Source organism: Scheffersomyces xylosifermentans (assembly GCF_036884685.1).
Source record: "Scheffersomyces xylosifermentans strain CBS 12540 chromosome Unknown RJT20scaffold_5, whole genome shotgun sequence".
NCBI classification, from domain to species: Eukaryota; Fungi; Ascomycota; class Pichiomycetes; order Serinales; family Debaryomycetaceae; genus Scheffersomyces; species Scheffersomyces xylosifermentans.
The window spans coordinates 1-836,339 of record NW_027042943.1 but is presented as its reverse complement, the minus strand read 5'-3'; the positions used below and the strand labels follow the sequence as shown (position 1 = coordinate 836,339).

The window sequence follows — 836,339 nt, the reverse complement described above, 5'->3', positions numbered from 1 at the left end:
CACGTCCGAGGTCCACGTCTTGCAACAGTCGTGCAGCCGAGAATTCCCTTGTGCGACAACGCCAGCTCGGGGCTGGGTGCAGGTTGGAGATATTTTTAAGCGGTCTCCTTATGATATTTTCTTCTCGCGTACCTGAAAGGACAATATTATGTGACGTGTGTGTAATATCGAAACAACTGGCGTTGTGAGAGGAGGTGGAGCAGAGGTAACAGTAATAATAAATCATTGGCATCAAAAATATGGATTAGCCCTCCAGTTACATGAGCAATTCTGGTTCATGACCTACGGGATGAGCGACTCCCAACCAGGGTTCCACATGCTGGTGAAGCCATTAAGAAAGAAAAAAATACCCTTCCATCTGGCGGCCATCAACGGTACGGAAAAAAAATTATCAAACATGGAGATGGTTCGCTATGGCCGAACATTGTAAGTGCTACAGGCACAATACGGCAGATTCATAGCGGGTTGTAGCGACGCATAGTGTAAGAATGCAGACATTGTCCCCTCACAGTGGCAAACAGCCCTCCCAACCAAAGTTCAATCATGGCCATTGTGTCAGGGTGCCTGAACACTGGGCGGCTCTATTGTTCGATATTGTCTGGTACTTTAAGCCCAAAAGTTTTTAAAAAAAAAGCCACTCCTCGACGGTCTCACAACCACTGTCTGCTGGGGATCTTGTGGTGCGAGTCCGAACCCGAAGCTGCGATGGGCCTAGCCCACCAAACGGTATCTGATCTCTAACTGCCACTGGCCACTTGCTGTATGTTTCGAAGTTGGTGCCTGTTGCCGATTGATACTTTGCACAAAACCGCAATTCTGTAGCTAATCTTGCGAAAAAACGATTACCTGAAACATAGTGCCTATAATAATTAGAAACAGGTTGATCAATTTTGGCGGCGTCTGGACGTGTATTTTTGGCCCAGGAACATATTTTTAAATTTTTAAATGGGCTAGTAATGGCACAGTTGGTAAGGTTAGCATAGTTAACGGCTGCTTCAACACTACACATAACCGGGGGTTGGAACCAGATGAGTGTATATATGACAATAGTTCTGGCTCATTTTGAAACCAGGTTATATATATTATTAATACTGTGAAATATTATTATTAGTATTTATTATTTTATTCATATTCAATATATTGGCTAAGGTTTGTTTCACTACACGATACGTACTACTGTCAGACTCGGGACTTGTCTTCTTTTAGTGGTTCATTATAATACTATTACTATTTAATATTTAATATTTAATTTTAATTTTAATATTACTATTAAATATTATTTTATTAGTAGTAGTAGCTTTAACTTGAAGACGATTATTGTTCTCTGTGTCCTTTTTGTACTTCTTCGTCTACTTCTACTTCTTGTGGTTGTTCTTGTACTTTTTTTTCTTTTTCCCTTTCCCTTTTTCCCATCACAACCGTTGTCGTTGTTGCTTTGTTCCCCTGATTATCGGTACCCATTGAAGCTCGGTGTCTGTTCCCGCATTATACCTTTAGCTCAACCACTGTTACATCCCTTCTACCCTACAACGGTTTCGGCTCTTTGTCCCAAGCGAGCCCTTGTTCCCATCACTTCACTGCTTCATTCCGCTCTCCAACATCCCCAACCTCGTTGCTGGCTCCCTGTATTCCTTCCTCCATTCCCTCTGGCATTTGTACATGACACCGTCCTGTAACCTCATTTGGGACTGAAACGTTTGCCATCATCTACCTTCTAATCCCCAGTGGGACCTTCGACTATATTTAGATTTCGCTAGAAACGTCTACAGTTGGTCGTCCGTCGATATATATTAGTCCCACTAAGAGCTTAACTGCCCAATCTTCACCTCGTTGGTGTCGGAATCTGATCTCGTCGTCGCTTTCGTCGTGTCTGTTTCTTGTTTAATCGTCACCTCATACGAGTGCTTGTCACGCCATCGTTGGTCGTCATTGTCCTTCTTGTTGTCGTTGCCGTTCTACCATGAACCCTTTCGTAATAACTCCTACTGACCCAAGAGAAGACCCTATCAGCCCCAAAATAGCAACCTCCACCACGATGTCTCTTGAATCCCCGCTGCCGCCTCGTTATCACCAGGACTTTGCTACTTCAAGAGCTTCATCCTTCAATATCGTTGCCTCGTCTACGATAACGACCACCACCACTAGTATCACCAACTCATCCACAGCATCTAATGTCACAACAACCACCAACAATAACAGCACTAATAGCATGACCTCACTCAGGCAGCTACCATCTTATCGTAACGAACACTATAATACATACTCCGACGCGTCCTTAGGGTTTCCTCCAACTGCCATATCAGACCCTTCATCGACCCTGCCTTCTGCTAACGGGTCTCCCTTGATAGGAATGATCAACTATTCCCCAAGACATTCCAGGAAGAGGTCCTCACTCACCCTGAATAGAAACATGAAGAACTTGTCACTTAACCTCACTGGAAATCATTCTACAAGCAGTTCCTTGGACTCAACCTCATCAACCTACACTTATAATGCATCTCCTCTGCAACAATTACCATTTAACAAGCCACCGTCCCTCAGCTCAAGGCGATCTCTTCTGTTGACAAAGCTGCTTTCCGACGATGGCTCTTCGTTGGGCAGTGTCCACAACATTAATAATTCATCTGCATCGATTAACTCCAATAATAACGGATCCAATAGTATTACTAATACTATCAACAACTCAAGCACCAGCGCATTCAACATTAATCTCCATAATAACAGCAATAGCTCATCTGTACAAACCACCACTGTATTTCATGTCCAATCATCATCTAATCCTATGTTCACTCCAGCAGTAACAAAGACTCCAGCATTACCACCATTGATGCCGAAGCCGAAGTTAGGCTCTTCATCAGACAGCGAGGATACTAGAGCCGCTGGTATACCATTCAAGTTCCCTCCAAGAGAAATAGACTACTTTGGAAGAAATAAGAGTCCGTTACAAGACGATACTACAAAATTACGTAGTCCGTTGGTGCTAAATGGTGCAGCTGTTAAAGCCGACACTATTGAGTCTGAACTTGCTACTGTGACACTCAAAGAGTTAGCGAAAGATGACCTAGATGCATTTTATCCTTTACCTCCACCACGACCGGCCTCCTCCCATTGCTGGAACAAATCTCCTCATAACTACAAGCTGGAGGAGAGCAGTATTCGCCAACTCATAATCCCAGAAGAACTACAGGAATCAAATCAATTGGATGCATACCCAGATGGTCCTCGTGATGTGTTTAATGGCCAAATATTTTTGTACTCTGACCCAGCATCAAGTGGAAGCACTGTGGACATCAACAATTTCGATCTTGTAATAAATGTAGCAAAAGAATGCGTTGACTTATCTCGCCAATATGTGGGAAAGACCCCAGGTCAAGGAGAGTACTTGTATGTGCCGTGGTCCCACACTTCTCCTATATCCAAAGACTTGCTCGCCATCACCACCAAAATAGAGCTGTACATTAGCCGTGGTCTTCGAGTTTTGGTACATTGTCAATGTGGAGTATCCCGGTCGGCGTGTGTTATAGTAGCATATTTTATGCTCAAGTTTAAAATTGGGGTCAATGTGGCCTACGAGCTACTCAAGTCGGGAACCGCAAACGTAAACGAAACTATGAACAAGCTTATTGGCGACCAGGGTAATCGCATTGAAGCTTGTGACCGCATCTGTCCTAACATGAGCTTAATTTTTGAACTAATGGAATTCAACGATATGCTCGATCAAAAGTACTAGGATATCTTCAAACGTGTGAAATATAATGATCAGCTCATTAGGGAGACCAAGAATCTGGATAAGCACAGAATGGCCATATGGATTTAAGATAGAAAATGAGTAATGATATGTAAATAAATGATAGGCTACAAAAGCTCCTCGTAGACGACTTTTCAAAGTAAAATAAGGACGTTCTTAAACAGTTTAGAAATAAGAAGCTAAGATATCGAAGTTCGGTTGTATTATTCCCTACCTGAATAACCTGATAATACAGAACAGCAATTTTCGCAACCGTGGCTACATAATGATTGAAGATACCTGATTTAACTTCCACCTCCTTGCTGATATCTAAAGTTGCAACTGTCTATTTGGTGAGCCATTATTGCCGTACAATGTTATCAGATACTCACCAAGCTCTTTCGGAACTTGGAAACTCCATTACCTTAACTTCAATATCCCCATTCCCTCATATAAAATACTCTTGGCTATAACACTTCCTAATTGGGAAGTTTACATTCTCCTGTCATTCCTGCAGCCATGTTAATTCTTAACTCAAGCTGTAGTGGTCTTCACTGTGAAGATGGAACAATATAGAATGGAAGTATTGAAGTTACGACGTTGGTTTCTCTCGAGAACGTATATTCATGTCAAGATGAGTTATAGAGATAAATACTCGATGGAAGACCTCTATTCAGTCCACATCCATGTTTTCTATCGAATACTTCCTTAGGGTTCCAGACCTTTCCCTCACAAACCAACGCTCTCCCATTTTGCTCGTCTAGCATCTCAATAGTACATACTCATCTGCCACAACTGAAACACTGGAGTGCCATTTTTCAAACATACCACTTCATTCAAATCGCAACACATCATGCATCCCCACCCAAAGCCTTTGGAGCCCTGAATTCACCAGTTTTTGTAATTAATAGTTGGACCCTACATTCCATCCAATGTCTTCACACGAGTGATCCACTTACCGTTGGTTCGGTCTCGGAACTGCTATTCCGACCACTTAAAGCACATGCTCAAATGTCATCCGCACAAAGTCATCTGCTCAAAAGTCACATGACCAAATAACCAACTCATTTTTAGGAAAAATTATATTGTTTCTTTAATTATCACTATTGGTTGCTAGAAGTATCCTTGTTTATCATAGTATTTACATACTTACAGGTGTGGAGATAACGTCCAATTGCACCGAGGTGATCTTAATAGTGGGAATTTTATATTTCCGAATCTATTGCCCGAAATACTTCACTTTAAACTAACATTTTATCACTGTGTTTAAGACGTTAATACTTTAGCCGCTGAAAGTTGTACCCAGCGTTTTGTAGTTCCTTACAACCTGAGACCCATATAACCAAACATGTCGTATAACAGGAATAATAGCTACTATAATTCGCGATATGGGAGTGCCCCACCCAAGAAATACTCTGGAAGTCATGGTGGAGGCGACAGAGAAGGTAGAGATAATGACTCGTCTGGACTGAGCGGATACAGTCGAAGAGCAGGAAATGAACGAGATAGAGAAAGAGATGGAAGAGAAAGAGAAAGAGACTATTACGGCAGCTATAGATCTGGTCATGCAAGTAATAACAGGTACGACAACAAATATAACAAATATATGCCACAGTCTGGTTCTGGAAGTATACCCGGAAGAGATAGAGATATACGGGATAGAGATATGGTCAGAGACAGAGACAGAGACATACGAGACAGAGATGTACGGGATAGAGATGTACGGGATAGAGATATACGAGACAGAGACGGAAGAGACAGAGACAGAGGACAATATTCCACTACTACAAAGAACGGAGGCAGTATTTACTACGGGACAGCAGCCTCGTCTTCTTCGAATGTCCCTTCTGCATCTTCATCCTCGTCCTTTGGAAATTCAAATAATGGGCCTCCATACAAGAAGCGACCAGGCGTTGATAGATATGAATCATATCCAAAATACCGAACAGTAAACGGTCCGGAGGATCGATCATTGCATAAATCACATTCCAGTTCTAATATAGGAAAGGAATATCCAGAGAGGCGTCAAGGGAGTAGTGACTATTCCAAGGATAGACGAGGAAACGGTTCTCAATCCAATTCAGGTAGCTTCAGAGATGATCGAAGACATACCACCAAGCCCGATAAGATTACAACAACATATGACAGAAGATATGATAGTTCTTCTTCAAGTCCTGTTAGTAGACGAAATAGTGATCAAAGGTATGATGAGAAGAGGAACTCACCACAGAATGAAAAAAGGATTGTTTCAGGGAGTGCTAAGCCCATAAAGGATTCGTCATCTATAACTGATCCTAAGTTGTTACATCTCTTTGACGATGACTACAAAGAAGTAGAGAAAAAGGATGATGCTGAAGAAAAGGAGGATAAGATTTTTGAAGATGGAAAAATTGAAGAACCCCAGAAAGATGACGTTAACAACAATGGCTTAGTGATTCAAGAAGATAAAAATGATCTTACTGAGATTATAGAACAAGAGCCTGATAACGAAACTGAAATTCGGGAAGAACAGAAAGAGGAGCCTTTGACCAGTACAACCGAAGATGCTGTTGGTATTCCACAAAACAGTGAAGATAAATACAATGATAGTAAAGAAGTTGAAGAAACTCCGGTGGACTTGGATTCCAAAAAGGATAGTATCACTCAAGACCCAATTTCACAAGAAACCCCTGACGTCAGGAAAGATGTCGAAGACATAGATCTTGCACCTGCCAAAGTAGCCGACGATGACTTGAAATCAAAAAAAAATGATGAGTCGACATCTGGATCAGATGACACAGTCTCCACTCCTCCTAAGAAGACGTCATTTGCTGATTATTTGGTCTCGGCAAAAAACAAAACGAAATCAGCTTCCGTTGACTCTACTGTCGAACAAGAACCAGAAGCAGAAACATACCCAACTCCTGAGGAATCAAAAAAATCGGAGGTTCCGGATTCTGACGAAAAAGAAGATGTTACCTTGTCTGGTGAAACTGAAGAAAACCAAGAGATTAAGGACGAAGTTAAACCAATAGTTTCTGAAAGCCACTCAAATATTGATGAGCATAATGAGAAATTGGGGAATGACGTCAAAGGTAACAATGAAATAGGGGGACTATCGAATGTCGATTCTATTAGTGATACCCAAACTTCTGCGGGTGATACTTCCCTCCTATCGCCTATTAAAGAAACAGTGTTGGATCCGGATTTCAATTTCAATAGTCTCGCAAGTATTCCAGAAGCGAAGGAAAAGATACTTGAAAGTGAAGATGAAAATATGAATGAGAAAAGTCAGAGTGAAGAAGAAATTACTAATGCTGAAGGCCTTTCTGAAGCTGAAACTGTTGTAGCAGAGTCTCCTCCAAGAATTAATAAGGGACGCAGGTTGGTGCGCAAGGCAGAATTTGATGAGGTTCGCCATAACCTTAAGAGAAAGGCTCTTTACTCGTCGGAAGATGATGATGATGACGATGATGATGATGATGACTTCAGGTCTACCAAGCGTCCACATGTTGGTGATTTGGGTCGCTCAGGAAGACTGTCATCAATTCAGAAACCTTATAAATTGAAACGTGATGCAGGTGGACGTTCCATGCTCCAAAGATCATGCAAAAAAGGAAATCTCAATGAAGTGCAAAGCTATATTGCAAGAGGAGCTAATGCCAATGAAAAGGATTTTTGTGGTTTTACATGTTTACATGAGGCAGCCTTGGAGGGCCACACTGAGGTCGTTCGCTTTTTAATTGAACATGGGGCAAATGTCAATGCTAAGGCGGATGCAGCTGGTGATTCCGAAACCCCATTGATTGATGCTGCGGAGAATAAACACTACGAGGTTGTAAAACTTCTTTTAGATAATGGAGCAGACCCTAGCATTTATAATATTGATGGTTTTACTGCCTTGACCAAGATACAAAACGAGCACACCGATGAAGAGGGTTATGACAAAATTATCAGGCTTTTGGAAGAAGCAAGTGCAAAATTCAAGCTTGCTACAAAGGTGGAAGTTGCCAAAGCTACATCGCCTTCTCCATCTCCTTCTCCTATTGTGGAAGATCCCAACGACAACTATTTTGGAGAGCTTATTAAGAAGAAAGGTATTTTCAAATACGCCGCAGAAGGCTCCAAAGAAGTTACTGCAAATTACTTTGTTTCTGGTAATAGCCTTTCAGCTAAGCCAGATATTTTAATTCTTGCTGCTAGAAATGGACACGCAGAACTTGTTGATATAATTCTTGGATTGAACCCAACTCCCTATAACATTGACAATGAAGGGGGATGTGGCGTAACGGCATTGTTGGCATCTGTTGGAAGGGGACACTACGAGGTTGTCGAAAACTTACTATCAAAGGACGCTGATCCATTTAAGAAGCGGAAGCAGGATGGTTTGAATGCTCTAGAAATTGCCCAGAGATCGATTCACTTCGATCCTAGAGAAATTAAATTGATTCATGAGTACATGAACAAGAAAGCCCCAAGTAAGTTGGGTCAGATGTCCACTGCGGTATCTACCGTAGTGTCTGTGGTTCCTTCTCCTGTCCGTTCAGCTGTAGCGTCAAGCGTGGCTTCTGCCAACGTCTCTGAAGCAGTTTCTGAGGACGGATCGGATGCTGACGATGATGAAGAAGAAGATGCTCGCGACATCAATAGAACCAAATCCAACGAAGAAAGGAAAAGAAAGAGCGGAATCGATAAAGATCAACTTGTCAAAAGGTTGAAGAAGACTAAGTCTGAATCCAAGATTAAGATCCAGCCAAGCAGTGTTTTTAAGGAATCGTCTCCTGAGCCTCTTGATCGAATTGAACGTATTACGACAAGAGAACAATCCTCATCTCCTCCTCCTGACAGAGCAAGAAACAAGAGTGTTTATTCGACTGTTTCACCTTCTCCAACACCCCTGACAAAGGCACAAGAGGAATTGAAGGCCAAAAATGCTCTCGAAGCTAAAATGTGGCAAGAAAAGGCAGAAGCCAAAAAGCGAGCTAGAAGAGATATGTTCTTGAAAGCCGAGAAAGAGAAAGAACGCCAGAGAAAAGAAGACGAAGAAAAGAGGGTTATCGAAGAAAAGAAAGCAGCTGAATTCAAAGAGGAAGAGAGATTAAGATTAGCCAAAGAAGCTGAAGCCAAGACTAAAGTCTTGAAGGAGCAAAGAGTTGCGCTTATGCGTGAATTCACGATTGAAAATTACCCTATAGGTCTAAGGACGGCTAAGTTTAACGTAACATTGACAGCTGATGATATAAGGAGATATGCTCCATTGTACATATTCAACATAGACGGAGTGAAATATGTCACTGATTTACAGATTGCATTATTAACAGGTGCGAAAGTTTCCCTGTTTATTTCTACATTTGGTCCAGAGGTTAAAAGTGAGGCTACTCAGGTTGACAAGTCTAAAATCTGGCGTTTATTCTATGAAATTATTGGAATAGATCCAAGTAATTCGACGGTAAATACCCAATCAAGAGTTGAAGGGCATGGACAGTTCCAGAACTTAGTGATACACTTTATCCGCTTTGACGATATTTCTAAATTTGTGAAACTTCAGTATCCCGTAACATATAATTTCGTCTGGGACCAATTGAGCAAGTATTCAACAGAAGTACTTTTGGAATCGTTGCTTCCCTTTGACGATCAACAGAGAAACTGTGTTGTCGACGAGAGTAGTATGGAAATAGTTGTCGATACAAAGAGTATTGGCAAGTTTATTCCTCCACACTTAGGCTATAGAAAGGATATTATCCGTACTATAAGTTCCAACTCTCGACCATTATGGTAGCATGCTACCTTGTATATAAGTGACGCCGTAGAGGTTATTTATGTCCTTTTTATTCTCCATTCTTGTATTATTCCATATTATAGATCATCTTAATGAATTCATGATTTTTATATATTAACAAATTCCCTTTTTCATGTGAGGTCCGTGTATAAATCAATGATTTATAGCATCCAGTACATCACAATAGACAGCATTTTTGCAATGATTCAATCTCTTTATGGTGATACCGTTTCCCTTCTGGAAAGTTCCTCATGATAAGCATTTTATCAAAGTAACGTTTTCTATCATTATTGGTATTTCACCACCAAATACCCCAGAATATCAAAATCTATTCGATGAGGTCACATGACTGAATTTTCATGGTACCAAAAATGCCTTCTTAAATAGTTCTTGATGATACTATGTATTATATCTATAGGCTTTAGAGCACTCTATATCGAAATGTCGTTCAAGAGGTATGGTAATTTGAGCAATGAATCTTTGAATTTACACATACTAACCTGATTTTAGAACCTCACGAGCAGCATTATACGACTCCGAGTCGGAGATCGAATCTGATGATGGATCCAATCCTCTCAGTTATATGCCAAAGATGGAATTCGAATTTGTGGAAGTAAACCAACTGGAAGAGGACGAAGTGAATAAAGATAGCGATGGTATCATAGCAGGAGATATTGCACAAACTAAAAATGATGAGAATATGGAAGAAGAAGAAGAATATGACTTTCCCTTATTTGCATCTCTGGCTGCGACGGTGAATACAACAGAAAATCTCGAAGATGCCACAAATGAACACGAAAGAGGACGACCAAAAGTAAAACTGATGAAAGTATCCTTAAGAGAGGCTTCCTTGGAAATAATAAAGAATGAACGGCCATCATCATACTATTTTGCCCAATATTCGGAGACTGAAAAAGCCAATTTTGCATCTGCTGCCATTTCTGGAGACGATATATATGCTCAAGTACAACTATGGACCAGCTTACCCGATCCAAAACCTTGGAAAGTTTTCTCTTTAAATGAGCATAACAATAGAATAGAACAGGAAATCCTGAGGATGAAAATACGAAAAACCAATCGTGCTGGAAAGAACAGAAGAGAGGAGAAAATAAAGTGCCGTGAGAGACGATTCGAAAGAATGAAGATATATAAAAGAGAAGAGGAGGAGAGGAAGGCAAAGCTACTTAAGAAGATCCACCGTAAGAGAGGAGGTAAAAAGCATAAGAAGAAGGCTGAGACAGAACCTTCCTCTCAGTCGAAGTCTAAACCAGCATCCAAGCCAAATCCACGGAAATGATGAAGAATATGAGACATGTTTGATTCAACATATCAATAACAAAATGAAAGGCATCTCACTTTTCATTAAAAAAAACAGCACCTACAATGTAATATTATACGTGCAAACGGAGTCAATTATACGTGCAAACCGAGTTCATATCTTTTTCTTAGATGCATTATATCATCCACCATATGGACTACCATAGAGACTACCATAGATACTACCATAGAGCATAATATTCAAGCATAGCAACCACTTGCATTTCAAATTCTAATCACTATTTAAATAAACTACTTTACAACCATCTTTAGATATCACAAACTATATAATTCACCTTAATTTCATCGTTATACCCTATAAATCACTTAGTCACCAACTCTCTTTTTAATGTTAGTATATTACATCCATGCCGCAGTATTCCTCCGATCTCAAATATCAAAATCACTAAAATGTCAAATTATTCAATCTTTCTATTACAAGTTATACGTTATTTCTTCATCTTTTTTACTTCTGATAGTCTTACCATTGCAGAAAGTCGTATATCAAAATGCCACCCGCTGCTGCAGTGACAGAAAATCCTGGCGAATTAAAGAAGGAATTGGAGGACTTTGAGGCCTTCCTTGAACCAGATTTCCAGCCTGTTCAATTCGCTAATGATCTTCTCTTAGCAACCAATGGAAGTGATGGACCGGAGCTTGATCTTGCAACTCCGATAAAAAAGCTTAGATTTGACATTGATGAGTGTAACAAGAGAATGAACTCAATTTCAGGTAATAATTATGAAGCTCTTGTAGCCAATTTCTCGAGAATCGAAGAATCAGAGGCCATTCTCCATAACAGAATCAACCCATCTATAGAAAGAGTCAACAATTCTTTTGAAAGAATAAAGACAGAAGTTGTTAAGCCTTATGAAGATGCTTTACGCTTAAATAACGCTTTAAGAAAAATTCACTTGACTTTGGACTTATTGCGTGGAGCTAGTTTCTTTATCTTCTTGATCCAACAGATTGAGGAGTTGGAAAAGACAGTAGCAAGCTCGACAGGAAATAACAGCAAAGATTTGGTTAGGTTGGCGAAATTGCATCTCCAAATTTCCGATCTTTATGATGAAAATTCAACGAATGCTAAAGACGGTAGTGTATTGTCAATTAAACTCATTCGAGATTATAGACCATTGCTGATCACCAAGAAAAGCAGTTTACAAACTCAGTGCGTACAAACCATCACCAACGAATTCAATCATCATGGATCGTTCACCCCTAAGAATACACTTTTGCAGAGTCATTTGGTAGCATTGTATGTTTTGAATGAGAAGGAGTTCTTCCTGGTCTTTGACAAAGCAGGCGTCAATAAACAAGTCCAACAATCTTTGACTCAACTATCAAGATCTCTTCAATCTCCTCGTAACTTTACTGCCATTATCACTGAGATCAAGGAGGAAGCAGCAGAATACTTTCTGAAATTAACAGAGAGCTTGACCGACTGGGACGTGACGAGAAATTTGAAAAATAAAACAAGCCACCAAGAGAGTACCAGTCTATTAAATATCCTTTTGGAGCATTACGAAGTCCAAGCATTATCTGAATTGTACTGGGGAAGATTGGCACATAAATTTAAAATGAATATCGCTGCTACTATGGCGAGAGGAGGGCCAATTGCTAAAAACTTGAAAATATACTATGAAGGGATCAGAAACTCCATTCTGGAGACCTTTGATATCGAGAATGAAAAGAATGCCTTAATTGATGCAGTTGATTTAATCCAGGGAGCAAGGTAATTGCATAAAACATATAGACAATACCATATATTCCAATTCACTTTGGTTAATATTGACTTAAAACTTGTAGTTCCTACTTTGGAATCTAAAATAAACAGTACATTAATGAGTTTTATATATATATATAATGAGAAATAAATGACATGAAGCAACCGCTGACTGTTCAATTACTGGGAAACTTTTGTTTTCAAGGATGTCAAGAAGTCCCTGTAGGAAGGTTCGCTGCCTGTCTTATCTTCAACCAAGCAGCTGTAGGCCCACATTCTCAATGCCATCAAGTCACGCTGTTGTGAGATCTCAATTGGCTCGTTGGATGAACCGCCGACAACAACATACAAATTCTTCCAGACGATGGAGTCGTTCTGTTCTCTTATCTTGCCTATGATTTGACGGACTCTGAAGTTAAACTCGGACTCTTCTTCGCTGAATTCTGGTAACTCGGTCTTTCCTGTTGGGATTGCGTACAAATTGTCAGTGCCAAACAAATCTTCAACAAGACCTGGTACAACGTTACCAGACACCCATAAGAATAACTCACTAGAGTTATCAATCAAGTATAAACCATAGTTCTCCCACGAGGATTTGGAGTCGTTCAATGGTTCTGGCAATAAGATGTTGGTGGTTACGACTTCTTCCTCTTCACCAGTTTCCTCGTTGGTGGTGATAAGCTTTTCAGGTAATCCGCACTCATCTGGCATGTTGTGTAAAGCATAGACAGTAGGATAGATGTACTTAACCAAGTATGGAATAGGCAAGGAACCCAAGTTATTTAAAGCAGCAGCTCTGTGGTCAGATGGGACTCTGTCGGCTCTGAAACCTAAGTGCTTAGTCAACGAGAAGAGCAAGATTGGTAACATCCTTAAGTTGGTGGATAACTGTAATGGAGAAGCACCAGATACATTTCCTGCCACGAGTTCCTTTTTGTATACATTTAAGATGTCCACAACCTTGCTGACCAAGAAGTCTCTGGCATCTGGCAATGTGGATGATAAGGCTGTCTCGATGGCCTTGTGCGTGTAAAGGTTGACAATAGCCAACTGATCAGCAGAGGCGTAGATATCGTTTAACTTGGCCGATGTTGGGACAGCCAAGTTAATCACTCTGATACGTCTCTCTCCAAAGGAGGTTGAGTGCAAGATACCAGCTTGGAAATAAACAACTGGCTTATTGATGTTCTCTTCTATACTCATCTCAATGACATAACTCTGGTCTCTTGGGAAAGTTGGGAACGAGCATAAATCAGAAGATCTGTTAAAGAAGTTACCATAGAATGAACTCATTCTGATACCAGTAGAAGCTCTAACTCTCAACACAGCTTCCAAAGCAATGTCTTGAGATAAGTGGTCGCTGACTTCCTTGGACAACTTGGTGACATCTTCTGACTTGGCACTGGTCCATGCTGGGTAGAAATGAGTCTGACCAGCGGTGTAACGTGGCAAGTTAGATAAAGTTGCAACATCCTGGTAAGTGGATGAAGTCAAGAACAAATCCACAGTGATTTGAGATGAGTTACAGTTCACAGCGAACGACTTGTAGAATGAGTCGGCTGAAGTCAAAAGAGTTTTTGCCTCCTTTGGTTTACCAGAGACACTTGCTTCATCTCTAACGCTCAATTTACCTTCTCCCAAGTTTGGTAAAGTGGCCGAGAAACAAATCAATTTACCTCCGATGTGGTTAATCATCTTGTGACCAGACTTCAAGGCTGGACCTAATGCAAAGCCCTGGTTGGCAGTATCTTCGAAGTAGGATGGGAAATCGATAAGGAGTTTCTCAATGGCAGGTCTGTTCTCTTCCAAGTTAACCAACAATCCATCTGGCGAAGGCAAGAATGGCTCGTCAATATCAGAAACAATTAACACTTCAGTACCGTCTAATCCTTCGTTAAAGCGGAAGTAGTGCAAGTTGGAGTCCACACCAATGAAGGCCAATCTGGCGGTTTTGTTTTCATTTGGAATTCTGTCCAAAGACTCCAAAATGGTTCTAGTGATAGTACCAGTCAATCCGCTTTGAACTGCGTTTATGGATACATCAATGATGAAAGTGTAAACAATAGGTTGAGGGGCTCTAGCCATGTACTCCTTTGGAGCAACAAATTCGACTACAGAGTAGTTCAACTCGACTCTCTCAAATTTGTTCTTGATAGTTCCTGAGATCTCGTCGTATTCAAAAGAACTAGGAATATCATTGAGCAAGTTACAGAAGTTACATCTCCAACGTCTACCGTTTTCAGCAAGAGTAATGAATGGGTTAATGTAACCACGACATCTACGACATCTAGAGACGGTGGTGTCTGAAGTCACCTTGACGTTTTCGTCGCTGACCTTGAGTGCATTGTATGGTTTCACGACCAAAGCCAATGGAAGCTTCGATTTTTTGAGAAGAGATCCGTTAGTTGGAATCACGTTCAAAGTCAGCCTGAAGTATTCTGGCGAGGCGTTGGCGGTCTCCGAGTTAGGGATCAAGGTGGAGTTTGGTGGTAACACCAATGGTGGAGGAGGCAACGACAAGTCTGAGATTGGAGGAGGTAATTCTCTTGATAAGTCCGTTGTGTACAACTGGTTCAATGGGAGTGCAGCTGCTGCGTTGTTGTTTCCCTGGAGGTAGTATGAACTAGCACCTGTTTGTGCTAGTGGTTGTTGAACTGCTGCTTGAGTCTGAGCGTACTGATCATATGGTGATTGAGATACACCGCCAGCAACTCCAGCGCCTGGAGTAGCTGGTTGTTGTTGGTATTGACCATACTGACCGTACTGTGCTCCACCAGCCGTTCGGGCGGCATAAGCATCGTTGCCGCCCACATTGAGTCCTTGGAATTGTCTGTTCACAGCGTCTACACCGTTATAGGCTTGTTGTTGTTGGAACTGGTTTACTTGAGGAACGGGCACGCCGCCGCCGACGGCATTGCCTGGGCCTGAAGCGTACAGAGGCTGTGGGTATGCTCTTCTTCTGCTGCTGGACATGGCCCTATCGAGAGTTTGCAATGAGAATTGGGGAGTATCGACGCTGATGTCTGGTGGACGAATCTTGTCTTTTAGTTACCTGTGGAAAATTCCTTGGGTTGACACGCTTAACTATGGAAAAAAAGTACGTGGTCAAATAGAGTGCGCGGACGGAGGATTACTGGGGGAGACGGTGGAGGGAGGTAAATGTGGGACTGGATTAGGATTAGAGTGCGAGTGAGCGTAGTGAGCGTGGTGGGAATGGTCAGCATAGTGAGAGGAGTGGAAATGTGAGTGAGAGTAAGGAGAGTGGGTGAGTGTATCAGACTGTGAGAGTATGTGAGTGTGAGAGTATGTGAGTGTGAGAGTATGTGAGACGTGTAATGAAGGAGAGTGAGCACAAGAGAAGAGAAAAAATACTGAGTATAATATTGAGTGTATACATACTGTGTTCATAGTTGGATGTAGTAAGTAGCTTACGGAGTGGTTTACAGTGTAGCTTATAGTATAGTATGAAGAGAGTGAGCTCGAGACATGTATGAAAACAAAGAAGGTGAAATGGAGAAAGAGTTGACAGTTATAATACTGTAATGCTTAATGCGTTAATATGTTAGAATCAAAGAGCGATGATGTTGAGTAATCTGGGGTCAAATATGTGAATGGTTGTATTTTCTTTTGGTGGAATGAGATGATGAAGTCAACGGTACGAACGAGTGTATAAGTTAAAGTAGGCAGAAATTGAAATAAAATTTATCTAATTCTTTCTCTCGTTGTTAGTTCTTTCGTCCATTTGTGCTTACTTCTTTCTTTCTTTCTTTCTTTCCTTCTTTTGTGTTTACTGTTTCATTCTTTCTTTGTGTTTCCTGGACCCTTCTTTGAAGATATCACCCACAATGAATTAGCCGCAGAAGCTCACTGGCTCAAAAATACGACATAAAACACAGCATTGAGAATCTCAGTAGCGACAGGATCGATTTAGCGTGGGGCGAGCGGCTCATTTTGGGTGCCAAATGCCAGATCGCCGCAACAAGCGCATAAACGATGATGGGTGCGATACGAGGTGTTGGGCCCGTGTGAACTGTGGTGATAGGGTAGAACGAGAAAAGAATGAAAGGTAGATACTGGTGGTGCCATGACTTACCGAATGTTGTTGGGTATCTTGGGTTGGCGCCTTATGTTTGTTTATTGGTGTAGTAGGAGGATAAGAACAGGTCTATGGTGTCGGTGTGGCTATTGGTTGAAAAATGGACAGACGATCCCAAATCACCTGGGCCTATTTTAGGTAGATAGATTTACTCATATGATTATATTTTGAAAAGGGCCTTTGAGAAAGTCAATAAGAAAAGAGTATCCGATTCCATCATATACCACGGGTTCAGGCCACAACCATTGCATGTACCCTTCTCTCTCTGGTTCCAATAGTCGTAAGCACAACAAGATTTAAAACCTTGATCTTTCTATAGCTTTGATCCCCTTTTCGCCTTCATTTTACATATGCATAGAGGATATGTGATGCATATTATCATTAATCGACAGAGGAAGATAAGGATGATTTCCAAATTGCTGAGAGCAATGCCTATGACGAGTTCACTAGTAATAAATAGGAATATCCCCCGAACTTTGTGCTAATATATTATTAAATGAATCTTATTAACACCTCCAATATGAAAATATTTAAAATCTTCCACTTTAATGCAATTAATAGCTCTTTATGACACCCACACTCCACAATATAGTCATTCTTGCCAGCTACACTCCAACACCATCCAGCGCTCAATTGCTGCGAAAAAGTTGTTGCCTCACTTTTTCTACTAAGTACTATATCATACTACTCACTCCAGTTACTTACCCAGCCGCAACTACATGTAATATTCATGTTTTCGAAACATAAAATACTATCCGAATTTTTCAATACCCTATCTTTTATCATGTATAATTAACAATCCAACTTTCCAACCTTTCTATTGTCTTTCTCTCCTGTTATTCACTTTACTAGTGCCGAGTGCTCAGCTCGTATATTTCAGTCTCTACGAAGCTCATTGTGCGGCTCATTTGATATACACAAAAAATAAATGTGAAAAATTATTCATTAGTATAACTTAATAGCAGTAATTGATTCCCTCTATAGCTCATAGCTTTTGCATAACCAAGTCAAAATGGGAAAGGACCACAAGGATAAAAAGAGAAAGCACTCCGAGGAGGAGTCTGCTGACGTCGTAGAAAAAAAAGTGAAATTAGACAAGAAGGAAAAGAAGGAAAAGAAGGAGAAGAAGGAGAAGAAGGATAAGAAGGACAAGAAGGAGAAGAAAGAAAAGTCCGACAAGAAGGAAAAGAAAGATAAGTCCGACAAATCAGAGAAAAAGGAGAAGAAGGATAAGAAGAAGAAGTTTGAACACACTGCCACTATTTCTGGCTCTGCTCAAGCTTCGCAAGGTTACACTCAATCCGAATCTTTAACTTCTTTGCCTCAGTCTGAAATTGATGCTTTCTTGTCCACCAACGAGGTCACCATTGAAGACTCACACAACATGAACTTAAGACCATTGTTGTCTTTTGATCAAATCGACTTGGATTCCAAGATCGCCCCTGTAGTCGCCAAATTTCCTAAGCCAACTCCAATTCAATCCGTTGCTTGGCCATACTTGTTGAGTGGTAAGGATGTCATTGGTGTTGCCCAAACTGGATCAGGTAAGACTTTTGCATTCGGTGTCCCAGCCATTAATAACATCTTAACCTTGGGTAAGTCGGGCTTGAGTGTTTTGTGTATATCTCCAACAAGAGAATTAGCATCCCAAATCTACGACAACTTGGTCCAGTTGACTGAAAAGACAGACATTAACTGTGTTTGTATTTACGGTGGTGTTTCTAAAGATGACCAAATCAGAAAATTGCGTAACGCAAATGTTGCTGTTGCAACTCCTGGTAGACTTTTAGATTTGATGAATGACGGTGCTGTTGACTTGAGTGATGTTGACTACTTGGTCTTGGATGAGGCTGACAGAATGTTGGAGAAGGGATTCGAAGAAGATATCAAGGCTATTATCGGAGGTACTAAGAAGCAAGACAGACAAACCTTGATGTTCACTGCCACCTGGCCACAAGAGGTCAGAAAATTGGCCGCTTCATTCATGACTGAGCCAGTTAAGGTAAGCATTGGTGACAGAGACGAATTAGCAGCTAACAAGAGTATTACTCAAGTAGTTGAAGTCATTGAACCATTTGACAAAGAGAAGAAGTTGTTAGGTTTATTAAGAAAATACCAATCCGGAGACAAGAAGAACGATAAGATCTTGATATTTGCATTATACAAAAAAGAAGCTACCAGAGTTGAGAGCTTATTGAAGAGAAATTCATACAATGTTGCTGCTATTCACGGAGACTTGTCTCAGCAGCAAAGAACTAGTGCGTTGGAGTCTTTCAAGACTGGTCGTTCTAACTTGTTGTTGGCCACTGATGTTGCCGCTAGAGGTTTGGACATTCCAAACGTCAAGGTTGTCATCAACTTGACTTTCCCATTGACCGTTGAGGACTATGTGCATAGAATCGGTAGAACTGGTAGAGCTGGTCAAACCGGTACTGCTCACACGTTATTCACTGAACACGAGAAGCATTTGAGTGGTGGATTGATGAACATCTTGAGAGGTGCCAACCAACCTGTTCCAGACGAGTTGTTGAAATTCGGTGGACACACCAAGAAGAAGACTCACTCTGTGTATGGAGCCTTCTACAAGGATGTTGACATGACCAAGACTGCCAAGAAGATCAAGTTTGATTAGATGTATAGTAAATAGAAATGTACCATATTAATAGAGAAAGAGCGAGCCTTCACAACTATGTGGAGAACACTTTTATCCCTTCCATCAGATGTAGAAATCGTCCCTTGGGCCACCAGCTGTTGAAGAAGGTGTTAATTGGAATAGTTGCAAATTTCGACTGTCTGCAGGAATCACCTGTTTAGTATATAACTATGGAACTTCCTAATTTGTCTCTTTACCTCTTTCCTCTATTCTGGGGGGCAATAATAGTCTTAAGTTGGGTTACGTTATATTAGTAAGTGCGGCCCTACGGCGAATGTTGATCTGTGCCATTTTACTAAGATGATGGGTAATGCAACAAATAACGAGATATGTGCTCCCATTGTCAAGCCTACGGGAAGAATCTTCAATTATATCGTTGTATCATCAAACTCGCGTAGTATGATTCCGGGTACGGGTACGAAGACGAAAGTGCAAAAAAAACAAATGCAATAAAAACAACACAGCATTCTCAAAAGGAAACCTGTCATTCATCTAGCTCCCTTTCACAAAGCCAAACCCACATTGATCATGATTAATCCACGGCCTGCCTGCCCCCCACCTCAAACTCATCTCTTCTTGCACAATCTCCATCTCTTTGCTGCAAATATTATTAATTACTATTATTATTATTATTATTAATGTCTCTCTGTACCTTGTTCTACTACTACCACTGATACTGATAGTATACGTGTCATAATACCTAATACCTGCATGGATTGCCACACGCCAATTCATTCCAAATGGTTCTGATGTTTTCTTTTTTTTTCTTCCTCCTTACTTTTTGCGGTTGTTGCTTCAAAATGGGTATAACCTGCCCGCACACGACCACCGCAATGGTGCAACTTTCTACTGCGGAAGCCGGGCCTTACCATCTTGTGGAAGAGCATTTATACGAGATGCAATTGAGCCAAAACACCCCAACGGACCAATAGCGACACAAGAACAAGTTGACGTGGAAGCCACCCAAGCCACCTAACCAATCCGCGACACAAAATCGAAAAAATGCCCACTATTTCATGAGCCTACGCCCCCCAAATAACCTTCATCACTTGATGGCCCCCCTCCTCTGACAAATCGCCAATTTGCAGTGCCTTTACTCTTTTCGGCCGATACCGTTATATGGCAGCGGCACTGGAATTTTGTGATTGACTTATCGAAGTATTGTTATTTATAAAGACAGATAGTTCTTCTTTTGTAGAGAATATTTGGTTGGTATAGAGGTGTGGATTCGTCGGGACCATATATATAAAGAAGATTCGTTGTTGCGAAACATCCTGTTATCTCAGACGTGTTATTTTATACCACTACACATCGGATCCGTAGTACTACCTATTAACTAGCCGTTCTCAGTGGATTGTATTTTTCAGTTGTCTTTTTCACTGCCATAGTTAACAGTCATAGTTAAGTTCTGATCATTAGTACTTAATACTTCATCCGTACCCGCCATGAATATTGTATTTGCACGTTTGCTTATAATAGCTCAGCTATTGATAACGGTCTTAGCCAGCTCTCCGGCAGTATCGTTGCCCCAATTCAAATTCAGTCCATTCGATTCACCGGATTTCTGTTCCCAGATCATCACTCCAACTTGTAACACAACATTTTCATATATCGATGACCTCAACAAAAACATCAGACCTTCTCTCGCAGAATTGGTCAAGACTTCCTACTTCAAGTACTTTAAAGTGAATTTGGACAAACAATGTAAGTTTTGGAATGCCCAACACTTCTGTGCCACTGAAAATTGCGCTGTAGAAATCTTGTCTCCAGATCAATACAACTGGACAAATGTCACCAACCCAGACCTCAAACCTTCAAGACTTGGTAAGATCGAGCGTGCTGGCTCTACAGCAGCCGATGGTTCCATTGAAACCGAAGAACCAGACACTTGTGAAGACTTGGACTATTCACACATCGATGATGATCATCAATGTGTTTATGTCAACCTCTTGAACAACCCAGAAAGATTCACCGGTTACGGAGGAAACCAATCCTTTGACGTGTGGAAGGCAATCTATTCAGAGAACTGTTTCCCAAACACAAATCCTATGTCGATGATCAGTGAAGAAAAGGAACAATGTGTAGAGAAGAATTTATTCTACAGAGTTGTAAGTGGTTTACATGCATCCATTGCAGTTCATTTATCCAATGAGTACTTGAACGCCGAGACAGGAGAGTTCTATCCAAACTTAAAGGTCTTCATGGAGAGAGTAGGATCATTTAACGACAGGTTGTCAAACATTTATTTCAACTACGCCTTGGTGGCTGAGTCTTTAGTCAAGTTGGCTGAAGTTTTGCCTTTGAGGGAGTTCATTCAATCTGGATATGACGATATTTCGCCTGCTCAACAACAGCACTTATTGGAAAACAATGCCGTTGACCCTCAAGACAAATATGACGACTTATTACTTAACAAGATTATCCCATCATTGGGCTCCAACCCATTGTTCAACACATCCACCTTGTTCGATCCAAAATCCGTTGATCCTAAGTTGAAAGACGAGTTCAGAGCTAGATTCAAGAACACGTCAGCTATCATGGATTGTGTTGGTTGCGACAGATGTAGAATGTGGGGAAAAATTCAGATTATTGGATATGGTACCGCCCTCAAAATCTTGTTCGAGAGTGAAGACCCTAATAACGCTGACAAGTTGAGATTCAGAAGAATCGAATTGGTTGCTTTGCTCAACACTTTTGATAGATTGTCGAAGTCTATTGCTGCTATCAACAACTTCAAGGAGTTGTACTTGTCGCACCTTGAAGATGTTAAAAAGGGATTGGCCCAACCAGGAGATTACGAAAAGAAACACAACGATAAGGGAGGATTTGATTTCCCATTCTTCTCAACCCCTAACATAGACACTACAGAGAAAGAAGAGACCAGCCCCAAGAGGAAATTACCCCCACAACCAAAGAAGACAGTAAATACTAAATCCACTAATAAGTTGTACCACATCGATGCTGAGAAATTGAAGGATGCTTCTAAGAGAACTATTGTTGATGAATTTAAGATTGCTGTTAACGAAGTTTGGGAAGCTGTGAGATTTGTACTTCTCAGTTATAGAGATTTGCCTTCCAACTTGTACAAGATGGCCCTTATTCATTTAAACAACTTTTGGAACATGCTTATTGGAAGACCTGGTGTCTACGAGTACGAGAGCAATATCAAGTTGGATAAGGAAAACCAAGCATACCAAAAGTTGTTTTCCGATTAAATAACTGTGCTGTTGCAGCACTTCTTAATTTTGCATTGTATAAAGTAAATATACTCATCATGAGAAATATAGAATAAAATATTAAGTATAGTAGAAATAATGCATTAAGTAGCATTTTGTCATATTGAATTCGGGAAAGTAAGATTTTCCAGGCTTAGTGGTAAGCCTGCCATTTTGCTTATCGCAGCCAATACTTTGTAATGCCACATATTTTGCAGCCTAACAAGGGCCATAACAATAATAATTGTCAGTATGCCATAATGAAGAAATTTTTATAGCCTACCAAAATAGTCTATTTGGTATTTAAGGGAACTTTTCTAGCAAAATTAATTTTACATTTGTTACATCTCTCCTTCATTCATTTTCCTTAAAAGTATCAACAATGAGGTTTGCTAATATCTTTGTATTGGTACAAATTGCCTTAATATTAGTAAAGGCTGAAGAGTTTAGTATCAAGGACTTTCGTCTGATTGACCGAAAGGCTCTTGATACTACAAACGTGATTGAAGTTAGTGAAATTAATGAAGATAGCGACTTGTCTCTATTTGAAGACATTGAAACTGTTATTCGTTGTACTTCAACAGGAACCATTGTAGTTAACAAGCAAAAGCTTAATTCTGCTGAGAGAACAGGAGGAAATATGTTTGCCTTCTTACCTGAAAATAAGCAAGACAAGCATACTTGGATTGAATTCAGACAAAGTGGAACTGAAACCGTATTAGGACCTAGAGTGCCATTAAGTGCGTGTCTCAGTAACCGCTTTGGAGATGGAGGGTCTCTAGCTGGTACATTCTCAACTACGTTTGGGAAGACTTTGACTTTGGACTTTCCATTGGGATATGAGTTTGGTAGCCGCTTCAGTGCTTTCATTGATTGGTCTCCCGAAGTGAAGTCTTCTCTCACTATTCTGGCTACCTACTCATGCGATGTTCCAAAGGGAAAGCGTGGACAGATGTTTCTCCAGCCATATTTTGTTGAAGTTGGGAACCCAGAGACTCGTACTATCATTATTAAGAAAGGTAGATCCATCAAGAACCCCTTCAAGAAGAAGCCTCAGCACCTTTCCATTGGTGACTGGGAACACTATGGAAAGAGTATCCGTTTGAACAGTCCATTTTTGAAGCCCATTTTCACATGTGTCACAGAAGATGAACTTTTGATGTGTAATGGTAACGTACTTGGACCTATTTTCAACAACTATTAGAATCCTTAGAATCCTACAACATTTTTAAATGCAGTATGTATAACTCGTGTTTTAATCTTTTCCACTCATTCGTTACCCCCATTGTGTTGGTATTCTTATATTCCCAGAAACACTCCTCCTCTTCTCCTCTCCTCCTCTCCTACATTCCTACCTACGCTCATTCGCAGCTTTTGTTATATACTGTATACCATATGTATGTAATGTAGTGAATAAACATTGCCGTCAATTTGATGATAACGCGTCGTCGCTCTTATCTATTATGTCTCGAAGGCTGCTTTTTTTCTTTCCTCTTTTGGTAATCATTGCGTGCACTGTTAGATGGTGATTGTTGTGGCTTGTTGATATATTTGATATTGTTATTGTTTTTTCTGTTATGCATTAGTTACGCTTAGTTATGCTTGATTATACTTGGTGATGGGAACTTCTATGGTGTCTTTAGTTGTATTTTTTTTTGGTGACGTGACATTAATAGAAAGCTGGATTTATATTATTGGAACGAAGTAAAACAAAAACTATGGATAATAGAACAGTATAGTGAGCAATTGGCGGCAAAGGTGGATGTTTCCAAAGGCAGCACCACAAAAAGCAAAGCGTAGCAAGGCAAAGGAACTAGAATTGATATATAAAATACAACATTAAAAGGAATCGTGGAATAGTTATGGACGGTCGTAGCAGTCAACTCGCAGTTTGAGCATAATATAGGCTATTTGGCGCATATACCGTTGTCATGATAAACACAAAGAAACGGTAGTAGCGACTCAATGTTTCAAAGATACGAACAGCTAAGAAACCAAAAGTGTATTATTTTTGTATCATGGAATTTGTAGCAAGGTCAATTGGTGATATCCAATTGAACGTTGGGCTAAAACAGCTTTCTAATAAATATAGAATCAGTAGCAACAAATGGTATAATGAAGCCAGGTTGAATGGGATTAAGCGCTGTAAGTGAATACGTCCTAATCTTCCAATTCTTGCTTCTTGTGCTTTTCCTTTCTTTTCTTCTTGAGCTCATAGTCTCTGTTCTTGAGCTGAAGTGTCTGTCTAGTTTTCCTCTTGTTGTTGTCCTGTTTGAAAGGTTCGTAGGCGTCGTTAAGGTCGTCTAAATCCTCGTCATGATTTAAAACATTATATTGGTTGATTGGCAATCTCTCCTTGCGAGGTGTGTTGGCCTTGGCGGCAACGATGGCCAGCTTCTTATCCTTGGCCATAGAAGCAACCTCTGCATACGTCAATTGCCTGTACTCGATATCTACGAACGAGTCGGTGTCTCCGCCTTCAGTGCTGTCCTTCATGGAGATGTTGATCAACTTGTTCTTGTTCTGGGAGGAAGGAATGGTAAAGTTCTTCGGGATATCGGAGGCATTAGAGACTTCAGCCAGATCCTTGCTGGCAACAGGTGCCTTTTTGAACCAGCCAGGAACAAAGAACGAAGACAAGTTGGACTTAAACATGGTCGCGACGATAGAGAGATAAAGACGAATGAAACGAGTAAGGTGGTTAGGGTAAGATGCGTTAAGTAATACCAAGTAAATAGTATACTTGGTGTACAAACAAACAGAAAAGAAAAACAACTCAATTGTGTTTAGAATTAATTAGTTAGGATTCTGGCTCATATATATAACCGCCACCTATTTTAGTGGTTAGAGTCACTATGTGTAAAAGTGTGATTCCGATAATACATGTTAGTCACCGATACTGCAACACAAGCAATACAAACCAAGGTGACACAAAGATACGCTTGAACCACGATTTCCTTATCGAGATTCCGAAGATAACGACAAATTATGCGGAGAGGCGTACAGGAACATGGGTCAAATAGTACACATGGTGGTGGTGGTGGTTATGAGTAGACACAGGAAGAACAACAACCGGGCTAATAATAAAAATCAGGAATTAAATAATCAAAACAAGAATGATATCATATACAGTAAAGTACAGTACAGTATGGGTGTGGTCAAGCAAATTGTATTACCGATCCTGTTCCATCCGTATCCGTGCTATTGCGGTCCAATGTACAAACGAATGACTTTGTTTATGCCATTGGTGTTTGGATGCTTGTATTTCTGAATTCCTGGAGTTGGAGTGCTCTGCAACAGAAGCTTTCCTTTAGGACCAGACATGGAGTGACTTCTTGCCAACATGCAATTCGCCGATACTTGCTGCTTATGTGGTAGGAATGGCAATTTATCTCATTCGTGGGGTTCCCTTTTGCTGTGTCAACACAACTGCACTCAGTTAACTTTGGAATGTAAAACACAGGTACAGCAGCCGATATAAAATTGGAGTCGGGATCTCCCTTTATTCCGAAACTGCCAAAACCCACGGTTTTGCCTATTCAGGGAAGTTCCAGGATCGTGGGGCAAGCTGGATAATACCGCATGGTCCCTCAAGCTCGTTCCAAGAGGATACCCTCCACCAACCGCTTCCACAGTCGCTTCCACGGTCGCTTCCACGCGCCACGCGAATTCACTTCTGACATGATTGCCATATTGTACTACTCCATATCCTGTCTCCGAGGTAGACAAGGTGCATTGCATGAGATAGTCAGTTCATAAGTGGAGAGGGGATCCCTATGATTGTGTAGAGCAATCACAGGCCTGCATACCCTTTGGAACTCTCAACTAAAGTTGCAAGTCATTCGGTCGGGTAGAGGGTGCCGACAATTCCCATGGCACTTGATAGATCACGTTATTCGATGTTTGTCATGTGATTATTCACGTGAAGGTAGTCTGTTGCAAAATGGTGAGTGTTAGTGATATTGAGATTGGTAAAATGAGGTCTTCACGGAGATGTCACATTATAAGAGAGGGAAATGAAATACATATCTGTATATGTACCTATTAGATCACTTAAGCTACAAAAAAATGATTTTTGGGTGCAAAATCATGAAAAATGAAAAGAAGAAGTTTTTCCATTTTTCTATTTATACCTAAAGTAAGAACAATTTGCATTACCATTTCACATAAAGTAATCTCAATTTTAATTCAAACTTGCAGCTCTTGTTGTTTCATACCTAATCACAAGAATTATTTCAAACTTACACCATGTTGCTCTCAATACTAATTTGCTTGAAATGGTAGCGCGAGCTTACTTGGGGCTTAATATGAATCAATTCTGGCCCCTAGTTTGAATAATATATGGAAACACTGTACCCAATGAACTTTGCAAGCAATACTATTTATTCCTCAACTTTTGGTCCTCATTTTTCACCAAATCACTGTTTCTCCACCCAAAGTCCCCTGTTCTTAACTTTCCACACCCCACTCATTGAACTTCGTAGCATAAAATACAATCACCCTCTACATACACAACACACATACAAACACACATACAAACATACTATCACCTTATACACCATACACTTTGGTTCTTTTACCTCCTGCACACGACCATGCTCAATATCAAAACTGCGATTTCTTCAAAACTCCACTAACAAAGAGAACAGTCATAAGGTTGTTTTAATGAAAGTGGATTGATCGTAAAAATATCATAGAAAGTATTGAAAACCCAGTAGAACCACAGCTGGTGTGTTGAAATTACAAACCATTCCAATTTTCTACCCTTGAAATGGACGGCTGGACCGAAATCGCACGAATAGCAGCCACTGCGCTGCCCAAAACGGGCCCGTCCATGCTAGAAGCTCCAAATATTACATCACTTAAGTTCGATACTGCTCAGAATCTCTTGTGGTGTGGTGATTCCAGCGGATATACAAGGTCGTTCACACCTGCTCAGAGCTCTAACGGAGTCAATCCCTATCAACAACAGTTCCAATTGCTTCCCTACACGAAGTTTAAGGCATCGTTTAATAACGCGCCAGTGACCAAACATCTTAGTCATAAGGACGGAATCTTATCACTCCTGAGTAATTGCGTAAATTTCAATAATAGAAGAGGTCTAGCGAAGTTGTCGTTATCTTGTGATTCTTTTGTAGACGCCAACTCGTCATTATTCAAGAGCTTGACTTGTTTTACGACTAACTGTAATACTATGAACGACATAGTAGTGGGAACAAACCTATCGTTACTCAAATTCGACCTTAACAAACCAACTCATCTTACGTCATTTAACCACGATGGAAACATAGCATTAATTAATCAAATGTCCAAATTCTTGACTTTAGGGAAAGCCAATGGAGTTCTTGAACTCTTTGACCCCGTCAGTAACTCGTCTGTCAAATCATTTCAAGGACATACCGGACTCTTGTCGGACTTGGACGTCCAAGGAAATTATATAGCTACATGTGGATACTCCGTACGACCCAGAAGATACAACCACGGCAATTCCAACAGTTTGGGCAATAATGACTACATGGTTGACCCTTTGGTAAATATCTATGATGTCAGAATGATGAGAGCTATAGCACCCATTCCATTCCCGGCAGGCGCTACATCCGTGCGGTTCCATCCGAAATTACCCAACATCATCATAATATCATCCGGAACTGGCCAGTTGCAATTTGTGGATATTTATGACCAATCTAATCTTTACCTTTATCAAGCGGACTTGCTACCACCTAATCAGCCTCAGCAGCCCCAATTGGCAAAGAACCCTTACCTCGCTAACTTAGAGGTAAGTGAAAACGGAGACTTTCTCTGCTTCAACGACAGTTACTCCTTTATGCACTTATGGTCTTTGAATAACTCTGGAACTAGCAGCAGCAAGGATTTCGTTAACTTCCCTTCCAGTATTGAACAGCCGGATGTAATTATGCCTAGTAATGATCATATCGGAGTAGATGATATGGTTCCATTATCAGCTGTGGGTATGCCGTACTACAAGGATTTGCTTCTTTCAAATTTTGCGTCCGACTTGAGGTTCACCAAGGAACTTGCACGTTTACCAGACAAGATTGATGATGATCTTAGAATGGAAGGTGAAGCTCAAGTGGGATTTTTTCCTTACGACAAAGTAAAGTACGGGCCAGCAAATATTTACAAGAAGTATCAGTCTCTTAAAGAGAGAAGTGCAACAAATTCTAATGTTAGTGTACCAAAGTTCATTAGTGAAAGAGGTAATGCACTCTCCAAAACAGTTTCGAATAGTTCAGATATTTACCTGGAAGCAAATAACGATTCGACTGATAACGTATTAAGTCTAGCCTTTCAAAACTTGGCCAGAAAAGATAATAACGACATCTTTCAGTACAAGGTGCAGCCGGCATCTGCGCCTTCTTCGTCTGGTTCGAATAGCTCCATTGCAGTGAATAGGAATAAGATCCCCAATTGCTACACTATTTTGCAGATTCAGTATTCCAAATTTGGTGTAAAGGACTTCGATTTCAGTTATTACAATAGAACTGATGGCTTGTATTGTGGGTTGGAAAATCACACTGATAATTCATACGTAAACTCATTGCTTCAGCTTTACAAGTTCCAGCCTGTATTTCACAACTTGCTATTGGGAAACTTACTTCATGAGTGGTTACCAAGTGACTTTGAAACGATAATGACAAAGAAAAATCCTCAAGGCTCATCAATACTCAACGAGCTCGGTTATTTATATGATATGATGAATAAGGCCAGGGACAAGAACGTTAATATAGTAAACTTCTCACAGGTCTTGAATCAGAACAAAACTGCTCAAGGTCAGAATTTAATCAACAAAAATGAAGGGCAAAATTTAAACTCTCAGATGTTGCGCAATTTAATTATCTCCTTCAACAAGTTCTTGATAGCTGAGTTGTTCAAGGATCTCATGAATCAGATTCGTAATGCTTCTATGTCAGAATTAATGACTGTGCACTACGAAATTGAAGTGAGAGGTAGTGGTCCCTCTTGTCCAATTTATGATAAACAATATGGTTCGCAATTCACACTTGACTTGCTCACACCTCCTAGCAATATTTTGAACAAGATGAGTATCTTGCTTAATCCCCACATCAATCCTCATCAGCCACAACCTGTGACACCAACTACAACAAGAAGAAACCACAATGTGATCACTTACTTGGAATATACCATCAACCAGTATAAAACGATTCCATGTCAACAACATCAACATCTGTATCCGCACACTCTAGAAATCAAGACTTCCGTTACTAAATTGCCTCCATTATTATCCATTAATGTGAACTTGTCTAATGAAGAATTTAAACTTGTCAATGGATTTAAAAAATGGTTATTACCAGAGTTTTATGTTTTAAATAATAATACTGACAATCCCATTGCATTTAAGCCTGTTCTTACTCAATTTGATCAGGACTCCACAAAGTATGACTTGTTGGGTTACGTTTGTGAGATTAGTCACCAATCCGATTTATCTTTAGGAGCTCATAATCTAGTTTCATTTATCAAGATTGAAGGAAAGTGGTATTTGTTCAATGATTTCTTGGTTATGCCAATTCCAGAAGATGAAGTCTTTAATTTGTCGTATCCATGGAAGAAGCCAGTTATCTTGTTATACCAAGATAGCAACATTGCTAATACTCCATTTGAATACTTCAAACCTGAAACTTTTGCAAACTTGCCAAATCTTAATGACAGTATTCTTTATAGAGACCATTTTGCAGGTACTATTAGAGAATCATACAAAAAGGAATACGAATTGTTGACCAGAGATGAGGCTCCAGGATTTGGCACTCTAGTGGCCTTGGATGCCGAGTTTGTGACATTGACCCCAGAAGAGTTGGAGATACGTTATGACGGACGCAAGAAAATGATCAAGCCAAAGCTTTTATCTTTGGCGAGATTATCCGTCCTCCATGGAGATAATGGAGCCAAGCAAAGTGTTGCATTTATAGATGACTATGTTGTACACACTTGTGAGATCTACGATTATCTTACCAACTTTTCAGGTATTGAACCTGGAGACTTAGATCCAATCAAGTCTGAGAAAAGATTAGTCACTTTGCAAACCGTATATAGAAAGTTATGGCTATTGTTGAACTTAGGTGTTGTTTTCGTGGGACATGGTTTATACAATGATTTTAGAGGTATTAACTTGCAAGTTCCTCCTACTCAAATAAGAGACACGGCGGATTTCTACTATAAGAGTGATTTCAAGAGACAATTAAGTTTGAAGTTCCTTGCATACGTCCTCTTAAAGGAGAAAGTACAAACAGGGAATCATGACTCAATTGAAGATGCCAATACAGCCTTATTGTTGTACAAGAAGTACATCGAACTTAATGCCACAGGAGAATTCGAGCTGGCATTGAACTATATCTATTCTGAAGGGCAACTTCTAAGATTTAGAGTTCCTGAATAGAACATTTACACCCTACCTACCATTTGTACATTAGATATAATCATTAATATAAAAGTATTTTGAAAAGCATACAGTAAACTAATATGATCAATTGGCTGAACGGTTACCATCTCCAAGATTTAGTTTTAACTACGACTACAACTCTACGAAATTAAGCTTTTTCTAACTTGAATATATTAAATGAAACCCTGAAACTTTATAATACAAAAATTTTCCGAAGGCTAACAAACAGGAGTATTGCGGGTGCAAGAGGTTGCAAAAGTTGAACTCCTTCAAAGACACCTTCCTAGACCGGCACGAAATCGACTCGACGCTCAGATCACCCTTTGAGAAACTATGAAATCGGAAAGAACTTGCAGTTCAATCCTAGAAGAAATACCATTTTATGCTACTTACAATAAGACAGCAGCCAAACCAGCGACACCAGCAACACCAACGGCGAAGTTTTGAGCGTTGGCCTTACCCTCGTAAGTGGCAACACCGGCAACAGAAGCGTTAGCACTGCTGTAGTAAGAAGTCAAAGTGTATTGTTCGGTCAAAGTCTCCTCGACACCGGTAGAAGCGGTGACAACTGGGGTTGTGGTGAGGTCAACGTAGGTGATTTCTTCAGAAGCAGCAACAGTTGGGGCTGGAGCCGGAGCTTCGGTGGCTGGAGTAGCCTCCTCAGTAGCTGGGCAGTAGGTGGTGTAAATAGTCTCGACACCAGCAACAGTGGTGGTGATAACAGTCTCAACAGAAGATGGAGCAGCTGGAGCAACTGGAGCCTCGGACTCAGCAGCCTTCTCACCTTCAGTCAATGGACAGTAGGTGGTGTAGATAGTCTCAATACCCTCAACGGTGGTTGTGATGACAGTAGCAGAGGATGGAGCAACTACGGACTCAGCAGCGATCTCAGAAGACAATGGGCAGTAAGTGGTGTAGATGGTCTCGATACCCTCAACAGTAGTAGTGACAACAGTGAGAGAAGACTTCTCCACAGTGGTAGCACAAGCTTCCTTCGAGCATGAAGTGATAGTGACATCAGTGGTGGAGTGCTCAGTGACAGTCTCAAGAGAAGTGATGGTGGTGGCAGCAGAAGCAGATGCGACTAAGGCAGCAGCGACGGATAAGGTTCTGTATTGCATTGTGACAAGGGTTGTAAAGAATGTAAGTAGTTGGAAGTAACTTGATGTTTGTTGCTGTAAAAAGATCAGTTCGATTTCAACATGACGACCAATGTAGTTATATTTATACTGTTAGCCCATGTCTTTTCAAGCTGGACGAAGCTCTGCTACACGAGTAGCGGAGGCCCATAGCATCTTGCGTTATGCTAACCTTCGACAAAGGCGACCAGACGCGACCACAAAGGTTCATTTAACGTACAATAGTACAAACACCCCCTTCGAACAGCCTCGACAGAAATTCTCCGAGTCAGACTAATTCCGCCGCCAAACACACCATTATCATCATGGCCCAGATCATCCAGATCATAAACACCCCTACCTCCACTAAAATCTACATCAATATAAAGGGACTGTTTGTTTGTTTGCATTTTCGTGTAAATCAAAACAACGCGTATTTCGAAGACGATGAGAAAAAAAATACGCGTCAATTTTTAAGATGGTGTTTATGTCAATAGTACATGCAACAATAGTCCATAATATAGTTAAATGAAAATAATAATACTGTGAGACACTCCTTCGATGCGCCCACCACGGTTGACTCCGGCACAAGACCACATGAAAATATCAATTAGCCTCCGCCAATAGTCTTGTACGGCAGGGAGGAGTTACGTCAAAAGTTAAAGTTAAAAACAAATCGCCTGAGTTAAAGCGTTTGCGTTTTGCATGGGTGCACCTAAGGGGTGGGAATTGGAGAAAAAGAGTATAGAGGGTGAAACGGGAAAAGGGTCGAAATCAAGGTTCTCGTTCGAAACTAGGCGAAATCTCGTGTATTGTAGGATATTACAATGGGGATGAAAATTTCAGTTGTAACTGGAGAGTGAATCGTAATGTTCTATTACCGTGTAGATGGCTATGTGATTGACGTGCTTGGCTCATTGGTGATGTAACTATATAACCATATTGTTCATTGTAAATGTCTTGTGAGCGCCAGGGCAAGAGACCTCCAAATCGCCGTCTCGCGTCAGCCACTACAATGACTTGGCCTGGATGGTTCTTCAACTACATGAAATCTATACTTACATCTTGCTCTTGCTTGCTGCGGAACTTTTGTATCACATTGCAACCTGAGATGAATTTGTTCCTTGGTACAATTCTATAGACTTTGCAGACTCTATATTCTCTATATTCTAATGTGAAACCCTCACGGCTATAGCGTGTGGCTCATGTGACTGCAATGAGGCTAGACAAATATTACATTAATTCAACATCAAGTTCATCTCCCAATCTTGAATCACGCTAACCCAGTCATCTCGGGCTTCGTTCATTCTCTTTCTGCGCCATACTTCTAACATGATTTGACGAGCACCCCAGTAACTTCCCAAGTACTGAGCTATGTCTGCACCCCATTTCTTGAAGCCCATTTGTAGATTTAATGACACTGCCTCACACCCAGCAATGAATCCTTGCCAGAATAAAGGAATGATTGCTGCTTCATCTTTGGCAATTAATTTTTGAATGGCGTTAAGATGGTTCAAGGTTTTTGCAACTTTAGTCTGCAATTTGTTTGGAGACACTTTCTTAATTAATCGATTAAAATAGATAGAAAGCGCATGATAAAATGAAAGGATGTGATGGTAAGTAGCTTCATGCATCGGTGAAAAGAACTTTTTCTTTGCATCATCTTGAGCTTCAATATCAACATTCTGCATGTTTGTATCTTCAAGATCAACATCAATTGTTATCTCGCTATCAACTTTCATATTGATATCTTGATCCTCAAACAATTCCCAATCTAACTTCCAGTTCATCATTTGATGATTTAATTTGTCAACTTTCTCATTGAAATCTTTGGGAAGAGTTCGGTATATCTCTTCATGATATATTTTATTACGCAATAATTGGACAGTTTCGCTGAATAGCAAAATTAATGAGTTGGGAAGTCCATACAAGGCATCAGTAGCGAAGTTTTCGTCATTCTTTTTCGTATTTATCAATTTCTTGTTCACAAAAGAAGGTGAGGTGCTCTTGGCTGGGTTCTTATTGGTATTTATAGTGTTATTGACAATATAATCAATTCTATCCTTCCTCACGTCAGCGCCCACTGTATTTGTATTGACCTTCCCAAATTTGTCACCGTTCACATCGTAACCTCTTTCCACAATCGATTCAAAATCATCTTTAATACTCTCCAAATCTAAGCAAGTGGAATCTTGAATTAGCTTCAATGACAGGAAAATTCTATGCAAAATACGGGCCTTAGATGAAAGCTTCTTTTTGTTGATCATCTTCGTGGCTATAACTCTTCCACACCAATTAATGTAGAAACTGGTATCTTGCATTGTACCCCAGACTAGATCCACACTGATCATAGTCATAACCGCACATAAGACATCCTTGTATTTTTCATTGGATACACAATGCTCAATTCCAGATTGAGAGTCTGTTTTGGAGTTCAATAATTTCTTGACAAACAAGCTGGCTTGGTTTCTCAACCTAATTCCAAGATTCAAGTAGTATTTCATTGAATCAGAGTTCTTTGGGAACTTAGACTGTAAGTTGAAAGCGGATACAGCAAGCAAAGCATTCAATAAAGCATTTTTTGCAATGGAGGTTTGTCCGAGAGCCAGAAGTTCTCCAATCGCCATAAGTGCTCTTGGGAAGTATATAGCTTTCCATGGATTCTCAGTTAAGGGGATAACCGTCATCAAATCTGCTACCTGAGTAACATAGTAATTCAATAAGTAACGGGTTAATGGTTGGACTTGTAATGCGGTAGTTGGTAATCCAACTCTTGGTGATGATGCTGGGAGGTTTGGGATAGACAAGTCGAATCCCAATTTCGGTTGAACAGGACTCTGTACAATGCACATTATTGAGTTCGGCATTTGAACTGAATTAGAATGATCTCCATCAACTATATCCGTGGAGTCTTCCTCGTTATTAGGTGCTTTTGAAGCATGCAAATTGATTTCTAGGTTTTCATTAAGTTGGTATGGGTTATTGTAGTAATAGTTATTGTAGTTGGAATAATATAAATGCTGGTTTGTTGGGTCGATCATAATGTTAGAAGCTTCTGCCTCGTTGAGCAAACTGGACATGGCCATGTTAGAGCCAGTATCATTTGTGGTGGTGCCAGACTGGTGTTGTTGAGTAATAGAATTTCCATGATTTCTGTGAAACACCAAATTCAAAAATTCATTTTGATTGGTGTTGTAATTAGCATTATTGGCATAAGTCTGCCTCGTCGTAGAGCTGGGGTTTAACATGTTATTATCGGCCGTTATATTCATGAAATCCAAAAACTGTGTATCTCCATTCAAAGCGGCAGCGGTGATAAAAGCATCATCTCTCAATTCATTGGATAACCATAATTGGTCGTGAGGTGCTGGGTCAGCATTGTTATCAGAGATGTTAGGAGTAGATGAGTAGGATGATGGCTGTATATTCTTGTAGGGTGTATCGTTGACGGTTGGGATTGGCGTCCTTTTTTGTTTCTTGGTTTCTCTTGGACTCCCTGTTACTACCTTTCTCTTTGCTACTTTGGCTCCTTGAAATACACCGAAAGGCCCCAAAAGTTTGGTTCGTCCCTCTACATTTACCAAGCCATCATTTCCAGAATTGTGCAAGATTCCTAGGTCTTTATCCATCTCTTCATATGTCTCGTAGGGTCTACAATTCTTCGTAGCATCCCACACCACGAAACCAACATTTCTTCTTTGAAAGAATTCTGCATTTTCTGGATTTTCCTTCTCGACACCATCCTTGTCCAAGCTCTTAAATACCACCGAAGATGAGATTGCATTACCATTCTTGGAGTTAAATTGAAGTGGCATGGACCATCTTAGCTTAATATCATAACCAGAACAAATCAAGCCTGCTTTGGCACATTTTCTACACAAAGGTTTCTGCAAATCACATCGTATCTTTCTGGACCGACACGTAAAGCATCCCGTGAATGTTTTGGACCGTTTTGACTTCGCTGCAACCACCGGAGATGTGGTTGCAATTATGTCCAGCTCTTCATTAGACTTTGTATGTGATGAAACAGAAGAAGGCGACTCACTTGCTTCTGCCTCACGATTGGTAGTAGACATCGCTGGATCCTACTTCTATATCAATTCCAATTTTTAGTTGTATAACCAGTATTTTGGTGTAAACGTATATCACGTAATACAGAAGTTTCTATTATTATGGGGTATTTATATATCCTACTGTTAACTATTGTAGTAAAGTGTAGACAAATGAAAGTCAAATTCTTGTCGTAAATACTTGTCGTAAATACAAATACCAAACAAGTTGGAATGCAGAGCTCTATTGGTATTAATTCCTACTCTAAAGTATTGAAAAGTACTTTCTATTACGTTTTCGTGAACCCCTAATGAATTATAGATCATTAGCCAGCTCATTGAAGGTCTTCTAAAATGGAAATGGTTACCGAAAATTTGATCGTCTGCTGATGTAATCAGTGCGCTGTTTTCGGCCAAGCACTAAAAGTTATTATGGTTATTATGGTTCCAGAATTGAGCCGCACTGAATGCCTTAGAAAAAGATGCTAAAAGCCTCCATAATGAAGAATACTTGAAAAGAGAGTAGATCATTGGACAAATGACCATCATAGGAGAGTCTCCATTACTCGCTTGCTATCAAGTAGGGTATTTGCTGTGTTGTCTATTTGTCTTGTCTTTTTTGTTCATAACTTTCTATAGCAATTCGGCAGTTATGCCTCAATATGCTACAATATCTACATTGTTTTCTCCATCGTCTGTATCGACTTCTTTCCCTGTGTCGTGACGGGTCCAGGCCTTTTCGATCCGACTCAATGCAATTTCGGCACTTCCTGAACCCAATTGGGCTGAAAATGAGAAGAATTTGGTAAGTATAAGTCTCTCTGCCGGGTCTATGCAATTCAAACCTGCCTCAGTCATGGGCCATTGAATCATCAGCAAAGAGTATTTGATTTGCTGTTGTGGAACGCCGTTGCATCCTTCCAAGAAAGAAATATATGCAACTATTCGGCTGTTCAAATTTTGAATGAATGGAGACTGATATGAATGCCCCAATATATGCGTGAAAATCGTAAGTAATCCGGCAAGTGCGTATGCTTGTTGTGCCGTGTCCATCCAACTAAGGGAAATGTTTCCTTTATCCGTGCGGATTATGTCTATTAAGTTTGGGTAGTTACCAGTAACATCTTCAACCATAACTTGGCTTGAATCAATGTATTTAACGTTTAAGACGCCGTAGAACCCGGAAATTAATCTCAAATACTCATCGGAATCGTCGGCTTTAAAATCACTACTGTCTTGTCTCTTTTTGTTCAATATTTTAAGTAGATCTCTAAACAAATGTGCGCATTGGATATTGTAGCCAAACATTATATTGAATCCATTTTCAAGCACTATTCCAAACTCCTTTAGTACCGTTATCTCATATGGATCGCTGAAATTAAGCACCGCGTCTAATTCTTCGTCTGTTTTAAGGGTTCCTCCTAGGGATGAACTTGTACCAGCCAAAATTTCGAAGTCTGCAAACCATACCTTGCAAAGAATTAAAGTTTTTGACAGTCGTATTTTGCTATTCGTTGCTTTTAATATTATATCTTTTGCACCTTTTAGATGGGGTCTCCAACTTTGAGTGGTTGTGGTGGCATTTGAAGACGTTAGTAATAATACAGTGAGTAGAATGGTTTCTATATTTGAAACCATATCATTCTTCACTTTTTTATCCCTATTTCTACTCAAGGCTGGGCCGAGTAATTGTAAACAAGTTGACAAGTAGGAACCGTAAGCTTCCTGATCTTTTTGTAGAAAGCTCTTCCTATACGATGACTTTGCTCCCTGTGCTAACACAGCAGCTAATAAAAATGGCTCTTTTGATGCGTATTTTAACAAGACATCACGGAGAGGGTTTGCGTATGATTTACTATATTCGTCATAAGATCCGAATGGGAGAACTTGCATGGCGAACTCTTCATAGAATTCTTTAAGGTATACTCTTTCATCTGTAGTTCGCACATTGATATATTCCAATGCTACATGCTTTGGTATCACATCGTTGAATGGGATGGTTTGACTATTTGGTGACTCCTGTGTGAGGCCATTGAATGGTATCTGATCAATATTGAACTCATTTGGATCAAAATTTCCTGCGAACATAATGTCATTGACGATTTCATTTAAATCTGAAGCCAAAAGATTCAAGTCTTCGTGACTGTACATGTCTCCTACTATCAAGGATGAAGGAGTCGATGACATTTGTGTGCTCAGATGGTCAATATAACCTCCTGGTGTTGGCGCTTCTATCTTCGAATTTGCATATGTTTCTGTATCAGCAATTCGTGGGGAATTGGCATTATTAAGCAAATTGAATATGGACGATGAGGCAGTGGTATTGGAATTTGTTATTTCTTGTGATGAACTCTTCTTCACTTTAATTGATTCCAGCTTTTTAAGGGACAATGACAGCTCAATTCCCGAGGATTTCATCTCGATCTTTTGTGCTTTCAGTTTCCTTTTCCCAAAGTCCGGTCCGCGGTATAGCTGTATGGTAAGTGGTTTGGTATGTTCATGAGCAGGAGTAGGGTTCTTTTCGAGATACTTCTTAGACACACGCAAGACCTTCTCTCCAATTTTCGGATAGGCACAATGCTTTTTTAATCGAGTACATTGCAGACAAAATGGTTTTCCTTCGTCACATTTGATTTTCCGTCGTTTACATTCTCGGCAGCCTCCTCTGCTGTAGTCTCTCTTCAGATCCTTTTCCTGTTGTTTTCGAGCATTGGATAAGTCTGGGGACATTTCTACCCATTGAGCTATGATTTCAGTTCGATTTCTTTCCAAATTTTTGTCGTCTTGATTCAAATCTGGGTCCCTGAACAACTATGAACAAGATCACGTTTCTTACCTTTTTCACCCACTCGAATGTAATATTAACTACTACTCTTCTCTTAAAGAAACCTTTATCAAGAACTGTAAAATTATAATAATTCCGTTATTGGGTCGTGCACATACAATGTTGCGGTAGGGTCTTCTACACCTTCTTTATCAGTATATAGGGTTGGAATTTAGGCCTGTGTATTCAGGACAAGAAATTGGAGGTTAGCGGTGTGTATATGGAACACCATTGTAGATGGAGATGGTGTGATGGAGACGGTCAGAGAAGATGTAACATGGGGAAGAATTATAGAAGCTATGTAACATGGAGAAGAGTTATAGAAGTCACTTTTGTCATCAAAAATAAGCGTTGGTTGCAGTTTGGAATGCGTGGTTTGTGGTTTCTGACTTGGTGAGCGCAATTGACGAAATATGAGGAGTTTTCCGCTATTAGGTGCGTCTTTTGATCTGGTTATATATTTTTTGAGAATTCTGATTCTGATGATGGATGTATTTTATTGATTAATTGTGGGGATGAACAAAGAGTATTTTCTTGAAGCTGTGTAAAAAGCCCCGGAGAAAGAAAGCGAGAGACTAATCGAAGAAGCCTGCTGCCAGCTCAATAACGATTCTCCAATGTCATTTTGCAGTGTTAACTCTCATATGTTGTAGTCATTAATTAATGTTACTCTAGAAAATCTTCATTTTCTCTCAGGTGATGTCATATTACATTGACAGCAATTAATTGTAGGCTTGGCCTTTTGACACCAACCAGTCAAGAGAAAACAAACAAATCTGTATACAAAGGCCACCAAAACCAACCTCAGCAGCTGACAATCGAGAGGTACTACACATGGCACATCTCGCTCAGTGCACACGTTATTAACTGTAACCCTCATTGGTATTTAATTCACTGATCTTCCAGAAATCGAAAAACGTCTAACCCACCAACTCTAACCACTCAATTGACTCAATATATAGACGACATGACTTTAGCAAAGCATTGGAAGTATAATAATGGCGAAGACATCGTGGTTTCAAATCTAAAGGGTTTGGCACATTCTAATCCTGCTGTCCGGTTGATCCCTAGTGAAAAGATAATCTTTAACCCTAATTCAGATACAACTCAGAAAGTCACATTAATCAGTGGAGGAGGAGCCGGTCATGAACCATTACATGCTGGATTCGTCGGTGAAAACCTTTTGGATGCTGCCGTCAGTGGCTCCATTTTTGCATCTCCCTCCACCAAACAGATAATGGCAGCTGTCAAGACGAAGTCCGACAAGAAGAAAGGTACTGTCATTATTGTCAAAAACTACACTGGTGACATTTTGCACTTTGGTTTGGTAGCTGAAAAAGCAAAGGCTGAAGGATATAATGTTGAACTTGTCATTGTAGCTGATGATGTAGCTGTGGGAAGGGAGCAAAATAAGATGGTGGGAAGAAGAGGTTTGGCGGGTACCGCTATCGTTCATAAGATTCTTGGTTCAGCAGTGAACGACAAGACCGCCGATCTTAAGAGTATAGCTGAATTGGGGAGAGTTGTCAATGATAATCTTGTTACGATAAGCGCTTCTTTGGACCGTACTTCGGTTCCAGGCAGAACAGCACAAGAAATAGAGTTTACGGCTGAGGATGAAATTGAAGTCGGTTTGGGTATCCATAATGAGCCTGGGCACAGAGTTAAACCAAGTCCTTCAATTGATGAATTAGTCAATGACTTATTCAAAAAGCTTCTCTCACCAAAAGACGAAGAACGTCACTATGTAGATTTCGATCTTGAGAAAGATGACTATGTCTTACTCATAAACAACCTTGGTGGTACATCTTCACTTGAATTATACACTGTCACAGAGCATATTGTTCGACTTTTGCCTTTTTCAAAGAAGCCAAAGCGTATTTTAATTAGTGACTTTGTTACTTCCTTGAGTGCCCCAGGATTTTCCATTACCTTTTTAAATTTATCAAACATTTCGAAGTCAGACGTCAAATTCTCGGAAAGTCAGATTTTAGAGTTCCTTGATACTCCTACAAATGCCCCTGGCTGGAAGCCGAAATCCTATACAAGTGAAGAATGGGAACAAGACATCGACTACGTCGAATCTCCATTGAAAGACAAGTCGGTTGTGACTTCTTCATTAAAAGTCGATGCGGACGCATTTGAGAGATCTTTGAAACATTCTCTCAATAAGTTACTTAAGGCTGAACCAAAGATTACTCATTATGATACCATTGTCGGTGATGGTGATTGTGGTGAGACATTGGCTGCAGGGGCTAATGCTATATTGTCTGAATTGAAGAAGAATGGTGAGTTTAAAAAGAAGTTGTCCGACCCTGTTGCCACATTAGCCACAATTACTGAGTTAGTGGAAGATAGCATGGGTGGAACTTCCGGGGGAATCTATTCTATATATTTGACCTCTCTTCTTCAGAATTTCCAGAACTTCGACGAATTGACCGTGAAGACATTTGGCGAAGCCGCCTACATTGCTCTATATGATGGTTTATTCAAATACACTAGAGCTCGTGTTGGAGGAAGGACATTGGTCGACACGTTGCAGCCTTTTGTTGATACCTTGAAGAATAGCAACAATCTCGAGGAAGCAGTGAAAGCAGCAAAAGATGGTTGTGATAACACGAAGTCTTTAGAGGCAAAGTTTGGTAGGGCCAGTTATGTGGACCTGTCTAAATTCAAGGATGAAGAAGGGGGAGTTCCAGATCCCGGAGCTGTTGGATTATTGGCCCTCATTGAGGGTTTTACAGAAACCTCTCCACAATAGTAAATAGCAGGTTATTTGTTTTCAAACACAAAAGATTAGTAGGATATTTAGCGTAGTTTGACCCTTGTGGTTACACACTGTAGTGGTTACGCATTTGAATTGTTGCGAAAACTAAAATGCACCATGGCCCATTTAAGGTTGGTAGTCTCCACCTAAATATGGAAAAGCTATATGACAACGACTAACGAGCATCCGGACAGCTATATCATATATACCAATGGTCAGTGAAGAAATAATTGACATTCCTCCTCAAAACTTCTATGAAGTAATTGTTGTAGGCGGAGGAACTTGCGGTTTAGCAGTAACCGCGAGACTTTGTGAGGATTGTCCAGGGTCCATATACACTGAAGATGAACATCAGAGATTCCATTGGTTACGCCAAAGAGGAAATAAAGTTAACCTCATCAATCACAATGTTTCGTCAAAGACAAAATTCAAACCACCTGGCAAGAATAATACTTATATTCCTCGCAGAAAATTCCAGCCACTGGAGATATTGGTACTTGATATCGTTTCAGACAGTTTTATGGGTCAATGGAATAATCAATTCCATTCCTGCCAAATACCATATCTCAGATCACCGATGTTCTTTCACCCTGACCCAGTGAATGTGGATGGATTGGTCAGTTTTGCTCACCTCTCTAAACGTGAGTCTCCAAAGGACATTATGGAAATTAAAAATGTTGTCGGTAAGGAATACTCTAAGCACCAAATGAAAAAATTGGCAAAAAAGAATTCCAAAAAGTTTATGAAGAAATCGCCGGTTCCCTCTAATGATGGAGAGAACCATGACAAGCCCGGAATTATTGACATTAATATGAGGGATTGGAAAGACTTCTATCGTCCGTCGACGCCATTATTCAAGGATTTTTGTAAAGACATCATTGAAAGATACCAATTGCAGAACTGTGTGAAAAAAGATGAAGCTACTAAAATTGAATATGGCTACATCACAGTTACTGGAACTAATGAAACCGGAAAAGGGTTTATTATCACTACTGCAAATGGTGATATTTATGGCTGCAAAATATGCGTGGTCGCAAGTGGGCATAGAGGTGAGATAAACTATCCAATTAAACCATTTGAGAATCCACACTTCCCTGAAGGAAGTTGCCACACTACTCATCTATTTACTAATCAAGTACAATTCTTGGGGTCCGAATTGATCAATAAACCTCGTAAGTCCAAATCAAGAAGTATTGTAATTGTAGGCGGAGGATTGACCTCAGCACAATTAGCGCATGTGGCTGCAAATTCTGGTATTGATAAAATTTACTTATTATTAAGGGGTGCAATCAAAATCAAGCATTTTGATTTCCACTTGGATTGGGTTACTAAGTATAAAAATGTGAAGAAGTCGGCATTTTATATTAAAGATACCGATGAAGAGCGTTTTGAAATGATCCAAGAAGCCAGGGAGGGGGGTTCCTTTAATCCTGAGTATTACAAAAAGATACTGAAACACGTCAAGGAGGGAAGAATCAATCTTATGAAGTTTACCACTATAACCGAGCAAAGATGGAATGACGCCTCAAAGACTTGGAGCTTAAAGCTCAGAAAGAAGGTCACATCCTCCAACTCAGTTGATGATGGCCATGATATCTACGAGGAAGAATTGTTAGAAAGTGTTGATTACATCTATTTTGCTACTGGTATCACAGCTAACTTGAAATCATTGCCATTCCTTGAACCTATTATCAAGGATCACCCAATCGATACAGTGCATGGCTTTCCTTGCCTTACTGATGATTTACAATGGAATAAGGAGTTACCCTTGTTCATGATAGGTAAGAATGCGTCTTTAAGAATGGGACCAGCTTCTGCCAATTTGGATGGTGCTCGTCTAGGTGCTGAGAGAATAGGATGGTATGTACAAGATTTACTCTCCCTGGGTAAATTGGACTGGACTTGTAAATCATGTAATTTCTGTTCAAGTGAGTCCTTCTCTGCTGGCTCAGAGAAGTCGTTAGAAGCGAAGTTGTATACTTCCTCCTCCGATTCCGAAACAGAATCCGATGAAGAAATAGAACCTACGTCTTTTGAGACAAGGCTTAAGTTAGCTAGCGGCCAATTAAACTGGTATTCATTACTTGAAAATGAAGAATAGATTCACTATATAAATATACTAATACATAAATTTAATATGATACAAGATCCAAGCTTTTATCGTCTTCGGACTCTGAATCGCTGATACCCTTCTCATGACGCTTCCAGATATTACTGATTCTACGTAAAGCGAAACCAGCCCCGCCTGAACCAACCTGTGAAGAAATCCTAAAGAACTTCATCAAGATATACTTACAGTCCTCTTCCTCACAATTGATACCCGCTACCAACATTGGCCACAGCACCATCATTAAAGCACATTTGATCATTTGGCGTGGAGCCTCTGAAGCATTACTTAAAAATGACACAAACGATATAATCTTGTTAGTGAGAAATTGAACCTGTGGCGAATTGTAATGCTCCTGGAAACAATTTGTAAGAATGGTGATCATCGAGGCCAAGACATAAGATTGGTGAGAGGTGTCCATCCAACTGATTATTACAGTCTCTGAGTTGATATTTAAAACGTCAACCAAAGGACCATGAGGAATGACACCGTTCTCAAAATCGGAGGGAGAAAGCATGCACTTCTTATTAATGAACTCTATTTCGGATTGTTTGTAAAATTCGGAGAATAACTTAATAAAGTCCATGGAGTTCTTCTGTTGAAAGTCCTTGCCCTGGTTTCTTTTACGTGCAAGCAATTTGGTTAATTCTCTGAACAGGCTCACACAATCATTGTGGTAACCGCCCATGATGTTAAAGCCGTTATCAAGTATAATTCCGAGTTCCTTCAAGACAGAGTTTTCATATTCATCGTGTGAACTGATCAACATGTCCATTTCCTCTTCTGATGTCAAAGTTCCTCCTAATTTCGAGCTGATGCCAGCTAATACTTCTAGTGTAACAAACCAAGACTTACAGAAGATTAGGATTTTGGAACTTTTAACCTTATTCGCGGACGTTTTCAACAAAATATCCTTAGCTCCCTTGAGATGTGCCCTCCAATCTTGTTTAGAATTAGCTGCATTGGCAGCAGTAAGAAGAAGGACTGTCAATAAAATGGCCTCGATATTGGAAGTTAATGCTTCCCGTCCTCTCTTACCGTTGGCTAGTGCTGGGCCAAGAAGCTTCAAGCATTTGGACAAATAAGTACAATAAGCCTCTTCATCTTCTGGCACATTATTCTTTTGGTATGCAAGCTTGGCTCCTTGGGCAAGAACTGCAGCAAGAAGAAATGACTCGTTGGAGGCACTTTTAAGAATAATATCCCTGGCGGGATTGAAATAAGTCTTACTAACGGCGTCATATGAGCTAAATGGAAGAATTATTTGCGAGAATTCATTGTAGAACTCTTCTAAATATATCTTCTCGTAGCTCTTCTTCACAGGAAGGTAGTCTATAGGGATGTTTCTCGGTATTACATTGTCTGACTGCTGGTCATTAATCCTGCCTTTGAATGTAATGTCGTTATTTTCTCCTTCTGTCTTATGCTTGGAATATTTGTTGTCGAAATTCAATTCGTACATGATATTCGATACAATATTATTGAGATCCGATGCTAACAAGTTCAAGTCATCCTGGTCGAAGAACGGGAACACCTGTGAGTTATTCACGGTTTCATTGGGTGATTCCTCTTGAAACTTCTCGTGCTGCGAGTTCGTTGGGGTTGTGGATGCATTGGAGTGGGGCGAGTTGGAGAAAGTGTTGGAGAGTGAAGAAGACAGTTGTGTCTTGGTGTAGGCGCCGGCTGGCGTTGGAGCATCATTGAGAAGATTAGCTATAGAAGATGTAGTATATTTGTGTACATGTGGAGCCGAATTTGGTGGTATTGAAGAAGTCGAAGATACTGAAGAAGATACTGAAGACTGGGCCGAAGGTGGCTGCTGTTGCTGATGTTGAATGGAGTTCTGTGGGAAGGGCTGTTGCAAAGCGGCCTGATGTAATTCCCTGATAGGTGGCACTGTGAGTGAAGGCAGTTCGTCTTGTTCTGAGCCTTGGCTACGGCTGATATTTATCTGAGCTATGTGGGGATGATGCTGGTGTTGGTGTTGTAAGCTTTGTTGGGCAATCTGCTGAACTTCTTGGTGACTAATCTGCTGGTGTTGCTGCTGGTGATGGTGATGGTGATCCTGTGGATTATGTACTGTGTGATTGCCAAGAGCAAGGCTGTTGTTAAGTCTACTGATCGTGCCGTTTCCGTTGTTGATTCCAGGGATGTTTATGTTTTTGCCCGCAATACCATTGACTTCACCGTGATGTAACTGTGGCTGTAGTCGGTTATGGAGTTGCAACAGTGGGAGCATATGATGCAGAGGAAGTGTGTGGTGCTGGGGAAGCGAGTGATGCAGAGGAAGGTTATGATGCAGTGGAATGGTATGATGCAGTGGAGGATATGACAGAATTAATGGATGTACTGGTGGTTGACGTGGTTGTGGTGGGAACTGCGGTGGCGGTGGTTGTGGAGGACTAACAGCCATGATACTGCTGTGAGTTGATGGAGGTGAAATCTTTGGTCTTTTCAGTATGTAAGGGTCCACGTTTGAATTATCATTAGAAGAGCTATTGCCGTTATTCTTATTAGTAATTTTGGGGCTGCTGCTGTTACTGTCACTAGTGATGTCATTGACAGGAATTTGTGGTGGTTCTGACGAAGGATATGAATCCATGGACTCGTCTACATCGTCGGATTCGTCAAGGTCCGTTTCCTGTTGTTTCTTTCTTGATACTCTGAGGACCTTCTCGCCAGCAGCTGGGTAACTGCACTCTTTTCTAAGACGAACACATTGCCAACAGAAGGGTTTTCCTTCATCACACTTGATCTTGCGTCGTTTGCATTCACGGCAGCCGCCCTTGGAGTAGACTCGTTTCTGCTTGGGCACTCTTATGCCCAAGTCCAACACTCCGGAGGACATGGCCGGTTACTTGTTCTCTGGGACTGTTGCAACAGGATTAATAACTGGAGAATCGCAGGAAGTGTGGGGCAACTTCTTTGGTTGTTTCCAATCAGACTGGATTGACGTCACCGATATGTGGATGTACAGCGCCAGTCGAGTCGTGGGGGTGGGAATAGACTTGGTGGTTGTTGTTTCTTTGAAATGAGAAATATCACAGGTAAATCTCGGGTTCTCAGAAAATCGGAATCTCACTGGACTGGTTACTGGTAGGAACAAGTAAGCACCGAAGAAAGAACAATATTACTGGAGAATAATAATCTTAATAATAGAGGTTAGGAAAAAAAATTGTCCCAACTGTGGTAAAAGAATATATACCCAGTACGTCAGAGATGGTACAGCAATAATACTAAGAAGAAACTAATAATATATGGATATTACCAATATCGACATTAATATCAGTGCTGTAACTATATGAGAAATGTACTAAATATTTAACACCACTGGGAAAATATTATCCAGAAATCGCCTTTTGAAAGCCTATGTAATTAAAAATATTTACCAAGAGGTTACTAGAGGTAATGAACTACTACCGAAGGTGAGGTTCGGGGAAGGTCGTGTGTGGGGGGACAAGGTATCATATGAGCAGTGCAGGGAATCAATGGTGAATGCAACAGTGATGGGATGTGCCTAAACACGAACGAGACAGAGACAAGGCCAATGCGAAAGGCGAAAGTGAGAAGCCAGAAGTCAAAAGACGCATGAGCCCGGCGTAAACAGATACAGGATCGGCGGACTTGGAATCTGGGTAAATTAGGGGGAGGGGATTGGACTGATAAGCGCATGGTGACATAGAAACTGACAGCGACAACTGGCACTGTGGCCCCACATCGACGCTGGCACGATGGCGATGACGAGGAACCAGCGAAGAAACGAAGCAATAGCGACAGAACAAGGCTATGGGCGCAGTTGGATGGGTCAGTAGGTAGATGGAAAAGAAATCACTAAATTCAATGATAAAACCTTAATTCAACTCCCCCCCCCTCAACCCCCATCGGATTTATCATTGCCATTCCTGACTTGGCTCCATTCGACCCTGCAAACCTGTTCCATCAGATCCCCTAATCCACCCTGAAGCAACCCAATTGCTAGTTTTTTTCACGGCCACCTTACCGACATGCTTTGACACCTCACCGAATCGGGAAATCCCAGGTTCGCTCATGCGTCTTGTAAAATTTCATCAAAGCACATAGAAAGCAAATTACGGAATTGGAGTCTATGTGCGCTACGGCAATATGTCCCGAACACCTAAATAGTGGGTCCATCTGTCCCATGTGCCGGAAAAGTCCTTTATCTTCCCATTGGAATGCCGTGAACTCCACTATCATTAAATTTGGTCGCATCCACCTTATCAGTTTGAAAGAATTGAACGGACATTGTGCTTTCGAAACGACAGATCGCAGTTTAAAGTTGTGATATTTTCCCCAAGAGCCGTTGGTTATGGTATTTTCTATTCTCGCTAGGCACTCTCCTGAATCAGCGAAACGCAAAGAGCATATGCTATTCTAACCGTTTCGTAATTAAGGCCCTCTGCGAAGCTGCACGTGATGGGTTTTCTTGCTGTCCATACCTGTGGTAGAGCTTTGGGATCTGCCACAACTACAACAACAACGTCTACTACAGTACTGATGGTACCTCGAAGTATGAGATACAACTCGCTTTGAAATTAGCTCCTCGAAATCCTCTGGTTGACCCAGGTAGTATTTTCAGGCAACTACTGACGAGCTCGGCTAAGTTTTATGTCCACATCCTTATTTCGACGGTGACAATTTCATGTTTATACTACGGGGCCATTCTTTCCCTAGCACGCATCTGCCTCACCCAGTGACACTTGTGAAATTGGCGCCAGTGACGAAAACGGAACAGTGCGAACGTTGAACAAGAAAAGCGTTGGGTGTTCTTCTTGCGCCTGCGCCTACGAAGCGCAGCGCATCGTAACTTTTCGGTCGCCGAGTTCTTGATAACGAATGAATGGTTGTGCAGTATACTAGCGAGAGAAAAGTTGCGTGGAAAAAAGATGCCGCACAGAGTTAGGCACTGAGCCCAGACGCAACGACGACGAAGACGAAGACGAAGAGAATGGAGCCGAAGAGACTCTCATAGAAGAATAGCAATCAGGTCATTTAGAATACTCTAGAAGGCTCTCGCCGAACGCTGCTGTTCCAATTGAGGTGATATGTACGTGCTGACAAAGCTGCATGTCCTTGGAACGCTTCCAATCGCTGGTTAGTAGCCCATGCATTGTTCTGGTGTACCAGAAAACCTTATATCTAAAATTAATGTGGATGAGTATTTCCACAGACTTTGCAAATTAGAGTTTTATGGACGAGGAGTTAATGATACAACTCGACTGTAGTTGCAACATCAGTTGTTTTCCCCCAATTTAACAGTTGTTACCATTCTGAATTACCACTGGGACTTCATTTGCCTCCACTTAAGGTGCCCTAACATGAATGGAGTTTATATAAGGATGTTCCTTCTTGAATATAATGTTTTAACTCCTAATGTATATTTTAACCGCGTTACATCATCACTTGTGCCCATAGGGTTTGCGCATCTTCTAGTTCTATTAATTAGAGTTTACACGCATTCTGGTTCTTTAAATGTATTCAAGAGTGTTTGCGCATCCAAGAGCTTACACTATGCATATGTGATGAAATTTGGGGGATCAACATGTTTGAGCCGAACTGAAAATTTTATTACCGAGTTGTATTCTATACACTAACCTTAAATTATATATATGCAACAATTACATCTATTTCCTCTTCTTCAGAGAACTGTGCTCGATCTCGTCATAGAGCTCTTGGATAGGTCTCTTATTAGTGTTGGGATCGGCACTTGCCACCGGACCTTGCTGCAGAGTATTATGGTCGGAGCTGGAATTGGTGTTGTTGCTGTTTAAAAACTCGTTGACATCGAAAGAGTCTAATTCGTGCTTAATCTCGTCATTAATTTCGTTAATAGAAGACTGTTGTTGCTGTTGTTGAGATGCAAGTCTTTGGATCCAGTCTTGAACTTGCTGAATGGACTGACCTTGTTTATAGATATTTTGCTCTAGTCCACTTATTGTGTCGTTGGACGGTTGTTCTGCAGGAGTAGCTACCCTTAAGAATTGTTGATTTGGAGTGCTTGGTCCCACATATGGACTTGGAGCGTTGTTCAACTCTGGGAAGTAGTGACGAGGGGAAGCAACGCTAGAGCCTTGATTAATTATTTGTTGGTAAATCCTGTTCACGTTATTTGAAGAAGCATCACCATTTCTAGGAGTATTTCCATAAGACCTGATGATCTCTTCAATCGAATCACTATCTGTTGTTGAGCTGTTTCTGTGGTGTCCTGAAGTCGACCGTTGGATATTCTGTTGTGGCTGTTGCATTGGGGCTTGAGATGTTGACTGCCTAGGAGATTTATACGATGATCCACTGGGACTTCTTCTGTGAGCCTGATTTGTCAACATAAGCATGGGCTTCTGGAATGGACCATAACCTTGTTGAGAATACGGATTTGGCGATGCCGGTTGCTGTGGATTGTAGGCTGTCATTTGACTATCGAGGTAATCCGGGCCATTATCCACTTCGAGGATCTTACCAGCACTATTTCCATATACAGCTACTAGAAACTTTAATATCTTGTCTAGCGTTTGTGCTTGCTGTTGATTTCTTTCTCTTGTTAGGTAGTTCTCGTTCCACAACGTCTTATTATCCTTCCTGATACGACGTAAGTCCTCTCCAATTGCCAACTGGTTCATCTTAATCTGATCCAATTCGTTCAAAATAATCTGAAAGTTTACCAGACTAGAGTCTGCGCCTTCGTTTTCCAGAGTTGAACTCTTGTTTCTGATGATTTTATCTAGTAAATCTTCTCTATCTCTGATAAAATTTGGATTTTCGAACTGCCATACTTCCTCAATGCCCTTATCCGTCTTTCCTTGATTGAGGGTACCGCTGTTGATGTCCTGAACTTTGTGCCATCCGTACATATTCAATTGACGAACAAACGAAGCAAAATTACTGTGTTTGAAGTACTTAGGTAAGATGAACTTCATGAATTCTTCACGGTGGAAAACTTGGAAAGTCTTTCCATCATCATTCCAACGGATGTACTCTTGATTTTCTACATCATTTACCATCGCCCATATCTTAGTAACAAATAACGGTCTTGTCTTCGGACCCGTTGGCTCTTTCTTCTTCTTATTATTGATATTATTAGAATTACTAGGGATCACGCTTGAACTCGTTGTACTGAGAGTTTTTCTATTATCGGTTCCCAAGTCATTGGAAATCTTATTATTGAATGCAAGCGGATTAATATTGATACCATTTGGCAAGACCAGTTCAGACAATGGCGCCAATGGGGGTAACGGAGTAATGAAATTAGGTTTATTGATATACGCCAATTGGTTATTTGGGTGGGATACAAAATCTTGCACTGGTGCCAACATGGGTGTCATTCCGGTTGGCAGCTCTAGTCCAAGAGTCTGGTGTTGGTTATGATGATCTCTGTTTCTCTCATCGTTTTCATCATCGACGGGATCTTCGGCTTCGAGGCTTTCATTTAAAGGGGTGAACCCTGTGCTATCCAAGGCCGTGCCGTCTCCCACGAAGAGTCCATTATTTGAAATTGAGGCATTGTCGTTGCCAAATGGGTCATCGCGATGGATGACTTGAATATCATTATCACCATTGGGATGAGTGTTAAGTAGTTCCACGATGGGATCTGGTCGTTCCTCGTCAAAGTTGTGAGACATTGCGAGTCCGACTACTGCAGTGTCTTGACTAAGTTACTTTTCGTATTCTTTTGCGACGACAGTTATTTGGTTGTCTATTTTTTGTCTTTTTGAAGGTTAAAATATCAAAAAAAGATAAAATTAGAATGATGCAAATTCAATCGCTGAATGCACCAACTATATCGAGTTTATTTATCAATATTGTCGGGTATTAACTTAAAACAGTGTAGTTGAAATCACAATGCTGTTGACTATTAATCAAAAGCTGTAAATCTGAGATTGCAAATTTCCAATATTTTTTCACTCTACTGTTGTAAGGTTAGTTATCTGGTAGCTACAACGCTCTCCTATATATGATGGTGATGGAAAGCCATGGAATTTGCTAGAAGAATCCATCACCAGATTTGTCTGTATGCAGTGCGCAGAGCAATGTACCAGCAAATGGCTGGGAGAAAAGAGTTGGTTTCTCTTTATCACGTTTATTGGAATCAGGTGTACATATCATGTGATGCAAAAATGCATGACTGAAATTTCAACTTCTGTCTTCTCCGAAATCTTCAGCAAGACTCATCTGAGTGGGGATTTAGACGATGCTGCGAATTGGGGTTCATTAGGGCTGTATTCAATGGGATCTTCCGTCTAATCCGCTGAGTCCTGATAAATACGAGTTCAACCGTGCTCTGCTGTATAACATTAAGGAAACTGTGGCCTGACTTTATGGTATTTTCTATGGTCGAATATATGCAACGGAACTGTAGGGGTTTGACAGCTGCAAGTCTGCAGTGCCCGTTTAATGCTATTTTCTGACACATTGAGAACCACTCTCCGTAGAGAGAATATCAGCCATTTCCTTTCGGACAACTGTCGGGCCATATTTCCTAAATCCTGCGTCGTCTTCTCGGAGAGGCATTCTGAGGTCCTCCCGATCCTCTAATTCACTTCATTCTTAGATTTCAAGGGCTTTGGGTGAAATCCCGTCTTCCCCAGAAAATCGTTATTTTCATGCATAAAAAAAATACCAACTCCGTAACGCTGTACTCCGATGCGCGTTGTGGGGTCACGTGATCATAGTGGTATAAACTGTGAGAAGCAACCCTGGTGCTACAACAAAGCAAATAAGGTGAAATGATGTGTAATATGGAATGACTAAATAAAGTATGTGAATTCGTATAAACATGAAGGAATAATTCGTAATATTCATAAGAGAGAGCTTGTCGGAAAGAGTTAGCTGAAATAAAAACAGTAAAGATGGCTTTCATAATCCTAATTGCCAATCAGCTCTTACAAAGTTAAGTCCTCTCTCTCCCAGCCAGTACCCTTAGTAACCTTCAAACCATTCTCTGGTTGTGGTCTAGTTTCTTCTGGAATTTGTAACACGAAAGGATTTCTATCTTTTCTTTGGTCCAAGTTGGCCAAAGTGTGGTTAACCTCTCTGTGCTTAGCTTCATCGGCTCTGATTCTCAAAATCAAGTCCAAGAAGGATGAATCCTCATGTAATTCAGGCCAATATTGCACAGCGATAGTTGGGATCTTGATATCCTTGAATTTAGGTAATTTGTTATGTTCTAACTCGTAGATCAAATGAGTGTACGTGCTGACGGCTTCCTCTTCAAGATATCCAACGAATCTATGACAGTACTTGGGGTTGGCCAAGTAAAATAAGAAGAACAAGTTGCAGAAAACACCTTGACCAACGTAAATAATTGTTCTGGTGAACCAACTGGGCTTACCCAACTTAATGAAAGTGAGCAAATGCATTCTCTCGTTAAAGGCCTCATCCAACAAGGTTTCAATCCATGCTTTATCTCTCTTCAATAAACGAAGAGAGTGTAAGTGTCTCACGAAACTAGCAACAGCTCCTGGCACACCTGCAATACTTTCTAAGAAGATAACTCTTGTTAGCCATTTACTTTCTGTCATTTCGTATCTGGTGCCCTTGAAGCCGTGAGCTTCCTCTGCTTCGTTTCTTGGTTTTTTGTAGCCAGTTACGAAGTCAAAAGTACCTCTAACAATAGCAATACCTTTGCATGCCATTCTATCTCCAAAAGTCTTGGGCTCACGATGTTCGAACATTACCTTTTCGCAATCCTCCTGAGAGAATGTGGGGTGTGGGAACAATGGATGAGTGATAAATAACTTATCATCATGTTTTGCAATGTCGGATTCCGCCAAGACCTTAGTAGAAATGTCAAAAACACTCCTATGTTCTTCAGTTTTCGATGGAGTAGCAGCTGGTGTCGATGTAGAATAATGACTATGTTGGATCCATGCGGCTCTGGCTGTAGAACAAATCAGGGGTAATTGGGACCTGACTATTCTCGATGTATGAACGGATAACATTTTATAGTGTGTAGTGAAAGTTGTCTAGATGTAATATAGAGTAATTGTGGGTTTTGTAAATTCTGTTTCATTCCTAAGAAAACTCCAGAATTCCTCTATTTATATAATTTGTATAAGCATACTCGGAAGGCCTATACTGTAACTGAAAATAATGTACCAACGGGATTTATAATTAGCTCTGTACACAGAATCATCATAAAGTCCACAATATAACAAACTCCGGTTGGACGCAAATGGGAATTACAGCTTCGGGAATTGCTATCGCCCAGGAACAATATGTTGCACAACTGTAGTGTGCCTCACTGGTCTGCGTGGGCTCTTACACATTTCTCCTTTCATGACCCGATTCACAAAGTACAAACCAATTGCATTGCCCGCTGAACGACTACGACAGGAATAAGTCCGTAGCTCTTGGTAAAACCCTACAGCATCTAAGGCACTCTCGTAGCAAGAGGATCTCTACCGTTGGGGTAGTGCTACACCCAAACATGAACAATGTTGTAGTCAGAATTTTGTGGTGTTCCGGCTTCCTCCTACATTCATGTTAAAGTTCGTATATGGGAGCCAGCCATATGATGGGATCGAGTTGGAAAGACTGCAAGTCGTAACTCGCGACTTAACTCGCCTAGCAAACCCCGCGAGATTATTTAACAAACTACAGATTACATTGGTGAGCAATTTCATTTGATTAGCTTTCGTACATTGTAGAGGAACAGTGCGGCTTATTACGGAACCAAGGCAGCCGTTTTTTTATCGTAATTCGGAAGATTTAATTGACAATTGAAGAGATGACTCCCCATTGGAAGTTAGAAGCATAAATATAGAAGGGGATTAACCTCCGCATGAAATACGACAGGTTTAACTAGGATCTCTTGAGTCAAGAGGGTGCAAAGCATGACCTTTTAGTCTTTTCGGTAGCCGTGCGTTTATCTTTTTCTTATTGTTTGGCAGGGAAACAGCCAAATTTAGTTGTTGGCGATGTCGCTAGGGCTTACGGAAGGGAAAAACTCGGGACGAAGTATAGACTTCAGTTTAAACGACGATCTGCATTCATATTTGAAATAAAGATTGATTGCAACCACAACTGTGATTGATGACTTGTAACAGATTTTGACCGCGGGATAGGTGTTTCGTGAAGTTTCTCTTACATCCATGCCGCTGTTTGGTCACTTGATTATTCTCACGTGCATAATAACAAGTGATTTTTCGTGTTCCTGTATGATAGTAGGTTTTGGTCTAGATCATTCCCAGTGGATGAACTGTTTATTTCGAGGCTTCTAGTACAGGTATTTTTGTCGTGTCGTTGCCGAATTGGGCGTTCCTTTGTCCTGTGATTACGCGTGTGTCAGTTTGTAAGTCCTGCAAATACTGTTAACTCCAGAATGCTTATGCAGTGACGACAGAGGTGTCATAGCACTGCGTAGTATGAAGTAACAAGTTACTACGGACTTTTGAAGGAGGTGAGTCGAAGGAGGTAAAGTGTGTGGTATGTATGGATAGTGACTGAGGAGGGCCTATCTAATTGTCAGAGCTCCTAAGTATAAGAAGAAGTGGCCAAAAGCAATGAATATTTTAAGTGTACTCCTCCCCCCACCACCAACCTGTTGCAGCCACATAACAGTTTAGTCACTCGGCGGATGAAGGGAAATTCCCAGCACAAACTAACCGTTTGAGAACAAAATATCTGCAGACGGTAACTTCACTACGTGAGCAAGCAAGGGAAGAAAGCTTTTAGCCAGTTATCCAGTATCAGTTTTCAGGTTAATTGAAACCTAAACCCTAGTTAAACTTTGCATACGTTTTCTCGAGAGTTTCATTGTGCCAATTACGGCCCGCCTCAACTGTTTAGATTCACCATAGCCAGGAGCAAGGGTCCGATGATGTGTTCCATGAACACTACCGCCTCTAGATGAGCATTGATCCCTGTCCTTCTCTTCACCTATCTGGGAAACTCCCTTAAAATAGGGAGGGCTTCTGCGTCGCATTAATGCCTAAATCTCGGCGGCTGGGAAATGTCATTGCCAGACACAGTAATTTCATGGTTGAAGCTGGATTTTTGGCATGTCTATTACTGTGAGAGCTCAGTTGATACATAGCCAACATGATATCATTTATTAACTGGATTTTATTTACGAATGTCTGTACAATAATATCTAATTTTCAGAGGATTGGTTTGCATTGGGACGCTTCGGTACAACGGGAGGACTATTCTAGATGGAAAAATCTCTCACCCAGAACAATCCCGATCCCTAAATTTCTGGCTAATTTCTAAAACATGCTGCCTACACCACCTCGTTCACAACCACCACTAAAATTATCTACACCACCTCATTATGACCATTACCACTATATCCCTATCTGGATCCATCCCTCATTTGTAGAACCCCATCTCTATCAAATCTCCAGACGCTTCCTTCCCATTGATAAAACCTAACTCTCCAACAATATCTCTATTGTTCCCACAACTACGAGCACTCTTCATCCGTCCTCGTTTCCAGAAATTCCCATTGTTACATTTACGCTCTCTCCACTAGCCTCTACAAATCTCTCTCTACAACTTCTCACGGTCTCACTCGTCGTCCTACAGCTAAATTTAAATTTCCTGGCCTCATTATTTTTAAATTTCGTAGCCTCATTTTTTTTTGATTTGTGATATTTGATTTTTTGATTTTCTGTCCTTCGCTTTGTTTTGTTGTTTTCGTGAAGGGAGAAATCTATTTGTTGGCTGCCTTTTTCTTTTCGTTTTCCTCTGGTGGCTTCATCTAACTATCAGGTTTTTCCCATCTTTCCACACCAGCGGTTGCCGTAACACTAGTCTAATCAGTCTATAACCCTACACCGCTGCTCTGAACCCCAGTGTCTTTCTTCGGTGCGAGTTCTTGACCCACGCCATAACCCCGTTACTACCGCGAATTTGAGGTTCCCAGTACCACTTGCCCTGGTTACCGAAGTACAACCGTTCGCCAACAACCCAAATTCTGAGTCTCAGATCAACTCAACACCCATTCATTAGTCCCCCTCGACAAAGCTCTCTCTTCACACTCTTTTTGAAGTCGACGCTGTCGTTACACCCCTACGGTTCACCCTAACACAAACATGCCATTTGCGTTGTCCAATTTCACAGGCGATCCCTTTGCCATATCCACCATTTCGTACGGTGTCATATCATGGGTAGTTGCCATAGCAGGTGCCGCTTCCCTGGACCAAAGTGCGTTCCCACACTTCTCCTGGTGGGGTATCGTCTACCAAATCCTCATAATAATAGTGGTGTTTTTGTTATACTTGAATAACAACATCGAATTGTACAAATTCACCTTGGTCGGGCTTGTGTCCGTAGCCTTCATTTACACAACCAACTCCACCAACCAACTTATTTATCACTCGGACAGCTCCGGTAACTTATGTTGCGCTGCCGGTTGTATTCTCTTGTCCATTCTCAATTTGATCTGGATCTTATACTTTGGTGGTCACCCAGAATCTCCAACCAACCAGTTTATCGACTCCTTCTCTCTCAAGACTCACACCCATAACCACGGTCACATTTCATCGACTCGTGGTGGTAACAAATTAGAAGAAGATGACGAGGAAGACGAAGAATACAGAAGATACGTAAACCCACCTCGTACTCAGTCTACCAACTTCCAGGAGAACAACGTAAGGCAGTCACAGTTGACCACTAATAATAACTCGACGACTGCTAACAACACCACCAACAACAAGTATATGGCTTCTTCCCAACTCAACGGCTTGGAGAACTTCTCTTCGTCCGATGTAAGACAATCTCGCGACTTGACTAATAACAATGCCGCTAACAAAAGAAACACCGTCTACAACGATGCAACTTCTCAGACTAATATAGGAATAACCTTTAGATACAGAGCCAAGGCTTTGTACAGTTATGATGCCAACCCAGATGACATAAACGAAATCTCGTTTATCAAGGACGAAGTCATGGAAGTCGACGACATTGACGGTAAATGGTGGCAGGCCAGAAGATCTAACGGACAAGTGGGTATTTGTCCTTCTAACTACGTGAAATTGTTGGACTAAGTCCATTTTAGAACTTTTCAATCCGAAATTACTCATGTATCCTTAAGTCTCCCAGAGTTTCTTGTGGCTATACATATTGTTTTCTTTCTTCTTGTAGCCTTATTTTCAATGTATACCTTATTTCAGAATGTGAAACATGCTCGTATTATGTAGAAGCTATTTGGAATGAAAATTGTCATATAATGGCCAAGGATTTGGCAATTTGGGATTTACTGTTACATATGAATGTTGCTACGTCTAAGTGTCCTATCATGAAGACTGACTCTATTTTTCTTACTTTAGATTATATAATCGCTACTTCCACAAATCCTAAGCATCACTGTCAAAAACAACAACAGGATCCCAAGGTGGATTAATGATCCTCTTGACGCCCTTGACCTTATGGATATTATCAATCTCTTTACCATCTTCGTCTTTCAATTCCACAACCTCAAAATTGCTATGAATTCTGCTAGGAGTTATAGATTTTGGTAAGACAACAGTTCCTCTCCATAAAGCCCAGGAGATCAAAATGGTTGCAGGAGGAACACCATACTTTTCGGCAATTTTAACGATGGTCTCGTCTTTGAAGAGTGGAGAATCAGAAGAACCCAATGGGCTGTATGCCTCTAAAGTAATTCCCTTCAATTTGGCGAAGGCCAACAACTCATGTTGTGGCAAGTATGGGTGCAACTCAACTTGGTTGACAACTGGAGGAATCTTAGTGCTTTCGGCAGACAACAATTTTTTCAAGTTAGAGACTGACCAGTTTGAAACACCGATGGATTTGGCTTTACCTTTTGCAACTAATGGTTGGAGTAACTCGTACGTCTCGATGAAGCTCCAGTCTAAGACGATATCACGCTTGCCGTTTGGCAAAGTTGGAAACTTTGGATCATTACCCTTGGGGTTCAAGTGAACTGGCCAATGGATTAAGTATAAATCAACATAATCCAAACCCAATCTCTCCAATGACTCGTCAATGGCAGCTTCTGGGTCCTGGTGTCTAGTACACCATAATTTTGTTGTGATAAACAATTCTTCACGAGGGATTCCGGAGTCTTTAATAGCTTTTCCGATTTCCACTTCGTTGCCGTAGGCAGCAGCGGTATCAATGTGTCTGTAGCCAAACTTCAAGGCGGTTAAGACGGCATTATATGCCTCTTCGCTGGTAGATTGCCAAGTTCCGAGTCCTAAGGCTGGAATTGAGCTGCCATCCTTCAATTTGATGACTTTGGTGGATCTAAAAGCGGACTTTGTTTAGTATTCTATTTGAAAAATTCGTTTAAACTCCGAATAAATACATACTTGGCAGATGGAGACATGATACAGATTGATTTCAGAAGATAATAAAATGTTTGTTTCGCTATAGGAACTTAGAATTACAGCACAATGGTCAATTTATTCTTGTTCGTCGTAACTTCTCTATTACTAACAATAAGCCAACGGCCAATGAACGTCTCCAGCATCCTTCGATTATGTCAAAAAGGAGTGGGACCCTCGCATTTATATAATAGTCCCAATCGGGAAGTGGGCCACAATTCCCCCAATGCGAGGACTAAATTGGGGGATCCTTTCCGGTGTTTGCTCCTTAGAAGTTAACGAGAGAGGTGGTAGTCTACTAATAAATGGGATGGGTTTATTATATGGGATCGAATTGTGTCTCTTGACTCTATTTTATCGGCTATTTTATCAGCTACATGATGTTTAAACTAACTGAGGTAGACGAAACTTGAATATTTGAGTCAGTGCTCAGTGTCTGTATCATAAACAATTGGAAGAACTTACTAGATATGGCACTTATATAATAACTCAATATTACATAAAAATAGCTGCAAATTGACAAAATATATCACTTGCATTTTTGCAGGTTACTTTATTTAGCATGAGATTGTCATGGCTGTTGTTAAGAAGAATATAGCTAGTAGTGTATTCTCTTGGCAGTTCTTCAAGTAGAAATAGTTCATTTGCTACAGTATATATCTCTTCCCATTCTATTAATATATGTCACTATAAAAATTGCGCGCTAGCGGCCTTGGAGGAGAAATATTTCAGAGCCGGTAAGCTAATAGATATTTGTAGGTTCTGTTTCTTTTAGCAGTAACAGTGGAGGAGGAGAAATGAGCAGGTTGATATTGCAATCTCAATTCAGAGGTATTACTTCTGTGATAAGCTGCTCGCGTCTTTGGCAAAGGGCCGCATTTTCCAGGTCCTCCGTCTGCCAAAATGCCAGTGGTAAAATTTCAAGTTCTTATGTTGATGCTGGATACTTAGGAGATGCCTTGGCTACGGACGGCTCCATAGAAACAGTACAATTGAAGTTCGATAGACACTCGCCGCCACAGGAGCCTACAATCTACAAATCGCCGTTAATATTTTTACATGGCTTATTTGGATCCAGATCTAACACCAGAACAGTTGCCAAACAACTTGCAGTGAAATTGGACAGAGATGTATACTGTCTTGATTTACGTAATTTTGGAGATTCTCCACACCTTCCACGCTTAGACTATCCTTCCATTGCAGCAGATGTCGAAAGATTCATAGAAGAATCGAAATTTCCAGAATTTGCCAAACCCATATTGGTGGGTCACTCGTTAGGCGCAAAAGCCTCCATGGCGGTTGCTCTTCGTCGTCCTGAATTGCCTAAAATGATTGTAGCTGTTGATAACTGTCCAGTCAGCGTCGCTGGTAATGACTCCAGTTCAAGTTTCGGTAAATATGTAAACCAGTTGAGGCTTGGAATCGAGAAATACAAATACACTGATATAAAGGACCTTGACAAGTTACTAGCACAAGTTGAACCAAACATTACTGTTCGTCAATTCTTGTTGACTAATGTAAAAAGGGGCAGAAAAGAGGACCCTATAACTTCAAAAGTTCCACTAGATGTCATTGGAAAGGCCATTCATGCTGGTAACATAGCTAGTTGGCCATACGACCTGAATGTAGTCAGATGGACTAAAGGTCCAGCATTATTCATTAGAGGAACCAATTCTCCATATATTCCAGATGAAGTGATATCCGATATCGGCAAATATTTCCCAGATTTCGAGGTAAGAGATGTAGAGGCTGGTCACTGGCTTATAAGTGAAAACCCAACTGCTTTCATGGACGTTTTAGTTGAGTTTATTGAGAGAAAGGAAGACGAGGAGTTCTAATTGTACATAGATATGCTCTTCTAGACTCGATATACCTAATATAATTATAGATATTTAGAAAAACTAATCCTAGAGAATACAGTAAGTTCTTTAGAAGGTAAGCCTTCGTGTATTAAATCTCAGTAGTTATGTAAGTCTATGATGTTAGTTCTGTTTCGTATTACAAATCACTGACCTTCACCTTTCCTTCACCAACAATGTCTTCGTAGATATCAAATCTTCTTTGGTAGTGAACAGGGATTCCTTCTCTTACCTTTGGAATTACATCTTTATCCAACTCAGCAAAGACGATCTCTTCTCCCTCTCCAGCTTCAGCGATGATCTTTCCAAATGGATCAACCACTAATGAATGACCGTATGCCTGGTATCCGCTACCTCCAACATCTCTAGCAGGGCTACACAAAACAGTGTATAACTGGTTGTCTACGGCTCTAGATCTGGCAAGTAAGTGCCAATGTAATGGGCCTGTAGTAGTGTTGAAAGCTCCAGGATAGAACATGGCGAATGAGTTATTAGGACTGCGAGAAGCAATTGATGCCAATTCGGGGAATCTTATATCATAACAGATACCCAAACCTACGTTTCCGAAATCTCCCAATTTAAACACGGTCGCTTTGTCACCCCCAGACAAGGTCACAGACTCCTGGAACGTGATTCCACCAGGAATATCGATATCAAACAAGTGAGCCTTTCTGTGCTTAGCAATGATCTCTCCGCTTGGGGAGAAGGTCAATGAGGTGTTGAAGATTTTGTTATCTTCAGGGGCCAATTCCGGAATGGAGCCTCCGATGATGTAGATTCCGTGTTTCTTGGCCAATTCCGATAAAATGGAAGTGGTTTCGCCAGAGGGGATCAATTCGGCGTAGTTACGGAATTGGTCCACGGCGTAAGGTGAGTTGAAGCATTCTGGGAGCATTACCAAATCCAATGACCCGATTGTTGATGTTTTGACGGCGTCATCTATGAACTTGGTAACTTTCGCCAAGTTTGCTGCTTTATCGGCGCCTGCCTTTAATTGAATAAGAGCCACCTTCAACGATTTGGCCAATGGGCTCTTTAACACTGGTGGCACTGTCATTTTTGCGTATTTGTCAGTAGTTACGATTCCAATGGTGTGATCCGATCGGATGTATGTCTATAAAAAAAATACGACAATCGACAATTGAAAAATTGGAACAAGAAAATAAGATTCATTATATCAGTTAAATCTCAATCACTAATCAATATCTTCTCTTACGACCATAATTCTTACAACCAAGCTTTACGGAATAGGAAAGTACTATGAGTGTCGCATATTCTAGAGAAGTTACTAATCAGGAAGAGCCACAGTCGCATAGATCTGTAGCGAGTGTAATGTGTATAGTAATCTGTAGTGTGTTGTGAGTTGTGAGTTGTGAGTTGTGAGTTGTGAGTTGTGTGTTGTGTGTTGTGTGTATTGTAATGTATGTAGTGTGTAGTTCATTCATATAGTTAGTTAGTCTGTCTTTTTTTACGGCCATTTGCAGCATCGTTGAGAGTGGTGAGACTTTGTAGGGGAATAAGAAATGCTGGTGGTAATGGAGAGGGCTATGGTAATGATGATAGTGTTAGTAGAGAGGTTGCTGGTGATGAAACGGCGAAAGTCGTCGAGCCATGCTTAATGTGCTAATGTGCTTCATATGCTTCATATGCTAATGTATAGATGCATGTCTACACATTACAGAATACAGCACGGCAATGTAGGCGACTTTTTTGTCGTTCGGTCTATTTGAACCTTAAAGTATAAATCTCCCCATCTCAGGTTAGTAGTGGATTTTAGAGCGCCATCTCAAATAGTAGTAGATTCTCATCGTGAAGCCTCATTTTCCAACAATATCTCTGTAATTTTTCTTACTTCTATATGTTTCACTATTAGATACCTTATTATTAATTTACTATTAAGTTGTTGTGAATAAATATAATCATATGTAATTATATCACCATGCGAATTTTGCAGCCTGCTAAAATATCAAAGCAGCCTGTCTTGTTAGGAGTTGAGAAAACCCTATGATTCATCGATATCGTTACTCTCGTCAATGCTGTATTTATCAACATGAGACGGATTCTCTTGTTCGATGTCCTTCTTACGGTGAGTAATTTGGTAGAATACAAACAGCAGTGCAACAAGTACTCCCATTCCTGCTAATCCAAAACCCATGTAAAACGCCACTCTCATACCGTGTATTGTTGTTTCCGTGCTTGGCACCATGTCCTTGGTAACATAGTATTCAACAGTTCCAGCAAAACCTAATCCAATAGAGATGGAGTAGTTGACAAATGTCGATACTAAAGAACCCGCCATACCTTGCTGCGATTTTGGCAAAGCAGTACTAAGGATGATACATGCTGCTGGAAACGACATGTCCATACCGAACGGCTGAATAAGGAAACTGACAAATTTCTGAGCCCAATAGATTTGTCCAACTGGTCTAGTTCCCATGAGAATACTTCCGACCAAGAACGCCAACAAAGAGCCTAGCAAAATAATTGAAGATGGGACCTTTTGAACCATGAAACCTGTGGATACTGCAGCTATTAATCCTGTGAAAATACAGGGTACAGTCATTACAGCAGCTAAAATTGGACTATCTTCATCAATGACCAAAGACCATCTAAAGGTGTAAAACAACCAAATACCAAAACAAGACCAACCAGCGGCAATACATCCAAGTACAGCTCCAGTTTCGCCCTTCAAGGCATCTGGAGGCACTAATGGATCCTCCACTTTCTTCTCAATATAAATGAATGCTGCCATGGACAAGAATCCAATGATTAATAAAACGTACACGTACGGTGTATCCCAACCCACCACTGGCCCCTGGTTCCAAGCAAAGTTAATCAAAACTAAACCAGCGACACCAGCAAGAGATCCTAAATAGTCAAATGAACCACCCGATCTTATACCAACGTTTTCTGGAATGACGAAGTAGGCGAAAACAGCAACAGCAAAACTTACTATTCCACAAACCCAAAAGGTCCATGGCCACCATACAAGTTGAGCAAACAAACCACTAAAAATGGCACCAATAGTGAAACCTGAAGGTGCTACGGATCCGAAAAATGCCATACACATGTCCTTTCTCATACCGTTAGGGTAATAGCTTCCGATCAATGCCTGTGAATTTGGCATCATTATGGCAGGGCCTATACCTTGAAGTGCTCTCATCACGTCGAATAGAATATTTGAGGATGAGAACCCTACAAAACCAGTTGCTAGCGAAAAAGCTCCAAACCAAATGTAGCCAATGATATACATCAACTTGTAACCATGCATGTCACCAAGTCTTCCTGAGATGAGAATGAAAGTTCCTACAGTTAACGAGAATGAAGCGGAGAACCAAGATATTTCTCCTGGTTTATCATCAATATTGAACGTCTTTCCAATAAGACTGGACGTGTTCATGGTCTGAGCTACTGAAGCTTGTGTAAGCAACTGAGATAAGCACATCAAACCAATGAAAAGTACCTCCCTGGTTAGCGAAATCTCATGATAGTTCGGTCTTGCTACTATCGAAGCAACAGATGCAATGTCTTCATAGGACAAGTTGGAATTTCTCCTCATAAGCTCCTTGATGTTGGATGTCCTCACGGGCTCAACATCAAGGGGCAATATACTCTGGCTGTCAGAAGACGACTCCATTGTAACTGCTGTAGTGGTTATTGTAATTGGAATGAAACTCCGAAGAATAAATTGTAATCTCCAATTAAATATTTCGCGGTATATTAAAACACATATATATTTTTTAAAACGCGAGCGATGCTCTTAATAAGAGGAAGTCAAACGCCAAAGGTTGGATCCAGCCGCATAGAAATGCCGCATAGAAACAAAAGGCCGGATCCAATGCAGGGCGGTAAACGTTGTAAACGTTGTAAACGTTGTAAACGTTCAGCTGACCAGATGTGGTTTACTAATCTTAGTAATTGTAGCCATTCTACCGTAAACGTCGCTTTGGGAAACCCTCGATTTCAAAGGCCCGATCCGAAGTTCGGAAAAGGAGAGCCGATGCGGTGGGAAAAGAAAAACATATGGTTGTATGCACGGTCAATTGCTGCAAATGTAAGCGATATTCAGAGGTTTACTAATGTAGGGTTGGTGGTGGAAAGCAAGTTAGAATAGCAAGTGAATGCGGAGTGAAAGGAGTTAAAGAGGAGTGAGAGGATTTTCCGAAAAAAGCGACAATGCTGAATCTCGTACAAGATGCACAGGAATTATTGAATTGTTTTTCCGTGGACGGATGAGAATTCTTGAGTTTGGAGTGATTACTGGTTATCGTGAGGCTTTTCGATAGTTGGGTTATGAGGCTTATACAGTACTATTCAGATGAATGTCGCACATCTCTCAAGAAAATGTCCACTTCATATCCATAATATTGAGACACCCATGTCAACCAAAAATGACCCTTCTGTAGTAAATCAATTGATCAATGGGCGCGACATTGAGTAAGAATCAGTTATGATGGGTTTGAGCTAAGACAAGCAGTATTGCTCTTTGTGTGTCCGCAAAACAGGTTGGTATAATCTGATATCACGAAGTCTATCTAGCTAAAGCAAAAATAAAAAAAATCGGATATCTGTAACAATTGAATGGTGCTATTCACAGGTTCAGTCCCATTCAATATAGTTTAATTGATCCCAAACCTAAATATTTACTATCTACAGTGGCTAAAATATTAACATTACGGTAAGGGAATTTATTTGAGAATGGAGCGACATCATGTGAATAATACTGTAGTAGAATTGTTGAAATTTGGGTTAATTGAAGTTGTGGTATCCGTTATTTACAAAAGTTACTGACTTCTACAGAATGATTAGTAAAATTAAAATGCTATTATTTTCTTGTTAATGAAATATTAGAGTTAGTGGATTATGGGTGGATGCTGGCAATTATGGCCATAATTCCGTTTAGAAATTCGCCTCAAATCTATACAATGACCAGTCCTTCTTTAAATTTTGTAGTTTCCTTCAACCAACGCAAGTGAGGAATGAATACTTCTTCACATCTCTTCCTATTTTTTTCCTCTTCGTATTTGACGTAGATAAGAGAAGATCCCATGTATTCAGATGCATCTATGCCCTCCTGCCCATCGATTGGCTTCTTGGTTTCTTCGTCGTAATAGTTTGGACAAAGAGCTTGAGTAAAGAATTGCAAAACGCGTAAGTCAAAATCATATCCAACATTCTCATTGATGGACTCATACATTCTGATATGATCACCAGATTCCTTATAGACCAAATCGTGGTTGTCTACAAGCCAGTTAGGGTAATATTTAGGGTAGGATAAGTGCATGAAAATAATGTCAATGTCCTCCTTTTCAGTATTCAAGGACTGTATTGGATCGTAATGTGCCAATGCCTTGGATGTAAACTTATTATCCACTTGAGACACATATCCAGTCCATTTGAACTGTCTCAAAGTTTGGAAATATGGCTCACCCATTGCTGTTGCTGCTGCTATGAATGTTTCTTTATCACCTTCTCCGGCAGAGCCTTGAGTCAATAATGGGTAGTAGTAATCTGGTCCAAAGACGTTGTAGTACAAACACAATAATAATGTCCTGAGATGCGATGTTCTGTTGATCAATAACATACCGGTCTCAGATGTTGGGTCTGGAAGAGCACCTTCAAAGTCGTGGAACCAAGAGTTTTTGAAGTTGTACTCGGATAACGGTTTAACGTTCTGTAAGCCCTCCTTTTCAGCTTCCTTTTTGTCGTAGGCAGAATATCTAAGTTTGTTTTCCTTAACCTTGATACCTGCAATATCGTAATATTTGGGATTGGTCGTTCTTGCCCATGCATCTGGCCACAAAATTAAGCCATTCTTCTTGAATAAGTCAGATTCAAAGAGATAGTCCATGTTTCTAGTAGGGAAGTTGTCCGAATCTAAATACAAAACATTCTCGAACTTGGAGCTCATCAATGCCAACATCTTATACTGGTAACCTCCCAAGTTGAATCTCTTTTTCAAGTCCAAAGCCAACTTAGTGTCAAACACATTACATCTAGCGTTATACTTTGGCAAAACAACTTCACAGAAGTCCTTCTCGTATTCTTCTTCGTTGGAAAGAAATAATTCAATAGGCTTCTTAGCTCCAGTGGCTCTTATTTGTCTGATAACAAGATAAGACAACCAACTATATCTTCCACCACCAACAAGGACGTAACCGGAGGATCCAGAGTAAGTTTCCCATTCGGAGTCAGTCTTCAAGATATTACCAAAAGTATTCAATCCGTATATGTCGATCAACTTGTTCATCTGAATCTCTACGTAATCCTCGTGAGAAGCCTTCAACAGTTCGAATGATTTGTCGGAAATATCCAACACATTTTCCAAATACTCCTTGGAGAATAAGAAGGAATCATGGGTTGAGAATAATTCCTTAGCCTTTTCAGTTTTGTACTTTGCCTTCAAGGAGCCTCCATCAATAGCATAGTTCTCGATGTTTGTGAAGAAAGCCGAGTAATCACGAATCGATCTGATTATAGAATCGGGTGAAAGTTTGCCCTTTTCGAGAAGTTTTTCCACTTCCAATTCTTCATTAGAAATAGGTGCTGGTTCAGGTTCTGCTTCTGCTACGGCTTGATGTCCTTTTAAAGCTTCTGGATTCGAAGGTGGTACATTACCTCCGTCGATAGGGTTGTCTAATGGTCTTGGTGGAACGCCTGCTTTTTGGGTGTTATCTTTTAATAAAGGTAGGTTTTTCACTGGGATAGTTTGTGGTGTTTGCTGACCTTTGGGTATGGCAACATGGGGAGGTTTAGATTGCTGAGGATGGGACTGTCTCGATATCAAATGGTAGAACACCAAGAACAACACCACGGCGATTATGACCCTCTGTCGCTGTCTGTAAATTACTTTGAGGAACGACATAATGGTTGAATTTTCACCTGATTTTACAAACTATGTATATATATACGAGTGAGCGTCGTTCACCAGCGAGATGTAATGATAAACTCTATGAACAAAGAAACTGCGATGAAAATGACTAGTAAAGAGAGTAGTCAAACTCGAGCCAAAGTTGAAAGAAAAAAAAAACAAAGATCAAATCAAATTAATGCAAGAGTCAAGCATAAAAAAATATATATATAATTGAATCTCAATCAAAATCAGCATCAGAATCAAAATCAGAATCAGAATCGGAATCAACGCCAGAAACAAACCAGTCTAAAATTTTAAACCGTGACAAATTCGCGTCGACACAAACTTTGCAATGTCTCGCGTGCCTGAGTGAAGGATAAGGAAGAAGGAACGAATGGGTGCGAAGTGAAGATTAGAGGAAGGAAGATTAGAGGAAGGTGCGGGTGTAGGAAGGAACGAGGGAACAGAGGAAGGAAGAAGGAAGAAGGAATGAGAGTATGAGAGGATGAGAAAATGGGCGGTGGGGGACACCGCGGGCCTAATTCATTGAAGAAGATAGGAATTAGGTGGAAGCGGTGGATGTGGTGGATGTGGTGGATGTGGTGGATACGGTAGATGAGTAGTCCCAATTTAGTTACAAGCACAGTACACATTAGTTGGTTATTACGGTAATATACAATGATAGTTACGAGAAATTAGATAACCTTAAGATTACAGACAAACAACTAGAATTTGGGAGTTTACCGTATTCCGAGATACGAACCGAGCTTCAATACACGATATTTTTGTTGGAAAGCATCCCTCCTATTCAGAATATTATGGTTATATGTGTCTAGCACTGACAGAACAGGAAGGACATTGTTAACATACAAAAATAGATATAAGTAACCAGCTACGTAGATACAGTACATGTATATGGAAAGTGGAGAGTTAGCCCCACCAACAATGAATTAATTCATCTGCCAACACGTCTGTAGAGGAATTAGGGTTTTTAATTTGACAGTAACGAAACAATCGCGGATAATACTATACTTCTCTAATGGTCATATCTACTGACTTTTAGTAATCAACATTTCATACGTAAACCTTCAATCATGTCTGTGTCATATGAATGTATAAACGCTCAAGATCTCATCGAACTCCGGAAAAGACCCTTAAAAGTCCGCTTATTCGGTCAACATCTCCAACACTCTAAAGCTCCCTTGTTGCAGAACTACATCTTTGACAGATTGGGGTTGAAATGGAGATACGAATTGTTTGCTAGTGACGATTTCACCGAGTTCAAAAGATTCCTTGGTTCTGAAAACTGCGCTGGTGCAGCTGTAACTATGCCTAATAAGGTAAAGATTTTAGAACATATTGACATTGTCGATGACGGAGCGAAGGCGGTTCGGTCAGTCAATACAATTTACCTTCGTAAGCAGCTAGGATCTGAGAGGATAGTATACGTGGGAACCAACACAGACACATTGGGCATACGCGATTCGTTTACCTATAATGCTCCTAAGTATGTACAGAGATCGCAGAGTGAAAATCGCCCTGGGTTGGTCTATGGTGGAGGTGGAGCATGCCGATCTGCTGTATATGCGTTATCGGAGTTCTTCAAGTGCCCAACGATATACGTAGTGAATCGATTTGCTCATGAAGTAGTTGCTGTATCACGAGCCATGGCAGAAGGAGGATTCCTAGGCAAAATAGTGCACATTAAAGATGAAGAAGAGGCACATTCAATCCAAAACAAACCGCTATTGGTGGTTTCTACAATACCTGATTTTACTCCCCAAACTGCAGAAGAGAAAAAGGCCCGAGCCATTCTTGATATTTTCATGAGTTCGGAGAAGGGAGCTGCTTTGGAGATGTGCTATCATCCTAAGCCCACCACCAGGATATACAATGATTTCAAGGCCAGTGGTTGGAAAGTGATATCCGGAGTGGAAGCTATGATATACCAGGGAATAGCTCAGCAAGTCCTCTGGACTGGATATGAATTAGAAGATATTCCAATAAGTGATATCATTGAACATGTCTACTCCGATCTTGATTAAGATGGGGATTGTGTGCCCTTGCGTTTTAAGCAATAGCTTTAACAAAAGCAACCACCACCGTTAAATCCAACAATAGAATAGAGCCAAGAGAATGCCATAAAGAAAATCAAACAACTACTTCCCGGTGAAGTGTCTAAAGCAATGTAGTATGATATTTTCTGCTAAATTACAAATACATTCCCTCTATTGCTCTGCTTCTATTCCATAAGCCTTTCATCTCATAAAAAAATTTGCACCCATTTTTTATCCCCACAAAAGCAGTTCAAACGAGGCATTAATACAAACGAATCATTCCTCTCGACGTATTCCTTTACCTACAAACACTTCAATTTCCTTTCATCGTCCACTCACATTGCTTCCCTATATATTCTACTACCAGCAAACAACAGTCTATCCCCCCACCAAGTTACACGTCGTCATCTTCTTCGTCTTCTTCTTCTTCTTCCCCATTGTCTTCTCGCTTCGGACTTTGACGCTGCAACAGTTTTTTTAGTGAGGCACCTTAAAAGTGACGCTTAAGTTTGCTGAGCAAGTGGAATTGTAATAAGAAAGTGAAGTTCTTCTTCGATAGTATGGGAATTGTTAGTTGTAAGAAGTCTTCTCTGTTCTTCTTGTGTAGTGATATCATCAGTCATATTAGGGTTAGAACAGCGGCTTCAGCACCACGTTTGTCGCCAATACTACTGAATAGAAGAAATACTAGAACCATTGCTACTATGTCTAAGCTCACCGAACTCCCAAAGACATCGTCTTTCACGGACTACTTCCAGCCAGATGACAAAATCAGTACAACGGAAATAGCCTTGGCCAATGAAAATGGCATTATTCACAAGCCACGAATCCTAGAATTGGGAGCATTTTCATATACATTGCCTCAGTTAAGGAAAGATTACAAATTCCTCACTGCAAGCTCTATTGCCCTTAAGGACATTGGATTGGATCCAGAACAAGTCAAAGATAAAGAGTTCCAGGAGTTGGTCAGTGGAGAGTTTTACTTAATGCACAAAGACTCGTTCCAATCCAAAGGATATCCATTTCCCTATGCCCAGGCGTACACCGGTTGGCAGTTTGGTCAGTTTGCTGGGCAATTGGGAGATGGACGTGTATGCAACTTGTTCGAGGTTCCTAAAGCGAAGAAAGAAACTCCAAAGAAGAATAGAGATAAATACGAAATCCAATTGAAAGGGTCAGGAATGACCCCATATTCAAGATTTGCCGATGGTAAGGCTGTCTTAAGATCTTCTATTCGTGAATATATCATTTCTGAGCATTTGAATGCTATTGGAATACCATCCACGAGGGCTTTGTCTTTGACTTACCTACCAACAACCTATGCCAATCGCCACTATGCAGAGAAATGTGCAATCGTTGCCAGATTTGCAGAGCTGTGGATCAGGTTGGGAACTTTCCATTTGTATAGATGGAGGGGAGACCGAGTAGGGATTAGAAAGTTAAGTGACTACGTAATAAACGAGTTATTCACCATTGATGGAGAGAAATTCGGATACTTTGAGGACATTTTAAAACACAAATCGGATTTCTTTGAGGGAAGCAAGGAATCAATTGGTGAACTAACGGACTACGACAAGATGTACTACGAGACAATTATTCGTAATGCATCAACAGCAGCTATGTGGCAAAGTTACGGGTTTTTAAATGGTGTGTTAAACACTGACAACACTTCAATCTTGGGTCTTTCACTCGATTTTGGACCCTTTTCTATTATGGACAAGTATGATCCAAACTACACACCCAATTCGGAGGACCACGAGCAGCGCTATGGATACCGTAATACACCTACTGCAATTTGGTGGAACTTGACTAGATTAGGTGAGGATTTGGCTGAATTAATAGGCGCAGGAACCACTCTCTTAAATGACCCCAAGTTTTCGGGTGGCAAGTTTGACGAGACATGGGAAGAGCCAGTAATCAAAAGAGCTACTAAGGTTATTGAAGTGGGTGGTGAGATATTTCAATATGCATTTACCAAGAAGTACGTCGAGACATTCTTAGGAAGGTTAGGTTTGTCCACGAAGCTCATTGATTATTCGAACATAGATTCGTATAACGAAGAGTTGATTGCTCCTTTACTTGAGTTGCTCTTCAAAGTCCAGTGCGATTTCAACAAGTTCTTCTTACTATTGCAACAAGTCAATCTTGAGAACAGCAATGAGACCGTCGCTGCTTCAATATTATTACCTTCATTTAATGAAAAGGAATCTAGATACACGGAGACAGAATTGGTCGAAAGTATTTCAGAGTGGTTAACCAAGTTCAGAATTCTCGTACTGGAATCTAGAAGTATTGACCCAGAGCACACTAGACCTACCAGTCATAAATATAATCCATACTTTCTCCCAAGGAACTGGATTTTGGACGAAGTCATTCAGTATACACAAGACTCTGGGGCCGAGGACCTCTCCTACTTGAAAAAGTTGGAGAAGATGAGTTTCAACCCTTACGACAGATCCAAGTGGGGTAATGAATTGAAGGAGTTGGAACAGAAATGGCTCTTACAAGGGGACAGAGGTGATGAATATTCAATGTTACAGTGCAGTTGCTCAAGTTAGTAGCATAGAAAGAATCGCTAGTTTACATAGACTGTATTCAAAATTCTATTATATTAATTATTAGTGTTTGTTTTTTACATGAACGACATAAATATGTACAGATATTCCATTTCCAGAATGAAAATCTAGGATTTTTGAATGACCACTGGAACTTTGATCTTAATGTGTTCATTCGTACTTGTTACCAATATCACTTTAAGATAGTACATTCTTGCCAAGTAGCAAGATTGGAAGTTTGGCACTAAGCAGAATTTATCATAAGCCTTTGAGGAATTTTGTGCCTTTTCATTACCTTTTAAAGAAATTGACTCCAAATTTAATTTCAAATTGAACTTCTTTGTAAATGCATTGGTCTTAAGGTCTCTAGCCCAAGGAATACCAGCGATACCTTTTGAATCACGGCTTTGTCCCTCACTCTCTATCTTCACATCATTTACTTGTAAATTGATGTTCTTTTCTTTCAACTGGCAAATTCCCTTGATGTCGTCAATCATTTGCTTTTCAATTTTAAAGTTTTCAACTCCCAATTTTTTTATAATTTGGTACAACTTTGTAGATAATTCCTGAGTAGGTTTGACAATATTATTAGTAATATTATCATTATCAATAAATGTTAGCCTCTGCATGGGTACTGTGGTTGGCTTGTTGAATATCATATTATGATGCAATTCAATTGGAATAGCATACTTTTCGGATTGTATTGTCAGAACAACTAATTCCACAGCGACCAGCTTAATTTCTGGCAACTTCTTGGTATCGTTCGAACTAGCGAGAGATGGTAAGCTCACCGATAAGTCTATTGGTACATCCAACTGCCAACTTGGTTCCACCCCTTCTTTGTTTGGATGAGACCTAAATTTAGGAGGTGGAATATATTTAATAGTGTAGTCTTTCTTTGGAGTGGAAACCTTCATTGTCCCAATATTCTTGGTAGTACCTGTAAAAGACTTTTTCATCATAGGGAATACAATCTCGTAGCTGTCATCGACTTTGGTCTGTGGGAACTTTACATCTCTACTGTTTTGTCTATAGGATTGTCTGAGCTTAGCTAATTCCAATTCAGTATCTGTCAATTTTTTGGAAATATCAATGGAGCTATCAAATTCATCATTCTCGATAGATTTTAGTAATTCTTCTCCCATCTCGATCTTCTGTTTAATTCTATTGAATAAATTCTCATGGATCAATTTACTTTCAACAAATTTCATTCTCTTCTCGTTCTCGGTCATATCATTGGATTTACGTACTATTCTCATGTAATTGCACGTTTCCTTCAAAATTATATATTCATCACCAGTGGAGTTAATCAAAGTGGTATCATCATGTTTCTTTAATTTGTTCTCAATATCGTACTTGGATTTTCTTCCAATAAATCTAGCCAACACTCCATATGCAACAGATGTATCGATCATGGAGAAATCCTTGATGTGGTCCTCCAATGCTACACCTCTTGGCGTCAGATCTGCGTATCTTGATAATCCCATACTTGGAGGTAATTGAACATGTTCGGTCAAATTATGTTCATTGCACTCCGAGTCCAACAAGTTGTTCGGAATCTTGAAAGTGAAAAAACGCTTATAAACTCGGTTAGGCAAGATAGTCTTGTTAAGGCCAAAAGAGAGACGAGTGCCGTCCCTTGGATCTACCATGTCTGGGCATTGGAAAGGATTATCAAACTCGGTGATAAGTCTGTTAATATGGCCATCGTTGAAGGAAGCACTAAAATCAAACATCTCCAAGAACTTCTTTATCCTTAATGGATTCTTTTCCTTGGTCTGGAGATCAGTCACTATGATAGTACCCTCAAACAATAAGTAGAACATTTCAAATGGGATAGGTCTAGAGGCACTTGATTTTATGAGGACGTATCCATTAATGTAGTCACCCTGCGAATACTCGAATAACAGCGGGTTGATTTCCTCGGGTTCCTCTCCCACTTTACAGATATCCTTGGTGAAATGAACGCTAATGTCAACGGCATTGGAAAGAGGATTATCAGTACAAGTCAAATTTCTTAATTTGTGAACGTTATCCAAAACTGTTTCCTGCCAGGAGTGGGTATTTTCATCGGCCACGATGAATGCTCCGTCGATGGTCGATTGGCTTCCAGTAGACGACGACGATGTGGAAGGACTACCTCTTGCGACTGGAGGTGACATGATAGATGTTAAAGGACTGTCATTGGACGCGTACGATACTATGGATGGAGTAGACGACGAGTTCTGGTATGCTGGAGGCTCGATCGACTCGTCTGCCGTGACATTCAAGTTCTTGGAGACTGTGTTCGTGTACATATGATAGGAAGGAAGGATACTCCATAGTTGGTCTTGTCCTTTTGCAGCCTGTTCATCGGCGGTTATGTCTTGGGGCTCTATGTTTTGCTGTGGCTGCAACAAAGGAAAGCGAGGGCCATTTTCTGGGGTGTCAGAAGGCATTATAAGCACGGAACGAGACGGTTATATCACTGAGACCAGTGCGATGTGCGATGTGAAGAGGGTCAGTACTAGGTACTGAAGAAGTAATAATGGTGGTATGAATATTAATGTAGCTATTAATATCTACTATATCTATCACCACAGACCAAACAAACAATAATAATATGAAGACTTTGCAACACTACAAAATGAGACTCACCGAAAATCTCGCTCTATTTATATATAAAGCTATACATATAAACATATATCACATCCCAGAAATCGTTAACCACCAAAACAGAATTAAGGCTCAGGTTTCAATGCTCACAGTCGCAATAGTAATCAAAATGACTAATCACTAATTATTATTGTTGTTCCAACTATGCTATGTAATACAACAAAGTACACAAGAAGGCACGAATGCAATAGGTATGCACGTCAGATTCAATAATATATAAGCCCACAGTGGAAAACAGTAACCATGCGCCATTAACAACGAAGCTTAACCCAGAGATATTTTAATTTTACCTAAAAGAATCGAGCCAGAGATGACTCCGATCCCACAAGAAACAGCCAATGAAGGTTTGTACCGAGCTGTTCTTTACTACGGGAGCAATAACCGAGACACTTTCTTGGAGTGGAAGCCGCCTCGCATTCAAACAGTGGTCCAGTAGAGTGGGTTATGGATTAATAATCGTAACACCGGATTGGGAAGCGGCTTGGAATTATCTCGTAATCTCAGTTACATGTCGGATCGTTGGAGAAGGCCAAGGAAGAAGAAGGATGTAGAAGCTAAAAAAAGGAACAAGCTACCAAAGGGGTAGCAAATTCGGAGACCGTTGTGTGTTATATTGCATTTGGCTTTGCTTGACTTTGTTGGCTTTGGTTGGCTTAGGTTACGTTTCTTGTCTTTGCATATGAGTCGGAAGAGGGGTTGAATTGGTGCTGCTGAGATATTTTCACTGGTTAAACCTGTATTGTGATATCATTCTCCACTTCTACAGTAATCACCATTCTTTTTATTTCTTTTTTTTTTCAAGTAACTCCATATTTGTTCAAGACACCTGACATGATATCAGATAATTTGAGTTACAGGGACGATTATTACTCAACTAAATTTCCGCATTTGCATTTGTGTGTTGAAAACCCTTTGTAGACAGTCTACAAAAAGATGTCTCTCTCGTGCTTTGGCAAAAATCACCGAATTTCTAAATTTTATTTGCTGCAATATGGAGTCCCATTTCTGCCTTAAAATTACACCCACGCCATGTGTCACCATGTGTCATCTTGTGTCTCGTTGGCACTCCACATAAATATCATAAATACAGTATACGTAGCATGAACCCACTCATCCAATGCACAAAATATGACTCAAAATCAGACCCCATGCTCACCAACGAATGCAACTGCCCTATATTGTAGACATTCATTCTTCTAATTGCTTCCAAATACTTCCAAATACCACCAGGCCGCTCCCCGCATATTAGATTTCTAACGTTGTTTTCTTCTTGGTACTATCTCGTAACTATAATCCTTCACCGTCACTGGTGTATGTTCGCTGTTAATCCACTTCCATAACAATACATACAGATCTCGGATATAGGCACTTCGGGTACAAGTTACCGATAAAGAAAATTTTGCGACTCTCTGCGACTCATTGCAAAAAAAAAAAAAAAATCATTTTGCGGTCGTAGAACGGTTTCAGTTTCGGTTTCTGTAGTGACTCATTTGAATGCTTGTTGGATTGTGGGCACACTTGCCATGCTATTTGCAAGACCCCTATGGTGCATGAGATAGATAGCCCTACGTCGTTCGGCCCTGCTGTCACATTTTCTGCTATTTTTGTTACTAGGTACGTTCTCTTGGCTTAAGAAGCCGTTCCTCTGTAGGGCACTAATTTCATTGACATGTCTGTCTATGTATATTTCATCTGTATATATTTATTGAGACCCCGTAGTATCATCGTAGTTCCCATGGCTCTTCTATATATAACCCCTGTCCTTGGCTACAACCACAGGAACCTTGATATATACACACGTTTCGTTGTGACTAAACTCTAGACGGATTCTGACGTAGTATAACCGAGCAAAATGACAAGACTGGAAGGTGGGCAATAAGCAGTGCTCATCGAATCCTCCAGTTCTGCTTCGCTTGATCTCGCTTGTTGCAGCAAGATTCACCATTAAGTTGAACTTTGTGGTTCCTTCACATTTGCTGTGCCAGTTATGCACTCTGGAGCTGGTGGAAGAAAAGATCCCCTTACCAGTATCAACCTTAACATCATTGACTGTAACGATGGTACATTTCTCCTTAAGTTTGCAGATACTGCGCAAGTCAATAGCTAACAGCTTCTCCACTTTAAGAGACTCGGTGCCAACCTCCTTGCAAAGCTCATATAACTGGCCGGCAATACTCTTCATTGGCTCAATGATATTCTTATAGGATCTATCTTCGTCATTATCGGAGGTGGATATCTTATTCTTTCCAAGCACCATATCGGCATCAAACTCAAATGGTATAGCACATTCGTCAGATCTCAACGTCACCATTACCAATTCAGTCCGAATCAGCTTAATGTGTGGTTTTGATCCCTTTTCAAAGTCAGTAAGGTCAACAGTAATAGGAATGCGTAAGTTCCAGCTATCGAGATCTCTTGAAGTGATTTCTTCGTGACGAAATGCTTTAGGAGTTATATAGTTCACTACAAATTCGGTGGCTGGAGTATAAACGTTGATATTACCCATTGTTCTTCCGCTTCCAGCGAATGATTTCTTGCTAATAGGCACTGACAACTGATGATTCTCAAGCAGAGCCTCATAAGTTGGTAATTCAGGGATATATGGTACAACAGGTGCATACATCATCTTGGCAGACTTTACGAAATCACCTTCGTACTCAGGAGGAGCTTGCTCCTCTCTATTTTGGATTCTCTTTAATTCGTGTCCCTCTTCGATCTTCTGCTTAAGACTACCCATTAAATCGAAGTATCTCTGTTGCAGCAGAGACTTTTTCTCTCCCATTGGAGATACGTTTGACTTTCCGACTACACGGACATAATTGAATGCCAGCTTCAAAGTTACATATTCATCTTGACCAACTATTTCCCCATAGCTCTCACCAGGTCCCACAAAACGAGCCACCACGCGATAGCTTATCAGGGTGTCTGTGTAAGCGTGGTCATTTACACTCAACATTCCACCCAATGGGATACCAAGACTAGGAGGAAGTTGGCGATGTGTTGATAATGAGTTATGCAGGCAAGTTGAATCTAGTAAGTGATCTGGGATCTTGAACGAGAACTTGGTGATATAAGTTTTGTATGGGGCCAATGCTGATCCTGAGTCCACAAAGACTTGGGACTCGAACAACTCCGGGTTGTAGGAACTAGCAAAGTCAATCATTTCCAAGAACTTGTGTTGATGGGCTGGTCTTTTTCTCTTCTTATATTTCGTGTAACGTGTTTCAAGCACTGTAGAGCATCCCTCAAACGACACGTAGAACATGTCAAAAGGGATAGCTTCCTCGCTATTATTCCTTATCAGCATGTATCCAGTTACCATCAGGTCTTGTTGATATTCTTTGCATTCCGAGTCAAATTGAATTGAAATCACAATTGCATCGGAGACTGGATTTTGGGTATTGGTTAAATCGTAGTATTTGGAGATGTCATCGAGGATGGACTCCTTTCTTCTGTGGGTAATGGCATTGAAAGTTTCAGTATCGGCATCGATTTGGTATTCATTAACTTCTGCATTGTATGTCTCGTAAGAGATTTCGTGGGGAGAAGATGAACCATGGGTGCTAATTGAACTCGGTATGCTACTAGCAGAGGTTCTTCTTGAAATGGAAGGGGCTATGAGACAGTTGTAGGAGGGAAGAAGAGCATTCAAGTGGAGTGATGAAGCGTTGGATGCGATTTTAGTGAGGATATCATTACCGTTAGCAAATGGAGGTAATAGAGAAGGTGATTGGCGTGGTTGGTGGGGATTACGGTTATGCACTACGTTCTTATGGCTGCTAAGAGCCAGTTGTAGGTGTAGGGACATCATTTTATGATGTCAATGGCTAATGAAAAATTTGGATAATAGGTGCAAAACACGCAGCCCTTAAGAACGGGACCTTGTGCATTGCAAGATATATATAGTTTACGATGATATTGCAGCTAATTCGAATTGCAAACACGATGCTACTAAGGTATGCAAAAAATTTTCACCACTTCTCCTCCTATTAAGGGTGGTAATAATACAGAAGCAAACCTTGCTTGATGTGCAATGCTCTTAATCAGGAAACTCCCGCCGCATAGGCCCCACTATTGCACATTTAGTTAACAATTACGAGAAAACCTTGAATCCAGGCTTCTAAAGTTAGCAATTATGGCTAATTATCGACACTAAACCTACATAGCACCATACATGAATGATACAATGAGCGAATACCACTAGAAAATAACACATCACGCTGAGGAGAACACCAGTAGAAGTGTTGTACCACTCGGAGTTACTTCCTAATGTGAGGGAAGTTGGTCGGTGATTGTAGGTACGATTAGTAACGAGGTCGGAGCTATGCACATTAGCCTTGAGCTACACCGCCTATTAGGCTGGATTTGGTAACATCCACAAATACTGCACTCGCCTTAGCTGTGTAACAACGTTGGCATAACTGTATACTAGAAGCACACACGCTTGCATCATAAAGGGGTTTAAATCATGACTCATAGATCCAGTTCCACCTGCTGCGGTAAAGGACACCACCGATATGGGCATATAGTGCAGGGCTGAGTTCAGCAGGCAGCGCCCTTTTTTTTTTTCTAATGCTCTGCGAATAGTAATGTATTCCGTATTAGAATTTAAACTATCTACCGCGTTCACCGGTGCGATATACCAGTGAAAGAGAAAGTGGAAGGTCGAGAATAGGGTTTTTTCTTAGCATTACACATCCTGCTGAAGTTCGTAAATAGTGTTATTAATTCTGTGGGTTTGCTGCAATAGCAAATTTCAGGTAAAGGTGTGGTGTTGAAATGTTCTCACCACGAAATCTCAACTTTTGTATGGAGTGGTAGATGCAAGAATAGGGTTGCACACAAAACTCTCGGGTTTTCTCGCCTTTGAGCCTTTGCCTGACAAATCGACAAGAATTTCGTGATCAAGCCTGTGAAGAAACTCAACATGCTTTCGTAACAATCGTAAATGAAATATGGAACAGAGCAAAAACCTTCGATGGTCACACTTGCAAAGTCTATTTGGCGAAAGTCTCGTTGTGTATGATTTTTTCATTGTCAACCTAATCTAGACCCTCCCATCAAAAGCAAACCACAGAACTCTGATTTATTATTTGGTCTTTCCTTTTTTCACTTTCCTAGTTTGTGAAGATCTCTCCTCTTCCAACCTTCTTATCTTACATGACGCTGAACACATCCCCAGTTTTCCGGCGATCCTAATATTCTTTCAGCCACACCTCCCCTCTGCCAACCCGTCACCTCCCCCATTAATATCTTCCTCCTTTTAGTTCTCCCCACAATTTTCTCCCGATCCCGCAATTACTACTAAATAGGGGTTCCGAGAGATCGGCCTCCATACCGCATGCCAGATCCTTTTTCATGGCTTATAGACAGGCATTAGACGTCGGTTATGTTCATTACTAGTTAGGCTTTATATTGTTCTCTTACTTTTTAAATGATCTTTTGGGTAGTGTAGGCTTTTGATTGGATAAGAGTTGAGAGAATTGACTGCAAAAAAGGCTGCAAATGGAGCCAGACTAAATCTACGATTTACAACCTACTCAATGTTACTTATACCAGAAACTCCGGCTTATCACTCAGATGGATTGCGGAGCAAACGGCCCATTCCATCGGTGGTGGTGTCGGAAGTAGCTTCTGAAGACATACACTATGAAAACGCAGAAGACATGAAATGGAACATTCTTCCATCGTATTCATTGTACAAGTCGATCATACACAAAGGTCTTAAACTAGTGAACATACCTCCACCACCGCCATACGATGCAACTCCGCCTTATCTTAACCCATTGAATACCCTTCATGCTACTGATTCGCAGTCGTCGTTGGAGTCAGTGACCATTCTCAACAACTTGGAAACGATTCATAATTTGAACGTGGTAGAAATGTCGGTTCACCTATCTGAACCAACAAAGTTCGAGTACCGGCCACACGAAACTATCAGCGGATACATTTCATTGAAGAATAAGAAGAAATTTCCAGTATCTTTTACAATGATCTATATCTTGTTTGAAGGTGGTATTCATTTGGATGGAAAGTTTCAGAAGAAGTTCCTATCCATGATCGACATGAAATCTTTTCTAAGTAATACGGATGAAACCATTTTGGCCCCTCAAAAACCGTACCGAAGGTCGTTTCACTTCAAGATCCCGGAGTACTTATTAGATTCACTGTGTGAACAGGTAAACCAACATTTATCACTTCCACCGAGTTTAAATGGAGAGCGTGATTTAGCGTTGATGAATGGAACTGTCAAATACACTATCAGCAGTCATTTAATCAGCCATAATGCCAAAGAGTACTTGAAAGTGGGTTACGTCGAACAACCTGTCAGGGTTATCCCAATTTATGAGTCAGCTCCGTCGGAAACGTTCAATTTCGAGTTCATAGTCGAAAAATTAAGGAAGGAGCTCATTTGGTATAACAAACTTCGTTTTGATCAGTTGTTGAAACTATTGGAATTGCAGAAATCTACTTGCCTTAAGTTCTACTATAGAAAGTCACAAGTGAAACTCGAAATACCGAATCGCAACGAGCCAGTGAGTATTAAATATGTACCTCCAATACCAAACCATCCAGATATATTGCAACCTATCCGAACGACTTTGACATTCTCAGTAGTTAAGGGTACTTCACTTCCAAGAATTAAGGCAATTAGTGCTGAAATAATTGCGGTAACTCTAAAGTCACAGGCTAAAGTACCAATTATCATAAGCGACGAGATGATCTTTGAGTCATTCTCTAATAAGACTTACTCCGACCTAGTGGAGAAGCCAATGCGCAAAGTCCTAGGGGAGATCATGAAGTTCTCAGCAATCCAACTTACTCCTGAAATGAGTATTGCAATGCGGAAGTTGTATAACATGTCAGTCAAGTATGCTCCTTTGACAATTGATGATGTGAAGATGAATACAACTGATCTGGAACAGTCCCGAACCTACGGTATTTCTCTCAATTTGAAATCTATGCATATCAAGAAATTAGATCGAGCTATTATTCTCAACAAATTTGGAGGATTCTGTCTCGCTCCTAACTTCCAGCATTGCAACTTGATAAGAAAGTATTACCTTAAGTTGAAATTGGAGTTAGATTCGTCCTATGACTTGACTACAGAAGGGCCGCATATTGTGGGGAACAATATCATCAATGTCAATATCCCTCTTACCATTCGCCAATAATTGCTGGTCATTATTGGCTTTTAATTCTACATTACTAATTCGTTTAATGCTTTTGTACGTTTCTATCATCAAGTGTATTAATAATTAGTCTATATCTACATTTATCTATGTAACTCTAACGTCCGTATTTCTTCAACTCAAAGTATCTCATTACAGGGAACAGAACACCACTGAAACCCATACATAACCACATGGCAATGTCTCCGCCATATTCTCCTCCAATTCTACGAGCAACTGGACCAATCCAATATGTCTGTGACATACCCACCGCAGCTCCAGTAGCACCTATTATAAATGCTGCGGTTGCAGCATATCCGTGAGATAAGCGATCGTAATCATTCCAAACGCTGAAATTGTAGTGCTTCTCAGTTCTCAATTCCCTGGTGAAGAGTAGAGTTGTGGATGCATTTCTTTCATCTTCAGTATTACCTTCTGGAGGAAACTCCTTTGTGTATAAATGCTTAAATAAGTCAGTTCTGAAAATGGTGTTTTCCTCAAGTAAGATGATAAAGTACATGGATATCCAGTATCCGACCATAGGCAAAAAGTTACCCAAAATAGTTGCAAATTTGTTTCTACCAACGAGAGCACAAACGAGATAGAAGGCAGTAAGGAAAAATGCCCAGAGCCAACGAGGAATACGAGCTAAAAAGCGGCCAGCCAATTGGACTCCAAAAGCAGCTGAATAAGTGTTTAAAATATTGTTGGAGATTAAGGAAAGGAAAATCAAGATTAACAAAAATTTACCGCCTCCACCCCATGGTTTAAAGGATTCATTTAATAATCCGCCCATACCATATTTTGCATAAGCATCTCCCCATGGCTGGTATGTAAGGGCTACATTACCGATCAATAAACCAGCAACACCAACAAAGGTAGTTGGGATTAAAATGCCGAAGAATGTAAGGCAGAAGACTTGCAAGTCTGGAGTATTTTCCGGGAACAAAATATAGTAGTCGGATGCAATGGAACCCCATGTGGATGTAATTGAATAACAAAGGGAAAAGAATGACAACCAATTACCTCTGAGGGTAGCTGGATCGGAAATGGGGTCTTCTAATGTAAGGTACGAGAATTTCTTCGAGGCAACAACATATAAGAGTAAAAATGCAAAGTTGACAGGAAGAGACAAAAGGGTTTCGACTTTTAATAATTGCTTGATACCTCCAATAGCAACTGCAAGTGAAATCACTGCAATGATGACAATACCTGCAAAAAGTGGAATCTTACCATCACTCATTGAAGCTAAAATTTGACCACCGACAACACAGTTGACCACAGACCAACCCATGACTCCGATGATACTTACAAGTGAAACAAGCTTCACAAACCACCATCCGAAAAGGAATCTGGCACTCACCATTTGACGGCATCCAGATCTTGGACCCATAAGTGAGCAATATGCTGCAATACCACAGCCAAGAGCTTGACCTATTAAACCAGCTATAAGTGTCTTTTTCAACCCTAATTCAAATAGAAGCGGGCCTAAATAGAACGACGACATAGAACTTAAACCACCACAGGCAGAGAGCCAAAGTCCGATAACTGAAATAAGCTGTTTAGTCTTGTTGGTTGATCTCTCATAGGCTTCGATTCTTTCGATACCTCTAGTTTCCACTCCAAATGAGTCTAATTTAGCAGAAGCTTGTGCAAGATAGTCAAACAACCCATTTCTACTTTTAGGGTTGTTTGCATGCTTGGAGTCTGAACCTGCCAAGGAGTTTGAAGAACTATTCAATTGTGGTTCTTCTTCCACTTGTATCTCCTGGGCATTCTCGTCTTCCCCTTTCCTGGGCAACTTAAACTCGTCCTTGGAATATGACATTATCTACAGCTCCTACGTATATCCCTGACTTCTAACTGGCTTCCAACTAACCATATAAAGACGATAGATCACCAACCATAGTGGTTCCATCAATTTTTTCAACCCCCAAAGAATCTGAAAAGTCTCGTGACTCAGCCGCACCATGAGTCAGAAGAGTTGACTTCTGTCTAAAAAAGGGCCGAGTCAAAAGATCGCAAGCAAAGAGATAAAAGATTTGCTGCGAAAGAACGTACACACTTCAGGTTATGAAAGCAGACTATTAATCTGTTGTAACATATTGGAGCTGAGAATGATGTAAAAGGGGTTGAAGGTAGTATAGAGTTTGTAGATGGAAGTCCGTTGTGAGGCGTTCTTTCATGAATAGATAAGCTAAACTTATCGAATTATCTGCTATTGCACCTATTATCAGCTTACACACATTTGCGAAACTCTGATTCAGGGTGCCATAAAAATCGGCTAAATACGATGGGTTTAAAGATAAGAATTAATAGAAGCAGAATATGCAAAAAAACAAAGCCCGATGCGGGGGTCGAACCCGCAACCTTTTGATGTCTAACATAAGAGTCAAACGCTCTACCGATTGAGCTAACCAGGCGTAGCTAGAAAAGCCCGATGCGGGGGTCGAACCCGCAACCTTTTGATGTCTAACTTAAGAGTCAAACGCTCTACCGATTGAGCTAACCAGGCAACTTTCTTGAGAGAAAATATGTCTGATTTTCCAAGAGTTTAATTTGTCATGTGATCAGAAAATCGTGGCCCAGATCACGTTTTTAGGATCACGTGCATTGATTTTTCCCAAGATTCTCTCGAATGTAGTTTAATCCTCTGCAAATAGCCCTTCCTCGGAACAAGATGTTGCTAAATAAGGCCCTGCTTCCAGGTATCTTACTTGTGAAGATGAAGTTGCACTAGAGATTTTCTTGTTTCACTCGCCATCGAATTCCATTTTGATTAAAACGGCTCCATAACACTCCTTTAGAAAATACTTTAAAAAATTGTCTAAAATCTCTCAAAAAAGGGGTATTAAAGTTGCTATCTCAGAGCCTATTCCAGATAGCAGTTGGTGTTCAGAAAGAGCAACTTTGTTTTGATAAGCGTCTTTAACCACAAGTTAGGACATTTGCTATTTTTTTTAAGCGTAAGGGATATGCGAACAATTACGGTTCAAATAAGAATGTGGTCAACGTCATGAACCGATAAGAAGTTCAAAGATAACGGAAGACAATAGAATCTAAACCACCAAAGCAAATTATCGCAGTAAGGGAGCAAAACCATCGTAAACTGATATCACTTAGCTCAGATGTCAATGTTGCAATATTGATGTTAAGATCTATTTTTCTCGGACTGCGTTACAGGGTAGACTATCTCCATTAGTCGCAGTACAGTGAGCACCGCCTCCAGATAAGAAATAACAAAAATGTGTAATCAAAGGGCACATTTCACACAGGTACAGTATTTCTTAATGTGTACCCTTCCTATTGATCTGTATAAACTGAGGGTTCAGATACGGCCATACCTATCTGGAACACACTGGTATATCAGCAGCAAGGATACAAGGAGCTTACCAAAAATAGAAAAAATACTTGCAGTTTTTGCCCGGAGTGAATGAATGACACACAAAATATTTTTTAAGCATGCCGATTGTAATTTGATTGGATATGGGGTGTAGATGTAGGATGTTTACTAAAGCGATTAGAATGTGTTCCTCGGATAACGCATGAATCGCTTATGTAGCTGTGGAGGTCAGTTCCATGGGACATCAAGATATTTTACCAATGATTTCCTGTCGCAGGGTCAGATCCCCCACATAATAACTCAATAAAATCTTGTGGTCAAAAATTAACAAAGAAAACCCCATGGCAGTCTTGTGTTTTAGAGGCAACCCCTATACATTCTCGGAGGCTAGAAGCGTAACTACACAGAAATACACATCTATCATTTTACCTTTTGCGATAAGCACATCAGACAAAGCTAATCAAGGACTGCTCTTGCTGGCTCCTGGCGAACCTTAAATATTTCACTGTGACATTCTATGCTAGTTTGAATTACTATACTGGTCAAGTACCTTATCGATTCTTTACCGAACAATAACAGAGGGGCGGTCAACATACACATTTTACTTAAGATTACAAGCACACCTGGTAGATGTAATAATTTACACACATCTTTCATTGTGATATGAAGAAAATAAAAATAGAGTTTCGGAGTGACGTAGAGTTCTTTACATCCCTTGCCCCAGAAAGGTACAAGGTCAACCAGGTGATAGAGAATAAAGTAGCCGAATAAGGAGTTTCCCGTTATTGCACTGTTTTGCACTGTTTGTGTTAGTATTAGTTCCGAAGTCCGAAGTTAGGCTCACATGGGTTTCTTGGTGTATTAGCTATCAGATATATTGTAAGTTTTTTCATTGTGATCAAATAATGTAGATAAGTTTTGATAATATCTCATCCCTTTGCTAAATAAGAAGACACCGATGGATCTGATTATTCACATACCATTTCATTCCTATTCGTCATCCACTTCTAGACGATGTAATCATGACGTGATTCCAGATTGGTCAACTGTAGAAAGAACATAATATCTCAGTTTTAAATCAAGAGATCCTTCCTTTCAAATACTACAAATGTGTAATATCACCACTGAAAAATTTTCGCACTGTGTATACTCCTTTTACCGCCCCTTCATAATCAATGGATCCGAATAATATGGGGTGTGAAAAGTTCCGTGGCCGGGTAACAGGGCTTAATTTTTTAATGCAAAAAGGTGATTGAATAATAAATATAGCAAGGATTAACCCTACTGAAATCGATATGGCTATGGAAGAAGAATATATAAGGACTTGGATTAGCTCGAGGAGTATGACGAAGTGATCGAGATTTATATATTCTTCACCAGCCAGCAAAAGGTCCAATATAGACAATCTTCAGACTTTATTTGCAGCAAAGGGGTCCACAAACAATCAAATCGCATTAACATAGACACACATATAATACAGATAAACACACAATGCTTGTCAACATCATAAGCTACAATACCAACAATGTTGTCACATCATACTCTCACCACTTGATGTTGCTTCTTAAATCAGTTTCCACACTCACACAAATGCTCGAATCATTTCTTACTAGTATATGTTTCAGCTTGATTCTCATAATCAGTTTACCAATTATCATTTTATTCTTATTTGACTTTGTATACTACTTGAGTTACAAAGCGATCAACTTGAAAACGATGATGTCTGCTAGTGTGGGGGTCTACACACGGGGATAGTGGATGTGTATGTTGACATTGTAAATTAGAACAGAGAAACCTTGGCAAGCCTACTGGTTAGGATTTGCCCACAATTCCTTCTTTATTCAACCAAATATCTTCTAGAGGTGCGCACATAGATGCAAGCCGTGAATTTGAAGGAGTTATTAAACTTATTTATTATTATTATTATTATTACAATTATTTATCATATAGTGACATTATTGTTACGGAGAGAGTCTATTAGAGATTCTAGGTTATTCGGACAGAGGCCAAATGCTTTTTCTAAAGCAAAGGTTCACCTATTGTACTGAAATATATATATTATTAACATTTCTTATAATTCTGTAGTCCGGAGTTTCCATGTTGGATATATTAATTTGTAAAGATGACGTGCAATGGTTTAATATCATATTTAACTTAGAGTTACCGCCAGAAATGGTTGTAAAATTATTTCCCGCCCGACGCATTTCTTTTGCACATACAAAGATGTTACTATATGAACATGAAAAACAATCAACATCATTTCCTCATTTCCTTACTTCCTAAAACATCCTATACACAACACCATTTTTCTTGTGTAGCCAAACTTCTAAACAGATCTTCAAGATCTTTAGATGAATAAAGCCACTCCTTCTTCTTTAGTGCATCTAAGCATAGGTTCCGTATTCCTCGGCGAGGAGGAGCCGGATATTGTCGGATTTGGCTTGCGCCGGGCCTTTTACTTTAAAGTTACGGAGAGAGACAATGGCTGGCTTGTTGATATTTTGCAATTGGCAACTATTTATCAGAATGGAGTAAACTTTGAATTGTCTTGGGTTGTTATCGCTCCAATTCCAGAGGTACAATGTGCCCCGTATGCAAACTTCTCTAAAGTATTGAAAGTTCAACTATAGACGAGCCCACCTATCAGATTGAAATGTTTATATTTTCAAAACGGGTAGCTGCATTAACGAAGATCTGTTAGTGGTGATGAGAGAGGAGAAATACGCTACTCTACTGGAAACAGATATCACACATTCCATTTCACATTTGCTTTTGAGTTATCGTCAAGGTTTTATTTTTATTCGTGCCTAAGGTTCAGCCCAGTTCGAATAGAAGATCCATGTTTATGGGGCGATCCGTGGGCTTTACCTAATGTTAACATTGCCTGATAACCTCAATTGACGAAGGATTCTACATTCAAGACATTTGGTAAAATTGAGTCTGAACTCATATTCCGCATTGGAATTTTCAAGGAGATTGCTGTCGACAATAGGTAAGTCTTTTGTATAGTTTTAATCAATTGAATAAATAACGATTAGATTAAGAAGAATCTCAGTATTGAGTGTCTGGAAGCAAAATTAAGCACATGAAAACCAACTACATACACGCGCTACCATAGCGATCTTTCTCGCTTTTCAACTAAAATATTAGCCTTGTAGCCGAAAAAAAATAATAATTACTATGTTAATTGGAATTCATCAGTATTCTTTGCAACATTGGGTTGTTCGTTTCAATTTTATACTACAAATTAAGGGGATACATAGTACACCGTACATTAGTGTAGTGGACAGAATTGAGAGGCTTTTAAGTTTGCAAAAAGGCTCAAATGCAGACGTTTCAAAGAACTATTCGAGGTTCCCTATGTTGCATCCTTGGTGTTTGATTACAGCGATAATAGCTTGGTGACGTAGTCATCGATGGCCTAGGGAGAGTATTTCCGTCAAGGTGAAATGGGCTTATATATAAAAGGCAGGCGTCTGCCTTATTGGGCTTCTTTAGTTCACACAATAGCCATCTTAGGATATTAGTAATTTTGTCAGTGTGCTGGTTACCCCTTATTGATCGACAGTTTTGTTGACAATAGCAGCACCTAAAACCTAACCCAGCTTAACAGTAAATACACTAATGCAATCATAAAACCATCTGCAATGGCCTCTTTATCACGTGACCAATTTTACTTTACAACGCAGGAGCATCAGTAAGAGAACTCTCAAGCGAAGTTCCAATCGTTCCTATTGTTTAGCCTTTCTGGATGCAGAACTGGAATGCAAAACCACTAGTCAGTGAAATGCAACACATGGTACCTTGCCCCTAAATTCATATTCGAAGGATTTGATGCAGTAAGGCAAGGTTTTTAGTCTGACATCGCTTCTCTGTCAAGACAAAGAGTTCTTCGAGATGGGAAGAACTGGGCACGAAGAGCATTATGTCCACGAAGGGGCTGCATAACCGCAGCTCGTAAACCATGCAAGTGTGAATGAGAACGAGATGTACACGACCCATTATAAAATAATTTCATGGGCTCCAGTGACATTGCAAATAAGTGGAAGTAACGAGGAGGTGAACCCAGTTGAATGGAGATCAGTTTGTCTCCAAACACAGTCATATCGACGTCATATCAAGAGCAAAACGATGAATCGTCTGCAAATGCTCGATCCTTATCTTTTTTTATAGCTATGTTTTGTATTGGCAGTTAGGTACAGCTAGCAACCAGCAGCCAACCTAAATTTATGAAACGCCCCTAGATTCGCCGCCGTTTCGGGGACAATATCCGCCCGGCATATGCTCCAAGACTAGATCCAACCGCAACTTTCCCAACATACAAAGAAACACGGAGCACGGTTTATGCCACCTCACATGGACCCACATATTACTCTGGGTATGCAATTGTTAATTATAGCACACGTGTGCGCAAAGACGCAATATAGCAGGACAGGCATATGACACAAATCCTCAGAGAACCCAAAGAAAGGCTTTAATAGGATCCACCAACCGTTCTTGCCCAACAGTAGTGAGATTCTTCGAGGAGCAAGTCAGCATAAACATTGTTAATGGCGTGCGGTCAAGAGTTTTGGTGAAATTTGTGTTACTAGGTTGTGTGTGGTATCTGTGGTGTTACTTAATTGTAATTGCCCCAAAAGCCGTGAGTGGGGAACATTTGAAGTTTATGAGGGGGACCTAAACTGTTTTTCAAACCCAGCTTTCCGGGCCAACCAGCATCGACAGTCAAATGCCGAAGCGAAAGGCGATCCAGCAAAACGCCATCAAACGTACGATCTACTAGGTCGCGTCCTGGAAGGACTCTAGTGTGTCCTGGTCCTGCTAGTGTCCTAATCCAAAAGCTGCGATATTTTACCACCACCAACGTGGCACAGCAGCCAGAACAACCATTTCATGCACACAGCTGGTGAAATGCATAGTCACAAGATGAGTATGTGTCGATACGGGAAGCGGATAGGCAGAAACATGGATTTAGTGTATAAAATATTTTCTGGCGGACGATAATATTTTGCTCCCTCTGATATCTCACTAGAATAGTTGGTTCTCCTTGCAATAGGACATGGTTGATAGTGGGAGAAAATTATCTTCGTATTTGTAGTAGCCATTTTGCCGGTTTGTCATCTTTGCAACAGCGGTTCAAATTTTGGTATTCCTATCATTTTCATTTATTAAAATCTTCTTTTCCCTTTTCCTTCTTGTTCACCTTCATCTTCTTCTTCCCATATTTTATTTTATTATTATTATTATATTTATTATAATTATTATATTCTCATCTTTCTCTTTTATTATTATAGACTATATATATCTTACTCTTTTGGTCGTTGTTCAGAATAGAGGTAATTTATAGAGATCGATAATTCTTTTCATCGTCAGGTTTAAATTTTTAGTTGATCTTTGCTAGTTCATTTAGGCTTTGATTTCAAGTACCGATTCAGGTCCAAAGAAACGTCCCAGCTAGCTACTGCTAAATATCTAGCTTCCAAGAAACTCCCTGGGTTTGCTCCACACATTTCTCTCAGTCAGAAATTCGCTCATACCAACACCTACTAGTTCCCCTAGTATCCGCTATCTCCCACCATGAGAGATAAGCTCCATTTCACTAGATCCAGACAAAAGTTCGTTGTCTACTCATTCCTCATATTATGGGTGGTGGGTATCAACCTCTGGATTTTCAACTATTACTACGCTAACAGAAGTACCGGGGGCACGAAGTCCCCTACATCTATATACAATGTGTACGACCCACTGTATGTCGAGAACGAAAAGCCAGAAGTTGACCAAACTAAGAAACCAGGGAAGGAGTCGGACGACCCTCACCAGCACGAAAGACCCGAAGAAAGTATCTTGGATCACCTCTCTATAGCTTTGTTTCACAAGCAGCTGGGAATCAAAGATACCCGTTACAAGGATGCCCACTCTACTGTCTATGATACAATCTTCAAAAATCATGACGTGGATTCCATTCTTGCCCACCTTAATTTCAACGAAAGATGTGAATTGTACTTCAGAAACCTCTTCGCTATTGACCCTAACTGGTGGATTAATCCTAATGAGGATCTTCCTATGGAAGACAGAGACGAGTTCCGTTTTGAAAAGTGGAGAAAGAAGCACTTGGATCGTTTGAAGAAGGAGTACATTGAAGAAAATAAAAAAGAAATCGAACCTCAAGACCTTAAGGTTGACCAGGAAGTCGAAAATTTCATCAAGAAGAAGTACAAGGAGTTCTGGGAAAAGACCATGAAGGTTGAACAGAAAATAGTTGATTTCTTGAGTCACATGCGTATCTTCAATCGTTGTTATATCTCCAATGATGAGAAGGATGTCATCGACAGAGTTACCAAGTTCACTTCTAACCAGAACAAGTTTGTCAAGCAGTTGTTCAAGGCTGGTAAAGAAGGAAACAGAGAAGTTCCCGAATTCAAGCCCTCTAAGCAAGAAACTCTCCTTCAAGCCAATTCTTTCCTGAGTTGTTCCAACCTTGAACAGAGAGTATACCCATGGTTATCTCTTCATTATCCAGCTTTTGAGAGATGGACAGGAGACGTATATTACACTCCTCCTGATATGTCCAAATACATTTCAGTACCAAAGTCCTCGAACTTGAAGAAAAAGCCAGTGATTAAGTCTCAATTTACTAACAACAAAGCCTGCTTCTTGAACGAGTTCAAGAATGCCGCCAATTCAAAGGGTCTTGTTTTGTCCATTTCAAATGGCCATGCCGAGGACACTGTCCATTTCATTCACCTTTTGCGTGCTCTCAACAACAAGTACCCAATACAGATTGTCTTCTACGATGAGTTGACTACAGAAACCAAGAAAAAGATCGTTAGTGCTGCTAGGGAGCAATTACTGGCCTTGCCAAAATCTTTCGAGAAGGTAGCCCAGTACTTCCCAGATGACTACTTGGACGAAGCTAACGGTGGTTTGCCTCGACAAGAAGTTTGGTTTGTGAATGTCAAGAGAGTTGTACACGACTCCTACAAGGGCAAGTTCCATAAGTTCTCTAACAAGTTTTTGGCTACTATGTTCAACTCCTTTGAAGAGTTCATCTTAGTAGATGCAGACACCGTCTTCGTTCAATCACCCGAGTTCTTCTTTAACTTGGAAGGATACAAGGAGAAGGGTGCCTACTTCTACAGAGATAGAACAGCTCCTCAATTTAGACCAGAAGGAGACTCGGTGTTCTTCCAGAAGACCAGTCCTTCAATCATTGACTCAGTTATGTTTGATATTCCAATTATGACTGATCACACTATTAAATTACCATTTTTCGATGGTATGTCGCATTTCATGGAATCTGGTGTGGTAGTAATTGATAGAAACAGACATTTCGGATCCATTCTCTTGATGATGCAGATGAACTTTATGAAACCAGTCATGCACAGATTATACGGTGACAAAGAGGTTTTCTGGTTAGCCTTTGCTGCTAATGGTGATGAAGACTATGTCTTCAATTCTTACCCTGCAGCAGCCATTGGTCAACTTACTGATGATAAGTTCCGTTTGAATTCTGCTGGTAAGAAGAAGAAGTCCAAGGAATTATGTTCCCCACATCCAGGTCACATTAATGGAGAAGATGGTAAGTCATTAGCTTGGTTTAATTCAGGATACCATTTCTGCGGGCAACAGCATAGAGTTGATTACAATTCTGAATTCGAGCAGGGAACTCGTCTTAAGTTCTTGAAGTCACAGAAGGAAATGGAAGCTTTCTACCGTGATCCATTGAAGATCACGCATGCTATCATCCCTCCTTTCAAAAACAAGTTGGAAACTTTGTGTGAAAATGAAGAAGAAGAGCCAAAGGAAGGATGGCACATGGACACCAAGTACTGTAAATCATACCTTTGGTGTGCATACTCCCAAATTGGAGGCAGAACCAAGGACAACTCTGATAACACTCAAACTGGTTACATTTTCCAGTTTGATGAAAAGGCCCAGGCCTTATTTGAGTACTATGGTGACATTTGGGTCGGTATGGAATAGTCGTTTTATTCCATTATCATTTCTTCATTGTATTTTATGGATCTTCATTTAATAAACATATAATATTAATTTGCCTTGTAGTCTTAACATCAAGTATAGCTATAGAAACTAATGTCTATTGTTGCAAAATGATATGCGACATGGTTGCGACACTGCAGCATGCATTGAAAATATTTTACTTTGTATAGGATAGTTTTTCAACCATTCTTCCCTACCTTATTTAAATAAGCATGCTTCATTTCTTCGGTGTCGAATTCTATGTGGATGTCATCGTCATCGTCATCGTCAGTGTCATCGAAGTCGCTGTTGAATTGGTCGGGTAGTTCGTCCTTTTTGGTATTGTGTTGGGGAAATGTTGATTGAGACATGGGCCTTGTATCCATGAACGGATTACCCAAAGAACCGTTGTTGCGACGAGTCTGTTCGTATTGCTTCAAATTCTTGATATTCAGCTGCCATTTAGAAACCTTGGATTGGCGGTCTTCCGTAGAACTCTGCAAGGTCCTACTTTTGGACTTGGCATTGCTGAGCTCATATAATTCACGTACTCTGTCATGTTCTTGTCTCCGCCTGGTAGGACTTTTGAAACTTGCATCCTGACCCTTGGCCGTATTTGTAGTTGGATCAAATCCAATTTTGCTTATCATATTATGGGAGAAACCGCGCTTTTTTAATTCTACTGCCTTATTGACGTCTTCAGTAGCTCGTTGCCGAGTCTTGGTGAGGTGTAGTTCATGAAATTTGGAATTCTGCAGGAGTTTTGATAATTGCTTCTCCAATAGCTGATTAGATTTCTCCACTTGAAGTTTTCTTCTCTTAGCCTCTGTTTGTAGGATACTGGGGTTATAGTATTTCTTAGAGTCAATTCTACCACCTGTGTTGTTCTCGTAAACTGTGGTGTTTTCGTTGGCATATTGAATGTATCCACCATTTCCATGAGCCCCTCCTTTTAAGTACACAGATGTTTTCGTCTTTTGAGGTGACTTCATCTGAACACTTCCGTTCAATTCCATCCTGCCACTCTTTTTGTACTTGAAATCAAGATGAAAATCGCAAAGGACTGCCTTCAGTGTATCTATGACATTGGTACAACGGGAATTGTCAGTTTTTCTCACAAAAGTACATAAACCGAAGTCCCGAACAGACCCAATTTCCATTAAAGAATTGAGATGATGGTCATTGAGTTGCAAAGTGAAGCCTGATTTTCCATTTCCTCCTTCCTCTCCAAGTGAAAATTTGCTTATATATGGATTCAAGACCATTATCAAGCTACCGGCACTCAACTTCCAATATTGATCAAATGCTTTGCCAAAGAGCATTAAATCAATGGACCGGGTGAAATCACCTACAGTTAGTTTCATGTATTTGCTTTTCTTATCCTTCGTTGTTTTGGGTTCTGATTTCAGAATTATAAACCCCACGAAACACCAATTTGTGTACATTGGTTCAGCGTAGTGATTTCCCTTGTGGACTTTGGCTAGCAATTTGTCAATCTTGAGGAGTTTTAACTCGGTGATTCCCTTTAAGAACTTTGTCACGTCTTTATGATCTATGTAGCGCTTTCGTAAATGGTAGTGGGAGTATGCCTCAGTCTCCTCTGATTCCTTATTTAAACTTGTGATGTCATTGATGCCTTCAAACTCAAATTTACGATTTGAATAATCTATACTTTGGAGCTTTCTCGCTTGGTTCGTTGCGTTCGTTTCATACAACTTATTGATGAAGGTTGATGCTTTGATTGGGGCCTTCACATTAGTGACTTGATTATACGACTGTAAAGGCTTCCCATTGGAAACTGGATTTTTCAGTGTTTTCACGGGCGATGCCGGAGGAGTCTTTTCTATCTGAGGGATCTTTACTGCCTTCCTAATTGTCTCCAAATCGGAGGTGGTAGATTCATTGTCGGTTGCAGTCTTGTTGTGTCGTATATGGATAGATGGCGGCATCTTTTCAATCGGAGAGGCATTTCCATGGACCTCATGTTCTTCTTCCTTTTGTTTCTTGCGGAGTTCTTTCTTCTTTCGGAGCTGTTCGTATTTGGCCTCGAACTGTTTAACCAAGTCATTCAACTCATCTGACGAGCTTTCAGTGAGGAGGTCCTCTGGATCTATTGATTGAGATCTTGGATCGGTCATTCTAAGCAGTAGAATGGATGCTCATGTGGTTTGAATGAGTGTAAGCGTTAAGCAATTCGATTAAGAGTGTGGAAACTTATGGAACTTTCTAGGAGTATGATTATAAGTATGATAAGTATGATAAGTATGATAAGTGTGGTATTGTACTATTAGATACACATGAGATCTATACCAGCATACGTAGTATAATAGTACTAATATAAGAGTATCACTGAATATTATATTGTATAACAGTACCTCAGTGCAGATAAGGCAATTGCTAGAGTACCAGTTATAATGAAATGAATCTTTCACAATACTTACAATTCAACTTAAGTAACTATCACCGAACTATGAACGAACTATCAATATAAATTATATAATCAATATAAATAATATAGAAAAGAAAAGAAGCGAACACTTGAAATAATAAAGTAGTGAAGTGAATAGTAATAATAAAATAGTTAGATGATACTAAAGGAGTGAAGTAAATAGTAAGGAACTAAAATACTACACACTAAAATACTACAATCCCACAGTACTACACTATACCAGGAAAAACTTACAGTATACTATATACCATATACCTACTACACACAATACTCATACTACACGTAATACACATAATACTCATACTACACATAACTACTACACATAACTACTACACATAATACACCTAATACACCTACTAATCATACTACACTCACTCTATAGACACACTATAACCATACACCACGTACTGGAATATACTCTAAAGAGACGCGTTCTGATGACTGAGAAACTCACGCGAAGATAGAGATGTCCTGTATAATTTCAACACACCAATTTAAAGATGTCGCAGAATAAAACCAAAGATGTCTCAGAGACCATATCAAGATGTCGCGCTAACCATTTTTCTCTAGCTTACATAAGCAGAAAATTGCAAACTACATGCAGGCCACACAACTCACTAAGTTAACGAATCGGTGTCAAATTACCGTTTTCAACCAGTCACCTTTGAAGAAGTCTACAACGTCTTTCTCTAACGAAGTAGGCGTGGAGTGTGAATTAATAAGCCCACAGCATTGTAATTAATATGGCCAGAGGAAGAAGCAAGTCAATTGTCAAAAAAATCGCCTCGGATGTGCCGCAATACGAAGAGGACCACCTCAATCTCGGTAGCTTGATTACACCAGTGCCAACCACATTCAAGTTGACCAGATCGAAGTCTTTTAGTGAAATTTCGGCGTCAACAATACAAAAGATCCCCGAGGTGGAGAATGGACCAGAAAATTTACCTATTTATCCATTTAACAAGAGGGAATCGGAAAAACTCTGGCACAATTACGTAGAAACATTCAATTACGATTGTTTGTTGAAACAAGAAGACATCGAAGTGATAAACGAAATAAGAGCTGATGAAATACTAAATTTCCAGTACAATATCACCATTAACCAGTCCCAAATTGAGGACTTTATAATCGAAACAGACGGACTTTTGGATTCAGTAAACGAATTGATGTCGAAATATGACCAGATATCTCATGAAACACTCGATTTCGATAAAGTCTCCAGCGAATTGATCAGTTTACAGACTTTGTACACTAATAAGTTTGATCAGATAGAAAATTATCTTCGCCACTACGAAAATCTTGAGTCTATTACCAAACATTTGTCCCGATCGGGATCTCACTTGCTCAACCAACGTAGAGACTTCTTCAAGAATGAAATTCTTCAACAGTTGGAGGAATCCATTCTATTCATTCACGATCATAAAGATTTCAAAGACGTTGAATTGTATGAAAGTAGATTTAGACAGTGTCTTACCAGGGGCTTGACATTGGTGAAGAACTACGAAATTGGGGAGTTACGTTCCATATCTGATGGCTTGTTGAGAAAGTTACATGACCAAGTACTGAACAATAAGGCTAACTATACGATTGAGTTACTTCTTTACAATGAGTTCAACAATTACTTGAAATACAACGGAAATTCATTTAATGATTTGATTAATGAGATCATCGTCAGAGTTCCAGGACATGAAGAGTACAAGGGCTTGTTGAACGACGTGTTAAATAACTATTTTAAGATCAGATTGAACTTCTTGAACATGTACATTTCCCACAATACCACCATTCAAAAGCTATTCAGCCATAATTATAACAGCACAGACTTGGTTCAAACAAGTCAAGATCAAATTTCTTTCTTCAAAAAGACTGTTGAGAGAGAGTTTTCCCTTTTTAGAAACTTCTTCATTCAAGAAGGTCATTCTATTCCATCATTCATGAGCGATGAATTCTATAATTTCCTCAAAAACATCTTGGATCCGTTGTATGATAGTGTACGTCAACTAATCTTGCGCGAATTCAACATTAATAATCTTTGCCAATTGACGACATTATTACAAAAGTATTACGAGTTTGAGGATGATGACGAGGAGTTACTCACTAGCAGCATAAAGGATTATGATCGCCGTGATTCCATTAATTACGAGATATTGTTTCAGCCGATTCTTGAAGATGTCCAGACAAGACTCATTTTCCGTATCCAGCGTTATGTCGACGATACTTTAATGAAGTATAAACCGAAGCCTGAAGATTTGAAGATCGGAAATAGAAAAAAAAGAAGCACTATCGCCGACAAAAACTCAACAACTGATGTTGTTGAATACGTTCATCCTTTGGACGTTGACTACTCCGACAATCTCTTCAAAGATGTATATTTGCCGTTAGGAAAAGCATTGACTTTACTCTCTAACATTTATGAATTGATAAACTCGGTTGTGTTTGATGATCTTGCTCATTACATTGTTCATTCAAGTATTTCTCTATTAAAAGGAGAGTTCTATAAGCTTTCATTGACCCATTTGGGTGTGATAGATGCGAAGTTAGTCTATCTTCAGAACTTAATAATACTTAAAGCACAAATTAACAACTTCGACATTCAATACACTAGAAATGACTATAGCATTGACTTTACCAGCGGATTCAATGATATCTGGCAAGCAATTAGACATGGAGAATTCACTTTCGACAACAGCGGATTGATTGAATTGGCCAAAAAAACTGTTCCAAAGATCATAAATAACATGATGGATGCGAACTACGAAATTGAACTCGAGCTTAATAATGCTGTCAACGAATTCATACAAGAGGCCACGAATATTGTCTGTGAGCCCATCCTTCTTAATCCAAAGGAAGCTGATAACTCTGGCATTTTACAGCATCCTTTGGAAAAGAGTACAATATTGAAAGATAATCTTATTATTAAAATCCCTAACTACTATATCCAGATCAAGCTCTTCATAGACAATGTCAGCATAATAGAATTTTTGATGAACAGTTTGTCAAACTTGATCGTGGCTACATATGAGAACTTTTACAAGTTCTTTACCGAGAATATTGACAAGCTCGATGCCACAGGAAGAGAGCAGTTTGATGATATCATGGAAGTGGACACACTCATGGGTTTCTTGAATGATATGATCTCTAATCTTTATGAGCAAGATGCTGCTCAGAATTTAACGAGCCACATCGAGTTTAATGAAGACATCCTAAAGGATCTTGAACTTGGAGATTCTGCACAAGCTAGTCCAGCACCCGAACTGCGCTTTATTTCTCCTGGAGCATCTCCTGGAGCTCCAGATACGCCCGTTGAAGTCAAGCCTGAACAACAATCCACAGAACATACTTCAGTATCTGCACCGCCAGCAACAGAAACGAGTCTTGCTGAGACTTGTGGGATAGAAACCTTGGTGAACTCCGAGAATGGCTTGGCCGAAGTCGACTAGGTATTTGAACCAGCAATCTTTGTATTTTATACTCGCAGTAGACGTAAAGTTACAATAAATAGTGAAATAGGATATCTCATAGAATCATCAACGAAGATAGGTCAATACAAGACAAGACAGAATACCAATATCACAATTAAATACACGTAACTTGAGCATTTTTGTAATAACCCATGTTTGTATCAACCCTCGAAGCCCTTATCCTCATCAAACGGATTATAAATATTCTTCGATAAGAGGTTATTCAACTCGTCCTTGACGATTTTGACCTTATCTTGTTTAATCAAAAGATGAGTATCGTCCAACTCCTCCATGACGATTCCTGGCGATCTGGAGTCGATCTGGAGGATCAATGCTCTTATAGAGGGATCGCATTGCACCAACACGCAAGGAGACGCTGTGACCATTGTGAATGTGGAGTCAGTGTCTAAGTAAAGAAAAGAAGCAACGGAAGAAAGAGACATGTGAACTTTACCAAAATCGATTTTTCACTTCTTTCGATCTCTCGCTACTTCCCTAAGTGGCTCACGGGCTCTCGCTAAATTTGTCGGTAGAAGAAACTCAATTTTTTCCAGAAATCTCACCAATATCTCAGTAATAGTGAGAAATGGATGAGGAGAGCTGTCACAAATGCTCTCGCTGTGTGTAGAATTTGATGGAGAGACGTGGGGGCATTATCTATTCTTTTTCTACTGTCTGTCTTTCACAACTTCTCACTGATTTCTAATTCCTCACTGCATTACTCACAAAAACCTTCACGAGTTCATACTATTTCCTCACCAAAATCTTCACATTCTCACAAAACTACTCACTACATTGCTCACTAAAATCCTTATTCCTTCCTCCCATTCTCACTAAAACCTTCACATTTTCCTATTTCCTCACCAATTCCTCACTAAACCCTCATATTCTCGCTACTTCGCAAAACTTCAGTCACCTTTTTTGTCGCTAACTCTACAAAGAGACATAACTCTACGAATAAGAACTACTAGTTCTTGCTATACTTGATTATATCAAAAGCAATTATATCAAAAGCAAAACAATTGCTCTCAATTGCTCTCATTAATACTCGTAGAAAGCACCTGGTTCCTCCCAGAATTGAGTCTATATCTCATTGGATATGGCCGAAGGAGAGGTGATACCGAATACTGACGGAAAGCCAGAGAGCGTCAAGACTGCCACTGAGACTGTTGGTGATGAGATAACGGAAGCTGTTCCGGCTACGGTTCCACAAGAAAGTAGCGAAAAAGAACCGGACAAAGAGCATGAAGAGGACCGAATCGTAATAGAGGATTCCCCTAAAGACGACGAATCACAAAACAGAGAGGAACGAGATGACATCACGATTGTTGAAAAGGAACCGTCTGTAACATCAACATCAGTTGAAGCAACGGAACCACAACGAGAAGTCGAACGAGAAGATAAACAAAATGACGATGATAATGAAGATGAAGATGAAGGAGAGGACAGCGACGACGAAGAAGAAGAAGAAGAAGAAGAAGAAGAAGAAGAAGAAGAAGAAGATGACGAACCACCGAAACTTAAATACACTAGGTTGACTCAATTGCCTCCTAATTTCTTCAACAAGGACCCGATATCGACTTGTAACTTCCATGAAGCATACTTCATATTTGCTACTCATTCAGGTATCGTAAGTATAACCAAGCCGGACTTTTCTCCAGTACGAACATTTAAGGCCCATAGAGCTTCCGTCTTGTCAATCTACACAGATGGTATCTATTTTGCAACCGCTTCAATGGACGGAACAGTGGTAATTGGTTCCATCCGCGATGAAAAGGATATAGTAGCACATGATTTCCAAAGACCAGTACATGCTGTAGTCCTTGATGCGAACTACTACAAGTCGAGAAGCTTTATCACCGGTGGTATGAGCGGAAAAGTCATTTATTCCAGCAGGAACTGGTTGGGAAAGAGATCGGACATAATCCTAGAGGAGAATAGGGGACCAATTGTATCTATTCAATTGATAGACGACTTAATCTTCTGGATGAACGATAAAGGCATAACGGTGTTTCACTTCGCCAACCGCCAAATCATATCTGTCATTGAAAAGCCAGAGGACTCGCCTAGAGGTGACTTGTATTGGCCAAGAGTCTCATATCCGGAAACAGATCGTGTAATTATAGCATGGGGAAACTATATATGGTCTTTGAGAATATCTTTAAGAACCAAAGAGGACGGAGACGTTGCTGTCTCTTCAATGAGTAAAATATTACCTTCAACAGCCAGTATTTCCTTTAGGGCCGTACAAGAAAAGAAGGTAGAAATCGAACACATCTTCAAGTTAGACAGCTTAATTAGTGGAATTTCAAGTTTTAAGGACGATTTATGGATGGTTTTGACCTATGAACCTCCAGAAATAGACAAAGAGACTGGTAAAAGAGATTATCCTAATCCTGACCTCAAGTTAATCAACTCCACTAATGGTGAAGTCGAGTTTGAAGAAGAACTTGGATTGCGTAACATAGCAGGGTTGGGACTTAATGACTATCTATTGGGCACGCACATAGATAAAGTGCCCAAATATTTTATAATATGTGCCAGAGATGGTGTTATAGCGGAGGAATTGCAATTATGGGATAGGCTCAATTGGTACCTTGAACGTGAAAATTACTTTGAAGCTTGGGAAATCAGTCAGCATATAGAAACTCCAATACGTCGCTTGAACTTCGGTATTCAACACGTCGATAATCTAGTGAAGAATAATGAATGGGAGAATGCTAAGGACTTTTTAAGTAAATTATTATACGTTGACAGCAACATATTACCAGAAGGTGACTCCAAAAGCACTATTGCCACCACTGACGGAGAGAAAGAGAAAGAACAAGATACATACATCAAAGAAATTATTAAACAATGGATAACATGGGCCAATATCTTTATCCAATCAGGTCATATAAAGGAGTATACTGATATAGTACCTACATCTGCCAAATTGAATCTTCCTTCTAACATCTATGAGAAGATTTTGGATTATTGGGTTACTGAAGATGTCAGCAAATTCCTGGAGTTGATTCACGAATGGGATTTCGAACTTTATGATAGGAAATTGATTGAGTCTCGTTTGGAGGAGTTGTTGGAGGAGCAAAACGACAACACTGTTATCAGGAGATGTTTGGCTGATATATACATATACAACGATGAACTGAAGAAGGCAGTACCTCACTTGATTAAGTTAAAAGATCCAGGAATAGTTCAGTTTTTGTCTGAAAATCACATTCTTGTCAACTTTATCGAGAAGTTGCCTACGATGATTCAAATGAGATTTAAAGATGATGAAATCAAGACAATGCCAATTAATAATATAGAAACCAAATTGCAAGATATTGTCAGCATATTGATAGAACAGCGACTGGAATTTAATACGAAGGACTTGATTACGCTATTTGCTGAAAATCAGATGGACTTCATGAGTTTCTTTTACTTGGAGAAGTTAGCTGAAGTTGACGAGTTGTCGGTTCAACAATTCGGCAATGAGAGAATTAAATTATATTCACAATATAACCGGAGTCTTCTTCTTCAGTACTTGACGAAAAATAGCTCCTACGATATCTCTACGGCAATTGAGTTGTGTGAGACAAATGAATTCACGGAAGAGCTCGTTTACTTACTTGGTAAGATCGGAGAAAACAAAAAGGCTTTGATGCTTATAATTAATAAATTGGAGGACCCCAACAAGGCCATTGCCTTTGCAAAGAAGCAGAACGACAAAGAAGCTTGGAATATCCTCTTAGACTATTCAATGGAGAAGCCAGCTTTCATCAAGGCGCTTATCGAGAATTCAGATGATCGATCCAATTCATTCTATGACCCAATTAGTATATTGAGAAGAATGCCTAAACATGTGAAAGTTAGTGGATTGAACAAGTCAGTAATTCAGTTCTCCAACAACAATGACCTCAATTTATTGCTCAATCAATTAATCTTGAAAATTGTATGGCAACAACTGGAAGAAATTTCTCAAGTTTATCGATTACAGAAATTACGAGGCTTTGAGGTGAAGATTGACGATGAGAAGTTAGCGAAACTTATCAATTGCTTTGAGACAATTCTAATGGTGAAGAATAGCGAATCACATGAGTTCGATTTTCAACTTGAGCGTGATATCATCTCTACAAGTACGATCTCAAGAACTTCATACACCACCCTTGAAGACAAGCTTCATCACTTAAGAGATATATTGGATAGCGTAGAATAATAGTTACATATTCCTTAAGAAACGATAATTACGAAGTCCAAGCCAACTTGCATTCATAAATCATAAGGAGCCTGGCAGATAAAGATCATATATCACCAGGTGAAATTCAGTTTAGATTGACGTTGAGAGATAGAATTTTCGATATAATGCCATTAGCGGAGTTATCGGCTTACTGTAGGGGAAGTTAACCACGAAAAGCAAGATAAATTGTTTGTAATAAGCATAATGTAACAACTCCGATGCTGTATAGAGACAACCAAACTACAATTTCAAGTTAATTAGCGAATTTAGGTTATTGCTTATAAAGACCAATATGCATTATTTTTTGACATGGCATGATATACTGGCAATACACAACACTTACCGAAACGGAATATAAACACGAAGATAATACATTCTCTACAAGCCCTTCGGGATCCCCAAAATAAAAGAATTTCACAACCCCACAGGTTTGCCAGTGATGGATAATACGAGACCGAAAAGGCCCGACGCTGGAGAGGAAGACTTGCAGTACTACAGCTATATCCGGAGCCCATCCACACCACACACACCTCTGTGTAAATTCATACGGTTCTTTTTGTGACCACTGCCATCACATTTCCAAGCAGCAAACAATGAAAATCCAGGTACGAGTTCATATAAGAATCTACTAAATTAGTATCAGACTGCTCGACAATAGAAAGACCAAGAAACTACAGCCAATCAATACCTTCAGGTTAGTGATCATAGGAATTACAAAGTGGGGAAGAGCGCCAGGGTTACTGTGCTACGATTTAGACTTACATGTTTCCTGGGGTAAATACTGGGAATGTTTGGGAATGTTTGGGAAAGTGGACGCCGATCCGATCCATGAGCTCCTCTTAGTCCTTAGAGATCGCCTTAGGCAGCCACAAACTCCTGGCCATCCCACTAGTAGGCATGACTTACTTCGGTGTTGCTGGCAAATAATCTTATCATGTACTGTCCCATACAGTCGCAAATTACGGGATTAGGAAAGAGGTTCCAGAAAATATTATGTTGGGGAAGGTTGATAATATCCGAAGAGAACAATAACATACATGCGGGTGTAGATATATAAGCAATCCTTAAGAGATTAGGATTGTCGATGGAATTATGATACAGGATGTATAAATAAGTGGAATATCTTAGAGGGGCAATTTTTTGTGGTTTTTTGTGGTTCATAGGTTTTCCTTCGAGGTATAAGGTAACTTGTTATCTGGTTTACCTTCATTTGAATTGTATAGTAAAGTCCTAGCAAATACAATTTCTACGAAATTACTATTCCGAAAGACATTTAACTTTTTGATATATAATCATAGTCTTCTACGATTAAGGTGGACACCAAGTAAAATTTAGAGGCACAATTTCCTGGTATTAATAACTTTAATCACAAATAATTTAACCACAAATTACTACATCACAAAATATTGCGATGCCTGCCATTGAGGACCTCATCCCTTACTTGGCTAAATGGTATACCATCGTAGCTGGTGCAGTCGTCGTCTACGCTCTTGCTACTTATGCCAAAAGATCTTCTTTCAAAAAAGCCCATGGGTGCAAAGATGCTGTGTTCTTGAAGAATAGCTGGTGGTCTATTCCTCTTATTCTTGAATTGTTGAAGAAGAAGAATGAGGGTGATATGGTTGATTTTGCCATTGAGCTTTTCCATAGGGCCAAAGCCAACACCTACTACATCTCCTTAGTCGGCGTCAACATCTTCCTTTCTCAAGATCCAGAGGTTATCAAAGCTCTCTTGGCCACTCAGTTCAATGATTTTGCACTTGGCACCAGACATGCTCATTTCAAGCCATTGTTAGGAGATGGAATCTTTACTTTGGACGGAGAGGGATGGAAGCACTCCAGAGCTATGTTGAGACCTCAGTTTGCAAGAGAGCAGGTGGCCCATGTCCAGTCATTGGAGCCACACCTTCAAGTATTCCGCAAGCATATCGATAAGGCCGATGGTAAAACGATTGACATTCAGGAATTGTTCTTCAAGTTGACCGTGGACACCTCTACAGAGTTCTTGTTTGGAGAATCTGTGTGCTCCTTGTACGATGAGTCCATTGGATTGCCTCCTCCAAACGACATTGATGGAAGAGCTGAGTTTGCTGAATCTTTCAACGTAGCCCAAAAGTACGCAGCCACTAGATCGTATGTCCAAATGTTCTACTGGTTGATAAATAATGCAGAATTCCGTAAGGCTAACGCTGGAGTCCACAAGGTCGCAAAGCACTACGTCCAAAGAGCCTTGAATTTTACCCCAGAAGAACTTGAAAAGAACTCTGCCAATGGCTACACTTTCTTATACGAATTAGTTAAGCAAACTAGAAATCCAAAGGTGTTGCAAGATCAATTGTTAAACATTTTGGTAGCTGGTAGAGATACTACTGCTGGATTGTTATCGTTCACATTCTTCGAATTGGCCAGAAGACCCGAGGTCCTTGCTAAGTTAAAGGAAGAGATTTACCTTCACTTCGGCAAGGGTGATGATGCCAAGGTCGATGAAATCACATTTGCGTCATTGAAGAAATGTGAATACTTGAAATTTGTCTTGAATGAGACATTAAGACTTTACCCATCTGTCCCAATTAACTTCAGAGTTTCTAATAAAGACACTACACTACCAGTTGGAGGAGGTGAAGATGGACAGGCTCCTATTTTTATTCCTAAGGGTACTACTGTCGCCTACAGTGTTTACGCCACTCATAGAATGGAGGAATATTACGGTAAAGATGCTCTGGAATTCAAACCAGAGAGATGGGCCGACAGTAAAAGGTTATCATGGGCTTATGTTCCATTCAATGGTGGTCCAAGAATCTGTTTAGGTCAACAATTTGCTTTGACTGAGGCATCCTACGTTGTTGTCAGATTGCTACAGATGTTTCCAAATCTTGTTTCAAAAGACAGCAGACCTTATCCACCAAAGAAATCTGTGCACTTAACTATGTGCCACCAGGACGCTGTCTACGTCCAATTGACTAAATAGATGTATCTCCTGGTCTGGACTGGAGGGAGCAAGCCTGTTCAAATTTGCTCTGATTTGCTCTGATTTCTGTTTATGTGTGTATATGTTTAGGATATTCTAAAGAATGTATGGGTATTTAATGGAACGATATCGTGAAATATTGAACGTAGGAGTATTCACTGAATGAATGTTGCAAGCAGTTCACTGCATTCTTCTTAAGATTAATCTTCACCAAACAAGGATGTCTGAAGGTACCAATTGAGTGACTAATGGAATCCACAGCATGAAGACTTTAACCTACAATACGTTTAACTATAATATATGTATATATATGTATACATCTATATATGATAGACCACTGTATCAAACTCTATTGGCTGCGAAAACCGCGAAGCGGCAAAAACAAATTTTGCAATCGAAAGGCGGTTAATATTTATTTCATTTGTTTGTATTCTTTTAGAAGAATCAAGTGACAATCAAGGGAAGCAGATAGGTTATTAGCAATAACAAAAGAATAGAGGAAGTGGCAAGATCATACTAGCTATGTCCGTGCAAGGCGACGAAATCGGTAAAGCAACACCAGAGTATACTGCTCTATTTCTCTCCAGTCAATACCACAATGACGTGCTGCAAAACGTAATTGATATCAACACGGATGTCAAAACGGTTACAGAGGCTTTTCATTATACAGAAGAAACAGTCCAAAGTTCTGTTCTCAGAAGAAGTACTTATCTCTTATCTAGGTTGATGAGAAAGAAAGAGGCCACAGACGCTTCTGAAAAGAAAATTGAAGCCCTTATGGATGAAATATTCGATAGTTACTTGAGATGTCCTTCCCCTTCTGACTTGGCGCTTGAAGAGCAAATTTGTCCCCCAATTGCAAGAATGGAATCACCTACGTTGGCTTTCAAAGAACCAGAGGATCGCAAACAATTCAGAAGGTCTATCAGCTTCAGATTGAGGTCACCATCCAAAAGAAATAGAGACAAAAGTAAGGATTCAGACTTGATTGATGACAGTACCTTAACCAGTTTTAAGTCCTTACTCTGGTGGAAGCAAGACAGCTCCAGTAGTACTTATGATACTCTTCATTCCAAATTTAAGGCATTTTCACCTATCAAGCGGAATTCTGGTGATATGTTGAAAGCACCTGCCTTAAGTTCTTTCAACAAAAGTCATGGCGGAAATGTGCTAGTTAGACTCAACAACAACATCTTGGACGAGGTCACCAACTCTCCCCGGTACCTGGAAGGTATTATAAAAGCGCGAAAAACCTTGGACTTAGAGTCTAATACAATAGCCTACATTGAAAACAGGCCTGAGCCGGAATACACTAAAAGTGATCGTGGATTGAAACATACACTCACCTTCTTCAGAAAGGAGAATAAATTACAGAAATAGTCTAGATAGATAATCTTCGGATGTACCATTTTCGATGCATCAATTCATATTCGCGAGATCTTAACGGGAGAATGGGTTCAACCTGTTAAACACGCTTCCCGTTGCACGGGAGAAAAGGTCGGTAGCGATATTGTTAGCCTTACCGAACTTGTCGCACTTGGTGAATGCCAATGCGTTGGTCAATGACAACGAAATTGCTATTATTATCAAAAGCAAATACAAGAACTGGAACTTCAACAATGACAAGAGCGCAAACACTGCCCATGCCAATGGCTGGACATACAATAACACCCAGAAAACCTTCGAATCGATGGGGTTTATGTATCTATTAGGATCAGCGGTTTCGAATACCCATACATTCTCAAACTCGCCTGGAGCTCCCTCAATAGGGTTTGTCTCGTTCCACCATCTCAAGCCGACAAGTAAACGGCCCGCTACGTTCTTCAAGTTCCAGAAATCTGCAGAGAATAGCAAGATCAACACAATGAAGTGTAATATAAATCGGTTTTTCTGGGTAATGAATCCGATAAAGAAGTTACCGAAGATGTAGATGAAAATGGGGGCCACTCTGAAGAACATATAGAAGAGTAATGCTATAGGGTGAGATGATTGTCTTAATCTTTCTGCCCAAGTTTCGGGGGCTGAAGACGATTGCTGTGGTTGGGATGACGTTGTTGTAGCATGTCCCGTATCCATGCTACCTGACACGTTGTATTTTGGTGGTGGTGGAGGTGGAGTATCGTTATAAGCGCCTCCGATCGGAACATCCGACTCTATGGCTGTGTAGTCTGACATAGTGAACCAGTATTAAATACTTGATCGTAATGCGATACAATAATAGCGACTAGTATTCCAGTGCAATTGACAACTGATATATTCAAAAATGACTACGTAACTCAGATTTAACTAGATCTGGTCAATTGTCCTTATAATACCATCAAGAACACCTCTGTCTACCGATAAGAAGACTTTACAACCAAGTGGTTAACTATGATTTCTTCACTAAGTGATCCTTTGTTAGCGGTAATTGATTCGTGTGCTTTTGCTAAAAGACAAAAATAGAAGGAGTGCACACAGAGCAAGTGAAGGTGGTAATGAAGTATTGGTGAAGTATGGTAGGTTTTACTTGGGCATTGAGAGAAAGAAAATGAAGATCACCATGTCGGAGAGTAAGTAATATATGTCCTTTCAATAGCTACGAAATGACATGTCTTTTTACGTAGCTGACACAATAATTATAAATACATGTATTCGAGGTAGAAGGAAGTTCGGTACATAGTTAGTGAAACCCATGACGCAATAATGGAATCCTGGGACACTGTTAAAACTAATACTTCTACAATCTCCACCAAAAATGACTCCAGTACGCTGGAAATTATCTTATCCTATTTAGTAGTGTGCTTCATGGAACACAACATTGCCGTAATTACTCTCAATTTCATCTGAATCGTTAACCCCTAAAAACACTGGAAGTGATCGACCTGCATAGAATACCTCACATCCATACCTGTTTAAAGAGAATCCTTGAATACGAAGCTAAAGTGGTATAGAAAACCTGGAAATTGCTGTGTTCACAGGGAGGGGTGTATGTTCAGGTAATCTGAAACTAAAGGGAGGAGCTGCAGCGGAAAATAATTCAATATCAACTCTTCCTGATAAGAATGAAAGGACTCAATCCCTGGAGGTCCTCTTCACTGATAAATATTAAGCACAGACGCACTCTAAAATGGAACATTTAGGACTATGAATACGGACTTCTTCGGAGAATGAATGTATTTAGCATTGTCCCCTGAAGTTCAACCTCATCCACTTATATTGTCACGAAATATACCTACTCTACAGCTACTCTAAAAACTATCTCCACTAAATCCACTATATCCAAACAAACCACATAACAACACCAACACCAACACCAACACCCTCTGCTGCTACCATTGACTATTCCCAGACTCCCACAGCACACAGGAACATCCCAAACCTTTTTTCGCGTGCGAAATATCATGAGATTCTGCGCTGTGAAAAATTACGGAGTTTGAATGTTCAAGATTCGATTGATGGTATTTGATGATTGTTTCTTCTTCAGATTAGAACTAGTTGGTAGCATTTTTAAGTGTTAACAGCTAAGAGAAAACATATACAATCAAGAAAATGTCGCCGCGAATGATACATTCCGGTTTTTACCGTCGTTTTATAGGTGGTATTACCAGAACTCAGCTTGAAACCGCTAAGGTAAGTTTGAAGTACAGAGAGTGAGGAAAGAAGATGAATAAATGGAGATGATATGATTGGACTGGAGATTCCATTGGTTATGGAAGTGACCTCACGAAGGGTTAGGTAGTTTGCCTGGATTCTTTGGAATTTTTGAAGGATATTAAAATACGGTTAGTGTCGGCCTCTTTATTGCTCTTCTCCATCGCAAGTTCCATATCCCGTATCCATCCGTTTATTCATTCTACAACATCATGAATGTTCAATACTAACAGCTTCTAGTTTGGTTTTTACCTCTTGACACCCATCCTTGTGATGTACTACGTCGGTTTGGACACCGATAACAAGTTTAACTTGCCAGGTTTCTGGCCAGATCCTTCTACTTTGAACCAGATTCCCAAGGAACCGCATGAGATCCAGGCTGAAATCGCCAGAATAAGAAGAGCCCGTTTGGAGAAAAGAAAGCGTTTGGAAGAGAGGGCTAGGCAGTTGGGTATAACCGAGGATGATGATGAGACTGTTTTGACCGCTCATGAGACAGAAACTGCTTAGATAGCACGTAGAAGATTACTGGAATACAAATAGTTTGAGAACGTCTATCCAAAGGCACTATGAATTCCAGAAAGACAGATAGGAAGAACTCGATGAAGAACTCATCATCTGAACGGAGTAGAATACTCAAAAAGAAAACGAAAATCCAATATTTGAGGACCAACAGTGTCTTCAGCAACTAAAGAGTGTATTCATGAACTAAAGAGCATTAGCTCGCCATATTTTACATTAACCCACGATGCACCGCTATGATCCAATTACTTGTACATACTCAGTATATCATACGAAGTTTTATATATGAAACGAAAATACCAACATACTACACTTTTTTATGGATCTTATCTCGTTATGAAGTTCCTCTTCTTTGTCTCTATATTTATACCCACCAGTAGCTTGCTGTATTTTCTATAAATGGCATTACATATATAAGCTAACTGGATTGTCGCCCCACCGCAGCCTCATGTATTGACTGTTGTTCTAACCTAGCTTCAACCTCCTTCAAGTTCAACGCAAGTTCATTGACTGTTGCCGAAGATAACTTAAGTGAACTAGAGCTTGCCTCGAGCAAGTTCTTGAGCATTTTCATAATATCGTAGTCGTTATGTTTGACTACCACTGCTGGAGAAGAAGCACGGTCCGAACCGTTGTAGCTACCAATATTGGACCCTGGTGAGGACTTGTAGCTAATTCCAGAAAAGACTGACTTCCCTAGAAGCCCAGAATTCGAAGTGGTTCCAGTAAACAATGGAGGAGGAGACCCAGAAGGAGGTAATGAGTCGTTAAGTGCTCCTCCCGTATTTAGAATCGGATAAACCATGTTGTTGGCTGCTGGAGAGAAGAGAGTGTTTCTTCTTTTATCAGAAAACCAACCTTCATCTCCCTCTATCCTATGTTTTGACCCAGCCGGACTATTGATCTTTGATGCTGCTGCTATTTGGGAGAGCTGAGTGGGAACTTGTGGGGAAGAGTTGAACTTGGACAAGATCGGTGGAAGTGCTGAAACATCCTGCTGTTGTTGTTTTCTACTTGGAATTAACGGAGCGTTGACCAATTGAGTGCTATCCATTGGCGTTATTGGCATCATGGCCGCATCGGATAATGGCTGACTTCTCTCAGCAGTGTCTAGTAAAGAAGCTAGCCTAGTGCTGTCATTCAAACTATTTCCAGTGGCCGGTACAACTGTAGCATTGAAATCAGCATTCCATCCATAAGGAGAACCAGTACTTTGTGCCTTTCCAGCAGCTGCAGTTGCAAAGGCTTGAGTAAGCAAACTTCCTGGACTGTTTGATACAAACGCACTTGCGCTGTCATTATTTGTGCCATCGACTTGTCCACTATACCACAGATCATCGTTCATCAAATTATTATCCGATTTATCATCCTGTACGTCTTCATGGAAAGTTTCCAGAAGACAACTGCCGATAATCTCTTCAATAGAAACATAGTTTAACGTGACCTTTCCCATCTCATTCACCAAACCCAATAGCTCCTCTATTTCCCAAGGAATCACCACGTTTAAATAACCCATGATTTCCACCAACTTGTTATAGCTCTTGTTGATATTGTAGTTGGTAGAAGTTGTTACTAATGAAACCAAATCACTGTTTGCTTTCATCGATACCGCAGGATCATTTGAAGGCCACGATTTCGCTAATGGCATGAGATGAGTCCTCTTCCAAGAAAGGAAGATCTTCTCTGGCGAAATCGAGTCCCATGACCTTTTGATCCACTCAATTACCTTTATAAGCGGAATGTGATAGTCAGTCTCCGAAAGCACTTCCATTCCCTGAGGAGCATTGACCTTGTAGTTTGTCAAATCTATATCTGGTGATGGTTCTGTGTCACTGAGACTGCTTTTGCTTGTCTTTGAATTAAGACGCTGGAGATTTATCATCTCTAAGTATTGCTGGAGTCTATACAAAATCTTGAACTCTTCTATAATACCAAAGTTCATGGGTAAGTAATCAAATTTAACTCCATTATATAATGAGTTATAAGGACTTTTGTGGTTTGTATTGTTCTTCATGTAGCACAATCTGATGTGATCGAATTTTAAGTTGATTATTCTATGGGACGACGAATCGTCAAGAAGAATAAGGATTTTTCTATTTGGAGAAACACTAGATAGTTTGTGTTCAAGGGTGACCAAGTAGTTCTGGAACATGCTGGAAGTGATCCATTTGTTGGTATTTGATTTGTAAACCAATTGGTACACTTCTGTGATCTTGTTCATGAGGTTATGCTGAGAAATATGGTTGACTGAAGTGTTTTTGAATGAAGCATGTGAACTCTTGGAAACATCGAATTTGTCATATTTCCCTACGACTAGAGGCGTAAGCTTCTCCGAACCGTCAATATTGCATCCAAGCATGATGGTAAGTGAGTTTTCAGTCGATGAACTTGATTGTTTCAATCCTTTATCTATGGAAGAAACATCAAAGATCTGATCTAAAGGAAGTGAATAGAACAACCGGAACTCTTCTAGTACGAAAATATCTTGAGGACTATAGTTTTCCTGAGAAATCAACAGCAAAAGATACTGCTTCAATTCTATTTTCTCATCCAACTTCCATACTTTGTTCAACTTATGGTTCCCTGGGTTATTCGCTATCTCTTCCTTGGTACCCGTGAGATTGATATTGAGTCTTTTGATGAAGTGGTTACACCACTTTTGATTGAAGATACCGTTTCCATCCTTTTCTTCTGTGGGGAGCCGGTTCCAGATGGCATTTGCCGTCAGCTGTATAATTGGTGTTGTTATAGGAATGTTTTCCCATATGGCCTGTGTGATCCACTCGGTAAGAATTCTTCGGAGCAAAGGGTTCGTTTGTTTCCTACGACGAACCAATTGGAAATCGGTATCTTTAGTCGCTATCAAGTCATTCTTGGAGCTGAGGATACGAGAGATCGTCGTCTGGGACGGGGCTTTCACTGATCCATACTGAGATGCTGCCCAAGAGGCTAGATCGGCTTGAGTCATCTCGGGGTTGGCTTCGGCCTTTAGACAGATGTCTATTTTCTGTTTTATGGTGTAACCCATATCTGCCGAGGATTTGTTATGGTTATGGGAATTAAAGGGATCGTGGGGGGTTGTTGTAGGGTTTTACTGTGGTTATAATTGCAACCTAAATGAACGTTCTTATCACAATCGGTAGTAGTGAAAAATGCAACAGTTTGGAGGGAGGGCCATTAAACTGTAGGGCCGATGGAGGGCTCAAGGCGCTGAAGATAGGTTTTAGCACCCAGAAGTTGTTCTTAGGGGGCTCGATGATCCAGAAAACCACTTATACGCGATAAAACTCGATATTCACCGACTTGTGCTACTCAATGTCTATGATTATACCCAGCCAAGACAATGCTAACTATGAGCCGATGGGTGAAAAATGCTATGTTCTAAGGGGGAAAAACCACCAGAGCAAACAAAATATACATAAAAAAAAGGCCAACTTCAGAAACAAATCCCAAATCAACCTGATGTCTCAATCGCAGTGAATACGACTCGCTCCAGTTTGCTCTCCAGACTTGTCCATCTCCATTGTCCATCTATGGAATGTACCATCTGGTGACATGCCTAGCATTGGCGGTCGGACATCTCACGTGCGAAACGGCTTTCTCATAGAGACACGGCCGATTGTGTATAGAAAGAGGCAGATTCGGGGGAGAGAAGGTGAGAGAAGGTGGTGAAAGGTGGGGGAGTTCCGGAGGGAGAGAAGGGTTATCGAGGGGTCGGTACTAATTTTGCAGCTAGATGGATGGTGATGGATGGTGATGGATGGTGTTATTGACAAGATAGAGATGGTGGTGGAAGAGTTAAAGGGTGGTATTGAAAAGGTGGATATGAGTTCTTGGATGTGATTGGGTAGATAGAATGACAGATACGATAGAATTAGGGAGGCAGATTTGAGGCATTGGAAAGGGATATTTCGTGTCTTTGTGGTAATACCTTAAAAGTAGTCGTCGTGGTGAATATGTCACCATTTATGTAAGAGATCTAAAATAGTTTAATATTTATTGTATGTTAGTAACATGAAGGTGCCTTTCTCGTATAGAATTCGTATATGGTGAAAATATGGCCATGGAATCTGGGTGAACATTCCACCATAGGGGTAGTAGTTAGCTTATAATGTGCTAAAAATACCGTATGGTTTCGTAAAATAGAGATCTAAGGGGGAGTTCGCTTATCTTTTCTGCTCTCTTCAGGAGTACCTTATACACATTGGAGTACAATGGTGAGTCAATTGTTGACATCAAAATAGTCTTTGCAGCAAATGGCACTGCCACAAACCATAGTCTGTGGGTAGAATATGGTATTTTAAGTATAAAGTTCTACTATTTAAAACGTGACTTCTCAAACCTGTTATCATGCCACTCTTCGATAGTGATTGAAGACCGATTTCGTTAAAATACGAAAAGATAAGAGATAATGAGATAATGAGATAATGCCAAGTAATGAAGAAATTATTGGCATAATACACATAATACACAACCAAGGATAAAGTACAGTCACTGCTTTCAGACTCAATTGGTACCAAGAGATCTCGAGTTACTGAACCGTGTTTTGAAAAATACGAACTCACCTTTTTCCTTAACCGTTTTGTATCTACAGCCCACTTTTTTATCATATTATATTAACAATTCACTAAGTATCGAGTAAAGACAATGTAGCTTAACTTCATTTTATTATTATTATTATTATCCCACTTCATTCTGTTTACTTAACATTGGCCCGGCAATATCTTTTCTAACGAACTCTAGTGCTTGTCCAAGAAAGCGATGACCTTCTCACGGATATCTTCCACGAGACCCTCTCTCTCAATGAAAAGGGAGTGTCTAGCATCCTCAATTGGGTAAAATTGCTTGTCGACGTTCTCTGGCAATAAGGCAATAAAGTCCTCGGTTCCCTTAATCCAGTTAATGTGGTCACCAGTACCGTGGAGAACCAACAAAGCGATGTTTGGCGAGAACTTAGCGACAATTTCCTTTTTGTTCAAGTCATCACCTCTGGCAAACATATCATTGAATTGTCTGACAGTACCAATAAGCTTCTTATTAGAATCGATGATGTACTTCTTCCATTTCTCGTTCGAGGTGATATAATCGTAGTTCAACTTAGAATCGATCTTCAAGCCTGGAACAAGAGCATTTATAACTGGCGATAATGTTCTAACTATCACGTTTGGTTGAGTATCAGGATGCAACTTAATCAAAGGACCACTGGTGAAAATACCTTTGATGTAATCTCTATACTTACCTCTAATACCGTAGTTAAGAACAATACCACCACCCATGGAATGACCTCCCAAGAAGAACTTTTCAGTCTTGTCTTCTCTTGCATCGTAGTTACGCTTAATGAAGAAATCCAAATCGTTAAAAGTGTGGAACTCGTCTGTTTTTCCTTCCAATTTGTCAGGACTGGTTTCACCAGCTCCTCTTTGGTCGAAGAAGAAAACATCGTAACCGGCCTTGTTCAAATTATCAAAGAACTCGGTATAAAGAGGTGCCGATTCGGCAAATCCATGAACAAAGATTACCTTACCCTTTCTAGTAATGGTTTCCGGAACATTCCAAGACACAGTTCTGAACTTGGCACCATTGAACTCCACGAATTCCTCGACCGGTTCGTGGGATGGAGTATATGGGACTGGGACTACGGCCATAGCTAAAGTTTAATGAAATACAAACTACTGATAACTGTGGATACTTACCGATAAGAAGAACACAGGCTCTAACAGATCAATTTATACGGCTGTAAGATAAAAACAAGCAGTAACAACAACACAAACAAACTAGAACCAGATTAGGATCTTGTTCCCTTACTTATGTATCGGTTACTGTGGCAAATATCACAATTAAAGAAGAGGAGTTACTAGTCTTTATTATTGACATGTGTTTTGTGTGGATTTTGGTAAGAGTAGGATATCCGAGGGTTCGGATGTGATTTTATTGAGGGGACTATAACCGATGCCGAGGTTGGGGCAAAAGGGTTAGTAGTAGTGGTATGGTGGAAGAAGGAGAGAAAGGTATGAGAAGTCAGGTTGAAAAGGCTGATTTGTAGAATTGATTATGGATAAGTCAAGGTGTAATTGTCGTGTTCTTCCTCTCTTTGATCCAGTCTCTTTTGTTGAAGCGTCCTCCTACCATTGTTAGCCTTGGCCAGCCAGTGCCATTTTTCAGCCAAGACTACAACCGGAAATAATCCCGAGACCATCGTATCAAGACATTTACTGATAACACCTCTAAATTCGGATTAAGATACTGCCCAGGATATGGAACACGTTCAAGAAAATAGTCATACCTTCCTTCCACATCGGCGTTTTCTACCCACAAGAATCGTATTCTAAAAATAAATTCCTTGTGGTAATAGGATATCTACAAAATATTCGCCGTTCCTCTTCGTAAACTCCCGAAAAGGTAGTTTAACCAAGGGTTCAGTAGGCCATTTCTAAGAGGTGATATTCCAGGTGCTCTTCCAAGTGTTAATTTTCCATAAGAAGTATCACACTGAAGTCGACAGCAAAGTCACACATGAAGTTTACACTATATATGAATGTTCTCTATGACATGTAATTGTCTCTTTTGTCACCCATCGAGATTTGGCCCTACATGTCTTCTCCTCTTTGCTGCCCGTTTCAGAAATCGCTGCAAAAAAACTTCTGGTTGCAGATTCCTTTATCATGCGTTTACTAGAAAAACCCTATTTAACTGTGGGAGAGGTAATGTTCGGGGGATCTGCTTTAACTTTCTTAGCACTATGGAATGTATGACTTGCACTGCTCCTTAGCGGAGGAAATGCACATCTGATAGTAGCCTGGGTTGCGGCTATACACCGCGTTTGTATGGCATTCTCAGTTGTGTAAACCGTGGCCAAACGGCTGTACAGTCACACGCCAGTTAGCGGAGGTTTTGCTTGATTTAATAGAATTTTGGGAGGTTTCCTCTTTGAATTGATAGAGTTCTAAGATTAGTTGGGATATCTCTAATTTTACTCCTGCTCTCCATCTGTAAATAATATCCTCCCCATTTTTATTCAGCAGCAATCACGGCCAGGCTGGAGATTGCAATTGCTCATTATGAACTCTGAACTCTGAGACTATTCAATTCTGATTCCAAAACAACAGGCAAACGCAAGGCACACCTAAATTCTGCTAGAAATGAGAGACTCTCTTCCTCCATAATAAGAAGGAACACGACCCATATCACCCATAACACCCGAATTGCTGCTATGTCTCCAGTGCATTCTACACCCAGTACAACCACCTCTATCCGAACCCACGCCATTGCTCTGTTGCTCTACTCTTTCTCCCCACCATTAACCGCCTCTTCTCAACCACTTCCCAACCTCTCCCCCAACCCCCAGACAATCACGGTATCTCCGCCGCCTGCACACAGCCCGTTTTGTCACAAAATTTCATAATCACTTTTACCAAAGTTGACTATGGCGATTTACAGCATGATGTAATATATTGTAGAGACGGTTGTTGCCGCCATAAGAATAAGTTAGTTGTAAGAACGGAAAAGACACCGTGACAGTCTCCGAGATACGAAACGGGGATTTTACAGAGCTTCGGAGCCAGGAATTAGCATTTGAATAGTGGATTCCATTGGTTGCTAGTCTCGTTGTATTGTCTTGTTTTAAGTGAACAACCAGGTGTGACAGGTGATTACGGGCATCTGACCGGCAATTTGCTGACAATCGAATCTATAAAAGTGTTGGAAAGCAAGTACTAGGTGATATTTAGTGGTTAAGAATAGATTCTTCAAAGCCGTACTACCTCTCATAGCATGAGTCTGAACCATAGTACCAACGCTGATATCGCGGTTCAGCCGCCTTCAACAGCTTCTACAACAACCACGTCAGCACCTCCTCCGGAAAACTCGAGCTCAAGCACGGGCCTAGGAAAGATCCCAGGAACTTCCAGAGCGAGAAACTCCACCAGCTCAGAACAATTGGTCGGCGGCGACAACAGCGATCCGTTCTTTGGGCTCTCCTTCAAAGTCGGAGTAGCCGAAAATAAGAACACCACATATAGAAATAAAATGGAAGATGTGCATACGTACATCGCTAACTTCGCTGAAAGAGTAGACTGGGGTTACTTCGCTATTTTTGACGGTCACGCCGGCAAAGGAACAGCAAGATGGTGTGGTAACAATCTTCATACCTTACTTGAGGATGAAATAGACGGACAGGACGAAAATCCAGCTCCAGTTTTAGGGAAACATGACATGAAACAGAGCTTGTGCAATGCGTTTGTGAAAGCCGACGAATTGATAGAAAAAGAGGGTGTAGGATCGTCAGGAAGTACTGCTGCTGTAGCTGTTCTCCGATGGGAAACAGACAGAAACGAGAAGGAAGAGCCTAAGAAGACAGAAGAAGGGACCGAAGAGAAAGTCGAATCAAAAGGCGACAAAACAAAGGATCAAACGAGCTTTGATTTCGTGCCCGCTTACCATCACAAAAGAATGCTCTACACCTCCAATGTTGGAGATCTGAGAATAATACTCTTCAGAAAGGGAAAGCCATATAGACTCTCTTTTGACCACAAGGCTACAGACATCCTTGAAGTTAACAGAATAAGAGCAAATGGAGGTCTTGTAATGAAAAACAGAGTCAACGGAGTACTAGCGGTCTCCAGATCACTTGGAGATTCATATATGAAAGATATTGTAATCGGAAGGCCTTTCACGACATCCACTGAGATCACAAAAGATGATGAGTTCATGATTTTGGCATGTGATGGAGTTTGGGACGTTCTCTCAGACCTCAAAGCATGTCAATTTGTACATAACTTATTCCGCGATGCAAACACTGATCCACAAGTCGCAGCAAAGAAGTTATGTCAGTTAGCAATTGAAAACTCCACCACAGATAACGTCACCGTTATGATAGTAAAGTTTGATAAGACGATATTTAACGTCAAGGAGCAATGAGGACAGACAGTGTTCCAAATGCATATAGTGTGATACACACTAGTAACTACGTCATTTTATTCAGTTCGTGAAAGGATTCTCACCCTTATTGTCTAGCTACATTTAATTAGGCTTCTTACAAATAGGTAGTATTTGTCATAAATTCAATTGAATCAATATATTGTAGAATTTGTAATCATGATCTATTAATTCGTCATTATTATTATTATTATTATTATTAGTATTAGTGTTAGAATACGACTTCTTTGGGTTCCACTAGCTCGCTTTCCTCCAATTGGAAAGTGTCCCCTCTGATCTTTGGTTTGTATAACTTTAATGCCAAGCTGCTCAGAACAACACTAATGGAAGAAGCTGCCATGGCAACACTAGCCCACACAGGACTCAATCTCGTATTCTTATAAGGGTAAATGACACCAGCAGCGATAGGAATACCGATCACATTGTAAACCAAACTCCAGCCGAAGTTGAATTTAACTCTTCTAAAAACAGCTCTGGATAAATCTAACAAGGTGACCAAGGTAACTAATGGATGTGTCTTGCTCAACAATATAAAATCACTTGATGTCACTGCCAAATCAGCACCTGAAGAGAGGGCAATGCCAACATCTGCGGTTGCTAAGGCTGGAGCATCATTGATACCATCACCTACCATTGCAACAATGGTGTTTTTGAGCTGCTGAATCTTCTTCACTTGTGCTTGTTTCTCATCTGGTAAAACTTCGCTGACAATGTTCTTAATACCAAGCTCTTTGCCTATGGCTTCAGCTGTGATTTTGTTATCACCTGTGATCATCCAGCATTCAATATTGTGGACATTCTGAAGGTAGTCAATCACTTGCTTTGTCTCAGGCCTCACTTGATCTCTGGTAGCAATCATTAGAATCATATGGAATCCATCATCTCCAAATAAAACTTCAGATTTAACCCCAACAAGGATAATTGATTTGCATTCGGTCTTCCATTTATCTAAAGCTGCCTGCTGCTCAGAAGATATAGTAACTCCATATTCCTTGAACAATGCCTCATTACCAAGAATTACTTCAGTCGGTTTATATTCATTCCATATGTCATCAGCTTTATCGAAGATAACTTCTCCCTTGAGCCCTTTACCAGGAATAGTTTCTATCTGTGGTACCTTGTTTTGACTGCTTCTAACATCATGTCTTTTGAATGCAAACTCCTCAACAAATGACTTGACTGCCTTCGCCAATGGATGCTTGGAAGACAATTCCAAATCTCTTGCGAGTTGTAATGCAATAGTTCTTACAACTGTTGCAAATTTCGAATCGTTGACAAAGGCATAATCAGTGACTTGCAATTCTCCAAGGGTTAAGGTTCCAGTCTTATCGAAGCATACAACGTTGGTGTTTGCACCATCTTGGAATGCTACTCCTCCACCCTTTGCCAAAATACCATATTTTGCAGCCAAACCAGATCCTACAAACAAAGCAGTAGGAGCTGCTAATCCAATACCACATGGACAAGCAATGACGAAGACAGCAATTGAAAACTCCAATGACCATACTGCCCAACCACCAATGTCAATATCCAAGTAGTGCTTTGGCAATGCCCCTGAATAACCGAGAGCTAACCAAATGACCCAAGTTAAGACTGCTAATAAAGTAATCACAGGCACGAAATACCCTGTCAATAAATCAGCAGTTCTTTCGATAGGAGCTTTACGCATTTGGCCGTCTCTGACAGTGTTGACAATCTGATCAATTAATGAGTCACCTTCCAAACTAATAATCTTAGCAATGACAGAAGTAGTTCCTGTGTTAACAGTTCCAGAGAAAATCTGGTGACCAGGAGCATGCTTCACAGGAACAGACTCACCTGTTAATGCAGATTCGTCAAACTCGGACAGGCCTTGAACAATAACACAGTCAACTGGAGGGGATTCTCCTGTGGCAATACGGATGAAGTCATCAGTTTCCAAGTATTTTACGTCGATAATATCATCATTTGTAAAATCTCCGTCAACATTTTCAACTAATGTTGCTTTAGAAACTTTTAATGAGCCAAGATTGGCTATGGCACTGGCAGTTTTTGATTTGGAATAACTTTCAAGTAGTCTTCCAATTAGTAAGAAAAATGTCAAGAATACTACCGAGTCGAAGTATGTGGTGTGTAATCCCATGTGACCATTAGGTTTCTGCTGGGAACTTAAAATTAAAAGAACAATACTGGCAAAGTATGCTATCGAGGTTCCCAAGCACATTAACAAGTTCATAGATCCAAACTTGAATATTCTAGTCTTGAAGGAGTTCTTATGGAGCCATAAAGAGCGTACTTCTTTAAATGCCTTGCGGTGGAATATGTCAGCAGCAAAGAAATAGACTGGGGTACTTAAGAAAAACAATATCCAAGTGTTTCTAGAAACATTTCCCGCCCACATTGGCTCATCAACCCAGACACGGAAGCTATTGGCTTTGGGTAATAATGACATTGCCACTATTCCGAATACAAAGGTAGGGATTGCAAAAATAGTAGCAATGACAAGCCTAACAACGATTCGAAGCAATTCCTTCTTTGAAAGTCTTCTCAAGTGCTCATCCATGGAAACTGGATCCACTAGAGCACATTTGAAAACTCCTTCCTTTTCGCTATCAATGATGTAACCGTCTTCATTCTCTTCACTTGGACTAATATGATTCAAGTCGAAGAGGAATTTCCTAACGGTGATATCCTTTCCTGGAATATACGTAAACTTGATGTAAGGGTGGCTTAAAGTAAGGGGATCATTGATAACCACGGCTTCACCATAACTGGATAAGTAGTTCGTGACGATCTCAGGACAATGATCGCAGAACATGCCTTCTACACTTATGTTGATGGTTCTGGACTTCTTTCTAGATGAAGTATAGTTAATCTTCTCCTTCTTGAGGACTTCAAAGTCAAATCCACAATCTTCTATAGTTTCCTTCAATTTCTCTAAGTGATCTTCCTTATCGGTTGCCGATTCTTCTAAAATGAACTGGCCACTCTTTGTGACTACGTTTATACCGCTATCCAATACAAATGGCAACTCTTTAACTGCGCTTTGGATGGAGTTGGCACAAGCCACACATGTCATACCAGTTATCATTGCAGTAACTTTGGTATTAATAGACCTTTGAACTGGTAATACTTCCAATAAACGGCATTCAAAGCCCGTGTCATTGATAGCATCTACAATCTTATTGATAAGTTGCTTGTTTGGTAAGATAGCAACGGCACTCTGTTGAATAAGGTCGACGGAGAAGTTGGCATCTTCGGATTTGGGAGTAACACCGTCATTAAGTATAGCATTGATCTCATTGGTGACAGTCTGAACACAAGAGGCACATGTCATTCCAGTAATGGAAAAGACGGCTCTGTATTCTTTATCTGGCTTCTCCACCACAGTTTCCACAGTAGACAAGTCATTGGAGGAGTCTGTGTCGTTAACCTTAGCTTTGGCTTTGGCCTGCTCTTCCTGTTTCAGTGCCTGACAGGATTTGCAAGACTTCAAGTGGTTTTTGGAAGCCTTTGAATCCACGAATCTTGAATAGAGATTGAAAATGTCAAAGAATCCTTCAGCATGGTCAACTAGCTGATCTGTGATGTCTCCTACCTTATTATGAGACGAACTATGGACGACCTCTCCACCGTTCTCTATCTCCCATGATAAGAGTTGAAAACCAGCTTTGGTTAACGATTTGATGATCTTCTTGATCGACAGCTCTAGTTGTGGTTTGGAAGAACTCACTTTGCTTGAGTTTGTGGGGTTATAGTACAAATCGACTTCATTGTGGTCAATGGTGAGTACGGCGTTGTCTTCGGCTAAGTTCTTGACGTCTTCTTGGGCTGTTTCTGGCGCTTCAACGTATGATATGTTTCTGAAATGCTGTGACAAAATGTTCCTGATGCTGGAGACACAAGTGTCACAATGGATATTGGCGAAGTTGATATGCAAATGTTCCATTTTTTGGTGTTTTTCTATTTTAATGGTGGTATATTATTCTATTATTTGTAATTGGTCGGTATTGATAAAATGCTGGTATTGAATATCTTGAGTTTCTGTAGATATCCAAAGTTTTAAAAACGAAAAGGCAGCCCAGTCAGTTATACTTATACTGCAAAAAAAAAAAAACGGCTACAGCAATGACGGAATCGATTAAAAACAGGGATAATAATAATAATGTCAATGCTAAATTAAAATAATAATACAATTAGTAACAATAACAATAATGAGAATAAGAATCATATAATGAATCATATAAATAATAATAATAGAAATATTAATTTTAATATATTAATATAGATCAAAAAAAAAATGATTAAAAAAGAATTTATAGAAATATTAATGCAAGTACCATAATAGCAAAAAAATCGCTTTTATGAGAAGTTATCGCTTTAATGAGAGGTAATTGCTGACAATAAAAAGAAAAAGAAGAGGTAGAGCTTATTAAATCTATGACAGGCACAAGACACGAGACACACGATACAAGAGCCACAATGTCATGATTTTCATGCTTACTTTCTACGTTCTACTTTCTACTTTCAGCAGCAACTAAATCAGCAGCTCTATTTTGTTGTTTTATTACCTTATTGACTTATTGTCTTCTTATTTTATCTATTAACTACGCATTGTCCGTACAACGGGATCAATATACAAATCATCATATTTGGCACTGTTAACTATGAGAGATGCGGTATATCACACAGCGAGAAATAAAGTAACGATCACCGAAAAGATAATGGAATCTTCACTAAATGCGACTGACGGTTTTTCATTTTTCGCAGTGCGAGATTTGTGCCATTGGCAGCGAAAATCTCGCACAGGCTTTCTGTGAGTGGTGGATGATTATTCCTTGCTAGGGGAGTGGGGGGCGTACAAGATGGGTGAAGTAAGGTTAGGAATGGGGGATGGCATTAAGGATATTATTAAGAGTGATTATTGCTTGCTGCATATGGCATGGATGGAAATGGAATTGATAAGAAACATGGTAAAATAATGGGGTCGTACGGCTGTCATGCAATGAATGATGCAATTGGGGGTGAGTGCAATGGGTGGATTGCATTATCAGTATATTGAGAATATATTGCTATGGGGTAAATAATGGAGAGCAGGAAAATAAAATTATGAGGGACTAGTGCTGGGAACGGGCCATTTTTTGCAACTTTATGGTTTGTGGTGTGGTGTTCGATGTATAATTTTTAGGTGATGGAGTAGATGGTTTGTGGTTTAAGGTTTACGGATTCTGGTTAGTGGATTGAACTTTTTAATTTAGAGTTTGTGGTATATGGTTGATGGGTTATTGTTTTACGAACGGTTTACGGTTTTTCTTTTTCAATTCTCCTGGTTTCATGCTTTCCGAAAGAAATAACTAGAAGAAGGGTACATCATTCTTATGCTGTTTCAATGGATTGCGTGTCTTTCGTCTTGATTATAAATTGCAACTCTTACTAATTACATTATGCTTTCTAATACTTCTATCATCTTCTAACCCAACCAATCCAAAGGCGCAATTTATGGTGATATTTTCTTGTAGTTCCTTGAAACTTCATCAAAGTTGAAAGGATTCTTCTTGTTCTTCTGAGCTGTGCGAGAAGGGCCCAGTCCGTGTGGAAATGATTCTTTGGTCGTAGTCGGTAGTAGTTGCTCTATCATAAAAGATCCCATGTCGAGTCAATTGACGCCTATATGGGACTAAGACCACCAAGATAACATTGTCTTCCGACACTCGGAGTGACAATGGTCATTGACTTGAATTTGGTTCACCCTTGCGCAAGCGGGAATCTCGTCTTCTCACCAAGCATAACTCACACCGTTCCATGCGTCGATGCTTATACATCGAAGTATACCACGAGCAAAGGTACAAACACTCCGCAAAGAGTACCAACAATCTTCTCTGGTACAGTGTGAAAGAATATGCATGTAATCAAATACATGAAGTACCAAACACCGAGGAATGCCAGCGCAATCCACATTATGGTACTCCGATAGATTCGGACATATATGTTGTCCCATTGTATATCGCTCAACCCATCTCTATCGTTTTGGTTGGAGAAGATTCCACGCTCCAAGTCAATGCCACTGCCGTTTGGAAGTTGTATTCTTGAAGGAATTTCGAGATGTACCAAGAATTCTCTCCACACCAACAAACTAATTGATATCAAGAAATAAAAGTGTCCAGACGAGTCGAAACCATTGATCCAGGGACCGCCATTCGCCTTACACTCAGCTTCTCTGGTTATGCCACCTATTTCACAATGTCCACCTGTTGCCATGTTAATCCTTTCGAAGATCAGAGGTCCAAAGAACCAAGTTTGAGTAAGGAAGAAGAACAACGAATTGATCCCGTACCATTTTATCAATTGTATCTTCTTCTTGCGAGGAACTGTGTAGTCAGGTTGTATGTATACCAAGAGGAACGAGAAATACACCAACGAGAACCATACATAACCATAATTCTTGATAATATAGTCTTCTAGAAACGATATGATTGGTTCATTTGCTATATAATTACTGTATCCCTTGAAAATATAGAAGAAGGGCAACGTAACCACGAAGACGACAGGATACAGTAGAACTATAAGTTGCCACAAGTCAACCATAGCCACTTTACAAGTTTTGACTCCAATTGATATACTCCTAACACCGCTCCAGTTGTAGATAACTATTCCACAACGAGATGATTACTAAATGAGATCCCAACTAACAAGTCAGAGAAGTATCTTAAAATCAAACCTTGAAATGCAAAAAGAAGCCTTAAATCTACGAAGGCCCAGGAAGAACAATACTTCCAATTTGCGGCAATAATCCTCTTTAGCCAAGCAATGGTATTACCACTTTAGGTTTCACATTTATCATAAGTCGAGAATGGTAGTACGATCTATCAACATCCTGTACACTTGGAAGAGATGGGATGAAAATATGATAACAGGTGCTACCATTTGATGTTGGCCTTATCTGTTTACATGCATATATGACAGTGTTGGCTACGTAGTTCAAGCTTCCACCTACATTGGCGGAATCTCTGGCAGTTCTGGTTGGTGATGAGAGATATGGTCAATGATTTTAAGCCGATACAGTCCTTGGAGACGTATAAAGTGTTGAGCCTAACCCCATACATGGTTCATCTAGCATGTGGTAGCCCTCTATCTCCCTCTCTATGCCTATTGCCTATTAACAGCAAATACAAGAAGCAGTACGTTGAAAAAAGTAGGCAAAATGGAAGTGTTTTATGTAGCCAGTCAGTATCTAGTCTGTGTCTAGTCGTGTTTCTGAAAGAACAGTACTTTTTCTTAGTATTAATTTAATGGCATTGCAGTTATAACACCGACCATTATACCAAACATGAATAAAATGGAGAACGGGCTGGAGAACCCGCTCATGTAACTCTTGGGTGATCTCATTCGTAAGACATTTGCCATTTTTTCGCTTATTTTATTTTAAAATAGTATTTCACATTTGCAGCTCATTTCCAAGTCTCTGTTTTCTTATTATTACGTTTCATTGAACCATGCTTCATATCATAAACCCTTTGAACTGTCCCAAATTTTGCTCCCCTCCCCTATACACTTCTCTTAACCGACAAACAGATAAATATAAGCTCGAACTCCGCTTTCATCCCCGTCTTTCCCCTCAAAAACTTCGATCATAGAAAAATGTTTATCATCACAGTTTATCCTACCTTCTCGCTAAAACCTACAATATAACCATCTCTCTCCACCTCTCCCCTCCTATTCAACACTATGATAAGTCACTTCAACGTCACCCGTTGACTGTGGAGACTTGGCCCGTTCCAATCTCCTGTAGATAATATTTAATTTTTCCATGCAGTGTCACATAAATTTCCCAATCGGGGGGGTTGTGCACCAATACCGCAACATGGCTGCAAAGTCACGTGAAATTCTACAATCGCAAAACTAATTCCTTCACTGTATCTATTATTAATAGAACTTAACTGAGACAGGTATAGATCGGTGGTATAAGTCAGCTGGTAGTGAAAAACCTCAAGTCGGTTTGGATTGTTGGAAAGAAACCATTGAAAATTCTGAAAAATGCTTTCGAGAGTATCAAGTTCCAGCCGCATTGCTTGGAAACTGGCTCGTATTAGAGCAGCAAGTAGAGTTTTGTTAGCAAGTCATAGTCATTTCTCAATTTCTACTATTCAAAGCAAACCTGCTGTAGTTAAACCTACGATAAGTTCCAACCCTCAATTAGCATTTCCATGTCTCGATAAGCTCGAGAAAAAGAACCAGGAACTCTCCAACTCATGCTCCATTGAGGACGAAAATATCAGTTCTTTGGATGCTGGCCCAGAACCTTCTTATTCATATGTCCAAGAAGGCTTCAAGGTCTTCAAATCAAAAGAGCCTATTTTCTTCGACAACGGAGGATACTTGCCAGAATACGAAGTTGCGTACGAAACTTGGGGCCGTTTGAACGAATCCAAGAGTAATCTTATTCTCGTTCATACCGGCTTGTCCGCTTCGTCCCATGCCAAATCACAACCAGATAACCCCAAAAGTGGGTGGTGGGAAGGCTTCATCGGTCCAGGAAAATATCTTGATACGGACAAATATTTCATAGTTTGTACCAATGTGCTAGGAGGCTGTTACGGCTCAACCGGTCCTTCATCCATTGATCCAGCAAATAACGATTTCTACGCTACCAGATTCCCCATAATCACTGTTAACGATATGGTAAGAGCTCAGAGAGAACTTGTAAGAAACGTTTTCAACGTTAAAAAAGTATACGCTTCAGTAGGAGCCTCTATGGGTGGAATGCAATCATTGGCTTATGCTTGGGAATTTCCCGACGAAGTCGAGAAAGTCGTATCCATAAGTGGATGTGCTAGATCACATCCTTACTCTATTGCATTGAGACACACTCAAAGACAGGTCTTAATGAGTGATCCAAATTGGAAAAGGGGCTTTTATTATGGAGGTGTTCCTCCTCATGTGGGTATGAAGTTAGCTCGTGAAATTGCCACTGTTACATATCGTTCTGGTCCTGAGTGGGAATACAGATTTGGAAGAAACAGAGCCGACGAATCCAGACCACCAGCATTGTGTCCGGACTTCCTCGTAGAAACATATTTGGATCACGCTGGAGAAAAGTTTTGCATGGAGTACGACGCCAATTCGCTTTTGTATGTCTCCAAGGCCATGGACTTGTTCGATTTGAGTGTATCCAACCGTAGCAAGGCCGCCAAGACCAGAGCAGCAACAGAAGAAGCATACTACGGGCATTCTAACATCAGCGAGCACTTCTCGGTGCCACAGGAACCATACAAGGAAAAGGTAGGTTCAGCTACGATTACCCCAGAAGACTCTCTTGAAGACTTGCGCAAGGGTATGAGCAAGATTGCCCACAAAGACATCTTAGTTATTGGTGTAGAATCTGATATTTTATTTCCAGTCTGGCAACAGAGAGAGATCGCTGATGTGTTGAAGCAAAATAACAACGGAGGAGATATACGATACTTTGAATTGGGTACCAATATCAGTAACTACGGCCATGATACGTTCTTGTTGAGCTTGGACCATATTGGTAAGCCTGTGAGTGACTTTTTGAATTAGAGGGTGTAATCACGTAGAGTGAGTATTTAACCTTAGGAATTACGAATGCATGATAAAATGAAATACTATGCGATTGTATTATTGTATTACTGTACATTTGCTATATATCGAACTAGTCGTGAGATGTCTCGCAGTATAGGTTTGCTAAGATTACTTGCTATGACAGAATAAGACCATCATACATACATCAAGGAAGACCTAATCGGTACCAAAATGTTCTATTATACAGAGACTTTGATTCCCCAAAGTCGTGTAGAAGGCTATATGGCCCTCCATCAACTCTTATTGTGATTGGTTCTGAATCTCTCTTAAACTACACTATCTGTCCGTAATGTGGGTCAAGCTCATAACCAAGCTTCCTGCTGATGGCATAGATATATTCTCGAAATTTGGCAACTACAACCTTTGCCAATCCGTTGTTCTTCTTCTTTTCCTTCCCTGTTTCAGACTCAATGTGGTGAGGAAGTAAGTTTTCGTTGGCACTCAAACTAACGAATAACGCAAATGGAATGAACCATACCAATAAACCGAAAAATGAGCAAACTTCCACGAAAGTTGGGATTCTAGGAGGAACATATTCCGGTCTCAATCTAACTTCCAAAGGAGGAATGTACGGGTTGTGGAAATGGTTGAACCACAAGAAATGGTTGGCTACCACAAGAACGAAAGAAGCCAAAAAGATTGGCGATGTCAACTCGACATAAGGGAACTTGTGAAGGTTTTGCAAGTATACCCAGTGGGAAAATACCGCAAAAGCAGTCAATTTGAACAGGAACCCGTCCACTAACCAGAGGAGGATAAGAACAGCGATAATACCGAAAATAAGTCTTCTCAAAAACCGTTTGGTTGGCTCGGTGTGGTCTTCCACCAACTCTGAAATGTAGTATAACCCCGAGGCTATTGAGAGCATAAGGAACACAAATCCCACCACAATTCCTACGTACGATAGAATTTCAAGAAACATGGTCCAATTGAGCCTTTGCTGGTCTGTAGTATACTGTATCACAACTTTCTATCACTTGCTCAACACTACAACTACTCCATCCTGTTCTCCGTATGGACAGAGCTACTTGTTAAAAAATGAGTTGGCACATTTTATGTGTTACCTGCATATGGAAAGCGCGCCGTTGCGCGGGACGCGCGTGATGCAGGGGATTATATAATCAGTAAATAATATTGAGAGCACTTTGATGGGTGTATGCTGGTGGTGTAGTTATTGCTTGGGTGGAGATGGAATTGAGGGGGAGAGGAATCCAAAGTTACGTACGACAGTAGGTAGAACCATCAAGAGTTCACTAAAGCTCTTCTAGCGGTACGGGTCTTCAAAACAAAGAAAAAAAGTATAAAGAATACTAACGATAGTTGAAGAAAGCTCCTACTATGACATCTAGAATATTATGTTTCATCAACAGAGAATGGAAGAATTTTGGTTTCCTGACAGATAGAAATTGACAGCAGAAAGGACACAGTCCTTGTAGTATCCCATTGGACTACTATTTTGTGGATTCATAAAAGCACCTTAATATTGTTGCCAAAAGCCAGCCAGGGGAAGGCAAAGCATCATTCTGGATAAGCGTGCTACCACATACAGTAATGTGCTGCTTCCTGCATAGCCGTTGATAAGGAAAAGGGTTGCAGCCATACGCTGTTATACCTGTTTTTAAGTCGGGTGAAGTAGAAGCTGTAAACGGTACAATCTACTTCACTCAAGATGTAGTATATTTAGATTATAGTGACTTTAAATTGGTGTAGTTTGCCACATATTCCGAACTTCAATATCTTCCATGTCTTCCTTCAAGTAAGCTGTCATCCTATATTCTAATCATCATGTATACCATTAAAGGCATACTTCCTAAGCTGGTGCACACGAGTGTATCAAAACTTGACGTAACGAATAGAAAGAGTTGGAGGAATGAACAGAATGTAGGAAAGAAGAAGATCTCGATGGAAGCTACCGAACGGTTTTTGGCTGAGAAACTAAAGGGCCTACCAGCCAATGTTATAACCACATTTATGCGAAGTGTCACGGATGAAGTCTTATATGAATTGTGTAAACTAGAGAACACTTTCCTAACTCAATTTGCACTCCGTGCCTTGAACGGCCTGTCCCCTGTCAAAATAAAAATTGATGTATATTATGGAGATATGTGTATAAAAGGTCGTCGACTTGTACCAACTGAAACTTTCCTTGAATGTACAAATGATGACATTTCAAGACGTATTATGGCTATATTCCAGCCTATCGAACTTCATCTCAACGACTATGAGCTTTTCAAATTGCGTCCCAAGATTCGAGAATGCCTCTCTTCATCACGAATAACCTTTTACACTAGTAGAAGCATTACCGCTACACCCAAACTTGACTATATCATAGAGAAAATCGTCATAGCAGACCCTATTCTCCGCTATACAGGTTATACGGAAATAGACTACATGAACGAAGTTGCAGCAATGAAATACTTCAAGAAGAACAAATTCCGAGTTCCAGGCATCCGAAGGTATGGACGCTTCAATGCGTTTCATATCGTAGACTTCCAAGCGTATCTGAAGTATTTTCCACATCTAGTTGCCTTTGATTGTAGTGACATACCCATTCCTTGGGAGCGATACAGGGAGCTTCCCAAACAGTTGAAATCTCTAACAATTCAACTCATTACGCCAGCTTCGCCAGTGGATGATAAAATAGTTTCCGAGTTTCCTTCTGGGCTACAGGAATTAAAGTTACTTTCTGACAACTGGAACCCATGTAAGAGTACCATAGACCTTGGTAACCTTAAAGAATTGCAAAAACAGAACTTGATTTTCACAAATGCCAGAGTCGACTATCCTTCTTGCATTCAGGAAATTCAGATCTCCTTGAAAATTTACCCTGGTAGTGACCAGTTTCGTTTCTTACGATTCGACCAATTGATTAATAATTTGCATTATCATGTTCATTTAAGGATATTACACTTACATATATTCTGTTCCTATTCAAGCCATCTGGGTTACTTGGGTTTGGAGAATGAGTGTTTCACAGGAACAAATGTCACTTTACCAACGCACTTAATGGAACTTCTGATAGTTGGGGATTACCATTTCAAGTTTACTACTGAAATCCAACTTCCTTCAAATTTGGTCACTTTAAAGTTAAGTCAAGTAAAGATTGGGAATTTGACGGAGTACAAGTTTCCACAGAATTTGAAACTTCTTGAGCTTTCTTCGATTGTCCACGATATCTCTGTTGATGAGACAGAAGTTTTTTATGGTACAAATCTTTTGAGTTCATTAACAGCCTTTTGGCATAAACGCAAAAGACTGCAAAGAGCCTGAAAGTCCATGAAGCGCGAAGTAGTTTTCATGTTAATGAAGTGTATAGACTTCAGAACAAGGGATTCAATCTCTTTCAAATAGGGAATTCTGCTCAGTACTATGCTATACAGAAGTACCACTCATCTAAAATATCCAATAAATAAGAAATTAAGCTGAATGCTCTAGATGAGCTGCTAGTCTAGACTACAGAGCCGAAAATGTGAGGAGATTGTCTTAGGAATAGCTTAAACCAGGCTCTCCAACAGTAATATTGTCAACAAGTTGTACTTTTTATTAAAATCTTGATCACGTTTTAATTCTATTTCTATACACACTTACTTGGAGCCAGCATTTCCACTTTAATCATAAATATCAATAGGAGGAAGCCTATCCGTATTATAGAACCAGTTTCCTCCCTCCAACTCTCTCAGCAACCAATCAGCAGGGAAAAATACAAGGTTACCTTGTACTTCTTGTAATATTCTTTCCGCTGAATCTCTATCGAAGATTCTCTCACCTAGATGTGCTCTTCTACGAGTAGAGAACGTACCAGCTCTTTTTCTCTTGCGTCTAGCTTTAGTTCGATGTACGTGCTCACTATCTTTAGGAAGAGAATTCGAAGGTCCGTCGTGGCTATGAGTATCACCATTCTGAAACATAGTCTGCATGCTATCTTTGTTGTTGAGCTTGGAACTGTGGTTTTGATGGAAGTTTCTGGTATTTTGATCGGCTGTTTCTTCATTTTGAATACGATTATGGCCCTTTTCTGCCTCCGCTTCATCTCCATCATCATTGTCTTCTACGTCTTCTTCTTCTTCTCCTTCTTCTCCTTCGTCTTCATCAAACACATCTAACAGAAGAGGATCCACATTATCGGAGAATCTGGGATCGTTTGGATCTTCCACATGGGTATCATTAGGTGACACAGCACCTGCAACCTCTCCTTCTGCGTCTTCAGTAATTGTATTTCTATTTAAACGGCGCCTTAAACTCTTCTTATTAGCGGCTTGTGCTTTGGTTGGTGTTTCTTCGTCATTTTCTCGTAAAGTTGGAGGAGCAATGCCTAATAAGCCAACTTGATCAAATTTCTTAACGTTAATTGTTGCTCTGCTTGGACGGTGCGGCATTGTTGGACGGTATTGGAAGCCTTCTGATTCCTCGTCACTTTCGGACTCTTCTATTTCTTCAGAAGAGTTTGCACGACCTCGATTCTGCTTTCTATACTTGGCTTCTTGCTGTTGCGATACGAAAAAAGCTCTCTGTAATTTGGAAAACTGCTTATAGTCATTCCAGTTTAATACTAAATCATCGGGCTGAGTATGGAACACCATTCTATAAATTTCTGTGTTTCTTCTAGCAGTATCATACCAGATATCTTCATAAAATTCGTCATCAAGGGGATCCTCAAATCCATAGGGATCAACAAACTTAGTGAAAGGACTATCCCTCTTCGGATTTATGCTTTGGATTACATCCTGGGCCTCCTGTTCATTGAGAGAGATGATTGGTATCTCAGCATTAGCGTCTCCTATAATTTCAGGCCTTTTCTCGCCAAGAGATGGCACTGACGCGTTGTCCAACGTAGATCCATTCATATCGCCGTTGTGTGGTAAGTCTTCGGAAGTTGTAGGTACTTTAACTTCTGCTGGTACTGGCGATCCTTTGGCAATTGGAGAAGCAGAGCGGTTGATGCTGGGGCTTAGACCCGCATCGACTCTTTTCTTGGACTCATCCTCCAGTTGTCTCTTTTCCTTGGCCGCAACTCTTTGCAAGTAGGAGAGCTTCTTTAGTAACTGCCATCTTTCTCTGTTTCTCTCTGATATGATTATTTCAGATTGCTCGTCCATTTGGTCTACCATGTCATAATCATCGGCTTCCAAAAACTCCCTGACATTTTCGATATCAGGCAAGAATATGTCCGTAGGGTTTTCTTGCATTGCCTTTGTCGCTAAATCCTTGAGGAATCTGGTACTATTCAAACGGGCTCTCTTAGCTAGCTTACTCTTGTACTTGTCAAGACCTTCACCAAATACATCTTTCTTATGGCCCTCGCTGTTCTGGACTCTTGTGTCAAAAGAATGCTTTTTCTTATCTCTGATTCCCTTGTTAGCTTCATGAATTCCCGTTCTATTATTAAATGAGATAGGCAATGCCAATGGTGTTGGTTTGTCCTCCTCTTCATCGCCTTCATCACAAGGTACATTGATAGGGGCCGTTTCCAGTGAGCCGTCCAGGCTCTTCTTTCTTTGGAAGTTTCTCCATCTGAAAGTTCCACCTGTTTCATCTAAAATGTCACGAGAAGCCACTTCAACCATAGCAGAGAGAACAATATTTTCTTGATTTCTAAAGATATTAGTGGCAGCCTGAATACCTTCATTTGTTCTAGCAAAGTCCTCGAATCTCCTGAACCGTCTTTCTACTATATCTAAGATATCGACATTAACGCCAAGATGCTCCCTCATGAGTCTCATTCTTAATGTATGAGCAAAGCGACCAGCTAAATATGGCTCACCACCCATACTTGTGCGTACTGTTTCCTTATCCCGGACAATTGCACACACTTCAGAATCTCTAATTCCTCTCATTGATCTTTCATTGATATTTGCACTGCCAATTATGGCTGCTCTGTCATCAACAACCATAGTTTTAGCATGGATATATAATTGCTCTGTAACCAAAGTTCTATCCGGTCCAATTCTACCCCATTTTCTTAAGGAGAAGAATTGAATATAATCATCTGGTTCAATACCTGCCTTCTTCAACTTAGCAAATATAGAAGAGCGACCCCTAGATATGGACATATATTGACATTGCATGATCACTCTTACAGATGATCCATCTGGTTCGTCCACTTGCGACTCAAAGCCAGGCATGAGTGGAATGATAATAACGGCCTTCCAGTTGGTTTTCTCGTGTTTGGCTCTGATGATTCTGTCTACTAGAGCATCACCGATTCTGTTTTCAATTTCAGTTCCATCAATGAAACACGACGTTACAAAGAATTGATTTTCAATGTAAACAAAATGCTCTGACGTCTCAATCAACTTCAAGTAGGCATTTTGTATACTCTGCTCGTGTTCCTTCAAACCCAATGACCAATTGCCTGCTGATCTAAGTAGCTGAACTTCACAGGTTCCGTCCAATCCTAACTTCTTAGCTTCCTCGTCTGTCATATCTGGAGGAGGAGTGAGAAGTGGAGTGAATCTACTAGGTCTCTTCTGTCTAAGTAAATAATTCCACCGTTGAACAAAGTGCCTGGCTAAGTCCCTGGCGACTTTACCTGATGTCACCATGTGAACATCATGCCATGGCATTCTGGGAACAATGTTCCTATCATACATAGACTCGTACGGCTTGTCCAAATTTGAGAAGTCTTTTACTCTAGGGTTGGAGTAATCCTTTCCTGGGAAGGTCTGGAAACGGATAAATTCTTCTGTTGTTGGTCTATCATCGTGGCCCAACGTATTAAAGTTGATATCAGAGTCGTCAACCAATACGTGATCAGGTGTATCGTAACGACCGTAGCACAAGTCTATGCCCCCAACGAAGGCAACCGTCTGATCTATGATACACAATTTCTCATGATGAGCCCAGAAATAAGTGTTTTGAAGCAATTGGTTCGGAGAACGGATAACATGAATATTATCTTCATTTAATGATAGGATTGAATGTTTGGTGTATAAGGAGTCAATTGCAACGGTACTTCCAACGTTTCTATACACAATCACAAAAATCTTAACTCCCTGCTTTGCTTTTCTTTGCAATATTCTGTCGATTCTCCATTGTTGGTTACCATTGGCCGGACGGCGCAAATACAATTCAGGTGAAAGCCACCAGTCATGGATAAATATAACATCCTTGGCCATTTCTAATGCTGAAGAAACTGCCCAAAAGTAATCTCTACCATCGACAAACCATTGAGCAAAGCAATTCTCTCTAACTGGTGCAAAGGATCCAAACCTATGGGAATCAGACCATTGCGTAGAAGCCTTCATTTCAGTAAGTGATTTGATCCATAATTTCTGCTCCTTGTGAGACTTTGGCATAATCTGAAGCTTTCTCTCACCGTTCTCCAATGTGATTTTCAAGTGGTTAAAAACGTTATGTGCCGCCTGTTTTGTCTCTATATCGGCGATCTTTTTCTGAATTAATGACGAATCGTCGTAGTCGGATTCATCATCATCTTTGACCAGGTCAATGTCGCGCTTATATCCAATTCTGAATTTATTGTCGACGATAAACACTTCTAAAGGAAGCGTCGAATTGATATCAGAGACATACATTACATATGAATGACGAACCAAAAACCATTTTTCTGATCTTCTATCAATCATTCCCTTCAAGTCATTAGCTCTGAAATGTCCAACTCTCCATCCCTGGCTCTTTGTGGAGCCACTGATGTGGATAATACCTTGCTTTCCCTGAAATCCAGTCTCATAACTTAGGAGAGAGGAGATAGGAGAAATTTCGAAGAATTGAAATAGTCTATTCGATTGGGGTTTAAGAGCACAAAGCTCAATCATGCTATTAAGATATTTCTCCACGTCTCGGATGTAGTCCTGATTTTTCTTGATCTTCGTTCTGATTTGCTCCGGTGTTTGATCATGAGAAGATATGGAAGAGAGGGAGAGCTGCAGTTTCAAGCGAGCAAGGTGATTTCTGAAGGAATGTACACTGTACATAGAATTGTCATCATTGTCTTCGTCATTGTGTTCGCGATTGTTAGTATTAATCGAATTTCTATGAAGTATATTCCATGCATCAAGGTTTTGAACTGTGATACCATTATTGTTATTCGCATTTCTATTTCTAATCAGCTCTTCATGAGTACGGTCAGTGTGAGGATTCTCGCGTATATATAACTCCTCGTCAATTGAGTTTCTGTGGATTTCAGGATTATTGGGAAGACTTCGGCGACGACGAGTCATTAAGTTCGCATCAGTGTTCCTTAATGGTGGGATAGGGCATTTAGGTAATTCGCTGTTCTTATTTCTGACAACTTCATTTCTCCAACGCTCAAACTTGAATTTTGAATGCAAGTACAACAAGTCTTTGGCTGTCTTATCAACAGACCACTTAAGCCTTTGTGGTCCCACGCCATATTCCAAATAGATTTTGAACTTTCTTATACGGGTGTTGATTCCGTTAGAGATATCCTCTATTCTCAAACCAATCAAAGTAAGAACAAGGGGCGCTCTTGAAATTCCGTGCTCGTCCTCTAGCAAGCACGAAGCAAGTAGATTGATAGCGGGAGCACCCATTGCAAGTGAACCTATTAATTTCTGTGCTCTTTCTCCAGTTGGCTTGTCTGGATCTTCTTTGACTTCTTCTCCAGGCTCAGGAGCTATGATACTCTGTTTTCTCCCTGTTTGGTCTCTATTTCTTCTTCTATTAAAAATCAGAAACTTCTTGAAAAGATTCTGTTGTCTCGTGAGTTCATCAGTGGTATGGAAGTCATTTTCTGGGTTGGCGACTGGAATATTAAGTCCTCCCACAGAGTCTTGCTGGGTATTAGACTTTCCACTAAACATCGATGGAAGGAAATTACTGAATGACTGGGAGTGAGCAAATGGAGTTCTTGCCTCCAAGCCTTGTTGATCAGCGGGGGTCAAGTCTTCTACGTCAAGTTCATCAGGATCGCGCCTGGCATTATTCATGTCAATTTCACGAGCGTGCCTCTCATCGCCATGATACGATGGCATTTTGTTCTTCTCTTCCTCTTCTTCAGTTTCGTACCTTGACTCAGCTTTATCGTTGTTTCTATTGAAGAAACTCCAAGAGTTGGGTATTTCCTTCGGAGGCTCCTGGCCGATATTAGACTTCCTTTTCGAAGGGCTTGGAGGTATCGCCCTGGGATCCATCGTCGATGAGTGGTGGCTGACTGTTTGATAAATATCGTCAACATTTTCAGACTCACGAAGATGTGAATTCGATGAAGATGGACTGGCATGTCCGTCCTTAACATTACCATTTTTCCTTGGAGTAGTGGAAGTTGTACTTCCATCAGGTTTATTGTTGTAGTTGCTGCTGTTGCTATTATTGTTGGAATTTCCATTCATTTTAGTATTGGCTGTAGCATCTTCCTTCTCTGAGTTCTCATCACCACCATTGACATTAGTTGGACTAACCTCTCTATCTATTAGAGCTCTTGCTTTCTTCTTTGCTTTTTCCGTTGTACCGCCGGTTGCATTCTTGGCTTGTTTCTTTAGTGAATTCTCCGGAGCATGTTCATCGTCAATGGCACTTTCCACTCCGCTGGAGTCATGGCGCTGGAATCTTGGTAAAGAGAGATGACGTATGCTCTTCGCAAACAGGTCATTCTGTTGCGAAGAAGCCTTATCTGTTTCAACGGATTCTGGCATGTGCTGTTAGTGGTGTCAGCTTTGTTGTGTCTATTCGTATTTCTTGTGTTGGTGTATACTTTACTGTTTCGTAGCAACTCTGGCTGAAATATTCTTTATAGTGAACGACTACGAAACAGAAAATTACAGTCCAATGTATCTCAACCAAATTTCGGCCAATGGCTCTCAAAGAAACACACAACCTTGATAAGGACAAGACGAAAAGAAATATCGCTTTTTGAACTACCTTGACACTAACAAATTACAGATTCTATAGCCTTTTAACAAGATAAAAACTCCGTTTCATTTAAACATTTCAGACGGCTATTGTTTTTGGGGGTTTGGGAGCCTGCATGCCGATGTTTGGTAGCGCCGTGGATGAGTGGGGAAGCGGTTACATAAAATGTATGAGAGGTAGGAGGGAGTGATGGGTTGTGGGTAGCAAGAGTACCAAGAGTTGGTAGAAGTAGCAACATAGTTAATGTAGAAAGCAAGTTGGTAATAATCATAATGTACAGTGAGTTAAGTTGAAGAGCTTTTTTCGGTTCTTTCTCTATGGCTGTATTGGGTCTCCTGGTTACTCGGCCAGCAGACAGAACGTTTTCGCAGTCATCGGCACGGGCATCTACGACATATACGATGGAAAGTATGGTGTATCCAGTTGATGACAAGGGCTGGAAAGCGATTTGTAGACGGTTGAAAACTCGACGGGGGAAGCTTGGAAATAGACTCGAAAGTAGATTTCTTTTAAAAGAATAGAAAACAGGCAATCTACGAATGGGTGAGGTGTCGTATGTGACTTGGGAGTGCTATGGGCTACTATAGGCTATCATAGCTGTACTTTGAAAATAACAGCCGACGGTCATTTTGGCAACTGACGGTAATCTATACAAATCGCCAAAATTCGGTGACAATGGAATCGTAGCTGGTTCTACGAAGAAAACTCGCTAGAACCCGTTAGGATCATCGCCCACGGCAGCACAAGCAATTGGTGCCCCTTGGGATTACTGCAAAACGTGCAAAACCGTAATTGAGTATGGCTCGTAACTACCAAAGCTTATACTTTAAGGCCTCCCTTAAAAGACTACGGGCGAAAGCTAATACATAAACGTGACATTTCCATCGTGAATTGTAAATTTGGGGATCGCTATAAACATTAGTAGTGATAAATACAAGAGTTGTCCTGTGACAGTTGGCTGCAAGCAAAATCTACTTCTCTTTGGCCAAAATGCTAGTATCGAGTCTGACCTTATGACCCAACCACAATGCATGCTTTGTGTGGTCTGCAAGAGCTCCTTGCCCACTACGTGGGTGTATCAACACAGATAAGGAGCCGTGGTTCAACTGGTAATAGGGCACAATAGCGCTGAAGATTTCTGGTTTCTTGAAGTCAATTTCCCACATGTTGATAGGATGAGGGCCGATAGGCTTATCCCAGAATTTGTAGACACGAATATCACCGTTTTCAATCTCCTTAGCGAAGTCTTTCTTGACTTTCTCTCTTAAATCGTATGCAAATTGGCGTTCTTCTTCGTTGTTATTGTTCCAATAGGTGTGGATATCGTAAGAGACGATTCCTCCGTAAAAGTTTGAATCTGCCATTATGGTGCCGTGCGCTGTCTAGATGCTTTGTATAACTACGTCGACAATTGACTTTCTCTCCAAAAGCTAGAAAATGCCAGGACCTTACCGAACAAAAAAATACCCTAGAAACTCCCCAGCCACTTGGAAAATAAATAACCTATATATACTTAAATAACCATCCACATTCACCTGACCCCAGACATCGTACCGTTGGACCATAAAAGCCACTACCAATTCTCCTTAGTAAGGGCTTCTTCCGTATGCAGGTGGGTTGACTAAGATTTGTCAGACAGTGTTCTTGTTTGATAGTGGGTTTGTTATCAGTTATACAGAGGAACTCTTATGGGTAGAATCTACGTCGTTCATCTGGATGGAAACGTAACCGTCTTCTTCATTTTCTGGCGTCAGTCGCGAGTCGCTACGGGTAGAGGGTGATTCGCCGACTTGGTATGTGTCATCATTTTGGAGCTGTCTGTAGTGTAATCTCTGGGCCTTGGATCTCTTGACCTTCCAGTGTTCGTAGCCGGAACTTGCAGCAAGCCCGACCAAACTGCCTGCTATGTTGAATGCGATGTCGTTCGGGTCGAAAGTTCTTTCTGTGTTGACGATGCTCTGAACCACTTCCAGTCCAATGCTTGCTCCGAAGGTACACACCACCAAGGTGATGGTTCGGAGTGTTTTAAGCGATTTGTGCTTGGTATCGAATATGAAATAGAACTCTGCCGTCAACACCAAGAAAGCTACGAAATGAAGGAGTTTATCATGTTGGAGCTCGAGAGAAGCAAACCCAAGGTAGGCTGCTCCGATAAAGGACAATACAAAAACTATAATAATGTTAGTGATCTTGATCTAATTAGGCCACATTGTAGCAGTGGCATTAGCATTGTAGAGGTAGCAGTGGCATTGTTGAAGTAACCTTGAAGCTGAGGCTCCTCTGGTAACTTCTATGAACACCGCTCCCATTGCTAGACTGTACCGTAGAAACCACTAGTTGGCCCAAGTTGATCTACTTTGATACCCATGGCTTGAGCCCCACGGAATATCCACAACAACAATATAATACATACTAATGAGTACAGGAATACGAATTGATACCATGGTGTCGTGGAATTTCGGGTACACCTTGTGAAAGACTTGACGTTTCTACTCTACTAGATGTTCTAATCAGAGGATAAGAGGATGAATGGGTCTTGTTGGCCGAATCTCGTCACTTGCCATACGATTTTGGGTTGTGTATTTGTATGCCGTAATATACAATTAGATGCACACTTGGGTAAAAGTGGTATTGTGCTTGGTATGGATATTTGGGTGGGAATGTGAGCGTGTGGTGGTTTTGAGGAAGCGTTCTGTGTATTGGTTTGTTTATTTGTGAGGTTACTTTGAAATTTTCGAGATGGTAAAAGTGAGAGTTTTGGAGTAGTTATTGGGTGTGGGATGGTTGTTGGTAGAGATAAAATGGGAGGAGGTGAGAGACAAAATAGAGGAGTTGCAGTTACAATAGTAGTAAATTTAGAATGGAATTCGTAGCTAAGAAATGGAAAATTCGATATCAGCTCGTGTTTTTGCTGCTGTTTCTATTTTTGACGTGTCTTTGGACAAAATTCCGTGTTTTGGGTTAGTTAATGTGGTGTGGTTAAGATGCCATAGATAACGAAGGGAATTATATGTTTTGTTGTATGCAGGTGGGTGGGTTGTTAAGAGTGCATAGTTAAGAGATGCATAGTTAAGAATGTCTGTACATCGTTAAAGTTACATAGTTAGGATTACATAGTTAAGTGTCTATTGTTAGAGTACATAGTTAAGAGTACATAATTAAGGGGTTTAATTAAGACAACACAGCTAAGAGTACATAATAAGATCCAAGAGTAGAGTACATAGTTGAAAGACATAGTACTCTAAGAGTACTAGTTAAGATCACCGTTGTTAGGAGTACATAGTTAAAAGTTTTTTGTTAAGAGACTTAGTTAAGAGAACATAGTTAAGAGTCAATAAGAGTACATCGTTAAGATTACATAAATAAGAGTACATACTAAAAGGGCACAGTTCAGAGGATATGGCTAAGAGAACATAGTTGAAACATGGTTAAAAGTACATAGTTAAGGCATGGACTCTCATACTTCAGACTATCATTGTTGAGACTGTCAAGTTAATACTTTCATAGTTAAAATTCCCATAGTTAAAAAAAACCCATAGGTAAGACTCCCATACTTAAGACTCCCATACTTAAGACTCGCAGTTAAGACTATCGTACTTAAGACATCACAATGTAGACTGTCATACTTAAGACTCTCATGGTTAAGACTATCATACTTTAGACTATGATATTTAAGACTGTCATGGTAAGACCCTAATACCATTAAACTGTCCTGGTTAACACTCCCATACTTAACACTCCCATACTTAACACTCCCATACTTAACACTCCCATACTTAACACTCCCATACTTAACACTCCCATACTTAACACTCCCATACTTAACACTCCCATACTTAACACTCCCATACTTAACACTCCCATACTTAACACTCCCATACTTAACACTCCCATACTTAACACTCCCATACTTAACACTCCCATACTTAACAATGCGCATAGTTAAGAGAATGTTCCATTTCTGGGCCTTAGTCCTATTCTTTTCTCTATCTTTATTACATCCTCTCTCTCTTCCTGTTGTTCTCTCTTTTCTCTACAGTAGCTCCATAGAAATGCTTGCAAAAACCCTCGGGTGTTCTTCACGAACGTTGCTTCTCATTCCGAAGCGTTACGCTTCCATAGATTACCTTTTAACAGCATTAAAACCAACGAATGCAAAAAATGATTCGGCCTCATCGAGCTCCAAAAACTCCACCAGTACTCTCCAGAAGGCCGAGGAAGCCCCAATTTCAGGTGTTTTACCACCACGAGACTTAAGAAAACTAGTCTTGACACCGTCAGACTTAACCAATCATTTCAGACAGCCAGAATATGCACCTCCCAGTATAAAGGTAATTGGAGAGGCTCAGGCTTTCTTCAACAGATCTAAGGTAACCCTAGAATGGACCCTAGCCAATTACGAGGAAATTCCAGATATTAAGTATGAACTCTTACAGCAGAAGAGATCCCAAGGAATCAGAGAAATGGACCCGTTCTACAAAACAGAATACCATGAGAACTTGGCCAATTCCAAGAAAACCTTCGGTATACCACCAGAACAACTCAGGCCGCTTCCTGAAGTGTTGCTATTGGGCCACACCAATGTAGGCAAATCTTCTCTTCTTAATAACTTGCTTGTGAATTCGAAGGCATTGGAATATGCTTACGTCTCCCAAAAGGCCGGTTACACCAAGACTTTGAACTGTTTTAACATCGGAAGAAAGCTAAGAGTCATCGATAGTCCAGGTTACGGTATGTTTGGAGAGTCCAAACAGGGAAAAGTGGTGCTAGAGTATATTTCGAAGCGTCATCTTTTGAGAAGAGTGTTTATATTAATTGACAGTGTCGAGGGATTCAGAGAAGAAGATATACAGATGATGGACCACTTAGTAAGTGAAGGAGTTCCTTTTGAAATTGTCTTTACTAAAGTGGACGTAATCATAGCGAAATTTATGCCTAAGAAGTCCGTGTTCAATTCAACTACGAAGAAGAGCAAAGCTGAGAGATTAGAAGCGGCAAGATTGGTTGAAGAGGGCAATGCAAAGATTATAGAATACTTCGAAAGAATGGTTTCTACAGCACAGCTTGACGAAGTTGTTACTGTTCCCAGATTGATTTTCAATATGGCAGTTACAAACAGATATGCTGATAAGATCCATGGATTCAAGGAGGTTCGTACCATAATACTTGAAAGCTGTGGATTGCTTCAATCTTCAGGAGAGAAGTCCACCTTCAACTTAGAGATAAATGAATAATGATAACCATGTAAATAACCCGAAGACATGTCTCCAGCATGTTATAATAGTACTTGTCCATATGTTTGAGAATAGACTAACTAGCATAATATTATGTATATTTTATATTAACAAACGTAAATTATAAGGCATTAAGACGGTAATTATATGCTGAATATGATAATGAAAACAATTCTACATCTTCCCCAAACACCACCACTCTTCAGTGCCAATGAACTGGTAATTTTGCAGTTTAAGACTGTTTTACTTCATTCTATTCCCCTATTTTACCTCTAATGTCTAATAATAAATGCATCTGATTAACTTAAAGTATGGTAAATAAAATTATACATAAATGAAAGATGAAACAAGAAGAAAATTGTGATGACGTATATGATGATGAATTTTCTATATCGTGTGCCAGAAAGCAAACGTGCTGACATTTGGCTTTGAACTTGGTAACTAAAGTACAATTTCCACCATGAATGTCTGGAACTGCTCTTACAGTAGGTCTCCTAGGTTATATATATAGAAGGAGCTCTCGAGGCAAAGTTCCCAGAAATCCACAGTGTTATGATAGATCTGTAGGAAGGAAGGCTCCTAAAACGCTTAGAAACGACCACCTCTCGAGCCACCTCTGGCACCACCACGGCCTCCAAATCCACCTCTGGATCCACCTCTGGATCCACCAAAACCTCCTCTGGCTCCACCTCTGGCTCCTCCGAAGCCACCTCTAGATCCTCCACGGCCACCGAATCCACCTCTGGCACCTCCACGGCCACCGAACCCACCTCTAGATCCACCACGGCCTCCGAAACCGCCTCTAGCACCTCCAGCTCCACCAGCTCCTCCGGACTTTCTCTTTGGCTTAGGACCAACCTCCTTTGGCTTTGGTAAGAATCTCTCTAATGGTAACAACTTGTCTGGGCCAATGTAGAATTTGTCACCTTCCTTGAAGGAATCAGCCTTGACACCGTCAGATGGCTTAATAGTGAAGAAAACCTCGTTCAAAGGTCCCAAAATCTCATCGACCTTACCGACTTGAGTCTTGTTTTCCAAGTAAATTGGAGCATTGAAGTATGGAATCTTTACATTTATAGAACGACAGACAATGTCACCTTCACAAGCTTGCATGAAGGCACCCATCTCCAAGACGGTGTCTGGTGGGCCTTGTTGAAATTGAGATGGTCCGGTTCTTCCGCCACGGCCGCCTCTGAATCCGCCTCTACCTCTGTTCATTATGCTATTTGTTATACTGTTTTGGTAGTAGGTATATCCTTGTTGAACTTCTCCAGACTGCTTAATAGTGAATTTTTCAAAAAAAATTTAAAGCTCATCGGTGAAGATGCGACAATGTCGTTGGTTGTGTCAGTGTGTTTATGGTAGCGCTGTGTTTGAGCCCGTGTGAAGGTAAGCATCTATTGTAAGAGGGGTCCGGAACGGAGAGGGACATGAATCAAGGAATGGAATTGAAAGCGAATTCTTATTATCAAGAAAGGTTAAAGAAGTTGGTTTGGGAGGTGAGCATTGTGCAGTTGGGAAGAAAATAACTCTTGAGGATTAGATTGTTGTCACAGATGGTTTATTGTATATGCTCTATGTCGGTAGAACAATACGATGATTGCAAGAATGTCGCGTGATGGATTTTGCATTCTTCTCTTCCTGTGAAAAGCTATAGCACTTCCGAACTTCATTCTATATGTTTCACTACTGCTTTGAGGTACTACTCAGTCCATGTCCATCTATCACTACTTCATCAAGCATTTACCCTTGAACTTACCCTTGAAATATTTACCTTAGACATCATGAATATGGTAGTTAGATATTGATGATATTATATACCGGATATATAGCTGGCGTTGTCACGTGATTAATTTTGATATTATGCTACAGCAGTAATTTATCTACACCGTGAGACACTAGATAGTCTAAGAATAATTTCAGGTCAGTTTCCATAAGTTCTCAAAGATTGATCGTTGTGACTACGAAACTTTACGATTTTTCAAACCAGAATCTCAATATTCACCCTTTTAATACCCCAAAAGGGCACCTAAATTCAAACCTTCCATGGTCCTGCATGGTTCATACGCCATAGTTTCATCATCTGACTGTTCCATTACTTCCATGGAATTATAGCTATTCACACGACAATGTCTATCAAGGACTGTTTCAAATTCAATTTGGTTACTTACATCGCAGTTAAAGAGCAACTTGAAGTCCACTAGAGCTTAATTTTCCAAAATACAATGCCTCTTTGCAAGGCTTTTCTATGCCCTTTCCCTCTAACAATAAGCCGATAACGGTTCTAAATAAAGGACAGCTATACACAGGACATGACGTCTTTCCGAATCTATACCTCTCTGCTCTTTTGAAGTACCACGATTCAATTTATATTCTCCACTTCTATTTACATAACACCCAATTGTCCACCATTTTCTCCATAACCTCACGCGCTCATCAACAACACTAATAACAACAATAAATACACCGCTACCTACCATTCAAATCTCTTCCCAACTCTGACACCTCCCCCTCTCCCTCCACACTATTCCATCTTCATATGGTAGCGCCACGGCTGCCCCGGGTCGTGTTCCAACCACCCAATTCCCCTATACAAAACGGCAGCCAACTTTTGACGGCGGCTAAGTATTAATGTTATAACTACAATCACAATTGTTTGAATTCCTTGGTTTAATAAGCTTTATCACAGCATGAGTGTTTCTCTGGGTATGTATAGGGTTGTGTGGATGCTCTCTGGAGCGAAAAGTTTGAAGGAAACGGATTAATTGCCTAGTTGTATGGCCAGTGGTTGGACTGTTTGTATCAGCTGTGATCGGGTGTCATGAAATCGAATAGATGATTCACAAGAGGAGGACAAATTCGGTGATGAATGTCACAATTGAGTTTCAATTGCAGCTATAGAAGATGTCAATTGATTATAGAATGCAACAACGGTTCCGTTGATGCTATGGATTGGCTTATTATGTAGTGGTTTCAGCTGCTTGGCTAGTAAAGTGTTATATCTCCTTTGTTAGTGGTACACAGATGTACTTTTCATTTCTTTCGTTTCTTTCATCATATATAGTCGATCAATTTATAGTCGATGATATTCTCAAATGAGTCCATGGGCTATCCTCTTTCTATTATATCCCTTTCCTTCTAGCGTTCCCCTTCTGCTCGTTGATCTTAGTACTAACTAATTCCCTCAATAGCCGCTCCTACGTTCAAGGTGCCTCTCACTCAGGAGGAGAAGAGCCTCTATTCCCAGGTGTTCAAGTCGCTTGACCCTGAAAACTCCGGTGTCATTACAGGAGAGAAAGCCCGTTCAACTTTTGAAAAGTCCGGCTTGCCTCCTACCATACTTGGAGAGATCTGGCAATTGGCCGATCAGAACAACTTGGGCTTCTTAACTCAATTTGGCTTTTGCTACGCAATGAGACTTATTGGTTACACCCAAGCCGGATATCATCCAAGTGCTGGGCTTGCCGACACTCCTGGCCCTTTACCTAAATTTGCCAATTTGAACTTGCCTCTGAGAATCCCATCTCAAAACACGAGCAATTCGTTCTTGCCTTCCCACACTGGATCTACTCCCCTCCAACAACAACAACAACAACAGCCACCCCAGCCAAGTGGTGCATCAGATAGTGTAGGTCCTGTTAGCCCTAATGATTACAATAAATTTGCCCAATTATTTGTCAAAACCACAGGCTCTCCCACCGCTGAGTTAGGCGGAGCTCAAGCTAGAGATATTTTCATGAAGGCTAAGTTGCCAACTGCCACGCTCGGTCAGATTTGGAGCTTGGTTGATAGATATAATACAGGCAAATTAGATGTAGGTGCGTTTGCGATTTCCATGCACTTAATTCAGGGGCTCTTAAGCGGGCAGATTAGACAATTACCTGCGTACTTGCCAGAATCTGTTTGGCAATCTGTGCAAAATGCCTCCAGTAATATCAGCGCCATTCCTAGCGTTCCTAGTACTTCTCCTACGCAAAACCGTCAAACTTCTTACGGTTCAGTGAGCTCCCAGCAAACAACTGTTAGACACCCATCTGGTGCTCTGAGAGACGTATCTGGTTCTTCTCCATCTGATTGGGTTGCTTCCCCAGCAGTCAAGCAGCAATATGAAGCCATTTTCAACAACTTAGACAAGTCCAAGTCTGGACAGTTGAATCCAAATCAAGTTGCATCATTTTTAATGACTTCCAAGTTGGGTGAACAAGATTTAGCCACTATCTGGGACTTAGCTGATATCCAGAATACCGGAATCTTCACTCCCTTAGAATTTCTGATTGCTCTCTTCTTGGTCAATAGAAAGTTGGCTGGAGGAAAGTTGCCCAACATTGTTCCACATTCATTGGTTGAATCGTTGAAGGAGTCTCCACAAGCTCGTCCAGTTCAAAAGGCAGTCTCGACAGGCTCTCAGCCTATTTCATCTGCTTCCACTGAAATTCCCCAACAACAACAAAGCAACTTTCAAATCCCAGCAAAGCCAAAGAGTGCCATGGATGATCTCGTGGATATATTTGGGTCCAGCGCACCATCTCCGGTACCAGCTGCCACTAGTTTGACTCCTTCGGAGATTGCAACTCCACCTAAAGTTCAACCAAGATCAACTAGTAGTGACTTAACGCCTTCAAGTGCAGAAGTACCTAGAACATTAACGGGTTCGTTCCGCCCTACGTCAAACTTCGGGCAGAGTTTGATGCACAAGCAAACCTTAATTAGTCCCAGAGAAGAGAAAGATCAAGAAAGTTTACTAGGTGATGATGTTGATAATAGTGTTGAAAAGAGCACGACTACTCTGACTCCTTTGGAGCTGACCTCTTCCCCTGTTTCGTTTCAGGCCCAAGCAGCTACTCCTATCAAGGAACAGAAGTTCATTAACTATGACGCTTTACGCAGCGTGCCACCTCCTCCACCGAAAAAGACAACTACCCCAGCTGTGGTAGAACGTTCTTCGTCCGCTCAAGCATTCCCGGAGCCACAACAGCAGTCATTCCAGCAATCTCAATCACAGCAAACAACTGGACAACAGAGATCTCTCCAGCAACCTTCTTTTGGTCAGCAACAGCAGTATAATCAACCACAAAATGACGATCTACTCGCTGATTCAAATCCCGAAATTTCTGGACAATTGTCTCAAGCTACGTCTGATATCGCCAATGTGTCAAACCAGATCAAATCATTGGCTACTCAAACCACATCTCTTCACGAGAAGAAAACCAGGGCTGAACAAGAATTGCAGCGTATTTTGAATACCAAAGCAGAAATCGATAATAAGTTGAAGCAATTGAGATCATCCTATCAGAATGAAGTAAAACAAGTTGAGCAAGTGGAAACATCCTTGGCAGCTGCAAAGGAAGAGACAGAGGCACTCAGATCTGAGGCATCTATCTCTGAAGCCAAATTTAATACATTATCCACTGAACTAAACGAGAAGCAAGTGGCCATGGAGGAGTTGCAGAAGCAAAACAATACATTAAAGGAGAAATTAGGCTATTTGAATGCTGAAATTGTTGAGCTTCAAAAGCTGTCAGAGGCTAAATCGGCTGAGAATGTTCGTTTAACTAATCAAGTCGCTGTTAAAAAGTCACAAGTTCAAGTTGCCATAGTTAAGATAGAAGAATTAAAGAGCAAGATCAATCAATTGGAGGCTTCTAACAAGCAACTCCAGCTCGAGTTAGATAACTCTGAACAACAAAGGAGAAATGCAGAGGCTGAACAGCAATCGTTGAGTGCTAGAGCGAGGGAAATTGGGCAAAATAAACCAACCAAGCACTCTTTACCTAGTTTGACCACTGGTTTGGCTGCTGGTGGCATTATTGGAGCTACTGCTGGAGGTATCGCAGCATTGGCTCATCACAAGTCAGAAGGAACTAGCTCTATTCGTGAAAACAACGATGTCAATGTGACGCCTGCCTTGCCCCAGTCTGCAGCAGTGCTGGGACACGAGCTCAGTTCTCCTATTGAAACTACCAAAAAAGACATTCCTATTTTGGCTGATAAGGTGAAGGAAGAGCCTTCTGATACTTTTTCAACTTCCCAAGACAACAGCAATTTTGACAATGATGACGATGGCTTCCCAGAACCTAACATTGACGAAGAAGAAAACGATCAAGAAACAACCAGGGGCTTGGTCCATGGAAACGATGAGAATGACATCAACAGTAGATTCCCCGATTTATCAGTGAATGAGCGTGGCCCAGTTGATAATGTAACAAATGCTACTGCTAACTCTTCCATTACTACTGACTACAAGAACTTGGACGAAGGAGAAACTCCTGTGACATCCCCTAGCAATTCAGATTTCCAATTTCCACAGGGTGGAAACGCTGGTATTGTAGGAGGATTGGTTGGTATGCCTGGAGTATTAGTAGGCGTGCAGAGAACGGATTCTTTGACTTCCAGTGTGGTGAACAATGCTGCATTATCAGTTAGGGATGATAACATTGATGAAATTAGCGATAGAGAAACTATAGATAATGATGGTAACTTGGGCTCTGAAGAAACAGTTCCTAACACAGCTGGTACCGAGAACTTCGAAAGCGATGTTTTAAATGAAAACTCCCAGCTAGTGAATGAAGAAGCTAGTGATGGTGACAAGGTGTCTTCGGGTGTTGAATCATTCGAAATCGTGAACGCTGAAGATGCCAAATCTCACGAGCCTTTGCAATCCAGCAGCCAGAGCAAGGAGTTAGAGGATGATAACGTTTCCTCTTCTGATGGTAATCAAGGTTCTGTGTCCAGGCAAATAGACAACGAATTTCCGCCAATCAGAGAATTGGACTACGATGATGAAGATTCATCTGATAGTGCTTCTCAGTCGGATAAGTTCGATGATGCAGTCGATGACTTACCACATAGCACTAGCCGTGATCTTACTTCCCATCCAGAAACAGAGTCGGCTCCTCCATTTGATGATTTTGACAAAGAGTTCGATGACTTGGAACCGGCCGCCGAAGCTCACGCAGGGGAGGATAAGCTGGTTGTACAGCAGCTGACTCCATTTGACGAATTTGACAATGGTTTCGATGATTTGGAGCCAACAACTGCAGAAACTTCTGGTGCACAGGGACATGTAGCACAAATTCCAAAGGAACAAGATCTCTTTGCCGATGAATTTAACAATTTGGAAGACGCTCCAGTGGAAGATGATGGTGACGAGGACTTCAATGATAATGGATTCGGATTCTCTAATGATTTCACCAATGCAGAAGACAATGGTTCGCATTCTCGTGCTCCTGACTTCAGCACAAGCAGCACCGTTGCCCAAACAAACACTGGTAACGATGAATGGGAGCAATTATTCGCTGGCTTCGGTAACGCGGCACCTGGATCGACCCCAGTGCCTGATTTCACTCCATCCCATTCCCAGACTCCTACTGCCCCTTCATTGACGGCTTCATCATTACCACCTAAGGTCACTGCTACGCAAGATGGATCCATTCAAGAATTGGTTGGTATGGGATTTGATGAGAAAACTGCTGTTGAGGCATTGGAGAAGCAAGGATGGGATTTAGAAGCCGCTACTAACTTCTTGTTGGATAACGCATAAATTTTCTGTTTTTGCGATTAAAAAAAATTATCGATTGTATTTGTATAATAGTCATGTTTGTAGATTAATATAATTACTTATTTGTTTGACGATAATTGAAAGCGCAATATTAGAATGGCTTAGCATATCACACCACTTCTAGTCCCCATGAAAAGACTCATATATAGTCTCTACAAGAAATCTTTTCAATATACGTAACTTTTTTATTTCAGTTTTTTCCTATACACAATTAATAAAAACTTCTAATAAACGGATACCCAGGTATGTTGGTTGCTTCAAGCAACAACGGCTTTCAAAGCCTCCTCGAGATCACCGATATCGTACTCTTCCTTGTTCAAGTCCTTCAAGTCCTCAACAGGTCTTTCAGCTTGTGGAGTGATCCTGAATGCATGTCTGGAAATTGGAGTGTCCCAATCAATGATAGCAGAGTGAACAGAACGTCTGTTATCCCAAAGGACAACCGAGTTAGGCTCCCAGTTGGCTCTTAATTGCAAGTCGTGGGATTGTTCTATGTGGTCGAACAAGAATTTAAGCAAGTAGTCAGATTCTTCTTCCTTCAATTCGATGATTCTTCTGGAGAATGGCTTGTTCAAGTAGATAGTCTTAGCACCGGTGGCTGGGTGAGTTCTGATCAATGGGTGGATGTTAGAAACTGGCTTTCTTCTCTCAATACCACCTAAGGAAAGAGAGTTGGAAGCTTGGTCCTTGGAGGTGTGCAAAACGTGCAATCCGGCTAATCTCTTTTGAAATTCTGGAGATAAACGGTTGTAAGCCTCAGTAGTGTCAGCAAAGATGGTGTCACCACCAGATTCTGGACCTTCTAAGACAGAGAAAAAGGTGATTCCTGGAGGTTGCAACTCATAGGAGACATCTGAGTGCCATCCGACGTTGTTGGTTCTGTTTGCGAAAACTCTCTCGAATTCACTCTTGTCTGGTCTTCTGTAAGTGATGTGCAATTCTGGGTGGCCTCTTGGAGCTCCAGAAGTTGGGTGGATGTGTAATCTACCGAAGTACTTACCATAGTCGACAGCGAATTGTGGACCTTTCAGGGCGAAGTCTTGGTTTCTGAAGATGACGACACCTCTTTGGGCAACGAATAAAGCCAATTCGTCCTTACCCTTGTCGTCCAATTGGGATAATTGGATACCGTCGACTTGAGAACCGAACTTTGGAGTAACTTTCTTAAGCTCGTACTTGGCACCCTTGGAGAACAAGTTTGGGAAGGATGGGTCAGCTCTTGCACCTGGGTCGATGTGTTTGAAGAACTTCAATGGAGGGTATTTCTCCTTTGGATCCCAGGTTGGCAAGAATTCTGGGAACTTGGAGGCTGCACGGTTGTTTCTGTTGATCACCAAAACTCCGTCCTCATCGACCTCATCTTGGCCATTGAAAAAGTGTATATCGTAGTTACCGAAACGGCTTCCTTGAGTTGACATGGTTAATTTGCTTTGAGTAAGTCGTAAACTTAAAGTTTGATGCAGCAATACTTATTTCCTGTTTTACCTTAGGAATTCCTCCTACTTTTATATTCTCCATCATTTCGGAACAGTAGCCGAACCTGGAACGTGAATCGCAGAGCTCGACATCACCTTCACTTCGGATCGCAAATTACACCATCAATCATGAACGGTCTTCTTTGCATAGTAAAATGATTGCAAATTTGCTATCAAGCCACCACAGTATTGTGCTACCCGACCCGAAGCGGCAGATTTTGCAATCTCTCAGGTATTCACGTGACTATGCTGCAATTTTATCGCGTAGACATGATAAATCTGGAATTGAGAGCCACATTAATTTTTGCAATCAAATGGGGAGAGTAGCAAAAGCAATGATAGCAGGCTTACAAAGAATCCCCAGATCTAGTACGATTTGAAGGTTCTGTTCGGCCCGCTAAAATAGTTTATCGGGTGGAAATTTGACACAATGGCTCAAAAATGGGATACCCTGTCGGGTAGCTGATCGCAAAGATAACGGAACAGTGGCATGAAGCCAAACGCTATTGCGACATCAAATGTATCTATCGGTTGTAGCTGTCAAACGATTACCCGAGTTACCTGATTAAGAGATGATAGCGTTGAAATTGGCTGTGAAAAAATGGGGTTGTTTTGTTCCTTGCAGTAGTAAACTTTTATTTTGCTATGTAAATTATATATGGTGTGAAACCCGTTCACTTCAAGACCTTGTTCAATTCTTCAGCCACATCTCCGACATCGTATTCTTCTTTGTTTAAGTCTTTCAAATCCTCAACTGGTCTTTCAGCCTGTGGTGTGATTCTGAATGCATGTCTGGATACAGGTGTGTCCCAGTCAATAATGGCAGAATGGTGGACTCTTCTGTTATCCCAAACAACCACAGTGTTTGGCTCCCAGTTGGCTCTCAATTGCAAGTCGTGAGATTGCTCGATGTGGTTGTACAAGAAATTCAAGAGGAAGTCAGATTCCTCTTCTTTCAATTCCACAATTCTTCTGGAGAATGGTCTATTAATGAAAATAGACTTAGCTCCAGTAACAGGATGAGTTCTAATCAATGGGTGAATGTTAGAGACAGGTGCTCTTCTTTCAATACCACCTTGTCCCCTGGAATTGTTAGCTTGTTCCTCTGAAGAGTGCAAAACGTTCAAACCGGCTAATCTTTCCTGGAAAGCTGGAGATAAACGGTTGTAAGCCTCAACAGAGTCAGCAAAGATAGTGTCACCACCAGATTCTGGACCTTCTAAGACAGAGAAAAAGGTGATTCCTGGAGGTTGCAACTCATAGGAAACGTCGGAGTGGTAGCTGACAGCATTCGTACTGTTGGAGAAGACCCTCTCAAATTCACCAGGGTCTGCTCTTCTGTAAGTGATGTGCAATTCTGGGTGGCCTCTTGGAGCTCCAGAAGTTGGGTGGATATGCAATCTACCAAAATGTTTACCATATTCAACAGCGAACTTTGGACCGTGCTTAGCAAAGTCCTGTTCTCTAAAGACAACAACACCTCTCTGGGCGACTAATAAGGCCAATTCGTCCTTACCCTTGTCGTCCAATTGGGACAATTGGACCCCTCTGATTTCACTTCCAAGCTTAGGAGTAATTCTCTTGACTTTGTGATCCCCGTCTTTTGGGAACAAGTTTGGAAACGATGGGTCAGCTCTGGTGCCTGGGTCCACATGCTTGAAAAACTTCAATGGAGGATACTTTTGCTTGGGGTCCCAAGTTGGTAAGAAGTCTGGGAAATGAGATTGGTCTCTGTTCCTCTTGTTGATGGTTAAAATTCCATCTTCTCCGACCTCATCCTGGCCCTTATAGAAGTGAGTATCGAAGTTACCGTAGGTAGCGCTCGACGACATTAGTTAAAAAATGAGTGCAGTAATAGAGTATACTATAAGATAAAGAGAGTGAATAATCTTAATCTTTTGCAGGGTTGTTTCCAAGCGTGAACAAATCGAAGAAATTAATTCGATCCGAATTATTAAATATTTCAAGCGAGCTTCTCGGCTCATCTGAGAGGTCGATAGCCATTGGACCATTTGAGATCATTGCGTCAACAGCACAGATAAGAACAACAGATTGTGCTATTGCTGCAATTGTTTGCAATAGGAGCCACAGTAACCAAAGTACCGTATTGGGAAAAAAATACAGCAAGTCACGGGAGCCAACGAATAATACGGGAATACCTTACGAGAATAGTACCAAAAGATATAGCAATACGGTGCAATTACGGAGAACTCCATAAGGAAGCAATAGGTAATAATTGGGCGGAGTTTGAGAGAATTTTTCACCGGGAATTGAGCCATGTAGGTGGATGGTGAGGCATGCGAAAAGTGTGTAATGGAGGGGGTAAATGGTTCACTGGAGTCAAGTCGTACGTTGTGGTTGGTATCGTTGACAATGCTGCCGTACGATTTGCATTCTATATGTTATTCACTACAATTCCATTGATTATAAACATTCCAAGGAATTACTATTTTCCAGATTGCACCCATCCGCTGCAAGAGCATTTGTGTGGAGACATGCGATCTTAGAAAAGGTGGAAAAAGAGCAGCTTTCCCATCATTTTAAAATTCTATATCTCTCCCTTAGCACATGCTACGGTTTATTTCGTTGAAAATTACGAGCTTATGGGATCTGTAATGGGTTTTTAGTTATTGACTATATTCTACTGTGTTCTCTGTACCTGGGGTCTTTTTGTTCCTTCCTGTCCGTATCAGTAGCCAAATACGATGGAGTGATAGCACCTGATAAGAATTGAATAATTTAGGGCCCGTACCGCAGGACATACATACCAGGATAATAATCAGGCCCGTACCGAAGGCTGTCCTTCCTATAGTTCTATTCAAAAAAAATTGTCACGTGACTTATTTCGACCGACTTTCTCACTGTTCATTTCTTCCCGTCGCTTTTGTTCCTTCCAGAAAATACTCTGGTAGACCGAAAATGGTCAGCGAAAAAAAGAATAAACAAAATAGAACACTGCACTCGCTCTCAGCTGCCGATAGAGTGAAATAGCCGCAAGCCGTTTAAACTCGTGTGTTAAAAATTTTTCTTTCTGTCTGGGGCAAGGATGCAGCCGAAAGAGGAAATAATCCAGATCGCACCGAAACATAGAGACTGAAAAATCAGACTTTGACAGGCACTATGGTGGTAGAGCGTATAGTGATTACAGTGAATAGTAGGAGAAATTATATAATTCTGTATTGTAAAATAAGTTTTATACCCAAAAGAAACCGTAACCGTAACCAATTAAAAAACCGGAGAAAATCTATACATAGAAGTGAAATATTAAAGAATTGAATGCGCCAAGAGCTGTAGTAGTAATGATAGTAGTAGTAGTAGTAGTAGTAGTAGTAGTACAATTCAGTTGATGGAATTACGCTGAGTTTGGAATTTGGCACAAGTCTTTGTTACAGTTGAATGAAGTGATAACAAACTTGGCTTCTTGAACGAATGGCTTGCAAACTTGTTGTTCTTGCTTGACTTCGGGTTCGTGCTTGACTACGGGTTCTTGCTTAATAATGACAGTAGACTCGTTATCGGTCTCAGTCTTGATGCCTCTGATGTTGCTGTCTTTGCTGTGAACTTTGTATTGAACGTTCATTAAAGGAGGAAGAGCAATGTAGCTGACATCGCCGTGTTCCTGTTTAATTTCACTAATAGGAGATTGTGATGGACTTGGGTATGGGTTGGTTTCCACTTCTTGCTTAATTTCGCATTTTGATTCGATTTTTACTGGCTCGATCAAAGAGCTGATAGAACACTTGGTAGATTTGAATGGAGCAGAACTCTTCACTCCTAATACCAAAGGAGCCGGGCTTGGAGCTGTGATGATAGTGATAGGTGTGCTACACTTAGAAATGATAGCAGCAACTGGCTCGGCTTCCGGCCAGCAGCATTCAAGGAAGTTTCTGGTGCATCCCTGGCATTTACCGTTAACTTTATCTTCGTCACACTTCTTTTTTCTCTTACGACAGGTCAAACAGCCTGTTTTCGTTCTTCTTTTCACGGCTCCACACGAGTCTTTCTTAGTGGCACTAGGCTTGGTGACCTTTTTGGAGGTGGCTGCAATTTTTGCCGACTTTGGCTTGATTGAGATGTTCAACACCTGCTGGTACGCTCTGTAGCTTGATTTTTCCATCGGAGCTGACATCCTCGAGATTACTATAACTTATACTAGAAAGAACACTGACAACCATTCAAAAGTTAAAAACTTTTCACTCGGCTAGGGCCATTTTTAAATACTAAGCAACTGTTACAGTAAGTAAAAGCTGACTCAACCGATGGTTTGAGAACGGCACCAATATGGCAACTGATATCGAATTAAGCGCGCTTGAGAATGTGCCAACTGGTCCCTTTTCGTTATGTAACTGCGAGCGCGCGTTGAAAATGGAAGGAGAAGTCGGTGTACGTATCCATTTCGAGGAATTAGTCGCACAGAACTTTGGCATTTTGGAGAGGTGGCTCTGAAAATAATGCAACAGTGGGAAGGAGAAAGAATTCAGTGGGTGACGTGAGGTGGTGGTCATGGTGGTGGTGGTGACTTGATTTTATGGTAAGTGAGAGTGAGTGAATGGAATGTGTAGTTAGTGTTATGTATGGTAGTAATTTGCTTCTGGGGTGTGTGTGTGTGTGTAGGTTTTTGCAGTCGTTAATGGGATGCATGTTATACAAGAGTTGTAAGATATGAACGGAATGTATGGAAATGCTGTGTAAAGGTGGAAGATGTGTAAGGTGGTGTAAATTGGCTATGTGTTTTTTTGCAGTCGTTAATAGGATGTGTATGTTGCAGGGCTTGCAAGATATGTACTGAATGTATGGAAGCTGGATGTATCGATCGGGAAACGTGGAGGATGGGTAAGGTGGTGGGCGTTAGAGATGTAACTCAGAGATGTATCTCAGGTGTGGGGAAGGGCTTTTCTATTGGGCTTGAAAAGATGGTACATTTTGCAACTGGAGCGGGTAAAGATTTGACTATTTAGTATGGGAAAGAGGCCGCATAAATTAAACCTAAGAATCGGAAGTTGTGGGAGCATAATATATGCCTTGATGTGAGTTTTCTGTCTTGATAAGGGTTCTGGTTGCTGTATTGGTCTCGAGCTATGCAATGCTGTTCTATTGAAGCCTCTGAAGCATTTCATAAAATGTTTAGTTTCAATAGTTGAAAAATTTTATCGATTGTGCTATAGACAAGCCCATGGGTGCAAATGTACAAATTTATATCCGTGACTAAAATAACTACAGAGTAAAACCTGCTAATTCATTCCATGGCAATCTACTCTACTTCGTTGATATCTACAATGTTCATTAAAACCTCGAATCTTGAATCGTGGATGTACTCCTTAAGATTGTCAGAAAGAGTAGATTCAAAGTCTCCTCAAATTTCAATGATGAATATAGCTGCAAAAAAATATTAAGCTCCTATTACTATGATACTTATGGCCACAGCCACTGCCAATGCCATACATCTTAGGGGACTTAGGAGAATTCAGTAGCTTTGGAACTACTTATATGCTTCTTCAAAGAAGAAAAAGAGAAATGGTCCCTAGCAGGATCGAACTGCTGATCTTGGCGTTATTAGCACCACGCCTTAACCAACTGGGCCAAGGGACCTATTCAGATGCACTATTCACTACCATGGCAGTTCAAATAATTTAATTTCACGTGATTTGCGCTAGAAATAACTCACGTGACCCCGATAAAGATATAGCTCTTAAAAACAAAAAAAATGACCCCAATTTTAAGAAGTCTTGCCATTTCTATAGTACAACGTTTACTATTCAATGGACTAAAGAGATACATCTATGGTACATTGCCAGAATATCCTCGAGTTGACTTCTTCAATGACAGTCTTTCAATTTAGCTTATTTTTAAATACCTGCTAATCTACTGTCGTACTGAAAAGTTGAGTTATCCTTCACTTTCTAATTCTCAATATGTGAAAATTATTCTCCAAAATTGCAAAAAAAGATAACTCTTCTTCAAAATCTGAGACTTTCATGATATATATCATTTATACACACATATATACACAAATATATTTCCGAAAAACTTCCTAAAGGTGGTACCAACGCAACTTCAGTGTTTATTGAGAGACCACCCCCAGATATTAATTCTACTATCTTTTACTTGTCCTTTAATCTATGCATATTTTTATACAGATTAACCGATATTTCATCAATGGGACTCCCCCAAAAAACAAAAAAAACAACAAAAGTTAATAAAAATAACCCCAAAGTTATATCAACTGACTCATCTCATCTCATCTGATCACCTCCCCGCACAACCATCTTCTCCTCATCTTACTCTTCTTTTATCACATCCTACATTTCAACTCTTCTTGGCTGTGAAATCCACCACTCTTTTGGAACCATATTTGGACTGCACACGACCTCGATTTGAACGAATATCAAAAATTTTTCGTTAACAGTTACAAGAATATGGTCTTTTATTACTATTCTTAGGGAGAAATACACTAAGAAAGTAGTATATAAGATGCCCGTGAAAGCCATAGCAAAAAGCTCGATTGCACGTAATGGTGTAGGTGCATATGTTGTACCTTGCCATAAGATTTCAGTTCAATATTGTAACTGGGGTGGATCATCTACTGGATTACGTGAATTATTGAAAAACGGACAATTAGACAACATAGCATCAAAGAAGAAGGGTATATTCTTCGACATATTCAAGAGAACAGGACACCCAAAGTTGACTTTCCACTACAATAACGATAAAGCTCAAGAAGTCGAAGTTGCTAACTTGAATGCCAAAGAAATCGAACAGAAGATACAAGAATACAGCCAGCGTTCAGGAGCTCCATTATTTAAGCATAATCACAAGGTTTTGTCCATTAACGACTCTATCAGAGGTATATGGTCTCCAATGCATACTCCTAAGTCTCATAGACACCAGATTTAGGATGTCTTTTAAGAAGACGAGATAATCACAAAGGAGTGGGATAACTTCACTAATTGTTGGATAGCATACGAATTGAATTACGTTTATAACAACATTAGTTTCATGACTTTCAATAGAAGGTTCATTTTGCATGTAAATTATAAATATAGCACATGGGATGTAATAAAATATGTCTCCCAGAATACAGCTTGTAAATAGGCATTTTATAATACAAAGTATAATAGAGAAATTCACTGTTGTAGAACTGAAAGTATCCAGCCAATCACCTTCTTTTGTCATAATTAACGACCTCTTTACTACGATGAACTGTTTTTACCTATGAAAAGTCCCCTTTTTGGATATTTTATTCCATTCTCTCAATGGCTCCATTCCATTAAATAAATTTGCACCCCAACCTATTCTGAGTTATTCTGAGCTTTTATGCTACGTCGACAGACTTAATTGTTAATATAACATTACTATGATTATTATTACATTATTATATTATTGCAGGGTGAAATAAATAGTTGGATAAATAAAGCGTATGTGAACTAACGTAGATTATGAATTAAAATAGAAGTATGTGCTTGGAAACAAATAAATAAAAGCTTTATAATACCCCATAGATGAATGCCCAAATATAAAAAGATGATGAATTAGAAGGTCAATGCAGCATGGCTGATATCATTTATTTGACGATCTCAGCATCAGAGATGGCAGTAGCATCTTCTTCAAGAATGTCCTTGTTAGAGCCATCGTTGGCGAGCTTGTAGATCTTGTTTCTCCAGAATCCGTCTTCTCCAACAACTTCCTTGGCAACCAAAGTGTAGTTACCGAAGTGAGGAAGAACCTTGACCCAGACAACCCAGTAGACGAAACCAATACCGAAGACACCCCAAGTAACAACAGCGTGAATCCAGTATGGCAATTTGTTGTAGACAGTTTGGCCCTCCACAGGTGGAATGTATGGAGCAACAATCAAGTACAAGGAAGCCAAGAAAAAGAAAATGATAACTGGCAAGGAAGCCTTAATAGGTGGGTTCCATTCAACTTCACCCTTGTACTTTCTGTAGTAGACGAAAAGTAAACCACCAGCTATAACGGTGTTAACGACATTCAATGGGTAAGAAATCAAGTTCAAGATGAAGTTGTAAGCATCACCTGGTGGTGGAGCAACAATGGTAACAATACAGACAATCCAGTGCTGGAATAAACCAACAAATGGAGTGTTGAATGGTCTTGAAGTAGCAAAGAATCTGGAGAATGGCAAGGAACCTTCACGTCCTAATTGCTGGATAATTCTACCTTGGGAGAAGATAACAGACATAACGTTGGCCCAAGCAGATAAAGCAACGAAGACAGAAGCAGCCTTCTCAGCCTTGTCACCGAAAGCGTACTTGAAGAAAGAAGCAGCCAAAATTCTACCAGAACCAGCGATTTCTTCCTTTGGAACAACAGCGAAGTAAGCAATGTTAACAAACATGTAAATGATACCCAAGAAGACGAAGGCAGTTGGAGCAGCGACTCTCAAAACCTTGACTGGGTTCTTAATTTCACCCAAAGCATAGTTAGCATTGGAGTAACCGACATAAGACCAAATAACGTTGTACAACGAGTTGACAATACCGAAACCAGTTGGAGAAGTACCAGAGAAGGCATTGCTGAAGTTGTGAGTTGGCTCGAAGTTGTTGGTCTTAATACCCCCACCAAGGGCAACCCAACCGGTGACTGTGATGAACAAAACAATTGCGACTTTGAAGATACCCAAGGAGTTGGCCAAGAATAAACCAGCCTTAACATTGATGGCATTGATCAAGAAAGCAAAGGTAATCACAGCGATGCCAATACCTCTGGAGTTCCATTGAGTAACCTCCTTGCCGGCAGCGTTCAAAATGTACTCACCGACGACAATAGAGTTACCAGCGGCCCAACCCAAGAAGAAGACATAGGAAGCGTACATGGCAGTAACCAAGAACTTTGGCTTCTTGAATAAGTATTCCAAGTAATTCTTCTCACCACCGTTTCTAGGCAAAGCAGATCCCAATTCCATGTAAACCAATAAACCCGAGAGGGCAATGACGGTACCAGCAAACCACATCATCAATGCTGTTCCAACTGAACCAGATAACGCAAAAATGGTGGAACCGGTGGAAAACACACCGGCTCCCAACATTCTGTTGATCATCAAAAAGGTAGCGGAGACATAACCAATTTGCTTGACGTTTTTGTCCACTTGGATGAGAGCTGGTTCCAGATCAGAACCTGACGAATAACTGCCATCGTCTGGCTGTTCATCGTGCTTCTCCGAAGTGGAGGATGTCTTATAGAAATCAGTGAGACCCATTTTTTTTGCAATTGCAACCCGCTAGAAAATAATTCAGGCCGATGAGGGGCAGTAAGTAGGCAAGGTTAGTGAGGATGAGGTACCACAAAAAAGAATAGGGATTCGAGAATTGAATTGTCTACAACCAAGAGGAACTTTCATCAGTTATATACAAAAGGTTTGTGATAGAAACATATCGAAAAAATCACATCACAAAACAGCCTAAACTATAGCATACTACTCCAATGCTCCATTAGGCAAATTTCTTTTTATGGACCTCTGCAAATATTTTAATATCCTTGCAGAGGAGCTGGCTGCAGGACACACAGTTTTTGCGCATAGTTACGGCATTTTGGGGCAATTGCAAAACGGCGATTACCGCATCATTGCTGCAGTTCCATTGTGCCTTGGACACTGGGCTAGACAAGAATTGAAACCGTTCACGGAGAGTGTGGTGTCAATGAAGCTGGAAAGAGCCGCTGCAAAGTAACCCCAGGGCCCGTTGTGGAGATACCATGGGATACCTTGGGTGATAAAAGATTGCAGCGTTTATCGCACAAGAGAAATGTGTGTGTGCACAGAAAGAAAGTGCAGCTTTCGGCGACTATCATGGTATCTCCTGCTTTCCTGACGAGCGATGGTTAGGGAAGTCTAAATAGACACCATCTGGCGACAAAGGAGCACTAATGATAAATAATAACATTAATTCGAAGGGAGAGTCGTACCACGCGATGACTTGGGAGGCTGACGTACCTACAATTCTGCCGCACAGTGGCAATTATCCACTAGACAAACCCTGTCGCCTCGCCTACAGAAAAAATTTGGCATTAATTCTTCAAGAGCCATTATTATCAGATCCATTGGTGAACCCAATAATTAGTTAGTGTTATGTGCCGTAGCCTCGATTGAAATTATTCTGACAGAGTGCATATTTTGACCATGCAGAGACTGCAAAATTGCAACTTATAGATTGGTGATTTCACGTGACTGAGATTTCTTGTTCAGGTAGTAACCATTGCTTAACCGTAGATATTTCTTAGTTTTAGTTGAATGGATTGTGTCACTGTCGCCTGACTCTATCTTGTGCTTAAAATCGTACCTTGCGTGAGTTTCAGTTGGTTCTTTCAGCAGTACAATTGACGGGAATGAACTTCTTGTGGTGGTCGGCTGCTGTCGTACAATTGAATGGTGTCATCGATTCCTACGACAGCAATGGGCCACTCGTGAGGCACACTAACTTGGATTTCGTCCTATGGGGTGGGACCTGTCAAGTGTGGTTGTGAAATAGTAAAAATATCGTAGTTACCAAACCGCTCATCGTCTCTTGTGTTTTTCTGTGGATGCATGGAATTACTACTAGCAAATATCTCTTGGTATTTCAGACCGAGTGCTCTAACCTCCACATCGAAAACAAAGGCGATAAGAATGGTCACTGCCTACTTTTTCCACCTTCAGATGCTTAACGTTATTTTCCGAGTCACTCAATGCAAGTGATAAATGCCCAGCATCAAAAAAAGTGTGGCTTTTGCACCCTATTTTCCACCGTATAAAGAAATTACCGTTGGACATTTAGAGTTGCGGAAATGGCCTGTAGTCAAGAAATGCTGCGACGAGAAGAGATGGAAGTATGGTTAGGTACACTTAATGGATGTGGGGGGCAGGTGGTCTTGTAACGGCATTCCGATGATGTATACGAAGTTTCTAACGGTGGCTCTAATCAATTTAAAATATTTTAAGACAATAAACATGCGATGGGGCTAAAAGCTGGTGGTTTGTTATGGTATGCGATTGTCCATCTAGGGCAATTCTCGTAATTGAACTCTCAATTGTATCTAATTATCTGTAGCCATACAGTGTTCGCGCAGACATACGAAGGCGATGAGTGTGAAGAAGGCGATCTTTGCAAACTGTATTTCACACCTGATCTCAGACCCTTACTATTCTGAGGGCTCAAAATCAGGCTACTCCGCCATACTCTATGACCACAGATATTCGTAGTGTTCGATCGAGATTTAAGAAATTTTCAATTCTTGTGGAGATAGTGAGGACAAGAAAAGTTTAAAGTTGGATTCCCAATGTTGAAAAGCAACTCAACTGATATCATCGTTAGCTTATGTATCGCTTTTGTCAATTTTGACATGACTCTGTGGGGCGTACCCATTTAGATGTAGCTGGTGACGCATTTTTCATAACTCTACAGACTTGTGGATATCGTAATTTCTATTGAATGGATTTTGCTATATATCATAGAGCCTTTTTTGGTTATTTACAAAAATATTACTGCAGAATTGAATTTCAAAATCAAACTAGAATTTGCCAATAGCAAATTAATTCTTGAGAGCATGTTCAATCTCAGACTTAGCCTTCTCCAAGTTCTCCTCTGAACCAATTAAGTAAACGAAGTTTGGATTTTTATCGTTTGCTCTTGGCACTGTGATAAAGGTATTGGTCTTCTTTCTGATTTGATTGATTTTAGAGCCCTGTGGTCCGACAATTTTAGAGAAAACAGATGGGTTCTTTGAGTAAAACCAACCAACACTCTTAGCTGCCTTGGCATTAGCCAAACGTTCCTCAATCAACTTGGCGGCTTTAGCTGTGGATTCAGCACTTCCCTTCAATCTCCAAGGAATAACAACACCATCGCTCTCATCTACAACGGTGTTGTCGACAATTGTGAACTTCGTAGCTGCATCGTCAACAGCAAATGCCTCTTCTGGTGGGGTTGGAATAGAAGAGCTGGAGAGTTTAGCAGCCTGTCTAGTCAAGTTTCCGTGTTGCACTTCAACGTTGAAGTCAGACTTCAACTTCTTGAAGATAGCACCCTTCTCGCTAACTAATGCATGATATGCTTCTGGGATATCAATTGAAAGATTCCAATCATCCTTGGTCAACTCAATGATCTTAGCCTTCAAGGCTTCCACATTTTCAGGCAAACCAGATAACTTGATGGTGGTAGAAGCGTCACTTGGTCTAGGGATGTCAATAGAAGCACCAAACTCTTCTTGCAAGGAATGACGGATAGAACCAGATGGTCCAACAATCAATCTGTGCTTCTCCTTAGCCAACTCAAAGTCCTCAGAAATGGATGCAACCTTGTTGGCCACAATCTTGTTGACCTGTTCAATGACCTTGTCGACAATTGACTTGTCACCTTGAGAAGTAACTTCGTCAGAGCCAGAGCCTTCATTTGGAATAGACAATAAACGGAAGTACTTACTTCTAGGTAAGTCATCACCACCAGCCTTGCTAATTATTTCTTTCATTACGGAACCACCCTGACCAATAAGGTCTCTGTGGTACTTAGGGTCTACTTTAATGGTGACGGATGCAAAGTTCTCGATCTCTTCGATGATTTCCTGGATCTTCTTAGTGGCTTCCTTCAAAGCAGACTTCGAACCGGTCAATTCAACCTCAGCATAACCCAAGGATTCTTCACTTTCAGTGTCTCTCTTGAACTTGTACTCAATTCCGGATCCATCAGCAATGTCATTGATAGTCTCTCCAGATTTACCAATGACTCTTGCGATAGCCTTGGTTGGAATTTTAATAGTCTCCTTAAAACCGTTTTCTTTCTCAAACTGGTATAATTCTTTTAACTCTTCTTCAGCCTTGGCTACACCCTTAGATGGACCCTTGATAGTGACTTCATCCTTCGTCTTTGGAGCATCTGCAAATGCACTTCCATTAGCCCCGTCAACAGATGGGAATCTGATTTTGACATTGTACTTATCTTGTAATCTGTTGATGTAAATACCGTTTTGGCCGATCATTCTTCTGTGGTACTGGCTCTCGATCTTAATTCTGGTTAAAGTCTCGTCGGCCAACTTCTTGGCCTGGTTGTGAATATCAGCCTTTGCCTGTTCGACATTTCTCTTAATACCGGAAATGACAATGTCAGTCTTGGACAGAGCGTCCTTTTTATCATCGTCCTTGCCTTCGTCCGAAACGTCTATCTTGACACCAAATTGATCTCTAATGGCATTCAAATGAGCACCACTCTTTCCAATTAATCTGGAGAGAGTGCCACTTGGAACGGAGACCGTAGCGCTGTAGCCTTCTTTATATTCTTGTGCATCAGCTAACACGGCTGCAATATCCTTCTTGACTTTAGCAACCTCAGATTTGACACCATGGATGTAGATCTCGTCATCGGAGTTTTTCTCACCGTTGGAATGGAACTTAACAGTTACAGAATTGGCCTCTACATCGTTCAAGATGGACTTCAAGGTGGTACCTCTTGGACCAGAGATCACAGCTTGATCCTTGGCTGGAACCGATAAAACGACTGCTTCAAGGTTGCTGGCTAACTCTCTTAAGGAGTTCAAAGATTCATCAACCTTAGCGAACGCAGAGGTGCTATCAGCAGATTCAACGAAATCGAAGTCCTCAGATTCCTGCTCCTGCTCGTCAGAGAAAAGAGTAATTTGCTTTCCTAAGATAACGTAAGAAACCTTGTTCTGTTTGGCCGCGTCCTTAATCGTCTCTGGAACCTTAGCGAGGAAGAAAGGATCAATGTCCTCCACAACCTTAGTCTGGTCAGGTGTGATTTTATTAACGACTTGTACAATAGCCTTTCTGACATTCTTGATCTGTTCAGCATCATCATTTTTGCTGACGATTTCAATTGGAATAGAAGCAATTGATTCATCAGAGAGAGTTTTGATGCTTGGAACGTTAATGCTGACATCGTGAGAAGAAGCAATTTCCTTAAAGACACCGTTCTTGTTCAACAAAGCAGCCACAGCCTTGACGTGCTTCAAGTTACCCTTGTGGGCCTTGGACATATCCAAGACCTCGACTTTGTACGCAGAAGTAGTTTGTCTAGCCTTTTCTTTGGCAGCAGCCAACTTCTTCTTTTCACCAATGAACTTAACATTTGACTCACCTTCAGCAGGCAATTTGATTAAGACATTTTCTTCTTCCAAGATGGAAGAGATAGGTAAGAATTGGTGCTTGACCTTTGGAATTGGGACCTCTTCTACGACGATCTTTCCAGAAAGGGCCAGCAAGGCCTCGTTGATTTCACTCTTAGCTTGCAAAGCAAGTTCCCTGTTACCAGAAATAAGAATGGTATTGCTTGAAGTCTTGTAGTCTGGAATCGAAATGTCCAAGTCACTATATTTAGCAATAATGGACTTCAATGCGGAACCAGCAAAAGGCTTGACAAGGTCATCAACCTTGATCTTAGCGGTCAAATTCTTAGTCTCCTCTTTGACAATGGCCAAGATAAGAGACTTAGCACGTTTACATCCTTCCACATCACCGTCAATTGTGATCTTGATAGTTTGAGCAAAGATATCGTCCTCATCCTCGTTCTCATCAGAGACTTCTGGAGTTTCTTCGACGTTACCAATATCAATCTTGACATCATTTTCCTGAATAATTGGCTTCAAAGTCTTACCTTGAGGACCAATGATTCTCAGTCTGATCTTGGCTGGAACGGTGAACACAGAGGTGACTGGTTTGGTCAATTTCTTGATAACAATACGCTTAGCAGTTTTGACGTCTTCTGGCTTACCAGTAATAAGGAAAGTTCTCTTCTTGGTATGCTGAGAAGTGGTACATTCAATGTTGGTGTTGGTATCAGCCTTGACAGTAGTCAAGATCTTAATGAACTCCGGTCTGGCAACATTCAATTGATCTTCGACGTCCAAAGAAAAGGCCTCTTGGATTGTGGAAACCTTAAAACGGTTACCGTTAGTAGCCTTTGGAGCAGGGGTAGCAGGAGACTTTGCGCGGAGAGCAGGAGAAGGCGAGCCAGAGATTGGAGTCTTCATACTTGGACCCCAAGATGGAGTCGAAGTACCAGAAACAGAAGGAGACTTCTTTCCACCACCCAAAGCTGGGAAAGCAGATTCATCAGAGATGGAACGGGCAGAAGCAGAAGTTGCAACGGATTCCTGGTCATCTTGAGCAGCGGAGTTGGAGGAGTAGGAGTAATCGTCGGCGGACTCGGTGGTCACATCGGAAGTTGCGCTGTTGGCAGCTTCGTCAAGCGAGTTGTTGACACGAGCAGCGATGATTTCGGCGGGAGTAGGCATGGCAGGGTGAGAATAAGGGAATTGGGGGAGATTTCACGGGGTTTCGGGGCTATCTTTCAGAGGAGACAATGGCAATGCTAATAATTCAACGTTTTAGGCGTCTTTTGATTAGCAGCAGGAGGTAGTGAGTTCGGCGGCAGAGGACAAGACGAGCGATATGGCGGTTAAGGAAAGATGCTGATCGCTTGGTGATGTTGGGACTGATGCACGGAGACACACTAGTGGGGGTTGATTTGGGGGGATAAGATGTACACGGAAGTGACGAATTGAAGAAAAGAAGAAGAAGAAGAAGAAGAAGAAAAGAAGAAAGAAAGAAACAAATGAATGAAAGAAAAATTGACAGCCAGAAATAAATCGGTCGTAGAAGTGGAAAGTTTCCAGAAACTCGCAGCTGGCAGTAACGAGAGAGAGGAAGTGAGAGAGTGAGGGTGAGGAAGTGAGTGAGAGTGAGACAGTGAGAGTGAGAGCCACTGGGGAGAGAGAGCCACTGGGGACAGGTGGAAAAAAAAAAGTCAGATAATAGTGGAAGAATGGTAACAAAATAGTGAAAAATAGTGAAAAATAGTGAAAAATAGTGAGGAAAGTTACGTGAAGTATGGCATGGTATGGCATGGTATGGTATGGGAAATCTTGGATCTTGGGTGAAAAATATGAATGAATAGGGTAGAAGTTCGTAGAGAGAAGAAGGAGGAGTTTTCTGGCAAAAAAAGACTGATCTGGCCGAATTTTCACGGCGAGGCGAGAGAAAAACAGTGGAAAAGCAGGAAAAATAGGTGAAAAATAGGAAATTATTGGAGTTTTTCGGTGTGAGAGTGTGACAGTGTGAAAAATAGTGTGTGGTCTCTCACTATGAGACTGAGCTGAGGCACTGAGGATTCGTGGCTTGTGGCTTGAGAAAATTACTGAGAGGGGTGACGGTGTCACGGTACGACAATGACAACGTAGCAGTTATGAGAGTGATGTGATGTCCATGGCATGGGGCTGTCAACTGCAACGAGATGAGATGAGATGAGATATGGGTGTGGTGTGGTGTGGACAGCACGGCCATTTAATGAAATACAGGGATATGGTGATGCATTAATATGCTACGTAGGGAACGTAATTAGTTCGTCTTTTTTTGCAGATAGAAATACACCAGATTATAAATGTCAATGTAAATACATACAATTGAATCTGGGTGAAATCTGCAATGGAAACCAACGGGACCTAAGTGTAGAGAATGTCTGGCACTTTTTACGAGGGAATTACTGGGCTTGAAAAGAAAATCATCAGAAAGCTAGGGACTGAAATAGACGACTCCCTAGTGGCTAATGAAAAGGGTTCATTAAATATATTATAGTACGTCTAATCTTTTATGTAGAATTAATATGCCTGATGTGAAATATTCTAAAAGATACAAAGTATTCATAAACAATATCAGTATTATCCCTCCATTATCCGCTTATTCTCACTCTTTTAAAGAACACGAAGCCGTTTTCTTGACCTCCTTAAATTCATTATCGAAGGACCCTGAAAAATCGTATGAGCTGATATTCTGCTACCAAGTCACCCTGAAAAAAAAAATCACAAGTCTCGGCAGAGTTCGAAAAAGCATTCTACAGAGACGAAATAGCGAAGCATCCTCAGAAATAGCGAGGAATGCAGCGAGAGAATGTGCCAGCAAGGGGAAAAATATAACTACAACTCGGCTGCCACAAGAATCTCATCTCGCTCCAGATACTGACAGCTGTATTCCTTTTGTAATTACCACGTCACCAGTTATAGTGGAGATTCTGGAACCCTGAGATTTGTGATTTTGGTGGGGAAGCTGAGAGGTGGTGGGGGAGTACCACTGTTGTAAATGAAGGTCTTTTATATGCCCCCCCAAAAAAAACGCTTGCTTCTTTGAAAGGATAGGAAGGCCCATGTGGAACCCACAATCCTCATTAAGAACTTTTCATAATATACATCTCGTATTAGCCTCTTGTCATATTACATTCTTGTGTTTGGTACGTTGTATGGGAAGCTTCCGTTAACAATAATGTCGCATTGATCTCCGCAATGTCGTGCAACAATTTTGCAGCAGTACCGAGAAATGTCGTCCCATTATGCTGTTGCATAGCTGTGCCATAATAGGGACCCTTACAGTGGATGGTTTTGCAACCATTATTTGTTTACTTCTAAGTCATAAATCATTAATCTAAATCAAAGCTACTATAGAATCTAAATAACTTCTACAAATTTCTAGCTTGGCTTGGCATTAATCATTAATCTTCTTGGCTCACTTTTTGATTTCTCGTTATTTTGCGTTCTCCCTTAGTTCTCAACTGGTTCCACCCTTTCCAAGGCAACGCCTACCAATCCACGTTGGTGGATCATGAAATTCCTGCAAACACCAGACATTGAATGTTGGGCATGTTTCTGATGTTTCTTCTTCTCATATGAATGGACAACGTCCATAAAAGATGTGTAATTGATAAATATGTCGTCATTTTCATTTTGGTCTTTGCTCTTTATAAACTGCTCATAATTACTCAAGGTAATATTCTTTCCGCTCCATTTGTCATACGAGTTCAAGTCGGGGATGCAGTTTGAAATGTATTGCTTTTCTAAAGCCGTGTGGTACTTGTCATAGCACACGAATTTGAAGTTGTGAATGGTGGTGGTATATTTACAGGGATCATCAGCTATACTCAGTATCGAGGTATTGTTCGACACAACCGATTCTCTTCTTTCAGGCTCAAAGATCGATTCGGCGGAGGAGACAACACTCCCAGTTGAGACCAGGTCTGATGGAGCAGGAGACGAAGATCTAATCTTAGGGCGAGTAGACGAGAACGGATCGCTGAATTCTATCAATTGACTTCCAAGCACAGCAGCTTCTTCGTCATCCTCTTCACCAAAGAGTGGATCGCTTCTTCTCCTGTAGCTCGCAGCGGCTGCCGTGGCTGCTAATAATGCATTATTTCTATTAGAATATCTGGAAGGAATACTCTTTAATTTCGTAATATTCCTGCTTTCGATTGGAGAGCTCAAGTCCTTTCCAATAGAGAGCATTCTGAACCAATGGATCATTCCATAGAAGGACCAGAACTGGAGCAATATTTGCTTATACTCTATTCTTAAACGAAGAACATTCTTATACTTCACCAAGCTGGAGGACATGGAGCTGTCGTAGATGTTCTCTTCCTTGTACATTGCTGAAATCAATTGATTCAACGAAGGTGCCTCTCCCACCAGCAAGTTAGCCAATGTGAATGAATCAAGGAGTTCTCCCTGATACTTCGATTTGAACATATTGTAGGTTTTGGTTGACGTTACTGGCTCGAACAAGAGCTGGTTGTCGTTCATAAGGCTATGGTATTTCGTTAAGTCATGGCTGAGGGACTTGTTTGCTTTGTATGATCTATGCTTGGCTTTAAGTTTGGATAAAGCGGAACTATTAATTAACAGTTGATCCTGCAAGCCAGCATCACCATAAGCATCTCCAGCAAAGAGATCGACCTCTAACTCATTTCTGGCCAAAGAATCATAATCTGTATGGCTTTTGTAAGTGTTATTAACATCCCTTACCAATTCATTCAATGAGTTTAATTCGTTGTATAACACAAGGATTAGTTCACAGAGTTTCTTGTCAGCATTCAAGGAATATATGTTAAGTTGTGTAGAGTTCAATTCTAAGATGACCGGTTTCCATGAGCGGGAACCGTTGTTGTAATGATATGGTGTGAGGAACTCGGACTTGATAAGAGAAAGACCAAAGAACTCCACTGAAGGCTTGTAGGATGGTAACTTTTCGTTTTGTTGGGAGTAGATGGGAGCTGATTGTGGCTCATATTCTGGGGGAGGTCCAGCGGGTATGCTGTGGGACATGTTTGATATGAATCTATAAGTTGTAGCGCCTATCTGTATTAGTTCTAATCGTCACCAAGTAATTCTTATCTTGGTTTCGTGTTTTGAAATGAATGTACCTTTTATAGTTTGACGTGATGCAAATGTGAAGTATTCTTGCTCTTCTATGCATGTACGCTGTAACTATTAATAAACGGGTTAGTAAGTTGCTCCAAACGAGGCGTTAGCTGAGTGGTAGATAGTGTGTGTGTGATAGAGTCTATTAGGCTCGTCCGGAGGTTATCTTTGCTGTGACGATAGGAGTCTGATCTGGTGGCTTTCTGTTCTTTATACCCCGAACAATATTATTAAGGTCATGGATTATAATAAATTATTATTAGAACGCAGCAATATGAAGCAACAATAATAATAATAATAATAATAATAATAATAAATTTAATATACTGTGATAAGAATAATATGAGTGAGGGGGGTTTGCTGCTCTGGCATTAATATATCGCAAACAACGTCAAGTCTTACTATGATACACTTAAGGTTTAGGCATTGACGGCAACATAGTGGAAAACACGTCATTACGCGACGGTTATATGATACACAGGCCTTATCTGGGTAGTCACGCGAAGTGCGCTCCGACGTGAGTGAATAGTGGGGTGGCTGGAAGTCGCTATCAATGGAACATTGCCTATGAAATGAAAACACAGCAGCATCCGAGATGTCAGCTAGTATTGGCGAACAGTGGTTAGGTAGACCAATATCTGGAACAATCCGGAATAACAAAGCGCATGTTGGTTGCAGTTTATTTTGCTCACCTGGTACACGTCTGAATTAGTGTGATAAAGTGCTCATAGTAAATATGGACTTCGTTATTGCTTTTTCTTCTTTTCCCGACTTCTGGCCTTTGCTTATTGTGGGAATTCTGACTGCTAACACAAGCTCTAGAACTCATATTGAAAACTATATCCCATCACCAACGTGTAATATTACTAATAATCTAAGATTAAGGGGAAGGAGGGGCACCACGACTATCACTTTCTCAAACAAAAACTTTTATCTATCTCCATTCAATTCAATATTATACATACTCTCCAAAAGAAGCTTCCAAAATCCCTACCAAATCGGACTGCTTTTCTACTACATTCGCTTCCCACCAGGATTTCAATTCTCTTATATATTTATAAACAGCAGTGTTCACTAAATTACTGAAAACTCGTATATATCTCTCTATTTTCCCCGATCCTGGATATTTGGAATATTTTACGTGCTTCCCCCGCTATTTTTTTCTTGACCGGAATTCGCTCAGTCATTTTTTTTCTTATTTTTTTTTCTTAGCAAGTTTCGGTGGTCGGTGGTAGAGAAAGACCCAGCGATAAGTCCGCCAATAGTTCTTTTGCGGGAGAAGGACGAGGAGAAGAAAGAATTCTTGGTGGAGTTGAAGGTTCTTGGTATTGAAGTTATTAAGGTATTGGCTTTGCTTGATGAAACGGAATATGTGTAAATTTGTGTGTCACCGGAGTTTTAAACTATTGGCGTATATGCTTTATCGTTTATTCTCTTGACCCTTTTGACTCCTTTTGTCAGGGATTACTATTGTGTGTTTGTATGTATTGTATTTTTAATGTTGTTCGTAGTGTGATTTCTATGGTTGGGTAGAAATCAGGCTCCTCATGGCGTGGTGTAGATTAGCTGTATTGGGAACTTCCGGGGGGTGATTCACAACGAAGTTTTTCATTCTTTTACTCTTTCATTCTGACGGTACGACGGCGTCTGGGGGTTGATATGAACCGGGAGTGGTTCCATAACTCGTGCCGAGCGCTCTTGCATCCGATAGAGCAAAGCAATAAAATAGTCGTAGACAAGCAATTTTTGGAGTGTTGAACACCAAGAAATTGTCCCCACTAGGAAAGTTTGCAATGCCTTCCAAGACATGTTTAAGGTCCTATCTCGGATAGCCTCCTCTTTCTAGTGGTGATTATACCAATCAGAAGAAAACCATCAATTAACACATTTATCGGATACGGTATTTAGGGAAGGTCGAAACTCGTCGTATTTCGATCTATTTCGGCCCAAGTTTTTCGTAACCCCATCTCTTTTGAGAATTTTTCTCAGACGTATGCTGACTATTTGTCGATTTTCATTGGTGTACTGTCGAGTCACAAACATAATAAGTTCATGCGGGACGGTGCATCTGGATTGATATTATATAGATTCTATGTAATTAAGCTGCTTTTCATGTCACACTATCCAATGGTTGACTGTAGAATACGACTTACTCAGCAAAAAACAACGGTGTGCTTCTAATTCCAGTGAAATTCTGCAATGAGTGCATTACAATCGCAGGGCACTAGGTAGAACCCTTCGATAATGATATTTTAACGTAAGATACAAAGAGATAGAAGCTGAGACTCGGTCCGAGAGCATTTTGCCACCAGCGAGTTCGGAGAGGAATTAACAATTTATAGCCGTCTGATGACCACGATATCTGCTCGGGTGCGGTTACATTGTAATATATTGCACTGATGACCTATGGATATATCGGTTTATGAGTGGAAACATTCAATTTCTCGAGCATAATACAGTAATTCCGACTCTTGGTCACTATAGTATCTTAGTCATTATAATACCCTAACAGTAAGTTGCATCCTGCTCTTCCGTAGATATTATCTCGTGATTTGTGTTTAGGTGCAAAAAAAAAATTCGTTGCATTAATTATACATGTAATGACTAAGCATTACGAAGCATTACCTACTATTTTCCAGCATAAACGTATTCTAGTGAACATGCTAGCGTTCCCTGGAATCTAAGAAAGCCTTGATATTATCTATCAAGTCCTGCTTCTTTGTTGCAGACTTGATTTGATCTTTATACTTCTTCTGGAAACCTCTCAACTGCGGTACAGTAAATTGGTGCCACTCATCATTCTTCCAGGCCACCAAAATAGCACCTTCGTCCAATTCTGGAGCTGTAGCAGCCTTTTTGGCAGGTGGCTTGCTTGCTTTGTCGTCTTCCAAAGCTCTTTTTGGGGCTCTTTCATCAATATCTTGTAATCTGTAGTTGATCTTTTTAATTCGATTGAGCCTATTTTCATCACTGTGGATATATTCCTTCAAATAGTCCAACTTTTTAGCAGTTTGATCGTTGTTGACCAATTTTTTATCTTCTTCAGAAAGCTCAATTTGCAATAACTCATGCTTAATTATCTTATAGAAGTAGTTCAAAGAAGGATTAGGGAAATCATCTGGGTTGTAACTCTCATAGTAGAAATCCCGGAAGAGGTCCTTTAAATCCGCAACGATTTCTTCATCTGCGCATAAATTATCTTCATCATTGGTGAATCTGTTTGCTTTATCGTCTATGAAATGGTTCGGCAAACAACGAATATCATCCAAAAATGCCAATTTTATCAATAGGAAACCTTCAGGGAAGTCGTATTCTCCTTTTATGTTCCTTGATGAACTTTCTACTCTCGTAGGATACAAGGCCCATAAGCTTGGTTTGGCGTTTTTCCTTATGCAACCAAAGAGAACGCCATATTTCTTAAGCTTCACGCAAGACTGATACAAAGATGAAAAAGTTGTAAATGAGCTCTGATAGCCACCTTTCGTAGACAGCGTCTGCTGTCCATCACTCAAATCTGGTGTGACAAACATTGGCGCCTGAGAGTTGTACGAAGCATTGAACCTATCCAAGCTTCGGAATCCAAGCAACTTCAAATATGGCGGAAGTGTAAATGTCACATCTTCAGTTCTCATTCCTTCGTCATCTTCAATTTCTTCATTTTCTTCCTCCTCATCGACTTTTTCTGAGATTGTACTTTCTGGAGTGTGATCAAAAGCATAATTCGTCATGAATTGAACAATTTCATCCTTCAAGAAAACAATCTCACCACCTGCCAACAAATGTCCCTTACAGGTGGTACTCTCATTTTGCAGCTCAATCTCCTTAACATTGTCTTCATCTTTCACGGCTTTTTCTTTTTCTTTATCCACAATTACTTCGTTCGTGTCCGCGTTAATAAGATTGGAGTCTGTGAACACTCTTTTTAATGTCTCTCCTTTGGTGTACAACAACAAATCTCGCTTATATCTTTCATGTGAACATATAGTATAACCCTTTACTGAACATCCTAAGTTTCCTCCTACTTTTCCTCCGTCACTCAATATAATATCACAGGCGAACTGTATTCGCCTTACCTCTCTTGCTCTGAATATACTCTTTTTGATCTCATCATCAACAACAGTTTTCCGAAAAATCGATGAGTCCTTATGGAAACCTCTAAATTTATAAGTTCCATTGTTAAAATCACCAGTTGCTTCATCATTATTGCCATCACTTGGATCCTGTCCGTCTTTAGTTGTCTCGTTCTTATTCATATTCAAGTAATTCGTATTAAGAAAGATATCTCTAAAGCGCGTCATATCAAACTCAGATGAGTCCTTTGAAAGGAATATAGGGCGAATAAAGAAGTCATGCGCATAGTAGTCATTTATAATCCTCCAAAGAGCTTCTTTGGTCGACTTTTGTGTATATGGTTCGTCATTTGTTGTTAGCCAAATGACTTTCTTTCGATTGAATTCCTTTCTGTTAATCAATTCGTCGAGGATTTTGTTAAAAATAACAGGCAAATTCTCAGATTCTGATGGTTTGGAGTACTTAAAGTAGTAATCTAGCGGTCTTACGCCTGCTTTATCATCTGAAAGCAAGTCATTCAAGTGTTTCATATTGGTTAAATTTAAGAAACTCAACCTGAACAAACGATTGAAGCCTGGAGCCGATTTCATGGATTTTAAAGTTGGAGAAAGCTCACAATTGTACAAGTATATTCCCACACCAGTATTCCGTTGCGTAATAATCAAATCTGACATGAGTTCATTGATACTGGTCAAGATTTCGTAGAGCTTAGACTTATTGCTAAGACCTTTACGCGGAGCAAGTAGGTCTGGTGTGACTTCTATGAGGAAGATAATACCGTCTTTGATTTCATATTGCTGGTACAGGTTCTTCTCCTCATCATCCAGGTCTTCATTGGGGTTATAACTCATTTTGGTCCGAATTTGGCTTCAATTGACGTGTCTTAGAGGAAGAAGACCTGGTCAAATAGCTGTGAAATATGATGTCATAAATGAGTTGTAAAAAATGGGGTCAGTGTCGCGAGATGACAAACAAAATGTCATTTGTACAGTGAATTGGAGGCCGCTGTGTTGGTGGAGTTTAACCGGGAGTAGGACTGTTAGATGGACAGCACAGGTGGGATGAACTATTGGAATAAAGCTGGGGTTATAATTTGTCTAGACCGGTTTTTGAGTTTTGATCTTTTTCATGGAGTTGCACTGTAACTATTTTATCAAAATGATAGCTTTGCTTATAGCTGAGCCCTACTGAGACTTTATCTCTTAGTGGTCGTCAACACCCTTGAGATTGTATACCCTACGTAAAACCCACGAAAAAAATCAAAAACTTCACTTTCACTTCATTCACCGCATTACATCCAATCCACAAGTCCACCAAAATTCAACCCATATCTACATATCTATAATACATCATTCTAACATAACTATGACTATCCTTAGGCCTCTACGACATTGCAGCCATTTAGTTAGCTTCTATCCTGCACACAAAAACAAAATGCAACATGCAACATTTTTGAGACTCGAGACATGCAAATGTCGCAGAGAAATCAAGACACGGAAATGTCGGCCACTAAATGTCGCAAATGTCGTGAACAATCTCATCAATGTCGCAGCGGCTATCAATAATCAACCGTATAATACTTTATATATGAATTCTTTATTGATACTTCTTTAGTTTTAAGAGTAGTGGATGTCAATTGTTGCTGTAAAAAGTGGATATCTGTATTAATTGGGCTCTTACGGTGATTCTTGAGTTTTAAGAGTTGCATAGCTCATCTATAACAGGAGTTAGATCCAGTTATTCTGTCATTTTAGTAGATCATATTCATTGAATTCACAATAGATCATAAGTTCAAATTGCCGTTGATCTACAATGTCAATTCACTTCATACTAGTGCTTAACAGGCAAGGAAAGACTCGATTAGCCAAATGGTTCAATAACAACTACACACTTCAAGACAAGCAGCGATTTGTACTGGAAATACACCGTCTAATCAGTTCCAGAGACTCGAGGCACCAGTCTAATTTTGTGGAATATCAACTGAATAAACTAGTGTATAGACGGTACGCTGGGCTCTACTTCATATCATCAATAGATCTCATTGATAGCGAATTGAGTTATTTGGAATCTTTACATTTTTTGGTGGAGATCTTGGATGTCTACTTCAACAACGTCTGTGAATTGGACATGGTCTTCAATTTCTACAAGTTGTATAATATTGTGGACGAGATATATCTCGGAGGAGAGATCCAGGAGATCCTGAAACAGAAGATCTTGGATCGATTGGCATATTTGGATAAGTTGGACTAGTAGATGAGGCCTTGACGGATTCATAGCTTTAAGAATGGGACGAAACACGATCAAAGGAGAAACGAAAATGTTTAAAAAGACGACAACAAGAATAATTGAAAATAGAACAATTCAAAAATTGACAATATAGTTCTAGTGTATATAACTTGCTTTATATTTGCACAATAATAGCGCATTCTACGATTGAATATTCATGAACAGGTTCATGTCAAGCATGAGGTCAAGAAATTAATGAAGAGATATGAATAAAGTATCTGTTTCTATAATGTGTATTAATTAGTTATGTAAGTTGGCTATTCAGGACAACATCTCCCTGGTGAAGTCAATACCATTAACCATATGTTGTGGTATCGATGTATTGTTTGCCTTTCTTTCCAGACAATCGATTTTATTGTTTTTTAGGGGCACAAACTCCAAGTCTCTAAAATCACTATTAGAGACCTCTATTTATGTTCATATAGACATATATTCTTTCCATTTCAACATATTCACCTTAACTTCTCTATCTGCTTATCTGTAAGTTCATTTACACCCTTCTTCTGAATCAAATTCCAGAGCAACTCCGTCACAGCTTCGATTCCCTTGCCATTCACATCGACAATTTCCACAGAATCGTCCTCTTCATGGTGTAGCACTCTCATGAAGCTACTTTTCACAATTTTCTGGAACTCCTGGAGCTCATATCTCTCGTCACCCCAACCTTTTCTGTTTCCCAATTCTTCCAAATCCATGGTCAAAAACATGGTCAAGTCCGGTTTAGGCAAACCTTTATCTGGGCAGTATAGCCATTCTACATCTCCCATCTGCTCCGAGGCAGTTGTTGAAGCTATTGCTGTAGATTTCGTGCCAGAATTCTGAACTGACTTCGAGTATTCGTACTTAGCAAGAGAATATGCAATTCCCGAATAGATATATCTATCGAGAACGATGAAATATCCCTTATTTAGAAGATCAATGATCTCGTTGTTCAATTCCCATCTGTTGGCCAGAAATAGCAAATGAGCCGATTGGTCACTCAATTGGAAGCTCGAATCTGTCAAGTATTCATTGATAATGCCTCCGATCTTGGTGGTTCTATCAGGAAACTTCATCAATTTGGACTTACCAAGCTTTCCAGCAATTATAGCAGATTGGGTGGATTTTCCGGTTCTATCCAAACCCTCAATAAGAATAAGCTGTCCACGAGTCATTCTACCCGAGGAAACTATGTGAAAGGGACAGAGAAGCTACAAGTGTGAAGAAGAAGAGAGATCAATCAACCGCTGCATTCCTTAACTATGGAGAAATAAATAATTTTGGAAACGCGTTTGGTCGGAGAAGAGGAAGGATAGTCCGATGAGTCTGGGGATGAGATGGTGGGGGTGGGAGACAGGTGGTGGATGGCGAGTAGAAGAGGGTAGAAGAGGGTAGAGGAGCAAAGGGCAATGGTGAAATTAGAAAAATAGAGAGATAGGAGAAGTTGGAATTAAAAATGGGATAGCATTGGATAGATAATTGGTTCATTCCCAAATTGCAATTATCCTTCTATATCTATGAATTTTCATAGGGAGGTAAGTACAGATTTTCACTGGATGTTTATATTGCAATGCTGAATTTAGAATCTCAGTATCTTTCGCTGCCTTGTAATCTAAAACGCTTGAAGCTTCAAGATTTCAGCTTCTGAAGACCTTTCACCGTCAACCAAAAACTTGCTGTTGACAAAGGGTGAGAGACAACATAATGGAAATATTCTCATCAGTACAATTCTTAATAGTATAATGCACTAAGAATAAAGCCACTACTTCTCTACATCTCTACATGTCTACAAAATGTTGCAGGGATAATGACCGAAAGAGTCAGCGTGTTTACTCATCAACCGGAGATACACCCTAAACAGAATTTGATCTATAAACCATCATAGTATCAAGTGTCTCCACAATCGTAACTCCGTCTGCACAAGGCAGAACGAAATTTGCATTGATAGAAACGGATACCAACAGCTATCAAGTTAAATATACTGAACGATAAATAACGACGCCGCTGGAATGGCTTACAGAGAAGAAGAAGAAGAGAATATATAAATACATTGAAAGGTATCGCCAAAATTTTTTATCGACATCAGATGAGAACGACATTTTCTTTACTTTGGAGACGTGACGGGATGCCAGGATTAAATATTATGGATCAGGTATTTTGATGTCGCAGAAGTACGTAGAAGAGTTGGATAAGAGATAAGGGACGGGAGGAAGTTGGATTAGAGTAGCGTTGGAAATTGTAGCTGTTATAATAGTTAATTAAAATTAAATAAGAATAACAGATAAGCACAATATTGAAAAATTATCAAAACACACCTAAAAAGACAACAAGTCATAAAAGAAAGGAGAAAAAATTTGGTAGCACATCTCCACGATATTCATCTTACCCACAGGTAGTGACGTTATCTCTGGAGCTCTAATTCCAAATCCACTATTAACATTTACAAACATACAACCTTCTCTGTAATATTATTCTCTACAAAATAGTCACAGGCAATCCCATCATACGCTTAAAAAACACAATAACTTCTTCCGTATAAAGCAACTCCACTACTACAAACCCCATCTTGTCGCCAAAACAAAACATCCTGAAATCACCAAAACAATCCGATTCCTTCCCAATGCAAACAGACACCATAAACTTGGACTAAAATGGGAATAATCAATGTCGCATTTGACATGGGGTGGCAGGGGTACGAATCAGAGGGTGAAATTACCAGATCAGGTAAAGTTGCAAGGAACCATTATGTTGGAGCACTCTTCTATTGTTAAACTTTGTGTAAGGTAAGTGGAAGAAGAAGCAGCATAAGAAGTATGTAGGAAGCATGTATGACGCTTTTGTACATATGAAAGGGCACAAAGGATCAGAGAGAATTATGGACAATGTGGAAATGCCCATTATAAATGGCACAATGGTAACAAAACCAAACTTTTCCAAGCAAAAAAACTGAAACAGAGATCCATTTTGCAATGCCGAAGAGCAAGCAGAGTACATGAATTTTAAAGGCAAGAAGCAGACACATTTCTTAGTCTTCAATCCAGAATAGGTCCAGGAACAGAGTTTATAGCCGAAGAAATATTACCTTACGATGGAATGTGCATATGCCCGAGAAAGATTTTTGGCATAAAGTAATAACTGAATCGGGTTATTCGGCTTCCACTAATTCACTCCACTAATTCAAAGTTTTCTCGTGCGATTTATTGTATCATGGAAAACAATAGGGCAGGTGAGAGGGGCACTAGTCACTAGGAAAACTGTCGTTAAATTAGCTTGCTACAGCAAGGACTATTTAGAATAATTTAAAATGACTTCCCCACCGATTCCGACATTTCCATTTGCAGATATTCATGAATGTCATGGCCTAATTTGTACAAATCACCGTAAGTAAAAATCTCTTCTGGGACCGAATCGCTAGGTTCTAGAATTTTACACTTGCAAGCACCCACTGCAAAATGCAATAAATGTTAAATATACTTCTAATAAATCACCCAGTCTGGAGATTGCTCTTTTACGACAGATTCTCTCTAATACTCTCTCCATTACTAAATTACTACAGGGAATTGCCGGAACTTATGGCTCCAGTACAGTCCCGAAACCCGGTGCCCATGCTGAAACTGCCAATTTTAACCATTCTAAGCCCATGTCGTTTAGTCGAAACACCAGCTTTTTTAAGCCTATTCGCATCCATTGATTCCATATGCCAATATGATCACCCATTGCACATATGATTCTGGGTAGTAGCGGGCACTGCCTGCAAATGTCGCGAGGGTTGTGGGCAGTGGAAAGTAGCGCAAATGTCGTGGAATGCACACCCCTCGACGCCTGCAAAATCCTAAAGTAATGCCACCAGCGAATGTCGTTGGCCCAATCAAGCAAAAAGTGCGCCCCTGTCGCTTTTTGTCTGGCGTTGCACAGGAACAACAACTAGGAGGACAACAAAAATACGCCAATATGTAGTACCCAACTTGGCATGATAACTGGTCGCTCCAACTATGTTGGTGATGGGATTCCAGCAAGATACATGGAAAAGAATGGGAATGACATAGCCCTTATTGTTTAAGCATAGTGCAGGTAGAGAGCAATAGACTAGGCAGCAAATTTATCATTTCGTTCCCCACCATCCCCGGTATTCCCGTGTAAAAGCGCTATTTCTGCCGAATTCATTGGGCGCTAAAATTGCACCCGGTTCCTGACACTTTTTCCAAGGAGTGCTAACACGTCGATTTAAAATTTGTAGTGGAACGGTAGTTGTCAGGCAGCTGGTTTGTCGGATTTTGTCATGTTGTCAAAATTTTTAGCCACGACGACGACGGGAAGGTTTCCAGGCACGGCAGAAGAGACATTATCCTCTACTGCTGCTAGAAAACAGACGTAACCAACACCTATCGATTTTCACAATTTTTTTACACATAGCCAACTTTCTGTAGTCTACTCCGCTGATTATCATGTCACTAAAAAAATTAACACCGCTCTTCACAGTCCCACAACGTTGTCGGGCCCGATCTATAAATAAAACATAGTGTAGCAAGCCAAATCTCCTGCCAAACTGACGACATAAGTTCTATTTTTTTTTATTCTCTCTGTCTCTTTCTCCGCCGCCCGCTGATAAACCGTACCGTTCCGTTCCCTATTGCTCTTCCCACCACAGACGGCCAGTGGTACTCCTCAGTAATTTATAATTCTATCGCTGCGAGGATATGATTACTGAGGCTAGGGGGTTTATTGTAGGTAATATTAATGATTTGTTAGTGTTTGTCGTTATTAAAATTAAATTTATTGGGTAGGGGGGAGCTGTTAGAAAGAACCTATCATTTCTACAATCTATAGAGAAACAATAGTAGGATCCAATTTTTTTTTCAGAATTCCCACCTCACCAACTTTATCATCGATGGATATATGGAGGTGGTCTCCCTACTCTCCCAACTCTCCCAACTGTCTCAACTCTCCAACTCTATCTACTTCACTTTCATTCCCTCTCTGTACTCTCTTTTAATATCTCTCCTCTCTCACCTCTCCCAACTTTCACTCAACCTCTCGTTCCTCTCACTGCACTTTCTTTTTATCTCCCTCTCACATTCTCACATCCTCACTACTCGATTCCCACCACCACCACCGCCCACCAACGTCCCTCACTAAAAAATGTCGCGTTTCCGTCGCTTCTCCGTCGCTTCTCCGTCGCTTCTCGTTTCCTTCCCTCACTGGTAAGACTCCCCTACCAGAAACACCCAACCAACAGTTCTTTCTTAGTGGGACAGAAACCGTCTGGATAAAACCGTGCTGCTAGTCGTAGTTTTACCGTAGAGCTGCCGAAATCAAGCAGAAACATAGACAATCGACTTTAGAAGCGATATATCGCGAATTAACCAGGAAAATCGGACGGGCATAGCGTTTTTACTGGGCCCTCATTGACCATCAAAACACAGGCTCGAGCTATTGGGATCAAGTTCTGATCACGAAGGAAACCGTCGTTAAAAGTGCCAAAAAAACACCGTTTAAACCGCTGAAAATTGCTCACAAGCTTCTCCAGCCCTTGTCCAGTTCATATATCCAGTTGAAACCACAGTCTTAGCACCGATTTCCAGCTTTTTCTGGGCCTTCTTAAAAGACGTGTTTTTTTTCATTGGAATAACACCGCCAGGAAACGCCATAAAAGTCGGTTCTTCGAAGCAAAATTGCTGCTTTTGATTTGATATATCGATACTACAGCTTGTTGCCTTCATTCTGACCGCTTTACAAGCCATTTCCATTGAAACTGGCCAAGATACTACGATAGTTAACGGATTGATCTATAAATCATCCTCTAAACAAACCAATAAAGGTCATAAAAAAGCCATTTAAATTGAGTTAAAATCGCCAGAAACCACTCAAATCCCCAGGGAACCACTCAACAATCATCATACAACCATTTTCCATCCATCGGACCGATTAAACCAGTGCTTATTGCATCAATAACCATTCGTTTACCATTGAACAATCTTGCCATTCATTCGCTTATAACTTTATAACAAACAACCGTCGCTTTTTAAGTCATGTCTCGTGTCCAGCTTCTCACAGTAGGCACCAACCCCAACGTGGCGTTCTATTCATGGCGTTTCTTCGAAACAAAGACCGTCGACGTCACTTGTGTCAACGCTTCTTTAAACATCAACGGTTCCATCTCTTGGCAGTCACCAAGTTTCGGAAATAACATCCAATACAGACCTCAACACGCATACAAAGCAGTCACAGACATCCCCAAGACTTCCGAGTTCGATATCGTGACCTTGAGCTGCTCTTCTCTCCAAGAGTTCCAGAAAGTCTGTACGGATATCGCTCCGTATCTTCAAGACGACGCTGTGATCCTTGTAGAGAGTACCGGGTACGTCAACTTGGAGCCGTTCATCCACTTGTCTCTCTCCAAGAAGAGCAACTTGTGCATCTTGTCCATCATGAACGAAAGCGACATCAGACAAGTCGATACTAATAAGTATCACCATACGATCCGTAACAAGGATACCAGAATCTACTTGGGAACATCGCTGGGTTCCAACAGAATCAGTGGAAACGCCAACTTCCAGCGAGTCTACAAGTTGCTCCAGACGGTTCAGCTGGATTCTCGTAACCAGATTTCGCTATTGAAGTCGTTGAACCCTAAGGAATTCATGACATACCAATGGAAATTGGCATTACCTCGTATTCTTTTCAACCCATTGTCTGTGATCTTCGAGTTTGAATTCCCAGAACAATTGGATAACCAGATCTTGTGCAAGCCATTGGTCACGGGTATTATCAACGAGTTGTTCAAGATCATTAAGAAGATGGACTGTAAACTTGTCAAAGGTTTTGAAAATGAAGCCAATTTGGGAGCAAATTGGGCCAGTTACTACCCAAAGACTTCCAATAATAAGACGTTCATGAACTCCAACCAGTTCTTCTACAACTTCTACAATAAGTACGATTTGGACGTGGATTTGCTCTTGTTACAGCCCATTTTATTGGCCGACGACAACGGAATCAGAACTCCATACTTGGAGAACTTGTACTCCACGATGTGCCAATACTCCAAGATCAATAGCGACGATTCCATCTTCTTCTCAAGAAAGGGCGAGCATTCAGCTAAGAATGGACTTACGTCTAACGGCTATTTGGACCAGGATATCAGTAAGAAATTGGCCCAGAAGAACAAATTGGACGAGTCCATCAGGGAAATTGAAGCCAGAAAGGCTCAATTGGACACCGATGTCACCAATAACCAAACGACTCTCAAGTCTTTGACTTCACAAGTGGCTGAAATCGAGGCTTCTTTGAGGAATCTACAGACCGTTCATGCCCAAAGATCCAGAGAAATGGATTTGGAATTGGATCAAAAGAGAAAGGAATTGGATTATAAACACCAACAACAACAGCTGAACTACCAACAAAGTATCCAACAGCAAAAGCAGCAGCATCAGCAACAACTACAACAGTTACAACAACAGCAGGATCAGCAAAAGGAACACCTAAAAGAATTAAAAGCTCAACAAGAGCAACAGGCCCAGATGGTTCAGAAACAACAGTTGCAACAGCAACCACAGCCTTATGATAACCATCTTTCGAGGGACAGAAATGGCTCTGGCGATCAAAGACAACCCAACAACAGAGAGTCGATTCAAGCTGATTTGGACGACTTAACTGACATCGCATTGTATGGAGCTGCTCTTAATGGAGAGTACGTAGATCAAGGCCAGGATGTCAAGTTGGTAAACGGAGACCTTCCACAGCATCTCTTGCAGAAGGAAATGGAATTACGTAAGAGAGAACAGCTCTTGCTTCGTCGTGAAATGGCCAGTTCGCAAGATGACCAAAGCAGTTACGGAGTTCCTCCTCAACAGCAACCTCAGATGTACGTAGACACCCATCAACCACAACAAAAGCAGCCATACTACCCTCAACAGCAACAACAACAGTTCAATCAATACAATAATGGCCCACAATACGTACCAAACGGTTATCAACAATCCCCATTGGACCAGCAACCTCCTCATGGCTTGCCTCCTCATGGCTTGCCTCAAAACGGATTACCTCCAAACTTGAGAGCCAACTCTAATGCTTCTATGAGGTACCAGCAACCAAACGGATATTATAACCAACATCAGCCTCCAAGAAGAGTCAGCTCGATCCCCAACTCGGTTAATTCGTACTTTGACGGTGGCTACCAGCAGCTGCAGCCAATGTATCCACAACAACACTCGCATAACAGCTTTAATAACGCTGCTCCTATTGATCCAATGTTAGAGCAGAGGTTCAAGGCACCTCCCAAGAAGCAGAACCGTCGTTCAGCTTTCCCAATGAGTGGAAATCTCGATGGTTTGGATATGGGAGGACGTGGTGGCATGCCTATGCCTGGACAACCTCCTAAACATAGATCCATGGGACCGGGTCAGTATCCCACTATGCAATCACCAGCCAGGAAGTCTGTGAGTCATATGAATGGTTTGAACGGACAAATGAATAACCTCAATGTGAACAACACAGGAGGATCGATGCCGCAATCACAATCGCAATCACTGCAATATTTGCAGCCTCCATTATTGAACGGATCTGCTTCGAGTAACTCTTCCACAAACACCAATGATACTCCAAAGACCAGCAGCAGCAGTAACGAGAACGACAAAGTACTGATTCCGGTTCCTGCTGTCGATGCTGGCTTGAAGCCATTGGGAAACATCGCCAGCTCTAACAAGGCTGGACTGGATAAAAAGAAGAAAAAGGGTATGTTTTCGAAAAAGGGATGATTGGGTAACACTAGTAATATTTATTTAATTCCTTGTACTTTTATTACGGCCGGACGGGGTTTCAAAGGAAGTTTTTATGGTAGGATATCTTTATGGTAGAATATCTTCCATTTGGATGGAGAAGGAACACCTCCGGACTCTGATTGCTTTCAATGTTACTGCTTAACTAAATTTTTATCGATCTGAGGGAAGGGCTTTATGGGCCTTTCTTTACCTTACAATGTATTTTAGTTTTCATTAGTTTGGGTAGAGGTGGTGGTGGACTGCCGTGAAGTGTAGTATACTGTAGTGGGTTGTGGACTGGCTAGGGCTAGATGAGACGGGAATGATATGTTACTGTCATATTGGCTTAAATATTCTAAAATATTCTAAAAAGATGAAAAAAACATATAGCGAAGGTACCTCAGAAGTGGAAGAGACATGGATATAATTACGACTCGAATTAAGTTGAAACCGACCCAGGTTGAATTAGGCATCTTTCACCCCATTGTAGCATTGAAATCAATACTATTTCCCTTCTCCATAAAGCCAAATTTTTCCAATTTACACAACATATAAACATAGCATATAACCATTTCGCAGCCATTTCTGTTTTTTTGCAATCATTTGCCAGACGAAAGGCAGGAAGAGCTGATGTCAAATGACGAAAGAGTGACATAATACAGAACAATAACCACCAAACTACCAAACTGGTTCTATTATGCATATTCCCTCCATTTCAATACGTCTTTTCTATCAACTCTGCATAGTTAACCAAAACACATAACAAAATAGATAATCTAAAACTATCCTCACAATACATACTTTTATATTCATTATACTACAACACATTATAATCTTTAATCTTTTTCACAATTTATCTTTTGCTTTTCTATTTCCAGTTTTCATGTATTTAGCCATTTTTTGATAAGAGATCATCAAGTTGAAACTCCATAAATCAGTGCAATTATATAATTCATGATAAGAATGATGAGAATCAGAATTATCATGAGCTAAATAATTTGCAGCCTACACAAGCAACATTTCTCCATGACACCACATAATTTCAAAAAGTACCTCAACCCAAAAACCACTCTAAAATATACAGCTTCCTTCAAATACACCTCCAACCACAACCACCAACACCCCACCCCACCTCCAAGTGGACTTCAAATATCGTTACGAAGAGACCACTAAACAATTTGTAACAGCTCACACCTTACAGAAATTGATCTTTTTAATCATCACAGACGGCCAAAGAGATAACTTGATAAGTTCGACAGAGTTCATTGGAAAGAAGGCCAGTGTTTTGATTAAAGAAGCCGTAGAAGTCAGACCTCCACTTCACCTATCAATAAATATACTATCTCTTCCATTAGCCGTACTCTCTACCTTGACCACCGCTATACCCTGCCATACTTAATGACATAAGCGCTTACCCAAGCTACCACTACCACCGGTATACACTCTCCCCAATGACATATGCGCTTACATAATCTCTCTTACACGTGATTGGCCCAAACACCAAAGTGACACAAAACGGCCAGCGATATCAAAATCCAAAAAAATAAACCGAAATTTGCAATGTCAAAAACTGAAAAGTTTCAGTTTACAGCAGCATTTGAAGGGGTTCTTGTGAGTTATTTGCGATAAAAAACACACTACACGATGACCAGAAGATCGTTCTACGAGGAAGACGAGTTAGTAATAAACAAACCGGGTTATAATGCGGAAATTAGTGAGGAATTAAAGGCCAAGGAATCGGCTCATGGAAACATCTCGTTTGTCGAAGGAATGGGCGTTAGAACAACCCCCTTCTTGGAGCAATACTCCAACAAGCTCAGGTTGTTTCTCCATGACAAGCTCTCCATTTACGGAGCGGAATTGGGCACTCAAAAATCTGCGTTTGTCAACGAAGTCAACACCATTTCTAATGAAGTTGTTTCTGTAATTCACGAACCAGTGTTGCCTAACCTCATTTATATCTTGACTGCTCTGTTGACGGGTTCAATTCTTGTGAGCAGAAGAACGTTGCCTTTGCGTTTCGTCACTCCTGTGCTTTTTGACGGAGTTGCTCTCAATTACTACATGCCAAAGACGTTTGATACGCTTTCACAGAGATACGACACGTTTGAGAAGGAAACGTTTCCTGAATTCCACCAGAAGAAGCAAGAATTGGTATCGGAGAACTACCAGAATGTGAAGAAAGAGGTGAATACTGGAATTTCCGAGGCTAAGATTGCTTTGGAGAAGGTTGTTCATGACGCCAGAGTGTATTTGAAGGACGTTTTTGGTGATGATTAAGAAGGAGGAGGAGGAGGAGGAGGAGGAGGAGGAGGAGGAGAAGAAGAAGAAGAAGAAGAAGAAGAAGAAGAAGAAGAAGAAGAAGAAGAAGAAGAAGAAGAAGAAGAAGACTAAGAAGAGGAAAAGAGATGGGGAAGCATACGAAGACATAAGATTCAGCATAGGTAATTAGATTATGAATTAAACAATCAAACAAAGTCAGAAAACAAGAAGAAGTTCTCCAAAGAAAAGTTGTAGAACAATAAAAGATTAGCTAATGATGATATGATAACTGTCTTGATAGATATAAGCATTTTCAACTTGTGGCATTTCAAACTATTGGATATTGGAAACAACTACAAGTATCATCTTCTTCAATAATTATCTACCACAAGAGCCTTCTACTGGAAAGTCATAGCAAAACTTTTGTATATTATAATATGAAATACGGGAAGAATAACATTTTGAAGTAGATATATCTTACCAATTTTATTATATGATTATGATTATGATTATTATTAGAATGATATTGATTATTACTCTTATTAGGATGATGAATAGCAATTTAAACAAACTTTCCCCTTCTCCTTTCTCAAGAACTAAGGGATGTGTTGTTTCTTTGTGATTTCCTCATGTTTATGCTTTTTATACTAATTCTTATCGATTTCAGCCTTCACAACTCTCTTCTGTTGACTTTTGCAGTAATTCATTTGCCATGTTTATCAAGAAGAAGCCTTATCTCTCCCTCTCCCCTCCCCCCTCTCTAACCTCCTCAATGAGCCAAGATATCATACGTCGTATACACCATGGCAACTCCTCCAATAACGACTAACACATAGTCCAATATTCCCAACCAATATCTCCTTCTCTTCTCGTTCTCTTCCATTCCCTCTTCAATCTTACAACAACTCTTCAAATGCAATATTGGAGGATACATGTAAACCAACGGAATACAAGCAAAACAACCCACAAATGAAACGAACTTATCCAAGTTCTGGCCACCAATGAATGCTACATATGCCACCAATGAGACAAAGATGAACCTGAACAAGTTCTTTAACCACTTGATTCTCGTCGAGTACTTTCCGCTAGTGAAGAAGAGCTTTGATTCAAGCAATCTGATAGCAGGGAAAAGTTGCAAGGGTGTAGACAATAAAATAGCAAACGAATATAACAATTGAATCAACACGATCATTGGAGACTTCTGGGGCAAGTTCAATATGATAACGGTTTGGATCTCTTTTCCAAAAGTGAGATAACCCAACGTTCCCATAGCAACAAAAATGGTAGAGATCGTGGCTATGACCTGGCAAAGAACTTTGGGGAAATGGTTGGGATAAACCATGGATTCTTGGATAGGAATGATAAGCCCGATTCCTTCGAATGCAAAGATAGCAACACCAATGAAGAGAGAGAACTCGCTTTCATTGAAGAAATACTCGATTTCACTTCCAAGAACTCCTTTATTTGTCACCAACCATTCGTAGAAGATGTAGTAGAGAATGGTGACAAGTCCAACGAGGATGAAGAGATTGGCTAACACCGCCAGAAGCGAAAGTTTGGTGATGTCTCTCACCAAAGACAACGGAACAAGTACTATAACCTGGAAGATAATGAACCAAACGATGTCAAATTCCGAAGTATCGTATCCAGTTACCGTGCTGAGGAATGCTCTCAAGTTCTCCGATGTGAAAACGATATAAGCAGCCACGAATCCGATTTGGGAGATCACAATGGAGAATAAAATGAGTCTTTGTAACCAGTTTCCATAGAGCTTCAACCCCAATTCGGCGAAACTGGATACTTTTGTAGCGATCTTCGAGTAGACCAATGTAAGGTAACACCAAAGAGACAAAATGCCGAAGAAAAGGAGTGTCAAAATAGAGAATAGAAGACCTCCATTCGAAAAAGCCTTTGGTAAGAACAAAACACCGGTTCCAACAAACGCTTTGAGAAGAAGAAAGTAGGCCTTTTTATCCGTAGCAGTTCCCTTTGGATTGATATAATCGTTTCCTTGAAGTTCTCTTTCTCTAGCCAACAATGGCAACGATTCCTCGTCTCCATGGTGCTTGAACGGATGGAATGCTTTGTAATGACAAGCAATGGCGTCTTCATCTTCAAGCTCTTCACCGGCAAAATGGCCGTAGATACTGAGGAATTCAACGAAGTTTCTGGTTAAGAAGTTCGGGGTTTTGGTTCTAAGAGATTCCTTATTGAATGCCTTATTGTTATTATTAATGCTTTGCTGAAGAATGAATTCTCTTCTAAAACCACCAGGAACATTGAACGAACTGGCACTTTCTCTTCTTTCTCTGGCATTGCTTCCATCCATAGAAGAGTAACTCTTGGCTCTCCTCAATGTAGGAGTTCGGGAACGAGATCTGGCAGCTTCTTGTCCCAATTTGTATAAATCTCTGGTGATATCAGCACCTTCCGACTTTAACGAATCAACATGAGGCAAGATTTCTGCCACCAGTTCAAGAAGTTTAGGGTCGTCGATTCCCGCAGAGAAATCCACATCTGTGTTATCTGTAGGCGGAATACGAACGACAGGACTGGTATCCTGGATCAAGTTTGTCGTTGAAGAATCATTGGACGAATGGGAGTCTATTGCATCTTCATTATCGTGGATATTACCGGCATCCTGAGCCCGAAGAAACGTGGAATTGGCCACATATGAGTTAGACGCCGAGTTACCTCTATTGGGCGAGTTGGGGACCGGAATAGGCGAGTATATAGGCGATCTTGTGAGAAGAGCGATGGATCTTCTTCTTGAAGAAGGCTGACTTCCTCTGGACGACGGCGATGACGACGGTTGGACGATGTTGAGCGGCGCAGACATGACCGAAAATGAATAAATAACAAGTCTAATGAATAGCTGCAACTGTTCTAACCAGTTCTAGATGCTTTTTATGGGAATTTGTGGTGTTTAACCGTCCCTTGTTGGTGGTTTCGATGTTGGTGAACCAAGCTATTTTTGATGATATTTGAGATATGAAGTGCCAGTTAAAACAACACACCCACAGTCAAATGGTGAGAAATGTATATCAATCGAATGCCAAGATCAACACGATTCTATGAATGCCAATTTTATCCACAAACAATCACAATTCACACCGCGAGATCAATAATAACAAGAAATGCCCTGCGCTGTCTCTATGGTTTCACAGTGAAAAATCGTTAATTATGATAGAAACAGTCCGAATAACACGATTAAACCCGAGGAAAATCGATATCACAGTAGCAGGACGTTAATAAGAGGCCTTCTGTGTTGTCTACTAAAGAACTACTCACTCATAACACCAAGTAATCCACCATTAAAATCGCCCTGATTTAAAAATGCTTATCTTTTGGGATCGAATACTGCGGCATGGATGTATCCCAAATAGGAAATAAGCTACAAACACGAGCGACATTTATCTCATACGCGACATGCGTGCATATAGAGTAGAAACGGGATAAAATGTCGCGGGTATAAGCCCCGGTTTTTTGCAACTATTAGAAAGTGGGGTGTAATGTGGCATATGGCTATTTGGGTGGAAGAAAGGGGGATTAAGGTGGATGGAGTATGGAAGTGGTACCTTTGGATGGAAAAAAATCGGGAAAAAGTGCTTCAAATATGACTGTAGATGTGCTTGTGGTTAGTGGGTCAGGGTGGTATTTTTATATGTTTTTGAATCCGGGAGGAGTGGGGTTGGATGCAAATTGAAAGAAATGGCATAGAGAAGTATATAAAGGTAGAGGAGGGGACGGGGGCGAGAAGAAACAGAGGATGCTGTCACTGCTTTAAAAAACAAAGGAGAATTTGAGTGTGCCTCTGCAGTGTTATTTATGGTTTTTGATGGTGGGCAGTCCATTCGCTGTCTATGAACCAATAAACTAATACAATACGGTGAAACTTGGTTGATGGGGCAACCTAATGAGTAAATCACATTCCTTTAAGAATATGCTGAAAGTTAACTAAAAATCGGAAAAGATTAAAATAATGGTTTCTGTTCGTGTACTTGAGATCAGCCATAGACTATCAACCATTGTATGACCCAATAATATCAGCTCTAGTCAATCCCAAACTTTAACATACAATAACCAAAGAACAACTACATTAAACCCACCTCTTTCATATTCAGACCATCCAAAAAAATGACGAGTTTATTAAAATTAATTATGAATCCATATACAAATGTGGTGGTAAATAGTGTCCAATTGACACCATGAAAATTATAAATAATGACGTTATGAAGAATTCTTCGTTTGTTTGCTTTTAAATAACCTGGTTTCCAATAACCGTTTTCGGGGCATTTTCAGCTCTTCCTCAAAGAGGAGGGCTCAGTAACTGGTGTTCGTGGTCGTCGGTCTCATCTTCTACTGGAGAGTCCTCGGGGAACTCATTGTCTATATCGTCATCTATGCCCTCAGCTAGTATATCTCTGACTGGTGGTTCATATCCCAATTTTCTTCCTGCTCCACGGTGGCCCATTTCATATGCTCTCACGAACCACGAGTGTGGATTGGAGTTGGCAATTCCCATTTCTGCCAATTCTCCCATCATAAACATGGCATCTGGCGAGTTGAACTCTTTGATTGCACGGTCGGCCCACATGAGTGCTCTTTCTGGGTTGGGGAATGGAATGTGCTTGGAAAGACCATTGCTACCGTTCAAACTCCATCTGGCCATTCCTAGCATAGCATCGGGATGTCTTCTGAAGGAAAGCGGCGACGTAGAAGCCTTTAAGTACCATTGAATAGACTTGCTAGGGTTCTTTTCTCTGTTCAACTCACCATTTTCATAGACATTACCCAACTTTACTTGAGCTAACAAGCAGTTCAATTTGGCTGACTTGTTGTAGTAAGTCAAACTCTTGGCGTAGTTTACCGGGGCCAATTGCAAGGATTTCTGGACAAACTCGTCGTCGGTACTCAAATCTCCAGGATAGATACCTTCGTAGATCTTTCCCAACTGGTAGGAAGCAAGTCCAACAACTTCTGTCAACTCATCTCTGTCCTCGTCAACTAACCCGACGTCTTGGCTTTCAATGGTCGACAAGTCCTTCAAGTAACGGAAGTATTTGGTGGATCTAATGGCAGGAACATTCAAATAGAGAAGAGCCACCTTATAAATAGCTCTATTATAGCCAACTTTAGCCGATTCTCTGTAGAAACCAAGAGCCTTTTCGAACTCATCTGCAAACTCGTATTCGTAGATATCTGCCAATTTGAAGCTGGCTTTTCCATTATGAGGGTTCATCTCAAGACACTTCTCGAAGTAGTAGATGGCTCTTTGCACATCCTTGGCGATACCAAAGTCCTGGTTGTACAAGGTCAGGTAATCTTGCTTCAACAAGCAACCGTAAATGTAATAGACTTCTTCTTCCACGTCTTCATCCTTACCCTTTCCGCTTTCATATTCCTTCAAGAGCTTCAAAAGATGAGTAACTGAAGACTTAACGAACAAGGACTTGTTGTAGGTGACCTGTTCTGGAGCAATTGGTTCTCCCTTGATATTGACATAGGCATAAAGCTTGTAGTTTGTCGAGGAAATTAACATCTTCACCCACTTAAGTCTGTATTCGAGAGTCTTGTTACCAGCAGCAATGACGCTACGAAGCTTGACGAAGTCCTCCATTTTCTGGTTAATGGTTGAGTCGTTGATCCTGAATGCTGGCTGCTGAGGGAAGAGATGCTGCAGTTGGAATTGAGGCATCATAGAAGCTCTCATTCCTGGCTGGTTCATCATGTTCACCATTGGCATAGAATGACGATGGCTATCGAAGTTCATGGAACCGGGAATGATCATAGAATTTCTATTGGAAGCAGGCGAGTCAAAGAGCATGGTATTCCTTTTGCTGGCTGGAGGCATAGCATGATGTATAGAAGGACTCGAATTCGAGGTTCCAGTGTATTCCGTGCTCTGGTTGAGAACTGGGTTCACAAATGGTGGTCTTGTACCAGGATCCAATGAGGTTAATGGTGCAGAGATGAAGTCGCTTGCTGAAGGGATATGATGAGTATCGTGGTGAAGCGAAACCGGAGGACTCCCGTTCTTCTTCGTCTTTACTTCCATGGCCATCTTCTTGACATTCTTCTCCTTCTTGCCGAGCTTCTCATCGCTAGAGGACTTCGTCTTGATATCATTAAGACGCTCCTTTCTGTCCAAAGCAGATCCAACCTTGAACTTGTTGGAACCTCCGCTTTGGATCGAGTTGTACGATGCCGAGGAAGCGTTGGACTCATGTCTTGAAAGACTCTCAACAGTAGACGTTGGTGTAGGCAATTGTCTGTTCTTCTCCTCTACCACTTTGGAAAGCGTTGGCTTGGTGATTTTCTGGATTTCTTGTTCATCTTCATCGTCATCGTCATCGTCGTCAAACAAGTACTTCGAATAGTCAGAAATCTGTCTTTTAACCTCCTTTTCCTTGTCTTCCAATACCAAATCGTTTAAACCGTAAGAAATTGACTTTCCAGCGGTTTGGGGCATCGAAGGAGAAGCAGAACTACCACCAGAAGCGTTGGCTACGCTGGCTGGTGCCTTTTCTTCGTCTTCTTCCTCGGTATAAGCATGGAATTCCTTGGGCTTGAAGTTCAAGTCGACGGAAGCGTTTCTTGGGATAGAAGAGAGAACGTTGGTTCTCGAAGCTCTACGAGAAGTCAACAGAGGCACCGAAGGAAACCTATTGGACTTGATAGTGGATCTTCTCGAGTTCGACAAGAGCTCAGAGCCGTCTTCTTTGAGGATTTCAGCCTCTGAATTACGGATCTTCTTGTATGACAGGAGATAATCCCGTTGGCCAGGACTGGCGATATCACCAGAGTCTGCAAATGGTCTTGTTGGAGACGGAGTTGTTCTCAAGCTCTGTGCCAGCTGGCTCTTAGGAAGATATCCCAGAGATAAGCTACGTTGCTGGGGATGAGCCATTTCAGGGTACAGTTGCTGGAGCTGGTGTTGATTGTAGGGGAAACCAGCATGAACAGGCAGTTGGGCATGCTGTTGGCCTTGTTGTTGCAGCATATAGTGTTGCATTTGCATCGTTTGCATTGGGTTCAATCCTGTCATTGATGGCATGGTGTTGTTATTCATGTTGTTACTCATGTTATTCAAGTTGTTATTGCCATGGAAACTGGTATTACTTCCAGTTATTCCAGAATGGAACTGCTGTTGCGCTGCTCCGTATACAGAAGCTCTATTAGAAGCTACTTGGTGATGTTGTTGCTGTTGATTCTGCTGCTGCTGCTGTTGCATAGCTGCTATCGAAGCATAATACTGTCTCCATTGTTCGTATTGTGGATGTTGTTGTGGTTGACGGGAGCTATTATTTGCTGTCGAGATAGTGCTGAACGAATCGTCAAGCTCGCTTTCTTCCTGTTCACTTCCATTCTGTTCATCCTTTGCTTCACTGTCTTCTTCTGAATCGAAGTCACTGGAAACAGAACCGCTTCCGTCGCTTTCTACGTCGTTGGAGACATGTTTAGGAGAAAGATGAGAGAGATGAGAGGGTTCTTTAGATTCCATGGCTTGTTGTTGTTGTTGTTGTAATTCTTGCTGCTGCTGTGAATACTCACCATTAAAGAACTGTAACTGGCTCGACTGGTTGCTTCCGTTGGCCGAAGGCTGTTCTGAAGGATACTGGGAGTCTTTCCTATAAGAACCACTGGAATATTCAGAAGAAGCCGAGGCCAACATCGCTTCCGATGGGAGAATGAACCCCTCGGTGTTGGTATTAACATTGATATTCCTTGAAGTCGCTGGTGGCTGGTGCAATTCGAGGGTGGTATCGTTGTTGGTAGCATCGTAATCCTCCTGAAAAGCAGTAGAACCATCGGTAACCTCCACTGGTGGCATCTGTTGAGCAGCTCTCAAGAACATCTCTGGTTGTGGAGGAGGCTTTCTTTTGGTATTTGAAGGAGAAGCGTCGTTGCTTCTTTGGAGAGCTGCGGCCGACGACGGTGAAAAGTTGTTGTTTCGAGCATACGGCGACTTCACTGGCGTCAATGGGTTCGAAGTCCCAGTTGGAGACGACATCTGGGCATTAAGACCATTGCCATTACTTCCATTTTGATTAGGAGCAGAAAACATCAGTTTTCTTCTGTCGTCGCTTCTCGGCTGCTGTGGAGTCGTAGGTACCAGCTTGCTGGCATTGGCCTTCACTGGAGTTCTCAGGAAGCTTTCCATGTATTCCGATTTTGGTCTGAGTCTGTTGTTGTTTGGAGACTTTGAAGAACCGTCGTTGGGGAATGCAAATTGGTCGTCTTTAGGTCTCAAACCCGGTGGAATTGAGCCCTTAGACTTGGGGTAAGTGGCCGCAGGCATGCCAGCAGCTGGCTCCTCGGCGATAATTGACTGAAGAGGACTGTTCTTCAAACGGTGTCCAAGATTGGCCTTGTTATTATGAATATAATGCGATTCCGTAGAAGTATACGAAGACTCGGATGTAGTACTCAGAAATTCGCTGCCTGAAAACGACGACGAGAGGGTATGTGAATGCTTATGACTCCGTGGAGCTGCTGGTGGTTGTTGCTTGTTTTTCTTCAAAGATGACGCCGAAGGGGTCTTGTTGTGATCACTTCTGAAACGAGTTAATAAGCCCATTGAAATTGATTGAGCAGACGGGTTGAAAAATGGGTCAAGAAGCCAGCTATTGAGTTCGTTTCAACGCTGGAATCTGACTGGATGCAATGGTGGTCCCTAGAGGGTTGAAATCAACCGAAAAAGCGAATCTAAAAGTCCCTTTTGAATGGACTTGGTATTAAAATGGCGAGAGGCCTAAAAAGCGCAGGGCACCTGGTGAAATGGGCGGATTTTGGTGGCTTTTGAACCGGATTTTCTCCAGGAGAGTGGTCAGGACGGCTGCTGGACAGTAGAGATGGTGTTGAACAAGCCAAAGATCAAGAATTCAGCCTAAAAACACAACGACGAGACCAGAAATCACCGATTTTCTACTCCAAATCAGTTGGTTATACCCGTTTGTTTGCTTGAAGTTTAACCCACAACTGTGGACGCTAGAAAAAAGCAGACTTCACCGGATGAACGCTGGAGGCAACAACAACGTCGGCTATGACCAGGGATCTCGAGCAAAGACCAGCAAGAACAGTAAACCTTGATGAAAGCAAACGGAACAAGAAGAAAGAGTGGTATTTACTGCTATATTTTTCCCAGGCACCGTATTAATAAGAATAATAAAGTGAGCCGCCGATATAATAATAGGATTGCAGGAAATAATAAATAGTGGAAAAATAACCTAAAATAGTATTGGGGGGTGTAGGTAGCGGTGGTGGTCGTTGGAGATACTCGTGGTAATGGGATTGGATATGGGAGTGGTGGTAGCAATGGGAGTGGTGGTAGCAATGGGAGTGGTGGTAGCAATGGGAGTGGTCGTGGTAGAGGGTGCAAACAATATACTGTACTAGTCTACTTGGTGCTTATTAGTCCTCTTACTGAAACGAAACTATGAATATATACCCAATCGAGGTATTGGTATTATATCGGGTTCCAGGGAATGAATATAAGAAAATGAACGAGAATGAATAAATGTAGAACGAATATATTTGTCCTACGAATAAATGTACAACAACTAAAGGAATCAATCAATAACACAGCGCCAGAACCAGGCACGGCGACTAATAATTTGCGAAAAACGGAATGACGGAATGTCCTACTACGGAAATTCAAGTCCCAATGCCAGGAAATATGTGAGAAAAATGGGTGAAAGTCAAGTGAAAAAGCTGGTTGGTCAGTAAATATCGTAAAACTTTTTGGGAGTGATGTTGCAGTGTGGGAGGAGTAGGCTGCTGGTGTCAGAGAAGAACGTGTAGAGAAAAGGAAGAGGGAGGAAGAGGACGCAACAGGGGACTTGAAAATGAGACCCATAGAAAACTACCGAGACTAAGCCTAGATACTGGCCTGGTCCTTATACTGGACCTTGTCCTAGCATGCTATTAATACAATTAATACTATTAATACTCACCCTCTACACGTAAGGTACACATTTATATTAGCTGCAAAACAGTAGAAAGACTTCCAATTTGACAGTGACTCTTTTGGACCCCCTCCCATCCCAATCATGGATCTAGCCTCTTTTTTTTTTTGACACCATAGTCCGTATTTGCATCTTTCATATTTCATCTTTAAGCTTTCCTCTTTCCTCTTTCCTCTTTCATCTACATATGCTTCCTTTACTTCATCTCCATTAAAAACTAATTAAAATAGACGTCTCGATGCTAAATTCACTACTACTACCGCACTGCACTCCACTTCACGACAACACTAAAATTATCCAGGATTTCTTCTTTCATCTCATGCATCCACAGCCTCCATCCATCATTCACAGCTTCCTTCGTCCTCTATACCCCCCTCCCCATTCCCCCATTTCACCTTTCTCTTCTCGTTCCTCATGTCCCTATAGGTGCTAAATATAAACGTCTCCCACTAAGCCAGACTTCGGTTCTGTAAGGCTTTTACCCAATGCGGACGGATCGTAAACAAAACTGCAAAAATAATTCTGTGGGTCATGGTAAATTTGCGACATTTGGCCAAATCGGCAGGTCACGTGCACGCAATAATACGCTAAAAATAGATTTCGGCTGTGAAAAATCGGGTCTCGTGGTTGGATTTAAGTGGGTCATAGAAGAAGATGTCGGCATTGGAGGGCGGTATAGAGATGGAAGATGGGAAATAATCAGGGGTGTTGTTGTGTAGTCTGAATGTGTAGATTGGCGTCAGCGAATCGGGTCAAATCGCCTGGCTCAGCGAAGAAGGGGGGAGGCTCAGGGGTGAAAAATAGCTGGAAAGTAGTAGCAACTCCATTACGATCCACTATATTATTGGTCGTACCCTGGAGATGGGACCCAAGGCCACAAATGGCTGAAAAATTACATGAAAAGAGCAACGACATAATCGTACTACAATGTCTAAAATCAGGGGCCCCTGGTGGCAGGACTAATAGGAAAAGGTTTTGGCTGTGAAAGTTTCAGGGCATTTGGAACCCAGGCTTTATTTTACACCCTTCCAGATTCACTACCATCTTCTTTTCCCATCAAAATGGGGCGGCTGCCCCAGGGAACATAAGCTGAAATCAGTTGATAGCACGCCCTGGTCCTCAACTGTCATAGACATGACGTGAGATGCTTGCTCAATGCATAATGCATTCCAGATGGTGAGATTTTGTCAACCTTCATCAGCCCTTTGGAGCCACGGCCCCCAAACCCATAATACCCACAAAACCGAAAAGAACTGCGTTAACTTCAACTACACCCGAAGAAGAAACCTAACTGCCTAGGGTCGTGCGTTATTAATAGCTGCATCTCATTTATGTGAAATGGGCAATCTTGTTCATCGGTGGTGAAAACTTTTCAGTGTCTTCACTTTGTGCCATTTGTACCTGTATAAGTTGGAATTTGCATCGAAGGAGTATACCTTTATAGCGAACAGTTGGCTGTATTTGTAATATTTTCCATCTACGGAACAGGGATGTCGTAGTACTTCCCGAGGCGGAGGTAGACCTACAAATTGGATATTTCTATGGCTTGCAGTAGGGGCAGCAAATGGAAAATCATTGTCATAGTGGCATGGAGGTGAACGAAGAAGGGAAAATTATGCTTTGCTACTCCATCCAACTGCTTTTCTGTTCCCTTCATACTGATATACTACAAATTCTGTGCCTGACTATTCTAAATAAGAAAAGGCAAAAGAGCTTATTTCTTTAAAGGGTTCTTTCATGGATAGAAGAAAATTATCTGAAAACCTTAGTTAACTGCTTGCCAGCGGTACATATACCTGCACCATTTTACGAACTTAAAAGGATCTTTCCATCAAGACTTCACTTCCTTCCTCTCATAACCCAACCCATTACTAACATTAACCATTAGAGGATTTCACGTGACTTCATTCATCTCTTGAAAAAGAAATTTTGTAAAGAAAAAAATTTGAAATAAATTTGCAGCGCTACCATGTTTTAACCGATTATTGCCGGTTCGGCTTTAAAACCTGAAAAAGTGTGGAGTAACGGCTGTAAGGAGAAGGGAGAGGCTTGAGTAGAAGAGATAGTCAGGTGTAAACAGGTGTGTTGCAGACAACAGACGGTAGACGGCAAACCATAGATTGTAGACTGTAGACTGTAGACTGTATTGTGGATACAAAAGATAAAAAACTCTTGGATCTTGTGGCTCGTTAAATAGGAAGCTATAGTAAGCTGCTGAGTAATTAGTGATAGTGTGGAGTTGAAAGAGTGGGAAGGTTGCAAGGTAAGTGTTGGAAAAATTGACTAATTGAATGAAAGCCGTGTTTGGGTAAAAAGGGTGAAATATATAAATTCGGTTGAATATTCCATAGAAAAGTAACAAGAAACTGGAAAACACTAAAAAACAAGGCTTGAATTTGTCAATATTGTGATAACAAGTAACTGAAATAAAGAGTGCTATAGTTGCTCTTCACCTTAAACTTCATCTTCATCTTCATTGTCAACTTCGCTTAGTTTCTTCGCTTCTTCTCTATTTTTGCTTCCAAATACCACTACAACATGTCTATCAAAGCACATTCAATAACTTATACAAAACACGGTACTGTCTTCAAGGACACCCTTAACTTAACAGAGTTCACCATCGACCCTGAAAAATTGCAGCCAAATCAGGTCATTGTTGAAACCCTTTCTAGTGCCATTAATCCTTCTGATCTTTCGGCAATTAGAGGCGGCTACGCTGCTCCCAATATCCAGTATTTGAATGCCAAGGAACCTGTCTTTATTCCAGGTAACGAAGGAGTACTTAGAGTATCTCATGTCGGTTCAGAAGTGAAAAACTATAAAGTGGGAGACTGGGTTGTTCCTAGATTCTCCAAATTTGGTACTTGGAGAACTCATGCCCTTGTAACCATCGATAAGGACGAGGAGCCTTTCATTCTCGTTTCAAATGACGAAGACTCGCTTCCAGTGAATGAGGCTGGAACTATTGCAATTAACCCACCAACAGCTGACCAACTTGTGGAGTTTTTTGTTAAAGATTGGAAAGACGACGGTAACGATTGGATCATCCAAAATTCCGGAAACTCCCAAGTCTCCAAGTTTGTTACTCAGTTTGCTTCATTGAAGAATATCAAAACCATTTCAATTGTAAGAGATGGGAAGTCCGACGAAGAAATCAAACAACTATACGATTTCGGGGCCACCAAGGTCTTTTCGGAATCAGAGTTTTCATCAGAGGAGTTTTACACCGAAACTTTGCCTCAACTCATTGGTGACAAGGGTAGGGTGAGATTGGCATTGAACAGTGTTGGAGGTAAAACCGTAGCAGGTTTGGTGAGATCATTGTCCTTCAATGGAATCGTGGTCAGTTACGGTGTCATTTCAGGGGAACCTGTAACCTTTGACTCCAAGATTCAATTGTACAACAACATTACACTTTCCGTCTACTACTTGAACTTTTATCCATATACTGGTGCAGAGAAGAAAGTTGAGTCGATCAACAAGGCAGTCAAATTGTACAAAGAAGGTAAGCTCAAGGATATTCCATTCACCAAAGCTGAATACAAGAAAGGAGACAACTTATTGGAGGTATTCTTGGCTGCAATCGATGCTAGCAAGAAAGGGAAACAAGTAGTAGTGTATTCGTAATACTATAAGTCAATACTTCTCTATAGGTCTACACATCACCTTTTCTATTGGAATTTCATCTTATCACTATTAAATGCTAATATACAGCGAGAACACAGCTACAAATATATAAATGGACGTATTCCGCCCTAAATAAATTAAATACCCTTGGTACAGCTATCCTCTACCAGACAATTATTACAGTATGCGTTAAACATCGAGATCGTAAAGAAGGAATTATAAGTAATGTCTATTGACAACTCCGGAGTCAATCATTACTTGTTATGAGTCATTAGTTCTGTGGTGGACTGAAATCCAACCAGTTCCAGTTTCCATTTTGCTGCTGTTGCGCTTGGTCCATCATATTAAGGTCCAAATCTCCTTGTTGCATATGTACATTGGAATCGGTGGGGATGTTTTGTTCCATGAAAATATCGTCATTTACACCTGGCATAGATGAACTACCTGCATTGTCTGTATCCATTTCAAAATAGTTGCCGCTGGGTTTGTTACCTATGGTGAACGAATCAGATTGGAATAAATTGATATTCAAAAGCTTATCAATCTCGTCAATGTTATTTGAATGCATGGGATTTGGCTGGAAAGTAGAGTTATTGTTAGGTAAACTACTAGAAAGACCAGAGGGAGTGGTATCAGTTGTTGAGTTGTTGTTATTCGTAGTTGATGCAGAAGTGTTCGAGTGGCCATTGTTGGTGATATTAACGTTCAGGCCATCATTTGTGAAGTCAAGGAAGGTGTCCATATTGATCATATCCTTGTTAGTCGAATCCCCATAGAACCTGTTCGAGTTTTCGTAATTAGCAAGATCGAATTGATTGGATAATGCAAACCTATCATTTTGACTGTTAATCGGAGCAGATGATGGTGAAAATGTATCTTTAGTACCCTGGAGACCGTTGAATAAGTTGGTGTTATTGTTCAGTATAATCTTATCAGAAGGAACCCTAGGCTTTGCTCCGATCGTAGGGTTAGCCTTTGTAGGGATGCTAGTTGGTCCTGAAGAAGTAGGGAGCGAAGAAGAGTCATTCCCAGCTCCTGGAATAACCGAACCTGAAGAATTGTTCAACGGTCTCAACACTCCATGTAACTTATAGAACAAACCACAAGCATTACACAACAAATCACCGTTGTTGGCCTTTCTCCATAAAGGAGTTGTCTTGGTTTGACAGTTTGTGCATTGTAAGACCCGCTTTCCGATCGAAGAGTTTGCTGGAGAGGTCTTCAGTTTGCTCATAGTTGGAGATGTTACCAAGGCACCTGAGTTAGGCAAACCTTGCTGCGATTCTGAAAATGGCACTCCAGAGTTCATTTTAAAATCAGACTTGAGGGTGGACTCCAACGAGGTGATATACGACGAAAGAAAGTTGTTGTTGGTGTTGGAGAGAGAGTTGGTGTTATTGGGGTTGTTGTTGATGTTGAGAAGACCGTGCTTGTTCTTGGTGCCAACCAACTCCGAGGATGTACCGTTGTTCGAGATTGTGTTATTACTCGTTGATACCGTTGCAGCCAGTTTCATTGTTCCAAACATCGAAGAGCTCTGCGAGGTTAAAGATGTAGAATTAGAGTCTGGCGATGCGTTTGAAGCGATACTTGCCGAACCGTTTTGACTACCATTAGCTGCATTAATGACATTCTGGGCATTTGCGGCGGCGGCACTGTTGGCTTGGTTATATTCTTCCTGACTGATTCTTCTGATGTGTGCTACATAGTCGAACTCATCCAAATTGGGGTCGTTTAAGTTATCCACGGAGCCAGCTTTACTGCTTGGCTTGCTTATGCTGTTCGATCTGTTGCTTCCTACCGAGTTCTGTCTGTGAATGGGTTTGGAGATACCACCAGGTTTGCTAGTAGGAGCAGCTGTCCCAGATAAGAGCTTCTTGTTCTGGATTCTCCATGCGATGTTGGAGATACGCTGGTTGTGGGGAAGATAGTTCTTGTGCTGGTACATCTTGAAGACTTCTATCGATGCGTTATCGTTGTCGGAGATGAGTTCTGAGACGTCAAAGGCCGGTTTGACAGGGTTAAGACTAGTGTTCGTAGTGTTGGATACAGCGACAGAGGAGCTGTTACCTGGCTTGTAAGTGATCGATGAAGCGTTGTTCTTGGAGGTGGTGTTTGATGACGAAGCTTTAACTGTTGTGCTAGGTGCCATTCCAGGGAGTCAATAGGGTGACTGAGATGATTGCTGGGGAAGAAGAAAGACGAAACTCTTTAACTTCTGAGTTAGCCGCTGCGGAGATTATGAGTAATAGTAGTAGCGACGGAGGACTCTGTGGAGAATCTGATTACGACGATCAGAACTGGCTACGGCGGTTGATAGTGGCAGTACTATAATACGTAACACTGGTGACCGATAATAATCGATGGAGAATCGTGATCGTAGTGGTAAATCTGATAAACGCTGATCACAACAGTTTATTTGAATAGTGACTCGTATCAAGAATGGCAGTCAATATATATGAGGTGTCTTTACACGGTAATGTAAAGAAAACGGATCGTTTTGAATGGCACGAGCTCAGATCTTGGCCTGGTGACACTGGTAGTACTGCGGACGGAGTTCTAGCGGGTTTAAGTGACTCTATTGGTATGTCTTTGCAGAAACTCTTACTTTACCTCAAGAAGAAGTAGTGGTAGTGACGCCCGAAATTTACTGCCAAAAAAGATTTGTTTGTTAGAGAGAGAAATGAGACAAAAGAAAAGCGAACACGACGAAGCGAACAGAAAAACGGTGAGTTTTCTGGCGGGAGGAGGATATTTTTAGGGAGACGGGGCGGTGGGGTGGTGGTGGAGGGAGTGAGATTGGGAGAGTGGGAGAAAGTGCGGGTGGTGATGGGTGAGGGTGTGGGAGAAAGTGGGAGAAAGTGGGAGAAAAAATGGGGAAGATTTGAGGGAAGGAGTTAGGCATAGAGAGATGGAGGGACAGACGAGACAGACAGACGGAGAGACAGACGGGAGAGAGAGACGGAGAGAATGGTGAAGGAATGAGAAAGAGAAAGAAAGAGAGAGAGAGATGTGAGGAGAGAAATTTGTAGGGAGAGAAATGCAAACAAAAAAATGAGGAGGGAAGAAGCGGAGCCGGGCGTGTGGGGTGGGAATTAAAGATTAGGGAGAGGGAGAGTCAGAGAGAGGGACATAATGAGACAGAGAGAGTCTACAGAAAGTAAGGGCGAGAGAGAGCGAAAGTCATAGCGAGAGAAAACGTACTAATAAAAAAAAAATAGGGAGAACTAAGCCTAAAGGTGCGTTTTTTGAAGAGTCATGGGAAGAAAAGCCTGAAAAGTTGTAATCCCCCATCTGCTATTCTATTTGATATTCTATAAACGTGAAGTAAGCGATTTTCGTATGGATGAGAAATAGGACAAAAATCAGCGTTTAGATACTGACATACTGGCCCGACTCAAATATAGTCGTCGAAAATATCAACTTACCGAAACAACTCGAACCCGAAGCCTTACACTGCATTTCAAAATTTTAATAGATAACGATTTTTCTGAATACTGATGCCTCTCTCAGTAATTTAAAGTAATTTAGATTTCAGTCTTTTAGTGCGTTTCCATCGTATGAGGAGACCCATTCTTTGAGCCTCACAGATAAAGAAAAAAAAAAAGCTTACTTCGTCTAACAGACCGGTGACGAACAGGTTATCTCTACTACCCCTGTTGCTTGTAATACGAAATCCAACCAATAATGCCACCATATTAACCTCCATGAACCACCTCAATTTCAACAAGTTGTTCCCTAGAACATCCTCTGAATCCACACCCACTCCTACACCCACACCCACATTTCTTCCCCAGCATTCTCCCCTCAAGTTTGACTCTGCTCGGGTGCGTCGCCGTTTCCCCAACAATCTCGCTCGACACCTGGGAAGCGTCAATAACCGTAATTCGCTGCTATGTCTACCCATATGCGGCGTATGTAAGGGAGTTCTCCCCGGAAGTCAGGGTCAATAATCTCTGCGACGCCGGAGGAGTTTTCTGCCTAGCGAGAAAGCTGCGAAATATCGGAGAAGGACTACTGAGGGTGGTGGTAAAAAGGGCACTGACGGAAAACAAGGGCAAAGGCTTAGGAGGCCAGTTCTTATGTCTTTATTGGGAGCTGCTCGTGGTGTGATTCTCTGTCTCCTAGAACTTAAATCTACTATCACATGGCTACACTTTCGCCTATTACGAACTCCTTGGGTGCCATCATTGCCAACTCATCACTACATGGCACCATTACCATAGCGGGGGGGGGGGGGGGGGGGGGGGGGGATTTCCTAAGAGATCTACACAGATCCTTGCGGTGTCACTACAAATCTAGACTTCGACCCACTAAAAATATCCAATACCGACAAAAATCGCAGATCTACGACGAAACTTGCCCACAGGTCACACTTACACAGTGGGCCACTGTAGTACTGTTTTTTTTTTATATTATACCCTCCATATTAGACCTTACAAAAGATGCCCACCCCGACCCTAACTCCCCAACGCAACTCTATTTTTTACGAGAACTTCAATTTGATGGGTGCAGACTGACCGACCTGTCGTGTGAACGTAACATAGCAAAGATCCACGCTGTACTGGCACCTTAACTATCCCTCCCTCCATTACTCCGCATCTTTGGTGCGTGGGGACAGATTGTCTCTCGCAAACCAACATTTCCCCAGTCTGCAAAATTGCCTTACAAGAAAATTTTGGATCGTGACACTAAAAGGATTTTCATTGCTTTTTTAGCGAAAATGGGGGGGTGCGGACTAAAGCAAGGTTATATGCAGGTATAGCTCCGTTCCGGATCGCCTCATGCATAGACTTCCGTTTTGGGGCATACAGTTCAACCGTTATTAAGATAGTTTAAATTATACTTCTTCATCAAGTCTCATCTGATGCGATCCAAAGACGACATTGAAAAATGTCTCGTTTCGTATTTTCAGATACTGTAGTATTGATGGATAGTATATATGATATGATATACTAGCAATGTTGTTCTTTTCTATTCATTTTGGGCTTTAAGAGTTGCTAGCATGGCCGACAAGATTAAGGAAACAAACGAGTATAATCAGCTCAAATCGAAGTATGTTGGACTAGGTAACCCAGACACTTCCAGAGCGGAGTTTATGACCAATGTTCATCGAGATACTCTTGCTTCTTTGAGCCATCATTCTAACGTTCTACTTTATAACTCTGTTGTTCTTAATGAACATCCGGAGTTGGTGAGGCAGGAGTTGATCAAAAAAATGGTTCAACCGATCAAAAAGGCGAAAGAATGAACTTTCTGGCTACAATAGATATAAATATAGAATCATATATAATTTAATTATTTAAGAATTGGTGGATAGGTGAAGTCCAATAAGGATTGGATTTTGGCCCATAAAAGCACTGTTAATTTAGACACCATGGAAGAACATAAAACCAAGAAATTCGACAAGAAATTCTAACAAAAAGAGGTTTAAAACTAATTAAAATGAAATCCTCGCTTATATACATTGGAGCTTACGTATATACTAAATCTTGGTTCTTTCTTAATTCTGGTCCATTTCTACAGTCATTTCATTAGCAAAGTCAAAAACTTGTATTATTATGTCACCAATGCTAAAGCCTTCTTTAGAAGCATTAGTTAGAAGAGAACTTAGAAACAATACAAACTATATAAGCTATATAGACAACCCCAATCACTATAAAAAGTTAAAAGATATTGGTTGTCCCAGCGACTTTTAGACGTCTAGCTGATTACAACAAAGGTGCAGCCTCTCTATCTTCGGTGATAGCAATGGTTTCACCTCCACGCAATGTACCAGAGACAGCAGCAATAACGCTGAAGACTAACAAAAGACCGGAGATGACAAATGCAAAAATCCATTGAAGAGCAAATACCTTGGTGAACAATTGGCCGAAAGCAAGACCAAAAGTAAGAATAGTAGAACTGATTCCAACACCCCAATCGTTGAAGATGAACAATAAGAAGCCTGGAACCAAAAGGAAGTCCCAGATCAAGACATTGGCAATGATTCTACCGAAAAGATCAGTGACTCTGAACAAGACAGCTCCGTTCCAGAAGATAGCATAGAGCAACCACGATAATGGGAAAGCGGAAAGAGGGAGATGGATCAAAGTCCAGCTAGTCAATGGCTTGATGGCGAAGGTCTTATGGCTGAAGTACAAAGCAAGGATGTTAAGGAAGTTGATAATCAAGATCACTTCACTCCAGAAGTAGTGACCTCCCGTGAACAAGACAGCCCATAAGTAAGAAGCGACGTTAAAGATCACGAAATGCCATCCCACTAAAACGGTGATTTCGGAACGGGCATTTTCGATGTTTGGCAAGAAGATTTGCAAAACAAAGCTCAATTGAAGGATGTAAAGGAGAATCCAGTAGACGAAGACAACTATAGTGCTACCCGAGAATGGGGTCTCTCCAACATCAAAACCAGAGCCTGGTTCTGTTGGCGAGATAAAATAGCTGATATTACCGTAAAGGGATAAGATCAACGAAACAATGGTAGCGACCTTGTGTGTGTTGACTTCTTGTTGAGTAGGCATAATTGGTGTTATTTCTAAAGTGAATTATGGAAGATCTGACAATATCAATGAATTGAATTAACAGAGAATAGACCAATGCTAAGAAAGAAACAATATATAATTAAAGAAGAACAAGAACAGAACTCGCAACTAAATAGCTACAAAAGTTACAAACTCCTTCCACAGATCAAGAAAAAATTGAATGATACCCAAGCCTACTATCATTGCTATTTCCCCTTAAGGAGCAATCTTGTAGGATATAAAGAGAAAGGCCCATTCATGTTCCAATTAAACACGATGTCGTATTTCGCATCCGTATGGTTGCTAAGTCTGAGCCGCGCGACATTCCTTGCCGTGCCACATGTATGGCTGTGTGGAGGACTGTTCGTTTCAGTAAGAGTCAGGGAGGTGGTATGGATAAAGGCGGGCAGGGATATGCATTTAGAGTTGTTTGGTACTTACCGGTCTTGCTGGAGACAGTAGTTTGCCTGATTTGACAGACGTTGACAGTTAGTGTACTGTGGTGTATTAGTATTGGTTGCTGTAGGAAGAGGAGAAAGTTTTCACGTCTACGGAAAGTCGCAATATATGTTATATGCAGAACTCGGCCGAAAACTCGTACAGGGAAAGACATTTTTGCAATTTCAATTTTTATGGAACTAAATTTCACTAAAGCCTACTTATTTTGTAAAAGAACGGGACTGATAACCAACACGGTCGTCGCCCTCTAACAAGTACCACGGTAAGATCTCTTGTGCTTTCCATGGCCGGTGCCTGGAACATCGAACACCTTGTGTTGTTCGGCCTTGACGTCTTCTGTACCGCCAGAAGCAATGGACAACAACAAACTGTAGACAAGTTCCTTGTCTTCCTCCTCAGTGTTATGCTTTGCAGCAATAATGGAGCGGACGTCCTTACAGGACTTGGTCAACAACTCAATGGCTTCAATACAATCGCCAACCAACTTTTCTAATAAGTTCAAACTGAGAGATTGACGTACAACAACTCTCAAAATCTCCTTCTCTCCCTCATCAGGACTCAAGTGATAGTTTGGAACAATGAAACCCTTGTTTCTAAGTAAGGTAGAGAAGATTGACTGAGGAATTTCAGGGTAAGTTTCTCTCAATTCCTTAGAGAATCTGAAGGCCACAACTGGCAAACCAGGTTCGTACTTTTCATTTGTAGTCTCTTCTCTGTGGTGGTTGAGGCTCTTGTCGTGAGGAAGGGTGTAGATTTCAGCAGCCCTCTTCTCATCGATTTCCTTGTGGATAACAGACAAAACCTCGAAGTAACCAGACTTCTCTAAGAAATTGGACAACAATCTAGCATTAGAAATACAACTGTTGAAAATCTTAGAATAACCCTCTCTTCCAAGAGCCAAGAAGTTGTAGTATTGAGTAATAACTGGGAAACCAGGTCTTGAAAAGTTCAAGCCAAAAGTCTCTTCGACACCTCCCAAGTAGTCCAAGGAGAATTTCAAGGTCTTAGGCAACAAATCGGCGTCCTTCCAAAGAACCCAACCCAAACCAGCACTGGTCAAACCGAACTTGTGACCAGAAGTGTTAATAGAGTCGACTCTTGGAAGACTGAAGTCCCACTTCAAGTGAGGGTAAACGAAAGGAGCAACGAAACCACCAGAAGCACCATCGACATGGATTCTGACGTCATTACCTGTTTCCTTCTCAATTTGATCTAAGAGATGATTGATCTGCTCCACTGGTTCAAAAGCACCAGTGAAGGTAGATCCAAGGATAACGAAAATACCAATGGTGTTTTCATCGACGTTTTCCTTAATCTTTGATACGTCAATGACGTGACCAGATTCCTCAGTAATATGAACAAGTCTGTCCTCGACATCGAAGTAACGAGCGAACTTCTCCAAAGCAACTTGAGCACAAGTAGCCATGATGATGTTAGGCTCTGCAATAGACTTTCCGGCAGCCTTACGCTTCTCTTGCCATCTCTTCTTCAATGCTAAACCAGCTAACATAATGGCCTCCGAAGAACCAGTGGTGGCAGTTCCAATAGTGTTGGTACGTTTAAGGCCAGTCTCTGGATCAGTTTTGGTTGGAGCATTCCACAAGTTACTCAAGATAGAGATACATCTTTGTTGGAAATCGATTAATGAAGGGTATTCATCGTTATCAGCCAAGTTCTTGGTAACGTTATCGGTAATCAACTTCAATTGGGTATCGGTAACGCTAGTGTTAACAAAGGAAGCAAGGTTCAATGTGGGGATACCGTCCAACGATAATTCCTCGGTCAAGTACTTGTAGACCAATTCGTCCGGGGATGAATCCTGGGGAATCTCATACTTTGGAATCAACTTCTCCGAGTCGTACTTGGAGATGTACTGCTCACGTTGGGACAATTTCTGTCTAGCAGAACTTTTCAACAACTTGCTGGATAAGACTTCAGCATTGACGTGCTTAGATAATGTCATTCTGGGTGTTTTTTGGATATTTAATTGGGGTTTGAACGATTACACCTCGGAATACAACTGTTTGTAGACTATGGTGGGCACCGAGCTTGAGTCAATTCCAACTTGTCGACGATTCTGGTGGGTTTCAAGCCCCCTTATATACCTCTGGAATTTGCTAAAGAAAGCCCCCCTCGCTGCCAACCTCTATTTTAAGTTTATTGCTACATCGGAGTTGACGTGTATATGGTTTTATTGAAACTTTTCATTCTCCGTTCTTGCCGTGTACCGGTGTTCTATACCGTCATCGAACACATGTTTGGCAACACCGATTTTGACGTATTTAAATCTATCTGAAAATTTGCCTAACTCGTGTTTTATAACCGATACGTCAAACTACAGCAGCAGTGTGCCACGGCATTGCTAGCACAGATGGATTCTTGGCCGAAGAACGGCGACAACCGTTGGCATACTGTGGAAGTGACGTCTTCTGTACATAGAATTATTGCCAAAATTTCGAGGTAATTGGTCGGCTTGGATTGGTTCCCTGGTTGTTGATACTACGGTTCTTTCGGTGTGTGTTACCATAACGGAACCATTTACTCCGTCGATATACCATGAGAGGGGAGACAAAAACAAGGCTTTCCGCTACATACTACAGTTTGAGTATAATTAACAATAATGTCTACATTGGTTAGTCCTCCCTGAGCCCATCGTGGCCACAGTAACCCCTATAATAAAACTATTCCTATACCATTGTATATCATGTACCGATCCATTCAATAACCGTTGTTGGTTATAGAACCTTTTGAAGGCTGAAGCCGAAATTAACCCCTCTATTGTATATAAGGACCCCCTTAAAACAGAAAACCGACTGTGAAATGGGTTCCAGAAGCTTTGAAATCGGGGGGCTGTACTTGTAGCATTGTGCAGGAAGCAAACACGAAAAAAAAAGAACGAGGGGGAATGACGTAAACCGCCATGTCGTAAATGTCACGTGACTACATTTTCGTCATAAGCTGTCTAAGGTTAAAGGTCTGTAGATGTCAAATATGGGATTGTGATTAGATGAATAATAGTGCTTTTATTGTATATGAAAGGTATTGAAAGGATTCAGGAGGGTAATTCACGACTCGGGAAACAATTTTGATAGTGTTTGTTTAAAAAGAAGTTGCTTTATTTTCAATGCATCAGAAGCAGAGTGAATTTCTTAGTGAATTGGGACTTTTTTTTAAATAAACTTCATAGAAATCATCAATTGGAACCTTCTCTCCACGATCTACAATGGCTACATCTTCTCTGAAACCGTAATGCATTAAAAATTATACTAGTTTTATACAGGTCAACCCTACTAGGATCAGAATGTAATATAATGTTATTCATCGATCTTCAGCGCTATCAATACTCCCTAGACGACTAACCATAAAAGGAAAATACGACAGCGAAGCCTTTCAATTTTTCATGAAATCCAGAGAATTAGGTCTCCGGAGTGAAAGTCCGTAACGGTAAGTACTTCCATGAAAGGGCTCGTAGCAATCACCAGATTATCGAATTTACTCGACATCATCGAACTTCTCGTCAATCAAGTCTGGGATATCCTCGTCACCACCAGCAGAAGCACCGGCGTTCAACTCAGTTGGAGTCTTACCAGCTTGGAGTTGCTCAGCCAATTGTCTCAAGACTTCCAAGTTGTCAGCACCTAACTGTGGCAAAATTTGAGGAATCAATTGAGTGACGTTCTTCTCTTGTGGGTAACCAGTGAAAGCGAAGGTGTTGCTGGCAGCAGCACCTTGGACACCGACTCTGTTGAAGTGCAAGACCTTACCGTCGTCTTTGAAGAAGTTGGCTTCTTCAACACCCTCAATCTTGGTGGCCTTCAATTTGCCCAAAGCCTCGATCAACTTGGTGTCGTCTTGTTCAGTCTTAACGTTCTTCTTGGCCTTGACTCTGGATCCACCGACCTTCTTGGCAGTGGCCTTTTGCAACTTGGCTAACTTTTCTGGATCAACTGGCATTGTGCTGTAATGTTCTGAAGTATATCTACGTCGTGAATACGGATCTTTCAATGCTTATAACTCGTCAAATGGTGTACTCCTTTGCTTCTCCAGAGTGAAAAATCGTCGATTGGAAACTCGACGAAAACTTGGCGTGCGCACGACATTTTTGTCAGAATTTTTATGGCACTGCGTATAGATGTCAGGTGATGTCTATCAGGTGATGATGGTATTTAGTTTGGGGCAACTTTGGGGCAACTCTTTGACTTTGGGGGAACTTTGGGGCTATCCTTTGTACTGTCAACAGTAGAAACAGAGGGAGATGAACAGGCGAGGAAGTGAAGAACTGGAAAAATGGTCAATTCAAATTGAAGGAGGAGATATTACCTAATATTGCAAAATACTGTCTGTATTTAGTATATATTTTAAACTGTTACTTTGCAGTCAGACTGAACTGATTCTTTGATTAGTATCTACCGACATTGGCCTTCATATTCATTAACTTAACAAGCCCTACATGTATGACGTGCTCAGACAAAGTCACATGATAATTGAATAACAATTAGTTTCAATATAGTACTGCGGCAAGGGTGAATCGTCCCAGTATTTTTACTATATGCCGTCTCCCCTCCCTTTCTAATGCCGACTTTCCTGGTCTTTACTTCCGTCACTTAACTAAGTACAGTAGTAGCCAAGAAGTGATTATGATAATAATAAGAGTAATCGTAATAATCATTATAAAATATATTTATAATACTGACTTCCATTGAGATGCAAAATATTACCTTGTTCAAAATTTGCATCCATAATTTTGGAATTATTACTTATATCTTTGAAGACTTGTTCGGTATTGTTCTTTCTTCAAAGCCACGGTCTCTCCTTCTCCCTCTCTCTCTCCCTCTCTCTCTCTCTCTCTCTCTCTCACAGTACCCTCTTCAACAATGCCCGGAGTCTTGGTGGCTCCCCGTATGCAGACATGAGCACATCGGTTATAGTGCCATTCGTAAGTGCCGGTAACGAATCCGCCAGAAGTGTGGATCTTCAATATGGCGTGTAAGTGGTTTGGTATATGTCTTTGTTTGCTTGTTGTGTATGGTGAAGTATTGATATTCGATTTGTGAATTTGTAGCTGAAAATTGGTATATTCTTTCTTTCTTTCTTTCTTTCTTTCCGTTGATCTCCTGGACTTCATTGGTTTCTCTTGTAGCTAAAATACGTCAACATGCACGTTCTTCATAGGGGAATCAAGCAGCTTAACAACTTCCTTCCCCATACAAATCACTGGTTGATCTTGGTAGCTTCCGTGCCCGTGTCGCTCTCCACGGGAACTCTCTTCGTCTACTCTGTTTATGGAACACAATTGGCAGAAAGATGTCAACTAGACGCTTCCCAGACAGCTAACTTGAATATCAGTGCCACCATTGGAACCGCGTTCGGCTCGGTACTTGGTGGGTTGGTAACGGATATCTATGGAACTCAAATCCCAATGTTGATTAGTTGCTTTTCCATATCCCTTGGATATGCATGGGTCTACGCCCAATATTTAAAGGGACCAGATAGTAGTGTGCTCCAATTATTACTGGCTATGTTTTTGGTAGGAATCGGATCTGTGGCAGGATACTTCAGTTCCATTAAAGCTGTTACCATCAACTTCCCTAATTTTAAAGGCACTGCCCAAAGTATTACTATTGCTTCATTCGCCATTTCCAGTTTACTCTTTCTGTATATCGCTACCCACACTTTTCATGGTGATGTCGGTCAATTTCTACACTTTCTCTCTATTGCTTGTGGATTGCTGATTTTCATTGGGTTTATCTTTATTAGGGTAGACGGTCATATCGACGCTATACATCATCAGCATGAAATTGAAGAAAGCAGATCTACGCCATTGGAAACAGATGCCCTTTTATCTGAAACTCCACTGGTGGGAGACGAGACGGAAGTTGAAGATGAAACGAAGTTCCAACCAAGTGATCTCAAGCATTTGGGTTTGAAAGAATCCTTTTTGCACCCAACATTCTGGTACCATTACTTGATCTTTGCAATTGTACAAGGTTTGGGCCAAATGTACATCTATTCCGTAGGGTTTGTGTTGAAGGCAGTACATTATTATTACACCAATGTCTTGGTAGAGACGACCGGTCCCATTCCTTCATTGAATAGTCTTCAAGCCTTGCACGTTTCTATTATTGCAATTGCCTCTTTCATCGGTAGACTATCTTCTGGACCACAATCTGACTACTTGGTTCACAAACTCCATAGCCAGCGTCATTGGGTGTTGATCCTCGGGTTAGGATTAATGCTCACAGGCCATTTGTTGAACTCTGTTAAGATCGATCTGATATCTACGGACTTGAACACAGTTAATATCTACTTACTGGTGGTTTCTGCTTTAATAGGATATGCTTACGGCTTCAGCTTCACCAGTTATCCTGCTATCATCTCCGACTTGTTTGATATGCGTAACTACAGTTTCATCTGGGGTGCTATGTATACAGCTACGACTTTTGGACTTACAGTGATGACCAAGATCTTCGGTTTCATTTACGACACCAACAGTGACCATTGGGACGATGCAGCTCACGATTACGTATGTGCTAAAGGATCTGGCTGCTACAACACCACCTTCGAAATCACCTCTGGTTTAAGTGTTTTTGCAATCATTCTTATTCTTGGGTATATTTATGAGAGAAATTCCAGGCCAAAGAGAGTGGAGACTGCCCAAATCGCTTGAGTTCTGACCAATTTTTCTACATGATAGAATATAGAGTAATTCTTATCCGCTCTGGAGATTATAGAAGAGTAGTGATATAGAATAGACAACACTAATTGAAGAAGTCAGTAAAATGGAGTAATCAGTAAATCAGTATGATTAGATAGACATACCCCCACAATTCGGGTCACGTGAAAATGTCAAAATGTCGTTTTCTGTTGGTTTTTAACATATGTAGTACAGAAGGAGGTAAGAGACTTTGAATAGTGATATTTCCACCCTTTGCCCTATGAAAAAATTGCTCAACAAATCCAACACATCCAAACTCAAATTGTATCATCCATGAATTGCACTGAATGACTCCAATTCAATGCCAAGATACCATAATTCCACCACCTTCTACCTTTCACCACTCTTTAATGTCTCCCATGTCGCTATGTGGCAGCCTCTATATTTATTATATGCACGCCACGATATCCACCCTTCCAAAGCCCTTATGTACACGTCGTTCTAATCGGGTTAACTATCACAGACTTTTTCAAGACATGAAATATGGATTATTCTTTCGATTAAAGGACAACAAACAAGTAGACACGATGGTATTCTTGACCCCCTCGGGTATCGTGGCCTATTTGAAAAGTCCTTCATTTAAAAAATTCATTCCAGATTGGATAATAGCTGTGACCTTGGGAGTATATTTCTTTGTAGTCGCTGAACATGCTAAACCTTTCGCTAGACAATTCAGTCTTGACGACTTGACCATCTCACATCCATTCGCTACGGTTGAGCGAGTCACGGGTATAAATTGTATTTTGATTTCGACTTTGGTGCCATTATTTGTAATTTTGGGAGTTTCATTGGCCAAAGCCGGTTCAAGTAACAACCGTCACTCCAGCTTACATAACCTCCAGATTGCAATTCTAGGGTTAGCCGTGTCGTTGTGTATTAACGGTGTTGTTACAGACATCTTAAAAAACTGGATCAGTAGACCTAGACCAGACTTCCTTGCTAGATGTGGTCCTGAGGCTGGTACCCCTACAACGGGTTTAGTTGACATCAATGTGTGTACCGCTCCTTTGGGTATTCCGGTATTTATTGATGGAATGAGATCCACTCCTTCCGGACACTCTTCTATTAGTTTCAGCGGTTTGTTGTATTTGACGCTTTGGTTATTTGGTCAGTTTAAGGTCTTAAAGCCTGGTGCTCCTCAACCCCTCCACCACTTCCTTTTGTTCTCGTTGCCAATTCTTTTGGCTAGCTACATTGCATTGAGCAGAACTCAAGACTACAGACACCATTTTGTTGATATCATTTTGGGCGGAATCATCGGAATTTTCTTTGCTGTTTTCTCGTATCATCGCTATTTCCACGGTCTCTGGACAGAGGATTCGGAGAAACCACTTGATGAGGAAGCCACTGAATCTTTGTTACCACGTTAGAGTTCTGGATAGTTCTGTGTTAGAGAGATGTGTATAGTACAAGTTCAATTCGTTAACATCGGATAACATGGCTTTATTTTTGCCTTGTGTCAATCTATATTTACTCGTATATCACTGGTTTACTTTATATTTTGTTAGGGTTTGAAGAAGGAGAATAGAAACTAAAATTCCAAATTTTGCTTACTACGACAATACAATACATTATGAAAAGACCAATTAGGTCACAGAGTTTTTTTTAAAAGAAGTTAAGTTTTCCTAATGAATAAATACTACTAGCGACAATAAATACAACACATATTGACCTATTTATACGAATCAGATCTTTAGCAAAGCCTATAAATATACGAACACTAAATATGTATGGGGCGCATTATCGAAAAGCGCAAAATTCAGTCTTGTTTCAGATATTGACATTTGAAACATGTGCCCCCTCGAAAATGATTGCAAAAAAACTGCATCAGTTCTGGGCATTTCTATTTTTATAGTAGACACTTATGGAACATACATGATACAAGAGTCGATCATTGGTTTGGACATATGTGGAAATATATATTGGAGAAGAACACCAATGTGTTTTTTTCTTTTTTAATGACTTATAAGACATCTTTTCGGTGTTATTGTTACCCACTATTCTTATTTGGCTTTCCAGGCTTCTCTAAAATGGCTCTAACAATAATCAGAAGAAGCAATGAAGACGACGGCGACATAACTATATTGATGACAATTACGTCTACCTATACTTTGGGAGACGGAGAAACTATACCTCTGACTTCTTCCCGAAAACACACTACAGAGTATGTCACAAAGACATTGATAAAGTCAGTTGCCGCAAAAACCTCTACTTCAACTTCTAAGGAACCCTCTAACTCCCTGTCTTCTTCTCAAGAAGTACCTCAGTTGGAAGTATCTTCTCTGTCATTGAATGAAAGTTTTGATACTGAAATAGCTGCAACAACCACGGTGTCGAGGGAAACCCCATCGACTTCCCAATTAGCACTCAGCTTGAGTAGAGGATTCAGTGACTCTGGGAAGTCTACAAAATTGGGATTAGCAATAGGATTACCGGTTGCCATCTTCTCTGTTTTCCTTATAATAATAATTGGTTTTTTTGTAATGAAGAGAAAGGGTGTGTTCGGTAAAGAGAAAATGGTAATGAATTACAGTGGTCAGTACTACAACTATTCCGAGGAAAACAAAGGAGGTTCACCATTGACTAAGCTTGAAAAGTCCGGTTTTGATGAGAAGAAGACAGATGCCACTGAAAACATTAGAAAAATAGTGCTTCCATTGCAAATGCAATTGACTTCAGAATCCGAATATTCTTTGAGTTTAGCTCATGGTACTGATAAAAGAGCAAAACGACAGTCGTTGGGCAATTTCTTTCGAGACAGGTTGAGTAAAGTTATCAGAATTCAAGATATACAAGATGAAGAAAGTCAAATAGAGACAACCATTTTAACTAGAACACCTCTTGGTATGCCTGGTCAAAAGAGTTTGGCCTTTTCTCCATTGTTCCTCAGACGGTTTCATTTGGGCAAAGGAAAGGATCCAGTAGGCCTTCAGCCCTCTTCCTCAATTAAACCACAGGTTATATCCGTACCATTAGAAGAGCCAGAAAAAGCTCTAAAACTTGACCAGAGACGAAAACGGGACGGCCAATATTTCAGTAAAAATAAGCTGAAGTTAAACTTACCGCCTATAGTTGCAAGTGATATCAGCTTGGACCCTGGGGTTAGGCGGCAAATTCAGTATCTTGTAGTTAAAGACTACAGCAAAAAGTTGGATGACGAATTGTCAATTACGGTTGGCCAAAGAGCATTTATTCTTAGACTTGATGCTGCTGGCTGGTGTAAAGCCAAACTACTTAGAACTGGAGAGGAGGGCATAGTTCCAATTAATTGTTTGCAAAAGATCGAATAGTTCTTATGGCCATCTATAGAATAGTGTACATAAAGTCTATACTTTGTTTAATAAATTACTAGCTTACCTCAATCCGTAGACAACTACTTATATTGTTGCATTTAATAAAGAATTATTTCATAATATACAGAGAATCACATCGAGGTGTCACTTAGAGGCTAATGTACATAATACTGACAGTGCATGCATTTAAACATGAATTGGGCATCCAAAAACGGATCCATTATAAGACTTAGACGATATATGGTCCTAATAACGTCTTGTGCCATTGCTACTATTGTATGGGTTGGGACCGCGTTGCATAGGATCCACTTGAGGTTGAGAACCATTATGTGGCCTAGAGTTTACTGTGTTTCCAGACAGCGACTGCAGCAAATCGTATTGATATTCATATTGCTGTTGGGGGTTGTATCCTCTCATATTAGCTGGATTCTGCGAGGGAGGAGGTGTTTGGCCATTATTTCTAGGGATTTGACCACCAGGTCTCTGTGGTTGATGTGGTACTTGTTGGTGTGATTGGTAGCCACCTTGTGGATGTGCCTGGCGAGCGTACGGATGAGGTTGGTGTTGTTGCTGGGGTGGTGGTTGTTGGCGATAGTGTTGCTCTTGAGGAGGAGGTTGGCTTCTTCCTGAAGGTGGATACTTTGGTTGCTGTTGAGGACGGTGATGGTGCTGTTTTGGTGGATATTGCTGTTGCTGGTGTTGCGGTGGATATTTTTGTTGAGGAGGATATTGCTGCTGTGGTGGATACTGCTGTTGGGGGTATTGTTGTACAGGTGGTTGCTTCTGATATCCGAAACTCTGTGAGTTGGGGTAAGTATCATGTTGCGGTGGAACCTGTGGATAAACATTCTGCTGTCTTGGAGCTTTCTGAGGTTGCGGAGCGTAGTTCGACATGTCATTTCTCTGCTGAGGTGGAAGTTCAGGAAGCACAATTTGCTGTGGAGACTCCGTTCTACGCCCAGCGATAGCGATTGGGGGTACATCCTCAACTTCATCTGATTCTTTCCTCAGAGGAGACTGGAACGTGTGATTCTGGTTTTGGGTCATGTTAGGAGAAGATATGTATCTTGGTTTAGCTGATTGTTGGGGAGGCAATACATGCTTCTCCAACTTCTGAGGCTGCGAAGGAGTTGAGAAGTTATTAAGTACTTCTACACCATTCTTCGTGAACAGTTCCACCGAAGAGTCGTCCCCACTAGAAACTCTACCTGCTTCGGAATGAATAGATCTTTCATCGGGAAAGTGTGTGCCCTTGGGAGTTGTAACAGTAGTCCCAGAGGAAACAGTGTTGATAGCTCCAGCCAAGTTGTAGTTAGGACCAGATTTCGAGATGTAAGATTGGTAAGTGTTGGACTCATGAGGAGGAGCCGATGGCGGTGGAGAGCTGTCAAGTTCTCTCTCGTCATCACTTCCGTAGATTTCACCATAATTTCTAGGGTTCCTAGTCTTGTTATCAAGGGTCTTATTGAACTGCTCATTGAATTCGTTGTATTGTGTCATTGGTGATTGAACGGATGAATGGCTACTATTTCTGTTGTTGTATGATGGAACGCTCAAAGAAGAATTGAATCCAGCGGCTTGTTGAAGTCCTGATAATCTTCCAATCTGTCTTGCGTCAATCTTGTCGTCATCATCGTCCTCATCCTCCTCGCTGAACAAATCTTCGTCATTTGTAGGGTAGACGTTTGCACTGTGTCTGTTAATATTTGAACTGCTCGAGCTGCCATTGGCAAGACTTTCATTCAAGTCAAGTTTCCTGATACCAAATGGTAAGTCATCTTCAACAAATTCCTCGTGAGTGCCGTTCAACAACTCATTACGGTCTTCAAGTTGATATTGATCAGAAGGTGTTTGAATAGAAGAGTATTTCTGATATATATCAGCAAGTTGGACAGATTTGTGGCTCTCTTTACTATCAAATGCCTGCGCAGCAAGAGAGCCTGCCTCGATTGCAGAAGCTCCCGCAATACCGCTAGAGTTGTTCTTAGCAACGTCAATAGATAAGTCATGGATATTCCTTGAACGCAGACTTGATGGATCAACACCAACTCTAATGGGATCTGGACCAGAAGGAGGTTGACCATACAAAGCTTCTTGCAGCCTCAGAAGTGGATGCTGTTGAGAAACTGGTGAAGCTCTTGAAGAGCTGCTAAGATTTCCTGTGCTATTGTTATTTGCTCTATGGTCATGTTGGGCCAGTGTGGGAGTATTGTGTCTACTGGCTACTGGACTGTTCAATGAGTTAACTGCACCTGCCACTCCTCTTTGGCTACCACATCCCTCGTATCCTCTATCCAACTTTGTCTTCATAATGCTCTTAATATTAGCAGTCCATTCTTTAACGTCCCAATTCAAGTAATCACTTCGTTCCGTTAAACCAATGACGTCATCCAATTCTAAGTAATGAACAAAAGGAAGTGTAGGCAAGCCGAATAATAAAGACTCTGGATCCACCCTGTTGGCCTTGAGTCTGGTTGGTCTACCGTAAAGTCCAAAAGAATCAAGTAAAGGCACTAAGAAACGAATCAAAGTATCAAAGCCAGGCACGGACGAGTGTTGCTCGGGCATCATGAAAATAGATGTGTTTCTGAAGTCATCTGCAGACTTCTTGGACACTTTGGTGGAGACGGTAGGAGTCTTGAAATTAATCATCGCATCAATTTTAAGCATAGTACTGTGGTCAATAAGTTGATGAGATTGAGGATATACGGCGCTGACTGATGTGGCACTAGTGACAACTGCCATTAACAGTTTCTTCTTCTTCTGATCCGTCTCATAAAACAATATACGGCCCGGAGTGAAGCTCTTCTTCTTGGACACTGATGGTTCCACAACAGCGTAGCAACGTTTCCAGGCCATTCCGGAACCATATCTAATGGATACCCAATCTTCGTGGTCAAAACGCTTTTCGGCAAGAATTGTACGAATATCGGACAAGCGGGAACCTCTAGCTGAAAGGAGGGCCCCCGTATAAGCTTCCTGAAGGGAGGAATATTCGTAATTGGAAAGGCGTAGAGCAGAATACCAAGTTGCAAGGTCTTTGTATGACTTGTACTGGAGAATATATCTATTCTTAAGTGTGGTGGACACTATTACGACATTGTCCAAGTTCTGCTTGGCGGCGGGGAGGGTCTTCATGGCGTTATAAACGGCATCAGTAAAGTTGATGTAGTTTGGTTTAGCGCTTGCATCGAGCAAAGCGTCTGGATTGTTTCTGAAAGCAGCTAAATTGGCTGCGTCCCAGTAGGCAAGCTGACAACCCGTAAGAATACCGTAGACTTCCTTCCATTCTCTGTCACCGGGTTTTCCGTCACCGTTGAGGTCGTAGTAGAGCATAAAAATACCCTCATGATAACGACGATGTGATTGCAGCGAGAGAAGCGTGACTATTGGGACAAGTTCGGGTGATAAGCCTTCGAACTCGTTGTTCTTTGGCGAAAGAGTGAACCCAGAAGGGGCACGAAGCGAGGGAGAAGCTCTGTCATCTTTCTTTTTGGGCGACATACTTCCGTTCGAGGAGAACCTCTTTTTGACGGCGTTCATTGTAGTAAAATAAGTGTGGTTGTCTTTTTCTGGTGGTCTTATTCTTGGCTGTAAAAGTTGAAATGGTCGATGAGACGATGGCCTATATGAAGGGTACTAGATGAGAATCAACGATGGCAGCAGTTTGACAAAGTCAGATTAACGGAACTAGTGGTTATCTTGTGAATACTGTATCAAAATCTCCAAAAATGATAGCTAAACTATTGATGCCAACTTTGGTATCTGCTATATCTTAATATTGTTCCTTTTTTTGGGGGGATCTGGGGTTATCCGCTGATCTGAACTGAGGCCTATTGACTACTGTGGATGTTGTAGTGGAGTTAAATTCAATGAAGCACACGGATGGCGGCCACGAAGTGTGTAAACTGGGGGCTGTTTGTTAAACGATTAAGAACTAAAGAAAAGTATAAACAATACCTCCATCGATCAGCCTGTTTGCGAAAGAACGGTTGTCATTAATCTCAAAAATCGTTGACCTCCAAAAACGAAAGAATCAAAATAAACCGGAGATCAAATTAGCGACAGGTCGTAAAATAAATTAGTGAGAAACAGTTCGGGACGGTGCCAGTGTCAGTGAGAGGGAGTGACATGGAGGACGAGATTTTAGTGTGCGTGAGTAGATAATTGGTCTAAAGTAGGTAATTATTGTGCGATGTAAGGTCATATTCCGGATAGGCCAATGGTAAAAATGAGAACGATTCGGGAGAAAAGGTGTGTGTGTTTCCACAGTGGAGCCAGTGGAGCCATAGAGAGAGAGAGAGAGAGAGAGAGAGAGAGACGCACGGCTTGTGAGTGTGACACAAAAAGAAAAAGATGCTCAGTAGAGAGTTACGGAGAGAAACAGCCACTGTAAATGAAATCGAGGTTTTGGGTGGTGTTCGTCATTTGGAACGGTGGGTTTAAACTTAGACGGAAAACACCGACAATTTAATGTGCTTTAACTACGTCGCAAGTCGATATAATGTGTTTGTTTCGTTGTGAACTTCTTCCTCCTTGAGGGTGTATGGCCGTCTTCCGATTTGAAGTATTATGGTTTTTTTTCAGTTACTACACAAATTATTTTCATCCGTTTTTCTGCTTACTGTGGCCGCAGAAGCCAAGACTTCGTGGATGCTGTCAATATTCTCGACCATTATGCGTTAGGTAGCGTGGCAGAGAACAAAGGAACCATATCTTGTGACCATTACACGCTGGCTGGTGGTCTGTGATTCTGGAATCATCCGTTGGTTCCAGCCAAATACCCCAGTTACTGACTGTTCCACCCCTAATTTGACCTCCTGAGTTAACAATCTGATGCAAACGGACCCACGGCAGTTTCCCCTAACGGTTCCAACCACTGCGACCACCTCATTAAAAACCAGCACGTAAATACCGAAAACAATGCATATATTTTATATCTTGCCCCATGCGGGATGCACAACATGAAATTTACCATGTATACCCCATAGTAGGCATGTTTTTAGATCCAATATGTCAGTGTTAATACAACAGCTCCAGCAGGCGCCATTTCACCTAGTAATTGGAGGCAGAATAGGAAATAACCTTCTTTGTCCTCCATGCCGTCCATCCCTTCTCTGTTTTAGTGCAATCTAGGAAACTTGGCGACTTGTTAACATATTTCCTCCAATGATGCTCTTCCTCCTGTGTATTTTCTTGGGGCCAGCATACCCAATGCACCATGCACCATTCTTATAGTTGTGGTATCACCAAAGGACCATATTGTTGAAAAATGGTGAATATTTTTCACTATATTGTGTGCTATCCATAGAGACATAACCCGATTAAAGACCCAAATCCTTGGTATCTTGTATACTAATATTGATAACCGTGTCTCTGTGAAGTGATTAATTGCAACTTTAATGGCCATTGCAACACGGCAAATCGCGGTTTGTTTGGATTTTTTTTCTTTCAATTTAAGCATTACACAACGAATAAACTTTACTATGAATATCGTGATTTTGCTATCACCCTTCTCCTATTTTGACTACTATTATAATTTTTTTTGTATCTTGGCGTTGAATGGAATAATTTCAGATAATCTCCAAATCTTTTAGCATTAACTCTATGGATACACTGAAAAAAAACTCGTGCCTACTTTCTAAGCCATATCAACATTCATGAATTTTATTTAAACTGTTTAAGGGTCAGTACAGTGTATGCCCTGGGTTCGTAAAAGCCACCTCGTATGTAACCTCTAAGGCTTTGCACCCTCCTACATCACATGTAGCAGCACATTAATGGCCGCATCTCCTAGTACAATTTCTGCGTCATTGACGTCAGAAATCAAAACAACTGGTACCCAAACCGGCATTTGGTAATTGGCATGCTTTGTATTCTGAAATAGGAAATTCGCCAAATTCGAGATTTCAAATCCAGTAATAACTCTTTTGCAGCCTATGCTTTCTGGGTAGTTGCAAAGTGTATGGATGTTGTTATCGTACTACTATGAGAATTCAAACTATGCGTTTGAGAAGGATTTTAATTTTCAAATATTAAAAATTCGTGTTTATGTCAATGCCGACTTTTATAGCAAACTTTGCAAACTAATTGCAAATTTGTGCTTAATTTATAAAATCGATATTTAAACGTATGCCTTATACTTAATATTCGCCTAGATAGTCATTACTTTGTATAAACAACGATGAACTTAATAATATTGAAGCTGTTTTAATATAGCAGCCCTAAATGAAGTTCTCCACTCTTCTTCAATTATTTAATTCATAATTTAATTCATCATGAATTGAGCAAAGCTATAAACGGAAAGTATATAAACGGAAGTAATAATTACAGATTGTATTAATTACTCCAAATTATACATTATTACATCGTAACCTCTTAGATTGTCTTCTAGAAAAACCTGTTCCGGATTCATATATCAACAATCAGGTATTCTCAATTCTATGTATTCAAACTCCTAGTCCTAATCAATATTCAGACCCCCTTGCGCTTTCAAGATTCTAAGTAGTTCCAAGCCTTGGAGCAATTCTTTCTCAGCCGTGTCAATATCATCATAGTTTAACGCGGATATCGCGAATTTTGCATGCTTTTGAACTTTGCTAATCTGCTCAGAAGTATCGACTATTGCAGCAATATTTTCTTTCGTAATATGATGATGCGGGTGCTGAGCTGCTGTAGTAACAGAAGCCTTCCTACTGGTAGAGACCAGTGAGGTTCTTCTTTTCTCTAGCCCTGGAGGAAAAACTTGTATTGAGGAACTCTTGTTTATGTGAGTGATATCGTCATCGGGCAAGTACTTAGGAGCACCGGGTAATTTGACATCGCTGTTAGTATCACTGTCATCTGGTGCGAAGTGAGGTACACCTGGTAAAGAAACATCAGCATCGTCGGTGGGCTCTTCGTCATCGAGGAATGAAGGTGTTTGAGGCAAGTCTTCGGCGGTATGGCCGTTGAGGTCTTTGGCGTCCTCAGCATCATCAGGAAGGAAATTAGGTGCTCCTGGCAACTTGAAATTTGAGTCTTTCTCCTCAGGGCTGGAGATATCTGCAAGCACAGTAGGGACTCCTGGAAGCTTCAAACCTGTACTTTCATGTGTTGGATCGTTAATAGCGGCAAAGGAATCATCTGGAGCATCCTCTTTTTGTTCCGCATCTTTCGAGTCCCCAGATTCCGGATCTTGAGGACTGTCTCCTAATGCTTCCAACTCTTTATTTAACTCATCCTCTAAATCTTGTTCATTGATTTCTTCACCTTTGAATGGAATTTCATCTTTAATCAATTTCGACAATTGAAACTTCAAGATCTTGATTTTTTCCTTATTAAGTGTTTCGAATTGCTTAGAATCTGATGCCTTACCACCGGTCAATTTGGACCAGTCGACAGAGGGGTCTTCGTTATTAGTGAAGATACTGAGAAGTGACAAGAAGTTGAGTGTGGCCCTAAATTTCCCCACCAAAGCAGCTTTATTGGTCGTTCTTGAGTAATTGCTCAAACTCTCAAGACACGAATTGAATAACTTGTACGAAAACGACAATACCACACTTATAGCAAGCGATTTCTCATTAAGAGCCTTATGAAGAGACTCATCTTCTGTAGACTTCTTAATGGATTCCGTGTCGTCCAACAATTGGATAGTGAAAACCTCAATATCCTTCGATGTTGTGTGCAATTTATTCACTAGAATGTACTCCAAGACGTAGATCTTGCAATAATAGCTGACAATCGGGTTCACCGAGTGCAATTCTACTGACCTAGCAATATATGGCGTTACTGATTTATCAGCTTTTAATGACTCGGGAATCGAGTCTAAAGTGATAGAAGAAGCCATTGAAAGAAGCAAATAGTATTAAATCAACTTCCAGAGTCACGCTAGATCAATTAAGACAACGAATATCGATCTCTATACTATCTTTTACCTAAAGAACAGTCATCATCAGTAGTTGTGAATTGTGAATATAAGTGGTTTTTGATATTAGGGGAAGGGTGTGTATATAGGACGAAGATATGGGACACGTGACAACAGTTAAAAGAGACAGAGGGAGTCATTTTGGTGTGGTGGGGGAAAGGGAATGGAGATATTTAAAAGGTGAAATATGGATATCTAGGTTAGTTTGAATAGGCTAGAGGGGGAGAGTAGACGGTAATCTGAAAATTTTCATAATTGTAAAAAAAAAGAAGAAAAGTAATCCAAATGAATTAAATGATGAACGACGTTCATTCAATGTGGATCATCTTGCTATACGAAATCTTTTTGTTGAGACTGTTATAGACAACTTATAAAGGCATATTTCCGTACAAAGACATAAGGGATTTACAATCAGGGAGAAACCAGCACGAGAATTCTCTAACTTTATTCTTTCTTCTTCTATTCAGTCTTGATATTACATTGATATCACTTGACACAGTTGATACTATATCCCATATGACGTAATGTCGCATTTTGCAACTAATACATACGACATTTTCAACTATACCAATACTCTAAATCTCTTGCTATGTACCAATAGTCGAACGAATGAATGCATTTTCTATATAGATAATTTGTTAATAAATAAGACGACAAGCTCAGAAGCTACATCTGCTAAAAAAGTCATTAAAATAGCAGCGGTTTGCCTCCACGGGGCACTTTTTACATGAAACTCTCATCACCGTCATGATGAATAATGGACTTTTCATTTCTCCTTGGGGAAGTCCAACTCGGGCATTCTCAAGATCTCCTTCTCTTCATTTCTTGCATCATTTTGCAACATCTGCAATATCTTGGAATCCTTCCATTTGTCTGGCAAGGGCGTCACATCGTAGTTTTTGGTGGCCCAGTAATAAATGTCCCAATCAGGTTCGTCCAACAATCTGTCATATTCATCCAATTCCTCTTCGGAGAATGTTTGTAAGTATTTTTTGGCAAAACGGGACAACAAGAGATCGGATTCCAAAATACCTCTCTTTCTGGATTGATATACCAATCTTGCTCTCTTGACTTCTATGGTTTCTCCTGTTCTAATGATGGGTTGAATTCTCATTTTGACGGTATTATCAATAGGAGGATTCTGGGGCTTGCCATGGTTGGCCAAGGCTCTGGCAGATGAGACAAAAGTTCTTTTTTGTGTAGTACTTCTCAACATGTTGTATTTGTGTCTTCTCTAATGATCTTTATCACCACTTATAGATACTCTACACTAGGAATAATACACATAGAATATCCTAAAAGGGCACCCCACCAATGATTTTCCGATTTCTCCATACATTGAAAATTGGCGTGTCGTGTCTGTACCGATAGAATTAATTCTAGCTACAAAAGAGAGAGACATTTTTAGGTTAGCGTACTGTATTCTTAGGTTATAAATGTCGTATCATTTGTATCTCATCATCTTTCACGACAAAGCCCACGTCGTAGATTAACGTCGTAGATTATATAAGAGTGTATGGACATTGTCCATAGTAACATAGTGAAAGACAAGACAGAGATATGATGATTTTTTTACTCAGATTTAATGATTCTCAGATTTTTCTCCTATTAATAGCTAAAGTTTTACCCACTATGGTATTTCTCGCATTCGATTCTTATATATATAAAATAAACCTTTACTTTTCATAACCTACTATATTCCACCCTCCAACTCCCCATATTACTACTTCTTAAGAGCAGCTCTCTTCCCTCTTCCCTCAATACACAATATCCTACATACACCACCCTCAATGCACGATTGATTAATTTGCGACATTGCGACATTCAATGTCCTGTTCCATTTCTGACACTAACTGTTTATTAGTGTTGTCTTGTCCATGTCTTTATTGATGGATTGCTATATATTGAACTGTAAGAGTACGAGATATACACAGCGGCAGACGGTTGGTAGACGGCACTCCAACAGAACCGGTAAGCTGTAAATTCCACTACATCCGAACTTAACAAAGAATACCATAAAGATCACGACTAGATCTGTCATATACAACTTAATCATCATCACTACTACAGTCATTATTTCACATTATACTCTGGGTCTTGGGCTTTCTTCTTGTCTAGAACATCAGTTGACGTATCCCTGACCAAATAACTCGCTAAAAAACCAATAATAAATAACCAAATCCTACTCAATGGGTAAGGCCGTGTCGAAATTGTCTAAGGACGATTTAAAGTCTCTCCGTCAAGCAACATACTTCGACAAAAGAGAACTTCAACAATGGTACAAGGGATTCATACGTGATTGTCCTTCGGGACAGCTCTCAGAAGAAGAGTTTTCCAAAGTATTTAAGCAGTTTTTCCCCTTCGGAGATCCGGCGGACTACTGTCATTACCTTTTCCAGGTGTTTGACGTCGACAACTCCAAATACATCGATTTCAAGGAATTCATAATTGCACTCAGTATCACGAGTCGAGGGTCGGAGGACCAGAAACTCAACTGGTGTTTCAGACTATACGATCATCGAAAGCTTGGCAAAGTTGGCTACAAGGATATGCTAGTGGTGATTCAAGCCATCTATCAAATGGTAGGGACCATGGTCGCCTTACCAGAAGATGAAAAGACACCAGAAGCTCGGACCGAAAAGTTCTTCCGTTTGTTGAATAAGGATAAGAATACCGACACCATTAACCTTTCCGACTTCAAGAAGTTGCTGAAACTCGATCCGACGATCTTAAATGCGTTGAACACATACGAAGGATTGGTATAGATTTCGCTACGAAACAAAGCCAGCCTCAACATCTCAAATAACGGTATAACACAACATAGCAGATATAATAAGAGACAATTCCAGGCATCTGCTCCCAAAACTGTTGAACTTGTCTTAAGACGTGTTCAATACATTTATTATTGTATATTAGTTTCTAGATAATATAAAACAACTTCTTTCGAATTCAGTTCAAAGTCAAAGTTATGATAACTATCATTGCAAACACGGCCAGAAACAATTCAACCGTTGGGTCTAAACATCATTAATGTCAACTTAATAGTCTAACTCAAGTTTTTCCTTGTATTACTATACAGTGTACTTATACAAATTTTAGAAACGAATAATAATTAGTTGAACTGAACTGAATTTGAACACCTCACCTCACAATCTATAATATTTATTGCTGACCCTCTACCGCTTGCAAAAGTCCATCCAACAACTCGTCTACCTCATTAATGCCCACTCCGGTACATATACTGACAACCTTCTTGAACTTCGATGCCAATTCACTGTAGTCAAGCAAGGTGTTCAATTCGTTCTCGATCTTGGCGTTGATCTGCTTGTACGCATTAATTCTAGCTTTGAGTATAGGAATTGGTTGTAACAGTTTCAAGAGCTCTTCGTTGTTTCTTAAGTCATCGACGGATTCACCATTGGCCAACTTCTCGTACAAAGGCTTGATCACAAAAGGCTCATCGGCATCGAATTCCCGGCTGTCGGTTTCAAGTTCTTCTCCTCCCTTGATGGATGCCATCTCCTGCTTCGAGAGCTGTAATTTGTCCGATATATTGGCTGTCTGAAGTTTCAAATTATCCAATTCGATAAGTTTCTCAGTCACCTTTTTCGTCAAGAAACGATTATTAGCTGTAACGATTGTTGCATCGTGTAAAGACTTATTCAAACTTATTATCTGTTCTCTCTTGGCATTCAAAATGGCTTCATATTCCACATTCGTATTGGCAAGCAAATGCTGTATACTCAGGAAGATCTTATTTGATGAGTTGATACCGTTATCAATGTCATCTGTAAGGTTGGACAGTGGTGGGGTTATGGATTTAGGATTCTCGATAGTGGCGATCTCTCCGTTAATGTCAAGTCTCTTTTCTAAAAATTCCACTGAAGTACGAATCAACTCAAAGATGTAGTCATCAAATTGATCTTTGGAGTCAGGTTTGGAAAGGTCCTTTACTATGTCAAAGTCAATTGGTTTGACACCCCTTTTGTTCGATAAACTCACATCAGCTCCAAGTTCTAACAAGATCTTAACGAACCAAGTGCTCTCATTTTCTGCGGCCAAATGAAGGGCGGTATTTCCATTCTCTTCGTCGCGGGTATTCACGAGCTTCGTTCTAACTTCGTTAAGGAGTTTGCTGTCTGTAACTACATATTCTATGATCTTCTCACAGTAAAATTTGCTGCTCTCAACCTTCTTTGCTGATTGGGAGGCCAAGTGGTGCAAGAAAGTCCATTTCTTGTTATCATAGAGCCAAAGATCCGGATAGAGCCACTTTTCCAATAATTGCTTGAAATTTCCCTTTTCCATAGAATTAGTAACCTGAATGGCCGAAATCAAAGGAGATTCTCCATCTTGATTTCCTCTCACCGGAGAGTTAAGGCCTAGCTCAATGAAGCCTGCTACAAGGTTGATCAGTGAAAGTGTAGATGCAAAGTGGAGTGCAGTCTGGCCTTTAGTGTCCAATGCAAAGTCCATGTAAACGCTTGGTGAATGCTTTGACAAGATGGGTTGGAAAAGTGACTTTAATTCGGGCAATGTAATAGCACTCTTGCTTTCATCGTCTCTTCTGAATACCTCGCTCAACTTAGTCTTCAATTCGTTGGCCAATTCCGTATCGGAGTCTCCAATAGGATTGAGAGTATATGGGTAATTTGTATTCTTAGCAGCGAGTCTATCCACAAGGTCATTGTGAGTAGCTGGTTTTATATGGTTGTTTTTGTCGTTGACACTGTCGCCATTTTGGAGACTGGACTTTGAGTCAGTTTCATCCCTGGTGGTACTTACACTTCCAGTTTTCTGTTTCTTTGTTGGACTACCCATCAAACTGGCATCTTCTTCTTCATCACCGTCGTAAAATCTCTTGTTTGTCTTTGGAAGTTTATCGAAGTCATGGACATCTACCAAGAACAAACTCTTTGTGAATTCGTAGATATCGAATTTGAGAGCCAACGACACTGCCTTATCGTAGGGAATCCATAATCCACGTAAGGTATAGTTTTCATGTTTACGAAGATCAATGTAGTGGTTATTCTTACCAGGACCGGAACCAGCACCCGAGAATTGGATGTTAGAGAGAATCTCGTTGGATAAGTAGTTTTCTAACTGGCTTTCTGTGAAGTGGTTCAAACGAAGGAGAATGGAAAAGAGCTGGGTTACGTTGACGTACGAATCCTGGACTCTTCTGAGGACAACGAGTTTGGAATCGAACTTGGAAGGTCCAACTTGGAGATTCAACGTGAGCTGGATCACCTTATGGCCCAGGTAGATTGCTGAAGATACTTGCGCCACGCTGGACGTGGAAAGATGGGTATCGTTCAAACGATGTTGGATGGAAGACGTGGTGAGGTCTCCTATGTTCAACGGGGATTCCATGGCGAGACTTGATATGTTGAATTCGGTAAGGAGTATATTAGGAATATTAGGAAAAAAGTAAAAAAGTACGAGTACGACACGCTATGGTATGTGCTCGTAACTGAATCAGGAACGTCAAAGATGAGACTTTGAATAGGGTTTGTGATGATTTATGATACCCGAGATCACGATTTGAGTGTAATTATTTCCAATCGGATTATTTGGGCGGTTGACCAATGGCGGTAACGAACGAAAGCTTTATGGTTATTGGTGATACCGACTTTCAATAGAAATGAGCGTGTTCAACACGATTTTCAGCGGCTAATATTCAATTTCAATACGGTTTTGCTTCTCTTTCCAGAGACTCGTTTGATTATGAAAGTTTCCGAATTTCAGCCAAATCAACAAACCAAACCAAACCAAATTTCAAACAGACAGACAAAATTACACAGACGACGATCCGACTTTTCTTCCCGCTGGTAGAGTTTCCTATTTCCTAGTAGTGGGTTATGTGTTTACCCGATTTGTTTGACGTCTTTGTTGGAGAAAAATCACTTCCGCTGTCACTGATAACTTCTTCTTGTACTGTTTCTTATTTACAACCAAGAGAACGCTCCCCGATCGAGGACTCCCGCACAAACGCTCACTGAGAACACAAAAATCTAAAAAAACGTGAAGGAAATTGTAATTTGCGGCAGACAAATTGTTCCCAAACAGGAAATAGTTGGCAGAGAAAAGGTGAAATGGTGAGGGAGTGAAAAGAGTGAGGAAATATGACAGTAAATGAAGGAAAGGAAGGGCAGCAGAAAGGGGAAAAATGGGAAAAATGGGAAAAAATGAGGGAAATGAGAGGGAATTGAGAGGGAATTGACAGTGAGAAGTGAGGGAGAAATCAGAGAAATGAGAGAAATGAGACAGTAACAAGAAATAAAATGTGAGCATAGACGTGTCCACGCGTTGGGAAAAAAGATTCAAGAAATGGAGGAGTGGTGGCTATTTAATAGTAAGAGAGTGTGGTATATGATGGACCTAGTCACTAGGTCGTATGTAATGATATTGGATGTTATATAAAGTGAGGAGTTGACCTGGGTATATATTAGTGAGAGGGCTGTTTAATAGTAAGTAGGTGGTATGTAATAGAGATAGATTGGAATAGTCTGTAGTATACAATGGAGAGAAAGTGGAGTAGAGGAAAATATTGGTGAGAGGGCTGCTTAATAGAAAGTAGTGATATAATAATGAGAGACAGAATCAGTGGGTAATATAGTAGTATATAACGGTGAGACGTTGTTGTTGTGGTGGTGTATGTGTTCGACTAGTATATTATGTTTATATAAGTGAGAGGCTGGCCTTGGAAAGCGGTGGTATGTAATGGTGAGAGATTGGAATAGTAGATAGGTTTGTGAGAGATGCGTGTGCCTAATTAATCATCAACTCAAGGTGGGGGCCTGATGTGGATAATACTGAAGGTAGACGTGTTGTAGGAAAATAATTAAAGTCGTTAATAGAACGATGAAACACGAGTAGACACTTCTCTGGTGGGAGATTTATGAAGAGAAGACGAACATGACGCGTAGATCATGAAGCTATCGAATTGCATAAACAGGTAGGGAGAGGGAAGAATAGAGACAGCGTCGTACTTATCCTGCCTTAGCAAGAAAGATGATTACTCTCTAATCGGTAGCTTTGCTGGTGAACCCATGTCTGCAATATATCATTTACTCATAGGGCTTCGGTTGATGTAGCTCACAGAGGAGGCTGGACAGTCAAATACAATTTGCTAACTGCAATCAAGATAATAGAGGAGGCTGGACAGTCAGGTACCTTGGGAGCTAGAATTATCCGAATTTCCTCTTTTCATATAATTATTTTGATTGCAGAATTGGAAACATAAAACTAACTGCGGAGGAGAGGCATAGGAGCCCAACTTTTTGCAACCGTTTTGAAGTTCATTTCCATTATGTCAATCATGTAGCATGTAGCAGCATAACTGACTTAGGGCAGACGTGCAGCAAGTTCTAACCAACTAGTTCACTTCCGCATTTTACAGATACTGTAAAGACATGACTCTATAGCGATTGCAAATTCTGATGGTAAATCATGATATTGCTTTCATCTGAATACCCAAGTCCACGCCACAAGAACACCAATAATATTAAATAACACAATTTGCGATCAAATCAGAAATCATATAATAATTTGCATCCAATTTTGCAACTATTTATGACTTCCTCTCGCATCACGCGACAACGAGACAAGAGACAAAGTCCCGGATCTCCGAATTAACTACACCAAACCTATACCAAACATATCAGAACTCTTCCAATATAAACTCCTTGGTACACAAACCCGAATATTCAATCCACAAGCAAGTTATGAACATCATAATTCTCTAGTTACACCATTGCCTTAACAAAACACACACACTGTTAATACTTACATACAAATCATATACATGGTAGCGCAGCATTTTTGCGACATGCGATTTCGATTCTGCGATGCTTTCATGGTTCATCTTTAAGAAGAGTCGAACAAGACAATAGTGAAAACTTGGCCTTAACGTAGACTTTTCAAGCTGAGACTTCGCTATAGGATACCTAATCTTTCTTAATACAGCCATGGACTACTCCGGAAGAGTCAACTCAAAAAAAGGTGCTGGTGGAGTGGCGGGTGCCGAAGAAACTAATGTCCATACCAGACAAAGAATTAAAGAATTGCTTGCTACTCAAGTGCTAGACTTGGATAACGATCCTTATGTTTTCCGCAATCATTTGGGACTATTGGAGTGCCGGTTATGCCTTACTACTCATGTGAGCGAATCATCGTACATATCCCACTTGGGAGGCAAGAAGCATCGGTTGAGCCTTGAGAAAAGAAGAGCTCTAGATGAGAAATACAACAATAGCCGGCAGCTTAACCAGAAAATTAATTCAATTGTATCTATAACTAATACCCAGAAAAGGTCATGGGCAAAGATCGGAAAACCAGCATACAAATTGACTAAGATACGAGACCCAGAAACCTTGCAAATGGGACTTTTGATTGATGTTAAGTACCCAAAGATAACTACAGAAGAGCCTATTTTCAGGATAATGTCATACTACGAGTTATCTTCCAAGAACCAGAATGTAGCTGTTTCGTTCATAGATCGAGAAAATGGAGGAGAAACAGGCACAGAGCTGAACGATCCAAACAATGCCCAATATTTGGTGATAACGGCCGAACCCTATGAGAATATTTGCTTTATAATACCGAACGACAAAGAAATTGATAAGCCGCTTGAAGCGGGCGAGATGAGTAAGAGCTACTGGTGGTTCTGGGATAACGATGCAAAGGAGTTCTTTCTCCAATTTTTATACAAGGAGAGAGATGGAGAGAAGTAGAAGGAAGTGAGTATTTGCATTAAAGAAGTAGTAGTTCATACTTCTTGACCTTATGAAGTGTTGGGGTGAAAAGGGTGGAAGTAAAGGACATTACGGAATGGTTGAAATAATTGAAAAGGTGTTGATTTCGTAGAAATGTCAATTCAATATCCTTGAATCTAAATGCCTCACCAGCCTTTAGCTATGTCTTCTAACAACTCGCTTTGTGTATCATATGTAACAATAATATATACTGTACCATATAATTGTGGTTACTACGTACGTAGAAATACCATTAGCATACACCGTAATAGATAAATAGAGAAAGGACAAACCTTATTAACATGAAGAGTCGCCATTAATTACAAACAATTTTATACTTTATTAGTTATCCGTTGAATTCATTTCATTCCATATGCTGTTCAAATACTGTGAGTAGACATATGTCACTTATGAATGTATACCAACTATATTTATGTAGCATATTTGCAAATATAGAATATTTTATATTATATATATATTAAATTATATGTAGCATGTTTCATATAGCGTATTTCATATTTCATATTTCATATATAGCATATTTCATAGTGTATTACATACATTACATTACATATATTGAATATTTCATATAGTATATTACATATTGAACTTTCATATAGAATATTTCATATGTATCACATTTCATATATATCACATTTCACATGTAGTCAATTACATATTGTATATTACATATATTGTATTTATAGTGTATTACATAAGTATAAAAACATAAGTATATGATATATATTTCATTTCATATAACACATTACATGTATAACATTACATATATTTCCCCAATTCATATCTCCCATTTTTTTCATCCTCCTCCATTCCTTCATTTCACTTACTCTCCACTAAACCATTCACAAGATACCCTTCACCACCACCATCTTCCACCTCTTTCCCCTTCCATAATCTTTCATGAACATCTCCACTTCCTTCCTCGGATCATCTTTTAGCCACATCAGACAGCGCTACCAGTTTCTCCGCCCCTGCACAGAACAACCCGTCCCCGGAAATGGCGATTGGTGATTTATGAGCTGTTGAAGAGGAATAGCTGTGGAAACTAGTGGTATTCTACAGCAAAGAAACTGTTTGATGACGCAGCCAGAAAGAGACCCAAAGCACCTGTTTGTGCTGAGATGCGAAGAAGCGTACAACTTGGTCCAGGGGTTCCTAAATGACACCTTGCCGTGGGGTCCCGTTCCCCAGCGAAGAAAGGGTTACCATTATGATGACAAGGCTAGGGAAATAGTCAAGGAAAAGGTACTCCTTTCGATGCAAAAACTTAACAGTGCAATAGAAAATCATGGGTATGTATTTAATTTGAAAATTTCTACCATTTTGGGTGGATTTCAACAGTTTTCACCAACAATACTAACAAATTTCAGTATTGAAGAAATAGCGATATCTTATAACGGTGGTAAAGACTGCTTGGTGATGTTAATTATTCTCTTGGCAACGATTCACGAGAAGTTCTCCACTCACAGTAAAGATTCACCCTATCACCTGCTACCTTCGGACTATAAGCTCGATTCCATCTATATAAACTCCGAGATTCCCTTTCCTGAACTATCCGAGTTCATAGAGACGTCCACGGCATACTACCATTTAAACCCAATAATTATTAAAGCATCTTTGAAAGAGGGCTTCCAGTACTACCTTAATGAGATAAATAGAACAGTACGGTCAATAGTGGTGGGAATAAGACATGATGATCCCTATGGAAGCACATTGAAGTATGAAGTGCCCACTGACCACGACTGGCCTAAGTTTTTAAGAATTCATCCTATTCTTCACTGGAATTATGTGGATATCTGGGACTTCTTGGTAGGTTGTAATCTCGATTATTGTGAAATGTACAACAGAGGATATACTAGTTTGGGAGGAATAAAGAATACTCTTCCAAATCCATTTTTAAAACAAGATAATGGGGACTATTTGCCAGCATACATGTTAACTGAAAACGCTGACGAAAAGGAAAGACTTGGACGCAATAAGTCTTTGAGTGTGGCAATCGAAGAGAAAACAATAAATGTGAATTCAACTGAGGAGAAGAGATAGGAAAGAAACCAAGCAATTTGTTGAAACTTCTAATGAATACCCCTCAGTAGGCTCTGATTTATCTTCAAATGAATTAATAGCATATCAACTTCCTTTGAACAGTTTTGGTTGCTGGAACTCTCTGGTTACAACCAGGCATGAAGATAATTTATATAAATATTGCATTCGGATTAAAACGTTATATATTCAAGGTTATTTATATATATTAAAACAAAACCCAATAAACAATACAAGTAAAGTACAATATCCACGTTCTAGTTCATACATAGTTATGGACTCTGGATAACTTGACCAATTCCAGTTTCACAACCTAGCTAGTAGCGTGGCTTTCCAGCAGTGTATATCTACATCATGATAGTCGTTATTTATCGCTCTTCAATAGAATGAAAGTTAAGCCCGTACCCTGTCTTCTCAGCACATAGTTACAGAAGCCCGGTGTGGCAATCTATTTGTCAAACTGGCTGACAAAAGTCACATTAACCACTTCCTCTTCTCTGAGCCCTACTGCTATTAGCGCTGTTTATCAAAACAGTCTTGAAATAATCATCTGATAAGGGCCCTACACCAATCTTGCCTAATGCTCTTTCTGCACTCGTATTACCAACTGTAATAGGCACATTCACAGGTTTGTTCTGGCTTTGCAACTCTAAAGTCTTCAATTTCATGATTAATTCCACCTCTTTACGGTTGTTTTCGTCAATCAAGTTCTGGAGATATTGTAAATATTCAACGCTCTTCGTAAGAATTTGTCCTTTGTTGGGTTTTCCATCCTTTGTTCCCGAGTTCTTCATAGCTGCCGCAATATCAGCCTCATCACTAGCCAGAGGGTTTTTCTCATATAAATCTGGTTCCTTTGGTTTCGTCTTATTATTATCTTTAGCATCTTGGAAGAATTCTGGTGGAATTAAAGTCAAAAGTTCCTGGATTTTTTCATTAATATTATCTCTTCTCTTTCTTTCGTTTCCTTGGTCTCTGTCATCGTCATCGTCTTCTGCATCTGAAGCGTTATTGGATCTAACCGGTATTATCAGATTCTTACGAGATTGTGGTTTGTTGACTCCTCCACTACTATGACCGCCACTGTTCTGGAGCGATTGAGATAACTGTCTTCTAATATCCTGTTTGTTCACTTCTAGTGACCTCGATAAGACCGCATCAACGTTATCTTGCTTGACAATGATGGGTATATTGAGCGACTTCTGTTTGGCCAACTCTGCTGGAGGCAGAGCCAGGTCTTCACCCAGTACCGTTCCGGAGTTGTTGGTCGAAGGCGACTCCTTGTTGAAATAGGACTCTTTGAAGCCGGCAAAATCGGACATTCTTGCTGGTTGTTTTAATAAGAGCTTTGGTATCGGATTTTTTACCGGTTATTAACGGCTTTTAAAGCGATTAAAACTGTCTTGTTGGGGGTTAATGATTGTAATGCCTATGGCGGCAAGGGTTCACTTGTTGATACTTCAGATAAGGCCGATGTAAACCACGAGTTTCTGTCCAAAATGCACCAAAATTGGGATCAAATGGTTCGTATTTGCTTGTAGTGTTCGAATATGTCCCGAAAATCTCGATTTCTATCCGTTTAGTATCGATTGACTGGTGTTATTGCAGTCATCAAGTGGTGGTTGTAAACTCTCGATAAACTGTAAATGTGGAATTATGTAAGAATCGCCGAGTGCGACATTTTGGGAGGGTGGGAAGGTGGGAATGTCGCGTTGTAGTAAGAGGAGAGTGTGCTGGAGAGGGTGTTGTAGTCGGTGTGATTAAGTAAAAAAAGGTAGTAGTGGTAAGAGGAGAGTAGTAGGAGTAGAAGTGGAGAAGAGGTGGAGCAGTAGAAGTAGAAGTGGAAGTGAAGTAGAAGTGGAAATGAAGTACTGTACTTTTTTTTGCAATAATTCGTATTCGTACTCATATTCATACATCGTATACTGTTCAAGCCTCAATTAGTATACATGTCACTTTGTAACAAGTAGATAAGACATAGGAGAGATTTACGAGTGGGAGAATATTTAACATTAAGCATTACTATTCCCTGCCTTCTCTGACTAGTGCATGTACTTCTGTTCTACATTCGCAAGAACTTCATTCTACTCACCAGATTCTGGCAGTGTTTGAGGCTCTATTATCTTGATCTTCAACTAATTATAGACAATTAATATTAATTAATATACTATGCATAGCATCCTATAAGTATAGTACAAGTATAATCCAAGTATACTAAAATATGCAGTATACAATATCAAGATTTCTGCGACATTACCTAATTGGGACAATCTCGTGGGTGATGGGTTATATACAGGTGCACTATTAGAGTGGTTGGAACCATCCCATTTATTGGTACGAATGAAGATAGCTGACGAGAGGAATAGAGAGTCGATATGAAATGGGGGTAATTGAACTTTGGGTAAGAAAGCGGGAAATTTCAACCGAGTTTAAGTTGAAACCAGCTCTTTTTGAGTCTTTTTTTTTCCAAGGAAAATCTTTCCCTTCGAAGTAAAATGTAACAAGTGGCTAAACGATTAATTTGCAGCTGATTTTTGCACCCGGGAGTATCCCATATTTGATATTATTAGCATAAAATGACACGCAGCGAACTTAAAGAGCCATGAGGATGATAGTACCTCTATTCTTCGAATTCGCTGGGTACGCAGCTACAAAGTGTAGGAAATACAATAAACGCAATGTCTTCCTTCCAAGTTTTCACAAGTTCCGCTATAATATGTTATTCTATTTACATCTATAGTACATTATTTACATTATGGTTCTATGCGTAGGTTGCGTTGTAAAGTCGTGAGCCATCTGTACAAGTTTTCTGCTCTCTTATCATCTTCGTATGATGACAATGTAGTATTCTTGTTGCGGCTAAACTCCTGGTTTAAGCTGTGATAGTCATTGAGTATTTGACTAAGAATATTAAAAGTGACTGAGTCACCGGAGAATCCATTGTTTTTCATTTCCATGAATGCCATCTCTATGCTGTAAAGATCCGACTTACCAAAATAAATCGGAAGGAGTCGTAAAACTTCATTATATGTTTGTTGGTTACATATGACAGTGTATAAGTTAATATCATTCTTAAGGGAGTTGTATAGACTCAACGCCAATTGTCCGTCATGATGCTTGAATGTTAATGTTTTTAAAACTTGATTGAAGACCACGGGTAACGTAAAAACGTTGAGTGGTGGCTCCTTTGGGTTCTCTGAAGCTTCTGCAGCCATGCTTGCAATATACTCTTCATGAATAGTTGATAATGCCTTGTCTTCCTTCAAGGCACTCGTGAGCTTCATCTGTAATGATACTACCTCAGTATCGATATGGTCTCTAGTACAAACCCATCTTTTGATTACAGACCTGAGGAAGTCAACTACTGCGCTTCTTGACTCCAAGCTTTCTATGTACGTCTTTGTAGGAGACAAAGAGCTTCCGACTTTGTCAAGGAATTCCTTTCTCAAAATAGTATTAATACGATCAGAATAGGAATATCTGTCGTCTGACCGCCTTCCATCACCACGTCTATCTTTTTTATAAAACCTGTCATTTCCATTGTAAGTATATCTTGGACCGGTACTTTCTTCGTTAATTCCCATCAACTTTTGAAACTGACTTCTTCCCGATGGAACAGTACTTTTAAAAGCACTGTTGAATATACCTTTAAAAAACTCGTCTGATTTACCTCGTTTACCCAGGTTACCCATGAATTCATCACCTGCTTCAAATCCTTGCTCATCTTTTAATAAAGAAAGGATTTTCTGAGACTCCGTATACCCGATTTCAGTAGCTTCCAGATTTTCATTCCTACTTTCCTTTGAAGTAGTCTCGAAACTTTCTGCCAAATTTAAAGATTGAAGCCATTCGTCTATATCATCATAACTCTTTTCGTCTGCGTAGTCCTTTTTGACGAACTTCTTTTTGAATTCCACCTCGTTATCATGTCTTTTACTCTTAGAAGAAGGAAATGAGGACTCAGTGAAAATTTTATTCAGCTGTGGGTTTGCAACTTCAAAGTCTTCAAGAATATCCAAAGACTTGATTAAATCGTCAAAAGGGTCATCCTTTTTTGGAGTGCTTTCCTTAATTTCCTCATGTTTTCCATCTCCATATTCTTCATCGATGAAGGTTTTGATGAGTTCGAACGCATCATCTTTCTGTGGAGCCGAATGCTCAACCCATTTCTTTCCATTTCCTTCACTATCAAGCAAGGATTCATTCTTTTCAACTACATTTTCACTATTTTCTGACACTTTCTTATCAGTATTTTCTGAATTTTCTTCTTCTATTTCATTGGTCTCCCCATCTTTTGCTGTTAATCCACTAGAGAATCTATACCGCGATGCCTTAAACGTTCTAATTTGTCCAGTGAAAGAACATCTATTTTGAATTAAACAACTAGATATTCGAGTTCCTCGGTATAAATTAGAAAACATACGCATCTTGCTCCTCCACTTCTCCAACTTGCTCTTCTATAGCTTATAACAACAGCTAAAATATTCCATTACTGAAGCATTTCTTTACACTGAAAAATTTTGGTGATAGAGATCGGTACTGCAGGTAATACCTGGGTTCCAGATGCACGGAGGTTGCAATTTGCAGCTATTGGAGATGACAGAGTGGTGGTGGGTAAGTTGAAGGTAATAGTGGAATGGTGGATTGTAGAGTTGTAGGCTGGTGGATTTAGTAAGGAAAGGGACCGAGTGAGTTAAAAGAAAAATTAGTTGGGAAGAGAATGGAATGGTTCTGAAATGATGTACAGTGAACCTTGGGTAGTGTAATAAGGTTTGAAAAGTGTTTATTTGTACGTTGATTGTATTAAATTATAACCATATTTCTAGCTAAAGATTAAGGTGCCGATTTATTTGTTGTATTATCCGTTTTGTTGGGTTTATTCTGTTGGAGTTGGGGGGGGGGGGGGGGAGGGGGTTCTGTTAAAAGGTCTGATTCAATTGTTATTACTAACATGACTTTGTATTGGCGCCTCAAACATAATTCCAAGGAGGCTTCTCCAAAGTTCATCATCTGTGTTATAAAGAAAACCATCCAGAATATCAATTTATATAATACATTAAACAAGTATTGTACACAGCTATAAAATACATATGCTTTAAGAGGTTATTGATGTTGGAGTATCATCAGAAATATCAATTATGCTGTTGGGACTATCTCAACAACTTCAGCAATTTCTACTTCATCAGGGATGCCTGAAAGATCCTCCACTTCCTCCACCCCATCGTCTCCCTCCACCTCCTCGACGTCCTCCACGTCCTTGACATCCTCCACCTCCCCTACTTCTTCTCCTTCTTCTTCCACATTCTCGACTTTTACTCTCGATTCCACCTCTGCTCCTTCTTCCTCAAGATCCCCCACACTTAGCAGTTCAGACTTCTCGTCCAAAATCATTTCTTCTGGCTTTGACTTGTTGTATATTTGGTACTCTCTGAAGTCCACATCAACTAAATCGAGCTCTAAATTCGATCCATTAGGATTAGTTCCCCGGATTGTATCGTAATCTTCATGAGGTAAAGCCCAGCTATCTCCTAGTCTATTAGCAAGGTAACTGGCTACATCATCACAGTATCCTAGCAAGCTCACATCAAAGTTGCAATGATCAATTGGATCCTTATTGATTAGGATTTGAGGTACGCTCTCCGGGACTTTGTCAACAATGTCAGCAACAGGAGCAACTTTCAACGATGTTCCGACACTGATAAGCAAATCACATTCGGCGAGATCTTTTCCTATAGTGTCATGGAAGGTCTTTGGGAGCGGTTCACCAAAGAAGGTAATATCCGGTTTAAATACCCCAAAACTTTCGGGGATGTACGCATCGTCATCTTTCTTCAAGAGGGCCTTTCTTGCTTTAATGCATCTGGGACAATAAGGAATCTCCTTTTCCCTAATCTGAGGTGCTATCTTCTCACCCTTTACTTGATATTTGCAAGTAACACACGTTGCTGTTGCGAAAGAGCCATGGCATTGAATTAAGTTCTCTGCCTTTACGCCCGCGTAGCTCTCCAAGTTGTCAATGTTTTGAGTATAGTTCCGCAAAAGTTTCCCCTTTTTTTGAAGAACCGTGATAAACGAATGCAATGGACTATAGATCTTTTCTGGAGGAAGAATCATGTAAGCGATTGAATAGAACAAACTGGGGTCTGTGTGAAAAATATCGAGATCAAAGACCTCCTGTGGGTCACTAAGACCCAAATGCTGTACCATAGAGTAAAACCCCTTGGAAGAACGGAAATCTGGAATACCCAAACTCGTTGAGATTCCAGCACCTGTAATAATTAGGATCTTCTTGGCTTTGTTGATCTGTTCCAAGACATCATCAATTGTTTTTACAGTATCTAACCTTTCCCTGATGGACTTAACTTTAATCATGGCATGGTTTAAGATGCGAATTAAATCCATTATGTTTGCATTTGTGGGAGAGGGTAAGTCTCTAGGAATGAAACCCAATTGTAGGATGAGCTTAATGATATCTTCGCTGGAAGCGGCAGTAGGGAGGAACTTCTCCAAGAACTTCAAATTTCCATGCTGTTTCAAGTATCGTCTGGTTTCTACAATTGTTTGGGGAGGAATCTCGTCAATCTGGCCAAATGAGATTGGTTCAAGATCCTCGTCGTCTTCCAAACTGTCGTCGCTTTCGTCTGAAATACCTTCAAGATCGCCAGGATGACCACTGATGTCGATATCTATGCCTCTTGCTGGGGTATCTCCGCTTTCTGAGTCTGTAGATGCGCTCGTTGAAATACCAGATGATGTCACATTTGAATGGGGCGCTTTGGGAAGGATATCAGTTGAGTTTGTATGAGAGTTGAACGGCGCCAACGACAGAGGAACGGATAACGCTTCAATTTCATCATCGTCGTCATTATTGTCGATGAAATGGGTGTAATTGGGAGTTATGTGAGGTTGATGATGCTCTTTGTTCCCTGATCGTACGGCTTTATGATTGTGATGGTTTGAGTGACCATCATCAAAGTTGTGTTTATGATGAAGCTTATCTTCATCCTCTTCTTCAGACGACGACGAACCGTCTTTGAATGGAGTGACCGAGAGCGAGCCGAGTTTCACAGGTTTATGCTTCTTGGAAGGCGGACGAGTGCTTGTTTCGTTGTCGCTGATGCCGTGGTCGGAATCCGAGTCGATCAACACCAATTCGTTACCAGGCATTTTGAAGCAAAGTGCGTATGGGAAAACCAGATTCTGGCGAGGTAAATGCTAAAGTATATTAGAAACAGACGTAAAACCCCAATTTCCTGTTAATTTACCGAGAAGACTGCTATAACTACCGTATGATGAATTACCCCAGGGGCAGCACAGCAATGGCAAATTACTGGCTTTGATTGGAGTGGTTAAGACTAACCAACGGTTGCGATGGTGTTACCTATGGCGAGCGCGTGATATGCTACAAGAATGGAGCTTCAATGGAGAAAAGTCTACGAAACCAACTGCTGGCCAAACACCGTAGTCGATGCCCGTGTTGATTTCTCACTCAATGGCTCAATTTTGCAGTCTGCAACCATCGAACGTCCAGTCCTCCAATCGACATTCGTGGAAGCGATGGATTGCAGTTTGGAATTGGGTTTGGGGGAGTGCATGTGAGGGAGGGGTACGTGAGAGGTGGGGCGGTGGGGAACTACAGAGAGAGTGTGTGAGGTGTGTGAGGCTATAGTATGGTATTCTGTATAGTGTATACTGTGAGTTTAGTGTATCATGTATAGTGTGCTTTTTTAGTGTGTTGTGAAATTTATTTAGTGTATTTTGTATAGTGTATTTTGTATAGTGTATAGTATATTTTGTTTAGTGTAATGTGTATTGTGTGTTCAGTGTAATGTGTTCAGTATTATGATCTGTATATGTTCTGTATTATGTTCAGTATTCATTACTCAGTATTATGTATAGTGTGTAGTGTAATTTGTTTAGTGTAATTTGTTTAGTGTGTTTTGTTCATGCTTAGTGTATTGTGTATTTTGTTTGGTTTAGTGTAAAGTGTATTATGTTCTGTATATGCTCAGTATTATGTTCAGTATTATGTTCAGTATTATGTTCTGTATATGTTCTGTTTAGTTCAGTATCCATTACGCTGTATTATGTATAGTGTGTTGTGTATAGTGTGTTGTGTATAGTGTGTTGTGTATAGTGTATAGTGCATGTTTATGGTTAATGTATAGTGTAATGTGTATTGTGTTTTGGGTGTTGTGTTTTGTGTATTGTCTGTTCAGTATTATGTTGTATGTTCAGATTTATGCTCTGATTTGTATATCGTGTATTGTGTATTCAGTATTGAGTATTATGTTTTCAGTATTAAGTATTATGTTCCGTATATATCCTGTTTTATGTTCTGTTTAGTTGTATTATGTATTTTGGGATCAGTATTCATTATTGTGTAAGATGTTCTGTGATCTGTCTGTGATCTGTTCCATATTCAGTATTCACTATTCAGTTATAAGTTTTATGTATTCTGTATTAAGTTCCGTTTTATGTCCTATATTACTTTCTATTCTGTATAAAGTATTCTGTATAATGCTCAGTATAGCGTTCTATATTCAGTATTCAGTATTCAGTTTACATCTGTAAGTTAGCATGTTTGATTTGTATGTGCATTCCAAAGTCTGCAAATATGTAAATATCAATACAAACAATATGAATATTTGCTTGTATTTTTGTATTTATGTCGACTTGACCTAAAAGGCCATGTTGAGTGTCAGCAGCTTGATATGGTAACACTCACAAGCCTATGTATTAAAATACATTGATGGTGCCCTCTTATTATGCAAATCAACTTACTATCGACTATAAATAGTTATATGGTAGCTCACCATAGATACTGTATAGTATATAACATAAAATAAGGCAAGATACGACGACGTAAATATATACGAGAGACCTAAACTTACATCTTCTTACTTGGATTGATTTTACCATAGACTACAATAAGCTTTCACATTGACACAAGTAACCGTTTTCAGCGACTGCTTCTGCTTCTACTTCTTCGACAAGTCTTATACTTTCTAATCATTTTGTGTGTGTGCCTGGGGAATCAATAAGACAGTCCAATATTTCAGAGTCACTACACAATTAAACCTGAAGAATAGTTAATTGACAGTTCCTTTAAACTATCTACTCCCCCACGAAATCCTGTTAATGATTATCAACTGCTGTCTCTTTGCTTATTACTACAGTTACTCTTCCACACCCAATATTTTGCATCAATTGGTACATCCGTGCCGCCATATAACGCCGTTAATCAGTAACTACAGTAATTGCAAATTTCACTTATCGAGCAGATTAGAGGACGTAGCAAGGCTATAAACAGAGATAGTAAGATTATCTTGATCTGTGTTAAACAAGTCTTGGTTTATTTCGTACTCAAGTTCGAGTGATATCCGTTTTGTCAAAAGAATGAAGGCCGCTTCCATGATCCCCCCTCCCAACCAAAACTACCTCCATCATCATCTACATTTCACCATGGCTTAATTCTAGTTCCATAGTTAGCCGCACGCTAGTTGCGGCGATATACGCAAGGCACGACAGTTCCAGTCTTATTGTGCAACATTCACAGCATTTAGCATATATTATTTACCACTTACCTCGCCGTGTCGTCCAGTATTTTTGCATCGTGGCTACATTGCAAAAACACAAAATTTTTCACCGTCGACTTCGCCTTGTTCAACGACATCCTGTGCAATGATTGGCGGGAACAATTGAGCTGAAGGAGGATGTAGAATCACACGAACCACAATCATACGAACAGCGCATCAACTGCTCCATTCAGCCATGGCCGACAATACCGGATTTTTACCCATTTTACATTTGAGGGTTAGAAGATGCTCACGGGGCGGCAATGGGTAATGGCTCGGTATTTAAATTTGCAGCTGGTCCGCAGTGGTGCGTAGGGAGATTTTACCTGTGATTGTTAGTGGGCGCCAATTGTCGTTACAGTGAGACGACTAAACCACAAAGTGCCATTATTAGAAAAGAAAGCTCATTTGTGCCAATGTCAATGTCAATCAACAACATAGCCAATGCCTAAATGATCTCGCTGAGGAATAGACTAACGAACACTACGAGAGAAAGAGGCACATAGCTTAAACAGAGAATAAACAGAGAATAAACAGCATACACAGAGCATTACATAGCTATAGAGTACACGAGAGAGAAACTTGCAAATATCCTCACCTACGTTTCGCTGTAATCGTAACCCCCATTGGTTTTTTCTCTCTACGGGCTCCTATTCTCTCACTAATTTTTTCACTCTCCCTAAACCTAATTTTTCACTCTCCCTTATTCTTCTCTCTCCCTATACATAATTCTTTACTGACCCCAATTGTTCACTTCTCCTTATTGTTCACTTCCCCCTATTGTTAACTCTCCCACTTCTTCCCTCTCCCTATTCTTCTCTCTCCCTAAACCTAATTTTTCATAATATCACCCACCCTCCCTAAACACCCACCTTCCCTACACTCCATCCTCCCTACACTCCACGACACGTCCATTTTATCCTCTCCCCCCTCCTGCACAGTTTCCACCACCGAAAAATGGCTGTAAACTCGCTCGTTGGAATCATTATTTTTATTTACCACCAGTTGTTCTTCTTCTTTTAGCTGAGCGGCTAGTATAAAACAGGTACTTAGGCATCGAAAAACCGACGAAAAATCGGAATTTCTAGCAATTGAGTGTTGTCCCATCCTGATTGAGCCTTTCCCGCCTTGAAAATGTTGGATAACGTCGAATTCATCAAGACTCCTCCAGGCCCCGTCGTACCACCTGCTAGCAAGGAAACCGGGGTGTGGACCTCGGCTTCGCCTGCGATTCACAATGCTCCTTTACCAGCAGATGGTCCAGGTTCGACCCACTTCTCGAACTTGGCCCTCTTGGGATTCATTGTGTTGCTCCCATACTTCATTACCAGAAAACTCGGTGGTGGATTCAAGACTTGGGTGTTTTTCACCGTGTTATTGTTCCTCCCAATTCTTATGGCCTACTGGACAGTATTGTCTTCTTACTCGCCAAGAATCAACGAGAAGGTCAAATACCCAAACAAGCCAATTTCCCACTACTTAGAGTACCACACTGACGAATTAAAGGCCAAGTACCAGACCTCCAACGGTGGTAAGGGTACCAAGATCCCAATCGAAACCTTCCAAGAACTCTTCTTCGACGGTAAGGTCAGTTTTAAGGGCGACTGTTTGGATGTCCTTGAGTACAAGCACGACTGGGCTAACTTCCGTTTCACCCTTGGTTTGTTCAGATTCTTCTTGTTGGGTATGATTCCAGAAGTTATCATGCACTCTAAGTCCCAGGATGAGGAACAAGTCAGAGAGCACTACGACAGAGGTGATGATTTCTACACCTGGTTCTTGGGTCCAAGAATGATTTACACTTCTGGTGTAATCAGCGACATCACTAAGGAAGAGTCTTTGGAACAATTACAAGATAATAAGTTGAAGATTGTTGCTGACAAGATCGATTTGAAGGAAGGTGAGCATGTTCTTGACTTGGGTTGTGGTTGGGGTACTTGGGCTACTTACGCCTCTTCTCAATACGGTGCCAAGGTTACTGGTGTTACCTTGGGTAAGAACCAGACCAAGTGGGGTACTGCTTTATTGAACAAGTACGGTGTTACGTCTGAACAATCCAGAATCGTATGTGTAGACTACCGTGAAACTCCAAAGTCCCAAAAGGAGAACGGTTTGTACGACAAGATCACTTGTTTGGAAATGGCTGAGCACGTCGGTATCAGAAGATTCACCACTTTCTTGCAACAAGTTAGCGACTCTTTGGAAGACGATGGTTTATTCTACTTGCAATACGCTGGATTGAGAAAGAACTGGCAATACGAAGACTTGGAATGGGGTTTGTTCATGAACAAGTACATTTTCCCAGGTGCTGATGCCTCTACTCCATTGAGTTTCGTTGCTTCTTGTTTGGAATCCGTTGGTTTTGAAATTGTTTCCGTCGACAACATTGGTGTCCACTACTCTGGTACTCTTTGGAGATGGTACAGAAACTGGATCGGTAACAAGGAAAAGGTCGTTAACAAGTACGGTATCAGATGGTACAGAATTTGGGAATACTTCTTAGCTTCTTCCACGGTTGCTTCTAGAAACGGTACTGCCACTTGTTACCAATTCGTTTTGAGAAAGAACCTTAACTCATACAGAAGAGTTGAGTACATTCCAAAGCAAAAGGGTTTGCTCTACCCACTTGTGGAGGGCACAAAATGGGCCAAGCCATAAAGTCACCGTAATTGGATAGAAGTGGACAATATTAGAATAATTGTCTACACTGAATGACTTCAGGTACCACAAAAAAAGTAGAAATCATAGTGACAATAGATCTCGATCTGTAAGACTGCTGGTATCCTTGGCGCATAAGAAGACACAGTTGATATATTTCTGGGGAAATTTGAACCCTGGAAAGAGTCAATTGCATTATAAAATTGCCGGGATGCATGAGTGAGACGCCAGAGAACGGGGATTCTATTACATAGCTTAAGTACTACACTGGAAATAAATAATTTCTGGATTTGCACCGAGGAGTTTAATTGTAGTGGAAGGAGCAAAAGTGAACAGAACGACAGAACCGAAAGGAAAAGAATGGTGTGTATCAAAAGTCCGAGATAGAAGCAGGCTACTTTTAGCTCCGACGGCTACCCAAATACACCATAGCCAACATTATTATTAGTATATTAAAATAACAAATATTTGAGTAGTTTCCGTACCAATTGTCCATTTTTCCAATACTGCCCCTCTCCCAATTGACCTGCCAACTATGAACCAACCCACCAAAGCAATAATATATATCCAATAATATATATCCAATAATATATATCGATCCGATCCCATCCCAATGATGTCAACGGATACCTCAAAACATATTTTCTGTCCGAGTAGCCTCGGAGTTTCATAGTGTGCAAGAATGATTCTTAGTCATTTTGTCACCGAGCGGACATCAAAGAGCTGGGGAAGGAGACAATGGGGGAGGGTGTAGGAATGTGGCTAGAATGGAGAACGGGTAGAGAGTGTAGAAAGATAGTGTGGAGAAAGGATACAGAGAGAACACAACGAGAGATATTCACAGATTGCGTTACATATATACAATGTATACATATATATTAAATAGTGGTAACACAACACATAGGTTTTTATATAGGGTTATCAGAGACTCATTTGCTAGTGGTATAGATACAAACTGAAAAATTGGCCTATCTATCTGAAAATATGAAACTGGGGCCGATACGGAAGAAATCCCGAGAAAGAAGCAATCTCCAAAGTCGAAAGACGATTTTACAATGAGAAAACACGTTAAAATTGGTTTATAGGATCATCATCATTCTATTCTTCTTCGTTTCCCATCATGGCCTCATTCATGGATTCATTATTAATTATTATTATTACTACGACTTTGACAGTTATTTCGAGTTACTTTAAACGAACTCCACAAAATAACACAAACCCACTTCTCTCCCCAGATTTTCCATGAAACAACATTCGTTCCATACCAGAACCAATGCAATTCCCTCCTGTAACCTTTAGTTCCTCTCCCTCTCCTACAATACTACGACTCTACGGGCTAACCCCAGTAATTGCCTGATAACCGGTATCGTCTGAAAAGTGTCTGATTTCTACTGGAAACAAAATCCCCAGGTTTAGTCGTGCGCCTACCAACTCAGACACAAACTCCCATTCGATTTGACTCGGACCCGTTGGTCGTTTCGGAGTTTCACCATCAGACGAAAAACCGTAGCCTCGGTCAGCCTCTTCCGATGGTCCGAACACCCGTGCCGCAACCGCAACCCCAGCGACGGCCCCGACTCGGGCCTTTCTCCGTTTCTTATCGTCACATGTCTTGTCACTATCATGTGGTGAATTTTGCACCTATGTAGGCTTTCATTGGTGAAGTCATAGGGAGTAGCCAGATACCCTTCGAAGGACTTGTTCGTTCTGTGCATGGATCCCGATTTTTAGTTTTTGACTCCTGTGGGTCCATCCGCTGGAACGATATCGTGTTATACCTATCCATCAGACACCCAATTCCATGGATGGATATTATTTGGTATTTCTCAGGGTATGGGCCGCTTTTCCACCGTTTGCTATGGTTTGCTACCCTTTCCATGGGTTGCCAACTGGCTGTGTCGGACGCTGGGCCCCCACCACAAACCCACAAATTCACTGTCTGTCTGAAACTTCACTGCCTTCCCTGTTTTGTCTTTTCCTCTTTTCCTCTTTTTCTCATTTTTGTCTGGAACTCGCACCCTGATCGGATGCGCGCTTAACTATGTGTAGCCCATTCCCATTTCTGTAATCTGGGGTAATCGGCTCCCAACAGAACGGACCCATTTTTTATTATGGCAGTCTCTACGACGAGCTTGGGCAGACATGAAGAAAGGAGAGAACTAACAGACCATTTTCCATGACGGTAGATGCTAATTTCTCTCAAACTGGACAAAACTGTTGCTACAACTCTATAAATACCCCTCGAGTTGTCCCGGACTCAATATCTCATCCCACCGCTGAGATCTCCCACCATTCATTCACTCTTCTGATCGTCATCGTAAGCCCGATTTTTCACTTCCCGAGCGAAATTTCACAGTCACTCACAACCATTGCCAGTCCGATAGTTTTTTAGGAGTTTTAGTCCCAAGAAACATTATCGCCTTATTAGCCTGAAAAAGTATATATAAGAGGGCCGAAATACCTGGATTTCGTGAGTGTTAGGATTTTTCAATTGGAATTTTCCTTTGTTTTAAGTCGTTCTTCATTGCCGTTTCTTTTCGACTACCGTCCCCCCCCCAAAGAGACCCCACCATACATCTACCATGTCTTCTCCATTTCCTCAAACCATCGACAGGGTCAAGGGCCTCCAAATCCACGCCCCAATCCCTGAAAATGCCAAGCACATCTTCAACCAGGAAGCATTAGCTCTCGTTGCTGTTTTGCACCGTGCTTTCAACGGTCAAAGAAAGCAATTGTTGGCCAACAGGGTCGCTGCCCAAAAGGCTAGAGACGCCGGTGTCTTGCCAGACTTCCTCCCAGAAACCGCCTACATCAGAGATGACCCAACCTGGACCGGTCCTCCATTGGCCCGTGGTTTACAAGACAGAAGAGTCGAAATCACTGGTCCAACCGACAGAAAGATGGTTATCAATGCCTTAAACTCCGGTGTTGCTACCTACATGGCTGATTTCGAGGATTCCTTGACTCCAGCTTGGAACAACTTAGTTGACGGTCAAGTTAACTTGTACGACGGTGTCAGAAGAAACTTGTCCTACTCTACCAACGGTAAGCAGTACACTTTGAACCTCGACCCAAAGAGACACATTCCTACTTTAATTGTCAGACCAAGAGGATGGCACTTAGAGGAGAAGCACGTCACCGTTGACGGTGAGCCAGTTTCCGGAGGAATCTTCGACTTTGCTATCTACTTCTACAACAACGCTAGAGAAGCCATTGCCCAAGGGTTTGGCCCATACTTCTACCTTCCAAAGATGGAGCACCACTTGGAAGCCAAGTTGTGGAACGACATCTTCAACCAATCGCAAGATTACATTGGTCTTCCAAGAGGTACCATCAGAGGTTCCGTCTTGATCGAGACTCTTCCAGCCGCTTTCCAAATGGACGAGATCATCTACCAATTGAGACAACACATTGGTGGTTTGAACTGTGGTAGATGGGATTACATTTTCTCCTACATCAAGTCCTTGAGAAACCACTCCGAGTTCCTCTTGCCAGACAGATCCCAAATCACCATGAGTGCTCCATTCATGTCTTCTTACGTCAAGTTATTAGTCCACACTTGTCACAAGAGACAGGTGCACGCTTTGGGTGGTATGGCTGCTCAAATTCCTATCAAGGAAGACAAGGAGAGAAACAGACTTGCATTGGAGAACGTTGCTAAGGACAAGTTGAGAGAAGTTCTTGCTGGTTGTGACTCTTGTTGGGTTGCCCACCCAGCATTGGTTCCAGTGGTCTTAAAGGTGTTCAATGAGCACATGAAGGGTCCTAACCAAATCAACTTACCTCCAAGAACCCCATACAAGCCAATCACTGCCAGAGATCTTTTGAGTCCTCACGTTGAGAACGCCAAGATCACCGAACAAGGTATCAGAGCTAACATTATCATTGGTTTGTCTTACATCGAAGCTTGGTTACGTAACATTGGTTGTGTTCCAATCAACTACTTGATGGAAGACGCTGCCACGGCTGAAGTTTCCAGATCTCAAATCTGGCAATGGGTCACCCACGGTGCTAAGACCGACACTGGTGTCACCATCACCAAGGACTACATCCAGAAATTATTGGATGAAGAATACGCCAAGTTGGTCAAGACTGCTAAGCCAGGTAACAAGTTCAAGCAATCTTTGGCTTACTTTGCTCCGCAAGCTAAGGCCGAGAAGTACAACGATTTCCTTACCACTTTGATCTACGATGAGATTACCACCATTGGCAGACCTGTCTCTGCTGAGAAGTTGTAAATTTCATGGTATACGTTATGAGATATATCAAGGTTCAGGTCAACCTTGAATGTTGAGATTAGTTCGTTTTTGATTATTTATTAGTTATTTATTTTATTCCAAAAAAATATGATAATGATTTAGGAGCAGAGAAAGGCTTAGCTATAGTAGTTTTTAATATTATTGGGTTTGTAGATTCTAGGTGTTTTTTATTACAGTGTCCAGATGCAATTACTGGTGATTCGTGGTACAGTAATTGTGTGGTATAGCAATTTTCGATAGTATCAGAAAGTAATAGACTGAATCTTACGTTCAGAAAATTTCAGATCTTTCTTCTTATTTTGTTCACCAACAAATGTGTAATCTTCGTTGTAACCTTGATTTGGAAGTCCCAAGAATATTACACCTCTTCTCATTCTGCTTCTAACTCTTCTCGGGCGGAATCCGTAAACTTCTACCATTACCATCAGAATTAAAAATAGAATAGAAGGTATAATCATGAGGACTGAGGTAGCTCGGCCCAAATCCATAAAGTAGTTGTCTGACAAACACCAAATACTTTCGAATGCACAGTTTCCAAATGAATCGGCGAAGACTGTGCTGACTATCCAAAGAGCACATATTGCAAGTTCGACTATGAATACAATTATATATCCAAAAGCTAGTAAATGTTAAAAGGCAAAGAGAGATCAAATAGACCGATGAAATTATAGACGAAATAAATCCAAGTATAAAGATATCTCTGAAATTCAGATAAACGTTTAAAACAATAGTCATTGGTAAGATAACTATTGTGAAGACCAGTTGCCATAGCCTTAATATCAGAGATAATGTGGTTCTTTTTGTCTGCAAAGGTTTGCATTCTATGCGTTGTAGCATTGTCATAAAACTAGAATTCAATTTCTCTTAAGAAAGTGGTAATGCCACTTCCATTGATTTAGATCTAATAGAAGAAACCTTCGGTCTATTTATAAATGAAGATAGCTTCGCAATAACTAATTCTACAATTCAATTACTGCAATTCCTTGGCAAAATAGCAATTATAAATCCCGCTCAACTATACACTTAATTTATGCAACCTACTCCTCATTTCGTGACTATGTAGAAATATGTTTCAACCAACGAATTAGACATAATCATTGCCAAGGAGAAATATGTTTTCTATTCATATAAATATAGTGTTCGCTACATACGGCTGACACCTGCAGCGAATTTCGCTAGTGTGATTTGCATATCTCCATATATAATATTTGCAACATAAAATAGAAAATGAGATATTCAGCTCTCCCTCGAGCTTACCCATTGTAAGTAGTTGTAGTTCCAGTTAAAGAATGGAAAGGTGTTTGGTTTAGATGCCAGTAGTTTCGTTGGAGTTTCGTTGGAGGGGTCAGAATGTACCCACAACGAGTCGTATCTTGTTGAGTTGCAAAAGGTTTGAATTTTTCCATGAACATTACCTTTTATGAATAATAGGAATTACTGGGAGGGAGAGCGGGGCAAATGTTATAAGAGTCTCATAAACGACTTTGAGTCGTTTCCTTGTCCTTCATGGTTTTCACTAAGCAGCACAAATAGAGGACTCTAGTATTCTCAACTTGATTATAGAAAAATTGGGCTCAGCCTGCTCAAACTTTTGGTCCCACTGAAGTTACAATGCTGTTTGTGGGATCTTTCATACATCATGGACTCTTAATATCACTCTTCTGACTTCGAAAATCACCTTACGGGAGCTCTCCAAATGGAGTTGCCAAAGAGCTAAGCCGAAGAAAACTAAATAAAATAACCAACATTCTGTGGCATTTTTTTGTTAAATATAATCCAGTAATTCCTAAATTTCTCCTTCTCGTTACATACTACGACACTTTAAAAGTTTAACAGAATTGATAGATAATATCCATGAACGGCAAGATGATTATATTTACAGTTTTATCGCCGGAAAGGGCTTAAAATTATATAGAAATAATGTCGCCACTGCCCACATTATCTTTGTACTGCCTCAATTACAATGGCACAAGTGACGTAAAAGCCAACGAGACCTAGTTCCACGAGTTCCGGTAGCACAAACACTCTAGCAAAACCACTAAATGATAGTAACACATATCCAAAGCTGCGTATTCATCCCCTCATTGTTAAAGCAACTTTTACATAGTAATATTAGTATTCCCGTCGCATGTCAGTTTACCGCAGAGTTGTCCGTATGACACATGTTCTATACATCTAGATTTCAACGTTCTAAAGTCATCCTAATGAAATTAATGAGCCCCAAGTAAAGAATACTACCACATTGTCTAACTCCCCACTTCCTACTAGACCCCATAATTGCAAAAAGGCTTGGTAAAGAGTGAAGGTACTGTATGGGGTAAAACATAATATAATCTAGGAACATGACATACTGCATGAGTTTTTGTAGAGTATAGGAGTGTTCCGAATTCAGTAGTGTTGCAGTTTAAGAATTAATAAGCGGTCGGTCTCGCCAGAAGATGGGCAGTGTAGTGGAGTGGGATAACAGTGCGTTTATATTCATATATTACTATGTCATAAAGTCTTATGTGTCACTTCAGAAAAGATGGGCTTGGTGAGCCTGGGAGAGTGATCATGTCCAGCAATTGCGTTCATAGTCTTAAACTTATCACCGAGTCTATGAACCGAAGGCTTAAGTGTTGGCATTCTGCGCCACTCATTCAACTCATTATTGACTCATTATTATACATTCGATGGCAAAAGAGCCCGAAAGAATGTCGCAAAGCTTATAGCTGGAAAAAGGAATTACCTATTTAGTGAAAAGCCGTTTCGTGAATGTAATCAGCGGATCTAGGGTACGCCGGAGCGGCTGAGAGAGTTTATCTCCTTGTCCATTACGGAATAGAAAATATTCACAAACAGGTTGCGAAAATCATTGTAAAAAGTTTAGGTCGGTTGTTTTCAACACCTTAGAAAACATTATAAATACAGCGGAATTTCCATAGATTTGAAGGGAAATATGATATCTTCAATCCATTAGTTTACTTACTAAAGAAAAATTCACAATTAATTTATAATTCCCTTAACAATGCATAGATTTGTTAGAGATAGCTTCTGGGGAAGAGCATTATACCATTTCTCTGGACACAAAGTCTTTTCCCACCCGGAAGAACATCCAGATTATGTGATTCCAGAGAAATACTTGAACGATTTCCACCAAAAAGACTTCGAAAAAGAAGAGATTAATGCAATTGGGGAAGATGAAAGACCATCATCAGAATCTACTCTGCTGAACGGTGAAATCGTTGCTGTAAAGGGTGATCCACTTGTGGTTTCGTGGGAAGGAGAAGATGACCCAGAAAATCCATACAATTGGCCACTTTATCAAAAAGTATTCTTCATTTTTGAAATTTGCTTCTTGACAACAACAGTGTACATGGGATCTGCAATCTACACTCCAGGAATCCAAGAAATAATGATTGAGTTCAATATTGATCGTGTGAAAGCAACATTGCCGTTAACCATGTTTGTGATTGGCTATGGACTTGGTCCAATGGTGTTTTCCCCAATGTCTGAAAATGCAATTTTTGGTAGAACATCGATCTATATTGTAACCTTATTTATTTTCTTTATCTTGCAAATTCCAACTGCTCTTGCAAAGAATATTGCTTCTTTATCTGTTTTGAGATTCTTAGGAGGTATCTTCGCATCTCCATGCTTAGCCACTGGTGGTGCTTCAATTATGGACGTTATAGGCATGCCTTATGGACCTGTTGGTATCGCCGCATGGTCTCTTGGTGCTGTCTGTGGTCCTTCTTTAGGGCCACTTATTGGTTCTATTTTGACTGTTAGAGGTGGATGGAGATGGACTTTCTGGTTATTGTGTATCTCTTCAGGTTCTTTATTTTTGGTTTTAAGTTTCTTTTTACCAGAGTCGTATGGAAAGACTTTGCTTTACAGAAAGGCTCAAAGATTGAGAGCTGTAACAGGTAACCACGAGATCACTAGCGAGGGGCATATTGAAAATAATAAGCTTACAACTAGGGAATTAGCCATAGAAACATTGTGGAGACCAATAGAAATTTCGATAGTTGAGCCGGTTGTTTTGTTGATTAATCTTTATATTGCTTTGGTGTATTCTATCCTTTACCTTTGGTTTGAGGCATATCCAATTGTCTTTCTTGAAACGAAACATTTCACTTTAGTGGAATTGGGTGTTTCCTACGTGAGTATCATCATTGGTATCTGTACTGCTGCTGCACTTTACATCCCAGTGGTTTATAGAATATTTACGAAGAAGTTGCTCACTGGTCAAGCGGTTGTACCTGAAGTTTTCATACCAACAGCAATTGTTGGTGGAGTTTTGATGCCAATTGGAATAATCATTTTCGCTTGGACGGCCTCTAAAGATATAGTCTGGGTTGGACCAATTATCGGTGGAGCCGTCTTTGCAGCTGGAGCCTTCTTGATTTTCCAAACGTTATTCAACTACTTAGGAATGTCCTTTTACAGATATTTGGCCTCAGTATTTGCAGGTAATGACCTCTTCCGTTCCATTATTGCTGGAGTTTTTCCTCTATTTGGAGCTCCATTATTCAATAATTTGAAGACGGACAAGTTCCCTGTGGCCTGGGGTTCCATGATTTTGGCTTTCTTAACTATGCTCATGATAGCTATTCCTGTTTTATTTTATTTGAACGGTCCAAAGTTGAGAGCAAGGTCCAAGTTCGCTGGTGATGGCCAATAATTTCACACTGAAATGTGTTTCACGGGCTGCAATTACTGCTACTGTGATCGGGCTTTCTTTATGTTCGCTTAAAGTTGCTTGCAAGTTTGCTTCATCTTTTCTACCTAATTAATTACATCTATTTCGAGTCTTTGTTTCTATTTTAATGAATATATATTATGCCTAGAGACAGAAGACATGCTTCTCAACATTCGATTGACTAATAGCTCATGTTGCACTTCATGGTCTATGGATATTCAGCTTGCTTCCGGATCATAAAATCGTAGTTACCAACAATTCAGAGGATTTGGAGGTTGCAGCCACAAGAAATTACGAAGCACATTGCATGTGGTAGCGTCGTAAGTGATTCACTTTGTAGTTGATAACCTTGTTCATCTTTATTTCCGCGTTTGTATGTGAGTGATTCACCACTCGTATAATACAGTACATTAGTAATTTGAAACTGAATAAATGTCGTCAACTGCCAGATGAAGAAGCGCATGTATAACATTAATAAGCCATGTCAAATGAAGGGGTTTTTTGTCAACTCGCTTTTGTTCTACAACTAAAAGGCATTAGGGCCGTGATTTTGAGGAGTTAGAGGTTATTTGCGGAAAAAGACAGAGAAAAGAACAAGTCACATTCATTTGTAATGTTTTTGTCGTTTAATTTAGTGGAGGCTCATTAAAGTGGATGTGATCAAGAATAGGGTATTTTCACTAATAGGTACTCAATAGCTATCTATAAGCGTTATCTCTATATCATGTCTTTTGACTGTCTTGAAGACATTCTTATACTTCTAAATCATTCCAACGGTCTTTAATCGTCCTTTATATCCTTTATACGACGAGAGACGGCGTTACCAAACGACGACATTCTATCGGACATTCTTTTTCCAGCATCAGATATGTAGCTCAGGTTGTGCAGCCCATCAAACTTCCTGTGAACTCAACAAGTTTGAAGCAGCATGTGTTCAATAATTTGCTCGAATATGACAGAACATGCAAGGTATCGTTCCCTGCTCCACGGGGTTAATCACATAAGTCCAATAACTGTCTCAAATCATAGCGTTTGCTATTTCTATAATTCATATTACTACAGATTACCTCAGCAAATTAGAAAATTCTACGGTGCAAAGATGACTAATGTTTCTTTTTATAGAAAATGTGAAAAGTCTAATCTTAAAACCGCTTCTACACTGGATTTTGTATAGTTCAGATAAACGAGACATTGCACCAATTTCCCTACACTTCTACGGAGAATAACCTTTTTCGGTTGGGTCCGTGATTCACCTAATACTAATTTGCTGGTTATTCACTACATTTGCCTCACGGCTTAGCAATGAACAATTTTCTGGTTCTTTGCGACATCTCTCCAGATAGTTCGAATGAGTTGCCTAATTCATCAAGTCCGAGAGTGGCTGCAGACGGTGTTACCGCTCTTTTTCCCGATGCGGAACATCCGTCCCATTCTTTTACTCATCAGGAACCAGAAATGTAACATTAATAATATTCTTAGAAAATCTTACTGCGAAAACATGAGTAATCAGGAACGCGTAGCAAAGGACATCTTATGGGTTTGAATATAATATTTATAAAAGGAATCTGTCTCGCACCGTTTTTGGCAGCAATTTTATTACTGGACATCAATATTTTTAATTACCAGCTGTTTTTAATTTGCAACAACCATCTTCCATTCACATAGTCTCATATATTAATCGCGATGCATTATAGATTTGTAAGAGACAGTTTTTGGGGCAGATTGATCTACCATCTCTCCAAGCATAAGTACTTTTCTCACAAAGAAGAGCACCCTGACTACATAGTGCCAGAAAAGTACATAAATGATTTGAAGCAAAGAGATTTTGATAAAGAGCTGATGGAAGTAGCAGATGGCGATGATGTCTCATCATCTGGGCTGCTGAATAGTGGAACAATAGAAGTAAAGGCCGTTTCAGAGAAGATAGTAGTTGACTGGGATGGTGAAGATGATCCAGAAAATCCATACAACTGGCCATTTTACCAAAAGGCATTTTTCATTTTTGAAATCGTTTTCTTGACTACCTCCGTTTACATGGGATCTGCAATTTACACTCCAGGTGTCGAAGAAATTATGGCTGAATTTAAAGTCAGTCAAGTAGTAGCCACTTTACCTTTGTCGTTGTTTGTGATCGGTTACGGTCTTGGACCAATGGTTTTCTCTCCAATGTCTGAAAATGCAGTGTTTGGAAGAACTTCCATCTACGTTATAACTTTATTCATTTTCTTCATTTTGCAAATTCCTACTGCTTTGTCTAAGGACATAGCGTCATTGTGCATTTTGAGATTCTTGGGTGGTGTTTTTGCTTCACCTTGCTTAGCAACTGGTGGTGCTTCTGTGTGTGATGTCTTGAGTATGCCATACGGTCCAGTAGGTATTGCCTCTTGGGCACTTGGTGCAGTCTGTGGACCTTCTATTGGTCCATTGATCGGTTCCGTTTTGACAGTCAAGGGTGGATGGAGATGGACTTTCTGGTTCATGTGCATTATTTCCGGATGTTCTTTCATTACTTTGAGTTGGTTCTTGCCAGAGTCATACGGTAAGACCTTGCTCTACAGAAAGGCAAAGAGATTGAGAGCAATTACTGGTAACCAAAACATTACTAGTGAAGGAGAGATCGAGAACAGCAGACTCACAGCCAGAGAATTAGCTATTGAAACCTTGTGGAGACCAATTGAGATTTCAATCCTTGAACCAGTTGTTCTCTTGATCAACATTTACATTGCATTGGTTTACTCGATTATGTATCTTTGGTTCGAGGCATATCCAATTGTGTTCTTTGAAACAAAGCACTTCACCTTAATCGAGATGGGTGTTTCTTACGTTAGTATTATGATTGGTATCTGGATTGCATGCGCCATCTACATTCCAATTGTATTCAAGGTATTCACCAAGAAGTTAATCAACAAGGAGGAAGTTGTTCCTGAAGTATTTATTCCAATGGCCATTGTTGGAGGTATTTGTATGCCAACAGGTATCTTCATTTTCGGATGGACATCTGCTGCTGATCTTCCTTGGATTGCCCCTCTCATTGGAGCCGCTATCTTCGCAGCTGGTGCATTCTTGATTTTCCAGACTCTATTCAACTACTTAGGTATGTCCTTTTGGAGATACTTAGCCTCAGTATTTGCTGGTAACGATTTGTTCCGTTCTGTTATTGCTGGTGTTTTCCCATTGTTTGGAAAGCCTTTATTTGATAACTTGAAGACAGGTAGATTCCCAGTTGGATGGGGTTCAAGTATTTTGGGTTTCATTACCATTGCTATGATAGCAATCCCTGTTTTGTTCTACTTGAATGGACCAAAGTTGAGAGCCAGATCAAAGTACGCTGGTGCTGGTGATGGAAATTAGAGAAATAATATTGCATTTAATTCGGTTTGAATTTTTATTAGAGAGTTGTACATAATATAATTTTAATAGATTTTATGATATACCAATAGACAATACATGACATGATTATGCATGACATGATTACGATATTCAGCAATTAGAAACTGAAACTAGAGTATTTTCAACAATCTGTATTATAAATTGGGACGGTAGTTCAAAATTGTGCCGATCTCCACTTTCTGGCCATCGTAAAATTATCAATAATAAAAGATATATAAATATTAAATTGATAGAGGTACCATACGAAGCTAGTATTAGATGCTACCAATTATGTCTCTTATCACATGACCTAGGATCTACCTTACTCTGAGATCTCTTTAAAGCTCGCTAATGAAAAGGCGTTTGTGCGGCTACTTGTGTATGGGCATCCTTTGCGGTATTATTCTGACACAATGCGACATCGCATTTGCATCAATGCAATTGGGACCTAAGAAAATACACATTGGTGGCTACAGTGAAATTGTAAACGATGCTTGGTGAATATATTAGCAAGAAAAATATTAAGTGTTAAAAAAATCTATTAAATAACCAGAAGGGAATGAATTAAAGCAGACATCATTAAGAATCTTCAGTAAAATGCAATGTTAGCGTGAAGAGTTTGGCTTGAACTGTAGTAGGCCAATTACCATGTAACTGTAGCAATTAGTTGCTCTTGACAGCGAATCCGAAGAGTTGACCGAAGAAAGAACCCTCGAACTTTGGCTCGTACTTAACGGAGTTGGCTCTGATTTCCTTCATGATTTGAGCTTCCTTCTCAGCGGCGGACATCTTGACGACTGGTGTTTGTGGTTGGGAGATCATTGTGAATAGGTAATTATAGGGTGATATTAAACAATTGTAGTGTTTGAATAGTGATATTCCAAACTTCAATTCACTTCATCAAAGGATTTGTTCTTTATTTATACCATTTCGTCCATTTATCCAGAGATACATCAAAGTGCAAAAAAAAGAAAAAAAAAATCGTGCACTCACATTAAGCTTGGAACACAACTGCTAAACTGCGACACATCCACAGTGCGAGATTTTTCGGACTGATGGACACTGCAGGTTCTGTCCGTTAAATTCTCCGAAAAGGATTTAGGTTTAATTCGTACGTCTATTTTCGATATTGACGCAGTTAAGCGCTGGAGTGTTGGACGCAGTGGAGGCCATTAGTCCGAAGAAGTTTGGAGGGGATATTAGAGTCATCAGAATGGTATTCAAACCCCAATCCCAATAGAACGGCATTAAGCGCCAATAATCCCAATTTCTCCCCTGGACTCCATTAATGAGCTCTTTTCCAACTGCCAGCATCCTGAGTCATATTTCCAATGAGCCATTTCAACCTTCGCTGACAACACGCCTTTTCTCCGTGTACAGGAGTGTTGTCTCGCGTGAATACAAAAATAATAAAAACAGCAAAAATTGCTTTTTCGATCTTCGCAAAAGAGGGGCAGAAGTGTTACCGCGAGAGTTTCGATGTAATTGGCTATTTATGGTTTATCGAATGGTAGCTCTGCCACATTTCCTAGTAGTTATTCTCACTGAAGACAGGTGGAAGAGATGTCAGCGTTGTAAGGGAAGGTAAATTACTGTAAACGTACCGCCTTTCTCATTGCCAAGTTGCCAATCTGTATGTTTATTCTGGATTCATTCTTGTTGAAGTGGCGTGGATTGTATGTTCTAACGATGATCACCACTGCAACTATCCATTGATCCCGTTCTCCTCTCGCCCATATACCGTTTAGCGCTCATTGCCTCTTTTGGTTTCTTCTTTTAATGCAACAATTGTTCCGCTCCAACGACTTGACTCACAAAAGACTCATCTCGTCGGTTGACCGGATGTTGGTTGACATTGCCTTGTGGTTTTATGTGCAATGCCCAGATTTACGATGATGGTATGGCGTTAGGTTAAATGGAAGGCGCTACCAGTACTCAAGGTGATAATCAAGGAGGGGAGGAGTACTAAACACCAGATAAGCAGATAACGTCTTCTAGCTGCGTTAGGAGTTAAGATGAAATTGTAGATAAGAGATTGGAGTTAGAATAGTATTATCCAAAGTGCTTCGTCTCGGGCCTTAGAATGTTCTATGCATTTGTATCTATAGATGGAGCCCCTTCTTGTTCTTCTACGGGGGTTTAGATCGGATATTCCCCAAGAATTCCTGGTCTTATAGCTGAAACGAGAAAATGGAGGAAACCTATAGACCAACAGAATTTTAGCTGTGAAATTCTACGCTATTCATTTATAAGTACAAGTAACTGTAGCAATGTTTTCGACATGTACCATTACCTGATGTTTTTCATCTTTATAGCTGCAAAATGACCACTGGCCAGTCTAAATCAACTTACCATATATTCAATTCTGTTAAAGAAATGGAAAACCCATCAGAAACTCCCATTTTTGAGCTTGCTCTGATAAGAAGTAGCTAATTGTATCAATTCCACTGAATGCCATTCAATTACTAAGAACATAAGATACTCATATATGTTTAGAGTCAACATGACAACTGTCAGGTACACGAGTCATCCAACTATCTTGTCTTCACTCCATGTTTATATATATGTGTAATATATATTATTTGTACTATAATGAATATGTGGGCTTCACGAGGTCCTCAAACCATCTTGTTATCCCGTATCTCGGGTTGACTCTTAAACCGCTACCTTCACATTCGAAGATGCAATCATTTATCCGAATATAGCGAATATTTGGGTTGCTTTGTAGATAGAATAATGCAACATGTTGAACTTTGAACCACTCATCATAGACGTTAGGATGCATCATGCCCAATCCCAAATTGGGACAGCCTCCCGCTCTGCTGCCAAAGATATCCACATTATGTAAGTTGGACAACCGACTTATTAACTGCAATACTTCATTGGCGTTACTTCCTGGGTTAAGACGAAAACCAGTCAAGTGTTTTAGTTCCAATAATTTTGAATAAAAGCCTATGTTGAACGGTATACTCTCCAAAACATTTATATTATTGCTATCTTGGTAGTTGTCAACCTCTATTCTTATTTCAAGCGCTAGCTTAGTCAAACTATTCTTGAAATGAACAATGGCATTTGCATATTGACCGTAGTACTCTCTTTCTTCTTCTCTAGTTCTCAATGGCTTCGTCTTGTTCAATCGGATTACAACCTCTAATGATTCTAAACTGTTGCTAGCCAAATTTTCGAGAAATTGAGGAACCGTATCTACAAGGGCTTCACGGTAGTCGATAGACAATTGCTTTAGACCCAGAAGGTACGGAGCAATTTCAAGAATGAAACTGGGTTTAAGCAAAGCGATGAGTTGCTGCCTGTTGGAGTCAACTGTGATTACGTCTTCTTCAAGCATTTGATACTCAGAAACTCCACGAAGGAATAGTCTTTGTAATAATGGCAAGTTAACGGACTCAATGAGCAATTCAGCATCTTGTGGCCCCACTAAGATGTTGTCGATCGAGAGAACCAGCAAGTTAGAAAGGTACTTTAGCTTGCTGTCTCTGAATAGCGAAGGTAGTGCGTTGAGATCAACATCGTGTAATGATGTATGTATTGTTGACCGTACACCATTAGTATTTGGTATTCTTTCGCTTCGGATAGAAACCAAGTCCCTACAGTTTGGAAGAAGAATACTGCTATCACTAATTTTCTGAAACCTCGTTAACACTAACGATCTCAAATTGGAGCTAACTTCCACGGGATCGTTTTTGTTTACCAATAAGTTATTGATAATCTTAATCAACTTTCTTGAATTCTGAAATGGTTGAATCTGAAAGTTCACAAGATTCGGAAAACTAGCAATACTGAGATCGTCTAATTCGTCATCAGTATTCAACTCATTAAGATAATTCGTAAACTTAATATTGAGTTGTAAGGAATTAATCAAATGTTTCTGGGGCAAGCTGTATAATAACTCTAACCTGAAATTATCGCTAAGCCAGATCAACTGCCTTAAATGCTTTAGATTCCGAAAGAACTGTACAAGTCTATTATTCAAATCGTGGTCGTAAATGTTCATCGAATCGGGAATGTTGATACATTCAAATCTTTTTATATGAGGAAAGAGTCCATGGTCGTCTTCATGGCTTTCTTTCTCAATCTTGTTATTATACTCTTTTAAGAATCTTTTGAAGTTATAAGAACTATTGATATATGTACACGAGAACTCTTTTCTATGTCTTCCTTCTCCGCCTAGGTCCTCCTTTGGTTCGAAATGCTTAAAGCCATACTCCTTTTCATTATTAAAGATGTTAAAGTCCTCATCTATTATAATGTATTGGTACAAACGAGGTACTGTGCTACTATAGATAATCTTGCTGACTCTCAACAACTTTATGCAATCAAACTGGGAGAGTTCATTAGCCACTTTCAACCGTATTTCAAAGGGTAACTTATCAAAGGTTAAACCATTTGAGGACTGTGGAGGAGTCAAGAGCTGAAGCGGCGGCAGCTGGTCTTTCGACTTGTTAGCATCGCTACTGTTTGGAGTATTGGATCCTTCTCTTCTTTGGTCATATAAGAGAGGATTTTTAGAATATCCAATCGGCGAATTGAGCAGACTTATGGGGAACTGGTTGTTATCGATGAGATTTGCAGGCATTCTGAAATCTGATCCGATAAGACTACGAGAATAGAGAAGGGAATGAAAGATACGAACGTAGGAGTTTTTTTAACACATTTGAATAGTGAAGCAAGTACAATGGATGTTTCAACAAGTGGATTTCACGGCCAGATAACACATTCACTAAGAAAAAACTACCATTACAAAGAGGGCAATAGAAATCATGGGGTAATCGATAGTTGCTTATCACACCTTATTAGCTTTGCTAACCACAGTAACGGGTAAGCAGTGTGCAGTAGAGAAGACAATGGGTGACAATGAGTGATACAATAAGTGATACAATGGGAGATATAATGAGTAAGGTGAAGATGTCGTTGCGGAGTTCAAGATAATGTCGTAGAGTATGAAGTGGTGGAGGTGGTGGTGGTGGGTAAGAGACGGTAAGATAGAGTATACAGTAGAGAGGGAATGTAGTGAGAGAATGAGTCTTATGGTCATTAGGTGTGTAGAAGAGAGAGAGAGTAGAAGGGAACAGTCTATTATATAATGGTGTGGAAAAGGTGTAGAAAAAGACTTTATCATGTTTGGTATGATGTATGGATGTCCTTATGTTAACAGTAGGACACACCCTTGGCTTACGAAGAATATTAGTGGTTTTCCTTCAGTTGAGTATGTTAGAGCAAATGAAATAAGAAATAAAATGGGCTTCTCTACATTAGAATTATTGAATTAACTCTCATTTTGGAATTAGAATACCCTATACCAGTAAGTAGTATTCTACACTGTGATTAACTAAACGGGGCAACCAAAAGAATGGTAGACTACCAATGAGATGATTAAAAATGGAAATCGGTAGCGCGACATAAAAAGTTAAGCAGTCATCAACTGGCGCAATATAAAATACAAAAAAACGACGTTTTGATGGGAGACAGTTCCATAAAGGTATAATATTGGGATTATACCAGTTGGGGGTGGGTCCACTGATTAGTCTATACCACCCAAGTAAGGATACGTCAACTAAAACTTCTGGCGATAAAATGATCGCATCAGAGTTTACTCACAGACACAATACTGACTACACATAACCTTTCAAATTACACAATAACCAGAAAAGAACCCCACAATGGATCATAATCACGTCCTAAAACATCTCTATTTCAGGCGTCAGTCTTTACACCAGTTTTAAACACTGTAGTCGTCAGCCGCGGCCAAGTAATAGGGTGTAAAAGTAGGCAGTCAGGTACTGGTAAGCTGTGCATACAGTAAAAACCACGGGATCTCGATACGACGATGAATAAAGAGGTACAGGTACCGATGAAGAATAAACACTAGATCAAGGTACCCACAAAGAAGTTGCAGGTCGTTCGAGGAAACATATAAATTAGAAGAGTGTCTGGTTGTTTCCCTTGTTGTCTGAAGAGGAAACGAAAGGCATCATGAAGAGAAACTAATGATTGCAAAAATAAAGAAAGAAATAAAGAAAAAGAAGAAATAAATTAATTAAATAATAAATAGGAAGAGCCATTGCTGAGAGATGTGTTGATGGAGTGCTAAAAGAGTCCCACGTTAAATGATTGAATTAGCCTTAGACTATGACTTCCTTAATCGAACTCGCAGGGCCACTGAGAAGTTACAATAAATTGAACTTTTATCCCATCATTTAGAAACAAGCATATGGAACTTCTTATTGAAATTCCCATTCAACTGCCCCTTAAACGGCCCCTTAAACGGCCCCTTAAACTTACCATTAATCTTCTCATTTCTTTAACCCTTACAGATGACCATTTTCCCAATTACTGTTGTATCCACTGAAATTAAGAACTTATTGGACAGTCATTGTGGATGGAGTCTCCCCTCTCTCTCTCTTCCGCTGTGACGCATAAACATAGAAAATACAGGGTCCCCAACTATCACAGTCTCGTTAATTATGTGCTTGACTCGTGTCGGGAATTCTCACTAAAACGATATTGTGTTCTCCACACTCCCACTAGCAACATATGCCTTTACACAGTAGTATACGATGAAACAACATAACAAGAGCCAAGTGAATTTCGTTTGAAATTGACACCTAGTCAAATTAATACGGCGTATTGGGATACTTGTTCTTGTTTGTGTTCTGTTTGGGTGTACTGTTGTGACTTTGAGCCAGCGTGAACTCTCATCTCAGGAATTGTCTTCATCGTATATCATATAATATACATAACATACATAACATACATAACATACATAACGTATCACGTATAACGTATAACGTATAACATATAACACATAACGTATAACACGTAGCACGTAACAAAAAACACTTAACATACATCACGTCTAACACATACATAACATACAAAATACCCCATATAAAATGCACCTTCAAATGCTGTAACTAACTCTAATCCGAACTCTATTTATGCCTGCCAAAAACACTTCTTCTAATCTTCTTCACTACTCTCTCTCCACCTCTCTCCCTAATTCTCTCACACTAACTCTCCCTACACACCCACCTCTCCCTACACACTTATACCCACACCTCTCCCTACAACTCCACCGCCAATCCTCCTGCACCGCCTCCCACATCAGCACCGCACCACCGAGGCGTCCTCCCTACCGCTTTCGTTGTACAGTTTAGAAACGAAATGTCAGTTCCGATGTTTAACCAACAGATAGTCCCAAACTCAAGGCGAACCACGGATTAAATTGGTGTTTTCTGAGGATTATTATTATTGGCACTGTGTTGTTTGTTTACCCAGCGGGTGTTGTTGTGATTTGATTTGAGCATTTTTTCTTTGTTTCTCCGCTATTTATATTCGGACCACCTTGCTACTTGTCCACCGCACCGAACCGTCCCCCAGTTAGCTCCAACCCCTCATGTCTGACAAGATAGACAACATGGACGAGCGGTTGACGATGGAAATCACGTTACTCTCCACCAAGCTCGTCACGGCGGTGTCGAAGCAGCTGGAATTGGAAGAACTCGTGCTACACCTACGCAAGGAATTACAGCTTCAAAAGGCTCAGAATGAGAAGTCGCTTGAAACCGCTAGGAAGTATAAAGAACTTGCTCCAAAATACAATAAGCTCGTGGAAGCAATCAAGGAAACAACCAAGAAAAAGGACGTGGCAGAAGCTGAAAACTCCCGTTTACAGTCAGAGGTGGAAGACTTGACGGCGTCTCTTTTCGATGAAGCCAATCAAATGGTGAGTAATGCCTCTAAAGAAACCTACAATTTCAAGGTCAAGAACAAGAAATTGTATGAAGAACTTGCTGAGAAGAATACTATCATTGGAGACCTTCAAGAGCAATTGAGAGACTTGAAGGACATGTTCCTCCGCATAGAAAACCAGCTGAAGCAAGTAATACACAACAATTCGACGTCTCGTATAGGAACTCCACGTGTCGAGCAATCAAGCTTCAGTATGAACGAATCGACAAACGATGCTTCGATCTTAAACTTAGCAGACGACCCAATCCCAGAGTTGACCTACCAGCAACAACAACTTCACTCTGCCATATTCTCGCCCAATGTAACCTCGGTAAGGTTAGATTTGGGTAATTACAACCAAGGGTTCAAAGCATTCGTTTACGCGTTGATCAAACCTGAATTTCAGTTTGACTTAACCAATTTGAAGAACTTGCGTTATTTCCGTAAAATATGGAATGAAGAATTAGAGAACACCATTTCTACAGTGCCAGCATTACCCAGCAGTTCCCTCATAAACCGTTGGCTGAAAGGAAAACTTTTCTGGAGCTCTATTGTAGAAGGAAGGGCAGTAATTGAACCAGTAAAGGGCATAAATGAAGTTTTCAAGATAACCTACAAGAACAAAGAAGAAACAAATCACAGAAATTCATTTCAAGAGACTTCTCCTATTGCTATCAAGGACGCATGTGGTTTCTGTGGAGAGAGCCGTAATGATATGCTTGAGCATTCTCGTTTGTATTATTTAAAACTCCTCCAGGAGAATGTGACAGCATCCAACGGCAGTGTAGATGCCTCAACTCAAGATTATATTGCGCTGTATCCACTCTGTAACTACTGTTTAGTGAAATTGCGTAATCTTTGTGACTTTTTCGCCAAATTACGCTTAGTTCGTTCCAATGTCTACAAATTCAAGCAAAACTCTTCCTTTGAAGAGTTCGCCTACAACACCAACTTCCCACAATTCAAGAGGACTTCTAGTATGAGTGGAACTGCATCTAACAACACAACATCAGACACAGACTCTACTTTAATGAATAGCAAGTTGGCTTCGGTCACTTTAGATGAAGAGGAAGAAGCCAAGTTGATTAAGGTGTACATTATGTTAGTACTTATCAGGAATAAGATTTTTTGGAGTAAAGTTGGGTTTTGGGATAACTCGGGCAATATTGATGAACTAAATTTGGACGAAATTCACTACGAAACATTTATTAGCTTAACTAGAGGTCCGACAAAGTTAGGCTTATCGGCGCCTATGACTGCCACTCCGACCGAAAACAGAGATGTACCAGTTTTTAAGCTGGTTTTAGAGAATCTGGTTTTGGAGAAGCCCAATGGACATTTTGACAAAGAAGAAGAAAAGCTTTCCCCTACACAAAGCGAAACCAAGTCTTTCCGTAAACCCTCGGTAACAATTGCACAACCTGCTAAAATAGTTGATCCTAATAGCTCTCAGTTAAGTGTTAGTAGTGACATAGCCAGGAGTGACCAAGACACTGACACCGAAAATGAGACCTTTGCAGACACATCGGACAGTTTCATAGAAAACAATACAGAAGTGCGTGAAGTGCGTGAAGTGCGTTCAGACTCTCGTTCGTCAAGATCAGATGCCCGTTCCATTCGTTCAGGTCGCTCTGTGCGATCTGATATTGCCAAGGTGGAAGAAGCCTCTAGAGACGACGAGACAAGTTTACACAGAAGTAACTCCAGCTCGAAGCAGTTCACGAAGAAAATGAATAAAAACTTGCAGAAGACGATTGACATGTTGAAGGAGAGTATGGAGGATTAGAATGCCGCCGTATGTCACTGAAATCGCATGTATATTACTATTTATTGTCCTGTACGACTAGAATTTAATAATTCACTAATGAGATCTGTCAGCGTAGGGGATATAGACTATAAGAGCGGAAGTAAAGGTTGTATGTTACGAGTAAATAGACGATTTAGAGCCCATATTAGAAGAAATTAATGAATTTGTTGTAGTGTTAGAATGTAGAAGTTCGATGCTAAATAGTGATCCCTTTGATCTAATAATAGAATTCTGCTATTCGACTTATAATGGAGCAGAAAGGCATCTTTATTGTCTTTGGCTGCGAAATCCACTCCTTAGATTGTTGTTACGTGTTACAAACTAATTTATCTTCTGTTCCTTGCAATTTTAAATCAAAGCTTGGCCGAAATAAATGATGCAATCTTCGGAAGAGAGTAATACCAGCAACAAAAGGTTATATCAAATTCCATAGGACAATGGCCTAATATTAGACTTCTTTTTGCTTGCGAAGCATTCCAGGGCTCCAAAAAAACTTTATTGCTGCATCTTTTGACTTGGCCAGCAGATCTGCTTCAGCGACTAGTCATATCACCTCCTTACTGGGAGTTGTGATTGCAGCTATTCTAAGCGTTAAAACTGCTCTATAGTTCAAAGTAACTTATCCATGTAGAGTCTGTTGACCATTACGAGCCTAATCAACCTCTAGCGAGACATCCCGAGAACGTCTCAGTAAAGTCGCCCTACGCAGCCTGACAAATTAAACTGCTCTCTAATTCCATCCCTACCGAGAGAATATGCTCGATTCAGTAACTAAATGAGACGTGAGATTGCACATACTGAGACTTCAATGAGACTTTACAGTGACTGGCCCCACCAGAGTTAAACGAAGGCAGCAGGAAGACATCTTCTCTGCACGCCTCAAACGCGTTCACGAATGGTACGGGTGGGATTCGGATTGTTAACATCTCTGGATCCGTACCGTATGATATGCTCGTCAGAGAAAGGAAAAGGGCTTTTATGCCTAAAACGGGGAAACGTAAGTCAATGAAATACCGACGCCTAGAAATTTTTGGGGAGGAATTTGAATTTTAGCGAAGATTTCGGTTGAGAAGTGAGACCCCCGGAATTATGCACGTCGTAATGTGCAAGGGCTGATGGGACTAAAAAGGAAACTAATGGCCAGCGTTATTCCATTTGTTCCACTTTTCGTTGGTTACAGACGTGACGAAATGGGATTCCACTTGGATGTAATTCCCTGGATTCGTGGTCGCGTGGTATTGTATTTATTGTGTGAATGCGTTACGTTTATTGTATGAGATTTCATCAGCAAGCGAGTTGATTTGGCTGAAGTGGGGTCTAAGACGACCCACATTGGCTATTATGATCTGGGTGCCCTATTAAAATTACAATGTTGCATACGTGTTTATCAAGGCTTGCTGAGAATTCTTAGTTAAGGGTACCCTTAACGATTCTAACAACGTTAATAAATATAATATTATTAGTGTATGCGATTTACGTGCAGAAAGTATTTTTTTTTATTGTCCGTGTCACTGAATGTACGGCTATTCCGGTAGCTAGCGACTGAGTATAATCGGAGGTTAAAGGAGTGCCTACGAAATAGCGAGAGATGTAATTGAGATGACAGTTTGTACTGGTTTTTCGACAGGGAACGGTAATGGCGAGGGTAATTATATTGGTAACAAGTAATGAGTTAGTGGAAAAAGCAGAAAGAAGATAATTGGTATGAAGTATACAACCAATCAATTCTTTAATGGTTATCCACAAAACTGTCACCAAACTGCATTCTCATGTAATCTGTCTCTCATTCTCGTAAGACGACAAATCTTATTTATCCACCCATTTTCTTAGCGATAGCTTTATTCTTGGGCTATTCTTATCTTTCCGTTCTTTCCTATTCTTTCGATTTCTTTCGATTTCTATCTCTCATATTAGATTGCATCTCGAACAACAATCCCAATTTTCTTGATCTCTAATATTTCGTTCCCTGTTCGAGCTTCCCTACGCTTCCGCCTCAGAGGTTTCATTGTGGTGGTAGTAGTACGGTAAGATTAGTACGTTTTGTTGCCGTACCGCGCGCGGTAGTCTCTATTTGTAACGCCCAAATAAACACTACTATCTCTCCTAAACGTTCTCAGTGGAATAAAATTAGTGAGAACTTATGTCTCACATAAAATTCAGTAGGAGTTCTCGCTAAACAGTAGTAACACTCGCACTCTTGTAGTCACCACGCACTCTTTTCAAGTCAAATCCCAAATCTTCCGCACACACCCATATACACACATACAAACACACACTCCCATTCCCAGTAAATTTTACGCACAGTTCCCAGTTACTCCTCTCTCTTTGCCCCGTTGGGGCTCTCTATTGGTCTCCCTATTCTCCTCGTATGCTCTCCATTCTGTTCCAACTCTCACCATTCTATCCTTCCCACTCTCCCTGTTGCTCTCTCCGTTCTCTCCCTATTCTCGCCCTAATCTCTCCCTAGTCTCTCCCTACAATCCCTCTCCCTCTCCCCTACCTCCCTCCCTACCCACCAATATACACTCTACAACTATCGGCGTGCGTGTATTCGTAGATTTGGTTTCAAAGGTTTTTGCCGACCACCAGGCATAACACCATCATTGTTTCAGAGTGCATCCCCCCGTCTGACCACACTCTGCTCGTCGTCAGCATCTCGCACGGTTCCCGTCAATCAGCGACTTCCTCCCGACGTGCTAGAAGCGACCGAGTCCCTGAGATCCGTTGCCTACTTCCTTTGGCAGGACGTTTCGTGGTGTCGATTAAATCTGCAATCTCGATCCATACTAGAAAGAACAAGGCGGTTTCATCTATTATTGAACTAACGACTGCTGCCGGACTGCTGTAGGTTTGTATACGACAAGATCCCGATTTTGCGGTCACATCCATCCAACTTACAACCTAAGCGCCTCAGTAGGTCTTCATTAAGCTCTTGCTTCGGTTCATTGTCACAGCGATATTTGACATCAACCATCAACCCTTTAACCAAGTGGCACTGGTATAGCATAAAAATCTGGTATTAACCATCTAAGCAGTTCAGTAGATACAACTCCGGATCTACCATTCCCCAACCCATAATCATTTTTGCATCGTATCTCTGTTTCAGTATACCACTTTGTCTATAATAGACAACTAACTACAATATACCAAATTGAGTTCCGTTCATCAACTCTTCCAGGCACACATCTAATAACTCCACCATGAGAAGAAAACCGGTTGATTCGTTGTCGGCATCGTCTCATCTTAACGATAGGATTAGTGACGAACTAAACAACTCTCGTGCCTACAGAGCTGGACATTCAAACAGTGGAGAACTCTCTCCTCATCCAGAACACATCATCAACAACGCCAACAATAGCAATAATGGCAATAATGGCATCAGAACATCGTCATCTTCCTTTTTCTCACTTAGGAAACCCCGTGATAGACATAGCACTAATGACACCTTCAGCGACACATCCCTGACAGATTCCGCTTCTATCCTCAGCGGTGGAACGACTAACACCAACCAGACGGGCCACGGACGAAGGCAAAGTTATGGAAATATATTAACCAAAACCCCAACTAATCGTTCCAACTTATCCACGATTGTCCCTAATTCTCAAGTAACAAATTCAAACCATTCAAGACACGCCTCCACTTATAGTCTCCTGTCAGTGTCCAATCCATATGATACACCAACATCCAAATCAAAGTCTGGTCTGACATCCACCGCATCTCGGCCACCTCCTCCTCCACCCCATCTCAACGGATCCCTTAGTCGGAAGTCTACGACGGCTTCCATTTCCTCATTAGGCTCCTCTATTTCGAAGCCATCTATTTCCTTCACGCATACTAATGATACACACACACTTCTGAATGGAAAAGGCTTCGTACTAGAAAAGCCATCCTCTATATATGAGATTGATCGCTTATTTAGAGAGCTTATGGAAAAGCGTGATTTCAAGTCACTTCCAGCGACCGCTAAGCAAGAAATGGTAAACTTTTCTCCTGATAAGAAATGGATGCTTATCTATCAAGATGCTTTAACGGAGCATCAAAGAAATGAAAGAGTAACACAAAATAAGGATGAAACAGCAACGCCAGCTTACTTTTCCAAGCTCTTGATGGCTAAGAGTATTTCTGCAGAACAACTAAAGAAGCTCTGGGTCTCTTTGCGTACAGAAAGAATTTCATGGGTGCGAAACTTCATCTATGATTGTCAAGGTGATGTTCTACTCTCTTCATACTTACTCAAGTTGCAGCAAGAAATCTCTGAGAGTGACTCTTTCGACATCAATGATGATATATTTGACAGAGAATTTAACACTCTTACAGCTTTGAAGTGTATGATGAATCAGAAGCTTGGAGCTGAAAGAGTGAAAACTGATGTGGATCTATATGTAAACGCAGTTTCTGGATCTCTTCTTTCGCCCCGTATCATAACAAGAAATATTGCTGGAGAGACCCTTACATTCATGATAGCATACTACCAGTCGAAGGACGGCGAGAATCAGAGCAAGTACCATAAAATCCTTAAAGCTTTGGACTCAATCCCTAGCAAGGCTCACTTCGAGTTTGATAGCGAGGTGAGCAAAGCTCCCATTAATAATGGTCGTAAACAACTTGTGAGGAGACCACCTGCTCCAGAGCAATATAAACGATTTGAACTTTGGATACGACTTGTTGAAAAGACAATAGATGGTAAAGGAAAGTATATGAACTCGCTCGTGGGAGCCTCTGAGGAATTCAGGACAGCAATTGCGGGGACGAAAGGTACTTCTACATCATCCTTAGAGAATCATTTGATGGAGTATTGTCTTGGAACTATGCTTTTGATCAACACAATCGTAGATTACGGAGTGGACTACAGAGTAAGAATTCATTTGAGAGCCCAATTCAATGCTGCTGGATTAGAACGATTGTTTGTTAAATTCAAAGAATTGGGATACGAGGCCCTCAACCAACAATGTAGCAACTATCTAGACAAGGCAGAAAATGATGAAGACGAGCTCAAGAGTCGTGCTCAAGTTAACGAGGATTTAGACTTCAACAATCCTGTTTCTTTGGTGCAGTCTTTATGGGATAGTGTCAAAAATAGTGAAGCACAAGGATTCTTCGTGAGTGCCATCCAACACTTATTCATGAATCAAACCGAGAAGAAGGACAACGCTCAAGATATGATAAGGAGTCTTAGGCTATTGGATGGATTAATACAGAATATATCCATGGCACACACAACGAATGACGATACCGCCGTTGGAATCGCTATAAACAGATTGTACTCTGGGTTGACTACTGACGACCTCTACAGAAAAGCAGTTGCAGAGTCCAAAAACTATAAAAAGATCGCTGAAGAGGCTACAGCAGAGAGAGACGAAATGTCAAGACAAATATCGATGGGTGCCGATGGCTTAATTACAAGGCTAAATAATGAAGTTAGAGAACAAGAAAGTGTTCTCTTAAGATCGAGAAGAATGAATGAAGAATTGACCAACGAATTAGAAGAGTTGAAAAGAAAGCATCTCAAAGAGAAACAAGAGCAAGAACTCGAGATGAGAGAGTTGTTAATTCTGTTAAGTAATAACAACAATCGTATTTCAGATACTTCCACCTTAATTGAAAAAGGCAATGGCAAGACAACACTTTCCATAAAAACAACGAATGAGGAACTCGTTCAACGTTTGCAGAACCAAATAAGGAGAAGAAATGCCGAATACAAGGATGATAATAGACAATTTGGTACTCTGGTCGAACCTAGCTCCAGATTGAGAGCTCTCAGAGATCAGATGGATGATATTGAAAATATGGCTAGAGAATTGGAAATGACCGAGTTTGAAACTTACGTAGACCCAGCCGATGCGGATAATCTTAGTAATAAAAATGGACCTGGTAGGTTGAATAACGGTTCAGGGCATGGTCATAAAAATGAAGTTATCTCTGAGCTTCCCTCAGAGCCAGAAGTCGAAGAGTCCGAAACTGATTCTTCCAATGAGGATGAAGACGATGATGAGAGTGGATTCGAAGATCACTCTCAGTTTTCATCCCCGAGGAGACCTGTTCGTGGAGACGATCTCGTCAAGCTTGACAATTTAAGAAAGAAGCTTTCTTCCTTACAAAGTGAGTCAAATGATATCATGAAGTTTAACAATAGTGCTATGTTCAACAAGCAGAAATTTCTTGCAATGGAACGCTTGAGGGAACTTGAGCATAACTTTGATGACTTTAACATAGATTTTAACTACGGCGACTCAGATGAATCCGAGTTCACCTTTGAAACACCAGCAGAATATGTTGATCCATCTATTAAAAAGAAGATTCAAGAGGAACTTGAAGAAGTCAAGAAACTTAAAAGTGAGCTTAACAGACAGTTGTCTGATCATGATGGATCTAAGAAGAAAAAATCTTCGAAGAAGCTGTCAAAGGAGCTGTCAAAGGAGGCTTTGGAAAGATTAGAAGCCAAGTATATGACTGGAAAGGTTAAACAAGAAACTTCGGGAGATGTAGTAAGGAGTTCTGGCGGATCCGCAAGAGATTATAGGAATCACCGCAAGACTACCATTGGTGGAATGGATCCTAAGTTTCTTCAAGAATTGAGTTCTAAGGTTAATAAAACTGCAGCTATTGATGATACAAGTGAAAGTACTACAGCTGATGAATTTCAAGATTCTGTGGAAGATCAGCCAGAAGTTAAGACGAAGGATGCTACTCCTGCTACTGAGGGCCAAGCACCTCCACCTCCACCGCCACCTCCTCCACCTCCTCCCTTGCCAGATTTATTCGGCAGTGCTAAGACCATTGGCAGTGGAGCACCACCTCCGCCACCACCACCTCCTCCTCCTCCTCCTTTACCAGGAATTCTTGGTGGTCCCTCAACAACTGGAAATGGATCTATACCTCCCCCTCCTCCTCCACCCCCCCCCCTCCTCCTCCACCTTTGTCTTCTTCGATTGGAAAGTCTAAGAACGTAGTTGCATTTCCAGTCGAAAGGGCTCCAAGTCAATTTGATAACTTCCCAAGACCTAAAAGGAAGTTGAAGCAATTGCATTGGGAAAAAATTGATAATAGTTCTGCAAATTCATTCTGGAAAGAGACTCGTACGGATACACTTGCTTCAGAGTTGAAGACGAAGGGTGTTTTCGATGAAATTGAACTCTTCTTTGCAGCTAAAGAGATCAAGAAGTTGGCAACTAAAAAGAAAGAAGAGATTGATAAAGTCACCTTCTTGTCTCGAGATGTTTCCCAGCAATTCAGTATCAATCTCCATTCTTTTAATAATTTATCTGATGAGGAATTAATTGCCAAGGTATTGAGATGTGACAAGGACGTTATCAACAATCACGCTGTGTTGGAGTTTTTCGGCAAGGATGAAATAGTAGAGGTCACAAACACCTTAGCTAGGAATTTCGAACCCTACTCAACGGACCACAAATTAGATGAACCAAGCAAACCAGACAAAGATCCAAACGAATTGCAGAGACCCGACAGAATCTACTTAGAATTGATCTACAACTTGCAACATTACTGGAAATCTAGAATAAGAGCTTTAAACGTAATTGCCAACTATGAAAAAGATTATGAAGATCTTGTTGCCAAGTTGAGGTCCATTGATGAAACCGTAGAGTCTATTAGATCGTCCAAACATTTGAAAAACGTGTTTGAAATCATTTTGACCGTTGGAAACTACATGAATGACTCAACAAAGCAAGCCCAAGGATTCAGGTTGAGCTCCTTACAAAGATTAAGTTTTATGAAAGATGACAAGAATAGTATGACCTTTTTGCACTATGTTGAGAAGATCATAAGAACACAATACCCTGAAACATTGAATTTTATGGAGGAGTTGTCCAAATGTCATGATATCTCCAAATTCTCCATTGAAGCCATTGGAAATGATTGTAAAGAATATTCTCAATCGATCAAAAACGTTCAGAATTCCATTGATGTTGGTAATTTAAGTGATTTAACACATTTCCACCCTCAAGATAGAGTTTTGAAGGTCGTTTTACCAAACCTTTCACGTGCAAAAAGAAAGAGCGAATTGCTTGTTGATCAATCGAACTATACTATGAAAGAATTTGATACTTTAATGAGATATTTTGGGGAAGATCCTAGCGACAGCTTTGTTAAGAACTCGTTTATTTCAAAATTCTCTAATTTCATCAGAGACTTCAAGAGAGTACAAAAAGAAAATCTCAAGAGAGAAGAAGAAGTAAGAATTTATGAACAAAGGAAAAAGCTTCTTGAAACACCAATAAGACCAGAAATCAAAACAGAACAAAGTGGAGATGAAGATGCTGATTCTGATTCAAATGTGATGGATTCTTTACTTGAAAAGTTGAAAGCTGCTGGTCCTCCAAAAGGAGAACCGACGTCGGCACGTAAAAGAGCTCTCATGAGGAAGCAATTGTTCGAAAATCAGAAAAAGTCTGCATCTTCACCATTAAAGGATAAATCAAGAGGTAACTCTCCTGAGGAGGAGAAGTTTGAATCTGCAGAAGAAGAAATCAATACTACACCGGTTGAGACTGGCTCAGTCACCGACCTAACAGAGATGGATTCAGATGATCCACGGACCGATACAGATTTAGGATTCAGAGCCAGAAGCTTGCTTCAGGAATTGAGAGGTGCTGGTGAAAACAACTCTAGCGAAAGACTTACAGCAGCTCAGAAATTCAGACAAGAAAGACTCAGAAGAAAGATATCCAACGTTGAAATGGGTGAAGATTATAGTGCACTGTCATCCCAAAATAATTTATCTGAAGTGGAATCGAAAGATGAGAAAAATACGGAGAGTACGATTGAATAATGGATGTACTGTCATACAAAGTTATAAGGTTATATTATATATAGTAATATTTATTGTCTTCATTTCTTGTCTATATAGAATAGGTAATTTAATTTCATTGATTCATAATCGTCGCTATCGTATACCCACTCCTAAATTGAGACATTGATATTACATATGGCGGATATTTCATCTAAATCATAATCTATAAGTGTTCCTCTGTTTCCCTTGTAGTCAAATCTAGGCTTGTTTATAGATAATAGGCCTGTCCCGCTAACTTTGTTAGCGAATGGGATATCCAACTTTCTTACTTGATCTTCCAATGAAATTTTTCTTTGATCGCCTTTGAGCATCTTGGTTGCAAGCAAGCGAAGTTCGTCTCCTTCTCCTGACACAGCTCTAATGCAACTGACTTCACCGCTCACACCAACGCATAAGACTAGACTTTTCTTGTTCTCGTGCTGAAGCTCTCCACGATCATCTGTATTACTATCTTGCGTCCAAGCACTTTCAAATTTGGCGGAGAAAACCCTTGGAATACTTGTCATTCTGAAATTCACTCTACTTGAGTACTTGTTTTGATCGGCATCAATTATTGATACAGATGAATGCATTTTATCACCCGCAAATATCTTGGATCCCAATTTGGCTTGGTTAATGAAATTGTTTGGCAATGGGTCACTTGATACGCACCTTAAAGTGTCACTACCGTCCTCGTCTGGATAGTATGCAAATTGGTAAATTGAATCCAACCTTGTGGAAACCAAGACCTGGTTGTCTTCTTCGACAACCATTGAAGTAATATCACTTGGAAGGGTAGCCAAATTGGTGACGGGTTTAAGGCGCTTTTTATCGATATCGTAGGCGGTGTAGCAAATGGTGTTTTTACTGGAGAATATTATTGCTGAATCTATTTGCATGATGTTGGAGATTGGTCCACTATACTCAAAAGAAGTGAGTTCTGTAACTTTTAAATATCCAGGTTGGTCCTCCAGGCTGCGAGTTTTTGAAACATCAACAACTTTGAAAGAGCCTTTAATAATTTTGGGCCTAGATTGAGATCCATCCTCGGCTTCCTCTTCTATTGTGGATCCAATTAAAACATTCTTAAAGACTCTGTCATTTCTCTTAATGGACCAGACACATGCTGAGGTAGGGAACTCGTTGTCAGCAAATATGGATTCCTCCTCTTTGGATTTAATTGTCCCCTCCTTGTGTTTGAGAAATCTGAAGGATTTCCTGTCAAAAAACTTTAGCCTTCCCTTATTAGTAGAAGAGTGGAACAAGATGATAAACATAGAAAGATGTTCTAAGTATTGTATCTTCTTCGCAGCTTCAGGTATAGCTATTTGTCTGACATTAGCATCGCCAAATGTGGAAATTGAGCCAACCAGAAGACCATCATCTCTGATGAAGGCGAAATACTTGCTACAGTCATCTTTCGGCAAAAGTAATGGTACTTGTGCTACTGCTGAAATAGACCTGTCATACTTTTCGTCAAAATGAACTTTTGTAGGGTATACTGAGTCATAAAGATTCAAAAGCCACAAACTTTTCGCGTATATGAAGATGAAATTAGAATCATCCCGTACTGGCGAGAACCTTATCGCTGTGTTTGAAAGTTTAAGGAATGAATGACAGGTAATGTTATGGAAATCTCCCAATGATAGATTAATGTAATGTCCATCTCTTGTACCTATGTATATCAGATCCTTGCTTTGTATTATATCCTCGGGTATAAGCAAATTATCAATTATTCGACTCTCTCTCTTATAGGGATTGAAGTCAGATAAAGAAATTGCCATCGGTTCTAGATTATATGAATTAAGTACGTCTTTGTAAACAAATAGTTGTCCTTCAAAACTGCCCACAAGGAGATAAAGCTCGTTTTGTGCATGGAAAATCTTTGAAAGCGATGGTTGAAATGGAATGGAATAGGTGTGCAACGACTCCAAGAGTTCACCTTCAAATTCTGATGGCTGGGAAAATATTCTGGGATTAATTTCGTATAATTCGAGAGACACTTCGCCTGAAGAATTGTCTGCCAAAAGTACCAAGTACTGTTTGAAACTATGACAAAATAGTAAAGTCTTCTCTGTCAGTTGTTGAAAACTATTTCCTGCCAAATCTGAGACTAGGATCTGGCTAGGAGTAACTTGTAATACGAAATTACCTTCCTCGGTTTCAAGGTGTGTAAGATATAGTGTCTTCTCTTCTGTGATGATACCTGAATTTTCAATCTCTGCAAACGTCTCTGCCGAATTAACTTGGAATTCAAGCAATATTGACTCGAAGGGAAAACTACAAAGCAAGAACTGAGAATCATTGGCCTCAAATGGGAATATTACGTTGGCTTTTCTCAATTTATCATAAGTATTTCCCTTTCGTATTGCTGCATAGCCATACCTGAAGTGCGTAAGCTTCATTTTCTTTCCGACACCAGATATTCCCCAAAGTTCCTGTTGCTCTTGGTAAACTGAGCTTCCCTGCTTGCCTGAATCAACTATTGAGATATCAAGCAAAGGCGACCAGTTCTTAAAGTCTTTTACAAGCTTGGCATCACTGTATGGTACATCGGAAGCTTCCAGAGCGTTATTTACATCCGATTCATCAAACAAATGAGTTACCAAGAGGTCCTTGTTGGAACCAGTATCTGATGCGTATATCAAATTATACCCATCTGCCACACTTTCCAAAGAGAAAACAGAGGCTGTATCTGCAATTTTGATGATTGGAGTTGTCAACTTTACTTCATTGTCAGTAATTATCATAGAATAAATTAGACCGTTATCTGCAGCAATCAAAATTTCATCTTCCTTGGAGTTACTTATGGCTGAAATTCTAGTGCTGGGGACATAATAAGACGTTGGGAATGAGCCTTTCCAAGGTGATTGGCTGCGCTTAAATCCATATCCAGCAGACATGATTTCATGTATTGTGACAATTATCACCTCATCAGCCGAGACAAATAGAAAACTTGCATTGCTACCTAACGGAACAACGAAGACGGGGATGGGAAAACTGTTGTCCAAAGGTAAAGCGGATTTGGAAAAGCTCAGCCCAATTCCCTCTGTACTTGACCACGAAAACAAGTTTATTACAAGTCTTCGGAATTCTGTGAATACTAAGGTCATAAAGATATTGTGGTGTTCTATTTTGTTCCTATCAAAGGGTTCTGCAAAGCATGAATGGAGAATTAATCCATCGACTCCAACATTGAAGTGCTTCTTGAACAGTAGACCATGATTTGTATGCTGTGTTTGGTAGATCCTGAAAGACCTACTTGCTGAGGCGGAAACTACAGATAATCCGGACCTATTTGAGCTCAATGAGTATCCTGAACAATCAAGTGTGGGTAGTATTTGATTGCTAGATGTGTCCCACCATTGAACAATGAATGGTTTGAAGACGGAAGTTCCATCCTGTCGAACTGGACCTACTGTTTGTAACAGGTAGTCAGAGTCCTTATAATATCTCGGTACATAAAACAATCGTATCAATAATAAGAATCCAGATTTCAATGATATCAATAAAGAGTCTTCTTCAACATTTCCAGCGTCTCCCAGCGAAATTCCCTTTACAATACACGAAGCTCGTATTTCTGTTTTTGTAGGAAAGTCGATGCCGTTGATCAATAAAGACCTTGTTTTTATCAACACCTTGATGGTCTTAAGCACTGGCCTTGTTGTAACCTCCGTTGGAGTATTTTCCTTGCGAATTGTGTCCAGCATGTCTTCAAACAAGTCGTCGTCATTTTCATCCTCGCTGAACGCGTCCAATTGCGAGTCTTCTTCATTGGGGATCAAGACCTGGTACTCTTCGTCATTAAACGATTGACTTGAGAGTCCCTTGAATGGTTTATTGACCTGGACATTGAACCGAGGAAAGATATTGGTTATTATTGGTGAATGCAAAAGCGTCTTCTTTATATACTTAACATCAGTTACATCACCATTGGACACATTTCCCTCTGTTAAAGCTTTTTCCAAGCTCGAAATTCTGGGACCGTCTAAGTCCATACTCCCTCTAGTTCCTTGTACTCTTTAGGTACTGCAATTGCTAATCTTTACCACTAATCCAAGAAAGAACATCAATGCTATAAATCATAAGACCATCCAAAAAGGGAATCCATAATCCTTAGCCGCCATCGGTGACTGCAGATAGTGCTGTCTCATAGTTAAGGTTTTTTTGGCTGTAAAAAAAAGATAAGCGGGTAATTTTTTGTTGCAGCCATTTGGATTTTATTTGATGATGTTGATGTGTTGTTTATTAGGTATTGGTATAGAGTATTATATTGTTGGTACTTCAATAGTGATTATTTAGGTTAGTGTGGTTGTTTGAAGACGCAAGGATAAAAATAGTGAAATTTCAGAAGAAAATTGGAAAAAATCGACTATGGCGTTGAAAGTATATAACATATATGGTATAACCTCTATCGTGGCAATATGTGGAATCTTGCTAGGAATGGAATCATCATCCTGGACTACACTTCTTCTGTCGCCTCAGTTTAAAAGCTATTTCGGAGAAATATCAAGCTGGGAAAATGCAATGGTGATGTCTTCGAATGGGATCGGAGCAGTTGGTATGTATAAAGTTACGACTATTCCTTGGACTGGTAAAATGATTAATGCAAATATAGTACTGACTCAAGCCAGTTGGCTGTATAATTTGTGGAGTATTCTGTGATGCTCTTGGATGTATAAGAAGCTTCCAGGTTGCTGGAGTATGCTGGATTGGGGGTTCCATTTGCTCCTTCTTTCTGCCTTACATATACTTAATTGTGTTAGGACGTCTTTTCAAAGGCATGTCAATGGGGTTTCTTTCAGCAGTGATTCCAATTTACCTTTCGGAAACAATTCCACTGGAAAAGAAGGGTTCTTCAATCTCCTTTGTTCAGTTGAACTCTGCAATTGCAGGGTTGTTGATGTACTTTGTGACCTATGCATTCCAACTACTAATAAAAGACGAGTATTCCTTCAAGTATGCTTGGGGAATCGAAGCCTTACCAGCCATTGCCTTATTAATTCTAAGCTTCTTCTTGCCAGAATCTCCTAAGTGGTTGGCATCACAATCCAAATGGACTCAAGCTGCCAAAAATCTAGTGAAGATAAAGCGGTCTCAAAATCGTTTAGAAGCTGCTAAAGATCACAAACGAACACATGACGATGACCGTGACTTTGTCTTGAAAGCGTACACGGCTGGTCCAGAGATCAGAACTTGTACATATGATAAGGTATTCGGTAAGAAGTACTGGAAGCATACTTTGATTGGGACTTCTAGCCAATTCTTCGTACAGCTATCCTCCGTTCAGATCCTAAAGAACCACTTCCTATTCATATGTGACATCTGCGGAATAGATGGAGACAATAGAGCTTATTATTCCTCAAGCCATTACATGGTGGAAGTTCTATTTACTCTTATTCCCTTGTTCTTGCTAGATAGTGCTAGGAGAAAGGATTGTTTAACCTTCGGGATGTTTATTCTAGGAGGGTCATATCTAGCTGTTGGGGTATTGGTGTTGGTCTACAGCGAGAAAGCTGTACATGGAGATATAAACTCGCCATTCCAATTTGAAATGTTTGAAGAGCCAGCTTCAGGAGTTCTTGCTATCTTCTTATTTATCTCAGCCGTTTATTCATCAACAGTTTTATCGACAAGTTGGCTTTATGCTGGTGAAATCTTCCCGGGCCCAGCTAGGGCGAAAGGTACCTCTATCTGCATGGGTGCATCCTGGGTGGTAAATACTGCTCTGGCTCTTGTCTTGCCATCAATGCTAAGACATATGGGACCATGGGCATTTATGATGTTGTCATTGTGCTGTTTCTGTGGGACAATAGTTTTGGTGACTGTACCAGAAACCCGAAACTTGAGTGAACAGGAGATAGAATCGATCTTCTTCAATGACTTCAAACCCAAGAACCTTCTTCCCGACCTGGAAATGTTGTACTCTGAAAAGAGGGAAGATACTCAAAATGAAATAAGGAAGATTCTCATAGAAGAAACGACAGCTTCCCTAGAATCTGTATCTGCTGAAGTTCAAGCAAATAATATTGAATTTGAAGATCGGGTCAGCAGTGAAAGGATATCACCCAAAGGATCATTATATGATGCTGATATTAGATATAATAACCAGAATGACACCTCAAGCTCCATTTCACATGATTTGAATCATTCACCATCTACAATTCTAAAGAAATTCGAGGCATGTAACAGGTACAAGATTGAGGAAGATACCCATCAAAGAGGAAAAGAAGCACAAGAATACAAGAATTCAAACAATAAAGCCAAGGATGACAATCACAATGAATTCCAGCTAAACACAATTGTAACCACCACCACAATAGATGATGTATTAGACATCTATACCTCCGAGGTAGAGGATGATCCAAACCTGAAGGTGAACTCACCTGATTCATACTATTCCAGCAATTGGTATCAAACTGAAGTTAAAGAAGACCTCAACCAGCTGATTGAAGAGTCCAATAGTTCTACTCCAGTTGTTGTGGATTCTGGAAATGCATATTTTCATGGTAATAGTGAAGGGCTGCCGAAGAAAGTAGGAATCACCTATGAACCGACCACCTTTTTGCAATTCGACAACTTGCGAGTCGCTCTGAGAACCCATTTCATTGGCGATACCAACAAAGAAAAATATCCCGTTTCTAGTATCGATCGCTCAAAGTTAAAAGGAGGTCCTTTCATCAGTCCCAAGGGAATCAAAGAAACGATTGCAAAAAAGCTCCACAAGAAATAGACATCCTCCAGCATAGAAAAAGGTCCCGTTTCTAGCATCGACCAAACCGAACGAAGCTAAAATGAGGTACTTTCATCAGTTTCCTTTATCAGTTCCCCTCATCAGTCCCTTGTCCCACCAAAGAAACGATTGCAAAAAAACTCCCCAACAAGTAGACATCCTCCACAGCAGCACATTTTGCAATAATTTCACCAGAACCGACCTGAGTCACGTGAATATTCCCCGTCCCAAAAAAGTGATAACAACGAATTGGTTAAGAATAAAGTGTTTGATTTCTTCATTACTCTTTTGTGATTGTTTCTTAACCATTGCAAGTCAATTAGGTCGAATAGTTCAATTACGTCATCAATGGCTTCATATAATAAACTACCGGGTAACGGTCCCGAGCAGGTACGTATCATATCTTTGGAGGTATCCGTTTCTCAGTCATTACAATACTAACATCTATGTCATCATAGCCTTCGCTCCTTGATGACAATTTAATCCAACCAGATGGTAAGTAAAAGCCGGTTTTCAAAGCAACGAAACAAGCAATTGGTGCTTGCTTTTCACAATTCCAAGAAATTAGAATACTAACAGAAATCATAGAAATGACATCGCAACCTTACATCATTCCAGAACCAGCAGCTCCAGCTGCCCTGGAACCCTTACGACCAAAAGTAGTTCAACCACAAATACCGGTGAACACCAACTCACATATGTTTCAAATCAACTTTTATAGAGCATACTTCAATCTAGACAGCGATACCTTCTTCAGAAAGATACAAAGAGCATTGAATCCTCTTAATAGCTCGTTTTCAGCTACCGCAGACGATGACGAGAATGTCACGGAGTTGTACGGGTTCTTCTGGATAACAGGCACCTTGATATTTTTAATGTTTGTCAGCTCGACGGGTTCCAACATATTATCTCAATGGTTACATTCGGATGCAGAAGACGGAGAGAAGTATGAATACAGTTTTGAATTGCTCACAAAGTCCATTAGTCTCTTTTATGGCTACAATCTTGTAGTTCCTGTTTTATTGTTTTTGATCACAAGTTTTGTTTTCAAGTTCCCACAGAAAATTTCCTTGACTACTGTGATATCTATCTACGGCTACACGAATATCTTATGGTTTCCTATTACTATCGTGAACTTCTTGATTGTGATTTTCATCAGTAACCAAAAGCACCACTTGATGCTCAACATATTGGAGTGGATAATAGTGCTTGTGAGCGGTGCAGTTACTGGTTTGAGTAACCTCACCAAGTTAAGCCCTATTATTCACAAGAATTGCTTGCTTTTGAATGATGGAAACGCCAGTGTGGCCAATAAACAGTACTTAACCTTGATTGGTGGTTTGGCTCTCGCACATTTATTGTTCACTATTCTCGTGAAAGTGAGCTTTTTCGGCATCAAAGTTTAGAGAATTAACCACCTCTGGGGTGGCGTCGTATCTGACCCCTTTCCAGCCCATTCCCACCAATTCTTCCTCCCCATACGGAACAATCTGTAACATGTCCATAGCTAATTCAATAGAATGTGAGCCCTCAATAAATGCACCAAAAAGTACCAGTACGTGCGCAACCCAAACTTGCCTCGGTAGTGAGATCCGGTGGTTTGTGCGCAACTTCAACAACCAAATCATTTAAATAAAAAAATTTTCTGTAGCGTTTGACTCTTTTTTTCCTTTTCCATTTCCTCTTCGTTTTTCTTTTCTTTTCTTTTCCTTTACGTCCTTTTAAGTCCTTTCTATTGCAGCCATCGTATATAATGATGGGTCCAGTAGGAGATACTAGAAGAATATTGGAATTGTGATGAATTAAGTGGATAGAAATTGTTGTTTGCAATGTTTAACCGAGGAACTTATACAATGTGGCGGTGATTATTTGCTATTTACCAATTGTTCCAACTGAATTATCCGGGTTGACAACAGCATTATCGTTAAGTTTCAGCCTTGTATGAGCCTCATTAAGAGAGCCTCGGTTTCGATTGCAAAAAACACAAGATTTGCATTTTTGCAACTGTTCAAATGGTATGTACGAGAATTTCTCCTCGATGGATAGAATGAGTCTTGGAATCAACAGATCTGTGACAGTTTAAATGAGGATACCTGTCGACCGGGCGGACATAATTACCTCCCCACCCCTTTTTTGTACAATAAGAAGAGGAGTCGCATCTCAGTGTACAAATTTTGAGGTGCTGGTGGGGCGGCGTTGATGAAAGGTCGTTAACTGATTAGATCAATGGAGATGTTGATGGAAAAGACAATGGAACAGAGAAGCGAATGTTCGGCTCTCTTTCAATGAAAAAAAAAAACCAATTGGACAGCTTTGCTAACAAAGAATTTAGTTAATTTATTCATTTCGAATACTCTTCTTGTGTCTTCTTAAAGACCACGAATTGTCGAATTATGTGTTGTTTAAATGATGATCTTTTTATATTCACACTGTACGAGGAGCATACGCTTCACTGATTACGAACATAAAATACTGATTTAATGACTCTGAAAACAGCACAGTTTCGATAATTCTATATAGAAAAGACTGAAATCGGCCAAGCCAGATCAATAAACATCGTACGGAAGAATTTTTATAATGTAGTGGTCGTAGTCTAATCCAGTAATTATAAATGATTTAAGTGTAGTTTTCAAACATCATTTCATGTCTTCAGCTGGGTTGTAGGCGTAGGTGTATAGATATTTCTTCTTGACACTTGTACATAATATATACTAACAACGAACTCCACATGATGACAGAGAAATATCCCATGGCCTATAACCACGAGCTTAAGCCTTAAATGTCTACGAACTCTACTCATTTTAAGGTGGCATTCTCTTTTCCAATTACAACTATCCATAGCTAAGGCCCATAAATAAGGCCCATACTTAAACCTCATCTCGATTGTTATGCTCCGTAGTTAAGACTCCATGATTAATTCATATACTTAATCTCCAATACTTCAGACCTCACAGTTATTCATACTTAAGACCTCCATAATCATCTTTGGGAACCTCATACTAAATCTCCCATAGTTAAGACATCATTAATTTCCACATAGTCTCATAATGATCTGCCATTGTTAAGACCTCCATAGTTAATTCCTCATACTTAATCCTCATAGTTAATTCTCACTTCCATAGTTAAGACCACATACTTAAGATTTCTATTATCAATGTCTCTAATCCTCATAAATTAACTCCTCATAGTTAATACATGCATAGTTAAGTACCCATGCTACCTCCCACAGTTAAGACTTCGTTAATTTACCCATACTTACGTCCCATAGTTAAGACCTCCATACTCATCTCCCATACTTAGTTCCTCACAGTTAAGACCTCCATACTTAACCTCCCATACATAAGCCAATAACGTCAAATAGAACCTCCTGCACGCAGTAAATGGCCTTTGATGCATATTTTTCAGTATCAGGCGATTGAAAGTTGGCATTTGCAATGGGTTGCAACTACATTAACTATACCATTAGATACTGATAGACACCCGGCGTCAAGCTGAAAACCTAGAGAACTACCGGACTGAAGTAATTGTCGAAAAAAATTCGGGTTTTCAGTGGGAAAAATAGCACACACTGGAAGTATGCTACGATCTCTACTAAGAACTCTTCCCTCTAAAGGTAGGCGGCGTCTACCGAAACGAACAACAGGTTCTGGAGAACAAGTGCTTCTCCAGAGAACTACGGAGCTCGACAAAAGGGAACTCCACATTCATTCAAATCTGTACATATCGCCGGGAGTTTCCCAAAAGTCATGTAGTTCACTATTCTTTAATGTCACAAGAGTGTCTGTGAATTCACAGAATTCATTGACTTATTCACATCGTTCAGCATCAACTGTGGCAACAAACCCAAGGAAAGACCTCAGAATTAGTACCCTTCAGAATACCTACTCACAAGTGGGAAGTTTACTAGAAGATGAAGTCTTCAGAAGGAATTATATTCATGCTTTAAAGACAACATCGACATTTCTTGACTCTGAAATCGAACTGATCTATGGAAATTTCTCCAACTTGTTGGATGTGGCCGCCGGATTCCAGGAAGAAGAGTCTATAAGCCTTTTGGCTACCATATGGACCATCATTTTCACAAAATCTGATCCCGATAAATTGTTCATAGAAGAATCGGTCCGTAGATTACGAGAAGTGCTCTTGCTGAAAAGAGATGCTTTTATTGAAGTATTGATCGACGCTAGACGTTATGATATTTACAGAACTATCCTTTTCGATCCTAGTAATCTATATAAGGACTCTTGGAGCGATCTTCTTATAAACACTTTCCAGTTGCGTTATGAAAACTCAAGAATTCATATCAATAAGGTCAACATATTGCATTACATGCGTGATGAAGGCATACCAGTCAATAAGAAGCGTAAATTGCTCGAGAGGCTAAACAGAACAGGTATGATTTATTCCCTCAACAGTAACGAGAAATACCTATTCATAAGATACTTCGTTGAATTCTCAATCGCATTGGGTGATTCGAACTTGCTCTTCATCGGTCCAGAATTTTGCATCTATGAGAAGACTTTACGTCTAATGGCTATTCCTCCAGAGAAGTTTGACGACCACATCGCGGAACTATATCAGCTATTTGACTCTCTTGAACTTGAGCAGGAAGCTTTCAACAACTTTTTGACGTCTTTAATGTCATCGGTCTGTAAAAAGGACCCTCATTATGCTTTAAAATACTGGAAGCATAAAGTCAAGCATAGTAGACAGATGGGATTGGCACCAGGAACAGTCCTTAACCACAAAGACTTGAAGTTTGCGATGTCCTCCCTTCTCGTGTTACATCATCATGCAGAAGTTGAAGAATTGTACTGGAATTTTCCCTCATTGCACAATGATGACCAGATCGAAGTACTATTAGAACTTTGTGCTGCTTCAAAAGATTGGGAAGGTCTTCAAAAGAGATTCGAGGAAATGTATGGACGCGGAGACTTACCTTTGACTGTCCATTATTCAATTGTCATGGCAGCTTTAGCTTCAGTTGGTGCCAAACATGAGGTCGATAATCTCTTTAAGCAATTAATTGAAAGACAGCTTCTGCCATCAACAGCAATCTTCACCTCAATGATAAACAGTAGGCTCTTTTACAACGACTTTGATGGAGCAAAAAAGTGCATACGATTATTCCTAGCTCTCCCTTCGAATGAGAGAGATTCGTCTACATTACCTTTGTTGTATCAATTAATTTTCAATGTCTATGTCAAATCCAGTTCATTGGAAGAAGTAATGGACTTCCTAGAATCAACAATTAAGAAGCAACAAGAAGAAGGTATCCAATTAATAAATGACAAGATTCTAGGCCAAGTCATCAACATGGCATCTACCAACTACGGATTGAGCGAGGTTGAAAGACTCAATAAAATATCACAGCAGCTAAACTTGAACACAAACGAAGTTCACTTGAGTTTAATGAGATCATACACAAGATTGGATCAATTTGAGAGAGCTGATGAAATAGGGTACGAGGCTCATAGATATTCCGATGTTCCTTTTGCCGATGCCAGTGTTTATGCTGCCCAGATGAGAAATTTCAGATTCTGGCGAAAGAGTGAAACTCACAGTGACAAAAAGACGTATTTTCGTTCAAGAATGTCCTTTATAGCTGCTTTGGCGAACGATGTTCGTCTTGAGAAGACTCTAGGGCTTAACGGTGGATACTTCACTGAGTTGTTGAAATATTTGATATCTGAGGACCGCATTCATGAAGCATATGACATATTAAGAAAGCTGGAAAAGCTTGACCTTTTGAGAGAATCTCATTACATTCCATTTTTGAGATATTATTCGAGACTTGATGACAACAAATCAAGAAATGAAATTATGAAACTATACAGAGAAATGGTAGAGAATAAGATCAACGTCAGTTCTCTGACTTACTTGTATCTTATTTACGCTCTGCTTAGAACCGACCGAGCTCAAGGTACTGGATACGAAAATTCTTTGAATCTATTACAGACCGTGTTCAAATTGCATGGTCTTTCATTGACTGATGGCGACACCGAACCGAAAGTGCTGTCATTAGTGCTTTATGAGAATTACATCAATTTGTGTCGCATGCTTTCTGACTATATAATCGTTGCCGATGAAGATCCTGAAATAATGATGCGCTTAATGAAGCAAGTGAAGATCAAACTTGGAGAAGAAATTGGTATTGATTTCAGTATAGCTGCTTGCCTTGAGATGGCTAAAATCTATGAAAGCAAGGGTAGGAAATACAAAGCCCAAGGATTTGTCGATTCAGGATTGAAGGATTTGCATCTTTTCCTTTCTAGGTTTAGGGAGACGTATCCATACATTGATACTGAGGATATTGTCGTTCCCAGGGCACTTCTGAAGCCATATAGGAACCTTGTTAATCTCAAGATGAGAATAAGTCCAAAGGATACTTACTCTGACATACTCAAAAATGCTCATGGGATAGTTCCTCTTTCTGGAGTACTTTACAATAGACTTTTCAGAGAAACATTACCAACTACTGACGAAGAAATGTTGCATATCATCTTTGATACTTGTGAACGCTATCTTGTTTCTGGAAATTGGGTAGAAGTTAAGGTGATGAGAAAATTACAATACTTGTACAAGTTAACAGTGTTGAGCTTGTGTCAGGTTTTCGGTGAAGAGACCTTCTCCAAGTACCATGTGTTGAATAAATACTATAATGTCCAAAGCTACAACCAATTGAAGACTGAGTTCAACCACATTACCGATCCACTTCTGGTATTGAAAGAGGAAACTGATAGTCACATTCGAGCTATTACCAAGAGAAATTACACTGTTGAAGGGGTGTTGAGAAACATTCCCACCGTATTTGCTCCTGAGAGACATATCATGTCAAGAAACAAGATATCGAATACAAATGCTTCTCAGATATGGTGGGCCATTAACAAATACTGTGATGGTGATAAGAAGAAAGCATTTAAATTAATGGATCAGTACCCCGATTTGATGGAATATCTCATTTACAACAATAGTTCCAGAGCTCGTATGATTCAATTCAGAGACGAGATTAACAGGATTGTGCCCGTTCGCTTCAAAGAAACCTTCAATGATAGACGTTTCAGAACAATCCGTGCACTTGAGTCCATAATAGCACAGGAACCTACTGCATCCTCTCAGGATTAATATCCATCTAGCATTTCGTCATAAACTCCCTTGATTCATTTTTAGGGGAATCAAAATATCCGTTAAAGGATAATTGCATTTACTGTACAAATCAATAGCATTTCTGTACAAAAACATTTATAAGCTTGTATATATATGTACATAGGATACAATAATAACTTAATTACTATATATCCATTAAGCTTCTAGTAGCAATTTCCAAAGCATACGAAAGAATAAGTAAAATCAGTGGCTGTCTTTAGATGTCATAGTTCAGTTATTCGTAGGAATAAGTTTAGCAATTTTGAATGGTTCTAGAATTATTCCTTTGGTTCTTTAGGTTCCTTTGGTTCTTTAGGTTCTTTAGGTTCTGCCTTCTTCTTAGTCTCAATCTCAGCAAAATTAAACGAAGTGGTCGAATTGGTTTCACCAAAGATCAATGGCCCGATGTAGGGTTGGATATTCCATTCGAGCTTGAGATTGGCTTCTCTGCCTCTAAACGATTTCTCGACATCCCACACGGAGTACTTCGATCTCTGGTTCAGCAAATGCAACTTAGCGTCTTCCTTAGAAGTGATGATTTTGTCCCAATAAGTGACTTTATTAGACGAACCTTCGCTCTTACCTGGGTATTCAGCCGTGAGGTACACGAAAACCTGTTTCGTGTTCCAGTTGAACAAAGGCGTCAAATCGGCATCCAAGTCGAATTGAACCTTGGAGTTCTCTTTTGGCTTTCTATTGATTGAGCCGTAATTGAACGAGTACTTTACCGAAGCCGTTGGTTTGACATGTGAGATTGTTGTGGTGTTGAGATCCCAAACTTTGTCCAGATACAATTGCACGAGGGTGATCAACACTATCACTGCTGATATTATGATAGACGACGTCAATGCCTGATTGGCTACCGCCTGGGCTCTAGTGACGAGATTGAACATTTTGTAGGGAACAAACACCGAATTTTGTGGGGAATTCTATCAATTGGTGTGAACAATGGACCTGGTGGCTATTAATTTAATAGTAATTAGTAGACTTTCGTGAACACCGACTCCACAACTACAAACAATCACAATCCACAGATTCAACTGCTAACAAAAATAAGCAGCCAAAGAGAAAACCGTTCCTTAAAAGAGAATGAAATTTAGACGCTCAGAGACTCACGCACGAACAGGCTCACTGAGAAGGAGGAACACTGAGAAGAAATACTCACACAGAAGACACTCACCGAGAATTAGCACTGAGAGGAAACACTGAGAAGAAACACGTGAGTGGCACTTGATTTGGCAGTTGGCTGGCATTTGGCTGGCAGCATTTCGCAGTTGGGGAGTCGTGTCATTTTTTCGGGTGTAGTTGTAACGCGTAGAAGTGTCGTAAGAGAGAGAGGTGCGACAAGACATGGCATTGCTCATTGCAAGGTGTTAGCTAGTAAGGTGTTAGCTGGTGAGGTATGAACTGGTAAGATATGAACTGGTAAGATATGAACTGGCAAGATATAAACCGGCAAGACATTACCAAAGCATTACTAAGACATTACTAAGAGATGAACTGGCAAGAGCAGCAAGACGAGCTGGCAAGACGAGCTGGCAAGACGATTAGGCACATATGGGGGTGTTAAGGGAGATGAGGGGGGCTTTTGAGGAGGTTTTCAGGAGATTTCATGAGCTTTTCAGCTGTTCAGGGTTGTGGTTGCTTCTGGTTAGAGCTTTTGAGGGGTAGTGGTTGCTTTTGGGGGTGGTGGTTGCTGTGTTTGGAATGTGTGAGTGGGATGATGTGTGGGTTCATTTCTGAATTGTGTTGTGTTGTATTGTGTATTGTGTTGTGTGGTATTGTGTTGTGTCTGTGGTATGTTAGGAGATTCGAACGTTGCAATGAATCGATAGAGTGGTTTAAGCCACTTAGGTGGGGGAATTACTCCCTGAAATGATAATTTTTATTTTGCTGTTTTTACTCTTGCTAGAGGGGGTCCTATTGTTTTATAGAGAGTAGCAGATCTCATTGTTATGGTTGACCGATTGTCTTTCAAATAGGCTATGTGCTGGTCTGAAAGACAATACTTTGTACTTCTCTGGAATGCTCGTGCTACAAAGAGAGTGATGTAGTGTAGACAGTGTTCTTACCTCCAATAGAAATAGAGGTAGTGGTGCTGCTTTAAGTCGCAGATATTCATTATTTTTTGCAGCCTAAATTTTTAATGAGGTTACTTAATGATGTTAGTTAATGAGGTTAATAGCAACGAATAATTTTGAGGATAGGAAAATCCACCCTGTAATTGAACATTGGAATAGAGCTGGGGGGAGCAGACCTGGAATTGAGTGAAGTAATAGTTACCAACAACTCATTCGTCTCTCGCTTATTTTTAATGATAAGACAAGTTATTTTGGCAATGACATATTTAAGAAATTAACACTAAGTGATGATGAGCATAATGATACTTAAATTTATTTGAAATATAATTGATCAGAGCTGAATTAAATGACATCCAAAGTTAGATAAAACATGACTCCATTGTTATGTGCCATTGGCATGACCTCTGAGACAATAATTGACTATTTATATTAATACGTGGGTATAAACCTTCACTTCTATATTCTTTCAGCTAAATATGTACATAGGGTCTTTATCAAAGGCATTGAGCATCCTCACTGACTCTTCAAATACTCATCATAAAGCTTCTGTTGCTGAACCTGTTGCTTTACCAACTTCTTCTGCATACTCTTGGAAACTTCTTCACCCTTAGCATCCTTGGTTGGAATTCCAGCGTCATTCCACTCTGAGTAAACTGAAGTGTCCTTGAACATATCAACAGGATTGATTTTCAGCTTGGCAATTCTCTCTTCCTCCTTCTTTGCATTAGCGGCAGCCTGTTCCTTCTTCTTTCTCTCCTTCTCTTCCAAAGCCTTTATCTTAGCATCCTGTTGTTCAATCAATTGCTGCTTCTCCAGCTCATTCAAAAACTTGACCAAGGCGGCACCGTTTGGTCTATCGTCTAAGGAAACACCCAAGTTGATTAAGTCCGCTCTGATGGTGTCACAAGCCTTCAAAATTTCGCTGACATCAGCCTTACCAATGGCCAAATTTCTGACAGAATCACGGAATTGAGATAATGCCTTCACATATGGGAGCGCAATGTCTTCAGTTGAACCTGAAGCTTCATTACCCTCACCATTGGAATCAGCCCATCCCAATCTATCGCTTCTAGCTTCGAAACCTAATATGTCCAAAATTTTGACGGTCCAGTTAGTAATCAGTAATAATACTTCAATTCTCAACTCAGATTCCCCAGATGATGTTACTTGAATATAGTTATTAGCCTTACTGATTAAGTCTTGGATAGCTCTCAACGCTTGACCACTTGATAAATTATCATTGAATGCAATATCCACCTCTTCTTGTGCAGATGCTAAATCATCGTATAATTGCTTCTCATGCTTGCCCAATTTCTTAGAAACAATAATTCCATCGCTGAGTTTATGCTTGTAGTCGTTGTTCAAAGCACGAACATTAGTGAAAAACTTTGAAAATGTAGACTCCACAGATTTCACTTCACTAATCAAAGAATCCTTGAAATCGAGAGGCTTATCCCACGAACTTAATGCAAACACTAATCTTAATTGTCTACTGCTGAAATCCTTCAATGCTTCTTCAATAGTAATGAAGTTCTTCAAGGACTTTGACATCTTTTGTCCCTGGATGTGCAAGTGACCATTGTGCATGAAGTAGTTGACCCATTGCTTGTTGTCAAAAAAGGCTTCAGACTGGGCTAATTCATTATCATGATGTGGGAAACACAAGTCAATACCACCGGAATGGATGTCCATTGTTTGTCCAGTTATGTCTGATGCCATAACGGAACATTCAATGTGCCAACCCGGTCTACCTTCACCCCATTTGGATGGCCATGATGGCTCACCTGGCTTGGAAGCCTTCCACAATGCAAAGTCAGCTTGGTTCTTCTTGGTGTCTTGTCCTGTGGTCAAGGAACCTTCACCATCATTAATCAAGGACAAATCACCTTTGTTCCATGGTTGCAACTTCGCGTAGTCATGTTTTGGATCATTTTCAAACTTAACCGTGTCAAAGTACACCGATCCGTCCTTGGTAGCATAAGCAAACCCATTGGAGATAATTTTATCAACAAATTCGATAATGTCTGGAATGAACTCAGAAACTCTGGTTGTAATAGTGGAAGGTAAAACATTCAATTTACCCATATCTTCGTTAAATTTGTTTTCCCAGAAGGAAGGCAATTTCCTAAAAATGGATGGGTCAGTGACCGTAGATCCAAACTCATTGTCTAATTGTGGAACTGCCACTTCTCTGATTTGGGCTAAAAAGTCATCAATGGAAGCTTGAGAACTGCTTGAATAGATAGCTTCATGAGCAGTCTTAGCGGCCTTCAAGTACATTGGGAATTTTGGCTTTTCTTTAGCGATTTCTTGAATGTTGTTAAGAGACTGAGTCCATGGGATAAAGTCATCTTTGACGTTACTTCCCGTGAATTCTGGCAAGTTCTTGGACAAGTATGCGGCCAAGTATTCCTTTGCCTTAGAAACCAACTCTGGAGTTACTGAAGTGTATACCGATGACAATTTCTGTTCAAACAAGTATTGTTGACGAGCAGCAATGATGATTTTATCATCGATATCGGTGACATTCTGAATGAATTTAATGTTGTAACCAAAGTAATCTTGTAAGATTCTTCTACAAATGTCGGTAGAAACGTAGTTTCTAGCATGTCCCATATGGGAATGATCGTAGACGGTAGGACCACAGCAATACCATGTAATATGGCCTGGTTTAATTGGTACAAACTCATTTTTGGAACGAGTCAACGAGTTGTAGATTTTCAACCCTGGTTTGGCAGCACCAGTAGCTTGTGGTTTGAACCATTCTGGTTGAGACACTGGCGTCTTCTTGACGGCTGGAACGGTGGACATTGCGTAAAATCTTCTGGCGAGAAAACGATGCAAATTCATAAACGACCGTCGGGGACCAATGGCGAAGTCTTTTACTAGAGATCACTAAGGAAGAACATACATTTGTATCATCAACATGAGTCAGAAAAGACTGTTTTGGTTAACGGTGGATCAAATTTGAGATAGTCACGTGTGATGGTTTACGAGAGGGTTTGAAGGATGTTGATGTTAAAGGTGATGACGAGAGATCGATGAAGGGCTACAATGGGGGAGTTTACAGGGTGAAAAATCGGGATTTATGGTGTTTATTAGGTATTCTATGGAACTAGGTTACTATTTCTATTGTTTTTAGTTAGTATTTGTGACTGAAAGGGAAAGAAGTGTTGAGTCCAGTAGATCACCAAATGCTTAAATGCCTAAGAAGACTAACTGTGAGAGTAAATCTCAAGCAAATCAGCAAATGGAACCAATTGGGAGTAATTAACATCAGACGAAAGGTTGGTCGCATGCTGTGGCCCCTCCTTAATGAAACTAGGCGTGTTTCAGAGAGACCACTCTAGAACGCAAATTATGGGTCATCATGTAAGATATTTCAAATATTTCAACAGACGGGTTGGAGTATACATACTTGTCTTGGGGGAGAAAAATAGTGGGCACTAGCAGAAGACTAGGGAAGAAAACACGGGAAGAAAACACAATGAAGAGTGGAATTCATGGTGAGCTGTAGCAACACACAAACAAATAAATTGTAGAAGTTACTACAGTACAACCAATATACCAATATCAGTACTGGAATGGGTTCTAATCCTAACAAATAAATGTCAGAATGTTAGAGTACTCCATTGCAATATCCAATATCCACAAATATCCAATTGTGAAAAATATACCGAGTTTTCAAGAAGAGAAGAGATGAGAAAAGAAGAGAAGAGAAAGTACCGTCTAATATTAATGTAAATAAAATGGATAATATGCGTACTACTCTTATAATCAGGATTTCATTCTCATGCTCATATACAAGCGCAAACTAAAACTGTGTCACGTAATATGTTCCAACATGTTCCAATGTGTTCCAATATGACAGATACAGTAAGAAGCGACGCTCACGAGTCTCTCAATGGAATCACGCTCTCACTCTCTCTGTGGTATCACTGTTTAACTACATAGAAAACAGTTGTCATATAGTGAGCAATGCAATATACACAGTATAATATACGGAGAGTACAACAACAGAGTATAATGTATAATGTACAGTGATACTCTATAGGAATACTGAGCACTCTACCCTAGCAGTCTAAACCAGCAGTCATATACTTCTGTGCTAAACTAATACTCTACACAACTCTACACTACTATACTATACTAGCACTCTACATAATACTCTACAGCAAACACTCTCCACGCTACACTAAAGACTAATTTCCTTACATAACAGCTAACACTTCTATATAACAGCCATACAACACTAGTAACAAACACTAGTAACAAACATTAACAAAGACAAGCACTAACACACTAACATACAACACTAACACTAGCACTCTTTAACGTCTAAAGCTTCTTTCCAGTGCGGTATCTCTTGTACTATCTCTTTCACTGTCTCTTTCACTGTCTCCCACTCCAACTTGTTCCCACTTACCACTCTCCCACTCCCCCACTAGGGCTCCAGCCCTCACTCCTCCCCCAAAAATCACCTGAAAACCCTCATCTTCCTCTGCCTCCCACACACTCCCTCCATCTCTCACCTAAAAATTTTCACGCTTCCCAAAACATGCGACGTTAACTATGAGACACCGGTCTCCATGCAGGCCGTCGCACCCATTTACCGTTCACTAACAAAGTTGTTCCTGAGAAAAATTTCAACCATACAAATGTAGAGATTCGATATATCTTCCATTCCTTTGTTAAAGTCAGTTCAATAACGTTATATACCACATTAAAGATGTCTTCATACTCTACTGTTAAAGCTGCCAACTGGAGATTCGTCGAATTGGGCCGTGTTGTTTTGGTTGACAACAAGGACTTGGCTACCATTGTTGAAATCATCGACCAAAAGAGAGTATGTATCGGTGGAACCGAGAAAAGGAATAGCAATAACGAAGATAGAAATGGAATCGTCCTGGAGAAATACCATCCCTGTAATGACAAAGAAAAGGAAGAAAACTTGTAGAACCGTCAAATTCCATCATCCCATTCATTTCATGCAAATTATGTTAAGATTCCAATTTTTCAATACTGTTCTCTATCCAAGTGGTTTTCCCGTAAGAGGATAGATTAAAGAACGAAGAGAGAGAGAAAGAAAGAGAGAAAGTCAACATGAAGTAGTCGTAATATCAAATAATAAAACTAATGCTTGAAATAGCCAAAATCCGACAAGATAACCATATCCATTCACAAAACTCCACTAATTGCAAAATCTCGTCAATTTATCCAATGTACTATCAAAACAGGTATTTCCTATGAAGATTCAATCTCATATCTGATTATATTCTATTCCTTAATAACTAACTTATCGTGATGTCATATACTAACAATATTTCTAGGTTTTGGTTGATGGTCCAAAGTTCCAAAGACAAGCTATTGCTTTAGCTAAGATTGTCTTGACCCCAATTGTCTTACCAAACTTGCCAAGAGGTGCCAGAACTGCCACCGTCACCAAGAAGTGGGCTGCTGCTGACATCGATGGTAAGTGGGCTGCTACCGCATGGGCTAAGAAGTTAGCTTCCAGAGAGAGAAGAGCTCAATTATCTGACTTCGAAAGATTCCAAGTCTTGGTCTTGAAGAAGCAAAGAAGATTTGCTGTCAAGAAGGCTGTCGCTAAGGCTTAAACGTTGAAAAATCACTAATTTTTGATCAAAATTTCCATATTTACTTATATGTGTGTATTCTTAGTTTTAATTAGTTTGAGGGTATCATAGTTAGGTTTTTTTAATGTTTACGTTCTCATAATATTGTATAAAAAAGAGCAAAAATATCACATCCCATACTATTTATAAGACAAGAGGTTGTTGTAGGTTTAAGACTGATAGTAAAGTGATTGGGGCTTATCGTCCTACTTCGGTTAACATAGTTAATATTCAGTTTATTCTTCATTATACAGAATAGATTATATATATATACAAGAAAGTACTATAAACAAGATTTTTTATTCTATAATTTTTCTATTTTCCGCTTTTAGTGTAGAATATCTCTCCATGGCAGCGTAGTCCTTCTTACTTCTTGGCAGCTAATGCCTTCTCGTACTCGGCAATCAACTCTCTCTGCAATTGAGGAGAAGTTTGAGCGTATTTACAGAACTCCAATGAGAATTCACCCTTACCTTGAGTACAAGCTCTTAAAGAAGTGGAGAATCCGAACATCGAGTTCAAAGAACACTCAGCAGTGACAGTGAACTCTTCTTGTCCGTTGACAGTCTCTAAAATCATACCTCCCAACTTGTTGACTAAACCAACAACTGGACCCTGGAACTCGTTTGGAGCACTGATTTCCACGGACATGATAGGTTCCAAAATCACCGGTTGAGCCTCCAAGAAAGCTTGCTTGAAAGCACCATGAGTTGCTGTTCTGAACGACAATTCAGAAGAATCGACAATATGGGTTTGACCATCGTTAATGTGCATGTGAACACCCAAGACCTTGTGGCCAATCAATGGACCCTTTTCTAAGCAGTCTTCGAATCCCTTAGAACAAGCGAACAAGAATTTCTCTGGAATCTTACCTCCAACAATGTGTTCGGTGAACTTGTTCTCGCCTTCGATAGGAGAGAACTCACCCATAACTCTACCATATTGACCGGAACCACCAGATTGTTTCTTGTGGGTATAATCGAAGGTGGTTGAAGAAAGGATGGACTCTCTGTAAGAAACTTGTGGTTTACCAGTGATACACTCGACACCATATTCACGCTTGATTCTCTCAACGTAAATCTCTAAATGCAATTCTCCCATACCTGAGATAATGGTTTCCTTGGATTCAGGGTCGAACTTGACACGGAAAGTTGGATCTTCCTTTTGGAATCTATTCATGGCTTTAGAGAAAGCACCGTTGTCCTTGGTCTTTGGAGCAATAGACAACGAAATAACGGCTTCTGGAACAAACATCGAACTCATGGCAATCTGCTTATCGGAGTTTTGACCAATGAAAGTATCACCAGAAGCACAGTCGATACCGAAAGTGGCACAGATTTCACCAGCACCAACTTCACTGACATCTTCCATATCGTTGGAATGCATTCTGACTAATCTGGCAACCTTGACTTTCTTACCAGTCTTAATGTGAGTCATGTATGAACCCTTCTTCAACTTACCTTGGTAGACTCTGATATAAGTCAACTGACCGTATTGGCCCTCTTCCAACTTGAAAGCTAAACCAACGAATGGAGCAGTGCTTGATGGAATCAAGTTGACTGGCTTTTCTTCACCGGTGTTGGTGATTTCCAAACCGGTGTTTAAGATTTCATTTGGTTGTGGCAAGTAGTCGACAACGGCATCCAAAACAGGCTGGATACCCTTGTTGGCTAAGGCAGAACCCATCAAAACAGGAGTGAACTTTCTAGCGATAGTAGCTCTTCTGATAGCTCCCTTGATTTGTTCAACAGTTGGTTCTTCACCTTCCAAGTAAATGTCAGCCATTTCGTCGTCTACATCAGCCAAAGTTTCAATCAACAAAGCTCTCTTTTCCTCGACCAAGTCCTTTAATTCTTCTGGGATGTTAGTGTCAGCTCTAATGATTTCACCTTGGTCACCTTCGTTGTATAAGGCGACACGGTCAATGATATTAACAACACCCTTCAAGTCTGCTTCGGCTCCGATAGGGACCTGAATAGCAGCAGCTGGGGTCTTCAACTTCAAGTTGACTTGTTCGATGGCTCTGAATGGATCGGCACCCATACGGTCCATCTTGTTGATGAAAGTAACTCTAGGAACATTGTATCTACGCATTTGACGGTCAACAGTAACGGTTTGAGATTGAACCCCAGAAACAGCACAAACGACCAAAACAGCACCATCCAAGACTCTCAATGCTCTTTCGACTTCAATGGTGAAATCGATATGACCTGGAGTATCAATCAAGTTGAAGTGATAACTTTGGTTGTCTTTGTCCCAAGAACAGTAAGTAGCAGCAGATTGAATAGTAATACCCTTTTCTCTTTCCAAATCCATATGGTCCATCTTAGCTCCGACAGCGTCACGGCCTCTGACTTCATGAATAGCTTTAATTCTACCAGTGTAGAACAACACTCTTTCCGTGAAAGTAGTCTTACCAGAGTCAATGTGAGCCGAAATACCGATATTTCTCATTCTTTGAGAAGTCTGCAAGTCGGTCTCGCTCAATCCCTTGTTAATTTCGTCGATAATTACCTTTTCCTCCTCATAAGTCTCTGGCTGCTTTGGAGCAGCAGCAGTGTTCATCGACACTCTTGACAAGTGGAATGTTCTCGATGACACCGCAGTCAACGCAGCGAGTCTGGGAGCTCTGGGTCTCAAAACAGCCCTGGCTGTTCCAAACACCCCACTGAGTAACGTAGTCATGTTAGAGAGGAGATTTTGTATCAACAACAGCCGTTAACTAAGTGGTTTTCATCATCATTCAATCATTTAATGATATTTCAGCGGGTAATTTTTCAGATCAATTTTTTTTCAGTTGGATTGGTAGCGCAGCAGTTGGTTGTATGATTTTAATTGGTAGCGCGGTGGAGGTGGTGTATTCGAGTTGGTGGAGGAGGTATAATTGTGGAAGACGTGGTAGAGGTGGGAGTGGTGGAAGTGGTGGTAGAGGTGGAAAATGGGTAAGAGGTGATGTTCAGAAATGAATGGGTTGTTTTTAATATATATTATGGTGGTTTGTTAAAGGTATGAGGTATATATATATGGTATATGAAGCTGACATGGTGGTGATTAAATTCTTTGAGGGTAGAAAAGTCTTTATTGTAAATAAAAGGTGAAATAGTATTAAAATTATGGAAGAACTTGTAAGTGTAAATACACGAGCGAATAGACGAGAAATGTTAAAATTAGACAGCTCTGGATGGAAGCTCCCTATTTATAACTATTTAGTGCCAAACAGATCATACTTTAAACCATGAAGACAACCTTCAACTTGACGAGAATCAATAGAATGCGCATAAATGCGTAGATGGATTTTGCAGCTTTTTGCAGCTATCTAGGTTTATCCTTTTTTGAAGAATAGCCTTTCCAAAAACAGCAACGATTCCAAAAGATTGGTAGCTTATGTGTATACCAAGGTAAATAATTAGGCCGGAAGCTCGAATTGCTACGAATTTCCCATCACTCCTTTTCTTGGAGGGCCATTATTGCCCCACTGACATAGTTGTGGTGGAGAATAGCCAAATTCAATGTAGAAATATTAGGTCCATCATTCGATAAGCACAACCAAATCATATATATTATATATATACTTTATTGAAGAAACCAGCATTTGGCAACTATATATCCAACATGAGGATAAATGAAAATTTATGGTAATTAAAGAACAATAATCGTTCCAAGCTATTGACACTATTCATATATACATGTTCCCATACTGTCGATGAAATCTATAACATTTTTCTCTTAATTAACTCTAACGAAACTCATCGCCAGCTAGCCCGACCACACTACAACTTAATCAATAACTTTAATTGACCTAAGCCAAATATTATGAATCTATTATCCACTTCTATTAACTCTCACAAGACTATAATATGTGATAAGCGACAATCCATTTGCGCACAATGCATATAGGTGCTACATACATAAAATAATAATATATCATAGTTTATTATTAACCTTTATATCTGTTCAAGACATATCACAAAGAGGTTTTATACTCCATTAAAGCGTAGGTCAGCCTTAGTGTAGCAACTCATTAGGTATTATAGGGCCTCTCAAAACCAAATTCGAACAGTTCAACCCGTACAATAGAACGGATGTTCGCATAGATGCCATAAACAAAATAATGCTAAGCCGTTCCATTGACCCCACCTTTTTTTGCAGCTACATCTATAATTGCAACAATACAACTCATAATTATCTAGAACTATGTATAGCTATTTATATCTCATAACTATAACAATTACAACATTGTATCATATACAACCTTGCAACTCATAACTATCTTCAACTATTATAGTACGCAGACCATGCCTTCCAAATAGACATGACCCAAGCATGTTATCACATGTTATCAGCGCACCATCTCGTACAAAGAATTGAAATGCAAAACTCAATCTTAATTATAAGAACACCAATAAAATATCAACTCATGCTATAGTCTGGTTCACGTTAGATGAAGGCTGTTATACCCACATCGCTCACCAGATTTATCTAATATAATGTCTAATCTCTTGGCTTAACTGGACCAGCCTTGTTAACATTTCTGAACATCAACACTCCCTTGGCATCATCCTTGTCGTCGTCAACGAATTGACACATTCTAACACACTTCCACAAAGAAAGCCACATGTTCTCTCCCTCGTATCTGTAGTGCTCTCCCATGACCTTTCTGATGGCATCAGTGGCCTCACGGGCGTTGTAGAATGGAATTCTGGAAACATAGTGGTGCAAGACATGGGTCTCAATAATGTCATGGAAAATGTGCTGACCAACAAAACCGAAGTTACGGTCGATAGTAGCAGCTGCACCACGGGCAAAAGTCCACTCAGAAGCACGGTAGTGAGGCATGGTTGGGTCAGTGTGTTGCAAGAAAGTGACGAACACCAACCAGTGGTTAACCCAACACCATGGCATAAACCAGTTAACAAACATGTTGAAACCACCGAAAACCTTGTACCATTGGTAGACAACAATCAAAGTAGTAATGATACCAATGTCAGACAAGATAATGTACCAGTATTGGTGTGGGTCAAAAACAGGAGATGAAGGAGCGTAATGGGACTTACCAAACTTGGAATAACCCTTGTATGGTTGACCAGTAGCGTTGGTAGCCAAGTATAACTGTAAACCACCTAATTGTTGGAAAATCAATACTCCTAAAGACCAGATTGGGGAGTCCTCCATGATGTCAGAAACATTCTCAACACCTTTCTTCTTAACGAAGTCTTCCTTGGTGTAAGGAATGAAAACCATGTCCTTGGTCAAGTGTCCGGTAGCCTTGTGGTGCTTAGAGTGGGAGTACTTCCAAGAGAAGTAAGGAACCATCAAGTAGGAGTGAATCACCCATCCAATAACATCATTAAGGTTTTGGTAATCGGAGAAAGCACCGTGGCCACATTCATGGGCCAAAATCCATAAACCAAAACCGAACAAACCAAGAGTGTAGGAGTAGACCATCCACAAGGTTCCTCTTAAAATGTTGGATAAAGACTCTTGACCTGCAATGTCAACCATTGGGATAGCCTTTTGGCCAACGTAGCCAATGGCCACCATGGCGGAAATGTCACGGACAACATAGCCCATGGATCTGACCAAGGATCTGTCGTAACAGTGCTTTGGAATGGCAGACAAGATCTCCTTAATGCTGTAATCTGGCACCTTGAATTCGTTTCCAAGGGTGTCAATGGTGGTTAAGTTGGATCTTGGGCCATCTTGGTGCGATAACGTAGAGATGTTACCGGACTTGGTGATAGTAGGCTCCGCAGAGGAACTGGACGAAGCGGTGCTTGCACCGGTAGCTTGAACGACAGACATGATGGTTGAATTTGCTTCCGAGTTGCTTGGAACACGGTTTTTGCTAGCCAGAGTACCAATAATCTCCAGAAATAAAAAGTTTCCACTATTTAAACTAATCTGAAAAATTATAGCCCACCGCCGAATCTGTCCCCGAAAAAAAAACGTTGTGGGTTCATCGCTTTTTTCGTCTCGAGTTTTTCGCAGTTATTTTGAAAAAGAAATCACAGCTGTGTGTGAGGTGCAGCGAGGTGCAATGTGCGATGTGCGATGTACAAGGTGCAAGGAACGAAAGCATAAGTTTATTGAGGCAGTGAGAGAAAAGGGAGGGCGATGGGTGTGGATGGAAAGAAGAGAAGTGGTGGGAGCGAGGTGGTAGATATATGTATATGTATAATTTTGCAGTCTTTCTTTGTTTTGATTGTGGAGTTCAAGCTGGGGAAAAAGTTTAAAAGTTTGTAACTGGGAGAGAAGCCCTGAGAGACGTGTATAGCCTCACAGATCTCACTGTCAGTTAGTGAGCACTGGGTCGGGGAGACCGTTTCATTTCGCAGCGCGGTTAAAATTTCATGGAATGAAATTGGTTCACTGTACTATGCTCCACCAACTGGAATGCTTTTGGGCTGCAAAACGCGTCGTTCCTCTATAGATACCATAGAATAAGCCCACAAACCCATATGGCGATGCCCAGGTCAATCAGAGCCCTCTCAAACGATATTCCTGTGGCGCCATGAATCCTGATGTGATAACTATGTGTCATTTTCATTGGCTCTCTCTTTACTGGCTGATAAAGCCGCACGAAGCGATTACTACTCCAGTGTGCAGTCCGGGAAGTTGTTGTGTTGATGCGCTCATATTCAAATCCCGGGATCAATAATGTCACAGATGGGAATTGATGAATTTATGTGGGAATTTCGTCGTTTTCACTGATTGTGGGATAGGGATTCCGTAGGCTGTGGAACCGACCACAACACGTTTCTTCCATTTTCTGGCATTTCTTGGTCCTCCTTTGCTCTGCTGTTGTCCAAAAAAAAAAAACCTTAACAAGTGTAGCGGGAGAGTCTAATCAGTATTCCCGATTGGGATAAATACTGTGGCCCCAAATGTTCCATGTGGTAACCTTCCTTCGCTTCACATTTACAACCTCCTGGGAGTAACATATGTAACCACCACTTTAAATGAGATCTACAACTAAGTTCCCTCTTATCCATTACGTTAGCCCACTGAATACTACTGAATACGACTAAATTTCACCCCAACGATCCTCCATCCACCTTCCCCATACTTTCAGTTCAAATACTGCACATCTTCAGATGCCAATTAGATTTGAGAAGGCTGCAATATCCAAAATCAGATTAAATTTCAGATGAAAGTCGCATGCTCCAAAAATGTTATTTTCTTATGGAAGTGATCCAAAATGGCATAAAGTTTACATGGGATGTTTTGGCAACTATGTTATGTGTATGTTATGTGGACTTAGGCTCAAATTTAGTGAGGGAAATCATGCTCTTAAAGAGGAGGGTCTTTTATTCTAATTTTAGTAATATTTACCAGGAATGTGCCATTCCATTGGAAGGATAATGGTAACCTTCATAGGTCACCTATACAGGTGGCATCTTGTATATCTAAAAAATTCTTGACCGTTGAAGTTATTCCATACTTTGAACCCTGAACAAAGTATAGCGACAATTATTGTCGCTCCTCTATAAGTAACGCTTGGTAACATTCATAACTTCCATATGGTCCATGAGTATTCTAAGGTTTTAAGAAATAGCCAGCTTTTAAGAAATAGCCTTTAATGCTTTTTCTATTCTAGGAAACCGCACGTTGTGCAATGCTAACAGTCTGATATACATTGCTCTCTGTTGAAGTAAGGACTGTGGCAAGAAGAAATTGTTGAGCTCTGAAAATTTGTAGTATTGGGACTTCGTCTTTCGTCTTCTGTTTCATTCTGAATGACCTTCTACTGGGAGCAAAGTTCCCGGCAATTCTGTTCTCAGCAAAAGCCCATTCCTGATAACTTGGGAGCTGTCTCCCAGTGATAGGAGGAGTCGTGGCACCCAGGCAAGTAAGCTCCAAGATATCCGTAGCTTTGTATTCCCGTAACATCTTCAACTCGAACAACAACTCTGCATGAAGTTCAGCATTCAGCATAATTCAATGAACTTGAACCATAGCATTCAAACCATTTCCTTGACACCAACTGTATGACGAATTCCTTTCGGCTCGCTTTGAAACATGCTCGGCAATACAAGCTACCTATTCCCCCCTCCAAGTATTCCATGAGTCGGTAAAACTATCCTTCACTACAGAACGAACAAACTCCTCGAAATTTTCCATTGAACTGTAGTATGTCTTCAGTGTGAATGACTAAACTTGTTCAACAACCTACTAGTGCCACAATTGCACCAATTGTGTCCTCCTTCCTCTGAGGTTCTCTCGTAATGTTTCCGTGGCTAAGGAAGATATATTATCCAGTAGAATTGTTCCATACTTGAGGCGATTGGTCGCTTCGATTTACATTTTATTGATTTAATCTCATGATGACCTATATCAAGTCTAACTTCAACTCACCCTCCTCATTTCCCAATAAGGAGTCATATTACCACTCACGCATACTTTTATTATGGAATTGTATTAAAACGCCTGATTTCGTAAAATGTAGTGGTGAATAGTTGCAATCGATATCATGTATAAGCCCGCTCCTGCGAACCAAAAAGGTATCAAATGGTTACCGTAACAATGAACTTCAACCCTTTAGAGAAAATAAACGTTTTTACTATAATTGGAGGCTATCAAAGACTCTTTGAAAGCCTTTTCTGAGTTTTTAGTAAAATTGGGGTAGCCTCTGACAGCCCAATCCGGGCAGCTCGTTAGTTTCATGTTTCCGTTGTCGCCTTACTCAAAGATTCACCAAGATTGACCTTGCGCAGAAGCCACCCCTTCCGTCAACTAAAACCACAGTAGAGAGATGGAAAGGTTATGAAGTTTCTCAAGAAAAATTCACTGGAGAACACGTTCACCTTTGCAGCAATCAAATCAGTAACCCAACATTAGCGAGGTCGGTCTTCGTTACTTCATTGTTCCTCTGAAAAATACTGAACTCGTTCTTCTATTCCCCATTATGAACCACGGTGATTCAAGAGCTGCAAACAATGATGAAATGAAATGCTCGATGCTAAAATATTGTATTAAACGAATAATGGAACCAAGATCAAAATTTCTTTATTACTTCTTTGCGTAATTTTTAAACCAGCAACAAAGATGAAGAATAGTAAACAGTCCTTGTATTGTAGAACGACGATCCTAGGTGAGAATGTCCATGCATCACGAGCATGAAAGGGTAGGTAGGTTTAATTCTCATAAGCATGCTAACTGGATGGGGAAGAAAACTTTTCTCTGCCTAACTGGGAGGAAAGGAGGGCTTTTTAGATTGAATCTTCAGAAGTTAGTCAGTGAAATGTACCAAAGAAGTAATGTAGTAGTGGTACAAAAGCGCTAAAACGCACTCCTCGCCACGAAACTTTTTAATCATCATGGGGAAATTGCAGGAGGCGATGAAACAGATGCTACAGACACCGCTTGGTGTTAACTATAGTTGGTAATAAAGGCTTTAGGTATTACCGTGCTACGACTAATGTATGGAGAGACATCTACTGTGCCGCCTGTATATAATATTGTTCCATAAAAACTTTCCTATTTGGGCAATCGAGGTTGGGGCAGGTTTTGATCAATTTTCAATCACATTACCTAAATAGGAAATTCGTGTAACACGAATCGCTACTAAAATTGAAAAACTACCTATTTGAATCGATTGCAAGGTGGAGAGCGGGATGTCTTTACTCCTTCCTAACTAAGGAACACAGTAGGTTTGCCGTAAATTTGTATCTCGACTGGCTGAAGTTAGTAGAGAAAGATGAAATATAAATACGTTCCAAAATCCTTCCCAGTTTGGATTCTAAAACTTTCTTTTTCTCTATCATTCAAACTACAAGAAGTAATCAACAGTCTTCTCCTTTCAATCCAGAACTCAATACATATATACAATGAAGTTAGCTAACACCACCTTATTGGCTCTTGCTGCCACCACTGCCTTAGTTTCCGCTGCTCCAGCCCCAATTATTTCTGAACAATCTCTTGCTAAGAGAGCTGACGTCAACGAAGTTTTGGAAATCTTGAAGGAAATCAAGTCCTTAAAGCAAAAGAGAGACTTAGTCGATGGTGATGAATTAGCTGCTCTTGACAAGAGAGCTGACAGTGCCATTGGGTCTTTGATCAGTGCTTTGCTCAACTCTGGTATCATTGGTGAAGTCTGGGATGGTTTGACTTCTAACCCACAAATTGCCAGCTCCATTGGTGCCATTATCAAGTCTGCTATTCAAACTGCTGTTGTCCAAGCTCCAGCTTTACTTTCCGCCATCTGGAACTCTGGTTTGATCAGTAACGTTTTCAACACCTTGATCAACGACTCTGACTTGAAGACTGCTTTCATTAACGTTGCCAAGTCTATCTTCTCTAGTGCCGTCGACTTAATTACTAACTGGGGTTCTGGTACCAAGACTACCGCTGCTGCTCCAGCTGCTGCTCCAACTCCAACTCCAGCAGCTAAGAGAGACCTCGACGCTGACTACTTGGACAAGAGAGATCTTGCTTCTATCATTTCTTACATTGTTCAAGAAATCCTGAACTCTGGTATTGTATCTGACTTGGTCAACAAGGTTTTGGCCAACCCACAACAATCCATTGCTTTCTTAACTTCTGCTCTTAAGAACGGTGCCGTCCTCATCGGTGATGTCTACTCTTGGGCTAAGAGCTCTGGTCTCTTGAATGAGCTTTTGACTTACTTGGAGAACAACGGTGGTACTTACATTGGTGCCATTGCCAAGTTCTTCGCTGGTGCCCTCGCATCCGGTGATGTTTCCCCATCTGACTTAGCCGGTTCTCCAACCTCCACCACCACAACTGCCACAACTGCTCCAGTCGCTGCTGCCGCTGCTGCTCCAAAGGCTGCCACCACTGCCGCTCCAGCTGCTGCTCCAGCTGCTGCTCCAGCCGCTAAGGCCCCAACTACCACTACCGCTCCAGCTGCCCCAGTGCCTTCTGCTGGTAACGACGCCGTTCTTCAATCTTTGATCAACGTTTACGGTGGAACTCCAAACACTCAAGTTGCTGCTCCAGCTGCTACCGACCTCACCAGTGGTCTTAACCAACTTGTTGGTGCTGCCAACCAAATCTCAGGAAACTTGGGTCTCAAGAAGAGAAGAGTCTACTAATTGTACTAAAGAAAAGCTATAGTCACGCCCACTAGAGTTTTTCAATTCAACTACTACACGAAGAAACTTAATGTCCCATATTTATTAGTACAGTTGGATAAATACCCTTAAAATCAAAAAAAGTTTACGAACACAGCATAGTGTTAAACTCACAGTTCGTCATGACTCCTTCCTTTCTAATCGGTTCTTTAGACGTTGATTTTCACCTTAATCGAGTGGCACGTCACAGTCACTCTGCCTTGTTTTTATTTAATTCTTCTTTTTTATATATTAGTTTTACAGTTTTTTAAATAAAATGTTACGAAAGAACCTTCTTCGGTAAGAAATTTCAAGTGCCACCATACACTATAGAGGTCATTACAATCTCAATCCCCCCAATGGCTCATTTCCACTATGAGGCAACCATCACAAAACCAGCTGCAAAAAAATCTGTTCCAATTGCCTAATCGGGAAATCCAGTTCAAATGGAGTATATTACTTGCATAGTGACATAAATTTCACTTCCAATAGAAGAAATAATGGGCACGATTCTTATGACAATTAAACATACACACCAGAATTTACATTCCTCGGAGCGCATTCCAAACTTGAGATTTGAGCTGGAATGCGAAGCCATGATCCACTTGGCAACCACCCGAAATTCGTTGACACCATCGCCCATACGGTACATAGTGGTGGCCAGAAGTTTCTTCGTGATATGTACGTTTGCACCTCGGATTCTCAATTTAGTTCTGATTTTCGACTAAAGCACTTTAATAAGTGGAACATGAAATAGTGGAGTCCTAGAAGTGACGCCGAGGAGCATGCTTTAGGGAGGTGCTGTTGTTACGTGGGGCTGATGAGCCTAAAAATACTACGCAATATGGGATGCGCCTCTGGATGGTATGGAATTTGTAAATCCGTCTAAGTTTAAATCAATTCAGATATTTGTAACATTCCTGATCCATATTAATTTGAGGCGTCGTAGGCCGTCTTAATTAATTTCTCTATCGGTAAGTACTCAACCCCCCTTACATCTGTCGTTCTGCTTATTTCTTCGGCATTCTATAAAATGTCGATGGCTCCCTAAATCAGGAGACCATTAAACTTTTCATTTTCTTTCTCTCAGGACAGCAAGATCACTACTCTTGTAAAGTTTACAGACACAAATATCCAACAATAATATGCTTGAAGCACTCGAGACACCGGGATCGGCCTTCAAACCATCCCTCAAAAGAGCTCCCACCACTTGGAGATTGGAAAAGTTCAAGGAGATCCACATCCGTAAGGGTGGCTCGCCACCATCTTCAACTAACAGTTCGATCAAATCACCAACTTTGAGGATCCACTTCTAAGGTGGTATCCGAGTGATTAAGACTGGGGATGAAGAGTTCCAACGAAGCAGAACAATCCTCAGGATACTCTACTCTGCCCGATTGTGATTTAGAAGAAGGGTGGAGCTGTATCGATATATAGTCAAATTTCATTTCGTTATTAGCCTGGAGGGCTAAATGTTATTAATCGTTTATGTACTGGATAGTATTAGGGAATATAAGAAGCTACAATTTAAAGCTGCACTAAACAGTAGTCAAGAACTAAAATAATTGTCGCTTTGGTATATAAAAGACAAACAACTTGGTATAATAAATAAAATGCTCTATATGCTAGCTGGATGGTCCAGCAGTTTTATGCTCATGGCGAAGAAGTTGAACCTTCAGAATAAGTCTCATCTAACAATTTTTCTGAGTTGGATGGATCCCAAGTGGCTCCTGGTACAGCCAAACCGGATTTATTGCCGACTGTTTCTTTGTTTTTGCGATCTCTCTCGAATTCTCTCCATCTCTTCATGACAATTGAGGACGAATCGAATTTACCAGTTGATGCACCGTGATCTCCCTTCGCTTCTCCCGCGACTGTTCTTGTTTCACCCCAACTGAAATCATCGAACTTCCAGTAGGCGTAACTAGGCAAGACAAAGTTCCAGATTGGCAATGCAATGAGATAGATGAAAAAGTAAATGATATAAGAAAGTGACGAAACTGTTATCACAATTAAACAACCTGGCAAACCAAAAATGATAGCCAAAAGGACCAAGGACAAGATTGGAGTAGGCTTGGAAATAATGGCAACAATGATGACGTAGATAGTGAAAGCAATGGCAGCAGGCAACACTAAGGTACCAACCAATTCAATGAAGATAACGAATTGCATGGAGAAGCAGAAAGTACCACACAAGTCTTTCACTAAAACCAATTCCATTAAATTATGCACAGTAGAGTTAATCCAACGACGACGTTGAGAAAGCAAAACTGAGAACTTGTCAGGAACGACAGTCTTACACGCAGCCTTAGGTACAAAAATTTGCTTTCTCTTTGGGAACGTTCTCAACATCAAGGATGAAAGATAACGATCCTCACCTAATAATAACAAATTCTTTCTGTGCAAAGTATCAACATTGTTATCGGCGTAACGCTCGACGATATCAGGATTGGCCAAAATAGGAACCCAGTAACCATCAGAACCCTTCGGAGCCTTGATACGGTACATACAGAAACAACCTGGAAGACACGTTACACCACCAAACACAGACTCAAATGCTTTCGCTTGATGATGCGAGATGTAGTACTCGAAGACTTGAATAGCAGTAACCCAACTTTGCGATTTATTAGAAATCTTCGTTTCTCCACACAAGCCCATGATCGAAGGGTCTTTAATCATTTCGGCGCACATGTGGGTCAAACTATCAGGGAAGACTTTTGTATCGGCATCAACCATTAGAACAATTTCATAATATTCAGACATCAAACCACTGATTCTCCAGATAGAGTTTAACATTTGGTATTCAAGATCAGTCATTCTTTCATCAAACATAACTTTCTGGAGGTAGGACATCAAAATGATTTGGGAGTCACGCTTACCTCTGTTACCTGGTTTTGCGGAGCCAGCTTCTTCAGGCGTACCACACTTAACAATTGTAATCATTGGAACTCTCTGTTGCTTTTCAGGAGGAATCGTGGAATCATTGTATTTGTAAAATCCAGCGTAAACCTTGGCCATATTATGACGTTTGCTACCCTGAGCGACTGCAACATAGGAGAGTGGTTGAACTTCTTCTGGAGGAATTGTAAAATCGGACATCATATCTAAAGCAATTTCGGGAGTTGTTTTGTCGTTTCCAGAACCCTTGATAAGACCATCACAGATCACAACAACAAGCTTATGGGAGTTGGGGTAGTCAGTAGTAGCAATAGAATCTAAAGTAGTACGGATACCATCCTCATCTTCGGAATAACAAGTAACCAAAATCAATGCATGGGCCAATGGGTAACCAAAAGGTTGGTATTCAACAGGTGGTTGTGGAACAACATCAGGATGAATGATATCAGGAGATAATGACTTAACTGGGAAGGAGTCTTCGAAGCCCTCGAATGGGTTATAGGCAGAAGTAGGTCTCGACAACAAATCCGTGGAAGAGCCCTGGTCATTCAGATAGAAAACAGATGTTCTTGTTCCGGCTGTTTTCAAGCCATTCTTCTTCACCTTGTGACCCAATAATGCAGCCTGAGTTGTCATAGTCGTGTACTTAAAGGTCTCAGACAACGCACCAGGGTTGTCATAATACTGCGTCAAATCAGCAGTAGGTGTCAATGACAATCTGTTCTGAGCCTTGATGAAGACACTCTGTCTATTAGTTTTGGCAGCCTTGTAGTTTGCTCTAGCTCTGACTGGGACAGTCTTGATTTGTGCTCCAATTGCAGAGTTAGGATTATCCACCCAATTCTCAATTTCCTTTTCTCTCTGTGCCATTGACTTATTGTCAATCTCAGTAGCTCCTTGTTTTCTGGACATGACCCAGCGGAAATAACAAGCCATTATAAATTTAGTAACCACAACGGAAAGAATGAATACCAATGATACATACAATACAATAGTGGAAGCAATGCATCCGATGGTGTCGGAGTCAATGGTACCCACTTTTATGATCTCGGTAAGACATCTAGCTGCTTGTCTCTCATCGGAGTTTGTTAAAACAAGCGAAACATCATGTCCATGATAAGTCTTGTCGTCTCTCAATTTATCGAATAATGCAGGATATGTAACATCATCACTTTGAATCCAGTTAAGTAAATCAAGATCCAACACGTTACCGGAATAAACTACCAAATTTCTTGAACTGTTCTTGATGTCGTCCCATGTAAAATAAACATCTCCACTTACATCTAAATTGTAATAGGCTTCTCTGGAGATAGCACTTGTATGACAAGCCCAACCATCGTAGAAAGCCTTGGATCTGTTGACTTCAGAACTACCATCCTGGTTGAAGAGACGGCAAGGCATATACCATGCTAAGTCTTTGTCATCATTGGTTGGAATGGTGCAGTTGTCTCTAGGAACAATCAAGTTTTTACAGTTACCGTTAACATTTTGGAAGAGAAAGGAAGCGTCCATACCACCAGCATTAATTGGAGGATATAAAACATTGGAACCTGCTTGGATTCCAGCCGCCTGAGGATGTCTGGAAGAAGTAAGGTCAAAGGAGCGCCCGTTGATAATGAGGTAACCGTTATTCACATGGTTAACTCTCATTCTGGTGTTCTTGGCAGAACATACAGTTCTAGTAAAACCGAAAGTCAAGTATGCAACAAAAGCAGCAATGTAGAGGATACAAGAGATAAGACCTATCTTCTCTCTCCATGCGAATTGACGGTCCTTAGTCTTCAAACCAAAGAGACGTAAAAGAGGAGCTGGGGCCCAAAAGGTGATTATGTAACAGTACACCTTCCAGAAGTAGATGTTGTGTTTAGGTTTCTCCTCATCTTCAACAAAAGGAGCTCTTATTGGTTTCGCAATGACCTTATTCTTTCTTGGTGAGGACTCGTAATCGTTGGAGACTTCATCGTTAAGACCAAAGACTTCAACACCGCCCTTTAGGTCACTGCCTGGAGAAGAATTATGGATGTCCATTAATGGAATTCCTTCGTCGTCGTCGCTTTTACGCTTAATATTACTTTGGTTGGTTGTAGTAGGCTTGACGCTCTGGAATGATCTGGAAGGACTGAGATGGTCCTGAGTCTGAGGGTCAAGACCTGTGGATGACGGTTGAATCTTCAAGTGATCCGATTCTTGGTTCGTAACTTGGGTATAATGGAATCTAGGATGATCTGGGTCGATTCTGGATCTCTCTGGGCGGACAAGAGAACGCTTACGGCCGATTTCTCCGGTCTCCGGGTCAAACTCTTGGTATTTGGAGTTCGACGATGCAGAGTTACGGAACGACATGATGAAGTATTTCTATATGAATAAATGGAATGTAGGGGGTAAACTAACTTTAGAGCCGATGGAAAGCCGCAGTTTCAACTCGTTGCAGTAATGGTCTGGATATGACTGGGCAGAGTTGGTATAATGACGGTAACAGGGGGCTGTGGACGACGTGTCGCGTAGAGGCGTCAAGGGCTAACCACGAAGTTGTAAAGTGGTAGTAGAGGTCCGATGGATGGTAATTCGGTGCTGGAAGTTATCAGGCACGCTGAAACACGATTCTAACCTAAGAAATCCGTCCACTTGTATACGGCGGTTAACAAGCAACACAACGGAATGATGCTAACTATAGGGGGAAAGCGAAGTAGAGAAAAGATAGAGTCCGATGGAACGACTGAACGAATGGCGGTTTCGATGCTGAAACTGGTTCCACAGTGTCTTTATAAGCCGAAGGTACCACGGAACGGATGACTTTGCTGGAGATCCGGACTGACACTGAAGAAAGAAACTGGTTTACAAAATCAAACACTCAGTGATCTGCTGCGATTTTGTAGTAACAAAATTTTCTTTGTGATGTTTTTTTTCCGTCCCTTTTTGTAAAATTAGTATGGCGGAGGGGGGAGAGGTGAAACAGGGACGTGTAGAGGAGTGGAGGGAGGTGGTGGTGGTGGGTGGGAGTATAAGGGTTGATGAGTGATGTTTGTTATAACGGTTGTTATGTATATGTAAGAGTAGATATGTAGATATGTAGATATGCATAGATGTATTTATATATATCATATATTATAATTGTATTTAAAATAGATCTGGATAAATGGTGTAATGTAGTAATGTAGTATATTCTTGGTGTATGTGAAGTGTATGGTGTAAGATATTGTGTATAGTGTAGTATATGGTGTATGGTGTATGATGTATGGTGTATGGTGTATAGTATAAATATATAGTGTATAGTATAAATATATAGTGTATAGTATAAAGATATACAGTGTATAGTATAAGATAGTGTATAGTGTATTAGTGTATAAAGTATAGTATTAGTGTACAGAGTATAGTGTGAAGTGTATAGTGATAAAATATAGAATATAATGATATTATATAATGTATAGTGTATAGTGTATAGTTCATAGAGTATACTGCACTCTCTGATAATATTTAGCATTATTGGTGTATACCATATAGTATACCACATAGCTAATACTTTAGCATATTCCTTCTCACTGGATGAAATCTATGGAACGCCCCTCCCAATACATCCCAATACATTAACATGGGATCATTAACGCCTCCTTTGGCTCGAAAAAGAATCGTTCTCTTGCGATCTTCACTACAACTTCTATATATAACCTGGCAAATACAGGAATATGCAGCAAATGGAGTAATATTGCTAAATCGAGAGACTAGTAGGATATCTGTCTGAATGGCAGTCATAGAAGACACATAGTACATAATACATAATACATAGTACACAGCGTCCTCTACAGTGAAGTCATATCTCACTACCAACTGTAGCAGTATTAGCTATACAAGCACACATTCACTGATGAACATTCCCTCTCTTACCCAGTATTCCCATACTTTGCAATATACACATACTTTACAATCTTCCATTTACATGTCATACTCCTAATTCCCTCTCCAAATACTGTAAAATATAATATTCCTGCCTTAATGATGAAAATAAATAAATAATAACAAAATAACATAAATAAACAATGGTAGTATACCGAATAATACACAGGTCAAGGTTCGACCTTGCAGTTAGCTGTGCATACAACTTTCAGATCAGCTCTATATTAACGTACAGAATGTCTCTCTCATGTCCTCTTCCAGTTCAATCATAAAGGTTCTCTATTTGGACCTACACACTATTTAGCCGTAACCTCAACAATCGAGACAGCTTGACTACCTAATGCAAGGTGCCTGCCAAGTCATGACAGCTGGACTCGGAGATTTTTGGTGGTTTCGGAGGAGGCAATGGGGTGAACATATAAAAGTGATTTTAATTAAATAATCACCTGGTGATAGGGATAAAAAAAAATATTTCTAATTGGTATACTCCTTTCTTTCTCAATTATGATTTTTTGACGGCAAGAAGAGAATATTAGACTCATATAGTCACACCAGACAACAGATCGTTATTACCGCCTCAACCGTATCTTCCATTCCTTCAAAGACAGTAAACCTTTGACATACTTTAGGTGGTACAATAGAACAAAATAGAGTTTAATGAAATTAAACCTGCATTACAAGGAGAGCGAAGTGCAGCCGAAAATGACTATATTTAGAAGTCGAGGCGTCTATGTCCTTCTATCAGGATACATCCATGCCTCTACAATAAAAACCTTCACTAAACCGGACGCCTGGTTGCAACACTCTAGTCAATTCAATAAACCGGATGCCTGGTTGCAACTCTCTAACCAATTCAATTCAGTTGTTTTGTTCCTTTACGACGTCTTCTCTTCATAAACTAGTTAGAGTCATGAAGTAAACAGCAATTAAGTGGAGGGATACCTGTAAGTTTGAAAGAAGACAAAAAACTTCTTTCATTTTCTCTTCACTTTAGTAACATTTGTCTATTAATTAAATGTATATATACTGTACCTCGTTAAAATCTATGCAAAACTTTTTCAATCAACTCGTCTAGTCCCTTGATTCTAGATGCAAATGGAACCAACTTTATTACCAAAGGATATAACTTGCGGTAGTTGGCCTTGTTTTCTGGCTTCACCTCCATTCCACTCAAGCCTTGTAATATAATAATGATCTCTTGCTCCTGAATTTTCGAAATCGGGCACTTGAATAAGAGCCTTTCGTCGCTGATGAACCTGCGCAAACTTAGTGAAGAACGACATGCGAAGAACTTCTGGCTGCTTACATTCAATTGTTGATTATCAGGCTCATGACAAAACTTGATCAACTCTTGCAAGCAATTGAATCTCGTCAGTTTATTCGCATATTTCACAAGTCGCTGTGTTGAACCAAACGAAGCATTAAAATCAAATGAAGAAAATAGTTCGATCAATTCATCAGTTGACCCCTTTGTCTCTTCAATGAATGACAATTCCAACTCATCAAATTCATATAAATACGAGTTCGTATAGATATTTTCAACAAACTCGTCTATCAACAATTCATTCTCTGGATTGGCAAGCAAACTTGGAAAAATAATGGTAGTCAAATCATGATATTGTTTTATGTTAATGGTTTCATGTTCATACTTTTGCTCATTGCCTTTTTCAAGACACGTTTTTACTCCGTCTATCATCAATTTGCAAATTTCAATATCATTCCCCACGCTTGGCAATTCAACCAATTTCAGAACGATACTCCTAAATGCCTCATTCGCCTCTACCCATATAGCCTTTTCTTCGTTTTCAATTCCGATCGATCTTGATCTAATAATTTCTAGTAATGACTTCAATACCTTTTCGATTCCTCTATCTTCCACTAAAATAGTTAAGTCACCTAATTTATCCAACTTCTCCTTCAATAGCTTTAACGACAAATGACTAACTGCAATGAATGTTGGAATTTTGAATTTGTTGGTTATCAATGAATTGCTTCCTAACTTCAGTTCGATGGTAGACCTTGTGCCAAATGGATAGGTTACAATGCTACTCAATTGTTGAATAATCTGAGATTGTATTTTTGGATCAGCAACTTCGATAATCTTTAAATTGGTGACTACAGACTTCTGCAATTTAGAAGGTCTTGCGATATCTAAATGAGCATCTGGCAATATTGGATACCTAGCACATTTATTCAACAAGTTTAACACAGCATTGACTTCATCTAAGCTGAATTTGTTGGCTATCAATGGGAACAAGGCAGGGAAGCAATCCATCAACGCAGTTATTGATTGCTGGTACGAAGGATTGATGAAGTCATATTCAACAGGGATTCTTGTCCAGAAATTGAACAACAACTCTCGTATTCTGTCAAACTCAATTATCTGTTCTCTATTAGATTTCGAAAATGGTATCAACAAGTCCTTAAAAGATTTGAAAATCTTTAAGTTCAACTCAATCCACTTCAACTCAAGCAAACCTTTAAAGTAGTCAATTAGAGTCTCCCATTTTTGAATCGCAAACGGTATATCATTAAAGCCCATCATAAATTTATCGTAGATAGACACTAAACCTGAAAGGATCAAGTTCAAACTTTCAAGCCATTCCTTGGTATTGAACGTGCTTTCCTTATAGTCCAATTTTATGTTTAATAAGTTTGGGAGGACTATTGTGTAGACCAAGTTCCACGATTTTGACGCAGTCAACAAACTTCCATGAACGTCCATAATCTGAAAAAACGTCTGGATCGACCCGTCTCTCACTTGTGCACGAGTATCAAATGACAACTTGACTAAACTCGATAGTAAATAAGTATCAACCAAAATATAAAATAAATAAGTCTCATCGGAATTATGCGTTTCAATATACGTGATTAAGTCGCTCTCGACTTGAATCTTTCCTAAAACTTCATTTAAGGCATCAACCTCAATCTCTGGCACCTTACTGATTCTTGACTTAACGGAGTCACTGATTAACCAAAAATAGCTCACAGAACTGAATGAAATATTCAAATCGTATTTTTGTGAGCAGAAGTTGAATAGCGTATCAATGAGTAACTTCAATTGACTATAAGGGAGAGAAGACACAAATTCATCTAAAATCAATTTTAAAGTATCAAATGACTTTTCGATCAATAATCGTATTTTTTCGCTCAAATTGCCATCTTCATTATCTGCACCAACTGTCTTAAATGGAGTATTCAAGATAGTGAACACAGCCTGCCAAGAGTGCTGGTAATACGTGTCATACTTGTCAATTAATTCATGCAAGGTAGTTAATGCTGCGAGGTGAATTTCTGTCTCACAGTTCAATACCAACAATTCCTGGGGAAGTCCTAATTTGAATACGCCATCGAGAAATTTGCTTAAACCCTCCAATGATTTATCGGATGTTTTATGAATTATATCCTCCTTTTCTGATTTGAAACCCTGATCGGCTATAGAGTTGATGACGCGGTTGAAGTTTGCAATTATGAACATCCGGAGATTGTATCCGAGATCTCTTCTTGCTCCTAAATTTACAAAATAGTTGCACAAAAGGTCCCAAGATCTATCTGACTGAATAAAGTGCAATTTTGAATCAAGTTGAGCTATCTTAACTAATTTTGTGAGATAGTATGTTTTGTTATAAGGGCACACAACAAGATCATCGTCAATTAATTCGTCGTCGGGTTTCTTTTCATCAAACTCCTGCAAAACCCTGCCGTCGTCCGAGTTGAACAGGGAATCAGATAGACCTATCAATGCTTCTAGCAAATGTTGGAATGACTCAATTTGATATTCATTAAGACTGTCAAAGATTTTCTTCCTCGAGAGATCAAAATTGTTAATATCCAGAGCAGATAATTGTGGAAGCATGGATTCTGAAAAATGCTTGAATTTGCTGTTTTGATATCCACTGTATTCATCCGGACCGTCAATGAAGTAATCACACCATTGAAAAGTGATCCAAATTATTCTCCAAGATCCTTGCAAGGTTGAACCCAACGAAACAGCAAGATTTGCTAATGCTCTTAAGCACGTCACATGCCTGCTGTTAAAGTACCTTGATCTCAATAATTGGGGTGTCGATCCATTCGTAGATACATCGCCTTGGTTTTGAGGCTGTATTGTTGAACTAAATGACTCTACTATAGATTCTCCGAATGCTAGAAGTTGTTTCCCTTGTTCTTGAAATGTGTTTGGATTTGGGCTAGGCGCTATGGAATCTGCACTAGTTTCGTTTCTGGTAATTGCTGTAGATAAAATAATTAGCAATCTATCCCTCAACTTGCCGAGGCCAAGAAGGCCTGACGTGTGAGTGAATCTTTGGAGTGATCGGATTAAGAAATGGAATGATTCGTCATCCATCAGCATGTATATGAACTGGTCAAACAATGACGAAATCTCTGAAAAGGTCGATTCTATGAAAGCATTAGTAAAATCAACATCTGCTTCCAAGTTACTTGGATCAGAATTATTCGACAACGACTGGACAAATTCAGCAATTCCGTCAGTGTATGCTAAAAGAATGTTGAAGATGAGATAGACTGGATAAGTCTGAGGAATTACATATGGTGGTTCCGTCTTATCCAAGTGGTCTAGTACAGGCGTCTTCATATTAGACAGAGTCTTTGATAGGTATATTGGATAAGGTCCCTGTTGAGTTGAAGCCGACCCAGCGCCTGTAGGTAATTTAGGTAGCGGTTTCACAATGTCATTTGTGAGATACGAATTGTACAGTAAATAGGTACTCAAAATCGAAATTAATTCATGGATAACGTTCTTTTTTCTGTCGTTGTTATCGTAGAGTTCATATATTGATTTCAAGACGTTGAAGTCGTTGAACAAGGACTTGAACATTTCCAAAACCAATATCTTTTCCCAATGGTCAATGTCTGAACCAGCATCATTGTTTAGCAAGATATGGTTCAAGAATGACAAGACAATCTCACTTTCAATTTCCAAGTTGGTCAACTGGGTAGCCATGAGAACATGCAAGATTCTCATAGTTCGTGTTACAAGCGGAAAGCTTTTGTGTGGAGAATGAAGAACTCTTAAAAGCGAAGGAATGACTCTTACTCTCAACAAATAAGCCAATTCTTGGTGAGAATGGAACACATCTCTATGGCCTGTTATTAAGTTTTCAATGATTTCCAAAACCGAGGTGACTTTCATGTTTATACTATCATCGAAGTATGTGACCTTTTCGTTTTCTATGATATGACATAAGTCCAGGAAGATGTTAAATCCTTCAAAAGCTACTGCATCCACCTTTACTGTGCTATCATTGTCAATTTTGATTTCTACGCTTTTCTCCGTCTCTTCGCTCTCCTTATACTTGTCGTAAACATTACTGAACAATTGTTGGAGGGTAGCTGAAGCCGTGTTGATCACTACTGTAGATTTGTTATTCGTGGTCAAACTTGAGCATAACAGAAGTAACTTAATTAGCAATTTTCCAGTAAATTCCCAATTGTATGTTTGCATCAAAGTGGGAAGACATTGTAATATTCTCAATTGGATATCTACGCCCAAATGAGATGCTTCCACCAAGGCATCTACCAATTCATTCAAAACGTCCACTGGTACAATTCCACCCATTATCAATCTATGGATGATTGGAATGGAAATTGTCGTAATTTTGGCATTCCCTGTCTTGCAAGACGCAATAAATGGCGTTATTATATCCTTTTTATGTACTTCATTGGTGATATCTTGGATCTGTTTAACCGCTTGATACACCTTAAGATCACTTAAAGCCCGATCGCAACCCTGTTTAATGTCCCCATATCTACGTTTTGATTCTACAGATAGGTTAGTGAGGTCAACCGTGAGTTGCTGCACACTCCCCATTATGCGATACGGTTCCAATGCTGAGATATACTAACTATCATTGTAGTCATGTTAACTATGGAGAACTGTGTTATTTGTCTTTTTCAAAGGGCTCATAGTGCACGTGATTAGAGTTGGAATGAAGGAGTATATTATGCAGTATGGTTGGTTTGGGTGTAGGGTTATCTACAGGATTTTGCAGCTATAGGATACAGCATGGCCGCAGGGGTAAGATGGTGTGGTAAGATGGTGTTGGGGGTAAGGCGGGAGTAGGACGGTGTGGTAAGTTGGGGGTAGAGTGGTGATAAAGTGGTGATAAAGTGGTGATAAAGTGGTGATAAAACGGTGATAAAAAGGTGGTAGAGTGGTGGTGAAGTGGTGGTGAAGTGGTGTAATATGGTGGTGAAGTGGTGTAATATGGTGGTAAAAAGGTGGTAAAGTGGTGATAAAAAGGTGGTAAAGTGGTGATAATATGTTGATAATATGTTGATAGAGTGGTGATAATATGTTGATAATTTGTTGATAAAATGGAGTTGAAATGGTGATAATACGGTGATAACTACTCTACACTACACTTTAGCATGTGGATGAAAGAATACCATGATGATGTGCTCGTTTATTCGTAACAAAACTTCAAATCTAATAATACATAAAATGAAAAATGCATACCTGGTGAGGTCTTGTCTTCGAAATCAGCACCAGGTGTGGAAGAATCGGTAGTACCATGGCTTCTCCTTCCAACGAGACTTCTCCTCATAAAGCTCCTGGGTCAAAAGCTCCACATCAACAATATTTCTCCCGGTAGTAATATCCATATCCTCAGCCTTGATGTATAAGCTCCAGCTTCTGGTCCATATTTTATCGATAACATAGAAGAAAATGATGATTGGAGCAGCAAGGTAAAGTTGAAAGAAAGTTCCAGCATCCAAGTTTCCTCCACCAATTGGGAACAATGCAACGTAGAACTGAGCTACCAAAATTAAGAAGTTGACAAACAAAGAGAAGTATGCTCCATAATCACCACCAAAAGCCTTGAATGGTACATTGTTACGGGAAATTCCTTGGACTTTACAAGCATAGTTAACTCTGATTTGTGCCAACGAAATGGAAAACCAAATGAAAATGGTAGAAAGTCCACTAAGAGACATCAACCAGTTAAAAACGATGGCTTGTTTGGGCGAGGCACAAACGAATCCCATTAAGCCAAAGGCTAATGCAATCAAGATTGAGTAAATTGGTCTTCCCTTTCTATCAAGATATGCCAAGAACTTAGGACCATGACCGGCCTCTGCCAAAGCGACCAATGGCCTATAGGAAGCAAATACACTGGCATTGGCTACCGAAAGTACGGAAAGTAAGATTACAACATTGAAAATTGAAGGTAATGTCTTAATACCACCATTTCTAATAGCAATGACAAATGGTGAGGCAGAAGACCCTGAATTACCCATCAACGATGGATCATTGTAAGGTACTAAAAAGCAAATCAAAACAATAGCGAGCATGTAGAAGATAGTGATTCTCCAAAATATTTGCTTCATGGCTTTGTTCAATGCTCTACGAGGATTTGGAGACGAAGCAGCAGCAATTGCAACTAACTCTGTACCAGAGAAACTGAATGCAGCATTGACTAGTGTGTTGCATACTCCATGAAAAGAATAGGCAAATGCACCTGGATTGTGCCAAAACTTAGCACCTATGTAACCTTGATCTCCTCCACCGGCAATGAGTATAACAGCTAAGATACAGAATCCAAGAATTCCAAGAACTTTGATAGTTGAAAAGACAGATTCTCCGTAGCCATAGCCTCTAACACCAAAAATATTGATGGAGCAGATAATGACATAGAATATAGCCACCCATGCAGCGGGATTAATGCTTGATTGCCAAAATTCAATTGTTAACGATGCCGAGACCAATGAAAGAGGAGTGGTAATGAGCCATTGCAAACAGTAGTTCCAATTCATTGCGAAGCCCCAGGACAGATCCAAAAATCTTGAGTTGTACGCCAAGAAATTGCCTCTTACTGGGTAGGAGCTAGTCAATTCTCCTAATGATTGGACAATGAAGAAAATAAGAAACGCAACTATGGAATAGCCAATCAAACAACCAGCAGGACCTGCTGTAGCAATGGCTTGTGCACTGGAAATGAATAAACCACTACCGATACATGATCCCAACGCAATTAACTTGACTTGATAGTCCTTGAGATTATCATCTATAGCTGTAATCTTGACTCCGCTCTCTAACTCTTCAGCATCTTCAGCAATTTTGAAATCAGTGAAAAAGGTTTTTAATTTAGATTGGGAAATGACATCTGGTGATTTTTCTCCAGAGTCTTTTGAAGCTGCCTGCAATTGAAAATTGGCGACTGAACTATCTTCCATCTTAGATTTCATTTCGATCAGTTCCGGCATTCCTTATTTACGCTGTCGCGTATTAAACAAGGACACTGCCCGATTCACTTCTCAGAAGAGTAGTACACTCCATCTCCTTCCGTTAGGGTAACACCTTGTATTTAAAGGAGTTTATCACCTGGAGACGAGATGCACAGGCTTAACCAAGACATAACAAAAATCTTCAGCTCTTTTTCTTACAGTTGCATCTGTAGCAGCAAAGAAAGCTAACGGCAAAAACACCCTCGAACAAACGGCATAACTGCAGCTGCAGCCTGTGCTTTAAAATGTGTCATTGGTATACAGTACATGACAGTTATTCCGAAGAATAATGAATGCAAATAGAACAAAATAATTTTCTCACCGATTGCCGCAAAAGTACCGGTGATGTAAATCCGTGCTAAGCTTTTTAGAACCATTTCGCTTATGAACGATGGGGCCGTCGAAAGAAAAACAAAGTAACGCTATTCCAGATCGGACTATGACTACGTGACCGGATTATTATTCTGGGATGCTACTGTCAAAATAGAGTCAGACAGGGTGTCGTTTGTGCAGCCAATTTCAGATAGTATCGTGTTTCTCAAATATATTAATGAATTATATTAATGTACACTGAAGAACTATAATGTACGTCTATACGTGTAAAACTCTCCAAAAATAAAACCAAAGGGCGTGATAAAAGAGTGCACACCCTGAAAAAAATCTCTAATTATCTATATATAGTGTTATTCCAGATAAACCTGTTTTCGTGTCAAGATTCGTGTCTTCGTGTGTTTTGAGGTTATGTGGACAAGTTGTTGAAGTTACCACCAAGGCGAGCTAATTCGCTCTTGAGAATTCTATTCTCTTCAATAATCCTCTTCTCATTTTGTTGCATATACAAGATGTAATCTGTAGCCTTCTCTAGTATCATTGATTTGTTCAATCTGCTGCAGTTACCGTTGACGTCTTCATCGTCGCTTTCATTCTTACCAGTTTCAAAGGCGGTCCTCTCTAAGGCTACCCATGGAATTATCTTTTGTAAGCCAGCAATCTTAGCGTTGATATTAATTCTGTATTTCTTTTCTATTTTATTGTGTGCTTGTTTCTGTGTGTCTGTCAATCTCTTTCTTGGTACTCTCCTTCTTTTAGCAGGTTTCTTCACTTCAGGTTTGTCAGTCATTGGATGAACCTGTTTGTTGTTCACCAAGTTAGCATCTGACTTTATGACATTTTTAACATCATTTTCGTCCTTCAAGATATCTTTTGTATCAAAGATTGACTCGAGGGACTTAGGGGTGCAATCATTAATAGAACGAATTTGTTGCAATTTTTGATCTAAGGCTGCAAAGTCTGTGACCTTTTCGTCTTGAATGGGCTCTTTCTTGACCTTTGGGCTATTGGCCACGGAAGTTTCCGAGCTGGAACCAAATTCATCGGTGCTAAATATACTGTCGTTATCGAAGTACTTAGTGAAATCTATGGGTTGACCAGAATGCTTTTGCATAAGGTACGTAGGCACATTAGGCAAATCTGAAAAGCTATTTGAAGTCGTTATTGGAGCTGACTTAGTAAGCAACTCATTGAGCCACGTTTGATCTTCAACCTCGTTACTTGCCACCGGCGACAAGGGAGCCGAGTTAATATTGAAGAACACTTCGTTAAGAAGATCGGATCCGTCGCGTTGGTTCATTGTATGAATAATTGGTATATACTTTATGGATACTGTACTGTATCCAGGTTTGATTTATTGCTTGGTGTAGTAATGACAAATTGCTGCCAAAACTCATCCCCTTCGGATTATCGTTACTTAAATAACCTTGAAAATTATCATTTCCTTCAGTTGGAGGCCCTTATGCTCTAGAATGTGTAATTTACCTTACGTGTATCACCTTACTTTTGGCTCCCTATTTAGGATTCTAAGCCGTTCGCTTATACATTATCAGGTCATTTGATATCGCAGTGCAGGAATAGTGAGCAGCTTTCGGAAAATCCTATATCATTTTTGTGAATTTTTCGTGAGTATCATTTTTAGATCGGACTTCCGAGGTGTTGATGAGCGCGGAAAAAGTAGGATCCTAGGAGAGAAAATGGAACCATAATGCTGTAGGGGAAGAAAAATATGGCAGCTCGACACCGATAGATCTTAGCACTTGTTTGGAAACGTGTGGATAAATCCGGGAACTATATGAAATTTCGAGTTGAATTTGGTCGGTCCCAATTTTAATATCGCATCGGTGTTGATTGCTTTCATATGTATGGTAGTGCCATCGGTTCCGAAATGCGTTCGTTCAAGGGCAGCGAACTATGCTTGGGTGCTAATAGGCATACTTGCTTGGAGTTCTTGACTCCTGGCTCGGCGCAGTACACGCACAATAACCTTCGATAAATTCCTTGGGCCATGTGTGCAAACGGGCTTTTTTCGTACCTTTCCCTCACCCCCCCATGAAAATTCCCTGCTGTTCTCTGCTTGCAAATTCCCTATCCATCGATCAGCGTCAACATTAAACTACTAATGACCGGATCCCGCCCTTATTTTCACCTACACTAGCATGCGCTTCAACACTTTAAATCAATTTCTGCGTTATGCTGCAACCTTACTTCACATAGACACTACATAGTGGTGATACTATCTTCCCTGTATGCTGGATATTTTATACTGTGTCAACAATATCGATATACGATCGTAAGATTTCTGCCAGTATTTTCTCAGTCCATGGACGCATACCTGACTTAAACGGTATCGTAAGCGGAATCTAAGAGGGGAGGGGCCCTTGGGACTGTACCATGGTCCCTAGGCAGCCCCAGGAGGACGAGCTGTGAAAATATTGAAAATAATGAAAATAATGAAAATAGTACTACATTGAAAAACAGTGTCACTATTAGTGTCGCAAAGGATTAGTGTCGCATTGTTGTCGCATATGTCATGTTGCTCTTTTAGTCTCATCTCTTCTCCTTAGTGAAAAATTATGATGGTTTCAATGGATGGGTAACACAGTTCTCCACATTTTACCAATTCACAGCTTAGTATTACGATGAGCGACCAAGTCCAAGCCCCAAAGACTCCAGCCACTAAGAACGCCCCAAAGACCCTTTTTGAGGAGTATCTCACCCCCAAATTCTTTAAGGATGTGCGCTTTGCTCTCTATTCATTTGTGGTGATGGTCATCATCATTTTTCACTATGCTTGGATTATGAGACAGTTAGTTCTTAACCCATACCTTCCAAGACTTAGGCTGTTGTTCTACTTCACTTTGTTTGGTATCGATGTTGTGATCGTGGGTTACGTTCTTTTGTTTGTCCTTTATCCTCAGGTTTACGCCGAAGAGATTGCTCTTGAGAAGGCAGCACTCGAGAAGAAGGAACAGTAAGAAATTTGCCTAGGTTAGGCTATATGACGAGACGGTAATTCAAAATCTTATTAACGACTTCATTTCGACTTCATTTCCTTGTATAATAGACATTGTATTTCATCAAAGTATTTAAGTATTTAGGTCCAAGTTTACATATACGGCCATAATACTAGCTATTCACAGTAGAACTTTCAGATTCTGTAGGGCTGTTCGGTCATTGAAGAAACCCATTGGGTTCAATTTTGACATCGTAACAGTAGTATGTACAATAGAACTGTCAGTTCTGACTAGTTTCTTTACTTAATTAAACGCTTAGCCAAAAGGAGACCGTAGAAACCAAGGGTTGCGACAGAAACCAAGTTAGCAAGAAGAGACAGACCGTGGTAAGCACCGAATTGCTTGGTCAAAGAAGCATACTCTTCAGTGTGTTCGCCAGATTCGGTCTTATCGGCCTTTTCGGCGTGCAACTTGTCTCTCTTCTCCTTGATGGCATGAGTACGTGGAAGCAAGAACAAGTAGTTGACCAATCCACCCAATGAGGAAGCAGCAAACAATCCAATGGTGAAAGGACAAAGCTTCAATGGCGAAGTCAATGCCAATACAATTGGGGCAACACTCTGGGTGAGGAAGTAGTATGGGAAGACGGTGGTTTGCAAGCTGCTGAATTGCTCTCTAGGCAACTTCTTGAACACAATTGGCGAAACCACATACGAGTAGAACGAAGTTCCTCCAAAGACCACTGAGTAGAACAAGAAGTGGTATGGAACGGTGGTGTTCAATCCTAATTTGGTAAGCATTATGGAAGATATGGAAGATGTTGGGTTCTCAAACGGTGTTTACGAACAATCTGTACCAGCAATAGCAATATACGATCTGAATTACCTGGAAAGTTGGGCTAACGATGGAAATTCAAGGGGGTTATACGAACAAACGGTACTTTCTACGCTATCCTGCAAAAGTCAAGTTTACTATATGGAAATATATATACCTTCTAGAAAGAAAACATATACTCAATTGTAATTTTTACAGCCAACAATTACAATGGTTGCCACTGGTTACACCCGTCTTAGAGGTGGTCCCATAATGAGAGGTAAAATGACATGATCGTGGGGAGGGAAGGTTAGGACAGGGTCGAGCTTACGTAATAGCAAAGGTCTCAGTGGTTGGAACACTTTGAGGAGAATCACGTGATGCAGGATTTAGCAGCTACTTGGGTGGGATGGATAGTGGGGAGTTAAATTTAGAGGAAGTGGACAGAGACAATGGGGATTTTGACGGTGAAGTGGTGCTACTGCGTTTACGTAGATGGTTGGCAAATCGGGTTGTGGTGTTGTTTTGGACGGTGGGGTAGAGTTGAATAGAACACCTTGTAGTACCGGAATTGTGCTTGTAATAGTGCGTTAACGAAATGCCTTACCAACTAGCCTCCAGCAGCCAAGACAAACTGGAATCGACCCATTGGGAAGTGAATTCGTTCTTCGCTCTGGTTTCGTTTATCTTTGCAGCTACGGATGCCGTGTGGATGAAGGTAGCATTTATGGGCAATTCGATACAGCTTGTAGACCCCTTCACACTGCTACCTCCATCCTTATTATCAGGGCCCGTGTTTCTAAAAACTGTCTTGGAACAAATTCATTTTCAAATATTATTACATTTCTAACTAAAACGATGTTATAGTACACGTCAAAGATTATCTATCATTTTGAAAATATTGCTGAGAGCCCCCTGTTTCACTTCCTCGTCATACTTCAAAATATCCTCTGCCAAAGCCTTTGTTTTGTCCTGTGAAAACCACGAAAAGTCACTCTGCAATCCCAAGCCAAGGGTCCCAGCATCGTTGGTCTTCTTTAATTTCGAGGTTTGTTCGTATTGCTTGGCGGCCACTTCTGCCTTATCTACGATATTGTCTGATATTCCGCACATCGAAGCAACGTTCATACCAAATGATCCTGGAGCAGTACCTTCTTCCAACTTGTACAAGAATGTGATGTTTCTGGAATGGTTGTCTATGACAATGGCCATCCTGAGAGGTTTGATTTGTGGATGACTTTGGAAAGACAAGCCCAACGTACCATAGTGTGTTGCAAAGAAACCCAACGATTGAACGTGTGTTGACAAATGGTACAATGTAGATTCTGCTATGGCATATCCATCACTACTAGAACCACCTCTTCCCAATTCATCCAAAATAACCAAAGACTTTGGGGTAGCGTTACTCAAAATTTTCTTCGTCTCCGACAACTCAACAAAGAATGTGGATTTTCCTTGCATGATGTTGTCGTTAGCACCTAATCTTGTCATGATCTTGTCTACTGGACTTAATTTTGCGTATGACGATGGCAAGTAACAACCAATTTGAGACAAAATAACGGCCAAAGCTGTCGTCCTCATGAGAGTAGACTTACCAGCAGCATTGGCACCAGTCAATAATCCAAAGTTTGGTTCAGAGCCTCCTAAGCAGACATCATTAGGAATAAACTCTCTGGAAGCTAAGAAGCAAGGATGTCTAAGATCTTTGAACTCGATATGCCCCTTCTCTGACTCAATAAATTCAGGCCTACAAGATGGATAACCAATGGTTTCAGATGTTCTTGTTAAAGCAAGCAAACAATCGATGTTTGCAATGGCCCTTGTTGTCTGTAGCCATGTGGTGTAATGAGCATCAAACCTATCGTACATGCGTCCTTTCAAGGTCTCACAAACCATCTTGTGTAGTTCACGTTGTTCCATCAATTCTCTAACAATTTGCTTGACTTCTGGGGACCAGTATCTCTTAACCTTGGAAGTAGATCCCATTTGTTGCCAGTCATTTGGAACTTGCTTAACCAACTTGTTTGGGAACTCGATTAAAAATATTTCCTTTCCTGAATCTCTGTAAACGATTTCGTGTGATTTGAAAGTTTTCTTGTAGTCCTTCAAATGCTGTTCTAACTGGCCCTCTAAGTTTTTCATCTTTTCTTGAGAGTCATCAAACTCTGAGTCAACACCCTGACTGGGTACTATCACGTCTTTTTTTGCTTCTTCTCTGTCGAATGCATCTTCCCACTCTTTAACTATTGACTGCAACTCTTCAGGAAAACTACTTAAGTATTTAAATAATGCACCGGATTTCTCCGCCGTGAAGTCGGTCAATTGATTTACCAAATTAGAAATGCTTTCGAAACTTTCAATCACCTTCAAAAAGTCCTTAAACTTCAATGCCTTACTGTGAATGCGGGCCAAAAGTCTCTCTAAATCTGGTAAAGAACCCAACCCTTGCTCCAAAATGGTTCTCAATTCCAATCCATCATTCATTAAATAATCAATCGAATCATACCTTTCATTAATATCGTTAATCTTCATAAGAGGATGTAACACCCAGTTCTTCAATGCTCTCTTCCCGAAGGGTGTTGACGCTCTGTTTATTAATTTGAACAAAGTGCCTCTGTCCCCGCCATCAAATGAGTTATTGAGAATCTCCAAGTTGTTCAAAGTAATACCGTCAAGAAGCATGTGAGTGTTGGCTTGTTTCGATATATTGTATTCAGAAACATGGCCTAAAGTCATTATACTGTTATCTAACTTCAAAGAGTTCAAGTAGTATAAAAGACCTCCAAACGCAGAAAATGCAACTTTATGGTTGTCTTTGAAATCAACTAGGGTGGGTGGAAAATTGGAGTAGTCATCCAAATCCTCAGCTTCATAGTATTTTGCTTTAACCAAGTGCTCCAAAGTCGTATCGTAGTCCCAGAACTCGGTGATTGGGTTCAAATCATTCCAGATCTGGTGTCCTTGAGCATTGAATTTGAGAATCTTCACAGCAATTGAACACAAATTGTTCTTTTCACATAATATCTCTTTTGGCTTCACTTGTGTTATTAAGGTGTCTAACTTGGTGCACTCGGCGTCATCTGTAAATTCGATAAAACTCAATTCGGAGGTAGCAGTGTCTACGAAGGCAACACCAAACACCTTTGAACCATCATCCAAGATTTCTTCTCTTATACTCAAACAATAAACTGCCATGTCATCATTGATCATGTTTAAATCTGTCAATGTACCTCCTGTTAATACTCCAGCTAATTCTCTCTTGATAATCTTCTCTTCTTTGGTCGAGCCTCCTCTCATCTCTTTGGCAAGCAAAGTCTCAACTTGGTTAACTTTTGCAACTTTATAGCCATGGCTAATGAATTCCTTAGCCCAATATTCAAAAGACATTTCTGGAATACCAGCTAATTTCATATTGGCCCTTCCACCTCCTGCAATCTTCAAATCGAATTCGGTATTGGCAATAACAGCATCATTTTCGTACAATTCGTAGAATTTACCCTTCTTGAAAAACACTACTGTGTTCCACATCTTAGACTTAATCTCCCAGTACTGCTTCTCAAAAGCAGTAAACTTGGACCAGGCAGACTGTGGTACATGCAATGTTCTAGGGTCATACTCAGGATGGTCAATTGTTCTCTTTTCACCATCTCTGATTTCCACAAGCCAGTGGTATCTCTCTTCATTCTCTTTTGCGAAGTTCTTCTTTGGCGGGGATTTAGACAGAGTAATTGGCTTAGTCTTTGATACAGATGGTGTGGCCGTGTAGGCTGAACCGGCCTTGAATTTGTTACCCAAAGCATTGTTGCTTGTACTGCTGGAAGACTCTTTTTTGGGAGTGGATTTGTTTGAACTTTTCGATTTCTTGGAAGGCTTATGACGAATTTCATCTTCATCATCGCCAACGACATCAGCATCATCGTCATCGTCAACTTCAATTTCACTTTCTTCTTTATCATCTTCTACGATGAAATCGCTCATATCGTCATCATCGTCATCATCTTCTACTGGCTTAAAATCATCTTCATCTTCATCATCTTCACTGTCTACAACCTTTCTTCTTTTTCTAGATGAAGACATGACCTGCTCGTCCTCATCTTCACTATCAGTTTCGGCATAGCTCACTGAACGTGAGGCAGAACGACGTTTCACGAGAGGACTCAGATCGAGATTTGTGTTTCTCTCATGTAATGGTTTCGTATCTCCCTTTTTACTGCTATTTTGTTTCTCTCTTCTAGCTTCTGGGGGTGGAGAAGACTTTGGAATACTGGCATTTCTTGGTTTTTGGGTTCTCAGTGGAGTTGTACCGGTTTCGGATGACAACGGAGTATCTGTTTCTAATTCGTTGGTATCATTAACCGCATCCATGAGTTGATCATTCTCCTTATCGCTTGGGCTTTCACTTTCCAAGAAATCTTCTTCATTGGTAGTCTTTTTAGAGACTTTTGAAGATGGCTTCTGTTTTTGTTGCTGTTTCTGTTTCTCTTCCTTGACGGATTTTTCTGATTTGGCCTTTAATGGCGATGAAGAAGCCGGTTGATCACTTGGCTTCTCCGATTTTGTCTCTGATGCTGGTTTTGCTGATGCTGGCTTGAAGAAGGCCATCAAAGACTGCTGTTTGAGTTTTCCACATGACGTTCCGCCGCTATTCTTCACGCCAGAACCACTGGCTGATGATTTTAAGGGGGTCGATGGTTTCCGGATTTTCTGGGACATTTTGGTTTCCGCTTCTTGTGAGCTGAAAATGAGTTTTCCGGCGTTCCAACGAGTCTTTTACTATAATGATCCACCAGATATAACAACACCTACAGAAAGAACAACATCACCATTTCTTTATCTTACACCAACAAACAGAAGCCACATAGTTAAGGGAGAGTATGGACGTTCCTGTATAAAGAAGCGCGTTTTTTTTGTCACGAAATATTTTTTGTGAGGTGAGCGCGTTCGTAGGAGTGTGTATAAGTGTGTTTGAAAAGTGTGTGTGTAAGAGAGGACTATTTTGTTTGTGGCAGCGGCTGTTTTTTGGAGCAGCCAGTTTTTTGCAGCTGGTTGTGATGGGTGCAATAATGTGGTTGCCATAACGGGGTTGCAATAATGGGGTTGCACCGATGGGGTTGCAATAAATAATGGTCTTGCAATAAATAATGTGGGTGCGAAATGGGGTTGCAATAATGTGGGTGCCATATGTGGGTGCCATATGTGGGTGCCATATGTGGGTGCCATAATGGGGTTGCACCGATGGGGTTGCAATAAATAATGGTCTTGCAATAAATAATGGTCTTGCAATAAATAATGTGGGTTCAATAATGGGGTTGCACCGATGGGGTTGCAATAAGGTTGCAATAATGGGATTTTAGGTGGCGTGGGGTATAAATTGTTCTGGAGAGAAACTTTGGTGTATGAGTTGGTATTTGGGTGACAGGTATCAATTGTTGTGAGTTCTGGAGACAAGTTTTGGAGTGTGAGTTGTTCTTGTGTGTGAGTCTTTTATGGGTGTGAGTTGATATTCGGATGTGAATTCCTTTTTAGTTCCGGGTTCTTATTTGGTTTATACTTGGTATGAGGTCTTATTTGATTGGGGTCTTATTTGGTTTGTGAGTTCTGACTCGGTACGAATTCTCACTTGATGTTAGTTCCCTTTTGCTGTAATTCTTATTTGGTCTCATACTGGAGTTGTAAATTGTGTCTTGATCTTATTTGCGATACTGTCAGCGGCTTTCGTATTGGAAAACTCTGGGCGGGAATAATCGACAAAGGCTATATACTGTGTGCGTTTAAAACACCACTATTCGATTTTCTACAACCTCTCCTCTCTTTAAATAATCTGAATAAAATGCTCCCAATAGGTTCCATTCCCTCCTTCCTTCTAGTATCAGCTCTTCTAAGCCTTGTCCTTGCTACGCCGCCCTCTTCAAATCCTCCCCGCCAGTTATCATGGTATGACAAGCCGATTCTTGAAATCACGTCAAGAACTCATGATCGGCGGCTCATCTCCCAGTTATTATACAAGTCCTATGAAGAATACTTAACCTTGGTCTCTAGCAACCGTTCTCCCATGCACGTAAGTAATGATAAAATCAATTCTGATAGAGAATGCATTGAAAATACAGTCATTCGCTACTTTCTAAAGGATATCAAATATATCACCAAGCAATACGAAGCGTCTGAATGCAGAATAAACACAAACAACAAGTACAAGTCGGTTCTACAGCCAACACCAAATATTCATGTACTTGTCCACGAGACGTCTGATACTATTCAAAAGCAACTAGAAACTAAGATTGAATTAGAGTTGCAGAAGAATGATAAATTCAAAGATACCAAGTTCTACAATTTTGAAAATTTGGATTATTCAATTGAATGCTTGATTGGATACCAAGAAATTGCTCAAGTAAAGATGGAAGAGAACGATATCGAGGCAATGATCGAAAAGATTGTTGAAATTCCTGACGCTTGTAGTTTCCAAAAGGTTAAACATGACTTTGATGGGAAACACTACGAAACAATCAAAATTGACTTGCCCTTGAACGGTACCTTGTATTGTCGTCGTGGACGTTCTTCTACTTGCAATAGAGCCAATTCGGAATACAAAAACTCAAGATTTAAGGTTCCTATATAATTTTGGACAAAGCAGTTTCACATTTCAATAGCTTCAAGGAAACAATATTATAGAACATTACATAACAATTTCATATTTTATATCGGATTTGATCTCCTTGTGTGGCAATACTATTGAGTTGTAGACAAAGCATTGGTTCTGAACCACAGTATTCTTGCCTAAGATTACAATGTTGTTGATCAACTTGAAATAGCCATCACTAATTCCAGCATGATCGTTGCTAATTGTTGTCTTTGTGATAGTTCCTTCAATCCTACACCACTTTCCGATCTTGACACCCTCAGATACAATTGCGTTTGACACAAAGGAGTTGTCACCAATTGTCACGTTATCAGCGATGATGGAGTTGGTGATACGAACACCGTTTCCAATGATGACATTTTTACCAATTGAAACGTTTGGACCAATCTTATAATTTTGAGAAACATCCAAACATGTTCCAAGAGATAAAACTGGTGGAACAATGTTAACCGAAGGTGTCTGTAAAGCTTTACTATCCTTTTGCAATTTCTGCTCCAAAAAGAAATTGTTAGCTAATAGAGCTGAGATAGGAGTCTTCAATTGATACCAGTAACTGTTCGATTTGAAGGTGGAAAACTTTGTGTTGGGAGTAGATGGTAGCGATCTCAAAATATCCAACTCCAAAGAGATGCTCTTGATATCCTGGTCATCCTCTTCGAGATCATCATGGAACTCAAAATGAGTTGCAGGGTCTTCAAGGCGAACGTGAGCTGTTTCCAACTCACTAAGGACATCTCTGTTGAAGACATATACACCACCATTGAGCAAAATATTGTAGGAGGTCTCATTGGTGAGATTGGAAGGTTTTGATGTGGGCTTTTCAATGTAATGAACCACCTCATTGCTATCCTTATCAGCAAAAATAGTACCATATAAGTTGAAAATCTTGTCCTTATCATATGTCAAGTACGAACTTTGATTCTGGATCTGTTTGGTGTTCTGGAAATTGTTCATCAAAAGTACAGGGTCAATTCCTAAGATAACAGCACTAGACTTTTCGGAATCGTAGAATTCGATCAATTGCTTGAAAGGATAGTTGCAGACAACATCTCCATGGATTACCAAGATCTTTTCACAAGAAGTATCACCGAAGATCTCATCTCTGAAGTAGTAAAGACCACCTGCCGTGCCCATTGAGTGAGGCTCCGAAAGGTATTTAATCTTCTTCACTGAAGGGTGTTCCTTGCGAGCCGAATTGACGTAATCATCGAATTTCGAGGGGTCCTTGAAAAATCCAAGCAAAAGGATCTCCAATGGCTCGACATCCAGCAATTGACTTACCAAGTTGTCTACGATATGTGATATCAATGGCTTACCACAGATTGGGAACAACACCTTTGGTGATTCCATGGAAAGAGGTCTAAACCTGGTTCCGGTGGTTTCACCACCGACCAAGATCACTGCTTTAATTGTCATTTTTGCTAAAGAAAGATTTGATATCAAGAATTAACCAGCTTCTGGTGGGCTCATCTTGAACTTATTCATCTTCTTCTTATACTCTTGCATCTATCCTACACAAACCCACCGATCGGGCCACGGAGACAAAAGCCAATGGGTATAGGGTTTATTTTTTATCACCATCCCTAAATCTGATCATCCGAATTGGGTCGATATGCGGTACTGTGTCCCTTCCGTCATACTGTTATAGGTGGAGACGAAGTGTACTTATTGGAATGTGGGACTGAGGGGGTGGAGGGGGGTGGGTATGAATTGCTCATTTGAATGGGCTATTTTTGTGGCCCATTATTTTGGTTAGTAGCTGTTGCTGGGCGGAAGAGTGATGTTCATGAATTGTTCGGGATGTGACGTATGACCTATAAGCATGGTGTGTATGTACTATGTTTGATCCAACTGTACGAATGTTGCAATTGTACTGCACATGCGGTTATACATATAATGAGGACACGGTATGGTGCCTTTGGGGCCATGGGAATGAAAGCTATAGTAGTGAAATGTATTAAGATGTTTGAGTAGATATTCTAGATATTTCTTACTCTGAGAATAATACTGTGAGACCTTGCACCTAGACAGTTAGTAGTATTTCAAATGTTGTATGATATCGCGTGGTCAATGCCTCAATCCATATAATAGGGCATGTCCATACGCCAGCGAATCGTCTCATGCATAGACTATTCCTTACTGACAAAGTACATGCTGCATGGGTGTAGGATATTCTATAAGAGGTGACAGTAGCTTCTAAGAATAGATCGAAGAAGAAGCATAGCTTGATATTTTATTGGCCATTGGCTGGGCAGCATTTGCACATGAGGACTCCACTTCCATTTTGATCACCTGCCAGATACTCGGATACCTAAATACATAAGAACAATTATATTCCTATTATGCTACATTCCACATAAAAAATGTCAATGAAGAACATTATGAAACTTATTCCTTAAAGTTATCGCTAAAATACTTCATCTGCCCGGTTAATTTTCCCAGTTAGTCTCCATGGTAACTGAATCTGACATTTTCTCGAAAAAGGAACCATATTCCGTTTCGATCTTTCTACGGAGAAAACTCTGTGATAGAACATTACCCGTGAACTCTGTCTAAAATTAGATTCACTACATCTGTAGAATACGAATAAGTAAGTCTAGAATACTTCGGTTGTATTTTCCAGATGTGGGTAACCAATAAACGCCATCTGATCTTCTTGAACACAATTTCATATAATTCAGATTGATTTGTTCACGGAGGTACAGCCGCATCTGGGAAATGTCAAAAGCGTAATTACGATAAGGCCGAAACGATTTTTGAGATCCGGCCTTTTTCAACGGTCAAAGGAAGGTCCAAAGGATTAAATAGTTATCCGAATAAACGGTTAGGAACAGATCAGGAGCATATTTTTCCGTGTCAGATTTCGTATCTTGAGTAGCTGATCATCTATTTCTCGGAGAAATTCGTTCCAGACCAAATTTAGTGACAATTGGTACCTTAATACTCAGTCGGAAGTCGGAAATGGAAGAAATTTAAGAACTTCATATGTTTAGGAAGACATCCATTGATACCTATAAAACCACGAATTCTCGACATGAAAACATTTAAGGTTATCCTAGGTATGTACCAAAACCATCATGGAAAACGAAAAAGAAAAAGAAACCACCCTCGAAGCGGAAGCGAACGAAATTACTACTTCACAGATTGATCTTGAATCGACTGCAAAACCAAGAAGTGAAATGGAGTCTGATGAAGTACCATTTACCATTCTCTCTCCTACAGAAAAATACAGTATTGTATTTATTATGAGTTGTTCAGGAATATGGTCTGCTCTATCAAGTTCAATTTACTTCCCTGCTTTGCCTATTTTATCCCAAAAATTCGACGTTTCAGCAAGTGTTGTCAATATTTCTGTTGTTGCTTATTTCTTATTCCAGGGTGTTACACCTTCCTTCGTGGGAGCATTAGCAGATGCCTACGGTAGAAAACCATTGGCATTTATTTGCTTGGTCTGCTATGTAGCAACTTGTGTTGGTCTTGCCAGAACAAACGTTTACTGGCTATTGGCAGTGCTTCGTTGCTTTCAGGCAGCTTCGATTGCACCAATCAATGCGGTAAGTGGTGGAGTGATAGGTGACATATGCGTTCGGGCTGAAAGAGGTTCTTATGTTGGTTAGATTAGCGGCATTCAGCTAATTGGACTGGGCTTCGGTGCTCTTGTTGGGGCTGACATTGCTTCATCATATGGCTGGTGGGGGATATTTGTGTTTTTGGCTATTGGTGGATGTGCTACTTTGGTTGTTGTGACATTGATTTCGCCAGAAACAAATCGAAAAATTGTGGGAAACTTATCGGTCCCTCCAAAACTAATAATAAATCAATCTATTCCTATCAAATTCCCATTCCTTAGAAAAAAAATGAATAACGACCTATCTTCCTTAGCAAAGTTGGCGCCAATAGATATTTTAGGATCATTCAAGATTTTCTTCCAAAAGAAAGTTTTCTTTTGTTTATTGCCTCTTGGCTTGCAGTTCACCACATGGACAATGTCACTTACAACATTATCGACGTCTTTAGAGACGAAATATGGCTTTCTGATAATACGGATCCGGATCGGTCTCTGCTATTTGGCACATGGAATTGGTACCTTAATTGGTTCTTTGGTTTCTGGAAGAATTTTGGACTATATTTATGCTATGACAAGCAATATGAACAATTAGATGCACTGGAAAGACCTCCATTTGATATCTTTACAGCAAGACTTCAATTTGTGGCCTATCCCAACGCACTTTTCATGATTTTCATTTTGATATTTGGTTGGTGTTTGGAAAAGAAGGTCAACCTGCACCTCTTCTTATTTCAATGATTATCCTGTCTTTCTGTGCCATGTCCTTTCTGGCTGCTGTTTTTACCCTCTTAGTTGACATGTTCCCAGGACAAGCTTCTGCGGCGTCGAGTTGTTTAAACCTCATGAGATGTTTGCTTGGTGCCGCAGGAGTTGGTGCTCTCCAACCTATGGTAGATTCAATGGGGGAAGGCGGTACTTTTACTCTTATGACTGGCCTTTGACTCTTATGACTGGCCTTTGACTCTTTTTCTGGACCCTTCTTTTACATTGCTTCGAGAAATAGAAAGAAGCAAGAAGTTAACCAGGAAACTCGTTGATTGAAGCGTTTCGTTGACTTTTTTTGATTCTTTTGATGCTTTAATGAGAAATGCTTCATATGATTCGATGAATTCATGACTTGATGTTATTATGCTATATATAATAGTTACGAAAATGAATTGTAGTAATATTCTAGCTCCTGTAGTAGCTATATTTTCGCATACATCATTTAATTAGCAAAGTGCTTATCTCGCCGGAACCTATACATTGCCCCTCTTGAGATCCTGATTGATGAAATACTTCACAATATCATTCGCAGCAAGTGAATCTTCACTACTGTCATGCTCTCCAATCTGAATGTTTCTGCTTAAATACTGGAATGCGAGGTCCTTCAAACTACATTTGAATGTTGGACTAGTCTTATGTTTGGGGTACAAGATGGATGTGTCAATAATCTTTTCATGGATTAGCCTCATGGCATTCATATCATTCTCCAAACCGTGACCCACGAGAATGGTGTTTTCATCAATTATATCCCCTAGTTGAGAAAGCATATCGTAAAATGAAACAGCATCTTCTCTGATTTCAGATACTCCTGAGTATCTGGTATTGAGATCAACTACTTTTCCAAACGGACGAACAAATATGTCGAGGACGTCTTCACCAGAGAAGAAATCGACGGCAGTAACTCTCAAAAGTTCCAGACCTCTGGTTGTGTATCCCATCTCACAATCAATGCCTATGGCAAACAAACTATCCTCTCTTGTACCATAAAGTTTGCTGGTTCTCTGGAATGGAATTGACCAATGCATTTCCTCTTTATTTTGCCAATAGAACACATGATGCTTTGCTTTACTACATGGTTGTGTGTCGCCGCCTCCAACAATTTCTTGACAACACTCGTAATACCTCACACCTTTATCCTTTCTCCTGATCTTTCCTGAGTGGAATTGACATTCTACTTCATTCATCTGCTCTTCAATACGGAAATCTGCGTCACACCGATGGCATTTTCTACTCTTGTTAGGGTTGATATCCTCTGGAGGACTCATTACGAACCCATACTTCTCGAGCTTTTCTTTCGGTATTACTAGTTCCTTGAGGGCCTTCATATACTGTTCTCTGGTAGCGGTCTTTGGTGCTTCCGCCTTCTTCTTCTCCGGGTGAAGTGCGTAGTACACAGCTTTCTTAATACTGGCAAGGTACGTACCCGATGATGATGAAGATGCAATCTGGTATTCCTCGTCTATTGCGTGCAATAATGGCGTCTGCATTTCTGGACTTTTCTTTTTATAAGCATCTGCAAGTGCCATAACATATTTCTTCCTATCCCCTAGCAATGCTGGAGGATTTGGTACATCCTTTGGTAAGAATAACTTGGGGTCACGCTTGCTACTTACAAATTCCTCGATCTTCTTTTGGTATTCTTCTGGTGTATTTGATTGCAAGTAGATCTTCTTTTCATGTACCAATGCTTCCAGGCGGGCCTCTTCGAATGTTTTCTTGTATACCCCAGTCAACAGATCAATCATTCTTCTATAGCTGGATTTTCTTCTTTCCTTACAAATGTTCTTGCCGTTGTCAGAATCCGACTCAGACGCCACTTTTTGTCTCTTTCTATCGTTTTCTGGATCTTTTTCCTTCTTTTCATTAGTATTTCCTTCTCCATTATCACCATCAGAGACAGGTCGTTTATTGTTAGACTTTTGCTGCAGCTTCAACCCCGCTAGTTCTTCTTTACTTGGATGCTTATAAGTACAATTACCAACTTTACAAACGCCGTTTTCCTTGACGTCAGGACAGAGCACGTTAGCCAATTCTGTCTTGAACATCTCCAAACTTTTATCCAACACTAACTATTATTCTACAATGTATATTAACCTATAAAATCCAACTTACTACAATGAACCACTCTTTCCACTCCACATTTTAATCATTATTAGGTCTTCCAAATAGAAATATTTCAATGTCTCGCTAAAATACAAGTTACCCGATCAAGTAATGCCACAGGGCTCATAATGTGTCAAAAAAAAAGTATAAAAGGGCATCGAGCGCCAGATTTTTTGAGATGGATTTTAAGATTTTTTTCTTTGTCGACGTACTTCATAGGATCATTTCTATAGTTTACGTCCCTCTTTGACTCTTCAAAAGAGCCACTGAATCCAACTTGGTTGATGAGTGAGATACCCTTATACCCTCAAAGTGAGACTTTAATTTAGCTTGTCCGTGATTCTCAGCAATCCGGTCATCTACGTTTTGTTTGCCTTTTAGTATGATCCAGGAATTTGAACTTGTTTCTTAGTCTAGATTTTAAAAGGAGCGATGATCTTTACCCTCTTCTTCATGCCTTCTAGGAGGACTTGGGATTGGGTGGGTATAAGTGGCTGTCTGACAAGTTACGCAGTCCTTTGGGTTTCTTTTGAAATCCTGGGACTGGGCGACTATTGAGACCTTTGGTGATGCGTCGACCAGCAATCAGGTGTGAAGTTGCTTTCACTTCTTCATTCTACTACGCTATAGTGGAAATAACTCCAGTCATTCTCAGTAATGATTTTAGAGTTTGCTTTTCTATAGTGTACATGAGTGAAAACTATATTCAAATGATATTTATTACAAAGTAGATGATTACTCTTATCTTTGTTCAATTTGAATTATTAATGCGTGAATTAAAGTATATCAAGAGATATGTGAATAGGAGCAATAATATCTAAACCAATGCTTCTGGCTTTTTGGCTGGGTATTCGTACAACTTGTAGTAATCTACGACTTGTCCGTTCAAGTTGTTTTCACCTTCGATTGGTAAGTAGAAAACATTTCTGAAGCTAATGTCACCAAGAACCCAGAAATCCAACCAGTTCTGTTTCATTCCATAATCAGTTGGAATGACGATATTGTTTAGCGAGGTGTAGTCGTTCGAATCAGAACTGTTGGCACTGGAGAATAACGAAGTCACACTCAATTTGATAGTTATGAGGAACTGGTCCAACCCAATCAAATTCATGCATGCTTTCAATTCAGAATCATGTCTGTGGGGACCATTCGCCGTTGGTGGAGGCGAACTGAAGCCATCGAAATCTCTAGGAACTGTTGAGTGGTTGAAACGGGAGCTGTTTTGAATTCTATTGTTTAAGGTGCTGAATTCAAAAGTAGTGACACCTTTCAAGATTTGGAAAGTTTGAACAACACATAAGAAGACAATCCAAATATATTGCAACCAGCACCATATCAACAAATTGAAGTGGAAATGGTGGTTTTTGTATCCGTAGCAAAGTTCGTCAGATAAGATCAGGCAAAACATTCCCTCATCCTCTGATTCGTAGCCATCTTCAAGTTCGTCGAAGTATTTGAATGTTAAGTAGGTAAAAGTGAGAATAATTAAATTCAAGGAGTAAACGAAAGTCATAAATAACTTATGATTTCTGACTCCAATTTCATTGTACACCCATGGACAGTAATGATCAAATCTTGCAACCAATTTCTTATTATGCTTGGAATACCTCGATCTTAATGGCTTTCTAATGAAAGTGTTCACACAGAAATGATCAATGTCGAACTTTCCAAGCTTGAGCAAATCTTTAACTTGTGCGAGAATAATGCTATTGTCGGCTGGAATGGGCACAAATCCTGGGTTAATAAACATGGCTTTGAAGAAGGACCAGGATAATACGCCAATGAGAACTGCTAAAATGACGTTGCCAATGAAATTGCTTAAAATAGTAGCTGGGATGATATTATGGAGCCAAACAAGGATAGCCCAGAATGAAGTGGCAGAGAAAATGCCTGCCATGAGAGGAGATTTCGGCACAGCTTTATCCTCTGGTAGGTAAGTTGGAATTATAAATCTGGCAACCAGGTAGAGTCCACCAGCAAAGATAATGAGTGAGAAGAACAACTTAGGGATAGCAAAGCCGTCACTCCATGAGCATATAGCGAAGACTATTGGAAGTAACACATACGGGGACAAGAATGTTAATATTTTACCAAGCTTTGGTTGAATTATTCTAGATCTCTTTCCCCAATTAAACTTTGCATCTCTACCATCCTCTTTTAATACTTTAATCCACGTAGCATAGCAATTCATATCCTTTGCAATATCAAAGGTATTCTTTCCCTGGTCATTCTTTGCATTGATATCCGATCCAGCTTCCAATAACGATTTCAACACAACTTTGTGTCCCTTCATGAATGCCCAGTGTATTGGGAGGAAGAGAGTATCGTCCACTTTGGCGATATCAGCACCAAACTTCAAAAGGGCATTGATAGTATAAACATCGCCTTGATAAGCGGCCCAATGCAAGCAGGTACGGCTGCATCCGTCTGGTTCATCAATATAGAGCTTTTTCTTCGAGTGCTCATCGCAACAACTGAGTAACAAGTATACCACTAGTGTTATGTTGGAGCTATGTACAGCTAAATGCAAGGCATTGTAAGCCTGAGCATCTCTAAGCGTAGGATCCGCATTAGTCAGAGATATTAAGAAGTCGACAATGTAAACAAGTCCATTTCTACAGGCCCAATGCAATGGTGAGGCCTTCAAATCTCCACCCAAAAAGTTGGGGTCTGCGCCGACTTCAATCAAGTACTTCACCAATGTAAGTCTGTTATTAATACAAGCCCAATGCAAGCCAGTGATTCTGTCACTGAAGGTATCGTTTGGGGCTACTTTCTGTGACGTGATCAATTGTTTTACAATGGTCAAGTTTCCTTCCTGACATGATGTCATAAACTTGGTCAAATCAGGATTCAAGTCCTGTTCCGTTGGTTCTTCTTTAGAAGCACCTGAAATGTGGTCAAGGTCGTCTTTGTTGGTATCTAATACCGCATCAGTAGATTTTATAGACTGGGTGTCGACCTCAGTATTTTCTCCATTAGAATGGTTCGGAGTTTCAACGTCTCCATTTGTTCCGTTCTTGAATTCCAAGCCCAAACCTGTCGCCACACCATTCTTCAATGAACCTTTTGATTCCTCGGCGGAAATTTCCTCATTTGTTTCTTCCACTGCTGTCCCGTTCGACTTTTGGGTAGCGGCCGATTCGGAATTCGCTTCTGTCGTTGTTTCTACAGATTCCAGTGGATGTACCAGAGTTCCATTGGATGATATCGAATCGCCAACTGTAGTTTCCGAGAGCGCCAGTTCCGAAACTGTAGCTGAATCGCTATTTCCGTCTGTCTTTTCTTCAATTGTTTTACTCATTCTATCTAAGATTTTTCTTGTGAACTCTTAATCTCGGAATCTCCGATTCTTTCGATCTCTGATTACTGATCTTTACAAATTCTATATAAAAATCAGCAATGATACCCAATACAACAGGTGTTTTCTTTGCGATTTTCTTCTCAATTAAATTCCTGTTCACTTCAGAAGTCACTCACCACTCAAATTTCACGTCTAAACTGTGTTCTTCTCCCAAATAGTGCCCTCTAACAAGAAGAAACAACTATCTTTAATCCATAATTAAACATAATCAAAAGTTCGATTCGGTTTTTCTTCTGGTAGGAGAGAGTTAAGTCGCATTAAGAGAGGGTTCCTGCATGTGGATCGGCTATCTGGATTTGCAGCTTAACAGTGATCATTTGAGGGCTGTGAATTCGGCGCTACCATTCGCGAGTATCTGGAGATGAAGAAGGTGGCGATGGGTGCAAAGAGAGATGTAGGTTGAGGGTGGTAGAGGGTGGAGGGTGGTATTCGGGGGGCTTAGATGTAGAGGCGGTAGAGGAGGGAGACGGTTATGTTGAGACGGCGAAGGAGTGTGACGGTAATTTAGTGGTTTGAGGTGTGATTGTGTTGTGGTAAGGCTGTAATTAGGCTGTGGTCAGGGTTATATCAAGTGAGAGAAATGTAATATTTATAAAAAAGATGGGAAGGGGGGAAGAATGGGTGACAGATGACTGAGGATAAATAGAAGTTTTGTGCAGCCCTTCGGATGCCCTTTTTGGAGCCGACCGTTGATAGAGAGCTGAGGGAGGTTTGATAAATGTTATACTAATATCCAATTTTATATGGAAAGAAATTGTATTGGAATCTATTTGCAGTTCCATCATTCATCTGCTTTTTGCAATTTTTTGATTCTTGTTTTTTTTTGTATTCACCACCACCACACATGGGACTTGTTTAAGCAGTTGGCCTCGTAAGGTGATGGTATTGGTATTGGTATTAGCCGTGCTCTTTTACGGTAGCTCGGCTAAATTAATATCCTATTATTATCCATTGTGTTTTGCAGATTTGGGTTGGGGAGCTTTCTATTCAATTATTAAGCTATAAAATACTATATATGTATACTGTCTGTATTATCCTGGTAATGGCCGAACAGCCGTTGGAGAATTGTACTCCATGAACTGATCATTATCATTTTCTGTCTGTCTTGTATCTTGGTAAAACTCTGATCCAGTTGCCAACTTCACTGGTCATCATCCAATAAGTCTTTCTCTTTTCTTCCCGAGTTTTTCAATGAACGCAAGCTTTTAGTGGCCCCTTCTTCTCTGAATACGGGGTTATTTGCATCTGGAATTCCATGCTGTGAGACAACATAATTGCTGTCTATATCATTGGCCTCTGCACCTTCGAAGGTTGGTCTTTCTGAAGGAAAGTTGAGCATGGTGTCAGAATTCGAGCTTGCGATCGATTTGGACTCCTTGGAGCCAGCTGAAGTCCCAGTTACCACAGTCGTGGGACTGGTATGTGTTGTGCTTACTCCACTGGTAATTGATGGTTGGAAAGAACTCGCAGACGAGCTTGAGTGACTGCGAGAGGACTTTTGAAGGTATGACTTGAATTGTTCTCCTGCCTTTTTGGCCTGAGGTTTTAACGTCTCATCTACGTACGGTTGAATCTTGTCGTTGATGAAATTAGGTCTGACTTCATCCTTGGTGATTAATCCAAGATTCTTCTGTCCGACTCTAATCAAATGCTTTTCCAACAAAAGATAATTACGCAGATTGGACTTGTATCCTATTTCGATTAAATCACCAACAATTGGGATTAAACCAAGTAAGAAGTCTATAACTATGTTCACGAGGAATAAGATCTGCAAATCCAAGGGGAAGCCATCTTCCAATGTACGTGCCAATTGGAGCAATTCGAGTGACCAATACGCCGATACGATGGTTCCAAATACAGGGATGATTCCAACAATGTTAGTCCATCCAAATTTCACTCCGAAGAGGCTGAACCACATATCGTACCGATAAGCACGTCTCTTGAACTTCTCCAATACCTTTAAGTCGCGATTGCTAATTCCATCTGGAATTCTTCTAGGAATTCTTTTGTACTTGACCTTGCCATTGATATTGTCAATGGGTACGTATTCGTTGTAGGGATCCTCAACCCCAAACCTGTTCCATTGGTTATCCTTGAGAATCCGGTTGGTTATATACTTTAGAATTATAGATGACATTTGTAAATAAGAACCAGTTCTACGACTTCTATCTAACTACAAAATTAAGTCTAGTGCCACTAGTGAAAAATTATTCACTGTGGATTTTGGGGGTATTTAAATTGATTTGGTTCCGTCACTGTAAGCCCATATTCCAAAGGCCTCTTCAGGCATATAACTGAACCGTACGCTAGTTTCACTTGCTCTCTTTATGATTGCTGTTCCATCTACCTGGATTGATTAGAATAGAGATACGGCAATGGTGAATGCACGACGGGATGGTAGCAGCAGTGTTAGTGGTTACTACTAGATGTTAATTGATATTAATATTAATATTTATATTATTATTATGATCATCATTTTTATTATTATAATTATTAATTTTGGTTTATGATGTGATATTATCACAATTATTTCTTTCTCTCATAATGCTATTATTGCTGCTTGCTACTTAGGCTACGAGAGGAATTATCGCTGGGCACCACTAATTACCTACATGATGTACCTTAAATCCCAAGAACATCCCTCCCCTGTAGGTACGTATGTATCGATGTTTCCAGAAGACGCACTCTTCGATACAGATGGCTCCTGGCATGAATATTTGAATGGCCAAACCGTAAATTTCTTCCCCTCTTGACCTTTCGTTTCCTTTTGACCTTTCTTTGTTTGCTCTCTTACGGGGCCCTCCTTCCTCCCAGCCATTTGTACTCCTTCTTTTCTCGTGCCTAAGCCTGTGCTTCTGCATAGCTAACCGCTGCACCGTTGGCTAAACTACCAAACAGAGAAAGGCATTTTTTCGCTGCAGTATTATTATTTACTACTACAACAGAAGACTACTGCGTTAAAGTAATCCACGTGACTCCAACACCCCCGCAAAATTCGCATGTGATCCTGATAAGAACGCTTTATCTAGCAAATATCAGGATCTTACCGTTTCCTAATTTACACACACACATACACATTTACACATCTACTGTAGTTTCAGGACATCGCAAGGTCACGGACGTCATCTGTGCAGCCAGAAGGTATATAAACGCAGAGAGGAACAAAGTCAGTTTCGTCAGTTTTGTTTTGTCTCGTTGTCGTTCCACGGTTGAGCGACATTTCACTGTTGAGGCGTTTGTTGGTAGTTATACATTAGCTACCCAATACCAGTTGCAAACCAAAGCATGGTGGTTCGTTCTGTGCTAAGAACAGTCATCAGCAAGGTCCCCTATTCGAATCACATGCCAGACATAGTCACCAACTTAATTCTGGAAGAAAATAACAACAAGGAAACAAGAACCCACTCGTTGGAAAGGAACCGTGTTGGTTCTTCCAAAGACGAATACCAAGCAAGAAGCTTGAGCCCAAAGGAAAAGATCCACCACAAACTAATAAACAACCGCATGAGAGAAGTCCCAGCACTCAACAACGCCTTGAACAGGCAGCTCAACAAAGTGGACGAGTTGGACGAAATAGAGTACGAACAACTGACGTTGGCAAGCAAAGAAGAAGGATTGGTGAACTACCTCAACTATTGTGACACTTGTGATACTATCCCCATCAATACTAAGTTAGGGATCAACAAGCTCAGTGACAACAAAGTCGTCACCAGTAGTCACAGTCGTAGAGAATCAGTGAATAATACCACGAATTCCATATTCGAAGATGCGGGAAGCGGGCTTCCTGTCAACGAGAATACTTTGATAGAATCTTCCAACAACTCAGTAGTCATGGAGCCTTGGACCCTCAGACAGCCTAGTCGTCAGCAGGCTTTTCCATCAAATGAAGACCGGAATTTACGTACACAAGAGTATCTAAATGAACAAAATAATAAGTTCGACACCTTGATAAGTAACAATTTGAACATTGTGTTGAAGGAATACGAAAGGCCTGACGAGTTAGACCTATCTAATTTTGGCCTCATACGCTTTTTATATAAAAACACCACAGATCTGATTGTATCCCGTATTCCATTCGGCAACACTATAAGAAAGAAGATTACTGGAAAAAACACTAACAGTACTGATAAACCAACAGCTACAACCCAAAAAATAGTAAATCCACCTCAGACGGTACCGATGACAGATATTTATATTGCCTCAAGCACTCCAAATTCCAATCTTGAGCCTCCATTCACTCCTGACAACCAATACGATAACGTCGCTAGCGTAGAATTGTTCATTGATTCATTGGATCACGAAACAAAAATGACTTTGTTGGCCCAGCTCAAGCTTGATTTACAAGAAGAGCATTTACAGGAGGAGCAGCCTGCTAGGAGCGCCCCAAATGATGACAATAAGAACAATCAGACAGTAATTCTGGCGCTGGCAATCGACAAGTTCCAGGAATTCTTAATTATTTGGATTAAGCTATTCATTACCAGTTTGAAATTGATGATTCCATTAACAAAGTACATTTACCACAAATTTAAGAACAACGAGTTCTACATCCTCAATAATAAGAACATGAACAATATATTCGATACAATGTTGCGAAGTATGAACTATTTGGAGAAGAAACTTAATAACAACGAAGAGATGATTGACAAAATATACCGACAAGAAGGTTCCCATGACAACGCATATAACGAAAATTTCGACAACATATATAAAGAGATTTCTGAAAATGTTAGCAATTACTTTAATGAGCAGATTATGAATGCTATAGGAGGCGGAGAACACGATAAATCCTTGAAGGGTATGACTGTACAGTATGTTCTTTCAAGATATCTACCTGGACATAATCAGAAGAATAAGAATGACTTTTCTGATCCGAAGTACAATATTTATTTTTCACCAGCACATAACCAACAAGGAATCAGTGGCAGTACTGCCACTATTACCAGTCGTCCAAATTCCTCTCCAGCTTCATTGCAGAGTAGTGACTCTTATACATCAGAGCGGCAATCATCTGAGGAAAATTTGGAAGATCTTTCTATACTCAGAATAGCTCAACAGTTTGTGGATGAATTTGGCCCATAAACACAACTTTATTTATTAGCACGCGTGTATTTACTGATACTTATGTACGATATGAAAATAAGCATAGAAATATGTAGTGAGATAATGAAACATGGCGTAAAAGTTGGATGATTTCGTAAAAATTATCATCAAATCGTATTTGCAATGTGCTGGTTTTCGTAGAATTGCTGCAAAAATGCTAAAAATTATAAACGAGAAGAAGAAAAGTCATTCACCATCAATTTCTCTTGGTGTTCCGTCTAATTTACTAAAATCCATTTACATGCCACTGTATTATCTGCCTAGGTACCTATTCATACCACTTTTTATTCGATAGTTCCGACAGCTTTACCATATTGTATCTGTTCATTAGCTTCAGACTACACACCTCCATATCTCCTTTAACATCCGTGCCGCCGGATCAACACTTTCCTGAAAAGCAGGATATTGCCCAAAGTTCCCGTTTCCCAAGCAATAACGATCAGGATAGAGATCCCTCCCGTTCCTACATAGAACAGGATACTTCTTCTACATGAGACAATCACCAATCCCCCTTCTACTGAAAGTGACAGCACAGTGCTTCAGTGCACGCCTACTAGTGAATTGGGACATGATACAATCTTAAGACGACTATGAGGAGGGAGGGGGGTGGAAGAGGTAATTGAATAAGGAGAGAGATGAAAGTTTAAGGCGATGATTCACACAGGAGTGTTGATGTTGTAGAATTGGCAGGTTTAGTTTTAGCTATCCGCTCATTCCTGAAACATATACAAAACTTGATAGACCACAGCCACGAAGAGAAGTGCTAGCTATCAGCGAGTCGCTAACATTAACTAAACCAGAGCTCTTACACTTTTCACACTTCACACCTAACCAAAAAAAAGGGGTAGAAAAGAGTGAATTTTGTCTGGTTTGGGAAAAATGACAATTGGACGAGACATTTGTTTGCTTGCGCCCACATATTTAAGAGCTACTTAAACTAAGACCTCTACTAGGGGTTTATGCCTATCAAGCAGATGGTTCACGACACCAAACAATGGCAAGGTTCTGAGCCGACAACGTTTCAAGCTTTCACGTCTACATTGCGCCAGCGAACAACTTCCAATTACGGTTAAACAACATCCTTACTAGTGGGACATGTAAGAATTCTATGGAAAAAAATAGGAGATGGTACAGAGAATATGCTGTTGATACAGGAGGTCGTGGATGCGCCTTGCAGGATTACCCGGACATGGCCTCATAGTTAAGGCAAATTTCAGCCAATAGAAACGTCTTCCGGCAATTCCTGCAAGCAATGCATGGACGCCCCAAATAATAATCCCAAAAAATCGCCTGGTACACGTCAACCTTTCCCCGTTAGACAGTCCTCCATGTCTATCCCCTCTCCTTCCCCCTTTCCTAATTTTATATATAGTTTGAACTCCCTATAGTTTTTGGGTTCCAGTCACTCTTTTTCCTATGGAAATCCAGGATTTTTCGGTTGACGCACGTACCCTTCCATACAACGGATACAATCTCCTGTTCCTTCCACCTTTGACTTCAGGAGACAAATAATTTATTACCACTTTCTTTCTTAAGTTTTTTTTTTCCCTTCCTTTTTCTTCTACTCCTCACACACTTATTGTTTTACAACAGCTTACACACAACCATATATTCTTACCCTAGTCTTTTTATATAGGTTTTTCTTATATAAATCAGTCTATTTTGGTATTTATATCTACAAGAGCAGGTCAGTTCAGTCAGTTGTCCAGTTTGCCAGCCCGTTATACCTCGAGAAATCATCGGTATACGTTCTTGCCACCCATCTGCTTCGCTGTCCTTTTTGCCTCACCCGATTTTTTCTGACGCCTTGATTGGTTGATTTCAGAAGAGTGAGAAAAGTTTTCTTGTTGCCGACACACCCCATTCTGTGCAGTACTGCGACTTTTCTGGTTTCAGTACACGACTCGAGTCCGTCACATAACCACTGGTTGCAAAATGGCTTTATGTTCCCAGGCTTTCAATAGCTCTACCAAGCGTAGTTGTCACTTCAGCGGTAGTGGAAACAGCTATCAGTCCAAACAACATCCTAACAAGAAGTTGTGCTTGGCCACCGGCTTCCACAGCCCCGTGCTTTCTGCGAAGAAATCGGTGTGCGTCTACTCCTCGTCGGAGGAAGACGATGATTCGGCTGATGAGCAATCGTGCTACAATGCCGACCAGATAAGAGCCAAGAGAAGAGCCTCTACCAGAGTTTCTTTCTCGTTGAACTCAGAGTTGACCAAGGCTATTTCCCAATACAGTGATGATGACGAAGAAGACGTTGCCTCTGACATTTCCGGAAAGAGCAGCAACGCCAACTTGTCCAGAAAGGGAAGTAACTCTGACAACATGAGAAACATCAATAATTCTTCGTGTGCTGTTTCAGTCACAGCAGCTGCTGTTGCTGCTGTTGCTCGCCATGGTAACACTGACGAAGACGAGGACACTGTCCTTGACAACTTGGACTGCAAATTGTCTAGCAGTCCAATCACATCTCATCTTTCCTTGAACATTGCTCAAGGGTCAAACAACATCAGTAAGAACTTCCTCCAGATTTCGGACAGTTCTAAGAATTCCGCAGTTGTCAGAAACAACTCGATTCCAGACACAGACAGAGCTGCCAGATCGCGTTGTTTTGAGTACTTGGTTGGTGCTATCGATGAAGCTTGGGCCAGATACTGCGACGTAACTGCTTACGTTGAAGACGAGGTCTATGGCTACAACACTCCAGCCTCTGTTGCTACTGACGATGAGGACTACTTCGAAAACACAACTGACATCACAGACTACGAGGATGCCGACTTTGAAGAGCACCATCACAAGAAACAAACACAGTCACAATCACAAATCAGACCAAGACCAAGCATGACTGCTAGTTCTTCCACATCTTCCACCAACTCATCTAAACAAAACACAGCTTCTTGCCAATTGCAAGCCTTGAAAGATCGTTTGACCAAGGCCAAATACTACTTACAAGACTTGGTTGACTCCGATGACTATTCAGAGGTTAACTGCTTCTGGAAGCGTTGGGATATGATCAAATATGCTACAATTGAGTTGGTTGAGGACGATGACGACGACGAGATAGTGGAGACCACTATCGACGAGTTGGAAGGAGGTCGCTTATTCGTGAACTAAAATAGTTCATACAACTTAAGAAATGAAGACAGTTACAGGTAACTACTTCTGTGAGTGTCACGACACTTCACTTCCTATATATTTGCTTTCCCACCCTGAAGGAGAAAGAAAAAAGCATTAGAATTCTTTTCATCATTATTATATCTTATTGTTCCTTTATGTCAGGTTGTTTTCCTTCTATTTTTGAGTTTCAGTTATTGGGTTGTTGATTTTTATATTTTATTATTGGGGGCGAAAGCTTCTGTTATGGGTATGATGAAACTTTAAGTTATGTATATTAATACTTCATTATATAGTTTTTGAATAGGTTTAAATTATATACTTGTACCATAGTATCAATAAAGCAAAAAAAAAAAAATCAAACTAGTAGAACAATTCGGTAGATTCATAGAAAAGTAATTTTTGGTTGACTTAGTAACCAGAATGTAAAATTGGAATAAATAGGGTTGTGAAACCTTCAATTTGCAGCCTGTGTAAACAAAGAGGTACATCTACAGCTCAGTTCAGAGATATGCTACACGAGGAGAAAGAAACAAACGACATTGATTATCTGATAAGATCTGGTGTAATGGTAGCTATTCATTGTGTAGTAAATGGCAACTGTTCATTGTGTAGTAAACGGTAACTATTTACAGTTCCAACATTAATACTAATCTATATTTACATAGATGCAAACTCCTACTACGAGAATTTAAAGCCATGTTTGAGACTCTTATCAGTCAGCTTTCTTCTACAACGAGTCTAACTGTCTAAATTCACTTACCACCACAATATTACATTCCCACACATCCACAGTTATATTTTTCTTGTCCCCAATATCTTACCGTGTTAATTTCAAGCAACTTACTTCAACCGTAGCAGCTCCTCCTTTCGAACCCACCCCTCCACCACCTCTCCCATCTCCCTCGCTACTCTCCTGCTCGCGCTAGCCGTGCCGTCGTACTGTGCCCTTTTTTTCTTACCGACGCTCGCACGAATTTCACAAATCCAATCCTCACCACGGAAGGTGGATTCGTGTGAATTTTACCGAGAGAGTATACGTAGTTGTTCCTGAAGATAAGAAAGGAATAGTAGATTGTTTTCCATCGGTACCAATCGTTTTCATCAATCAATTGCTATAATATGAAGGTCTCGTCGTTAGTCACATACTCGTGTGTTTTATTGTCCAGCTACATCGGTGCCGCCGTGGCAGCCGACAGTGGACTCCAGATCGGTACGTAGCGAGGGGAATTTTTCAGTCTTCCAGTATCGACATCAACGGGAAAGAACCAGCACTAACACTAATATAGGCGTCATTAAGGCAGTTCCAGAAGAAAAATGCTTGGCCAAGACCAAGGCCGGTGACTTGATCAGCGTTCACTACGAAGGAACCTTGGAAGACGGTACCGTATTCGACTCGTCGTATAAGAGAGACCAACCAATCTCGTTCCAATTGGGAGCGGGCCAGGTTATTCCAGGTTGGGACCAAGGTTTGACCAGAATGTGTATTGGAGAAGTCAGAAAGTTGACCATTCCATCAGATTTGGCTTACGGAGACAGAGGCATTGGCCCAATTCCTCCTAAGGCTACTTTGAGTACGTATAATATAGACCACATAGTACAGAAATTGCTACTGTGGCAGAATCGACGTTCAGAAGAACAAATACTAACCCATTTCTAGTTTTCACTGCCGAGTTAGTGGACATTGATGGTGCCGAGAAGTACCAGGAGCCAGAAGAGAGTTCCGAAGAGGCTGTTGAGGAAGAGGTTTCTGAAGAAGCTGAACCAGCAGCTGAGGAATCAGATGAGCCAGAGGCCGACGAAGAAGCCGCTGAAGATGTTGCCCACGACGAATTGTAAGTATACGACATTAATCTTTGAGCTTATCTAGATGATCTAAGTATATCGCTATATTATAAAATAAACACATTATGTGCATTACAATGCAAAGTTAGATGAAGAAGCTGGGTAAATAGTACAACTCAATGGGGCCAAAATTCATGAAATTTAAATATATTGCAATGTGAGAGATACAATTGAACCTCTGTGATACCATTACCATTATTACATAACAACTAACTATTATCCACATCAACCTGACTATTTCTCTTCTCTATTCTTTCTTTCTTTCTTCTACCACCATACCACCATACCACCATACCACCATTCCACCACACTAACACACTCAAATCCCCCCTCCTCTTCCAAATGTACCTGCAATATATCTATGACGTAGTTATACACATCAACCTTATTCCACACACTCTTCACACTCTTCTATGACATACGACTATACCCTCACCAAGCTCCCAATTCGTAGTGATATACGAGGTCAGGCAAAAAAGCCGGGGTTAAGTCACGTGCACAGCTTGGCCATGAAAATTGTGGGATGCTTTCATCCTTCTAAGTGATATCCTGAGTTTATTTGAATGTTGATGATCTCTGATATCAGGAGGTTGCAATTGGTAAAACGTGAGTCATTAGCTAAGTTAATAAGTATTAATTTGTAGTCAATTCGCTGTTAGTCTTATAGTCTTACTTGCTCCCCAGAGATTTATTTATCCATTGAGACTTTACTGTTAAGAATTGTAGTTTATTTCTTATCAGAGAGCAGCCATCCGAGATAAGCAACTATAAATGACATCGCTAAGAAGATTCTACAAACCGCTCCAGGAGTTCATCTCCTCTCCATCAGACTTCAAACTTATCTATTCTACATGCAAAGAAAATAAGTTCGTGTCCAGCGGAATCAAAAGAATATGCGTTCTCGATTCATCATTCAACCCTCCACATTTGGGACATTATGCCCTTATCAAGGAGTCACTTTCACACAATTATAGCCACGACGAGAAGCAGGACGAAAGAGCAATATTGCTATTACTCTCGGTGAAAAACGCCGATAAGATCAACCCAGCCCCAGAATCGTTCGAGAACAGATTAGAGATGATGTACCTTATGGCCCAGGACTTAGCCAATAAGTTCCCAGAAACTAAACATATTGGAATAGGATTGACCAACCATGCCAAGTTCGTCGATAAGTCAGTCTCTATTTTGAACTATTTGCATATTAATGGAATTGACAAAAACCAGATGAAATTGACCTTCTTGGTAGGCTTCGATACATTGATAAGAATCTTCAATCCGAAGTACTATTTGCCTGACAAGTTATCAAATTCCCTTGAAGAGTTCATGAAATCTACTGATTTATTTTGTTTAACAAGAAACGATGATAAAATCACCATAGATGAACAGAGTAACTATCTTACAGATATAAAGGAAGGTAAGCATGAGCATATTCCAAAACATTGGTCCGACAATATATTCTTGATCAATAACTACAGCGCTAATGTGGGCCTAATAAGCTCTTCCTCAATCAGAGCTGATATTATTGCAAGTAACAACAATTGGCAAGATAAAGTTATCCCAGAGGTCAAGGACTTCATTATAAACGAAAACTTATATTCCCCCAAAAAGAAGATCTAAGATCACTTATGTACCTAATGACATAGCACATATAATGCCAATACACTAACAAGGGCCAAAGGGTTTATTGATGACGTTAGCATTGTAGATGCACCCGAATGGTACTTTATGCCAAAGGTCTGCTGTTCCCCTTTCTTTGAATTACTTTGTTCGCTGGTCTTTGAGGTGCCTCCTTCCGTAGGAGTATTGGCAACTATTCTTTCGTTGTTAGCATTAATGCACTCTATCTTTCCTCCTCTGACTACGGAGCTGATCTCGCTTTTAGACCACTTAGCGCAATCAAATGAAGTAGCAGTAGAGTGAACCTGAGCGCTTCCTTTGACGAGTTTTAATTGTTTCAAACTTGTTTCCTTAATATTGCCTACCATTTCAATCGCCCCACCAATCATTGTTAACTTTGGAAAGAAGTTCACCTTATCAATGCTTGTATTGTTTACCAACACTAAACCTCCACCAATCTCACTGATTGCTGGAAACTCAACATGATTAAGCTTATCGTTCTTCAATAGACTCAAAGTTCCACCAATAGCTCTTAATTTAGGTAGTTTCAAATTGGAAAAGTGGTTATTGAAGAAACTAACAGATCCGTTTACCATTTCAAGAGAACCTAAATTCAAGTCTGCGATGTCATGAAAACTAACATTGTTTGCACTCTTCAATTTGGGCAAAGTCACCACCACATCAGCTTGATTAGCACCGATGTGTAGCTTTCCATCTACTTGTTCAACATTGGACGTGATGGATTGTAAGAACCTGTTGTTATTAATATCAAGAATCTCTAGTTTGTTAGACAAGAATCCAGCGAACCCTGTCAAGGAAGTGTCTGAAACAGTAATGCTTTCAATATCCCTAATTTCATTGCTAAGATGGACATTACTCAATATTGGAAGAACCCGCCAATCAAGCACATTAACTGATCTTAGAGAGGGAAGCGATACTAAAGATAAGGAAGTTAATTCTTTCAAGGTGAAGCTTTGAGAGATTGAAGACAATTCAGGCGCTTCAAATCTAACCAACTCAGGGCATTTTCGGATAGTCAAACTACCAACTATTGTTTCGATTTCACCAAATGACAATAATGGGTGTTTAAATTCTGTGATATTGATGTCTCCAGCTATTATTTTACAATCGGAAATGGCTCTGACATCGCTGGGGCTTTTAATTTCATAGAAGTCCTTCTTGCACTTTGAAGGTATTGATTCCCTGGAAATAGGCACTGCAGTTTGATTGGTTCTTATAGTTTCATGACCGTTTTGTATGTCCGTGCGTTGAAGTGGCGGATTGGGTTCAGGGTAGGATGTAATTCGAGACTGAAGTAATGCGCCAGCAGCAAGTGTGTGTCCTATAAATGGTTGTTAGTTATATTCTTACCAGAATACAAACGTTTGCCAACTTACCGCCAGCGGGTGAATTTTCTGTTGGGTTTGTATTTCCCACAACAAATCCGAGAATTGGAAAAAGAAACACAAGTGATAAGAAGCGTTTCTTATACATTGTTGTTTGATATTAAAGAAATCGTGAAGAAAAGACTATAACAACTTCGATTAGTGTATAAAAGGTTCATTATCTATTGGAACTGTTTAAGCGCCAAGCGCTGCAACCATTTTTTGCACCCATTACAGTATGCAGAAAGAATATAATGCCTTTCATAACGAGGGACATATATTGTAAAAGCTAACTATGAGTAAAGAGCTACTATCTGTACTTTGCATCCTTCTCATCATCTGAGTTTCTACGGTTACTTGCATCTTCAATGTGCTCACCTGTTGCCTTATTCTTGTCAAAGCCGTCTTCGTTATAGTGAATACTACTGATTTCACCATGGGTAACCTTATTGATTTCAGAGTGATCTGGACACATCACAGCACCTCTTCTTCCAACGAGGTACCATGGTAAATTGAAAACTTCTTCCATACTCTCAAGAGATCTACCCGAGATCTCAGGAATAAAGAACCAAGACCAGAACAATGCCATAGCACAAACACCAACAAAGAAATAGAAAGCTCCATACTTTGACAAAGTAAGCAACATTTTTGGAACAGCTTTAGAATTACCGTACTGATTGGCGAAATGTAAGACCATAATAAGAGATTGACCAAAAGAACGGAGTTTCAAGGGAAAGATTTCAGACCCTAACAAATATTGAACACTGTTGAAACCCATAGTCCAGCCGATACCAGAAATATATAAAGCAGCCATGGCAGCTCTACTTGCAGCTCTCTCCGAAGGACTCAAAATAGATCCCTTAATTGTTGCATGTGGGACAATTTGCAAGAAAATACCAAAAAATAAGATGGCAAGCATCTGAATAATGATTCCAATGTAAAGAGCCTTTCTACGACCCATGAAGTCAATGATAAAGAATGCACTGAAGTAAGCGGAACAAAACTTCACAACACCAAGAATAACAGTCATCTTCATGACCTCAACACCAGTGATACCAGCGAAACTGAACAAGTCTGCAGCATAGATGGTGATAGCATTGGCACCACTCCATTGACCAAGAAGTTGCGACATTGCACCAATCATGAAGAAACGATATCTGATAGACTTCACAGTTAAGATATCCTTAAATTTATGGTACCAAGTATATCCATTAAGGGCCTCCTTTTCCACCAAAACTTGCTCATTGATATCATTGATTTCACCAACAATGTAAGGATGATCTGGAGGTAATTGTCTAAGTTTGCATAAATTCTTCAAAGCCCTATCATTTTGACCGACTTTAAGTAACCATCTTGGACTTTCATTACTGAAAAAGGTACCAATGAGTACAAGACCTGCCATAATAATCTTTAAAGAAATTGGAATCATCCATTGACTATGGCTTGTCCCAGAGATGTGTTTAGCCGTTGCATAGTTGGTGGCATATGAAACAAAAATTCCGAAGTAGACGGCACCACTAAATAAACAACCAAAGAGACCTCTATAAGCTGGAGGAGCAACTTCAGACATGTAAGTTGGACCAATAGTTGTTGTCTGACCAATAGCAAAACCTTCAAGTAATCTTCCAGCATACAACTGACCAATGCTTCTAGAAGTAATTTGAATGACAGCACCAACTATCCAGAGAACACATACCTCTTGCAAGGCTCTAACTCTTCCCAACTTATCAACAGTGTACATGGCAAGAATAGAACCTCCAACGGAACCTAATTGTACCATTGCTGCAATGTTTGATTTCAAATCAGCGATTTGATGTTCATCCTTGTTTGGATCATTGAGTCCAAAAAGGTTTCTGAAGGACTGCTGATACAAATTACCAGAAACTGTACCTTCATCCATTCCTCTTGCTGCACCTAAAATTCCGAAGACCAAAGCAGAGGCTTTCGATTTCGTTAATACTTGTTATCACAACATATAATCATCTAAAAAAGAAACATACTATAAAGCACCATATTGTAAATCTCCTTAGGAGAGGTATCATCTACCACTCTCCATCTAAATTTCTTAACTGGTTTCTCGGGAATGGACTCAGAAGAGTCAATAGTAACAATGTTATTATTGTTCTTAGTAGTGGTCATGATGAATGCCAATTCTAGCTACTAATGATGATACAATTTCATAATGCCCACAAAAAGAGGAATAAGGTGGATTTTTATATAAAATTGAACCCTAAGTGTATGTACCAACGATATGAGTCTATCTGCACTTAGCTTCGTTCAACATCTCTTCTTACCCCACTGTGGTGACATGAAGAGTTGTAAATCATGTTGGATAACCATACCTCTTCATGGACCTTAAAAGATTATTTTAACCACGATTTAGCGTAGACAAGAGTTGTAAATTTTCTTGGGATGTGGGGAAACCCCTGCATCAAAGAACAATACAGCCAACTAGACGTCTTGCTTTTGGGTATATTGTAAGACTTGACGTTGTCTAAGGCATGAATGGTTATATTGGTGGTGAATTTTGCCAAGGATTTTGCAGCCTTACGTACAAGATTTTTGGAAGGCTCGAATTACCCAAAATGTCAAAAATTCTTGCGTTCTTCCGTCTTATTCAGGTGATGAGAAAACCATCTCTACTAGAGAGCACAGTAAGGCGTTACAGAGGAATCATTTCGACTTCAACTACGATGGAGTCGATACGACGTGTTTCATCTAAAACATTCCTTTGCTGACCCCGGAAGGCTAAGAAATGTCAAATGCATGAAGTATAAAGTCGCCACAGGACATGCATTGTCAAGTAGTAGGTTTTGCAATCGGAGAAAATGCAGATCCCTGCTATGAATTAAAAGTAACTCCAACAACACTGCATCAACCACATATCGAATTATTTGGGGGCGGCTGGATTATACTACTCGGAATAACTTTGCGCTTGGTAGTGAACAATAAATTTATATTATTTGGGGTGAATTGAACTATTAACTAAGACGGTATGGGGGTTGACTATGTTAACAGATGATGAAATCGTTACACGAGAGGGAAATTATAAAGGGACTGCTCATATATTCTTCCCACAAGTGGGACTACACTCATTGAGAGCCAGCAACCCTCATAGGATTTGCAGTTACTGATAATAGTAATTACTTAGTTAAAGATGTCCCGGCCATTCTAACGGGCCGTGGGGGAAGAATTAATCTTGGCAAGCAAATGTTGAAAATATGCTAACTTAAAACATGGCCAAAGAAGAAGAAAAATCTAAATGGTAAAAGTAGTAATTACGAAAAAAGCTGAGCAAGTTCTCTTTCACTCTTGGTACTGTCATAAAAGTCCAAGTTCTTGAACTACAAAGTTCTTCATTATATTAATACATTTTTTTTATTGGCTTATCAATGAAAAATTGCCAGCTTAATCTGTCTCTAGTGACAAACCAAATTTTACTCTAAATGGACCAATTCAGTAAATTTCAAATAAAGTTTGCAATGTTGCACGGAAGTGTTAGCCACGTTCTATTCGCCGTGTCCGTATTTAAAGTTTTGCATATCTACTATGATTATCCCCTCTTCCCCACAGTCAGCATATGTCCGATATGCCTCAACGTCCGAGGCCATCCTTTGCTTTGAAGTTGGGAACCGGGTGTAACGATGGCAGTGCTTCAAACTCTATGGGCACCTATTGACCTGAATAGAGGCTTTTGTAGATCTGTCCAAGTACTCAACATTAATTTACCGTAAAGCTCCCCTCATATCATGAAACAGTTGAACCATTTCTGGAATATCTAATCTGCTCGGAGTTGCGTCACGTATACGTGTCGCCGGGATATGCCTGTAGGTGTGAAGAGGGACATGTCGACGAAGATGAGGCAAACGCAGGTTTCTTTTCCTGTAATGAAATTTAGTAGTCACTAGTGTAGTTGATGAATGGAAATAGGTAAAAAGCAGTCGTAGATGGAGAGCATTAACGTTATTCAAATTTGAAGACTTAATTTTGGACAATATGACAGTAGCCTTTTGCTTTCGCTTTGAATAGCTTTGAATAGCTTAGAATTTGTTTAAAAGTTTGTAAAGTTCGGTTCATTTTTGGTTGGTTGCAATTTTGTACGGTGTGAGATTGGAGCTGGCTATAAGTTCCAAAGCGATCTTCGAAGGCTTGTAGGCTTTGTCGTTTTATGAAGTTCAAGAATTTTGTATATGATGACGTGACTTCCCAGTATCTCTATAGAGCTCCACTTTCAAGTTGTTCCTCCATCATAAGATTACATATTCAAGGTTAAGGATTTCTTTGCTGGTGCAAAGGGCAAAAGCACTCTTCCATACCTATACAAATTGACCTATGGTTCCAGTTATTACTTAAACTTCAACACATTACACCAGCACTTTCACTAGATTTTGCAGCATGAAAATTCACATTTCACAGCCATAGCTTCTTACCATGGGTGATGTCGACTCGTTGTCCTAGCTCCAGAGATGATTGTCTTATTCTGAAGATATCTATTCAAATTACCCAGCGCTACCATCCAACAATATGATTATCATCAACAGCCAAAAAAATGCTTAAAGTTGAGACTGAGACAACTTTTCAACGGCTGGTAGGCCTTGAATACTCATACTCCGCATGATATCTCTCAGCTCAGCTAGTCAGACTTCATTTGAGTCGTATTGGCCTTCTTTTCTTCTTCCTTTTATTTTGATGTGTTTCTACACAGTTGATAATGATAATCTAAATATTGATACTGTCCAATGTGATTACTTACCCTCACTACTAAACTCAACTCAACTCAAGTCAACTGAACTCAGCCATCAGCGCTACCACATTCAACTTACTGCATTTTCATTTCTCAGTCTCTCACTTCTCAGTCTCTCAGTCTCTCAGTTTCTCATCCATCCAACATGTAAAATACACTCTCAACGCTCTCTCTCACTTGTCACTCACTTCTCAATTCTCACTTCTCCATTCTGTCCCCTCGCAAACTGTAACTTACCTCTCACACTACTCCCATCACATCTCACACAACCTGCAATTAACACCTCACTTCTCTCACTCTCACTCACTCACCCTCTCACCCTCACACAACCTGCAATCCTACTCCATTCGTGCCTCTACCAAACAACTCAAAGATTAAATTAACCGCTATGGAAGTTTGATAGCAGAAACTAAAAGACGTTGACAGCTTCTACAAGGCAGCATTGTTCTTAATTGTCACCAAAGCCAGCGATTCTCACGTTCAAAACACCGCCTGAAGCTCGCCGCATTCCCGCCAGTTAACCATGTCATACGCCACAACCCTCGTGTTGGGCTCTTTGCTGGTCGTAGGAGGCTACATGTTGTTCAACGGAGCTGGTGAACAGTTCAATGTCGGGCAATTCCTCGAGTCTACTTCTCCCTACATGTGGGCCAGTTTGGGTATCGCCTGCTGCATCGGATTCTCCGTCGTCGGAGCTGCTTGGGGTATCTTCATCACAGGTTCTTCCATCATCGGTGCCGGTGTCAAGTCTCCCCGTATCACCACCAAGAACTTAATCTCGATCATTTTCTGTGAAGTTGTCGCCATTTATGGGTTAATCATGGCCATTGTGTTCTCCTCAAAGCTTATCAACGTTCAACTGACGGTTTTATTCACAAAGGAGAACTTGTATACTGGTTATTCGTTGTTTTGGGCCGGATTGACCGTCGGATTCTCCAATTTGATCTGTGGTCTTGCCGTCGGTGTCACTGGCTCCACCGCAGCCATCAGTGACGCAGCAGACTCGTCTCTTTTTGTCAAGATCTTGGTCATTGAAATTTTCGGTTCCATTTTGGGATTGTTCGGGTTGATTGTGGGCTTGTTGATGGCCGCTAAGGCCCAGGAATTCAAGTAGATTTGAAAAACCGAACATACATGAAAAACGTCCCACTGACTCTAGAATGGACTCACAGAACCATCAAAAAGTTATAACGGGCCATTCTCTTGCATAATTGAAAGTCTTTAGGAAAAGGCCCAATTGAGCTTGCAAATTCACGCAAATTTAATTCTCAGAATAGCATCCTTGCTCCATTCTATATTTATATATTATAACATTTCCGATAATAACTTTATCTCATTCAATAACCATAGAATAACGAAGATTAACGTGTAGGCACTGTAGTGAAAAGAACTCAGCAACGAATGATATAGATGTCAATAAATAAGAACTAGAAGACTATACAGAACTTACGAATGACAAGACTACGTTTTAATTCTTATTTTGTTAGCATTTATATGTATTAGTATTGTACCACTTCTCTACTCCCTTAGGCGTCCACTTCCATGTACTCCGGGTTCTTCTTCAAAATCACCACACCATCCAAAGAACTACTCAAAGAGATCCACTCTTCTGTGTTCTCCAATTCAGCTCTTTCACCATAATTCAATAACACCGGTGTAGACTGGGTGACCCAACCAGTAATCGTCTTAGGCTTACCTGCCTGTCCAACGACATCAACAGCTTGACCAACTCTGACATTCACCTTGATAGGATTCAAGTCCTCATCGACAGTAACCAACATACGTGGTTTAACTGCTGGGATCAAGTAGTATAACAACTGGTGTGTGGTTTCAGTGACGGAGTCACTTAATATGAAGGCTTTAGGATCCAATAAGGCGACCGATATAGTCAACAATGAGGCCAAGGAGACCTTAGATAAGATACTTCTTTCACTGTTGAATGGGGTCAAGGTCAATGTACCCTTACCCAAATGCAAAATACCCTGTGCAATTCTCACCATAAACAATGAATCTGGTGACTTAATGTAGTAGGAAGCCAACTGTCTCAACAACTGCGCCAATCTGGCATTGTTGGTACCGGCTCCAACCAAACCCATCGAGTAGATAGCATTTTGGGCTACTTCCAAATCTGGGTCATGTGAGTAACGAGAGAGGGTGTCAAATACCTTCATTTGTGGATTAGACGTGGATACTAAACCCATGGCTAAAGGAACAGCTCTACGAATCAGCGCATTACCGTAATGCATCAAGTGTGAGAAGTGACGTAAGGACATGTCTTGACCGATGTCTTCACCCATAGCAATACAGGCCAATCCGAGAACCGCAATGCCTTGGTATAACTCTTCTTCTTCCTCGTCTTTCTCTTCATCGTCTTCCTCTTCCTTGGTGTCGTCCTTGTCTTCTTTGGTGGATTCTTCCTTCTTAATACCGGTGTCGGAAACCCCAGTTTCAGCAGCAGCAGGAATACTTGCATCTTCCATTTCGACGTCAGCCTCAGTGTCGTCTGTTTTGTCTTTGTTCTCTGCCTTTAATTGGTCCTCTTCACTTTGCTCCAACTTCTTCTCTTCTGCAGAATCATCCTTAGGCTTGGCTGTGCACATCTGTAACAAAGATTGAATTTGCAATACGTTACCAGTACCAGCATAAGCACAGATATTCACCAACACTTTCAAAGTCTTACTTATTGGATGAGCGATCGCCTCTATAGTTTCCAAAACGTCTTCCACTTGTTCAGTTTTGCCCATGTACAAGAGACCCAAACCCAAAGACATGAACTTCACAAACTTGTTTGTTAATTGAGTGAAGTCTCTTTCCAAGAGGGTTTGAAGAATGTTAGCTGTGATCTCACCATGGCAAGTACCGACAAATACATGACCTAATGCTAATGCAGCTAAGCAGGAAATCTCTAAAGATACATCGAAGTCAGTGATTAATGGAAGTAATAAGTTCAAGACTTCTTCATTGGAGGAACCAGCAAAAGCAATTCCCAAACCATTGATGGCTGAAGCCTGTAAAAGTTTACTTGGACTGGTGACATATTCCTGAAGCAATGCCAAAGCAGCCTCGACATCATCATGCACATTGGCTGAAACTATACCATAACCTAACAAGGCACCGGCTTTGATTTCGTCTTCGGAAGAGAAAGTGTATTTATCTAAGGCTTGCAAACCATCACTGATGTTCCATTGGTGGAGCGAACCTAAAGAAGCAGTGGTTGACACCATACCAAGGCCCTTAGTCTTGTAAATCCAGGACTTGTTGTCCTCTTCTGTTTGAATCAATTTGTCGGTTCCGTAACCCAAGTTGATGAAAGTATTGACAAAAGCAGCAGCTAAGTTTTGCTTTGCAGAGTCAATAGAACCTGAGGTACCAAGTCCGAACTTGGCATTTTCCAAGTGTGACTTGTAGATATCTTCTGGCACTTTTGGATCCAAAAGATTCAACTCCTTAACGAGGTAGTGATAGTACTCGTGGAGCTTTACGTTGGAGATTGTATCTTGGACATCTTGGTTTTCGCCTGGGTACTTGAAGGAATTCTTTTGCTGGGAGAGAATGAGGCCTAGTTGCTTATGAATCAATTCATCATCCGTGACTTCAAAAACTTGCTTAATGAGCTCTTCATCGTCGAGCTTAACGGCTAATGTTAAGGCTTGAGTCAATTGATTGTGAGATAAGTAGATTGCGTAAGCAGTGTGCAAAAAGGACTTGTCATCTGGTGGAGCAAGTAATGGTACACAGCTCACCATATAGAGACACACTCTGGCAAATGTGCTTTCGTCGACATATTCTGGCAACTTGTCTATGCTCTCAATTTCTAGTAACAAATCCACTGCGTCGGCCTCAGCATTGTGTTCCAAGAAGAATGGAACAATCTTCAACGATAATTGAATCAAAACGTCAATGGAGTCGTCTTCAGCGCCAAGTTGCTCCTGGTACGCTTCACCTATCTCAAGGGCCAAATGGCGCATGTATTCATGACCCCAGTCAGCAATGGTCTCATCGGATGACAAAAGTCTGTACTTCAAAGACTCTTTCTTTCCGTCATCTGAATATGTCATGGCCAACACAGACAAAACATCAGCGAATTTGACGACGATTAGAGAATCTTTGCCGAATCTTTCAACCCACTTGTCGTAGAGTTCTGTGAAAGAAGGAAAGTGAGGTCTCAAGAATTTCAATGGCTTGGGAACTGCTGTCATGGATGTGGTTGAATCCTTGATGAAAGTCTTCAATGCACTCAAGTATTTGTCGTATAACTCGAGCGATTCGGAAGGTTCATTCAAGCGCTCTACAAGCAATTCCAACTCGTCTTTCAAATGCTGGTCTTCTTCTGACAATTCTTCTTCTTTTGGAGCCTTTTCCTTCTTGGTGGCACTGGTAGGTACAGACGACACGTCTGAATCCTTTGAACTCGTTGGTTCCTGAGCCTTTGACTCTTTTGTGGGCGCCATTGTTGGATGTGAGTATTCTACGGTTGTCTATGGTAGTTATTACTTCAGCGGATGCTAATTGTCTTTGTTTTAATGGGATTTCACCGGTGTCCAGTATACTACTCGTAGTGGTATTTAGTGATTTGTATTGACACAGATCTTCAACTATAGCGGTTCAAGTATCTCGGTCAAAAATGGTGATAATTACCCCGATGAAACGACGATTGTATTCTGTGGCGTTGTGTGATTCCGTAGGTTTCGACACAGGCAATACAGACTCCGAAAGTGTATTTAATGTTGGGGATGAAACTGTTGTTAAATGGAATAAACGTTGATTTTCTGGAGAATGGCGGTTTTTCGGATGGCAAACGGGGTGTGCATATGGGACGGAGAGTGAGAGTGAGTGAGAGTGTGGTGTGCATATGGACACAATAGACAGACGCTTTGTTTTCAGAGAGTTTACAGAGGGAAGATTCTTAAGTGCGTGTGTGAGGAAGATTCTTAAGTGTGTGTGTGAGGAAGTGTGTCTGTGAGTGAGTGAGTGAGTGAGTGAGTGTGTGAGATTGAATGGTGGAGGGAGTGAGGTGAGGAAGTATGTGTATATGGTAGCGTTAGGGTAATGTGAGGTATGAATGTGAGAGGTTTGTTACAGTGTGTTGCAAATGAGTGGATGTATGATTTGAAGTGTGTTGAGTTGCAAGCCATTCGTTCAAGAGGCCAAGTTCGCTATCACTTCATTCAACTGTAACAATGACTTGTGCCAAATTCCAAACTCAGCGTAATTCCATCAACTGAATTGTACTACTACTTTTATTACTACTACTACTACTATCTTTACTACTATCTTTACTACTAAAGGTAAGTGTGTTGTAAATGTGTTATGTGTTATGTGTTCTGTGTGATTGTAGTGTGCTGTAAGTGATTGTAAGTTGTCAAGCTTGTTGTATGTTACGTGTGTTGTATGTTAAGTGTGTTGCACGTTAAGTGTATGAATTGTGAGTTAAGTGTGCCGTAAGTGTGTTGTATGTATGATGTATCTTAAGTGTGCTGCCAATTGAGTGTATGCGAGTAAAAGGTGTTGCAAAATTAAGTGAGTTATATGTAACTATTAGTGTGATATATGTGACTGAAGTTGAGAGTGTTGCAAGTTTGTCGTGTGTGCTCTGCGTGATTGTAGTGTTCTGTAAGTGTGTTGTAGTTAAGTGTATGAATAGCGGTGTAGGTATATATGTATATGGTAGCGATGGAGAATGAGAGGTTGCAAAAAACTGTAAGTGTGTGAGATAAGTGGATTGCGTGTGTTGTAAGTGAGTTAAGTAAGATTGTAAGTGTATTGGGTGTGATTTTGATTGTGATTGTTAGCGTGTTTTATGTGTGTTGTGAGTAATTGTGAGATAAGTGTGATTAGTAAAGTGTGTTGCAATTTGAGTGTTTTGTATTTTTGATTGACAGTGATTGCAAGTGTCTTGTAAGAGTGTTCTATGTGATTGTTAGTGATTGTTAATGATTGTTAGTGGCTGTATCCTTTTGTAAACAATTAATGAATAAATAAAATCATTTGCTCTATGCTCTTCTCTTTTAGATATCTCTATATTCTGATTGTTAGTGAATGTAGTTGAGAGTGTTGCATTATGATAGTAAGTAGTTAAGTGTATTATAAGTAAAGAGTTTTGTAAGTAAAGTGTGTTGTAGTATGTTGTAAGTTAAGTGTGTTGTGATAGATTTGCTGTGAGATAAGTAAGTTCTATGTGATTGTACGATTGCTGCAAAATTTTATTGTATGTGATTGTGAGATAAGTCTAAGTGTGTTGTGTGTGATTGTGAGAGGTGACTAGTTAAAATATGTTGCAAATTAAGTGTGTGCAATTGTGTTGTATGTGATTGTGTTAAGTGTGCTGTAAGCTGTTTGTTATTCATTGCAAGTATTTTGTATGTGGAAAGTGTATGTGACTGTTACTGCGTTGTTGTAAGTGATTGTTAGTGTTATAGTGAGTTTTAAAGGGAGTGTTATAATGAGTGTAGGTGTAGGTAATGCTAGTGTGAAATTAATTTAATAATATTGGTAGTATGATAGAAGGGTGATAGTTTTGTTGATGGTATTATAAAAGTGTGATATTGATTGTTAATGTGATATTATCGACTGGTTTAGAAATGTCAAAGTAATAGTAAGTAGCACAGAAACATGATAGTGAGGGTAAAAGTGATTGCCTGTTAGTGTTGGCATTTGTACAGTTGGTGGTTCTGCTATGTGACTGGTGACTGAGACTAAGGAGCCACTGGCTAGAAAATCACTGGTGTGTAAGAGTATTGCCATATGTCATTTGTAAGAGAAGATTCCAGTCTTCCATGGGATAGAGGTTGCTTACGGAGTTGCAAGAGTAATCATTCAATTTGTTAGATAATTCGCTCTTCTTGTGTGTGTTACTAATAGTATTATAAGCATTATTGCAAGAGAAAGTACTCATTGACAAGAGTTGTATGTATTTTTTGTTGTAAGTATATGGCAAGAATAGTTGATATTTGCTTATATCACCATCAACTGGTAGCGCCACCGGTCCATATCAGCAGAATCCCCACTTTAGACTCTTTAGACTCAATTATAACGAGAAAAGGCTATAAACCTTAACTCAGTAACTGGTTACCCTTTTGTTGATCCTTATCCGAAATAATTCAAGAGCAATACCATAGTTTATTCCTATTACATTAGTCTTTCGGGCACAATTTTATTATTGGGATCACCTTCAAAACAACTTTTCGTACCGTAATTTTACTTAACTTCACCCAACTCTACGTCACTTCTAAAATAGGATAATAAACACACCTATTCAAGGGAAAAAATACCTAATTAAGCAAAGTACCTTTTTATCATCTCTTTTAGTAGATCGCCTCTAAAACATCCAATTTCACTTCCATTTCAGTTCCATTCCCCGGCACTAGTTATAAGCTACTCTCGCAGGGCTTCTTGGGTTCTTTTGACGAGCTCTTCCAACACTCCCCAGTATCTTTCATTAACTCCACATTTCTTTTTTAAAAAAAATTGCCGCTACTACACCCCACAACGGCTCCCAACTCCACCTCCATCTGCCCTTCCAACAATCACATCCATCCTTATCCCAACTAGGATTGCAAATTAGATTGCAAAATGTCTCGAGTGTTTGTTTACATTTCGTCCCTTTTAGGACAAATGTCCCAAATCACGTGACTCTCCATACATATACTAACGCGATTCTGTACCAATGCTAACCATGGAATAGGCAAAGTGTAACGATATTTACGGGCTGAGAAGAGATCTAAGGCCCGGAGATTTCCTGTGACTGTAGCTAGATAGGTGTGGTACAGTTTGAGAGTTTATTCCGAAGAAAAAGGACAAAAGCTGCCAGTGTAGATAGGGCTCCCGTCAGTTTGTTGTTTGTATAGTGGTTAGTAATAGTTAACGGAGTATCATTGGTGGTTATAAGAAACAGAAAACCACAGTAAAGGATCCATTTGAACCACGAAATCCCCCCGTATTAGCTCATTTTTATCCAAATCTCTTCGGTGGTCAAAATGGACCGGATTTTCTTCAAAACTGATAGTATCGACCCCGTATCGAATCTACCGATCTACGTGTTCGACACCTCGTTCTTACCTTCTACCGATGTGATAAACTACGATGCCTTCGTGCCCACACTCATCAACTGTCTTCCGAAGCATCCTTACGTTCTCATTATGTTCAGCTGCGGGTTGAATAAAATCAGTTGGTTATGGGGAATAAAGTTCTTGAAGTCGTTCTTGGCAGATAACATCAATATTGATAACTTGGTGAAAATCATAAGTGTTCATGATAGTTGGTTCGTCAAGTCGATAACCCAAATACTAGCTAACTACAACTTCACGAAAAGGAATATTGCTCAGTTGAATAAGCTTGTTGACACATTCATGATCTCGGGGCATGAAGTTGAAAAGCACACTTCCAAAAACAGTACGGTAATTCACTGTAATACGCTTTCAGGCTTGAGCAACTACGTAGACATAAGGCAGTTGAAGATATCGTTGAACGTGTACAAGCATGACTTGCTTTTGGAGAAAGATATCCAGATATCCATGAGATTTGTGCCATTATTGAATCCGTACACGAAAATAGATTCTGATAGTAATAGGCTATTCTTTCACCATTTCTATCAGATCTTCAACATTATAGATACAAGTGGAGACAAGGTCGAATTGTTATTCCACAAACCGGGAAATAAGGTAAACACGGAAATCTTTTATAAATGTGTCAATAGAAACCAGTTAATATGGATTAATGACTGGGACTTTTTTTGCATTTCAACAGCATTCAAGAAGTTTCTTATGGATCTTCCTTGCCCAATGATACCATTAGCTGAAATTACCTTACCAATAAAGGATGACTACAGCTACACTTTCCAGACGTTCCATAGGATAATCAAGAACCTTGAAAGCGCCGAAGCAACGGTTAACTATTCTCAAGTATTAGTTCAGCTATTCCGTCTTTGCTCTAAGCTTATCAGAGCTAATGAAACCACAAAACATACATCCACGACCTTGTCCAAATGCTTGAGTCATTGTCTAAGCCATGAATTGGTTTCAACGCTGAGCAAAGATAATATTTTAGTTGTCAATAGGTTCTTGAGAAACGTCTTGGAGTACTGGCCAAATATGAGTAGTGCGTTCAAGAAGTACAGAACGGTGGAAGATGTTGTCAACGGTAAAGACGTGAAGATATATAAGCCAGATGATTCATACGATTTGAGTTATGATGTCACACTAGACGAGGAGGAGGACGCGGATGAGAACGAACTTAAATTCAATACAGTGAATATCTTGAATAATAACAGCAAGCTCACAAAGGAAATCAGGCTGATTGCTGTAGTGACTCCAACAGTGAGTCCTGTGAAAGAACTTCCTGCAACCCCCACTTCCATTTCTCCTCCGGCAACTCTTTACATGGGCTCTCCAATAAGAAGCAAACCGGCAAAAGATTCAAACAAACGGCCAGGAATCACGAATAAGTTGACTGATGTCTCCAACATTGGGCTACAATACCCTCCACAGAAGTACAAGTTTGTGCCTGCAAAGCCCACATCGAAGGGTTTCGGTCATGAGAACGCTATGGTCGGGACTATGAACGTGAAAAAGACCGTTATCAGAGGACGAAAGGTGAGTGAACTTGCCAGGCTATTTGAAGAAAGAACTCAAGGGTTGGAACTATTAAAAGGGATGTAAAACAATAACAAGTGAGTAGCGAGAACAGAGTATATTATGATATATGGGAACTGTCGGTTAAAGCTACATATTAGGACAATATTTTGATAGAAAGGTATATTTGAATATAATTTACAATAATAGTAATAATAACAAGGTAGGAAACTAGTATACATAGAGCACAAACATTATTAGGGTATTCCTTGCAGAAGACAGGCAATAGCGAAGACGAACATCAAAGACTTATTCTCCCACCAATCTACTGTCGATATTGTCCATGGACAAATCAGTACCATCGTTGTGATGGTACGGATTGTGACTGTTATGACGAGCAACGGCTGCAATGGCCACAGCAGCGGTGTTGTCAGTATCGTTGAGAGCATGCTCTTGCAAGTGCTGGTATTGCTGGTATTGCTGGTCATCTAACTGGTGCTGAGCTACCTCGTTGAATTGACGCTGGAATTCTTCTTGTTGTTGTTGCTGCGATTGAGAGTATTGCAACACTTGAGAATCAGGTCCTTGTTCCTCATCGTTGGTACCATTAAGAATAGCATTAGCAGCAGCAGCAGCAGCGACAGCAGCAGCAGAAACAGCATCGTCGTTACCAGAGTTACCAGCTGCCACTCTCTTTTTGTACTGGTTGAGTCTGTTGGAGTTGTGTCCAAGGGAATATCTGGCATTCTGCTTCTTGAGCTTTCTCTTGTAGCCTCTGATCTCGTTGTAGATGTCTTCACGCTTAATCAACACGTCTGGGAATTGTTCCTTGATTTTCGATTCGATGTGTGATGGTTTGGTGCCCACCTTGTAGAGATCCAAGATAAGCAAGTTCAATTCGTCCAGTCTTTTACGCAACATTGGGTGATTGGATAATGGATCCAACTGTGGATGGTTATGTTCATTACAGGTGGTTCTTAACGTCCATACTCCTGTACTCTTCTTGTAGCTGGCAGTCATAGAGAAGGGACATCTCAACTTCTTGGTCTTGGTATTTGGATCCAACAAGTAGCCCCCACCAACATCGACTTGGCGTTGTTCTTCAAGATCTTTCTTGGACTTCTTGTGTCTGTATCTTCCACCCAATTCACAGGTGTAATATATGGCCTTTTTGTTGGAATGTGCGATGACAACTCCGAAGCCGTTGTCACGAGCAAACTCCTGAATGAACTCGTTCAAATCATCTCTCTGGTGGAAGGCTTGTTCTGGGAATGGTCTGGTGATCAAGTTGCCTTCTGCCGTGATGGTGTTTTCTGCCACCGGGTAAATTTTCAGCTTCAGATCGACAATTGGCTCTGGGATTTGGATGTTATACTCGGAGTCCAACTCATCTGCTTGGGCGTAGTGATGGTGAAGCTCGGGAGCGATCTGGTTATGGTGTTGCTGGTGGTGAAGATGCTGGGGCTGCTGTTGTAATTGCTGGTGTTGTTGATGGTGCTGTTGCAACTGTTGATGTTGCAACTGCTGGAACTGCTTTTTAAACGAATCCTGCGAGTTCTGGCCCGAGCTGGACTGTTGTTGCTGGACGTTCTGGACGTTCTGTTGGTGTTGAGCTCTCAGACGGTTGTCTTGGCCCGACTTGTGGCCTTGGTGCTGTTGCTGGGCCGAACGGTCGTTCAACGCAGCTACGGCAGCAGCAGCATGGGACAAATGGTCGGAAGTGACATCTGCTTGGTGGTGGTGGATGCCTACGCCTTCCTGCTTGGCGACACTTAGCAATTGGTCGTCGATATTGGACGAATAGTCGTCTTCATCGTGGTGGTTGGAGGACATCTATGGTTACGGGTGCGGTGCTGCTGAGATTCGGGGTTGTGCGTGGTTGCTGTGTTTAGCTGCAAATTCCTCGATGGTGTGTGAGGTTCAAAACAGCTTGGAGTGAAGGTCGTGTTATTTGGTAGTAGTGTCTTTGTTAAAACCCATGAACAAAAACAGAGGAAAAAGGTGTGTTGAAGTTCAAAAAAAAGGAGATGATGATGGACGAATGGGCTCACGTGAGGGGTGGAGGAGTACGTAATATGTGGAGTGTATAGGGTATACGGTGAAGTGTATACAGTGCAGTGCTTGTTACGGTGTAGTGCATTGTTGTTTTGTTTTTTCTCAGTTACTCTCAGTGCTTTTGTCTCAGTGGTTGTATTGTGTGCATTGTGCATGGAGAGAGAGTGTGTGTGATTGGATAAGTGTGTGTGTGTGTAGTTTAAGTGTGTGGGTGGATGTGTAGGTTAAGTGTTTGTAGGTTAAGTGAGTGGGGGGTATGTGTAGGTGAAGTATGTGTTACACTGTGTAGAATTTGTACAGTGTGAGTTCACAGTGTGAGTTCTTTGTTGTGATCTGAGTGTGTGATGAGGAAGGTTAGAAGAGTGGAAGAAATAAATGATAAAGAGTAGAAGTGTGGAAGAGATAGAGAATGGAAGAGATAACAGTTAAGAGTGGAATAGTTGAAAGTGGAAGAGTGAAGAATAGTATAGTAAAGATTTATGTGTGGAGATTGGGGTGAGTGCGGAATTATGAGTGTGAGAAAAGCAGGGCTAATTATAATAAGTTCGTGAAATATAATGAATGAAGATAGAATAGATTTAGTATGTATTGTGAAGAGTACTATACTTGTGATTATAACGTAAAATAGTATTGCATAGTATAGCATAGTATCCTAATATTCAGTCGTCTCATATCATATTTCAGTAATTCAGTATAATACACTACATGGCCGCACACTGTCTATGTCCATGCCCTAATCACTATCAATGGAATAAGAAAATCGCATAAACCAGATACTACCACACAAATCTCTATATCCTCCGGTTATTCACCCTTTTTCACCACCCTTGGAACCCAGTTGACTGATTAACACTTTATAAACCCCATTATTACCATCCTAGTTTAGTCTCTTTGTTATCGTGTTTTCACAATATCATACCTCACTTCTTTGAAGTAACGTTTTGAAATTTCCAACTTTTCGCAGCCATACACCAAGATAACCAAGACCACCCAACATTATCAAACAAAAGCCTCTATCTATACTAATAGTCACAACACTTACATTATCAAACATAAGCCTCTATCTACATTAATAGTCACAACACTTACATCTTCAAACATAAGCCTCTATCTATATAAATGATGCCACTACTCTTACATCATCTCCACAACATTGGGAAAATACCGTATAATCCGAATACTTTTACATCTCATCTACCTATTACTCTAAATCTAATTCTAATAATGCATAAATAACGTGTTACCTTCAGCAAAGTAACTCATTTTGGCCAAGCCGTCTATTAATTATGTTATTTGTTTAACAATTGGTTGGCCCAAATAGGCAAAACAAATGAAGCGCTGTGTACTTCCTTACTATAGTATTTGAATAAGGATACTTCCTTTTCAACAGAGAACTGCCTTAAAGGTTTCGTCAAATCCTTTTCTGTATCATTAGTAGCAATTATCAAACCCAATTGACCACTGGTATAACTTGGCATGTAACATTGACTGTACTTCACATTTGTGAACACTGTTCTAGCCTTGACAAGCAAATCTCTCAAGTATTCAATATTAAGCCAGATGTTTTCACTGCTTTGCATGATAACTATCCCCTTCTCGGCATCCAAAGCATTTAACAACAACTTAAAGTAGTTCACTTGGAAAAACTCCTCAGCTGGGCCCTCAGGATCCGAGGAATCTGTGATAATGACATCGAACTTCTCTGTGGTCTCTTTCAAGAATTTGAACCCATCATCAATAATCAAGTTGACTTTGGGGTGGTTATGATATTTGGCCATTTCCGGCAAGAATTTGGTAGATAATTTGATTACCATATCGTCAATTTCAACCATTGTGATTGACTCGACGGACTCATCTTTAACATGCTTCACTAGTTCACGAATAACCCCACAATCTCCCCCTCCAATCACCAATACCTTCTTTGGACTTGGGTGGGACATGATAGGTAAGTGAGTAATGAGCTCCTGATATGCAAACTCATCCTTCTCTGTACACTGAACAATACCATTAAGTACCAACACGTTGCCAAAATTGGTAGACTTGAAAATGAGGATATCTTGGTATTGCGATTCGATATGGAATAATATTTGGTCGATCTCCAACCCAAACGACTGACCAGGAAATGATTCCTGACTCTTCTCGAAGAACCAGTACTTGTCACACTGCTTGGATACCGACTTGTGGCTGAACCCCTCGAGGCTTATGGGGGGTATATTTTCTATATCTATGTTGGGCATGACGAATTATTTACTATAACTGATCTAAAGGGACTGTATTTTTGAAAAATATGCTAGAAAATCAACTTTCACGACCGTGGCTTGCTATGCAAAGATATAAAGTTACAAACCCCTATTTTCTGTAGAGCACTATTTACAGAGCTTATCTATAAGAACCCCGACAATCTAGAAGCCGTTCGTATTTGTAAAGAAACACCTTTAATTCATTATCTATAGATCTAAGATGGATTTTAATGTAGTGTGATGAAAAAAAATTTGATGGAGTTGTGTATGTAAGGAAGGGGTACCGTTTAAGAGCCGGCCAGCGGCTACGAACCGCCATATAGTCAAGCCAGCAGGGACTAAAATTAAGGGGATAAGAGAGGTTAATTGAGGACCAATTCTGGTGGTAAGTTGTGCTCAGAAATTATGGGATATTGTAATAATATGAAATTAATTTTCTATGGTATTATAGTCAAATAATTCCCTGCCGAACCTGAGCCCGGACCATCATCTCAATACACAGTGATATGATAAAGTACAGCCATCACAACAAATTTTGGTTATCGATAACGAGAGGGGATGCGGATGGGGATAGTATTTTTCATTAAGTCTATAATAAATGAAATTAGGTTCTGCGCAATATCAGGTATATTTCAGATATAGCGAGTTCGTAGTAATTTCCTAGTAGTTTACAGTAATAGTGATACGATCCTAGATCTTAGTAGTGAGATAGTCGGATCTCATCCCCTCGTCCATTGTCATCAATTGATTAGCTTCGTGAAGATAATTAGAGTTAAACTACTATTTCTATGCATAGAAGTTTGTGTGGCTAGATCTATTTGCAGCTTTCTTTAGATTGGTCATTATTGTTTCATTGGAATTATTTTCTGACATTACAAGGACTCAATATTCCTTCAAGGTTACAATTAGTTATGTTCTAGCTGAATCCATTAAGCAACATTGAGCTTAGATCTCTTGATTAGGGTTCTTCGTTAAGTACATACACTAAAAGACATGGCCATCATATGATGATTATGAAACTATTGTGAGGCGTTCTATGTTCTGATTATTTATCGATCTATGGTTTCTTAGAGCTTACCCCACAGGAGTATTCATTTTTTTTAATGGGGTGTTCACTAGGGAGTACTTGCCGTGCAACTTTGCAAAGACTTTGCTTACGATTTACTGCGTTAGTTCCTACATCTGTACTAGGCAAACTGTGTGCATCCGCTTGTGAAAACGTTGTCGTAATGCAATCGTACATTGCCTTATTCCACAGTCTAAGAAGATCGTAATTACGTAGGATTGGGCAAAATTTCGCAACCCCAAAGTTCGTAAATGATGTCATTAATGCCTGCGGCACAGACGTTTTCCCCAACGTCCCCTTTAAACCAGACACATGTAATGGCCTGATGATTGGCAGGCGGTCCATTGTTGTCGCTGATAAAAGCAACCCGCTAGGAATCCGGTTGATGTCCAGTTGTTTTTAGGTTTCGTATCATTTCAGAGCATATGCTTCTAGAGCGATGCCCAGCTTTTAACCTTGGTTAACGGTGTCGATGGTGTTTCTTGTCATCAATAGCCGATGTTGTAATGACAAACACCGGCCCTGTACAAATAGTGTATTCACATTGATAATCCAAAACCATACAAATAAACTGCATAGCGTTAATACAGCCTGCATTCAATTTATCCATCGGAAGAATTCTACCGAATTGAGCGTCTGCATGCACATGCAGGCAGAGCTTTTTTCCACCAATTGATTAGTTGGTAAATATTATATAATAAACAACGTAAACAGTATTAAACAAGAAAAGCCAAACATGATTGCTGGGTGGAAACAACGGCAACAGGTAAGATGTCACGGACGGCGTTCGAAACTCGTTGAAAGGACCCCTCTCTGGTGTCATTGCCATCGATGTCAACTACGTCAATTATGGTAAAATAACTGCTAGGGCGTCGTCAGGGATTACGTATTAGCCTAGAAGCCCCGATTACGTAACGTGTTGGTTCAGACACGACCCGATTGATTGCGCCTCCCTCGGACACACACCGGAACTGTTTGATATCCGAGGGAACGCTCGCTTGTCGGAACCCCCCGAGTGGTCCAACGAATGACACACACACACACACACGCACACACACAGAGACGTAAGATGTAAAGTGCGAAGCTGCCACTGATGTTTTTTAGCACTTTGACATACACTTTAGCATTTTAGCCTTTTAGCCCACTTTCCCTCGAGTATTTAGCAGTTTAGTCTCGACTATGGGAAATGGAACCACAAGTCTTGAAGAAGATGGAGAAGATGGAGATGGAGATGGAGACGGTGGGGGAGAAGTGTGTCATTGCGGATGAGTTACCCGAGTGTTTGACGTAGCAAATCAGGGGAACAGAGGGCTGTGCAGAGGTGCAACTGTGCATGTACGTGATGATACGTTGACGTTAACTATTCGTCTATTGTATGGGTCGTTGAATCATCAAGAAAGCATGGTTTCTTGGAGTTCATTAGATTTCTCGTATCTGGTGCTGTATGCCATGTATTTTATGTAAAGCCATGTTAGTCAGACGTAGTACTGTATGAGTATTCGACAGGTTTCGTACTTTATGCCCTAAGATGCCCCAGTAAGTCCCATTAAGCCCTTAATATTCCACTCTTCGCCCATATTTGGGGGGACCCTAAGAGTACTGTATGCCCTATGAATAAGCCATCCACTATAAAGCATAAACCGAGTGTAAAGGATTGACATTAGCACTGTGTACGGTATCATACCACACCACTCCAAGAGGTTCTCCACAACGGACCACATCTTGGGAAGTTCATTACCGTATTTTAGCGAATGCAACAAGACTTAGGACGAAGCACATGTAGCAGATGTAACCATTTTCCAGGTAGAGGAATGGCTACTATTGTTTTACTATGAATAGATACATGGTTTCTACGGTAGGAGGATAAGCAGCATACAGTACGATCTATAGATACGTCAAGGTAAGTAAGAATAAGCGTAGAGGTATTCCGAATAAGAAATGGGGAGTTGAGGTGGTACCAGGAATAGGCCGAAGGTGAACAAGAAGGTGGTTCAAGAATTTGGCTTAGGCAGAATATAATAAATGATTAAGGAATATAATAAACCATTAGAGAGAGAAACGCTAGAACACACCCGGTAGCAGCACACTGTAGAACTGGTAATGGTAAAATTGCAAAAACACACCATATCTTAAACAAGATACTGTTGGGAAATATCACAGGTGTAATAGAATAATACTGTGATAGTACATATTATAGGAGTTATACAGTTGTTGACTAGAGTCCGAGTCCTGACCAGAATATGAAATAGCTGTATAATAGCTGCATAATAGCGCTTAACATTAGTCCAATCGTATTATCAATACCACCACTGCCCAACTGTTTCACTGGTTTACTGGCCACTGGTCCACCGTCCCACTGGGTAACTATAAGCTGCAAAGCTGCAAAAAAAATAGTTAGTCTTCGTCTCTCTGTCGCTACGCTAATCTCTCAGTGAGCCCCCCACCCACCCCCACCCTCAGGACTAGCTATGGCTTTGTTTGTAGAAATAATCATTATTTATTTACTAATCCATATTAGAACCATCATATAGTGCCATTCTCCTATAGAGTAGATGATAAGCCTATCGGAAGCACCTAATCTTACTCGCTTACTTTAATTATCAAATTTTGACCTCTCCTATTCGTTTACTTTCCTCATCAAATATCTGACTTCTCTCTCTCACTCCGTTACTTTCCTCATCAAAGGCTGCCACTGGGGGAAAACCCACTCACTGTTCTTGCCCATGGCACCCCACCTCAGAAAACCTTTTCACTGTGATATTCACACACATGCTCTCGCTATTCTTTACGAGTCTCGCTATTTTCTCCCTAGCCGTTCTCTCGTGGCTGGTTTAGCAGCATATTATTTGTAACGTACAATCCATAGATGGGATTTAAATCGTAGATTTAACTTACCGTTGGTTTAACCGTTGGTTTAAACGTTGGCTTATCAATTAAGCATACGGCTAACCTACGACTACTTGACGATTGCCACTTCACTTAAACATACAATAGATAACGCATTACATATTACATATTGCATACTCTATAGATACTCTGCACCCCAGGCACACAACGGTATAATTTCATTCATCACGTAATATATTAAATTACGAGTCTACAACTTACGTATCGACGTAGTCGATGTAGTCGGCGTAGTCTAGATTTGTACCATAGTCTAGATGCATCTTAACCATAGTCTAGCTTACTCCGACGTATTCTAGGTGCATCTCTCCATGGCTCTACATACTCTACAATCACACAACAACATCATAATCAATAACACTCTCACAGTAAAATCCTCACAGGGACTCTCTCACAGTATCGCCCCCAGTGCACCATTAATCTCAAGTACATCACTCAACGGCAGTGCATCACTCAACGCCAGTGCAGTGCAGTGAGTGGTAATAAACGGTACGGTAGGGTACGGTATCTGACGGCATCATAACACACATCTATTACACACACATATATTGACACACCACCACCACTCTCATCCAACCTGCAATCAAAAAAGCAAGCAGTTTCCTACGACTTACCACCTCTCATTCAAATTACCACCCCAAGCAGTTCCACCTTTACGAGTTACAGCCTCTACAACTACGAACAGAGTATGTACCACCCCTACAAACTGCAAACTGTACCACCTCTACGAGTTCCCACCCGGTACTTCTAACCCACCCCTACCACATACCACCCCCACGACTGCAGGTACTTCTAACTTCCAACTTCTGACTTCCAACTTCCAACCCACCGGTACATCCCCCGGTTATCTCTCTCCCCGTCATCTCTTCCCCCGTCATCTCCCCACGATTGTCTCCCCCCGTCCTCCTCTCGCTCACTCCCTCCCACTCCCCCCCTCTCGTTTCTTTTTTCTTTTTCTTGACTCCCTTTCCTGCACCTCTCTCCCTCACTCTCCTGTTTTTTTTTGCATTTCTTTTTTTTTTTCCCGCACTCTCCTCACCAAAGTTCCGGAAAAAATCACAAAAAACCTCACTAATCCAGATTTCATAAAAATTTCAAAAATTCAAACCGTCAAAAACCTTTGGGAGTACCAGTTATAGCTCGTTATATACCCCGAAAAGTGCTGGAAAATCCGCCAGTAGATGCAATAAGTATCCCTCCAGCTTCCCAGTGCAAAAAAAAACCGAAAAAATCCCGTTTCTTGTGGCCATATTCACCGTCTTACAAGTCTTTCCAGTGACTTGAACCAACGTCAATCCAAGGAATCACCGCAGGCCATCCAGTCCGTATCACGTAGAAACGGCGGTTCCAGCAGTAAAAACCGGCTAGAAACAGAGCTGAGATCCGTATCTAATCGTCCACTTCTTTTGACGGCGTTTCCCCAGAAATCCACCGAGAACTGCCTCCCTGAAGCCGATTGTTCATCATCCGGAACCGAACTAACCAACAGTGAAATAACTCTGTTACCTCGATTAAACCCCAAGAAACAGCCCAATTTTCACCATTCAACAAGTGGTAGAACTCCACACCGCCAGCGCCGATACAACCCCGTCAAATCCGCATCAAAAATGACCGTTTCTAAGTCAAGAACTACTCCTTCACCATCAACAAATTCAATTCAATCAATACAATCATCTAACACCATCACCACCGGCTCGAATAAGACGTCGTCAACGGCCCAAGCGCAATCCAAAACCTTCATCGATGTGGCCATAATATCCATTCTTTACAGGATCTTCCAACTCGGAATATCCGTGCTTCTTCACTTGCTTGTACCATCTCCTCATAAGAACTTGAAGATACCAGACGATAACGACTTCTATTTTGCCGATAAAGACACCCAGAAGCCCAGAAAACAGACCGGCTTGGCCTTGTTCCCGTCCATAAGCAATGCCACCATTCAAAACAATCAAAACAACGTCAAAGTCAAGTCAGAATTGGAATCAGAGTCCAAAGAAGTAGCCCAACCTTGTTCTACCGGGTTAACCACGAGATTGCTTCCTTTTAAGAATGCCAAAGGCGAAATAGAATGGGCTTTCACCGACGATATCACTCCAGGAAACGAGTTGGACGTGTTCAAGATGAGCCGTTTCGAACCAGAGCTCAAAGACGGCCAAGACAAGACTTCTTCGTCCTCTCATCAGAAACAAGCCAAGCAAATCGAAGAAAACACCACAAATACCGACGATAACCTCTCTCCAACCATCTCCAACTCGTCCTCCAACAACGAGTCCATTCTATCCAACAATAACAACTCAAAATCGGGTAAAAACCTCAAGTTGAAGAAGGAAGAAGACCACGAAACGACTCCGTTGACTAACCATTCGCTGCCTTTCACTCCAAACGACGAAGACGAGGAAGAAGACTCCAAGAAAGGTGAATTATCGTCCTCTTCGTCTTCTGACAACTTGGCCGATTCAAATGACCTTGAAAACGACGATCTCGACAACGAAGAAGACGACGGAACCGATAAAGTTCACCAGTGTCCTCATTGCGATGCTGTGTTCAAAATCCGAGGCTACTTGACCCGTCACTTGAAGAAACATGCCATTAAGAAGGCCTATTCGTGCCCATTCCACCAGTTCAGTATCTACATCGACGAGAACAACATTACTCACAAATGCCATCCAAACGGAGGCTTTTCTCGTAGAGATACCTACAAAACCCACTTGAAATCGAGACATTTCAAGTATCCAAAGGGAACAAAGACCAAGGATAGAGTCAACTCTCCAGGAACTTGCTCCATGTGCGGAGGATACTTCCCCAACGCTGAAATCTGGTGTGAATTACATGTAGAAGGCGGAGAATGTAAGTTCTTACCCACTGGATTCAAAGGAAAGTCCAGGATCAAGAACAGACTCAAGAAGCAGTTGTCGAAGATGCAACAGAAGAATATGGACTCCACGGAGTTGACCAACTCCATCTTACAGTCTCATTACATGAATGCTGCTGCTGGAGTTAAAGGTTTGACTCCAAATGCTGTGAATAGCATTGCTAATGGTCAAAATGGCCATAATGGACATAACCCGGTGTTGGTTCATGATATAACCAACTCGTACGTGAACACACCGAACTCGGTTCATTCCACGGGAACTCCTGGGCCCATGAGCAACCCAGCACAGCAATATGAGTACCATAACACACAATCTCCCGAGTCTGTGGTCTCTTCTACGTCTCATAACGGTAATACTCATGCTAATAACACTCCTATGTCCAGCAAATCGCCTATTAACTACTCTCAGATCTTGCAAGCACAGGTAGTTCATCAGCAGGCTCAGAACCGTGGTTTCATACCCAAATCGAACGACGGAAGCAGTATGAACGGTAACGGCAGCAATATCAACCATAATAACAGCAATATTGTTAACCATAACGGCAACAGTATCAATAACAATAGCAACTTCGTGCCGCAGTTTGAACAGTTCAACCGTAGCAACACTGCCACGCCGGTGAGACCAGCTGAGGACTACGACGACGACTTCTGCTTGGATATCGACCAGTTGAACACCGCCAGCATGAAGAACTACAACGAGATTGTGAATTATCTCAAGGTTCAGTCTCTGGATTATTACATGCCTCAACAACAACCCCTGCCGGTTCCACAGCCGGTTCCACAGCAGCAGCAGCAGCAGTACCAGCAGCCTTATCACCAGGCCAACGGTCAGCAGCAGGTTCAATACCAACAACAACAGTACCAGCCTCAACAGGCACACCAATCTCACTTCCAGCAGGCCATGTACAACCAAGGCATCTACAATGCCTAGGAGGAGACGTGCTATAGCATTGGTATTTATTCATCTACATGAATTTCTTATTCTATCGGGTTTTTTGGGTATTCATTTTATTAGAGTCTTTTTATAGCTACTTGTTAGTAACTCTTGTGGTCATTGGTAAACGTTTTCTGTAATAAAGATATAAGATATGAAGAGATGGAGTGTAGTGTGGAGGGGCATAGCAATGAGGAGAGGGAGTCTGATGGAAGAGGAAATGGGAAAAGGTATAACGATGACAAGGAAGTGAAGAAGGTATGAAGATGTATATCATATAGAGAAGGTCTGGTCGAGGAGGATCATATAGAGAAGTTCTGGTCAACAAAGATACAGAAACATATCATATAGACAACTTCTGGTCGAGGAAGATAACGATGTATATCATATAGGCAAGTGATACCAGATATATATCATATAGAGAAGCTCTGGTAGAGAAGGATACCAAATATACATGATATAGACAAGTCCTGGTCAGGAAGATACAAACAGTAGATCATGTAGACTCGTTAAGAAAGATACAAGAGATATAACATGTTTGACAAGTCCTCTATTATAGTATTGAAATGAATGAAGATGAACTCCTGTTTGTACTTCTTCGTTGTACTTCTTCCAAGCCAATTGGTGGTTAACATGATGAAAGAAGTAATGGAGAAGCCAGAAGCCAAAGCTGAACTCGTATCTCCATCTTCTTAACATCTGTGTGAATGAAAGAAAGATATGGCCATTACCATCACCATCAGTTACCATGACGTCGTTTGAACCTTTCTGTTAGCTAGTTTAACCAATCCAATCTTGAGTCTCATTTCCAACTAAGAAACAGCGTTAAACATGGATTCCAAGTTTGTAGTTGTAACCTTACTACCACTTGAGGTAGGAGACCTACTCTCTAGGCAAGCAATAATGGGGTTTGTTGGGATGGTGACTTCATGTGCCTCGTAGTCTATGAATGCTGCTTCACTACCATGATTGCTGAACACTCTCCATGGAGTTCCAGTGTTTCAGTCTTTCAGTCCGTTTCAGTCTTTCAGTCTTTCAGTGTTTCAGTCTTTCTCTTTGACTGTTATCGTTGTCATTAAAATCATTAAAGTATCCTCTAGTCATGTCTCCCTCTCTCTCTATCCAAAGATATCATCTATAGCACTCTTTGCTTTCTTTGACTTCCCAGACTTCCCAGACTTCTCCTTCTTCTCCTTCTTCTTCTTTGTCTTCTTCTTGGAGTCGCCAAAGATATCGTCTATAGAAGTGGTAGGTCCTATTGCTGAGGAGTAAGCCTTTGAAGTTGAAAAAGTTGAAGAAGTCAAAGAAGACTCTTCCTTTAATGTGGAAGCAGCAGCAGTAGAAGTCAAAAGAGCAGCAGCAGAACCACCAGTAGCAGTATCACCAGAACTAGTAGCAGCACCAACGGTAGCAATAGAAGAATAAGAAGACGAAGAATGATTTACCCCCTCCCCTTCTCTCGATATCCTCTGTTTCTTCTTGAGCTTCTTCTTCATTCCAGTACCTTCTACCTTCTCCTTGTCATCGTCTTCAATTGTTCTCTTCCTCGTCACCTCTGTCTCTATCACCTCCTCGAATTCAATAACTTCTCCCAAGTCATCACCGGTATCGATAGCCTGCTGTACCAGCTTGCTTGCTTTTTGAACTTGAACCGTATTTGTCACCTTCAATACGTCTTTCACCCCAGTAATACCAACTAAGATCTCATGTAGCTTTGCCAAATTACCCACTAGTGTCAACCCCAAGTTTATAAACTGCCCAAGAGCAATTATCCCATTGAACTCGTAGTATGCTTTGGTAAACACCTTTCTCTTCACCAAGTACCCAACAATATCCACTATCTGCTGTTGTTTGTGCTTCTTGGTCTCTGTAGACTTGATCCTGCCAATGTCTATAGACAACTTGACGATCTTTCGTACTTGCCGATGGAGAATATTGAGATATTTCCACCAGACAGTTATTCGATGTTGGTTACGGCCTCTATGGTAAAGAAGATGGAGGATATTATACTCCGTTGTAAGAAGTTCAGTCTGGGACTGGGTGATGAGTTCAGTCATTGTTGTGAGTTGAGTTCAAGGGTATTGTAATGATTCTAGAATGATTCTAGAGTTATGTTGGCTGGTTTGGACTTGAATATCTTGTCACCAAAAGGAAAGATACGATAATAGCAATCGTTGATGAATTCCCGTTATTGAAATGGTTATTTCGTTGTTGAAATGGTTATTGAATTCGTATTTGAATTTTGTAACTCGTATTGAATTCGTGGTTCGTGTTGAGAACGTGTTTAGAATAGAATTCGTAATTCTTATGGAATTCGTGATTCGTGGGGTTATAGTCTTAAAGTAGTCCAATTGAAGTATTAATACCACCAAGCACAAGTTTTCCTGTTAGTTTAGCTTTAAGCACCTTCTACCGCTGTCAAAATTGAATATTCAAAATAACCAGATCAATGAGTCAAATGAGTGAAAGGAATGTGCCAACTGAATGAATCCTAAAGTAATTGTTATATTAGGAATTATCTCAGTTATAACAAACCTTATCAATACTATTAAATATCAATATAATTCACCAAAACACCCCAATTTTCTCCTTTCAAATCACACTATTTCACTAGATTCACCCTAAGAATACCAAAAACACCCCAATTTATATCTCCTTTACCACTTTTTTCACCTAGAATTACTCAACTATCAATCAAACCCCAAATTCGTACTCTTCTCCAATTCAATACTAACAAAATATAACTATTACAGTCCCTGAAAAATCGGCAATTCTGCTCCGTTTTTCCCAAACTAAATTCACAGCCCTTACCTGCTCCCCTTTTCTCCCGAGGAACCCACTTCCAATAATCTCTATCTCTTTCCCTTCCCCAGAAATATCCCCATATTCACCATTCATCACCTCATCTCCAAAACCTATACCGATGGGGTCGTGTGCCGGCGATTTTTCACTTTCCAAATTTTTTGATTTCAGTTGTCATTTGATGGTTTAACCACGGTTTATGGTACCAAGAGTGGGAGAAAATCGGATCTTTCTGCTTGTAGCGCCTGCCAGAAACATCCCATGTCCGCCAGCGAAGAGGTTGTGGCAAAAGCCCGTGCTTTATTGCAGTCTTCCCAGGCTGATAAGGCATTGGAGCTCCTTGCTCCACAGTACGAAACGAATGGGGAAAACGTTATCTTTCTCCAGATCTTCGGAGAAACACTCTTGGAGAATAACCAGCTAGAAGACGCCTATAATGTTCTAGTCAAGGCATGCGAGTTGGACCCTCAAGCAGAACAGGTTTCTGGAACGGAGAAATTCTTCTACTTCGGACAGATTGTAGGAGGACAAGACGGTATCAATGCTTTAGACATTGGATTACAGAGATTACAGTACCAGCTACAACTCCTTGAAGGAGAGCAAGGTGAGCAGGACGCTGCCTTGGTGGAATTGGCCAAGTTGTACACCACGAAACAGCAATTGAGAACGTATCTTATCAAGAAATTGAACCAGGGCATATTTGCCAAGATCGAGATCTGGATGACCGACTTGTGTATGGAAGAAGAAGCAGAGCAGCAATGTAATGATCTCATTGATTTCTCGTTGTCTTTGGATCCCCAGAACCCAGAAGCGTTGTCGTTGTTGGCATCGATTAGAATTTCACAGCAGCGTAACGACGAAGCCAAGGAATCGTTATTGAAATCATGGGAGTTGTTCAAGGAGAAGAAGACAAAGTTGGAAGATGCTGCCAATGAGCTCCAGAATGGGGCTTCAGAAGATGAGGAGAAGGACTCTTTTGAGGTAGGTTTGGAGTATGTAGAGTTGATCCAGCCATTATCGACTCTTGCCAGATTTGCTATTGAATTGGAACTTTACGATACTGCTATAACCATTGCCTCGAATACCCAGGATATCAACGACAGTATCTTGGAATCTTACTACTACGAAGCGTTAGCCAACTTGTTCAATGCTAAGAAGATCTACTTTGCCGAAACTGGAAACAAAAACCAAGAAGAAGACTATAGAGACATAGAAACCAAAGTTCTTCTGAAGTCTAAAAACACCCAAATCCAATCATTGTTGGCTGAAGCAAGAAGCTCGTTGACTCAAGGTTTCAAGGTTATCAACAGCGAAGCAGTAGAAGATGCTGATCCCGGTTTGGTTGAGCAAGTTCAAGAGTTATTGACTGAATTGGGAGGTCCAGTGATGAGCGAGTTGATGCCTCCGAGAAGAAACGACGGTGAAGAAGAAGGTTGGGAGGATGAAATTGAGAGTGAAGATGAGGATTAGGACCGTTTGAAGGTACTACTACAAGTACTACTACTTCAACTCCATCCACCACTAGTACTACTACTACAGCTGTTTCTGAATCCATTTGCCAAAGAAAGAAAACCATAATTTGTACATTAATTTTTATAGAAACATCGTTTCGTCATAGACTCTTCTAATTATACAATAATAAAAGTGTGAAGGTTCGGTGAAATACAAGCCGATATTGTGATAGAATTGAAGTAGAATAGCATGTAGTCGGAGTAAAACCCAGCTCGAACTACATGGCTAGCCCTTTAGTCCCCGTAAAATAAACCCAAAAGCTGTACTGAGCTTAATTTGTTAAATGTATCTATATTTGATAGGATGATTGTTTCACAGTTTCGTTATCGTGATATCATTGATTTGACTTGAAACAGCTACTTCAACAAGTTGATCACATTTGGAACGTCCTTGAAGAAGTCGTTGTTGAAGATATCGATTTGCATCGACTCGAAGTATTGATCGTATTGGTTGGCATCGCTGGAATTCATGGAAGTTGGACTGAAAGACGAGTCCGTAGCCATGTAAGGAGTAGCTATGCCATGAACTCCGTTGGTAGAAGCTATATAAGCATTCAATTCCGCCAGAGTCTGTGCTGGAGGCTGAAGCATGTTCTTGATAGAAGGAATAGCTTCAGATTTCGGCACTGGGCTCGAAACAAGCCCGTTGCTGGTGCCATTTTGAGCAGATGAACTACTGGTGACTTCTCCAATTGAAGGCCATTCTGGATTGTGATCTGCTTTGAACTTCTTGAGATTGGCATTATGACCATGCTTGTGGCTTGTTCCAACTCCGTGGCTTTTGGCCCGTCTCTTCTTGGTCTTGGCCTTGGTATTCAAAGTATCAGCAAAGTCTCTGGTAAGCCTACAGATCTCGTCTACAACCCACCAAGTACTCAGGAACTTCTCCAATTCGTTGATATAGTCCTCGAAAGCGAATGGATCCTGGTATTGCTTGTATTCCTCATATTCTCCGTCCTTTAAGCACATTCTAGCCTTTTTCTTAAGTGCTACAGCCATGGCTAACGACATACACCATGGAATCATGGGAATGTTGATAACAAACTCGTCTTTCATCTGAACAAGATACCACAAGATGTTCAGAGAAGCTCGGAGTGCTACGGCTTCGGGGATATGATTGGGAATCTGTGGGTTATCGTACTTGGCCTTCTGAGAAGCAAGAATAACCACGTTGTTCACAACTCTGGTTATAAAATGAATGGTGTTACCTACATAGTCCGTAAATGGAGTATCAGACACTCTACTGCCTACGGAATACATAGTATCATAGGTGATTCTGTTCCGACCCCGTTCCTTTTCACAGAGCTCGAATTCTATGCGCTGGAACTCATCTGTATCAAACATCTTGTAACGAACCATGTTGTTATTCAAGTTGTTTGTTCCAATGACGTTATTGTTGTTGAAAGGCTGGAAAATGGCAAAGAACATGTTCTCCAACGACCGGGCAAGTTGGACCATTTTCAAGAGGTTGATATTGTGGTAAGGCAAGTCGACATTAAAGTCTTCTTGACGAATGAAAACGGGCCTGGCATTGACAAGACCATTGAAACGGTCAAAAATGTAACAACACCACCAGAGATCAGTGGAATATTCCACTTTAGAAGCATCTGCATTCAATGAGAGTCGTTTCATATGAATACCAATAGAAGTAGCCAAGTTTATAGCATCTGTTAAGTCATGGGAGCTCTTTTCGCAGCCTAATTTGTCATAATTAAAATGAAGAGACAATACCAACAGAACAACGAGTCTAGTGAACTTGTCTTCGTCTCCCAATTGAGGTAAGATGAGGATGATTTGCCTGATCTTGTATTCAAGTTCAGTCATAAATGCAATAAGATCTTCTTGGAATTGTTCTTGTGTCATGGAAGTCATTTGGTGGCCATGTCGATACTCGGAGCCCTTGAGGAACACTCTTTTCAAGATAGACTCTGCCATTTTATCTCTGGCAATGGCAAGAACCACCACGTAAATCATGACATTTTGTGCCTTGTTGTTATGGAAGTCATCCCAGAAACCCTTCTCGTGAACCAAGGGGAAGATGGAGTTAAGTTTGTAGAAATAGAGTTCGATTAACTGACGGGTGTCGTCCGCATCGAAAGGATATGCTGGACCGGCCAACGTGAATGCATTAATGGAGAGAAGGAAGTTGTAGATGCTCTCGTTACGAATATAGAACTCCTTATAGGTTCCAGTCCCGAAATTCCGAAGCTTGAATGGCTTTTTCTCTACTCCTTCCTTGGTTCCCTCGTCATCTTCTCTTGTTTTAACGTAAACTCCTGATTCGTGCCAGATTGTTTGGTCGTCCGACATGGCGATGATCACTTTCGGGTGGCCATGGAAGAGATACTGGTAGTTTGAACCCAGATCTTGCCCTGCCACATTGAAATTGTATGTCTGTTTTAAGTACTGGGGAGTGATTCTCTTCATATCCATTCGTTTTTGAGCGGAAGAAAAGGCGTTTTGAGACACTCTGGCCGGGCGGGCGCTGGACACCATCAACTCCGGTAAACTGGCCGCCTTTGGTATATTATAAGCCGCTTCTTCGTTGATATATTGTTGATGGTTGGTGATATTTTGCAGCTGTGGCTGAAACAGCTCTTCTGACGACTCTGCCAGAGAGCTATTTTCCGTGGTTCCCGGTTCGATTCTGGGCACAGACGAAAGACCGTTTGTGGAGCGCACCGACGACAATTCATTGGTGGGATTTGGGGTGATTAGCATGGATTGTTGCGGCTGGGAGGGTTCGGAGGGCCTTCTGGCACCGGGCTTAATCAAGCTACACTCCCATTTGTGCTTTCTACAATTCAGACACCCCACGGACTCATAGTCAGTAGAGGTAATCTCGCATTTAACTCTCTTGACACGGCAATTTTGACAACATTTGAACGTCCGCTTGCGAGTTTTGTAGTTGGAGTCGAACGCCGGAAACACAAACATGGTGTTCGAGTAACGGCTGGGGTTTCAGACTTGTTAACACGGCTAAAACTATGCATTCCATGATGTATACTACCTCTTTGGAAGGAATCCATATTCATTATATAGCAAAGGATTTTTCACAGCACACGGAGTTCCTAATCGGGATAGAAAATTATTTTTCCATGGATGTGCAGCGCACGCACGACTGATGTCGGGGCAATGTCGCAGACAGAAAGGTAAAAGAAAAGTTGCACCGACCAGTTGCACAGACAGCGGAGGCAGCAGCAGCAGTAGCGGGCAGCCAGATGTCAAAATAAAATGGTGAAGGAAAATGGACCGGGAAAACCACACAACTAATTCTTTTGCCATCGGACAAGAGTGGATTTTTTTTGTCGTACCTGGCAATCGAGTTCGCTATTGTCCTGCCTTCTGCTAACTGGCAATGTGGGCCCTGGCTTGAGCCCCTGGTTCCAGCTCTTTCTGTTGTCTTATTTTCTCATCGTATGTGTCTGCTAGGAAACACTCCCATTAAGTGTCCTGCTTATAACCAGGTAATCTGCCGAATGGTGAGATCCAAGTCAATATTTTCTAATAATATATTGCGGGTGGTGCGTATGTCGCGCCCTCCTATTCGCAGAACATGCATTAAATTTTGGGGTTTTGGTTGGGGAACACGGACCCGTTTCCTCATTGGGAAGCGTCTCCGCATGCGATTTTTCCATATTATTTACCATCCACTGCTATTTCGGTATATGGTGAAGACGGCTTCCAATCGGGGAAGTAGTGATATATTAATTGAGGTACCATTGTTAATCGTACCAGAGGAGAACAGTGGAGGGGGAGCAGGATGAAACGGGAGTGGCATGAGATGCAGATCTGAAAGGTTATTACGGTTGTGTCGTCCATCGCTAAAAAAACGGCCTGGATCACTCCAAAATGTCTTAAGGAATGGACCTTCTGCCCTGCGGTTTTGACCCCAAGAGAGGGGATCCAGTCAACGGATAGGACGACGAGGATGGGGCAGTTTTGGGACACCTTTTCCTTTTCACCGTCTATGGTCCGTATTATGTGGCTAAATACGAGACACAATGGACTCGGTAACTGTCTTCCACTTGGGTGTGTGCCGTCCCTAACAATGGCCCAGAAGACTCACACTCACACTAAAAGAGGGACTCCTCCTCCTCTTCTGCTTCTCCTCCAAAAGTACGAAGTGCAACATCGGGTCAAGTAGCTATTCCATTACATATTACTAAAATGAAAATTACTAAAGCGACACAGAGTTAGTCATTACAGTGTCTGCCGAGGTAAAACGGGCTAATTTACTGATTCCATCCAGGCTTTTTAATCCGAGACTGGTGATAGTCAAACAATGAATGACGGTACAGAATACAGAATACAGAATATAGAATATAGAGAAACATAAAATTTGCAATATAATCCCATTTTGCCATTTCTTCATTGCCATTACCATCACTTGCGCACACAGCTAAAATCAACGGACCACCAACCACCAACCACACCACTCTCAGGGTAGACATTGAATTCGACGTTTCTTCTTCTAAACGTATAAACCCATTAATCGTACATATACATTTACACATACAAACACCATAACATAATGTAATGTAACATATCCCACACATAACGCATGGAGTACTTGGCATTCACATATCACATTATATCACATATCATATCACATATCACATTTCCTTTTTCCCAACGCTAACCGTCCCAACTCTAATCTTCTTCTTCTTCTTCTTCTTCTTCTTCTTCTTCTTCTTCTTCTTCTTCTTCTTCTTCTTCTTCTTCTTCTTCTTCTTCTTCTTCTTCTTCTTCTTCTTCTTCTTCTTCTCCTCTTTCTTCTTCCACCTGTCATTGTCTTCCCTTCCTTCTCTTCCGTAGAGTAGCCTCCTCCTTATTCATTATTATTCACAGTGGTAATGTACCACAGTTCCATATATGTATCACCTACATGAGGTTATTCCTTCTTTCGTGGGTCTCCCCACTTCACCCCACCACTGGTGCTGCAAACTAAGCCTGGCAACAGCTGACCTGCAGACAGCTTCGGTGACACTTACGAATTGGGCGGTTTTTTGGAGTTTTTTTCTGTTTTTAGGCTTGGGTATTTTTTTGGCGGTTTTAGTGGTCCTTGGTGCTTTCCAATAAAGTCCTAAAAAATTATATTAAATAAGTTGTTCGTGTCATGTACTGCATATACTCTAAATGTCTCCCATCACAGGAAAAATTATAGTCGTGCACATACCGAATATCTAGTATAATGAAATATTTCAGGTTATCAATATTTAAGTCGTTTTAAGGGCTTTGGACATAGATAGAGTTGGGTAAAAATTGGATAATATAGTTTATTCGAGTGCTTGAAAGGAAGAAAGAATAAAGTTTCAAGAAATCCCTGATTTTTGCCGTTATTTTCTTGTTAATTTCTTGTTATTTCTCGTGTTATTTAGTAAATTGCTTGCTAATTGTGAATTCCTAACGTTTACTAAACCTTACTAGAATTCTTAAACAGGAGTAATTTTTTTGTAATTAAATTTGCAGCCACCATGACGACAAACCACAGGCCGACGCTAGAAAGCAAAAGAGGTAAAGTCCAAGCCATAGGAGATACAATTGCCCACGCTAGAGCATTGCCCCAGCAAACGAAACTCAAGTATAGACAAGATGTTCCAGATGGCAAGAACATTGATTATAAGACAGGAAAGAAGGCTGTAGAAGAGTTAAAAAGAGAACTCTTAGCAAGCGAAGAGAGTCTGGTTGAAGGTTCCAAAAGAAGATTTCAAGTAGAACAGGAGGAAAGCATAAAATTCCAAGAGAACAAGAGAATACGGCTGCAAAAAGAAGTAGATGAAGAGACTTCAGAAATACAATCTAAGAATAAAGACCATTCGGAGGAAGATGAAGTAGTTAATGATGAGGAGGAAGGTGACGAAGATGATGATGATAATGATGATAATGATGAAGATGAAGATGAAGATGACGAGGGCTCTGAGGAGGAATCCGATATAGACTCCGAAGAAGAAACGAAACAGCTTCTAGCAGAATTGGCCAAAATCAAACAAGAACGACAAGCTGAAAAGGACAAGGTAGAGCAAGAAGAAAGGAAAAAGAAAGCACTTTCCTCGAACCCGTTGGTACAAGTGAAAGACGCAGAGTCATCAAACGAGGAAACGAATGGATTTAAGGCGAAAAAGAGCTGGAGAAGCACTACAGCTTTCAGCAATAAACCCAACAAAGCCAAGACGGATGAGGAATCTTATACCAACGATACTCTCAAATCAGACTACCATCAGAAGTTTCTCTCCAAATACGTCAGATGAGAGGTAATAGATAGAATACAACATGTAACGATAATGATAACTGTAATGTATTGCTTTATATACTAAATTGCAAATATACTAATAATACTGGGGTAGAAAGGGGGATTAAATAAAATGAAAGCCAGTTAGATACAACTTAACTGGATCTTGTAGGGAACCCATATAGTTTCGACATAGCAAAAGGACTAGATAAGTTGATGAGATAACACAAATTCTAAAGGAGGTAAGGCACTTAGCTCAAATCCTCAACTTGACTTAATCTGTTTTCAAGGTTTGCAATATCTTCTTTGAGACTGGCCTCTTCGACGGTCTTCACAAGTTCCTTGGTGCACTTAGCGATATCAAAGGAAATACCAGCCAAACGCTGTTTGAAGTTCTTGTCAGCAAATTGCAGATCGCTCTTCTCAGCATTAGGCTTACATAAAATGCTCATACGGTGATGGCAGTCTTCCAAACTCTTGACGACCCAACTACCGTGTTCCTTCAACTGTGCATTACGGGTCTGGTTCATGGAGGTGTTAGTAGCCTCAGTCATTTGAGAAATGACAATGGTAATTGCCTTGGACTTCTCACGTAAGTCTCCTCTGGTTGCATTTGGCTTCTTGATAGCTGAAAGCAATGATTGGATAGTAGAAATAACTTGAACCGTCTGGTGCTCTAAGTAGAGCAAGACTTGTGTCAATGTATTATCTGGATCTTCAATGTTGAATAAATCAACATTAAATGTGGCAGCAGCCATTGATTTACGGTATTCCTGTCTCTGTCTAGCCTCACTTCTCGTTGAGTCCTCTTCACTGAAGTCTGACTCAGAGTTGTTCTTGACATCATCCAGGTATGTAACACCCTTTGTCACTGGTGCTTGTTTAGGTGTGACATCAGCTGCCGGTATGTGGGCTTCAGACACGGTTTTATTAGATGAATGGATGGAACGTGGAGAAGGTGGGGCGTTAACGTTCTGAACGGTTTCCTCAGAGGCAGTCGATGGAATATCTCCTTCGGTTTCAGTTGTGGATCCCTGAGAAGTCAATCTGTTTCTGAAAGACTGGAAGAATCCTGCCTTGTCGCCCTTCAGTGGTGAGACATCGCTGTCAAGATTATCTTCATCTTCGAGCTCTCTTGATGGAGTAGTTTCAGCTGTAGAAGTTGAGTCTCTGTCTCCAACTTCGGTCTTTTCGTTCTCAGAAATTCCTTCTTCTGAGATATTCGTGTCATCCTGAATAGTGGTTTTGTTGTCATTATCGGAGACTAATCTGTCACGGAGAGTCTGGAAAAGACCCTTTCTAACAGATCCCGTGCTGCTGCCAAGAGGTACGGCCTTCTCAGTCAGTATGGGCTTTTCAGCTACTGGTGAGTCGAATGGACCAGAGAGTTCCTTCTTGTCAGTTTGGCGGAATGGGCTCTCGGTATCCAGATCAAATGAGAACTTTCTAGATTTTACACCCAACTTGTACTTTGGTGGTTCTTCTGCTGGGCTCTCAAAGTGTTTCACCTTGTCAAGTATATTCTTTTGTGGTGTTGCACGATTAGGAGAGTTTTTAGGAGACAGATCGGAACTTTCACCATTGCGTTGCTGTTCAAACTTTGATGTCAACTCCGAAATGTGAGCTCCTCTAGGGCTACCCATCGTAGGAGTCGACTTAGCTTCATTACCGGTGGACTTGGTAGATCCATCTCTGTCGAGTGACCTATTGCTTACATCTTGAGATGCTGTGGACGTTCTGGCACTTGTTGGCTTGCTGGTGGTTGTGGCTATAACTGCATTAGGAATGAGGGACTTGAATGATCTTGTACGCCTCTGTGTAGATGGTAAGATCTCTTCTGTTTCTTCTTTTTTAGAATCTTCCGATGCCTTTGAGTCAGTATCAGAACCATTTGGACCTAAGCTGTTTTGAACTTCACGCAACTTATTAGCCATTCTCAATGGACGAGCACCAAATTCTTTCGTGACAGTTCTCGACACTTCAGGAGTAGTTGGTTCTATAGCTCTGGACTCAGAAGAGTGTTCTCTTAACTTTACAGACAGTACCAAATCACACAATCCGAATCCGATTTCACCAACTGCACGCTCGACCACCACTCTTGGGAATATATTTGGATAGATGGCAAAATATCTTGTAGAAGTGAGGGCATGGCTGACACTTTCTCTGAGCACAACAGAGAATTCATTGCTGTTAAGTTGCTGGTTGTCACCTTGACTGGCAACTTCATTAGCTATTATAGAAAGCTTAGAAATTTTATCGAAAAGAGTGTCGGAATCCACGTCAGCACTGTTGAGAGAAAGAAGGAACGACTCGATCAAGGATTGTAAGTCTGCAACAAGCTTCATAGAAATGAGGCCATGTGGAGCAACAAGCGAAGAAAGCGAATCATTAGAAAGAGCTTTTGATGCCATATCCTTGGAGATGGTGTTGGAGCGGGCGTCCTCAAACTTCTTTTGCCAGCGGGTGAGCTCAGCTTTAAGAGCAGCAGTAGTATTAGCAGTTGAATTGGAATCTGGCTTTGAGTCCAAAGCAGACAACTTGTCAAAGAAAGCATCAATCTCTTTATTTCTCGAAGGAGCAATGGATCCAGATGCAGCGGCGACTGAAGCTATTGTTCCCTTTGGAGAGTTTCCTATGCCATTGATTTCCCTGTTATTTATAGCATTGGCGAGACCGGTATTCACCTTTTTAGGAGAAGTTCCTGCTTCCTTGGTAACGGTTGACTTCAATGATTGATTTTCCAAACGTAAAGCAGCATTGGCAGACTTCAATTTGGCGATTTCTTCTTCATAGTTCGAGCTATTATCAGCCTTTTCTCTTTCTTTCTCCAATGATCTTGCTTTTTCTTTTTCAGCATTCCATGCTTTCTTTTCTTCGCTCAATACTTCAAGCTCGTCACTGAGTGATCTGTTCTGACCACTCAATGACTCGTAGTCACTGACAAGGAGTCTGTGCTTTTCATCTATATCTTTGTGTTTTCCCTCAACAGTAGCAAGCTTAGAGGTGAGTTCAGCAATGGTGTTCTTCAATTGGTTGTTTTCAGCAGTCATTTGCTCAAGCTTTTGCTGGAAATGGTCGTGTTGAGGCTGTTCTTGTGTGTGGCTGATGTTATTGTTATGGTTGTTGTTATTGATTTCTCTTGTGTTATCTACTAAACCGCTGGAGTTCTTTCTTTCCTTTTTAGGCCCCTTTTCAACATCATCTTCATCCTCTTCTTCGTCACTAGACCATATCAAATTGGCTTTGGTAGGCACAACGGTCTTGGACTGAATACCTATGCTGTGGTTGGTAGAGTTGCCGTTTGGAACTGTACCATTGACGCTAGTATCATTATGCAGAAGAACGCTCTTTTCAATATCCTCATATTCCTCTTCCTCGTCGTCTTCTCTGTGTCGAGCCAAGCTATCGTGGAGACCTCTAGAGTGACTCTTTTCGGACATTGTTGATCTGTCGGTTTGGTGGACGGAGCCGTTAGAAGTGCTTGCCGTTGATGCTTTCTTTTGAAGCGTGTGGAAGCCGTTGCTGTGATTATTACTACTAGGATTATTATTATTATTATTCAGATGCAGACTCTGCTGGCTGTGGTGGGCAGTACCATTTGAACTCTGTCTGTTTTGATTTGGCGTCTGTTCAATGTGAAGCTCTCTTCTCTCGATTTCAAACAGAATATCAGAAACCAAGTCTTTAAACCTTGTTTGCGGTAACGACGCCAACTTTTGACGTGCCTGGTTTCTCTTGGGGTGGAAAGTCAGCTTGGGTAACAAGTGGTCTGGTTCTCCTCTGGACTCGTCGATCCGTCTCTTCAATTCATCATAAACATCGGTACTTAACTCCTTGAACTGCGCCGACGACAACTTCAAGAGCTTCTCGCGGGCTCTGGCGGCTCGTGTGGAGTTGGACTTGCCCCGGACGCTCAGGTCATCCGAGATATCAAGGAACTGCTTCAACACCTTGTAGTGGTGGACCAAGTCCTTTTCGCTCATGTTGGACACGGTGATTTGCAGTCGATAAAGTCGGTTTCTGGAGGAAACTGGCTGGGTAAAAGCTGGGGTTTGCTGCCGGTGTGATTCTCGACTTGGCGCCACTCGGATGGATGTTAACTTGATGCTGGTTAGCAAAGGAATCAACAGTATAAAACAAGTTGAAATCGATTTCTTTTACAACAAAAAGTTTACAGCGGTTAACTGGGGTCGTGGGGGAACCGGGATTTGGGATTGGCAAAACAGAGAAGAAAAAAATAAAATCGGAGGAGCGTCGAGACGCGTTGCGACGATTTCCCGTTAGAGTTTTGGGGAAGGGGAGTTTAAAGTTTTGGGGAGGTAGGGGAATTTAGGGGGAGGGTGTGAGAAGGTAGGGAAAGTTAGGGGAAGTTTATGTGGGCTTGGGCTTTTCGTGGGCTTCGCTGGCTTCGCAGGCTTTTGGTGGAACGGTAATGGTATTGGTAAGGGTAACGGTAACGGGGCAGCGGTGGGAGATTTTTGTAAACATAGTTGTAGTTTACAGGGGACTTGACTTGGGTGGGTGGAACGCATCAGAAACTGCAGCCGGGAGAGAGATGTAGTAGGGAGGTGGGAGAGTAATTGTAGAGTAATTGTAGAGGTAGACAAATGGTAGAGTAATGGTAGGACAACAATAGCACCGCAATGGCACCGAAATAACACCGAAATGGCACCTCAATCGCAGAGTCCCCCCAAGAAATCGCAGAAATATCGCCTTCTGCTGGGGTGTGAGAAATTAGTCATTATTCTGTTACATGGTGAGAGATGTACATAACACATAACATATGAAAAGGGTTTAGCTTATTATTGATACTTCGGTGTAAAATTGCAGCACATTAAGGGGAAGTTGCCCGTTTGCTCCGTCTTGGTTCAGAGTATAATTGCAGAGAATAGGGACGGTGAGGTAGTGAAAGCACTGGTAATCGTCGTCGTTGTATAATTGTTGCAACTAACTCACTCTCTGTAGTATAAGTAGTTTCCTGTAGTAACTCCGTTTCCCGAAATACTGCAAAATTCTAGCGAGGATGAAATTCTGAAAAATGAAGCAGAGTGGCTCTGGAGAGGTGGTAGTGATGATGGTGACAAATTTTTTGTTGTAGGCTTATAGTGTTATGCTACGGCGGGGCGGGAGAAAACGTACTTGAACTTGTGGTGAGAGTTGGAGAGTTGGAGTTTTGTTCATTTCTGGAAGGGAAGAGGGCTACTATTCTGCTTTCCTTTCGATGTTACATGGAATTCAATCTCGTACGTGAAAGGTATACCATTACGTCAAAATGTCTTGGAATACAACAAAGGGCCGGCGGCACAGACGTCTTAGAGTAAGGTGGTGGTGTGGGGCTAGTGCTGGTGGTACTGTTTTCTACAGAGAGCTAGTGAGAAACAAAACAGAGTGAAATTCGCTGATTTCGCGTAGCGAGCGCGTTTCGTGGGGAGGCTGCACGCTTCGTGACGTGTTGTAGAATCATTGGCTGCGTCTTGGGACAATCAATGGGATTCATAACGATGTTGTTGTGGCAAGCAGATGAGCCAATCTGCTGAGACTACCTAACCCATACACTCACCTCAGCAAGTTCCCATCCACCATCCTTTTCACTTTCTCATACACCACTTGCTAAGACAATTGGAAGGGGGATCCAGGGTGATCGCTTATTTGAATCCACTGGAATAATGTACCAGCTGAAATTTGCGACTTCTCAGTGTGCTGCAAAATCCTTTGTGTTCATGGGACTGTGACAAAGAAAACAATTGTCATTTCATCGTATTGTTTACTGGCAATATACTGATCTAATTCCCTAGTATTTTAGAAACTTCTGTAAGTTTTCTAAATTTCCATATCCTTAGCGACTCTTCGAAAGACATCCTATGCCAGCTACACCGCTAACACCATTCCTTGGATACTCTCAACGTACCGCCACCGCCACGGCCACCGCAGTCCCACGCCGTTGTCTGTAGTGGTTATTTTCTCTTTTCTTTTTTTTTCTAATTTCTTTATTTTCTTATTTGCCTTATTTTTTTCTCTCATCTGATAGTTTATTCATTGTTTCTTATTTACTAGTGACCTATATTTTCTTCTCCCTCTCATATTTTCGCTGCGCGGCCGCAAAATACCAAAATACGGCTAAAAATACCCCCAAAACAGCTGCCAACATAGCATGCCACGTATCACACTTGCACCATATGCCATTCTGATACCCCCGTTTGCGTCCAATGGGTGTATCAACCATGTCGTAGCATGCTACTGCTGTGTCTCTACGTCCATGCACTTTCTCCTTAGCGTACCGAGACCTCTCCCTAAGCATTATCTAACGAGGCGACGACTAAATTTAGTCCTCAGTACAATAGGCAACCATCAGACAATGAATACCATAAACTGTTAATGGTCTTTTTCAACTCTTCCTATGTTTATGAACCAATTCGAATTGTAACAACCTAAAAACACCAACTAGATATCACCACTTTCTTACTTACAACTGATTCCAAAAACTTCCTAAATCATAAAATCTATCGCTTCATAATACCTTCTTTCTTCCTTCCTTTCTTTCTTCCTTCCTTCCTTTCTTCATTCCCTCCCATCTTTTCACTCTCTCCCTATTTTTCTCTCTCCCTATTACTTCCATGACAATATTCTCATAAAACCCTTCACGAATGTCACCACTGTCACTAACTCTGTCAAAATCGTCGCTAACCTCGCTACGTGTTTGATCTCACTATTCTCACTAACATCCCCCACCGTTCTCGCTATTTCTGACCTTCCTCACTTCCCAATTGGTATCTCTTACCAGAATAGGCTGTTTCAGCTCGCCAATCTTTGCCCGTCTGCCCGCCTCATATCAGCACTCCCAGATCTGTCACGATTTCGACTACATGTCAGTTTGTTTACTACTCGAACTCTAATCGAGCTTGCCAGGTGGCCAAAAGCCCACGAATTACGTTTTGGCGTCGCAATCATTGCCAATCTTCAGATACGTTGCATGGGTAAATATCATTTTACAGGGTTTTGCAATTTTTGCATCTTTTGCATCCACAATGGGGGACCCTGTCAATGTCAACTTGTGGGAAGTATCGGCTTTTCAGCGACTTTACTTGTAAATGGATACTTTCCATCTTATTTGGATATATCTCCCTAACCTCCGAAATCACTTGTGAAAGAGGCCCTCTACAGGTCTTCTTGAAGGATCTCTTATCTAAGGCATTATCCATGCAATCAGTAACAAAAGCATTTCAGTCTTACTCTTTACTGAACTGACGATAAAACCGTATTAAAATTACTTCTTTCTGGTTACCTACACAATCCCTGGTCTTATTTTCACATCTTCAGGATCCTCAAAAACTCCATATCTCCAAACTGATCTTAATACTTAGGCTTTTACTGCAAAATTCAAGTTGGTTCCAAATCGGTATAGGTCACGTGACGTATACCGATCCCAAGACAATGGTAATCTTAATGAAACTGACTCTACTATTCTACAATTTTCATTATCTTTGTATGTTGATTATGCTTTACGATGACATCTTCGCATGGCGTCTATGTACAATTTGCCCCAAGAATATGACTAAATAGTTGCTTGTGCAAGCTTTTAATAGCCTGAGTTGGGATCTATATGATGGTAGAAGCAACTTTGCTTCATTTGTGTGATATTAGTGACAAGAAATATGGAAATTCTTCGCTCTGTCGATGCTCCCTACTTTTGGGTAACTTATTGTGCTTTCTCGACAACAGAACTAGTAATGTCTTCTATGGATGGACTGGCTCCTAATAACTTCTCTCTAATGAACTCTTCAGCTACAGTCTTACCGTGAACAAAGGTAACGGCACCAACCAAAGCGTACATCATCTGAGCACTTACCTTCATCTCACCGCTAGTCTCAAACCCAACACCATGGTTATAAGATTTCCAGAACATAGTTGAGTTCAAGTTGTTACTTCTGGCAAAAATGCCCAATGCTAAGCGACCTGCCAATTCTTTTGCAACAGGGGTACCCAAAACGTCTAAGTTTTTTCCGTTGATGGCCAATTCGTTAGTTGATGGCTGTTCTACTACAAATTTGGCAAAAAACAAGTTCAACATCTTAGATCCCATTGCTCCCAACTTCTCGTTGTATGGCTTTATACCGTTACCAAACGATTTGTGGGTCAATACTTGTAAAGCCAAGTCGTCTGTTATGGCGTATTTGTCCAGCAAAAAGCTCTTAATAGGCTTTAAGTTCTCCTCGGAGACCCCGTACTTGTGTCCGTTATGGGTAACGAAGGCCTCTTCGGGATCTCTTTTAAGACCAGCTACTCTTGGTCCTTTGTGCAAATATATGCTTCTTAATGCCGAGTATCTAGAGCCTTCCCAGCACCTCAAGCTGTTGGCGGCATTTATAAGCTTGCCGGGACTGCCTAATTGTCGTATACTCATGTTTACAATCTTCTAGACCTGCCAAAGTGCCGTAGAAATCAACTCTTAAACGAAGTGAATAATTCACTTACCTGAAAATTCGAATGTTAAAACTTTTCATTCATAGTTGGAGTGTTAGGTAATAGCTTATGTAAGCAATGTCAAACTATGAGGTCGTGTGCGGTAACAACTGCCGGCTTTTTGCAGCTTAATGGAGTTGGCTGTGGGACGATGGTGGTGAATATGAGCTGGATGGATGGGAGTAGAGTGAAAGGTAGGTGTGATCGAATAGTGGGTATAGAAGGATTTTGGTAGAGTAGAGTAGTTCTGAGTTTGTCTCATTTCTTTGTTGTTTTTAAACTTTGCTTTGTCTTTTGGTGAGTTTATGGCTGTCACAGTCTCAGTGCATACATACATACATACATACAAACATAACGATTACGTTACTGTGATCTTTTTTTTTCAGTAAGCATTAATGACGACACCCACAATAAAGCATTAAGAAGAAGACAAAAAAAAACGTAGAAAATGAAAACTCTACCAAATCACTTGTTGAATGTATACGTATACGTTCTACTTTACAATGCTTCCCCTATTCCATCCATCTCTTCCATAAATCCCATAAATCCCATAACTCCCATCCACTTCACCACAAAGTCAATATTAACACCTGCACATACTCCCAAATACTTCAAATGCTCGTTTTCTCTGTCACGTGCACCTTCACGTGATCTGGGACCATCTCTTCTCAAAAAAATTCCAATATTTCAATAATTTGCATTCATTTCATAAGGAAATGGTTGTGTAATAGTGGTAAGTTCTTCAGTAATAACTCGATAATAGCATTGATATCCAGTTCCCACAATGGATATTTTTAGAATCTTATCTCGAGGCGCTTCTTTGAAGAAGAAAAGTGACGTAACCACAGACTACGCCTTACCGTCTAAGAAACAGAACCAAGCTTCAAAGCACAAGGAAGACACTTTGCAGCACCAAGTAGAGAGAGAAATCGACTTCTTTCACACCAGAAAGCATAATACCAATAGTAGCGCTGCTTTAAAGAATGTAGAAACTACAGAAACAGAAGAAACTTCGGAAGAAGCAGACGAAATCCCTCCATTGGAGATTGCTAACGATGAAGATGCTAGAAAGCTTCGTAAGGCCAACAAGGTAAAGGTCACTGGAGAAGACATTCCATTGCCTATTGGCTCATTTCAGGACTTGATAGGCCGTTTTCAGCTTGATAAGAAACTTTTATCCAACTTAATTGAGGCGGAATTCGTAGAACCAACAGCGATTCAATGTGAATCGATCCCCATTTCTTTGCAGAACAGAGACTTGATAGCATGTGCACCTACTGGTTCCGGTAAAACCCTTGCATTTTTGATCCCATTGGTTCAGAGTATATTTCAGAGCTCTCCCAAGCAGAAGAACTACGGAATTCGTGGTTTGGTGATATCTCCAACCAACGAATTGGCCGTACAAATCTTCCAGGAGCTTCAAGTATTGGTTCGTGGAAAGAAGCTCAATGTCGCCATCTTGTCGAAGCAGTTAGCCAACAAGCTCAGTAATGACATTGTAAAGGCCAGCAAATATGATATCATTGTCTCGACGCCTTTGCGTTTAATCGATATCGTCAAAAGCGAGAAGGTAGACTTGTCAAGAGTAGAACAATTAGTGATTGACGAAGCAGACAAACTCTTTGATCAAGGATTCGTGGAACAGACCGACGATATATTGTCCAACTGTAGCAGCCCTCACTTGAGAAAGTCTATGTTCTCGGCTACCATTCCTTCTGGTGTGGAAGAAATGGCTCAGTCCATCATGAAAGACCCTATAAGAGTGATTGTTGGTCACAAAGAAGCTGCTAGTAGCACCATTGACCAGAAATTGGTCTTTACCGGTAGTGAAGAAGGTAAGCTCTTGGCCATCAGACAAATGATCCAAGAAGGCGAATTCAAACCACCAATCATCATATTTTTACAATCCATTCACAGAGCAAAAGCGCTTTTCCACGAACTCTTGTACGACAGGTTGAATGTCGATGTTATACATGCGGAAAGAACACCAAAACAGAGAGAGGATGTCATAAAAAGATTCAAAAATGGGGATATTTGGGTATTGATTACCACTGACGTCATTGCCAGAGGTGTAGACTTCAAAGGTGTGAATTTGGTCATTAACTATGATGTTCCTCAAACAGCCCAAGCATATGTGCATAGAATTGGTAGAACCGGTAGAGGAGGAAAGTCTGGAAGAGCAGTGACATTCTTTACCAAGGAGGACGATCAAGCGGTCAAGCCAATAATCAACGTGATGAAGCAATCTGGATGTGAAAGTGGATTCAGTGGGTGGATGGAGAACATGGCCAAATTATCGAAGAATGATAAGAAAAAGGTGAAGCGTCAAGAGATCAAGAGAAAGGGTATTAGTACGGTTCCGAAAGTAGTGAAGCAAAAGAGAAAGCAAAAGGAGCAGATGATCGAAGCCCTGAAGAGAAGAAAGCAAGAAGGTGGAGAGAAGAAGGAGAAGAAGGAGAAAGAGGAGGAAAGCGAATAGATAGAACAGCATGAATTCATAGACTAATGTACGAATGGATAGACCGTTTTGTAGAGAATGTTGCTTGTGAAGGTTAGATGTAAAGGGGGTTTCAGGAATTTCAAGGTCAATGAATTGTAGAGTGGACTGAATGAAGTCTATGGAAATGAAAGCAATGAGCTTATGATATAATTCTGATATGGTGTCTCCCCTTTGAAACTCTCTACAACGACTTCAATTCTAGGCCTGCGACAGACCTCGATTGCAAGTGGACTACATTGGAAGGATGGCTGAGCATACTTGTTCTCATCTTTCTTCTCTTCTCTGTTCTCTTCTTGTCTCTTCCAATCCCTTATTCTTTATCAAACAGAATATGTATTGCAGGAAATAAATAAAGTCGAATTAACTTCTAATATGACAGGAAAAAGGCCGTACTGCTTTCTGGAGCATTTCAGGGCCGATGGAGCTCTGATTTTCTCCTTCTTCTACAATCAAAACAGCACGTCCTGAAGTTTTGTGTGGCAGAATCTATGTTACCCAGGTGAATTCGTTGAAGTGAACTGTAGAAAGACTACTTTTGATGACGGCATTCCCTTGTTTTAATGTGAAATTTGGTTGAGTTTGCAGCGTTTAGTGGTGGGAGCCGCCGACAGATGGGTAGCCGAAGACGTGTCTTCTACCAATGATCTCTCCGACGGAGAAGAAGGCCAATAATTGGGTACCGTAAACGGCAGCCTTAACAGCACATTGCTTACCAGGTCTGAACACAGCGGCCTTTTCGAGGAAGGCTCTTTGTTGTTCTGGGGACTGGATGAATTTGAAGGCGTTTTGGTAGAAAGTTTGGAATTGTGCCGAAGAAGGAGGAGCAAGGCCTTCGTTTTTGACTACGACTTTGGTTACTTCTGCTGATACTTTAGTCCAGTAGACAGCGCAGTTTGCGAGTTCGGTTGATTTGGATACGGCGGAGTTGATGAGACCGGTGGCTTTAGAGATGATTGCGGACATCGTGGGGGTGGCGGTGGCGGTGGAATATGTGATTTGTTGGAATATGAATGGAATCAATCGATGTGACAGTGATCTTGTTTTATTCTTTTTGTTGGAAGTGAATTTTTTTGGCTGCCGAATTTTTGGTGTGAGATTTTTTGATGCTGCGATTTTTGAAAGACCAGCCAATGATAAGCGGGAGAAGGTAGAGTGCCTAATGGAGTAGTAAATGCGAGCGAAAGCGAGCATTTGCAACCACATTCTTCAGCAATGCGGGCGTTAGCGAGTATATGCTGTGGCCATTCTTAAGAGCAAAAGCGAGCGATAGCGAGTTTTTGCTAGCACATTCTTAAAGAGCAGATGCGAGCGTTAGTGAATGTATGCTGTGGCCATTCCTAACGTAAGTGCTAAGAACATTCCTATCGAAAGCATATGCAACCCGGTTACCAGCATTAATAAATACGCAGGCTACTGGGTAGATGCTAGTAATTCTTAGTGACTGCAAAAACGTAGCGTTAGCGATAGTGAGTGGCCTTCTTAAAGAGCAGATGCGAGCGTTAGCGAGTATTGCTGTGGCCATTCTTAAGAGCAAAAGCGAGCGATAGCGAGTTTTTGCTAGCACATTCTTAAAGAGCAGATGCGAGCGTTAGTGAATGTATGCTGTGGCCATTCCTAACGTAAGTGCTAAGAACATTCCTATCGAAAGCATATTCAACCCGGTTACTAGCATTAATAAATACGCAGTGCTACTGGGTAGATGCTAGTAATTCTTAGTGACTGCAAAAACGTAGCGTTAGCGATAGTGAGTGGCCTTCTTAAAGAGCAAATGCGAGCGATATTGAGCATGTGCTTAATATATTCTTAAGAGCAGATGTGAGTGATAACGAGAATTTGCTAGCACATTCCTAATGAGAGCAGATGCCAGTGGTAGTGAGTATTTGCCAATACATTCTTAAGAGCACCGATAACGAGCCTATGCTCTAAGTGAATATTCCTAGAAGAGATTATATTTATTGATTAATTAGAGATGGTTCTTTGAATTATTTATCTCTTTATAACTACAATATTTTCTCAGTAATATTATTTACTCTGTATCCTTCTTCAGAGGTATTTCTTCTCTCCTCACAAAGTGATTTGAGTGATAGCGAGTATATACTACTACATTACTTTTTAAGAGCAGATGTGACTGGTTCCCAGCATTAATCAATGCGCAGTGCTATCGAGTAGATGCTAATACATTCTTAGTGACTGCAAAAATAAACCATTTGAGAGTATATTCACTGCTCTAAGTGTATATTGCTAGAAATTCTGAGCAAGCATTACTCATTGTGAATCCTCCATGTCCGTTGATCCTCCCTCCACTCCTGGTACTCCTGTTCAGGAGGATGTTCAAATGTCGGTGGACACACCGATAACCGATACTATGTCGGAAGTAGAGAGTATCTCTTCCAGTTTTGAAGATTCAAGGTTTGAGGGCATGCAATATGATTCGGACGATTATGTCGACCTAGGAATTCTTAGCGACTCATATAATTCTCAGGCAGTCATCAGACCTACGTAGGTAGACACTCATGTCAGTATGAGCCAGACTCTGTCGAGCCAGCCCGAAGATGATTCCTCTCATGAGGTGATTGAGTTGTACAGTCGCCCTTGATTCTCTGGGGGAAAGTGATCACCTCCAGCTCACTCTGGGGCACATAGTAGTATGAGCGATAGCGAGTATATGCTCGATGTGTAGTAGTGAATAACAACGAGTATTTACTGAGTACATCCTTCAGAGCAAATGCACAGTACAAGCGTATTTACTGAGTTCATTCTTAGTGACTGCAAAGACGTAGCATTAAAGATATATGCTGTATGTCATTCCTAAGAGCATAAACGAAGCCGTAGTTTGCTCTTGATTGTACGACCATCTAGTCATCTTGAATATGCTGCAAAAGGCTAAGCATCAAATTCATTTGGCGTACTCCTGTTGCAAAACCCCCTATCTGACCTACAATCAGTTGAAATGTCAAGAGTATTTTCTTTTTAACACTAAGAATATAGAAAGACTTTTATTACATAGTTCCTTCTGTAACAATACAAACTCAGGACTTTCCCCTTCTCCCGTTTATCCTATCCGCCACTGGTACGAAAATCGGACATTATCTACTAACATATCTCCTCGTTAAATAGCAAATCTTGCCAATCAAAATTCTTACAATTTACTATCAATTCTATTTACCTTAATAAAATCCCACTTCTCTTCCTCCTTAAAAAACCACTCTATCTCAATCTACTATCCCTCATCCTCATCATGGCCACCCATGTCCGATATATGTCCAACTCTCTCAAAGTCCTTCTTCATATGCTCAACATTGTTTTCACTATCCGATCTTCCAAAACCAATTAATAAAATCTTTCCGGACACACCAACATGAATGTTAGATATTCTGATATTATTATGTGAGATACCCACCAGATGAAGCTCTTGGAGCCTTTCCTTTATATTTCTATAAGCTTTATGGCTATCCCGTTCCTCCTTTGGTACTTGCTCCCCAAGATATTCAAATATGTGTAAAGGATGGTCTCGAAGTCCATTCCAATAACCAGACGCAAGAATCTTTGGGTAATTTCCTCCAAATCCTGAAGCCCCAATTTTCTCATTGATATATAAAATTCATTGAAGAACATATCAAACTACATCTCTCGATCGAGCTCCTCGTCATACACTGCAAATGGTGCTTCAGGTTTGAACTTCTCGTCGTAGTACATTTTGACAAATACTGTGGAAGGAAATTGGAATTGAGGAAAGCTTTTTGCAGATTCATATTCTACTCGGCAGTATGCGCTTCCGTGATTTTCATATATATCATCACCCCATATACCTATATCTTCCACGCGAGTTAGCTTTCTAGGAGTAAACTCATTCTCTCTGGCAACTTGTGTTGATGGTTCTTGCACTCTGAAAAAGGCCCAACATTATCAATTGTTCCACCTGTCAAAATGTCTTCTTCGGTCTTGCTTTTCAAAACCTCGTCGCTTTGTGAACCTTTTGAACTGCCAAAAAGCCCGGCAATTAGAGACCTTAAATTGAAGTCGTCGCCTAATGATTCAGAGTCTGTCATAACGATATCAAACGACCTTTCTCCTTAAACTCAAAGAATCTGGTATTATGATCCAATATAATAACTCGGCTGCTTCCACTAGCTTGATAGAGAGATTTTCTTACTAAAGTAATAGTATATTTCTATTCGGCTACACTGTGTTTCGTCTTGGTCTTTGGATTCTTTTCTAAACTGGCTTCTTGGGATTGGTCCAATTATAGCACTTCGCTAGAAGTTTAATAATTGTATTCTCTGGTATGAGTCTTATGGAGTTTATATGTTTATATAACTCTTTTTACACTTTAGTTTCACTTATGGATTAATTCATAAAATCTAATTGGTTTTTTCTTTTGTTTCTCTTTTACCTTTCAAGATCGAATATGTGAATACCATGTGTTATTCTTCCTTCGTTGTGATGGTTCCAGTAGCTGCAAATTTGTACTTATCCTGCATTATGCTTATAGTTCTGTAGTATATTGTATGTTGAAGTATATATATGTGATATGTATTCCAATCATGTAAATGAATTGTTGAAAGTTAGGGATTGGTAAACCGTAACTTTGTTATATTAAAAATTCTGCAAAAAAAAAAGAATTTATTGTCAAATTATAAACGAAGGTTTTATCATTATAGAAAATTCAAGTTAAGGTTTGAACTACGTTTGTTAAGTTGTATTTGAAGTTTTTCAAAAGCTTATGAAGAAAATAAAAAAAAATTAATGAAGTAGGGTTGGGGTCTGTCTGTTTTACTCAGTTTCTAATATTTCTCTAGTCGGTAAGAGAAGAAGCTTCTATAAAATAATACATCGCAAGTATTCATTGGGTTGGGTTCACAAAATTTTTGCATCTCTTGCAAATAACTGCAATATACTATTTTAAATCTCTGCACTAGTGGAAGTTGAGTAGTATGGAATTTTTTTACTTTATGCTCTTATGTTACAAAAACACATATTGCTTATAACAGCATAATCATATCTATCCTATACTGATACAAAGGAAATATTTTTTTATAGGGGACACACAAGTAGAAGTTAAGTTATATTCTGATCCACAAAATTAAGGTTCTGGAATAAGATCCACTTCTTCGTTTCTTTGGCTTTATTAACTACGTCTCACTATGCCGTATCAGTCAAGTAGCAAAATAATAAAGAAGCCATCATTAAAACAATCCCCTATTTCTTCTCAAGTTTTTCCACTATATCTACATGTCTCACTTTAATATCATTACATTAATCACCGTGTAAACAAATTACATTTATATCCCTCTTTATAATCCTTACATAGACTCTTCACAATTGTACTCCAAACCTATCTGGGAAAACGACTGGTGCTGCCAAACTCCATCCATAGAGAATGAAACAAACCCAAGAACTCACAATCTTCACCCAACTAGCAAAGTATGTCCTTCCAACTGGTACAAAGTCTCCGACCTCATCTTGCTTCACATTAATTGTCAACAAAGTTGCGACATATTGAGTAGCCAAGAAGAAAATTATATGGAATAAAGCGTAGTTGTATTTAACCTTCAGTCTCTCTTCGTCGTTAGATGCATCTAAGTCCTCGTCATACAAATCGGCTTGGTTAAGAGCACTCTCAGGCAAAGAACCTTCATCCACAGCTTGCTTGATGGCTTGGTATCTCATCTCATTTCTCACTGCTGGCTGTGTAGAAATAAAAGTTTCGTCTGCTGTCTCAGAACTGAAAGCAGAGTTGGCAGCAGCCCTTGTGGTAGTATATGCAACTGCAATAAATGTAAAGAAAGCTCCCAAAATAACACTAGCAGTTCTCGTTCCACGAGATCTTACCAATGGATTACAGAACTTGTCATCTGGCTCGGATGCAACTGCACTCATAACAAGATAGGTACAGTAAAACACCACCATAGAACTCTGAGCCAAACCAGCATGTGGGTTATATTCCTGAATGGTTTGGTTGATCGACATTGCAGAAATAATCACACCAAATACGAGGTTCAATGAAATGGCAGTTTTGTTCATACTGCATGAATCTCCAGCAAAGAACCAGTACATGAGAATAGTCAAGATGATACTGGCAATGTACATGGACAAAGTTCCACCTACAAGCAATTTTTTCCAGAAGCCAGCATCCCCTTCACCTGTCAATTCCTCCATTTCAATCTTCTCCAAACACTTTTCAGCCCATGCATGAGCAAAGTCAACCAAAAGAATGAGACCGATTCCAAGGAAAATTGTGGAGAATACTATGGCAATGTTGTTACCGTAGAAGATGAAAAAGGCATCGGGGATGAGTAGGAAATTCACCACGATTAAAGCCAACCACAGGAAGATTTTAATTCTCCAACATCCATTCTGAATAATGGCTCTTGGATTCGAAGTAGAAGTCACATTCACGAGAAGTGCTGCTAGCACAAGGTGAAGAACTCCCAAAGCGAAATTGATTCTGTAAACCGATGTGAAACTAATGCATTCACTTCCATCTTGTCCACATCGATTGTTAATGTATCCAAACGTCGCTTTCTCTAGCTTGTGTACTATGAACGGCGATAGAGCGATCCACAGTAGAAGTGAATTAACAAGCAAAACGAAGGCGTACGTTATTCTCGTCATTATCGACGATTGGAAGGTTCCACCAATAGCTGAGCAAAGAGCTGAGCATGAAGCTGCCGCAAAGCAAGATGTGAGCGACGATGCCGTCATGAAAGGGATTGAAATAGCAGCTCCCATGTTGTGCAATGAATATAATATATATAATACTATATAGGTTGTATTATAATCTCACCAAAGTAAACCCCTAAAGTATCAGTGATTGTTCACTATAATCCGAAATTAAAAAGCAGCAGATCCACAGTCTTAACTTCCTCTACAAGCCAGAGTGTCTTATTTCAACGATTTCTTCGATTCTACACCGATTATCAGCCTATCTCTAAGGAAGAACACTGTCATTCGTAGCTTTGTGAATAGAAATTTACGAAGAAAAACGTCATTTGGGGTGATAAGTATTGCGGTATGGGTGTATTGCCATGGTTTGTTAGGGATCCTGGTATATGCAGGTTGTTGGTACGGATCATGGAATGTGCATTAAAATGGGGTTAAATGTTCTTAGATGAAGCTGGAAATTGTATGGAGCGTATGAATAAGCAACTAGATGATTTTCAAGAAGTTTGGCCAATTTTGGAAGACATTTAATGCTAATTCATTGACCCCTTATTACCCTGATATAATGGCACTGCATATAGTAAATGGTAATTAATGTGGTACTTTATGCAGTAGCTTTGCAACCAGCGATTTTAGCAGCTAATCTCTTATTGTATTGGATACGGGTAGTTTAAGTGGGTAGAACTTCGATGGGGGGAGAGGGATGAATAGAGAAAAGTTAAAGTGTATTAAGGAGTGTTGGACCTCGTTTAGTACTTTTTTTTGATTTTTGTCCATGAATCTCTGCTTGAAAATAAGAGACCTGAACTCCCCTTTCGGGAGCACAAGTTCAGTTCCATATGTGACTCTTCTACCATATGGTCAACGACGTTTATTAATTTTGACTATCCTCAAATTGAGATACTTTCCAGCAGTAGAGTTAAGGATATATATACATGACCCATCACATATTTCCTCTACTGCAAAGCCCATCTATCTACTTACCAATATCCCCTCTTATTCTTTCTTCATACCCAACTATGCGACATTCTAGTAGCAAAGAGACATTGTCGCTATCTAGCTGACCCATATGCACTACCATCATAAAGGTCATCAGAATATTCAATGGATGGTTAACTGATTAAAGGCTTCTTCTTTATCTAAGACCATTATTATTGATCATTATGTCTTTCAGAAAGAGAGGCGATGTCATAGGAGGTACACCTATCTCTGGGAGAAATCCTGGGTCTCCTACCGCTCCAGGAAGTAATCCTGGTGGCCCTGGAAGTACACCCATCTCATCTTCCTTTAACAGAACGACAAGACCAATTCCTTCTCTTTCCTCGGCTAGAGGAGCTCCAGGGATACATGGGGGCCGTCAAATACCTAATGCGAGAGTTCAGACTCCTCAAGGCTCAATTCAAGGCCAAACTGCGGAAGACAATGCCAACTCTATCATGAAAAACCCCGGAGTACGACCTTCTCTTATAACTTCACAGCCAACGGTCTCCACGGGAAGTTCTGATTTGGATAAACTCTTGTTGCATCAAGGATTACCACTTGGGCATTCTTTGCTTATTGAAGAGTCTGGAACTACCGATTTTGCGGTGGTTTTACTCCGTGCTTATGCCTCCCAAGGTGTTTTGCACAATAGAGTAGTCAAAGATCAGATCAATGCTCATGTTATAGCAGTTGGAGTATCACCACAATGGGCAAACGATCTACCAGGACTCTATAAGGGTTCCTCCAAAGAGCAGAAAAAGGCAAAGATCCTTGCAAACGAGTCAAAAGTCAGTGTTTCCAACCTTTCTGGAACTCTGACTGCTCCTAGATCAGAAAATGACATGAAGATCGCATGGAGATATGGAATCAACGGTGGAAATAGAAGATCTGAATCTCCCGAAGCTTATGAAAACAGCACATACGAACATTATAATAATCAGTTCGACATCACTCAGAAGTTGACTCCAGGTCCCAATAGTCTGGACATTTCCTTTGTATCTGTAGGAAGTGGACTTAATGGCTTGAGCCATATTCAGATTATCCAACAGATACAGAGTATCATTCAACGACAAATAAAGAACAATCCAGGCATAGTGATCAGAATAGTGATACCTGGCCTTCTTAATCCCACCACGTATAGCCCGTTAGCTTGTCTGCCAACTTTCATTTTCCCATTCGTTCATGCTTTAAGATCTATCTTACGTCAAAATGGTAATAATGTTGTTCTTGTAGCTTCGCTTTCATTGGATTTGTATCCAAGGGATTCCAATTTGGCACACACCCTTGAAACATTAATAGATTCATGCATTCACCTCCAGCCATTCAACCAAGAAATGAGCCAGTTAATCGAGAAAGCATACAAAAACGAGCCATCCAAAATCCAGCAGGGATTGGTGAATATAATCAAGTTACCTGTTTTGTCGGAGAAGGGTTTGATGATGGTGCATGAGGGAGAATATGCCTTCAAGAACGGAAGAAAGAGATTCGAGATAGAGGCATGGGGTATTCCTGTGGAAGACACCGAGAAAGAGGAAGGACACTCCACAATGGAAGGAGGAAAGACTAGTAAGAATATTGAGTTTTGAAGTAAATGTCCAAAGATAGATATGTGGGTAGGAGCTCATTAGTCAAGTTAGTGTATTTCTCTGAAAGCATAGGAATTTAATAATAGAGAGCTCTGCAACGAGGTTAATAATTGTTATATCTCATATGGTACTTGTAGCTTTTTCTACTCTGCTGTAACGCTTCATTTGAATAGGCTAATTCGATTTAATCATTACTTCATTGTGCATTGATACAATATTTTCAATAAATAGTGGTTCCCTTTGGCCATTGATATCGCTAGTTGCTTCCTTATTTATTAATCTATTGTTTCGGTATCAATTCGAGAATCCGATCCAATTTCTTTTCCACGTTATCCATCTTCTCTAGCGTCGCGTGCAAGTCGTTCCGTATCTCGCTTATTTCATTCTTCAAGTCAAATAAAGTGGCCCTCGGCACCCCTTGCACTGTAATTTCACTCTCCTCGCCTGATTTATGAAGATCAACTGGGCTTCTGGCCAAATGAACACTGTCAAATGTCACTTTTCGCCTTTTGGCATCGGCCACCGTTTCGGAGCCTTTATCCTTGCCGAATTCGTGTTCAAATTGACTTATCCTTTCTCGTCTTATGGGTGAGCCGCTTCTGCGGACTGGTGATAATCCTCTCGAGTTTGGTCGCTGCAAACGCGATGGACTTGTCGATGTTGTAATTGCATTTCTCGTATTAGCAAGCTTTATATGGTGATCTAGTCTGTTGTGGCCACTATTCGTTGAATCGGTTAGTTTTCTGTCATCCCTGTTGGGAGATACTGACGCTTTCGTCTTTGCTGGTATGACTTGTGATGTCAGGGACATCAATTCGTTCGGTTTGTTGTTCTGTTTGGCAGGCCCAAGAGACGGTATTGGTATAGCAGAGTTTCTGATTTCGGAAGAATACTTCTCTCTTAATTTGGAAGCATCTGGGTAGAGGGACATATTGTGGGGTAATTGACTGTCAAGACGGATTTTCTCTTATAAAAATGTGGTTAATTCTGCTGGTAATGGTATTACTTATTTATAGTTGTTCTATTACTGTCGATTGTAAGACAAAATATGAAGAAACACGTTAAATAAAGCAGTTTTCTTCCGATTTTTTCAATATTTTCGATACGCAAGTAGATTTCTGTGCTTTTTCTCCATCTATAGGTACCAAATAAGCGGTAATTAAGCGGCAATTGACACGGTTTCTATGGCCCTTATCGTTCCTTAAAGAAGTATGTTTCTTTAATTTTAAGCGCTGATGTTTTGAAAATAGTGATTTGGTGGATGCTATTGCGGCATGGATGTTGTTCCATCGATATAACGAAGGCTGCAAAAAGTGATATGATGAAATGTAGAAGAATTGTTGATTATATAAATGTGGAAATTATGTTTTATTGTATTGTTGTAGTCATTAATTGAGGAAGTGAAGAATAGTGATAATGTTAAATGTGAAGAAATGTTTTTATTGTATTATTGTATTCATTGAGGAAGTGAAGATTGGTTTCCAGAGAGAGTATGATAAATGTGAAAAGTATGTTTCTAATGTATTATTGTATAATTGTGTTCATGAAGTGATGTAGCTGCTGAGTGGTTTCTAGAGAGACTATGTTAATGTGAAAAGGATGTTTCTATTATGGTATCTTATGGCATCCATGAATTGAGTAAGTGATGAATGGACTCTAGAGAGATCATGTTAAATGTGAAGAATATGCTTGTATTGTATTATTGTATTATATTCATGAAGTGAGGAAGTAATGAATGGTATCCAGAGAGATTAGAGATACCATAGTCAGATTAACTTCAAATTGGCTATGTTGTTGAAAAGAATTGTGATAATTCACACCTTTAGTCACATTATCACCATTGCATTTCATGATCTTCATGGCAGATACAAGCTACTGGCTGGTATCAATCACGAACACCTAGCATTTAACAGAAGACTAAAAGTCCATTCTTGTGGGTTTTTGCATCGTGCTTGTGAGAAGTTGACCACTTGGAACACTGGGCAAATTCCAATAACTTTACCAAAAGTGATCCTCAATGATACCATAATTATGAGAATTCTTTGCTTATCGAAACAAGACCCTACAATTAATTAATATGGGCTACAGCATGGGGCTACAGTATTTATGATATTTGAAGTATTGAGATGTAATGGAACCAGGTATCGATGTCTTTTAGCATTCTTTTCATCATAAATCGGATATGAAGGGTCTATACGTTACGTTTCCCCATTTCCCACCACCCGTTGATCTATATCAAGACCACCTACAACTACCAATTACCTCCCATTGATTCACCAACCACTAACCACCAAGTCTCTCTATGTCATTTATATCACAGTGTCGCAAAACTCGTCATACGTCATTAAATCATGTCATAAATACAAATAGAGGAAAATGACAAATGCAAATGACAAAAGCAAATGACGGAAGTAAAAAAATGTTATGTCAAATGCCAAATGACAAACGCAATGAAAGACAAAGAACAAACGGACTCTCCCACCACAAAATTAGGCAGTCTTACCTTTTCTTTGAGATACCGTAGATGCCACCAGACAACGAATGTCAATTAGCACCATGTAATGACATTTATACCACCATATAATGTCCGTTACTTGTATTACACCAATTATTTATTCATTCATTCACAGCACCATAGAATGTCCGTTTTACCACCATAGTATGTCCGTACATACCACCATATACCACCATATACCTCAATACGCTATACCACCACTATATCTGTCTGTCTGTCTGTCTGTCATCGAATGTCTCCCCTTCTTGCATCTCAAATGTCCCCTTCTTGCGTCTCAAATGTCCCCCTCTTGAACATTCTTGCACACTCCTCAACACTCCTCGACATATCCCCCACCTCAATTTACTTCCCAATCAGGTTAATTAATTCCACGCGTCGCGCGCCCCGAAATCCAAAAAATTTAAATTTCTTTACCAGTACGTTTAACGAAGGTTTTTCACTGGCCCTAACAAATTAACAGTGAAAAAGTGTCTTCTTTCTCCCTTGAAAGGCTCTATTTAATGGTTATATTGCCCATTTTTTTGCACTTCTAACAAGCCTACCGCCGTCACAACAGCCCCAAGTTTCCCCCATTGAAATCTCACCCAGAAAATCCAATGTCTTCGCCGCCAAATGCCCTGAATCCCCTGGGTTCAGGCTCCAATTCAAACCCAAGAAATGAGTCCCAATCACAATCACAATCACAAAACACCCCAGCAGTGCCCTCTTCGCCGCTCTTCTTCGCTACGTCGTCGAACCCAGCATCAGAAGCAAGTGCGGGCCAGTCCCAGACTCAACGCCGTGAAATCTCGTCGCCTCTTCACTTCACTTCATCCGTCCATCACACCTCGGACTTGGGCTCATCGCAAAGAAGATCAGATAGACTTACCAGCGATGTCGATAGAATCGTCCGTAGAAACCAGAGAAGCGATCTTCACGACTCCACGGCTTCGCCAATGAGAAGAAGAATCTTTAATCAATCGGTTTCGACACCTCAAAGCGGTCCTTCGGGCCTGAATTCTCAGAGTAGCCCTGCCAATCTCTCTTCTTCACTCAACACAGACACAACAGAGACAGATGAACCAGTCAGAGTGATCTGGGGTACAAACGTGTCCATTCAGGACTGCTCCAATGCGTTCCGTGACTTCTTGCTTTCTTTCCAGTACAAGGCCAGAAAACTCATGGACGGAAGAGATATCGAACCAGAAGATAGCGAATTGTATTATGTTCACCAATTGAACGTAATGCGTGATATGGGAGTCACCAACCTCAACTTGGACGCTAAGAACTTGCTTGCCTATCCACCAACAACCAAGTTATATCACCAGTTGATCAACTACCCACAAGAAGTAATTCCTATCATGGATCACACCGTAAAAGACTGCTTGGTTCAGATCGCTAACGATTCCAATGAGTTTACCAACGAACCATTGAACTTGGACGATATTGAAACCAACGTCTACACAATTCGTCCCTACAATATCAATGCCGTAGAGAGGGGAATGAGAGAATTGAACCCAAATGATATCGACAAATTGGTCTCAGTGAAGGGTCTTGTTCTTAGAAGTTCCTCGATTATTCCAGATATGAAGGTCGCTTTCTTCAAGTGTAATGCTTGTGGTCACACCGTAGCAGTTGAAATCGATAGAGGTGTGATTTCAGAGCCAACCAAGTGTCCTAGAGAGGTCTGTGGTCAAACTAACTCCATGATGTTGGTCCACAACAGATCCTCGTTTGCTGATAAACAAGTTATCAAATTGCAAGAAACTCCAGATATGGTTCCAGATGGACAAACTCCCCATTCGGTCAATCTCTGTGTCTATGACGATCTCGTAGACTGCTGTCGTGCTGGTGATAGAGTGGAGGTCTGTGGTATCTTCAGATCGCTTCCGGTGAGAGCCAACTCGAGACAAAGAGCTCTCAAGAACCTTTACAAGACGTACTTGGATGTTGTCCACGTTAAGAAAATCGATAAAAAGCGTATGGGAGCGGATGCTTCGACGTTACAGCACGAAATTGCAGAGAAAGAGCAAGAAGTTGAACAAATCCGTAAGATTACACCTGAAGAAGTAGCCAAGATCAAGGAGATCTCCGAGAGAGATGATCTTTATGAAGTTTTAGCACGTTCTCTTGCACCTTCTATCTACGAGATGGACGATGTCAAGAAAGGAGTTCTTCTTCAGCTTTTTGGTGGAACCAACAAGACTTTCAAGAAGGGTGGAAGATACAGAGGTGATGTCAACATTTTACTCTGTGGAGATCCTTCGACTTCGAAGTCCCAGCTCTTGCAATACGTACACAAGATCGCTCCTAGAGGTGTCTATACCTCCGGTAAGGGTTCTTCTGCTGTCGGTTTGACCGCTTATATCACCAGAGATGTGGATACTAAGCAATTGGTCTTGGAGAGTGGTGCTTTGGTCCTTTCCGACGGTGGTGTTTGTTGTATCGATGAGTTCGACAAGATGAACGATTCCACCAGATCTGTACTTCACGAAGTTATGGAACAACAGACTATATCCATCGCCAAGGCTGGTATCATCACAACCTTGAATGCTAGAACTTCCATTCTTGCTTCTGCCAATCCTATCAACTCGAGATACGATCCTAACCTTCCTGTTACCTCCAACATCGATCTTCCTCCTCCTTTGCTCTCCAGATTTGATCTTGTTTACTTGATCTTGGACAAAGTTGATGAGAAGAACGACAGACAGTTGGCCCGTCACTTGACAGACATGTACTTGGAAGACACTCCAGAAACTGTTACAACCAACTTCGTTATTCCAGTTGAGCTTTTGACATCGTATATCCAATACGCCAAGGAGACTTTTAATCCTGTCATGACTAACGAGGGAAAGAACGAACTCGTGAGAGCATACGTTGAGATGAGAAAGCTCGGTGAGGATTCAAGATCTTCTGAGAAGAGAATAACTGCTACTACCAGACAGCTTGAATCTATGATCAGATTATCTGAAGCCCATGCCAAGATGAGACTCTCGGAAAGAGTTGAGCTTATTGACGTGAAAGAAGCTGTGAGATTGATCAAATCAGCCATCAAAGATTACGCTACTGATCCTATTACCGGAAAGATTGACATGGACATGGTCCAAACAGGTACCACCTCTGCTCAAAGAAGAGTGCAAGAAGACTTGACCAGTGAGATCATGAAGGTTCTCGAAGAGAGTAACAACTTGATCAGATTCAATGACTTGGCAGTGAAGTTGAACGAAAGAGCCTCCATTAGAGTTGAGAACCTGGACATCAACGAAGGTATCAAAAGATTACAACAAGAAGGTAAGATCATAGAAACTGGTGACCAGCACAGAAGAACTATCAGGAAGATTGCGATTGTGTGAGGGGCCAACTAATGGAGAGTTATTCGGCATTAGCTGAAAAGTGGTGGTAGCTGTTTTACTTCTTGGATGTATTTTTGCTTATTGTTGCAAGTATGATTATAGTTTGCTTCCTGGAAAAGGATTAATATACAGATATATACAGAGTCTTGGTTGACATCACGAAATGCTTGTACAAGCGCTTGCTATTACCGGTGATATAAATGGAATTTAATTTTTGTATTTTTACAAATGATATCTCCAATTCTTTCCTTTGTTCCGTATTGCAAGTGTTTTAAAGGAAAGTGAAGCCCAGACCAAAATTCAAATAAGAGATTATTTTTCAAAAGATTATTCTTTAAGCGAATATGGAGTACGAAGCATAGTATCCAGCTGAAGACTATAAAGACCAAATGTTCAGGTGAACATAATGCAATTTCCTTGTATTTGCCCGGTTTGGCTAATTCCGTGCATATCCACAAGCTCTAGATGTGATAAATACTCTTCATTGCATAAGCAAATATATTAATGAGCTGCAAAGAAGCATGCCATCGCTCTTCTTCTATTCTGAATAGAATGTGGGTTGTCTATCTAGAATAGATATTGTGGGTATGCATTAGCAGTTCTGCCTGCATGTTCTTTGATAAGGATGAATTTTGCAGCCAAACGTCTCTAGGTGTCTCCTTAAGCAGGTTGACGTAAAATGCAACAACAACAATAAATGACAAGGGGATAGCATTTAAGTGTGGATGCATAGGAAATTATTCTATTGAAATTGCATTGCATTTCCACCAGTTCATTAACGGAGCGACAAGTAAATCTTTTTCATCTTTCCAACGAGCTCTCCTATTCGTTATGGACGTGGCGGATTTTCTCCCTGGGGTGATACTGTCATGTATTTCAAAAGTTGCAACTAAATGGAAACGGTCAAGAAACATACACAAGGTCACAAAACTCATTACAGGGAGGAAAGCGAATGGCCGCTATATGGCCAAGAAGTTACACCATCTCCCCCGCAATGTACTTGAAAGTTCCCTACGCAAGGTCTCCAAGAAAGCCTTGAATGAATTATCAACAGTAGAAAACAATTTGCAGCTAAGATCCCTTGCCCTTCAAGCATTGAAGAATCTGACTCCAGTCAGATTGCAAACTGTTGAAGTTATCTATCATAAGAAGAGGACCATTGAAGAAGTCCTACAAATTGAAAATAAAGCTGTTCTATGGTGTAGGTTTGGTGATCTTTTGGATCCACCTTTGGATCCAATTTTGGATACATATCCACTGGTAATTCTAGATATCAAAGACGTTGAACTTTACAAGTTGCTCTCCCTGAATCCACGGTACATCGCTGAAACAAGAATTACTCTCTATACTACCTGTTTGGTGACAATAGCCCCAAAGGAGGAATACAATATAGAAAGTGTAGTGTTAGCTTTCAAACTCAGCTATAGCCAAGGTTACTTGACGGAGGCTGAAGCAATGGACTGTTTCAAGATTCTCAACAGAATTTTTCCTAAGGCTTCCCAAAGGTATGCCGACTTCCATGTCTTTGGTGTTGCGGACATCACAGCCTATCAGAAATCCTTTCCACGACTAACTTCATTTGATTGCGGGAATAAAGACATACCATGGGTACGAAATTAGGGGTTTGCCAACTTGCGCCGTCTAACAGCTCCTATACATGCTCTGACTATAGCACCAGATGGTAAAATAGTTCCAGACTTTTCTTCTGCAATTCAAGAATTGAATTTGGGTTCTCTGGTCTGGAATTGTCCTGAAGCTGTTGTAGACCTTAGCAATCTCACAGAACTCCGCAAGCGGACCCTAATCCTAACTGAAGAATTAGTCGAATATCCTCAATGCTTATATGAGTTACGGGTCATCTTGAGATCTGTCCATGCCGACAGCCTTATCCGTTGGAATCGCCTTCAGAAACTTGTAAGTAACTTGCTGGGTCATGTTCACTTACGGATATTGCACTTAGACTTGGATGATTCGTTTTCGACTTATCCACCGGGTACAACACTCTACCCCAAAAGTCTGGGTACACTCACGAAATTGGATCCAATTTATATTACCTGTAAACTTAAGGGAATTTGCAATAGTCGGGACTTCTCTGTTCTATTTAAGGCCCGATATCCAATTTCCAACAGAATTGGTCGCTTTAAAATTGAATTATTTAAGAGTGGGCAAGTGGTCTGAATTCAAGTTTCCCAACAGTTTGAAATTCGTTAATCTTTATAAGTTATGCAGCAGAACTGAAAAAATTAGCGATGACTACACATTCTTTGCTTTTTTGGTAGATGTCTTTCATGAATTGCGGCCTTATAAGTCCATCTTGATCCGAAATGAGCGCTTTGTCCGTATTAAATAACTACTCAAGCACAGTTATTGTGAGCCCTTTCAAGCTGGAACGAGTATAATAGTAGTCTGAAAAATGGGTGATAGATAGTATCTATCACACAATAACAATCTATGAATATAACAAGTGAAAAGATGGAATGTTGAAACCCCATACCACTTAGTGGTTATCAGTAGAACTATCCAAACATGAATCAATGTAATTTTATAATTTTGTATTAGAGTATATAGGATGTAAATTAGACAACAGCCTTGCTGTCAGAGTGGTCCAGGACCCTCTAAACATTGCAACATCTCTTGAATTTTCTGTCTTGTCTCCTCAAGAAAGAAGTATCCAAGAATAAGTCCATGCGAAGGGGTCTCCTTATCGAGCTCAGCAAGTCTTTCACCAGTTTGATTGACAAGATTTTCAAGATCGCCATCGATTACTTCAAGAGCACAGGTCACTTTCTCGAGATCTTTGAACTGAAGAAGAACATTGACATTCCGTGTTGCCTTAAGGAATTCATTGCACACACGGGATTGTGCCAACTGCTCCATGAGCCAATTAGACGAATTATTAAACCTTCTAAGCCTTTGTTTTTCCATAGCATATGTTTGATTTATGGTAGCTTTAACTTCTCTGGCTTGAGCAAAAATTTCAGGAAATGTCACATTGCCAGACTTTAACGATTGCTGAACAATGTCAGCAACATCAAAAAGATCGCTGAATATTCTCTTGCTACGGATCACATTTTGTGGTGGACCCTGGACGGGGTGAACAACTCAAATTTGCGGGTAGAAATGATCTCCAAAATAGTTGAGCTAGAGTGTTTTGCTTCTACCACCCTATGAATGGATAACTGTTGAATTAGATTTCCTGAGACTACCTGAAGCTCTTTGAGAGTATTCAAATTTTCATGACAATGAGTTATCCAAATTGATTGTTTGTATCTTCTCACGCTTTGACTATAGTTCTCACAGGTATCAAAGAGATAATCAAAGCATTGGATTGATTTGTTTGCTGCACATTGATTCTGTTACTTTCATTCTCTTTTGCTGTGTCATAGATTTGAATTTGTTGATCAGTTGCTGTAACAGCAAAAATGGCATAGTCTCTACTAATTCTAACTTCCTTATAGTGGGATACACGCCTGTCTTCACCATTTATTTTGATGGTCTTCACCACTGGTATTCTTTCCATTTAAAGAGTAGCAATAATCTCTAGGAATATATAGAAATCTCCCCCTGTTGGGACCAAGGCGATCAGCTATAGTTCTAAATGGTAGAAAGACTTCAGAAGAAGAACATTACAATAGTAACCGCCAGTTTTAATAACCACAAAAAGGCTGCGAAATAGTCACCGCTAAGAGAGCAGTTGCAAAACCCAACTCTAAGGAGCTCAAACTTTGCCACCATAGCCTGTTAAGGGCAAAACAAGCAGGGTGCAGATTGGCCTGGTTGCTATTTCCTAAAATCTTCTGCCGTTTCAAGTTCAAGCTTGAACCATGATATTATGGAGGGATTCAAAGCCCAAAAATTAACCACAAAAGACTTCCTCTGTATTCCAGAGGCCCATTTTCATACCCCTTGCAACCTCACAAGAACTTCTTGGTCTCCACTTTCTTTGGGGCTTCTGGAACAGATTCTTCCACTACACTTTCATCTAATTTGCCAGCACTCACTTTCTTTCTATCAATTTCTTGCTTCAAAGCAACTTCTGCATTTTTAACAACTTCCAAATCAGTCTCAAGTTCAGCTTCTGCCATCTTCAAGAAGTTCTCAAGCTGTTCGTCCAACTCAATATCGGTCACCGTATTATACTTGTTTCTCGTCAAAGTATTGGCTATCTTTAAATCTCTGGTGATATCTACCAGTTGGTCTTTCTTCAACTTCTCAATTATCTCCTCGAGAATCGTAAACTTCGCTTCGTGTGCATTCACGAGGCCCTCAAACTCTTTACGGTTCTTCATTAAGTCTACAACGGCTGAACCAAAGACAAGTGTAAGGAAGATTGATTTAAAGACCGGAGTTCTTACAAGATCTCTTACTCTTGGCCTAGTCCGCTTGAATGAAGTTTCTGCAGCGGTAGCATTGAACCTCTGGAACGTACGAGAGCCAAGTTTCACTGAGTTTCTAAGCATATTTACCAGTAATGTTCAATGATTCTCAAATTATCAATATTTCAAAGCGATATGATGTAGATAACTACCAAAACAAAGTCAGATTTGAACGGAAAAATTCCAAAAAAAATCAATGACTAAGTTCTGTCCCACTTGAAGAATTAATCTATACTCCTAAAACAAGGATAATGTCCTTCAATTAGTGTTTTAAAGGAAGAAGAACTGCTAGGAACATCAAGAGAATCTGATTTTTCAAAATTCAGTAATAAATTGGCCAAACAATTGCGGCATGGATGTCTTGATGTTCGATGATTGCAAATTGTAGAGATCCTTGCCGCAGTATATTTTGGTTTATATTAATTGAACTACTGTAGGGGTGTTAAGAAGCTCCATTGGAGTGATGACAGTAAGTGGTTGATAGAAGATGGTCGATTTGAATGAAGGCAAGATCAATAGGGTAAGAAAGCAGGTTAAAATTGTATTGAACTTGTTTCTGTATTACATTTGTAAGGAATGGGCCTTAACAGTGACGACTACTTCGTGGGAATTGAATTTCATAGGAATTGAAATGATATTTAATTGATAAATTGTCCTGTGGACGTCTGCTTATAGCATGATCTTGTCTACTTTATCCTCCCACCTTACTCCTTAGAACAGCTTATAGCTCCATTGCAATTTATATATTAGCAGCCATATCACGTGCCTTATACCCCGGATATTGCCTTTTTAAGGCTGTCCCCCAAAACCGGTTGCTCCACGCAATCAATTCCGGAATTCAAATTTTGCATCCAGTTCTCGTTGCGGCACGGGTGTTTAACCCCGTAATTCGATTTTTTATCCTGGGTGCATAACAGCCCGCTCCCGCGTATTTCTCAGCACTAATATCAATATGTCTCTTCATTATATGGCAGTATACAATTAAATATATCATTCTATATAGTTCTTTCTGGTATCTGAAGGAATAATTACACGGCGGTTGGCCTGGATTGATTATAGAGCAGCTGTGGATACTTTGAACTGCTTTTGAGAAGAAAATTGACAATTTCATTGCTGTTTGTTTGCTGTTGAGTAGCCCAACTACGTATATCAGTAGTAGTATACGGTGTATTGAATAGTGTTGTATATATCTGTACTGAATAGAGTTCGGTGAAAGACATTGAAACGGGTTTGTTTAATAGTCATTGATTTGAATTGACTAAGAATATCGACTTGTGGAAGATCGGAATCGAAATCGGAATCGAAATCGAAATCGAGTCCGATTGATATTGAATTGATTTGATTTAGATTGTTATTGAGTTGAATTGAATTGAATTTGAATAGGATTAAAGCTGCTGTTTCTTGTTGATTAATAGTGACCAGTCACAAAAGATTCAGAAATAACAAAAAAATAGCAAAAAGACTGGTAATTCACAATATCAAGTTTTGGTGATATCAGTCATAGCGTTAAAAGCAATCATTACAGTCATTAGACTTGTTAGATATTGATCGTTATCCTGTTGATATAAAGACACAAACGTTCTCACATCAGAACGAATAGAAATTCAAAGCAACTTAGTGTGATATCATCAACCTAGTGTCATATCATCAACTCATCAACTCATCAAATCGTTGAACATACGCAACCTAAAAACATTTGGCCAGACTTCATTAGCAAGGTCTTGCATTTGATCATATATTTGGATCCGTTAGGTCTTTGTATCTTCATTTGTTAAACCGTTATTCATACATACCATCTCCACCTGACTTCGAAAAGAAGATACTTTCACCATTTTACAACATACAAATACAATAGAACAGTTGTATTCCAACTTTCAAGACGTTAACCACATATATCCTCACAATGGCATCTACAATGAAAGTACCCAAGGTCACAAGCATTCTTCTTGTTGTCCTAACTACCCTAACCCTCCTCAACTTCGTCCTTAAATACTATACCTATTTCGTGCTTTCGGTTTCATCTTCATCAAAGGCATCCGAAGTCAACTCCATAGCACAGGAGACAGGAGAAGTGCCTCATCCTCATGAACTCTTCGTGCCGTTGCTTACGTTCATTCCTGGGAAATCCCCAGTGATATCTCGGCCATGGGTTCTCATCACAAGCTCATTCATCGAAGAAAACTTCGTCGGCCTCACCATGAGTTTCATGCTATTCTTCTATCTCGGTAAGTACTTGGAAACAATGTGGGGTCCCCAGGAGTTTACCAAGTTCGTGTTTGCCAACATCATTGTTGGAAACGTAGTGCTATACTTCTATTACGGCATCAAGACCATGATCTTTAAGGCAGAAGACATGGAAGTGCCGCCAGTGGTGATCCTGGCCATGGCTATCAATATGGGACTCTTTGTGGCGATTAAGCAGCGTATCTCAAACCATTACTTCATATTTTTCAAAGGAACTTTGAGACTTAAAGTGACTTTCCTTCCATTTCTTCTCTGGACAGCATGCTTTATTCTCCAATTACTCAGCGAGGAGTTCTATATACTGTGGTTATTGAGCGGCCTTGGATTTGTGATCAGTTGGACGTACTTGCGCTTCTTCAAAATAGGAACGAATGAGAGACAATCCTATCTCTTGCCTTATTCCATTAGTCGGAAGAGATCTCACAAAAAATACAAGGCACACTCGCCGGTTCCAGGTAAAAGCAGCAATATTGGAGACAACAGTAACCTAGAAGCTGTCTCAATTGGTGGCACTTCCCTTGGTGTACCTGGTACTCCAACATTGCAACTAGATGACATCCTGATAAAAGGAGATCGCTCAGAGCAGTTTTCTCTTTATACTTTTTTTCCCTCACCTTTATCAATGGTTGTAAAGCTTTTATCTTCGCTTGTTTTCAATACTTTGGTTCATTACAAGGTGCTTGATGCAAAAGACTTTGCTGAGTTTGATGAAGAGGATAATGACAATCTACAAGTTGAAGATCTCAATAATTTGCAAACGGGCTTGTTCGACTTATCCCCATTAAAAGGCGCTGGAAACGTCTCTGCTATTCCACATGCTAGTTCGACCATGAAAAAGGTGTGGAACTGGTTAAGTACTGAGAAGACCTCATCTGCAAAACCTTTCAGCATAAAGTCAAATATGGACAAGAGAAGGAAATTAGCACTCAAAGAATTGGAGTAACCATTGACACATATATTCCAACCTTCATTTGCATTTCATAGATAGAGCAACTAAATATATATCTAGTCAAGTACTTGTCTTGTTTTGTTCTAGTTCAAGGACAGCTTTTCTACTAACCTGGCCCACATAATATTCATCAATATAGTTAGTTCTATTAGTAAATATTTATGTATATATATACATTATGCAATGGTGATCGTCCGAAGCCTCGGTTCTCTATTACTATTTGTACATCTCCACTTCTCATATCTTCTCCATTATGAACGCTTGTTCATTCATCCAGTTTGGTTGCTTTCTCATTCACTTCATTTTCCTTGATATATCTCTTCATGAAGCCCAACAAGGAATCGCTACGATTGTACCAGTCGTCGCTTTCCACGTCTTTAATATTGTACACCAAACTTAGGTTGTTCATCAAGAACAGAGCCTGCTTGTAGTTCTTCAAAGGAAGCCACTCTCTGATCAGCAATAGGTACCAAGTAGCTGACTTTCTATATCTCATCAAACCTGCCAATCCATTGTTTAATGGAGGTCTTAATTTATACGGATTGTGGTAAAGACCTTCTTCCTTCTCTTCTTTTGTCTTTTCGTCCTCTTCAGTCTCAGCATGGATCATGGTAGTTCCATCGAATTTAATCAAATACCTGTTATCGTCGTTAAGGAAGATACATTTTCCAAAGCAGTATCCAAGTCGAGCATACAAAATGGCTCTAATGACTTGAGGTCTCTGGCCATTTGCCAATAAGTGGCCATCGAATTCTCCCACAAGCTTCAAGAGATACTTTTCTATCAAGTCATTCCACCACCACGAAATATTGAAAGTCAGACATATGCACAAAAGAAGCTCTATTACGATAACAAGAGTCTTCAAGCAATAAGTTTTCAAGTTGAGTCTCAGCTTAAAGGTATATGTGAGGTTGTCAATATATGGTTCGATAATATCGTGACGAATCTTCCGCAATGTGTTCTTATCCGGCTGTACTGGGTTCAAGTTCACTTGCTGGGTCTGAGCAAGAAGTAATGAAACTATACACATCTCCTGTGTTGACGCTACGTAGACCCATGCCTTATCGTTCGTGTAATCTTTTTTGATCAAGTCATACGTTGAGTAAGCGTACTTGAAGTCCTTTAGTATCAAGGACCAGTCAGCGAGTTTTCTGATTGTCTGCTCCGGAGTCGACTTATAGTAGTAGTTTTCATGGTAGTTAAACGATGCAGAGTTTAATCCTGTTGATGAAGATGATGTTACATTGGAAAGATTGGAGTCACTGTTGTTATTATTGAAGAACTTCCGCGATGCACTGAAAAACCGGCCTGTAATTGACTTCTTGGGCTGGAGCATCTGGTCATCCCATATTCTAATCTTTGCTTGCATGTGGGGAATAAGGTGTTTGTTGATATACTCGTAGAGCTTTATCCTTATGATTGAATCAGCGGATTTCGGAATTTGGAGGTAGCTACAAGACTCGGAACTCGATTCTTGAAGTGAGATCCGCTGAAGATCCTCATCTATGGTGGAATTCTCAATAATTGAAAGCTTGATGAAGTTCCCTGGTTTATCTCCATCTTCCGTCTCAACAATGGGTATTGCTGTGGAGTTAGTGTTGAGACTGGACCGTATCTTATTTTGGAATGCGATGATATCTGAACTTGGCACTTTGTTACTATCGAAGAGAACAAAGACATGGATAAGTAAGTCGTCTATTTGGAAGAACTTCGGGAAGTTGAAGTTCCGGAACTCGACGATTAGCTTACGAAGACTTTCGATCGTATCGTTTTCATAGTCAATGACGAAAACTTGGGAAATTGGGTGGTTGAATGTTTCAAACGGAACAATCCGATTTGATGTGATGACTTTGTTAAAGAAGGCCAATGTTAGCCCCTTATCAGTAATGTTTTCGTCCTTAGCTGTGTGTCTAAGAAGCAATTCTAGGTTCAGAATGCTGAACAATTGTCTTAATTGAGTACTCAGTGAGGACGAATTAGCTCCGATCTGAGAAACAGTAGTGACAGCAGAACTGATTGAAGAAACGGGACTTCCAGCCATGCCGGTGCTGGCAAAGTTGCTGCTCGCTGTTGTGGTATTGCTGCTATTACTGTAGACATTGGTGATACCATTGCTGTTGTCGCTACTGCTGGCATGGATGATCAGGAGCAATTCAGGCAATGAAGGCTCGAATCGGACGGGGAAAGAAGGGTAATTTTTGGTGATAAGCTGGTTGTTTATGATCTTGAACAGTTGGTTCGGCACCGTGTACTTGGCGTTGTTGCCGTATGGCCGGAATACTTGCAGAGTAGAGATGTTCTCGTTGCCTAGAACTCTCTGGAAGAAGACATCAGCATTATGTGACGACTGGATGGAAATCAACGGCAGAAACGTGTGGTGAAGGAGATGCTGACGTGCCGTATACGGATCCAAGCCGCTAGGATAGTCCATAATGCAGTTTCGAACTGGAATTGAGCTGTAATGGTCCTTCTGAGTTAAAGAAGAAGTGGTATAATCATATAAAGAAGCCATAATCTTCAAATGTCGGTATATGTCTGACTGCATATGGCATGAGATCTGCGACACGGGAGACATTATTCCTAGTTGGGAATTTTTTATTGAGTGGTGGGCACTAAATGAGATCCGTGACGCAGTAGTTTATGGTATTGGTCACGTGATGATATTGGGTTTTTGATCTTGTGTTGAATCTTTGAAGGGATTTGGGAATGGAAATGGAAGTGGAAATGGGAGTCAAAATACCAATGCTAATATTGTGATTGTACTTCGCTGCTACCCAAAGGATTCTCTAGTACCCCCAGGTATCTATCTTTTATCGGCCAACATTCATCTTCCTTCTAATTTACATGGAGAATATAATGACCTGCATATAATCTGCCATTTTGAAATATCTGCGACATTTTGAGACATTATGGGGTGAAGTTATTGTAAAATGTCGTGTTTATATAAATAGGTAAACTGGATGGTACTAGTATTCGTCCCGTGATACGGAAAACATCTATAAAGGCCGAAAAGCGTATGAGATGAAGTTCTAGCATTACTTTTGAACTGACTGAAACAAAATCGGATAAAAAAAGAATGCCTCCGCATTCGTCAAGGAATCTTGTAAGAATACCCTCAACAAAGATGCCTTAGGGAAGCACTGATTAGTTGCAAAGAAAGCTCACATTAATGACAAACTCCATCCATTCAAATTCTTCTTCTCATTAAATAACCACCTTCCAACTCGATTTCAACGCCAATTCCACTTCCTTCTCCTATGACATCCAAATAAGAATTGTCCAAATCCAGGGTCCAATATGTCACGTGATTATGTACAAACCCGACCGTCTTATACCAAAAGCCCATGCCGCAAGGATTTCTGCCACAGCCAATTCTGCAAAAATTCCGCCCATTTTTCACCGACAACTTCTTTCGATCTGTTCCCACCCATCAAACGGGCTTATCGCCTGCTCTAAACATAACCTTCTGTGCGTTGAAGCACCATCCAACCATCATTAGCTTGTACTGCCAGATCCAGCAGCCAGCCGCGTCTCATCCGAGTAACTGTGTCACGTGACTGTGGCCTCACCTGTGCCAACCTGCATCTTCTGGTCAAATGCGGTAGTGCAGGAGTCTAAAATGGAAATGGAATTGGTAACCTGCAATCCGATTGCGTTGCAGGATGCGGCGTGTTTCCTGTTTGGGCCCAATCGTCAACACAATCTGCTAACCTAAACAAGCGACACGTAACAACAAAGGGAACATGCAAGTCTGTGTTAAGAGGAGAAGGGACGGCTTACGCCTTGAAGGGCAGTTCTGGGGTCGAATTTTTGACAGAAATGAGGTGGCTAACGGTGACAACAAGTTGATGGCATCCGGCTAGCAGCAATGCTCGAACCCGAGTCTTTTTTGCTAACATTTTCCAGCATTTTCCAGCATTTCCCAACTTCAAACATACCCTTAAACCGTAATCCCCCTAAATCATGAAACATCCAAACCTCACTCCCCGAACCTCTGCAAAACGTTTACGCTGCGAAAAATGGTGTGTCGCGACAATTTGCAATTCTGGGTGAAACAATTAGGGTTTTTGACGATTGACGGTGTGAAACAGACGAGACCCAAGTTGGCATCAGGGGCTTGGAGATTCTCGGGTACAGTTGGGGGATATTCGTGGAAAAATGGACCATGCGTTACAGTAGTTGCAGTAGTTGCCGTTGTTGCAGTAGTCGCAGTAGTCGCAGTTGTAGAAGTGGGATTCGGAGAATTCGTCGTAAAAGTTAGTCTCAGCAGCTCACTTCACCGTGTGTAGTCAATGATTTGCGCTGGTCGCTAGAGTACAGGGCGGTGGGTGGTAAGCTGCTGGATGTAGCCCGACTCCAGAGGAATAAGGCGACCACGACAACCACATCCACAACAACAAACACAAGGTAATAACATAAACATGCCCCCCCCCCCCCGTCGGTGGTAGTCTTAGTCTTTAATCATAACAAGTTTTGGGGCAGTCTCCTGAACATCAACATTCGAATTCGAAATTGGAATTGAATTTGTATTTGTGTTTTAGGGCCGACCGTAAGGAATTTGTATGAAACATTTGTTGTTTTCTGTTGTTTTCTGTTGTTTTGTTGTGTCTGCCTGACTGTCTGTCTAACTTTCTTACCTGTTCACACACTCTCTCTCACTCTCACTCCCACTCTCATTCGTGTTCTCTGAATATCTTTCCACTTCTTCTTCTTCTTCTTTTCAATTTCATTCCCACTTCTTGTTCTTCTTTTCTTTCTTCTTCCAAATTTCTTTGCAACTTTCTTTGCAACTTTCTTTGCAACTCCATTGCAACTCCATTCCCACCCCACCCCACCACTCCTATCCACTTGCAACAGTACCCGCATTCCTCCTCGTCGTTCTGCTGCTGCTGCCTCCTCCTCCCTCTCCTACCACTCCTACCAAAACCCCCCTTATCAATACACGTTGAGAGACGCACCAGAAAATTTTTCGTTACTTGCATCTTTTTGTAGGTTACGAATTTTACTGTTTTCATCAACCCTCTAATAACCAGCCCATCCCAAAAGGTTGAACCAGAGGCTAGTTAAGTGGATAAGAAAGTTGCTTTTTAGTGTGGGTTAGCAGGTTCAATTGACTTGAGCGTCCCCCACCATCGTTAACATTCACTTTGCCGAAAAAACTACGAAAAAAACACCGAAAACTCACCGTCTGGCTCCACTGTTAGTGTATTTTTGCAATACAAAAAGAGACGGCACCACTCATTTTATTCGTCACACGGTGAAAAGTCGGACCAAACCGTTCTAGGAGTGCCCAAATCGACTATCCACAGTGCCAGCACCGTCGCCCCGACCCGCTGCCTCGACCGTTCCAACCAGTTCCGCCAAAAAAAAACCGGTTTCAAACAACAACAATCACTAAATAACACCGTAATCGCCTAATACCAACCATGGCTCCTCGACTGATCTCAGCACTTGTGCTGTTGCTTTACCTCCACCAGTCGCTTGCGGCTTCGTTCCAGACAGTGACACCGCCAGAACTCAAATTCCTGGAATTCGGCGACCGTCTTGGTGTGTTTGGCTCGTTCAACGCCCTTTCGTTCTACTCGTTCGTCAACGAATCACTGTTTTTGAGTGCTCCATCGGACACCACCACAAGCCTGACCAGTGAAAACGGCAATAATAGCAATAACTTGTTTCTAAGAGACATAGTCGATAATAATAGCGTGCAATTCGCCAATGTCGACGGACCGATCAACCAAATCGTGCCCATTTCAAACGACACTGTTCTCATCAATGGTGATTTCACAACCTTCAACAACAAAAGTATCACCAGTCCTATAATATATAATGTCACCTCGAGTGAGATCACCAACATCATACCATCTATTCCCAATAATAGCACAAATAATAATAAGAAGAAAAGAGCAGATATCCCAACTTTCTCCAGCGGATCTGTGAAAACCGTCTATGTGGACGGTGATTTGATCTACCTCGGTGGTGACTTCGAGTTCAATGGTACCTACGGTGCCGCCATATACAACCAAACATCCAAGGAGCTTTCCTCCACTCCTTTCCAGGGTTTTGGCAAGGGATCAACAGTCAATGCCATCACAAAGGTATTTGACACCAACAATAAAGATGAAGGGGACGAACTTTCCTACGGTTCGATTATCTTCGGAGGAAACTTCAACACACTCGGCTTGAGTGAACTCCTTGTACATAACATATCCACGAATGTGTCCAGGCCGGTCAATCACACTAATCATACCAATGTTTCGTTCATTTCTGCAGAGCAGCAAATCTCGCTTAGACATGGTATTTTCACCAGTGTGAATGCAGCTCCTGGAGCAGATGGTTCGGATATTATATGTCCAACTAATGAGGATACGTGGTCCTTGGAACCACAACAAGGAGGTCAATGGCTCGTAGAATTGCCAGATGAGATGAAGAACGTGAAACCAACTAAAGCTAGGTTGTATATTCCTCCAGGGGAGGACGGAACCAAGCTTTTCCGTATCTACTCTTACCCTAATAGCGGTATCATGAATCTCTCATACATTGATCCAGAAACCAACCAGATAACTTTCTGTGATGCCTGGTGTCCTTTGACGACATTGGATGTGTTATCCGATGCAGTTACTTCCAATAGAAAGAACGCAACAGAACTCGCTGATAAGTTCACCTTTGTTGATCCAGAAAACGGTTCTTTCGCCAAATATTTCGATCCACTGGACATGACGAAGACTTTGGGTTACGGAGCGGACTACCAGGAGTTCTCCTTCGTTGACCAAGTCGGAATTGACCAAATTGGTGTGACAATCATTGATTGGTATGGAAACAAGGGTGTTCTTGGTGGTTTTGAGCTTTATTCCAATGCTATTACAGTTTATGGAAACGATACTTTGAACGAACCCAATTGTGACGTGGATGAAGGCAATAATCTCGCGCAAATCAATTCGGGTGACTTTCAGTCTATTAGAGACTTCAACCCTGCTGTGTTAGACACAAATTACTTGGTGGCGAAGGGAACAGAGGCTAAAATAACCTTATATCCTAACATCTCGTACAGTGGTAACTACTCGATCATTATGACGACTCCAGGTTGTACTTACGACAACTCCTGTGATCAAAGATCTATCCTTAACGTTTCCGTGATAGACAGTGGTGATAACATCTTAGAGTCTAATGTGATATGGCAAAACAACTACTTCGACAAATTCGATTACTTATTCTATGGCCACATGAATGGATCATCCACTGACGGTGGACAAAACAGAATTGAGATTTCCTTCCTTCAGTCAATCATTGAAGGAACACAAGATCCATGGACAGTTGTTGATAAGATTACAGCTAATATTGTTTCCTTGGACAAACCTTACAATTTCAACACCACTAATTCAACAAGCAAAAACTACACTCTTGGTAGTGAATTGACATACATAAAGCTCAATGGGTTGTTCGAATACTCATTGGCTAATTTTACTAACTTCAATGCCTCCAAGGTATCATACAATTCTACAGACAATAAGACTGAATTAATCAGTAGGGAAAACTTGTTTGTGGGCAATTCTACTATCAACTTGTTGAGTGGTCAATTGGCTGAGGGCTCAGTAATCAACCAATTCACTTTGAACAACTCTTCTGACCCAGAGACTCTCTTACTTTTGGGAAGTTTCCAATCTGATTCCAAGAACCTCACTTTGAGTAACAGTAACTTGCTTACTTTAACTTTAAAGAGTTATAACAATACTAGCAATAAGACTGAGATTGGCTCCATCGAGAAGAGAGACCGTTACTTACACAAGAGAGCTGATGAGAGTAAAATTTTCGGAGCTACCTTCAACGACTCCGTAACTTCTCTTGTTGACTTCAATGGAGGTATCTTCCTCTTGGGTCAATTTGGCCTTTCTAGTGGCGGAAACTCAAGCATTAAGCTCCATGATCTTTCCAATAAAAATGCATCGACATCTTCCATCAACAACTTTGCCTTCTTCTCCCAACAGGAATGGTATGGATTTGGTAATTCGTTCCTTGAATACAACTTCGACCTGTTCACCAATGTGACAATTAGTGACATTGAATATTATGTCTTTGCTGCATCTAGTTCGAACATCTTTAAGACATGGGATAACACACACCTTCAATGGGTCAATGACACCGACCATCAACTTAATATTACCCATGCCTTGAACCTTAATGCTAGGCAACAGATTTTGGGTGGAGAATCTTTCAACGTTATGGACCTTTACAACAACGATCAAGCGTATATTCAAAACAATGCCAACTTCAGTAAATTCAACATTGACGTTCCTACTAATCCACAATATGATATAACCAATTCCTATTATGTCAATAAGTCGTTAAGTGTTGTCGGTGGAACGTTCAGCTCCCTGAATGTGAAGAATATCGGTTTCATTGACAACTCGTCTCCTGACAAGGAGATTAGACCTCTCCAAGGAAACATTGAATGGGGTAACAGTACTGTTATCAATAGCTTGTATGTTGATAGCAGCTCCGAGTTCCTCTTCATTGGAGTTAATGGATCTGTAGCAGTGAACAACGGGGTCAACATAACTGGCGTCGTTATTTACGATCTCAAGAATAATACTTTTACTGATTTCCAACCGGCAGCACTTTCAAATGCCAATGGTGATCCTATCTCGGTCAATCTGATTGTGATGTACGGCAAAAGTAGTAAGCTACTCGTTGGAGGTGACTTTGACAAAGCGGGCTCTTTGGACTGTGTTGGCTTATGTGTTTACGATATTGCAAATACTAGGTGGACTACACCACAAGGAGAAGGTGTTACTACTTCCATAGATGGTCTGGCTACAGATATCAAGTTCTATCAATCAAATGAAGTTCTTGTTAGTGGAAATTTGACTTTGAACGGTAAAGGTGTCAATTTCATCACTTATGACTTTGATAAGGGTACCTTCAGCACTAAAGACTCGCTTAACTCTCTTGGTACTTCCAAGGTAATTAAGAAGTTCATTGTCAATGACAAGAGTAACAAGGACTTGAGTGCTAGATTGGTCGCATTTGGAGACGACTTCGTATCAGGATATGACGGTTCCAATTGGCATAGCATAGATGAACAGATTTCGTTCGATAATGACACCTCGCTCAATGATATAAAGCTTTTGGATTTAGCTAAATCCAATGCAGCAAACAATAAAAGTTTGTTTGATGCTGGCCAAATTTTGCTGTTGGCAGGTACTTTCTCTTTGAAGGAGTACGGTTTGGTTAATCTTGCTTTATTCAATGGAACCCAATGGATTCCTTACGTCTATACTTCAACAAAAGAAAACAAGATCGGTCTGGTAAAGTCGATGTTGATCGACGACTCTTATAGATTCCTGTCATCGGACGACATTAGCGTCACCAAGAATCTATCAAAAGGAAAGGTTGTGGGTATCTCATTGGCTTGTGCTTTAGGTTCTACCACTTTGATGGGATTGTTGTACATTATTCCGTACTTTGCGTTGTTCAGAAGGCAGCGTGATGAGGACGAAATGCAAGGACAAAGACTTAGAGAAGAAGATATGATGAAGACTGTTAATCCCGCAGATTTGCTTCATGAGATCGACATCCAGAGAAACACCTAGAAAGGTGATTTTTGCATAGAATCAATATTGTCAGAGACTAGTTGACATATCATAATTTATTTAGTTCTGTTTGTAATATTTAATACTACGGTTAGAGAAAAGATGCAATTGTAACTCTGTGATGAGTGCTTTCTATCCCAGTTTCTCTTTCTGTCGTATAAGCACCTAGAGCATTAATAATTTTGGTAATCGTATGAGTATACAAATCAAGGTTTGAAATTTTCTACAGAAGACAATGGTAGATCTGTTTTAAAGGAAATATCACCTGTTCCAATTATTTGAGAATTTCCTAAATTCCAACTTCCTCCAAAATTAAAATTAATAGAATTTAGAAGTTGGGAAATATCTCCCAGAATTGTATTTTTCACTATTGTTTTATGGACTCGGGAAACTAATCTGGAATATTTCTCAACTACTGTGGACTATTCTTTTGTCTAATAATTAGTTTGGTATTTTTCTCGTGATTGTCTCCCTTATTAAAGTGGGATATTTTCTACTCTCCTTAGATCGTTATTGATATTAAACATGCTTTTGCACGCCTCTTCCCAACAATATCTCGAGATTTTGTCCAGAATTAAATCCTGTGTAGCATTGGTGTATCTCTTCTTATGCCAAAGTCTCCATTGTTCAATATGCGACCCCGTACATTCCGATAAAAAATTCATTGTTATCAAGGTATACGAGCTGGAGTATTGAATTGTGGCAGAAACTCATCGATGCAGAAAGAAAGTCATCAGTATCCGGTTAGCCAGAAATTGTAGATAATATCTTTGGCTATCGAGCAAATTACAAATCAATGCCTTGCGCCAGACTCTGGCGAAAATCGGGACCATGAGCTCTACGGCTTTGCATTAGCATGGAGATATCATTTACGGTAGTCCAGCGCGAAGGCTGCTGCTTTATAGAGGCGAATATGTATCGTAAATGTATGCAAGTGGCATATTGAGGAATCCACCTAGAGGAACAGCTCATATATCCTTACTATAGAAAAGGAATCTTTCCTTAATCTTCTACTATGACCAGTGCAAAGGTTCATTGACACATATGAATGAATTCGTCTTTGCTTAATGATCCAGCATCTCTGTGTGGTTTCCTCGGTGTTCGGCCTTTGCGAATTTTTTTCCCACCTGAATGCAAATGCAGATGGTTGCAAAATATTCTAGGGAAACTACTGTACACTTGTCAAATGGTTCAAACAATACACCAACGGTAACTGTCGAAAACAATGATTTGCCAACATCTTCATCAGATAGTAGTTCTTTCGACCTCGGTGGACAAGTATCCAATGACGATGTATATTCTAGTAGCCTCCTTGTTACTATAAGCAAGCTTGAATTGCAAACAAGTTCCAGCACATACCATCCCCATGTGACACAAGAAACTCCAATGGCTGTATCCTCTCAAACAGCACTTTTCCGCAGCACATTGACAACTAGCTCGATGTCAACAGCAAGTGCACGTGTGGTGGTAACCCAAGAAGGAGGTTCAAATAGAAGGATAACTCCTCTTATCAGTATTTTGATTACTGTATTCACCGTTGTATTATCCCATTTCTGATTTAACTTATTATGTTTGATTTCTAGTTTCCGTATTCAATTCTTACTTATTTGGCTCATTATATAGACTTACTACCCTTTCATTCCCAGGTTTCTTTTCTCATGTTATTATTTAAAACTTTATAGACAACATATACAAGACATAATCTTTTTTTAATGAGATTCGTATCAGTGCAGCGGTATGCACAGAAAAAAACTCAAATAGGGGGATACCCAGTGACATGTCATTGCTAATAGAATATCAGTCACCTTGGATGTAAATGATCCAGAGAATGAACTTTTAGGACAAGCATTATGGCTCTTTTTAATACACTGACCTATGCATTCAAAAATCTTATTAATTTTCTTAAGGGGTTTTGTTGCTACTTTAATTTTTTGCAGCAAGATAAGAATTATCTGCGAAGTGATGAAAATTAAATATTTTCCGATTTCTCCATATTTTCTTATAATTCCAATAAATCAAATAATCACTAAATCAAAACATTGTGCTCTGAAGAGGGTAAAAAGATGAACATTCAATTGAGAGGGATCCATAGATATGTTTTTGCTGTCATATTAAATCAAGAAAATGATCTATGGACAAGAGATAAGGTATTTGCAATTTTTGGGAATGGTCACGTGATTAATAACGTGACAAGTAAACTGTTAAAATCAAAAGTGTGTATATTTGTCAAGGGTGATGCGGTGGCTCAATGGTAGAGCTTTCGATTCCAACTCGAAGGGTTGCAGGTTCAATTCCTGTCCGTGTCAATTCCTTTCTTTTTTTGTATTTTTTTTGGAACTTTATATGCTTTGTGGTTTAGTAGTAGAGAAGTTCAGTATTTCATATTCATAAGATCTCACGTTGTATTATAATGTGTTCTATTTTTAAAGAGGTTGTCTATAAACTCACAGATTATTGCTGAGGAGCTGGCTCATCGTCAGAGAGCTCGTCAATGTTGAAAAGTCTTTCATCGACATCGGCAGCAGCAGGTTCATTAGCCTCTAATCCAGCAATCTCCTCATTACTGGTAACAATGTCTTGGTTGATTTCTTCGTCAATTTCATCCTCGAAATCATCACGGAAGTCCCCAAATAATTCATCTTCTTCATCGATGTCAGGAACTTGAACGTAATTTCTTCTACCAGGTGTTCTACGGAAGATAAATGATGTAGCCTTGTCCAACAACATACGATCAATAGCACGGACAGTTTTGAATGTAGCAAATGTACCAGCTGCAACTAAAATACCTCCCCGTACAATTTTGTTAACAACAACATCCACTTGGTTATTTTCAATTGGATGGAAGTCATCGTCATCAAGGTCCAATCTGATTTGTCCAAACCTCTTGAAACCACCATTCCTACGGATTCCTCTATCATACACAAACCACGTCGCAAATAAGAAGACAAACAAAGGTACAAACAAAACCAAGAATAATTTTCCACCAGTAACTTCTTTACCGTAGTGTTTGTTGAATTCGCTTTCCTTTCCAGGACAAGGTTTCACATCCCAACTATCAAATTGCTTGCCTCCCACACATGTCGACAAAGGAATTTTTCTATATCCAGTAGGCTCGTTATATTCGAAAGCACCTTCCTTCTTGCAAATTTCGTTCTTACGATCGCTAGGAGACAATCCTTCAACCAACTTACAAGTATTGTCGGTGTCCCTGTAGAAGTTGTAGTCACATTCAAAATCTCTTCTGGTACATGAACAATTTCTTGTTACCTTGAAGCCTTCACTCAAAGGAGCACCTCCAATAAAGCAGTCAGAATGACCAACAGCACGTCTTAAGAATTTGGATTCATGCCCAAATAAGCAGTTGTCTGGCAAGTTTGGATGCGATGGAGACCAATATTCAAAGTCATCTAAATCAGGATGATCTAAGTCTAATTGACACTGTCTCTTATGAATATTTGAGAAATCAATAGAATATGATAATGTTACCGAGCTATCCTTATTACTATGTCCAAAAATAATGAATTTTCTCGAAGTATCAGAAGGAACGGTAGCTAGGTCATCAATTTTAATAGGATCCTTGGCAAATTTGAATTCAAGCCAAGTCTCACCATCGTCCAATGAATACAATAAAGTATCTGTTTCATTAGCATCTACCAAAACAAGAACGGTACCCCTATCACCGTATTCCCACATGAATACGCCATGCTTTATTTCCTTCCACGTAATTCCGCCATCATTTGACAAGAACGTAGAAGATTTGTCATATGAATCTAAGGTAGCTCCCACACTTCCTACACCAATTAGAAGACCCGTTGCCGAAGCTGAAGAATATGTATCTCTGTAGTCCGGTCTTTCAGTAAAACCATGCAAATGCAAGGAGCATCTTTCTAGAGGTTGGCCGTTACATGGATACTTTTTGCCCAAGGAATTCACTGGTGGTGGAGTCAAGTATGACCATTCTCCACCATCATTATGTGTAATCATTGTCTTCAAATTCTTTTCACTAGTTCCACCGCTGACCACATTAGCAATGATAACACCCTCAATACCTTCTATTCTATCGTAGTCAACATATCCGACTCTATTTCTATTCACTTTCTCAAGTGATAAGACATATGAGGTACCATTGGAATTCGACTTCAATATCGAACCAAATTCGTGTCCTTCTTCTGAATTCGTAGTCACATGCATAAAGATAGCTCTCGATTGAGAGTCAAGAACTGTATAGGCTTGTTCTGAGTCCACATGGAAATCAGAGGGGAAGTCTGCATCTGCGAAGATATATCCGTCAACTGTCACCTTTGCTTGCAATGACGACTTCTTGGTGGTACTCACAGTCGCAACAACAATAAAAGTTCCTGTAGCTGCGTAGCCTACAATATTATCGAATGGTTTAGTGCTATCTCTGAAGTAATTGTTAGACGTCTCCAAAGCCAACTTTCCCGTCTCCTTATCTAATGTAGAACAGAAGATTAAGTCCTTTCCTTCTTCCTGTTTCTCCAAAAATGGACTAACAAAGTCACACTGCACGACATTGTCCTTAAGTTCATCAAAAGATTCGCCCCCATTCTTCGTAATGTGAGCGAGATACTTGCAGTCAGCCAAGAAAGATCCCTCACATTTAGACTCACTATACCAGATAAATTGTTTGTCGTCGGTCTTATGGAAACTTATGGCACGGATGTGCTCTACGGGAGGACTTGGAACCCGCGTCTTCCTGAACGTGCTACCTCCATCGTCAGAGACATAAATAATATCGGTATCAGTGATCAATACCAATTGCCCAGGAATATATCCAACATAAAAAGCATAAATCTTCTCAGCAACTGGTACCTTCGAAAATGAGATTCCGCCATTATTAGAAATATAAGCACGATTGTCAGTAGTTCTCACAATGACGTTCTCTCCCTTATAATACGTCGAGTTTTCGGAGATTTCCATGTAGCTATACAGAGATAACTTGCCCTCCAATTCTACTAAAGTTGAAACAATGTCGTCTTGAGATCCTGGAAGAGGAGATCCCTTATCACCCTCATGATGGCCTAGGTATTCAGAACACTTAAACTTGGTAGTGGTAACGAAATCCTTGATTTTCTTGTTCCCCATGTCACACTTGTCACCATCGATCAATACCTTGTCAGGTAAAGTGATTTCTTTAGTACCCTCAGCATGGCAGATATGCCTGATTATTCTAGTGTCTGGAACACAGGCGCCACCCTTATCAGAAAGTGTGAACCCTCTTGCGCATTCAAAATCGCGGTCAGTGCAAGCACAAGGGTCGTCATATACCTTAATATCTTCAAAAAGCTTGTTGACGAAACATTTTGCATCTTGTTTTCTTCTTCTAAATTTCTCACGATGTCCATACACACAGATGGGTTGGTTATCTTCCGTTACTCTGGCGTAAATTTCCTCAAAATCATTGTCACCACAAGTTTTTCCATTGAAAGCTTTTGAAAAATCAAATGAATACAAAGCCTCTTCAAAGTCGTAGTCATGTTGGTTGTCAGGAGTTCTATCGTACAAACCAGAAAGCACAAATTTCGCCGAAGTACCATCGGTTGTGGTAGTTAACGTAATAGGATAGACTGGATATTCCAAGGATTCAGTTTGCCATGTTTTACCTTGGTCCAATGAGTAGTAGAGTTTATCTGTAGTTTTCTGATTTTCAGCTTGATACAGAATGGCAATGATGACATTACCCTGGTCACCAAAAGCAAACTGGCATGGTTCATCTATCACCTTGTCCCATGAAGCACCACCATCTCTGGAAATATATGTCTTCATGTTGTCTAATCCCTTAGCTAAGGCTTTTCCTTCGCTACCAACAGCAAGTAAGATTCCAGGAGTTGGTCCTGTAACAAATTTGCCCTCTCCGTCTCTCTCATTTGGAGTTAAGATATGCAACGAGCAACCCTTTGAAACGTCACAATCGCCATTGTTAACTTTCAAAATCTCCCAGTCCAAACCGTCGTTGAATGAGAACTTAGATTGAATCAAACGCTTGGAACCTCCATCTACTATAATATCGAGCAAGGATTCTTCGCCAGTGCTTTCAGATAAAGATATGACATTAGCGAGCCATGCACCATCTATTGTTTGCACTCTCTTAACGGCTCCATTCTGTACTTGATCCAATATCTTTGTGTATCTTAACCCTTGAGAATCAGATGAATACACTGAAGCGGTGGAAAAGGAACTTCCAGAAAATTCCAGGATCGATAAGAACAACGACAGTGGAGACGAATCGAGGAAGTTCATAATACCATACGAAAAATCCACTTTCAAATCAGCAATATAGAACTTCTCCGCATCTTTAGACACAAGGAAGGAGACCTTGGAGAATTTACTGAATTTATCATTTTGCACAACTACCAAGATGAAATTTTGGTCAACTCTAATTGCGATAATGGCTCCAGACCTAGCGTAATGAGTATGGATTTTATTGGAAGTCTTAAAGAAGTCGTCAGACTTGAATAAACTGGACTCAACTATGTGTCCGAAAGAGTTTAACTTATTCTCTGAACATAAAATGGTTTTATCAGTACCGACCTGGATTTCCTTGGAGCTACTGACAAATTTACAGATATTAGCTTCCACCGGAAGCTTCTTCAACTTGGATTTAAACCCGTCTTCGGTGTATAAATACACATGTTTACAATAGTCGTTAAATGTCTCTTTTTTAGGGCATTCGTAGTAATCCACCAAAGCATAGTCCTTGTTCTTGGAGTTGAACTGAACAAAGATCTTGGATGAGATCTCGTAACCGGACCCAGCTGTCAATTCAAACGATTTCCAAGTCTTACCTTTATCGGCGGTATAATATTGTGTAGAACTGTGGGTGATAGCCACTGCACGATTTGGGAAGAAATCATCGAAAAACGTCACCGCCACTACTTCGTCTTTGGTTTCTTTCACAGGAGTGTATGATTCTCCATCATTATAAGATATATAAAGCTTCTGGTTACGCAAAATCAAGATATTCGACGAGTCATCGAAGTACTTGATGCTGTGGGACACTTTACTTTCCTTGCTGGCATGAATTGTCGGATGAAACTCCGAATTGGCTGTTACTGCCAAGTATGATAAGAGGAGCACACTCCACTTTTTAATGGAAAGCGCCTTCATAGCGATAAGAAATCAGGGGGTTCTATCGCTCAGCAAGATACACGAATTTTGGCTGTTGCAGCAGGTGTGATTTCCGACACGGTGAAGCCAGCAAATTCTGTGTAGATGATGAAAACAATCCAATTGCTATAGAAATAGCTAAAGATAGAGAGTTATACAATAGGAGTTTTCCACATCTGAATACTGGAAAGTTCGAGTCGGGGTGGGATTAGTCACGTGACTTGTGATTGAGTAAGGTACGGAATAGGATGGGAAGTGGATGAAAGAGGGCAGTGTTGGGCGGAAAGGTGGGGAGAGGGGAGAAGAGAGATGGTAGGTGGAATGGGTAGGGTGAGAGAGGTAGCAAATGCAGAATAATAAAAAAAAAAACCGAATAGAGTAGAGAGTATGGAATTATGGTGTGTTCCTTGTAAATGTCTCTTGTAGGTTTCTTATGTAGGAGAGAATGGCTGGAATGGCTGAAGGTAATTTTTGTATGGCAAATTTGTATGGGGATTAAATAAAGCTTAATTTGAGGTAATGAATTATGCAACGAAAGAGGAGAGTAATTATGTTATATGGTGAAAAATGGAAAAGAAAATGGAAATGAAAATGAATATGAAAAATATGAACGAATTATGATGAATGAATTTAAAGTGATGAATGAAGAAGGATGAAGGAAAAATTGCTGTAACAGCAATTATGTAACATTAGCGTTTTGTTTATTGTGTTAATGTGCAATTTTTGATTATGTAACTATAGTGATAAAAATTGTGCTGTTTTGTGTTGTTTTGTGTTATTTTGTGGTGTTTTCTACTAGATATGTTGTATGAATTGTCGTATTTGTCTTATATATTGTTTTCACATATCACTTTCATATATTATATATTCTATTGATATTTCCTTAACTGCATCCTCAAACTCTAAGCTGTCTATACAGTAAATAATACATAGCTCCTGAACTGTATTGTAATGCGATAAATTTAGATTAGAAGTATTATCTAAGAAACTTTTTGTTCGACGTCCTCTATGTACATATTGCACCACTAGAGACGGCGCATGCTACGGGGTTTAGAGAACCTTATACCGAATGTATCAATATGCTTGTCAATATTAATAGTGGTATCAATTGTACATGTGTATGACAGTAATCAACTATGACAGTAATCAAGTTTATCTATTGATTACTACTAAGGGAGGGAGTTAGCTTACCTCATACCGATTGTAGCAATATATTTATCAATATTAACAGTGGTATCATGTATGTATAATCCGTGACATTGATCAACTATGACAGTATTAAACTTTATCTGCTGATAATGCTTATCCCACATAATACCCGAAATGCCGTGCATTAGAATCATGGCATTTGTATTCATTTAGCACAATATGTAATACATTAATACAGTTGCGGAAACATTGATGACTTTGGGCTGTTGCTGTCGTTAGAAATGGACTTCTTGTTCACCATATCTAGATGGCTGGTCCTATAAGTTCAAATACCATGAAATTGAAAGGGAAACAACCAGAAAGCCTCTCTGTGCCCCTTACCCTGTATCCATTAAGCAATTCGTAGAAGTATCCAGCAACAATTCAAAATTTGAAAAACCTCTTATCCACATTGGCAATCTAAGTGGTTATTGAATGTGTATACCGAGCTCTAGAAGCATACGTGGCGTAAAAGATTCCAATTCTCTTCTAAGTGGATCCAAAACTTAAAATATTATTCCTGAAATTATACCCAACTTTTCCCCTTTCCATCAACTTAATGGCTCACCCGCCACTAACCCCAAGAAATTGCCATGTTTGATCACTTTCACATAGCAATTGACATCTCCTGCCGTAATGCTTCCACCGTAGTACTTGTTTAATTTGAAAGTATTGGCTAACAAGCTATTGATGAACTTTTCCTTGTCTTCTATCTGTACTCGTATTACCAGGCTTTTCCCCCGGCTCAACAAGATATCAAAATGGGAGGCTTCTCCGATATTACCGTACATCTTACTTAAACTGGCGAGGATCACGGATTTCCATGTGAGACTATCAATCTCTATGTCTTGATACTCCTTTGCCAATGTTTCATTCTGAAAGATTATTGGATCTGGGCTTCTGCATTGCATTTGTTAGTACTACTTCATGAAAATTGGCCCAAAACATGGGCAAATCAATACACATACATATCGAGTCGCAAGTAATGCCACTCCGCATTCTTAATTGTATACTGAGCTTCCTTGGTCATTGTATCTACTCTATTAACAATCATTAGCATCAAGGTTTCCAATTTTTCACCCATCGCTAATTTATTTTCAACTCCATACTTCAAATGCGAGTCTGCTTAAAGAAAATGTCTGCCTAAAAAAAAAAAGGCTGCAAAAAGTGAGTGGGTTCCAAATTTGGCTACCAATTGATCCAGACAGTACAATAGAGGTATAAGCAACCATGGTGACTAGATGGATGAAAGCACTGTCAGGACTCCAAAAAGCTGAGGCTGAGCTTTAACGGGTGCCCCCACTCAAGAGACTGGAGGCAACTGAATCTGAACATCAAAAGACGAGCTATTTGTGTCATCATTAGAACTATAGCTATCTTCAATGGAATTCTTCAAGGATCCAGCTCTGTCGACATAGCTTGGAAAGAATCCAGTTATTGAATAAGGGTTGTTTTTATTCTCTTTGTGTGGGTTGTAGACAAAGCGATTTGCTCTAATTGGGATGTTTTCCTTGTTGGCTTCTTCTCCATTGATTTCAAAATTGGCAGTTTCTCTCTTCAGCATTCGTCTCGTGTTTTCCAGATTTGGGGCTCTTCCATTTGCTCCAAATCCATTGTTGTTATTAAGAGCCCCAAGACTAGGTCTTTCCTCTGCAAGGTCTCTATATTGTCTGGGGGAATAAGTTCTATGTTGGGGCAAATCAGAACGACGAGAAAGACTTGGCTCTCTACCGCTTAATTGAAAGGCATTGTCGTAAACTGCCAGCACAGGAATACTAGAACCACCTCCTCTTTCGAATGGAACTGGAATTGCCACAGCTCCGTCTGGAATCTGCATTCCAGGATCTATTCTAATAATCTTAGATCCAGGCGGAAACACTTTCACGCTGATAAGCGGGAAAAGACTCACAACTGTAGTATCACTAGAAACCCTGTATGTCGTTCCGCCCAGGATACCATCGTATCTATAATTGGGCTCATTTTCTTCCTCCTTACTATTGTGCTGCTTCCTTGAAGGTATCTCAGGTTTTCTTGCCTTGAAGCTATGTTGTTTATGCTCTTCTTTTGGCTTGTTCTGTTTTCGATAGTTACTTCGTTTCTTCTGCCTTGAACTCCATATGATAGGCTCTGGAAGTAACTTCAATCCAGGAAAACTGATTTTATTGTAGCTCCGCAAATCCAAGAGTTGTTCTATGGTATAGATCATGATATGATATGATACAACTGGTCTTATCTGCTAAGAAGGATACTGTTCAAAATTGCTTATAGTTACTTTTAAATAACCGCCATGACGTGCGATTAAGCGCTAAAAAATGGGTGCAAAAAAACCCTCTCTTTGTTGAAGCCGTCTATTTGTGAGAGAATTTACTAGTGATAGTAATACATGTGTGTGAGGACGTGTAGTACATACGAGTACTATATGTCTTAGGACAAGAAGCCATGAGATCAGTTGTACTTGGAATTGATTGAACTATGTTGAGTACAAAAAGAGGGTTGAGAAGAGGTAGGCCACAAGGAAGACTAAGTTGGAGACAAAGAATCCTTATACAGAATACCATTCGAAGGATTCATTGTCTAGGCAGAAGCTAAAAATCCACTACGTCTACATGTATATGAGAGCCCCAAAAAGAAATCTTCCTATCATGAGAAAGATCTTAAAACTCCGAAAGGTGATAACGGCCGCTATATCGAGAAATATTTGCCTCAAGGGGGTCCAATCAAACACGAAGAGCAATTGGCACTTGAACTAAAGACAACAAAGGAAATAGTCATTCCAATACCATGACAATGGCTAAGAAGAATCTATTGCGGAGTTCTTACCTCTCCTTTTGATTAGGATCACCCCCTATTCGGAGGCTTAAATGACCTGTTTTTAGAAAAACAAACAAGAAAGACTCCCACATTCACCCTACTTCTTCACAGGAAAACCGTTGGGGCGCCAAGAAAACATCAGGACAACATCTTGAATCACATTAGAGAACTTAGATGGGGGGAAGACTGAATCTCAAGTGAAAGAAGAAGACAATGGGTTGGCAAGAAATCAAGTCAAAAAGAAATAACTTGTTCCATAGACAACTATCAATGGCTAAGCATAATACTGTATCAATGGTGTATTTTTCGGCAGGAATAATTAACCGTGACGGGCAATATGAAAATAACTCCACAACACTCTTTGAACAATGCCTTTCTGTCAGTATTCAACGCCGGCTATATGTCTAATATTTCAGATTTCTGTTATCAGCACTCGGTGCCACAATTGAAGGAAAACGGTACCCTATCTCACAACCTGTCAGCAACCATGTATCCGAAATCAATTTCCTGATAAGCTTAAGAGATCTTTTTTATTCAGCGACAGTGCCAAATCAGACTCGTAAATGCAGATATTATCTGCCATTAAGTTTATCCGGACAGGAATCATTCCTTTGATAAAAGCAACGGCATTCCCAAGCCTTCTGCCCCTATTTATCCCGGCTTACCAAAATTGTGTCATTCCAAACCAACAAGGACGAATCTAATGTGAGAGAAGATGGTTTCTACCCATTACTAATTACAAAAGAGGAGATATCCTTGGGGTACCTTAGGTCGATTATATTCTTATGCACTTAAGACGGCGGCCCGACACCCCTCTTTTCATTATTACATTTTCAGGCAACAGGAGTTCGGGGTTTTTAGTAGATTAGGGTAATTTTCAACAAGAGGGGGAGGTGTCAATAATAAGCAATCCCTGTTAGGCTACAATGGCACGGACCACGCCTATGCTGCCGAGACCGATAGTGGAGATAGGTAGAAAATACTGGATAGGTCAATATCAGCCTAATGCATGCATGCATGCAATTGGCTATCTATGCTCTTAGGCGTGCGGAATACGAGATGGACCGTGCACACACAGATCGGTGGGGAGGCGAGATCGGCCGTTGGACCACTGTTTCCAGTAGATCCGCAGTAGACGAGAGTGGTGCTAGGCTGCGATGAACCCAATAATATGACGGGACTCGGTGGTTGACACAGTAGCTAGGAGAAATGATCCAATTCAATGCCGTAAATAGACTCCGTGTCTCAAGTTTAAATCAGCAGCAAGGGGCAATTGTTTCTTTTTCTGTAGAACCGTTGGCACTAGCAAAGCTTAAAATCTGGAGAAGAGTTGGGGTAATGAGGGGGCACTGAGATGAGGTGATTATGGGGAACGCCAGAACAGGACTTAAGGAGAATCTTGGACGATAACTGGGGTAGAAATGCTAATATTAGCTATTTACAATGAGATTACGTTGTGGGACTAATCCGTAATTTGAAATTACGTCTCCAATTCCGTTTCTAATATTGCTATCCACTGTTGAGCGCATAGGGTGGCATCACACCACCGCCAGATGAGCAAAACCTTACGTAGTAGAGGACCCCCAAAAGCGACAAAAAAACTCTTGATCTCCCAAATTGTCTTGTCCTGAATCCCCTGACCCCAAGAGTAACCGTTTCAAACGGCTCTTTGGCTCCTTGTCGTGGTTTCTTGGGCCTGTGTAACCTGTAATTGATACCAGGATGTTCACGCTCTCGGAGCATTATACACGACAGAATTGTCGTTTTCAATTAACCTGTAATTACGCAGTAGGTGCTGCGGAACTCTTAATTTAAACAAAAGCAACGTTTTTGCCCCATTCTCCTAACCAGCAATGTCAACACATAGCTACCGTTTATGGTATCTGGGGTTACTACGGCGAGGGAAAGAGGGAAAGAACGTCACTATCGGCATTATTAACACATTCACCACTATTGGGCTCCAGGTTACTGGTTCCAGTAATATTTAATAATGGCAATAGTAATAGTAATAAGTGCCATCCTAAATGACATGCTGAACAATAGAACTATTGCCAAACAATCTTCACCCCTCAATGTACCTCACCCCCCACTTTGCACCTTTCCCACATTTCTTTTGCTCTCCGAAACAGACAGACACACACACACATTAAAATAAACAGCAAAACCTCGCTAAATGCGTCTCTCTCACGGTTTTCTCACATTTCTCTCACATTTCTGTCACAGTTCTGTCACTTTCAGTCTCGCTCACCAATTCCGCTTGCTTTCCTCGCCAGAAAACACTACTCCCCGCCCCAATTCATGCTTGTTGTCGCCAATTTGTTTGCTCCTCCACCGACAATCTCTCGTACAATCCCGTTGGAATCTCACAATCATCTAACAACCATCTGAAATCGCCCGCTAATCTGTCGCTCGCTCGCTCTAATTCTCTCAATAATCTCTCAATAATCTGATGACGGTCAGTGTCATATTCATTCTACGCACATTTTCATGTAAGATAGCGATAAGCTCGGTACAGTTTTTAGTAAGGTTCATGGTGAGAATAGCATTGGGTTAGGGCGGTCTTATTGTTGGCATATTTAGATTCTCAGTGGTGATTGGGGAAAGTAAGGGGGTGGGGCAGATAATTGGGAATTTTAGGCAAGCAAAACTGTTACAGTAATTCTCTGGTGTTGTCTTGTCTCAGAGGGATTAGTTCTGTTCTCGCTAAATTGTTGTCGCAGTGGGCACTGGCGGTGGGTCTCTCACTGGGGGGCACTCTCACTAACACACTACAGTTTACTTTGTCACATTAATGAACATTGTAAAAGCTCATTACTTTGTCACTTCTATGTGTTCTATGTTCTTTGAATTCCAAAAGGCAGAGCTCGGTTCTAATATCTATCTCAGCAAAACAGGGTACTACTTCCCACCTCCTCTCACATTGCTATTTCACTTTACTCTATTAATTGTTAACTGTCTATTGCCTCACCGGTTCACTATTCTTTTCCTCCTCAGTAATTATAAATGTCCCTAAAACTCAATTGTCCTCTCACTAATGAATTGTCCCTAAGACTCTTGTGTGTATCACTAATGAATTGTCCCTAAAACTTCTGAGTTTCCCTCACTAATAAATTGTTCTCCATCACTTATGAATTGTTCTCCCTCACTTATGTATTGTTTTCTCGTCCTCTCACTAATCATAATTACTCCCTCACACTTTAAGTTGTCTTTCACTAATCCTGAATACTCCCTCACTAATAAATTGTCCTCTCACACTTTTTTTGTCTCTCACTAATATTAATAACTCCCTCACTAATTATTCCTCCTCCCACTACTTCCTCCTCCCACACCACCACCTCCCACTAATCTCTCCGACTAATCTCTCCCACCACCACTAACTCCTCCTCCTCACACAAATTTCCGGTTTCCTGATAAATCACTTTCTTGGTTCTGTTGGCTACCACTACTGCAAACAGTTCTTCTTCCTCATTCCATAGCTGCTTCTTTCGCTAGTTGGGACCAAATCAATATCATCAACTGCTCCATTCATCTCCCCAATATCTGCCACCATTCGTCCCTAATCCCATTGTCCGACCATCTGTAACCGCAGCGGTCCGTCTTGTTCATCACTACTACCCTTATTCTCGGAAAGCCACACAGTGAATCTTCATTCTTCCTCCCACGAGACGGCTACTTTGGCGGTAATCCCTTCCTCCTGTTCTCATCCACCACCATCGTCTTCACTGCCTTCCAGGCATCGTCCTTCCGAAGTGTTACCTCCACCGTCCATCGCTGGAGAGTCAATCTCGTCACAGAAAATCCGGTGGTAGCTTACAACAACATACAACAGAACAGAGCCAGCGCTCTTTCCAGCCAGTTTCGTTTGGTTCTGCTTGTATTTTGTCGTTGTAATACCGCCAAAGGTTACCCAGTAAATAGCGATCTTAGGAGAGATTTCCGTCCCGTTTCTCGGCCGTTGATCTATTATAGACCCTATCATTGCTTGTGTGGTACCCATTGACCCGTTTCATCTCGAGTTGAAATACAAACACAGACTCACCTATCAGCCACCATATCGAAGTGAAGTTCCACCATCCATTGCCCCAAAACCTGTACAACTATCATCCGTTGAATACCATTGCCCATTAATTGTTCGTTAATACCATCTGTAGACCGTTTCGAACTCACCATCTCGTTCACAAAATCACATCTCAAAATGGATACCGACGCATTCATAGATACTCTCACCAACCGTATCCAGTCACTTCTTCCCAATCGGACGGGCCACTCTGTGGCAGAAGTCGAACTCAATCCCCAGTTCATCATCACAAAGAGAATCCTCCTAGCCAGCAATTCCCAGAAGGAGTCAAGCATCACTTCCATCCTCCTTGCCTTTGCCAATAACCTTATAGCAATTAACGATGAGGCAAATATGGCCAAAATGCCAGATAGAGACGAGAAGTCCCTTGGCTCGACGCTCGTGTTGTGTAAACTACTTTCGGAGATACTCAAAAACAACTGGAAGAGAGAGAAAACCCTTCAGAACATCGATAATAATGACTTATTGGCCAATTACCTGCGGTTTTACTACTTCGACAGACCAGATCCAATAGATCCCAATGCCATACCGCACTTGTTGGATACTTTAATCAACCTTTTATCCCCTGGAGTAATAAGGAAGGTATTGGCTCAGGTGAAAAGAGAGAAGGACACAACACCAACACCAGCACCAGCACCAACACATAACCCTACTAGTCATGTGCATTCCGGAAAGGTCTTAATTAATTACAATACTCCGTCTAGTGCTAGTCTCGCAAAGGATACTCTGTCGTTGTCTACAAATGCTTCGCTTGAAAATGTACCAGAACTTCAAGAGAATTTGTCTCCATCCGCTATATATGTGGAGGAGATTGACAATCACATCGAGGTAATTGCACGCTACTTGCTGCTGGCAAATCCAGACGACTACTACGAGTATATTCATTCTAAGATCTTCAAATATTCGTCTAAGAGTGAGATGATCCCACCACCAATACTCCAGAAATACGCACCTCTAGTGAAGTACATGTTCTTCTCCAAAGAAAACAGTGCTAGAATAGCAAACGATATCATTAATGCCATACCATTTATCAGATCAATTTCATGGAAACAGATGTTTATCCTCTTTTTGGCCTATAGCACCAAAGACCAGACATTTTCGAGGACTCCAGATTATGTGGACATAATAACACTTAAGAACCCAGAGTTCCAAAAAGAGGTACAGAAATTATTTGACTACAGTAGTACAGTCTTTGATGACAGCATAACATCCGTGCCGTGTGCACCATTTACACTTACTTGGCTAGTAGTGCTTTGTCTAGAAGATTTCGTCGAGTTAGATAATGGCAAACCACTTAATAAGCTCAGAATTGCCTTCAATAAGAGACTCAAGTTCCTTGTATCTTTACTCAAGGATACTGCGGCCTTGGTAAATCTAGAGAGTTTCGATTCATTGATTAACATATTTCATCTTTCAGCACGTTTACAAGCTTCTGGTTTTACAGATCATCCTATCTTGAAGTTTACCTTGAAGTACCTTGATACCACACACACATATTTGACACGTTACGGTGTTCACCATGCGTCTGAGCTAGCTGCTGACGATGAACAAAGCACAAAGTATGACTACTTGTTGGTGAATTTTTACATTGCTGCATTAATTTTAAATCCAGACAAATACATGGATGTGATAATTCAAAATTACAAGGCACTTCAGGACAACTTGAAAGAAGTGAAAATAACCGTTAAGATTATTAAAGGATTGTCCGAGTTATCAAATGCTCGTGCTCTTTTTGATGCTTTGATGGAGAAAATGTCAGTTCCTTTGAAACTGATGATCTTCGGCTCAATCAAGATTTTGAGAGAATTCGACTATGAGCGCCAGCAAATGCTTTCTCCGCCATCTTCTGCTGCTTCATTATATTCTGATATCATGAGCATTGAAAGTGGTCAATTCGGTTATACTGGAGATCTTCAGTTCCTCAAAAAAACGAGTTTGGATCATTATTTGAATCAAATTTCTCCTTCTCTGACGTCAAACACCGAACAAGACGAATATGCTAATCAGCATTCGCATTCGCATAGTCATAGCCATAGTCACCTATCCAGTAGTGCTATGAGTCCTAACACTAATCACGGATTTCATTCATCGCATCAGTCGTCTGCTAGCACCTCCTCAAGCTTAACCAGATCACGCTTGAAGCTTGTAACTACTACTGAAGAAATTCTTGCCGATGCGTTCAACGTATTCATTGCCTCCCCACAGCTCTATTATAATGATTACAATCTCATGAGCATGGAGAATTTAGAGTCACAACCACTTGAAGAAGTGCTTCCAAAAATAGTCCAATTCTCTCAGGAGGTAGTAATACCCTTACGTTACGCATTTAAGACGAAGAGCGTTATCCAGGACGACGCAAAGATATTTGATGCAGCATGTGCATTGTCCATGATATTTGTCGATAAGGATACCGAGATTGTTTCAAAGCACACGGTATTATCAACTTTTGCAAACTACACAGTTTCTAATTATATCATCCAATCCATTTGCGAAGCATGTATTCTGTTGTCGCTTACGGACCCCAAGTTCAAGTCTTGTTTCTTGTTCATAAATGACTTCCTTCAAAGCAGAGATGTATTTAATCCCATTATTCTCAGCAACCCTATCATTACTGATCCGAATACCAGCAAGTACTTCGAATATGGCGGGGGTGTAGTTCATGCAATTGAGAAGGTGTTATTGTTATCTCTCTGTACGCATGACATTCAGTTTCACAATATAGCCAAAATTACCATGAAATGGTACTGCAACGAAGTAAAGAAACAGTCCCACATATATAAAAACAACGGTCAAGACATCGACGAGAATCTCATCGCAACATTTGAAGAAGTTATTAATGACGACTTTGTGTTTACCGGTTTTGTATCGCTACACAAGAGATTCAGAAACATCTTAAGAGGTGCCAAACCAACCAAATCTTTATACCAAGTTTGGCTTGTGATTTACAACCGTTGGCTCGAAATGTTAGATAACAAGTCATCATTAAACGATGAAAATCTTGTATTTAGGCATTTCACAGGATTCTTGGTATCCACCTCTGGATGTTTCCTTTCAGAAAAATTTTCTGTTGATGATCCAGTTCAGAAAGAGAGATCTGCAAAATATATTTCGGAATTCTTCGACAGGTGTATCAGCCTCTTGACTTCACAAGATCTTGTAATCAGAGTAGTTGTGAAAGATGCACTTTCTAACGAGTCTCACTCCGACGTTTACCATATGATTTCAACGAAGTTGATGAATGTTGCCAATATGTATGCCGAGAGGAAGTTAATCAGCGATGAAGCTGTCTTGTACATAGAACAGGCTCTTGTAATCATCACTTCTATGATATCTATCAAGAATGATGGTGCATTCCTTCTTGTTTCTTTCTTGCCAGGAATTTGTGAGTTCTTCATAAAGTTCATTGTGCTGCTTGATAATGTTACAGACGCACTTCGACTAAAGCTTCGTTTCTGCAAACTTGGTATAATGCTAGAGTCAGAGAGAGAAAGAGTAGGCTTAAAAGGTGCTTTCAAACTTAGAAACTTTTATGCCAAGGCTTCAGCAGAGTGGCTTGAAGGAGCTGTTTTTAGTGATGAAATTAAAACAGATGATACAAATACTGTTTCGTCGTCGAACACATCACTCAAATCCTCGAAGGACTCGGAGATTGCTTATCTCAATATAGATTTAGCTGCAGCTTGTTCGAAGTGTCTTGCTTTGCAACTTGAAGAAATCGTCTTAGAAGTGCCAGATGGTACTAAAGACTCAGAAATCAGAAAGTATAAGGATATCGGATTTGGAAACTACTTTTCTTTATTCTACAAGATTGTACAAAAGTATTCCACTATTAATATAACGCTGAATAGACTGCGTCACAAACTCAACCAAATAACGGAGAATGCGCTCAAGAGTATCTCAAATATCCTCCAATTCGATACTGATATTGGAATGCAATTCGTGTTGCCAATGGGATATCACCAGAACAAGAAGATTCGTTCCATTTTCATGAACGTCTTTTCTAGTATGTTAGCATCTAGGAAAAGCAGAAAGGTTAAGGAAGAGTTCACGGAGGCAGAAATTGAGCAGTTGACTAATGCTACAGAATTGTATGGTTCAGTTGCCGAAGTGGCATCATCCACAGAACATAACCTTTTGGCTTCTTCATTGTTTGGTGTGTTCTCTTATACGAAGAAGTTAGACGCTTTGTTTGAGGTTTTATTATACGATGAAGTTAATACTGTTTCTCGTTCGTCAGATATTTTTAGAAGAAACTCTGTCCTTACTAGACTTCTTTCAAATTTTGCTCGTGATCATGGCTTAGATTACCTTTCCAAAACTTTACGTCCATTCATCCAAGACATCATTGATAATTCAGTGATATTTGAGGTGGAAAAGGTAGACCATGTAGTTGAGCATGATGCGAAATTGTTTATGAAGTACTTCAATAAGCTCATCGATGTTATTATTCAGTCCATTGATACTTTCCCTAACTCATTCAAGTTGATTTGTGCTCAAGTTTATGCTTGTGTCGAACAGAAATTTGAGGATGCTGCGCTTATTGCAGTTGGTTCTTTCGTTTTCTTACGTTTCCTTTGCCCTGCTATTATCTCTCCGGAAGCTTTCTTCAATCTTTCAATTGAGAACCCTAAAGTGAAGAGAACTTTGATGCAATTAGTTAAAGTTCTTCAGAATATGGCAAATGGCTTCCTTGGACTGTTGAAATGGCCAGGTTTGAGCTCTGAAAGTAAGGCATTGAATGAAGCACAAAAGAAGATTTTTGACTTCTTGAAAAGGGTTTCAACCGAGAAAATAACTGCTTATCCATTTCCACCAGTAGAAAACAAGCCTATTGCCGAATTGCGCTATCTCCACAAGTTTTTGTACACATATTTCATTAACATCAAGACCCAATTCCTTACAGGTTCTAGCTATGTGACACTGAATACATTGCATGAGAAAGTTATGAAATTCAGAGCTTTTGATAGTGTGATGAAAGAACTTGGTCAACCTAAACCGTCTATCCAGCTTCAAATATACTCTCCCTACAAGAATTTTGATCCTAATAACGCAGCCAATAACCAGTACAATGATTTTATGACGAAGATGTCAATGAATTATGTTGAAAAGTCCATAAATGTTCCAGTCATACATACTTCGATCTTCAATGACGGGACACCTGTTGTTACACTTAACTTTAAGCAGATAAAGTACATCAATAATGACGTTTACTATTTGGTGTACAAATTATTTGAGACTGCTTCACAAGTATGGGAAAACAAATTCTACATGGTCTTCGATTTCACTGAATTCATTTTCCAAAACCAGATGGGAGAACTATATGTTCACTTAATCAAGACTTATTCCCCTGAGCAGCTTTTCCGCAATTGTGCACGTATCTACTATTTCAACATTCCTAGAAGCAATTATGTGGAGCTCACACAAGCCATGAAGGCGCTCCGGATGATTGGAAATGAGTTTGGAACGAAATTGTATACATACTCACAAGTCGATCGTACTGAGATCCTCAACGTACTTTGTTTGGACCCAGAAACTGTATCAATTAGTCGTGATACCAAGGTAATTTTCAACCATGCGAAGTTGTATGATGCGAAGTCAGAAATGTTTCTCCCCATTAACATCAGGATTGGACGGAAATGGCTCCAAATCTGCAGTGAGGAAAGAGTGATCTTCAAAGGAGACTTGACTGTAACTGAAAGTTTCGTGCCCGTGGAGATCGTACGTTTGGCAGACATCACGAAGTGTGAGATCTCACGAGTGACAGATCACGACGATGAATTTTCCATATATCTAAATTACGACCGTCAGGTAATCTTGAGATCTCACGAGAGACTGGAAATCTTGAGATTCTTGTACTTTACAACTTCTAGGTTGCCAAAACAGCCAAGTAATGAAATGGACAAAGATATTGAGCATGGAGAACACAAGATGCATTGGTTTGGACGGTTATATAATATTGTATTCCAGGGTCTTCTTTGTAATGATGAAGAAGTGAGATCGTCTGCTTCCATGCTATTTGGTTCTCTTTCAACTTATTTTGACATAGATTTCGGTATCAAGAGTGCTCATGCTCGTTGCCTTGCTTTCCCTGCTGATAGCACGTCGTTTGTGGTTTCTGTCTCGACACATTTATCCAAGAGTGTTTCACCAATGTCTTACAGATTCTTTAAAGCATTCTTTGATAACTACGAAAAACTCCCCGAGGAAAACAAATTAAGTTCGCTCATTTATATTTCTCCATGGATCGATAATGTGTACGAGTATGTATACCTTGACAGTGAAGAAAGTGGAGCAGACCGTTTAGCCGAGTTAGTGAGACAATTCTGTAGAATATCCGCACAGAACAAGGAGCATATTGCCTTTCTCAATGATTACATCTGGAAAAAGCTCTTCTCGGAGACTAGACTCGTTTCTATTCTTGTGGATGAGGTAGTGGCCTTCGCCATTGACAACAAGAATGATGGACCTGATTGGTCCTTCATCATCGCAGTCATGAATCCGTCTATAGAAGTGTGTGGCGAAGTGGTCTCACGACTTATAACCGCTGTTAGCAAGGCAAAGAAGAAGGACTCAGCTATCGCATCAAAGAGTAAACTATTTGAAATTAGAGTTCTAGTCAAAATTTGTGCGTCATTGTTTTTCAATTCCTACGTTTTGGCAAGATTATACCTTGCTGATATTGTCTTCTTTTGTACTATTTTCATCGACAATGTTTACTTGGACTTTGGTGTTGACCTACAGAAGCTAGTCATTAACATAATTCAATCATTCCTTCACAAACCTGAGTTGACAGACGAAGAGCAGAATGTGGTAGATGAAACGATTACTTATTTCAGTAGTCAGAGAGCGAGAATGCTCTTTGGTGTTACAAGGGACATAACTACTGCTGGTGCTGACGTCAGTCAACTTTACAATAGAGCATCGAATTTCGAAGTTTTATGTGACTACTTGAACGATTTCATCAATGCTTTAGGTTCTTCAGAAGACCGATCAGCTTGGAGAGCAAGGTGGTGTTCATATGCTATCGATGTAGCTTTCTGTAAGGACTCGATTTTCCAAAGCAGAGCAATCCTAGTAGTCGGTATTCTCTCGAAGACTGGTATCACCGATTCAACTGCTTGCAGAAGTTTGAAATTGATTGCCAACGGAGATGTGAGTACATTAGATTTTACTACCAGCATTACAATTGCCACAGCCAGAATTCTTGAAGGTTTGCCTGACAGTTCTATTCTTCCACCCTTGTTGATTTGGCCCCAATTCTGTTTTGGTTTGATGAATTACTCTGTATTGTACCAACCATCTATTCAATGTTTGGTAACATCAGTAGTGAAGATTGTTGAGATAGGAACTGATTACGTCGACAAGGCTTTCAAACAAAGAGTATTTTTAGAACCATACATCACGGAATTTGAAAAGACTCACAACTTTGAAATAACTAAGGAGAATTTTGGGGTACACATTTTCTTTATTTTGACCCAGGGATTAAGAGTATCTCACTTCAAGCATACTTCTTTGCAATGCTTAAAGAAATACTTTCATGTGCGTTACACTCACCGAGAACGAACAGATGTAAGTGGTTTGCTTACATACAACAATGCGATTGCGTATCTTATCTTCATCTATTTGTGTGTCAGCGATGCCGCATTTGATGAATATTTGAAAGAAATCGGTCTTGAAACCGAGTACGTGGAACTGGAAAGAAAGACTCGCCTTCCTGCTGTTCTTACTGAGTTCCTCTTGGCTGAAGGAAATGCTTCTCAGATTGCTTTAATCCATGCAGCATACTTCTATGATTCCAAATCAGTTGATACGTTATTCAAAACGAAGTTCTTACATCTTTTGAACTACTTGTTTGAAAACAAACAAGAAGTAGGCTTCACTGTCTATCACATTGTCAAAGGATCATTGGAACAGAATTTCATGATTACAACTTCGCTTGAGGTTGTGGAAACGATTTCTAATATCATGACCACCGTTTATGCATCATCTACTTATGACGCAGACTTCTATAAGAAGAAAGTAAACACAGTTTTGGAGAAGAACAAAATTACTGTTATTAGAGAGGAAAGAAAAATGAGAGGCTCAGATACTATCAATACAGAAGAAGGGTTCGAAGTTGCAATTGGAAGTGATATGAGAAGATTGCAATCAATGCTCTACAGGAGTGCTTGTTTATATGTTGAAGGATCCCGTTTAGAGGATTAGGAGATGAACGAAAATGATAATTGCTTGAATTTAATTTCTCCACCGAATCTGTGTTATTAGTTTTCATTTGTTCAATGTATCATTAGATCGGCTCTAACACCCCATACCCTATTACTATTGTTATTGCCGAGTTACAATGCTTTATTATTTTATGACATGACGAATTTATAGTCCGTTACACAAATATATATATATAGACTATTATGCAAAATTTAATTCATGTTGAATGTCTTTATTGACTTCCCATGAATTGGCGTTATCTTCTCATCAATCGATGAATATAGTTATAATTACTTCCTATTTCTTCCCAAGCGTAACAGCTTCTCGAAGTCCTTTCTGTACAATCTGAATAGTAACATGGTTGCTCTAGCATCTTCCACAGAGGAGTGAGCTGCTCCTTGAATGTCTAGTTTCAAAAAATGCAGAGTTAACTTCTTCAACGATGGAGTTCTTCCATTCGATATGGCCTTGAATGTCTGAAATTTAGAGGTGTCTCTGATCATAGCCTTTGGATGAGAAAGGAATAATGAATCCAAATCGTGATGTATAGCATGCCCCACAAGTATTCTATCTTGGAGAAGATCTGCCGTTTTCTTTTGGGCCTCTTCAAACGTGATTGCTTCGTTCATATGCTTTGGAGTTACACCACTGACCCAAGTCCTCCAGTCAGTGACCTTTTCTCGTGGTTTCACGAATTCATCCAACACAGTGTGACCGTAGAAGTTTACAATCGAGACTCTGGCCAAAGCAGATTCTGTACCTTCTGGGCCCACGCCAACAAACTCACAATCCATAGAGAGATATTTCCCTGGTTCTTTCTTTCGTATATCATTTCCTTGTGGAGTGAGGGTGATATTTGGTCTTTGTGCTGATTCGATGTCTGCTGTTGTAATGTCATTCTCTTTACTCCAAAGGGCATATTCTATAGGAGTCAAGCCGGATTTTGCCGGAGTGGTCACTGAAGACACCGCTGCCTCAGCCGCAGGCGTTAAAGTTGAAGATTTTGTAGCTTTCTGTATACTTATCAACTTCTTCTTATCATTTTCAGACAACGGTTTAATCTTTTTCGCAGGGCTCTTTTTCACTATCTTCCCAGTAGAAGCCCCAGATTTCACCGGAGTTCTTGGTTTCAGCGACTTTTTCTCTAACTTCGAGCTGAGCTTCTTCCAATTCAGTGACAATTCCGCCATTTTTTATAGATCTACAATCCAATCCAATCCAATCCAACTACAACTTCCTGGAGAAGAGTTATTCCATCAGATAAATTCATCTCATCGGAATTATTTTTTTTTTTTTGTATGTGCGTCAAGATGTTGCGGCTGCGAATTTGCAATGAATGCAAAAAGATGAGTGGTGGTTAGTGGTGATTGGGCATGGTGGTTGTTGATTGGGCGTGGTGGTTGTTGATTGGTGGTTGGTGGTGACTCGGGGTGTTTGATAGTGTTGGGTGGTTGGGTGGTGTTTGCTGGTTGATGGTGACTAATGGTTTTTGGCCGTGTTTGCTGATGCTCTGTGGTATATGATGGAAGACTGAAAAAAAAAAAAAAAACATACTTTTCAACTACCTTTGAACATTGAAATTTATTTAGCTTAAGAAAGGCTTTCGTCAACGAAACATAGAACTCTATGATGTAACTATACATTTTATTTACTCCTTGATCAAAACAGTAGCGGCACTCATGACAGTACTGATACGCATAGAGGTCAACCAAACTCACTCTTCTTCAACGATGTCAAGATAGTGGAAGATGGTATTTGCTCGTATTTGATGCTCCTTAGAGGTAGCAGTTGGGTGAGGGGACTTGGGAGTACGGGAGGTGAAGGTGTTTTTCATATATTGTTGTGAATTCGAGAGTAATTATTCAATGTATCGTCTGGGGAAGCTACAGAGGTTAAAGGGCAGGATACGATAAGTCAAATGAAAAAAGCATTTATGTTCTTTATGCTCTTACTTGTTCCATCTTAGAAAGCTTTATGACACACCCCAGGACTTTTACTAAATCCATGATTACATGCGTGTTATTTTTGAGAAGTTGCTTCAGTCATAGATTGAATTCATATCTTCAAAACAACTAATAGTCTTTGACCAGAAAGACGTCATATACTTTATTATAGTACTACTACCAAAAAAACTGCGTTTCCCTTGAAATGAGACAACATACTCTACTGTGAATTCAAGCTGCTCAAATTGTATACCTGCAAGACCCATTTCAACTTGTCAATAATCTCCTGAGACTCCTCAACAGTGGCTGCTTCTAAGTCGTATTTCTTCTTGACGACTGCCTCTTTCGAGTTGGCCGTGCTGTCTAGCTGTTTCTGAATAACAATCTTAAAATGATTTGGATTCTTACTGTTCTTGTACTGCTTCAATTTGACTATCTGTGTGATATGAAAAGAACTCGTCTTCATCATCAGCTCCTTGTAATAATTATTGTAGTTGTAGTAGTACAAGTGATGGTGGTGGTGGTGGTGTGACTGTCCCTCACTCTGGGTGGGGAAGGGGTTATCCAAGGCATTCTTCTTAAAGAAAATATCGTCTGATTGAGTCAAGTGGATATAATCACCGTCGATGATGAGCGACTTTTCAATCTTGTTAAGAATAGTTGTCTTCTTACGCCATACCTTCCACTTAAAGTAAATAGTATTAAGATTGGCTGGTAGCTGTGGATTCTTGCCTGTCATGATGTCATCTAAGTAAGTATTGGCCATAGAATCAGTTTTGGCAGTTGCCAATGCAGTCAGTTTCGCACCTTGCACGCTCACATGAGTTTTGGCATCAGAAGGCTCGTTACTGTCTAATGCAAGGGACTGCATTTTCTCTTCTAATTGTCTCTTTTCAGGAGTTATATGCATAGTGAAAGTAGAATCGGAAGGCGTAATGGTATTTATCAGCAAGTTATTCTCATTTGACTCAAGCATCAGGTTGACTTTATTGGTCACTGGAACTATTTCCAACATGTAGCTATGCAAACTGGCTATAACCTCAGATTCCAGTAAAAACCTGTTCTCCAGGTCTGCTTTGGTAGATTCCAAGTTACCCTGAAAAGAAACTAATGGATTCTTTGGCTTCTTAGCATTATTAACGGTCTCTTCTAGTAACCTAAACCTGTACTTCATGGGCAGTAGTCCCTGTTGGACACAAAATCTGCGTAACACCAGACCAAGACTTTCACTTGGTACAGTGTAGAAGATATTGTAATCTGAAACCAGTGTGATATGCAGAGTGTGATGTAATATCTTTAATTCTATTTTGGGTTCGGACAGTTGAAGTTTGGTGTCATCTTCTATAATGTCATCTATGCTCTTTCTGCGCTTCTGGAAATCCTCCAAACTTTGTCTGAACTCCAAAGCCAATGGTGTATTCCGCTCGTTCTTCATTATCTCGTGCTTTGATAATTCCTTGCACAAGGCTAACTCTTTGGGATTATTGTATGAGGAAAGCAATCTTGTTCTGTCTAAAATACCGAACGGTCCGTAATTCTCTCCATCTTCATCAACCAACTCGAGTCGCCAATGATTGGGATTCAATAAAGTTGGGTCATTGAGATTGTCTTTGAACTCAGGCAACTTGTATAAGTTTAAAAGAATGAAACCAATACAGTCCGCAATAGATATATTGTCGTTTATACTCAATTCTTGGATAACCGGCTTGTTGCTAGGAGGCAAAAATACATTAAGTGTCGTCTTCTTGGCTCCAGGAGTTATTACCTTATAGTCTCCAAATGCATAGTAATTTAATGGGTTAACGTTGGTCGACTTAGATTTTGTCTGTATCAACGAACTCAAATTTGACTCCTTTGGTATACTGGGAACACTGAGATCAACTTTTTCGAAATTCATAGATTGCTTCTTATTACCAGACGGTTTCCCTCCCCCATTTGCTTTATTAGTACTTGAAAATACAGAATTCTGTGCAGCAGTACCCTTAAAGTTTGCAGTTCTTGATAAGCTCTGGTTGTCAAACGACATTCTTCTCTTTTTCTTTCGATCCTTTTTCAGAGTAAAACCGGAAATATTGCTGTTGTGGTTTGCAAAAGAGTACATATGAGTAGCACTATCGCCATATGAGTCAAGGAGCATCGAAGAGTCCAATATCGAGTCCGTTTCTATATCTGTAAAGGCAGAGTCTGTGGAAGACATGTCATCCACATCTTCCTCATCATCAAACTCGTCGCTGAAAGCTTCATCATCTTCCTCGACGTATTCATAATCTTCATCTTCGTCGTCGTCTTCTTCGTCAGTAATCAAAGCCATCAGATCTTGCTCCATGGAAACGTCAGCATCAGCGTCTACGGCAATTCCCAAATCCGAATCTACTGTGACAGCATCGCTGCTGTTTGACTTCTTAATCTTCCTTATCTTGACTTTCGCCTTTGCTTCTGTTTCCGTAATGTCACCATCATCAGTAATTTCTCCATCACTGTTGGATTCACTTAATTCCTCTTTAATGTAGCCCAAATGACGGTCCTTTCCTGGACTAAGAAGCTGAGTATTTATAGATCCACCGCTATCACTATCTGATGATAGTTCATTTGACTTCTTGCTTGAGTTGCTATCTCTATTCGATTGGAAGAACTTTCCAAGACCTGTTTTTGAAGACCTTTTTCCTCTTATTGTCTTGGTATACAAAAGACCATGTCCGTTTTTCTTTTCGTTTTTATCATAAATGTCGTTACTGTTATTTCTATCGTTATTGGTGTTATTATTACCAGGTTCATTGCTGGGTTCTTTCTCGTGAGCTCCCACGTTTAGCTCCGAACCATTGACCTCTGACAGAGGAGTATTCCAGTTCGCTTCGTGGGTATGTGGTCTTTCCATGGTAGCATTTATTTCAGGGCTTATTGAATTTCCCGGTGAGATTCCGTCTGCTTTCCGATTGCTTCTTCCCTCGTCTTCTCCCTCGGAGTCTTCTTCCATATTTAAACCTATGAGATCAGCTGGAGGTTTCCGTCTTCTTCTATGGTTCGCTGTTTTATGGTGTTCCTGGCGTGAATGACTTCCTTGTATCGATTTGTCGACTTGTTCTGCTATGTGAAACATTATTGGAGGCGACAGCGACAATTGCACACGTGGAATATGAAGCTCCGTAGCGTCTTCTGACGGTACTGTGATCGTCTTGATGATTCTTTTGGCATAGTCATCAGTGTCTGTTAACGATAGATATGTCGACCTTAAGTGGGCCAAGAGATGCGATGTTTCGAGGGGAAACGCCATGGTACCGTACGATGTCAATTGCTTCAGAGCATATCCCTTTTTATGGTAAAGGACTGTAAGTTTAGCTTAAGAAGAATGGGTTGAAGATAGAGTTAATCCTATGGAGGTATAAGTAGTCAGATCACGTGGATGTGAATCATGTGACCAATGTATCATGTGACCATGCTAGAACGTGACGAGGAATCAGCTGACCATATATCATATGACATCATACAACACGGACAGATCCATAACCAGACATGAAATTTGCTATTACGTCAAGGTGCTTTCGGTTGGAGTACCATATGTAGTACTCTAAGAGTTCTCGAGGAAGAAAGCAACTGTTGGAGAAATGGGGTAGAAACAAGGGAAATGCTTAAAAGTGGTGTGAGCTCACTAATATCGTGAGATACGGCTAGTGTGAAGAGCAAACTTATGTATATGTAGTTGCAATGGTGACAGAAAGATTATTTTAGGGGCCATAATTATGTATTATGGCCAATAAAAGCTGTTTACTACCGTTTATCATAGAATTTTGAAATTATTAGTGTAATTGTATACAAAACATAGCCTAATCTGGGACGGTAATACTCTTATTAATTTCACATCACAAGTCATAGTAGTTAAATATTAGGTGTGGTATTATATTTTATTTATTATTAGTATTATGACTACTATGATTACTATGATTATTATGAATGGGTTCCAATCGGAATAAGCCAAGACCGTTCTTGGTTTTCACAGCAAAAGTGAATTTCACTGGTGTTTCCTTGTTTCTCTTCGGACGAGAGGTAGAGTTTTGATACAAAGAGAATTGTGTATGTGCTTCTTCCTTGTGATAGCTGTCAATGCTGTGGTTGCCTCACTTAGACATTTTGTTAGTATTATGTGCTATTATATTTAATTCTCTATATACTCTCTAAACAGAGGTTGTTGCGGTTTGTTACATAGTTATCCAATGTCGCATCTACATAGTTGCATAGTTAAATCGGTAGATTGTTCATATTTACATAATTTTTCTTTCATTTTGTGGCTACCCGAGTTATTACTCATATATAGCGCAATATAGTATATCATGGTAATATATAGTGTCATATTTACTATATTACTTAATTACTTGAAAACTTTATTACTTAATTACGTATTTACATAGCAGTGTGACAGAGACTTCAGAGTACTCACATAGTGAAATCTCCTATGTACTGTATAATTACAATGCACCATGCATTACAGTACTCCATGCAATACTCCATATTCCATATGCCATATACTGAATACTGAATGCAACTACATGTGATACCCTCCTACTTACCTACTCACTTACTCCCTTTTCCTTCAAGTAACACTTTTGACCACAGTAGAAACGTTCCTCTCATTCCTCATATCCCCCCATTTATCCCAAACTACAAGCCTTCCACTTCTCTCCTCTTGACTCCCAATCCATAGCGGCACGGATGTTTCACCCCTAACAAAGACCTTCCTCCTGGCACGTGACACACACCACATGACCTAAACCTACCAATTTCATTCCTGGCGGAGTATACAAACAACCACCAGCAAACACCATTTAACCCTGATTCTTTTCCACAGCAAGTACGTTTCAGTGGCCTACAACACGCTGGGAACACCGCTGCTTAGCCTAATTTCACCCCCATTCTGTTTCCACAGTTTGTTTGCACGGGGGAATGCCCATATCGCATCCACAATAGATACCAACTCAAACCATACGGACACTCCGTACAGCCAGCACAGACCCTGCCCAAAAACCACCAAAAAAGAGCCAATCGCTCCAAATAAGCACAGAATCATAGACCGCTATTGACTAGCACCAACCCAGAAGCCTTAGTTTGTCGTTTTGTCATTAAAACGTCAAACCGCTTGATACAATAGCATAGACTCAACCCATGACGTCACCGAACTCTCCTAACAACGGCCTTCACGACTTAGGTTCGGATCTTGATTCCATATACAACACATACGCCCGGAAGAGCAATAACCAGTCGGTCGATACTCTTGATTCCGAAATCAATCAAGCAGAAGGACCTGCTGATCGCATTATCTCGGGCCGAAACCTCCCAGCAGTTCATATATCGTCTCGCCTTCTGCTGTTACAGCTAGGGGACGAAGAGAACATCGTTAGATCGGCGCCAGAGACCCCCAACTCCGGTGACTCATTTGATTTCATGTCTCCCACTCACCAGCACCGAGCATTGACAAATCTGTCGCTCAATGTGTTATTGGATACTCCTACAACGCAGGCAGAATTCAAGAGCTTGGTAGACTCCACAGAATACATTGATAGAGTTCCCAACGGAGATGGAGCACCATTCATACTCGTACCTGGCAACAGAAACCGAAATAAAACAGATGAAGAAGACGACGAAGTAGAAAACGAGGAAGACTGGGAATCAAAAGGCGCTGCCGTGAGAAAAGTTCAAGACGCCACATCTTACAAAATTATAAGAAGAACCGTTCTGGATTTTAAGTTTGGAAAAGACCTTGGAGAAGGTTCATATTCTACAGTGGTCCTTGCAACGGACAAACATACCAACAAAAAGTATGCAGTAAAGATACTTGACAAAAGACATATTATCAAGGAGAAAAAAGTCAAATATGTGAATATAGAGAAACACGCTCTTAATAGACTTACTGAGCGCATGGGAATCATCAACCTTTATTTCACATTCCAAGATAAGCTGTCACTATATTTTGTATTAGATTATGCATCCAATGGTGAATTGCTTGGCCTCATCAAGAAGTACAATACCTTGAACGAAGACTGTACGAGACACTTTGGTGCCCAAATATTGGATGCTATCAAATACATGCATGATAATGGAGTTATCCATAGAGACATAAAACCGGAGAATATTCTACTTGATGACAAACTCCGTATTCAAATCACGGATTTCGGAACGGCTAGATTACTTGAAAAAAAGAATGATGAAAGTGAAGACTACCCATTGGATGTAAGAGCCAAATCATTTGTGGGTACAGCAGAGTACGTCTCGCCAGAACTTTTGGAAAGTAAGTATTGTGGAAAACCCGGTGACATCTGGGCTTTTGGATGTATAATCTACCAGATGATTGCTGGCAAACCACCATTCAAAGCTACAAACGAGTATTTAACTTTCCAAAAGATTACTAAATTACAGTATGCGTTCAGCGCTGGATTTCCAACAATTATTAGAGACTTAATCAAGCAAATTTTAGTGCTTCAACCTTCTAAAAGAGCAACCATCCCCCAAATACAAAAGCATTACTTTTTCCTGTCTATCGATTTCAATAGTTATGACCAGATCTGGGGAAAGGAACCACCTGAAATCGGACCATACAAAATGAATGCCAAGGCGATGATGAAGGTGCCACAATTAACCAAGGCTGCTTCACTGTCAGTATTGCCAACAAAGAAGGTGAAGAAAAACGCTACAACTGGTGGCAACACGAATGGCACTCTGGGTGAAGCAATGCCTCCAGTGAATAGAATATTGAGTGAAGGTAACATTAAGAATGTGAATCCTGCTAGTGTTGCTGCCTTTGTACTTGGGAAGAAAGAAAACAACTCACAGACTAGTCTTAGCGGCGATACGGATAGCCCTACTGAAAATGAGCCCAAGCTGAAGAGCACCAGTAATGGTAACACAAACTCAAGTAGTAATAATACTAGCACTACTGTCAGTAGGACGCCGTCCGCTGCTGACTATATTCCTGGAACGAATATTTTAAGACCAACGATAACTACAAGAAATAACTACTCCCGTTCAATTACCCAGAAGCGCCCACCTAAAGCGAAGCAGAAGTCAAATGTAATGGAGGTTACCCCTCCAAGTAGTCTTGAAGCCGCTTGGAGTTCATATTTAAAACATGCAGATGAGAGAGTATTAAAGATTGGACCAGTAATTGTACACAGAGAAGCAACTGATGCGTTCGAGAAGAAACATAAAGGATCATTGCATCAAGCACCATTAGGACTCAGCAACAAACTTCAAGCTATGAACTCTAGCACAAGAAGCAGTACCAGTCTTTTGTCGCAAGTTGTCAACGGCTCAACTAACGGATTAAGAGGGAATGGCGTCACTGCCGATGATTCATCTGACGCCAAGGATGAATCAGACGCAATCAGAGACTTCGGAGTTATCGAAGAAACCCCAGATTCACTCAAACGTTCTGATAGCACAAGCACCGACTTGAACAGCACTGGAAGTAGCAAATATAGCAAGTCATCACTTTTCAAGAAACTTGGATTTTCCCATACTGACAAAGGCAAGGACCATGGATCTTCTAAGGATGACAATTCCCTGGTTACTCCAAATCGTGTTCACCCTCTTGACAAGTCGAGAACATGTACTATGATTATCACGACACATGGCAGAGCATTGATTTTTTTCCGTAACGATACGGACGTCAACTATAGATTGGTTTCTGAGATTAAACTAAGTCACCCAATTATACTGTTCAAGGAGTTGGTTTCATCAAGCTCCAAGTTCCAAAAGATGTTACCCACAACTGGTATCTTTGCCATTACATCGTCTGAAACTACGCTTGTATTCGAGGTCGAGAAGTTTGAAGTCGCTTCGTGGACCGAGGCATTGGCCAAAGCCAAATTGAATCAATATGAACGCGAGCGTGAAAAAGAACAGAAGGAGGAAAACGCTGCCAATGCCTCTCCTAAGCTCTTGGATGCACCAATTTTTGCTTCAATTCCGAGCAATAGGAGATCACCTAGTGCTCAACAGGAGGAGTTTAAGGTGAGACAGTCTGAAATAAAACAATCCTCAAGTGCTCCGCTGACACCGAGCATCAGAGTTGTTTCAGATACCAAAACATCGACACCTAACCCTACCCCTACTGCCAGAGAGACTGCAACCAGGTCTAAATCAAGGACAGGGAAGAGAAAGCCTCCTCCACCTATACCAAGCGGTGCTCTTAACATGCACACCGGACTTCCCGGTACTGATAATGGTATGCTACATGCTGCACAGTTAGCTGTTTCTAACAATGCCAATAACATACCTACCAACAATAGACGTTCCAGCTTCTCCAAAGAAGATGCAGACCGATACGCCAATACAGCTGCGAGAAGGACCACCAGTGGTCTGAAACCCGCTATCACATCGATGAACTCTAAGTTTTTAGCAAGGAGTCAACGTAAAAAGTAATGAACTGTTTATGTATAGAGATTTAGGGTATATAACATTACGAATATTGATATAGACCTAAACAGGTGAAAGCTGGTTTATGTTTTTGAGAGAATTTAGAGATTGAAATAGGTACTGTTCCAGGATCCGTTCTGGCTCGTGTATATTTCGTAGGCTTTGCAGATCATAATGATCCGATCAGATGGAACCCACGGATCGATAGTAGAAGGTCTCTTGGGACAGTTAATCCCTTTGATATAGCTCACGTGACTTCACAGCAAAACCCATACTGTTCTTTAACTGTCTTCCCAGTGATTGTAACTAATTTACAATGACACCACACGGTGACAGCACACTATCATAAAAATATCTGAAACACGATGAACATCGTTAAATGAGTTGCTCATACGTTTTACTTTCCATAATTTCTACACTCACGCTTCTTCAATTGCTGCAAAATTCATAAGCTGCCTCTCCTGACTACTCCCCTCTGAATTCATTTGGGTGCAAATTGCAACCATTGACAACTGAAAATTCACCCCTCCTTTAGGAACAATGACATAGATCTGTGGCACATGACGACTAGTAAGGTTCTTGGAAGTACACCCAGAACGGAGGGGAAGCATAGTGGCGTATAAAACGGGTAAGTAGTAGTGACGATAACTATGCATGGCAATATGAGGAGAGTTTCATATTGACATAATGGTGACATACTAAACATTGCTGCTACTAAGAGTACTCGCTTAGAGCAAGGTATTAAAACATCACTACTGCAGTATTAAGGTGATTTAGGTGAGTATAGTAGTAGAGTAGCAGGACTATTTATTGATCAAGCAATGATGTCAGTGACCAAGGACGTCAGTTTACAGTAATTGAAAATAAGAAATAAGACTACAAGAGGAGAAACCAATTGTCCTACTGAGAGTCGAAGATAATGCAATTGCACTGGTATGTTGAACTGAGACTCACTATGTGCCTATGCTCCACTAAGTATGTTCCACTAAGTATGTGCCATAACTATGTAGCACTAACAATGTTCCTCTAAGTATGTGGCACTAAGTATGTGGCACTAAGTATGTACCACTTATAATACCACGAGCACACTCACACATTATACTCTATCGGACTATACTCTGTCATAGAATTTATTACAATACACTCATTCTCTCACAAGTATACTCTATCATAGTCAATGCCCTAATACTCTCACATATACTCATACTCTTCAGTACACTCATACTCTACAGTACAGTCATACTCTACAGCACACTCTATCACACTACACTTTCCCACTCCACTCATAGTAACCATCACAATGCACTCCATCATTTCATACTACACCTTAGACAATACATTCATACTCTCCAAATACACTCCAACGATACACTCTAACGATACTCTCACAATACACTGTAACCCTCTATCACACTAACTACACACATATTCCATACACTCCACTTTCCATACACTCCACTCTATCCCACTACACTTTCCCACTTCACACTACTATATCACAATACCCTTTCACAATGCACTCCATCACAGTGTCTCACCCCCACAAGAAATCAGCCACAATAAAATCAACCAAAACACACCCACACTCAAACTCACACTCACACTCACTAATAAAAAAACAGTCACACGATCCACGTGATACACAACATTAAAGCTCCCCTGCCGTTACCCGCACTCAACTCCCTCCCCTTTGTGTAACTAAAATTTTCACTTCCCCTGCAGGCAGTCCGCCAGATGGGATACCCTCAACTCCTTTGGTTAGACGGTCTCACTGGACTGTTAGTGGATTTTAGAAGTATTAAAAATTTTCAAACAACAGCTTTATTGTAGAGTTTCACAGTAGTATAATTAACATCACATAAAATGGCTAAATTCATCAAATCAGGCAAAGTTGGTATGTATAAAACGCCTAGAGAACAGTAGAACCATCAGGTAGAGCCATTCGGGAGCAAGTCACCAAGGGAAGGAGAAAATACACAGAAATCAGTATCCACAGCGAGATGGAGTTTTAGATGTAGAGTGATGAGATGGGCCAGCAATAATAGCAAAGAGATGACCAGATCATCAAAGAAGCAGCTATTTGTAGTAGCAATAGCATCAACCAACGGACCCATCCACTGAATTTTCAATCATAGTTACAAATTTTCAGTCTGCGGAGAACCATCAACGAAATCATGAATAGAACTTTGTAAAGTCTTAGAAAGAGATCCAATGCACTTCAATGTAACAACCACTCATCAGAGTGTATTCGAAAGAATAGAGCCTTAACTACATTCAATAATCTCAAGAAATCCACTCCAAAGTGACCATTAAAGGTCAGAAGAGCTCTACCAGACTTAAATCATTCAACTCAAAAACTTAATACTAACTCCATTCTAGCTATTGTCGTTCGTGGTCGTTTCGCCGGTAAGAAGGTCGTCATCGTCAAGCCTCACGATGAAGGTACCAAGACTCACCCATTCCCACACGCCATCGTTGTCGGTATCGAGAGAAACCCATTGAAGGTCACCAAGAACTTGGGTGCTAAGAAGACCGCCAAGAGAACCAAGGTCAAGCCTTTCGTCAAATTGGTGAACTACAACCACTTGATGCCAACTAGATACTCCTTAGACGTTGAGTCCTTCAAGTCTGCTGTCACCTCTGAGGCTTTGGAAGAACCATCCCAAAGAGAGGAAGCCAAGAAGGTTGTCAAGAAGGCCTTAGAAGAAAAGCACCAAGCTGGTAAGAACAAGTGGTTCTTCCAGAAATTACACTTTTAAGAAGACGTCATCTATAAGTTATATCATCAGTATAATTGTGGGTTCTTTTAAAATTTGTTAATATTAGTTTTTTTTCTGTTGTTTTTTCTTGCATGGGTTTAAAATAAACAATAATTTCACGATATAAAGAACATGTTGGTTATTATCTAGACTATGTAGACTTCTCTGTATATTTACTCGACGTATTAATATAATACCTTTATCTATCATTCTGGAAAATGCTGTACTAGACTATTGAATATGGTAATACGGCCTATCGAAGGGGACCTGAAATTTGCGGCATGGGCCCGAAATTTTTCACTTCTCTCGTATATTTTTCTTAACTATGGGCGTATAGTAAATATGTATGGTAGAAAAATGTATGGCAATAAAATGTATGTATAAATAGTGAAAGACTATTGATAGTTCTGGGGTATTTGGATTCAAATGGGGAAAAAAACTTCTCCAATATAATATATCGACCCAAACAAACACATTACCAAAGTTTCCGCCTCTTAGTCACATTTCATGCCCCGGTATCTATAGCTCCCTTTCTTTCCTTCCTTTCACTTCCTCTCTCTTTCTTAACTATATGACTGTGACTCTTACACTACTAAAAGCCATTTCATCACGTGATTGAAATTATGACACCGCTTTCCTGCAGATACAGTGACTCATTATCAAATTTATTTGACACTACTTAAAGACGGTGGTGTTAAGTTGAGAAAGAACCCATTATATTGGCTTAAACCCATAGTAAAGTACAATGTCCGTAGAAGAAAGTGTAGCCAAGTTGTCCGTAAGCGACGAAGTGGAACAAAAAGTCACCCCTTGGGAAGTGGAAGGTGCTGTCGTTGACGGTAAAGCCCAAGACATCGACTACGACAGATTGATAAAGCAATTCGGTACCAAAGCTATTGATGCCGAAACCTTGAAAAGATTTAAAGAAGTCACTGGGCAAGAGCCCCATCCTTTCTTGAAGAGAGGTGTTTTCTTCTCGGAAAGAGACTTGGCCAAAATCTTGGACTTATACGAACATGGAGAGCCTTTCTTCTTATATACTGGAAGAGGTCCATCGTCTGGTTCCATGCATTTGGGACACATGGTTCCATTTGCATTCACTAAATGGTTGCAAGATGTGTTCGATGCACCATTGGTTGTCGAATTGACCGATGACGAGAAGTTTTTGTTTAAGCCTAAGTTGACCATTGACGACGTCAAGGGTTTTGCTAGAGATAATGCTAAGGATGTCATCGCTGTTGGTTTCAACCCAGAGAACACTTTCATTTTCTCCGATTTGGAGTATATGGGTGGAGCTTTCTACGAGAATGTAGTTAGAACCTCCAGACAAATCACAACTTCGACTGCTAAAGCCGTTTTTGGTTTCCAAGACTCTGACTGTATCGGAAAGATTCATTTTGCCAGTATTCAAATTGCTACTGCTTTCCCATCTTCATTCCCAGATGTTTTGGGCTTGCCACCAAAGACTCCATGTTTAATTCCTTGTGCCATTGACCAGGATCCATATTTCAGAGTTTGTAGAGATGTCGCTGACAAGTTGAAATTCTCCAAGCCAGCTTTGATCCACGCCAAGTTCTTCCCAGCTTTGCAAGGTGCTTCAACAAAGATGTCTGCTTCTGACACCACCACATCCATTTTCATGGGTGACACTCCTAGTCAAATCAAGAACAAGATTAACAAGCATGCTTTCTCTGGTGGACAAGCTACTTTAGAAGACCACAAGAAATTGGGTGGTAATCCAGATGTTGATGTTGCTTACCAGTATTTGTCATTCTTCAGTGACGATGACGACAAGTTGCAAAAGTTATATGATGGCTACAAGTCCGGTGAGGTCTTATCCGGTGAGATGAAAAAGCACTGTATCACGGTATTGCAAGATTTCGTCCAAGCCTACCAAGACAGAAGAAGCAAGATTGATGATGCTGTTCTCGATTCGTTCATGAAGCCACACAAGTTGGTATATGGACAGAAGAAGAGACTTGTTCCAGCCAAGCCAAGGGAGAAGAAGTAAGGGGTAGAAGGATAGATATATATATATACATTGAATGCATATCAAGTAAACGTTAAATAATTGGAAATCGCTTTAATTATAATTCAATTGCCAACAGAAAGTGATTTTAATGCCTTATTTCGTGGCAATTGCTCGAGTATTAAGTTACTAGGGATCTCTTCAACTTATTGGACGCCGTTCATTCCAATCCATACAGAAATTGCTTGTTTAAACAATTAGTTTCCGTGAATTCGTTGTAACGTATTAAAGCTACCTTTTGTAATATATATACATAAATCTATAAGAGTTTCCTGGCATTATCCAAAATAAACATTAATTTGTCAAAGTCATCTTCGTTGGTCTCGTCTCCTTTACCGAACCACTTGGATCCTATAGATAAGATCGTATTCTTAGGACTCTGGGAGGCTGCAATAAGCTTGCCAATCTGAGTAGCTACAATCAGAATCTTCAAATTCCCGTGATTTCCCACCAAAAGAACAGGTTCCACTCCAGAGTCATCCTCGCTGTGCGATATCGCTGCCGAGTGGTTAATCGAAGCTCTGGACGAAATCGGTATATCGAAAGTCGTATCCATTACTCCATTAAATTGAACATTGAATATGATTTTGTCTTCTAGCTCAATCTTGTGGAAGAATATCTCCGTTTCCTTGTCTTCTTTATAGTAAGTTGTAAACGCCTTGCTGAACCCACTGGGATCCTGTTCAATTTGCTCCGACATCTGGAATTGCTACCCGAACCCAAACCTATCACTGGTCTATTAAAGGAGAATAGTATACCATTGTTAAGTATACTGAAAATTCCAAATGCCCGAAATGGCAATGAAAATGCACGTGACCTCAATTATTGGTTTTGCACCGCCTCTCATAAGGTACGATAAATAGTAATGAAACAGAGATCTACGTTAGTTCAGTCCAATCCAGAGAGTGTTTCGATTGCAGCAAGTAGCCGAATCGGAGCTGCTTGTGATAAGAGAAAGAGTTGGGATAGAGTCACTGATGGGCTCATGTTTTCACTAGATGGTTGATGGTGGGAAGAATGAGCTCGGAACGAAAGCCGAGAAAATGGCAAGGTAGCATCACGTGAAAATGAAGAAGATCCGGTCGGAATTGGGTATGAGTCGTTAAGGCCTTGGTAGATGGTGCATAGTGTATGGTTTACTGTAAATGGTATATGGTGGATGGTTTATGGTAAGTGGTATGTGATAGTATTTTTATCCATATCTTTCAATGGCTGCAGATACTAGTAGATAAGAGATATCTTACCGGATAATTACGTACATACGGATAAAATACACATCAAATACAATGCATCATAATCAATACCATAATAATCTATCCCCAAATGTGATGCGACAGATGCAACATTAATCCGACGCTTTCCCAACAGGAACAACCACCACAAGAAAGATGCAAAAATTTACCAGCGGTATCTGTCAGATCAGATACATTTTCTAGTATTTCCTTTGTTCTAATTTGGTTTCTTGAGCATTTCATTGCTTGCCCTTGGCAAAGATCTCTTCATCAGTAGCCAGTCATAATGAAATAAAGCGTATATAAAGCGTACATTCACAAGCCTAAGACTTCTACTGTATTATTCTGTAACATACATTTGAGTGCGCCAGCCATACTTCTCATTCGTGATGATATCACTACCGTCTGTAACATAGATAACATAAACGCAAACACAAAACACACAACTGTCTCAGTCTCTCAGTCTCTTAGCCTCCACTTCGATCTGTCTCTATGTAACTATCTCTCTTTGCCTCTCTCTCTAACCACTCTCTCTGCACTTCTACCTATCACTACCCAGCTCTACCACCTCACACCACCCTCCAGTTCCGGCCCCGATCCCTTTCCGACTATGCGCTGAAAAATTATCCAGCCTTACAAACCATTACAAATCGGTCTCCGCCTAATGACAAAGCAGATGGTTTGCAGTCATTTGAAATTTGTCATAGACGTCGTAGCAGTAGTAATCAAGGCACCGTTGCGGCCGTTGGGAAGCCATTGTGAAGTTATCCGAGAACTGGTTTAAATATGGATATGTCACCGGCAAATTGAATTTTTCAATGTATCTTTTTTCAATTTTCATTATTCATTATTCATTATTCATTATTGATTTAAATACTTTCCACTATTCACTATTCACTCTTCACTTTTTTGTTTGTTGCCGTACATACAATTTATAAAATACAGATATTGAGAGAAATAGAGAGATATTATACATATATTAGGTACTACAGTAATTAACCAAAACCTATTACTAACTACTTAATTATTGATTTTATTTGTAATTACGAAATCACCTAAGTACCACCACCACCACCCAATTTACCACCACTGTCATATCAGTCACTCTTCTTCCAACTAGTGGCACAATTTTCTGACAATCGACTCGACTCACATCGTACACTCCTACGTCGTCCTCCAATTCCTACTATACGTCATAGTGGAAATCACCGACTTTTCAATACTGTACGTAAGTAACGATTATTCCGGGGACTTTCGCTCATTAGGTTTGAAGAGTTGCCCATCACGGAAGAACCATTAGAACCATTAGAACCACTAGAAGGTAACTATATCGTGATAATTTGTAGTTGACAGCATCTCCCGAGACTAGCTGGCATATCCCGAGTTCTTGTAATTACCTAAGAACTTTAAAACATAAGATAAAAATTAGGTGCCATGTCCGACGTCTTTGTTCCTATCCCAGAAGCTCTTGAAGCATTCAAAAACGGCGAGTTCTTGATCGTCATGGACGACGAAGACCGTGAAAATGAAGGCGATTTGATCATCGCCGCCGAGAAGACAACCACAGAGAAAATGGCATTTTTGGTCCGTCATTCCTCTGGGTACGTATGTGCTCCTTTGGCCATTTCTAGAGCTGAAAAATTGGGCTTGCACCCAATGTTGGCCAATGCTACCGACAGACACGGAACGGCCTATACCGTCACTTGTGACTATGCTGATGGAACGACTACCGGTATTTCAGCCCACGACAGAGCCTTGACTGCCAGAAAGTTGGCCGACCCTACTTCAAAACCAGAGGATTTCATAAGACCGGGCCATCTTTTACCATTGAGAGCCGTTGACGGTTTATTGAAAAAGAGAAGAGGACATACCGAGGCCTCCGTGCAATTATGTGAATTATCTGGTTTACAACCTGCTGCTGTGATCTGTGAATTGGTAAGAGACGAAGACGGTTTAATGCTGAGATTAGACGACTGTGTCGAGTTCGGTAAGACTCACAACATTAAGATCATCAACATCAAGCAGTTGGTTGAACATATTTCCAAATGATAGCACCCATGTCGAACGACATTATATTATTTATCTACCAAAAAACCATGTTTCGAATACGGAGAACTAATAGTACACTGTCTACGTATTCCATTGTATATAATAGTACAGTACATATCTATCTATTTTGAAATATACTAATTCTATAAAAAGAACAGCATTAATGCGATTCTAATGCAAAAGTAATTGGGCCTTTCTCTTTCCACTGACCTCATCTTTAATGGACTTCACGTCGACAGTAACCTTGTCAAAGACTGCTACTGTTCTTTGTCTTCCCTTCAAGTCGGTAAAGGATAACTCGTACTTGTCTTCATTGAACACAGCAGTGTTGGCGTCTCCTAACATCTCAAGCTTAATAAGACCCTCAATACCAAACTTAGGCACCAATACAACGATACCGTTGTTGAAACATTTGATAACATAACCTTCATGCTCAGCCTCATTATTTCTCATAACTTGACCGACATAATACTCGATACTTGCTCTACCAGCAAACTGGGCATTTCTGTGGCGTCTATTTATGTTTTTCACAATCGTTTCCATCTTATTCTTGTCTCTATGGCTCAAGTCCAAATTCTCGTAGCCAATGGCACCTGCTAATTGTCTATGAGCAACAATATCACAGTATCTTCTGATTGGAGAAGTGAAATGAGTGTAGATATCTACAGCCAAACCGTAATGCCTGAATTCAGGATAACCATATGAACCCGAAGAGAAGTACTCTGCAGCCATCATGCATCTTGTGGACATGATACGCAAGAGAGTATTGAAATATTTGTCGTTTGGATCTACGCATCTGTCCAAAGAGTCAGCCAAAGCTCTGGAAGATTCTAAAGAAATGCTTAATCCTGGTTTTCTAACACTCAACATATCGTTTAATTGCTCAAAGTTGGTGGCTGGAGGAGGTGCATGCCTTCTCAACATGGCGGTTTGAGGATATGAATCGTATATCTTTCTTGCCACGGAAATGTTGGCTAACAACATGAACTCTTCAACCAACGAATTTGTTTCTAAAAGCTGCTTGATTTCAACTTCATTAGGGTCTGAAGTTTCACTATCCATATGCACCTTGACTTCAGGAGAGGCCAAGTTCAAAGCACCAGCATCCAATCTTTGTTGTTTAAGTTTCTTTGAAAGCTTCAACAAGATTCTCATGGATTCGGTTAACTCGTCTGTCTGTGATTTGTCATCTATTCTTAATTGTGCTCTCTCGTAAGAAAATGCTTCTCTCGAACGAATTATGGATTTCATGTAGTCTACCTTTACTATATTTGCATTTTCATCCAATTCCCAGATGACAGAAAATGAGAATCTATCCACATAAGGCTTCAACGAACACAAATTTGTTCCCAATAACATTGGCAACATATCTATTCTCTTATCCACCAAGTAGACCGAAGTTCCTCTTGAAGCACCTTCTTGATCCAAAGCAGTATTTGGCTTAACGAAATGTGTTACATCAGCAATGTGAACACCAACTTCATAGTTTCCGTTTGGTAAAGGTTTGGCATGCAAGGCGTCATCAATATCCACACAGTTTGGAGGATCAATCGAACAAACTAATTTATGTCTCAAGTCAACTCTCTTCTTCAATTGTGGATCTTCGGTATTTTCTACATCTGGAACAGTCCACTTGTCACCCTCTTCAGGCAAACAGTCCAATACATTCTTAGCAAATGGACGGTACTCAACGTCATGCTCCAAAAGAAGAGCTTCCGTCTCAGCTTCGGCACTTTCCACTTCACCTAGAGCTCTAACAAAGTGTCCATTTGGATAACGAGAGTTTGATGGCCAAGAGTCTACCACCACAACAATTCTCTGGCCCAAATACTCCTTGGCCTTTCTTGTTCTGATACGAATCTTAGGTAAAACCTTGTCCATTAAAATAACGAAACAACTCTTTGATGCATTACCTGTGTTTTCTTCTGATACAGAAGAAGGAGCAATTTGACCAACATAGTATCTCCATGATCTTCTCATAATACCAACAATCTTAGCAGTTGGTTGTAATCTCTTCTGATCAGCTTCCTTGGCTGAAGTTGCCTTCAAAGCTTCCTGGGCCAATAAGATTCTTTCCTTGTCAGAAACCACACCCTTAGCTCCAGTGTCGTCTTCTTCTTCATCCTCTTCAGCATTATCGTTAGCTCCAATGTTGCTCTCTTCCACGATACTGGTTGATGGCTCTCTCCACTTATCCTTTGGCAACAATTCCACGATAACCGAATCAGAGTTGAAGGCACGGTTGAGGTTCTTGGATCCAATAATCAAGAGCGGTTTCTTGAATGCTGGTACTTGAACTGTTCCTTGCAAAAAATTATAAGTCGATATATTCAACATTCCTTGGTAGAGGGTTCCGTTCTTAACACCAGCCATGATTCTGGCACTAGAATAGTATTCTGGGAAGGTGGTTTCATTCTCTCCATGGAATTCTGCTGAATTGTGAATATTACTTGGAATTAAATCCTTTAAGTCTTCTCCGTTTGGTAAGTCATCGAAGTACTCAACCAAGGACCTGGCATCGATACCTTCGCTTCTGGCTTTTTGGCGGTTGTCGGCATCATTACAGATTAATATGATATTTATGTTTTGAGAACTGTTTGCTTTCAAGTGTGCTGCGTACCATGAAGCTACTTTTCTAATGGCTCTGTCATTACGGTCGTTGATAGTTTCGTTCTTGTTTCTGTTGATATAGGTTGCTTCATTGTACTCGTTATGAAAGACAATGAACCGTTTATCCTCGGATTTTACCAATCCTCTCAATCTCTGGTAGATTGGGAACGATCTATTTTTCACCTCTTCCAAGACGGTTTGTGGAACAATCACGTCATAGAAGCACTCGGCGTTTTCCAACAAGTCGATAGCATGAAGAATGATATTTGTGTCGAGAACGATGTAATGACTGAGTCCTGATTTGGTTTTCTTGGGGCTTTCCGATAAGATGAAAGCAGGCAATTCGCCATTCGAGTCTGGTTTCACGATATCGTGGCACGAATTACAGCTTTTCGAGTAGCACGGTATATCATTTCTTAAGTAATGTTCTCTTACTATCTTCTGAGCACCTCCATTTCTAGATCTGACAAACACCTTAGAGGTAACACTTAACCCGCTGGAGAGTCTTTTTCTGTGGCCTATCATAGCTTGTTGTTTTCTTTAGTAGAATCTCACTACAACCGTCTCTACAATAGTACTATTATACAACTTATAACAACTAGCCGCCAAAGAAAGAGATATCACTTCTTCATTAGAGACCATCTCATCAGCACATTTTTTTATCGCAGTGAATTTGGTAGCAGCAAACCTGTATATTAATGATGGATGCAAATGGTAAGACGGTGGATGGTTGGGGATGGTTGGGGATGGTTGGGGATGGTTGGGGATGGTTGGGGATGGACGTAGTGTTGGTGTGAAGTAATGGGATGGGAGTAGACTGGGTAGGGTAGTGTAGTTGGTTGAAGTGTGGTGGAAGTGTGGTGGAAAAGGTGTGTTTGTTGGGCGAAGTTGTATTAGTAGTTAAAGAAATTTATTGCACAGCGCCTCATCTTCTCATGGAAATGGATGCAAAAAATAGCTTGTGATGGAATAGACTTGCAGTTCTTACTAGGTGTTAAGGAACTTTGGGCTAGATATAACTGGTAAGAAAATGATGGTGCTCTTGTGGGGGGCATTAGTTGAGAATTGGCTGTGTTAGGGCCTACAGTAATCTCACCTTCGGCGCTCTCTCTTTCTCAGTATGCCTCTGCTACGCCTAAGAGAGCTTCTAATATTTGCCGTGGCAGTAGTGGATCCCTGATGAGCCGTTCTAAGCAAGATCTCTGGCGACTTCATAAAAGAGTAGATGCTGTCCAGAGCAGAACTTGGATCTGAGTTTAGTAGAGATTTTGATCTGACACCGCCAAAGGAAGCTGATCTCTCAACAGTCGCTTCTGGAGACATGACCCCCCCATATAAATTGAGTAGTTCAAAGTGACTAAAAGGAGTGGGCTCACTATTGATGGATGAAGTCGTTGGTCTCGCATTTGCTAACACCTTCGTGAGATTGGGATGAGTGATGGAATTGGCATATGTTAAGGGATTTGATGATGTGTTGAACTCAGGGTTGATTGGTGGGACTACTATACTATTAGTAGCCGTAAACGATGGCGAAACAATTCCTCCACTTATGTACGACAGGTTATTAGCAGTGGTCTCTAGATTGTTTCTGGAGTTTTTCAGTTTTGTTGTGCCTTGTGGGAAGAGGTCTAACCTGGACCTTGTATTGAACATCTCCAAAACAGAATCCTGCTTAATTCTTATTGACGTTCTTGAGCCGCTTGGGTACAATGAGTCGATATAAGGTGATGAATCAAGAGATAAAATCAGATTTTGTTGTCTTTCTTCCACCGAATCATTTGCCGTTGAAGTTCTAGGATAGAATTCTAATCCATGTTCTATTGAAATCTTTGGTGGTGGCGTTACAACAGGTTTTTGATTGTATTTGTACAATTTTTGAAAGAAATTCAAAACTTTATGTCTTTTCTTTATAGGGATTTTTACTTCTTTCAAATTCAGACTTTTCCTGGATGCCAGCATTTCCAGCTCATCCAGGGGAGAACCATGGTTGGATATAAAGTCAAAGGTGGTGTTTGCATCTTCGAAAGTTTCTGAAGCTTCACGGCGTCTAACTAGGTTAAGTAGCGTCCGATCTCTGGTGAACAATGGAGGATACCTAGAGACATAGCTTGGGTCCCGCAATTCCTCCAAAGAAACCGCATCGATGGAGTGTGGCTCTGCCAGAAGAATACCTTTCATTACTTACTACACACACAAAAGGGAACAATACACCAAGTGAGTTCCAGTAAAGAACACTTCACATCGTAGTTTATCACTAACCATGGAAATCAATGTGAAGACAAACAGGCTGCAAAAACCTACATGTAGAACAATATTCCTGCAAATTAGTACCTTCCGTAGTTAACTTAGTATGACAGTTAAGTAGTATAATAGTTATGGACTACTATTACAACTAATGAGAACAACTAATTATGGCTAATTATCATTTAATTTAAATAAAGGCAAACTACTAGCTAAGTATTAATAACGAAGGAAATCCAGTAAAAGTCAAAACTAATTCTAAAAAGGAGCACCACCTACTATAACTTACCTCAGTGAGCAATGCTTTAGACTCCCCCATAACTCCATATACTCACTACTATCTACTAACTACTCTATACCATATTGACCAACCAGTGTGAACAGAAATACACAATTAACTACTCAAAAATAGTCAATCGTCATACTAAAGGGCCCTCTACTCTGCAATTACTAACTACTATCTATTATCTATTATCTACTACCTACCACCCACTGACTACATCTACTAACTACTATCTAATTACTACTATCTACTTACTACTTACTACTAGCTACTAACTACTTACTACTTACTACTAACTACTAACTACTAACTACTAACTACTAACTACTCACTACCATAGACAAGAGTGGACACACTCTCACACACTCCACACACTTCAAACAAGTCACGTTTTATCTCACGTGACTAACTACAGCACACCGCTTATCCAATAAAATTTCGCCATACGATTTTTCATGCCGAGCAGTAAAATTTAAAATTTAACCAGAGTTGTTAAACAGTGTTTCTACAACCAGCTGCTGCTTCGTTAGACACACCACATATCGTACATAATGGGTTCCGCATACACTATTCTTGGAAGATCTGTTCCTTCGCACCAATTAGCTCTCGCCACCTTGGGTGCTGTTGTGTTCATTGCTATTCCAAAACCTTGGGGAGCTGCTCCTCCAAAGCACCCTTCCATCAACGCCAGCTCTCCAGAAGAAGAGAAGTTCGTCAAGGAATGGTTGGCCAAGAACTTGCCAGAAGAGAAGCACTAAATTGACTTATCCGGAGATTTGGTATAGAGGTCAATGTGGTTCTATCTTCAGCATTCGGGGCACAAGTATATATTTTGATCCCGGCAGGTTTGAACCGTGGCGACCAAAGTAATGAAATGCATAGAAAAAGTATGAAAGAACCAGTTTTTATCAGTCAATAAAGTTTATTTATTTATTTATCCTAAATTGAATACAATTGATAGATGTTGATTAGAGCTAAAATGTAAAGAGCTCTAAATAAATTTAGAGCGAGAAGACGAGTGTGATTTGAATTTCTGAAGTGTCATGAGAAGAAAGGAGTAGAAGACACCGATATATTGAATGGAAGAAGATGAAGAAGAAAGAATAGTACAAATAATACAAATTGAAGATATGAATCAGTACATAATTGCAATACCATGTAATAGCTGCAAAGCTCAAAATATTGTTCCAAAATTCAAATCAAGATTTCAATGTATACAAGTATTCCATTTATAGTTTGTATTTATTTTTGTTAATATAAGTGATGAAAAAGAATAGAAAGAATTGTAACCGTAACAACAGACTGTCCATTTGTATGAAACTTACTCTCTACACTACGTTGACTTCCAGCTATCCGATAGTGAAGCATATCCTAATCGGGTTGCAGCCCCATAATTTAGAGCTTAACTTACTGCGAAACTTTGGTATTGGTAGACATATACTGAAATGGCCGAAGCAAGAACTTACCAAAATTCCAGACCCAAAAGAGTGCTATATAAGCGAAATATTGCTATAAAAAGCGATTTCTTTACATCTGTATAACCCCTATACTTTCATTGTCTACACTTTACATCATAATTATTGCTGCGAAAACCCATTATAGAAATTCCAGAGATCTAATGATACTGTAGGGGTTTCCTGTCAAAAAACCTGAAATCAATGCTATATATGGAACTTCCAAATTACAACCCCAGATCTCAGCTTCTTTCCTCAACACTACTTTCCTACTCAATATGACTTTCCAACTTACCATTCATTGTCTTCTTTTAGTGAACATCTTCCTACTGCGAAAAACTGGGCTAACACTTGAAATTTATGTTTATTGTAGTGATAACCTATGACATAAGTCCCGAAAAAGAGTTCCAAAAATTTGAAATACTACAACCCCTGTAGAACACCTATTCTCATATTCTGGCCTCTTTCCCCTTATTTCACCACTTCCACTTATCACGTCCCGTCATTGTTAACTCACATACTCCCATAGTTAACGGGTACAATACAACTGCTGCGAAAAAATTACAGTAGTGTAGACACTGGAGATGCCATAATACCCCGATGATCGACCAAATATGTATACATATCTATATATATATATATATATATATAAAATAACATTTCAAATCGCATCTCCTACCTTATACAAGACGCCACCACCCTCATATCGGCACCCATACCGTAACTTCTCCAACCATCACTCCCAACTACGCTCCATCTCTCATTCATCCACTCCCATAGTTAAGAGCTTAACTACTGCGAAAAATTAACTACTGGCTCTCTCTCTCTCCGGGTAACCTCTGCTCCAAAAAAATTCAAGATGAGCAGCTCAAAAAAAATGGAGTCTTGAAGAGTTCAATGGAGAAGAGATACTATTCAACAGCAAGTAGATATAGTAATAATGTCGGCAATCTACAAGGCGTTACAGGGAAAGTCGTCCAAAGAGTCTACTGAAAAGGCTAAACACATAAATAGACAAAGATTATTGGTAATATCGTCGAGAGGTGTGACCTACAGACATCGTCACTTGATCTCCGATTTACTATCTCTTTTGCCTCATGCCAGAAAAGAACCTAAATTCGACTCCAAGAAGAACTTATACCAGCTTAATGAGGTAGCTGAGTTATACAACTGTAACAACATCTTCTTCTTTGAAGCCAGAAAGCATCAAGATTTATACCTTTGGATGAGCAAGCCTCCTAATGGACCAACCGTTAAATTTCATGTCCAGAACTTACACACCTTGGATGAGTTGAACTTCACCGGTAACTGTCTTAAAGGTTCGAGACCAGTTTTGAGTTTCGACAAGTCTTTCTTGGAAACAGATCACCACAGATTATTAAAGGAATTATTCACTCACACCTTTGGTGTCCCACCAAATGCTAGAAAGTCCAAGCCTTTCACCGATCATGTTATGACTTTTTCTATCGTAGACAATAAGATCTGGGTAAGAAACTACCAAATTAACGAAACTGTCGATGCTAAGAATAGCGAGAGCAATGAAGTAAATGCCGATGAATTAAACTTGGTTGAAATCGGGCCAAGATTCGTCCTTACCTTGATTACTATCTTGGAAGGTTCTTTCGGAGGTCCAAAGATTTACGAGAACAAGGAATACGTTTCTCCAAACTTTGTCAGAGCACAATTAAAGCAGAAGGCTGCAGACCAAGCCAAGTCAAGAGCCGAGGCTGCTTTAGACAGAAAGGTGAAGAGAAGAAACCAGGTTTTGAAGGCAGACCCATTGTCCAACGATGCCTTATTCAAGTAAGGGGAAGCTTATATAGATGGTAAGCTTGAATTGCATTCAGATATATTGTAGCATAGTTTAAAATAGAAGCATTTGGTTTAATGAAGTTGTAGAAGTAGGGAAGAGTCAAAATGTTGTGGAGTCTAATCTCAGTTGATTCTTGCTAGTTTAGCGAAGGCTATCCATTCCATGAAATTGAATAAAGACTTTACTTCGTAGTAATTAAAAATTGGTCTATGGGCCGAATCTTACTTGGAGATAGTGCAACATAGAGTCGGACCTTATTTATTTTACCTCATAAGCCATGGATTACTCGATTATGCCAAGTCAGAATGGTACAGAACTACAATGAAAAGAAACCACCACAATGCAAAAAGGTACCATTGTAGTCAATCTCTTGTATATTAAAATTTTGCAACCGTCTAACAGTCCGACGAGAGCAGCATTACAATGGTAGAATTCTTGGATTTCACCCACTGCCTTAGCAAATATATCCTGTAGCCGGACTAATATTCCTTTTGTTGACTTTGAAAGACAATAATAGATAGAATAGTGCTGGTGACTACTTACAGGTCCCTATTATCCCAAATGCAGCTGTGTTAGATAATTTTTAGCTACTCCCGGATAAATAGTCCTATTCCTTTAATATCCATTAAACAACACATCTTTCTATTAAAGTCCCATGTGAAATATACAACTATCTCCCCCGTACATCGCTATACTTAAACTGGTATACTAAGGGCATCTCCATCATCAGCTACTACTTATCTTATCATTATGCTTTGCAGATATTCGCCTAGCGGATATACGCTGCAAGCCATATGCCTCTAATCAATATCAGCTTCAAAAATAGAAGAGACTAGGCTTCATCGTGGAATGTTCTCTATTTCATAAATGAAACTTCACATACTCCTTTTAGATATGCAGCGGCGGGTACCTGAGACGATTTGATCAATAGTCTCGTAACCACTGTTTAGGTTTCCTCTTGCTAATTGCCATACCAGGACCAATAACACTTCTGGTTCGGTGCCTGATCGGACGTGGCTTGCATTTCCCAGATCTTAGATGCTACCGGTCCACCACTAAGTGGAAGAATAGAGAGAAAAGACTAGAAAGAGCACAGAGAGCCACAACGACTTGAGGTGAATCATGAGAATCTACTGGCAGTTGGCGGAGTATCACCAATGATGAAGCGAATCCCAAGTATTACTCGCCCTGAAACTGTAGATGGGGTTACCACCCTCAATTGGAAGACTCAAAGAAACTTAATCTTAAACCCGTCCGGTAAAAAGTCACATGGCAGTAATCATGTTTCAGGTTGACACTTCTGGATTGGTACCCCTGACGTATGGCATCACCGTGCCTAACGTTCTTCACATGTTGACTCCTATTTGGACTCATACGACACACGCGTAATTTTTAGACAGATTCATTTCCCAAGGAGAACAAAATGCTGATGCAGAGCAGGTAATAGTTGGTCTTGTCGTGTTGAGAGAGTTGGTGAGACTGTTTTCAAGAGAGTCCGAGAAGTTGGTGATGCCAGAGAAAGATCGAAACACAGGATTGGAAGATGCGATTAGACGGTGACAGAGGTGGTCCAATTAGAAAGGGATATGTGGCTGTGTTGGGGTGTTAAATATGGGACGGCAAAATGGGTTAATTTGCTGTGACGTAGTTCTACATCGAGGGATTCTTTGTATCGTATGGATGCAATGGACGGTGTGCATGGCATCACGGCTTGGGAGGTGGTTGTTACGGTAATAGAATAAATGTAGGTTAATCAAGGTTAATGAAGGTTAATGGAGGTTAAAAAACGTTTTGAGATGGTAATAAAGAATAAAAAAGAATAATAAATGGTAAAAAATCGTTGAAAAACGGTAAAAACGGTAAAAATTGGAGGTAGGTGACAATATGTGGATTTCCGATGCATTAATTAAGCCATTGGTGTTGGGTATTTGTCTTTTATTTGGTGTTGGTTGATACTATTGGACTTATGAAGAATTCTTTGTAGTAGTATATCTATCGTTTTGCATTGGCAGTCATCCCCTTACATTAAATAAAATTAAAAATATAAAAACATTAATGTATTAATATTAACATTAATATTAAAGTTGGCATGGCCTTTTTATATTACCATTATTACCTTTCTTATTATAGTGTGCTCTTAAACCTACATTTTTACTACCGATTAACACCATTAACACCTACTGGTACATGTCTAATTCGACTAAAGTGTGTCCCTCCTCAGCTATGGTACTTCCCCTTTCATCTATTGGCTTCATGGATCCCGAATTAGACACTCCAGCACCATCATTTCTTTTTCTTTTTCTTTTTCTTTTTCTTTTCTTGTTTCATACAATTATAGTTCATAGCCGATCCTTTTGTCTACCCTTTTGGTCACTTCCGTCGTTTTGGCTCGGGAACGGGATGGCTTTCTGTTCGTTTGTTTTTACGCCATGTTCAAGTACCCCTTGCTGTTTGTCGTATGTAGAGGAGGTGACTGGTTTAATTATCATCGGCTTGTAAATACTTCTCCGCCCGGTAGGTGAGTAGGTGGGTACGCGAAGCGATGTCATGTCATATCTATCATAAATAGGAGACCGGTTTATCTTATGATGATATTGAGTTTTTCTTGCTATATGACCATATGACCATATTGTTCATCATCCATATTACAGCTGCTACTTCACCCACTTCGCCCCTGACGATCTCACATCTACACCCCTTCTTCTCTTCTGGTACCACTTCTTCCTCTACCTTCGGACATACAATCCGTCCTTTTCTCGTATTCTCACCCACGTCATAACCTTCTTTGTTCCTTCTTACACTGCACTCGTCTTCACAACGCTGTTCGATCCCGGAAAACCATCACATCTCAACGCCCATTTGGTGCAAGGTCTACGAGGACTTCTGTGAGCACTCTGCAAGGTCTCTGCATGGTCTAAGCCTTTTGGTGTCAGTGCATCCTGATGCTGATACTGATTTATTTTTACATTTAAGTGTGAAGTCGAAGTGTGAGTGTTAGTAGTAATGGTAGTATTTGTATCTGTAGTACAGTATTAGCATTAGTATGCTATTTATACTGAGCCTTATATTAAGATAAAAATATTGGGTATTTAATGTTTTTAATGTTATATTAATAGGAATTAGGAATTAGGAATTTAGCTATTAGGAATTCTTATATTGTATTATATTGTATTGTATTATATTATATTATAATATATTACCTTATATTATATTGTTCTATATTATATTATATTTTTCTTATTAATACTACTGGGATTATTACTGGGATTATTAGTATTAACTTTGGGTATTATTATTATTATTATACTTTTTGGTGTATCGTTCTTTTCTTAGTTCGGTTCTTGCTTTTATTCCTTCTTCGTTTCCTTGCTTCCTTCCTTCATTCTTTCTTTCATTCTTTCTTCTTTCATCTTACTTACTCCTAACTTCTTCTTCTTCTCCCTTGTCCTCCTCCTCCTCCTCCCCCTCCTCCTCCTCTTCTTCTTTCCGGTGGTCGTGGTCTTTTTTATATACAAACACGGACACGTCTTCCCTTCCTCCTCCAGTCCCAAGTCTCGGCATATTGGCTCCACATCGGACCCGTTCTTTGCTCGACGTCCATTACATCATCTTCTTTCATCCTCCACCTCCACCACCCACCGCGAATCAGATCATATTTGATCCCCACTGTTCTCAGTACTTGGTTCGTCTTTGGCTTTTCGGGTACTGGTACTAATCGTTCAACTTGGTTAGCTGGGTTTTACTGTGATTTGTTGCTCCAAAAGAGTACCGGAAATACACCACCTTCCAGCTCTGTCATCGTATAGCACTGGCGACTACCAAAATACCACCAAAACACGCTGTGGAGTTCTTGTTTTCCTGGTAGACTAAGCCTTTATTTCATCATCACTGTTGGAGAAGAGTCAACACTAGACCTTGGTGACACAACAAAAACCGCTAATACCAACGAAACCGTGTCGTATCAAGAGTTAGAGCATTTCATACTACAAGACTTACGAGACTACAACCAAAAGCCCTTGTTTAACTCGAACCATCCAGGTAAAAAACACAACGATAAGTCGTTGTCCAACTGCATTAGTGACGTTCATCCCACTACACAAGCATTCACCACAAGCTTTCACCGGTTAAACCATCTTTCACCAGTTAAACCAGCTTTCGCTACAAGCTTTCATCACTTCACCGGTTAAACAGCTCACAAGTTAAAGTAGCATTCACCACTTCACCACTCAACTTCCCCCGTTATACCACTTCTTCACCACCAATACCATCACCATTAACACTTCAGCATGTACACCTTCCGCCAGAAAAAGTCTCCTACCACAAAGGATAGTCCCTTGCCTTTTCCACCAGCAAACTACGACGACGATACTGACTCAATAAGAGTACCTTCTATCAACTTCGACTTCGGCTCGGACTTAGAGTTGAATCAACCTAATTCCGTCCTCGATGCAAACAACCTTTCTCCTTCTAATGCGTATAACAACCGCAGTCACAACTACAGCAATAACTACAATAGCAATGGTAGAAACACATACGGTAACTTTACCCGAAATACTCCAGCAAGATCAAACCGTAGCATAAATCCATATACATCAGAAAACAACACATATCCATATTCACAACCCAACACCGGGGGCTACCAACCTCAAGGATTTGCCAGCAAGTTGGACAAAGAACTCCCTATACTTAAAGGAGACGACTACGAATTAGCCAATTTAAGAAGAAACGACCGTTTGGATTCAAACGACAATGATGTATTATCGAAAGTGAGTTCATACCTGCCCCAAAATCTGGATCCTTTCGTGGAAAGAGACTACGACATGATTCCACTCCCTTCACCACCATCAGACCCTTTCGCCGAATCGAATGCAATGGACTCCTCCCGCAACAACTTATTGAAAAACGAAATGGAGGGCGACAGACAGCGAAGAAACGAGAGAGAACGTATCAGACTTTTGAGAAGCAAACCACGTTTCCACTACACGAGATGGCCTTTTTTCACCTTATTGGTGACGGTAATTCAGGTAGTGGTGTTCATCGTAGAGTTGGCACGCATGGCTAACTTGACAGGCTCTGCATTCCAGACCAAACCATACTTCAACCCCATGTTAGGTCCTTCAACTTACTTGCTCATCAATATGGGTGCCAGATACGTTCCTTGTATGCTGCAGATCATCGGTATAACCGACGATACTACTATTATGTTTCCCTGTGCAAATTCCACTACAGTTGATAGTAATGTCTGTTCACTAGCAGAATTGTGTGGTATGAGCGGAGTGCCTACCGTAGACAACAAATTCATTCCACACCAGTGGTACAGAGTAATCACTCCTATATTCTTGCATGCTGGTTTTCTCCACATTATTTTCAATTTACTTTTGCAAATGACAATGGGAGCCTCAATCGAGCGCCATATTGGAACCTTAAAATATATCATTATCTATCTTCTGAGTGGTATCGGAGGATTCTTGCTAGGCGCAAACTTCACTCCAAACGGAATTGCATCTACTGGTGCCTCAGGAGCCTTATTCGGAGTCGTGGCTACCAATATTATGCTTTTCATATATTGCGGAAAGAAGAATACAAATTTGTACGGAACGAAACATTATTTCCTTTTTATTTGCATTATGATAGGCGAAATAATCATTTCACTTGTTCTCGGTCTTTTGCCTGGTCTTGATAACTTCAGTCATATTGGAGGCTTTGCCATGGGAATCTTGACTGCAATTGTTGTCTTGCCAGACCCATTTTTTGTATATATAGATGGCATCATTACATACAGAGGTGATGCTAGCACTTGGCAACAATTTTTGAATGCTTGGAATCCAAAATATGCTTGGGAAGATAAAATCGCAACCAGATTTGTGATATGGGCTACTGTTCGAGTCATTGCGTTGATCTTAGCAATTGTTTACTTCGTTACTTTGATCCAGAATTTCTTCAAAGGTACCGAAGCTCCCGAACAGCGCTGCAAGTGGTGTAAATATATTAATTGTATTCCTGTTAGAGGTTGGTGTGATATTGGAGAAGTTAGCATAACAACAAGCACATCTCCTGGTTCTTCTCCATCGACAACTAACATTGCAACTCCAAGTACAGCGCTTATCACCACCGTCATCACTACATCAGCTCCTCCGCTACCAAGCAGTATTGAGAATTCAAATTCAAATTCAGGCAGTTTGAATAAGTTGTTCAGAATGCGCAGAAGACGCTCTTACCCAAGCAACGCCGAAGTAGATGAAAACAAAACCATCCAAGTCCCAGAGAAAATTATAGCTCCAGTTCAACAGCTTGATGCCCATGCGGTTCAGTGGGCGAAGGTCTTTGAAGACACCGTTCCCGCACCAAAGACGGTGGAGTCGAGCCCAGGGGTCGTAAATGACCAAAATATTGGTATGGGAATCTATCTCATTTGTGGACTTTTTGCATTCATGTTCTTAAAGAAAAAGAAGTTGCTTTAATCGCAGCACTTCACTCGCATAACAATGTATCTAATGCTGTATTAATAAGGTGTTAACCCCTCAATTTGATCCCTAACAACAAAACGGTTGAACACCGATCATTATGTCCTTTATTTAGATATCATCTAATGCAACGACTGTACGAATAATATTCCTTGTAGTCTATTGTACTCTATAAACAATCAATATTAAGACATTATAATGACTATATCTAGAGAATAAGGGCCGGGTAATCTTTGCAACCAAAAATACGACATTGCAAATACGACATTTAACGATGCGACAATTTTACTACACCAGAAATTTTTCAAATTTTTCTTCAACAGTACTAAGCTTAAAGATATAAAACAATAGAATACCATAGTACTGTAGATATGTTTGCTCCTGTGAGAGGCGTAATTGCCAGACAAGTGCGTCCCACTTCTATAAGGACATTTTGCACGAGTATCCCAAGGCCGTTCCTCGAGAACCTCTTCGGTAAGAAGGAAATCAAGAAGAGAGACGAGATTGTCAAGAATCAAGATGACTTCGAATCGGACCCAGAAGCCAAGATAACCATTTTGAGTGAAGAAAACTCACCAGATTACAAACCATTTGATCCAAAAGTTGATATGGCCGACTTCAAGATCGTGCAATGGAAATCGCAGGTCGTCAAAACAAAGAACATTGAAGCCACCTATAACTCTGAAAGTGTTTCCAAAATAATCAACGATACATACAAAGCATTAAAGCAACAGGAAATACAAGTCGCAGAATACAAAGACATAACCTTACATGATTTGAACTTCAGATTCCAATTTGCTAAGTCTTTACAAAAGTCATTAGGATTTGACCTTAACGACTATGCGGTGTCGAAGTCTCACACAGTTCAAGATTTATATAATGAAGTAGAAAAGGTGATAGGAGAGAGATGGGTATATGAAAGGAATGCAAATGGCATTGTATTGAGACCGGAAGATTTCCAATCTGCCAATGTTTACTTGAATGAAGAGTTGACGGAAGGACAACAAAAGAAGGCTTTCAAGAAACTTGTCGACCAAGCAAGGGAAGCCGAGGAGAATTAAGCATGTAATTAGATCCACCAGCATTTCCACCTTGTATATACAAAAGAGCTAATAAATGTAAATTATCCACCGAAGCAGAAAGAATGAAAAAGCAAGATATCAGTTAGCAAAAGTGTAGCAGAAACATTTGTTCATCTCTCAGAGACAGAAGCAAATGGAGGTGGAGGAGGTAAATCCTTCAACAACTCCATACGTTTGGTGTAATCTGTATCATCTTTGATGCCTTGAATATAGCGCTCTTCAAGCTGGAGGGTTTTGTAATAGCTCCACTTAAGCAATAAAGAAGTGATTGAAAAGAACTTGAAATCGGGCCATAATGTATTAACAAATTCAATGGTACAATTATAGTTTGCTTGCCAGAGCATGAAATCACTGAGTCTAGTGTGACCACTGGTTCTAATCAAAATATCTAACAAGGGAACGTCTGGTCCGAAGTAATTATTCTCTCTTAAAATTTCAAGTGTGATATCCTCCTTGGAAGCGATTTCACCTGTTGCAACTTTATTTGCTATGTTCTTGAGAGAATTGGTGATATCATCTCTAGAAGTGTAAGGGAAGCATACATTGAGAGTTCTTCTCGTTGAAGCTTGCTTAGTGATTTCTTCAACCTTATCTAGATCTCTGAGGATGTCTTCAGGAATATACGACTTATTTCCAATGATCCGTACTCTGACTTTATTAAGTCTTGCATAGGATTCTTCATGTTCAGACATCTGCTTTAGTCTGTCTCTTAAGAGACCAAAGAGGGTATCGACTTCTTCAGAAGATCTGTTGAAGTTCTCTATTGAGAAGGCATACACGGTAACATGTTCAACACCTAATCTGAAACAGACATCAAGTACCTATAATTGAGTTAGACAACAAGAGAGGGGAATGGAGTAGAATTGAAAGGTAAACGTACTGACACCAATGTTTCAGCCCCAGCAGAATGGCCATCCTTTAGGGGAAGGTTCTTTGCTTTGGAATAGCGCCTGTTTCCGTCCATAACGAAGGCGACATGAGTAGGCACTGGTCCTGTTTTCAACACGTCGATGATGAAGTCTTCTAGGAAGCCCATGAGATAGGAAACGACGGGGAAATAAACGATTAAATCGAGGATCGACTTGAGAGAGAAGGTGGATGATGTGGGAGCAGAAGGCATGGTAATTGGGTGGTGGAGAGTGGAGAGTGGAGAGTGGATTGTGGAAAGATGACGAGGGAGTAATGAATTAATAAGAAGTAATGAATAAATAAGAAGTAATGAATAAATAAGAAGTAATGAATAAGAATGAATTATAATAAGAATGAATTATAAGAATGACTTATAATAGAGGGGAGGTGAGACGAAAGAAAGAAAGAAAGAAAGAAGGGAACAAGAAGAAGAAATTAATCTGAAACAAATCAAGAGAAACAGTGATGTATTTATATAATCAGCAGTCAATAAAAATATCCAAACTCTAATAAATTACAAAGTACCACACGCACCAACACATCAACACATTACCACATCACCACGTCAAGACGCCTTCACCACCACTTAACAACAAGTCCACTGCAAGGTTACCTTACAAACAACGCGGCCAACGATACCAATCAGGAAATGGTGGCTGCAAATTTTTTTGTGCGGGTGCGAAGTGAATGTGGAGAAGTAAATAGGACTATCAATGGAGGTGAGAGATAAAGGTAAGAGGTCTGTCAATAGAGATAAGAGGTCTGTCAATAGAGATAAGAGGTCTGTCAATAGAGATAAGAGGAAGAAGTAAAGGGAAGAGGTAAAGGGAGGAGGTCTATCAATGCAGGTAAGAGATAAAGGTAAGAAATAAAGGTAAGAGAGAAAGGTAATAGTAAGGGGTAAGACGCAAGACGCAAGAGGTACGAGGTACGAGGTAAGAGGTGTAACGGTGGAGTGGGAGATATGATGAGGAGATCCATTGGATTAATGTGACGAACTAAGAGATTATGACAAGCTATAAAGACGAGTAATGAGGTGTTTGGAATGATATGAGATTTGATTGTTGATGATAAAGGGTATCATCTCATGTGGGTTCTTCAGATATAGACATAGGAGAAAAGTGGCTCTACAACAAGAAACGGTTAGTCTAATGGACAAGAAAGCAACAAATAAGGTAACGGACTGCTACAGAATTGATATGACGACTACAGATAACCACTAAATATGACGACTACTATTGCCTTCACTGCCCCTTATCTCGACCAGTATAATACCAGCATAAGTAAAGGGTCAAAGGGAATACCACAATCTTCTCTTTTTCATTGAAAACAACCATAAGACTTTTATTAGATTTCTTAGATTTTATTACCAGCCTCTTTACCAGCCTCTTTCACCTTAACCGATAGGCCAACTATTATACACTATAAATTACATTACCGTTCATTATTCAGCCTCAACAATCAACTCAACTGCCTCACCACCTTCTTCACCTCCTTTTTCTTTCTCTCAGTGATACGAGCTTGTTCAACCTTATTCAAGTATCCCATGTAAACCACCACCTCAGCAACAAGAACCAACAATCCAAAGAAAATACAGAGAAGGATCCTATAACTGTCTTGAAGACCCCATGAAGAAGCAGTCCAGTACCATATGGCATATACCACACTGGCAACACTGATCAAGATGTTTACAATGGTGGTCATTTGAGCTTTCAATTCCTTGTGGGCTTGTGCTGGAGTAATAGGAACGTCTTCATACGACTCTTCGTATAATGTAGAATATTCCGGGTTCGGATTAACTAACCTTCGATACTCCTTTTCCTTCTCTTGAAGCCTGAGTTTTTCCATCGACTTGATGAAGTGCTTGGATTTTGGATAATCCTCCAACTTTTCGTTCTTGTTCGGGATGTGCATGGATGTTAATTTCACAAGATCGATGAATGTGGCTGTTGGCTTATGTATTTTGTAGAAGTTGATCAAATCGGTATGTGAAATGTACTTTTTAGCAAGGACTCTATCCTTAGTGTCTTGGTTGAGCGTTGAAGCCTTTAGTATGGATTCTAATTGGGGAGTTATTTTGTACTGGGTCATTACTGAAATAGATAGGTTATAAGAAAATGAAGTGGGTTTTGAAATTTTTGGTGATACCTGAGAGTCACTTTACCTCTATGGAATGAATATACTCAAGGCAAATCCTTCAATTGAAGCTATTACCTTCCATAAACCGATAATCTGTTCTTCTTCATGACATGACATTTTTCAGTAGCACTTTACCATTTACGAATTTTGGCTGACGGCTCGCTAATTTGGTGGTTTGTATGAAAAGAATACATCCATACAGCAGTAATAGACACACAACACAGTAACAATACATGTACCGAAGAATCTCTGGAGAGTCGGCTTATATGTGGAATTATGTACTACAATTATGATTATACTAAAATACTTAAATACAAAAGATATATAGAATAGAGAGGAATGCCTTAGATGATACTGATAATGACCAGGACTAAGAGAAAAATCACGAATGCAATAGCTCACTCTCTGCCAATAGCCCTCTACGTTGTTTGCCATTCTTTGAGGTTGCGATTCTGTGACTCTGTGAGACTCAAAGTCTCATTAAGCACTTTGATAATATTAAATAATAAAACATCACTTCATGTGATTTGCTCAGGTACTAACACTGTTACTATATATTTATATATTTACATATACATATATACATACATACATATATATATAACAATATACATACATATATAACAAAATACACATATACACATATATACATATATACATATATATACATACATACATACATACACACATACACACATATATAACACTATAGTATATCAACCAACTCCGACACAACACAACTTCACTCATACTCATACCAACCCCCTACTCATACTCACACCAACACCCCTACTCTCCAATACCATACTATAGTATCCCATACATTATCCCATACCAGCCCTACTTACCAACTCTCACAGATAACCCGATTTCCTGCACCAAATCTTTTTGAATGCCTTTGTTTACCTTTTCTCTCGATTCGATTTAATTAAATATTGAAGCTTTCAGTTAGAATTGATCTTGACAGAGAAGGCAAGAAAAAGATTAAGAATCTAGGAAAGTAGGTCGTTAACAGAGATATACTGACGTTAATACGATCTAGGACACGTAAAACTCTGCTTTTTATTCTGTTTTAACCAAGCCATGTCGTCGTTTAAAACGCCTAGAAAGACCAATAGCTCAGTTTCGGGCTCTTCTGCAACCGCCGTAGACATCCAGGTATCGGAATCAAGAAAAAGACAGTCCAAGAGAGACGACGCCATCAGAAGAAAGATCGAAAATGACTTGAGTAAGAAGAAACGCTCTGGAACAAGAACTAGTAGAAGCAAGAAGGCCATTCCTGGTACAGTGTTGTCATTGAGACCATCAGAACCCATTATCTGTAAGACTAGCGCTACGGTCTACGAAGTATCACAGTTAATGAGCGCCAGAAGAGAAAACTGTGTCTTGGTGGTCAACGATGTCGGAGAACTCTTGGGAATTTTTACCGCCAAAGATTTGGCGTTCAGAATCGTCGGCTCTGGTTTAAATGCTTCCACAGTCACTATCGATCAGATTATGACTCCAAATCCACAATGTGCAAATTCCAATGCTCCAGCTTCTGAAGCTTTGACCTTGATGGTAGAAAGAGGATTCAGACACTTACCTGTTTTGGACGACAGCAATCAAATCGTGGGTGTTTTGGATATCACGAAATGTTATGCTCAACAAATGGAGAAGTTGGAGAGAATGCACGCGTCTTCCAAAAAGCTTTATGAGGCCTTGGATTCGGTTCACTCCGAGATGGGTGTAGGTCAACAACCAATGCAAGTATTTCAATACTTTGAAAACTTAAAGAACAAGATGAACGGACCAACATTAGACTCTGTTTTGGACGCTAATACCACCCCAGTGTACTCTAACGTCAAGTCGACAGTTTATGAAGCTACTGTACAAATGAAGGAAAACAGAACCACCGCCGTGCTTGTGAAAGATAGCAACGACGAAGTCACCGGAATTTTCACCTCCAAGGATGTCGTTTTAAGAGTCATTGCCGCCGGATTAGACCCAAAGAAGTGTTCAATTGTTAGAGTTATGACACCTCAACCAGATGTGGCCAAAGTCACTTTGCCTATCCAACAGGCTCTTAGACAGATGTTTGAAGGACATTATTTAAATTTGCCTGTTGTTGGTGATCAAAATGACATCATTGGTATTGTTGAAGTCTTGAAGTTGACCTACGCCACTTTAGCTCAGATCAAACAGCTTGAATCAGCAGACTACACTGAACAAGGAACTCCTATGCAACAACAAGATTCAGAGGGTCCAGCTTGGAATAAATTCTGGACATCTTTGGATGATGACGACACTGAGTCGGTCCACTCTGATTCCATTACTGGAAGTGCACCTGATGTAACAGCCTCTGAATTTCAATCTTTTAACGTGGATATTAAACCATCGGATTCTATTTCTCACGTGGAATCGCCAGCAAAGCCATACAGACAATCAGCTCTTGCTGCTCAACCAGAAGAAAACTTGCCTTTCACTTTCAAATTCACCTCTCCAGCAATTGGCGGCAGAGTGCATCGTATATCATTAAGACCAAGTGAAGGAATCCTGAAGTTGAGAACTTTAATTGACGCCAAGTTGCATCCCAAGGATTTTGAATTCTTAAGAGTGTCGAAGTCTGAGGACGAAGGCGAGGTTTATGCTATCAGTTATGTCGATGATGAAGGAGACATTGTCTCTATCACTTCTGACAGCGATTTGAAAGAATGCATTGCAATCAATATGCGTTTAGATAACGATAAGGCTGATCTTTATGTTCACAATCCACACGAGCAAGCTCCTATTGAGAATATCAAGCTTATAAATGAAAAGCGTGGCAAGAACACCATTGTTGATGGTATTTCTAATGAGTTGTTGATTTCTGGCGCCTTGGCCGTGTTAGCATCTTCGATTGTACTTGGTTTCACTCTCACAAGAAAGTGAATAGATATTCGACTTTAAACATTAGCTAGATACCCAATTAAATGAATAGAACTTCTGAAATGATATGGCGTTAGGTTTTGCAGCACTCTTTTGATGTATGTGCCGTTACTCGTATATAGCCATAATTTGCAATTTTACCTATACAAATGGTATATTCAAAATTTGACTGCAAAATATACACCATTCTCAGAGCTACTTCTTGTTGGATATAAGAAAAGAGAGAGGTGAAATAATACAAACTGATGCTGTTGTCTTTTTCACGGAGCTCCATAAAACAATTAGCCGAGTTTTATGAGATTGACAGTAATAACCTGACCCAAACAACAAAAAAACAGTCGCTTAAAGCCCTAAGCCAAACAGCCCTCGACCCCTTTACCTACAGCCTCTCTACATGTACTACTAATCCCACTGGTTGATCCCAATATTATTTACAAAAAAAAAGAAATTAAATCGAATGCCAATGCCAATGGCATCCAAGGAATCTCGCTTCTACAACAATGATCCCCAAAAACATTCTTCACTTCTTCCGTGTAATCTTATGCCAATTAACGTACGACTCACCAACATGTCAAAAAATCCATCCAATGTAAACCCGGCAGATAATATGTCATAATCACGTCACGTGAGCTGTCTTCATGCGGCTCTGATAACGGAATTATTCATTTTTTTCAATTTCCGTTTTGCATTCCTATTGCTATTGATTGGAAGAGATTTGCAATAGTTTGTAGTGTTTTAGTGTGTTTGTAAGTTTGTAAGTTTACTAAGATGACCACAGCAACGTCAACTATCGTAGGGGCATTGGCCTGCCAAAAAAACTCGTTTTTGAAGACATTCAAGACCAACGTCGTGTCTAGTTATGAGTATACGCTTCCTCCGACTTCTCGTGACAAACAGAACAAGAATAAGAAGTCCAAGGAGCCAGAAGCACCAAAAGAGGTGAAATATGCCGTAGAATTGGAGGATACTATCTTATTCCCCGAGGGAGGTGGACAACCTTTTGACAAGGGTACTATTACCTTGCCAGACGACAAGATTGTTCATGTAACTACCGTGTTAAGAGAGAAGTTGACGGCATTGCACATCACAGATGCCCCAGTTGAACCAGGAACGGAAGTGACTTTGCATTTGGACTGGGACAGAAGAATGGACTTAATGCAACAACACACCGGTCAGCATCTCTTGTCTGCTGTGTTCGACACATACAATCTCGAGACTTTAAGTTGGTCTATGGGAGATATTGTGAACTACATCGAATTGCCAGAGAAAGTAAGTGACGAGATCGTGGCCGAAGTTAATGCTAAAGTTAATGATCTTATATTCCAGGGCCTACCTATTAAGGTAGTTACCCCAGACCAGCATGGTGGCGAATTGGATACGTCCCACATTCCTGATGATTACGACTTGTCTCAAGGTATCATCCGAGTAGTGAAAATTGGCGAGTTGGATGCTAACCCATGTTGTGGAACTCATTTATCATCTACAGCTCAAATCCAATCAATGTCACTTTTGCATCAGGTAAGTGTCAGAGGAGGACACTCTCGGTTATACTTCATCTGTGGTGCTAGAGTTTACAAGTATTTGAGCAAACAACACGAATTGTTGAAGAATGTTAGTGGTAACGTGTTATCATGTCAAATTGAAGAAGTCGTAGACAAGGTTACAGTCTTGAACCTGAACTATAGAAAGGCTCTTTCTAGGGAATCCAACTTGCTTAAGGAGATCGCCAATGGCGAAGCTCAGAGAATTTTCAACAGATTTAAGACCTCTGATTCTGCCACTGTCGATTACGTTTACAGAGCAGACAACAATGCAGATTTCTTGCTTTTGGTTCAAAAGGAGTTGACTACTTTGATCAACACCAACAAAGAAGCCGGAGTCAATGTTTCAGACAAACAGACTGTTGTCTTGTTAAACGGAGACTACCCTTCAGGAACCGGTGGTATGGTCAAGATTGTAGGACCTCAAGCAGAGACAATCCAGGCTGAATTGAAGAAGAAAATTACTAACTTGAAAGGTGGAGGAAAGGGTGCTTCCTTCCAGGGAAAGATTGCTAAATACGAGAAGGGTGAGTTGGAAGATGTTCTTTCTTACTTGGATACCTTCCGTAGTTAATATCTATAAATGATCCCCTATCTAGACTTTCAAGTATCAAGATGCAAAGCAACCTTGATATAGAAATATGAATGCATGTATAAAAACAAACGTCTTTCAATGATCTCGTAGCCATATATTACAATTGATTTAAACCCTAGAGTCTCATTTGGAAATGATCATGGAATGAGATATTCATTAATTAATATGTACATGATTGTGCTGTTAAATATATATACACAAGCACATCAACGCTTGACCCACGTTGGCGACTTTCTGGCCTTGACCTTACCTGGCTTCTTTCTCTCAACGACTCTGCTATCACTGGTCATCAAACCAGCCTTTGATAATCTGGGTTTGAGCAAAGGGTTGGTAACGACCAATGCCTTGGCAATGGCGTACATAATTGACTCCACTTGGCCAGTTACTCCACCACCACTAACAGTGGCAAAGATATTGTATTGACCCTCCTGGCTAATCACCTGGAATGGATATGCTATTTTCTTACGGTCTGTGTCCTTGGAGAAGTACTCGATCAAGGACTTGCCGTTGATCAATGTTTCACCAGTACCCTTTGTTAAGTAAACCTGTGCTCTCGAAACCTTTCTCTTGGCCTTTCCGAATGCTCTTCCAAATTCATCCAAAGTCTTGAGCTTTTTAGCGGCTCCAGTGAAGTCATTGGAGGTACTTCTGTACTTCTCCAACACTTCAGTAACTTCTCTAGGCATTAACTCATGGTCAATAGTTCTTAATCTATGCAAAATGTTGGTCAACTCCTTGTAGTGAATATCCTTAAGTCTAGTACCAGACTGGGTCAAATTCTTGTAGTTTTCGAACGAAATGAACTTGTTACTACGGAGTTCTTCGTCGGAAAGTACTCTAGTAGGAAGGTTAATGTACTTCCTTAATATAGCATTTAATACGTTCATGTTCTCATCATGAACGGGGTTTCCGCCAAAGAAAGTCTTGAGAGTGGGAACCACTCTATTTCTCTCGTATTCATAGTTGTTCAATCCGGCTTTTGTAACGTTGGCCTGGATCGCTATTCTAGTTCTGTTCTTTTCTATCTTTGCACGTAAAGACTCAGATATCACTGGTCTAGCGTCTATTTGCTCCTGGAGTCTGGCCGAAAACTTGGAGAAATTCCTGCTGGGGATTCTCAATCCCTTTATTGCCGAGAATTGTCTCATTCCAACCACGTTTACCAAGATAATCTACCGTCTAACAACAAACTAATCCAACGACTGGTTTCGTACCATTAAAATCAGAATTGTTCAATCTGAAAAATTTCTTGGTCACGAACACGACCTTTGCTATACACAGGGAGTCGAGATGGTAGCGCAGATCGAGAAATGGAAGTTGATTGGTAGCGTTGTTGGCCATAACTATGTATAGTTAGTGGTGAGGGTTTATGAGTGATTCTATAGATGGTGATAAATGGGTATGTGATAAATGGGTATGTGATAAATGGGTATATTGTGATAAATTGTATATTATATGAAATGGGTATATGATATGGAATGGGTATATGATACTAAAAGGATATATGATATTAAATGGTATATGGTAAATTGCTATATAGTAAATCGATGTATGATATTAAATGTCTTTATGGTAAATGTCTATGTGATAAATGGCTAATTATATTTTTTTGATGTATAATGGACATGGTTGTATGGTATTTCCCTGATATTTCTTGACAATGTATGTATACGGTATGTAAATAGTATACTTGCAAGGTTATATCATATTGAATATACCAGACGAAGTTAACTTCTAATACTACACTAACACCAATATTTGAATTATCATAATGTACATGGTTGGAGCGCTTTATTGGTTCTAACTATATTAATACATACCAGAAGAAATGAATAAATAATTACAGTACGTCATTAATTGGTGCTTTGATCGTTATTTCCATTTCCGTTGGAAGAGCCATATGGAGTAGGGTCAGCAGAAAGCAAGCTGGCGATGCCATTTCTCTTAGTAGGCGCAACAGGTGGCTTGAAGCTAGGCTCGGAAGAGGGCGAGTTCAACAAGTCGTGAAGGCTGTTCTTGCGTGGTGCATTAACATGAAGTATCGACCTGGCTACCGGCTCCGGCTTGACAGGACTAGAGTCTGAATTCAACAAGCTCATAATTGAGGCTTTGTGAGGAGCCAGAACCGGAGTTGCACGCACAGGTGGCAAAGAAACAACCGCATCTTGAGGATAGCGATGCTCCGTCTTTATTTGGCTTCCATGCGGGTATATTTGTTGATGTGCATGGTAAACCTGTTGCTGTTGATGCTGCTGTTGCTGATGCTGCTGCTGTTGATATGGGAATTGTGGTTGCTGATAACGTTGTTGGTACTGGGTAGGAGCAGGTTGTTGTTCTACACTTACGGGAGGTACATCAGCAGACAATAAAGAGCTAATTGATGGTCCAACGTGAGGTTTGTGAACGACTCGCGGTAATTGAGTTTCACCCAATACTGGAGCATGTTGAAATGTTCCCATAGGAATGTACTGCCCAACTATAGGCGCAGGCTGTACAGCAGCCACTATTGGAGGAGGCTGTTGGATATGGCGCTGTTGTTCCACTTGGTGCTGGTGTTCTGTACGAACTTGCGGCTGTTGTTGCTGTTGCTGTTGCTGTTGTTGTTGGGGCTGTTGAGACTGTTGAGGCTGTTGGGGCTGTTGATGTTGTTGAGACTGTTGCTCTTCTTGTTCTGTAACTTGTGGTGAGGACTCTGCAGAGCCACCTTCTTTTGGATTCAACACAGCAGCAAACTTTGCTTCAAGTCTCTGGTCAGCTTCTTCCGCAAGTTTATTCCAACCATTTTTCTCAGAGTTCCTCTGAAAATAATTTCTAACCATTGTAGCGGTCTTGGTAGTCAACTTGTCGGCAATTGTTGTCCACTTGGTTCCATGCTCCTTTAACAAATGCGGAAACATCGTTGCTTCCGTAATACTCCAATATGAGGATATTGTCCTACGGCGCTCTTTATTGTCACCTTCAACCCCCGATTCATTCTGCTGTTGACCGTCATTTGTGTTCTTCTCCGAACTGTCAACCCTTTCAGATTCATCGAGTTTCTGTTGATCTACGCTTCCATTCGATTGAACTTGGAAAACACCAGTAGCAGAAGCTTCAGTAATTTCCTCCTTCCTTCTACGTGCCTTCTTCTTTGGTGGCGTATCTGTATCGCTGTCAATCTTTTTGCCATCTTCACTGATAATATTAGAACTACCGTTGTTAACGGTAGTGACAGAGACGGTGGAGGTACTACTAGAAGAGTCGGGCTTCTTCTGTTTTCCTTCGAAAACAGGAGCTGCTGCTCTCTTTCTACGACCTGTCTCTGTGAATAATTCTTCCGTAAAGGGCTCCAGCGGGAGGGCATTAGGCAATACTCCAGTCTTAGCTTCCAATGCCACGTCAGTGAGTATGTTGGCCACTTCTGTACCCGGTGTAGTCACCGGTGTCTGTGTTTGTGAGACATTTCTGGAACGAGGCTGTCTTCCACGACGACCCGCTTTTTTGGTTGCTCTCTTTTTGTGCTGAACAAGTAACTGCTTATAATTGACGGCCTTCTTAGTAATATAATAGTGGATCACACAATCAGAAGCGCTTCTCAAGCTACCCATATGTCTTGAAATAGCACCAAATCTTTTTGGGAACAAACAGAATCCCTCACAGAAGAGCTCATGCTCCCTTGGCGAGAAGTTGTTAATAAAGTCAGTCTTTACTCTTTTGGCCCATTCTTCTTTGTCTTGAACTATGTTATTGGCATCCATGAACTTCACATCATTTCTCAATACTGGATCAAGTATGAGTGGTGGAATCTTTGCTGCCACTCTTTCTGCCTTTACAATTGGATCTTCATCCTGCTCTTGCCCAAGAGACTTCAAAATTTCTTGAAATTCAGCTTCAGTTGTTACTAAGTCGCCGTGTCTTCTACCTCGTCTATTCCCTGGCTGAGAAACAGAAGCAGCTACCGCCTCGGTACTAACATTTGTAGTTGATACGTTGCCGGATCCGCTCGTAGAACCTCCTGTTCTGGGTATGTCGTTATGGAATTGTGGTTGATTCTGTTTCTTATTGTCGCTAGAATCAATTTCTCTCCTCATCTCATCATCAGCAGGATGGAGCAAGCGTAATTGCTGGTCCATCTTAAGTCTTTCAAGCTCCCAGCGCCCCATACCTTTAGTATATTCATTCCAAAGAGTGAGCTGTTTACGACGAAGAGCTTTGTTCCTAGTCTTTAATGAGTTTACAAGCGAGGGCCGCTGTTTTATAAATTTGGCAAAAGTTCGGGAAAAGAAGGGATAATCATTGAAATCACTAACGGGCTCCACTAAAGAGTACTTTAGTATTTCAGAACTTTTGTCGCTATTCACCTCTTTAGTGAATTCTAACTCAAGGTCTCTATATTCAGACTCAATACGGGTCAATGGGTAGGTACATCCTTCAGGGTAACAAATTTCATTGGAGACATCAATCTTGGTCACCTCTTGTTTTACCTCTGCTTTGTTTGGCGATATATTGTCGACCTTTGTTTCTACAAGTGGACTCTTTGTTTCATTCTCCCGCTCAGCGTCTATGTCATCTTGCTCCTTTGTTTTATCAAAATCTTGTACTTCATCATCCGCTACTTCATCATCATCTTGCTCTTCATCGACATCTATTTCATCCAGTTCTTCTCTGGAATCTGTACTTTTCTTCATAAGTAGTTCATCTTTTCTTTCTATCTCATTGAACTCCATGGCTTTTTCCGTCTCTTGTTTCTCGTTAGATGTAGTTGGTGTGTCATAAATACCCGGAGAAGGCGAATAATCATCACTGGATTCTTTCTTCAAACCGAGAGACTTTTCGTTTTCAGTACTATCGCTATCTCTGTCTCTATCTCTGAGTTCACTGATAGTGTCTTCCTCATCATATGTCACAGCGCTTCCACTGCCGCTTACGCTTCTTGGTTTGGTGTAGTCTCTATCGGATGCTTTATTCGGGAAGCGATCAGTAGGCTTCACTGCGGATGATATAGGAGAGCCATAAGTCGATGATGAAGCATACGTAACAGGAGAGTACGGGTTTCTTGGTCCAGAACCAGGATAATAGGTATCACCTCGTTTCCCAGCTCCCACAGGTCCAAGACTGGTATTATTAGCACTTGCTACAGTCCCACTTCCACTATTTACTAATGCTGATGATCCACTGAAAGAAGGGCCACGAATTCTATCTTTGGCAGAAAAACGGGAACCCGCAGAGCCCGACAACAGGCTTCTATTGCTAGCTATGGGCACTTTATTGGAATTATATGATGATGCGTTTGATTTCCATTTGAGATTTCCTCCACTTAAAGAGTTCGCCAGAGCTTCTGATTGAGAATATGGATGGTCGTATTTCTCTTTTCTATTGTCATTAGGATTGTTATTGTTACTAAACATGCGTGCGTTATAAGTGGAGAGTGTTGGTTTGTTGGATGATGATAAACGGGAATCTCCTGACTTTGTTCTATCTGAACGCCAGGATGAGTTGTAGAAGTCGTTGTTATTATTACTACTGGTGTTATTTGGATTATTGGGATTGCTATTCGGATTGGTACCGCTACCTCCTTGGAAGTTATTGTTATATCCATATGTGCCATAATATGAACCATATGATTGGCTGCCGCCATAATTTCGACTATCTCGCACATTTGGTCCAGTTCCAGCGTTATAACCACTCCTTGAAAGCGAGTTGGACCCTACTGAGTGACCCATAGATGACAGCGAAGACGGTATACTTCCATCATTGGAACTACTATTATTATTATTATTATTGAGCTTAGAATGCGAGAGCGACGACGAACCTGGACCGCCACTATTTCCACCGCTCTTGTAGTCACGGCGGGATGCTGTATTCGGTGAATAAAAGTTCTTCCTTCGAGATTTGCCGTAGTCTGTATACTCGTTTCGCTCATTGTAGCGAGACGCTGGTGGGCCTCTTCCTGACATGGCAAGATGTGTATGTGAAGGGTTCTCAGGAGATTGATTGGATATTAAATAACAGCTTTTCCGGATGAAATAATGGTACTGGTGGTGTGAAATGTGTAGCTTTCTGTGTAAAGGGGTTGTATAGGTAATCAGCCAGTTCTATTGGTCAGACTTAAAAGTGGTATTTTACGGCTTAATCAATACGACAAAAAGCGCTGACAAAGGTACTTCCACAAAATTCAACTAGCTACTCTATCCTGTTCTTTCTATGATGACGCCAGTGCCAATTTGTGGTTGTTTCGATGCCCCTGTTGTAGTGGTACGTTTAAAAGCCTCTTTAGAGGACTCGCTTCTCGAACGCCAAAGGGATGTTACCGCCGGTGGTTTTCCGAGAAAATGAATCTTTACGAGGCTCAAGCTGGTGCTGAGTGAGGTATGGTATGCCTAGAGGCGATGGAAATGCTGGTATAACCGCTTGCAAGATGATGTTTGCAAAGGAATAACCGGTTGTAACTAAAAACCATTCGAGACCAAATTCCTTTTTTTTTCTTTGAGGGTTTGGATTTTTTATGAGCGTTTGAGGGCTTACGTAAGCGAACTGGTGGGTGTGTGAGTTGGCTGGGTGGTTGGAGAGAGTGTGAGAGTGAAAGAGTGAGTGGTGGGCAAGAGAGAAAATAGAGAAGAGAGGTGGTGGTAAGAGAGAAGAAGCGGGAGGAGAGACTTGTTAAGTGTGTAGTATTTGTGAGTTGTAAGAGTGTTGAGTGAGAAGAGTGTAGTATTTGTGAGTAGTAAGAGAGTAAGTAGAATGAGTGTTAAGTAAGTAACCGGTGAATAATGAGTGTAGTATTAGTGAGAAGCAAGAGAGTTAAGTGAGTAGTAAGAGTGTTAAGTGAGTAGTGAGAGAGTTAGGTAAGCAGTAAGTTAGCATGTTTAAGTGAGAGTAGTATTAGTGAGAATTATATTACTGAGCATTATTATTAGTGAGAGAAGTATTCGTGAGAGTTGTATTACTGAGCTGTCGCAAAATAGAGCATGAAGGGGAGGTTATGTAAATCTAATATTTGTTATCATAGATATTGTTAGTGTTTCACTAACCACCCAACATCTCTTCAATTATAATTGAAAGCCCTCTACGTTCAAATCTGGACTACAATTCAAAACTTAATAATAGTATGATGCAATTTTGAGTTTGGTAATGATACAGTATATACACTAGTCTAGAATCTATAATTATGAGCTGCAGCGATGATCATAACGTAGTCCATGATCAAGCAGCAAGGAAGAAATATGCAATAAAGGGGTTGAATGTAATTCCATATATGAAATCAGGTGGTTATAGGTAGCGGTATGGCTGGGACCGTGATAAAACAACTTATCACGATGTTAATGCAAATTAGATGTACTCGAACATCAGAATATAAATTTTGGGGCGGAAGAAATTGGCTCTATGAATTCTCTTTGAATCTCACATTCTTAGTTTCCATGCAAAATCCTCTTTAAGACTCCTATATCACCAATGGCTTTGACTAAGTCTTCAAAAGCTACCGTCGACTGGATGCCTTTGTTTCCAATATCAACATTGAAAACGTTCTTATTCGATCTTCTCAATTCTTTCTTATCAGATAAACTGATGATCGAGGCGGATTCTAATGCAGAAAGGATTTCTAAGAACTCTCCTTTTTTCAAAACTCCAAGGAGTTTATCTACATTATTGGCAGAGTGCTTGACGTAGAAGTCAAAGAATGAATTGACATTTAAATCGTCAGTAGAAGACATATTCTTGGCTTGGTAGTTGACTAAACAACACAACACAGCTTTTTGGAGCAAGTTCAAATTGGTCAACCTGGTTAACGAGTTATCACCAAACGACGAGGAGCAAATCTTGGCGACATGAGAAATAAGAACCTTAGGACAATTGTCGATATTGTATTTGTTTAGGTCCTCTCCCTTCTGTACAAGACCTTGCTCGAGCAAGTCAATACTCTTGTAGCAGATATCAAAAGCTTTACGCAAATCACCAGTGATAGATGCAGCCTTTCTACAGCAGAATTGGATAGCAGCAGGGTGAAACAAAGGGAACACTCCGTTCATATTACCTGGAGTTTCCTTAAGATCCCCAGTTGAGTACTTTAAAGAATTCAACTTGCAGGTAATAACTTGTCTGATTTGGTCCGCAGTGTAAGGTAAGAACTGTACAGATTCAGGACTTAATCCATTTCTCTTTAATCTGGGCAAGAATTTGTCAGTTAAATCCAAAGCATTGGAAATACCAACTAACACTAACTTGGTTCTATACTGTTGGGATTTGGTTGAAGCACAATTGAACAATTCAAAGAGAATCTGCTGATCTCTTGTAATTAAGTAGTCCATCTCATCCAATACAACTACAATTGAATCCAATTCCAGATTGGACTGCAATAATTCATAGAAGTCATCGGAAGTCTTCTTCCTGAGCATTGAAATCGACAATGTACCGACAGCACGAGAGTACACCTCATGAAAAATGTGTTCTGGGCTGTTAATGGCCATACAGTTTATATTGATGAATTTGACTCTTGAGCCCTCAATCTTGACGATGTCCTGTTTATCCAACTGCTTGGAGTTGCCATAAGCGCTCTTGAAATAGTTCACAGACACGTTAATTTGTGCTGATTTTCCAGTTCCTGGTGGGCCTGATACGTATAAACTCCCACAGGTCTTGTTTTTGATGTTTGAGAGGAAGAACTCGTTCAACGAGTTTCCTTCCTTTTCTCTTCCCGTCAAGTGCGAGATATCCAAGCCATTTGTGAGAGATCCACCTCTTTGAAACAATGCTTTGGCACTTGAATATACGCTGGTTTTCTTGGGTTTGGTTGGAGTCGATGGAGGAGTGGAGAACACTAATTTCTTCACACCTTCTCTCGAGCTGGTGATACTTGATTCAAGTCTATGCTTTTTTGGCGATGAACTCGAAGGAGTGAGAAGCTGGCTCGATACATCTCTAGCTCTTTTTCTATGAGGAGTTGTCGGAATCTCGATGTTCAGGGTATCTTTTAGGATTCTTGAACTGGAATCCATGGTTAAGTCTGATTTAGCATCTAATTGCGAGTCTTGGAATTGGGCAATAGTTGATTTTTTCATCAATTCTATGGAGTCCTTGTGTGTGAAAAAACGATAAACTTTTCTTCTTTTGATGTCACGACTGAACTTCACCAGTTACGTACCAATGTGTCTAAGCAAATATCTAGATCATTAAAGGAATCAAAGTAACTAGTTGCTATATATTCCATCTCGAATGCTAGACGCCAAAATCACACAGTGACAATTTTTCCTGCAGAGACTACACGTTATTTTTACACGTAAAAACAATTTTTTTGACGCGAATAATCATTTTTCCCAAAAAGGAAATGTAATAGGGCTGGCTACTGGCGCGGAATAGATGTTGAATGGAAGAATGGGGAGCCAAGGGGTGGAAATAGAGATCGTGTGTTATGTGTGTAACGTGTGTAACGTGTGTGAGTAATGTATCAATGAAGTGGAAATAGAGTGGTGCATAGAAAGGATAAAAGACGACGATTAGTAGGAGTTAAGTAGGGTTTGCTGGTGGTTGCTATGGATATGGCTGGATAAAATCACCAGTGGCATTACAGTTTCGGTAGTAAGTTTGCTGCCTGTATTAATATTATTATTATGTGTATGTATGTATAAATTATGTATAAATTTATATATAAACGTATGTATGCACTTAAATGTTAAGTGGATGTATGTACGATCGGAGTTATGATTTGAGTGAAAAATCTACAAGAGGCACTTTTTGCCATGATTTGAAGTGAATCATCATTTGGGGAGAGTTGATGGGGATGGTGATTGGTGATGATGAGGGTGAGGGTGATGGTGAGCTTGATGGGGATGGTGATGGTGATGAAGTTAAGTGAGGTTTTCTTTATCTATCTTCTAGATGGATTGTTGTCACGTAACCTAGTATCCTAGTCAAATACTTCCCAACTATTCTATCAGATAGCTAGATAGTCCAAGAATATTACATAAACCTATCTCTCGACGTGCCTTTGGTGACCCTATGTAACATACACGAGCAAAGGAACACATTTGGCTCCTAGAATTACCATTAACTAATGTGCATCTGCTGTTTCTTGCTCTACAAGCCCTGTTGTTGATAATCTGTTGTAAGGAAGCGAACACCCCTCTCATTGTTTCTAATACAATAAGTAAATTCTCTCAATAAGAAGTACTCTCCATCTCATTAATCATTATCTGTGCTTGCCCTCGAGCTTTCTTCTTGTATTTGAACTTCGATCTCTTTTAAGCATCTGGTCAACACGTCATTCTTTCGCGTCACCATATATAAATCATCAGGTCTTATGATAGAACGTCCAGCGTGCTGAGCAAATAATTCCAAGTCTTCTCCGAGATTGATCAACTGATTATATACCAATTCCACCAATGAAGCTATGAATGTCGGTGTCGCCACCACAGGCAGTTCATTGGGAGTTTCTTTGGCCTGTTGAGCGAGTTGTTCCTCTACCATCTTTGCGACGATGAGGTACACTGCTGATTTCAATTGGGAGATGGTCTCTTCTTTGTGAAGATCTATAGGCATTTCAAAAAGACTGGATTTAGTTAAAGAAGAAATCTTTCTGATACGATCTAGAATAACTACAATGGTTTAAAGTGTTTTCTTTACTTCATTTCCATTCTTCTACGTCCCTTATTCCAAGTCCTATTTTTCACTTTCTTTCCCTAACAGCTCTCGCTAGCGCTAACGGTAGATTCTGCGTATGTGTAGTGGAGTGCACTGGTCGCCACTCCATGCACACCGATCCCACAAAGCAGCAGTGATACAGTAGACGTAGAAGTAGAAGTAGAAGTAGAACACAGATATGTTGTTGCTTTAGATAGGAGAAAGAGGGGAGTTTGGCGTTGTATGTTATCGGATATTGGAATGTCCCAAGAACTCAAATTAGTGACATAATGGAATTATACTTAAGTAAAGTAATAGGACTAAGAATATATAGTCTCATAGTTAAAGTGAGGGTGGTAGGCCGAAAGTAGTAGTCTCCCTACAGTTCTGTCATAAATGACATTAAAATGCCAAAATTGGCACAATTTACACCGTTGGATTTGTGTGCCAGGGACACGAGGATGGGAGCAAATTGCCGCTAAGAACGATAGTATTCAGGGAGAACAATGTGGTGGGGCCATTTCCCCATTGTGATAGGACAGTTTTTGTGGAGAGAAGATCTTCGGGGGCTGTTGGAGATTGTTGGAGATGAGATTAGTTGGGTTACAGTTACGCGGGATGATGTAATGTGAATAGGGTTGGGGAAGGAGAGAATGTAGTGAAGTGAAGTGTAGAGAAGAGAGTGAAGTGAAGTAAAGTGAAGTGTGGATGTTCAAGAGTTGTACCGTAATTTATGTGGTAGCATTACATATAATTCTTTGAGTATTGTTTGGTTGATTTTACTTGAAGATGAATGAAGTATTTCTGCTGATTTTTCATTTATTTATTGGTTGGTTTAATGATTTCATATTTATTCTACTTGGAAGTATACTGTTGCTTCTACGTTTTTGAATTGCTTACCAATTACCAATTACTCCTTCTCTCTAAAACAATCGACTACCAATGATATATGTGTTTGTCTTCATCGGTAATTATATCAAAGCCTTGGACGTAAAACTAAGCCTACTCCTTAATAACCACTCCTTCTTTTTAATGTATCCTCTGCTACTCCTCTCGCTGACTCACTACACTTCAGGCTACAACTATCCCCACTCGTTGGCCCACTCCTCATCTCCTGACTCTACTCTCTCGCTACACATCCGTTCTGGTTCGGCTATCACGGCGGCGCTCACTACTGTGGGATTCTGACGATATTGCACTACAGTATCTCAGTACATTGTTCCTTTCGTTACTTCCATTGCAGATACTTTCTCGGTCTCGGCGTGATTGTAGTTACGGCGACCGCCAGAAGCCACTGGTGTAGCCACTTTTAAAGTCGTTATCGGGTTGGTGGGCCGTTTGTATACTCGTTCTCATTCTCTCGCTCTAATTCATTTTCATTCATTCTGATTCATTTTCATTCTAATTGCTATTACCACATTCACATTTTGTATCCGTCCTGAGTTGTGTCTCTCTACTCTGCCTGGTGCCGTACGAGCGCTTCGTACGAGTTCTCACTGTAAATTCATAGTAATTCCGTAAAACACTAATGCTCATTTCATCACTCCACACACCTTCTTCACAGTGAATAGGAAAGATTGGTGACAAACGGCAATTTTCAGCACATATAACTGTTACAACTCTACAGGGTTTTATTACTACCAATTCAATTCCATTCTATCAAAATCCAATATATTCGTATCTAGTCGTATCTATTCCATCTAGTAAATCATCATCATCATCATCATCATCATCATCATCATAAACCATACTCTCCCGCTTTCTCTCTCTTCCACTCTCTGGCTCCATCACGCAGTCTCTCACTCACTTTTCTCCCTACTCTTTTCCTCCCTACACCACCACCACCACCACCACCACTCTCCCTAACGCCCCTCCTCTCTACCACCCCTCCGTACCCCTCCGTCGCACTCGGCTCCTCCCGCTAAACGGCGAAAAACCAAAAAACGTGAGAACACCGAAATTTCAATATTCACTATTCTGCTTCTTTAGCAAAGACACAGTGGAGAATAGACCTGGAGGACAACTACGTAGAAATCCTGGCTTATTCGGACTGAGAAATATCGGGTTATAGTGTATGATCCTGGGGATCCGTTGAAAATCCGAAAAATCCCAGTAAATTGCTGCTTTTACTGTCCCTGTGGAACCGTTAACCGCTGACTTACAACTCCGCATTACCGGTGCCGAACCACCACGATTCTTTAAATTAGCCACACCATTCGCTTCTGGCATCGATCCAATGCTCTACTGATCAAGTCTGTAGTTGACCCAGCATAGAAAATTCACAATATACCAAGAAAAACCGAGATTTTACTACTACAACAACCAGTATCCACTTATTTGCTCAAAATCACTCTTATCATTATCGCTAGCCGACATTGACTGATAGATAACCTACCCTTTTGCAACATAAAAATTCCAAATTTACATCTAAAATACCGACAAGCTAACATCAAGAAAGTATACATTCCAATAAAAAATAACTTCACAACATGACTACGCCAGGGTCTCCCACAGTCCAGCCGATAGCGCCTACGAAAAAGGGATTCTCCTATGTCCTTGGTGATTCCACAAATAGTGAAAATCATATTCTTCCCATCAACGCATCTCAATATTCAGCGTACTCACACCAGCTATTCACTGCAGGTCGTGACGGTACGATAAAGGTGTGGGATACCGATAAAAAAGAACAGCTAGAGGCACAGCAGGCACTGTACGGCGCCACCAAATTCAGTGGACGTCCTGGAAATGAAGGAGACGACTATGATTCCTACTACGCAGAGGAATACCAGGATCTAGATGAGAAAATCTTAAAGTTGGAAACATCTATATCATCAAATCCTTTACTGTACACGTGGAACAAGGACTCTGAACTGGAAAATGGTAATATCGATACAACGAGCTCCATAAGAGACGGCATCAGTAAATATTCAATTGGTCAGAACTATAATGTCCATTTCGACTGGATAAATGATATTAAGTTGATCAACAACGATCACGACTTGGTTTCTTGTTCCTCTGACTTATCCATTAAATTGATAAATCTTGACGGCTTTGAGCAAGACTCTAGCAGTCCCAGTAACAACAACAACTTCACTAGCAACAACAGTTCTGGTATTCATAAGTTTCCAAATGTTCATACAGACTATATTAAGAAAATTTCGTATGTTCAAAGCACTAACCATTTAATCAGTGGAGGGTTAGATGGAAAGGTAATCGTATGGGACTTGTTTGGACTCAAACCTCTTACAGACTTTGACAATCGCTCATCTTCCATGGAACTACCAAGTTCTATCTATTCATTAGCTAACAGCGAGAATTTGGTGAGTACAGGTGGTCCAAATAATACAATTAATATCTTTGACAAGAGATCCCAGAAACCATTTATAAGAAGATTGATTGGTCATCAGGATAACATTCGTTGTTTATTGATGAATGACCAATTCATTTTGAGTGGATCTTCCGACACAACCATTAAGCTATGGGATTTGAGAAACTTTAAGGTCTATAAGAACTTTGATCTTCATGATTACCCTGTGTGGTCATTGGAAAACGAAGGTAACGACTTCCAGAGATTTTATTCCGGTGACAGGGGTGGAAATATCGTTAAGACTGACTTATCCTTCCTCTCATACAATGTGCAACTGGAGGATCAATTCCATGGATATGAGACGTTTACTACAAACGACAACTTGCTTATCGACGAGAAGCTTGGAATCTCAACAGTAGTTGCGAAAGAATCGTCTCCTATCTTGTCATTGTGTTGGGAGGGAGGAGAAAACACTATCTTCTCGTCAAATTATGAATCATTGAACCGCTATATGAATCCAGATACAACGCAATTGTCAAAATACCAATATTTGAGAACTTGTTTGGACTATTCCATTAATAGAGAAAATCAGATCAATGACGACATCGCCTCGGGTTTGGCACCCGAAGACAGTGCAAATGCTGGACTGAGTGATCAGAATGATTTGAATTCGGACTTCTATGACCTCATTAGTCATCTTTCCATGGACACCAACATCAATAACTTTGACTTGCAGTCGACGTTTTCAGCACATAACCATAACTTGTTTGACTCTGGCACACCACCAACGGATATGTTGGTTGACAATGATAGAGAGACCAGAGAAAGCGATAACGAGGAATATAATTCCATGTTTTTGAATGTGAATGGAGGCCCGTCAAAAGAATTTATAAACACATTTAAAGAAGATTTCGAACCGCCACCAGAAAGTGTACATCTCCAGAAGCCTTTTAAAATATCCGAAGATATCCTTGACCATGATGAAAGATATATAGACGAAACCCCCGTTGAGATTTTATTAAACCCAATCCCTGCAGAGCAAATTTCCATTATTCCTTTCAACTTGAAACCTGTATCAGAGATTAAAATAACACCAAAGAGCATCATTTCGAAGAGAACTTTCAATAATAAGAGACAATTATTAGTCCTTTACATTAATGGAGATATCAAGATATGGGATCTTCTTATCTGCAAAGAGATCAAAACTTTTCCTCAAAGTGCATCGAGTAAGCTTCTGATGCTGAACAGCAAAGATTTGGATTTAAGATTAAAGGAAATGGATGATATCTTCCAGACTTACATGACTCAAGACACTCTCAACAACTGGTGCGAGGTTGAAATCAAGGCAGGAAAACTATTGGTAACGATAAAAGAGTCTTCTTATTTAAACGTTGAAGTTTACTATGATGATTTGGTTAGAAGTTACCCATTCTTAGCCTTAGATCATCCAGATAATAAAGCGATTCCGAAAAATAATGTTAAAGTCACAGATGATGATAGGTTCCAAGTCGGAGCAATTTTCTTACTTTCTATCTTCCATCAATACGCATTATATGAGTGGGAGTTTGATGCCCAAATTCGTGAAGAATTAAGACTCTTGAAAATGAATAGAAGGAATTTGAATGGAACTCCTATTGATGATCCAGTTGAGACAGGCTCTGTATCTAGCAGCATACGAAGATTAAAATATTTTGGAAAGAAGCCTTCAAGAACGAGTTTGGCCAACTTATCACAACAGCCAAGTCCTGCTGCATCTACCAATACAAGTGTCCGTGACTTGAATGTATCAGAAAATCCTGTTGCGGAATTCCTTAATTTCAACGAAGAGTCTATATCGAATACTTTGACTTCAACCGGAGTAAATTATGAGAATTCGCTAATGAGATTGTTGCAGACAAATAAAAAGATATATTGGGATAGGTATAATCATCCCGGGTATAACGCTAGTAAAGCAAAGGTTGTTGAGTCTGTATTAAAAGTGGACTACATAGATCCCACCGTTGACGAAAATTTTAGTCAGGAAGCCATTTATACTCCACTTATACCAGCTAAAAGGTTTCCTCTGGATCTCTTGATTATCATCTTTGAGCATTCACCTGATTTAGGTAATTATCGTGATTTGTGCAGCTTCAAGTTGTCAGATATCCTGAATATTGATCCAAAAGGTGGTGGCTCAAGTCTCATCAATGACCTCAGACTCAATTTACCAAGGTGGATAGGACATCCAGTCCTTTATAACAGATATCCTCATAAGGAAGTACCAAAGATTGCATTCCAATTATTGGAATGTGACTATGGTTCTTTGCCTCCTGACAAGAAGATTGGAGGCAAGGTACAGAAGAAGATTAAGAAATTGCCAGTTGTGGAAAGCTCAATTAAGCTCACTTCACATAACATGCTCAGAGTGAGCAAGATCTTGTATTATTTGACTGAAAAGTTTGATTCAAAAACCGCTGAAATGAAGGATAAAAAGCTTACTCCTCCAGACTGGTTGGTTTTAGAATGCAAAGGTGAGGAATTGACCAAAGAAATGACATTACAGACTATTAAGACGAAGATATGGAAGAGCAGCTCGGATATTGAATTACGATTCAGGAGGAAATTTGATATCTAGGGGAATAGAAGCCATTCGTGGAATTGACGATGGTGTAATTCATAGCTCTCTTACAAAAGTGTTTATAAAATGTTTACATAGACAACAAACATACATATACAAAGTTTTATAGATAAATAAATAGGATACCTATTAGGAAATGAGATTACAGAGTGGAAATAAGATTACAGAATGTATCTACAACATAGAGAAAGATAAGTGAGGACCGATCTTAGCAATTTATAAAATTATTCTAGAAACTTTCAGCGACTTCCAAAACCAGATACCAACCTTTTCTTCTTTCTTCTATTCAAATGATAAATATCAGTCTTTATCCACCAAAACTCACTATGGTTCCTCATATAAACTGATATGAACTCATATAATCCCCTCCCACTCTTCCATATAGACTAATGTGATCACGTGCTAGGTCACATGCGGTTTTTCAGTTTTTTTTTATGGGCGATGAGAATTCACGAAGTTGATAACAAGAGAAGAGAAGTAGTTGTAGGTTGTTTGTAGCACTCTGTAGAGCCAGAAGATACATAATACAATAGGACAATGGAAGACACCGACAGAACCATTTCGCGTTTGTTCAGAACGTTCAAGACCGTGAAAGAAATGGTCAGAGACAGAGTATGTGCCGTGTAGTTCAGGAGAGAAAGATGAGATCTGGAAATTTCACCAAGTTGAAGTTGTAGATGATACACCAAGAATTCGAATGAAATACTAACATTTTTCAGGGATACTACATCACTCAGGAGGAAGTAGATATGTCTTTGGACGAATTCAGAGCCAAAATATGTGATTCCATGGGAAAACCACAAAGAAAGTTGATGTGCTTTCAAGCCAACCCCACCGCCGAGTCCTCGGACAAGTTCCCAGAATTGGGATCTTTATGGGTAGAGTTCTGCGATGAGGCTTCTGTTGGTATCAAGACCATGAGAAACTTCTGTATTCATATTAGTGAGAAGAATTTCAGCACAGGTATATTCATCTACCAGTCCACCATAACCCCAAGTGCCAACAAGTTGATTCCAACCGTTTCCCCAGCATCCATAGAAACCTTCCAGGAAGGAGACTTGGTGGTTAACATCACCCACCACGAATTGGTGCCTAAGCATCTCAAGTTATCCAAGGGCGAGAAGAAGGAATTGTTGGAGAGATATAGATTAAAGGAGTCCCAGTTACCAAGAATCCAGAGAGAAGACCCTGTAGCCAGATACTTGGGATTGAAGAGAGGAGAAGTTGTGAAAATCATTAGAAGATCAGAGACATCTGGTCGTTATGCATCGTACAGAATCTGCTTGTAGTCTTGTCATGGCTTTGACCGTGACTGGATGTCAAGAGTGTTCAAAAGGAAAAGCTTTCGTTGTAGCGAGAGGAAAATTGTTCTAGGTGTCATTGTTATTCTATGTACTATTTTTATGTCTTTACCATCATATTTAATGTCCAATTGGTGACAAAGTGGTGACTTAAAAGATTCACCAAGTGCCCAGATGGATCTCAAGTCTAAGATGACCATTAGATAGAATTTGTAATATAGGTTTATTTGAGAAGAAGTTGATGTTGGTGTAGCATTTGAGGAGTAATGGAGGAGCATTGGAGTATTAATATTTGAATATTGATTAAGAAAGTTAACAAAGTAAATCTGTATTGATACGATGGATAATACGTTAATGATAATAAAGTGAATGGTTTTCATTTATATGAGCATCTTCTATAGTTGTTTCATTCTTTTATAGGCTCTAAAAAGAGACCGGTAACTTTATATTTACTCTGTCTCTGTACCCATATGCTTCCATATTATTCTTATTGTGCATTTGATATGAGAATTGTGCATCATCTATTTCTTAGCCGTGGTGGAAGGTTCTTGTTTCAGTTGTATAAGTAGGACTGGTAAGCATTAGAATGATCATGATTATGAACATCATCATTCCCTTCAGTCTAACTTGAAAGCCTTTGGAACAGTGGCACATAGAACACTATCTTGTTGGCCTGTCCACCATTTGACGTCTTCCAAGTCTACATGGCTTGTTGGACTGACTTCTACTCCTTGGTTACCAAGAAATACTGGGCCAATGGTGACTATCAAGCTGTCGATGATGTAGTTATCGGCACCGTACGATAATAATTCGTTGATGATTACGGCACCGCCTTCTATCATGACTGATCTGATGCCGTTATCAACCAATGCTTTGAGGATATAATCCCAGTTCTGCTGGCGATTCTTTATCAATGGCAATCGTATGTGTTTTCCATCTTGTTGTTGAAGAGTAGCAACATCCAATGGGTTCAATTGTACCGATTCGTCAACCAATATATATGGAGCTAATCCTTGTCCGATGTTGTATATCTCACTCAATTGAGACTTGTGGTAAGTCCATTTGGCATAAGGATCAAGCACTATTGGTCTGGGACTGTGGGTGTTTCCGTTCTCCACGAATCGACAATTGAGCTTGGGGTCATCGGCCAACACCGTTCCAATGCCCACCATGATTCCATCATGTTCCGATCTTAAGTAATGGGTCATTGTCTTTGTTTCCTGGTGGGAGATCTTTGTCTGGGCGCCTGGTTTGGCAGCGATTCTTGAGTCTAAAGACTGGGCATATGTGAGAGTGACGAAAGGTCTGTTTGGTAAGACGAGGTTTGATCTGGGGAGATATGGTTCTAGGAATGGGATGAGGGATGGAGGAAGAGGAAGCAATGACATGTGGAGAGGGGTGTGAAGATGTGGTGAAGGTGTGTTAATGATAAATATGATATGTAATTAGACTAAGTTACGCTTCGTTATTGTTATCTCAATGGGATCAGATGAGATAAGAAGTGGGTTGTGTCATAAGAAACACGATGTCGCATTCATTTTGGAGAAAGCCGTTTCCGCAGAGTGATGGTGTTGTACTTTATGAACTCTATAAGATCATAGTGAATGTTAATTGAGTCCTTGTGATGGAATTGTACCTGACTACTGTATATATTATATGTAATTATAGATGTTGATATTTATTTGTTGAATTTATATGTTGATGTTAATATGTCAATAATTATAAATATTTGTGTATATCATGTTGTGAAACATATATATATATATATTACTAATTGGCAGCATCATTATCTGATTATCGTTCTATTGATATATCTTCACTTCTATTATATATCTTCATCTATTATTATCATACATCTTCATTCTACTACAGTATCATACATCTTCTTCTGTTATATTATCAACCTTCTATATGTATCCTCATTTCTATTAAATTATTATCTTTGTATTATATCTTCCTTCTATTATGTTATCATACATCCTCCTTCTATATATATCTTCATTCTATCATACTCAATTGCTTCAAGTACATCACCTAAAGATACTGTATCACACTGTATACCACACTGTATACCACAGCGTATATCTATTTCTGGTGCACTCATTTTTGCAGCATTCTACAAAGCGAGAGTCCCGTCTCTTCTCGTTAACTCTTTTTGGACTTTTGTTGTTAACTCGTTTTGGTTGTTTTGAAGATCGTACATATTATTATGTATAATATATTATATTATGCACATAGCTACTGGTTATTATGTAACATGCTTTATTATGTGTATGCATTGATGTAATATGGTATTTTGAATTTTGTATGTTGATAATTGTGCATGATGATAATGCCGAAGGATGAGGAATGGAAATAAAGCATATTAGCAACAGATTCGGTCTCGGTGGAGTCCTGTTGTATCTGGTATTATTGCTGTGAAATGTGATGGAAGATAGGAGAATCCTGTAGTGACGTTGTAACGTTGTTTGAGAAGTAAAAAGTTCATGCTGTAAGAAATTTGCAACTTCTTTCAACAGACTTGGTTGCTCATTCTGTAGTATCCAGGGGTTTGTTTATCTGGCAAATAGTCAAATACCACAAACTTGCTAATGTTCTACTTGAGTTGGTGATCTGGATGAGAAAGAGCTTGTTAAACCAGAAATGAAAGACGTGCTCTGTAAATGTCTTTTCATGCATGTTGTTGGATTTACAAGGTGAATGTCTTTTTTGCCACAAATCTGAATACAATACTTGATCCCAAACCAGTAGTGAGGAAGTTGACTTTCAATTGACCCTTCATTTTATAGTTAAGACTCCTTTCTATGCGATTCGTATACTTTCCGATGAGAAGATCTTGCCGTACTATAAATCCTTATTCTGTAGTAGATCTTCATGGAATTGGAAAAAAGATCAATAAGGGAACGATTCATATGATCCATGCAATTTGTCTGTGCTCCATTTTATAAGCACTTAAGCTATTTGTCATTATAACTTGGTCTATACGGCACCCTTTGGCTACTGAGCCTGCTTCTTAAATTTCAACTTTGTTGGTCTCGAATGGTCCTTCCCAAGGTCTCCGTTTTCATCCACTTCAGTATAATCTCTCTTCAAGAACTTCTCTGAAATCTCTTCATCGTCATGGAAGAATGCACCTTTATGATAATACAGCTTCGATTCTTTGACGTTCTCCTCCTTTTGGGACTTTTCCAGTTGTCTTTTCTTGAAGTCCTCTTCAAGTTGTTCCTCTGTCATGTTCTCTCTTCGTATTCTCTCGTCGACAATAGCCTCTTCTTGTCTCCACAATTCTCTGTCTCTGTAAAAGCGTGCCAATTCTCTACTTTTCCAGTCTTCAAATTCCTTCTCAGGTTCTAGATCGTCTGTGTCATCTATTCCATCGAAATCGTTCTCTTCCGTATCTTGTAGAGACGAATTCTTGGTACTCTGTTCGAGTTTTGATAGTGCAACCTGCTTCTGTCTATCTGAAATTTGCATTGGATCACCCGATTCCACATCTTTTCTTTCATTCTTTCTAGCCCTTTGTGACTTTGACAAAAATACGGGCTTTAGAAGGACCTGTTCTTCCTCACTAGACGATTCTTCTTCAGAGCCGCTTGAGTCACTTCCCAGAGACGACTCATTGCTTGCCGAGCCCGAGTCCGATGACTCTGAAACACCGCCGGAATTGTTGGGACCGTAGTTAGAAGGTACTCGGGACATGAACTGCCATGAATTGAGTCTATACGCTGAGGATTTTTGAGTGCTTACGACAACAATTGTGCAAAGAAAAGATGTAACAATTGAGATATGTCAAAATCTTCAAATGGTAAGAGATGAGAGTGCGATGAGGCGATGAGAGTAAAGCTTGATGAGAGTTCTCAGTGGTGTTAGAAGTCGTGAGGTGGGTTGTCCCAGTTTAATAAATGGGTAGCAGAACCAAAGAAAGTGGACATTTATGGAAACTGAAGATTCAACAGTTGGTTCGTAGAGTATTTGAAATGAAGGCCAATGGACGTCTTTTGCACCCTATAATTATGGTCCCGTCATGTTTAGTGAGTGAGAGAGAGAGACTGAAATATAGTGAGACTGATATACAGAAATACGCGAGACAGGGAGAGAGCGACACACAGAGAGAGCGACACACAGAGAGAGAGTCTCGTAGAGAGAGTCTCGCTAGAGAGAAATTGATTCCAGCGGTAAATTGGCAATTTTTTGCGGCACATGCGCAGTAAATAATAGCGCGAGTCAGACGCATAGACAGAGAGAGAGAGAAAGACTGAGACTGAGGACTAAGACTGAGACTGAGACACAGAAAGGTAGACGACATGACATGACACATGGGAACCGACACCAATGCTATGACCGATATGATATAAGAATGGGTAGGCCAATCCAAAGCAGTCAATTTGCGAAATGAAGTAGAAGTTTCAAAGTCAATGAGATAGGGCTTTGTTGCTCTTTGTTGGATAAGCTAACTTTCATTTGTTACTGAACTCATTCATTACATAACTTCACTGAATTGAAGTTTCTTGGTAATAAACAAAAAAATGAACAGAACAAGAACAAGAACAAGAAAAATACTGAACGGGTTTCGGCCCACACTTTCTACATTACACGGTAATCTCTCTCACTATTTGAGTATTTGCTCTAACAATTTTTAAGCCTCTCATCACGTCTTGACATAAAACAACTCACCGGCGGTTCCCATATCTTTTTTTGACAATCAAAATGGCTCTCAGTACCCAGATTCATATGTACCCAGATTCATACAATCACACACTCACAATTTCAATTCCTGGCTCTCTAACAAGTGATGGCGATACCAATACGACATAAATTTCTTGTAACGTGACTTTTTTTGCCTCTTCCCTCTCGTGTCCAGTGAGTCTTCATTTTCTTCCCCTATTCTGCTTATTTTTTTGAACCTGCTTTAAAAATGGCAAAAAAATTCATATTATACGTTCATATTATACGTTCATATTACACGTCCTGCTCTAACCTCTACTCACCCCTATTCCCTCGTCGCGGTGGCCCGTCCATTCATAACCTCTGTAAATGCAACAAAAACCCAGCCCATGTGACTGTTCAAATTTCTTCCGTGGGGTAATACCACGGCAGAAATACGCGTTTTGCAGCGACTACCGTATTAGTAAACAATGCGATGGGGTAAAGATTCTGTCAAGAGCGATGATCTCGGTGATGAGGGATGGTAAGAGGGTGGTGGGTAGGAGGATGTTTAGCAATCGAAGTATTGAAGTGACTACAATCTTAAAAGGAAAAGTTCAATTGTGGAGAGAAATTACTCTCATGTTCTTATTCAATTCTGACCTTACCGTCATCGTAATCGTCGTCTTCGTCGTAATTTTTCAGTCTCATCGCGGGAGGGCTGTTCCCTTCTCTCTCTCTCTCTTTCCCATCTCATGTTTTATTCACCCCATCACATCAGCATCAGCTTACATTACATTCCTTACATTATTATGAATATCTAGTAGATTATTATCTCTAGTAGTTTATTACACACATCTCCTCCAAGACCGTAGCACATGCTCCATCCCATATCGTTACCCGTCTCGCTGCTTATACCCGTTTCTGGTGCTACACACACAACTATGTTCATTGTGTATACTTCCTCCTCATCCGTGTCTTTTCTGTGTATGAAGTACTTCGTGTTCTGTGTAGTCTGTATTCTGTGTAGTCTGTATTCTGTGTAGTCTGTATTCTGCGTACTCTCGCTGTACTCTCGCTGTACTCTCGCTGTACTCTCGCTGTACTCTGGTTCTGCCTGTGTCTCTCCTCTGGCCGTGTATTATACACGCTTTGTATCTTTATTTACTTTTCGACGTTTGCTGCAAAGGTTTTCAACAAAGCTGTTGACACTCTTTTTCTTGTCTAATAGCTATTGATATTCGAGTCACTGGATAGAGAATTCGCCGTGTAAAGTTGTATCTTCGGTGTAGTAAATCGCTGTATAATTCTATAACTTGTTTTACATTTAGTTAGTAGTTAGTTAGTTAGTTATCAAGTCGGTCAGTCTTCTGGTTTTCTCGTTATATCCCATAATACCATCCTTATTCACTTTCAAATAGCTCTTCGTCGACACCTCCTTTTCATATACAATGTCGTCCTTCCCAGTCCCTACCTTCGATACCCCCTTCGGCATCAAGTTATGGCCTCTCTTCGACGCTGCCGTCACCCGTGCCACTGGTGGAAGCTTCATTCCTTCCCAGTTCGAGTTCATCGTCGGTGAACTCCCGTTGTCCACCTTCCCTCCAGTTGCTGGAGTCATCGCCTTGTACTACACCGTGATCTTCGGCGGAGACTTCATCTTCAAGACGTTCAAGATCAAGCCGTTCGTGTTAAACGGTCTTTTCCAAGTCCACAACCTCTTCTTGACCTCGCTTTCATTGACGTTGTTGGTTTTGATGGCGGAGCAGTTGATTCCTATCATCTACCACCATGGTCTCTTCTACGCTATCTGTAACGAAAACGCTTGGACTCAAGAAATGGTCTGCTTGTACTACTTGAACTACATCACCAAGTTCACCGAGTTCATCGACACTGTCTTCTTGGTCGTCAAACAAAAGAAGTTAACCTTCTTACACACTTACCACCATGGTGCTACTGCCTTGTTATGTTACACCCAGTTGATCGGTTCGACTCCTATTTCTTGGGTTCCTATCACCTTGAACTTGGGTGTCCATGTAGTCATGTACTGGTACTACTTCCTTGCTGCTAGAGGAATCAGAGTGTGGTGGAAGGAATGGGTCACCAGATTCCAAATCATCCAGTTCGTGTTGGACTTGGGTTTCGTCTATTTTGCAACTTACCAGAAGTTGATCTACACTTACTTCCCACTGTTGCTTGATGTTGTACCTGTCTGTGGTGACTGTGCTGGTACCATGCTTGCTGCTTACAGTGGATGTGCTATCTTGTCTTCATACTTGGTGTTGTTCATCGCCTTCTACATCGATGTTTACAAGAGAAAGACTTCCAAGAAGGCCAAGATCGTCAAGTCTGTCCATGGTGGTGTGGCAGCTCAAGTCAATGAGTACGTCTACGTCTCTGGTAGAACCTTGTCCCCAACTCCACAAGCCGAAGGCCTGAACCACCTGGTCCGTTCGAGAAAGGCCTAATTAGGAGAGATAAGCATGCATCGATAAGGTATTTACCTGTTCAAATATTGTTATAATCATATTTGTCGTCGTTACATTCGGATCCTCTGGCCTCTGGTTGACTTTACCATTATTTAAGCATCTGTAAATGGATGCAAAATATAATTATATATTTATAACGTTACGGTATAACGACCCCTCCTACATTTTTGCCAGTGTCATAATGACCAGCCACAATTCTATACATGCTATTGCATGGTTCCTTTTTCATCACTATTTAATATATAATCTTTTCTAGAAAAAGGGCATTTGCAGTATTGCAATGGCATTCTCATTGTAGATGAGCGTTACAGTCGTCTGGAACTGCTTGCTGGAATAGATACGGATTATTAAGAGCTAAAGAGCTTTAAGAACCTCCTCAAATTGTGGGATGCTCTCTGCTGCTCCTTTCTTCTGAATGGCCAAGCTACTTGCTGTAGTAGCAAACTTCACTGCCTCTACAATCGACTTCTCCTGGGCCATGGCCAGCACAACACCACCGAAGAAGGTATCGCCCGCTCCAGTGGTATCAATGACATGGGTAACTTTCTTGGAAGGCTCGTATTCTGGAGTTTCGAGTTCTTTCGAGACATATACGGCTCCTCTGCTTCCCATGGTGATTACAACTGTCTTGATATTGTCCTGGTTGACTAGGGATTGTAATTTCACAGCCAACAGCTTGAAACCCTCTTTAGCATTCTCTGCAATGGTATCTTTGAATTGCTGATACTCTGTATCTTTCAAGATGTGGGAGGCTACATCCAAAGCTTCACCCTCGTTGACAATAAATAAATCAATTTTTGAGAGAACATTGGAAGTTATAAACTCGGGATTGAAGGGTGAGGGATTGTACGCTATATTGATGTGAGGGCGGTTTGATTTGATCCAGTTGATGGTATTAAGTGTGTCTGGATACTCGTTCTGTAAAATCAAGTATTCGTTAATTGCTTCGGTACGCTTTGGAAAGTACTCTTCATAGTCGGAATCGGTTGGTTTGAGTTCACCATTGGCACCAGCTGTAATCAAGATTCTATTTTCTCCGCTTTCCTCTTCAACTAGAATGACAGCTACACCGGAAGACTTATTCTCAAGTGTTTTAACGAAGGAAGTGTCTACTCCAGCGTCCACCAACGATTGCTTCAATTCTTTTCCGAAAGCATCATTGCCAACATTTCCGATCATTCTGATAGAGGCAGTGTTTCCAGAACTCAATCTTGCAGAAGCCAAGGCTTCATTGAGTCCCTTTCCACCGAGATGGTTCTCGAAGGCATCGGCCTGGAAGGTTTCACCGGCTTCAGGCACTCTCTTGGTGAAGGTCACCAAATCGTAGTTCAACGAGCCGATAACAGTGATTATTGTTGCTTTTGTCATATCGATTATAATTCGTTTCGCCAAATTTCCAAATAGTGTTAATGTAAATACGGTACCAACTCTTACCTTTTTGCCTATTAACGAAACATATACTACTATCCACCCATAGAAACAAGAGGAAATACTAAGTCAAACAAACTCGAGGAAAGTGAAAAAAATTGGAAAATCTGAAAAACAATAATTCCTGGGGTTCCAGGGAATTTTTTATGTATGTGCCGCATTGGGAAATTGTGAGCGGCATTTGTATTTTGCAGTCGTTTCGAGTGTTGGAGGAATTTGGTAGATGGACTTGTTGGAAGAAGATCTTGTTGGAGGAAGTAGTTGGAGGAACTTGCTGAAGGAAGGAGTTCTTGGAAGAAGCTGTTGGAAGAACTTGTTGGAAGTACTTGTTGGAAGAACTTGTTGGAAGAACTTGTTGGAAGAACTTGTTGGTAGTAATTTAATTACTTGTTGGAATGATTTTATGATTATATTTTGTTGAAATTTCTTCTTAGTGGAAGTTGTGGTAGTGGTATTATGGGGAGAGGATGATCGAGTGTTTTCTAGAGAAGAATGATATAGAGGGTAATGTTACTTGTTTTTCAAAAGAAGTTGATTTCCTCACAATGCATACATACTTCTGTTCACGAGTAAGACGTTTAGCCAATGGATTTTCTATATAAACGCACTGTGAAGTGGCCTATCTTGATGTCAACATAGACATATACAGAGATACGATGAGTAATGAATTGAAAATTCAATATAGTTGAACAAAAGTAGTAGCGATTGATATGCTGATTTGTGATTAGAACGCAATGGAATGACAATTTAATGAAATTACTCCATAAAATCAAACATCTTTACTACTTGCTAACGAGTTGGACTATGCTTCTCTGAAATTTAGAATTGTTATTCTGAAACTGACAATCATTTATGTGAATCGATCACTGATATTACCAAAGTCTTCATCGAAATAAGGAAGCATGGGGCTATTTGACTTTGAAAAAACATACACGGCTGACCCGTTTCTACACTTGCTGGTTACTAATTTACATGTATTAAACTTCTATAATCCTAGAGATTACTTCAATCTAAGCAAGCTTACCCTCTCTCTTCAACTTCATTCTTTCGGCGAAAGTCAATGGCTTAGCTGGGGCAAGAGAAGCCTTGGCCTTAGCAACAGCTTCCTCCTCAACGGCAGCTCTCTTTCTAGCGAGCTCCTCGTCCTTCTCCTTCTGGAGTCTCAATTCTTCCTTCCACTTGGCAATTTCACGCTCCTTAGCGGCGGCAGCAGCCTCTTCAGCAGCAGCCTTACGTTCTCTCTCTTTTCTGACTCTCAATTCTTCAATACGTTGGTTTTTAACCTTCTCGATACGCTCTTGCTTAGCTCTTTGGAACTTGGCAGCGGCTTCCTTCTTCAATTCAGCAACTCTGGCAGCGTTCTTCTTGTCAATGACAGACTTGAAGCTGGTGTACTCTGGAACAATTCTCTGGAGACGTTCCTTCAAGGCAATAGCCTCTTCGTACTCCTTCTTAGCCTTAGCAATCTTGGTTTGACGAATGAGTTCGTAGTTTTTCTTCTCTTCCTCTTGTTGTTGCTCAGCGTCCTTCTCTAAGTACTTCAACTCGTAACTGCGGAAAGCTCTCTCGAGGTAATCACTCTTCTTAGCAACAGCCTTCAACTTGTCTTCCAACTCCTTCTTGTCCTTGTTCAATTGCTCAATTTGCATGAGTTGTAACTTCTGAGTGTCCAATTCGGCCAAGTTGTCCAAGTCAACCTTGATAATACCCTTGGCATTGATTTCTTCGGCCATCTTTCTCTTTTCACGTTCTCTGATCATCTCCTTCTCCTTCTCTAACTTCTCCAAGTTTCTTCTCTCTTGTTCAGAAGCCAATCTCTCTTGCTCGGCCTTCTGGTCAGCAATCAACTTCTCGGCTCTGGCTCTAGCAGCGGCAGCTTCTTCTTCTCTCTTGATAGCATCGGCAATACGCTTACGTTCTTCGATAACCTTGACACGATCAGCAATTTCTTGTTGCTCCTTGACCATCTCGCTGACAGCTCTAGATAAAGCAATATTACGGGCTTGTTCAGCACGAGCTTCATAGTTAGGGTCAAGGATAATGGCTGCAGAAGATAAGGTCTGGGCCAACTTGGAGATTTGAGTTCTGACAAGCTCGGCTGGGGAGATTTGCAACTTGTCAGCCAAAGTGTCATCAAGAGATTCGTCGAATGGGTCAGACTTGAAGGAGACAACGTCAGCCTCGTGGTCAATGGTCAAAGACAAGTGACCGTCCTTAACAGCGTTGACGATCAAGTCCTCAACCTGTAATTGGTTCAAGGTGTGCTCTGGACCTTCAATAATACCCAAAGAGACCAAGAAGTCCAACTTGACAGTCTCGTAGATTTGAGAGACTTGTTGGTACATTCTGATGAGGATGACCTCGGTCAAAGTTGGAATGTACTGCTTGTAGTCCTTGTCTTCCTCAATGCGCTTGAAAACAGCAGCAATCTTGGCCTTGATAGCCAATGGGTGGAAGGAACCACCTTCTAAGATGTTGAACAACTCCTTGATTGGCTCATCAACGTAAGACAAGATGGACTTAGAAGTGATGGACTTGATTAAAGCTTCCTTAGTTGGGACATGGTTCAAGTTCAAAAGAGAAGACAACTTAGAGTTCTTGGTCTTGTGCTCGTCAACAACAGTTTCGTTGCTGTTCAAAGCCTTCTGTGGAATAGCCAAGGTGGAAAGAACAAGAACAGAAGCATAGTGCGACAACTCAGCGTCGGTAGCGTTTGGAGATTGAGAGTACAAGTTGAAAAACTTGTTCCAAGCAGCAGCATGGAAAAGAGCGTTGTCACTGACAGCAAAGATTCTAGCCAAGTTCTCGTAGTAGTTAGCCATCATGGTAGCTTTTGGGGCTCTCTTTGAAGCAGTCATCAAACTATGAACATCGTCAACAGAACGGAAAGACTCTTGCCATAACTCAAGCTTGACGGAGATGTTCAATTGAGCGAAACGTTGTTCCAAATAACGTTGAACGGTCTCGGTTTCAGAAAGATCAATGGCATGGTTGGTAGAAGTTTTGGTTTGTGTAGTAACAGATTGCATGTGAGCTCTAAGCAACTCACAAAGTCTTCTGAACTCAGCCTTTCTGGAGAAGTTAAGACAGAACTTGAAAGCCTGGTTAACAATAGCAGAGTAGGTCACTTCGAGCTTGGAGTTGTTACGTAAGATATCCAACACGGCTCTGAAAGCTTCCCATAAGAATCTCAACCATGGAGTGACAAGCTCTCTTTCGGTACGGTCAGCAGAATCAGTGTTAGAAACAGCAGATAAAAGAATACTTTCTGGCGTCTGGGCGGCCTCTAAGTCCTCATCTTCTTCTTGGTCGATTCTGATATCAGCCTTTGCTTGGGCTTCGTCGAGTTTCTTTTCGGCCAATTCAATGAATCTACGAACAATGACTTGAACGGATTCCAATCCGTTCTCTGACATCTGGACGTTCTTCTTGTACTGGTGAAGAGCATCCTTGGCAAGCTTACCCTTTCTGAGGTCAACAGCGAGCTCGATGAGGAGAAGAGCGATGGGCTCAAGGTCCTCGACCTGAAGATAACGGGTTCTTTTAGACGTGATCAAATCATAGAGAACATCAAGAGCAGCTTCTGGTTCTCCAACACCAATCAAGTCCTCGGCACGTTTAAGCACGTTTTCCGGACGGAAGTTGTGGTGGTTCTTGTAAGGAGGAGCCATTGTACCTTTCTTGTAATATTATACCTATCAATATATGGCAAAACTACCTATAATATACCAATTCAAACAAAAGATCTCTCTTCATTAACTAAGATCTCCATAGTTAAGAAATTGAAAAAACTGAAAAATTTTCGTTTGGCGGGTAAAGGGGTCGTGTGCCGGTTAATATGGGTTGAGTTTGTGAGTTTTTGTATGTGACGGCGCTACCAATCACCAAGGGGTGGTTTTGAAGGGGGTAGAGATTTGGGGTTAAAGTTGGTTGATGGAGGTGAAAGTAGGTGTAATGGTGTTGTAGGGAGTGTGGGGTGTCGAATGAGATGATTTTAGTGTGAAACAGTGGTATTTATGGTGTATTTGATGGGGGTCTATTTGTGTATACGTTGTTCTCTGTGTGCCGTAGATTTGGTGAGGGTGGTAATGAAGGGAGGAGTCGATATGGAGTTGGTATGGAATTGATATATGGAGTTCAATAGAAGACAAAACTCCGGTAAAAAGGCAGTGGCTGGTATATATACATATATATATATCAATAGTCTCGAATTTGCATCCTCCAAAGAAGTGTAGATTCCACCAAGCATGCTTCGTTGTGATGGCTCACCTCATTTTATTATTAGGGAAGAAAAGGTATGCACGTTAAAATTTTGCAGCCGTTATCGTGCAGCAATAATGGAGGGGAGGGGGGTGGGCGATGAAAATGATGGTGTGTATGGTGAATATGGCTAATATAGTTGAAAAGATGTTGAGTCGGGTAAGTATGGAGGAGGAGTATTGGAAACAGAAAGGAGGCATTCAAGAGCTATTTTATGTGGGGGTAATCACTTGCCCTGGGGGGTTGAGCTTATGGAAAGGAAGTGAAAAAAATTGCTTAAATTCGGTTTCCTTTACATCTTATTTGGAAACCCTGACCATTCCACACGTTCGGCAGCATTTCATTATGAAAAGAACATGAAAATCTACAAAACAATTACTTGTCTAACTTCTACCATTATTCATTCATATCGTACTTTATCTTGTATTGGAGCCACTGTTATAGTTTGGCCATCCTATTGTGAAACAGCAAAAGCCGTATAAATTGTATTTTTATCTATTAATGTACAAATGATGAAAAGAGAAAAGACGGTCACCAATACACCGCCTATTCAAGTACAGTTATCGAAAACCGCAAAGTTGTATACAAGTATCTATGATGATGATGGTTATAGAAATTATGGACATCTTTAGTGATAACATGGCATTACCAAGCAAACTCTAAAATGGCGGGAACTTCTCCTCCATCTCCGGAACACACTCGGCCAACTTGTCCTTCTCAATCAATATTAAACTCAACTTAGGATCGATACCATATTCAGTGAAAACTCTTCTAGAGTCTGTTTCCTGCTTGACTTGTGTATAGTTATAGATTCCCTTGTAAGCTGCTTTCTCTTCCAAGATCATGTCCTCGTAGTGGAAATAGTCCATCTCAACAGCTTTTTTCAGGGCTGGCTTCTTCTTCTTTGACTTCTGCGTGTCGTCATCTTCTTGTACAGCGGCGTCCACAAGTTCATACACCTTGGAAATGACCAAGAAGTAATCAAATTCGTACTTTTCATGAGCATCTTCAGCGTTGGCCATCTCTTCCAAGAGCATTTTGTACATTGGAGGAACAACCTCAACTGGCATGTTGATCATTCTTTCACTGATGATCAAACCGACCTTCAATTGTTTACTGGTGTCCTTGGTGGTTTTTCCGTTGGCCAATAACTTCTTCAAGATCAAATTGAATTCCAAATTCTTGCTGGTTTTCTGGAATACGTATTCAACAACTTTCTTTATACTTGGGTTAGACAAGTTTTCTGTCAAGTTAATCACTGAGAGAAGTGCAAAAGGATCACTCTCCTTACCATCGGTTTTAATTGTTGTTCCAACGGCATTTTTCGTCAAAATCAAGTCTGCCAATCCCGATATGTCAAATGAGCCGGCGTCGTCCCCAAAAAGCTGTCTAAGAAACGTTTTCGTGGCGTGGAAGTCGACTTCTGGGTTAAGGTCGAAAAAGTCAAAGTCTACATTGACTATTTCTTCTTCTTCTGCACCGTTTCCATCCTCATTGCCCTGAGTTTCTTCGATTTCGTTCTCCGAGTCCGTAGAACTGACGTCGATGTCGGAGTCTTCTTCTTCTTCCACTCTTCTTTTGGCCATTGTATTTTTTCTACAGCTATCCACTAACTATTCTACCTGTACAACAGTACCACAGAACAACTTCTCTCTTCTTCCAGATCCGGTCCCAATCTCTCCAAAGTCTATCAAAAACAGTAGTAATAATAATTTTTGAAGCGACTCGGAGCGATGAGGAGTATCTGCAGGAGAATTTTTCAGTCTGTTTACTGTGGAGGACTCTGTGGTTGTAGATGGGATAGAATAGAGTGTTGTTGTAGGGTGTTGTTGTGTGGTTTAGTTGTTGTGTTGTTGTAAGATATTGTTGTTGTAAGAAATTGTTGTTGTATTTGAGAGTTTATTGAAGAAAATTGGTGTTGTATTTTTGACTTTATTAAGTGATCTAGGTTTGGTACATTGTTGTATTTTTGAAGTTAATTTTTAGACCTGTTTTGTATTGGGAGTAGGAAAAATTCTGGGGAAACAGCATCGTATTTCGATATAACTACTGACATGTCTATTGTTCAAGGGTATAGCTCAAGTGAGGACGAAGAGGTACCTCAATTGCCCGTGCTACCAAAGTATGAGATTCAGACATACACAGAAACCCATTCGGTGGAAGCAGAGCCAGAAATATCCTCAAGTTTGGTATCTACATCGGCCAAAAGAAAGAAAAGAAAGAACTTCGCCGGAAATGCAGAGGAAACATACTACGACTCTGCTACCTTTGAACTTCACGCCAAGTTAGAGAAACGAAATAAAGGCCCGTCAAATGATGTCAAATCAAAGGTAAAGAAACTCAAGAGGAAGCGAACCAAGAAGGGTGCTGCGGAAGATGACGATTATTTGGGCCCATGGGCCAAATATAGTAGCGACGAAGAGGCTGCTGATAAACAAGTGAGGGACAATTCAGAATCAGATGTCGATGTAATACCGACGAAGCTTGAAGAAGATCAGGAGGGAGATAAGAATACTTATGACAGCGAAAATGATTCTGGTATTGAAGAGAAGGCTACATCAGGTGCCATAACTACAGAGTTCTTGGGCTCTAATCAATTCGACTACCTTGGACGAACCTATATGCATATACCAAGAGATTTGGATGTTAATCTCACCAAAGAACCTGGTTCACAGGAATGCTTTGTGCCTAAGCGTGTCATTCATACCTTTACAGGACACTCAAAGGGTGTAACGAAACTTGAGCTTTTCCCGAAATCTGGTCATTTGCTTCTATCTGCTGGCAACGATGGAAAGATTAGACTTTGGGATTTGTACCATAAAAGAGAACTACTCAGAATCTTTCACGGTCACTCACAATCAGTTAAGGATGTAACGTTTAACAGCTCAGGTAGCGAGTTCCTAAGCTGTGGATTCGACAAGAAAATAGTGTTGTGGAATACAGAAACAGGAGAAATCAAAAGAACAATGAAGATTAATGCCATCCCCAACGTTATTAAATTCAACCCTAATAATGAAAAAGAATTCATCGTTGGTCTTAGCAATAACAAAATACAGCATTATGATTTAGGCGGCTTGAACTCAGAGGAGCCAGTTCAAACATATGATCATCATTTGGGTGCAATCAACTCGTTGACAATAATTGACGATAATAACAGATTTATGTCCACCTCTGATGATAAGACCGTACGATTTTGGGATTGGAGAATTAATATCCCCATCAAGTTCATTTCAGATCCTTCTCAGCACTCTATGCCAACAGCTGCAGTTTACCCTGGTGGTAACTTTATTGCTTTACAGAGCATGGATAACTCGATACAAGTGATTCAAGGGCATGGCAAGTTTAAGTTTAATAGAAAGAAAACATTCAAAGGGCATAATGTCGCTGGATACGGAATTGGAATCGATATTTCTCCAGACGGTAAAATCATAATGAGTGGAGATTCCAGTGGTTATGGTTACTTCTGGGATTGGAAGACATGTCGACTCATTAATAAGTTCAAAGTAAGCGATAAACCAATCAGTTGCATTCACTTCCATCCTCAGGAAACCAGCAAAGTCCTAATGGCTGGTACCACTGGGGAAATCTTTTACTGTGATTAGAAAGTAGTATAGAGAAGTACTGATACACCTAGGGTTATATTCTTGTTTGTTATATTAAGGACATGCTATATATGCTTGTAAAATCATATGGTGTATATAAATGCAAGGCTTGTGGTTAACACTTCTATGATGATGCTATAGAACTGAATTCCTGTAGGAATTGTATATTAAGTTCTTCACATAATACTGCACTTCTCTTTCTTGTAATTATCTCTTGCTGATTTGCGCTTTCTGTGAAAACCTGTTTTACTCTTGTGCTCGTGATGGTGGTTATGGTGGTCATGATGATCTTCTTTATGACTGTCTAACTTGATGTCTTCTTTCTCAGTATCTATAGGATAGCTTTCGTTGTGGTTGTCTTCTTTATCTGCTCCTAGTACCAGAACTTCGCTATCGAGATTGACTGGAGAAATCGTACTATTCAAAGCGAGAACACTGTCCACTTTAGGAGTACCCAGAAGGGGAGATGAAATCTTCTGAGCAGTACGCTTAAACAATGAGGGACTAGAACCACTATTTATAGTATTCAAATCACTGAATTTGCTTTCCAAATCAATCATATCAGACGAAAGATCATTCGTAGGAATCTCACCTTGTAAATTGTATTGCAAAGGCGAATTTATACTGCTTACAGCAGACTTATCGCTCCATTGACTATTGCGACGGAATTGAGGACTCAAGCAAATACTTGGTTCTCTCGTTCCATGCTTTGAAATACTAGAGACTTCCTTGTAGTAATTCTTATTCTTATCCAAAACGTACCAAAAGTACTTATTCTTGATGTCTATAAAACGGGGATCGGTCGGAAGAATATCTGCTATAGGAACACTTGAAGTGCTACTGACTGCACTTTCAAGTCTCTGGAGCGTATTGGAATCCTCAACCAAACTTGGAGGTGAGTTTGGAGGTGAGTTGTTACCTGACATAATGGGAGATAAACCCCCGTCGTCCGTCCAGTATTTGTTTTTGGATCCTTGTGGCGGAATGAAAGGGTTGGTCGTACTGTGAGGTACTGTATTGAGATTCAACTTGCTAGAGTTGGAACTGCCATGTCCAGACTCGACTTCATCTGTTGTCACAAGTCTATAAAACAACAAGTATGGCCACTCTGTATTAAAAATTTCATTGAACGTTTTCTCAACAATCCTGGATTTCTTCTTCATATCGTCGTACAAGTACCAAGTTGAATTAGCTGCTTCCTCGTCTGATGCGGAGATATTATTCGTGTCTTTGCGCACCACTGATATGAAATGACCCAGAGTTATCGAATGCCCTCTATGGCAGATAGCACTTTCTAAAATTAATCTGTAGTTTCCTGGAGTTTCCTCGTCAACATCGTCTGCTACAAACTGTGGCAAGTCGATGATAGGTGGAATGATAATTCTCTTTTGCGACCTTTTAGCCAGAGCATTCGTCATATCAAAAGAGTAGCGTTTAAGGCAGATCGGTAAAATCGGTCTTCTGTTGACAAATTCCTTTGAGTTACGTGCTATGCTCTGATTTGCGGCGGTAGTCTGATTATTATCATCAGTATAGAATGGTAGAAGACGCAAAAACATCCAGGCCGGAAGATTGACTTCCTTTGATTTAACTGTACCTCCTGTGGATTCTCCATCATTGAGGGACCATATTGAAAGTGTCGATGATCTCGTTCTCGAAGAGTATCTAAAAGGATTAGATTTGTGAGGAGCAGGTCTGGTCGACAGAGTGACGCTCTTCAAACTGATGGCTTCTTCCATATTCTCCACGAGATCATGGCTTGGCTGGTACTTACCTGAATGTGTTCTCTCTGCAAGTGCAGGATTTACGGAGGAAATTGTAGACATTGCTACTTCGTTCTCTGGAATCACATCTGTATCATGGTACAGAACTTCTCCTGGATTAATCCTTTCAAGAGTAGCCCTACGTTCGAGTTCTCTTTTCACTGAAATGGAGTTGTTGAAGTAGTGTTCTAAACATTCCTCCAATAATATCCCTTCCTCATCTGGGTTGGCCGCTGGAGCCTCTGTTACTGAAGTTTCAGTATCAATCTCTTGTTGCTTTGGATCGATACTGCTCTCTACGTGATCCTTTGGAGGCTTCAAATGATTACTTTCTATTTTAGGAAAAGCTTCCTTATTCTCAGTCGAAGATGGTAAATCCTCCGGTTTTCTGAAGGGATTACTGTTGACTCTTTTGATAGGGTTTTCTTCTGCGGTGGAGGGAAGCTTTTCAGGGGAGAGAAGTTCGACTTTCTCGTTCTTCGATGGAGGTTTCGGAGGCGGTGGATCATCTTCATCTGGGAGAGAGACGAAGAGAATTCTTTCTTTCAGAATTTTTTCGTCATCTTCCTTGCTATATTTTCCTCCATGCTTAATATCTATTTTGAACGTCAACAATGGCATGGACAAAGTCTCTGTTAAGAATTCAAATAATGCAGCAGAATCTTGCTGTTTATGCGATAATGCCTCTTTAAAGCCTAATTTATGCAATACCTCACAAATTCTTATTGTAATATCTGTAGTGACTAAGTTTCCTGAACGGATCATTGAAATATATACTCTGAGTAGTGCTGCTAGTTGGTTAACTGTGTGATTCAGGCTCTTGTTAGATATGAAAAGAATGGGATCGAAACTCTCTAAGTTGGCAAACATTGAGAAAAGCAATGCATCGAGATAACACATTACATTTTCCCAGTTTTCTGCACCGACGTAGCTGATTCGTCCTCCAAGTTTGTCTATATTGGAGTTGGTTAAAAAGAGGCCCTCGGCACTTAATTGGAAGTATCTTGCTAAATGAAAGGCTTTAATGAGATCTCCTTGGGTGAAGGGCGAGGTCAAGAGAGCAGCAGCATTCTTGAATGACGGTATGGGCAACTTCAATGCCTCGAAGTATTTCTGGAGCGTATGTACCGAGTGTGAAGAAGAGCTGTATTTCTTTGGATTCGGAGGAATAGGATGTCCTACGACATCCCGAGGAATCGAGGTGAAGCTTTCAAGGTACCAGCCCCAGAATTGGTCGTCGAATATCTGAGTCGACTGTGTTGCAGCATGTCTTCGGAATAGCGAAGACATTGGCTTTCAAGTGTGGGGTTTTGTCTTTGTGGTTATTCGAGCAGGTTTTTTTGTATGAGCGATGACAATGGCTAACAAACGATATAGAGACGATAACTACCCGAAGCAAATCACGGATTTGGTAGGTAAAATGCTGTTTAAAGCGGATCCGTCGATAGCTGGAACACGCTAGGTTGTTTTGGTCGAGTCTAAACACTATTCTATAACTTTCGGGTGGACTTTCTTCGAATCCAATCTCTATTGTGATCTGGTGCAAGCGCTAGCTATAAACGAAACCGTCACTAAGATAGTACGAGCAGTAACAATATAACGAGAGAGTATCTGATTCTTCCAGGTGTACAATCGCAGTAATGGAACAAAAGTGCTTGCAATGCAATGTAGGCGCTATGTATATGCCACGCCGATGTGTTTCGCTGTGGAATAAACACTGCTAGTATCCAATGAAGTGTGTTGTAATCAAAGTTTAGCCTTCTTTTGATAGTAACTGTGATACACAACGTTAAATCTTTGTTGGGAGGAGGACCGGGAGTGGGAGGGTCACGTGGGGAGGGGAGTGGCTGAGTTCCGGTGGTGGTGGTGGTGATGGTGTTGGTGGTGGTGTACAGTGAGAGGTGGTAGTAAGGGAGAGGATCGCAGTGAGTGATCGCAGTGAGTGATCGCAGTGAATGTGACTGTGAGAGCTGGAAGTGAAATGTGATATGTGATTTGTGATGAACTGATATGTGAATTGGAGTTGATATGTCAAGAGAAAATGAAATGTTATGAAATTGATATGTGAAGAGAAACTGATATGTTAAAAGAAATTGATATGTGAATTGGAGTAGATATGTCAAGAGAAACTGATGTGAAGCGAGATGAACAACAGACAGTTAAGCAGATTAAGTATAGATTTAATACAGTGTAGTGCTCAGTAGTTACAACAGGTAGACTGTGAAATTGATATGACATATGATTCAGAGTACATAAGATTGCGAAAATACACTAAACGAAATACTAAGAACATGACACTGCGAAGAGGAACAGTGGAGTGGTAGTTGAGAAGGCTATATCTACATGTGAGAATAGAAGTACAAGTAAGAAACACTGTGTATGAGTCTTTACCATCTCTTCCGTACTGTGTCGTCATTACTGTGTCATCACTAAAGCTGTGGTGTTACAGTTCTACGGTGCTACGGTGCCACGGTGCAACGGTGCTAAGGTATTAGAGTTCTACAGTGCTACGGTACCACTATAATTGTGCTAAGTCCATAACTATGCAATGACTCTCCAATAACTATGCAATAACTTAGTAATAACTCTCCAATAACAATCCAATAACTCTCCAGTAACACCCCAGTAACTCTTAAATAACACTCTATCACTCCATTATCACTACAATAACTGTGGGTAGGTGGTGGAGAGTGGACTGTAACTGCCTCCGGAAGTGTGACCGTAGTGAGGCATCTACCCAGAGATAGGAGAGAGACTAACGAATGAGAGACAAATTCGAGACAAGGGCTTATGAGTGAGGCGGTGTCGTAGCGAGAGCGTCGATGATGAAGATGATGTTGTTGACAGCAACGATGGTCATCAATGGTAATTACTAGGGAGAGATCTGCGATTTGGGGACCGGGACGAAAGTGTTGTATCATCTAGCATACATATTATCCATTATACTTGTTATACATATTAGCCATTATACATATTACACGACAAATGGTTACAGTGGCAAAAAATGTAATTGCAATTGCCATAGAATTGTGACGAAAGCCACTCGCATAAACTATTTTTCGGCCTTGTAATAGTTCAGCTACTGAAAGCCAAACTCCTACAAATATCATCCACTGTATACTTTCCATAAGAAACCGCTATTTGCGTTCATACGCTGCAAAATGCCCAAGACGGATATATGATGTATGTGCTCGTAAATGCTTCCGAATTCGTAATGAATCGTGCGATAAGCCGATAAATAGTTATACGGCGCTACCATGATTATGTGATAGGAAGACTGATGGAAGGTGTCTTTTGGGTGGGGATGGTGGAGTTGTATTGAGTATTTGGCCATAAATATGGTATGAATACTCTTCCGAGTTGTATGAGAGAGATATAACTGAATTGAAAGTTCAAAAACAACTTGGGTGAAAAAAAAGCATTACAAGACGGGGAAGAGAAGTTCTCTAAGATGCCTTGTGTTTTAGTTTAAGCATTGAGGATTCAAAACAGTCCTCTTCCTAACGAGTTGGTAGTTAGTAGTCGCCCAATTGCCTCCTTATTATGTAAAATGTCCTTTAAATTAAGGTTAAGTAGCAAATATGCTTGTTGGTGCTATGCTTGAAGTTGGTGCCCAATTGCCTTTGACTATGGTTTTGTATCACCAGGATTTTTTTTTATAGTTGGTGGTATATTATGTGATAGATATCATAATTTTTCTAGTACATTATTTTCAAGGATTAATAACATCTGATTCATAGAGTTGTCATTGTTGTAATTACGGGTATTATCATTAAATGAGTTAAATAGACGGATCTTGAAATCCAATAAGCCTCAAGTAGAGACAGGTTAATTTTATATTCCATATATTGCCGATTAGCATGTACTATTGCTGATTAGCAATTAGCACCCATGAAAAATGCTGCTTAAATAGTAATTGAACTGATGATTTGTGAGGTTCTCCCTTTCTTTACGGATCATGCGTCGTCTATGGGAAGTCATTGCTCCTACGTTTGAAGTATACGTGCACGTTCAGCTATAACCATCCTCTATTCTTCTTATCCTCGCTTTTAGGCACCAGTTATATTAAGTTCTCGCATCCTTACAAGAACATCATCAATCTTCTTATCCAAGTTTCCATTGATGTAATCCTCCCTCGTTTTGGCGTCCAACTTCACCTGAAGCTGGTTTAATTGGTTGTAGTTCTCATTGAAGAAACGCAATTGAATCTTGACAAAAGACTCAAACAGAGGGTCCAAAAATGGTATTCTTAAGTTAATCAACTTGGGTAATTCTTCCTTCAATTTGGAATTTATTTTACTGTAGGCTTCTTCCGCCTCTACCAATTGTTCTTGTGCTGTGGTCAATTTTATCTCATACGTGGGATCTTCACTGTTGGGTTTCTCTATAAGTTTCTTCACCTTGCTCTTCATGGCGTCGTAGTCAATTTGCTTGTGTGCCCTTTTTTTAATAGCTTCGTTTACTTCCACGTAGTATGAGTTGAAACGTGATACTGGGTTCAACACCGTTTGATTATAAGGAGTTTCCAATTCAGCAACACATTTGTCATTCAATTGCTTCATTACATGGTAGTACTCTTGTGATAATGAGCTGAATTTGATCTCTTCCGACTCCGAACCTGCTGGTTTAGATGGAGCAGCTCCATAAAATGAGCTGAGCGCTTCGCCAACATTAATCTGTGAGTTTGTAAGCAAACGAAGTGATTCCAAGTAGTGGCGAAGCTCTCTTTGGAGCTTTACTGAGTTCTGTTCCATATTCTTAAACCTTTTCTCTTCAAATTCGTACTCTTTATCGGAACTCTGTTCGATCTGGCCGGTCTTCACCATTACCTGGGCGCCGGCTCTATTTATGGCCTTTTTGAGTCCATTCCAAGACATTTGGTTTAGATGTGTTTGGATATTTCTTTGGTATAGTTACTTTATTGAAATCGTAGTGAAAAAGGTATATATCTTGCGCCGTGCCGGTAATCTATAGGATTTTTCTAATTCAGTTCCAATCACAATATTATGGTTGTAAGCTCTATGCTGTAAACTACTATTAGTTATTACTTAGTTGTCTTTATAAGGTGTCAAGAAGAATGTAAATCTTTCTAATATTCCGTAGTAAATTTCTAATCTCTATGATTCTTATCCGTTTCCTTTTGCTTCTAATCACACCCAAAACAGATCTGGCGGCTGTTTTAATGACGTTTTATCATTGTATCATACTAACATAAATTATGTTTCCGAATTAACCGCTATCATCTCTTAAGGCCGGGATAAGTCACGTGACTTGACGGGCGTGAGATCTTGACAGGTTTCCGTTGGTAGGCCTAGAGGTTGGGAATAGATGGTGGGAGTATAGAGGAGATGGAAAAATGGAAGAAGTGTGGTGGTTGTGATTAAGGCTCTGGGGTAGGGAAGGGTTATAGATAGAATTTTATTAACTTTTGCTAATTTTACTGGTGTTTTGGTGTGTATTAATTGTGGTGTTTATTATGGGATTGTGCCGGTAAGAAATATGAGCCGATCTTCAGAACTCTTAACTATGGAAGTGCGCTTGCGTGTGCGCTTGCGTCGTTAGTATAGTGACAAGTGGTACAGAAATGGGGAAACAGTAGGGTTTTATTATGTATGATGTATGATGTATGATGTCTGATGTATGATGTATGATGAATGATGAATAGAGAGAAAGATGGGTATATAGTGTTGTGAATAACATTAAGTTTCTATAAAAAAACTCATAAATTGAGACAAGGCAAATTCATGGTTATGTGTGTTAGAGTTCCTTTTTTTTGCAATTATTGGAAATGGTTGCGAAAAATGAAAGAAACTACCATGCATTGTAATAACTACAGTAATTATACATATATGCTTTTCTATAATAGCAGTCTAATTGCTCCGAGTGTCTTGGGTAAAAAAATTGTCCCAGTCGATATCAAGATACTCAAAACTCAACACATTATTGAATGTTTCAACGTCATACGGGTAGAAGAAACTCGATCCCTTCTCTTCCTCTGTAATGCTTGCTCCTTCAGCTACCGAATGCTGGTTGAATACGGAATCAAGCATTTTAATAAACGGATCATACGAAGATTCTGAGTTATTGGTCGTATCAGGTGTCTGGTTCATAAACTGTTGCTGCGTAGTTGTGCTCTGATTCACGATATTATTAGAGTTCCCATTAATGCTATTGATATTACTTCCCAACTCCCGTTTGATTGCTGCAGCTGATGTTGTACCTACAATGGTACGTGGCTTCGTGAATAGCTTGCTATTTTGTTCCAATATTTCAAGTCTCTTGTTAAGAATTAAGATTGGGTTCTTCACCACTAACCACAAATTGGGGTCAAAATGATCAGTTAAAAATTCGATGAAGTACTTGATTTGGAGAATGATTTTCTTGTACAGTGATTTTGAGCGGATGTGGTTCAAGTAAAGGAATAGGACATTGGTCATCAAAATTAACAAGTAGATTGTCACAATGTTCTGAAAATAACGAGGGTCTTCAACCAGCTTTAGGATTATCTCAAACTCATCAACCATGTCAATGATAAAAGACATGTCCGATTTCTTCGCAATTTGCAAGAAAGGTTTATTCAAAATGATCAATACCAAGAAATAAGTGAATTCGACAGTATAATCCAGGCGATTTTTTCTGCTCAACAACGTCTGCTTGTCCCAATAGAATTCAGGTGGTACTTTACGCTTCCATGCTATTAACTGTAAATTGAACTCTTTAAGTTGGTTGTAACGCAATATAAAATTCTTCTTGGAATCATCAATGGTTGTGAAGGGCATTGAGTGATATATGACACCAAACATAGGTTCAGAAAGTGCAACCAACAGGATAATAGTTGAAAGGTTAGTGCTATTACAGTCATTGTCAAAAATGGGATAGTCAAACTGGTACAGTATCATTTTGTTCCGCCCATAGATCAAACCCAAAAAGTTATCGACAATAATGCAACCCCAATAGAGCTTATTTTTGAGCTTCTCCAAGTCTTGGTTGAAGCATTTTTTGTGGCTGTTGTCAAATCCTAACTCTATTCCCATACGGAATGCCATTCCAGTAAATTGCCATGAGCTGGTGAGTTCTCCTCTACTTAACTCACACAATGCAAGGAACAAGAGTGCTTGCAAACGGGGAAAGGAGCTTGACTTCAATGATATTTTAAGATTGGACACGTCAGGCTCCTCATACCGTCCACCCAAAGGAGAAGGAACTGGGTAATTCTCATAAAATACAATATTCTTCAGTAGATCATAGAAATACCTAGCGTCGTCGGATTGACTCAACATCGTAGCACCAAGAGCGCAAAATGAGTAGATGAGTTCTGGTGATATAAACTGGTTATTAGGAAATCCGTATAGCACTTCGTTATACTTTTCGGTGTCATTAGGGTCAATTGCACAAAGTTCATCGTAAAGACGCAAGGTGATATCTCTATAGACTAGAAATGACATGAAGGTCGCATCTAAGTACTTGAACATAACTTCAAGTAACGGCCTGACGTGGGGAGATGTGATGGGAATGGGAGGATGCCCTGAGGCCCCTGGAGAGCTATTGAGGTTTTGTTTAATGCTCTCCGTATTCAGCAGGCAAGTACCATTCATAGGGGATTCTCTAGACGTTGGGCTGTTATACCCAGTGGTAGATGTTCTATGATAGGGAGACACGATCATGGATTCATCATAAATACTGGTGGGACCATATACGCTCACAGAAGATTGATCGTATACTCTTGGACCCAGATCCAAAACCGCAGCCGTTTTTTTCTCTTCTTCTTTGGCTTCTGTTATAGAGCCCATTACCTTTGGCAATTCGTTAAGCTTCTTGATCACCGAGGCTGGATCGGCTTTCAAATACACGAGAGTTTGAAGCGCATCTTTGCACTTCTGGTACTCCAGTTCGAGATTCTTGATGTAATCGGTGGTATAACGATTTTTCCTCTTGTCTACGTTTGGATACGTGCAAGTTTGAGACCGTTTAATACAGTTAGCGCATGGCGATTTACCATCACACCTTCTCTTAATGGTTCTACAGAGGTTGCAACTAGAATTATCAGTTAGTATTAATTTGGCCGTATAATTCAGTAGAAAAGGCACGTCGTTTCGAATTTCGATTTGATCTCAAAGAAGTATTCTTTCCATTATGTTTGTTTCCTCGTATTTCCATATGTTTGCTGCCACCTTAGACCATAAAATTCGGGCGAAGTATCACATCATCGTTATATGATGCGCTTGATATGCTTTCGGTAATACATATCCACCAAGCTTAAGGCTACCAAAAGAGGCTGAAGGCTTCATTATCTGAATAATCTTTGAGAGGACTCTCCGTGCCTGGATCGCTCCTGACTACTTCTTCTCATATTACATGTTCAAACTCGATTTTTATACGTACGAAGTGGACTGTCGTTTCTTCAGACCGGTTCCAGTGTCCGTCATAGTGAAGCGGAATTTTCAATATTTCACTGACTACTGGTAGAGCGAACTAACTACAGCACAAGCAGGGAATTTCTTGACGGGACTCGCTGCACAATAAGGTTTGAGATATTGGCTACCGTTCCCAAGCACACGTCCACTAGTCTACAGTGATCTAAACTATCTAACTAAAATGGATGCATCAACGCCAGCCGTTGAAATTCAAGTTGTCGTGGAACTGTCACTATTAGCATCTAAATATGTCGCATTTGTGGGTGACAGAAAATGCGACACCAAATCGTAATTGTACATGCCGCAGAGGAGTATTTTCTTTGGGTTGCACCGTGGGGTACACAGAAACTAAACGAGGGGCGTGGGGTATAGACAAGCGAGGTAGAGAAGGTTCGTACCGGTTAGGGTAGTAGAAGCAGAGAGAGTCGAGTTGTGACAGAATAAAAAGATATGCCATGGAAATTATGGAGGACCAGAAAAAAAAGTCAGATAAAACCCCACTATTTATAGAGCGTAAATCAGCTGATGATACGGAGATGTTCTCGTGTATGTTTATGGCGTAATAGTGCCGGAATCGCAATGTGGAGGAATCCGCATGTGGCAGCTCTTATAGCGAGGATTGTTTCCAGTAGTAATTGCCATGGGCCCTGCTCACGAAGGAAAAATCTTAGGACGCAAGCAGGGTAAAATCAAGGCTTGGATTACGCCATGTTGGTGGCGAGCCATGGCTGCTACCCTCCTCCTTGAAATGCCAGCTTCTGGAAAAGGGGGGGGGGGGGGGGGGGACATTGTGGAAAAGAAGAAGACAAGAAATTGGAAAACTAAGATAGCAAGAGAATAGCAATTTTCACGAGAGTGAATTTAATCAATTATTAAAATAAGATAATTTATTAAAATTATAATAGTTTCGCAGGAATTTAATAACAAAGCACTTATTTTATACAATACATACAATACATACAATACATACATATATATACAAAGTGGAATACACTCATACAAATCCATGGGACTACGATATAAATGGCATTATAATGGGGAGATAGTGTGCAGGAGAATCTCGATGACGATAAATCCGACTGCTGCTTCTGCTTCTGGTGGTGGTGCTGATCCTGATGCTTCTGCTTATGTTTATGTATATGCTGATTTCTAATACTAGATTTGTTTGCATTTCGATGGGTAATTAATTTTAAAACTTACCAAGGGGAAACCTCACTTAAAGCAAGAAAATCGAATGAGGATCCTCAAAGTCTCGGTATTTTTTTTATTAGTGTTTATACTGTATTTTTTTTCTACTATTGCAATATTTCACACATTGTGTACTTTTGCTGGTTGCTCTTCATTTATACAAACTATAATATTCCAATTAATTATATATTATATCCCATTTTTTGTTATTCACATTTCATTACCTTTCACAATTCTCAATAAAAAACCTCTCTACCACCATCCTTCACCATACTTCACCATATCTCTCCATCCCACCACATCTCACCATATCTCCTATCGCTTAACTCCCCACATTCCTACCTCTGCCCAGTAACTGACGTCCTGCAGACCACAACCCTCTGCGATTACAATGCCTAGAGCGGTGGGCGCACGACCCTTTTGTCCTGCCACTAAAAAGAGTATATCTACGTCCAAAGTGTTGAGTCCCACATTATGGTGGGCAAGTGTGTTGAGAGCCTAACAGGAGTTGTAACAGTCTCGGAAACAACGGAGAACGGCTCGTGCAGCAGAAAAGTTTGAGTTTGTGCCGTTTTTGTACGTGAAATTACCGTGTGCCTCGGGATATAGCCAGTAGAACCCGGTTGTATCATTGCTGTACCAGAAGATAAGAAATCGGTGTAGCAGAGAGGAACCGACAAGCACCCAAAAATCCCACATTTTCACCGTCTAGGAACCGGAGGTCAATCCTGCAAACGGTTGTTTGTGAGTGGTGTAATTATTATTGGGTCCACACACAAAGAAGTTTCCTGTTTCGGAGTGACTAATACGACAGAGAAGGAAACCGTGAAAGAAACGTCAAGAGCGATATACTGTTAGGGGGACTATAGGTGAATAGTGAAATTGAACCGTGTATTCTAAACCACCATACCGAGAAAAAGCCATCAGTGATACGAAATATTTAGTTTATTCACTGAAAAGATCAGATCTTAATTCTAACTACCTAGTTCACCCATCACGTATCAACCATCCACGCTTCGTCAATAGTTCGATGACCCTATAGTTGATACCGAAATTTTCAAATATACTCACCACAACCACACTCACAATGGGTAACAACGCTTCAGCCACCGCCAGTGCTTCGTCTCGGAAATCGGCAGCGGCTCAAATTCATCAACAGCCCAGCGACTCAAGGAGATCAACCTCATCCCGTCATACTATCAAAGCGGATGCTTCACTAGATGAGGAGTTCAGTGATCTCATATTACACCAGGTGAAAAGAGATGATCTGATTGGTAATACCTTCTCACAGCAGCCTGCTAATACTCTTTCTGGTACGACTTCATCTTCCAGTGCAGTTGCAGCTGCCGACACGGCGAATAGCTCTGGAGACCATAATTACCCTGTTCCTTACATTCAGTTTTCCAATGATCTCATTGAAGATGAGTACAACGAATTGAACGATGGTTTACTTGACCAAGAACCAGAGGTGAGCCGTAATATCTTGCCTACCAACAGCGACGAAGAAAACGACCACGATCCATCCAGAATGGAGACAAGCAGCAGCAGCAGTGGTTTGAATTCAGATGATGCCAATTCCACTACTAAAAATAAAAGCCAAATCAACAATGACGACCATATGGAAGTTGATCAAGATTCATTCGGCAATAGGTTCGACATCTCGAAGGCCCGGGCAGAACATACTCCTACGCCGGACTTGGCAAAAGTCGACTTCACGAAGATAGCTACACAATCTCCCCAAAATACTGTCGAAGTCAGAGTAGACGAGTCCTACGTTCATTCCACCAATAAAAAGCGTCAGAATAGGTCAATGAACAGCAGTACTAACAATATTACTGCTGTTCTCATTCCAGTCGAGATCAAATGGGTCAATACAAACAAGGATTTTGTTATCAGTAAAATATCAATTATAGGTTCATTTTCGAACTGGAGAGATAGCATTGCACTTTCACAGTCACCATTTCATCCTAACGAGTACATAACTACCTTGAATTTGCCATTGGGTGTTCACAAGTTGCTCTATATCATTAATAACGAATATAGAGTAAGTGACCAATTACCGACTGCCACAGATCTGGAAGGTATCTTCTTTAACTGGTTCGAGGTTATAGACGAGGCTCACCTCTTTAATCACTCATTAAACCAACCAAACCACGTTGGAGCTTCCACGGACTATGATGCCAACATTATTTCTCCGCCGACCTACTATCATAACAAAAGTACGTCGTCAGCATCAGTTTCTCAACTGATGAACCAACAACCTCAAACTGCTGGCAAGTATGAAGTTGACCGGATCAATAAGAAGTCGAACAGCTTCTTGGCGAAGATATCAAAAGAGAGCTCCAACTTCGAGCATGTGGAGTATGTTGAAGATGATATGAAAGATATAAAGATGCATGATGAGATGCAACAGAACTCTGAGAACTATCCATATGGAAAAGCCCAAGATGGCTCAGTCAACGATTCCTCTCATTACGTCCCTTACAACTTCTCAACTTCTAACTCTTCTTTGCGTGGCCATGAGTTCGAAAACAGTAAAGGACTTGAATACTCCAGTGAGATACCGGAGATGTTTGTCAACTACGACTACTTCAAGAACAAGAGTCCTAACTATGAATTGCCAGAACCACCTCAACTACCAGCACACTTGAACAATGTTCTTTTGAACAAGATATCACAGGCTACGTCTTCTCACAACTCGGCCAATCAAGTCAACACCACTATTCCTCAAGTACCAACAAATCCTCCTTCTCATCATCATGGAGGCTCCAAGCCTCCATCTGCTGGACTTCTTGACTCTGCCTCCTCTTACGGATCGTCAAGCCAGTATAATCACAAAAGACCACCATTGAGAAGAGCCGACAGTTCTTACTATGCTTCCAATAAGGAAGCTTACCACTTATCCATTCCTAACCATGTCATCTTGAACCACTTGATGACCACTTCCATTAGAAACGACGTGTTGACAGTGGCCTGTATAACTAGGTATTCCGGTAAATTTGTTACCCAAATCATGCATTCTCCATCTGATAAGTCATGAACAGTGTATATGTATTCGTATGTTTTCATGAACAGTGTATATGTATTCGTATGTGCATGCTGTTTCCTTTCGCTTATCTGTGTATTTATGCCGTATATAGAGAAATGAATTTCACCGCAATTGTAAGTTATGTTTGATACTTGTTCTTATTATAGAGAGCTTCACATCACAGACTTTATAGTACATAATGTGAGAATTCAGAAATTCAGTTTTTGGGATACTAGCCAGCAATATTGTCCTAGCGTTTCTTCAGAGTACCAGAGGATATCGTTGATTGCCTTCTTTCGCGCCTCAATCTAGATTGCATTAGGCTGTAGCAGCCTCGTCTTACTATTATTTCCAATTTGAAGGTGTCAATCTCTGGATAGAAGAAACAAGTGTAGCTGTATAAATTTTCAATTAAATCTTTCCTCTTTTCTTTCGGGGTATCCCTGACCCATGTCTGATAACCGATCTTGAAATCGCTCACACTCCTGAATATTTCTAATATGTTTATCTCGATTTCTTTTGTCAACAGAATGTGATAGTCATCCAAACCTAAAATCTTGGAAAGATCGTTGATATTTAATCTCGAATAATATGTGTCACTCATCCAATCCTTTTGCTTTCTTAAGGCTTCAATGTTCAGATGGGTCATTTTAGACTTCTTCGAGCTTTTCATTAATCTATGTTGACCAAGCTCAGTCTTGAATTTGCTATTTGACCCACAGCTCTTTTCCTGGATATTCAGGTCGATATCATGCTTCTTTTTAGCATATTTCTGAAGCTTTTTGCACTGAGCCAAGGGAAGGTAACGTGTTTTGCTTAAATCTCCATACTCTCTAGTCATCCAATGTGGAACAGTCTGATTCAGCAAATATAAGTTAATATTGCGCCTTAGTATTTCTTCTTTGGACTTATACACCACTGATTTATATTCTTCTAGTTTCCTTCTAAAATTCAAACTAACCACCATTGTTTGAGAATCTTGGGTTGGTTTTGATTGATCTTGAATTTCATTGGAATTTATTGTAGATCTCAAAAGACGTGTTCTGTTGTATTTCGTTTCGATACTTCTCTTGCTTTGCGGGAAAGGTACCCTTCTTTTTTGCATAATAATAGAAAGATCCTTGTTACTCAGAGCAATAGTGGGTCGAAGCTGAAACTCATTTAGGTTTGAAATAACCATATTCAGCTCCTGAGCATGGCTTACTTCACAAGAATCAATACGAGCTTCCACAACTGAGGAGTCATCTTCATCTTGAAGTGGTTTACTTCGGTCAGATCCTGTATTTTCAATTGCTGCAAAATCTGAAATGCTATCCAGAGGAATAAAGTCCTGTTCGCAGATAGCACTATCGTCAGCAGTTTCCGATCCCTGTAGTTCCACACCATCTTCGATACTTATTTCATTCATAATATCTTCGATTGTTTTTTCTAAAGAGAGATATGTCGTCGGGGTACTGGGAGGAGTTGCGTGTTGAAGAGATCCTTCTTGTTTAAAGTTTACTTCCTCTGAGCCTTTCTTGCATGTGGTGTCAAGGTTATTCAATTCTCCACTAATTGCCAGGGATAAATCTGCGTCCAATTCCAAATCGCTTATATCCTTATCGTCTTGCTCGATATAAGTAAGTAGTAATGGATCCAAGGACATTTCGGCACGGTGTTGACTCATAGGTGCTGCCGTTGCAAAAGAAGATAAATCGAATGGTAGCGCATTTCTTGGAATCTTATCCGCAGCATTGGGTGCAAAATTTGGGGATTCCAACAGAATGGCCTCACATGCTGAGGAAGATGTAGTTACGGAGTATTGGGTCGATACTGAACATTCTGCCGTGGCTATGTAGGAAACTGGAGTAGTAAAAGTTACTTTGTCTTGCGTGGTGTTATCTGAGGGCGATCGAGGGGACTTATGATAGTCCATATCAATTTCCTGGAAGAAACGGGACAAACCTAGTTCGGCGAGAGACTCGCCTAGGATGAATGGATCAGAGCGAGGAAGAGAGTTCGTATCTTCATTCTTCACCATGGTGGTAGTCTTTAATGAACTAGAATGGCTGCTTGTCGTGTTAAATGATTTAAAACTGTTTGAATGAGGGGTGAGAAGTTTACAAGGCGACGAAAATGTTTTGATGGTAATGTTTCCTCTCCTTCAGAAGTGTTCTATTGTGGCAGTTATAGTCCAATAAATCGTATTTTCTTCAAGTATAGGTAGGTTTATGTCTATACTGTAATAACTAATTTTGAAAAAAGAGACGAACCAAAAACAACCTATTGAAAATCGAAAAGTCTCTTATGAAATCCCAAAACTCAATCTGTGGAAATAGAGGAATATTCGGTTCTATTTATATTGCAGTGATGATAAGATAATGACTCGAGGAATGTATCATCAGTGACCAAATATGCGTGCTTGGAAATGAACATGTACAATGCACTTATCAATTATTATTGTAGGTATTCCTGATTTCGGAATGGCCCTTGTGGCGTCTCCGCTGATGATGTCAATGGGAGATTTCAGGATATCAGCAATGAATGAGGATTTGGGGGTGTTGAGTTCTGAAAAGAGGGGCTGCATGGGTTGCAAGGCTGGAAGGCTGGAAGGGCTGTAAGGGCTGAATGAATATAATAATCTTATGGGGTATAGAAGGTGCTAAAAGGGTCATACATTCATTTGTATCGTGCTATACTACCTAGTGGACTAGTGGTGGATCTTTGATTTTATTATAATTATTCTTAATATGATATTATTTTTATTATTGTTATCATTATTATTATTATCATTATTATTATTCATTGATTATATTATAGATGGAAATTGCCATGCAAATGCGAATGTACAAGGAAATTTTTGAATTCCTTTTCATTGTTAATATTTTCTATTTCGATGACAAGGAGATATTTCACGGTAGTAATGAAAGCCTAGTTTAGTCTTGAGAAACGAACATTAGCGAGAGAATTATTGTTGAGAGAGATCGTAATGGTTAGATTCGCTTTGTCCTGATTTGAAGTGATAGGCTGATGACACCAAGTCTCAGTCTAGTAAGTGTAGTAATGCTGTTCAGCCTCTGAAGTTCACCTCTCAAGTCATACATTGCATCGTTGCTTTCGCATCATATCAAGGGAGGGGTGTACTTCCGATTCCTGGCAAAGGGGGGAGGATATGTGAAGTAAGACAAAAATTATTATCCAGTGTATTGGAAAATATTTTTAGTTAATATTCTTGCGATCTTGACGCACATTTCCTGTAAAAGTTAAAATAGGAAGAATGAAATGGGGTCGAAGTTTGAGAGAAGTCAGAATCATAAGACTGTTACTTTCATATTTCGCATACTTAAATTCTTTAATAAAACGAACTTATTAAATCCACCACCTTATCAATGGCAAGATCTCAGCTGACAATAATCCACGAATGCCACCAGCGTGCCCCTCTCTTCAAGCCAATAGCCAAGAGGTTGCCAAATGACTTTTCTTTTTCATCCATTACATACATTATACATCTGACCCCGCTCGAAAAGATTGCAGGACTCGTCTTTTGGGGAATTCCATGGGGTGTAACTCACATCTTAAACTTTCGGAGTGCTTCTTATCTTGAAGTACATTCGTATCTGTGAAATGTGTCAAAAACAAATACAAAAACTACTAACAAACCATCTATGGTATCCCCCACATTTCAAATCTCTTTGTATTGCTGTCGTTAATTCTCAGTGAATGATTGACCATTGTCCCCCTTCTATCATGAGAGAAGTTAATAAGGTCAAGAAAAAGAATACCACTATCTATAGATTGTTTCCGTTGCACATTGTCATTTTGGTGACTCGTAACAATATGTCCCATAATCGGAATATCGTGCATGAAGAGGAATTATTTTCTTGATTAGGCGACATTAGCGTCACTTCTATGTGCAGGAACTACATACATACTATATAACAAAAAGATAAGCGCCAGGCCTCTTTTGCAACTATTCTTTAGTGAGTACTTAGATTATGGATCTGATCTAGTAACCATTTATGGTCCACCATTGTCTTATTGGTTTAGTTGAATGAGCTAAGATGAAATTTGGTGTGGTATGAGCATTAGTTAGTTTAACGAAGAAAACCAATATTGTATATTTCGGGTTCTGTTAGCCATATATCAGTGTGGAGTGGAGGAAACGGCCCCCAGTTGGTGTATACTAAATGTGCTCAAAAGCACATATTCGAGAAATGCAATCGTATTTATTAACTATGTTTTTGAATTGTTTTAATATAATTCTCTATCATAAACCCGTTCTAATCAAGCTTCATCTTCTCGACGATGTTTAATACCACTTCATCAACTGTATCCTTTGAATACGAAGAAACCATGATCAAATCAATTAATCTCTTAACTCCAATGTTAATATCAAATCCAGATAATTGTTGTAAGATCTCACGTCTCTCTCCTTCGCTCATGAAGCCAAGCTTGTCCAATACTCTGCCAACTTCCTCAATACTTCTGATAGGAGGAACCGCAATGGTATCTGTGAAAGAATCAACCAAGTTCATATGCTTTAACACGGAGTACTGAGATGTAGTACCGATAATTAATAATCTTCTGCCCTTTGGTGGTGTTTTAGTCAAGTAAACTAATAACAATTGTAAGATGTCATTGGAGAACCTTGGTCCAATAGGTACGTAATTGATCAATGTCTCGATTTTATCTATAAGTAAGATGTTCAATGGAGACTTGTAAACATCTCTGAATGTGTTGTCAATGTACAGAATCTTCTGTACCTCACCCATTCCCGCTAAACTCTCAGCTGATAACATCTTGATGAAAGGGAAATCAGAATTAAGCGCCAAAGTACTAGCTATAGCTGTTTTACCTACACCGCTTGGACCGTACAACAACATACTACGCAAGGTTTCAGTCTCACTGGATTTTACCAAGTCGATAATCGATTGTCCGGTTTCAAATATGTTCTTGATACTTTGGTTAAATGGTATAATTCCGTGTTTAGCAGCCAATGTCAAGTCCTCTTCGTCGGTACCAAATGCTGGCTTGACTTCACCCAATGCGAGTAAGAAGTCGTTACGAGTGATCTTTAAGTTCTCAATTGACTTTGGATCGATTTGAGCAATGGATCCAGATTTGACATGTCTGCTAATGGAGAAAGACTTTGCAGAATTACATAAACCTTCCAATTCGGCACCTGTGAAGTTCTTTGTCAAAGCACTCAACTCGTCGAAGTTGACATCTCCAGTCAACAAGTTATTTTCTCTCAACTTGACAGTGTGGATTAAAAGAATGTCCTTTCTACCCTTCTCATCTGGCAACGAGATTTCGATTTGGATCTCGAATCTACCAGGTCTTAACAAGGCTGTATCAATCAAATCCAATCTGTTAGTCATACCAATAACCAAAATATTGTTCAATTGGTCGACACCGTCCATCTTGGACAATAACTGGTTAACAACGTTGTCACCTACACCAGTACCATCAGATTTACCAGAGCCTCTCTGTTTAAATACAGAGTCCAATTCATCGAAAATGATGACATGCAAATCGGAATCCTCACCCTTTTGTTTGTATTCAGCTTCAGCATCCTTGAATAAGTTACGAATGTTTTCTTCAGACGCACCGACATATTTACTCAACATTTCTGGACCATTGACAATTTTTGGCTCTCTTCCATTCAACATCTTGCTCAACTTACGGGCAATAAGAGTCTTACCAGTACCTGGAGGTCCGAAAAGTAACAAACCTTTACAATGCTTGTAGTCCAACTTCTCGGCAATTTCGGGAGGTAAGATTCTACTGTTGAATGCTCTTCTGAAGATGTCTTGGAACTCTGCATCCAACCCACCAATCCCCAAGTCTTCAAGCTTGAAATCTGGGTTAATGATCTGCTTTCTGGCGTGTGGTCTATGCGATCCTCCACCAAGAATCTTCTGTTTCAATGAAGAAGGCTTGGCCAAGTTGATCAAAGACTTCGGATCCGTATAGAAGATGACATTAGTCTGTCTGAGCAAAATTCCCTTGCTCATCAAGTCCTTAGAGTCTTTAATATCTGGCAAGTGATCCTTGTTGCTCATATTAATCACTTGAACGCTATCTATGTACACTGAATAGAGCATTCCTTTGTAGTCTACCACCAAATCCTGGGTTGGCTGTAAAATCTGATTTTCGTAAGTTCTCTTGAATACTTCCACCAAATCATCGTGGTTGATAGTTATATTTGTTGCCTTTGACTTCTGTTTGAACTCGATCACCAATTCAATGGTTCCAAGGTATTGTTGCTGAGACTTGTTATCGAAGATGTTATAGGATTCGACGGAAATCGTTTGGGAACGCGACCATTTACCCCATAATCTCATATTGGCTCCCATTCCGACGGTTCCTGGTGCCATTTGTTCATGTTTTTCAATGGCATAGACATACTCTCCATCAAGTACAACGGGTGCACGATTAGGCACGTTAGCAAAGTCGTTTGGGTTCACGGCCACGCAATTGCTGATTACAATCGAGTTATTAGGACTCTGGTCCACCTGGAGCAACTTCTTGAACGGTGCAACAGCTCCTCCGGACCCGTGGGGGTGGTGTTGAGGTGGCATATTTGGTCTTGAATGAGAGATCGATGGGTGTCCTGGCAGAGTCGGACTGTTGGAAACCTTGTGGAAGCCCAATTTCTCCATTTTTTCGGTGTTGTTAGATCAAAGGTATGAACGGCCGAAGTTTTACAAGACAATCTGGGTCTTTTTTTTTTTTTGAGGCGTGGTGGCAAGTATAAGACAAGAGTTGTTCAGGTATTTGACCAATGAATCATCAACATTTCTTAAGTATGAGCCGGTTAAGAGTTTGCTGTTTTGAAGGTTTTTTTTTTTTTGAGGGAGGGGGAAGGGAGTGCGAGAAATGTCGCGGAGGTGGGGGAGAGTGAGGAAGTGGGAGAGGGAGAGGAGGGTGAGGAGGACAGTGAGAGTGGGAGAAAGAAAATGTGTTAGTGAGAGGAAGTGAGAGTGAGAAAGTGAGAGAGAGAGACTTTTTTCTGGTGAGGGAATAGTACAGAGAGAGGAGGGAGGAGAGAAAAGTGAGAGAGTGAGAAGTGAGAGAGTGAGGGTCGTGGTAGTGGTAGTGGTAGTTGTCGTAGTGGTAGTTGTCGTAGTGGTAGTGGTAGTGGGAGGAGGAGGTTTTGATTCTATGCGACTTTTCTTAGTAGAGTGAATTTGAAGGAGGGATGTGGATGTGAAGGTGGATGTATGTGGAGGTGGATGTATGTGTGCATGGATGTAAGTCTGTAAGTCTCTATGGATGTAATTATGTAATATTGTAATAATGTAATGAGTTTTTTTTTTGAAGGGGTATATCTTTATTCCTAACTAACTAAACGAATAGAGAGAAAAGAGAAAGACAGTGTGATAGTGATCAGTACAGAGAGAAACCCGGGCGTGAAAACTCTCTGCCTAAACCCTTTGGGGCAAAAATGTTAGTATGTAAAAATGTTAGTCTGTGAGTATGTGATTCTACTAGATATGTAAGTCTGCAAGTTTGTACTTATCAATAAAGAATGTACTTGTCAATTGTATCCATTTCTTTATGTTTATTTATTCTTGTCATGTCATGTAGTGAAAGGAAAGGTGGTTGCTTGGTAAGATGCTATGATGCCATAGGAGTCCAGTACAGAGATTCAGAAATCAATTTCGGCAGCTTCTAAGCAATAGACACCACGGAGAAGGGTGGTTATGGATTTTCATAAACACCCATACCGCAGTACTATCAACATGGCAAATGAAAGGATGGCCGAACTATTTTAATTTTCAGTTTATTTGTCAACGAAGCCCATCAGATAACTTTCTGCTGTCCATTTACACCATAAGCACACAAGAAACTGCTGGAATACCCTATATTCACCCAAAACCCCAAAACCCGGCGAAACCCAAGTATTTTACTCCTCCAAGGCATCCTCCTGTTCTACAATTCCAAATCACAAATCTGGGTTTAGTGGTGTAGCGGCTATCACGTTTCGTTTACAGGTGTTTTACATAGTAAGTCCCGAAAAGGCCCCGAGTTCGATCCTCGGCTAGATCAGATTCCTTTTTTTTTGCAATATTTTTTTTTTTTGGAAATGGTCGCAGTTTCCTAATCGGAAAAATTCCTATTTTGGCTCCAAAATTTTATCACCGAATTTCGAATTTTTTTTGCAGTTTAAAATGACCAATACTAGATTGGCGAGTGGTAGCGCTACATAACGGTGATAGTGCCAGTATGAATTTTACGCCTCTGTAAAAGATGGGCAGAAATGGAGTTGAACGGCTCTAATAGTCTAAGAGTTGGCTGATTCCTTTTTGGAGTCAATTGGAGGCGATTCCGCTAGTTTCTGGTAAAAATTTCCTACAATTACAACCCAACTTTTTGGTAATATATATATTTATTATTTATAAAATACGTTAGAAATACAAGACACAGACACTCAAACAAGATGAAAATAGAGATGGAACTCAGGAGGCCTAACCTCCTCGAGCTGAAAATGAAGCATGAGATGAAGCTTGCAGAGTATGAACATGAAATATGAAAACAAAAACATGATATGAAAATGAAAGGGCTATGATGGTTTGGTTCGTAGATGCTGCGACGGGCAGCAATAACATTAAGTGGTTTCACCGACGGAGGTTGGATCCAAGGTGAAGTTGGGTAATTGTAACAATAGAGTCATCGTAGATAACCCAAATAATAATAATAATAATAATAATAATAATAGGAATAATGATGATAATGAGAATTATGATAATTATTGTATAATAGTAATACAGAAGCTGTTTTCACTGATTTTTTTGTATGAATCGTTGATCTAGTAAGCAAATAATAACAAGTAATAACAGACACAATCACTGATTGTGTAGTGGAAACGTCACAATATTAGTTTAGTTGTTCATAATAATAACGTCGATGATACCGTGATATTTTGTACAAATAAATGCCACGGTAGGAGGAAGGAAATAACAGATAGTAGTATTAACATAAAGAGTACACTTTGACTTTTTCCAGAACTCCAGTAACGTCAACTTTCCATAGCTTCCAATGACTTTCAGAGGCAGACCAGCTCCAGCAGTAGTATTATACAAGTTTTTCTATTATTCTTCACATTTTCATCCAACCATTGTTGGGAAGGTATTGTTGTGGTTGTTGAGGAATACCAAACTGCTGGTGCTGCTGTTGTTTCTGAACGTAAGGTGGTTGTTGTTGTTGAAGTTGCTGTTGGAACTGCTGTGGCATCTGCTGAGGTTGATTCAAGCTAGGATACTGTTGGTACTGGTAGTTCATAGGAGGTGGGGTATATTGCAGTCTTTGCTGGAGATCTGCTGCAGTAGTGTAATGCGTATAAGGTTGTTGTTGGAGCTGCTCTTGAGAGTACGACAACTTGTGGCTATGGACCATCTGCTGGGGAGTCTGAAGGAGCTTTTGTTGCTGCTGCTGTTGCTGCTGTTGTTGTGGTGGTGGCTGTTGTTGGTATTGAGAATATCCATAGGTGTACTCCTTAGGAATGTACTCATTACCTGTCATAGCCAGAGGTTGCTCATTGAAACCCAATGGTAATGAAAGGTTTCTGGTTACTGAAGGTCCTTGGCTAGGAACGGAAGAAGAAAGTGAAGAAACAGACTTCTCAGACGACACAGAGAGATTACGGTAACCTGTTGGCTGACCCATTTGACCCATGTTCATTGGATATCCTTTGTTAGAGCTCTGTTGGTTTGAAATCTGTCCCATCTGGTTCATTTGGCCCATCTGGCCCATGGAAGAACCCTGAGGTCTTTCGTTGAGCACAGCATTGATCTTCGATTGGATACGTTTACCAAAAGACGAAACAATCTTACAGTTCAGGAACCAATATCTAATGATGACAACTTGCAATTGAGAGTCGTCATCGACACGTTCCTGCTGTGGTAAGAGCAAACCAAGCTTCTCTACACGGCCCAAATACTGAACTTGTGGGTTGATCAAGATATCAATCAATGTCTGGATCACATAGTTTCCGTAAGGATCATTGATCAACTTGTTCAAGTCGCTGATAAGAACATTGTAAGCCAATTCGATCTTCAAAGATGCAAATTGTTGAGCAGAAGTGGCACTGTAGACCTCATTATGATAGCAGTTCTTCAAGAACTTTTCAATCACATTAGAAGAGAACTTCAAGTTACACAAGTTACCGATTCCAAACTGGACAAAGTTACGGAAGATACGGTCGTTGATCTCCCATGAATTGAGCAGAATAAGGTACTGCAAGACGTAGTTACCGAACTGGTCGTTAATCAAGAGCTGGAAGTTAGAGAACTCCAAGATGCAAGTGCTGAACTGCTGTAATTGAGGAGCTGTAACGTGATTCAAGCACTTTTGAAGAACACAACAACCATGCTTGTGCAGAGCCACAACATACAAGTCTTCGATGATCAGATCATACATAAACTGACAGTCATGAGGGGTGTACTTATTAAGAATCTTTTGGATAACGTGGTTACCGTTGAGATCCTTGATAAGCTCAATGATATAAGGTTTAAGACCGGAAATGAGAAGCGACAACTGGTGCTGGTTATTCAAGTTGTCGATGATCTTCTGAAGTGCTCTTGTTCCGTGCTGGTTGATCAGAATCTGGAACAAGTTGTACTGAAGAGTCTGGAGCATGAGATCCAAGTTAGCAGGCGAACAGTAGACAATTAACTTCTGGATAAGATAGTTTCCAAAAGGATCAATGATAAGCTCGTAGAGATATGGATGAATTTGGCCAAAGATCACCTCAAAGTTGGCCAAACGAGTCTGGTAACTTGGAACAAGATTCTCATCGATCTTCTTCTGAAGAAACCTACATCCGTATTGGTCCTTGGAGAGCTTGAGGATCTCCGGCTTGAGTTGTGCAAGAGGAACCTTATTGATCGAGGCAAGATATTCCTTGTCGATTTTACGAGGTGGTGGAGGTGGTGTTGTACTAGAAGAGTTGGAGAAGGCCTCTTTGGTTGTGTTGGAACCGTTGGTATTTGGGTTGGGAGTGCTGGACGAGGTACTGGAGCCGTTTCCATTGGACGAAGCAATGGAACCGCCATTAGTAAAACCGTTGATACTACCATTTCGGGAGCCATTAACAGCCGAAGTAGCACCGGTGCTACTGAGAACATTACTCGAGCCACTGGCATTCATAGCAATGCTGGAGACTCCAGTTTTCGCAACCATGCCTTTACCAGCATTGATGCCGTTGGTTACACCATTAAGACCCGAAACCACGGGATTTGTTGCAAAAGCCCCGGCAATACCACCATTGGCAACCATTCTATCGGCTCCGTATTCTTCTATATGCTTATCTTGGGGAACATCGCTGAGCAGCAACTGGTCGATGTTGAAATTTGGCAAGTTCAAATTGTGAACCAGTTTATGGCCCGATTCCCACAACTTGCTGCCGCCGTTATTTGCTGCAAAAGTCGGTGGAGGCGCTGCAAACAACAAGCTGTTCAGGGTTATCAGGTTGTTCTTCTGGTGGTGGCCAGAGGAGAATGGCGTGGTGGAGGCCGTTGATGTTCCATTCACAAGGCTCTTTCCCATGGGAGTGGAGCTACTTGTTCCCAGCAAAATCGAGGTGGACCGCTGGTGTCGAGGCACGGCAGCGTTAGGAGGTGTGGTGGGCTCTATGAGCGAGCTGACCAGGTTAATGGAGAGGTTATGGTTATGGGACATCGTGGTGTTGGAGGGGGTATCACCAATGGTGTTCTATGTTTCAGACAGACAAAAAAGACTGGGGCCAGGAGATGCAATTGGGCCAGACAAAACGGTTAGAACGAGACGATTTCTGGGAGAAAACGACGCCAGAGCAAGCACACGAGGTAGAACGAACCCGTTCCGTGGCTAGTTCCAGAAAGATCACGAAAACAACCACTTGGGATGGGATTTGGCCAAATCTCTACCAACAACGACTTGGGCTGGAACCTCTCTTTATATATGAGAAGCGGATGGATATTTCAGACAGACAGCGGATTCGGTGTCTGAAGGATTTGGAAACGAACAATTCGGGAATTGAAGGAAGACAGTCTTTTTTGACGAGCCAGATGAAAGACGGTGAGTTTTAGCAAAGAAACAACTTGAACAAACTGGATGGGCCGCGATATATATAGGTTACCACAGGTCGCCTTGGGTCCTCCAGATAGTGACTACGTGATTTCTTACCTACACAGAGACCGTGAAGGAGGAGGGTCAACCAGGTATTGGTTAATAAAGAATCACCTGTATATATGAAATTTTTTCTCCAAGCGTCTGAGGTTGATTTGGGATATATATTTTTTTTGATCCTGATATGGGGGTGCCTCTCTCTGGAGTCTCACTCTTGACTGAAAGGAGAATGGGAGACACGGAGAGAGGGTGCGAGGGTGCGAGAGAGACACAGGAGGGAGACAGGTGCGAGGGTGCGAGAGTGTGGGAGAGAGACACAGCGAGAGTGTGCGAGAAAGGGACAGTATGCGACACAGCGAGTGTGAGAGTATGACGACACAGCGAGGAAAGAGGCACAGGGTAGGACCCGGTGGGACAGCGTGAGAACATGACGACATAAAGGGAAAGAGATGGAAAAATAGACCAGGAGAGTGTGGTGCGACATAGGGAAATCAGTGTGAAATCAGTGTGAAATCAGTGTGCCAGAGTGTGCGAGAGTGTGCGAGACCGTGCGAGACCGTGCGACACAGTGAGACACACAGGCACAGGGAGCGAGACGTGGAAAAATCGGGACACAACCGAAGGCTGCAACATGGCGGGAGGAAGTGGGAAGAAATGAGCGAAATGGATCAAAATGGAGCGAAATGGAGGGTATGTGGTTAGTGGGAGAGAGACACAGGATTACAGAAATAAATAGAACAAATAAATAAATAGAAGAAACCTGTGATTTTTCAATTCTGGATTTTTGGATTTTTGGATATGGTCCCGATTGCAAAGACTAGTCGGGATCCAGAGATTCCCAGAAAACCCCATGTTTTGAAGAACACGAAAAAGATGAAGTAACAGTAGAAGATCAGATCAAGTAGTTCAAGAAGATGAAACCACCAGCAACAATTTGCGGTGCTACTTGCACCCTTCTTTTTTTTTATTTTCGTAGTAGCAGTAGTTGTAGCAGTAATACTAACAGTAATCATAGTGATGCATCACTAAATATTCAAGAGGTCTGGTATCTGGTTTTTCTGTACAAGTGGGTACCTCTCGTATCAGTGAGCACAGACATTTTCAAAAGAAACCCCTGGAACCTGTAACTTGCCATTTAAACTCAGCGCACCCAACTGTTTGCTCAACCTATTCGCTTTGCCTCCTTGGGTGTGCTATGTACAGACACTACAGACACAGAAGTGGTTAGCCGATGGAAACACGACGGCCGACCACCACAGATTAGACGTCCAAATGGCGGCATATTCTTGACGTGAAAGGTGTAGGCATCCCATTTGTGGTTGCCAGTGGGAGTTTTGTGGCGAATCTTCCTGGTTCCAGGAATGGAATGGGCCCTTGATAACTGGGACTTGCTTCCTTTTCGATGTTTCTGTTCCGCTTCCTACACTGGATTATTATATTGGTGGGCTCCAAAAATTGGCTATTTTATTTCAATATTATATGGCGCCCTGCCCTGTTTTTTTTTTTTTTACAGATATTATAGATATTACAGATATTACATTACATATGTCGGTGCCACTATGAGGAAATATTTTATCATCGCAGCCATAAATCATATTTATGTGGGCTTGTTTTTGGGCCGACCCCCAAATGTGAAACACTAACTTGTTACAGATTACTCGGGCTGCCATGGTGAATAGGGTTAAATGTAGCAACCGTTTCGACACCTCCGGTTCCAATTGGGCTTTGGCTCCTGACGGCAACACAAGAACCAGCCTGGGGCGTCATTATTTGCACTTGTGCCTAATTGAGGTGATGTCGTCGTCTCCGAAATGCAAAATGTAGGTTCTTAATATAGCGGTTTGTTCTGATTTTCAGCTGCTACGACACTATTTCTGTGCCAACTCATCCTCTCCTGTCCTATTCCTATTCCTGTTCCTGATTCCCTGATTTCCGTGGAGGTGGTGACTGAATCCTGACTTTCCTGAACCAGCAAGTTTCCTGTTCTGGGCTTGGTTTTCGTCCGACACACACATTTGCCCCTTCGTTTGTTAACTCATTTTGGGTCCGTGATACACTACAATAGGAGTGCCATGATCCTCTCTCCACTGTTGTCGGTGGTGGTTGGCACCAATTTTCTTGCTTAACCACTGCCGTTGGATGTGCAAGACGACGGTCGCCTGTATATTATCTGCCATTACCTGTGTTATCAATATTGTCTTGAAACACCTCCCACCTGTATCCGAAGGTGCTTGTGAGCACATATAGACGACTGCGTCGCACACCTTTACTACTCTGAAACAAGGGTGTTGATCATCCAAAGCCCTCCTCTCCTGTGTACGATAACATGTATTATGTGTTATGTATTATGTATGATTTGGATGATTTGTATATGATTTGTGTGATTTGGATGATTTGTAGGTTATGTATGATTTCTATGCTATGTATGATATGTATGATACATATGAACAGAGCATGAATTAGCCAGTTATTTTTGTCTGTGGAGGGATTATCGATAGAACCCAAATTCTGAGCCGTTGGGTTCCACACCCCACTCCAGTTCATTGCTACCACATCCACTTGTTGTACCACCATTACCAACCCGTAATTTTTATATTTTTCTTCGGTTATCCTGTCCACCACATGCTCGTCGCTCCTCCTATCTCCATCCAACGTCAGCTCTTGCAATCTGAAACCTTCATCACACGGTCTGGAGTCTGTACACGCACACCTTCTTCACCGTGATTGCCGTTTTCGTCAAATTTTGCGGACAAAAAACTGATGCAGTAATAATGGCTGCCAATTTAAGAGAGGGTTGCTTTTGGTCACGTGCCACTTTGTCACGTGCGTGAGCATCTTTGTTACAAATGTCTGTCTCTCCTCGTTTCTCGCTGTTCCCTACCACATACTGTAACCTGTACTTTGTCAAACGATAATTTTGTCTTGGTGGGTGGTGCGGTGCGCTCCTTATGAGCACCATGCACACACACCCCCTTTCCGGCCGCTGCGATACCCGGTTGGTGCTGCGTTCTAGACTTTGCAGCCAAAAACCCTCGTTACACTGATATCATAGCTGATGGGGTAGAAAGTGGTGTGGGTGTAGGGTGAAGACCAGGAGTAGATACGATATCATTAATGGAACGAGAGTGGCTCGAAGGGGTGGTCGATAAGAGGATGCAGCTAACTGCAAAATAGGACATTATTGTCAGTGAAGTCGTCGTGCTTACAGTCGTCACGTTTCGTTTCGTTTCCATTTGTTAACAAGCGTGAATGTGAAACGATCTACGGTTGTAGGTCCGATTCAAGTGGTTGTCGATGCTGTGTTGACGTGAACTAGCAAGAAGGAACAAGAGCATCATCTGTAGCCGACCGCACAACGAGATTGGTATCTGTAGTGCAGTGTAGTTAACAGAGGTATTCGTTTGAATCCAGTGAATCTTGGCGTAGGGCAGTACAGATAAGCATATCAATTTGTAGTAATGCAAATCAATGGGCGACTTTTCAATTACAGTATCAAATTACAAGTGGACCGACTAAAATGATATGACTCGATGCGGTAGCGTACCACCTCTATTGTCCTATTCTTCTACGTATGCTGTACTTATGTATGTTCTCGAATTATGGAACTCTTTCCTGAAATAGAGTATTTGTAGGGTCTAAAGATACCACCGGCCTTGCATAACGTACTGGTTAAAAATGTCCAATGCAAACACGTATTCTCCAACTTGAAGACCGTCCCGTACTGTCAAGCAGCCCTTGAGTCTACGCCTAATTCGACGTTTTTGACGTTTTTCAACTATCAATCGTCTTCTTTTCTGCTCCTGGGTATCTGGAAACTCGCTCATCATGAAACCTGGCGGCGAAGGCACCTTGTCGAACAACTGGCTTAGCTTATCATCATACTCATCAGCTGAGTCGAGATCTTCATCATTCTCATCGTTGCTATAGTCGTCAACTTCTGCCTCTCTACCAACATTTGAATCTTGATATTGAAGGCTCTTTTGGTCGGGTTGATTTCCCTGTGCCATTCTATAGAATGTCCGCCTATTTTCCTCTTCCTGCTTTGTTATTCCAACTCTACGTTTGAATGTCCCGTTGATAGTCTTGATATATGTGACCCTAGCCTCGCTTTTGCCTCGAAAATCGGGATTCAACTTGAAGTCCGCCAGATACCAATCCATTTCATTCACCGGATTCTGACTAAGTTTTATTTTGAAAGACGTGTCAGATTGGTAGATTGTTTTGTAGAAGGTTGTCAAATACTCCATTCGTTGCAATTTAGTGAATGGTCGGGATCTGTTGGGAAACTCTATCTTGTATGAATCATACAAAAGTACGACTTCAGCATTTAACTGGGGCTGCTCTTCTTCTGAATCCTCTACAATTTCTACAATTTCTTCCTCGGCACGCTGGGTCTTTGTGGGTGACGAAGAAGTATCTGAATATTGAGTTGCAAGTTTGAAATACGGAATACTGCTGGATTCTTGGACCGGATATGAATCTTCTTGTGACCTATTTGACTCTTTAATCTTTTTAGGTGAAATTTTTATTGGCGATGATTGTACTTCATCATCTGAGTATTGTGTCGGAGCGATATAAAGCGACTGGCTTCTCAAATTCACTCCTATTGAGTGATCCTTTGCCTTTGGTGCTGGCTCTGTAAATGACTTCAATGAGATTTTGGATTTTTCAGACGTGAATGTTGGAGGATCCAACTTGACTTTTGAAGATTCCAAGGTAAGTTTTCCATTAGAATAGCCGAGTTTTGGTGTATTCAACCTGAGGGGAGACAGTGTTCCTGTCAACTTATCGATTTTGCGTTTGAGAGCCTTGTTTTCCTCTGTCAAATGATCTATTTTGGCCTTGTAGTCTCGCGTTATTGTATTGATTTCGCTCTGTATCTGTTCATTTATTAGCTCTACAAGCTGCGGAGAAAGTGAAAAAGTCATACTACCGTTTTCATTAAAAGATTTTCTACGGGATCCTCGAGTGAAAAGAGGTCACCTTCAATGGAGGTGTGGTTAAAGAAGGAGTAAACCATGATCAAGAGGAGATGTAAAAGAAGGTTGTGTTTACTAGGTAAATATTGTTCCTGTGTATAGACGTGAAGATCGAGTGTCGCGTCTTTCAATTGAATACCGCGACATGCTGATAGAGAGATGGAGATGGAGAGGAAGAGTAAGATGGAGAGGAAGAGTAAGATATGGAAATGGAGAGGAAGAGTAAGATGAAGAGAGAGATGTGTGCCAATGGGATGGAGATGTTGGAGCTATTGAGTTCCTTTTAGATCTTTTCCTTTTAAGTGGTTAATGGTATTTTTTCCTTTTTATCAGCTTTGGATCTCTCTCTCTGTCTATATATATATACTACCTACCTAAGAAAATAGGACATGGTAATGTAGTGAGGATCAACGAATGTCGCGTCAAATAGCTGCAAATATTACCTAAGCAAAGGTCTCCATTTCAATCTTTCTTTGTAATCGGATGACGTAACTTATTGGAACTTCATCAACATTCTTTAATATCATTCTTTATATATTAACACTCTTTATCTCTATAATTCAAAAGTCTTTTTTATTAATCAACACTCTTTATATGCTGAAAAGTAGTCATGTTGAATGTGAAGATTAACACACGAAGATGAATACACTGGAATGTCATAATTTAACAGACACATTATCACGACGTTGTCTACGTCCATGAACTGTTCAACTCACATATTTATAGCTTGTGTAACCACACATCGATAGCTTGAAATATCCATTAAAAACATAACCACTTTCAAATACTATACTAACTTTCAAATACTATACTGAGTAGCACTTTGAAGAATTACTTGCTACTAAACATTCCCTTAAACAGCAACAGTTGGTTACTCTCTTCTATCATGTTACGTATCATGAAGAGGGTGTGTTTATTCTTTGTAGTTTTCAGTCTACATCCTCAGCTAATCTGGTTTTCTGTCCATCTCTTGTTACGATAAATTGTTTTTCAACTACTCTACTTCAAGGAGTATGGGAGTCTTTAACTATTTAGTCAATGAAATACTATTCATTAGGTTGTAGTGCTCATTGATTTTTGCAGCCATCCATCTATCCTCATCTATATATTTAATCTTACTAATTTTCTTCCTGATGTATAACGACTGCTTCAATTGAAATAGCATTACTACTATGATTTCCAGCATCAACTTCTTCATCAATTGCTACACATTATTACTCTACAACTCCTTCAACAACCACTACTACTACTACCTCAAACTCTCACTCTTTTAATTCCACTAGTTAATTACTCTGACAATTGGTAATCACTCCAATCTCTGTAGCATTACCACCACTTTTATCTCATCTCTTACCTGTCCCACTAAAGTGTCCTATGCCATCATTAACTAATGCTTCTACTCATCACTGATCAGCGCATTCAAATTTATTGGTTATTCTAAATATTACACTACAAAAGAGTAATTTATAATCCGTGGTTGTATATTTACTGTTACGCTTTTAGTACTCATTCTGTTACTTCCAATTGCATAGTACTTATTCTGTTTACTATTACTCTGTTTCCACACTAATTCTAGTCTCTATTTAGCTGAATAAAATCACTACCATTTCCATCAGAGACTAAATTCTCTGTTAAAGAGAACCTACTGCCGACAATTACATCCTTTGGTTATTCTTTCGCAGCCATTAGTACTATTACTGCTACTACTACCCATAATATTACTACTACCACTACTACTACATAATACTACTACTACCATAATATTACTTCTACCATAATATAACTTCTACCATAATATAACTTCTACCATAATATAACTTCTACCATAATATAACTTCTACCATAATATAACTTCTACCATAATATAACTTCTACCATAATATAACTTCTACCATAATATAACTTCTACCATAATATAACTTCTACCATAATATAACTTCTACCATAATATAACTTCTACTACTACCACTACTACGAACGAACTTTGGCTGCGCATTTTTTCATCTCTCACTCGATCACATACTATTCATTACTACTTATTGTGTTATTAATGCTTATTTTGAGATCATTACTTATTCTGTTATATCTACAAATACTGTTTTTTCTACTAATTTTATTACCACACTACTACTACTACTACTACTACTACTACTACTACTACTACTACTCTCTTGCCATACCGTATTTTATTATACTACCACCACTCCACCACTCTACCACTCAACTCTCTGTAACTCTATTACCTTAACTCTGCTTATTTAACCCTACTACATTAACTCTACCACTCTATAACTCAACTCTTATAACTCTACTACATTAACACTCTACCTTAAATCTACCACTCTATAACTCAACTCTCTATAACTCTACCACTCCACCACTCTATACTTTACCACTCTATAACTATAAAACTCTACCTCCACCACACACCCACACCGCCATCCTGCACACTCCTCCCTCCCTCACAAAACGAAATTTTTGCGATTCACGATTTTTACTGCCAAATGAATCACTCTTCTTTCGATGTTATCGTAGTGATTCATCGGCGGGAACCACTTAAACATACCATTGTGGTGGAGAAAATAGGCCCTAATCAAAACAAGCATTGCCATGTTTGGATCAAGCGCCGTTTCAGGTCTGACGCCGTCATTTGGCTTCGGAACAAATAGCTCAAACACCAATACAAATGCTGCTCCATCCTCTGGCTTCGGAGCAGCAAAACCAGCACTTGGCTCGGGAGGAGGACTCTTCGGAGGGTCCAATCAGACCGCCACAAGCGGATTCGGCGCCAATTCCGGCTCTGGTGGCATCGGCGGCGGTTTGTTTGGTGGAAATACCAACCAACAGCAACAACAACAAGCTCCAAGTACTGGTGGAGGATTGTTTGGAGCATCGAATAACACAAATAACAGCAATAACAACACCACAACCGGCGGAGGGCTTTTTGGCAGCAATAACGCTGCTGGATCAACTTCTGGGGGGTTATTTGGTGGTGCTAACAATACCCAAACCGGAGGCTTGTTTGGCAGCAAACCAGCTACTGGCACTACAGGAGGACTCTTCGGCGGCGGTAATACTGCCCAGCAGAACAACACAACTGGAGGTGGATTATTTGGAGGAAACACTGCAAATAAGGCACCAACATTGGGCGGTGGCCTATTTGGAGGAGCCAACACACAACAACAACAACAACAGCAGCAGCAGCAGAAGCCATCGTTGTTTGGTGGAAATACTGGCACCACTGGTGGAGGGCTTTTTGGTGGATCATCAACTAATACTGGAGCCACTGGTGGTTTGTTTTCTGCCCAGCAGAATCAGCAGCAACAACCACAATTGCAACAACAACAGCAGCAACAGCAACAACAATTGACAGCCATGACAAGAGTGGGTGATTTACCCCAGAACATCAAACAGGAATTGGAAGAATTCGACAGATACATTAACAAACAGCATTTGGTAGCCACCACTTTACAAGCAGACTACAGTAAGCATAATGAGATGATAAATACCATACCCAGGGATATCAACTACCTCCACAATAAGCTCTTATCTACAAAGCAAGCGCTTAAGTTTGACTCCAACCAGTTGTTGCACTTGAAGAATTTAAATAACGAAATAACAGAGGATATCTCGAAGATAATGCAATTAATCTTGCAATTATCGACTCCTGGCACAAGGTTGTCTTCATCATTTCAATTGAATGAATTCTTCATCAAGAAGATCAAGAAGTACTATGAAATCTTGCATCAATACGAGGGCGTTGTAACTGAGCTTGACTCCATCTTGGGAGGTTTGGAGAGACTGTGTACTGAGGGCTTTGGTAATTTGTTGAACATAGTGGAAGTAATCAAGTCTCAGTACCATTTGTTCATGGAGTTGTGTGAAACCATGGCTCAATTGCATAATGAAGTCAACAGGTTATCCAAATAGAACAAATAGAAAGTTTGAAACGAAAATAAAGTGTATATTAGTATGTAGTATTATCCATAATAAAGTCATATCTTATAATGAATGATCGAAATACTGTATTAGTTAGCATGGAACAACCATACTTTGGTACTTCCTTTTACGTTTGTAGAAGTCACATCTTTGACAACACTTAATTGTATACAACACTTAATTGTATATTACATGTATTAGTACATAGATTATTCTATTCGTAGTCCAAGTCGTAACCCTCGTTGGCCGTATCCATCTTGTTGTATTTCTGTTCTGTTTGCTTTCTTAGAATCAACTCTTCAAACCCGTTGGAACGGTCAATTCCATCCCAAAAGCATCCGGCTCTTATTTCAAACCGATTGGGAGGATTTACACCCTTTGTATATGTGTACTTATCGAATCCAGTAGACGAATTAGTGTTATCGTCATTCAAGTCATCTTGGAACACCAGAGCTGGATCCTCAAAGTTACTTTGTTGTGGTTTATACTTCTGTTTCTGTTGTCTTTCCTGTTCTTCTTCGGTTGTACGTATCTCCGTGAAGGATCTTTTACTTTGAGCTTCGTCTTTAGTCTTCTTAAATTCGTCTCGTCTTGATTCAATATCTATTATACGACCGGTAGCGTCTCTGTAGACCGTCTGTTGAGCCTGCTTCAGTTCTTGGTCTTCGCTAGCCAAGTCATTTGTACCTGAAGGCACTTCTGAGATCGTCTCTCTGACAAATTCGTTGCCGTTGTCTATTCGTTTAAAGCCTTTAAATTCCTTTTTTGCCCCTGCTAACTCGACTTTCACTGGTGCCAACTCGGTTTCTTCGTCTTCTATCTCATCTTCATGCTCATTTTTATCCAATTGTATGGTTGGATCTGTCGCTATTACTACGTTAGATGGCTTAGGTTCTCTGTGTTTCTTCTTTTTTTTCTTCTTTTTATCTTCCTTCATGCCCGAAGAAAGGTACTTAGCAAGATAATCCGCCCTAGAGCTCATGTTTCTTGTAAAGTTACGAAGAGTGTATCATATAAAAAGGCTGTGAAATCGCTTCAGAAATATTTCACTTGATATCGGGGTAAGCCGCACGGAGGTAGGGTGCGCAAAAGCAATAGGGGTTTAGTGAGAGTGCTAGTGAGTGTTAGTGAGAGTTTAGTGAGAGTTATCTCATTATATGAATAAGCGTTCACTATGGAAGGTTAGGTGAACTTGATTCATCAAACACACAAAAACACTTTTTTTAATTCTCTTAAAATACTTTAGATTACACCACTAGATACAACTTCTTGCTTGCTCTGTTCCCCATATTAGCTCTTCATTATACAACTTGCCACTTCCCCTAACCACAGCTCATCACCCCCTCCGTACCTCCTCCTCTGCTCCTCCAACGCCTCCTCGTGGTAACTCTCATTTTTCGCAGTAAAAACAGTGAGCCGCATCGTACCGGCTCCACGAGTTCATTAACGAGATAATAAATTCTTAGTACCAATATCACGATATCATTTCTTTCTTCTCCCAATGATAGCCCCATGTCGAATGTACAGCAAATTCCAGGGTATTACTACGACCCAGAGAAGCGGCGGTACTTCAAAATTATCAATGGAGGCTTGAACCAGCCGGAACAGGTACAAAAGTACCATAACAACAGTGTGGAGAAGGAGAAGAGACGATCTGAATATAGAGAGTCCAGAGAAGGGTCTTCTTCTTCTTCTGGTTCTGGTAATTCGAAGAATAAGAAAAGGGCTAAGAAATCGGCCGAGGATAACTCCGAATGGAGTCAACTTATTCAGCAGCATTCGAAACAATGGGTGATTCTGCAATTAAAAGACAGCTTTACCATGGATAACAAAGGAATTAATGCTATAAAGACAGGAGCTATTGATTTAAACAATAGGTATTTTCTTCTGGATCATGTAGATGCTCTTGAAAATCGAGTTTTGATCACTCCTGTTCAATATCAGGATAATATGACACCTCTGGGGATAGCAGAATGCCAAATAGATGAAGAAACGGTACTTGTACGATGTATAGACGAGGAGTTACATCGCTTTCTTGTGTTCAACTTGGAAGAAAAGAGGGCCCATTTCCTTGATAATACTGCAATAAAAGAGTACCTTGATGAAAATCAGTGTATGATAGGAGAGGAGAAATTCTATGAAAACGCCAGTGGATACAGAGATCATTTCGAGTTGCTTCGAGTTATAGAGATTGATGATCCATTGAACTATCTTTTCAGATTCGAGATTGTACGGCTGTCTGGAAAGTATGTGGATAACACCCGTCAATTGTTGCATTTTGTAAGTAAGAGAATTGAAAAGCTCAATAAGACGGCGGCCCGAAATTTAGAGATCGTATTCGGATTACCGTTAGTCAAATTTCATAATAATGAAAGTATGAGTACAGAAGAGATGAACGAGGTTTTGAGACTGGATCTTGAACCCGAAAAGAAGGATGCAATGCTCTCCGAATACTTGTACAGGCATGATAAATACTACCGCAGCTTTTACTATGGTACCTACAAGAATGCATCTTTGAACTACATCATACAATGTGAAGTCACTGATCACAAAGAAATTATTGTCTTAAGTGACATTTATTTGGTTCGAATAGAGTATAAACTTAAAGAAGATATGAGCGCCGAGTTCATTAGCTTTTCCTTTGCTGATCATAGTAAGATATTCCGTGGAGAATCCAAATTACTTTGTGCAAAGGAGTCTATTCATATCTTAACCCCGTTAGGAATATTTGTATTCAATCACAATGATCTCGCTACAAGTGGATCTGGGGAAGGCGTCAAATACAGACATATCCTGAGAGCATATTTGCCGAATGGCTCCATTCATAAATGTTTCATGTTGACCCCAACAAAGTATATAATTGGGACGACTCAAAGAGCGATAATATACGACGATGAGCTTCGTTCGAAAACGGTGGTTGATACCTATTTCAACGATAACAATCCTCATCAGATCTTTTTGTTGATTGGAGATCATCTTATTATCAATGAGTCAGAAGATGAATTCAAGATTATAAACTTAAACAGAAAAGAAAGGCATAAATCTACCACCGTTAAGTTGGATCTTCACTTTATGCAAGCAGGATGGTTCATGAACTTCAAGTTGAAGAAAGTAATAAGCATGAGTACAAATAACGGAAGGATTAAGTTGGGCCTCACATACTTGAACGAAGAGGATGACAGATATAGCATATTTGAGACACATTCTCTCTAGTGGTTCTAAGCAATAGAGTTATACCATGTTGAACGGATGAGTTCAGGAAAAGTTAAACGAGTACCATCGTTGGTATCGACCATTCTTTCCAAAATTGGAACGAAGAATTTGACTCTCTGCAACTCTTCCCCCTTGAGTTTTCTTAGATACGCAGTCATTGCCCTCAAGTGTCCAGATCTAACGAAATCGCTATAAAAATCATCATTGAGATTTGAGTAGTCCCATAGCCAGTCTGAAGTAAGTAAGTAGAAGGCTAGATTGCCCAAAGCGAACATATCCTTGGCCATACCCATTCTATGTAGCGTTCTGTCATTATGGAACGACGTGCAATGGGGATACTTCAAAGAGGTCTTATGATCTTTGAGGCCATCTGTTCCAGAACTCATAACGATTTCGATGCGGCGTGGTGTTGCTCGGGCTTCTAAGTTTGCAGCAAGTCCAAAGTCTACTAGCTTGACATTATTAGTCTCGTAATCAAGCATAATATTTTCTGGCTTGATGTCATTATGGAAAATCCCGTTTTCGTGACAATGTGACAACGCTTCAATGACTTTTTTGGTAACACGTTCAGAATACTTGACATCAAAGAATGAGGGCCTTTCTTTGAAGAGAGCGATATAAAGGTCGACGCCCTTTGCATAATCTTGCACAATGATCATCTCTGGCTTCTGGGCATTCATAAGAACATCAATAGACTTAGCTACAAACTTGCTGGAGAGTTTTCTAGTAATATGATATTCCCATAGCACCATATCGGTTTTGAGAGAGGGCGTGACAGTTTTGTCCATATGCTTAACGGCATAGTAGCTTTTTGAATTTGGCATTGCAAACTGGTATGTTGTGCCATAAGTACCATCACCTAAGTATTGTTGGGGAAATCCGTATTTTTCGATCAAGTTGTATTCTGACTTGTAAGATCCCAGTTCCACTTCATGCGAGAGATCTGAATAATCTGAAGGTGCATTTTCCAGAACAACCGAATAGAATGAACTCACATGCCTCAAAAGCTGTTTATCCAATGGAAAGAACAGTCTTCTTCCCATTGGGGTGAATTTAGCATGTGTTTGCAAGGGTAAGGTATTACAGAGAGCATCAAAGTGTTCTTTAGGGTTGGAAGTGGCATTTTCAATCAGGAGGGATACAGAGTGCATTTTTTGTTGCAATTCTATCTATTTCTATAGATAACCAGTGTCATACTCCCGAAATCTTCTCACAATTTAACATTTGCTCATTATATATATTAAACCCATTCTTTTTGCAATGCTTTAGCGCAACTAGCGCGTTTGCGGTATGCTGCAGAAAAATTGGTGCAACAACAAGATCACAATTGCGCGCCCCAATTTTTTTTGCAGCTAAATTAGAAATGGAAAATATAAAGAATGCAAAATTACAGGAATTACAGGGAAGTTTGTGGCAAGCGGTCTAATCGACATTATATGTCGAGTGGTAAATTAATATAAAGGACAGGATATTCTAAGTATATAAATATTATATAAGACAAATGAAAGAAGTTTTCTTATGTCTAACAAAAAAAACCGGAAATAAAAACAACAAATATCATAAATCATTCATTCTATTTCTTTTGAATAAAGTTCAAGTAGGAGTTGTAGTTGAAACTGCCAAACTTGTAGTCGATATCTAATAACAACTTAATAGTATCTTGAGCTTTATACACGTACTCGGCAGGTAACTTAACCAAGGCATCGTTGATCTTTTGTACATCTGGACTGATGTCAGACTTGTTCAAGTACATGATACGGTCGTTACGAGCCTGGGAGTTGTAGACTTGGTCGTTGGTCAAGTTGTAGATACCTGGGTAGCCGGAAATGGCCTTAAAGTTGGAGTCCTTGGTCAATGGAGGATGCAATGGGAATAAGTTCTGCAAAAGTTCATAAGAAGCTAAAGTGAAACCGAATTGAGGAGACGATCTGAAAACTCTGGCAAGCGAACCCTTGAAGAAGGCACTGATACCTTCTTCCTTCAAGATAATTCTGCCAGCATGGGCAATACTACGGTACTTCACATCATGCTGTTTACTTTCCACTTGCAATCTAGTCTTAATAACATCAGCAGGTGTGGTGAAGAAAGCAGCTGGAGCTCCAGCAAGAGCACCACTGACCAATAATTGCCATGTGCTTAATCTGTGGTTCTTCTTGGCTGGATCAGATGGGTCAAAGCCAAACATTAACTTCTTCAAGTTGGCGTAAGTTGGGAAGTAGATAGCAGAGAATGGAACATCTCTAAGCAAACAGGCGCTAGCACCCTTGTACAAACCCTTCAAACCTAATTGCTTGACAATTTGAGAAGCACTCAAGTGCTTGTGAGGAATCTCACCAGCCTTAAGGACCTTGGCATTACCTTGCATTTGCAATCTGATTTTAACAATTTCCAATGGGTTTGTGAAGATAACTTGACAAGCACCAGCAGACAGACCAGCCAAGATCTCCCAGCCCATGGTAATGGTTCCTGTGTCTTCATTGGTACCGATTCTACGGACCAAATCGTTAACAGTTAACTTGATAGCCTTCTCTGGAGCAACACCAACCAATTGAGCTCCTAAACCAGAGTATAAACCTTTCACACCTTCGTTTCTAACAATCTTCTTGAAACAATCTATGGAGTTATCATAAAGAGCCTTGTGCTTCTGGGCTTGCATTCTGGTTTTCACCATATCAATTGGATACACAACAGTGGCACCGATACATCCTGCAATGGAACCCAAGAAGAAGGAGTAAAGAGAGTCATAGATTGGCCATAACGAGAAGTTGTCATCTGACTTGTGAAGTCCATGTCTGGAGTTAGGATGCTCAAAAATAGATGGAAGAGTGTTAAGGTTGTTGTTGAAGTTAGGGTTTAAAAAGGAAATCAATTCCTTACGAGAAATGGAGTCACCGGCCTTCTTGTTGATTAAGTAGAACAACAAGTCAAGTTCCAAGAAGGAGACAGGCTTGAAGTTAGAAGATTTCAACAAATGGTCATTCAAATGAGTGTACAAATCCAGTTTGTTAATGAGAATATCATCCTTGTCCTTGTTTGTTGGTGGAGTGTTTGCAATGACTTCGTTGATCAAGTCAACCTTGTTCAAAGTGTCATATACAAAAAGTAAGTTGGACATAGTGTAAGTGCTCTGGTCTTCAAAGAAATCCGTCACATTGCTCAAGTTTCCCTTCAATTTAGCGGACAATTTGTGGTCTAAGTTTGTTGATAACAAGTCAACCAATTGCTTACCATCGATGGTCTTCTTCTTCTGGGAAGCAATCTCAAAGTTACCAATTAACTTGGTAACAGGCAAGTAACTGATCAAAGTAACGAAATCATTGAATTGAATGGATCCATTTGGTTCAAAGAAACGAGGGAAATAGAGCCAGTTCAATTTGATCAAATTTTGCTGGTATGCTGGGTTGATAGAACTGTTCAAGTTGTTCAACACGTCGATACACTGGTTGTACGAAATCTTGGATTTTGTGGAGCTGGAGTTCGAGATGAACTGGTAGATCAACTTGTACGATCCGTCTGGAGATGTCAAAGTGTTGATAAACGACAACCAGTCTTGTTCGTTGACATATCCTTTTTTGGAGGTGTCCGCAATCAAGTATAACAAGGAATAGGTGTGTTTTGGCAAGTCGGTCTCGAAAGGAGACAACAAGTTGATGAAGTCTGGGAGGGTCAAGATCTTCTGATCATTTTCGCCTACCGTGGCGAATTGGTTAAAGATCTCGCGAGCTTTTATTTCCGTAGACATTGTGGGAGTGGAAACACTATTGAATAGCAAGCAATAACTATGGTTAATGACTACTTCTTGGGTAGTCTCTATGGATGTGCGGATCGGGCCGATTCACGACTCTTTATAACCGCAGGGCAGGTATAAGGCACTGGATGCGAAAAGTGTTTTGATAGCGATTTTTCGGCAAAAAAGCTGATTAGGCGATTTGTCGATAGCTATACTAACTTGAGAAGTGGTTTCAACGGGAATATTCCTCGGTTTACCGTCACTTTCTGCTGTAATTCGTCAACAGGGCTGTTTTGGTGCTTTACTACTGAAAAATTTTTCAGTGCGACTCGATTTTTCTATGGAACGTCAACAAGTGGGTCCGAACCGAGAGGGTTTTGGGGGTGTCAGAGGGTTATAAGATAGGAACTGACGATGGGAACGACAACTGGAACGACAAGTGAATGGGTAGGACTTGTTGTAAGCACGCGTGATGTGGAGATTTCGGGTGAAAAATCGGTATTTTGTGTGTTTGTGTTGGAGGCTCGATTTTGAAGTGTGATTATGTGTGGGTCTGTTGGCTATATGTTCATAAGACAAGGCAGTGATGTGAAAGTATATAGTCAAAAGAGGGACACGGGATGAAAACGGGAATCGTAGATACTACTAGAAACTTGGTTTTTTTTGGCTGGAAATGGGAAAAATTAACTCTGTCTCTGTGTAAAGGTATAATGGATATACTGATAAACGGGACAAAAAAACACGTACAAGAACGGTATTTCTATGGTGGGATATGGAGGAATTGGAATATGGAAAACTCGATTTGTTTTGGACTCGGACAAGAATTCGGGTCTTCGACGGTGCTGTAGAATTTTAGGGTTAAACAACTAAAAAAATGATTAAACAACTAAGCTAAAGGCTAGAACCGTTGGGGCACGATAACAACTGTCAAACGCTTTTTGATCTATGAATAAAGGTGTCTCGGTGGAACGGGGCTTGTGACAACTCCTGGCTTCCTTCTATAAGTTTATAAGTAGCAAACAGCTATAAATAAGAGAGTTTGTAGCCAACCTGGAATACAAAGAAAGAACGAAACGAAAAGAAAAGAACTCTCCAAAATCTATAAAACACTGACAATGGTCCCCAAACGGCTCTTTATATATTTTATCGACAAAGAACGCCAGCCAAAACGAGAGTTAACTACTGCGGCACGGGTGCCAAACCCCGAAAGCGTAAATTATCGGCTTTACCAGAAATTTAATGGTGCAAAATAATGATGACGGGAGCAAATAGGCAGAAGAGATGGAATTGACAGAATAGTAGAAAACTGGTGTATGCGGAGAGGAGTGCAATACCGGTGGCATTTGTCGTTTACCCCAGACCTGGGTGACCAGAAAACCCGCCAATCACCTCCAGCAGAGGACTTTAACCAGGCATTTTCCATCACAAGACCACCGCTCGGTTGTTCCAGAAATCGAGTTGTGAAAAATTAAATAAAAATTCGCTCCCTTGATCCGGGGGCTCGTACTATGGAACAAGATGAATCATTTGAGTCATCACATGCGACCTAAATCCGAGCTATTTGGGAGGTTCCCGGTGCTGGGGGCACCCTATAGGGCGAGCATGGGACCATATAGGGCCATTCGAGTTGTTCTGGGGTGGTTGTAGTGCCATAACAGCTCAAACTTTCAATCTCTCCTTCACTCACCCACTCAGAACGAACCCGTTTCCTGGCCTCCCACCTTATTCCCAACTTCCGTGTCTCCATCGAATTGGAACGGTTCCAGTTTCTGTACACGTACATACAGCACCTCCCAAAACAGCGACTCCTCCAAAAGAGGGGGGCATTGGCTGTGTGCCGTTTCTTTTTCTGGTGTCGTCGGTTGATTTAGGAACCAGTTACCCCACCAAAAAATGGGCTGTGTGCAGGCGCCGGTGGGTGCAACTGCCTTCTGATGAAGCAGTTTCTGCGACGGGCGGTGGTGAATTAGTGATGTTGTAATTGAGGTGGTGAGTGTTATGTTGTTAGTGGGATTTAGATGGGAGACGGGCGGTGAGACGGCGACGGTGCCGTTGCCGCTAGCGAAATTCATGCAGCAAAGAGGCTGCGAGTGGACGGGATTTTTTTTGCGGTATTTTGCATTCCAGCGGGTCCATTAGCGGGAGAATGTGGATGTGGAGGAGGGGGCCATACGGTGGAAGCCATAAAACAAGAGGTGTGACAGTGGAACGGTGGGGAGTTTAGGAACGAGTTTGGTTTTTTATGGCTTTTTTGGGGCAAAGCCAGTGAAAGATGGTCATTTGGGTGAAAATAAAAAAAGTCTTGTTTTGGAGAAGTTGTTCCGGTCAATTTGAGAGAAGGATAAAAAAAGGAAAATGTATAATAATGGAGTTAGGAACTGGTGTTAGGCGTAGTGTAGTAGTAGAGGTGATTGGTTTCTTCTGGGATTCTATGTTACTGTGTTACTGGTTACTAGGCAGTAAAATAATAGAGACAGAATAATATGTTTTAACGAATTTTTAGAATTTTAGCACATTTTTGGTTACATTTTAGGACCCGGTAGAAACCAGTGTAAATTTAATCCAGTATGCCCTGGGGTTGTTGGATTGAATTTTCATAGTTTTTATGGATAACGGAATAGTAATAGTATTTGGTATATCATATCGCCAAAGTGTACTACATCTCTTCTTTCTTTTCTCCATATGGATAGAAGCCCCCATTTCATTATTGAACTATACGGCAAGAGCTCTACGTAACACTACCATTAGCAAAAATAAATAAAATTAAAAAACATAACGTCAAAACACCAGAACATACTAAAATTCCCTATAAAATCATAAAGTCGAAGCGAAAGATCACTCTGGTGCTGATCCTTCTTTCCAGCACACACGTCTTCTATTCTCAAGTTTGCTACTTCACCATCCTTCTATGGAACAACTCGCACTTTGGACTCGTCCCACTCTTTGCTATACACTCTGTTCTCTCCGTAAATCTGGCTATTATCTCTTTATTCTGGCATAATTGTTCCTGCTGCAAAGGAACTGACTCACAGTTGTCTCCACCACCATCTTCACTTTCCACCACCTGACTAACACCGACCGCATAAGCGCATTTCTTCTCGTGTCATTTCTTTCATCTCAATGAGGTTCCTTCCAAAAGCCACTCTAAAAGCCCATGGTAGATCTGTGCTTCCCGTCCTTGTATTCCGTTCTTCCATATGGTACGGCAGCCGATGGAAGCAGTTAAGCCCGTGGTATATAGCATAACAGTGCTGACCCGCTGTACATGATGTAGGTGGATGTTGATACAGTAAGCTTAGGGGGCATGAATTTTGCTATTATTGCTATTGCTATTCCTATTGCTTGGCTAGTTTATTTACAGAGATATGATAGTGAATTTTTCACTTACGTGGAATTTTTCACAAGCACTCCAACCTTGGTATCGATATCGATAGGGATAATTTATGGTCTCCACATTATAAGACCCTTCCTCATACTCTACAACATAAGACTCACAAGGTTATTACTTTCCTTCTAACTGGGGTTCATATTACTGCTGTATGGATCTATATATCTATATACTCCTATTCATTCCATGTTCATTCCCGATTTTTCACAGCCATTCTCTCACCGGCCTTAAGCATCTTCCTATTCTCTTGGCCCAAACAGGAAACCCACCTTCTCTTGGGACTTCACTTGCCAATTGACAGTTTATCCCAAGGCCCATTGTCACTCTTCTCTGGTGAAAACCTCAAAACGGGTTTAACACCCGCTTTCGCTTTTCTGGGGGAATTTCACCCAAATCCCCCAAAGAAGAAGTGCCAACTACCAATGAGCGCAAGGCATAATATATAGAATACTACACCAAAACACCAGCATTAACACCGCTTCTATCACCACCACAACCCCAAATGGAATTAAGTATCTCTCCTCTCCCCCACCTTCTATAATCACCTTAAATACCATATTTCTTCCCCATATTTCTTCCCCATAAGCCAGCCCATTAAAACTACCATTACTGTGCATATAACCAGCGGTGTCCGGGTTACAGTCTATGTCACATGATCCACACCACCTGACCCAGCACATCACCGATTTTTCAGTTTGTTCATTTTGCAGGCTCATTGGCCAACTCATTAAGAACCCCATATTCCACTCCACAGAGACAGAAATACCATAAAACAAGTCAAAATGGCTACCGGCGCACCAGGTAAGTATTTCATTCCCGAAATTTGCTTTTAAAACAACAAAACTAACATCAAATAGGAGGAAATTTCAGAGGTTGGACACCTACTCCACCAGAAAGAGGTTCATTTCCTTTGGACCATGATGGAGAATGTACGGAGTACATGAACCGTTACTTGCAATGTATGAGGTTCACCGAGAACAAGAACGCTCCAAACTGTCGTATTTTGGCAAAGCAATACTTGCTGTGTCGTATGGACAATCAGCTTATGGAACAACTGACATGGGATTCGCTTGGATTGGTGAATCTACCAGGAGACAATGAGACCAACCACGACCATCTACGTGACAGTAGCAAAGAAACGAAGGATTCCAAGGGCGGTTTGGCCGAGCAGAAGAAGTAGAAGCGGGTTCCGTTGAAATTGAGTTGTTTTTGGGTGTTTTGAAGGGTGTTTTGTTCAATCTCGGATGGATGGATGCGTTCAGTATATGTCTATCCAAGATGAAGAATTGGTCCTTCAAGCATTCAAAGGGTCTCTAAAGGTATCAGAATGACTCTATTACCATCGAAACGTCATTGTTTCCCATTTTCCCATCACTACAAGCATCATGTTCGGCCAAATCCAAATTCAATTTCCATAATCAAAAACGTTTTATTTCATCTGAGAAGATTTGACATTAAAAGGGCTAATTGGTTAAAGCTGTATCAATGGAATGAAAGCATAACCACTGCTATTATTCCTATTCACGGTTAGCATCATTCTTGTGGAGTCTGTGCCACTTCGACTCTCTATTTAACTATAAATTTCTATAAATTACTAGAATATGAGCTTATGATACTTGTACATACAAAATAAAATATTTATACTATTACTGTTCGAAAAGTATCCTAATCTTCATACTGGGTACAAAGTATCAGATATTATATGAATATATGATATATACAACGAGCGTGATTTGCAGCGAGTTAAAAGTAATCTTTAGACTCATTGAGCTCACCAATTTCAAATACTTTTAAACCGTCGACTTAAGTAGAAGAAGCTGCAGTGGCAGGTGGACTACTTGATTTTCCTCTTCCACGATGACCTCCACGACTTGAACCTCTTCCTCCACGACTATTGCCTCTACCACCTCTGCCGGCATGGCCTCCACGTCCTCTAAATGCGTGTCCATGATGACAAAGTAGGCGATTGCCGGGAAGATACTGAGGCTGTGGTGGTGGCTGTTGAAACTGTTGTGGTGGTTGGCCTGGAGCAAATTGCCCAGGAATTGGAGCAAATTGGCCTGGTGGTGGTGCTGGGTAGTACATTGGAGGAACACCGAATTGGCCAGGAGCAAGAATTGGTGCACCATAGAAGGCTGGTGGTCCTTGCGGAATCTGTCCTTCACTCATAACTTGAGTGTAGATGGTTCCATAAATCTGTTTAATGGCATCTGTATTCAGAATAGGAGCAGCAGAACCATTGTCTTCTGCAGATGCATTTCCTACTTCAGCTGGTTCTTGCTGTTGCTTCTTAGCACCACCCTTTAATAAGGTCAATAACTCGTTAGACTTCTTAGCATTGATTTCCTTAGTCTTTGCACTCTTAGCTTTTGCTTCTTGTTCTTGTCTCTGCTTAGATTCGACCTTTTGCTTCTGGAAATGCTCAAGACGGGCTTGCTTCTCTTCCTGACTCAAAGGCTTTCTGTTCTGAGATGCTCTCGAGTGGTAGACAAATTGACGGTTCGTGATGTTCAACACCAACGAAGAATCTAAGGTAAGACCACGACTGGTTTGAAGTTTACCATTCATGGTGTTACCACTAAGCAATGGGTAGTCAAAGATAAGACCAAGCGAAGTCTTAGAACCAATGGTACTGATACTAACAACTGTACCCTTGGACAAGATTGGAGCTTTACCGAAATCTTGGACATAGATAACTCTGTCACCTAATTCAAACTTTTGGTCACTGAGCAATTGGTAGGAATCCCCTGGGTTCAAAATAGCATCCTTTGGAACACCCTTAATGTCACGGTTAACAGTTGGAATTGGTGTGTTGACGTAGTTGATCATGAACTGCTCAATGGCTTCAAAACTAAACTTAGTCAAAGATTCACTTTCCAATGAAACAGCAATCAAGTCACGCTTGACTTCCTTCAACCAGCTACGAACTTCCTTCAATTCTTCAGCGCTACTAACTTCACCTACTCTAGGCATGTCTTTACCACCCAATTGAGACAAGTTAGCAAACAACTTTGGGAATTTGCTCTTGTAACGATTGATTAAATCAATGGCAAGAGGAGAAAACTCCCAGAATTTGCCATTTGGAGACTTCTTAGTATATCCCAAAACTTTTTGTCTCTTTCCTTCAAACTTCAATTCTAAACCAATGTTGGTTCTGCTTCCATTTCCATCGAGGATCATGTACTGAGAAGTGATACGGGAGAGAAGCAATGGGTTGAGTCTCAAGGTCTTACTGACTTCAAACGATGGATAGTACTTGATCTCACGGTTCTCAATGGACCATCTCTTCTTACCAATGTTTGGTTCAGCAATAGACTGAATCTTGGAAATTTTGATGCTCAACTTGTCGTCGTTATAACCAACTACTGTAGCTGGTGTTCCGTAAGCCATGTCACCTAAGAAGACAACCTGCGAGTTCAATGGGAACTCTTCATCGATTGGGAGTGGAGCTCTTGTTGCAAATCTTTGGTCCTTGTTGGTAATTTCTTTGACCACTAATTGCAATGGGTAAGCTTCTAATTCCTTGGCGAAGGTCTTAACATAAGCTCCCTTTGGGTTTCTTACTAATCCATTGACAGGTTGAACATATACCAATCCTTCAATATCACCCAATTTCACACCCTTTGTCTTCTCGTAAATGAATTTCAAGTTACTGGCATCACCTCTAAACTGCTTAATTTCCTCAGAGGTAAGAGCAGAGCTGAAGACCTTCTTGATACCCTTTAGGTTTCTGTGAGACTCATATTTGTTCTCGGAATCACAAACCTTAACAACTTTGGATTCTCTCAAAAATGGCCACTTGGTGTATACCAATTTGTTCACAAATTGCTGTGCAAATTGGTGAACGGTTAAATCTTCCCAAATGTTGTCGACTGTAAGAATCATAGACTCGGATCTTGAAGGGTATTGGAAAACCTTCACTTCGTTCAAAAGTAGCTCAGAGTGGAAATTCACATTGTGCAAAGTTGGGAAACCTGCCAATAACTCCTTTCCTGTCTTGGCACCTTCAATGAAACCAATTCTGTACTTGTCAACCTTAGGCAAAACAAACTTCTCCTCTAAACATTGATCATGTTCAAGGTCATGGAAGAAGCCTGGCAATGGACTTGGATATACGTAGTCAATTTGTGGGTTGTGAACAAAGAGAATTGCGTCTCCAAAGGAGTTTCTTTTAGTCTCTTCTGGGGTTAATTTGGCTTCGATAGGCTTTAAAGCTTCAATTAACTTCTTCTCATCAACGAAGTCTAATAAAACGACAGCTTCCCACGAAGCAGTCTTTCCGTTCATATCAATATCCACTTCATGTGGGTAGAAATTAATGATAGGAGAGTGTTCTTCTGTCATCAAAGGTCTGTAGACCAAAGGCATCAACTTTCTTGATCTAGCTGGAAGAACAGCCATCAATTGCTCGAATGGCTTGAATGGTGTGGACTTCTCATAAGTCAACTCTTTGCCGTTCTTGATTAACTCCTCAAGACCGACGGAAATATCCGAGATTCTTGGCGAGTAATGGTACTTGTAGTACCAGTTCCAAGATGGAACACCTTGGTAATAATAGTACAAAACCCATTGTAAACCCTCCACGTAGTGCTCTGTAAGCTCAACGATCTTCTCTCTATCATAGATCGAGAAGTGCAATTTATCCTTGTAGTATTTGTCCTTCCAGTCAAGAAACTTAGTATCATAGATGTCCTTGGAGCTCTTCAATAACTCCTCTGTTTCAATCAAATTGGCGGACTGGTACTTCTTGATGATTCTTCTAGTCTCATTCAATCTTTCTTCGTACTCTTCGTCGGTCTCGTAAGGAGACATTCCATCTACGTCCAATTTGGCAGTGTAAGTATCCTCGGACTTGGAGTGAATAATGATTATACCCACCTCGAGGGCAAATTCCTTGATAAAGTCAAGGTTTTGTTGTACGTCATCTTTAGGCAACTTCAAAGTTGGAAGCTTTCCTTGGTTTTCTAATTCGATAAGCTCGGCTACTGGCTTGGCATTGATTTCCATAAACCATGGCTTGATGAAGCCGACGAGCTTCTTTTGGTCCTTCAAGATGAGTAACTTTCCAATTCTCTTTCTCTTCTTCTCACCAGTAATTGAAATGTCATCCAACTTCTTGTTGAACCACTCGACATCTACGTCCTGCTTCTCAAAGTTCTCAAGTTCGAACTCGGACAAGTAGTGGATCCAGATATTAAGTCTCTTGAGGTTGATTTTACCTTCCTCATTGATGTAACCATCGGATTGCTTCAAGGTCTGCTTGAAAGTGGCAATTAAAAGTGGAAATGCACCCTTGTTGATAAACAAATCGGGCAAATTAGGTAAGAAATCGTTACCTATCACATACATAATTAAAATAAAGTCATCAAGTACTCTGTCAAAGTCATAATCAAAGCTTAACTGGCTCTCAAGATCTTCGAACTCGAGTGCCATATATTCTCTCAATAAAGAAAGATGCAAAAGATAGAAGTTTTGTTCATGTAAGTCCTTAGGTTTTCCTCTCAGAGGTCCAAAGGTGACTTCTTCTCTTAAAAGAGCGAAATGGGGATCGTGTGAAGACAATCCCAACATGATCAAATCAGCATCCAAACCGTAGATACAATGTCTCACGTTTGGATCGTATGTCTTTTCGGAACGAATGGTTCTAATATAATCCATGATTTTATGTTCACCTTCACCCGGTACTTCGTGTCCACTGAGAACAATTTGAATGTTGGCCCAATTAGAATCCTCGGTTATCTTCTTGTGAATGAAGTATTTTAAGTTGTCTGTCAATTTGGACATGAACTCAGTTCCTGGGGTGATACAATTTGAATCAAAAGGATCTTCCTTAGGGATTTCCTCGCCATTTTCAATGGCCTTCTTGAGGTTTTCCTCGGCTTCGAATGCGGTTCTGAAACGTCTAGCTCGCTGTTGATTCATCTTGGCTCTTGGAGCAACACCATCAATAGCCATGTAGAACACCTTATTGGGCTTAATGATCTCAAACAAATGCTCAATGTAGCTGAAAATCGCAGCGTACATCTGGTCGTCGGTCATTCTCAGTAACGTATCGTCATTGGAATGTGTGCACGTATGCAAAATGGAATTCATGTCAAGATAGAGATTGTCAAACTCGGGTATTTGGTTCTCGTCAATGAGTTGAGATATCAACGGCCATCTTTCGGAAATGAACCGGAAAAATTTAGGAATACCCATGGTGTATAGCTGTGTCTGTCAAATCGAGGAATATGCTTTGGCGTTGCAATAACGGACTTTCCTTGGTGAATTTCTGGCTGGTGTCTTGTTGTACACTGGAGCGAGTTTGTCACGCGATTGGTCGACTTTCGGGATGGAAAATTGATGGAAAAACGTGGAAAAAACGAGAATCCAGTAGAGAACTACAAGCTGAATGTAACTGTCGACTTTTGCTGTTTTGAAAACGTCCCTTCGTTGGTTAGACTGTGGCAGAAGGAGTGGGTTCCCATGATTTGTGATTTGTGCTGTTAAAAAAATCGAATTTTTGAAAAGTCGTCCACGAGCGGTACGCGCACGACCGGGTTTTTGTTATGGCGGCAGATAATGTAAGGTGTGCATATAATAAATGGGTGCAAATTGATGGTTATGGGTGTAATATGGGGATGAAGTGGTAATGGTTGTTATGTTATGGGGGAGTATGGGGGAGTATGGTTGGTGATGGTTGGGATGGTTGGGGTGGGTAGAGATTGCTATTTTTGTGGTTAATGGTTAAAAAAAGTTGTCTTCAGGTATAAGTTAGTTATGGTATCGTACCATTGTTAAACTGAGTAGGTTTAATGTAGGTACGCGGTAGAGGCTTATAGATGTTGCAATGGATGGTTGCAATGGATAATACTAAAAAGGGTTAAGTCAGTTATATTGGGTAATAGTTGTAATAATCGGGGTAGTAGGGTGAAGATGATTTACTCGATGAAATTTACTCTTTGGTCTACTCTATGGTCTACTCTTATGGTTAACGACTACAATTATCTTAAACGGCTAAAGGAAAGTGCAACAGATTCTGTAGGTATAGGGCAGGGCAGTATTATGGTATGGTTCATGACATTATCGTCGATGATGTAGTTGATATGGGTTGATAATATGGTTAATAGCCAATGGTATCATAACTGCTCTTGTATTATGAGTAAGTCTTGGTGGTATGACACTTTGTAAATCAAATAGCTTCTAATACCAGTATGTGACATTATGTACTGATATGCTTCATTGATCCTATTATGGTCACTGACCACAATTATGGCAGAGTCAGTTATGGTTATGTAATACTATTATGTCATCAGAAAAGAGGTTACATGTGGATTCCTCTTATTCTTCATTATGATACAGGTTCATAGGTTAAATGTTCTTTGGTCATAATATGTTAATATAGATGTGTATTGAAATTAAACGATAACGTACTATGAACTCATACCTACAGATTCTCCGTCTACGATCCTCAATCATAGAAATAATTAAATTAAGAAACAACTGAACAATGATAAGTAACCTATTTATAGAGTAAACGTGTGTTCGTCCACACAACGAAGAACCAAACAATTGAATTTATGACAATTTAGGATATAAAGACCAACCTTTCAAACCAAACCGTAAAAAAAAACATAAATACCAAGCGAATCAATAATGAAACAACATAAATTTAAACCGGTAGCCGCCTCCGGATGGGATCACACCAGTGATCTCAACTATAGTCATCATGACTCCATAACATTCCAATTACCTTTGTACCACGGTGAGCTCCTTGGTGGTAGTCTTGAACAAATCTCTGATAGGACGACTCTGCTTGTAAATGGCAATGGCGCATTTATTCAAATTTTCCTTTAGACTGAGTTTTTGGATCTTGCTGGCACCAACGTCAGCTGCGGTATTCAAATACTCAACACTATTCCTTGAAAATGACTTATATCCCCTGTAGACTGCTGTAGCCACTTGTGAGAGTTTGGAGTCGTATTTATGAATGTTCGTATCTACAAATTCCCGGACGTTTTCCATCCCTGCCTTCGAATATTCGTTCAACAATAAAGCTTCATCTTTAGCCTGATTGATCAAGATTTCGGATTCGCTCAATAGTTTCTTGAACCGATGTTGCTTGAACTCGTTAAATTGTTGCACTCCTACATGGCTGTACTGTTTCAAGTGGTGGAATGCGATTTGAGAATATTCGGATAACTTTGAGGCACCTTCACTACCGAACACACCGAACTTATCCATAATTTCTACTCTTGCACCTCTCCATTTATCAAAAGCAATCCTGCTGTATCTGCTTGTGTCATGTAGCACCTTCTTGAAGTGTACTCTTCCTGCCGAACGAGCTTCAGATCCAATCTTGCTCAACTTTGAAGCAAGAGAAAAGCTTCTTTCTTTGAGAACTCTAGTAGGATTCTCGGCTATTTCATGCCACTTGCCCCAGACAGGTGAGCCGTACTTGTGGAAGACTTGAGTACTTCCTTGGATAACATTGTTTTTGAATTGATTTGAAAGCTTGAGCACCCTGTTCACCCTCTTTCTCTTTTTCGAAAACAACGAGAAAGTGATGAATGTTGATGCTGGGCTGGTCTCCTCTTCATAGAGGTAGTCCTGCCACACCTGTTGAACATAAGCCAAAGGATTCACAGGCTCTGGCTTGACTTCCGCTGGTGTCAACATGTAAATTGTCCCGTAATATACCGGAATCATACTAATAACACCGAAGATAATGAAGTAGTAGTATAGGTAATCAGAATGAGCCTCCAAGAAGTCCAGAAGGTGTTGAAGTGCGTATACCAATATACGATTGATGGTACTTTTCTCGGCAACATGGTCATTTTCTATTGGAGGGAAGGTAGCATTATCGGTAGTGGATGATGATCCATTAGCAGCATCTTCAGATGTTTTACCGTCAAAATGAACGTTAGAATGGTGCTTGTTATCCTTTGAACGGCTGGAAACCTTTCCTAAGCTTTCCTCTGCTTCATCCTTGAGGTCTACAATAGTATCATCGAGATTCTCTTCACCACTATTGTCGTTACCGACTGTCTCTGACTTTATCTCACTGTCTTCATTCTTTACCATGCTAGCCTGCTGGTCAATGTATCTATTCAACTGATCTATCTTCAACTTAGCATAATTCAGGAAGAAATTAGTACTGCTTTGTTTAATACTGTCATTGATTCTAGTCAAGTTCTCATAGAACTTGATCTTATGGGAAATATCCGAATCTTGCGAAGATGTCGAGTTGCTTCTACGTCCTGACGTGGATGCAGTGACCTCATGATCATCCCCAGATTCCAGGGAATTGGTTTCTTCTGAGTATGAGGAAACGGAAGCGGCGTAATTGTCGTCGGCCGTTGATTCGGCAAGATCAGCAACTGCAGAGAGTGTTTCTGGTGTTACTGGCGTAGTTGAGTCGGTTCTTGGATCAATTGGAACTTCCTGCTTTGGTGTTGAGCTGCTGTTACTTCTGCTATAGATGGAGGGCAAACGGAAGGTTGCAAAACTGGAAATCGATGATCTGCTTTCATCTCGCTGGGCTTCCTCGTGCTGTGAATTCGTTTCTTGGCCCGCCATATGCAATGGGTCGATCTGGTGGTCTAGTTTGTAGTCGTGGGAGCTTGTAGTTGACTGGTCATCATCCACGTCTGACGACAGCGAGATGATGGACCAATCTTCGTCCGTATGGGCCGATTGTGGGGCTGAGGACATCGCGGCACGTTCTGAACACTTTCAAGCACTTTCAGGGCACTGGCACGTCTGTAGAGCCTACTATTGATGGTGGCAATCAGAAAGAACAAGTGGTGTAAAAAGAATTAGCCGCCAGAAAATCAAAAAATGGGATTATAGAGGTTTTGATAATGCGGGTGTGGTGGGGGAAAGAAGGGGGTGGGATTGTGATTTGTGAGGGTGTGCGATTAGATTAATGGAGGGGGGAATGGGAGATGGGAGATGTAGGATGGGAGGTGTAGAATGAGAAGAGAGGGTGGTTAGAAGAGTTGTGAAGAATGAAGAATGAAGGGAGAAAAAGACAAGGGAGAAGAATAAGAGAAGAAGAACTAAGAATAAGAAGAACTAAGAATAAATTACAGAGGAATTACTACAACAAATAAAATAGGAAAGCCAGTACTAAGTAGAGAGATCCAGAACCTCTCTCACAATTCATCATCCACAAAACACACATTGAAACCTAACAGAAAAACCGACTATCATCCTCAATCCGGTAACTACCTACCCTCCCTCCAGCCACCGTAGTAAGGTGGGTAAGCACGGTTACCCTGCGAAATGTGCAATTTGCCCAATCTGCCCAATCTGCCCAATCTGCCCGTGCTCTTCAAGCTACACACGACTATGATAGGCACGGGATTGCCGTCGGATCAAAACCTGTTCATCGTGAACGTGAGCCTGGGCATCAAGTCAGCACTTTCACATTTCTCCGGGCCCAAACATATACTTTTGCCATAAACTAACTGGTAGCTCGGTATCTGTCGGTATCAGGGTTTATCAGTGAGCAGATAAGAAAAAGGAGGGGGCATCCTGTATGAAGTGCATACACCATAAAGTGACAGGGAAAATTTCGGGTGGGATCGAGTCACGTGATTATGTAATAGTTTTGTGGGATGGATTTGTAGGAGGGATTTGTCAAATAGTAAATTGTCATACTATGGAGAGGAGTAAATATAAAAGTGGTAGAGATGAATATAGTAAAGGATCAAGAGCTCGTTGAAGACTTCATCTATGGTTACATATTTGAAAGCTTTTTATTGTTAGTACAATGTAGCAAGCATCATATATAATAAGGTTTCATCAGCATCCATGCCGCAACTCAGAAATGTACCAGAGTAACGAAGTTACATTCCTGCGTGTTTCAATCTTTGGATTAATCAGAGGAATCTTTCCCCATCAATAAGAAACGAAACAGGAAGATTGTAAAGGGAAAATCAACAGTTTATTTAAGTATATTACAGCATTCCAACCATTTACAGGAAAGTCAAATTAACAAAAAAAAACACCTATGAATATAATAAATAATTGTAATGAGTACAAAATTTTAGGATAAGTTGCCTGTAACCTTCCTACCATATTGTCAAACCGGACAATCCCATTTCCCCTTGTTAAGAACAAGTGCTTTGTCAGAACATCTTATTTGGTTCTTTTCCGTTTTTTACTATTGAATTCTCTGTCTAGCCTGCCCCGTTCTTGATCCAAATACGCCTCTTCCTCTCTCATCTCTCTCCCCCGCTTCTGGTCAAGATAATTCAATAGGGTCGATCTGGCCTCTTTGTTGTGTTGGTCTGATTCTTTTTCTAGTTTTTCAAGCCTTTGGTTAAGACCCCAAATATACTCTTCAAGTCTCAAAGTATTCATTTGTAATTTCTGAAACTCGGATCTGGACACTGAACCACTTTCGTCCCGTAATTTTTGCTGAGCTTCAGCTTTATCGAAAGAAGGATTAAAAGATGCATTTATTGAAGGGAAGTTTCTATCACCGCTTCTATCTTTATGTTTCACTTGGGGCAGGCGAGCTCTTCTATAGGTGTCATCAGGTTGTCCCTTAACTTCTCGAGTCTTTGGTTGATTTTCCTTTTTATTTTCACCCCTATACTGGCTATTTTGCTGACCATTATGTACTGCACTCGTCTCATTGGGACCATCACTATTAGTAATTGCCGAAATGCTTATTTTACTTCGGTTCCTTTTCTCTTGTTCAACCTTTTCACTTTCGTTCTCTTCCTTTTCGTCATTCAAATACTCATCTGATTGTCTAGGAGAAAATTTCTCAACTAAATTAATATAGCATGAACCCATCTTCGTTGGAAAGACGGATTGGATGTGGAGCTCAGAATTTATACTATCATTTTCGTTTGTTGACTTTGTAGCTGTACCAGGGGAATTTGTTGACTTTATCGCATCCCAGTTACATGCTACAGGAGAATTTTGATGTCTTGCAAGAGCATCAGGACGTGAGAAACTTCTTTGGCAACGAGAACATGTATAAGGCTTTTCACCAGTATGAAGTTTTTCGTGTCTTCTTAAATCGTGAATTCTTCTAAACTTAAGGTCACATTTAGGGCAGTCATGCGGCCGTTCTGTTGAATGAATTAGTTCATGGGAAACCATATTATGTTTGCGTGTGAAACCTTTGTTACAAACTCCACAACGGTATTTTTTAAAGGTCTCATCAGAGTCTGAATTGGAGTTAGTCTTGCTCCTTGGTGAATCTGACGCTTGAGTTGGCGTTGGCGTTGGCGTTGGCGTTGGAATATTATTAGAGCCTGTAAACTCGTTCTTGGGTTTTGTATTCATTGTCACCATTATATTATTCGTATCTAAAAAGATAGCCTCAGTAGGCAGAGGATAAGAAATCCATTGAAAACAAAGAAAAAAATCGTAAGCAGTCCAGAAACTTGCCGAAGTGAAGATAATTATACAATTGAATATGGAGGAGGAATACACAAGTACAAGAACAAGCTACAATCCACGGGAGGGCAAAGCCTAACTAAATATGGAAGTCGGCCGAATCGTCAGCAGGAGCAACTACTTCTGCAGTTCCTAGAAGGCACCTAAGATCGAGCGAATCTTCCAGATGAAGCGTACCTTTGTTATACATTAACCATTGGAATTGTGAAACGGCTTAAATGGACAGGGTAATTGCTAAAACCAGCAGCACAAAGCAACATTACAGATCTAGTCTACACACTTGACAATGCCGGAAGTGTTACATTATAGGTACTTAGAGGTAAATATGTATAGCTTCTTAAATGTTGCAGAAAAAATGAGACTGAAAAAGTGAAACTGTCCTCACGATGAAATAACAAAGGTTTAAGGTATGACAAAAGTGCTGCCAACATGAAGGAGAGGCGGAAATTTAGGACCTTGTGCTTCAGTCGCATACTTCCGATCGCTTGTCGTACCTTTTGTGGACTGAATCTATATTGTTACTAAGGAACACGACGTAATGGCTATACTAAAAAAGAATTACTATGGTGTTTATTTTCAGAGAAGGACATTTCCGGTTCTTCCATCTATACCTTTAGCATAGTGTAGATTTATTGTGAAATCCTGATTTCGATCTGAAGTTTTAGACAAATGCTTCAGAATTTATAGCTTTCGCCTTGAAAATGCGTCTTTTAGAATAATACGGATAATTGCATCTTATGCCGAATTATAATTTTATCTCAAATTTTAATATCGACATCGCTTTTGTTCTGCATTGATTCGACCTACGAGGTCGAAAATGCTTCGAATAATTCAAAATTGCTATTATCACGGCCCAAACCCGCAGGATCACCGACCGACGAACACATCCGCAGCCTATTCATTCCCAAATCCACCCACACATTTTGCAGCCTAGCTGTTTGGTATTTTTGGACAACTTTCATACATACAGGTTATCAGATGACAAGTCATGCACGGTTTGCGCACGAGCCTGGTGGAATACCAGCACATACCAGTTCCAGTACGTTATCAGGCGGGACTGGGAGGGAAAAGCCGAGATGCTTGAAGAAGATTGGGAGTGATCTGTGGTTGGAATTTCGAGTATGAAGGATATTTAGCCCCCGTTTCAAATAAATGATCAATAGCAAGATGCACAGCGGTCCAGTAGAGGCACCAGCAGCAGCAGAAGCAGAAGCAGCAGCAGAAGCAGCAGCAGAAGCAGCAGCAATAAACTCTGTCTTCGACCTTAGACAGATAAAGTTGCCTTAGCCCGCCACGACCCTTCCCTGACCCTGGCCAAACCCCGACCCCCACCCAAGTGATGACGACATGAATTCCGTTGCGGCATGGATCTTTTCAACCACACTGAACCCGGCGGCATGGATGTTTTCACCCGCACCACGTGATGCATCTCATTTCCCACAACCCACAACTTGCACGCCCCCCCCCCCCCTTGCGAAGTGCAATTTTGAAGCTTCAACTCACCCTCAAACCCGCCAATGTGGACCATGCAACGCAACCTACCGAGCAAAAAAAATCAGACAGACACACAGCAAATCAGACACTGGGCAACTTTTGTCAGAAAGTGAAAAGTTTGGCCAAACCATTAAACAGCAACGAACAAGGAGTGGATTAGTTGTAGATAACGGTGTACTTTTGTAGAACGTGAGCAATTGGAGTGACCCGCAGGCACCCCAGGATCCGATTGTACAGAAGAAACGGGAAAAAACCGGTGGAAATCGAGGAAACCGCTGGATAACCAGAGAGATCCGAAGAAGATTAGTGTTGAACAGGAGTATTTGTTAGAAGATACTGGTAGAAACACGGTAAAAGGACCGAGATAACGAGCCGAAAGACATCAGCAGTTGATAGGAGTCGCACAACAAGCGAAATAGCGACGAAGATCGGACTAAAACCAGTGGAAACAGACAGATATAAGAGATATCTATGTATAGTTGGAAGTGAGTATCATTACACCAACGACAAGTCATAGATTCAAGTCCAAGACCCCGTTGTTTAGGAACAGAGGTACACAGATTGTGGATATCGAGAGTTGGGCTGGAACCATCGGATTCGAAGCATCACAAAAAGCCCCCCAGAAGACCCTGTTGTTACCATAGTAACCGATAAGGAGAGGATAGGGAGAAGGATAAGAATAAGACAAGCTGGTGTATTGAATTGTTGAAGTGATCGTTGAATAAAAAGATACGATAGCTTATTGCTGATAGTGATAGCTGATTGCTGAGTTATTGAAGTGATAGCTGAATAAAGGATACGATAGTTGAATTGGTTCAGTGGATAAGCACTGGTCATTGGTATTGGTATTCTTATTGGTATTCTTATTGAAACGACATTTTGGAGAGTACATCTTGGAAAGGTTGTTGGATAGCAATTGGCATTGACATTTGAAGTACTTAACGGTGTTCTTTAAAGGTGTTCTTCAACGGTGTTCTTTAACGGTGTTGATTCGAAGAAAAAGCTGTCAAGAAGAGTCAAGGAAAGAAAAAGCAGCTAAGCAATCTTATTCACACGAATAAGAGCTTAGAAAGTGACAATTTTGACAAGAAAGCATCAAAAAAGCATCAAGTTTGATAGGAAAGCACCAGAAAGTGACAAGTTTCATACGAAGTGACAAGTAACCATCAAAAAGAATCAAAAAGCATCAACAAAGTGACAAATTTCATATCCACTTTTATCACTTACTCTCCTACTTGAATAACTTTCACAGTCTCTTAATCATTCTTCATTGTTGATCTTTTGCATCGGATAACTATTGATTGTGACCACGAATTCAATAACAATCCCTTCTGGACAACAAGAACAAGCATTTAAACCAACCACAAAGAATATCAGCTTATCAGCTTACTAGCTTATTACCTTACTTTCTTACTACCTTATCACCTCGCTGGACTATCTTCGGTACCGATAATAACCACACTACTTATCGTACCCCTAACACGTCCCAAACAAACAAACCTCACACAACAACAAGAACTTCGATTTAACCCGTACCGTCTTGTTCTATTCATACTTCTCTTCAGATGTCGCTTATATCGAACAGAAAGAGACCAAGAGGCTTCAGCGAAACCTTCGAAAACGCGAACAAGGCTAAGGACACAGACTCCAACTCGGGCAAAGTCAACCACTTGACATTTCAACATAACATCTCGGAAACAAGCCTATCGTCGCTGTCAATAAACCTGTCTCCACCAACATCACAACTAGGTTACGGAGGTTACAACAACGCTAACAGCAATAGCAGTAACGTTTCCACGGGAATAAGTACTGGCTATAGTAGTAGCACTGCCGGAAGCAGCAGCATGAGTAACAATAACAACAGCATGACTGGACATGCTATTTTCGCCAATTCGTTGTCTTCGGACTCGACATTAACCCCCACGAGCAGCTCAGCGAGTTCGTTTGGTAACCCTTTCAAGAGCAAGTTGAAATATTCAAAACCAAGACCATACAGTGGAGTTTATCTCTTGCCGGACCATCAGATCGATGATTCGGAACAGGTGTTGATAGAGGAAAACGAAGATGTCGAAGAAGATCCCGAAGATCACGTTGATGAGGATGTCGAGGAAGATGACGATGACTTAATAATACTCGAAGAAAGGGACTTAATACCCAAGCCCAGAAACAACTCCGACTCATTGCTTATTCTCGACAACGATGCAGTAGAAGCATACAATATGTTCAATGTAAATAACGTCAACTACCAACAACAACAACACCATCATCTGCTGGTTCTGCTGCAGCACTCATTTGAGATCGATACCGTCAACTCTATACCCATCAAGAAGCAACGCACGAACTCTTTACCTCAACTACCACAGGCAAAATGTTTCTACAATAAGCTTCCCAACAATTACATCCTTCAAACGCCCAAACTTGGTAATATAAAAACAAACATCATTCCTCATCAGTTGAATCTTCCTCCATGTGATGACGAAAACGGGCACTATGTTATTAAATTAAATGAAACATTTGCCAACCGTTTCATCATCATCAAACTCTTGGGACAAGGAACGTTTGGTAAAGTGGTTCAGTGTTTCGACAAGGTCAATAGAGAACACGTAGCCATCAAGATCATACGGAATATCCAAAAGTATAGGGACGCAGCTAAAATTGAGCTTAGAATATTGTCAACACTCAAGAAGTTTGACAACAAGAATGTGAATCATTGCATCCATTTACGTGAATGCTTTGACTATAGAGGTCATATCTGCATCGTTACAGACTTATTGAAGATCTCGCTTTATGATTTCTTGGAAAATAACAAGTTCATCTCATTCCCTGGTTCCCATATTCAAGCTATCTCCAAGCAATTGATAAGATCCGTTAGTTTCCTTCATGATTTGAATCTCATCCACACAGATTTGAAACCTGAAAACATCTTGCTTCATGACGATTCTTATATTAAGAAGAACCTCTATAGTAGCACCATTATTGCTGGTTACCTCAATCTTTCGTCAGCAACGCCTAAGAAGGCCCCTAAATACCTGAAAGTTTTGAAAAACCCATTGATCCAGATCATTGATTTCGGATCAGCGATCTTTAACGATGAGTACCACTCTTCCATCGTGTCTACCAGACACTACAGAGCCCCAGAAATTGTTTTGGGTGTTGGCTGGTCCTTTCCCTGTGACATGTGGTCTATCGGGTGCATTTTGGTAGAATTGATCATTGGAGAACCCCTCTTCAAGACTCATGACAACCTTGAGCACTTGGCCATGATAGAGAAGATTTGTGGCTACAGAATAGACAAGGAAATGGTCAAAAGGTCCAAGGAGAAGGAGAACGAGTGTGGACTTGAGTACTTCACTAAGGAGTATGTAAGTTCCGAAGACGAGGACTCAGAGAATGATGACGATGATGACGATGTTATAATCGACGATGAATCTACAAAATACAATTCCTTGACATTGATGTTTCCAACCAACTCAACTCCGCTCAAGTTCATTAACAGCGTTGAGGAGTTGTCGAGAATCGACCTCTTCGTTTGTTCTCGTATTGGATTGGACATTAATTTTGACTATTCCTTGTCGATGAACTACGAGAAGAATAAGCATATTATCAACTTCGGTAATTTTACTTTCTGGTGGTTCTTTATTGATTTGCTTCGTAAGATGTTTGTCATAAATCCAGATGAACGTATCACGGCCATGGATGCATTATACCATCCATGGTTTAATTTGGGAATAGAGGATGAGGGAACTTTATAAATACCACAATGGAGTGGCATCTATAACGTCACTTCTTCATACTTAATGATTTTTCCAATTATTCAATAGGATATTCGTGGTCTACTGCTTCATTGGGTTATTTGAAGGTGCTACAAGTCGCTTGAGTTTGAGCTTTGTATCTCTCTCTCGACGTTACTAATTTTAAAACTTCGATTCGATTTTATTTCTTGTTTCTATTACATTTTTTACGGATAGGTACTAAGCCTATAGCTCTCTTTATTTATTTCATTATGTTGGTTTCCTTGGGTTTATATTCCAACTATTTTGTCCTATGTTTAATATTTCACTTCTTCCAGTTCTAAACTTGCTAAATGTTTTGACTTTCCTACAAGTTACCACTATTATCCTATTTCCCTGATTGGTATCGAATGATCTGATACCATGACTATATGTTTACCATTTTTAGTTCAAAATGACGTGAATAAATGATACGTATTGAGATAGGTCTATCTCTATTGATTTTGAGGGTATGAGAGACCGGGCGATACATGTGTATATATTAGCTTTTAGTTCTCCTTATGAATTATGACAGTTTGGTGTGTTTATGCAAAAGAGAAATGGGGGTAGGGGCCATTTGTAGCAAATTTCCAAATTGGGCGTATACCCTGCAACATCATGTTTGTGTTTCCGATGCATTTTGCAGCATTGTTACCATGGTTTGATACAGACAATGCCGGGCATAAGCAAAGGGGAAATTGGGGAAATGGGCCGGCCGTCACGAGACGGCCTTTGTAATGCTAATTACTGTATTTCACACTTATGGGGGTGGTGCCAGCATATAACCAGAGAGTAGCATAGAGCCAGAGGGTATTATAGTCTGTTCAGGCGAAAGCTACATGAAGATATTGCCTTATTAGAATCAGAGGACTTCAAGCACTGACAATGGGGAGTGTCTAAAAGCCCGTGTCAACAAAATGGATCGACTCCGGCGCTGTCTCCGTCTCCATTGTTCGGTTTCCTGGGTATTCGGGTTATGACATATCCCAAATGGGGATACTAATTACTTACCTTAGCGAATTATCTGTCGCCAGGTGCCTGGAGCCACCGGAGGAGATCCCCGAAATCCAACCAACCCACTTGGTCGAATGGACCCCTCTTCATTAGGGCTTTTATCATTCAGCCTCTATGAATCGTAACCTAGCCAAATCGTGGGACATGATAACAGCCTCACTTGGCTATTAGCAACGAAGTCGTGCCGTCTGTTGGACCATTCCCATTCGTTTCAAGAATGCATGGATATCGACAAGGTTAAGGTTTCGAACTACTCCTATTTCACCACTAAAAGGCTAAATTGCAACCCATGTGGATCATGTGGACGATGGCCCAGAACTGTGTCCAGTGCTATCCCCAATAAGACGCAAGGATTCATGGCTCCAATACTCCACATCCATGCAAGTTGATAATAGACTATTCCGACAGAGATTAGAGTCTGCAGAGCACAAGGCAGATAGAGACTCCAGGTTTCTACATTGGGGAGGTTGTGGTATCTTTAAAACTCCACACTATGCCCCACTATTCCACAGTCCAACCTCTACCACCAAGTCTGGCTAGAGCAAATGGCATGCAGTAGACATACGATTTATGGGCTAAATTGCGTCGAAAGACAAAAGATGCTTTTCAATATGAAATTACTCTCGAGTTTTTTGCATCTTTCGACATCCAAACATGAACACCATCGGTAGATCTTTCCTTTAGTCATTTAAAACCACCAATAATTGATAATCGGCTCATTCTGTAGGGCTCCATTATTGGCTCATTTCCCAACTTACAACGTCAAATTTTGGCCTTCAACGACGAAGAACTCCACCGAAATACTACATCACTTCGCACATAGGCTACTTCGCCATATCACCGTAGAAGCATCCGTAATCAACAAAGTAGCATCAAAAGGTGAACAATGGAATGGCTCCAAAAAAATCACAAATAGGAGTTGGTTATATTGGCTGCTGCATATAGCCCGTTATGCAGACCTTGGTAATGTTGGCTGCTTGTGGTGCGGCGGACACTGTAAGCAGGACAAAATTTTTAAATTCTAATTTAACATGCGTGTGCGTTATTCAGTTACTGCATATCAAAATTATGTGCAGATTGACACCGCACAGTATCGTCCAATCAAACCTGTTTGTGTAGTTTTTAGTGCCATTTGCCTTCCCTTTTGGGAAGGCTAATTTATCACAAAACTTGCCACTTCTCGGTTAAACCTTATATTTGCTGACTAGTTTCTCAATTCTGTCCAACGGCCACTGATTAGAGGGTATTTTATGATGTGTCCATATTTTCTGACGGTCTTATCATATCTCATGTGTGTTTAATGTCGGGAGGCCTTCCTGGCTCTGACATTTTCTACTCTTTTGGAGCTTCGTATCACCGTTCTGAAACATACGAAGCCTTACGTAACCTTACGAAACTTACGAAACAACTAGCCGATAATGGCGATGACAATTTAAAGTTTCAAAGTTTCACCGGCAACGGTAGCTAGTTACAACCATCGTTTATTATATGTGCCAGTGCAGGGTTTGTTCGGTGTACCGTCAAAATTTCAGTTCCCGTGCGAGGTCGCTGGAGAGTTTAACAATGGCCATGGCATCGCTAGTGAGGAAATTTTTCAGGTGCACTTACTTAAGTGTAATAACGTAAAGCTTGGAACAGACACATACGCACAGACAGGCAGGGCTAGAACGTTGAAGTTGGAGACTTCAGGGAGGAGTTAACCGGTGATTGACTGGACTGGATGACATGCCGGTATAGGCTACCGTTTTGAGACTTTCAACGGCCAATGACATTTAAATCACAAAAATGGAGTCGATTCTCTTGGTGTAGGAGCAGGCCATCGCCGTCTTGTGTCTGCTGGGCATTTTTTTCACAGCCTCTAATTTATCAGCGTAGATTTCAGCATTACTCTCATTTTCTCAGTAATTTTCAGCATCTTACTATAACAATGTCCTCCCCCCTCTATGTCTTTGCCTAGACCCGTCAGTCCGTCTAGAACAGCTGGTTAGATTCCATCCCTTTGACTAAACTTCTTGGAGGTCACATTTCTTGTAGAAATTTTTACCTTGTTACCATTACCTGGACGACTAAATTACGATGGAGGGGTTGGGAAACCGTTGATGACCAAATACGACGAGCCCGAGCTCCTATGAGTGTTGCAGTGTATCGTTGCAAAAGTGAGAAAACGAGAAAGATACGAATTTGCAACTGTGGGGGGATGCTCCCATCATTCTTAGGGACTGGAACTAAATGTTGCTACTTGCTCAACGAGTAAGATACCCCCATGGTATCTAGGGTACAAACTGGTGATTGCTGTTGCACCACAAACTGTAGATATGACATCTAATGATCCGTATATCGACGTCTTTCAAGCCCAAATTTCAACCCTTTAAGCTTTGAAGTCCAATGGCATCTGCACTCCAGAACAGAATGGAAATAGACTTGAAGCAGACTTGAAGTACTCTACGCTAGTCTAAGAGGCTTTTTTAGCACCGACACGTAATATGTAGCCCATTTGCAATTTAGATCTACAATAGACTCCATCCCGATCGGCATCCCACTCCCCAATGGGAGGTTCCGGCATTAAACCTGATTTTGGCGATTGGCTACATACTACATCGGTCAGTCTGGCCCTCCATAATCCGCCAATAGCGTTAGTGGATGAAAACCGTTGCATAGGCTACATATTCACGAGTTGCATCTAGCCAGATGTTTCTTCAAACCCTAATGTCTAATGTCTGATTAAAACGTATACGATTGGTCCAACCACGCCTGGAACCATGAAACTAGGAGGGCCAACCTAGTAGACATCACTTGACCACCAGTCAACAAGGTACACCGTAAATGAGATGCATTACCTTGCAACATCGTTGTCCCACGCGAGTCATTTCCGTTACCTCTGTTTCCGCTGGAACCATTACATCGTCTTCATTCTTAATCTCTTATCCGTATCCAGAACATGCTGTAACTGGGACAATACGCCAATTTAGCAGCTTATTATATATGTCACGTGACCTGCAATAAGCAGGAACCTTCCTAATGGGGCATAATGCACTGGCATAATGAAGGGATTCGGTTGGGAACACTCACTTTGCTGAGGGAAAGATAAACAACACCGAATAGGGCAAAACCCACAATTCCGAGCCCATAGCCCTGCCAGGGGGTCACAAGCCAATACCAAAACCAACAACCAACAACAATAGTTGGAAAATCAACAGATCATGCTCATAAATAACCTCCCCCCTCCATTGTTCTCACCATAACTAATTTACTCCCACAGACAAAAATGCCCCATGCCCCAACTGATGGCTCGATGGAACACTCACAAGAACAATTCACACCTCAAGTCTAGAACGATCTTGCTGCGACGCAGTAGGACGCATTGTTACATAAGCAAAGGAAGCCCCCCCCCCCCCCCCCAAGCCAAGTGTCAGACACCAGTTTGACCCAAACGGGACAATTAATTATGAACTTTGATCCCATTCCGGTGCGCGCACGACATACCTAATTTCCCAATAACCCTACTTTTTTGGCATAACAATAAACACCGATCAGACACACAGACAGAAAACCGAAAAAAATTTTTCATCACCCACCTTACAAAATAATCGCTTTTTATTTTTTTTTGTGCCCTTCCACATCGGCGTCCCACATCCAAAATAATCAAAATAAAAAACACTGTCATATTTAAACATCGACAAATCGTCTATTTTCCATAACTCACAAGTTGTCAGTCTTTTTTTCTTGTCTCTTCAGTGTTAACAACTACTTCATTATTTGTTAGTAAAGATACAACGGTTCAAGCCAGTGTAGATTACCAACGGATTTTTTCGTGCAAAACCCCCCACACTCCTTAAACCCCCCTTCTCTAGTTGCTCCGCCAGCTATTGCCTTTCCTTTTTGATCGTAGATCGTCCCGAATACCCCTCCAGTATTCCCTGCCAAAAGCACCGAATATCCGTGTCTCACGTCCATTCCTTTAACCTGTAACTCCCGTTTACGCCGTACTCGCAATTACACAGCCAACCCGCAAACTACCAACGACTTTTCACAGCCAACCACAAGAAAAACCATGAAAGCTTCAGTTTTATCGTTAATCGCCTTGGCCTCGACCGCCATCGCTGCTCCAATGCAACACCAGCATCACCAGCACCATCAACATGTCGAAAAAAGAGATGTCGTCACCAAAGTTGTCTATGTAGACGTCAATGGTAACTTGATCCCAGGGCCTTCTCCAACTGCTTCCCCATCTGCTGCCACCACTGACGATAAGAACACCGTTCCGGTCACCCAGACCTTCTCTGGCGTGCAGCCATCTTCCTCGGGAGGTGCTGGTGCCGGTGGAATCTTGGGAGACTTGGCTCCCTACGCCAACCCAGCCGGTTCATTCGAGGACGGTAAGTACTCCTGTGACTCTGTTCCTCTTGGAAACGGTGTCATTTCCGTCGACTGGATCTCCGGCTTGGAGGGTGGCTTCACCTCCATCATGAACCAAAACGGTGACACTTCTTCCACCTGTAAGGACGGTTTCTACTGTTCGTACGCTTGTCAAGCAGGTATGTCCAAGACCCAATGGCCTTCTGCCCAACCAGCCAACGGTATTTCTGTTGGTGGTCTTTACTGTAAGAACGGTCTTTTGTACAGATCCAACACCGACGCCGAAAACTTGTGTGAATGGGGTGCTCAAACTGCTTCTTTCGAGTCCCAAATTGGCCAAGACGTTGCTATCTGTAGAACTGATTACCCAGGTTCCGAGAACATGAACATTCCAACCTTGTTATCTGCTGGTGGATCTGCTCCAGTTTCCGTCGTCGACTCGGACAACTACTACACTTGGAGAGGAGGAAAGACCTCTACTCAATACTACGTTAACAACGCCGGAGTTTCTGTCGAAGACGGATGTATCTGGGGTACTGACGGATCCGGAGTCGGTAACTGGGCTCCAGTTGTCTTGGGTGCCGGTACCACCGGTGGAAAGACTTACTTGTCTTTGATTCCAAACCCAAATAACAAGGTTCCACCTAACTACAACATCAAGATCGTTGGAACTGATGGTTCGAACGTTGTTGGTAACTGTAAGTACGAAAACGGCCAGTACAACGGTGCTGGTACCGATGGTTGTACCGTCACTGTCACCTCGGGTTCTGCCCAATTCGTTTTCTACTAAACGTGGAGTCTTGGGTGATGCTGGAATAGCTTTTTCGTGTAAAGAAAGAAGTCAATTATGAAAGAGTCTTGTAGCTCATGGATGAAGTGTGTTTAACTGGATACGTTTCACTATGTTGTTTATAGACTCTTCTTATTTGACTCTGAAAGGTACTGGAAATTCGCTTCTTCAATGTCGATCTATTCTTGTTCCTGTATTGCTATATACTATCTTACTATCTCGATTCATTGCTAAGTCGAAGAGTCGGTAATGGTGATGTCAAAACCATCACTTCACTGCTTTTTGGCTGTGGTGGTTCTTTGGAATGCTTCATTCCGAGAACAACCATTCGTATACCTTCTTCTCCTGTTTTATTCTACGTTTTCCTTTGTGATATATAAAGATTGCAATTAGTTTCACCTTCGGGTGCTGTATCTGTTGTGTGGTTTTCATCAGGTGGTTCTTCGGTGTAAATTGACTTCCGAAGAACTATCGCTTTCTTCCGTTTCTTGGGACAAGTAGAGTCTTTGGCTTCGGTTGATATCTCTTCTTTGTTCCCTGTTTTTCTAGTTTGTATCAATATAGGTGCGAAGATTACCTTGTTGTAGTGGCTTGTAGTTGATGGTAGACGTGGTTGTTCTAGAGATGGACAATATTGCTTTCTTGCTGATTTATCTGGTTTATTTTGCTTTCTAAGTTGATATATCTGCTTTCTTAACTGATTTTTCAGTCTCTTTTAGGCAAGAAACATGTAGAACCATTTGTTGTCTTTGTTCTCTGGGACGATTTGTCAATGACAGTATAACAATTGTGATTAACTTCTCTTTCCATCTCCTTCTTCCGTATCTTCCTTATCTTGCTTATCTTGCTTATCTCTTATCTCTTCTTCATCTATCATTATCCAAAAGCAACGGATTGACAATAACTCACAATCAATTCATTATTCGTCTTGAACAAGTGGTACAAATCATTAAGTTTCTCATCGGGATTCGGCTGAAACGAGTTCTGGATGTATACATAGACATGCTCCTTCGTCTTGAGCATTTTCCCGAGGAATTTGGTCAATGTTGAAACCGTTTGGTTCGATGAAATGGTGAAAACTGCTGATGTGATTCGAGGAGTCGACCCAATTGGTACAAAACGTATAGTTATCTTCGGAATTTCGGTTGATTTGGTAGAAGAAGTCTTAGGAGACGTTGCTGACGTACTTTCTGAAGCTTTAGCATCACCTTCCGGGTTTTCTTGTGTTGAAGTTGTTGCTTGTGGCAGTACAAAAGACTCTTTGGTTGTTGATAGAACATTCTTATCGTCTATTTTCTGGTTATCCTCCGGTTTCTCGGCATTATGAGCATTGACATCCTCTTCAGTCTTCTCTTGGGTCTCTTCTCCATCTTCTTCCGATTTAATTGCCCCTTTTCGTATCCTCTCCTTCAAAGGTTCACTCAAATTCACCAGTTCCTCCACATCAGCTTCACTATCAAAGTCATTCTGTTCACTAACTGTTCTCTGAAGTAGGATCTTCTGCTTGGTCGGTAGTCTCTCCAAGAACACCGAGGTGGAAAGCGGGATCTTCGGTTCTACTGAGCTGGCATCTTGAATGGCATGGTTCTCGTATTCTTCATCTGATGAAGATAACGATGAAGAAAGCGACAGAGAACTGTCTTGTTCCGATTGTATGAGTAAAGAAGACATTAGGTTTATTGGAATGGAATGGAATGGAAGATAATTTAGGTCAATTCCATGAATATCCCACCATGAAAACTAGTATCTTACTATAAATAAGACCATGAAGATACACCAATTAAGTAAAAGAAGGAAAGAAAGAAAGTTAATGCAAAATCGGTATATATTTGGTCACGTGACTTCAACCATAGATCTTCAACCATAGATCACAAAATCCTGTATATACCAATATGCCTATACGGAGATTTTTTGTTAAGTCAATTAAATACTAAAGAAGTGTATTATGATTCTAATTGGTAGTATAGTTAGATGGGTTAATAGAGAGCTTGATAAGCTGTTCATGAGAGATGTTAATTTTCACGATTTAGAAATTTTAAAATCGAAGCGCTTTTAGGGCTATTGTGGTCTATGTTATGGGAGGGAGCTCCTGTGGCTTCCTCGCTAATTCCCTTTAGCAATTATTAATAAGTAAGTTAATAGGAGAATAATTTTTATATATAATATAATATAAGAAGAAATATAAGAAGCGAAGGAGAATTAAGCGAGTCACAAACGGAATACGTAATGGTCCTCGTGTCTGCTTCTGGTGAAAAGGAAATGGAGTAGCTTAACAATGTGATTGTTGAAATGAGCCTTGGCACTTTTTAATAAAAGTTGGAGATGCCAGTTCAAGGAGAAAGACTGCTATACTTGAAAAGATTACCCCAGGATTCTACATTCCAGCTCTACTGTACTGTCGTGATCAGGGTCCCGTAGGAAGAAAAATTCAGGACAGAATACACCATAGAAGAAGAAAATTCCATTAACCAAAGATGTTCAAGCCACCTCAAAAATAGAACAATTACGTTTGCCGCAGTAGTGTGATTAATACGTTGCTATTTCTCGGGAAAACGAATAACCTTAATTAAATACCTCAATCGATGACTATGACAACGTCTACTGATGTTACAATAACTATATAAAGACATTGATCTTCCGGTGATTTACTGTAGTTTATTCAGTGGCATCAAATGATGCCCCAAACTGATAAAATCCTAAATTTACATCTAGCAATCATCGAGCTTGTCAATTTATTACAGCGATGTGTTGATGAAAATAATACAACAACTCTAATAGTTTACGACGATTTCGCCTTGTTAATATATTCTCCAATCCTACGAGGAAGTTACTTCATCGACGATCGAAAAATCTCTCTTGCATTCTATGAAATCTATAACATTAAGTTCACAGTATCAGTATTCCATGAAGAATATAAAGGAGACAGTGAATATGAGGGGGTGATCAAGTTTGAAGAATACGATAATTACTTTCACAAATTAATTGGAAATAAGGCTAAGGTCAAGAAGATATTACTGATTTTGGGCCACGGGGACTGAATGCCAATTAGGGACTGAATGCCAATTAATTGGACTTTGTAGGATCATGCCGGTGGGGAACCCTCCATAAAGTCAGAGTCCTTAATTTCCTAACACCAAAAAACACTTGTTATGTTCATAATATATAATTACAAGTAGTTTCGAATTGTTTTCGTGCTTTTGAATTGAGTCGTTTACTGACGGGAAACTGTCATTCGAAAAGTAATTACAGGTATCACGGTTGGTTCTGATCTGCTTAACAAAGGAGAAGTTAAAACCAGGTATATCACATAATGTTGTGCCTTTTCTATTTGCCGTAACGATTAACAGCATGAAAAGGCATAAAAAAGCATGAAATGAGGAACTTTATACTTCAATTCAAAGCGTTTTATAACACCTAATGCCCCATTTCCATAAAATTTGATACAAAATGTCCAATTTTTAACATATTTTGCATCAAACTTGGAATATGTTAATATAAAACAACTCCAAAATTTAACAAATACCCCAATACAAAACGAGCTAAATTAGAACAGAATAAATTAGCACCCCCTACTTCAAACGGCTCTCTCAACCTACTAACCACACAATTCACCCCAAATACAACCCCAATACAACCCCAATACAACCCAAATCTACATAAACCCCCTCCACCACCAAAACGGTTCCAAGGTTTTCACAGCCGTCCGGAGTCGTGCGGAACTCAATAACACATTATCGCTTATCCGGACCGACCCTTATCCGGGGGTGGAGGAGTACCAGTGGCAATAAAAATGCCGGAAGAAGCGTAGATTTCGAGGAGAGGGCAAATTCAAACAAAGTGAATGTCCTGATTGTTTCCCGCTTGCTATATACCACCCTTAACACCCCCTAGACTCTACAAAATGAAAATAAAATTCTATTGCTACACTTATTGCTTAATTTCAAAGCAAACCTTATATTTCAAAACCCGGACAGTACCTGCATAATGCCCAACCGGAAGTGATAAAAGGTTAATTTGCATATAGTTGACACATTTCCTAATTGGGATGAGCGTAACAGGAGATCCATTGGTGAAAGAAGAGGCTACTTGTGGATTAAGTGGGGGGGGGGGGGGGGGGGGGGGGGGAGAAGCTCAAAAAGAGGTGAATAATACTGAAATTGCCGTGAAGTGGAACTGAAGATGCTTATTCTTGAAGAAAAAGGGCAAAATTCGGGCAAAAATACGACTTTTGCTTGGAATTTGAGAGACTCTCATGGGAACAAAGCGCCATGCCGCAATAATATATACTTTTATGCTCTGTTACTAAATGGGGCTACAAGGTACGGGGTTTTTCTTGGGTTTTACTTGAGTTGATCGAAGAAGAGCAATCTGGATGTTTTCTGACCCACTTAAGCAATTCCATATAAGCAAAGTGTATAATTTACACAGAATACAATATATTACTATGCGTTATATACATGATATATGACTATATACACCACCCAATATACAGTAAGAAGCTTTATACATTGTACTATTCGTTCTTTGTATACAACGAAACGGAGTACAAAATAATGATACAATTAACCATAAAACTTTTGCTATCGACTACACAGTATACTTCATGTCCCCCACCCCCACTTACTCAACATTTCCCCACAACATACAATACAATATTTCCACAATTTAACCACTACACTAATCAATTTCCTACGGCAAGATCACCTGGCGTTATATGCACACCCAATACTCAATTCCGACCTTCCACGTGACCCAAATCACATGACATATCTCCCACCATCACCAAAATTCACTCTCTCTTCTCCTTTCCCATTTCTCCATAAAAACCACCAGTTCTTTGACTGTTCCTTCCTTCAATTGCCAGCAAGAAAAGCACCTACACCACCCACGATGTCTGAATCCGACGTGTCTGAAACCAGCGAGTCCACATTAGAACCAATTCAGTTCGAAAAGGTGCTAGAGTCCCTCGAAACCGGTGCTTCAGAAGCACTTGAATCCGGAGACTATCTCTCTTATTCCACGCTTTTGGATATCTACCTCAGCGAACCGGCACGGTACAGCTACGACGAAAGAGAGCAGTTGCTCAGCGCTCTCCTCAGCGTGTTGTCTGCCAACGAAAAGTTGACCTACGAAATCGGCTGGGATATCCCGCTGTTGGTGATCTTATACATTGAATCCGACTTTGACTTCAAAGGAGCACTTCGTCTGGCACCATGTGTTTATAAGATTCTCAAGATATTCGAGGCGTTGGCGCTTCACGGCAACCCCAAGGAGCTTTTCTTGAAGTGTTGCGAGCTTTTGACCAGTATTAGTATCTCAGATACTCATGTAACTACAGAAGAAGAGTTCCAAGAGAAGTTCTTTGACGTGAAATTGTATTGTATCTTTGAATTGGTGGATCTGTGCATGAAGAAGATCAAAACCTACTACCCGCTGAGGTTCTTAGCCATGACGGTTGCTTCATACATCAATTTGGTGCATAAAAATGCCAATGATAGTGTTAATAACCTTAACTTTATCATGAAAAGAGCTTTTAGTTTCGCCAGAAACTACACCAGTCCTCCAGTTCCAGACAATACAGACGGCTCGTTGACTGCAGAGGAATTAAAAAAGATCAAGGAAGACGAAGAGTACATTGAAAGAAAGCTTTTGACTGGATTCATTACGCAATTGGTTGCTCTTGTTAACGTAGACCACCAAAATGGTTATGGTATTGATCATTTGAGTTACATTCAAGCACCGCACAAGGCTCTGTTGAAGAAATACTTTGAGTTCGAAGTTCAATTACCGGTGTTAGACCGTATGGCGGAGTTGGCTCTTCTGTATGATATAAGTTTGAGTGGCGAGTTTAAGAAGTTCTTGGAAGGAGCGAAAGAAGTCTTCGACTCATTTGACTACAACGCCAAGGAAAAGGACGAAAACGAACTTATCGGGGAGATATTTGAGAAGTCTATAATTGACTATCAAAAGAATCTTGCTGGCAGTATTATCACCAGCGAAGCCAATGAAATCCATAACTCTGCAATTGGTATCCTCATTCTATTCACTCACACCGTGGCCACGTCACATCAATTCGACAAAATAAAGCTCAGCTTCAAAGATGCCGTCGAGTTAACTTTACGTCTTCTCATTCCGCAAATGATTCAATCTCTGTTTGTTTCTGTCGGTATACAAGATGTTGTTGTATTCTGGGGCTGGTACAGTCTTCATCAAGCAAGCCTCATCGGAACCAAGATCGAATTAGAAGTGGCAGCTGTACCTAGCGTATTATTGAAGGCATACTACCAAACTCTTCTTTTCGTGGTCATGACAAACGGAAAAAGACCCAGCTTACGCTACATTGTGTTGACATATTTGTCTCGTGTGTTAACTCTTTCTCCTGAGGAAACCAGTTATAACTTCATCATAGACTCCTTGCACAACTGCCCATTTGAAAAGGATAAGTCCACTTTAATTGGTGTATTAAAAGAGTTATTGACTCAAACTAAGGGTAGCATTGAGAAGGCTGTGCCTGCTGCAAAATTACCACTCACTTCCTCCTCTGATCCTACTACAACTACTGCTGAAAGTGCGCCGAGTGTTTCAACAAAGGAGTCTTCCGAAGCATCCTTGGATGAGGTTTCCGAAGCATTATCCAGTGTGAAGTTGGAAGACGCCAAGAAGGAGGATATTGTAAAGGATGAGAAAGCTCAAGCTATAGATGAGAAAATAAAGCAAGTAGCTGCCGCTGAAGCTAGGAAGCCAGAAGAATTGAAGAAAGAGCCTACTACTGTCAATAATGTTGTAGCACCTCCACCATTACCAACCAGAACCACCTCGCCTTCGACCAAGTATATCACATTAACAACGGAACGTCTTGACGACCTTTTCGACTTAATCGACATTGCTATCAAGGCAGCTTTTGTCACTAGTCCAGATGCTCCGTTATCCATTGATCCAACTAAATTAGGAACACTTTCTGCCTACTTGAACCTTTTGGTTGTGATCAAGGGTGAACCAGTTGTTGTAAAGGCGAAGGCTACCTTGGACAAGGTTGTGAGTGAAGTGCAAAACAACATCGACGAAATTAAAAAGAAGCACAAAGAGAATACTACCAACCAATTTGAGTTGAATGCTTCTGGAATATTGGAGATCACGCTTGATAGAATCAGAGCTTGATCTTCGATATGCTACTTTATACTATTGTACATTACTTGTACCCCTTGTACTCCACTTGTACCGAATTGTACCCTTGTTAATAATGATATATACTTTGCTGTTTCTATTTATTGTTTGGTAGCTGGATGCTACATCGTTTGGAATATACCGAATACATACATATATATATATATATATATGTATATACCTATGAATAAACATCCATAAGATAAGACACACGGTGAATTCCTATATAGTTGAATTTTTATATACAACAAAGAGGACAAGAGAGAACAGATATCTTATGTTAGTATACATTAAGATATCCTCCTATTCATAAATGTATTCCTCTCACTTCTTTGTCTTTGATCCTCCCTTCTTGCTAGCATTGTTAGTGGTTAGGTTTCGATCATCGACCAAAGGACCCCAATACACAAAGAACCCTTCTTTCGTAGAAGTTATTTCTTCTTCCATCTGTAACTCAACATCATCTATAAAAGGATCCTCATAATCGTATTTACCCACCTTTCTATTCATCCTGACCTCATGTCGCCTGACTAATTGTTCTTCCGTCAATTCCTCTTCATCCTTCTTCTTCTTGGAGTTTGACGAATCTTTACCAGAAGGCGCCGACTTTTCGTCGTCTACTATAACATCGTCATCGTCATCATCATCATCATCATCGTCATCAATCATATCCTCCATAATATCAATCGCTGATTTAGCTTTTGGATGAATAGCTGTCCACCCATACTTTTCTTCGGCCAACCGTAACACATTGATCACAACTTCCAGCTGGCCCGGTTTAGGATTAGCAGGATCGATCAACGGTATCCTGAGAGCTATAATAGGGCGTTCTGGCTTCTCCTTTTCTTCTTTCTCCTTCTCTTTGTCCTTATCCTTTTCTTTCTCTTTATCGACTTCCTTGCCGGCACTCTTCTGTTTCTCTGCTTCCTTTGCATCTTTATCCTTACTATCTTTCTTTTCCTCTTCTTCCTTCTTTGCAACTGGCTTGTCCTCCTCCATAGGATTTAGTACATCTATGACACTAGGAGCTGCAAGCTTGATTTCGGCTGGAGTGCCTCTATTATTCTTCTCCGTGGTCATACCTGGATGTATAGCAATCTTAACTGGCGGAGCGGGTGTAGCCGTTGTTTCTGGTGACTTCTTCTTAGGACCTGGTTTCTTCCTTTCAGGTTTCTCCTTGGTTCCATCTGCTGCGTCCGTTTTCCTCTTTTTGGGAGCCGTTTCTCCATCTGCTTGCTTCTTCTTTGGCCCAGGACGTCTCTTTTTCGGAGCAGGAGTTGGAGTTGGGCTAGGAACCTTAATAACATCTGCTCTCAGTGCCGTTGTTGTTTCTGGTTCATCGTCAATGTTGATGATTGAGTTAATTGAAGTTTTGCTACGGAACGAAGTCTGTGGCGACGGAGCTGGAGCCGGAGCCGGCTGAGGAGAAGGTGCCAATTGGAAGTTTGTCTGGAACTTCTTTATATGATCCGAAACCACGAATTGTCCATTTTTATTGTTCGGATCATTTGCTAGCACCAGCGGAGATGGCGATAGTGAAAACCCAGGTTTCTTTGGTACAATCATCGGCAATTGTGGCGACTTTCTTAGAAGTTTTGGTGGTTGAGGTCTGTTATTCACACCAGAACCATCATTACCAGCATTATTACTACCATTACCACTAGAAATCCCAGAATCTCCATTCCCGCTGTTTCCCGAGGTTGGTCCCATGATAGCCGATATCGATTGTTGGGCTCTTTTGGACATTTCACTGTTACTATTCCTCTTGTTCGATGAGGAACTTCTCGTAGAACCCCGTAAGTTGTCGTCGCCGTCTTCCATGACAATTGGCGTCGATGAAACGTTGATAGTCGTCTGGAACCTCGACACAAGGTTCAGTATGGGTAATCCCGAGCCATCATTAGCGCCATTTCCTTGGGAAGAACCCTGTCCATTGAACGAATTCGACCTTGACCGAACCAATACACTGTTATTAGCATTCAGATCTCCATTGGAGTCCGATGGAGAGTCCAAAAGCGACGAAATTGTCACGTTTCGGCTACCCAGTCTCATTCTAGCGGTATTCCTACAGCGTATTTACCGCTTTTTACTGGATTTTCTCCCTATTTATAGGCCCTCTTATGGCCTTTTCACGTCGTAGTATACTAAATCACTTGTTCGGTATCACCAAAAAAGACAAAGAACACCGATGAAAAACTCAGTTTTGCTCGGAATTTCGCCCAAATTGTTACGTATATTGCTGCTAACAGTCGTTCACAACGATATTATCCACTTTTCCAGCGTTTTTTTACCCCAAGAGACTCGTACAGACGTCGTTATTGATAAAGAACAGGGCACCTTTTGAAGTTAACAAAAACGAGAAACGGTCGCTGATTTCCGGATTCGAGGGTGGAGTGCAGGTGGGAGATGAATGTGTTGCGGCATGGATGTGTAAGTTTTATTATAGCGGCATGGGTGTGTATCCCAGCGGGTATAACGAAATTTGCAGCAATTTGAATGATGGTTTTAGGAGAGGTGAAGGAAGAGGAGAAGTGGTGGGGGTTAGGGGAAGAGATAATGGGAAGGAGTGAGTAGATTGAAAGTGGCTGTGGGTTGGGTTTTGCTTGTGGTTTTGAACGGACTTTTTGGGGGGAATCTAATTGTGATATTAACTGGTAATTTCAGTGTATGAGTTGGCTAAGAAGTGGAATGGTTGTCATGGGGCAAGAGTGAAGTCTATATATATATATATTATTACCATTATTTGGTGTGATAGCGTCTACTGGATATGGTGGTATCCCGTGTTTCCCGGACTTCCTTCAATTCATATCATATCATTTCATTTCATTCATTATATAATATGCCATACAAATGACATGAACTTCTTCTAAATAAGTCGTAATATACAAATAGAAAATGGTGTTACCGTCTCTGGATATGTTGGAATACGAAAGCTTCTCCTCATTCATCTCCTCCCAATCACGCTCTATCCAATTGTAAAACATTCGAATGGTAACCCAATTTCCTTAATGTCAAACTGGTATCACTACCGTATCCCTCCAATGAGTTCATCGTCAAGTCTCCATTCCAATAGTCAGCATACACCTTACACATTGGAAGACCTAAATCTAACTTGTTCTCATAAGGACGGTCGATTAAACTGTCAAGGGTCGATTTCTTCGTCTTTGTGGTTGGCTCCAAGTCATTCAATGACGTCTGGTGCAAGAGCTTATGCCTTGTGTGGTTATTTGTCTCTACAATAGACGAGCCAGCAGCGGTTACCTTCAAGTCCGAGTAGAGCTGCAACCCTGGGATTCTGTGGAAATTGGCCAAACTTCTTCTGGCTCCAGCGGGATCTTTGCGGAATGACCACACTGTCTTTAAATGATCATGGCTGATACCTCCACCCTGATCGGAAATACGGAAGATTACATTCTTATCTAAGTTGATAAGTGTGACTTTGATTGGTGGAAGCTTCTTCGTGGTCATTTTGCCGTGTGTCTTAATGGTAGCTTCATACGAGTTTCTTAAAATCTCACCCAACATGTAGTGAAGATGAGGTACCATAAATGGGAAGCTTGTGGACAAGTCTCCTTCAATCTCAAGGTCTGGCATGTTCTCCTTCTTCGGAAAGATAGGAATCATCGAATTCTTCACTGTGTCTGCTACGATATTAAAGTGTTTAGCTGCGTTACAGTCCTGAAAGATCTCACCAAGAAAATGAGGTGGTTTCACAGCATAAGGATTCGAGCGATAGTTCTCAGAAAGTGACAAATGCTCTTCCACAATGACTCTTCTACTGATTCTCGAACGAATCATCGAACTCATGAAGTTGTCCAACTCCTCACGACCCAAGTTCGTGAGAATTGATACTTCAAGTGCTCCCATCATGAGATGAGACAAGTTGAAGAAATGGTCATCTAATAATGCCGATAACGTCTCGCAAAACTTGTCGTTTTGGTCCAATGTCTTGATTTGTGGTATCTTCCTGAAAGCATTGAACAGGTGGTAGTAACTCTCGTAGATCTGTGCCAAGTGGAAGTTATTCACAATTCCAAATGGTAAAATCTGGAGATCTCTGATTCTCATGGCTAAACGAATAGGAAGCTCAATTCTGACGAAGTTGGCACTATTGAGAATTTTCTGCTTGGTCAACAGCCTGCCGTAACCAGCCAATTGCCTCAAAGATACCGGATGAGGGTCCTTTTTCAGGTATTCCATCAACACTTCGTTCTGGTAGAAGTGCTGGGGATTAAGAAGGTTGGAGTACGAGGGGAACGGGCCGAGGTTCTTGAGGTGTTTGGCGATTTCCCGTTTGCTAATTGTTGATAAAATGTCATCGTTATTGATATACGAATGCGCTGTGATAGGCGAATAGTCCGTTGAACTCGACCAGTTGTGTCTAGTGCTAGACATTGACCTATCGAAGGGCATTACAAGGTTAATTCGACGAAGAAATGGGGCTCCAGACCCAATACTTCGGCGATTTAAGCCTGAAAAATTCACTTTTGACGCACGTAACATTTTTACCAGCACTTTCAGATATACTACAACACTTCCAAGGTCAATAATACCTCTGAAAATACCCTAGAAATCACCATTGCAAACTAAGTAGTTTCTTATGATTCATCGATTTTTTGGCATTCGGATTATCTATCGGCGTGCATATAGCTAATCCTCGTTAATACACCTGTGCCGCAGTAGTACTCCCATTTACGGTCGTGCGGAGGCTGCAAGAACCGATTTTGCGGCATCTTTTGGGAGACCTGGTGGTGTTTCTGAAGGGTTATGGAGGAATGGGGAGATTTCTGAGGTAAGGTAGGGAGACGAGATGGAGAGAGATAAGGGGGTAGGGAGGGCGATGGAGGTGGATTTGGCCGTGATTTGGATATAAAAAAAGGGAGGATTTTGGGGAGCGTTGTTAGGTAAGTTTTACTGGAAAGTTAGCCATTTCCATGTATATTTGGATTTATTGTATATTTGTATGGTATTTGTATTTTTGTATGGTATTGTTGATTCGTCTATTGCTGAATATTGAATAGTGTATATTAGTGTAAATTTGTATATTATTGTATATTTGTATATTATTATACATATATATATATATATTGAATATTTGTATGGTATTTATTAACTTAGCTTAGTAGTATAAATTGGAGAAACACCCACCTCTTCCCATGAAAATCCTCCCACACCAACCCCAAAAAGGGCCCAAAATTCAATTCCAAAACCTCCTTATTGACAACAACTTCCCATCTTCCCCCTTCCCCCCTAAAACCACGAAAACCCCTATGGATGGATAATTAAACCATGGAACCATAAATTCAATAAAGTCACGTGATCTCAAAATTCTATTGTATATCAATGTTATTGAAATCATATTTTTTTTTGCGAATTCTCCGGTCTATATGCCGTAGTACAGTCCTGATTAGGTGAAGAATACCCAGTTTCCAATACAACGCGGCTTATATACCCAACGCGCAACCCGTAAGATCAGGAATGATGCGGTACTATGCAGGAGGGGTATACCCCGATTTTTCAGCCAGCCATCTGTTTATATGGAACTCTCTGGGGAACCAGAAACACAATTGAGATGGTGTTTTGAAATTTGGGATCAGATCAGATCCGAACAGATCGATGCCAGAGTTTATTGGGCTTCTTTCCAAGTAATTTTCTCGAAATCCTAGCCGTTTCTACCCTATCAGTAGCAGCATTCTCATCATCTTCGTTAACTATGAACGTAACCAGGAATGCCTACTACTCCGAGAACTACTTGGACCAACAACGACGTTCTCCTCGTAACCAACAACACGAAACGTTCTACAGGCCATTGTACAACAACCCACGTCACCAATTAGACGACGAAACCGGTTTTGCTCCGGAAGAATACTACCAAGACCAAGGCTTGGATTACCAGCCTGAATCATTGTACCACCCTCCAACCAAAATTCGCAACCAAAAGCATGGGGCCCTGGAACAGTCATATAATGGGCATACACCGCCCGAAAGCCCTAGAAGCAAGTCTAGGTTCAAGGTGAGTAACATTCTTGGACCCAAGAGTACCAAGATGTCCAAATCAGTCAGGTCGTCGGCGATGTCTTCTAGCCAATCGGGGGGCTCCCATCAGGCGCTTTCTATTAAAAGGGCAGATAGCAACCAGTCTTCCATACCGAAATCAAGCAAAACAGGTGGAATTCACCAGAAACTGCCAGTTAACGACGGCGATGTTGACAGCTTTGAATCGGGAGAATTGGGACAAGAAATAACCCCTGCACAATTAATAATTCAGCAGTCAAATAGGGTGACTCCTCACCACGCTGTCAAACGTAAACCCTACGAGCCTAAAGAAGCCCCGACTCCGAAGGATATAGTAGGTTACGACGGGTACTATATGGAGCAGAAGCAGAGATACGACGAAGCCGTATATAAGCCGAAGCTATACACACATAAGACGTTTAGAGACGTCTTTCAGGACCTGGAGGAGAGCACAGATAAATATAATCCCATGGAATTCGTGTTCGACGGAGAACCCAAAAAGAAGAACTTCATTAAGAACGTCCAGGTGGTGCTAGGGAAGGACAACTACTCCGAGTATAACTACTATGACCATAACAAAAAATCCAAGAAAAAAGCCCCCCAGGAAGTCTTCGTCAAGGAGGTCAGTGACGATGACGACGAAGAGATTGTTTATGAATATGAAAATGCCAACCCGATGGGAGATGTTGTGTTTGAAGAGGACCACAAGGCTCCCAAGAAGAACAAGAAGCTCAGTAAGGTGTTCAGGAAGAAGATGAAGAAGGCCAAAAAGGAACTAGGAAAGGACTTCAAGAATAATGCTATTAAACAACATCAGATCGAACTGAAGGTCAAGGAGGAGAAGGAGGTCATTAAAAAGGCAAAGGAAGAAGCCCATGTAGAAGAAAAAGAAGAAGTGAAAGTCGATAAGAAAGCCGAGGTAGAACCACAACAGGTCAAGGAGACTGCTGCTGCAGTTGAAGCAAGAAAGGTTGGACAGAATCCAGAATTTCATCCGTTGTGGAACTATTTACTTTCATGGTTGGTGTACGAAACCGCTGCAGCTCTGAATGATGGGAATGCAGCACAACTGAAGATTGAAGAGATCCACAATGATGAAGGGGAAAAAGGAGAGATCGTGAAGGAACCAGCAGTGCCTGAACATGAACCAGACATCGCCAGTCATTCGTCTCCAAAGCCAGAACCGAAGCCGAAGAAACCCAAGACCACCAGAAAGATATCACTTACTCCAAAGAACTTCCAAGCACTCAAGAAGAACTACAAGACCCTTGTTTCCAAATGGAACGAACCTGCTGCCATGATGTTCAACGACCAGCAGTTAGTAGTTGCAAAAAGTGCCAAATCTTCGAAGTCTTTGGTGAGGTCAGAGGTCAGAACTCATAGATCTTTTGATCCTTCTGTCTTGCAAGGTTCAGACGACGAAAACAAAGAGTTCATTATTGAATATGATGATGACAGCGAAATAACAGAAGAGTTGTATTACAATCCGATCACCAAGCAACTTGAAGCCACTCCACCGACGTCGTACTCTTCTTTGGAACCGGCTGCAAAATCAGCAAGCATTGCTGAAGGAAGATATATGATCAAGGCCGATGGAAGTGCTGTTACGATCATATCCAACATCAACTCGTTGATAAAGAGTATTAAGATAATGAAGATCATTTTTGCACCCATTGATGTGATAGCGGAGTACTTCCCCAATTTACAGACCATTGTGATCTTAATTGAACTCGTGATCTTCGTCTGGATCTTGTATGAGTTGAGTCTCTTGGTCGATGCGTTGTGTATGATGGTGAAGGCTGTGTGTGCTCCTATGATAGCCATGGGTCGGTTTATGAATCGGATTATGTAGAGGGTTGTTATAGTATTTATTAGTATTTATAAATCGTGTATGGTAAAATGGATATACGCTGGGAAGACATGGTCATAATCTTGTAATTGTTATCGTTGAGGAGGTTTCTCTATAACCTGATCATAATGTTGTAATTACTATCGTTGAGGAGACTTCTCTACAACCTGGTCCAATATCAGAAAGTCTAATATATATTACAGAGCTTCTTCGACGGATAAATATAGTACATAGTATAGATTGTGATTAGGAGGAAACGAGTCCACCTTCGTGGAGTCATTAACACTGGAGTAGAAAAGAAAGTATACAAAAGACACGGGATTGGACAAGGTGTCTTATTCATTGGAGCATTAATATAGTGCTGCGCTGGGTGGTGGTTGAGCAGTTGATGAGTGCTTGTTGAAGTGATAGAAGGAACTCGTCGTTGATACGTAAGAATAATATTAATAGGCAGAGCGTAATCCCTTCATCAAATGATAGATCGCATGATGATGAGTTCAAATAGAATTCGGTTCTCTTTGTTTGTTGAAGTTGTAAATAGCCAGTTTGCCGAAGTGAACAAATTACAGAAGCAGCAAGCTTGTAGTTCTGCCAGTTTGCACAAGTAAGAAGAAACAGCAGTGAATACTCGAAGTTACGAATACTTGGCCCGAGTTGATTGAACAAAGCCATATCTTCACAGTTCACCAAAGAAACCCCAATCCAATCGATAGTCTCTTCACGAAGTAGTTGGCTTCTTCACACGATGCTTGAGACTACCATTAACTCTGATACCCTTAATGGTGATACCAGTTTGTTCAACGGGGAACTTTCTGGGCCTACCTCTCTTGTCCTTTCTCTGGAGCAATTGCTTGACAGCATCATCTTCCAACGTTCTCAAGTACGTTGGCTGTTCGTACAACTTACTGATACTGGCACTGAAGACATCATTCGCTGGGTTCTTAGATTTGCCATTTCTGGCGTTTCCGTTCTTGAAACCATCTCCAAGCAATGACACCGCATTGGACTCCTTGAGAACCTTGTTCAAGTGCTTGAAGTTAGGATGAGATGAATCTATGTAGGTGTTTGTTTCTGGGTCAAGAATGAGCTTTTTAGGACGGCCCCTTCTCTTCTTGGCATCTGTTGGTTGGGATACTGGTGGTCTAGGTGGAATCTGTTGTTGCTGATGCTGCTGTTGTTGTTGTTGTTGTTGTTGTTGTTGTTGTTGTTGTTGTTGTTGTTGTTGTTGTTGTTGTTGTTGCTGCTGTTGTTGCTGCTGCTGCTGCTGATGTTGTTGATGCTGAATCTGCTGTTGATTATGATCATTAACCACTTGCGTTTGGGCCTGTGCATCGAGTTGAAGTTGGAGTTGCTCTTCACGTCTTCTTCTTTCCTCCTCCTGAAGACGTGCCAATTGGTGCTGTTGAACCTGTGGCAGCTGGACTTGCTGTTCAACCGGCTGCTGTTTCTTACTACTTCTCTTCTGTCTTGGTTGCTTTACAGATAATTTCTTCAGTTGAGGAGAGCTCTGCTGTTGGAGAAGCTGCTGTTGTTGTTGAGCTTGAACCTGTGCTTGTGCTTGAGCCTGTGCTTGAGCCTCCGCCTGTGCTTGGGCTTGGGCTTGAGCTTGGGCTTGAGCTTGGGCTTGGGCTTGTTGAGCTTGCTGAGCTTGCTGAGCTTGTTGCTGCTGTTGTAATTGTTGTTGAGTTAATGTTAGTTGTTGTTGTTGAAGAGTACGTTGTTGCTGTTGTTGAGTGTGCTGTTGGTTAAGTTGCTGCTGCTGCTGCTGCTGTTGCTGCTGCTGTTGCTGTTGTTGTTGTTGCTGCTGCTGCTGGTATTGCTGGTATTGTTGATAGTACTGTGGATGTTGATGTTGCTGCTGGTATTGATACTGTTGCAATTGAATCTGGTATTGTTGGAGCTGGGCCTGGTCCATTTGCTGCTGCTGATCATGAAGTTTTGGCAGCTGCTGGTGTTGCTGTTGAGCTTGTTGTTGTTGGACCATTTGCTGAATCAGCTGATGCTGTTGTTGCTGTTGATGTTGTTGGGCTTGCTGCTGCTGTTGTTGCAATTGAGTTTGGTAGATCGACTGGTTATTCTGCTGGGGAGAGCCCTGCTGCTGCTGTTGAGCTGCTGCTTGTTGAACATTCTGTTGAACGCTTTGTTGGTACTGTGGCATCATCTGGGAATGGTGTAATTGCAGCAATTGCAGGCCATGATGCTGACGATGGCTCTGCTGCTGGCGAATTTGCTGTTGCTGGTGCTGCTGAAGCTGCTGCTGTCCAACTTGCTGCTGTTGTCCTACTTGCTGCTGCTGTTGTTGTCCAACTTGTTGTTGTTGAATCTGATGTTGTTGTTGTTGATGTAAACCCAAAGGACCCGATCCTGGCACATTGGGATACGCCAAAGCTCCGGCAACATTGACTCCCTGGTGCAAGATGGCTCGATGGTGACCCTGATGTGCTCCGGCGGTGCCATTGGCACCAGATCCGGCGACTCCTCCGACAGCCACTGAAACATTCAGAGCTCCGTTTATCGGTGGAACAGGACTCTGGGAGGCCCTAGCAAAATACGAACCAGACGTCTGCGCGAAATGCTGCGGCATGGGGTGGATGCCCTTGGTCCTATCGACGTTCATACCCAACATGGAGTTGCTAGCGGCACCAGAACCCACCGAACCAACGGTATTGGCCAAAGAGTTTGGGATCGAATTGGTCACAGGAGTCTGCGAAGCAGCTCCGGAATTGGACCCAGACAGCGGGAAATGAAGATTGTACATGACAGAAAACGGGCCAGACCGCGGACAAATGTCGAAGGCTATCTGGTGGAGCTTTTTGCTGGGTTCGAATGGGTTTCTACGAGTGGTTAGACCGTGATAACCACGGATTCTTTGATGATCAATGGAGTGTTTGGAAACACAGAGATCGGGGAAAACACGAGTTGGAGGGCGATTTTCGCCGGAATTTCGAGACCAGAACAAGCGGGCACGGTGGCGGACGGGTTCAGAGGAGTTTGGAGCCGTTGGAAGAACGAGAACGGTGGTAAAACTCGATAAACAGCTGGTATTTGCAACAAGTCTTCGATGGTGAAAAGTGAAAGCCAAAAAAAAACAAAAAAAAAACAAAAAAAAAACCGATTTATTTTTTTGGCGGCGGGCAGGAAGAAGGGAAAATTAAAAAAAAAGAAAGGGAGTACTGGTAGGGGGGGTGCGACGAGGTCACGAGCTCACGTCGTCGAGCTCACTTACGGAGTAAGTGAGTGGACAGTGAGTATTAGTGAGTGAGTGTACTGTAAGAGGGTGTGTATGGAAGTGAGTGTACTAAGAAAGTGTGAGTGAGTGAGAGTGTACTGTAAGTGAGTACTGTTATAGTCGGAAATGAGAGTGACAGTCGGAGTAGTGAGTGAGTGAGTTAGTGAGTGATAGTATACTGCGTATTGTAAGTGTATTGTAAGTGTATTGTAAATGAGTGAGTTTACTATGAGTATGTGTATTGTAAGTGAGTGATTGTGTGAGTGAGTTCACTATAAGTGAGTATTGTGTGTGTATACTCTAATACTCTAAGTGAGCGTTTACTCTGACAGTGGGAAGTGTAATTAAGTAAGTGAGTATTGTGATTGTGATTGTGTGAGTGTTTTGTAAGAGTCGGTAATGTCTTTGTGAATGAGTATGTGAGTGAGTATGATTGTATGAGTGTGTACTACTAAAGAGTGAGAGTGTACTGTGAGAGTGTATTATCAGTGAGTCTACTACAATTGGGAGTACTCTGTAAGTGAGTGCTTATTCCGGAGATCAATGTTCCAGAAATAGTAGGCTTTCAGAGGCATTGCACAACCCCATGAGAGCCAAATCCATTGTGAGAGTGGGAAATGAGAGTGGTGGGTGAGTGAGTGTATTGTAGGTGAGTGTATTGTGATCGGGTTGGTATCTATTGTGATTGAGTGTACTGTGAGTGGTTCCAATTTCAATTCAAATTTGCAGCCATTTGGTCATACAAAGAAATAATATCCCACAGCTAATTGCGTGGGAAGTGTGAACTTGAACTTATTGGGGTTTAATATGAATCAATTAGGGCCGTTTGAATAATAAATAAGAACACTGTACCACGAAAGAGTAAGTACTGTAGAGTCGGGGAGTTCGTATTGTGAGTGAGAATGGCTTTATAGGACAAAATCAGGTAGTCGAAGTTTGGGTGCAAATTTGACAAAAGATCCCATTACAAGAGATAAAAGACACATTACCAGATGATATTGAGCGCAGGGCATCTATGGTCGTGGATGTATGGGGATGTGCCTTCACGAGTTGGATACGTGATGTGAGTGGGTTTTTTATGGGGTAAACAAATAGAGAGTAAGAGAAAGACAGTGAGAGAGAAATCAGAACAATGAGAAACCCGATGAAATCTCTCTACCAAACCCCTTTGGGCTGCTATTTCATCTCAATAAATGAAATCAGGAGAATGTTGAATATATGTAGTTGCAAAAGGCAGGCGTTGAATTCACCGTGGGGAGAGCATTGAGAGCAGTGAAAGTATTGGGAGTTGAGAAAGTCGATAGCGAGAGAGTGTGAGTGACAAACTGAGTACTCCAAGTAAAATACACATACACAGAGAATGATATAATTAGATCGAGACACACACATCGAGACAAACACAATGAAACATCCACATCCATAGACACATCGATGTTACACTTTTTCAAGAATATACAACCTAAAGAATATGGGAAGAGTCTGGCAATAGGCAGCGAAGAATTCCCATATAATAGGAAATTCTCTAAAATGGAAATTCTCTAAATTTATAAATAAATAGATATAAATAGATATATATATATATCATGTTTCATTCATTCCCACACCTCTAATCATATGAACCTCACAATGATACCAATCTCATATATATTTATCTATATATATAAATATAGACATATAGTAGCACATAGTAATACATAGTAATCCGTAGTAACACGTACAAATTCATATTAATTCACATTTTCATAGTAAGTAATACATTTAGTAACACGCAGTTTGATTTTTCATGAAATAACGTTCAGAAGAACACGTAGTATTTCATAGAAATTCATACGAAGTAACACATTTACTAAAACTAATCACAAGTAACACTAATCACAATTCATAATCAACCATCTTCACTCCTTCACTCCTTCAGTTCCTCTACGTCACCGTATCTGTATCTTTGGGCCCCCTTCCCCCCCCTCGAATTGGCCAATTCCGTCTACCGGGAGCTTTTTTTACAGATTATAAGCGGAATGTAAGCGAGGTATGGATGTAGGACAGGTTTTTCCCAACAGAAATAGTTGCTATCGTGGTGGTCAACCATTCACAACAGTAGATACCACTTTTTGCAGTCGATAAATATATGGATACCATGGATATCGTCCCGTGGAAATGAAATATCATCAGCTTACACCCGATTTTCTTCCAAAACAATGATTCCACGCCGATAAGACGTACCTTGGCCAGAAAAATCCTCTGACTTAACCGGATTTTGCAATCATAAACACGGGAATTGACAATATCACATTGATGATTCTTATGGCTCGGATTTGGTAACTTACTTCGCTGTTGTACAAATATCTTCGCTATCTCTGCCGTGGCCCAATAACCACCAAATCAACCAGAAACCTCATTGCCACTAGTTAACATTCGTTTTACTCGACTATTTCTCACCTTGCCCATATACTTTAAATCCGCATCCAAAGTGGCCTTTTCTCCCAGGAACAATACCTTTTCGAAACATGGCTGTACACAACAGATAACATTTTCTTCCAAGAAAATCGACTTCATTCACAAACTACCACCCACCTCTCTCTTAAATCTCCAGCGATCACATTATCCCCCTTTGGATCATAAAAACCGTGCCAAATCAAGTTATTCCTCCCTGCGCTGGCGTCGCACCCTTCTAATGTGGACAAACTTCCGAGCCCACTATTTATTGCAACTATACACGAGACCACCTTTCTCCCTGACATGACGACAAAGGTGAAAATGACGATGGTAGGAACCAATAATAGCCCTCGCTGGAGTGGTCGCCAAACGCCTCGGCTTAGTTGCACAATCCACGGTGCCTTTTCACCTCACTATTTAGGACTCATTGTACCTAGCATCTACTAATTAAACCGGTATTTTCTAGAGCCTCGAATTATTTTCAACGGTTGCCTGCTTCGTTATTTAGCTGCAAAAGTCAAGTTATACGAAGTGGTCTTTCAGTTAATATGGAAAATAGCCCATCGTGGATGGTGTAATATGGGTAAACAGAAGAAATTGAGGTTGGGGACACAGACGGCTAAGTTTGATAATAATTCCACTGTTTTATATAATGTGGTACTACCCGTTGATCGCTGCGATGCTTAGAAAGGTCGTACGAGTTTAGCATTTATCAACGTTTCAAGAAGCGAAGGGCACGTATACCACTAGGACCACATTCAAGCCGCAAAAGAATTCTGTGAGGATAAACAGGTTTGGAGAACGGGCAGTGAAAGATCGACACTACGAGAGGAAGGAATGCAATGGTGTCTAAGGGGGTCCCTCCTGTAAGGCCCCGAGCCCCTTTTGGACATGATCCATAGAGAAATATATATATAGAAGAGTTTCCGGAGAATCCTGGTCTTCTGCCAACATACGACTATAACGAGAACACCAACGAATTGCTCGTATACGGCACCTCTGGAAGTAGCGGCATACAACAAGGGCCCCATGCATTTTTAAAAGTCGTATAAATGCCTCACTTTTGTGTTGGGGTTGTCCATTCCCTTCTGTTTCAGGGAATATGGGATCATTGGGTGCAACTAATGTAGCTTTAATTTGGCAGCACATTCTCGTTGCCAAATGATTCAAGTAAAACAGAATGGCCTGCTATTGGTTCACGGGTCATATGGAACGACAGTGAATTAAGAAAATGGATCATTATTATTGGATTGGGAATTATTAAATTTCGTAGATCGACGGTTCGATTTGACAGATGAAACTAATTGACTCATAAGGTACCCCGTACCACCTATATCTAATGTGATTTAGCACATCGTAATCCCAGAAAACTAGGGCAGAAAGTTAATTCTAATTACAACCCGCTAGAGGAAGCCTGAGAAAGAGTTTTTTTACATAAAATTGCAACCCTAGATATCATATAACAAGTTAAATCTGTATATTTTTATGTAATGATTCTTTCATTACAATGCTTTGAGTAGTTGGTTGAAAGGTCTATTGGTCTATTATTATACACATGTCACCACACTGCCAATCAGCAAACGAGGCGGTTCCCTTAATTGGTGATTTTCAATTTGTTGGCTGGAATCTGAGAAAGAAGAGACTGTTCAAACGAGTCAACAAACTGCTTAGAATCTGCTAGCTTCTCATCAAACTTAATCTTGAATTCAACATTGACCTTAGAGCTGCCTTGTTCAACGAATGCTGGAGAAGATGGAGTCAAACCTAACAACTCATCGAAATCGCTGGCAATGCTTGATTGAACAGTTGAAGGAGTGGCGGTTGGACCGTAGAACTTGTAGTTAACTCCGTAAACTTCGAATCTGGACTTGGTGACAGGTGCAGCAAGTAACTCTTCGAAAAGGTCCTCACTAGAACCCAAACTAGAGCCAATTGGGGATGTAGCGTATTGTGGGAATTTACGGCCATATGTCTGTCTTATAGCGACTTCGATAGACTTTTCAAATGCATATTTAAACTTGTTCTGCGAGACTTCCTCACCTAAGTCAGAGGTTAACTCAACAGTAAGGATGTTTGCAGGCTTGACAGGTTCTGGAGCGGCTTCTTCCTTCTTTGGAGCCTCAGCTTCTGCCTTCTTCTTGAGTTCTGCTGGATCAGCGATCTTGATGTTAGATAAGTCCAAATGTTCTCTGGATTTGAGGAACTCAGTGAGTTTTACGATGGAATCCTTGTTAATAGAACCCAAGTATGCCAATACGTCTCCCTTAAGCAATCTTCCCTTAGGTCCCGATGCTGGGATCTTTTCAAGGGCATCCGCAGTAGAAATGTTATTCTCATGGAGAAGCAACTCCACAGCAGGTGACAATTTCTGATCTACATTTGCTTTGTTGAATACTTCACTAGAACCAGATGCTGGGCTGCTCGAAGGAGCAGCAGCAGGTTTCTTTTCGGTTTCCTTTGGAGCGTCTTCTTGCTTTGGAGTAGGCTCTGGAGAAGAAGCTTTAGGAGCTTCTTCCAAAGAAGGCTTTTCCAAGGTAGACAAATCGTCTTCCTGCTCTGCAATTAAAGCAATAGGTTGGCCCACTGGAACACCGGTGGCACCGTTGTTGACGATAATTTCCCACATTTTACCGTCGTCCACGGCTTCTACGTCAATGGTGGCCTTGTCGGTCTCGACCTCCAAGAGGACATCACCAGAACTGAAGTTTTCGCCTGGTTGGAACTTCCAAGAGACCACACCTCCCTCGGTCATGGTAGGAGACATAGCAGGCATTCTGAAGATTTGGCCATTAGCAGCGACGGCAGTGCTGTGGAACAACGACTTGTTCATAACAGCTGAGCGACTCATAACGAGTGCTTGGGTGGCTCTAAAGCGAGAAGCGGCTCTGATCATGATGATATTTTACTGATATGTAGTTGATGAAGATGTGAATATGTGATACTGAATAGTAAAAGTTGTTAGATCAAACGACAATGGGTTATTATATGTCGAAGTCTTTTGGTTGTTTTGGTGTTTTCTTGTGTAGATGAATCTATAATGATATCTAAATCAACTGGTAATGAAGACAAATAAGAATTAATATGATCTGATATATGATCTGTTATGTTTGTCTTAAAATGAATATTATCACTACTGTTCACTTCGTGATTATAACTGGTAACAATCCTGAAAACAAATATAATAATTTAATTTGACTTGTTGATGGAATAAAACGTTTTCACTGAATGGAAGACGAAATAACCTTGAAACTAGTGTATAACAATAATTGTCTATTGTAAGATCTTATAGTGTCGTCTTTGACTGGCTCTCAACAAAAGATCCCTTTAATGAATGGTCAATAGATATAGACAATATTAAAATGACAGACTAATGACAGATTTATGACAAACTAAATGACAAGAGCGACTAATCACTAATCACTAACCGCTTGTTGAATTCAATGCTCAATGTTACAACAGGGGTATGAACTGGCTCTCTCTAAGAATTCAATTCAATTCAATTCAATACTGTCACAATGACTACTTCTCACTGACTGTATCTATACACTGTTCACTGTTCACTGTACACTGTACACTATTACCGTATGTCAACAATAAACACTTACACTTCTTCTTGTACCAGTTGCTCCATCAGTTCATTAGTTAGCGGCTAAAAAATGAGAGATGGGAACACTTCGGCAGAGTAACCCCGAGAGCCGGCTCGGGCGCGACATTTCCGCGGGTGGGAAGGAAGATGGTACTGCGGCATGGATGTTATAATGGAGAGGATGGGGTTTAATGTCGTGGCTGCAAATTGGAGGTGGTGGAGTAATGGTGAAGAAGTGGTGGTAGGATAAGAGGTTCTGGGTGGGGTAGGCAGTTGGTGGTAAATAGAAGTTGTTTGTGGTGAACTGGTGGTAGAATGAGTGGTAGTGGCGGGGCGAGAGGTGGTAGTAAGACTAGAGGTGGTAAGACGAGAGGTAGAGGCTAGACAATAGAGGTGGATGGTGAAGAAGTGATGGGATAAGAGGTTGTCGTGGCCGAGACGTGGTGATAGAACGAGACGTTGTGAAGCTAATGGTTGAGTCGAAGTACATCAGCAGGGAGAAAGACAAAGAACAATGGAAGCTAGGTATAACAATGCAACTGGAAACATAACATAGATGTGCGGTGTTGACGAAAATCGGGGACCACTGAGGGCTTATGAGCGGAAACCTATTCGGGAGTTGAACAGTCTCGGCTCGAGACGTAAGGGCATCCCTTAATCATTCCAGCAGCTCTACCGACGTTGTTGGTGGTGCATTCTCTTTGGCATATAATCCAAGGCAAGTGGCTAGTACAACGAGGATCCTCCGAATGAAAGCCTCCGAACGGACCCAACTAACTAAACACTTTAACCCGAATGCTGAGACATAAGTTTCCAATCTTTAAAGTCTTTGCTTCGTTGACTTCCAAAAAATAGAAATATGGATATCATTTTTTGCAGCTTCCAGAAGAAGGGAACGTCATGAATGACAACGGAGCGTCGTTCCGATGTTCCAACCACACCATAAGGGGCATCCTAAGGGATAGGCAAAATCGGGATAAGTAAATTCCTTCGAAATATTCAATACCCACCTCATTACACTTCCTACTCCACCTTGGCTGTTCTGCTCGTACCACTTCCCCCCGTAGAATAATTACCATTCAATAAATATCCTAGTCAGCTGGTATACCAATATTAACAGATCCCACTCTATATTGCAGCACGGATCTTTCATCATACACGAATCACTTGACACGCGGCACGCGGAATGCCTAACCGACTCGGAGTAAAGGATCATGGCCATGACGCGTAACCACTTTGTTCTCGGGCGGCTGGGGATTTTTGTTCCTGAAACTTCCGGACCCGAATCCGTGGCCGCCAACTACTGCGGCACGGATGTCAACGTATGGCTGTGAAACGGTTGCAATGAAACTTCCATCTTAATGAAGGAGGATAAGCCAGTAAAGCAATGGTTATGGGCAAGTTCAATAGGAGACAAGGGAGGAGGAAGGACGGTTGAATAGGGGTGTAAGATTCGGAAACCACAGGAAAAATCAGGAAATTCAAGGAATGAAAGGAAAAGGATATAATGGGTAAATTATACAAAGAAGGACTGAAGCGGTTAAAAGTAAATAGTTTTAGTACTGAAAATTTCATTATGGAAACCAGCACATTGATTGATATAACCATAACCATTATAGATTTAAAGAGGTTATGAAGGAAATCTCCCTCTCCCTATCGGCTGCTGCTGTTTCATGGTGAAACCAGTAGTTCTCTTTATCCGGGGCGTCATTATTTCATTATTTCGCTGTTTCGTTGTAGTCATCTCTTATTCATTCATTCATACATTTTAATGGAATAGTTCGTCTAATTCTAATTGAGCATATTAAACAGAGTGCAAACCTACTTCTACTTCTACTTCCTCATAGAAAGTGCAAACCATTCTACTTCTACTCTTTCTTATTGGTTCTGCATCACTTCTTCACATCATCACTTCATTCACATCATCACTTCATTCTCTCACCATTTTTCACCCATCACGTCTCGCTGTTCTTTTATCTTTTTTCTTGTTCCATCGCCCCGTTCGCGGTGTAACTCGCCTAAATTCTCTCATTCTCTCACTATTTCCTCATTTTTTCCCCCTTTCTTTCCCTAACTGTTAGCTGGCTCTGTTCCCTTTTCTCCCCTAGAACTACCCTGTTTTCCCCATTTCTCCTGCCGCGCTCTCATTAACACACAGTTACACACGCTAATTTCTACTGATTTTGCTGACGAAAAAATAGAAAAATCACCAAACCTCAGAAAATCAAACCCGTCGCCGTGAAAATCCACAAGACGCTTACTTCCCGCTGAGCAAAGAACTACCATTTATTATACACTTACAGTGGGTAAAACACGCTCTATCTGGGTCTATACATCGCTGCAACTCACCCGAACCCGAATATCAACTTTAATCCGCCGTTTCCACAGCGAATCCACTAAAAAACTGGGGTTATACGCATACTTATACTGTGGTTTCCATACTGTTTAGTGCTACGTATTCATTGCTGAAGCAAGGAAGACCCGCCAAGAATCCCGTTTTTCAGGGTAAAAACCAGCAAATTCGTGATAAGACCAGTGTTAAGCTGTGTCTATAGTACTTTCATCCTTTATTTATCCGTTTAAGGACCTTTTTGATACCCCTATCCATCTATTTACCATCATTCATTGTAGAGTTATACGGTGTCTTTGAGCTGGCATTGTTACAAAACACAGTAGAAACATCTCCAAAAACTCATTATTTATACCAAATTGGTGACTTTAACTTATTAAGAGACACTAACAATTCATTCTTCACGTTTTGACGGTTTACATCATACCATTTCATCATAAACCTACCTATTTACTACACAGTTAAGAACTACTAGTAGTACCAACAATACCAATTCCAACCACTTTGCATATCATTTCATATCATATACATATACATATCCACCATGAGCATACGAACGGTATTAACGTCAATAACTCAGAGTTACCATATCAAAAAGCTCGTCTCCGTGCTCAAGACTTACTCTCGTTTCATAGGCCCGGGCCTTATGGTGTCGGTAGCCTACATGGACCCAGGTAACTATTCCACCGCAGTGGCAGCAGGATCTGCTTACAAGTACAACTTGCTCTTTCTGATCTTACTATCCAACTGCTTGGCCATTTTCCTCCAGATTTTGGCAGCAAAACTAGGAGCCGTGACCGGGCTCGACTTGGCTGCGAATTGTAAAGCCAACTTCTCATTCAAGACTAATTTATTCATCTACATATTGGCAGAAATCGCCATCATAGCGACAGATTTAGCCGAGGTGGTCGGAACGGCCATTTCGCTCAATATCCTTTTCAAGCTTCCCCTTTTTGCCGGTGTTATATTAACAGTGGTCGATGTGCTTATTGTACTTATGGCCTACAGACCCAAAGGGCCTCTCCTTTTCATCCGTATATTCGAGTCTTTTGTTTCAATTTTGGTGGCTGCCACCGTGGTATGCTTTGCAATCGAGCTCTACCAAGTGAGCCACGATCCAGAGATCAATTTCTCAGTGGGTGAAGTGATGAGAGGCTTTCTTCCCAACGAAAAAGTGATAGATCTGTCTGATAGAAAGGGAGGAAACGGTCTCTTCCTTAGTTTGGCCATCTTGGGTGCTACCGTCATGCCACATTCCTTGTACTTAGGATCAGGCTTGGTTCAGGCTCGTTTGAAGGATTTCGACATCAAGCACGGTTTCTATAAACCATTTGGATTAACGTCCAAGCCTGCTCCTACTGATGAAGACTCATTACAGCCATTGGAACTGTCCACAAGTGATACAGAAAACAATATCACTCCCCTTGCTACCCCTTATGACGGAGATCTCAATATTAACAACCCGAGACATCGTTTTGAAAAGGATAACGATTCAGCATCAGTAGACGAAGATGAAAATGACCACTATAGACCTTCCATCCACGCAATCAATGATACGATGAGTTACACCATTGTTGAATTAGTGATCAGTTTATTCACGGTAGCTTTATTTGTGAATGCTGCTATTTTGATTGTTGCTGGAGCCACTTTAAACACTGGCTATTCGAATAATCCAGAAGGAGGATCTAGTCGTATGTTGGTGAAAAGAGATGAAGATAGTATTTATGGCAATGAGAGAGGCTTTTCGTTCTCTTTTTTCAAGAAAAGCGGGTCGAGCAGGAGTGATGGTGCATTATCTTTCTTCGGAAGTGACAGCAGTAACCTCGGTACATATGGTTCAATGGATTTCTCCTTTGCCAAGAGAGATGATGACGACGATGACCATGATGAGCATGATGACGATCACGATGATGATCACGATGATGATGATGATGATAAGCATCACGACGACGACCACCACGACGATGATCATAAGGGCGATGAGTCTGACTCCGAAGATAACTACCAAAACGCAGATCTTTTTACTATTTATCATCTTCTTTCTAAGCATCTTTCTCCAACGGCAGGTTTCGTATTTGCACTCGCACTTCTCTGTTCTGGACAAAGTGCTGGTGTTGTCTGTACATTGGCTGGCCAGATGGTCTCTGAGGGTTTCCTCGATTGGAGTCTTCCTCCAGTAACCCGTAGGTTAATTACCAGAGGTCTTGCTATTGCTCCGTGTCTCTTTGTTGTCAGTTTCTCGGGTCGTGAAGGATTAGCAAAAATCTTAAACACCAGTCAAGTTGTTCTATCAGTCCTTTTGCCGGTAGTGACAGCTCCCTTGATTCTTTTCACATGCTCAAAGGAAATCATGAAAGTGCCTATATTTGTTAGGGATGGTGACGAAGATGTTGACATTGTTTTCGAACAAGAAGATGGTACTTCACGTACATTCGATGATGACGAAGTGACCTTACCCGCTGGAAATGCTTCAACGTCAAGTACCATAAATAAGCCCAAGCGCTTTCAAAGCACTGAACCTGCAATAAGACTTCAGGATTTAAGAAAATCGCATCCCTGTGCTGGATGGGAAGAGGATGATGACGAAGAAGGTCATTTCAACCATGGAACGGAAGAGCAACAACACTTGTTGGAAGATGGACAAACAACCACACCATACCCTAGAAGACTTTCGGCCGTTGCGGCTTCTCATGGTATCAACATCAATCCCGTTAGTCCTAGCAGTGTTCCAATGAGTTCAACACCAGGTTCTGGCCCAGCAAATATCTCTCAATATTTACCACAGGAGATATTTGAGGATGTCGACCATGAGCTCTTCAGAATTAAGGGTTACAAGGACTTCAGTAACAGTCCCATGATGGCCTTCATTGCAATCTTGATTTGGGGTTTCATCACTTGCTTGAATTTGTACTTAATAGGAAGTATGTTGCTAGGTTATGATGTTCCATTGTAATATGGATTTACAAACACGCATGTCAGACAGGTCCTGTTCATGAATAAACGTGTTCAGCTTCGATTTCAATTCCACTTCTTGTCGAAGCAGTCATTATATTTCTCAATTTAGGAGATGAATAAGGCGCATCCTTTATTTGCATTCATTTTTGTTACGTTTGTTTCATTATCAGTATCTAGATTTCTGATGGTATTTATTGGTTTATAGTTCTTGCATTTTGAATATATAATTCGAAACTTTGGATAGAAGATAATGGACGTTCTTGCTAGAGAAGGTTATATATATGAGATGTAGCATGTCTGTCTATTCGAAATAGTTGTAACCTCTTTATAACGCTTACTTGTAACATAAGATCTCCAAGATTCAAAGTAACTTCTCCGAATCTAATGCTCTACACTCTCTACAGTCACTGTTATTTTTGATAGTTTTATTATTATCGTCGATATAAGTAAAAACAACTGATTTCAGGCACCTTGGCACCGGTGTTGCTACTGACAATACGCTTAAGCGTCGTAAGTGGAAGCAGAGATGTTACCACCTCTACCGGTCCAGTTGATGTGGATCCACTCGTCCTTCTTAAGAAGTTCGTTTTCTTCACCTGGCAAGACCTTGAAGGTGTGAGCACCGAAGTAATCTCTTTGAGCTTGCAACAAGTTAGCTGGTAATTGAGCAGATCTGTAACCATCGTAGAAAGACAAGGCAGTGGTGAAAGCTGGAACTGGAACACCGTATTGAACAGCCTTACCAATAGTGGCTCTCCATCCGGATTGAGCCTTGGTGATGGCATTGTGGAAGAATGGGTGGAACAACAAGTTCTCCAAGTCTGGGTTCTCCTTGTAAGCAGAGGTGATTTCACCCAAGAAGACGGATCTGATGATACAACCGCCTCTCCACATCAAAGCGATAGCTGGGTTGTTCAACTTCCAGCCGTACTCCTTAGCGGCTTCGTTGATCAACATGAAACCTTGAGCGTAGGAGATGATCTTAGAAGCGTATAAGGCTTGTTCCAAGTCGTCAACGAATTGCTCTCTGTCGGTGATTGGGGACTTGTCGCTGACAGTTGGGCCATCCAAGATAGTGGAGGCTCTGACTCTCTCGCTCTTCAAGGCAGAGAGACATCTGGAGAAGACGGCTTCACCAATCAAAGTAACTGGCATACCCAAGTCCAAGGCGTTGATGGCAGTCCACTTACCAGTACCCTTTTGACCAGCAGAGTCCAAGATCTTTTCCAAGAGTGGCTTACCGTCAGTTGGGTCGTTGAAGTAGAGAATGTCTCTGGTGATTTCAATAAGGAAAGAGTCTAAAACACCCTTGTTCCACTTGGCGAAAACATCACCAATTTCCTTGTTGGAGAACTTACCAATACGCTTCAAGATGTCGTAGGCTTCACAGATCAACTGCATGTCACCGTACTCAATACCGTTGTGGACCATCTTGACGTAGTGACCAGAACCGGCCTCACCGACCCAGTCACAACATGGCTCACCGTCAGTCTTGGCGGCAATGGACTGGAAGATGTCCTTGATGTGTGGCCAAGCATCAACGTGTCCACCAGGCATCAAAGAAGGACCGTATCTGGCACCTTCTTCACCACCGGAAACACCAGAACCGACAAAGAGAATACCTTGTTCCTTAAGGTCGGCGTAACGACGGTTGGAGTCTGGGAAGTGGGAGTTACCACCGTCAATGATGATGTCACCCTTCTCCAAGTGTGGGAGCAATTGCTCAATGAAGGCATCGACTGGGGAACCGGCCTTGACCAAAATGATGATTCTTCTTGGTCTCTTCAAGTTGGCAACGAGCTCTTCGATAGAATGGGCACCAATGATAGACTTACCCTTGGCTTCGTTGGCAAGGAACTTGTCAACCTTGTCGACAGTTCTGTTGTAAGCGACGACGGTGAAACCGTGGTCAGCAGCGTTAAGGATCAAGTTTTGACCCATGACGGCCAAACCGATCAAACCAATATCACCACTAGGAGTAATGTTAGTAGGAGTTTTCGGAGAGAGATGGTTGCTTATGGTATTTAGGCGCTGGAGAGACGACATGATGGAATTCCGAGATTTCTGGGGTTTCTGGCGGCAAGAGTATTATCAGGAGATGGACGTGAACGAGTCAAAAGGTCAAGAAGTCGGTGTTTGCTGATGGTTTCTGGCGTTTCAATGAATAGACAGTTTGGTGACGTTGAATAAATCAGATTTTTCACGGCGGCTAAACTTTTTTGGTGATGGACGAAGGAGAGCCGACGGTGGACGAAACCAACGGTGGTAGAGGAACTGGTATTATACGATTCAATGGATGGAAGACGACGACGATTCGATTCAATGGATCGATTCACGGCTCAATTGGGGAGATCGTGGTTGATTGTTGATGGTTTGCAGTGACTTGTTTCAAAGGGAGAAACGGAAATTTCGTTGTGTTGCAAATGAAATTCTTCAACGACGGCGGCGATGATGGTAATGATAATGATGGTGATGAATAAACTGGACGACAACGATAAAATGCTATGACTGAACTATAACAACACAACGACAACACCTGTTTCGTAACACTTGACTTAATATCCCACCTTCGTTCCCAAACTGACTTCCTTTGCCAAGATATATAAAGAAAACCCCATCATCATCGGGTTTCACATGGCGGGTCCGATTGTCGTGGAGATTAACCCACGGTTGTCGGTACACCGAGAACTATTCGTTCCATCCAGTGGAAGACACCGCAATTGGCGTCAACGACTCCGAATTGGATCCGTATCCACAGCCAGCGGAGTCCATGACCATTGCTAGAAGAAGCATACGTACGTTGGAGCAGACATCGTAGATTAATGTGTGTGTTGATAGTAAGAGTTGAAGAAGAAAACTGTTACTGAGAGGAAACTCACGGGCCAAAAATTTAGGAAAGTCCTCGACGAGAACAGCAGGCGCTACGGGGGTTTATATAGAGGTGGGGGGCGAGGAACGAGCGAGCGATTGGGGAGAGTAGGGGGAGAGAGAGAGAGAGAGAGAGGAGGAGGGAATGACGATTGGGGAGAGAAGCGGCCGGTGGAAGAGAGTGGTCGGTGGAAGAGAGAAAGAGAGAAAGAGAGAAAATGGTTAGTGAGAGAAGGTGAGTGACGATTGGGGAGACATACAGAGAGAGAGATTGACAGAGTGAGACAAAGACAGAACGTTAAGGTAGTAATTTGGGGGAGGGGGGGCAAACTCACGGAAAACATAGGCACACAGATAGTGAAAAATCGAGAAAATGGAGAAAATTGGTTACAAATTAGGCACGGAAATAAGTAAATGGGTAACAGTAGGGCGAGAATCGATAAAATACCCGTGTGGTTGGAGAGAGGTGAGCGAAATAAATTCAGCGTGGATTATCGTTGTGTTTCGCGAGAACGAGGACCGAATGGGAGAAATTCTGTGTTTTTAGCGAGAGAAATTGAGAAAAAAAAAAATAGAACCAGTGTGTGTATGTGTCACCACCAGCGGAGCGACCGTTGTGTAAATTGGAATCGTCGTCGGAGAGAATGGATGCGGTGCGGTGTGAGAAGTACAGTACGGCACGGTACGGAAGAATAGTGGGAATATTAGATACTGAAAAGTAATGGTTTATAGGTATATTACTAATTAATTTGAGCTTATTCATATTACGGAGAAGGCTGTATAAAACTTGGATTAAATTTTGACCATTGAATTGGTGTATTTCAAATTGGTTGTCCACTTTACCTGTGTCAACAATTGAAGCAACAATTCAAAATTAAATTATAATTTTCATATTGGGCACCATACCAAAAACAATCTCTCTGCCTCCGTGTGGGTTTATTGACCCCAATTCCCAGAAAACCGATTTAATAAAAAAAATAGAATTGTTGGGGTTCCAGCTGGCTCCTACATTGTCGTCGATTGTCGTCGATTGTCTGGAAACTCCCCACCAGCACGACGGGTAAAAGGTGCTGGCGAGAGAAATGGTCGTTTTTTGGCGACGATTTCTTAGACGTTGGTTGACCTTCCCTGGGTAAGTTATGCAGGTGGTCAATTTAATGGCACTGGATCAGAGAACTACGGCGACGGCTACAATGGCTGCGATAATGCAAATCCACGACGGACAACGACGATGACAGCGGCTGATAATAATGGTCAACCGGCGGCGGTGTGAATTTTTGATGAGTAATATAATCTAATTTAGTATGTATGTATGTATGTATGTATGTCTTCCATATTTCATAAGAGAGAGAGGTTGACGGAAACCCATTTTGCATTAATTACTTTGCAATTTTTGCATGTAGAGGTTTTTTTTTTTTACACATTATGATGTTACGGGTCTTCATTTTACTCTTGCTGAACTCAACATTGGCCCACGTATCACTTCAAACAACAACAAAAACAACCATTGAATCTCCATTGCTCCCCCATTCTCCACAATTGCCTGGCGCTTATCCTCCACCCTCCACGCTCCTCTCAGTAATTTCCACCGCCGCTGCTGCGTCCCACCGATTTCTCAGTTCGGAACTATAAGCACCGATGCACGGAGCGACACAAAAACTCGCCGAAAATTTTTCACTCCTCCTCTCCTGGAGTTTCTTATGAAGAATGGTGGGTGGTAGGTGATAGAAGACGTTTGTGGAGGGTTGGTCCAGCCTTGGTAATGAGTAAGCAGAAGGAAATGAGTGGCAGTTGCAGCAAAAACATGGCTCGGAGCCAACGGTGGTGAATCATGGATAATGAGAGACAAATACAGAGACACTTAGAGAGATACTGGTTTTTTGTGGTTCTGGGCTCGGGCGACTGGTATAGTCATACGGATATAAATTATTAATTATAAATCAATGTAGCATTACATTTGTAAAGGTATAATAATGATCTGGTGATTTCCATTAGTATGCCATTGGTAATCATTACAATGGGGAATCAATAGCTTGCGGATTATGTAATTTACAATTGCAACAACAAGAAACACGAAACACGAAACCCGTCCATGCCCATATGCCCATGGGCTTAATTTACTCTATATACTACACCATGTGTAGCGAAACCTCTTCCAGAAACTGTTGTGTTGCTTTGTGTTTGTGTTCTTGGACCTAAACAGGAACGCTGTCGTGATTGTCACCACAGCAGATACTAGATACATTACATACGTAATCACCATCAGTCTAGATCGGGTGATCATACCGAAGTTCCAAATTTGGAACTTCCTGGAATTTGCTGTAAGCCATGGTCTGCATCAGATAAACGTTTCATGATGCACCACCAAAACCAGTTTTAACGAGTGTTGCTGATCTACAATTAAGAGAATAGGATCAGGATCAAAGGACTGTTGTAGAAGTAAAAAGTGGAGTTCCTTCCTTTCGTCCCCATATTTTACTTAATTTTTCAGATTTTTCATTCCTGTGATAACCTGCTCCGTAGTAATATTTAAAATATATCCAGCGAATTGTTGATACCAAGGCGCTTTCATTTCCGTAATACCAATTGCATCATTTCCTTGTGACAATGGTTTTCTCTAATTTGCCCTTGCTCCGGATAATTAAATCAACCATTGACCAACCACCAACCACTATGTGGTACTATTTCATTTCGTTTATTCGACTACACTAAACTAATACTCTCAGCGCAAGGCATTGGCTATGCAGAGAACGTTGCATCTCCAAATATTTTGATCACAAAGCCTTATTGGTAGGTCCTCCCCCAACCTTCAGTGAACACGAGTAGCTGGCCCCTCATTTCTCCCCCTCCATTCTATTGTTGATGTAAGTCGTGATATTCCTCACGTTCTTATGGACTTCTGGTTAATGTGGGGGCGCCTCTATTTTTGGAACCAGTTTCGTGGGGGATAGCCATGTTGTATTTGGGGGTTCTTGTCGATAAGAGACTAGTTTCCTGGGAAACATGGTTTAGATGGTACACATTCTTATGGTTTTTTCGTACATTTGTCCAATATGGAGAAGTAGGTACTCCAGAATATGGTTTTATGGGGTTGGGGATACTATGTTGGGGTCAAAGATCTGGATTTTCAGGTTTCGAGTGCCCCCCACTTACGATCTATATATGATCCATGCTAATTGCACCTTGAGTGGAATTTTGCAACTAGGGATGAATTGCAATTGGACATGGCCGCCATTATGTCACCAGTCCAATTGTGTATAAAAGATGTAGATTTTCCAACTCTGGATATTGTAGTTTGAAGATTCCTCTGAAATCTTCCAGGATATGTCTTTCTTCTTAAAAAGCTTTTCACAAAAATGGTGTTAAATACGAAGAATCTGAGCGAAAGTTTAAAAAACAACTATTATTTTACTTATATTTTCTGGATATGAACCGAAAACACAGCCAGGATTAGCCAGGGTTCCCTCAAGACCGTTTTGAACGGTTTTCAACCGTTGAAGCTTGTCTATTCGTCGTCGATTCCAAAATATTCATCATTTTAAGCGAAATAATACAAAAAATTATCATCAACTCCTATTTTCATCTTTTGGCCAAGCCATTTCAACAATTCAGATAACCCACATTCCCTCACTTTTTATCCTTTCTTCTATCATCTTCCACCTCCAAAACCATCTACTTCGCCCTGCTACCCCAGTCACTCTCCTACTGCTGTCAAACCGTAATTTTTTCACATTCTTGTTCTTTCCCCAAGCTCGTCATTCTCCTAATAAATCAGCATTGTGGCATTCGCAGCCAAATTTTTCTTGTGTTCTCCATAGTTAAGCTCTAAGAAGAGCTGTTTGGAAGTGCCAAAAAAGGCTGCAAATGCCACTACCCAGACTCTGCCATGCTTGTCGATTTTTTCTTAGCCCGCCATGGTTACTATGAATCGGAACCTCAATGGTGTTTTTGCTGCCAATGGCCACTTTATCCAAGACTCGAGTCCCATTCCCATACCTCGGACACACTGGGAAAACTGCAGCACTGCAACATGCGCTCTTATCAGTGGGTTCCAAAGTACCATAGGGAACCCCAGGAATACCACAGAAAAGGCACAAAATCACCTACAATTTCTATCTCTTGGCTATTTTCTCGGTTACCACACCTACCTAATCTAACATACCGCCCTCCATTGCCCTTGTATCTCTGATTTCGTACCGTTTCCGCTCCCATGCCAGTCATAACCGTCACCATTCAGCCCCCCTCTTGTCTTCCAATGAGTTGCAGTCACGTGCTATTGTCTGATCGGTTTTTGCGCCTAAAATTTTGCAGACTTCGAGCTGGCGACTTGTGGAAATAACCGCAATGCATGGGGGTATAACATGGGGACGGAAGAAGATATTTAGAGGGTAAGATATCCAGCAGGAAGCCAGAACGCAGATAAGCCAGAAACCCAAGTTACAAAGATCTCAGACGCGAAACCGCTATTTAGACTCGACCTGTAACCACAATTATTTATTAGTTTGTACATACTTTGATACTGTTTAACGGTGCTGTGAAAAATTGCAGCAATAGATAGAGACCATTCCTAGTAGCCAAAACACCAGGAAAAACGCCCATAAACGTCGAGAAACTCCTTATACAAATATAGAAACACAGAAAAACCAGATTAAACATGCCTATCCCAGCTCCTCACGGTGGTGTGCTTAACGATCTTGTTATTAGAGACGCTCCTAAGAAAGAACAACTCTTGAAGGAAGCTGCTTCATACCCAGCATTAACTTTGACAGCCAGACAACTCTGTGACTTGGAGTTGATCCTTAACGGTGGGTTTTCTCCTTTGAAGGGATTCTTGAACGAAGATGACTACAACAGCGTTGTTTCAGACTTGAGATTGAGCTCCGTCAAGGATGCTAAGACCGGAAAAGGTTTATTATGGCCAATTCCAATCACTTTGGATCTCGACCAAACCACCGCTTCCAAGTTCAAGAACGGCGACAAGATCGTGTTGAAGGACTTGAGAGACGAGACGCCTTTGGCCATTTTGACTGTCGAGTCCATCTACAAGCCAAACAAGCAGATTGAAGCTGAGAAGGTTTTTAGAGGTGACCCAGAACATCCAGCCATCAAGTACTTGAACGAGACTGCTGGTGACTACTACGTCGGTGGTTCTCTCCAAGGTTTAAACTACCCAAGACATTACGATTACGTTGAGTCCAGAAAGACTCCTACTGAATTAAGAAAAGAGTTTGAAAACTTGGGATGGCACGATCAGAACATCGTGGCTTTCCAGACTAGAAACCCAATGCATAGAGCTCACCGTGAGTTGACCATTCGTGCTGCTCGTGACATTGGTGAGAAGGGCCATATCTTGATCCACCCAGTTGTTGGTTTGACCAAGCCTGGTGACATTGACCACCACACCAGAGTCAAGGTATACACTCAAATCTTGAAGAAGTTCCCGGACGGCTTAGCCACTTTGTCTTTACTTCCATTAGCCATGAGAATGGGTGGTGACCGTGAAGCTTTATGGCACGCTTTGATTAGAACCAACTACGGTGTAGACCACTTCATTGTTGGAAGAGATCACGCTGGTCCAGGTAAGAACTCTCAAGGTGTTGACTTCTACGGTCCTTACGATGCTCAAGACTTATTGGCTAACTACGAAGACGAATTGGCCATTAAGATTGTTCCTTTCCGTATGGTCACTTATTTACCAGATGAGGACAGATACGCTCCAATCGACACTATTGACACTACCAAGGTCAAGACTGCTAACATCTCTGGTACTGAGTTGAGAAACCGTTTGAAGACAGGTGACCACATCCCAGAATGGTTCTCATACCCAGAGGTTGTCAAGATCTTGCGTGAGACCAACCCTCCAAGAGCCAAGCAAGGATTTGCTGTTCTCATCGACAACTCTGAGAAGTACGGTGACTACTTGTCTTTCGCTTTGCAATCCACCTTGAACCAGTTCTCCGGAGAACGTAGAATTACTAAGTTGAGCTCTGGCCATGTTGACTCATTCATCATTAACGAATTGGTTGCAGCTGGTTCCGGTGTCATTGTTCCAACCACTGCTAGTGTCCAAGAGATCGTTAATGTTGTTGGTAAGGGTAACGTTTTGACCGTTAAGATCAACGCTGCTGATGCTAAGCCAGCCGAGGGAGCGTTCTCTTTGAACAACGACGACTTGACTGTTGTTATTAAGGAAATTGTCGAATACTTGCAAGCCCAAGGATTCTACTAATCGTACTTCCGAGTTCCATCAGTATTTAAATTTGCTTTCATGTTGTTCTTTTTGCTAAGGCTATAGAGCCGAGCTTCATGTTTATATAAATTTTGGGTAGAGACTTTAAAACTTATTTGAGATCCTGATCATTTCTTGTTGTAATTAGCTTATCTGGATGTTCCATTACACAATGGCATCTTTAACGAAGTAAATATATTGTCATATGGGAAGAACTTGTAGAACAATATTTGATAAAAGACCGACGCTCTTAACGGGTCGAGGGAATATATATCATTATAATCAATTTGGCTGCAAAATGTCAAATATTCTGCAACACTACGATAAGAGAAAGTAAAATAGTTACCATATACTGAAAATTCCAGATATCATCCTATTTATCTTCTACTTTGTTGTATTCACTACAATTGTGTGTTAAATTTCATTGTCGTAACCATTGAACTAATATACAATAGATTTTACATAATAGATTTTACAATTCATAGCTATCGTTGCTTTGTTTTTGTTTTCCTTTTCCTTTTATTTTTGATTCGTATCATTTTTGTCATTCAAGCATTTAGCATTATGTTATCCGTGAAAATAGGAAACTCCTTGTTGTAACCAATTAATATTTCATTTCCGTCTCTGTTCAATATTATCAGAGCGACCTTCTCGTTTCCTACTTCGAAGTTCTCATGTCCCTTTTTCTTGTAGACAAATATGTAGCTCTATTCTTTAAGGCTTCTGCAAATCCCATCGCAATTGGCCAAACTGGAGCATCAGCCAAGATTCTAATACCCAAGTAAAGCGACTTCGTCGACAAGTTGATCTTCTTGATCTCCTCTGTTAGTTCGCCGCTAATATTATCCAAGCGATCCAACTTCTCTTTTGTATCTCCCAGAGTAATAATATCACGAGAGACAACCTCTTTCTTTTCTATCAACTTTCCAATATTGTGCACTGCCTTATCATCGATAATCGAGTTGAAAGCACCGTGAGCTTGCTTGGTTAAGAGCTCAGAGTATGACAGTTTAAGCACAGGAGATAACACTTTCTCCACCTTCAACATGATAGACTCGCATCCCAACCAATCCACAAGCTCTTTGTCAGTCAATTTACGCCTCTTTTCAAATTTTCCCTCAAGATGGTCCAAGTAAGTAGATACAAGGGTTACTGCTACAAACAAACAAGCAACAAAGAAAACTGGAGTCCTCAAAGAGGTCTGCTTAATGTCGTAGTTGATGGTTTCAATGTTGTATATCCATAATTGAATAATCTCAAAGCAGTAGGGAAGGGCAAATCTGATGTTTTCATGTATACCTTCCTGAAGCAACATGAGGTTCAATTGTGAGTTCATACTTGTCCAGTCCTTTCTTAGGATAGGTGAGACCACAGCATTGAAGTTTATCTCTAACTTGATCTTAAGAAGAGCATATAATGGTAAGATTAGTTTAAGCTCGTTGCGTGAGTTTAGCAAATGACGGTTATATGAATCAATGTGAAGAACTCCTCCGTGGCTTAGATAGCTGGCTTCCCATGCCTTAACTGCTCTATCAAGCTTTGGTTTGTGGTTTAATTTCCAATTGAGGTAAGTGAACGGCTGGTTCGATGTGAGCACGGCCGTCTGTGTCTGTTCGTGAAGATACATAAGCACGGAGAGAAGGTTGTTAAGTGAAAGTGACGACAGCGTAGGCGCTACGGCAATAGAACCCACATGAAAGCTACTATACCCTTTGAATGTATTATCCTTAAAGGATTTGAGTAAAGAGTCTAAGGAATCACCGTTGCTTAGCTCAACAAGCAGTCTTTTCAGGCCATTGTTAACAGATCCCTTATTCTTGTCATTGTCCTTGTTAGATTCCTCCTGCATCACAGTACTAACATATCCTGCCTTGGAGAGCTCTTCAAACCAAGCAACGCTTGTTTCGCATCGCCATAATTCTTCATTGTAGCAATGGTTTCCACTTTTCAAGAACTTCAGCAGCAAGTAAATTGGAAGGCCTATAAGCAGTGAACGGAATGTCTGCAACATGTAGAACATATGAAGAGTTCTGATTCTCAGTTGGGCCATAATGAAGTAGTCAAAGTTATTCTGAATTAACTGCGTAGATCTATTACTATTAGAGGTGTTGCCAACAGTCTCAAGGATACTAGGTGGAGGGACGAGAAACTGTTCCAAAGGCTCATTGAAGTTTGTCAGTTTTATTAATCCAATCATCAGCTTGATCTGTCTCGATGTGATGTCTACCATGTTGGCTTCGTTCAAAAACATACTAATGAAAATATGTAACACCAAGCATTGGTGTGCCATAAGCGGCACTTTCTTGAACTGCAAGTTGTCTAAAGTGATTTCTTTCTCGAAGAAACTTTGAATGTGGAACTTCAGCAAATTGAAAAGTAGAAGCGTGTGAGCATCGTGGAACGAGTATAATGCACCAATGGAGGCCATTGAAAGAAGGAGTGGGATGTTTTCTATATTATCCACCAAGGGATTCTTTAACGAAGGAAGGTGAATAAAAGGGAAATACTTATTGAACTCAAGTTCGTACAAACGCATATAAGCGTTGAGATCTTCCAAACATGGAAATTGTGCCTCTGATACGCTGCTCATGGTGATAATACGGGTTCTAAGCTCAGCTGAGATCATGTCTCTTCCTTGTGCCTTATCGGTGCCCAATGTTGTAGAAATAGAACCAATTCCTCCCAAAGCATTTGCTGCTGAAGCTGACCCAGAAGCTGATCCAGATTTCAGTCCGTTACCGCCTGGTCCTGACGAATTGAACGATTGGCTTGGTAACGAAAAGTTTGGTTTCAATTGATTTACCAAATCATTTTGACGTGATCTGAATAATGTTCCGAGCTCGTTAGGAGAAATAGAGGTAGCATCCATTGCTGCAAGCTGAGCGGCAGCGGCAGCTATGCTAGCTCCGGTCACGGTGCCTGAAGTGATGTCAGACGCAGTCGCGATAGCTCCTGGAGGCAAAGCATACTCCAATTTGGGCAGAGAAAGTAGACTTGGAGCATCAAAAAGACCCAAATTTTGATTGTTCTGTTGGAAGTTTGCATCATAAGGAGTACCAATAATTTCCTTCAACCAATTATCATCTTCGTTGTTGGTGATGCTAATAGGCATACCCATGTTCGTTGTTAACGTAGTTGCTGGAGTATTGATGCTCTCTGTGCTGCTTCTGTCATTCGTTGAGTTTTCATGTTTCACTTTCTTATTTGGTGGCATCTGCGAATTCTCTGATGGCTTTTTCTTCTGTCTATTTACTGTCTTTCTCTCATCAAGTTGGTTACTGTTGAGGTTGAAATTTGCTGGCTCTTTGTTGAGTCCATTTTGCTCAAGAAGCAGCTGCATCATGGTAAAATCATTAGGAGGGTTTACACCAAACTCGAAGGGAGTTGTTCCCTTGATATGGTGAGGATGTGAGGGATTCAGGAACTGGTGCAGAGCAATCACGGAAGGGAGATCAGATGGGTCATTTGTAGTGTCTGTCGAAGTGTGGTGAGCAAGTCCAATCGAGTTACTATTGAGATTAGAGTCATTTTTGTTGCCTGAGTCGTTATTGCTTGTCCCGTTATTGTTGTTCGGAATACCAATAAGATGACCAAGGGTATTGGCCATACTTGAAGGCAACGAAAGGGCATGACCATTGCTGTTCTTAAAGCTGTTACTACTCTTGAGATTTGAATTAGCCAAGGGATTGTTGTTGTTAGCTTGACCTCCTGTACTATGTACATTTTCCAAAAAGAATTGTTGGAGATTCTTGATAGACTTTTGACGTGCTGTGAGATTGGTAGAGCTACCGTTGTTACTTCCAATGCCATTGTTGGCACCACTATCGTCGTTTAAATCGAAATTCTCGATGTTATTCCAGTCAATCATGTTATAAGAGCTCAAATCGAGTCCCAGAAGAAGCAAATTTCTCAGAGAAAAGTCATCGTGAGCCAGTAATTGCGGCGTGGCAAACTCTACTTGTCCTTGACTGACTTCTGGGAAGTTGTTCAGGTGCTGGATATTGAGAGCGTCCTTCAAATTAGCATAAGAGACATTAGAAGCTGCTGAGAACGACACATGACGATATTGCTGATGCTGTTGAGCGAGATTGTTGACCTGTGGGTTCATACTCATAGCACTAGTGCTGTTGGTGTTTCTATTTGCGATGGGCTCATGGCTTGCAGTGGGTGTCGATTTAGATGACGATATGTGATTTGGAGGCGAGAAAACCTGCTTGTGGGAAAGATTCAGCTGGTTCTGCAGTTGAAGGTGTGGAGGGATTGGTCTAGGAGCAGATATGGAGTGTTTGTGAGGAGAACCATTAGACTGAGGAGACGGAATGAACGAATTCGAATTGGCAGCAGCTGTATTGTTTCCATTTCCATTGAAGCCAGCATTAGTTCCATTTTGGCTTCCGTTCAAGGCATGGCCACTAGGCAGATTGTGATTTGAAGGAAGAGGAGAATGTTCCATTTGGTTTGGAGGCAGCAAGGACAGAATTTGGCCAAACGAAGCATGAACGTTACTGGTTGGTGCGTTCGAAAGCTGGTGAGAAGCCAGACCCGTCGAACCAACTGAGTTAATGGAGTTTGAACGGAGGATTATGCCTCCGTTGTTGCTGATGCTGACACTTCCACTTCTGCTAATGCTGGTATTTTTGTTGTTAATGCTATTATTGCTGTTGTTATTATTACTGTTGCTATTGCTATTGTTGTTTCCTCCAAACAACGCTGTTCTGAACTGTGGTTTACTGTAGATATCGCCATTTCCATTGAGGTGACTATTATTGTTGAAGTTATTGCTGTGATTATTACTCTTTGGTGGACTGTAAGGATAAATGGACGACTGGTCGCTATCATCTCCCTTGTCGTTGAAGCTATGGCCGCCATTTATAGACGCATTAGCTCCTACAAAGCTATGGTTATTATTGCTGTTGGTATGATGGTTATTGCCATTGATATCAAAGTCTCCAAGAGCTCCAGAGGGTAAAGGAGCATTTGGGCTAGTGTTGTTATGAAGAACAATGATATGCTCGTTACTGTCGATGTCCTTGTTGTTTCCAGAGACCGATCCCATGCCGTTACTGCTTGCTCCGGAGACAGAAGAGCCTCTTCTCATGATATTGGGCAAAGTTGTATGCAATTTCTGTTGGTGACGAAGTACCAAATCTCTTCTGGCAAAGCAACGGCCACAAGCAGCACACTGGAACGGTTTTTCGTTGGTGTGGGACCGTTCGTGTCTCTTCAAATGCTCCAAACGGGCAAAAGCTCTCGTACAAATGGTACAAACATGCGGTCTTGGTTTGTCAGTCTTGATCTGTTGGGATTTCTTGGGGATTGGCTGGGTTCCTGGGGTTCCTGCTGAAAATCCTGTTTGGAGACTCAAGTCTGCTGGAGTTGAGCTTGTTGAAACCGGCGATTTGGCGGAATTCATACTCATTTTCGGGGTTCTTGTATCAGTTTTCTGTGGGGAAGTGGTGTAAAGAATGGTCAAAAGACGGTAAAAAGACGGTTTAAACTGGGGAAAACTGGTAGAAACTTGCGGTAAAAACGACAAAGTCGATGGTAGAGGTGTTGGCGGGTCGATTGGGGCACTTTCTAGAGCTTTTCGGCGGGTTTCTGGGGGAAAGGAACTGTTATTTCTTGATAGTTACCCGCTGTGTTACAACTGGAGTGTCTGACACTGCTATAAACTCTCGGAGTCGGGCGATTTTTACGGGCTAAAATTGGAAGCCGCTGGAGATGGCGAGTAGGGGACCGATCTGGCGTAGGTACACACACCGAGAGAGACACACACGCTGTTGTTACGGCCAATACACGCTATTGGTTAACGGTAGAATACAAGGAACTGAGGTTGTTGTGTCGGATTGAAATATCAAAAAAATGCAAATTAGTGACACCGACAATTATTTGGGTTGGTTGAGGAAAATGGAAAATGGAAAAATGTCTGGTGGAATCTGGATAAGAAAAAAATAAAAATGGGGGAGTGTGTGGTGGGTGCAGGGTGCAGTGTAGGGTGGGTATTATAGTATTGTAGAGTGTGAGCGTGTAGGGTTAAATGTGTAGGATAATTTGTAGGTAAAAGTGTAGGGTAATTTGTAGGTAAATGTGTTAGGATAAATGTAAAGTGTTAAGTGCGTAGGTAAACGTCAACTGTAAAATGTGTACTGTGTGAGTCAGGCAAAATGTGAACTGAGAAGTATGTGTAACTGCCAAGTGTACAGTTCGAGTGTATAGTTAATAAGAATGCGGGACGGATGAAAGAGAGAGAATAGAAAAACGGAATATCAAATATCACCGACAAGTACGGACGGAATGGACGGTATGGACGGAAATAATGTGTGGTGGGTGGAGGAGGGACCCCCGGAAAACGATGTCTCCGACTGTTCGCCTGTTCGCCTGTTTGCCTGTTCGACTGCAGTATACACTATACACTATACACTATACACTATACACTATACACTATACACTATACACTATACACTATACACTATACACTATACACTATACACTATACACTATACACTATTACATTATTCTACTATACACTTTGCACTATTACACCATACACTATTACACTATACACTATTCTACTATTACAATGTCGCACTGGAGAGGGGTGGAATGGGACGTTGTTTATGATAAGAACTAAGACGCTCGGAGGTTTGAATTGTGAGAAGTGGAAATGAAGGAGAGATGCATTGGCAACAAAAGGTGATGAAAGCGGGGATATTATCGTCTATGGTGTTAGACTTGGTGGTGTTACAGCTATTTTTTTCGGTAAATGGGCAATGGTATAACGAACAGAAGATAGAGAGGACACGGGATGATTTTTTTTTTATTTAGAACTTAGTGACTCTCAAAAATTGCAAAAGAAATAGAACACTGCAACCGGAATGGAAATTACAGATAGGCTAGCCTTCCAGAAATGAAAGAAAAGGTGGAAAGACAGCAAAACAGAAACGATAGTACCAAAGAGGAAATGGCCATATCCATCTAAAAAGCATAATATACATGCAATATATGTAATGTAATTGTATGCTTAATTATAATATATTTCAGATAAGAGACGAAGGAACTTTTAACGTTTCAATGCTTGGAAGGAGCAAATGTGGAATAAATAAGAATTACATTAAATATATATATATATATGTCTGATAAGGAAAGGAGGGAGACGAAGGAACTTTAAACGTTCTAAAGCTTGGGAGGTGAAAAATGGGAATAAATAAGAAATAAACTAACCAAAAAAAAATAGTTTCTGCTCTTGGTTGTGTTGGTGATTTAGGTTTGTGGAAAAAATCGTAGAATTTAATCTTTGACTTGAATTCCACATATACCTATTAAATTACCAAAAGACTTCTCCTTGATATGAAGTTTTATGGTTATGACATCATACTGTTGTAATAAACGCTGTCATTGAAGGTCGGAAGTCGTCTCTAGTCTTCTAGTTCCGGTACTCATATACCTGTATACAACCTCTCCGGTCGTTCTAGCCAGAAATGCTTTTAAGTGACTGAAAAAATGCTTAATCCGACCCCAAAAAAGCCGCACCGATTCGGTGTGTATGGGGTACGTTTTTTTGCATTGCTTCGGGGCAGACACAAAAATAACCGGACCTGTAACAAATCAAGGTTTCGAGGTCCGAGATTTAAATCACCAGTGTGCCATTTAAACTTTAACTTCGAGGTGAGAGTTCTGTAACAAAACCCCTGGCATTTGGGCACAGTCAAGGAGGTTTCGGACGTGATCATTAATGAAGAAATGTTGCAAGGCTCCTTCGTCCCAGAGCTAGTAACCGAACTCTTGGTTTGAACCATTAAGCTTTACTTCACTTGCTAGGGCTTTTTTTGGCATGGCTACGAAATCTTTCCCAAGGCATTTCTACCCACTTTTCGCCAACAACGTAATAAACGGCAAAAAAAGCACACACACACACATTTGATAGCAGAAAAAGGCGGCCTGGTTGAGAGTTGCTATTCCTATTGTTATAATTAATATTATTTGGATTAGCAGTAATCTTAGAATTATCTTCGTACTAAGCTATTATTAATGTTGCATACCCTTCGTATTCACTATTCTTAGGTTTTATGGGTAGTGACGCCGCTGTTTGTGTCTGACTGGAATAAATTAATAAAAAAAAGGCTGATGCCGAAAACTGGGAAATTCGGCTGCCACGTCGGATTAAATTGGCGAATCGGACATCTATGCCGCAGTAATACAATACACAGACGCGACCCGGTCTGTGCTCTCGGAGTTGTCTTCAATGTGTAAATTTTGCCTAATTAGTGGTCGTGCCCACGGGATAATTGTCCGCACCAAAAATCTCGGACTTGTCGGACATTTCTTGGTTTTTGACGTGTGTGTGCAGGTGGAAATTGTGGGGGATGATGCTAAAAATTTTGAATGACACATCCGTGCCTCAGGGACATCCCCAGATTTCACGTTATCATGGTACATTCGTATATAAAATTGATCATGTACAGGGGAGCGATATGGTTAAGAACGTCGCTATCGAGGCAGAGACTGGAATGGGTATGATTCCTGATTGCAGGGTTAAGCCTGAAATGGTTTCAAGTAAATTACATAATCGGTGAAATAAGCGATATTAGATGTTTAGTGGGAAGGCATTCTAATGGATTTATGAAAGTCTAATTGTATGAATACAATTAACCCGTTCCAAAAGACACCATTCTAGTTTAGATCAAGAACAGGGAAATCCATTTCTTATATACTATCTAAAATTGAACTGTAGAATGAGGTAAAGAAATTTGGAACCGATGACGTCTCCTATCCAATGGTAGAGACGCAATCACATGCATCCAGGAACACTGGAGAGATCCTTTCAACCATCTCATCTATCTTATCCATCTTTTCCATAGCTCTGGCTAAGGGTCTATAGTCATGTTGCATTATCATGTTGCATTATTTCATCAGAGAGACATTTTATCCAAACATCAAAATTTTTGAGGAAATAGAGTATATTATGCAAGTCACGTTATAGAAGAGCTACTTGAAGAATCTAACATGTGCAACGTGATAATCGATAACCATATCATGTCACTATTCAACTATATCATCGAATTTGATATATATGTTTGTCTATGAATGTTAAATTGACGAACAACACTGATCAGGAGGACTCAGCCGGGGCAAGGGAGAATTTTACCTACAAGAATTGAAGTTGGATACAGATGTAGCCATAAAATGTATTATTTATTGGCTAGAACTCCCTTTTCTAGGTCGTAAAGGAGGACTGCGAAATTCCTAAAACCCATCCCTGAATAGTGTTTAATATATCTGATTTTAAGATGAGAAATATTTTTAGGGATTTTATTGGGAGTTCAATATAACGGGAAGACTAACAAAGTGAAGTCAATTAGATTATTTTGTAGATTACGCAAACTTTGTGTAAAAAAACTCAATTTGGCATTGAAGTTTAAAGATTGAATAATACTCCACACATTTTATAGGGCGGATATACAAGTACACTGATACAAAGATGACGTATCTGGAAAATACTTCAAAGGGGCTTGCTTATGCACATCTACCTTGTGTACTCAAAAAGGAGTCATTAAGTACACAGAATAAAAGTTGGACAACATTTACAAAAAGGGGGAAAATTCGATTCTAAGCAAGTTAGCTTAGCAAAGGGGTTTCTTCTGTGAAGAGGAAAGAATCTGGCAAGATTAAAACTTGATAGTTTATTAGCCGATAGTCGACTGAATTAGCCGCCACGCATTGAACATCATCCAGCCTGCTTCTTATAGGAGGTTATATGTCTATTATCTAGTCGAGTATACATCACCGTTTTAGCCATTAACCGTTCCAAAATTTAAGTAGATAAAACAACCATGGGGGCTATTACCCTTTCGTTACAAGATTGAGCACATCATGATATTTGTGGGCCCTAGTCCGTATTCCTAATTCAGACCATTGAGGGTATTTCTGGGTATTACCTCATTTCTGCAACCTTCGTTGATTTATACAGGTGGAAATTACACAAGCAGCAAAAACGGATTGATTTATAATTGCTCGACGTCTTCTGCTTCTTCTCCGGAGGGTCCTGTCCATTGAATAACGGCCTTTATTGTATTAAGCCTTCCAGAATATATTCTATGGACAGGAGAGCTTTTAATTGCTCCAATCAAGTAATTTTGAATAATTTGATTATCTAAATTATACTATATTGCAGGTAGATTCTGCCGCCTATATTTCTTTTTGGTGCATAAAAAAGTTCGCAGCCACACTTTATCACAGTGTTTCACGTGAAACACCTAATTACACATTTTAGGCTGTTTCATCTGTAGGATAATAAAAAAACAGCAATTACAAGATACCAGAATGTCTTGCCCAAATAACCTCAAAGTCCTCTGATACGTAACCCGGAAAAGTGTGTATTCTTGAAGGTTCCACAATTTTTACGGCGGTGAACTAAGGAAGACTTGTTTTAACGGTAGGTATTTATCGCTAGAAGCTTATTTTAATTTTTGGAAAATGAGATGTCCCTAACCGAACCGAGATGAACCACAGGTTAAGATCTATCTTGTGCAAGGAGCCTCTAACGGTATTTCCTCTTTGGATTGATTATGTAGTGTTAGGTGTGGTCGCCGCCCTAGCCGTTATAGGTCTCTCACTTCCTTACCGATGAATTGGGACATCATTAACGTTAAATATTGACACTTTCATCAACAATTCTCTCTGAAACGAACTCCCTGACCCGATTCCCCACCACAGGGAAGCAAAATGACCCGAGGCGACTTCAATCCTATCCAAGCCAGACCGTTTCCAATAGTTCTTATCGTGGCTAATGATGCACTAAAGATGTCATTTTTTACTTGTCTCATCGTTAGTGGCCACTTAAAAAAAAACAGCCACACCTTTTTCGCAAGCGTTTTCGCAAGCGTTTTTCGCGAGTACTTTCACAGTTTGGACCCACATTAACTAAAAATGAGGTCCACAGTCCCGAAATGACGAAGCACAAACAAATCTGCTCTCACCCGAACCGAAGTTCAGCCTTAATAGGTGTCTTTCTCTACATTCTTACATCCATGTAAGGATTATTTTTTTGCAGGCATCGTATTGTGACTAAGTTTATGTATGTCCTAACGTTCATTTGCCCCAGGCTTCTCTTGGTACGTTTACTCTATTTCACGTGGAAAGTGTGATGAATGAAATTTTTGTAAAATGATATATAATCAGCTAGATCCCTTATTCATGTCTTCAATTTATTCTGATAGTTTATAACCATTATAGAATTAACAATAAGCTTAACCTTAAAATGTCTGGAACAGAATCCGTTAGTTTATTAGGACAAGGTGCCGGTTTCGGTGTCTTAGTCGGTGTAGGTGCCGTCTTTGCTGGTGGTATGATCTTAACCACCAAGTTATTGCAAAAATACTTACACGAAAATGCCAACTCCACTGAAACTTTCTCTGTTGCAAACAGAAGTGTTGGTGTATGTATATCAATTATTTAAGTTGTGGCACAATTCACATTAATGCGTTGCGGTACCTGAACCGGAGATGATTTTTTCTCGCAGGAATCGTTCTTATTGCAAAATAGTGCATTCTATGAATTGCAGCCAATTAGAATAATTTTGACAGAGTTACTAACATCACTTTAGACCTTCCTTTCAGCTTCTGCTGTCTATTCCTCATGGTCTTGGGCCACTGAATTATTGTGGGTGTCCACAATGGTTTACAGTTATGGTATTCAAGCTTCATACTACTACGGTGCTGGTTTAGCTGTTCAAATCGCTGTGATGTCCATGATTGGTATTCACGCTAAGAAGAAGATTCCTAACGCCCACACTTTCTTGGAAATTGTCGAATTAAGATACGGAAGAGCCAACCATCTTCTTTACTTGTTCCTTGGTTTAGCGAACAACTTGCTTTCTTGTTCTTCTATGATTCTTGGTGCTTCTGGTGCCATCTCAATTATTGCTGGTAACTTACATCCTGTCGCCAGTACTATGCTTATTCCATTTGGTGTTTTACTTTATACTGTCATTGGTGGTTTAAAGGCTACCTTCTTGACTGATTTCGTCCACACCTTAATTTTGCTTTTAATTTTGTGTTACCTTAACACCTCTGTTCTTTCTTCCGAACAAATTGGTGGATTAGATGGTTTATACAATTTATTAGTTGAAGCTGATGGTAAGAGATACATCGAAGGTAACTACAATGGTTCTATCTTAACCGGTAAGTCCCAGGGTGCTTTATTCTTCGGTTTGATTTTAACTTGTGGTAACTTCGGTTTGACTGTCTTGGACTCTTCTTTCTGGCAAAAGACTTTCTCCGCCAGTCCAAGAGCTACCGTCCCAGCTTATTTGATTGCATCTTTCTTCATCTTTGCTAACGTCTGGCCATTGGGTTCTATCATTGGTAGTGCTTCTATTGTCTTGGACGGTACTCCAGGCTGGCCAACATACCCAAGAGCTTTGACCACATATGAAATTGAATCTGGTTTCGTTTTACCTTACGTCTTGAAGCAAATTTTAGGAAACGGTGGTGTTGGTGCTCTTCTTTTAATTATTTACTTGGCTGTCACATCTACTGTTAGTGCTCAAATGATTTCTGTCAGTAGTATTCTTTCCTTTGACATCTACAAGAAGTACATCAACCCAGCTGCTGAAAACAAGCAAATGATCAGAGTTTCTCACTTTGGTGTTGTTTTCTTTGGAATCTTCTGTGCTGGATTCTCGGTTATGTTGTACTACGTCGGTGTTAACATGACATGGTACGGTTACTTCTACCCATTAATCATCTGTCCTGGTGTCATTCCTTTGATTCTCACCATTACTTGGGATAGACAGACTGCTTTGGCTCAATTTATTGCTCCTATTACTGGTCTTATTCTCGGTATCACTGTCTGGTTGACTACTGCTTATCACTACTACGGTGAAGTGACCATCTTGAGTACTGGTGGTCAATTGCCAGCTTTATTCGGTTCCTTGACTGCTTTGTTACTTCCAGGTATTGTTTCTATCATCATCAGTTTTGCTCACCCATCTAAGTTCGACTGGTCTCAATTACAACAAGCCAACCTTATTATTGCTCAAGATGGAGACTCTACCAACTCAGATTCGTCCAGTAAGACTGATGCCGAAAGCGACCAAGTTAACCAAGAGAAGCAAGACTTCACCACTACTGTTAACGAAACTGGTTCAAAGGAGGATGCTGGCGTCGTTGTCGAGAACTACGACCCCGAAAAGACCGAGCAAACTGGAAAGACTGATCAATTGAGTGAAAAGGAACTTGACTTCTGGATTAAGGTGTCTACTGGTGCAGCTATCTTTGTCCTTTTGGTTACGTGGGTCCTCTGGCCATTGCCATTATACAGAAACTGGATTTACACGAGATCTTACTTCAAGGGTTACGTTACTGTTTCCCTCATCTGGCTTTACTCTGCCCTCATTGTTGTTGGTCTTGTACCTCTCTACGCTGGTAGAAAATCCATTGCCAAGGTTGCAAGTGGAGTGTACCACGAATACATCAAGAGAGACCGTAAATTCTAAATCCAACTTAGATGTTCCAGTTTCTAGATTCAGTTCTTCCCTATTCAAATAATTAATATATTCCTTCTCACATAAACTAATTAGCTCTAAGGATCTATTCTCAATATATATTTGGTGTATAATAATATTCTGGTGATGTTTTCTAGCGCAAAGCTCCTAAATAGTAGTTTAGATGTTTTTGATTGTGATAGACTCTAACTTCACGACTTGCAAGACTGCAATAATTTCGATATGATGAAGCCACGGCGGCAAACGTTGACTTCGTTTGAATAAATAAATACCACTATGGAAAGGAAATGTTCTTTACTTATGGCTTATTATTTATGCGACTACTTCAAAACTTGATTGCAGAATTACAATACATGTCAAAAGCGACATACACAAGGTACATGATATGATTGGCTACTATCGTGGGTACTTAAAGAGGATTGATATCTTTCTAGATGACATGAAACCATACTATTGGGCGAGCTTTCTGAAAATCTACAAATATTTGCATAATATGGATACTTTATCCGAAAGCTTTCACAATATGGGGACATTTATAATGCTTGGGTTATCTACAAGAGCTGCTTCAATTCATTCTACCTAGGTGCTAATACTGAGCGACTGGCTGTGTGAATCAAATAAACCAAATACGAGAAATCAAAGAGTATTCTGCATCTTCAATTAATCTCCGTTGTTGCATAAATTGCGTTAACAGGTCCATATCTTCTTTAGCTTTCTTTACTTTGCTAGACAGCCACAATTGATAATTTAATTTTGCCTGATATACATCAGTTTATACATCAGTTTCTATAGTGGTTTGTTTAGTAAAACACACCCACACTGCGATTTCTTCCGCAAGCGCCTCAAAAATTATATACTTTTCTTGTATGGCTATTGGCAATATGTATGTATGACAATTATTGTTTCTTTGTAAAATTAAATTTCTATCCACTTAGTACCCTTTCCCCTGACTTCTAAAGGCATAGTTGCAAAATTTTCTCGCTGGTAAAGCCATGGAACATTCTGCCGCATTTCCGTTTTGGGAATTAGAGCATGAAATTGCAAGCCCCACGGATGAAATAAGGAATATGGAGCCATTACGTATGAGAGAACAAGAAGCACAGCCACCTAGTAGATCCTATAAACGCACTAATACTATATATAGATTCACATTTTCTCTCCGGTATCTTACAAAGGATTCTTAGAAATCAATTTCTAATCTGAATATCCTTAAACGTAGTAATAGGCTGTGCGGCTTTAGCTTAACCTTCACCAGTTTAACAATGGACCCTACCCCGCCTAAACATGAAGATGCAAAAGACCGTGCTGAACAGTCACATACAATAGAAGATGAAAAGCTTCCCAGTTACATCCCCAATCCAAATATCTCCATAGGGCCTGAGAAGATCATCGATAACCCCCCACAATACTCCACTAGAAGTAATGTTGACAATGGCCAGGGATGGAGGTTCATGATCTGTAACAAGACCTTTAGTGATGACCTAGTTGCATTTGTTTCTGAGGATTCTATAGAAATGTTTAACACTTTCAAGGAACGAACTAAAGGTGATCCTCTTAGTCCTGCTGCAATACATGCCAGGGAACAACAGTCCAAGGGTCTTGGAGTACCATTGCTAAAAGTAAAACTGCACAATTTCCATGTCAATAAGTTCTTAACTATTCAAATATACTTCATAGATAAGGAAAAGATCAATTCACGAGGCTTCAAGGAGAAAGAGGACCTCTATGACTTCTGCATTATAACGAAGTACATGCACGTTGAATACACAACATATGTGCTAAAGTTTACCCCTGATCCAATTGATAGAAGCCAAGATTTTGAAATTGTCATATTCGTTCATTCAGTTTTACCAGTAAACGATTATATTTACAAGAATGATAGATATCGGTGGATACAAGAGAGCGCCACTTGGGGAAAACGCCACAACTATACAAACCTCCTCTTACAGCCAGATCAACACGCTTTGACAGATAACTGGAATCGAGAGACTTACAAATTAGATAAACAAATTGACCCCAAGAATCCCTTGATTGGTGGATACTTGAAGAAGGTCTTTTCAACAAGTTCGAGGAAAAGGAGCAAGGAATACTACTCATCTATTCAATTAGGGGTTTTAGAGCAGAACGAAGAGGATTATATTTTTGGCTCTTATCGTCATAGGGCACAATATATCACGGGAGATAACTACACTCCAAATGATGGCACTGTCGATTATGAGAGTATCAATTCGGTCAACTTGGATGCTCTTACCAGGCTATGTATGGCCATCTTATTCAAACGGAGAGAGGATATTATAGAGGCAGCCGCAAGTACGTATGTTGCATAGATTTATAAGACAGTGTATATCTTCACCGAGGAGGTTTATCCCCTGTTTAACTCACTGTTGTAAAAACACAATTAAAGCCGATTTTTGGCATCTAATCCTTGTACCAAACTTGTGCCGTTCGTTTGTGCCAATTGCCCTTTTTGGATCTAAGTTGAGACGTTATCGCAACCTCGCCTCGCTTACATGCGGCAGATAATACTTCAACTAAAGTGCATTTCATTACCGAGGATAAAAAATATTAATGGTAAATAAAGCCATCATTGTGCCGTGCATGAGGTCTTGGCAAATGTACAAGTCCACAACGTCAAAGAAGCTTTGCAGCTTTTTTGGTTTACATCATTGCAATAACTTAGCAAAATAAACATCACCCATTTGTTAAAATGAGTGCCCAAGATAACAAGGAAGTTGACGAGGAAACCAAGAATGGTGAAGAATTACCTAACTACACCCCGAACCTGTCATTCCAGAAAAGAGTTCACAGAACCCACCTCAATATTCGTCGTCTAGGAAAGTTACAAGGAAATTCATAATTGCCAACAATAAATTTGATGAGAACCTACTTGTATTCATTTCAAGGGATTCCGCTGAATTGTATAGGACGTTCAAAAAGAGAGATGGTGATCCACTGAATCCGGCTGTGGTAGCAGCAAGAAGACACAATCAAAAGGAGAAGATGTACCTTTGCTTAGAGTGCTTCTGCACAGCTTTAGTTTGAAGAAGTATCTTACCATTTATAAATATGACATAGACAAGGAGAAGCTTATTTCAGATGGCTTTGATGATGAAAAGGACGTTTATGAATACTGTGAGATCACGAAAAAGGTTCATATTAACCACATTACGTTTGAAAAGAAATTTACTCCTCTTAGGAACGACAGAAGTCAAGATTTTGAACTTGTCGTCTTCGTGCATTCCGTTTTACCTTTATGTGACTATGTGCATAATGGACAAAGACATCGATGGGTCCAAGAGAAGCATAGCAGTGGGAAACTAAATGACTACACGCATGTCCTCTTATCTCCAGAGAAGCATTCATTAACAGATAATTGGGATAAGGCGACTAACAAAATCGAAAAACTGGTTGACCCCGACAACCCATTGATTGGTGGCTACTTAAAGAGAGCCTTTTCGATAGGTTCGACAAGAGTTAAGGATGAATATTACTCTGCAAACAAGTTAGGCATCTTGGACCATAAGGATGATCACCTTCTTGAATACTTACAACGTTTCTCGAGGTATACAATGGAAGACGTCCTCGACGATCAGCCGGTCAGTATTGAAATTGACTCTGTTAGCCTGGAAGCTCTCACCAGATTGTGCATCGCTTCGTTGCTTAAACGAGAAGAAGACATCCTAAATAATAACTTTAATACGAAGGTTGCTTACACCAACTATTGATCGCCTTATGTCAGAGAGCCGTCAATATACAAGTGGTAGAGCAGCAGATATTTACAAAGTGTAGCAGTTAATTTTTGAACTATAACTTAATGTACTTTGCACACATTTCCTTACCACTAACTATGTAATAAATGAATTACTTAATGAAACTTAGACTAATGTAGGATAACCAAATTCCTTCAAATTACAATAATTTTTCCTGTTCTTTGCAAGAAATTGATTTTATATCCACAATGAATATTCATGAAAACCAATATAACGTTCCATGGTAAACAAGAGCCTCAAAGCCTCAACAGCCTTTAAATGGTACCTTTCCTCCTCGACCTACCTCTTGCCGCATTGAGAAGTGGCCCTGGATTTTTTGCACCATAATAATACATCAAAAAGCGCAAAGTCGAATGATAAATTCATGATAAGCACAATGTAGTTCAGACATATAGAAATATACGATAGTTCAGAATTCTTGGACTGACTCTGGCTGAATTTATATACTCAATAAGCAGAAGATGTCGTAGATTTTGCAACTTCAATTCTTTATGATTAATATTTGTGAAGATCTACATTAAAAGAAGAAGATGAGCCAGAGCCAACACGATGAAAAAGGTAGAGTGGAAATGGAAAAGAAAAGACTGCCTGCCAACGTAGAAGAGTTAGGTGACAAAACAGATATAACCGACGCCCCAGATAATGCACATCAGGAAGCCACCTCCGAGCAAAGTGAACTGAGTTGGAGGTTCACTATCTGCAACAAGAAGTTCGGCGAGGATTTACTTGTCTTCATATCACCAGAGTCTGCTGATTTGCACAAATCTCTTAAGACCAAGACAGTTGATCCACCGTCACCTGAAATGATCCATGCACGGGAAGTGCAATCTACCAAGAAGGGTGTACCTTTGCTTAAAGTCATTCTGCACAACTACGTAAAGAAGTTTGTGTCTATTAAGAAATGCTATATTAACGACGAAGAAGTCAGATCTCGGGGATTCGACGAAGAGAAGGATATGTATGACTTTTGCGTAGTGAAAAAGCAAGTCCGTATCAACTACTCTACGTATTTAATGAAGTTCACTCCTGATCCAAATGATAGAAGTGGAGACTTTGAAGTTGTGGTATTTGCTCATGGTGTTCTACCAATTATTGATTATGTTTATAAAAAGGAAAGACATCGCTGGGTCCAAGAGAAGCATGATTATGGGAAGTTACATGACTACACACATATACTTTTGCTGTCCGAGCAGCATTCTTTGACAGACAATTGGAATAAGAAAACGAACAAATTAGACAAGCTGATTGACCCCAACAACCCGTTGATCGGTGGGCACTTCCAAAGGGTTTTCTCATTAGGTTCGAGGAAGATTAAAGATGAATACTACTCTTCTACCAGATTTGGCACTTTGGAACAAGTGCGCGATGATTCCGTATATGGAACCTTTCAAGCTCAGTGGAGGTATTATTCAAATTATAGTCCACGGCGTGACTTCACCACAATGGAGGAGAGCATTGACTCAGTTAACTTGGACGCAGTTTCCCAGTTATGCGTTTCACTATTATTCAAGCGTGAAGAAGACGTTGTAACGAATACATCAGGTCTAATGTAAATGACTCCATTAATTGGAGCCAATGATTTCGGTTATACCACAGATGTGATAGCATTGGTTTGGCTTGAGGAAACTTTGGTCAAACAAGTGCTATAACAACACTTAACAAGCAGCTAACCACTGTATACAGACATCACCACTGAACTTCCAAGTTAGAATTCGATGTCCTTGCCGTTTGATGTTCCGTAGTGTTGTATTAGCGGAAACTCATCAATCTGAAAGGGCAAGTCCTTGGAGAATAGTACACAGAGAATAGTACACGGTCCACTAGAAAACACTACGTAACAAGCACAACAGACAGAAGAATCTTTGACGTCCTATATAGCTCCACCAGCATTATCCATCCGATAAATGTTATTGAATAGTCTCTTGTGACTACCTTGTCATTTTTACTAATGTGCCTTAACCTATAACGCCCACCCCATCAATATCGGGTTTCTGTTTATTCGTACGCCGAAAACACAGACATAACCGTCAAACCAGAAAAAGAACAAGAGGAGCCACCTAATTATGCCACTAGTGATGAAAATAATGCTATAACTAAACTAAATACTAATGTTAAATTAGGTATTTTTAATTGATGTATATATAATAAAGCAACCTATGAATTCAGTGTCTTTTGTGAAGCTCTTATTTAATTGATATATAAAGAAATCATCCACTATGTTTTAATATTTCTATATACTTTATCGTAGATCAAACTTCATGAACATTATATTAAATAATAATCGAATCGAATCTAAACATAGCATATTAATAGAATCATGGTATCAATCATTATATTTATAAAACTGGTAGCGCCTCTAATTTTCAACATTTCGAAATATCAAATTTTGAAGAACTCCAATTGTCTTCGATAACTTCTTATCACAACTTTTTGTCTTAAATGCTTAGAAGGTCACTAGTCGGCACGATTAGGCAAATACAGCTACGCACAATGTCTACTGCTGCGCCAACTTCCAGCTCTTCGGCTGCTACAATTATAAATTCGTCCGACACTCCGGGCCCCATTGAAGAAACAATTGTTGAAAAGTTGGTGCAAAACCTTAAGCCTTCGTACTTGAAAATAGCCAACGACTCACAGAAACACGCTCACCATGCTGGTATAAGAGGAGCGACTAACGTGACGGAGTCACATTTCAGAATTGAGGTGGTAAGTAACGCATTCGAGGGGAAGAACATGCCTACAAGACATAGATTGATCTACGGTTTGTTGGACGATGAGTTGAAGAACAAAGGAGTACATGCTTTACAAATGAAAACAAAAACCGAAAGCGAGATTAAGAAATAATGATGAAAGCCACGAGAGATAGTAAGTGATATTGAAAAAAGTCTCTCAAAAACTGTGTTCTTCCGACCCAAAAGCCATGATTAGTAAGACTAAACCAATAAAGCATCCTTGTACATAGAGAGCTTGATTCAGAATATTAGAGATGCCATCAGTATTGTATATGATGCATAGTTCATTTCATTCATTCGTTTTTTATATTGATATATTAGTGCGATATGTATTGCAAAGCAAATGTAACGTCATCGAATTGCGATTCGTTGGCTATGAGCGAGTCTTCATTGGCACTCAAAGCTGCATGATTAAGATGATTCCAGGTCGTGGCGTCTCCGTACAACATGGCCGGAGCTTTGGTATGTTGGCCCCCTTCTTTGGTGCATCTGGTACATTTATAGGTATCATGGGTATCACACTCCGTGCCTGCTTGGAATTTAAACAATTGTCTTAAGTTATCTGCACTGAATAACCGTTCCACATCTTCTTTCTCGTCAACAACGCAACTTGATAAGGATAATTTCATAGATTGACGTTGGAAAATCTTTTCTTCGATGCTTCCTGTAGAAATGAATCTGTAAATAAAACAATCCTTCTTTTGTCCGTCTCTCCATACTCTGGCAAGAGCCTGTTGATCGGAAGCTGGATTCCAATCAGGATCAATTAAGATCAATCTATTCGCACCTATAAGATTAATACCACATCCTCCAGCCTTTGATGAAAGAAGGAAAACGAATTCCTTACCTTCTGGGTCGTTAAATTTGTCTACCAACTTTTGTCTTTTGTTAATATTCAATGTTCCATCAAGTCTCAAGCATCCGTACTTCTTGCTACGGCACATCCTCTCAATCAAGTCCAAAGTTTGAGTGTAGTTTGAAATCAAAACGATCTTATCATTAGTTTGCGTGTTGATTTGATGTAAGAATCTCTCCAAGATCATAAATTTTCCACTATACCATGTTTGGACTTCTCTGTTTCTGCCTCCACTTCCTATGGAAGAGCAATAGTCATCAGGGATCAAGCGCTCACATCCTTCCAAGTCATCTGGTAAAGTTAACAAGTCAGGGTGATTGCATAGTTTCTTCAACAATCCAATTGCTTTCAAAGGCTGGGAACCAGATCCTTTCAACATTTTCTTAATTTCAGGTGATGTGATCGAATAATCATAAAGTGCTTGCTGCATTGGTGACAATCCTGTGAATACAACATATTCATACTTCACAGGAAGATATTTAGATAAAATATCATTGGTTCTTCTGATAATGAACTTGGAAACAAGTTGCGATAATTCTGCCAACTTCAGATCTCCGACTTCTCTTTCTTTGTCTGAGGCAAAAGAGTCTCTTCCCTTTAAAATTGGATTCTCGAAGTTCTTCCTGAAGTCCATTCTGGTACCTAAATAACCAGGATTAGCAAAGTTCAAGAGTGAAAAGTATTCAGATAAATCGTTTTGAATAGGCGTTCCCGAAAGGATAACTCTCCTATCGCACCTTAGAGCGTTCAAGGCTGTAAATGTCAAGGAGTCACCATTCTTCAACCTATGGCCTTCATCTGCTAACATCAAGCCAACCTCAGTTCCTGCCAATTTGTCAACGTTTCTTCTCAAGGTTTCGTATGAAATAATTAATACTGGCCTGACTATGTTTCTTCCTACCGCCGTAGACCATTGTTGTAGTGCCAAGCCAAGGTCACTAGATTTTGTACTTTTACCATCGACTGCAAGTGGCGTCAATACGCCTTCCCCTAACCACTTCACTATTTCGTTTGCCCAATTCCTCACAAGGGAAGAAGGACACACGATTATGCACTTTTCAATAGTACGTTTACCTCTTGGGCTTTGCTTCAATAGGGTCCACATTAACGCAATGCATTGTAAAGTCTTTCCTAATCCCATTTCATCTGCCATTATACAACCCTTTGCTCTTGGATCAATTAATCCTGCTGTACATCTGTATAAGAACTTCACACCAGCGATCTGATGCGGACGTAAAATCTTGGCTAGTCGTGGGTCTATTACTACGGGTACATCAGGGTACTTCAACAATGCCTCTTTGGGATTGGTCACTATACCCAAGATTTCTGCTAATGACTTGTGTGTCTTCCTTTTCTTTAAGGGAGGTAATTCCGGCTGATTCTCTTTATCTTCGTCTTGATCCTCTGGAGAAGGTGACTTTTCATCTGGTAAATCTTCAACTTTCGGTATGGTATCCACAGTAGGATCGTATAATACAATAGCAAATTCACTCATTGGATCGTGTAATGCTCTTGGGGGTAGAATGGGGACCTTTTTGGTACCCAAAGGAGGAGGAGGACCTCGATTAGCGAATTGCTCCCTTTTGACATTATCCCTGGAAAATGGCACACTGAAGTGTTTCCTGAACTTGGTTTCATTAGAGACAATCGCTCCTCCCAGCAACACGGCTCTCGGAAGTAATGCTCCAAACTTCTTTGCTCGTATCACGTCTCCATCTTCATTAATCGCGTAATCTTCTTCTGCATTGGAACCATCATCCATAACTGAGTAATTTTTCACCTTTTTACGTGCTGACCGTATGGGAATTCCCCGAATGGACGAAGAACCGCCTCCCACTGGGTCGACATGATCTGACCGGTTTGCAAACGGTACTTTGAAAGGTCTTGCCAATCGCGTAGTAGAGTCTGTGACGCGAGGAGGACGCTTTTCTTTTGGTACTCCAGCACCAGAGCCCAAAGGCGTAGTGAATTCCTTAAGAGGTTTCCGTACAGCCATGGCTTGAGATGTATATTACAGCTTCTACTATCCAGTATATGAACAATATAAATCTATAAAAATATATATAGTATTTACTGCACGATAAAGAACTTAGAACTAACAGTATCACGGTATTAAAGAATACAGTAATAAGCAACACACTATTGACATTGAGATCCGGCGTGCATATTGTACAAATTAGTACTGAGGCGTGGAGCTAATGGCCACTGTGATGATGGCAGCAAAAAAATGCGGATGCGAAAAGTAAATAGTAAACATGTAAACAGAGCACAAAACCGAGAAAGTTGAGTTAAAAGACCCGTGCCGCAGTAGAGAAAGAGATGATATGTATAAGATCCTTGCCGCAGTATCATGAGTATTCCTACTAATTCTATTGATAGAGCTTACATTAGGATGACTACAGTTGCTTTTGACGACTAGTCTTAAGATTGAGTTAGATGATATGGGAAAAATCCAAGCTCACCATGAAGTGACATATCGCTGGTATAGCTCAGATGAGAGTTCAACATGGAAAGACAACGTAAAATATGGATTCCCTGGTGTTAGCAATTTCTTAAATCCACTCGTTCTTCGTTCTTCATACAAAAACCTACTAGCAACAAAATCACCATGGCATATTAAATACTATATATAATAAAATAGGCAGGAAGAAGAAATCAAAAACCACTTTCATTTTGCGCTTCTCGTTCCCATATTCCGTTTTCGTCTTTCATTTTACCTGTAGCATATTAGGTATTAGGTTGCTTTATTTTATTACATATAAATAATACAAATGTATAGTTCTGTCAATATGTATGTATCTGTTCGTCAATACGATTTATTATATGCGATTGCATAAAGTGCATTACGCGAATCACTTTTGGTGTATCAAGTGATTGTACAGCCGTAAGACTGAGCCTATTTATTGAAAAGGTTTCGTTACTTGGTGATAGTAGTACTAAGAACAGACTGTAGCTGGCATTAGAAAAAAAAAAAACCGTTATTGAAGTACATAAGGGACATAAATTGCTCTTCATAAAAGTCTGAAACAAATTTCAGCAAAAACCTCTATTCCTCCCCTGCTGTTGATTTTCCAAATTACTTCAAATATTTGGACTTCAGTGCGATAGTTAAACTTCGAAACTTATCCATTGGCCTTTCAGAACATTCCTAAAAAGACGTTGCTCTTACTTCACATCCTCTATTGAACCTTAACACTCACAATGGATCAGATACTCGCCAAGGCAAGCAATCAAGCTGTTACCTTTGCTATCCGCTCAGGTATCTCAATAGCGTCGGGATACGCTATTAGAACAGTATCCAAGTTCTTGGAGCAATTACCAGAATCCGAAAAGAAACGCATTGAACAAACCAAGAACAAGATTCAAACCAAAATCAATATCGTATCAGTCTCAATTGATCTTATCAAATTAGCTGCCGCCAGAGGTAATTCGGCTTTGGAATCGACCCTAGATTTGATCAATGACCTCCAAGATGAGCTCGATGCCTTCGATAGTACTGTGGCAAAGATATCACAACAACTCACAAGCGGCAACGAGAAAGAATCAGTAAGACGGGTAGAAGATTATATGAAGGGACTCTTAAATCATATCAACGAAGCTGTCCCCATTCTAAACTTGTCGCTTATTACATCAGGAGTTAATATGAATGGTTCATTAACAGCTAAATCAATATCTCCTGGAAGACTTCTCCAAGCAGCAAATTACGTGAACAAAGCAACAGAAGACTCCAAAGCAGATCAAATCGGCCCAACTTTCGACATGGTTATGTATTCCATATTCTACAACCCCAGTAGACTGAAGTACATCACCGAGAAGGAATCAATAGATGAGCTTTCCCAGATTTCTTGGAAAGAAACATTTGCAAGATGTCTGGTTAAGATTGCAAAGGGATCGAAACCTTTTTCATATTACCTTGAGATCCTGGAAGATTTCAATGATGGTCGTTATCATGACGAAGAGGAGAGCAAACCTGAGGTCAAGCTGTATGATATGACTGAGATTAGTCGCATGTTCTTTAGTGCTTCAGGAAAGTTGCTCCGCTTGGAGAGTAGGAACTCCCCAGTGCTTATAGTGAAATTGATAGATGAAGTGAAAGGTACAGAGGAGTGGATTGCTTTGGGAGAACTTAAAAAGGGCGAATTTGATGATCAAGAAGATGACGAAGATGAAGATGGAGAAGACGACGAAGATCGTGAAGCACCAATTGCTGTTGTATCCACGAAGGAAGTAAAGAACAGCTCATTATCGTTGCTAGAATATTTAATCAGATTGAGTAAGATTCAACAACTTGAGCACAAATCCATATTGAGTGTGAAAGATGAGATACTATCCTTGTACTTGAAGGATGAGAACCCACAGAAGCCAGCAGTGGAACCAAAGAGCCATGCTTCCCAACTCCGTCACCAAATTCAAACAAATAAAACCGATAATGTGATTACAATGGATTCTAATATCAACCGGTTGCAAAACCTAGCTATTGATAAATAGATTAGTTTATATTTAGCAGGGAAAACAGGAGTTCAAATTGCGTTTCCAAAAGAATACTCCATGTTTCACTAAAAGGAACCTACAACTTCAATGTTATTGTACAGTATTTATTACTAATCGTAAATACTAGATTGAACAGAAGTAAGAGAATAAAACAGTACGATATTAAAAATACGTGAAGAATAGAATAGGTCGTTATAAAGTAAGGTGTTCCAACAAGAATGCATTCAATGTTCTGTTTTGTGAATATCTATTAGTACCGTATCAGAACAACGAATTTAAATCCAATTCAATCTAGTTCAAAGCATCAACAGACGTTGGACACACCCTACTATGAGTACTCGGGTTTCTTGTCATACAGCGACAACATGTCCGCAAACATAGGGATAGAAAGGTCATAATCTAAGGGTGTTTGGCTTGCTGGGATTGAGCTTGTCTCATCTTCGCCAGTCTCCTCCACCACAGCACCATTCTTGTATTGCCCATTTTTGCTATAAGCATCGCTGATATTATTCACATCTGGAGTTTGGGTTCCAGCTAAACCCCTTTGGTCATTCAAGTTTGACTTGTGATGCTCATAAATGTTTGCAAATGATGACGAGTTTGATAGCGATGGGTTTCTTTTGATAGCAGTGGCATTGTTGTTTGAGCTAAGCTCGCCAAACCAGTTGTCCGAATTCACAAAATCGCTGTCATTGTAATTCAAATCGATATTGGTTGATGAGGAATTAGAACCAAGACCACTGCGTCCAAAATGATGATAGTGAGGACTGTCATCGTTATTTTGGAAACCGGTAGCATGATTTGAAGTATGAGTATCATATCCTCCATAAGGACCACTAGGTGGGAAAGCGGCCGAAATAGCAGAATTAGGCAACCCCCCATTGATGAATGATGAGTTATAGTTGTTATGGTTAACATCAAAAGAGCGGGAGGATGAATTCGATGTCACGGAAAGTACACTTTCAGGACGTTTGGGTCGTATAGCTTGGTAATGTGGGTTGCTACTACTCACATTTGGAATGCCATTGTTATTGTTGGTGGTGCTGATACTAGATGAAGCCGACTGAGGCATTGCTGTTGGTTGAGGTCTTATCGGTTTGGGTTGATGTGGTCTGTTTGACTTAAGTGAAGAAGTATGGGAGAGCTCAGTAGCATGATTAAACTGCTCAGAGTATACATCAGTGGTACTCACACTATTATGGATACTATTTGCAACACTATTTCTGTTACTATTTCCATTTGCCTTGTAATGTCCATTGCTGCTGCCATTGTTGATCAGATTACGACCTTGCGATTCTGGCGAAGCTAACAGATCTCCGTTGCTTTGAGTATTTGTAGCTCCCTGTGATGTGCGGCCATTATAAGGAAGTGACAGCAAAGGTTGGTTTGTGTCATCAAAGCTTGAGGTTCCCACCAAAGGAAATAATGGGAACATATGGTCAACCATGTCAATTTCTCCTGGAGACAAATGCGCGTCAATATCCACATTGTACTCACGCTTAAGATCCTGAATTACTGATGGGTATGTCTGTTTGGCGTTCTTGTCGTAGTCGTTATCGTTATAATTGTGAACTTTATTAATGTTGCCATTAGTATTGTTGCCATTAGTATTGTTGCCATTAGTATTGTTGCCATTAGTATTGTTGCCATTAGTATTGTTGCCATTAGTATTGTTGCTTTCATCAGAGGCAAGTTCATTCGTCAAAGAGGAGCGTCCATTATTGGAGTGGGGACTCAACGATCCAGCACTATTGGAGTTACTGAAAGTTTGGTACTGATCATTGAGATTGGTTCTCGAACCGTTGACACTATTATTGCCTGTGTTATCTCCGGAAGGAGCCGTTGAAGAGAAGAGATCGAAGAGTCCACTTCCTGTTTCAAACGGAACTATCACATCTTCAATAACGTAATTAGAGTTCAAAGTAGTACTGGCATTGAATGTTGGTGCTGAAGATGAGACACTACTTCCAGGTGAAGAGGCGCCAGTGCTTGCATTACCCACACTGGAACTATTAAAACTGGAATTAGATCTCTTAAGGATGTCTGCATTTGCAGCGGTGATAAGAGACTTCTTCTTAGCTCTTTCTGAAGCCGTCTGGTGGTGGATGTTACCGTTGGTAGCAGCTGGTTTCTTAGCAGCTTGATTATTTGAACATGTACAGTGTGAGTTCTTGTGGCAGAGACACGATGCCAAATGCATACCAGGCGACTTTCCCTTCTTACCACAAGTACAGGTGATGTGAAGGTTCTTCATTTTACGGTTTTCACGACAGTGCTGACACTGAGATGCTGGACGACCCTTGGGTTTAATCATGGTCAATGGTTGATCGGTGTGGGTACAGGTGGTCACTCTGTGACCACGGATGCATCTTTCGCATGCATATTTGACTCCGTTGATAAGAACCATGGTTGGTAGGCTGGTTTATGTGGATGTGGGGTAGTTTTGGGAGACTATAGCTCGAGTATTTTGAATATAACGGCCAGAAGTGATTTATAAGCTGAGATGACTGGTTACACCGACGGTTCTGTGGGGTTTCTCTCAACTAGCGATTCGAGGGCAAACGGTGTACTGAGTACACGAACAAGCTGAGTGCAGAGCTAAACCTAAACCAAGGGCTTGGGGCTATATGATACTTGGATAAGTCAAACCGGCTTGTGTGTTATAGTATGGACGGGGATTCAAAAGCTACAGGCGATGCTGAACCGGCGGTTAGTTCGAGAACTGGTCGAAGGTGATGGTAAGGAAGATTTATGGGGAGTTTATGGCTCACTAGACTCGTACACCTGGTTTGTGTACGAAAATCTGCAAGGAAATATGAAAGTTTTTTGAATAACCGCTGAATCTTTAGCTGTTAAGGGAACAGTCAACGAGTATATACCGAGTTTCAATGACTACCAGTAAAGGTTTCGATTTCTGGCGTGGGCAGACGACAAACGAGCAACGAAGCACAGACACCGTCGAGCTACCGATACGAGAGATTCTATTCTGCTACCAGATGTTATAAATCACAACCTTTTACAAATGGTTTATTTCAACACAAGGATATTGGCACCAATATATATTATTACCACAAGAAACTTTGAACGATTTGCGAATTAGTGAGGAATTACTGCCGCTTGCTACTTTTTTAGGCAGAGGTGTCGCTAAAAGAAAAAATGAGGGAAGTAAATTTAGGGACGGGATCTGGGACGGTTTTTTTTGAGTGATGTCTTTATGAGTAATACGATGAATGGGGCAGGAACTACCAAAGATGAAAAACTGGGAAATACAGAGATGCAAAGAAAGAGATACGGCGGAACGAGTTTGAATCCGACAAGTGAACTTACAAACTCGCATGGGGCTTACTCCACCAGTTTGGGAACGGGTAAACTCAGCCGTTGGTGCACCTCATCAGCATATTAAAGGCTAGCCCTGGGTCAAATAGCACTATGACCAGGTCGCTGCTGCAGTAAATTTACTTTCTGAGAGATGGTAGGGAGAAGCGAGGTGTACAGATCGTGCGTTTTAGCGTGTGCCTGCAGCGGCATTGCGAGGAACAGGAAACCGGATAGCACAAGGATGTGCGGACTGGGATTTACGCTGCTTGGATTGACATGTACGCGGACCATGCAGCGCGAAATTTCTTTTTAACCGTTCCGTGAGAAAAATTTTCCAATTCTGGCACCAGCTTAGGGCCTAATTGGAGATGGTGATAAACCTTTAGAAGAAGGACAAATGAGAAAGATGCTTAGGGTTCACCCACAGAAAATGTGGTGGGGGATCCAACAATGAACAAGATGACCACCAGATGGTTGTTCACCTTAGATAATAGTTCATTTTATTGTAGCAGCACCAGGATGCCTCTGGTTTGAGCTAATTTGTTGGAGAGCCGCAGAGCACATGGGTTCCAGGCACTTATCTCCCCAGGGCGAGTAGTCACACTAACCTGTCTTCTGACTTCCGCCGTCCAAAAAAGAACCCTCGAGCTCCACAATTTAAGGTTCAATTCTAATGACATAATAGTACATCTCCTTCAATACTCTCCCTAATCCGGCCATTGTAGCAAGCCCAGACGAACTAGAACCACAGATTGTCGTGTTACCACCAGATGTTCCATAATAAGATCTCTCACTAAAAATCAAATCACGTGATGCGCTGATTTAGCCACTCTGCATTCCGTATAGCCCTGGATTTAGTTCCCATTCGTATGTTATCGTACTGGAACGGTGGTATGGAGATGTTCTTAATACCGCGGGTCCTTGGGACTGAGTTTGATAAGAGCATCGCTGTAAGCAAAAATCGCCTGAGAATTCAAAGATCCAAGGTGATCCCGTTCTTCTTTTGATGAAACCTCGTATTTCCGGACCATTATTTCCTCCCATAGTATAAATCTGTAACATGGCAATAGATTTTCAATAGCCTTCTATTTTCCCAACGCCGTAATCGCCAAGCCCTCCTTCAAAGGGACTCGATTTCGTCATCATCGGGCTCTCGAGCTGGCACAGAAAAGAAACGGCTAAGAAGCCTCTAAACCTATATTTGGAACCTATTATTATTAACAAGTAATTAAACTTTCCCCAATAACTTGGATAAACAGGCTTGTTGAAAAATATCAGACTCGATCCGAGACATCGTAGAAGCACAAAAGCCGTTATCTTAATTGTAATCAGATAGATATAGAACCCATAGAATGACCTCATAAGTCCGGGAATGTGGGATATCACCTGGTGCCTTAGGAGACTCACTATCGCAGCCATTCTTGAAATTACCCTTGCCGGATATGCTAGTTCATTAATTGCCGCAAAACAAATCGAAGATTTACATTGCTGCAATATTGTTGTTTGTGGGCGGCTTTATGCCTACCCCAAGCTTCTTTACATCACTCCATTTTCTAGACAATGCAATAGGAGTACATTCTATATATCTCTATTGAAACTATAATTTACTGTCCTTGAACGCAGGGCTGACCAAGGGCTCGTAGACGGCACCAAATAACTTATCTTCCGGCAAGTATCTGGTCTGGAAATGTCTAGTATCGATGTACTTTTCACTCAATTGGTCGATACTAGTCACACCCAACAATCTCATGTTCATGACCATTTCATCTTTCAAGATCTGAATCGCCTTGAATACACCGGCATCTCCGTATGTTGACATCGCATAGAGGAATGGTCTGCCAATTCCTACTCCTTTTGCACCCAAACAAATAGCCTTCAAAATATCAGTAGCTCTTCTAACACCACCGTCTAAATATATTTCCATTTTGTCTTGCAAACCTTTTTGCTTCAAAATTGGCATTAACTCAATTAATACTTCCAATGGCGGTTTCAGGAACTCTAATTGTCTACCACCATGGTTTGACAACACAATGCCGTCTAAACCATGCTCAACGGCTAAGAGCGAGTCCTCCACAGTTTGAACTCCTTTCAATATAATTGGCATCTTCGTAATTGATCTGAACCATTTAATATCATTCCAGTTCAAGCTAGTATCGATGAAAGATGAAATGGCACGGGCAGCACCTTGGGAACGATCAGCCTCTTCATCATCGCCTTGGACATGACTCAAATCTTCAATTTTCTTTGATCTCATATCCTTCTCACGACGACCCAATTGTGGAGCATCGACAGTGATAAATAAACCCTTGATACCTCTTTCCTCGGCATGACGAACAATCTTTTCACAGATTTCACGATCTTTATTGACGTATAATTGCAACCATTGGGTTTGCTCTGAAGTTGCTTCATCCACAATTTCATCAAAGGAACAAGAGGCCAACGTGGGGATCATTTGAATAATATCTTGTTTTGCAGCTGCTCTGGTCAAAACCTTTTCACCATCTTTGTGACCCAATCTTCCTAAAGCGGTTGCAGTGATGTAGAACGGAGAGGATACTTTAGTACCCAACATTGTGGTAGAAAGGTCAATGTTCGTGACATCAACTAATATCCGAGGCTTGAAGAACACACGATGATAGGAAGCATGGTTTTCACGCAATGTGATTTCATCATCACACCCAGATGAGTAGTATGACCAGGCCGTCCTTTCCATTGTGTGTCGAGCGACAAACTCGAAATCATTCAAATTATACATTTGGGATAAGTCCGGCTTATCCAATTTCTTTTGGCGTCTCCTTAACTCCTCTTGGGAGGGAGGGTCGTCCTCATCATCGTCATAGTCCTCGAACTCATCACCATCCCCAAAGTCAGCGGCATTAAGAGTAGTTTGACCCGTTGGTGCTACAGTTGCTACGGTTGTTGGAGTGGTTGTGGAGTTCGGAGCTGGAATGGGGGCCTTGTCGTCTTGTTCATCATATTCGACATCATACTCATCAACTGTCTCGGACCCAGATGATGGCGGGGTAGAAAGCGGAGCAGATGCTGGTGCCTTTGGAGCAGCGACTTTCGATTCCTTGGGTGCTTTGGGAGGTATGTTCACCGGACCAAGGTGGTACTTTGGTGCCAAGTACTTGACCAAAGTATCTCCTGGGTGAATAGGATCAAACGCCTTAGTGGCATCCTTACCAGCGTACTTTAGGATAACCCCCGACCCACCAGGATGCTCATCGACAAAGTCACTGACGTCATAGGCCTTTCCATGGATAATTACCCAGCAGTCCTTCCTTGTGTTGTGTTTCTTAACTTCTTCGATATCAAGCATTGTAGTTGGAACTGTCTAGCACCGGTTGTTGCTATCTGACGATTGAAAACTACATAAGATGTACAATTTTCCAGTCCACCCCACTAATATATATATATTCATACCATGCACTTTAACCACTATGCACTGTACATCCTACAAATCTACGTCACCACAACATCCTAACTTACATACATTATCGTCTCAACAATGCTCTGTTCTGTCGGATATGCTGCACAGGATCGGTAAGCACTTTTCACAACCCCACAATTATCATATGTAGGTGGTATCGAGCAATCCATGACAAAGGATGGCCGGTTAATTGGTTGGAGCTCCACTGCTGCGGTTATGGGGTATGGTCGTGGTTAGAAGTGTCCCGATTCGGAAACAGGATCCGCAAGGCTTTTAGTGCAACAGTTGGAGGAGAGTTGGGGCTTGCAGTCCCTGGAATCAGAGAGGGCCAGAGTCAAGATTCCACTGATTTATAACCAGTTGTAATGGCTGGGTGCACCTGGTAGAAATCATTATTGTTTATGTGGGGACGAAAATCAAAGCATACAAGTAAACAGTGGGGTTGTTTGTTGTAATTGCAATAAAGTCCGTAAAAGCCTTGCGGTATAGGAAACTCCGGAGAGAAACTGTTGCTTAAGTTGAACCAAGTCGGATTTCCTTGTGACTTCAAGATATCCCAATTATTCAAACAAGATATAGACTAGATATAGATTCTATGAACTAATCTAGAAGCTCCCCATGTAGCTCCCTTGTAGTCCTCTCCCTTCTTTTAGGGGCTCTTTTGGGAGTTCCATAGTTAAAAAACTTGAGCCGAGGCCAATTCTAAAACATATGCATTTTTTAGTACTGCGGCATGGTTCTGCTTGAACTGTATTGCGGCACGGGTTTAAATTCTTCAAGTGGACACCTTTCCAATTGTATTATGGTCTAACGACTTGTTCCCATTTCTCATGACCTGGACAAATACAAAATAAGTTATTATCTAGATCAAACCGAACTTCCTGCGTAAGACTTGTGTAAATTGTCCTGAAACAAGTTCAGTTCAAGCTTGAATCTTCGTCTACTGGTCAACCGTCGGCTTTGTGTAAGTTTATTATTTACTCCAAACGCGTCTTGATTGTGTTTTAGCTCGTCTCGCAGCGAAGGTTTTTGGAGAGAAACGTTTATGTTCTGAGGGTAGATATGAAGAGTGAGAAGCTGACTTTGATGGTCTTTATGAACTTTGAGGGCTTCACTCATTCTTATTACACACCCCAAGACCATTTCTGCCAAATTTCCACCTCGTTCTGGACTTCTTTCTTGTCATTTCATCCTCCACCCCAAGGCCCTACCGAACCCAAATTTTCACCCTGCATATACCACTTCCTGCAGACCACCCCAACACGCCCCAAGTTCCTCGTATTCAACAAACAAATTCTCACCATAACAACCTGTGTCCAAGCTTCAACCTGTAAACAACACAACGCCGGGTTGTCACCTCTTTTTTTCTGTACTCGTTCTGAATTTTCTGCAGTTTAATCCGCACCTTCATAACTAATCTCTCTCAGCACTCACCGTACTCACCGTACTCACCGCACACACAACAGCACTTCCACCCCGTAACCTGCGATTCCCGCCTCTCAGCCCACCTCTCAAATACACTGCGGCACGGGCCCAGTCCTCCCTCTAAAAAAGGGCGTCTACAGTTTTTTCTTTGTATGGATCAAGAAGGAAAAAATGTGAGTGCGTTCCTGAGAATTCAGTTGTTACCAGTCTTTTCTAGACCATAGACCACAGAGACAGCCGGTGTTTCATAGTCACAAGTGGTGTTAAGCGTATAACAAACACGGCTACCAACGATATACAACGCCAGAAACCGTACCCCGGACAGTTTTTCCTAGCCGCCACGCAAGAACAGCCGTAATTAATTGGTTGTTTCAGTTGTTGTCGTTTGACTGCTGCTAATCTGATCTGAACACGTTAACTCAACGGTTCACATTATCGACCCGGTGGTTTCACTCGCTCAACCAGACCCTACGTGTACCGCAATAGTATCGTTGGATTCAGCTTGTTTTTCTCATCAATCGACCCTGTCGACGTTCTGCCGCTATAGACACAGAGCTGAAAATCGGAACCTCGATTAGAAAACATTCACATCACAGAATACAACCCGTATACCCTAGTCGCCACTACAACACAAAAGCTTGATCTGCTACGAAACAACAGACCTCCAAGAGAAGTAATTCGTTCATCTGATCATCCTTTTTATTCTTTAACTTAACATTATTGATTCCCTAACCCACCACCAATACAAATATACCCCCTACACAAAATGGTCTCTGCATATGATATCGGAACTCGTTGTTGGTATCCAGATGAGGCCCTTGGCTGGATCGGAACAATCGTCAAGTCCAACGTGCTGGACAACGGTAAACACACCATTGTGTTTGAATCAGAAACAGACCTGAAAGTCACCTTCACAGTGGAAACAGATAACTTGAGTGAGGATAACGAAAAGCTTCCTCCACTCAGAAACCCTCCGATCCTTGAAGCTGCAGAGGATCTTACCTCTTTGTCATACTTGAATGAACCTGCTGTGTTGCATGCAATCAAGTTGCGTTACTCTCAATTGAACATTTATACATATTCTGGTATTGTGTTAATCGCCACGAATCCCTTCCAGCGTGTGGACCAGCTCTACTCGCAAGATATCGTGCAAGCATACGCTGGAAAACGCAGAGGAGAACTTGATCCCCATCTTTTTGCCATTGCTGAAGATGCTTACAGATGCATGAAGGAAGATGGAGAAAACCAGACAATTGTTGTTTCTGGTGAATCCGGTGCCGGAAAGACTGTCAGTGCTAAGTACATCATGAGATACTTTGCCTCAGTGGAAGAAGAAAGTGAATTGCAACATAATATAGGAACAGAACATAAGTCAGATATGTCGGATGTCGAAAAACAGATCTTAGCTACCAACCCTATTATGGAAGCTTTTGGTAACGCCAAGACTACCAGAAACGACAACTCGTCTCGTTTCGGTAAATACTTGGAGATCTTGTTTGACAAATCCACATCTATCATCGGAGCTCGTATCAGAACCTATCTCTTGGAAAGATCAAGACTTGTCTTCCAACCAGAAACGGAGCGTAATTATCATATTTTCTATCAGATCTTAGCTGGTATGAACGATGACGACAAAGCCAAGCTTGGCTTATCCTCAGCCGAAGACTACAAGTATACCAACCAAGGTGGACAACCAGTCATTGAAGGCATAAATGACGCCGCTGAATTCCAAATAACACGCGACGCCTTATCTTTGATCGGTATCACCGACAACACACAGTTCGAAATTTACAAGATCATGGCTGCTCTTCTTCACATTGGTAACATTGACATTGCAGCAACCAGAAATGACGCTCACTTGAGTTCAGACGAACCAAACTTAGTCAAGGCATGTGAATTATTGGGAATAGATCCTGTTAACTTCGCAAAGTGGTGTATCAAGAAGCAAATAACAACTCGTTCTGAAAAAATTATCTCTAACTTAAACCATAAGCTGGCTGTCGTTGCAAGAGATTCGTTTGCCAAATATATTTATGCAGCTCTTTTCGATTGGTTGGTCGATTACGTCAATGCCGATCTTTGTCCACCTGACGTTCAGTCTAGAATTCACTCGTTTATTGGTGTGTTAGATATTTATGGTTTTGAACATTTTGAGAAGAATTCCTTCGAACAATTTTGCATCAACTATGCTAACGAAAAGCTCCAACAGGAGTTCAATCAACACGTGTTCAAGTTAGAACAAGAAGAGTATATCAAAGAAGAAATCGAGTGGTCATTTATTGATTTTGCGGATAATCAGCCATGTATCACCTTAATTGAGAACAAATTAGGTATCTTATCGCTTTTGGATGAAGAATCAAGACTTCCAGCTGGTAACGACCAATCATGGATAGAAAAGATGTACCTGACCCTTGACAAAGAGCCAACTAACAAGGTCTTCAAAAAGCCCAGATTCGGACAAACCAAATTCATTGTCAGCCATTATGCTTTAGATGTCACTTACGACATCGACGGCTTCATTGAGAAGAACAGGGACACCGTTGGTGAAGGACACTTGGATGTAATGAAGAATACCACCAACGAATTATTGCAGTCCATTCTTGCCATTATCGACAAAAATGCGGCAGCTTTGGAATTGTCTAAGCTGCAACTGGGTACCAGCACTGCCTCATCTCGTGTGAAGACAGCCGCTAGCAAGAAGCCTACACTTGGTACTATGTTTAAGAATTCGTTGATCGAGCTTATGAAGACCATTGACTCTACAAATGTACACTACATCAGATGTATCAAACCAAACGAGCAAAAGAAAGCTTGGGAATTTGATTCACTCATGGTGTTATCTCAATTGAGAGCATGTGGTGTTCTTGAAACCATCAGAATCTCTTGTGCTGGTTTCCCATCAAGGTGGTCTTATGTTGAGTTCGCTGACAGATATCATATCCTCGTCCCATCAGATGAATGGATCAAGGTGATGAGTGGTGAAACTACACAAGAATCAGTCAGTGGCTTATGTAACTCTATTCTTCAACGTAACATTGAGGATAAGAACAAGTACCAGTTAGGTAATTCGAAGATTTTCTTCAAGGCTGGTATGTTAGCTCACTTTGAAAAGCTTAGAGCAGATAAATTGCACAAGTCTGCTGTCATCATCCAGAAGAACTTACGTGCTCGTTTCTACAGAACGAAATACCTCGAGACACGCGAATCGCATATTGCTTTGCAGGCACTTATTCGTGGTTTCCTCAAGAGAGATCAACTCAGGAGAGAAAGAGAGCACGATGCCGCCGTTTTAATCCAAACTGCTGTAAGAAGTCATATGGTCAGAAAACAAGTAAAGAGCACATTCGACTCGATCTTGGTACTTCAGAAATCCATCAGAGGTCTTCAAGCAAGAAGAAAGTTTACTCAAATGAGAACAGAACATTCTACAGTCGTTATTCAGAACGCATGGAGAGGCTACACTGCAAGAAGGGAATTCAAGAGACAAAAGAGTTCCGTCATTACTATCCAATCAGCATTTAGAAGAAAGGCTGCTGTTAGAGAACTTCAACAATTGAAGGTTGAAGCTAAGTCTGTCAACAAGTTGAAGGAAGTTTCTTACAAACTTGAGAATAAGGTTATTGACTTGACTCAATCTTTGACTGCCAAGATACAAGACAACAAGAAATTAGTTGAAGAAATAACTAGCTTGAAGAGCTTGCTTGAACAACAAGGTGCTGCCCATGAAACTTTGAAGACCAGAGAGTTGGAGTTCAACCAGAAATTCGATTCACAAAATCAAGAGCATCAGGAAGAAATTGTTGCTTTGAACAAGGAGTTGGAGTCTATCAAGGCTGAATACGCTTCTGCAGAGCAAAAGATCGAACAGTTATCCAAGGAACAAGCTGACTTAAGACAGGATGTCCAGCGCAACATTGAAGAATTGAACAAGGCCAAGGCTGATTTGGTCAGGAGAGATACTATTGAAGTTGATCTCAAGACACACATCGAACAGTTGAAGAAGGAGCTTGCAAACTTACAATCTCAACAACCATTACAACAAAGAGGTGCTGTTGTTACTAATGGTATTAATAACCCTAAGGGACGTAATATGAGCTCTAAGCGTCATTCAAGCGCTTTGGCATGGAACTCTCCTACATCGCTTGAGAATGGAGGAAGACCAGTTTCTGTCATTGCAGTTTCCAACGATGAGGATGCCAACATCGATGATATCAACGATGAATTATTCCGTTTACTCAGAGACTCGAGGCAATTACACAGAGAAATTGTTGAAGGCTTGCTTAAGGGTTTGAAGATTCCACCTGCTGGCGTCGCAGCTGACTTGACCAGAAAAGAGGTTCTTTTCCCAGCCAGAATCATTATCATAATCTTATCTGACATGTGGAGACTTGGTTTAACTAAGGAAAGTGAAGAATTCTTGGGAGAAGTCTTATCTTCCATTCAACAGATCGTTTCAACTTTGAAGGATGACGATGTTATTCCAAACGGTGCCTTCTGGCTTTCAAACACTCACGAATTGTACTCTTTTGTTTCGTATGCTCAACAAACTATTATTGCTAACGATACACTCTCACATGAGATGAGCGAAGAAGAGTTCGACGAGTATTTGAAACTTGTAGCAGTGGTAAAGGAGGACTTCGAATCTCTTTCATACAACATTTACAATATGTGGATGAAGAAAATGGAGAAGGATCTTGAAAAGAAGGCGGTTTCTGCTGTGGTATTGTCGCAATCATTGCCTGGTTTTATGGCTCCTGAAAATTCTCCATTTTTGGCAAAGGTTTTCTCTCCTGGAGTTCAATACAAGATGGATGATATCTTGAGTTTCTTCAACGCGGTATATTGGTCTATGAAGTCTTACTTTATTGAACACGAGGTCATGAATGAAGTTATCATTGAACTTTTGCGCTTTGTGGACGCTCTTTGCTTCAATGACTTGATCATGAGAAGAAACTTCTTGTCGTGGAAGAGAGGTTTACAGTTGAATTACAACGTTACGCGTTTGGAGGAATGGTGCAAGGGTCACGAAATTCAAGAAGGTTCCGCTTATTTATCACACTTGCTTCAAGCAGCTAAGTTGTTGCAGTTGCGTAAGAATACTCCAGACGACATTGACATCATCTATGAGATTTGTTACGCCTTGAAACCTATCCAGATTCAGAAGTTGATCTCTCAATACTATGTAGCTGACTACGAGACTCCAATTGCCCCTAACGTGCTTCAAGCAGTTGCCGATAAAGTGAAGGCTAATGACTCTTCCAACAGTGACGACTTATTTGAATTGGTTGCTACGGATGGTCATTTCAATGATCCTTTCAGAACAATCAACTTGAGACCTTTCTCGAGAGTTGAAGCTTACGTTCCAGCATGGTTGAACTTGCCAGTTATCAGAAGAATTGTAGAATTGGTTGCCAAGAATGCCTCTGTTCAGGAATCCAATAACCATCTCCAAGAAACAGCAGAATTGGATGAAGATGATCTCATTCAAGCTCCACTTCCCCATGGGACTGAGGTACATTAGTGGATGACTAGGGGTTGTCCACTTCATAGGTGTATTGGGTGAAACTTTTGTAATGAACCTCATTGTATAAATATCTTCATCAGTGTTTTATGATTTTTATTATAATTTTTCATATTTATATAGCTTCGTTTAAAAAGACCGCGTAATATTGCAGTCGCCATTAATATATATATTTAACTAGAGATATATGCTTTAGAAAGTTGAAATATGTAAATAGGCAAATAGTAAGTTTATTAGATTTTGCATCTCTTTATAATAAATAGTTTGATTAGTCAATTTTGTTGTACCTTTTTACAAATTTTGGTTATATTTCTAAAAGTTTAAACAAAATGTATATATCCATTTCGTTATAAATTCACATTTTCTGCAAAACAATTCTGCAAACAATTGGCCTACGTTTTGAATTAATTCCACCTAATAGCGGCTGTAAATTCATAATAGTAGTAGGAAGGACTACTTACGATTGGACTACTGCCAATTTTATAACTCACCAATTCATTTTCCTTCACTGGGTGAAAATCTTAAAATGTCACAAAAGGCTCAAAAGGACAAACATTTCCTGGATGACGTACTAAGAAGAACTTATTCAACAAACCCTCGTAAGACATCTGTCACCTAGAATATGAAGAATACGTATTATGTCATTTCCCAAATGGCAGGCATTTCGTGGGGAAAGAACTCCGATCCGATTTAGTGTTATTTCAGTATACCACTATGCCACTAAGTAATTCTGCCCCACAGCACCGGAGCCCCCACGATCCAGACAGGCACTTCCTCACTATTTTCTCCCTAAACTCCATATCTCCTCTCCTCTTCTCTCCCGTAGCCTTAGCCTTGCACCCCCACCAATACCACCACCACCACGATAGTTCTACTATCCCACCATATTTCTTCATAGCCACATAATCACAGATACATAACCATAACTCATACGGAGTACATAATTTTTATCAGACCACTTCCTGCCGCTCAATTTCCTTCCTATTTAGGCTGTTCACCCTCCGTTCCTATTTTGACTCCTACCTACTTTCATTGTTTCCTTCACCACCACCACCACCATCTCCGGTTCCTCCATCACTATACCACTTCATCTTCCATTATCCTCCCTCTTCCTTCACCCCGCACTTTACATTATTTTTTCCCCCATGTTTTTGACGGATTTGTAGGCACAAGCCAATAGGCGAGGTGGATAAAGTAAGCGCTGAGAAGGTATAAACTATTTCGTCAGTGGTGTGGATAATAATAAGTGATTATATACATATATATATATATATAATAATATAATATAATATATATTTATATAGTGGATGAGAATAAATTTTTATTTTAATTAGGTTAAAATTTACATCCACCCTAATTAGTATCTAGAGGAAGTTCTCTTTGCTTGACAAGAAAAGTAAAGGAGACAACAATTCAGTACCTGAAATATTTGACATACAGAAATCTGTGATAAGAACTTATAACTGGGAACAAATCTAATTTTATATTTAACAGTCAATAGTCAATAGTTTTTAAAGGTGATCTTTGCTAATTGATAACTATAAGAAGTCAAATACCGTAAAAAAAGATAGTTCTACATTCAACACTCTATTGCTATACACTGAAATAGAGGAGACAAAACTTGAAATTATAATACCTTACTTAAAGATAACCTCTTCAATTGATATATTTTACTAGTAGGATCGGTTCTAACAACAGAATCATCGATATTGACACAAGACATATTCATTTAACTACTGTTCTGATTTAAATCAAGACAGACCAAAGAAAATCACATAAAGCAATGTCACAGGATTCACAAACAGCTCCATCATCTGTTCCCAAGAACCCAATTATCATCGTTGGTGGTGGTCTTGCTGGTCTTTCAGCAGCTCATCAAGTGTATCTCAGAGGAGCAAACGTCGTTTTATTGGACAAACAAGGCTTCTTAAGTGGAAACAGTGGCAAGGCTACTTCTGGTATCAACGGTGCATTGACAAGAACTCAAGTTGACCTCGGAATCAAGGATTCGGTCCAACAATTCTACAATGACACTTTAGCCACTGCAAAGGATAGAGCTAATCCTGAACTCATCAAGGTCTTGACGTACAACTCAGCAGATGCTATTCATTGGTTACAAGAGATCTTCAATTTGGACTTGTCTATTGTATCAAGATTAGGAGGCCAATCACAACCAAGGACTCACAGAGGAAGAGATTCTAAATTCCCAGGTATGGCCATAACCTATAGATTGCTAGAGACATTAGAAGACTTGGCAGCAGCTGAACCTGACAGATTGTTAATCTTAAAGAACTCTCAGGTTATTGACTTACTTAAAGAAGACCATAAAATCTTGGGTGTCAAGTATAAGAATCTTTTAGACAAATCCAAGCACGAGTTGCATGGCCCAGTGATTATGAGTACTGGAGGTTACGCAGCAGACTTTACTAAGAACTCTTTGCTAAGAAAGTATAGACCTGATATTATTGATTTACCTTCTACCAATGGTAACCACGCGACCGGTGATGGTCAAAAGATTATTATGAAAAATAAGGGTTGTGGCATAGACTTGGATAAAGTGCAAGTTCACCCAACGGGTTTAATCGATCTTAACGACCAAGACACCATCCAAGGTAAATCCACTCCTAGATTTTTGTTCCTTGGTGCTGAAGCTCTTAGAGGTGAAGGTGGAATTATATTGAATGCAAAGGGAGAGAGATTTGTCGATGAGTTGGGTCCTAGAGATCACGTTAGTGGTGAGATGGAGAAACAGATTAAACTTGGAAATGGTCCACTTAGATTGGTGTTAAATGAAGCCAGTGAGAAGAACTTACAATTCCATGTCAAACACTACAAATCCAGAAATTTGATGAAGACAATCACTGGAAAGGAATTGGTCGAGGAATTGGGATTGACAAAGAATCCACAGAAGTTGATCGAACAACTAGATGTCTACAACAAGGCAGCCAAAGGAGATATCAAGGACCCTTACGGAAAGAAGTACTTCCCGGCCACACCATTTGTCTACAATCCAAATGATAAGTACCATGTATCATTCATAACTCGTGTGTTGCACTTCACCATGGGTGGTGTCAAGATCAACGACAAAGCTCAAGTTTTGTACCAATCTGGCGACAACGAATATACTCCTTTCGAAGGCTTGTTCGCCGCTGGAGAAGTAGCAGGTGGAGTTCATGGTCACAATAGACTTGGAGGTTCTTCCTTATTGGCTTGTGTTGTTTATGGAAGACTTGCAGCCGATGAAGCTACAAGTTACTTTATGCACAAATTGACCACCGGCTCTGGATCGCTGTCTGCTACTAATAGATTGCAAATGATCAACTTACATATTGATCCCTCCAATCCACAACAGATTACAATTCAATGGGGTGATGGCAAAGAAGCTTCTATGGACAGCAAGGAGAGGAGTAGTTCTGTTTCGAAGAAACCCACTTCTTCGTCAGAAGGAGCCCCAGCACCATCTCCAGCAGCGAAACCAAATTTCAAGCAATTCGAAATTCCTGCTAAGGAGTTCACGGAAGAGGAGGTTGCAAAACACAACAAACGAGATGATTGCTGGGTTATCATCAAGAACGTTGTTTTGGATTTAACGCCTTTCTTGAAGAATCACCCTGGTGGAATGGAATCTATTGTTAACTATGCGGGAAGAGATGCCACTGAGAGCTTTGTTATGTTGCACGAAGATAACTTCATTGAGAAGTACACCAAAGATTGTGTCTTAGGTAGAGTCAAGGGTAAGACTCCCGCATTGAGCTTGTAGTTTATCAATCACACGAGCACATAAAGAGGAAGGAAGTTAAGCTTTATAGTTTCAGGTAAACACTTATAAATCTCATATTTATTCTCATGAAAAGTGTAGTATGTAAGATAGTAACGTTACGTACTTCAATAACACGTAACTAGATTGAATAAAAGAATGGTTCTTCTTATTCTTCTTCTACTTAGAATTGGGCCAAATCTACACTGAATAACTTCCAGATTTAATAAATACTATTGCATTGCTAGTTATCTAAACCGCATGATGGGGAGTTGAATTGATCCAAATGGACCTTTCTCTTGGTTAACATTGTCAACAAATGGTAAAATCACCTAATTACTACGTTTAAAAGACATCAGCCAAGTCACTACTTCTAATTTCCCAGTTCATTGACTTTTTCGTGACCTTAGTGCTCTTCCAATGAAGCGTCGTAATCTTCTTCAGATAACAACTCCTCGGAAGCCTCAACAGCGCTGGCGTCATCGTACTTGATGTGAGCAATCCAACCTTCTCCAATTGGGTCGGTATTGATCAAAGATGGCTCGCTTTCCAAAGCAGTGTTAACAGCGACGATTTCTCCAGCAACTGGAGAGTAGATTTCAGAAGCACTCTTAACCGATTCAACAGATCCGATGGTGTCACCGATTTCGACTCTGTCTCCAACTTCTGGGAGTTCAACGAAAGTAACGTCACCCAAAGCTTCACTGGCGTATTGAGTGATACCAACGAAACCAGATTCGTCGGCGAAAGAAGCCAACCACTCGTGTTCAGCAGTGTACTTCACGGATTTTGGTCCTTCTTCCAAGTACTTGTAAACATGAGATCCCTTGCTCACCTTGTGAGAGATGGAGTTGGCGATGATTCTCGACGTGGAGAAAGTAGCGATTCTTGGAGCGAATGCGGCTCTGACGGTAGAGGTTCTAAGTACGGATCTGAACATTATACACAATTTCGATTGACTTTTTTTTCTTTATAGCAAGCTAGAGGCTAACGGTTACTGGAAATTTATAGAATGAGCTAACAAAAGACAAAGACAACGAAGACGACAAGCCGAGGAATAACAAATCAGCGGTTCGGATTCTGAGGAAAAAAACAATGACAATTGACCGGTTTGGAATGTCAAATCAACTTTCACGATCTTTGGTAAACAGCAGCCGTAGATAGTTATATATCCCGTAAAACTTTTTATCCACCATCTGACTTGTAAGGCATTAGTCCAGTAAGAAGTTACCCAGATATAGGAAGGGAATGGAAAGTTGACTCTGGAAGGAGAGAGACAAGTTTTGACTCGGGAGCGCTTCTGGCCCGAGTCATGTGAGAGACTGGGAAAAGTGTGAAAGCAAAGGAGAAGGAAAAGGAAAAAGTCGAACGTTGAAAGGAAAAAAAGGGACGTTGAAAGTTGGAAGTGAGAAAACAGGAAATATGGTAGCGCGGTTGGTTTTATAGGGAAGAACAGGTGAGGAGTGGAGAGAAGAGGCGAGGAGAGTAGGTAACGTAACATAAGATGGGTTTAAGGTTTGTGTTCTTTTGTTAGGAGGAGTAGATGTGTTTGTATGGATGGAGTATATATGGCTGGACTAGAGAAGAGGTGTCTTGGAGAGCTGGGAAGTGTGCAAAGTACGGTTTAGGTCCGATGAGTGGTAGCAGGTGAAAATATGGCGGGTGCAAAACCGTTGGGGTAGAAGTTAGCGTTGGTTGCGTTCAGTTACATGGATGTAGATGTATATATATATATATATGTAAATACTGGGGGTTTAGCTCTATAGTAAGCTAGTATTGAAAGCTCTTTTTTATAGTGTTTTACTTTGTATAGACAATATACATAAATGTCCTTATGTAGCCATTACCTGTAAAGTAGCTATTCAATACACTTCGTCATAGCTTTTTCCACGGTTTGCATAATATATACATACAAATGCATCGATGTTTATAACTTTTAGCTGCAAATAAGCTACTACCATATAAGTTTCTTTATACCTTTTACTTATAGAGATACCAAAAATTTCATCCCGTGCCATATAATACACTACTACTTTCTACTTCTATTCCTCCTCTTCACCTCCTACTATCAACACCATCCCCCCTTGCATACTAGCTGTCGGCTTAATGGACTTTAATATGTACATATTATATTTCAGCTATCACCTGTAACCATGATTATTGAATCCACTAACTATTTTTCACCTTCTATAGAATAAAACAAATACTTATAACCCCGTCGAAAATACTACCCACTGCTTTTCTCTTTATCCTCATCGTTTCATCCCCTCATCACTACCCCTGGCATACTCACTGTCGGCTTTAATGGCTTTAATTGGTTGCATCGTCCCGCATGAATGCATACCATTAGGGTGCAAATCGTGTGAACAATAGATTTAGACTGTACTACACCCTAGCATGATATGGTGTAGATTTAATATGGAACGGTTATACATTCTCTAAGATGCAACGGAGCTAAGAAAACCCAATTGTCAAAACTCTTGCTGATCTGATCTGATCCGATCTGAATCTATTCAACACTACTGCTACAGTTCATAGCCCCTTGCCCATTATCTTCAATACAAACCCGGTTACCTCGCAATCGGTCGTAATATTATTATAAAAACAAGAGCTGAGAAAGAAATAATGAGCTATCTTGATCTTCGTCACCTAAAGTGACAAAGAACTTATATAAGACAAATACTAGTACGAAACGACGACAACGCCCATGAAACGTTTATCGGTTTCAATTCCCCGACGTGGATAATTAAGTCACTAGCAAAGTCGACAAAAACTGCTCACACGGGGGTTCCAGCTATTCTTGTATCTTTGCTAGTTTTGTTGAAGTTAAAATACAACCATATTTTGGTCAACGATAGTTTGATATATCATTTTATCTAACTGAAATGAACGGCGATAGGGACAATGATGACAACCAACAAGATGATGACACCAAAGATGAGACACAATCTCATTTTGAAGTCTTTCCACCACATGTCTTTTCTGACTCTGTTGGCACCTCTTCTAAATCCTTGAGCGGAAATGGCTAAGTTGTCGGTCTTGTTTTCTATGGAATCCAATCTTTCACCTCTTTCGGCGACTTTGTTGATATTATCTCTCATAATTCCGACGGTGTCATCGATTTGCTAGAAGATGTTAGTAAAATAGTTCATAAAAAGCGCTGGAGACGAATTGAGATCATCAAAACAATCCATCATTGAAGCTTCCTGATCTGCATTGAAGTTCAGTAGACAAGGACGGATAATTCTAAGGATATTTCCTGGACTATCCCTTAAAAATCAATCATATCTCCCCTGAACGTGGTGCTTCAGCGAAAGTATCAAACTTCTTATAATCATATACTTACAGCCTGGATGGCGGCAGTTCTTGACTGCGATTGTTCTCCAGTGGTCTGGTTTGGAATATAAGGGTCATATGGTACGGAGGACGACATTGTGACGATGGTACAGTTTTCGGAATGGGTTTAGAATGGTTTTGACTATGTTTATTGATGTTATCAACTGGTTCTATGCTTGATGGTGGAGTGCACGGAACAGAAGGTGTTTAGGGTCGAAATGTGCTAATGATCTTCAACGAAAAACGGCGGCAAGATTTCAAAGCAGGGCAGGCCGGTAGCAGGGACTACTTAGTGATCTGATTGATTGATGGCAGTAAACGAAATGCTATATGAACAGCTGAAGAACAGAAAGAACACCGAGTCTCTTGGCCTTTGATTTTGATTCAGTAATTTTTCTGAGCCTGGGTTTCTTTTTTCTGGTAGTGACGTACTTTCGTAGCGAGAAAATGAGGTGATAGAGAGAGGAAAAAAGGGGCTGGTACAGAGATGTTAGTACGGAGAAGAGTTTGTACGGGGGAGAGACCGGTGGAAATTGCGGACAATGGCGAGAATTAATGAGAGATTTAGTGAGAGATTTTAGTGACAAAAACCACAAAAAAATCATTACTGACAAAATTGAATTAGGCAGTGCGACGTCACTAGATAGAGCTGCTGAGATTAAGGGCGGAGGATACATGAAGGATCAATGCGGGTGCAGTGTATTAATAGCATCCGATTAGGTAATACCATAACAAGCCAAAAGGGATCATCTCCCACACACCGACAGGAACCCACACAGAGCAGCAACCTATCCCATTCGGTATAATTGATATTTGGGCAGGCCAGTTGTAACGGCCTCCTAGTGCTAGAACGATATTATTATCAGCAATAAGCGGCTATTTTCACCCAGGATCCTTCGGCACAGCGGCCCTGAGATGACATGAATGATGCTGCTGAGTGGGATGCATCATGTTTTGCGGCAAATCGGGATTGATGTGCGGTACCCTACAACAGTAGGGAGAGAGATATGGTTAGCGAATTAGATTAGAGTGTAGATAGAAGCATTGATCTGTAGACAATACGATGTAAATTTATGATCCAGTGACCGCTAAACTGGACAAAGCCCAGAGAGGTTCGCCCAAAATCGGATGTTTTATGGGGTAGCCAGAACTCTAATACGATGTCCAATGATATGAACTGGCTCGTGATCTTAAACCTTAAAGTAATCCTTTTTGCAGCTTTTATTTGCAATAATCATGATTTGTATAAAACGTCAAATTGACAATAACTTATACTTGTGTTTAAAAGGAAATGCTAATTCGGGTTGTGCTACCTTCTACAGTTTGCTTGAGATCGGTCCCCTATTCTCTCCTACTTTTCAATAACCTCCTATCAGCAGCACACAGAGTATTAGAATCTTGAAATGTCATTCAGGTACTCAATTACACAATGAAACTATCAAATACATACATTTTAGCGATAGCCACAATCGATCCTAGAATAGGGGTACAAAAAGCCTTGCAACCGTTATCAGATCAACTTTTGGTCATCGATTAACTCTGCCTCGTTCATTTGGTTGCAAGAAACCGAGTGAAAAATCCAATGTACTGGTGCAAAATCTGATAAATGGTCACTGATTACCGAATTATTAGTCTCCTATTTGCGATTTGTACAATGCACTGCAAGACAAGACGACATTCTGTCTATCTAAACTCCTTTACCGAACATAGGCATCCTTGTACTGTAGGCCTCCCGTCGTTTGTCACAGACCAATCCTGTACTTGGAAGTGGCCATGAATTGGGCCAGTCGTGGCTTAGATCCCTTTCCAAGATCCCACTAGCTACCACCAGAAACACCTACCCATTGAAAAATCACCATCACAACCGTAGAATAATTGAACCGTTAGCCAATGTTCACCATTCAAAGGTGTTATAACCGATTTGTTTGCATCCACTTCCTGGACTTCTATTCTTTAATTACCCTCCCCCACTTGCTCATGATTACTGGATGTAGCATTAATGCAGAATGGAGTAAACCGTAAGGAGCTTGGACGCGTGAAAAAGGAGGAGGGAGAGACATTTTTGTGACGACAGTGGAAAATGCATGGGCTTACACATAGCGACCGAATTTGCCGGGTGGATAACAAAGAGACAGCCCGTATTTCGTGTGGCCGACACATTTTTCGACCTTTCAGTAAGACAACTGTCTCGTAACTATTTAACTACCAATATCGATTTCGTGGCAATAATTTCCGTCGTCCCAAGAATTGTCTTTAATATACAAATGTGCCAAAAATTTCACCTCAATTTTAGATGAAATGCCTTTACCAAAACCAATCTCCAGCACTCTAATTATACACCTCTCCTGAAAACTACCAAAACTATCTATTTTTCACAATAAGCCATTAACCAACAGCTAACAACCCACAACCAACAAACTATCAGGTCCACCTCCCAAATCCCAAATCTCGGCCAACGTCAGATTCGCCGCTCATCCTGGCTTTATCTCGTGTAACACTCGTATCCTGTAGATTCCACCCCGTTCGCTGCTACTACAACACTGCTGCCATAGCTGCCACCTACCCTCACTCACTATCAAATTACACCGCCAAATGTCGCATGTCGTGCAAATTTTTCATTGGGCACACTGCGGTTTGCCCTTTGATAATTTATAACCAACGCAGGTTCGTTGGATTTTTCCAAACACTCATTTCTCTTTTCTTCTGCTCCTAGTAGATAGTCTTTTCATTTGTATTTCTATTTTACAACCCTAATAAAACTCCTCATATAGATCAACATGGACGGTGGTATGTATACGTGGAATCAGAGTAGCCAATTCGGGCAATTGATTGATTGATTGATTGCCGCCGCGGTCTCGGCCGCCCAACGATGTGTTGTCATTCTGGCTCCGACAGTAGTGGGCAATGATCACTTCAGCACCAGAATTTGACAGTTTTCAGGATTCCAGGGGGTTGGATCCATCCAATTGGGATTCTTGGGCTGCTTTCCAGCGGCGATTCGTCTTCCTAGTCCAAGTCAACACCGTAGTCTTCGTCGTTGACACATACTGCTGGCGCCAGTGCATTTTTTTCCGTAGATCAATGTTAGTGAGACTACAAGAAAACCCCATCCAGCCCACGATTCTTGGCCCAATCGACGTCTCAGACCTTCCAGATCGGGTCCAACAACTCAATTGAGTATGTAGACTACATCTACGTGGTATTTGAGCGACCAATCCTCCGTTGGCCCTAGCACTGTTGTCGTCATGACTCCTCCTTACACGGGCCTTTCATTCGTCGACGGCGTATTTGTTATCGTGATCTCAATGATTTTTTCTGGTGAGATTCGTCCAATGAATATGAATTTTACTAGTGGGGGGAGAGTCAGTGGAGATGGGGAGTGAAAGGGTTGATGGATGGAGGACAATTGAGCGATCTCTGGTGGTGTGATGTGGTGTAGACGGAGGAAATATGGCCATAGGATAGCCAAAATGCGACAGGAAATCTACCACAATGAGATGGGTACGAATCCAGGTGACAGCACTCGGTGCCTGCTTCTACCACCTTCCCTCACCAATTGACTCCCTAAACCATTGCACCGATGCCTGAAATTTGACATTTCAACAGGAATCGGGTTCGACATCAACACCCAAAAATGCCCGAATTGACACATTTATAGTGCCCAATTGAACACCTTACTAACACCCCATATAGAAGAAGTTGCTGCTTTAGTTATTGACAACGGTTCCGGTATGTGTAAGGCCGGTTTCGCCGGTGACGACGCTCCTCGTGCCGTCTTCCCTTCCATCGTCGGAAGACCAAGACATCAAGGTATCATGGTCGGTATGGGCCAAAAGGACTCCTACGTCGGAGACGAGGCTCAATCCAAGAGAGGTATTCTTACCTTGAGATACCCAATCGAGCACGGTATTGTTTCTAACTGGGACGATATGGAGAAGATCTGGCATCACACTTTCTACAACGAGTTGAGAGTTGCTCCAGAAGAACACCCAGTCTTGTTGACCGAGGCCCCAATGAACCCTAAGTCTAACAGAGAGAAGATGACCCAAATCATGTTTGAAACTTTCAACGTTCCAGCTTTCTACGTTTCTATTCAAGCTGTCTTGTCCTTATACTCTTCTGGTAGAACCACCGGTATCGTTTTGGACTCTGGTGATGGTGTTACTCACGTTGTTCCAATTTACGCCGGTTTCTCCTTACCACACGGTATCTTGAGAATCGACTTGGCTGGTAGAGACTTGACTGACTACTTAATGAAGATCCTTTCTGAGCGTGGTTACACTTTCTCCACCACCGCCGAGAGAGAAATCGTCAGAGACATCAAGGAGAAGTTGTGTTACGTTGCCTTGGACTTCGAACAAGAGATGCAAACCTCTTCCCAATCCTCTGCTATTGAGAAGTCTTACGAATTGCCAGATGGTCAAGTTATCACCATCGGTAACGAGAGATTCAGAGCTGCTGAGGCTTTGTTCCGTCCTTCTGACTTAGGTTTGGAAGCTGCTGGTATTGACCAAACCACCTTCAACTCTATCATGAAGTGTGACGTAGATGTTAGAAAGGAGTTGTACAATAACATCGTCATGTCTGGTGGTACCACCATGTTCCCAGGTATTGCTGAACGTATGCAAAAGGAGATCACTGCCTTGGCTCCATCTTCTATGAAGGTCAAGATCATCGCTCCACCAGAGAGAAAGTACTCCGTCTGGATCGGTGGTTCTATCTTGGCTTCTTTGTCTACTTTCCAACAAATGTGGATCTCAAAGCAAGAATACGACGAATCTGGACCATCCATCGTTCACCACAAGTGTTTCTAACCTTGTGGCGTATTCTTGTTCTGTTTAACATTCTCTTACTCTATTTTCCAATGTTGAAGAACATAAATTTTTGTTAGTACTGCTTATTGTTATACTATTTTTTTGTAATAAAAAACTATATTATGTTAGTTGTTCTGCTTGCTGTTGATGTTCTCCTGTTTATATATTGTTATATATTCCAGAAAGAGTACTCTCGAAGAAAATGTATCATTGGTAGAATTAGTAGAGCTGAAGAGTGATGTAAGTAATTATGAGTTATCTACAAAATTTTTGATTCATTATGTTGGTGATTCATGATATGTAGATTCTCATATACATTATAGAATAATCTCAAAGTTTACACTCTGTTGCATTCCTCTTGATATAGATAGTGTATTTCTTCTATAAGGTACAACAATGCTACTACGAAAGTTCCCGCTTTCGCTTCAAGTCATGAATACCCTTATATCATTCCGATTTTGAGGAGGTATGGAGACAATCCATCCATGGGAAAGTATATTGACCTCCACTGAGAAATGCTCTTCGAAAGCCAACTCTTTCTGATCAACGATTGTATTTGAATATAATACATTGTTTTAAGCTAATCAACTCTAGAGTTCAATTGCCCTCTTCTGCTTCCTCATTTTCACTACTGTTGGTCAAATTGGCTTCAGCATTGCTTTCTCTTTCATGCCCTACCAGTGCATTGGGAACACTTCCTTGCTTTTCTTTTAATTGACTCATTCCATCGTAGAAATTCGACCATAGTCTTCCTACGTCATCGAATTCTTTCCCGACTTGAATGGATTCGTTGAGTGACCTATTCAAGATATCGAGATTATAAACAACACTGTCCATACTGTTGGAGATCTCTTGTATAAGGAGATCTCTTTGTTTTTCAAAGTATGAATGGGAAGACGAGCTTGTACCAACAGTACCAGTTCCGCCTACTGGTGGAGTTGACGAGCCCTTACTAGTCATTATTGTACTTATAATATAGCTAATGAACAAGAAGAAGAATCATATAATCTCTCCATAGTTAACAGAGGAGTGAAATATTTACGCGTATAGTGTGAGGCAATGTGCAGGATGGAGATTATTAGTGATGGGCTCTTCTCTATATCTATACTATGTAAGTGTATGGGTAAATGGATAGAAGGAAAGCATTGTTATTGCCATTGGAGAGGTAAGGAGAATTGAGGGTGGTGAAACCAATTTCCATCTACTTAAATACTCAATTTTAGTGAATTTAACTATGAGTGTTTACTGAAGCATTCCACCAAATCGATTCTACTCACGAAAATTATACATCCTCACTCAATAACCAAGGGGACAAGTCCATCATATCGACACAACAACACCCAAAAAAGGAACTCAGAAGTGTATTCCAAATCATCTCCAACACAAATAACCCCTAGAATCCAACCTTACAACTAATTCCATAACACACAACTACCCTAATACAACACCTTCCTCCATCAACGAAATGGGTGCAAAACAAACTCATCAGCAAATTCCATATCTGCATCCATGCCGCAGCTACAATTTTTAAGGTTAGACCTGCATATTGTCTAACATATAATGAAAAATTTAATGTATGATGATAAACTCAGTTCTTCTATTCTTTTTAAAATACCCAAAAGAGCTCTAGAGAAATGGCTAAGAAGGACAAGAAGTCAAAGGACGCCAAAAAGGCCCGTGCGGCCGAAAAGCAAAAGAAGGGACAGGCTAAGGCCGAAAATAAGTCCAAGAAGTTGGCGAAGAAACAAGGTGAAGAAGAGGAAGACGAAGATATCGATCAGATCTTAGAACAATTCGCCAAAGAACAAGAACTGTTCCAAGAAGTCAATGTTGAAGTGACTCATAAACCATCCAAGAGATTGAATCCTTCTATGGTTTCTAACCCGCTTCATGGAAAACGTGAACTTATCTTGTTTGGTGGAGAAAACACGAATGGTTCCATTTCCCATTTCTACAATGATTTGTACACTTATGCTATAGACAATAACACATGGAGAAAGATCTCCTCCAAAAACGCACCTTTGCCACGTTCTTCACATGCGATGTGTGCTCATCCATCTGGAGTTATCTTGATGTTTGGTGGTGAATTTTCGTCTCCAAAGCAATCCACTTTCTACCATTATGGTGATACATGGATTCTCGATGCGGATACCAAAGAATGGACTAAGATTGACCAGAAAAGAGGCCCGTCTGCTAGATCAGGACATAGAATGGCCGTGTGGAAGAATTATATTATAATGCATGGCGGTTTCAGAGACTTGGGAACCATGTCCACCTATTTAAATGATGTTTGGTTATTTGATATAACTACATACAAATGGGTACAAGTTGAGTTCCCACCAAATCACCCTATACCAGATGCCAGATCAGGTCACTCATTGCTTCCATGCGCTGACGGTGCTGTGGTATTCGGAGGTTATTGCAAAGTGAAAGCTAGAAAAGGATTGCAAAAAGGTAAGGTCTTGACCGATTGCTGGATGTTAAAAATGAAGGCTGATCCAAAGGCAGTAAGGTTCGAAAGAAGAAGAAAACAGGGGTTCAATCCTTCGCCTAGAGTAGGATGCTCATTGGTTTACCATAAAAACAGAGGTATTATGTTCGGAGGTGTCTATGACTACGAAGAGAGTGAAGAGCAGTTGGACTCTGAATTCTACAATAACTTATACTCTTATCATACCGAGACAAATAGATGGTACAACTTATCCTTGAAGCCTCAGAGGAAAAGAAAGGAACAGGTGAAGGAGAAGTCCAGAGACGAAGATTTGGAAGATCTCTTAAACTCTATTTTGGCCAAAAATAAGTTGAATGATGATGACGAAGATGACGAAGAGTTATCTCAGATCGAAGAGTTAAAACGGAGAGAAGAAGAGGAAGAGAAGGAGGAAGCTAACCAAGTTGATTTCCCGATAATGACACAATTACCTCATCCTAGATTTAATGCCACTACTTGTGTAGTTGACGATACTTTGTATATATTTGGAGGTATCTTCGAGAAAGGAGAACATGAGTTCAACTTGGACTCATTATATGCCATAGACTTGGGTAAATTGGACGGAGTTAAAGTTATTTGGGAAGACTTGTCAGCCTTAGATGAGGAATTAGAAGATTCAGATGAAGAAGACGATGACGAAGAAGACGATGAGGAAGATGAGGAAGATGACGAGGAAACCGATTCAAAATTAGAGGTAGAAGAAGAAGAAGAGGAAGAAGAAGAGGAGGAAGAAGAGGATGAAATTCCTGATCCTAGACCTTGGTTACCACATCCCAAACCATTCGAGAACTTGCGTGCTTTCTACAGCCGTACTGGTGCACAATTCTTGGAGTGGGCTATTTCAAGTCATAGAGAAGCAAGAGGTAAGTACTTGAAGAAAGCAGCTTTTGATTTGTGCGAGGACAGATTCTGGGAAAGAAGGGAGCAAGTTAGTATTGCGGAGGATAACTTGGAAGAGTTAGGTGGTGTCGGTGACATTATTGAGAAGGACACAACGAAGACTACTAAGAGAAGATAGAGAATATTATAGAAATTAGAATGAATGTGGACCGCAAGAGTTTACAATATTAAATAGTTTAGAACACTTTATAGCCAAATGGAGATCATAGAAAGATTCTTTATATCTCATTTAAGTATAAAGGTACTTATTATAAACTGCTCAATATTAATATAAATGTGTATTGTATAAATTCTATGGTACAAAATAGTATTTTATTGGAAATGAAGTAACCCGAGTTGTGTGTATTTAAGATTATGCAAAGTGGATTCCAACTTGATGGAAGGCATAAAGAAGCTTCAAGAAATCAGTTTGGTCCAACTTGGACGATCTCTTGTCGGAAAATTCAGTCTCAGTTAACACTTGTTCAATTTTAGCCTTCACGATATCGGTCATGTCAGCTTTGTCGTCAACCATGATGGTATCACCATCTGCAGATGCATTCTGGGTAGCTAAGAAGGTCTTGTAATTCTTCTCCAAAATCTCAATCACATTGTTAGATTTGAAACCAGCAGCAATGGTCTTGTTCTTTCTGACAAAACAGATTCTTAACAAACCATCCCATTCGTGAAAATCAATATTAGGTCTTGGGATTTTTACTTCAATTCTGACAACTGAAGATTCAACCTTTGGAGGAGGACGGAAATTGTTCTTACCGACCTTCATGATGTGGGTGACATTGGCCCACATTTGAACGTTGGCTGATAATCTACAATACAAAGAATCACCTGGTCTGGCCAATAATCTTAATGCAAACTCTCTTTGGAACATCAAAATCGATACTCTTGGCGGTCTTGGTTGGTTCAACAACTTGAATACCAAAGGAGATGAGATCTGGTATGGGGTGTTGGAAATGCAAACGTCGAAGTAAGGTAATTCAGTCTTCATGAAATCACCCAATAAGATCTCCAACTTCTTTTGTTGTGGAGTACCATGGACTCTCTTGGTCAATTCAGCGGCCATTCTAGGATCCATTTCAACGGCAACAACTTTTCTGGCTTGTTCAAGAATACGGACTGTCAAGTTACCGGTACCTGGACCAACTTCCAACACGATATCACTGGGTTTTATACCAGCTTTATCCACGATACCTTGGGCAACCAACGGATTTTTCAATATATGCTGACCCAAGTCTGTGTTGAATTTAAACACAGAGTTTAAATGCTTTTCGGCAGCCACTGTGGCCCCTGTTGGGGTTGGCGCCGAGGCAAACTTCTTCTTAGGAGCTTTGGCCATTTTCACTAAGGTTATTGTATACTTAAACTGTAATTAACCAGAGTATTTCAGGAATCAGATATCTCATCTCATTATATAAATTTTTTTGATATCCGGGATGAGGTTTGGTGTGAGAAATTTATTTCGGGCGTGAAATGCGAGGGGGTAACCGAGGGTGAATGGTGAAAGGGTATAGGCGATGATAAAGAGATGTAGAAGAACCGATTTAAAGATCTCTTTTATTGTATTTTTATTGATTTCTATTGTTTAGGGCACCCATGTGGTGGAATTAGTCGTCATAATTGCATTACTTACCTTCAGAGGTAGAATTGCTGTAATAGTGTTTGTGTTTACCGTGTATTTCTTGAGAGGGAGATATTAATAGTGCGTATTATATATGGGTGCAAAAGAGAATGAAGTTCTGTTAATTTAAATATGTATATTAACAGATATGCACAATGTGTTCAAACTGGTAAATCAAATTTGTTCAGTTGATCCTTGGATTGTCGATACGAATTATAAGTAGCTGTTCCTGTTCATTGCTTATTAGATGGTTGCGGTCCGTTGACCATATTCAGGCCAGTGGCTGTATCTTATTCAACTTCGCAAGAGATCCAACCCTTGCTTGAATACCAGCAAAGCGACGCAAGACAATGAAACCTGATTTAGATGAACCGATTATTCTTTCGGGTAAACATTCTCTACAGGGACATGGCAATCGTAGCCATAAAAACGAAAGAAATCAAAAAGATGGTGGGAACTTTGACAGTACTAGAGTCACTAGATTTGCCTTTCTTAGCCTTTCCAAAGGCATTACCGCATTGATAGAGCTGGGTATAGGTATCAGTGGAGTACGTGCTGCTATTATAGGTGATATTGTAGGTACCACAATTGAAAAATGTCAAATTGAACGAGCTTGAATCAGGGCCTACTATGTAGTTTTCCACTCCACACCCATACACAACGCTATTGTAATTGGAAGTAGTTGGAACTGACACGTTATTTTTACCACAGTTGAAGAACATCTCTGTGATGTTCGGAACGATATCGAATTCTTGGATGGTTATGTCAGACATATTGACTTGACGTGCAAATATATTCTTGCACTAATTAACTATTCTATTTTGGAAAGGGTGCTTGTCTCTTTTATAGATATGCTTCCATTCGCCGTACGTGGAGAAGGCTTCAACACCTACTCGGCACAAATCATTATGCTAAATGAAATAATTTGTTAGCTTGTGCAATATGCGGGATCTTGCCCTTTCTTCACAAATCCATGTCTTTAGTGAACTTTGCATGAGTCTCAACGCTCTATATTCCTTTATTGGGTTCCTCAACAAAATAATGACAGACATGACAGAGAAATGCGTGATTAGGGTTTTGAAGTTTGAGGCGGTCCTGTTGCACCATCATGCCATAACAGGTTGTAATACATATATACGTTCTATATACGATAGGATAGCTATCAGATAGTTGTCACGTAGTATTGAGAGCTGGTGACCTACGTGTAAGTGAGGAACGACTAATCACTTGTTTAGGGTAACTAATTTGGGTAGAGATGTATTGGATTCACATGAAATACGGATGTAACAGAGTGATGTAGACAGTCGATCAGCTCACACTCAATGTCTCATTTTACATATTGGTGCTTATTGTTGTAGTCGTGTGGACAAAGATGGGTATAATCGGTTAACTCGTCTAAGAATCTGAAAGCCACTCATCAGCCCCCTGTTTACGTCCTGAGGTGGTATCCTTTCAACCAAAAAAGTTTATTAATTGATCCCAATAATAAGTTCTTAGAACTGCCAGAAGTAATAAATAACCTGGAACTGCAAATGATATATACTACTGCTTTCCTCTGCACCAATGATTTGAAGCTTCTATTGCATATAAATGATAACTAAAGCCACCCAGATAATAATTGTACGAACTTGGCCATGCAAAGAGTATCCCTTCCCATTGCTACCAAATATGTCTTATATCCAACTGACAGACAACAAGATAAAGGACGTTATCAAATTGGCAAAAGGATTTATCTTCAGAATTGAAGTTAATCACTTGCTGAAGTCATCCACTTGCTAAGTAACAATAACCTATCTCAATTGAATAATTGGGGCGTAGTAGTTGATTGAGATACTAAGTTATGAATATGAAGAATACGTACGCCGTTGAATGATCTTTCTAATCAGAAGTATTGCAAAGGTCTCAGGGAAATCGGTGCACTTTATAGTAACCTCTAAGAACTGTGTACAAAGGGAGTGCTACATTAAAGCATATTTATATAACGAGTAATTTGATAGGGACATTGGCCACTTCATGGAGGAGACGGAAAGGGTGCCAAAATACTGTCAGATTTTTTTTTTGAGCTTCTTCGTAATTGGTGTACTAACTGAACCGTCAAATTCCAGTAATTCAGATCTACAAACCCGTGCTGAGATCAAATCAGCCTATTTCTCTTGTCTGTACCTTAGGTCTAATGAGAGCCACTGGATATAAAAATCCGTAAATGAACAATTAACTTATCATAGAGCCAGAGCTTAACTGGTTGAAGTAAAAATATATACACCCCTCTTCGTTGCAAATTATAAGATTAGAATAATTCTTGTATTTCATAATTCTTGTCTTTCATCACGCTTTTGGGCCACTTCATTATAATACAGTTGTGAAACAGAATTTTTTAAAGGATACTTGTATCTGTACTTGTATCTGTAACAGCCGTTTCATATAAGGGGTTTATACTGTCAAGTCAACCCGGTTACTACTATCAGGATCATAAACTATAAGACAAATTTACGGACCAATTGAGAAATAGAACGAGGCTAGAAGGTGCAATTAAATATTCATCCTCTCTTTCATATCCTGTCATTTTCTGTCCTCCTCACCATTGCCGTCGTTTCGCATTTGGAGACTGTTTGGTTAACATTTGATATTTTGAGATCGATCGGGAACTCTCATCAAGAACTGTAATAATTCATCTCAAAGTTGATGACTATAAAAATAGGAGTTTCGTATAATAAACCCTCTTATGGTTATTCACCCTTATTATTTCATCATCGAATGTTTATATCTTCAGGGATTACTGGTTTTATTTTTTTTGTATTTTATCGGTTTCATATCCGTCATTAATTAACCCGATTGGTATACCCTTCTTCTAACAAGGACTGTCTTGTCACGCCCCAAAATGCTCAACCTTTCAAATCTGAACACTCATCACTCAACACTCACCCCTGAAACAATAAAACAAAAAAACACTGATAGACTGAGAGACTGAGAGACTAAGTCCAAGTGTGGACACTCACACTGAAACACCTACACACTAAATACACCTACACACTAAGTACATCTAGAGACTAAAACACCTACAGACTAAAACACCTACACACTAAAACACTTACACACTAAAACACCTACACACTAAAACACCTACACACTAAATACACTGAGACACTACCATTACACGAACAAAAGATCCTGCTTGTATTGACTGTGAGACTATCAGACTATCAGACTACGACACTATCAGAATATCAGACTATGAGACAATGAGACTCTCACTGTGAGACTAAGAAACTGTCCTGTCCATCACCCATACTATTCCATTCCACGTGACCTAAACTTGCCTGATCCACTCCTGCACACATAACAACGCCATGTCTAATGTTTACAAGACGACTGCTGCCAAATTCATGGATGATACATATCGTAAACAGGATTTGCTTGGGTTGTTGTTTGGTGTTCCATAGCGTGTCGCGTCAAGATTGATCTTATAAAGGGTCTCTTGAACCTAATCAACATTCTGTATCCGTGTTTCTCTCCAATTCGAGACTCGGAATCACGCTCGTTTTTGCCGCCCTGTTCTACTGCTACTGCTACTAGAACCAGTTATCCGTGTCTGTCTTTGTGCTATACAAACCACCAACGCTAGTCCAGTATATGCCTCCGCTAATGACCGTGGATTCAGATAGAAAACGAATATGACCACCGATCTGAATGGACGCATTAGAAATGGCAACATCACGTCCGTCTCCCACCAGACATACACCACTCCGCATTATAACGTACAACCGTCAGTAGAGAACGAAATCAAGCTCTCTGATATCCTCAACTCGGCACCAAGATTCTCTGCGTTTGATGAGTTAATTAGCATACCAACCATAGGGTCGACTGCATTGAAGATTCTGCAGCACGACTTATTCAAAATTCATAAGATCATAGAAGACATTCATGTTTATCTCAGCGAACTACTATCGTTATTTTCCAGTCTACAGCGATCAGACCTCTCGCTAGATAGCGACTTGAATTGGTACTATGAGGGTAAAGATAGCGTAGCAGAATTGACACGAAATATGGAAAGCATCGATGCCATAATATCACAATTGCTTGTTATAATAGAAGCAGACGTCCAAGCATCAATTTCGGGAACATTACTTTCGAAGTTTGAAGAATCCAGTGACTTACTCCTAGACGTCAAAAAGCACATAATTATCTACAAGAAGAACATGGATATCTCGATAAACTACAGAGAAATAAAAGATAGTATTATACGATGTTTATCACAAGAGATAGAAGAATGCATTAAAGTCTTCTTAAGACTTCAGAAAATGAAACTTTCTAGTCCCAAGAGGGTGCTACCGAAGTTTGATTTAGAACAAATAACAGCTAAAATGAGAATTAACGATCTTTCTACAACAAATAATTTGTCAATGCGATCGATGAGGCTACCCACTACTAATGAATTTGACGACGCACTCTATAACGAATATCTTGATTTAGAATCAAGAATACGACCTTTGGAAGTATCACTAGATATACTTCCAATGAAAATTGAAGAATTTGACCATTCATGTTCCGGCGTCCTCTTTCCTGGAGCACGAAAAGAAATAGCTGCTGACTACAAAAAGTTGTTAAATCAATGGAATTACCTACAGAATGAGTTGAGGCAACTCAAAAAGGAAAGCTTGGATAGTAAATGGCTAGAGATTTTCCGATACTTGGTGGAAGAGATTACAGCTAAGTGCAATGCCATTATCAAAGAGTTAAAAACGCACGGTAATGACAATAGTAGAGTTACTGACGAGGTAGGCGCTACATACAAGTTATGCTCAAACTGTATCACATTAATTCACAAAGCATTTCAAGAAGGAATCATATATGACTCCACATTGGTAGCATTATTCAACGATAGCCTACTTTCCAAGTGGGAAATAGTAAATAATATGCTTACCAACCCTGGGTACGTAACTACCCATTCAAAAGGATCTCCAATAAAATCCGGTCCATATACTGCGGGATCTCGAAAGCTGTTTGATGAAAATGGATTAAAGATATTTCACACGTCCCATCGATCGGATAGCCCAAGCGCTACTAATGATAAAGCCATGAATAATGGATATGGTATAGACTTAGGGGTTGATGTAGAGTCATCATCTGTTCCTTTCAGTATTCGTAAAGAAGATAAGGTCCGTGATATTTTTGGCTCTTCTAATCGTCCTAAATTGCTGACAAAGAACCTCAAGTTTACATCGTTGAAAATAATCAATACTCAAACAAATAACGAAAGAGAATTAGATTCGTCGCCTTTTAGTTCAACCCCAGTGACTCCGGTCAAGTCCACAGTCTTAACCAACCAAGAGACTTCTAAAAGTAATGGCTATGGTGAAATTCGTGCTGCAATGGATGACCTCCGCATTAATGAGATACCAGTAAGGAAAGAAATGAAAAATGTTGGAATGTATTTCACTGCTGTTCTTAGTGAGAAGCACAAATTTCCCTCTAAGATCCCACTACAAGTTCCCAACTTTCATGAGTTGAACATTCCAGTCCTCAAGAAAAAGTATACCAATCATGAATTACCAACAAAAATTCCTGGTATATGTCCAAGTCATCCTATATTTCACTCTCCAGTTCATAGGAGAACTCCAAGAAGAATGACGCCGGCAAAACGACACAGAAATGTGTCATTTACTGGGCTAGGATCTCCTATTAGAACGGTTCCTTTTGCTGACGACGATATTGGACTTTCGCTGAGTAGATTATCAAAGATATCTACCGATAGTAGTCGCTCACGAAATTCGTCGATCGGATCAGGGGGTAATAGCCGACCAACATCCTTACTCACAGAATTGAGAGTTCCTAATCTTTCATACACCAGTCCAGCGTCAATCAATAGTACCTCGCCAGAGAGACCTTTATCTTCTTTGGGATCTCGATTTGACGAAGCTCATTTATTGCAACTGGGCAAAGAAATAAAGCCCAATTGGAATGAAAAACGGAAGCTAGGATTTGAATCGTGATAGTTCAATTTCTTAGTGAAATGCAGAACTGTCTGGGAAAGTATAAACGAAGTAATGAAAGCGTAATGTCATTAATATTAGTCGGTGAATACCGAGTAGATCTATTTACAGTATGTATATAATCGGGTATGGTGTGTAAGAGGGTTTAATAATATAGTAATTGATAATGATAGAACCTGAGTTGAGGCCTACATTAATATGTTCATAATCATTTCTTACTTTCTGAATTCTTACCCGTTGGGTCTTCCATTGTTTTACTGGTAAAGCCTTGTAAGAAGAAATCTCTTCCAAAGAGCTTATAAGTCCAACTTTCTCTTTCCACCCTCCACTTCTCTGCTTCATCGTACTTTCTCACCTCATTTCCTTCTAGTACCTCTCCTTGGCGGACTTTCTTTGTAGATTTGCCTTCTAATCGGCGGTACATTTCCAAAGAGGGAATTGCAATAAGTGGTATTGAAACCAAAACCATCCAGATACCATAATATCTTGTTTTCACAGCTTTGGGAGCTTTCTTCCAATTGGCCTTTCCGGTTTCCACTAGTTCTTGTATGAATTCCGAGTCTTTTGGCTTTGGTTTTGGCTTTTGTGAATTTGCAGATGTGGTGATGGGGTTAACCTTCTTTCCCTCTCTGTGGAAGGAGGAGTTTTCGAACTTACTTGCCATAATTGTGTGAGGTTTGAATGATCAGATTGTCTATCCAGTTGATTAGTGCTTTGAAAGATCAACAGCGGTGTATTTATTTGAAAAGCGAAGTGATAGAAAGAGTTCTATAATCCTCTTATGACTTATGACATATATAAAGAATAGAATATCCTTTTCAATGTCTTGGGTATTAGCCGTATTCTTTGTTCTTTGTAGAAAACAGTTTAATGATTTCCATTCAAACTAACAAATTTAAACAAGTTAGTTCCTCGCTAAAGACAGTCTGATTCTCGCTAGAGAAGATGAGTTTTTCTCACTACGAGTGCCTCAATTTTCTTCATCTCTACCGACGTTTCCTCACTACGCAGTGCCATGTTTCGATGTTTCCAGGTTGCATTCATGCATACATACAAGCATTTTACAGCCATTGACCGTACTAAGTATGACACCATGACACACTGATGGAAATGAAATGACTTCGGTTTATAATGCATTAACACTATGTGATTTTTCGTAACATCCTTGGTAACATACCTGAAATCTTCATCCACTAAAAATTTTAATTACGACAAGCATCTCTTGGGGTAACGTCTCCCTAGACGAAGGACATACAAGGTACCTCACCGTGAGAATACCTCACCGTAAGAAGTACAAGAATACCTCACTAAAATAATACCTCACTAAGAAAACCCTCACACAGTAAGAACTGCAATAACACATTTACACTGTAATATTCAGACTGTAACAGTACCTTATAATGTACGATACTGCAAGGATACCTCACACCATTATAACACCTCACTGTCTCAGTACTCCATAAGAATACCTCTTACCGTAAGAAGACCACCCCCATATCTCACTAAATCCTCTCTCTCCGCACGCTGCTTGCTCGTTCTAATTATAGGCACACTGAAAAATTAGTGACGTCCCGATCTGGCGCTTTGTTGACATAAATGAAGTAAATGTTGCTTCTTCTACTTCTTCCTCTTGGGCATAGTGATTATACCTTAGGTGAACCCCATTGATCTTTCAGTAGTCATATACAATGTCGAAGCAACAACAAGAAACCTCTTTCCCAGTAGAAACTTCGTTAAAGAAGTACCTTTCAGCCCACCCTAAGCCAGCTAACCTCAACTTCACTTATGGTACTGCTGGATTCCGTATGAAGGCCACAAACCTTGACTACGTCAATTTCACCGTGGGTATCTTGGCTGCCTTGAGATCGAAATTCCTCGGCTCAAAGACCATCGGTGTCATGGTGACAGCTTCTCATAACCCTCCTGAAGATAACGGTGTCAAAGTCGTGGATCCTTTGGGTTCAATGCTTGAATCATCCTGGGAAGCATACGCGACCACCTTGGCTAACTCAAGACATGAAGAATTGCCTGCCAACATCACCAAGCTCGCAGAAGAACTTGGAATTGACTTCGAAACCCCTGCCAATGTCATAATTGCTCGTGATTCCAGAGAATCTAGTCCTGCTTTGTCAGATGCTACTATTGATGGTTTCAAGTCGATTCCTAATACCAAATTCCATGACTACGGTCTCTTTACCACCCCACAATTGCACTATTTGACCAGAACTTTGAACGATCCAGCATACGGTGAACCATCGGAAAAGGGCTACTACGCCAAAATGGCTGCTGCTTTCAAGAGCATCTACAAGTTAACCGGCAAGAACCAGAAGATAGACATCACTATTGACGCTGCTAATGGTGTAGGTGCTCCAAAAGCTGAAGACTTGTTTAAAGAGTATTTATCTGAGGAAATTTCATACACATTAGTCAATGGTGACTACAAAACTCCTAACTTATTAAACTTTGATTGTGGTGCTGACTATGTCAAGACCAACCAGAGACTCCCAAAGAACGTGGACAATCCAGTAGCTAACAAATTGTATGCCTCATTTGACGGTGATGCAGACAGATTGATCGCCTACTACCAGGAGCCTACAAAGAAGGAGTTTAGATTGTTGGACGGTGACAAGATGTCCACTTTAATTGCATTGTTTTTCCAACAATTGTTTCAAAATATCGATGAAAAGAAGCTAAACCTTAACGTGGGTGTAGTTCAAACGGCATATGCTAATGGATCATCAACTAAATATGTAGAAGACGTGTTGAAGCTTCCAGTACGTTGTACTCCTACCGGTGTGAAGCATTTGCACCACGAGGCTGAAAAGTTCGATGTTGGTGTTTACTTTGAAGCTAACGGGCATGGCACAGTTATCTTTTCGCCAAAGGCAGAAACCAAACTTTTCGGATACTCACTTGAAGGTTCAAGTGACAAGGAAGTCGAAGCAGTAAAGATACTTCAAGAATTCACAAAGTTGATAAACCAAACTGTCGGTGATGCTATTTCTGATTTGTTGGCTATTTTGATTATTATTCATTACTTAGATTTGACACCAGAGGATTGGAACAAATCATACAACGACTTACCAAACAAATTGACAAAGGTTATTGTTCCTGATAGAACTATTTTCAAGACTACCAATGCCGAAAGAACTTTAGTGGAGCCAGCTGGGTTACAAGCTAAGATAGATGAGCTTGTTAAGAAGTATCCTAGTGGAAGATCTTTTGTTAGAGCTTCTGGTACTGAGGATGCTGTCAGAGTGTATGCTGAAGCAGAATCAAAGGAAGATACCGCAGAGTTATCGGCTTTGGTAGGAGAATTAGTGAAGTAAATAAGCAGAAATGGTCCTTGCTTGTAGCAACTTAGTAGCTTAAAATAATATAATAATTGATTTATTTAAACGAGATATTATGTATTGTGGGATGATGATAGTCTTATCTACACTGCATTGTTAATTTCTGTTCTGTTGGATGATTATATATGGATTGTAAATTGCAGCAGTCAATCCTCTAAGAACATTGAAATCAAAGTTCCCAAGAATTGAAGTGTTCCGTCAATATTTTAATCATGAGTCCCTTCCCTATTCATCATTCTTCTCCTCTATAATGCACTTTTTTGAACTCCCCTGGTGTGGTCAAGTTCTTTCCCAATGACCAGACTCCCTTTCGTAACCTTTTTGCTTTAGCTTCCAACTTTCTGTACCATGCTTCGTTTTCACCAAATTCGGCACCCGTTTTGCCCTCATATACTATTCCCAATCCCTCACGAATCATTTCAGCACTGACGTCTTTCTTGCCTGTCCACTTCCACACCTGAGCACGAGCCACAACTCTTTTGTATTGATCTATGGAGAATGGAGTTACTGTCACGTATCTTCCTCCCACGTATGCCTTCAACCAGTCGAGTGCTTCTTCGGAAAATGGCTGAGCTGGCTTTCCCCAATGAGAGCGTTCTGGGGCATCAACTCCACAGAGACGGATCATAAGTGTTTCGTCTTTTAACGCAGTTCGTCCTGTTGGAATCTTTCTTAACCAACCCCAACCCATGAGCATTCCGCCTGGAGTATGAAAGAACCGGAAATTGTCTCCGTCTCCAACCCGTGTGACGTACCCGTATAGTTTTTGCCTGCCATCCAAGATTTTCGGCGTTATATCCAAATAGGTTCTTATTCTGACGATATATCTTCTATAAAACTTATATGACAAGACGAGAGAAGTAGTGATCCCCGCAGAGAGAAGTAGCACCTTTGGATGCAAAAGAGTAACATCTGGCCCATTTTCCGGTGGTATTGGAGGCATGCTAGCTAACTATCCGAAATTTCTATATACAGCCTATATATCCTACAATTGCCTATCTTTTACGGTCACAATACCCTAAAGAAGAACCCTATTCATTGACATATTATTCACGTCCTAACCGAATTTTGGGGTAAACAAATCATCGCGGCTTTCTGCAGGAATTATCGTTCTACCGTCCTACCGATAAGATTGCAGCAATTTTATCAGAAGACAATAGTGGAGGGACGACGAGAGAGTGGAGAGAGGTATGAATTCGAGGTGGAGGTGGAGGTGGAGGTGGAAAATTGGGAAATTGGGAAATAGGAAAATAGGAAAAAATTTACAGATTTGTAGTAGTTAGTGTTCTTCTCAGGACTGGGCTTGGGTAGAAATTCACAGTCTATTTCGTGTGTGGTGTGTGTTCTCTTGCTGGTGGTATTGCCGCAAATCGTCGTCTCTATCTGTAACCCATTGCCGTGGAAAAAGTCCTCGAAAGAGCAGGTGGAAATTCGTGTTGTGAACCCTTGGTGAAACGTAACTTCTTTAACAAATTTAGAGTCTATAGATTTCTTTTAACATCATTGCTTTAGCTAGCTAGTACCATATCTATAAATATGCTTAAACATTTGGCCGTCTTACTAATTTTGGGCATCGCGCTGGCAGAACCTAAGCAAGACCTGGGGGAAACTTATCAAGTTCCAACCATAAAAGACATTAATGACATTTCCGAATGGAAACCAATTAATAAGACCATTGTGGACGGCTACGGGATCTTGGCCGAGCTCTATGATTCTCAAAACTCCTCACTTACATTCAACATTGACCCTGCAAGTGGTTATGTTCTCTTCAAACAGGCAGTGGTTGGAGAAGCTGTTACTGAACCAGAGGAAGAATTAGCGGTTGAAGCACCAGATGTGGAAGAACCTGTGGTGGAGGAGCCAGTCATTGAAGAGCCAGCGATCGAGGAGCCAGTAGTTGAAGACACAGTCATTGAAGAGCCAGTGATCGAGGAGCCAGTCATTAAAGACCCAATTATTGAAGATCCACTTATTGAAGAGCCCGTTACCGAGGAAGCGGTGGAGGACATCACTATTGGAGACGACGTCAATGAAAAGGAATTGAGCGATGAAGATGCTGATACCACGACACCAAATACCAAGTTGCGCTTGAAACATAGAGTCCGTCAGTATTTAGCAGGTTTGGCTCTGTCTACATTAGCCAAGCGTTACAAGACATGTGGTGATTTGGAATCCGAGAAAGATGGTTTCCATTACAGGGTCACCTCATGCACCAGCAAAAAGTTCTGTGTTAGCAAAGTCAACAAGCTCACCCTTCAAAGTGGATTACTGAAGGCCATTGCTAACACTAGCAAGTCGGAAAGAGGAAGCCTTGTAGTGAGTTACAGTAAATCGTGGCATTCATGTGTAGAGTACTACAGTGAGAGTCTGTCCGAGAAGTCTTTCGAGGGATGCCCAGTAAACTGGTGTGAGAAGGACGCTTAAATTATTTATACATCAAAACTCATAGAGTAAGAGATATTACATTGGAAAAGAACTGTCAAAATATACAGCCATTCAATCTTAAACCCTTTCTGATAAGAAAATGTAGATCTTCGTTGGCAGTTTCGGATCTCTGACTGTGTAGGAGCTATGGTTATGAACTTCAATATACTTTTAGAGCTGTGTTGGTGTGCGATGATGAAAATTGGTTGAACAAGCCATTTTAGGTTCCATTTCCTGGTCATTATACTATACCTCGGCAATTGCTATTCAATCAGTATCTTGGTCAACTGGAAATACAAATTCATCATCTCACCCCACCCAGGTGGAGTTCACCCCCACCTCATTTCATTTACTATATTAAGTATTTATTGTAGGCTTCGCTTTTCCCTTTTTCCAAGTATTAACAGAGATAATGCTGTAGAGATAAAATTTGTTTCGGTTTATTAAGAAAGCTGTGGTCGCTTGAATTGTTTTTCCACTCCTACCAGTCTGTTGTTCGACCCTCTATCATCTTATTGCTGTCAATACCAATCATTTTCACCAACTCTTACCCCTCGCTTCCTGTGAAATTGCAGCCAGCATTCACTATGCAGTGAAATGCAGGTCCCAAGGGTGCAAATCGCTAGCGTCGTCTCACTTGCTGGTGCCATCTGACTTATCAGAAGTTGGATGGAGGTGACTTCAATGTGTATTGTTTTGTCAAAAAATGGACAAATGAGTCGTTGTGGTGGTGAGAAGTAATTTTAAGAATGGAAAAGTGGTGAGGTGATGGAAATTGATTTGAAACTAGCAATCTTGATCAGGATTACATTATTAATCTTTTAGCACAGAAACTCGCAAAAACTGATTAATGATAATGAAAGGGAAGTATTTAGACAGAAGAACGTACAAACTGATAAGCTCTCTTCTTTCTCTTTATTATCTAATGCCATACTAATTATCTCCCACGATTAAATATAATGTGCCTTTTACACTCCTCCCATTAATCTCCCCTTTGCTATGGAATACAGCGGCTCAATTGTTCCTATACACAATTGTAATCCTCATTGTTTCTCATCTTCTTCCTCATCTTCTTTCTCGCAGTTCCGCATTCACTTTCTGAAGCAAAAGCTAAGCTGCCCCAAGATTGGGCGAGTTTTGTGTAATTATGCATTTATTGGTATTCCAATCCAATCCACCCCATCCAATGTTTAAGTCGGTAGCTCTATTACCGTTAATGGTAGCCTCTTATACCACTTGAGAATACCACTTCCACACATTGAGTCCACCTCTTTTTTATATTCCCACCTTTCGTACTACCACTCTCTACTCCTTCCGCTCAAAGGTTGTAGTAGAGCTTTCTACTAGAAACACTAGGGACTTGGTGAAGAGCTTATACTACAGTTTTCTAATCCCATTTCCTCTACGAGAAGCACTCCACTGCCGTGCTTCTACTCTGCTCTGCCCCACTAACTCTCTGTATATTTGTATATTTGCTCGGCATATCCATCCACATTTCTATTGTAAAGTCTCACGTTGTACTCATTTTGTACCATTTATCAAAGGGTTACTACGGTGACTACAGACCATCTCCCCATACGTAGTTAACTGATACAGTAAAGTGTTACTCTCCAACTTCTTCCGATTTGCTGCCTTGGCTTCTATCTCTGTAGTAATGTTATGTAATTGTAGATGGAATATTATATCTTGGGACAGACCTCATCTCTCTCTCTCTCCATCATCTGACTCATTAGATAAGTTAATACCACATACTCTTTGGTTCCAGGTTCTGGATACATACTCACACTAAAACCTCATATCGAATACCTCATATCTCACACCTCATACCTCACACCTCATACCTGGTAATGTATCCCTCATCTATCCTTTATGTAATGCTCTCCCTCACCATCCTCACCATCCTCTCCGTCCTCTCTTCACTCTGCATCCTCTCTTCACTCTGTGTACTCTCCCCCTATCCCTCTCTCTGCCTCTACACAGGGCTCTGCTTAACTCTCGCCGTAACGTTCGATTCTCTCCATTGTTAAGCGTGTGTAGCTCTCTTTTTAGTACGAGTCACATTAATGCATTAGTGAGGGAAAGGGTGTTATATCACTATTAGTACTACTTCTGTAGAAACCACTCCTAGAATTCGCAAAACCGCCTATTATACAACCCTAACACTTACCACATAGCTCAAACGACGGAAAAACCACCTCGTTACCCCAAAAAGTCTACCGCCTATCCTCCATTATCCAACACCACTAAATCTCCCTACTACTAATACTAATGTCTCTAGCAGACGGTGAGTACGAGATCGACCTCTCAGCGCTTCTAGATATCCCTCCGATTTCTGGAGTCAATGAAGACGACAATATCGCCGTACGATACGGGTTCATCCCCGACTCCATGGACCAGTCAAAACCGTTGATGTTGTACCAAAACGACAAGGACTGCCTCCTCAAAGCATCCACAACTGACGGCACAGATCAACCCATCATCTTCGAAGGCATACCACAGCAACATAGGTCCAATTCGGCCAACGTAGCCAATGACTCGTTCTACCTATCATATCTTCCAAATGCATCGCCCAACGGCCCTAAGACGGTGGAGCTCAAGAGATTGACCAGCACCATAAGATTCAACAAGTCCAGAAATGTAGCAAAGCTTCAGCAGAAAATAGCAAAATGGGACGCTGAATACGCCAACAGAAAGAACCAACAGTCTCAAAATAGCACCAATCCTAAGAAGCTGCCGACGAAGAGAACTACTCCTCCTTCGGTGACAAAACCTTCACCAACCAAGCATTCTACTCCAACTCTGATTAAAACACCACCACAAGCATCACGTCCAAGGGCTGCTAAAAGGCCTCCAACTGCAAATAACACGCCAGATACGAAACAAGCCGTGGATTCTATCATTTCCGAATCTGACTTTGAGGATTTGGATAACGATGATTTCGACTTCGGTCCTGGCTCGAAGTCATCAGACTTCCCAATTATTGTACTTGGAGATGATAATGATGTGACAAAGGAGGCAAGACCACCAAAAGCTGAGGTAGAGAAGAAACTACCTCTTCCACAGAAACCTTCTAAACCAGCGAATATTATCGAGGAAGCTCCTAAGAAGAAGGAACGAGCCCCTTCAAAGCCTTCCGTAAAAAAGAATAGTAAGCCGAAGGCACCAATTGTACAAAAACCAGATGACTCTATTGATTTGGATGACGACTTCAAAGATTTGGAGGACCAATTGCAAGAGGTTCTTGAAGAAGAAGAGCAAGGGTCGAAATCTCCTTCTGCTGAGATCAGAATCGAGAACATTCTCCCTAATGACAGCATAAATGACTCGGACGAAAGTGATGCCGATGACTACCAATTCCCAGGAATTAAAATTGATGAAGGTAATTCAACACCTTCATCTAAGTATAAAGACAACTTCAGTACAACACCAAAACCTAACCAGAAACCAATGAGTCTTCGTGACTTAGTCGGAGGTGGTAAGAAATCTTCGCAAGATGAGGATTTAAGTAGCAGTGAAGAAGAATAGTGGGGTTCTAAACAAAATCACTCTTTCATTTCTCTATATTAATTATTAGCTACAAATCATTTCCATTTTCCTCCATATTTACATTGCATTAGTATACATAGTATGCACATTTTTCATTATTATGATTCAAGTGTAGTCGATAAGATAGCAATCTGCTCCAATGGGCGATCATTCTCATCTGTTTCAACGCTTTCTATGTTTCTAACAGTATCAAACCCCAGAGAAACTTCGCCAAATATTGTGTGTTTGTTATCTAGGAATCTCGTTGCTTCGGTCGTTATAAAGAACTGGGAGCCATTAGTATTCGGACCAGCGTTCGCCATACTGACCATGAATGGTTTTGAATGACTTAGATTGGGATTAAATTCATCCTCAAAGTGCCCTCCCCAAATAGATTCTCCCCCTGTTCCATCTCCTGAAGGGTCTCCCGTTTGGACCATGAATCCTTTAATTACTCTATGAAAGATCACAGTATTATAATATCGTTTCTGACATAATTTTACAAAGTTTTCCACAGTTCTCGGTACAAAGCGGGTGAATAGATTGATTTTGATGTCACCCAATGTAGTGTGAAGCGTCACTTTGTTATAAGACCCTTGTGCCGTTCGTTTATCTCTTCTAAGATTAGAAGTCAAGTCAATGTCTCTATCTGCGAGTTCAGATTTGGTGTTATCAAAAACAAATAGCTTATCCGAGTTAATTGCTGTTGTAACAATCAAGGGTCTTCTTGCTAATTTGGATTGTATAATTGAATTCTTGGAGGAGAGCATCTCTGAACTTATTGTATCCACATTTAAATTATTGAGCAAAACTAGCTGATTGAATCTGATTCCTAAAGTATCTTGATCTTCAGTTCCTAACGTTTTAATCTCCTCATATGTTTGCAATGAGACTATCTTAATGCCCACGATACTAGAGTAAACTAACACTCTATCTTTGCTATCAAATACTAAATTGAAAGATCTTACAAGATCTTGTAAGTTATTGTTCATGATCATCTTCTCCCTATTCAACGTCTTTAAATCTACTTCGTCCTCGTACTTCTTAACCGATTCTTCAATCTTTTTAATCAACTTACCACTCTTAAAGTTAAATAGCCTTATAGCGCAATCTGGGAATGAAAATGATGCAAACGTCTCCTGGTCAGAAGATATGCTCATGCTACTAACTTGTGACTTGCTCTTCGCTACATCGAAAAGATCTGTTTCGGACTTATACTTGAACAGAATTCCTCTAGGCAATGACCCCTCTAGGGTCCAATATTCCAATATCCCTTTCACATCAGACGAAATGAAACACTTATACTTATCATTGAATATAACGGAACTAATAGGATGCTTGTGTGGTGACTCAATTTGCTTGATTTCATCTTCTATTGTGCTAACAATGTACACATTGTTTGAGCCAGATTCTGATATGAGCAAGTTCTCAGTGTTGTTCACTTCAAACCAGACGTTGGAATATGGTGTCTTAGTATTCGGTACGAATTTGAGATCAACAACCAGAATCATGTCCAATGTTGTTAAATCAAAGACCTTAATCGAAGTGTCGTCTTTGGCGATACTTACCATTTGCAGGCCACTTTTGTCTATGAGTAGCTGAGCTATCTCTTTATTTGGGTGGGCCTTATAAGTTTTGACACATTCTAGTCCATTTTTAGCGTCTTCATCGTTAGTATCCTTGGTAACGGCTGAAGTAGCCTTTTCTGGTGACGACTCTTGTCTTTTCCAAAATTTCACTATTCCATTTTTCAAGCCAGTAACCACAATTGAGCTGGCATTTAAGCAGCTAACAACGGATTCGTTCTTGTAAGAGTATTTATACTTCTCGTTGAGAGGAAGATTATTTAATAATACTAATTTTGCAGCTTCTTCTGCGTCATTCTTCCTTTCACCATCACCTTCTGTCTTCTGTTTCTTTACAATACCCCCAGACAATTCGTCAGGAGCATCTTCATTTCCTTCAAAATTTGCACTAGTCACTTCTCCACCATCATTTATACTCTTATTTATACCCTCATCTATATTTCTCTTCTTACCTTCTGAGCTCATCGTCAATATTCTCCACAAGTACAACATCAATTCAACTTTTCACAGTTATAATTTTTCAAGTTTATTTGGTCGCAAAATTTCATGGGAACCAAAAAATTATAATTCTCTTTAATGTTTCTTTATCTTTCTTTATCTTTCTTTATCGTGTGTGGTTGTATTGCTGTTACTTAAATAGCCGTAAAAATGGATAGTTGGACGTTTCAAGAGCTCTCCGAGCGTGTAGACTTGATTGAACTTGCCGTCGGTAAAAATACAAATAATTTCAACAACAGTAAGTCGCAGAAGGATAGTTCTGTTGTGAGTCGTTTGGCACAATTGCAAAGTCATTTGGACTCGATATATAGCACTAATTCAGAGTTTGTAACTTTAAATAGAATACTTAAGGATCTTTCGATATGGAACAAATTGAAGGTCACTCCCAGCGTGCAATTGAATGAAGATTTGCTGTCTTTAGATAACGAAACTGAGATTGGACGGGAAATTAAAGAAGAGTTGTTATTACTCAAATATCCTGCGATTAAAGAGGCATATTCGAATTTAACGGAACTCTCCAATATGGATATTCCCAAATTGATTAACTTCATAGAGTCGTCTCAAGACAAAACCCATAATTATAACAATGATCAGGTTTCAATCATGCAAAGGGAAGACCAATTGAACGAGTTATCTCAATTGTTTCATCAATTAGTGATCAAAAATATGATTGTCTTGGAGAAATACATCAACATGATGATTCGGGAGAATAACTTTTGGTTAACATGTGACCAGAAATTACACAAGCTAAATGCAAAGGTTAACAGCTTGAAGAGACAACAAGATCAGCAAAGCAAGTATTGATTCTCGAAGCAGGTCTTCGAGGCAAGGGACCAGAGTATTCTTTGAAAGTGAAACAAATTATTTATTCGAAATATACATGAATTATACGTGAGAAATTGAAGGCAGAAAAGGAAAAAACCTGGTGTAACCAATAAGTGCATTGAGCAACCGAAAGAAATGGGCTATGAAGAATCTGAGAGAAAGAAAAGAATCTTCGTTTCAAAAAAGGATTGAAGCAATCCCAAGAAGTAAGAAAGGATAATTGCAAGATAGGGAACTTGCGTAACCTTCATAAGCTGAAGGAGATTCAGTGGAAACTGGGTACAACGACTCAGCAGCAACAGTCTGAATAGTAGTCTGAGTTGAGTCCCCAGTGTGAACAAATGTTAACCCAGCTACGGCCTGATTTCCTTCACCATTGGAACCCTCAGGAGCTTGTTCAGGTCCCGTTTGGGCACCCTGTTCCCCTGACTCTCCTGCTACATTCGGCGACTGTGGTCCTGGTTTTCCCGCTGACTGTGAACTCTCCAACTCAGATGCTTCTAGGGCACGAGAGGGAAGAGGCCAATAGGTAGTAAAGGTTGTTTCGTTTTCAGTTATAGTGGTTAAACCAGTAGTTGCAAGCGATGTGGTGCATTCTTCATTCTCTGAACAACTTGTTATTGTGATCACTGTCGTTTGTATCTGTGTCTCGGTCACTATTGACAATTCGGGGACTTCAGTTCCGCCTGAAGTACCAGTAGCACCTGGTGTTTCAGCGGCGCCCGGAGTGCCTGGAGTTCCTGGACTACCTTGAGTTCCTGGACTACCTGGACTACCTGGAGAAACCTGAGTGCCTGGAGTACCTGGTGTTTCTGGCTTTTCTGGAATACCTGATGCAGATGTACCTGCTAGAGTTTCTGTGGCTTCGGTGTCAGGAGTTTGGTTTCCCACTGGTGAAGTTACTGGAGGTGGGAGGGGACAGTAAGTTGTATAAACAATGGTTTCACTTGTGACTACCGTCAATCCTGTTGTGACAGTTGTAGCAGTGCATTGCTGATCCTTGGGACACGTAGTTATCGTAATAACAATAGTTGAGATTATTTCAGTGGTAACTGGACTAGTTGCTGTTGGTTTTCCTGGGGTCTCTGATGTCTCTGTAGCGACTGGAGTCTCTGGCGTTGCTGTTGTCTCAGGTGTTGCTGGTGTTGCTGGAGTCTCAGGTGTAGCTGGAGTCTCAAGTGTAGCTGGAGTCTCAGGTGTTGTGGAAGTCTCAGGTGTTGCGGGAGTCTCAGGTGTTGCTGGAGTCTCTGAAGCGACTTTGGTTTCTGATGTTCCAGTTTCTGTTTCTGTAATTTCGGTGGCAGATGTCTCCTCAGTTTCTGGCGACGGTATTGGAGGGGATGTAATTGGACAGTAAGTTGTATAGATGGTGGACTCGTTTGTAACCACTGTCACTCCAGTCGTGACAGTAGTCTCGGTGCATTCGTCATTTCCTTCACACTTTGTTACTGTAATGACTACTGTTGAAATTGTTTCTGTTGTAATTATTTCAGGAGTAGTTGTGATTTCACCAGTAGTTATTGTAATTGTCTCGGTGATGACGCTTGTAGTGGTTACATCCAAGCAATCTTCCTCCGAACAAGTTACTGTTGTAATCACAGTAGTTTTTATTGTCGTAGTAAGCTCTTCGGTTGTCTCTGATTCAGTCTTTTCGCTAGTTTGTACAGCTTCAGTACTCTCACTCGTCGATTCAGTTGTAGATTCCTCTGTCGTTACTTCCGTCTCGGTCAGCACAAGTGTTGTGGAAATTGTGTAGCATTCGGTCTCGTCACAAGTGATTGTTGTGTAGATCGTGGTTGTTATATCCTCAGTTGTTTCAGACTTCTCAGTGTTTGGCTGAGACTCCTCCTCAGAGCATGGTGTACTTACTTCTTGAGAAGTTGGCTGTACTGTAGTTTCTTCTGGGCACTCTTCACTGGCTGAAGTTATTGTTTCGGTAATAGTTTCAGTGAGTGTTTCTGTTGTGTCCGTTTCGCTGTCGGTCTCTTCGGTGGTACCTTCGTTTCCTGTAGTCTCAGTGGTTTCCCAAGGTGTAGTCGATTCAATTACTTCGGTTGTTTCCTCAGTACCAATTGTCTCAGTTTCGCAGGGCGAAGTGGTCTCAACCGATTCTGTGGTATCACAAGGAGAAGTGGTTTCAACAATTTCAGTAGTGTCACATGGGGTTTCAGTATCTTCTTGCTTTTCCTTGTGCTTCAACTTCTTGAGAAGCGGCTTGAAGTTCCGTTTGGAACCAGGCAACTTTTCATCCTCAAAGTTGGCTGCAACCAACCCCAAATCTAGGCACACAAAGTAAATAACTAACTTACACCAAAACATGATGCTAACGATACTTCCCAACTACATATTATTCACTCTTTTTCGGGTTACCTTCTTTATTTATAGAAGAAATGCATTCTCTCTCTATGCTCCTTGAAATAAATGGTTGCAAATTTATGCAACCTTCTGTGGTTTCGCAGCAAAAAAGTAAAAAATATGCTTGGAAGATAAACCATGAAACTTTCGAGGAATTGCATTGTTGGTTTCATTGGTCACAAAAGTCATAAGGCAAATTCAAGAAAGTGAAACTATAAGCTAACCTCGAGCACATGTGATGGTTTGTGTTGAAATCAATTGTAGGTTTGACGCAGTTTTCGGTACAAGACTTCAATGTTCCGCAGGGTTCCAAATTAACATTGCTAGATTATATTTTACGATTTCTAGAGCTAGACTAATATACTAATATACAAAGTTAAGCTAATGCACTTGTGAGACTAAATCTGCGAGGCTACGCTCCAACCGCTTACACGGAAATGGTCTTCCATATGTTCAAACCATCTCCACCAGTGGAAACCAAGCAACCTGGAATTTGTTTGTGCCATCTGACGTCCTTTACGTCTTTTTGCCAATGCACAAATAATAACTGAGGAGGGATATCGTACAACTCCTTGGATTCCTTTCTTTGATTTGAAATTTCTTCATCATCAGCCTCAACAGCCAAATCCCACAATGTGACAGTGTTATCTTCCGAAGACACAGCAATAATTGATTCATCCAATGGATTGAAAGAAATAGACGTGATTGCAGACTTATGGAAATCATAATTAGCAACTGGAGTTGGGGTGGTGTTAGCAGTGAAGTTTCTTAAATCCCAAACACCCCATGTACCGTCGTCGTGGCCAGAAGCCAACAAATATGTGATTTTATTGCACCATGAAATGACGTTGACATCGGATTTGGAAGCTACAACAGAGAGAGCTGGCTTGTGCTTCTTTGATCTGGTATCCCAAATACGGACATAACCGTCACAGTCACCGGTAGCGAAAACAGAGGTTTCACCAGTAGACCATTGGATGTCTTCGATGGACGATTGAGATGCAAAAAATGGGGTCTTATCAGTGACCCAGTTGGAGGTGGTTCTGGTGGTTAAATGGACTCTACCAGTTAAATCACCGGACAACAACGCACCAGTGTTTATTAATGGAGACCAGTCTAAACCGTAACCTTCCACATTACCATGGTTTCTTATGGTGTGAATAGGTCTCTTGGCGGCCTTTGGAATGACAAAACCAGGGGTGTCAAATGCTTTATATTGAGATGCTAAGTCGTAAATGAAAACCTCACCGCTCTCGGACATAGTGGCTGTTAAGTATTCACCGGTCTCAGCTGAATGAGGAGATACTCTGATTCTGTTTGTGGTGTGTTTTAATGGAATTGTCTCACTGTCCATGATTGGATCTACATCTTCATCGTCGTCATCTTCCTCTTCTTCCTCATCGTCCTTGACCAAGGTCTTTGCCAAAGACGACAATTTCATTGCGATCAATTCATTGTCTTTACCACGCGAAGCCTGAGTGGCTGTAGCGACGTACAAAGAAGCAGGATATGTTCTTCTTTCATTTCCTAGGTTGTCCGGTAATACGTCCAAAGTCAAACATGGCCATGGCAAATTAACATTGTGCAACATCTCGTAAACTGTAGGATCAGCCTCCAAAACCTCATCTGGGCCCAATGGCTTGGATCTATGTGGAAGGTAGATAGTTGGCTCTTGTTCTTCTTCTTGTTCCTTTTGCTCCAAATCCTCAATCTTCTTCGATACAGCTTCTGCGTCCAATTCTTCGTCTTCTTCGCCGGCAGAGTCTATCTCGATAATGTCTTCGTCACTTTCGAACTCATCTCCGTAGGGGTCTTCGAACTCTCCCATCTCAATGTCATCTTCTGCAGCTACCGCAGCACTAGCTGAGGTACTTGGGACAGAATCTTTCGAAACTTTAGCGGAAGAAGCCTTAACTTCCTGGACGGAATCCTCTGGAGCCGATCTCTTCGACATTGCTACAACTCTTACTCTAAAGCAACACTACGATAAAAACAGCGTACTTCTTCTAACCTTTTGATGCCATGCAAAATCAGGAATCTGAAAAATTATAATTTTTTCAAAAAATCGGTTCATCGCATGGACGGTCACGTGATAATCTTTAACCGGTTTTCAGTTTCGGCATTCGGAATACAATTTAAGGCGATGAATACATGGAGTTGCAACTATTGATTGTATGTTATATGTTTATCAGAATAGTCTTTATTGGTATTGTATTGTTGCTGTTGTTGGTTCGATTGCAGGTAAGTTCCTAAGCTAAGTTTAAATGCTGTTCAAAGATTTTTTGGACCAGGAACCACCGCCAGGGTACGTTGCTGGTATTGGTAGAGGAGCAACCGGTTTCACAACAAGTGCTGATACTGGTGGCATACAACCGGGATTCTCTTTTCAAAACGATGAAAATGACGATGACGACGACGAAAATGGCAATAACTCCCATTTGGATGCAGAAGATGGCTCAATTCTAGCTATAACTAGTAGAAATGACAAAGAGGATGAAGAAGCAGACCGCATATATGAAGAAATAGAGAAGAAACTCAGATCAAGAAATAAATCTGCCACTTCAAAAACTTCAAATGCAAATAACAAGATAGTTGGCAAAATAGACAAGGAAGATCAAATTAAGGACAAATTCTCGGACTTAAAGAGGTCCCTTGCAGCCGTCTCTAGCTCAGAATGGGAGAGTCTTCCAGAGGTTGGTGATCTTACTCGAAGAAACAAAAGAACCAGACTCTTAGAGCAACAACAGCAAAGAACGTACGCCGTGCCAGATAGTGTAATAGCAGGAAGCACGTCTCTAGGAGGCGGAATTCAGTCCCGTACCGACTTTAAGTCGATTTCTGAGTCAAAAGACAAGTTGTTGCTGTCTCAATTGGACAGATTACTTCCTCAATCAAATGAACTCAACTTAATAGATGCAGAAGAAACTAATAGAATATTAGATGAGAAGAGCGACTCTCAAATTGCAGACATACGAAAAGGCAGATCAATTCTTGCTTCATTGCGTCGTACTGAGCCTCATAAGTCCAGTTCATGGATAGCTTCAGCCAGACTCGAGGAACAAGCCCAAAACCATTCAGCAGCGAAGAGATTAATAGAAGAAGGATGCAAAAATGCACCTAAAAATGAGGATGTCTGGTTAGAGAGTATAAGAATCCATAAGCAAACATCAGAGGGAACGAAAATGTGTAAAGTCATAGTCAACGAAGCATTGAAATTCAATAGTAGATCGGAAAAGCTTTGGTTACAAGCAGAAGAGCTTGAAAATACATCTGACACAGTATCGAGAAGGCGAACTCTCATGAGAGCCCTAGAAGCCCTTCCTAATAATGCTAACTTATGGAGGAGACTAATTAATCTTGAGACTGATGAGGAGGATGTTCACAAGCTACTCCAAAGAGCAGTTGAATTATGCCCTAAGGAGTGGGAATTCTGGCTAACTTTGATCAACTTATCCGACTATAAGGAAGCAAAGAACTTACTAAATAAAGCTCGGAAAGCCTTGGATGGTAACTACTTTGTATGGTTAACTGCATCTAAATTGGAGGAAAGAGAAAACTCTAGTATTGAATTCAAAAAGATACTGAAGCTAATGGAGAAAGCATTCCACGAGGTAAGAAAGAGCCATCATAACGTCCCCAGAGAAGTTTGGTTAAAAGAAGCAGAGACAGCGGAAAGTGAAGGGTTCTCAAAAACATGTCAAGCAATCGTGTACAATTTGTTGGATTCAGAAAGCGATGATGAGCAGCAGAATTTAAACCAATGGTTCAATGATGCTGAAGCTGCAGCCGCAAAGAAATTTAAAGAGACAGCGAATAATATTTACAAATATGTTATTCATAAATTCCCTCATAACATAAGTAGTTGGGTTAAGCTTCTAGGATTTCTAAGAAAGACATCTAGTGACCAAAGTGTCATAAATGGTTTCTATAAACAAGCAATCGAATTGAATCCTACAGAAGAAATATTCCCTTTGATGTTTGCAAAAGACAAGTGGCAAATAGAAGGCGACATAGAAGGAGCAAGGTCCATCTTATTAAGCGCCTACAAACTCCTCCCTGAAAATGAAAGCATCTGGCTTGCTCGTGTCAAGTTGGAGGTAAAAACGTTTAATTATGATAGTGCAAAAGAAATCTCGGAAACAGCTGTAAAATTAATTCCAAATTCTTCTGCAAGGTTGTGGTATAAGCATATTCATTTATTAAGGCTTATAAATGTCAAGACCCCTTCAGACAAATATGAGCTCAGAATCCTCAGTGTATTGGGAAGGGCTTTAGAGTTATTTCCCCACACTCCACAGCTTCATCTACAGAAGGCCCAAATTTTTCTTTGCGACTTGAAGAAGCCAGATTTTGCGAGAGAACTGGCAAGTATAGGGGTTAAACAATGCCCAGAGAGTATTCCACTATGGATCCTACTTTCGAGAATAGACGAGGAACATATTAAGATTGTAATCAGGGCGAGATCAGTTTTAGACACTGCGATGTTGAAGAATCCAAAGAGTGATGCATTGTGGGCAGCTAAAATTCAACTCGAGCGCAGAAACAAAGATCTTGTTGCTGCAAGACAACTTACCAATAAAGCATTAAAAATCTTTCCTAGTTCTTCATGTGTATGGATTGAGTACTTATCTCTTATTCCAAAAATGTCCCAACGTAAGACAGCATTCGTGGATGCCATGAAAAACACAAACAACTCTCCAGAAATACTTCTCCAAATTGGTATATTCTTCTGGTTGGATGGGAAGCATTCCAAGGCAAAGGCTTGGTTTGAAAGAGCATTGAACAACGATAATTGCAACGGCGATTCATGGGGTTGGTTGTATTTGTTCTTGGATGGCTACGGAACGACTGAAGAAAAGAACAGTTTACTTCAAAAATTTAACGAGAAGTATGAAGGTATAAACAAAGGCGAAACATGGAACGCTACAAACAAGGATCTCTCCAATTTTGAAAAAACACCAGTGGAGCTACTCCACCACTTATCCAAATCTCTATTAAACAAGTATAAAAATTAGTTATACTTTACAGGTAATATTATACAGAGGTTTTACGACTTTGAGATTCATATATGCTCAAGTTTAACGCGCTTAGCAAACAGGGGATTTGGTCCTTACCCTTAACCCATGTAGACAGTAGCTCCTCACATAAAAGCTTGAACTCATGGTCTCCATATGCTTTCAAGCTTTTCGCTTCAACATCTATAACCATGTAGTTTTTGCTATCTTTATTCAAGTAGCGGGAAGTGAGTTTGATTCTTGCCGAAAGATCATTGGGATTCAATGGGCTAGGAAGAAATTCAATGGAGTATCCAAAATACTTAGATATTATTGTTAAGATATCCTTGCTTTTTTTTGCGTAAATCTCTCTGAGTCTAATGTTTCTATTAGTCAACTGATCTATTTTGGTTTGTAAGATGGTTTTATCATCCTCCTGGCGTTCGAAGATAGATTTTGGAATCAAGTCTTTACCATCTAGATTCTTGATATATTTCTGTATGAGATCTTCGTTTTCTTTTCTAAGAGCCTCTAACGTTTGGCTCTTAACAATTTGGTCCTTCGCGATCAAATTGGATTTTAATTGTAATACTTGTAACTGATCTTTCTTGGAATTCAATTTCTGCACATCAGATAGCTTGCTTTGAAGATTAGCCACCGCGTCTTCCTTTTCCTTCACTTTGGTTAGAAGAACAAGGTTTTCCTTCTGTAGCTTTGATAGTTTGTCATGCAAAGAGGAGTCCGCTGCATTTATCGTACTAGTCTTTCTTCTTTTATCTCCTATCTGTGCACCCTGCTGGAATTGTTGTAACTGTTTCTGAAGCGAATTAAGTTCGTTTCGATAATCATCTACTAATTTCTCCAAGTTTGTCAAGTATTGGTCTGTCGACTTGTTATTTTGACTTTCATCTTTGCCCCTTTTGACATTGATTTCATCCATTTCCTTCAACAGCTTCCTCAAAAATTCTATCTCTTTCAAGTTAAGAAGTTTCTGCCTTTCGTGCTTAGCAATTGAATCGGATTGGTCTCGAAGTTTGGACTTCAAACTATCTATCTGTGGAATCAAGGTTTCTTGTTGGTGATTTTTTAATGATTGAATTTCTGCAACGAGTTCGTTCACGGATGACTGCAGCTCATCATACTTGTCTTTAAAAACCAAGTATTTGTACTGCAATTGCTTGAATGTTTCAATGAAGCTTTTTACCTTGGTCTCACTAGTTGAGTCATCGTCTACATCGGTCTCATCTTTAATGGATTCATTCAAGATCTTAAAGAAGTCATTAAAACGGTTCTCGAGTTCGATTTTCTCGACTTCTAACTTGCAGTATTTCTCTTCTATACCTTCGAGATATTGTATTTTATTTAACAACGATGTGTTTTTCAGTTTTAACAATTCGTTGGAAGTTTTATTCTGAAGAAGGCTGTCAATTTTTAACTGTAATTGATTATTGATGTTTTGAAGACTAGAGTTTTTAACTTGAAGTCCTTCTATCAACTTGTTTAATGAAGTATCATCATTGAATCTCGTTGAATAGTTGTTGAGTTCTTTTACTAAATCATCGTTTGTCCCCTCTAAATTTAGTATGATAGACTTTAGGTTGGAGATCTCTGTGTTCAATTGGTCATTGGCACTTAATTGGAAGTTCAAGTCAGATCTCACTTGTTCGTATTTGCGGTTCAATCTGCTATTTTTGGCCTCGAGATCGTTGTACTTATTGTTGATGTTATAATTCTCCTTCGTGAGACGATCGATGGATTCATTCAATCCTTTTATAGACGTCAAGTTTATTTGGCTTTGGTTATCCACTTTTGAGTCGAGTTGCTTTTTGTCCTCGTATAAGTATTCAAAGCTAGCTTGTAGCTGATGTAATTCTTCACTTTTTTTGAGGAGGGCATCTTCGTAGGTTGATATGATTGATTGTTTCTGTTGTTCCAAGAGGTCTTTCTCTGTGCGTGTTGACGCTAATTGAAACTGTAATTTCGAGATTGTCTGTTTATAGTTGAGCTCGGTGTCTTCTGTGTATCTTATGGACGTTTCTCCGTGGTTGGAATACTCCGATTTCGGATGCTCTAGAAATGGTGACGAAGTTGTACTAGACATGACTAGTGAGATGTGAGATGTGAGTTGAATATTATACTCTAGGGTTGACAGATACGGTGTAATAATGGACTTTTCCAGATAAAAAATGGCTCACTGAGATTGTAGCCCTGTAATGGATGTATTTATCAACTTTTAATGTTAATATATGTTAATTAGATTCGAATCATAGGCCATTAACCATAAAGAAGAAGGTATTCATTCTTCAATAAACACAGTGATGGTTTCTCCATTCGCAGCTTCAGACGCGAAAAGTCTCACCCGAAAAAAGACGATTCTGAGGGCTGGGAGAGGTGATACTGAGAGAGTGCTGAGGGAAGTGAGAGAGAGAATCTGTGTAAGTATCAATGTGCTGAGAGATGATGAATGAGATGAAAACTGGCGGTGAAAGAGATGTAAGCCAGGAGTAATAGAGAGTACTGAGTGCTGGCGATGAAAGAGAGAGAGCTAAGACTTCTCGACTGCTGTGTGCCTGGAGATCTCAGAGAGGAGACTTCTCAGAGAGAGTACTACAGAGTTTCATTATGAGTATGGAGATTAGATGGTGGAAAACGAAGGGTGCAAATGGGGAGGACATTGTAGCTGAACACAAGAAAGTCAGAGTATGATATTATTCTGCATTAAGGTGACCCCGAGAGAAGAGACTGCCCTTGACTAGTCGTAGACTATAGAGTGAGAAGAGAGATAGAGAGTCGACAGCTATGAGAATATTGTGAGGCTATAAAAGCTGATAAAATTGCAAAAAGTCGAGACTCCAAGTGTGACTAGAAGATTACTATAGTGGGAGTGAGTGTGATCTTGAGAGTAAAATATAAGAGAGAGAATACTATGTATGTTGCATTATGTTATGTTATACAATGCTATGTTATACTATGTTCGCTTTTTGAACTAACTGGGGAAAACTATGAACCTTTACAGCGCAGTAGAGTTATGCTGTAGGGAATTAAAGTATTTACTGCGAATTTTCCGTGTGCCTTAAAGAATTTGACATACATATGACATATGACATTTGACATGAAACTTCCTATGAGAATAACCTCTTCTTACAAGAAAGTAACTATCTAACGTAATAGTCATTTAGTCATGTAGTCAAATGGTACTATAGTCATTCTCAGTATAGATATATATCAAACATTGAATTTACATCCCACTGAGTTCCACTTCTCTCATGTATTCTTTCTCATTCTATATAGTTCTTCACCAGTAACTACAGAATACCCTGAAAATAAACTATTAACTAACTATTAATTGACTACTAAAATAACTACTAATATCCAACTACTCATTAACCATTAACCAACTACTAATTGACTATTAACCAACTACTAATTGACTATTAGCTAACTAATAACTGACTACTAACTAACAATTAACTAACAATAAGCGAACAATTAATATTAACTACTACTAACCAACTACTAATTAACTATTAACTCACTATTAACTATTAACTCACTATTAACTATTAACTCACTATTAACTAACTACTACTAACTAACTTACTACCTACCAGCTGCCTACCTACCAATAACTACCACCACTCACTACCACTCACTACCACCACTCTCACTAACTCACACTTTGGAATATCGGCTCCTGCACACACACCCACACGAGTGATTCAGGTTTTTGTATGGCGGCGCTTAGAAAGACCAGTGACAGTGACAGTGAGATACTGGTTGCTTACAAGAACAGTATAGAATATAGGTAAAAATGTCTAAGATGTATGTATCTGATGGTAGACTTGGGATATAGGCAGTGCCAATGTATTGGTTACCCGTTTATTTGGGGGAAAAAATAGCAATTTTTGCCCGAAATCACCTGGTCCCTTTTGTCTTAGTGTAGCATCAACCAACCGATCCAATGTATGACAAAATGAAAGATCTCAGTACTAACATAGAAACAGTCCTAGAAACTTCAAGTTATTGGAGGAGTTAGAAAAAGGAGAAAAGGGCCTTGGCGCCGAGTCGATTTCCTACGGCTTGACAAACCAGGACGATATCACCATGACCTATTGGAACGGAACCATCTTGGGTCCTCCACACTCCACCCATGAAAACAGAATCTACTCCTTGACCATCATCTGTGACGAGAGCTATCCAGACAAGCCTCCAAAAGTCAAGTTCATTTCCAAGATAAATCTTCCATGTGTTGACAATGCTGGAAACGTCGTGGTATCGGAGTTCGACACATTGAAGAACTGGAAGAGAAACTACACCATGGAGACTGTTCTTTTGGAGTTGAGAAAGAGCATGGCATCACCAGCTAACAAGAAGTTGGCCCAACCTGCTGAGGGATCCACTTTCTAATTTGGTTGTCTGTGACAAGCAATTATCAAACAATATGTTCATCAAGAGCATTGCTTCATTGACTGAGCTGAGTGCTCATGGCTATCATTGCTACATGGTCTTACTCCTTTTCATTCGTTTCGGACTCGACCCTTATCTCTCTATTTGTTTATTGGCCCTTATAGCATAGGTTTAGTGACCGTTATATTTAGATATCACAATAAAGTTGTTATAATGCACTATTTATTAGTAGCCTCATTGGCTTTTTTGATCATGAAATTTATTGCAACTAAGTAGCCTATTTCGTATCAGGAGGATGATATTCAAGATGATCCTGATGTGTTCACTTTCTATATCAATGTGGTGGCCTTACAAGACGGAGCTTATTGACAGTCACATTTGTAAATGTCACCCAACTGTGAACCCTTAATTTTTCACTACTGTGAACCCTTCAATATTCACATCTTGTGGATGTGAGTGATCTCGTCATCTTTTCATAAGTTTCCTTCCAGTTCCATTTCTAGGAGTTTACGGAAGTCTCTTTCTGCATTCAAGAAGTCCTGGACATCTCGGCCGTATTTGGACTTATCATCAAGTAAGTCTCTATTTGTTTGACTGTCTGTGACTTCTATATTTATGAACCGTTGGACAACCCTCTTCTTGCCGTTTTCCTTGATTGTGGTGGGCACCATACATCGCTGGAACAACCTCTTGAAGGGCAAACATATTATTTCTGGGGGACTGCTTCTGTCGGGCGATGTCTTGAACGTGCATTCGTGCTGAGTCAACGATTTCAATTGGCATTTGTACTTGTCTGGGTTTCTTAGCTGTTCTCTGTATTTGGACAGTATTTCCGATCTGCTGAACACGGGAATAGGAGGAGCCATGGTGTATGATCTGTGTTAGTCTTTTTGTAGCAACGAAGGAGAAGTGAAAGCGAGGATAGTGCAATCTAAGACGGGAATGAAAAGCCTATTAAAGATAAGACATAAAACGAACTCAATGGAATATAAATATATACAGCAGATTGTGACCAACCAATGCATATAAGTATGAGAAGAAGTGCAAGTGTAAGTGTAAATATGAGTATAAATATAAGTATAAATATGAGTATAAATATAAGTATAAATATGAGTATAAGTATAAATATAAGAATAAATAGAAATAGAAATAGAAATCAGTCTATGTCTATATCTGATCGATAACTATATCTATAACTATATCTATAACTATATCTATTTATATACTCATATAGTTCCTCTCTTATATCTATATGTATATCTATATATATTTCTATATGTACACTTATCTACACCAGTAAGACAATATAATATACTTTAAATCTAATGTAATATAAATGTATGTGCACCAATTATAAATGTACAATTATCCAGATGATGCAACAAATTAAATTTAAACTACGATACGAATGCTCGTTAGAAAGTGTTAATGCACTCACTTGTCTCACCATTTTAGAACGATCCACAGTTGTTTACAGTGCTTGTAAGGTGGAAAGGATGGTAGCGTAGGAAAAAGTAGTTTGAGTGGTTACCGTAAAAGTAAGGGCTGTAGGAAAAAGGCTGCGAAATTGTGTGTTGGGACGTGATGTGATGGTGGTGGTGGTAATGTATGTGGTGAAATGGATGCGGTGAAATGTAATGGTGAAATGATGAAGTAGTCTCTTGGTGTGGGAGTGGTTATGGCGATATGATGATGTAATGTGTAATTGTTTTGGTAGTTGCAGAAAGAAACAGTATAGGGGGAAAGTAGTATTGGATAGTTGCAGGATATGGAAATGTCTATATCGTATGCTCTGGTTATTAGCCGTAAATAGAGTAAAGATCTTAAAACGACGAGGGGTTATACGGCCTAGAAGAACTGTGGAAGCCACTACCCTATGTATTTAGCTGTATCAAGTACTATATTGGCAACGTACATCAATATCATTTATATTCCTTAGATGGGAGGCTACGCCAAATCGATATCTAAGAAGGTCACTTCACTGGATTGAATATCACAATTACTTCAAATCTGCTTAAATAAAGTTTCCTTCAACGTTCCTCCTTCTCTTCCACTTTACAAATGCTTCAACAATGGTATCTTCTTATACATTCCTATCTTAAATATCCTAAATAAATATACTTTACTTAATGAGCTATTTACTCCTATCCATTGGTTTCTTTACTATACGAACTAACATTTAACGTTAATTCCCTTCCTCATCTCCGCTTCACGCAATTCAAACATCACTTGTGAAGCAACAAAAAGACACCCCGACGCTAAGATTGTAAACTGTATTCCATTATAAGTGTTGAACATCTCTTTCAACAAAGCAACCGTACCATCCTGACCCAAGCAGAATCCAAACAAGTTTGCAATCATCATCATCCAGATGTTTCCTACTGCTCCAATACCACTTAAGTATCTGTACCACCAGTTACCTTCGAATCTCTTGAAGATAGCAATTGCAATGATCTCAGGCATTAAGAATAATACAACAAGCCAGCCCCACATCAATAAACGTAACTCTATGTCATGCCAAATGGCAACAAAACTGAATACAAACAAACTGTTGACGATTCTGTACTTTCCCCCTCCACCTAATGGGACGTAGATGTATCTGATAATCCATTTGTTATAAGATCTGTGCCATGCTCTCCAGAATTGAAGAGCGGAGTAGTTATTGTCCATACATCTTATCATATTCTCTGGGGGATCGATACCATCCAATAAACTCCAGAATCTAAACAAACGCCATGGAATCAATAATTTCAACCAAATGATGTTCAAGTTGAAAAGACCAATCATTGAAATTTGGAAGGGTGTGTCTCCATGCCAGGCCTTGGTCTTCGACACAGCAACTACGTACATGAAGTGAAGCAAGAATTCCATGACAAATACACAGAACAAGAATCTTAAGAAGTAGATGAATGTTCTTCTGTAGTCTTTAACCGAGCTGACCTGTTGGTAATTCGATTGATAAAGATAATCATTGAATGTTATGATAGGTCCGGCAATAAATAATGGGGTATACGTGATATAAGCCAAATAGTTGACAACATTATATTCACTCAAAGGAAGAGGTGCTTTAAGTCTTTGTCTATCATCAAGATCTACAAATTTTAACACTTCCTTGGGCTTTTCGCCTTTCTGTCCTTTGGCACTAAGGTCCTTCAATTCATGGCTACCTCCTGTAACAGGCTTAAGCAAATTCTCTCCTTCTCTCTTCTTCTCCAAGAAATCCAAGTTAAATGAAAGCATTCTCAACAATGTTATATTGTAGAAAACGTCCCATCTTTCAACAATACCCTTGAAACCATGGTCGATAATATCTATTCCGAAAGGTACTGTTCTGAAATGATGATTGATGAATAACGTCAGTAATCCATAGGCCCATGTTGCCCAAAGAGCAACTTTTGGAGATTTCACATACTTTCCGATGAGATAATTGACTGTGAGATGGATACTGATTCTAAATGAATTAACACCATGAATGGCAAACAAGAAAATAACACCGAAGCCAAAGTCGAAGTATGATCTTTTGGGTATCCTCAACAACGGAGTGACTACACGTCTCAAAATTGAGTGAAGAATTACCAATCCAAACAAAAGTGGAATGTTGTTTCTGAAAAAACGGTATTGCTGATCCGAATTGTCCACTTTTCTTCCAAACATCCACCCATCACTCAACAAATGGGCAAATCTGGGGTAATTAGGGTTGTGCTCATTAGAAGCAGTCATGGCTGTGTACCACATCAAGGGTACAACTACGGCAAAGACGCCCAAGTAAAATTTGAATTCCGTAGTTTTCCATCGGGATACAGGGCTGGCCTTTTTAATGATATTTTGTTTTCTAGCGGCATCTGCTGGAGGGAAGAGCCTTACATCTAGCGTCTCCAAAGAGAAGAATTCTAGGAAATGCGATAGGTAAGACATGAATGATTTGTTTCAATGTTGGGATGTATGGGTAAAGAAAAGAATACACTGGTTCTCGCCTCAATTGCCACTTCAACAGCCCTACAATGTGCCAAATCCCGAATGACTTAACCAAAAACCCACTGAAAAGGTATAGACTACAAAGAGATAAAGAGAGTAACCAACTCAAACTCACATTAATGAGTGTACCAGTAGCGATCTCCACAAATGTCGTGGTTTTCGTGGGTTTTGGTAGCTGCGAAAATGCGACATGAAGACGTGAATGACGTGAAATGGTGAAGCGAAAAGGATCAATGTGTAGGAACACAGTTGGAGTCTGTGGAGAGGAGCACTACTATAAATTATTATAAGGATTCATGTTAGAAGTATTGAAAATGACATTTGGTGTAAATAATTTTTGTACTGGTTTCGATTTCAGATAGATCTTGAATTATGACGAAGTGAAGGTTTGTTTTTATTTTTACTACGACATGTCTCAATAGAAGTAGCTTTATAGTATACTGTAGCTTCATTATATACTATGAATTGAATAAGTTCAGTGATTTTATGCAGGGAAGTAGTCCCTTTATTGTGTCACTTCTTGTTTATAGAGAAGCGAGTTGAAGATAATCAATTGAAGATGACTAGCACTCTTAAGAGAAGAAAGAATGAGTTTGAAGATAACCGTAATAGAATGAAATTCTCAATTCTCAATTCTCGACTCACAATATACCAACACCGCCTTTCTTTCCTGATCCACAGTAATACAAACATTTCCCTGACTTCCCATACCATCTCTTGTTAAATAGTACATCGAACGTTGTCACTGCACATAAACTGAAAAACTCCAGTTCACCATTTTGGTGATTGTGAAAGAATGAAGTGAAGAGAAGTAATGCTTCATTAGATTGTTGATTTAGTCGCTATATTTGTAAGAACAAGGCTATTTTTTCGTAGGTAGAATATTACCGGTTACTTGTCACAATGTCAGGAAATAACCAAAAAACCCCAGAGGAGCCGGACTTCGAAAGAAGACCGAACCCTAAAGGCTGGACTCCACCAAAAGCTCCATATAACCCATACGATCCTACCGACGTAAGACCGCCAGAAGGTTACCCTTCTGAATACAAAATACCTGGAAAGCAACCCGAGGGATTCTCTTCTATACCCAAGGATCCAACGCAATATAAAAAGGTCAATGAAACAATGAAAAGATTGAATTATACACCGAGACCACCATCTGAGTTATATCCTGGCCAATACAAAGTTTTAAGAAGAGTGGATACCAATCAGAGATTAAACACCGGATCTCGTTGGTTTGGAACATTCATTGGAGGCTCTATTGTATTCTACTTTGCATTTTTCCACCGTTGGAATGACGGAAGAGAAAATGTGATGTCTGACTTCTACCGTGCCAGATTGAGATTAAAGGAATACGTCTCTACATTGACAGATCAAGAATATGATGATTTGTACCACCCTAAGGATTCTTCAATTGGTGTGAGAAACGTTAGAGACACAGATTATATTCCAGAAACAATTAGAAAGACCACTGAAACCGAATATGCATTAAATAGACCTTCAGAAAGACATATCTTGGAAGCACAAAGAATCCAACAAGAACAGGAGGAGAAATTGTTGAGAGAATTAGATATGCATAAGCAATTTGCTGCTGAATTGGTTAAAAACGGCGATTATGTTCCAGAACAAGCCCCTGAGAAGAGGAAGAAATGGTTTGGTATATTTTAACAGTAATTTGACTTAAAATTACCATGGTTTTAGTACTACTTCTGGGGTCTTATTGCATGTAGTGAAAGATGATATTATTGCGTCACGGGCCTTTTTCCTTGCTTAACTTGGCTCTTGGATGTTTTGTCTTCACTGTTACTATGGCTTTCAATCCGAGTTTCGGGGATTTACTTGTAAATATAATTATATACAGATGCCATTTCTGTATATCCTCTCCATATTAGCATAGAATACAATGTATATTAGAAACGAGACATATGAGCATGAGACAATTTGTAATTGGCATTGAATATTAGTAAGGAGACATTGTACATTAGCAATGGGATATTGTATATATGCCTTCTATCAACATTTCCACCAACAACTCCAGCTCCTCAATCAATAGAATGGTCTGTCAAAAATTTTTCAACTTAAACGTTGCAACATCTACTCCCAATAAACTCACACATTGCATTGTGCATTGATCGCACTCACACATTACACTCACACATCACCCATCGCATCCATACTTTCGCATCCCTCGCATCCTTTGCACCCATCGCTTATCTTCCACGTTCAAATCTCACTCTCCCGTCGTTCCGATCGTTTGCGAAAAAACAAAGCCCGTTTTGTGTAAATATTTGTGTCAATAGGCATAAACAAGAGCTGTGAAATATTCTTAAACTATTTATAATATTGGAGAGTTTATTTTTTTTGTCTTTATTGTGTTTAGTATTCTTTAGTGATATACTACCAGTATACTGTTTTTAGGTGAGAGTTTGTATTTTTGAACGTTTGTATTTTTGAACGTTTTAGTTCAGTTTAGTTCACTATATATTTTTAGTTATTGTCAATATGTCTTCTCTGGAGACGTCGCTCGTTACAACTGTAGTTAATATAGGACTTCTCGTATTTCGGATCCAATTGGAATATCTCTATAGCTACTACCTCAGATTGACATATCTAGTAGGCGCTAATAAGGAGAATACGAATTGGTCGAATAAAGAACAAGAGAAAGAATCCAATAGAAAAGAGGAATCAACATTCATAAATGCCAAGGATATAACCGACATTGTGCAAGCTAGCGGCTACATCGTTCGAGAGCACGTAGTCACAACAGAAGATGGTTATATACTAGTGATTCATCAGCTAGAGAAGCCAGGAGTAATTCATGTCGAAAAGGGTAAAATAGCCTATTTCCACCATGGAATGCTTACCAACTCAGAACTCTTTGTTTTGGGTTCAGAAAAGAACAAGTCATTACCATACTTGTTACTTGATTTGGGATACGAAGTATGGTTGGGAAACAACAGAGGAAATAAATACTCCAGAAAACATTTGAAATTATCTGTGACAGATGCTAAATTCTGGGACTTTTCACTAGATGAATTTGCATATTATGATATTCCTGCTATATTGGGATACATCAAGTCCTTCTATCGTCCTGAAGACAAGATCACTTACATTGGCTTCTCACAAGGGTGTTCCCAGTTGTTTGCCAGTTTGAGTTTGCACCCATATCTTAATAAGTACTTGAATATGTTCATAGCGTTGTCTCCAGCTTTGATACCCAAGAACTTGAACCATCCAGTGTTTAGAATAATTGTTGATCAAACTGCTAAGGATAGTGGCTTTTTATACAGCCTATTCGGTAACAGAGCCATCATGTCATCTGTTTCATTTTGGTCATCCATAATGGGACCGAAACTCTACGAGAAAGTGGTAGATGTTTCCTTGGTATATTTATTTGGATGGTCGGGAAAGAACTTGTCAGAAGATCAGAAGAAATTGGGGTATCCCCATATGTTTTCAAACTCCTCTGTTAAATCATTAACGCATTGGTTTCAGATTATTAGCGCTAAGCGGTTCCAAATGTTCGATGAAACTGGAAAGTTTGGCAAAACCAAGCTTTCGATTCTATCTACTGCTCTGAAAAGTAAGGGTCATAGAGTAGCTCCATTTCCGATTGCCCACCATCTCGATGTTCCAATGGTCCTCTTCTATGGAGATAGTGACATTTTGGTGGATATTGAATGTACCAAGAAATTGATTTTAGATCAAAACGAAAAGATGGCTTCTATGCTTGACGTTGTCCTCTGTCCAGGCTACGAACATATGGACACTTTGTGGGCGTCGAACGTCTACGAGGATGTTTTCTCCAAAGTAATTATCGCCATAGAGTCCCATCATAGAAGTAGGAAGAACTACAGCACTATGGCGAGCAATATCAACAGCTCCTTGAAAAGGCTGTAGCTTCAATAGCGCTCATATTACAATAGTCTTCATAGTATTTAAATTATTATAAACGATACCCACGAACGAAACACCATAACAAGTTTGTGAAATACCCATAAATCATCAATGGGTGCAAACCCAGATAATGTTCCAGGGGTTACCCGCCCGCAATATTTGAGACATCAAATTTTTCGATGAGTATAAATAGCACTGGAAAGTACGATGAAAAAATGTTGAAAGCTTTTCTTCTTAACGCAAATTCACAGCCATTAGCGACGCAAAGCATCCCTTTGAGGTTGAGCCCATTACGGCGCTCTGACCCATGACCACTGGGATATTGTTGTGGATATTTCCTTTTGAATGGACTGAAGAACAATTGGTTGATCTTGGGTGCAGCATTCCATCTGTTAATACTTTGTTATTTCTAAGGGATTACCTTCGTGTGCCCGTATGGGGATTGGTGCAAGGATCAGCTATACATTCTTTGATGTAGAGTAGCGTAGTTTCTTTTTTGGTCGAAGACTACTTCGTAGACCTGATTTGCTATACCACTGTTGGTTTGTAGCAAATCATTATTCGTAACTTTATCGGGAATCATGGTACTCTTGCCGGTATTGTTCTCGTGGACGATTCGTAGTATATGCAAGGCCGTGAGTGTAGTAAAGAAATCCGCCCGTTTACTTCTTTCATCTCCTAACAACTCACAACCAGGTCAATCTTCCTGCACCCGATGAAACATGGAGAAAGCTTATTCGACAAGTCCGATAGCATATGTTTTAGCCGAAAGCTATACCGACACGAGAGGCATGTGTCACTTCCAGAGGCATTCTACAGCAGTCGACGTGAGGTGATATGGTCCCCTCCAACAAAAGGGCACCTTTTGCAATCCAGCTGAATTATAAAAACTCCACAGACTCATTATTTGTATGTTGTATGGGGACTGCTGTGGTCACGTGATCAATTCTTAACTAGTACACTATACCGATTTCTGTATTAAAATAAAACAGCCTTCTTCGGCATGGCTTTCATGCAATGCGGTTGGTATTATTTAGTTAAAATGTCCATGTTTTTGCAACATATGCTTCTGTCGAAGATCTTTACTTCTTCTGTAAAATATTGAACAACTCCGACTCTCGTTTTCGCATGTGAGACTATCAACATCCCCCCTCCTCATCCCCCCCCCCACGATCTGCTTGATATGCCTACTATTTACGAGTGTTTGTATCAAGTGGTTCGCATAACTCTTTTGAGGGGCACAATGCGGCACCGTTTGGATTGCAAAATCACTAATTCCGATGGGTGCATAAAGGAGTATCCTATGCCAAGCCTGTTGAAACTGGTACTTATAAAGAATGGAAATTCTGTATTTATGGTAAGAGAAGAAAGACAATGGAACAGTAAGTCGATTGTCAGTTAGTGAAAAATCTACATAAATAGTCCTTTCTTATAGTTTGCTAGTGATCTGGTGGTTTAACAGTTAGTATTGCAAAAGAATGTTCAACTTTGAAGCTGTTGAGGATTGGCACGCAGACATTTTCGCCAATTTGGCCGATGGAGTAATCCACGGAACAACGGCTGAGGCCATTAAGGCATACTTGGCGCCAGACTTCCCTCCAGAAAAAGTATCTGAGTACTTGGAGAAGTTGACACCATCAAAAAACCGTGAATTCAAAGAAATCGTCAAGGAAACGATTAACAGTGGAACCCTGGAGTCAACCAAAGCCTTCATTCTTTTCACAACGATCTTGGGCACGAGGATTTTGTCACCATTGATCACAAACTCCGTTACATTGGTTGAGGACATGACAATACAACAAAAAGAGAGCTTGTTGAGAGTATGGAGGGATTCTCCATTTGAAACAAAGAGAAAGTTGTTCAGAGCGTCTTTCCAAATCACTGTAGCTGCATTTGTTCGTACTTGTGAATTGCACCAAAAAGCTGTCAGCTATCCTGGAAGAGAACTTAGAGAGACATTATATGAAGATCAACAAATAGATACTTTCAAATACACCATGTTGAAAAAGCCAGTGGGAGATGTATTAAGCGTTCCAGATATTGATGTTTTGATTATCGGTTCAGGATCGGGTGCTGGTGTAGTCGCTCATACCCTTGCTCAAGAAGGTTATATATCTTTGGTACTTGAAAAAGGCAAATATTATAGCAGAGATCAATTCAATTTCGGCGATAAAGAGGGATACAAAAACTTATACCAGAACAAGGGTGTTTTGCCAACCATTAATGGCCAGATGACTTTATTGGCAGGTTCTACTTTTGGAGGTGGTTCAACAGTCAATTGGTTAGCTAGTTTGAAAACTCCGTTCAAAGTCAGAAAAGAATGGTATGAAGATTACGGTCTCGAATGGGCAGCCTCTGAAGACTACGACAATAGTCAGGCATTTGTCTATAAAACAATGGGTGTTACAACTGAAAACATCAAACATTCGTTTGGTAACAATCTCTTAAAAGAAGCGTCTGCTAAATTGGGTTACCCATATAAGGACATTCCTCAGAACAGTGGAAGTCATCCAGATCATAGTTGTGGCTTCTGTCATCTTGGATGCAAGTACGGAATAAAACAAGGATCAGTGGAATGTTGGTTCCGTGACGCAGCTGCTCACGGATCTCAGTTTATGGATGAGGTAAGAGTTATTAAAATCATTCATGACCGTGGAAAAGCCGTAGCCGTCTTGTGTGAAGATGTCCTGACAGGAAAGACTTTCAAAATTGTAGGTCCAAAGAAGTTTGTTGTTGCTGGCGGTGCCTTAAACTCTCCTATAATCTTGCAAAATTCGGGATTCACCAACAAGAACATTGGTAAGAATTTGAAATTGCATCCAGTAACTCTTATCTTTGGAGACTTTGGTCAAAATGTGAAGACTGATCCTTCAAGTTATGCTCCTATGACGGCACTTTGTAATAAGGCGGAGGACTTGGATGGAAAGGCTCATGGCTGCAAAATCGAGATCGTTTTGAGTACGCCAGCAACCCAGGCCGTTTTTTTGCCCTGGGATTCAAGTGACAAGTTGTTAAAGGATCTCTTGAGCTACCAGCACTTGGTTCCTGTGCTTCTTATTGCTAGAGATACGTCCTCTGGATCTGTTACTAAAGACCCTAAGAAAAAGGACAGTATTCTTATTGACTATGCTGTCAATAAATTCGATCGTAATGCACTTTTACAAGGTAGCTTGATTGCAGCAGATCTTTTATATATCGAAGGAGCTCAAGAAATTTTTACTCCTCAGGCATGGATTCCAAGATTCAAGTCCAGCAAACCAAAGGAAGATAGAAGTATTGACGACAAGGACTACAATGAGTGGAGAACTAAAATCTCCAAGACTTATTTTGATACTTTTGCAACAGCTTATTCTTCCGCTCACCAAATGAGTACTGTTCGTATGTCTGGAAAGGGGCCAGGTTATGGAGCCTGTGATGAAAGAGGACGCTTGTTTGAAAGTAGTAATATCTATGTTGCCGATTCCAGTGCGATGCCCACTGCCAGCGGAGTCAATCCAATGGTTTCCACGATGAGTATTGCTAGACTCGTAGCTTTAGGTCTCTCTAAAGATCTTAAGAAGCAAGCTAAACTTTAGACAAGTAATTTAAATAGATAATTGAATTTATAGTATATAATGAATAACGATAACCTCCAGAACAAGTTCCATGACTCTACAATGTATAAACGGAATTTTTTATGGTTAAAATGAAGACCCCAATCATTAGTAAATTAGAATTACATTTCATATAACCTGAAATAACAGCGATTTTTGTTTACCTTGGAGACATCACAAGGACAACTACAGAATATGTCTAAATAGATTTCGGGCTTAGCAAAACAAGAAAAGGGCCCATGAAAAATACACCTGCTGCTTTAGTAAGAAAACAAGGCACAAAATAAGAATTAGACAAGATATAACGGAAATAACGATCTGTTACGAATGGTTGCTACAGGAACCCTTATATCAAGACGACTAGAACTTCCACAATTCTCCACCTCCACGTTAGATCTTGTGGTTTGTGCCTATGCACATTTCGCCGAAATTCACCGAGACAACACTGCCTTCACCAAATTAGGGCCAGTCGATTTTCACTGAGACGAGGAGAGTAAATTAAATCATCAGCATAAGACAAATGGTGGGAACGAGTCGAGGGCAGAAGGCTCGGGGCGTTTGCAGAGATCACGATAATTCCGCTTACAAATCAATGTTGGACATGGCTATATAGAGAAATATAATATATTCAAGACGAAGGGTTCCGGCTAGCCTTATAGCTCATATCTAAGTTTTACCCGAATAGACGGTAAGTTGCAAACCCAGACCGTCAGCAGGTGCATTTTACCCATCCGATCTGCACTAACAAAATCACAACAATAATACAACAATAATACAACAATGCTAATAGGGGAGTTTCTTCCACAGAGTTCCGCCATACGCCATATTGCCATGCGGTATAATCACAGAATCACAATAGCGAAGTACAACCCGGATCCGTGTCCCCTTTCTAACTAATGTTCTAGTTCTGTGACGTAATACCAAGGCAACTATGGTCCTACTGTCGTCCAATGGCATGCCGCCGGATACTAAAATACGAACAATCTCGCCGAAATACAGTTTTGTGTACAGCGACACTGACTTCTCCATTTTGCGGGAGGAAGGAGTACGTGGAAAATAACTTTCTCCGTTGGGAATTTGATTGGTTCCTGGTGACACTAGAACTGTCAAAAGGGCAACGCAGCGGTTTTTTTGGCCTACAGTGTTCGATGTCTATGTCATCGCCCAAACGGCGTCGATGCAATTGTCGTCAGACTTGTTCCATGAAACTAGATCTCTTCTATTAGTCGTCCCATAACAGTGAATAGGGGCTACATTTACACATGCAGCTGTGTTCATGTGGGGGTCGTGTCCTCACCATAACAAACCCTGCACGTTCGGCGAAATTACGGCGAGTTGTATGCACGTTGTTCCCAATCGGGAATAATCCTTAACCATCGCCAATTCCCATACACCAACTTTGGACGACGAATGGGCGTGTAGAAGTAGAGGAGGATGCATTGGGCTTACAGGAGTTGAGGGATTTTCTAAAGTATAAATATGTGGTGAATCCAGGGATATAATTAGTTCAAATTTTGTAATTTTTCAACCATAGTAATCACCTACTATTAATATACAGACAACATGGCTCCTATTCAATACTCCTCTGCTAAAGAAGGTTTCACCAACAAGAACATCCAGTTCAACACAGAAAAGGCCGTCTCCAACGGAGACGCTTTGCTCACCAAGTTCACCTACGAGAACTCAGTAGTCGAGAAGGACCCATCTACTGGTAGATTGAGTGTCACTCCAACTGCTATCGACTACGACTTCAAGGTCGACTTGAAGGTGCCAAAGGTCGGTTTATTGTTGGTCGGTTTAGGTGGTAACAACGGTACTACTCTTGTTTCCTCAATCTTGGCTAACAAGCACAACATTTCTTTCGAAAACAAGGAAGGTGTCGTCAAGCCAAACTACTACGGTTCCGTCACTCAATCCTCCACCATCAAGCTTGGTATTGACAAGGAGACTGGTAACGATGTTTACGCTCCATTCAACTCTATTGTTCCATTCGTTAACCCTAACGACTTGGTTGTCAGCGGTTGGGATATCAACGGTTTGCCATTGGACAAAGCCATGAAGAGAGCCAAGGTTTTGGACGTTGATTTGCAAAAGAAGTTGGCTCCATACTTGAAGGAAATCACTCCAAAGCCATCTATCTACTACCCAGATTTCATTGCTTTGAACCAAAGTGAGAGAGCTAACAACATCTTCAACAAGACAGCCAAGGGTGAACCAAACGTTAGTGACAAGTGGGCTGATGTTGAGAGAATCAGAAAAGACATCAGAGACTTCAAGGAGTCTAACTCTTTGGACAAGGTCATTGTCTTGTGGTCTGCTAACACCGAGAGATACGCTGACGTCTTAGAAAACGTCAACGACACCTCTGAGAACCTTTTGGCTTCTATCAAGAACAGTCACGCCGAGATCGCCCCATCTACTGTCTTCGCTGTTGCCTCTATCTTGGAGAAGGTTCCATACATTAACGGTTCCCCACAAAACACTTTCGTTCCAGGTGTCATTGAATTGGCCGAGAAGAACAACTCCTTCATTGGTGGTGACGATTTCAAGAGTGGTCAAACCAAGATCAAGTCCGTCTTGGCCCAATTCTTGGTTGATGCTGGTATCAAACCCCTTTCCATCGCTTCTTACAACCACTTGGGTAACAACGATGGTTACAACTTGAGTTCTCCAAAGCAATTCAGATCTAAGGAGATCTCCAAGCAATCCGTTGTTGACGACATGATCGAGTCTAACGAGATCTTGTACAACAAGGAAGATGGTGACAAGGTTGATCACTGTATCGTCATTAAGTACTTGCCAGCTGTTGGTGACTCCAAGGTTGCCATGGACGAGTACTACTCCGAATTGATGCTTGGTGGACACAACAAGATTTCTATTCACAACGTTTGTGAGGACTCTTTGTTGGCCACTCCATTGATCCTTGATTTGGTTATTGTTACTGAATTCTTGGAGAGAGTTCACTACAAGAGATCCGACGAGGGTGATGACAAGTACCAAGATTTCTACGCTGTTTTGACCTTGTTGTCCTACTGGTTGAAGGCTCCATTGTCCAAGCCAGGTTTCAAGCCAATCAACGGTTTAAACAAGCAAAGACAAGCATTGGAGAACTTGTTGAGATTATTGGTCGGTTTGCCAGTCAACAACGAGTTGAGATTCGAGGAGAGATTGTTGTAACTTAATAATATAGAGTGTTCATAATAATTAATTAATTCAGGTAATTTGTGTTTTCAGGACTTTTAGAGTGTATTTGTAGGAGGAAGTAATGGTACCAGGGAGCTTAACCATGAAATGACTAGCCTTTTAACATTAAGTATAGAAATTTAGTCCCAATATCAAAACCGATTTCAGTGAAAACCAAGCTAGGTCTTAACGATGGAATTTAATACCGCCCTCCCAACGTTTCGAGTCTACTAGCCGAAGAGGCTTTTACCCAAAACATTCTCGATTTCTCTGGGCACTCACTCAACATACCTCTTGCCTGTCATGTTTTGCAGAAGACGTAAAGGCTGTAATTACGATGAAACATTATGCAAACAAGACAAAACCACTCATAAATCTTACCAATGCCTCATTGCATAGTCAGGCTACATTCCTTTACTTCTCCAAATACCCAAGTTTCTTCCATTGCCATGTCTTCATCTTCTTCACTACTAGCACATACTTAAGGACCCTGTAGCCATACTCCGGTCACGTGCATTTCCTAAACGGGAGCGATAACTTAAATCGCGTTTTTGGACCAAAACGGAAAGCGGCATGGGTTTCTTTATTATAATCAGAAGATGACAAGCGCGAGAGGTGGTGTTTGTTATATAAATAATTTATCATGAGATTTACCGGCGCCTGGAGATTTGACAAGTATTACCTCGGCGGTGGGCTGTTATCTATACGGTAATTCCATATCAGTTGCAGTTGCATGGGGTAGTTGCATTGATGCTTGGGGGGTTAATTTGCGAGTGTGACAAAAGCTCGTTTCATGTCCTGTTGGTGATGGAATAGCAGGAGTTTTTAAATGGACGTCACTAGATGCGTTATGTTGTCACAGTGAAAATACACCCCCCATATAGTTGTTTCTTGGTCCATGCCAATGCTTATCATAACTCAGCTGCTGCTCAGTCTATGACCTCATGTAATTAAGTGCTTGGTTATGTACTCCACATCAAGAGTTTTTTTGCAGTCGCTGATTGCCGAGCCCCACCAAACTGGCTTGTCTGCAGTCTACCCAACAAAGCTCATCGGATCTCAGTGATATGTGCCGGATATGCCAACCCAACAAAAGCAACATAAAATGTCGGGGTTGTCACGTGACACACATACATTTATACACCCAGTTGAACAATGGGCTTGTTCATTATCATATGGCACAACTCCAGCGACGTACCAACAATGGTGGTGGTGAGAAAATTTCCGTTTCAGGCAAGTAAGCAAACGAAGCTTCATTTCCAGCGAAGCAAACGCTAGCACAAAGGTAGCAAATTTAGTCTGCAACGGCAAAAAAATTGGGGAAGACAAGAAAAAGAATTGTCTACAACGAGTGACCACGAACGTAAGATCTTGCCACATGGGATTACTACCCCCAACAGGTTCACTCAACGAAAATGATAACTGTGCGAAAATAGAAACTGTTGAGGTTGGCAATGGCAGCAGCAACGACATCAGGTCACTAACTCATTGGTACGGTGGTATGGTGGTATTCTGGTGGTAGGTGACGTCTGGCGCTCTGTACACAACGATGAGGTAATGTTGGTGAAAAATACGGTACCACTACTCAAACCGAGTTCCTGGGAGGACAATGGCTTTTCTACGTGAAGATCGTCGCAAAACCATAAGGGAGAAGAAAAAAATCGTTCACAAGCGATGAAGTCCCATGCTGAAAGCATAGCCAGCATCAAACTCCAGCAATTGGCCATCCTACATGATGATAAAAATCCCACACCCCCTGAGTTTTATTTTGGTGGCTGGGGATATTTTGGGCTACTTCATGCCTTTCCTTCGCTATTTCTGCTGGGGTAAGAATGCCATGCCAGTCACAGGTCCCCAAGGCTCTGAGTTCTTGATCCTCTTAGCTTGTAGGGGCCATTAGCGTGTGGTAGCTTGCGCATTTTTGTCGTCTGCAGATTTTCTCCGCCGGTGCCAATGCCAGTGTGAAAAAAGTGTGTTCCCCTCCTTGCCGTAATAAATTTACCACAACAGAATAATTTAGCAGGAATAGCATTGGGATCCTAAATTAGAGATGAATTAGACGTAACACAATTAGAGAGAATTTTAGTTTAATTGCCACCACCGGACCACACAGAACTAGGCAATTTAGTGTTTTGACCCCGTCTTATCTCATGTCTAGCGTAGTCATTATATATGTTATCACTCTATGGCAATTGCCCCTCTCGAGCCAGTTATGATTATTAACCAATCTCGTCTACTCCTCCCCCTCTCCTCCTCCTTCTCCTACTACTCCTCCTCCTCCTCCTCCTCCTCCTCCTAACCCATCCTTCTTAATACTTGACCATTACATTCTTGCCCCGTTTCTTTTGCAGCAATGTACACTCTCCTCTTTTCTGTCATTAATTATCATATCTCTCGCTATCGTCCGTCGCTAAATCCACCTTCATCTCTGATACCAGTGGACCTCAAATTCATAGTGTCAAAAGTCACAATTCATGAGTGGCTCTGTGTTCCTTTCTTAATAGTGTGTTCCACTTAACTCTCTGTTATTGTGCTTACGCTAAACTGTATTTGTTCCTTTCCCCTCTATTTTGATACTCTGTCCCGTGCTGTACCCGTTGAACACTTCATTGTCCAGCTTCACTTCAACTGCCCAACTGCCCAACTGCCCAACAGCACTCACACTGCCCAACAGCACTCACTTCTACTTTCTCACTACTTTCCAGACTCTCTCACTAGTTTGTCACTACTTTTCTCAGTAACACTCTCAGTCTCACGCACAGTCACTCACCACTTTCTCACTCTCACTAACACACCCTCACTCTCACTACTCTCACTAACACACACCCACTACACTCACTCCTCTGCTCCTCTCGCTACGTCACTGCGAATGTCGCTTTTTTTTTATTTTCGTGCTTGTGAGCCCTTTTCTCTAGTGTATTTATACCCCGTTCTTTCCTGTGGGTTTATCGCAGTGGTGGATACCAATCACTATTAGTGTTTATTAGTGCTTTTACACGATTTTATTGTGCTAGTGTTGTTACTGTTTTTTCTCCGTCCAGACAGTTGATCCATACCGTTCCGCCATCAGAAACCGGTTTCTCGAATCATCGCTGGTCCCAAGAATTGCATTTAAACTCCCGGTGTCCCGCTACCACTTAGACGCCAATCTCACATCGAGCTTAGTCCGTATTATCGCCACCTTAAAGCCATCAGCAAGCTCAATTCTAGCATGACTCCTCTTACCGTCGCCGTCGGCGAAGCAAAACCAGGTGAGACCGCCCCAAGAAGAAAGACCGCTCAGAAGGATGGCGCAGTGTGGAGACCTACCGACTCTCTGGCTACTACCATGCCAGAGTTCTTCGACGAGTGTGTAGGCCGCCACGGCAACAGAAACGCCATGGCCTGGAGAACACTCATCGACACCCACACCGAAACCAAGAAGGTCACCAAGATCATCGATGGTGAAGAGGTCAAGGTCGACAAGCAATGGATCTTCTACGAAATGTCTCCATACACTTACATCAGCTTTACCGATTTGCAGACTCTCGTGAAGAACTACTCTCAGGGTCTTCTTGAGATCGGTCTTCGTCCAAACCAGGAGTCCAAGCTCTTTGTCTTTGCCTCTACTTCCCCACAATGGATGCAGTCATACTTGGCTGCTGGTTTCCAGAACATTCCTATTGTTACTGCTTATGACACTTTGGGAGAATCCGGCTTGACCCACTCTTTGGTCCAAACTGGTGCCGATGCCATTTACACCGAGAATCTGTTATTACCTTCCTTGCTCAAGCCTCTTGCACAGGCCAAGGACGTCAAATTCATCATCCACTCGGAACCAATTGACCCTGAAGACAAGAGAGCCAACGGAACAATCTACAGCAATGCTAAGAAAGCCCAGGAGAAGATCTTGGAGATTAGACCAGACATCAAGTTCATTTCCTACAATGAGGTCATTGAACTCGGTAAGAAGGCTAAGGAAAAGACTACCAATTTACCAAAGCCAGCTGACTTATCTTGTATAATGTACACATCTGGATCAACCGGTGAACCAAAGGGTGTTGTATTGTCGAATGAAAACGTTCTCGCAGCCGTTGGTGGTATCTCCTGTATTGCCAACAGAGATATGGTGAAGAATACTGACAGAATCATTGCATTCCTTCCATTAGCACACATTTTCGAATTGGCGTTCGAAACAGTGTCCTTCTGGTGGGGTGGTTGCTTGGGTTATGCCAATGTCAAGACATTGACCGACACCTCATGCAGAAACTGTAAATCCGACTTGGTAGAATTTAAGCCTACCGTAATGGTTGGTGTTGCAGCTGTTTGGGAGTCTGTCCGTAAGGGTGTCTTAGCCAAGGTCAGACAATTGCCTCCTATCACTCAAAAGATCTTCTGGACTGCTTTCAAAGCCAAGCAGACTTTCACTAATTACCACATCCCAGGCGCAAGCTTGTTCGATGTGATTTTCAAGAAGATTAAGGCAGCTACTGGTGGAGAATTGAGACTCGTCCTTAACGGTGGTTCGCCAATTTCAATTGATGCCCAAGTTTTCATCTCTACCCTTATTGCTCCAATGTTGTTGGGATACGGTCTTACTGAAACTGGTGCTAATACTTCTATTGTTGAGCACACAAGATTTGAATATGGTACCTTGGGAACGCTTACTGGTGCAATCACTGCCAAATTGGTTGACGTTCCAGACGCCGGATACTGGGCTAAGGACAACCAAGGTGAGATCTTGTTGCAAGGTAAGAGTATTACGAAGGAGTACTACAAGAACGAGAAAGAAACCGCAGAGGCATTCACTGAAGATGGCTGGTTCAGGACTGGTGATATTGGTGAGTGGACCTCAAACGGTGGTCTCAGGATCATTGATAGAAAGAAGAACTTGGTTAAGACATTGAACGGTGAGTACATTGCTTTGGAGAAGTTAGAATCTGTCTACAGATCGAACCCATTGGTGCTCAATTTATGTGTTTACGCCGACCAAAGCAAGGTGAAACCTATTGCCATTGTCTTGCCAATTGAAGAACATCTCAAGTCATACCTTGCTGACGAGAAAGTTTACACTAAAGACGAGTTGAAGACTAAGGACTTAAGTCACTTGTGTGCCGATGTCAAGGTTGTCCATGCTGTCACTCACTCTTTGATTGCTACTGGTAAGGCCCAAGGATTGAGAGGTATTGAGTTGCTCCAAACCGTGGTATTGTTGGACGATGAGTGGACTCCACAAAATGGTTTCGTCACTTCCGCACAGAAATTACAGAGAAAGAAGATCTTGGCTTCTTGTCAAGACAAGGTTGATGCCGCTTATGCTGAGTCTGGTTAAAATACAAAATAACGAAAAGTATCTGGTTTACAACCTGTTTCTCAACAGGCAATTTTGTCTATGTGTATTTATTTCCTTCGATTGTACTATTGATTGTAAGGCTCCCTATATTTTGTTAATTTATAATATTCATGTTTAATAAGTTTGAAAATGTAGATTGAAATAGTTCTATTAGTAGGCCATCTAGTATAAAGGGAATATTCTGTCTAGTCCCAGAGTCTTGGACATGTATCTCTATCGATGAAGAGGTAAATAAATCTATATATTGTATGTAGCAAGGAAGGAGTCATTGCAGTAATAAGAATCCAAAAGCACAATTCAGTGTGTGTGTGATAGAACGATCATCTTCTTTATACTCCTTTGAAAACTTTCTTGATTTCATTCAAATCATATCTATCGTTCAAGCAGAGTTGCAACAAAATTCTGGCTTTCTGTGGATTTAAGTAGCCACCAGCAATGGCGCTATCAAATGTTTGTGGATCAGATAGTTCATCATTTCTGACTTTTGGAAGAGCTCCGAGGGGAACTCTACCATCCATAGAACGCTTTGCGTATATAATTGGGAAAGGAAAGCCAATATTTTGTACTAAATCAGCCAAGAATTGGTTGGTGGCGTCGGACAATGATCCAGCTCCCATAGTAGCAATAACAAGCCCCTTGGCATTTAACTCACGAACTGTTACTTCTATGAGCTTGTTGTTCAAACCTTGATGAGCATATATAACAGGAACTTCAGGTAACTCGACTTCGGATAACGGTAATTGTAAGTTGAAGTATGTCATACCAAGAGGTTTGGCCGCTGGGTAGTAGTAATGGATTTCATTGTCCACAAAATTACCAACATATCCTTGACCGATGGACTTGAAAGTGTCTAAGGAATTAGCGTTTGACTTTGTAATATAGTATCCCGAGCCAATTCTGTCATTAAGAGCAATCAATACACCTCTTCCACGGGATTCCCTTGTTGCAGCAATAACGCAAGCTTGGTATAAGTTCATTGGTCCGTCAGAAGAGATTGCAGTCGATGGTCTCATTGATCCACACATCACAATAGGCTTATAGGTATTGATGGTTAACTGCAAGAAGAAGGCAGTTTCCTCCATGGTATCAGTACCATGTGTAATGACTATACCATCATATTTTGGCAAATCCGTTTGGATCTTCTCGTATAGCATCAATAATTCCTTGGTTCCGAATTCTTTGGAGTCAATGTTCAATAATTGCTCATATTCTAATATACAAGTAGTAGAAAGATCTGGAATTGAATGGACTAAATCCTCGATGGTCAAATCGACCTCATACCCAGCTGTCTGATGAGCAGTTGAGCCTTTGGAGGCAATGGTTCCGCCTGTTCCAATGACTTTAATGGTAGGCAAAGTGTCAAAATTCGTCGATGTTTCCGACGTTCCACTGACTATGGAATTGGATCTGTATCTGATTCTGAATTGACTGTGAGAGACATCTCTACTGTCGTCATGGATCTCATAAGTAGTTTCTTCTGGAAGCGAATGCAACTGAAAGAAGCTGCTGGAAGATGACATCGACATGCTGTATTCAAATTTCTTCGAGGATTCTTCAACTAACGGTCCTTTACTATGCTCTAGTCATTCAAGATGAGAAAGAAACCAACCCCAGCTTCTTCAAATAAACATTAATCAATTCACTAAAAAAAAACGAATGGACCTCTCTTACCGAAGCATTCCATCACTTCTCTGCATGTACGTCATCCCGCTTTGGGAACAAACTCCGTAACGTGCGGCAGTATTTTTGCAATCGCCTTGAGGTTCTGGATTGAGTATGGTAGTTATAGTGGAGGGGAAGTGTTATGGAGATACGAGTAGTTTATGATTGGTGTATAGATGAATGAGATGCACATGAGAGTAGTTTTGGTGTAATGATGGTTTGTAAATGTTGGGACCTTTTGGTAGGTGCAAAATGGAGGGTTACGTAGTTGGCTTGGTATATGCTTTTTGATGAAAGAAAATATTGTTAAGAAAGATAGTTGAAGCAATTTTATAATTACTTGTAAATTTTTTGAAAATATGAAAAATATGAAAATAACAAATAGAGAAAGTTGATTTCACAGAATTGAAAGTAGATTACTGTTATAGATTTTATATGTTTCAGCTTGAAAAGAAGATATAAGAGTGTGCTAGCCATTTCTTTAATTTGGCTCTCTCCTCTAGAAAGAGTCGCAGCTTAGAGGACACTAAGAAAGTGGATTGGTAAATTTCAGATTCGTCATAGACCAAATTACTTATTTAATTATAATAGACGTTGAGAGCCACTAGCTGGATCTTTTGATTCGTTTTAGTGTCTATGCTAAACTATCACTTGGTGTACAATAGCACCAGCCATGTAACTAATGAAGTGCCACAAAACTTTGACTGCGAAACTGTTAAACTAACCATTAATGTAAGGCCCTTTCTTATAAACAGCAAGCGGGATTTTAGCAGTAACTTTTGAATGGCCTAGAACAACATTACTGGTTCAATATTCAACCGTCATAACTATATCCCTGTCTCAATTTAACTCAACCTCGACACATACCAATTTAGTTTCAATAAGCCAAAGCTGAACACTACACTTGCTATCTTCAAAGCGCTACCATCCCACATCACTAACCGAAGTCGTGTACATACCACAGTCTATATCCATAGTGAATATTTCATCTTTACTATATACTTCTACTGCTTTGGTCATTATCTTATCACACCAGAAGTTACTTGCAATGGGATTCTTTAGTAGGACCGAGGAGGCTCCCAAAGCGCCTCCAAATAAAGCAAAGCGGAAGGAATGTTGGGATGCTCGTGATAAGTTCTTTGACTGTCTCTTGACCAACAATATAGATAACTCGTTAGATCCGAAAGAGTTAGACAACGTCAAGAGCAAATGTGGAGCGTTGAAGAACGACTTCGAGGGCAAATGTGTGGCTACTTGGGTGAAATACTTCCAAGAAAAGCGTTACAACGACTTAACCAGACAAAGATATATCGAGAAATTGGAGTCCGAAGGCGCCCAACCATTACCTTTTAAGTTGGACAATCGTAAATGATGGCTTTCAAATAAACTCCAATACCTCCAAAACCCCAGAAGGTTCTTGAACATAGTTAATTTGGGGGCATTTAATTGAAGAATTCACGTATGGTATTTTCCGAATAAGCTGCCACTCTACACCTGATCAAGAACGAGTACGTTGTTCTATATAACCACCACCACCACCTGTAAATATTCCAACATGATACCGAGTCGCCCGTTACGATAAGAACAAGTAAATAAATAATATATATGCAAGTATATTCAAATAAATAAGAAGTAAAATATGCAATATCTATATCATGCGAATGCAAAGATGGTGTACACAACCTTCGTGGTGGCACTCAGAGTCTCTTATCTGGCCGTGATAAATATAGGTTCTCTTCCAACAATTTGGAGATTTTCTTTATTAAGAGTATCCAACACAGTGCCCCATTCGTACTCTCCCTTCTCTAGGATGACAAATCCCAAATCAACATCAAGCTTCTGGCCCGGTTCAATACCTGCCTTACTCACTGGACTCTGGAGGACTCCATTGATTAGAATCTTTCGGTCGATAGACATCTGGGTTTTTATAAAATTGGGATTGTTAGTACTAATAGTGGAAATAATATTGGTTGGGAAAGGTAGATGTCTGAGTATACCGTTGATAGTTGTTTCAGTATAGTTAATGATTGTTGTCCTTATTGTATAGAATTCGTCAGTTTCTAAGAGGAATTGAGTTCCTTCCCTTATTGCTGGTGTTTGTGCTTCGTCACCTTTAATAATAGTGGTCAAAAGTCTGATTTTATTGTATATCAACACATTGGCCATCTTATTAGTTAGCCTGATCGTACGCAATTCAATGTTACCAGATCGTTTCCCTGTAGCTTTGGTTTCTATGGTTTCCCACGAAGAGGAGAGCCGTTTGAGAAGGACGTCACGAAGCCAAAACACCTCTCTCATTTGCATCTCTTCAGCTTCACTGATTGAATAGTTCTTCACAAATTGCTTATTACGTAATGATGGAATCGGACTAGTGAGGTCTACCTCGTTTGAAGATATTCTTTTCACAGGAACAAGGAATCTGGTCGTCTTTCCAGGCTCTATAATTTCTTTAACATCAAATCGGCGATCCAGAGAAAATGTGTACAGTAACGAGCAAGAAAGTTTCTCGTTCCAGGAGTTTCTTAAGTCAACTAAAAATAAGCAGTAGTCACTTATCTCTTCTGTGTCTGATTTAATTACCTTGGTTATGAATGTCAAAACATTCTCGAGGTTTTCTAATATGAGGTCTCCCGTGTCACCTTCAAAGCCTTGGAGAGAGGAAGAGAACAATGGTAAAACATCGCATCCGACAACGTCCAATGAAGGCATAATTGAAACATTCAACGGCACATGTACATATTTGATATAACTCTTGGACAAGTCATCGGACTGTTTGTGAGCATATTCCAATACTATCTTCAGCTCTTTCATTCCTCTCCTTCCAGTGATTTCGTAGTCTATGGTCATTTCACTTGCTGGTTCAATAGTCGTATACTTTTCCATTATAGTTTGCTTGTTAAGGATCTTAAACGGTTTGAACTTCAAGAGGTACCACTCGATTTCGTAGATCTCGGAGGCTGGAAGCGGCTGAGCACCGCCTGCTGCACTTAATTTCTTATTCAACGGCTCAATTGTTGAGTCCCAGAAAGAGAACGACAAATAATTTATCAACACAGAAGAATGATTCGCTAATGTTATCGTAAAATTAAGTTTCTCTCCCTCTAAAAGCATCAACCAACCATTGGTGACCAGGATTCCTGTTAATGACAAGGTGGGTTGTGGTGGAATTACGTTCAAGACTAGATTCTTTGTAGTAGCGCGCTGGCCTATGTTGTTGTCTCTTAAATTCTGACAAACCCGTGTAAGGGTGTCCAGCTTTTTGGCAGAAGGAAGTACATTTGGCTTCACCTTAAGCAAACCATTGCTCAATTCCTTGTCAATGATGCGGAAGTACTGCTCTGCACAGCCACCTACAGTGATATTAAAGCCAACGACTTTCAATTCACCCAAATCCAATGGCTTGAAGGCAATAATGAATTGTTCAGTTGATGACGGCGGAATTACAATGGAAGGATTGGAAGTGTTTGAAGAACTAGTGAGTGGCTGATTTCCATTAGGCACAGCCGCAGCAGGCCTTCGGGCAGAAGTGTTAGCGGCAGTAACAACTCTCAACTTGCTTACCAGACCGTTAGTGGTCTTACCTAAGGCAGTAGGCTGTAACTGTGTTTGATTGGCATGTCTAATCAGATTCTTTATGGTCTGGACTGTGACATCACCTTCAGTGACAATAGTAATGTCATTTATTTCTATTTCGAAAGCGAATGGATTTTGTAGCAGAACTTTCAATTGGTAAGTGTCATCACGAATCAATATTTTATCTCTGTTGATAGCACCTGTTCCATTACTGGTTTTATTGTAAGGATCAAAAAATGGTTGCGGAGTGTCGTATTCAGCTCCTGGTGAGCTTGCTCCGGACGTACTCGTGGAAGAAGCCACCAATCCCAAATTGTTAGATCCTCTTTCGTATTCCAGAAAAGGTAAAACCTCATCCTTATTTCTGACACTAATGAATTTAACTTTCCGAACCATAAATGGATCCCAATATGGTACGCTCAATCGAAGGTTGTTCCTATTTGATAAGAAGAGAATATGATCTATCTTCCCCTTTAACTTCAATTGATCGTCCGTTGGTAAACAGTGAGTATAACGAGTTAAAAGTAATGTACATAGCTTCAAGAGAAAGGGGTAGTCCCTTGAGGATTCAGCAATTTTAAGGCAGAGACGTAACAATTGGATCTGAAGAGAAATCCAATTTCCTTGTCCATGTATACTAGCGTCCACAGCCGAGCTCTCGGTCTCAACATTAATGCCATAAATAGAAAACATGTACTCAAATATATCTCGAATGCTTTGTTTCTGGTCTTTATTTCCAGTGACGGAAGCAATATTGTTCTGTATGTCAATTTCGTCTCCGTATGGTGCTTCCCGCTTTTCAAATTCTAATTTTGGCAAAATGCCTACTAGTAGGATTCTTAAAATGAATGCCCTTTTCCTAAAAAGGCCTAAATCGGTGTACATGGTTGCAAGTGTTGAATAGATTCGACATTGTTCAATCACGCCCATATCAACCAATTGCAATTGGAAAACTTTATCGATCTCCTTTAGAATATCCTCTTTCAGAAAATACTTGGAATCTACTATCGTATTTTTGGAGGCATTTGTAGTCACAATATTTTCTAAGAGGAGATTGGTCAGATCGTTGCCTCCTAGATGTACAGCAATCATGAACTTGATGATACGTAAAATGGCTTCGACGTAGACAATATCAGGAACCATGTTTTCAAAATCATTGGTACTAAGCTGGTAAAAATGCATCACTTTCGAGGACAATAAGCGGACAAATTCAGGAAGTGGCAATGAACTCAAATCAGACGCTGACGATGACCCTACTCCACCAGGAAAACTAAAGCTGACGGAACTGCTAGATGAATTTCTTGGAGAAAGTCCAGGTTTACTAGTTGTCTTGTGAAACCCATTTGAGTTCTGGTCTAAAGATGTGCGATTAGGTGACAAGAGTTCATTGTTTGCCAATCCCAGGAGCCTATTCTTCGAGACTTGGATTATATTACTGAGCACTTGGTTTTGTAGTTGATACGGCGAGCCAATGTATTGCAAAAGTAATACCAGAATGCTTATGCCTTCCAATGCACTTCCAAGCCAAAGAAAGTCATCACATTTCTTAAGAGTAACAGCTGCTTCCATAAAGCGTTGCAACGCATCTACATATTTTCCTGCCAAAAGATAGAAACTAGCCATCAATTTTGATTGACGACCATCGTGTCTCAGTTGAGACTTCGCTTTATCCGATGAAGCACCTGCTGTATCTGGCCCTCCAAAAGAGACCTTAAATGAAGTAGAGCCCGAACTAATACGCTTCTGAGCTTGATTTATTGTTTTGGTGAGGATATGGCTGTCCGTAATAGAGATTGGCGATCTTAGGGTAATGTTGGAGTACAGTGCAGCGTAGTTGTCCAATGCAAGGAGAAAATTCTGGGCTATTTCACATTTTATGGTCTCCAAGGCACTTAGGTTGTGGTCCAGAAAGCCATTATAGTAGAAAGTATTTTTCAGTGAATGGTCGTTTGGACGGTTAAGATCCAGAATTATGTCGGCTGGAGTGTCAAAGACAATGATGTTATGAACAATGGACGCTGGGTATATGCTTTTGAGGTTTTGGATATGGGTTTCACTATTGAAATCGGGGGTGTACTTCGCTATTCCCACTATAATGAATGTCTTTCTGTATGGTTCGAAGTCGTGCAAGAAAATGGATTCGGTATCGGGAGTGGATACCAAGAAGTCAAGGAATATTCGACCATTGGGGAATCCTTGAGGGTTGAAATATTGAAGTTTCTGGTTTGGAGATAAGTCTAGCAATCTGATCTCATGGACAACTGATTGAAGGATTTCTAAATAGCTAGTGAAGACAGCTTTGGTGCAGCCATTAACGGGGACTATGAGTGATTTCACACGAGCCGGCGTTGTATAACCGTAGCCTGTGGACATGGAGAGTCTCGTTCGTTGATTTTGGATTGAGTGGATTGAGAGATTAACGGGGTTAAGTAGATTAAGCGTATTAGTTGCCTTTTTGGAGTTCTTTGGAGTTCTTTGGAGTTCTTGGAGTCTCTTTCAAACACCAATGTTACAATGTGAAGTGGTTGTCAAAAGTTGTCAGTACTATAATATATACAGGGTGTCTTTCTTTGGAGACATGCTATGGTTCAGTAGAAGTAGTGATCCCGTTGGGTGATTGGAATGAAAAAGGGGTATAGGGATATCTATTATTGATAGAATGTTGACAACAATCAGAAATCACAATCACTATATATAAAAATAAAGAATCACCTTTAACTTAAAAGAAAGAACTTTCCTTTCATATAACAACTGTGAAAGAATTGTTTAACGCTTTTGATTTCTTACAGCCAAAAATGACAAACAACCCGTCTGGTGTGTCGCGTAAAGAAGTCTTGCGACAGCATTTCGACAACTTTTCAGACATACAGTAATATGTATGGGCGTGCGATTACCATAATCACCAACAACTGCCAGCCGACTCCACAAAGCTGGAGAGAAGCGATTAAGAATGCAGATGAAGACACAAATGAAAACGAATTAGTATGCCCCAAAATTACTATTCAAGAAATGTTCCCATTTCACACATTACACGAATCCAATTCTACCCATTTCTAATTCACCTCCACCCATTTCACCTCCACTCTATACTTCTTCCCTGTTAATACTGTCAAATGCATCTGATGCAGTAGTTTTTCCGACTCCCACAATTTCCGGTTTTTGCAGCTACCCCACCCCGGATCTCCACACATACCCGAAACTCCTCGTCTTTTGGATTTTTCACTTTCATATTTGATAAAACCAACTTAACTAATTGTTTCTTCTCCTTCAGTTCAAGCTTATTCTTCTCGATCTAGCTGTAAGTATTACCGTCTAGTCTCTGCTATGTACAAGCTTAACAAAGTGCTCGACGCAGCTTTGGTGGCCGTCATAAGTTACCATTTGCTCATCGCGCCGTACACTAAAGTGGAGGAATCGTTCAACATTCAAGCCATTCATGATATCGTTAATTACGGTATCTTCCCCAAGCTGACTGTTGAAAACAACTATGACCATATCAAGTTTCCGGGAGTTGTTCCCAGAACTTTTGTCGGTAGCTTGGTAATTGCGTTAATTGTTAAGGCATTTAACGTTGTTTCTGCTATCTTTGGCTATGATCTTATCAATAGTGAGGGCAGCCAATTGGAGCTACAATTGGTGGTGAGAGGTGTTTTGGGCTTGGCCAACGCCTTTGCTCTCTTAGCCTTGAGGGACAGTGTCAACAGAATCACTGTCAGCGACAAGAAAAGTAAGCGTAAAGGTGTCATAGGTTTCTGGTTCCTGGTGTTACTCTTAACCCAGTTCCACTTGTTGTTCTACTCTACCCGTACTTTACCGAATTTCATTGCTTTACCATTGGTCACCTACGGTGTCAGTAAATTAGTCGAAGGAAACATCTACGGGTACTCGTGGTTAGCTTTCACTGGTATTGTTTTCAGAGCAGAAGTCGGGTTATTTGGTGTTATCATCGCTCTCGTTTCAGCATTTGCATTTGGCCAATCCAGTATTTTGGTCAATTTGATTCTGTTGGCCGCAGGTACAATATTTGGTGGTTTGACATCAATGCTAGTAGATTCTTACTTCTGGGGACGTTTATTACTCCCAGAATTGGAATCTTTCTTCTTCAACATTGTCGAAGGAAAGGCTTCGGAATGGGGAGTAGAGCCATGGAGTGCTTACTTCACTGAGTACAGTCTTCAGTTATTCAGACCACCTGTGATTCTCTTATTATTATTGCCAGGCCTCATTAGTGACCCTGCTGATGATGGTACTTCAATTGTAGAGCAAGCTGAAAAGAAGAAGGTTACTCACCCTGCTAGACATTCTTTGAGAATCTTATTCACATCATCGATTTTGTTTGTGGCTGCTATGTCTTTTCAACCGCACAAAGAATGGCGTTTCATCATCTATATTGTTCCTGTTTTGATCTTACAAGCTGCCAACGGTCTTACGGGACTTTCCATGAAATGGAGTTACGGCTGGTCTACCAAGCTTTTGGTATTCATTATTGTCTGTAATATTTTCCTCAGCACATTGATGTCACTTACATTGGGATACGTGTCTAAATTGAACTACCCAGGTGGAGATGCCTTGAGTTTCGTCAACGAATACATCACCACCAACTACAAGAATGAACTGGTTTTCATTCACTCCGACGTTGCCGCTTGTATGAGCGGAGTCACCAGATTTGGTGAAATTCACTCGAGCTTGATTACTTATGACAAAACCGAGGTGGACTTTGAGTTGAATGAGATTTGGGACAAGATTGACATAATAATCACAGAGCAGAATATTGAGAACACTCAGGAGAATCAGCACCCACTTTTGACAAAGAAAGACTGGGATCTCATTCACGTCTCCCCAGTGTTCAAGGCTGTCACAGTGAGACCTTTAGTGGAGTTGTTCTTCATGTACAAGCGTGACAACACAATTCTCCAACAACTTGGTAAACGGATTGTGCAAGAGGCGCTTGAGGGTAAAGTCACTGTCTTGAAGAACTTCTTTGTTGGATTCCTTGCTACTAGAGATTACTTGTACGTTTATGAAAGAGTTGACGATGAGGCCGAGGAATCGTCTTCTATTGTAAGCAACGAATCACAAATCGAATCGCAATCTGAAGCTCAAACGGAGTCAGCTACGAAGCAGACTGAATCTGAGATTGAAGCAAGCTCTGAGTCTGAGATTGAGTCTAGCACTGAATCTGCTACAGATTCTAACTCTACGTCTGAGATCGAATCTGAGATTGAATCTAGCAGTGAGTCGGAAATCGAATCTCAAGAACCTGAAACGGAGTCTCAAAGCGAGTCATCCGAAGAAACTCCATCAGAAGCAACAGCTCATGTTCAAGAGGTCCAGGATCCTATCGAGGAGATTAACCCCGTAAAAATAGAGGAAGACTTAAATCTGGAGATCGACAGCTTGGAATCTGAGATTCTTTAGATTTCAATTGAATTGTTCTATCATTAAATCGTTTGGTACATTCTAGACAGTGTACAGCTAATAATACATACCTAATATACAATAATTTACAAATGTAACATAGTGTTACTGTGGAGCACCAGCTTGACTGAGTCTTGATTTCAAACTGCTTGCAGGGGAGAATATTGGTTGATTGATTTCGTCATCTGTTGGAAACATAATAGGGGTGATTCTTCTTAAATGTTTAGCCGTTTCAACAGTAACAGTCTCTGGCTCATCTTCCGCTGAAGTCCCGTTGCCCAATGATATATAGCCTGGAGGTGGATTCGAGATCTTTGCATTATCTCTAATTTTCTGAGCAAAAACGGGGGGATCTGGCGGTAGGATTGAGGTAAATTGAGTTCTTGTGCTTCTTGAGTCCTTCGTGTTTACTTGATAATCTGAAGATTTATCAAAAGAGAGAGACAGCCGTCCTCGCTTTTCGGGCGAGGACCTTGGTGTTGATCCTCTGGCTCTTCCCAAATGCTTTCTATAGGCATCAATTTTCTCATATTTGAGACGCTGAGTTGTCTCCTGTAATTTTGTAGGGCTAAGTCGGGAGGTTCCTGGTGTTGCAAATGAACCTTTTCCAAATTGCTGTCTCAAGGGAGTATTGAAATAATTGTCGCCACTCTCGCGAATGGGAGAGCCTTTTGAATAGGTCATATAGTTTCTGCTTGCTAGCGGGGACAGGGTGCTCATAAAAGTGCTATTACTCACATCAAAGCTGGAGTCACCAGAAAGCCCATGATCATGCCTCTCTCTTGCTTTCAAAACCCATAGATCCCAGATTGACTTTAAATGTGCACTTTGCCATCTCTCAATAAACAAATCACAACTTTGCTCATTTCTTTTGATAACCTTTATATATGTCATTGACCACTTACTGATTATATCACGTAACTTCTGAATATCCTTATTGTTTATAAAATCATCAGCAATCTCATTAAAGTAAATGGTCTTGTTTAAGTAATTCTCATACCAGAGCACTAAACTCTTCTTGACGAGTAGTTTCGTTTTTAAAGCATCAGCCTTGTCTCTTAGGGCTTGATTGAAGGTCAACTTGGCTCTCCAATCACTCAATGTTTTTTGAACCAATGATCCACCTCTCTTGTAGTTCTCTAGCTGTAATTCCAATATGTGTTTTTTAGAGAGGTCGTCATTAAAGCGTTCAATCCAAGCAACAAAATACTTTCTTCTTATGTGTGGTTTAATGATATTGTTTTCAAAGTCGTAAATTTTTTGCGATGATTTCTTTTCAAATCTATCCTTATAAGATAATTGCCACTTTCTGAGAACTAACGCCATCGTTATCTTGTCTTGAAAATTATAATTCTTTTTGAACGAGTCTGCTTCAAGAAATTGGCTATGGTACAACCTCATCCTCTCAGTGTAAATTAGAAAGAACTTTCTTTGGATTATTATATCAGCGTTGTGAGCCAATTTAGAAAGCTTCCTAAGCTTATCTTTCCATTTTTGAAATTGGTCTTGGAGTAATTTTTGGTCAGTTATCTTAGATGAGTTGATCTCTGAGATCTTATTGGAGACTAGTTTCCTTGCCCAAACTCTGAGAGAACCTTCGACTAACTTTTTATCTTGAGTTTTCTTGAAATTCGAGAGCCTATGTGCTAATTTCCAGACTGAAAAGTACTTGTTCTTGTCAAAAATTTGGTTTGACGCTTCATACTGAATCAATTTTTGATGAAAGGCGGTTTGCTGATGCCAAAGCTGCAAATATCTTCTTAATACAATCACTTCATTGTAAGTGTTTCCCTTCTTAATATCGACAAACAGGTCTCTCCAATACTTAAAAAATGACTCTTTTATGGACGAATCAACTTGCTCTATTGTACGAGCTGCGACCATATTTAACTTCCATTTCTTCAACCAAGTTTCCTTGAATACAAAAGACAAAAGTGATCTATTGTTAGCATCTTGCACATCTATCATTAGCACTTGAAGTTTATATGCTCTCTTCCACTTCCTCAAATGTATAGTTTTTAAAAAAGTAGATTCAAGAGCTGATAATTTCTTTAATTTAGATCCAAGGTCGATTCCATCCATAATCTGAGCACGCTTATTTGTAGATTCATACCAATGATTCATGATATGGCTTAAAATTATCTGGTCGTTTAAGCTGCGGAATTCTTGATTTTTATCGTCTGCCCTTTGTCTAATATCATTAATATGGTGTTGCCTTTTCTTCCAGAGAAAGAGATACCTTTTCAAGAGTTTCTCATTTTGCATTTTCTGAAAAATATTGTAAGCGTCATTAACTCTTGAATAACGCAGACGATAAATCGCAAGAAACCTTTTCTTGAAAAATAAATCAGCTTTCATATTCATATCCTCAAATTCGTTGAGTGCCGTGTTCCATTGGTATATATATCTATCCAACAAGCTTCTATCATAATAGGATCTGGTTTCATCTTCCAATTTCTGATAGCGAATTATCTTTGCAAACCAGCGATTTAAATACTTTTCTTTAAGGCTCGTCTCCTTAGATGGTGTCCATTTTTGCAGTAAACTTGTCTCTAGTTGGTACTGACTCTCCAATTTGGATTTCCAGAGATAAAATATAATCTGTTTTGACTGGTTCTTCTTCAGAAATTCAAGAACCGCAAGTCTCATTAATAGAGTAGTGGTCTCTTCATTCTTTACATAATTCGGCGATAACCATTTGTGAAGTTGGTTGAACTCAAAGACATCATCTTTAAACACCTTGGCTTCTCTTTCGTCTGGCTTCTCCCCGTCGGGCTTGTTCTCGAAGTCCACAAAATTATTTACTAAGCGTACAATGTTGTTCACGTATTCAAAGTCATCTGAAATGACTAGCATGGGTAAATCATTATAAAGAAGCTTCAAATAGTATCGCAAAATAGCAGGAAATGCTGAATCGAACCTGAAGTTTTCAAATTCGTTGATTTGGTCTATAATTTGTACGAGATTTCCATAAAGCTCTCTTTGGTCATCCAATGATAACGGCTGTAAAATTCCGGGCTCGGATATATTGAGGTCATGGGCATATCCAGGTTCATCCAAGGGGTTTGGGTTCGCTTGAGATCCTAGTATCCAGCTTTCGTGTTCAAATAGATCATTTCCAGAAGAGATGAAGTGGTGTAGCCTTTCAAGAGATCTCTCATTGACAACCAGAAATTCAGAGCGCAATAGTGGGGAATCATTTGGAGTCATTGTCCCAACTAAAAAGCTGCGAAAGATATCAAATCTTTTCTGACTATAGTCCTCAGATTCTACTCCAAAATACTCAATCCCACTACGTTTCTTTACCATGTTCACCATTACCTTGACGTATTTTCGCACATCTCTTAACGGGTGTTCTTTTGCTGAGAGGATATGAAGAAATATGAAATAGGCCCTTTCAAGGTCTTTATTGGTACAACTGAAATTAAGTGACCCGGAGCTATCGCGCTGAATGTTGTCATAGCTGAACATTGAATCGTCTAATTCTGTTAAGGATTCATGGTTGTCATTCACTCCATCACTCCCCACGTATTCGTCTAACAAGTTCACGAGTTTTTGTGAGTCTTCACTATCCAAATTTATGTTAGATTCCAATTTATTCTGAAGATCGGCGTAGAACAATAAGTCATGATGATAACACCGACATAAATATGCAACCAAGAGGGCCTCATACTCGGAATTGAGTGTAATTAGTGATTCTATGAACTCAGAGAACTTTGTTATGACTACCGAGTACTGATCTCGTATTCTAGATGGTCTACCAAGGGCGCTATTGGATGCTAACAAGTCAATTATATGGTCTAGGACAGTAGGACGATTTTCAGGCCTGGAATTTGCCCTTTGATGACCCTGGTGAGTACTTGAATCGTTTCGGTGTTCTCCAAAACTGCTCACGTACTGTAGTATATCGATTCCTGTGACTGTATCCGTATCATCCAGTGAATTTGCAGAGTTCAGGCCGAGAAAACACACCAATTTCAACGGCACGATATCCAGAACGGCCGGAGACACAGAAATCTCGAGTTTTGTCGATATTTTATTGTCATAATTTAGCAATTGAAGGATACTTTCTATAGTCTGTTGGAGACGTGTTTCGTAGATCGATCCAGGTGTGTCTTGCAGAAGCTGGAAAGTGTGTAAGGAATGAAGATCTTTAAGAGTCTTGTGAAGAATATGCTTCAAGCGAATGGGGAACATCGGAGCATTCTTTGCTACTTATTTTGATGTTTTGAGAAGAAGAAGAAAGTACAATTAAACATTATGATTTTAGATAGCGTCTAATTGACGTTTTGTGTAGGAAGGAAGAGTTCCGAGAGGAGGTTGGAGTGGTCGGAAATGGAAATACGGTTATAGAGATCACGTGTGTGGATTCCAGTTGTTATAGAATAACTAGGCGTGGTTGTATGCCTGGAAGGAAGAAGTCAAAGTAAGACGGCTAAAGGAAGATAAGAAGCGATTAGAGAGGGGGCGAGAAGAGAAGAGGTCGTTTTTTGCGTCCATTTGGGGTATTGAGATCATTTGATTTGAGGTGGGTTTTTTAGGGTTGTCTAGTGATTTGGTGGGATGGGATGGGATTGTATATGTATATGTATTATATTTGCAATTAATGGGGAAATATGCAAATATGCAAATATGAAAATGTAGCAAGCGCCTGGGTATTGTGCTAGTAGTTCTCCGAGTCTGTTTATGTCATTAAGAGAATATTCTTGTTTATCGGTGAAAAGGAATGATATGGGTGCCACAATGGTTTCCAGAATGGGCTTCCAGGATTGTGTAGGCATTATAATAATATGGAAGAACGTACTTCATCATATAAAATAGAGAAAAATAGCAAAAAGTTGATGAAATCCAACAGGAATAGGAGCTTACACTGGTTTATGTGTTTTTTTTTTTTTTTTTCACATAGAATTGATCTCAAAATGGATTGGGCAAAGACTTCCCACCCACTTTACACGATTTCTCACCCACTCTCCTCCCTAAAACCCCCAATCGCTTCCTTCTTTAACTTCTATAAAAGCTTCCCGTCACATTCCGTTGTGTGAACTATACTCAACACTTCAACACTTTAACACTTCAAAACACAACTCTCCTCCCTCTCCCCTATTACCTACAAGTTATTAATAACTTCACTCAATCCTCAATAATTAATCCGAATATTATTATTATTAATAATATTCTTACTATTGTTATATTATTCTTACTATTATTATTACTATACACTATTACAATTACTATTATTATATACTACCCCCTCCATCTCTGGTATTATTATTGTTCCTATACATGGTTACATTCTATATCCAGGAACGTCTCGTTTGACGTGTGACATAATTGCAGGTTACCGGTTGCCATGTAAATATAACGAGATGGGAGAAGGGCACAAAACTGGATGTAGCAGCCGTTCAAATACTCCATTGTGGAGTTCTTTTCTCTAGTGAATGATGACTAGGAATAACAAATCCACTTGATCAACAAGTATGAGCCCAACCAACCCCCCAAACCTCCGATTCTCAACTCATCGATCGACTTTCTCCCCAACGGCTTATCCCCCACATATGTCTATCAAATACATAATTTCCGACCTAACATCACGTGACACAACCCACCATCTCTACCCCCGGTTTCCACCTCTATCCTAAAAATAACTCTATACTCTTCTACGATTATTCACTTGAATATTGCAAGCCACGACAGTGTCTACGGGGTGAAAAGGGCCAGAAGAACGCTATAACAACTGTTTGGCAACGTACAAGAAATTTTGTCTTACCAATTGTTTTCAGCAAGTCGAAGTACTGAAAACTGAGCATTTACGGTGCTTTCCAGTGGAGATCAACATAGTTGAAGACCCCAGATTTGAAAGAATTAAGTAATAGAAACTACAAAAAAAAGTGTTAAGTATTGTGAAGAGGGAACAGAGTCTGGGAGCAGAGTCTGAACTAGTCAAAACATTCAGATATTAGCCTCAATGTCTAATTATCCCGGGAATAATAGCAGCAGTAATAACAATCTAAGCATAAATACATACAATTCTACTGCTACTAATAGGCATAGTACCAGTGACATTAACCGGCGGTCCGTAAGCTACGATACCCAGCGGATTCGGTTGCCGTTCTCGTCTTCTAACTCGAATTTGTCTCGACTGAGTATTCACAGCGATGTGTTACCTTTGGAACATAACAGCAGCGGAAGCAGTAATCAGTCAAACAGTACCTTTGGAACAGGAGGTAATGGCAACCCAAGAAACCGGATCTGGTCCGATGGTGCAATATATGACCGACAATCGAAGTCTAATGATGCTTTAGGAGGTCGCCAGCGACTGTCTTTTCAGTCTTTGAGCTCGTCGGTTGAAAAGGAGAGAGGAGCTTTACAGTATCCTCTGAATGAAGCTTTTCATTTCTTGTCAGTTGAAGAAAAAGAAGGTCTGTACTTTGATACGGAAACAGCATACCAACCGAACCATACGCCCACGGAGCTGGACATACTAGAGATGCCGAAGAAACAGCCATCATTCTCTCCTCAACCGTCGTATGGAATGATGACTTCGAGCTCAAATTCAAGTTCGAATTCGAATCCGAATTCGTACTCAAGACAGCATCTGATCTCAAGTATCAATGCTAATATCGATACTCTGTACCAACCACAATATCCTGGATCACAGCAACTGGGCTCTATCCAACATCAATTTCAACCACCACCCCCAATTCATCCGGAACAATCTTCTAAAAACCACCGTAAGACTGTTCCTGAGCAGCTTCAAGTAAATCCATCATTTTCGTTCTCGGAGCATGATGATTCTATACAAGAGTTTCTTGTTTCTCCCATAAAGAGTGATACGCTACCTGCAATGCCGTATCGTTCTGAGAGAGTCGATGTAATGGTTAGTCCAGTAGTGGAATCCCCCGAAGGAGAACTGACAACAATATCAACATCACCACCGAAGTCACTAACGAATAGTATTGATTCTAACCCAATAGGCCTGATAATAGGAGGATATAATTATAGCTCATCAGTGGATCTTTCAGATAAGACACCAGCATTAAAGACAATATCCCTTCCTCCAACCCCAGTTGGTGGAATTCCCACTTTAGATCCTTCTCTGCGGTCTTCAGGACTTAAGGTGCCTTTGTTGCCCAGTGAAGATTTCCATTTGCAAATGGTGTCGGAAGACCTGCGAGACAGTAATGATTATAACAGAGAAAATAGAGACTTCTCAGGGGATAGAGATTTTAAGGAAAGAAGAAGTAGTGAGTACAATAGGGACAACAATAGAGATAGCCGTGGGTCAAATAGAGATAGTATTGTGACTATTACCAGCTCTAATGCGAATAGCCATGCGTACAATGGAGCAAGCATCGACCACAATCGTCAGGGTTCAGGTTCATCTACTATATCTAATAACTCTGCGTCATCCACCACTACTCCATTATCGGAGAAAGCCAATAAGGACAAGAGATTTGTACGCTATGCTATGAACACCCAGTCTCCTCATCCAAACTCTCCTTCGAGGTGGCACATCTCTAATGTTATTCGGTGGTTGGACTATCACGGATTTAACAATTCTTGGAAAGAAACATTTCGTCGTAACGAAATCTCTGGAAACCGGTTTTTGGAATTGGAGAACTTTGAAAAGGACCTGATGATCTGGAAGCAATTCTCACGTTTTTTGGTTCTAGACAACGAGTTTAATACTATAGAAAGGTTCTTGGATCTTTTACGTATCGAGAACTTAAATGCCGAGCAGCAGGAACAACAGGAAAGCGGTTCTCCGTTGTATACGACTGCCAGGAAGAGTTCTAATGACTTGCAAGCGGCTACAAGCAATGGACCTCAAACGTCTCCTGTATTACTAAATCATTCGTCGAGCTATGCTACAAAGTCTGAGCACCGAAAATCCACGCCAATATTCAACAAGTACAAGTCGCCGTCTTCCATTTCATCGTCTAACTCGTCATCCTCTCTTGCCAACTTGAGTACGAACCTAAACCTTGCACCTCAAGGAAAACAACGTCCTGTTTCATATATTGATCCGTCGTACCAAAAAAGTTTTCAGAAAGAAGCTGGGGCTACTCCTGCTACATCTCATCTGTTTTTCAGAAAGCATTATAGATCGTCGTCGAATGATAATCCTTCTCTGAAGGACTCGTTGAGTGCACCAAGCAGTAGTGTAAATACTACAGCAACAGGCTTACCTGCTCACAAGCGTAACAATTCTAAGGCTACATCTGTGTCCTTGAATGAGGAGTACTTAAGTGGTAAGTTTAAAGCAAACAAGCCTACTAAAATCCCCAGAGATAATAGTTCACCAGCTGTTAAATACGATAATAACAACAGTTATTATTCTAATGCGCCCACGAGCTCTACCAGCAAGAAAAGTGGTATATTCAGCACGTTGAGGAAGTATGGTGGAGAGAAGGCAGCTGAAATAGTTAAACAAGTGCAATCGAAGAACAGCCCTGTGAGTGTTAAGAAGGGCCAATTTACATCTACTACACCCCCATATACTTATAAAGAGTTGACAACAACACGCTCGAAGCTGGAGAGTGTGGATAGTGCTCCATCGCAGTACCCGAATGTTAGCAATAGCAATAACAACATTTCTAGCTTCAATACCAATAGCAATGTCGCTGACGGCAACTCTGTCACAGCCAACGCTATCAACACCAATAACAATGGGTACAACGTGGAGAGTTCTACTCCGACCACTTCTACATCTACATCCTCCGATTTGCCAGAGTTAATTCAAAGGTCTTTGGAACCAAAAAAGTCTCCTCGATCGCCCGTGATTGCAAACACTGTTGGTAGTACTGACTATGTTGAGATAGAAAAGCCATCTAAGCAAGAAGAAAAAGTAGTTACACCGATCATTGAAATAATAGAGGCTCCAAGTCCAAAGAATGAAGAGTTCGATGAGAAGTATTTACCGAAACTGAATGCTTTGAATGCTTCTACGAACTTGATACTTATTAGTCGGGATAATGCTACTTTCTTGCCAATTCAATTGTCAAGCAGTGACCTTTCAAATCCAGCTACAATTAAAGAGCGGCTCAAAAAAGCATTAGGAATTATTAATATTGGAGTAATAACCTACCATTTGACTGACTTCAACTCGAGTGAGGGTGTTGCATTGCCCGATGAGATATTACTTCGTATACTTCGTATGGGCAAAGACATAAAGCTTTTAATCCGTCAAGAATTGGGATCACCTTCAGGCACAACGACTTTCTCCACAAATTCATCAGACTCGAAATCATTTGAGTGGAAAGGAGACAACCATGATGAAAGAGCGTACCCTGCAACACCACAATATTTGCTACAGAATACAAAGGATTCTAAAGTTGATTACTGGAACTTTAAGGATAATTCCCCTAATGACCGTCTTTCTAAAATCAACGAGTTTCCGCTGGGTAGTAGGCCATCCGTCAATGCTCCCGGCTCTATCTTACACAGAGAGGATAAGATGTTAGTTCCTCCAGATCATCTGGCACTATCTGTAGGCGGAGCAAGACCTGCCTCTTCCCAGCATTTTCCATTGCGGTTACCATTTCCAGTGCATAAGAAGTCATCTGATAGGGTCACTTCAGCTTCAAAAATACCGTCTCTTCTGATCAATACCACTCATTTGAATGAAAACAAAGTAGGGCTTTCGCCCGGCTCAGCAAAGTCCAACAACTCTTTCAGAGTCATCCGCAAAGAAGGAAGAGAAATTGACTTTGATAAGCGTAGAAAGTCCCCTCGCGAGAGCAAGGCACCAAAGCTCATTCCAAATATCTATTCTTCGTCTGTTTCAGACCAGTTGAGATCCCCTATTCTGGCTACTACAGTGTCCACCTTAAAGGATGATATTAACCAGACAACGAATAAGAACTCACTGCTTAATACCCCCAGAAAAGAAACTACAAGGCAACATCTGCCACTTCGTGAAGAGGGAAGCAGAGAAAGTGATCTTGAAAATAGTGAATCGAATGAAGCGAGAGAGTTCATACACCATGATGACGATACGAATCATAGTCAGGATCAAGATCCTGAGGGCTCATCAGATGTAGGCTCTTCCGTTGGTGGCCCTGATAGACTGGGCAGCATTATTGCCAAGAGAGCAGCACCTCCTCCTCCACTTTCCAAAAAGCTGAGTGTTAGACGTGCAAAGTCGGTGCTCAAAAAGAACAGATCTCTTAAACTGACTTCGATATCACTGATTTCGAGGGAGTCCACGTCAAGTAGAAGCACCAATAGTGAAAGGGGATCTCTTAGAACTGGGAATAGCCGTGGCTCTGCTGGAAGGCTGTCTATTGGTTCCAAAGGATCAGATGCCTTCAAAGAGAATGATATTACGTTTGATGAAGCTCCATCCTTCGAATACAAAGGAGCTAATGATACGGCTCTGGATAGTGATGAGGACTTCTTTGTGAAATCACTGAGCAAGAAGACTACTAATCAGAGGGATGTTGATGATCGAGACGAAGATGTTTCACAAGGAGATGCGGACAAAGAAGAGGATGATGATGATTTCTTTATGAAACCTATAAAGCAGAAGAGGACTCTGTCACAAGACCAAGACCTTAAACGTGTCACTTTGACAGACACTTCAAATATCAACATAATGAGTGTGAGACCTCCAGTGGATGAGCTTTATAGTAATTTAGAGAAATACTTCCCTTACACTAATTTGGATCAACCAATTATTGACGACACTCCCATTTCTCCAATCATGGATGTTAGTTCTGTTTTTGATTCTATTACGAAATCTGGTTTCACTTCTTCGTCTACTTCATCAGCCAACAATGCCACTGCTATTAACACATCGGCCAATGTTCCTTTAAGAAAACCAACTATCTCAAGGACATTTTCCAATGCCAATATCTCTCCTGTGAACCCCACTGTAGAGTCTGGCGATGAGATCTTCTATAGTGAGGCCTCTGGAAACAAGCTCTCCCGTCGCAGGATGAAAACAATCCGTGTTGTGGCCAACGAAGCCAGAAAGAAGTACATGGAAAGACAAAAGAACTCGCCGCCAAATACGTTTTTCAAAGTGTCTAGAGCTAATACTAGTAACAGCGGTAATGGAGGAGGATTTGGCGGCGGCTTAACTCGTTCTAATACTAAGATGTGGGGCCAAAAGGTTGTTGAAGTGACATCGAAAGAAATAGAAAAGGGCTTCGTTAGTAAACTCAGAAATAATAAGAATGGTCAATTTGAAGAATTCGCTTGGATCAAGGGTGAATTAATAGGAAGAGGTTCTTTTGGTGCTGTTTATCTTGGTTTGAACGTAACGACGGGAGATATGCTTGCTGTGAAGCAAGTAGTAGTAACGGTGGACCATAGAAATCCACACAAGATGAGTGGCGGAATCGAGGCTCTTCACAAGGAGGTTGAGACCATGAAGGACCTTGACCATGTGAATATTGTTCAATATTTGGGCTACGAGCAGAAAGGAAACATATACTCTCTATTCTTAGAGTATGTTACTGGAGGATCCATTGCTCTGTGTATGAAATCATTTGGTAAATTTGAAGAGCAACTTATCAGATTCATTACCAATCAGGTATTGATGGGTTTGGAATATTTGCACTCCAATGGTATTTTACACAGAGACCTTAAAGCTGATAACTTGCTATTGGAAATCGACGGTACTTGTAAGATCTCTGATTTCGGTATCTCCAAGAGATCTACCGATATCTATGTGAATAATGCTGAGATGTCCATGCAAGGAACGGTTTTCTGGATGGCTCCCGAGGTCATTGACAGTATAGTAGAAGACAAGAAACAAGGATACAGCGCCAAGATCGATATCTGGTCATTGGGATGCGTTGTTTTGGAAATGTTTGCAGGAAAGAGGCCGTGGTCGAATGAAGCTGTGGTTAGTGCCATCTACAAGATTGGTAAAACCAAATTGGCTCCACCAATACCAGATGACATTGCACCGTTAATGTCGCCAGAAGCTAAGAACTTCATCAACAGTTGCTTCACTATTAACCCAGAAGAAAGACCTACTGCGAAAGAGTTACTTAAGCATCCCTTCATGAGAGTGCATTCCCTGTTCATTTTTGAAAATACTGAGTTGGCTCGTATGATTCGGTTTAACTCAAGAAGGAGTATGATTGCGAGCGATGATAGATAAAGCTGAGTTTGGTGTCATTATATGATTTATATGACATAAGAATCACTCTGAAGTCTATGATATGTATTTTTAAAGTATTAAAGTATTGTATATATAATGATATAATATTTATCTTATCGCTGATGAACGTACAGTTTGAACTAGTCCTGATGAACTGGAAAAGATATTAATGCTAGCTAGCTACTGATGTCCTTCGTTATCCATCTTCTTTAATAATGTGTATTACAAGATATGTATAAATTATGATTGTTTCTATGTACAACGATGCTTGGGTGATGAAATTACTTTTCATTTCAGTCTTCTGATTTGATGTGAGTTATAAGTCTAGCGATGAGCCGACATAATGAGGGGCTGGAACATTCTCCCTGGAAGCAATAATGAAATACGTAGCGATCTATGGAATTATGATCGAAGTATAGCGTAAAATTACGGACGTAAAGTACTCGATGCCTCTATTACATATGCTGTTAACGGGTCCGTTCATTTCATATCTTCCGAAGTCTTCTGCTCTTCCTTAATTCAATTTCAACTCATTAATCATCAAAACAGTTTGGAATGGCTCAACAGGGAATGTCTTCAAACGTCTACATCTCTGCTTCTTTCTATACACTTCATAGTAAGGCTCTCTTGTGATCTCTACTACGCTGGCTTTGAGCTCGTATAACTCTTCGGAGATACCTTCTTCTTTGTTATAGGTGAAGTCTGGGGATCCGATGGTAGTGACATCGTTGAGAACAACAGAGTCTCCTACTTCTGCGTTTTTCAACTTGAAAGGAAGGTATACCTTATCGCCCTTGGTGACAAGATAAGGCATGTTGTGGAGCCTGAATACGGCGTAGAGGTCTTTCGAACCGTTTGAGTTCAACTTGAGGCTGGTCAAATCTGCCTTTAAAGCATTTGGAACTGCAGCAATAGGAGCAGAAGATCCCGAGTTGGTGGCTGTAGCGAGCGCTCTTGCTGGAGAAAAACGGGCTGCTGCCGTTATTCTTGATCTGAACATTGTATTATAGTGAGTATGACGTTTACAACAGAGTTACGAACCGGTTCTAGGGCAATGCCAACGGGTTTTCACGATCTTTTGGAGTCTGAAAAATTTGAAAAATCCCGATTTTATATATTTCTCTCGCTTCTGTCCAATGACGTAATGGTTTGACGTTGGTCGATTGGATGAGTTTCTTTTTGACTTTATAAGTGAGGGGTGTGAGGTGTTTGTCTCTCCACTATTGGTGTCTGTTCTGTCTGTTCTGTCTGTCTGATTCTTTGGTTGTGGAACAAAAGGTTTGAGTTGATTTTTAACGAACGAAAAAACTGCAACTTTTTTGGAGCTGCGACAAAGTGGTGGTGGTGCATCATTCTATGTGTGCATGGATGTTTTGTTATATGTAGGGATATGTTTGTTTGGATGTATTGATGTATGGATGTTTTGTTAAGTATGGGATGGGAGGGAGAATTGAGAGTTGATTCCTGAGACGCTTCTCCGTTGTCTTTGATAGGATGAAGATGATAATTCATTATATAAGCTATCAAGTCGAATAGAGACACAGCGAGAACGACACAGTACGTTATTGAGCGACAAACGGGTGTACTATTCTTCGACGACACCGACTGGCTTCTCTCCCTGTGAGAATTAAAACTGGCGTCAGAACAAAGCTTTTATTGCTAGTATTATTACCACTACCGAGAGCTAATATTGCAATAGTGCGATGGTGCAAATAGTGCAATATTAGCACAATTAGTGCAATCAAAGTGAGATAGCATTCAAGAAATTCTGTTAAACCCCCCTTGTTAAGGCTGCCGAGGCCATAATCAAAAGCCCTATTTTTGCTCAGAACCCAGCTTTTGTCACCCTCGCACTCCACGCCTATCCTATACCCAACCTCCCCGGTTCCACCATCCCTCTATTCTCTACCTCTCACCAATCTCTACAAACCCTACCATTGTATGCTTCTAGTTCTCCGTACCCTCGCGCACTCTCCATACCCTCGCTCAGACACTATCCACCACCCAACGGTTTTGTGTCGTAAAATTTTTTTCTGTCCACTCGACTGAGCATACACAACCAGACAGACACAGTCCAAAATAACACTCCACTGACAGGGTGACTGCCAACAACAACCGGTGCATCTAAGGTCTTTTACACCATTGTCTCGACCCATTTGCAGCGTCCCGGTACCGACACAGTAGTATAGGAGGCCTCTGCCAACCAACCATCCAAGCAGCCAGCTTTTTCCCTGGAAATTCCGCCCCCCCTTTGTCCATCTCTTTTGTAGTGACACTGAATTGGCCCAATTCCAGTGTCTGTGGAAATTGAGTTTAACGTCGGCATAACACGAATCCGCTGTTACAGTCTGCTTCAATCGCATCACTGCCTGGCTCCTACATTGCAGCTGTAAATCCAGCATCAAGCATCTGTCACCCACTTGCAGACTTCCACACGTCTGTGGCCCAATTCGGATATTTTGACAGGTTAGTTATTCCGTACTGGTAAGAGGAACTTTATCCGGACAAGATAACCAATTGATTGTTGGAGTATTTCACCGTAGAAGTCCGTTGAAACTGTTGCGTTGAAGTTCAAACAACCTGGATCTGGTTCTCAAGACACGAGACAGAAGCTGACCGCCGTTTTCTCGCATCATTAGAAGTGGGTTCTTGCTGTGTATTTCTAGTGCTTTCGGTTGTTTTTTCATAGTGAGTTTATAAGGACATCAGTTTGGATATTCTTTGCCTAAAGAAAATTGCTATACCGAAGACTATCAAATCCGCTAAAAAACTGCTCCACGAAAGCTTCAATTGGAAAGAATTCAACTCAACAGCGAAACTCTCATTGTCAGAGCAAACGAACCATCGAAGTGTCATAAGTGTCCTCCAATACGTCCAATTCATAAAGATTGACTTTCCGATAACACTTCCGATAACTGTGACGTAATTAGCATTCTACTATAATATCAACCACTAACCCCACATTCACATATTCACACACATTCCACGATGTCTGGATCCTTCTGGAAGTTCTCCAACGGATTCACATCCCTCCTGAATATCCTGACGCTTCTAGAGAACCATACCATCAACTCAGAGCTGGGAGATGCTTCGTATACTAGTCTGTTTGACGTTCTTCTCAAGCTTCTCGACGAAAGCGACCTTCTCCAGGAATTGCTCCTGAATAACCCCATGCTTCTTGAGTTTCTCCGTGAAGACGATGTCTTGGGCATGCTTGTAGAGCTTGTCACCACAGAAGGTGTCATAAAGCCGCAGGAAACCAAAGAATCAGCCCGAGAAGACGCTAAGGTGCTCACTACACCTGTTTCATCAACTCTGTCGTCATTGTCTACTTCGCCTATAGAGAAGAGCATTCTTGATGAAGCTTTCGACAAGGAGAAAGCCTCCTCAGAGAAGGACACAGAAGACAAGAAAAGCATAAAAGAGGAAGACGAAGAAGACGAGGAAGTCGATGCTGATATAACTAATGAAGAAGAAGATGAAAGAGAAACAGAGGAAGATAGAGCCACTCGTCGTGCTACCATAGCTGCTGAGATTCTCTCAGCCGATGTCTGGTCTCTTACCGACACAGTGATGGAGTCTACAACCAACTTAAATCGTCTTTGGGCCATTCTTGACTCGACCAAGCCTCTCTCCATCAACCTATCCACATATTTCATGAAAATCATGGAGCATTTGCTCGACATGAAGTGTGACGAAATGATCACATATCTTGTCGAGAACCAGCCATATCTTGTAGACAAGTTCATGAACCACTTGTCCAACCCACCTTTAATGGACTTTTTGTTGAAGTTAATCAGCACAGACAAGCCAGATAACAGCACTGGAATCATAGATTTCCTCCAGCAGCAAGGTTTGATCAGCAGTTTGATCAGTGCTTTGAATATAAGTCCTGAGGAAACAGCAGAAGAAGCCGTTGACGAGGATAAGCAAGAAGAAAAGACTGAACAGGACGATATCAATACTGAACAGGATATCAACACTGAACAAGGCATTAAAGAAGAAAAGAAGCCAGAAGAAGTCACCGTTGGAAGCATTGCAACGGAACAAGACGATCCTCTAGTCCGCCAGTCTTCAGCTGCTGACTTCCTCAAAGCTCTCATCACCATCTCAGCCAACTCTACAACCGATAATTCGACCATAGGTCCTAACGAGCTCACCAGAGAACTCGTATCACACAAGCAAATGAGCCATCTCTGTTCCATCATGCTCAAGGGAGGTTATGCCTTGGCTAACGGTGTTGGTATCATCATTGAGATCATCAGAAAGAATAACTCAGACTATGACATTCTTCCAGTGTTATATATCACTCTTGAGTCCCATCCTCCTACTGGTAGAGATCCTATCTATTTGGGTCATCTTTTGCATGTTTTTGGTTCCAAGATAGCGGACTTCAACCGTCTTCTTGTTCAGAACGATGCCTTCAACAAGCTTCGTACGCCATTCGGTGAGATCGAACCTTTGGGATTTGAGCGTTTCAAGATCTGTGAGTTGGTTGCTGAGCTCTTGCATTGTTCTAACATGGCTCTCTTGAATGACAATAAGGGCTTTGATGTGGTCAAAGAAAGAGACGCAATGAGAGAAAAGATGAAGGAATATGATCCCATCAGCTTCAAGTACAACGAGATCATTGTTCTTCCCGAGGAGAAGAAAGGTGATGACGAAGAGAATGCTGAAGGAGAATCTGAATCGGCTTCTTCCAACAGCAAAAAGACTAATTCGAAGACAAGTTCAGCCAACGACACCGACTTTGCCAATGATACCATTGATTCATTCAACTCTAAGCTGATAAATAACACAACCGAAGGAGCTGAAGATGAAGAACCACATGCCAACGCCAATCTCACCGAAGAACAGATTCGTGCATCGCCTGTAGTTGGAGACTTCCTCAAGATTGCTCTCTTTGATACTCAAATCATCTCCAACATCCTTCTGATGTTCTTCCGTTTCCCATGGAACAACTTCCTTCACAATGTTGTATTTGACATTGTTCAGCAAGTGTTGAACGGCTCCATGGACATTGGCTTCAACAAGTTCCTTGCCATTGATCTCTTCCACGCTGGAGATATCACTTCCAAGATCATAGAAGGTCAGACTTTATGTACTGACTACGAGCACAGCCACAACGGTTTAAGACTAGGATTCATGGGTCATCTCACATTGATAGCCGAAGAGGTTGTCAAGTTCATCCAGCTTTATCCTACTACGACTTTGAGCGAGCTAATTGATGTCAAGGTCGAGGACGAAGTATGGGAAGAGTATGTGAGTAATGTCTTGTATGATACCCGTGAAAAGTATAATGCCATTCTTGGTGGAGGAGAAGAAGACGAAGACGACGATGACGACGTTAACAACACTTTCGACGAGGGACTCGGAGAAATCATCGAAGAAGTGAAGACTGGTCTCGTATTCAACCCTAGTGTTGACCACGATATCGGCACAGAGACTTCTAATCTTGAAGAAAGCGAGTTAGAAGACCTTGGTGTCGATAAGGATGTCCCTGAAGAGGAATTCGCTGAGCATCTGGGTGAAGACATCAAAAAGCAGAGAAATGAAAGAGCACTTGAGAGTGACGAATCAGAGTCTGATGATGACGATCACTTCACCAATTATATGTCTCAGCAATTAACTAACCCTGCTTCGACCGAGATAGTATCTTCCGTTGAGTCGTCAAGTACTCCAATAGCAGTAAAAGACAAAATTACATTGGATTTAGGAGCCGATTACGAACATGGAGATGACTACATTGATCCTAACGATGACGGAATGTCTTACAAGAAGTCTAACCCATTGTACGATGCAACAGGATCCCTCTTAAGTGAAACCACTCTCAGAGGACACTTGGGTCGTGGTGATGATGACGAGTTGTCCAGTGAAGAGTCCAGCAGTAGTTCAGACAACGACGACATCGACTTGGACGATGATGATGACGATGACCTCTCCACCAAGAAGAACAACGGAACCAAGTTGACTCGTGCTGCTAGTAAAGGCTCGTAAACGTACGAGACCCTCTTCATGATAATCTTCTTCCTGTTTGCTTTTGTTTCTTTTAATGACGTTTCATTTACTTTCATTCATGGATCTTCTTTATGATCCAGTACGACTTACCACCATGAATACTCCATCAACACTATACATTACATCACCAGCAGACCTGGCTTCCGGTCTGTTCATTTCTCGCCAAGAGAGACCATTGACTTTCACGTTTAACGAATGAATCTGTACCTATAACACGCTACAATTTTATACGCTTGTATACATAAATAATGTATTAATCACGCTACTTCATAGATACTTTGTAGTGGTTGGCTGTAGTTGTAGAGGCAAGAGCTCTTAGTGACAGTAGAAGAACGTGGGAAAACGAAATACCTTGTATTAAATATCAAATGAACGCCGCTGGAAACGAAAGCAATTAAGTTATCATGGTAATGGTATGAAAAGAACTGAAAAGAAATACCTAATTCAACGCCGATTTAGAAGACTAATGCATCGTTGGATGCTCTTCTTCCTTCTCTATCTAATGGTGGAACTACAGCTATGGTTGAATCCACCTCATCTTCTTCCACTGCTTCATCGTTTTTGTCATTTCTGCTCTTGGTTGGTACTCCTCCCATAAGACCCTTACTCATGGCCAAGCCAGAAGATCTCTCATTGACACCACCATCGTAGAATTCGTCTTCAATCGGATGCATCAATATGGTGTTATTCTTGGTCACCGTGAGCAAAGTATTCGAGGGCACGCATATCCAGTCTCCTCTCTCGAATGTCAATGGCTCACTAGCAACGAAGATCACGTCTTGGGAGCGGTTCAACCTCTCCATCTTGAACAAACCTGGCTCGTACTCAAAGAACTTCGAGCCAGCACTGAAATGCAACGATGCTGCTTCATCGGTTTTGGAGGTGATGTATCTACTGACAACCACAGATTCTCCATCGGTAACAGCGAAATTCAACAACGACGGTTCCTTTGTATGGCTTATTTGCCAGTTTTTTATTAAGTCGATTGTTGTGAGTAATGCCTGGCGTAACACGCTATGGGAGAACTTCGTTTCGTAGTTTTCTGGGTCATAACCCATCTTATACAACGTATCCAAGAACAAAGCAAACGAACACTCTGAATCCGTGGATCCTTGGATCAAAAGGAAGAACTTCTCTTCCAAATGGTTCACAAGCGTCTTCTTGATCGAATGGAATGCCAGAATTCCTCCGTTATGCATAAACATGATTCTTCCGTAGGCAAACGGATGGCAATTCATTTCGGAAAGAACTCCTTGAGTCGAAGCTCTTACATGTCCAAATACCAACAGCGATTCCGTACAATTTGAAAGATTATTGAGGTTTACATTGTTCCAAGCCGGTGTAATGGCCTTAAAGACACACGGTTTGTTGCTAGCAGTGTAGTAGCCGACTCCGAACCCGTCTCCGTTGATGGGGTTTCTCATATCCAACCGAAGCCGAGAGTCAAACGACTGGTTAATGATAGAATGTGCTGGTTTTGTTAAGAGATCCAGTAGAACCATGGACTCACGTCCTTTGTAGATCATGAAGCGGCACATGATTACCAATGCAAACACTCGTTAATATACAACAACGACAACAACTTCAATAACTACTACTTCAACAAAGAAGAAGAAGAAGAAGAAGAACTCTAAAACTTTCCAATGATCATTCCATTAAATTCTATCCATACAAAAAGAAATAAGCGCTGTGGTTATAGTGGAGAGTCACGTGATATGAGTCTATGGGAACTTTGGGGTTTTGTGTGATGAAGTAAATGTAGGATGTTTTGGCAGGATGATATTGAAGGATGATATCGAAGTATGATGATGGATATTTCTAACTTGGAGGTTATTAGGTAGATTGTGAAATATAATTCAGGTATCTGGTGCTAAAAAAAGGTCCAGAGAAATCCATGAAACAACAGACTGGTACTCTGTCATCATCAAAAGAGCTCATTGAAAGAGTCCTTTTGAAGTCAGTAATGATCTTTGTCGATTACGTAATCGACGAAATTGCAATTTTTTGGTTTTGTGTCACACAAAAGGTTGAAATTTAGATATGAAAGATCCGTGCCGCCGTTGTTGTAGTGTGACGTTTAACTGTCTTTTTTTGCAGCTGTTTCTGGAGGAGATGTGGGTCAGTACAGGTGGTGGAGGTGGGACGATAGAGTGGGGCGGTGTAGAAGGTGTAGATTAAGGTGGCATTTCTGGAGGTAGGTTGGTGTAGTGTAGATATAGTGACATTTCTAGTGGTAGGGATTATACGTATGATTATAGGTTAGGTTGATATTGAGAGGAAAATAAGAACTTGAGTCAGATAATGAAACGGATGGGAGAATGTTGTTAGAAGAATGCTGTGGAGATGGAAATTGGGAGACGTGGATGTAGAGAAAATAGACTATAATTGGCTACATGTAATATTCTTTTGCATATTGAGTAAAAGAATGGGGAATACACATATCTCAATGCGATTGCAAAAGCATTTGCTGTTGAGGCTATTAATTTGCAATTGGTTCGTCACAGAATATCTTATAAATGCACATACCAAATGGATGATAAGCATATTATACAACAAAACTCGATTAATAAAACCTTGATGAAAATTGTAGAATTGACCAGTATTGATATATTACTAGAGAACAGGTTCAAATAAAAATCCAGAATACTACACCTCCCATTGACTAAAGTTCGTGGTATATGAGAAGAATTCATCACAATAGAGGTTGGCGTACAATTTGTACAGTGATATAGGTTTACTTGGGTTACAACCATTCGTGTGATATTAGACAAACATCATAAATAGACATACATTTCATACAGACATATATTTCATGGGATACAATTGAATACTAGCACACCAAACAATCTGAAATCATAATTTCATTATCTACGACACATCGTAAGATAAGCTTCCATATGGCCTTTCATCCAAAAACAAATTCCTATTCAATTCTGGAACTCCAAACATCTTCTTCGTAGAATGAATCAAGAAATATGGCCAGAAGAAGAAGGATATGAATGTGGCACCAAAGGCTCCTGCTATTGGGAGGCGGTTCCTGATGATATGATAATAGCCAGTACGTGGGACTCTTGCTAACATTTGTGGAGTAGCCATTTTTCTTATAATGTGATTCGAAAATACTGGCAAGGCATTTCCTATGAGTGTTACGCCAATTATCAGTCCCTTTTATACCATTCAATATGCTGTAAAGCAATTATCCAATCTGGGAAACGTGACAGGCGTAATCACTTCTGAGCAAGCAAACAAGATACTAGAACCTTCTGGCCCTTAGGTCTTGACGTTTCTTTGGTTGCAGTTGGATGTTTCAAAGCTTACAGGGCTCAAGAAAATCAAAAGCAACTTGTGGTCTGGGCTCTCTACCGTATTTTTTTAGAAACGTAATTTTGCACCCGTACATACTAAAAAGCAAACTTCATGAACACAACCCATTATGAGCCATGTTACATCTTTTAACACCCACCCCCAGTCACATCTGCGATTGTGCCTCATTCCACTGCCCAAAACTACAGTACCACCTTCCCACCTTCCCACCGCTCCGTAATCATTCCCTCTCCTATTACTGGAGCCCACACGAACACAGGTACCCCATCATGATTATGGCACTTTAAGGTTCATAACCGTCGCAAATATGCCGTCCCTGATCGATCTTTTTTTGATGTGTAACTGACGTCGGTAATGCCTTCTTTCCTATCTGAAATAGTGACCCGGGTACTTCCCCCGTGAACAATACACACTTGCTACACCGGTCTTTAAGTTGCGAGAACTCATGGAGTAATTGAAGCCGTGCCAAACTCGGTGGTTCCACATATGTCGCGGCCATGACACCTTTTTCAGGTATAGCGACATTTATAAGTACATACGCCTACGGCTAAATGATAACTATTAGAAGACTACAACCAATAACGGCGTGACCCCCACATTCTGACATTCTGAAATCACCTTCTTAATTATGCCTAATCTCTCCCTAATCTGCGTAATCAAAGATAACGTCTGCCCAGTCACGACTGCTTACCCCACGCCAAAAGTGGTTCCATTATCACCCTTGCTCATCATGTGTCCTTCGCTGCGACATTGAGTCATGTCATGTTCGGAGTGCGGTTCCGAGTCTGTTCGCTGCAGTCCTCTCAAGCTCCTTTCTACCGACACTCCCACATTAACAGCTGCTCGGCATTGAACTTCCGTTCTAACAGTCCGGGGGAATCATCTAAATTCAGAACCGACCGTACGATAACCTAATTGTTAAGCAAGGGTAGCAAGTATATAAATAGGTAACGGAGGAACTTCCTGAAATGCAAATTGCATGGCAGAAGTTAGAATACACCATTAATTATTGCTCACACATATAATTAATTTTTCATTACTATATTACAACTTAAACCATAATTGCATTGACACCACATTAGCATATATACCATGTCTCTCTTTAGAACTTTGCAACACTCTCCAGCCACTTTGACGATATTTCACGATGCCACCATCCCATTATCAGCCAAGCTCTTCCATGTAATAGAGAAAGCGTACCACAAGCTCGACGGGAAAAAGGCCAATGAGTTCCAGATCGACTTGATGGCCAACAGAATGCCTACATTTGACCAATACCAGTCTTTAGTGGCAAATTGCTTACATGATTCAAAGAGCAAATCGATATTGCACAACTGCTATCCATTCTTGACAGATAGAAAAACCGCAAGTACAACAAGCACAGAAGTGATTACTATTAAAGGCCACGGCAATCATTTCAACAACAAGATCTTCAACGAAGGAGAGTATAACTTGATTTACGAAACATTCAACAAATTAAAGGAATTACCTGAGGCAGGCCTTGATATTAACCCATCTGACATATTCAGAGCTCCATTGGTGGTTGACTGGGATCAGAATTTGATTGCTGGCGACGAATCGTCTTTGGCTGACATATTAAAGAAATACCAGACCTGAAGCTTTTTTATAACTTTAGAATCAGAACTTACAACTAACGAATTATGAGTATTTGAAGAATACATGTTTTTTACCGAGCGACCCACTTATACATAGAGATAGACACATAACTTGATTTAATTTTAAACGCTAATTAATATTTCTTTCATTGATATTTTTTTGTAGATAGCGTTATCTTTTGCAAAAATATTTGTTCTGAGAGCCAGTCCTACCCGAGACCTTTAGCAACCAAAACAATGAATTCACTTTAACACTATTTATACACACTATTCATTACCTATACCCGAGAGGCGTTTGTATCAAGCAGCAATTTTGATACGTTGTATTGAATGGAAATTTCACATTCACTTCCAGGTGATCTTCCTCGCTTCTTCCTCTTGCTCTAGGCACTACCACCACAATTAACCTTAATCACATATGAATACTCGAGAGAGAACATGCAAAAGTGACGACAGCCATTCAAGATACTTAGCTGAAAAGAAGTATTAGAAATGATTGTTCATTCGAATTGGGAATTTGAAAGAAGGCGAACTAAGAAATAAATAGAAGTGAATAATGCCTAAATTCACCAGCGTTTACTTAGGTCTATACACCATCATCTCGACTGGACTATGGGCCATTATTCTCATAAATGCAATCAGCGATTACTGGACTGGGCTAAACCCCAATGCTTCTGTGGAAGAGAGACTTTCCAATATTTATCTTTCACATAGATATACTGGAGAATACCCTCATCGTTTCTTGGTATTGACTCAATTATTCAACTCCGTAGTTGAAATTCTCAATGCCAGTGTTGGGCTAGTTAACTCATCTTTTGCCACATTGATACTTCAGGCATCAGCAAGATCAGTTATTACTTTGGGTATTTGCTATAAAGTCCCACAATCTCCAGCAAACTACAATCTCCTTGTATTCAATAGCATTAAACTAGCTTGGTCACTTTCAGAAATTATTAGGAATGGCTTTTATCTTTTCAAGTTGAGCACCAACAGGATCCCACAACCAGTTATTTGGTTAAGATACTCTGCCTTCATAGTCTTGTACCCATTGGGACTTGTATGTGAACTGCTTCTGATGTATCTGACTCTTGATTCAGTCAAAGGCTCCCGTTACTACTATTTTGTTATTCTTTCGCTAACCCAATACATTCCTGGGTTCCTCATCCTTTTCTCTCATATGCTCAAGCAGAGGAAGAAGGCACTTAGAAGAACAGTGTAATTGCTGGACTAGGTGACATTTATAGATCAAAAGTTGAATTTATAGAAAAAATGGATAATTGGCTATTCTTGCAATTGTTCTTCACACAAATGAAAAGTTCTAAGATAGAAATTCATAAATTGAATCCTACTATAGATATTGATCCATAGGACATAGTCCTCGGCCTGAAATATTTACTGTTCATAGTTTCCAAAATGTATACGGTCTTACAATTCTTCTGTATATCTTTACCTATTCAGGTAGTTCAAAATGCCCACTATCTTTGCAACGGTCCATAATGTTGGATGTAACTTTATATTTTTGGTCTACCCCACACATTATAAACACCCCAATCTTGCCATACAGAATAAACACCATTCATTTAACTCAGAGTAAAGATTCTCTTATTTCTGGTTCGTTGTCGTTAATGTCGTCTTGGTCTCTCGTGGATCAAATACCTCAATTATCTTGAGGTGCTATACCGAGACGGTTTCTTACACTAATTTGGTGCGCATTTAAGTGGCATATAGCGCAAATTAATCCATAACATGCTTCTCACCCTCCAATACTTAATATATAGGTGTAACCAGCACCTGAATAATAACCCCCGTGTATGCTCTAGCCTGAAGCACTAGTTTTATTTATCAAGTAGTTCCATTTTTATTGCGCATGGCAACATCTAGCGGCGTCTTTATTAACTACTTTCAACAAGAACACGTTGACCACTTGGAAATAGCTATCTTTATTCTAGAACTAGTAAGTTTTAATCGTGGGAATCGCCAATAGCTGCTCCTATTGAAAGTCTGAAAATGTTCGAGCCATAACTACTATTCGTATATATCTCCAAACTATTGTGCCCTGAATAATTCAAAATCGACTAAGGTACTAAGTCGCTCATTGGATGCTTCACTCCTTACGCCTACTCATTTCGGAATTAAAAGAGCTCTTTTGGACGAATGAGTAACCACTAACTGGTAACAAAACTGCTCGTTATAACCTTCAAATTATTAGATCTTGGCAATACCTTTATGGTCCTGTCCACTAGTTCAATTCCCAACCAATGCCAATGTTTTTTTGTTTCGCTGATTTTGCAACCCTAGTAGTACCAGGTGTAATTCTTGGAACTTCGTTTTTAATTCTAATCCTGAAATAATTCCAGCATTTATCCAAAAGCTAAGGCCTTAATACGTCGTGAAAATTCTTACTTCTACGTTGAAAGTTAAATTGCATATTAAAACTCCTAACATTAGAATGCTTTTTGTAGTTGAGCTCACCTTCCAACACTCAATACGAGTAGATAAATCTTGGCAACTTCTCCTAAGATAGGACTCTGGGCAAACTAGTGGTTATCATGCCGATTATACTGAGGGGGGTAATATCAAATATTGGAATATTTAAACAGCATGTTTGTCCATAACAAGATTTTGGATATAGATCAGAAGCAAAACAACTGAAAATAAGATGAGAGTCTCTACCAATTTACTTTTAACCACTGCAGTATTGTCTTTAGCAGGTACTGTGACAAGTTTACCTAATCAAGCTCCTAAAGTAATTAGAGATGAGTCAGGTTCATCATCTAGCCTTACCAGCTGCCACTTCCATGGAGATACCCAGTATTGTAAAGACAGCAAGGGTGTAGAAGGTTCAATTGTACCATCGCCAAAGGCTGATGGTGCTCCTAAATCCTACTCTAGTTGCCACTCCCATGGCAAAGATACCTATTGCGTTGATGGTTCAGGAAATGAAGTTCAGTTTGTTACTAGATCTGAGAGTGGCTCTGGTCATGATCATGACGACCACGATGATCACGGCCATGATGATCATGATGATCATGATGACCATGACGGCCACGATCACGACGACCATGATGACCACGACGATCATGATGACCATCACGACGATCATGATGACCATCACGACGATGATCATGATCATATTTCCTATGCGGGTTCCACCTTCAATCTCACCAGTTGCCACTTCCATGGAGATACCCAATACTGTAAAGACAACAAAGGCGTGGAAGGATCCATTGTACCATCTCCTAAGGCTGATGGTGCACCAACCAGTTACAGCAGTTGCCATTTGCATGGAAACGACGTATTCTGTACTGATCCTTCAGGAAAGGAAGTTCAGTTTGTTACAAAAGCTGATAGTGGTGCAGCCCATGACCATGGCCATAACGAATCTGGACAAACGGCAGCAACTGTTTCGCCAACAACCGCCGAGAGTAAGACGACTTCATCGGCTACCACAGAAAGTCAACCAACTTCATCTGTTCTATCCAACAATTCAACTAGTGAGATTACTGCAAGCACTTTCACAGGAGGAGCTGTTGACAATGTATCCAGAGGATTTGGCACTTTGATGGTTGCTGCTTTAGCATTATTGCTTTAAAAAGAAATATTTTTCTATTACTTACTGTTTGCTTCTCCAAAGTAGAAACACCACCTTTGTTTTATTATTTTCTTTTTAGAATTCTTTCTCATCCAAAAGCTCTTGTTTTCATATTAGATAGAAAGGGTCCTCCTTGAATAAAATTGTTTCTCTCCTTTTAAGTAACTAATGTAGTAATTTGCAGCTAAAGAAATGCAGGACGGCCCTATGCTACAGTGGAAAGTGTCCCTCTACCGTAAACATCACTGATATCTCATAACCATCAATCTTTTTAGAAATAGAGAGTATGCGCTAGTTCTTCAATTCTTTTAAATTAAATAATTATTCTAGAGTTGATTAAATAAGATATAGACTATTACTATTAAAAGGGTAAATTTTTCTTATATTTATAAATCTTTGCAAAATATTTGAGTTATTATATAAAAATAGTTCAGTCCTTGTTCAATATTTCCCAAAATAGTGACTATAACATAAAAACTAATGTATGCTATTTCACATCATAACCATTACAAATTCTCCAAATCCGATTTTCTTCACTTCTAACTCCTAACTATATGCTAACGATACCTCCAACACTTCACCAACACCAACTTACAACTCCAACACATCACCAACTATCACTTATACCAAAACCCCCTGCCGCAACTAAAACCATTGTCGTCCCAACTAACCGAGACAGCTCACGTGACCCAAATCCAACAAATATCCGCTTGTCTTCAACTCTGTTCATTTTAATGTTTATTTCATTGTTGAAATCTTCAGTAAAAGACTAGTAAAAAGAGTCTGTAGCAAAGATGGCTGAAGTCAGTAGTCACCCAAAGAAGTGGTTAATAGCTTACAACTCGATTTCCGCTTCGTTGTGGTCAATTGTGTTCTTCAATACTGTGTTTCTTGGAGTATCTCTCGGACAACCTCACTTGTTCGACTACACCAACAAAGTCACCACTGCCATTCAGACATTGGCAGTCATTGAGATCTACAATTCGGCCACAGGACTTGTGAAATCACCACTTTTCACTACTGCAACTCAAGTCTTCTCGAGATTGCTCATCGTGTGGGGTATCTGTCAGTTGCTTCCACAGTCCCCAGCAAACACTCACTGGGTCTACATTACATTGTCGTTGAGTTGGTCTATTACCGAGATCATTAGATACTCATACTACGCTTCTAACTTACGCTCCCCAGATGCCGTACCTCACTGGTTGACTTGGTTGAGATATACCACCTTCTATGTGTTATACCCAACTGGAGTGTTTTCTGAAACTTATATGGTCTACTTGTCTCTCGATGAAGCATCGGCTGTCTTTGGCCCATGGTTCAAGTGGCTTTTGGTATTCATTTTGTTTACCTACATCCCCGGTTTCTACATGCTCTACACTTACATGATTAAGCAGAGAAAGAAGGTTTTGGGCAAGAAGCCATCCACTAAGAAGACCCAGTAAGTACAAGGAACTTCTAAATCCATGAGGGTACTGCTACTAGTTGAATGAGGTGTTTGAATGGATATATCTGTTTGAAAACAGAATACCCTAATGCTGTATATATACAAGGCTATACTATATTAATTAAATGTTAACATGCAATGTTTTCTATACTGTAAGAGTCGTCTTACTCAACGCATCTATCCAATTTACCACCTGCTCTACGTAATCACAGATGGTATCATCCTCCACGAACTCGTAACGTTCGACTTCATTTGACTCAGTGCCACCCATCAAGGAGCCTAATGAAAACTTGGATGCACGTTTGTTCAGTCGACTTTTATGCTTTTTGTTCTGTTCAAATAGGACCTTCAACGTAGTAGTAACAACTACGGGATCATACTTTATGATAAGTTTGCTTAGTATGCGGAAAATCAAGTAGTTGGGTGAAAACTGGTACCATCTGACATTCCAACTTATAAGCTTTGCTATGTTGAGTAGCACGAAGTCAAGTGTTAAGTACTCATCCTCGAGTGACTTGATGAGTTCATTGTAGATAGTTTTACTTGAAACTTTCAAGATTAATTTGTTGCTGAAGAAGCGGAGATCATAATCGTCATGATATAAATCGATTGTTGAGTCCACATTATCACTTAAAATCAAGTCGTCGTAAATTTCTAACAACTGAATTGTAGCGAAGTAATCAAACCCACCCTCGATAGAAGTTCCCAAGACGCTAGTCATCAATGAACTAATCGACTCTCTCAAGTTGTACTTAACTGTCCATCCCAACAAGCCCAACATCTCCCATTCAATTGCACTATGTTGTTGTTCATTGTCGCGAGTTGCCAACACCATGAGTGTTCTTAAGTCCTCATATATGATTAAGAAGAGCTGGTCCAACCAGCTTTCGCACTTGACATATGCTTCCTTTTCAGACTTATGGTTAACTACATATTGCTCTGGTACGTTGGTAGTAGTCACAGCCTTGGAGCCAGCGAATACTCTTTCTTTCAATGAAACAACCTGGTCCCACCCAATTAATGCCACAAAGAGAGATAACATGTCGTAGCAACGGCCCCATGTGGACTTGCGGTAGAAGTCAAGGATCGAACTACTAGGTGTTCCTGCTGATTGAGATGCAAGAACATTTCTTGCAGATTTTAGGCCGCAGATTTTGATCATGGAAATATCTACGGACGAGACTTCTCTGACTGAGCTGTTCATCAAGGGCGATTGGTAAAATTGATTACCATTGATGGGATGTCTTAAATGAGGGTTGAAAAGGAATAAATCGGACCACATCTTCTGTATGGACGCTAATGGCTTCGATGACTCCTTGTCGTCTAGTATGATCGGTTTTGGGAATGTTAAATTGAACGCCTTATCACTGATGGGCTCTTCATTCTGGTTTTGTCTGCGAATAAATGCTGAGGAGAAGTGATCTCTTATCCCTGAGATGGTATCCAAGTCCAACTCCTTCAGACGGTTATTCAAAGTCACAGGCATAGAATTCATAACCAATAATGCATGTTCGTAGTCCTTCACTAAAATGTAGCATAGCATTAAGCTGTACCAGCAATCAAAATCAAGTGGTAGCACTTGAACTGTTTTTTTTGCTATTGCCAATGCTAAGTCGTAACTCTCCTTTGAGATGAGGAAGTAAACTTGTTCAAGTAAGATAAGTCCCAGCTGAGTGTTATGAATCTCAGTTGATTTAAGATGTTCATGCAAAAGAGTAAGGTGGTCATGTTCCTTATTAGAACCTCTTTGAATCTTGTAGATTTTGGATATGATATAGTCCCATTCATGTGGACTAGAGGAGGGTCTCTGATATCGAGCTTTGACTTCTTGTACTGCTATGACGCATACATTCCCACTGATGTCCATCTGGCACAATCGGATCAATGCATCCAGAAGATTATTTCTGTAGTAGTTCGTTTTCTTTTGGTAATCAGTGTTGTTACCGCAAGCAGTTGGAGTTCCGTAACCTGCGTTGAAGCCACAGAAACTTCCTCTACTCAAAAATTTAACTAACAATTTGACTGAAGCAGTTAATTCATCTGCAGTTGCTACAAAGTCTGCGTAACTGACGAGGCCGGTCAATTGAGTCGAAGGATTATCCAATTGGTGTGCCCATCGCACTATTTGTGATGCTTCGAGTTCTTCCCAGTAGCTTGGATTCAAATCTCTGATAGTTACTGCGCTGAAGTTAGACACTTTGCGTCCAGTCCGTGGCACAATTTGATAGGAGCTGTCTACGTGGATTAATGTGCCTTTCTTTCCACTGCTGCCCATATGGATTATATAACGAGCTCTGAAATCTGATTTGGAAAATACATTGTAAGAACAGTAGGTCAATACCAATTCTTTCTTCGAGGATGAAAGCGATCCAAATCTTTCTGAATGTGAATTGGCATTTTCTTTGCGGAACGCATAAGAATCATTCACCTTCTCGACACCAACGATATCCAACACATACTTCTCGATGTCGGAGTCTGTGTTTGCTAATTTCAATCCGTTGACAAAGTGATAGTATCCCACGTACCCGTCATCTTCCTTAAGGTCTGATGACTTGAGAGAATCACCCAAGTACTCATGAGAAGCGTATTCCGCAGAACGAGCTCCAGCGTACTTACCTAAATGGCAGAGATCTGGTGGTCCAACATCATTATTCTGGTTTTGCGGATCTTGGAGTGTCAACTTGGACCGTAGACCGAGACATTGGCCGAACTGGGCCTCTCGGATCATTGGGACACCGGCAATGTTGTTTTTCGGGAGGACCATTGCTAGATATCGTGAAATTTATGAAAAAAGTTCAGGTTGAAGACTGTTTACAACAACTAGACGTATTCAGTTTCGAAGAAAACAACGGCTTGAACGGTAGTTAAGTCCTAGTAGAGTACGAGCTTTCTTGCTGAGAAACACACTAAACTATCAATGGCGGAGCTAAAAAAAAAACACCACTGTCAGGTAACCAAAAAACAAAAAACAAAACTCCAATGGAATATCAATTCCCAAAGCAATCATACAACAAACCAATAACAAGAAGAAGAAGAAGAAGAAGAAGAAGAAGAAGAACAACAAACGCTTTGTACAAACATCGATTTATCTCTGCATAGTTCAGGCTGCTAACCGCCAGGAAAAAAGATAGTTGATAGTGAGGGAGTTGTGTGCAGGGTGGTAGTAGTAGTTAGACGTGGTAGTAGTAGTAAGTAGTAAGTAGAAAGAGATAGTAGTAGTAAGTGGTAGTAGTAGTAAGAAGTGGTGATAGTGGTGGTAGAAGAGAAGTGGTAGTATTAAGTATAAGAAGTGGTAGTAGTTAGAAATTATAGCAGTAGTCGTAACTAGTAGTAAGAAGTAGCCGCAAAATGTATAAATTGAAAGCAATAGCCAGAAGCAGTGTAATACTATGCAGTTGTTATAGTGGTAGTAGTAAGAAATAAGTGAAGTAGTAAGTGTAGTAGTGAGATGTGGTAGTATGAAGTGAGAATTGGTAGTAATAAGAAGGAATATTAGTATCAAGAAATTGTACAAAGAAGTAGCCGCAAAAGGTAGAAATTGAATATAGTAAATGAAAGTAGTAGCAATATTATTTAATGCTGTATGTGATGCTGCTATAAGCCAGTGGTAATAGTAGTACCAATACTACTTGAATGCTACGAACTCTATATAAGAATACTAGTAAATAACCGAAACAGTAACAAAATTATAGTAACAGTACAACAAGTAGTAGCAGTGGAATATATACAGGTAGTGGTAGTAATACGTTGAAGTAAGCAATATTTGTGATAGAAGTGGTGAATATCAATGGCAATAATTAATGAAAGAGCCTGCAATACTACACCCAGTAGAAGCAAGTAAGAGCAGCCAGTGCTAATAGTCAATTAGCAATAGCAAACTAATATTCACACTCAGATTACACTTGGTAGCGTTTGAGTAAATGTGCCTAGCTTTCATTACTGGACCCCTGCTGCCGTTGGGGTTATGAGATCTTAAAGAAGTTTTAGAAGGACCTCTATGAGAGCAAAAGCCTATAGTTTAAATTCAATGAGGAGGCTCTAAATGACTTCACAGCAGAAAATTCGGTGTTGTACTACATCATAGGAAAGGCGGCTCGCTCTTGGTGTAATATGAAATTGAAAAGGAACTCAATCCTGAGACAGTTATCTCATTCTATTGTCTTTATCTTGTTTGCATGTATTGAATTTATTGGGGAAATTAACTCATATTTGATAAGTCACTTAAAAGTAGTATCATTAGATTTTGCTAGCTATTCTAGGCTCTACAATTATATATCATCATAAAATATCGTCTATTCCTTAATACTCTTACATATATCCGAATGATTATTCCAGATTTTCTATATACCCATGGGGAATGCTCTTTTTTGAGCTAACTTGGACTGATGCCATCATTTGAGTAATTTCGTCAAGAACTGCTATTAACGATTTCCCATTGTTATATTCAAGAATCCCCGTGCCTCCCGTGGCTAAACTAAGTTGCTGTCTGATATTTAAAGTCGCCACACAACTTTCGATTCTAGTCACAATATGGTTCAAAAGTCCAATCAAGTCGCTTTCCTTAAAAGTATTGTTCATCTTCTCAGAAATGACATCAGAGGAGTTCTGGAAGCTCTCGTTTACAAGAACACCTGAATTAAGACTAGAACAAATATTCTCTAAACGCAAAGAAATTGTTCTTAAGCCGTAGATGCTATCCACAGGCAATGCCCCAACCACTCTCGTACTCAACGTAGATTGCTCGGCCTGCGAGATTCTCTTTTGGAAGATTTCGAATCTTATCTTCAATTTGGAAGTGAAAGCCAATGTTATAGGTTCAGGGGTTTCGAGACCTTTGAGCTTCCTCTCTCCTAATTTGAAGTAGTGACAGCCGTTGTCTTCAATGGCAGAGATTTCTTTTTCAATGATCTCTCCAGCCCTAATATTGCCCTGGTAAGCATCGCTGACACTCAATTTTTCACTTTTGATATCCTCATGGATTTTATACAATGCTTGCATTTCGTCCAAAAAGTCGGAACTGACTGCAATCTGACCACCGTCAGCAACTGCACTAATACGGGATGCTCTGTTAACCATTGGTCCAAAGTAGTCCATTCTTCCAGTCACCACATCAGGTTCACATACTGGGGAACCCCAGTGAATACCCATACGAACAGATAAACCTCTGAATATTACATTACCTTTTCCTTCTGTCACTTCACAGCACTGATCTGTCTCTAAGATTTCACTTGGCCAATCCACTGTAAGCAAATTTTGCTGAACATTGAAACACCAAAGCAATGCTGCCGTGGGAGATGGAAACGACACCATAAAGGCATCACCTTCTGTCTTCACTTCGTAACCTCCGACAATTCTCAATTGTCTACGCATGATAGAATTATGCATCTTTATAGCAGACCTCATAGGTAGAGGATAAGCATCCCATAACAAAGTCGAATTTTTGATATCCGTAAAAACCAATGCTAGTTCTCCCACCGGAGGTTCAATTTCCTCTTCTAAACGCCTCAAGGATGAATCTCCAGCTACAGTACCTCTGTCTCTTCTCTTTTTAGCAAAGAGATCTGACTCACGTCCCAAATTATGGTAGAGAGCGTTCGATCCGAATTTCAGTCTATTGGATTTTTGGTCGCCTAGAGTAATCACCAGGACTGCTATCTTATCTGTAGCTCCATAACAAATAGCATAGTCTCTTAATTTTTGAGCTGCTAGCATAGCATCGTCCTTCTCTTGTCTAAGGATATCTACTGCAAGTTCGTAGGAGACAAAATCCCACAAGATTTTGTTAGCAACAACTATCATATCATCAGCCGAGGTAAGTGATATTTCGGAAATATCAGGCCCTGAATTGGTATGTGGTAAGTAGTTAAAATACCCTACACCTCTGGACACCGGCAAATCACCATCCAAAGCTCCCTCTCCTGAGACATATCCTCCTGATGCTCTTATTCTTTCAAACTCAGGTCTATTCGTTGGATCATGCTTGTTGGTGAGTAAAACATGGTCTCCATTATTTCTTGAAAGTAGGGCTTCGATATCTCCGACATTAGCAGTGTATAATTTTTTATCTTTAATGTAAATTACTGTAATTGAGCAACCTGCGCGACCATCATCCGCAAGGTTCAAATCGATTGCCTCTTTGGACATCTGCGGAGTGGCTGCAAAAGAATTACTCTTTTTAGCTGACAAGATTCCATTAATTTCTTTGTTCAAAGAAAGGAATGTTCTTCTAATAGCGTCCTGGATTTCATCATCATGCTTTGATTTGGCCAATTCGTTTGTGAAGTGGTCTACAAACATATTCTTAGCCAAGGACGAAATCCTATGACCCTGGTTAGGTGCACCCCTCTTACCATCGAAAGAGCAGATAAGTATTTCATTTTCATTGCCTCTGAATTTCTGAATAAAGACATCTCGATTAGAAACAAACTCTCTCATACCCATAGAGTCAGAAACACCGTACCCGATGTTGTTTAATTCAGATGAAGTGGTACGGATACGCATTTCTGTACTTTGATCAGGAACAGCTGTAGTAGTCAATGTGACATCAATAAGGCCCAATACCTTCAAATGCTTCAAAACAAGTAAACTATCGAAATATTCCCCCGTTTCTGGGTTTTTAACATGACTCTGCTTTATTTCGAATCTCTTATTTCCAGAAAAATTAAGGTATTTCAAATTCTTGTTCCAATGCCAGTTCCAGTCGTATGGCCAATTCGAGATATTGTACTTCAATTGGTTCGATCCGACATCCAAGTGTTGCAAATTTGTAAGTTTGCTAAGCTCGGATGGGAGGGTCACAAGCTTGTTATTATTGACATATAAGAGCTTTAAAGACTTCAAATTCTCCAAGTCATCCGCTGGGAGCGTAGCGAGTTCATTTCCTGAGAGGTAAATCTCAGTCATGCGGACCATTCTACGAATAGCGCCCTCTGGGATCTCAAGCAACTCATTGTACGATAAGTTGAGCGATTTCAATGATACCAAGAATGAAATTGACTCAAAACAGTCATCGCTTAACCTATTATCTGCCAAAGTCAAAACCAATAAACTGTCGGCCAATGATGAAGATGAATTTCCAAAGGTTACGGACGAGTCGCTGCTCATGTCATCAATATCATCATCCCCATCAACTGATTCAGATGGTCTTCTGGAAATGTCCAAGTCTGGTTTACTCATAGTATCTCCGGTAAAGTTCCTGAAATTAACGGTGGACGAAATGCGCTTGGCCACTGTTAATGGTGGTTTTGGAAATGACGACAAAATATTACTAGCCACATTTAGCACCGACAACGATTTCATATTCCAGATGTCGTCAGGCAAGGATAGCAAGTTATTGGAATGTATGTCTAAGTATTGCAAAGACTGCAATTGGCCAATGGTTGGAGGCAAAGACAGTAAATTGTTTCCAAAAAGTGAAAGGAAAGCGAGCCTCTTGAGATTTCCTAACTCGTTAGGAAGGGTCACCAAGTGATTTTTATCCAAAACAAATTTCTCAATATTTGGAATTCTAGCAATGAAATCTGCGGGGATAGAAGTGATTTTAGCTTTGGAAAGGTCTAAAATTGTCAAAAGGGGTAATAAGTTTTCAAATTGAAGCTCGGTGATAGGATTCCTATCAAAATGAAGAAGTCTCAAACTCTCCATTTTGTCACTAAATGCTGAAATGCTATTTTTTGTAGCATATGCGATTTCTAAGTTTGGAATTGATCCCAATATGTCGACATTCGTCAACAAATTGTATCTGATATCAAGTCTCTTCAAAGAAGTCATTTCCTTGAAATATGCTGGAAGAACCTTACTCAATTTATTGGTGCAGAGGTTCAATTTCAGCAATTTCGTGAGTTTACTGATGGATTCTGGAAGATGAGAGAGATCATTGTATGAAAGATCCAATTCTCTCAAATTACTCAATTCACTGATAGATTCAGGATAAGTCTCAAAGTAGTTGGAGGACAAGTTCAAACATTCCAAATTCTTCAATCTTCCAAACGAACGGGGCAATGAAGAAAGTTGATTAGAATTAAGTTTCAAATGCGTCAAGTTCTTTAAATGACTAAATTTTGATGGAAGTTCATCCAAAAAGTTCTTCTCCAAGTCTAAGTGAGTCAATTTTTTCGCTTCTAGAAAGTTCATGGGGAACTTGGAGCATCCATTTCTCAGGAAATTAATGCTGATCAAGTTATTGCATGACTGGATGAAGTCTAATGGGATGTAAATGGATGGGTTATCAGCGACATTCAAACGTTCGATTTCATATGTATGTTGGTGGAAGATGATTGGAATATTCTTAAGGTTAAGTCCTGAAATATTCACATCGACGTAATCTCTCAGAAGCATTGTCTCTTCGTCATGTGTCAAATTTCTGAGGTTAATGTTTTCAACTACAAATTTGCAGACAAAGGAGAGATCTTCTCTTCCAATAATTTTTAAATTGTCCTTATCGGTATAGCCACTAAGAAGAAGGAGTCCTAGTTGAATTTGCAAAGGCTTTTCAAATGATTCTAGCACTTTTACACAGTTACCCACATAAACTGAAATTTGGTAGTTTGAGATTGATTCAAGGAAGAACTTACGTTGGACTATGAGTAGAAGTTCTGCAGTTGTTGTTTCTAGTGGACAAAGTATTGTTGTGAAAGTATTATCTTCTTTAAATACTCTCACAATATGATTTGGTCCCTTGTTCGGCTTTCCAGAGACTTTGTCTACCGCTTTTGCATCCAGAGTATGGGACAGGCGAGCACCATAAAGCACCGGGAGGTTGGAAAGGCGTCTCATTTCAGATGTTTCCCTGACTTTGGGCACCTTTTGGTGTGATACATGATGATGGTGGTGGTGATGATGATTATGTGTTATATTATTATGTTCGTGATTGGACTCATTCAGAGACACACTATCACACAGTGAACTGAAGGAATGTACGTCTTGCCCTCTGGCTTCATAATCGCCGTCATTTATATCCTTTTCATCAGTATCGTCGGAATCTGAAAGTGCGAGGTCTTCTATGACATTTGGCTCATTAATGTTATCCACTTTAACGTCCCAACTGTCTGGGGCACGCCAGCCACCGGCCACTGCACCAATTGAAGCCTTTAATTCGGGAGGTATAGCCACACCAACAACTGAAGGTATTACAGTCGAAGAGTTCAGTTTATGTATTGGAATTTGAAATACGGGACCTTCTCCTCCTTCGTCTCCATTCAACACATCATAGATATTGTGATTCAGATCTGTGAATGAGTCTTTGGCTTGCAAAGACTTCGGAGATTTTATGATTCCATGCATTTCGTCTAGATTCAAGTCGAAAGCGCCGACTCCTACAGGGCCGGTTTCAACTTTCTGTGGAGTTTTTTCGACGCTCTCTGTCCCTTTTTCTTCTATTGGAGCAACTGCGGTGTAAACCGGTACACTAGCGACTGAGGCAGCGGATGAGGCCGCTATTCTTGCTTCTGCTTCTCTCAACTGTGTTTGGAACGATGGAGTTAAGGAAGGGTGGTGTGGATGGTAATGGTGATGGTGTTCCAATGTTATGGATGGGATACGGAATTTATGTTTGCTAGCGGAGGAGGTCGATCCCGTCGAGCTGGCCAGCTTTCTCTGACTACGACCAGATACCGATACTGAATTATTTCTAGATCCTGCTTCACTTACATCTGGAGTGGTGGTAGTAGAATTAGTGTTAACTTGACTTGACTCCGACTCTGGCTGGGTCTGTGAATCCTCTGAATGTGCACTGCTGTCTGAGTCTTTTCTGCTGCTGGAATCCTTTCTGCTGTCTGAGTCCTTTCTGCTCGAATAAATGAGTTTCCCAAGTAACGACCCGCTCTTCTTTTTGAATCTGGGTTTTATAGGATGACTTAATGGTGGAACATTAGCAATTCCCTTTGGTCTCTTGTTTGCATGGAATCCACGGTAGTTTTCCTTCAAATTGGACAGAGACGGGCTCATTGATGTTACATCGTCGTTAGACGTGTCTCCTATTGGCATTGACACTATAGACGAGCGTGGACTGTAATTCTCGGACACCGTCGTCGGGTTTCTACGGGCTTGTGACTTAGGAGCCGTCTTTGGGGTGGCGTCCGACGGAACAAGCTCGTAATCATCATACTTGTAATTGAATAGTTTATCGTCAATTGCTGCCGCGTTGGGCGTGTTGGTATTATTGTTGCCGCCTGTTAGTGACAGACTGGATGACATAGTGGGAGAGATGGCGCCGGAGTTCTTCTTAACGAGTTTCGGTGATGCCGGCTGACTTGCTGAGCCGCCAGAACCGCCATGAGTCGGCGGATCGAGCAGGTTGAAGAATGACATGGTTGACTGGCTACTTGTGGGCGATAGTGGGCGATCTGGGACGCTTTTGCGGTGGCTTGCTCCGTTACTGGTAGTTGAAGTTTGTGTCGTAGAAGGAGTGAGAGAGAACAACGAATTCAAGTTATTTTTGGACTTATCTCTTCCAAAAAAACTCATAGAGCGCTGTAAATGCCGCAATGATGCCCTTGCTGCAGTCTGACAAGCGGTCGCTGGTGAATTAGTTCGTCAAAGGCGTTGGTTGCAAGAAAGAATCCCGTCTTCTTTAGTTAAATTAATTGATAATTCGAATTAAGCTTAATGGAGCTGGTGTTCTCTGCAGGAAGGTGAGGGTGAGGAAAAAAAATGTGTTTCCGTAGAGTCACGTGAATTTGAGAGTTGAGAGAAGTGGGGAGTGATATGGAGAGGTGGGGAGTGGATATGTAGGGAGGAAGGAGGAAGGAAGATGGGAGATAGAAAAGTATGGAGGAGGAGGGAGAGTATGTAAGTTGGAAGTAGGAAGAAGGAAAGATGGAAGAATGGTCTTGTTGTGAAGGAAGTGTAATTATTATGGTACAAAAGAAGGAAGAGTATATTATATAGTATTATATAGTATTATATAGTATTATATGATATCACATAGTAACGTACTCTATTATACAGTATCATGTGCTAAATATACTATAATAGCATAGCATACAGAAAATTGGGTTCCAATGATCTATCTATATGACACGCTGTGAATTCGGTTTGTTAAGGCCCTGGCATACCACCAGTTCAAGAGATATGACATTAACATTTAGCTAATTGACGGTTTTATTATTATGGAAATGCCAATTGTGACCATGGCTTCCTTGATTCACTAAGCATTCTGCTATAGTATTGGTTGTTTTTTGCGTTTGGAGGAACCATACGCCCAGCGGCTGTGAAAAATCCAGGCTTTAGTTGGGGGTTACTAAAGAAACGGAAATGTGCATTTTATTATTTATTTGGACACAGTATTAGCATCCATTGTAGAGGTTAGACATGAGAAGTGAGATTTATAGATATTAGACATATACCAGAATTCCGTCAATTTGCCTCTGGTTCTAGTTCTTGTTCGAAAGCATCACCGGAGCCATAAGCACATCCGGCTGTACTGTTATACTCCCCTCTGGATGTGAAATATTCACTAATAAACCATCTGGGACTGACAATGGCTCGTGCTTATAGCTGTATGCAGCCCCCAATATGTGTCAACTCTATTCCTCTTTCGGGCTTTCATGAAAAGTCACCAGGAAGATTGTTGCAATAATGAAAGCTATTGTATGCATAAATTGGCTCATGGCGTTCTGCCGAACCTTAGTTCTTCTTCATTATCACAAATCGGCCCAACAAACGAAATTAAAAAAAAATCTGCTAAAAGAAGCTCATCATCTTTGCAAACGACTAGCACCTCCGTATAAAACAGAGAAACCTCCGTACCGCACCTTTTTACTCTCCAATTCTTTATTGTTCCAACGAATCCATTGTAGGCAGCTGTGCTGTAGTGATGTACAGATGGGTCAGTTGAGCAACCGCATATCGGCAGCTGTCGGGGGGGGGGGGGGGTACATTATCTTACAATCAAATTAGATGATTTTGACGGCTGATTTATTGTTCAATATAACAACGATGTAGCCATTGCAAAAAAAAAACTCATCCAGGCTCTTTGGTGTGCTGGTGATGCAAGAATTCAATGCACAATTAGAATCTGAATCTATGAAAGTGGGCTTTAGAGATGATGGACGCACTCAAGGATTGATGGACGGAGATATGCGTTCAGATATGTTTTGCAATCAAGGCTTGCCAGAAAGAACGCCTGAGAGTCACCCCAGCAACTTGAGATACGGACCGCTATAATTCGGATATAACCCGTATTATAATCTGTTCTACTGTGAAAGTAACAGCAGAGTTTGTGACATCCACTTAAGAAACATTTTTTTGAACTAGACTGCCTTAGTACATAGAGAAGAGCATAATACGGCCAGAGATTAGATAATTAGCGTATGCAATTAGAGACAGCTTCATCACCCAAGACTTGGCTCATACAAGAGATTAGTGGCCCAAGTCTCACTTTGAAAGCAATTAAGAGATTCTTAAATGTACACTGAACCAAAACATGATACGATGTTAATGGCATGTGAGGTGCCTAAGAATTCAAGGATAGCGCTGCTATCTTATATAATATGGTGGCCGATTATAGTCCTATTTGTGGCCCTCCCCCTCCACTGATCTCAACTTTCCAAAACCGAAAGCTACAGTGCTACCTCCAGATGTCGGTTTGCACCCAATTTCCTATTTGGAACATATCAGCTCTAGATGCACCAAGAATGGAGCAACATGACGCCCCAGTGAAATAAATCAGCCAACAAGGCAGCATCACCCACAAGACAGTACTTCGATGGAAAGGGGATAAAAATATGGACCTGATACGCGTGGGAGGCAATTCTTCTTTGTTGATGCTTCGATTGACCCTGCTACTGAGAGTAACGCAATAGTTCAGCTATAAGCCTAGAGAACAAAAGTTCATGTTTATCAACGGAATATGTATGGCCAACGGAACAAATGTCTTCTGCATCTCTATTTTGGTAATAGTATGACCCCTTTCTTGCACTTTTATCTTTCTGTTCGCTGGAAACTCAACCCCCAATGAAGATCGTCGGATACGGACCTGCTTGACACGGCCTGCTTGAAACGGCCTGCTTGAGTCGAGTGAGCTCGTTTTGACGAGTTTTCGGCTATATTGTCAGAACCCTGAGGTTTCCTAATACGTAAATCCTGTGGGTGGACGTGTCTTAAACCATGCCCGGAGGGCTAGAAATTAGACAGTCCCTGAAGCCGAAGCCCTTTAAGTTTCAGCTGTAAGAATATGTTGTTTTTGCAACGTTGTGGATTCAATATTATGATATTCCTGATAAACATTTTTTCTAATCATAAACAATACTAATAGTAATATTATTGGTATCAACATGAATTTTATTATTGTTTGTTTTTTGTTTTGATAGTTTGTTTGTTGTTACTGTCAAATGCCGTTTTGACAGGCGTTGTCATTTCCCAGTGCCAACCATGATTAATGTTGTTTTTACCTACAACTCCAAGCTATAATGCTAGCGAAATGTCATCGCCCGTGTTTTTTTCTGGCGTCTTATTCACTTTCTTGAATATCTCTCCGTACCCCTTTGTTTGGTCACTGGTTTCCCCCGGTGGGTCTCCCCATTATCTCCCTATTCTTGGTAACTCTGATTTTCTACCCACCACAGTGTTCCCTCTCCGTCTGAATTCCTGATACTGGAATATTTCTTGTCTTGTACACACTTTCTCACGCTTTGTTGTATTTTGTCTGTGCTTTATTTGTGGATTCGTGTGTTCTCGTGTCGATTTCCTCGCTAGCGATCCGTGATCGCTTGTTACTGTGTTGTTACTGTGTTCTTGTGTTTGTGTTGTGTTGTGTCTTCTTGTGTTTTGTTGTTTCTTGTGTGATTACCACCTTTCGGCCGTTCCTGCCAACGTCTCCTCCTCTCCACCACTCAACTCTGTAGGACCCTCTCTCTAACGTCTCTACAGTCTCTCCCACCTCTCCCACCTCTCCACTACTGTCTCGCTTCCTCATCCTATCATTTCACTCATTTCACTTTTTTTTTTCGTTATATTTTGTCCCTGTTTTCCCCCAACGTCCGTCACACGCATTCGCTTCGTTGGCTCTGCGATTTTCCCTGAACCTGAACTATTGAGCTTTATTCGTTTCTGACTCCGTGTCTCTGTGTCTCTGTACACTGGCAAGTTTTTTGAAGTTTTGAAGTTTTCAGCTTTTGACGTTCTGGGCGGCTAACTGGGCTTTTTTTTTATTGTTGTGAGTATTTGAGGTGTTGATATTCATTTGAGGTCACGATTTGTTATCGTGAAGTATTCATTATTATCATCTAGTACTGAGTGAATTAGTGCTAAGCGCTTAGAATTTATTGTTCGAGTATCGTTACTTGTCACGTCGATAGAAAACTGGAGCTTTTGATCTGGTTGTTTAAAAAACCGTCGGGTGAATTTATAACTATTCCTTCGTTTAAGTAAACACGTCATAGAAACCTCTGCAAATTGGGAGCAAGATGTCGGAGTCGTCACGGAGTATCAACCACAAGCTCAATGAGTTGTTGAGTAAAAGTACGTATTTTGATAGAAGAAGAAGATTGGTGGAGAATAGACTGAGGCAAGAATCAATTTCAGTATAGATACGGCTGACCATACATGGACCTGAGGAAGATCAAAACCGATTGATCTCGGATATAAACAATGATGTAACGATGTGACACGAACTTAATTGCCGTGATCTCGAGTTTATGTGCTTCCGTCGTCATTTTTGAAAGTCAATATATCCATTACGTCTACTTTTAAGGTTGAAGGCATTTGGTGTATCACCAGAAGGCTATATTACTTCATAAAGTACAGTGAATTCGCCCAATATCACGATACAAATAGTTCTGTGTAACGTTACAGTCAAGTTCAACAATTTAGAGCCTTTTATTACCATAATTATCAAATAGTTGATATAACAACATTCACCACCGGCACTCCTTCTCTCAATCTTCAACTTAATCACCTGTTCATCTACTAACTCCCTCTAGCAAATACCACCAAGAAGCTCGACACTACCAACGCGCTCACTTATGCCTCTATCCTTCGTGGTAACATTCTAGGCAAAGACAAACAAGAAAAGGTCAACTCCATCGTCGTCCTTGCCAAGCTCTTGGATTGTATTATAGGGTCCGATGCAGTTTCCAATGATTTCGCCAAAGTGATGGATCGAACCTTGTTCTCCACGCTTTTCTCAATTGTTAGTACCAACATGTCTTCGGAGACCTACAAAGCTATTCTCAAGATTGCTGGAATTGTTATTTCTGGTGCTATCTTCTCGAAAGATGACAGCATCGATAAGTATCTTCCATTGTACGACTCATTGATTGAATACCTTGATGTGATGGATATTGTCACCCACAAATTGTATTTGCAAGACAACAAGATTACCTTCAATTCCATTAAGTTAGTAACAGACTTGATCAATAGAGCATTGAAGTTTGGATATAGCGGTATAATTACCCTAGCTGCAAGATTAAAACATGTGACCTTCTTCAGTACTATAGGGAATCTCATTGAAACAGATGATAAGGCAATCCTTGATGCCACAGAGAATCTTAAAGTTGCTTACTACAACCTCAATGAGTATCTCGACAAAACCCATTTTGACTTGCTGGTCAAAGCACACCAAGTCATGCTTAACAACCTTTTCATCTACCTCGAAGTATCTTTGAATGAATATGGGACACCTGCCACCACTGAAGAATACGTCAAAGCTGGATTCACAGACAATCCCAGAACTTTTGTAATTGAAAATTTTACCATGTTGCTTGCAATGGATCTTAAAATCTTCTTGAAAGACCATAATTTCACCTTTAAAAAGCGTTTCCACGAAGAACTCATGATGAGTAACCACTCTAGAACTTTCCCATTATATCTTTTCATGGATAAGTGCACCAATATGTGGGTAGATATATTTCACAGACGTAAGGAATACCCGTTCATTTGCCTGTCAGTTCTTAGTTGGGAATTGATGATTTATTATACTATGAATAACTGTTTGGTTCTCTGGCAAGAGACAAGGGCGCAGCTTGAAAATGAAGTTGACGTAGACCGTATTTTGCAGTTGCTTCTATCAAACGTTGAGTCATTAGAACTTGAGATGTCCAAGCGGTCTAAATCGATTGAAGAATGTCTTGACATTACGGCATCAAAAACAGGGGAAGAAATGAGACGTGTTCAAGTATTGAAAATTAAGGATGATCAATTAAACAGATGGAAGCCAGCTTTCACCGAGTTTAACAAGGTGTTAGCTAGAGAAGTCATTGACTTCGTTTCTGAGCAAAGAGTAATCCAGCTCTTAAAGGGCTCTTGGGTCTTCACAGAAATACATGGAGAGAATTTACTTAGAAATAATGGCATTGCCAGAAAGGGCAATTACCACAAGTACTATTTCCTTACATTGTCTCCCAACAGAAAGAGTGTCTATTACCGTGAGTTTGTTGAAAAGCCATCTACCAATCCATCGTACGAAGAGATGGAAAAACAATTTATACGTTTGACTGACATTACTGATTTTAGATCTACGAAAATTGGTGAGCACATAGGAGAAGAAGACAAGAGGAACAATAGTATGTTGATTTCTATTAAGGGAACAATTTCGTATGAGAGAATCACCTTGTTAGGTGAGAACAACAAGAAACTATTAAGTTTCTACACTGATACAGAGGTGAACAAATATGTATGGTTGGATGGACTTAAGATGTTGAAGGGTATGATCAACCCCGGTCAATTGTCAGACGATACACAGCGCCAGATAGAGAATTTGATTGATATAAGGCGGAATACGCAATTGTTAGCTTTGGAAAACAAGACAATCAAGGTTGAACCAGTTGATGATGATGATGACGAGTTCTATGACATGGCCGAGCTTACAGCTGCCACAAATAACTTTTACTATAAGTAAGGGTATTACACCCTTTGTACCATAGATGGAGGGTGTGAATGGCAGCTGGCGAATCGAGTTGTCGCGTTGTTCTGTGTGAGATTACAGTTTGATTCAACTTCCCACAAGTATGGAAAATTTGTTTAATTATCCGTTGACTGTGTAGTAAGTACATTTAGAGTATAGAGTCTTGTAATACATTAATGATAAATGATAACGTGGTACTTCCCTTTCAGACGAATCGTTCTTTATCAATGACTTATCTACTTTAGCTACTCCCCCGCCATTTGCTTTCAAAATATTGCTATATACTTCTCTCGTCTTCGTCCTACTTCCAAGTAATTGCTGAAGTGAATCTTCTCCCATTCATTGTAACGTTACTTACCTGCAGATAATACATACTTACTATAGAGCTCTTGACACTATGTACTTCATTTCCCTATAATCTGATACGTGATACGATATAACCATATAAACACTAACTTACTCAAGCACTACTACTAGTTCAGCCACGCAAATCAATCCATTTCACCTTCTATTCTAACCAATTTCCAATATCCAATATAAACACCACCATAACGACACCTCTCTACTATTAACTACAATCTCTTCTTTACCCCAGAACACAGTGTAATTATCTACAGGAACAGCGGCAATGGTGTTTTCACATCTCAAAAATTTATTTGGCTGAAAAATCAAAACTCATCGCTACGTTAATGTTTCAATGGATAGAGATCTCTTTATAGATTGGGTATAAAGTAGGAGTAATAAGCCGTCGTAGTATAGTAGCATAATGGCAGTGAAAGAGGATCTTATTTTGACCATTGACAGTGACGGAGAAGACATTCCATACGCTTCTGAGGAATCAGAAGAGGAAGTGGAACAAGAAAAGCCTACAGTTATAGAGACCAAGAAGACCAAAAATAAGAAGAAGAAAAATGGAAAGGGGAAGGCAGCAAACGAGGTAAAAGAACAGGACGAGGATGAAAAGGAGAATGATATCAACCCTGATTTTCACTTTTCTTTGGACGGAATCGAGACCACATCGCGTTTTGATGGTTGGGATTTCTCAGTTGAGGCTAAAGAGAAGCTGAACTACATACCAACAAAGGAGGTTGATTTAGACGGAATTTTGAGGAGAAAGGGAGGTTTGGCCAACTTAGCTGGAACTGAAAATGACGAAGAAGAGGAAGAAGAGGAAGAGGAGGAAGAAGAAGAAGAAGAAGAAGAGGAGGAGGAGGAAGAAGAAGAAGAAGAAGACGAAGAGAATGATGAATTAGCATTAGACGGTTTCGGAATGGGAGCTGAAGAAAAGACTATAATAGAAGAAGAGGAAGACAAAGAACAAAATGAAGACGAAGAGGAAGAAGACGAGGAAGAAGACAATGGATCTGATGGTGACGAAGAAATGGATGTAGGCGATGTTTCGGGGGACGAACCAGAGAACGACGAAGACTCTGCTGAAGCAATGGCTGAATTCTATGCCGATGAAGACGAATCGAAGACTGCAACCACACAGCAGCACACTACTTTTCAATCATTACAACTTTCTCGTCCAGTTTTGAAGGGTTTATCACAACTTGGATATACTAAACCTTCTCCAATTCAATCTGCATCTATTCCTATTGCATTACTCGGAAGAGATATCGTTGCCGGTGCCGTGACTGGTTCTGGTAAGACTGCTGCCTATATGATCCCAATTATCGAGAGATTGTTGTATAAGCCTAGCAAAATTGCTTCTACCAGAGTCGTTGTTTTGGCACCAACAAGAGAACTTGCTATTCAAGTGGGTGATGTGGGTAAAAAAATTGGTCAATTTGTAAACAACTTGAATTTTGGTTTAGCAGTCGGTGGTCTAAACTTGAGACAGCAAGAACAACAATTGAAGTCCAGACCAGACATAGTTATTGCTACACCAGGTAGATTAATTGACCACATCCGTAACTCTCCAAGTTTCACCATTGAGAACTTAGAAGTGTTAGTTATCGATGAAGCTGATCGTATGCTTGACGAAGGTTTCCAAGCTGAATTGACTGAAATCTTATCCCTTATACCGAAGAACAAGAGACAAACATTGTTGTTCTCAGCTACCATGAACACTAAAATTCAGGACTTGATCCAATTATCATTGCAAAGACCAGTTCGTATAATGATCGATCCACCAAAGACTGCTGCAACCAAGTTGATTCAAGAGTTTGTACGTATTCGTAAGAGAGAGCATTTAAAGCCAGCCCTTCTCTTTCAACTTCTTAAGAAATTAGATCCAGTTCAGCAAAGCAGAATAGTGGTATTTGTTTCAAGAAAGGAGACTGCCCACAAGTTGAGAGTGGTGTTAGGTTTGTTGGGTATGAAGGTGGCAGAATTACACGGTTCGTTGACCCAGGAGCAACGTCTTAACAACGTCAATGACTTCAAGAAGTTGGTTGTTCCAGTTTTGATTTGTACTGATTTAGCCGCAAGAGGTTTGGATATTCCTAAGATTGAAATTGTCATCAATTATGACATGCCAAAGTCATATGAAATTTATTTGCATAGAGTTGGTAGAACAGCCAGAGCAGGAAGAGATGGTACTTCCATTTCATTTGTCGGAGAGTCCACACAGGACAGATCTATTGTCAAAGAAGCCATTAAGTCATTGGAAAGTGGAGAGAGTAAAGGAAAGGCAGTTTCTCGTAATGTTGACTGGGTAGACGTTGAGAAATTGAATAAGATTGTGGAATCGAAGGAAGAGACAATTGAGGAAGTCTTGGAAGAAGAAAAGCTGGCCAAGGAGATTTTGCAAGCTGAGATGCAGCTCAACAAAGCTAATAATTTGATGAAGCACGAGAAAGAAATCAAGGGACGTCCAAAGAGAACTTGGTTCCAGACCGAGGAGGACAAAAAGAAGAACCAAACCGAGGTTATGCACCAGTTGACCAAGCACGGAAAGAAAGTCAATTCGAAAAAGAGAAAGGCCATTGAATCCAAGAAGGAGGCCAGTGGAAGATCATACAAGAAGACCAAAGAAGATAGAGCTGCCGACCAGAGAAGAAACCCTAAAGCCAAGATTGGTAAGGGTATGAGCAAGGGAAAGGGCAAGCCTAGAAGAAAGTAGAGAGGGCGATGTGTATAGTAATAACGTCATAATAATACATAGACATTATAGAGGCTTGGGAGAATTGAATGTAGAGATAAGTGAATGTTGATTAGCAGCATATATATATGTATTCTATTGAAATAAGATACTGTCTTATTATTGGGTGTATTCAATTTGACTCCCTTTACTATGGGACAATCTTGATTATGGTATATAACTATGGTTCGAACTACGGTATTTAGCTATGGTTCCTGACTATGGTTCTTGACCATGGTTGTAACTATGGTCTTCATTATAAACCTTAACTATTCTCCTCACCATGGCACTCTTTAACTGTTCAAAAGTTAACTACGGTACCTATGCTATTTTTAACAATAGCACTTCTTAACTATGGCACTTCTTAACTATGGTATTTCTTAACTATGGCACTTCTTAACTAGGCACTTCTTAACTTTGTAATTTCTTTACTATTTACTTTCTTTACTATTTACTTTCTTTACTAATTACTTTCTCTACTATTTGCTTTCTTAACAGTAACACTTCTTGACAATAGCACTTCCCAACAATAGCACTTCTTCTCTTTCTCTTTATTCTTGACTATGGCACCTCTTAACTATGAGAGTACTGTCTACACAACCTTCACCCATTCTTAACTATGGTCCTTCACATAAAACCTTCTTCCTTCTTTTCCACGTGACACACTGCCTCTAATTAAGCCGCCGCTACGATTAACAAACACAAGTGATTTTATTGACAGTGACAACTATTGATTAATAGCTTTTTACATAACATAGCTTGTATCATTAGCAATTGGATCTAGTTTGAGAGCTATTTACATGGAAAAGAGGTAATTAATACATTCGTCGTTTTTTTCTGTGTTCAAAAAAAGGACCAAAAGGAGAATTATTACATAGTACATAGCCTTCTCTTCCACCAGTGATCTATATTTATTGAAATATTAATACGTTCAAGTCTTTAGCTGTTAATCAGAAAAGATCCCCATAATAAATCCACAGAAATGCCCTCCTTATCAAGCGGATACACACGTCTCTTCTCAAATTATCAATCAAATGATATCACCAACCCATCCAAACTCTTGTTCCAGATCATCATACTACAATGCTTCTATTATTTAACGGCGTTGGTGATATTCTATCTCGTGGCTTCGCTAAACGGATACGACTTCAAAATGGACTGGATCTTCCTGTGGGAATTGGTGTCGCTGGATAATGCCATGGGATTAATCTTGTTTGCAATGTGGCTTTTCGATTCCCTTCTTTGTGTGTTCTTTGTCACTATCATAGTGGGCCGTTCCAAGTTGGCGTGGGACTTTGCCGTCACAGTTCATATCATCAATTTATTAGTAGTATGGTTCTACACTGGAAAATTCCCCACTTCAGTCTTGTGGTGGTGTTTACAGGTGTTGAGTGCCGTTCTTTTAGTGGCTTTGTCGACCTATCTGACAAGATGGAAGGAATTGAGGACTACGTTCTTCGACAACATGCTTGACCAACAGGAGTTGGGTCAAGTGCGCCATCCAGAAGGTCTGGCCATTGAATTGAATGTACTCCCGAAGACTTCAGTTCCTACCGAGAGTACCTAAGGAACTGATATTAGCATAAGAAGATAAATGACGTAGCCATTACAAATAGCAGTACGTTTCTCGGAGATACGTCAAAACTTGCATAGTATATACACAAGTGTATATATACTGGTAGATTCAATAGTTGAATTTACGTACATAGGAGAACAATACACATAGGATAGTATGTGGACTCCAAAGTTGCTAGTAATGGTAAAACTACATCTCCGGTTTCTGTTTTAAAGCAGCATTAGATATATGTAAGACTTCGTAGCTCTTATAGCTTTCTGTCTACTATTTATAACCGTTAGCCAGTCAAAAAGTGATTCTTAGCGACATATGTATACAGCAAGCTAAAACTTAACGGACACTCAAAGACATGGAAAATTTGACAATCAATGCCCCAAAACCACCACTACAAGAACAACAAATACATAATACACAATCCAAAATACATAATAAGCCCAAATTTCAAAGCCTCTGTTTCACCTTACGTTCCACCTTCTATCGGCATATAGAAATTACAAATTACATAACCAGAATACACATCTCATACATCCCTACCTATGCTATGGCCATCTCATGTAATCTTCCCCACCAAAACCAGCCTCAAACCGCATTCCAGCGAAGAGCGCATACTTGGCAGATGGGGATTACTAATTTTGAAAATTAAGTCCGAGATCTGTACCAGAGCATTGTATCAATAAAGTGAAAAACCGTTGATTGCTCCGAAAAACAAAAACATTTCTACTTCCTTTGTGGTGTGGTACAGTATCAACGTCATAGGGCCAAAGCCTCAAGTGGAATCTTCTGGGAGGGACGAAAAAATACGTCAATAGTATAGACTTCTTGTTCATCATCATCATCATCATCTTCTTTGTTCTTCATTTTCTTGTACTACTACTAATACATATTCAGCCTAAACGGTAAACTCAGGCCAAATACTAACACCCACCATAATTCTTGGTTGAGGCCAATTCATTGTCATTGATTCTCACAATAACTCAGACTTTGGTCTTGTGCACTGCCTCATTCAAGCCTTTTAATGATATTGGTCGTATCTATTCATATCTCTTCGGTAAACAATGTCGGTCCAGAAACAACGACAACGAAAGACATATCTGTGTTCCAATTGTAAGGAAAGAAAGAGGAAATGTGACCGCAACAAGCCATGCTCTTCCTGTGTTCGCCTGGCCATTGCTTCTACATGTCGTTACAAGGTGGAAGACGAACTCCCCGCTAACTTCATTATATCATCAACACCAGAAACTGCTCCGGTAGAAAATCCGATCCGAATAGCAACTGAAGTTCCTCAGCTTCAACAAACTGATGTCCCAGCAGAAGAAAAGCTGGATGACGATGAATTGAAACTGTTCTTGAAGGAGAAGAATCCGGTGGGTCTTACGGGTACCAAATTTAACTTCTTCAAACTATTGCAAACAAACGTAATAGATGTCGAATGCAACATATTTTCGTGGGTAAATCTTTATAGATCCGACCCAGGAATGAAATTGTACCTGAAGCATTCAAAAGCAAACATCCTATTCCTCAACAGCATAACTGTTGACGATTTCAAGCAAGATGCCTCTTACAAAGGATTCATACAGACAGAGATGGAAAAGGTACGGCGCCGCTCGTTGGGAGTTGGATGTAATGTTTTCAAAGACAACAACCAGGACCTCCTTGCCACAATCCATAGAACATTGCCTGACTATGAGGTTTGTGGCGTTTATATTGAAAAGTTTTTTAACGAGCTATATCCCTGCTTCCCCTTCCTTGACGAGGATGTCTTTAAAGGAAGATTATCGAAAATACCCTTTCTTACCCTGGTCACCGATGAAGATGACTGGGCTGTTTTAGGGATACTATTAATTATAATCAGAATGAGCTATTTGTCTTGCCTTTGGAACATGACAACTGCGACCAGAATCGGGGTGACCCCCAATAGCGATGACTTCCAATTGATTCGAAGAGTAAGCATAGGTCCAGAGTTCATTCGCCTAGCGAAGATGTGTTTGAATCAATTTGATCCTCTTGTAAGCAACTCAATGTGGATGCTTCAGTGCTCGCTATACTTAAGAATTTATGAGAGGGTGTCACCCGAAGCTGGTGAATGTAGCAGTGGCAGGAATACACAAATAGTGCATTCTTCCTTAATTCAACAGGCATTGGACCTTAAGCTTCATATAGATCCTGACTATTTACCTCAGGTTTATCGAACCAATGAGAAATATAAGAATTTAGCCAGAAAGATTTGGCATTTTCTTGTATCTTATGATTATCTCGATAGTATCTGTTACGGTAATTACCCTTCGACCACCAAGGTTGTCTTTAACACAAAATTACCCATTCATGTCAGGGGAAACGAGAATATTTACAATACGCAATTGGAGAAAGAAATCGTGGAATCCTTTGAATACCTTGATTTCACGTATGGTCCAGTGCATGACCTTCTTGTTGACATTCAAAGCATGAAAACAGATCATAGAATTGAGAAAATAGTGTTTCTTCTCAATGCAATAGAAACAACAACAGCGTCCATCTATGGCGACAATGAAAGCTTCTTTACCTCATCAGCACATTTCCATAAAGGACTAAGATTTGCCCTTTACTTGTACTTCAAGTTTTTTCTTGTTACATTGTACTCCTATCTTCAATTGTATTACGAGAAGAATGGGCAATACGAACAATCCTTTTTCTATTTGAAGAAAGTGTTAGTAGTAGGGACATATGAATTGCTACCATCTGTCATAAAGCTAATATGCTCTTTTAGAGATTATTTCAGTAAGGAAATATTTATGTTGACACCTCAAATTGTTCAATTGACTTGCCACAGACTCGTGATAACACTATTATCAACATATATCAGGCTTGAAGTTACTACAAGGAGAGTTAGCGGCCTAGATATTGAGGTTATTGATCAAATCAAGAAGAAGATTCTTCAGATTCTCCATTTGCACCATTCTGTGATTGCTAGTATGAGCAGTGAAATACACTACTCGTGGAGAATAAGAAAGTCTTTATATTTTATAATTCATAAAATATTTAAGGGTCAGCTTTTTGATGACGAGGGCTTAACAGAGTTGGAGGTAAAGAGAACAGTATTCAGATTCCTGTCTCAACAGTACGGTGATTTAAACAAGTCCTTACAAACATGCCTTGATACTGTTGAGAAGATATGGCAACCTGAATTACTAGTGCCTTTCTCATCCATCGACAGGATAGAAAGTATCTACAGACAAAGCGTTGATTTAATAGCATATGATGGAAGTGATGAGGATAAGATGTGGTACAGGGTGTCAAGAGGCAGGACTGAAAGTGACAATGGTATAGACGGGGTAGCAGAAATGACACTTAAATCTGTCAAATTCGACTTCAATATTTTCAAGGGGCTATTCTTCAAGGAAAACGTTGAGCTATAATGAGAGGAGATCCATGAATAATTAACCACTGGTAACATAATTGTATAATTTTGTAATAAACTGATTGCGTGCATGTAATATTTCTTTGAAGGTATTAAATTTCATGCTGAAGGGAATGAGGAGTATTCATTGGTTGCCTTTACAGCTCCAGAATGATCCACCACTGATATAACCACCCGAATCTAGTAACTTCACCGGCTTGAACCAACCGTGACGGCTGAAACATTTACTACGAAATAGGGGTATGTTGAGTTGTGTGCTGCATATTCAATTTGTGCGTCAAGGATCTGGCTAATTTTCCTTTGACATAACCTGAAGAAAGATAAGAGAAATTATTTGAATAAAACTTTACTGATTTTTGGTTAAATTCAATTGAGAGGCTTGCCATTATTTTTGCGGAAGCGCATTCCTCTTTCTTTCAGCGGAACTTCTATTTCAACCAAAATTAAAGCTTATCAACCCAAATCTTGCATTGTCGTTATTTTTTGAGATCATCAGGATTTGTTGCTTTTGCGTTCTCTATTGGGATAGAATTACCGATTATAGCGTTTAGGACCTGGGGAGATCTTAAATAATATATTCGGAAGCATGTAATTGGGCGTTAGAATTGTAGATAGGGTATCTTGCTCTAGAGAGATGTTCTTATATGTAGTTATCTATTTATTCGACCTTATAAGTTGCGACTACGACATTTCTACCTAATGAAACTTTGTCGAACACATTATATTGTAGGGTTCGTTTGATTTTGGAGATAATTGTATATCAATATGGCCATTGCAGCAAACCCATTGCAAATTGTAGATGTTAGTAAAGTCGACAAAGAGACGGGAAAGATTTTAGTGAATGCTGCTGCAAGCCAAGGGTTTCTCTATCGAGGGCCATGGGTTTACGCAAGAAGAAGTAGATCTTTTGTTTGACGTTACAGAGGACTTCTTCAAGTTACCCCAAGAGTATAAGAATCAAATTCCTATTGATGCAACTAATCATGGATATACAAACTTTGGAGGAGAGAACTTAGATCCATACCGACAAAGGAACGGAGATCCGAAAGAAGCATTAAATATTTCTTCTTTGAATCTTATTACTGGAATATCATCTCAATGCCTCCACGAATGGTTTTATGAAAACCTGGAAAGATTTGATATTGTGACATAGACCGTGTGCAAGTTATTTGAATTATCTGCTAAATTGTTGGAGTTACTTGCAATCGGCTTGGAGATAGAGGACTCCCTCTCTTCTAAAGGTGAAAAATGGTTTGCATCAAATGATCCCACAAAGGAGTCATGTACCACATTTAGGCTTTTACATTACCCTGGCCAAAGGGCATTACATCCCGAATCTCTCACTAGAGCTGGAGCTCATACAGATTACGGTTCGATGACAATGTTATTCCAGAGAAAAGGTCAAGAGGGTTTGGAAATATACTCTATTTCGGAGAAGAAATGGCATCCAGTTCCTTATGTTCCTGCTAATGGTCATAAAATTCCAAGACTGGCCCCTCCCATCATTGTTAACATAGGTGACCTTCTAGAATACTGGAAGCAGGTTTATTGAAGTCTACGCTACATAGAGTGAAGTTTCCTCCTTCATCTCTCAAAAATGGGCTGGACCGATATTCCATTGCATTTTTCAGTCATCCCAACAAAGAAACATTATTAGAGCCCATTCCTAGCCCTTTAATTAGTTCAAATAATGACTCTCGTACCAACAAAGATACAACATATATCACAGCCCAACAACATCTAGAAAAGAAACTCGCAGTGACCTATGGATGGAAGATCTGAAAGCTAACTTAGGACATGTTTACAACCACTAGTAGTCTATCAGTACTTATAGAGGCGAAGGCTTTTAGTATTTATTTGAAATTATTTACAAAAATGTCTCAATATTGGTTAAGTTAAATAAGATCATAATTAAACAATTTCTGACAATCCCTATCACTTCGAGGCTTAGATAAAAACCACACTTAAGCCTCTATTAACAGACCACTAAACTAATGTCTTGGGCCCTGTTCTAAAACTCCTTGGCATGACTTTTCTCCTCTAATTTAGTATTTGTAAACATACTGTCATAATTAGAAGAAACCGCAAGGTTCTTGACAATTGCAAGGTACTTCCAGCACTTTTACTAGAGCCTCGAGGATAAGTCTCGAATGAATAAGTGTTTAAACCACAGATAAGCCCGTCGATGGTGTTGTTGATCCACCAATTGTCCTTACTGAAGGTCTCGTTGTAGTATCCGCAATTGTAGTATTCTTGATCGAATTGCTCCGTCGAAGTTGGCACATCTAACGTCTCGTTAGCTCCAGCTAAGTCTCTACCACACTGGTAAGCATAATATAAATTGACCCACCATGTATCATTCTTGAAAATGGTGAGATTGTAATTAAAGCAATTTAAGGTGAATTCGAGTGCGGTTTCGTTGTAGAAGGTAAGCAGTGATTGAGCGTCAATCAAAGCATCTAGTGTAGACATTATGGTTACAGCTGTATTATGAAATCGAGCCTTAATACTTCTCTTTCACCGCTACAGACAGCCGATAAACAATAACTTTATATAGTTTGATCCATTCCAAATATTTACGACTATTGTCAGACGGTGCACGCTTTTTTCTCGCTAAATGGAGGCTGAATTTTTAAGTATTCGCATCTTTTCCATAAATGGACCGATAACAGTGACTGCGGCTTAGACAAGGTCACTACTGGAAGACACGAAAGGTGTTGCGAAACGTCTTGATAAGCCTTGCCTTGTCCTTGATACATCGAGAATACTCCAGAAGATAACGCAACAAAGTCTCTCTACAATCAAGAATAATGATAATAATAATAAATATGTGAAGAGAATGTTGTGATCATTATTTACTGAGAAAGAGGATGTGTCAAACTATGGATGGGTTTCATGCAGTACTAGATGGACTATCTCGAACAATTGCAACCTTTCACAGTATCCAGCGTTAAGAAGCTAGAAGCCCTCTTGGAGAAAATAAGCTCAATTGGAGACGGAGATGAACCAGATTACGTTATACGAAGCCGGGTTTAGGGCGCTAAATTCTATCTTCCGTTATCCCCTAAGTCTTGAAACCTTAATTTGAACGGAGATGACATAAATGTAGCGGAGTTAACAATCCTATATGTATAGCGTCCCCACTAAGATACAATTATGGGATCATTTAGTAAGGCTATTTCCGCCTTCTATCGTTTCAGTTAGGTGGAAACACCAAGTTTCAAATACGCAAGATAATCATACTGAGGTTGCAATTTTAATTCAGGCTTGCACTGGAATTGGTTCATACTACTAACAGATTTAATTGAAACCTACAACATGTTATTCTCAATGCTAGTTTGCTTGAAGGGTCGTGTAAACTTTATTGGGGTTTTCTATTATGGCCTCTAGTTTGAATAATAATGAAACCACCATATAAGCTGATGTTCGTATTCATATGCATCCCCAAAGTTTGGTAAGGGACGTGTTTATACCTTTCAAAAGAACATGCGCATTAGAACAATGGTGTATCATTTTAAAACCAGACGGCATCGAACTTTCCTTGCAGCAACGTGACTAATGACCCCTCCGGTGATCATTATGATTATTTTTATTAAATGGAGTTGTGGCGACGATGGCATGAACTCATCATTAGTGAACTAACCAATAGAAAGCAATTGTTGCTATGAAGTAAAGTATCATGAGCTATCCTGAGTATCATATGGTATTAATGCCTTATTAATGTCAAGGGTACCATATGACTGCTTTACAATGCCAAGTCAAGCTCTTGTATGATTTCGGAAATTCAAGCACGTCACGCAGAATTGCATATGCAAAAGCCGTATCTTGCGTCCATTAGTATATTCAAATTGGTAGAATTTTAGCGATGTCACATGCATAGCAAGTCCCAAATAGTCCCAAATAATCTTCGCTCAAGCTTAGTTATGCCTAACTCATGAAGTTTGGCACCATTTACTCCGGACTTCACCCCTCAATTATGTCCGGAGTAGATAAAATCAGGCTACAAGTGCTCTGTTCACCGAATAGTTTTTTCAAAAACCTGTAGTAATAAGAAGCTTACAACCTCGTCTTGTTGATATCTTAAGTGACTAACAGTAGGCAGTACTCAAAATGGAAGCTCTTACACCCTACGTAGGAAAATGGTATTCGATTCTTACCTTAGTTGTTGTCGCCTTATTGGCGATAAAATACATCAAGGCCCAATTATTCATCAAGAAGCATGGAACTAAGAAAGCTCCGTATATGAAAGTTGGTTTCTTGGGAATAAGTTTCATTATTGACCTCTTGAAAGCCAAGGAAAGAGGAGAATTAATGGAACATTTCAGAATTAATGGCTTTATCAACAAACCCAAAACTCAAATCTTCAGGTTAGTAGGTATCGATATGATTATGACTCGTCATCCTGACAACCTCAAAGCCATTTTAGCAACCCAATTCAACGATTATGACCTTGGTTTGAGACATGCACATTTGGCACCATTGTTAGGAGATGGTATCTTCACATTAGATGGAGAGGGCTGGAAGCACTCCAGAGCAATGTTAAGGCCTCAGTTTTCAAGAGATCAGGTAGCTCACGTGGAGGCGTTAGAGTCACATATCCAATTGTTAGCTAAGCATATTCTGGCAAGCAAAGGAAACACTTTTGACCTTCAAGACTTATTCTTTAAATTCACTGTGGACACATCAACAGAGTTTTTGTTCGGAGAGAGTATTCACTCTTTGTATGATGAGAAAATTGGTATACCACCTAGATCGATTGACGGTATTTCCACCTTCGCAGAATCATTCAACCAGTCACAAGTGTACTTAGCATCTCGTGCATATTTGCAAGCATTCTACTGGCTTTTGAACGGTCGCCAATTCCATGAATGGAATAAGGACGTTCATACAGTTGCCAAATATTTTGTGAACAGGGCACTTTCCTTCTCACCTCAAGAATTGGATGAAAAGTCAAAGAACAGTTATGTCTTCTTGTATGAATTGGCGAAGCAAACGAGGGATCCTCAAGTTTTGCAAGATCAATTGTTGAATATCTTGGTTGCTGGAAGAGATACTACAGCAGGTTTGTTATCATTCACGTTCTATCAATTAGCAAGAAACCCGGAAATATTTGACAAGTTGAAGTCTGAGATCTATAAGCATTTCGGCAGCGGTAAAAATGTGGACCTTTCCAGAATCACTTTTGAATCTTTGAAGCAATGTGAATATTTGAAATTTGTTTTAAATGAAGTGTTGAGACTTCATCCCTCTGTTCCTATGAACTTCAGAGTTTCTAACAAAGATACAACTTTACCAGTAGGTGGTGGAAAAGATGGAGAGTCTCCAGTGTATGTTCCAAAGGGTACTTCGGTTGGGTACTCCGTTTACTTCACTCATAGGGATCAAGAGGTTTATGGTAAGGATGCTGAAGAATTCAGACCAGAGAGATGGTCAGACCTCAAGGGTGTGGGATGGAATTACCTTCCCTTTAACGGAGGTCCTAGAATTTGTTTGGGACAACAATTTGCACTTACTGAAGCTTCATATGTTATTGTTAGGTTATTGCAGTTGTTCCCTAACTTGGAAAGTTCAGATACCGGAAGCTATCCACCAAAGAATTGCGTTCACTTGACAATGTCCCTTTATGACGGTGCTTTAGTGAAGATGTCATAATTTTATACAGTAGTACAGGCAACTGTTTATATATCCTTTTTTTGCAGCTGGTTGTTAATGTAGTAGTGCCTCTTCGCTCTCATTCATCCATAATTATAACTGTTCTTGTTTTTATATGTCAATATAAAGAAATCCTATCCAGTTAAACTATTTATGCTTCTCAGGCAAATTATCAACACTGAAAATCGAAGTCGTAGATTACTAGAAAATGCCAAGTACTGATAAGTCCACTTGTTATTTACTTGACGAGTTAATTTTGCTTATGTTTGATTTGTCATATGTACCTTCGATTGTTCTTCTCCTCCTTGATCTCAGATATTATGCGTTTCAGAGATATCTTTGTATCCTACTTTGTTCTAGGCGGCACAAGACGGACGAAAGACACTTAGTCAATTCAACGGTTAAGTCCAATCAGTAGCGTCAAAATGAGGGCCACTGCCTTACTAAAAACTGGTTATTTTAGAGGCTCTTTAGCTTAAGTCAAGTTAATGGCGTTGTCCATGCTATGAAACAGCGTTAATTACCAAACCACATGGATCCGTTTGTACTGTCTTTCAAAACTTTGGCGACACATCGTTGTGAGAACTAAGGTAGATTACCTTCCCAAGGTCATTGGCTTAACATTTAGCTACTGTGGAATATCAGTACCTCACGAGCTAAAGAATACCAACACTTGAATATCTTTGAATGCGATTCCGTCGTCTTACGTGTTTTCCCTTTGCTCTTGGCCAACACTAAGCCTCGGTCAGGTACTACATTCTGATTGCACTTCATTCTGCATCCATGTGGAGAAACCACTTCGACAGATTAGATCTTTGTGAATGGGGGCTTCTTGAAAGACGAATTTCATTATTGCGTTATTCCTTCTGTCGCCCCCACATTCTACCCCTTCGACATTACCTTCTATTACCACACACCGACATACGATTCCTGTCTAATCACAGCCACCGTAAGGGTGACAGTTGTTATCTATCTATAAAGGTCCGCTTTTGTGGTAGTTGGCATTAGTTATACACATTCTTGGGAGTAGCCCCAATTTGTACAACGGTCCTTTAAGGCCAAGAAAATTATATATTCAACATCAACAAAAGGGAATAATCCCGTAGAAATAATACACTATCACCTCCCCTCCATCTCGAGTTTCAATCTATGGTCCTCATACGTGCCTTAAAGTAGCAGCGGAAAAAAACTCGGATTGGTCCATTTCTTACCGCTCGGCTCTCGCCATAAACGGTTACTAGAAAGATACTGTGAGTGTATCAGTATCAAGGGAATTAATTCGTGGAATAGAGTTTTGAAATAGAGTTTTGAAATCAACAGCCGTGCAGAACGCTTCTGCTTTTGGAATCGTTCCCAGATTTAGAAATGCAGGAACCGGAATGATAAAGTTGGTGGAACCTGCATTTTTGATAATGAAGGGAAGCAGATCGTAAAGCTTCGGTTATGCTTGGTAGCAGGCTTACTGGTAAAATTGAGATGGTGGTTCTTGTGGTGCGGCAGTAGAAGTTGTGGTTGAGCTGAGCTTCGAGGAAGCCTGGTATAATGTGTAAATATCATGTAACCAATCATGTTAACCAGTATTTTTTTTGACAAGAAGGAGCTGGGAATTCCAAAAAACGGCGTTTCACCTTGGTGATTACAGTGAATAATACAATCCGTAATACAATTGCCTCTTGCTGCATATTCCCCCAATTCAGTTTCCCCAGACAATAGAAGCACCCCAAATTCAAAATAAGCCTAAGTCGAACAATCCTTGCTGCACAAGATCGTTTCTGTATAGACCTGTCTTGAAAATATTGGGGGACATGTGGAGGACTCCTCAAACCGCCAGTTCCAACAATAGCCTTTCGGTCAAAATACCAAGAATTGCCAAGAGAGTTTCTGTCAAAGATGAGTCTCCATGAGACACACGAGGGCTCCAATTACTCCATTTATAAATACGAGACGACTTTTTGCCGTCCTGCAATAAGCGATTGAAGTTTACCTCTCCTTGAATTAATTCAGACTTTCTCATGATTAACTTCTTCCACTAATGCAACAATTGTGGAAGCTATCTCGCTGGTGCCGGCATATCACCAACAACATTACTCAAGAAGAAATCTTCTTCACTGCATTGTCTCAACACGCGCTAAACCTGTTTCAGAAGGTTCCAAACGTATTTCAATAGCATGAGTCAATGTTATTTTTTGAAGAAACACGAAGACTTAATTTCTTAATGTGGGATTTGGATGGGGAGAAAAGCGCTTTTTGAAAAAATATGCTGCTTTCATGGAAATGTTTGGATTTTGCAGTCACTGTAACTGTTAGTCACCAATATTTATTCAGTCATCTAGAAGAACTGCGATATATAAACATGGCAAAGTCCATTTAATTCTCAACTTTCGGATACAATTTGTATCATCTGTCAACAAAAGTAATAAGATGGCTTCACTCAAAGACAATAAAGTGCAAATTGTACAAGCTTCAATTTCAGAGGTTGATCACAGCAAAGTAATGATATTAACCAGTACCTTTACCTCGAAAAGCATTGGTGGAACTACCCTCATTTCTTGCATTTGAACTTCTGTATCTGGATTGTTACTTTAACGTCTACAAATAATGGTTATGATAGTAGTATGCTTAATGGTTTGCAATCACTTCCTAGATGGAAGGAAGATATGGGGCTGCCAACAGGTTATATCTTGGGAGCTTTAAATAATGGTAACACTTTTGGTGTCATGTTGTCATTTTTTATTGCATCTTGGGTGCAGACAGATGGGGAAGAAAAATTGCAATTGTTGGTGGTTCTTCATTGATGGTTATCGGTGCTATTTTGCAAGGTGTTGCTACTAACTATGGATTTTTCTTCTTCTCAAGAATGTGTCTTGGGTTCGGTTCTGGAGTAGCAATTGTGTCCTCACCATCACTTATCTCTGAGCTTGCCTTTCCCACACATAGACCAGTTGCTACGACAATTTACAATGTATTCTGGTTTTTGGGTGCTATTATAGCAGCTTGGGTACTAGAACACTTAAGAGTGCCTACTGCTGGAGGGTTCCTTCGTACTTGCAAGGACTTTTGCCAATGGTCCAAATTGCCTTGATCTGGATGGTACCAGAATCCCCAAGATTTTTGATTGCCAAAGGCAGAGTAGACAAAGCTAGAAGTATCTTGCACAAGTATCACACCGGAGGATCTCAAGACGAACGTGCCTTGAGAATAGTTGAGTTCGAAATCCAAGAGATTGAAGCAGCTTTAGAGCAAGAGAAGCTTTTCACCAATGCTAGATACATGGATTTCTTCACCATTCCATCTTTCCGAAAGAGATTGTTCCTTGTTGTTTGGACTTCCGTCATCATGCAATTATCTGGTAATGGTTTGGTTTCTTATTATTTAAGTAAGGTTTTGATTTCCGTTGGCATTACAGGAGTGAAGGTCCAATTGGTTATTAATGGATGTTTGATGGTGTACAATTTGTTCGTTGCAGGAACAGTTGCATCTGTTGTTTACAGATTTAGAAGAAGAACCTTGTTTTTAACATCGCTCAGTGGTATGCTTGTAACATACATTATTTGGACAATTCTTTCGGCTTTCAATCAGGAGCGTGGTTTCACGGAAAAGAGTTTAGCTAAGGGAGTCATTGCTATGATCTTCATTTACTATGCCTTTTACGACATGGGTGCTAACGGTTTGCCATGGTTATATATGACTGAAGTTTTGCCTTATTCTCACAGAGCCAAGGGTGTCAATATTCATAATTTAGTACAAACTTGGATTCTTATTTACAATGGTTTTGTGAACCCCATTGCTATGGATGCCATCCAATGGAAGTACTATATTGTTTATTGTTGCATTATTCTCACTGAATTGATTGTCGTTTATTTCACTTATCCCGAAACTTCTGGATACACTTTAGAGGAGGTTGCTAGAGCTTAGCTTTTGGTGAAGATCCAAACATGCAGCTCAAATTCATGCATCCGGATGCGCTTAAAGGAAAGTTGAGTTCTGAACATCTTGAAATCAGTACTTCAGAGGCAAAGGTAGGAAAAACAGTCTAATACTTTCCTATTAGCTAGTTCTAATTTAGTACACTTCTGTTTTTGAACTATTTCAAATACTAGCTGTAAGGGGTGCCTCTTTATTGGAGAGATTCCAGATGATCTCTATATCTGCACTTTTCACGAAGATAAAGCCAAGGCAGTTTATGGAATACTCTAATATATGATCTTGATTAATTCTGCATTTTACATATGGGCTACCCTTCTTAATTCCAATCTCTGTAAATGTATACTAATTCCCAAAGTGGTCAAATACACCTGATCTAGTGAGTTTGGCCAAGCATACCAGCCTTGTCAGATCGAAATCTCGAGCTCGCGACTTCTTTAAGTCTGTCATGATGGCCTTTTTGGACTCCTACGATTTCAGATTTTTTGCAACCATGATTCTTGCGGGAGTCTCACCACAGAATCCAACTGAGACCTACAATATTTTATGAGCAACTAACTGGTTACAATTAAAATATGACTCTTTCCTTATTCATCTCATTCCGCCATCGGTGGTTCTTGATACTTGGAATTGTTAGACTCCTTATTCTCCTTTACTCCTAACTAATAACACCTATTGAGACCATAACTGATATTCTCCAAAGTAAGCTCTAATGATGAAATTGGTCTGCAGGTTCGGGAATAAAGATGCACGAAGGCTCCATCCATCAGTCGGACGAAGCCAAGCTTTACAGAGAGTACCTGTATACGGCTCTAGTTGCAAGCCAGGTCTATGTCTTTAGAGCACTAAAGAAGTATTTAACAGTTCTGATTTGATCTAACCGATACGTTTCGTTTTTATAATTATAATCCTCTTAATTGTACATTTTTCGTGTTGAAAGGGTAACAATTCAAATCCCCCAAGCTTTCTTTGCACAGAAAAGAAACGACACACCCTCCGGCTCCTGCACAGCTACTGCATCCTGATCTCATAGCAATATTAAATGCTAAGGGAGGTTCAGAGAAGTTAACTTAAGATTATTTACAACATTTTATGACTGGACCATAATATGACCCACTCTTTTAACTAGCGATTTCTACGAAATTTGGTTATGCTTGATCATATATATCGCTCTTATTCAATGGCATGTTCTTAATTCAAGCTAACAACTTACTTGTTCTAAATTAGGTGTTTTCGACGTATACAACATCAATGCTGTTTTCGTTCAACTTGAAGCCCTGTCTCTCCAGAGAAGGATAAACTGTTTCCCCAAAATGCTGGTATGGGGTGGAGCTCATGCCCATGGTGTTGGATAGTATCGATGGTATAAGGTGTTGCGAAGACTCCTAGTTGTTGGTGACTTCGACCTATTTGGTTTGGTTATAAGTTACCAAAACAATTGGCTTGGTCAAAATCTAGGTCCACTGCATTTGCTTTTCAGTCTCTTTGCAGTATTCATCGGCTAGCGAGATAGAGCATTTACCCAACAACTCGTTCTCCCTTAAAATGACTGCCCTATTGGAGTAATGATCCTTGACTTTCCCCAAGTCACCACTAACAACCTCAACAATATGTTTCAAAAATCCTTTGATGTGGATGACTTTTGTGGTTCTATCAGCTTCTGAGAAAGTTAATCCCATTATATCCTCGGATACCCTGTTCTCCTCTTTGTTGTCTTTATGTATAGTGTCCCAGAACGCAATAGAGCTTGGAATCATGACATTTTTGCCATCTGTGCACTTGGCATTGTCCATTCCTAACTCCCAAGCGTCAACGTTGATATTGAAGTCCATCAAGGAGCTTACATAATCGAGAGTGAAGTTATTGGTATTGATTTCCTTAGAAATTAAGAAAGAATGGGGGCGGTAAACTCTTTTGAGGCATCCACAGCCCAAAATGTGCGAGCGGGCAATTCCAAACCAATATTGCCTTGTGGCAGCAATTCCTTTTGGCAAGAATACTGATGGCACCGAGACAATGTTGGTACCACCTCTTAAGGGTTGAGCATCGTTAGCCTCAATTTCTGGTCCCTCAACCTTTTCGCAATCTCCTGATTCAAGATTGCATTTGAGAATGCGAAGTGGTTCGAAACTATAAACAAAGTTGATACTGGAAGGATCATCGTCGAAGAAGGGAGCCCAATTCTTTTCTCTTTCTTTGGGTTCCATGTCAACAATCTTCATTCGAGTAGGGTTTTTTGCGTCATTTAAAGGGCGATAAGTATGAATTGCTCTTTTCCACCCTAATTCAGCTACATATGCATTGAAAATGACAACTGGTTCTTGGTATGCAATCTTTGTTTCTGGGTCAACAACTGTACGTAAAGTCAAACGGGGATCGTCAGCTCCTAAGAAGACATTTTGTCCCTCAGGATGTTCATCAGTTTGGATGGGAAGTATAGAAGGAAACGAAAGTTCGGAATTGGGGAACTTGTAATCCAATATTTCGTTCCAGTCCTTGTCAAATACTTGGGCGTATACAAGACTAATAACAGGTCTGTTCCTTCGCTTCATACGACTGTAAGAAACTCTGCTGACAACGAAGTATACTTCGAAATGGTCCAACCAAGCTGAAGCTCCATTAAACTTGAACCACTTCATTTTCAAGATATCTCTTTCCTTCTCATAATCTTTATCGAAGAAGCATTTTCTGATGATAGGGAATTCACCAGTTTCATTCATTCTTAATGCCTGATCCCTGATCATTTTGAGGTCTCGACTTTGATCAATGCTATGGGCATCGGATGCCTTCACGTTGCTTTCATCCAAGAATCTGATCTTGCCGCAATCAAAGTCGTTAAGCTCATCCATGCCCATCTCAAGAAACGAATATCCTGGCATCTTGAATTCAGTAAAGTTTAGGTTGGCGATACTGTCGGTCACAGGAGAATGTAACAAGTTGAAAGTCGGTGACGTATTCAACTTGTACTGTAAATGGACGTCGACAATGCTGGTGACGATATAGTACCATAAGTTGGCGTTGAGGATGAATATTATGACTAGAATAGCACCGTGGAGGAATTTGTTCAGGTACCGTTTGGCACCTCGAATAAAGAGAAGCTTTTTGATAGCAAAAAGGGAAAGAGTAGTCACTACAAGCGGCACTATTGAGTAGAAGAAGTGACTTTTCTCTTGGTAGTATTCTAGGTACTTGCTGACAGCACTCATTGGTATTGGTTATAACTTTGAACGCTAATGGTAGTGTTTCTGAAGAAAACAAATCCATTTGAAATTCACTACTTCTGTTTCAACCAATGCCCACACGACTGTTAAGAATAATGGGTCCTGAATACAAGTTAAAGAAAATGAATTGGGAGTTTTGTAACCCTTTTGAGACAATCTCTTTGTTATGCATTGTTGCCAGAATATTTTATAGAAGGCGGCAGGTCCACAGCAGCGAAACAAGGAGGCCGTTTTCAAAGCCTGCTAGAATGAAAATTACCGAACGTCTTTGAGATATATATAAGAGCGACAAAGAGTGGAAGTGCGTTTATTATGTGATTCTGGGTTTCCCTATTCAGTACAACTAGTGCCGACAGTATAAGTAGGACAGTACAGCTGTGCTTTCAGTGTAGGAGTTATTGCTTGGTGTCTTTGTTTTTCTGTACTTAGCAAAAAAATAATATGACGATATGCCTGAGCATGAGCAAATCGTGAGGAAAAATGCTCATAACCCTTGCACCTTAGATCTTCGAATACGATTTCGATCTTTTCGACCTTTGTTGAAGACGTAAACATCTCGCATAATCAATCTTGCTAGATCATAACTTTTACGCCCATCAGACCTTACCCATATGACGTTTCTCTAGGTAAACAAATCAACGCCCTATGATCATCTATCTTTTCACCGCCCATAGGCTTCTTGATTAAAGGAGAAATTTTGAAAGCAATCATCCGCCTATGAAGAGTGAATTTACCTGGACTCAAACGCGAAGTGAAATTCTTGGATCATTTGAGGTATGGGCCTGCGAATGGGTTTTAGTTTAATTAATATCAGGACCAAGTGTATGTCTAATTGAATAAGTAGCTTCTATCGGTTCACTTGAGCCGCAAGATATAACAAATTTTAATGAACAAACTTCCAGATTTTTTCCAAGATTCATATTTCTTTTCGAATTTGGTAAAAATTTGAAGAATAGATGATACTTCAGACAAGTGAATTTATTGGTTTAAGGAAGTATGCATATTTGCAGCTGCTCGGATTACAACATGATCCACATGCTCGAGGATAAGGGTTTTCCAAATTTGGGATTCCAAAGACGTGGCTCTGGTTAAAGGACCAAGGAGTGTGGAAGTCTATTCCTGATGGGTGCAATTCTTGTACATGAGAATTGCAAAAAACCGAGTCCTGACTACGTTGTTCCAACACATAGAGGGCTATTGCCTGTCAATCCACCCACCGTACAAAGCGGCCAAGTCCGAATTCTGACGTTTTACGTTTTGATGTATACGCCTATTTGGTTTTTTCTTGGAATGTAGACATGTACATCGAAGCGGAGTACTGAGAAAAAGCTTGTTTTCTCTGAAATTATGACAATGCTGCGGTACGGGTCTTCTACGACAATGCTGCGGTACGGGTCTTCTACGACAATGCTGCGGTACGGGTCTTCTACGACAATGCTGCGGTACGGGTCTTCTACGACAATGCTGCGGTACGGGTCTTCTACGACAATGCTGCGGTACGGGTCTTCTACGACAATGCTGCGGTACGGGTCTTCTACGACAATGCTGCGGTACGGGTCTTCTACGACAATGCTGCGGTACGGGTCTTCTACGACAATGCTGCGGTACGGGTCTTCTACGACAATGCTGCGGTACGGGTCTTCTACGACAATGCTGCGGTACGGGTCTTCTACGACAATGCTGCGGTACGGGTCTTCTACGACAATGCTGCGGTACGGGTCTTCTACGACAATGCTGCGGTACGGGTCTTCTACGACAATGCTGCGGTACGGGTCTTCTACGACAATGCTGCGGTACGGGTCTTCTACGACAATGCTGCGGTACGGGTCTTCTACGACAATGCTGCGGTACGGGTCTTCTACGACAATGCTGCGGTACGGGTCTTCTACGACAATGCTGCGGTACGGGTCTTCTACGACAATGCTGCGGTACGGGTCTTCTACGACAATGCTGCGGTACGGGTCTTCTACGACAATGCTGCGGTACGGGTCTTCTACGACAATGCTGCGGTACGGGTCTTCTACGACAATGCTGCGGTACGGGTCTTCTACGACAATGCTGCGGTA

At 40.5% G+C, this 836,339-nt stretch overlaps 276 protein-coding genes and 5 non-coding genes across 281 annotated transcripts; 133 read left to right on the top strand and 148 right to left on the bottom strand. All coding sequences in view use genetic code 12, as the record gives it.

Moving 5' to 3' along the window:
* Window positions 1-1,960: 1,960 nt before the first annotated feature.
* CPP1 (tyrosine/serine/threonine protein phosphatase) lies at window positions 1,961-3,730 on the top strand (the record flags this gene model as incomplete). The annotated part of the gene is made up of 1 exon (XM_064918416.1): window positions 1,961-3,730. The coding sequence occupies one exon, from the start codon at window positions 1,961-1,963 to the stop codon at window positions 3,728-3,730; it is 1,770 nt and encodes a 589-aa protein (XP_064773708.1).
* A 3,253-nt stretch (window positions 3,731-6,983) lies between these two features.
* Window positions 6,984-9,485, top strand: RJT20DRAFT_97227 (uncharacterized protein; the record flags this gene model as incomplete). The annotated part of the gene is made up of 1 exon (XM_064921666.1): window positions 6,984-9,485. One exon carries the CDS (start codon window positions 6,984-6,986, stop codon window positions 9,483-9,485), a length of 2,502 nt encoding a protein of 833 aa, XP_064773707.1.
* Window positions 9,486-9,904: 419 nt separating this feature from the next.
* Window positions 9,905-11,115, top strand: RJT20DRAFT_128915 (uncharacterized protein). Its single transcript, XM_064917382.1, has 2 exons — window positions 9,905-9,940; window positions 9,996-11,115. The coding sequence occupies exons 1-2, from the start codon at window positions 9,927-9,929 to the stop codon at window positions 10,780-10,782; spliced, it is 801 nt and encodes a 266-aa protein (XP_064773706.1). The 5' UTR covers window positions 9,905-9,926; the 3' UTR covers window positions 10,783-11,115.
* Window positions 11,096-12,624, top strand: RJT20DRAFT_128914 (Golgi transport complex subunit). Its single transcript, XM_064917381.1, has one exon. The coding sequence runs from the start codon at window positions 11,312-11,314 to the stop codon at window positions 12,539-12,541; it is 1,230 nt and encodes a 409-aa protein (XP_064773705.1). The 5' UTR covers window positions 11,096-11,311; the 3' UTR covers window positions 12,542-12,624.
* Window positions 12,625-15,581, bottom strand: SEC24 (COPII subunit). The gene has a single exon (XM_064917380.1). The coding sequence runs from the start codon at window positions 15,499-15,501 to the stop codon at window positions 12,709-12,711; it is 2,793 nt and encodes a 930-aa protein (XP_064773704.1). The 5' UTR covers window positions 15,502-15,581; the 3' UTR covers window positions 12,625-12,708.
* A 1,989-nt stretch (window positions 15,582-17,570) lies between these two features.
* Window positions 17,571-19,513, top strand: DBP3 (RNA-dependent ATPase). Its single transcript, XM_064920340.1, has one exon. The coding sequence runs from the start codon at window positions 17,637-17,639 to the stop codon at window positions 19,254-19,256; it is 1,620 nt and encodes a 539-aa protein (XP_064773703.1). The 5' UTR covers window positions 17,571-17,636; the 3' UTR covers window positions 19,257-19,513.
* An 854-nt stretch (window positions 19,514-20,367) lies between these two features.
* Window positions 20,368-22,683, top strand: ERO1 (ER oxidoreductin). The gene has a single exon (XM_064920341.1). It carries the CDS (start codon window positions 20,723-20,725, stop codon window positions 22,490-22,492), a length of 1,770 nt encoding a protein of 589 aa, XP_064773702.1. The 5' UTR covers window positions 20,368-20,722; the 3' UTR covers window positions 22,493-22,683.
* Window positions 22,684-24,174, top strand: RJT20DRAFT_48533 (uncharacterized protein). The gene has a single exon (XM_064920342.1). It carries the CDS (start codon window positions 22,875-22,877, stop codon window positions 23,694-23,696), a length of 822 nt encoding a protein of 273 aa, XP_064773701.1. The 5' UTR covers window positions 22,684-22,874; the 3' UTR covers window positions 23,697-24,174.
* RJT20DRAFT_48534 (uncharacterized protein) lies at window positions 24,175-25,325 on the bottom strand. Its single transcript, XM_064920343.1, has one exon. The coding sequence runs from the start codon at window positions 25,145-25,147 to the stop codon at window positions 24,653-24,655; it is 495 nt and encodes a 164-aa protein (XP_064773700.1). The 5' UTR covers window positions 25,148-25,325; the 3' UTR covers window positions 24,175-24,652.
* Window positions 25,326-27,263: 1,938 nt separating this feature from the next.
* Window positions 27,264-30,952, top strand: RJT20DRAFT_119533 (poly(A)-specific ribonuclease; the record flags this gene model as incomplete). The annotated part of the gene is made up of 2 exons (XM_064915897.1): window positions 27,264-28,740; window positions 28,798-30,952. The coding sequence occupies 2 exons, from the start codon at window positions 27,264-27,266 to the stop codon at window positions 30,903-30,905; spliced, it is 3,585 nt and encodes a 1,194-aa protein (XP_064773699.1). The 3' UTR covers window positions 30,906-30,952.
* Window positions 30,953-31,015: 63 nt separating this feature from the next.
* On the bottom strand, window positions 31,016-32,121 carry PGA6 (Pga6p). The gene has a single exon (XM_064920339.1). It carries the CDS (start codon window positions 32,027-32,029, stop codon window positions 31,298-31,300), a length of 732 nt encoding a protein of 243 aa, XP_064773698.1. The 5' UTR covers window positions 32,030-32,121; the 3' UTR covers window positions 31,016-31,297.
* Window positions 32,122-32,850: 729 nt separating this feature from the next.
* On the bottom strand, window positions 32,851-36,417 carry ARG81 (Arg81p). Its single transcript, XM_064920338.1, has one exon. The coding sequence runs from the start codon at window positions 36,100-36,102 to the stop codon at window positions 33,265-33,267; it is 2,838 nt and encodes a 945-aa protein (XP_064773697.1). The 5' UTR covers window positions 36,103-36,417; the 3' UTR covers window positions 32,851-33,264.
* A 315-nt stretch (window positions 36,418-36,732) lies between these two features.
* On the bottom strand, window positions 36,733-38,805 carry RJT20DRAFT_96978 (Zn(II)2Cys6 transcription factor; the record flags this gene model as incomplete). The annotated part of the gene is made up of 1 exon (XM_064921653.1): window positions 36,733-38,805. One exon carries the CDS (start codon window positions 38,803-38,805, stop codon window positions 36,733-36,735), a length of 2,073 nt encoding a protein of 690 aa, XP_064773696.1.
* A 1,061-nt stretch (window positions 38,806-39,866) lies between these two features.
* On the top strand, window positions 39,867-41,660 carry DAK2 (dihydroxyacetone kinase; the record flags this gene model as incomplete). Its single annotated transcript, XM_064921675.1, has 1 exon — window positions 39,867-41,660. One exon carries the CDS (start codon window positions 39,867-39,869, stop codon window positions 41,658-41,660), a length of 1,794 nt encoding a protein of 597 aa, XP_064773695.1.
* A 108-nt stretch (window positions 41,661-41,768) lies between these two features.
* RJT20DRAFT_48507 (uncharacterized protein) lies at window positions 41,769-43,782 on the top strand. The gene has a single exon (XM_064920337.1). The coding sequence runs from the start codon at window positions 41,878-41,880 to the stop codon at window positions 43,765-43,767; it is 1,890 nt and encodes a 629-aa protein (XP_064773694.1). The 5' UTR covers window positions 41,769-41,877; the 3' UTR covers window positions 43,768-43,782.
* A 16-nt stretch (window positions 43,783-43,798) lies between these two features.
* RJT20DRAFT_97509 (transcription factor domain-containing protein) lies at window positions 43,799-46,012 on the bottom strand (the record flags this gene model as incomplete). The annotated part of the gene is made up of 1 exon (XM_064921677.1): window positions 43,799-46,012. The coding sequence occupies one exon, from the start codon at window positions 46,010-46,012 to the stop codon at window positions 43,799-43,801; it is 2,214 nt and encodes a 737-aa protein (XP_064773693.1).
* A 3,176-nt stretch (window positions 46,013-49,188) lies between these two features.
* Window positions 49,189-51,689, bottom strand: CTA8 (stress-responsive transcription factor). The gene has a single exon (XM_064917379.1). The coding sequence runs from the start codon at window positions 51,405-51,407 to the stop codon at window positions 49,416-49,418; it is 1,992 nt and encodes a 663-aa protein (XP_064773692.1). The 5' UTR covers window positions 51,408-51,689; the 3' UTR covers window positions 49,189-49,415.
* Window positions 51,690-52,667: 978 nt separating this feature from the next.
* On the bottom strand, window positions 52,668-53,726 carry RJT20DRAFT_135605 (alternative oxidase; the record flags this gene model as incomplete). Its single annotated transcript, XM_064918415.1, has 1 exon — window positions 52,668-53,726. One exon carries the CDS (start codon window positions 53,724-53,726, stop codon window positions 52,668-52,670), a length of 1,059 nt encoding a protein of 352 aa, XP_064773691.1.
* Window positions 53,727-56,365: 2,639 nt separating this feature from the next.
* On the top strand, window positions 56,366-57,933 carry SSU81 (osmosensor). Its single transcript, XM_064920335.1, has one exon. The coding sequence runs from the start codon at window positions 56,823-56,825 to the stop codon at window positions 57,774-57,776; it is 954 nt and encodes a 317-aa protein (XP_064773690.1). The 5' UTR covers window positions 56,366-56,822; the 3' UTR covers window positions 57,777-57,933.
* A 15-nt stretch (window positions 57,934-57,948) lies between these two features.
* Window positions 57,949-59,245, bottom strand: RJT20DRAFT_128898 (Aldo/keto reductase). The gene is made up of 2 exons (XM_064917378.1): window positions 59,064-59,245; window positions 57,949-58,998 (listed from the first exon to the last, which is right to left on the bottom strand). Exons 1-2 carry the CDS (start codon window positions 59,078-59,080, stop codon window positions 58,086-58,088), a joined length of 930 nt encoding a protein of 309 aa, XP_064773689.1. The 5' UTR covers window positions 59,081-59,245; the 3' UTR covers window positions 57,949-58,085.
* A 506-nt stretch (window positions 59,246-59,751) lies between these two features.
* RJT20DRAFT_128896 (uncharacterized protein) lies at window positions 59,752-61,015 on the top strand. Its single transcript, XM_064917377.1, has one exon. It carries the CDS (start codon window positions 59,876-59,878, stop codon window positions 60,914-60,916), a length of 1,041 nt encoding a protein of 346 aa, XP_064773688.1. The 5' UTR covers window positions 59,752-59,875; the 3' UTR covers window positions 60,917-61,015.
* NIT3 (putative hydrolase) lies at window positions 61,016-62,333 on the bottom strand. The gene has a single exon (XM_064917376.1). The coding sequence runs from the start codon at window positions 61,992-61,994 to the stop codon at window positions 61,077-61,079; it is 918 nt and encodes a 305-aa protein (XP_064773687.1). The 5' UTR covers window positions 61,995-62,333; the 3' UTR covers window positions 61,016-61,076.
* A 606-nt stretch (window positions 62,334-62,939) lies between these two features.
* Window positions 62,940-64,496, bottom strand: RJT20DRAFT_97099 (uncharacterized protein; the record flags this gene model as incomplete). Its single annotated transcript, XM_064921659.1, has 1 exon — window positions 62,940-64,496. One exon carries the CDS (start codon window positions 64,494-64,496, stop codon window positions 62,940-62,942), a length of 1,557 nt encoding a protein of 518 aa, XP_064773686.1.
* A 1,359-nt stretch (window positions 64,497-65,855) lies between these two features.
* On the bottom strand, window positions 65,856-68,041 carry MNN2 (Mnn2p; the record flags this gene model as incomplete). Its single annotated transcript, XM_064919032.1, has 2 exons — window positions 67,458-68,041; window positions 65,856-67,367 (listed from the first exon to the last, which is right to left on the bottom strand). The coding sequence occupies exons 1-2, from the start codon at window positions 67,800-67,802 to the stop codon at window positions 65,856-65,858; spliced, it is 1,857 nt and encodes a 618-aa protein (XP_064773685.1). The 5' UTR covers window positions 67,803-68,041.
* Window positions 68,042-68,663: 622 nt separating this feature from the next.
* RJT20DRAFT_48455 (shikimate dehydrogenase family protein) lies at window positions 68,664-69,967 on the top strand. The gene has a single exon (XM_064920334.1). The coding sequence runs from the start codon at window positions 68,885-68,887 to the stop codon at window positions 69,833-69,835; it is 951 nt and encodes a 316-aa protein (XP_064773684.1). The 5' UTR covers window positions 68,664-68,884; the 3' UTR covers window positions 69,836-69,967.
* A 329-nt stretch (window positions 69,968-70,296) lies between these two features.
* RJT20DRAFT_128892 (uncharacterized protein) lies at window positions 70,297-72,440 on the top strand. The gene has a single exon (XM_064917375.1). The coding sequence runs from the start codon at window positions 70,408-70,410 to the stop codon at window positions 72,403-72,405; it is 1,998 nt and encodes a 665-aa protein (XP_064773683.1). The 5' UTR covers window positions 70,297-70,407; the 3' UTR covers window positions 72,406-72,440.
* Window positions 72,441-72,530: 90 nt separating this feature from the next.
* On the bottom strand, window positions 72,531-74,818 carry BUL1 (Bul1p; the record flags this gene model as incomplete). Its single annotated transcript, XM_064918823.1, has 2 exons — window positions 72,531-74,731; window positions 74,800-74,818. The coding sequence occupies 2 exons, from the start codon at window positions 74,816-74,818 to the stop codon at window positions 72,531-72,533; spliced, it is 2,220 nt and encodes a 739-aa protein (XP_064773682.1).
* A 1,631-nt stretch (window positions 74,819-76,449) lies between these two features.
* Window positions 76,450-79,361, bottom strand: RJT20DRAFT_48450 (Bul1 N terminus-domain-containing protein). The gene has a single exon (XM_064920333.1). It carries the CDS (start codon window positions 78,866-78,868, stop codon window positions 76,802-76,804), a length of 2,067 nt encoding a protein of 688 aa, XP_064773681.1. The 5' UTR covers window positions 78,869-79,361; the 3' UTR covers window positions 76,450-76,801.
* A 985-nt stretch (window positions 79,362-80,346) lies between these two features.
* Window positions 80,347-82,271, top strand: RJT20DRAFT_48448 (uncharacterized protein). The gene has a single exon (XM_064920332.1). It carries the CDS (start codon window positions 80,601-80,603, stop codon window positions 82,230-82,232), a length of 1,632 nt encoding a protein of 543 aa, XP_064773680.1. The 5' UTR covers window positions 80,347-80,600; the 3' UTR covers window positions 82,233-82,271.
* A 14-nt stretch (window positions 82,272-82,285) lies between these two features.
* Window positions 82,286-84,108, bottom strand: FCY23 (Fcy23p). The gene has a single exon (XM_064917374.1). The coding sequence runs from the start codon at window positions 84,055-84,057 to the stop codon at window positions 82,348-82,350; it is 1,710 nt and encodes a 569-aa protein (XP_064773679.1). The 5' UTR covers window positions 84,058-84,108; the 3' UTR covers window positions 82,286-82,347.
* A 463-nt stretch (window positions 84,109-84,571) lies between these two features.
* RJT20DRAFT_t92 lies at window positions 84,572-84,652 on the bottom strand. Its single transcript has one exon. It is a non-coding gene; the product is annotated as a tRNA-Lys (tRNA).
* An 11-nt stretch (window positions 84,653-84,663) lies between these two features.
* RJT20DRAFT_t91 lies at window positions 84,664-84,744 on the bottom strand. The gene has a single exon. It is a non-coding gene; the product is annotated as a tRNA-Lys (tRNA).
* A 5,965-nt stretch (window positions 84,745-90,709) lies between these two features.
* MNN12 (alpha-1,3-mannosyltransferase) lies at window positions 90,710-93,624 on the top strand. The gene has a single exon (XM_064917373.1). The coding sequence runs from the start codon at window positions 91,150-91,152 to the stop codon at window positions 93,553-93,555; it is 2,406 nt and encodes an 801-aa protein (XP_064773678.1). The 5' UTR covers window positions 90,710-91,149; the 3' UTR covers window positions 93,556-93,624.
* Window positions 93,625-93,627: 3 nt separating this feature from the next.
* On the bottom strand, window positions 93,628-96,123 carry RJT20DRAFT_128880 (uncharacterized protein). Its single transcript, XM_064917372.1, has one exon. The coding sequence runs from the start codon at window positions 95,688-95,690 to the stop codon at window positions 93,753-93,755; it is 1,938 nt and encodes a 645-aa protein (XP_064773677.1). The 5' UTR covers window positions 95,691-96,123; the 3' UTR covers window positions 93,628-93,752.
* Window positions 96,124-96,678: 555 nt separating this feature from the next.
* On the top strand, window positions 96,679-99,529 carry SEC34 (Golgi transport complex subunit). The gene has a single exon (XM_064920331.1). It carries the CDS (start codon window positions 96,745-96,747, stop codon window positions 99,436-99,438), a length of 2,694 nt encoding a protein of 897 aa, XP_064773676.1. The 5' UTR covers window positions 96,679-96,744; the 3' UTR covers window positions 99,439-99,529.
* A 221-nt stretch (window positions 99,530-99,750) lies between these two features.
* Window positions 99,751-103,657, top strand: VPS41 (Vps41p; the record flags this gene model as incomplete). The annotated part of the gene is made up of 4 exons (XM_064918822.1): window positions 99,751-99,763; window positions 100,728-102,787; window positions 102,809-103,476; window positions 103,528-103,657. 4 exons carry the CDS (start codon window positions 99,751-99,753, stop codon window positions 103,655-103,657), a joined length of 2,871 nt encoding a protein of 956 aa, XP_064773675.1.
* A 1,184-nt stretch (window positions 103,658-104,841) lies between these two features.
* On the top strand, window positions 104,842-106,758 carry RJT20DRAFT_108235 (cytochrome P450). Its single transcript, XM_064915739.1, has one exon. It carries the CDS (start codon window positions 105,090-105,092, stop codon window positions 106,644-106,646), a length of 1,557 nt encoding a protein of 518 aa, XP_064773674.1. The 5' UTR covers window positions 104,842-105,089; the 3' UTR covers window positions 106,647-106,758.
* A 410-nt stretch (window positions 106,759-107,168) lies between these two features.
* RJT20DRAFT_3262 (uncharacterized protein) lies at window positions 107,169-108,026 on the top strand (the record flags this gene model as incomplete). Its single annotated transcript, XM_064919720.1, has 1 exon — window positions 107,169-108,026. The coding sequence occupies one exon, from the start codon at window positions 107,169-107,171 to the stop codon at window positions 108,024-108,026; it is 858 nt and encodes a 285-aa protein (XP_064773673.1).
* A 30-nt stretch (window positions 108,027-108,056) lies between these two features.
* Window positions 108,057-109,221, bottom strand: RJT20DRAFT_48387 (uncharacterized protein). Its single transcript, XM_064920330.1, has one exon. It carries the CDS (start codon window positions 108,819-108,821, stop codon window positions 108,087-108,089), a length of 735 nt encoding a protein of 244 aa, XP_064773672.1. The 5' UTR covers window positions 108,822-109,221; the 3' UTR covers window positions 108,057-108,086.
* A 953-nt stretch (window positions 109,222-110,174) lies between these two features.
* On the top strand, window positions 110,175-110,786 carry PET100 (Pet100p; the record flags this gene model as incomplete). Its single annotated transcript, XM_064919719.1, has 2 exons — window positions 110,175-110,255; window positions 110,517-110,786. The coding sequence occupies 2 exons, from the start codon at window positions 110,175-110,177 to the stop codon at window positions 110,784-110,786; spliced, it is 351 nt and encodes a 116-aa protein (XP_064773671.1).
* A 4,751-nt stretch (window positions 110,787-115,537) lies between these two features.
* Window positions 115,538-116,443, bottom strand: RJT20DRAFT_3258 (acylglycerol lipase; the record flags this gene model as incomplete). The annotated part of the gene is made up of 1 exon (XM_064919718.1): window positions 115,538-116,443. One exon carries the CDS (start codon window positions 116,441-116,443, stop codon window positions 115,538-115,540), a length of 906 nt encoding a protein of 301 aa, XP_064773670.1.
* A 1,656-nt stretch (window positions 116,444-118,099) lies between these two features.
* PTC1 (type 2C protein phosphatase) lies at window positions 118,100-119,840 on the top strand. The gene has a single exon (XM_064917371.1). It carries the CDS (start codon window positions 118,569-118,571, stop codon window positions 119,712-119,714), a length of 1,146 nt encoding a protein of 381 aa, XP_064773669.1. The 5' UTR covers window positions 118,100-118,568; the 3' UTR covers window positions 119,715-119,840.
* Window positions 119,841-119,848: 8 nt separating this feature from the next.
* Window positions 119,849-123,981, bottom strand: CRP1 (Crp1p). Its single transcript, XM_064917370.1, has one exon. It carries the CDS (start codon window positions 123,658-123,660, stop codon window positions 119,944-119,946), a length of 3,717 nt encoding a protein of 1,238 aa, XP_064773668.1. The 5' UTR covers window positions 123,661-123,981; the 3' UTR covers window positions 119,849-119,943.
* Window positions 123,982-125,142: 1,161 nt separating this feature from the next.
* Window positions 125,143-126,516, bottom strand: RJT20DRAFT_48373 (uncharacterized protein). The gene has a single exon (XM_064920329.1). It carries the CDS (start codon window positions 126,294-126,296, stop codon window positions 125,526-125,528), a length of 771 nt encoding a protein of 256 aa, XP_064773667.1. The 5' UTR covers window positions 126,297-126,516; the 3' UTR covers window positions 125,143-125,525.
* A 1,163-nt stretch (window positions 126,517-127,679) lies between these two features.
* On the top strand, window positions 127,680-129,325 carry RJT20DRAFT_141469 (uncharacterized protein). The gene has a single exon (XM_064918636.1). The coding sequence runs from the start codon at window positions 127,746-127,748 to the stop codon at window positions 129,267-129,269; it is 1,524 nt and encodes a 507-aa protein (XP_064773666.1). The 5' UTR covers window positions 127,680-127,745; the 3' UTR covers window positions 129,270-129,325.
* RJT20DRAFT_128865 (uncharacterized protein) lies at window positions 129,326-130,309 on the bottom strand. The gene has a single exon (XM_064917369.1). It carries the CDS (start codon window positions 130,231-130,233, stop codon window positions 129,583-129,585), a length of 651 nt encoding a protein of 216 aa, XP_064773665.1. The 5' UTR covers window positions 130,234-130,309; the 3' UTR covers window positions 129,326-129,582.
* A 1,060-nt stretch (window positions 130,310-131,369) lies between these two features.
* On the top strand, window positions 131,370-132,784 carry RJT20DRAFT_128864 (uncharacterized protein). The gene has a single exon (XM_064917368.1). It carries the CDS (start codon window positions 131,415-131,417, stop codon window positions 132,579-132,581), a length of 1,167 nt encoding a protein of 388 aa, XP_064773664.1. The 5' UTR covers window positions 131,370-131,414; the 3' UTR covers window positions 132,582-132,784.
* Window positions 132,785-132,833: 49 nt separating this feature from the next.
* PLD1 (phospholipase D) lies at window positions 132,834-139,168 on the bottom strand. The gene has a single exon (XM_064917367.1). The coding sequence runs from the start codon at window positions 138,920-138,922 to the stop codon at window positions 132,920-132,922; it is 6,003 nt and encodes a 2,000-aa protein (XP_064773663.1). The 5' UTR covers window positions 138,923-139,168; the 3' UTR covers window positions 132,834-132,919.
* Window positions 139,169-140,110: 942 nt separating this feature from the next.
* RJT20DRAFT_135577 (uncharacterized protein) lies at window positions 140,111-140,503 on the bottom strand (the record flags this gene model as incomplete). The annotated part of the gene is made up of 1 exon (XM_064918414.1): window positions 140,111-140,503. One exon carries the CDS (start codon window positions 140,501-140,503, stop codon window positions 140,111-140,113), a length of 393 nt encoding a protein of 130 aa, XP_064773662.1.
* Window positions 140,504-140,809: 306 nt separating this feature from the next.
* Window positions 140,810-141,583, bottom strand: RJT20DRAFT_135576 (uncharacterized protein; the record flags this gene model as incomplete). Its single annotated transcript, XM_064918413.1, has 2 exons — window positions 140,810-141,309; window positions 141,553-141,583. 2 exons carry the CDS (start codon window positions 141,581-141,583, stop codon window positions 140,810-140,812), a joined length of 531 nt encoding a protein of 176 aa, XP_064773661.1.
* Window positions 141,584-143,191: 1,608 nt separating this feature from the next.
* RJT20DRAFT_135575 (uncharacterized protein) lies at window positions 143,192-144,373 on the top strand (the record flags this gene model as incomplete). Its single annotated transcript, XM_064918412.1, has 1 exon — window positions 143,192-144,373. One exon carries the CDS (start codon window positions 143,192-143,194, stop codon window positions 144,371-144,373), a length of 1,182 nt encoding a protein of 393 aa, XP_064773660.1.
* Window positions 144,374-144,504: 131 nt separating this feature from the next.
* GAR1 (H/ACA snoRNP pseudouridylase subunit) lies at window positions 144,505-145,625 on the bottom strand. Its single transcript, XM_064917366.1, has one exon. The coding sequence runs from the start codon at window positions 145,589-145,591 to the stop codon at window positions 144,962-144,964; it is 630 nt and encodes a 209-aa protein (XP_064773659.1). The 5' UTR covers window positions 145,592-145,625; the 3' UTR covers window positions 144,505-144,961.
* A 1,396-nt stretch (window positions 145,626-147,021) lies between these two features.
* On the top strand, window positions 147,022-152,108 carry CTA3 (Cta3p). Its single transcript, XM_064917365.1, has 2 exons — window positions 147,022-147,079; window positions 147,565-152,108. Exons 1-2 carry the CDS (start codon window positions 147,064-147,066, stop codon window positions 151,911-151,913), a joined length of 4,365 nt encoding a protein of 1,454 aa, XP_064773658.1. The 5' UTR covers window positions 147,022-147,063; the 3' UTR covers window positions 151,914-152,108.
* Window positions 152,109-152,188: 80 nt separating this feature from the next.
* Window positions 152,189-155,238, bottom strand: RJT20DRAFT_96985 (sulfonate dioxygenase; the record flags this gene model as incomplete). Its single annotated transcript, XM_064921654.1, has 2 exons — window positions 152,189-152,827; window positions 154,717-155,238. 2 exons carry the CDS (start codon window positions 155,236-155,238, stop codon window positions 152,189-152,191), a joined length of 1,161 nt encoding a protein of 386 aa, XP_064773657.1.
* RJT20DRAFT_128856 (uncharacterized protein) lies at window positions 154,855-155,820 on the bottom strand. The gene is made up of 2 exons (XM_064917364.1): window positions 155,529-155,820; window positions 154,855-155,469 (listed from the first exon to the last, which is right to left on the bottom strand). The coding sequence occupies exons 1-2, from the start codon at window positions 155,683-155,685 to the stop codon at window positions 155,297-155,299; spliced, it is 330 nt and encodes a 109-aa protein (XP_064773656.1). The 5' UTR covers window positions 155,686-155,820; the 3' UTR covers window positions 154,855-155,296.
* An 889-nt stretch (window positions 155,821-156,709) lies between these two features.
* ZCF3 (Zcf3p) lies at window positions 156,710-157,641 on the bottom strand. The gene has a single exon (XM_064917363.1). It carries the CDS (start codon window positions 157,533-157,535, stop codon window positions 156,759-156,761), a length of 777 nt encoding a protein of 258 aa, XP_064773655.1. The 5' UTR covers window positions 157,536-157,641; the 3' UTR covers window positions 156,710-156,758.
* Window positions 157,642-158,921: 1,280 nt separating this feature from the next.
* Window positions 158,922-158,995, bottom strand: RJT20DRAFT_t90. The gene has a single exon. It is a non-coding gene; the product is annotated as a tRNA-Ile (tRNA).
* Window positions 158,996-159,459: 464 nt separating this feature from the next.
* Window positions 159,460-160,361, top strand: RJT20DRAFT_48242 (mitochondrial 54S ribosomal protein mL43). Its single transcript, XM_064920328.1, has one exon. The coding sequence runs from the start codon at window positions 159,878-159,880 to the stop codon at window positions 160,298-160,300; it is 423 nt and encodes a 140-aa protein (XP_064773654.1). The 5' UTR covers window positions 159,460-159,877; the 3' UTR covers window positions 160,301-160,361.
* Window positions 160,362-160,626: 265 nt separating this feature from the next.
* On the bottom strand, window positions 160,627-162,770 carry MUP1 (Mup1p). The gene has a single exon (XM_064917362.1). The coding sequence runs from the start codon at window positions 162,621-162,623 to the stop codon at window positions 160,968-160,970; it is 1,656 nt and encodes a 551-aa protein (XP_064773653.1). The 5' UTR covers window positions 162,624-162,770; the 3' UTR covers window positions 160,627-160,967.
* Window positions 162,771-164,782: 2,012 nt separating this feature from the next.
* Window positions 164,783-168,952, bottom strand: RJT20DRAFT_128844 (uncharacterized protein). Its single transcript, XM_064917361.1, has one exon. It carries the CDS (start codon window positions 168,641-168,643, stop codon window positions 164,930-164,932), a length of 3,714 nt encoding a protein of 1,237 aa, XP_064773652.1. The 5' UTR covers window positions 168,644-168,952; the 3' UTR covers window positions 164,783-164,929.
* Window positions 168,953-170,683: 1,731 nt separating this feature from the next.
* RJT20DRAFT_48175 (uncharacterized protein) lies at window positions 170,684-172,902 on the bottom strand. The gene has a single exon (XM_064920326.1). It carries the CDS (start codon window positions 172,493-172,495, stop codon window positions 170,939-170,941), a length of 1,557 nt encoding a protein of 518 aa, XP_064773651.1. The 5' UTR covers window positions 172,496-172,902; the 3' UTR covers window positions 170,684-170,938.
* Window positions 172,903-175,254: 2,352 nt separating this feature from the next.
* On the bottom strand, window positions 175,255-177,545 carry CAS1 (ATP-dependent DNA helicase; the record flags this gene model as incomplete). The annotated part of the gene is made up of 2 exons (XM_064915895.1): window positions 176,805-177,545; window positions 175,255-176,744 (listed from the first exon to the last, which is right to left on the bottom strand). The coding sequence occupies exons 1-2, from the start codon at window positions 177,511-177,513 to the stop codon at window positions 175,255-175,257; spliced, it is 2,199 nt and encodes a 732-aa protein (XP_064773650.1). The 5' UTR covers window positions 177,514-177,545.
* Window positions 177,546-178,271: 726 nt separating this feature from the next.
* RJT20DRAFT_48163 (uncharacterized protein) lies at window positions 178,272-179,156 on the top strand. The gene has a single exon (XM_064920325.1). It carries the CDS (start codon window positions 178,475-178,477, stop codon window positions 178,910-178,912), a length of 438 nt encoding a protein of 145 aa, XP_064773649.1. The 5' UTR covers window positions 178,272-178,474; the 3' UTR covers window positions 178,913-179,156.
* RJT20DRAFT_48162 (bifunctional thymidylate/uridylate kinase) lies at window positions 179,157-180,413 on the bottom strand. Its single transcript, XM_064920324.1, has one exon. It carries the CDS (start codon window positions 180,100-180,102, stop codon window positions 179,401-179,403), a length of 702 nt encoding a protein of 233 aa, XP_064773648.1. The 5' UTR covers window positions 180,103-180,413; the 3' UTR covers window positions 179,157-179,400.
* Window position 180,414: 1 nt separating this feature from the next.
* On the bottom strand, window positions 180,415-184,137 carry RJT20DRAFT_128839 (uncharacterized protein). The gene is given in 2 exon segments (XM_064917360.1): window positions 180,415-184,100; window positions 184,112-184,137. The coding sequence occupies 1 exon segment, from the start codon at window positions 181,919-181,921 to the stop codon at window positions 181,640-181,642; it is 282 nt and encodes a 93-aa protein (XP_064773647.1). The 5' UTR covers window positions 181,922-184,100; window positions 184,112-184,137; the 3' UTR covers window positions 180,415-181,639.
* A 678-nt stretch (window positions 184,138-184,815) lies between these two features.
* RJT20DRAFT_48159 (uncharacterized protein) lies at window positions 184,816-187,901 on the top strand. Its single transcript, XM_064920323.1, has 2 exons — window positions 184,816-186,667; window positions 186,776-187,901. Exons 1-2 carry the CDS (start codon window positions 184,957-184,959, stop codon window positions 187,678-187,680), a joined length of 2,616 nt encoding a protein of 871 aa, XP_064773646.1. The 5' UTR covers window positions 184,816-184,956; the 3' UTR covers window positions 187,681-187,901.
* A 1,354-nt stretch (window positions 187,902-189,255) lies between these two features.
* RJT20DRAFT_48118 (uncharacterized protein) lies at window positions 189,256-190,436 on the top strand. The gene is made up of 2 exons (XM_064920322.1): window positions 189,256-189,952; window positions 190,040-190,436. The coding sequence occupies exons 1-2, from the start codon at window positions 189,328-189,330 to the stop codon at window positions 190,075-190,077; spliced, it is 663 nt and encodes a 220-aa protein (XP_064773645.1). The 5' UTR covers window positions 189,256-189,327; the 3' UTR covers window positions 190,078-190,436.
* On the bottom strand, window positions 190,435-193,229 carry AVT4 (Avt4p). Its single transcript, XM_064917359.1, has one exon. It carries the CDS (start codon window positions 192,782-192,784, stop codon window positions 190,715-190,717), a length of 2,070 nt encoding a protein of 689 aa, XP_064773644.1. The 5' UTR covers window positions 192,785-193,229; the 3' UTR covers window positions 190,435-190,714.
* An 845-nt stretch (window positions 193,230-194,074) lies between these two features.
* RJT20DRAFT_128834 (uncharacterized protein) lies at window positions 194,075-198,963 on the bottom strand. Its single transcript, XM_064917358.1, has one exon. The coding sequence runs from the start codon at window positions 198,524-198,526 to the stop codon at window positions 194,255-194,257; it is 4,272 nt and encodes a 1,423-aa protein (XP_064773643.1). The 5' UTR covers window positions 198,527-198,963; the 3' UTR covers window positions 194,075-194,254.
* Window positions 198,964-202,451: 3,488 nt separating this feature from the next.
* Window positions 202,452-203,540, top strand: MRF1 (Mrf1p; the record flags this gene model as incomplete). Its single annotated transcript, XM_064918821.1, has 1 exon — window positions 202,452-203,540. The coding sequence occupies one exon, from the start codon at window positions 202,452-202,454 to the stop codon at window positions 203,538-203,540; it is 1,089 nt and encodes a 362-aa protein (XP_064773642.1).
* Window positions 203,541-203,675: 135 nt separating this feature from the next.
* On the bottom strand, window positions 203,676-205,837 carry RJT20DRAFT_48087 (uncharacterized protein). Its single transcript, XM_064920320.1, has one exon. It carries the CDS (start codon window positions 205,690-205,692, stop codon window positions 203,812-203,814), a length of 1,881 nt encoding a protein of 626 aa, XP_064773641.1. The 5' UTR covers window positions 205,693-205,837; the 3' UTR covers window positions 203,676-203,811.
* A 2,493-nt stretch (window positions 205,838-208,330) lies between these two features.
* On the top strand, window positions 208,331-209,021 carry RJT20DRAFT_48059 (U2 snRNP complex subunit YSF3). Its single transcript, XM_064920318.1, has one exon. It carries the CDS (start codon window positions 208,546-208,548, stop codon window positions 208,789-208,791), a length of 246 nt encoding a protein of 81 aa, XP_064773640.1. The 5' UTR covers window positions 208,331-208,545; the 3' UTR covers window positions 208,792-209,021.
* Window positions 209,022-209,251: 230 nt separating this feature from the next.
* Window positions 209,252-210,061, bottom strand: RJT20DRAFT_135556 (uncharacterized protein; the record flags this gene model as incomplete). The annotated part of the gene is made up of 1 exon (XM_064918411.1): window positions 209,252-210,061. One exon carries the CDS (start codon window positions 210,059-210,061, stop codon window positions 209,252-209,254), a length of 810 nt encoding a protein of 269 aa, XP_064773639.1.
* A 706-nt stretch (window positions 210,062-210,767) lies between these two features.
* Window positions 210,768-212,483, bottom strand: GAD1 (glutamate decarboxylase; the record flags this gene model as incomplete). Its single annotated transcript, XM_064918410.1, has 1 exon — window positions 210,768-212,483. The coding sequence occupies one exon, from the start codon at window positions 212,481-212,483 to the stop codon at window positions 210,768-210,770; it is 1,716 nt and encodes a 571-aa protein (XP_064773638.1).
* A 1,256-nt stretch (window positions 212,484-213,739) lies between these two features.
* Window positions 213,740-214,942, bottom strand: EGD1 (Egd1p). The gene has a single exon (XM_064920317.1). It carries the CDS (start codon window positions 214,472-214,474, stop codon window positions 214,013-214,015), a length of 462 nt encoding a protein of 153 aa, XP_064773637.1. The 5' UTR covers window positions 214,475-214,942; the 3' UTR covers window positions 213,740-214,012.
* Window positions 214,943-215,573: 631 nt separating this feature from the next.
* RJT20DRAFT_48051 (permease) lies at window positions 215,574-217,405 on the top strand. The gene has a single exon (XM_064920316.1). The coding sequence runs from the start codon at window positions 215,676-215,678 to the stop codon at window positions 217,185-217,187; it is 1,512 nt and encodes a 503-aa protein (XP_064773636.1). The 5' UTR covers window positions 215,574-215,675; the 3' UTR covers window positions 217,188-217,405.
* A 277-nt stretch (window positions 217,406-217,682) lies between these two features.
* Window positions 217,683-218,963, top strand: DPP2 (phosphatidate phosphatase). Its single transcript, XM_064917357.1, has one exon. It carries the CDS (start codon window positions 217,712-217,714, stop codon window positions 218,603-218,605), a length of 894 nt encoding a protein of 297 aa, XP_064773635.1. The 5' UTR covers window positions 217,683-217,711; the 3' UTR covers window positions 218,606-218,963.
* A 302-nt stretch (window positions 218,964-219,265) lies between these two features.
* On the top strand, window positions 219,266-220,525 carry FUS1 (Fus1p; the record flags this gene model as incomplete). The annotated part of the gene is made up of 1 exon (XM_064918635.1): window positions 219,266-220,525. The coding sequence occupies one exon, from the start codon at window positions 219,266-219,268 to the stop codon at window positions 220,523-220,525; it is 1,260 nt and encodes a 419-aa protein (XP_064773634.1).
* Window positions 220,526-220,774: 249 nt separating this feature from the next.
* RJT20DRAFT_96961 (uncharacterized protein) lies at window positions 220,775-224,071 on the bottom strand (the record flags this gene model as incomplete). Its single annotated transcript, XM_064921652.1, has 2 exons — window positions 220,775-222,117; window positions 222,220-224,071. The coding sequence occupies 2 exons, from the start codon at window positions 224,069-224,071 to the stop codon at window positions 220,775-220,777; spliced, it is 3,195 nt and encodes a 1,064-aa protein (XP_064773633.1).
* A 2,920-nt stretch (window positions 224,072-226,991) lies between these two features.
* On the bottom strand, window positions 226,992-228,540 carry RJT20DRAFT_119391 (uncharacterized protein; the record flags this gene model as incomplete). The annotated part of the gene is made up of 2 exons (XM_064915894.1): window positions 227,714-228,540; window positions 226,992-227,608 (listed from the first exon to the last, which is right to left on the bottom strand). Exons 1-2 carry the CDS (start codon window positions 228,354-228,356, stop codon window positions 226,992-226,994), a joined length of 1,260 nt encoding a protein of 419 aa, XP_064773632.1. The 5' UTR covers window positions 228,357-228,540.
* Window positions 228,541-229,182: 642 nt separating this feature from the next.
* On the bottom strand, window positions 229,183-229,715 carry RJT20DRAFT_48039 (succinate dehydrogenase assembly factor). The gene has a single exon (XM_064920315.1). It carries the CDS (start codon window positions 229,648-229,650, stop codon window positions 229,201-229,203), a length of 450 nt encoding a protein of 149 aa, XP_064773631.1. The 5' UTR covers window positions 229,651-229,715; the 3' UTR covers window positions 229,183-229,200.
* Window positions 229,716-230,215: 500 nt separating this feature from the next.
* RJT20DRAFT_128819 (frequenin) lies at window positions 230,216-231,373 on the top strand. Its single transcript, XM_064917356.1, has one exon. It carries the CDS (start codon window positions 230,624-230,626, stop codon window positions 231,197-231,199), a length of 576 nt encoding a protein of 191 aa, XP_064773630.1. The 5' UTR covers window positions 230,216-230,623; the 3' UTR covers window positions 231,200-231,373.
* A 16-nt stretch (window positions 231,374-231,389) lies between these two features.
* Window positions 231,390-234,050, bottom strand: SWI6 (transcriptional regulator). The gene has a single exon (XM_064920314.1). The coding sequence runs from the start codon at window positions 233,805-233,807 to the stop codon at window positions 231,597-231,599; it is 2,211 nt and encodes a 736-aa protein (XP_064773629.1). The 5' UTR covers window positions 233,808-234,050; the 3' UTR covers window positions 231,390-231,596.
* A 2,273-nt stretch (window positions 234,051-236,323) lies between these two features.
* On the top strand, window positions 236,324-237,589 carry RJT20DRAFT_128817 (uncharacterized protein). The gene has a single exon (XM_064917355.1). It carries the CDS (start codon window positions 236,405-236,407, stop codon window positions 237,167-237,169), a length of 765 nt encoding a protein of 254 aa, XP_064773628.1. The 5' UTR covers window positions 236,324-236,404; the 3' UTR covers window positions 237,170-237,589.
* Window positions 237,590-238,104: 515 nt separating this feature from the next.
* Window positions 238,105-239,492, top strand: FAD1 (FMN adenylyltransferase). Its single transcript, XM_064920313.1, has 2 exons — window positions 238,105-238,503; window positions 238,582-239,492. The coding sequence occupies exons 1-2, from the start codon at window positions 238,289-238,291 to the stop codon at window positions 239,252-239,254; spliced, it is 888 nt and encodes a 295-aa protein (XP_064773627.1). The 5' UTR covers window positions 238,105-238,288; the 3' UTR covers window positions 239,255-239,492.
* On the bottom strand, window positions 239,493-240,937 carry RTG1 (Rtg1p). Its single transcript, XM_064920312.1, has one exon. It carries the CDS (start codon window positions 240,571-240,573, stop codon window positions 239,731-239,733), a length of 843 nt encoding a protein of 280 aa, XP_064773626.1. The 5' UTR covers window positions 240,574-240,937; the 3' UTR covers window positions 239,493-239,730.
* A 1,019-nt stretch (window positions 240,938-241,956) lies between these two features.
* Window positions 241,957-243,716, bottom strand: RJT20DRAFT_128814 (uncharacterized protein). The gene has a single exon (XM_064917354.1). The coding sequence runs from the start codon at window positions 243,676-243,678 to the stop codon at window positions 242,005-242,007; it is 1,674 nt and encodes a 557-aa protein (XP_064773625.1). The 5' UTR covers window positions 243,679-243,716; the 3' UTR covers window positions 241,957-242,004.
* A 450-nt stretch (window positions 243,717-244,166) lies between these two features.
* On the bottom strand, window positions 244,167-246,802 carry HST1 (histone deacetylase). Its single transcript, XM_064917353.1, has one exon. The coding sequence runs from the start codon at window positions 246,416-246,418 to the stop codon at window positions 244,388-244,390; it is 2,031 nt and encodes a 676-aa protein (XP_064773624.1). The 5' UTR covers window positions 246,419-246,802; the 3' UTR covers window positions 244,167-244,387.
* A 2,988-nt stretch (window positions 246,803-249,790) lies between these two features.
* Window positions 249,791-251,503, top strand: MTS1 (Mts1p). Its single transcript, XM_064920311.1, has one exon. The coding sequence runs from the start codon at window positions 249,964-249,966 to the stop codon at window positions 251,485-251,487; it is 1,524 nt and encodes a 507-aa protein (XP_064773623.1). The 5' UTR covers window positions 249,791-249,963; the 3' UTR covers window positions 251,488-251,503.
* Window positions 251,504-253,974: 2,471 nt separating this feature from the next.
* On the top strand, window positions 253,975-255,926 carry MLS1 (malate synthase). Its single transcript, XM_064920308.1, has one exon. The coding sequence runs from the start codon at window positions 254,070-254,072 to the stop codon at window positions 255,723-255,725; it is 1,656 nt and encodes a 551-aa protein (XP_064773622.1). The 5' UTR covers window positions 253,975-254,069; the 3' UTR covers window positions 255,726-255,926.
* Window positions 255,927-255,988: 62 nt separating this feature from the next.
* RJT20DRAFT_135538 (uncharacterized protein) lies at window positions 255,989-257,007 on the bottom strand (the record flags this gene model as incomplete). The annotated part of the gene is made up of 3 exons (XM_064918409.1): window positions 255,989-256,338; window positions 256,898-256,939; window positions 257,004-257,007. The coding sequence occupies 3 exons, from the start codon at window positions 257,005-257,007 to the stop codon at window positions 255,989-255,991; spliced, it is 396 nt and encodes a 131-aa protein (XP_064773621.1).
* Window positions 257,008-258,618: 1,611 nt separating this feature from the next.
* RJT20DRAFT_47941 (MFS transporter) lies at window positions 258,619-260,551 on the top strand. Its single transcript, XM_064920309.1, has one exon. The coding sequence runs from the start codon at window positions 258,754-258,756 to the stop codon at window positions 260,410-260,412; it is 1,659 nt and encodes a 552-aa protein (XP_064773620.1). The 5' UTR covers window positions 258,619-258,753; the 3' UTR covers window positions 260,413-260,551.
* A 1,562-nt stretch (window positions 260,552-262,113) lies between these two features.
* On the top strand, window positions 262,114-263,781 carry RJT20DRAFT_145711 (MFS transporter; the record flags this gene model as incomplete). The annotated part of the gene is made up of 1 exon (XM_064918820.1): window positions 262,114-263,781. The coding sequence occupies one exon, from the start codon at window positions 262,114-262,116 to the stop codon at window positions 263,779-263,781; it is 1,668 nt and encodes a 555-aa protein (XP_064773619.1).
* A 2,106-nt stretch (window positions 263,782-265,887) lies between these two features.
* Window positions 265,888-268,570, bottom strand: RJT20DRAFT_47946 (uncharacterized protein). The gene has a single exon (XM_064920310.1). The coding sequence runs from the start codon at window positions 268,391-268,393 to the stop codon at window positions 266,387-266,389; it is 2,007 nt and encodes a 668-aa protein (XP_064773618.1). The 5' UTR covers window positions 268,394-268,570; the 3' UTR covers window positions 265,888-266,386.
* Window positions 268,571-271,213: 2,643 nt separating this feature from the next.
* On the top strand, window positions 271,214-273,334 carry SEC2 (guanine nucleotide exchange factor; the record flags this gene model as incomplete). Its single annotated transcript, XM_064921655.1, has 3 exons — window positions 271,214-272,836; window positions 272,909-273,103; window positions 273,203-273,334. 3 exons carry the CDS (start codon window positions 271,214-271,216, stop codon window positions 273,332-273,334), a joined length of 1,950 nt encoding a protein of 649 aa, XP_064773617.1.
* Window positions 273,335-276,555: 3,221 nt separating this feature from the next.
* Window positions 276,556-282,194, top strand: BNI1 (formin; the record flags this gene model as incomplete). Its single annotated transcript, XM_064919114.1, has 2 exons — window positions 276,556-280,201; window positions 280,318-282,194. 2 exons carry the CDS (start codon window positions 276,556-276,558, stop codon window positions 282,141-282,143), a joined length of 5,472 nt encoding a protein of 1,823 aa, XP_064773616.1. The 3' UTR covers window positions 282,144-282,194.
* On the bottom strand, window positions 282,195-286,189 carry RJT20DRAFT_128798 (uncharacterized protein). Its single transcript, XM_064917352.1, has one exon. The coding sequence runs from the start codon at window positions 286,139-286,141 to the stop codon at window positions 282,275-282,277; it is 3,867 nt and encodes a 1,288-aa protein (XP_064773615.1). The 5' UTR covers window positions 286,142-286,189; the 3' UTR covers window positions 282,195-282,274.
* Window positions 286,190-286,517: 328 nt separating this feature from the next.
* RJT20DRAFT_81739 (uncharacterized protein) lies at window positions 286,518-288,018 on the top strand (the record flags this gene model as incomplete). Its single annotated transcript, XM_064921226.1, has 2 exons — window positions 286,518-286,704; window positions 286,778-288,018. Coding segments are annotated over 2 exons (1,428 nt in total), but the record flags the coding sequence as incomplete, so codon positions are not given.
* Window positions 288,019-289,061: 1,043 nt separating this feature from the next.
* RJT20DRAFT_128794 (uncharacterized protein) lies at window positions 289,062-290,565 on the top strand. Its single transcript, XM_064917351.1, has 3 exons — window positions 289,062-289,266; window positions 289,335-289,371; window positions 289,465-290,565. Exons 1-3 carry the CDS (start codon window positions 289,225-289,227, stop codon window positions 290,280-290,282), a joined length of 897 nt encoding a protein of 298 aa, XP_064773613.1. The 5' UTR covers window positions 289,062-289,224; the 3' UTR covers window positions 290,283-290,565.
* A 1,702-nt stretch (window positions 290,566-292,267) lies between these two features.
* Window positions 292,268-296,101, top strand: RJT20DRAFT_128790 (uncharacterized protein). The gene has a single exon (XM_064917350.1). It carries the CDS (start codon window positions 292,453-292,455, stop codon window positions 295,999-296,001), a length of 3,549 nt encoding a protein of 1,182 aa, XP_064773612.1. The 5' UTR covers window positions 292,268-292,452; the 3' UTR covers window positions 296,002-296,101.
* SPC3 (signal peptidase complex subunit) lies at window positions 296,102-297,124 on the bottom strand. The gene has a single exon (XM_064917349.1). It carries the CDS (start codon window positions 296,913-296,915, stop codon window positions 296,301-296,303), a length of 615 nt encoding a protein of 204 aa, XP_064773611.1. The 5' UTR covers window positions 296,916-297,124; the 3' UTR covers window positions 296,102-296,300.
* Window positions 297,125-298,435: 1,311 nt separating this feature from the next.
* Window positions 298,436-301,163, bottom strand: RJT20DRAFT_128787 (cysteine--tRNA ligase). Its single transcript, XM_064917348.1, has one exon. The coding sequence runs from the start codon at window positions 300,951-300,953 to the stop codon at window positions 298,617-298,619; it is 2,337 nt and encodes a 778-aa protein (XP_064773610.1). The 5' UTR covers window positions 300,954-301,163; the 3' UTR covers window positions 298,436-298,616.
* Window positions 301,164-302,832: 1,669 nt separating this feature from the next.
* On the top strand, window positions 302,833-303,718 carry RPL14 (60S ribosomal protein eL14; the record flags this gene model as incomplete). The annotated part of the gene is made up of 2 exons (XM_064921644.1): window positions 302,833-302,949; window positions 303,434-303,718. The coding sequence occupies 2 exons, from the start codon at window positions 302,833-302,835 to the stop codon at window positions 303,716-303,718; spliced, it is 402 nt and encodes a 133-aa protein (XP_064773609.1).
* Window positions 303,719-303,957: 239 nt separating this feature from the next.
* On the bottom strand, window positions 303,958-306,474 carry RJT20DRAFT_47884 (uncharacterized protein). Its single transcript, XM_064920306.1, has one exon. It carries the CDS (start codon window positions 306,419-306,421, stop codon window positions 304,103-304,105), a length of 2,319 nt encoding a protein of 772 aa, XP_064773608.1. The 5' UTR covers window positions 306,422-306,474; the 3' UTR covers window positions 303,958-304,102.
* Window positions 306,475-308,227: 1,753 nt separating this feature from the next.
* Window positions 308,228-309,538, bottom strand: FAD3 (Fad3p; the record flags this gene model as incomplete). The annotated part of the gene is made up of 1 exon (XM_064918819.1): window positions 308,228-309,538. One exon carries the CDS (start codon window positions 309,536-309,538, stop codon window positions 308,228-308,230), a length of 1,311 nt encoding a protein of 436 aa, XP_064773607.1.
* Window positions 309,539-313,295: 3,757 nt separating this feature from the next.
* OP4 (Op4p) lies at window positions 313,296-315,049 on the top strand. The gene has a single exon (XM_064920304.1). It carries the CDS (start codon window positions 313,564-313,566, stop codon window positions 314,788-314,790), a length of 1,227 nt encoding a protein of 408 aa, XP_064773606.1. The 5' UTR covers window positions 313,296-313,563; the 3' UTR covers window positions 314,791-315,049.
* Window positions 315,050-316,353: 1,304 nt separating this feature from the next.
* Window positions 316,354-320,295, bottom strand: CHS3 (chitin synthase). The gene has a single exon (XM_064920305.1). It carries the CDS (start codon window positions 320,047-320,049, stop codon window positions 316,462-316,464), a length of 3,588 nt encoding a protein of 1,195 aa, XP_064773605.1. The 5' UTR covers window positions 320,050-320,295; the 3' UTR covers window positions 316,354-316,461.
* A 2,338-nt stretch (window positions 320,296-322,633) lies between these two features.
* Window positions 322,634-329,808, bottom strand: MON2 (Mon2p; the record flags this gene model as incomplete). Its single annotated transcript, XM_064919697.1, has 2 exons — window positions 322,634-327,381; window positions 328,152-329,808. 2 exons carry the CDS (start codon window positions 329,806-329,808, stop codon window positions 322,634-322,636), a joined length of 6,405 nt encoding a protein of 2,134 aa, XP_064773604.1.
* Window positions 329,809-330,586: 778 nt separating this feature from the next.
* TYE7 (regulatory transcription factor TYE7) lies at window positions 330,587-331,477 on the bottom strand (the record flags this gene model as incomplete). Its single annotated transcript, XM_064919695.1, has 1 exon — window positions 330,587-331,477. One exon carries the CDS (start codon window positions 331,475-331,477, stop codon window positions 330,587-330,589), a length of 891 nt encoding a protein of 296 aa, XP_064773603.1.
* Window positions 331,478-332,819: 1,342 nt separating this feature from the next.
* Window positions 332,820-333,155, top strand: RJT20DRAFT_3192 (uncharacterized protein; the record flags this gene model as incomplete). Its single annotated transcript, XM_064919694.1, has 1 exon — window positions 332,820-333,155. The coding sequence occupies one exon, from the start codon at window positions 332,820-332,822 to the stop codon at window positions 333,153-333,155; it is 336 nt and encodes a 111-aa protein (XP_064773602.1).
* A 74-nt stretch (window positions 333,156-333,229) lies between these two features.
* Window positions 333,230-334,178, bottom strand: RJT20DRAFT_128774 (uncharacterized protein). Its single transcript, XM_064917347.1, has one exon. It carries the CDS (start codon window positions 333,932-333,934, stop codon window positions 333,434-333,436), a length of 501 nt encoding a protein of 166 aa, XP_064773601.1. The 5' UTR covers window positions 333,935-334,178; the 3' UTR covers window positions 333,230-333,433.
* A 630-nt stretch (window positions 334,179-334,808) lies between these two features.
* On the bottom strand, window positions 334,809-338,762 carry MSH6 (mismatch repair ATPase). Its single transcript, XM_064920303.1, has one exon. The coding sequence runs from the start codon at window positions 338,658-338,660 to the stop codon at window positions 334,821-334,823; it is 3,840 nt and encodes a 1,279-aa protein (XP_064773600.1). The 5' UTR covers window positions 338,661-338,762; the 3' UTR covers window positions 334,809-334,820.
* A 938-nt stretch (window positions 338,763-339,700) lies between these two features.
* Window positions 339,701-340,592, top strand: RJT20DRAFT_47708 (uncharacterized protein). Its single transcript, XM_064920301.1, has one exon. It carries the CDS (start codon window positions 339,778-339,780, stop codon window positions 340,561-340,563), a length of 786 nt encoding a protein of 261 aa, XP_064773599.1. The 5' UTR covers window positions 339,701-339,777; the 3' UTR covers window positions 340,564-340,592.
* PSA2 (Psa2p) lies at window positions 340,593-342,197 on the bottom strand. The gene has a single exon (XM_064920302.1). It carries the CDS (start codon window positions 341,998-342,000, stop codon window positions 340,621-340,623), a length of 1,380 nt encoding a protein of 459 aa, XP_064773598.1. The 5' UTR covers window positions 342,001-342,197; the 3' UTR covers window positions 340,593-340,620.
* A 1,464-nt stretch (window positions 342,198-343,661) lies between these two features.
* On the top strand, window positions 343,662-344,201 carry RJT20DRAFT_135513 (major facilitator superfamily domain-containing protein; the record flags this gene model as incomplete). The annotated part of the gene is made up of 1 exon (XM_064918408.1): window positions 343,662-344,201. The coding sequence occupies one exon, from the start codon at window positions 343,662-343,664 to the stop codon at window positions 344,199-344,201; it is 540 nt and encodes a 179-aa protein (XP_064773597.1).
* A 240-nt stretch (window positions 344,202-344,441) lies between these two features.
* RJT20DRAFT_3186 (uncharacterized protein) lies at window positions 344,442-344,744 on the top strand (the record flags this gene model as incomplete). Its single annotated transcript, XM_064919688.1, has 1 exon — window positions 344,442-344,744. The coding sequence occupies one exon, from the start codon at window positions 344,442-344,444 to the stop codon at window positions 344,742-344,744; it is 303 nt and encodes a 100-aa protein (XP_064773596.1).
* A 646-nt stretch (window positions 344,745-345,390) lies between these two features.
* REX3 (RNA exonuclease) lies at window positions 345,391-346,662 on the bottom strand (the record flags this gene model as incomplete). Its single annotated transcript, XM_064921643.1, has 1 exon — window positions 345,391-346,662. The coding sequence occupies one exon, from the start codon at window positions 346,660-346,662 to the stop codon at window positions 345,391-345,393; it is 1,272 nt and encodes a 423-aa protein (XP_064773595.1).
* Window positions 346,663-347,837: 1,175 nt separating this feature from the next.
* Window positions 347,838-350,324, bottom strand: AKR1 (palmitoyltransferase; the record flags this gene model as incomplete). Its single annotated transcript, XM_064919684.1, has 1 exon — window positions 347,838-350,324. One exon carries the CDS (start codon window positions 350,322-350,324, stop codon window positions 347,838-347,840), a length of 2,487 nt encoding a protein of 828 aa, XP_064773594.1.
* A 1,456-nt stretch (window positions 350,325-351,780) lies between these two features.
* RJT20DRAFT_87717 (DUF4112 domain-containing protein) lies at window positions 351,781-352,521 on the bottom strand (the record flags this gene model as incomplete). The annotated part of the gene is made up of 1 exon (XM_064921264.1): window positions 351,781-352,521. A coding segment is annotated over one exon (741 nt), but the record flags the coding sequence as incomplete, so codon positions are not given.
* Window positions 352,522-353,669: 1,148 nt separating this feature from the next.
* RJT20DRAFT_135509 (uncharacterized protein) lies at window positions 353,670-355,466 on the top strand (the record flags this gene model as incomplete). Its single annotated transcript, XM_064918407.1, has 1 exon — window positions 353,670-355,466. The coding sequence occupies one exon, from the start codon at window positions 353,670-353,672 to the stop codon at window positions 355,464-355,466; it is 1,797 nt and encodes a 598-aa protein (XP_064773592.1).
* A 1,956-nt stretch (window positions 355,467-357,422) lies between these two features.
* RJT20DRAFT_135508 (uncharacterized protein) lies at window positions 357,423-358,604 on the top strand (the record flags this gene model as incomplete). Its single annotated transcript, XM_064918406.1, has 1 exon — window positions 357,423-358,604. One exon carries the CDS (start codon window positions 357,423-357,425, stop codon window positions 358,602-358,604), a length of 1,182 nt encoding a protein of 393 aa, XP_064773591.1.
* Window positions 358,605-359,652: 1,048 nt separating this feature from the next.
* Window positions 359,653-360,613, top strand: RJT20DRAFT_128762 (peptidylprolyl isomerase family protein). Its single transcript, XM_064917346.1, has 3 exons — window positions 359,653-359,817; window positions 359,894-360,178; window positions 360,265-360,613. Exons 1-3 carry the CDS (start codon window positions 359,727-359,729, stop codon window positions 360,441-360,443), a joined length of 555 nt encoding a protein of 184 aa, XP_064773590.1. The 5' UTR covers window positions 359,653-359,726; the 3' UTR covers window positions 360,444-360,613.
* Window positions 360,614-361,016: 403 nt separating this feature from the next.
* RJT20DRAFT_47671 (nicotinamide-nucleotide adenylyltransferase) lies at window positions 361,017-362,073 on the top strand. The gene has a single exon (XM_064920299.1). The coding sequence runs from the start codon at window positions 361,221-361,223 to the stop codon at window positions 362,064-362,066; it is 846 nt and encodes a 281-aa protein (XP_064773589.1). The 5' UTR covers window positions 361,017-361,220; the 3' UTR covers window positions 362,067-362,073.
* A 154-nt stretch (window positions 362,074-362,227) lies between these two features.
* Window positions 362,228-363,277, bottom strand: RJT20DRAFT_86426 (uncharacterized protein; the record flags this gene model as incomplete). The annotated part of the gene is made up of 1 exon (XM_064921259.1): window positions 362,228-363,277. A coding segment is annotated over one exon (1,050 nt), but the record flags the coding sequence as incomplete, so codon positions are not given.
* Window positions 363,278-363,761: 484 nt separating this feature from the next.
* Window positions 363,762-365,590, bottom strand: RJT20DRAFT_97486 (quinate permease; the record flags this gene model as incomplete). Its single annotated transcript, XM_064921676.1, has 2 exons — window positions 363,762-365,392; window positions 365,452-365,590. The coding sequence occupies 2 exons, from the start codon at window positions 365,588-365,590 to the stop codon at window positions 363,762-363,764; spliced, it is 1,770 nt and encodes a 589-aa protein (XP_064773587.1).
* Window positions 365,591-368,618: 3,028 nt separating this feature from the next.
* On the top strand, window positions 368,619-369,562 carry RJT20DRAFT_128760 (H(+)-transporting V0 sector ATPase subunit c''). The gene has a single exon (XM_064917345.1). The coding sequence runs from the start codon at window positions 368,719-368,721 to the stop codon at window positions 369,307-369,309; it is 591 nt and encodes a 196-aa protein (XP_064773586.1). The 5' UTR covers window positions 368,619-368,718; the 3' UTR covers window positions 369,310-369,562.
* On the bottom strand, window positions 369,563-372,924 carry RPN1 (proteasome regulatory particle base subunit). Its single transcript, XM_064917344.1, has one exon. The coding sequence runs from the start codon at window positions 372,644-372,646 to the stop codon at window positions 369,722-369,724; it is 2,925 nt and encodes a 974-aa protein (XP_064773585.1). The 5' UTR covers window positions 372,647-372,924; the 3' UTR covers window positions 369,563-369,721.
* A 2,814-nt stretch (window positions 372,925-375,738) lies between these two features.
* Window positions 375,739-377,948, top strand: ECM25 (Ecm25p). Its single transcript, XM_064917343.1, has one exon. It carries the CDS (start codon window positions 376,172-376,174, stop codon window positions 377,849-377,851), a length of 1,680 nt encoding a protein of 559 aa, XP_064773584.1. The 5' UTR covers window positions 375,739-376,171; the 3' UTR covers window positions 377,852-377,948.
* Window positions 377,949-379,939, bottom strand: RJT20DRAFT_128756 (uncharacterized protein). Its single transcript, XM_064917342.1, has one exon. The coding sequence runs from the start codon at window positions 379,595-379,597 to the stop codon at window positions 378,074-378,076; it is 1,524 nt and encodes a 507-aa protein (XP_064773583.1). The 5' UTR covers window positions 379,598-379,939; the 3' UTR covers window positions 377,949-378,073.
* RJT20DRAFT_128755 (uncharacterized protein) lies at window positions 379,940-380,899 on the bottom strand. The gene has a single exon (XM_064917341.1). It carries the CDS (start codon window positions 380,463-380,465, stop codon window positions 380,127-380,129), a length of 339 nt encoding a protein of 112 aa, XP_064773582.1. The 5' UTR covers window positions 380,466-380,899; the 3' UTR covers window positions 379,940-380,126.
* On the bottom strand, window positions 380,878-382,260 carry RJT20DRAFT_128754 (spermine synthase). The gene has a single exon (XM_064917340.1). The coding sequence runs from the start codon at window positions 382,054-382,056 to the stop codon at window positions 381,109-381,111; it is 948 nt and encodes a 315-aa protein (XP_064773581.1). The 5' UTR covers window positions 382,057-382,260; the 3' UTR covers window positions 380,878-381,108.
* Window positions 382,261-387,402: 5,142 nt separating this feature from the next.
* On the top strand, window positions 387,403-389,880 carry STP2 (Stp2p). The gene has a single exon (XM_064920298.1). The coding sequence runs from the start codon at window positions 387,637-387,639 to the stop codon at window positions 389,830-389,832; it is 2,196 nt and encodes a 731-aa protein (XP_064773580.1). The 5' UTR covers window positions 387,403-387,636; the 3' UTR covers window positions 389,833-389,880.
* A 1,073-nt stretch (window positions 389,881-390,953) lies between these two features.
* RMP1 (Rmp1p) lies at window positions 390,954-391,892 on the bottom strand (the record flags this gene model as incomplete). Its single annotated transcript, XM_064919679.1, has 1 exon — window positions 390,954-391,892. The coding sequence occupies one exon, from the start codon at window positions 391,890-391,892 to the stop codon at window positions 390,954-390,956; it is 939 nt and encodes a 312-aa protein (XP_064773579.1).
* Window positions 391,893-392,782: 890 nt separating this feature from the next.
* RJT20DRAFT_128749 (uncharacterized protein) lies at window positions 392,783-394,257 on the top strand. Its single transcript, XM_064917339.1, has one exon. The coding sequence runs from the start codon at window positions 392,899-392,901 to the stop codon at window positions 394,105-394,107; it is 1,209 nt and encodes a 402-aa protein (XP_064773578.1). The 5' UTR covers window positions 392,783-392,898; the 3' UTR covers window positions 394,108-394,257.
* On the bottom strand, window positions 394,258-397,125 carry RJT20DRAFT_128748 (uncharacterized protein). Its single transcript, XM_064917338.1, has one exon. It carries the CDS (start codon window positions 397,083-397,085, stop codon window positions 394,506-394,508), a length of 2,580 nt encoding a protein of 859 aa, XP_064773577.1. The 5' UTR covers window positions 397,086-397,125; the 3' UTR covers window positions 394,258-394,505.
* Window positions 397,126-399,406: 2,281 nt separating this feature from the next.
* On the top strand, window positions 399,407-400,450 carry RJT20DRAFT_128745 (U2-type spliceosomal complex subunit). Its single transcript, XM_064917337.1, has one exon. The coding sequence runs from the start codon at window positions 399,626-399,628 to the stop codon at window positions 400,397-400,399; it is 774 nt and encodes a 257-aa protein (XP_064773576.1). The 5' UTR covers window positions 399,407-399,625; the 3' UTR covers window positions 400,400-400,450.
* Window positions 400,451-404,537, bottom strand: SPA2 (Spa2p). Its single transcript, XM_064919113.1, has one exon. It carries the CDS (start codon window positions 404,361-404,363, stop codon window positions 400,632-400,634), a length of 3,732 nt encoding a protein of 1,243 aa, XP_064773575.1. The 5' UTR covers window positions 404,364-404,537; the 3' UTR covers window positions 400,451-400,631.
* A 3,324-nt stretch (window positions 404,538-407,861) lies between these two features.
* Window positions 407,862-408,838, bottom strand: RJT20DRAFT_128740 (mitochondrial 54S ribosomal protein mL57). The gene has a single exon (XM_064917336.1). It carries the CDS (start codon window positions 408,779-408,781, stop codon window positions 408,077-408,079), a length of 705 nt encoding a protein of 234 aa, XP_064773574.1. The 5' UTR covers window positions 408,782-408,838; the 3' UTR covers window positions 407,862-408,076.
* Window positions 408,839-409,562: 724 nt separating this feature from the next.
* On the top strand, window positions 409,563-411,410 carry CHR1 (RNA-dependent ATPase). Its single transcript, XM_064917335.1, has one exon. It carries the CDS (start codon window positions 409,625-409,627, stop codon window positions 411,317-411,319), a length of 1,695 nt encoding a protein of 564 aa, XP_064773573.1. The 5' UTR covers window positions 409,563-409,624; the 3' UTR covers window positions 411,320-411,410.
* Window positions 411,411-411,928: 518 nt separating this feature from the next.
* ATP20 (F1F0 ATP synthase subunit g) lies at window positions 411,929-412,303 on the bottom strand (the record flags this gene model as incomplete). Its single annotated transcript, XM_064921638.1, has 1 exon — window positions 411,929-412,303. The coding sequence occupies one exon, from the start codon at window positions 412,301-412,303 to the stop codon at window positions 411,929-411,931; it is 375 nt and encodes a 124-aa protein (XP_064773572.1).
* A 2,257-nt stretch (window positions 412,304-414,560) lies between these two features.
* On the bottom strand, window positions 414,561-415,036 carry RJT20DRAFT_145680 (uncharacterized protein; the record flags this gene model as incomplete). The annotated part of the gene is made up of 2 exons (XM_064918818.1): window positions 414,561-414,923; window positions 414,995-415,036. 2 exons carry the CDS (start codon window positions 415,034-415,036, stop codon window positions 414,561-414,563), a joined length of 405 nt encoding a protein of 134 aa, XP_064773571.1.
* A 1,620-nt stretch (window positions 415,037-416,656) lies between these two features.
* Window positions 416,657-418,072, bottom strand: RJT20DRAFT_145679 (uncharacterized protein; the record flags this gene model as incomplete). The annotated part of the gene is made up of 1 exon (XM_064918816.1): window positions 416,657-418,072. One exon carries the CDS (start codon window positions 418,070-418,072, stop codon window positions 416,657-416,659), a length of 1,416 nt encoding a protein of 471 aa, XP_064773570.1.
* A 1,094-nt stretch (window positions 418,073-419,166) lies between these two features.
* On the top strand, window positions 419,167-420,570 carry RJT20DRAFT_97453 (Elongator subunit; the record flags this gene model as incomplete). The annotated part of the gene is made up of 2 exons (XM_064921673.1): window positions 419,167-419,269; window positions 419,336-420,570. The coding sequence occupies 2 exons, from the start codon at window positions 419,167-419,169 to the stop codon at window positions 420,568-420,570; spliced, it is 1,338 nt and encodes a 445-aa protein (XP_064773569.1).
* Window positions 420,571-420,768: 198 nt separating this feature from the next.
* Window positions 420,769-421,755, bottom strand: RJT20DRAFT_47576 (uncharacterized protein). Its single transcript, XM_064920297.1, has one exon. The coding sequence runs from the start codon at window positions 421,499-421,501 to the stop codon at window positions 420,851-420,853; it is 651 nt and encodes a 216-aa protein (XP_064773568.1). The 5' UTR covers window positions 421,502-421,755; the 3' UTR covers window positions 420,769-420,850.
* A 1,698-nt stretch (window positions 421,756-423,453) lies between these two features.
* On the top strand, window positions 423,454-426,833 carry CDC54 (MCM DNA helicase complex subunit). The gene has a single exon (XM_064920295.1). It carries the CDS (start codon window positions 423,682-423,684, stop codon window positions 426,415-426,417), a length of 2,736 nt encoding a protein of 911 aa, XP_064773567.1. The 5' UTR covers window positions 423,454-423,681; the 3' UTR covers window positions 426,418-426,833.
* A 547-nt stretch (window positions 426,834-427,380) lies between these two features.
* On the top strand, window positions 427,381-428,595 carry RJT20DRAFT_3156 (uncharacterized protein; the record flags this gene model as incomplete). The annotated part of the gene is made up of 2 exons (XM_064919677.1): window positions 427,381-427,945; window positions 428,090-428,595. 2 exons carry the CDS (start codon window positions 427,381-427,383, stop codon window positions 428,593-428,595), a joined length of 1,071 nt encoding a protein of 356 aa, XP_064773566.1.
* Window positions 428,596-429,012: 417 nt separating this feature from the next.
* Window positions 429,013-429,937, bottom strand: RJT20DRAFT_3155 (uncharacterized protein; the record flags this gene model as incomplete). Its single annotated transcript, XM_064919676.1, has 2 exons — window positions 429,013-429,501; window positions 429,716-429,937. The coding sequence occupies 2 exons, from the start codon at window positions 429,935-429,937 to the stop codon at window positions 429,013-429,015; spliced, it is 711 nt and encodes a 236-aa protein (XP_064773565.1).
* Window positions 429,938-430,134: 197 nt separating this feature from the next.
* Window positions 430,135-431,061, bottom strand: RJT20DRAFT_47550 (uncharacterized protein). Its single transcript, XM_064920296.1, has one exon. The coding sequence runs from the start codon at window positions 430,875-430,877 to the stop codon at window positions 430,332-430,334; it is 546 nt and encodes a 181-aa protein (XP_064773564.1). The 5' UTR covers window positions 430,878-431,061; the 3' UTR covers window positions 430,135-430,331.
* A 1,647-nt stretch (window positions 431,062-432,708) lies between these two features.
* On the top strand, window positions 432,709-434,109 carry RJT20DRAFT_108020 (uncharacterized protein; the record flags this gene model as incomplete). The annotated part of the gene is made up of 2 exons (XM_064915738.1): window positions 432,709-433,492; window positions 433,529-434,109. 2 exons carry the CDS (start codon window positions 432,709-432,711, stop codon window positions 433,978-433,980), a joined length of 1,236 nt encoding a protein of 411 aa, XP_064773563.1. The 3' UTR covers window positions 433,981-434,109.
* Window positions 434,110-436,462, bottom strand: GSG1 (Gsg1p). The gene has a single exon (XM_064917334.1). It carries the CDS (start codon window positions 436,415-436,417, stop codon window positions 434,252-434,254), a length of 2,166 nt encoding a protein of 721 aa, XP_064773562.1. The 5' UTR covers window positions 436,418-436,462; the 3' UTR covers window positions 434,110-434,251.
* Window positions 436,463-439,207: 2,745 nt separating this feature from the next.
* Window positions 439,208-443,836, top strand: RAX2 (Rax2p). Its single transcript, XM_064920294.1, has one exon. It carries the CDS (start codon window positions 439,413-439,415, stop codon window positions 443,571-443,573), a length of 4,161 nt encoding a protein of 1,386 aa, XP_064773561.1. The 5' UTR covers window positions 439,208-439,412; the 3' UTR covers window positions 443,574-443,836.
* Window positions 443,837-445,807: 1,971 nt separating this feature from the next.
* RJT20DRAFT_t97 lies at window positions 445,808-445,879 on the top strand. Its single transcript has one exon. It is a non-coding gene; the product is annotated as a tRNA-Trp (tRNA).
* Window positions 445,880-445,967: 88 nt separating this feature from the next.
* Window positions 445,968-450,827, bottom strand: PEP1 (type I sorting receptor). The gene has a single exon (XM_064917333.1). It carries the CDS (start codon window positions 450,699-450,701, stop codon window positions 446,025-446,027), a length of 4,677 nt encoding a protein of 1,558 aa, XP_064773560.1. The 5' UTR covers window positions 450,702-450,827; the 3' UTR covers window positions 445,968-446,024.
* A 2,179-nt stretch (window positions 450,828-453,006) lies between these two features.
* Window positions 453,007-453,647, bottom strand: RJT20DRAFT_128722 (uncharacterized protein). The gene has a single exon (XM_064917332.1). It carries the CDS (start codon window positions 453,451-453,453, stop codon window positions 453,193-453,195), a length of 261 nt encoding a protein of 86 aa, XP_064773559.1. The 5' UTR covers window positions 453,454-453,647; the 3' UTR covers window positions 453,007-453,192.
* A 5,149-nt stretch (window positions 453,648-458,796) lies between these two features.
* Window positions 458,797-467,128, top strand: IRA2 (Ras GTPase activating protein). Its single transcript, XM_064920292.1, has one exon. It carries the CDS (start codon window positions 458,896-458,898, stop codon window positions 466,981-466,983), a length of 8,088 nt encoding a protein of 2,695 aa, XP_064773558.1. The 5' UTR covers window positions 458,797-458,895; the 3' UTR covers window positions 466,984-467,128.
* A 145-nt stretch (window positions 467,129-467,273) lies between these two features.
* RJT20DRAFT_97359 (putative 3'-5' exonuclease) lies at window positions 467,274-468,173 on the bottom strand (the record flags this gene model as incomplete). The annotated part of the gene is made up of 2 exons (XM_064921671.1): window positions 467,274-467,996; window positions 468,069-468,173. 2 exons carry the CDS (start codon window positions 468,171-468,173, stop codon window positions 467,274-467,276), a joined length of 828 nt encoding a protein of 275 aa, XP_064773557.1.
* Window positions 468,174-469,146: 973 nt separating this feature from the next.
* RJT20DRAFT_119242 (uncharacterized protein) lies at window positions 469,147-472,241 on the bottom strand (the record flags this gene model as incomplete). The annotated part of the gene is made up of 2 exons (XM_064915893.1): window positions 471,751-472,241; window positions 469,147-471,630 (listed from the first exon to the last, which is right to left on the bottom strand). The coding sequence occupies exons 1-2, from the start codon at window positions 472,195-472,197 to the stop codon at window positions 469,147-469,149; spliced, it is 2,931 nt and encodes a 976-aa protein (XP_064773556.1). The 5' UTR covers window positions 472,198-472,241.
* Window positions 472,242-473,628: 1,387 nt separating this feature from the next.
* Window positions 473,629-477,448, top strand: RJT20DRAFT_128717 (PDPK1 family serine/threonine-protein kinase). The gene has a single exon (XM_064917331.1). It carries the CDS (start codon window positions 474,081-474,083, stop codon window positions 477,333-477,335), a length of 3,255 nt encoding a protein of 1,084 aa, XP_064773555.1. The 5' UTR covers window positions 473,629-474,080; the 3' UTR covers window positions 477,336-477,448.
* A 1,744-nt stretch (window positions 477,449-479,192) lies between these two features.
* RPL27A (60S ribosomal protein eL27) lies at window positions 479,193-480,088 on the top strand (the record flags this gene model as incomplete). Its single annotated transcript, XM_064919670.1, has 2 exons — window positions 479,193-479,223; window positions 479,709-480,088. The coding sequence occupies 2 exons, from the start codon at window positions 479,193-479,195 to the stop codon at window positions 480,086-480,088; spliced, it is 411 nt and encodes a 136-aa protein (XP_064773554.1).
* A 745-nt stretch (window positions 480,089-480,833) lies between these two features.
* On the top strand, window positions 480,834-482,099 carry WRS1 (tryptophan--tRNA ligase; the record flags this gene model as incomplete). Its single annotated transcript, XM_064921632.1, has 1 exon — window positions 480,834-482,099. One exon carries the CDS (start codon window positions 480,834-480,836, stop codon window positions 482,097-482,099), a length of 1,266 nt encoding a protein of 421 aa, XP_064773553.1.
* A 138-nt stretch (window positions 482,100-482,237) lies between these two features.
* RJT20DRAFT_47396 (uncharacterized protein) lies at window positions 482,238-483,123 on the bottom strand. The gene has a single exon (XM_064920290.1). It carries the CDS (start codon window positions 482,815-482,817, stop codon window positions 482,377-482,379), a length of 441 nt encoding a protein of 146 aa, XP_064773552.1. The 5' UTR covers window positions 482,818-483,123; the 3' UTR covers window positions 482,238-482,376.
* A 1,363-nt stretch (window positions 483,124-484,486) lies between these two features.
* RIB3 (3,4-dihydroxy-2-butanone-4-phosphate synthase) lies at window positions 484,487-485,508 on the top strand. The gene has a single exon (XM_064920291.1). The coding sequence runs from the start codon at window positions 484,784-484,786 to the stop codon at window positions 485,396-485,398; it is 615 nt and encodes a 204-aa protein (XP_064773551.1). The 5' UTR covers window positions 484,487-484,783; the 3' UTR covers window positions 485,399-485,508.
* Window positions 485,483-488,673, bottom strand: RJT20DRAFT_128711 (exosome catalytic subunit). The gene has a single exon (XM_064917330.1). It carries the CDS (start codon window positions 488,531-488,533, stop codon window positions 485,570-485,572), a length of 2,964 nt encoding a protein of 987 aa, XP_064773550.1. The 5' UTR covers window positions 488,534-488,673; the 3' UTR covers window positions 485,483-485,569.
* Window positions 488,674-488,732: 59 nt separating this feature from the next.
* RJT20DRAFT_128710 (uncharacterized protein) lies at window positions 488,733-490,489 on the bottom strand. The gene has a single exon (XM_064917329.1). The coding sequence runs from the start codon at window positions 490,184-490,186 to the stop codon at window positions 489,101-489,103; it is 1,086 nt and encodes a 361-aa protein (XP_064773549.1). The 5' UTR covers window positions 490,187-490,489; the 3' UTR covers window positions 488,733-489,100.
* A 386-nt stretch (window positions 490,490-490,875) lies between these two features.
* On the top strand, window positions 490,876-491,451 carry ATP19 (F1F0 ATP synthase subunit k). The gene has a single exon (XM_064920289.1). It carries the CDS (start codon window positions 491,084-491,086, stop codon window positions 491,288-491,290), a length of 207 nt encoding a protein of 68 aa, XP_064773548.1. The 5' UTR covers window positions 490,876-491,083; the 3' UTR covers window positions 491,291-491,451.
* Window positions 491,452-492,926: 1,475 nt separating this feature from the next.
* CSI2 (Csi2p) lies at window positions 492,927-493,793 on the top strand (the record flags this gene model as incomplete). The annotated part of the gene is made up of 1 exon (XM_064918814.1): window positions 492,927-493,793. One exon carries the CDS (start codon window positions 492,927-492,929, stop codon window positions 493,791-493,793), a length of 867 nt encoding a protein of 288 aa, XP_064773547.1.
* Window positions 493,794-498,085: 4,292 nt separating this feature from the next.
* RBD1 (Rbd1p) lies at window positions 498,086-500,260 on the top strand (the record flags this gene model as incomplete). The annotated part of the gene is made up of 1 exon (XM_064918405.1): window positions 498,086-500,260. One exon carries the CDS (start codon window positions 498,086-498,088, stop codon window positions 500,258-500,260), a length of 2,175 nt encoding a protein of 724 aa, XP_064773546.1.
* Window positions 500,261-500,493: 233 nt separating this feature from the next.
* On the top strand, window positions 500,494-501,390 carry RJT20DRAFT_47342 (mitochondrial 54S ribosomal protein YmL13). Its single transcript, XM_064920288.1, has one exon. The coding sequence runs from the start codon at window positions 500,635-500,637 to the stop codon at window positions 501,322-501,324; it is 690 nt and encodes a 229-aa protein (XP_064773545.1). The 5' UTR covers window positions 500,494-500,634; the 3' UTR covers window positions 501,325-501,390.
* A 65-nt stretch (window positions 501,391-501,455) lies between these two features.
* SRT1 (ditrans,polycis-polyprenyl diphosphate synthase) lies at window positions 501,456-502,589 on the bottom strand (the record flags this gene model as incomplete). The annotated part of the gene is made up of 2 exons (XM_064918633.1): window positions 502,226-502,589; window positions 501,456-502,166 (listed from the first exon to the last, which is right to left on the bottom strand). Exons 1-2 carry the CDS (start codon window positions 502,463-502,465, stop codon window positions 501,456-501,458), a joined length of 951 nt encoding a protein of 316 aa, XP_064773544.1. The 5' UTR covers window positions 502,466-502,589.
* A 918-nt stretch (window positions 502,590-503,507) lies between these two features.
* VPH2 (Vph2p) lies at window positions 503,508-504,500 on the bottom strand. The gene has a single exon (XM_064917328.1). It carries the CDS (start codon window positions 504,343-504,345, stop codon window positions 503,716-503,718), a length of 630 nt encoding a protein of 209 aa, XP_064773543.1. The 5' UTR covers window positions 504,346-504,500; the 3' UTR covers window positions 503,508-503,715.
* An 841-nt stretch (window positions 504,501-505,341) lies between these two features.
* RJT20DRAFT_47325 (uncharacterized protein) lies at window positions 505,342-507,338 on the top strand. The gene has a single exon (XM_064920285.1). It carries the CDS (start codon window positions 505,477-505,479, stop codon window positions 507,301-507,303), a length of 1,827 nt encoding a protein of 608 aa, XP_064773542.1. The 5' UTR covers window positions 505,342-505,476; the 3' UTR covers window positions 507,304-507,338.
* Window positions 507,339-507,995: 657 nt separating this feature from the next.
* On the top strand, window positions 507,996-509,517 carry RJT20DRAFT_47327 (putative alanine--tRNA ligase). The gene has a single exon (XM_064920286.1). The coding sequence runs from the start codon at window positions 508,069-508,071 to the stop codon at window positions 509,413-509,415; it is 1,347 nt and encodes a 448-aa protein (XP_064773541.1). The 5' UTR covers window positions 507,996-508,068; the 3' UTR covers window positions 509,416-509,517.
* A 1-nt stretch (window position 509,518) lies between these two features.
* MRPS9 (mitochondrial 37S ribosomal protein uS9m) lies at window positions 509,519-510,631 on the bottom strand. The gene has a single exon (XM_064920287.1). It carries the CDS (start codon window positions 510,582-510,584, stop codon window positions 509,643-509,645), a length of 942 nt encoding a protein of 313 aa, XP_064773540.1. The 5' UTR covers window positions 510,585-510,631; the 3' UTR covers window positions 509,519-509,642.
* Window positions 510,632-511,208: 577 nt separating this feature from the next.
* Window positions 511,209-515,850, bottom strand: SNT1 (Snt1p). Its single transcript, XM_064917327.1, has one exon. The coding sequence runs from the start codon at window positions 515,370-515,372 to the stop codon at window positions 511,290-511,292; it is 4,083 nt and encodes a 1,360-aa protein (XP_064773539.1). The 5' UTR covers window positions 515,373-515,850; the 3' UTR covers window positions 511,209-511,289.
* A 974-nt stretch (window positions 515,851-516,824) lies between these two features.
* CDC6 (AAA family ATPase) lies at window positions 516,825-518,408 on the bottom strand (the record flags this gene model as incomplete). The annotated part of the gene is made up of 1 exon (XM_064921649.1): window positions 516,825-518,408. One exon carries the CDS (start codon window positions 518,406-518,408, stop codon window positions 516,825-516,827), a length of 1,584 nt encoding a protein of 527 aa, XP_064773538.1.
* Window positions 518,409-519,591: 1,183 nt separating this feature from the next.
* RJT20DRAFT_135456 (uncharacterized protein) lies at window positions 519,592-519,948 on the bottom strand (the record flags this gene model as incomplete). The annotated part of the gene is made up of 1 exon (XM_064918404.1): window positions 519,592-519,948. One exon carries the CDS (start codon window positions 519,946-519,948, stop codon window positions 519,592-519,594), a length of 357 nt encoding a protein of 118 aa, XP_064773537.1.
* A 2,072-nt stretch (window positions 519,949-522,020) lies between these two features.
* On the top strand, window positions 522,021-526,147 carry RJT20DRAFT_128691 (uncharacterized protein). The gene has a single exon (XM_064917326.1). The coding sequence runs from the start codon at window positions 522,519-522,521 to the stop codon at window positions 525,948-525,950; it is 3,432 nt and encodes a 1,143-aa protein (XP_064773536.1). The 5' UTR covers window positions 522,021-522,518; the 3' UTR covers window positions 525,951-526,147.
* RJT20DRAFT_47249 (DNA-directed RNA polymerase core subunit) lies at window positions 526,129-527,547 on the top strand. The gene is made up of 2 exons (XM_064920283.1): window positions 526,129-526,565; window positions 526,673-527,547. Exons 1-2 carry the CDS (start codon window positions 526,491-526,493, stop codon window positions 527,240-527,242), a joined length of 645 nt encoding a protein of 214 aa, XP_064773535.1. The 5' UTR covers window positions 526,129-526,490; the 3' UTR covers window positions 527,243-527,547.
* A 1-nt stretch (window position 527,548) lies between these two features.
* Window positions 527,549-528,908, bottom strand: RJT20DRAFT_47237 (2,5-diamino-6-(ribosylamino)-4(3H)-pyrimidinone 5'-phosphate reductase). The gene has a single exon (XM_064920279.1). The coding sequence runs from the start codon at window positions 528,640-528,642 to the stop codon at window positions 527,872-527,874; it is 771 nt and encodes a 256-aa protein (XP_064773534.1). The 5' UTR covers window positions 528,643-528,908; the 3' UTR covers window positions 527,549-527,871.
* Window position 528,909: 1 nt separating this feature from the next.
* Window positions 528,910-529,849, top strand: RJT20DRAFT_47238 (uncharacterized protein). The gene has a single exon (XM_064920280.1). It carries the CDS (start codon window positions 528,964-528,966, stop codon window positions 529,444-529,446), a length of 483 nt encoding a protein of 160 aa, XP_064773533.1. The 5' UTR covers window positions 528,910-528,963; the 3' UTR covers window positions 529,447-529,849.
* RJT20DRAFT_47305 (uncharacterized protein) lies at window positions 529,849-531,078 on the bottom strand. Its single transcript, XM_064920284.1, has one exon. The coding sequence runs from the start codon at window positions 530,951-530,953 to the stop codon at window positions 530,252-530,254; it is 702 nt and encodes a 233-aa protein (XP_064773532.1). The 5' UTR covers window positions 530,954-531,078; the 3' UTR covers window positions 529,849-530,251.
* A 1,954-nt stretch (window positions 531,079-533,032) lies between these two features.
* Window positions 533,033-534,554, top strand: FEN1 (fatty acid elongase). Its single transcript, XM_064920281.1, has one exon. It carries the CDS (start codon window positions 533,350-533,352, stop codon window positions 534,364-534,366), a length of 1,017 nt encoding a protein of 338 aa, XP_064773531.1. The 5' UTR covers window positions 533,033-533,349; the 3' UTR covers window positions 534,367-534,554.
* RBK1 (putative ribokinase) lies at window positions 534,555-535,897 on the bottom strand. The gene has a single exon (XM_064920282.1). The coding sequence runs from the start codon at window positions 535,753-535,755 to the stop codon at window positions 534,742-534,744; it is 1,014 nt and encodes a 337-aa protein (XP_064773530.1). The 5' UTR covers window positions 535,756-535,897; the 3' UTR covers window positions 534,555-534,741.
* An 877-nt stretch (window positions 535,898-536,774) lies between these two features.
* Window positions 536,775-539,562, bottom strand: RPG1A (translation initiation factor eIF3 subunit a). The gene has a single exon (XM_064917325.1). The coding sequence runs from the start codon at window positions 539,484-539,486 to the stop codon at window positions 536,826-536,828; it is 2,661 nt and encodes an 886-aa protein (XP_064773529.1). The 5' UTR covers window positions 539,487-539,562; the 3' UTR covers window positions 536,775-536,825.
* Window positions 539,563-540,468: 906 nt separating this feature from the next.
* RJT20DRAFT_128685 (protein-transporting protein) lies at window positions 540,469-541,802 on the bottom strand. Its single transcript, XM_064917324.1, has one exon. The coding sequence runs from the start codon at window positions 541,659-541,661 to the stop codon at window positions 540,735-540,737; it is 927 nt and encodes a 308-aa protein (XP_064773528.1). The 5' UTR covers window positions 541,662-541,802; the 3' UTR covers window positions 540,469-540,734.
* Window positions 541,803-543,716, top strand: RJT20DRAFT_107938 (uncharacterized protein). Its single transcript, XM_064915736.1, has one exon. The coding sequence runs from the start codon at window positions 542,130-542,132 to the stop codon at window positions 543,675-543,677; it is 1,548 nt and encodes a 515-aa protein (XP_064773527.1). The 5' UTR covers window positions 541,803-542,129; the 3' UTR covers window positions 543,678-543,716.
* A 137-nt stretch (window positions 543,717-543,853) lies between these two features.
* On the bottom strand, window positions 543,854-546,730 carry RJT20DRAFT_145648 (uncharacterized protein; the record flags this gene model as incomplete). The annotated part of the gene is made up of 6 exons (XM_064918813.1): window positions 543,854-544,269; window positions 544,303-544,537; window positions 544,562-544,596; window positions 544,618-545,409; window positions 545,452-545,680; window positions 545,909-546,730. The coding sequence occupies 6 exons, from the start codon at window positions 546,728-546,730 to the stop codon at window positions 543,854-543,856; spliced, it is 2,529 nt and encodes an 842-aa protein (XP_064773526.1).
* A 2,341-nt stretch (window positions 546,731-549,071) lies between these two features.
* Window positions 549,072-550,628, bottom strand: RVS162 (Rvs162p). The gene has a single exon (XM_064917323.1). It carries the CDS (start codon window positions 550,315-550,317, stop codon window positions 549,490-549,492), a length of 828 nt encoding a protein of 275 aa, XP_064773525.1. The 5' UTR covers window positions 550,318-550,628; the 3' UTR covers window positions 549,072-549,489.
* Window positions 550,629-551,225: 597 nt separating this feature from the next.
* On the bottom strand, window positions 551,226-553,977 carry ROB1 (Zn(II)2Cys6 transcription factor ROB1). Its single transcript, XM_064920276.1, has 2 exons — window positions 553,823-553,977; window positions 551,226-553,474 (listed from the first exon to the last, which is right to left on the bottom strand). The coding sequence occupies exons 1-2, from the start codon at window positions 553,864-553,866 to the stop codon at window positions 551,311-551,313; spliced, it is 2,208 nt and encodes a 735-aa protein (XP_064773524.1). The 5' UTR covers window positions 553,867-553,977; the 3' UTR covers window positions 551,226-551,310.
* A 1,958-nt stretch (window positions 553,978-555,935) lies between these two features.
* Window positions 555,936-558,204, top strand: KIS2 (Kis2p). The gene has a single exon (XM_064920275.1). It carries the CDS (start codon window positions 556,130-556,132, stop codon window positions 558,080-558,082), a length of 1,953 nt encoding a protein of 650 aa, XP_064773523.1. The 5' UTR covers window positions 555,936-556,129; the 3' UTR covers window positions 558,083-558,204.
* RJT20DRAFT_128674 (uncharacterized protein) lies at window positions 558,047-559,111 on the bottom strand. Its single transcript, XM_064917322.1, has one exon. The coding sequence runs from the start codon at window positions 559,035-559,037 to the stop codon at window positions 558,321-558,323; it is 717 nt and encodes a 238-aa protein (XP_064773522.1). The 5' UTR covers window positions 559,038-559,111; the 3' UTR covers window positions 558,047-558,320.
* A 3,010-nt stretch (window positions 559,112-562,121) lies between these two features.
* On the bottom strand, window positions 562,122-564,868 carry SEC18 (AAA family ATPase). The gene has a single exon (XM_064920274.1). It carries the CDS (start codon window positions 564,712-564,714, stop codon window positions 562,330-562,332), a length of 2,385 nt encoding a protein of 794 aa, XP_064773521.1. The 5' UTR covers window positions 564,715-564,868; the 3' UTR covers window positions 562,122-562,329.
* Window positions 564,869-566,011: 1,143 nt separating this feature from the next.
* On the top strand, window positions 566,012-566,104 carry RJT20DRAFT_t98. Its single transcript has one exon. It is a non-coding gene; the product is annotated as a tRNA-Val (tRNA).
* Window positions 566,105-567,802: 1,698 nt separating this feature from the next.
* MPT5 (Mpt5p) lies at window positions 567,803-569,734 on the bottom strand (the record flags this gene model as incomplete). The annotated part of the gene is made up of 2 exons (XM_064921249.1): window positions 567,803-569,069; window positions 569,451-569,734. Coding segments are annotated over 2 exons (1,551 nt in total), but the record flags the coding sequence as incomplete, so codon positions are not given.
* Window positions 569,735-573,798: 4,064 nt separating this feature from the next.
* On the bottom strand, window positions 573,799-575,091 carry RJT20DRAFT_135439 (ssDNA endodeoxyribonuclease; the record flags this gene model as incomplete). The annotated part of the gene is made up of 1 exon (XM_064918403.1): window positions 573,799-575,091. One exon carries the CDS (start codon window positions 575,089-575,091, stop codon window positions 573,799-573,801), a length of 1,293 nt encoding a protein of 430 aa, XP_064773519.1.
* Window positions 575,092-577,574: 2,483 nt separating this feature from the next.
* Window positions 577,575-579,148, top strand: NUP49 (FG-nucleoporin). The gene has a single exon (XM_064919112.1). It carries the CDS (start codon window positions 577,753-577,755, stop codon window positions 579,070-579,072), a length of 1,320 nt encoding a protein of 439 aa, XP_064773518.1. The 5' UTR covers window positions 577,575-577,752; the 3' UTR covers window positions 579,073-579,148.
* On the bottom strand, window positions 579,128-580,143 carry RJT20DRAFT_128665 (uncharacterized protein). Its single transcript, XM_064917321.1, has one exon. It carries the CDS (start codon window positions 580,061-580,063, stop codon window positions 579,296-579,298), a length of 768 nt encoding a protein of 255 aa, XP_064773517.1. The 5' UTR covers window positions 580,064-580,143; the 3' UTR covers window positions 579,128-579,295.
* Window positions 580,144-580,586: 443 nt separating this feature from the next.
* Window positions 580,587-582,518, top strand: RJT20DRAFT_47047 (uncharacterized protein). Its single transcript, XM_064920272.1, has one exon. The coding sequence runs from the start codon at window positions 580,594-580,596 to the stop codon at window positions 582,292-582,294; it is 1,701 nt and encodes a 566-aa protein (XP_064773516.1). The 5' UTR covers window positions 580,587-580,593; the 3' UTR covers window positions 582,295-582,518.
* On the bottom strand, window positions 582,300-583,445 carry RJT20DRAFT_135435 (protein kinase family protein; the record flags this gene model as incomplete). The annotated part of the gene is made up of 1 exon (XM_064918402.1): window positions 582,300-583,445. One exon carries the CDS (start codon window positions 583,443-583,445, stop codon window positions 582,300-582,302), a length of 1,146 nt encoding a protein of 381 aa, XP_064773515.1.
* Window positions 583,446-583,606: 161 nt separating this feature from the next.
* On the bottom strand, window positions 583,607-586,340 carry AGC1 (amino acid transporter). Its single transcript, XM_064920273.1, has one exon. The coding sequence runs from the start codon at window positions 586,034-586,036 to the stop codon at window positions 583,868-583,870; it is 2,169 nt and encodes a 722-aa protein (XP_064773514.1). The 5' UTR covers window positions 586,037-586,340; the 3' UTR covers window positions 583,607-583,867.
* Window positions 586,341-589,995: 3,655 nt separating this feature from the next.
* COX19 (Cox19p) lies at window positions 589,996-591,058 on the top strand. Its single transcript, XM_064917320.1, has 2 exons — window positions 589,996-590,213; window positions 590,270-591,058. The coding sequence occupies exons 1-2, from the start codon at window positions 590,195-590,197 to the stop codon at window positions 590,590-590,592; spliced, it is 342 nt and encodes a 113-aa protein (XP_064773513.1). The 5' UTR covers window positions 589,996-590,194; the 3' UTR covers window positions 590,593-591,058.
* Window positions 591,059-595,870, bottom strand: KEM1 (chromatin-binding exonuclease). The gene has a single exon (XM_064917319.1). It carries the CDS (start codon window positions 595,608-595,610, stop codon window positions 591,216-591,218), a length of 4,395 nt encoding a protein of 1,464 aa, XP_064773512.1. The 5' UTR covers window positions 595,611-595,870; the 3' UTR covers window positions 591,059-591,215.
* A 932-nt stretch (window positions 595,871-596,802) lies between these two features.
* On the bottom strand, window positions 596,803-599,362 carry RJT20DRAFT_47045 (uncharacterized protein). The gene has a single exon (XM_064920271.1). It carries the CDS (start codon window positions 599,103-599,105, stop codon window positions 597,141-597,143), a length of 1,965 nt encoding a protein of 654 aa, XP_064773511.1. The 5' UTR covers window positions 599,106-599,362; the 3' UTR covers window positions 596,803-597,140.
* Window positions 599,363-601,331: 1,969 nt separating this feature from the next.
* Window positions 601,332-601,700, bottom strand: OFI1 (Ofi1p; the record flags this gene model as incomplete). The annotated part of the gene is made up of 1 exon (XM_064921680.1): window positions 601,332-601,700. A coding segment is annotated over one exon (369 nt), but the record flags the coding sequence as incomplete, so codon positions are not given.
* Window positions 601,701-602,617: 917 nt separating this feature from the next.
* RJT20DRAFT_135429 (uncharacterized protein) lies at window positions 602,618-603,342 on the bottom strand (the record flags this gene model as incomplete). The annotated part of the gene is made up of 4 exons (XM_064918401.1): window positions 602,618-602,744; window positions 602,783-602,823; window positions 602,846-603,066; window positions 603,318-603,342. The coding sequence occupies 4 exons, from the start codon at window positions 603,340-603,342 to the stop codon at window positions 602,618-602,620; spliced, it is 414 nt and encodes a 137-aa protein (XP_064773509.1).
* A 1,531-nt stretch (window positions 603,343-604,873) lies between these two features.
* On the top strand, window positions 604,874-607,060 carry KNS1 (serine/threonine protein kinase; the record flags this gene model as incomplete). The annotated part of the gene is made up of 2 exons (XM_064921661.1): window positions 604,874-604,969; window positions 605,408-607,060. 2 exons carry the CDS (start codon window positions 604,874-604,876, stop codon window positions 607,058-607,060), a joined length of 1,749 nt encoding a protein of 582 aa, XP_064773508.1.
* A 4,976-nt stretch (window positions 607,061-612,036) lies between these two features.
* Window positions 612,037-613,676, top strand: SIM1 (SUN family protein). Its single transcript, XM_064920270.1, has one exon. The coding sequence runs from the start codon at window positions 612,144-612,146 to the stop codon at window positions 613,236-613,238; it is 1,095 nt and encodes a 364-aa protein (XP_064773507.1). The 5' UTR covers window positions 612,037-612,143; the 3' UTR covers window positions 613,239-613,676.
* A 438-nt stretch (window positions 613,677-614,114) lies between these two features.
* RJT20DRAFT_97078 (uncharacterized protein) lies at window positions 614,115-614,372 on the bottom strand (the record flags this gene model as incomplete). Its single annotated transcript, XM_064921657.1, has 1 exon — window positions 614,115-614,372. A coding segment is annotated over one exon (258 nt), but the record flags the coding sequence as incomplete, so codon positions are not given.
* Window positions 614,373-617,999: 3,627 nt separating this feature from the next.
* YBP1 (Ybp1p) lies at window positions 618,000-620,577 on the top strand (the record flags this gene model as incomplete). The annotated part of the gene is made up of 1 exon (XM_064917318.1): window positions 618,000-620,577. The coding sequence occupies one exon, from the start codon at window positions 618,000-618,002 to the stop codon at window positions 620,394-620,396; it is 2,397 nt and encodes a 798-aa protein (XP_064773505.1). The 3' UTR covers window positions 620,397-620,577.
* Window positions 620,578-620,726: 149 nt separating this feature from the next.
* Window positions 620,727-622,454, bottom strand: HPC2 (Hpc2p; the record flags this gene model as incomplete). The annotated part of the gene is made up of 1 exon (XM_064919644.1): window positions 620,727-622,454. The coding sequence occupies one exon, from the start codon at window positions 622,452-622,454 to the stop codon at window positions 620,727-620,729; it is 1,728 nt and encodes a 575-aa protein (XP_064773504.1).
* Window positions 622,455-623,198: 744 nt separating this feature from the next.
* Window positions 623,199-624,969, bottom strand: RJT20DRAFT_128647 (alpha-ketoacid dehydrogenase kinase family protein). Its single transcript, XM_064917317.1, has one exon. The coding sequence runs from the start codon at window positions 624,903-624,905 to the stop codon at window positions 623,361-623,363; it is 1,545 nt and encodes a 514-aa protein (XP_064773503.1). The 5' UTR covers window positions 624,906-624,969; the 3' UTR covers window positions 623,199-623,360.
* A 1,030-nt stretch (window positions 624,970-625,999) lies between these two features.
* On the top strand, window positions 626,000-628,337 carry RJT20DRAFT_128646 (uncharacterized protein). Its single transcript, XM_064917316.1, has one exon. The coding sequence runs from the start codon at window positions 626,116-626,118 to the stop codon at window positions 628,267-628,269; it is 2,154 nt and encodes a 717-aa protein (XP_064773502.1). The 5' UTR covers window positions 626,000-626,115; the 3' UTR covers window positions 628,270-628,337.
* A 460-nt stretch (window positions 628,338-628,797) lies between these two features.
* On the bottom strand, window positions 628,798-631,176 carry RJT20DRAFT_46978 (uncharacterized protein). Its single transcript, XM_064920269.1, has one exon. It carries the CDS (start codon window positions 631,022-631,024, stop codon window positions 628,985-628,987), a length of 2,040 nt encoding a protein of 679 aa, XP_064773501.1. The 5' UTR covers window positions 631,025-631,176; the 3' UTR covers window positions 628,798-628,984.
* Window positions 631,177-635,299: 4,123 nt separating this feature from the next.
* On the bottom strand, window positions 635,300-637,106 carry PDX1 (Pdx1p). The gene has a single exon (XM_064920268.1). It carries the CDS (start codon window positions 636,819-636,821, stop codon window positions 635,523-635,525), a length of 1,299 nt encoding a protein of 432 aa, XP_064773500.1. The 5' UTR covers window positions 636,822-637,106; the 3' UTR covers window positions 635,300-635,522.
* A 3,302-nt stretch (window positions 637,107-640,408) lies between these two features.
* On the top strand, window positions 640,409-643,052 carry RJT20DRAFT_119127 (divalent metal ion transporter; the record flags this gene model as incomplete). The annotated part of the gene is made up of 2 exons (XM_064915888.1): window positions 640,409-641,563; window positions 641,804-643,052. The coding sequence occupies 2 exons, from the start codon at window positions 640,409-640,411 to the stop codon at window positions 642,815-642,817; spliced, it is 2,169 nt and encodes a 722-aa protein (XP_064773499.1). The 3' UTR covers window positions 642,818-643,052.
* GND1 (phosphogluconate dehydrogenase (decarboxylating)) lies at window positions 643,053-645,761 on the bottom strand. The gene is made up of 2 exons (XM_064917315.1): window positions 645,619-645,761; window positions 643,053-644,791 (listed from the first exon to the last, which is right to left on the bottom strand). The coding sequence occupies exons 1-2, from the start codon at window positions 645,630-645,632 to the stop codon at window positions 643,321-643,323; spliced, it is 1,485 nt and encodes a 494-aa protein (XP_064773498.1). The 5' UTR covers window positions 645,633-645,761; the 3' UTR covers window positions 643,053-643,320.
* Window positions 645,762-650,047: 4,286 nt separating this feature from the next.
* On the top strand, window positions 650,048-652,127 carry MET3 (sulfate adenylyltransferase). Its single transcript, XM_064917314.1, has one exon. It carries the CDS (start codon window positions 650,342-650,344, stop codon window positions 651,914-651,916), a length of 1,575 nt encoding a protein of 524 aa, XP_064773497.1. The 5' UTR covers window positions 650,048-650,341; the 3' UTR covers window positions 651,917-652,127.
* Window positions 652,128-652,324: 197 nt separating this feature from the next.
* On the bottom strand, window positions 652,325-657,755 carry RJT20DRAFT_128625 (uncharacterized protein). Its single transcript, XM_064917313.1, has one exon. It carries the CDS (start codon window positions 657,333-657,335, stop codon window positions 652,575-652,577), a length of 4,761 nt encoding a protein of 1,586 aa, XP_064773496.1. The 5' UTR covers window positions 657,336-657,755; the 3' UTR covers window positions 652,325-652,574.
* Window positions 657,756-663,149: 5,394 nt separating this feature from the next.
* RJT20DRAFT_155643 (sodium:solute symporter family protein) lies at window positions 663,150-665,503 on the top strand. Its single transcript, XM_064919111.1, has 2 exons — window positions 663,150-663,350; window positions 663,519-665,503. The coding sequence occupies exons 1-2, from the start codon at window positions 663,174-663,176 to the stop codon at window positions 665,409-665,411; spliced, it is 2,070 nt and encodes a 689-aa protein (XP_064773495.1). The 5' UTR covers window positions 663,150-663,173; the 3' UTR covers window positions 665,412-665,503.
* Window positions 665,504-666,682: 1,179 nt separating this feature from the next.
* Window positions 666,683-667,747, top strand: RJT20DRAFT_147983 (uncharacterized protein; the record flags this gene model as incomplete). Its single annotated transcript, XM_064918956.1, has 1 exon — window positions 666,683-667,747. One exon carries the CDS (start codon window positions 666,683-666,685, stop codon window positions 667,745-667,747), a length of 1,065 nt encoding a protein of 354 aa, XP_064773494.1.
* A 380-nt stretch (window positions 667,748-668,127) lies between these two features.
* RJT20DRAFT_141303 (uncharacterized protein) lies at window positions 668,128-669,366 on the top strand (the record flags this gene model as incomplete). The annotated part of the gene is made up of 3 exons (XM_064918632.1): window positions 668,128-668,204; window positions 668,255-668,422; window positions 668,458-669,366. 3 exons carry the CDS (start codon window positions 668,128-668,130, stop codon window positions 669,143-669,145), a joined length of 933 nt encoding a protein of 310 aa, XP_064773493.1. The 3' UTR covers window positions 669,146-669,366.
* A 214-nt stretch (window positions 669,367-669,580) lies between these two features.
* RJT20DRAFT_46856 (uncharacterized protein) lies at window positions 669,581-670,997 on the top strand. The gene has a single exon (XM_064920267.1). It carries the CDS (start codon window positions 669,721-669,723, stop codon window positions 670,741-670,743), a length of 1,023 nt encoding a protein of 340 aa, XP_064773492.1. The 5' UTR covers window positions 669,581-669,720; the 3' UTR covers window positions 670,744-670,997.
* Window positions 670,998-671,680: 683 nt separating this feature from the next.
* On the top strand, window positions 671,681-672,034 carry RJT20DRAFT_97106 (uncharacterized protein; the record flags this gene model as incomplete). The annotated part of the gene is made up of 1 exon (XM_064921660.1): window positions 671,681-672,034. One exon carries the CDS (start codon window positions 671,681-671,683, stop codon window positions 672,032-672,034), a length of 354 nt encoding a protein of 117 aa, XP_064773491.1.
* A 102-nt stretch (window positions 672,035-672,136) lies between these two features.
* Window positions 672,137-674,857, bottom strand: RAD54 (DNA-dependent ATPase). Its single transcript, XM_064920266.1, has one exon. It carries the CDS (start codon window positions 674,772-674,774, stop codon window positions 672,240-672,242), a length of 2,535 nt encoding a protein of 844 aa, XP_064773490.1. The 5' UTR covers window positions 674,775-674,857; the 3' UTR covers window positions 672,137-672,239.
* Window positions 674,858-675,556: 699 nt separating this feature from the next.
* RJT20DRAFT_119105 (uncharacterized protein) lies at window positions 675,557-677,391 on the top strand. The gene has a single exon (XM_064915886.1). The coding sequence runs from the start codon at window positions 675,980-675,982 to the stop codon at window positions 677,264-677,266; it is 1,287 nt and encodes a 428-aa protein (XP_064773489.1). The 5' UTR covers window positions 675,557-675,979; the 3' UTR covers window positions 677,267-677,391.
* On the bottom strand, window positions 677,392-679,676 carry CUP2 (Cup2p; the record flags this gene model as incomplete). The annotated part of the gene is made up of 1 exon (XM_064918631.1): window positions 677,392-679,676. The coding sequence occupies one exon, from the start codon at window positions 679,674-679,676 to the stop codon at window positions 677,598-677,600; it is 2,079 nt and encodes a 692-aa protein (XP_064773488.1). The 3' UTR covers window positions 677,392-677,597.
* A 2,508-nt stretch (window positions 679,677-682,184) lies between these two features.
* Window positions 682,185-683,909, bottom strand: CYB2 (Cyb2p; the record flags this gene model as incomplete). The annotated part of the gene is made up of 2 exons (XM_064921635.1): window positions 682,185-683,435; window positions 683,688-683,909. The coding sequence occupies 2 exons, from the start codon at window positions 683,907-683,909 to the stop codon at window positions 682,185-682,187; spliced, it is 1,473 nt and encodes a 490-aa protein (XP_064773487.1).
* A 2,031-nt stretch (window positions 683,910-685,940) lies between these two features.
* Window positions 685,941-691,166, top strand: MYO2 (myosin 2). The gene has a single exon (XM_064920265.1). The coding sequence runs from the start codon at window positions 686,212-686,214 to the stop codon at window positions 690,964-690,966; it is 4,755 nt and encodes a 1,584-aa protein (XP_064773486.1). The 5' UTR covers window positions 685,941-686,211; the 3' UTR covers window positions 690,967-691,166.
* Window positions 691,167-692,274: 1,108 nt separating this feature from the next.
* Window positions 692,275-694,794, top strand: OSM2 (fumarate reductase). Its single transcript, XM_064917312.1, has one exon. The coding sequence runs from the start codon at window positions 692,750-692,752 to the stop codon at window positions 694,724-694,726; it is 1,977 nt and encodes a 658-aa protein (XP_064773485.1). The 5' UTR covers window positions 692,275-692,749; the 3' UTR covers window positions 694,727-694,794.
* GCV3 (glycine decarboxylase subunit H) lies at window positions 694,795-696,072 on the bottom strand. Its single transcript, XM_064917311.1, has one exon. The coding sequence runs from the start codon at window positions 695,661-695,663 to the stop codon at window positions 695,130-695,132; it is 534 nt and encodes a 177-aa protein (XP_064773484.1). The 5' UTR covers window positions 695,664-696,072; the 3' UTR covers window positions 694,795-695,129.
* A 1,098-nt stretch (window positions 696,073-697,170) lies between these two features.
* RJT20DRAFT_46762 (SNAP receptor) lies at window positions 697,171-698,270 on the bottom strand. Its single transcript, XM_064920263.1, has 2 exons — window positions 698,070-698,270; window positions 697,171-697,848 (listed from the first exon to the last, which is right to left on the bottom strand). The coding sequence occupies exons 1-2, from the start codon at window positions 698,154-698,156 to the stop codon at window positions 697,600-697,602; spliced, it is 336 nt and encodes a 111-aa protein (XP_064773483.1). The 5' UTR covers window positions 698,157-698,270; the 3' UTR covers window positions 697,171-697,599.
* Window positions 698,271-700,596: 2,326 nt separating this feature from the next.
* Window positions 700,597-703,139, top strand: ACT1 (actin). The gene is made up of 2 exons (XM_064920262.1): window positions 700,597-700,846; window positions 701,753-703,139. Exons 1-2 carry the CDS (start codon window positions 700,837-700,839, stop codon window positions 702,871-702,873), a joined length of 1,131 nt encoding a protein of 376 aa, XP_064773482.1. The 5' UTR covers window positions 700,597-700,836; the 3' UTR covers window positions 702,874-703,139.
* Window position 703,140: 1 nt separating this feature from the next.
* Window positions 703,141-703,855, bottom strand: DAD1 (Dad1p). Its single transcript, XM_064920261.1, has one exon. The coding sequence runs from the start codon at window positions 703,831-703,833 to the stop codon at window positions 703,471-703,473; it is 363 nt and encodes a 120-aa protein (XP_064773481.1). The 5' UTR covers window positions 703,834-703,855; the 3' UTR covers window positions 703,141-703,470.
* A 615-nt stretch (window positions 703,856-704,470) lies between these two features.
* Window positions 704,471-706,544, top strand: RJT20DRAFT_128604 (uncharacterized protein). Its single transcript, XM_064917310.1, has one exon. The coding sequence runs from the start codon at window positions 704,508-704,510 to the stop codon at window positions 706,380-706,382; it is 1,875 nt and encodes a 624-aa protein (XP_064773480.1). The 5' UTR covers window positions 704,471-704,507; the 3' UTR covers window positions 706,383-706,544.
* On the bottom strand, window positions 706,530-707,633 carry DIM1 (putative dimethyladenosine transferase). Its single transcript, XM_064917309.1, has one exon. It carries the CDS (start codon window positions 707,595-707,597, stop codon window positions 706,617-706,619), a length of 981 nt encoding a protein of 326 aa, XP_064773479.1. The 5' UTR covers window positions 707,598-707,633; the 3' UTR covers window positions 706,530-706,616.
* Window positions 707,634-708,277: 644 nt separating this feature from the next.
* RJT20DRAFT_3069 (uncharacterized protein) lies at window positions 708,278-708,652 on the bottom strand (the record flags this gene model as incomplete). Its single annotated transcript, XM_064919632.1, has 1 exon — window positions 708,278-708,652. One exon carries the CDS (start codon window positions 708,650-708,652, stop codon window positions 708,278-708,280), a length of 375 nt encoding a protein of 124 aa, XP_064773478.1.
* A 2,898-nt stretch (window positions 708,653-711,550) lies between these two features.
* Window positions 711,551-713,869, top strand: KAR9 (Kar9p; the record flags this gene model as incomplete). The annotated part of the gene is made up of 1 exon (XM_064921656.1): window positions 711,551-713,869. The coding sequence occupies one exon, from the start codon at window positions 711,551-711,553 to the stop codon at window positions 713,867-713,869; it is 2,319 nt and encodes a 772-aa protein (XP_064773477.1).
* Window positions 713,870-713,973: 104 nt separating this feature from the next.
* RJT20DRAFT_46699 (uncharacterized protein) lies at window positions 713,974-714,669 on the bottom strand. The gene has a single exon (XM_064920260.1). It carries the CDS (start codon window positions 714,531-714,533, stop codon window positions 714,078-714,080), a length of 456 nt encoding a protein of 151 aa, XP_064773476.1. The 5' UTR covers window positions 714,534-714,669; the 3' UTR covers window positions 713,974-714,077.
* A 737-nt stretch (window positions 714,670-715,406) lies between these two features.
* AGM1 (phosphoacetylglucosamine mutase) lies at window positions 715,407-717,239 on the top strand. The gene has a single exon (XM_064918629.1). It carries the CDS (start codon window positions 715,558-715,560, stop codon window positions 717,196-717,198), a length of 1,641 nt encoding a protein of 546 aa, XP_064773475.1. The 5' UTR covers window positions 715,407-715,557; the 3' UTR covers window positions 717,199-717,239.
* Window positions 717,240-718,243, bottom strand: RJT20DRAFT_128599 (uncharacterized protein). Its single transcript, XM_064917308.1, has one exon. It carries the CDS (start codon window positions 718,163-718,165, stop codon window positions 717,455-717,457), a length of 711 nt encoding a protein of 236 aa, XP_064773474.1. The 5' UTR covers window positions 718,166-718,243; the 3' UTR covers window positions 717,240-717,454.
* A 515-nt stretch (window positions 718,244-718,758) lies between these two features.
* RJT20DRAFT_135393 (uncharacterized protein) lies at window positions 718,759-719,646 on the top strand (the record flags this gene model as incomplete). The annotated part of the gene is made up of 1 exon (XM_064918400.1): window positions 718,759-719,646. One exon carries the CDS (start codon window positions 718,759-718,761, stop codon window positions 719,644-719,646), a length of 888 nt encoding a protein of 295 aa, XP_064773473.1.
* A 2,147-nt stretch (window positions 719,647-721,793) lies between these two features.
* RJT20DRAFT_46656 (uncharacterized protein) lies at window positions 721,794-723,230 on the top strand. The gene has a single exon (XM_064920259.1). The coding sequence runs from the start codon at window positions 721,915-721,917 to the stop codon at window positions 723,169-723,171; it is 1,257 nt and encodes a 418-aa protein (XP_064773472.1). The 5' UTR covers window positions 721,794-721,914; the 3' UTR covers window positions 723,172-723,230.
* Window positions 723,231-723,290: 60 nt separating this feature from the next.
* RJT20DRAFT_145618 (uncharacterized protein) lies at window positions 723,291-725,222 on the bottom strand (the record flags this gene model as incomplete). The annotated part of the gene is made up of 3 exons (XM_064918812.1): window positions 723,291-724,225; window positions 724,250-725,026; window positions 725,099-725,222. 3 exons carry the CDS (start codon window positions 725,220-725,222, stop codon window positions 723,291-723,293), a joined length of 1,836 nt encoding a protein of 611 aa, XP_064773471.1.
* Window positions 725,223-725,405: 183 nt separating this feature from the next.
* Window positions 725,406-726,059, top strand: RJT20DRAFT_135390 (uncharacterized protein; the record flags this gene model as incomplete). Its single annotated transcript, XM_064918399.1, has 1 exon — window positions 725,406-726,059. One exon carries the CDS (start codon window positions 725,406-725,408, stop codon window positions 726,057-726,059), a length of 654 nt encoding a protein of 217 aa, XP_064773470.1.
* A 198-nt stretch (window positions 726,060-726,257) lies between these two features.
* Window positions 726,258-728,399, bottom strand: RJT20DRAFT_3060 (uncharacterized protein; the record flags this gene model as incomplete). Its single annotated transcript, XM_064919629.1, has 1 exon — window positions 726,258-728,399. One exon carries the CDS (start codon window positions 728,397-728,399, stop codon window positions 726,258-726,260), a length of 2,142 nt encoding a protein of 713 aa, XP_064773469.1.
* A 345-nt stretch (window positions 728,400-728,744) lies between these two features.
* Window positions 728,745-730,450, bottom strand: RJT20DRAFT_46647 (ribosome biosynthesis protein). Its single transcript, XM_064920258.1, has one exon. It carries the CDS (start codon window positions 730,387-730,389, stop codon window positions 728,863-728,865), a length of 1,527 nt encoding a protein of 508 aa, XP_064773468.1. The 5' UTR covers window positions 730,390-730,450; the 3' UTR covers window positions 728,745-728,862.
* Window positions 730,451-730,632: 182 nt separating this feature from the next.
* On the top strand, window positions 730,633-733,450 carry RJT20DRAFT_150608 (U4/U6-U5 snRNP complex subunit; the record flags this gene model as incomplete). The annotated part of the gene is made up of 1 exon (XM_064919028.1): window positions 730,633-733,450. The coding sequence occupies exon 1, from the start codon at window positions 730,700-730,702 to the stop codon at window positions 733,448-733,450; it is 2,751 nt and encodes a 916-aa protein (XP_064773467.1). The 5' UTR covers window positions 730,633-730,699.
* On the bottom strand, window positions 733,442-735,701 carry RJT20DRAFT_128591 (coiled-coil domain-containing protein). Its single transcript, XM_064917307.1, has one exon. It carries the CDS (start codon window positions 735,528-735,530, stop codon window positions 733,470-733,472), a length of 2,061 nt encoding a protein of 686 aa, XP_064773466.1. The 5' UTR covers window positions 735,531-735,701; the 3' UTR covers window positions 733,442-733,469.
* Window positions 735,702-737,212: 1,511 nt separating this feature from the next.
* Window positions 737,213-738,055, top strand: RJT20DRAFT_128590 (E2 ubiquitin-conjugating protein). The gene is made up of 2 exons (XM_064917306.1): window positions 737,213-737,251; window positions 737,434-738,055. Exons 1-2 carry the CDS (start codon window positions 737,241-737,243, stop codon window positions 737,834-737,836), a joined length of 414 nt encoding a protein of 137 aa, XP_064773465.1. The 5' UTR covers window positions 737,213-737,240; the 3' UTR covers window positions 737,837-738,055.
* Window positions 738,056-738,961, bottom strand: RJT20DRAFT_128588 (uncharacterized protein). Its single transcript, XM_064917305.1, has one exon. The coding sequence runs from the start codon at window positions 738,700-738,702 to the stop codon at window positions 738,310-738,312; it is 393 nt and encodes a 130-aa protein (XP_064773464.1). The 5' UTR covers window positions 738,703-738,961; the 3' UTR covers window positions 738,056-738,309.
* A 944-nt stretch (window positions 738,962-739,905) lies between these two features.
* On the bottom strand, window positions 739,906-741,967 carry GUP1 (O-acyltransferase). Its single transcript, XM_064917304.1, has one exon. The coding sequence runs from the start codon at window positions 741,749-741,751 to the stop codon at window positions 740,009-740,011; it is 1,743 nt and encodes a 580-aa protein (XP_064773463.1). The 5' UTR covers window positions 741,752-741,967; the 3' UTR covers window positions 739,906-740,008.
* Window positions 741,968-742,714: 747 nt separating this feature from the next.
* MCU1 (Mcu1p) lies at window positions 742,715-743,479 on the top strand (the record flags this gene model as incomplete). The annotated part of the gene is made up of 1 exon (XM_064921651.1): window positions 742,715-743,479. One exon carries the CDS (start codon window positions 742,715-742,717, stop codon window positions 743,477-743,479), a length of 765 nt encoding a protein of 254 aa, XP_064773462.1.
* A 697-nt stretch (window positions 743,480-744,176) lies between these two features.
* TGL99 (Tgl99p) lies at window positions 744,177-745,799 on the top strand. Its single transcript, XM_064920257.1, has one exon. It carries the CDS (start codon window positions 744,314-744,316, stop codon window positions 745,709-745,711), a length of 1,398 nt encoding a protein of 465 aa, XP_064773461.1. The 5' UTR covers window positions 744,177-744,313; the 3' UTR covers window positions 745,712-745,799.
* A 924-nt stretch (window positions 745,800-746,723) lies between these two features.
* RJT20DRAFT_46617 (GMC family oxidoreductase) lies at window positions 746,724-749,767 on the top strand. Its single transcript, XM_064920256.1, has one exon. The coding sequence runs from the start codon at window positions 747,187-747,189 to the stop codon at window positions 749,281-749,283; it is 2,097 nt and encodes a 698-aa protein (XP_064773460.1). The 5' UTR covers window positions 746,724-747,186; the 3' UTR covers window positions 749,284-749,767.
* A 1,058-nt stretch (window positions 749,768-750,825) lies between these two features.
* INO1 (inositol-3-phosphate synthase) lies at window positions 750,826-752,536 on the top strand. The gene has a single exon (XM_064917303.1). The coding sequence runs from the start codon at window positions 750,865-750,867 to the stop codon at window positions 752,476-752,478; it is 1,614 nt and encodes a 537-aa protein (XP_064773459.1). The 5' UTR covers window positions 750,826-750,864; the 3' UTR covers window positions 752,479-752,536.
* A 2,919-nt stretch (window positions 752,537-755,455) lies between these two features.
* FAA4 (long-chain fatty acid-CoA ligase) lies at window positions 755,456-757,936 on the top strand. The gene has a single exon (XM_064917302.1). It carries the CDS (start codon window positions 755,696-755,698, stop codon window positions 757,793-757,795), a length of 2,100 nt encoding a protein of 699 aa, XP_064773458.1. The 5' UTR covers window positions 755,456-755,695; the 3' UTR covers window positions 757,796-757,936.
* Window positions 757,937-759,461, bottom strand: RJT20DRAFT_128578 (asparaginase). Its single transcript, XM_064917301.1, has one exon. It carries the CDS (start codon window positions 759,340-759,342, stop codon window positions 758,146-758,148), a length of 1,197 nt encoding a protein of 398 aa, XP_064773457.1. The 5' UTR covers window positions 759,343-759,461; the 3' UTR covers window positions 757,937-758,145.
* Window positions 759,462-760,236: 775 nt separating this feature from the next.
* On the top strand, window positions 760,237-761,018 carry RJT20DRAFT_46594 (uncharacterized protein). Its single transcript, XM_064920254.1, has one exon. The coding sequence runs from the start codon at window positions 760,527-760,529 to the stop codon at window positions 760,848-760,850; it is 324 nt and encodes a 107-aa protein (XP_064773456.1). The 5' UTR covers window positions 760,237-760,526; the 3' UTR covers window positions 760,851-761,018.
* On the bottom strand, window positions 761,018-765,784 carry RJT20DRAFT_46598 (uncharacterized protein). The gene has a single exon (XM_064920255.1). The coding sequence runs from the start codon at window positions 765,422-765,424 to the stop codon at window positions 761,186-761,188; it is 4,239 nt and encodes a 1,412-aa protein (XP_064773455.1). The 5' UTR covers window positions 765,425-765,784; the 3' UTR covers window positions 761,018-761,185.
* Window positions 765,785-766,375: 591 nt separating this feature from the next.
* Window positions 766,376-768,469, top strand: ECM39 (dolichyl-P-Man:Man(7)GlcNAc(2)-PP-dolichol alpha-1,6-mannosyltransferase; the record flags this gene model as incomplete). Its single annotated transcript, XM_064921663.1, has 2 exons — window positions 766,376-768,112; window positions 768,380-768,469. 2 exons carry the CDS (start codon window positions 766,376-766,378, stop codon window positions 768,467-768,469), a joined length of 1,827 nt encoding a protein of 608 aa, XP_064773454.1.
* A 52-nt stretch (window positions 768,470-768,521) lies between these two features.
* On the bottom strand, window positions 768,522-772,901 carry SFI1 (Sfi1p). The gene has a single exon (XM_064920253.1). It carries the CDS (start codon window positions 772,664-772,666, stop codon window positions 768,575-768,577), a length of 4,092 nt encoding a protein of 1,363 aa, XP_064773453.1. The 5' UTR covers window positions 772,667-772,901; the 3' UTR covers window positions 768,522-768,574.
* A 1,533-nt stretch (window positions 772,902-774,434) lies between these two features.
* BCK1 (mitogen-activated protein kinase kinase kinase) lies at window positions 774,435-780,584 on the top strand (the record flags this gene model as incomplete). The annotated part of the gene is made up of 12 exons (XM_064921647.1): window positions 774,435-774,628; window positions 774,659-774,872; window positions 775,221-775,539; window positions 775,816-776,633; window positions 776,761-776,777; window positions 776,834-776,903; window positions 777,234-777,928; window positions 777,974-778,386; window positions 778,513-778,672; window positions 778,718-778,798; window positions 778,856-779,184; window positions 779,242-780,584. The coding sequence occupies 12 exons, from the start codon at window positions 774,435-774,437 to the stop codon at window positions 780,582-780,584; spliced, it is 4,653 nt and encodes a 1,550-aa protein (XP_064773452.1).
* Window positions 780,585-780,778: 194 nt separating this feature from the next.
* Window positions 780,779-781,677, bottom strand: RJT20DRAFT_46577 (mitochondrial 54S ribosomal protein bL21m). The gene has a single exon (XM_064920251.1). The coding sequence runs from the start codon at window positions 781,582-781,584 to the stop codon at window positions 781,099-781,101; it is 486 nt and encodes a 161-aa protein (XP_064773451.1). The 5' UTR covers window positions 781,585-781,677; the 3' UTR covers window positions 780,779-781,098.
* Window positions 781,678-783,572: 1,895 nt separating this feature from the next.
* On the top strand, window positions 783,573-786,859 carry RJT20DRAFT_119023 (uncharacterized protein; the record flags this gene model as incomplete). Its single annotated transcript, XM_064915885.1, has 5 exons — window positions 783,573-783,887; window positions 783,930-784,499; window positions 784,596-786,005; window positions 786,129-786,402; window positions 786,463-786,859. The coding sequence occupies 5 exons, from the start codon at window positions 783,573-783,575 to the stop codon at window positions 786,579-786,581; spliced, it is 2,688 nt and encodes an 895-aa protein (XP_064773450.1). The 3' UTR covers window positions 786,582-786,859.
* Window positions 786,820-788,537, bottom strand: DUG3 (glutamine amidotransferase subunit). The gene has a single exon (XM_064920252.1). The coding sequence runs from the start codon at window positions 788,138-788,140 to the stop codon at window positions 787,058-787,060; it is 1,083 nt and encodes a 360-aa protein (XP_064773449.1). The 5' UTR covers window positions 788,141-788,537; the 3' UTR covers window positions 786,820-787,057.
* Window positions 788,538-790,831: 2,294 nt separating this feature from the next.
* RJT20DRAFT_46567 (uncharacterized protein) lies at window positions 790,832-791,697 on the top strand. Its single transcript, XM_064920248.1, has one exon. It carries the CDS (start codon window positions 791,019-791,021, stop codon window positions 791,541-791,543), a length of 525 nt encoding a protein of 174 aa, XP_064773448.1. The 5' UTR covers window positions 790,832-791,018; the 3' UTR covers window positions 791,544-791,697.
* Window position 791,698: 1 nt separating this feature from the next.
* RJT20DRAFT_46568 (uncharacterized protein) lies at window positions 791,699-792,900 on the top strand. The gene has a single exon (XM_064920249.1). The coding sequence runs from the start codon at window positions 792,099-792,101 to the stop codon at window positions 792,759-792,761; it is 663 nt and encodes a 220-aa protein (XP_064773447.1). The 5' UTR covers window positions 791,699-792,098; the 3' UTR covers window positions 792,762-792,900.
* An 807-nt stretch (window positions 792,901-793,707) lies between these two features.
* On the top strand, window positions 793,708-795,503 carry RJT20DRAFT_46570 (uncharacterized protein). Its single transcript, XM_064920250.1, has one exon. It carries the CDS (start codon window positions 794,202-794,204, stop codon window positions 795,132-795,134), a length of 933 nt encoding a protein of 310 aa, XP_064773446.1. The 5' UTR covers window positions 793,708-794,201; the 3' UTR covers window positions 795,135-795,503.
* Window positions 795,504-795,889: 386 nt separating this feature from the next.
* On the top strand, window positions 795,890-796,722 carry RJT20DRAFT_128569 (enoyl-CoA hydratase). The gene has a single exon (XM_064917300.1). The coding sequence runs from the start codon at window positions 795,929-795,931 to the stop codon at window positions 796,574-796,576; it is 648 nt and encodes a 215-aa protein (XP_064773445.1). The 5' UTR covers window positions 795,890-795,928; the 3' UTR covers window positions 796,577-796,722.
* CHS6 (Chs6p) lies at window positions 796,723-799,636 on the bottom strand (the record flags this gene model as incomplete). Its single annotated transcript, XM_064917299.1, has 1 exon — window positions 796,723-799,636. The coding sequence occupies exon 1, from the start codon at window positions 799,340-799,342 to the stop codon at window positions 796,724-796,726; it is 2,619 nt and encodes an 872-aa protein (XP_064773444.1). The 5' UTR covers window positions 799,343-799,636.
* A 1,222-nt stretch (window positions 799,637-800,858) lies between these two features.
* CYR1 (adenylate cyclase) lies at window positions 800,859-807,121 on the bottom strand. Its single transcript, XM_064917298.1, has one exon. It carries the CDS (start codon window positions 807,040-807,042, stop codon window positions 800,905-800,907), a length of 6,138 nt encoding a protein of 2,045 aa, XP_064773443.1. The 5' UTR covers window positions 807,043-807,121; the 3' UTR covers window positions 800,859-800,904.
* A 4,599-nt stretch (window positions 807,122-811,720) lies between these two features.
* Window positions 811,721-813,805, top strand: LMO1 (Lmo1p; the record flags this gene model as incomplete). The annotated part of the gene is made up of 2 exons (XM_064918955.1): window positions 811,721-812,824; window positions 812,897-813,805. 2 exons carry the CDS (start codon window positions 811,721-811,723, stop codon window positions 813,413-813,415), a joined length of 1,623 nt encoding a protein of 540 aa, XP_064773442.1. The 3' UTR covers window positions 813,416-813,805.
* Window positions 813,806-814,574: 769 nt separating this feature from the next.
* Window positions 814,575-816,587, top strand: DRS1 (putative ATP-dependent RNA helicase). The gene has a single exon (XM_064917297.1). The coding sequence runs from the start codon at window positions 814,692-814,694 to the stop codon at window positions 816,486-816,488; it is 1,797 nt and encodes a 598-aa protein (XP_064773441.1). The 5' UTR covers window positions 814,575-814,691; the 3' UTR covers window positions 816,489-816,587.
* A 457-nt stretch (window positions 816,588-817,044) lies between these two features.
* Window positions 817,045-818,252, top strand: SYS1 (Sys1p). The gene has a single exon (XM_064920245.1). The coding sequence runs from the start codon at window positions 817,489-817,491 to the stop codon at window positions 818,071-818,073; it is 585 nt and encodes a 194-aa protein (XP_064773440.1). The 5' UTR covers window positions 817,045-817,488; the 3' UTR covers window positions 818,074-818,252.
* Window positions 818,253-818,931: 679 nt separating this feature from the next.
* RJT20DRAFT_46516 (zinc finger transcription factor) lies at window positions 818,932-821,589 on the top strand. The gene has a single exon (XM_064920246.1). It carries the CDS (start codon window positions 819,138-819,140, stop codon window positions 821,472-821,474), a length of 2,337 nt encoding a protein of 778 aa, XP_064773439.1. The 5' UTR covers window positions 818,932-819,137; the 3' UTR covers window positions 821,475-821,589.
* Window positions 821,590-822,241: 652 nt separating this feature from the next.
* Window positions 822,242-823,272, top strand: RJT20DRAFT_147971 (uncharacterized protein; the record flags this gene model as incomplete). The annotated part of the gene is made up of 2 exons (XM_064918954.1): window positions 822,242-822,277; window positions 822,630-823,272. 2 exons carry the CDS (start codon window positions 822,242-822,244, stop codon window positions 823,026-823,028), a joined length of 435 nt encoding a protein of 144 aa, XP_064773438.1. The 3' UTR covers window positions 823,029-823,272.
* A 190-nt stretch (window positions 823,273-823,462) lies between these two features.
* On the bottom strand, window positions 823,463-823,948 carry RJT20DRAFT_135358 (uncharacterized protein; the record flags this gene model as incomplete). The annotated part of the gene is made up of 2 exons (XM_064918398.1): window positions 823,463-823,516; window positions 823,541-823,948. The coding sequence occupies 2 exons, from the start codon at window positions 823,946-823,948 to the stop codon at window positions 823,463-823,465; spliced, it is 462 nt and encodes a 153-aa protein (XP_064773437.1).
* A 1,450-nt stretch (window positions 823,949-825,398) lies between these two features.
* RJT20DRAFT_46522 (cytochrome P450) lies at window positions 825,399-827,232 on the top strand. The gene has a single exon (XM_064920247.1). It carries the CDS (start codon window positions 825,587-825,589, stop codon window positions 827,126-827,128), a length of 1,542 nt encoding a protein of 513 aa, XP_064773436.1. The 5' UTR covers window positions 825,399-825,586; the 3' UTR covers window positions 827,129-827,232.
* A 2,317-nt stretch (window positions 827,233-829,549) lies between these two features.
* Window positions 829,550-831,043, top strand: RJT20DRAFT_145595 (general substrate transporter; the record flags this gene model as incomplete). The annotated part of the gene is made up of 4 exons (XM_064918811.1): window positions 829,550-829,618; window positions 829,654-829,850; window positions 829,883-830,098; window positions 830,122-831,043. 4 exons carry the CDS (start codon window positions 829,550-829,552, stop codon window positions 831,041-831,043), a joined length of 1,404 nt encoding a protein of 467 aa, XP_064773435.1.
* A 1,094-nt stretch (window positions 831,044-832,137) lies between these two features.
* Window positions 832,138-834,430, bottom strand: RJT20DRAFT_46497 (uncharacterized protein). The gene has a single exon (XM_064920244.1). It carries the CDS (start codon window positions 834,256-834,258, stop codon window positions 832,507-832,509), a length of 1,752 nt encoding a protein of 583 aa, XP_064773434.1. The 5' UTR covers window positions 834,259-834,430; the 3' UTR covers window positions 832,138-832,506.
* A 1,093-nt stretch (window positions 834,431-835,523) lies between these two features.
* On the bottom strand, window positions 835,524-836,293 carry RJT20DRAFT_135354 (uncharacterized protein; the record flags this gene model as incomplete). The annotated part of the gene is made up of 1 exon (XM_064918397.1): window positions 835,524-836,293. A coding segment is annotated over one exon (770 nt), but the record flags the coding sequence as incomplete, so codon positions are not given.
* Between the last annotated feature and the right edge of the window lie 46 nt (window positions 836,294-836,339).